This window comes from Saimiri boliviensis, chromosome 12 (assembly GCF_048565385.1).
Source record: "Saimiri boliviensis isolate mSaiBol1 chromosome 12, mSaiBol1.pri, whole genome shotgun sequence".
In the NCBI taxonomy this organism is placed as follows: domain Eukaryota; kingdom Metazoa; phylum Chordata; class Mammalia; order Primates; family Cebidae; genus Saimiri; species Saimiri boliviensis.
This window is the reverse complement of record NC_133460.1, coordinates 110,824,969-111,856,918: the sequence shown is the minus strand read 5'-3', so window position 1 is coordinate 111,856,918 and position 1,031,950 is coordinate 110,824,969. Positions and strand designations below refer to the sequence as shown.

General features: G+C 43.7%; 4 protein-coding genes, 1 long non-coding RNA gene, 1 other non-coding gene and 1 pseudogene across 10 annotated transcripts; 4 read left to right on the top strand and 3 right to left on the bottom strand.

Moving 5' to 3' along the window:
* Positions 1-81,165: 81,165 nt before the first annotated feature.
* Positions 81,166-83,172, bottom strand: FOXI2 (forkhead box I2). Its single transcript, XM_003922095.4, has 2 exons — positions 82,566-83,172; positions 81,166-81,837 (listed from the first exon to the last, which is right to left on the bottom strand). The coding sequence occupies exons 1-2, from the start codon at positions 83,074-83,076 to the stop codon at positions 81,392-81,394; spliced, it is 957 nt and encodes a 318-aa protein (XP_003922144.1). The 5' UTR covers positions 83,077-83,172; the 3' UTR covers positions 81,166-81,391.
* Positions 83,173-83,775: 603 nt separating this feature from the next.
* LOC101052731 (uncharacterized) lies at positions 83,776-84,401 on the top strand (annotated as a pseudogene).
* A 156,391-nt stretch (positions 84,402-240,792) lies between these two features.
* On the bottom strand, positions 240,793-244,996 carry NPS (neuropeptide S). The gene is made up of 3 exons (XM_003922096.3): positions 244,929-244,996; positions 244,737-244,818; positions 240,793-241,847 (listed from the first exon to the last, which is right to left on the bottom strand). The coding sequence occupies exons 1-3, from the start codon at positions 244,934-244,936 to the stop codon at positions 241,668-241,670; spliced, it is 270 nt and encodes an 89-aa protein (XP_003922145.1). The 5' UTR covers positions 244,937-244,996; the 3' UTR covers positions 240,793-241,667.
* An 88,616-nt stretch (positions 244,997-333,612) lies between these two features.
* On the bottom strand, positions 333,613-868,959 carry DOCK1 (dedicator of cytokinesis 1). 3 transcript variants are annotated; one of them, XM_039465108.2, is made up of 52 exons: positions 868,802-868,959; positions 813,278-813,361; positions 805,220-805,260; positions 800,934-800,989; positions 794,779-794,875; positions 791,765-791,913; positions 786,556-786,691; positions 785,119-785,276; positions 783,639-783,720; positions 783,051-783,186; positions 773,895-773,967; positions 770,342-770,484; positions 764,076-764,201; positions 759,456-759,580; positions 758,011-758,109; positions 756,357-756,429; positions 750,848-750,951; positions 750,275-750,458; positions 744,258-744,355; positions 739,824-739,913; positions 739,397-739,497; positions 731,081-731,215; positions 722,185-722,293; positions 677,866-677,936; positions 673,612-673,718; positions 659,257-659,384; positions 657,385-657,480; positions 538,095-538,196; positions 530,317-530,411; positions 449,953-450,031; positions 444,691-444,791; positions 433,261-433,319; positions 425,381-425,529; positions 413,984-414,069; positions 413,636-413,792; positions 407,764-407,804; positions 406,556-406,646; positions 402,235-402,354; positions 382,898-382,987; positions 381,926-382,030; positions 376,965-377,106; positions 376,752-376,830; positions 375,255-375,339; positions 371,254-371,340; positions 368,039-368,215; positions 366,840-366,923; positions 361,023-361,160; positions 352,972-353,117; positions 346,886-347,084; positions 341,900-342,053; positions 338,574-338,725; positions 333,613-334,780 (listed from the first exon to the last, which is right to left on the bottom strand). In XM_039465108.2, the coding sequence occupies exons 1-52, from the start codon at positions 868,845-868,847 to the stop codon at positions 334,685-334,687; spliced, it is 5,661 nt and encodes a 1,886-aa protein (XP_039321042.1). In that variant the 5' UTR covers positions 868,848-868,959; the 3' UTR covers positions 333,613-334,684. The 3 variants fall into 3 exon arrangements, with proteins under 3 accessions (XP_039321042.1, XP_039321043.1, XP_074239178.1); XM_039465109.2 differs by having other exon boundaries at positions 770,342-770,421; XM_074383077.1 differs by lacking the exons at positions 333,613-334,780; positions 338,574-338,725; positions 341,900-342,053; ... (18 more) ...; positions 444,691-444,791; positions 449,953-450,031 and adding an exon at positions 512,884-527,806 and having other exon boundaries at positions 868,802-868,957.
* Positions 589,233-649,086, top strand: INSYN2A (inhibitory synaptic factor 2A). 3 transcript variants are annotated; one of them, XM_039465111.2, is made up of 4 exons: positions 589,233-589,776; positions 608,995-610,183; positions 631,103-631,174; positions 646,348-649,086. In XM_039465111.2, the coding sequence occupies exons 2-4, from the start codon at positions 609,000-609,002 to the stop codon at positions 646,529-646,531; spliced, it is 1,440 nt and encodes a 479-aa protein (XP_039321045.2). In that variant the 5' UTR covers positions 589,233-589,776; positions 608,995-608,999; the 3' UTR covers positions 646,532-649,086. The 3 variants fall into 3 exon arrangements, with proteins under 3 accessions (XP_039321045.2, XP_074239179.1, XP_074239180.1); XM_074383078.1 differs by lacking the exon at positions 589,233-589,776 and having other exon boundaries at positions 608,931-610,183; positions 646,348-648,921; XM_074383079.1 differs by lacking the exons at positions 589,233-589,776; positions 631,103-631,174 and having other exon boundaries at positions 608,931-610,183; positions 646,348-648,923.
* A 117-nt stretch (positions 868,960-869,076) lies between the features above and the next one.
* LOC141580665 (uncharacterized) lies at positions 869,077-968,340 on the top strand. Its single transcript, XR_012512965.1, has 4 exons — positions 869,077-869,505; positions 901,049-901,292; positions 930,895-931,754; positions 963,631-968,340. It is a non-coding gene; the product is annotated as an uncharacterized LOC141580665 (long non-coding RNA).
* A 21,564-nt stretch (positions 968,341-989,904) lies between these two features.
* LOC120362574 (small nucleolar RNA SNORD60) lies at positions 989,905-989,978 on the top strand. Its single transcript, XR_005578433.1, has one exon. It is a non-coding gene; the product is annotated as a small nucleolar RNA SNORD60 (small nucleolar RNA).
* Positions 989,979-1,031,950: the final 41,972 nt, after the last annotated feature.

The window sequence follows — 1,031,950 nt, the reverse complement described above, 5'->3', positions numbered from 1 at the left end:
ACTGGCACAGCGTCCATCACACCTGTGGGCCAGCTTGCTTCTCCTACCTCCAAGTCTCTCTCAGGCTCCCTCTTGTCTGAGGACACTCTGACGAAAGCAGCTGGAATGTTCCTGATGGACAAGAAACAGACGCAGAGTACCCTGAAACCCCTTGCAGGGCCGGCGTTGCCACAGCCTTTACACTCAGCGTGGAAGGCAGCGAGCTGTGTGTCTCCCCGCTGGACCGTGGCTTCTGGGAAGGAGGATGGCAGGGCCAGGGGTGATGCCATCCTCCCGTCCAGCTCCGCCTGCACCGCAGATGCCATCGCCTGGTGTTAGGAGCTGAGAGGACACGCAAACGTCTCTGTCCCAAGACGACCCAATAGGCCTCACTTCGGCAACATTCACTGAGCAGGTAGATGAGTAGGCCAGGTGAGGCGGGGCTGGCGTTGCCTGGGGAGAGGCGGTGACCGGGAGACCCCTGGAGCCTTGTGCAGGATCAGGGTCTGAAGGGAGGGCAGCTGAAGGAAGGCCACAGTGGACGTCACCCGGTGGGGCGGAACCTGGGGATCACCACTCCATGCTATTTGGTCACCTGCTCACCAAGTTGCCGCCACCACTGACGCCAAGCTGAGGAGGGTTCACATCTGCATTCATGACGTTACCAGGAAGTTGATTTTAGCCACAACCATTTTAAAAGTCAAAACCTGTTGTGTCTTTGTGGATCCAAAGTGATGGAAATCTTCCCTCTCCCCCCAGCCTCACCCACCTACCGTTTCAACCTAACCTCCCAAATTCAACCTAAACTCCCTAATTCTTCCATAGCGCATTGCTGAAAGCCCTGAGAATATTTCAGCCTCCTCCATGAAGCCCTCCAGGGCCCACTTCACAGCATGTTATCTGCAGCTCTTGGATGCTGTTGACCCACCCTCCATGACAGGCTAGGGACTCCTGGCACTGGATCTTTTGTGCATTAAGTAAGCTGATTAAATTAAGCATGCATCAATGAAACGCTTTGCTTTCCATGAAACCACGCCTCTGAACCAGGATCTGCTGCTCTTTAGATGCGGGCAGACCCACTGTCAATGAACTGCCGTGCAGTTTCATCAGGAATTCGAGTCGGCTTGCACAGCTCTCCTTTCCAGCCTCTCCTCCCTCCCCACTGTGGTCAATGCTGCCTTGGACGGTCCGGTCCCCCTTCACTGGGGGCCCGGAGATCCCCACTCACCTAGAAGGGATGGGCCCTGCTGGCTCGTCTCTCTGTGTCCGGCCCAGCCCTGCCATCCTCCTCCTGGCTACAGAGGAGGGGAGTCTGGGGACTAGGGGGCTGCCTCCTTCCTGAGTGGCCTTGGGGCAGAGCTTCTGCCGGGCACAGCTCCATCACCCAGGTCATGCCAGTTCCTGGATGTCCCCACCAAATTGGAGGTGGGTGGCCACTTGTTCCTCCTCTGGAGAGACTCTAAGTGGAAATTATAAAAGCTTCTCCAGAAGGTCTGGTCACGAGACGAGCAGCCCCTCGAACTCCAGGGCAACCCGTCTCTCTGAGTTCCCTCCTCTTGTCCTCCTCCCTAAAACCACAACCTCTCCCCTCTGCTGGTGCCTCTTGTCCCCATTTGGCATCCTCGGGGCCCCTCCTCAAGGGAAACACATCAAGGAGTTGCCTGGGGCACCGCTGTTCCACCCCGCTGGGTGGCATCCCCTTGCGCTCCTGGTTTCAGCTGCCCTCCCCGATACCCTGCTCCAGCACAAGGCTCCAGGGGCCTCCAGGTCACCGCCTCTCCCCAGGCAATGCCAGCCCCGCCTCACTTGGCCTCTCAGGCCCAGACCCAACCCTGCTGCCTTGGCTTCCTCTGGCCCAGCACTCTGCCCAGGTGGCCTTCCCGGCACCCGGCCCCTCCCTCCTTCTCCACACTTGGCCCCAAGTCGAAGCCCATGGGGTGCTACCTGGGGTGGCCGCTCTGGAGGCCATGGCTGTCCCTCTTGGTCTTTCACTATGGGCTACCTGCCCTGAGACAAGTTAGCTCCCACCTGGGGGGGAGGCTGGTGCCCCCTCCTAGCCAAGTCCCACTGTGTCTTATGGCCAGAAAAGGACAGGAAGTGGCCCCCAAGTCAGCAATGGGGGTTTATGGACCACATTTGTAATTAACTTGAAAAACTATACATGACCTGAACGTTTGGCCTTGTGCATGTGTTCAGGTTTGAATGTGCTCTTCGCAGGTGCCAGACAGTGACATTTAGACAAACTTCTTTCATCTGCGCCCTTGCAGACAGCAGCCACAGTGAGACCTTAGGTCTGCCTCATTTGAAGCAGTCACAGACCCACAAAGCCATCTGCGCTCAGGCCCAGGAGTCCCTTGGAGAGCAGCAGCAGCCCTGGCCCTGGCTGTCAGCTCTGTGCTGGGGGGAGGGGCTCATTCTCTCTCCATCTAGTGAGCTCCCACTCAATTCATCGTCTTTGAAAAACAAGCTCCCTAGCAGTGGGGCTTTTAGATTGAGATGTAACAGTTAATTGTTTTATTGAACTTTAAAGAAAAGAACAGCCACCACCAGCTAACAGTAAGCGATTAGGAGTTGCTTGCTAATTTATTTTTATAACGAGTTTTAATTTAATATTGATTGTCACAGCCTCCAGGGGAACCTCTGTTGGGCCCCTCTGAGGCCGGATGGAGTCAAGGCAACATGCACTTCTCATTTTATAATTAATTCATTTACCAAAAAAAAAAAACAATCAGGAAGAATCTCATGAAGTTGGAAATTTTCTCGAACAAAATATTCCCGAAGGCTTTGCCAGGCTTTCTGGTGTGAGCCGGGAGGGCTGTTGGTGCTGAGTGAGGGCATTAGGTTAACAGAGTCTCACTTAATCCTTCTTAGTCTGGAAACCTGTTTGCATTCTGAGCGAAGGACTTCCTTCCCCAGCCTCTAAGGGAGGATTCACCGCCTTCCCATCTTCTTCCCCTTTGATGGGATTACAGCAGCTTGGGAAGGATTCATTTCACCTAACAGGCTCTGAGCGATGGCCTTTTCACAGGGCCCATTCAGAAACACCCCATGGCCGGAGGGAAAAGCTCACATTTCTTCTTGAACAGTAATTTCTCACAGGCTCCGTTTCAGTTCTTTCTCAATAGGAGGTTTCCATAAATTTCCAGCTCTCAGATTCTCTCAATAAGATTCTCGTTCTTTCAAACGGAACTCTAGGAAAGAAGGCAGATTCTTTTTCTGTTGTTCTTGTCTTTCCTTTGTTAGATGTGTGTTTTTGATCTATCTGAATTAATGTTAAGTGGGTTAATTCCACACAAACTACCAGAAAGGAGCCAGTATTATGACCTGGCAGAAGCCGATGGCGGAGTTGCCCGTGGGAGCGGGAATGGGAAGGGTAGATGTGTTTTTCACCATCTTCTGTGACAGATGTAACTGAAAGTCCCTGTGCTGGCTCTGGGAAGGGATGGGAGGGCTTGGCCCTTCAGGGGCTTTGCTCCCCACCTCCGCCAGGACCTTCCTCCTTGCCTGCCAGGGCCCTCCTCATGCCTCCTCCCCAGCTGCTCCCTATCCCACGGCCCCTTTCTGCTGCATGCCAGGCACTTTACTTTTTGGTTTGTCCAGTCTCTGTCCCCACCCAAATCCAAGTGCCCTGAGGACAGGCCCACAGCTGAATGTGCCCCCAAACAGCCCCCCGCCCATTGCCAGCCTCAAATGTCTGTTGAGCAAGTGAGCGGTGGGAGAGAGCAGATTGCTGGCGCCCCGGCTCTGGACCTTGGTGAGTCCTTTGGCATCTCCAAGCCGCTGTCCATTCCCCAGGGAGCTGGGGGCTGCTTGCAGGGTAGCTCCGGAGCCCACCGCAAGGCCCTGCTGATTGCAGAAAGGATAAGGGATTGCTCTCCTCCTGGTCGGTGTTAAGGTGGCGGGGGACGCCGGCCGAGGGGAGCAGCCCTGGGAGTGGCACCAGGAAAGGGGTCCCTGTGTGCAGGAGATGCCGGGGCACAGAGTCCCCAAGGATGTCACTCACAGAGGAGGGCTGGAGGCAGCAGGAGCAAGGGAGATTCTCAAGCACACTGTGAAGGCCCAGACTCAGAAAGTTCTCTGGAGGAGCCTTGTCAGGGAGGCCATGCTGGCGTGGCAACATGCAGCTAAAGTCTCACCTCCAGGGGCAGCTCCCAGTGGACCAGGCACTCAGCAAGCCCCTGTGGGCCCGGCCCCGAAGCACTGTCACTCCATGGCCTGGAGCCCTCCATCCCCCGACAGTCGCAAGCCTGAGTGTGCACGTGCTGTTCACCTTCTTTCTTTTCTTTCTTCCTCCCTCCCTTCCTCCCTCTTTCTCTCTCTTTCTTTTTTTTTTTTTTTGAAACAGAATTTCACTGTCACCCAGGATAGAGTGCTGTGGCGCAATCTCGGCTCACTGCAGCTTCCGCGTCCTGGGTTCAAGTGATTCTCCTTGGCCACTCTCTCTCTCTGTGTCCCTGGAGGCCAGCAGAGGACTGCTGCCCAGGAGGACCCATGTGATGCCTGTTGACTCAGCAGGCGATGGAACGTGAGGACCCCACGGCAGCAGCGGAGGGTGCCCGTGTCCCTGTGCGCCGTGTCTGTGCTCACGGCAGGAAAGGTGTCTGGATACAGGGGTTCTGCATCCTTTCCAACACTGCTTTTAGTTTCACTGGCATCAAAATAGCATGGGGCCATGCAGGAGGTGGTTCACAGGTGGAGCGCGTCTGTTCCACAGCACACCAATCACAGACAGTCCCCAGCCCACAGGTGACCCACTGCTGTGACTCTGCTGGGACAGTGCACTCCGGATTCCTGCTATAGCGAGATTTTAAATAAAAATCGTTGAAGAAGGGGAAGGCAGGCAAAACACCTAAGTGATGGGAACTCTAATTCAACAATTACTGGATGAAGGCTGTCTCCGCACCCAGCACTGTTGGATTGAGAAGAGTTTTGGAAACTCAGAAAAGACGCATTTACACAGCAGACACTGCCTTCCGGTCATCAGGAGACGCTCTGCAAAGGAGCGCACGTGCTACTGCAAGTGAAACGAAGCCACAGAGCTTTGCTGCGTTTCTCCAAGTCGGAGCATCTAGTAGCTCACGCTTCTTACATATCCCTCTCTATTGCCTCCACACAACTCATTTCTGTTCCATAGAAATATAAAAGACTGTATGTTCTACACAACATACAACTCTATGTAAAAACAGAATATTAGGCTGCATATGTGTGTCAATACATCATCTACACGTTATGCAGAACACACGAACACATGCACGTCCTACCGGGATCATATCACCGCTCTTAAATACACACTTGAAGATGTTTACTGTGAACAATGCTTTTGTGTAGGTTGCAGTCATATTAACCCTGGTGAACTTTATTTTTGACATATGATGATGGACCTCTTTATCTCAAATTTAAGAGCAAACAGTTATGCGGCCCAGTGCGTAAGCCCCCAGTGGAGACTATTTTAGTGTTCGGTGTGCTTGTCATCCTCAGAGAGCAAAAATCAAAAGTGCGGCATCACTGGGAGAAAGGAGGTGGGATGGGATAAAGTTGCGTATCAGAGAAGGGTTCCTGGAGGAGGTGATACAAAAGCCCAGGAGGAACTAATCAGGCAGTGAAGGGAGAGAAAGGCATTCTGGGTAGAGGGACCAGCAGGGGCAAAGAGCCGAGGTGAAGGCGTGTGCTGGGTTCTGTGGACTCCACGTGGAGCAGGGTAGCTTGGAGGTAGCATGAAGGAGGAAAGCAGCGAGAAAGGAGGGTGCAGAGGTCGAGAGCCTGGAGCCGGGGTTCCTCCCTCATCTTCCCTGAAGGCAGGAGATGCTGTGAAGGGGTCTGAGCTGGCAGCAGTGGCCACGAGGTGTGGTTTAGACGGGCCATCTGTGGCAGCGTGGCCACTGTCCTAGCAGGGCTACAGCAGCCGTGGCAGCAGAGCTAGGGGAGAAGATCAGGGACTGAGCTTCGGGAGTCTCGCCGGGGTGGGGGGAAGACGATGATTTCACAAAGATTGAGAATATGGAACTGGTGGGCTCAGAGAATGGATTCGAGAGAGAAGAAAGACAAGGATGGCCTGCAGGTTTCTGAGGGGGTCGGCTCTTGCCTTAGAGGGTGGTCACTGAAAGACGATCTGGTCTGGGCCAGTGGGGAAGAACTCAGTTTGGGACATATGTGTTTAGGCATGTTGGGGACATGGTAGGGAGGCTCAAAGGAGACAGAAACCACAGAGGGAGACACGAGAGGCCTGGGTGCAGGAGGAGCATGGGGCATGGGAAGGGGCCAGGCTGAGGGGTGAGCCCAGAAACCCTCAGAGCTTCCCTCAGAGAATGTGCTTGCTCCTGAAGAAGCCCGACTTCGAGTTCTGGGGTGAAGCTGCCGGCAACCAGTTCCCCTGACACTGCAGCCCAGAGAGGCTCAGTCTCTCCCCCAAGACCCTGGGTGTCTCCCCCAAGACCCTGGGTGTCTCCAGCCCACCCTACTGCCCCAAGGAGGCTCCCAGTGCTGGGCTTCTTCTCCTGACCCCAGTAAACTGTGGTGAGAATATTAAGCCTGAAAATCTCCCCAGATCGGTTTCCATACCTGGTGAACCCAGCCCAGAATCAAGGAGTTACAGGTCACGATAGAGATCTCTCCTTGTTTATCCTGTAAACAGAAACCCACAGGGACCCAAATACCCCACTGATCTCTTCCTCTGCTGCCCCCCTCATTTAAGCAAATAGGTAACAGTGATTCCAAGGCCCCAGGAGAGTGGAGGGGTTTGCTGGGGCTTTGTCCTTTTCTAAGATAGCTTTGGGTGCCTGGAGCACCCCCACCCACCGGGACTTGATTCCTCTTCTTCCCTTACACTCTGCTTTTCCAGCCCAGGCTGAGCCCTGCACCCTGGCTGTAAACTAAGGAAACCCACAAACCTGTAATATTTTTCAGAGAACAATAAAGACATTTCGCAGTCCCTGAGCAATTACAGGACCCTATTTGTACATGAGAGATAATCACATCATCCTGCAAACTGATGAACTCGGAGATAAAACTGATGGCGGAAATCGGGAAGGAGATGCAGGTAGCCTAGGAAGTCGGCTAAGTCACCTGGAGGACACTCTTAGGGCTGGCGGAGTCTCAGGCTCCAGGCGATCTCTGCGAGGCGTCCTCTCTCTTCTTCATCCCAGGATGCCTGAGATGCAAGTTCCTCTTTTACCATCAGGAAACAGAGTGGCTAATCCAGCATTTGCCGTATCCGGGGGTCTCTAGTCTGTGCTCCCCAGGACATGGCCACACCCTTGGTCTGTCTTCATTCTGCCCCTGACCCCTACTGAAATTGACTGGAGACCATCTCACACAGTGCAGTTTGACTTGTGCTGACTTCCTGCCGCCCCCCGCCCCCCGGCCCCACAGTTGAGTCCCCTTCCCCTTGGTGAAAGGCTTGGCGGTTGGCCAAGCCTTTCTGCTCATGGGTCAGGTCATCCACAAAGCTGCTTCAGGACTAAGACAGCTCCCAGAGGAGCAGCACCTTGCCGGGGTCCCAGAGGCCTGGTCAGAGAAGCTCTGGTTGGGGGCAGCATTGTTGGGCATGCAGCACCTGCTGCCATTTCCTATGTGTGTGCGTGTGTGTGTATGTGTGTACCACACGCATGTGTGTCTCACTTGGAGGTGAGAACCCAGCATGGGAATGCTGCTATGCTTGCATTTCTGGGGCAGTATTTTTCCTTAAAAAGTCAACCAGGGGAGAAGATTCCTCTGCCTATAGACTCACAGCTCTCATTAGTGTCTTCGGCCTGGGAAAATGCTTTACATGTTCAAAGGAGACAGAAATTACCACTCTGCAGAGCTTCAGGCCCTGTGTCCCCCAAAGAGATTTGCAGAGCTATCCCTCCAGGCTCTGAGGGCACGTGGGGCATCCTCCTTCCAGACCATCAGCATTCTGCACCGTCTAACAGTGCTGGCATAGCAGGCCTCCCTCCTGTCCTGCAAAGGAAGCTAACACCTGCCCAGAGTGGCTGCTGAGGGAGGACCTGACATTCGAGGTGTGGATGAGATGCCTGCTGCAGAGGTGGTGCCCATTCAGTGCCGGGTTCTTCCCTTGGAGTTCCTCGGTTATGCTGACAGCCGCCCCACCAGGATCTGGCCTGCCCATACCTTCCCACCTCTCTTCCCATGACTAATCCTGTAAGATGTCCAGTGTATTTTATATGGTGGGTGAATAGAATGAGCTTCATTTATTAATTTTGTATTACTCACATTAACAATAACCAGAAATATTTAATAGTCCTTGGTCAGCCATTTGGATGGCTACAAAAGTCCAGTGGAAAAGTCAAAGTCACTATTAGTTCTGCCTTACAGAGAAGGTAAATGACTTACCCATGACCACAGGGACAGGAAGGAGCTGAGCCAGGTGCAGTCTCCAGGTTGGGTGCTGATGGGTCCTGGGCTCTTCCCAGCACAGAGATTGGAAGGGAGGGACTATGTGGCCCTTAGCCATGCCCACAGTGGACTCTCCTTTTATCTTTGGTCATCTGGAATGGACAGAGAAGCTGTGATGAACTTCGGAGGGCATGTTGTGATCACATCACTCATTTATTACATGAATCATTCATGTATTCACTCCTTCATATATTTGCCACCTGTTAAGTGATGTCTTCCAGGCAACCAGTACTATGGAAGACGCAAAAGATGGAAGATAAGAGCCCTTATTCATACAGGAGAACACCCTCTAGAACCTGTAGGGTAAACCATTAAACTGAAAAGCACCCTAAGGAATTAGAGCGTTCAAAATTAAATGGACACACACATTCACACAGATTTTGTTTTACAAGTTGCTTCAGGGTCCTGCAGCAAATCTTAATAATAAAGCCTGCACCTATATGATAGAAGATTTCTAAACCCCACGTTTATTTTAATCTTGGGACCCCAGTCTAGTTTTCTCCTTCTTCCAAAGCACATTGTATTAGTCCGTTCTCATGCTGCTAATAAAGACATACCTGAGACTCTGTAATTTATAAAGAAAAGAGGTTTAACTGACTCACAGTTCCACATGGCTGAGGAGGCCTCAGGAAACTTACAATTATGGCAGAAGGCACCTCTTCAAAGGGTGGCAGGAGAGAGAATGAGAGCCGAGCAAAGGGGAAAACTACTTATAAAACCAATCTGGTGAGAGCTCACTGACTATCATGAGAACTGTACGGGGGAATCCTCCCCTATGATAGTTATCTCCACCTGGTCTCACCCTTGACAATTGGGGATTATTATTATGATTCGAGGTAAGATTTGGGTGGGGACAACAAGTCAAACCATACCACACATATTTTTAAAAAACACAGAAAGAGATAATCGATATTTCAGAGTGAGAAGCATTATGTAATCTCTATTTTTTAATAGACCAGAATTGAAGAAAGAAAACACCAGAAATGAAATTCACGCTGCCCAATCTCAGTTTAGAAGCCTCAGTGTTTCCTAAGTGTGCCCAAATCCCACCCCACAAACACGAAGCCCTTGCAGGGTGACGCGTTTTGTTGTGCAAAGTATTGTTCTGTGCTAACACCTCTGAGTACATACTGAGCTCCTCAGGGGCACCTGCAGTCAACATCCTCGCCATCCGCTCCTGCTTCCAAGCTGGCCTCCCTGTATCCAGTTACTGAGAGGTAAATTACTACCCGGAGGAAGATTACTGACAATCTTGACAGTTCCCCGACTCCTTAAAGTAGGCTCATTTTTATCTGGTAGGAGACACCTTAATGTTGAGTTGATCTTGATGATCGGGCTAAAAGGCCAAAGCTTTGATGTTGGCTGCAAGTACAATCAGCAGATAGAAACAGGTCAGTTTGAGGAATGCCAGCATGTTGTGGGTCATCTCAGTTTAGTTCAAATTCAATGCCTAACTTTGAATTCTACCTGGAAAAAAAGTAGTTTATGAAGTGAGACTAAGTAGGTGGGGAAGCACCATTCTAAAGTCTCTGTGCTGTTTAGCACAAAGATGTTGCCAGCTCTCCTTGGAGCCTTCCTTCCTGTGGTCAGCAAGACCGGGACAGAGTTGTTTGAGCATGGATAATAGAGTCCATGCTGGGAGTGTCCCCAGACTGTGCATGAGCTTTCAGCCTGGGCTTAACAGCCCTGGAACCTTGGACAAGTCAGTTCCCAGTTCATCTCTTTCTCCATACATATAATTAAGTTCCAACAATGGTGTTTTCTTTGATTGATAACAACACAAAAAGAATGAGGGTCAGTTCCTAGCGGGTGCCAGCATTGTTGTATATAGTATCAGTCCATACAATGGAACTGCCTGAAGTTATACGATTATTTCCATTTCCTCACTGAGTCAGCTGAGGGCTGGAGAGGTTGAGTAACTTGTACAAGGTCACAGAGCTAGCGAGCAGTGCAGTGGGGAAGCGTCGTGGTGGTTTGGAGGGGCCTGTAAGAGCAGCGATGTGTGAAGGGGATGCAGGTGGGGTGAAGGGTGTTTTTCTGTTTGTTTCTGAGACGAAGTTTTGCTCTTGTTGCCCAGGCTGGAGTGCAATGTTGCAATCTCAGCTCACTGCAACCTCTATCTCCTGGGTTCAAGTGATTCTCCTGCCTCAACCTCCTGAGTAGCTGGGATTACAGGCGTGCACCACCATGCCCAACTAATTTTGTATTTTTAGTGGAGACGGGGTTCCTCCATGTTGGTCAGGCTGGTCTCAAACTCCTGACCTCAGGTGATCCGCCCTCCTCGGCCTCCCAAATTGCTGGGATTACAAGCGTGAGCCACTGGGACCGACCCGAAAGGCCTTTTTGAATTTGCATCTTATGTTTTTTGTCTGCACATCTCCACTGCTCCTCACTGCTCACTCAGTTGCCTGGATTCAGTGTGTCCTCAGTGCACAGACACCTGTGGGCTTTGCTACCTTTCCAAATCACCCCCACCTTGGGTGGAAAGCCATTGATCTAACTCAGCTTCACTGCAGAATCCGGTCCCAAGTATACCTTTAGCAAAAGACACCTGAGCAAATTCGGTCCTTTTTTCTTCTCTTGTCGGAGGACAGTGGGCTTGAACCCAGCCAGCCTACTGGGGTCAGCTCCCCCCCAGCCCCAGGTGCACTGCCCTTGTAGGCAAGACTCAAGGCTGTCTGTGACTAGCAGAGTGCACAGGCCACATGAGACCTTTCAAAAGGTGGGCCAGAAAATTTTTACTTATAGTGAGTGTTCTGATCAGCTGGAGCCAAGTATTTTCCCGAAATGTCATTCCAGACTGGCGAGGAGCTGCCTTGAGGAAGCTCCACTCATCCCCAGATGCGCTCGTGGGCTCCGGGAAACTCAGTATCACTCACTTGGAGACTCAGAAAACCAGCCCAGAAATGGAGAGCCCCTGGTGCCACGGCAGGCCTGCTCTTGACGGCGTGGGCCCTGATCCTGGTGATGTAATTTGAAGATACTTCATTTTCTGTGGCTCTCAGATGCTTTTGTGAAGCCTCTTCCCTGTCTGTTTCTCAGAACTCTGCTTTTTACTGCACGATATGTGGCAAGGAATATCGATGGACGGAGACTGTGGAAGCCCCAGGATTCTTCTTGGCGGAATGTTTAGGAACTCTCATCTTCCTTCCCCTTGTCCTGTGGTTGAGTTGAACATGCCTGATGCTAAAGAGCTGGTGTGGGCTGGCCCTGGGGCTAACCTCCTGATCATTTGAAGGTGCTCACTTGGCAACGCACATGCTATTAGCCCATGAAAAAGAACTGTCAATACCCGATCTGCGTCAATGTCGCTCTCAGCTCTTAAAAAGCTTATGGAAGGAAATTCCTTCTTAGGCGAGGCCTCCAGGTTTACAATTTTATTTGTATAATAAATAAGGCTTAGAAAATAAGACCGACTTGAAGCTGTGCTACCCAGTGGCTCCCACCTTGGCCTTGATGGACGACTGTAGTTACAAGAGAAATAGCTTCAGGATGCAGGACCAGACAGTCCCTCCAACATCCTTATCAACCTCTGCTTTCTGATTTACCAGGCTGCCTGGAAAAAGGCTTCATCACCAGGCCTTAAATCAACCTGACGGGGGAGCCTGGCGACCCTACCTCATCCATCTTCATTTGTCTTTTGCAAATAAAGGAAGGCAGCAGAGTCGCCACCTTCTTCTTCGACCATCAGCAAGTGATTTCAGAAACCCCAAAACAAAACTTGGTGATGGAAATTCCTCACGTGCTTTCTGGGCTTGCATCACTGACGAGAAATGTGTTTATCTGTGCTGTTTGTATTGTTGGCTCAGGGAAACAAAAATAAATCTTGCTCCTATAATTTCTTATCATTCCTCATTTCTAATCTTTTGGAAGTGAGCTACTATTCCCATTAAAAATTGAGAGACTAGGGGCTGGGCACAGTGGCTCATGACTGTGATCCCAGCACGTCGGGAGGCTGAGGCAGGCAGATCGCTTGAGCCCAGGAGGAGGAGATCAGCTTGAGCAACAGGATGAAACCCTGTCTCTACAAAAAAAAAAAGAAAAGAAAGAAAGAAAGAAAGAAAGAAAATGTTGCAGGGTGCAGTGGCACACACCTGTGGTCTCAGCTACTCAGAGGCTGAAGAGGGAGGATCACTTGAGTACAGGAGGTAGAGGTTGCAGTGAGCCATGATAGTGCCACTGCACTGCAGCCTGGGTGGCAGAGTGAGACCTTGTCTCCAAAACAAAACAAAACAGAACCTACCAACAACAAGAAAAGAAGAGAGACTAAGGATAGTTTTATTTTTTGTTTTTATTTCTTTATTTTTAATGTTATTTTATTGTGTCGGAATGCATGTGTAGGATGTGCAGATTTGCTACACAGATAAATGTGTGCCACAGTGGTTTGCTGTACCTATCAATCCATCACCAAGGTACTAAGCCCCACAGGCATTAGCTATTTATTCTGATGCTCTCCCTCCCCTCACCCTCTCCCCCACAATAGACCCCAGTATGTGTGGCTCCCCTCCCTGTGTCCATGTGTTTTCATTGTTCAGCTCCCACTTATGAGTGAGAATATGTGGCATTTGGTTTTCTGTTCCTGTGTTAGCTTGCTGAGGATGATGGCTTCCAGCTCCATTCATGTCCCTGCAAAGAACGCAATCTTGTGCCTTTTTTGGCTGTATAGTATTCCATGGTGTATATTTACCATACTTTCTTTATCCATCTATCACGAATGGGCATTTGGGTTGATTCCATGTCTTTGCTATTGTGAACAGTGTTGCTATAAGCATACATGTGCACGTATATTTATAATAGAATTATTTACATTCCTTTGGGTATATACCCAGTAATGGGATTGCTGGGTCAAATGGTATTTCTAGTTCTAGATCCTTGAGGAATCACCACACTGTCTTCCACAATGGTTGAAGTAATTTACATTCCCACCAACAGTGTTAAGAGTGTTCCTATTTCTCCACAGCCTCAACAGCATCCATTGTTTCTTGACTTTTTAGTAACTGCCATTCTGACTGGCATGAGATGGTAGCTCATCGTGGTTTTGATTTGCATTTCTCTAATGATCAGTGATATTGAGCTGTTTTTCGTATGCTTGTTGGCCACATGAATGACTTCTTTGAGAAGTGTCTGTTTGTGTCCTCTTCCCACTTTTTGATGGGGTTGTTTTTTTCTCGTAAATTTGTTTAAGTTTCTTGTAGATTCTAGATATTAGACCTTTGTCAAATGGATATATTGCAAAAGTTTTCTCCCATTCTGTAGGTTGTTCACTCTGATGACAATTTCTTTTGCTGTGCAGAAGCTCTTTAGTTTAATTAGGTCCCATTTGTCAATTTTTGCTTTTATTGCAATTGCTTTTGATGTTTTTGTCATCAAATATTTTCCTATGCCTATGTCCTGAATAGTATTGCCTAGTCAATATGCAAAAATCACAAGCATTCCTATGCCCCAACAATAGACAAGCAGAGAGCCAGATCATGAATGAACTCCCATTCACAGTTGCTACAAAGAGAATAAAATACCTAGAAATACAGATAACAAGGCATGTGAAGGATCTTTTTAAGAACTATAAACCACTGCTCAAAGAAATAAGAGAGGACACAAACAAATGGAAAAACAGTTCATGCTTGTGGATAGGAAAAATCACTATCATGAAAATGGCCATACTACCCAAAGTAATTTATAGATTCAATGCTATTCCCATTAAACTACCATTGACATTGTTCACAGAATTAGAAAAAAACTCCTTTAAAATTCATATAAAGCAAAAGAAAAAGCCTGTATATCCAAGAGAATCCTAAGCAAAAAGAACAAAGCTGAGGCATCACACTACCTGATTTCAAACTATACTACAAGGCTACTGTAACCAAAACAGCATGGTACTGGTACCAAAACAGACACGTAGACCAACAGAACAGAATAGAGATCTCAGAAATAAGACCACACATCTACAACCATCTGATCTTTGACAGACCTGACAAAAACAAGCAATGGGGAAAGGATTCCCTATTTAATAAATGGTACTGGGAGAATTGGCTAGCCATAGGCAGAAAACTGAAACTGGATCCCTTCCTTACACCTTATAGGGATATTTAAAAATCCTTTTAATTTATGGTTAAGGATATCACAGCTAGCAAAGCATAATAAAAAGGTATACAAAGCAAACATTTAGAATCACATGCCTTCCAGAACAAAGATCTTCATATTACAGAGACGATATGTTAATAAAACAATTGAGTTGGTAAAAAGTAGGGCACAGAGACATCTGTCTTTTAACAGAACAAGACAAGGCTTTTGTCATTATGCAATTAATATGCATACCTCGGAGCTAAGAACTCGGGACTGAGTGATGCTTTAAAATCAAACTGAAACTATGTCTTGCCTACAAATGCTGTTTTCGAAGAAGGGCTGTTGTGATTGGTGGAGAGGGAGAGGGATGCACTGGGGTTTCACCAGAGGCGCCGATGGGGTGCAGTGCTGCTTGCTGTGGCCCCGGGTTGCCTGCTTCTGTTCCTATTAAAGGTCAAGTGTGGGCAACACTTGACCTTTAATAGATTGAGAGCTAGATGAATTTTCCTAGATTGAGAGCTAGATGAATCACTCACAAGAGGCTGTCACCTCTGGGGACTCATGTCCAGTTTTCCCTTGGAAGTGAACTTCCTTCACCCTGCACCTGGACCCAACCCTCCTGCTGGCCTGCCGGGTGCTGATGGCAACTTCACCTCTTGCTGTCACAGATGCTACGGGAAGAGTCTTCTCTGCACCCGCTTTGCAGTGCTCTTTCTCCAAAGCGAATATCTAGTGATGAAGCTGGTTTCTTTTCCTCCAAGTGCAATTTCTGGCAAGTGTCCAAGGATCTATCTGCTGTATAATTTCGGCACGACAACTTAATCAGCATTTCTCCACTGCTGTTTTTTTTTTTTTTTTTTTTTTTTTTTTTTTTTTTTTTTTTTTTTTTTTAGAATTTGGAAAGCTTGTTAGCAAAGAGAGAAGAAAAATGAGAACGTCTGGCACCTCCGTTCTGCTACATCTCTTTGAACAGAAAACCAACCATCGCCAACCCAAGTCAGCTCACTGCACTGTCACCACCACTCCGCAGAAATGAGAAGAATGGAGTTCCTCCTTCAAACCTTTCCAAATTAAATAATGATGTTTTGTAGTTTCAAAACTATCATTGTTACTTCAGTGAAGAAAATTGTAAGTCCCTTCCTATTTGCTTTTCTTGGGGCTTCTGATGTATGTGAGTGAGAAACACACCCCCAACCAATAACAAGGTTGAATGTTTTTCTTTGACAAAATTTCTTGGTACTTTTCATTTGTACAAAAAATTAGGAGACCCCAGTGAGAACCCCACATGACAGTGGAGAGTAATTGCAGTGAGAACTTAGTCTAAATTAGTGAAAAGACATATTTTGCCATCTGTCAAATGACACGTCAATTGTTCTTACATCAACATCCTTCTTTTAAAGTTCATGTCTGTCAACCAGAGAAAAAGCATTGAAACCAAACAAGAGGAAAATAGACTTCCGATTCCCACCCTCTTCTGCACGTGGGTTCTGAAGGAATCCTGCCCTCACACACAGGCCGCCCGGGCGTCCTCTAGTGACCTTAATTAAGGTGTCTGAATGCACCTCTACAGTCATCCTTGGCATTGCCCAAAGCGACTGTGGCACAGGAGAGAAAATGAAGAGAAAAATGAACTGTGCATTATCAAGAGATGTGTGTGTGTGTGTGTGTGTGTCTGTGTGTGTGTCTGTGTGTGTCTGTGTCTGTGTGTGTCTGTGTCTGTGTCTGTCTGTGTGTGTGTGTGTGTGTGTGTGTGTGTGTGTGTCCCTGCAGCAGCTCCACTACAAAGTAGTTGAAAAACAGGGGCTGTTTCTTCACGAACAGACAGCTTTCTGCAGGTATCTATGTAAACTGATGCCAGCGACAGATGTCTGGTTTATAGAGCCCCAGGGAAGCCAACTGGAAATCTCTCGTTCTCTTTTGGCAAAAGTTTGCAGGCAGCTTCACAATGTTACAGCAGGTTTCTAACCCTGGGCACTGCTGAGGTTTTGGGTTGAATCATTCTGTGTTTCAGGGACCATCCTGGGCATTGTAGGATATTGAGCGGCATCCCTGGCCCTACGCATTAGATTTCAGAAGCACCCCACCCCCCACCCTCAGCTATGACAATGAGAGATGTCTTTAGACTTTACGAAATGTCCCCCAGGGAGTGAAATCACCCTGAGTGAGACCCACTGGAGTAGACACCTGTGTGGGGACAGCTGCAGTATTTGTGGTGTGTGTATATACACACATGAGCTGTGCGTGTTACTGGTAATGGAAAGTTGAGCTTAGGTGGCCAACGTATTTAGAGTCCTCCTTGAAGCTGACCCAGCCATGTGGTACTTTTCTAAGGGATAGAGGTTCACAGTAGAGAAGGTTCTTTGTTTGTTTATTTTCTGGAAGAGATGGCAGCCACTAGCTTTAGAAAAATGAGTCTGAAGCGTTGTGGAAAAGCTGTTCTCACCAGGCTTTCAGGGTTTTGCCTTTGGCCCCACCTGCCCAGCTCTTCTCTTGGACCCTTGCTTGGTCTTTAAGGTTCTTTGGGACAATATCCTAAAATGCACAGGACAGTCCCTAAAACACAGCATTGTCCAGGTAACAGGGAGTGTGGATTTGAGAAGATGCCTGTGGGTCACTCCCAAGACCCTGTGTCTGTGCCCCTGGCCATGTCCCCAGCCTGCCTGGCCACTCTCCTGATCACTGAGGGGGAGTGTGTCCGGAACGGGGTCTGTGCACACTCAGGGTGCATCAGGGGCCTGTTCCCACTCTCCCCTCGGCCTCTTTAAAGCTAGGAATGGCATCGTCCTCAGGTAAAGATCAGCCACACTGGACAGTTTCCCATGCCTCCCTCACTGTCATGCCTTCTTGTTTTGGAAACCGGTTGCATGGACTCAAGGAGAATCATCAGTTCTGGTCTTAAAGAGCAAACTTCATGGAGTACAGGTTGGGTGGGGTGGGAGAGGCTATGAGTAGGCGGGCACAGGGGTGTCTCCATCTCTGCCCTTCTCATTGATCTGCCCACCACCCAGCCACAGAGCACAGGCAGCCTGCTCTGCCAGGCATCCGGCCAGGCCCTGGGACTCAAGGGATGAACAAGATGGTGCCTTCTCTCCAGGGGTCCGAGGTTGAGTGGGTGGGTGGGACTGGACCATCAGCAGCATTGTGGTCAGACACAGGCCTGTTGTATAGTAGGAGAGGCAGATGGCACTGCCCTCCTTTCTCTAAGGATCCCTCGGAGGTGGACACACTGGGCGAGCTTGTTCGGGTCTCAAAGCCAGATTGAAGAACAAGCAGCAAGGGATTCAGGGACCAGTCAGGCAGCAAGGAATGAATGACGAAAGGAGGAGAAGCTGTGAGCCGGGTCCCACCCCATCCCTGGAAGGTGACGTGGAGCTGAGGCCGCAGATGAGGTCAGCCCACTGTCCTTGCCAGGACTGGCTTGGCAGAGCCTGGAGCCTACTGAACAGAGGAACTGCAGGGGGTTCTGTGCCTCCGGTGGGGAAGGTCCTGCAGAGCACCATGGCACACTGTGGAGACCTGTGGCTGTTGAAGGAATAGGTTGGCTCACGGCCAGAGGGTGTGGAGAGAATGTGGGCATGGGTGAAGATGGGTGGGACCAAGCTTACCTACTTTTGTCAAGATGATGTCCTTATCCCTGCTCCCCAGAGTGGACGTCTGGGTCTTCCTAGTGTCGGAGGTCTGTTCAGGGGCAGAAGACAGTGGGAACTGGCATCCCAGGCAGCTTCAGCAGGCCCCGTGTCCCTGGGCTGGAGGAAGCCGAAGTGCAGATGCTAATCCAGGGCTCAGGCACTGCTTGCCAGATTGAGCAGAAAAATGCAGAAGGCTTCATTAAATTTGAATTTTAGATAATTAACAAATCGAACATATTAATGCTAAAAATTATTTATTATTTCTCTGAAATTCGAATTTCACTAGGTGTCCTGTATGTCCTCTGGCACTGCTCCCAGACACCCCGGGGAGGCCTCCCAGTGACACCTGCTGGTGGGGACAGGGAGGGGCTGGTGAACTGGCAGATGTGGAAGCAGTGCCCATCCCAGCCCCACTCCGCCCTCCTGGGGCAGTCACCTCACCTCTCAGTTTCTGCCATTGAACAAGGAAGGCTTCCCCAAGCCCTTTCGAGGGCTATTGATCTATAATTTAATTTCCCTTTGCTTCTTACCTGTACCATCTGTTACAATAAAACCCACATGGCATGACCGATGTCATAACCTGTAGTGAAGCTGCCAGGTTTGAAAATCTCATACCATTTTCCCCAAATTGTGTTTTTAAGGACAACAACAGAGAAACAAAATGAAATATGTTTTCTTCCCATAAAACTACTCAGGAAGAATCTGTAGCATGTGTTGCCAAAAAGAAAATGAAAATATTCTACAATTCTTTTTTTTTCCAAAGAAAAAACTATCTATCAGCAGTTACTAAGCTGAATAGCCAACCTGAAGTAAACAATATATGTCAGCCATAGTGGTTGCCATTATTATGATCCTATTTGATAGCACAACAGGGTGACTATAGTCAATGATAACTTAATTGTACATTTAAAATAACTAAAAGAATGTAATTGGATTGTTTGCAACACAAAGGATAAATGCTTGAGGTGATGGATACCCTGTTCCTTGAGATGAGATTATTTTGCACTGCAGGCACATATCAAAACATCTTATGAATCCCGTAAGTATATACACTTAGTATGCACCCACAAATTTTTTTGTTTAATTATGAAAAAGGATCTGTTGAATGAATGATTTCCTGAAAGTCTCTCGCCCAGCAAAGGGCAGACCAGCATTCCATTCCAGGTCCCCTTTCAGGACATGCATCCCACAACTGGGAATTACTGGGTCCATCTTGCTTACCAGGGCCTAACCCCTGAGCAGAGTGCCAACTTGCTGGGGAGTGCAGCGTGAACCATGTCAGCACAGGGACGCTATTGCTCACCCTTTCCTTTATTCAAGCATTTATCGAGGCCACTTTTTTCCCCAGAGGTTTGCTCACTAGAATAGTAATTTTGAGATGGTCAAGGAGATAACTGTGTCCTGGGATGCAGCAACCATGGAGACCTCACCCTCAACACAACAAACCCCGGCATTTGCACTGTGGACAAGCTCATTCAAGCAAAGCCGTCTCCAGTAAGGACTTTCCCCTGTAGAGGTTATGTGCATTTTGATTTTACCTGTCCTCAAACTGACCCTTGTTTTTAATAGTAAAACATTTCTTTCCTTGCGTTGTTTGTGCGTTTTGTCCAATTTTTTGTTCAAAATGTGAAAGTCTCCACACAGCCCTGAGTGGAGATTTAAGATGTTAATGAGACATGGCACGTGTGAACAAGTGTGTACAGCTACTGTGCATGTGCACCAGAGGACCACCCAGAACATGCTAACGAGTAACACCCCTCCCACCCACTTGTCAATAATCACGGGAGACTCCCATAAAGGGTCGGCGCTGTCTTATTTTTACAAAACGTTCACCCGGCATGCTCTCAGCATGTGGTCTATTCTGCGCTTCGCTTACAAAATACTCTTTCTCCTGTGCAATAAATCGCTCTGCGCTGCGTCTCCTTTGCTGGGTGTCCCTTGTTTAAATTCTTTTAAACTAAGAAGACAAGAACCAAGGTCTCCCCATAGCCGCCAACAGTTTCACAAACTTTAAAGAAGCGGAATCACTGAAGCCTCACCTGACTTCTCACCATAGAAAATGAAAAAGGATTTGTCTTGAGTTGAATCGTGTCTCCCACTTCACACACACACAAAAGAGAAAGATACGCTGAAATCCCAGCTCTTCGCACCTTAGAATTGAAAATTACTTAGAAACAAAGTCATGTGAGTGTAATGAATGCAAATGAGGCCTTGCTGGAGTGGAGTGGACCCTACCCCTGTATGACTGGTGTCCTCTGAGGAGGCCCTATGAAGATGCACACAGGGGAGCCATGTGCTGACAGGGGCTGAATTATGGAGTCAGGCAACTGCAAGCCAGCGAATCCCCAGCTTTGCTGACAAACCACCAAAAAATGGGAAGAAGCAAGGACAGAGCCTCTCCTGCAGGTTCAGAGGGAGCATGACCCCGCCAACGGATTGATGTCAGACTTCGAGCTGCTAGAAATGTGAGACAACACATTTTTCTTGTTTTAAGGCATCTATTTGTTATACCTTGTTACTGTAGCCCGAGGAAATATTTAATTAGCATGGATTTTTGTTAAGCTCAAAGTTATGATATTTATTTATTATACAGTCAGACAATTAGAAGACACATTAATGGTGTGGTGAACACCAATGTGTTAAAATTTTGTTTATTAAGGAGTATGTACTTATAAAAAAATTACAACACTTCATTTTGGTCAACATCTAGGAATTTAAGTACATTTAAAAATGAACGTTGGGTAGAGTACAGTAATCCCTAGCAAACATTTAATTTCTGCAAATTCAACTACATGGGCTTAGTCAAAAAAAATTTTTTGAGAGAAAAGATAGTGTAATTCCTCTTGCCATTGTTCTTCCCCAGTGCATCCCCTGGAGTGTATGGGCAGCAAGACAACCCGAGAGCCTGCAAGTGTCTCTTGTAGGGAGTTGTCTCAGTGTGAGAAGTAGGGTTCTATCCCCTAAACGTGTGCACAAGTTATCATTCAGAATGGCGCCATGAAATGCAAGCCGGTCACTTCAACTAGCACTTGGACGTCCATCCACGCATCCGTTCAACCCACTACTACCGAACACGTGGTAATGCTGAATCACTGTAGGAAGAGATGGCATGTGGGTCTCCAATGCAGCACCTTCCCAGGGGATGTTCTATCCTAATTTTTATCGTCAGCCTTAAAAAAAAATAGCACTGTATTTGTTACTGACTCAAAATTAAGCAGCTTAAAACGGCAATAAACATGTATTATCTTACACTGTTTCTGTGGGTGAGGAATTTGGCCTTTGCTAGCTGGTTGGTTTCATCATCGGGGCTCTCCTGAGGCCGACTGTAAGTTTCAGGTGGGTTCTAGTCCGCCATCTGATGTTCTGACTGGAGCTGAAGGATCTGCTTCCAAGATGGTGCACTTGCATGGCTGTTGGCACAAGGTCTCAGTCCCTCTTCACCTGCAACTTTCCATAAGGCTGCTTGATCGTCCTCACAGCATGGTGGCTGGCTTTCCCCATATCAAGCAATTCAAAAGAGAGTCCTTAATGCCTTTTATAGCCTCGTCTCATCTGCCACATTCTATTCATTAGAGGTGAGTCTCTGAGTCTAGTCCACACACAAGGGTAGAGAAACTAAGTTCCACTTCTTGGAGAGAGGGGTAACAAATTTAAGGATGTAGTTGATGTAGTTTAAAATCACAGCAAGGATGATACATTTTAAGACCATAAACTGGTGGAATTTCAGTTTTCTGCCAGAGGGAGGGATGCATGTGGAATCAGGATTCTAGAAATGAACAGTGCTCTGCTTTTCTGTGAAGATTCCTCTGACTTAGGAGCCTGAGAGATGAGGTGCCTCTTGAGGATTCTGCAGGGTGTATCTGGAAACCCTGGACTGGCAGGAGTCTTCTTTATTTGTGGTTTGGGGACCTGGAATGTAAACAGAGCTCCCAGCTTAAGAATCTCACTGGTTGACCAAATAGTGAAGGCAAAGATGCTATTGGGGAAGAGCCGGCCATCTGGGCTCCTGGCATCCTGAGGTTATTGAAAAGACTTCAGTGGAAGAAGGTGGAGTCAGAGCCAGGCTTGGCTCTCCCAGCCCTGCAGTTCAAGCATTTACTAATGTGAAAGTTAATTATACAAATCAGGTCATTCTTGCCATTCCCAACTAAAACAGAGTCTGGAGGCCAGGAGGATAAAGCCCTCAGGGCACGTGACATTACTCCAAGGATTGAATTCTCTTCAAGCCTGGCTGCTGAAATGGCTTGCTGTAACCTGAAACCAGCTGCTGAAACAACCTGCTGCAGCTTTAAGACTAGTTTTATCCACCACTGTCACTCACCAATTGGAGCTTGCCACCTCCCCAAAACTTCACCAGTGCTAATCTAGTGAACTTTCTTGCAGAACAACACATAACATTTCTCTAAATCCTCTAACCTCTCTTCCTTCTTTGGATGTAACGAAGACCCATCTCAGGCTAGTACTCTCTGGGCCAATAAAACTTCCCCTTACAGGTCACTTGAGGACTTTTGTGCCTGGACAGTGCCTTAAATTGTCCTTGAGAACACTCAAAATAGTAACCAAAGCCAATGTTTCCTGTTGCTTACTCTGAACCATGAGCACTAAAGGACACACCCACACCTGGGATGCCCACAGCAACCAGAGGCAAGGCAGTCTAGGGCTCACCCACCTCCATTTGGAATGCCAGCTCTGGAAGGGCCCTAGGAACCTTGAATCAGCACCATCCCATGGCTTTTCCAGCAGTGATGGAAATGTTCTTTTACCTGTACCAGCCAGTATGGGAGCTGCAGGTGGTATGTTGCTATTAAGCTCTTGAAAAGTGGCTAGTGGACCAAAGAATGGAACTTTCACTTTTACTTAATTTTAATTAATTCAACCACAATTTAAATAGCTATCTTTGGCTAGTGGCTATCATATTGAACTTAGGTCTTAGGGATCCTAGCTTTTGGTTGTATACCTGCAGAAACTGGGATGCAGTGGGAGGGAATGATTGCTTAAGATCTCTCAGGAGTCAATAAGAATTGGATTTCCTCTTCTGGTGGCTGTGTGCTTCTCATGACATAGCAAGTTGCTGACTAAAGGCAGGTGTCTGCCTGGCTGAGCCACAAAGACTGGTTCCGAATGAGTGAATGTCTAGGTTGTTTCAGGGGGCTTTTAGCTGTGGCTGGAGAACACAGACTCAAGGCATCTGGTCTTTTTGGGAAGCAGAGGCCAGTAGAAGACTGAGTTCTGGCAATGCGGAGCCCCCACTGTGGCCTGCTCATGAGGGCCAGGCTTCCCTCTGGAATCTGCAGCACTGTGACAAATACTTCTTTCCAGCTGACTTTGCTCAGACACACTGAGTGAATACTCAGCATGGCGACTGCCCTCTCTAACACAAAGTGAGAGTGTTGGAAAGCTCTATAAGCAATGTGGCTGCGGGCTCCTGTTCTTCCCATATACACATAAGCAATGCTTCCCGACGGCCCCGGGGCTTTGTGGAGCCCGCAGCCAGCAGGAGGCTAGGGCAGCAGAGGCAAACCTATTTTTCCCAGGCAGTCTGGAAACCCGAGTCGCATGTTAAGTATTATGTGTAAATGAAATAGGAATCAGGGAGAGGAAAATATCAATTTGGGCTGAACTGGCAAAATGTATATAATTTACAGAATTATGCAAAACTGGAAGACTTCCATTTCCCTTCCATCAAGGCACTTCCTGTGAGAAAATTCAAATCCCTTCACCCTGCTTTGCATGTGTGGTGTTACGTGCTGGGGGAACTGTGTGGGATCTTTCGTAGAGCCCTGAGCAGTTTTTCCAGGAAGTCCATAAATCCTTTAAGGGCCAAGCTGAGTGCCGCAGAAGTAATGAGTCTCTATTGCCAGGGAGTCCCCTTCTTCTCTGGCTATTCTCTGGGACTAGACTGGCTGATAGCACTCTCAGCTTGCTCCCTCCCAAGTGGCCTAAGAATAAGGCACTCTCTTCTGGGCTGGCTCCCTCTTAGGCACTAGATCAGGACTGAGGAAATTTGCTTTACCTAGCTTTGAATCAAAACTCCTGCTCACACTCTCCTAAATTGAGAAAATACAAACTCGTGAAAGCCAGAGGCCCTCCCTAAGGCCAACAATGAGTACTGTGTGATCACTGCTTCATTTATTGTGAAAGCACAAACACCAAAGTCAGCCAAAATAGCTAAAGAGATTTATTCTGAGCCATGTGAGTGACCATGGCCCTCACCCAGTCTTGGATATTTCTTCATAACAGCGTGAGAACAGACTAACACAGGCCAGGTGCAGTGGCTCACGCCTGTAATCCCAGCACTTTCAGAGGCCAAGGCAGGTGGATAACTTGAGGTCAGGAGTTCAAGACCAGCCTGAACAACATGACTGTCTCTACAAAAAATACAAAAATTGGCTGGGTAGGGTAGCATGCACTTGTAGTCCCAGCTACTTGGGAGGCTGAGGCGTGATAATTGCTTGAACCCGGGAGGCAGAGGCTGCAGTGAGCAGAAATGGCCCCACTGCACTACACCCTGGGCAACAGAGTGAGACTCTGTCTCAACAACAACAACAATAAATCTTGCTCAAGGAGATTTTATGGTTTGTAAGATGCGACTTCCCAAGCCCCTTAGAAAGAAATGTGAGCAAAAAAGATTAGAATATAGTCCTCAGTCACCACCCCCCATGCATTCCAGCCCCTTTGCCTGACTCTGTGCCCCAGAATTCCACCTCCCCAAGCTGCCCCTTCCTCTGCTTTCCCAATCCAGCAGAAGATGGTAGTAAGAGGACAGGTATCTCTCTCCTCTTCTTGCCCACACTGTTCTGTAAGTGCTGGCTTCCCTCAGCAACAATTACTTCTGTACTAAACACAAACCCAGGCAGGTGAAACCCCTGCTCTGTTTCCCTATGCCTCAGCAGGTCCCATGCGTCACAAACACACACAAATGCATTAAGGAACACATGGTGCCTCTCTCGCTTACACAGGGTATCAGAATATGTCATCCCAAAGCCTGCCTCTTTGGTATGCACATTATTTTGAGCTGAAGGCAACTGAGAACCAGCAGACACAGGAAAAGCTCCTTACCTCCGCCTAACTGCCTGAAAGTGTAGTATACATTTCCCATCTTGTAAAAAAAAAAATTCACATTTATAAAGTAAAGTCGTTTCCATAGCAGGGAGAGAGCTGCTCCTGGAGACAGCCTCCATGCCCAAAAAAAACTCTTTGCTGCATTCCAGCCAGTTCTGGGAAGCTAACCCCAGCTCACCTTCCCAGAACTGGCTTCTCCTGCCCCCAGAAGCCCCAGACCCCTTTACTCTTGTTTGGCCTATGTTGACGCATAAGCCTCAGTCACCTGGCCACCTCCTGGAGCTACATTTTCCTTTGTGAACTGCCATGCATACCACATACATAATTAAAATTGCTTTTACTCTTGTTAATATGTTTTTCACCAGCCTGATTCTTGAGCCCCAGCCACGGATCCCAGAAGGATAGAGAGGAAAAGACTTTCCTCACCTACACTGGCAGAGCCACAAGCATGTGCTCTCGGGACTAAGGTCCTTCAGGTCCCAGAGGAGACATCTTCATGTCTCTTTCTTATGTTCTGACAGCAAAAGGCAACTTCATCCAAAGGCCATCAGGATTTAGGGGCAGTGCCACTGCCAAGGCAGAGATGGATGTTGCATTACAGAGCAGAGAGGACTTGAGTGGCTGAAGCTCTCAGACAAGAGAAAAGACAGATCAACTCCCTTGTCAAATCCTTCCCCTCAGGCTCAGAGATGCAGGAGATTGATGCATAATGAAGCATCAATCACCTGTAGGGCCCAGTGCCCATTTGCTTGCTTCTCCTATGGCTGATTCTGATTCTAGTGGGTCTTGCATGTCAGGCACTGACATGTTTGTTACCAGGAGACATGGCCCCAGCTTTTCCAAAGCCGTACCATTCTTTAGTACTAAGGTGTAATCCCTTGATGGGTTCTTCCTGCCTGCTGCACAGACAAAACCAATTCACCAAGACCATGGCATTCCAGTAAAGGGTTTAACTGATACAAATCTGGCCATGCCAGGCAGGAGGAGTTATCACTCAAATCCATCTCCCTGAAGGCTAAGAGGTTAGGGTTTTCAAGTATAACTTGGTGGGCAGAGGGGGCTAGAGAATGGGTGCTGCTGATTGGTTGGGGATGCCATCATAGGGGTGTGGAAAACCATCCCCATGTGCTGAGTCTGCCTCTGGGTAGGGTCCACAGAACTGATTGAGTCATGAGTCATGAGTCCAGGTGGAGATAACTGGTCATCAGAAATGTAAAAGTCTGAAAAGGCATCTCAAAAGTCCAATCTTAGGTTTTACAACAGTGATGTTATCTGTGGGAGTACTTGGGGAAGTTACATATTTTGTGCCCTCCAGAAAAAATGACTCGCTATTGTTTAACTAAGCCTACATCTTAGCAGAATTCAGGCCCTTCTTGTAATTGTAATCTTGTGGCCTTTCATTCATTTTACAAAAGCAGGTGAGTTTTGGGAAAGACTGTTGTCATCGCTGCTTTAAAGTTAACCTATAAGCCAAATTTCTCCCAAGACCAGCTTGGTTTATACCCTGGAATGACCAAGGACAGCTTGGAGGTTTGAAGCAAAATGGATTGAACTATGCCAGGTTTCTTTTAAAATGGTATTTTCTGCATCTGCCCACCATCTACTGTTCTGAGGAAGCACATATCAAATTCGACTTTGCAGCTGCTTTAAACAAAAAATAGATTGCCAACTAGAATGCCAACTGGATGTCATCAAAGCACTTAGGTTTAAAGTAGTCAAGATAAGAGATGCACTGGATGATTAAGCAATGACAAGAGGTCCTCCCTCAAATAAAGAATAAGTCCTGGTCTTTTCTGAAAAAAAGTAGCATTGAATTTATGATCCCGTCAGTTATAAATCTCATAAATTATTGCTTGCTGTTAATGTTAGCAATACCAAATCAAAAAAAGTCAAGTAGATTGTAGTTTGTCTACTTTTACTTTTTAAAGGACTTAAAATGTTTTTAAATTTTCAAGAGAAAAACATTCCACATGGAAAGGAACTATGTACAGTGACATTCCAAAAAGGATATCAGAAAATTAGAATCCAAAAATAAAAATTTTCCGTGACATGAAGAAGAGAATTCTATAAAATAATTCTGCAACTATTTTCTGTAATTAAAGAGAAAATTGAACAAATTGAATATTGTGGTACTATTATCAGTTTTCTTTACAAAAGTATAACATTTAAATGTTTGAAAGAGAACACACACACACACACACACACACACACATTGCTTTAAGAGATAATGAAATTGCTTAATACATGAGAATGATTTATGTAATAAACTTAAAATATTCTGAATCTTTTAAGGAACAATAATTTATCATGTGAGAACTCATTATAATTTGAACATGATATGGCAAATTTGTGATTCACTTCTGAATTTAAGTATTGCTTAGAATTTTATTGGCAATTCTAATTGCTACTGCCTCACAGAGGAAACTTTCTCCCAGTTGAATTTAATAAATGAAGTTAAGAACTACAATTTAACTTGAGGACTGAAGAACTACAGTAACTCAGGAAATGTCTAATTTGGAATTATCATCAATAGAATATAAATTATGTTAAAAGGTTTGATTTTAAAATATAATTTATAATTTTGATGAAATTAAGGCATGGAAAATACATTGTATGGATTAAATATGTAGAAATTTATGAATTATGTGGGGTTTTTACTCATTCAAATATTGTTTGCCTGTCAACAGAATACTCCAAGATGTATAATAATAATAATGAATTCGGTTGTCTTTGGTATTTTGTTATATAGAGACAAGAGAAACTTCTCTCTCCCTTCTGGTGTTTCGATACTTACATCTGAGAAATTAACTTGACAGTTAGCCAGATTAGCAGGAGAAACTGCATATAAATTGATTAAATGCATATGCACGGGAGTCCCACAAGCATGAGCCTCAAAAAGGGCCAGGTGGTTGAAGCTTCAATAGCATTTTGAGCTACAGAAATAAACAGGAGCTTAAAGGCTCCTGGAGGGTGGTGGTGACAAGCTCCGGGAGGGTGAGGGGAGGAAGTACCCTGGGAACAAAGGCTGTCTTCTTATGCAAAAATCAAAGTTCCTCAGGTAGGAGACCTCAGAAGAAGAGGTAAAAAGTCTGCCTGGGTGTGGTGACCTGGGCATGCAGCCCTTTAGTCATCTCCAATTCATGCAGATCCCAGGGAGGGGGCTCACAACAGTCCCGTTCGTTTTAAGGGAGGAACTTCTTCCCTAAGGTAAGACAACTTCAGGAAAGCCCCCACGCTTCAGGAGAGGTGAGAGATCAGAGGGACTGTGGCTATGAGGCTATGGCTCTAGTTCAGAGGACTTAGCATGTCCAAGCGCCGTCCACTGGGCTATTGTAGACAACTATAATTTTACATGCATTTTTCTGTTTTGTCATTATGGAGACATACTCATTAAGGTAGGAGAATAGAACTAATTGTATTTAATAACGTATTCACTTGAAATATCACTTGGAAATGTTTACACTGGAGGGTGTGTGGGTCTTTACTGGTGCTCTGGCCCTCGCCTCAGAGTTTGGTCTCAGCCTTCTCTCTTCTACTGCGCATGCTCTCAAGTGGCCTGTTAATTCTTTCTCTCCCAGGCTCTTTCAGGTCCAGGGAAGTAATGGCTTCCCACTGTGGCTCGTTGTTGGAGACTTCAGCATTTTTGGTAGTCGCTTAACTCACATAACCATCTTCAGTTAAATCTGTTTCAAGTGTTCTGACTGCTCTTTCCAGAACCCTCTGGATGCTCCTGATGTATGATGATGTTGAAAAACACACTTCCTCTTCACACCTTCTTCTGTCCTTCCAGTATGCTTCATTTTCTTCATAGCATTGGCCTGCTCCTGATGTAATAGGATCAGCCTATTTGGGGCTTGTTGTCTGTCTTCTGCCCTAGATTGTGAGCTCCCTGAGGGCAGGACCTTCATCTCTGCTGTAGCCTCAGGGCTGAGTGTAGTGCCTGTCCCATAGTAGGTACTCTATAAACATTTATTAAATTAATGAATGAACTTAAGTGGCAGAAGAGAACGTGTAAATATCATCTACAGGAACATCTCAACTCCAAGTATTGGCCCAGGGTGTATTTTATATGATATTCAGTGAAATATGACTGCAAGTGGAAAATTTAATTTCTAAAGGACCTAGATATCCACCTACCATTACGAGATGAAGAGAACTGAGATGGAAGACCTCTCATGCCAGCCTGGTTCATGGGCATGCAATATCCATGAGCTCCATCTACTTCTTAAGAAACAGGTGGAATATCTAAAGGCCATTTTCCCACCTCAATTATCCTTCTTAAATCAATTACTGCAAAATAGGGGGCAGGAAGTTAAATCAGTGAGGTTACAAATGGCCTGAGTGGAGAATTATAAGCCTAAATTGAGAAAAAAAAAAAATAGAACGTGTGGATCAGGAGTTCTCAACGTCTCAATTAAAATAAAACTGAGTTGTCTAATATTAGACTCACTCAGATCCTAAGGATTTTTTTTCCTCTCCCATAATGAGCTGCCAGGAACTGTGATATACAATCACACAGCAATTATTAGGAACCTCTGACCCGATGAACACAGTGTTTATTAGTTGAAGGGATTATTACAAAAAATGGAGTAGGTTGTGCAAGGATCGGGCTGCCTGAAGTGAGAAACGGCCTGATCCCTGTCACTCAAACGGGAGCGGGGTCAACGATCTCAACCCAGAGAAACTGCTCCTTGGTAAGTCAGGGTGACAAGTACACACTTTACGGTTGTCAGGACCTGCATGGGAGATGAATGAGTGTCGTTGCAGGGTGTCAGGAGGTAATTAGCAGCCTGTCGACTGTCTGTAAACAAACATTTTTGAGGCATGCCATGAAAAGATAAAGCTATTTTGGTGACCAATTTTGCACTCCCAGGAAGTAGAATTTAATTACTTGTCTGATCTACAGAGCCCTACAGAATGCCAGCATGAACTGCGGGCGAAACCTGGCCCTGCCTGCAGAGGCTGCAGCTCTCTGATGTGAGGGTCTTTATTGTGTTGATCACTCATCTACATCTGTACCATCCACTTTCACTCATTTTTATTTAAGGGCTATTTTTATTTTTGTTTCTAGAGTGAGTCAAAAAAGCCCCAAACATCACTGAAAAGCACTACAGATAAACGTAACTGAGTTCTATAAAGCTTTATTGAGTGCCTACTGTCTACTGTAGCCCTGGCCCTATGCTAGGGGCTGCAAAGACAAAGCTAAATGAAGACACAGTGTCTACCCCCAAGGAATAGGGAAGGTGGGTGTATTAAGCACAGAATATTAAGACACAGGGATGTGTGGCATAAAATGGGCGTGCAGAGGAGGGCACTTTATGCAGCCCAGGGATGAAGGTGAAATTAGTGAAGGTTTCATGGGGTGACTCCTGAATTAGTTACCACATTGCTATAAAGAACTGCCTGAAAGTGGGTAATTTATAAAGAAGAGAGGTTTAATTGACTCACAGTTCTATAGGGCTGGGGAGGCCCTATAGAACTGTGAGTCATAGTGGTAGGTGAAGCAGGCATGTCTTACGTGGTGGCAGGTGAGAGAGAGAGTGTGTGTGAAGGAGGAACTGTCACTTATAAAACTATCAGATCTCATGAGAACTCACTCTCTATCATGAGAACAGCATGGGGGAAACTGACCCCATAATCCAATCACCTCCTACCAGGTCGGTTCTTCCCTTGACTCATGGGGATTATGAGGATTATAGTTTGAGATGAGATTTGGGTGGGGACACAGAGCCAAACCATGTCAACCCCTGAGCTGAGTCTTAAAGGGTGAACAGAATTAGCTGCTAGAGTCCCTCCATGTATAACTGTCATTAACCACCTTAGATAACTGGAGTGAAGATGTCATTTTAGAATTCAGCTTAATGAGCTTTGTTCTACATGTGTTATACAACCTGACCAGGAATAAGAGGTCATAACTTCTAGTTTTAGCTGAAAATAACAGCAAACACAAGATAATAGGGGCTTCAAAACTTTAGGGTTTTTTCCCTCATGTAAAAGAAGTTCAGAGTTAGGTAGCCCATGTCTGGAAATGTAGATCTAAGGTAACAAGGACCTAAGGTTCCTCTTGTTTCACTCCATCATCCTTAGCACGTGACAGCCATTCTTAAGATCACCTCATAGTCCAAGACGGCTGTCAAAGCTCTGAAAGTCATATCAGCATTCCAGGCAGTAGAAATGAAGAAGCACAAAAACACTAAGATCCCATTAAGGAGTATGCCAAAAGCTTGACACCTGTTTTCATCTTATGGGTCAGTGCTTAGTTACATGGTTCTATCTAGCAGTCAGAGAAGCTTGGATACATGATCTTTCAGCGGGACAAATGGAGAATAGTGGAAAATGGATAGAAAATTACCATCTTCAGCCATATTGATCAACTCATCAAAGTATAGCTTTCCACTCCGACCCCCAGCTCATTTTCTGCCCTTTTCTAGATTAGGATAGGGACCTTTCTTGACACACCCCAAATGAGAAGATCAAGTGTTGACTTTATAGTGCCAGAACAATTTTTGTTAAGTTGATTGTTAATAAATAGGTACCACCATCTCTTGAAAAGTCAGTGACAAAGCAGCAGCACTATCTTAGCCTGATTGCTTGTTACTTTCAGAAATTGTCATGGTGAGGACTGGTGATAAACTGAACCCGGGACATGAAGGTCACTCAAGATATGCTTGTGGACCAGCTGATGAAGGAATCCTACCATGAAATCCTAGGGTCAATATCAGAAACTGCCAGCTCCCTGAGTTCCCTATCCTCCTTCTCTTGGGGGCATTTGGGCATAGTTTTTTCTGCAATTGGCCTCATCTCTAACAAGAAGAATGTACAAGCTTCTCAGATTGAGGCTAAGATGGTTAAGGACTCAAGACCCTGTGGTCCTCAGAATGGGTGGCCTGCCACTCTTCTGTTGATTCAGCTTGCTCCTGTGCAGCCCTCGGTCTGAGTGTCAATTTTATGTTATACCTATTCTTATCCCAAAATTCTTAAGGCAGTGAAACAAATTAAAGCCTTAATTTTTTTTTTTTTAATATTAAGAAGATGGTTACATTTGTTTGGGTGTTCTGCTTTTGGCTTTTGTAGTTCGATACCAACTTTTATTGTGAGGTAAATTTATCAAATTTTACCTAGAATTTATTTGTTATCTGGTTTGGGACTAGGAAAGCCATTCACATTTTCTTTGTTTAATTTGTGTCTTTCTAGAAACTAATAGCTTTAAATCTCCCATCAATAATATTTTTGCTGTTCCTTATATAAGATAATCACAATGTATTTTTATAGGTCTACCAGGGTTCTGGTGACTCAGAGATATTTATGAATTCAGGAATTCTAGGTTGGGATTTTTTTGTGTGTTCTTTGCTTCCTTTTTAAATATTTATTTATTTATTTATTTATTTATGTATTTTAGACACAGGGTCTCAGGGTCTCACTGTGGGTCACCCACGCTGGAATGCAGTAGCACAACCAGAGCTCACTGCCTCCTTGAACTCCTGGGCTCGAATCATCCTCTCCCCATACCTCCCAAGTAGCTGGGACTACAGGTGCATACAACCATGCCCAGCTAATCAATATAAAAAAAATTTTTGTAGAGATGGGATCTCCTTCTGTTGCCCAGGCTGGTCTCAAAATCCTGACCTCAAGAGATCCTTCCACCTCAGCCTCCCGAGTCATTAGGATTTGAGGCATGAACCACTGCACCTGGCTCTAGGTCCAATTTTAAGAAGAATTTTTCCTAAGGCCTAAAGCAACTCATTAAACAGTCTGTAAGGCACTTTTGGTTTTTGCATATAATTAAACAAACACATTATTGTGTTTGATTCTTCTCTTTTTAGGGGGTCATTGCATATTCGATGGCAAAAAGTTTATTTCCCATCTCCAGTATTTCAACCCCCACCAAACTTGAATGTGCATTTATTAGTATTCTTAACAATCATTAAACAATCATGGGGTAGATTCTGCAAAAGACACCAAAGGTTAATAAAAGCAAAATGAAAACAGCTTACATTTTTGGTGTAAGGAGCTGGGCTTGACAAGTGATAAGTATTTAATAATAGCAATTGTTATCTTATTAATACCATAACACTTTAAAGTCGATATTACAATTGTTTCCATTTCACAGAAGTGGAAATGAGGCTGGGAGCACTAAGTAATTTGCCCAGTGTTATTCTTGGACCTCTTGGACCCCTGGTTTTGATTTCAAATAAAGTTTCTGCTTTATTTGAAAATGCATTAAAAAGAGAAATTCAAAATATGGCTTTGCTTTTGTTTGTGGTGATGATCCCCTCACAAAATTGTAGTTAAACAAAATGTTACTGACTTTCTGTACGAAAATCTACCAAAGCCAATGTTTCCCGTAATACATGTCTCATGTGATTTTTGGATTAATGCCAATATTTTTGTCACAGTTTTAACTTCCAGAAATCCTAATCTAAGGCCCTCGTCATTTATGACCTCTATTCAAATTATGATTTTTAATGGAAACAATTTTTCTGTTTCTTCGTCCACTAGGGGATCACCTAGTTACATGGAATAGAAATTCACTCAAATTAATTTAATACAGAGGAACGATTTTGTTCATGGTGTGACATTATGGATGTTGCATAGAAATTGGTGATAGTGGCTATGGTGGTGGTAATGGTGGCCATGATGGGCATGGTTAATGGTGACTGTAGTCATGGTTCTGTTGTTACGGTGTTGATGTTGATGGCTTTGGTGATGATGATAATGGTGGAAATGGTGATGGTGATGATAGTGGTGAAAGCAGTGCTGGGGTGAAGGTGCTGAAGATGATGCTGATGATGGTAAAGACGATGGTGGCTATGGCACTGATGGGGTTGGTGGAGGTGAGGGTATGGGATTCCATGGTGAGAAGGAGGACCAGGTTGTACAAGGGGCTAGACCTGGGACATGGGAAGTCAACCAGTGAGGCTACATTATTTGTCTGTCTAGCACCTCATGGTTTCACATCTTTGCTTCTTTCTGCTCTGTTGCTGCATTGTCTTGTGTCAAGTGCTAAAAAATAACCACCATGGTCCTGGGTGTACATCACTGTCTGATTAAGAGCTGGGTATCATCAAGTTTTCCAGAGTGAACAAATTGGATTGCCCTAGTCCAGCTGATAACTTGCCTGCAGTCAGCTGTGGATATACAGGGAGAAGCAGCCTGGTCCTTGCTATAATGAGCACCCAGGACTGAGAGAAGCAGATTCTCCCAAAGTCTGTAGGGCAGAGGAGAAGCTGAGGAGGAAATGACCAGCATTTCTAGCACCTGAGTATCTGGAATAGGAGGAGTAAGGGTGAAGATCTGATAAGAGGAGTCACAGGGGCAAATTTGCTGAAATTTAAGAGAAGGCAGGTTTAATGGTAAATATCTTATTTTCAAACCATTCTCTGCAACTCTTGAGATGTTCCACTAGGGGAGAAATTACATTTTCAACAGTATGGGTTCAACCTTTTTAGTTTGTACCTGTTCTGAAATTTGGGGAAGCATTTAATCTTTCAGTTGCAGAAATATCTGCTAATAACATATATCTTCCAATACGGAGAACATTTTTCACTCGTAAACAGATTTATGATAAAGTAGCTTCCACAATTAAATACCAGTCTCTAGTCAAAGGATGATTTGTAGTGGTTGTCAGTGACCATTTTTCCATTTCTTCTTTGCCCACTTCCTCTGTCAAAATGAGGCTATAAAACGAGTCCAAAACGAATATAAAAATACCATAATAGAATATTTTTCTCCAAAACCTTGCTTGAAAAAGGCATTAAAATGGCAAGTAGAAGATGGTTACGATTAGACTATAGTAACTCTGCTTCTTGGGGGTGATGGAAGGCTGATTTCACCCTTGTGAGGCATGCTGGGGACGTCAGGAAAGAAAAAGCCAAGGCATTGAAGCTAGACTGTCAATCAGACAGGTCTGCCAGCCTGGCATTTCACAGGCTCTGAGCTGCTTTTCTCCTTCCTCCCTCTTTTTCCTTCCTTCCTTTCTGGTAATGGTCAGTCCCATGATTCTTCCAGCAGAGGTCACACTTTTCCTTTGAGATGATGCAAGGTATTTTTTATTTGCGAGAATAGCACAACTGACTGTTCTGGGCTATAAATTTCCACAATATTTGGGGAGATTCCACAGTGGTATGAGAGCATTGGGGAGGTGTGGGAGATAGTCACAGAGATACAAGGCTGCAGTCAGCTATGCATCCCACACCCTGCTGGAGATAATAACACCAACACCGCTGAGGTCCAGAGGCCCAGTGCTGGCCTGTCAGGCTGCCATTTCTATTTATCACCTCTCTGATGTGTTGGCTTAATTAATGATAAAAGCAGCACTGGACACTAGCCTCTCTTTGTATTACTCGATCTTCCTTATCAAAACCTGACTTGCAACAGACTAAAGGGGTTTCCCTGGGACTACTGCTGCATGAATTTGGCAGGATTCTGAGAATGGTTTGAAGTTATCAACAGCTCTTCCAGGAGCCTCGGGTTTGCTGGGTTGTGAGCCCACCACTCAGGAAGTTAGAGAAGGCTTCATGGAGGAGTGTGGAGAACTGGGCAGGACTTCAGATGTGTGTGTAGAAACTGGACTGGCAGAGTCAGGAAGCAGCAAGATGTTATAACCCCTCAAGAGTCTGAGCAGTTTGGGGAGTCATGTGGCATATTTCTCTGGAAGACATCCATTTGATTTCTAGCCATAAGTACATCATAAAGAGCCGAGATTTGCTGAGTACTTCCTAAATCCACTTCTCTGAGCTAAGTACTCCTCATGCGTTAACTCCTTTTGATACTGTATTTGGGAAAGTCAAGGTTGAGCAATCTGCTCGAGATGTGCAGCTTCTGAGCTACATAGCTTACAGACCGACGATAGCTGCCTATCTAAAGGGTCCAGGCTTTTAACTGCTACTCTAAGCTGCCTCTTGTGATAAAACTCAGCTCATAACACGCTCAGTCAACCTCACTTTGGTGTCTAAGTGTGGACGAGGGACTTGTATTTAATATTTTTAAAGTATGATGCTCAGGACACAGGCGACTCCTCATTGCTACTGAGTTCCTTCCAATTCCTTTCTAGTCAATTGAAATCCACATGTACGCTAAGCCGGTTACCAATGATAACCATTTAAAAGGAGCTGGAGACAGGCTTCCTGAAGTTTGGCCCCTGGGTAGTTGGCTAAGAAGGATTTGATGTCATGAACCTGAAAACAGAAGATGCCAGACCTCTAAGAGAGATACTAGCTATGCTCTGGTGCTCTTTCCTTGATCTTCATTTCTCACAAGCTAGAGTAACTCTTGACAGGATTTATGATCCCATTGCACTGAGGGCACGGGGGTAATGAGGTAGGAATGTTCATTAGCTGCTGCTCTTGGCAGGTAGGGGGTGAGTTTAACGGTGTTAGACGGAAAGTGATATGTACTGAGCAACAGCACACAAGAGGGTCCATTTTTCACTAAGACCTCATATAGAGTTTCAATGAAATTTCAAAATGTCTCTACCATCACCATAGACCATGGAACCCTGATCATGGCAGAAGATCCAAGGTAAAGTTTGTGCTAGAGAGTGCACAGAGCAGAAGCAAGGTTTATTACATGAAGTAATAAATAAAGGCTTAGTGCCTCAGGACTCATCTGGACAATGTGTAAGCAAAGGCTCTGTGCATGGAGCACAAAGAAGAAACAGTTCTCAGCCAGAACTGTGTCCTCAGTCTCTGAGTAGGCTATCACCAGCTCCTCAGGGAGAAGAAACTGAAAATTCAACCTCAGAACTGCTACACACTTGCCACACCACCTTGCATATAGGTACACTGAATAAAACACATACAGTTCTGATTAAAAACTGCCTAGAGTCATTTGCTAAAAATCCTTTTGTCATCATTGTGGAATCCTTAAATATTCTAGAAGCCCTTAATTTTTTTTTTTTTTTTTTTTTTAGGCAGAGTCTCACTCAGTCACCCAGGTTGGAGTACAGTGGTGCAATCTCAGCTCACTGCAACTTTCATCTCCCAGGCTCAAGCCATTCTCCTGCCTCAACCTCCTGAGTAGCTGGGATTATGGGCATCTGCCACCATGCCCTGATAATTTTTGTATTTTTAGTAGAGATGGGGTTTCACCATGTTGACCAGGCTGGCCTTGAACTCCTGACCTCAGATATTCTGCCTGCCTCAGCCTCCCAAAGTGCTGGCATTACAGGTGTGAGCCACTGCACCCGGCCATATTTTTATATTTTTACTTAAGGGATCCGTGATGACCATTAAAATCAAAATTCTGGTACACAGAGTAGGCGAACCAGGAAAAACCTCTTCTAACATGAGTTGGTCCTGATGGGGCTTATGTGTGTCTGGGACACCACATATGCTTTATGAACACAACTGAACAATGTCTCAAGTCATTTTTGTTACTATTACAGAATAGCACAGACTAGGTCATTTATAATAAACAGAAAAATTTATTTTCTGTTTATTTTAATTTTCTATTTATAATATTTTCTGTTTATTTTATTTATTTTCTGTTTATTTATAATAAACAGAAAAATTTATTTGGCTCACCGTTCTGGAGGCTGGGAAGTCCAAGAGCATGGCACCAGCACCTGGTGAGGACCTCTGTGCTGTGTCATTCCATGGCAGAAAGCAGAACGGTGAGAGAGCATGTAAGAAAGAAAACAGAAGTGGGCTGGACTTATCGTTTTATCAGGACCCACTCCCAAGAATACTCACCCACTATCAAAATCATGGCATTTATCTAGTCATTAGTATGAAGCCTTCATGACCTAATCACCTCTCAGAGGTCTACCTCTCAATGCTGTTGCATTGAAAATTTAGTTTCTAACTCAGGAACTTTAGGGGACAGATTCTAACCATAGCCATTTGTATTTCTAATTCATATTTTTAGCCTGGAGGATACCTGTAAGTCAAAAAAAAAATGATCAAGGCAAATCTCAGTCATTTTAGGGGGTTTATTTGGTAAAGTCAAGGATGTGTGCCCAGGAGACAGGTCTATGCCTCTCTCCAGAGATAATCATGAAGGCTTCAATATTTAAAGGGGAAAAAGGCAGGATATTGGGGAAACACACAGTTTTCATGTGAGAGAAGGTAGGGAAACAGGCACACCTTTGTCTGGCTCAGTGAATCTGCATCTTTACATAACACAGACAATAGGCAGAGGAAGCAATCAGATATGCGTTTATCTCAGGTGAGCAGAGGGCTGACTGTGAGTTCTGCCCTTTGCCCCACACCTGTGAAGGTAAGCTGTCAATTTACATCGTTGAACTGCTTTAGGGAAAGATCTTGGGGGCCACAAGGAATTTCCTTGTGGGCAAAATGTGAGGGTGGTATGCAGCTTTTGATCTTTGTAGCCATCTTATGTAGGAGCCAAACTGGGAGGCAGGTTTGCATGACCCAGTTCTCAGCTTAACTTTTCCCTTTGGCTTAGTGAGTTTGGGATCTCAAGGTCTATTTTCTTTTTCACATAGTATGGCTCAATTCACTGTTTGGCTTAGGGTAAGGAACATACATAGATGGTTACCCAGCTGTTGGAGGGAATGAACGAATAAACAAAAATTAAACTTTTATCCCACCCTAGAGGATGCTATAGTTTTAGAGTTCCTATAGGAACTCAAAGCAAAGTCTGAAATGTGAGTTAGAAGGAATGCCTAGAACATCAAATAACCTAAATGTGGGGACTCTAAACATCCCCTGCACATGGAAACCATCTAGTGAGCCATGCATCAGATTCAAAGTGCTCAGACTCTTGGGAATTATTTGTTTAAATCCCTGTGAAGTTGACAGTCATTCTTCTGGAGCAATTGAGTATCCCCAGTTTGCTTTGAGCAGCTTAAGGAAGCTAAGCTCTTTATGTTGTTTATCTACTTGGGATGCCAGGCCACTTTTCGGAGAAGAGGTGTTTGCCCTGGAGTTCCTGGCCAAACTTGTGAGTTCCCACTAAAAACTCACAGCAGTCTAAAACCTAGCTATTATTTTCAAATGATGAGGCCAACATTCTAATAGGAAGTTTTTTTCGTGTCTTCTAGCGTTTTCCACTTTATTGTAATAAACACACTACATTTTTTTGACTAAATAGTAATTAGTTGATTTCCTGTTCCTCCATTATCAGTTTCCCATATTGTGAACTCTAAGGAATATTGAGACTCAATGAGTTTAAGCAGAAGCCTGCGCCTGTTTAAATCAGCACTGCCTTTAGGGCTCCCTTTAAATCAGCACTGCCTTTAGGGCTCAGATCTCATGCTTCTGGGGCCCTGCTAAGACATTTGAGAGCTGAGGCCTGGGACAGGGGAAGCCTGGGGTTTAAACTTACATTTTATATCATGCTATTAGCAGGAGGTCATGGCTGCATCTTTCAAAGATTTTTTGGTTCCCACAATGGAGGTGCACATGATGTTAGAAAACCTTAAAGCAATTATGCTGTGGTCTTACAGACCATTGCATAGGTCTCAGGAAAGCCAGCAACTTAACTTCATCTGCTTTCTACCCTTCTCTCATCTGTACAAACCTGAAATTAAAGGACAGACAGGATGACACAGCCCTGGGAAGAGTGGAAACCCCCCAAAATAGAGATTTGGATGTGCTATGAAAGGTTTAAATTAGCTCTATCCATTGACTCTTCTGCAAATGGACCAAAACATAAAATGACTCTTTTTTTTATTATTTTAATAACCCATTTACATATTACTTACTCCATACTTTTTTTTTCTTTTGTATGTATGTTTCCAGATTTTTCCAGACTGTTTAGTAAACAGATGCCTTATAGTGTCATTCATACCATAGTTTAATCTCTGAAGATTTGTTCTCAGTAACAGATGTTATTTATGGTAAAAATAATAATAATAATAAAAGTACTTTTTTTCCTGATCATTTGCTCCTGAGATAACATAGAAGCTTTTCAAAGTGGAGGGGAATTCATTTACTCAACAAATATTTATTAATAACCTACTATGTGCCAGGAATGAGTCTAGGTGCAGAGAATAGTCTCTGGCCATCAGCCTATAGTGTGAGCAAGCAAATAGCATACTTGAGAAAAACACAAGGTGCATTGGGTGGCAGCAAGTGCTATGGAGAAAAGTAAGCAGGGAAGGCGGCCAGGAAAGCTGGGGTGCTGATTTAAAAGGTCATATGTGAGCTTCAGTGGTGGTAGATATTCCCATTGTGTGCCAAAGTTTCTCCTGGTGGGACCCAGGGCACTTGTATTTCACACTGGACCAGATGTGGATGTGGGATGCAAAGTCAGTAAGGGCTAGGGCAGGTAGCAACCTTGCAAAAGCTACTGTTCAGCTCCATTCATTTTACTTGTGGAGAAACTGAACCCTGAGATATTAACCGCCCTTGCTTTCGTCCCAGCTCAGCCATAGGACCAGGACAGCGTGCTTTACATGGGAGCTTGTGTGTAATGACCTCTCTCTGAGAACTCACAGAGTCCACCTGTCCCCACTCCATAGTTGTGTACATTGTTTATGGAGCAATCTCTTATCGTCAGGAACCAAAAGACAAGCAGGCTGGCACAACCGTGTCCATTGTCCCAGACTCAGAAGTGGCTAGAATTTGGCATGAGGACACCAAGTGGTCTTCCCTGTGGATGTGACTTCTGCCGGGCTGCCTCATTGACCTTTCAGGGAAGATAAAGTGTGTTCTCCCTTGTGCACTTGTAATATAAACTCCTACTGGCATTGATCTTTGGGTGGGAGGGGATTTACAAGGAGAGTATTCTGCACACTTCTGTTATCTCTATATACCAGCGGAAGTGTCAGTGACCAACATGCATTGTGATGTTGAATGGATTGGCTCTTCTCTTCGTAGTTTTACAATGTGTGTCAAGTATTAAAGCCTTCTTTCCATCTGCTTTGAAAAGAGCAGATGCTGAGTTTGACGTGTATAAGTAATTGGGATTCTTCTGCTGAACATATTATGTTCTGCAGAGTGGCAAGTCATCAACGTTCTATCAGGCAAGCCCATGGAGCCTGGGTGGGCTGCCATGACATCTTTGAACAAAGTAAGAGCCATGTGTTTTCTGTTCAACCGTCAGAGAACTCAGGGGTCAAAACAAGGTACCTCTTCTTTATACACTGAGCTCATATGGTGATTGTACTAAAGCTTAAATACTATTAAACTTAACACATCTCACTGGTCTAATTGTTCATTAATTCAACACACATCTATATGCCAGCACAGATGGTACAAAGACGGACAAGACAAAACGTAATCCTTACCCTCAGTGGGACTTGCAGTGCATGTAGGGAATCAGGCCCATGAATAAATAGTTCTGTTTGATGAGTGTTATAACTGTGCTAAGAAACAAACTCCGGTGTAGGTACAGGGGAAAGAGATAAGAGCCCAGCTTGGGCTTGGGGTCAGGGAATACTTTTTGGAAAGGGTGATACTTAAGCTGGATCTTGAGGGGTGGGTGGAAACTCATTGGACAGAAGACAAGAAAGCATTCCAGGTAGTGTGGACACCCAGCATAAGGCACGGAGTTCTGCAAGACCAGATGTGGGATCCAGGAACCACCAATCACTCCATGTGTCTGACGTGTGGAGGACAAATGGAAGTTTGGTACGTAAGGCCATGAGCTGTAGGCCTAAAAGGAAGGGCCTTAGATGCCCCATTAACCTTCGGGAAGGTGAAGGCATGACCTGCACAGATCCCCATCCACAAAGGTGAAGACTGTCTGACCCTGCATTGCAGTCAGATGCATGAACCTAGAGCTCTGCACTGGGCTCATAAAGGCAGTCAGACATGTTTGCAGGTTCCTACAGTCATGATCTCTTCTCATTTTCCCTCATCAGAGCAGATGATTCCTAGCTGTTCTGGAATTTGGTGATTTTTTTTTAGATCTCTTTTCCTAAGATTACCTTTGCACTTCAGCTCTTCCAAGCACCAGCCAGGCAGGCAGCACATTGGTAATTGCTGTGATTGTTGTATTATAGTAAAGGGATGGGCTCCATCTGAGAGTCAGATTCACTTATGCAGCTGGACAGGTCCGATCGGCTGAGCACCCGGGTCTCCACATCACTATCGGATGCGTCAGTGGCAGACAGAGCTAATTGGGAAGCTGGCAGCCGTCTCAGCTTTGTTGGTCTGAGACAGCACTGGGTCACCACAGTAATTTCACATGAGTGCAAAAGGGCAGCTTGGGGTGGTTTTCATTTTTCTCATAAAACAATGAAGCTGTTTGAATTTGTTTAGGGGCAGGAGCAGAGGGTGGGCGATGCTCCAGTAAACATGACAGATAGAAGTGGATATGACATCCATCATGAGTTCTGGGATAAGGATAGAAATGAAAATGCATTTTCCCCTTCCCTCTCCTTCTGTCTTCTTTCCCCACGATGGCAGCATTGTGCGATGAGAGGTCAATAAGACCACAGTGGAAAAGCTCCCATGTCTAGTCCCTTCTTCAGGGAACCAAAGACATACTTAGAATCCCTTAGAGCACACCCAACTGCAAGTAACAGAACTTCTGCTTTTAAAAAATGCTTGTTCACATGTCTCCTAGAGCACAGGTTTCATGACTATAATTAAAAAAAAAACATATATCAGATTAAAAATCTAGGGTTTCATGAAAAGGCACATACAGAAGGAACATACCCACAAACACTGGCTCGAGAAGCAGGGGCTGCTTGGCAGGAAGCATGTGTGGAAGACGGAGGCCGCATTTTATTTTTATTTTTTAATTGCATTTTAGGTTTGGGGGTACATGTGAAGAACATGCAAGATTGTTGCACAGGTACACACATGGCAGTGTGATTTGCTGCCTTCCTTCCCCTCAGCTATATCTGTCATTTCTCCCCATGCTATCTATCTCTCCCCACCTCCCCACCCCCTCGTCCCTCCCCCATTTCCCCCCAATGGACAATATTACGCAGCCATCAAAAACGATGAGTTCATGTCCTTTGTAGGGACATGGATGAACCTGGAAACCATCATTCGCAGCAAACTGACACAAGAACAGAAAATCAAACACTGCATGTTCTCACTCGTAGGCGGGTGTTGAACAATGAGAACACAAGGACACAGGGAGGGGAGGCAGCGTTTTAAAAATGCAGGTGGAAAAGACCCAATGAGAGTAGTGGTGGGAATGTCCCACATCAGTCAATCAGCTCCAGAACACTGACCAAGGATAGGACATGGCATTATTGCTTCGGATTAAAATGAAAAGAGAAGACAGCGCCCCTGTCCAGAAGGAGAAGAAGCTTTTACAGAGTCACGTTTTCAACAAGTGCAAACAATACTGCCCAGATAAAGCAGTATGGTGTGGGGCACAGAGTGGGTGGTGTTTGGAAGAGAGTTCTGAGTGTGCACCAGCCCCTCCAGACAGGACAGTTGGGGAGAAGCAGCTTTCTGTGGTTGCCAGGAGGCAAGCCAATGACTGAGCAGAAGGCATGGCAGAAGGAGATGGGTAGGCATGGTAGGGGGTCTGCCCAGAGCCTTTGGAGGGAGCTGAGGCCCTATAAACACCGAACCAAGGTGACCTTAGGGGTGACCTTGGGAAGCACCCTCTTGGTTTTTTTCACTCTATTGACAGTCAACAGTGAGGGAAGTTTTCCCAGCTGTTGAGAATGTCAGAGAAGGCAGGTGTTGTAGTGTTATTCTTATCTGTGTAAAAATAATATTTACTGTAAATCATTCTGGGTCACTTCATATCTTTCAAATACATTCAGAAAGGAAATCGGGGCATGACGAAAGTGTGTTTTGAATAAGCCACTGTGTGGCTCAAGCTTCTCTTTCTCCCAGGAGCTCTTGGCATTGGGTGAAAGGGGAAATTTATAGAAACTCCAATTCCAGTGTCATTAAAGAAATCTCAGTTGTTGAACAGCTTAATACAGTGTTTTCAGAGAAACACTCTGATAAAGAAGCGAAACCCTGCTGACCTACCTCTTTGTCATCTAAGAGTTCTGCACCCTTAGGGAGTGGGATGGGTTTAGGTTGCTGTTTTATTTTTTCATTGGAAGTGAGACAACATAGTGATGTCTACCAGGGCTGCAGGCTGTTCTGGAAGCTCAGCTGCTGTTACCATGGCAACAAGGTGCTCCTGTCCCTCTTTATGATGCCACTTTTGCTTTGCTGGAATCATTTTCCCCAAGTGTATGGAGAGTTATTTTGCAGTGGACATTTTGACCTGACATAACACTTACAGAATATCTGCCAAAAAACTCATGTAGAGTTTGCACCTCAGATTCAGAAATGCTCCATCTTGGAAATCTTGCCAGAAAGTTAAAAAAAAAAAAAAAGAAAGAAAAGAAAAGAAAAGAAAAGAAAAGAAAAAAGCAATGGTTCATCCAAAGCCTGTGAGAGGTTAGGTCAGCAGACAAGGTCAAGACATTCTTCACTGGAAAGCATGAATTGGGTCCAAGCAAATGAAAACCATTTGTCGTACATCCTAGGTGAAGTCACCTTTAAGAAAAAGCCAGGACCTCACAGGAGGTCCCAGAGACTCTGCCAGAGGATGCAGAGACTCTGGTGCAAAAGCAGGAGTGAGAGCCAGCTAGAAAGAAAAACAAAGGAGGAAGTTTTAAGTGAGTATATGAGTAGTTGTAGTCTGCAAAGATCACTCAGTTATCCCTAAGAGTCTGTGGTCTTCAGCATGGCATCACCCAGGCTGGAGTGTGGGGCCTGCCAAGGATTAATTCTGTGACTCTGAAAAGGTTTTCTGACCTCTGTAAGTGTCCGTCTCCTTATTGGGAAAGATTGTTCATAATTCTAACTCCTGTAGGTTTACGTGAGACTTAACTATTGAGTACGAGCACGACGTCATTGCGTGTGACGCAGTGGGTACTCAGAGACTCCTTTGCTTTCTCCTTCTTTGTTCACAGGGTATTTGTGGGGTGATGTGGGCACTCAGATAAACATGTCTCAATTCCTATTTCTTTTTTTGAAGGAGTCTTCCACTGTCGCCAGGTTGGAGTGCACTGGCACAATCTCGGCTCACTGCAACCTCTGCCTTCCCGGTTCAGGCGATTCTCCTGCCTCAGCCTCCTGAGTAGCTGGGATTACAGGCTCATGCCACCACACCCAGCTAATTTTTGTATTTTTAGTAGGGGTGGAGCTTCACCATGTTGGCCAGGATGGTCTCCATCTCTTGACTTAGTGTTCCTCCCGTCTCGGCCTCCCAAAGTGCTGGGATTACAGGTATGAGCCACCGCACCTGGCCTTAATTTCTACTTTTAAGGAGCTGAAAGCCTAATGGGGGGCAAACATGTAATGTATCCAATGACGACGCAGTGCAAGCCATCTGAGAGTAGGGTAGTGGATGAGGTAGCTTCCCTAAAGAAAGAATTGGGCAAGGCTCAGTAGGAGGGGTCCCCTAAAACCATGCCTTACAAGAAGCACTAGAGTTTACCAGACGGAGAAGTAGCTGAATTGTCATTCTTGGCCAGAAGGACACCAGTGCAGAGGAAAACGTTGGTACATGGAAAAGCTTCCATGATGTGCGGTGGGGGCTGCCTCACTGGATGTGCTGTGGACTCTCTTGGCTCAGGTATTACTCAGCACCCTTCAGCACCGATGCTTCCAGGACAGTTCCCTGACCCTCAGTGGGGGAGGATGCAAAAAGGGTGTGCTCAGGGACCTCAGACCACGTTAAAACTGGGAGTCCAGCCTGTCAAAACAACAACAACAACATACAGAAACCCCTTGCTCATTTTAAAAAATATAATAGTTTTGTTGAAATATAATTTACATAACATCATAACGTGTGTAGTTCACACTACACATCATGTGTTCAGTCTGTAGTTCATGGGTTGTTTTATGTTCACAGTGTGGACCATCACCACAGTCAGTTTCAGAACATTTTTATCACCCCAAAAGAGTCCCCCTGTATTCATTAGCGGTCACTCGCCATCATCCCCCATCCTCCCAGCCCCAGGAAACCACTGAGCCACTATCTATAGATTTGCCCATTTTGGACATTTCACATAAATGAAATCCATGGCCTTTTGTGACTGACTTCCTTCCCTTCCCCTAATGTTTACAAGATTTGTCCATATTGCCAACATGTTTCAGCACTTTATTCCTTTTTATGGCCAAATAATATTCTACTGTATGGAGAGACCACATTTGTTCATTCGTTTCTTGACTGATGAACACCTGGGTTGTTCCTACCTTTTGACTACTGTAATTAGTGCTTCTATAAACATCCAGGCACAAGTTTTTGTGTGGTTATGTTTTCACTTCACTGGAGAATATATACCTAGGAGTAAAATTGCTGAGTCATAGGTTTTTCTTTTTTAAAATAATGTGAGAAATGCCAGACTGTTTTCCAAAGAAGCTACCCTATTTTGCATTCCCACCACAGTGTATAAGGGTTCTGATTTCTCTAAATCCTTGCCAACACTTTTTGTTATCTTTCTTTTTGATCGTAGCCATCCTATTTGGTATTGATTGGCATCTCATTGTAGTTTTGATTTACATTTCCCTAAGAGATAATAATTTGAGCATTTTTTCATGTGTTAATTAGTCATTTGTATATTTTTTGGGGGGGAAACTTCAGATCATTTGCTCATTTTTTATTGGATTATGTGCCTTTTTATTAATGAGTTGTAAATATTCTTTATATAGTCTAGATACAAGTCCTTTCTCAGTGTATTAGAGTTCTCTAGAAAGACAGAACTAGTAGGATGGATATATATATATATATGAGAGTTTATTAAGTATTAACTCAAAGGTCCCACAATAGGCCCTGTGCAAGCTGAAGAGCAATGAGAACCAGTCCAAGTCCCCAAACTGGAAAAACTTGGAGTCTGACGTTCGAGGGCAGGAAGCATCCAGCACAAGAGAAAGATGTGGACTGGGAGGCAAGGCCAGCCTCAGCTCTTCACGTTTTTCTGCCTGCTTTATATTCCCTGGCAGCTGATTAGATGGAGCCCATGCAGATTAAGGGTGGGTCTGCCTTCCCCAGCCCACTGACTCAAATGTTAATCTCCTTTGGCAACACCCTCACAGACACACCCAGGGTCAATATTTTCCATCCTTCAATCCAATCAAGCTGACGCTCAGTATTAATCATCACAATCAGACACATGGTTTCCAAAAATTTTCTGCCATTGTCAGAGTTGTCTTTTTACCCTTTGGTGGTGTCCTTTGAAGAACAAAGGTCTTTAATTTTGATGATATTCAATTTATCTATTTGTTCTTTTTCTGCTTGCTTATGTTTTTGAAACCTAATTATAAATAATTTTGAAATTTTGGGTAGTTCAGCCCTCTATAGAACTTCTGGTATGCATAGATAAGAACTGACCGTAATGCCTGAGAGAAACCAAAAAAGTGCTTCAAGAACATTAGCTATAATAAAAATAAATAACAATAATGATTAGCATATAATATCAGGCAAAATATTTAACTTTCAGGACTGTTGTTTTCTTATCTAGAAATAAATAAGGAAAGAGAAGGAAACTTCTTTTTTTTTTTTTTTTTTTTTAGGCAGAGTTTCGCTCTTGTTACCCAGACTGGAGTTCAATGGCGCGATCTCGGCTCACCGCAACCTCCGCCTCCTGGGTTCAGGCAATTCTCCTGCCTCAGCCTCCTGAGTAGCTGGGATTACAGGCACGAGCCACCATGCCCAGCTAATTTTTTGTATTTTTAGTAGAGACGGGGTTTCACCATGTTGACCAGGATGGTCTCGATCTCTCGACCTCATGATCCACCCGCCTCAGCCTCCCAAAGTGCTGGGATTACAGGCTTGAGCCACCGCGCCCGGCTGGAAACTTCCCATTTTGACTTGCATTCTGTGCCACGGGCTATGTTAGGCACTTAAATAGGTAGATGAAAATCTTCAAGCCTAGTAAGATTAAGTAAGTTGCCCAAGGCCACACAGTAAGTTGTGGAACTGGGACGGGCCCAGAAGGGACTGGCTCCAATATCTGTTCTTTTTCTGCTATCAGTGTAATACATCATCATAATGGGTAAAAAAAAATATATATTGAGGACAATTTTATTAAAATCCTTATACTAAGAACGCTTAGAGAGTGTCAAGTGCTTTGGTAGAAACTCAGAATAAAATGATCAAAGATATCTCCTGAAAATGTGAGGTCATCAGGTTTTTTTGTTTGTTTGTTTGTTTGTTTTGAGACGGAGTCTCACTCTGTTGCCCAGGCTGGAGTGCAGTGGCGTGACCTCAGCTCACTGGAACCTCTGCCTCTTGAGTTCAAGATATCTTTCTGCCTCAGCCTCCTGAGTAGCTGGGACTACAGGTGCATACCACCACACCCAGCTAATTTTTTGTATTTTTGGTAGAGATGGGGTTTCACCGTGTTAGCCAGAATGGTCTCAATCTCTTGACCTCGTGATCCGCTCATCTCAGCCTCCTCTTTTTCCCATTTGTAAGCTGAGGCTTGACTGGTTGCCATTTGAGAAATGATACAATATCTACTTCTACATTTTAATTCTAGAATTGAGCAGTCTGGAGCAGGATAGGAGGTAAGCCAAGGTAGTATATGTTGGTAGGGGGAGGGCGCAGAAAGGTTGAGATGAGAATTACAGAATATCGGAGGTGCGAATACCCCTCCAAGTGCACATCTCTTCTGCCACCCCATTTCACAAAATATCTGGTTAGGGAGGGGTGCCCTTGGAAGAAGCTTCTGCACAGAAGTCTTCCTTTTTAGCATTGACCTTGATAATGTTTCTGCAAGAAATGTAGCCTGAGAAGCCATTTTAGTTGACCTAAGAATCAGAAATAAATGATTCTGAAGTGCTGGTTTAAATTGCACGTTGGCAGAAATTGAATGCTGGAGGACCGTGAGTGTAATTGATTGCAAGAGATTGCCTCTTTTTGAGGTGATGCAATCACCAGGAGAATTAATTTGGCTGTGTGAGGGGACTGGCAGGGAGGGTTTGTAGGTGTGAAGCATTTGCACTGAGTGTGCAGGAGGAGCATTCATAGAAGGTGACTGATTTCTTGTCTAGTCCTGGGGCTGTTTCTGTCCTGAGTGATAAGGAAGTATTTAAGGCCCTAACACCTCTTGAAATGAGCTATTTTACCTGGGAAAAACAGGCAGTCCGTCTACAATGCCTTGCGTTGCAGCCACACTGTCGTGTCACTGAAGTCACTCAGTGTGGCTGTGTCCTGCAGAAGTGAAGACCCAGGTGCTGCCCGGGAGTGCTAAGACAGGTCTTCCCTGTGCTCCCATAGCGAAGGTGCACCAGGCTGAGACACTCCACCTTGGGGACCCTGTTGGGCTGGTGACCATGGCAAAAAGCATTTTCCTGGACTGTTCTTCTTCCTCCCACTCTGTGCCCTGTTTCACCAGGGCAGGAGGCAGCAGTAGATTTTCTTTTCATCTGCTTTCCTGTTGTGCTCAGAAACTTTCCTGTTTCTGGGGAAGCTGCCAACTCCTCTAGTAGAAGCAATCTCTCTCTGCTATTTTGAGTGTGATATTGGCTTTCGGGCAAAACCTCAAGTTGAAAAGTTTCCCGAGGCCACCTTTTTCTTCTAAAAAAATAGCACCAGTTTCTCTGCAAAAATCAACTTCAGGTAAAACAAAACAACAACAGCACAAATCCAAAAATGTTTTTTTTGAACTACAAATGCCTGTCCCAAGCCTCCAGCTTCCCAGGGGCTACAGCCAGGGTATTACAGAAGGGCCCTGGGCTGGTTCCCGACCTACTCAAGCACCCTTGCAACAGGAGGCAGTAGGATGGATGGAGGGTGTGGGATGGATGGAAGGTGTGGGATGGATGGAGGGTGTGGGATGGATGGAGGCTGTGGGATGGAATGGAAGGTGTGAGATGGATGGAGGGTGTGGGATGGATGGAGGGTGTGGGATGGATGGAGGCTGTGGGATGGATGGAGGGCATGGGAGGGATGGAGGGCGTGGGAGAGATGGAGGCTGTGGGATGGATGGAGGCTGTGGGATGGATGGAGGGTGTGGGATGGATGGAGGGCGTGGGATGGATGGAGGCTGTGGGATGGATGGAGGCTGTGGGATGGATGGAGGGCGTGGGAGGGATGGAGGCTGTGGAATGGATGGAGGCTGTGGGATGGATGGAGGCTGTGGGATGGATGGAGGCTGTGGGATGGATGGAGACTGGGATAGATGGAGGCCGTGGGATGGATGGGGGTGTGTGGGAGGAATGGAGGCTGTGGGATGGATGGAGGGTGTGGGAGGGATGGAGGGCGTGGGATGGATGGAGGGTGTGGGAGGAATGGAGGCTGTGGGATGGATGGAGGGTGTGGGAGAGATGGAGGCTGTGGGATGGATGGAGGGTGTGGGAGGAATGGAGGCTGAGGCTGTGGGATGGATGGAGGGTGTGGGATGGATGGAGGGTGTGGGAGGGATGGAGGCTGTGGGATGGATGGAGGCTGTAGGATGGATGGAGGCTGTGGGATGGATGGAGGCTGTGGGATGGATGGAGGGCGTGGGATGGATGGAGGCTGTGGGATGGATGGAGGCTGTGGGATGGATGGAGGGCGTGGGATGGATGGAGGCTGTGGGATAGATGGAGGCTGTGGGATGGATGGAGGCTGTGGGATGGATGGAGGGTGTGGGATGGATGGAGGCTGTGGGATAGATGGAGGCTGTGGGATGGATGGGGGGGTGTGGGATAGATGGAGGATTTGGGATGGATGGAAGCTGTGGGGTGGATGGAGGCTGTGGGATGGATGGAGGATGAGGAGTGGAGGGAGGAATCAGGATGGATGGAGGGTGTGGGCTCTTTTGGGCTGATAAGAAGGAGGCTACTTTGCCTGAGCTCTTTTTTCCACAGAACGGAGGGAACAACAGGGCATGTGGCCTCCCTGGGCACAGCTCCCAGTGGGAAGCCTCTGTTCCAATCCTGAAATGCATGGTTCCCCTCATGCCTTAGGGGAGTCTTTCCTCCCGCATTTTTCCTAGCTTGGCTTCTAAGGCAGACCCATCTGGTTCCATAATTTGGATACATGTTTTAATCATTGGTAATTTATTGACCAGCTGACATACTTCATAGATAAAAGAATTTTGCAGACAACCTTGCCTAGTTCTCTCTGTTTTACAAATAACGATTCAGAGATGTCAAGCTTTAGTTCCAGTCGCAAAGCTAGTGTATGGTAGACTCAGAACACGACCCCATGTCACAACGCTTGTCCAGGACTTGCTTAACCATGCCATGTGGTCTCCATCTAACACTTTAAGCACTGTGTGTGGTGGGAAATTGGAAGGTGGAGAGACACATGGTTTTGACCAAGCAGAGTAACTGTAAACATGGAAACTTGAGTACTGGATGGGAGAAGACACTTTTACACCAACTGGTTTATTCATACATTCTTCTCTCCCAGACCCAGATGCTGAGCATCCACAGCCCCAGTTACAGTTAGGGGGAAACCCGCAGTGGCCAAGTCTGTCTTACTTTCGGGTTGATGATAGTGTGACCAACATCAGGAAGGACTTAGCTTATGTTAAGGAGATGGCTTAACATATGTTAAGCCTTGTTCACATAGGTGTCTCACCTTCTTTAGCATATTGATTCAGAAGATCATCAAAAAATGACCAAGGCCTCTTTTCAGGTGGCCTTTTCCAGGTGAATTTTTAAATCACAAAATGAGCCTGGGGCTTTAAGACCTTAGAGGAAATGGATGTATTTCCTCTAAGAACTGGCCATTTATTTGGCCATTTTTATTCTAGTTGGACATATGAGTTGTTTGGGTCTAATTTTTCTGATGTTCTGACATTTTCTAGAGCAAACATATAAACTATGAGTGTTTTTTACCATCTGTCATCTTTTTATACTATTGATTTGGTGTGAAATTTTAAGGAAAAGCAAATGTCCACCACTACAATGATATAGGAATTCTCAGGAAGAAGGATGTTGAATAGCTTTGACTTAAGAAGACACCATGAGTTTTCTCCATGATAGCAAAGGATTTCTCCTAGTTTCCCAGAATCTCTGGAAAAAGGCTAGGCTGGAAGAGAAAGCCAATAAATGGCTTTGAAGAAAAGAAATCTGGAGTTTTTTAAAACACAAGAGTAAGCAAGCCCTACTCTTGTCATAAGTGCCTATGGGCATCAAATTTCAGTTGAAAAAGTATCAGTAAATAATAGTTGCTTTGTAGGTAAATACCAGTTTAGAAGCCTGAGGAGCAGCAACTAGTTTGCCCTGGTTGCATGCAAATTGCTAGTCAAAGTCAAGCCCATTGCTCTGAGGGGTCAAACCCTGCCAGCATCACAAAGCTGAACTTCTTCAGCGACTGTATGCCTGTGTGTATATATGTTTGTGTGTGTGCATGCATGCATGGGTAGTTGGTGGGGTGGATAGAATTTAGAAGTATTGTTTACCTGGTTGATGAGGAGGATATCCCCCTCCCCCCAACTCCCCTTGAGGCTTCTCCTTTCTTCCTTCCCACATTTCTTCATCAGGGATCCATGCGTTCTAGGCTATGCATAAAATGACTTTACCCTCTTTGCTGCCAAGTTTGGATCCAAGCCTGAGTGACATGCTAGAAGGACCTGCATGTCACTGCTCATCACTGAGTCTCCAGACACCAAGCAATGTGCTTCATGTGTGAGATACTTAGATACACCTGCTGAAGGAGGCCATTGATGTCATGATGGTAGAATGGAGGTCCGGCCTGGCTCTTTTCATTTGATCCAGGATTGCCAAGTGAGTGAGGCAGAGCTTGGATACCAGCTGATGGTGTGCCTTCATCACCCCTTCCCCACTCCCCGTGTCCAACTTTACAGCGTATGAGAACTTTCTTTCTTTCTCACATATTTATATTAACTTTGGCTAATTTTTTTTCTAATGGTTATGTTTAAGATGAGCCAAGAGCTTGAACACTCTAGTAGACTAAATTTCTCTGACTTAAAAACCATTTGGAAGTGGCCAAGCAAACCTGGTACTGAAATGCGAGAGTTCCCTGACCCTTTGTGGGACTTGTGACACAGTTGTGGCTCATTTGTCAGCTGCTGCATGCTCAAATTCCTTACAGGAAGGGGAGCATGCAGATGGGCAAGTGCAGGAGCCAGATGAGCACTTTTGAGCTTCAGCCCCATGGTAGCATTTAGGGGTGTGTAACAATTAATGCTCTTTTAGCACTTGCCATCCATGCTAAATCAACTCAGTGGAGATTCAGGGTGACAGCCATTTATACCCTGCCCTCTTGGTACCTGGGTCCTTATCCAGTGTCCTGAAAGAATCAGGTCAAATGGGCTTGAAGGATGGTGGATGCAAGATTTTGCTGAGTGATGGAGATAGCTCTCAGCAGGATGGACGGGGAGCTGGAAAGGGGATGGAGTGGGAAGTGATCGCTTCCTGGAATTTGGCCATCCCATGGCCAATCTCTTCTCTGACTGTCCCTAGCCAAACTCCTCTCGATGTTCTGGTGCTCCTTGTCTTCTCTCCTTCCCTGCTGCACCACTCTGCTGATCTTCTGCTCAAGGAGCCTGGGGTTTGGGGTTTTCATGAGTACAGGATGGGGGTGTGGTGGGCCAGAGTGGTCTTGGAAACCACCCACTTGGGTGGAAAATGGTTGTTTCCATTTGGGTGGTCTTGGAAAACACCCTTTTGGGTGCAAAATGGTTGTTTCCATTTAGGGCTGTGGGTTTCCAGACTTGAGGGTGGGGTCTTTGCTGGAGAACTGCCCTCTTCTACCCAATAGTTCCCTGCCTCTTGTTTGTATCAGTACAGGGGTTCCATAGAATCATCTAGGCCCCAGGCCCTTCCATGTTTCTGCTCCACTGTTCTCAGAGGTCCTCCCTGTCCTGATGTTTTCAGAACACTTCCTAGAGTTCCAGTCATGTCTGCTTTCAGGCAGGAGGAAGACAAAGAACAAAGGGTAAAACGGCAGCACATAACCCAAATATGCACCTCTTTATCACAATTTTAAGATTTGCCAAATCTTCACCAAACAACTTCTGATTATATTTTATTGGCCACAGCTTCATCACAGGGCTGCTGTATTTGCACAGGATGATGAGAAAGGTAGGTTTCTTTAAAAAAAAAAAAAAAAACAAAAAAAAACAAACAAAACAAAACAAAACAAAACAGGTACATTGCTTTCACCCACAGTAATAGTGGGATCTAGCAGATACAGTGAAAAAGAAAGGAGACTATATTTTCAAAAACTGTTACCAATTTATCTACTTGTTTAGATACAGAATCTTGCTCTGTTGCCCAGGTAGTAGTGCAGTGGTGTGATCATAGCTCATTGCAGACTCAAACTCCTGGGCTCAAGAGATCCTCCCACCTCAATTTCCTGAGTCGCTAGGACTAAAGGCATGTGACACCACACTTGGATACTTTTTAAATTTTTGTGTAGAGATGGGGATCTTGTTATGTTGGTCAGGCTGGTCTCAAGCTCTTGGGCTCAAGTGATTCTCTTGCCTCAACCTCCCAAACTGCTTCAATTATAGGCATAAGCTACCCTGCCTGGCCAAGACTAGATATTATCAAAGTAACTAACTGTCTTTATTTTCAGTTGAGGCTTTCCACTGATGAACATTAAAAATGAAGGTCTAGGCCAGGCATGGTGGCTCATGCCTATAATCCCAGCACTTTGGGAAGCTGAGGTGGGTGGAACATTTTAGGCCAGGAGTTTGAGACCAGCCTGGGAAACATGGTGAAACCCCATCTCTACTAAAAATACAAAAAAATAAATTAGCCAAGCATGGTGGTGTTAGCCTGTAATCTCAGCTACTAGGGAAGCTGAGGCATGAGAATTGCTCGAACCCAGGAAGTGGATGTTGTAGCGAGCCAGTATTGCACCACTGCACTCCAGCCTGGGTGACAGAGTGAGACTCTGTCTCAAAAAAAAAAAAGAATATACACCAATATACACAAAATATATAACCCACTACATTTTTAAAATATGAAAATAAGAGGATTGCCTACTCTAGGCACAGTTCTATCTCCCACCCCATGGCTCTGGGGTCTTGAACTTGAAAGGAGAAGCACTGAGCAGGATGGTGCCTAACAGTAGCTGATTCCACTGGGGTTCTGACAGTGACGCAAAGCCTGTTACCATGGTCTAGACCCCTTTCTTTTCTGATATGGGCCTGCAAAGAAGTAGTTTTGTTTTAGCACTTTTATGCCTCTTGCTTGATAGGAAAGACCAAAAATTTTTCCAGGATAGACCAACAACTGCCCCCAGTCGCATCTGCTTGGCCCATGTGCACTTGGCCCATGAGCTTCTGACTGCCTCTGACAACCTGGGTGTTCACCATGTCCAGGGAGCTGCAGATACTTTATCTCACTTAAGTCTTATAAACAATACTCTAAGGTAAAGGTCCTCATTTCATGGATAAAGCTCCTCCAGTCCTATGAGAATCCCTCTACCTCCCCTGGACAGAATCTTCCCTCACACTCCAGGCCTGGGACAGAATGTTGCTCTTGCACTTTTGGGGCTGTAGGCTGAAATTCCTCCTGTTGGCATCCCCATTACCTAAGGACCTTGCTTTTTCCTTTTTCCTTTCTTCTACAGGCAGTAGTTGGAGCAGTGGACTCAGGATCAATGAAGAGCAAAGTGGGAACAAAATGTTAAGATGTGTAATTGTACAGGTTAACCCAGCTTCCCCCGTTAATTTCTCCAGGAAAATGAAGAACTGCACAGCATGGTGACTGTGCTTGATGAAATAAAATATAGTTTGAGTTTCCTTTATTAGAAAAATCCCTTGTTCCCTTAACCTCAGCATGGAAGCCTCGTGATCAATTGTTAAGACTGTTGTGATATATCCAAGCCGGTCTTTTTGCGCCAGATGCTATATAACAACAGGTACTGCACATCCATGTCACAAATGTAATTGTATCCCAGTTCATTAAAATGAGCCGTCATAAAGTCAGAATAAAATGAGAAGGAATCGATTGGAAATGGATGAATTGTTTTAAAACCAATCAGGTGATATTGTTGAGTAGTTTTAAAAGAAAATCTTGATTTAAAAAACAAAGAGGTTGGTGAGCTCAGGAGTTCAAACCAGCCTGGCCAACATGGTGAAACCCTGTCTCTACTAAAAATACAAAAAATTAGCCTAATGTGATGGTGGGAGCCGTAATCCCAGCTCCTCAGGAGGCTGAGACAGGAGAATCACTTGAACTCAAGAGGCAAAGTTTGCAGTGAGCCAAGTTCGCACCATTGCACTCCAGCCTGGGCAACAAAAGTGAAACTCTGTCTTAAAACAAAACAAACAAAAAAAGAAGTTGGAATATTAATTTCTTAAAATGCATGATGCTTGCCCTTTGTTTTTAAGGTTTAGTCCATTCTATGTGATCTTTCACTAAGAGAAGTATTAGAAAAAAGAAATCTGTAATAGACACAATTGGCTAAAATAGTCAATAAAACTTTATCAGTTCAGAACTTCAGCCCAAAGATGAAATGACCTTGGAAATGAGAGGGTGTATTTGACTCTTCGAAGAGAAGAGATCTTCATGTTTAAGTGTGTCAACAGCACAGTTTTTATTTTAAAAATTGTGCTAATTAATGTTTATCTGTATGTATCATTTAAAAACCCTGGGAGGCATTCTCCATTTATCCATTTGCTATTGTTTAGATTTATAATTTATAAAACAGCATAGAAACCATAATACCACGTTTTAAAAAATTCGCACTTGCTTTTCGTTCAGCTAATCCGAGCAATGATGTTTTCTTGAACAGAGTATGCATTCTGGTAACACACAATGTTTAAAACTCTAAAACATGCACAGAGCCTGGCCACACAGTGTGCTAAGCTCTGGGAATACAATCATAATCAAAGGGGCCCGGCTCTTCAGGAGCTGGTTGCAGGGAAGACAGATAAGTAACAACAGACTGAAGTGCTCTGGAAATGGGTAACCTGATACAGGAAAGCATGATACAACAATGTAGAAGCCTCCAGAGGAAGGCCAGTGCCCTACTTTTTTGCAAAGAAAAGGTCTCAAGCGATTCTTTGTGGCCCATGTTTTGTGTGGCATATGGCTTATTAACCATGCACGAGTGTTTTCATGGGACCTCACCCAAAGCTGATGGAATGAGTTGGTGCTTGAGCAGGAAGGAACCCTACATGGAGGTTTCCTGCCAGAATGCTGCAGCAAGTCAAGCCTCTTTTTGGGAAGTGGTATGAGAGGGAGGAGGGTAGATATGGTAGGTGGAGGAGTATGTTTGAAATCAAGAGTTTTGTCCGACTCTGGCTCTCACCCTTACTAGTTAAAATGCATGATTTGTTTGGCATTTAACATCTGTAAAATACTTTGAAAGAACTTGTGTCCTTGGACAAATTAATGTTCAAGTCCTCATTTTCTCATCTATACAACTGGTGATAATACTTTCCTCAAAGAATTATTGACAGTTTCAATATTATGTAATTACAGTGTGTTTTGTTGTGCTTAGCTTACAGAAAGGGCTGAGCAAAGGATATCTTGCCTTAAACATGAGTGTTCATGGAATTAAGAGAAGGGGGCCTACATGAACCCAGGTGGTGTACAGTAATGCTGAACTCCTTATGCTCTGGGTCTGGGTTGAGTCTGATTCAGCCTTGGAAGTGAGAAAATTCAGAATGATTAGGGAGCTCATGAGGACATAAGAACATTTTCCATCTTGCCACATGTTTCTATGAAATCTTCCAGCAAAACTTTCGTACTTAATGATACTTTTATATCAGAAAAGAAACAGAATAAACAACTAAAATCATGTCAAATGGCCAAAAAATAATAATAAATATATCATTGAAAAGCATAACTGAGAAGTATTTTACAACAATGAAGATACAGTGTAAAATAAGCCTATAACTGTTGAGTTTTTATGTACCAAATAATATAAAATATTGTGAGCACCACCACTGTGCATAAAATATACAATAACATCAATATGCATGAAGTGTAAACTCCAAGCAATATAAGAACAGAGTGGATGGAAACATAACAGTAGCAAGAGACTTTAAGTAACCTCTAATGGCCTGTCACGGACTTAAAAGAGAAAAAATAACATGTGATATGGTTGCTCTTAAAAACATAATTGATAAAATTACCAAATAAATATATCAAACTTTATCCCATTCTACCTAAACTGTGAATACATCTATTTTTTCACTGCTTATGATGTACCATTAACAAACATTGACTGTATGTTAGATTATAAATAACAACTCAATAAATTCCTTCCAAATGTAGAATAGATGCAGACTCTCTGGCATAATGCAATACACTTGTAATTTTTAATAAATACAACACTAAAAAATTCAAGGAAATAGGTAGTTTAAAATATTTAAAATTTCAGAAAAATCTCTTAACCTTTTGTACTGACAGTGTCGTAGTCTCTTTGGCTTCCATAACAGAACACTACAGTCAGGGTGGCTTAAAAAAGTGAAATTAATTTCTTGCAGTTCTGGAGGCTGGAATTCCAAGCTCAAGATACCAGCACAGTTGGGTTCTGGTGGGGGCTCTCTCTCCAGTTTACAGATAGTCATCTTCTTGCTGTGTCCTCACTTGGGCGGAGGGGGAGTAGAAAGAGGAAAACAGGGAAAGCAGGGTCTTTCCTGCCTTTTTATAAGGGCTGCTGGACCTAGTTACATTCCAAAAGTTTCATTTCCTAATGGCGTCACACTGGGGGCTAGAATTTCAGCATACACATTTTGGGCAAACATTCACTTCACAGCAGGCAGAGAAGAGAAGCAGTCATGTGAGCACCTGAAGATAATAATTTTAAAAAATGGGTTAAAAATAGAATAACCAACTCTTTAAAGACACTGGGAAGCATCCAAAAACAAATAGAAGACAAAGGAGTTTAATTTCAAAAGATTGCAAATGGAAGTGGCAACAATTTTGAGTTTGTGGCTCATCAGTACAAGAAGGCTGATCAACCCCAAGATTAGAGCTTCTAAACATACCATAGTCAAATGTTGAAAGCCAAAAAAGATAGAGGAATAATATTGAAAGCATTAAAAAGCAAAGAAACATATCACAGATAGAGGGTAAGTGACAAGATTAATGGCTGACTTCTTTTCAAAACCATGGGAATGGGAAGACACTGGAAAAAAATATTCAAAGTGCTGAATAAAGCCAAACTAAACAAACAAATCAAACTCTATCAATTAAGAATTTGAAGTCCAGTGGAATCATCCATCCAAAAATAAAGGTAAGGTAAAAACACTTTCAAATAAACAAAAAACTGAGAGAAGTTGGTAGAAACAGACATGTACAACAACAATGACAAATTGCTAAGGCAAGTCCTTCAGGCTGAAGGAAAGCAGCACAAATAACTCTGATTTACCAGAGGAATGAAGAGTACCGGAAATGTTAAGTATGTGGATACATGAAAGACATTATTGACATATACATTGCCTCTTAATTTTCTTAAAAGAAATGTGACTTTGTAAAGCAAATATGATATCACTGTACTGATGGATTTTTAACACCTATAGATGGAATCTGTAAGGCAATAATATTACAAAGAAGGTGTGTGGGGATAAACAGAAATATATAGTTTTGAGTTTCCTATATTTTGCATTCAGTAATTCAACATTAACTTTAAGTAGTTTGATGTAAGTTTAAGATGCGTATTGTAATTCTTAGAGCAACCACTAAAAGGTAATGCAAAGAGGTAGCTACAAAGTCACTAAAGGAATTAAAATGAAATATAGAAATATCTCTCTCTCTCTCTCTCTCTCTCACACACACACACACACACTCTCTCTCTCTCTCTCTCGCTTTCTCTCTCTTTCTCAGCAGGGAATGAAGAAAAGTAAAATAAATAAGACAAATTTAAAAAATAGTAAAATAGCAATCTTAAATACAACAATATTAATAATTAAATGAAAATGAACTAAATACTTGTCAAAGGACAGTATAAAATTTCAAGAACTATTAATATATACTGTTACATGATATTTACTTTGAATATAAAAACAAATTGACTGAAAGTTACAGCCTGGATGAAGATACACTACGAAAACTTTGAGCAGGAGTTGCTACATTAATAACATACAAAATAGATTTAAAGGCCAGGAATGTTACTACAAAGAGGAACATTTGATTTTTAAAATAGTTTTCTCAAATTCTGTGAAGAATGTCAATGACAGTTTAATAGGAATAGCATTGAATCTACAAATTACTTTGGGCAGTATAGACATTTTTGCAATGTTGATTCTTCCTATCCATGAGCATGGAATGCTTTTCCATTTGTGTGTGTCATCTCTTATTTCTTTGTAGTTCTCCTTGTAGAGATCTTTCCCCTTGCTAGTGAGCTATATTCCTAGGTGTTTTATTGTTTCTGTGGCACTTGTGAATGGGAGTTCATTCCTGATTAGGATCTTGGCTTGATTGTTGTTGTTGTATAGGAATGCTAATGATTTTTGCAGATTGATTTTGTATCCTGAGACTTGGCTGAAGTTATCAGCTTAAAAAGCTTTTGGGCTGAGACTATAGGGTTTTCTAGATATAGGATCATCTCATCTGCAAACAGGGAACGTTTAACTCATATAAGACCATCATCAGCCTGATACCAAAATGTGACAGAGATACAATGAAAAAAGGAAAACTTCAGGCCATATCCTTGATGAACATCAATGCAAAAGTCCTCAAAAAAATACTGGCAAACCAAATCCAGCAGCACATTGAAGAGCCTACCCACCACAATTAAGTTGGCTTCATCCCTAGGATGCAATGTTGGTTCAACATGCACAAATCAATAAATGTGATTCACCACATAAACAGAACCAAAGACTAAAACCACATGATTATCTCAATAGATGCAGAAAAGACTTTTGGTAAAATTCAACATCCATTTATGTTAAAAACTCTTAATAAACTAGCTTATTGAAGGAATGTACCTCAAAATAATAAGAGCCATCTATGACAAATCCACAACCAACATCATACTGAATGGGCAAAAGCTGGAAGCATTCCCCTTGAAAACCAACATTAGACAAAAATGCCCTTTCTCACCACTCTTATTCAACATAGCGATGGAAGTTATGGTCAGGGCAATCAGGCAAGAGAAAGAAATAAAGGGCATTTAAATAAGAAAAAAAGAAATTTTTGCCTCAGAATATGTAAAAGCTCCTGACTCAGCATAACTGAATCAAAATGACATTTGGTAGTTAAGAATAGTATTTTCAGTTGCATTTATGTGGTAAATAATCAGCATAAAATTTTGGGATATGAAAACAAAAAGTCCCAAATATGTTCTATTTTCACCATCAAAGTAGTGGGAAATCTAAAAAGTATGAAATAGCTCAGGCTCTTCACAGCTTTCTTGTGAGTTACTTTAAAATGAATAGAAAGCTTCAAGGATGAGGTTTGAGAATGGATCATTTCTGGAAAAGTGCAGAGCTATGATTTTGGCTTCCCAACGTGTTTAAGGTCATTGTGTTCCTCTTTGTTGTTAGTGACTTTCAGAGGGTCTCTCATACCTGTCCAGCCAGGGTGATGTGTGGCCCCATGCCCTGGAGCCCAGCCCTCCCTCATGAAGAAGGGTAAGGTTACATGGCCGTAACAAGACAGGCAAACATCAGCAAGGCCTGAGGAATCTACACACTCCACTTCAAGGGGGTTCCATGTGTGATTTTTATTAACTATAACTCATATGGCATTAATGAGATCCTGGTTAAGTTTTTGCCTTTATAGAAAATATTATAGAATAGTTAATAATTTGGTCTTTGCAGAGAACACATTTTCCAGGATTAGAAAACACAGCTGCAGCTAGACAAACACACACTTTATCTATTTTCTATCTTTTCTGGCTTTTACACAAGATTTATTGCTATGTTGTTTCTTTTGAAAACAAAATTGATTTGGATATCCATAGTTATTATCAAATAACATGTATAAAAATTCGGTTTACTATATATGTATAAATAAGACATGTGGAAATAATTTGTATAAATCACAGCTCCTATGGTTTTCAAGTGTTGGTTTATGTGAGGATCTTGCAGTCAGAGGCCCTAATTCAAATAGTCTTAGTGTGTTATAGGCACTAAAGTTAGGGGAGAGTGATGCTCTTCGAATATCCTCCAATTACACCATGATTTACCAGGCCTGCAAAGAGCTGTGTCCTTTAGTAATTAAATTGGAACCTGCTTTTAGTTCATCTTTAGGAGAGTGGGCCTCCCATGGGGTATGGTGGGAAGGACCCACAAGTTGAAGTCTTCTGGTTTAGACCAGAGCCCTTGCATGGTTTCTTTGTGGCTAACTGATCAGGAACAACCCACTTGAACTCTCACCCTCAACTTCTCCATGTGGAAAATCATGATGAAAATAACATGTGCACCTGAGCAGTTGTTTGTAGGGGCTCTGATGGATCGTTTCTGTGTAATAGGCAAATTTGCCTTGTGGGTGTGAGAGGACTTGAACCAGACGATTTGGGTTCACATCCCAGATCTATACTTAGTTGCTGTGTCATTTTGGGTGCTTTAAGCAACCCTCTGTGCTTCAGTTTCCCCCTCTATAGAGCAAGAATAACAGTAAGTCCTACTTTAAAGGATGTGAGGGTTACATGAAATGATTCATACAGACCAGTGGAAATAAAGTCTGGCACATGGGATATTAGCTATGATTACTAAAAATGAAAGGATATTTAGAGAGAGGTGCTGCAGAATAAAAAGTTAAATAAATAAATAATGCTCTACCAACCACTGGGTATTTTCCAAGGACTTTGTATGTAGTTTCTCATTCAGTCAATACAGAAACCCTATAAGGTTGTGGGCCTTTTACCACAGCAGAAAGAGAAACCCAGGAATCTCACAAATTAAACAATTCTCCCAAAGTCATCCTGATGTTACCACAGAGCCAGTGTATGAAGCCAATGCTCATATCTCTCCACTCCACCATGATTTTTTTCAGAAGCAAGTGGGCACAGGCATTTTCAAGTAATCCCTTCCCCACTGGGTCAGCCCCTCTTGGCACTGGAAGCATCTGGTTGTTTGTTGATTTGCCCTAAGAAGTAAGTCCTCACTCCCTGCAGGACTTGCACCTGCTTAGCCTCCCAGCCACATCTGGTGCCTCTTCCCATGTGGGGCACTAGCCATACTGATCTGCTGTCCTTTCCCTGGAACATGCCAACTTCTCCATTGCCTTCAAGGCTTTGCAGGTCCCCACTGGAATACTCTTATATTCTTTTTCAGTATTTTTTTATTTGAACAAAACCATAGGTCATAAAGACAGGCAAAAGGCTTGGAAAACAATCTCAAGATCCTACATTTATTTTGTTTATTAGTGGGCTGTGCTAAGAATTATCTTTCTCTGTAAGAGAAAGTAGACAAGGAGACAGAATATTTATTGCTCTGTGGGCTGAACTCAGAAGTCTGTTTATCTGACTAATCAGGTTGAAGCAACAGGCTTAAGTAAGAATAAACTTGATCTGTTCTGTCTTTTTTATTATTAGAGACCCTCTTCTGCTTTCCTGGACATCCAATATACAGAAGAAATGGCTCCCTGAAATGACAAATTATTTCACTATGGAACCTATTTTATTTTTCAGAAATACAACCTTTCAAGAAAAGGCTTATATTAACTGTAAAGCCAGTCACATACATTTTAGAAAAACAGCATTGCATTAGTCTATTTTCACACTGCTGATAAAGACATAACTGAGACTGGATAATTTACACAGGAAAAAGGGTTTAATGGACTTACAGTTTCACATGGCTGGGGAGGCCTCACAATCATGGTGGAAGACAAGGAAGAGCAAGTCAAGTCTTACACAGATAGTGGCAGGCAAAGAGAGAGCTTGTGCAGGGAAACTCCTGTTTCTAAAACCATCAGATCTCGTGAAACTCATTCACTATCATGAAAACATATCAAACCAAACCATGTCAAGCATGAAATCATAAAAATGTTTATTACAGGATAACAGGATATGTAAGAGTAGTTCATAAAAGATGCCCATTATTATTGGGTTTAATTATACCCTAGACTTTCCCCCCTTTTTTCTCTTTGTTCATCTAAAAATATGGCTGTATACTGGGAATTTGCTGGAGAGGAGAAAATGCAATCTTCTCCAACTACGTGTACAGTCATGCACTGTATAATGATGTCTCCGTTCATGGCAGATTGCATATACAACAGTGGTCACATAAGATCATAATGAAAAATTCCTATGGCCTAGTGACATAGCTGTCATATGTTGTAGCTCAGTTCTACTCATGTGTTTATGGTGATGCTGGTATAAGCAAACCGACTGCACTGCCAATTCTATAAAAGCATAGCACATATAATTATGTATAATTCATAATACTTGATGATGATAAATGATTATGTTACTGGTTTACTATTTACTATGCCATACTTTCTATAATTATTTTAGAGCATACTCTTACTTAACAAAAATTAAAGTTAAGCTGGGCATGGTGGCTCATGCCTGTAATCCCAGCATTTTGGGAGGCTGAGGAGGGTGGCTCACTTGAAGTCAGGAGTTCAAGAGCAGCCTGACCAACCTGGTGAAACTCCATCTCAACCAAAACTGCAAAATTTGCAGGGATTACAGGGCGAGGTGGTGCACACCTGTAATCCCACACCTGTAATCCCTTCTGTAATCTCAGGAGACTGAGGCAAGAGAATTGCTTAAACCCTGGATGCAGAGGTTTCAGTGAGCTGAGATTATACCACTGCGCTCCAGTCTGAGTGACAGAGCAAAACTCCATCTCAAAAATAAAAATAAAAATAAAAAATAAAAGTTAACTGTAAAACAGCCTCAGGCAGATACTGAAGGAGGTCTTCCAGAAAAAGGCATTGTTATCATAAAAGGTGACAGCTCCAAGCATAGTATTGTCCTTGAAGACTTTCCAGTAAGGAAAATGTGGACCGAAAGACAGTGATACTGATGATGCTGGCCCTGCACAGGCCTCAGCTAACATGTGTGTTTGTGTCTTTGCTTTTTCCAAAACTTCTAAAAAGTTATTATAAACTTTTTTTGATAGATAAAAGCTGATAAAATAAGGATATAATGAAAGAAAACATTTTTATATTATTGTATAATGTGTTTGTGTTTTAAGCTGTTATTACAAGAGTCAAAAAGTTAAAAATTTTAAAGTGTATAAAGCCAAAGAGTTACAGTAAACTAAGGTTACTTTATTATTGAAAACATAAAAATATTTTAAAATAAATTCAGTGTAGCCTAAGAGAACAGTTTAAGTCCCATCTATTTATCTTTATTTTGGTTGCATTTGCTTTTGGGTTCTTGGTCATGAAGTCTTTGCCTAAGCCAATGTCTAGAAGGGTTTTCTGATGTTGTCTTCCAGAATCTTTATGGTTTCAGGTCTTAGATTTAAGTCTTTGATCTATCTTGAGTTGATTTCTGTATAAAGTTAGAGATGAAGATCCAGTTTCATTCTTCTTCATGTGGCTTACTAATTATCCCAGAACCATTTGTTAAATAGGGTGTCCTTTTTCCACTATGTTTTTGTTTGCTTTGTCAAAGATCAGTTGGCTGTAAGTCTGTGGCTTTATTTAAGGGTTCTCTATTGTGTTCCATTGGTCTATGTGCCTATTTTTACACCAGTACCATGCTGTTTTGGTGGCTACGGTTTTACAGTGTAGTTTGAAATCAGGTAATGTGATACATCCAGATTTGTTCTTTTTACTTAGTCTTGCTTTGGCCATTTTGTTCCATATGAATTTTAGAATTTTTTTTCTAGTTCTGTGAAGAATAATGGTGGCATTTTGATGGGAATTGCATTGAATTTGTAGGTTGCTTTTGGCAGTGTGATCATTTTCACAATATTGATTCTACCCATTCATGAGTATGGGATGTGTTTACGTTTCTTTGTGTTGCCTATGACTTCTTTCAGCAGTGTTTTGTCGTTTTCCTTGTAGATGTTTTTTTACCTCCTTGGTTAGGCATATTCCTCAATATTTTGTTTTGTTTTGTTTCAGCTATTGTAAAGTGGGTTGAATTCTTGATTTGATTCTCAGCTTGCTCACTGTTGATGTATACCAGAGCTGATTTGTGTACATTGATTTTGTATCTTGAAACTTTGCTAAATTCATTTATCAGATATAGGAGCTTTTTGGAGTCTTTAGGATTTTCTAGGTATACAATCATACCATCAGCAAAAAGCAACAATTTGCCTTCCTCTTTATGGATTTGGATGTTCTTTATTTATTTCTCTAGTCTGATGACTCTGGCTAGGACTTCCAGTACTACATTGAATAAAAGTGGTACCAGGAAATCTTAAAAGAATTGTCAGTTGTGTTGCAAGTGGGTTGATTGCTTGTATGTTCAGTTCTGCTTTGTGTTATACGACCAACATTTTCAAATGCCTTCCTGCAAATAAAGCTTCAGAGGTATATAACTAAGTTATATTTCAGTTAGAGCTGCCAGATTTAGCAGGTAAAAATAGAGGAGGATGCCCCCCAAAATTAGAATTTCAGATACACACTTTTTAAAATATGACCCAAATAGTGAATAAAAATTCAAATTTAACTGGAGTCCCAAATTTTAACTGGCAATTCCAACTTCAATACAAGGTCAAGTTTAAAAAACTATCCTTAAGGTTAGTTAAAACCTGTCCTTAATTTTAAGTTTGCAGGTTTAATTGTCCTAATTTTTGTAAGTATTTACAAAATAAATTTACTTCTTGAAATTTGAACTTCTATTCCATTTCAAGCTATACAAATTTGAATTAAAAAATGAATTTTCTTTAAAAAGTGAAATTGGTAAATGGCAATATCTTTGATGATCATAATGAAAAGTTGAAAATCTTAAAAAAGAAATAATGACTGCAGTAGGTGTTTCCATGGGAAGATTTCCCGAGTGGTCAAGTTAGGCTTTTCTGCCAGCATTAATGTTATTTTGACTTGATTTTTAGTTCTTTTTGATATCAAGGCTTGTGGGTAAAGTCACCTCATATTTCAGTGCCACAATACAGAGCTGATAGAACCTTAGCAATACTAACCCACGTATTCACCCCCACACCCCACTGCATTTGTTTGCTGTTTCAAGCCACTAAGTTTGTGCTCACTCAGTTCCTGCTACCAGGAACGCCTTCCACCCAGCTGATGTGGGGAAGCTCAACTTACCCTTCAGGACTCAGGAGTAGAGACTGAAACCACCGTTGCTGATCTAACCCACTCCATCTTGCTTCCAACCTCCAAGTTGTCCTTGTTCATTCCTGGGCATAGGCCGAACTAACTTTGGGAGGAACTTAGTTTATAGTTTAACTTTAAAACAAAGATAGTAACAGCCCTTTCCCCAAACAAACCCCCTTCCTGCCTGGGGACTAGACTGTCTTTGTAGGACTAACAAATTAGCAACAAGCTTCAAAATTATGGTTTAGGAGTTAGGCTCCTAGGGGCCACAGAATTCTGATACTCCCTGAATTGCTCCTGGGGTTAACATCACTGTTATAAAACCTAAGATAGGTGCTTGAGATATTTTACAGACTCTGCACTTGATGGATCAGCTGGTACCACCCAGATGGATAAACTGGCTCATCTGATCTTGTGGTCCCCTCTCAGGAACTTATTCAGCTTAGGAGGACAGCTTTGACTCCCTATGATTTTATCTCTGACCCAACCAATCAGCACTCCCAACTCAGTGGCCCCTACCCACCAAATTATTCTTAAAAACCCTAATCCCCAAGTCTTTGGAGAGACTAATTTGAGTAATAACAAAATTCTGGTCTCCCAGAGAATCAGCTCTGCACAAATTACACTCTTTCTCAATTGCAATTCCCCTGTCTTGATAAATGGACTCTGTCTAGTGGACAAGGTGGACCTGTTGGACAGTTACATTGTCTCATAATGAAGTCTTCTGTAGACCACATACTACCACGTAGATGGGCATAGCCCCCTTTTCTACAACTTTATTGTCCTCCCTGATTTACTCCCTGACATTTCTCAACTCACGTGGAAGCTGTTTTCATAGAGCTCCAAGAACATACTAGACGGTGTTTGCTGAAAGAATGAAGACATAGGCCTATTCATAATTTGGTAAACTTTATTCAAGCCCCTTAAATATAATATCAATTCAATAAAAAACTAATTAATCTGCCTGCTCTTTGCCCCCTCTCAAGCCTTCAAAAAATAATGTGACTCCAGCTTAATTAATCAGAAGCTGCTGTCTGTTATTTTATGAGGCATGTCAGATTTAATTTTAAAACACATTAGTGGAGAGTTTGTTTTTCCTTCTATTCTCCTCCTTGGTGAATAGTCAGGTTTCTTTCATGGTGGGACTTTTACATTTAAATCATATAATTTACTAAAGAGAGGAAGGCAGGCAAAATGAGACAAATGTTTGAAGATGCATGGGGTTTCACTTATTTTTCCTGTTACATTGTTGGTTAATAAAATATTTGTCTGCTTGCTTAGTGTATTTCTAATGAGGATATGATAAGGGTGTCAGATGGGTAAGAGTAAACCTAGAAATCAGCCAGGTAACCTCAGGGCCAGATAAAGATAAAAGTCAGTGAAAAAGCCCAGAACCTTCCATTTTATAATAGCAAACATTGTTTTCCTGCCACAAAATCCCATTTTTAATCAAATATTTCAATTTTCATGTAGTTTCTTGGTATAAGAACTAATACTTATTGCTTGCTGTATGCACCTGGCTTGTCAGGCCACAAGAAGTAACTGAGAGTGAGATGTGCCTCCTAAAAAGCCACATAATTTTTAGCAGAAGATACAAAATATGCATGAATAATCACCTTACGGAATTAAACATCACAGAAAGTGTGTGTATGTGTAAACACGGAAAAGGAATGAATTCATTTTGCCCAGGAATTAAGGAAAGATGAATGAGCTGCTTAAGGATTACTAGGGGCTCCATGGGACATGGGAAGAGGGCAAGGATGCTGTGGGCAAAGAGACTGGCCCTGGCATAGTTGGCAAGTGGTGGGAGGAGTTCCGGATGGCCGAATGGTAAAGGATCTTGTATGCATGGTAAGAAATTTGGACTGCATTTTATATTCATGATATTTTAAGAATAATAAGGGAACAGTAAAAATATAAGTAGGGTAGTAACATGGGCAAAGGACTGCAGGGCACTGAAGTTAGGAGACCACTTGTGACTCCCCCAAAACTTAACTACTAATAGACTGCTGGTGACTGGAAGCTTTAGTGATAAACAGTGAATTGACACATATTTTGTATATCATATGTATTATATACTTTGTTCCTAAAATAAGCTAGAAATGAAAGTTATTATTAAGGAAATCATAAGGAACAGAAAATATATTTACTATTCACTAAGCGGCTGTGAAAAATATATTTATTATTCACTGGGTGGCGGTGGATCATCATAAAGGTCTCCATCTTCATCATCTCCATGTTGAGTAGGCTGAGGAGGAGGAAGAGGATAGGCTGGTCCTGCTGTCTCAAGGGTGGCAGAGGTAGAAGAAAATCCATGTGTAAATGGACCCAGGTTTTTCAAGGGTCAGCTGTATTTACGGTTCTTCTAGCTAGATTTTGCTGTTGTTGTATTTTGCTTCATATTTCCAAAAAATGTGTCATCACTGTCATTTCTTTCTTTTTCTTTTTCTTTTTTCTTTTTCTTTTTTTTTTTTTTTTGAGACGGAGTTTCGCTGTTGTTACCCAGACTGGAGTGCAATGGCACGATCTCGGCTCACTGCAACCTCCTCCTCTGGGTTCAAGCAATTTCTCCTGCCTCAGCCTCCCAAGTAGCTGGGACTACAGGCACGTACCACCATGTCCAGCTAATTTTTTTGTATTTTTAGTAGAGATGGGGTTTCACCTTGTTGACCAGGATGGTCTCGATCTCTTGACCTCGTGATCCACCTGCCTCGGCCTCCCAAAGTGCTGGGATTACAGGAGTGAGCCACCGCGCCCGGCCCATTTCTTTCTTTTCCAAAAAAATTTTTAGACATTTTCCTTTGACCTCCTACAACATAGATATAGGTTTGGTCCCACCACTACCTCACCTGCACTTTGTCCCCATTTCCCATTCTTCCATTCAAATTATAGCATGACATTTTGGTTACATTCATGCACATGGTTTACATTACTTTAACAACTTAATTGTTATTTATAGCTGAACTTTGTAAAATGTCTAAGATTATATTTTCTGCCTTGTACAACCTGTACTTTCTTTCTTTCTTTCTTTTTAAATCAGTTGCTAATTTTTCTCCAAACTTTCCAGCAAAGCAATAAAATTCTGTTCAACAGCGTCAAGGGCACCATGCCATTCACGGAACTTTCTCTTTCTCTCTCTTCACCTGTGAGATACAGAGGGCTCTAGAGAGCAGTGAAGAAGGGGATCAAGAGTAGGCTTGCTGGGAGGGGCCCAGCAGGGAAGGCTGGGCAGCTGGGGATGAGCAGGGGCTTCCATTTCAAAGTAGGTGCTAAGCTGGAGGCCAGGAGACCTGGGGAGACGCCGCAGGCCTGGAAGCCCTCGATGGAGCCAGGAAAAAAACATGATTTTGCAGGGTCACGTTCCAACAAGCGTGCTCCAGGTGCTCTTGGGGTGTTACTGATAGAGTCTTTTCTAAGTCCTATGAGATGCGTGATGTTGTTGTGAGTCTTCCAGGAGAACTGAGAAAAAACAAAACGCTATTAGCACAGTGCCTGGTATCCACTTGTCACTCAGCATCTGTTCTTTGCCCGGCTTGGCGTGCTTTGCTCTGCTGCCTCCTTGTGCTGAGTGGCAGTGTAACTCAGCAGGATCCCTCTGTGTGGCGGACTCAGTTGCTCTAGAATGAAAACAGCCTCTTTTAAACCCACCACCTGGCTACACCAACTGAACATCCACCTAGGAACCCCCAGGCAAGACCCCTAAGCAAGGGTCAATAAGACACAGTTCCTCGTTCCTCCTTTACAGATTTTTATGACACAATAGGTGATGTAATATACCCATGTAACTAACTGAAGTAATGTAATAACTATTACATTATTACTAGTTACTAAATTCCTTAGATTTTGCCTTCTACTTGAAAAGAGATTGTTACTTAGGTGATAGGTATTGAGAAGTAAATATTGTTATACTTAATTAGCAATTAAAAATGACAAAGTAGGAAAACTTTGAGCTTGGCTAATGAGGCTTTGTTTGATTAGTCATATATGATTTGAAATGGATTAAATCAACACGTGGCCCTCCTATGGACTCATTTTTTATTTTCTACTCTTTCTTAGCCCTTTTTCCAGTAGGTCTGTGTGTGTTAAAGACAATGACTTTCCACACCTATGTTGGTTGTCCCTATTCTGTCTCTGCTGGGCACAGATAACCTCACATCCATGTGTCCTTCTCACATAACCCTCTCTAAAGAAGGGCAATCAGGTTTGTGTAACTCTTCTTATGCTGCATTTGGCAAACTGCCAGGATTATTAAGGTTCCCAATAAATATATGTGTTTTTACAAAAAACTCGATTCTTATGCTCTCTGGAATAGCTAGAGAATCCCAAGAAAATGAAGATGCTAGAACTTGGTGGACTAATTATGGCTAAGTTCTAAAGTGCAGGCTAAGATGTATGACATTTCTGCGGTGATCCTTAGACATCATCTCAGATGCCAGTTGGTGGACTGGCAAGTTAAGGCAGTGATTAAAAAGATGCATTCATCAAACAACTTCCATAAAAGATTCATTTTTTCTTTCTTCAGCAACATCCAAGTATGTTTCTGCCTTTGGTTCCAGTAAGTCGTGATCTTTCGCTGCTCCTCGTCCCCAGAGAGAAGTGCCTCTTCTATTTTAGAGGCTTTGCCCAGACCTGTCTGTTCAAAGGGAGCTGGTGAAATGAGGATCCAGGTTCAGGTGAGAGAGCGCTTGAACCCCGCATGTGGGCTTCGTCTTTCTTGCAGTGCTGTGAAGTACAGTGTCCCTTCTCCCAGCGGCTGTGCTGGGCTCCAGCTGGGAGCATACTAGAGGGCAACAATGAACTGGCTCCAAGATCACCCAAGCTTGGTTTTAGCAGAATTGTGTGAGAGAACAGGGAAGTTTCACACCGGCCCAGGCACGGAGTTCCATTTGCTCAACCTCTCTCACTAGACTGAAAATGGGAGGAAAAAGAGAAGTTGAAAGACAAGAAAGAACTGTGTGGAATGTGCACCATCAAAGAAAACAGGATTGCTCTTCCCTCCCGGTTAATCTTTTGTAGTTTTAGTAGAGACAGGGTTTCACCATGTTAGCCAGGCCTCTTGATCTGCCCGCCTTGGCCTCCCAAAGTGCTGGGATTACAGGTGTGAGCCACTGTGCCCAGCTATTTTCTACTCTTAGCCCTTTTTTCCAGTAGGTCTCTGTGTGTTAAACACAATCACTTTCCATTCCTATATTGGTCCTCCCAATTCTGTCTCTACTGGGCACAGGTAACCTCACATCCATGTGCCCTTCCCCAATGATCCTTGGGCTTTGTGTACCAAGGGGCAGAGGCAAAGATATATTGTGATGCTTATATAACAATAGAGAAAACAAGTTTCCACAAAACTTGTATTGATGGTGTTCAAATGATAATGTCTAATTATAATAGAACAAAGTTGAGGACAAAAACCTAACACTTCTAAACAAGCTTCTTTTTCCTGGACACTTTCTGGGCACGTTTCTTCAACTGCTGCAATCAAATGTGACTTAATTAACTTCCCATGGGTAAATGGTACTCCCTGCTTGGCCAACAAATGAGACACTTGGAAACTTACTGTGGTCATGGCCTATTTTTCATTTTTCTTTTCTTTCTTATTTTTTTTTAAGAGATGGTTTTGCCACATTGCCCAGGCTGGTCTCAAACTCCTGGATTCAGGCCATCTGTCTGCTTCGGCCTCCCTAAGTGATGGGATTACAGGTGTGAGTCACCGCACCCAGTCCATTTTCTTAATTCTGTGAAGAAATTCTGCTACGGTGAGAGAGAGCCTGTTCTAAATATCCTCATTTCCCTCACCATAGCTTCCATGAGAAGCAGTATTGTGAGGGGTGCTTGATCTGGCCATGGTGATGAATGGCGGGTTCTTGGAACAGCAGCATGACATCATTGCATAAGAAACAAGGCTTAGCTTAGCCATCTGATTCAGTAACAAAATAATCCATACTCTACCTTGCCTTAAAATTGCAACATGTGAAGTCTACTTTTTTTCTTCTTTTCTTGTTTTGATACAATGGGTATGTACCAGTAAAAGACAAGTCATGTCCTGTCAATGCTGGTGGCTCTTGGGATGCTATGCTATATGCCATATACTATAGTCATGGCTATGCAGCATATATAGCTATATGCTATATGTCATATGCTATGGCATAGCATCTCAAGAGCCACATGTGTTGACAGGTTATGACTTTTGGTGACATGTCCAGTATGGTGACGAGGCCTATTCCATCCAAAACTTTCAGCGTATGGCTAGAAGAAACCACAAATTTGGGGCTGCCCAGCTCTGCCCACGTAGCACCAAAGCAACCATGGATTGCCTATAAATGAATGAGTGTGCCATGTTCCAGCAAAACTATATTTATGGGCACCAGGATTTTAACTTCGTAGAATTTTCACGTCATGAAACATTCTTCTTTTGAGTTTTTTCTTTCTTTTCCTTTTTTCTTTTTCTTTTTTTTTTTTTTTTTTTGAGGTGCAGTCTCACTCTGTCACCCAGGCTGGAGTGCAGTGGTGTGATATTGGCTCATTGCAACCTCCGCCTCCCGAGTTAAGTGATTCTTCTGCCTTGGACTCCCAAGTAGCTGGGATTCCAGGTGCACATCACCACACTCAGCTAATTTTTTGTAATTTTTGTAGAGATGGGGATTTCCTCATGTTGACCAGTCTGGTCTCGAACTCCATACCTCAAGTGATCCACCGGTCTCAGACTCCCAAAGTGCTGGGATTACAGGCATGAGCCATAGCGCCTGACCTTTGAGTGTTTTCAACTATTAAGAAATGTAAAAACCACTCTTAGCTCAAAGGTCATACAAAAATAGGTGGTGGGCCCGAGATGATAAATAATTTAGAATTTCCTGCTGTGATTTTTTTTTGTTCCATCTCTCCTGTTTGAAAACCATAGATTGCATTCATTTAGTAGGCGCTCTTAATTTTTAAAATCATGCCTACTATTTTTATAATAAAAAACAAAGTCAAATTTCTATTTCTAAAACCATATCCACTAAATTGTATTTGTTTATAATACATCCAACGTTAATCATGTTTCTATCCTGTATTTGATCTTTCATAAGCAGACATAACAGATTAAGGTCTCCAGAACAGAGCTTCAGGACCAGGAACATAGCATTTCTCAGCCATCTCCATTTATAGAGAAAGGGCATGCAGACAGCGGTCGGGAAAACGTGAACTTTGGGTTCAGACAGGTCTGGCTTTAAAGGTTGGTCTTCCTCAATCCCTCTTTTTGAGGCAATTCTCTTTACTGTTTTGAGCCACAGTTTCTTCATTTGTAAAGCTAATCTAGTAATTGACTATTAATTGACTAGCAATTGACTATTAATTGACTACTATTAACTTACTATTGCTAGCTTACTATTACTGTTACTAGCTTACTACACTGATGATTACTTTTTATTAGAAATCATGTCTATATACCTCTGCTCTTAGTAGGCATTCACTGAAATGTCCTCATCACCCTAACTTTACTCAAGCCAGTCTGGTGCATCTTAAAAACACTAGTTTCAGCTGTAGGTGTCTGTATTCTTGACTACAACACTCCAGCTCTAACCTTTTGCTCTGTCTTGGAGATTTCACTCAGTCCATTGTGCAAGGACATTTGTAAAGCACGCAACACATCAGCTCTAAGTGGAACGTCTCCATTTCTCAAAGGCCACAACACCATATCTGGTTTCATGAAAGACTGCTCTGGTGGATGGTAAACTGGACATCTCAGCAAAGACTCATCATTCTACGATCAGCTGTGCTAAAAGTCTGTTTCACTGTGGGTGCCCCATTAGGCCATCAAGAGGGCTTTGATGGGCTGTATGAACGAGCCTGTGTGAAATCTGAGCTCAAGAGTGGGTCTCTTCTGACAGGTCAGAATGTGCAAGCATCCATCTTACCAGTTACTTGAAAATGACTGGCTTTTTCCTGTTATAAATCTCATTTTAATTTTGTTCCTACAGTGAATGTAGAGATATGGTTATGCATCCTAACAGCCTTACACATTGCAAATCTGAAAAGGAAGAAAATATCCTCACCAATGATAATCAAAATAAACTTGCTAATAGAAGAGTATTATTGTTGTAAATTCTTAAATTTTTGTATCTCAAATTTTATTTCATGTATTATATATATTAACCAGGGCATTGTAGAAAAATTAAAGCCATAGTGAATAACCAAAAAAGAAAAAAAGAAAAAAAGACTAGGGGCAATGTGTCTCTTAAGAACTGCATAACGAATTATAACAAATGATTCTTTAAAAGTTTTCCCTCTTCTTCCCCTTGCAATTTCTTTCTTAGATGTTGCCTGATTTAAACAATATACCACATTGCCTTTAATTCTCCCAATTTAAATATTAAATATGGTCTATTCTTTTTAGCAAAAAGGAAAAAATTTTTTAAAAATGAAAGTAATCAATATAAATAAAGCAAGGAGGCAGTCCTATACCATTCAGGATTACAAAAAGAACATAAAGAATGAAGCGCTATACTTTTCAAAGATCCTGAAACAGAAACCTTTCATTAAAGTATTAATTCTACTCACTCCAGAAGTCCATCTTCTTCCCATAACCCCACCTGCCCTTAGGCTTCTCAGAGTAAAGTGGTCTCAGCCTAGCAAAGGGACATTCAGTCAAAGAGGGTGGAGTTGTTTGGTTCAGGTGCTGAAGCGAATGAGTGCCTTAGGCAGATTGGAACAACCCGTGCATGCAGTTCTGGGGGCCTCAGTGCAGGTGATGGATTGCCAGACTGGATTAGCGGCCTGGGGACAGGCGGCTCCTCAACACCTCTAGGAGGAAGTGAAAATGATCCCTCGCAAGTATCTTTGATGCCTCTCCCATCTTTCAGTCTGCTTGTGGCCTGACCCTTTGAAAGAAGCACACAAGCCTGACACATTCTTGACTTCAACTTCTTCCTACCTCCTTGGAAGCTAAGCCCTGTTCTGGATGAGGAGGTTTAGATCCAGGGAGTGCAGCAGGGAACGGGAAGGGTGATTTGGAGAATGCTTGGACATTATTGTCAAATAACAAATCATTCCTCAGATAAAACTATACGTGTCTGACCAGTCACCAACACGTGACAGCGAGGGTGTCAACCTAGATTCTCAAGGATATAATCTACATTATTATGATTGCTTTCGTGCTCAGAGTGAAACTTATATGGATTAACCAAACCCTACTGGCTTCAATGTCAACACTATCTCTAAAGTTTCCTATCCCCCAGTTCTAGGCCCATTCCAAATTCCCCCAGCATAGAACATGGCCCTCCAGCACGGGTATTCAACACCAATGGCCCCCCAGGCTGTGGCCCACTCAGTGTCGTATCTGCAGAGTCCAGCAGCAGGCCTGGCCCTGGGTAAGGAAGAATCCGACCCATCATAGGAGGCTGGGGACTGGGTCGGGGGTAGAAGAGCTTATGAAAAGCTGAGAGTGCAACTGTACTCACTCACACATGTACTCATTCATTCATTTATTCATTCACTCAGTCAGTCAGTCAACTGCTACCACCTGTCCACAGTCTCCCTGGCTCTAGCGATGTTACTGCAGAATAAGGCAGGTGGGCCCCTTCCCACATAAACCACAGGAGAAGATGCAGGAAGGTACTCGGTCTTCAATGGGTGTGGTGCCATATATCCAGGGGCCCCAGGAGCACACCAAAGGGCACAGGACTTGGATCTGGATTGTCAGAAGGAGTCTAGAAAAGGGAGGTCTCTCTAAGTCCTGAGGGATGAAACAGAAAGCAGAAAAGTCAAGAATAGAGGGTAGGTAGGCTCCTACCAACATATCTCAATATTATCTGTGGCCTCTGGGAAACAAGTCACTTCTCTGGCTTGAGCCTCGATTTCCCCCTAAGTAAAATGAGGCATCATTGGATTGTTGTGAAGGCTTAATGAAATATGCACAGGAACCATCAAACAGAGTCCCTGACACCTACCCTGACCTTCAGTCTGTCTGATGGATGAATGGGTGACTCTCAGGGTAGAGAAAGACTCAATGACTCATAGGTCTAATTTGCCCTAGATTACAGCAGGGGCACAACTCCAATTTTCTTTTTTCTTTCTTTCGCTTTTGGGTGAAGGTCCAATTTAATATACTGTTCATTGCCTTCCGTGAGCTGGGTGAAACTAAAGATATTTTCAATTCTTTGTGTTCAGCCTCTGGTGAAATCTGACCAAAGAAAACAGTTTATTGCAGGTACCCAGCAGTTAGCCTTAAATAACGTTGCTTAGCAAATTTAAATTAGATTAAAAGAAAATGCGTTCTCAAAATTTTAACCTAGAGATGGGGGATGCTCCAAAGGACTGAACACCTAGAAGCCCTGGGAAAGGGCCAGCTCTGGTCACATTAATTGCCTTCCCTGTCACTGACAGCTGACAGATCTTCTAATATGAGGACAGGTTTTTAGTTAAGGTTCCTAAATGACACTGTGGAAAAGTGAGCAGATGGGACCTGCACCAGCCCGGGGCAGTGCTTTACTCCCTGCCTGAAATCACAATGAAGTTATGAAACTGAGAAATCAAACACTTCCTGAGTTAGCAGGGTGTGGAACACAGTGTGGTCTGTGTACAAGACACAATATGATACTTGTGTTTACAAGTGAGATGGTTGATGACTTGATCATGAAGTAATCCTTTTAGAGCCAAACAGCCACATCCAGACTGTAATTCCTCCTTCATCTTTGTCCCAACCACTGGAAGGCAGCTCTGGGGGTAGCAACAGGCTCAGCTTATTCTCTGCATGACTTAATGCCACATAGTTAACAGTCAAAAGAGATTTATTGGACAAGTCACATTTTATTAGGATACAGGTGAGTCATCCTATATTACATTCTATGATGGTTCCACATGTTTCTCTCCTACCTGGAGTCAAATCCTGAAGGCAAATGGGTTATCTGAACATACTATGCCCTTAGGTATGGAGGGTAGGTGCTGTAATCTGTAATCTCTTGAGGATACTACCCGAGATGGGGCTCCAGATTGTGTGTGCATGTGTTTGTGTGTGTATGTGTGTGTGTGCATCAGTAGGAGCATTTCTGAATATGAGCCGTGTACAGATTGCAGGTGCATCTGGAGTCCTTTTTAGCTCTCATCAGTTTAGCTTCTAGAGATCATTTAGCCCTTTGACTTAGCTTTCTATCTGCAAAATGGGGGGATGAACTTCAGTGTTCTGATTCACTGAAGAGTTCTAATAATTACTATAATGATATTTCCTTAAATGGAAAATGTCACTTAACTTCAGTGGATCCATTTTAGGAAACTAAAGATTGAAGGTTGATTAATATCCCAAGGTATCATTGCTAAAATGAAAAACTTTTTCATGAGAAATAAACATACTTAATATTTAATCAATATGTGAAATGCATATCTCTATTTTGAAATCCAATGTTCACTTTTAAAACACTACAGCACTTTAAAAAACATTTCTAGCAAATGTTGAGTTTTCTTCATGAATGGTTCTTCTTTGTGTGGGGATTCTTTACCCAGTGACCAAAGGTTTCTAGGGGAGATTACAGTTTCCTGTATTATGCTGTGATTTTCAATCACCAGGAAATCACCACTACTGCTTGGCAATGCCAAACACCTAATCACCTGATATTCTGGCATGTTTTAATAGTCTTTCCCCTATGAGTTTTGAAGCTTGTTTCTATTTTTGAAACTATCCAGTGCCACCAAGTTGTTTCTTAAGACTAAGAATTGGATATGCCAATGGCATACCGCCATGCGCCTGTGCCATGATGCAGAGGTATTCCTTCTGTTGAAGTCTTACAATTAGTTTTGGAATTATCTGCAGGATTAATGATTTTAAAGGCAAAAAAAAAAAGAGCAGAGGAACAGATGGGGCCTGAGCGCCACAGTGAGCTTAGTGCCCCGGAGGGAGTTGGATCACCCTTGTACCCTCCTGGCAGCAATGCCCTGGCCTGACCAACAGGAGCCAATCCTCTGCTGCATGCACACAGTGAGCTCTAGGGACTGTGTTCAAGTTCACCAAGCCCTGGCCAGAAGAAGGTATTTAACCATAAAGTGACCACAAGCTGCATTATTCTGTTTTCTTGTTTTGGTTTCAGCGTTTCTTTCCAATTGGAAAATGCTTCTTTGGGATAATGAGTCTGAGGCTGACTGCACCGTGCCTGGGCCTATGAAATGCATTTTGGTCTGGCTCTCCCTCCCCTAAACACATCCAGGCATGTGGGCTGTTTTGGAGGAGAGAATGGGTTCTGTCGGGCATCTCACCCCCTCTATGTCCAAATACCTTGCACTGCTGGAATTATCTTGCTCATGAAATTTTTACCTATTTGATTATACTGTTACCTATTAATGGGATAAAGCTTTGAATGGATGAGCAACTTTCAAACAGGAAAAAAACGATCTTTGGGCAAACAAACCAAAAGTTGAAAAATCTTATATTTTTTTTCCCTCAATTTTAACATAAAAACCATTGTTAGGAAAAAAAGAAGCAGCTCCCCGACTTGCAGCAGTCATGCGGACATGACATTCCATGGTTACATCCATACGTATCAGCCAGTTTTCTTGAAGCCCCACCGATTGTCCAACTGTTGTCAAATTTAATTAGGAAAAATTCTTTCCAAGTCTCCTGCAAATTCAGCCTCTAAAATGGGGATACTGGTGCTAGCAGTGGAATTCTTATACGAAATAGCACACACATGCAAGCTACATATATTGGTGTTTATTTTTAGTATTTTATTCTATTAAAATAGATTCAAAAAGACAATTTTTAAAATGTGTAAGCTAAGGAATTTCTTTCCCTTGCCTTGCCTTCTTTAGTTTTATTACATTTGGGGAGTGTCCCCCCAAGAGAGATTGTGGGTTGGTTGTGAGTTTGGATCTGCAACATCATCGCCTTTGACACACCTGGCACTCTGCCTGCCTGCTTGTGGTGGGCAGCAGCAGGGATGCCACGTGGAGTTAGGAGCCACTGCTGATGAAACACATGACCAGGGGCCAGGTTATCCCTGGCTGGCTCTCTCCATGTTCCCCAACCTCCCTCTCTGTTTTACACACACACACACACACACACACACACACACACACACACACACACACCATTCTTCGGCAGGGCCATGATGAGTCAGCTCTAACGGACAGACTGGAGCCCTGCTCTGCTCTTCCAGGACTGGTGGCAGCGGCAGTGAGGGGCCTAGAGGGCAGATTAGGAAAACCTTCGTGGCTGGGGCTTCGTGTTGCCAAACCAGCCTGCCCCACTCCAAATTAACAGTACATATCCTCTCTCCACTCTCTTCCTAGGAGGGCCCCTCTTCCAGCCCTCCCCCAAAACGCAGGGAAGATGAGTATGCCTCCACCAACATCTCCATCTCCAGGGAGTGCCAGATGCTACAAAGACACAGGGCATCTGAGGGAGGCACTTAGGACCTCTGAGGAGTCCAGAGCCCAAAATTCCTCTTCCCAGTGATGGGGGTTCCTTGCCTTTCACAAAGACACCATCTCTAAGAACCAACTGGGTGGCCTGGGTTCCATGCACACAGGAGGCTGCTGCTCAGGGTCTCTGAACACAGAGTCAGCTTTGGCCCAAAACTGTGGGCAGAGGGTTGGAGGGGAGACCAAGACAGGTGTGGCCTCCCATGAGCATATGTGAGTGTGAGTGTGGGTGGGGTGGCAAAAACCCCGACCCTTGGGGGACTCCAGGGTGTTGGGCATCGTTCCCGTAGTCAGGGATGGCAGGGTCCTGGGGAGGTGCCTTGTCCTAGAGCAGGGCCATCAATGACCAGAGCTGAGTATCAGGGAAGGGAGCTGGTATCCCCAAGGGCACTCTCTGCCCCACACAGCGCTTCTCCCTCCCGCCACCGGCAGTTCCAACCATTAGCAAGTTCTTCCTTACAGAGGACCCAACAGTCTCAGACCCCCTCCCGGCAGAGTCCTGGCCCACCTGGCCCCACCCGCGGCTGCTCCTGAGTCCTGTCCCTCACCCCTGCAGCAGCCTCCCTGAGCCAGGTGGGCCAGGCTGGGCGGAGGTAGAAATCGCCCCCACAGCTCCTGCAGCCCACCTTCCTCCCACCTGCTCTCAGGCTCTTTGGGGTCAGCCAGCCTCTTTGGGAAACAGTGGAGATGAGCACCAACCCATCGTCCCTTCAAGGCACAGCCCTAGAGAGCACAGGCTCTAGAGACCCAGGAGGGCTGGGCTTAGAGGAAGAGTAGGGAGGCTCTGGAGCTCACCTGGGTGAAAGGTGCACAGCGGACGGGCCACCCACCCTGAGGCCCAGGTGCTGCTCAGCCCAGCTCCCTGCTGGCCGGGCCGCCCCGACTCTGCACTTCCTCCCATGGCACTGAGGCCTTTGGCACCAACACCTGGGGCTGTCACAGGGAAAACCGGAGGCCTGAGCGCAGCACCTCTGGACACGCACCGGACTAGTCCCCAGCCTCCCTTCAAACTTCGGTCCCTTCCCGGCTGTAGAGGAGGTGACTGACGCGGAAGGCAGCGGCCGCGGTCTGGTGGCCAGGGGCGAAGCCAGGCGAGGGGCCAAGGGCCTGGGGATCGTGGGTGGCGACCGTTGTCTGCGACCTCCCGAAAGAAAAGTCGCCTGCCAGTCCCCCGGGGAAGGTGCCAAGGCCGCCAGCCAGAGCGCTCATAGCGGAGGCGAAACCCGAGAAGCAGGTGGCGGCTTCTGGTGTCGACGGAGAGGGCGAGGCCTGCAGGTCCCCGCAAGCTGCGCCCTGGGGCTCCAGCGAGGGTGCCTCGGCCCCTCTCCGGCTCCCGGCTCCCGAGGACGCGGCTGCGCTGGCTTCCGCTCTCCTCTTTCTCTTCCTTCGGAAGTTCCCGTTGTCAAACATCTTCTCGCAGTTGGGGTCCAGGGTCCAGTAATTGCCTTTACCTGCAGAAGAAGAAACAGCCTAGTTCAGAAAGTTCGAGATTTGACGGACCGTGGTGTGAGGGAGGCGGTCAGCTTCAGAAAGATGCCACACCAGCCCTTGCAGAGGGTCTGAGCCTCGCCGCCATCCCAACCCTTGCCAAGCACTCTGCATCCGACGGGCCTCCACAGCCGGACTGGGAAGAAGGTGGCAACCCAGAAAGCAGGAGGAGGGGCGCCCTGGGCAAGGCCGACCCCGCGAAGGGGAAGGACAGCCTGCAGATGTCAACAGTGGGACTCCGCCAGCCGCTCTGCCAAGAGCAGCGCAGACGGCGCCGCGCCCCCAAGTAGGCACCAGCGCTTTCCATAGAGGCAACCCATTTGTGTTGCCCGCCCTTAGGGTAGACGCTGTCTGCCCCATTTTAGCGGGTAGGGCACTGAGGCCCAGGGAAGTTGAGTAACTCCCAAGGTCACCCAGCGTGCTGGCTCTCCGGCTTCTTCCTTCCAAGGAGCGCACAGACTTACAGCTCCCGGACCGCTGCACTGGAAACGCGGGCCTATGAGCTCTGCTGCTGTCTCAGAACCTGTCCATGGCCAAGCGTTACTCCCACTTCTCCCCCCGCGTCCCCTCCCCGGTATCCCACACCATGCAGGGAGGAGTGAGGTTGTCCAAGGTCGCTCCCACCCCCGGAGTGCCCGCGACCTGGCGGGAAGACGGCGAATCCCCGACGGGGCGAGCGGCGCACTGTTACCTGGGTCGTCCTCGTTGCGGGGCACCTTCTTGAAGCAGTCGTTGAGCGACAGGTTGTGGCGGATGGAGTTCTGCCAGCCCGCCTTGCTGCGCTTGTAGAAGGGGAAGTTGCCGGCCACGTACTGGTAGATCTGGCTGAGCGTCAGCCTCCGCAGCGGCGCGCTCTGGATGGCCATGGCGATGAGCGCCGAGTACGAGTAGGGCGGCCGCACCAGCCTCAGCAGCTCCTGCTGGCCGGAGAGGCTCAGCCAGGCGAGGTCGGCTCCCGCCAGGCCGCCCGGGGGGCCGAGGAGCGTGCCGGGAGCCCAGTAGCCGGGGGCGGCGTAGGGCGGCGTGGTCCCGGGGCCCGAAGCACAGGATTTGGGGCTGAGCGCGGGCGCGTTCACCCACAGGCTCGGGCCCTCGCCCGCGATGCCCAGATCACCACGCGCATAGCCCGGGGGGTGTGCGGCGACCCGGGCCTGGCCGGGCGGGGCAGAAGAGGGGCCCGGGTAGTCGCAGTAAGTGGCCATGTCCAGCCGCGCCCGGGTCTGGGCCGGCGGCACCGCACGGAAGCTCAAGGGCGACCCATCCAGCGTGGACACCAGCAAAGCCGGGGTGCGACCAGCCCGGCCCAGCTCTCCGCCCTTTAAATGCCATCGAGGCCAGAGCCGGTGGAGAGTGATGGGGAAAGCCCCTCCCCCGGCAGCCCAGGAAGAGCGAAATCCTGGTCCTCGCCCGGGTGTCAGTTTTCCGCCCCGCCCAGATCTCAACACGTCCCGGACCGGACGCCCCTGATTTCCCCTTCCTCCGTGTGCGACGCGTCCCGAGTCCACAGTCGCTTGTGGTATCGGCTGCAGGGACCTTAAGTCTACCGCCTCTTCTAGCTTCATGGGCCCCGCAGGCCCGACTGCCCTGGACGGCACTCCGACTTCCCAGGGACCCCAGGGCTGTGGCTTGAGAGCTCCGTCTAACGCGCGGCCCCTTTGCTCGCCTGGGGACATCTCGCCCAAAGGAAACCCGCCTCGCCGGGGCCCCTTTGTTACCCGGGACTCGGGGCTAGGGGTAGAGGGCGACGACACTGCGCGAGAGATCGCAGTGAAGCCCGTAGGCCTCCAGGCCAGAGCCGCAGAGGGAAGTGGCGCGGCGAACGCGGGGCTGGGCGTGGACAGTTGCTCTGGGGTCGTCCGGGGTCCTCGCGCCATCACCGCGCAAAGGCAGCGGACTGACTTATGCGCCGAAGTTGCGCTACCCTGCGGAGGGTCTCCACCCTGGAAGTCTCGGACCCCTCCCACCCCACCCCCCAGCTGTCTAGGGCAGTCATTGCTTTTCCCAAGCCGGGGAATCCGAAACCCCGCCAGATTTCTCCGCGCAGTGCTCTGGGGCGCTTAGTGCCGAGGGCGGCAAAGCTCTCTCCAGGGTGTCGGGTGTCGGATGGCGAGCGGAAAACGGGGATGTCTCTGCAGTGCGTCAAGAAAATCCAGCCATCCTGTCCTTCGGCCTCCCGGGATTGCTGCAGCCCGGATTCTCCACCCCGCCACCTCCACTGCACGCTGCCCGGCCCTCGGCCTCCCGCGCTGTGGGGTGGCGGAGGAAGGACCCAGGCAGACGCGCCGCGCTGGGCAGGGTACCTGGGAAGAGCGTCAGTCTCCGGACTCCGAGTCGGGCACCTGTGCCAAAGAGGCGAAAATGCAGGCCTGGTGCTCAAGGCTCAGAGTTGAAGAGACGTCCCCATCCCCCCACGAAATTCCTGCCCGCAGGATTGGAGCTGACCTCCTGGAAACCGGCCTCCCCAGCGTTACGCGGGGCTGTGGATCTAATTTCAATTCATTTGAAAAACAAAAGGACCAGCCCTTAATTGACTTTTGGCAGTGGAGGAGGCTTGTTGGTTGCGGCCCCCTGGTCGATTGAGGAGAGAGTTTGTTTTTGGGGATTAAAGGGCCGGGTTTGAGTCAGCGACTTACTGGTGGTGCAGCCCTTAGGCCGCCCAGATTGTAGTCCCAAATTTTATGTAAAGCAATTTAGCAAATGACAGAAAGAAGTGAGAGACCTTCTGTTGGGACGTTGGCCTCTCCCCGTAGAAGTGAAACCCGTTCAGAAGTGGTGGGTGAACCGAAGGCAGTTCCCGAGGCAGTGAAGAGAAAAAAAGGCCCTGAAATTGTTCTTTGAAGTCGGCTCTTCGGTTAGACTCTGCCCCCGTTTCCTTCCCCTTTCCCCAAGGATTTCTAGTTTTTGTCAAAGGAATGCTAGTGGTGAGGGTCCCAGGTACCTTTTAGGAAGCGGCCCTCCCCTCCTATCCTCATCATTTCAGGGGTGATTGCGGGGACACCGGGAAGTGCCGGGGTGGAACACACCTATTCTTGCTTCTCAGGTGGGCACAGTCTATTACTTCCACCCAGAAGAGCAGCCAGTGCCGCCTGCCACTCTGCTTGGCGATTTCCAGTGCCCCTCAGTGGAAACCATGCTGTTCTCTGTAGCTGTGACGAGCTTTTTGGTGACTACTTTTTGAAGAAAGTGTCTTTCCCCAGCACATGCGTCGCAAGCATGACTTGGATCCTTTCCTTATGGTGCAAACCCACCTCTGCGCCTACAGACACCCAGTTTTCTCCCATAACACCCTTCCAGAGCTTGCCAGAGGGTCTGCAATGGCGCCACATCTTCTGGAATTTTGAAACGGCTGCTGATTAGGACGCAGTTTTTGAGTCCGTGTTTGATGACGATGGAACATTACAGAGGCTGCACAGCTCTGCCTTGACACAGATAGTCCCGGCGAGAGTTAGAAGGTGGGAGCTGCAGCCAGACCGGCAGGACCACCCGCAGGACAGGATTCTACCCTGCCCTGCGGTCCAGGCTTTCTAGCGGCTGAAGTGCTGGACAAAAGCAGCCGCTCCTTCTCAGGGATTTCCATTGTCCGAGACTGCGAATGTAGAAGACACCTGTTTTGGTGGAATAACACAACGATTTGACAGGAAGAACTAATTTTATCTGTAGTTAACTGCACTACTGTGAGAATAAAATCAGAGCTGTTGAATTTTAAAGAATAGCTTGGGTCATCTTTTGCAATGTAAAGGAATTTTTTTTTTCAAAGATAACAGTTCTTTCCAAATTCTCTTTAATTTGAATAGCCTTTCTTTCTGTCAATACTATAAGTCTACAACACTCATGAGTTTCAGGACCTCTAAGAAAATCAAATAAACCTTTCTGTCATTTCCCTCAATTATACTCTACAGAAATTATTAAAATTTGTGCCATATATATATGTCTATATCTTTTTCACCCTTCTTTGCTCTCTGAGGCCAATTTCCATCTTCTATCTCCACTGTGGTCGTTTCCTTTTCTTTCAACAGACGCGACTCAAAAAAGAATTTCAGTAGAGGGAGTGCAATTGTTTTGGGGGAATGTATTGACCCTTAAATGGTCTTGCATGGATCTTTGATGAGATTTTTTTCCAAGACACATACAAAAAATCTTGGGAGAGAAATAACAAGGAAAAAGACTGTGCCCTGCCTGAGAGTCCTGCTGAAGTTGTCTAAACAGAACAGCTCCCCAAACCCACTTTAAGCCTCTGATCCATTTCCTTCTCCTTTATTCTCAAAAGTGACCCTGCTGCCTACATGGAGGATAAGTCTCCCCAGCCTTTGACCTTTCAAACTGTCAAGCCCACCTGCAGCTGCATCTGCACCTATTGCTGGGGTCACCTCTTCTTCTCCATCATCAGGCCAGTCTCTCCCGGGCAGGACTGCGACTCAAGTGCACAGCTACGATGCGGCACTTAGGGGGCACTCGCTGGCAGGGTCCTGGGAAGACGATGTGCCCTTAGTTCTGTTCTCACCCTGTTCTCAGGGACCTCACTCAGTGATCTCCTCTTCTCTCTTCTCTTCCGCCTCAGCATTTGACAATCTCAGTTCTCTCTGTGGTAGCAAATCTTCAGAAGCCTGGTATGTGGTGGCTGCTGCCCCATCCTCCTCTCTCAAGAGCATGCTCTTCACTCAGCTCAGACGGCTGTCACCCTGACGATGAAACTGCTCAGGCACAGCCTCCTGTGGCCTTGGTCATCGTAAATCCAATGATCACTTTTACTCCTCATTTTGCTTGACTCGCAGCAGCCCTTGACACCTTTTAGAATCAATATTTCTTTCTCTACCTGCTTTTCGACACTGTCCTTCTGGTTGACCTCCCCTTCTCTGGCTTCTTCTTGGGCTCTGGGCTTGTTTGCCTTGCTCTGAGGCTGGGGTTCTGCAGGGCTCTATTCTGGGCCCTCTTGTTCACTCCCGTGGCTTTCAGTTCTGGCCTCTGGTTCAGGGTTTGTTTGCCAACCTCAGCACAATTGACATTTGGGGCTGCGTAAACCTTTGCTGTCCAGTGTGCTGTGGGATTTTTAGCAGTACTCCTGCTTTCTACCTGCTCAATGTGGATAACGCCTCCACTATTAACGGCAACCAAAAATGTCTTCAGACATGGCCAACTGTCCCCTGTGGGACCAAATCAGTCCCATGGAGAACCTCTGCATTAACCAATGATTCCTCCATTTTTATCATCCATTTGGATGTCTTCCTTTCAAGCTCAACATGAAGAGTAAGAATTCATCATCCTCTGCTACAAAACCCGTTTATCTGTGGATGGCAACATCACTTACCCAGTTGTTCGAGGCAAAACCTGGGAGTCTTCCTTGACTTTCCCTCTTCTCCCTCCCGCAACTAATCAGTCAGCAAGAATTCTTTATGCTGTGTCTCAATCATTTCTTGGTAATCTAAAGCCCATTCCTGTGTCTTTCAGGATGATTGCAACAGCTTTTAATAGATCCCCCTTGCTGTCAATCTTGTCCCTCCCAATATGTTATCTGCACTACAGCCAGACTGGCCTTTCTAAAACCATGATGGGCAGGATTCCAAAGATGATTCCCAAGATTCCCAGATTACTCAACCAAACACTAACCTGGGTTCTGCTGTGAGGGGATTTTGCAGACGTAAAGTCCCAACTCAGTTGACCTTAAGATACAGAAGTTATTCCAGTGGGCCTGACCCAATCAGGTGAACCCTTTAAAAACAGAGTTTACTTTGGCTGCCAGTAGCAGCAGAAGTCAGAGAAGAATTTTTTTTTTTTTTTTTTTTTTTTGAGACAGTGTCTTGCTCTGTTGCTCAGTCTGGAGTGCAATGATGCAGTCTTGGCTCATTACAACCTCTACCTCCCTGGTTCATGCGATTCTTCTGCCTCAGCCTCCCAAAGAGCTGGATTACAGGTTGCATGCCACCACACCCAGCTAATTTTTATATTTTTTAGTAGAGACGGGGTTTCACCATGTTGACAAGCCTGGGCTTGAACTCCTGACCATAGGTAATCAGCCCACCTCAGCCTCCCCGAGTGCTGGGATTACAGGTGTGGGCCACTGCACCTAGCCAGAAGTCAGAGAAAGATTTGATGTGCCATTGCTGGCTTAAATATGGAGGCCACAGGAAGAATGTGGGCAGCCTCCAAAAGCTGAGAGTGCTCCTAGCTAACAGCCAGCGAGGAAACAGGGACTTCAATCCCACAATCACAAGGGAGTGGATTCTGTCAATCACAAGAATAACCTTGGTAGGAGACCCCAAGCCCCAGATGATAACACAGTGGTTGATACTGACTTCAGTCTGAGCAGAGAATCCAGACATATTTTGCTGGACTTCTGACCTACAGAACTGTGAACTAATAAGTGAGTATTGCTTTAAGCCACTAAATGTGTAGTAATTTGTCATAAAGCAATTGAAAACTTAAAAAATTTTAAAAAGGATAATGTACTCTCCAGTTCCGACGCTCCTCTTGTCTCAGAAGAACCCCTCTTCTCAGTGTGACTGAGCCTCCCCAGGACACAGCCTTGCCCCTGTAGCCTGACTTTTCATCATCCCCAGTGTGGAATCCCAAGCAAGGTATGTCTGCTGAAATTTACAGCTAATGTATAGGAATCAACTTCGTTGGAGGAGTCTACTTAGTTTTTTCAAACTTTCAAAATCTAGAGAGAGTTCAAGGGGCTTTCGTCTTAGAATATATCATTTGCAACATCCACAGATACTCTCCTTGAGGTTTGCAGTTTTTTGCTGTTGTTGTTGTTTGTTTCAAAGTATGTTGCAGGTTCTGAAGTTTTATGTAGAATTCCAGTTTCTCACATTACAAGGGAACAGGTCAGGGGCCCCTATGACCAAGACTTAGCCTGGGGATACAATGAGATCTTGATTTGAAGCTGGGCTCCAGCAATGAGATCTTAGGTCAACCATTCCATCCCAGAGCCTCATTCTTTTCCCTGCCTGTGAGGTACTTTGACATATTACGTTTTTCAGTTAGCACAGGCATTTGCTGTTTTATTATGCTTCACAGATACTGTGTCTTTTACAAAATGAATAATTGCAGCAACCCTGACTCAGAAAGTCTATCAGCACCATTATTCCAACAGCATGTGCTCACTTCATGACTTTGTGTCACATTTTGGCAATTATTGAAATATTTTAAACTTTTTCATTATTAATCTGTACAGTAATCTGTGTTCAGTGGTCTTTAATGTTACTATTATAATTGTTTTGGGGAGCCATGAACCGTGCCCATTTAAGATGATGAGCTTAATAAATGTTGTGTGTGTTCTGACTGCTCTACCAACCAGTCATTCCCATCTCTGTCCCTCTCCTTGGGCCTTCCTATTCCCTGAGACAAAATAATATTGAAATTAAGCCAGTTAGTAACCCTACAATGGCTTCTAAGTTCAAGTGAAAGGAAGAGTTGCAAATTTCTCACTTTAAATCAAAAGCTAGAAATGATTAAGTTTAGTGAGGAAGACATGTTGAAAGTTGAGACAGGCCAAAAAGTAGGCTTATTGTGCCAAATAGTTAACCAAATTGTGAATGCAAAGGAAAAATCCTTGAAGAAAATGCAAAGTGCTACTTCAATGAACACATGAATACTAATGTGAAACAGCCCTATTGCTGATATGGAGAAAGTTTTAGTGGTCTGGGCAGAAGATCAAACCAGCCCAGAACATTCCCTTAAACCAGAGCAATTCAGAGCAAGGCCCCAACTGTACTCCATTCATGAAGACTGAGAGAGAGATGAGGAAGCTGCAGAAGAAAAGTTTAAAATTAGCAGAAGGATCATGAAGTTTAAGGAAAGAACCTTTCTCTATAACACTAAAGTACAAGGTGAAACAGCACATGCTGATGTAGAAGGTGGAGCAAGATATCCAGAAGATCTAGCTGACACCATTGGTGAAGGTGGCTACACTGAACAACAGATTTCCAATGTAGACAAAGAAGATGCCATCTAGGACTTTCATAGCTACAGAGGAGAAGTCGGTGCCTGGCTTCAAAACTTTAAAGGACAGGCTGACTGTCTTGTTAGGGGATAATGCATCTGGGAACTTTAAGTTGAAACCAATGCTCACTTACCATTCTGAAAATCCTAGGGCCCTTAAGAATTATGCTAAATCTTCTCTGCCTGAGCTCTACAAATGGAATAACAAAGCCTAGGGGACAGCATCTAGGCTTTGTTATTCCATTTATAGAGCTCAGCATAGTTTGCTGAATTTTAAGCACACTGTTGCGATCTACTGTTTAGAAAAGATTTCTTTCAAAATATTACCGCTCATTGACAAAACATCTGGTTACTGGAGAATTCTGATGGAGATGTACAATAAGATTGATGTTTTTATGCCTGCTAGCACAGTGTCCATTCTCTAATTCATGGATCAAGGAGCATTTTCAAGTGTTATTATTTAAGAAATACATTTCATAAGGCAATATCTGCCCTAGATAATGATTTCCCTGATGGAGCTGGGCAAAGTAAATTTAAAACATTCTGGAAAGGATTTACCATCCTAGATGCCATTAGGAATATTCATGATCAATGAGAGGAGGTCAAACTAGCACATTAACAGGAATTCAAAGAAGTGAATTTCAGCCCTCATAGATGGCTTTGAGGAGTTCAAGACTTCAGTGGAGGAAGTCACTGCAGATGTGGTAGAAATAACAAGAGAACTGTAGATAGAAATAAAGCCTGAAGATGTGACTTTTGAATTGTTTTTCTTTCATTTCAGTTTTATTTTATTTCTGCTCTGATTTTTCTTAAATCTTTTCTTCTACTAATTTTGGGTTTAGTTTGCTCTGGCCTTCCTAGTTCTTTAAGATGCATTAGTAGATCGTTCATTTGAAGTTCTTCCTCTTTTTTGATGTGGGCACATAGAGCTATAAACTATAGCTATAAATTTATAGCTCTATAACATAGAGCTATAAATTTTGCTGTATCCCATAGATTTTGGTATATTGAGTTTTCATGGTCTTTGTTTCAAGAAAATTTTCAATTTCCTTCTTAATTTCTTCATTGAGCCAATGGTCATTTAGGAGCATCTTATTTAATTTTCATGTATTTATATAGTTTTAAAAGTTCTTTTTGTTATTAATTTCTAGTTTTATTCTATTGTGGGCAGAGAAGATGCTTTATATTATTTAAGTTTTTTTGAATGTTTTAAGACTTGTTTTGTGAACTAACATATGGTCTATCCTTAAGAATAATTCATGTGCTGAGGAAAAGAATGTGTATTCTGCAGCTTTTGGATGAAATTTCTGCAGATATCTATTAGATCCATTTGGCCTATAGTGCAGATTAAATCTGATGTTTCTTTGTTGATTTTGTTTCTGGAAGATCTAATACTGAAATTGGGGTGTTGAAGTCTCCAGCTATTATTGTATTGGGACTTCTCTCTCTCCTTATCTCTAACAACATATCCTTTATATATTTGGGTGCTACAGTGTTAAATGCATATATATATTTAAAATTGTTATAGTTTCTTGCTGAATTGACCCCTTTATCATTATAGAATGACCTGTTCTGTCTCTTCATATAGTTTTTGCCTTGAAATCTATTTTCTGTAATATACATACAGTGACTCCGGCTCTTTTTTTGTTTTCATTGTCATGGAATATCTTTTTCTACCCTTTTATTTTCAGTCTATTTGTGTCTTTATAGGTGAAGTATATTTCTTACAGGCAACAGATCAATGAGTCTTGTTTTTTTCATACATTCAGCCAGTCTACGTCTTTTGACTGAAGAGTTTAGTTCATTTACATTCAATTTTTTATTGATAAATAAAGACTTTTTTCTGCCATTTTGTTATTTGTTTCTGGTCTTCTCTTTCTCCTCTCTTTTCTTCCTTTTTTCTTTTCCTGTCTTCCTCTAGTGAAGGTGATTTTCTCTAGTTATGTGATTTAGTTTCTTGCTTTTTATGTTTCGTGTATCCATTTCATATTTTTTGGTTTGAGGTTATCATGAGGCTTGCAAATACTATCTTATAATCCATCATTTTAACCTGATAACACCTTATTATTTGCATAAACAAGTGAGCAAAAAGAAGCCTAATGAAAACTCCACATCTTAACTTCTTTTTAACTTTTTGTTTCTGTTTATATCTTGTTGTACTGACTATGTCTTGAAAAGTTTTTGTAGTTATTATTTTTGATTGGTTCATCATTTAGTGTTTCTACTTAGGATAAGAGTAGTTTCTACACCACAGTTGCAGTGTGATAATATTCCATGTTTTTCTGTGCACTTATTATTACTAGTGAGTTTTGTACAGGTGATTATTTATTGCTCATCAATGTCCTTTTCTTGCTGATTGAAATACTCCCTTTAGCATTTCCGATAGGACAGTCCTTGCACTGATGAAATCACTCAGCTTTTGTTTGTCTGGAAAAGTCATCTTTTTTTAATGTTTGAAGGATATTTTTGCTGGATATAATATTCTAAGGTAAAAGTTATTTTCCTTCAGTGCTTTGAATGTCATCACACTCTCTTCTGGCATGTAAGGTTTCCACTGAAAAGTCTGCTGCCCAATGTATTGGAACTCCATTGTATGTTACTTGTTTCTTTTCCCTTGCTGCACTTAGGATCCCTTGACATATGGGAGCTTGGTTATTAAATGCCTTGAGGCAGCTTTGGGGTTAAATCTGCTTGGTGTTCTATAACCTTCTTGTACTTGGATATTGATATCTTTCTCTCAGCTTGGGAAGTTTTCTGTTATTATCCCTTTGAATAAATTTTCTACCTCTATCTCTTTCTCTACCTCTTCTTTAAGGACAATAATTCTTGGATCTGCCCCTTTGCAGCTATTTTCTAGATCCAGTAGGCATGCTTCATTGTTTTTTGATTCTTTTTTTTTTGTCCCCTCTGACTGTGTATTTTCAAATAGCCTGTCTTCAAGCTCACTAATTTTTTACTCTGTTTGATCAATTCTGCTACTAAAGGATGCTGATGCATTCTTCAGTATGGCAATTGTATTTTTCAGCTCCAGAATGTCTGCTTGATTCTTTTAAATTATTTCAATCTCCTTATTAAATTTATCTGATGGAATTCTGAATTCCTTCTTTATGTTTTCTTGATTTTCTTTGAGTTTCCTCAACACTGCTATTTTGAATTCTCTGTCTGAAAGATCACATATCTCTATTTCTCCAGGATTAATTCCTAGTGCTTTATTGCCTTCATTTGGTGAGGTCATGTTTCCCTGGATGGCATCGATGCTAGTAGATATTCTTTGGTGTCTGGGCATTGAGGAGTTAGGCATTTATTGCAGTCTTCACTGTCTGGGCTTATTTGTAATCATCCTTCTTGGGAAGGCTTTGCAGATATCTGAAAGGACTTGGATGTTGTGATCTAAGCTGCACCTGCTTTAGGGAACATCCTAAGCTAAGCAATGCTGTAGTTCTTGCAGTCTCATAGAGGTATCACCTTGATAATCTTGGACCAGACCTGGGAGCTTTCTCTGGATTACCGTAGAGACTCTTGTTCTCGTCCCTTAATTTTTCACAAACATACAGAGTCTCTCTCTCTCTTTCTCTCTCTCTCCTTCCCTCCCTCCCTCCCTCCATTCCTCCTGGCTCTGCTCTGAGCCACCTAAAGCTGGGAGTGGAGTGACACAAGAATCTCTGTGGCCATCATTACTATGACTGCACTAGGGCTTGTCCAAAGTCTACTGTAACCACTCCCTGGCTACTGCCTCTGTTCAGTCAAGACCATGAGTCTCTACAATCAGCAAAGCTAGTGAGGCCTGTGTCTTTCCCTTCAGGAAGGTAAGGTCCTCCAGGCACTGGGTGGGATCAAAAGAGCCACTGGGGAGTTAGGTGCTATTTGTGGAGTCAGGGACGAGAGTCAAAAACTGTAGAAGTCTACCTGGTGTTCTACTGTATTACAGCTGAGCTGACACTCAAACCACAAGACAGTCCTTCCAACTCTTCCCTCCTCTTTCTAAAAGCAGAGGAGCCTCACCCTGTAGCCTCTGCCACCTCAGTCCACAAGGAGTACTGCCAGACTACTGCCCGTGTTCCCTGAAGGCCCAAGGTCTCTTAAGTCAGTTTGTCATGAATGCTGCCTGGCCCAGGCCTCCCTCTTCAGGGCAGTGGACTCCCCTCTGGTCTGAGGCAGGTCCAAAAATGCCATCCGAGAGTCAAGCCCTGGAATCTGAAAGCCCAAGAGCCTGCTTTGTGCTCTACCCACCTGTGGCTGTGCAGGTACCTAAGGTATAAGACAAAGTCTCTTTTACTTTTCCCTCTGCTTTTTTCAAGCAGAAGGAATTTGCTCCATAGCCACCACAGCTGGGGATATGCTGAGTCTCACCTGAAGCCAGCCTCAGACGTACAAGGCCCTGATGTCGTACCTGAGGATCGCTGCTGGTTAACAGGGTCCAAGGGCTCTTCCGTTAGTAAGTGATGAACACTGGCAGGACTGAGTCCTTCCTTTCAAGGCAGTAGATTCCCTTCTGGCCCAGGGTGTGTTTAGAAATGTCATCTGGGAGCTAGGGCCTGGAATGGGGGCCTCATGATTGACCAGTGCCCTATTTTGCTGTGACTGAGCTGGTATCTCAGATGCAAGACAAAGTCCTCCCCACTCTTCCCTCTCCTGTCCTCAAGTGGAAGGAAGGGGTCTCTTTTGGAGCCTCCAGCTGTGCAGGCTGGGGTTAGGAGAGTGGTGATGCCAGCACTCCCTTGGCTGACCCACTGGTGTCTCAGTGTGCTATGTGTCCCCAGTCTACTGTCTCTGGACCTCATTGAACACTACGTCTCACCTAAGAGTTGCAGTTCTCATGGCCTAGACTGGTGCCTGCCAAGTTTGCTTGGAGACACAGAGCACTGTAGCCCTCAATGGCAGGGTTTTCAGGCACTCAGATCTGGACCCCTGTGGTCAGTGATTCCCCTCTGGCTAGGTCTGGTTTAGATGCTCCCTCCATGGGCGGGCATCAGCTGAGTTTGGTCCGGGTTTCCTTTCCACTGAGTTCAGTGCCTCACAATTGCTATGTTGTCTGCCTCCCAGCACCCAGAGCAGCTCTCAGCACTATGCTGCTGCTGCCAGGGGTGGGAAGGATGGCATCAACAATTCAGGACTGTTTATTCTATCTTTTCAGTGCCTCTTTCAGTAATATGAAGTTAAATCCATGGACTAAGTGCTCACCTGATTTTTGGTTCTTATGAAAGTGTTTCTTTCTGTGCAAATGGTTAACTTGGTGTCCTTGCTGGGCCCAGGCTGGTGAGGGTGGGGCAGGCAGAAACCATCAGTGGAATTTTCTGTTCCACCATATTGCCCCGCCACTCTCTCAAACTTTTTATTTAAATGTATTAATTTTTCAAAAAAAGCAGCCCACTCAACTCATAGAAGGTCTCACAGTCTGGGTTGGGCATGGTGGTCATGCCTGTAATCTCAGCACTTTGGGAGGCCAAGGCAGATGGATCACTTGGGGTCAGGAGTTTGAGACCAGCCTGGCCAACATGGTAAAACTCCATCTCTACTAAAAATACAAAAACTGGCCAGGTGTGGTGGTGCATGCCTGTAATTTCAGCTACTCAGGAGGCTGAGGCAGTAGGATCACTTGAACCTGGGAGGCAGAGGTTGCAGTGAGCAGAGATTGTGCCACTGCACTGCAGCCTGGGCAACAGAATGAGTGAGACGCTGTCTCAAAACAAAAAAACAAACAAAAAAAAAAAACCAAAAAAACAACTTTCACAATCTGCAATTGTCTGATTGTTTCCTTCTGGTGATGTTTAACTTATTACCCTGTACTTTGCATTTTCTGTACACTGAAAGTTTAGTCTATCAAAAATAAAATCAGATCAAGTAGGAGAAATGTAAATTTTTATTGTCATTTAAAACTGTAGATCACAATCCAGGAGACTTGAAACCAAGTGGTAGAAAGTGCACTGTATAATTAGCAGTTTCCATAGAGTTTAAGGAGAAAGTATTTTGATATTTTTTTTGTGATTGGCTGTTATATTTATGTTTTGGAAGGCAAACAGAGTTGTTTTAGCCAATTTGTTTATAGCTGTTTGATTTAACTTTACTGAGTCATGCTGACAAGGCCATGAAACTTACATTTTGTATTTTATTTATGATTAGAACTAGCATTTTGGGGAAATCAGAATGACTTGAAGTTTTTATTTCATGGTTATGGGCAGTTGGCTTTAGTTTATCTCTAACCTATCGTCTCTATTTTTCTTTTTCATTTTTGAGATGGAGTCTCACTCTATAGCCCAGGCTGGAGTGCAGTGGCATGATCTTGGCTCACTGCAACCTCCGCCTTCTGGGTTCGAGCAATTCTCCTGCCTCGGCCTCCCTCCCTAGTAGCTAGAATTACAGGTTCTCAACACTATGCCCAGCTAATTTTTTGTATTTTTAGTAGAGACAGGATTTCATCATGTTGGCCAGGCTGGTCTTGAACTCCTGACCTCAGGTGTTCCACCCACCTAGGCCTCCCAAAGTTCTGGGAGTACAAATGTGAGCCACTGCACCCGGCTTCCATTTTAATTTTTCTTTAATAGTTCTAAAGCTATGTTTAGATTCAGGTTAAATTATTCATCTCATCACAATAGGAGGCACATAATGTCAGGTGTGTCTACTATTCCTTACATGGAGTTTGATCATTGGGTTACAGAGTGACAGCTGATCTCTTCATTGCAAATGTCACCAGCCTCTACTCCATGGGGCGATGCCCTGATACAGTGTGAAAATCCAGTTCCGCAGGTAAAGATATTAACAGATAAGAATTGCTATTGCTTTTGTTTTCCATTAATGATCTCTACTTGAATCAGTTGTTCCTTTGGGAGTTGCAAAATTGAAATTTTCTAGTTCTTTTATTTAACATTCACTAACTGGCATTTTTCTGTAAAAACAAGCTTTCTGTCATCTCAACTGAACTTATTTGGTTTCACCGAAATATAATTCCTATTAAAAAGGCAAAATAATTGCATAATTCTTTTCTTTTGTTGACCAGTTTTTAGAGTATTGAGTTGGTGAAACAGTCCTCTTAATTGATCACAGCTTTTTGTTTTGCTTTGGGGGATTTCTCTTCTTCTGAGTATCAGCATAGACTCAAACATTTTAATATGCTTACTATTTCAATAAATTATAATTATTTTTGTGACGCTTATATCATCAAAAATTGGGTCATGTGGAGTCCCTGGGGACTGGCTTTCATGACCTTTCGACGTGGCTTTACTTGTATCTAGCTGTTTCCTCCTTTTCTGACACAAGCTGGCCCAGTCTCACTTTGTACATTCCTTGACCCTGACATTAAATAGATATTACTCCAGTCACCCCAGGTTCCTTTTCAGAAAGAACAGTAATAAGAAACCAAATCATGGGACTGTGGGGCTAACTTTCTTGGAGAAGGGGTAACATTGCTTCAAGACCTTTCAGTGGACAGAACTAGGAAATATATTTTTAAGAATCATAAGATAATATGACTCTTATTTAAACTAAACACTTGCAGGGCTTTTAAAAACCTACATCTACCCTCTCCTTGTATCTCATTTCTCTTATACTGAAAACCTCGGTTTCTAATGTCATCAACACAACTATCTCTCGCATTATCTTACAGTATACCTGTATAGTTCCAAATGACCATACGAGTATAAGTATTAACAAACTACTAAATGAGATGTAAGATTCCTTGATAGTTCTTTTTAGTCTTTTTCTTTCTTACTTTCTTTTTTGAGATGGAGTCACTCTGTTACCCATGCTGAAGTGCAGTGGCACAATCTCGCCTCACTGCAATCTCTGCCTCCTGGGTTAAAGGGATTTGCCTGCAGGCAGACATGAGCCACCACATCTGGCTAATTTTTGTATTTTTAGTAGAGATGGGGTTTCACCATGTTGGTTAGGCTGGTCTCGAACTCCTGACCTCAAATGATCTCCCTCCCAAAGTGTTGGGATTATAGACATGATCCATCGCAGTCAGCCTGTCTTTAAAATAGATCACAGTAATGACATAGAGTCAAAGGACTATGTTACAGAGTCACTTGAAATAGTTTTCTCAGTGGTTTCTTGTTTTGGCATATAGTTAGGCTCATTCCATTTCATGCCTTCAATTTGCTAAGAAATAAGAAGTTGGAAAACACAGTTGTTACTTTGCCTACACAATATTTCTATTCTTCCCTGTATTTGTTAAATAATTACGTGTGATGGAATTTATATAGGTCTCTTGAATGTTAAAATGTATAGTAAGCGTTGGGATCATCTAAGGACTTTCAGCTTCACGATAACCTTTTGTGCTGTATCTCTGCAGACAAGCAGATTCATTCCAGGACTGAGGGAAGATGCTAACGGTGCTTGACTTTGGCGATGAGAAAGTGTTTGGGATGTCATCCTGCAGAGTTAGATTGACTCAGGCATGAATCCTAGTCCTGCCAGTTACTACCTATGTAATCCTGGATGACTTAACTTGGACCCTCAGATTTCTTATCTGTAACATAGTAATAGTAATCATCTCACCGGGCTTTCTCCCTGACCCAGGTTAAATGAAACAATGCATGCAAGGCACTTTGCATGTTTCCTGGCACCATGCATGTAACTAATGTTACTAGGCTGGTAAACAAGAGTGCACTTTTTCTCTTTATTATTCTATTTCTTTTTTAAAAAAAAAAAACTTTTTATAATTAGCATGATCTGTCTTCATAACAGCAAACAAACAAACAGCAAACTCCAATAATCTGGGGGTGAGGGTGAGGAGAAGAATGAATTCACTATTCTTATAATCACGTGGTAGTTTTGTGTACTACTCATTCCTCTGAGTTTTTCTGTCCTTAATTGTGTGACTTTAATGCCATCTAGTGGAAAGTGACAGAGTCTATTTCCTCAAGTAGCCTCATTGGATGAGGAAGAAATCCCATGTTCATATTAATAGATGGCTCAAGTTCCATTCCTTCTCTATTAATGTTCAGAATCCATTGTCATTAATAAAGCCGTTTTTGATGAAATTTATTTTAAGGACATAGCCTTTAGTATTTTACGAGTGAGAAATTTCCTACAGGGAGGGTAGGTTTCTTTTATTCTAAAACTTTTCTCTTGCATTTTTGTATTTGTATTTAAGATTTTACATGCCAATTTTTATGATAAATCTACTGAATTTGTTTTAACATAACGCTAGCAAATATACAGGAGCTTGTAATAGAACTATTCTTTTTAAGAGGAGACCTGTTGTCATTAAACATTTTTTATTTTGCCTTGATTTTTAAAAAAATAATTAACGTGGAGTGAAATATAAAGCCTCACTGCTCAAAAAGATAAGCTCGTCCAGTTTCATGGCTGCAGCAGGGAGCGCCTGGGAGCCAGGGGGCCAGGGGGCCAGGTTCTGGGCAACAGAGTGAGACTCTATTTAAAAAAAAAAAAAAAAAAAAAAAAAACTAAAAAGAACTATCAAGAAATCTTAAATCTCATTTAGTAGTTTGTCAATACTAACACTCATAATACTCATATGGTCATCTGAAACTATGCAGGTATACTGTAAGATAATACAAGGCATAATTGTATTGGTGGTATTAAAAACCAAGGTTTTTCACCATCGGAGAAACACGTAGAACATAAATGTAGCTTTTTTAAAGCCCTGTGTTTAATTTAGACAAGAAGCATATTAACTTATGATTACACCATCCAGTGTGACCTCGGGTGGAGCTCCACCCCAGCTTCATGTGCGCATGATCAGACTGGGTAAGAAGGTCTTTCACCTTCCACCGTGCGGCATCCTTCAATCCTTAGCTTCCGGTTAGCTAAGGAGAGTGAGACCTGCCCTTTACCACTGTAGCTTCCAGCTATAGAAGAGTCCAAGTCCCGATCGTACTTTAAAATATTTATGGTAATTGATTCATCCAGTTATGATGCTCTTGGCTGTTGGGATATTCCTTTCCACCCCTTCCTTGCTGCTACCCAGACATAACCTTGGCCCCATCTTGTATTGACTAGACTTCAGAAAATTGTCTTATTTTTGAATTATTATCATTTTATGGCTTTAATCAGTGTCTCCTGACTCTGCCACCTTGCTTTTGGGTTTGGTGTTGAATCGGGCCAGTGTATGCAGAAGGGCCCAGGGGGTCCCAACTTCCTGCCAGAGATGCAGATGGAGATGACAGGACACACCTTAAAGAGGGCACCATTTCTCCAGCGGTGGCACTTGCTCTGTTTAGGAGCCACAGAGAGAAAATACAGCTCTCATGTCTGAAGGTTACTGACTCCAGAAATAAAGGCCTGTGTGATCTTCTCCATCTTGCTGCTGTACAAATTGCTGATGCCCGTTCCCCTGTCCTTGCTCAGAGATGAGCTAACAACGCTCGTGGCAAGGATCAAAAAAGCATGAGAGCCCAAATGCTGTCCTAAGTGGCAGTGAAATGAGTGTTTATATGTGGGCTCTGGAGAGTTGGGGGGTCCTGGCTCTGAATCTATTTCTTTGCTCTGTGCCCTTTCCTTACAGGTGATAAGCCTCATTAGCCCCATGTGTAACGAATGAGTAATAACAGCCCCTGCTTCCTCCACACAGGAGGACTAAATGAGCTCATACAGGCTCAGTGGTTAGCATATTGCCTGACATCTAGTTAGTGCTCAATACATTGTTATTAAAAGTTAACTGTTATGTGTCATGAATATGAAATGAATGATATATTCATATTTAAATTGTTTTCATATTAGTTACATGTTATAGAATATCACTGCATATAACTTAAAGAGTGTAATGTGATTGTTTATAACTCAAAGTACAAATGCTTGAGGAGTCAGATACCTCATTCTCCTTGATATGCTTATTTCATATTGCATGTCTGTATCAAAACATATTCTGTATTAGTTGTTATATGCTATATTATTTAATACATTCCATTAGATTAAAAGTTTAATTATATATTATACTGTGACACTAATAGGTTGAGATTTATTGATTGATTGGGTTTTCTGGTGTTCCTGACTAAAGGAAATCACGCTCCCATTTCTACATAATGATTTGCCTACAATTTAGTGTTTTAGCTTTCCCCATTCCCCACGTCAGTTAAATATGTTTGGTTCTTCTTCTTCTTCTTGCGTTTTCCAGAACTGGAGGATTTTTAGGGTTTACCTCCCTGGACTTTGATAACCCATAGCATTTTTTAAAACTTTGGATTTCTGCAATTTTGCCAATTTTGTATATAAAAGGTGGATATGCTTTCAGAACAGATCAGTACCCCCAGCTGAACCTCTTCCGTCTCCATGGATTTCATCTGAAGTGCCTCCATGCCCACATCAGCTCAAGCTGGTCACTATTATCTATGATGACACAGAACTGACATAAAATGCACTGTGTCCAAGGAGTTCCACTCTGAGGCTCTTTCGTATTTTTAATTTAATTTTTGTGGGTACATAAAAATTAAATAAAAATTTATTTATACATTTTTATTTATAAAAATTTATATTTTTATATAAATATGAATTTTATATTACTGTATATAAAATAACATATATTATTATTGGTATATATATATAGTAAGTGTATATATTTATGAAGTACACGAGATATTTTGATACAGGCATGCAATGTGAAATAAGCTCGTCATAGAGAATGGGGTATCCATCCCCTCAAGTATTTATCCTTTGAGCTACAAATAATTTCAATTACACGCTTTAAGGTATTTTAAAACGTACAATTAAGTTATCATTGACTATAGTCACCCTGTTGTGCTGTCAAATAGAAGGTCTTATTTTTTCGTTCTATGTTTTTGATCCCCCCTACCTCTAGTCCCCACTACCCTTTGTAGCCTCTGGTAACCATCCTTCTACTCTGTATGCCCATGAGTTCAATGAGGCTCTTTCCCATGCCAAGTGCTGCTTTCTTCCCTGCCAATGACTTGGCATTTGCTCTGTGTTTCCATCAGACTCTTGCAGGGATGGTGGGAAAGAAGTAGTTTTCTGTAATGTTTTAGACATATTCCTTTCATCTTTAATTACCTTTAGATAGCTACTAACAGAATGGCAGCTCTGGGGACATAAAGCCAAATGCCCAACATCTGTCTAGGTTCTGTAGAGAATTGCATTAAGAAAATAAAACTTTGCTGAGCACAGTGGCTCACGCCTGCAATCCCAGCACTTTTCTGGGAGGCCAAGGCAGGCGAATCACCTGAGGTTGGGAGTTTGAGACCAGCCTGGCCAACATGGTGAAAGCCCTTCTCTACTAAAAATACAAAAATTAGCCAGGTGTGGTGGTGCATGTCTGTAATCCCAGCTACTCGGGAGGTTGAGGCACAAGAATCACTTCAACCTGGGAGTCAGAAGTTGCAGCGAGCCAAGATTGTGCCACTGCACTCCAGCCTGGGTGACAGAGCAAGACTCCCTCTCAAAAAAAAAAAAAAAAAAAAAAAAAAAAAAAAAAAAAAAAGAAAAAGAAAAAAAGAAAAGAAAGAAAGAAGACAGGAAGGAAAAGGAAAGCAATCTAATTACAGTATGGTAATCATCTGTGTATCTCTACGGCATGTGGAGTGAGGCGGGCATTGGATACAAGGTTGACCACCACACTGGGCTGGTGGGTCTCACTGGCCCTTCTTAGTCTGTGAGGACCAGGTCTAGTAGCCATGACCAGAGTCCTTCACACAGTGCATTTATTCTGTTTCCTGACACCTTTACCACCCTGGAGGCCCTAGAGAAACAACGGGAAGAGCTCTGACCAGGGAGCAGGTGGGCGGCCTTCAGGTTCCTGCTCTACCATCCAAGCGCCCCCAGGCATGACCCTTAAACTTGCTTTAGCCTCCATTTCTCTGAATGGTGAAACATGTCGTATCTCAGAAAGGCTTTATGAAGAATAAAAAGAGATGTGTCAAAATACTTTGTGAGTGCTACACAAGGACATTGGGTTTTTTCTTCCACAGGAGACACTGAAGTAATGTGTACACCTCTTTAATGGAAATGATGTTCAATAAGCCTTTTACAAAAACTGAAATTTTTTTCAAGTTTACTCTACTTAACACTTATATTTTTGAAATCCTCTTAAAATGAACTGCAGCCTACTTGGTCTCACTTTCTCCTTCAATTTGGATGTGGTTATAAAGATCAGGGCTGCATACATTTTTAAATAACAAGTATTCGAAACTGTGCCTGAGATATTATCTGTAGCACTCATTTCTCCATCTGCTCTTCCAGGCCTTTGTATCTGCTCTTTTGTTCTGCTGAGATAGAAACCTACAGGAGCAGCTGGGGTTCCATTAGCTTCTGCCAATTTGAGACTCTTGCATTAGGCAGGAGAAGGTGGGAGCCATTCTCTTTCTGGAGGTACCTCTGGTAAGGCAGGACCATGGGTTCCTGCTAGGGGCAGCAGCAGGGGACTGTGGGAAGCTGCAGGTCTGGCAGGAACAGTGGCAGGTGCATGGGGTTCTTCCGGCAAAGGCGGCAGCCGGCAGAAGAAAGCTCCCGGAGCCCTGCACAGGCTGGCAATGGACTTGGACTCAGGTGAGCTCCAGCTTCAGCAGAAAGGTGGCAGCTCTGCAATCCCTGATATCACTGTAAAATGACTACAAACTTTAATATGTACTGTTTTGTATCTAGATCTTTCATTCAACAATTTTTGTTAAATTCTTCCGTATTGTTACAAGTATTGATGTATCTTTTGTGTGTTGTTTTTTGGTTGTTGTTGTTGTTTTTTTTTGCTGTCATCTATTCCATCTCGTACCATAATTCAATCATCCATCTCCCCAGTTGCTGTATATTTCCAGTGTTTTAACTATCAGCTATAGCACTGCCAGGCATATCTTGTACAAATCTTTTGAGGAATATATGTATGGCTTTCAAGGACTAGAATTACCTAGTCATAGGGTAAGTTTATGTTCAGATTTATTAGATGTTGACAGTTTTCCAAAATGGTTGTACTAATTGACATACATGCCATGTGTTAAGATTTCTATTGCAATAGTTGCTCTGATTCTTACCAGCTCTTGATACTGTCCAACTTTTCATCTTACTGATTCAGGACACTTTGGGTAGGTAGTAAATGCAGGGTTTTATCTTCAGGATTTATAAAGGTCAATATCCATAAACTGTATTTTGCCCTGAACCCTATTAGTCAGATTGGCAGTGGGCTTTGTTTTGCAGGATCATATCACTGAATTTTAAAATCGCCGACATTTTCTTCACTCAGAGCTCCTGTTTCTGAAAGGAGAGCTTTATACAGCCTAACACAGCAATATACAGTACTCCAACACCGACCTGAAATCCAGGTTTGGGGAAGATTTTTTCAGCGTAAATGAAAGATGTGAACAAGGACCTGAGCAAAAGTGAAATAAAAGACTTGAAAATGTAGCCACAAATGTTCTTCAGAACATTACTCACAGCTGCTTCCATTTTGACACAGAGAACAGAAAGTCCATGAGCACGTTTTTGCAAACTGCTGCCTGGCGTGGGGGTAACCTGGTAGAGTGGCTAAAAGCATAGGGTTTGCGTTTGGAATGATCTAGTCTGGAATCCTGCTCCACCATGACTTCTTATTAATCAAGTTACTTTGCCTCGCTAAGCTTTAACTTCTTTATGTGTTAAATTGGGGATTAGTCGATGGTCACTACCACATGGCATTGTAAACACCAGATATGATTGATGGAAATAGGTGATCGGTGCCACAAAGAAAAATTAGCACTGAGACAAAGGATTTTTCAGCAACACAATTTTTGCTTCCTGGACTGCAGGAAGGGTACTCCTGGTAGCCATGGTGCCACAAGAGCACCCTTCCTTGCCACTCCCGTGGCAAGATGGCTAGTGAGAGTACCCTTCCTGCAGCCCAGGAAGTAAAAATTGCATTGCTGAAAGATCCTTTGTCTCAGTGCTAATTCTTCGTTGTGGCACCGAGCATCTAATTCCAACAATGATAATTCATGGAAAAGCATTTAGCACAGTAACTGGCACTCAGGAAGCCCTCAATATTTGTTAGCTATCACATTTTTCTTTGGGTGGTTTTTAGATACTGTGACATCTTTTTAAATTGCTATAATAAACTTCAATATGTTAATTTTTCATTCTATAATTTTTTTTGTTTTTCTTTGTTATTAAAGAAATATGTACATGATGCTAAACAGTTTAAAGTGAAACATTGAAATCTCCATCTCCCCTGTAACCAAACATTCCCTAGAGGTAACTCCCTTTAATTCTTTCTGTGATAGAATGTCTGAACTTTCCTCTATAACTATAAATGATATGCTTATACCATTTTGGGTTTTTTTAAATTAGTTTCTATTTTGATCAAAGCAGTACCAAGAGCTTAGAACATGAACTCCTTGCCTTTCCTGTGCACCTGTCCCATGCTGTTCCACAGAGGTGACTACTTTCAAACTCTTTCAACTGATTTTAAAAATACTTACCTCCACATGTTATGACTCGATTCACTGACTTTAACTTTGTCTGTTGGCTGCATTTAAGAGGGATGAGATTCTGAATCATTTATCCTAACTCCCAAGCCATTCTTCTGGTATAGCATCTTTATTTTTATTTAAATCCACCTTCAGGGTTTTTAACTATTTTAATTGTGTAAATATTATTCACTGCTGGCCATGCAGAGTGGTATGATTACATTCTCTTTTCTGTAAACGTTTATTTTTCCAAGTTACCAAGTGCCTCATGTTTTCAATTTATGTCATTTTTCTTGTCATTTGCCTAAGATATTCTGTATTCCTGTACTATTCGAAGGTGTATTGATGACGATTCTTCACAAAGTCTACTGTGTCAGGTAAGAAGTTAACTAGCTCTCTTCTATTTGTGTGTGTGTGTGTGTGTGTGTGTGTGTGTGTGTGTGTGTGTATGTGTCTGGGAAACTGTCTTTCTGGTCTTCTTTTAATTGCTTTCTTTAAGCCAGGCTGGCTGCTCTGAAGTTTTTTGAGGATTTTCCTCTGCCATTATCCAGGTAATTTGTTTTCTCCTCTTTCCTTACTGGATCTCCTGCTTTCTGGGTCTCTTATTTGTCTCGTTCCTGGATTATTCACTTCTTTTAAAATAGAGCACCTGTTATTTCCCAAGGAAGGGAGGTATGTGGTTTTGAGAATTTTGTAAATTGAAAATTCTACCCTTACTTTGATTAGTAGTATGTTTGGGTTTATAGGCTTGAATTGTTTTTACTCAGAATTTTGAAGTTTTTTTTTTGTTTTGTTTTGTTTTGTTTTGTTTTCCATTGCACTCCAGTTTCAAAAGAAGCTGAGAAGTCTAAAGCTATTTTTAATTCTTGAATCTCGGGTTAAGATATATATATTTTTTTTTCTCCTTGAACTTTTTTTAAGGTCTTCCTTGTGTTCTTGGTGTTCTAAAGACTCGTGATTATAAAGCCTCTATCTCGTTATTTTGAACACACAGAGGGCCTTTTCTTTCCAGAGACTCAGATCCTTTAAATATGGAAAGTAATCGTATTGCCATTTTTAAAAAATCATCTTATGCCATTCTTCCCTGCTTTCTCTTTCTATAGCACCTTTTGGTCAGATATTGGGCATCCTAGATTGATCCACTCTTCCGTTTTCCTTTCTGTCTCGTTCTTTTTCTTAATGTTGTACTTTCTGGGAGAATTCCTTGACTTTGCTTTCTAGTCCTTCTATTGATTTTATTTTGTTTGTTTGTTTTCCCAGATATTTTTAACACTTAAAAAAATCAGCAGAAGCCTGGGCAACATGGCAAAACTCCATCACTACAAAAAGCAAAACCAGAAAAAATTAGCCAGGCATGGTGGCATGTGCCTGTAGTAACAGTTACTGGGGAAGCTGACATGGAAGGATCACTTGAGCCCAGGCTGTTGAGGCTACAGTGAGCGGAGATCATATCACTGCACTCCAGTCTGGGTGACAGAGTGAGACCCTGTCTCAAACAACAACAACAACAACAACAACAAAAATCAGTGTTCTTTCATATTTTCTGTTTATTAAAAAAAAAAATTAGAGACAGGGTCTCACTATGCTGGCAAGGCTAGCCTCAATCTCCTGGGCTCAAGGAATTCTCCTGCCTCAGCCTCCTAAGTACCTAAGAATACAGGTGTGAGTCCCCATGCCTGGCTTTCTGGTTTTTCCTTTTTGTAGCTTCCTGTTTTCATTTCATGGCTATAAAATTCTCTCTTACTTTTTTAATGATATTAACTATAATTATTTTGAAATAATGTTTTGCATCCTATGTTGCTTCTGTTTACTTTAAGTTCCTGTTTTACTTTTTTATGTTTTAAGCATTTTGATCTTTATCTTTCATGGTGGAGACTGTCATTAATGGCAAGCCTTGGCTGATCATTCGTATTTAGGAGTTGGTTGGAAGCTTCGGTATGCGTGTGTTTATGTGTTTGTGTGTTTATGTATTTGTGTGTATATACACATGTGGAAAGCAGGTCACCTTTTGAGTTGACCCCCAAATGTCAATTCAGAAAAAAATATGAAGGCAGGTTTCTTTCTTTCTTTCTTTCTTTTTTTTTTTTTCTTGGATAGAGTTTTGTTCTGTTGCCCAGACTGGAGTGCAGTGGCACAATCTCAGCTCACTGCAAACCTGGCCTCGCAGGTTCAAGTGACTCTCGTGCCTCACCCTCCCAAGTAGCTGGGGATTACAGGAGCCCATCACCATGCCCAGCTGATTTTTGTGTTTTTAGTAGAGATGGGGTTTCACTGCATTGGCCAAGCAGCGCTTGAACTCCTGACCTCACTCAAGTGATCTGCCCATCTCTGCCTCCCAAAGTGCTGGGATTATGGGCACGAGTAATTTTCAAAGAGGGATGTCTCATTTTTCTCCCTGGGTGCAGAGACTGCTTGTAATGCTATGGAGCCGGAGAAAGAAGAGGACTTGCACCTCACTGTTCATTTTGTAGACTTTTACTCAATGCCTCTGGCTTGAGTCAGGCATTTGCCCCACCTTCCTCTGTCTCTCACACTCTTGAGTTTGAAACCCTCTGGTAATGTTTTCTCTTTTATGGATATGAGACACTGATTTAAAAACATTGGTTGACAATGGAAACATGGGGACCCGACTGCTCTTTTATGTGGATTTTCAAGCCATTCCTTTGACTTTAGACCCCTACCTCATCCCCACTTTTCTTGATATTTGCTGTTTTCAATTCTTAAAGATGTTATTAGTGTCCTTCCAATGACATGCTGAACCTCAAATTTTCTAAAGATCAGCAAATGTATTAATTCTATAAAATGACAAGTCCTTTAAGCATTTGGGGAACCTATTCTCAGCATTTCCTGTAACCTCTGCGCCCACCTTAATTGTCGGCTCCTCTATCCCTGTGCATCTAAGCTTCAAACCCAAGGAGAAGGTACAGTATTTATAAAGCAATCACCAAAACCAGATCTCCTGACCTAGTCTTGTGAAATGTGGGCCTAAGCACTAGAACCAGACCTCTTTGGGGTAAGACTCATAGACTATTTTATGAGATAACAGGACAAATCATTTTGTGTGGAAACTAAAAAGTGTATGGAGTTGAGTGCATGTGTGTAACCTTCTGTGAGAGGGCAGGGTAATCCTCAGACACTTGAGTGCCACAGAGGAGGAAATGAGTAGAAAAGAATTCCTCTTGTACTTTGGGGGAAGGATTCTTGACCTGGTTCCTCTTCAGGGCACAGCAGTGGAGTGGATAGTGGACACGCTGCCTCCAGGATGCAGCTAACAGCACCTCCTGAGCTCTCAATAGCCCAGTTGAAGACTTTTGGGGAATCATTACAGCATTTGTCTCTAATGGGGAGGCCCCTCGGCTGAGCTCGGCCATCCACAGGTAACTTAATCATCAAGACACCTTAACTGATGCTCCACCAGCCCTGCAAATGGAAAGCTTGAAGACAGTCACAGGTGAATTGCTCACATAGAGAATTGTACTCTTTAAATGAACTGCCATGCCACATGGCAGGACTTCTAAGCAATTAGCCTTTTAAACAGTCACTCATTTAAATAATCACTCATTTTGAGCAAAATCAAGTCTCACATCAAGTCAAAGCATGATAAATACAAAAAATATTTCAAAAAGTTACGTGTGGTCCAGAACCTGCCTTGAAGGAGTTATGGTTTTACCTTCCAAGCACATTCCTTTAATACCAGAGGTTATCAAATTACTGATTACAAACGACATTTGAGCAGGTTAGAATTAACAACGCCAGCCACTTTGAACCACAGCCATATTAGCTTCCAGTGACATGCGTGATTGTAATGTTGCCCATAGCTACAGCAGTCTGAACCTCCCAAACTCCTGTAGCTACTGCAATCTCGACCTCCAGCCTCTGAAATAAACATCAGTGATGTTTGAGTCGGTAACAGTGTTCTTCCTCAAAGAGAAGATCAGGAGCTTAACCTTTGCTTAAGTAATGTGGATGTACCTTGTTTTACTCTACAGAACTGCTGCTTTCTGGAAAAAGTCAATAACTATATCATGTTTCCTATATGCTGTCAAAAACCATACTGATCCTTTTGGTTCTGATGCTATCTGAGGTATCATTGAAAACCTGACATACATTGCCAGGTGTAGTGTAGCAGTACAGAAGTGTGCAGGGCAGTTCAGCTCTGGCTCAGGGCAGTGTCCTGAAACAGCTCCCTATAGACACTGTCCTGAGCCTACAAGATTGGTTCTCCTACAAGACTGATTCTCCTCCCTGCTCCAGCAATCTTGTAGGAAGTGTGCCAAAACACAGCGATTTTTCTTTTCTTTTTTTTTTTTTGAGATGGAGTCTTACTCTGTTGCCCAGGCTGGAGTGCAGTGATGTGATCTCAGCTCACTGTAGCCTCTGCCCCCTAAGTTCAAGCGATTCTTCTGCCTCAGCCACCCAAGTAGCTGGAATTACAGGTGTGTGCCAGCTCACCTGGCCAATATTTGTATTTTTAGTAGAGGCAGGTTTTCACCTTTCACCATGTTGACCTGGCTAGTCTTGAACTCTTGACAAAGTGATCCACCCGCCTTGGCTTCCCAAAGTGCTGGGATTACAGGCTTGAGTCACCATGCCTGACCTGAAACAAAGTGATTTTTAAAGACCTTTTTATTTATTGAAGCAGTATTATTTCCACACACTGTATTGCAAAGAGGGAGCCATAACTATTGTATATTTCCTCTAAATACCAAATTACTTTTTTAAATACAAGCAAAAAAAGATTTTAAAAAATACATCTCATAATAATTTTTCTGGTGGATAAATGTATGTGAAATTGCTGTGAAGGATAAGGTAATCATAAAGTATTTTAAAGGTTTAAAGACACAGGTTGAAATATATTTTTTCATAGGTTAGTCATATTGAATAACAGGATTTTTAAAAACCATCTATAACACTTCTTTTTTTTTTTTTTTTGAGACGGAGTTTCGCTCCTGTTACCCAGGCTGGAGTGCAATGGCGCGATCTCGGCTCACCGCAACCTCCGCCTCCTGTGTTAAGGCAATTCTCCTGCCTCATCCTCCTGAGTAGCTGGGATTACAGGCACGAGCCACCATACCCAGCTAATTTTTTGTATTTTTAGTAGAGACGGGGTTTCACCATGTTGACCAGGATGGTCTCGATCTCTCGACCTCGTGATCCACCCGCCTCGGCCTCCCAAAGTGCTGGGATTACAGGCTTGAGCCACCGCACCCGGCTGTAACACTTCTTAGTGTAAGAAATTGTTGATTTTTTTCTTTTGGACTGAAGCCATTGGAGGCAATTTAAACCAAGTTGGTAGAAATTTGCTCTTCTTTAAAATTGTGTTTTAAAAAGTGTCCTAGCCACTTTGCTAAAGAGGAGTGGCATTTTATCACGGATTTATTTACATATTGTTAATGTCTCCTTTTGGAATTTTTTTTAAGAAATAAAATGTCCCAATCTGTTGATGCGTTTCAGTTTCCTCTCCCTAAAGGCTCAGAGAAAAATAGGAAGTAGCGCATCTATATTAATGTGTACATACAAAATGAAGAGTCAGCTCTAATTTTAGGTCTATCAACCTTGACAGCTCCTTTTTAATCACTCGGATTTGAACAGATATGCAAATACAGGAATGAGGAGTAAAGAACTCACAATTTAGAAGTCACATCAGTGCTAAAATTGCTTGAGAAGTGCATAGATTTGTAATTTGTTCATTACCCTCTGATTCCAGAAATCTACGGTTTTATTAAAAACAGAAAGCAGAAACCATCTAGAATGTGCCATTTCATATATGCAGTGTTCTTTTTTGTAAATGTCACATCTGAGAAGCCACAGATGTGTCCCACACAGAGATGCCTAAACTTGCCCATGAATGGAGTGTCTGCCCACCCCCCGGCACTGAGACAATGAAAGCTGGTGAGTAAATGAAGCCTTCTAGCATCTTCCTCCGTAAGTCTTTATTGGACGAGATGGGTCTTATGGAAGCTCCATACAGAGTTTTTAATACATGAACTTCACCCTTTCTTTACTCCCAGATCAGAGTGGGTCAAGCACTGTGTATCAGTTAAGCCATAATATAGTTTGACCTTTAGACAACTGGAGGATGGGATGTAAGAGTCCAAAATGTATACCTTCCGGGAGCCGAATGAAAGTCAGTATTCTACAGTCACGTGTAACATTAACACAAAAATGACAGAATGTTTAGTCCGGTGAGTCCTATGTGTTATTTTCTAGATGAAGCGGGTCAGTGAATGGCTGGGCACAGTCTCGTGGCATTTGATCAAACGCCTCTCTTGGAGCTCCTGATGCCGCCTTGGGTGTCCCTGCAAGTCATCCATCTTCCAGGCTAGTAAACCCTGTATGATCAATGCCTCTGCAAAGGATGGCCATAAAATTTTTCAGCAGTAACTGCAGAATTCTCATTTCACGAAACATCGTGAACTGACGCATTATGATCAATGTTTAATCAAAGACAAGAATAAAAATATACAGCAAAGGCATGTCATGGAGGGAGAGACACTGCTGAAATGCCAGTGCTCACCAGACACAAAGCAGGTCCAGCTGGGTGGCTAATGGTCCCGGCTATGTTCCTCCTGCAGCTTCTATGCAATGACTTCAGGCTTCGCTGGACACATCCTCCGCCTCCCTCCCACCCCGCTCCACCCAGCTGGCCCGCTTCCTATGAAAACGCCACATTAGCATTAATTTCTCTCTGCTGGAATTCTCTAACAATCGAGCTTGAACTCACCAGGCAGGGAGAACTGAACCACCCACTGGAGAGCCAGCACAGCCCAGATTCTAAGTGTCTCAGAGACAGTGGCCCATGGAGGATGCTCTGCGTTGGCTCCAAGTTCCAGGCCAGAGTAGTGGCATTATTCCCTCTGCAACCTTGGAAGACAGAAGTTTAGGAATGGGATGGCAGCCACCCACTCTGGAAGGAGGTCCAGGACAGTTGATGCCTCATTAGTGCTCGGCTTAGTCATAGATGAACCCTGGAGAGAACTGGAATGTGCCATTATTTACATGGCCCATAGAAGGGATACAGAGGTCACTCATTTGGTGTGGGCTCTTTTTCACGTTTTACAAATAATGCTGTAATGAGGGAAAAATGAAGACAATAGCGGGCCATGAAGCCCTCTGACTTAGGAGGGAATTCAGGAGGAAGGGAAGTCTCCCTTTAAAGGCCAAAACCTGAAAATACTCAGGCTACTGACGAATGTTGCCTATTTCAGAATTTCTCCCCATCTCTCCTGTGCTATATTTTTCTAAGCCCTGGATTCAGGCACCTGCTGCACATTCTGCGTGGCTGTGATGGGTGTGCTCCTGTGGTACGAATCGGCTGTCTCCACTCTCATTTTCCAACCTGACCCAATGGTAGTTACAGGTTCTTGATGGAGTTATCTTGGCAGCCAAGAGGCTGACAAGTCATTTTTTCCACTATCATCTAACACCGGCTTTCTCTTTTTTTCTTTTCTGCTTTCTCCTTCCCGAGTACTCCTGCACACACACAGGTGTACTCCTGACAGGGTCCTCTGGTGTGACATGTTCTTTTTAGCACACAATTCGATGGCTTCATCTAGTTCTTACTCAACAGGTAACTCCCTGCGTCTTCGGCGTTGTATTTTATGTGGGTGAAAGACTGCCATTGTTCCCCAATACCTTTCCCAGGTGTTGTAGCCTTTTTGTAAAGAACAAACGTTTTACAGAGAATTACCTAAACCAGTATTTATGGAAGACTTGTGGGCTATCATTGTAGAAAATGGCTAGAAGTAATCTCTCTATATATTAGTATCTCAAAGTTAAGGAGCCAATCATTTAACTTCCATTCTGGAGGTAAGTGTTTTGTTTGTCTGTTTGCTTGCTTGCTTTTAAAGAAAGAAATGTATATTTAAGCATTATCTACCACTATCCAGTGTTCTCTGGGCCTTTAAGTTGCATCTCAGGGGCATTGGCATGTTGATAAGTTTATGGTAAAGAGTATTTTTAAATACCAGGTAATGTACTTTTGATATTAATGTTTACATTAATATCAAAATTAAAAAATATATAAAGTACCATTTAAAATGCCATATTTGGTAAAACTTAAAATATATACACATCAGTTTATAAGAACATATGTATATAAACACATACCTATACATAGGCATACCTTTGAAAATACAGAAATGTGTATGTACACACTAGTTTTTTTTAAATTATGCCTTTTGCTTGGCATTTCCATTTTTTGATTTCATAGGGTCTCAGTCATCTGTCCCTTTGCTGGAGTGGATTGGTTTCTTAGTGGGTTCCTAGGGGTTTATTACATTTTATTTGCTGGTGTTGAGGTTCTGACTTATTTTTTCTTGAGGTTGGGTTTGAATGCAAATTAAAAATATTAAATAGCAATAGGAAAAATGGCTCACATCCTCTGCAGATTTCAATGTGTACTTTCATTTATTTTGTTTGATCCCTGATTCCTTTAACTTACATGTTTTAACTCATCCTACCAATAATTATTTTCATCTAAAAATAAAATTTCTATGAATGTTTATAGCTAATTGAGCTGTGTCTTTCCCAGCAGCCAAGTTATACGCTCTAGTGTGGATGCTTTTGCATCTGAGTAAATGTCAGCAAACAAACATGTTGTGTTAAAATGAAATAAAGCTTCCTAAGAGCATACACTACTCAGTTTTGTTTTTAAGTCTGTAATCTTTCTAAAATGTTTTTTACTCTGCACATCTAATTTCTAGTGTATTTTAGTTTGATTTAGAGGTTTGTGGAACCTTTGTGATATTTATTTACTTAGCAAATAAATGCATTATTATAAACTAAATTGATATTGTCTTGATTGTAATGTTTTAAAAATTAATATTGTATTAAATTATTTTCAATTGAACTTTGGTAATGATCACTTACTATGATAACCAAAGTATATTCCATAGGTTTTCTTATTTTATAATATTAAAGCTATTTTTGCTATACTTAAAATATGAACTGGGGAAATGTCATTGAGATTATGTACAGGGGAGGGTGACTGCCTGGATACTCCAAAAGAGTGTTCTTCTATCCAAAAATGGCATCACCTCTTACTGGGCAGGTAGCTCTGGGGAATATCTTTAGCTTGTGATGTGAGAAGCATGGGGACAGCTGGGACTGACACATGCACATTGTCAGCACCAAGCTACACGTGCTGCGGCCCAGTCACTTTCATGTCTATGATTAAAATTAAGAAATGGAAAAAAATATCCACAGAATCTAACTGTTCAAGTACCATACATTTAAAGCAATTACTCCTTGAGACTAGTGCTAATAGAGATTAACATGGAGATGAAGCCCCAGTAGTAAAGATAGGCTGGGTGCTGTGGCTCATACCTATAATCCCATCCAGTACTTTGGGAGGCCAAGGTGGGCAGATTGCCTGAGGTCAGAAGTTCGAGACCATCCTGGCCAACATAATGAAACCCTTTCTGAAAAATACAAAAATTAGCCAGGTGTGGTGGTGCACGCCTGTAATCCCAGCTACTTGGGAGGCCGAGACAGGAGAATCACTTGAACCTGGGAGGCAGAGGTTGCGGTGAGCAGAGATCATACCACTTCACTCTGGCCTGGGCAACAGGGTGAGAGTTTGTCTTAAAATCATAATGAAAATAATTGGTTCTGAAAAAGCAATGAACAGCCAGTGGAACAGGACAGGAAGCTACTAAAAAAAATCAACTAAAAAGGTAATTTATAATATAATACAGATAACCTCTTCAAATAAATAAAAGAAAGAAGGATGCTTTATGAAAATGCACAACAGAGTTATAGACTGGTCCTTCTTTCTTTCCAAAGCCAGTCTAAGGGAGCCCAAGGTAAGGAGTGGAAAGAGAGAGCTGTTGACTTCTTACATCATAAGCAATTCTAGGCCAATTGAGGAGTAAAGCGAAACAAAATAAAAATAAAATGAAATAAAGTCCTAAGAGATCAAAAAGAAAAAAATTACACATGAATTTATTTAAAATCTTGCAATATGGAAAGCCTTTTAAGCAAGACACTAAACTAAAAAGCTATAAAAGAAAATTGAAACCTTTTATTACTTATAAAATTAACATTTTAGTATGGTAAAAACCATCTTAACTAAGGTCAAGTGACAAATGACAAACTGTGAAGCAGTATTTGTGACCTATATGACAAACAAAACTAATTTTCTTAATCTACAAAAAGCTCATAAAATGAATAAAAGACAAACAGCCCACTAGAAAATCAAGCAAAGTGACTAAACATGAATTTCATGGCAAAGAAAGTCTACTGACTAATTAACCTAAGAAAATCTTATGCATAGTTAAATAAATGCAAATAAATATAATGACATACCATTTTTTTTTTCCATCTAACTGGTTGTTAAGAATTTGACAGCACCCACTGCTAGCCTAAATGTGAAATTTAAAACTACAGCTACTGTTGGTCAGAATACAACTTAGGACAACAATTTTTATAGGGCTATATTCTAATATTTTAAAATAAAAAATTATCAACCAAGAGCTCTGCTTTCAGCAATGAGAAAGTCCCTTGTTTTAGACTTAAGAGTTACAATTAGGTATAGTCACGTAACAGGTACAAGCATAGCAGATAACAGTATGCATACATAACCATTACAAAACATTTCTGAAACAACTATTTGAATACACTAGAAAGTGGCCAAAAGAAGGCAGAAAGTGGAAAGGGTTGATCTTTGAGATAAAGGAAATGCATTGGGTGAGATTTGCCTTTATGCAGACTTTTCCTTGAAGTTTTTGTGCTGTGGGGTAGCTGGAGATAAAGCAGGAATCCACAGACTTAATTGCTGTGAATATTCAAAGGATAGAATTCAAGCTTGCCCCTGTGGCTGGAAGGTAAGGGTGGGAGGAAAAAGGACATCCTGAGAAACAGGGAGCTGCAGAAGGAGGAGACTCAAAATCTGCATACAAACTTCAAATTCTTGGTGAACATCTGAAACACCCATGCATAAGAAAGAGACCTGAGAGAAAGCAGCAGAGGGGAGATGGAAAAAAAAATAAATGGAGATTTTAGCTTCAGTCCATCCCAGGGAAGTCAGAGTCTACAGTTTAATTCAGCCAAGTTTATTGAACACTAGAAAAAATATCAACAATCTTCAAAGCAACAAAACATAATCGGCAGTCTCTACAATTATCATCCACATATTTGTTCAGCATATAATGAAAAGTTACTAGACATGGAAGAAACAGGCAAACATGACCCATAGGGAAGAGGAAAGAAAGGTAAAAGAAATTGAGTTGCCCAAGTGACACAGATGTTGGATAACTTCCAGACTGACTTCCAAGATGACTTCTCTTGGTTGGAGTTTTCCAACATCTGGTTCACTTTTTCAACTTTTATAAAAATTTTAAGCAGTTAATATAAAAATGTTCAAGCACATAAAGAAAAAATGTAGTATTATTAATACATTAATAGAAATCTTGGGAGAGAGATGGAAACTTAAAAAAAAGATAAACTGATAATTCTAGAACTGAAAACAGTATCTGAAAAATATAATTCACAGGTTAGCAGATTGGCACCAGCAAGAAACATAAAAAAGAGAATCACTAAACTTGAAAATAAATAAAGAAAATTATCCAGCTTAATTTTTAAACTGAGTTATTTGCCTTCTTATTGAGTTGTCAAAGTTCTTTATATATCTTTACATACTAAATGTCCTCCTAGAGAAAGACATATTAACTAGGTAATAAGGAAAAGTAATACTTTATAAATATTTTCCATCTATCTGAAAATATATGTCACACTGTACACATGTATATCTTTACAAAAGAACAGAAACTTTTTTAAATTTTGAAGCTGGGGGTTACATTTTTTCTAAATGATTACATGTTTGGGAGTCCGGCAACAGTTAAGCTTCTGTCTTCCAGCCATACTCACTCTGCTTTCTCTGCTTTCTGATGCTGGGGCTAAGACCCAACAAAACCCACATGTGTTTTACCAGCTGCCCCTTGTGGGAAACTGCCAATAGAGGGTGCTAGAGGGAGGATGCCAGGCAGAGAGATGGCGACAGGACTCTCTTTTCTGTTCCCATCAGCATCAGTTTGTCCCAGGAGAAGCAGTGGATTCGTTTTCAGTTCTTCCACCAGCGTCCCCAGAATCACCCTCACTGTGTCACCTCTAGGGTTACCTGCCCCACCAGCCAAGCAGCCCCTCTTGCTTAAAAATCTGGGTCCCAGTCCCATGGAGACCTTCCTCCAAGCTTCTAAGCTTCGATAATTCTGTTTCCTTTTATTCTCCACACTCTATACCTTCATGTTTACTTTTTGTCTTTTCGGTTCTATAATACCTGGTTAATAACTCTTTATATTAAATTCCCTTGCTCAAATTACTGGAGTGCCACCTACAGGTCCAGCTCCTGACTGCTAGGCCATCTGGATCACAGGTGGCATTCTTCCGTTTTCACTTCCACCCTCAGTCTACTTGCCATTTTAATAAGCACCAAAGAGCGAGGCGTCTTTTGACTTCTCTTGGTTTAGTCTACAATTGGCAAAGGAATACAGCAATGTGGTGCCGGGGGTGAGGACTCAAATACTCATCCCCAAGGGATTCTGTGGCTGTCTCTGCCTTCACCAGGGTTTCAAATATGAGAATTCTCTCAATCCAGAACCCAGTTTTCAGGGGCTATTCTGAACCTGGTTAGAAATAAATCTCAGACTCACCAGGGCATTATCATGCTATCTCTTCAATAGTTCCAGTAGGCTGGACAGAGGTTGGACTAAATAGCAAAAATTCTAACTATTTCTGATTCTGCCCAGACTCCTCTGTTACTCCCTCACCCCACCCCACCATTTGCTGTCCCACCGCTTTGAATTAGCTTCCACAAAGCACTGGAGAATGTGTGTGTGTGTGTGTGTGTGTGTGTGTGTGTGTGTGTGTGTCTGCACGTGTGTGTGTCTGTGTGTTTCGAGACAAGTCCTCACTCCCATGCCCAGGCTGGAGTGCAGTGGTGCCATCATGGCTCACTGTAACCTTGACTTCCCAGGTTCAGGTGATCCTCCCACCTCCCAAGGGGCTTGGGCTACAAGCGTGTAACACCATTCCTGGCTAATTTTTTGCGTATTTTTTTTTTGTAGGGTTTATTTTATTTTTTTTATTTTTTGAGAGTTGGGGTTTCGCTGCATTGCCCAGGCTGGCCTCAAACTCCTGGGCTCAAGCAATCCACCTGAATCGGCCTCCCAAAGTGCTGGGATTAAAGAGTGGGCCACCATGCCCAGCCCACTGGGGATCCTTTAAAACTGCAATTCTGATCACTTTGTTCTTCTCCTTCAGATTTCTAGGTTTTTTCAATTTACACTTAAGACAAAACTACAGACCTATGCCATATCCAAAAAGCCCTACGTGGTTGGTTCCTGGCCCTGCTGCTGCCGAGTCACCTGTCAGCCACTCTTGCTCCCTTCCCAAGCCCCAAACATGTTACTGACTTTCCAGCTCCTTAAACTACACCAGGTCCTCCTCCTGTGAAACCCATCAGCCTTGAATGTTCTGCCGCCAGGATTTACCTGCCCACTCCTACTCATTCTTCAGGTCTCAACTTAAAAGTCAGTCCTGAGAGCAGGCATTCGTGACCCTCACCTTCTGAAACATCCCTCTATGATCCCCATAGCACCTTGTCTTTCTGCTTGATAACCTGTATTGCAACTCGCAATGATGTATTTATTTGTGTGATAATTATTTGTGGAAGGTATCTGTCTCCTTCAGGTGACTATAAATGCTCCACCAGCACAGGGACCAGGTAAATTCTGTCCTTCACTGTCTTCCCAATACTCATTGTGAACCCTGGTGTGTGTTCAGAGGCCTAGTAAGTATTGAGTGAGTGAATGAATGAATGAAGGCATGCATGAGGCAATGTAGACCCCCTTAGAAAAATCTACAAGAGGCCCCTCTGCCCAGGACTTCCGGGTTTTAAGAACTGACCAAGATTCAATGTCACAACAGGTTATTCTGAGTGTGGACAGAAGTGGACACTGGGGCCTCGCTCTCCCCGTTGACTCTACTCAGCCCTGTTCTCGAGGCTCTGGTCAGTTTCGTGGTTTCTGGAGTTGATTTCCCTGAGCAAGATGACATTGTGGTTCATGCCACGGCCTTGATACGTCCTTCCCGATGTTGCTAGCAATCAGTTGGTTTCCTGATTACCTTTATCCACCATGAATAATTATTAATGTTATTATTAGATCTAAAATGTGACGAATAAACATTCCTCTTAAAAGCCCTCTTACATGGTGTATGAAGATCCTCAAGGTGTTGTTGACATTAGGTTGACAAGGCTTGGAGCTCTTCATGGACTGACTTTCAGGATCAGAGAGGGAGTAGGCTCTTTAAAGGCACTTTCTAAGACCTTGCCTCTACAAGGTGAACAGTGATAAGTTGACATCTAATTTTATATGAGTGCTCATCATGCGCTGAAAGGGGCCAAGCAGTTTCTACCTTAATACCTCATTTAATCTTTGTTTTAGCCCACCTGCACCTACGTGACGCTGTTCTTGCCATTGTATAGGTGAGGATGCAAGCTGAATGCAGTGACATTGCTTGCTCCAGGACTCTCAGAACATAAGCTGGCCAGGGCACGCAGAGTCCAGAACCTCCCTCCCTAAAACAATTTTACATGTTGAATTTAAGAAAGAATTTTCTATTTCCTGAAACTATGGAAACTCATTACAACAAAATCCAGGCATGATTAGGAAGCCTCAGCAAGGTCATGGTTGTGACTCTGCTAAGCACATTTCAGAATGGGGCTGTTGGAACCATCCAGACCACACCTGCGTCTCCAGTAGCAAAGACCTCCTCAGGTTCCCACAGGGAGAATTCCACAAACAGGACCCTAACTGGGCTCAGTAGGTAAAGCAATCATGTTCATCTATTTTACTATTCAAAAGTGGTTAAATTACATAGCATTAAAAGTATAATTCTTCTTTTAGATTTTACGATCTACCCCTATAGGAGACCAGAAAACCTCAATTAAAGTAGGTCATGGCTTAGAAGGGGGGAAATGCGAAAAGCAAGTAATTATAAATTTCTCCTTAAAGGCAAAATTTGTTTATTTAAGGGAGCATGAATATCGATGATGGTACAATTAGTGAAATGCTCCAGGAGCTAATTTTAATATCAGGGAAGGCAGATTAATTATTTTTAAATTGTGAAGATACTAGGAAAAAAGGGAGAGTAAGGAATCTCAGGGCTCAACGTGACGTTCAAGAAAACCCAGCCCAAGGCACCCGTGTTCCTCTCCCACACACGCACCCGTGCACTCTTTACCACAGAGCTCCGCTGCCAAGAGGTGATTCTAATATTTGTCAAGTAACAATGGGCTAAAAATGGCAGAACTGGAAAGACTGTCTGGGACTCAGTTTTACTTAGCTCATGGCCTGTGTTCAATTCAACTTTCCCTTAAAGGGGAAGGATCCTGGAATAGTTGTTCTTTTATGATGTGACTGAAGTGTCAGGCTAGATTTTTATACTGTTTTTGGAAGCATTTTTCTAGAAGCAACCATGCACTCCTTCTCCTGAAAATCCAGCAATTTGTTGAAAGCAGATACATAACAGAGAAGTTGAAGCCAGCAGATCCAAAGAGGCAAAAGAAAAATAAATCATTTTTAGCCCAAATGTTACTGATAACCTTAGTAGCTAAAATTTATTCTGTGAGCATTTTTTATTTGCAGGAAAGCCACAATGTAGTTTATATATTTTACTTGAAAAAAAAGGTTGATCTAATTTATTGCATAAATGGAAGTCAATATTTTAAAAACTATTTTCTGTACTTAAAAGCAATGGTCTCACCTACCATTTTTCAGAGTGATTCTTGGGTACAGATAAATAAATTTAGTGGGTTTTTGTTTATTTGTTTGCTTTTACTGTAGATTATAATGATCAGTACTCTGAGACCAAAACCAAATATATAAAAATTCCGAACTAGATATCCACTCTTCTCATTAGATTTTTTGGTGTGGAAAATAAATATGTTCTCATTTGAATCACATTTCATGTGATGCATTTTTTCCCTTCGTTTTCAATTCTTCGTCAGAACTATCTATTACAGAGTCGTTTAAAACAGACTTGAGCTGGGCAATGACCAGATAAATTCATTCTGAAGAGAGAAGATGCATTCTGCTGTGCATTTTGGAATTATAACTTTTAGTCATATCTTTCCACATGCCGCATAACCAGTGACAAGCCACAAGATGGATTGTACTCTTGGGCATTTTTGAAGGGAGAAAAGTCAAGGGCGTTACTTGCTAGAAAATGTTTTTACATGAGGCAGAATCTATTTGTGTTGTTCCATGGAAACTTCTTTCTCACTAGACCCTCTCCCACAAGAGGTGCAGAAACTGTGTCTTCCACCTTCTTCCCACCTTCCCTGGTGCCTGGAATGAGCTCCAGGGCCGTGGTGGTGCTTAATAGCTCTCGGTAGGCCAACTCCTTTAGCAAAGAACCAAAGCGCTGGATACAGGACCTCACACAAGAGGGCTTTCGGGCTCTGTCTCTCCTGGATTAAGCTGCCTCAGACCTGAGTGAGCAGCAAGTGAATTCCCAGGGAGAGAAGCAAGCTTAATTTTCAGGCCCACTGAATCTCTGCCCTCTTTATAAGACCTGCCAGTCCTCAGTAGAGCTTTTTGACAGGTTAGGAGCATTTTTTTGTGCATATCGCAGCCTCCTGTCTAGTGGATCGTGATGAGGTTTTGAGAGGGATCCTGGTTGTCTACATGGGCAGTGTTCTACCACTGACAACTTGGGCTAACTTTTAAGTAATCAAGATTTCAACAAATGCCAAACGCAGGAGGAAGGAGGAAAATTCCAATTTTCAAGCATATGAATTTTAACAGGGTTGGTGTAGAGGAACAAGGGGAGCAGTGAGGTGGATAACCCACAGAAGTTTGAAACTAGAAGGGCTTCAGAGGGTATCTACTGCATTTGCCCCATTTCATGGGCAAGGAAATCCGGTTCTTGTGAGGAAGTAACTTCATGGTTACCGATCATGCATAGCATGTCATTCCTTTTTATTGTATACCTGTCTTGCTCAACACTGAATGTTAAAGCTTGAAGTGCCTACAAGTTGTAGAGACTAAATGGGGATCTGGAGGCATGGCAACAGTGATCGCAAACTTCACTGCTGAACAAAATCTGCTGCATTAAGGAGTAAATTGAGCCAGGCATAAGGTCTCTTAATCTCAGTGTGGAAGAGACAGTAGGGAGTGGTGAGGATTTGGTAAACTGGAGCACTCCTGTCCTATTCAAAGGGGACAGCTGCCACCCAGTGCCAGCCATCATTACCCTATAGGAGGGAAGGCCCAGGGTGGCAGTTCTTTCTACTTTTCCAAGGAAGCCAGAAATCATATATTTGTATGAAATTTCTTGCTTTTAAGATGTCAATAATTATAGTTGACTCTTTTTTTTTTTTTTTTTTTTTTTTTTTTTTTTTTTTTTTTAAATATACTGAGTCTCACTCTATTGCCCAGACTGGAGTGCAGTGGTGCAATCTCGGCTCACTGCAATCTCTGCCTCCTAGGCGCAAGCATTTCTCCTGCCTCAGCCTCCTGAGTAGCTGGGATTCCAAGCATGTGCTACCATGACAAGCTTATTTTTGTATTTTTTAGTAGAGATGGGGTTTTGCCATCTTGGCCAGGCTGGTCTTGAACTCCTGACCTCAAGTGAGTTGCCCACCTTGGCCTCCTAAAGTGCTGGGATTTTAAGGGTGAGCCACCACGTCCAGCCTGTAGTTGACTCTTAAACAGCGTGGGTCCACTCATATTTGGATTTCCTTCTGCCTCTTGCCACCCCTGAGACATCAACCCCTCTTCCCCCTCCTCCACCTCCTCAGCCTGTGCCATGTTAAGACCGCAGGGATGAAGAGTTTTATGATGATCCACTTCCATGGAATGAATAGTAAATATATTTTGTCTTCCTTATGTTTTTCTTAATATTTATTTTCTCTAGCTTACTTTAAGAATACAGTATATAATACATATAAGTTACAAAATATCTGTTAATTGTGTATGTTATTGATAAGGCTTCCAGTCAACAGTAAGCTATTAGAAGTTAAGCTTTTGGGGAGCCAAACGTAATATGCAACGTTTCAACTGTGTGAGTAGGGGTAGGATGCAGTGTCCTGAATCCCTGTTATTCAAAAATCAATTGTGTTTTGAATTTAAAACGTGGTCCCCATTGTGAGGGTCAAACAAAACACCTCTGCAGGCTAAGTTAGCTTGTGAACTATAGTTGGAGACTTCTGGTTTACAGGGTGAGCTAGACTTGCATTCCGGAAACCCTGTCTCCTCCAGGCCTGCCAGGCTGGGTGGACTGACCAACTCTTTAGGCACAGAGATCTTCATCTTAGCTCCCTGGCTACCATGGGTCACATCTTTAGAGATGACGCATAGCCTCTTGGCACTGAGAAGAAGCTTGCTCTGTGGTTCTTTCTTTAAGTCAAGGCTGTCCAAGCTATGCCACGGGCTCTAAGAAAATGTCCCTGTCATCTTGGCATGGCTTAGCCCAGAGAGGCTTCCATCCATTTGTGCTGTTGGACAGGGCAGAATTAGAGCCCCAATCCTGGGCACAGAGCAGGGGTGGAAGAGGTGCTATTGCTAGGTGATCACATGTTTCCTATGTCCCTGGGATCCTTATACTTTTAGATAAAAATGTTTCCATATTATGCTGAGAAAAAATGTAGAACGCTACCCTGCTTCCAGGGAGAGAAGGAACATTTTGTCCTTTTTTTAATGGCTCTCAAATAATGAAATGCCATAAGCTTTCTTAAATGATAAAATATGTGTGCACATTGTACAGATTAACAATTATATTTCTACCCTCCAGACAAAAACAAACAAAACGATAAATACTAGAATAGTCATATCCAGTTGTTATCAATGCATGAAACTCAGTTTTTAAAATTCTCAACTCTTCCCTTGTTTTCTTCTTTTCCCTGGGTGTGTTTTTCCCTCTTCAGCTACTTCATATTCTAGCAATTCCATCTTCATAACTAGAACTGATGTTCAATGAACCTTGCAAGAGGACGTTTTTCTTATCCCTAACCTAAGAGCCCTCTTTAATGGAGTAAGCCTTTGTTTACTTTCAGAGACTGAAAATATGTTGAGAGCCCTGGGCTTTAAATCCACATGTGCCATCATCAACCAACCATGAGACTAGGAGATTCCCTAACCTTTCTGGGATCCGTTTTCTCTGTATGAAATGGATGGGTAGAAATATGCTGCAGTGCAAGCTAATATGAGAATGTAGGCGGGGGGTATCACTGTGCAGGCAAAGAATTTGCTGCTACAGCCTCCATGGGAATAGCGTCTGGAACATGTATTTGCTGATTATGTGACTAAGTGGGAAAAACAGTCCAATAGGTGCATATTGAACAGATCGTCCAGAAGCACATTTATATAGGAAAGGTAGAATTCAGGATTTTATTAACATAACTTTTAAACTAAATTACAGCCTCATTCCTCTGGTTGATTCTCCAGGCCATTTTATCTTCTTCATGACCTTCTTATGGAGACTGCTAACAAATTCTTTGTATTTTTCCGTTTTTTTTCCAAAACAATTTTACTTCATCTTTAAATGAAACTTCAAATAGGCAAGAATCGCACTTACATACTACAATTTATAAGCAATTATTTTATTTGTCTCTGTTTACAAATATTTATTAATGTCTAAAACAACTTATGTAATTATGATAAACATTTTGTATTTTTACTTATTGAATCAGTATTTAGCAACAAAATACATTTTAGGCTTTCTTTTCTCTTTCAGGAATTTGAATGTCAGCAGAATATCTCTCACAAGTTGTCTCTTTAAGGTTAAGGTTAATACACCATAATTCCTAAAACACTGTCCTGTTAGTGGATATTTAGATAGTTCCTATATTTTAACCTTTTGGACCTCACTACAAATGCCAAGATGGCAAAATAATCTTATTTACCATGTGTAACTGTTAAGTTTCAGTTCAAACCAAAAGCAGCCTAATTGTGGTGGCTCACGCTTGTAAACCAAGCACTCTGGGAGGTCGAGGTGGGTTGGTCACTTGAGGTCAACAGTTCAAGATTAGCCTGGTCAATATGGTGAAACCCTCATCTCTACTAAAAATATAAAAATTAGCCAGGCATGGTGGCATGTTCCTGTAATCCCAGCTACTCAGGAGGCTGAGGCAGGAGAATAGTTTGAACCTGGGAGGCACAGATTGCAGTGAGCCAAGATCATGCCACTGCACTCCAGCCTGGGTGACAGAGCAAGAAGACTCTGTCTCAAAAATAATAATAATAATAATAATGATAATAATAATAATAATTTAAAAAGCAAACCAAAAGCACTCTAGGTATTTTAGACAGAAAGGGGCTTAATACAGGAATTTGGTGCTCACAAAGTCATCACAAAGGCTAAAGGCTAAAGATAGAGGAATCAGAAGACTGTCAGGAATGGCTATTTCCAAGAAGAGAACACTCCAGGAAGCTGGAAAGCTGCTGCTGCCACTGTTACCCCACCTCTTAAGACCTGTGACTCTACAGCCTGGTCTAACAATGGAATGGCTCACAAGCAAAACTAAGAATGGCCTCCACGCACCTTCTGCTTTCCAGGTTTCACATACGTGCATCTAACTTTTGGGACTTTTGGGACCTAATTTGTACTAAGATTCCTAGCTGCCAGGGACTTTAAAAAATGTTAGTTCTTACGTTTCCAGCCTCTGTAGTAAAGAAAGACACACTGGAAGAAGGTAGGTATGGATGCTGAAAACCTACTCACTGCATCCATCAATGACTGCGTGTCTGGCACCAAGAGCAGTGCTTGGCATATGTAAAATGAGCATTTTAGCAGCTTGGTTTCTGCTGGGAAGGTGCATAGAGTCTATCTAGGAGATGGGTGTGAAACAATCTAAATGCAATCAGATCAGTGAAACAGTTTCTTGAGCAGTACAGCAGAAGTGACAATTATTTGACTAGGACGACAGAAACACATTTGCTTCTAGCCTGCTATTAATCATTTATAACACTGAAACATAATTAGAGGTGAATTCAGACAAGCTTTTGGCTTATCTGTCTGCCTGCTTACGTGCCATTAGGGCAGAAAGCTATCAGAAGACCAACCATTTGTCGACAAATTTTTGTTAGCCCTGTTGCCCCAACTAATATTTTTTGGAGACAACCTTATGTACCAGCTTCCTCTAATATGACTCAGTCCCAGTTATGTGCACAATTTAGATAGCTTGAGATCATTGAAATATTGTGTTGAATTTAGTGCTGCTGTTACACATACTGAACTCTCAAAGAGCAAGATGAGACCTCTAGATAATCTCCTGTCAGAAAGTTTTTTTTTTTCTGTCTCTGTTACATGGGCACTGCCAAGGTGAAGGAGAGGAGAGTACTAAATATGGAGGAAATGTTTTAACATCCTAGTTTATAGAAGCTTTGTGAACACTTACCTAGTGTTGGCCTTGGGCAGGACTCTACTGAACCGGGTGATTGGTAAATTCTTAAATTCTTCATGAAATGGTCATGGGTATTACCCTAGCTGGTCATCAACACAGGAAGGAATATTTGCCTAGGGACTTGATGTATGGTGAGATTTTAGCAGCTGAGACACGATGAGCAAATATCAAGACAAGAAAGTTCATGGTCTATTCATGGATGGTGCTAAGTTCACTGAGGTTTTTTTGTTTTGTTTTGTTTTGTTTTTGTTTTTGCAAGCATGGATTTTTAATGTTAAGGGAAATTTTCAGGAAAGCAGAAGTCACAGGTGAAATTGTAAATCAATACATGGAGGGTACATATTGGTTTGGCCTAAAAAGGCAGGATATCTTGAAGCAGGGGTTTATGGGTCATAAGTGAAGTTCAAAATTTTTGGAATTGCAATTGGTTAAGGAAGAGAAGCTTAACTCACTGAGGTTTTAAAATAAAGATTTTTGGGGAAGGTGTTATAAATTTATAAATTGAAATGCATTTCCCCCTAAAAGTCTTAACCCTCAGTGTCTCAGAATGATACCTTATTTGGAGATAGGATCATTACAGATGTGATTAGTTAGAATGACACCATACTTCAGGAGGGAGGGTCCCTAATCCAATATGACTGGCATCCATGTACAATAGGAGGAATGGGCACAGACACACACACAGGGAGAATGTCATGTCAATGTGAAGCTGGCCCCCTACAAGCCAAGGAGAGAGGCCTGGAACAGATCCTTCCCTCTGAAGGATCAACCCTATTGAGCCTCTGATCTTGGACTCCTAGCCTTCAGAACTGTCAGACAATAAATTACTATCATTTAAGCCATCCAGTTTGTGGTAGCCTTGGCAAAAGAACACAAAAAGAGCATAATAGGATAGGTGGTTGAGAAAGGCAACTTGGGGCCACATCAAGAAATTTGGATATTTTGTATAGAAATGACATGTAGAGAGGAGAGAAGACAAGACTGGTCATTTGGGGGCAGAGAAGAGAAGGATATAGGCCTTGTGTTCCAGGAAGGTGGCATGGGCAGGAAGGGAGGGTGGGGGCCCTACGGGCTTTCCTGTGGTCCAGGCGGGAGACGCAGGGCTGGGCAGAGGCAGGTCGGTGGGACGGGAGACTTGGTTGCTGATGGACTTGAGTGTGCTGGCGGGGAGGTGTTGAACCAGGCTCAGGGGTTCCAACCTGGCCAGAACAAGGAGAAGAGGTTGCTGGGGCTTCATTTGGAATTCAGACTTTTGTGGAAAAAAAAATCTCTCCATATGGGATGTTCTCAGACGATAGTAAGTTTGGAACAGGCCCTCAAGGCAATGCTGGAGGTGTCTGTTCCAGAGCTGGCAGATTTGGGGTGAAGCTGAAGCTGCCACCGTGGACAATGCAGTGAGGGAGAAGAGTGCAGAGTCTGCCTTAAAATGGATCCCTCGGGAGAGATGCTCAGAAGTGAGATGAGTGGGCTAAGCCCATGCATATTTTTATGCTCTTACTATGTATTGCCAAAGGGGTTTCCAAAGGGCTGTATCAATTTATAATGCCACAAACTAGCATTGGACAAGTAGATCTTTTCCCATTGGATTTTAAAATCTGTTTGTGTTCAGTACTTCAAGCCATCTTGATTTTCTGGGATAAAACTTATTTCATCAAGATAAATATGTCTTTGAATGCATGACTTAATTTCCTATATTGGAATGCGGCTGTGGCTCGTGGGCTTTGACGTTCCGTGCCCCGTCAGCATCACCATCACTGTCACCATCGACAGCACTGCTGTGTTCGTTGGAGAGCTGGGGCTCAGCCAGTGTTCTGTGGCAGGTTGCCAGGGAAGCTGTCAGCCCATGGGAGTGATAAAAGTTTCTGTATCTGTCCCCTGTTCTTCCCAGTGCCTGGTTTATTCAGGGACCCTATGTAATGAGAAATCTGGAGCCAGGCTGGTTGTGCAAGAAACTGGAGTCAGGTTGGTTGGGAGCTTCAGGGAAAGGGAGCAGAAGCTGAGACAACAAAGGAAAAGAAGCCTAGGCAGGAAGGACCCTGCGGCAGTGATGGTGCCCAGAGCACGGCTTCCCTGACACCACAGTTCTGTTCCACTGGAGTATCCCTCGCAGACAAAAAAGCATGAGAGAGTAATTCCATGGCTTCACACTCTCTTAGAATATTACCTGTGATTACCAGCCTAAAGCACTATCCATCAGATCGGTGGTCCTGGACTGTTTTCCTAAGAACACAGCACACAGCTCAAGCATGATCCAGGGGGCCTGACACAGGTGTACTTGGAGGAAGAGGCTGAGGCTTGAGTGGGAAGGGACAGCACAGCCCAGCCTCACTAAGGGAGGCATTCTGAGAATGATTGGACTGGCATGCTGCTTGTTCTCTTATGCTGTGCCTGTTTCACAGCAGTCATAGGCCTAGTTCATTGCCAGACACAGACAAATTCCCCCACCATCGTAAATGCTGCCTAATGCGCTCACCTCTACCACGACAGCAATTATGTCCACAGAGAACAACTTGTAGGGTGAACTTTTTTGCTTGCTGTGAGGCTTCTGTTAGTCTTCATCAAGTGCAGTTATTATGACATAAATGCTATGTTTTAATTAGTTTTTGTGAATCTGTTTACCCAATTAGTAGCATTTTTCCAGGAGCGTGATTGGTGGAGTCCGGCTAATGACATGCACATACACACATGGAGTGAGGAAGATGACTGATGGTCACACACGTGTGGCCAATAAAACATTTGATAAGCAATGTTCTGTTTCTAATAACATGAAACATTTTAAGGGAAGGGAAACGGGGATGAAAATAAATCTGTTTTTATAGAGCAGGAGATGCAACAAAACACCATACAAGAAGGCCAAGTATGTGTTCAACAAAATCATCATCATAGGTGATTTCGATTATTCCAAACTCATTGACAATCTCTAAGGAATTCTGCACCACAACCTTTCTAATAAAGTTACACACAGACGGCATGGCTCTCTTCTGATTCAGAAACTCCTCAGAACAAATTTCCGCCACTGCCAACCAAGATGGTGCCTGCAAATTAGAATTAGCCAAGACACCAAGGTCAAATAGGGCTGCAGATTTATTACAAAGATGACAGGAGATTTAATTTAAAACCAGTATTCCTCTCTGCTGCTGAGAAAGTGGCTTCCATTGCATGGTGCTTGCTGGCTGACTTTAGATTTAGTGGAAGTCTTCCAATTGCTTCCAAAGTTACCTGGGCGCTTCCTGGAGCCTCCCTTCCTTAAGTAGGGCTATCTTTTGAGTAATACATCATTGGTGTGTCCTGTGCAGATTATTACACTAATATATCATTAGAGCAACAACTTGCCCTGGTGATGGATGGCTAGTAGAGTTTGGGAGGTGCCATTCACTCCGTGATGGACTGCTCCCTTATTCTCATATATATTCACCATACTGCCCATGGGTCTTTTGTGAAGGGGAAGGAACAGGCTGCCAAGTGGGTTTTGTTTACAGAAGCATCAAGGAAGCTCTTTACAGTGGAGGTTCCATGTAGATCATCTCAGATGAGAATGTATAAATCCTCTAAAAAGCCAGGATCTTGGGTTAGCACTATTGAATGTGTGAAAGACAGTCACCTCTGTAGGAAATGGGTGGCTTGGTTATTGGAGCAATGATGGAGTCTCTGTATTTTCGATGAATGTGTTACTCTTGGTATCCCACACACCCATTTTCAAATTGAAGCTCTAGTATGCCTATTTTCTAACAGATGAGCACAACTCCTAGGTAAGCAGGACGTTCTTCAAAGTCCAACTCCATCCGTCATAAGCAGGGCTTGAATTTCTGCCTTGCTTAGTTGTAGATTACAGGCAGATCTTGGGGTTCAGAAAGAGGGGTACCATATTCATTTGTGGGTGCCATTTATACCCCATCAAGTCTCTTGCTATCAATAATGATCCAGCATGTCATTTAGCAAATCAACCAATGTTTCCCTAAACCTTCATGCAATTGTTTTAAAGGGGGCTGGTTGTGCAAGGCCAAACTTGGGGCATCTTTCTCCCCACTTTGGATGTTGCGCTGTAGCCATAGTTTAAGACTATTTCAAGGGGTATTTTAATATGTTGGCTTGCACATTTTAAATACCTCTAAAATGATTAAGAACAGTAACCTCCCGGTACAGAGTGTTTTACATTCTAAAAGCATAGTCACATCTTAATTCAATTTGGATGGCTCTCCTCACATCCTCCTATCACATAGATTGGGCAAGTGCCACAACACCCATTACGGAGAAGGAGCTGACACCACGCCCCTTTGAGCAGAGCCAGGGTTGGCACCAAGCCCCGCCTCTTCCCATTGTACCACCTGCTTGCCCCTTTCACCAATGAATCATTTCACTATCCCTGAAACTTTTAACAATCCTTCAAAGCAAAATCCCTGGCAGAATCAGCCACAGCTTTGTGAAATAAAATCATGTGTAAGGTCATGTTGCCAGAGTCAATGGAGTTATTTTAGCTGAAACTAAAATTTCTAAAGTGAAGTAACCAGGGAGCTCAAAGCACCTGAAGGACCTAAAAGCTGCTGAAACCACAATTGGACTGAAATACATGCGGATTTAAAATCCCTGTTGTATCCAGCTAAAAATATATTCTTTTTTCACTTAGAAATATTCTTGAAACTCGACAGGCTGGCATCATCCTGCTCTGCCTCTTATAAATAAATAACGCCCAAGTCTTGGACACTGCAGGCTCTGCTTCTGTTTAATTAAGATGTGTTAAGGGTTGACTGATCCTTTCTCTGGATGGCTTCTCTGGATGGGATCCTGCCTGGGGCCATTCTCCCCTGCTAGGCATCACTGTCCAGGCATAGCTCATGGTACTCCAGGCTTACCACTAAACTGCCATAGGGTGCCTGGGAATTTCTACCGATGGGAAGTGAGGGCGCCTCCACCCTGATACATGACAGTTCAATGTCCCTCCAGCTACTGTCTGATCCCCACCTAGCTGAAAGAGAGCTGACTCACTGGGCTCAGCATCCATGTCTCTCTTTTTTCTCTCCGGACTCAGGCACAGTGGTTGCTTATGTAGAGTAGGCAAAAATAATTTTTCCTTTAGCCTTCATAGTTCTTAGCTGGGAACACCCCCCCGCAACAAAACCAGATTAACAAAAGGAAAAATAAGGAGACATTTATTAATGTGTACACCTCACATATGCATGGCAGACACCCAAGGAATAAACAGTAAATCTCAAAGAGGTGACCTAGATCTTTGGCTTATACATCATCTTCAACTAAAAAAAAGAGAAGGGTGTAAGGGAGGCAAGTTATGGGAAACTAAATGTCACTTAGAAAAGTTTGCTACGTAGAGTCCGTGGGTGCTGCCTCCAGACTGATGAGGGTGTCAGGTTTCTGGTGAGTGATCAGCCTTTACCTTCTACAATAAGAGGGGAGGAGGGAAACCTTTAAAATTATGTCCCACCTTTTAGCAAATGGTGAGGAGGACAAAGAGCTGTTCTTGTGTATGCTTTGCAGGTGCCTACATCTCAAAATAATCCTGCCAATGTGGAGTATTTTGGGGATGTCGTATTGTGCTGCCTTCACTTAGTCTCGGAGGACCCAGTGACCATGCCTGCAAAGGCAAACCTGCCATCCTGGAATGATTGTGAAATCCACATTTTGGTTTCGGCAGCCGTGTAAATTTAACCAACAATTCAACTTCAATCCTCCGAACAGTTAATTTTACACCTTTTTTTTTTTTTTTGCGGGGGGCGGGGGGAGACTGGATCTCACTCTGTTGCCCAGGGGTGAAATCACAGCTCACTTCAGTCTCAAATTCCTGGGCTCAAGCGATCCTCCTGCCTCAGCCTCCTGAGTAACTGGAACCACAGATGTGTGCCACTATGCCTAGCCAATCTTTTAAGCTTTTTTGTGTGTGTACAAATGGGGTCTGACTATATTGTCCAGGCTGGTTTTGAACTCCTGAGCTCAAGTGATCCTCCTGCCTAGGCCTCCAAAAGTGCTGGGATTACAGGTGTAAGCCACTGCATCTGGCCTAATTTTACACTTTTTGAGAAGTATTATATATACATAGTCCAAAGTTACATAGTAATAATGAACTTTAAAAAATGCAGTAATGTCCCCATCTTCTCCCAGAGGCAAGCCCTTATAATCAGTTCTGTTTTAGTTATTTCTAAGGTTACCTTCGTAGCCCTCAATATTATGCATATACCTTCTTTTCTTGGTGTATCAACTTTAAATACCTTCTCTGCTGTTAGGTTTTTAGTCAGAAATTCTTTTGCCATTGATAACATTTACAACAGAGATCAAAATACGCACCATTGACTTATTACAATCCACCCTTAATATGCTTGGCTGTGTCCCCACCCAAACTTCATCTGGAACTGAACTCCCATAATTCCCATGTGCTGTGGCAGGGACCTGGTGGGAGATGATTTAAATTATGGGGGTGGTTCCCCTATACTGTTCTCATGATAGTGAATAAGTCTCATGAGATCTGATGGTTTTAACAGGGGTTTCCGCTTTTGCAGCTTCCTCGTTTTCTCTTGCCACCTCCATGTAAGAAGTGCCTTTTACCACCACCATGGTTCCGAGGCCTCTCCAGACATGGAAGCGTAGGTCCAATTACACCTCTTTTTCTTCCCTACCCTGGGTGTGTCCTTACCAGCAGTGTGAACATGGACTACTACAAACTTGATTTGGTATTTTGAACACTTTTTGGGTACTGCAGGGACCATACAGCTCTATCTCTCTCTGCTCCAACCCTTGTGTGTTTGTCATCGATTTTTCTTCTCCATATGCCCTAAATGCCAGGAGACATTGTTTTGAATGTTGCCTTAAACAGGTCATATTAATTTATATTTACTCACATGTTCATCCTTTCTGAAGCTCTCCCTTCCTTGCTGCTTCCATCCAATGTGACTTTCCTTCAGCCTGGAAAAATTCCTCTGGTATGTTTTTAGTATGGTTCTGTTGGTAAGAAAAATCTCTCAGTTTTTATTTGTCTGAAAATGTCTTTATTTGGCCTTCATTTTTTCTTTAATCATAAAGATTATCTTTTGATTTTTTTAAAAAATTGAGTATTTCTTATAGTTATGTGCATAAATCTTAAATTCATAGCTTGATACATTTCTAATATGTTACCAAGATCCAGAGTAAACATAGAGTGTTTGTGGTGTTCCAAGACACTCCCTCAAGGCTCTAGCAGTTGTTCGTTTTTCAAAGGAAACTACCATTCAATTATCACCCTAGGCTAGTTTTGTCTGGTTTTGAACTTCATAGAAAGAAATCCAGAATATGCAGTCTTTTCTGTCTGGCGTCTCTTCCCCCATGTTATGTCTGTGAGATCCACCCATGCTGTGGCCTGAAACCATGTGCCATTATTTTTAATGGCTGTGCAGTATTCCATGGAGTAGCTAGACCACAATTTATGTATCTAGTTTACTTTGGATGGACACTTGGGTTCTTTCCAGTTTTAACTATTAAGAATAATGCAGCTATAAACATATTTATACATGTCATTTCTTGAACATTTGTACTAATTTCTCTAGCAGTGAGATTGCTCGGTTACAGGGTTTACATCTCTTTAGCTTTGGTGAATACTGCCAAAGAATTTAAGAACATGATTGCATCTCTTCAGGGACCCACCACCAATGTGAGTGTTCCAATTGATCTATTCTCTCTGAAGACTGCTGCGTGGAGCTTCATCTGCATTATAAGAACCTTGGTCTCTACAACATTTTATTTTAACCCAGACACTCCTTTTTATTGATTCCAAGCCTTTAAATAATAACTTAACTCTTTCAACCAATTGCAAATCAGAAAATCTTTGAGGCCACCTATGACCTGGAAGGTGCCCCACCTCACTGCACCCCTGACGCTTCCCTCCCCCACACCACTTCAAGTTGTCCCGGCTTTCCAGATGAAACCTATGTACATCTTACATGCATTGATGGATGTCTTATGTCTTCCTACAGTGTATAAAATCAAGCTGTAGCCTGGCCACAACACACGTTGTCAGGATCTCTTGGGGCTGTGTCACACGTCGTGGTCATTCACATTTGGCTCAGATTAAATGGCTTCAAATATTTTATGGAGTTTCACTCCTTCAGTCAGCACCAGTATAGATGGGGTATAGTGGTAGCTCTTGTGATTTGACTCTGTTTCCCTGATGGCCAAAGATGCTGAGCTGTTTTAGACGCCACTGGGATGTCATCCTTTATGAAGTGCCTATATAAGTCTTCTCAATTTTTTATTAGGATATCCCTTTTTATTTTCAATTTGTAGGAGCTCTTTACATAAGAGTTCTTTTAAAAAAGTAATCTTTATCTATCAAAGGTCATAACAATATTCCACTATGTGTTCTTCTAGAAGCTTGTCTTATTCTTCATATCAGGTCTCTGAAACATCTTGAACTCATTTTATATATAGTATGAGATATAGCCCTTTTTTTTTTTCTATACACCTGCTGTGGTTTGAATATTTATGTCCTCTCCAAAATTTACATGTTGAAACTTAGTGGCCAATGTGATAATATGGTCATCCCTCAGCATTCATGGGTAACTGGTTCCAGAACCCCCATATTAAAATCCACGTGCTCAAGTCCTTTATATAAAATGGTGCAGTATTTGCCCATAAGCTATGCAGATGCTCCCATATATTAGATTATCTTGATTACTTACAATATTTGATAGATTGTGAATGATATGCAAATAGTTTTTATTAGGTTGGTGCAAAAGTAATTGTGGTTTTTGCTGTCAAAAGTAATGGCAAAAACTGTAATTACTTTTGCACCAGCCAAATATACTGCATTTTTAAACTGGCTCTACTTTTTATTGTTTTTTTCTTTATTTCACTTAAAATATCGAATACAACATGAATGCTGTGTAAATATCTTTATACTGTATTTTTTAACCGGTCATTTCTTATTGTTGTAATGGTTATTTTTATTGGTTTCTCTTTTTTTCAAATATTTTCTACTTGAGGTTGGTTGAATCTGCAGATATGAAACTTGTGGATAGGGAGGGCTGACTGTACTGAGGCGAGGCCTTTAGTGGGTAATGAAGTCATGAGGACAAGCCCTGGTGAATGGGAGTAACAGGACACCATCTTGTAAGCTGAGAACAGCCCTCACCAGATACCAACGGCAGCTCCTTGACTGGGACTCCCCAGTCTCCAGAACAGTGATTTGTTAATTTTTTATATTATTTCCATAAATATTAATCTGATTAAGCATTTTTCCTTAATAGGATCAATTTTGGCAAGTGTTCAAGTAAGTTAGGGATTTCGTCTAGGTTTCCAACTCATTTGTTTAGAAGTCAGTAAAATACTATCTTAATTTAAATTTTTTTTGAGCTCCAATGGTTGTTTTCATTAGTTATTTCTTATTTTATAAAGTAATTTCTCCTTTTTTGATTATGTTAGCTAGTGGCTTTGCAGTTTTGTTAATAAGAACAATATTTTGACTTATTAATTAGATATATTGGTTTTTCTTTTCTTCCTCATCAATTTCTACTTTTATCCCTGTTGTTTTTCTTCCCTATTCTTTCTATGGATTGATTTAGTCTCATTTTTCAGTTTTTTGGGGTTAGAAATTAATTTACTTATTTGTATTCTTTTATTTAAAAGTGTTTCATACAAATAGATATACAGCACTTTCATTAACATTATTTTTCAAAACTTTTGTAATTTCTTTATTTACAGTTTTACTCAGGAATTATTTAAAAGAAGGCTCCTTACTTTCCAGATGGTAAGGTCTTTTTAAGTTCTATTATTATTTCCAGTCTTGTTGAATAAAACAGTGTTGCTTATAATATTACTATTTTTTAGAAAATTTGTTGAATTTGTCTTTGTGAGCTAACATATGATTGATGTTTGTGAATTGCATTAGTGTGATCAGGCTGCCGTAACTAAATACCACAGACTGAAGGGCTTACACACAATTCTGGAGGCTGAAAGTCTGAGATCAGTGTGCCAGCATGGTGGGTTTCTGGTAAGGGCTCTCTTCCTGGCTTGTAGATGGCGGCCTTCTGTCTGCGTCCTCACATGGCCTTTCCTCTGTGTGTGCACACTGAGTTGGTGTTCCTTCCTATAAAGACAATAACTGTATGCATCAGAGCTCTACCCTTATATGACCTTATTTCTTATAACTTTATTTCCATAATGATCCTGTCTTTAAATACAGTCACACTGGGGGTTAGGGGTTCAACACATGAATTGGAGTGTGGGAGAGGGAGGCACAAACATTCAGTCCATAGCACAAGTATCCCCCTAGCACTTGAGAAGTACCCTACCCCACCCCCTGCATCCTCAGGAGTTTCGGTCCAAGACTCCCCAATGGATGCCTGAAACCACAGATAGTACTGAGCCCTCTATCTTCTTTGTCTATATTATGAGAGGCAATCTGTCCTTCCATGTTTCATGCCCTGGTGCCTCTTCTGCACTTTAAAAAATGTTATTTCTATTGGGCATCTTCTTCCAGAAGTGATCATTTCAATAGCAGTTGACTTGCTTTAGATGGTATCCATTCTCCTTGATCAACTTCAACTCTGCTGGAAGCGTGGCAGCAGCTTCCTTATCGGCAGGTGCAGCCTCTCCAGTAATTTGTATATTTTTCAGTCCACACCTGAATCTGTGTAACTATTCCTTACTTGGAGTCAATGGCTCGATGTTACTCTTTTCAAGGGATCCCTTGCTGAAGTCTTCATGTGGGCTCAGTACCTTTCGGCACAACACATTGCCATCATCAGTGAGAACTTTCATGTCTTCCGCCCACAAATGTAATGCCTTTTCCTTCTTAATTAAGTTATCACACACTGTGGCTGGAACTTTTTTGATTTGAGGTGTGACAGAAAAACTGACATAATCTTCTTTTCTTCTTTTTTACAATTAACCAATAGAAGATTCATCCTTACTGGAGATCTTAGCAACTTCAGCATAGGATTTTTGTTTTGTTTTGTTGTCTTATTGAGAACTTTCACCTTTTCTCTTACAGGAAGCACATCACGGCTTCTCTTTGTCAAGTCTGAACTGCCAGCATCACTACTTTTGCATGTGAGGGCCGTTATTAAGTCAAATGAGAGTTACTTGAACACAAATACTACCTTCCCATCACAGCTGATCTGATAGTCCAGACGGCTATGAAGTGATCAATGGGCAGCTAGTGTAGGCATCAAGGATACTCTGACAAAATGATGATTCACACCCCAGGTGGGTTGCAGCAGGACAGCAGATTTCATCTCACTACCCAGAACAACATTCAATTTTAAACATACATATTATTTCTGGAATTTTCCATTTCATAAGTTAAGACTTCTGTTGGCCTTGGATAACTGAAATTGCAATGAATCCAATGCTGAGAGGGGCCTACTGAATTCTCTGTTTTATTGTATAACGTTTGATATAGTGAGAGAGAAAAATAGAGAGGAAATATCTCACCATATTATGTTTAAGTATTATACATCCTTGCTAATTTTTTTTGTCCCCTTGATTTAACCTGTACTAAGAGTGATATTTTAAGACTCCATTTATTGGCATGTTTGTTTCTATCTCCTCATACCACCTGTAAAATACGCTTCATAAAAGTGGAAGTGGTTGCTCTACTTTTTTCTTCCACAAGTATTCGTGTTTTTAATCTTTATTATTAATGATGGTATTTTTTAACACTCAAAGGTATCCTTTGTCATATTTTATTTTCTTTCTAGCATGAATTCTACTTTTTTCTAAGAGCAGGAATACAAGCCCTGATTTTTTATTTTTTCGATTTGACTAGTATTCTTTTGACTGCCCTTCATTTCAGACTTTCCAAATAACATATGTTTCGAGATGTATCCTTTATATACATTAAAAGATTGGGTCTTGCTTTGTGAGAAAAGCCAAGTATCTTTTTCTTTAACAGGTGGGTTAAACCTATTCACATTTACTAATACTACTGATATGTTTGGTCTCACCTTTTTCATACTCTATGTTATAATTGTTAAATGTATTATGTGATATTTGCTGTGTTTTTGTCTCCACAGGATGTATTTTAATTGCTTTTTTCTTTTGGTATTTAGGAGAGTCTGTTTTTGCTTGAATACTTGCTTTAATGTACTTAGTTCCTTGGATTTTTACAATTTAATTGTTTGTTGTCTGGTTATTCTTCTTTAATGGTATCCTTGACTCCCACTTAGTACCTACACAATTAAAAATGAGCTTGTTCTTCTCTCTCTTGCCCTCTTCCTTGTGCCCTTATTTTTAGCTGCATTATTTCTGCCTCCTACTGTCATATAACCTCTGGATATTACTTTTCCACCTAGTTTTAGTGTTACATCTATAATTAAATGCACATAGTCAATTCTTTTACTGCTATTTTCTCTAGCATTCTTTGAGTTGTGCATGTTTAAAATTTTTCCTATGGCTTTGATATTTGAAATCATGAAAAACAGCATGACTGGAAATCACAATTTTGGCTCATCATTTATTTCCTTGAGTTACTTGACAATGCTGTTCAATTTTGCTTTTCTTTGCATATTACTATTTAGAATCCTGGCGCTAAATTGCCCTTGTAAGCAATTTGATCCATTTGTTTGAAGAGCCTTTGAATATTTTTCTTTATCTTTAAAATCTAAAATCTAACAATCTTACTTAAATAGGTATCAGAATTCATCATTTTGGGTCAATTCTCCCAGGTACCTATACAGGGCAAGGTCTTTTCTTTCCAGAAAGTTTAGCTGGAGTATAGTTTTCAGTATTCGTTCTCTTTCCTTATTTGATTTCCAGATTCAGGGACTCCAGTAGGATATATGTTGGACTTCCTTTTCCTGTCTTCCATTTCAATCACTTTCCCTCTAAACGTTTCTCCTCTTCCTCTTTTTTCTCTTTTTTTAATCTCACTTTTTTTCCCTCTCAGCTTTCTAATTTTCTTTTCCTGTATACTCCTCATTAAATTTTCATTCAAATATGTTCTCTCTCAGGGACCATGAACTGGAGATAATATTTTTGATGTGATGTTTGTCTTTTTTAATATTTCTTTTCTAAGTTTAGCCAACCCTTGTTTTACATCTTCTTTTTTTAAATCTTGGAAAATTTATTTTTCATGTTGTTTTTTACATCTACAAATACTGGTTTAATGATATCTAATTCAGTTTATAACTTTTTCTTACATTTTTCCTCTGTTTTAAGGCTATTTGCGGCAGAGAAGAGGAAACTTCCTATCAGGTGGCATACTTTGATTTTTGTTGTCATTTGATTCTTAGAGGAGCTTTAAACATAAGGATTTCTTATGTTCTCATCATACATGTACATGGCTGGTGGTTTGGGATAATTTACAAGACCATTCTCTTTTTATGTGTAGTGCAGTTTTTTTCAATGAATGGCTTCTTTTTGGGGAGACGGTGTGCACACTTTGATTTTGTTTTTATTTCATTTAGTCTTCCAGAGCCCTAAATTTCCTTTCTTGTTTATTTTTCCTTCATCATCCAGTCTCCAAAGTCTCTTTCTTTTTATTTTTCTTTCTTCAGAAGCATTATTATTTTTTTTTTCGAACTGCCATAGAAGTCCTATGCCCACTTTTGGGTGTGTTTCCTCTGGTAGGCACTCTTCTCTACAAGGATTCTTTTTCAGTATTATCACACTTTCAGTGAACTTTCTATTTCTGAAGGATTTATCTTAATTCACCTTGTTCATTCGTATGCAGGTTTTCCAGAGCCTCTACCAGTTCTTTTAGCAAAGGTTTGTGGTAGAAATTCAAGAAATAGTCTGCTGTTTATTTTGTTAATTTTGATGTTTATTTTTCATGTAATTGGAAGTATTCAGTGTTCCCTCTCTTTTTTTTTAAATTTTGCAGAAAGCCTGAGATGTATGTGATTTTATTTGCTCTTTTTGTAATTTGGTCATGTTTCTGGGATATATGTGGAGAGATTCTTACTTAAATAGTCTCTATTACTTTGGCTACCAGGAAATATCCTCAGTGAAATTTTAATTCACATGTATTCCCTCTTTAGCTTCTGTTTGTTCATGCAAGACTGCTGTAGAACAGGAAAAGTTTATATAGATATAGAAAAAGTGAGGATATATTTTTTCAAAATTTGATTTGTGTAACATAATGAAAATATTTGATAGTAAGACACAAAATTTCTACAAACAAATGTCATTTAATTAATTTAATTAAGATAGACAATATTATATATCTTTCTATTGAAAAAACATAATCAGATGCTTCATTCATATTTCTGTGTTTTGTGACATTTCAAATTCTAGACTGCATGTGAATTCTCTCTAAAGTAGTTAAACTAGGTCTCAATATAAGATTTGTTAATATAATATTTAACATGCTTTTTAGAGACAGGGAACAGCAGTGAAAACAAAAAGGAATAAATAAGATTAGACTATACAATCTGTAGAATTTAACCTTGCCAAGATTTTTTTTCAGTGTTCCATGCTCATAAATAATTTCTTAACAGTGACCAGAATTTTGTTTATATAATATAATTACATTGCATAATGAGTCTTCCCATTATGCAGTAATAAAGACAACTGGGAATGTACTTTGGAGAAAGTGCTGAAGTTTAATAAAGATTTAAATTATGGATTCAACAAATACAAAATAATAAGTTTGAACCATATTGTTTATGTACTCAAGTAATTATTCTCCCATTTTCTTCTAATATCCCATTGTTACTAGAAATTTTATGCCTTATTAATCTTCCTTGACATCTTTCCACAGTGTAACATTACTGTTAAACACACACATTTCCATATACACATTGACATTCACACACAAACAGGCGATTCATGAGAATTGTTACAAGCATTGATGGTGAGTAGTAGTAAAATTGATATACAATAGAGATAACAGACATGTTTCTAACCATATAATAGACTGTTTTCTAGCCTTATTCTAAATACATGAATTAAGAAAATTAAATGAGGAGGAAATCCTTGTACACGCAAAATATATGAATAAAAGTGGAAGTGATATTTTTTGCATGAATCTTTGAGTTTGGTAGTAATTCAGATTAAAATGATTTTGAACAACATTTGGCAGCCTGACGGTTTCTGTGGTGTTTCTTTCTAGCCACAGAAAAGTCTTTATTAAATGTGTCTTCCTTATGGACACCCATAATTCCTTGTGAGAGGTGTGATTAGTTTAATGTCACCCGAGGAAGGAGATTAACCTTATTGACTGAAAGGCGCTATCTATATGTGACATTTATTCTCTAACCATGAATAATCAAGTGTTGACTAAAGAATCAATTTACCTGATATTAAATCATGATTTTTCCTAAAGTATTCAGAAAATGTATAGGCAATGATGGGCAGAAAGGAAATGTTTAGTTGCACATCTTTTCTGTGATACTTAGGATTTTAAAAAGTGCTTTTATGTACACTTTCAAATGCTCTGTCTGGACTTATGTAAAATGGGTATTATCATCCCCTATTTGATAGATGGGGAATCTGAAACTAAATGACTTGCTAAGATCACTTGGCAGCCTAAGATAACTGGGTTTAGGGAAGTGGTTTTTTGTCCCATCAACCAGCATTCTCTCAACTATAACTCTCAGCTTCATTGCTTGCAAATTGATGTAGCACTCTCTACTTAGTATGTATATAGGAAGCTAAGACTAAATAAAGTATTATAACCATGGCATCTTTATTCACTTAGCTTCTAAACTGTTTATACTTCATAGAGAGGTTGTGAAATAAAGTGTGGAAAACAGAGTGAAGGAATGGAACTAATTATTGATCATCCAACTATGGAAGAGACATTTAATCCTCACGTAAATCCAGAATGGCAGGATGGAGTTAACCTCATTTTGCGATGGAGCTGCAATTTGGATGCTCCATCAAAGAAGCAAAAGTCCTTGAAACTCTGGGCTTCTAAAACCATAGCTAACCATTTTTCAGTCAATAGAGGAACAGCAATTTTCAATGAAGTCTTCAATGTCTAAAATCATTGAGTGCATTTCCTTCCAAACTGCTTTCTGGACCAAATTTCACCTCTGCTCATAAGTCTTGATCAGATCAATATGAACCCAATGCTCACACTTTCTGACACATTCATCTAAATCATTTTTTTTCCACCATGGAAAATCTATCTTTAAAACAGGGGCAAAGTATATTTTCCCAAGTCAAAATGGTGCACAGAGAAAGTCATATTTTTTTTGTCATATGTAATAGACACTTATTATTTTTGCCCAAGGAAGAGTCAGATTTGATTTCTGCAAAAGAAGGGTCAGTAATAAGAAGTTGATGAGTTTCAAATCTGTAGCTAGACTTCTTAAAGCAAGGCCAGTGCATAAAGATCTGGTCCTTGGTCTGAAACTCACTGCACACAAGCACACACACACATGAAAGCACACACACATCACATACACACACACTTGCACTCACACAAGTGAAAGAGAATAAAAAGACTCATGGCCAAAAAAAAAAAAAAATAGACCCATGTTACAGCATTTTTATGCTGACTTACTTACACCATAATTTAGGCTTTAATATCAGTATTTCATAGAAAATATTCAGAGAGGTAAAGACATTTATTGCTATTTCTTTTACATCATCCCAGGACAAATGCACTGAAAGTTAAGGCCCGATTTCTGGATTCATAGCTTACGCATAGAGATACATTTCAGATAGGTATTTGACACAGAGCATAACCGTTGATTTATCAGAATCAAATATATGCATTTTTCAGAGGCAGCAATATGGCATTTGAAAATTCAAGGCAAAGTAGGTTAGACAAGTTACATTATTGCTGGCTGTGTTACAGTGACAGCTATAATTAATATTTTTAAGTGGATCTCTCAAGGATGTTTTGGAATAATATTTTGATCTAAGTTTACAAGTATAAAAATCCTGTTTTCTCTGCTGGTCTAAAAGCAAAGATAATTCAGGGGCAGAGACACCTTTTCTTTTTGTCTGCAGCACGCTCATCTTACAAAAGATATATATGTTTCTTGATGTGCATTAAGTTTTCTTTTCTGGAATTGTAGGACTTTCAATTTATACATGGGTCTTAAAATAGCTTTACCAGCATTCTATGTAGTTAGGTTAAAACTGGACCACTAAAATTTTGGAACTGTGGCTAGAATTCTTTTAATCAAGAAAATTCTCTGTGAAAAACCTTAATTTAAAAAAAAGAGAAAACTTATTGCCTGGAGGTTGGACTTTGAAATTCTCATACATGTAATACGCTGAAAATGGTAGGAAAAAAGTAAGTAGGTAGAAATATACCCTTGTGTTACAGCAGGTTGGGTAGTTTAGACAGTTCATGGTGTTTTTTTCTTCAACAACTTGATGAAAACTCTGTGTGTGTGTGCATTTAATTTTGATAAAATATAATACTTGGTTATTTTAAATCTTTCTTAAATACAGGGTATAAATATATCTTTTTAAAGCCTTCTTTGAATACTATTAGAATTCTGCTGGAATATTTCTAACTTTAAAATTTTATGTTCAGTATAACTCAATTTATATCACTGCTCTCTCTAAGTTAGAAACTTTCATTTTTCTGGTATCATTTTTCGTCTCTCCTGAATTGATCCTCCAACTGCATTTAGAGAGCTGGACTCTGGCATAAATATTGTCTTCTCAAGTCTCAAAAACCTGCCTTTGGGTCTGAGTGCATTTTAAATCTTCCACCCTTACTCCCCAGTCTGCCATCCCTAGGACTTCATTATTATTTTAGCAATCTGATGTCCATAGGATGTGAACATTTGAGACTCTAAGCCATTTGTCTCCCAACTGATTTGGCTCATTTACCCACTCCCCACACTAAAATAGTTTTAACTCAACACCCAAATGCATTCATTATATATATAAAAGATGTGAATAGGTATACCTTCCAGAAGTTTTCCCGTTTTAAAATAAAATAATTTTATTATTCTTTTTAATGAACCTAATAGAATCTGACACCATAGTGATTTGCTATCCACCATAATACATTTAAGACTTATACAAGCTATATTTTAACATCTAGAAATTTTATTCTTTTTATTTTTTTTCTATCTCAACTTCAATTATCATTCTAATTCTGCTTAAAATTTTCTCTATCTAATTTAGTACGACTGAAAATCTGTTATTGATCAATCTGTAATTCTTTTTTTACAAAAAAAGTGTATATATTTAAAATTTTAAAAATTTTATTGTGATTATAAGTCTGTGTTAAAATATTCTGGCTAAAGCTACTATTAAACTTATTAGTAATATAAAATTGATCAACACAGCATATATAACTTTTTTATTTTTTTAAGACAGGGTCTCATTTTGTCACCCAGGCTGGAGTGCAGTGACAGAAACATGGCTCCTGAGCTCAAGCATTCCCCCACCTCAGCCTCCTGTGTAGCTGGGACCACAGGTGTGCGCAATCATGCCCAGGTAATTTTTAAATTTTTTTGTACCCATGGGGTCTCACTATGTTGCCCAAGCTGGTCTTGAACTCCTGGTCTCAAGCAATCCTCCGCCTCAGCCTCCCACAGTTCTGGAGTTACAGATGTGAGTCACTGCACCTGGCCCATACGTAACTTTTAAGTAATTATTAATTATATATAAAATTTTACTGGAAATATTACTCTTACTAAAATGGATGGGAATTTTCCTAGTTAGTTTATATATGCATGAGCGAATGAGAATGACATCGTTAAAGTGCCACAAAATTAATCTTACACTTAAACGTAGATGTAAGTGCTGAGAGCACCTATTAACATAAATACATAAATAAAAGGACTTTCATGATAGCAATTCTTTGAAATCCTTCTGGGTTGTATGCCCAAAAGTATGGTAATTTAAAATTTTTTAAAAATGAATGATCTCTCAGCTGACAGCTCTATTAATTTCTGCTTCAGTTCTGTTAAAAGCAAAGGTTTGGGGCCATGTGCGGTGGCTCACACCTGTAATCCCAGCACTTTGGGAGGCCGAGGTGGGTGGATTACTTGAGGTCAGGAGTTGGAGAGCAGCCTGGCCAACACGGTGAAACCCCGTCTCTACTAAAAATACAAAAATTAGGCCAGGCGCGGTGGTTCAAGCCTGTAATCCCAGCACTTTGGGAGGCCGAGGCGGGTGGATCACAAGGTCGAGAGATCGAGACCATCCTGGTCAACATGGTGAAACCCCGTCTCTACTAAAAATACAAAAAAATTAGCTGGGCATGGTGGCACGTGCCTGTAATCCCAGCTACTCAGGAGGCTGAGGCAGGAGAATTGCCTGAACCCAGGAGGCGGAGGTTGTGGTGAGCCGAGATCGCGCCATTGCACTCCAGCCTGGGTAACAAGAGCGAAACTCCGTCTCAAAAAAAAAAAAAAAAAAATACAAAAATTAGCCAGGCGTGGTAGTATGCGCCTGTAATCCCAGCTACTCAGGCGGCTGAGATGGGAGAATCGCTTGAACCTGGGAGGGGAAGGTTGCATGCCACTGCACTCCAGCCTAAGACTTCATAAAAAAAAAAAAAAAAAAAAAAAATTCACAAAGGTTTGGAAAACATCTGAATTGAAAAAGAAATTGGAACCCAATCCTTAAAGTCATTCACTTTCTCAACAGCAATCCGGACTTTTCCATTCATCCCTCCTGTGGGTCTGGCACACTGCAGAGCAACACACGGAAGCAAAAGATGCATTTTTCTTTTTTCTGTTAAATGAAGAAGGGGGAAAGAAAGAAGAACCTACTTTCTCAGGGCCAGTTTTAGGAAAGGGTAAATGTGGGACTGACATTCTCTTAAAACCGTAATTGGTTGTGTATCCCTTGAGAATCTCAGGGGTCTAATAACCCAGTCTGAAGATGGCTGTTGTATGGCAAGGTGGGGATGTTCTGAGATTCAAAAGTTTCAGCATGTAAACAATGACTGTCATTAAAATTACAATGCGCACCTTTCACCACCCCTTCCTTTCTTCCATTAAAAAAAAAATGGTACTTAGCATCTTCTAACATACTTCAATTTATTTATTATATTTATGATTCATTTTAAGCTCCACAAGGTCAGAGACTTTGACTTTTGGGTTCACTAAGATATCCCAAACAACTAAACAGTTTCTGCCACTTAGTAGATGCTCAATAAATATTTGTTGAGTGAATGAATATATTGTGAATGGTTCAGGCATATCCTTGATAGACAAAAGCAGGGTTTGACTTTCAAGTATGTTGGCATTTTCTACAGACTGCAGCTCAATCAATGTAGTGACTCTAATGAATGAAGAAAGCTTACTTGAATTAACAGCTTATCTTGAGAATAAAAGCTTGAGGAGAGATTCAGTTAGTATTATTTTATGACTGTTCACCATTAGAAAAAGATAAGGCAGCTAGTGTGGGTTGCTGGCTCCCTTCCCCATCCAGAATTAAAGATGCTAAGAAAGGAAGACTAATCTCTATGGCTTTGGAGAAGGGGGGAAAAGCCCATGAAGATCCCCAGAGAACAGAAGGAGTTGTGACTTCTTGTGGGGAGAAAACAGCAATGAAGCTGAGGAGAACAGGTGGTGGGCTGAGAGAGGGGGTAAATGAGGCAAGAGCTTGTTAGTTGTGCTATTTTCCCTTTGCTGCACTGCCCTAGCTTGGTCATTGTCTTCCCTGTCACTGGTGTGGGACAGAAAAACAGCAGTAACAGCCCAGCACTAGAGGGTCAAAGGTGAGAGACTAATATTGGAATAGCAGGGGGCCTCCTGCAGCAGGCAGGGGCATTCTGGATGGCCCTTCACCCTTTGCACACTTGGTGATTAAAATGAAGAGGGAATGTCTCTCTAAAGAGAGTAGAAACGGGCTGGAGGCAAAGAGTGGCCATGAGCATTAAGTCCCCTATAAAGGGACAGTAGATAGGGCATCAAGTTTGGGTTGTATCTTCATGAGCTCTAGTCCCTGGGTAGACTAGGGACCAGTTTCCTCTTTAACTCACCAGCAGCAGGGCAAGCTATAACCTTGGCCTCATATTCCAGGATAAAAATTACCTCTGGAAAAAGCTGATATTCCCAAGGGGGAAATGATTCCAAAGGCAAAGTTAACCAGATGCCTGAGGATACCATCAAATTAAAAAGAAAAGAAAAGAAAAACTAAACACTATGTACTGGGTGAACAAGAACAAGTGGGGCAGTGTGAACAAGATTTTAAAATAAATACAACAAGGATTGAAGGGGATGTTGGTAACATGAAACAGGAGCAAGAAGAACTAAATGGAAATATTCTTTGTAGAACGTGTAATAGTTGAAATGAATCAGAAAACACAACAATAAATGAAAGAGTGGGCACAGTCGAATAATATATCAGTGATCTAGAAATACAAATTGAGAAAATCCCCCAAGGCATTAGGAAAGAATAAAAAGATGAAAAACTACAATAGAAAAGTTGAGATGCAAAGAATAGTGTAGATATATATGTAAAAATGAGCATGTATATGATGAAAAGAGCACATATATATATAAATGTCCCAGAAAAAAGAGAAATATATATATGTGTATATATATATATGTTTTTTTGAAATGAGCAAAAATTTTGCAGAAGTAAAAACTTCAACATCTCAGATTGCAAAGGCTGATCGAATCCAGACTTTGTGAATAAGAACAAATCCCACACACTGCCATTTAAGACCATCAAAGACAAATTCAAAAATCTAAAAGCTTCTGTGTAGAAAGAGCTCATGGCCCGCAGGCTAACAAGGATCAGACTGACTCTAGATTTCCCAACAGCAGTCTTGGAAACAAGAACTTACTTCATAGGCAGCTAAGGTATAAGTTATATGACTGCGAGGGCACAGTAAATATTTCTAAGACACGGAAAGCTGAGAATACGTATTTCTCAAAGATTTTCTTTAAAAACACTCTTGGAGGATGTCATACAGTAAGAAGATAAATAGATTCAGGAGCATGTCATGAACCTTGTGGGAAATAAGAGTGAATAAATAACAAGGTAAAATAAATAACCAGATAAATATTATTGAGATCTAAACGTTAAGAAACAAAAAAAGAAAAAGAAGAAGAAGGAAGGGAGGAACAAAAAGAGAAAAGAAATCATATTCAATTCCTTCAGAAATAAAAATCTAGAGGATACTAACCTTCAAAAATGCTTTCATTGAATTGACCTTGGATTTAGAAATGATTAAGTTAATTAGATTTTCTGATTTCTTTAACAGTGTCTACAAAACACTCTTTCTTAGCGCTCTTGATGGAAGTTTAGCTTTTTAACCAGAACATTCAGGAAGAGCCTCTGGGAAGTTGGCCAAGGGTATTGATACTTGCTGTTACCTTTTAATACGTGAATTCTCTTCACATTTGTCCAGGCTGCAGTGCTGGAGAGAGGAGTGGTGGAGGGAAACAGGTGAGGTGATAAGTCTATCAGACTTCAGAGGCTTCTATATAGCAATGTGATGAGAAGGCTGGCTCTGCAGGGACTAGACGGATTGTTCATTTTCCCTTGGCTCATTTGATTTCTGGCCACACTGTGTTGACTGGAAAGCTGTGCATGGGTTCAGTCCCAGCACTTCCATGCAGATTGGGGCTCTTGGGAGTGCTTAGCAGGGAGGTGGCTTCTGGGACTAATTAACAGACTCTGTAAGAGTTAAAGGCACTCCGGCCACAGAGAATATGACTGGCAGATCAGCCTACCACAAAATGAGAACTTTGACGTCATCCGTATGCAGTGCACGGTGCACTAGGCTGTGAGTCGCCATCCGGGTCTTGATCTTGCCTGGCCTGGTGTGAATGTTGTGTAAACTGTTGCAGCCAGCCCAGGTCTTAGTGTAGACATTTGCTAAATGAAGACGTTGAACACATCAAGCTCCACGATCTCTTCTAGCTTTAATGCCCTCAGGCTCCACAAAATTGAAGACAAGATTTGGGTTTAAACAACATTGAATACTAACAAAAATGACCACACTAACTTTGGGCTGAGGTGAGATCAAGATAATCTCCCATCTTTGATGTGTCCTATGAACTCAAACAATAAAAGCTACTATTCGCTGAGCTCCACTATGCACTCTGTACTTGACATTCACCATTCTGTTTAATGTTAACATCAACTTTACAAAATAAACAGCAAGGCACAGTGGCACATGTCTATAATCCCAGCACTTTGGGTGGCCAAGGTGGGAGGATCACTTGAGACCAGGAGTTCAAGACAAAAATAGATGACAATCTGCTCATTTTTCAAAGAGGAATTGTGAAGTTTGAAACGGGCATGAGTAAGGCAAGTGTCAGAAAAAGGACTTGAACTCTAGGCCCAGTCAATGACAATGGTCCTGATTTTCCCCTGCAGGTAACTTGCACTTCCTCCTGCCTGAGGTGGATTATGCGCTGCTTTGTAAAACATCACCTCAAAACACAAGGCTTATGACCTTCTATAAATGGGAAATACAGGAGTGGATCCATGGACTGTTCTGACTTGGGGTCTTTTATGTGGTTCAGTTAGAGGTTGGCTGGGACTGCGTCATCTGATGGCCTGACTGGGGCTGGAGGAGATGCACTCTAATGGCCAGAAAGCTGGTGCCAGCCATTGGTGGGAGGCCTCCATCCTCTCCCCATTGGCTTCTCCACAGGGCTTCCGAGTGCCTTCACAGCATGGCCTCTGTCTTCTCTCAGACCAAGGAATCTAAGAGCAAGAAAGCCAGGCAGAAGGCATATTCTCAATGACCTAGCCTTGAAAATGACATAGTATCACTTCCACTGCATTCTTTTCAGTAAAAGGGAGGCACTAAGTTTGGTCCACATTTAAGGACAGAAAAAGTAGACTCCAGCATTTAAATTAGGGGGGATGTCAAAAGAATAAATATGTATTTTTTAATTCAATATTTTCCCAGTTTTTTTAATTGTTGTTAAAAAAAAAACACATTACATAAAACTGATCACCTTAATTGTTTTTGAGTGTATACTTTAGTAGTGTTAAGCATATTCACGTTGTTGTACAACAGATTTTCAGAATTTTTTCATCTTACAAAACTGAAACTCTGCACTATGCATGTGTTTTAAAGTCAGCACAGGTAGACTCAATTAACAAAACCTAAGAATCAGAGGGTGGCATTGTTGTTTTACTCATCTTTAGGACTCTAATGTGACAACAGTGTGTAATCCATGCAAGAGCTCAGAAAACATGTGCTAAGTGAAATGTAAGAGTCAGACAGATAGATGAGAGACATTGAATCCAGAAAGGCAAAACCGTGTCTCTCATCTCATTCACACCACACTCCAGTGTGCAGCAAAGGGGCCAGCATAGTCCTTTGTAAATATTTGTAGTGGTGAACTAGATGACGTTAGCCATGACAATTTGAAACCTGTGGTCTTAAAGTCTTTGATATGGTTTGGCTCTGTCCCCACCCAAATCTCATCTTGAACTGTAGCTCCCATAATTCCCATCTGTTGTGGGAGGGCTCCCTGTGGGAGATAATTGAATCATGGGGGCAGTTTCCCCATACTGTTCTCATGCTGGTGAATGAGTCTCATGAGATCTGATGGTTTGATAAGAGGATCCCCCTTTCACTTGGCTCTTATTTCTCTTGCCTGCCTCCATGTAAAATGTCTCTTGCTCTTCTGCCATGATCATGAGGCCTCCCCAGCCATGTGGAACTGTGAGTTCCTTAAACCTCTTTCCTTTATAAATTCCCCAGTTTATAAAAAAATGAAGTATGTGTTTATTAGCAATGTGAGAATGGACTGATACAATATTTTTTTAAAACTGTATACAAACAACAACCAAAAGAGGTATGAAAAAAGGGCAGATTTAGTTTTAAACATAAGATGCCAGAGTTTATGGCTTGATGTGCAAGCTTAGTACCATTATAATATTATTTTGTCATGTTCTATGTATTTGCCCCTAAACAAAATTGAGATTCAAAGCTGCAGTTTTAAACAATAGCCGTATTTTCAGGTTATCAAAAGAAGAATTAGAGATTAGTATTTACAATTGGTGTAAAATGGATATTCCCTTATATGTGCATATTTCATGCAAAGGTTTTGTAAGTATTTTGTCTCTGTGATTCAGATTTATTTATTTCCAGGGTTTACGTTTGAGAGTAACCTTTCTATCTAATGTAAGGTAGATTTATATCTAGAGAAGTATATTTTTTACACAGCTCACTTATTAGACTGTAATGTATTGTAATGCATACACACATAGAGAAAAAGAGAGATTGATTTTTGGTAAAAGCTTAAAAACAACAAAAAATATCCTTTTAAATTTCTTTATTTTTCTCAAATATTTTTGAGTTTATAATCTAGTTTTGAAAAATTGAGATAAACAGGAGACAGTTTATGGTACTTTAAACCTGGAAGTTGACCATAAAATAAATTGTATTTAGTAAATTTCAAACCTGCTTATTTTGTATATTTGTAAATGATACATTGTTTCAGTGAAAACAATTATTTTTTAACAAAATGAATGTTTTAACCAAACATTCTGTATGCACACTTTTGATTAGAGTGTTAGAACCAACTCCACGATAGTCACACCAAGTCACGTACTTGGACATTCCCGTCATGAAGATAAAGCACATCCTCCAGGTCCTAAACCCTCAGTGGGCTGTGCATTTGAGAGCACTCCACACCAGTAATGCCCAGTGTGCCAGCACCCCAAGGAAGAAAACAACAGGTTCTGAACTTACGTATAACAGGAGCCTGCTAAGCACTGCTTTTGCTGCTAGAATAAGAGCTTCTAAGTGTTATTATAATTATTTTGGTGCATAAACTCCCCAACCTCATATTTCAAACATTTTTTAAAGACATTCAGTAAGGAAAGGAAATAAATATGGGGATTATTTAAAACTCTTTAAGTGGTACTAAAATATAGTCTCTTAAGCGTTTAACAGCAAGCAATTTAGCATGTAATGTATAGAACAGACTGAACAAAAAAGTGGGGCATTTTTTTTGACAAGGTGAGCATTCCTGCATCCCAAAGAATGGTTACATAAACAAAAGCTTCTAAAAATGTGAAGTGCAGGCAATCCACTTGGGTCACACTTGTCTCACTTGACACTGTGTCCTATAAATTTCTAAAATATCAGAGAAAATGATAGGTTTGGGTTTTATATAGGTCAGTTTTCTATTCTCTCCACCTTTTTTTCTAACACACTACATATTTTTAAATTAAAAGTAATATAAGCATATTTAATTAAAAATAGAAAACAGAGAAAACCACCCAAAGTCATACAACCCTAGCAAAAAACCTAACCCCACTTTGGAATATTTCTCTCGCTTCTTTCTCTTGTTGCCTAGATTCACACACACACACACACACACACACACACACACACACACCCCACACACACAACTGTAAGTTTTCAGGATTGCATAAGATTTTATTCAGGCCAGGCGCCATGGCTCACACCTGTAATCCAGCATTTTGGGAGGCTGAGGTGGGCGGATCCCTTGAGAGCAGGAGTTTGAGACCAACCTGGCCAACATGGTGAAACCCTGTCTCTACTAAAAATACAAAAGTTAGCCAGGTATGGTGGTCCACACCTGTGGTCCCAGCTACTTAGGGGGCTGAGATGGAAGAATTGCTTGAACCCTGGAGGCGGAGATTACAGTGAACAGAGATCACACCACTGCACTCCAGCCTGGGCAACAGAGTGAGACCCTGTCTCAAAAAAAGTTTATTCAGTTCTTCCCACACTGCTCAGCATATAAATTCTCTTTAGTTTTTCTAAATTATTAATAATTCTGTATTGTGTATCTTTGTGGACACAGGTTCTCTTCCTCTCTCCCCCTCATCCATATTTAGAATTGTTACTTTGGACTAACTTTCAAGTCGAATTATAGAGTCAAGGAGTATGAACATTCAAAATTTTAATACGTATCAGAAAATTGCTTTCCAAGGACGTGCACCATTTTACACTGTCACTAGTAATGCATGAGTCTGTCCATGGCACCTCATTCTCACCAACAGAAGAAAATACGTGTGCCCTTATTTTAATGGTGCTAAATGGAGCCAATTCATTTAGTACATTTGTATGAATTATCTGCTAGCAACCATGGCTGCTGTCCCTGAGGGACGTACCATCTGATATGCTGAAGACAGGAAGCTTCCAGAAATGGTGGCCACCTGGTAATTCATGTGTGAGTCTCCCTTCTCCCCTCCAAGGGAACCCTTCCCAAACCCGCTGGGCTGAGCAAGGAGCTCAGGCTTGTTTTCCTTCTCAAGGCTTCCCCCTGCTGAAAGGTTGGCCTGTGGATTGTCTCACTATTCCCAGATCTATCGAGGAGGAGGAAGGGGAACGGAGCACCACCTCCTATGGTTAGAAGAGGACATAGATCCTGCCGGCTGGATTCCTTTGTAGTGTTCCAACAGTCCAGCTGCCTGTGCAGCACACAAACCCACCCATGAGCAGGTGCATCCCTTTCCAAACCAGTTGCTCATTTTTTAGAATAATCCAGTGCAGATTGAGAAGGATCTGGCTTCCTTTCCTTGGCCCCACTGTTCTACAGAGCATTTTGCTTCTTTCCTGACTCTCCCACCACTGCCTGAGCAAAGAAGGTGAGAGGCGGTGGTGCACAGATACGGAAGGAGGATGAAGTCGAACCCAAATTTATTGACGTGAGGTTACTGAGCAGAGATTCTGCATTTCATGCTGCAGTTCAGGGAAGCAGAGAGGCCCTAACAGTTTGTTTGCTTGGTTGGCTAAAGCATGGACCAGGACTGGCCCACAGTGAGTGAGTTCGAAATGCAGGAGCTGTCTTGGGTTAGTGTGAAGGAAGAGATTCAAAGACTTAGACTGGAATATGAGCATGGACTTGTCACTTAAGATCTACTCATGCCCACTGGGAGGGTCCAGAAAACATACCTCTCATCACAACCGTAAGAAATAAATTTGCGAGGGGAGCCCTGGCATGTTTGCAGAGCTCTGTGATCACTCTTCTCTGCAGGCCAGACCTCACAGCAGGAATTACAGTCATCATGTGGGGAAACTCATACAAGGGAGTAATTGGATCCTGGGTGGCAGGAGCCAGGCGGTGGCACTCAACCCCAAAAGGCAGATGGGCCTAGTGACCATAGGGGATGGCAGCATTCCAGCAGCAGTCAGCCAGAATGCAGCAGTCTGACTTGAGCAGAACTTTGACACTGGCGAATTGATTGACCGTGGTGATCCTAAATGTGAAATCGACGTAGAAAACCTACTCAATTCCCACCTGAACTGTATAAACAGAAAAGTTCTAGGTAAAGTGAATAAAAGTCTTAATTCGAATCATAAAAACAGAGCTATGGCCCCTCAATGAATCCCCAGACTTGAGCCAGTTTACAGACCCAAACTCCCTTGAATAAAAAGGAGGCTGAGTTCCTTTGAGGAAGGACCCAGGTGCACTGCTAAACACTGATACTGTTCAGCTTTGTCTGGTCTTTTACCAGAGTAGCTGTGCATTGGAGAAGAAGAAATAAACAGGTTTATCGGGGGCTGTAAGACACGGGCTCTGAACTGACATTGATTGCAGGAGACCCAAAAAGCCACTGTGGTCCACCAGTCAGAGTAGGGGCTTATGGAGGGCAGGTGACTGATGGAGTTTTCACTCAGATTTGCCTCACAGGGGGCTTATTGTGTCCTCAAACCCAACCCATGGTTGTGTCTGCAGTACAAGAATGCACGACTGAGATGGAGCAGCTAAACAAGTGGCAGAATTCCCACCACGTGGGCTTGGGAATCACTATGGGCTTTGGGTGACCTTTTCCCTAACTTCTCTGCTTGTCAGCTGTAAGATAAGTACACCAGTCTGGTTCACCTCACCAGTGTGCTGTGAGGAGAAAGTGCATTAAGATGTGGATAGCTTTCAGCTAAGCATTGTTTCAACCACCCATGTCCCCCATGGAGACTTCTGAAACAAATCCTAGACGTATATATCCTTGTATCCATAACAATTCCGGTATGTGTCGCTAAAAGCTAAACTATCATTTAAAATATATTACCGCAGTACCATTATCATCTTTTAAAAATTAATGGTAATTCCTTAATCTTAGATATCCAAGGTTTGAATTTATTCATTAGTTCATAAGTATTTTAAAGTTTTTGTTGGAATCAAGATTCGTGGAGGATCTATGCTTAGCAGTTCATTGATAAATATCTTAATTCATAAGTCTCCCCCTCTCTCTCCTCTGAGCAACTTATTTGCTGAAGAAACAGAATCATTTGCCCTCTAGAACTTCCCTCATTCTAGATTTTGATGACTGCATCCCAGTTTCATAGTTCAATATTTCCTGTGTTCGCTGTATTCCCTGAAAAGTTATAGTTAGGGCTAGAGGCCTAGTCAGATTATGGTTCTGTTTTTAAAAATACATAGTCCATGTTTAACCACTGGCTGAATCATTTCTTATGCTCATATTATCCTCAATTTGGCCAATGGGAGTTCCTCGAAGCTGACTCCTGTGCCATTATTTTCTATCAGTTTTATTGAGGTGTAATACATGTATGATAAACCACACCCATTGTAAGTGCACAATGCGATGAGATTTAACAGATGTATATACCTATAAAGCCACTGCCATAATTAATATATAGAATATTTCGGTCAGGATCAAATTTTTCCTTGTGTTCCCTTGAAATCCATTTCTACTCCCTCCTCTGCCCCCAGGCAACCACTGATGTAGTTTCTGTAGCACGGATTTGCTTGATTTTTCTTGAACTTTATATAAATTGAGCACTATAGTAATATTCTTTTGTGTCTGATTTCTTTCACTGAGTGTAATGCTTTTGAGATTCACCATATTGTTCCATGTAGCAATAGTTTATTCCTTTTTATTGCTCTGTACTATTACATTGTATAGCTATGTCACACTTGGTTCATCCATTTATCTACTGATGGGCACCTGGGTGCTTTCCACTTTTTGCCTATTATGAATAAATCTGTTAGGAACACTTGTGTACAAGTTTTTATGTGGATATATGTTTTCACTTCTCTTGGGTAAATACCAATGTTTAAAATGGTTATGTTATAAAGTTTAACTTTTTAGGAAACTGCCCCACAGTTTTCCAAAGTGGCTATACCAATTTATATTCCCACCAGCAATATATGACATTCCAGTGGCTATACATCCTTTCCAGCACTTGGTTTTCAGCACTTTAAATTATAGCCATGCTACAGGTATGTACTGGCATCTCATTTCCTTGATGACTATTGATACCAAGCTTCTTTTCAAGTGCTTATCTTCTTTGGTAAAACATGTGCTCAAAGCTTTTGCCCGTTTTATTTGAGATTTATTTATGTCTTAATATTATTAAATTTTAAGAGTTCTGATATATTTTAAATACAAGTCCTTTAACAGAGATGTGTGTATATGTGTAATATGTGTAATGCTATATATACTGTATGTTTTATGATGTGTAGATACATCTGTCAAAGGACTTGTATTCTCTTTTTCTTTCTTTATTGCTCTCTGTTTCTCTCTCTCCACACACACACACACACATATATATAGTTTATATATATAGTATTCAGTATGTAATATTTTCTCCCTTTACATGATTTGCCTTGTTTTCTTAGAAGCGTCTTTTAGATATTAAATTTTTTTTTAATTTGGTAATGGCCGATTTGTAACATTTTTCTTTACAGGCTATGTTTTGTGTCCCGGCTAAGAGATATTTTCCTAAACCAAGGCCACAAAACTCCCCCTGTTTTCTTCTAGAAGTTTTAGGTTTTACATTTAAGTCTTTGACCCCTTTAGAGTTCAGCTTCATAAGTGGTGTGAGTAAAGAGTCAATGCCCTTTATGTATTTATTTGGATACAGATATGCCATAGTTCCAGCACCATTTGCTGAAAAGATTTTCCTTTCCCCCAAAAATTGCCTTGGTAACGGTCAGAAATCTGCAGACCACACAGGTGAGGGTTTGCTTCTGGCTTCTATTGGGTTCCACTGATCTGTGTGTCTATCCCTTTGCCAGTGTCAAACCGTTCTCACAACTGTAGCTTTATAGTAAGTACCCTATTGTGTACTTTAACTTTCCAACTTTGTTATTCTTTTAAAAGTTGTTTTCGTGATTCTAGCTCATTTCCATATAAATTTTATAAACATCTTTTTCTAAAAAATAAAAAAAGACCTGCTGGAATTTCAATAGGGATGACACTGACTCTATTATGTTCTAGAGAAATAATATCTTAATAATAGTAAATCTACCTACCTGAACTAGGTATATCTCTCTGCTTATTTAGGTCTTCCTTAATTTCTCTCAGCAATGTTTTGCAGTTTTCAATGAAGAGGTTTTGCGTATCTTTTGCTAAATTTATTTCTAAGTATGTTCTGCTTTTGATTCCTACATAAATAGAATGATGCTTTAAATGCTCTTTTTAGTCCTTTTCTTCATTCTTTTTGGCACGTTCCCTTACTGTTAATGTTTGATTGGTAGTTTTTCTGATACAGTGAGATATAGTTTTCCTGTCCCAGTCCTGGAATAAAGTTATTTTTTTCTGAGAGTAACTCTGGTTACTCTCAGTTTTGTCTCGAGAATATGTTCCACTAATGGTGTACAGTCCATGTGCTGAGTTCAAAAGTCACCTGAGGTCATATCTGTGTGGTTATTTTACTCTTTTGATATAATGTTGGGTTTATTTGATTCCATTATTTCCAATTTTAGGGTTGATCTTCTCTATTGATTTAATTTCAGTTTTTTAATATTAACAGCTCAAAAACCCAAACTATACAGTCTTCAAGAAGTCTTGTTTTCCCATGACCTCCACTATCTCCCATGCAGGGATTATTTTTATTATGCTGTGCATTTTCCTTCTGGAAATGTTTCTTTATACAGTTATGGCTTTCTCTTTCCCCACCTTTCTTTTATGACTTTAGCACCATACGTACACTGCTCTGTATCTGCTTTTATCACTTAAAAATATACCCTGGTGATTAATAGCTATAAGTGTATAGTCATCCCTCAATATCTGTGGGCAATTGGTTCCAGGGCCTCCCATGGACACCAAAGTCTGTGGGTACTCAAGTCCCTGATATAAAATGGCTTAGTATTTGCATATAACCTATACACATTCTTCCATGATTACTTACAATACCCAATATAATGTAAACACTATGTAAATAGTTGTTATGCTGTATTGTTTAGAGAATAATGTTAAGAAAAGATCTGTGCGTGTTCAGTATGGATGCAATTATATACATATATATATATATATTCAATCTGCATTTGGTTGAATCCATGGATACAGATCCAGATCAGAAGGCCAACTGTATAGATGACTTTCTCATTCATTTCCACAGCTCTATAATACTTCTTTGAGTGGGTATATAAGGAGGTTTTCAACCAACCTTTTGCTGAGGGACATATAGGTTGTCTTACATCTGTAGCTATTACAAAGAACGCCATGATGAATAGCTTTAGCTATAGGATGTTTTGCATTTGTGGACATACCTCTTCAAGGTAGATTCCTATAAGAGGGATTGTAGAGACATAGGTAAATGCATACGTAATTTTGTTAGATATTGCTTAATGTGCTTAATAGGCTTACCACAATTTTGTACTTCCATTAGCAATATGTAAAAATGTCTGTTTAGCAATAGCCTCACAAACAAAAACAATGATTCTTTTAGATATACCTAGAAGATTATCTGGGACCACCACATTTTTCAAGGTACACAGAGTAAACCCTGAAGATATTAGTTGTGGTTAAAATAAATTGGTGTGTATTATTCAGTGAGGGAGTGTCATGTCTAGTCTGTTTGTGCTGCTATAACAAAACACCTGAGGCTGGGTAATGTATAAGGAGTAGAAATGTATGCCTCACAGTTCTGGAGGATGGGCAGTCCAAGATCAAGGTGCTAATAGGATTGGTGTCTGGTGAGGGCTGCTCCGCACTTCCAAGATGGCACCTTGTTGCTGCATCATTCTGAGAGGAGGAACACTGTGTCCTCATATGGTGGAAGGAACAGAAGGGCAAGAGGATGCTCCCCTTAACTTCAAGTACTATTAGAAGGGTGCTAATCCTACTCATGAGGGCATCACCTTCATGACTTAATCACCTCCCAAAGGCCACACTTCTTAATACCGTTGCATTGGGGGTTAAGTTTCAAAATAATTTTTGGAGGGGATACCATCATTTGAACCATAACTCGTGGTTAAAACCAATCCTATTTAAATCATATAATTAAGTACTTGTTATTTTCACAAAAATTATCACCATATCTCAAAAAATATTTAAAATTTTCAACCTCTTGGTAACAAAAAATAAAATAAGCCAGCTGCTGGGCAGATTAGGTCTGGGTAATATATCATTTTCTCTTTAATTAAATATATAAAAAGTTTAATCATGAAGTATATTGAAGTTAGTGGTATTGTTTTTTATCTGATATTTATTTAATTATGCCCAAAAACCGAATACCAGGCTTTGACACATGAGCATATAGATGCATTTACCAAAGGATGCAATGCCTTTTTCTCTTCCTGCTGTAACTGACTTATAATTCTAGTTATACATCAGTTAATTATTATGCATAATTACTTATAATTTTAGTTACATATTATTGTATTAATATAAATTAAGTAATGAGATGTGGCATATTGACTTATTTTGTTTTAAGTTAACACACAGGTTAAACCTTTTAGCTGTATGCCACTTTAATCTTAACAGATTTTAGTTATCTGCTTTGTACAATGCATTCTGTAATTTATTTCTTGGTGATTTTGAAAATATTCTTAGCATGTTATTATGGGTTGAGTTTCATCCACCTGACCCTGCTCCGCCAAAAGGAAGAACTGTTGAAATCCTAACCCCCAATACTTCAGAATGTGACTCTATTTGAAAATAGGGTCAATGCAGAAAAAATTAGTTAAGACAAAGTTGTTCTGGAGTAGGATGGGCTCCTAATTAAATGTGATGGGTGTCCTTGTAAGAAACAGGCCTGCAAAGACAGAGAAGCCCAGGGAAAATACTACGTGGTGACGGTGACAGAGGTTGGAGTTACGCAACTACAAGCCAAAGAATTTCAAAGATCTCCAGCAAGCTACCCGCAGCTAGGAAGAAGCAGGTATTCTCGACAGAGTTCACAAGGAGCCTGGCCCCACCAACACCTCGACCTTGGATTTCTGGGCTCCAGAACTGTGAGACAATAAATTTCTGTCACTTCAAGCAACCCAGTTTGTGGCACTTTGTCTCAGCAGCTCAAGGAAGCTCACACACATGTGAAATAACACATTTTTCATTAAAAAACTAAGATACAAAGTTAGGTATTTGTGATAGAAAGCAATTCTCATTTGGCCATTGTGTTTGATAGTGAATACTGACTTTGCTATTTAGGGTGTATAAAGGGCTTTATCCATAAAATTTAATGAGCTCAATCAGCAGCTCAAGTTTTTGATTAAGGATATTTAAAGCACGTGGTAAAATTTTTTATGAGAAATGTTATCTTGGAAAAAGCATATTGATATATTTTAATTTTCCCATCCCTTCTAAATGTATCTTGTTAAATAAACTGACTCTAAGTGAAAGAGTAAGAATATACCTAATAGGCCGGGCGCGGTGGCTCACGCCTGTAATCCCAGAACTTTGGGAGGCTGAGGTGGGTGGATCACGAGGTCAAGAGATCAATACCGTCCTGGTCAACATGGTGAAACCCCCTCTCTACTAAAAATACAAAAAATTAGCTGGGCAAGGTGGCCCGTGCCTGTAATCCCAGCTACTCAGGAGGTTGAGGCAGGAGAATTGCTTGAGCCCAGGAGGCGGAGGTTGTGGTGAGCCAAGATCGCGCCATTGCACTACAGCCTGGGTAACAAGAGCGAAACTCCAGCTCAAAAAAAAAAAAAAAAAAAAAAAGAACATACCTAATAGTGACTTAGTAATTTTTGTTATACATTTTTGCTGTATTTCCCAAAATTTGAGAAAGTTGTAAATCCTTTGCAGATCAAATTGTAACAATGACTTTGCTTACAGCAAAACAGACAGAAGATCACAAGTAGTTTGATAGCCAATCAATCATTAAATTCCGTTTTATAAGAGTTCACTATGATTTATGACATGTATCTAATTAATATTATTCTCCTATGAGTATCTGCTCATTATTAGTATCTACTCTTTTATCTGAAGATTTCTCAGTGCCTATGACTATGAAAATAAGACTCAGGAATAGGCTTGGTGTGATTTCTGTCTCATTCTAGCAATAAGTCATGTTCATAAACAGCCATGTGAAGTAATTTGATAAAGCTGCATTTATCTCATTAAGACATACATTTCCAATAAAGTTGTCTTTGTCTTTAATAATTATTTATATTCAATTGAAAGTTAATTAGGAACATATTTGATTGTCTTTGTTTTTATTTTTAGAGATAGAGTCTTGCTCTGTTGACCAGGCTGGAGGGCAGTGTTGCAATCACAGCTCACTGTTCACTTCAATCCCTGGGTTCAAGCAACTCTCCCACCTCAACCTCTTGAGCAGCTGGGACAACAGGTGTGCACCACCATGCCCTGACGATCATTTTTAATTGTCTTTTTTGTTTGTTTGTTTGTTTGTTTTTTGGTCAAGATGAGGACCTCACTGTGTTGCCAAGGCTGATCTTGAACTCCTGGGTTCAAGCAACCCTCCTACCTAGGTCTCCCAAATTGTTGGGTTTACAGGCAGGAGACACGGTGCCTGGCCAACATGTTTTTTTAAATATGTATATATACACAAACATTTGAGATTATACCTTAAGCTAGCAAAAATTTTAGAGTCCATGATTTCAGAAAATTTAAAAGATTTAAACAATTCAATCTACATACATCTTTGTTATAAGAAGTAATGATGAGGTAAACACTAAAGTCTTTAATTCATAAAAGCATATTTGGATAAAAGTAAAAAGACAATAATCCAAGGAGTAAAAAAAGTTATGAATGTTCTAATTTTAGAGAAGGGCTTACGCATGGGTCTTCTAAGTGAGTGATGGTGGGCAGTTACTGGGGAGTTTTGATTCCTTTGGATACATTTAACTGCAGACACTTTTAATGTTAATATTTGCAATATGCTGGAAGTTATTTTCAAGTATTTCAATGTAATTAAAGATGTTAGAAAGCAGCTTGAAGTGTACAAAGAAGGTACATGGTCTTTGAAATCATTTTAGGGGATATGCCCTATCACTTGAAGCCATTTTTACCGAGCTCTTCAGACAGCCTAAGTGACGCTACAATCCTGTCATCATCTCTTTAGGATTGATTCATTGATTTTTACCCCTAGCACAAAGTTACCGATTTATGAAATGTATTGATTTCCCCCAAATCTTTCTAAGTTACTAATTAGAGATTTTCCTTTTGTTGTTGTGGTTGTTGTTGTTGTTTGTTTCACATTCTCTGAATTGTCTCAGTTTCCTCTGGAGTAGATTTTCTGTTTATTTTCAGATTCCTCTTTTATGATGCTGATCTTCCTCCTACTCATGGAGCCCCCTCCTTGCTCTTTGCTATTTAGGATGATAGGCTATTTATGATTATGTAATGACCTTCTTTGTCTCTTTTTACTGTTTTTACTTAAAGTCTGCTTTAAAAGATGATGAAGGCATTGCCGAGATAATGTGGGGGTTGCAGTGGGTTTCCTCTTTAGAATTGGCAGAGGGCCAGGGTCACAGAGCTTGGGCACCTAACAAGACATTTGGTGAGCAGTAGGAGAATAATGCTAATAAAAAGAGGGTTAAATAAAGAAATCAGAATGCTTGAAAGAGAATTGTAATTAAAGGTAAGCATTATTGAAAAATAGTTCCTCAGCTTAAAAAAAAAAAAAAAAAAGAAAGAAGGAGGCTGGTTATAGGACAATTCAAAATGCCCATGATGTCCCAGATAAAATGAATGAAAAAATAATCACAGTTTTGAATGAGATAATTAAAGGAAAAATCCTAAAAGCACCTAGATGGATGTATTACTCTGTTTTCATATTGTTAATAGAGACATACCCAAGATTGGGTCATTATAAAGGGAAGAGGTTTAATGGACTCACAGTTCCACATGGCCGGGGAGGCTTCACAATAATGGTGGAAGATAAAAGGCACATCACACATGGCAGCAGGCAAGGGAGAACGAGAGACCAAGTGAAAGTGACTTCCCCTTTTAAAACCACCAGAACTCGTGAGACTTACTCACTACCACCAGAACAGTATGGGGGAAACTGCCCCCATGATTCAGTAATCTCCCACTGGGCCCCTCCCACAACACTTCAGAATTATGGGAGCTACAATCCAAGATGAGGTTTGGGTGGGGACACAGCCAAACTTTATCAATCGATAAGGTCATAAAGACAGAAAACTCAGTTGACCTCAGACTTCTTTGAAAAACTACGATCCAGGAAACAGAAGATCATCATCCTCAGATTCTCAAGGGAAAAGAATTGTAAGGCCAAATTTTATACCCAGCCAAATTCTGATCATGTGTAGAAATAAAACAATGATGTCCTCATCTGTGCATGGTCTGAGAAAAGGTCTTTACAAATCCACCTTGCTGTATGCTCTCCTGTTAACAGAGAGATGTGTTTCACTAAATGTTCCAAATTGGAGAAGAGATTAAAGGACATCCTGTAGGAAATAAGCCAATAGAGAGCTAACTGTGAATACTGGTAAGTAACTGGTTTGAGGCAGACTGTAAATATTGATAATCATTTTGAAAACCAGAAAGCTACATTATAAAATATGCACATGATAATAATAATTAATGGTCTCAAACCAAGAATATGCTAAATTCTTCCTTTTACTTGGGACAAGGAGGAAGAAGAAAAAATAAATTCATTCTTGACTTTATAATGAGAGAAATGCAGGTTTTAAAAGTTCTGCAAATGCTGAGAGGTACACTCCAGTAGTACTAAAAAAATGTTGGAAATGATAGAGGAAAACTAACCAAATACAAAGTTAGCCCAATGAAAAGGAAAGAAACTAAACAAGAAAAAAAACCCCTGAAATCTTTAGTTAATGATAACCAACAGTGTTCTATGGATTGCTGAATGTTTTAGAAAACTGGTTTTCACAATGGAAATGCAAACACTGGGCCCCATGCTGCTAATGCTGAGGTAGGATCTGCAAGAATGGAGACACAAATTTTTGATTGAACAGAAGTTCTGTTTTAGAACCTTGACTTATGTATTTCTAAGGGTTTGGATGGGATATGAGAAAATCCAGCTGCATGATTCCTGAAGACACACACTGGAAATAAAGCTACAATAAAATGTTAAAAATTAAAGGACGAGTAGACATTTATTGGGCAAATATAATCATGAAAGAAAGAAATGGTTGTATTGATCTCAAACAGCAGAATTTAAGACCCAAACTATTAAATATGACAAAGGGTAATTTGATATCTATAAAAGGTGTTATTCACAAGGAAAAACATTAATAAACCATGTTAATGCAAATGAAAATATATTAAACAAAATATTGAGAAGTTATTATGATGACCCTTAATTTTTCTTTCTCTTTCTCTCCCTCTTTCCAGCACTTTTAGATCCTAAAACCAGAAAATATTTACAGAAGTTAGGAGCATATAATACATAAAAATAAATAAATGAACAATTCAATAAATTCTAAAAAGCAAAAATTATAGTTCATACTAGCATGTGTCATTAAAAGATCAATTACTAGAATGTTTTTAGCTAGCACCTACTGAAATCCTAAAATGTAGCCAAGGATTAGGTTATCTGTGAGTGCGTGTGTGTGTGTGTGTGTGTAATTTCATCCATTTATACAATATTAAATACACACACACACACACACATATTGCTCTCTATTTACCATAGATAAGTATTGTATTTAATTAACAGATTAAGAAACTGTGGGAGGGGCCTCACAATGGGTAACTAGAGGCATCTGGTTCTTGACTCTTCCACAAAGAAGAGTCAAAATAGTGAGTAGATAATCACACTTCAAATAGACCATGCAAGAGAGACACTGGAATTCAGTGAAGTGACAGGAAACACCTAAGGAAGGAAGAAGAGAGAAAAGCGAGGTATCCTGCTTATCTGGGATCTTCTGGGAGCCTAAAGAAGGCTCCCCAATGCAGGAAAGAGTAAGTGAGAGACCAGAAAAATATATCCCAAGCAAACAGAAAGCAAACACAAGCAGTAGCTTTACCAGTATCAGATAAAGCAGATTTTAAGTAAAAACAGTAAAAAGAGACAAAGCAGGTCATTACATAATCATAAAGTTATCAATTCAACTAGATGATATAGTAATTTTAAACATATATGCACCGAATACCAGAGCACATAGATCTATAAGGCAAATATTATTAGATCCAAAGAGAGAGAAAGACTTCAATACAGTAATACAATGCAATAATAGCTGGGGACTTCAACATCACACTCTTCTCATTAGATGGATTATTTAGATAGAAAATTAACAGGAAAAATTGAATTTAAACTGCACTTTGGACCAAATGGATCTAATAGATACCTACAGAACATTTTATGCCATAGCTACAGAATATACATTCTTCTCATGAGTACATGAAACATTCTCCAGAAGAGACCATAAGATAGAACACAAAACAAATTGCAACAAACTTTTAAGAATCAAAGTCCTATCAAGTATCTTCACAAACCACACTGGAATAAAACTGCTGATCAATAACAAGAGGAACTTTGGAAATACAATAAAATTACAAATACATAAAAATTAAGCTACTGACATGACCACTGAGCCAAAGAAAACATTAAGAAGGAAACAACAAAAATCTTAAAACAAATAAAAATTGAAACAGCATACCAAAACCTATGAGATATAGCAAAAGTAGTGCTAAGTGGGAATTAGCATGGGGAGAAATGACAGATATAGGTGAGGGGAAGAAAGGCAGCAAATCACACTACCAGGTGTGTACCTATGCAACAATCTTGCATGTTCTCCACATGTACCCCAAAACCTAAAATGCAATAAAAAATTTAAAAAAAAAATAAATGCTTACATTGAAATAGTAGAAATATTTCAAACAAACAATCTAATGATGTACCTCAGGAAACTAGAAAAGCAAGAACAAACCAAACCTGCAATTAGTAGAATGAAAGAAAGAATAAAGATCAGAGCAGACCTAAAGAAAATAGAGACTTTAAAAATAATACAAAGGATCAACAAATCAAAAGAGTTGGTATTTTGAAGTGAAAAAACAAATCAATAAAATTTTAACTAAACTTACCAAGAAAAAAGAGAAGACCCTAATAACAAAACCAGAAATACAAAGGAGACATTACAACTGATGCCACAAAAATACAAAAGATCATTAGAGACCATTATGAACAACTATACACTAGCAAAATGGAAAACCTAGAGGAAATAGATAAATCCCTGGATACATATAACCTGCCAAGATTGAGTCAGGAAGGAATAAAAAACATGAACAGACCAATAATAAAAAATGAGATTGAATTACTAACAAAATGTCTCCTCACAAATAAAGCCTTCATGGCCAAATTCTATAAAACTTACAAAGAAAAACGAACACCAATTATTCTCAAACTATTCCAAAAAGTTGAAGAGGAGGGAATTTCCTCTAACTCATTCTATGAGCCAACACTATCCTGATACCAAAACCAGAAAAGGACACAACAGCAAAAGAACACACAGGTCAATATTCTGAATGAATATTGCTAAAATGAATATTAATGCTAAAATCCTTAGCAAAATAGTAGCAAAGTAAATCTCAGCAGCACATCGAGAAGATAATATGCCATGATAAAGTGGGATTTTTCCCAGGAATGCAAAGATGGCTCAACATACACACAGTGATAAACGTGATACATCACATTAACAAAATGAAGGACAAAAACAATTTCATCATCTCAACAGATGCAGAAAAAGCACTTGGTAAAATTTAGCATACTTTCATGATAAAGTCTCTCAACAAACTAGGCATAGAAGAAACATATTTCAACATAATAAAGTCCATATATGAAAAAAACACAGCTAACATTATATTCAAACTGGAAAAGTATAAAGCTTTTTCTCTAAGAACAGGAACAACACAAGGATGCCCAATTTCATCATCCCTTATTATTATGCTACTAAAACTTTTAGCCAGAACAGTCAGGTAAGAGAAAGAAATAAAAGGCATCTAATTAGGAAAACAGAAGACTGAATGGTCATATTTGCAGACAACGTAATCATGCATCCAGAACAACTAAAAGGCTTCACTAAAAAGCCTTGAGATCAGATGCATAAATTGAGTAAAGTTTCAGGATACAAATTCAACATAAAAAATTCGATAGCTTCTCTATATACCAAAAATAAATTAGCTGGGAAAGAAATCAAGAAGGCAATTTATTTCCAATAACTACAAAAAATATATAATAAAATACCCAAGAATAAATTTAACAGGGAGGTAAAAGACCTATACAAAGAAAACTACAAAACACGGATGGAGGAAATTAAGGAAGACACAAACAAACAGAAAGGCATCCCATGCTCATGGATCAGAATTAATATTGTCAAAATGACCATACTGGCCAAAGCAATCTACAGCTTCAGTGCAATCCCTATGAAAGTACCAATGTCATTTTTCACAAAAATAGAAAGAAAAAAAAAATCCTAAAATTCATGTGAAACCAAAAGGAGTCCAAATAGCCAAAGCAATATTTAGTGAAAAGAATAAAGCTGGGGGCATCACACTGTGTGAAATCCAATATATTACAAGGCTATAATACTCAAAACAACATAGTATTGGTATAAAAACAGACACATAGATCAATGGAATCCAAAATAAATTTGCATATTTACAGTCAACTGATTTTCTTCAAGGACACCAAGAGCACTCAGTAGGGAAAGTACACACTCTTCAACAATGATTCTGGGAAAACTGAATCCATATGCAGAAGAATAAAACTGGACTCCTATCTCTCAACATACACAAAAATAAACTCAAAATGAATTAAGGACTTAAACATATGACCCAAACATATATACTGCTAGAAGAAAATATGAAGAACTTTAGGGCATTGGTCCAGGCAAAGGTTTTATCGCTAAGACCTTAAAAAAATGAAAACAGAGAAATGAGACTGCATTAAACTAAAAAGCTTTTACACAGGAAAAAAAAATTGACAGAGTGAAGAGGCAACTGGTTGGATGGGAGAAAATATTTGCAAATTATTTATCTGACAATGGACTAATGTTCAGAATATACAAGGAACTCAAACAACTCAATAGTAAACAAAACAAAGCAAAGCCAAAAATGAATAATTCCATTAAAAAGTGGGCAAAGAACACGAATAAACATTTTCCCAAACAGGACATACACAATATCAACACATACATGAAAAAATGGTCAACATCACAAATCATCAGGGAAATGCAACTCAAAACCACAATGAGATACCATCTCACTCGAGTTAGACTGGCTATTATAAAAAAGACAAGAAATAATAGATTCTGGTAAGGATGCAGTAAATTGTATTGATTATACTTTTGGTGGAAATGTAAATTTGTATAGCCACTATCAAAAACAGTATAGAGATTTCTCAAAAAACAAAAAATAAAACTACCATATAATCCAGCAATGCCACTTCTAAGTACTTATCCAAAGGAAAATAAATCAATATATCAAAGGGATATTGCACTCCCATGTTTATTGCAGCACTATTTACAATAGCAAAGACATGGGGTCAACCTGTGTTCATCACTGGATAAATGGATAAAGAAAATGTGGTATATATACACAATGAAATACCATTCACCATACAAAGAATGAAATCACGTAATTTACAGCAACATGGATGGAACTGGAGGCCAATGTGTTAAATGAAATAAATCAGGCACAGAAAGACAAATATTGCATGTCCTCACTTATATGTGGTAGCTGAGAAGTTGTGAACTCATGGAGGTAGAAAGTGGAATAACAGATACCAGAGGCTGGGAAGGGTATATTGTCGGGGAGGATGATGAGAAATTGATAAATGGGTATATAAAAGGAATAAGTTCTAATGTTAGATAACAGAGTGGGGTGACTATGGTACACAACAATGTATTGTATATTTCAGAATAGTTAGAAGAGAGGACTTGAAATGTTCCCGACACATAGCAATGATAAATGCTTGAGTCGATTGATACCCCAGATACTCTGACTTGATCATTACACATTCTACGCATGTAGCAAAATATCAGATGCATCCCATAAATATACACAGATATTAAGTTTTAATTTTAAAAACAGAAACTTTGAGTCAGAGATGTTACATAATTTGCCCAAGGTCACTAAGAATAAGAGCAAGAACTCAGAGCCAGGTTGGCCTGAGTTTTTTCTCTTATCACTACAACTCATCCATCCATTCATTCTGTACATATTTCTTGAGCACATACAATGTGCCAGCTACAGTTCTAGATTCTGGGGTACTGTGGTAAACAAAAATAACATGGTCTTGCCTTAATGGCTCTTATAAGACAGTGAGAGGGACAAACAAAAAAAATGTGTATAATTAAAATTTGTAATAAGCAAAAAGAAAAATAACTAGAAGAATATGTCTTTAGATCTGGTGAATGAGAAAGGCTTCCCTGGGGTGGTAACTACAAAATGGAAACTTGATAGATGAGAGTTAGCCATACAAACGGCTAGGGAAAGAGCATTCTTACAAGGGGAATTGTATGTGGAAGGACTCTGATGTGAGAGTGAGCTTGCTTTAGGAGCTAAACGACCGGGACAGCAGGACCTAGTAATCAAGAGGAAAAGATATGTCAGCCAAGCTCCGAGTGTGGCTAGGATCTCCATCTTGAGACAGCCCAAGGTTATGTTAGATTTTCTTAATTTTATTCCAAGCCATTAGAAAGACTTGGGAGAATCTTAAACAAGGGTATGATGTCAACCAATTTATGTCACTGACTGCTGCTTGAAGTACTAAGTGGAGGGAAAGTAGAATGAATGGTTAGAAATCTATTAAGACAACATAGGTGGGATGATGTTTAATTGGATAAGATACTGGGAATAGCACTCGAGGAAAATCAATACATCCATGATGTATGTTGGGGGGACTCCACAGGAATAAGTGATGAATAGGTGAGGAAGAATGAAGAATGTGCTGGAATGGCTCTCAGTTTTCTGGCCTGGGCAATTAGATGAATAGAACTGGCATTTTTTTTAAAGATAAGAAGATATTCTTTGTTGTTTTCCAGACAAATATACATATCTCTGTTCTGGTCTCCAGAAACTAATAAATACCTTTTAAAAACACTACAGAGAAATAAAAAGAAATGAATTAACAGGCCACAAAAAGACTTGGATAAGTCTTAAAATGCATTTTGCTTAATGAAAGAAGTAGGTCTGGAAAGGCTATGTACTGTATGGTGCCAATTACATGGCATTCTGGAAAAGACAAAACTGCAGCAATAATAGAAAGATCAGTGATTGCCAGGGGCTTAGTGGGCAGGGGGGAGGATTAAATAGGTACAAGAGATTTTTTTAGGGCAATGAAACTATTCTTTATGATACTGTGAGGCGTTTGTCATGACTGTGCTTTTGTCAAAATCCATAGAACTTTACAGCATAACAAGTGAGAAGTGATGTATAAAATTTTAAAAATACAACTTAGGAGGTCAAAGGATCTAGGATGTTAATGCAAAATGTGACAAAAGAATCTAACTCTTTTAAAATATATGGCACAATCTCATTGAAGAGATTGGAGAGAAAAGGTGCTGACCTAAGTAACTTTGGACACGAGTGGATTCTATAAGATTAAAGACAAAAACCAACTGGACATAATCATTGTACTCCAGTTGATAAAGTTTCTACCCATGGAGGCACAGGTAAACAAGAGATATGACAATACCACAATACATGTATATTAAAACTGAACAATTAAATAGATGGATTATGGATGTGGATGTCAAGTTTCTCAATTTATCTTCAAGTTTGCTTACTAATGTTTTCCTCAGTACAAAATTTGCTGACAGTCTTGTTCAGTGTACTTTTTATTTTATATATTGTTTTTTATCTCTTAAGTTTGACCTGAGTCTTTATATGTTTTACATTTTTTTCATTATATGCATGGTTTCCTCTACCTTGTTGAATGAACAGAGGATGTTTATAACAGGTGTCTTAACATCTATGTTTGGTAATTCTATCATCTCTGTAATTTCAGTATCTTTTACTATTTATTATTTTTCTGGTTATGAATTGCATTTTCTTGCTTGCTTGAATTATGCATAGTAATTTTTGCTTGAATGTCAGACAAGAATTTTACATTGTAGGGTGCTGAATTTTATTGTATTCTTCTTATTTTTGGATTTTGTTTGGGAATGCAGTTAAGTTACATGAAATCAACTTGACTCTTTTTAGGCTTGTTTTACATAGTGATATTTCATTATGTTAAAGGAGTTAATTCATTAAGTAGACATAATAATTCTATGTGTGTATAAACCACATAACAAAAATTGAAAATACTAGAAATAAAAGTAGTAGAACCAAAAGAAGAAATAGGAAAATATACGTTATACCTGGAGAACACAATGGCTTTCTTTCAATAATTGATCAAACAAGTAGATTAAAAAATTAGTAGAAAATCAAAAACTTGAAAAACAGTATGAAGCAACTTGATCTAAGTGACAATTATAGGGCATACCACCCAAAATATTAGAAAAGTGAAAAGACTTAAAAACAGTTATGTAATATTCCAACTTAAAACACTAGAAAAAATGAAATTAACTCAAAGTAAGCAGCAGGAAAGAAGCAATAATGAGCAGAAACCAATAATACAGGAGAAGAAAAGAGATCAAATAAGCTAGTTGTTAGAAAAGATCAATAAAATTGATAATCCTCTAGCCAGAGTGAACACGGGGAAAAAAATCCAGAAGACATAATTACCAGTAACAGGAATGGAAGGAGAACATCACAACAGACCTTACAGACATTAAAAACATAATATGGGAATATTATCAACAACTTTAAATCAATAAACTTAGTAAGTTCAATGGAATAAAGAAATTCCTTGAGAAACAAAAATCACTAAATCCCCCATAGGAAAATTACATTATCTGAATAGCCCTATATTTATTAAAGAGTTCGAACTTGTAGTTAAAAGAATGCACACACACACACACACACACACACACACACACACACACACATCTCCAGATCAAGATGACATCACTGGTAAATTTTGTAAAGCATTTAAGGAAGAAATAATATAAATTCTCCACAAACTCTTCCATAAAATGATGTAAGAAAAAAGACTTTCTAACTTTATGGGGCTAGCATCCTTCTTACATCCAAATGAAACTATATTGCACAGAAAACAAAACGACAAACCATAGTTCCTCATAAAAATAGATACAGATACACACACACACACACACACACATCCTTAACAAAATATTGTCAAATGGAATCTGCCAACATATTAAAAATATACATATCATGACCAAGTTGAGTTTATCTTAAGATTGCAAAATTGGTCTAACATTAAAATATTATTGAAATTTTCAGATTCACAAACTAAAAGGAAAAATAATATGATAATTTCAATAAATACAGAAAAAATTGACAAAATTTAACAACAAGTTATGATTTTATAAAGTTACTATTTAACCAGAAATATAGTGAAACTTTCTCAATCTGATAAAAGACGTCTATGAAAATCCCATAGGTAACATTGAACTTCAAACTGTTTTTTCCCGTAAAAGCAGCAATAAAGCAGATGTCTACTCTCATCATATCTATGTACTGTTGTGTTAGCCAGTTCAATAAGGGAAAAATAAACAATAAATGAGCAAGCAAACAGTTGTCTTACAGGTTGAAGAGAAAAAATAAAACTGTCTGTTCACGGAAATGTGATTTTCTTTTTATAACATCCTAAAAAATCTACAAAAAACTATTAGAATGAATGAGATTATCAAATTGCAGGTCAATATACAAAATCAGCTATGTTTGTTTATGTTAGCATTGAACAGTTAGAAATTTAAAATTAAAATTAAATATCAATTACAACAGCATAACTGTATAAAATGCTCAGTAATATATATATATATATATATATATATATATATATATATATATATAGCAAAATATATAAAGAATCCATACACTGAAAACTATAACACAGTGCTAACAGAAATTAAAGAAGATCTATTAAATGGGGAAATATACCATGTTATGGACCAAGAGACTCAATATTGCTAAGATGACAATTGTCCTCAAATTGATCTGCAGATACAATGCAAAACCAACTAAAATTCAAGCAAGCTTTCTGTTTTGAAAGGAATGAACATGTTAATTCTCAGAACACGTAAAACAATGTTTATAAAGAACAAAGTTGGAGGGCTTATTATACCTGATATCAAGACTTGTTATAAAGCTACAGTAATTTAGACAGTGTGGTATTCTCAGAAGACAGACAGACAGATAGATCAGTAAAACGAAATAGAATTCAGAAAGAGGCACGTAACATTTGGCAAAGTAATTCAACTGTGGAAAAGAAAATCTTTTTCTATATATTGTGCCAAAATACTGCATCACAATATGAAAAAAATAAAGTTCTTATATCATATAACAAAAATGAACAAAAAAATTAGATGTGAATGTACCTTAAATTTTAAAACATTTTAAATAATTCTCATTGACTTTTTGTTAGGCAAAGAATTCTTAAAGAGAACACAGAAAGTGTGAATTTTTTGAAAATGAAATTTATCAAAATTTAAAATGTTTGCTCTTCAAATAGTACATGTACCCCAGAACTTAAAGTAAAATAAATAAATAAAATGGCCCAGAAAAAGAATACATAAAAGTTACACATAAAAGCAGCTGAATTGCTCGGCTCACCATTGTCAGAAAAAATAAATATTTCCAAATTCTTACAATACAATGATAAGAAGATAGACGATCCAAATTTTAAAATAGACAAAAGGTTTGAATACTTCACCACAAAAAATATTTGAATGACAACTTAGTACATAAAAAGATGCCCAACATCATTAGTTATTAGGGAACTTTGATTTAAACTATTATGAAATATGACTACATACCTACAGAAATAACTAAAATTTTAAAAGCCTAAAATTACAAAATGTGTGTGAGGATGTGGGGTAAATGGAACTCTTAGGCTTTGTTGGTAGGAATGCAAAATGGTACAATCACTTCGGAAAAGAGTTGATAGCTTTTTACAAGTAAAACCTATATCTACCATATGACGCAATCATTATTTACCAAGAGAAATGAAATTACATGCCCATGCAGTCTTTTATTCGAATATTCAGACCCAATTTGTTGATAATAGCCAAAAGCTGTGAATAATCCAAATGTCTATTAATTAGTCAATAAAACTGAACTAAAAACAAAAACAAAAGCACCCTGATACAAAATGGTTCAAAAAATAATGAAAGCATTAAAGAGGAAATCTCAGGGGGATTTGAAAATCGCTCCTAAATACTGAATGATGAGAAATACTTCACCAATTTACACTAGAGTCACTATCTCAAGAAAAACAAAATTTATTTATTTTAGACTAAACTTATTGTATCAGGCAATAAATATGTGCCATAAGCGGCTCTAATAATGAGAAGATATTTTAATTAGTCTTTATGTAAATGAATGCAAGAAAACACTTTGTGCTCCAGTAGCTTAAACATTTCCTCTGTAATCTTCTTTGTGTTCTTAATTTGCTTTGCAAATTTTTGGTTACCCAGATAAAATTCAAGTGGCTACAAATTAAGAATAGAAATATCTAAATTGATGAGATATTCCCACGTATCATTTTTAGATTATGTTTTTCATGGCTTCTTAGAGAGAAGGATTTGGTTCCACAATTCCCCCCAAGCCTGGCAGATTTCGTTGGTCTTAGCTCTATCCCATTCCATCCTTTCTGTAATCTTAGATTCTTTTCCAGTCTCTGTCTCCCCCTCCACTCCTTGCACACAAGTGCAGTTGTCTCATTGATCAAAGACACTTGAGCCCTTCGGGCCTGAAGTGCCAACCACTAACCCTGCCCTCCAGCAAGAGTCCCCTAAAATCCCTGGTCCTCCACTCCTAGGAGATTGCATTTCTCTGATCTTCCTTAATTCTGTCTTCCTTCATTTTACAATTTATTCACCTACTGGAGGCTACTTGAAAGCAGAGTCTGTACTTAATAAAAGTTTAAATGCTGCCTCAATGAATGAAAGTTGTACCCTGTGATTAACATGTTCATTCAACAACTTTTTATGGAGTTAATGGAATAAGCCCTGAAAAGCAAAGCCCCGGCTTTCATGGAATGTAGGCTGTAGTTGGAGGCAGCAAATAAAAAATAAACAGCTGGGCGTGGTGGCTCGCACTTAAAATTGTAGCACTTTGGGAGGCTGAGGCAGGAGGATCACTTAAGCCTAGGAGTTGGAGGCTGCAGTGAGCTGTGATAGGCTCCGGGGGATTAGGGGAGTGCAATGGAGCAAGGCCCTGTCTCAAAGAAATAAAAGAATGAAATGTCTGGGAATTGGGAAAAACAAGAAAAATAATGAACAAGGTAGACAAAGCAGCTGATTGCCTAGAACTCATATCCTAGTAGGGGCACAAAACAAACTTTTAAACAAGGTGAGTTCAGCGGCAGGCACAGAAGCCCACTTCAATCTCACAGAAGCTAAAAGAGAAATTCTTGGATCCTGTAATTGGAAAGTTCAAGGCCTAAATCTGCTTTGGGATTCAGGGTATAAAATGCCATGGGGGCTTTACCTTTTCCCTCTTTGACTTGACTATGCCCTTCTTGGCTCATTTCAAATTCTCCCTTCACACCAGTAGCAAGATGTCTCTGGTCAAGCCTACCTGTCCCCTTCAGATTCCCTTTCAGAGCAGGAGAAATGGCCCTTCCAAGTGATCTCAGCAGATATCTTCAAGAAAGCTCGCATTGAGTGGATCTAGTCACGGGGAACTGATTCCCAACCAATCACTGTGGTTCAGGGGACATGGGTTTTCCAGCTTGGGTAATATGCCCACTCCTGGGACTCAGGGAGTGAGTCCAGCTTTGACTCAAGCAAAAGCACTGGATGAGATTACAATGAAATGGGGGGCTGGACTCTCTAGGACAGGGAAGCTAGTCAAGCGAACACATCTAACACATGGCTTTATTTTCACAGCACTTACTTGCATCTTAATACTGATAATCGACTCTCTCATGTCCTCCCATCACTCACTAAAAGAGGAAAACAAGGAAGAGTGGAAAGAGGAAAATTAAGCAGGCAGGATCTAAATGTTCAATGAGTTTTTAATTATTGCTTTGGGAGTGTAATGTGTCTGTATGCTGAGAGTTCATCCATTGCTAAGTCTTGTAAGTGTCCTATTCAGAGGCTCCGGGGGTCTCCCCCAGGGCATTTTTGCCCAGGATCAGAGGATGATGCCAAGGACGTGCTGCAACACCAAGGTGCTAGTTCTTCAGGTTGCATGTGTTATTGACTCAAGGTCCTTCCTGACTAAGCCCTGTTAAAGAAGGAGCAGATCATTTATCTCTTTCAAATACAAAGCCACGGCTTACCAGCTGTACAGAATGGGGTCATCGCAGAGGGTTTTGCCAGGGAAAGCCAGCAGGCTGGCACAGCCTGACATTAACTTCCCCCACAGTTAGCCACCAAAAAGGCTGTGTTCCCATGCACACTGACCTAAAACCCACATGATGCAGCTGCTCATCAAACAGCTGCCACATCACCATGCTGGGAAAAGCATCCTTGATGCATCCACTAGCAGCCTGTGCCAAGGCTCACAGAGCAGATTAGATGCTGCAAAGGGGGGACTGGATCCAAAGCTATAATTTCAGCCAGGATCTTGTTACTCTTACATGCAGCTGTTGCATTCAGAAATACAATATATTTCTTCCTCTCCTAAATAGGCTCTGTTCATCTCAACTGCTTCATTTGCTGCCTTTTTTCGACAACTTTGGCAGTTGGGTATAATAACGTAACTGTTGAACTATCTGCTGTTAACAACCTTATTTTTGTGGCGTTCTTTTCATGTTACAGGCACTTTTGAAGAAAGAAATGTTTCCCCTTCCCATCGTTTTGTCAATCATCACATTCTTTTTAGTAGCATTTCATTTTTCTTAGAGTAGTTTAAAATTCCCAACAAACAGAATGGAACTACCTGCTATGCTAAAAGGCCTCCATGACTCTATAACATGACCCACTCTTTTCATTATGATGATATTTAAGGGAAATGAAAGTACTTTAGTCTTTAAGTGCTATGACTATCTGATGTACTGATACCATTCCCAGTGCTGTAGATACTTTGCCTTTGTAACAGTGAATTAATTCAAATGATTATTATTATTTTTTGTAATGAAAAACATTTTCAGGATCTGAACTCTGAAGTGATTACAATATGCCATTTATCTTCAGCAGGTAGAGCCATCCAATTCAGTGAGTGTTTATTAAGCACCTACTATGTGCAAGCCTCTATGTCTCATGTTGGGGAGTATTCAACAATGACTTGCTCTGCCTGTGACCTCAAGGAGAGTGCTACCCAATGAGAGAGTCAGATAGGAACAGAGCTACTCCTAAAGCAAAGCAGAACATTCTGAGGGTGACTGAGCATAGAGACTAAGCTGCTCCCGCGGACTTGGACATCTGGGGAGGCTCTACCGAGGAGCGGCATCAACTAAGCCTTAAAGAATGAGCAGAGTCAGGCTGGGCATGGTGGCTTGTTCCTGTAATCCCAGCATTTTGGGAGGCCGAGGCTGGTGGATCACCTGAGGTCAGGAGTTTGAGACCGGCCTGGCCAACATGGCGAAAACTCATCTCTGCTAAAAGTCCCAAAATCAGCCAAGCATGGTGGCGGATGCCCATAATCCCAGCTACTCGAGAGTCTGAGGTGCAAGATTCACCTGAACCCAGGAAGAAGAGGTTGCAGTGAGCCAAGATCACACCACTGCACTCCAGCGTGGGTGACAGAGAAAGACTCTGTCTCAGAAGAAAAAAGAATGAGCAGATTTAGATTGGTTTTCCTCTGTTGAAGAACAGAATGGGTGAGCAGACGCCTCACAGCAAATAGGGATGGGGATGGGACATATGACTGGGGCCAACTCTTGGGAGAACCTGAAGTGCCAGTCCAAGAGATTGAAATTTTTCCAAAAGCAGTGGGATTCCCTATGCTCATCTTAGGTTCAATTTCTACTTCAAAAAAAGGGGGCAGTGGCTAGAATACCCTTGATTCAATATTCTGATTCTTAGGATGTTCATGCTGAGGTGTTTAGGAGTAACATCACACTAAGAATCAAGACACTAACAAATGTCAAGGTTGGGGGAAGAACGTATGGATGCTCATTGCATTTTTTAGAACTTTTTCAAAGTTGAGAGTTCTCACAATAAAGATTGTGACTTTTAAAAAATATCCCATTCTACCACAGAGCATAGACAAGTTGGTAAATCTGCCTAGCATTTTAAGGATTCTGGGTCTAGGGATTTTGCTCAATTAGCAAACAGTCTGTTCTAACTAAGACTCCCAGCTCTGTCATCCTAGAGCTATGGGGCCTCAGGCAGGATACCCAAGCCACCTGAGCACTGGTTCCCGTATCTGTCAGACGGATGCGGTAATGAGACCTGCCAACCTCATGGGGCTCTTGGAAAGATGAAATGACAGAATTCGCATTTAAAGCCCTTCACGCATGGCTTGATGCCCACTAGGGCTTAGGAAATGGTGCTACTATCATTAAGCTTTATGCCGAAATATTAGTATTTCTGAGTCCCATTCTCTACCTTTCATCCCAGCATCCATGAGCCATGCCACAGACTCAGGCCAGCATCCCAAAGCTCTGCCTCAGTGAGGGCTGAGTCACGAGGCTCGGAAGCAGCCTACGTTGGTAAATGAACTCTATCTGCCCAACCCGATAAATCGCAAGGACTTCTCAGATGACACCGGTGAGCAGATTTTGAATATTTAGATCAGGTGTTGATGTCTTCAGTGGTGTAATCATTTGGTTTAAATTTTTAAAAATGCAAATAAGGTGTGAAAATGACACTATGCTTTCAACTGCATCAGCAGCACCACTATCCTGTTTATAATTTATTGTTTCTAAACAAGTGAAACTTATTTCGATGTGACAATAAATCATCATAAATGTGACATGATTGATTTGAAGATGGCCGGAAAAGCTCAAAAGTTATCTTTTCCCTGGCACATTCTGGTTTTCTCATGGACCCACTGCACCTATAAAATGGCATTATACTGAATCGGGAGGCATTCTGCACATAAAACAGCACATTTAAGACCACGTGCTCAAATAACAAAACATAAGCTTAAATCTTCTGCATTGAAGCCATGTGTCTTTGTTTTATGTTTGAGAATGGGAATCCACATACATGTGTACATATAGCTAGAACACTAAGTAAAGTGAAATGAGTGATTTAATACATATACATTTCTTGCTCACAAAATGATCAATGTCATATTAATATCAACTATTAGCAAGTCTCTGGAAAAATAAGCATTCTAATAATCTTTTGGTTGGGGCATCAATAAGAGAATTTTGGTGGGCAATTTAAGAATATGAATCAAAAAACACAAAAGCCTTTCATGCCAACAACATTGCTTCTAGGGCTAGAAACAGTAATAAGCCCAAATCTACAGTGACATTCTTCAAATCATTCTTTACAATAAGGAAAAATATGAAACTTCGAGAAAGCCCAAAACATTGAATTACAATACATCATAAGGTGGAATATTACTTAACCATGAACAAGATATTGTAGAAGATTCATGTATATATGTATCCTAAGTACAAATGTACTCAAATTACGCATGGCGAAACCATGGATGTTTGATGCCAATGTGTATGTACACCACAGTATAACCAAATATATGCATAAATATTGCTTCATTTAGTTGAAATATACCACAAGTACACATATCACAATGCAGTGATGATAACAGTGCACATACTAATAACAGTGCACTTTTATAAATGTGATGCTTCAGAGAAAACACAATGCAAGCAACAAAGGTAAAAACTAGCCAACTAAATCTACTTTGGTGCAGCTATACATGGTTTCCAGGCCTCCACTAGTTTTGTACATTCCTGTTTTAAAATAGATTTTTAAGAAATACCAGCTTTAGATTTGCAGAAAATTTGGGAGGATTGGACAGTTTCCACAGAGCTCACATCCACTTTCCCCTATTGTTAACATTTCACATTTTATGGAACGTTTGTTCCAGTTAATAAATCAACATTGGTATATTTTTATTATCTAGAGTCCATACTTTATTCGGATTGCTTTAGTCATTACCTAATGTCCTTTTTCTGTTCCAGGACCCCATCAAAGACCCCACATCATATTTAGTTCTCTCGGCTCCTCAGGCTCCTCTTGGCAGTGGCACTTTCTCAGACTTCCCATGTTTTTGATGACCCTGACAGTTTCGAGGCCTTCATGCTTGTTAATGGCCTCATTTGCCAGCCTTCCTATATCTAAGTAGTTAATATTGGAAGCTTCCAACACTGTTGAAATGCTTTGAATAGTCTTTGCAAGAGACTTTTATTGTAACGTCAGAGCAATTGTGATTGACTAGTAGTTATACTTTTAAAATGTGTTTGTGCTGAATAATAGATTAGAGCATTTGTATACAAAATTGCTTTCTGGTAATTAGATATTTTGAGATGTGTTGTATGACCCCAATTTCCATTTTACTTAAAATTACAGTTCACTACAATTATAAACATAACCCACTTACACTGGATCAGTCTGGTAGCTATTATGCATCATGTGCATAATTATGACTACCCCGTGTTCATGCCCTTCTCACTCTGAAAAAAAAAATGCCAGAAACCTAGACTGGAGGGAAATTTTGAGAGGGGAAAGCTGGTGAGATGGCATCACATCCTTCTGTCTCCTTGCTTCCAAGTCACAGAATCCCAAACTCCAAAAGCTGGTGTCATGGGTCTTTTTCCCTAAACCAAGCTCTTAGGGCTTTAAAAGTCCATGGACCTGCTTCTTCCATTATTTAAAAGTATATCCTGAGCTGGGTGCAGTTATTCACACATGTAATCCCAGCACTTTGGGAGGCCAAGGCAGATGGATCACTTGAGGCCAAAAGTTCAAGACCAGCCTGGCCAACATGGTGAAACCCTGTCTCTACTAAAAATACAAAAATTAGCCAGCCATGGTGGTGCTAGCCTGTAGTCCCAGGTACTCGGGAGTCTGAGGCAGGAGAATCACCAGAACCCAGGAGGCAGAGGTTGCAGTGAGCCAAGATCATGCCACTACACTCCCGCCTGGGCAACAGAGTGAGACTCAGTCTCTAAAAAATAAAAATATATCCTGAGCAGCTTCTTTGTACCAAGTACTTGGCATGAACAGACCAGATTTTTGTCCCTGCTCTCATGGATCAATCTAGACATGAAGGCAGACTTAGAGTGAATAACCTGCTAAAGTCTCAGCGAGCACAATACAAGAGTCCCATAGGTTGGGAGAGTCCCAAGCCTTCCTGTGGTCTCACTTTTTGTCTCCACTCCCTAACCTGACTGTCACCTGCATACCAGTCTATGTGCTTGCTACACCTTTGCACCCTGCAGGTGACCCATCTCAGCCTGCCAGACTGACCCAATAAATGGATCGTCTCAGCCTGCCTAGCCACGGCTCAGCCTCTCCATATCCTATTGCTGAGAGCTCTGGCTTACCTGAGACTCCTCATCTCTGACAGTTTCCCATTTTGTTGACAGGGCCATGCTGTCTGGCTTGTGATGAGAACTGGATGGCATTCATCGCAGGTCAGATATCGCAGAAAAAAAGCAGTTGCAGACCGCTATCAAAACTATCCAAACTAAAACACTGAGAAAAGACTGAAAAAAAATTAACAGAGGATCAATGAACTGCAAGGAAATATCAAATGGCCTAATATACGCATAATAGGAGTCCCCGAGGAAGCACAGAAAGTGGAAGAGACAGAAAAAATACATGAAGAAATAATGGCCTTAATTTTTCTTATCTTCAGACAAAGTAGATTCCAGAGCAAAGAGTATTATCAGAGATAAAGAAGGTCATCTCATAACAAAAAAGAAGTCAATTCATCAAAAATACATAACAACGCTAAGCATTTGGTGCACATATGAAGCAAAACCTGAAAGAACTGCATAGAGAAATAGACAAATCCATGGTTGTTGTCAGAAATTTCAGCACCCCTTTTCAACAATTGCCAGAATATGTAGACAGGAAATTAGAAACTTATTTTTTATATTAATATAGTCAATTCAGCTTTCTTTTGATCATTGTAAACATATCTTTCACCATCCTATTCCTTTTAACCCACTTGTATATTTATATTCAAAATAGATTTCTTGTAGGCAGCATGTGGTTGAATCTACTATCAACCAAACTGGCACAATTTACAATTTTAGAACACTCCACCCAACATTAGCAAAATATACGTTCTTTTCAAGTACACACAGACTACTTACCAAAATTAACCAAATTCTGAGCTATAAAATATGTCCTAATACATGTAAAGAAACTCAATTTATATAAAATATGTTCTCTGACAGTAATGGAATTAAATTAGAAATCTATTTTTAAAAAGACATCAAGTATATCTTCAAATATTTGGAAACTAAGCAACATACTTTAAAGTAACCCATGGGTTAAAGAAGAAACCCAAAGGGAAATTAGAAAGTATTTTTTAACAAACTAAAACCACACTAATACGTTCTGAAAATTTAACAACAAAATTGGTGGGATGCAATTAATGCAATACTTAAAGGGAAATTTATAGTAATAAACTTCCATGCTAGAAAATAAAAACAATTACAAATCTATGACATCACCTTCCACTTTAAGAAAATTTTAAAAGTAGAGCAGCTCAAACTCAAAAGTATGCAGTAGAAAGAAATAATAAAGATCAGAATGGAAACCAATGAAATATAAAACAGAAAATCAACGAACCCAAAAGGTGGTTCTTTGAGAAAATCAATAAAATTGATGAACTTTTAGCCAGACTGATGAGAAAAAAAGACAGCAGATACAAATAACCAGTATCAGAATTAAAATAGATGATACCACAACAGATTTTAGATTTTATAGATTTTAAAAAACATGAAAACCTTATGCCAATAAACTCAACAGAGCAGGTGAAATTGAGTCATTTCTTGAAAGACACAAAACTACCAAAGCTCATCCTGAAAGAAATCAAATTTGTAGTCTTGTTGAGTATATAGACAGTTGTCAAGACATATCAAATTGTATACATTAAATATGTGCAGTTTATTGCATCACAATTATGCATCAATAAAGTCCATTTAAAATAGATCACCTACATTTATACCCAGTAATCTCTTTCCTGGGAAGCTATGCTTTAAAAATTTAACCATTTGTACGTAAGAATCATGTAAAGGGATATTACTGCAATGTTTATCCTAATACTAATAAGTGAGAGGTTGAATATGTTCTGGTACATACCTACCTTGGAACGTTACGCAGCTTTTTAAGAAGATCAAGCTCATGTCCAGCAACTGATGAGAATGGATCCACTGGATGTGCTGCAAAGTGAGGAAGCTAAGACGCAGAGCAACACATGTGTGAATGGAAGCTAAACCAGTGGCCATGGTGAGTGACAGCAGAGCAGTCACCCCTCCTTTGTTACCAGAGAGGGAAGCTCCAGAGGAACCCTGTTTGAGCCTGTGAGCTAAGATGGTTCTTGTAACCAGAACTGAGACTTGGTGTCCAGAAGCTATCTCCCATCGGCCTCCAAAAGAGGGGCATCTAGCAGAGACTCTTGGTTTGCAGTTGGGAACTACTCAATCTGGACTCAGTTGTTTTCAACCAATTGGTAGTGAATGAGTTTTAATTCTTCATTTACATGAACAGACTTGGTTGAGGCTGGGGTGGAAGCTTCTCCTACTTACACCAGACCCACGCTTTGTTCTCTATAGTCCTTTCCATTTACAGGGGAAGCTGTGTCTCCCAATCTTCAGATTCTTTTCCTTTTTCTTTTCTTTTCTTTTTTTTTTTTAAGAAAATAAAGTTGTCCTTTGTATTTCCTCTGCAGAATCCATGGTCTTTTTTAAACACAGGTGTATTCATCCATTTTCATGTGGCTATCAAGATACTACCTGAGACTAGGTAATTCATAAAGAAAGGAGGTTTAATTGACTCTCAGTTCCATATGGCTGGGGAGGCTTTGGGAAACTTACAATCATGGGAAAAGTCAAAGTGGAAACAGGCACCTTCTCACCATCAGCTCTCGTGACAACTCCCTCACTATCATGAGAAGAGCATGGGAGAACAGCCTGGGGGAACCACTGCCATGATTCAATCACCTCCCACCAAGTCCCTCCCTCACACATGGGGATTACAATGCGAGATGAGATTTGGGTGGGGACACCGAGTCAAACCATATCAAAATGTAGTCTATTTCCAGCTTTGTAAACTGATGACCAAATTTCTGTCACATAAATATACTGTTTACACACACACACACACACACACACACACACACACACACACACACTTCACAGATATTAACGATACCATATATGTATATACATATATATACATATGTACATATTCTCCTTCCTTCTCTCTTTCCCTGACTTTAAACCAATACTCACAATACCATAGACATATATACATAGGTGCTATACAGATATTAATAATACCATAAGGGAAAGAGATAAGGAAGGAGAATAGCAGAGGTAAGCAAAAATAAAGATTACAGTTTTAAAAAGAGGCTCAACTTAGTTTGGATGCTAATTCAAATAAATTAAAAATATGTAAGGTAAGAAGGAGAATTTGAATGATTAGATATTGGGGACTACTGGTGTTTTTTAAACTGAAAACGGTATTACGGTGTTATTTTTCGATGTTCTTTATCTTTTGGAGAGACATACTGAAATACACATTTATGAGATGACGTAATTCTGGAGTGCAGTCTTGGGATTTGGAAAAAGTAGGAAGGAGTATAGATGAAGCAAGCTTGAGAATAAGTTGACGATCATTGGGTGTTGAGTTTAGGGAACATCTGTAATTATATATTTTGAAATCTTTTCTCAGTAAAATTATTGAAAATTGTGGTTTCTGGTCTGGCACAAGGGGATTGGAAGTTGTCGCTCGTGGCCTCACGACAAGAAAAAAAATGAACAAACTCTTGTTAAATCCATCAGAGAACTGATTCCCAGGGCAAACTGCTGTCCTCTAAATTGGAGGAACAGGCAGGTGGATACAGAAAAGCACGGTTTACTGGAGCAGAAGCCCCCATGGGAACCCATTCTGGAGTAAGAAAGCCTCCACTGTAACTGAGAGATTGCAGGACAAGCTCAGAAACTCCAGGGAGGCTCAGTTGTAGGGGAACCTCAAACTTGCATAAGTTTTACCCCCAGGAACCCTACTAGATTCTCATAGTGTAGATCAGAGAAAAAAATCGCACTTCTGGCAGAGGTAAGAGGAAAATAACAATTTGGAAATAGGCCCAGAGTTTTCTGTCCTCCTTAGCAAGACTGCCCCCAAGTAAAACTATTTTACTAACCACGTTGGATTTTACCACAGTGTAACCTGCCTGGGGTGGAGAAATACCCAACTCCAGCCCCCTCTACCCTTCCTGACCAAGGGGGAAAACAAAACAAAATGAGAAGCTATGTGAAGGTCAGCCCAGGGACACAGGCCCACCAGAGGACAGAGACCAAATCAGAGAACCAGAGAATGCTTCCCTTCCCCACACCTGACCACCTCCCAAGCAGGCTCCTGTGTCACAACAGGGAAATGCAGTGGAAGAAATGGCACCTCCTTACCTACTTTAAGAAGAAATCTCTAGGAAGTCCCAAGGACAACGAGGAAACAGGAGCCTGGACACACACAGAAAGTAGCTCCTGAAACCTTCCACCAGCAGCAGACATAGCCCAGCTCCTAGCCAGCTACACATAAAACATTTCATGAAAGGCCTCTGCACCCCTGTTCCTTTTACACACATCATCACATCATCACATCACATCACATCACATCACATCACATCACATCACATCACATCACATCACAGAGAGCTTCTAATCAAAAGATTGAAAACTAAACAAAAGCAAAAAGGAGTGCATTAAAAAGCCATGCACGCAGGTACAATTGGAACTTCCCCTCGGCTTATTGCTTCCACTGCTCCTACTCTGGTCCCAGTCACCCTCATCTCAGCTTGGTCATTTTCCAATTCTAATTTCAGCCCTCCTCTATGGGCATATCTTCTCCTCTTTCCCACCCTGGCCCTGTAGGTTAGAAAATTCAAACATGACTCTCCTTTCAACCTGGTACTCACTGGCTCCAAAGGTTTAGCTCACACTATTCCATCTTCTGGGGATACCCTTTGAATGTACTTTACCAAGTCTAACCAACCCATGAGAACTCAGCTGCTTCAGCACAGACCTGCACATCCGCTCCTGATGTCTCCATTCAGAGCCAGAGCTGGGGAAACCAGGACAGAGGTTACCCCTCCCTCTGTAAGTGGGATTCAGTATGAAGGCAAGGCTGCGGGTGACATGGGAGAGGAGCAGAGGTGTGCATACAGGCTCCTGGATCTTCCACACACTCACCTGATGTGACTTGGTCAAGCCACTTGTTCCCTTTGAGTCTCACTTACTTCAAAATGAAAGGAAAATCACCCCTGCATCACAACTTCAGGCGGCTGTGCAAGATCTTCTGTGATGAAGTTATAAACTTGCAAGTAGCTTTATTCACATAGAGTGTGGTTATCAAGAAATCTTGTATTATTTCATTTTCCTTGTATTCGTCTTTTCTGTCAATGAATTTGCAAGTTCTTTTTGGGCAGGGTCTCTGCCATAGCCCTCTTTGTGCTGAGTGATTTGTCCATCAACATGCATGTAATAAGCACACGGTGAATAATTTTCTGAACCAATCACTGCTTTTGTGGCTCGTAAGGATATATTTCTGCAGGCTGAGACCATTGCATATTATTCCTTCACCATCTTCCCCAGAGATATCTATTATTGAACATTACAGAAGAAAATCCCTGTAAACAAAATACGTATCTGTAATTGAGTTAACGTTTCATATTTTTACACTGTTTGTTTCATTGTACAAGCAAAGCAATATGAAGTGGCTTTTTAAATTTTGTAAAACAAGACATGAAATGAATAGTCTCTTCTGGTTAGTAATTGCATCACATTCTCCTTATTTATCATTTGATATCAGACATATTACTGCTAAAATTGTGGTGATCATATAACGAATTTTGACAGCATGAGCTCAGCAGATTTCAGAGACCCATAGCTAGCAACTAATCCTAATTTCAAAAGATGAGACCCTAATCAGATTTTCCCAAAATGACTGTTTGAAGAAGGTAGACTGTAGATTTCATATTAACTTGTCTCAAAGTATAAGAAACATCCATGATTTTTTTCCCAACCTTTGCCTTTATCACCCATGTGTCATTTGGCCTTACCAACCCAAATTTCAGCTCTAGCTCCTCAGCTTTCTCACATAAAATTGTCCTTTAAGATTCAAATCTTGAAGAGGACAAATTAATTGTAGTATATTTACATAATGAAGTGCTACTCAGCAGTAAAAAGTAATGATCTTTTAATACATGGAATAACGTGGGTGAATCTCAAAAATATTATGTTGCTGAAAAGAAGCAAGGCACAAAATGGTACTTACTATATGATTCTATTTGTATGAATTTCAAAAATAGGCGAACCTAAGCTAAGGTAGGAAAAGCCAGAATTGTGGTTTCCTGAAAGGTGGAGAGGAAGGCAGTGTCTTGATAAGAAAGAGCACAGGGAAACTTTCTAGGGGATGGATTAGAGATATCTGATATCTTGGGGAGGGGTGAGCATAATGGGTGCATATGCATAAAACTATAACCAGTGCACACTTAAAATGTAGAAATGTTTCTGTATGTAAATTATACCCCAATAAGTACTATTTTAAAAGAAGTGAGGATTTCTGCTTCTGAAAAAAGTGAAGTAGACATACTTTATCCTATTCCTTTCATGATCTACAACTAAATACCCAGAACATTACATATACATAACAAAAGTTTTAAAACTCTAAAATGTGAAGAGAAGAGGTTGAAGCAGCTGGGAACCCTGAGACCAAATGAGGTACGAGATCAGTGGGACTTGTTTTCCAAGCATCAGCCATGACCCCGGCTGTGACCCTGTTAATGGGAGCGGCATCTGGTGGAAATAGGGTGCAGCGAGAAAGCTGGCAGAAACCAGCCAATGTTTACAAAAGTCACCTCTAGCTGCCCTCACTGCTCATTAACATAAAGACACTCCCACTGGTGCCATGACAGTTTACAAATGCCATGGCAATGCCCTGAAAGTTACCTTATATGGTACCAGAAACTCTCTTTTCCAGAAAGATTTAAATAACCCTCCCATTAATTAGCATGTAATTAAAAGTGGACGTAAATACAGCTGCCAACAGCCCATACACTGCTACTCTGGGTACAGATCGCCTATGGGTTAGCCCTGTTTTGCTGTGCACTGTCCCTTCGATAAACTTGCTTTCTTTCACCACTGGCTCACCCTTGAATTATTTCCTGGGCAAAGCCAAGAACCCTACCCAGCTAAGCCCCAATTTGTGGGCTCACCTGCCTTGCATCACAAGGAACAACACAGTGGAGGGTTCTTGGGGTTTCCTTTTTGCCTCATATATCCAGACTTGCAGCTAAAAAAGTTAGCAACCTGAATTGCTCACACATTGCTGGTACAAATACAAAATGGTACAGGCACTCTAGAACACAGTTCAGTGGCTTCTTAAAATATAAACATGCAAATCCCACATGACCCAGCAGTGCACTTCTGGGCAATTATCTCAAAGAGGTGAGAATGTATATTCACAGAATACCTGTACACACGTTTCACAGCTGCTCCATTTGCAATAACCTCGTTGGGAAACAACTTAGATGTCCTTCCATGGTGAATGGTTAAACAGACTGGAGTGCATTTGTATTATGGAATACTGCTTGGCAAAATAAGAACTATCCATGCAGCAACCTGGGTTAATCTCCAGAGAATTATACTGAGTGAAAAAAAAAAGCCAACCCAAACAATTTACATGCTGTATGAATCCCTTTCTAAAACATTCTTGAAATTACACAATTATAGAAATGGAGAACAGCTTAGTGGCTGCTGGGACTTAAGGATAAAGCAAGGGCAGGGTTGGGGGCTGGGCGCTGGGTGTAGCTACGAAAGGCAGTAGGAGAGACCCTGACAGAGACAGCCTTAAAATCATTACTGTGTTGATGTCAGTATCCTGGCTGTAAGTGTTGTATTAATTAATTGTTAACAGTTTTAAAAGTTGTTGCCATTGAAGGGATATAAAAGGCATAGGATTCTTCTGAATTATTTCTCATAACTGCATAGGAAGCTACAATTATCTCAAAACAAAAAGTTTAGATAAGATATCTTTAAAATTATAACGGAGGAGGATCTGACTGGAAAGGGGCCTGAGGGAGCTTTCTGGGGTAATGGTAACCTTTTTTACCTTGATGGGGACTTGGGTTACACAGGTGTCTGCAGTTATCAAAAATCAGCAAACGGTCACTTAAGCTTTGTGCACATTGTCTGTACATTTTACATGAAAAACTTAAGTAAAGGCCAGGTGGCTCATGCCTGCAATCCCAGCACTTTGGGATACCGAGATGGGCGGATCACCTGAGGTCAGGAGTTCGAGACCAGCCTGGTCAACATGGTGAAACCCAGTCTCTACTAAAAATACAAAAATTAGCCGGGGGTGGTGGCACACTTCTGTAATCCCAGCCACTCGGGAGACTGAGGCAGGAGAATTGCTGGAACCCAGGAAGCAGAGGTTGCAGTGAGTTGAGATTACACCACTGCACTCTAGCCTGGGTGACACGGAGAGACTCTGTCTCAAAAAAAAAAAAAAAAAAAAATTAAGTGAAAGTATGCAGACCCCTCACCCTCATTCTAGATATAATGGAAAAGACATTATTCATCTTGATCCTCTAGGGAGTTTCCAGAGAGGCAGGGGTTGTGGTTCCCAGTTCTTCCAGTTCTAAAACGAACTTTTGCTGAATTTCCCACATGGTGCACCCTGTGTGGTGCCTTTTCTCACTGCTCAGCTGGACTCTTTCCTTCCACATGGCTGTGTGTGACTGACCTACAACCCCAACTTAAAACTGGACACTGGGCATCCCTGTCCTTAAACATCCCTCAGCCATTGTTGACCCCTGGGAACTTCCACTAGTGGCTTCTACCTGGGCTCTGATCTTTCAGCAATTTCTAGGCCACTTTAATTCCAACCTCCCTGCCCCATCTTTTAACATCCTCCCTGGCTCCCTGACCCTCTACACCAACACAATTCTTACAACAATCTTTCTGTGTCTCTTCCCTAGCCTAGCCTGACTCGTTACCAGAGTTGCCAGAGAAGATGGAAGCTTGCCAAGAGGCTCCTTTCTGGGTGGCCCAGACAGCACCCTCTTTGCTCATAGAAGTCATCAAGGAAGCACTGGAATGGTCTCTCCAACGCACCGCCAACACCACCAGCATGTCAAGCCAGCCTTGAACTAGGTTTTGTGTGTGCTAAGTGTTGCTCTAAGGACCATCTTGACGTTCTTTTCCCAGACTCTCACACCTGCTGCTTTTGATAGAAGAGGCCTGCAGCAGGCCAGGGTGGGTGGAAGTTATCTTTAAAAACAACAAAGGTCACTCTCTGCAAAATTTCGTGTGGTGGTAGGTAGTGTAATGGCCTGTAAAAATATTCATACCCTAACCACCAGACCCTGTGAATGTGCCGTTAACTGGCAAGAAAGTCTTAAAGCTGCAGAGGGAATTAAGCTTACAAATTGGTTGGCCCCCATCATGGAGGCCATGGACGTGGCCTGAGTGGGCTACATTCATGGCCTCCACCATGGTGACTTCAATTACCTGAGTGGGCCCAATGTAATGAGAAGGGTCCTTAAAAGTGAAAGAGAGAGCCAGAAAAAGAGAGTAAGGTAGAGAAGTGATATGGAATGAGAGGAGGCAGAGAGAGATACTGATGCTAGCTTTGAAGGTGGAGGAAGGGACCATGAGCCAAGCAATGTGGGCAGCCCCCAAAAACAGAAAGGACAGGTGAAGAAATTATCCTGCAGAGCCTCCAGAATGGAACTCAGCTCTGCTCACACCTTGATTTTAGCACAGGAGATCAATGTCGAGCTTCTTTTTTTTATTTTTCAGCTCTATTGAATTATAATTGACAAATAGAATTTATATAATTAAAGTGTAAAATGTGATGATCTGACATACGTGTACATTGTGAAATGACTACCACAATCAAGTTCATTAACACAGCCATCACCTCACATAGTTACCTTCTGAGGGGAAGAGTGAACCCTTGAGGTCTACTCTCTTAGCAAATTTCAAGTACACAATATAGTGTTGGTAACTACAGTCTCTAGACTGTGTAAGAACTCCCGAACTTATACCTGAAAGTCTGCACCTTGAACCAACATCTTCCCACTTTTCCCATCCCACAGCCACCCTTCTAGACTGTGTTTCTATAAATTTAACTCATTTTTTTTTTAGTTTTCACATATACATTATAACAAAGTATCTGTCTTTCTGTGTCTGGCTTATTTCACTTAGCATAACTCCTTCCAGGTCTGTGCATGTTACCAGAAATAGCAGGATTTCCCAGTGTTGGATTTCTATCCTGTGGAACTGTAAAATAATAAATTTGTTTGTTTAAGTCACTAAGTTGTGTTAATTCATTACAGCAACAAGGGAAAAGGAATACATGTATGAATACAGGTACTGTAATGAGTAGGTGGGAGGATCAAGGAGAATAAAAGATGCCCAAAGGCTTGGCAATAGATTGGTTTACCCTAAGGCTGTTGTAATAAAACTTAATAGCTGTCTCTGACGCAGATCAACCTTGCCAGGGTTTTAATGACTTTTCTTGCGGAAAGTAAGTACATTCCAGTGAAGTCAATTTTACCCTGACCAGGCATTTCTATATTGAAAGAAAAATAAGAAGTATGAAGAGAAGAAAAAAAGAAAATCATTATTAGGGTGGTTGTTTTGTAGGTGATTTTGATTTGGACTATTAACTTCTGAGATTTCTAAGCTGAGAGAGATAGTAGCTGGAAGAGAATTTGCAACTAAAATTCTACCAATTCATGTTTTTTCTTAAATTTTTACAATGTTCTCCTGTATGCTTCTTTTTTACAGCAAGTTTTTGAATGACTTGTCTTTTCCAACTTGGTTTTCGTAAAACCCACAACTAATTCTGCATTGATAGTTCAACAGTTTGTAACATGATAATAAAAACTTCAAAGAGAACTGGCATAAACCGATTTGGGAGCAGACACAACTGATCCTTGATGAGCTGACAGTTCAGCTGGTGGAGCAGGAATGCTATGGAGCCTGTTGTTTATGGAGAGAAAGATTCAGGAAGCATGGCTGTTTGCAAGTTACTATGAACTTATGTTGCCTGCAAGAGCCCCTTCAGGCCATGGGAAGAGTTTACAAATGTGTTCAGCCCATGAAACTTGCCTGAGTCAAATATGCTCCAATCAGCTTAGACCACTGTCAATATTTACTGCAGTTTCTCCTCACTTTGGGTGATGTGGAGTGGCTGATAGCAATTTTGGGGTTGGCTCAAGGAAGCTGAGTTGGGGGATACATTTAGCTTGGGTTTGTTGGGACATGTGATTTGCAGTGGCTTTCATGTGCAGTAACGTTATTACAACCATAGTTTTAAGCCAGCAAAACACAGAGTTAGATCTGTACCCAGGTTTGGAGTTCTCACATGCTAAAGATCACACCACTACACTGTAAGGCCTTTCCTATGCTGCTAGTGTGTCAGGAACTGTGAGGAGTCTGAGACTTTACTCTACTTGTAAGCTCACAAGTGAGCCTCTCCATTTCATGGATGTTGGTAGAAGACATAAGACTCCTGGGTCAGAGACAAAGGACTTCAGTTTTCATGGCAGAGCAGGCAGCATGAACTCAAGTTCCTGCTGGTTCCTTTTGTTCCCCAGGGTTCCTAGGGGTGACACAGAGTGGCCCTAGCAGATGTTATACACACAGCAGGTCTGCATCACAGCTGAGGTTCACCAGCTTTAGGAGATGCACCCCTTATAAGAGACTACGCAAACTTTCCCAACTTTTACCTAGAAGGAGACATATCTTTATTATCTTCGTCAGGAAACAAATCTGCCCTCTGATCTGGAGGGAGACAAGATCTCTGCCTTCCAAGGTCATTTGTTATGTTAACATCCTTGGAAAGATAGTCCAGGGGGGAAAAACTATCAGTTACCTTGCTGAGAAGGTGTGTAGAAATTTTAGAGAGCTGTGGAGAAATATCTCGCGTATAGTATTATATCCACATGCATTGATTTCTTAACCTAAAGGTGGGAGAACCTCTCTTTAGCCTCTCACTAGCAGTTAACAGCCTTTCTCATCTCCCTATCTGAGTCTAGCACACTTTTATAATCTTATCCTGTGTCCTTCTACCTGTCTACACACCATCCATGTAAATTCACATGTCCAAGCACATCTACACAGGTTCTTTTCAAGTTTCCTGCAGATTTGTCATGGAATGCTGACATGAAAGATAAGAAAAAATAAAAAGCCACTGCAATGTAAAGATTGACAACAAACTGGTTAATGAAAGTCTTCCATTTAAAAAGAATTTAAGATTCATCCCTGCAGAAGATAACCTGAAGTGCCCTAAAATTTTACAACTCATATGTGAAAGACTTGATAGAAGTTTTTCCAAATATGACAATAATCCTAGACATTTCATGAGACTGATAAGCTAAAAGGAGCTTTCCTAAATTGTTGATAATAAAAAATAAATTTTGGTCTGCCATGGTGGAAGGAAGACTGGATTATCTGGCAGCCTAAATAGAGTTGTTCAGTCCAATATGGTAGCCACTAGCCACTTGTGGCTACTGAGCATTAGAAATGTGGCTGGTGCACATTGAGAATTGATATAAGTGTCAAATGCATACCAGATTTCAAAGACTTCATAAGAAAAAAATAATGAAACATTCCACATTAATATATTTTATACTAATTATATGTTCATATTACAATATTTGGCTACATTGGGTTAATAAAGTACATAATTACAATTACTTTCATGTATTTCTGTTTTATTTTTTAAAATGTATTCTCTAGAAATTTTGAAATAATAAATGTGGCTCACATTTGGGATTGGCATATTTGTCTTGAACAGCGTAACTTTATGGAAAATGACATTGCAAAATTGTTTTAGTGTAAAAAATTATCAGCATGTGCCACCAAAGTACATTGGAAAATACGTTATTTTCTCTAGATTTTGTAGTGTTTACAGGTTTTTCAACTTTTTAAAGTTTGGAATTTGTTGTGGCTTTTTTTTTCATTTTAAATAAACATTTACTACCTTTTTATGTGTTTATAATTCTGAATTCCTTTTCCTAAAGTAGTATCCCATATTATCAAAGCTCCATGCTCCCATGAAACTAGGATCTGCCCTGTGTGTCAGGCTTCAAGTTCTACAGAGGGACTGAGAACATTTGTTAACTCAGGAGGACGGTTCCTGCAAGCTGATTATAAGATCATTTAGTGTATTGTTTCCAGCCTGCTTCTTAGGAGGGTTCAAATAGCTATAGGATGAGAGGAGAATTGGGTGAAGAGGGGCAGGAGGCAGAGGGAGGGGGGCTGTAAGAAAAGAGGAGGAAGAGAACTGAGGAGGTCAGACAACTCTTGAGAGAGAGACATGCTCTTTATTTTATGATCCATTCCACACAGTATAAAGTCCTTTGTCTTCATCAGCACTTATGTTAAAGAAGAGGGAAGAATGAGTTAACAAAATTCAGTCTGTGATTGAGGCAAAAACAGATCACCTCTTGAAAGAAAACAAAATGATATTATAAAAGAAGCTGAGCAAATTTGTGAGCAGGAGTAGTAATGAGGAAAGTCAGATACAGCTCATTTATGAGTTTAAGTTTATACCGCAGAAAGACACAATTAGAAATTTTCAAGTAATTGAATTAAGGGCAACACAGCAGCAATTAAAAGAGAGGCAGCTGACACTGATTCAGAGATGTCCTCAGATGAGAAATTACACACCCTGGCCCTTGGGCTGTGCTCTGGTCCACGGAAGTAGTAAGAAGGAAGAAAACAGCAAAAATAGAGGCAAAGAGGGAGGTCAGGCATTCCTACCATGTGAGTTAATCTGGTGCTAGCGTGTATAGTGGTCTACGTCTAGTACAGTGTACACTATGCTTTTAAAAGACCGAATGCAAGGGAGGAATGATGGATAACTCTATGACAGGTAAATAATTTCTTCAATTTGTAGAGGAGAGGGCTCAGATGATCAAAATTGATAATCAACTTTGTTATGCCGTTCAGTCACACAGAACACCTTAGCAGCACATCACTCAATTTCCAGAGGTACAATCATTATACCTGACCCTGGTAATGATTCCTGAGGCACTGAGCGCTCTTCTGGCTCCAAATGTGGGTTCTCCCCTGACTCCTTCCTTTCCTTCATCTTCCACACAGTCAGCAGTAGATTTCGAACTGTCCTTCCTTCTCAGCGCCCTCCTATTCATGTTCTCTCCACTGCCTTCGTCAGCACCCTGGACAGGGCCCTGTCCCCGGTTCAGTGGCAGATTGCAGTGAGGATTGAAGATGACCTGTCCTGCCCGCAGTCTGTAAGTGTGATGTGCTGCCCACACGTGTACACGGCAGCCTGCAGATCTCAGACACAGAGCAACAGGGCTGCTCTGCCTTGTGCAACGGTTCCCCGGGAGATGATACCCTGAGCCCTTGCTCAGCCTGCCATGGCTTGGGTAGGGGAGATTTGCTCTTCCTTGCATGCTACCTTCACTTGGAGTGTATCATGGCAAGGATGCTCAGGGCTTGATATGGTGCAAAGTTTGGTGCAGCCCCTTTCAGTGTTTACCTACGGTCCCCTTTCTTCTTATACCTGAACCCACATCAAGGTGCTGGGACAGATTGGAGAACAACTACCATCCTGTTGAGGACCCCCACAACTGTGACTGTGTTTGTAGCTAAGACCTGTTGATCAAATCTTCACCCTTATTCACCCAGAATGGGATCTCTCAGAAAAGCCTCTTCAGTCCTTCTGCAGAGTCTCCCAGTTGCCCTTGTGTTTCCACCCACACTGAGACAGCCCTAGACCCTGGCAGACCGTGAGGTGGACATAACACTGGGATGAGCCATCATCATCAGTACTGCTTCACTTCCTGGCTCAGGAACAACCAGGCACCTTCGCCTCCCACTGTCTGTTTACAGGATAATATCCAAATTCCTGCCCTCCCCATTCCCTGTGTTCTCTGCAGTCTTCAATTATTTTCCCAGCACAAGAATCCTCTTGAGCCAGCACTCCTCCTTGGGCAGAGGATATCACTGGCTTGTGTTTGAGCCCAGATGCTTTGTTTCCTGCTCCTCTCTCCCACCTCCATGAAGATTCTTCTCCTTCCAGTCCATCTGTCCATCAGTTTACCAAAGCTAAGGCTCAGCTCTTCAGACACCAGCTCCTGTCTTCTTCCTCCAATCAGCCACCACCGGTCCCTGTGCCCAGACTGGCTCCTGCCTCTGGACTCTCCTTTATGTAGCTGCTGCTGTTGGAACCATTCATGTCAGAGCCATGTGACCTTCCTTGCTACTTCCCTTCAGCGTCTTACTTTCCCAGCCTGATGGTGATGACCTTGGCTTACCCTTCCTTCGCCTTTCTGGCTGGGTGAGATACGCTCTTGGCTTCCTTTAAAAAATACAAATGAAATAGGTGCTGGTGTGCTTTCTAAATCACAAAGAGGAATTCCAAAACATATTAAATTACTTAATGTTCCTTAATGTTTGTGTTTTCAGAAGTAGAAATCCCTGAGAGATATTTCATGTCATGTATATAGTCAGTTTTAGTGTTGAAAGGCAGTCCTGGAGGAGCCCCCTCTCCAGCCATCATTCCAGTGGCTGCTCTTGGAGGTAAATGAAGGCCTTTGTTAATAATGTGTAGAACCAGTGGTGAGACCTGGCAGAACTGAGTAATTGAAAGGAGCAGAAATAGGCTGCACATATATGAGTATAACTATTAAAGTGACAATTTATGATGAGGAGGAGTTCCAACTCAAATTAGCTTAAGCAAAAAGCAAAATTTATTGGCCAATATAATTGGGACGGATGGGCTGGAGAAGGTCTCAGGCACCACTGATCCAGCAGTTTAAATTGAGCCATCAAGATCCACTTTCTCTGTCCATCTCTCCTCGTCTCCACAGGGCCCCTGTCCCTGCATCATTCTCACCTCTCATGCTCCTCCAGGTGGAGGGGACACGGAAGCCAGCAGCTGTGATCACATTCTTACAGCCAGCCAACTTCTCCCTGCCCATTTCCCACTGCAGACCTCAGAGTGGCCTGCCTTGGCCATGTGCCCAAACCTGGGCAGTCACTTTGCTTCCATTTGGAAACTAGGATTTATGAGGCCTGGGTCTAACATCCACTCCCTGGCAAGGCAGAGAAGAATCAGGCTGAGTGGGGGAGGGATAGTTAGCATTGTTACCAGAAGAAGGGGCATGCACAACCCACGCCAAGCAAATAAAAACAGCACATCACCCCTGCATTTAAACATGCAGTTGGCTCAATGTCTTTGTCGGTCTGGTCATAAGCAAAGAAATGCCATATGGGGCAACATTAAAAGCTATGCTATTACGATGTCTCTGTTACATCCTCCTGGATCTTCTCCAGATGCCACCTATTATCATTTAATATGACTTTGGTTTCCCCTATTCTGACCTATAGAAAAATCTTTAATTTCTTTTTTGTATACATCAGGTAGCCAAAAGCCGAACAGTGAAGTTGGGAACCACAGCTGTGGGAATTGCTCCTTTTCTATGGTAGCAAGATCTCCTTCCTGTTTGTCAAAACTACCTTCCCTGGGGCTATCTCCCTAACACATCCAAAGACCTCAGGTCCTACAACTTTCCTTCTTTTAATCTCAGACACAGAAGGAAGAAATAGAGCAAGTGACCCCATCTAAAGAAGGATCCCTGACCCATTTCTTCCAAATGGGTCAGTTACTGGATCAGCACCTTCCAAGGTGAGAATCCCACCAGAGCTTCCTCCTTACTCAGTATCAGGATGCCCACTTTGCTAAGACCCCTTCCATATTTATCAGCTAAGCTTCTTAAAAGGAAACTGTATCTCTCTCCCACCCACCCACCCATAACCACACATTCCTGAATTGCTTGAAATGCACTTTGCATCCAGTAGTGGTCTTGAAGCCGTGTTCACCCAGTGGATTTTTTTCAACCACCCAATTAAATGATTGACAAAACCGAATTTCCCAACTCCCATTCAAACTGAACAACACAGTGTTGTAATTAGACTCTATCGCCCTTCTCTTTTGCCTTTTTCTATATAAAAATGAATCTGACACACAGAATTTTAACCTTTTGTAGAGAGGAAAAGTTCTGCCCAGCAGATTAAAAAAAAAAACACATGGGCTGGTATGAATCACTTAAATTGGTACCTAAGTCCATCCAAAGTTTATCCATGGAAAACAGTAACTTAGTATCCTTAAATGCCACTTCTGGTCTTGGAATAGAAGTGTGGCTCAGGAATCCTCTTTACAACTTTGCTTCCTGACACATGGACATGTTTGTCTTATCAATACAATTGACTAGCATCATCACGGCCAGACACAGTGGCTCATGCCTATAATCTCAGCACTCTGGGAAGCCAAGGCAAGAGATCACTTGAGGCAAGGGGTTCAAGAATTAACTCTCATTATTAAGAACTTGCTATGGAACTGGCTCTGTGCTAAGCAATTTTGTTTAAACATCATGACAGCCCCTAGTTTAGGTGTTAGCATCTTCATCTAATACATAAAGGCAGTGTGGGGTGCAGTCATTGAGCACTGTGCCCTGGGTGGGCCAGCTGGAGATGGAGCCCCAGTACCAGAACTTATGTGCCTCTGAGCACTACGTCATCCAGGGAATGGTGACTTGGATACAGACAGAGCCTTGTTTAATGATGTTTTGTTTTTCGTTCTCTTCCGTTCATTTAATGGTTACCTTTGGTATTCAAAATGTCTTCATTTTACTTTATCGATGATGCAGGCACTTCACCTAGAGGCAAAAAAAAAAAAAATGGTATCTAATACCACCTCATGCCAGTTAGAATCAGGGAACAGCAGATGTTGGTGAGGCTGTGGAGAAATAGGAATGCTTTTACACTGTTGATGGGAGTGTAAATTAGTTCAACCATTGTGGAAGACAGTGTGGCGATTCCTCAAGGATCTAGAAGTAGAAATACCGTTTGACCCAGCAATCTCATTACTGGGTATATACCCAAAGGATTATAAATTATTCTACTATAAAGACATGTGCACATGTTTGTTTATTGCAGCACTATTTACAATAGCAAAGACTTGGAACCAACTCAAATGCCCATCAATGGTAAACTGGATAAAGACAATGTGACACATATATACCGTGCATATACTATGCAGCGATAAAAAAATGAGTTCACGTCCTTTGCAGGGACATGGATGAAGCTGGAAACCACCATTCTCAGCAAACTAACACAGGAACAGAAAACCAAACACCACATGCTCTCACTCATAAGTGGAAGTTGAACAATGAGAACACATGGATGGGCACAGGGAGGGGAACATCACACACTGGGGCCTGTCAGGGGTGGGGGACAAGGGGAGGGAAAGCATAAGGGCAAACGCCTAATGCATGTGGGGCCTAAAACCTGGATGATGAGTTGATGGGTGCAGCACACCACCATGGCCCGTGTATACATATGTAACAAACCTGCACACTCCCCACTTGTATCCCGGAACTTAAAATGAAATCTAAAAAAACACACACACATAAGAATCTAACACTGAAATAAAAATTGAGATGAAAGCTTAATTTTCTAATTCTCTTACTCAGCTTGGTCTTCAGGAATGCAGGTCAGCTTGCCTACTGTTCTAGAAGTTAACACAGATGCAGATTTTCCACAGGGGTGTGATGGATAAAACACCATGTTACCGAGCCTTGAACCAAATAACCTCAGTGTTTCTAGTCTTGTGGCTAAAAATACACACACTTGCGCACACACACACAGACAATAGATTTGTTTTAACTGTTTTCTTATAACCAACAGTGTGATCAATTTTCATTTAGAAAATTCACTTTCCGTATGGCAGTGAGACACAGGAAAACCTTTGGTATTTTAAGAATTGTCAGAGATGTGCAGTAAACAGATGCAGGGATGAAGCTATTCCACACATTCAGCACGAACACAGCTTTATTGACTTTGAGATGAAGAAAAATACATGAATGCACATGGAAATCATTCATCACTATTAAGGAGGTCTTACATTTCAAGCAATTTTTTTTTTTGAGACGGAGTTTCGCTCTTGTTACCCAGGCTGGAGTGCAATGGCGCCATCTCGGCTCACCGCAACCTCCGCCTCCTGGGTTCAGGCAATTCTCCTGCCTCAGCCTCCTGAGTAGCTGGGATTACAGGCACGCGCCACCATGCCCAGCTAATTTTTTGTATTTTTAGTAGAGACAGGGTTTCACCATGTTGACCAAGTTGGTCTTGATCTCTTGACCTCGTGATCCACCCGCCTCGGCCTCCCAAAGTGCTGGGATTACAGGCTTGAGCCACCGCGCCCGGCGTAAGCAATTATTAAGTTTAGAATATTTCCCCTCCTACAATTTGAAGTGCCACACAATAGTGGTGAATGCTCCTGTTGAAGAGCTGTCCTGAAACACTAGCTACCATTTTTCTCTGGTGTAAAAGAGAAAATTCTGTACAAAAGGGGCTTATGACAAAGAACTGAAAGTGGGTTCACTCCGTAAGTAACTAAAGAGGCTGATAACCAATATGCATTTTTTTGGCCCACATTGAATAGCAAATATTTTATTTTTCCAAAAGTTATGTTTTCAAAGTGCATCTATGTTAGGAATGTTCTTGCTTATAATGTTTACAATTAATTAATAAATGATGCATCTGTTTTTTGCTGAACCAATCCCAGACTCTGCCCTGTGAAGACCGCAGTGGATGAGACAAACTGAAGACCACAGTGGATGAGACAAACTGAGACAGGAATGGGGTGCGGTGTGGAGAGAAAGGGGTGATGTGGGATTGAGACTTGGCCCAGACCAGACACAAGAAAATCCTCTCCTTGGCAATTCCCTCTGGAAGAAGATTTTCTGACAATCTTCACTCATTGAAGTCATTCTCAAAAATACATAGTCATATGAAATCGCTAAAGGGTATAATCATTTAATTTTTTTATAAATATGTTACTTAAACATATTTTAAATTCTGAAACATTTTTGGCTTTGTTTAGCATATTATTAATTGATAATTAAACTAGCAAATTAATTGTAATATAATCTTGAATTTTATTTATGATCTGTCTGGCTTCGTTCCAATTAGCAAAAGATGCATACATTTTAGTTTACTTTCAATTGATTTTATAAGAAAAAGCATAATGTGTCAAAGATAAATTGTTTATTTCAATGGCTTTAGGAGTTTGAGTGGTTTTGGTTACATGTATGAATTGTAACATGGTGAAGTCTGGACTTTTAATGTCCTGGTTATGCAAATAGTATACATTTGTACCCAATCAGTAATTTCGCATTCTTCATCCCCTGCCCACCCTTTCCTTCTGAGTCGCCAGTGTTCGTTATAACACTCTGTATGCCTTTGCATGCCATAGCTTAGCTTCCACTTATAAGTGAGATATTTGATAGTTGATTTTCCATTCCTGAGTTACTTCACTTAGGACAATGGCCTCCAATTCCATCCAAGTTGCTGCAAAAGACATTATTGTGCTTGTTTCTATGGCTGAGTAGTATTCCGTGATCTATCCACTCATCAATAGATGGGCACTTAGGTTGATTCCACACCTTTGCAACTGTAAACTGTGCTGTGATGAACATGCACACAGAGCTTTCTCTTTGATATAGTGACTTCTTTCATTTTGGGTAGATTCCCAGGAGGTGATTGATGAGTTGAATGGTAGATCTACTTTTGGTTCTTGTCAAAGGTCAATTTTAAAATTACATGTGGTAAAATGTTTTGACTGGGGACCAAAAAATGTACATTGAAATACATTGTTTCATACATGTTAGACTGCACTCCTCTGAGGTGACCAGCTGTTCTGACCTTCCACCTGGAATGGAAAGATTAGAAGCACCCACACACACCTCCTCCCCCTCTCCATAGTCTGTCAGCTGAGGCTCTGCCTTCTATCCCAAGCTTTCAACTCCAGTGAAACCTTTGTACCAGGCATTCTCCAGCTTGCATGCTTGGCATAGTAGTCTGAATATTTCCCTAATTTGGAAAAGATACAATTTAATTTCCATAACATATATAAAAACAAAGATGCTAAAATTTAGTTTTAAAAATTCTTTGTTTAAAAGGGATCCAAAAAACATTTTCAAGTCTAACAAATGTATGCTTACTTAACATCCACCTTTTGCAAAGCATTAACCTTGTCCATTTCCTCTCTTCATGCTCTTTTATCAAACAAACAATTTCCAAGGTCGGAGACAGCCTATGAGAAGAATATCTCATTTTGGCTTTAATACTTTGAGTTCTCCCTTGCAAACCCATTTATTTTGTAAAAGGAGGGAAGAAAACAAAGCTGCCTATTTATTTTCATTCGAGTTTCTTTTTATCTACACTAACATTGTGAAAAATTTGAGTTTGCAAAGTTAGGGCAGACTTTGCTCCACAGATTTCTACTGAAGTTTCAGAGTTGTAAATCTCAGAAAAGTGCAACATATCTAGGAATTGCTCTCACATCCTTCATTTGTGCCCTGCAATATCACCACAGGCGGTGAGAAAGGGCATGTGGTTAACGATGCAGGAAGCATTTTCAATCAGCCCTTACATTGAATTTGCCTCACACACAGGACACTAGATGCATCATCTAACTAATAAGGCCAAGAAAGAAATGTTGTTTGCTTCAAGATAACCTCCAAATTCAGCTTGTTTTTCTTTGTAAAATAATAAGAATTAAAATAGCCGTTGCCAGCATTTTTCTGAAAACAAGTTGTGTGAGAAGTCAAAACAAAATCTTTTTGTTTTATCCAGTTATTTAAAAATAAGAAATGCCTTCATACTGAAATCTGCAAAATACGGGAAATACTGGTTCATAGGAGCATTCTCAATGCAAAAACACTTTTAAGCTTGAGTTTTTCAGTTATGAAAAGGCTCTGGCAGGGTCCTCTTTTAACTGGTTACTTACCTGGGCCTTTTCTTTTTTCCTAAGCATTGGGTCTTCAACACTTCTTCAGAGCCAGTTTTTCCTTGGGCTATTTAAAACCAGTTTTGCAGTGAAAAATTCATTTTGTCTCTTGATGATATCATCTGTCCATCCATCCATCCACCTATTCACCCGCCTACCCATCCCTTTATTTATTAGAAATTAGTTGAGTGGCTTCTTTACTCCTCCATGATTTCTATGCCAGAAACTGTAATAAGTCTAGAGATCCAGGGATGACACAGAACTTTAAGTCTCACTGGGGAAACTCTGCCTGCACACCCTGGGCTTTGTAAGACCACCAGGGCCATGTCCCTACTAGGAGAATTAGACACCTATCTAATGAAGATGGTTTGTAGAAAACTGGGCAATTTAGCATCTTTCCTGGTACTACATGAGGAAGGGCTGTTGCTTCTTCACAATGATTAGACACCCACCTCCTCTTGACCTGTCAGCAGCAGGAGCAGCAGCAGCAACAGAGTGATTGCTTCCAGACCTAACCCCAAAACTCATTTGCTTCTGTGCCCACTTGCCGAGCCCTGTTGACCAACTGTGGGAGGTTCGAGACTGTGCCATTTTTGGATTGTAATGAACAATATTACAATCCCCTCCAGCCACTGAGTTTCTCTGATGAACAAATGGCTTATTCAATAGAACTGAATCTGGCAAAGGAAAGAAAGGATTCACATTTATTTTTAGAATTTAACTTAGTGTTTTATCTGTAAACAGACTCTATCTGACTAACAGAGCAACTAATTGAAAGAAAATCTTCCTTCTTGCAAAGTTAGCTCAAAGGAGTTTGGGAAAACCTGAAAATCAAAATTACTGTGAAGACATTTTATCCCAGGTGATTTAGTAACACAAACTGGCTTCCAGAACATGTCCTAGATCTCTGTCAATTAATATTTCCTTAAATAATCTGTGAAATTACCTGGTTACCACATCCTCAACAGCATTTGATAGTCTCTCTCTCTCCCCCTGCTTTTTAAATTTGGTCAATCAAATGGGAAGAGAAAGACATTAATGGCATTCCCATTAATGTCCTATAGAGAATTTCCTAATTATGAAGGGCCTTTTTTCATTGGTTTATTTCATTGGTTATTCATTGGTTTATTATGAAAGGCAATTTTTCATTGATTTATTTCCCCTTCACCTTTTTTAAATAAATGAGTTGTTTATTAAATATTTATACCTATTTTTATACTGAGCTCTTTGGCTTTCTTTTCTTAATGTAGGGAATTTTTTGTTATAAATTTTCTAAATTTTAAAAAATCTAATTTAGTAAATAATTGACTGCATATTTCTCTTTCCTTTCTCTCTCTTTTCTTTTTGTAGTAGACTTTATTTTTTTTTAGAGCAGCTTTAGGTTTGCAACAAAATTGAACAGCAGGAAGAGTTACCACTAATATGGTTAGAGTGTGTCCCCACCCAAATCTCATCTTGAATTTTAATCCCCACAATCCCCACAAGTTAAGGGAGAGACCAGGTGGCAGTAAGTGAATTATGGTGGCCTCATGCTGTTCTCATAATAGTTAGTTCTCATGAGATCTGATGGCTTTATAAGGGGCTCTTCCCCCTTCACTTGGCACTTCTCCTTCCTGACACCATGTGAAGGAGGTGCCTTGCTTCCCCTTCTCCTTCTGTTATGAGTGTAAGTTTCCTGAGGCCTCCCCAGCCCTGCTGAACTGTGAGTCAATTAAACCTCTTTCCTTCATAAATCACCCAGTCTCAGGCAATTCTTTACAGAGATATGAAAACAAACTAATACAACCACATACTCCCATCCCCTGACAAATGCACAGCCTTCCCCATTATCAACATCCCCCACCAGGGTTGTATATTTGGTACAATGGATCAAGCTACATCAGTACATCATTATGTGTCCACAGTTTACATTAGGGTTCACTCTTGGTGGTGTACATTCATTCTATTGGTTTTGACAGATGTATAATGTCATGGATCCACCATTGTAGAATCATATAGATTGGTTTCACTGCCCTAAAAATCCCCTGGCCTCCATCTATTCATCCCCCACTCCCCCTGGACCATGGCAACCACTTATCATTTTACTGTCTCCATAGTTTTGCCTTTTCAAGAATGTTACATAGTTAGAATCATGTGATATGCAGCTTTTTCAGGTTGCCTTATTGACAAATTTTTCCACAAGCAAAATTCCTGGTCTCCTCCTTCTTACTTGCTTTGTTCATGGTCTTCCCCACCTTGATAATGGCAATTCCATCCTTCCAACTGTTTATTGGAAAACATCCATATTTTATCCACCACTAATATTTCTAGTAGTTTCTGTAAATTTACTCTGAAGAAAACATTTACTTATCATAAATAAAAACCCAAAAACCAACACCAAGCTGTGCTCATGTTGCAAGGTCCCCACCATCTTCTACATCAACAAATCGGATACAGAGAAGTCTTTGCACCTCCTGAGAAAACTCAAGGCAGAAATCAGAATCAAACAAAATACTGCAGTTGGAGATCAGGAGGAAATGGAACGTCCTCCAAGACCATGCAAGACACAACCTTTGTGTTGCTGTTTTTAATTTCCACAGTTGCACACACCTTGTCAGGAGGACCATTCACATCTCCATGGATGAAAATCTGTGCCTCATCTGAAGCCAGCCCCACCTGCTGGTGCACTGCAGGCCTCCCTCACCACTTAGAAGGAGGTGCTCCACACCATGCTCTCTTCCAGTTATCAGATCTCCCTATCCATTGGGTTTTTCCATAAACACACAATCACCAAACACACTCTACTTTCTCTCACTAAGAAAACAAACAAAACAATGCAAACAAACAAGAAATCCTTCTTTTCTAATACCATCTGATGGCATTCCTTAAGTGACCTGGAGCCCCACTCGACTTCAGAATACTAACTGCCATAAAGGATCAAAGTGAGACCAGCCTCAGACCATCCTCAAACCAACCCCAGTGAGGGAGTTTAAGACACAGATCATTTCCTTGGGAATTGAGCCAAAGGGAATATGTGCAACATAATTTTTGTGTTGTTTTCATAGTTTTGACAATAGAAATTTTAAGTCTCTTTCACATACAAATATGCCATTAAGAAGGTAGAGCTCCTTTTTCCCTCTGGATTTGTCCTGCGGTGGCCAGATTATCTCAGAGTCTGTCTGAAAACTGAGTGGATTGGGAGCTCAGTCTCAGTGGGGAGGGAAACACGTTGCCTGCTTTACACAGAGCTTTCAATGAGGACCGAGAGCTCACTGAAGACTGTGGAACAAACCAGTGCACTGCAGTGTGATAAATTCAAACACAGGAAAATCAAAGTGGATTCCAACAGTGTAATCATCATCAGTGATAAGTTCCTGGTTAATCGTTATTCATGTCATGGGATGTTTTAAGTTCCCACAAAACAGATGGGCAGAGCACAGACTTCTTTTATAGGAGTGCTTCAGTTTTCTAAAGTGAGTCAAGTTTTCTGAGCTCTTTGCTGATTGGCATGGCCCAGTAACCCTTGACGCATATGAATTTGGAGAGAGAGCTTCTTGGCTGGTTGGCAGTGGTTAAAAAGGTACCCAACAGATGGCTCAATTGGTTCATTAGAAATAGATCATGTTTAGAGAAGCTCTTGCTATATTTTCATGGGTTACTGCTCTGAAATCGAGGGTGGGCGGTGGCTTGTAGTTGCTAAATCCGCTGTCCCTGCTCGGAGCCCTAGAGGGGCCCACAGAGGGCTGCACAGGATGAGGCCGGTGTAATCAGAATCAGCTTTTCTTATCCCCTGCACTTAGCACTTGCCTGACTCTAGTAGGTGGTCAGTTAGTTTAAAGCCAAGCTCTTTCCCTGCTGGTGATTCTTTTTGTTGTGGTAGAGAGTCTCAGTTTTGTGATTTGGAAGGTGGGGTGCAGCAGGGCTCACGGAGAAAGTGGGATCAATCCCATGCACAGATGATTCTTCCCTATTCCCCATGCTTTTGAACTTCTGCCCCTGCCTCCAGCTTCTAATTGACCTTGGAGCTAACTGCTGTGAAAACCACGTTGGCCCTTGGTTCTAGCTCCCTGAGTGTGATCTAAAGTAGGAGCCCTCTGGCTTAGAACCTCTAGAGGTTCATCAAAGTCTTTGACCCAGTGAATTGTCCCCATGAGTGTGTGACCTTTTCCTATCGATTTAGTGTGATCTATATTGGAGGGAGGCAAATGCATGGATCAGGGTCCCATGTTGAACCAAAAGTGGAGGTTTAGGAAGCCATGAGATTGTCACTTATGGGCTGCTGCTGAATTCAGAAAAGGCTGTTGGCTCTTGCTAGTCAGTTCACTTTCTAGAAGAAGCTGTGTTCTGTTGGTGATTTGTTTACCAAAAAACATGACTTAGGGAAGGATCATCCACAAGGAGTCTCCTGACAACCTCAAAAAACTAAAAAGTGCTGGGTTTTAGAAGTTCCTCATTCTTCATTTGCCATTTTACACTTGGTCTTAGCCAAAAGGCCATTAAGTGATATTATTTGACATTTTAAGGTATAAATGTTTAAAACTTTATTTCTTTTTATGCATTTTTTTTAAATCTGTCATTGGAAGTTGATTTTGAGGAAGTAAAAATATGGTCTTAGTGCAAAATTTTGAACCAGAAGCCATTTTTAAAGTGAATGTGTCACTTCCTGAGCCCGTGTTTGATTATAGAAAATAAAACTGGCCCACACAAGTCAGTTTGGCATCCTGCCATTGTGCGTTGGCTCAAAATTTTGTTTATCAAAATGCAACTTTTCCTGGTTCCAGCTCCAGTGAATTCTCATGACAAAAAGGACTGCAAATCACTTTTGCTGCACTAGTACCATTCTTCATTTTCCCAATTAAACATTATAATTTTTTTAATTGTATTTTCAATTGGGAACTTGAAACAAATTCCTTTCAAAAGGGAAGTTAGAAACCTGAAGTTAGAAGCTTGAAATAAGTAAAAATATACCAGGTGATGAAGACATTTGGAGCTTCCTGGAGTTGCGGAGGATGAAGACAGACGTGGCTTTGTCCGTGCAGGTCTGACACTGAAGCTGACATTGCAGAAGGCATTTCAAGCACAGCCTAAATCAGCAGCAGCCACTGATCTAGGATGCCTAGGTGTTCTGAGAATGCTATTTCAGAGATGAATTTTATCACTGCCTCAAGGCAAATAGGCTTAAATATTATTGTCACCTGTTCAAGAAAGCTGAGAAATAAATTATACAAAACCAAGATCACGATGTAATGTTTGAAAATAAACCTGCTGGCTTTAAAGAAAATCTAAGAATTTTTTTGAAGTCGGAATTTTTAATTCTTGTGGGTACATAGTAGGTATATATATGTATGGGTAAGAATGATTTTTTAAATATGAACAAAGTGGTCTTTTGAAGAGAAACAATAAATGAAAAGTACAAGTAAATAAAACGTAAAATAAGAAGTTGCTTGATTCTTCCATCAAGCTCAGTTCCGGAAATGACTTACGGTGAAATTCACATTATGGGAGAGAAGTTGGTGACAACCTACCCTGTCAGTATGATTGATTCTAGTTTGGAGAAAATATAAATAGTCCCACTGGAAAACATATTCTTCTCAAATGGCTTGGTAATAATGTATTTTACTCAGATTAAAAGTTGCCTTTTGCTTAAATATTTAGGATACCAAGTTTAATTTAATGCTTTAACCTTGCAGTTGGTTGATCACAAACATGTTAATGATATGACCATCATATTGATCTTTGTTTACGTTTATGATGATGATGTCTATAAACAGTAATTATAATGCAAAGCACCTGATGGTTTGATAATGACACAGAAATTTTAAATAATATGTGTGTTTTTTAGTAATGGGAGGATTGACTAAGGAAGACATTTACATTTGGATGTACTGATGGGCCTAAAATTATGACAGTTTGGATTCCTGAGAAACATCCCCTGAGATGATGTTTGCGGAAGTTGTTTATTAGGAAGTGATTCCAGGAAAAACTGGTAGAGGAACGGGGAAGTAGTACCAGTAAGGGAAGGAGGCCAAGCAAAAGCAATGCCAGGCTGAGACTTAAGCAGTGAAACTTTGGTTCAAACCCACAACCCCACCTCCACCCCAGGACACTGTAGAAATATGTAGCTCACATGTCAGAAATATTCCATTTACTGTAAAGAGAATGGAGGCATTTAGACTGTTGGTTAAGGGTGATCCTGAGGGCATGTAAATTCCCAGACAGTTTTCTTCTTTCCTTTATATAAAGAAGGTGTGCAGTCCTTCAGCAAAGAGGCATAGGTGCTTCCTTTCAGCAGTGAAAGCAGGTATGCATGAAAATAGTTAAGATCAGGAGGGGCTGTGAGGGATGCTGTTGCAGCTGCTCCAGCCCATCACACTCTAAGCATATCAAGCACACTTTACCTTCAAGATCTCTGTCCCTTAATTTCTGTGTGTTTATGGCAGAGTCTTCTAGTTGCATAGCCAACATCTCTTCTGCCCATTGATTTCACCTTAGGCACAGAGAGCCCAGATAAAATACCCACATTGCCAGGCTCCCTTGCAGCTAGAAATGGTTGATGTGATATGCCTTCAACACTCTGCCTTCCCTTTTTCTCCCCCTGCTTGGTGTGGAGGTCATGTTGTGACAAGAGATGACAAGCTTGACAGTGAGGTCTTCCATGAACACAGTGGAAAGCAAAGACAGAATAGCCTAGTTCCTGGGGCTTCTGCATCAGCCCTAGATTGTCAACTCCTTATGGTGTGGGTTAAATACATCTTGAGCTAAGCTACTGTTAGTTTCTTTTATTCCTGGCTGAAAGTACTCCTAACCAATGCTACATTAAATTGAGGTGTTAAAAAATAATACTTAATAAAATAGATGGTAGGTTTTATTTATTTTTGGACAATTTTTAATAAAATGGGAAGTGGCCTTGAATGTTTGTCCTGCTCTGTGGATACTAGCTGACTTGGATTGGTCAGTGTTTTCCAATTCATGGTTGGATTGTTTTTTTCTTCAAGGAGGAAAAACAATAGACACCACTTGGATTAGGGAAATGAATTTGTTGTTCATCCAAACAATAAAGAATGGCTCACAGATTTAGTTTATTTTAACAGATGTTTAACATTCTTAATCAACAATTGCAAGGCAAAATGGAATATGTTTATTGCAGATGACAAAATTGATGAAATGAAGATGAGCTTGAGAACTGGATGAAGACAATTTATCATGGGGACAATTAATCATTGGGGACTCCTGCTCATTTACATGTGATGAGATTTACTGCATTGGCAGCAACATAAAGTACATCATCAATCGTCTTTTCTCACCAAGAAATAGTCTTGCTGTCAGTGTAAAGGACTGACCAGGGGTTCTCTCCCATGTCTCCTGAGGTCCCCAGATCTCCCTATTATGTGGTTTGTAGCAGGTGTGATTGCCAGGCTTCCCCACCCCAGGTCCTAAGCTCCAGGAGAATGGGGTGGGTCTCTCTTATTTCCTGTTTTATCCCCTTCCTTGGCCATATCATGGGCTTGTAAATATTATGGAATGGATAAACACAGAGAAGGTGAGAGACCTCTTCAGTCTGCCATATGCACAAACAATGGGTCTCCACTCAGAAAGTGCAGTCATTGAGATTCCCACCCGTGGAAGATCAGATGCTTTGCACTGTGTAGCATCTCGGGCAGCACTGCAGTTCCCTCTCACGGGTAATCACTCTCACATTGGTGGTAGAGAAGTAAAAAGTACTGATGCCAGCCCGGATTTCTGAAATACTGAGCTAAGAAGTCAGGGAAAATAAGGGGCCTAGAGAATCTCATAAACACCTTCTTCCAATTCAGCCTAGGCTGGGTGCGGTAGCTCACACCTGTAATTCCAACACTTTGGGAGACCAAGGTGGGCGGGCATACTTGAGGCCAGGAGTTCAAGCTCTGCCTGGGCAACATGGCAAAATCCTGTCTTTACAAAAAAAGAAATCAATTGAGCCTAGTTTTTTTTTTTTGAAATTGGTAGACTCACTGCTACAGCATTTCATCTGCTAAACAATGAAGCATAAAGAAAACCTTTGGTTCCTGTTTTTCTTTACGGTATATTTAAAGCATTATTTTCCATGTTAAAGGAAGCCTAAACATTAAATTAGAATATAGGATTCACTGGTATAGAGTGGCAATAGGAAATTGGTGGGAAGAAACAAAACCAAACAAATAAACCAAAAAACCTGGAAAATAGTCAAAAGGAGTTAGAAATGTTTCCATCCAATTATCCCTTGTGGTGAAGGGAATGAGCTGGTATTTCCTAGGGTGTCTGATGAAATGCAAAGAGACTCTGTGAGCATAAAGTTTTCCTTGAAGTCTAACAGTTCTGGGAGATGAGCACTTTCTATATATTAACTTTATTTTAATAAAAAACCAGAAGAGCAGCATAAATATTTTGGAAGGGTCAAGAAATACATAAAGGCTTATTAATTTTTGTTATGTAACATGAAATTCTAGGTACTAAAGGACTGGCAATTAAATGCCCTTTGAATCCAAACACTCATCAAGCAAATGGACAGCTAAAAATAATGAATTAAATCTAGCTTTTTTAGTCTTGCATCTGTAGCCTTCATCAGTTAGAATTACACATTTTCAGTGGTTTCACATGTAAGATGTCATGAAATCAAGTAATTTTGAATCTGCATTACTCCTTATACAATCTTTGTTTTTGCATTCTTTTGTTTATAAAGCAGAGTAATTCCATGAAGAAAGAATGCCCTTTTCAAAAAACAGTGCTAGAATAGTTGGACGTATATATGTGAAACAATAAACATTGACTCATACCTCACACCATATACAAAAAGTAAGTCAAAATGGCTAGTCTTAAATATAAAAACTAAAATTATAAAACTCACGGTAGAGAACATAGGAGAATATTTTGGTGATTTGGAATTAGGTGAAGATTTCTTGGATACAACTAAAAGGGCAACCAGTAAAGAAAAACTGGGAATCAGAATTGGACTTCATTCAAATGAAAACCTATTTATCATCACCAAAAACTGGAAACAACTCCAATGTCTGTCAGCTGGCAATGGATGGACAAATTTTGTTACAGCATGAAATGCTACTCAGAAATAAAAAGGAACAAACCACTGAAACATGCAACAATATATGTAACCCTCAAAAGCATTATGCAAATCAAAAGAAGTCAAACTCAACAGTTAGACCCATCATCATACTGTACAATTATTTATATGACATTCTGGAAAAAGGAAAACTTTACAAATCGAAACCAGACCAACGGTTCCCAGGAGTGAGTAGGGAAAGGGACATTACTGATTATGAAAGGGCTAGAGTGAACTCTTTAGTGTGACGGAAAAATTCTATACCTTGATACTACCACCAAGGCAGTTGCGTCACCATATAACTTTGTCAAAATTCATGGAATTATACATCTAAAAAGACTGAATTTTATTCAGTGCAAATTCTACGTCAAGAAATTTGCGGGAGTGAGCATCACCAAGTGCAGTGTAGGAACAAAACAATTGGATCCCAAGCCAAACCCATGCATAAACAAAACAACATTTCAAAACCCACCTGCTCTAAAGGACATTATTGGGACAGGCAGGAAAAAAAAATCAGAGTGAACTACATATTCGTTAATATGGTGAACGCATGTTAAATTTCTCGAGTGTGGTAAAGGTAGCATGGACATCTAAGAGAATGTCCTTTCTTTGGAGATACAGATGAAGGTTGAAGAGTTTAGGAATGAGTTAAATATTGTGGTGTTTGCAAGCTATTTTCCAAAGCTTCAGGTCTTTCAGGGAAGAGAGAGAAAGGGAGGCGGGGGGAGAGGGAGAGAGGAGAGAAAGAGAGAGAGTAGAGGGAGAGAGAGAGAGAAAAGAGAGAGGGAGTGAGAAAAATGTTCACATTTGATATATCCAAGTGAAATTTTCATTATACTATTCTTTCTACTTTTTGTAGGTTTGAAACTTTGCAAATAAAAAGTTGGCAGAAAAATGAAGTTGTTTGGAGAGGTTTATGCTAATAAAATAGTCAAAGGTATACACAAAGATGTGGGAAAATTATACTCAACACTATAAAATTTATAAAGCTAATAATTTAGAAACTACCAAGATGTCCAACAACACATTGCATCTAACCCAATCAATTTTTATTGAACAAATGAGCATTTGCATTAAAGGAAAATGGGTAAATAAATTATAGTATAATAATAGAATGGAATATTATGCAGACATTAAATATTGTATAGTAATAGAATAGAATATTATGCAGATATTAAACATGCTTTGTTAAATATTTAATGGCATGGAGAATGCTTATGCTATATTAAGTGAAAAAATCACTTAATACTTTCGAAAAACATATTTTTTAATACATGGAGAGAAAATCTAGGAGAAAATCAACTAAAAAGTTAAAAGAGGTTGTCTCTAGTGATGGGATTTATTTTTTTGTTTAGACTTTGCTCTATTTCCCAATTTTCTATGTGGAGTATATTCTTTTTATTTTATTTTATTATTTTATTTTTGCAACATCAACATCTAAAAATGCTTTTAAGTTTAGCAATGCAGTGCATTAGAAAGGAAACAGTGTTATCTAGAAGAATTTCTTAAAACAAGTCTCTAAAAATAAGATGACAAAGGGGTGAGACCGTAGGTAGGAACTTTGTGTGAATTCAACAAATGCTTCATGGATTCATGGATTCACAGTTATTTTCCTTATTATTTCAAAATCTCTGGCGTATATTGAGTTGTTCTCTTTCTCTTCATTAAGAAAACATTTTCAAATATGCTTTAATAAAATAACATTTTCTAATTGGCACTATCCTTAGAATTAAAAAAAATAGTAAAATTAAATCTTAAAAGCAGACAAAACAGAAAAAAATCCAGTTGCCCTATTTTTCAGCCGTGGTTTTTTTTTGGGGGGGTGGGGGGTGGGGGTGGCTTGCCTCCCCAGACAAGCTCCTCTGCAGGGTGTGTGTGGCAGGGGACAGGGAGGAGGGCAGGGAGCTCCGGGCGAGCCCTTTTCTCATCTGCTTCACCCCACGGTTGTCTCTGTGCCAGGAGGGTGACGTTCAAATCCTAATCAGAACGTTTTACTTGAAATCAAGTGGCTGGAGAGAGTAAGCACGAAACAGCAGACAGACCAAGCAAAGGCCAAGTGGAAACCTTGTGAAAACGTGGAGCTGTTCATCAACATCTCCCAGCGGGAGGCAGCCCTGGGTGCCTGGTTCTCTGTCTCTGCAGATGAAGGCTGGGTCATCGAGTGGAGCCCCGTGGGTGTCAGATTTCAGAAAAGGTCCTTTTCCACCGCTGAGGTCATTGCATCGCCAGGAAGGGAGGGCCGTGCAGGGGCCCTGGGCGCAGGACGCACGGGGAGAGGCGGCTTCGGCTTTTCTCGGGCTTGGAGCCCGGAAGCTGAGGTCATGGGATGATGCGGCAAGGCCAAGAGCAACCAATCTGGGGAAACTGCTCTTCAGGGAAGTGTTTGGGTGTGTTTGCTTTGAGAGATTCCTCTTAATGGAGGATTTGATTACTCGAGTAGAGGAGAAGCTGCAGAAGCTGCAGGAGCCAGGCTGATGCTGAGCAGCGTTGGGGAGGTCAAGGTCACCACCCTTCTACGTCTGGGAGAATCCACCGCTACAGCCAGAGACCCGAAGGCCTGTGGGAAACTCTTACCAGTCCACACGTTGGTTTGGCACTTTATTTGAGCATTAACTGCTGCAGAATCCCAGGGTTGCCAGGCATTTCCAGTATCCTAAAATGGACACTTGCCCTTAAATAATGTAATTGTGCTGCAGAAATACTTTCATGCCTGTGAACTCAAGTGAGTTAAATATTAACTGTAAAGAGTCCTACAAAACTGTGTAGTTAATAAATGATGTTACAGCTTAATGTCGGTGCTTAGGAACCTTTGAGAGCTTTTTATCTTCATATTTTGAATTCTTAATGATCCCTCCACCTTTCTTATTAATGCCATTTTGAGAAATGAATCTTTTTATTCAGGGAATCCTTGCCATTTTCCTCATTCGTTGGAAGAAAAGGGACTCTAGTGAATGCCTGAATGCCACCTCTTCTTTCTCTCTCTCTCTCTCTCTCTCTTTCTCTCTCTCTCTTCACTCCGCTGCCACCTCTCTCTGTGTTCCACTGAATCAACTGGAATCAAATTTTAGTGTGAAAGTTCAGTTGATATTACCATGCGGCTAGATGCTTCCCCATACCAAGCTCTTACTGTAGTGTGCACTCTGGGTGTGGATGAGTGGACACCACACAGGCACACACAGTCATGGCTGAGAGAACCCCGGAACGCGAGAACACCTAAGGCCCTTAAGAGATCATTTTAGCCCAAAACCCTCATTTTCCATGTGAGAAAACTGAGGTCCAGAGAAGACAAGTGAGATGGCCAAGGTCTCCAGCAGGCCTGGGGTCACTACCCAGACTTCATGACCTTCTGTTGCACTGTGTGGTGTGGAAGGAGCAGGAACACGTACATTTGAATATCAGCCTGTTTCTCAACCTTGCAGTGGGGCTGGGGTCACCTACCCCCAGGCTCCTGACCCCCTTCCTTACAAGGCTTTTGATGTGCCTCAGTGGAAGCAGACTCCTAGAACTACAGCATAGTTACCTGGCCCTGGCCTTCGGGGTCCATTCCGCTGGTGCTGGGGTGAGGTGGAGGGGACCCCATGGGTGGGAGGCAGTAGGTGCTGCCAGTCTCTTGGTGCCTGTTCCTCAGTACAAGTACTGCCCCATGCTCTGTTAAAAGGAACTTTATAGTGGAGTAAGTGTGTGGAAACCCAACACATTGTTCAGCTTTGTGTAATTCGGCAGATCTAGGAATGATGGGGCCCCAGCCACCTGCTGAACAAGCATAGTCAATATTCCAGCCATGAGTGACTAAAGATGAAACCAGACTTCAAGAAAACAAAGCCAAAAGTACTCTGTGGCAAGATTCTCGAATGTGGGTCCCTTGGGTCACCCCTCCCCATTCCACTGTCCTCGTGGTTGAGATGGGCTGCTGGCCCGGTACAGTCATGCTCCTTCGACCTCAAGCCTGTAGTGATCCCCACCTGCCCAACCCCCAGATCTTTCTTGGTTCTTCTTTAAACCTGGCTTCACCTGGGCACCACATTCAGTGGGTCCCCCCTGGGACGTTTCCCATGCCCACCCCTGGAGATCACACTTGCTGACCTTGAAAGTTCAGCTCAGATCTCTCGAGGCAGAGCCTGGAATGGATTCTGGCATAGGCATCATGCCTGTGTGAGCTCCTCTCACAGCTCTCGCCCTACTCAGTGAGGGACATTTTCTAGCAAAGTGACAGCCACAGCATCTCAGCTCCTGGTGCTACACTTGACCTGGATGAATGCATGAGAGCATACAGACAATGGTTCAGATTTTACAACATATGATCAGGTAGAAGCCGAGTTCACTTTATGTTCATTGGATGTAGCTGTTTTGATTCTTCCCTTTTCCTTCTCTTTTTAATTTTTTTTTTTCTCTATGCCTTAACGCTTCAAGATAGCTAAGGTCACTTAAAGTTCTAAAGTCAACATAAGTTCTCTGGAGCTTACCCAGTACAAAAGCAGAGAGAGAGAGAGCTGGGCTCCTTTTCAATAAGGACCAAAGGATTCACCCACCCCATGTGGGGATATCTTGAGGCTGCTAAAAGGTATTGTCTGTGGTTGTCGGCTCTGTAAGCTGAGCTCTTCCTACTTTTATAAAAGTGAGGACAACTGTCCCATTAACTTAGTGAACCAAGCTGTGTGATTCACTAGACTGAAATTGTGAAATTCAGCAATTCCCCCTGGAAACCACCAGCGTGCCCTCTAATGCGCTGCCCACCGTTGCTTGGGGAATGGAAAGCATACACCTTTTTCAGGTCATTTTTACTCTGCAAACGACTGAAGAATGACAGGCAATTATGAGGTGCTATTAATTTTTATGAAAAGAGAAAACAATAACCTTTAGTCGAAATTGGGATTCCTTTTTAAATGAAGAAAAAATGACTTTCTTATTCCAGTCAATAAAAAGGTAGACAAAACCATTTATTAACCAGTTGGTGGCAGTGTTTTCATTAAGAAAAGATAAAGTGATATTATTATGCACACTTTGCTTTTGATTCATTTTATCAAATGTTTAAGAGGATGGACTTTAGGTACTTCTCACTAACAGGCTTAAAATTCCAATGATATTTGAAACTTCCAACAGAATTTGGAATTCCAATGGGAAACAGAGTTTTTAAGAGTTCCTGAGTAAGTCTCTACCTCCAGGAAAATACATAAATTATATGATGCAAAATGGAAACCTTTGTTATATTTTCTATTGCTAGCCCCTTTGCTAAGGTTTATACAAATGGTAAACAGCACTGCTTGGCTGGGAACACACTTCCACTGATGGGTTTACAAATTGACTTGAGCTATATGGATATGATGCGCTTTTTACCAGGTTAACAGTTCCTCTTTCCTGTGTTCTATCAAAGAGGAGAAAGGAAGTCATACTCAGCTTTCTTCTCTAAAATTATCCAAAGAGTGCTTTTCTTACTCATTCCCTGCAGACAAGGAAGTCTGCCTGCAGGGAAGGGAGTCGTACGTCACAGGCAAGCAGAGCACCCCGAGTTTTATTTCTGTAACACAGTCACGTGACAACATCCTTGCCAACATTTAAATTTCATTACGCCAAGAGAGATTGCCAATCAGGTGTGGGAATAACGTTGTCCTCCTACTGAAAGGCACCAGAAATATCCACAGCCTTGACCTCTCCATCTGGGAATATGATTTTACTCCTTCTCCTAGGTACTGAACCCTCCCACTCATATGTGCTACTGGCACCATCTGTACCGTCTCCATCTGGGAATTGGATCCTGAGCCCACACAGATGTACTCAAAGCCAGTGTCTCTACCCAGCTGATACTCTGACCTCTTGGCTCCAGAGGAGACACGGAGCAGCACAAAGTAATCTCTCAGTCTGTATCTTCCGCTCCTCATCCAGAACCTGTGCCTTCTTATTCTCCCTGGGATTCGAATTGGGTTATTGTGAGTTCAGAGTTTTATTTCCAAGGGTATGTTGTTCTAACTGGCATTGCATTCAGGATGATCTTTTTTTTTTTTTTTTTTTTTTTTGAGACGGAGTTTCGCTCTTGTTACCCAGGCTGGAGTGCAATGGCACAATCTCGGCTCACCGCAACCTCCGCCTCCTGGGTTCAGGCAATTCTCCTGCCTCAGCCTCCTGAGTAGCTGGGATTACAGGCACGCGCCACCATGCCCAGCTAATGTTTTGTATTTTTAGTAGGGATGGGGTTTCACCATGTTGACCAGGATGGTCTTGATCTCTTGACCTAGTGATCCACCCGCCTCGGCCTCCCAAAGTGCTGGGATTACAGGCTTGAGCCACCACGCCCAGCCCACGATGATCTTTACTAATTAGTATGGTAAATCTCCCTTGCCCTTCCCTGCTGCCCCCAAGATGCCCTCCAGTCCCATACAGAGGGAGGATCGGGGTCACCCACTGAGCACTGCACAGCAAATTTACAGGAAGATGAAACTGGCAGGTTGGATTTGTAGGTTTCAGTTCATGAAAACTACTGCATGTGAGTGAAATGCACATTGTCGATTCAATCAAGTGGGAATGCAATGTCCGCCCTAAGAACAGGAGCAGGCTGGCCAGGGGAAATGGCCTTGAACACTTTTTTACTAGGCAGCTACTCCAATCTTCACACTGGCCAGCCTCATAGAAACTTGTAAAGATGACTAGCCAAGCCTAATGCTTGTAAGAAAAGCTGTCACAGAGGGTTTTGTGGCAAGGCCTTCTGAGGGATCTAAGCCTCCAGTATCCTGCAACATCCATACAAGTCTACGTGAAGTTTCCAATGCCCTCAAATGGGACTTTTGCCAATGACCCAGGACATTCATGTCTTTATGGATGCTGGTGCCTGGAAGACACTTAGCATTTGACCTGCAAATGGGGTAATTGAGTCTTAGCTTCAAACCATTGGGCAACAGGTCAGGGGGTCATTTCAGGGCAGAGTAGCTGTTTTTTGAAATGTTGGAAGATTGTCATATCAAAGAAAGGAGTTAATATCAATGAGTGGCCAATTCAATTGTTCTCTGCACAAGTGAGAACAATTCTAAATGTGGAATTAGAATGATTCAGGTTCAATTCTTCACTTTCCTACTCCCCAGCTGGATGACCTTGAGAAGGCTATTTAACCCCTCTGGTTGTCTCTTTCACCTGCTCATTCTGTTCCTCAGAATTGTTATGGTGGTCAAGTTCAAATGCGTGTGGTGGGTCCCAATTTGAACTGTAAATGTTTTCACCTGAAGTGGTCATCATTTTTAAGAAGCAGAGCCAGTGGCTACCAAGGCCATAGGCAAAATAATTCATAGGGTAAATAGTTTCATTCATTGTTCATTGAACTGTACCGTTCATTTACATGATTTCAGATAATCCTCTCAAGAACCTTTGAGAGATTGTTGGAATTCTCATCCCTTAGGCAAGGAAAGTGGGGCTTAGAGATGGGAAGTAAATTGCCCAGACGACTGGCATCACTGAAACTGGAACCCACATCTGCGACGGCTCTTATCTCCTCTGGGTCTCCCACATGCTCCTCTTAGTCAAGGATAAAGGTTGTTCCCAGTGATTCCAATAGGGTCCACTGCAATGCAGAATAGAAAGAGAATGGAAGAGAAGTGTGCACATCTTACTACAAGTCTCCACCCACTGAAATCCAGTCACACCAGGAGATCAGCCGTAGTTTAAAGGTTGTTTGCCACTTACTCTTTGACAGAGCTGCCCTGCTCCTCTCTGTACGTAGCAGCTAAACCTGTACATGTATACGGTTTGAGAAGATCACAGGTTGTCTTCTAAATATGCTCTTAATAGCTCTGAAACTCCACTTTAATCTGAAGTATAAATTCTATAAACACAGCTGTGATCTCCCAAGTGTACCACAAATGTCTGAACAGTTGGGCAAAAGCTGCACTGGCGTAAATGGACTTGCCTCAGGCATGTCTGTTGCAGCCCATCATGAAGTGGAAAAAAAATTTCCTGTGATATTCCTTTGGTTTGTTAATAAATGATTACAGGCAGACTGAGAGTGAGCTAAACCCTACAATCAGTGTTGTGAAGACAGGAGGAGGAAACGTGCCTATGTACGCATTGCAGATCAAACTGTTTGCTCCGAAAGTCCTGCTGCCTGAAGTTCAGACTCCTGTACAGCATCAAGACCATGTATCAATCAACCAAAATGTCATCTGCTCAGAAAAAAAGAATCTGTGCAGCCTCTTTTTCCTTCTCTTATCTTTCATTCTTTCCCTTTCTCCCACTTCTCCCTTCCTTTCTTCCTCCCTTAGTCCCCTCATCCTTTTTCTCCGCTTGTCAGTTACTTTCTAGTTTTATCAAACTTACACATGTATATAAGTTAAAGAGCCAGTTGATCATAGGCGTTTCCTCACTCCCCTTTCCCCTTCCCAGAAGGAATCACTCTCAACACCTTCCACTGATTATTTTGTTCTTCACCTCCATATCTCCAAAAATATGCTTGTATTCCTTCTTTATTTTTTGGTTGCAGACATTATAGAGTTAAGTCATCATTTTCATGAGATCAACAGTTGTTTGCATATTGTGACTTTGTAACATCAGACACAGGGACACCATACAGTAAGCTAAGAGTACTCATCTTTTCTGGCACAACTTTAGTTTTCTCTGGAGTTAATAAATTTATCTCTCTAATTTGATGAATTATCTATGGATTCATCCTTAACCCAAAAACAACAAAAGCTTCATTGGTAGTCTAATCTCCTCTTAAGACATTCAGACACATCTGGATCATTGTCTGTTCAGTCTTCTTGAAGAAGCATCTCAGAGCCTCCTGACCCACTCCAGTCTGAATTAGTGATTCTGTAAGCTTAGGGCACAGCTGTCCCCTGGAATCACCCTTCAACATCATTTGCAGGGATCCTCGATTTATCTTTTGTCTTTATCCCATGCTCTTTAATTCCTTTCTTGACCTTTCATGTCACTTTGTTGATCTATACTCTATTTTGGTGTGAAGCACATCCATCTACAGACGCCTAAGAAATGGTGCATGAGAAGTGCATCTTTGAGACAGTGCTTGCCTGAAAATATCTTTATTTCACTCCCACAATGTCCTTCAGAATTACAAAGATCTCATGTGATTGGCTCTCAGCTTTACATGAATGTAATTGAGAAGACTGAAGCCTTTCTAATTCTGGATCTGTATGTGACTTTTTTATTTTTTAATTTACAGATGCTTGTAGGCTCTTCTTTGTTTGTCCTGAATGTTCCAGAATTTTATGATATGCGAACAGACTTGGTGAGGCCTACTTTCAACTATTGTGTTATATGTAGGGCAAGCTCTTTTAAACTGGAAATGGATGTTCTTCCATTATTGGAAATTTTCTTGCATTATTTCTTTGGTTATTTCTTTCCATGTGTTCTCTCTTTTTGGAACTACTATTTCCATATTATTTAAATGTTGACCCTTCTAGACTTTTCCACTAATTATTTTTTTCTGTTTTACGTTTTTAAAATCTTTTGTTCTGCTCTCTGGGAGACTCTCTTGAATTATATTTCAAACTTTCTACTGACTTGTGATCTCTATTGTAATGTTTTTTATTCCCAGTGATGTTTTGTTGTTGTTACTGTTCTTTGAATATTCCTTTTCTATAGCATCCAGTTCTTATTTCATAGTTTCATTATATCCTCTTATCCCTGTAAGGATATACTCATAGTTATTTGATGTTGCTTTGGTCCAGTTTGGTTTTGATGTTGTTGTATTCCTCTTCCTGTATAGTTCTATTTCCTCCAAGTTGCTTTTTTAAATTTATAAATGTTAGGTCTCTATCTTCCATGCTATAGGCTTTCCTCAAATGTCCCTTAATATTTGGTTGTCTTCTCCTATTAAGTGGAATGCACTGCAGAGTTGGCCGTGAGCTCTAAACACTTCAGGTGGAGGTTTTCTTCTATGCGTCTCATTGCTAGGTGGGCTGGATGACTGCTCAGTTGGGGAACCTCCAATGTTAGCATCTTTGTGTCTTTCCTTTGGGTGGCCAAATAACCAAGGGTTGAATCTCCAACTCTTCTGACTGGAGGGTGAAGTGCCAGCCTTATAGGAACTGAGTGAGGGTAAAGGATTGAAAGAAATTCTTAGCACCCAGGATATCCATATTCACCTGACCCCTAAGTTCTCAGTAGTGTAGCTCTGCATTCAATTATGCCTAGTTCCTCCAATCCAGAAATCCTCTTTTTTTATTATTGACAAAGAATAAATTTCCAGTCTTGTATCGTACAAAGGGCACAGGGGAGAGGTATAAACCTAGAATGAGAGAGGGAAGCTGGGATCTGATTTCTTCCTAAACCAACTTCAAAAATACTTCTTATTTTAGTCATCCACTTTAACTCTACTTCCAGAGGTATCCAGTGCCACTAAATATTAAGTCTCTGGAAGTATAAATAATCTTTTTGGGGAGGTGAGGGGACATAGAGTCTCACATTGTCACCCAGACTGAAGTGCAGTGGTGCAATCTCTGCCTCCTGGGTTCAAGAAATTTTTGTGACTCAGCCTCCCAAATAACTAGGATTGCAAGCATGTGCCACCACACCCAGCTAATTTTTGTATTTTTAGTGGAGACGGGATTTTACTATGTTGGCCAGGCTGGTCTTGAACTCCTGGCCTCAAGTGATCCACCTGCCTTGGCCTCTCAAAGTACTGGGATTGCACTCATGAGCCACCATACCCGATCGAATCATCTTAATTCTAAATTTTTTCCATTGTCAGTTTAGGATTAAGTTTTCTAGGGTCTGATAAGTAATTTACCCCGTTTTCTATCTTCTTTGTCCCTTTCAAAATTTTATTGTTGTGGTTTCCTCCCTCGTTCTCCTTATCCTTTGGATTTTTGCCTGTTTTAAACATCCTTTTGTCATGATTTTAGTGGAGCTTCTGGAGGCTATACACATGGATGTATATGTTCTATCTTTCACCTTTAGCAGAAAGCCAGCCAAGATTTCCTTTTAACAGCTGATGTCATGAGAAATTACTTGTTTTGATCTACCTCTAATAACACATATTAATGTTTAAACTCATTTTCTCTTGTCTCATTTTCCGTGATGATGAAAGATAGCTAATCAATGTTTTCCGTGTGAACATTTTCAAGTACTCTATTAAGACACCATTAAACATAAATGGAAGTGACTCCTCTTTTTCATTAAGAATCAACTTTTAATTTCTGCTTAAGTGTAGTTTCTAATTCATTGTGATTCCTTAGATGTTTTTTAGTTCTGCTTATTCCTAGTCACTTCTTAAAAATAAAGCAAGGTTTAAGTAAGTAAATAATTTATTCATTTAATCAGTAAGTATTTATTATTTTCCAGTCACTGTGTTAAGTACAGAAATAGCAACAGGGAATTAGAGAAATATGTCATGTGCACAGGGGCCTTATTTCCTGTTCTAGTGGAGCTTAAATTGTAGTAGTCATTCTCTAAACTGATTATTAAAATTTGGCATGGCCTCTGTTTTTCTGACTGGCTATTTCTTTAGTGTTTGCAGTCACTTTGAATCCTTTTTTGAAATTCTCTTCTGCAGGGTAATGATCCCATTAACAGGTCAAAAAATTCTCACACAAAAAAGTAATTGTTTTGGATGCCATTATTTGGGGAAAAGATTAGATTTTGGTTTCCATCAATTTGCTATGAGAACTTCACTTGTCTTCTTGGCACATTAGTTATATTTACATGTAATGTGGAAATTCCACTTCACAAAGCTTATTTCCCAATAGAAGACAGAAACATCTCCTTATATTATTTTATAATCTTTAATTACAGTTTTCAAACAAACGTTTTATGTAATATATTTATATTGGCTTGCCACTAAAAACTATGTTAAGCCATTTATGTATTTATAGGAACCATGTTTGGGACATGGTTATTGTAAGGACATATAATAAAAATTGAGAATATGAAAAAATCCATTGCAAGTTCTATATTTTGCATTTTGCTATATTTTTGCAGGCTGGAAAACTGACATAAAACTTGCACCTAGCAAGAAATATGTGAATAATATTGAAATTTAGAAATAAGTGTATCCTTATGAGGGTTTGGTGGATATATTTAGCTATAAAATTGCCCAAGGAGTTCCTCATAACCCGGTGGAAGTGACTACTCATGTCTAATGTGCCTACTGTTGTGCATGGCCTGGAATCCACACGCAGTCATATTCCTTGAAGCAAGCAGTACTGGATGCTGCCTCTTCTCCCTGAAAACATGCTTTTTCTAAGGAAAGATGGTGGACCCAGGGAACTTTATGACACAGCCATCTCCTGTCACTCAGGCCACCTGTCCTATTCCAAAAAGCTGAGGGAAGGTGGTTAGACATCAAGAACAATCCATCCTGAAGACCCAGTCTAGTTCATATGACATCACAGCAACTGGCGGACTTACATATCTTTCAACCAGTTCTTCCTGGTGTTTAACTGTTTTGTAGACACTCTGGAAGACACAGAGAAAGCTTGTCTTTGAAGAAAAGTCCAGTGGACTTTTCACCTTCTGTGGACTTCCATGGGATTGTCTTCCATGAACAGCTCCCTCCTGAAGCTGATCCTCCACAACATGGTTTTGTGGTTGTCATTCATAAATGAGGTTCACATGTAATGAGACTCAACATGTCATGCACCATGTTCACACAGATGGGTCTTTCTCCTGGCCACAGTTGATTGAGCCAGGAGAGAGTGCCCACCTGGAGCCTGGCCAGTCAGAATCCCTCCACCAGAGTTTTCCAACCAGCAAGAACTCAAAGCACAAGTTTCCTTCTCAGGGAGTTTCCCTCTCCCTGAGCAGCTGAAGCTCTTAGATGAGCACAAGGTATCACCAGGTCCAGCTATGCAAAGGAAGCTGTTCTGTCTAGTGGGAAAAGAGAGAAGCCAACAGAGAAAGAATGGAGGAGAGCTTTCCAGACAGAGTCCAGCTGAAGCTGAACCTGAGATCAGTGGCTTCTGAGGCCCGACCGCACTCCTTCCTCCATGTCTGAGAACACGCTCTGTGTTTCAGAAGCTCCGTTGAACTTGGCTCTCGCCACCTGCCATCGAAGGAGTCTTGACCAATAGCCCACCCCAGCCCAACACATACTCTTTCGTTTTCCTCAGAACTAGATGTTACTGATTTCCTGTGGTTCTTCCTCCAGCCCATTGAGCTAAAAGCTTCTCAAAAATTTTTCTGTTTCCAGAGCTCACGTCAAGCAGTGTTTCAAATTAGAATAAAGAAGGGGAGACAAAAGAAAAAGAGAGAGTCTGTTGGGATCAAAGTTGCTTTGAAATACACAGGAAACATCTCTCTGAGCCAGCAACAATGAGAGTCCAACTGGCATGTGTGGTCAAGCCACCCTCAGAGGGGATGCTTCTTTCTCTGCTTCTAAGAGAGTCCCTTTTTGGAGCATGGAGCTAAATGAGGGTGATTTGTCACATTTCTTTCTTTGCTGGTTCACTTACTCAGCTCACACACTATTTTAATATGCCTCCTACTCAGAAGCAACTGCTTAGGGACAGGGGATGGATCTTTTCCTCCTCCATCTCCTCCTTCTTTGAATCCTGTGACCTAGAGTAGAGGAGGTGCACCACAGATCCTTGTACATGAGTAGATCAACTGTCTTCCTTCTCAAGAAACTGGTTACCATGCAACAAGCCAAATATATCTCTTGATGCTCCCTAATGAAAAAAAACTTTATGCCTATATCTAAGGAACCAGAATTATGATGTCTTGATGTTTCTCCTGCATCAAATCCCCAAACCTACCGTATTACAACCAAAACACACAGCTTGAGAGGGCTGTGGCTACAATTTCACAAAGGTTGGAATTATGGATTTTGTACTCGGAAAGAAGTGTTATGAGTGTCAACAAGACTTGGGGTTAATAATAGTGCAATATGCTTAGTTTTTCATATGTAAATATTTTCTGCAACTTGAGCACCATTCTAAAATTAAACATGAAAAAAGAAACTTGTGCACATAACTTAAGCAAAGAAAATTTAGCTGAAAGTAAACAGACATCCCACACAACCACTCTACTATAAGAATTCTAAAACCTTATTATTTTTTTAAATATGTAGTTTAAATCTTACAATTGCTTTTCTTCTTTCCAGCAACTGAGTATCTTACTATAGAGGAGAGGAGGGAAGTGGGAATGGAATAGATGTTTCTAATCCATTAACATTTCTTTTTTTTAGGATATCTTGCTCCAACATGGTCTCAGGCCATTTCACCAAGTAGAAAGACTCTTTTCTTTCACTAAGCCAAATTATGTTTTGAAAGTTTAAAAGCTTTTAGCAGCACCCATTAGCAGTATTTTCTTTGTGAAAATACACAGATGGAGGGGTCTCCTAATGGCAAGTGATTTTCCAAGCCAGGGCTATTTAAAATATGTAATAATCACAAGGCGGTATTAATCAACAAGACTTCAACAAATAAAGGCATCAGATTTGCACCTGGGAGTAGCTGCTTCAAGTACGTAAAATATACCCCTTGACTGTCTGGGGTCCTAATGAGAAGTCCTGGATTTTCTCTTGGGCTATGCAATATTAGAACCCTGTGCAAAGCAGAATCAGAGAAAACAGAAAACACAGAGGTGACTACAGTCAGCAAATAAGGCCACTTTTCATCACTTAGGATTATAACTATAAAATTGTAAATATCCACATGAGACCCTAATTTGTTAGTGGAGTGTTTATAGAGCTACTGAGTCATTCAACTAGAATTATATAAGATACTATGTTACCATTTAAGAATTATATTTCTTGTCATATTTTATGCTGACTCCTGTGTATGATGCTGGGAGTGTGAAACAGAGCACAAGCCAGGCATGGTGGCTCATGCCTGTAATCCTAGGACTTTGGGAGGCTGATGGGGGTGGATCTCTTGAGGCCAGGAGTTTGAGTCTAGTCTGGCCAACATGGTGAAACCCTGTATCCACAAAAAAAAATACAAAAAAAAAAACAAAACCAAAAACCTGGTATGTTGGTTCATGCTTGTAATCCCAGCTACTTGGGAGGCTGAGGCATGACAATTGCTGAAATTCAGAAGGCGAAGGTTACAGTGAGCCGAGATCATGCCACTGCACTCCATCCTGGCTAAGAAAGCAAGATCCTGTCTCAAAATAATAAAAAAAGGAAGAAAAGAAAAGAAACACAAAGCACACCTCCTCTATATCAAAAGCAGACAGGCAAGGTCGTAGTCATGGAGTTAAGACACTAAACTATGTTGGATCTCGGGAAGATCGATATCTAGAGTCCCCAAAGAGAGACCTAACATGATTTTCATGACTGTGATGGTGATGATGGTGATTCAGGGGATGAGGGGAGTACTATGCTATGAATAATGCTAAGAGTAGCAATTTTTTGACTACTTACTATCAGGCTGTATACTGAGTACTGTATGTGTATTACCTCTTTTAATCTTTGCAAAACGCTATAAATCCATTATTGTTATTAAGGACATTTTACAGAGTAAGGTCATAATTCCCTGATAGGTAAGTAGCTTGCCTAAGGCAGCCAGCTAGTGAATGGTGAGCTGGGAGTACCCCTAGGTCTATAATGCCAGTCTGTGACCCTGACAGGGTTTGGATAGCATCCAACGTATTCTAGTCCCACCTGGTTTTGCTCATTGATCTGAGGCCAGGGCCCAGGGACATCTGCCTACCCACACTTGATTTGCAATGTAGCTGTGTCTGTTTCTTAAGCGCAGTTATATTTTAACTGGAATCTTGAAAATGTCTGTTCTTCCGGCCCGATACCATTTGCTGCTTCTGAAATGGCAAACTTAAGGAGACCTTATAAATTGAATAATGATTTAAACCTTCCAAAGTTTCTTATAAAAAAAATTGAACATAGACTTTAAAATTAATTAGCTTGAAGAGTTACTAGTGAAAGCATAACACCAATGGTAACACTGGTCCTTTGCAAAATTCTTACGTAATTTGAAACTTCTGGGATTGTGGACAAGAGTTCATATTCTCAGTGGCAAGTTTATGCATAATCTTTTTGAAATATCATACATTTTAAGTCAGAAAACGGAGAAGTGTTTATCCTGAGAACCCACAGAGCACAGATTAATAATTAGAAGTATGTTCCTGGTTTATTTCTATGGAGCTCAGTTTCATCAACTGTAAAAACTGAAATTACAGTATCCTTTCTCTCCATGTCACAGAATAATAAGGATCAATTCAGACAGGGATGTGAAAGCTATTTGAGATATAAAAAGGAAAAAGTCTTATCCAAATGGAAGTGATTTTTTTTACAGTTATAGCCACAAGATAAAACAAAAGAATTTTAAAAGCCTCATTCAACACCTCCTTCTCCTGTCCTCTATCATCTTTTTTCATGCTTATTGGCAGGAGTTTATAACCAAAGATGCCACTGACTTTATTCTCCCTCCTTGCTCCCAATTTATGTGAGATCGCTAGTCAGTGCACATTTCAGATGGAGGGCAATTTAGAGCCTTCTCATACCCACACAACCTGGAACCTAAGGAAAGGAAGTCTCCCACCCAACAAGATGGCACCTTTACATTAATTGGGCTTGTTGAAAGTTTTATGTAATACTTTCAGTAAAACAACACCCTAAGGCAGGTGCGTTGGGCAACTGAAATGCTATGGCCAAATCATTAGAGAACATCAAAGTTGTTTAGTAAAAACCAAGACATTGGAGAAAGTGCTGACATCTGACTTCAATGAAAACAAAGAACAATAAAGCTCTTGCTCAAGCATCCAAGCAGCCAAGGGGAACAGTGTACCGTAGAAGCACTGCTTTATAAGCTGCAGAAAACTCCCTTCAAAGCTGTTTAAATGAAAAGAGAATTTATTGGCTCACATCAAGTGAAGGGCTAGGGTGGATATGGCTGCAGGCATGATGGACTCCAGAGCACCAGCCCTTGTCTTCGGGGACTGGTGTCTCCCCGTATTCCTGTATCCCTCAACACTATTGAAAGTTTTCCCTTGGTATGGAAAAATGGCTAGCAACAGCCCCCAGGCCAGTGAAGAAAGGAGTTTTCCTTCTAGGTAGGTTCAGCAAAAATCTGGGCTCCACGTCATCACCCCTGAACCCATCCCTGTAAACGGATGCTCAGTAAGCTGACCAGTTGCACATTGGTCACATGGCCACCCCTGCAACTGAGGCCAAGCCCAGAGGAACTGCAGGGCCAGGAGTACAAGAATGTGGGTCCTCAATGTGCAATGTTTTGTTACCAGAAGGGGGAATGGATACTGGGTGGTGACAAGCAGCCAATCCACTGTGCAAACCTGGGGAAAGCAAAAGGACATCACGACCAACTCACTTCATGACACCTCCTTCTTAATTTCTACAAACGCAGTCCAAATCCTGGACTCTGTGATGAAATATCAGGCATGCTCCTGTTCCGAATGGAGAACCCGTCTTATCAGCTGAGTCCGTACCCATATCCCCAGCATCCTCCAGTGTCTTGAAAACCAGAGGAAACTTCTAATTAAAGGAATTTTTGAAACTTTTAAAAACTCCATAGAGATGTACCCTCTCCCATGGGACAGTATTTTACGTTATTAAAAGAGCTGCTTTCACTCACTGTCCTGGCCTGAGGTGCTTGCCTTTGAATTTGTGTTCACACAGTATCTGCAGCAATGCAGAGGATACAGAGTGACCACTTGGCCCACACGTGGTGGGCAAGAGGGCTTTCTCCAGTGATCCTTCCCGGAACCAATAAAGAGTCACACCAAAGTTTTGTTCCTCTCTTGAGCTCTGAGAAGCAACATTCTAGCAGTTCTTTTCTGTGTCTGGTGATAACCAGTGCACTGTATCCTGCTATTCAGTCGAGAAGAATGCTGGGGGCAGGGAGGAAAGCCAGGCATTTTCATCTGGCTTTTGAACCTTTCTTTTGGCAGATGAGGAGGTGAGACTGCAGCCCCATCGTTTCAATCCTGGACAAGAAGCAGCCCATACTGAAATCTAGTTTGTGTCTCCAAAACAATACAGCATGAGGTAGGGAGAAAATGGAGCCAAGATGCTCAAAGTTAAAAGAAGATTAATTAAGCTTGGTGTTTCACAGATGAGGAAATTAAGCATAAGTAGTGCAATGACTTGGTCAAAGTTCTGCAGCTAATCAGATGAATAAACAAGACTAAAAGGTCTATTTGGGAAGGCATAGTAAGTGCTTGTACATAGAAAGCCCTCAATCTGTGAAAACAGGGTTTGGAGCCAAGCACAGCTGGATTTAAGTCTCCTCTGTTTCAGCTGTGTAGTCTTGGGCTATTTAATGGATTTCCCTATGCTTAATTGAGATAATACTGCCTATGTCATACTATTGTTGTAAGGATTCAGAATGCTTACCAAAATACTTGCCATTAGTAAGCACTCAAAAATGCATGATTATTCTGGAATTTTACTTTTAGAAAGGATGTAAAGAAGGAAAGAAGGGAGAAAGGAAGACACAAAGTGGTCACTTTTGAAAATCAACTAAATCAGAGAATTTATTCACATACTTAGAAAGTAAAAATGAACAAAAGATAAAAGCCTAAAGAAGACAATAGAATGAGATTAAAATAGACCTGGCAGGCTTAAGTAAAGATAATGAAGAGAAAAAACCGTGCCATTGCAGAAATCCCAAATGTTTTAGACGCTGCAGTTACCAGAATTGACACTGCAGAAACCAATTCAATAACATTCAGGACAGGACTGAAAAGTCACAGATAACATAGAGACAGAAGACAAAGAAACAAAAGAATGACAGAGAAAATTACTGTTCTGGGCTAGACATTTGAGCCTCCCAGATTGTCTAGGCTGGACACCTCTTTGTTCCCTGGGGAGCCTCAGCAGGGAGGCTGCCACACCCCCCAGTGAAGACAGCCTACATCAGGGGCTACAGCCACATACACAGTACAACGAACACATGCACCTGTTCCCAATTCGGGGCCTCAGGCATTTCTCCTAATACCACGGACTTAGGTTTATGTCTGCATGCAACCCCCCTTCTCCTCCCACGACCTCCAGGCTCAGATGAAGCATCACCACTGGGACAAGGACTGTGACTCCCGGCAGCTGCCAGAGGGTCCAGGGAGTACAATCAATATGAAGGAGTAGGTGGTGAACCCTATGGCCAACTTGGATGGAAAGGAGCAAGCAGACACATGTGACCCAAGACTCGGTGACAAGTGACTGGTAACTCCACCCTCTTCTGATGAACTGTTCCAGAACACAATGGTTCCGGAAGCCACGGAACAGCAGCTGTCTGCTGTGGCCTGTGGGACCAGCTCAGGAACGCACAGCCTTGCTGTTGCTGTGCCTCTGCCTTTGTTTCACTCACTGTCATTGTTCTTTCATCCTTGCTGTCCTGGGATTGCATTCCAAACAAAGGGTTGCCACGAAGTTTTGCTCATATTCTGCTTTGGGGGGAATTCAGACTTAGATACTGGCCCAAACGTGATAGACAATGGACATGATAATTGGCTTCCATGTATTAGAGAATACAACAAGAGAATAGAGAACAGGCCAATGGAATTAACAATAAAAATGTAAGAGAAGAGGACTTTCTAGAAATGGACCATGACCTAGAATATTATTAGGGAATGATAAATATGGGGGTTTATCCTGGTAAGATTACTAAACTTCAAAACAACTAAAAGAATCTTACAATATTCAATAAGAAGAAACCGGTGGCTTAGAAGCAAATATAAAAAATAAAAGATAAGCTAGAATGCCTCCTCCACAACACAGGACTCCAGGGTAAAATGGAGCAGTCAAATGTCTACAATATTTTGACAGAAAAAAATGCAAGTCTGAAAACTGTAGAAAGTAAAAAGTCTGCAGAAAGTCACTCTAAATATGCAAAAAGAATTAATACATGAAATGCACCTGACATAATCTCACCCAGTAAGTAATACTGTCCTGGAACAGAGATTTAAATAAAACCTTAAAACCTTTTATTATCTTAAAATGGGATCTTATTTTCTTTCCTATGACCAGAAGCCAGAAACTGTAAAGGAGAAAAAAGAAAGATATTTTCAAGGCAAACACAAACAATGCAAAATATAATTACAAATATGACAAAAATGCTAATATCCAATTACATGAGGAAGTTTTAACATCAGTAAGAAAATATGCCCAACTGAAAAATGCACCAAGTACATAAAAAAGCAACTTATAAAAGAATTCCAAGAGTGCGTGTGTGCAAAAATGTTTGTTCTTACTCATAATTTTAAAAAGTACAGATTCAAACAAGAATGTGACATTGCTTTTCACTTAACACATTGGCAAAATTGAAAAGAACAGACAATGTTCAGTGTTCTTATAGTGATGTGACTGTTCTGGGGGGCAAGTTACAATAAGCGTTGAGATTGTAAATGTTTCTATCTATTGACCAGTTTTCTCACTTCTAGCATTTTATTATTATAAAACAAGAGGACAGAAGTGTAGTAGTATACATTGTAGCAGTCTTCCCATTAGCATAGTGCTGTGAATGATCTAAATGTGCATTAATAGAAGATAGCTTAACTAAGTATGATATAGCCATTCAATTGAATATCATGCAGATGTTCAACACAGTGGTATATTTCAGCATTCTTCGACCTGGAAAGATATCCATCAATATTGTGGAAATGAAAAAGTGGATTTCAGAATGAGAATTTTATAATCACGTTTATATAAAAAAGTATTTGTGTGTGCACGCACACATTCCCCCACCAACATCACACGGGTATCTGAACGCATGAGGGTGGTTCGGTATGGGGAGGGAGATAGGGGTTACATTTTTACTTCTTTGTCCTTTTTTAGTGTAAATTTTCTAAATGTCTGATTTTTAAATTTACAGTAAGAGTCATATTAACACAACTGTCTTTATTTAAGAAAAAAACACTTAATCTTTTTATGCCAAGAGATTATGACTTTCATTGGAGAGTTCCTGTGAAGTTGGTCTTGCTGTTGGCCACTTTTACCATATTAGGGTTCCAGAAATAAAGAGCTCTCAAGTTAGGACAAACAGAGGCTATGCATTCAGAACTTCTATAGCAAGGGTCAGACATCATCACTTGCATTTGGCAGGGACTTGAAGGCAGGCAGGGGAGTGGGAAATCTTCATAGTGAAAGAATGGATGGCTTCCAGTGTGATATGCTGGCAGCGTGTTGGTGTGGGGAAATTGGAGGTGGAGTAATGTGAAGTAAGACATCCTATGTGATTGATTGGAGAACACAGTTGGCTTTCTCTGCTGTTTCTCAGTTGGAAATGGTGGCGGGGGAGTGGGAATTAGGAACGCTGGCAGTCATTGACCATGTCCTGGCTGTTCTGAGCCTGTTACTGCAGTGATTGGCTTCCTGGACTGGCTGCTGTAGCCTTGTGAGTGTGCATTGTTGTACACGGTCTGACCATTGCCCGTTTGTATATTCATCTCTCAATGCATTGCAATTAATTTACATTATTGGCCACATCATTTCTAAAAAATATAGAATTCCTCCCTTGGGATTCAGCCATACCAGCATCTATATTAGCTTAGCAATATACTCAGAATAATGTCTAATCCATGTTTCCATTATCAGCAAGTATTATCTGCCTTTATTCTTTACTGATTTAATTTATAAGTATGAGTTATATAGCCGACTTTTGATTCAGCATTTAACTGGAATGTTCATAACACCCCTGCTGTGGCTGGCTACCATTTATGGAGCACTCACATGAAATTAAGCACTGGGCTGAGTGCATAACATGTATTATTTCCCTTATCTCTCACTACAGCCCCATTGGGATGTCACTGTGAGTTCCACTTTGCAGATGAGGAAACTGAGGCTTGAAGAGGTCCTGGAACACAGCCACAGTCATGGACCTTGCTAAGTGGAATGCCCTTTGAGCTTGGGTATATCTGACTGTAAAGCTGGTGCTTATAAATCCCAGGAAATGTGAGACCCTGTAAAATGATTTGACCACATATAAAGCCTGGGTTACCAAATGCCAGGGAAGCCTGAGAGAGAATGCAATGTACCAGCTCTGAGCTGCAGATCTTGCTTCTTATTAAAGACTATAAAGGAATCTTAACCCATAATTCTTTTTATGCACCTGGAGAGTTTCCATCATGATTGCAGGAAGCAGGATTCTAGCTAGTGTCATCTTTTGGCAGTGATCATAATTCACTTTGATAATTACTAACCTGCTTCCCCAAGAATGCATGGAGTTCCATCGTGGACAGGGGAACAAGAGTTACAAACCCCTGCAGGCTGTCTTCTCCAGTGAAACTTTTAGTGCATTTACTGTTATAGATGGCAAGACACCACAGCTCCATTCTTTACAGAAGAGTTACTTTACAATATACCAGTGTTGACCAAGTGCATGGGCATCTTCTTTATAATTTCGTAATTTTCCATTTGAACTGGATCCAGTCATTTTCTCATTGCTCCTTTGTTCTTTCCCATGGGAATACATTTCACCATGGGAAATACATCTTGAAAATTTCAAGACATCGTTGTTTCCCCTCACTGTGTGTTTTTTGCCATTTCCATTTTCTTACTCTCCACACTGTCTCTCCTGTAAACAAATGGAGCCGACTTTTCCTAATCAGCCCATGCCATTCAAAAATGTTGGAACACTTAAGTAAGATAAAGACTTCAGACACTGGGCTGGAGACACGTTCATATACTGGAGTCAGACTGCCTGGGTTCCCAGCTTGGCTTTACTGCTTACAAGATACATGATCTTCGGGAGGGAACTTAACCTCTTTTCCCCTAATGGCTTATCTGTGAAATGGGGCTAATAAGAGTGTCTACCTAACAGGTATTTTGTTGCATTTTGAGGGTTGTTATGGAAATTGAGTGAAACCATATGTAAACATCCAGCAGATGGAACAATCCTGCAGGACCCGGTCTTGGTCTTTGTTATTCTGGAGAGGATTCTTGTGCTGCATGGGCTGCATCTGTGGCTCCATCAAGGTTTGTGCTGCAGGGGAGGGATCTTGCCTGTCATCTACCTTTGTGTGAGGCAAGCATGAGAATGACCTGGCAAGCTAGGAACAAACACTGAGCTGGCGGGGTCAGCTGCTCAGAAAAGCTGAACGCCTGGCTTGGGGGAAGGTGGCACTGGGGGAAGTTGAAAGTGTGCACAGCCCCCATGAAGAGGAGAAGCACAGGTGAGGGTCCATCACCGACAGCCCTGCGAGAGCCATCAGGGTGAACCAAAAGACCATATTTATCCCATAAAGGAGAAGTCAAGCCACAATCTTCCACCAACACAGAAACTTGCCTCTGTCCTCTCCGTATGAGTGTATCTGAATATTAACAAAGAGAAGTTCAGGAGGGAAAGAGTGGAGAGGAGGCTCCTGGATGCTCACTGTTATTTTCTGATGGGACAAAAGGAGAAATGACAATAGTGAGTGTAGGAACAGGCCTTTGCTATCAAATTGCCGTATTCTCAGCCTTACTACATGTGGGAGATGAAATCCAATTGTTTTCAGATTTCCCTTCTCTAAAATGTTGATCTCTTCCTGCAAGTACTCAAAGATGAATGGGAATGAATTTTTGGAGTAGAAATTTTGTAGCATACATCTTTTTTTTTTAAGGATTGAGCATTACAAATAAACAGCCAACTGAAAAGTAAATGAGAAGAGCACCCTAAAAAGTCAACTGCAAAAGTAGAAATCTTAATTATTTTATTTCTTTGCTTGAGCTTTAACCCACAGACTTTCCACTCATACTTATGTGTATAAGTCTGGGCTCTCTAGAGGGACAGAACTAATATGTTTATGGAATTAACTAAGTATTAACTCACAGGATAACAAGGTCCCACAATAGGCTGTCGGCAAGCTAAGGAGCAAAGAGAGTCAGTCCAAGTCCCAAAACTGAAGAACTTGGAATCTGATGTTCAAGGGCAGGAAGCATCCAGCACAGGGGAAAGTTGTAGGCTGGGAGGCTGGGCCAGTCTCTCCTTCACATTTTTCTGCCTACTTTATATTCTAGCCACGCTGGCATCTGATTAGACAGTGCCCACCCAGATTAGGGGTGGGTCTGCCTTTCCCAAGCCACAGACCAAAATGTTAATTTCCTTTGGCAACACCCCACAGACACACCCAGGATCAATACTTTGTATCCTTCCATCCAATCAAGTTGACACTCAGTATTAACCATCACTTCATGCATCCCTCCAAAAAATAATGGGGGATATTTCTGTTATAATCTCAGTAGATATTTGTGAGAACAAAATGTTCCTCATTCACATATGAAAAAGAATTCAGAGCCATGGCATTCTAGCTTCAAGGCAAGTTCCAGAGGATGGGCCAGGAATCTGCTCTACTGTCCCAAATTCCCTCAGCACTTTGGAGAACAACCGTGTTCCCTTCCCAGCATCCTGGCCCAATCAAGGGCTTCACATGACAGCTTAATTACTTCTCAGGGCAGAATCACGAAGCAGGCAAGGAAGGAGGAATCTGTGTTGCTGGATGTCATTCACACAACGAACTGCTCCTAGTTTTATTGAAACCTGCTATGTGTGTATTTCAGTTTCATTCTTATGAATATATGAAAACAAAAAATACATTTGATGATTTTTTTTTTTGGCTTAAAAACCCTCCACTGGTTTCCTCTGTCACTCAGAGGAAAAACAGAAGTCCTGCAGGAGCCCTCTTACCTGTGTGATGCCATGTCTCTCCACCCTCACCCTACTCACTCCAATCCAGGAAAGTGGAATTCTCACAATTCTCAGCGATGCCTTACCTGACCACTGAATCAGAAATTGCCCCCCATCTCTACCCCACAATACTCCAGCTCCCTTTCCTTGCTGTTTCTCCTTATTAAGATCTGAAATACTATGTACACACACACATATATACACATATACATAGGATTATATATTAAATATATATTCTTGTTTTCTCTAACCCCAGTAATTGTGCTCTATTTTCTTCACTGCTGCATTCCCAGTACCTAAAACATGGAAGGTGCTCAATAAATGTTTGCCAAAAAAGTAAATTAATAAATGAACAATCTTCTAACATAAATAATACTGGCCCCATTTTATAGATAGATGATGAAGCTTGGGCTCAAAAGGATTCTAGAAGCTTGAGCAGCATGGTACAATTCTGTGAAGGAGGACCCCAGGATTCAAGCCTCGTTAGCGTGGCCTGGGGGTCTTTGGTGTCTGGCCTCCTAAGCTTCCCTTTGCCCTCCCCTTCTCCACACCAGCTTTCTCTGTCTCCAGGTACCTGTGGCCCTCATGAATTCTTTTCCTTCCCTTCCAATACAGTCTCTCCAAATAAAACATGAAGCTCAATCACATTCAGGTAGAGTTGACAAAAATTGACTAAAAGGTAATTCATCCCTTGGAATGTTTGCATTCCAAGGGCTTACAAAGCTTTGCCTGATGCATCCAGCTCTAAAGGTGAAATTCAGGCCTCCAGCAGCAGCACCCCTGGTGTTGGGGGATAGAGGGTCACCAGGGTCCTCTCATCACTGCCCCCTGTCCTCACAAGCCACACTCCTATCCGCCAATGCAGCCTTGAGAGCAGGCCTTGCTCTTAAACATTTTATTCCTAAAACTTTAGCAAGAGGTATCATTTTTCTTCAAAAAGAAAATTTTCCAGCATTTCATCTGCTATGATTTTTGGAGTGCAAATAGTTTTTCATAGGCCTTTTTCCCCCTGAGGTTAAAATGATATTTTAGATCTAGAAGTGGGAAGTGAATTTTTCCAATTATGTTTTTGGCTTTTTATTATTCCAACCAATCCATATAAATGCAAATAATAGAAAATTAGGAAGATTCTCCTGAAATAGCAGTCTTTTCTCTTCTGTACACAAGATGCCCCATTGATACCACACTTACCATGAGCTTATTAATGCAGTAGTAACTCGTTCTCTACCTTGCAGGAGTAAATAACGCCTATCAGGCTATCTAATTAGCTTTCCTGCCAATAACGTTAGGCAGATAAGAAATGCCAATTTCCCTGACAAGCTTCTGTCAGATCTTGCATATTTTATTGGAAACACTGCATGTTACCCTTGAAACCTCACAATGCTGCAGAGCCCCTTTGCCACATTTGCAGATACTCTGAGAGGACTTCAGTTTCAGGGCCAAGGGTAAGGAGAATGGTGCTGCCACTGGCTGATGGCTTAGATTTTTAAAGCCGCCTCATAGGAACAAAGGCAGAAGCCGTAGTGATGGAAAACAAAGAGACACAAGGGTCGCCTGAGGACCTCACTTCATCTGTGTCCACGTAAGTAGGGAGAAGTGGGAAGCGGAATGATTGTTTGGGATTCAAAAAATAAAAGGTTTGTTCACTTTGAAGATGTTCGTTTCTGATTTCAGATATTTCTTTAAAATCTCAATGACTTCAGCGATCTCTGTGGCCACGAAGCAGGAGGGCAACTGGATGCCATCGGCGGGTCAAGGGAATGGCTCCAGATCCTGCACCAACATCTGGAGCACTGCTGGGCTGACCTCTCATTTCAACACCTGCACAGCAGTCTCCCACCTGCCCCACTCCACACACCCTGGGAACAGAGACGGAGGCCACGGTGCCACTGAAGTGCTGGTGGGGGGCTAGGATGACCGCTCATGTGACTGCTGGTGGGGAAAGGTGCTAGAAGCACTGCTAATGTGACCAGGACTGAGAAAGGACCAGACCCCCCCACAGGCAGACGAGGGAGCAGCAGAGGACCTGGTGGAGGACGCCTGTCCTGAGCTAGCTCTTCCTCTCCCAGTGCCGCCTGTTCCCTGCATCCCCACCTGCTTGTCCTCGTGGATACCCACAAGCCATGTTTGCATCAAGACTCAAGGCCATGCCTTCGCATCTAGAAAATCGGCCCACAGCTGCCCACTCCGGTGTGTGTTCATGTGCACTCCTGTGTTTTGGGGGACCACTGATGGGGAGGAGGTGATCTTAGAAAGAAAATATGGATTTGTTTAAGCAAATGTTTAAAAATTATTGAAGGGTACATCTGGCTTTCCTATACATGGAACATCCGCTGATAGAAGGACCGGACAGAAAGGCCACATGTGTCCTTCTGGATCCAGGGAACAGTGCTGGTGCAGTGGGCGACACAGCAGAATGAGCAATGTCCTCCTCCACCCACTGCTCTCTCATACCCCTGCGTAGGGGTCTGCCCTGCTGCAGCCCACATGTCCATCCCATTCGAGAAAAAGTTACTAGTGGACTACATAAATTGTTTTTTCTCTCACAAGTGGAGGTTTGAGACAGGTTTACTTTTTTAAAAAAACTCAGTTTACTCTGTACCAGTTAGGAGAGGAAAGATATCAGAGAATCGGGAGCATGCTAACACTCAGTGATAAGGAGACGATGTAGTCTGTGACTACAGGCACATGACCCTGCCTGCATCTCTGACTTCTGCAGAGAGAACCAGGCATGGATCCCTGACCCCAAAGGGAAATTAAAGATGCTGACCTGCGGGAGGTGCTGGGCCTGATGTTGTGAGGCCCCGTAGAGCAGCACAAAGCCCCAGGTGGATGGAAGTTATGGGAGAGCAGAAACAAAGGTCTTGCAGACCATCCAGTTTGCAGGGAAGAAAACACAGCTAGAAGGGGGCAAGGGACCCCGGAGGGCAGGGCTGCTGCCTGATGGCTTCCACTTCTACCAAGCTTCTCTGTACCTCCCAAAATGTTTCCCTGAGGTTCCCTGATCCTTGAAATAAATGCTCCTTCCTGTAACTCACATTTACATGATCTATGTTACTTCATCCCTTAATACTTAGGATGAATCTATGTAACAAGAGTGAAATAAGCACACACCACAAGCATGAAACCACGTGTTTTTGTAGAAGTCACCAAGAAGGCTGGGCGCGGTGGCTCAAGCCTGTAATCCCAGCACTTTGGGAGGCCGAGGCGGGTGGATCACGAGGTCAAGAGATCGAGACCATCCCAGTCAACATGGTGAAACCCCGTCTCTACTAAAAATACAAAAAATTAGCTGGGCATGGTGGCGCGTGCCTGTAATCCCAGCTACTCAGGAGACTGAGGCAGGAGAATTGCCTGAACCCAGGAGGCGGAGGTTGCGGTGAGCCGAGATCGCACCATTGCACTCCAGCCTGGGTAACAAGAGCGAAACTCCGTCTCAAAAAAAAAAAAAAAAAAAAAAGTCACCAAGAAAGCATGGAAGACCTCTAGGGGCCTCGGTGTCTTTCCGTGGGCACATGGCACATCACCAACAATACAGCATGTGTGAAGACTGCTTTGTGTAGAAATTGATTTGGTTGAGCAGACCTAGCTGGTTACAGTAAGGCCAGCTCACCATGAGTACTGTTTTCTGAAGACTCTGTGTCTCGATCCAAAGCTGATGACTAAGGACAGGTCACCACATGCAGCTTCCGCTGCCCCTAGTCTAGGAGCTGTGTGTGGCCTACAGCAAACACCCTTAGTGTGCTGCAGAATCCAATATGCATGAACAGATTTATTAACTTTATGCATTTGAAATAACATGTCAAGCAATGTCACATTATCCTTTTAAAAAAGCAATGTCAGGAGTTTCAATGCCAAGAGTAGGGAGTCTTTCCTGGAAGGAAAGGGGAAAGAGAGCGCATTAATCAGCATGGTTTGTGGAACAGGTTTCCAAACCGCTGTCCCGACAACACAGGGCACTGTCAGTCTTTCTGTTATTGTTGTTACCGGCAGCATTTCTGTGTTTAAAGATTTTAAAAGGCAACGAATTTCTGAGACAAGACAGAAGAGCACCCTGTAGCTAAGCATGTTTGGAATTGGAAAAGGGAGTCAAGAATTATACCTAGAGGGCTGTGGCGATGTTTGTTCTTGGTATCAACTAATTAATTAATTGATACAGCTGTACCACTCACCTTAACTTTAGTTAATTTCACAAGCCCCTTAGAAACAGAAATAGTACATCCCAAACCCCAAGAATTGGCCCTGTTAAGTCATTTGAGAACATGACATTAAAAGGAAAAATAAACATCACAATATTCGTGTTACGATATTATAGGCAGAAAAAAATACTATTGTGATGACTGTCAACATGCTCATGCATTCTGGCCAAGTTAAGACTAAAGGAAATGTGTCCATCCCATTTGGGAAAAAGTTACTAATGGACCACATAAATTTTTTTTTTCTCCCACAAGTGGAAGTTTGAGACAGGTTTATTTTCTTTTTAAACTCAATTTATTCTGTACCAGTTAGGAGAGGAAAGATATTTGAGAATCGAGGGCATGCCAACACTCAGTGATAAGGAGATGATGGACTTTGAACACGTCAGTCACACTCTACAATTTGAGACTAACTCCTGGAGTCCTTTGCACACTTAGTCATGATTTTGCTCTTCGAAAGGAAGTTTTTTTCATCCCTGTGCCAACTCCATTGCGAAAGGACCTTTTCATAAACATCTTCTCCAAAATTGGCTTTAGAAAAGCTAGTTCTTTGCTCCTGTCCAATCTAACTGGGCAGCTGTTCAGCAGAATGAGAAAGTAATCAGATTTTCCAGACACCTGTCAATTCAGATGGGGGAGGAAAAAGAGAATACAGCCTTAGGGTTAAAAGTGTATTTCAACAGTAACAATTTTCAAAATCTTATGGCGATAAATCTAATACATCAATCATCTTAAAGGCAGAAGTTTCGCTAAAACACAATATTTATCTAGATACAAAATATTATTTGGAATGATCTACTCACGTGTCTAATTTTCACACCGCTTGTATATTCGCTGCTATTTCATATTTATATCATGCACTATACTTAAGTTATCTCATTGCTGTTATTTTATAAAGAATATTTCAAGCAGCACTAATTAGCCCTGGGAATCATTTTTGAAATTCACTTAAAAAAACAACCCGTGAACATCAGACTCTAGGTTTCAATCAGAATCGCCCTGGGGCCTGTCCTGGGCCATTTGCCAAGTTTTCCCATAAGAATGTCTTGCTACTTGAACAATGGTCTCTTCAACTTCTGACTTTAGTTCAGGGCCTCATCAGCGGCTCGGGGTCCAGATAGTGTACGATGGTGGAGGGTGCTTAGTGGTGGAAGAAATAGATCTGCAACCTTAGAGTTCAATAGGGCCTTCAGGAACCGCAAGTTCAACCCCATATTTTGCGGATGATGAAACTAAGCACAAGACCAAAGGTGTATGCCCCATGTCACAGGGCTGGAGATTCCAAAAGGCAGCTCTGACCCAGGGCTTAGGTACGAATCATCCACACTTGTCATGTTTTCCCTCTTACGTGGTTTCAGAAGAATTATAACACACTGATAAGATGCTAATACAAGGTTCACCAATAATGCAAAGCACAGATTTATCCATGATCTGTGTGCTGCTTGCTTTATGGACATCATCTTGTCTTACTCCTGAACAAAGCTCTGTGATGTAGGTGCTATTGGTTTTAAGGTATCTGACTCCAAGTTTAGGTTTCTTAACTATGCTAGAACTACAAGAAGAAAAGGAAACTGCATGTTTTTATTATCAATAAAGAGACATGATACAATGTAAAAACCAGACGTTATTTCCATCATGGTGCACGAAAACGAGTTTAGTCTTAGGTTACTGTATCTGGAAGTTGAAATGGAGCCAGAGTGCATAAAGTATTCCCTATAATTCTTCACCCACGATGGGGGGGTTTACTGAAGATTCAGTGCATCCCAGATCAATCCTTCCAACTGTCCTCTGGGGGAAAAAATGGGCTTTTTTTTTCCTTTTTGATCTCAGAGAGTTTGGTCAGAGTTTCAGAAGTATTATTAATGAGAAAACCAATCAAACACTCTTAGTTGGACACCCACTATGTGTTTTTCTGTGTGTTAACAGAGGAAATCTAAACATGATAGATAGAATGCCTTCTATTTAAAATCCCCAGTAGGGAGGGGCCTCTGAGTCATTCCAGGAAGGGAAGCAAGCCAGTTCTTTCCAGAAATACTCATGATGCCACCTTTATACTGCAAAAGAAATGTATCAGTTCTGGTTATGAGATTCCTGAAACATCCCTAAAAAGATACTGATGTTCTTTGCTGATCTTTGAAGGCAGCCCTTGCCAGGGCAGACTCATTACCATAATAAGATTGTATATGTGCCTGGTTAAGGGACTCAGTGAAGTTCACAACAAATATTATAAAAGCCTGCGTGTCATCTGCCTGCATAATCATTCACCCTAAGCAATCAAATTGGCATGAATACCATCCACACTCTTACTACAGGACTAGGTAATAACAAGAACAAAACTGTCACATGCAAAAATAGAAACAAGAAAAATACAGTGAAAGGAGAAACATTTCATTTATGAACAAGGAAGTCTCATGAGTATTTTAGAACAAAGTACATTCTTAATTTTTTTTAAAAGAAGCTACAGAGAAGTGTCTCTTATTCAACAGAAATGTCATGAGTAAACCTTTGAGGAAAGAACAGAAAGTAATTAGGGAGACACTTGAGAAAATATACCAATTTATGGATTGTGACTCATCAGCTTGATCAATGTGATGTCTTATAGAATTGATGACTAAATTAGCATTGAATACTCATAGGAGTAAAACCAAAAATAAATAAATAAATAAGAAGCTATATTAACTAAACAAAAAATTTTAAAATGACAGATGCAAAGATTAGCGAGAAGGCCAATAATATAAATAACTAGATCATTATGTGTAGACATAAATTTATCATTTGGGATTTATGTGACATCTCTTTATCCTAAAAGTAGGTTCATAAATCACATTGATTTCAGTAATTATAATGTGACAGGTTAAGTTTTAGTGAAAAAAAGTTAAAGTTCAAAATGCTAACAATGACAAAAGATATTTTAAAATTTTAAACAAAATATTTGACATAAAAGCAACTGAAATGTTATGTAGAAATAGTATTAAATATTCCAGAGAAAGATATTTATTTTCTGAATGTCTTGAACAGCTCAATGAACACAGGAGCTCAATCAGCATTCTTGAATAAATATATGAATTAATATTTTATGTGATATTTTCTTTAGATCTAACATTCTATCTATATTCTGCAGCTGAAAAAATTAAACTGTTTTTGAAAAATGACCACTCTACTTTTAATACAGTTTCCATAGTTAAGTGTGCACTTTAATTATGAATGGATGCATGTGGAATAAGTAAATTACCATTGGCAAACAATTATTTTCCATTGAAATGAATATTTCCCTTTGCCGGAGACAACCCTAAATGACTTTAAAAAATTTGAATATAGTCCAGCATTACTTGTCACACAAATATTTTCTTTGACTAATTTCATCAGTCTGCTGACTTTTTCCCATTGAGAACTCTAATAATAAAGGAAATAACTTTTCTGCACACATTCCTTGAGAGTATTTGGAATTTACATTCTTTGCCATTTTAGTCATCTATTTAGGTATCTAAATTACAGGCAAATCCTTACCTTGGAAGATGGAACTGGGTAACACCGAAACACATGCATTGTCGACAGCAGCAGAAGTAGGATGAGATTGAGTTTCAGTGAGCTGCGAGGCAGAAAAAACACAATCAACACTTAGTCTCATCTAGGCAAGAATAAGTAAAACAGCTTATAAAAATTCAGCATTTTTCTTTGTAGAAAAGCATAGCCTTTTACCTACTCATTTTGGACTTCCCAAAATCTGTGCAGATTGGTGGTTTTATTGCCAAATTTCTCACACTTACTGTCAATCCTTGTTGGGTGGCTCTTTTATACCAGAAAAGTTCAGAAGTAAAAATGTCATCTCATCCCTTCTGTATGACTAATTGGTCTGGCTGTGGCCTTTTGTTCTTGTTAAGCAGGAAAAGGACATAACATATAGGTATTGTCATTGAGCTGCCTGAGATTGACTTCATTTAAAGTTTGCCGTTAAGAATGTCCTTCCAAAGCATTGTCTTCTAGACTGCGTCATTGTGGCATGGGTGGCCAGAGGTCTCAAAAGGAAACAAAAGATTTTTTTAGCTTCAAGTTTAAACCTTTAAGCAGGATGACATTCTTTCCTTGAATGTCCCAGACATCATGTTTCAGAAACTAATACAAAAGAAATACTTATAGAAATAAAGATCATCTACCTGGCTGGGCGCAGTGGCTCACACCTGTAATCCTAGCACTTTGGGAGGCCGGAGCAGGTGGATCACCTGAGGTCAGGAGTTCGAGACGGCATGGCCAATATGGTGAAACCTTGTCTCCACTAAAAATACCAAAAGTAGCCGGGTGTGGTGGTGCACACCTGTAATCCCAGCTACTTGGGAGGCAGAGGCAGGAGGCAGGAGAATCGCTTGAACTCAGAAGGCGGAGGTGGCAGTCAGTCAAGATCACACCACACTGCACTCTAGCCTGGGCGACAGAGCCAGACTCAGACTCAAAAAGCAAAAAACATTTACCCAAACAACTCAGGCAGATTGTTTACATTTTCTACATTCGATTTCTTTCCTTTAGGACTTGAGCAGTTAAAACAGGAAAGTAAATGTCACACCTTTTCTGCTTGTCATCCAAATAAAGGAAGGACACTGTGTCTCTCCCCTGTCAATGCCATGTGCACTCCCAAAGTCCCAGGCCCACAATTCTGGGAGAAACTCTTTGTCACGGCTTTCTTTTTCTCCCCAGGGTATGCGATTTCTCTAGGAAGCCTTCGCTGTCCTTGCACTTCAATGGGCATCTGCATTAATAAATGGATTCAGGAGTGCTAAGTGTGAACAGATGTTGCTGAGGCTTACAATGGAGAAAAACACCAAGGGAGGTGCTTTCTGCTTGGATAACTAGTGTTTCTGAGGTGATGCCAACAGTTTTTGAACACAAAGCAACCGAGGATAATCCGTGCCTCCTTGAGATCATCACCTTTTGGAGGACAAAGCTGCCCTGTGTCTGGGACAGTTGCTGCCAATTTGTTGGCACTGCATTTCTTTCTTTGGGGAACTGCCATTTGCATGATTTTCATGTAGTTGTCAATCATATAGTCACAGTTTGCCTATCACAAAGAAAAGCAGGTGACCCAGACTCTCAAGAGAACCAAGCTCACAGGATTAGAGCCAAGTCGAGAGGCTGAGGCAAGGGATCCAAACATCTTTGATCAGCGTTCTTGTGGGATATTGTGTGGACATTAGGAGACAAAGGGCCTAAGAGCACCAAGGGACTGAACACACACATTTACTGTTGGTTGTTACAGCTAAAACACACACACAGAGGAACCCATAAAAAATGTGGAAGGATTTTATCAAGGAATAAACAATTGATCAAGTAGATCTGAGAAGGGAGTTTACTGAACCCTCAACCGATTCAAATTATTTTTGCACGTAGTGAAGATGGTACCAAAATGGAGGGTTCAGTGGAAATTTGCTTAAGAATCAGCTCAGTCAATACCACATCCCCTCCCCACTTTCCATTGCCAGACACTGCCTACTCTCTAGCACTGGCAGGAGATGAGAGGTTTATTATTTTTGTTTTTTATGGTTGAGACAGGGTTCCTCTCTGTTGCCAAGGCTGGAATGCAGTGGCACAATGATGGCCTACTACAGCCTTAACCTCCTGGGTTCAAGTTATTTTCCCACCTCAGCCTCCAAGTAGCTGGGACCACAGACATGCTCCAGCATACTCAGCTAATTTTTTAATTTTTTTATGAAGACAGAGTCTTTCAGTGTTGTTCAGGCTGGTTTTGAACTCAAACTCCTGGGCTCAAGTGATCCTCCTGCCTTGGCCTCCCAAACTGTTGGGATTATAGGTGTGAGCCACTGCATCTGGCCAGAGAGGTTTATTCTAAGGAGAAGGTAAACAGAAGGAATCAGGTATAGTGAAATGAGAGAGTATCTTTCTAAAAACAAAGATTGAGTAAGGATTACACTCAGTGCTGAGACCCATGGGTCTCTTCCTTGACACAACTCTCAGCACACTGCCAGACAGGTCTTAAACCTCAAGACAAGTCAATGGAAGATCCTCCTTTGAGGAGCCTAATAGGAAACTCTAGAGATACAGATGTTAGGATTTCCTAATAAAAACATCTCAGCTAACTGCAGTCCACAGAAGTCCACAATTGACGATTCCCAATAACATACAAAATCCTGCCTTAGACTTTTTAGTGTCCACTATTAAACAGAAAACCCAGAGACACACTAAAATGAACAAATGATATTTATGAAGTCACAATCTAACCAAAACAAGGAGGATGAGAACTCTACAGCAACAGTAATTTATACAGAAAAAAATAACTCAAAGGAAATAAGAGAAAACAGAGGAGAAGAAAAAAAGAAACACCTTAATCTTCTTCATGAAAAGGGTATATACTGAGATATTGTATCTACAAAATAAGAAAAGAAAGCTATAAAAGAAAAACATTGAAGACTCAAAAAAAACTCATGAAAAATTAAAATGATAAAAAAATTTAGTAGAAGAATTAAAAGATAAGGTTAAATAAATCTCCCAGATATCAGAGAAAAAAGACAAATGAGAGATAATTAAGATTTAAAAAAAAAATAAGAATAGTTTAACAGGTCCAGCCATGCTTGAAACTAATTTCTTTTCTTTGATTCTCCATTTAATACACCAGCCCCGACATCCTAAACTAGTGATTGTAACTGAAAAAGTCTGACTCACATACCCCAGGCTGAATACAAAATAATAATGGGCCTCCCTTCAAGATAACAACTATTGGTTTAGAAATAAACCTACAACCAATCCAAATAGTCTCACCCCCAGACAGATAGAAGCCAGACAGATGGCAGCTCTTCCCACCTCTGCCATCGCCCTCACAGCACTCATGCATTTACTCATTCATAGGACGAGGCTCATAAAGGGAGCAAAGCGTACAAAGTCTAACCATGAATGAGGCTAATGGGATATTTCTGGCATGTATTTGGTCTGACAGATGAGATTCTTGTTCAGACATATTCACTCCCTCCTGTCTCCTCTCTCCACGACAGAGTATACTTCCCCACCTTTCAACTTTGAGGATGGCCATATAACATGTTTTGGTGCATGGATCTTAGTAGACATAATGCAATGTAAGGTATGAAAGGCACTTGCTCTCTTGCACATCTGTAAGTGCCCTGAGAAGAACACGCCCATGTCAGGCTGCTGATTCCAGGAGGACAAGAAATCTCGTGGGGCAGAGCTGCCCAGACAGCCCAGCCTAGATCAGCCACCCCAGCTTGCAGACACAGGAGCCACGATAAATGGCTGTTATTAAGTCACTGAGTTTTGGGGAGTATTGGTAGCAGAAGACTGGTACAGGTGTTCAGTAAACAATTACTGAAAGTCTTGAATGCAGCAATGCAGCTCCTTCTCAAATGTAATCCTATTGCCCTTTGCTCACCAAACAAAAACACCTCCTGGCACCATGAACAGGGTTAGGAACTTCCCTCCTAACATTGACCACTGACCCCAGAGTGATCACCTCTCATACATGGTAATAAAGATTATGGAGTAAAAAGGATTTAAAATTAAGTCTTTGCTGGGATAACTGGCAACCCACATGTAGAAAAACAAAACTAGATTCTTATCTCTCACCTTATATAAAAGTCAACACAAGATGGACCAAAGACTTAAATATGAGACCTGAAACCATAAAGATTCTAGAAGATAATGTTGGAAAAACTCTTCTAGACATTGGTTTAGGCAAAGACTTCATGACCAAGAACCCAAAAGCAAATGCCCCAAAAACAAAGATAAATAGATGGGACTTAATTAAACTAAAAAGCTTCTGCACAGCAAAAGAAATAATCAGCAGAGTAAACAGACAACCCACAGAGTGGCAGAAAAATCTTTGCAATCTGTACATCTGACAAAGAAATAATATCCAAAATCCACAAGGAACTCAAAGAAATAAGCAAGAAAAAAACAAACAATCCCATCAAAAAGTGGGCTAAGGACATGAACAGACAATTCTGAAAAGATGATACACAAATGGCCAACAAGCATGAAAAAAATGCTGAGCATCACTAATGATCAGGGAAATGCAAATCAAAACTACAACGCAATATCACCTTCTGCAAGAATGTCCAAACCAAAAAATGATAGATGTTGGCACCGGATGTGGTGAAAAGGGAACACTTTTATACTGTTGGTGGGTATGTAAAATAGTACAGCCACTATAGAAAACAGTGCAGAGGTTCCTTAAAAAGAAAAAGTAGAACTACCGTTTGATCCAGCAATACCACTCCTGGCTATCTACTTAGAGAAAAGGAAGTCATTACACGAAAAAGAGACTTACTCAAGTATGTTTACAGCAGCACAATTTGCAATTGCAAGAATATGGAACCAGCCCAAATGCCTATCAATCAACAAGTGGATAAAGAAAATGTGAGATATATATAATTAATCTATATATAATATAGATTATATTATGGATTATATATATGTGTCTCTGTGTGTGTGTGTGTGTGTGTGTGTGTGTGTGTGTATTACTCATCCATAAAAAGGAAAGAAATAATGGCATTTACAGTAACCTGGATGGAATTGGAGACTATTATTCTAAGTGAAGTAACTCAGGAATGGAAAACCAAACATCTTATTTTCTCACTCATGAGTGGGAGCTAAGCTATGAGGATGCAAAGGCATAAGAATGATACAATGGACTTTCGGGATTCAAGGGAAAGTGTGGGATGGGGGTGAGGGATACAAGACTACACACTGTGTACACACAGGAAGCAACTGTACACTGCTCAGATGATGGGTGCACCAAAATCTCAGAAATAAACACTAAAGAATTTATTCATGTAACCAAACACCACCTGTTCCCCAAAAACCTATTGAAATAAAAATAAATAAATAATAGAATTAAGTTTTCAAGGCCTGGGTCTGCCCACAGGAACACCTCGTGCCTTTGAAAGTAACCTCTGCCACTTGAATCAATCACAACGTTTAGTTCAAAAGGTGTTCAGTCCACCATTTATTCATTGGATCCATACTGTTTGGTCATCACCCCCATACTGGACGCTGTGCCAGATGCAGGGGACCACGAGTGAACAAGACACCCTCGACCCCTATCTCTTGTCTTCATGGAGCACTCAGTGAATGCTCAATATCAGAATTTGCTTTCTAATTCTGAGCTTATTAAAAGCAACACCCAGGAAACAGCTGTGCAAACCCTAGGGAAAGAATAGGGCTGGGCCTCAGGTTGTATAAATGGCCACAACTTCTGAGGCAGGGCCAAGGCATCAGCATCTCAGCTTCCTTCCCAAATCATTAATGGAGGCCTGATTTCCTCAATGAGAAGCAGAGCCTTTCACTACTTTAATTATGGTCTAGAATGTCCCCACCCAGCAGCAGGATCACTCTGCCCTGCAAATGACTAATGTAATATCTTTGTTTCAATCAGGTTTTAATTGTGGGGCGGAGAGAAAGAAACCCGTGCTCTGCATGTTTAAAATCACAGGTGGCTGCCTGTCACACATGATAGAGGGCAGAAATGGGAACTGAATGTCGGGAACCTCAGAAGGATTCTGTCTGTTTACAGGATCACGAGGGTTTCCCTGGCACTGGACAATCTCTTGGTGATGCTTCTGAAGTGTGATGTCTACAGTGAGTATTTAGGGCGCGATAGAACATGCAAAGACCAACTGTCCACACCGAAAGTGAAGGTCAGCACCCAGTCCCATCCTGGAATTTGTCCGACTTCTCATGGAACATTGACCCTCCTCTTCGCCATGAGGTAACTTAGGGTCACCCAAGCCCTTTTCATACATTTCCTCCTGACATCAGTGTGAAACCAAAAGAGAGTGAGCATTTTTTTTTTAACTTTTGCTTCTCATTTGTCAACGGAAAGGTGTTTGAGACACTTTCTGAATCACCCCTCAGAAGTTCAATATGTCAAATCAGACATATTCTGGACTGAAAAGATCAAAAGAGGACTTTTCTCATTCCCAGAGCTTCCTGTACCAAAAACTTCTTCCAAGGGCCAGCTTTATGGCTACTGGGTTTAGCAGCTTGCCAAAAGCAGGACTTAGAAAGGTGTTAGACTGATTTTAAGGAAACAAGTGACAAGCTGGAAGAGGTTGGCAGTTCAGTACAAGTTAGGATTTTAGTGACTTTGAAACAAAATCTACAATTGATTTCATTGTCCTAATTATAATGCACATTAAGCCTTGCATCTTTCTGCATGTATGGAAAAATCGATTTAATTTTACTGCTTCTTAATTCATACAACCGTTATATCCTCTGAAAGTATAATTAAAATGCAGAATGTGTCTAAGTGCATTTTCTGGTTTTATACTATAATGCGAGAAATAAAGGCTGGTGCAGGGCTTAGGTTAATTTATTGAAATAAATCATGGCTCCAATTCACAGAGGCTTCTAAAATGCTTTGCTACAGTTTTCATATATGCATTCTGAATGGGCCCCCTGCTTAAGATCAATTCTCCATGGGGAAAAAAAAAAAGGCAAAGAAAATCCAGAAGATGATGGTACTCATGGTAGTGGGATATAAAAAGTGCAAGCAATTCTTGTTTGTTCTAGAGCACAGTTTCTCAACACTGGTGCTACTGACGTTTTAGGCTGATGGTTCTTGGTTGTTGAGAGCTGCCCTGTGCATTGGAGATTTAGCAGAAACCCTGAGCTCTACCCACTAGATACCAGTACCCCACTTTAGACAAGTGAAAATGTCTCTAGACATTGCCCATGTCCCCTGGGGCAAGGGAAAGCAAACACTCCCCCAGTTGAGAACCCCTCTTCTAGAGATAAACTCTTAGACTTTCCTGGTGGAGGTGGACAGGCAGGGCGGGCATATGATTTACAATCTGGGGTCACAGTTATTTGGTGGCATATTTTTGTTGATTGATGGTGAATAAAATAAGGAAAGGGGTGCATGCTGATCTGAGGACCTGCAGATGGCTTGGTCTCACGGCTGCAAAGTCCATGTGGGAGGACACAGGAGATCCCCATCGTGCGGGGCATGGGCGCCAGGCCACAGGGTCCGGGCTTAATTCTGAGGGCCCCAGAGGCCACCAGAGGACCACAAGCAGGAACTGGGCCTAATCAGATCTGTGTTTTGGAAGAATGATCTGGCTGCCAGAGGCAAGCAGATAGCAATGGGAGGGTGAATGAGCAGGGCAGTGCCATGCATAAAAGAACAGCTCATCTTATGATTGCTCGAGTCTTAGATTCAATGAAAGATGGTACTTATTTTTAGGTACTATGGAAGGCAACAGCATTTGGGACAAAAGGCTTATGTATTAGGTATTGACTTCAGCAATTAGTAATAAAATATGTTATTAGGTTTTCTTTTTACTGACATATGTTCTTAGTTACAAACTTCTACATATGGTTTTATTTTTCTTGCACTTTGGTTTTTTTTTTTTTTAATTAATGATACTCTGAATTTGCTTTTAAGAAGGCGGGTGTTACACTAGGCATGATTTCATCGTATCCTAAATGGCACTCTGTTTGGTAAATTCCATCAACTATTGATGTGATATCTACGGTTTACTACATAGGTGCCTGGATCTTTCTGAATAAGTAATGGCCTTTCAAAGGAACCACTGTAAGAAGGGAAAATCCTGTTATAAAGCACTTTGCTCTGCCGGGGACAGCACAGCCTCCTGAAAGCATTTTCAAGGAAGGCTCTTTGCCGGAGCCAACACTGCATTTATGCATTTCTCAAAGAACCAGTGAGGGTCCTCTACATGCCAGGGACGGAATGAGGTTCTGGGGTGCAGTGATAAGTAGGCACCACAGAGGGGAAAATGCAGGAGATACGGGAAGGCCAGGGTGAGGCTGGGGTGGGGCAGAGCTCAGGAGGGGGCAGGAGCAGCATGTACCTGCAGCCGGGGCACGGACAGAGCCCGCAGTGAGATCACCTAAAGACCTGCACGTGGCTCAGTCTCACTGCCTCAAGGGCCCATTTGGGTGGGCACAGCAGGTCCCCATTGTGTGAGGCACGTGTACGAGGCCAGAGCATCTAGACTTGATTCTGAGGGCCAGAGAGGCCACAAAAGGGCTGTAAGCAGGGGCAGGGGCCTGAACAGACTTGTGTTTTGGCAGAGTGCTCTGCCAGAAGCAGGCAGGCTGGGAGGGTCAGTGACCCTACGGGCTGTGATAGGAGCCCAGATGAGAATATGGGGCCGTTGACCAGGGTGGTGGCAATGAGATGGGCACAGGAACAAAGTGACACTGTCACTAATTGGATGTGTGGGTATGATGATGGGACCTGTATCACCAGCTTACTGCAGCCACTCAAAAACGTGCCCCTCCAAATGTCAACTCCAGTCCCCTTCCACCTGAAATGCCCCGGTCACCCGGCCCCACACTCTCCCACACGGCAACCCTTCACTCTCACCACAGATACCTTTGTTTCTTCTGTTTATTTTTGGTGCCCTGCCCCATTCCAACCAGAAACAGGTAGTTTACCATCTTGTTCACTACTTTATTCTGCAGGCAAGAGCCATTGTCGCAATAGTCATTTGTTGAATGAATTAATCAATGAAATAAAGAGAAGAGAATGAGCGCATTGTAAGCAGCAAAAGGATAATGGCAAAGTTTGTTTCATGAGGGACATAATATGTTCAGTTTTCCTCTAGAGAAAGCGTGTGTTCATTTAACACGTACTTTGAAGCTTCTCTTGGGGCTGTGCCCTGTTCTCAGCAGCCACAGGGTGGACAAAGGGGAAGCCTAAATGATGAGAGCAATGGGCACTGTCTTCTCCCTCCTCCCTTCCCTTCCCTGCCTGATGTGCCACCAGTCACCCACCCCCATGCTCTTCTGGCCATGGGGGGGCCAGGCTTGAAACAGGTAAGGAGGCCACACCTCTGGGAAAGTCTGGGGAGACCCGTGTCACCTTTGTGGGACACAGCCCATGAGTGTGTTACATATTTTCTCCAGCAAAGGGAGCAGCACTGAAAACAGCAGGGAGACTGGTCCTGCCCCCAGGAATTGGCAATGAGTGTCCAAGAGTCTGATAATCTAGGGTAGCCATGAGGACATGCCCAGGATGGCTGACCAGATATTCAGGTGAGTGTCATGGCCGAGTAGAGCCGGGGTTAGGGGGCAGGGCTGATTGATTAAGGGTGGCAATGGGTTTGAGGGAGAAGAGGGCACTGCAGTATGCAAGGGGAAGAAATGAGGAGGAAGAACGGAAGACAGGGTCAGAGGAAGAAACTGCAGCCCCTCCCATGGTGGGCATCACAACGCTGGAGAAGCCAAGTGAGTGCAAAGATCCCACCATGGGGAAGGGGAAGCCAGGATCATGAACAGTGTCTCCAGACAGCTGTGGGCCAGGCAGAGGGACAGAGCTGAGCCAGGTGCCGCATCCTGCTGGAAGGTACAGAACCTTGCTTTTCCTTCTGTGACTCTCGGAAATTAGACTAAGATGCCCAGGGGAGAGAACCCTGTGTGCTGGGCGCCATGTAGCTACTTCACACTCACTTCTACATTGCATCTTCCCCGTGGCGTGATGGGGAGCAGGGGCTGTTCTCATCCCTGCTCAAGAATGTGGACTCCCAGGCATCATCCGGGCTCTGGCTCAGACATCCGAGGTCGCTCTCATGATGCCCCAGCCGGGGTGTGACCCCATACAGCTGTACCCAAGAAAGAACCGGAGCCTGCAGAGCCACCAGCTCCAGGGGCCCAGCCCTGCCTTCCCTTCCTGCTCCCCTCCCTTCTGCTCCAGAGGCAGCTTCCAGAATGGTCTCTCTGAGCGTGGCAATGCAGAAAGCAGTGATGAGGCAGGGAGCAACCTTGGCCTGGACAGGGAGGCCCAGCCAGCCCGCATCATCCCTCACCTTCTCACATCCCAGAGAGAATTTTGTCTGGACTCCAGAGCTGAAAGGCTCAGAAACAACAAAACAACAGTCTTCAGACCCCTGCTAGATCGAAGGCTCTTCCCTGGAGGCAGTGCTCCAGGCCTCAGTGATGCCGGTAAATTCTGTCTCTCAGGACGAACCCACAGGGCATGTTCTATTTTCCACCTCTGTCCTCATCTCTCTCTCTCTTTTTTGTTTTTGCAAGGTTTTATTCACTATCGAGTTTTTATGAGTACCATAGTTATCTTCCAACTACGTACCCCTTTAAACTTTACAGTCTTTTATTAGGGTTGTATTCATGGACAAATAAATACCAGGCACTTGAAACTTTATCTACTGGGAGCTTCTGCTTTGGTCTACAGAATGATCCTGATCCTTCAGCTGAAATAATTTTATGTCATTATCGAGCTCCTCTGAAAGACAGAGCTTTCTGAATCTCAGACTCCTAAGCAAGATAACGTCAAATTTAACTCTTCACTCAAACTCCCTCTTGTTATTTTGTTAGTTTTTTAAAACATTTTTTAATTTTATAAATTTAGAATTCTGAAGTTATCTGTGAATATTAAGCCTATTTAATTTCCCTGCAGAAATGTACATTAAAGACTGATCATAAACATGGCATCAACACTACATGTAGTTTGGGCTTGGAGTGGACTTCTGTTGGTTGTCACCTGCATTTTTAGACTGATTATCAATACAGCTGCCTGTGAAAATTGCAAGGGCATCCAACTAATATTTTAACCACACAATTAGTAACAGATACCGCAATTAACTCCTGCACAAATGAGAGGCTGCTGAGCCCAATAAAGCAGCTCATTTCCTCTAAATATGTATGTCCTTTATTCTTATCTTGTCAGATGCTTGAGTGTGAAGAATTTGAAGTACACATCTGACATTGGCCAGAAGGAAAAGTTAAATACCTGAGAAGAGTAGGTGTGACTGGGGGCAAAGATGAGCAAGCAGGAAGGCTCGGGTATGGGGCGGCTTTGACAGAAAATCTCACCAAGCTGGGAGCAGAGTCAGGGCACAGGATCCCTCCACCAGGACAGGAGCAGCGGCTGGCTTTCTGGAGAAAGTTTGTGATGGCTGGTTTTGGGGCAGCTGTGTTTATTCCCTGCACCTTCCTTCTGCTAGCTGAGGATGTGTCACTGTGATCTACGGATTCTACCTAATGGCCCCCTTCCCTGAAAGAAGGAGGGGGGGGATCAGCCATGACTGTCGCCTGCTTTCTTCTTTGTGCTGTAAGAAAGGCAAGAAGATAGGTGAAGAATTTGCCTGTGGGGCTCCAACCCCAAAACTACTAGCAATAGTGTGTGTTGAGCCTTGCATTTGGATAGCACACTCACTTGTTTTTTAAGCACTTTCAGGTATTTGGCCCTTAAAGCAACTTTGTAAATTTGTTCATATGGTTTGGCTGTGTCCCCACCTAAATCTCATCTTGAATTCCCATGTGTTGTGGGAGGGACCCTGTGGGAGGTAATTGAATCAGGGGGTAGATCATTCCCATGCTGTTCTAGTAATAATAAGTCTCCCCAGATCTGATGGTTTTGAAAGACAAGAGTTTCCCTGTACAAGCTCTCTTTCTTTACCTGCTGCCATCCATGTAAGATGTGACTTGCTCTTCCTTGCCTTCTGCCGTAATTGTGAGGCATCTCCAGCCACATGAAACTGTAAGTCCAATTAAACCTCTTTCCTTTGTAAATTGCCCAATCTCAGGTATGTCTTTATCAGCAGCATAAAAACAGACTAATCCGTTTGGGAATTTTTTTTTTATTTTACATACGCAGTGCCTGAGACACAGAGAGGTGAATGAGAAATAACTATTGCCTCTCTGTTTTCTCTATCTGTTTCCTCTTCACACTCACACCAGGATTCTTTGAGGGAGGAGGCATCTGGAATGTTTTTAACTTAGCATTGAAAGGTGACTCAGTTGCTAATAAGGGTCTCCTTGCATCTAAACAGCAGCATTAGGTCAACCACGTGTCAGTGGGTTTTTTCCTTCCACCTCCTGCTCCTCTCCCAGAGGCACCTGGGTAAGGTAGGAACTGCTCTGTGGTGGCTGCAGGGAAGGGATTCCTGTTTCTGGGCTGATTCTTCCTGGAGCGGGGCTGTCCCGCAGGCATCTGAGACTGGTGTGTTCTCCTGTCCCTACCCTGTCCTGACAGCTTCACCTGCCCCTAGCTTGGTCACCTGCAACCTCACCAAGAGGCCTGGCCTTTCTTACTCTAGTTCCCTTCCACCGAGAGAAACAGAAACTCCTCTATTCCTTCCTCTCCACCTGATGGTTCATGGAGACTTGGGGAGTTATCTTTGGTCCTCTTTCTGGCTTAGAAAACCCTAAACTGTGGTTTATATTCTCCTGTGGTCACCCATTCTGGTTCAGGAGTCAGCAACGAAGTCCTTCCAGTGACTGAGAGGAGAGATCGAACCGCTCTGCTTTTGCACCCTTTCTGTTTATCTGAGGCATGTCTATGGATCCCCTCTGCCACCAAGTTTCCACTGTGGACAGAGCTGCAGGGGGAAGGGAAGACAGGAGAACGCTGACCTCTCACCACTGGCCTCCTTCCTTCCCTCTGGGAACCAGAAAGGCTTTGTGTGACTTTCACTTTCTGAATTACAAGGAATCCCCTAAATCATAGCTCTTGCCTTTTTAAGGTAGCATTCATGTTTCCCCTCCCCAGTAGAATCGCAAAAGACAAACATGGTTGATAAGTTACGTAAGTTTTCTTACTTAACAGTCTCAGAAAACATACCAATTACACTAAGTCAGCCGACTAGGAAATGTTCTCTAACTGGTGACCTTTCAGAGTTTCCTGTGCCTGTTAAAACAGCAGTGACCATTGCAGCACATTGAAATTAGGTAGAATCGGCAAAGTTCTTTAAGACTTGCTTCCATTTCTGCAATATGTAGCTTAGGTGGGAAAAAATGTTGGGATTCCTTGTTGACAATGACGAGCTCTGGATCCTAGCTTGGATCAAGTTGACCCAAAAGACTGGAAGACGACGGGAAGGCACCTGAGGGTCAGAGCAGATATGGTTTAGGATTCTGGGGGTAAACTTGCGGGATTGTTACATAGGTATATGTAACAATCTTCTGCCTATGCCATGTTCTGTCTGAAAGGTTCCTCACACCCCTTTCTGCAGCCCTGGCTGAGTTCTCTTGATTTCCCAGCTGGAGCTAGTGGGGATTTTCCTGTAAATCAGTCCTCCAGCCTCCATTTGCTTTTCAACTTCTCTGAGAGGGAGAATGCTGGCTCCTCCTGCCGGAAACTCCCCTCAGGCTTAGTGCTAACCTCTGCACTTACTCAGGAATGCATCGGGGGCGGGACCCTTCCCACTGGACTGGACGCCCAACAGCACACCCAACCACCTCATCTCAGCAGCCAGAGCTGTGCCAGCCCACCTGAGTACTGCTGGCCAGAGAAATAGGCAGCAAAAACAGCCATGGTAGACACTGTAAAGGAGAGAGGCAAGATTCCAGCCTGGGGAAGAATCGCATTAGGATGGCACTCACTGGCTATCCCATGCCAGGCCCACCCCTGATAACCGACCACACCCTCTCTATGCTGTGGTCATTCCTTACGAGACTTACCTTGAGTTTTAGGAAGTTTTTATGGCTTCTTAGCATTGCTGCATCCTTCTCTGAGGGTCTGTGATTCCTAAGCAGGGGTGTCCAATCTTTTGGCTTTCCTTGGCCACACTGGAAGAATAATAATTATCTTGGGCCTCACATAAAATACGCAAAATATCATTAGAACACTAATGATAACTGATGAGAATTTTTTAAATCTCAAAAAAATTCTCAAGCCTTAAAAAGGTTACAATTTTGTGTTGGGCCGCATTCAAAGCCATCCCGGGCCGCATGTCGGCCCCAGGCAGTGGATTGGACAAGCTTGCCTAAGAGATTTATCAGTCCCAACGTCTGTCTGGTAGATTTTTTCTTCTTCTCAATACAGATTTCTGGTGAATCCTCAGGAATAAACAAGGTGGAGGAAGGATGTACCATATTTTTGAGATTTCTAACTACAAGATTGAGGCGATTCTAGAGGAAGGGGAGCAGAGAGGCAGGCAGGCCTGGTGCCAGCAAGGACAAAGTGAAACCGCCGACATCTGCCCTCCTGTCTTCCCAGGGCCGCTCTGTGCCAAGACTGCCCTCACTTGTAGCCAAGAGCTGGCAGGGCCGCCAACAGCCATCTTCAACTGCATGTCTGAATAGCACCAATAACCTGGTTTTGAAAGATGTGTGAGGACTTTTGAATTTTACTCCTTTTGGAATTACTTTACTTGTTCTCCGTGAAAGCCCATTCAGGACTTGACCAATTCAGTCTGAAGAATCAACACGTCTATGTGGCAGATTATTCATTTCCCTTACATTCATATGTGAAGCTCTGGGAAGGAGGCAGTGGGGCTACAGGCAGACAGTGGGACATTCTTTCTGTTTGGAATGCAGCTTAGGAGGCTCAGAATGTGCCTCCTCTGCTCAGCAGCAGCTAGGGAACCTGGGCAGGTGTTTGGACCCACCAACTGGGACGACAATTTCATATATATATATATATATAGTCTTGGGCCTCACATAAAAAATATATATGATACTTTATATATATACTCACATATACATATATGATACTTTAACTTCTGGGGTACATATGCAGATCTTGCAGGATTGTTACAAAGGTATACACTTGTTATGGTAGTTTGCTGCCTCCATCCCCCCATTCCCTACATTAGGTATTTCTCCCAAAGCTATCCCTCCCCATACCCCCACCCCCTGCTATTCCTCCTCTAGCCTCTCACGTCCCAGCAGACCCCATGTGTTCTCATTGTTCAACACCCACCTATGAGTGAGAACATGTGATGTTTGGTTTTCTGTTCTTGCGTCAGTTTGCTGAGAATGATGGTATCCAGATTCATCCATGTCCCTGCAAAGGACACGAACTCATCCTTTTTAACGGCTGCATAGTATTCCATGGTGTATCTGTGCCACATTTCCTTTATCCAGTCTGTCATTGATGGGCATTTGGGTTGGTTCCAGGTCTTTGCTATTGTAAACAGTGCCACAGTGAACATACGGGTGCACGTGTCTTTATAATAGAATGATTTATAATCCTTTGGGTATATGATCAGTAATAGGATTGCTGGGTCAAATGATATTTCTACTTCTAGATCCTTGAGGAATCACCACACTGTCTTCCACAATGGTTGAACTAATTTACCTGGAGAGGATGTGGAGAGATAGGAGCGCTTTTACAAGGTAGGAGTGTAAATTCGTTCAACCATTGTGGGATGATGATTTCACAGGCACCTCAGAGAGTTTCTACAGGAAGCTGCTGCTTGAGAAAGATGTCAGTGCTACAGAAAAGATGCCTGTCAAAGATGAAGCCTCATCACACTTTAGAATAAAGAGCTCCTTTGGCTTCTCAGCTGAGCATGTGATAAACGTGGAACTTCTCTGAGCAGCCACAAGGATAAATTGCCAGTAAAGTTGCAGGAATGTGAAGAGCAGAGTCCTTGATTTTGAGCTCAAATGGCCACAGCCATATTTTTCTGAGCACCTACTGTATGCTGCATCTGAGCCAGGCATATGGCAGGCATTGTTCTGTTGCCACAAACCAGCATGGCAGGTATTGTCACCATGCTCCACAGACAAGCACCCCAGGCCCTGTCCAGGGTGGAGCTTTCGATTGTATGACACAGAGATGGGATGGGCTCATTCAACCAGATGAGGGAAGTCTGTGGGAGGTTCACAGGAGGAAAGGAGTTGAGCCACGGGGCCTGGCACTGGCAGATCCAGGCAGACCCAGGGATCTTGGCAGCAGAAATGCGTGGCTATAACAAGGTGACAGACCACTTAGCAACTCTGCCCCCAAGGAAAATTCCAGAGAGGAAAAAGTCAGATTGGCCCATCTGGTTCATGAGACCTTGCTAGGGTGGGCTCAGGGCAAGCATGAACTACTCCACTAGAGCATCTGGAAGGTGGCTGGGCCTGGCACAGAGGGCTGCTACTCAGGAATCCCAGGAATGCCAGGTAGGCAAAGGCACAGCGACAGCTCAGGGAGATCAGATACTTGCCTGAGAAGCAGCGGCACGTGGGACTGTGAGTAGTAGGCTCTAGAGCTTGAACTCCCACCTTCCAGCTTTGTGACTTCAGACAAGTGGCTTAACCTCTTTGTGCCTCAGTTTCCTCATCTGTAAAGTAGAGATAATAATAAATACCAACAACTACCTGATAGACTTGAAGTGAGATGCATGCAGACACAGCAAGTACCTTGAACGGTGCCTGGCACAGCTCATCGGGGTTGCTATCACTGTCACCATCTTGCCTGAAGGACCTGCTGCATATTTGCAGAGCCACCAGGTGAACAATGAAAATATGGGGCTCCTTGTTCAAAAATTACTAAGAATTTCCAGGCAAGATCAGCAGAGCATTACACAAGCAAGGGGCCCTTCTGAGCATGGGCCCCACGGGACCTCATGGGTCACACACCCATGGAGCCAGCCGAGGCTGGAATCAAAATACTGGACCATCTCTGCTCCCCAGCATCACCTCTCTATGGGGTTCCTCTTCCCATTCTAAAGAACTACATACAGAAAATAGCTGCGTTCTCTGAGGAGCTCAGGGACATGCAAACCCAGGAAGAAAGGCCAAGACGAAGCTGCCGTCTTTCTCCAGACGACCGCAGAGAGACTATGGCACAGCTTAGTTACCAAAATCAGCCAGGCCACTCCAGCAGCTGTCAGGCACGGCGTTCCGAGGAGAAAATGTTGTGGGTCCAGAGCTAGGTTTCTAGTGATAGGAAGAAGCCCATGTGGCAGAAAGAAAGGCCAGAGGCAGGCTGGCACCTGATCATCTCAAAGTGACAGGCTTTATTAAGAAGTGACTGGGGGGAGAAAGAGCCACGCAACTGACGATGTCAGCAGGAGCCCAGGGGTTGATGCCTATTGTCTTCTGCGCAAAGATCCCCTTCAGAGAAAGCAGCCGGCGTCATGGCCACATCATCCCAGCCCGAGTGACACCTTGTCTGGATCTGAGCTCCTGGCCTGGTCTCCAGTCAGGAGCAGACACTTGTTTAAGACTATCATACACCTTGGGCCAGGGAATGGTTTCCATTTCAGTCCGCTTTTCACCAAATCCCAGACTTCTACTTCTCAGCCATCTTTCTGGATGGCTGGGTCCCATTTTGTCTGTGTTAGTGATTTGAGACATCTGTTGGAAGTCAGCCCCAGCAGCCCTCAAGCCCCTGTTTGCTGATTCTGTGCCCCAGATCCTCCTCCAGCCTCCCAGGGCCAGCACCTGCTGCTCTCCTTCAAAGGCTACTCCTGGGAGATCCTGGAGCAGAGAGCCAAGTGCAGGGAATTCACACACCTGGACAATTGCTATTCAGAGATGGTCCCTGCACGAGGGCAAAAGCCCAACTTTCTTGTCTCCATTAGGGACAACTCTGAGCTATCGCTTGGATGGTCAGCCTGAAGCAAGGCCACATTGTGACTTTCACGGATCAAAGCCAGTATTGTCCTCATAGTCCTCTTTCTTAAAAAAACCTGTTTCAAAGGAATATTAAAATTTATATATTATAACTGTGGTGGCATAAAGACAAATATAATAAGGCTGGCTTCTAGTCTTCTGATTCCAAAAACAATTAAAACATCTTCATGGGTTCTAAAATGCCATAGATCCCAGGCAGAGATCCCCCTGTGCCTCCTGGATAAGCTGGTCCTGGGCAGAAGTCGGCTCTGGGGCTGTCACTGGAGCTCCCACCTCTGTAGGTCCCGGCGCTCCTTCCTCATTTGGTGCTGCTATTTCCCGGGCGCTCTTTCTGCCTGCATCCCCCTTCATCAGCCTAGATGTCCTGATGTCTGTAGAAGCCACGTTCACCCATGTTTCCTCACACTCTCATCCATGCGTGAGCCTGCCCCCAACAGTCTAAGAGCCCCATAAGACCGAGACATACCTTGTCCAAGTGTGTGTCCCAATGACCCAGCACTGTATTAGACCATAATAAAGGACACATATAAACACTGAACAAATGGTTGTTAAATTCATTCATTTATCTGTTCATTCATGAATACTTCTTGATAAAAAGCCTACAGACAACTTTTTAACCAGAGAACAATTATCTGAAAAAAACCTAAACCTTAATTCCAGGTTTGGGAAAATAAAAAACATGATGCCTTTGAATTTTCCTTGTGGGCTTTCAACCATTTGGCCTTGGATGGTGCTGACTTTCAGACAGAGGAAAAGTCATTCAGAATCAGGGTTGTGAATTCAGTGGGGGATCGAACCGAGCAATACAGTATTATCAGGGTGAAAAATGAGGCATAGCTGGGAAGCCATGAGAATGATTTTCTGGAGTATCCAGGGTTTCAAATAATGTAGCTCTGAACACCAGATCAAACAACCGCTTCGGGGATCATAGAAGCCCTGGAAAACATGAGTAGACTCGAAAAGTGATGATTCTGAAAGGGGTGGCACTTTCAAAAATGCAGCAGTCGAGGGTTATATTAAAAATCACATTCTCATCCCACTGTAATAAAATCTTGTTAAATCTCTGAGTTCCATCGTGCGATACAATCTGACAGTTCTTTGAAAATGTGATGTACTTTTCAAAGTCAACTAAATCCACAAAATTGCAGTTTATCCAAACATTCTGGCAATCCCTAATAAGGACCTGGGACCTCTCTAACTCCCTATTTCCATAGTAAAGTAGAAATTTGAGTCACACACACGTACACATACTTCACAATGATTCATTGTCAGAAGCATCAGAAACTAGGAGGAGGAAATTTTTCTGCTGCTGTGGGAGGCAGGCCACTTTTGGTCCAGCAAGACACAGTCTTTATCCCAATTTGGCAAATAAGTACAACCAAGAATGTTCAGTCTTTCCTCTATTGTAGCTATTTGACATTCTCAAGTCCTATTTTCACATCAGAGTGCTAATTTGTGATTTCAGATAACCGCTGTATTATGTTCTTCTTTTAGGAACACTTCACAGCTCATAATCAGGACCACATTTTCAGAGGATCTTCAGGAGGTTTCGGTGCAGTCTGGTTTTCTGAAGTGTCTCCAGCATGGCAGTCCTGCCCGCAGCTGGCTTTTCTCTCGGTAAATCTTGGCTGCTTGTGAACATCCTGGCCTCACACCACAGCCCCTGACGATCACTTCCTCTCATGAAAACAATGACAGCTTCAAACAGGAAGTGGCTTTCCCAAATATGACAAAAAAATGCAAAGATATCTTCTCATACATTTTATCTGGCTTTCTATTGTGAACACGGATTCTCTTACAACCATTTCATCTTGCAGGTGAACGAGGAGTAAATCTTAGGTTCATCATCTCAGTGGGATCCTTAGCTAGGTTAGGAAGCCAGCTGCCCCAGTGCCTCTGATAGCTTCCTTCTATCCTGTGTAAGGAAATAAGGAAAAGGCGCTCTCTTCTACTCGGAGGAAACTTTGGCATCAGAAGTTCTGTTGCTCATTTGGTGGCACAGCTTTTCTCACTCCTAGAAGATTCTGGTTTTATGAGTACAGCTTTGTTCCTCTCCTTGAGGAATTGCCAACCAGCTCTTGTAGGGTTTTGCATTGTGTTGCACAGCTGGAAGGTGGGCCAGGTACACGGAGGAATCATGGGAGAGGCATGTGGGGAGGGGGGATGCTGGAGGACTGGAGCCCAGGAGAAAGGCAGACAGAGGAAGAAGAAGGCTTGAGAGAAATGCCACCATGCATGACACATGCCATTCAACAAGAGTGAAAACGACAAGGAGGAATGAGGTTAATTTGTAACAGCTTTCTGGTGGCTGAGCTGTTATCAGGCCTTTAATAGCACCTTTCATGACATTCCACTCCAAACCTCAGTCCCCCTTCCCTCTTTCACTCTTAACCCCCCGGCTCTGTCTGTCCTCAAGTTCTGCTGAATCGTTCTACCTGTTTTGGGCCCACTGTTTTTTCTGACACCATCCAGTGTCCAGTGCTTTCTTCTTCTTCCACTTGAACAGGCATCCCCCTCCCCGGGGTGGCTACTCCACACCTCCGAGGGCATCTTTCACAACACCTGGTCTGAACTGACCATTTCTATGTTTGAAGACTCTGCTGGCCCCTCATTTCCCGTAGTCATAGGAAATGTCCTCTCATGGCCAACAAGTGCCTCCTCCTTCCCTAGTCATGCCAATCATCCAGCCTCATCCCCACGGCCCCCACCACACCTATGTCAAATTCCCAGCTACCCCTTTCCCCAGCTATGATTGTGTGGATTCTTTCCACTCCTGTAAGAGGAACAAGCCATTTCCGACCAGAATCTGGAGGTTTTTCTTGGTTTCTAAGACACCATGTTGTCTAAGCATCCCTCTTTCTATTTCCCAGTCTCCTTGGCTGGCTTCTCATTCCTGCATGTCCTCATGTGACATGTGGAGTGAGTGCCCCAAGGCTGAGCCGTGGCCTTTCCTTACTCGCCACACCTTCTCCCTGGGAGACTATGCCCATTCCCATAGCCTGGCCTGCGATCCGCACACTGATCATCTCCAAGGTGTATCTCATACTGGTCATCTCAAAAGTGCATCTGAAATGAAAGCTTCCCATTTGAATTCCAGACTCATTTTAAACTGCTTGACACGTCCACAAGAATATTCCGAGGAGATCTGAATTCACATGTATGAAACTGGACTGTGGCTTTCTTGCCAATTCCCTGTCTATCTCACCTTCCTGGGGAAGAAGAGGAATTCAGTTTTGATGAAGAATGGCTTGTCTGCTGCGATATGAAGTGTGTGGCTCCCTAGGCTAGGGAAAGAATCTGAAGTCAATCTCTGCTCAGTCCCTGCCCTTCTGAAAGACCCAGAGCACTGTGCCTTAAGGACCTTAGACCATCAGTCATGTGCGAGGGCAGTAAGGCCATGCCTATGTGATAAGAAATCATGGTTGGTGATTGTTGCAATACAGAAACATCCAGATGGGTTTGGGGCACTGCTTCTTTAAGGCAGGCCTTTTAAATATATTGTCATGAGCCTTGTATCTGCATGTCCCGTTTTTTAAAATCTGTAATTGAAATTGTTATGAGTAGCATTAATTTTCAAGTTCTTCTTTGCTCCTAAATATTTAAACTCTCACTTGATATCGCCTCCCCTTATTTTGTACCAATGTAACCATTCCCAATTGGAATTTTAAGTAAAGGTAATTGAAACCGTATCTTGTAGCTGGGTAATAAGTGGAGAGTTTGTCCATCTGTTGGCAAAGAAGGTTAAGTACTGTTTACCTCTTCATTGTACCTGCCTCCTGTAATTTGGGTTGCAGACAGCACCATCTGTTTCCAAAATCCACTTATCTGCAGTCAGGCAAGAGGGTAATAACCTTCCTGGCTTGGATTCAATCTGCCCCTCATTCTGACCATCCACAAAACTCCCCATCCCGTTCACCTGAAAGATTGGAAACTGAAGGCTGGAAGCTCAGGTCACCCCCACCAGGATAGCCTCACCTTCCTCCTAACAAAGAGAATGTGTCCTACGCCCAAGAAAACCCACAGGTCTAGGAAACAAAGAACCAGAGAAAGGACCCTGAACCCGATGAATATGAAGACATTTCTGTTGCCTGGGAGATGACTCCCTTTGTATCTTGGGATCAGCACAGACATATTCTATAAATTTCCTCTCAATGATACTCTCATCTTGCTGATGTGCAGCATATTGAGAAAAGCCTGACATTTGACAAAACTTGGATGGCAATCCACTAAACCGGATTAACCCTTTTTAGCATGAACTGTCACTTCCTGACATCCAAAGTAATGCTAAAAGCTTTAAGCATGAGTACAATGCATTTCCAACAGTTAATACAATATCTTGGTTACAGGCCTGTCTCCCCAACTGGTATGGGGGGAAAGATGGGGCTTAAGCCATCTGGTGTATACTTAGAAATCCAGAAAGAACTCTGTAGGGTAAGACAGCTGGTTCGTAGTCAGGCTAAAGAAAGGTTTTGAGAGAATTAAACTCCATCTATTCATTTAGGTGAGTCATCTGTGAATGACAGTTAGATATGGGAGGACAATTTAGAAGGAGAACGTCTTCATCGACACTGGTATGATAGGTGATTTATTCTTAACCACAACATGGTTAAGAATTTGAGATCATTATTCCTGCTCAATCCAGCATCACAGTTGCTACTTTATCAGCATCCTATTCCACATGCTCAATTCAAAAATATGTAATAAAGAACCTTATTCGTGTGTACCTGGATTTTCAGTGGTTGTTGCTAACTACCATGTTGCTACCCAGTTTAGAGACGTTGTCCTAGAGAATTAACCTGTGCACAACTACTTGAATGCCAGAACTAGAGTTCTGCTATTTGTGCATGTCTTAGACTCTAGCAGGAAAGGCTTCTAACTCATGGAAGGCAGAATAAAAGGAATATAAGTGGAACTGGGTAACATCAGCAGGACGTTGTCAGCAGTGATCAAAGCATGCTCATTTGTGCCTGGGCTTCTCTGCAGTGAACGGAGGATAGAAACCAGACAAGGCTGCTCTCCAAGGGGGTTAATAACATACAGTAAGAAACTCTGATTCTAAGATCATATTTTAATACTCAGAGAGTGATGAAACAATTGTCTATAAAAACCCTACTGCGTGCCAGTCACTGTGTCATGGGTTGGGGACTCAGAGAAGTCTATGTCCTGGTTTCTGTACTCAGAAGCTTATAACACAGCTGGAGAGAGGCATGCACAAAGAAAATAGGTGATTCACGGTAGCATAAATGTGCCAACAGGGTGGCACGGAAATGGGAAATTCATTCCCCACCCCTCCTGCCCACAGCAGGCATCACTCATCATGGCACTCTTTGTGTCTGAACTGAGATGTTTCTTCAGAATTTTCCCCAGCATGGTCCTCCAGGCAGCCACGATGAATCAGTTACAGCTGTGTATAAGGACACCTGTGTGCCATCCCTGGGGTAGACTGTCAGTGCTGAAAAGGAGAAGACGACTCCTCCACAGATCCGTGTCTGCTGATATTCTAAAGGCCAGTCAGCACACTTCTTCGGAGCTAAACTGGAAGCAACAGAAGGGTTAAAATCCTTCTTAACAGTTGAGCATGACTCATGCCTGTAATCCCAGCACTTTTGGAGGCTGAGGCAGGTGGATCGTGAGGTCAAGAGATGGAGACCATCCTGACCAACATGGTGAAACCCTGTCTCTACTAAAAATACAAAAATAAGCTGGGCATGGTGGCACACATCTGTAGTCCCAGCCACTCGGGAGGCTGAGGCAGGCCGGAGAATGGCTTGAACCTGGGAGGCGGAGGTTGCAGTGAGCTGAGATCGTGCTGCTGCACTCCAGCCTGGCGACAGAGCGAGACTCCGTCAAAAAACAAACAAACAAAAAAACCCTTGTAACAAAATGCCTGAGTGTGGAAGGATTGTTACGACTGCTGCAGGCAACCTCAGATTCCCTAACGTTTTGTCAAGCCTAGGCTATGAGTCCATCCCGGTGAGAGGTGAAGCCATTTGGACCAGCCCACTTACGAGGAGATGGGATGAGAGGGTCTTAGCTAAGTCCTCATAAATAATTCTAAAGATTGGCAGAGAGTGCAGTCTTGCCTGGAAGGGGCATTTTCATTGTCTTGGCAAGCATCCCAGTCCTACCATTTGGCTGAGATAAAGCATGTTGCCTTGGGAAAGCAATGGCGCCTGCAGGGAGGCATGAGATGGGGGTGTTTTGCCTTTGGAAAACAGATAACATAGTGGGAAGTAAGATACTCACATCTTGCAGAGACTATAGGCCAGACACCATGAGAGTGAAAAGGAGATAGGTCCTTGAGATTGGCAGATGGCTATCATCAGAGCAAAAGTTACCTTTGAGAAGAGGAACAATTCACTCATGCCTTTTGTAAATACATTTCTGTTGGCCTACTCAGGCAGACTCAAGAGGAAGCAAAATAGACCTGGATTCTACCCTGTGATGTTGACAGTCCACTAGGTGAAAGGAAGCATTCTTCACCCAGCCCCACCATTAGGGACGTGTCACCACACACAATTTTGACTTATTACTACACTAGTTTCCTATTGCTGCTGTAACAAATTCCCACAAACTCAGTGGCTTTAAAAAACTCAAACTTATTATCTTAAAACTCTGGAAGGCAGAAGCCCAAAATGAGTCCTACGAGGCTAACATCAGGGTGTCAGCAAGGCATTCCTTCCAGAAAATCCAGTGAGAATATCTGTTTCCTTGCCTTTTCTGGTTTCCAGAGGCTACCTGAATTCCTGGACTTTCGTTCCTCCCTCAATCTCCAAAGCTCATCCCTTCAACCATTGCTTCTGTTGTCTCATCTCCTTTTTCTGATTCTGACCCTCCTGCCTCCCTCTCATAAGGCCCCATTGATTACATTGAGCCCACCCAGATAATCCAGGATAATCTCCCATCTCAAGCTACTTAATCACATCTGCAAAGTCCCTTTTGCCATATAGAGTAAATTGACTGGTTCCAGGGATTAGAATGTGGTCGTCTTTGGGGGGCTATTGTTTAGCCTACGATAATTACCATCTGTTTTTCTTTGAGTTCCTTTTACTTCTTCCCTCCCCTCCACCCCTCAAGCAGTCAGAAGGGCTTTTTTTTATGAATGCGTTTCTCACCCTGGAGGAGCTCTAAGAAGATGAGAGGAGGCTGGGGCAAAGGATGGGTTTGAAAGCCACAGCACTGAATGGTGAAAGCCAGGCCCTTGAGAGAGAAAAGGCTGATTTGAATTCCAAAAACTTTGGTTGGGAAAACCAAAAGCTGAAGTCTGAAGGATGAAGGCATAAATTAATCCTATATCATAGATTAGAAAGGGAACTTGTTTGTTTCTGTCCAAAAGGGGATAAAGCTTTGCCCAACTGGTGATAGGAAAGACCAGAGGGAAATGACATGAATGTAGAACTTGTAGGACCTTGAAGAATCGGCAGCACTGACCCACTGCTGAGGTCAAAACTCCAAAAGAAGGATGAGCAACGGGAACCACCAGGTCACCATGAGACTGTGAAGCTGCCCTTGGGTTTCTCCAAGGACAGCCAGATGTGGGTGCCCCTCCAGCCTCTCATCCTGTGGGCTTTGGAGTTCTGTGCACCCCACAGCAGAGTAGAAATGCACCTGAGATGCTCTCATTTCCCTCAAGATGGGAACAGAAGAGCTGAAAAATAACCAGAGGGCCCAAAGTCTAAGGAAAAGAGAGAAGTCAGCCTTCAGGAGCCACCAATGGTGGACAAGGACAGCAGTTGGATAGATGAGCTACATCCAGAGGAGGCCAGCAGAGTGGACGCAGCTTGACCCAGACCATGCTCCCAGGGCCAGGTGACACAGAGCCCCTCACCACCCCACCCACCCCAGTGTGGTGTCCGGACTCCAACCCAAAGGAGTGGGAGACAAAGAGAGAAGAGGACCCTGAGTTGCTTAAGCTTAAGCCTCGTTTTGACCACATTTAAAGCAGGAAGCCATGGGGTCTCCTTTACAGAGACTGAAGGAAAATGGGAGCAAGTGATTTCTGTTTCAGAAAACACCTAAACTCTGACGGTGATGTAGAATTCTTTTCAAAGGATGTTCAGGGAAGATCCTGGTCTAGACAGCTAAAGTGAGGGTCACCCACGGGAGGTGATGTTTGCCCTGAGACCTGCAATCTTTTCTGTCATTTCATAATCACCAGTTCTTTAAGGCCGCTTCATGCTTTTTGAAAGCGTCAGCCCAGCATTTCATGTGGATGTAGGGGTGAGTGATAATGAGGATGGCTAGCATCGATGGAAGACCTGCTGTGGGACCGTCACTGGACCAAGCACTTCACATGCATCATCTCAGCGACTCACCACCTTAGGCCTATGAAGTGGGATCTGTCAACGAGTCTGCTTTACAGATGAGGAAACTGAGGCTCCAAGGAGCTGTCACTGCCCCAGGTCACACAGTGAGGAATTCTCCATCTAACCAGTTTGTGTCTGGAGTTATTTTCTTAAAAGGATTGTCTTCACACAGTCCTGCAGAGGGCAGCTGGCCAGGGCTGACCTGGGGAGCTGACCTTGGGCATCTCAGAGATGTTTATCTCCCACTTGTAAGTGAGAACACTCAGTATTTGGTTTTCTGTTCCAGAGTTACTTTGCTAGGATAATGGCCTCCAGCTCCATCCATGTTGCAAAGAACACGATCTTGTTTTTTTCATGGCTGCATAATATTCCATGGTGTATATATACCACATTTTCTTTATCCAGTCTACCACTGATGGGCTTTTAGGTTGATTCTATGTCTTTGCTATTGTGACTAGTGCTACAAAGAATGTGCTCTTGTATGTGTCTTTATGGTAGAATGATTTATATTCCTTTCAAATAGTAGTTCCATTTTAAGTTCTCTGAGGAATCACCACACTGCTTTCCACAATGGCTGAACTAATTTAAATTTCCACCAGCAATGTATAAGTGTTCCCTTTCCTCTGCAACCTAGCCAGCATCTCTTATTTTTGACGTTTTATTTATAGTCACTTTGACTGATGTGAAACGGTATCTCATTGTGGTTTTGATTTGAATTTCTCTAATGATCAGTGATGTTGAGCTTTATGTATATATTATATATATATATATATGTGTGTGTATATATATAATATATATGTATATATATTATATATATACATATATATGGTGTGTGTCTTGTCGGGTGTGTGTCTTCTTTTGAAAAGTGTTTGTTCATGTCTTTTGCTCACTTTTTAATGGGGTTGTTTGTTTTTTGCTTGTAAATTTGTGTAAGTTCCATATAGATTCTGGATATTAGACCTTTGTTAGATGCATAGCTTGCAAATATTTTCGCCCATTCTGCAAGTTGGCTGTTTACTCTGCTGATAGTTTGTTTTGTTGTGCAGGAGCTCTTTAGCTTAATTAGGTCTCATTTGTCAATTTTTGCTTTGGTTGCCATTGCTTTTGGTGTCTTTCTCATGAAATCATTGCCCATCCCTATGTCCAGAATGGTATTTCCTAGGTGATTTTCCAGGGCTTTTATAGTTTTAATTCTTACATTTAAGCCTTTAATCCACCTTGAGTCAATTTTTGCCTATGGTGTAAGGAAGGGGTTCAGTTTTGATCTTCTGCATGTGGCTAGCCAGTTAACCCATCTCCATTTATTGAATGGGAGTTCTTTCCCCATTGCTTGGTTTTGTCAGCTTTGTCAAAGATCAGGTGTTTGTAGGTGTCTGGGTTTATTTCTGGGCTCTCTATTCTGTTCCATTGGTCTATATGTCTGTTTTGGTACCAGTCCCATGCTGTTTTGTTTACTGTACCCTTGTAGTATAGTTTGAAGTCAGGTAACATGATGCTTCCTGCTTTGTTCTTTTTGCTTAGGATTGCCTTGACTATTCAGGCTCTTTTTTGGTTCTATATAAATTTTAAAATAGTTTTTCTAATTCTGTGAAGAATGTCACTGGCAGTTTGATAGAAATAGCACTAAATCTGTAAAGTGTTTAGGGCAGTATGGCCATTGTAACGATATTGATTCTTTTGCCTATGACCATGAAATATTTTTCCATTTGTTTGTGTCATCTCTGATTTCTTTGAACAGTGTTTCATAATTCTTGTTGAAGACATCTTTCACCTCCCTGGTTAGCTGTATTCCTATGTATATTATTCTTTTTGTGGCAGTTGTGAATGGAGTTGCATTCCTGATTCAGCTGTCAGCTTGGATGTTGTTGGTGTACAGGAATGCTACCGATTTTTGTACATTGATTTTGTATGCTGAAGTTGTTTATCAGATTGAGGAACTTTTGGGCACAGACTATGGAGTTTTCTAGATATAGAATTATGTTGTCTGCAAACAGGGGCAGTTTGACTTCCTCTCTTTTTATTTGGATGCCTTTATTTATTTCTCTTGCCTGATTGCTCTGGCGAGGGCTTCCATTACTGTGTTGGATAGGAATGGTGAGAGAAGGCATCCTTGTCTTGTCTTGTTTTCAAGGGAATTGCTTCCAGCTTTTGGCCATTCAGTATGATGTTGGATGTGGATTTGTCATAGATGGCTGTTGTTATTTTAAAGTAGTATATACAGAGTTTAAGCATAGTCAACATACAGAGACATTGAAAGAAGAGGGCTATGTCCACCTGAATACCTACTATCCAAATCAACACTTGCAATAATTGTCTTACCAGCTCAGATAGATGTTGTTGTTGTTGCTGAACCATTGAAAAGTAAGTTGCACACATCCTGATGCCTTACTACTACATATTTCAACTGGATCTCTTGAAAATATGAACATTAAAAATATGGATCATCATCACAGCTAAGAGTTGACATAGTTTCCTGTTTAATGTACTGGTCATGTTCATACTTAATCTATGGCAAATGCCTTTTATGGCTTTTTTTTTTTCTAACCAGAATCCCAGCAAGTTTCATGTACTGCATTTCTTTGTTATAGCTCTAAATTGAAATTGTGCCCTTACTTGGTTTTAATGACTTTGATTCTTTGAAAACATAATTCCAGTTGTCTTGAAAAATATTCCATATTCCAGGTTTGTCTGATTATTTCTTTGAGGTTTTGCTTAATTTTTTTCTTTATCCATGGACTGCCAAACTTTTATAAGTCATGTTCTCATATGCACATATTTTTATAATCTTTGCAATTTATTTACAATAAGAAGGTTAAAAATTTACTCTGATCCAGGTAATTGCACAGTGTGTTGCATGCATTACCTGATGGAATCTTTACAGAAACTTACAAGAAACACATCCTGACACTTTTATCCATTTTGCAAATGAAGAAACTGGTCTTTAAAGTGTCCCTTTTGTTAAGACAACAGAATAAATGGTTGGACCAGGATTTTAACCTCTTTCTGTCTCTCAAGCCCAAGCACACTATAAGCCTCATGCTTGTGTTGCTCTTTGAAGGTGAAGTCATATCTTAACCTTGCTAGCCTCCTAGCACAGGCCCCAGTGCTTCTGCCTCAGTACAGATTCAGAAACAGGAATGCTGAGTGAATATAGCCTTCTGCTAAATTCTACAATGTTCTGGATGTTTTTTTTTTTGTTTTTTTTTTGTTTTTTTTGTTTTTTTAATTTTCTGTGATGTCTATCTTCTCTCTCCACTAAATTTACTATGAAAGGGCAGTTAAGTCAAAGTGCTTTGTGAGATTCTGGTCAAACACTTTTGGCAAGAATTCTTCAAAGGTGATATTGTGTGGGTCATGTTGCATCACATTGGAGATCCAGGATGTTAGCCTGTGTCACTGTTAGTGATGCTAAGTCTGCCCGCTTGGTTAAAGAGTGGCCCTGGGATCTCTCCCTGTAAAGGCTGGATTCCCTACTGTGAGTAGTCAGCAATCCATAAGGGGATACTTTGGCGCTATTAAATATTTTGTTCTCCAACATTTCAGAATAGCTTTAGCATCATTTGAATCTCCCTGCTTATATCAGTATTTCCTTGAGGACTGCAGAACGGTGATTTGCAACTTTTATCATAATTTCTACATTTATTAGCCAGCATTCCTCTGAAAGAAGAGCTTGCTAGTATAAACTGGAGATAAATGTCATTTTTCAAAAAATGCACAGTTCATGCTTTTTCACCTCCAATTACCAATTTTCAGAGTAAAGAGTTAATGTAAAGCCACTGGAAAACTTATCCCCCTCCACTAGCCCCCTCTCAGGGTGTACCATTTGGGAACTCATGTATTTTTACGTATTCTATGAATTAGTCTTTTTTTTTTTTTTTGAAGTTCAGCTTGTCTTCCCCTACCCCATTTAACCAGTAGAGCCCCAATCATTTTAACAAGGCCCTTTTAACCTTTGAGTACGTCCAGTTTTTCTCAATCAAAATGATGTCCCAGGCTCACCATTCATCTTTCTTAACTGAAATCATTATTTTCCACCCCAAGAATCCTTATTTCCTTTTAGGAGAAAAGGCTAATTAGAAACCAAGGTCTGGGCATTAGATAGGTTTGTTGATACTGAAGAGTCAGTCTCTAGTCTCTCTCAGGAGGCAAAGCTAGAATTTTATTTTTAAAAACCATGAATTAATATTGCTATTCCAATTCAAGTGAAACATTATAGGGTTTTGTTTTTAACCTTTTAGTCTCTATAATTTTATTTCTTTTCTCACATAATGAATATCTTAGTACCCAATAACATTAACATATTTACTATTTGCTTTATCCTACAAAATTTATAAAACCGTTTCAAAATTATAATACCAATATAATTTCTACCCATGAAATCACTAAGTAACATTCAAAATTTCTTTGCTGTTCTTTTTGTTGAGGTGATAACTCTCAGTCTGCTGACCATCTGGGGAGTACATCCAAATGTCATCAGGGATAGCTCACTGCTGCAGATTTTTTTAAATCAACTTGATATGTAGTTAGTTTTGTTGATTCTATTTGAATTTTCTTTTTAGATTTTCTTTTTCCTTTTTTTTGCCTTTTAGGATTTAATTTTGCTTTTTGTATATATAAATCATTTTCAGGATTCAAAGCCACAGCTATATAAAGGATATTTGAGAATTCACATTTTATTCTCTACCAGCTCCACATTAGTTCACTTCCCTGCCTCTGTGGGCAGCTACTTCCATTCATTTCCAGCAATTCTTGAGGGGTTTCTTTTAATTTTCAAAACTGAGCAAACACACATATCATTTTTGTTTCCTCCCCAAAGTAGCATTTTAGATACACTGTTCTGTGCCTTGCTTTTCTTCATGGAACAACATAGGCTTGACATCACTTCAAATCAGTACCAAGAGGTCTTCCTTCTACGTTTCTTCATGGCTGCAGAGTCCGTCACTGTTTATTCAATGAGTCTCTTGCTAATGGCATTGGGAATGACTCTAATTATCTGCTATTGCAAAAGATGGCACAATGAATAAACTTGACCCTGTGTGCTTTTGTATTTCTGGAAGTTAATTTCAAAGTAGCTTTTTAGAAAGGAGATAGTCTGGTCAAGGACAGTAGGTTTGCTAGTTAACATTATCTCATAGTATTGAGATAACTGTGTGTTCCTACCAGAAATATATAAAAGCCTATCTGTCCACAGACTTTCCAACAGAGCGTGTTGTTCCATGTCTTCTTCTTCTTTTTTTTTTTTAATGATAGGTTTAAAAGTGACATTTCAGGGTAGTTTTTATTTATTTTTCTCTTACAGGACTGAGGCAGAGTCTATTTTTATATATCAAGTGGCCATTTACCTTTCTTGTAATCTAAACTCTGTTTTTGGCATCTATTTTTGAAACCAGGTTTATGACTCTTTTAGTCTTGTTATTTTAGGGAATTTTTTATATGTTAAGATATTAACCATTTGCCTTGGGTTTAAGATGTAAGTGCTTTTTCCTAGAAGACACAGAAATGGAATGTAAAAGTCACATGAATTTTGAACATAAAATATGAAATGTAAAGAGCTTTCTTTCTTAGGATACTTGGAGCCACGGCTCTGTCTCAGTATTGCAAAGAAAGCTTGTACAGGGCTTTCTTTGTAATACTTTTGAGGGCATTGGAGAGATATGGCAGATTGTGCTTCCTAACTTGGACCTTGTTGTAATAAATGATAATAATAGCTGCCGTTTATTGAACACTTCTTATGAGCCTGGTGCTAAGCTAAGCACTTTATGTCAAATTCTCCCACCAACTCTGTGAAGTAGGCAGTATGAGTCCCTTTTTACCAGTAAGGGAGCTGAGGCACACAGAGAATTTAGGGCACACATCCAGCTAGCAGAGGATAGTGATGGGATTTGAACCCCAGTTAATTGAACCCCTAAACTGAAGCCCTTAACCTCAGGGCTATTTGGCTCCTACTTTTAAAGGGAAGTCATAGATCAGAATGACCATTTTCCAATAAAAGTACTTGGCAGAGTCCATCTGTGTTCACATAGCAGCAGCTTGTCCAAGCGTCATAGTGGAGAAGACAAAGGGAATCTCCCTCTGGGGAACCAGAAACGTGGCCCTGGAGTTCAGGGGACAGCAAACCCTCCTGAGAACTGAGCCATGGTTCCCAGGCAATCCGGTGCTGGGGTGAGTAAAGAGCTGTGGAGTCCATGGGTCCAGCTGTGGTTGCGATTCCCTGAGCAAGGTCCTCCCACAGAAGCGTGTTTAGAGGTGGGGCACTGGAGGATCCGGGGAGAGGATGAGATTTTTGATGCTTTTTTTTTCCCCTCTGCACATGGTTTACTGAGCCTCTTAGGGATGAAAAGCCTGGCCGTGGAGCCAACCAGCCTGGTCCGAATCCTGCTTCCTCGCTCTGTAGCTCTGGTCTTGAGCCTCCGACTTAATCCTCAGCATCTCAGTCTCCCCATTCACAACCGGTGGAAAGAATGCTGCTGCTTATGCTTCAATCCATATAAATCGCCTCACACTGCTACTTGAATCATAGCAACTAGTCAATAAAGGCTTCCCATTATGTTTTTTAAATTTTTATTTTAGTAAGTAAACTTTAAAATGTTGCGTGGACTAGAGCAGCCACTGAAACACAGTTACCCTTCCCACCTGCCATTAGGCACAATACCCCTCCCCAAGCCCTGGGGGGTAAGAACAATGGCTCTTTCTCTTGACCATTCATGGGGTGTCCACACCCATTCTCGGCCTCAGTTGTCATAGTCACCCAGGGCTGTGGGCATAGTTATTTTCATTCCTATTTTAAAAGCGATTTTCCCTCATAATGAAGGGTAATGACTGGCAGACCCAGTTCTCCTGTTTCCAAAGCAAAGCTGACTCTAGATGGTTAAGATCCATATTCATATCCCAAGATCATTTCCCAGGGTCTTATTTAGTGCTAGTCAGCGAGGCTTAGGGAAATGTACTTACGTTATCACATTTTATTCCATGTTGACAAAAATATGGAGGCAGGAAGCATTTTTGCCACTACACTGCAAGCTGGACTCCATTTTGATGAGAAAAACACAGTCTCAGCAAAGCTTATACCCAAACAAAATAGCTAACAAGGCCAGGAGGTGTGATTTTAATCTTAGGTGGTCTAATCCCAAGTCTAGCGTTCTTTCTTCTTTTTTGCCATTTATTCATTTATTGATCGAATAGTTCAGTGAATAATTTTAAGGCAAACAATGTTGCAGCCATCACTGCAGTCATGAACTTGGCCAGTCACTCCTCCCAACCCTAGACTCTTGCTTGCTCTAAAAGTCACCACTCTCTGATGTTTAAAGTAATCATATCCTTGGGATCCTTTATGTTTTTGTCACCTGCATTATCTTCAGATATTACTATTTAATAGTGCCCAAATTTTGACACTTAATTTTTTTTTTTTTTTTTGAGACGGAGTTTCGCTCTTGTTACCCAGGCTGGAGTGCAATGGTGCGATCTCGTCTCACCGCAACCTCCGCCTCCTGGGTTCAGGCAATTCTCCTGCCTCAGCCTCCTGAGTAGCTGGGATTACAGGCACGCGCCACCATGCCCAGCTAATTTTTTGCACCTTTAGTAGAGACGGGGTTTCACCATGTTGACCAGGATGGTCTCGATCTCTTGACCTCATGATCCACCCGCCTCGGCCTCCCAAAGTGCTGGGATTACAGGCTTGAGCCACCCCACCCAGCCTGACACTTGATTTTTTTTTTTAACTTTTGAGTAATCCATATTCTTTTCCTTTTCCTACAATTTATATGGAGAAGAACTCAGGCTATTTGAATTATAGTTTCCCATAGACTGGGCTTTGCTGGTTGCAAGATCCTGCTGGGGTTCAACATGTTCCTGGGCCTCCGTATTTCCTGGAATTCATCAGCTGGATCTCAAAGCTGGGTCAGACTCAGGTTGGAACATTTTGGCAAGTCTACAGGTTGTGTTCAGAAAAGAGGGTATGATTTATGCTCTTTTTATATGTTAGCAGCCATGATGCTTAATGCCTGTATCCATTAATTCCCTGGGTGTTACAGAGCAGTGATGTTCTGATTCCATCATTTCATTTCATTCCATCATTTCATTTCACTATAATAATTTTATTTTTAATTAAAAAAAATTTTTTTTTGAGATGGAACCTTACTCTGTCACCTCTGTCACCCAGGCTGGAGTGCAGCAGCACAATCTCAGCTCACTGCAACCTCTGCCTCCTGGGTTCAAGTGACTCTCCTGCCTCAGCCTCCCAAGTAGTTGAGATTACAGGTGCACACCACCATGCCTGGCTAATTTTTTTGTATTTTTAGTAGAGACGGAGTTTCACCGTGTCAGCCAGGATGGTCTCAATCTCCTGACCTTGTGATCCACCCACCTAAACCTCCCAAAGTGCTGGATTACAGGTGTCAGCCACTATGCCAGGCTTCCCTGGAATAATTTTATAAGGAGATGCTTTCTTCTCCTACTGTTTGGTTATCAGTGGTATAGTTCTTAAAGAAAAGGCAAAATAAATGCTTGGTTCTTTTCTCTATTTTTTCCCAGCTTCGAAGACAATGAATTGTTTCCTGTCATTCTCCAAAGGTAACAAGTTAGTTGTTTAAAAGTCATTGTAAATTTGTAGATTTAAACATATTTGTTGGAGTTCAATCCATTGCAATTCTTATTCATAATGAAGCTCACTTTTACTTGTTCCACATTTGGCAAGAGGAAGTAGTCTTATAAGCTTCCTTACTGCATTAGTCTGTTTTCACACTGCTGATAAAGACATATTGAAGACTTGGCGATTTACGAAAGAAAGAGGTTTACTTGAACTTACAATTCCACGTGGCTGGGGAAGTCTCACCACCATGGTGGAAGGCAAGGAGAAGCAAGTCACGTCTTACATGGATGGCAGCAGGCAAAGAGAGATAATTTATGCAAGGGAACTCCTCTTTTTAAAACCATCAGATCTCACAATATTCATTCACTATTATGAGAACAGCACAGGAAAGACTTGCCCCCATTATTCTATTACCTAGCACAGGGTCCCTCCCACAATACATGGGAATTCAAGATGAGATTTGGGTGGGGACACAGCCAAACCCTATCACTTACTATCTAGTATCATATGATGTTCCAGGTTCATCTTATCCATCTCTTGCTTCAGACCTGGAATCAATTACTTTTCTAAGCTCTTGTTTCTTTTATTGGAAAGTGATATTTCAAGAACACAATCTGTGTTCTTACAATTTTCATTGCTACTGGATGTTCACAGATACAGTGGGCAGAATTGTGCTATACCTATAGATGATAGATAGACAGACAGATAGATAGATTTCTCCGTCCCCCCAATAAAAATAAAATAATGTGTGAGTTCATACTGATATTTTAAAATTACATTCAAAGTTACAGGATTTTGAACACTATTATATTGAAATCCACCCCCCACCTACCTTTTTTTTTTTCACACATTGAGTCTTGGTTCTAAAGGATACAGGAGATGGTAAAATTAGAATACCCTATAGTTACTCATTTGTTTCATCCTATTTACACATACTAGAGTCAGATGGTAATGATTCTGCTGTCAAATGATCTACCCCTCAGCCATACTCCCTTGCTTAGATGGTAAGTATTCTAATACTATCGTCACCAGTTATAATCATTGAAAACATTTTAATTTTTTCATTTTGTTTATATTCTACCTATAGCCATGACACACTGTGATATTTCCCTTTCAGCTTTTACTGAGTCTTCATTTTACAAGGAAATATATATGTAATGTGCACTACCAGTCATTAGGCTGAGACTGGTCATTTTTATTGCCTGAAGCATGTTCTTTACTAGTTCCTTAGGAAGATCTCATTTGAGCAAGATTCCTTGAATTTTTTACATTGGTAACCATTTATCTGTGCTCTTTATACTTGAAGATAAACTTTATCAGATATAAAATCCTGACTTATATTTTCATTTCTCTTTTTTTTTTTTTTTTTTTTTTTGAGACGGAGTTTCACTCTTTTTACCCAGGCTGGAGTGCAATGGCGTGATCTCAGCTCATCGCAACCTCCGCCTCCTAGGTTCAGGCAATTCTCCTGCCTCAGCCTCCTGAGTAGCTGGGATTACAGGCACGTGCCACCATGCCCAGCTAATGTTTTGTATTTTTAGTAGAGACGGGGTTTCACCATGTTGACCAGGATGGTCTCGATCTCTCAACCTCGTGATCCACCCGCCTTGGCCTCCCAAAGTGCTGGGATTACAGGCTTGAGCCACCACGCCGAGCCTTTCATTTCTTAAATGTCTTAAATGTGCTACTTCATTTTCTTCTGGCACAAAATGTGCTGAAAAAAATCATCTGTTAATAATCTATTTTTATTTACCTTTTAAATTGCATTTTCATTTTTGGTTGAATATCCAGAGAATTTATTTTTAAATAAGTCTAATAGTTTCACTAAAATATATCATTGGTTGGTCTGTATTGATATTCTCAGGCAAAGAGTGTGCTGCTTTGGCAAGTAGTTTTATGTATTTTTCTTTATTTCAAGAACATTTCCTTGCATTAAAGTTTGCATTATTTATTCTATATCTTTCCTTTACTTTTCTTCTTTAGGGACTACTCTTATCTGTTGGATCTTCTTTGTCTATCTTCAATCCCTTTGCATTATCTTCAATATTTTTTTAAAAATATTTTTATTCTTCTTTTTACTAATTATTTTTTTAAATATACGTATATTTTATTGCCCTTTAGGTTCTGGGGTACATGTGCAGATCATGCAGGATTGTTGCATAGGTACATACATGGCAATGTGGTTTGCTGCCTCCATCCCCCCGTCACCTATATCTGGCACTTCTCCCCATGTTATCCCTCCCCAACCTCCCTACCCCATGCTGTCCCACCCCTACTCCCCTCCAACAGACCCCAGTGTGTGATGCTCTTTTCCCTGTGTCTATGTGTTCTCATTGTTCAACACCCACCTGTGAGTGAAAACACGTGGTGCTTGATTTTCTGTTCTTGTTTCAGTTTGCTGAGAGTGATGGTTTCCAGATTCATCCATGTTCCTACAAAGGACACAAACGCATCGTTTTTTATGGTTGCATAGTATTCCATGGTGTATATGTGCCACATTTTCCTAGTCCAGTCTATCATCGATGGGCATTTGGATTAGTTCCAGGTCTTTGCTATTGTAAACAGTGCTGCAGTGAACATATATGTGCATGTGTCTTTATAATAGAACAATTTATAATCCTTTGGATATATACCCAGTAATGGGATTGCTGGGTCAAATGGAATTTCTATTTCTAGGTCCTTGAGGAATCGCCACACTGTCTTCTGCAATTGAACTAATTTACACTCCCACCAACAGTGTAAAAGTGTTCCTATTTCTCCACATCCTCTCTAGCATCTGTTGTCTCCAGATTTTTTTAATGATCGCCATTCTAACTGGCATGACATGGTATCTCAATGTGGTTTTGATTTGCATTTCTCTAATGACCAGTAATGATGAGCATTTTTTTCATATGTTTGCTGGCCTCATATGTATCTTCTTTTGAAAAGTGTCTGTTCATATCTATTGCCCACTTTTGAATGGGTTTGTTTTTTTCTTGTAAATCTGTTTCAGTTCTTTGTAGATTCTGAATATTAGCCCTTTGTCAGATGGGTAGATTGCAAACATTTTTTCCCATTCTGTTGGTTGCTGGCTCACTCTAATGATTGTTTCCTTTGCTGTGCAGAAGCTGTGGAGTTTAATTGGATCTCATTTGTCTATTTTGGCTTTTGTTGTCATTGCTTTTGGTGTTTTAGTCATGAAGCCCTTGCCTATGCCTATGTTCTGAATGGTTTTACCTAGGTTTTCTTCTAGGTTTTTTATGGTGTTAGGTCTTATGCTTAAGTCTTTAATCCATCTGGAGTTAATTTTAATATAAAGTGTCAGGTTTCTGCACATGACTGGCCAGTTTTCCCAACACTATTTATTAAATAGGGAATCCTATCCACATTGCTTGTTTTTGTCAGGTTTGTCAAAGATCAGATGGTTGTAGATGTGTGGCGTTGCCTCCGAGGCCTCTGTTGCGTTCCATTGATCTATATCTCTGTTTTGGTACCAGTACCATGCTGTTTTGATTACCGTAGCCTTGTAGTATAGTTTGAAGTCAGGTAGCTTGATGCCTCCAGCTTTGTTCTTTTTGCTTAGGATTGTCTTGGCTATGTGGGCTCTCTTTTGGTTCCATGTGAAGTTTAAGGTGTTTTTTTTCCAGTTCTGTGAAGAGGGTCATGGATAGCTTGATGGGCGTAGTGTTGAATCTATAAATTAATTTTGGCAGTATGGCCATTTCCACAATATTGACTCTTCCTAACAATGAGCATGGAATATTTTTCCATCTGTTTATGCCCTCTCTTATTTCCTTGAGCAGTGGTTTGTACTTCTCCTTTAAAATGTCCTTTACATCCTTTGTTAGTTGTATTCTTAAGTATTTTATTCCCTTTGTAGCAACTGTGAATGGGAGTTTGCTCTTGATTTGGGTCTCTTTTAGTCTATTATTGGTGTATAGGAATGCTTGTGATTTCTGCACATTGATTTTGTATCCCAAAACTGCTGAAGTTGCTTATCAGTTTAAGGAGATTTTGGGCTGAGACAATAGGGTCTTCTAAATATACAATCCTGTCATCTGCAAATAGAGATTATTTGACTCCCTCCTTTCCTAACTGAATACCCTTTATTTCTTTTTCTTGCCTGATTGTTCTGGCTAGAACTTCCAATACTATTTTGAATGGGAGTGGTGAGAGAGGGCATCCTTTTTTCATTTTTAAGACTGTATTTTTCACCTACTATTTACTGTTTTTGTTGTTGTTGTTGTTTGAGATAGAGTCTTAATGTCACTCAGGCTGGAGTGCAGTGGCACAATCTTGGCTCACTGCAACTTCTGCCTCCAGGGTTTAAGTGATTCTCCTGCCTCAGGCTTCTGCATAGCTAGAACTACAGGCATGCACCAACATGCCCAGCTAATTTTTTTTTTTTTGTATTTTTAGTAGAGACAATGTCTCACCACGTTGATCAGGCTGGTCTCGAACTCCTAACCTCAAATGATCCTCTGCCTCGGCCTCCCAAAGTGCTGGGATTACAGGTATGACCCACCATGCCCAGCCTTCACCTACTATTTTTAATAAGACATTATTTGTTTGCTTATTTATTCTTGCATTCCTTCTAGTTTAATCCTAATTTCTAATTACATTTTAAAATGTGTGTTTATAATTGTTTCTGGAGTTCTGTTACCTCATTCTGAGTTATTCTAATTCTGATTTATGTTGTTCTTTTGTGTCATGTGTTGTTTTCTTAATGTCTTAGCACATTTTGAAATCGTTTTCTTTTTTCTTAGTATGACTTTTTGGAGTGCTTTCATTGTGGGGATGTTATTCTGCTCCATAATCTATTTTTCCTTACTGTACTTTTGCATGGGATTTGATCTTGATAGTATTCTGCTGTTATTCTTTATATGAAGTTAATTTTTCTGAACTTTCAGCTGGCTTGCTCTGATACAGCTTTTTTTTTAACTTCTGCTGTTTTTATATGGTGTTTAAATATGGCTGCTTACTCTCTGACCTTTCCTGGCTCTGTTTCTTCCACACGTACAATTTTATCTCACTTTCTATTTCTATTATCCCTGGGCCCCTTTCCTGCTCAATTGTGATTGTACTACTAATAGCATATTCTCAATTTGAAGCTCTGTCCCAGAGGTTCCTAAGAGTCAGTTTCAAGATTCATTGGGGCTAGATATCCTCAAATTCTTCTTAATCCCTGTCCCTTACCATTGCTCATTATTGGAACAGGCCAAATCTCTCCATGTTTCAACTACTGTTCTCAGATTGTCATGCTGTGCTTACCCATGAATACCTGCTGACCATTTTGGGGTCCTCCTGTTCTCACGTCTTTCTTCTGCTTTCTCCCATATTGACTCCAAAAGTCTGGTGACTGCTGGAGATTTTTCTCCATTTGCTTGCATTTTTGAAATTGCAGGAATACCTTGTTATCTAGTTTTTCTGTAAATTTTGTCCATAGGTTTTGATTTGATATGTAGTTGCTCTGTCTCTTTTTATGTGGAGATTCTGGAAAATTCAAAAACGATGTCCCCTGCCATCTTCTCTCAATTGTATTCTTTCTTTTGAAACAATAAAAGGAAATTATAAACTATTTAAAATGCATAAAAATATAGAGAATAGGATCACAAATATTGTACAGTCACCATCCTGCTTAAGAACTAAAGCATCACAAATATAGTAGAAACCTGCTGGGGATACCTCTTCAGTCACATTCCATGCGACACCATACCAATCCTCACCACTCCCCAGAGGCAGCCAGTAATTGATAAATAAGTCCTGGTCTGTTCACGGAACAGCCTTGACAGGAATGACTTAAACCACAGGTATCCACCTAGATAGATCTCAAGAACTCCAGTGCTCTTTCCACAGTAAAATGCACATTTCTATCTTAATTGGGCACTTTGTAGCTGTTTTTGTATCTCATTCACTGAAACTTCTGTCTGTCCGTGTGGGAAGCTGATGACCTTATAAGAGACCAGAAATTTCCACCAGGGAGTCTTTCCAGTGCAAGCTAATTCTTCAGCAGGCATTTTTCCCATTTGAAACACAGACTTCTCTTACACTTCATGGTTTGTAATTTTCACAGGTTAATATGCTTTGCACCAAGAAAAAACATAATTACTTTGCACTAAGCTGTAAGGAGCTGTACCAACTCAAGAACATAATTATTGCTGTGTTGTGAGCACAGCAGAGTTGATTCTTATTTGTAATCCTGAGTTATTATGCTGCAAGTCTGCAAAATTATTTAGACAGAAATAATTACACCCAATGTAGTCAGATTCAGAGAATCACAGATTGCAGTAAATTAGGAAGCCTGATCCTAAATATATATATTATGTTATCTTGTTTTCGCTCTCTCTTTCCCTGAGTCATTTATCCCTTTCCTTGCAAATTTTTGATTCACTTAACTGCTTGTCTTTGAAGGTTTTTTTTCCCTCTTTTCCTAGCATCTTTTAATAAGATGCAAATGATGATCATCACAGGAAGCCAGTCCATCCTCGGCTGCTTGTCTTTTGGGAGCATATGTGATTGTGTGTCTCCTCAACCACGCCCTGGACACCTTCCCCCTACTAGGTCAAGCTTAGAGACTCACGTAAAAAGCAGTTGTCAGACAACTTGTAACACGGGCAAGCTCAATTCAGCAGCAAACCTTTAGGAGTTTGCAGGCCATGTGATCCAATAGCAAGACCACTGAGCTTGGGCTGTTCCGAAAACCTGCATGCAGGTTCCATCAATTGCAGCTGGACTAACTTGCACCAGCGCTTTTACTTTTCTGAACACCACCTTCTTTATCTGTAAAATGCAGTTGGTAAAATCAGCCCTACCTAATTCAGGGTGCACACCGTGTACTTTGCAACAAATTGAGCACGATTAAGGAAATTGACAAGCAACACTTTTTTCTGGGATGACCTAAAAAGTCAGCAAAAGGCAACCAAATTGACATGCATTTGAACAGGGTTTCATTTAACGCTATTTTTCTCAACGCTGGCTGCTCTAGAATCTTCTGAGAAAGCTCTAAAACATGAACAATGCCTGGGCTTCCCCTCAGGGATTCTGACTTAAGCGGTTTGGAAAGAGGCAAAGTACTGTTTTTAAGAAGCTGCTGCAGGTGGTTGTAACGTGCTCTCAAGACTGAGATGCTTTGACTGCTTGGCTTAGCTCTGAGGTGATCTAACATTTTACCTTGCAGTGGTTTAATCCTCTTTAAAAGTATTGCTGACCCTGCTGCTGGCTTTGAATAATTATAAATTTATGCTTCCCAAACACAACTCTGCTCAGAATCATCCCAAAAGGTATTTAAAAGTGGAGATTTCTACAAAAGCCTAGGTCTGCTGAATCAGAATCTCTAGGAGCAAAGACCAGAAATCTGAGTCTTTTTAATAAGCACCACAGCTATAAATGATTATCTGAATGCCAACAGGGCTCGCTTAGCTATTCATAGAGGGATTGTTTATCAAGAAAAAAAAATGAGCTTGGATGTAGTTTTCTCCTTTGAAAACCAAACAATGTAGATGAAATTGAGTGGGCTATTTGAGTTGATGCTAAGTCATTTTATATCTAATTTTCTTCCAAGAACCTTTGCTTATTCAATGTGGCTTTATTGAACACCCGAGTACCTACACTGTGCAGACACCTTGCAGGTCCTTGCTAGAAAATGTCGGTAGATCAGTTATGACCTTTTCCTCACAGGAGCCTGATGGAGAATTAGTGATCAAAGAACATTGGAAGTATTCTTGCATTTTTTTTCTGTTCGGGGGATTTTCAGAAGAAATAAACACATAAAACATTTTTGATGTCTTTGAAAGTGCATATTGTTTTATGCTTCTATGTAGCTCTAGTTCTGAGCAGCGTGGAGTCACTTTTCCAGCCATGACGAGCTTAAAGCCTCCACCTCACTGAATTCCAAAGAACGCTGCTTCCTGTCATCTAATCTGCACATCCAAAGGCGGAAGTGCATGATGACTGTGTGGGTGCCGTCTACCTCTGCTCTCCTGAGAGTTATGAAAGAAATGGTCTCATCAACACTCCTTTTGCAAATGCTCCAGCTGCACGAAGGGTTGACTTACGTCCACCCTTTCAAGTCATCTTCTAAAAAACCAAGATCACAAGGAACAAGGGAAGGAAAATTTTATGTTAGAGAAAGTGTTTTATGTAAAGGGAAATCTGTAACAAGATTTTAAATATCAAATCTGATCTTCCCTTGCAATATATCATTGGAAAAACGTATGGTATTTGCAAAGGGGTTACAAGACGATGGCAGGACCATTGCTGTCATTCATGAGATGCCCTAGTCCTCTTCAGGAACAAGCTTATGTGACTAGGTGTTAAAAGCAGTCCCATTCACTGCTCTCTCCAAAATTTTGGATTTTGATGAATCTCAGGTATCTAAGACTGAGCTAATGGCTCAAAAGATAACCATTCATTCATTCAACAATTGTGTGTACTGTATGTCAGTCCTCATTACAGACTATAGCAGAGTGTTGTATTAACTCAGCATTTCTGCTTCTGAATGTGTACTGAGGCAGAAATATTGGGCGCTGGGCTAGGAATCTTCATAAGTTAACACATGAGTTCACCCTCCAAGGGAGACACAGGTGTGAGGCTTATAATGTGCTTGGGTTTGGCAGAAGAAAAGGATTAAAATCCTGGTCTAGCCGTCTACTCTGTAGTCTTAAGAAACTGACTGAAGGCCAGGCATGGTGGCTCACACCTGTAATCCCAGCACTTTGGGAGGCCAAAGTGGGCAGATAACCTGAGGTCAGGAGTTCGAGACCAGCCTGGCCAACATGGTGAAACCCTGTCTCTACTAAAAATGCAAAAGTTAGCCAGACCTGGTGGGGGGCACCTATAGTCCCAGCTACTTGGGAGGCTCAGGCAGGAGAATTGCTTGAACCCAGGAGGTGGAGGTTGCAGTGAGCTGAGATCGCACCACTGTACTCCAGCCTGGGCAACAGAGAGAGACTCCATCTCAAAAATAAAAAGAAAGTGACCAAACACTTTAAAGATCAGGGCCCTCATTTGCAAAATGGATATAATAAAAGGGTCAGAATGTCTTCCTCATAAAGTGTTGTGAGGATTCCATAAGGCCGTGCAGGTAATTTGCATAGCACAGCATCAGGCTCAGGGTGAATGTTTCATAAATTTAGCTTCCTCCTTCTGATATTTTTATAGAAGCCTGAAAGCCACAGAGTCTCAGGAGAATGGTCAGTATCTTCAGGTGATCACATTGGGGGACAAATAAGTTTCATCACTCCTGCCAACTCCAACTGATTGACAGGAGATTCTAGAAGAACTGTTCAAAGAAAAAGTAATTTTTGAATATTGTGTTGAGATTGACACTTGATCTTTCAGAAAAGGAATTGCTTAAAACCTGAGTTTAGTGGACCAGAAAAGTTGTTTCCTGTGGTTTCTTTGGACTTTCTGGTTTTCCAAGTAGATTTGGGACAGAAGTACACAGCAAGCTCTAGAACCTTCAGCCACTAGGAAAGCATCCTACTTCTTTTCCTCCCGATTGTCATCCTCCTTCTATAGGTGCTTGATTTGACAGAGATGACAGTCCCTCCAAATTCACTTGTTGAAGTCCTAATCCCCAGTAGCTAGGAATGGGATTGGATTTAGAGTCAATGTCTTTAAAGAGGCAATTAAAGTGCAATGAGGTCATATGGATGGGCCCTAATCCAATATGGCAGATGTCTTTATAGGAAGAGGGGATTGAGAAGCAGACAACACAGACTGAGGTATGACCAGGTGAGGACATGGCAAGAAAGCAGCCATCTGTAAATCAAAGGGAGGGGCCTCAGAAGAAACCAAATCTGCCAGCACCTTGAACTTGGACTTCCAGCCTCCAGAACTGCAAGGAAACAGATTTCTGCTGTTTAAGCTACTCAGCCTGTGGCACTTTGTTATGGCCGCCCCAGCAAACTAATACAGGGGCATCTTTATCATAACTTAACTGGAATGCTTCTTGTATTTTCCCCACTTGCTAGAAGCCAGCTTTTGGTTTTACACTGTAGAAATATTTCCATGATCTCTTACTTTTCACTGGTCCTAATTTGGCATTCCTGTCTATAAATGACTTGCTTTTTCTCTTTCATTTTTTTCCCAAGCTCTTAATTACCTACTGTTGTCTTATCATCTGCTTTTGAGTTTTTAGAGCTCACTTATGTGTGCCTGTTTGAATGTGACAGCATTGTCTTTCATTTGTTTGCTCTCACAGAGAAGTGCTGGTCTACCAGTATGTGCTGTTTCAGGGCATAATTCTTTCATTTGTGTGTTTTGGTACTACATTTGATTTTTATCAAATGTTCTTTTTAGCCTTTTGTTTTGCAGTTTTACGTCTGAGACCCATACAAGATTCCTTTTTGGTATTTCTCATCTTTGAATGAGTGTTTTCAAGCCAGGCATTTGCCCAAGTACAGCACAGAGGGTGGGCCAGGAGAGTGAGTTTGGGTGGGCACTGAATAATATTGATCGTCCTAATGCTAAGCAATCTGCTCTAAAGACACATCTCTGCTTTGAGCAAGCAGGAGACTTGCTTGGCTCACAGAGAGGCCCAGTATGTAAAGGTCCTTCTGGCACAAACTTAATGTTTCTATCTTTTCTGCCGCCTGAAATCAAGAGTGGCAGATTCGATCATAGCCAATTATTTTTCTTTCACTCTGACACTCATACAAGAAGCCTCTTGCAAAGACACCGTGTCTGCCTGGGTCCTCATTCAGCACTGCGTCAGCTGAAACTCTGCAATGTCACTGCATGATCAAGGATGTTCCACCAGAACCCATGACTCCAAGCAAGGTATTTCTGGCTTGGCCACTTGGTATCACGGAGATCGGCTTACTGCGTAATATCTGCAGAGTCCACTCCCTTTCTTGGCATCCACCCTGCATTCTGCTGCTGAATTCGCGAGCGCACAGGTGTGTGCCCTCCCTAAGCCATGCTTGCATCCCGCCAAAGGGAAACGTCTCTCTCTGGAAAGCTATTTGTCTTACAATAAATCGGGACAACATGTCCCCAAATGTTGTTTGGAAGCCCGGAATTAACAGGGGAAACTCTAAGTGCAGACACATAAAGTGGCATCTGGATGTTTGCCAATATTTGCCATTGATGAAAAATTGAGTAGGAGAATTAACATTTTATGTTCTTCCTGAGAGTTTCTACCTCTTCCACTTTCTGTGAGACAGGAAAATCAGGCCATACCATTTAATAAAAATTCTGCCATCTGTGTGTCTTCCCATGCAGTTGCTTTGAAACAGGAGGGCCCTGATAGGAAAGCTCAGCTGTGATGAGAATATGTCTGATTTCAATCTTCCCAATGTTAATTGGGGAACCTTCCTGACACAGAGCATAATGAAGGTGGAAATGATGAATATGCTAAATAATTACCTGTCAGGGGCATTTTCAGGAATGCTTAATGTCTAGATTTGTTTCCAACTAATGACCAAGATGGTATTAGGAAATAAACGAGAGCTAGACACTGGGGTCAGGCTACTCACTGTGATAAAGCTGATGTGGTGTGGAAATCAAAATAGCTATTGGCAAGAATTTAGAAGTGTGACTCCAGTAGACAGGAAGGATGCAGGCAGAGCACACACAAGTCAGGGAGTTCAGATTCTGCCAGCCACTTTCACAGACAGAAACAGAACAGAGAAGCAGTGGTTTCTCCATGAGGCCGTGATTTGTTTACCCGAATAGCAAAAACAAACAGTCGTTTGAAAAATAAGGTCTGGTTATAGAGAAGACTGAGCAAGAAATCAAATAAATCCAAGCAACAAAAAATGGCCATGTTCACTACGAAATAATATTGGGCTTCTGAAGTCAGAGGAAAACCACTTCTGTTTTGGAATGCGATAGAGATAGATTGGACCACTGATTCTGCTCCTTGGCTCTCTGGGATGGGATTCTGTGCCTCTCCAGCCCTGTCCGGAGACAGTTCTTCTCCAGTTAGGTTGTCCTTGGCCATGTAACTTGTTTTGCTCGATATAATGTTAGTGAATAGGACCTGAGGAGAGGCCTGACCTGCATAGTACAGTTAGATCAGGCCTTTGTACTCTTGCCTCTTGCTATGAGAAAGCCATGCCCCAGGTAGCAGGGATCTAAGAAGCAACAGGTGAAGAGGACAGGCCCCAAACCCTCAGCCCGCAGCCACAGTGCCAGCCTGCCACTGATAGAGCTGCAGTTCACCCAAGCCTCAGTTCAAACGAAACTAAATAAACTAAAATTCAAGTACCTGGCACCAAGTCTAAGGTGCTTTGCCTTTTTCAATGGTTTTCTTTTCATGAAAATTCAAAATCCCAATTTTACAAAAATTTAAGAATCATGAGTTCTATCTGTATTCTCAGCACTTTTTAAAAATTTTAGATTCAGAGACTGCATGTGCAGGCTTGTTATGGGGATATATTTCCTAACACTGAGGTCTGAGCTTCTAGCACACCTGCAACACGAATGGTGAGCGTGGTACCCAATAGGTAAATTTTCGTAACCCTCAGGCCCCTCCCATCCTCCCTCCTTTTGGAGTCCCAAGTGTCACTTTTTAAAATTCAGGTAAAATACATATAATTTTAAATGTATCATCATAAACCTTTTTAAGTGTCCACTTCAGTGGCATTTAACACATTCATATTGTGGTGAATCCATCACCATCATCCACCCAGAACTCTTTACTCTTGCCAAATGAAAACTCTGGACCCATTCAACAACAATTCCCCTATCTTCACCTCCCCAGCCCCTGGTGATCACCATTCCACTTCCTATGTCTGTGGATTTGACTATGCTAGGTTCCTCATAGAAGTGGAATCATGTAGTATCTGCTTTTGGTGACCATTTTATTTCATTTAGCATAATGTCATTAAGGTTGAAGCACGGTGTAGCATGTGTCAGAAATACCTTACTTTTTGAAGGCTTCTTGCTATTCTCCTGTATGAATATTCCACATTTTGCTTGTCCATTCACTCGCTGATGGACAGCTGGGTGACTTCCACCCTTTGGCTGTCGGTTGCTTTTTGGCTACTATGAATCATGCTGCTATGAACACGGATGTGCAGATATCTGTTCAAGTCTCTGTTTAATTCTTTTGGGCATATACCCAAATGAAATTGCTGGATCACATGATGATTCTATTTTTAATTTTTTGAGGAACATCCATACTGTTTTGCATATTTCAAGGGATTTTTTTTTAAACTCTTCACTTCTGGAGAAAAAAAAAAAAAAAACGCTCATACAAAACACAGGCCTGGCCCTACATATTTTTAAATGAGGAAACTCAGTCTTTAGAGAGGATGGGGAACTCACACAAGCTTACACAGCAAAGATCTATGTTATGATAGATAGCTTTGTTTATTCCAGTTTTGCTAGAAAGCTTTCAAAATTCAGCTCAGAAGATGCTCCCTCTAAGAAGCCTCTCTTCATGCTCCAAAAAGGAACCGCCAGCCTCTCGCCTGTGGCCCCATCAATGCTGTGAGCTCTTCTGTTTTGTTCAAATGTCTGTCTCCCCTCCTAACTGAAAGCCCTTGGGAGGCATAATCCCTCAGTGCTTAATTGACATTTACCAGAGGACCTAAGCAACATGTCACCTGCGATCGGCTGCACCCCCTCAGCCCTCAGCCTATTAGCATTTGGACATGTTCCCAGCACATGCTGAGGCCGCTCTCTTGCAGCCACCCCTGAGCTGGTTTTCTTGACCTCCCCGAAGCACAGGATGTGGCTGGTCACTCCCTCCGGGGAAGCCTCTGTCAGCTCTTGTCCTGCATCTCTGGCCATTGTTTCTCAGGATGGGCCACCATCCCCTTCAGTGGGGCCTTTGAGATTTTGTGTTCTTAGCCATCAAGTTTTCCTGCAAACCTGTGGCCACTGAGGAGATCATGTGCCCGCCCCACGGTTTCCGCCATGCGTCATCCCTCTGCTCCCTCTCTGTCTGCCTATCCTGCACCTCCCTGGCTCTGAACTCGAGGGTCACTTTTTCCAGTGGCCTAACAGCAGTTCCCACTTAGCCCACCCACACTTTCCCCTGTCTTATCTGTGTCCTCACTCCACCGCTCATCCTGTGCTGCTTAGTTTTGGTAATGGCCTTGCCATCTTCCTCATCACACCGAGGTCACTAACAGTGCTCTCTACAATACCTAACAACTTGCTAGAAATGTCAGCCTGTCCCTCGGGGGCTCTCCAGGCTGCCCATTTCTTCCTGTGGATGCCACTGCCATAGCTCTATAGGCCTTTGCCATCCATCTCACCACCTCCCATGTATCCCACACATTATTACCCAGCCCTGTCCAAACACCCAAGTGGCTTTTCACTCTTACCCAGGGCAGGCAGACACCTGCGTGGACCGGAGCCTGGCTTCATGACTCTCTTTGCCTTGTCAGCCTTAGCGAAGGAATGTGAAGAATATGAACCCGCGTTTCAGCCTTCACTGGGTCGCTGTGGAGACCATGTCCACATGTCAAACCACCTTCCCATCTTTCCAATGTGGTAATGGTTTCCGGTTTTTTAAAAGAGATCTCAGAATGTCTCCCTCTCTGTCCAGACTTCTGTCCTCATTCCTTCACCTGCAAAGTCCTGCACCTCACAAATCTTTCAGAAAGCCCAAATCTTTCTGACAAGTTTTGTGACAAAATTTCATCCCAGGCTTGATGAGATGGCAAACCACCCCCGCCGGCGGGTTCACCTTTTCATCACTGCAGATGTTTCTGCTTGCATTCTTGCATTTGCAAACAGCAGCCAGGTTACAGGTATTCATTGTGGGCACCTGTGTCCTTGACCACTGCACCAGCTACCAAACGCCATACAGCGGCTGCCCCAGCCCCACACGGTATGATGGCAGGATCATAGGCCCCAGCTGCCCGTGGGCCATGTGCATTCACGAGCAAACAGATGGTCTCCCCTCTGGAAAACTTCACTATATGCTTGGGCTCAGCAAGCACGGAGAGGTGAAGAAGTCCTGGGCTTGGTCGGGACTGGTGTCTACCTGGGCCCAGATGCATGGGTGCTACTAGTCTGGGCCCGCAGGAGATGCGAGGAGCGGTTGTTAAACAGTTGTGATTACCGTAGTCTACACGGCGAAACTGAGCGGCCCTCTGGACCTTTCCAGTCTGCGGCTGCTGCTGGGGTCTGGAGGCTAACAAGCCTCTTCAATCCAACAAGATTAATTTTGGAGAGGCAAAGACCACTAGGGAGAAAAAAGGGACTGTGAATCTCAAAAGAGCTGATTCCTTACGGAGCACAAATCCTAACAAGTGCTGGGACCACTGCTAGGGTCTCAGATCTGAGTTCAGGACTCTCAGGCCCAGAGCCAGAAGCAGGGTGGATTTAAACTCTGACAGTTCAGGATTGGCTGGCCAAGAGGGGAACCACATCTGGGACCTGGAATGAACGTGCCCTTCAAGTATAAATGCAGGACTAGCCACTTACTTCCCAGCATCATAAAAACAAAAACAAAAAACAAAAACAAAACAAAACAAAACAAAAAAAACAATTATATACCCTCTGCAGAAAAGTGCAGGTGAGGGTACCACAATCAGCATGGGAGCTAAACTAATGTCCTTCAATCCAAGAGGGCTTCAAGCGTAGCCAGTGATGGCACGTACAGAATCAGTTATTTTGATTCTTCAGAAGAGACACTGATAGACAGCTCCTTGTGGCAGGTTCCTGCAGAGGAAATGAGCCCTGGGGATACAACCAGGAATGTGAGAATGAAAAAAATGCCAGATCATTACATAAAACAGATGTTACTTATCCATGGAGGTGCCGAACTGATGCTTTGCCAGGGCCACTGTTGGAAGGACTGGCAAGGTACAAAATATGAATCAAACTCCACCCAACAGGCTGTAGGACTCACCGCCTAGAGCATCTAGGGCAAGTCAGTCTCCCACCCAAGACTGATTGGGAGCATGGAGACACGAGCAGAGGGCAAAAGGTAATCAAAGTAGTGCTGGAGAAGAAAAGCCAGGTGGTGAGGACTTTGGGAGCAGTACAGCATCGCACAACATGCAAGAGCCAGGAAAGGGACTGGGACGGGAGCACAGACATGTGGTCCTCCCAGGAACAAAGCTCCTGAGATGGACAATCACGAGGAGACCACGACAAAATAAATATGCATGCTTACCGCGGGGCTCCTACAAAGGGCAGCCCACCCAGGGCATTTTAGGGCAGTGCTATGATCCTGTGTTGATACTGTAACGCTGCATATGTGATGCATTTGCCAAAACCTATAGAACTATGAGACACAAGCAGTGCCCCTGATGTAAACCAACACCTTCAGTTAGTCATTGGCTCACCAGCTGTCACAAATGCACCAGAACGACTCAAGAGGTTAATACCAGAGGAAACTGGGGAGCAGGAATGTGGGCACTCTATACTTTCTGCTCAACTTTCCTGTGAATTGAGAGATGCTCTAAGAAACAAAGTCTGTTAACTTTTTTAAAGGCAGCCCTATGGGAATGAAGAGGACCCGACTGATATCCTGCATCAAGCTCTTAACCCTGTCGAGGCCATGCGAAATATCAGTTGAGGTCAGGAGATGGAGAACATCCTGGCCAACATGGTGAAACCCCGACTCTACCAAGAATAAAAATTAGCTTGGCGTGGTGGTGCATACCTGTAGTCCCGGCTACTCAGGAACCTGAGGCAGAAGAATTGTTTGAACCTGGGAGGCTGAGGCTGCAGTGAGCCAAGATCGCACCACTGCACTCCAGCCTGGTGACAGAGTGAGACTCTGTCTCGAAAATAAAAATAAAAAAGAAAAGGAAAAGAAAAGAAAAGAGACATGATATATTCTTATTTCTGAGCCACCACATAGATCAGAATATACCTTATTTCACTCTAATCTTACAGTACAACTATTCCATATTTGAATCCATGTACTTAATTTGGTTTTATCTTTTCCAGATTCCAGAATACTTGCATCAAGATTTGGCATTTGTATTTGTTTCATTGCTTGATGAAAGACTTCATTTACTTAATGTTTTTGTCTTGAAGTTGGACAGATAATACACAAGCAGGAGAAGATTTTGCAAAATAATGCTATCATTTTTCATCTGCCAGAAGAGTACAGAACCTGTCCTCAAACTTAACTACACCTTATCATTGAACTTTTCATTTGCAATAATAAGCCAGACTAAATAGAAATTTAGCAAAATTCCTAAAACTTTCATGATGTCAATTCTGTATTCAACTCACAAATGCATATACAAAAGACCTAGCATAGCCTTAAATTGCAGAAAACAATTGAACAAAAATCCTTTTATGACACCAACAATGTTCTAGTGTGTATCTCACAGTGGTTTTATTTTTGCAAAAAAGCACGGTTATGTTTAAATTCCCAGTTTTACTTTTCTGTTCCGGAGCTTAGATTTTGCAGAGCAATTTGCCTCTCTCATTCACTTCTGGTCCATTGGGGGTTGAGAGCACTCTGTAGCACAGGGAGCATCACAGAAGCTTGACAGTAAGATCCCCCTCATACCTCAAAGCTGGTGAAGAGATGAAACCTTTCAGTGAGATGCTAAAAAGGAGTCTGCAGATGCCTAGGATCCCTGGGCAGCCTTATTGAAGCAATCCCACTCAACTGTAACATCCGAACACCGACGCGCCTTTGCACAGGGTTTTTTATCTAATGAACAAAGCTATAACGAGAGCCCATCTACACCAATCTGCCCACTACTAATGGATGGCATTAGTAGTCACACTGTCTTTAAGACCTCCATTGGGCTGCTCCCTGGCTGCCTAAGCTCATGTTCAAGTTTGGGGGACACTATAATAATAGTTTTAACTTCACTGTGTCTGACAAGCACCAAGCCAATCAGAATGTAAATAAATGCTGAGACTGTGAATGAGAAGGTGCTGTGGTCTGAATATTTGTGCCCCATTTCCCTCCAAATGCCTATGTTGAAATCCTAACCCTCATTGTGATGGTATAACAAGCTAGGACCTATGGAAGGTAATCAAGTCATGAGGGTGGAGACCTCATGAATCAGATTAATGCCCATGTAAAATAAACCCTTCAGAGCTCTCTCCCCTCTTTCAGCCATGTGAGTATACAACAAGAAGAAGGCAGTCTGCAACCTGCAAGAGTTGCTCAGCAGAATGCAACCATGCTGGCATCCTGATCCTGGACTTTCAGCATCCAGAACTATGAGAAATAAGTATCTATTGTTTATAAGCCAACCAGCCTATGGTATTTTAATGTAGCAGCAGATGAAGACAGAAGTAAGTATGGTTATGCAAATAATTATAAAGATGATCTTTTTAATTGAAAAGGGGTGGCAACAGAGTATGTTTACATGTTTATATGTGCATGTGTGCACAGCCTTTGTATATGCAGATATGTATATGTGGCTTTAGAAACAGTCTGTTGGGCCGGGCGCGGTGGCTCAAGCCTGTAATCCCAGCACTTTGGGAGGCCGAGGTGGGTGGATCACAAGGTCGAGAGATCGAGACCATCCTGGTCAACATGGTGAAACCCCGTCTCTACTAAAAATACAAAAAGTTAGCTGGGCGTGGTGGTGCATGCCTGTAATCCCAGCTACTCAGGAGGCTGAGGCAGGAGAATTGCCTGAACCCAGGAGGCGGAGGTTGCGGTGAGCCGAGATCGTGCCATTGCACTCCAGGCTGGGTAACAAGAGCGAAACTCCGTCTCAAAAAAAAAAAAAAAAAAAAAAAAAAGAAACAGTCTGTTGAACCCAACCTGTCAGTAAGAATACAGGTGTCTGTGTCTATGAATTTACTTCTGTTGATATCTTAGGTAATTTTCTGTTGCTTTTCACAAAATACCTGAACTTAGGTACTTTATAAAGAAAACGAATTTATTTCTTACAGTTATGGAGGCTAAGAAGTCCAAGGTCAAGGGACCACATCTGGTGAGGGTCTTCATGTTGGTGAGGACTGTCTGCAGAGCCCAAGGTGGCACAGGACATCGCATGGCAAAGGGGCTCATTGTGCCAGCTCAGGTCTCCCTCATTCTTCTTATAAAGCCACCAGTCCCACTCCTGTGATAACTCATTCATTCATTCATCCTTTAGTGGATTAATCCATCCATGAGGACAGAACCCCCATGACCCAATCACCTCTCAAAGGCCCCACCGCTCAGTATGGCCACAATGGGGATTAAATTTCAACATGAGTTTTGGAGGAAGCAGATATTCAAACCATAGCAGTTGACTTTTGGGAACTGCAAAGATTTCGATTGAAATAAGGGAGAACCATGAACCCCCTCCTGAGAGGCTTGTTGAGAACACGGGGTGCTGGAATTAGGGGCAAAGCAAAGTGAAGCACAAAGAAGAAACCCATGTGTGGTGAACACTTGGTGCAGGCACAGCAGGGACGTGGGAATAAGTGTGGCCTCGAGCCCCACATAAGAGGGCAGAGCTGAGGGAGCTTTATTCAGTTAACAAATAGCAACTAGTTCTTAAAAAATACTTAGCAAGAGCTGGGCTCCAGCTTCCTGGGAGGGTTTTTTTGTGTGTAGTTCTTGTAGAGTAGGAACAGTGATTGTCATCCCACTTTAAACATCGGACCATGGAGGAACAAAGAGATTAAGTAACTCGCTCAGACTGTGCAGCAGGTAAATACAAGAGCTGCCATCACAACGCAGCCTGTCTGGCACGTCTTGTTTCTCAGCTATTTCGCTGTGAATCCAGCCACTTGCCAAGACTGAGTGCAATGTCATTCCTACATCTTTATTGTGCTGATTTTATTATTTTGTTTTAGCAATTATAAAAATAGTTCTGAGGTGGTAGGAAGAATGCTTACTTTTCCCACCCCCACCCCCAAAAAATGTCCCTGTGCTAATCCCTGGAACCTATGGTACGTTAGGTTATAAACAAGGGAAACTAAGGTTGCTGATGGAATTATGGTGGCTAATCAGCTGAATTTAAGATAGAGAGATTATCCTGAATTATTTGTGTAGACCCAATGTAATCACAAGGGTCCTTAAATGGGGAAGAAGGAGGCTGAAGAGGAGATCAGAGATATTCTTTGTGAGAACTTGACCCACTGTTGCTGGCTCTGAAGTCGGAGGAAGGGGCCATACACCAAAAAATGTGAGAAGCCCACAGAAGTTGAGAAAGCAAGGGGAAGAATGCTCCTCGACAGCCTCCAGAAGGGAAGGCAGCCCTGCTGATGCCCTAATTTTAACCCGGTAAGCCCCAGGATAAAATCAGGGTACCGGGTTAAAAGCAGACTTCTGACCTTCGCCACTCTGAGATACCTTTGCATTGTTTCAAGCCACTGTGTTTGTAATAATTTGTTACAGCGGCAATAGAAAACTAATATATAATGAATATATATTAGTCGAGACAGGGAGTACTCAATAAATACTTTTGAGCACTCTCTATCAATCAGGCACCCATGTGTCTCCTCATTCTATCCTTATGACAATCCTAGAAGAAAAGCACCATTAGTCACCCCATTGTAGAGGTGAAGAAACTGAGCCAGAGAGAGGTTATTGCCAACTGTGGGTTTGTGGAGCGTACCTGCTTCCACTGAGGGTTTGCAGTTAGAGAGGGGGCAGGAGGAGCAGGGACTTACGGACCATCCCAGAGGCTCTGAATCTTCTAGGCTGAGTTCTCTTCAGGAAAGAGAAGAAGCTGGGCCATGCAGAGCATGGCTGGGCGCCTTAAGCTGTCCTGGCTCCTGGTCCCAAGGGATCTCTCCTGAAATGTTTCTTCCTTTGCCTGATTCTCTTTCAGGTCCATGAGCTCACAGCTGATCCTCCTCCAAACCAGTGCTGACTCTCTACTGCCTGACTCAGCAGCTGTTCCCTGAGTTGAGTCAAGCAGTGTGAAAACGTAAAATCAAGATGCTGGGGTTCTAGTCCCCACTCTGCCGCTCGGGCACAATCTGAACGCACCTCCCTGGGGCTCCATCGTTACTCCAGGTCAAGGGCGTGTCTGTGCAGGTAGCTGAGGTGAACCAAGCCTGATGCCTGCAAACCTTCAGACAGCTTTGCTTCGGCCTTTACAGTGACTTATGGTGATGAAATCTTATTCTATTGTTCTAATGAAGGTACAACAGTGATTAACCTGCTAAAAATTATTTTTTTTTAAAAAAAGAGAGCTTGAAATTGCATTACTTTTGCCCCCATTTTTTTTTTAGTGAAATTTTGAAAACAGTAAAATCATAAGAGAAAAATAAACACTTCTGAACCAGAATTCCCATTACGATCTCTCAGAGGCTACTTCTTTGTAAATTTTTGGCTACTCTCGAGAATTACTTATTCCCCAAAACTAGTTTGTTTTTGTTTTTGTTTTTGTTTTTTAAAAAAAGCAAGTTCATCTTCAGGTGAGAAGGAGGGGCCATTATAAATACAAATAATGCAATTTGTCCTTGGTTTTTTTAAAATAGACACCTCCCATTGTAGAATAATGAAGAGAAGACAGTGTGTTTGCAGAATGGGAAGGTGCTCCAGTAGGGAAAGGAGACTGGGGAGCAGGGGCAAGAAGGAAAACATTGTGGCTTCAAAGGTGGCCTGCTCATGGGATGTCTAGGAATAAACAGTGCTGAAAACTAGAAAAAAAAAATGTCACCACCAGTGCTCCATCTCATTTAACTGGGACTAGATGGCCTTGAATTTAAATGATGATTGATATAACACATTGGAGCAGACATTAATTGTGAGTATGCTGTGTGCCAGCCCCTGTACCAGGCAGGGAGGACACAGGGACAGCTACACCCTAATGAATTTGCCTAAGGGGGAGGGAAGATAAACTGTAATACAGGCAGAATCAGAACATCAGGGAAGCCATTGCTGCAATTCATTATGTTAAGAGGTTAAATGAGAAAACCATATGGTCATCTATATGGGTGCCAAGAAAACATTTAGTAGAGTCACAATCCACTTCCAATACAAATTCTAAGTATCTAGAGAGTAGAAATAAATTTTCTAAAATTAAGAATATGTATTAGAAACATCCCACAAGCATCATACTTAATAACTGATCATTAGACTGCTCTAAGCCACTACATTTTGGGGTGATTTGTTAAATGGACTATGCTAGGGCTGCAGTATCAAAGTATCAGAAACTGGTGGCTTAAACAACAGTTACTATGGGGGGTCACAGTTCTGGAGCTCAAAATGGAAACAACTCAAATATGCTTCAATAGTTGAATGGCTAAGTAGTGGTATACAATGATGTTTACATTTGACATTGTGTACATGTGTGGTATATAGATATTTATATAAAAATACATTCAGTGGGAATACAAAATACATCAAATCTATGCTTAATATGGGTGCAGTCATTTTATTGTATGCTGATTAACTTCAAAAAATAACTTTAAAAAATTCCAGTTGTGCTAAAGGAGGGATAAATCTAAAAAAAAAAAAAAAAAAAAAAAAAAAAGAAGACATTAAAATTCCAAAGAAAATTTACAACATTTTTATAACCTTATGGTTAAAAAAATAATTTAGTCAACATGAAAGAGCAAAGCAAAAGCTATAAATTAAAAATATATATATATACAACATAATTAACCGGGCATGGTGGTAGGCACCCGTAACCCCAGCTACCTGGGAGGCTGGAACAGTACAGTCACTTGAGACTTGGAGACAGAGTTTGCATCAGTGAGCTGAGATTGCATCACTGCAATCCAGCCTGGGTGACAGAATGAGACTCCATCTCAAAAAAAAAAAAAAAAAGAAATCAACAATTTACCTTATATAAAACATTGAAATGATTTGTATATCAAAAGACACCACCAAAAAAAGTTTAAAAACAAACAACAAACTTGGAAAAACTGCAACGTATTTGGAAAACAATGAACTCCTGGAACAACATAATCTAGGGTGTGACGTGAGAAGAGAAAAAAACTACTGGGACTCCTGGGACCTCAGAGATCCAAGAAAGACAAGGATGGCAGACCCGTGTGATGTTGAAGCTGCCAGGAAGGGAGGCCGAAGGAGAGGCAGGCGGCCAGCACCAGGTGCTCGTGCTCCAACCACATGGGTGGGAAGCAGTGGGGGCATCCTGTGCTTCTGCGTTTAGTGCAATGCGCAGTGATCCCCAGGCTTAGCAGCAGGTGAGAGGCAGTCACTGTCCTATCTGCCTACTGTCTCCTCCCTAGGTGAGTGTGGGATGAGGACAAGGATGAACGGGGCCAGTAATTCTCAAACCTTTGGATCTCAGAAGTGCTTTACCCTTTCAAAAATGTCTGAAGACCCCCAAATAACTTTTGTTTATGTCGGTTATATCTATTAATGTTTATTGTATTAGAAATTAAAACAAAATGCTTGTAAATTCTTAATACAGCTTAAAATAATATTAATGAAGCCATGATGTATTAACATAAGCTGTTTTGTTTTTTTAATAGCTATTTTTTTCCAAAACAAACAAACAAAATGGAATGCAAAGAGAGGCGTTGCCACACATCTCTTAATGTCTGGCTTAGTAGAAGACGCCTGGGTCTTCAGAATTAATCTGTTGTGATCTGTGGTTTTGGTTGAAGTATAATAAGAAATTCAGGCCTCATTCCAACATGCATTTGGAAAGAGGAGGAGTATTTTAATAGCCTTTCCCAATAATTGTGGATATTCTTCTTACAGACTACATAAAATCTCAGTAAGTTATAGGTTCTTAAAGTCTTTTTGCAATGTAGCATGAGAAACCCCATCAGGGAACATTTTCTACTCCGCTTCATAAAGCTCTTTGGTCCATCTTGTGCTTTGAAGGGCTCTTTTCTCCATGTAAACAGAGCACACTGGTCTCTGGAAAATGGCAGGTCACCGAGTTATGCAGATCTTCCAAATGTTGACGCATTTCATTGTGCAAGATTAAAAAATCATCTTTGTTAAAATCACCACCTGTGTCATCAGTGAAGTATTTAAGTTGAGGGAGGCTGTCAAGCTCATGGTGGCTAATAGGAATGTTCCAAAATTCCAATTTTCACTTGAAAGCTTGAATTTTATCGCTGGCAAAAAATAATGTCAGTTGCTTTCCTCGAAGTGACAGGCTCGCTTCGTTCATTTTAAAGAAAATGTCTAGCAAATACCCAAGTCTGAATAGCCGTGGCGTGTCTGTCAGTGTTTCTTTGAAGTGAAAATGACGGTCCAAGGAAGACGTAGTTCCTTCAGCTCAGAACAGAAACAGTTGCACACGTGCTTTTCCTTGAGACAGGGCGCACATGGATACACACTTCCCATTTTACCCAGAGAATGTGAAGGATATGTACACAAGGGCCAAGGTTTAATAAAATTAATAGTTTATGCTGCTTCGTCAAAGACATTCCTAAGTCAAACTGGTGCTTTCTTTTTCTTTTTTTTTGAGACAGAGTCTCACTCTGTTGCCAAGTTGGAGTGCAGTGTGGTGATCTTGGCTTGCCGTACCTCTGCCTCCCGGGTTCAAGTACTTCTCATGCTGCAGTTCAGCCTCCTGGGTAACTGAGATTACAGGCATGTGCCACCACGCCCAGCTAATTTTTTGCATTTTTAGTAGAGATGGAGTCTCACTCTGTTGGCTATCAGGGTCTCAAAACTCCCGGCCTCAAGTGATCTGCCCACTTCGGCCTCCCAAAGTGCTGGGATTACAGGCCTGAGTCACCACATATGGCTGGTGCTTCTTACAAAATAATAATAATAATAATAATGTGAGTACATAAAATGACCAGAAGTATAGTTGGTTACCACTGTTTTGATTCCTGCTAAAGATCACTGTTAAACTCACCACTGCTTTTGTACCCTAAGTACCAATGTCTGCAGAGTGAAAGAGAAAGGGCACCTAACATCATTGTGAATAGAACCATGACCTCACAGACCTCCTGAAAGAGTCTCAGGGACCTTCAGAGTTCACACTTCCAGGAGGACTGTTATGCTATTCCAAGGAAGTCATCAGAAGTCTGTTCAAAGATGTGTAGTCAAGATGTTAATTTCAACAATGTTTAAAATAGTCAGAGGTTGAAAATAACCTGAAAGCACCAATGGAGGACACCGTTTAATGCCATGTTGCGTAGCCATGCAATGAAATATTGCACAGCAGTTTGGGGATCAGGGGAATTGGATGAGAGGCTGAGATTTTCTCAGGAGGTTTGCTGGGGATAACACTCAGGAGCAACACCTGGAAGGATGTCGAAGAAGGAGAATTGAGCAGGTGCTGTTGCAAAAGAGGCCTTGGCTCATCATACTGAGAGCGGGCCGGCCTTTCAGAGGTACTAGCAGGGCAGGGGGATAATACCTCTATACCTTTGCATTGGCCAGCCATTGGAGCGTGTGTACCTGGGCAGAGGCTCAGGTGTGGGCCGTGAGCTGGAAGCTGTCCCAGCAGCAGCTCGGGGAATGAGTGCCTCATTGCTGAAGGGGAAAGTAGACATCTGGAGGCAACAAAACAGAGAGAAGTTTCTGGAAAGAAGCAGCTGTGCGGAGGAGGAAGGAACAGTGTGAGAAAGGCTGGAGAAGCAGCCTTGGGGAAACTGAGATCCTCAAAGACCTGTCCTAGAGGTTGGGACAAGCATCTAGGCAGTGGGGCATTAGAAGTGTTTGAGTGAGCCATTTGATAATTCTGGGATGGAAGTTGCACTCCTGAAAAATTAATCTGGCAGCTCAATTGTTCAAGGAGACGTCAGGGAAGCAGAAGCATCAGTAGAGAAAATATATGGGAAATGTAGTGAATGGGTTTCAAGGAAAAGAATGGAGCCCTTAGAAAGAATGTTGGAATTGTTGAAGTGATGCTTGCATGCAGTGCTTAGTACTGCTCAATTCTGTGTCCGGTTATGGCTATTTGGAAGGAAAGGTCACCAGGAGGAAGCATTCATTCGATCATTGACTAATTCACTCCCTCACTCACTCAACCTGCAATTATTGAGCCCTGCTACGTGCCAAGCAGGTGTTTGATTGTGTACAAAGCTTGTCAACGCTTCACATTTCAGGGGTAGCTAACCTGCCCATGGAGGCGATTTAGGAAAATTCAAGCCGCATGCTGAGAGACCGAAAAGCAGGGAGAACCTGGAGAAGCTTCTGTGATTGCATTATTTAATACCAGGAACACAGAGCAGTTACCTCTGCAAAATTATTCTGCCAAGAGCTTCATGCCAGGAGGTTTAGGACCTATGTCTTATGACTCAGCGTGCGCAAAAGCAGCTGGTTGACGGAGCCCTGCAGAGGCCACTGACTTGGTGATGTGCACGGCGGGTTCAGCACCAAGGTCAGCAGCACAGCTCCAGCCGGGAGGCCGAGCCAGGCTGGGTCCCAGACGCAGAGGCAGGAGGGCTGGGACAAAGTGGGTGCTGAGCGGCTCCCGGAGAAGCAGAGCACAGAGGAGGCAGGCTGCTGTGCTTCCACTGGTCCCAGCCACGAGCTCTCTACCCAAGGCATCATCCTGTCACTCACCGGAGCCCACGCAAGTCCATAACCATCTGCAAGGCCCCGACCTTGCGCTGGGGCAAGTCCCATTCTTGCAGGACTCAGAGATATCCATAGGTCCAAAGCCATACATTTAATGAGCTCTAGCCCAAATCACGTGCTGGTGGGTGTGTGACAGGGTGCAGAAAAGGTATTAGGGGAGACAGGGAACGGCAATGAAGTCTCACGGTGACTGGAGGCTTCACGGAAGCTTTGGCATTTTGGCAGAGCCCTTGACAGATGAGGGTGATTTTAAGTGAAGCCCCTCTCTTGTTGCAAAGAGAGTTTCTGAAATGTGAGATGGTTTTCCATATTTTCAAGCATGAAATCATCTTAACACCACTCCCTAAGAAACTGTGATCTTGCATTTAGATCTCTCCTTTGCCTCTCTTTCTTCCCTGAACAATCCATCCTGGAATACAGGACTGAATGAATTCTCTTAACAGTGTTTTCTTCATACCGCCCTAAGATCAAAATCCTGCCGTGACTCTGCATGTAGAATTTTAAAAAAAAATCAATGGAACTAAGAAACATCTCAGAAAAAAATGGGGTGGTGGGGAAAGCCCTGCTTTCAAAGCAGCAGCTCTGCTAAGAAAGGCCTGGGAATTGCCAAGACACTGGTCCTGGTAGAGCCCACAAGTGGCCCCATTTGAGCCCAGCCAGTGACTTCTTAGAGCCTGGGAGCACCTGCACTGCATAGAACAGGTTGGACAGAGTTTAGACCATGGCATCCCAGGAGCCTGGAGAGCTCTGTTTCCCTCTGGGGAGAGTGGCGTCTTACATTGCCAGTTGGGAGCCTACAGAAGAAGGAGAGATGATGAGGACAGTCTGGACACCGTAGGGATAGGGACTGATGGGATAGACTTAATCCGAGAAGGGCTGGCAGGAGGTGGAACCCCAAAGAAGGAATCTCCACAGGAGGGGAATCATACCTTCTGTCTGCAGCTCCCAAAAGCAGAGGAAGGACAAGGGGTAAGAGCCACATGGAACGGACTTGGGCTCAGTAAAAGGGAGACTTTGTTAGGGACCTGGTAGCATATTGAGCAGAGAAGTTAGCTTGCTCAGCAACTGCCAACACCTAGTTCTTCCTCATATTTATCCCACCCCAAATCTGTCCTTGGATGCACTGGGAGGAAAAATGGTATTAAAACACCATTATGTGCTGGTCCCCAGGCTGGAGACACAGCATCCCTAACCTCATGAGTCTGGTAGTCTAGTCTAGAGCAGGGCTCAACAAAAGCCCCCAGCTCAAATCTGGCCTGCCACCTCATTGACTAAATAATTTTCTTGGCACACAGCCAGGCTAATTTATTTATGCATGGTCCAGGCTACTTCCAGGGTGCATCGGCAGAGCTGAATAGTTGCAAGAGAAACCATGAGACCCACAAAGCTGAAAATACATTCAGAAGTTTGCCAATCCATGCTCCAGATGAGAAAATGGGCTGCATCTAGTGTACAGCTGCCATACCAGCTCTTAGAGATGGTATGATGATAAAAGGGTAATTCCTGCAGAGTGCTTAGTGCAACTCTTGTCACAGAGTGTTTGGGAAGTCACAGCTATTGATGATGAGGAGGAAGATGGAGTGCAGAACGCCATAGGAGCACAAGAATAGCAGCTATGAGGGCAGAAAGGAAGGCTTCTGGAAGAAGTGATGTCATCATGATGACTGTCTGAAGGATCAGTGTTAGCCAGGTGGATTGCAGTTCCATGCAATTGCAATTACATGGGAACAGCTCGTGTAGGAGTCAGAGTGAGGAGGCGTGGTATGTTGGAGGTCATTTCAGCACAGCTGGTGGGAGCACAGGGGAGATGGTGCTGGCAGGGGCATCAGGGCCGGAGAAGGCACACAGGGGGTTTCTCCAGGGGGAATTCAATAGAGGTTTACTGGGCACTGACACAATCAGGCTTGAATTCCAGAAAGACTTGTCCTGACTGTAGTGTGGAGAGTCATTCGAGGGGCCCAGAGGCAGGGGAGGGAAGGAGAACAGGTAACGTCCTGTTGGAAGATGACAGTGTTCTAGACAGGGACCGTGGCCATGACCATGGGGAGCCCCAGAACAGGTCGGGAGCTCGAATGGGGTGAATTCAGGTGATGAGGGAGAGAGACGTCAAGGAAGAGTCCCCGTGTCCTGGCTGGGGCAACCGGGTGGTGAGGGGTCGGTCACTGAACTGAGAAACAGGGATAAGCAGGGGTGGACAAGGGGCAAGGTGGGCAAGAGCAGGCAGAGAGGCAGGAAGATCATCACACTGGCCACAGGAGCAGAGGGCACCCCCGTCAGGGAACCCAGGGGAGGGCAGTGAAGGCACCAATGGGGCCAGCCTGGGCAGGGAGGAAGGGGCAACCAGAGACGATGAAGCTGCTGGAAAATGGGGGTGGGAGGCCAGCACCTCCTCCAGGCCTGAAGGGGAAGGGAGCAGCTACGCAGAGGGGACAAAAGTCAACCCCAAGTGAAGGAGAGAGACCCCCAACTCTGCCTGGGTTCTCCAAGTCTCCTGCGGAAGCCCGAGGGTGAGGGGCCCATGGCACAATCCACACTGGTCACGTCTCGGGCATGGAGCAGGGTGGAGACGGGGGAGAGCCAGGCAGAGAGTAGCCAGCACAGACACAGGGACACTGACGGCCCAGGGGACAGCCTCATGGCGCCTTACCCAGGTAGTTGAATATATGAGCCTGAAACTCAGAATACATGTCTGGGCCAGACATGGAGTGAGAGGAGCCATCAGCTGAGATGTGAGACAGGCACAGGCCAATTCCTCGCAGGTACTAGGAGAAGCCACTGGTGAGGTGCGAGGGGAAACAGGAGAATGTGGCTTCCCTGAGACAGGCAAGACGAGGTCCCTCAAAGGGAAGGTGAACTGCATGGAGTGCTGGGGAGAGGGGAAACCAAGGGCGAAATATCGCCCAGGGATATAATTAAAGATGGATTGTCAGTGAACTCAGCAACAGGGATCGTACTGCATGAGGGAAGGCGAAGCTCATCTGTACTCAGATGAAGCAAAGGCATCAGGTGTGGTTGGTCGTGAACGAGAGGACGTGGCAGATCTGATGGACAGTGGAGGCTCTCCCTCCACACTGGAGGGTGTGGCCCCCGTGGTGAATGCGGAGTCAAGATCAAGACCCCTGCCTCCCTGGAGGGCTAAGCAGAGCAGAGATGTAGCCCCATAGAAGTTCTTGCTTCCTTGGGCTAATGAGCTCCACAGCTTCTATGGGTTTAGATCTGAGTAAACCACCGGAACCTTCAGTAAAGGAGAGTTGGACGTCTCATTATGTCCAATCCCTTGTTTCCATGCTGTGGGTACTGGGGATAACAAGGAAGGTGCCTTCATGGGGGACAGAGAATGGAAGGGAAGGAGGATGTGGTGGGCACAGGCTTGCAGGAAGTGGGAGAACACTATGTAAACACCCAAGACTTTCCAGGCTGCATAGAAAACCCGGTGATGTCTTCCACTTAGAGGTGTTATGACCTTGAGAAAATTCATTAACTGAAGGTCGTACCTCCAGCTCTGTAGTGTGGGGGTGACAATTAGGTGGAATGATGATTACCAAGTGCCAGGAGGGAACTGACGCCTAGTAGGGGTACAATCCATGTTCACTGCTTCTCCGAACTTCATGTGTGTTTCTGAAAATACTTGTCTTGCGTCTTCCATCAACAAAGAAGCTTTAAAAGCTGTAAACCCACAAGAAATAATTTGGTCACCAAGATAGAGAAGCAGTTTGAAAATAGTTCACCCTTCTTCTAAGACAATAACATAACCAAATGCATCTTTTGGAGGGACAATGTAATCTATAGTCTTCCTGACAATGGAAATCGTTAATGATGTAAAAGAAAAACAACAAAAAAAGAAAAATGCTTTAACATGTAGCCTTTCAGCTGCTATTTAAAATACAAATGGAATAAACCTTTTTGTCAGGCTATTCAATCCTTGTTTCCACATTTGTTTTAATTAGTTCAAGCTCAAGCTACCTAAATTATCAGAGGAAAAAATTAAAACAAACTTGCTAAAAAAATGCTTAGCTACTAAAAAACAATTGAAGAGGGCATTCTATTTTTTCATTATCTCTTAACTGTTCTGGTCTGACAAGAATTATTTTATTGTCAACAGATTTGTTACAAATTTACGAACCATTTTAACCTCTTTCTGTCGCACTGGGAACATTTTCTGGTGAAGGAGTTTGAAGAAATTGTTCAAAGCATCCTCTTATGAGGAAGTTCCTCCATTTTCCCTGGAGAGCTTCTGGGAGAATGATGCACTCCACTGAATTTCATCAGAACCATCACTCATGTCTGTGGATGGGAGCACCATCTTTAGGACGTTTAGAAGTCATCTTCATAATATAATAAATAGGACAGAACACTGTGAGATTGTTCGTGACTACTGACCTATGAAAGTGAAGGAAATGATACAACCACATTAAAAAAGAGATAGGAAATAAAGTTCCTTTTATGGAAACATTTTTAAAACACTTTACTTACTGTCATTGGTCATAACACTCCAAAATTATTATTAGTTGATCTACTTTTCTTAATCAAAACTCACCTCTGACATTCTGTAGAGGGCATAGCTGTGTCCATTATAAACTGCTGGAATTAAAAATAGGAGTCTCCAGCATGTTGATTACATTGTATTCTTTGGGCAGTAATCTTCGTCAGAGAAAGAGGATTATATGTCTCAGCATCACTTTTATTGCACAAGGAAGTAAACCGAAACATTTTCTTTCACCTATAAATGTCATTATCTCACATGTGAGCCTGGGGGAGGGACATGAGAATATGATCATTCAGCCAAAATGTTAGCCACTTCTCTTTTGCAGAACGAAAGTGCTCAGGTCAGGGTTTCAAGCAATAATTAGACACTTTCTGTGTGCATTGCCTCCAGTTGTGCCTTTCAATCCACGACAGAGACGACCCAGTGAGTGTTCAGGGAAGTGGCAGGATGACGACACCCTTGTTTTGATCCATGGACTTCTTGTAAATTAAAACAAACACAAAAAGAAACTCTGCATGTTAAAAACCCTTGAAAATGCCTGGTAGCATAAAGAAGAAAATGTTACAACCTAAGCCCCTGAATATTGATGTATAAAAAGAATTGTCCTCTTACAACATTGAAGAAAATGGTAAATATTCTTTCTTAGAAAATATCTTGCCTGTGGGTACTGGGGGTATATGGAAACTCTCTCTCAAAAGGTACTGGGAATAGCTTTTGCCCAATTTTGCTGTGAATCTAAAATTGCTTTAAAAATAAAAGCTATTTTAAAAAGTGAAAATAACTGGAATATACCATACAGAACAGCATTAATGCTGCTCAGCAAGCATTGGGTAAATAATTCTGAACATTCTGAGGATTTTAAAGTCACTGTACACAGGACCTTCAAAGTCAGCAGCAATTCGCCTGGTCTGCTACCTGCATAACCAGGTAATTAAGGACAGGCAGGGAATGTCTTTCTAATCTTCAAATATCAGACTGGATTGTCAGGCTGGAATAATGAAGCTTGGCGAGACTAAAGTTGAAGAGCGGTTGATAACAATGAACCTGCTACAAGCTTTGAATTTTAACACAAGGGTAATATTGTGCTTTAAATGAAAAGTTAGCTAATCTGCATGTTTTTAATAAAAATAACATTTCACAAAGAAAATATGTGCCCAATAGACACTAGAGTCATTAACCTGGGAAATACATTATTCAAAAAACATTTACCAAGTTCCTACTTGATGCCCAGTGCAGTGTTAATCCCTGAAAATGCAGAATGGAGGAAAACATAGCCTGCCCTCAAGGAGAAAGACAGACACTGACTAGCATCAGATAGGATCACTCCAATCACAGCAAAATAACTAAGTATTCTGAGGATCCAGAGTTGATTTGAGAAAATGTCTTCTGCGGCTAAGAATCAGAAAATGCTTTGCAGAAGAGATGATGTTTGATTTGGTCTCTGAAGGAAGACTAGGAGTATACCAGGCAGAGAGGGAATGTTTGAGGTGGAAAAGACAGGGTGACTATATATAACTTCTATAGCTTTATAATTTATATTTATTCACATGCTTCTGTATCTCTAAACACATGCAAATGTATATAACTGTATAAATATATAAAACCCTGCACTCTAGATAATATACATTATCTTGAAATATCCCTGGGCCATGTACAAAAATCTAAAATATTTTTAAAAGTTAAGAGTGTTTAGATCACCGTCTCAGACCACATAAAAATGGATGATGAAAATTCAACCATTACGAAGTAAAACATTTCAATCTTGTAGACAACACTTGACACAAGAAAAAATCAAAATTGCAGTTACAAAAACACACAGAGGAGAAAAAACAGTCTTTTCAAGGAATGCTGTTGGGGCAACTGAATATCCACCTGCAGAAAAATGAAATTAGGCCCTTATCTCACACCATATACAAAAATCAACTGAAAATGGATTAAAGAATTAAACATAAGACCTGAAACTGCAAAACAGCTAGAAAACATAGCGGAGAGGCTCCGTGACATTAATCTGTGCAATGATTTTTTGGAAGTGACCCCAAAAGCACAGACAACAAAAAATACAGTCATCGCCCCATCCGTGGTTTTGCTTTCTGCAGTTTTAGTTACCGTTTCAGTGCAGTGTAAGAAGATATTTTGAGATATATATATATACATATATATATATATATATATGTATATATATATATAGAGAGAGAGAGAGAGAGAGAAAGAGAGAGAGAGAGAGAGAGCAAGAGAGCAACTACATTCACATAACTTTTATTATAGCATATTGTTATGATTGTTCTATTTTATTATTAGTTACTGTTGCTAATCTCTTACTGTGCACAATTCATAAATTAAACTTTACCACAGGTGTGTATGTGTAGGAAAAAATGTAGCATTTATGGGTTTTGGTACTCTCTGAGGTTTCAGGCATCTACCTGGGATCTTACGACGTAACCTCACGGATAAGCATGGACTACTGTAGACAAGTGGGATTATATCAAACTAGAAAGTCTGTACACAGGCAAGGAAACAATCAACAGAGTGAAGAGAGAACCTATGGAATGGAAGATAATATTTGCAAATCCTATGTCTGAAGAGGGGCTAATATCCAAAACACATAAGGAACTCAAACAACTCAACAACAAGAAAACACACAACCTAATTTCAAAAAATGGCCATTTGGCTGGGCGCGGTGGCTCACGCCTGTAATCCCAGCACTTTGGGAGGCCGAGGCGGGTGGATCACGAGGTCAAGAGATCGAGACCACCCTGGTCAACATGGTGAAACCCCGTCTCTACTAAAAATACAAAAAATTAGCTGGGCATGGCGGCGCATGCCTGTAATCCCAGCTACTCAGGAGGCTGAGGCAGGAGAATTGCCTGAACCCAGGAGGCGGAGGTTGCACTGAGCCGAGATATCACGTCTTTGCACTCCAGCCTGGGTAACAAGAGTGAAACTCTGTCTCAAAAAAAAAAAAAAAAAAAATGGCATACGGCCTGATAAACATTTCTCAAAAGAAGACATACAAATGGCCAACCAGTATATGAAAAAGTGCCCAATATCATTCATCATTAGAGAAATGCAAATTAAAAGCACAATGAAATAGTATCTCACATCTGTTGGAATGGCTATTATCAAACAGATGAAAGATAACAGGTGCTGGTGAGAATGTGGAGGAGAGGGAATTCAAACATTGCTTGTGGGAAAGTAAATTAGTACAATCGTGCAAAAATCAGTGTGAAGATTCCTCAAAAATTAAAAATAGGACACTATGTCATCCAGCAATCTTACTACTGGTTATATATCTAAAGAAAATTAAATCAGCATGTTGAAAAGAAATCTGTGCTCCCATGTGGCTTCCAGCCTGATTCACAATAGCCAAGAAATGGAATTAAACTAAGTGCCCATCAACAAATGAATAGATTGTGTGGTGATTCCTGAAGGATCTAGAACCAGAAATATCATTTGACACAGCAATCCCATTACTGGGTATATACCCAAAGACTTATAAATGTTTCTACTATAAAGACACATGCACATGTATGTTTATTGTAGCAATAGCAAAACTATTTACAATAGCAAAGACATGGAATCTACCCAAATGCCCATCAATGATAGACTGGATAAAGAAAATGTGGCACATATATATCATGGAATACTATGCAGCCATAAAAAAGGAGGAGTTCATGTCCCTTGCAGGGACATGGATGATGCTGGGAACCACCATACCTAGCAAACTAACACAGGAACAGAAAACCAAACACTGCGTGTTCTCACTCATAAATGAGAGTTAAGTAATAACACATGGATGCAGGGAAGGAAACCACACATCAAGGCCTGTTGGCGGGGTGGGAGGGAAAGGGGAGGGATAGCATTAGGACAAATACCTAATACATATAGGGCTTAAAACCTAGATGACAGGTTGATAGGTGCAGCAAATCACTATGGCACATGCACACCTATGTAGCAAACCTGCACCTTCAGAACATGTATCCCAGAACTTAAAGTAAAATTTTAAAAAGATGCTAAATTTCATGTTATATGTATTTTAACACAATAAAAAGTTGGAAGAAAAAAATCAAATTAATAGATAAAGGAAATGTCATTGCTATTGACACTTACTCAAAAAGGGAAATTGGAAGGCATGAGGGATTTGCGTACTAATTTTAAAATCCAGCCAGGCAAGCTGTAGATTTTTTTTTTTAAATTAGGACTCATTCCCATTCCTGCCTTGGATCTGGGCTCTATCCTCTGAACTCTTGATTCTGCCTTCTGAATCATACTTGCATTTTCGTAAACGGTAACCATGTTTGCAGCTGCAAAAATTTCTCAACCTGCTTCCAGTCAGAATTTGTGGGTTCAGTTTTCATTTTCTATTTTGTCTCTCCCTTGCAGTCCAAGCTGGCGGTTTTCATGATAATATACTTTTTCTTAAAAGTTTAGGGATCTCCTGAAAATCTAATTGAACATTTATTCCATTAGACTAAAGCCACAGCCACAGACATCTTTAGGATAAATCCTTTTTTGCCTTGAGCTTCTGCTAAGGAACAATTCCCCTAACCTTCTTGGAAGCTCTGCTATTGGATTGAGCAATTCTCTGAGGAATCACATTATATCTTTCTGGGGTCTAAACAGCAGACTTTACAGTAATACTCCTGAATTCATCTGTGGCAATACTCATCCGTGAGCGCCCTGAATGTGATTTTTGCAAGAGGCCATTTCTTTATTTTAGCATCGTTTGCCTTCAGGAGAAGCTAAGTTCCAAATACATGAATTCTAGCTCCTTTCATGTTTAATGACCCTGCTTTTAGATTCTCTCTCTCCTCTCACATTTTACTGTAAACAGCAGTAAGGATCCATCTTTATCACTAGCTGCATGTTTATCACTTCACCTGGAAATATCCTGAGCTAGATTATCTAGTCCATTATTCTACCTCCCACATTATCACAGGTGATGGTGTTGCTAAACTTTCTGCCAACATATAACCAAAGATGGTCTTTCCTCCAGTTTTTAATATGATTTTCCCACTTTTGGAGAGCTCCAATTTATTTTCTGCATTTTTTTTGTTAATGTGAAAGTGCATTATCATGACACATGACACTGACTTTGTGTGTAAGCGTTGTGTGTGTGTGTAAACATGCTGAAGCTGCGTCAATAAATGAAGAGACGTCCTTTTTGAAAAAAATAATTTTCCTCACTTTCCTTTAACACCTATTTCAAAAGTTGTCATGCTTCTAAAACTGATTTCCTCAAGACCTTTTGCGCTTTCTTCACTAACTCTCCTTAGAGTCCTTTTAGCTTCTGCCTACTGCCCAGTTCCAAAGCTGCTTCCACATTTTAAGTTTTAGTCATGACAGCACCCTTCTCTTGGTATCAAATGTTGTATCCATTATGGCTCAATTAGAGAAGCAGATTAGAGCCACTGGAACCCATCTAAAGGGATCTGACCTTATCAATTGGTTCTGAGAGCTGGCTGAGCTGTGTCTTTATTATGGTTGTGTCTGGTGGTGGAGCTTCACGTCCACAGGGCAGGCAGTTGGGAAGAGAACACAGATATCAAGTGGAGTAAAGCAGACGCCAACTGGAATTCCTGGGAGCAAGCTGGATCAAACCCACGAGGGCAGACGAGAGCCTGTGTCAGTCCCACTGCCTTTTCTCATGGCAAAATGCATCGAGAGATTGAACACTCAACTGGCCCTGGAGTGAGAGGACTCAAGGAAGGTTTGAGGGATGGTGGAGCAGCTGCCGGTCCGGCTGCTGCCCCGTGCCAATGAGCTGATTCAACAGACGTGTGACCGCATGTGAGCGCCAAAAATGCCTGCCCTGAGCATCTGCATGCACAGACAAAAATGGCTGTGGCCTCATTATATCTCATACAAAAATGTCTGTGGCCCGGCCTAGTGCAAAACTACAGAATAGGGAATTTGAGGAATGGGTTCAGCCTGACCTTAGTTCAGCCAGGTCAAATTGGCATATTATAAAGTCACACAATGGTCCTAATACCAAAATGTGAAACCGACAGCCCACATTTCACCCAGAATAAAACTACAAACAAATCTCCTTCATAGAGATGAAATTAAAAATTCTAGCCATAATGTTAGCAAGTGGAATCTGTGAATTTATTAAATGAATGTGAACACTACTTCATGATCAACGAAGGCATTTGTGGGAATAAAATTACAGTTTGATGTTAGGAAATTAATGAATGCCTTTTCCTTTCCAATAAATTGACAAAATTATCCTAAAATTCACTTGGAAAAATAAATTGGTGAAAATATACTTGGGAGGCTAAGTTGGTAATATTAGCCAAGAAAAGAGTCTAAAAGAAGAGTCGTGATGGATAGAGCTGCAGTCTCTAGAAGCGACCTCTGTCTTCTAGGGATCTCTACAAAGAAGCATTTGATTTTTTTACTCTGAACATTCAGCAGCCATCAGGCATGTCTTGAACAACCGTAAGGCTGCACTGGAAGCCATTATTTTCGAACCAACAGGAGGGAGCAGCACATTTTTTTTGGTACCTAAAGGAGTCCTTGAAGCCAACAAGCAGTAATCCTGTAAAGTAACCTCTCCTTCACGTTTAATTTCATTACTGTCTAACCACAAATGGCCCCCGCTTACCTGGTCGCACCTGCGCCTACACACCTGAAGAGAAGATGCCATCAGAGTGCCTCCACCTTGCCCTCCCTGCTCTCTCCCCGACACGGTCGGGTCCTCATCTTTGCTTGGTCCACCCTCCCTTCCCCATCCTCCCTCATCCTCTGCCATAACCAGCTCCCTCCTGTGGCCTCCAGCTCCTTGAACTCCTACAAATGAGCGGCGCTGGAACATGGGCATCTTCTTTTCTTATTTTGTAGAAATTTGTCTACATTTCCTCTTTTCTAGATTCTAATTCTTGGTTTACTCTGCAATGAATGATTCATTGTATTGAATCGAGCTAGGAAAATATATGCAGGCTTGTCTGTGAGTGTGAGAGATGTCCCCATAACGCTCCATTTGCCACTATTTCTCATGACAAGATTTGGTTTGATTCACCCAGATTTGCTTTACATGTGGATTTCCAGAAATATATTTGCAGCCAAAAGATGATTTTATTTAAAGCCAATTGTTTGTGAGGACTCACTATCCCCAAATCAAATTTTCTGTGCTCTGATGATCTCTTCCCTTCAGGTGGTTGAACAGGTGAGACTGGAAATGAACAGCTTCGCCGTGTACCTGGGAATGGAGTCCTGGGGTAAGTAGCTTCCTGGGCCATTTGCCTGTGGAGGAAAGTTTTGAGTCCTGGTTGGATTAACTCCAAGCACAGAGAAGAGTAGCAGGAAGTGCTTTCAAAGCAGTCTGCCATGTAGTCCTTTGAATCAAGCCTGCATTTCTATTCTGTTCATTATTTCTGTTTCCCAGGGTAGATTTCCTCCCTTTCCAACATAGCCCACTTTGGAAGATGCTGTTCAGAGCCCCTTATCATCCATCTATCCATCCATCCATCCATCCATCCATCCATCCATCTGCCCATCATTTTGACCAAGCACCCCTATGAACAAAGATCCGGGTGCTGAAGGCTGTAGGATAGACCAGCCCCTGGCCTGCCCTGATAGAAAGACCCTTCCCTCCTGAGGCTAAAATCAGGCAACCTCACACACTCCATCCTTGAAGTACTCAAGTGATACACACTCTGGAGTAACCAAACAGTTTTCTCACTGACAAATAGGATCCCCATCTTAGCACCATGTATAGCTTCCCTGGAAATTAGGTCTATTAAGACCATCTGAGGACACAGTCTGCCATCTTCCTAAGAGATGCTTTCATGCTGGGCAGAGAGTGCACATAATGATCAGGCAGGTCTCAGGAGGCTGTGAGGGAAGGAACAGTGCTTGAGATCAGAGACCAGGGAATGCTAGGGAACCCCGTCTACCTGTGGTGCATCTCAACTGGGGAATCGGTGCCAGCATATGTTATCTGCGGAATGAATTCTTTCTCTGTGCTGAGCCTATGTGAGGGTAGCTTTCCCCGTAGGATTCTGAACCACCCGGAAGAGCCTCCTGAAGGCCTTCCATGTGACCAGAGAAAGATGGGCCACCGAGGTCCCTGCAGAAGACCGTCGAAAGAAATGAGGAGTCAGAGGATGATGGTGGTATACGTGGACCCTGGCTAGCCCTGACCAGAACAGCTGCTCTCTCCATGGCCAGGGATGGATCCAGCCATGGCTCTATCCAGCCTGTTCTTGGGTATCAAGCTGTCACCTTCTCAGGTCTTGAAGAAAGAACCCCTCACACAAGCAAATTCCAGGGTGGGCAGAAGAATAGGCTCCGAACCATGAATTTCAAAATGTTTCCCTGGACACATGGATTTGTGTAAGATGTGAAATAAAAGATGTTGTCTAATGTGTATCCCTTGATAAGGCTCACTTTATCTGTCAAGCAGGGCAGGGCTCAATACAGACATATTTTAGATTCTGAAATTCATTACCGAGGAGCCTAAAATTTTATTACAAGGAGTTGTTTCCAAAGCTGATATGCTCAGCAGAGAGCTGTATATTAAAGATGGTCTGTTTTAGAGGATCTTTTTCTTATTGTTGTTGCCAATGGCATTGGCTTCTGCTGACTTTTTTCCCTTCATAATTTAGTGTGAAGGGTGGGTCATGCAGCAATTATGTGTTGAGTGCTTAACGTGTAAAAAGCCAAGGTGAGGCGCTAAGGAAAGCCCCCCTCAAAGTTGAAATAAGTGAAAGCCAAGCCTGAGGAACACTGAACAAATCTACATAGGAGTGGAGTTGGGCTGAGTCATCTGCCAAGGAGGCCGGTTGTGCCAGGGACCCGGCCTGGGTTTGAACTGAGTTTGGGAGGATATGCTAGGCATGCTGGGTCCTAGAGGCACAGCACAAACCCAGGTGTGGAAGCAGGGCTGGGGTCTCTGTAGACGTGAAGACCACCTCTGCAGGTGTGGGGGACCAAGGCCAAGATGCTGATCCCTGAGCCAGGATTCCTTCCTCTCATTCTGAATATGGCAGCCATGGTTTTCAGGGCCCTCTGCTACTCACAGTGTGACGACTGGTCAGGTTGTGTAGCTCCTTACTAGTTTCCAAAGGCAGGCTGGTTCCAGCCTTAAAAACTGAAGCCTCACTGCTAGCTGCTCCTCCTGTGGGCGAAGGAGCTCTGCAGTGTCAGATGAGCCAAGGTCACAGCTGATGAGCTTCCTGTCACTTCCCAGGAGGGTCGTGGGTCTCCTGAGTCCTCAGCTGTTGCTCAGAGCACCTGCCTCTCCCCTGTGGTCTTCACTTACGAAAGAAGAGGTGAACCACTCTTCTTATTCTGTGCAGAGGTATGAACCCCCCTTGCCCTTCCCCAGGGTGACTGGAAGCAGGGCCACATCAGAAAGAGGGGCAGGGGCAAGGGGCATTCTGGAGCTCAGAAACATTAACTCCTGCCCGAGTACTTCTGATCTTTCTGAGGCATCACGGGAGCACGTCCTGAATAAAACATGACGCAGCACATGGGTGTGTTGATGAGACCTTGGCTCGATGAGACAGCCTGGGCCACGTTCTAAGTGAAAAAGATAATTAAGCACTAGAAAAGCCCCCAGTGGGTCCCCACGATTTTTTTTAGTGTGCAAACACCAATAGTATGGAGGTTACTTATCAGGATAATTTGGAAAATTCAGCAGCATACTCAGAACTTTCAGGATGAATGGGGCTGGGCTCCATCAGACCCCAGAGGAGGACTTTGTTTACCAGCCTGGGTTAAGCACAGGTGGCAGTGGCTCTGTAAGGGTCTTGTCCTAGCTCAGGCCATCTCCCAGCATCCACAAAGGGAAGAGTTCCCTATATCCATGTGTCTTCCTCCATCAAGAAGCACCACCCCTACATGATTCCATGGTGAGAGTCACTTCTGATGATGCTGTCCTATCATTAATGCTCTTTGTCAGGCAGAAATGAGAGCAGTGGCAGAAGGCAGTTCTAAGAGGAAAATTCTTTCTTTAGTATAACTGTGACCTGAAGAACAAGCAACCATTCTCAGAAAAGACACATAATGATGGGTTAGCAAGCACTGTCGGGAACTCCACAGTGGTGAGCATTGCCCATTAGAGATGCTGCCCTCCCGTCAGCCTCCCATCAGCTCCTATCTGCAGGGGAAGCTGTCATCCCACCCAGGGACACGCCTCCCCAGACAAAGGCAAGGGAGGCGGAGGACACGGTGCTATGCCAAGCTGTGGGCTTGCATAGTCTAGCTTAGGGGATCTATCCAGGTTTAAACCACAGCTTTTCCCCCAGAGAGCTCTGGGAGCTTGGGGAACAGTCTTCTCAGACACAGTGAAATGGGCTTACTGGCAGTCCCTGCCCCCATAGGTTGTGGATGATGAGCTGGATGACAGTCATGACAGCTGTCATGCACTGTGCCTTGCAGAGAGCTGAGTGCTCCATGTGTGTGGCATCACTTAGGCTCTTGACTCCGTCACAAGGTAAGTGAGCAGTTAGGGTGCTCGCAGCTGTAAACAACAAATGGCTCAAAGAAGCACAAACTGAACCCAAAGTAAGCAGAAGGAAGAAAAGTGTGAAGATGAGGTCAGAAATAAGTGAAATAGGAGAAAATCAATGAAACCAAGAGTTGGGTCTTCAAAGAGATCAACAAAATTGACAAACCTTTCGCTGGACAGACCAAGAACAAAAGAGAGAGGATTCAAAGTAGTAAAGTCAGGCAGGAAATAGGGGACATGGCTACGCTGACCTTACAGAGAGAAACACCCAGCTCGAAGAATAAACAAAATCACCATTTCCCAGCTTAGCAGCGCCATCAGGGACACGGGCTCTCTCTACTTTGTGACTCCATGCTCACCCAATGTTTCTATACACTCTGCCTTCCCAGCACTTGCTAGCATTACACTACCTTCCTGCTCGCCACCTGAGTTAGCCAGTGAAGTGCGAGCAGAATGGTATGGGCCACTTCTGGGAGGCTGCTTTACGAGTGAGGCTATGTTCACAGTGTGTTCTTTTCCCCTTTCTGGGATGATTGTGGAAGCTCCTTGTTGGAGGAAGCTTCTGTCTGTCTGGGCCACTGAGAGCCTGCAGTGAGTAGCTCCCCTTTCTTCTCCAGGAGGGCTGAATACAGTGGATCCGGTAGCAAGAGTGAGTGGTGTGTGTTGTTTTAAGCCACTTAGATTTCAGGGTTGTTTATAACCACATGTGAATGAGACTATCCACAGGGCCAGTCTGGTGCTAAGGTGGCTCTCCTGACTGCAAGAGAGCTATGCAATAGGGTCCATGCCTCGTCATCACTGGGAACAAAAGCTGTCATTTTCACCACCATCAAGAGCAAGAGAATATCTTCCCCAAGGATTAAACATAAATTTTCTCCCTTCAGTCTGATTGGGTCTATGCAGGTTTCAAGTCCATCTCTGGGCCAATAAAAATTGCCAGGGGATACTCATGCTGATTGGCTGGGATAATGACCAGCTCAATGCATCAATCCCATTCTTCAGTACATAGATTCATATTATTATTCATATGACTTATATCATGAGTTGATAATGATGACGAGACTTAGGTTGATTAACGTGCTCAAGGTGAGTCATTTGCACACTTGGTAAGTGGCAGAGCTAGGATTTACACTGAGCCATCCGGTTCCAGAGATGGGCATTTTCCCATTGCCTTATCCTGGCACCTGGAAAAATGGACTTACATGGAATAAATGAATATGTCAGGCTGCAGTCACCTGATGGTGTGTTGAGAAGATTAAATGAGACATTACCTGTTCTAAGTCTCATGGAAGGCCTGGCTGGAAAATCTGGGGGCTTCGTTTTGCCGTAGCCACAGGGACTCAAACTTCTCAAACTTTAGTACCTCCTCCGACAAATGGGAAGGAAATATGTTACTTCTCTTATTTATTTACAAGATATTTACGAAAATTCAATGAGATAATACAGGTGAAGATATTTTAAAAAGTAGAACGATCACTGCTAGAACAATAATACATACTATTATATTTTATGTACAATAATAATTCACCAACATTATAATTTTCTTGGGCTGTTTATATTTGCATGTGACTGAGGGGCTCTAGGACGCTGATGACAGCGATTAAAGTTTTGTTAAGGTTTTTCTGTTTTTCATTTCCTCAGACTTAAGATGGCATTTCCTGTCCCCACCAAAGAAATCTATCAGGAAAGGAACAAGTGACAGGGAAGGGTGAGAATTAGCCTTGTCAGAAAGAGGCAAGCCTGGGCATTTGGTGGGCCCTGGCTGGGATTCTCTTTCTTTGGCTGTGTGTTCTCTGAGTCAGTGAAATTGATGACAAGTCCCCAGAGTGTGTGAATTAGGTAGAGCTGCAGTTCCACAGCTGGGCCAGGTGGTTTGTTTGTTTCTTTTTTTTTTTTTTGTCCTTTTTCCTCTCCTCTTGTCTCCTCTCCTCCCTCCTTCTTTTCCTCTCTCCTCTTCCTTCCTTTACCCTCTACCTCCCTTCTTCCTTCTTTCTCTCTTTTCTTAAATTATTGTCAATCCCACTGTCCCTTGCGGACTGGTCTGTGGTAACAGCAGTTCTCAAAGGCACACATCGCCCTGCTGTTGCCGCTCTGGACTTGGAAGCCCAGTGCTCTCTGGACCTGCATCTGCACCTGCACCTGCACCTGCACCCACCTTCTGGAAGGCCTTCCCCACCGCCTCTACGCCTCCCTGAACCTGAACCTTGATTGCTTTGCCGCCTGACTCCTGCAGACTATGATTCCCTGCCACTGTCTTTAACAAACTCCATTTCCTTTCTTATCCCCTATACCTCAGGGCTAGGGGTGGTGGTGGTGAACAGGTACTTGTCCTCTTTGCTCCTGGGAGCCATCTCCTGACCACATCCTCCTCTTGCCACCACCACATACCTGGTCCTGAGCTATGTCTGGGACCAGATGCCTCATCCCACCAGGTTCCCCCATCTGCAATCCCTTACATTTTTGTCTTCTGCTGACCTTTTGATCTTCTCCCTCAGTTGCTAGCAACTCCAGACCCTGGGGTCTGCTCTTTCTCACCACCTCAATGCCTGTTCTTCTCAGGGGCTTCACGATCCCTGTTGACCTTCAACTTCTTCACCTTGCACGTTCGTAGCTGATGACTTTGTCTCCTGTGTCATTTCCAGGTACAGTAGGTAACCTCAGGATGCCATGCCATGCTCTCTGGCTCAGCTATGACCTCAGTGCAGCTGAAAAAGTCACAGGACCCACCCCGACTGCCCCTTTGCTTTCAGCTTTGTGCCTCCAGGGCTTCTCTAAGCCTGGAGGGTTGGGGCACTTAACAGCCCCACAGGCAACTCCGAACCACTGGGAACTGGAGCCTGTATGCCCTGCAAACTCGCTCTCTAGCTTAGGGTGTTGCTAGGGCTGCAGGATAAGAATAAGGCCAACTGCTGCTCACAGGAGGGGAGGAGCACTGGTGGGTGCTGGTCTTACCCCAGGCAGGCAAGGACAAGGAGGGTTTCCTGGTCATCCATCGGGTGACCCTCTCCACTGACTCAAGCTCCAGTGTATATGTGTGGAGGCTCCCTGCATCCCATCTTCCCCTTCCCCTGGGGAAGGACCAGATGGCTTCTGAGGATATGGTACTAGGGACAAAGGCACACAATGAAATGGGGCTGGGCAGCCACTTGGCTTTCCCAGTTTCCAGTAGGAATGTGAGGATTTGCAGAGGGTCCTGTGGGTGCCACTCCAGTGGAGGAGACGGATGCCCAGGGAGAGACGAGGGACGGTTAGCTGAAGGGAGGGCACAGGGAGAGCAGGAACCCCTGATGCAGGAAGGAAGCGAAGGACATGGAGTCCTTCCTCCAACAGCATTGTCTTTTCTTCCCTGCTGCTGCACGGGACACGATCTGTGTGGCAGGACCGCGGTGATGGAGGCACAGCCCTCTGGGCTCTCCACACTCAACTGAGAAGGGGCTCTGGTCACCTGATCCCTCTGTGGACTTCAGGCAGGCGGAGAGGACCTTAGGAACAAAGAGTTGAGTTCTGAAGGAGGAGGAGAACTACCTTCAAAGCGGGGAGAATGCAGGTAGAAACACAAATGAAACGTCTAGAATAGGAAGGATGAGCGTTCCCAGAGCGCTTTGGCGGGAATTGGGAATGAAGCAGAGTCTGAGGGGCCCAGCTGCCATGTGCATTGATGAAGAGTGACCACAAAGGAAACTGCTTGTTTTGTTGGTGGTGGTGGTGTTTTTTTTTTTGTTTTTTTTTTTTTTTTTTTTTTTTTTTTTTTGAGATGGAGTCTCACTCTGTCGGTGCAGTGGCACCATCTTGGCTCACTGCAACCTCCGCCTCCAGGGTTCAAGTGATTCTTCTGCCTCAGACTCTCAGATAGCTGGGACTACAGGCACATGCCACCATGCCCAGCTAATTTTTGTATTTTTAGTAGAGATGGGGTTTCACCATATTGGCAGGATGTGCTCAAACTCTTGACCTCATTATCTGCCCTCCTCAGCCTCCCAAAATCCTGGGATTACAAGGGTGAGCCACTGTGCCCAGCCAGAAGGCTGTTTTTAAGCTGATTAGTAGGGCTTTTAAGAACTGTACCTGCTGCTCCTCCCCAGCCCTTAAGTTCAGTGGATTTCTGCAAGACTGTTGGTTTTAATTCTATTTTTTTTGTATTCAAATGTTGTTTCTTTGAGCCCAGTTTTCTCAAAGACTGGCTCCCCTTGGGCCCTGGGTTACATTTAGATTACTCCGAAGCAACCTGTTTGGGTTAAGAACTCTATTTGTCTTCCCCTGGACCCTGGGCAAGTGGTGTGCCCCTTTCACTCACAAAGGTGAGGAAGGAAACAACTCGTTCTCTCTTTCAACATGGTTATCCCTGGAGGGTGATGTGAAAGGATGGCTCCTCCAATCAGACAGGATGATAGCTTTGAGTAATTAACATGTACACAATTTGGTAAGGCACTGTAGTGTGAACAATCATCTCTGGTAACTGTGGCTTTGGCTCACAATTATACCACTGTTAGAAAAGAAACTGCAGCCCGGCCAGCTACTTGGTTACACTTGTAGAGAGAAAAACAAGGTGGCAGCCTAGCAGTCCAATCGGCTGCTGGTTTTCAACAGCGAGTTGTGCTTCACACAGGTGAAGGAGGCTTGGAGCCTTAAGAAAAATAAATGACCCATCTTTCACCTGTCCATTTCTAATCCAAAGTGAGCTCTAAAAATGCCATTAAATAGCAAACCAGTTATATGACTCGGCGCATTGCATGGCCATTCTGTACCTTGTCCCTCCCAGGCTCCCATGGAGTGTTATGATGAAAAAAGACGCTGAACATTGAGGGCGTTGAGCACTGTGAGGTCTCAGGGTCCTTCCTGAGACAAACACTGGAATTCATTTTCGGCTTTTCTAAAACACGAGCCTGTTCCAGCTGTGGATCCATCCTTTCCTTTTACTTCCGATGGCAAATTCAGCTGGAAGGACTAAGGTGGCGAATGCATTTGGGTCTTTGACCCATGACAGATTTAGAAAATTCCAGGTTGCTTGGCAGAGAAGCAGGGTTCTGGAGGTCACGTTTGGTCTCTGCTGGGTCATCCCTTCCTAGGACGATTGCACACTCTCCACCATTCCATTCAAATCTCTTTTCTCAGCCAGGAGGACCAAGGTACTTGGGAAGTGCACTGTTTTAGATGTCAGCTTTTGCATCTAATCCCTGCAGTTCTCTTTTGGGGAGAGGGACCATTTATCCAAGGAACATTAAAAAAAAAAAGCTGTGACCCACAGGCCCCTTCTGTCCATTTCACCTCCAGGCTGCCAACTGAGCCTCCTTGGGAGGCATCAGACAGAAAGCAGCAGCGCCTCCTCACTCCAACACTGAAATAATATGATCCTCCTGTCAAAGAACACTCATTGCACTAACATTTCTGAAAAATGAAACATTTCTGAGGAATGATTCTTGTTGCTTTTCCATGATAATTGCTTTGCCTTCCAAAGTTTGCTTTTCATGTGAAAAAGCTTTAGCAAGGCAGTGAAAACCCACAATGTCATCTGTGTTCCATGCAGAAAAACCAAAAAATATGTAGGAGCTTAAAAATAACCCTACATTTTGCAGGTAGCTCCTTATTTGATATTAAGTGCCCTCCTCTCTGATGCAAGTGTACATAATGCTAAATTAACTGTTAACAGGTATTTTAAAATAGTCTAATTTATGCTAATTCAAAAAGATTCCCATTCCCAAACTGATTGTTTTCATCTCCCAAATTGTTGCACTTTTGCACTGAAGGCTGACGACTCTGGGTGCTGTGATCAAGCAAATGCATGGCTTCTGGGTTCCTGGTCACTTCCATGGGTGGTGTCCACGGCAAAGGTCCATGGGTACACATGCACAGTTTGCCTCAGAACCCCGTGGACAATAGATTTGTGTGTTTAGTTTAATGCTATGGATATGATCTGTTGTGACTGTTGGAAGGATGGGGGACATCGCCAGCACCGTGGGGCTTCCAACGCTCAGGCCACATGGGCCTCCTTGTCTCTCAGGCAGGGCAGCCATGGGAGAAACCATTGGTTCCCACTGAGAGTGCTCCTCTCTCCCCTCTCACCCACAGCAAGAACCTCAGGAACTCTCATGGTGGTGACAAAAATCCCAGTGCCACCTGCTGCTTTGGGAACTTTTCCCTTCCACTGAGGTGTGAACCTCTGCTTTGCCCAGTGGTAGGTGAGGAGACCCTGTGGCCATACCTTCTACTTCCTCTAGCCCTCTGCAGGGGAGTGCTCCCTCCCACCTGGCTCTCACTTGGGGAAGGCTGGTCATCTCTTCCTCCTGTCTTTGCCATGAAACCCAAGCTCTTCTAGCGGATGAGGCCATGGTCTGCTCTGGCCAAGTTCCCTGCCCGCAGCGCCATCCATCGGCTCCTCTCCCTACCCTCCTTCACCTCCACTTCTGTTTTGCAGACACTCCCAGGTCAGTCCTAGTGCAAGCAAGCCCTGTGTGCCTGCTGACTCTTTCTCCACACTGTACCCTGGATTCTCACTGAGCTCACAGGTCTCTGCTGAAGTCTCCCAGCCTCAGGGAGGATCCCTGGCAGGGGACATGAGCCCCACCCTTCAGATGACTACCCTGCCTCACCCCTTCTAGTTCTAATGGCCATGTGGAATGGCCTTATTTGGTTACTTGAATATTGCCTGTTCTGTCCTGGAGGAACTTTGGAGATGTTGTTTGTCCTGCCCACCTCAGTACCGAGTCTAAATGGGGCTGGGCCTGGCAGGGACTCTATAAGTATTTAGTATAGACAGGAAAACACTGCTCTTACTGTGGCCTGCCCAATGCTCCTGAGATAGGGACTCACTTTTCCCTCCTTTGGGTTCCGTGTGGAGCCTTGTTTGTTCCAGAAGCACAGAGGTGGCTGCCAGCTAGTCTTCATCTCCTGTTAGGGAGGCATTGCACCTGCAAACTGTTTTTGCAAAATACAGCATGTAGGCATGACCAAAAGACATTTTCAGAGAAGTAGGTGAAAATGGTATCATTATTCCCTGGGAGTGTTTCTAGCCCAGAAATAGAATGGCAATCTGCACAAGTCCAATATGGGTCATTTCCACTCCCTCCCCAAAGTAAGTTGTAAGTCAGTTGCCTGCCTGGTACCGCACTATTCCCAATGGGTCAGAATTCTGTCTCTTTAAATGATGACATCTTCCTACATAGCCATAGTACAACCACCAAAGTAAAGAAATGAACGCTGATACATCACCGTTGTCCAATCCTCAGACTCCATTCAAGGTTTGCCAATTGTCCCAATACATCCAATGTGGAGAAAAACTTCCAGTTCTAAATTACAAGTTGTGTTACTTGTCTGTCTCTTTCATCTCTGTAGTGAGGACTAGGTCATTCATGGCCTTGACCCTTTCCAAGATTATAGGCCATTAAAAAAATTACAGCTTTATTAAGATACAATTAATTCAATAATCATAAACTTCACTTTAAGTGTACAATTCAAGAGTATTTAGTTTTGTCATATAGTTGGGCAACTATCACCGTAATCTAATTTTAGACCATTTTGATCATCCTAAGAAGAAAACCTGTACCCATTAACAGTCATTCCTCCCAGAACCTGACCACCACTAATCTACCTCCTATCCCTGTGGGTTCGCCTCTTCTGGACATTTCATGTAAATAGAATCATATACGGAAGGTCAGTTGTTTCACAGAATGTCTCCCAACTAAAGTCTGGCTGATGTTTTCTTGTGACTCGATTCTGATTACACATCTTCAATAGGAATATTGCAGAGCTGATGTGTTCTTGGAGCAACAGTACTGTGGGGTGGGGGGAGAGCACATAATTTTAATTTGTCCCAATACTGATGACATTCTCTTTTATTTCTTGATTTAGGTGGTGTCTGGCAGCCTTTTCCACTATAAAATTATTGTTTTTCCCTTTATAATTAATAGGCGTTTTGTGGGAAGACACTTTGAAACTATGTAGATATCGTGTTCTTCATTAAATTTTCAATTCATTCATTTATTGATGTATTTCAGCATGGACTTACAGAAAAGTCCAACTTCATTCAATGGCTTTAATATTTGTTATGATCATCATTTATTTTGATGTTCAAATTGTCCCAGATGTGGGCCATCCCATAGAAGCCAGTTCATGTGGGCTCGCATGTCTTTTTGATGTGTGGCTGTTATTTCTTGAACACTTCTTTGTATTCTGGTACAAAACGTTCTAGGCCATCTTGTATTCCCAGCCCAGAGTCAGCCATTTCTTTAAGAAGCCTTGGTTTGTTTGGTTGGAGAATGGTATTCAGAAGCCAAAGAAGGGATGGAATTAAGCACTTCCCCAAAGTGAAAAGAAACATTAATTAGTGGCAACAGCTAAAAGCCGGGTGCCAACAGGTGAACGAAGTGACAGGACGGGAAGGAGAAGAGGAAATAGTGCTCTGGGGCTAGACAAAGGCATGGTGCCCTTCCTAGTGGTGGGAGGGCAGCATGGTCACTGGAGTTTGCATGGCAACTTCTGGAGTCTCACGTTGCAGACCAAACACGTCAAAAAAGGAAAGGCCAGCAGAGCTGTGCAGGCAGCCTGGTGAGGCTGGCTCAGGACCAGCTCCCAAGCTACCTGCCAAGCGTTGGGGCAGTGAGGATAGGCTCACCCAAGAGTTCAGCATGAGAGGCTGCAGCATGGGGAAGCCGCAGAGCATGACTAAGGCAGACTGAGATGAAGGGTAGGTCACAGTGACAACCTCACAATGGTTTAGCAGGAAAAGAAATTCTATTTGGAATTTAAACACGGAAACCCTGACCACGTCAAGTAGCTTCCTATAGATGAAACAACTCTGGAAAATGAAGGACAACCCAAGGCCAGTGGAAGGAGGAGGGGGAAAGAAGGGGGAGTGGGGGGGGGAAGAGAGAGAGAGAGAGAGAGAGAGAGAGAGAGAGAATGCCCAGCCAGCTACAGTGAAGCAGTGTGCCAGGCACATGCAGGAAGTCATCTTGGACCTTCCAGCCTCAAGACACCATGACAAGGTGGCAGCAGATATTATCACGTGATCCATAGGGCACTCAGGACCAGAAAGGCTAAGTGGCTTCTTGCTTGGGGTCCCTGGGTTCTTGGATTCTACTCCAGGTATCCCTAAAGTCACCTGTTTCTGCCACATAACACCTTATAAGAGGAGGTTTGCTATGGTCTACCCCTTGTCAGTGCGTGTGCCTGTGTGTGTGTTTGTATAGAGAGAAAGAAAGAAATTTAAGGAATTGGCTCAGCCATTGTAGGGGCTGGCAAGCCCAAAATTTGCAGGGCAGGCCAGCAAGCAAGCAAGTCAGGCAGGAATCAACGCTGCGGTCTTGAGGCAGAATTCCTTCCTCTCCAGGAAACTGTAGTTTTTGCTCTTAAGGCCTTCTTCGACTCATTGGATGAGGCTGACCCATATTATCCAGGGTCGCCTCCTTTATATAAGGTCAGCTGATTGCAGATGTTAACTACATCTACAAAACACCTTCACAGCAACACTTTAGAGTCACCTTGATTAACTGGCTCCCTCCACCAGCCAGGTGGACACTTAAGACCACATCAGAACTCTTTTGTCCAGGGCTGAAACTAGCCCAGGGGTTTTGCCACGCATCAGACATCCAGGACGTCCTCCTCCGTCTCCCTCCCAGCTAGTGACGCTGCACTCAGACCACAGCAGAACCTGGAGAAGCCGCAGTTTCCTCGTGGGTGGGAGACAAATACGGCAGGACAATTCCACCTTATTTGGGTACAAAGGCTTACAGGCCTAGAGGTTCCCTATTTTTCTGAGTCATCGTCAGTGACACAGTAGATGTTGAAACAATTCTGAAAAGGCAGATTGCCAAAAAGAGTGGCGGCAGAAGTTCCCAAACAGACTTTAAAAAGTAAGTAAAATATGACAAAGTAATTAGAGATAGCACTAAAAAGCAAAAGCGAAAATCCATTAAACCAACAAAGAGTTCCGTGGACATGAAACAAAGTCCAATACCATAAAAGAATCCAGAGCAGAAGATAATGAAATCTGTAAGGAATTTAAATGATCAAATCTTTGCATGAAAGAATTATCTTAAACTTGACTTTAAAAATTTCTTTAAATACTAGGAAGCAATCTTTAAGCACCAAGTGTGGTTTTCAAGTAGGAAAAAGACTTTTCCATTTATAAAATACAGTTTATATGCCAACTACTTTGAATAAAGATTTGAGGAAAGCACACAAAAAACTAGGTAAAGTAAAGGTGAATTTTTAATAGTCCAGAAAGCTTTTGGAAGGCAGGAGAATAAAACCAAAACTTAACTGAATGTGTGAGAGTAAAATTTGGCTTTGAGCATCCTGGCAACCGAAGCAAAAGTAGAACATGAGAAGCTCACCATTCCTGCTTTAGAGCATGCTTTTGCAAAAAGGCAGCATCACCTCCTGGAAACTAGTTATTGGGAAACAAACAAGAAATTTTACTTCTTAGTGTAAAAAGGCATAGGTATACATACAGTACATAATTGGTGTGTAACAGATAGTCTAAGTGATATACAGTATGGCTGTACTGCTACAATTTCATCACGAGGCCGGGTGCGGTGGTTCATGCCTATAATCCCAGCACTTTGGGAGGCCGAGGTGGGCAGATCACAAGGTCAGGAGATTGATACCATCCTGGCCGTGGTGAAACCCTGTCTCTAGTGAAATACGAAAAATTAGCCGGGCAGGATGGCACACACCTATAGTCCCAGCTACTCAGGAGGCTGAGGCAGGAGAATCGCTTGAACCTGGGAGATAGAGGTTGCAGTGAGCCAAGATCACGCCACTGCACTCCAGCCTAAGCAACAGGGCAAGGCTCCGTCTAAAAAAACAAAAAATCGTCACGAAAGTGATGGAGGGGAAAAATGTCAAAAAAGGCTCCTTGAAAGGTGATTGTGAAAAAAAAAATAATAAAGGTTAAGAAATACTGTTTCTGCGCAGAAGGGATATGTCCCTGCACGTACAGAGGTAAACCTTCCCCTGGAACCTCATTCCAGAAGGAATGCACGCCACAGCCACTGCTGCGCAGAGGCCAGTTTGTCCCTTATTATGGTGTTGCCACCCATCCATTGACTGACAAGGTGAGGAAACGTTGCAGCTGCATGAAGTGTTTGGAAGTTTACTCACTGGTGAATACATGAGCATATTTATAATTCACATTAATAATAGGAAATTTCTGCAACATTTTGGCTGTCTTCACTTTTCTTTCTCTAACTCTATTCTGTGATCTCTGCAAACCTCCCAGCTCTAGAGGTCCCTGAGGGATATATGGGCCTCAGGGGGCTATAGGGTGGGGATTCCAGCCAGGGTTGTGCAGTGCAAGGATTAACCCAGTAGATGCGGGAAGAGCAGGAGCCCGCCCACACACCATTCCACAAGAAAACCATCATTTCTCGTAGGGCCTGGCACTATTCTTTCCGTTTTTTTTTTTTTTTAATAAATACAATTATATTTTATATACTTTTATAAATTTTATAATTTTGGCTGGGCATGGTGGCTCACGCCTGTAATCCCAGCACTTTGAGAAGCTAGGGTGGGTGGATCACGAGATCAGGAGTTCAAGATCAGTCTGGCCAAGACAGTAAAATCCCATCTCTATGAAAAAAAATACAAAAATTAGCTGGGTGTGGTGGCAAGCACCTGTAGTCCCAGCTACTCGGGAGGTTGAGGCAGGGAATTGCTTGAACCCAGGAGGTGGAGGTTGCAGTGAGGCAAGATCATGCCACTGCACTCCAGCCTGGGCGACAGAGCGAGACTCCGTCTCAAAAAAAAAACCATTAAATTTTGTAATTTTATTTTTTTTTTTATAAATTCAATTACATATTTATAAACACATTTTATTTTATTTTTATAGATGGAGAGAGTTTCACTCGTTGCCCAGGCTGGAGTGCAGTGGCGCAATCTCAGCTCACTGCAACCTCTGCCTCTCGGGTTCAAGCAATTCTCCTGCCTCAGCCTCCCAAGTAGCTGGGATTGCAGGTGCCTGCCACCATGCCTAATTTTTGTATGCTTAGTAGAGACGGGGTTTTGCCATGTTGGCCAGGCTGGTCTCGAACTCTCAATCTCAGGTGATTCGCCTGCCTTGGCCTCCCAAAGTGCTGGGATTACAGGTGTGAGCCACAGAGCCCGGGCTCTTCTTTCCATTTCTGGTGGCCGCTTACATAATGTGGAGCACGGACTCCCCAAAAACAATCCCTCCCCAGGCTGGGCTCTCCGTGCTCGCCTAATGGGTGTGCCCATTGGATGATTTCTGGGGTTGTGGGCAATGCTCAGTTTCTCACACACTCCACAGAAGATGAACATTTATGCTGGTGAAACAGTAAGATTCATGAAGAAAACGTTCCACATTCACTCAGGCCCACAGTTTCTCGAGGGTGGACTGAATATTTACAAGCATGAATACATGGTGGGCGGCAGGGAGTAGCACCTAAGTGTCAGGAAGAGCCTCCCAGCTTCTTGGGCTCCACAGTAGCTTCCTCTGAGGCCAGGTGAGGGGCTGGGCAGAGGGGCACATCCTTATGGCTTCCACATGCCTGCCAGGAACAGAGATGAGAGCCCTGTCCATTGAGAAGAGGACCCCTGCCTTCCTTGTTTCTTGCCACCCCAGATCCAGCCAAGTAGGCCCTGGAGAAAGCTCTCAATGTCCAGGTCTCTACAGCGAAATCACACACCCACTCACCAAAGCCCTCTCTCAAATTAGCAGCTGAAGGGAGGCCCAGGGGAGGTGCAGCCCCAGAGCCCTCAGGGTCTGGTGACGGGGAAGCACTTAGCGGGGCTCTGCTCAGCTCCTGTAGATAAGGACATGCAGCCAGGCACGGGGACGTGGACACTTCCTATCTGGGCTCCAGATCAGACAATTAACAGAGAGGATTTAAAGCAATGTTTGAGGAAGCGGTCCATCAATAAATGTATGTCACCAAGCTCTTTAACAAAGCAGAATACAAAAAGCAGGATTTGTATTTTACAATCAAGGATAAAAACATAATATATCAGACACTGTGAGTCTTTTAAAATAACGTTTTATTTTTCATTGTCAATGATTAACTTCTGAGTCTATTAGAAGAGTATCATGATTATAGTGAATAAAAAAATATAGATGACAGAATACAAATATTAGGTTATACAAAGTTAGTTTTTTAAAAAATCATTGTCCACCCACATTTTCAGGACTTCAGGGTTCTGAAAAAAAAAATTTAATTTGTGTGTGTTTTTTAAACACTTCCAGCAGTTAAACATTAAGAACACATATGGAGAATCCTCTGTGGATGCCTATTATAATAAACAGAAGGACCACAAAAATTAAAACAAGTTCTAAGAACCATCATATATACAAACTTCTGTACAGAATGAGGACAAAAACCATTCACCCAATTAAAACCAGCTCTCGTGGTACACATACTCTTTCAAAAAAGAACCAAAATTCGTCTTCCTATGTTCACTTGTTTATCCATTTGATTCAGTATTCTGAATGCTGTTTCTACCCCATAAATTAGTAACTGTTCAGTAGCTGAGAAAGATCCTATTTTAAATGTTGCCCGGGAAATCAGGAACTTCCCTGGAGGGGCTGAACTTCATTGTCTGATGTGAGTTGGAGACACACCTCAACGAACGAAGTCACACCACTGGCTGGAACAAAGTTTTGTCCTACAGAGGGGCAAGGAGGATTCTTCTCTATCCTCACTACACAGCTTCCCAAGAGTGATGGCCTAGCCTCTCTTACTTGGCTGAGCTCAGAGCAATTGAGCTCTTCGCAAATGCAAGTCATTTGGCACAAAAAGAAAGAATGTTTGGGCAAGACTCAGGCTCTCTCAGAGCCAGACACGCTCAGAGGCCCCCAACTCTGCAACCCTGATGGCACATCCCAGACCAGACACACCTCCCCGACCCACCTTGCTCCATGATGCTAAAGGCCACTCGCTCCATGGCGGGAACTGAACTCCTTTGAAGGAAAACCAATTGCACGAAATGTTAACATCACAGGCCCATTGAGGTAAACAGCAGACTCAGGGTACACGGAGGGAGAGGACATGGAGACGGGGAGGGGCAGCGCACGCTTTCCAGACAGGCTTGTGACTTCACTGCACAATCCCGGAGTCCACCGATGTCTGCTTGCGAGTTGTCTTTGGAGGGGGAGGAGGCGGAGTTTTGCTAGGCAGTGGAGGTGGCAGATGCTGGAAAACATGAGGATGGGGAAGACACCATATTACTGACGTTCCTGACAGAAAAGAAGCCGTCTCCAGGCGGGGTCTGACCTGGCACAGCCACTCAGCCGGAACCATCCTCTCCACGTGAGTTAGGCTCCATCCTGTCTGACTTGGGGCTGGCAGGTCTGCTAGGTTCAAGATGGGGCTGCTATGGCCCTGGGCGTTTCTGACGCCTCTGAGCAGCTCCCACCATCTGCACAGCCCCCGAGTGGTACCATTGCTCTTTGCACCACTTTTTAAAATCCAGATGCTATCGACCTAGTTATCTATCTATTGTCCAAGGGATAAACAAGTCTTTAGAGACACTCCCCAAGGGTGAGACGAGAGACCTTTCTTTGCTTTCTGAGCTTCAGGCAAAGGTTAGCAAGCTTTTCCTGCACAGGGTTGCGCAGTAAATATTTCCAGCTTTTCAGCAGGCCACAGGGTCTCTGCTGCAGCCAGTCAATGCTGCTACTGCAGCCAAAAAGTGGGCATTGACAGTGTGTACAGAAAGGGGTGTGGCTGTGTTCCAAAAAATCTATTTATAAAAACAGGTGGCTGGCTTCAGCCCATGGGCCATAGATTACCTTAGAGTCACAAAAAAGAACGTAAATTTTCAACGTAGAGATAATGGAAAACCTCCTACTAAATGGACCTGGCGGGAGTGTTAGGACTGAAGGCAGCTGTACCCTATGGCTTCTGGGACCCTCATGCCCATCACACACACCTGATGTGCAGGAGACGCTCCGTACATATGGGTCGATCAAATAGGAAAATGGATGAGTGAGTGAATAAGTGAATGAGCAAATAAATAAATAAGTGAATGAATGAGTGAGTAAATGAAGAAATGAACAGGTGAGTAAACAAAGAAATGAAGGAAGATATGAACAGACCAGGGTAAGTAGGAGCATGCTACAGCAGAGGAACTAGAATGAAATCACAGAACGCTATCATCTAACTTAAGGGTAGGAGTGGATTTTTAACAGCCTCTCAGTGTGGGTTTGCCTTTAGCTGAATGTGAGAAAGGAGGTTTTCAAGGATAGACACTCAGCGCCCAGATTTCCTCCTGATTCACAGATGAGTAAATACAAAAAATGACCTAGTGCTTAACACAGAGAGGAGAAGAAATGTGAAAAAGTAAAATGACATAAAGATATTATATGCGTAGATGACCTTATACAAAGGAAGGTAAAACAATAAGTAAGTCTTTTTAAGGTTGGTTAGTACTGTTAAAAGAGACACCTGTTTTGAGGTCTGGTGAAAGGTTTGCTTACATGTGAAAGCCACACTGATTGGCCAATGAGGAACTGGTAAGGACCAGACTAACACGGCCTGATACGAACACAGCGCTTCAGATGACCTCTGTGCCAAATATGAGCATGTCCAAAGTTTATCACCATTAAGCAAAACGATGGCTCAGATTACTGACGGGAAGGGCCATTTGGAAAAAAATGACAGCTTAGTGGCAACAGCTAGACACAGAGTTGCCTACGAGCCTGAGGCTGATCAATGAGAGTGACAGGAGGATATTGATCATATCCCCACTATGGCAGATGGATGATCATTATCCTAGAGCAACTCTCAGGGCCTGTGCAAAGCGAGGCACCCCAGGAAATGCAACCGCTTCCGCCTAATGATGACATACTAACCATCAGTGTGTCACCTGAGCCCGCGCTCAGGCTGCAACTAAATTAAACAAGAAACAAAGACCGAAGACACTTGGGTCATTAATCTAATTGAATTCACACGCCCTTTATAAATTGAGACAGAGATAATCCATGTTATCCCTTACTTAATCAACCATATGTGGCATCAGTAAGCCACACTGGTGCATCCAAGACATGGAGACAATAAAATGTTACCTGGGAGTTGATTTGTAACAAGAAGTGGAATTGGTTGTAATTCTAAATTTAGAATTTTCAGTTTACTAGCGTAGGGAGACTAGGGGGACACTCCTGCTTTTCCAATACAATAAAGTGATGAAAATGTGACCAATGAACAAAGCTGTTAGGGAACGGATACTCCAAGCAACCCAATAGTCTTGCTAGACCCCCCAAATCTCCTTTTGCTCTAACAAGAAGTTAGAAATGCCCAGGGAAGGTCAGGCTTCCATTTCTGTGGTGCAACAAACCATTCCAGCCTGCCAGAAAGTTCTCTTCACAGGGGAACTTGGTTCCTGCTCCAGGACCTCAACGAGGCATCACTAGGGAGCGTCTCTACGGAGCATCTCTAGGCAGCATCTCTAGGGACCCTCCAGCTCCCCATTGAGGTGTCTCTAGGGAGAAGAAGCCTGTTTAAATGGCACTTGGGCCTCGGAAGAGCAATCTGCCTCTCTGATATTAAAGATGAAGTCCCACTGCTTGTTCAGTTTTCTGATACAAAAGGAATGATGAAATGTACATGCTGCAAACAAACACGCTCTCTCTTCCAGTCCTCTCATAAGAGATGTAATAACCTTGCAGAACACTCCGTGAACAAGTCTCCATAAAAAAAAAGAAAAAGAAATGGCATGTGGAATTTATATTGTTTTTTAAAGTAAAAAACAAACAAAACCACGTGTCTCACCATTACAAGAAAAACAGAGCCAGCTAACAATCTCATGTTTTCAATGTTCTATAGGAGTCTTGTGGCCATATAATTACTTTACGGAGGCTGGATAGCAGAAAAATATGGCCAGCCGTCCAGATACGGAAAGGGATATTTTACTTTTTAGACTGCACTGATTTAATTTTCAAATTTTTATTCACGATCACATGGCGCGGGGAGGGCTGAGCCAGGAAGCAGAAGTTCCCTCGGTGGCTGAGTCAGTCACTCACACGCCTCCACCCCACTCAAGATACCCTCCACACAGGCCTGGGCCTGACACAAGAGGATGTGGCTGGGACTCACAGGACTCACGACAGCATCCTTGAGAACGAGGAGAGGAACGGGATGGATCTGAAAAGAATGTTTCTAGAACTGTCAACTGGTAACCAAGGTGCTTATTTAAATGGCTTTTTATGACTTTGACTAATATTTGGATGGGTAGGCAGGCCCAGGAGCTGTTCAGCAAAAGGGACGTCGGGTGGGATAAGTGACTAAAACAGCTGCTGGGGGTACCAGCTTCAGGGACTCACGCTGAAGAGGGGTTCCAGTGGGTTGCTTAGGTTTACAAAGGCCAGTGCTGGTGGAGGAAGCCGGGCCAGCACCCCCAAAACAGCACCGAGGAGGGTGCTCTGTGGCTGGGCGCCACACCTGGCTCTCCCCTGCAGTCTCTGAAGGTAAGTGCCTGTCACCACCCAGGAGCTCCCAGCGCCACAGTGAGGCTGCCTGGAGGAATGGCTGGAGATGAGCTTCTCCGGGGCCAAGCAGGGGTACAACAGGTGTCTGCCACAGGGTGACACTGGCCAACCTCTTTAAAAAGTCTGACAGACCTCTTCACAGAAAAGCTACTTCTCAGAAATTCAAATTTCCTAAGACTTGCATCTCCCGAGGAATGATCTCCATGGCATAACCGATGACAAGCTTGGAATGCCTATCCTCCTCCTCGTTCTGAGGCATGATAGCAAAATGTGCCTTTTGATGCAGTGATGGATAATGACACAGAGCCACAGATCTTACCTACCAGAGTCCTTACTGCTTCGATAGCTTTTTGCAAAAAAATCAAACCTGAGCTTGTCATGCGTGGTTTTTCTCGCGTGCTCACCAGCCCGAAGTAAACCCGCTAATATCTGGCATGAGGGACTCATCCTGTTTTGTGGAGGGGAAGTGATGAGAACCCATGTTTCGATTCCCAACTTACCCTCTGGTGCGGAGGAGGAGGCGGAGGTGCTGGCGAGCCCAGCAAGTCCTGGTTTTCCATCACATTCCCGTAATCTGCCACGCTGCCTTTGAGAGGCAGAGGGGGCGGGACATCGGTCACGTCCACTCCCGTCATGCCGTTCAGCTCCAAGTCTGGAAAACCGGGATCTGTTTAAAATCAGCCCAACTTCCCCATGGAGCCTGACCACTCAGGGGGTGGCTTCATGTTTCCTCCCAGAGAGGCAGGCACTGCAGAAACACTTTATCCGGCAGACACGTTTGTCAACAGAGCAGACGAGGGCAGGGAGGGAGCGAGCACAAAGGGCAGGACTCTCTCCTAATGGCAGTGTTCTAGAAAGAGGCAACTAAAACTGGAGGTAAAGCAAGGCACTGGAGAAGGTGGCATTCACCCTGGCTTCTCTGATCCCTCCTTGGGCCCCCTGCCTTGGTGGAAGTGAAACAGCTGGGTGCCACAGGACCGTCTCCGCTGCTGCTGCTGCTGCTGCTTTCAAAGTCCAGCTGGGTCTCTGCAGTCACCCCTGCAGTTATCACCTGGAAAGATTCGCTAAGCAAAGTCTAACACTGCGACCAGCCACCCAACTTCAAATCTCGTGCCACAGGCAAATCCATCACTGTATGAAATGATTTTATGAGCTGTAGCAGTCACTGTGGCCGTTGCTTTAAATAAGCCAAGGGGATGCACAATTGAGTTTTAAAGTAAACTGGAAAAAAAATAGCAGTTTTCAAATGGAGGGATAATCACTAAGGCAGGATATTTTCTCAACCTTTGTTGAGACTCTTAAAAATAATTTGTTTTCTTTTATATTAAAGAGAGAAAAATTGATGTTTTTACTGATGAGTCTCTTTTGGAGTTTTCCCCGAGGATCCATCTGATGAAAAATCCTTTATTAGGAAAATGTGTCCTGGGAAGAACACTGTGTCAATTTCTGAGGAAGCTCTGCCATGGGACCGAGGAGTGTAAGAAGAAGGCTTCAGCGAGTGACTGTCTTCATGATTGGTGCCTATTTGTTTGTTACTATTGTGGTAAGATGTACAGGACATCAAATTTGCCATTTTAGCCATCTTTTAGGGAACAATTTGGTGGCCTTAATCACATCAACATGGTGGACAACCATCACCATGATGTATTTCTGAAACATTTCCATCATCCCAAACAGGAAGTCTGTATCCATTAAAGAATAATGCTCCACTCCTCCCTCCCTCCAGCCCCTGGTACCCTCCTCTCTCTCTCTGTCTCTCTCTCTCTTTCTCTCTCTCGTCCTCCCTCTCTTCCTTCTTTCCACATGGAGGTTTGCTCTACTGTACTTTTTTTTTTTTTTTTTTTTTTTTGAGATGGAGTCTTGCTCTGTTGCCCAGGCTGGAGTGCAGTGGTGTGATCTCAGCTCACTGCAACCTCCGCCTCCCAGGTTCAAGTGATTCTCCTATCTCAGCCTCCTGAATAGCTGGGATTACAGGCGCGTGCCACCATGCCCAGCTAATTTTTGTATTTTTAGTAGAGACGGGGTTTTACCATGTTGACCAGCTGGTCTGGAACTCCTGACCTCAGGTGATCTGCCCACCTCAGCCTCCCAAAGTGCCGGGATTACAGGTGTGAGCTACAGCACCTGGCCTCTACTCTACTTTCTGTCTCTGTGAACTTGCCTTAGAAATTTCATTGAGGTGGAGTCCCCTAAGATTTGCCCTTCTGTGGATGATCTGTGTCATTCGGGATCATGGTTCTGAGGTTCATCCATGCTGCAGCATGTGTCAGAACTTCACTCCTTTCTCCGGCTGAGTAATATTCTACTGCATGGACATTTCTTTGGATGTACGTTTTGTTAATCTGGCCATCAGTCGATGGACATTTGGGTTGTGTTCGCTTATTGGCTCTTGTGAAAAATACTGCTATGAATATTAAGTACCTGTGGGAGTCCCTCTCTTTAATTCTCTGCAGTGCAGGTCTAGGAGTAGGGCTGCTGGTTCATATTACCATACGGTTATTCTACGTGGAACTTTGGAGGAACCACCAAGTTGTTTTCTGCAGCAGTGATGGTGCCTTATGGTTTTAAATACTAAAATAGACTTTAAACACATTTTTAGAGAAATCATGTAGTAATAGTGCACGGATGTGAGGATGCACCCTCCAGGGACAGACCCAGTGCCCAGAAAGCTCTCTGCCTACTCAATTAAACTCACGCATCCATTCTTGGAGCCAGACTTCCTACCACCTGACAGTCTCCAGAATCTTGACTGTTCCCCTTTAAGCAAGAGGAAAATCAGGTGCAGAGGACGATCACTCACTGCCTTGCACAACCCTTGCCACAGGGCACGGAGCTCTCCTGCCGTCGACCCCTTTCTGTGCCACAGGAAGGAGAGTAGGCTCCCTGGCTTTGCTGTCACCCTCACCCCCAGCACCTCCTCCCTGCCAAGATTTCTCCTGTCTGCTGGCTGTGAATTTAGTGGTGAAAAGCTGGTTACCACTTAGAGGAGGTTGAGTAGAGTCTCCAAAACGTGGACCTCTTAGGGCCACCCAGAACCTCAGAATGTAACCTTACTTGGACTTAGGGTTTTTGCAGATGTAATTAGCTAAGGATCTCAAGGTGAGACTGTCCTGGATTTGCAGCGGACCCTATATCCAATGACTGGTGTCCTTATAAGAGGAAAGGACACAGAGACGAAGGCCACGTAAAGACAGGCAGAGAGCGGAGTGATGTGGCCACAGCCAAGGAAGGTTAGGGACTGCTAGGAGCCACCAGAAGCTGGAGAGAGGCCTGGGACAGGCTCTCCCTTGGAGCCAACAGATGTAACCAACTTGCCACCTCCTTGATTTCAGAGTTGAAAACCTTCAGAGAACAAATTTCTGCTGTTTTGAGCCACCGGTTTTGTGGCAACTTCTTGGGTAATTTAAAAATTGGTCCAAACTAGAAAATTCAGCTGTGCTCCTTGGCTGTTGCAAACCGCCTGGAGTGCTTCTCCAGGGCGTCGTCCTAGACACAGGCAGGCCCGTGGCCTCCTGCGGCTGTGTCCTGGAATAGGAAGTGGAGTGGTCCCACGGGCCCCAGTTTCCCTCCCCACGGATCCTGGGACAGACCCTGCACTTTCTGCCCCAACAGCGCTGAAGACCTGGGCTCTGGGCTTTGGCCCGATGTGTGGAAGTCCAGACTCTAGAGTCTGTCCCAAGAGATATTCCCAGGAAGCCAGGAGCTTATCCAAACTCCCTCCCTCTGCTACAAGGGGAGGGAGGAAATGCTTCTAACCCGAGAGCCTTCAGTCAAGGGGCGTCACAAAGCAACAGCACGATACATAGGTGGGGAGTGTTCCACTTACTGGACTGCATGTTGAAGCTGAGCTTGGCCCTTGGTGTAACCGGAGGGGGTGTTTGCTGGGAGGACGGTGATGAGGGGGACACCGAGAAGCGCCTTTCGCTTCCAATGACGTTGATCACCTGGCTCTTCGGTCTCTGGGGCCGCAGGGGACTTATCTACATTGAAAGGACAGAAAGAGCACAGTTAGGGTCTCTTACGGGCTGAGTGCGTTTCCACCTACATTCCTATATTGAAGTCCTGGCCCCCATTACCTTAGAATATGACCTTATCTGGAAACAAGGTCTTTGCAAATGACCAAGCTAAGGTGTGGCCCTTAGGCTGGGCCTGTTAGAGTGGGTAGATAGCAAGACATAAACAGGAAAGGGGGCCCAGGGGAAGCAAACTCTGGAAAATCTCATGCCCCAGAGACCTCCCCGAAACACACATGCTAGGTGTGAGCAGAGAGGAGGAGAATGCCCAGGCAGGAGGCAGCACCTTGAAATGCCCCATAAGACACCGGGTAATTGCTCCCTCTGCAGCTAACAAGTTAGAATGTAGCTAGCTACATGCTGATCAGGAGGGAAACAGGGCAAGGGGTTAATTCCTAAGAGGGATGCACGCACAATAAGCGCAGACTTGACCACTACATGACCTTCTCGGGGTGGCGGTAATGCACGCCGCCATAATAGGATTCCTACTGATCACCGGGCCCTGGGCATGCACATCAACCAGCAGCAAGCGAACTAGGCAGGAAAAGCTTCCCCACAAACCTGGGCGGGAACTAGGCAGGGAAGAGGTGGACACTTAAGACATAGTGGGGAAAACAGATACAGACAAAGGGAGAGGCTTATGACAGAGACTGGACTTAAAACAGTCCAATATAAAACGGCAACTCAGAACATCCGGGGGCTGCTCTCAGCAGGATCAGCCTGCTCCTCCTCTGGGGTCTACTCTAATTTTCTTTCTTTAATAAGCCTACTTTACCTATTTTACTAATTTGTCTATTTTGCTAATTGGTCTCTTGGCTAAATTCTTTCTTCCAAGAATCAAGGACCCACACACTTCCCTGTAACAGGTCCTAATCCAACAGGACAGGTGACCTTATAAAAAAGGAAAATTTGGACATGGACCTGTGTCCAAATTTGGGAGGGCATGATGTGAAGATGAAAGCAGAGGTCAGGGTGATGCTTCAATCAGCCAAGAAACGCCAAAGATGGCCAGTAAACCCCCAGACAGGAGGAGAGAGGCATGTGGCAGCTTCTGAAGAAATCGGCCCTGCTGAGCCTCTAGAACTGGGAGACAATGAATTTCTGGGTTGGAGTTGCCCAGCCTGGGGTTACAGCAGACCTCCGACACGTAAGGGACTCACACTGCTGTCCTCACACAGCCTGGGGTGGCCAGCATCTGGATGCAGAGTGGCTGAATATTGTTCCAAGTCACACAGAGGCTGCCCAGCAAAAACACAGGGCAACCTCCATGCGGTCAAGAACAGAATAAATGGCCCGTTCAATGGCGCAATTCCCCAGGTGTGCTCATCATGCTTTGGTCTTCCTTGGCATGTATGTGAAAGTCTGGGAACTGGCTGAAGGGTTTTTGCTATTCCTTTCCTTTGCTTCTTCTCACATCCTAGGTCCTTACTGGCAGGGATTCTTTTCTGCTTTTCAATGCATTTTTTCCTGCCCACCTCTGGCTTTTGGAGGCACTTGACTTTCTCCACCTAAGCCCTTTCCCTGTTTGTCCCATCAGTAGGTTGTATTTACATTTTTCTTACAGGTTGGTCTCAGATCATTAGGCTTTGGGGAACAGGAGCAGCTACAAAACACTCTGAGGCAGGAGTAATTAGAAAACGTATTAACCCAGCTAAAAAGGAGGGGTCGAGATTCTCCCCACAGGAAGGGCAGGCAGGTGAGTGGACAGCTCCAGGCTTGGTGCTGCGGCTGGGTCTGGGGGCCTGGAAGGTGGGCTGTGCTGGATCGGGTGAGCAACAGAGCAGATAGGCTGCGATGTCTGCCCCGGGAGGAATCAGCTGAGCCAGGGCCAGTCTGGAGGTTACTGAGGCTGGAAGGAAGAAATGGGAACCAGGCTCGGGAGGAAGGTTCAGGCCCTCTGGTAGGTGAGTGACAGAGCTAGGCCAACAGGTCTATTTCCAGAACTATCCTGTGCTGATGGGGGAGTCCAGCACCCAGGGGCTGCACCTCCTCTGCAGAAATGGCCTTGTTCCAGGCAGCAGAACTGCCAGGGGAAGTCAGGAAAGGCTGGGTGACGTGCAGGGCCCGCTGAGGGTGAAAGCGCTGGCATGAGAGACTTCGGGTCTGCTAAGGTGCTTCTCTGGCTTCTCTGCAACCCAGGGCAGGCACATTCTGATTCAGAGAGCGTCAAGATGCGAATTACAGCCTGGAGGCTCTGGCTGGAGAGGCTCAGCTAAAGGTCAGAAAATTGTTGATGATGCAAATCGAGTAGGAAACTGAACCCAGGGTTGACGAGGGAAAACCTTTGCAGAAGCTGGGGTGCAGGGGAGGCCAGCATGGGGGAAGGACAAGGAGGATACTGCAGGGGGGTAGGGCATGGCTGGTGTCCCCAGGTAATGGCTTGCTGCTTCTGCTCCAGTGAACCTCCTCCCCACCTCCCCTGCTGTGCATGGCTGGTCACAGGTGTGTAGCCGCCTGCTAGGAAACTTTAGGTGTCTGACTGTCCTCAGAGACTTTGCCGATACCTGTCCCCTGGAGGAGGTGGCCTCTGCATAGGCAGACAGTCGCTGGGCTGGACCAAGAATAGTAAGTCTGTCCCTAGCGGGAGGTCCAGATTCCTCGCCTCCTGGTGCTGGAAGGCTTCTGCTGACGCTGGGCCGGATGCTGAGAAGCACCGCCAGGGTTCTGTGCTCTGACCTTGGTGATTGGCTGAGTGTACTAGGGCCAACCATAGGGAGGCGGCCCTCGTGGTGCTCCTGCTAGCCCCGCTGTTTGCAAGGATCCTAGAAGGATGTTTGGGCCCCTAGGGGCAGGGACAGAAAATGCACTGTGTTGGCTCTCTGCCTGTCACATCTGCGCATGTGTCCTTGGACTTCTTTTTACACAAGTCAGCTGTGATCAATTCTGCCACTTGGCACAACTTCTCCGAGGCCCTCCAATTTAGCATCTTAAAACAGAGCTTAAATTAAAGTGCTTGAAAGACTTGCACAGTGTCTGGCACTAAGTCATATTTAAAAATGCTTCTGTTAATTTCCCTACCCAGTTGTGACGTTTTGAGACTTGAGAAGTTTACCTGGGGCTTGAGAGAAGGAGACTTCAGCCAGCCCCTGGGGTGCTGGGCACCCCAACTTCCTAGAATAGCAGACAGAGCATGCTATGTGGTCAGGAACCCCTCGATCTGCTGGAGGCTGAGTGTCTGGGTGCTTCAGGCCAGCCTCCAGCCAGTGCCCCCCTGGGCCTGACATGCTCAGCCACCCTCACAGGAATCCTCCAGCCCAGCTGCGGCCACAGCACATACCCAGAGGCTGCAGAGGAGCACTGGCCTGCTGGACATCAAGTCATGACTGGGGCATCTGCCTTCCACCGCTAGATAGCCAAGTAGCATGTGACGGCTTTCTGAGTGTCATGCAGTCTAGATAAAATGTAGCTTCTGTTTTCTAATCCTTAAACAAGCAGTACAGTAAGTCTAACCCTCTAGTCACAGCCCGCTGACTGCCCAGGACTGAGACAAACACCCACCCACCCATTTCCAGAGACGGCAGCTCTAATCCTGACTTAGCCTTTGACGCTGACAGCCCATGAGAACCCTTTATGTTTCCAGCTACAGACAGCACTTTATCAAGTTCTTCCTGGAAGTGGGCTGTGCTTCATCTTTGCACTCAGACTCTGATACAGCTCAGATGATCTGTCCCCTCCAAATCTCATGTTGAAATGCTGGGGGTGTGGCCAGTGGGAGGTGTCTGGGTCACGGGAGCAGGTCACCCATGAAGGGCTTGGTGATGTCCTTGCAGTAATGGGGGTGATGGGTGGGTTCTCATTCTATCAGTTCACATGAGATGGAGTTATTTAAAAGAGCCTGAAACCCCCCATCCCCCAGCCCTTGCTCTCTTTCTCACCATGTGACACACGACCTTCCCCTGCCTTCAGCCAAGAATGAAAGCTTCCCGAGGCCTCACCAGAAGCCAAGCAGATGCCAGCGCCACGCTCCCACAGCGTACAGAACCATGGGCCGAATCAACCTCTTTTCTTTATAAATGACGCAGGCTCAGTTACTCCTTCATAGTAACATAAAGCAGACTAACACAGCCTCCCAATGCAGGGTAATTCTGGGAGGATCAGTCCTCAGGCCCAGCCCCAGGAAGAGAACCATCTCCTGGGGTTTCACGGCCCTCACACGCCCACGACTGTGGAATGAACGAGACTCGCTGGGACCCGTGTTTAAGGTCAGCTCAGCAGCACATGCCATGTGAAGACCCCATAAGTGCTTCTGAAAGATGGCCAGGAGACTGAAACACGGAGCAGATGAGACAGAGCAGGATACCCCAAGACCAGGTCCAGCCGCTGCGGCCCAGGGCGAAGAGGTCTTTGGATTCTGGCTGAGCTGATTTTAACACCTGGATCATAACTAGCTTGAGTTCCAGTCAGCAAGGGGCGAGGGGAAGCCATTAGCTGACACGGAGGACTGTTTCCTGACAACAAAAGCCCTCCTGCTCATCTTCCGGGATATCAGGACATGGGTGGGAAACAAGCCCAACAGCGCAGTGGAGCCTAGACACGCGTGGGCCCTGCTGGCCCCGCCCTAGGCCCAGGCCCAGGAAGGCGGACGGATGCTGAGCCCAGCCTCCTCTGGGCCTCTCTGGGGCTCTTGCTGCCCTACTGCCTGGGGTCATTTGAGGCTAGGGGAGGAGGATGCCAGGTTTTTGAGTTGCAGTTTTACAACAAGTTCAATAAAAGCCCACTGGCAGCCATGTTGGCTACAGGTGGGGCAAAGGTAGGTCCCTGAGGCTGCCGCAGAGCGAGGGAAGACACTGTCAGGTTACCGTTTCTGAAAGGATCACAGCCTCAGACTGCTGCAGGGAAATGTCGGTGGGTTTAAATTCTTTCTCAAAGATCTCTTGATGTTTGCTATTCCTTTTTTCCTTCTTCTTGTCCTTCTTCTCCTTCTCCAGGTCATCCTTGTCCAGCTTGTCCTGGGACCTGGAGTGCATTTTCTTTGGCAGCAGAGGCTCCAGAGCAAACCTAAGGGAAAGGTCAATGACATCTTAATAGGAGAGCAATTGCTTTCCACCCCGCAGACGCCCGTCAAGTCACTCACGATCCATCCAAGACAGTTACAGGGAAAGCAATGATTTAAAAGGGAGGCTGAGGGCGACTTCAGATACATAGTCACCAGATGCAAGGTCTGTGTTTCAATCCCAACACAGACAAACTGGAAAAAGATAGAGAGCTCTTAGCATGATAGGGCAAATGGGAAGTCTGGCCAGATATTTGATGACGATATTAAGGAACTGTTCATTTACGATGGAAGGATGGTATTTAGGGTATATTTCAAAAGGGGAACCCATATCTTTTAGAGATTTGTATACAAATATGCTGTCTATTTTTTAATGGGGAAAGATAGATGCCAATGCAAAGAAATGTCTGCTAGCTTAATTCTGACCAAGTCTCCGTGATGACAGATACATGGTTGTTTTCAGGTGGAAGCACTTTGTATGGCTCGGTCAGAAGCAAGCTGGGCCCAGCTCACAGGCACTGGGACTCACAGGTGCTGGGAGATGCCTTGAGGTTTCCAGCCAGCAACTGAGTTGGAGACGGAAGACCTGCATGCTAGCTCTGCCACCTGCAAGTGACTCTTGATGTCCTCGTAACCTCTGCCTCATTTATAAAAGGATATAAAGACACCACTACCCTTCTGCCTACCCCACAGTTGCTGTAAAAACACATTCGTGGCTACACCATGGAGTAAATGAATCGGGCTAGTTTCTAAGGCATGTACCAAAAGGTCAGTATGCGCATACATCCACACACGATTGCGACTGTCACTCCAACACAAGATTGGCATGTCCATCCTGTTTCTGGTCCTAGGAAGTCCTATCAGGAGGCAGAAGAAATGGATCCAATTTTAAGACTGGAGTCTCATCCCTAGCAACTCCTGCTGTGGGCAGGAGTCAGGAGAGACAGCTGAATGAATGAAGGCATGGGCACACCTGAAAAACCTTACAGCGTAACTCACAAAGTTATGTGAGAAGGCAGTGCTGTTACTAGGATCTTACATTTGCAAAATACAGCCTGCTCTTTGGAGCTCTGAGCACTCACGGCAACTTCTAAACCTGACTTCCTGAACTGCTTGGAGAAGACATTGCCTTCTTTAAGGGGAGCGTGGTTTCAAGAGAAGAAAATGTTGCCAGCCAGCCATATTATCATCCTAGCGCTGGTTTCTCTTACATGTATTTCTGAATGGGACACTTGGAAGAAAACCACTGTTCTCATGAAGAAGGCCATTGTGGGGCTGGCTGCAGTGGCTCAGGCCTGTAATCCCAGCATTTGGGGAGGACTAGGCGGGTGGATCACTTGAGCTCAGGAGTTCGAGACCAGCCTGGCCAATGTAGCAAGGCCCTGTTTCTACAAAACACACAAAAATTAGCTGGGCATGGTGGTGCACACCTGTAGTCCCAGCTACTCAGGAGGCTGAGGTGGCATGATGGCTTGAGCCTGGGAAGCGGAGATTGCAGTGAGCCGAGATTGTGCCACTGCACTCCGGCCTGGGTGATGGAGCCAGATCCTGTCCCCCTCCCCCCCAAAAAAGACGGCCATTGCAGCGATCTTGCTCCCCACTGATGTAGGCTCAGTGCTGACTTCCATGTTGTGTATCCCACACTGGAGAGTAAGATAAACCAGGAAGGGAAGGATCATTCACAAAACTGCGCTGACACCCACTGAAGATGCAGACTGCCCAGAGCAAGAACCACCGCCTACTTTTTGCTTCTCCCACCTAATGTGGCTATGCTGCAGGATCTGCTGTGAAGGGACGTGCACTATGTTAACAGTAATGGTGCTGAATCTAAGCACTGATTAGCAGTAGCTCTTAACATCTCCAGAAGAGAGAACAGGATATGGTGTACCTCTGAGTGGAAGAACATACAATTATCTATGAAGTTATCTTATCCCTCAACCAAATCTGAATCTGATCAAATCACTAGATTCAACGGCCAGTATGTAGGGAGTATGGAGAATCAAGACATGAATTAAACAATGCGATGGGGCAGGCTATCAGCAAAGTCCTGATGGTGGGGCCATGATGGGACACACAACCTAGGATTGTCCACAATTAAATTGCAAGGGAAGAAAGGGGATTAAAAGAGACTGAGAGAATATCAACCAAGTGCAAGGTGCAAGGTGGGAACCTTATTTGGATTCTGCCTCAACCAAACTAAACAAAAAGACATTCATGATAATGGGAAATCAACACTAATATATTATTATAATATGGAATTCCTGTCAATATTTTTGGTGTGAAATAAACTATATTACTTTAAAGTTTATATAATACAACCTAGTTCTGGTTTTAAAAAAGAGTTCACACCTTTTAGAAATTTGTATTGAAATATCCATAGATAAAATGGTATGATATTTAAGATTTGCTGGAAAATGTGATTGATACAGATTGGAAAAAAAAGGCTAGTTAAGAGCTGGCAATTGTCAAGACTGGCTGATGGGGCTGAAATTTTTCTTTTTCTCTGAGAGAGAGTCTCACTCCGTTGCCCAGGCTGAGTGCAGTGGTGCCATCACGGCTCACTGCAACCTCAACATCCCCAGGCTCAGGTGATCCTCCCACCTCAGCTTTTCAAGTAGCCGAGACTACAGGCATGCAGCACCACATCCAGCAAATTTTTATATTTTTTGTAGAGATGGGGTTTTGTTATGTTGTCCAGGCTTGTCTTGAACTCAAGAGCTCAAGCAATCCACCTGCCTCAGCCTCCCAATGTGCTGATACTTTAGGCATGAGCCATTGTACTCAGCTTTGAAATTTTTCTATAATAAAATGCTTAAAAATTAAAAATGATCGATAAAATATACCAGTATTGACTTAGATCATTAAGGCATTTTTGGACATCTGGACTTTTCTCACTGGATATACAATATATCCGTATCCATTAAGTGTTAAATGTTTTCTGTATTATAAGCAACAACCAAACATTTCATGATTGTATTCTAGTTTAGCAGAACTTGAGATAATTAATATAGGCAAGAAAAGGATCAGTAGATGCTCTTCAGCTCAGGAAGAAGAACTAGGCTGTGAAGTCCTGATGGGTATACAAAGAACCCAGAGAAAGGCAGGAGTTTAAAATTTTCACATTATGAGAAGAAACTGCCTACAGGATGAACTTTATTCTACATGTAATCTGTGCCATTTGAGACCAAAGCCTCATTTTCTCCACATTAGTTAGATAGCAAAGGGTGGTAACCCCAAGAATGAACACAATTCTGAACCATAATAAAGATGCCTTCCAGTTAAAGGTTAAACAAATGCCTTCTGGGGAAGAGCCAGCAGCCCAAGCTCACATGTGCAATTCAACACTCTTCTATCTAAAACCTCTCCGTCAATTTCCACCCTAACCCCTATGTTCCTGGAAATATAAAAACCTTTCCGTAACCAGCCTGGGGATTTTTCTCAGGGAGAAGCTGAATTAAATATCTTTAGCAATCTTTCTGTAAGTGACAAGCACATGATTTAAATACCTTTAAATTGAGAATTTCCATATGGACTTGGCCTTATAAATATCAGACGCTGATAAAAATTACTGTTAAGAAAAAAAGTGGGGATAGTTTGCAATTATCCATCAGGCACATCAGTCATTGGCAACAAAGGGCAGTCAGAGTTGAGACGTCCCTTGGGGCCCTCTGGAAGTTTGTGTCTGTGTGTTGAAGGGGCCAGATCCCTGTGGGTGTCTTAGGGTGATGGATTGTAAACCAAATGGGATTGGACATACAAACAACTGTGCAAATCAGCCATAAAACAATCAGAGGTTCTTCTGTGTTGTTTAAATTGCATGCAACATTTTTTTCTTTTTGTATAATAACAAAATTCACATCCTTGCCACTCAAAAATCGGAAAAAAAAAATACCAATACTGCGGTTCTCTTTTCCATACTTTGAGCTAATGCAAGAGCCACAGTGTTTGCTCAATGAACGTTAAGTACTGGGTACTCAAGAGCAAAAATACATCTCCAAAGTGGCCTTGTAAAAAGAAAGTGGTCCATGGGTTCTTCAAATAGTCGAAATCACAGTGATGGAAAGTGGACACTGGCCGGGCACGGTGGCTCATGCCTGTAGTCCCAGCACTTTGGGAGGTCGAGGTGGGCAGATCACAAGGTCAGGAGACTGAGACCATCCTGGCTAACATGCTGAAACCCCATCTCTGCTAAAAATACAAAACGTTAGCTATGTGTGGTGGCATGCACCTGTAGTCCCAGCTACTTGGGAGGCTGAGGAAGAAGAATCGCTTAAACTTGAGAGGTGGAGGTTGCAGTGAGCCGAGATCACACCACTGCACTCCAGCCCGGGTAACAGAGTGAGACTCTGTCTCAAAAAAAAAAAAAAAAAAAAAAAAAAGTGGATATTATGAGGGGCAGGGGGAGAGGAGAATAGGAAGTGAGTGCTTAATTAGTAAGGGGAGGTAGAGCAGGGAACTCCTGTTAAATGAGTATAGAGTTTCAGTTTGGCAAGTTTAAAGAGTTCTGGAGGTGGACGGTGGGATGACTGCACAGCAACGTGAACGTACTCAATGCCACCAAACTGTGCACTTAAAAATCGTTCTGATCACTTGAGCTTGGGAAGTGGAGGCTGCAGTGAGCGGTGACTGCACCACTGCACTCCAGCCTGGGTGGCAGAGTGAGAGTCTGCCTCAAAAACAACAGTGTTTTAAAAAAGGATAATATGCCTTATAGTTTCCTGAGTTGTTCTAAGAAGTAGGGACAGATGGTCATTCTCAGAAGCATTCACTTAAACACCATTTCCCTTTAAAAGGCAATAAACCTCACCAGAAACAAAAATAAACACAAAATTTGCTCTCCAAAAAAATGAGGAAGGGAGGAAGAGAAAAAAGAAGGCGGCCCAGTCGTCCATCATGAAAGCCTGACTCGGTGACAGTTGGCTTGGCAGAATGGTGTCACGGGTCGACAGTGGAGGTTGTGTCATGCCCAGACCCACCAGCTCCTGCCCAGGCACGACACACTGGAGGCGAACAGGAGGTGAAAAGTACAAGGCGCTTGGCCAGAAGAGAAGGCACCCTGCTTCTTCCCAGGGGTGTCCAATCTTTTGGCTTTCCTGAGCCACATTAGAAGAAGAATTAAGTTGGGCACGGTGGCTCATGCTTGTAATCCTAGCACTTTGGGAGGCCAAGGAGGGTGGATCACATGGTCAGGAGTTGGAGACCAGCCTGGTCAACACAGCGAAACCCCGTCTCTATGAAAAATACAAATATTAGCCAGGCATAGTGGTGCGTGCCTGTAATCCCAGCTACTCAGGAGGTTGAGGCAGGAGAATCGCTTCAACCCAGGAGGCGGAGGTTGCGGTGAGCCGAGATCGTGCCACTGCACTCCAGCCTGGGTGACAAGAGCAAGATTCCACCTCAAAAAAAAGAACAACAAGAAGAATTGTCTTGGGCCACACATAAAGTACATTAACCCTAACAATAGCTGATGAGCTACGTAAAAAAGAAATCACAAAAATAATCTCAGAATGTTTGATGGGAGTTTATGGATTGGTGTTGGGTCGCATTCAGAGCCATCCTGGGCTGTATGCAGCCTGCAGGCCGTGGGTTGGACAAGCTTGTTCTAAGCCATGACGAAGAGGACTGAACACTCACTGGAGGTTCTAAAATTGGACAAAAACCGTCCCCAAAGTGGTACCCCCAAAGAGGACGTTTTTCTCAAAAACTCACAAGACTTCAAAGTAATATTGGGCACTATGGTTAGAAAGTCTCTGAGGGTCTCAGTTTCAAAGATAATTTTGATGAACACAAAATCCTCAGTTGTAAGAAAATGAACCCAGGGCTCTGGGTGGCTTCTTCCAGATCCCCGAAGACCTCGCTGCTCAGCCCAGCCCTGCTGTGAGCTTGACTCACCCGTCGGAGCCTGGCCTGGAAGGGGTGCTGTCGGATGAGAGGGAAGAGACAGAGGCCACAGACAGAGGCCGGGAAGAGGAAGGCATCGTGAAAGACCGCACCATGGACCGGGGGCGGCTCCCTCTTCTGTCGTCCAGACTTGAGGGCTGAGAGTGAGAGAGAGAGAAAAGGAGACTTGTTAGATGCCTGTGCCTGCCATGGCCAGTCTCCTGAGACAAAGCGGTCTTAGCAGCATGGAATCCAGACCATCATCCTCCAGACTTCCATATGCAGTGCATGTTCTTGTTCTGAGTGGAAGACAAAAACAATGATTATTTTGGAGTCTTCTAAAACCTTATCCAATATTGTGAAAGTATCAGAAAGAACCTTCTTAGCCTTTTAATACTTAATGCAGTTTTCTTTACAAAGACCACAACGCATCAACACATTCCAAAGTCACAGCAGAAATGTGCAGACCGGAAAACGTAATGTGGAGTAATGTCTAGAAAGTGATTAAAGAGTCTTTAGATCTTTACACGGATTTTGTATGTCTCTGCATGTTGACAGCCTATACAGATCCTCAAAATGCATGACTCCATACTGACTGACCTCCTTTAGATAAAAGTAAGATGCACCTGCTGCTTAATTAAAGGTACCTTTCTGCGAGTGACTGATGCAATGGAGCAGATGAAATCACAGCCGAAGTTGCTAAAGCTTCTCCCACTTGCTAAGTAGTAAAGTAGTAATGCCTTGTGCCCCAACACCAAAAATAAAGATCTCTAGATGGACTTTTCCATCTTCTTGACGTATTACTGAAACAAGTGTCCTTGAAATATAGCATGTGTCAACATCTAATTAGCTAGAAAACTCTAGTGTACCTGCACCCCGGGCCAGCTGTTTGCACATCTGGGACTGCAGCTGCCATGCAAGCACTTTCCTTTAACCTGAGGATGTGGAAGCTAAATTCTGTAGGGCACTTCCTCCCTGTGTGGTGCTGACCGCCCCACTGTGCAACCCCCCTGCCCGTTCAGCCAATCAACTACAGAAAACCCCTGTGGACCATGGTTCTAGCCCTCTGAGGCAAGAAGCAGTAGATTATGGGTAATGTTACTGTATTGCCACTTCCTCATCTGGAAAGTAGACCTTTTTCTTAAATATGTGATCCCAGATAAAACAACATTTGATGTGTAAATGATCTCTTTAATAATAAAAAGTTCAAAATTGTTAAAGGGCAGGAGTTGGTACACATTTTCGGTAAAGCAGTGGTCTGCAACCTTTTTGGCACCAGGGTTTCATGGAAGACAGTTTTTCCACAGATCGGCAGCGGATGGTTTCAGGATAAAATTGTTCCACCTCAGATCAGCAGGCATTAGCTTCTCATAAGGAGTACTCCACCTAGATCCCTCACATGCACAGTTCACAATAATGTTCGTGCTCTCATTAGAATCTAATGCCACTGCTGATCTGACAGGAGGCGGAGCTCAGACGGTAATGTTCTCACCTCCTGCTGTGGGGTCCAATTCCTAACAGGCCACAGGCTGGTATCAGTCCACTGCCTGGGGGCTGGGTCCCCTTGCTGCGAAGGACCAGGTAAGTATTTTAGGTTTGCAGGCCAGATGGTCTCTGCGGAAACTACTGCGCTCTGCCATGACAGCATACAAGCAGCCACAGGCAATACAGAAATGAGTGAGCATGGTCGCCTGCCAATAAAACTTTATTTACACAACCAGGCTGGGGGCCACAGTTTGCTGACCACTGACTCTGAGCAACATGCAGCTGGGATTTGCCAGCAGAGAAGAGCTGGTCAGTCTTGGACTTGCACCAACGATGGTGCCAGGGGATAGCTCCATGGAGACGTCCATTATAATTACTCTGCCTTTAGATGAAACTAGAAGGAAAATGTGTGGGAAGTAGAAAAGTTCCTTTCTAAGGTTTCCTTTCTTGTTAAAGAATAAATGTGCTAATAACTTCATTAAGCCCTCCCCATCCTATGTAGCTGTTAGACATGCCGTGCTTATAGGCACATAGTACATTCTATGTCCTTGTACTTTAACCAAGATCTCTGTGCTGGACGTGCTCACAGGCATGTCTCAGTTCTCCATTGCTTTTACCTGTTTAGAAAAGTTTAAGTTATTAGCCAGTCAGGTTTTAGTTTAGATTGTGAGGTCAGGCTCCAGCCAACGGAGATCAGACACAGCAGTAAGGATGACCCCAAATACGTAAGGAATACATTTATCTGTCTTCCTTTATTCATTGTACTCTTGTGGCAAGATGGCTAGCGAGAGTACCTTTTCTGCAGTCCAGGAAATAAAAATCGTGTTGCCGAAAGATCCTTTGTCTCAGTGCTAATTTTTCTTTGTGGCATCGAGCATCTATTTTCAGCTATTTCCAACAAAATGGTTGCTTACGGATTAGCCCCAATTGTGAAAACGTTACCCTATATGTAATCTAGAGACTCAAGTCTACATAATATTCTCTTGTCAGCCTTCCTGAAACACAGCCAGAGGGCAAGCCAAGGCCTCACTCTCTGGAGTGCTTCTCCCATGCAGCCTCTCAGCTGGGTCCTGGGGCCCTGTTTTGTGTCCTCACTATTCCTGAAGATCCTGAGGAAGAATCCTGTTCGCTACTCTAGGTCCATCCTGGCTGCCTCACCTCCCACCCCCAGCACCATCCACCCACCTCGGCCACTGCATCTTCTCTCTGGCATCTAGGAGGGACTTGAAACCTCTCTTACATTTTGAATGGGACGTTCTGGTGCTCTCTATCTTTCAAAATCCATACCATCACTTGCCATTTCTTCCACGGCAGCAGCTTCTTGCAGACAAGCTCAGAGGTGGGGAAGCCAAGGCCATCATCGTGTTTCTGAACCCACCACTCAGGCCGTCCCACCCACCTATCCCACTGTGGCTCCCTAACTGGCCCTCCCCTGGAACTGCCTCTGCCTTGGCTTCAACATGAGACTTTCTAGCTACAGGTGGAAAGAAGAAGAAGGGAAGAGAGCCCACGTGCTCATACTCAGGGGGTTTCCATGGCTTGGAGGATGCAGCCTTGAGTACGTTCCATGGTCTACTGGGCAGGTGGAGAAGCCGCACACATACAGTGGAGAAAAAACTTGACGTGTGACATTTGGGTGGGCCCCGAGCACTGGGAGCCCCACTTCAAGATGTCCAGTGTGTCGGCTTCCATGTCTCTGTGATAAAATGATCTTTACAGCAGCATGAGGACGTGGGCACTGAGTGAGTGGTGCCCAGGAGGGAGCCAGTCAGGGACCAGGAGGTGGAGACCCAGTGAGGACAACCTTATGGTAGCTCCTGGAAGGCCCAGAAAGCAGTCCCTGGTCCCCAACATCCCACCACCAAGGGCTGGGGATGTCCCTTGGAAGGTGACCTTGAGTCTTGGTCATCTTGGTTGAGATGTGTGAGAATGGATTGGGATGAATAAAGGAAGGGGGGTGGCAGGAGGATTGTTCCCACCATGAAGGGACAGAGGCCACTCTTGGGGTCCCACATTTGCAGGGTGCTCCATGGGTGTGACTGTCCCTGCGTACGACCATGGCTTCTACTGGACAGCTTGCCTTATAATTCCTTCTTGATTGAGCAAAGTCATTAGAGATCAAGACATCAGGCCTTTCTTTCTTTTTTTTTTTTTTTTTTTTTTTTCATTCGATTCAATTAGAGTCTCACCCAGTTCTGAGAGGTGTGACTCCAGCGCCAGACACTGTGAGTTAAAGCAGAACTGGTGGGTAGGAGTTGGGGATACTGGAAGTAGGCTAGGATTGAGGCCCTGGCCCCAACGGTGTGACCTTCCATAAAACCCAGAGCCACTCAGAGCCTCAGCTTCCTCCTGAGCACAAAGGGAGTAGACCTCCCTGCCTAGAGGGCCAGTGTTAGGACTAAATGAAATGATGCCGGGGATACCCACAGGGCTCATGACCCTGATGGCTGCTGCTGTCCTCGCTGCCTGAGCAAACACTTGTTCCAGCTTCCTTACCAAGAGCGACCCTCTGGCCCTGCCCAATGACCCTGAGTTTTACCTCCCTGTCTACCAGCTGAGCTGTAACATCCCACCGTGAGCCAGCCACAGGCGCTTACTGCCCACGGTCTTGGATAGGAAGGGGCTGGGATGGGGGGATTGGTGGAACTTAATCACAGGGACTGGTGCTGTACCAGGATGTGAGTGGAGAGAGTGAGAGGCAGGCACGCTTCATCATGATCTGGAATGTCCCTTTCCAAATGCTACGCAAATGCCAACTACAGCCTGGAAACTCACAGAGGGTGACATATTGTCCCTTGCAGACGGTAGGTAGGGGAGAAGGGGCTGGGCGGGGACAGGAGATTGGCAGGCCCAGCAGGGAGGGTGCGAGTGTGGCCTGGGAACCTTGGCCACCCCTCAGAGGCCACAAGACTGAAGGACACAGCTGCACGATCAGCTCTGCATCTAAAACAGAGCCCTGGCCACTGGCTGTTCCTGTAGGCCACGTCACACTGCTTCTCCTCCCCATGGACTCCAGCACGTGGAACAGGTGAAGCTAAATGCTCCTGCTGAGGAGGGGCTATCAGCTCTACCTTCCCATCAACACCCCTCCCAGCAGCCTCTGAGGAACTCCAGGGTCCCACGGATCTCAGTTAAGAGAACCACTGGGATGGATCCCCTTGGTGACTGTGGAGGCAGGGCGGGAGAGGAGAAATCCTGGAAGCTGGGGGAGCAGGTCAGGGGCCAATTGTGATGGCAAAGATGGTGGGGTGAATCCCAGCACCACCAGGGGGTACCATGGCTAGAACTAGCTTGAGGAGGAACGGTGACTCCTGGGTCTCTCCCAGGTCTGGGTGGCCAGTGGGTGGTTATGACAGGAGCTGGGGAAGGGGGAGGGGGATGATGGAGTGTTGGGCTTATGGCTCTCCATGGTGGCTGGAGTGATGAGGAGGCCGGGAGTGGAGAGAGTGCAGAACCAGGAACGGTTTCCCTGCTCCTAACCGGACTTGAAGAGGTAGATGAACATTTGGTGAGAAACTTAAAGCTCTTTTTCACAAGCCTGAAGGCCAACACACATGCCTCCTGCACACTGTGGGCCAGTGAAGGCACAGGGGCCAATGCCGAATGCGGCAGGTGCTCACGGGGCTCATCTGCAGGGCCCTGGAGAAGCTGAGCGGCTGAGCTGTCATCCAGGGAATGGCAGCTCCTCGGAGCCCCAGGACTGGAAAGATGAAAGCCAAGGCGGAGTGGCAGAGGGACCTGGGTATTCAGAAGTCAGAGGGCGTCCACATCTTCTCTTTCCATGGCTTAAGCTGGCTCAGAAAAATTGACAAAATGGTTTATGTCCTTTCTATGCATTTAAAAAAAAATTTTAAATCCGTCTTTTTGCAAACCAGGTGACACTAGATTGCTTTTCAAAGTATTGTGAGATGCTTGTAAGTTTCCAAAGTAGGTAAGACAGGAAAGGCACATTCCAGATGGCTTTTTATTGCCACATTTCTCAGGGAAGGACAGGAGGACTTGCCAGTCCCCTTGCCTGCTCAAAGGATGCTTGTGGAGCCTGCTGTTGGGGTCAAAGGATGGAGCAGGACTCTGCAAGGCAGGTCCGGGGAACAAAGTATCCCAGGGTGGAAAATGCAACCTTCATTCTGTTTCTGGATCCTCCTTACACCCTAAGTCTCCCAGTGGGGTGCCCTGGCTGCCGGTACAGAGAAGGGTGGGGAGTTTGGTGGAGATGGTGCTGCCACTCGTGCTGGAAATAAGCTCCAGCCAAAGACACAGCATCCCAGTGCACACAGCACCCTACCTGCCTGCCCTTGCTGTCCCACCTGTGCCCAAAGCAAGCATGCCCAGAAATCATGAGACATGGCAGAGAAGGGATGTGCAGGATGTCTGGTGAGCCAGACAGCTTTCTGTGATTTTGAAATATACATTAAACGATTGAGAACACAGGAAGCTTTTCACTTAGGAGAAAATGACAAGATTTCACAAGTGTTTGTTTCTTAGAATTAACACTGGCATCAACTTTGAAAGAGATGCCCTGTGACGCACTCTGAGATGCTTCTTGCCACTCAGCTCTGAATGTAATGAGTTGCGGGCTCTGAAGCTATCAAGCACTACTCCAGCATTCTAACTTGCACAAAGGGTCCTCCAGCACAGCTTGGAAGGAGAGCACCCTGATTTCCAAGCCTGTTCACCTGCAGCAGCTCCCAGTAGGCTGTCAGCTCCAGACTCCTACCTGCTGAGTTTTCAACCTCAGAGCAGCAGTTGTGTTATGCTGGCTTTGTTGGGTTCAAGCCCTGCTGGGCCTGGGACCCCCTCGTATGATGGATACCAGGCCCTGGGCTTGGAGGCACTGAGGTTCAGCCATGCCTGGCCGAGGTGGGGAGACTGGGAGAGCATGCAATGTGATCAAAACCAAATTACCTTCTCTCAGCAGGTCTCATATGCATTTCCTACCACGTGGGCAAGAGGCAGAGAAGCTCTGTGGTGCCAAATGTTATCTCCTGGAGTAGGGGCTGAAAGCACAGACTCTGGAGGTACATGGATGGGGCCTGAACCATGGGTCTGCCACGTGCTAGGGTGTGACCTAGTTACCTTCCCATGTCCGTTTCCTTCACTATAAAACGGGGGTGACTGCAGTGCCTGCTTCGCAGAGCGGGAGGCGGATAAAGCAGCTGAGTATCTCTACAGCACTTAGGTCCCTTGCACATGGGAAGCACTAAATTAGTGTTTGCTTATTGAGATCAATGTGTGAAAGAAAAGAGGGTTCAATGGAGAGTAGCTGAGAACTTCAGGGACTGGTGGACGGGCAGCCCTAGGACAAGAGAAAACCAGAATGGCACACCCCACTCGACACCTGGTCTTCAAGGAGCAGAGAAGAGTGCCGTGTGTTATCGGGGAGAAGCGGCGTGACTTCCCACAGCTCGCCTTCCATTTGCAGGGGAGCTGAAGCCCTGTGCACAGCCCCTCAGTGCCAGCAGGCATGGCATTCCAGTAGACAGAAGAGGGCTCCCTGCTTCTCTTTGCCACATTGCCCTTCATCCCCGAACAATGGGGAGTGGGGACCCTTTGCTGGGCCTAATGTCTTCAGAGTCCACGAGCAGGCAGGGTAGGCCCAGCAAAGCTCCCAGAGACAGTAAGGATGGGACCACCACTCGGAAACGCACAGCAGGGCGGCACTCTGACTCACGGCGCCTGGCTTTGCCCCCATGTCTGCTAAGGCATGGCTCCTGAGGGTGGTCTCAAGTGGGCTATGAGACTTGAACTGCAAGGCTTTTGTATCATTAAAACTCACAAGCTGCTCTCCACCCTGCTCCTGATGCCAGCCGCTGCTCAGAAACCTTCCATAAACTCATTGCTAAAGCTCTGTTCTGCCCTTCGTCCCGAGTAGAGCCTCCTGCCCCAGCCAGGCATCCCTCATTCTTGGAGGTTGGGTGCCTTTCCATCTCCACTCTGTGTTTTCTCTTCTGCCCAAAGCATCACTGGCCCCTGGCCTGTCATTCAAACTCCTGCGTCTCAGCCTTTGTGGAGGGAGTCCTTTTCCCAGGCAGTGTTTTCCTGAGCTCTGCCCCTGACCATACCTGGCTTATCCTCCTCGGTTTAGATCAGTTACTTCTTCCTACAATAGGTGAATCTTTGCTAGTAAGTTCACACTCCAGATGTTCATCACTTCTCCCCTGATGGCCAAGAGCCTCCAATTTCAACTTGGGCGGGGCCATCATGGGGGCTGTTGCCCTGTGGATGACCGAACCCTTTGTGTGTGTTATATGGCTGTGGGTGTGCACTGTCAACCAGCCAAGGCACCTGGGCCACTGTGAGATTTCTCCATTGCTCTGTAACAATAAGGCTGGACTGTGTTCACAGCAGGTAAGGGGGCATTTGGCAGTCAAGGAGATTGATGAATGTTTATTCACCCTGGTATTTCCAATCTCCTTATGAAAGGAAGTTGCTGGGTTGCTGGTAGACAGACTGCCCAAGGGGGCTGAGCCCCCTCACATCCCACTTCCTAAGCAGGCACCGTGTGCACACGTGAGTTCCTCTACTCTGGGAGCCTGTCCCAGTTCGACACCCGCTCTTTGGCAACACGACCCCCTTACCATGATTCGGACTCCGTACTGCTTCTCCACTTTCTCTTTCAGCTGTTTGAAACAGGCCTCCATCCTCTCATGGAACGGCCGCAGTGCCTCTGTGACTTTGTCTCCATGAATTCTGATCCCTTCAGCCAAAAATGGAATCTGAAAAACATAGAGGTTGACATTCCTTGGATGATGGTCTAGGAAGAGCAACGGTACACTTGGGGAAAGTGGAACTGTGCCAAATGATCTGCTTTTGTTTCCAAATCAAACAAGCTGATTCAATTCACCAGTAGGCATATTACCCCAAAGACCAAAATGGTTACACGGAAACCATTTGTGTTCTGAATTGACTATGTCCAGTTCGGTGTGCCCTACACCATGGCTACACAATTAATTCCCCGGAATAGACTTATCTGTGCTTTTCACTTGAGTTTGGGAAGAGCGGTACCTCGAATTTGTTTAGATCTAACTTCTTCTATTAGCAAAGGGTCATGGCAGAGTGCAAACGTTTTTTAGCGAAGAATATTGCCTTTACGAGAACCCTATTCCAAAACCAAATTATATGTGATCTATAGTCCTAAAAAATATTCCTTTTTTTGGAAGGGAAAACCAAAATCATTCTTCTTTAAAACTAAAAATAATCGCTTCTCTGCCGACATTGCTGTCACAAAATATCCATGCCAACACTTCACTTCCGAGAGTGGAGATGCAGCTGACCTTTAAAAACGTTCTAAGAGAGACATTTTCATTCTCCCAGCTGCAGAGACCCACCAGAGTTGCTGCTGTTGGGGGTGGGAAAGGAAAAGTCTCCCCTTCCGTCCCTGGTCTCTGCTTCCCCCCGGGGGCTTGGACTCAGTTAGACATTCTTCCATGTAATCAAGCTAAGAGGCTTCCTCTCAATAATTTATAATTAAATCAAAATACTGATTAAAAACAGATTTTCCTAATAGGACAGAACACCAATCTAAATGAGCAGATTTATTGGTATGAACGATAATAAGTACACAATTGAATTTCATGTGAGCAAATTCAAGAAATCTTATCAAGATGAATCAACGCATCGAATGTATTTGGTTGCCATTTATAGCACGCAGCTGCTGCCTCTCTTGCTGCTCCAGGAAAGGAGGGAGCAGCAGTGCTCTCCCGCGTTCTCAGCCCTCCTAGCCTGCACCGACATAAAAGTTTGTTTTGCTGACAGTTGGGCCCAAACCCAAGGCACGCGTCAGTTCACCCCTTTCTGGTCAGTCATCGCCGAAAGGACAGCATGCAGGTGAGATTTCAAAATACATGGGACATTTTAATATTCCTATGAATTACTTGTGCAGATGGCAGCGTCCCCAGGGCTAGCCACAGTTTACTCAGGGCCAGCGGTAGAAAATGCTCACTGTCAGCCTTCTACTTCCTGAGTTCCGCCTTGGGGGATGACGCATGCCGACTGGGACAAGTTTTGGCGGGATGTCGAATGTGTTGTGTCTCTCTCTGGCTGCAAAGGGCAAGGATGTGTACAGTCCCTGTCACAAGGTGAAAGCACAGCCGCCCCAGATACTAAAAGCATTTCTGATGTAGGAGGGGCCTTTCTCAAACTACAAAATGTAATCTAGTTTCTGAGTTTTGCTGTTGGTGATGTTGATGGTGGTGTGATAAAACTCCTGACTGGTCAGATTGTTTCTATCAAAGAAGCTACCTGCCAGGTGAGAGTTAAGACCATTTGGCTTAAGTCAGTGGTGCTGCTTGAACTGCAATTTGAGAGGTGAAGTTTACAAGGTGTGATGTGAGAATTCGTCACTCTCAACAGTTCCTGACATTGACTGGAAATAACCTTGTTATAGGATGGGATCTGGTCTCCTGCTATACGTCTGCTTGGGGCTGAACTGCAGGTGTGATTCTAAATGAACGAAGATAAGAAGATGCCCTGAGTAGACACATTCCAACGCACAAGGCACTTAATACACAAATAGACCGAGGCTCTGAAATGGCCTCTGGAGACCCTTTAGTTCAGTGGGTTCCACTCTAGCTAAGCATCAGTCTCTCAGGCAAATTCCTGAATCCCAACTCCAGAGCCCTGATTTGCTGTGGGCAGATCTCAGGAATCTGCATTCCTAGAGTTTCTCAGAGCCCAGAGACGGGAGAGGACTATCCCTAAGTCACACCTCTAGTTGATCAAAGCAAGCCTGCAGCCTGCTCCATAAAGGTGCCCTCCTGATGGGCCGTATTTGAAGTTTGCTCCTGTCTGTCCCCTGCACAGATTCATGCCCTGAAAGTAGCACAAAACATTTGGAAGCCCTGCTCAGGGCTTCAGGAGCACCGCCCCTGGACACAACCGTCATGCTTGTCATCAGCTGGGGATGATGGCTGAGTTCAGCCTTTCATCTTTGTATGTTTCAAAAAGAGAAATATGTACACATCACAGTAGTTTACTATGAGACTGTATGGATTTATCTCTGGATACTCGGCAGGGATGCTCCACAATGACAGCTGTGTATGGGGAAAGATGCAGTGGTGCCTTTGAGAAAGTGACTCATGACCTGGTGCCAGCTGCAAACCTAGAAGAGGTGCCACGCAGTGTGCACCCTGACTGCAACCTCCCACCCAGCAAGGAGCAGGTCAGCCCATCCTCTGCTTCCGAGTCAGCAAGCAGGGCTGAGGAGGAGCTGCCTGGGACTTATTAACCAACCTTCAGAAACCATTTTAGGCATCGGAGATGTGCTTTTTGTACACTGTTGATGTAAACTCTGCACACATGTCCTGGGCTCCCAGGAGAAAACCTCACTCTGCCCTGACAGAGTTTTGGGAAAAAAAAACCAAACCAAATGAACTAATAAACAAAAAAAGAACAAAGCATTTTGATAAACTCAAACTTCTTATTTTTAATGAACATATGACTTAGTTGCCAATACTGAGACACGGGTTTTCCAAGCATTTGCAAATGAAAGCAAAATCACAGGTAATGTTTTGAATATGCATTTTCATCACTTTGATTTAACAAAGTTACTAGAAAACTGATTCTTTCTTTTAACTTTCCCGTGACCTGCTTTAAAATTCATACTTTAATATAGTTATTAGAAATGATGACATAGTGCTGACATAAAGCTGCTCTCTGGGGAACAAATTATTTTCCTCTGTAGGACTTGAAACTCTTAAAATCCAATTTGCTGTAAAAGCTTACAGGAAAAAAAAAAATCAATAGAACTTTTGCAGACCAAACTAGTTTTTGTATAGCAATGGTTTTATAGCCTGCAGAGGAATTTTGAATTTTGTACCCCTTAGTACAAAATCTACAACATCTAAAATGGAATCATTCAAACTTTTAAACTTTCTCTCACCTTTTTAGTTACAGAGGGAGACTGTCTACATGAGGCTTACATTCCGTGCAAAGAAATCACAGTTGGCCAACAATGTCCCTTTCAGCCACACTCTGAGGACTTTTAAAAATCAAAATGCAGACAGCTTTGTGACAAAGTCTGATTTCTTCCCTTTTAATATAGTTTTTGTTTATATACGCATATCAATAAAACTTCTCACTCATTAAAATTATTATGTAAAAGACAAAATAACAACTCTTGCTGAGGGGGCAAAGAAGGTGGAATCACGCATTACTACTGGTGGGAATGTAAAATGGTGCTGCCGTCGCACAAGAGTCCGGCAGTTTTGCAAAAATTAAACACATGACCACATGAGCCAGCAATTCTAAATTTGGGCATATGCCCCAAACTATGGAAGTATTGAAAGCAGGGACTTGAGCAGGTATTTGTATACCCACGATCATAGCAGTATTACTCATACTGGCCAAAAGGTAGAAACGACCCATATGATCCTCAGCAGATACATAGAGAATCAACTGTGGTCTCTCCCTATGATGGAATATGGTTCAGCCTTAAAAAGGAATGAAGTTCTGACACCTGCTACAACATGGATGAACCTGGAAGACATTGTGCTAAGAGAAACAAGCCAAACACAGAGGGACAAATAGTACATGATTCCACTCATATAAGGTATCTAAAGTAGGCAAATTCATAGAGACACAACATAGAATCGTGGTTCCCAGAGGCTGAGTGGGTGGAGGAAGGGGGAAGCTGGTGAAGCGCTGCAAGATGGCAAGGGCTCTGGAGATGGGCGGTGGGAGCAGGTTGTACGACAGTGTGAATGTACTTACTGCCTCTGAACTGGGCACTTAAAAATGGCTGAGATGGGAAATTTCATGTGTATTTTAATTCTTTATAATATATACATAATATATATCAGGTTTATATTACAATATAAGTACTTAGAATTATAAAAATCCAACCTGTCCTATACATCTAAAAACAAATTTAAGAGGAGTCATACCTTGGCTCACAACCAAAACTCAGCCTTGCTCCACCCTGAGACGTCTCACTGGCCAATGTGCTGATGACAGAGTGGCCACTAAGAAGAGGCCCCGTTGGGATGCCAGAATAAAAACGCTCACAGTGGCCTGGTGCAGTGGCTCATGCCTGTAATCCCAACAGTGTGGGAGGCCAAGGTAGGTGGATCACCTGAGATCAGGAGTTCAAGACCAGCCTGGCCAACGTAGCAAAACCCCATCTGTATTATAAATACAAAAAAATTAGCCAGGCATGGTGGCGAACTGTAGTCCTAGCTACTGGAAAAGCTAAGGCAGGAGAATCACTTGAACCCCAGAGGAGGAGCGAGACTTTATCTCAAAAACAAACTAAGTGCTCACAGTGATGTCTTGTAAGAGGAACAGCCTTGTCCTGTTTTTTTTTTTTTTTTTGAGATGGAGTTTTGCTCTTGGCCTGGCTAGAGTGCAATGGTGTGATTTCAGCTCACTGCAACTTCCATCTCCTGGGTTCAAGCGATTCTTTTGCCTCAGCCTCCCAAGTAGCTGGGATTACAGGTGTGCACCACCACACCTGGCTAATTTTGTATTGTGCCCTGTTCTGGACTGGAGGCAGATCAACTGTACGGCATCTCCGGGCCTCAACTGGGAGCCCGGGACCCCAGCTTAGCAAAGTAGCCTGGGCTAAAACACCTGGCTCAAGCCCAAGCAGGCCTTTGCCCTCGTCTCCCTCAACTCTCTTTACCCAGTGTGGTGAGAAGATCTCGGTACAGCACCCTCCTCACCTCCCACATGAGAAAAGGAGGCCTAAGAAGCAGTGGCATAAAGCAGCAGAGCAGGCAGGTGCCGGTCAAGCTCTTGTGAGGACTGGCTCTTGACAACCCCAAACTTTCAGGCTCAGGAAGGCTCTGAGAGGCACAGACGCATCCGCTAGGTCCCGACACTGAACGCAAGGCACCCTCCAGAGTCTGCCCTTTCAAGATGATGGCCCTCTAGGGAAAGCTCCAGAGGCCTCAGGAGCATGGGTACAACCGTGAAACAGCATGCACAATTCCAGCTGGGAAAACACAACGGAGGACGTGCACCACCGCCAGAGGCGCACAGAGGACTGGGAGAGGGTGTACTGCAGCTTCTGATCTACAGGCATTTCACAGGGGCTGCACTGGCCCCCGGCGCCTTTCCTGGCACAGCCTAGAGCTCAAGGCTTCATGGCTCTGAGCTCTCCTCAAGGTTCTATCAATACAGAGAGTCTTCCAGCAGCCGGCAGAATTGAACGAGGGGAGGAAAGAGACCTTGTTCATTTGCAAGAGATAATTTTCTGGGTGTTCAAATTCATGACTGTAGCCCAGGAGCTGAGTTGATCATGACAGCCGTGGGTGGGTTCACCCAGGGACAATCACAGTCACGTGCACCATGACTGCAGCCCAGAGGCCTCCATGCCGGCTGGTGTGTGTGCTCAGCCTAGACCCTCCTGGCTTTTCTTCCCTCCAGCCACACAGGGCTCTCGCCGGACACCTTACCTGCCAGGCAATCAGGTCCTTGAGCTTCTCGATCTTTTCACGGGCCTCAGGGTGCTCCTGCAGGTACCGGTCTGTAAAGAAGGCCTGGTGGGGACAAGGAGAGTTTCTCAGCGCACCTGCTCAGCAACAGAGTTTTACACACTTACTGTGTGCCAGGCCCTGAGAATATAGCTGTGCATAATACAGACCCACAGGGAGCTCACTCCAGACCCAGGGTCACACTCTCCACAGCACCCAGGACAAAATGTCCCATAAGGTCAAACACGGTAAGTGGAGCTAACAGGCTATCCACAGCAGCAACCCTGGTTCTGGGGGTCCAGGAAGGCCACGGCTGACCTGGTGGCCCAGTCCTGCTGGGTGACAGCCAACACAGCCCTCCCAGTTACCCACATGCCCATGCCCCCCATCGCCCCCAGCCCCTGCACCTGTGAGGCCTGATCTACACCTGAAGGTAAACAACTTCTTTGGGCGAGCGTGCGTAACCACCACCACCCCCTCCCCCACAGCCTTCTCTCAGGCAGGGTACACCCTTTCTGTCTGTTTTTACTCTGTCTAGATCAGGGGTCAACAAGCTTTTTGTGTGAAAGGCCAGATGGTAAACATTTAAGGTTTTGTGGATCATACCGGTCTCTGTCACAACTACTCAGCGCTGCCACCACTCAAGGCCCCAGTTACCATTAGCAGGAAAATAGCCTGAGGCGATAAGTAAGTGCACAGGCGTGGCCTTGTTCCAAAAGAACTGCATTTACAAACAGGCAGGGGCAGGCCCGTGGCCGAGACTACATCCATGTCCTTCACAGAGCTAGGATCCAGGGAGACTAGCTGGCCAGGGCCCCTCCACCGTCAAAGTGTCAAAGCTCCCTAGTCCTGATACTGTGATGTTTTTGCCTAACTTTTATCTTTTGGCCTTTAAGATCCCAGACCTTATAAAAGGCACTGGAGGCCTGGGCACATAAGCCCAAGCTGGATAGGTCCGTGGGGGCTTCCTGGCTGTCTGGGATGCCCGGGGAGGCTGGCCGGGGCTCGGGCCTTGACTTTGCTGCAGCCTTCAGGGGCTGCCACTGGCTGCTGCTGCCTGGCCTTGGCTGGGCCACTGCTGAGACTGCTCAGTCCCTGAGACCAGGGGCGTTTCTGGGCTTTGGGGACTGTTTGGAATTTCCAGCCTGTCCCAGGGCAGGGCAAGCTGGTGGGTCCCGTGCCTTTTCGTAGTTTGTGAAGCCCCCCATGACAGCTGGGTCCACGATGCCATTCAGGAGCATGGAGAGCGGGTTGATGGGCAGGCTGGGGTCGTCCAGGTGCTGCTGGACCATGCTGTTGATCTTGTCGTTTGTCAGCTGCATGGTCTCGATGGCGTTCTCCAGGGGGCTAATTTCCACCTGCAAGGAGAGAGGAGAGCCTGACATCAGCCCCGTGGCTGCCTCCACTCCCGGGGTCTCACTAGAGGAGCCACGTGTGCTCTGGGGCAGGTTTCCTGCTCCTCCATGCACCTTTCTTCCAAACAGAATGTTTGGGCAGCTGGGCATTTTATTATTGTTTGTTCCCATAGATGAAAATTCCAAAGGAACAAAGAAAGTGGCTGCGTGGCTCTGGGGGTGGGGACTGTGTGTGTGCGCGTGGCTATGTGCTTATGGGGTGATCCCAGGAAGACACACAGCCTTGAGTAGCACTTCAACACAACCTGCTTCCGATCAGACACTTCCCATCGTGCTTTATGTTCTCTGCTTGTTGTGTAGCGAGAGATGTTTGGGAATTTTGAGGAATCCAGGCCCGGGTAGCCTGCCCTACCTGTCTGGTTAGGGAGGTTGAGGGAGGTCAAGGGAGGGCCCTGCCATGGTACCACACACCAATGCGTGAAGGAAGAGTGATGACTGGGTACAGTGGCTCATGCCTGCAATCCTAGCACTTTGGGAAGCTGAGGTGGGCAGATCACCTGAGGTCAGGAGTTCAAGACCAACCTGGCCAACATCTCTACTAAAAATACAAAAATTAGCCAGGCATGGTGGTGCATTCCTGTAATCCCACCTACTTGGGAGGCTGAGGCAGGAGAATTACATGAACCCAGGAGGTAGAAGTTGCAGTGAGCCGAGATGGTGCCACTGCACTCCAGCCTGGGCAACAGAGTGGAGAAACAAAAGGGGTGCTCACAGTCCCCTGGGGTTGGGAGGAAAAGGCACCTGGAGCACTCCAAGCCGCCCTCAGAGGTCTCATGTGCATTAGTGCAGGAGGTGGTGGACTGACCATCTGTCCTCCTGGCTTCCCCTGCATGCCTCTAAGGGACCTCCACCCTCTTTCTCAGAGGACTCCATAGGGCCTGGTCTGGCCGAATCCCAGCCCAATGCTCTCCAGCTCAGCCTGAAGGTGCCAGGGCAACATGGCTGGGTCTCAGGCAGGGACCACAGCTGCCCTCAGGTCTTACGTGAACAGACCAAACCTCCTCCCCATGCTGGGCCATGCGGACCATATCCCAGGGTGATCTCAGCAATAACTTTGCTCTTCCAAAGGAGGCATGACAGGCCCCAAGCATGCCCAAGAGCCCTTGGTATCTTCATGTCCAGCTTTCTTCCTGCTGCAGCCTACAGGGGATGGCCTGGGAGCTGGGGGTGCGGCAGAGCAGAGATGAACAGAGAATAGGTGACTCTGTCCATCAGCAACCCTAGACTGGCAATCCTAGGTGGCTGTGGAGATAACAGAGTCTCTCTGCTCGCCAATGTGACCGTCCTTGCACCCACGGAGGGACAGCCTCAGGGAGATTGTGAGGCACTGGGTGTGGCCAGCCACTGCACCCTGCTGAGAGGGTCCCTTGTCCCGTGTGCTGGACTGCAGGCCTAGCCATGCTGTCCTGACCCCACATCTTGCTTTGCCAGGCCCTACGACATTTCATCCCAGGCGCCCAGCTTTGCCAAATGCACTCAAGGGCAGTGTTCCATCTGGACTGTTAACTCCCTGTTACTAATCTCATTTGCATTAAGGAAGAATCGTTTCCTATTTTTATCAACCAAGGTTAGCCGCTGCCCCCACGGATATCCCACAGGGGTTGGTCCCAGGTGGTGCAAGGAGGGCTGCAGGATTTGGTAGCAGGACATCAGTCCTGCCATTCTGGGATTATCTGCCTTCCCGCCCTCTTAGTCAGGTCAAAATGGCCAGCGCAGCTGCAGAAGGAGCTGCATCCTCATGAAAGGTCAGGGCTCCCCTCTCCACCTCCCTAAGCTTCTACATCCAGCAGCCTGCTGGCTCGCAGGCCCCATGACGAAGGGCTCACGGGCAGAGGGTGGTTAAGAGGATCACTGCTTGTGCATGTGAAGGCCTGCTCTTCTGTGGTCTTTCACATGTACGGTGCCTCAGCAGCTACAAAGGACCCAGCAAAGGGGGTGCCTTTTTACCACCTGACACCTAACTCCTACAGCCTTCTATCTGTCAGGGACTACCTGGCTGTTAGGAGCACAGAAAGGGACCTCCAGAGCAGAAAGTGCCCCCAGGAGGGGTAGGCCAAGAGCCCTGGGTGCCTCAGCACAAGGAGATGGCTCGGACTGTGGGCAACCTCTCAAAGAGAGCTGCTCATGCTCACGCTGCTGCGGGCAAAGGAGAAGGCTGGGTGCTGGACACACAGAGGCAGAGAGGTGCTGGCCAAATCCTAGAGACAAAATAATCAGGTGTTTCCGGGGGACTCATTGCAAATTAAACAGCATGTGCCACCCGCCTCAGTGAGTTCTTGCCAGGTGAAAACAAAAGGCACTGAGACACATGAGCAAAAATGTACATATTTCAATCAGATGTTTTTATATTGCCAGTTGCCTTGGCCCTGACATTTCAATATTGTCAATAAATCTGCTGCCCAACTCTGGTTCATGTAAATGAAACTGTCCAATAGCTCACTGCAAATGTGAGTTTCATGTAAATGAAACTGTCCCATCACAAAATAAGGTTTAGCCTTGCTGAGAGCTGGAAAACATTATTTCTTTTTAAAAGGATCAGATAGGGGTATATTCTCAGGCTATTTTTACTTGAAATGAGCAAGGACTATTAATTAAGTTGTTTGTCATGTAAATGGCAATAAAACCATCAGGAAAAAAATATCTTTTACAAAGTTTATGTAAATTGGAATTTGTCTTAAACTTTTCATTTGGTTAAACAGAAAGCACTGCCAAAACAGCCCAGCTATGACTGAATTTAAATATGTTGTAAGAAGAATTGAAATTTTCATTGTGGGTTTTTGAGAAGCTAGAGTTGATCATGATTACACAGCATTTCCACTAAAATCTAGGTGGGTGAGGAGATACCGATGCTCTCAAGAACAGGTAGGGTGGTGACGTGCACGCTGCCACAGGGACCATGGGGCAGAAGCAGGTGAAGAAGCTGAGGCACACTGTATCGAGGAAGGGAACGGACAATTATTTCGGGGTGAAAGCATCCTTACCATGAAAACAGACTTGACCTCAAACCACCTTAAAATTCCAGGTAGTTTATACGCAGTTGTGTATACGGTTCTCTCGATCCACATGTTCTGCAAAGGAAAAACACGCACAACACGGGTTAGGAGAAGGAGGTCAGCAGGTGGATGGCTCTGCCCTGAGGGGCATTTACAGAAATAACTCCACAGAAGTCACGTCCTTCAGCAGGACGGGATTTGTAACTGTGGTGCTCAGCGCAGGGCACGTGTGCCTTCAGGCAGCACCTTACAAGCCATGCGCTGCCTAACAGTCACTCAGGATACATCAAAGTAGCCCCTGTCCCCTAGCCAACACTGCCCACCTCTCTGGTATTTGGCAGTGAAAGTATACTAGGTGAGTGAGAAAGATGTGTATACTCCAGAATGAGGTATGGGGAGCCCCTCTGGAGCAAGTAGAATTTTGAGAAAGGCTCTAAAGAAGTCTTAGGTTAGCCACAGGGCTCAAAAGAAACTCAAAGAGACATCTTTGGCAGACAGGATTTAATCAAAATGACCTCTGATGTTCTGATAAAATCAGCTGGTATTTTAAGCTTAAAATGTATTGACGTAACTAATACATGTTTCCTTGAGAACATAAAGATATGGACACAGCAGGAGGAAAAACCACCCTCTACCCTAAGCTGATAACCTACATGCTTTAGTATCCATTGTTCAAGACTTCTTACTAAGTATTTAAAAGTGTGTATATGCATATTTTAAATAAAAACATCATTTAACAATCTGTTTTCTTTGTAAAACAGTGTATTACATATTGCAGGAAACTGTTCTAAGCCAATGAATAGAATTCTCCTACTCTGTAAGGATTGCGCAAAAGGGGTCAACTGGAAATCGTACCCTCCCCCCTCTTTGTACTGTGTGGCTTGCGACAATCTTCTGCCATTGCAATCTCACTGCACTGCAGGGTCACTGAGCAGTCTAAGTCTATCAATAGGAATCCAGACATAAGCAGATGGAATAATGGAATGCCAGCAATTCCAGAAAACTGGGCCAAGTGCGGGGGCTCAAGACTGTAATTCCAGCCCTTTGGGAGGCCACAGTAGGTGGATTGCCTGAGCTCAGGACTTTGAGACCAGCCTGGCTAATATGGTGAAACCCCATCTTTACTAAAAACACAAAAAATAGCCGGACATGATGGCACGCGCCTGTAGTCTCAGCTACTCAGGAGGGTGTGGCACGAGAATCGCTTGAACCCGGGAGGTGGAGGTTGCAGTGAGCTGACATTACACCATTGCGCTCCAGCCTGGGCAACGGAGTGAGACTCTGTCTCAAAAAAATAAAAAAATCCAGAAAATTGGCTTGGATCTTGGAAAGCATTTATCCCAAACTTCTTAGGTTCCACAGGAGGAAAGGGAAGGACCTGGCTGCAGCTTTAGGAACACAGGCAAGGCCTCTGTCTCCTGGGCGGTGCTCCCTTTGCCCAGGGGGACAGCTTCTCAGGCTCTCATCCTAGCAATGGAAGCAGGTCTGCCCTTCTCAGATCCTCCTCTAGACCCGATCTCCAGTGCTTTCTCTCATGCCAGCATGCCCCGAGAGGAACCTCTGGGTGCCACCCTGGGCTTTATGGCCAACTCCTGCTGACACGGGCCCTGCCTCGTCTCCCTCCTCGTCAGCGTCCTCACTCTCCAGCACGTCAGTCAGCCCTTGCCAGGTCTGCAGGTGCTGAGCCACGCTGCTCTGCTCTCAGCCTGGTGGGCAGCTTCCCCAGCCTCTGCACTTGGAGCCAGGCTCCCTACTATAGGGACCGGAGCCTGGCTTCCCAGTATAGCAAAAGACTTTGCATTTATCTGGAAGCCCGAGGCTTTGTGAAGCATGTGAAGGCCCAAATCCTGCGGCTTCTGAACACTTTGTCCAAGTGCCCCGACCTAAATGGGGCCATTAGGGGATTTCAGGGCCATTTAGAAGCAGCATAGTCTCTGAGGCTCAGCACAGCTCAAAATGTCAAGAGCCTCCGTTATTCTTAGCTCTGCACCCAACTGGCTGCGCACCCTTCAGCGGTTCACTTGACCTCCTTGTGTCTATTTCTTTAGAGCCTAAGAATATATCTACTTGCCAGACGGGAGAGGTGTGAGGAAAATTCAAGAACTCCCTATAAATCCCACAGACAAGGGACTCCGTATAAATACTAGCATTAGTGCTCGTGATGACAGTAACAGGTGCAGACTGCTCAGAAAGCCACGGCCCTTAGTGAGGATGTGCAGGTTGGACATGCCTGCGTGTCTGCCCTCACTGTTCCAGACAACAGACTCTGCGATGACCAGGCCCGCAGGAGGCCCAGAGCGCTGGCATTCACCAACAAATAGGGTCTTAATCTTGAAACAACCAGCCTGCTGGGACTATGCAATCCTGCAGATTTCACCCACTCCAAGATCCCTTGTGCTCCTTGGTGACACACAAGGAATCTGGCCTCAGGGCTGGAAGGACCTTCCCCATGCCTCTTAAGAGCTGAGAGAGGAGACTCACAGGTACTGCCCTGAGGATCCAATGACTGGGGGACACCTGAGGGATTGGCAGAGAGATTGGGTGGACGCCACTCTTTACTTGAGGCGACGCTGATGGAAGGGTTCCAAGCTTCGCTCTGGTCAGGAGTAGGGTGCTAATTCACCTTTGACCTTTGAAGCCTCGAAGCCTTCAGATGGCACACAAGAGAAGCCATTCTTAGCAGAGCCAGTCCTCTTTGGCAGTCCCCAGGGCTCATGCCTCCTTGCACTATGGGCCTACATAGGGATTTCAGGAGGTTTCTCAGGCAAGATGGATAAACATCAACATTTTTAAAAACTATGGCTTATTTGATGCATTTTGAACATGGATTCACTCACTAGAGCCCAAGAGTGCAAGACCAGCCTGGGCAACATAGTGATCCCACATCTATACAACAAAAAATAAATAAAAATACAAATGAATCCAGGAAAGCAGTTTGTATGTAGAATTTTTAAAAGGCTCTAAAGATGTTTGTTATTTCTACAACTCTAATGCCATGTTTGCAACAGGGGGAAGATATTTTATTTTGTAATATCTGGAAACAGTTTTGTTTTTTTTTTTAGTTGGAGTTTCATTCTTATTGCCCAAGCTGGAGCACAGTGTTGCAATTTCAGCTCACTGCAACCTCTACCTCCTGGTTCAAGTGATTCTCCTGCCTCAGCCTCCTGATAGCTGGAATTACAGGCATACACCACCATACCCAGCTAATTTTGTATTTTTAGTAGAGACGGGGTTTTACCATGTTGGTCAGGCTAGTCTTGAACCCCTGACCTCATGTGATCCACCTGCCTCAGCCTCCCAGAGTGCTGGGATTACAGGTGTGAGCCACCATGCCCGGCCTGGGAACCTTTTATGACTGCTTGTTCCGATGGGGGTGGTGGCACCGGCACCTAGTGGGCAGAGTTCAGGGATGCTGCCAAACATCCTTCGACAAACAGGATGGTCCCTACCACAGGGAATAACGTGGTCCGTATCGCCAGTAGTGCTGGGGTCAAGCCTGCAGTTGCGTGTTGTGCTCTAGTGAAGCTGAGGTGCTGGATACGGGATGAGGAGTGAGCACCGGGTTCAGACCCAGTTCATCTGCTGACTGCTGTGTCACCTGCAGAAGGTCACATCAGCACCCAGCACCTCAGCTCGCGGTGGGTCCATTTGTAACTAGAGATAATGGGCACCCGCTCTCGCACCTGGGGAAGACCAACCCAGATCCACGCAGGAGGAAAAGCAGTGTGTTATTCACATGGGAGCAGCAGCATTCGGACAGCATAGCCACCTTATTAAAAACTCAGTGACCTTAGTCATGTTGTTAGTGAAACGGCATTCGTGTTTCTGACTTTGGAGGGGGTAAAAGATTAGGATTTCTGCACATAATATACAAAGACATTTAATCCTGTCCTGTGGCTGCCTTTGAGGCCACACTTCTCTCCTAGCAGTTCTATTGGTGGTAGAATGAGATTTTTTGTTTGTTTCTTTTGTTTGCTTGTTTGTTTTACCGCAAATTCATTGTCTGGGTTTTTCTCTCCTTTCCGGATTGGCCGAGAATATTCAAATCGCTGCACCTCGTTCACCCTGTAAAAACTGTACAGAGACAGATCATTAGACATTTAACCCAGCAAACAGCCAATTTGCTTTTGGACACGGGGTCTGGCCTCAGAACATGTCACTGCATCCTGACCTGAAGCCACCACCGTGGCCTCCTCTCCCAGCCAGGGAGATGTTGGCAGGTGGAAAAATTAACCCGAGTTTTTACCTCTTCCCTGTCCCCGCCAACCCTCGAGGGAGAACAGAAGCTGAGTAAGAGTGAAATGAGCAAACACAGAGGGAAGGTGAGGCGACGGAGAGAGCAAAATGGCTTTTGTGTTCAATGTATGTGTTATTATTTTTTAGAAGTATTACATACTTTAGTTTCAGATCTACAAAATACAGATTTTGCAACCACCCCAAGAGTGACACGCATGAAATGTAAATAACCTGCCTCCCTGGTGTGGGTAGGAGGCAGGTTTTCCACATGAAGCGTGCACAGGGCAGGTGTAGAGAGACAGATATCTCCCCTTCACTGAAATGCATGCAGGCTTCAACAGCAAAAGAAACTACCGCCTCTGAGAATGCTTTAGGCTTCACTACTTGCTTAATGCCTGTGGGAAAAAAAAAATGTTGCCACCCTTAAAATGCATGCCTTGTGAAAGCAATCATTTGTAAATAAACAGGGTCCCAGTTTATTTCCCATTATTGCTGATGAAAGGTGAAAGAAATGATGAAAAGCAACCAACAAAGTCCAGGAAGCAAAATGAAGCAGACCCTAAGGAATACGAGGTCATCAAAGAGATTAATATTTTCACCAGAACATGAATCACATAGAATGGAGAAGTCTTAATATGAGACACATCTGTTAAAGCAGGTCTTTCTATGCCATTGCCAAGTCAGGTGCAGTTCAATGGACAGGCAGAAAATCTCACTCAAATCCAGACAGTTGACTCAGGCAGGAGGTTTAAAAGCCCCCTAAAAATCCTACATTATGTAATTGCTGTGAAGGCTTCTCCTGTGTGTCACCAGGAGTAAATGTGCAAATCCCATTTCCCACCTTCGAAAAGGCAAACATTCAGGCCAGACCCACATGTATGGACTCGGCTTTGCTGGGAACGGGCAGGACTTGGGCACTGCCGTAAAGCTCTCTAGAGGATTGTACCCCGCAGGGCACGTCTGTAGAGGAGACCAGAGGGCCACCACTGCCAGCTTAGGCTTTTCCCACCAGCTGATTTTGGGAAAGGAATGGGCTGTGCACACTCCCAGCACGTGGATTGACATCTCCTTTCACTTTTTTTGGTTGCTGAAAATAATTAGCTTCCCTTGCTTTTCAAAGAGGACAGAAAGAGCATTTGGGAAGTAAATCAAAGACTAAAATCCATGCTTTAAAAGGTGGAATTATTAGCAAGAGATCTGTACACAGCCTCTTACAACCCTCATTTGGGTAAGAAAAATGGGATGATTACCTTACAATCTGCTCTGACACAGGCCTGTGAAACTTAGGAGGCAGATCGAGTTTGGGCTTTACTGTGAAGCATTGAATATCTGGGATGAGGCATTAAGGATCACTAAGGCAGCGTAGACAGCAGCCATGAGAGAAGCCTCCCACACCACACCCAATCACCCCAATGAATGGCGTCACCATGGTTTCGCAGTCCATACAGTTTCTTAAAGGATACACTGGCCAGGAGAGTTTTTAATATCGTCGCCTGGTGGAGATGTTGTCTTCATTTTCTCAGCATTTGGAAACTGAGTTAACAGCCGAGCCTCAAAATCTTCCCGGCGCTCATACTCTTTCCCTCGGTAAATGAAAACTTTTCCCTGAAAAGGGCGACACTCATTTAATAACAGCACAGAGAAAGGGCCAGGAAGAGTTCACATGCAGCGCACCGTTCTTACAACATGCTGACGGGTTCTTACAAAATGTCATTGAATTTAAGAACAACTTGTAATTTTTTTTTTTAACTTGTATTAGCTTTGTTAACGAAGAACACATGGTCGCAAGGCACGTGAGTTAATACTGTTTCTAACAGGCACTGAACACCGTGTCACTAAAATCTGTGATACGTTTTAGTCTTGACAGTAACAACTGATTTAAAAACTAGATGAAAAACCAAATGGGCACTCAGAGCCCCGCAGTGGAGTGGGCATGAAATGGTTAGAAGGGGTTCAGGCAGCCAGGGCAAGAGGATAATGATGTCCGTGGTTTTTCTTGTTTCTGTTTTCTTTTCAGATAGGCCCTAATTAAGTTGTTTTCATTCTGCCATAAAAAATTTAAGAGAGCATGAGCTAAGGTATGCCCTCAGTGCCTGAGCGCGGCCACCCTGTGCTGACTCCTGTGAGACACAGCCAAGAGGTGAGCAGAACCCGAGGGGCAGGGATACAGACCAAAGCATCCCTGCTAAGTACTTAGAGTACTAAGTCCCCGGCCTCCCGCAGGTGAGCGATGAGATGGACGGAGAGCAGGGCTTTCCTTCCTGCATTCAGAGTGGTTGTGCAGATCATTATTCATCAACACATGTCAAGGTAAAATATACAGAGCTCTTCTTCAAAGGGCTGGGTTTGGTCCATCCCAAATGGTACTTTTGTCACCTCCATAAATTCCAAGTCGGAGAGTCAGTCCACTGGGGTTGTTATAGATGGCTAGGCTAGGCAGCTTGCAGTGGGGAGGGGAGTTAAGCAGGTAAGCATTCTTCTTTCCACAAGGCTGTCTTGTTGGGGTCACTTCTGCTTGAGTGTGACACAGTCCTCTGTAAATATACCTGTAAGGAACGTTCTTCTTGCAAGATAGAACAGGTCTGCAGTTTTTCGGGAATTCAACACGGGTGTTCTGAGTGTCAATGGAGTCGCACAAATGGGCCAATGAATGCCTAGTGTAATGCTGCTGCTGGTTCTGGAAGCCTCTGCCTTCCCCCACTCACCCTGTCCCATCTAGGGACTGAAATGAAACTGCCGCAAGAAGAAGGCGGCAAGCAGAAGCCACAGGGGCACCAGACACAGAAACCTAGGGCCTGATGCTTTCCAGGATGGGACATGTTTGCAGCGGTGCCTCTGCTCTTTCATCAGGGGACACTGGGGAAAACCTCCAGGCCAGCTGCTCCCAAGTCAGCTGCAGCCTTACCCCACCTGGACAGGTGCCAGAGAGGGAGCCCAGCAGAGACAGAGGCAGACAGAGAGGACAGCATTTTGTTGCATATGTTCACACTTATCTCCTACAGACAAAGACTGAAGTCAAATTACAATTTGTCTTACTCACGGAGTTTCAAAAGGTTTATGAGAGATTCTGTGACACCCAATCAATTGAACCCTGCTATGGTCTGAATGTTTGTAGCCCCCAAAATGCAGATGTTGAAACCTAATCACCAAGGTGATAGTATTAGAAGGCAGGGCCTTTGGAAGGGGATTAGGTTTTGTGGGCTCCACCCTTGTTAAAAGTGATCAGTGCCTTAGAAAAGAGGCCCCAGAGAGCTGCCTGCCCTTTCCATCCTGTGAGAACACATGGAAGGCGCCATCTATGAGGAATGGGCCTCCCCAGACTCCAAATCTGCTGGCACCTTGATCTTGGACTTCCTAGCCTCTGGAACTGTGAACAATACATTTCTGTTGTTTAGAAAATACCCGTCTAAGGTATTTTGTTACAGCAGCCACAGTGGACTAAGACAGTCGCCTTCCCTCATCCCAGCTTATTCTGAGTTCTCATAAATCGCTAAAGAACAACCAGTTTAAGAATTGAATTCTTTTTCGCCTTGTGCTTAGCTATGTCTTAAAGTACCATTATGGAAGAAAATGTTTTATTCCTCTCTTAAAAAAAAGTCAAGCAGAAAACAAATAATATGTAGTCTTAATTATAAATACACAGTGTGAGCATCTTCTAATGCTATATAAAGCCACACACTTCCGAAATTCAGTAAGATTTAATGTGTAACAGACTTCTATGAAGCCAGCAAGCATTTTTTTATGCTTTACATGAGAAGAAAGACATAATAATAGAAATGTATATAAAGACTTTAATAGAAAAACACTAGTAAGTTATAGATAAAAACACGAATAACATTTTCTGGAAATGTCAGTTACTTTGCATTCTGAAGTGATCCCTTCGAACATGAAAACAAGGGGATAATGTACATATAGTCAAAGATATTTATTCCTTGTAAGGCCTATAAATATTAATATGAATGCAAAAAACAATGAGATCAATTTTTAGAGAAACAGCAGAAGGGACAGCTAGTCAGGTCCTGGAGGCTCCTCTCCCGTGTGGGATCAGGCACCCACAGTTCCACCCATGTTTTGGTGATTGCCAATGTCATTGCCAGATTGACCCTTGCCAGGTGATCTGTGAAGCATGATAAATATATTGCTGCAGCCCTGCAGAATTATCCAGGTGTGGCGGGAAAGTCAGTTCAATATTAATCAAGCCTGTTAACCTCCATTCGGACTTTTCATTCTGTCCTTTTGGCAGTGGAGATGACCCAGGATGGTGCCTGGAGCCTGCAGCGTGTGAGCTCCCAGAACAACCTGGCATCCCTTGGCTCAGGGCTACAACGTGTCCTCCACACCCGCCACTGCCCTCATATAATATTCAACACAAGCTGCTGCCTTGATCTGGATTCCGGGACAACCACTCTGCATGGATCCATAGTTCGTGCCTACATATCCACAGGCAGACCTCCATCCACAGGGGCCACACGCACCATCTAACGCCAAGCACTGAGCAAGGCTGCCACGGCTTAGGGTCCATCTCTCTCCCTTTCTTAAAGATGTATGTTCCGGGGCACATACGCAGATAGACATTCTAATTAAAGCCTTTAGTAACGGTAAGTGGCTTCAACTCCAAGCTCATTCCACCCTTCAGCTTTTTTATTGAGAATGAAGTTAACTGCAAATTTGTCTCTAATTTAGAGCTTAGTTATAACTAAGCTTCCTTTATTCATTCTTTGGAAGGGAAGATTTTCTTCAGCATCTGTGCTTCCGATCAACGACTGTCTTTGCTGCACAATGAAGGCAAGAAAAGAAGCTGACCAGCAGTGACCAGGAAGGACACTGAGCAGTGGGCAGCCAGCCTCACCTCCGGGAGCAGCCAGAACTGTGGGCTCTCCCATCAGCAGTGACAGGTCCTCCCTGAGGGGCAGCTTTGTATCCTGTGGGTGCCGTGATGAAGAGATGTCTCACACTATCAGTGACTCCCGTGGAACTGGAACCAGAAGACCCCAGGGGAATCTCCCAACTGGCTTCAACTGCCCCAGACAGCTGTGCTCAAGACACAGAGCTTCTGCTTCCTAAAGCCAGAGTAATCACACAAGGTCTACCAGGATAAGAGAAAACCACGTCATAAAGAAAGAAAGAAAGTTATAAGAAATATCAGGAAATCATGACCCCATTGGTCAATGGGATCCAAGAATGTGTTTGGAGAAAATTTATAAATAATCCTATGGTAGGCCCGGCAGACCATGAGTATTTATACAACTTCTCCTCTGGCTTTGTGTGAATACTGGGAAATGGGCACCCGGCAGGTGATCACAGTGACTACTTCAATCACATGTCTCAAAGCACATGCCTGTTGCAGGGACCAAGCCTGATTTGGATTTTCCAGTACTGTGGCCATACAGATCCATTTCCAATTTCTCATAGAAGTAAAAACACACATCTTCACAGTAGCACACTGGGTGGGAACAACCCAAATGCTCACCAACAGATCAATGAATAAACAAAATGTGACCTCCCCATGCAAAGTGAAAGACCCATTGGCCTTAAAAAGGATGAAGTTCTGACATACGCTACAACCTGGATAAACCTGGAAGACATTCTGCCAAGTGAAACAAGCCAAACACAGAAGGGCGAATACTGTACAATCCCACTGTACAAGGTCCCTAGAACAGTCAGATTCACAGAGACACAAAGCAGAATGGTGGCTGCCAGGGGCTAGCGGGAGGGAGAAGGAGGAGCCAGCGTTTAATGGATGCAGAATTTCAGTTTTGCAAGAAGAGAAAGTTCTGAGGGTAGATGGTGATGATGGCTACACAGCAATGTGAATGTGTTAATGCCACTCAACTATACCCCGGAAAATGGTTAAGATGGCAAATAATGTGTTACATATATCACACCTCAATTAAAACAAGACATGTCAATCTCTGAAGGAGGGTTTTTTTTGTTTTTTTTTTTTTTTTTGAGATGGAGTCTTGCTCTCTTTCCCAGGCTGGAGTTCAGTGGTATGATCTTGGCTCACTGCAACCTCTGCCTCCCACGTTCAAGCAATCCTCCTGCCTCAGCCCCCCAGTGGGATTACAGGCATGTAGTACCTGCCCGGCTAATTTTTGTATTTTTAGTAGAGACGGGGTTTTGTCATGTTGGCCAGGCTGGTCTCGAACTCCTGACCTTAAGTGATCCACCTGCCTCAGCCTCCCAAAGTGCTGGGATTACAGGCTTGAGCCACCGCTCCCAGAATCAGATAGAAAGGTTATATGCAAATAAAGAAAATCTTGTCAGCTCCTCTCTGCCCGCCCCAACTAAGCAGCGAGTGTTATGGCAGTGTGAACTGGACATTGCCACACGGATGGAAAGTCCCCATCCTTCCTCAGAACGGGAAGGGGCCTCTCTGCTGGGGGAATAATCACGGCTCAGGTTAAGCAGAATCAAACTTTACCCGTAGGAATGTGGGGAATCCTTGCCCATAGTAGCCAACGGCAAAATAGTCAGGCTTGGGTCTTATCACTTTGACGATATTTTCATAAAACTGAGCCTGTTTTTTCTGGAAGGAAAAAGAAAATGCATTTCAGGTTTGAGCATTCAAGCATTTGTGGCTCTGGATTGTTCTTGTGGGCTCCTTAAGCTCTGGAAACTTGTGTAGGGCGGGAGAGGGAGATGGTGGGAGAGGGTGCTGAGGCTTGCACCTGAATTTCATCTCACTCCATTATCTCGACGTTATTTTTCACTCATTCTCCATCATTCCACAAGGGAATCTGAACAAACAAGCCAAATTCAGCAACCAATTGTGACTTGTGGGTGTTTTTAATAACCAAAGAGGTACCACAGAAATGCGTTTTCTTCTGATTAAGGCTGGCCCTTCGTATTTTGTAAATGGTATGAGTCAGACAGTGGGATACATTCAAGGAGAATTTCAAAGAGCAGAACTGTTCTATTCTAAATTCATGACAAACATTCCAACATCATTAAGGTGATCTGCTCAATACAAAAATGACATGGCGGAGGAGGCAGCGATTAGAAACTTACAGCGCTTCCATGGCAGAAGAAAGGTCTGCTCACTATCCGTCCATCCTCCTCTTGTAGAAGGGGCCAGTTTTAAACTACTACAAACCCTCAGAGACTCCTGGGCTGTCAAGAGCACTACACACAGGGCCAGCAGTTGTGTATGCCCGGTTTGTTCCTAGAAGCCTTAAGAGTTTGGTTATAAGAGCTGACTTGGGACTAAAAAGTGAGTATTTATGGGCAAAGCATCAACCAGTAAATAAACTAAAACCATCTTCCTGGGAAAAATAGAGGGACATTCCCAAGGTCCCAGAGTGCTGAACCCCATCGTTGACATGGAGAGAGAAATTCCTGAAAAACTAGCTGAGATTGCCTGTGTTCATTTACATGAAAAGAAATAAAGACTCACCAGCAATTCGCTGAGTTGCTCGTAATCAAACATTTCGTTCTCGTACTGCTCAGCTAGCTCCTTGCCCAAAGCAATGGCCTCCTCCCACATCTGTGAGTTAAAATAAAGAAAGAGAAACCGAGACCTGAATCGTGCAAAGAGTAAAACACCAATGCAATCACCTAAAATAAAACAATGTAGAAGTGTATTTGAAGAAACGGAACACCATGAAAATAATACTGATAAAATACAAGTATTTTCTTGAAGCCTCTGTCTTCTGGCTCATGACCCGTGGCATCAGTTGGCCAAAGAGGTCAATCACTGGCAGGTTAGTCATGCAGGCCTCTGGCCACGGCAACAGCAGCTGGTCAGTCCTCACTGCTCCTGTCCCTGCTCTCCTGCTGCCAGCTATGGCCCGAAGCCCAGCTGGCAAAACAGCCTTGGAGCCAGGGAAAAGGAACTGGCAGGTGAAGAGAGGCTGTGGGGTACATTTACATAGAAATTGGGGGCCTGACTTGGCTCCTTTCCCAAACCGTCCACTTAATAGATGCTATGTCGAAAATCATCGACGGTCAGAAATATCAAGGCAGACTTCGACTCTAAACTAAAGCTTGCAGAAAGTCTGATGTATGTGTGTGACTATGCTATGGATATAAAGCCTGCCATCATTTTCAAAAACGGTAACTTTGCGGCCAGATGCAGTGGCTCACGCCTATAATCCCAGCACTGTGGAAGGCCAAAGTGGGTAGATCACCTGAGGTTGGGAGTTTGATAGCCTTGCCAACATGAAGAAACCCCGTCTCTACTAAAAATACAAAATTAGCTGGATGTGGTGGTGCATGCCTGTAATCCCACTGGGAGGCTGAGGCAGAAGAATCACTTGACCCAGGGAGGCAGAGGTTGCAGTGAGCCAAGATGGCACCATTGCACTGCAGCCTGGAAAAAAAAAAAAAAGAAAGAAAAGGGGGAACTTTGTAATGTAAGTAACTTTCTAAATAACCGATTTATTAAAATGTTGGTAAGCTTCTGACCTATGTGGAATAATTTGTTGATAGATAATTGGCCTGAATTTCCCTTAGTTTTCTTGAGAAAACAAAGTGGATTACTAGAGAAAAACTACGGAAAAGTCAGAGGAACCACCTCTTCCAGGAAGCCTTCCTAGCTACTGCCTACTCTCCTCCTTCATGCTCCCACAAAGACCCAGGATCCTGCTGCCTCAAAGCTTTTGGTAATATGCTGAAACTAGCATGCCCCTTTGTCATTCCTCCTCTGAGAATACAAGCCCTTGAGGACAGGGGCTCAGCTTTATCAACCTGCAGAACCTCTGGACCTTAACCCAGGGCCTACTTGACAAGGTTTAGTGAATACAACTGCAGAATGTTGATTTACAATCCGGAACGCTTCCTACCGTCCCACACGCTGCGTTCCCAGCCACGAATCACCACTTCTCAACCGCCGTCATTCCCACAAGAGGTCAGCGCCAGTCCTCAGGTGAGCCACGCACTCCCCCTGTAACTTTCACTCCATTCCTTGCTGGGATGCTGAACACAACTGGGTGCACTGCCATCCCCAGGAGGACAGCAATGACCACAACAGCAACAGAGGTGACAGCTTTGTAACCACCCAAGAGGCCAGGCTTTCCAGCCCCCAAACCTGGACCACCCTTGGCACTGAGCCCCTACTGCCTGCCACACAAAAAAAGACGAAGGCATTGCAGTAAAGAAAGAGTTTGACTGATGGAAGACCAGCCGTGCTGTTATAGTAGGTAGCTAGTCAGGCGTGAGCAGGGCAGCAGAGGGCTACCCTGACACCCTATCAGGAAAGTCAGGTGACCATCAGGTGATGGTCAGGCAGTTGTTACACCATCTCTCTAAAATAATAATTTGTCACAGACAGTGTCAGGGAAAGGCAGTCTCCCAGCAGCTAGAAACACCTTCAGTTGGTGATCAGTAACTTATTGATAAGATCTCAGGAGTTGAATGAGTGGGCTCAAGCATGTGAATTGAGAGGCAAAATGGCAGCGTTTAACTGGTAACTTTCCAGGGGCATTCCACTGGAAAAGGGATACAAGACACTGGAAGTAGACCAGCATATAAACCCCAAGTCCAAGGTCAAATGGGGCACTTGACCTCCAAGATGTCTGCTTAGCCCTCTTCCAAGTGTACTGTCTTTTTATTACCGCTCTAAAACTTTTTAATAAACTTTCACTTCTGCTCTGAAACTTGCCTCAGCCTCTTCTTCTGCTTTATGCTCCTCAATCGAATTCCTTCTTCTGAGGAGGTGAGAACTGAGCTTGCTGCAGCCCCGTCTGGATTTGCCACCAGTAATGGTGCCATGTGAGAGATGGAGTCATTATTCAAATCAATCTCCCCAAAGGCTCCTAGGTGAGGGGTTTTTCAAAGGCGGATTGGGAGAAGGGGTGGCGGCAGCCAGTTAATGGTTGCTTGCTGCTGATGGGTTGGGTCAGAGGTGAAATCACAGGGTGTTAGAGCTGTCCTCCTAAACTGACTTGCTTCTAGGTGGGCCATAGGAGTGGGGTCGGTGGTCTGCCTGGAGCCAGGTGTCAGACATGCAAAAAACCTGAAAAGATCTCAAAAGGCTGATCTACAATAGTGAAGTTGCGTATCTTTTGACCAGTCTATACCTTAGCAGAATTCACGTTCCTCTCCTCTTCCTAGCCTGATGGCCTTTCATTAGCTTTATAAAGGCGGCTGAGTTTTGGGAGAGGCCTATTATCATTTACACTGTAAACCAGAGGTCTCCCAAAGTTGGCTTAGCCAAAGCCCAGGAATGGTTACAGGAGAGGTATGATTGGGGTGGCAGGGGAGGGCGTCATTTAGATCAGATCTCTTTTACTGCCATCATTTCGTCACTGTTGATTTTTTGCAAAGGCGCTTTCGGCTTTTTCCAGCTTACTCTATGTCCAGCCACCTGTGCACTCTCATTTAAGGGCTCCAATCACCTTGTCAGGTGGGCATCTGCATTATACCCATTTTGCAGATAAGAAATCTAGAGATCAGACTGGTAACTATCTTCGCCAAGGATATACAGCAGTTAAGCGGTGGACTTGACCCAGTGTGGCCTTTTTGAAAGTCCTTGTTCCTGACAGCCACATAGCAGCACTTCCAGCTGCTTCCCCACCTCCTGCCAGGATAGATTTGAAAAGAGTCCAGGGTGGTCTTGAATTCCAGGTTGCCACAGGGGAGACCGACTGCCAAGCCCCAAACTTGGGTCACTCTTGGCACCTTTGGCACTGAGCCCCCACATGCCCGCTGGCCTTTGCCTTTTCTTTTTAGGATGACCCCACTGAAGGCCTCAGTAACTTCAGAGCCACCAGATAAACTTAAGAACACTGTTGTACTTAAATGCTCCCAAAATACTCTTGTCATAGCTACGATGTAAAGAAACCATCTGCTATTTTTGACGAGAGTAAAAGTTATTCTAGAATCAGAGCTACATTTTAATACTTTGAATAACAAAATAAAAATATGCCCAAAGAAGACAAAGATTTCAGAGCCGGGACCAGGATCCAGGGAGGGTAGGAGGTGGACGGAGATGTCCTGCCTCTGGTCCCCGCTCGGCCACCTGGGTCCCTTCCCAGAGTCCCCATCTCTCTGTCACATCCTGTTGAAGGTTTCCAGTTGCCTTCTGTTCCTGGAACACCTCACTCTGCTGTTCTAAGTCTTTCTTCTGTCCTCAGCCAGAGCCCTAGCTCACATTTTCTAGCTCACATTTCTTCTCCACTTTTAATTTTTTTTTTTTTTTTTAAGGCTCCAGTGACCACTTCCTCTCTAAGCATATTTCCATTTCAAAGGATACATTACCTTTCCTTGTTGGTCCATTTGATCGGATTTCTTTTTCGATTTTCTGAAAGCGAATACAAACTCTCTAGCTGCCTAGAATGCCTGGGCTTCTGATTCACTCTTGAGTAAAAGCCTAATCTGTCTTTATCCTAAATGACAGAGGGGGCACTTTAGATACATAACAAAAGTAATTGTTTTAAAAAGAAATACAAGTCTTGAGTAAATATCTTCTCAGACTCACCCGCAGGTTACATGGTTGTATTTTCTATCAGATTTCCTGTAAATATATATCTCTTATCCCTTCCCCACTACCCCTGGCGTGTTTTAAAGGCCTCTGCATCAAGGAGATCTTCATCTACTTTTAATTGGATGGGGCTTTAAGGAGAGTGTGGGTAATTCATACCTCCAACGTGAAAAGCTTGGAAAATGTTTCCGTGCCAGACAGGAGGCAGATTCAATATGATCTAGATTTAGATTAACTCAGTGGAAGAATCACTTTAACCTCTGCGATTGAATGCCCTGGTTTGGCTCCGTTCTCAGAAATGCTGCAGGCTTATGAGGTCTGCCACAGCTCCAAATGAAAAGGCCCCATATCAGCAGACAACTTTATTTTCTGACGTGCAATCCTTAATCCAATTTATGGCATTCTCAAAACTGCCGGTTCACTTGCAGCACGGAGCACCATCTCCCCACCCCTGCTTTCCACCAGATGATACGAGGCGTGTTCTTTTGAGATGATAATCTTCTCCCTATCTTTCTGAACCTCCGGGTTTCAGGAAGTGCCATTCCTTCAAGTTCCATGAATAGAAACTTGAATACAAACTTTCTTTTATAATAAAACGCCTTCCTTCATTCCCAGACAGAAGCAGCTGGAGAGAACGTAGCAGGAATTGATTTCTTACCCATGAGGTGATGTTGACAGTTCTGATACGATGACAACATTGATGTCACAGGACAAGGGAACAGCAGCAGATGAAAGGGAAGATGCCAGCCGGGACAGCCGTCCCTTTCTAATAATTCAGGCTGGCGATGACTCACCAGGATACTGGTGGGCGACTCTGGTTTCATCTGCTGCCTAGCTGTAAGGAACCCACCAGTGGAGATACTTCATGGGATGCTTGAATTTCAGACATTCTTCTAAAACTCATCTGTTCTGTTTTTCACGGCAGTTATTGGGAAAAGAGTCATACTCAATTACCCTCTGAATTTCCAGAGTCCTACACAGGTCTCTGATATTGAAACGGATTAATTAATTAATTAACGGTTAATTAATTAATTAACCAGGATCCTTCCTGGTATGGAAGGATCTGGAGCTCTGGGGGAGGACCCTCAGTAGGAGCACAGGGGCCAGGGAGGCCCCAGCCAGCAGGAGGCTGTGTTCAGTCAGTTCTCCGCTCAATGCGTGCTAAGTGACAGCGTCCCTTCCAGGTGTGGGGGCTGGAGGCCCTGGTGAGGTGGGCCCGGATGCTTTCAAGGGCCCAGCTAGTCTTGCTGTTGCCTGCAACTGCACTGCCTGGAATGGAGACCCTTTGCAAACATCTCCACTCTTTCCAGGCCGCTCACATTTTGCTTGAGCCAAGCCTTGTCCTTGGTAGTCCTGGAGTTCTCAATCGGCACTGACTGATCTGGGTGCAGAATTGACTTTCTGCAAAGACCTTTGTGAGACAGACTCAGGCCTGACTCTCCTGCCCCAGCAAAGATGGTCTGCAGGTCACAGCCGACTGATCTTGCAGTAACAATGCCAAAGTCACCCCAAGTGTGCACAAGATGGACCTGGCCTCTCCAGTATCATAATGGAACCACTGCCCACGTCACTCAAGAGCCACTGCCCCATCACACGGGAACCCCTGCTTGTCATATCAGAGTCACTGCCTTGTAATACAGGAGCCACTGCTTGTGTCATACAGGAGACACTGCCCCGGCCATACAGGAGTCATTGCCTGTGTCATACAGGAACTACAACCCCATGTCATACAGGAGTCGCTGCCCAGGTAATACACGAGTCACGACCCCATGTCATACAGGAGTTGCTGCCCAGGTCATACAGGAGCCACGACCCCATGTCATACAGGAGTCACTGCCCAGGTCCTACAGGAGACACTGCCCGGGTCATACAGGAGTCCCTGCCCGGGTCATACAGGAGCCACTGCCCATGTCATACAGGAGCCACTGCCCCCCGGTCATATAGGAGACACTACCCGGGTCATACAGGAGTCACTGCCCGGGTCATACAGGAGCCACTGCCCGTGTCATACAGGAGCCACTGCCCCCCGGTCATACAGGAGACACTGCCCATGTCATACAGGAGTCACTGCCCGTGTCATACAGGAGCCATTGCTCCCCGGTCATACAGGAGACACTGCCCAGGTCATACAGGAGTCACTGCCCATGTCATACAGGAGACACTGCCCGTGTCATACAGGAGCCACTGCCCGGGTCATACAGGAGACACTGCCCGGGTCATACAGGAGTCACTGCCCGTGTCATACAGGAGACACTGCCCACGTCATACAGGAGCCACTGCCCGGGTCATACAGGAGACACTGCCCATGTCATACAGGAGCCACTGCCCGGGTCATACAGGAGCCACTGCCCGGGTTATACAGGAGTCCCTGCCCGTGTCATACAGGAGCCACTGCCCGTGTCATACAGAAGTCACTACAGGAGCCACTGCCCATGTCATACCAGAGCCACTGCCCGGGTCATACAGGAGCCACTGCCCGGGTCATACAGGAGACACTGCCCATGTCATACAGGAGCCACTGCCCGTGTCATATAGGAGCCACTGCCTGTGTCATACAGGAGCCACTGCCCGTGTCATACAGGAGCCACTGCCCGGGTCATACAGGAGCCACTGCCCGGGTCATACAGGAGCCACTGCCGGGTCATACAGGAGCCACTGCCCAAGTCATACAGGAGCCACTGCCCAGGTCATACAGGAGCCACTGCCCATGTCATACAGGAGCCACTGCCCGGGTCATACAGGAGCCACTGCCCAGGTTATAAAGGAGCCACTGCCCGGGTCATACAGGAGCCACTGTCCATGTCATACAGAAGTCACTACAGGAGCCACTGCCCATGTCATACAGAAGTCACTACAGGAGACACTGCCCGTGTCATACAGGAGACACTGCCCCAGTCATACAGGAGACACTTCCCAGGTCATGCAGGAGCTACCACCCGGGTCATACAAGAGTCACTGTCCAGATCACATATGAGCCACTGTCCATCTAACTTACGCTCTTCAACATGGCTTCTTTATTCCACAGTAATTCCTTATTAGTCAAAACAGAAAACTATTCACTCAGCTTATAATGCCCTGGATAAAAAAATGAAGAAGGTTTTTTTTGTTTTGTTTTGTTTTATAAAAGAGATGTGGCATTTTTTTCTTTAGGCCAGGACATCTGTAGTTCTGCAAAGAAAGACCTTGAAAAGCCTACACCAGGCAGCAAGAGATCTGGCTGCTTCTTGCTCGGTGCTTTAACTGGAGGGAAAGGGACCCTGTGCTGCTCACTCCTGCCTTCCACAGGCAATTTCTGGCTACTGGTGAGGGCGTGGGCTCCAGGGACAAGCAGAGAGAAACAGGAAGTGCAGACCACCCTCTATGAAGTGTTATAGAAAGGAGAAAAGGGCAGGGGCTGGACAGGGGAGGTGGAACAAGAAATAATTCTGCTTAAAGATGAGAACAGTCATGGCATGGTTGCCAGTGGGAGGGGAAAAGCTGATGGAGAACAACACGTGGATGCTGCATGGGGAGAGAGCAGATGTGCTGCTGAGATGTCCTGGGATGGGGGTGATGCAGGGCACAGGCTGGGGAGCCGCCAAGCAGCATTGCAGCTGTGACCTGGCCCAGGGCTCTCTACACACCAGCATCACTGCAGCTGTGACCTGGCCCAGGGCTCTCTACACACCAGCATCACTGCAGCTGTGACCTGGCTCAGGGCTCTCTACACACCAGCATCACTGCAGCGTGACCTGGCCCAGGACTCTCTATGCACCAGCATCACTGCAGCTGTGACCTTGCCCAGGGCTCTCTAACAGCCAGCCTCAGTGCAGCTGTGATCTTGCTCATTTCTCCCTTTCCTTGACCGCCTCCTTTAAGTGCCCTGGCCAGGACTGCTCAGCGCACACCCTTGCTGCCTTGCTCAGTGCTGAAGGGATGAACGGACCCCCGTCTGCTCTCTGCATCAAGTGAGTGTTCCCTCCCTAGATCTTTCTGCCAGCAAGAACTCTTGGTGTCCAGGACAGTGGGTGCCCCATACATTCCTGGCACTTGCTTTTCTGACTTTGACCTTGTTCAAGGGTCTTTGACACTGGAATCCGCTAACTTGAAGTCTCATGATGTCGCTTCCATCTGCCACTGCTTTGCAGGGCTAAATCCTGGCCCACTTCCCTATCCCTCATCTGGTCTCTGGCCCCCACCTTCCCTCCTCTAAGTCTGCTGCCACCATGTTGCCAGAATTAACCCCTAAAAAGAGGAAAATGAAATCATTATTTTCTACTTTCATGAAATTGCCATTGGGTCCTTGTATGCCAGATCTTCAGGGGACAGTACGGGGTCACTGACAAACCCGATCCAACGTCCTTGCTATGCTCCAAATGTGTCTCCCCGAAATTCACAGGCTGAAGTCCTCACCTTCAAGGTGTTGGTATTAGGAGAGGAGGCCTTTGAGGGTGATTAGGTCATGACGGTGGAGTCTTCACAAATGGGATGAGTGGCCTCAAAATAGAGGCCTGGGAGAGAGCCCTCACACCTGCCAGCACATGAGGACACAGAGAAGGCACCATCTATGTGCAGCAGGCAAAGGGCCCTCTCCAGACACCAAATCTGCAGAAGCCTTGATCTAGGAACCCAGGTCTGGAACTGTGAGAAATGAACTTGTGGTTTATAAACTACCTCGTCTGTGGCGTTTTGTTACAGGAGAAAAAAGGGAAGGAGACAGTCCCCTTCATTGCTATCTGCCAGGATGGCTCCACTTCCCCAGAAAAGCGAGATGTCGTCTGGAGCTCTTCCCCTTCCGGCGCTATTCTCACACTCTGGAATACCCGTTCCTCCCAGCCCTCATCTGGCAAACATAATTTCCTTCTTCAAGAAGCATTAAATGTGACCACCTCCATGACGTCTTCTCTAGCTCTCCAAAAGAAGGCTTCACTCCTGCACCTGTGAGGTAGAGAGACCAACTGCGTGACAGGCGGAAGGGGAGTTGTGTGATTTATCTGCTCATACGAGAGCCCCTTTGCTAGAATTGCATGCCACGAGGTAGGCCTGGCTCCATCTCGGGATTTCATGGTACAGGACGGCACTGGGCGCGCTGTGGGCTTTGAGTGAAAAAGGTTGTTAGTGATCCCACTTAAGGCAAGGGAGCAGTGCTGTTACTGACTCGAAAACGGACTTTCTCAGGCTTGGATCATAAATTATAGGAGCAAATCATCATGAACATATGATCTCTTTGAATATTCAGGCCAAATTCTGGCTAAATAGGTTCTGGCTAATATCACATTTTCAAAAATCCTAGAAATGCCAACAAGAAACCCGTATGAGGGCTTCATTAAGTCGACCTGCAATCCCTCTTAATAACAATTGCGTTTCCAAAGGGAAACTTATAGGATATGAAAATTTCACCCCAAACACTTGGAAAAGAAATGCAACCATTTGACCAAAAATGGAAGCTTGCTCCAAACTCCTATTTTTAGTTTACACAATGATGCAAGATGCATTTTTTTTTTTTTTTACTTTGGTGCAAGGCAAAGTGTGAACTTTGTCAAGGGAAGGTTATTTTAAGGGAAAATAAAACAGAGCTCCAGCTGAAAATCGTCACAGGGCTTCATATATCACTTGGCCTATAAATTATATATTGCATTTGTCAACCTGCCAAGCTGTTTCTTGATTTCAGAGGTGGTTTGGTGTTGGCTAATACTCACTGCCTCACTCCGACTGCATTTTCCTTATAGGGGGACTTCTATTTTCGACTCTCATCCTCTACAGAGAAGCCTGGTAATTTTCAGTGAAGTACTTGGATTAAGGGCTTTATTGAAAATTACTAGGCCTCAACCAAACACAATAAGGCAGACAATTCAGAGCATCTTCAGAAAAGAACACTGGTCTGCCATGATAAAAACGAACAGAAGCCTTTTGGGGGATGCTCAGGCAGGCGGTAAGAATGGAACGGAAAAGGAGCAAGGAGTCATTATTAGCCTGGGAAGGAAGAAACGTAAAAGAAAGAAAATGGAAACAGATGGAAATGACATTTTGCAGACAGAAAGAAAAAGATTAAGAAATGAAGAGCTAGGCTGAAAGACATTCAAAACTTAAAAAACGGTAGAAAAGCAAGAATAGAAGAATGATTCCGTGGGGAAGAAATACAGAAAGATAACAGAACATCATTCAAAAGCCAGAGTGTCCAATAAAAAACGGCAGCAAATCCATTCTGCTTTGCTAGTTTCCAAGCACAAAGGCAGGGAAACTTTAGTGACACCCAATTCCTGTCTCTCCTCGGCCCCCGGTGCGCATAGAGAGATACCATCACAGGGGGCCTGGGATGGGACTCCTGCTCCTTTAACAGCCTGTTCAGCCTTGTCTGGACACAAACTTGTCCTGGATTCTGTAAGTCCCTACTTCCCCTAGGATGCTGTGGACATTTAAAACAGTGAATTAGCTCTAGGATGTCTATCCTTGCCACAGCATAAGTACATAATGAAGATTTCCTTAATTGCATATGGAAACGGGTCACGGGGAGACAGGCTGGGTCAGCGGAGCTGCAGCTGAGTCACGGTTTTGCCAGACTTACGTCCCACTCGGCTTCCATCTTCTAATCTTGCAAGCCCCAGTAATCACTGGTCTCCAAGCTTAACTGAGGTCTTAAGTCTCTTTACCCCAATACATTCTTAAAATTGGAATTGCATCTCTTTCCCTGAAGTGAAAGAAATGTAAGATCAAACCAAGGAAGTTCTTGTGATGTAAACACTCCACAGCCTGCAGGCACACGCTCAGGATGTGAGCCTGATGGACAAGGTGCTATCAGCCAGGTCGGTAAGTTCTGCGGATGCTGACGCCCCTGAATGCTTCTCTGTCTGTTCACTCACTTAATAAACTGCTGTAATCATTCGGACGGAAGATTGTTATTTTTAACATACAGGATTCTAGACAGGAAATTTCAGCCCTGCTCTTGCAACAATTCGTCTCCGTCTGATCCATAACCTTTGCAGTGCAGGTGGTGCTAAAGTCAAGTTAGTGTCAACCTTGGGAAAGGAGCAGGCTGATAAAACCCGACTGCCATGCGGCATGTGGCAGAGTGGGGTGGGATCTGCCCCAGGCCCGGCGCTGAGGGCTGGGGAGGCGGGAGGCATGGCCTTTCGCTCTCCCAGGGGCTCAGTCTGGGTCAGGAGGCAAGATCCGTAACAAATGAAATGTGCCCCAAACAAGGAACTTTGTGGAAAGTCTGGGTGATGACCACCTTCTTGGTCGCGTGCTGCTTGCTCAAGCACCGGCCAGAATGTGCTCAGCTCACTAACAAATGACCACCTTGAACGCCCTGCACCCGTGTGGGTGTGTGGGCAGGGCGTGTACGGGAATTCGCTGTACTCACTGTTCAATTTTGCTGTGCACCTAAAACCACTCTTTAAAAAGCCATTGAAAATAACGGAGTGGAGCCCAGGCCACGGCACAGCTCTCAGGGAGAGCCAGAGGTGGCAGCCACAGACCCTGCCTGTGCTCTCAGGAGCTTTAGACAGCCCTAGGAGTTCAGGGATGATCCTTGGAGCAGCTGAGACATTAAACATGGGAGCTTCTCAGAAATGCAGAGCCTCAGGCCCCATCCCAGACCAGCTGAATCAGAATCGGATTTTAACAAGTTTCTCCAGTGAACTCCGAAAGCCAAGAAAGTTTGAGAGTGGCGAAATATGCGCAGAAGGTGGGAAGGCAGCCGCCACACAAGCAGCAAGAAGCAGCCAGTCCATGCCGGGGCGGGCCATGGGAAGCTGCAAGGGCTTGGGGATCAGAGGGCATGTTCAGAAGAAGGCCACATGCTATGGGTGATGAGCGGGTACATATGGAGGTTCGATCCCTAATCTAAGGGGCCTCATGCCAGGTGAGAGGTCTGGATCGCCTGCAGAGGAGATGGGGGAATCCTGAGCTTTGGGCATCTTTGAAGCAGTTCACGCTGTGATCCAGAGGCCACTTTATTAGAAACCAGACCAGTCTCTACCTGCAGGAGCAGAAGGGTGACAGGCATGGGGCCTTGGGGAGCAGAGGGTGTAGGCATCTCAGACAGACCCAGGTGAGAATGACTGAGAGCTTACAAGGAGACACAAAGTGAACTGGTTTCAGCAGCAGGGCTTCTGCTCAGAGGCCCAAATTATTCAACAGTGCTCCAGGTAGAATGCGGCCAAGAAGATGGCGATCTTAGAGCCAGTCAGTCAGCAAGGAAGGCTTGCATTCCCTAAGGCACGTGGATAGACAGATCCCAAGGAGCAAACGTGACTTATCCTTGCTAAGCCCAGGAAATGAAAAGTGAGATTATAATGGGATCTATCCAAAGCACAAACGAAAACAATATCACCGAGGGGCGTAATTCTAAATTTTAAATAATAAAATCAGTGTTGGAAAACCCTGTCTGGCTCCAAGCAGCAAGAGGATGCTGCTTCTTGTTGATTTCTTACACTGCCTCTTCTACCTCTCCTATTTGCCTCATCTGCATTTCCTTCAGGGCCATGTGAGCGCTCCCAAGTCACCCTTCCCTCCAGGTTCCCACCGGGAACTGCCATACTCCTGACCACTACAGAAATGACATTGAGTCACAGGAAGAAAAAACAGTGCGTCTTGGTGCTTGTGATCATGCTTGATCATGCTTTTTTCCTTGCCATTTCGATGTGGATTTTATTCTTTCTAGACTGGGTCCCCATCTTCTAACTCTTAGAAACAGTTTAGTATTTCAAATATTCATGTAGTAAATGGAGAAGATACCAACAGGCACGCAGGCCATTCTGGCTGCCTGTGAGGCCCCAGAGAACGGTGGGCAGCTTCGGCTTCCCAGACACACGTGGGTCGCAGAGCTGGTCAGATGAGGTTCTTGGCACTGGACAAGGGCAAAGTCTGACTCGGAGCAGCACCGTCCAATAGGAACCCAGTAGAAGCCACATCTGTGAATGCTGCCATTTCCTAGCTGCTACCTTCTAAAGCAGGCATCCCCAAACGTTTTACACAGGGGGCCAGTTCACTGTCCCTCAGACTGTTGGAGGGCCGCCACATACTGTGCTCCTCTCACTGACCACCAGTGAAAGAGATGCCCCTTCCTGAAGTGCAGCGGGGGGCCAGATAAATGGCCTCAGGGGGCCGCATGCGGCCTGCGGGCCATAGTTTGGGGACGCCTATTCTAAAGAGTCAAATTGATTTTAGTAATATTGAATATATCGAAACTATTACCGTTTCAACGCCAAGTCTACACAAACAAATGAATGAGACTCCTGGTATTGGTATTCGTTTGCCAGCGCTGCCTAAACGAAGCACTGACTGGGTGCTGGGGGCTTCAACCACATTCATTCCCTTCCTCACTCTTCTGGAGGCCAGAGGTCTGCGGCCAAGGTATCTGCAGGGCTGGTTTTGGCTGAGTCCTCTCTCCTAGGCTTGCAGACCATGTTGCATCCTCAACATGGTCTTCCCTCTGTGCGTCTGTGTTCTAACCTCCCTTCTCATAAGGACACTGGTCAGATTGGATTAGGGCCGACTCTAATGACCTCATTTTACCTTAATTTTCTCTTTAAAGACCCTAGCCCCAAATACAGTCACATTTTGAAATACTGAGGGTTAGGACTTCAACACAGGAATTCTGGGGGGATGCAACTTAGCCCATAAGAACATTTTTTTTTTTTTTGATACTTTGTCTTAGAAACATGGTTCACACCGGCCACACTGCCAATGCCCAATGGCCGCATGCAGCTCCAGACTCAGTACTAGACAGCAAGGGTTAGAGCTCTACCCATTGATTGAGAGCTGGTTTCTCTGGTGCCCAACTGCTCGGAGGGCTCAAAGAAATATCTGAGATTGAGTAACCTTTATAAAGAAAAGACTGGCTCACAGTTCCATAGGGTGTACAGGAAGCATGGCAGCACCTGCTTCTAGGAGGACCTCAGGGAGCTTATACTCGTGGCAGAAGGCGAAGCGGGGGCAGCAGCTCTCATGCAGGAGCAGGACTGAGAGCAGAAGCCAGGGAGGTCTCACACACTTCCTTTTTTGTTTTTGAGATGGAGTCTCAACTCTGTCACCAGGCTGGAGTGCAATGGCTTGATCCCTGCTCACTGCAACCTCCGCATCCTGGGTTCCAGCAATTCTCCTGCCTCAGTCTCCCAAGTAGCTGGGATTACAGGTGCGCTCAACCACACCTGGCTTATTTTTGTATTTTTAGTAGAAGTGGGGTTTTGCCATGTTGGCCAGGCTGGTCTCGAACTCCTGACCTCAGGTGATCTGCCCACCTCAGCCTCCCAAAGTGCTGGGATTACAGGTATGAGCTGCCAGGCCCAGCTGGTCCCACATACTTTTGAACAACAAGAACTCACCAGAACTTACTCACTCCCACAGCACAGCACCAAGGAGAAAATCCACCCGTATGACCCAATTGTCTCCCACCAGGCCCCGCCTCCAACACTGGAGATGACAACGTGACATGAGATTTGGGCAGACACCCAGCTCCAAACCACATCAGTGCCCCACATGGATCAAGGCCCTCCTTCAAGTTTCCATGGGCTGTGTCACCTGCTTACTAAGGCCTGTGAGGACCTGTGGAGCATTTACAAAATATTTTTCCCCCAAGAGAATTGCGATCTGGGAATGGAGTGTGGAACGGTGTGCCCTGGGCCCACACCACTTCAAGCTTCTCAATCTTCAGCCGTGGCCTTTGTCTTACTCCACTGCGTTTAGGAAAGGTGGGAGGATGTTATTTCTCAAATGGTGGCACATCCCCAAACCAGACAGGGATACTCATGCCTCCGCCTTATTTCTTAAACAAAAGTGACTCTAAGTCTGGTGCAAAATGTCACACTTTGAGCCTCTTCTGTGACCCCCTCCCTCACGCACTGCCCACCTGGTGGGATTTCCACATCGTAGTCATGGAAGTCAGGGACCCATTCCCTCAGGCTGCTTCTTCTGCAGGGTCCAGCCTACCTAAGCCCCTTCTCTAATGGAAGGAAGAAACTTCACGATGGAGAAACTGGTGTTGAGGCCCAACAAGTTTTTCATGCTGTTCTCACATCGCTAGTTGTGGGAAAGTCCGGTTGTTTGGGAGACCAGTGTGGACGTTGTCTTTCTCAGAATACATGCATACTTTAGGGATTTCTAGATTAGTTTTTGTTAATCCAGACTGGATAGAGCTCTTAATTGGAATCCAACTCACCTGCCTAATGAGCTGCGTGGTGCAGGTGGGTGCCTCTTATACTCACCTGCCCCTAAGGGCACTGCTGTACCCCTTGTGATCTGCTTCAGCCAATGACAGGAACACTGTCATTTTGGGTCAGAAGCCTGAAGGGTGGGAGACTCCTTGCTGTCCTCTCCAGCTGTGTTCCCCTGTGGCAGCACCTTTACTCACCCGGGTTCTGAGCGAGGAGGCGGACAGGGAGCATGTGTGACGAACACACCTGTGCTGTTTGGAGCCATGGAGATTCGGAGAGGTTCAAACTCTAGCGTCTTCCTGCCTATCCGGACTGTTACGGAAGATGATTTACTTCCTACTGCGCTTTTTCCCAGAAAACTTAAGCCTTGTTGATGTTAAAATGAATTTCTTGCCTTGCAGCGAATCACTCAGATACTTCAAATTTCATTTTATCAAATCTTTGCCAGCACCTGTTCTTTGCCTCACTTTAGTTTTAGAGGGATAAGGAGGCTTTGTTCCTTTTTAACATTCTCATGGAAATGTTATGTATATTCAGAAGCGGCTTTTCCATCGGTTTTATCGATATAGCTACTATGAAGAAAATCCTCCTAAAACTCATTCCGATTCAAGGCCAGCCAATGATCACTTTGCCATAACCCTGGTTCTGTCTCCATCAAAACGCAGGGACATCTGAGGACATTCGTTGAGTCAGTTTTCCTTTAGCTGCATATACCGTTTTGTCACTTGAATTCATTTTTTCTAAGCCAGGCTTTCTCAGCCTGGACACGATGGGCATCCTGGGCTGTACATTTCTCTCTGGTGTGCGGGCTATGCGTGCACTTGCAGGTTTAGCAGCACCTTCTCTTCCTCTCCAACCCCAGGAAAACCTACAATGCCTCCTGCAGATCTCAGCTGGGAGCCGCTGTTCTGAACTGAACACATTCTCTCTGCCCGTCCATGTGATTTTTGGATGAACTTCACAACACAGAAAAAGATATTTGGCTACCATTGCCAAAAAAAAAAAAGACTTTGTTTTTTGATTTATCACTTATCGAAGGTCACCTGTCCTGCCACCCACGAGCATTTCTCATCTGTCAGGAAGCACCGTTAAATGCTCAGTTTTCATTCATCTGTTGGTTCTTTCCGCACATGTCCAGTGCGCATGTGCTGTGTGCCGGACACTGTTCCAAGCATTACATGCATGGCGGGGAATGGACATGTGAGGCTCTATCTTCGCAGAGCTCAGAGCCTACTGGGGAACTCATTAAAAAAACACACAAGCAAATCTATCAGTGCAAATGATCATAGGTGCCATAAGGAGAAAAGAGGGTGTTTCTGTGGCTGGAGAAGAGGTGACATTTAAGCCGAGATGGGAAGAAATGAGCCTGGGGCACAGCAGGAGGAGATTCCTTGAGTGCACCATGAATGCATAGGCCTCTACCAGACAGAAATTAGCCCAGATCCCAATCATGTTCATCTTGAGAAAGTCTAGCTTAGAAAAAGCTAATTCAAGTGACAAAATGGTATCGGCAGCAAAAGGAAAACTGACTCAAGGAATGTCCACAGGGGGGAGACGCAGAAACCCGCTGGGCGGTGGCAGGGAGGTCTGCTGCATTTCAGGATGCAGAAGGGCCAGTGTGGCTGGAATGCAGAGGGCAAGGGAGGGCATGAGGGTGGAGAGGTCGCGGGAGTCAACACTGGTCAGAAGATGTCCTGCCGCAGAGAGCTGGCAACCGCCATCAACAAAGGCACATGTTCCTTCAGGCCCGTGACCTCTGACCCTCGGGCCTCCTGGCCACCCTGGGGTCCCTGCCTCCTGCCTGCCAACTCTGTAGCCCACTCACCCTTCTCTAGAACGCCATGGAGCCATGAGGCCACTGTGGGGAAGGGATGGCTGCTTTCTCTTCATTTCTTTACCAGTTTGCTGAGAAATAGGATTCTCCTGGCTAAGCTAATACAATCTCAGTAATTGGCCGTAATCCTCAAACCTTCTCATTCTGGAGAAAAAAACTTATGCTGTTCCACTACAGCAGCGGTCTCGCACCAGGCACTGGCTTCATGGAGGAAAATTTTTCCATGCACTGGGGTAGGGGATGGTTTCAGGATGATTCAAGGGCATTACATTTATTGTGCCGTTTATTTCTATCATTGTTACATTGTAATATATAACAAAATAATTCTACGACTCACCATCATGTGGAATCAGTGGAAGCCCTCAGCTTGTTTTCCTGCAACCAGATGATCCCACAGGGGAAGATGGGAGGCAGCGACAGGTCATCAGGCATTAGATTCTCATAAGGAGCGAGCCGCCTAGATCTCTCGCATGCGCAGTTCATAATAAGGATCGGGCTCCTGTGAGAATCTAATGCTGCTGATGATCTGGCAGGAGGCGGAGCTCAGGCAGGAGCGGGAGCCATGGGGAGCAGCTGTGAACACAGATGAAACTCTGCTTGCTCACCCAACGCTCACCCGCTGCTGTGCCGCCCATTTCCTAACAGGCCACAAACTGGTACCAGGGGCTGAGGACCTGGGTTGGGGACCCCTGAACTGCAGGACTGGGTGTAATCCACAGAACATTTCTGATCCTATTTCCGAGTGGCCTTTGGGAGCTCATACACCTTTGTGAACACTTCAGACTTTTTCCCTGTGTCAAGAATGGTAGGGACAAATGAAAGAGGCAGCAACGCTCACTCCAAATGTGAGCAGAATCCCAAGCTTGTGACCACGGGCACTCTGTTAAGTCACTGTATTCAATGAAGTTTGGCTTAGGTCAACAGCCACAAAAAGGGGCAGTCATCACCCCTTCTGGGCATCGGTGCGATTGTGGGTAGAACTGTGCTCCCCAGAAGTATCTGAAGTCCTAGCCGCTGGTATTTTTTTTTTTTTTTTTTTTTTTTATGAGACGGAGTTTCGCTCTTGTTACCCAGGCTGGAGTGCAATGGCGCGATCTCGGCTCACCGCAACCTCCGCCTCCTGGGTTCAGGCAATTCTCCTGCCTCAGCCTCCTGGGTAGCTGGGATTACAGGCACGTGCCACCATGCCCAGCTAATTTTTTGTATTTTTAGTAGAGACGGGGTTTCACTATGTTGACCGGGATGGTCTCGATCTCTCGACCTCGTGATCCACCCGCCTCGGCCTCCCAAAGTGCTGGGATTACAGGCTTGAGCCACCGCGCCCGGCCAGCCGCTGGTATTTCTGAATCTGACCTGGAAACAGGGTATCTGGATGTAATCAAGGGAAGATGAGGTCCTCCTGCAGGAGAGTGGGCCTCATCTAACTGCTGGTGCCTCCTAAGGGAGATTGAGAGAGACTCGCATGGGGAGAAGGTCTGTATGACAGAGGCAGAGCTTACAGCCATGTAGTTACAGCTGACCAGTGTCAGGGACCGCCAGCAACACACGCAGAGGAAAAGGCACAGGGCAGATTCTTCCCTGCAGCTTCAGGGACGGCCACACCCACACCGTGACTTCAGACTTGCAGCTCCCAGTACTAAGTACTAAGTACTAATACATTCCCATTGTTGAAAGCCACCCAGTTTGTGCTACTTTTTTTTTTTTAAAGAAAAAAAAAAAAGGCTCTGAAATAAGTTAGGAAGCTTGAGGAAGCCAAAGAAAGAGTTCCGATGTCACTTCAGTGGCAGGTGTTAAAAACTTCTGAAACTGAAGAAGCTTTTTTTTTTTTTTAATAGTTACTATATATCTGAATCACAAGAACTCCAGTGATCACATATAATAATACTGGCTGATTAAAATGACGGCAGGTTTCCTTTTAGTGGAATGCATAATTTTGTTTAAGCCAATTAAACTAGAAGCCACCAAGATGGAGCAACATCTATCCTACCATGGGATTAATTTTTCCGTGACAACAGAAAAATGCAAGATGTCAAAGGAATACATTAGCTCTGTGGGCACAGAAACACCTCCAAATCAGTGTTCCAGACTTAGTTCTCTCGGGTAAGGGTTATAAAAATACCTGGTGTTTTTTTAGAGCATCTATAAAAGGGCTATTGATTTTTTTTTTAAAAGAGTTCTACTTTTAAGTGCAAGCTGAAGGAACATGCATAAAACATTTCAATATACAACTTGTAACAAATTTCTGGTTCTGCAAACATCACATGTTAAAAAAACGTGTTTACAATGCTGCAGGTAGGTGCACAGAAAGAGGAAAACAAGAAAAGCTGCTTTTTGAGTTTTACCTTGCCTTTGTCGAAGAAGTGGATGATTTCTTGGTAGAGCTGCTCCTTCAGCTGCCCCTGCGTGGTGGCCTGGTACCCGTCCCGTTGGGTGAGGTGGGCCGCACACACATCCTCTGACCACTAAGGGAGAAACAGAGCATGAGCGGAGCCGAGGCGGACACACCCAGGGATGTCAGGATGGTGTGAGCTCCACCTGGGACACACGTGCGAGCCATGGTTCCGGAGGCATGCGTGGCTGCTGTCATCAGGCTGGGGACTGCCAGGGCAGAGCCTCTGGACATCACGACAGGCATAAAAGATATGGGGGAGGCAGAGCTGTGGTGGGGTTCAGACAAAAGAAAAACCCAGCAGGTTCCGGAAATGACAGAACTGGCAGCATGCTAATGACGCTTCGTAACATCCTGGGACAAATCAGGAGCCAGGTGATCCAGGTCATCCCAAGGGCGGCTCCCCAGGGCTCTCAGTGCTGCGTGGGTTGGCATTTTAATCAACAGCAAAGATGGTACATGGAATACATGAGTCACCCAGAAAAGAACTAGAAAGGCTGTCAAGCTCCTTAAAGATGGAGAGATGTCTACACCATCAGCCCTAGGCATGGTGCTGGGCACAGAGTCAGGGCTTGGCCAATATTCCTGGAAGCACTGGCACAGTAGGTATGTGAGCTGAAGACACAAGAGGAGACATGCCAGAGGGGAGGCAAGGCTACTTGACGGACAACTTGTCACTTCCTGAACTGGGCTCAACACATCACTTGATGCCACATTAGTGGTATTAAGTATAGCGTTCAATAAAATTCAGCAGCTATTTGGTGAGGACCTGCTGTGTGCCAGAACTAGGTCAAAGAAGATGCCCAACCCCTAGGATGGTGCGATTCTATATCACAGAACAACACTGTGTGAGCTAGGACTGGGCCACTGCACTCCAGCCTGGACAACAGAGCAAGACCCTTCTTCAAGAAGAAAGAAAAGAAGAAGGAGCAGGAGGAGGAGAAGAAAGAAGGAGAAGGAGGAAGAGGAAGAGGAGGAGGAGGGAGAGGAGGGGGAGGAGGGGAAGGAAGAGGAAAAAGGGGAGGAAGGGGAGGAGGGGGAGGAGGAGGGGGAGGAGGGGGAGGAGGGGGGGAGGAGGGGAAGGAGGGGGAGGGGGGAGGAGGGGAAGGAGGGGGAGGGGGGAGGAGGGGGAGGAGGTAGAGGAGGAGGGGGAGGAGGAGGAGGAGGAGAAAGAAGGAGAAGGAGGAGGAGGAGAAAAGGAGGAGGAGGGGGAGGAGGGAGAGGGGGAGGAGGGGGAGAAGGGGGAGGAGGAGGAGGAGGAGGACGAGGGGGAGGAGGAGGTGGAGGACCTAAAGGCAGGAGGCATGTGCTCCCGCTGGGCGGTCTGGAGGCTCGCGGGAGGACACGATGAGCATGGCCTTGCTTATATCATCTGCAAAAGTGATTTAAAAATGCAAGGAAGTCATTTGGACTCTGAACTTGGCTTATTCTTAATTTATTTGATTGTAGTTAGATTTGAGAATCATCTAGTTTTACTTTTTATTCTCCATCCTCCTGTAAAAGTAGACCAGAGCGTGAGCTTGACCCTGTTTTCAGCCAGGCAAGGGAGGATGCCACAAAGAAAGCAGAAAGTGGGAAGCCGAGGTCCGGGGCAACGGGGCAAGGCTCCGTCAGCTGCTTACTGTCTTTAGCACATGCCCCTCCCCGCTTTCCTGAAATCACTGGTCTGGGAGCACCTCCTGCTGGACGTCCTCCCAGGCACAGGACACTGGGCAGGGGCCTGAATGGCTCCCCCTTTCCAGGAAGGTCAGGTAGGAGTGAGAAGCTTTTAAGTGGTCTGCAAGATTCTTCACCTTAAAATTATACTTGCATAACCCCATCACAATTGGAAATGACAAATTCTTTCATGTTGAAGTTTGTGCAACGTAATTGGTCTCCTTTTACTGGAGGGTGGAGAATAAAAGTAAAACTAGATGATTCTGAAATGTAACTACAATCAAATAAATTAAGAACAAGCAAGTTAAGAATCCAAATGACTTCCTTGCATTTTTAAATCACTTTTGCAAATGAAAACATTGACTAGGGAAGCAAAAATCCTCTCTAGCTTGCACTTCAACATGGAGAAATAATAATTTGATGGCTAGGCAAAAAACGAAAGGTTTTTTTGTTTGTTTATTTTTGTTTTTTTATACGGAGTTTTGCTCTTGTTGCCCAAGCTAGAATGCAAGGGCGTGTTTTTGGCTCACTGCAACTTCTAACTCCCGGGTTCAAGCAATTCTCCTGTCTTAGCCTCCCGAGTAGCTGAGATTACAGGTGTGCACCACGATGCCTGCTAAGTTTTTTGTATTTTTAGTAGAAATGAGGTTTCACCCTGTTAGCCAGGCTGGTCTGAAACTCCTGACCTCAGGTGATCCACCCGCCTTGGCCTCCCAAAGTGCTGGGATTACAGGCATCAGCCATCAAGCTTCGCCAAAACTAAAGTTTTTATTGCTCTTGGTTTTGATGAAAGATATGCTTAACCAAAAAAGAAGATTCTATTTGAGGATTTTCAGTTAGCAAACAATAATATATCTGTCAGACTGAAGAATTTTTATAACAATACAAATCATGTTCTTTGGTGAGTTAACTAGTATGAATTCACATTTATAGTAATATCAAAACATATTTAGAAAAAATGGCAAAATGTAATGAGGCAAAAGATATGGAGAGAGATTATGTAGCATTCATCATTAAACTGGAAAATTCAGAAGCCCAGGGGAAAAAATAGGCAACTGGGCTTATTGATTTGAGCTGTGAAACAAACCATCATGCAGTTTGCGACAAACCCATCTGTCCTCAGTAAACCCAATGATTAAACAAATGATGCTTTTATGCACATATATATGTTTTACATTCACACATGCATATAAAAGTTTACATTCTACGAGAGACAGAGTAAGGGCTAAGTGAGTAGTTTGTCAACCCCATTTTAATTTCCCTGGGGCAAAAGAAGTATCTTCACATTGTAAAACCACGATGTTACTGAAATTTGAGTTTCTAATAAATGAAGGACATCAGAATTCATAGTGTGATGGCTGGTGGCAGATGTACCAACTGAAATCTCCATCTTCATAAATTATGCTCCCTGGGAGAGCCTTACGTGGCATGAGGCCAAATGGGTCCTCAGGCAGCCAGCCTCGGGAGGACCACTGATGAGGCCTCCAGACTGAGCTGAGTTCTGTGTGTTTTATTTGTGACAGACACTGCTGTTTCCAGGCAGAGGCAAATTTCCATGTCCAAATGCCTCTAGAGCAGCCTGTGTATATTTGTGTCACAGAAGCTATCAGAAGTTTCAGGACTGAGCCAAAGGCAGAAATAGTCTTACCAGAGTTTTACTCCAAAACACAGTGTTTTCCTTAACTCCTATTACCCAACTGACACTGCTTAATGCCTATTTAATGTAATTTTCTGTTTTTGTTTGTTTGTTTGTTTGTTTTTTTTATTTCCATTTTTGGTTTTTTGGGAGGCTTGCCTAGATTTGGGGACATGACTCCTTGAATGAGCAGTCTTTGTGGAATGCTACCAAACTAAATTCTAATTCTTGTAACTTTTTTTAATTTATCCAGTCCATAATTTCTCAAATGTTTATAAGGATGCCATGAGAAAAATAACCTAATAACTTGCTTAAGTTGTAAAATATAAAACTATAGAGGCTGTATAGCAATTTACCCATCTATCCATCCATCCATTCATCCATCCATCCATCCATCCTGTAAACAAAGAAAGTCAACACCTAAAGCTAACTGAGTAATAAAAGAACCACTAAGAGTTAACAGTTGTCATGCCAGACCCGTGCTAGGAGCAACACGCTTTAGAAGAATCAGGCAGAGAGCATGAACCTAAGGTCTCAATGTGAACTAATAAAATGAAAAGTCATGATCTGGCCCCTAACTCTTTACTAAGACAATTAGGGGTATGTGTCATCCTATCTCTTAGCTGTTCTACCAGGAAGATTCCCTCCTGATACTGTTCTCCACCATCCCGAAGTCCTGTTGTCCTGAATAAGGAACTGTGGAACCTCTAACTTGCTGTCAGCTCACAGTGAAGTGAAGGGAGTTTACAATGCTTAGTGTTCACCGGCTATGACGTCTTACTAAATCTGCATTCAGTACGGACACATCTGTAATCAAAGTACTTCCTAAATATTTTTGTTCCTGCCCTTGCATTTGTTTAGTCAATTTCATAAAAAGCTTAAGTTACAGGTTTACTAAAATTTGCCATGGAAAAATAAAATTCTGAATCCTTTTCGAATTTATAACAACAGAACGGCCGAGGTGACCGGTAACTGACATTACCTTCAGAAGTTTTGCGTGGAGGAGCAAAGTGTAAGCCGCTTCGGTATAGTTATCACACTCCTTGTGCAGGTCGCAGAGCTTGTACAAATACCTGAGACGATACAACAGAGGTATGGCCTTAAAACGTCACTGAATAATTTGTGTTGAGGATTGCAAGAGCTAAATTCTACGTTCAACAGTAGATCATGGTTATACTTTCTTTTTACAATGTTCATAATCCCTAATGCCTTAAAAACGTTTGTGACAGAAAGCACGAAGAAAAACTCAGGAAAAAATCAAGATGATATGCAAAGTTAGAATGTTCCTTCAAACGTCTCTTTCCTTTTTATTTTCCCTTAAACATTTTTAACGAGGTACACAATGCTTGATTGTGATTTCCTACATTTCTCCTGAATCCAAAGGCACAAAAAAATCCATAAAAATACAAATCCGTGAAAATACAGAGCTCTGATGATCACAGTCAATGTGATCCAAAGAATTTCTTTGCCATTAAGAAATAGAGGTAACTGATTTATTAAATTCATACAGTATGTTTTTAAAAGTGAGAAGTTAAAAAAAATCTTAGAAATAGAAAATGAGATAATCACACTCAGTGTAATGAACACATCACTAAACACTCATGCTGCAAAGGTTACGTCCTTCTCCTACTCTCCAGAGTGGTAATCTTGCTAATTATTTGACACTAGACTTTAGAATTAAGCAAGGGAGAGGGGCTCAATCACAGTCCCTCACTCTAGGGAGCCAGGCAAGTAGGGGAGCAAAATCCAGCAGGCAATGTAAAACATTCCTGTTCTTCATGGAAGATATAAAAAACATGGGACTACGGCGTCAGTTAACTAAGAACAGTCTGAAAAATTAGAACTCACCTATGTCTGGTAAAGTTAAAAATGGATTTCTCACTGGATTATATGACTTACTGTGAAACATTAAAATTTATGTGCTTATCTTCTTGCAAAAGGGCCACATGAGTTGTGAAATAATCATTTGCAGTTCTGCTTCTGAGTTGGCTAAATGTGATCACCAAGAACTTTGCACCAGTCTGGACAAACTACACAGGGCTGAGAATGTATCTGGGAGCTCCAACAAACTCCACCTTAGACCTTTCAAAATTTTCTTTGTGGCTATAACATTTCTTAGTATAGGTAAACATAAGATATATATTATTATTTACAATAAACGCAGTGCAGACAGGTGTGATGCATACATACCTTATATACATTTCTTCTCTTTCAATTTCTTTGTAGAAATTCTGAAAAGTGAAACCATCATACTGTTTAAGAAATCTGTTCCACAAAAGGTGTTACACGCGCATTAAAAATTCAAGATACTTCACCTTGTGCCAAACACAGCCAAATGGATCCAGTTCTTTGGATGAGAACCATGTTCCCATAAATTACGAAACCACCTTACACTGTTCTTCACATTTTTTTGCTAGTCAAACACAAGTACATTTCCTACACTGACCACTGTGAGGACTAAAGTCAACTTCTCTCATTAGAAAGTCTCTTATCTTAGGTTAAAACAAGGTGTTGCCTCAAAAGACACGAAGACATGATATCTTAGCCACGGTAATCTCATTAGAATAAATGAATACATAGATGAATATTCCAAATTTGGAAATAAGCAAATAAGCATCATCAATATGATTTAAAGCTTTCTGGGCCCAGCGTCAGCAAGAGCCACAAAAAGATAATATAATAATATAGACCTGAGGTATCCAATACACTAGCCACTAGTCACACATATTAAAAGGCAAAGTAAATTTAATTAACACTGAATAAATAATTCACTTCCCCAGCTGCAACTGCCATGCTTGGAGTGCTCAACAGCCACATGGGGTAATGTGACTCTATCAAACAGTGTAGACACAAGACATTTCCATTATCCCAGAACTTTCTGGTAGATAGCACTGTTCCAGGCAGAGAGACCTTCCAAACCATGGTACAAAAATGGGCTGCCCCTGAAAAAGCCCCCTGTGTATAAACACTGATGGAGAAAGGTTAGTCAGGAAGTTAAAACCAATGGATTATTTCTACATATTTACTGGAAAACCTCATCTGGTGGAGCATTAACATTTCTATGAAAATTATATTTTTTAATGTGAACATCTCCATAAACATTTTAAAATCTTTATCACACAGGAGGCACCAGAAAGGCACAGAAGTCACCTAACAAGGCCTAAGGTAAGGAAATATCATAGTCACTTTCAAGGTGAAATTTAGCACCTAAAATTGCTGTTAGTCCTCTAGAATCGGAGCCAGAAGTAACTAGGGAATATCACCATTATAGACACATGCAATTATCCAAGGAAATGGCATAGGCTTTTTAATTTCATGAGCAAAAACCAGCATTGCTTCTACAATTGATGTATCTGAAAAGAAATGGTAACTAAGCCTAGAAAATAAGCGGGGGCACATTTAGAAAAATGCACCAAGATTTTCAAGTTTTGTTGCCTCTGACATTTTAATGTCCTCCAGTTCATACGACACAGCTCAGTAATGAGGATATTTTCAGCTGACAACTCAGCGTCGCAACAAAGAAAATCTGCATCAAAGGCAGAGGATAAGCCCTTCATTTCCAACTCAATCTAGCCAGTATTTACAAGCTACGGTTTCACACCATCCCCTTTTGTACTTGTATTTTTAATCCTTTCTAAGGTTTTGATCATTTTTCTTTGCAATTTCACAACGGGAATATCATACGACCTTCATTCCTCTCTTGGAGATATGAAAATGTCTTCTATTTTCTGCCTGTGCTGAGTCCCGTTCCCTTCCTAGGACTTCAAAACCTCTCCACAACCAAAGTACACTCATCTCCGATCCCAATGTCTATATAAAACCTTTGTGTTTCTTACGTAAAGCTTCACGCAGTGTCCCCACTCCTCCTGGGCTCCGCGGGCAGCCTGGCCTCTCAAGTCCCCCCACACGGGCACTGACTGACATCTGTGCCAAGCTCGCAGCTCAGCTCCCAGAGGAACCCCATTGGGACCAGCCCCCCAACTCCAATCCACCGCTAGCCATTGATCTTTCGGAATTCAGGCATCTGCATTATATTTCAATTTTGGTTTAAAACAGATACCAAGTTTTAAAAAAATACTGCACCCTACTCTGCATTTAATTAGCCTTGTAAAGGGGCCATGAATAGAGTAACTGGCATCCTCAAAGTAATGACGGGTCTACCAGTTTCAGAGATGGGATGCATGGATGACTGCACGGAAGAACTAAGTGACACTCAGCAAAATTAGCGAACAGTACTTAAAGGCTGCTCGATTATGAGGTGTCAGTAAAATTCTAGTTAAAGAATTAAAAGTCTACAGCCAAGATCCAATAGACAGACATACAGACATCCTTGCAGGAGATGTCCTGGGGACTTACGTGGCTGAGCAGAGTGACTGCTCATGCCTCTTGTTTTTTCATTTTCATTATTATTATTTGGAAACAGAGTCTCACTCTGTCACCCAGGCTGGAATGCAGTGGCCTAATCCAGTCTCACTGCAACCTCCGCCCCCTGGCTTCAAGTGATTCTCTTGCCTCAGCCCCCTGAATAGCTAGGACACTCAGCTAATTTTTGTATTTTTAATAAAGACGAGGTTTTACTGTGTTGACCAGGCTGGTCTCAAACTCCTGACCTCAAGTGATCCTCTCTCCTTGGCCTCCCAAAGTACTGGGATTATAGGTGTGAGCCACCTTGCCCGGTCCCATTTTTGTTTTCTTAAGGGCAAGAAAGTAGGACATGAAGGAGCCCACACAACTTAGAATGTTCCACTAACTGTGTTTTATAAGAAACCATGAGGCTGGTTCTAAAGGAAACTTGGCAACAGACTTAATTGATAACTTCTATGTTCTTTATTTTACTTATTTAACTGTAGGCTTCATTTCTGCTTAGTGACTAACAGAGTATATTTTGTACATCTCTAATATCTATACATCTATATTCATTTAGAGATTGGTATCCATCTCTATGAAACTCTGTTTTTGTAATAAAAGTACCAGGAGAAAAGGTAAAAATTGACCAGGAAATTGAGCTGGGCAGTGAGTATTTATGGTTAGGATAATAAACCATATCTACCCATCTTTACAACTCTGGTTTCTTGTTCACTTTATTCTACAGATATATTTTCTAAATGAAAAGACTGTTAAAGTTGGAAATCATTTTATCATCCCCAGAAAATGGGTAAGAATAGAATACTTGACTTTTCATGAAATTATTCAGGGCTTTCCTATTTGAAGAAAGTTAATAATGTCAGATAATCTTGAGAACGCTGGGTGTGTTTCTTAGTTAAAACTGAGCGAGTGCCAATCACAGTAACAGCACGTGGGCACTGAGTCAGGCTCTGAATGAAAGAGGAACACATATTAACATTAGAAACTATAATTGTAGGTTCTATTACAGGAGTTTGTTTCCTGACCCTGGATTCAGGTGATATGAGCCCATATTCAGAGCACACCATCATTTCTCCATCATTTCATGTCCTGAGGAGCATAAGAGATCTTGCTTAAAACAAATGGAAGTCTCAATCATCAAAGTTAGAAAACTAATAAACTTATTGATAATTCTGCCTTCCGGACATTTATCAGCCTCTTAGATTCCCTTAAGGATTACAATGAACACTATAAAGTGATGTCCATAGTAGGTAAGGATTTTATAAAGGCCTCCACTTCTTTCCCATAGAAAAAAACTGGTTCCTATTTCATGTCAACCACACTGACACCATGACGGTAAATTACTTTGAACGTTGGCTGGAATGCAAGAAGACAGTGAAGCCAGCACCAGGCTCTTTCCCGTCTGTGAAGATCAGATCAGCTGACCTGGGGCAGAGCTTGCTGCTGTACCACTTGGTTAGTCTCCAGGTGAATATAAACACAAACACAGCCATGGGCCAGACCTCAGGGGCAGACATCAGAAGCCAGTACTTTCTACAGTAGCATAAGGCACTACGACATGTCTGCAAACATTTACGTTTTTAAAGCTCATGGATTATTTCTGTGTCCAGCTTATTGATGAGACCATCAGAGGGATTCTTGACACTGTTACAGTGTTTTAGATTTGCAAAATTTCTTTTTGATGATTTCTTAGTGTTTCTGTGTATTTTACCCATCTTCTTTTATGTTTTATCTACTTTTCCCATGAGAGCCCTTAGCGCATTAATCATAGTTGTTTTAAATTGCAGGACTGATAATTTCAAACCTCTTCCATATCAGAGTCTGGTTCTAATGCCTGCTCTGTCTCTTCACTGTGTTTTTGGCTTTAGTGTGCTTTATAATAATATGTTTAAAGTGAATATGACAGACTGGGCAAAATGAATCTAGTACTGACTCCAGTGGTGGTTTCTGTTCTTGGGCTTCCACTCTGTGGTTCTCTGTATCCTCCTGTTTCTCTGAATTTGGGATCAGAAGTTTGTCTATGGATCTAAGAAGATGGAACTGAGAATTGTTGATTGTTTGCAATGTGTTCAGCTTTATTCTTGTTGTGAGCACAGGAGTGACAATTTGCAAGCTCTTTACATGCTGGACCAAAAACTGGTCCCTCATATTTAGATTTTTAAGGAAAAGAAAACTTGTTAAAAAAAATGCTTATCATTAGCCTAAACCAGTTGTGCAGCCATGGGATGAAGAAGCTAAGATTGCTCATGAGCTTTTAGCTGCGAAGTTCCTCACGGCAAAGCACAGATCCGTGTTGATATCACGATGGATGAAAATAAAAAATATTCCTTTCTGTTTATCTTTTTAATCCACACAACTCTGGCTTTTTAAAGAATGAAGGATGCATCACGTTCCTCCTGGCAAGAAAGTCCATTTCCATGGGGAAAAAGCACCTATAAGTCCACACAAAGGGTGGATGTGGCAGTGAGGGCTACGTATCCACATGATGTTGGTGACTCTGACATCCAGAGGCCGGTGGCTGGGAAGACAAGGAAGGCAAGCAGAGCAAAGCAGGAGTACTGTTTTCCAGCATTCCTGCCATGGGACAGGTAAGAAAACTTCAGGGCCAGGAGTTAGCCCTTCTGTCTCTTTATAAGAGAAGCAGGGATGGGAGAAGCAGAGAGCTCTGGAGCCAGGTTGTGGGAGTCACGAGAATGCTGAGAGCCATGAGGCTGGCTGGGAACTGAGCTTGTTGTAAAGCTTCCCAAAGCTCCTCAGTGCTAATGCATTTCCTGGATTAGGGACCACAAAGACATCAGGAAAGGGGTCTCCACAGAACCCAGCCATATCGGGGCAACAGTGGGAATACAAAAGGCAGACACATGGCAGCAGCCAAAGTCACCGAGGCATCTGCTCTCCATGGTGCCCAGAACTGGTTTCCTGTGGCTGCTGTAACAAATTACCATCAACCTAAAACAACAGATATGTTTCTTCTCACAGTTCTGGAGGCTAGAATCTGAAATCAAGGTGTAATATTACATTCCCCTTGAAGGTTCTAGGAGAGGATCCTTCCTGGCCTCTTCATGCTTCTGGTGGCTCCAGGCATTCCCTGGCTTGAGGCTGCATTCCTCCAGTCTTCTGCCTCCATCTTCACAAGGTGTAGCCTCTGTTTCTGTGTCTTCTCCTCTTTTGTCTCTTATGAGGACACCTGTCATTAGAGTTAACACCTCTTCCCTCCCCGTGCAGGTAATCCAGGATAATTCCATTTGAGATACTTAATTTCGTTATATTTGCAGAGCCTCGTGTTTCCAAATAAGGTCTCATTCACAGGTTCTAAGGACTGGGAGGTGGATCTACCTTTGAGGCCACCATTCAGCCTGCTTGCTATATATGACATGTTTATAATCTCCTAATCACAAAGCCTAAGACTGTAATTAATGAGGCACTACCCTGGCTGCAAAATATGATGACCCATCATTCACAATGACAAGGAGAGCTATGTTCAAACGCCAGAGATGGGACAATTTTACAGACTTATTCAGAGTGGGTGACTTCATGATTCCTTCCCTGCAACAGATGAGGAAACAGGCAAAGGAGATGATTGTTCTGCTGTGGAAAGCTCCATGGCTGACCGTCACAGATAAAGGCTTTGGTGGTCTGGCTTCAGTTTCCGGTGTGCTGTAAAAACTTAAAAAACTGTAATTAACCTTTTACTCACCAGCACATTGACGGTGCAACTCATGCGATTTTCCTTGTTCTCATCATGCATGATGGTTCTATAATCCAAAAGTCTTTCCATCAAGCGCACAACGAGTTTTACAAAAGTTTCTCCTGTTTTGGCAAGGTATTTATGTTTCCTGCAGTGCTCCAGAAGGCTGAAAAATAATTATACACACCTTGTTAATCACACTCAGAAAAAGAAACTCAATGAAGGTGCAATTTTAAATATTTTCCATTATTAACACATTTTAATTATTTCTGGGCTACAAAGTTCATTGTAGTCTAATTATGGTCTCCCTGTCTCTGCATCTCTCAGACATAAATCCCACTGCTAATCAACACTTACATTTTATCAAATAACACTTTGTACTGTTCGTCTCCTCTGCCTCCTTCCACTTCATGATCCAGCTTGGTGATAATCTCATTTTCAAACTATAATTAAACAGAGGAAGCGTAAATAATCAGCATGGCAGGTATTTCATTTTATGACTTGAGTGTCAATAGAACATAAATCGGTAAGAGAGATCATCATAGACGGCGACCCTCTGCCTTTGAAGCCTCATTTCATTTAAGAGTTACCAACCCAGAACTCCTGGAGGTTTCTCTTGATCCCCTGCCACAGGGGGACATTTCATTCATTTCCTTTTCTGGTTAATGGAGCCTGAACATGCATGTCCTGATAGCAGGAGCAAGAACAAGGAGAAGAAAGACAAGGAAATTGTTGGGGGAAAAAAATCAAACAGCAGCATGAAAAAGTCTCAAACTTCATCTCTACACACACGTAACATCTAAAATAGCTCGTTGGTTCCTGAAACTGAACAGATGGTATTTCCCCTGCCAGTGAAGAGTTCTCGGCAATCTGAAAACATCCTGGGGGCCACTTAGCTGCTATTCCTTGGTAGATCTTAGTGAAATACCTCACTCTGGCTGAAAAACATGTTCTAAAGAGCGAGAGGAGCAATGTCCCTAAAGATAAACCAGCAGGCACCGCAAGAAGGTCCATCTCCAACCTATCCTCCATCCCCAAAGCTTCTGATTAAATTTCCTGGGAATCAGGGTGCAGAAGGGTCACCAGTACCAGCTAATTGTTTCTCAGGTGCATACTTTTAGAAAAACTCTCAATTCTGGGGAGGTGCAAATCTCTAAAATGTCTTCAAGTGTCTAATCATTAACAATGGACATGTTTTCCCCATCCTCACTGTCCAGTTTCCCATCCCTGGCAGAGTTCACAGCCACCTCAGTACTGGGACTCCAGTCAGGTGACCAGTCATGCTGCAGGGGTCCCTGAGCTTACCCATCAATTTGTGCCAGTAGCAAGGAGGGGCTGAGAGAGTGTTTGTTCTCCTAAAGACGAGACGTCCAAACTCTGAACTGAAGGAAGATGGACAAAGAAAGAATTGAAGAAAGCTGAATTCACGGTCCAGAAAGCAAGCACACCATGGGCACGTATGCAAGGGTCCTCAGGATCTCTTTAAAGCCATGTTCAATCACCTCCTTTCTCAGGCAACATTCCTCAAGACGCCCACTGTTATTAGGATCCCAATGAAAGCTAAGCTGAGTGAGAGGAAGAATTTTTCCTTGGTCATTGCTCTAGCCAACCCCAAGACCTCGAACAGTGCCTCTGATGCTCTAACGGAATGAATATTCTGTGCGCACATCAACTATTGAATACGGTTGGTCTTAGACTGGATAAAGGTGGAGAGAGCTTAATATGTCAGCAAAGGAGTGGTCCAGAGGGTTGATAAATCACAACCTTCATTCTTAGCCCAGCCCAGCCCAGTGGTGAACACAACTCATCCGGAGGGCCTGTGACAGACACTGTGGACACCAGGGACTTGGGGATCCCCCTGCAGAAGCAGCTGACTGTGGATCCTGAGAAGCAATAAGCAAGGAGTGGTAAAACCCAAGGAGGAGCCTCAAAGTGGACACAGACGCCCTGCCTGTCCTCAATCAGTACACACTGCCCAGAGCCACAGCTGTATCACACTACAGATGAAACACTGGCTTTCAGGCCTGGAGAGAAGTATTGATTCTTGCCGGACATCAAGGACTCAGCACCATCCCCAGAACATGGACCTTAGCAAATCACTCCGATTTTCTTCTTGATCTTCTCCATGGGCTCCTCCCCCAAATAAACACTTGTTTTTTATTCTGTCTGGCCTAAGAAGATCAGGGACTTTAGCAACACATACAGATGGTTCCACAGAAGAAGGAAGAATGACTTGCTTTTTTTTTTTTTCATGTGAAATCTCATATTAACGATTTTTTACTGTAAAATGACAACCTTTTGATACTAACCACTACTATCCTGGTCTTTACAGAAAAGAAGTCTGCAAAAGGCAGTTCTTTTTGGAATCAGATACAAGGGAGATCACTTGGTAGTGGCCCAAAAGTTGGCATTTCAAGGCAGTACCATCTCCCAGATGGTGTCGTGAGGCACACAGTCTCCAAAGACTAAGTGTTTGCTGAGGACTGATGCTTCAGGACAAATGATGAAGATACAAAATAAAATTCAATTGAATCAAAACATGATTCAATTTCATGTATGTTTAATGAGTACGGACAATATGAAAGGTACAGAGAATGCAGAGAACCGTGCCTTCTTCTGACATGGGCAAACACAGGCATTTAAAATCACTCGTCACTGGTCAGTTAGAAGGGATCTGAACGTGGAGTCCAGGTTACGAAAACTGCATGTTTTCTCTGCTTCCACGTAAATCTAGTTGTCACAAACACAGGCAATGAGGAAGTTACAGCTACTTAGGTATGCTGCTGATCGAATTTTGACTGATGAACTTAATGCTTTCCAAAAAGAGTAGATGAATGCTAACTGAACCACACATAGCTGATTCTAATTTTACTAACCCTAGTCCAAACTAGGTCACTTAGACAAACACCTGGCCCCCCATTCTGTTTACTAGCAAGGATTCAATACCAGAGATCCACAGCTAGCCTCTAATTCCAGGATTCTCGTTAATTTTTACAGAATGCACTTGAATTGATTCGCTAGTGTGCTGTGAACTGTTACCATAATCAGAATTAAATGATCCTGTCCCACTAAATTAGAGATAGTCCATTTGCTGATAGAGCAGCACTGGTTTTATAAAAATCATGCTGATTATCTTCCTTGTGAATGCACACTGGTGATTTGCAACAAGGTTCTCTATGGCTGGGATAAAATTAGCAAGGTTTACTGTGTGGCACAAAAGGTGGCAGAGGCTCACTCACGTGATAAGCAGAACCATTCCATTTTCTTCTCTTTTCTGAATCCCTAATATTGCTACAAAAATATCCACAGGGTGTCTAACTTAAAATACTGAACAGAGAGTCTCTAAGCATCTGATACCAGCAGCCCTCTGAGAACATGAAACAAGAGGACACTTAGGAATAGAAGGCCTTTTGGAAAGTTCTGTTAAATTGAACGTGACAGAGTCAGGGGGCTGTGCTTGAAGCGATATCGATGTCTTGTTAATTCAGTTAACTTAGAAAGGAACCACTGCTTTTGCCACTTCCTGCCACAGTTAACCATAGGCTATGGGCACCTATTCAAAAGATCGTGGAGAGAAGGATCCCAGTAGCAGCTAATCCAAAAGCCAGCTATATTTGGTTTGGAATGCCTAACTTTTGTTTTGGGTGAGATTTACTATTCTTACTCGAATGCATCTATAGTTTTACATATCTATAATGTATACAATCAGCCTGCACTTTTCAGACATACTGGACCATGCTTTATGTAACAGAAGAGATCTAGGGTTCTGTGGGAGCACAGCAGGAAGCTGGACCAGGGTGGAAACGTTTGCACAGATCACTCATCACCTTGATGGAGGGCTCCGAGGTTATCAAGAGCTGGGTGACATCTGAAATCTATGGGCATGACCTGCTAAGTACATTAGCAAAAGGGCTTATTTGACCCTTTACAAATAAACCTTAGCAGACTAAGTAACTCTTTGCCCAAAGTGCTCTAGTTTCTCCTGTATTTAAAGAAAAAAGGCTCCGAAGATACTGCAGGCAGGGGCATGGTGTTCGAATACCTCCCGGTTTCAGAGGGCACCAAGGAATCAGACTCTCCCTGCCTTCTCTCCCTTGAGACGGAACTGGGCCAATCTGATGAAACTGCCCAGCCACACCTTTCCTCCTGAGCATTTGCAGGAGGAGGTGGATGGGAGAAAGTTGCTGGGCTGTATCTGGGTGGAAAACATGGCTAAGAAGATGTCACTGGCAAGCTTCAGCAGAGAGAAGTGCGGCACCTCCCAACACCTGGGGTTCCAGGCACCCATGCTGACATCCTAGAAGTGACTGCTCCCTCCCAGTCTGTCACTCAGCCTTGAGTCCCTGTGCTCAGACACACTCATATTTTTTATAGAGCATTCCTCTTGCCTAACCACTCTGTAAACTTAATTACACACTTAATTAATCGTTGGCACTTCATCCCACATTCAAAAGCCTCCACATCCTCCTGCGTCCATCAAGCACGGGGCTTGCTGACCTTGGAGTTCTTTGAAACACTCAAGAGCCTGGAGGACCCAGAGACAGTCACTTTGAACTGCCTGGCTGGGGAGCTGCCCATCACCAGGCCATGACACCTTGCAGACACCTGAGACAGGTGCAGTGGCTCCTTATGTCCACATGACACAGATTAAGGAGTGGCTTTTGGGCTGCATGCAATTCCAGTGGACTCCGGGAACATGACCTCAAAGTGAGTCCTGTTTAATTTGGTTAAAGGGGGTTATGGAATTTTGAGAATCTCTTTGCTGGAGGGCTTTTAAGAATGGAAGTCAATATAATCACAGCTCCTGGAGTCAAGGATATTGGTTTCTGTGGCCTGTCAGACCACCTTTGGGTCTGGATTCAATGAAACAGAAGCCTCTTGGGCCACATTTCCTCTTAAGAAAAGAATTATTTTGAAATTGAAAGCAAAAATAAACCAACAAATAAAATCCCAATGAATTAAAGAATAAACAAGATAGAATTGCCACCAAACGTACTCACACTCCTGTTACAGTGGAAAATACGTTGGCCTTTCTACCGAGTGGCAGAAGCCGCCGACATTCACCCGGGCTATTCAGTTACTGGCTTCCCGTTACCGGCATGGTCGCGTGAAGAGATTATTCAAACGGGAGCTCGGCAACACTGATGACACAAAGATTACTCATGTTCTAATACTGTTACAACTAAATGGGAATTTCCAGAAGTTGTGGAGCATTTTACTGAGCCTCACAAAGATGACAGAAAATAGCTCCGTGATTGAAAACATTATTTTTGCTGGGCAGCCTTTTCCATTCCATTTTTATTAATGGTCTATGGCCCATATGGTCATTTGCTGCAATTCTCAGCTGTTAGTTCTGTATTTTCCAAAGCCATAACAAATGAAATTCTTTAAAAAGATGCCAGGAGGGAATTTAAAAGTATGCTTTTTATTATGAAGCAAAATCCGGTATGAGGGTGAGACTCAGAGTGCTGTCTGTTCGAGGGCAGGGTTCTTGGTGAGGCACGGAGAGTCAGTTTAAGGCCAGGGGAGGGGTCATCTCCTGTGACCAAGGGCAGGCTGGTCCAGGTGGATGGGATAATGGGCATGAAGACCCCAATGCCTCCCCACAGCTCCTATGCCAGCTTATCAGTCCCGAAATGTCCCCAAGTAGGATCTCTCCTTTCAAATGAATGGAGATTCCTAGAGTCCTGAGTTTAGGGGTAAATCTGCTACTGTGTATTGAGGTGGCGACAAGGCGAGGGGGTGGCCTGAACACAGTTGTGGTGGTGTCTTGAGGAGTTGGCCAGCTGTAAGGAAAGGGGGCAGAGAATGTGTCCTCAGGCACCAGCATAGGAAGCAACAGTGGGGCGGGGGTTAATTTAGGAGAATGGTGGGGCATTTGGATCATAAAAGATTCATAGAAAGTGCTGAGAGAGCCAGGATGACCACAGGCAGCTGGAGCACTCAAGAGATGAAAGAAGCAGAAGAGATAAGAAATGGGTTTTTGTTGCGGAGCTGCAGTGAGTGCCTTAGGTCAGCTTGACAGAGCTGCTCTGGGGAGGTGGGCATGAAGCTCTGCAATGGCCTCCAGATGGAAGGAAGTCCCCCATGAAGGGCTACGCTCTGGCAGGAACTTGGCTAGACAGACACCTAGGAGACAGGAGGCCACCGGATGTCCACAGTGGCCTTGAGTATGGACAGGGCAGGAAAGTGGCACCAGAGTGTCCAGCAATGTAGGGGGTGGTGGGGCTTCCCACATGTATCCCTGCCTCCCGGGACTTGGAGTATCTGTACTGCAGGCACTAGGAGGAAAAGAAACCCATCCACAGGCAGCAGCATTCTGGCTGTACACAAACAGCGAAGAGATGGTTGAGAGGCAATGGATTGCAAGAGCGTCATGTAGCGTGCAGTCACTGGAACGCCTTCCTGTCAGTGCACCAGAGCTCTGCTACGGCTGTGGGAGCAGCGTCCTCGGAGGCCAGCAGGCCTCAACAGAGGCCAGGGGAGCAGCCTACAGTGAAACATACGACTTTGAAGGTAGGAGGGATTTCTAAAAAGAATTCAAGACCACTGTGCACATCCGGGGCCTCCTATCTCACAGGCTTCTGTCTGGCCCAGCTCCTGCAGGGCACAGCCCTTCCCAGGGGACCTCCGCTGGCATCCGGGACCTTCAGCCTGGAGCCTTCTGCAGAGCTACCTCGCCACCTCCCCACGGCGAGTGCTGTCAAGCTGACCTAAGACACTTACTGCAGCCCTGGACAGAGTGTCACAGGCCACGAGGGGGACACGGCCCATGAAAGGATGACTCCAGGCCACCCCATCCCACCACCAGGAGAGCCCATGCAACACGTGGACCCTGGAGAAGCAGGATAAGGACAAGGTTGAGCCTACTCTGAGGAAAATTTGTGCTCTTTCCTGGACAAGTGGAGACAGGAAAGCAGCGGCCTCCCGGGGAGGTGTATGGGCAAGAACATTCTAACGAAATGCCCTCTGCTGCGGCTGAAGAACAAGAGATCAGAAACTCTGGGCGACGTTAGAAAAGCCAATTTGTAACACATGCTTTTAAAATTCCAGTAATGGTTCGGTGCAGTTTAATCTTGAGTAAAATAGCAGGTTTTTCTTCTGATTCCAGCAGGTCTCCTCTCGACTCCGATTGGAAGAGTGAAATACAACCTGGACATATATATTATTTCATATTTCACAAAGAGTAGTGTATTAACAGCTCCACTCAGAAAGGCACAGCATGCTTTACAAAATAAGCCACATCATGGGTTCGAAATACTAACACGTAAAAATGAAACCCCCAAATGCCTTCCCCTCACTCCGTCAGGTTTGCACATCTGCTGTAAAAGTGGAGGCAACCCAAGCCCTTGCCGACGTGACTCAGGTGAGATAACTGGGCTTGCGGCGGATGAGCTCAGCAGCAGCCAGCCATCCTAGCCTAGAAGCTCAAGGATGGAGAAGCAGGTGGGGCTAGCCCTGCACCAACCTGCCACCCACGTGCCCCACGTCACCAACAAGAAATAGGGACCATTCCTTGTGCTTCAGGAAGATCAGCTGCGAGGGACGAGCAGAACTGGAGGCAGCAAGGACTAAGGAAACGTACATAGAGCGAGTCAACAGGCAAATGCTGTGGCCCAGGACTAATACTGGACTAGTACAACTAGGGCAACGGTGATTGTGCAAAAAGGACTGATGCTGCAGGCCGGACAGAGGGAGCACTGATGAAGCTTCGCAGCCCACTGCCACGGAGGCCAGGGGAGCAGGCAAAGGCCAGGCCCATGTGACCTGCAGCCAGACAACCCAGCGACAAGGAGACCGGCAGAAAAGGGGCGATGCTGCCAGCTTGGGGCATTCCGGCTCGGAAGCTGAGGTGGGCACATGGAACAGAAGAAAATAGATCTTTTCCCAATCACAGACTAACATACAAGAGAGATTTTTTTTTTTTAAACAAATATTAGCTTTTCTGCCTTTATTTTAAAGATCTTTAAGGTGCGCTATCCTTTGTCTGCAGAGGTTCAGATGACACCACAGATAAACCAGCGACTCTGAACCGACAGGTCAGGTGGTTGACCACGCTGAGCATGACGGGGGTCCTTCTTGCAGGTGAATCTGTGTCCTCGTGCTTAGGTGCCTGTATTTACGTGGATTCAAGCAAGGCGTGCTTCATGCTAGTGAAATAGCTTGTTGTTTATGAGAGGGATCTCAGTGTGCCAACTACTTCATGGTATTACTCAAAAACAGTTTGGTTTTCTGGAAAGATGTCTCCTGACACTGGGTCAATTTTGAAGCCCCAGTGGGGAGACAGTGTTTAAAACGGAGGCACAGCTTCTGTGGCTCTCATTAACTTCAGACCATTTCCTAGCAAACCGGGGGCCCCTGCAAATTGGAGAAAATCAAGCGCTTCCTCAGAAGATTGTTGTAAGATTTTTTAAACCTACCACAAGGCAGCCATGAGACAAAAAGAGTGTGAGGGAGAAGGGGAATGGTTCAGAAACCAAACTCTTCGTCTTTATTCTAATTGCCCTTGGACCCTGAGACTGCTTAAAAAATGACAAGTGAAATAATGTTTTAAGCACTTTTGATCTTAGTTTTCTGTGCTAGTGACATTTATGTATAAAAATACACTTTTCCCCTTAGCCTCATTCTTTAATAGCAATTTTTCACAAAGTCCTTCTTTGGGCTTGATTTATATAAAATTCAAAAAGTCAGATGAATTTTCTGCTTGGAAAAAGCATTTAAATCACAATTTGTAGTTCGAAGGAGTTGGCAGTGAAACTGGGGCCATGATATAGTGCCGGTAGCAATGGAGATGGGTCAAACCTTGTGGTATTAATGTCAAACCATTTGGCAATAATGTCAAAAGTCACAAAAATATTTGAAATCAGTGATTACATTTTTGAGAATGCATACTGGGAAAACTTTCAAAATAAATTCAAACTATATGCATGAATGTGTTCACCGAACAGTTATTGATAGCAGTGAAAATCTGCAAACAACGTACATGTCCAGTTACAGGGGATGGATAAGAAAATGATAGTTAATTTTAAGGCATCACTAATATCATGGTTATTATGTTATAATATTAATTAATCTATAAAGTTCTTTGATAGATTGTCAAGCAGAAAGAACATTAATAAACATATCTAGGTATAATATTGACAATGTTGCATTAGTGCAGTCTTTGTACAAAGATTTTGCACATACAAAGAGTGATAGTGAGCCAGAGGAAAAACAATAGCTGTTCTTTTGAAAATGAATTGTCTTTACAAAAAGTAAATATAGGGAGACCTTCTGTTACCATGGAAAACAAGAGAGAGGAAGGAAAGAAGGAAGGGAGGGAGGGAGGGAGGAAGAAGGGAGGGAGGGAGGGAGGAAGAAGGGAGGGAGGGAGGGAGGGAGGAAGACGGGAGGGAGGCACTAACCCCATTCATCTCAGCCCAACTGACATTACAATGGGAAGTTAAACTGAAGCCCTCTCTACTGTCCATGGTTGGGATAATGTGAAAATAACAGTCACCAGTCACCTTATAAAAAACTGCCTAGTGGAGCAAAGTGCAAAAAACAAATAATGATCTCCTAGCCAGGTGTTAGGCTCCTCTGCACGGGGTTTCGAAGCACAGTTGTGGACGCGTGGAGGGTCAAGGAAATGACTCCAGCAGCCGGACTCTGTTCATCTCCTGTGCGCTCCTCCCAGCTTTGGGAGTAACCCCGATGAAATGGCCATGCCAAGGTTTGTATGCAGCACTGGGCCCCATGATCCTGCAGACACTGGGGACTCATCCTGCAGGCTGCCCCCTGCACTCCACCAACACCCAGAACAAGGCGAGGTTCCAGCTTTGCGGGAAGAGCAGCATTGTATGGTGCTGGGCATCATGCTAGGGCGTGTACAGGTTTGATTTTCTTTCATTCTCACAACACGCCTTTCTGGTAGATTCCATCTCATGCCAATGTTACAAGCTTGAATTGGAGGCTTAAAAAATGGCGAGTGATTTGCTCAAGACCCAGATAACCGCTGGCTAAGCCTGTGACTCTCGGTCTCCCTGACCTCTGTATCTAAACTCAGCTTCTACTCCCAGTGCGGAGACAGTTTTGGTTTCATATCCCTCTTTTCTGTTCTAGGAAACAGCAAAATCATTCTTTGTGGATACTGCCTTCATGTGATACGATGAAGATAACCAAGGAAAATCTATAAATTACTCAAAGCTCCCTTAAATGATAACCTTCAGAGATGGGTAAGGATAACATAGCCTTTAAAATTAGATCCCACTAACATCAAACTGTCTTGATTGATGAAGTTTTGATTTCCTCTCAATGTAGGAATTTTTCTCAAATTTCCAAGTAAAATGTTTACTACATTGACTTATGTGAATTGCTATCATAATTTTCAACTTTTTTTTTTTTTCTTTTTTGAGATGGAGTCTCGCTTTGCTACCCAGGCTGGAGTGCAGTGACAGGATCTCAGCTCTCTGTAACCTCTGCCTCCCAGGTTCAAGTGATTCTCTGCCTCAGCCTCCCCAGTAGCTGGGATTATAGGCACCCACAACCACACCCAGCTAATTTTTGTATTTTTAGTAGAGACAGGGTTTCGCCATGTTGGTCAGGCTGGTCTTGAATGCCTAACCTCGTGATCTACCTGCCTCAGCTTCCCAAAGTGCTGGGATTACAGGTGTGAGCCTCCATGCCTGGCCTTTTAATTTTATTTATTTAGAGACAGGGTCTGGCTCTGTGCCCCAGGCTGGAGGTCAGTGGCATGATCACAGCTCACTGCAGCCTTGACTTCCCTGACCAAAGGTGTGCACCACCATGCCTGGCTGATTTTTGTATTTTTTGCAGAAAAGGAGTTTCACCATGTTTCCCAGGCTGGTCTCGAACTCCTGAGCTCAAGTGATCTGCCTGCCTTGGCCTCTCAAAGTGCTGGTATTAAAAGCATCAGCTACCACATCTGGTCCACTATAATAATTTTTAAAGGTATCTTTCAATTCAGAGGACTCCCTAGCACTTGGGCTTCTCCCAGATCTCTTGCAAAGCATCATGGCCAAACCATGAATACACTAAGGTGAAAGTCAGAGCACGTGGACATGTATGTGTATGTGTATGTGTGTGTGTGCACATATGTGCATATATGTGGATGTACATGTGTATGTGGGTGTGTGGGGATATGCATGGGTACGTGTGGGTGTGGGTACCATCCAAGAATACACAAACACTATACTTATTTTCTTGGGATTCAGAAGGAGATTTTGTTACTTCCTGAGCATAAGTTATATAGCAGCTTGTCCTTCATAGTGTTACAGTATGTTCTGAGCACTTTATATACATTTTCTTAGAGGAATTTTCTTCAGTTCCATTGCACAGGCAAAAGACCAAGACACACATTTAAGAGAATAAAAGCAAAGATTTTAGCTTTCAAAATAACATAATTCTGCAATAAGTAGCCAATCTGAGAGAATATAATACATGATATGTGATTAAACACTCTACAAAAGCAAGCATATTCCAAGAAGTGGGAGGAAGAGACTTTTATCCAGGCTTTAATGTGTAAGTAAACCCAGATTAAAAGAAGTAAGAACCAAAAATTGAGAATAATCCTCCCAAAAGTTGACTGCAAGGTATGATAAGCTTCTTTGATAAGGAAAATCATAGGCTTTTTCCTCCCTCAAGATGCAGAAAAATGTGTGTTCCACTCTAGAACTGTCTACAAATTTGCTTCAAGGTTTTCAGGTTTGTCTCCTTCATGTCCCCAGGCCACTCACTACACATCTATGTCCTTACCATTTGGAAGCTTCGGGTCGAATGGAATTCACACTGCATCATATCAAAGAAGATGGGGATGGTGGCTTTGCGCAGTTCCGTCTCAGGAATTAATGTCATTTCTAACATTGGGCCCACCATTTCTGGAATAAACTTTATCTTGTGTTGACCTTGGAATAAAGAGATACAGTATTCAGAAAAAAATAAAAATAGAATTCTAAAATGGCGTTAAATGGATAAAACAACCCAAGCAGATCACGGTGACTTTGAGCAGCAAGATCCTGAAAACGTGCATCTATTTCTTGTCTGCAGATGATGATGTTGAACTTTCCTAGCCATTAGTGTAAGAAGTGGCCTGTATTCCACATGTTATAGGTGAAGGTATTCAAAGATTCATGCCATGTAAGCCCCCAATCATGACTTCTCCGTCAGAGAAGATAAACACTGTTTTATAAGTAGCCAATTCTATCAGACGGATGAAGGACACAGGTAGCTGATTCCCGGTTCGGAATAGAACAGGGGCTGGGAGTGGGGAGTATCAGCCTGTAACTCTGTGCCCAGTGACAGGAACAGGAGCCTACAAATGAGAGACAGCAGATGGTCTCTTGGGTCCATTTTATCTCCCGCATCTTACGAAGAGGAGTTTACCATTTCACACATCTATAAATAATGCAGAGTGATTTCCATAACATTCCAAATGACTCCAATCAAAGTAAATCAAGGCACTGGCATCTGCGTCTGAAACCCTGAAAACAGCAGTGATTCTAATTCTACCTTTTCCAGCTGTTGTTTGATAGGAAAATGCTGATTTAAAGAACTACTTTATTAATCTCATTTCACCTATCTTGTTCCAGATATGATTTTTAAAGCATTCACAAAAATGTTTCTCAAAAGTTTTTCAAATGTGACTGACAATGAATATCATCGTATTAGCTAGCATTTACAATCTGCATGACAAGCCCAGGAGAAAGGATCGTGTCACTGAATTTTCACGGTAACCTTGTGAGATGGGTGCCTTCTTAACCTGTTAAACGGACAAGGAAAGTGAGCTGTTCTGGGAGCTGTTCAGAGAAATAGAGGGGCAGGACTTGAACGTGGGTCTGAGATTATGAGGCTCAACTAAGACCCTCATTTTACAAATTCCCTCCCTGTTTGCTTATCTCAGGATCTTTGCATGGCACTCGGACCCTATCCATCTCTCTGAAAGAGAAATTGTTTGAGCTGTCCACTCCCCTATTTATCCTCTTTAATCGCAAAATGAACAGAGAGGTCAGTGATCTGCCATTTTAATGACCACTGCTGAGACATTACAATTCGAAAATAAGCCCCCAGAAAGTAGAGACTGGCTTCTTGCAAGTACTCAGTTTATGTTTTGAATTTCAAGGGTTTTTGTGGGTATTTTCTTGGTATTGTACCTTTCTGGGCCTCTGTCTCTGACTCAGAAAGATGCTAACCCAGGGTCACCATCGGGAAATTTGGTGACCGGGCAGAGCAGCTGGCAGTTGCACCTGACATGGTGGCCAGCCCCTCCCTCCTGCTGGTTGTGGGTGGGCTGCCATTGTGCCCACCCCAGCCGGCGACCCCAAACTCTGTTGGTGCGCGGCTGCTGTACTCTTGAGGACCAGGGCGAGCTCATCAAGAGCTTGAAGTGAATCAGGCAAGGTCAGAGACACGGCAGAGGGGGGAAACCACAGCAACCAGCAAGCGTTCTTCACTGCCTGGACACTGCACCTCGGGAACGAAGCTCCTGGAAGACTCACTTTTAAAAACTGGGGTGCAAACCTTAGTTAAGGTGACATGATGAAACTCAGAGGCAAGTCCCAGCAAAAAGGTGGTTTTTAAAAAAAGATGTAGAAAGTAGGCGAGGTGTCTTTCAGAAATCTTGATTTTTGTTTTCATTTCATCCCACTGTAACTAAAACCATTTCATTTCCAACATATACTGGAAGAATGCCCCAGAAATTAAATGTTTGAATAAAATATTGGCAACATTTTGTTGTTAACACCAGCAGTGTATCCCAAGTTAATCAATCTTACTAATATTTTTACACAATCAGGAAACTAAACTCTTTAGTTTTCTTTGCAACTCAGCGAATACAGATTTCTGTAAAAAGAATCATTAAACAAATGCAGCTACTATATTACCTAAGAAAATACATAATCCTCATAATTAGACTGAATTACTTTTTACTGGGTGGACAGACACATAAATTTAACTTTCAATAAGGGATTTAAATGTAATTAACACCTTATTTTTCACTTTTACTAAATAATTAATATTTTGACTAAGGCTATCACTGTGTGATTCTCATCACTTTCCCAAATGCTTGATGCTTCTGAAAGGCCTGTAACTGTTGCAAAGCATTCTCTTGAAAATGCTATTATATTCCATCTCTCAGGTGACACTTCCCTTGTGTTATGCTTAAAAAATGTCAGAGCCAATGTTTCAGAAAACAGATGATGGTGACAGCAAGTTGTTCATCAACCACAATTTCCGTGTCATAAAGTTCTGTCTGTCACCTTCGGGTTTTATTGCTCCAAGCTGGAAAAAACATACAAAGCGGTAACAAGTGGTGGTCGACGCAGGGACTGAGAAAAAAAGCTACTAAAATGACAGTCTCCTCACCTTTGACTATTACAGAAGGGTACTATTATTACAGAAGACACACTGGCCTGGAGCTGCCACCAGGTTCTGAGGACAGTGACATCCCTGGGGACTGACTCTTGACAAACCAGTGGTCCCCAAGGTGAGCAGGACTGGGTGGGGATGTTCTCTGGTAGACACCTTTTTTTTTTTTTTTTGACATTTGCATTATGGATTTCTCTTGGAGCATATCTTGCTCAAATTTCACAACGAACTCGGATTTGGAATCAGTGAGGACCAAGGTGACACCTGCAGTGTAGACTTAAAGAAAAAGAGGATGCAGCCGGGCGCAGTGGCTCACGCCTAAAATCCCAGCACTTTGGGAGGCCGAGGTGGGCAGATCACAAGGTCAAGAGATTGCGGTCAACTGACCAACATAATGAAATCCCATCCCTACTAAAAATATAAAAATTAGCCAGGCGTGGTGGCGTGTGCCTGTAGTCCCAGCTACTTGGGAGGCTGAGGCAGGAGAACTGCTTGAACCTGGGAGGCGGAGGTTGCAGTTAGCCGAGATCACGCCATTGCACTCCAGCCTGGGTGACAGAGCGAGACTCCGTCTCAAAAAAAAGAAAAAGAAAAAGAAAAAGAGGACATGCTTTTTGAGACAAAGGAAGGTGATGAGAACATTTGAGCTCCAGTCCCTGCTGGTCTCATCGCCCGCCTAGAATCTGTTCTAGCTACAGAGCACGGAGCTGTTTTCCCTGGGAGCAGCATCTTCTTTTCTCACCAAGCCAGGGCCTCCCCAGTCAGTAGCCTCCCTGTGGGTGTTTAGATTACCTCTTTGCAATCACTGCTGTTCGAAAATCCGGGACATTAAGCATAGACTTATCCCAGGAAAATCTCTGTATACACAAGGGCAGGCAGAGCGAAAAGCTCCACCACCCAGCTAAACCCGTTAGGCCACATGGTATATAGGTTTTCATGAAAAGCACACAGTTTTCCCAGTCACCAAAAAACACCCATGAAGGGAATCCCTGCATGAAAAATATCCCAAACCCAACCCGCAAGAGCGGATAAAGATCTTGCTCCAAGCACATTCGTTCTGGCTGGCTCGGGTCTAGTGCTCGCTCCCGTGTGCTGGATGTAATAAACAAAATGTAAATCGAGGCGGTACAGGCGAGGAGATCCGGTGCTCCGGGGGCTGCCGCACAGACTGTGCTTTGATAAATAACTCAGGAGCTGGGTAAATAAGCACATTTTCTCCCCTTTTTTCTTTTGAGAGAGAATCTGCTTTTGATTTTCCCTTTCAGACTCAAAATATGACAGGTTTGGGAGGGAAAGAACCGCATCACTCTGTCCCATGGGGCAGTACTGTGTTTGCCCTTGCATTAAATTGAGCAAAACAGACCCCAGATCCTTGCTCAGAGGCTGGGCATGGAAGAGGCAAGAGCTGAGATGCTCCTCTAAACGGGCCACGTGTATTACTGGAAAGACTCAAGGAGGAGACTCGTGGAGCATTCAGCTGGAGGTCTGCTCAAGTGACAGTTTATTAATTGTAAGCTGATAAATAGATCTGATTTCTATTTCTGTTTTCTAGGCAGAGTCGGTACTATCATCCTGCCAATATGTTCTGAAACCTGCACCCATTTAAAAAAAAGTAAAAAAAAAAAAACAACCCCAAAACAAAAAAGATGTAGAAAGAAGGTTGTGTACATCCTGGGAAACTGAGAGGTGCTGTCATAAACCTGGAATGTGACCGTGACGGTCTCAGGAAAGACACTTAGGTCCCTGGGATCGTGGCAGGAAGGAGCTGGGCTCCTGAGACGACCCCGTGGGGCTATCCTTAACCACCCTGAGGGGCTGCGTGGGGAGGATCCTGTGGGCTGCAGGTGCTTTTACGATCATCTCCCTCACTTTGAAAAATAACTTACTTATTTTACCGGTAAGGAACCCAGCTCTGGCGGCTGACTGTTATTTCTTGTTTCCAAGTCCCTGACCCAAAATGCCCAAGGTCATGGCTTACTTTCGACCTCTCGGTTGCTTCCCAGACCAGAGTCAATGTTCTGGTCTAAAAAGCTGCAAAATGCACATCTCATGCATTAAACACTATATTCAAATCAGCCACTGACAGGAAGGAAGGGGAAATTTGCTCTCTTCACTGCAACCTTTTCCAAATCAAAAGTCTCCTGTCGTTGACTTGGCCTATCTGGAGCCAAGACGTTATCTTGATAGCGTCAAGTGAACCAAGTGTTTTGCGTCAGACCAAAGTGTATCCTCGGAAGGCCGGGCCTGTCCAAGGACTTGGAGGGGGCACCCGGAGAAACTCGCCCTTTTTGAGGCCGCCTTTCCTTCCTGCATTATCATGGCACATGGCACAAATTGAAATGGAGCCACTGTCAATGATGATCAATATCAGGGACTACGGAGGTGACATTAAATATATTAAAAAAAAAACAAAACAAAACCAAAAACAACCCCAAACCAGAACACTAGAAAGGCCGGAGCACCCATCAGGCAGGGTGACCTCTGGCCAGCTGTGGTTCGAGCTGAGTTTTGGAGGTTCCCTTGGTACCAGGTGATGATGCTGCCATATGGAGAGTTGGGGAGGATCCTGGGGGTGCTCGGGGGCCAGAGAGAGTGGAGTGGTGGCCGCAGCTGTGTATGGGGAGAAGGAAGCATTTCAGTATGTAATGACTCATCAGAGCCTCCGCTAGGGTGGTGTCTGTAGTTATCGTAAATGATGTGAAATGTTATCGAACCATTCCAGAATGAGAATCTTCATTTGAAAGCCTATGTGCAAGTGACCTCTTGGGGAAAATAGACAACTTACCATCTACACTTTAGAGTTAAAGTGGAATGACACAGAAGAGGGTGGACTCACTCTTTTAGGTGGGGCTGGGGTAAAAAGATGGCCTCAGAGACAGCCTGCGTCCAGAGGAGAGGTCTGGGGTCTTCCCTGAGAGCCTGACTGTGGCAGGTAGAGCTCGTATCACCTCCTTCATGAACACTGCCTATAAAAACCCTGGACAGGGCTGGGCGCAGTGGGTCACGCCTGTAATCGCAGCACTTTGGGAGGCGGAGGTGGGCAAATCACCTGAGGTGGGGAGTTTGATACCAGCCTAAAGAACATGGAGAAACCCGTTTTCCACTAAAAAAATCAGCCAGGTGTAGTGGCGCATGCCTGTAATCCCAGCTACTTGGGAGGCTGAAGCAGGAGAATCACTTGAACCTGGGATGCGGAGGTTGTGAAGAGCCAGGATAGTGCCATTGCACTCCAGCCTGGGCAACAAGAGCGCAACTCCATCTTCAAAAGTAAAATAATAAAAATAATAAAAATTTAAAAAGGCCCTGGACACCCTGAGTTCCAACAGAGAACAGCCTCCCTCCAAGCCACTGCTGTGAATGCCCTCTGCCCTCTCCTGCCTCTCTAATGGGACTACACTGGGTCCCTGCCTGGCGTGGGTCCTGCCGTCTGGCCTGCCAGAGCAAATGACACACGCATCCGTCAGAGCATGATTTTAACAAAGAACACAGAGAGATCAGTTAGAATGAATCACGGATGGTCCTCCTCCCAGTTCTAAAAGCCTTAGCACTTTATTACTGAGCTCATCGTATATATATGTCATAGCATTATTAAGTTTTGGGATTGGAAGGCTCTTGAAAAATTCAGTCCGCTTTATCTAACAGCCCAGAAAAACCGGGCCATGTGACTTAGGCCACACGGGGAGGCAGGAGTCGGAGAGGCTGAAAACCTCAAGGTGGATCTTATCATCTCTCCTGAATTTGAGCCCAGAGCCCCTACCTTCCTCTCTGGGATGGCAGGAAGGCCAAGGAGAGGATGGTGCCCTGTAGGTACCATGTTGCAGAGGTCAGCAGGCCATTTGACAGCTGAGAACCAGTACTCAGATTCTAGACACGTGAGCTACTCCGGCAAAGTCACATACAGAGAATTAGCAGAAGAGTTTCCTCAAGGGGCCCTCCACTGACTTCAGGACTGACACCCAGAAAGGATGCCATGGTACAGGTGCTCTGTGCACTGGGTGGGCACAGGCAGACAGGGCCACTCTCACCCGCTTTCCATCCCCACCCGGGAGCATCTGCTGTGGCTTTCCATTCCTGAGAACCTAACTGGGCCTCATGTCAAACTAAAGAATGGCAAGACAGATGCAAAAGCAAACGGAGAGCTAGAAATGAACGTGGACCGCTGGGCTCTGTGTGTTTCTTGCCGTGCCCTCCAGCCACTGCAGGGAGTCCCAGCTGCTCAGAAAGTAAGCAGGTCGGGGTGCAGCTAAGCTGTCCCAACACTGAAGCAACAAGTGAAACCCTAATGCAACGCGGCTAAAAGAGTGATGCGGACAGACCCCTGCCTCCTTCTAGCAGAGGAAAGATTCTCTGGGGCAGAGAGGAAAGTGGAAGGTCTCTCACAACAAGCCAGTGCAGGCTTCTTGTGTCTGTCTGAAGGAATGAAGCAGAGGCCTAGAGATCCTGAGGCAGAAAAGCAGCTGAAGCCTTGCTCAGGACTGAGGCAAGGCCACACCCCATGGCCTAGGATACCTCAGCACAAAGCAAGCCTGAGGGCTGAGGGCAGGAGCCAGAGAGCTTCATCTCAATGAGGAGTGAGGTTGGATTCCTAGAGGGCACTCTAAAGATGCCGGGAGGATACGAAATTATTGTCCGTCACTGATTTCTTGAAGGGGCTTATCTAAAAGAATGACATGTCACATGGGCTCAAATTTTAACAGAGAATTTCTTGTTATTGTTCATGATAAAAGTAGTTGGAAAAACTTAATCACTTAATTTACAAATAAAATTACATGAATTTCATACACACACACAGACCCTTCACTGCTTTGACTGCAAGAGCTGTTAAGCTGCCATCACCTGGTGGCAGCATACCTAAATACAGGATCTGGTTTTGAGGAGGTGAATTAACCCTTTAGAAGGCAGCGTCTGTAAAACTGAATATGGTAAGTGATGGCAAATGTTACAGCAGGATGAGCTTTCTGTTTGACCAGAAGGAACTGAGGCAACTGAGGGAGGGAGGCAATGCCAGGGAGGGAGGAGCTCCAAGCCACGTGTTGACCCAAGGGCGCTCTGCGGATTTTTCTTTTTGCCCCACCCGTCAGATTTTCTTTCCACGCCTTTGGTCTTCTATCTCTTAATTCCTGAAAACAGTTACTACAAAGAATAGCAACTGCTCTCTGAGGAACGGAAGCCACTAAGATCTTAAGACATCCCCACACTGATGAAAAGGGCCAATGTCATGACCCAGCAGGGATACAAGATATTCACTGTGCCCCCACATCCAAGCTACTCACCGAGGTTGTACCACATGTCTCTGATTTCAAAGCCAATCTGTCTCCTCATATCTCCGTACCTGGAAATCAGGGAAAGGAAAAACGCTGAATCACTCCAGAGAGCATTTGAAAATCAGACTGGAATTATTTTTAAGTGCAATTAAAGCCTTCTAGCACTGAGACAAATAAAGAGAGTGTCAAAGCTTCAACTTCTTTTGCCACCAAAAGCAATCAAAGGAGGAGGAATCTAGCTGAGGGAAATCTCACTTTCTCATCACCGAGGATTATACAATATCTTCCCCCTGTGGGAACCTGGAGGAAGCTGTGGAGAGTCATGAAAGCATTTCCGTTTCTTCAATCTCTTGGCTCCCGGGCCCCAGGGGGAGTTTGGGTCCATGAATGTTGTTAGCGTCTAGGCACTACAGATACCAAGTAACATCCTACTGCACACAACAGGTTGCTTTCCAAAGTTAAAATGAAATCCGGAGTCAGGTCAGATGTCTTCCAAAGTTCTTGCATTCCTCTATGTCACTTTAAAATGGAAGGAAGGGCTTAACTCCAAAAGATGCCAATAAATCTTCCACTGTTTTTGTTTATCAGGGAAAATAAATGCTAATTTTCCTCCCGATGGGTGCATAGAGGAGGTGTGTGTTTCATGAGTAAACAGAATTTGATGCTCCAAAAGATAAACCTTTATTAGTTTGTGAGCAATTTAACCTTTTCTTTTATCGCCGAAGGAAAAAGCTGATTATATTAAAAATAATAATTGCAAAATTATCATATAGGATTACAGTCGAGCAGCTGTGTCATCGAGCCTCCTCTGCTCATCCTCGCGTCAGGAGATGTGAGAGGGAAAGCACTGATTACAGACGACCGCGCTGTGGTCTCGAGGCGAAGATCCCGGCCGGTAAATCAACAACTGTGGCCTGCTGCCACCTTATTAGAGAAGTCTCTGGCGCCCTAAGCACCTGTCTGTCACTCACAGCATGAGCGGGTTACAGCCAGAGTGATCAACTCAGCCACAGAAGATCAATCTCATCTGGCACTTCTGCTGTGGCATGTGGGAGGCCATGCATCTTGGTCCACAGTGCAGGTGGAGAAAATGAACTGGAGCCTAGGCCACTCCCCACCAGGACACGCTAGCTCTAAGCTCAGCCCTAACCAGGTGAGCACTGATGCAGGCAGACTTAATTAAGGACAGGGTATTTCAGCTGGGGAGAGGGCCCAGCATTGAGGCCACAACATGAGGCCTGTCCATGGTTGGGGAAAGCACGCAGGCAGCAAAGCTACTGGACTTGAGTGGGTGGGAGAGAGGAGAGCGTCCCGAAGTGCCTAACTCATGGCCCCAGTTGCCCAGGAAACACACGACCTGAACACTGCTTGGAGGCTTGGAGTGCTGGCTTTCCAATTCCCATTTTGCTCCTGCACTAATGACAAAGGGATCATGGCAGCTGCTGTGGCCAGGGCTGGGAAAGGATGCAGTTGGCTGCGGGTGACCTGGCAGGCTGGCGTCCTTGCAGCATTTGCCAGGGGTGGGGCACACAGAAAGCAAGGCTGTGCCCAAGTCCAGTTCTAATCTTTCTTGTGAGGTGCGTAAGGTTCTTGCTGTGCAGGTGGGTGAGTCACCTTCCAGCCAAGCAGGTGTTATACAAACCCAGGAATGTGGCATTGGAAGGAGGTGGCCCCCAGAACACAAACACCGCCTGCCCCATGTCCCCCAGAGGAGGCAAAACGCTCACAGTGGGGTCGGTCTGGCATGTATTGACTCACTCAAGCTTTGCACAGGCTTCTCACATCCCAGCTACACAGAGTTCTCTTCATTCTGAGATGATTCCCTCAAAATGAAAAGGCCCAGGCTGGGCGCGGTGGCTCACACCTATAATCGAAGCGATTTGGGAGGCTGAGGCAGGTGGATCCTCTGAGGCCAGGAGTTCAGGACCAGCCTGCCCAACATGGTGAAACCCCATCTCTACTAAAAATACCAAAATTAGATGGGTGTGGTGGCACATGTCTGGATTACATTACAGGATTACATTCCTATAATCCCAGCCACTTGGGAGGCTGAGGCAGAATTGCTTGAACCTGGGAGGTGGGGGCTGTAGCGAGCCAAGATGGTGACACTGTATTCCAGCCTGGGCGACAGAGCGAGACTGTCTCAAAAAAAAAAAAAAAGGAAGGCCCAGTGCTAGGCTGATCTGATCTTCATCAGTGTCTGTGCCTCGCTGGCCCCTGACTCACTCATTTCTCTCAGGTCCCAGAATGAGTAGAATGATAATGATCCAAGGGAAATCCTTAAATTCAGAAATCCTAAAGTACAGGAGGGTTAGTCGCAGTGGATTTACCACTTGTGGTTTGGGTAACTCAGGAGTGACCTGTCATATTTCCAGAGCTGGCACCACAATCTGGATCTGGGAGGCCAGGGGCATCCTGCTCCTCCCAGATCTGCCTCCTCCCTTCCCAATCCCTCCCTGATGCTCCCCACCCCTCCCTGCCTCTCTGCACAGTGTGCCTCTCCCTCAGGTGCTGAAGGAGGCTGAGAGTGAGGGATTTCCATTCTTGTAGACTTTACTGCCCTGTAGGTGGAAGATGACATTCCCTGGCAGTATTTGAGAACTGGGGGATTAGGAAGGACAAGAGAGCACACCACTCAGGAGAGTCGGGTCTGCAGCATCGAGGTGCTAAAGACACATTTTTAATCGTCCAACAGGACAAGGGTGCTTTAGCCTGGAGCAGAAGCAGTGAGGAGGAGTGGGGAGCTGTGAGGGGAAGGGCTGACTGGATGTCCCTGGCAGTGAGAGGGATCTTTTCCTTGGTTTTAATAAGAAGCCAGCTTTGATGAATCTATACATGCCTCAGAGTAATCCCCAAATAAAGTCATAGCTGTCACCAGACCTCAAGAGGGCTTCCCGAGCCATTCCTTTATTCTTCCCACGGAGGAGAAAGAAAGAATAATTGAGAGAGTAGGGCTAATAAAGCTCACTGCCTGGAAGCCGAACCCTGGGCTGGTGGCAGCCCTGGAGACCATCACCAAGCTCCTCTCTAGCAATAAACAGCTGAGGGACTGCACTAATCGTAGAGGGGAGAAGCAAAAGGACATGGCCATCGTCACCAGGAAGGAGAGTAGAGAATCCAAGTCCTCAGACTCCCAAACCCATGGCATGTACCTCCAGGACCAGGGACCTTCCATGACTTCAGAACAAGACAGAGCGTCCTATCTTTCAAAGTGCTTTCATTTCGCCTGATTTTGGAGGAAGGCTACGAGGTGAGCAAGCTGACATTTCTGTACCCATTTTCTCAATAAGGGAGCTGAGATTCACGGGGAAGAACGCACATGCCTGACTCCACTCCACATCCTGAGCCAGGATGGCCTAGAGCTGGGGTCACCATGCTCTGCTCAGAGCTTCTCCCCTGGGCCCACTCACGGCGTGAGTGAGCAGGAGGCCTTAGGCTTAGGAGATACGCTTCCTACCGCCCAGGGGGACCCGGGATCCCGCATCCAGGCTGGAACCCTGACATAAAATCATGTGAATCTGGTCCCAGTGATCTAACCTTAGCACCTGGTCTTTTGCATCTGCACTCCAAGAAACAGTAAATTCATGCTCCCCCCACCCCCAGCGACAGCCCAGGCTTGGGGGTAAGGCCAACCTGAGCCTGAATTTAAGCACACTGGAGAATTTACTTGACCACGCTGACCCTTAGTCTCCTCATCTGTAGTACTGGGAGAATGATGCTGCTGCCCATCTCCTAGGCTTTTGTGAAGGACAAGAGAGGGATGATGTCCCTGTCCATCTGGCAAGCACTGGGGCCAGGCTAGGTCCTTCCTTTAAACATCTCAGGCTGGGCATAATATTCCCCTCGTGGTTGCAACAGTCATTTAGATTGATTCATTTAGTGAACATTTACTGAGCACGTGGGCAGACATAAAGCTAATGTGGAAATATGAATATTCATATTAGAATATATGAATATTAGAATATGAATGGTAATGTGAATATTAGAATATTCATATTACCATAATATGGAGGACAAGACCCACAAACCACAGTGGGCTATGAGCCTGGTATGAGAGATGAACATTAATAAAATCATCACACAAGTTAAACAAGCATAGATACACAGATGGAGGAATTGTGTTGGTGAAGGCCATGATCATGGCTTTGCAGTAAAAACCTGGGAATTGTGAGAAAATGTAACAGTGGCTCAGCTTGGCTCTGGCAGGAGTTCTCAAGGACAGTAATATTTGCTCTGAGATTTGAAGGAGAGGTGAAATCCAGACGAAGAGGGTAGGGAAGAGCATTCCAGGCAGGAGGACCAGCAGGTGCCAAGGCCCCTTGGCTGGGAAGGAGTAGGTGAGTGCCTGGTGGGTGGGGCTGCAGAACACAGGGCTGGCTCCTTCTCTTTAAGAGACCAGGGGGTGAGAGGAATGCAGTGTGAGCAGAAGCTGCAGGAGGCAGGTTTTGTTTTGTTTTTGGTTTTATTTTTGAGATGGAGTCTCAGTCTGTCAGCAGGCTGGAGTGGGTGGCGCGATCTCGACTCACTGCAACCCCCGACTCCCTGGTTCAAGCGATTCTCCTGCCTCAGCTTCTGGAGTAGCTGCGACTACAGGCATGCGAGGAGGCAGGGTTTTTTTTTTAAAGCCCCACCCCCATTTTTAAGTTTCAAAAACTTCTGACCTAAGAAATATATTAATTAGCTGGCACATATATTAATGTTCATGTATAAAATTTTATGAAATTAACCTTACTGCCTGCAATGAACTCTGATATTTTTTCCTAGATTCTATTTCACTGAAGAAGAAAAGAAAGTCTATTGGTCACGACTGGTGTGGGCTGGAGTGTATCCTCTTTACAGCTATGTTGAAGTCTTAAGTCCCGGTATCCAGGACTGTGACCTTATTTGGAAATAGAGTCTTTGCAGATGGACTCAAGGTAAGATGAAGTCATACTGGAGTAAGGTGACCTCCAAATCCAGTGACCTGTGTCCTTGTAAGGAGAGGGAGATTGAGAGACACAGACACATAGGAAGACACAAGGAAGAACGCCACGGGAAGATGGGGCAGGGACTAGAGTGACACAGCCACGAGCCACGGAACGCCAAAGACCGGGGCAGCCACCAGAGGCCAGGACAGAGGCAGAGAATAGCTTCTCCCTCGGAAGCGCCAGAAGGAACCAACCCCTCCCACACCTTGATTTTGGACTTCTGGCCTCCATCACTGTGAGAGAGTAAATTCAAGCCAGCCAGTTTGTGTTCACTGTTATTAGTCTAGGAAACTGACCATCTGATGGCCCTTTAAATGAATATTCTGACCCAATACAAGGTTGAGACCTGCAGTTGGAAAAATGGTTTCCTAAAGAAAGAGAACAGAATTTGAAGGCCAAAGACCAAGGTGTCAGGCGCCCCCCCCCCACCACGTGAAGCTGGGGTGCAGGAGAAGGAATCTGACAACAGAGAGCAGACACCAAAAAGCATGGAGAAGAACTCAGAGGAGAGAGCGGGGAGCGCAGAAAAGCATGTTCTGAGGTGAAGGGAAAGCAGAAACACGCTGAGGGATGTGGGGAGAGCACCGGGGGGCTGAACACCCTCCACCTGCTTGGGGGCAGCGCGGACCTGGCTGCGGTTCTGGGGAAATGCAGTGCCCGGAGCCAGCATCTGAGTGGGCAGGAGGCAGGGAAAAGGGACAAGGAGAGGGCTGAGATGGACCTAAGGAAGCTGACGGCGGGGGTGAGGCATTTTTAACTTCATGGGAAAGACTGGTGGGTTCCTAAAGAGGTGAGGGCGTGGGACCTCAAATGGGACTATGAATGGGAGTAAACCTTCCAGACACAGATCTGATGTGACAGCACCTACCTGGGTCAGGCAGAGCACACCGCCGCCCACCAGTGCACGTGGGATACTGTGAGCTTTTCTGACGTGAAGTCAGCATAGGTCCCCACTTGTTAAGTCTAACTCCCTGAGTCTCCTTCTAATTTGTGAATTTATTTGGAATGATTTCAGTCTATTGAAAAAAATGAGCACAGACACAAATTAAATGGATCCTATCACCTGTTATAATCAGGAATCTACAATCGCAGCTTCTGATTAGGTCACGCTGCAAAATGGGGCTGGGATGGCAACGTTTATTGCATTTTTGTTTCCTTAAAGGCAGGATCTAGCGTTTGACTTCATCTTCTGGAGGGGCAGAACCCAGTGTTCGGTCAGATGGAGGTATTTTGGTCCCATTCTGAAACCTGTCCTCTTAGAACACTGCAGACTTTTATAGTTACAAAAATAAAAAACAAAAACAAATCCCCCACAACCAAAAATAGCCTAGGGACCAACCAGGTTGGGAGAAGGTCTTTGTGGATGGTCTCTCTGCACTAGACTTTCGATGACCCCTGGCAAACCTCTCAGCTGCCGTCACCGCCCAGCCTGGAAGCCCACGCTGCCAGGAGGCCTTCTGTCTGCCAAGGCTGAGCCCCACAGGCCACCTTCGGGCTGCCAAGGCCCTCCATCACCACTCCGTGTGTGCCCCACGCCACTCATTATTTTGCTTCTCCGTCTGCCCCACTAGACCATGACCTTCTTCATCATGAGATCTGTGTCTCTGTCCCTAGTGTCAGAGGACCATGGCCTGACTGAGCACAGAGTGGGCACTCAATGCCTTTTAACCAGACAATTGTAAACAAATCGTAACATTTCCAGGCACCACATGTGCCTGAGGAAACCTCTTGTGCTGAAATTTTAAGTGAGGGTTTTTATGTTTAGCTATGCGGGAGGCCCAGTTCATCAGCCCTTTTCCTTGTCTGGCCCTGAGCATAGATGCTCCTTTGCAGTCATTCAGCACTCTGTCCCGCCCCAGAATGCACGTGTCTTGCACACCAAAATTGTCAAGCTGGCTGCCAATCAAAAGTCAATCCTTTTACATTTTAGTCATATTTCCTGAACCCCAATAATGTAAAAAACTAGGGGGCTGGGACAGGAGGAAGAGCTGCCGGCCAGGCTTAGAATTCTGTTGACATTTCTGTCCTTCTCTGGGAGTCACTAGCACCAGGGATGTCTGAAGGTCGAGCCAGTTAAATTTTCATATTATGGGCTTGGATTCCTAGGGGTTATTTATTTGTTGGTACACTGGCGAACCTCGTACTCAATTTGAGTCTGACATAATCAGTTCTCTGCGTGGTGTGGCCCATTCTTTCATTTACTCCCATGCACTTTGGGGGAATGTCTTTAGAAAGAAAATCTGAATTATCTCCCCAACCTCATTCATTAGGAGGATGGAGCAGGTAGGTGTTCTCATGCTGGAATTTTTATCGTTTTGAGACACAAAGCTGTGGACCAGGCAGAGGTGAGGAGCTGCAGGGCTTAGCAAGGGGGAAGGCAGGGCAGGCTGAGGGGCTGGGGACGCTCCCTCAGATGCCTTAGGTTGGATTCACAAGCCACAGAGTGAAAGATAGACCCCAAATGGAGGCAGTGCTGAGCTTCTAGGTGTGTGTGTCATGGCTCCACCCTCAGACCACCTGTCTTTCCCCCTAGAAACACACAGATGCATGCATCATGCTCCACGGGGCTCGATGTCAGTGCCCACCATTTGCTCAGAGCGTGGAGCTGACTCCCACACCACGAGTCCCTATGCCCTGCCCCGAGCTCCAAGCCACCCAGGCCCTGCTGCTCCCTGACACTTCGACAACCCAGATCATGCCTCTGCTTGTATGTGGATGGGGCCATGCTCTTTGGCACTCCATGTCCCCTGGCAAACCTCTCAGCTGCCTTTACTACCCAGCCCTGAAGCCCACGCTGCCAGGAGGCCTTCTGGGTGCCAAGGCTGAGCCCCACAGGCCATCTCCGGGCTGCCGAGGCCCTCTCACCACTCGGTGTGCGCTCCACTCCAGTCATTATTTTTGCGTCTCCATTTGCCCCACTAGACCATGACCTTCTTCATCATGAGATCTGTCTTTTTACCTAACACAAGGACCATGGCCCGACTGGGCACAGAGTGGGCACTCAATCCCTTTAAACCATACAATTTTAAACAAATCACATTTCTAGGCACTGTAGGTGCCCGAGAAAATTTAAGCATCATGATAGGACATCTTAACATATTTCTTATGCAGGTTTTGCTATTCAGAAATAAAATTTGGAAATGAACTCTCGAGGGGGCAGAAGGCTTATCAGGTGGCATGAAGACTACAACAAATAGGCTGACCCTCCTCACGCATGCCCTGTGCAGCCTCAAGGTCAAGGTAGCCTGTCTCAGGCTCCCAGGGGCTTTGTCCTGGATCTCCTGTTATCTCCCAAGCGGAGCAGAACTCATGCCCCTGAGACGCCCCTCAGACTGCACAGAGCCCTGAGGCTCTCCTGCCAGGGTCCTGCAAAGACAACTTCTGAAATGCCTGGGGTTTTTCCCAGGGGAAATCCAGAGTCTCTTGTTGCTACCCTTGTGACAAAGAGAAGCCCTAGGTAGAGGCCCTGGCTGGCTCCTTAATGGGGAGACACCAGCTGGCTGTGTTTAATTTTCCTTGGCTTTGAAGCTTCTGAATCCACACCACTCTGTGGGAAGCAAACGTTTTCTTTAGCACCCAAGGCCCTTCGAGATTAATGCTTTTTTTTTTTTTTTTTTTTGGAGACAGAGGGTCTCACTCTGTCAGCCGGGATTGCAGTGGTGTGATCGTGGCTCACTGCAGCCTCGACCGCCCGGGCTCCAGATCCTCTCACTTCAGCCTCCAGAGTAGCTGGCACCACAGGTGCATGCCACCATGCCAGGCTAGTTTCTGTATTTTTGGTGGAGAAAGGGGATGTCATCGTGTTGCCCAGGCTGATCTCAAACTCTGGACTCAAGCTATCCTCCCATCCTGGCTTTCCCAAATGCTGGGATTACAGGTATGAGCCACTGCGCCAGTGTTAATGCATGTCTTGACATTGCCTTAGGCTGGTAACACTCATACCAACGAGAGGAAGGGCTGGGCAGAGAGCTCACACAGTTGCCCTCCTGGGGCCTGGCGGGAGCTCAGCCCTAAATTGTTTTATTCTAGAAACCACAAAGGAGGTGCCAGCTCTTTTGAGGCAGATTTCCAGTTTAAATTCACCTCTCTTCGGCAGGCATCTCCAAGGCTAGGAGCTGTGGTGTGCTTGGGAAAGAGTGGGCTAGGAAGACGGCTGGGGCTGGATTTGGGTCCCAGACCCCACAGCGGGCCCTGAGCACATGGGCAGGCGGCTCCACCTGCTGTGGCCGAGCTGTCCTTTTGCTGGACGGGACAACAAGGGGCATGTGCTGCAAGGAAGTGTGTCTACACCAAGGGCATTGCTGCATGGCACTTAGTGTGTGCTGCTCATTACTGTCTCCACTACAATTCCCAGCACAAAGGCAAATCCACAAGGACGGCAACAGCCACAAGGCACTATCCCCCCCTTCACTTGGGCCCCGACGGAGCGTGCGTTCCACAGTGCAGGAGCCCACGTCCCTGCTGAGCCAGAAGATGCAGCCTGGAGAAGTCTGCTCTGGATGCTGGAAGCCAGGGCAAGTGACAAACCCCTGCGTGGCCCTGAGGTGGCAGGCTGCAGCTGCTGCGGGCCACTCAGGCTGTCACAGGCCAGCACCCACTCTGCCTTCACCATGCTCAGTGCTGGGCTCAGCAAGTGCATTCTTGTTTCTGAACAATGATTTCTGTTTGCATGGATGGCTCACACAGGAATCACTCAGCTGAAGATGCCTGAAGGAAAGAAGGCCAGGTGAGAGGTGATCTTTAGTTAGACAGGCACAGTCCAAAGGCTTGAAGGTTCTAAAAGCAGCCCAGGTGAAAATCGTGGGCTCCGAACTGCTTAGATGGGAATGCTGCTTTGCCACGTTCTAGGTGTGGCACTGGCCAAGCGGCGTGGTCACTGTGTGTGACCTTCCTCATCTGCAAACTAGGGCAGATAAAAGGGCCTAAGGAGTAGTTTTGCTTTTTAATGATTATAGATAAAAAACGCACATGAAATGCTTAGAAAGTCACTGCCATAAAGTACATGCTGAGCAAATGATTTGCTGAAATACATTCATGCTTTGCTTCATGGCAGGGGTATGTTCTGAGAAACATGTCCCCGGGTGATTCTGTCATTGTGTGAACATTGTAGAGTGAACATACACAAACCCAGAGAGGACAGCCTACTATACACTTAGGCCATATGGCATAGCCTATTGTTACTAGGCTACAAATCCGTACAACATGTGACTACAATAAGTACCACACACAAATGTCACACAATGGTGAGCAATTGTGTAACTAAACAAAGAAAAGTCACAGTAAAAATACGGTGCATAGTCTGTGGTTATGCAGTGCACGACTGTAATTCTTTTTTCTTTTTTTTTTGAAAGGGGGCCTTGCCATGTTGCCAGGCTGGAGTGCATGGCAATAAACAGGTATGATCATGGTGCACTACAGCCCTGACCTCCTGGGCTCAAGCGATCCTCCTGCCTCCGCCTCCCAAGTAGCTGGTATTACCACTACTGACTGAGCACCAGAACCCAGCCCGTGACTACAACTCTTACTCTCCAGAGATAATGTGGTTTGGATTTGCCCTGAAAGTGAGATAGAGACTCACAGGATATTAGAAAGAGCAGCTGCCACCTTCGGAAACTCTTTTCTGGAATCCCTAACCTCAGCTAGCAGCATGGAGTTGGCCAAGCCTTAGAATAGTCAAGACATTGCAGAGGTATTATAAAATGACAAACAGGAATTGATGACTCGGCAACACCAAAGCAATCTCAGAACTCTTCTCAAAAAGAGTAATGCAAGGAACACGGAGAGCAGTGAGAAATTAGTGAAACTGACGCAGAAAGAGAGGAAGCAAGACCTCCGGATGCCCAAACATGGGCAGGAAACCCATGCCGCAACGGTACTTCTTGATACTGAATCATGAGCAGTGCATGACGCAAAGTGAGGTTACAGAGCTGAAGGCGCCGGCGAGGATCTCGGCCTTCATGGAGCTTCTGGGAGGTTTATTTACAATGATAGAAGGTGTCACTTGAGTCCATTCAAACAAAGCTCCTGCCTGGAAGAAGGCAGGGGTGATCTGTGGCCAAGAAGGAGCTGCCGATAACTCTAACTCCCCAAGGAGTTGTTCAACAACCCCAGCAGAGCCAAGAGCTTTCATCAGAAGCTCCTTTTGAATTGAAGAATCAAGCAATAAACCATATGTGAAATGACATCAGAACAGTGCACAGCAAAAGGAATTATCTCCGGAAACTGAAATTCTGCATTGCACTAATAGTCTTGAATTACACTGAGTTGGAACCTTCCAGGATGAGTCCTGCAATTTTAGCTCTTGATTCATGAGTTAGAAAAGGCAATACCCGATTCATGATTTAAAACCACCCTTTCATTACACCGTGATTACATCTCAATTTGTACCAAGTTGGCTTAGAAACGACATGAAAATCATGCCATTAGAGTTGGAGGTTCCTGCCCGCAGTTTCAGAGCTGGACGAGAACTTACTTGTTAAGGATTTTGGCTCTCTTGGCACTTGAAAAATTCTCCAGTTGCAGGGACTCTTGAGTAAGGAAAGCCACAGCCAGGTGAAAGTAGTTGTTCCACAGCTGAAAACCAAAAAGGAGGAGATGCTAAGTTGATGAAGAGCTTGACACAGGAGCTCTGCAATGCTCTCAGACATTTATCATTTGCTCAGCACACACTTCTGAAATGTTAAAACAACAACAACAACAAAAACCCACACTCACTCTATACATGTCGCTAACCAGCCACCCACGGTGTAGTTTAGGTCTGAGCGTGTGAGCTCTGAGGTCACAGTGCACATATTCAAATCTCAGATCTGTCATTTACTCAGACAACTATTCTAACCTCTCTCTGCCTCAATTTCCTCACCATAAAATGGGAATTTCAAGAGTACCTACTTTATAAGATTGCTGAGAAGATCAAAGAAGTAAATATGTGCACAGAATTTAAGGTGGTGCAGAGAATTTCACGTGGTGCAGAGCATCTGTAAGCACTTCATCAATGTTAGCTCTTTTTTTTTTTTTTTTTAAAGAGATGGAGTCTCCCTCTGTTGTCCAGGCTAGAGTGCAGTGGCACGATCTTGGCTCACTGCCACCTCTGCCTCCTGGGTTCAAGCAATTCTCCTGCCTCAGCCTCCTGAGTAGCTAGGACTACAGGTGTGCACCACCAAGCCTGGATAACTCCTGTATTTTTAGTAGAGATGGGGTTTTACCATGTTGGTCAGGCTGATCTTGAACTCCTGACCTCAAGTGATCAACCTGCCTCAACCTCCCAAAGTGCTGGGATTACAGATGTGAGCCACTGTGCCCAGCCAATGTTAGCTCTTATTCATGTAATTATGGACCTCCTCACTTAAGAATAGTATAGATTTCCATAATTTAGGACCTCTTCCCATAAACCCGAAATCATATATATATTAGACAAGGAAAACAAATGTAAAAAGATCAAACATTTCGGCCGGGCGTGGTAGCTCAAGCCTGTAATCCCAGCACTTTGGGAGGCCGAGGCAGGTGGATCACGAGGTCAAGAGATCGAGACCATCCTGGTCAACATGGTGAAACCTCGTCTCTACTAAAAATACAAAAAATTAGCTGGGCATGGTGGCACGTGCCTGTAATCCCAGCTACTCAGGAGGCTGAGGCAGGAGAATTGCCCAAACCCAGGAGGTAGAGGTTGTGGTGAGCCGAGATTGTGCCATTGCACTCCAGCCTGGGTAACAAGAGTGAAACTCCGTCTCAAAAAAAAAAAAAAAAAAAAAAAGATCAAACATTTCATGTTTCAATAAACCCATATTTCAAAGGTTTATGGAATACATATATGTGGTTTAAAAGACACGTGGCCAGCCATGGTGGCTCACACTTGTAATCCCAGCACTTTGGGAGGCAGAGGTGGGTGGATCATGATGTCAGGAGATGGAGACCATCCTGGTTAACACTTTAAAACCTCATCTCTACTAAAAATATAAAAGATAATGGTCTTTAGAAGAAAGTTGTGGTCACGGTTTTCTCATTTATAAGCCAAGGATAATATTTATTATATCAAAGGAGATAGCTACAAAGAGTTCTATAAAAGCAAAATGTGAACATTATATTGACTGTATTTTTAATTACCTGAGAAGTAAGTGCAAATTGAAGAGCATTTGCGGGATTTGAGAAAAGTCTGTTGCGTTTTCATTTATCTAACACTTCCCATGAACGGTGCGCTTTCTATCGTAATATGCCAGCACATTTGATTTCCACAGAATAACCAAGCAGGTGCTGTTATCCCATTGCAGAGCTGAGATTTAGAGACCAGCCCAAAGCTACAGGCAACACATGAAGCAAAATGGGGGTCTGAGCCCAGCACCCCCAACCTCAGAACACACAATGGGGCCTTTTTATAGACCCCTTCATAAAGAAAGGGGAGCTCCAGTCAACAAAATACAAGTCGTTCCTTTTGTTTTGGGGACTGACACCTCCCATCTATTTCAGCCTTGCCCCAGCACCAACAGGAGTCACTGGCTACAGCCACCTATATTCTGAGAGTCCTGGTCAGGGGCTTAGGCAGAATAGGACCACGGCCTGCAAGGACCCAGAACAGATCTTAGTTTCTACTTGCTGCCTTTAACAATGACAACAACAACAAAACATAAATGTTTCTTTTCTTTTTTTTTTTTTTGAGACGGAGTCTCACTGTGTCACCCAGGCTGGAGTGCAGTGGGGTGATCTTGGCTTACTGCATCCTCTGCTCCCAGGTTCAAGTGATTCCCCTGCTGCAACCTCCCAAGTAGCTGGGGTTACAGGCATGCACCACCTCATCTGGCTAATTTTTATATTTTTAGTAGAGACAGGTTTCACCATGTTGGTCAGCCTGGTCTCAAACTCCTGATCTCATGATCTACGCACACTGGCCTCCCAAAGTGCTGGGATTACAGGCATGAGCCACCACGCCCGGCCGACGAATGCATCTTTTTAAATGATACCTTCACCAACTCCTCATTCTTTCTTTTCCTGTATAGGACCAGGACTGCCTTTGAGCCAGAGCACTCATGTTAGCAGTGAAGGTGTTCAAATTAAGATCTGTTCTGGGTACGTGCAGACATTCTGTTCTACATGGGCCCTTCACTGTGACTCTCAGAATGCAGCTGACAGTAGGCAGTGATTCCTGCTAAACCCTCCTCAAACAACAATAAAGGCGTGTGCCACACCTCCCAAGGAGCAAAGCTTTATGTGGGCCCTGAAGCACATGGCTTTTAAGGTGTTTGAGCTTATGGTGAGAGTCCAAGGGGCCATCCTCATAAAGTAGTGAGAAAGCTGAGGAGAACTAACATGTTGAGAAAACAGGCTCCCCCACCAGAGGAGGAAGACACACAGGAATCTACCCAGCAAGTCATGCATGAGACTGACCTAGAAAACGCTAGAAACCTAATGAATGGCACAATAAAGCCCCAATAGTCCAGTATGAGATGGGAAAAGAAATACTGCAAAATATTCCCTCAATAACATAAACTTACCCTACATGTATTTATTAATTCAATGGGATTCCGGCTAAAATCCTATGTTTTTAAAGGAGAAACTAAGCTATCTGACTTTAAACTGCAGTTCCATTTGGAAATGGAAGAGGAAATGCACAAAAATAGCTAATTCTGCAGTAGAAAACAAAATGGAAAAGCAGTGACTCTGCTACCTGGGTACAAAGGCATAAGGATTAAGCCACTATGATAAAAACACAGAAAATGGAATTTATACACCCATGCATTTGAGATGATATTAATTGTAGCATTTCAAATCATTGAGGGAAGAGTCATCTATTCATGAAATGATGTGGGAAAAAGTGAAGTTGGATCCTTACCCCTATACTAACTACAGAAATCCCAAAGGGATTAAACACCTGAAAGGTAGAACAAAAACAAAACCACAAAACCACAAAGATATTAGCGGGTTCTAACTCATACAAAATAGTAAAATTCAGAAGTATATTAAGGCAAGGAGAGATTTGCCAAGTAAAACATAAAACCAGATAGCTATAAAAGAAATAACAGATTTCAATGCAGAAAAATGAAATATTTCTATATGATAAGCCCAACCGCATGCCTAGCCTAGATCAAGAATTTCAACTCACAAAAAAGAAAAACAGCCGAATACAAACAGGAGCAGAAGACACAATCAGAGAGTTCACAGCAGAAACCCACACTCTCCTAAGTATTCATAGCCTAAATAATCATCAGAAAAATGCCAATAAAAACAAAAATCAATCGTTTTAAGGAAATCAATGTTGAAGATTCTAGATAGAAAGGAGTTGCTCTCAAACAAGATTGGTGGGACAGCAAGTTCCTAAAATCATGTTATGAAGGAAACTTATCATTTTCCATAAAACTTAAAACGTCGTATCATTTGGCCTAGAGATCAACGTATTCCATAGCAAGGTGTGCACTAAGAGGCACGCACGTCACATTCTGCACAGTAGCACAGGTTGTGGCTATAAACAACTGGAAACAGCCTCCAGGTTATCAGGACAGATATGGCTGAACACACGTTGGCACATTCACATCGTGGAATACGACAGAGCTGAAAAACACAGAGTATGATCCGGTTCACATTAAAGGCCAAAAGAAAACATGCAGAAGCCTGTATAAATGCTGAAAGCGTGACAAAGAGTTCAGAACAATCAGTTAAAAGTTATGCCTGCAGACGGGCAGTAAGAGGCAGCAAAGGGGTACGAGGGAACATTTCTTATTTTATCTTTTAAACTGATTTTCTGTGCATATATATTTTACGAAGAGAAAGTATGTTATGACATATGTAAACAGTCATTAAGCAGAGAAACATGATATATGATTATCTAATTATATCCTATAATGCCAATACAATAGAAATGTAAAGTTAAGAGATTATAAAAATAAGGCCAATGCAAATGGAAAGGCAGATGGCTAATTTTTGTTATCTGGTAACTTATTTTTTAGTTGGATCACCCAACAAGTGAACGAAAATTCTTTGGGTTCCTTCTGAGTGAACCATCTTGCCCAGGAAATAAACATGCCATTTGTATCTGCATGCTTTTCAAAAATTTGCATACTTTACTAAAATAAACTAAGTAATAATGCTGAAAGATGAAATCATTATTAGCAGAAACACCTCCAGAGTACAATGGAACTGAGAGCCACACATCTCGGATGCAGAGTAAGAAATCAGGCCAGGCAAAATCAATCCTTACAGCAGGCATGCACACACACTTACAACACGCACACTCTCTCACTGCATTCACTGAAGGAGTACTTCTGATAGACCACGGGGTCTGGGGGACAGGGTCTCTGGCTTGGTAAAAGTCACTGCTAGTAGCACAAGGCCAGGAGAGGATATGGGGGAACATGGAGTTCTAAAAGCTAGCTGAGCTCGTGGTGCAGACCGGCATCTCCTCCTCTGCTGATCCTCCCTCTACATTAAGATGGTCTGAGACAATCTTGGCAGCTACACACACTGGGACTCAGTGGATTCCCTGCTTGGAGAGTCCCTCCTTGTCACTCTGATTCAATAGCTTCTCTCTGGAACAACTCTATTGCCTTCCTTGCTAAACTGAGCAAATACTCCAAAGGTGTAATTTTCACTCCTCAGTTTCCAACAGTACATGCTGTAAATTCCACTTCTGCATCTCGGATGGGAGAGCAATTAAGTTCAAGGATTAGAAATACTGTAAGATATTGGCTCAGACCAGCAATTTGTTTTAACGTGATTTCTCCACAAAGGTCGTGTCTATTTCTTCCCTTACCTGTAGCTCAAAGTTGGCTTGATCCAGAAATTTTTTGTTCAGCATATCTGCATACTGATTAATTGCTCGCAGGAAGACTCTGAAAGATCAAGAGAAAATTACATAATTACACACTTACACTCTGGCACATTGGTAGGTTTGGCATTTCAATTAGATACAATCCCAGACTGTCTGGAATGTGAACTCTCTAAGTCTTGTGCAAAGCTGTGAGGTTTTGCCAATTAAAAGACCAATGGAATTATATGCAGATGTTCTCCAAATTAATCAAGGAAATCAGCACATGCAGAATGAAGGAAACAGACCAAAATAACAGTTTCTGAAAGTCACATTTAAAAAGTATCACGAAAAAAAAATCTAATTTTAAAAAAAAGAAAAAAAAGGTGCAAATTAAATCTTTTTCTCAAGTTGCAATGTCTTAACATTGCATGATTCCATTGATCTTTGCTTAGCTGGCTTTTTCCAGTTACCCAACTGAAAGCATTCTTCACTCGGAGCTATCAGGCTTGGAATAGCTTGCTGCAACATCTCCAGTCTTGGAAGCATGGCTTACGACTTCAGTATCACTGGCCTACTTTCCACATGCTAATTTTGATCACTATTTTACTAGAGAAAAATTTAAAAGCTTTAGTAGACATGAAAGCGATATGACAAGAGTTTTAGGAATTTTAATTTCTTGATTCATTGATAATGTATAATTGCAACATTCTATGATACCACGACTTTATATACTTTTTGTAATGAAATATACAATTTGGGCAATCACACATGACTCTAGAATACTGTCTCTCACATGCTTGTTTCTTCAATAGATTTGTGTTATAACCCTTGAAAGTGTTTACAAAACTAAAGCTTCGTCCACTACTTTTTAAATGGCCCTTTTCCCTTTGCACAAAGGCAGGATGTAAGAGAAATTAGCATTGGGTCACAGATAATAAACTTAATTCCACTTTCTCTATTTAGACAGCAGGGAGCAGCCAGAGTGGAAGGGAAATGTAGGTTACTTACTAGTAACTGCTGTCCTCTGACAGCGTTATCTCTTTAGCTAAGCGCGCCCGGAGAAGCTCCCCATGCACTGGCCATGTCACAGCCGCTAAAAGGCAATGAGCCAGGGAGTAGGGAAGAAGAAATTTGCCACCCGGGGTTTTAAGGAGGTATCTGTCACCACCTGCCACCACCGCCTCCCCCATCACGGGCTGTCACTGCAGATTCTCTCACCATCACACCACGTGCTGCTCTGAGAAAGGGATTTACAGATATTATTTAATCAAGAAACCTATCAGCTGGATCTGGGACCAAAACAGCTGTGACAAAGAGCCCGTGATAGAGTTTGCACTTTTGGTCACTAAAGAAAACTGTAGGCGGAGTTATTTGACTTCTTCCCTGGGGACATTAAAATATAATTAGAAAGGAGGAATTGGTGTTTTTAAGTGACTTTTAACGAAGGGACGTGGGGATCGCTGCCTTGTCCATTAACCTAGTGCACCAGCATTCATCAGCTGGGCATCAGCATTTATCAGTGGCAGGGTGGCCAGACATTGCAAATATAGGATGCCCAGTTAAATCTGAATAATAGCTCTTATGGCTGACTCTGTAATTGACTGAAAAACAAAAAGCTGAATACAGGACATTTAGGGCATCCTGACAAATTAATACAGGATCCAGGACAAAAGTTGCAAAATTCAGGACGTGCTTTGTATCTACTGAATGCCTGGCATTTCTAATCAGGTCCCAGTCTTGGGCTGGGGTCGGTCATGTCACCTTCAGCTCCTGGAAGTACAGGGTATGAGCTAGAGAGATGATCTAAGTAACCCACCTGACCCTTGGCAACTGTGTTTAGAAAGCTTCTGAGGATGTGCACTGCAGCAACCCCAGGGGTCACAGAAGAGCCCCCAAGTGTCAGCAGAATACACCTTCCTGTCATTAGAGGGGTGGGCTGTGCCGTGATGCATACAGACACAGGGCTTCTGATCATTAACACAAATCTTTTTCTTTAATTTTTTCCTTCAGCTTTAGAACTCTGCTATTCACAGAGTACCCTAGGATCTTTGTGAGCTTTAAGAAGACATTCTTTCCAGCCCTCTCTGACAGTAATGACAAGTTTACTAAAACACACATTATTATTACAGGGTAATTATTTTGCCTCAAGATAGCACCCAAACAGTGGCGATATGCTGCTTCTAATTAAGCTCTGGGACAATTGCAGCTAGTTAAATAAAGACAGTTCTCAAAATGACTTAAAAAATATGTCACGCAGGCTGGGCATGGTGGCTCACGCCTGTAATCCCAGCACTCTGGGAATCCGAGGCGGGCGGATCACAAGGTCAAGAGATCGAGACCAACCTGGCCAACGTGGTGAAACCCCATCTCTACTAAAATTACAAAAATTAGCTGGGCATGGTGCCATGTGCCTGTAGTTCCAGCTACTCAGGAGGCTGAGACAGGAGAATTGCTTGAACTGGGAAGCGGAAGTTGCAGTGAGCTGAGACTGAGCCACTGCACTCCAGCCTGGTGACAGAGTAAGACTCGGTCTCAAAGAAATAAAAAATAAAAAATAAATATGTCATGCTAAAATAATGTGAAGGATGAACAAAACTTTTTAAGAAATTGACAACTAAAAAAGTACAGGGCTGAGAGGCAGATTCTGTAATTTAGATTACCTATAAATTTTTAAAAATGCCAGCACAAAAAACAACGTGGAAATTCAAGTAGCATGAGGAAAACTGAAGGAAAGATCAAATAAAACCATAATCAGTGCAGTAAACAAAGATCAGATGATGCTTGGGCTCAATGCATCAAGGCCTGCGTCACTGGTACAGAAACGTCCAGGGCATGCATAAATGATACCCTCCAGCCCACACCTGATGGGACTGAAAACAAAGCTATGCTCCGAGTCCGAGTCAATCACCTAACTAGCAAGAAGAAATGTAACCAGAGATTAACTTTTAGGTAAGAAAATCTATTAGCTGGCCGGGCACAGTGGCTCACGTCTATAAATCCTAGCATTTTGGTGGGCGGATCACCTGAGATCAGGAGTTCAAGACTAGCCTAGCCAACATGGTAAAACCCTGTCTCTACTAAAAAAAAAAAAAAAAAAAAAAAAAAATTACAAATATTAGCCAGGTGTGGTGGCGTGTGCCTGTAGTACCAGCTATCTTCAGGAGGCTGGGGCAGGCGATTCACTGGAACCTGTGAGGCAGAGGCTACAGTGAGCCGAGATTGCAACATTGCATATTAGAAGCTTTTGCATAAAAATCTGCTTTCTGTTACAGAGGATCACAAGCTAAGCCAGGTGTCTGGATGGCAGGATGCCTTCCCAGAGTAAAGGAAGGGCTCCACACAGCTCAGGATCATAGTCCTTTGTCCACAGGCAATCCTAGGTGTGTGGGGTATGAATGTGCCTGACTCTGCATCCCTGATGACTCTATCTGTGCTGGAGACTGCTGGAGTTGGGTTTATGGTAAGAGAAGGCCTCCAGATTGTGAGTAGAGCATAGGTATCTTGAAGGCAGTGGCCACACCTGCGTGTTCACCCAAGTGCCCTCAGTGCCAAGTCAGCATTTGGTACAGAGGATATGCTCACTAGGTAACTAACATAGGAAAGAATGAATAAATGGATGGAAGAATAAGTGAATGAATGAGTGGATGAAGGAGCTGGCTCGGAAGGTCAGGCTCTGGTCCAAACTGGAGGCCAAAGGAAGGCTAGAGGATTTGGTTGCCTCCGGCTCTCCTGGAGTTCTTGCATTCTGTGTAGGTTTTCTGGGGTGGGATTCGGCTCTCTTCAGGTTCTTCTTCTTTTTTTTTTTTTTTTTTTTTTTTTTTTTTTAAATTTGAGACAGAGTCTTGCTGTGTCACCCCGGCTGGAGTGGTGCAGTGGTGTGATCTCAGTTAACTGCAACCTCTGCCTCCTCGGTTCAAGCGATTCTCCTGCCTCAGCCTCCCCAGTAGCTGGGATTACAGGCATACGCCACTATGCCTGGCTAATTTTTTGTATTTTTTAGTAGAAACAGGGTTTTATAATGTTGGCCAGGCTGGTCTTGAACTCCAGACTTCATGATCTGCCCACCCTGGCCTCCCAAAGTGCTGGGATTACAGGTGTGAGCCACCTCAGGTTCTTCTTATGCAAACTTCTCACTGGACATTTGTCATCTATGGCCAGGCATTATTCATGATTCCTTCACTCTCCATCTCCAGAGCTCCTTCTCTCGTTCTCCTCCTCCCCTCTGGAGCTGGTTACTTGAGGGCAGGAATCTTGTCTTTCACCTATCAGGATCCTGGCAGCAGGAAGAATGGACCTCTTGCCACTGCACATTTCCTAAACTGCTCTCATCTTATGAACCATTAGTTTATTACCTAATGGAGCTCTCTGAGCCAAGATGTGTCCAGGGCCTACCACCAGTCAAAACAAAGTCCTCTGTCCAGCAGGCAATCCTAGGGCCTGGGGAGTATGAATGTGCCTGACTCGCATCCCTGTGCTGGACACTGTTGGAGTTCCATTTAGGGTAAGAGAAGCCCTCTAAACAAAACACAAACAAACAAAAACACCCTTAGCTTGCCCCTGCGAAGAGTTAGAATCCACTCTGGGGCAATTAAAGTTCCTTGTATTCTCCATATTCAACATTCATCAAGACTCAATGAATGGAATTTAGGCATAACGTAGGGAGCATAAGAAAGATCCTTGCAAGGGATGGGCAGCTGGTAAGATGGGAACAGGAAAGACGGGTACTGCTTCTCTTCTACCAGAAAAGCCAGGGACTGGGGGAAGGAAGGGGTCAACCACCCTGGGAACCAACAAGTCATGTCTTATTCTGAGCCAGGAGAATTAAGTAATTAAGTAATTTCTTAAAAAAATAACAAATGTGGTGAGAATTAAATGCTTTCAGGAATGTTGTCCTAAAAGTGATCAAAATTTATAGGAGGATTATTTATAATCTCAAATTCAGGAGATCAAAACCAAACATAATCCCAGCACTTTGGGAGGCCGAGGCAGGTGGATCACGAGGTCAAGAGATGGAGACCATCCTAGTCAACATGGTGAAACCCCGTCTCTACTAAAAATACAAAAAAATTAGCTGGGCATGGTGGCGCGTGCCTGTAATCCCAGCTATACAGGAGGCTGAGGCAGGAGAATCGCCTGAACCCAGGAGGTGGAGGTTGCGGTGAACCGAGATCGCGCCATTGCACTCCAGCCTGGGTAACAAGAGCGAAACTCTGTCTCAAAAAAAAAAAAAAAAGAAAAGAAAAGAAAAGAAAACCAAACATACAAGTAAATAATCCAGAAATAATCACAGGCAAATTATGTCAACCTAAAAAGATTCAAAAAGCCACAAGGTCTAGAAGCTTGTGAATTTTATTTTTAATGGCTCGATGGAGAGAAATACCTCTTCTTGGTAACTGATGCCTATCTCCAGGAAGTCAGAAGCATCATCTCTATCAAACCTGTCATGACATTATCCACTTAAAAAAATGTGAGGCCAATAGGAAATGGAGCTGGATTCACTCCCAATACAATTCAAACAACAAACCAGGAAGCTTTCCTGACTTCTTTCTCTGCCTTCCTGGACATTCAACCCCATTAGAAACAAAAACTGTTCATTCCTGACAGTATCAAATATGAGTTTAATTGTAGCCTACACATACACACATTTCTACAATTAAAGTTTAATTCAAGTATATCCATCTATCGATGGCTTCATGTCCACTTAAACATGGAGCTACCTGACCTTCAGAAAGTTACTCAACACCACCAGGAATTGAGACGTATGTGAGGGAACAGGCATATTAATTCATTTGATTTAATCATTCCACAGTGTATGCATGTATCATAACGTCCCACTCCATGCCATAGAGGTACACAATTATTATCTGTCAATTTAAAATAGAATTTAAGAAATGTTAAAACAAAAATTGTTGCTCAACTTTTCAAGATCCTCGTATTTTCCACCGACAGATGAAAACACTCAACCACAGTGCCTCGAAGCTCCCTGGAACTTTGAATCGATGGGTTTTGTTTTTTAGTTTTGAGATTAAAGGTAAGGAAGAGGCGTCACCACATGATACAAAGTTATCTGAACACTGATACGATCTTCACAGCCACCTTATAAAATGTTAAGCTGAATTTGGCAAAAGAGAAAGACAAATCCGAGGGTCAAGCCTCTTGGGAGCACGAAGGCTTTGGAGAAGGTCCCACCAGTCTGGCTCTTCTGTTCTCGGACAAAAAGGGCAGCTGGATGCAGCGCCTGGGCTCCCATGGGAGACTATCCCCCAAAGCTGCCTATTTGGAAAGCCAAGTGCCAGCAATAAAAGTAGCGCAGTCAAGTGCCAGCAATAAAAGTAGCGCAGTCCTAAATAATTCCCTGTTACTTGAGTAGAGGGGAACTTAGCAGGTGAAAAGTAATCAGGAACCAATTGAACTATTCCAGGCTCCTGGCACAATGACAGGCCCTTGATAATGACAGAGCCTCAGGCCCTCCTAGCACCCCTGTTACCCAGTGTTTGCTGCCAATAAAGCAGGAAGATGAGGAGCCTCATCACTACGGAGGAGGATGTGGAGAAAGGCAGGGAACTTCCAGTGGCTTTCAAAGCCCCATTGCTCACACTGGGAAGCTGTGGGGGTTTTTGAATTCCTTCCCTCAACTTGCTTTAAGTTACATAATTAGCTTGTACACTTCAATATGAGGGCATTTAAATATCTCCAGCATGAAAACACGCTGCTTTAGGGGAGAGGATGTATCTTTTAACACAATGTTTTACCCAAAATGGGTGGGAAAAAAGGAAACAAATTAAAAGTGACACATTCCATCCTTGCAGAAAAATGAGTCTAGCAATAGTAGCTGGGAATTTGCCGTCAAATGATTTCTGCATGATTCAGGGATGCTGGGAAGAGGCGAATGACGGTGAAGTGATAAGAGAGAGGCAGAGAACTGACTCCGTCCGATGGGAAGGGGAATGAATGCTTCATCTCAGCCATCTGTCTCCTGGCACATCCCCTTGGCAGGGGGGGCTCTTTCGTCCAGGTGGCGATTCAGCATGGTCAGCAACTTCCCACCTTGGAATCTTGACGGGGAAATTAAAACCACAGGTGCAGAAAGAAGTGACTTCTAAGAAAGACCCCCAGGATAACAAGGGCAAAGTCAGGCAAAGCTGGGGACCTGGGTGGGACCTGCCTTGTGTCTTCTGGATTTGGGAAATGCTGGGAAGACCAATGCCACTAGAAAGTTTTGGGAATGAGGAAAGAGGGATCAACTGGGACAGACTCTGAGAGACGGGGATGCCAGTCTCTGGGGTCTGCATATTTGCAGGGGTGGGCAACAGGGGTTGCCGGGGGGGGGCGGCTGAAGATTTTACTCCAAGGAAGGAACCTCTGGGGTCGTTCTTATGTGCCTCTACCTCCTCCCAATCCTGCCTGGTTCACCTATTTCAAATTCACAAAATAAATGTTGACTTGTCGGATTTAGCAGCAGCTTGGGCAATGGAAAAAATGTCTCCAAGACAAACATATCAGAAATGCCCCTGCCCCCCAGTAAACCCCAGAAAGTGAGAAGTCTCTACAGCTGGGGGAGCAGCGAAGGAGGCAGAGACTGACTCTAAGACTCCAACCTGGAGAATAAAGGAGGGTCCTAGCTCACCCCAGAGTCCCCGCCCCAGCACCCCAGTGTCCCCTGACCTCAGAGACCCCACCCCGGCACCCCAATGTCTGCTTGCCCCAGAGTCTCCGCCCAAGCACCCCGATGTCTGCTTACCCCAGAGACCCCCACCTCAGCACCCCAGGGTCCACTCACCCCAGAGATCCCCCACCCCAGCACCCCAGTGTCTGCTCACCCGAGACCCCACCCCAGCACCCCAGTGTCTGCTCACCCGAGACCCCACCCCAGCACCCCAGTGTCTGCTCACCCCAGAGACCCGCCCCAGCACCCCAGTATCTGCTCACCCCAGAGACCCCACCCCAGCACCCCAGTGTCTGCTCACCCCAGATACCCCGCCCCAGCACCCCAGTATCTGCTCACCCCAGATACCCCGCCCCAGCATCCCAGTGTCTGCTCACCCCAGATACCCCGCCCCAGCACCCCAGTATCTGCTCACCCCAGATACCCCGCCCCAGCACCCCAGTGTCTGCTCACCCCAGATACCCCGCCCCAGCACCCCAGTGTCTGCTCACCCCAGATACCCCGCCCCAGCACCCCAGTATCTGCTCACCCCAGATACCCCGCCCCAGCACCCCAGTGTCTGCTCACCCCAGATACCCCGCCCCAGCACCCCAGTGTCTGCTCACCCCAGATACCCCGCCCCAGCACCCCAGTATCTGCTCACCCCAGATACCCCGCCCCAGCACCCCAGTGTCCATCCTTCAGGCCTCCTCCCTCCTCTCCCAGGCTCCTCCTGTTGTCCTGTGATCACCAATTGGAGTGAAGCACAGCCATGAATGGGCAGAGGAAGCAGGGGAGGTTGGGGTGACCATGCCCCATTCCTCCGGCACAGGACAGGCTGCCCTGGACGCTTTGCTTGCCGGGGTGTAGGAGTGTGCGTCATCAGCTGCCACCAGTCTCTTCCTAGTTCCTTATACATGGGGATGGGAACAGGGAGTTGAGAGTTTCTGCTTGGGATGAACAAACATTCTGGAAATCAACAGTAGTGATAACTGAACAACACTGTGGATGTAATTATACCACTGATTGATACACTTATAAACGGTTATATGGCAAATTTTTATAATGTGTATTTTTTCTTTTTTATTGTGGTTATATGTATATATTCTAAAACCACAATAAAAAAGAAAAACATGAGAAGGAAAGAGGGCAGTTTTCAGAAACTGCAGGCGTGGGAGTCATAATTTTTCTGTCTTTATCTGTACCATCGGTGTGACTCAGTTCCGTGATTAAAAAACAGAACAACCAGGGAATAAGACTCTCTAACCTTCTCTCCCCAGAGAACCAGTTCCCTCGGGAGTAAGTAGGTGGAGCATTAATAAACAGGCATAACAAAGACACACCTGGAAGCCCAATCATGACAACCAGAGACCTGGAGTCCTTGCCGGCCCTGGCATGGCTCTGCTCACTGAACACTACCCAGGACAGCAGGCGGTCACCTGCAGGGCACGGCCCCTGGTCTGTGGCGATTCACCGAGGCCCATCTGTGCGGAATCTTTATTCCCTACAGCATCCAGAAACACATCCTTACAAAAGTAAGGTAAATTAATCTTAGTGAGCCCAGAAAAAAAGGAAGCAGTCAGAGGCCTTGAGCAAGCTGTAGGGATCAAGGCAGAAAGGCTTCAGAGAAAATAGAATCCTCACAAAAGAGAATGCTGCTCAGCATACACCAGCGATGGTTAAAATTTATCAAGGTTCATTTTCAAGACCTGCTGTGGACCTTGTAATCATTTAGCATACTCATGTCATTTGCTCAAGGCTCATTTGCCACAGGCTAAAAACCTAGACGATGTTTTTTTTTTTTTCTTTTTTGGTCCATGTATTGGCGCCTAGGTGCTAGCCACCTGGCAGGTGGTGTCGCTGTCCACATTCCCCCCTTCTCACGGGTGCTGGGCCACTTCTCACTGCTCAGTTACTTTCACTCTCGCCAGGCCTGCTAGGTCTTTCTAAGTGGAAAAGAGCTAGGGGAAACATGAAAAGAGGTGGAGAAACAGAAAGAGCAGGGGCCTCAAGGTCATGTTGAGCTATAAGTGATCTACAAGTGACAGGTCATGTTGATTCATATCGGCTGTGCAACCCTCCTCAAGTTAATAACAGCTCTGAACTCATTTTCCTTATTGAGGTCTTGAGAAGAAGGAGATGAGAAGCCTCAGTGTCTGTAGAGAGGCTGGGTCCTACCAGCTGTTCAATAATTGGTAGCTACTGTTGGCAAGTATGGTAAAGATACAAATGATGGCGGCTTCTGTCATGTTTTTTTGCTATGTGTTTCAAAAGAGGTCTCCAAAAGATCTTCTCAGCTTGCAGTGGGCAAAGGAGAATTGAGGAGACTGATGTCCCTGATGGCTCAGCTGCTGTCAAAGCTCTTAGGAAAAGAGAAAATCTTGTAGCTGAGAGCTTCCAGCTCTCTGATTTTATAGTGGCTGAGAATTATCATCATTCAATTATTGAGCACATAGGACTTTTCTCGGCTGTCATTGTCCATGTAATATTTCTAATTTTTTCATTATTACTATATTTATAAGTGATCTATGGTCCAGAATCCTTGATGTCACTTTATTATTATTATTTTTTGAGATGGAGTCTTGCTCTGTTGCCCAGGTTGGAGTGCAATGGCGTGATCTCAGCTCACTGCAACCTCCGCCTCCTGGGTTCAAGCGATTCTCATGCCTCAGCCTCCCCAGTAGCTGGGATTACAGGTGTGTGCCACCACGCCTGGCTAAGTTTTGTATTTTTAGCAGAGACAAGTTTTCACCATGTTGCTCAGGCTAGTCTCGAGCTCCTGAGCTCAGGTGATCTGCCCTCCTTGGCTTCCCAAACTGTTGCAATGACAGGTGTGAGCCACTGCATCTGGCCTGATGTCACTCTGGCAACTATCGTGGGGTACCAGGAACTGCAGCCATCTACGACAGAGAGCTTAATGGATAAATGCTGTGTGTGTTCTGACTGCTTCACCGACTGCCCTTTTCCCTGTTCTCTCCCTCTCCTCAGGCCTCCCTATCCCCTGACACATAACAATATTGAAATTAGGTTAATTAATAATCCTACAATGGCCACTGAGTGTTCAGTGAAAGGAAGAGCCATAGGATCCTCACCTGAAATCAAAAGCTAGAAATGACTAAGCCGAGTGACGAAGGTGTGTAGAAAGTAGAGACAGGCCAAACGCTAGGTCTCATGTGCCAGTTGGCCATGCCGTGAATGCAAAGAAGTTCCGGAAGGAAATTAAAAGTGCTACTCCAGTGAACACACGAACAAGAAAGTGAAACAGGCTTACTGCTGGTCTGGAGAAAGTTGTAGTGGTGTGAATAGAAGATTAAACCAGCCACAACATTCCCTCAAGCCAAAGCCTAATCCAGAGCAAGGCCCTAACCTCTCTTCAATTCTGCGGAGGCTGAGAGAGGTGAGGAAGCTGCAGCAGAAAGATTTCAAGCCATCAGAGGTTGATTCTTTTTTTTTTTTTCTTATTGTACTTTAGGTTCTGGGGTACATGTGCAGATCATGCAGGATTGTTGCATAGGTACATACATGGCAAGGCGGTTTGCTGCCTCCATCCCCCCGTCACCCACATCTGGCATTTCTCCTCATGTCATCCCTCCCCAACTTCCCCACCCGCTGCTGTCCCTCCCCTAGTCCCCTCCCCAACAGACCCCAGTGTGTGAATCTCCCCTCTCTGTGTCCATGTGTTCTCATTGTTCAGCACCCCGCTATGAGTGAGAACATGTGGTGTCAGGGGTTGGTTCTTAAGGAAAGAAGCCATCTCCATAACATAAAAGTGCAAGATAAACAGCAAGTACTGATTGAGAAGCTGCAGCTAGTTCTCCGGGAGACCTGGTTAAGACCACTGATGAGGGTGGCTACACTAAAAAGCAGATTTTCAATGTTAATGAAACCCCCTTATACTGCAAGATGTCATCTAGGACTTTCATATTTAGGTTGGAGAAGTCAATTCCTGGCTTCAACACTTCAAAGGACAGGCTGGCTCTGTAGTTGGTGGATAAGGCAGCTGGTGACCTGACGTTAAAGCCAATGCTCATCTGTTATTCTGAAACTCCTAGGGCCCTCAAGAATTATGCTAAATCTACTCTGCCTGTGCTCTAGAAATGCAACAACAGAGCCTGAACGACAGCATATCTGTTTGGAGCACGGTTTCCTGAATGTTTTAAGCTCACTGTTAAGACTAATACTAAGAAACAAGATGCCTTTCAAAATATTACTGCTCATTGACAATGCACCTGGTCACCCAAGAGCTCTGATGGAGATGCACAAGGAGACGAATGTTGTTTTCATGTCTGTTAATACAACATCCATTCTGCGGTCCATGAATCATGAAGCAATTTTGACTGTCAAGTCTTATTATTTAAGAAATATATTTCATAAGGATACAGCTGACATAGATTGTGATTCCTCTAACAGATCTGACCAAAGTAAATGAAAACTTTCTGGAAAAAAAAATTCAGCATCTTAAAAGCCATTAAGAATATTCATGATTCATGGGAGGAGGTCAAAATATCAACATTAACTGGAGTTTGGAAGAAGTTGATTCTAATCTTCATGGATGACTTTTTCTGGTTCAAGACTTCAGAGGAAGAAGTAAATTCAGATGTAGTGGGAATAACGGAGACTGAGAATTACAAGTGGACTCTGAAGATGTGGTTGAATTGCTGCAATCTCATGATACAACTTGAATGGAAAAAGAGTTCCTACTCATGCTTATGAGTAAAGAAAGTGGTTTCTTGAGATGAATCTCCTCCTGGTGAAGATTCTGATGACACTGTTGAAATGACAACAAAGGATTTAGAATATTACATAAAGTTAGTTGCCAAAGCAGTGTCAGAGTTTGAGAAGACTGACTCCAATGTGAAAAGACGTTTTAGTGTGTGTAAAATGCTATCAAACGGCATCACAGAGAAATCTGGGTGGCTACAGAGAAATCTTGTGTGAAAGGAAGCATCAAATGATGTGGCAAACTTCATTGTTGCCTTACTTTAAGAAATTGTCGTAGCCACCTCAGCCCTCAGCAACCACCACCCTGATCAGTCAGAAGCCATCAACATTGAGGCAAGACTCTCCATCAGCAGAAAGATTAAGATTTGCTGAAGTCTCAGATAATTGTTAGCATTTTTTAGCAATAAAGTATTTCTATTAAGGTATATACATAGTTTTTTAAAAGATAAACTTTTCACACTTAAGAGAATACATTATAAACCAAAAAATCTGTGAGACTTGCTTTATTGCAAAATTCACTTTATCATGGTGGTCTGGAAGGGGACCCATAATATCTCCAATGTATAGCTTTGACTGTATATTCAAAGAGATAAGATAGAATCACCTACCCTAAGCCTAAGAACAGCTTTCGCTACTTTGTCCCTGTAAACAAAGGATTACTCCTTTCCCATTTTGTAGTTAAAGTCTGCTACCTTTTCATATCAAGACCATCTTGTCTTTATTCTTTCCTGGACATACAGGAGGAGTTCAGCTATCAAATAACCCTGAGCATCCTCCTTAAGAAAAGCCCAAGCTTGAGATCTGGAAGATGAGATTCAAGTTTTGGTTGGTGTTGAGAAGCAGGTTAACATGGTGGTGAGAGCAGAGACTCTAGGAATAAACACCCAAAGATGAAATCCAGGCTCCACCACTTACCAGTTGGCTGTATAAACCTTGGGGAGATTTCCTCAGCTTCTGCATCTATGAAACGGGTGTCAAGAGTACATCAACCTCTTACGTGGTAACCATTAAATAAGCTCAAATTACATAGTGTGCCTAGAACAGTTCCTGACGCACAGTAAGCAAAGGAAGTCTGCAAATTACTCTCAAGTACTCAAACAGTGAGTGCTAGCTTAAAGGATGTGCTACAAGCCGTCAGTTGGTTGCCAAACTTTAATCGGAAAACCCCATTCCATGAGAGTGACCCGGGCGGGTGCTTCGGCTATCCTTATCTTGATCAAAAGCAGAAACCACAAAACAATAATAGTTAGAAATTATTTTCTTTTGTGAGCTTTGTGTTTTCTTAATGAGTATAATGATTAAGAGAAATGGGTTCTCCTTGTTGAAATCCACACCACCATGCAAGGTATGTGGATGAGCTACAATGTTTCAGGGACTCTCTGGGGCTGTGCTGTGTGGATTCGATGTGTGTGTGTAAGAAGCCCAGTATGGAAGGACAGTGCCCAACGCTGGACCCTATGTTCTGGAGCAAGCTATGGGTCTGGAGGATGCTGGTTCCCTAAGATGACTATCCATGAAGATGAATCTCGCCTCCAGAATACTTTCTCATTTGCTTCTAATGAATCATTTATCAAGGCTCAGACAGAGCACCTCAAATGATAGGGAAGAGGGTTTTATGAAGTCTAAGAACAGACTGTATGCACTGACTGTGCAAAAGTGTTTTTCATAAATGTCTCTGTGTGTGGCTGACTTTGATCTAAGACTTTCTTTGATTATAACCTGGCAGCAAAGTGGTGAGACAACAGTTAACTTACACCCACGTCTAGTGATAACCAACTCATAGTATCTTTGAAAAACACAACTGAAATATTACCTTTGCTCAGCTCCCAATGGTGGGGCTCTCTCCCGAGAGAGGTGTGACTGCATGCTGGCTGAGACTTAAGCTGCCACATCTGCAAAGTGGGTTTAGAAAGAAAGCTGGCCTGAGATGACATGTATGTCCCCAGTCCTGCCCAGAAGTCTCAGTGCGAGCCAAACAGAGGCTGTCTTCTCCATGTGCCCTGCAGGAAATCTACTTTCCAGACATTTCTGATTTCCATTATTGACAGAATTCTTTAATAAGTGCCCGATTAATGGCAAAATATGAGATGACAGGCAGATGACAGTTAAAGCCACGTCATGTTTCCCAGGAGATGTGGCTGGTGCTTGCTCATCAACTGAATTTGAGATGGGTGATGTTTGCTCAGCCCATCTCTTGCTGTTTGACACTTGAGGTCCGGGGCCGAAGGCATCAGAATCGGATTTCTCCCCCACCACTGGGGGCTTCTGTGCCAGCATCTACATCACACTTCTCCATGGCCTTGAGAGTATCTTTGTTCTCCTGCTGTTCCTTGATCCTGTGACCACTCACAGCTAAGCTGAGGGAGAGCCACCGCTCCCTCTCCTCGAGAACCAAGAGCCAGCTCTGCATGCAGCATCTTACTCTGCTGCCCATTCTCCCTGGAGGATGGAGCAGCACAGGGGCTTATTCCATAGGAGGTGTTGGCACCACACAGCAGTGACGGAAGTGCTGAGCACCAGCTCAGATGCCAAACGCACCACAGGGAAGGAGCAGGCTTCCTCTTCTTCCCACGAAGGAGAAGGGGGCTCGCATTGAACAAGCAGTTCTAATATGCTACCTGCTGGGCCAGGAGCTCACAAATACCCTCTCAATGGCTCTCACCAATTTACTGCTGGCAATGAAGGATCAACGAGGTTCACCATTCGCCCAGGTTACCCAGCTCGTACGTGGCAGAACTCAAAGCAGCAGCCACGTGACTGCCCTTCCTTCTGTGCACCCCATGGATCAGTGGCCACGTGGTCTGGAGAATGGAGACGCTAAAACCCAGACTCATCACCCACAGAGGATGTGCTGTGCTGCGTGGATTTGATGTATGTGTGGAAGAAGCCCAGTATGGAAAGACAGTGCCCAACGCTGGACCCTATGTTCTGGAGCAAACTATGGGTCTGGAGGATGCTGGTTCCCTAAGATGACTATCCGTGAAGATGAATCTCGCCTCCAGAATACTTTCTCATTTGCGTCTAATGAGTGCCTACCCGAGTGCCTGTGGTTACACACAAACACCCTTTGTGGATACCCATGTTTGGCTTTTAGAAGATACATCAGAGAAACTGCAATTTAAGTGGCTTGCCTTTGCTTCAGGTCAATTGGCTGAAAGGAACCACAAGCACTTTGCTCAGCCACCAGAAATATCCACAGTAGAGACTTCCCCACCAGAGGGGACATCTCTGAGAGGATAGACAAAGGAAAGCAGGGAGGGAGGGAGAAGAGGGGAGGGGAGGGGAGAGAAGGAAAGCGAGAGGTAGAAAAAGAATGAGACAATGCCAGAAGGAAACAGGGCAGATGGGGGTCATGGAAGCTACCGGACAAGAGCACTTAAAAGCCAGGGAGCCATCAACAGTGTCTGAGACTGGAGAGGGCGGTAATGAGGGCTTATTGATGAGGACACCATTGGTAACTGCAGTAGAACAGATTTTGTTAGCCTCATGGAGTGAAGGCTCTGGACCTAGGGACCACTCTGTGTGGTCTGGCTGTGAAGGACAAAACAGGGTGCGGGTGAGGTCAAGGAGTTTCCGTGCAGTAGAAGAATCTACTACATGGAAAGAAAAGGTAAAGGGACAGTCTACTGCATGGAAAGAAAAGGTAAAGGGACAATCGACAGGGAAGACTCCAGAGGACATGGACAGATGACTCAGAGCCCCAGATCCTGCGTTTCCCAGAGGCAGATCCATTCCACACCTGCCAGACGTAGTGCTTAATAAATATTTCTAGAACAAGCAAATGCCTAAATGAATGGCATTATGGGCAGATTTTAAATTGAGGATCCACTGCTTTACCACCATTGTTATTCTTGTCCCTGTCTCTTCTCTCCCCATGTCCAGTTTTGGGATCCCCACTGTCCCTGCGACACCTCTGCTTAACCCATCTTCCCGAGCCCATTCCTCACACTGCTGTTGGGTTTACAGACCCTGCCTCCCTACCCCGGCTCTGACCTCTTTCCAGGCTCTCCATCCCGGTACACGGTGTCTGATTTGATGCTACAAAACCTGACAGGTTCCCAGCCACGTGGCCGCGCTTGAGGGAGCCCTGGGCATCTCGTTACTACTTACGCAAGGACTTACGCAACTGCTCCTTGGCTGCACCGGCCCCTGTGTGTTGGCAGCCCCTGCCTACCCAGCCAGCCGCTGGAAAAACTCGAAATAGATTTTCAAACCAGCTCCACATCTGCCTCTGCTTTTCCTGCCAGATTCCTTTTTTTTTTCCTTTCTTTTTTAAATGATCCCTTTATTTCCTCCATGATCTTGTCTTAATCATAAAGAGGTGAGTCAAAGGCCAGTGTCTGCAAGGCAAGGCCCCAGAAGCTTCTGCTCTTAGATGGCTACTGGGACTGGGAGGAAGAAAGGGGAAAAACCTAATGAGTTATTGTGAGCACCAACGAGTGCACAAGGGCTCTGGGTTCTATGCACAACAGCCCACTAGGCAGATTCCTTGTCTATACATATGATGATCGTGGTTCCTCCATCGTGGGTTGATTGAAGATGAAATGAGATCCCAGACAAGTGGACCACTGGACAGAGGCTAGCTAGCATCTTGTCCTCACCCTCTACCCATCACTGGCAAGCAACTCCTACATCAAGCCAGAAGCATGCATAGAGCAAAGACCAAAGTCTGCCTGCAGCAGAGCTCCAGTTAAACACAATTAGTAAGACAGAGCTGATCAGACACACGGACACATTATGCTCTGCTTCCAGGCAGGGCACAGGTGGCCCCAAAGCCACTTTCATACCTGACCATGAATATGAGCATTCCATGGACCATGGGGGATGGAATTCAGGATTTCCTTACTCCATCTAGTAAATTGTAGTCACTAATACAACTGTTCCATTTTCTGTAAACTTAATGTTTTACCCCCCAAATACAACCACAGTGATGAGTTGCATTGACTTTGCTATTAAAAAGCATGCATTGAGCAAAGACCAAAGTCGGTCTAAAACAGAGCTTGGGTTAAACACAGTTAGTAAGGCAGAGCTGATCAGACACATGGCCACATTATGCTCTGCTTCCAGGCAGGGCACAGGTGGCCCAAAAGCCACTTTCATACCTGACCATGAATATGGGCATTCCATGGACCATGGGGGATGGAATTCAGGATTTCCTTATTCCCTCTAGTAAATTGTATTCACTAATATGACAGTTGCACTTTCCATATAACTCCACATTTTACCACCCGAATTTGGCCACAGCGACGGGTGCATTGACTTTGCTATTAACGGGAGGCAATTGGGTGATCATGCACTAACGATCGTCTACCTTCTTAATGGTAAGTGACTTATTACCCATAAATGCATGCAGGACGTGCTCTGGGAAGCTCCCGCCTGCCAAACACGTGCAAGTTAAGCTTCTTAATTGAAAATATAATCTGTATTGCAGAGATTAAAATATATTGGATTCATTTTGGCTCAATTCTTCCCCATTGTCCCACATACATTTTCTTTATGCTACACAATCAAATTAGTTCCCCTGCTACAGAAATTATTTCAACACAATAAATCAATTTTATAGAGAGGCTATGACTGAACGCCCTATTTAAAGGAAAAGCAAATCAGGGATGGAAACAATTTTCTTACTGATGTGATCAGTATTTGCATCACACGCCTTTGGTGATCTCTCTTGGTTTTATCCTGTCTGATTTCTTCGTTTTCTTTTCTTCTCCTTTGTTGTCCTTGGGGAAGGCATCCACTTTGTGTGGTAGAGAGGAGGCAGGGAGGCAGACCCCTGCCATCAGAGTACCAGAGCAAGTCACAAAGGGGACTCTTTGGTAAGGCTGGCTTCACCATTCCAGTCTCTGGTCAAGGGACAGCCCCAGCACCCACACTCCAAAGCCTTTCCCAGACCTCCCTGCCTACAGCAATGCAGCCTTCCAGGCCCCTCTGGCCCATTGTTGCACTGTATCTATTTCTATTTATAACACTCAATAGTCTCTGACATTGCACTGCCCAGTTCTAGGTTTGTTACATTCTTATCTGAGCCTCTGCCCATGTAGAAGGCAAACTCCGCCAAGGCAGAGGCTTGGTCAGGCTCATTCAGCATTACATCCCCAGCAATTAAAATAGGTCCTGGTGCAAAAGTCCACACGTAATCAAAACACCTTATACAATGAGATCACACTGGCACGCCGAGCCCAAATCATTCACGAGCTTCACTCTCGCTGAAGGAGGCTCGGGGAGGGAAAGCAGTCATCAGAGGTGGCCTTGAGACCCTGACACATGAGCTTGCAGGATGAACCCAGTGCTGGGGCCCCAACCTGCTTCTGTCCTTCCCACGCACTGGGTCCTTGCACTTAAACCGCTGCCTCCTGCACACATGGTTACCTCCTTCCGATGTCACAGCTCCTGGCCATCCCAGATCTACCAGTTTCCTCACAAGCTCTCAGAGAACTATGTGACTCTCCTGTGTGCCTGGATCACACCTATCATCTCATTTGGTTGCTCAAGCAATGTCCAATGCAGTGTGCCTCCTCACCAGCCCAGCCTCTCGCTCCCTGAGAACAGGCTCCACACCTGTGTGGGCTCACACAGTTCCCATCATCTAGCACTCTGCCCACCCCTTAGCAGGCACTCGATGCACACGGAATAGGGAAAGAATGAACACATTTTGCAATGAAAATGATCCAGAAGGGCATGTCTCATTTTCACTTTGAATGTTACTGTACTTAGCAAATCAGTATCTAGTTGTGTCTTTACACACATTTCTACTTAAAGGTGGGGGAAAAAAAGACGGAAAACAACTCCTGAGCAAGGACCATGCTCCAGACAGGCTGCCCGCTGTACCTTCATCAGAATGGCTTGGTCCCTCCCCTAAGGCTAGTGCCTTCCTTACCCTTCAACAGAGTGAAGTCAGAGCCTCTAGGTACAAATTGCATTGTTGTCAGCAAATGCAAACCACACACCTTGGGGAGTTAAAGTAAGAGCTCAGGTGTCTTCCAAGAACACTAAGAACAGGCAGGGCACGGCTAGCAGCATGGGAGTGACACAGAATGTGCAGGCTCATTTGTAAGTTTCAAAGACTTCCTGTTGTAAGATCGTCAAAGCTGGCCAAATTCATTCTCTCAATTAACCCAACTCTATGAGATGGCTCCAGGACATGTGTTGAGTTGCTATTCAAGAGGCTGTGGCACAACGTGGCTTTCGTGAATTGCCTGCTCAGTGTTATCGATGAGTGAGCATGCACTAAAACCCAGAGCTCCTGACTCCAGACGGGAGTCTTCTCCCCACCTCGTTGCGAGTTCTGTGATATAAACTATGCTAGGTGAACAGAGGAACGAACAGTGTCCACAGGAAGAGCAAGACAGCTGGACTCAAGGCTGCACATTTGCAAATCACCCGCATGAATATGACAAGCAAGCGATGTATAAAATCTGTAGGATTTCAGCAAATCAAAGGTTATACCATATTTTAGAAAAAAACATTGCTTCAGTTTTTTTTTTTTTTTTTTGCTAAAAGATTGTAGTGGATTAAGCCTTTCTCTCCTGGTCCAAACTCAGATGTATGGACATTACTCTAAAAGGTCAAGGTTGTTTTTAACTTGGGATTTTTAAATAAGAATATAACATGTGTCCTTGCACCGATACCCACAGGCTCATACAAAAATACACATTTAATGAGGTCACAGAGTTATTATTGAAATGTCTGAAATACATACTGTGGGTCCAGAAAAACTGTCAGCAAAGTCTCAAAATAGCTTTCCTAAGGTCTGTCAAGTTTTGGGAAAGAATCCAGGAAAATGATACGAAGTATATACAGAAAAGTCAGCTCGCTTTTGCCAACGATGGCACAGCAGTCAGTTTGGGTTGACGTATTGGATCGTTTGAGGGGAATGTCTATGTTCCATGCTCCTATTTTTCTTGGTGTTGGGGAGGGGTCTTTGTTCTCGGTGAAGGAGAGGCAAGGTTCAAGCTCACCCACACACATGGCCACAAGTGCACCTGGGATCCAGTGGGGCAGAGCAGGTGTTGGCAGCAAGGGGAGGCTGATAGGTTGCTGTTTCAGGCCCCACTCTGTCGTCCGCCCTATCTGTACAGTTTTGCATTCCTGTGGAATGATGCTGCTCATAAACCCACCCTCAGCCTGTAAACCCCATCCTTTCGACATCTTTGCCAAAACCACCCACAGTCCCGGAAAAGAAAGTTAAAGCATCACAAAAGTGACAACCCAAACAGTGCTTTCAAATATAAACAAGAAAGAAGAAATGAAGCAAAGCCTTTTGTTTTTAGTAGTCAATTCGAATGAATCCAATACAAAGCCAAACAGAACCCAGATGGCCTTTTCTAACTTTGTCTAATATGATTTCTGATTCCCAGACATAAAAAAAATGATGCTACCCTCCTCCCTTCTAACTAATGTTACAGAGTTTTATCATCAGATAGATAGAGTGCATCAGTCTGTTTCCCCCAGATTCTAAATAAAGGTGGGTTGAGTGGGAAAAACGAAGAGATAGAAGTCAAAGGTTAGAAAGTTGCACTTCTCTCCATGAACACGTCTAGAGCTCTTAGGCTCACGATGGAACCTGAGTTAATACTATCGTAGCTTATACTGGAAATTTGCTACAGGAGTAGATTTTAGGTACTCTGACCACAAAAAATAAAAACTCTGACCACAAAAAATAAAAACTATGTGAGATGATGGATATGTTAATTTACCTGAAGGTAATCTTCGCTTCACTACGTGTATCAACACATTGCATTGCAGGCCTTAAATATACACGTTTCTGGCCGGGCGCAGTGGCTCACTCCTGTAATCTTAGCACTTTAGGAGGCCAAAGTGGGCAGATCACTGTCAGGAGATGGAGACCATCCTGGCCAACATGGTGAAACCCTGCCTCTACTAAAAGTAAAAAAAAAATTAGTTGGGCATGGTGGCACGCACCTGTAATCCCAGCTACTCAGGAGGCTGAGGCTAAAAGAATCACTTGAACTTGGGAGGTGGAGGTTGCAGTGAGTCAAGATTGTGCCACTGCACTCCAGCCTGGATGAAGAGTAAGGCTCCGTCTCAAAATAAATAAATAAATAAAACCACCTTTTTTTGTTTTTTAAAGAGTCAGCATTCAAAAGCCTGTCCCCAGCTGGGCACGGCAGCTCATGCCTGTAATCCCAGCACTTTGAGGAGGCCGAGGTGGGCAGATCACTTGAGGTCAGGAGTTTGAGACCAGCCTGGGCAACATGGTGAAACCCTACCTCCACAAAAAAACAGAAATTAGCTGGGCATAGTTGCGGGCGCCTGTAATCCCAGCTACTTGGGAGGCTGTGGCAGGAGAATCACTTGAACCCGGGAGGTAGAGGTTGTAATGAGCTGTGATTGTGCCACTGCACTCCAGCTGGGCAACAGAAAGAGACCCCATTCCAGCTACCTGAAGAGGATATTTGGAATCCTGAAATTCAACTGACGCGACTTCAGGGGCAGCAATCATAACACAGATTGGTAACAGGAGTCCGTATTAGTTCGGTGGGGCTGCCCTAATAAAAGGCCACGGGGGGCTTAAACAACAGGAATTTCTTTTCTCACAATTCTTGAGGCTGAAGTCCAAGATCAAGGTGTGAGATGTGTTGGTTTCATTTGGAGGCCTCTCTGCTTGGCCTGTATCAGAGGGTTGTCTTCCCACTTTGTCCTCAAATGGTCTTTCCTCTGTGTGTGTGTGTGTGTGTGTGTGTGTGTGTGTGTGTGTCTGTGCCCTAATCACTTTTTGTTATAAAGACACCAGTTAGATTGGATTAGGACCTATGTTAATGATCATGTTTAACCTTAATTACCTTTTTAAGGGTCCTAGCTCCAAATACAGTCACATCCTAAGGTGCTGAGAGGTAGGACCCCAACATTTTTGGAGGTTGTGGTGAGCCGAGATTGTGCCACTGCACTCTAGCTTGGAGCCTGGCAACAGAGTGAGACTCTGTCTCAAAAAAAAAAAGTTCCTTTTTTAAAGTTTCCTTTCTTGTTAAAGAATAAATGTGCTAATGACTTTGTTAAGCCCTATCTGACATAGCTGTTAGACATGCCATGCTTACAGGCACGTAGTACACTCTATGTCCTTGTACTTTAACTGAGATCTCTGCCCTGGACGTGCTCACAGGTATGTCCAAGCTCTCCATTGCTTTTACCTATTTAGAAAAGTTTTAAGTTGTTAGCCACTCGAGTTTTGGTTTAGACTGTGAGGTCTGGCTCCAGCCAACGGAGATCAGACACAGCAGTAAGAACGACCCCAAAAGTGTAAGGAATAAATGTGTTCTCCTTTGTTCATTGTACAGATGGCTAGTGAAAGTACCCTTCCTGCAGTGCAGGAAGTAAAAATTGCATGGCAGAAAGATCCTTTGTCTCAGTGCTAATTTTTATCTTTGTCACCGAGCATCTATTTCCAACAAACATGAATCATGGATTTTTAATAGTCCACAGAACAGGTTCCTGTGGATGGAGCTCTGTGTACATTTGGTGTTGTTTTTCCTTGTTAACACCCCACCCCCATCTTCTAATCCACTCGAATGGAGGAGGGGCATCTCTCTGCTGTGCCAAGCGCATAACCCCACTGACATTAGAAGGAAAGAGCTGGCTTAGCCCACTCTAAGACCAGGAGCCTCCCAGGGCTCAGGCTCTGGGCCAGGAGGAGAATTGCTTTTCCTGAGGGCTGCTCCTTCCCCTGTGGGCACTCCCCTGCTCTGTGGTGACCAGATGCTGTGATTACCCTCATGTTATTTCTAGATGTCTGTCTGACTATGTGAGTGGCAGGCACCTTGATCTTGGAGTCTGAGTGCTTTCTGAACACACCCCTGTTACTGTGTGTTACTCACGATGCTGGTGGCTGGCCTCAGATGGTGGGTCTTAGCCCCCTGCCTGCCCTAGGAGGGTGCCAGGTCAGCACACACATGGCAATGAGCTTCCAGATCCTGACAGACAGGGTTCTTTCCAACAGCCACTTTCTGGAGAAATCTGGGAAGACTTTGAAAACTGGCTTCCCATGAATGTGCTTCTGGGCCTGGGTTGCTCTTCTGACTTTAAGAACACAGGGATTTTGTCACATTGTGACTTCTAATTTTCAACAAAAACCTAGCACAGGAGACAGGCTCTGTGAGGCTTTGCCTCTATGTACACACATACATTATCTTCCACAATTCCCTAAAGGGCCAGGAGGACATTCAAAATAACTCACAATGAACGAAGCCCATTCATACTGGAAGTCGCTCAAGCTGTCCCGGCTTTTCCCCAGCATGGACTGGATACTTCTCTGGAGGCTGCGAGCACTGCACAGACACAGCTCGCCCAGAACCCACTGCTGGAGCCATCGCTGATCTCTGGGTAGTCCCTTATGATTCCTTTCCCCCTTCTTTAGTGGGTAGTTGAGAAAAACGGTCTATCAAATCATACTTACACAAACACCCCTCCACCCCCACCCCCACACACACATTCTCTGCCTAATGGTAAACTTGATGCTAAGCACTCCCACAAAGCAAACATTTCCACAGCCTGCCCTTTCCTGTTTTCAGGATGCACTAAAAATAGGCATTATTCCGATCCCCAAGTCTTTGGAGGAAAGTCATGCCATGAGCAGGCTCATCAGCCCAAGTGTGAAAACAGGTGCGTGCAGATGCTTCTGAGTTAAGAGAAATATTTGCAGCCTCTATATTCATAGGCAAGAAAGGTCATTTTCCCTAAAGGGTACAAAAATCCAAAACCACCACATAAAATATGTTCCACACAAAGCATCTGAGCAGAACAAATCGATGTGTACATCGAAGGGAGATCCTATAAAAATGTAACACACACAGGCCCGGATCAAACAAATATGAGCAAGCTCAGAGCCAGATGGGAGCCAGAGAGCCAAGAGTCCCTGGAGTCCACTTGAGGGGCTGTAGTTCTAGATGAAAGCCCTCTGCCCTTAGGCGAACCTAACAGGAACCAGCATTTGGCAGCATCCCCTGAAAGTACCTCCAAAGGGAAACCAGGGAGGCCGGGAAAAGAGGAACCCTGGAGGTGTCTGCTGCAGAGCAGGAAGTGGAGGATGGGTGTGACCTTCCTCAGGACTCCATCCTTCTGAAAACGTCAACCTGCAGTAAGCCCCCTGAAGGTATAGTTAGGTCTAAAGCAAGCCCACAACAAAATCAGAAAATAAGAAATCAGCTTATTAACTGACCTAAGAAGGAAACGTTTCATTGTGGATTTCAGAAATCCCATTAGCCATTTTCTCTATATGGCTTAAATGCTGTTCCCTAAAAGTCCTGTGCTTGTAATGGAAGGTACCAAGCCATGAGATCTATCATCCATTCACCCAGTCTTCCGTTCCGTCATTGCATGCCTACTCATAAGTTTGTCGCGGGATGTAAAGCTGCTTAGGACACTGCCCTGCTTGCGTGCGTCACAGCTATTGAGAATGATTGCTTTGCATACAGGTGACACTCTGAGGGGAGGTGAGGGGTGTACATGGTGCCTTATGGAAATGGAGGAAGACGAGGGTCTGGAGCTTTTGTTCAGGTGGGAAGACTTCATAGAGTAGCTGGCATTTGGAGTGAGTCAAACAGCTGAGGTCTGGCTGAGTCATGATGCCTAGCAGAGAGGATGGCATGGGCAATGGCTGAGGTCAAGAGAGCCCAGAGCTTCAGTTTGTTTGCAGCCCAGAGCTGGTGGGGGGTGGGGGCAGGGGGCCAAGGCCTCAAGGGCCAGGCTAGGGGAGTGAACTTAGGTCTCTCCCAAATAGTAATCCTTGAAAGGTTTCCAGCAGGAGAGGGAAGTGGTCTTTGTGTGGGAAATGGTGTGTGGCAGGAGGTCCAGAGACCAGGAGGGGAGCTGGTCTGTAGAAGGGAGGGAGGGAGGGAGGGATGGCTGTGAGGGGGAAGGTCATCTGGCTGCCAGGAGGATGGGGGTGGAGGCACGGGGACAATGGGAAACCCTAGCTAGTGAAGATAGAAAACAAACATTGCTTTTGGTAAATAGAGGAGGGACAGGTATTGCAGACCCAGCAGTCCACTAAGGAAGCCCACTGGGATGAGCCCTCAAGAAATTTGGCAGGGGCCAGTTCTCAAGCTCCAGGGGTAAGGACAGAGACAGAGTGGACCTTGCTCAATGCATACCAGTCACCAACATAAAATGCCGCATGAGTAAAGGCATTGCGAAGCCCTCACTGGAGACCATCCCAATTCATTGGACTTACCTACCCATGGGGACTTAAGAATGCAAGAAGGAGCCTACGCCCTGAAGAAGTGCATAGGGCCTGGGAGCCCAGATCTCTTGTGTTTGCAGCCTCCAGAGAGCAGTGACAGTCCCCACCACCAGCCAGTGCACGGGGATGTGCATGGCTCTGCAGCCCTGTCCTAGGAATCCATACTGGAGAGCTTGGTGATCACCACTGGTGTGTCAATGGACACTGGCTCTCAAGAGTGCCAGCTGGGATACCTGTAAACCTACAAGTTTAACAGCCCAAATTCTCTTCTTATGCAGCAATGGTCCCATTGGAAGCCCTGGGTAGGACAGAATGCCATGAAAACCAAAGTCATTATTTGAGCCACAAGAATATATGTTGACAGCCTGGCCAACATGGTGAAACCCCGTCTCTACAAAAGATACAAAAATTAGCTGAGTGTAGTGGTGTGGGCCTGTAATCCCAGCTACTCAGGAGGCTGAGGCAGGAGCATCATTGGAACCTGGGAAGTGGAGGTTGCAGTGAGCTGAGATGGCATCACTGCACTCCAGTATGGGTGACGGAGCGAGACTCTGCCTCAAAAAAAAAAAAAAAAAAAAAAAAGAATATATGTTGAACATGTAGGAGTCAATTTATTTATTTATTTATTTATTTATTTATTTAGAGACGGAGTTTCGCTCTTGTTACCCAGGCTGGAGTGCAATGGCGCGATCTCGGCTCACCGCAACCTCCACCTCCTGGGTTCAGGCAATTCTCCTGCCTCAGCCTCCTGAGTACCTGGGATTACAGGCACGCGCCACCATGCCCAGCTGATTTTTTGTATTTTTAGTAGAGACAGGGTTTCACCATGTTGACCAGGATGGTCTCGATCTCTTGACCTCGTGATCCACCCGCCTCGGCCTCCCAAAGTGCTGGGATTACAGGCTTGAGCCACCGCGCCCGGCCAGGAGTCAATTTAAACAGACCAAAGCAACCTTCTCTATCCTCATTGAGGATGAGGCAAGAAGAGAATGGGTTAGAGGGTGTAGGGAGTTCAAATCCTACCACTCAGGATCAGTTGCACACAGACAGGGAAATAGTTACAGGAAAGGATGAAAGGATGACGATGAAATCAAGAACAACAGGTTGAGTATCCCTGATCTGAAATGCTTAAAACCAGAAGCATTTCAGATTTCATTCTTTCTGGGGGATTCTGGAAGTCATATAGGCTGAATATCCTAACCCGAACATCCCAAATTCTAAAATACTCCAAAATCAAAGCTTTTTGAGCACTGACATGGCATTCACAGGAAATGCTCACTGGAGCATTTTGGATTTCAGATGCTGGGATCAGGGATGCCCTAAGTGTGTTTCATAAAGGAAGACAATGACTGCTTTTGGTTCTGCCTGGCAGCTGCAGGATGAATGAGAACATCGCTCCTCAAAGCATGGCCCCAGGAACAGGTGCCTTGGAAGCACAGAGGAGCCTGGTAGAAATGCAGAGTCCCAGGCTCATTCCCAGACCTTCTGGATTGGAATCTACATTTAAAAAGAGCCCCAGGGGATTCATGTGCTCAATCAATCCTGGGAGGCACTGGGGCAGACAGCCTTTTGGCCGATTCTTAGGCCCAATCTGTCATCTTCAAATATCTCTGTACTAACAAATATAATCTGCTGAAAAAGCGTCGCGTTCAAGCCTGGATTCTCAAACTTAAGAACGATACAAGCCTGCCTGCATCACCCTCATTTCAGGGTAATGTTCTGCTATCAGCTTCAGTGGTCCTTTTTTTTTTTTTTTTTCCTTTTGTTCTTCTGAATGTCATTTAATAAGACATAACAGGAGATAAATTAGCCTCCTAGTTTGGGGCATTAAGAGATTGTAGTAATGTGTTCTAGCAGCCCACTGGAGTTTATTTTCTTCTATTTCATGACAACTGGGGCATTGAATAGTCTTAAATCATCGGGCTGTCCATTGCCTGCCCTGTGGCCACTCCTGTGGCTTTGAAAATCCAATATGGGAAATCATGCTTTACGGCAACCTCTGCAGCTGCAAGCAAAGCAATTTAGAGAACACTTTTATGAGAACAGTTTCTACATACTCTGCTTCTGTTACAAATTACTCCCTCGCTTTGACAACACTTACAAAATGCACAGATTAAGTAATACAAATGGGTTACCACATTTCCATAATGTAAACAGTCAAAAAAGTTGTTTCCTATCAAACCCATAATAAGGCAGCAACAAGGCCTGGCCATGCCCTTGGCAACCCATGATTTCCACTAATTTAGCACTCAGCCACTGAGGGGGAGCCTTCATCTCATTTTGTTCATTGTCAGAGGTGATCTGCTTAAAGATGGCTCAGCAGCTTCATTTCTTCCTTATGTTAGGAAGGCTGTAGAGGTGAGGGTATGACATACAACAGGCACTCATTCATAGAAAAATCTCATGTCCTAATTCCCAGGTGCAATTCTTACCAGGATCTATGTAAAAAGTGTAGAACAGGCCGGGCACAGTGGCTCACGCTTATAATCCCAGCACGTTGGAAGGCTAAGGCAGGTGGATCACTTGAGGCTGGCAGTTCGAGACCAGCCTGACTAACATGGTGAAACCCTGTCTCTACTAAAAGTACAAAAATTAGCTGGGTGTGGTGACATATGCCTGTAGTCCCAGCTACTTGGGAGGCTGAGGCACAAGAATTGCTTGAACCCACAAGGTGAAGGTTGCAGTGAGCAGACATTATGCCACTGCATTCCAGCCTGAGTGAAAGAGTGAGACTCAGTTTCAAAAAAAAAAAAAAAAAACCACCACCACCACCAAAAAAAAAAAACCATGGTAATCCCATATTCCCTTAACCTAACACTCAAGATCTATGGAAACTGTTTAGTGTTATGAGTCATCTTATTGATTAAAAACATTGACATTGAAAATTAAGGAAGTCCTCCACATGGCTGGTCCCAATCAGTGGGGAAAGGATTCCCTATTTAATAAATGGTGTTGGGAAAACTGGCTAGTCATATGCAGAAAACTGAAATTGGATCCCTTCCTTACAACTCATACAAAAATTAACTCAAAATGGATTTAAGACTTATATGTAAAACCCAAAATGATGAAACCCCTAGAAGAAAACCTAGGCAATACCTTTCAGGACATAGGCATGGGCAAAGTCTTCATGATGAAAATGCCAAAAGCAACTGCAACAAAAGCAAACATTGATAACTGGGATCTAATTAAACTAAAGAGCTTCTGCCCACCAAAAGAAACTATCATCAGAGTGAACAGGTAACATACAGAAAGGGAGATAATTTTTGTCATCTACCCATCTGACAAAGGTCTGATATCCAGAATCTACAAGGAGGTTAGACAAACTTACAAGAACAACAACAACAAAAAAAATGAGTAACCCCATCAAAAAGTGGGCAAAGGACATGAACAGACACTTCTCAAAATAAGACATATATGCAGCCAACAAACATGAAAAAAGCTCAACATCACTGATCATTAGAGAAATACAAATCAAAACCACAATGTGATACCATCTCAAGCCAGTCAGAAAGGTGATTATTAAAAAGTCAAGAAACAACAGATGCTAGTGAGGCTGTGAAAAAATAGGAATGCCTTCACGCTGTTGGTGGGACTATAAATTAGTTCATTCATCATAGAAGACAGTTGACTACTCAAGGATGGATCTAGAACTAGAAATACCATTCAACCTGGCAATCCCATTACTGGGTACATACCCAAAGGAATATAAATGATTCTACTATAAAGACACATGCACAATATGTTTACTGCATCCCTATTTTTTTTAATTGCATTTTAGGTTTTGGGGTACATGTGAAGAACATGCAAGATTGTTGCATAGGTACACACATGGCAGTGTGGTTTGCTGCCTTCCGTCCCCTCACCTGTATCTGTCATTTCTCCCCATGCTATCTCTTACAATAGCAAAGACATGGAACCAACCCAAATGCCCATCGATGATTGAATAAAGAAAATGTGGTACATATACACCATGAAATATTATGCAACCATAAAAAGGAATGAGATCACGTCCTTTGAAAGGACGTGGATGAAGCTGGAAGCCATCATCCTCAGTAAACTAACACAGGAACAGAAAACCAAACTGCATGTTCTCACTCAGTGGGAGTTGAACAATGAGAACACATGGACACAGAGAGGGGAACAACACACACCAGGGCCTTTCAGGGGGCTAGGGGGAAGGGGAGGGAGAGCATTAGGACAAATACCTAATGCATTTAATTCAAGGCTTAAAACCTAGATGACAGGTTGATGGGTGCAGCAATCCTCCATGGTGCATGTATACCTATGTAACAAACCCACATGTTCTGCACTGGTATCCTGGAACTTAAAATGTGAAAAAAAGAGAGAGAGAGAATAAAGACAGATCAGAGGAATAAAGAAGTTTGGTCCCAGCTGTTTAACTGGGGGAAAGATGTAGACAGTCCTACAGTGAGTCCAAGCAGAGAGTGGGTCCAGCACCCCAGGTCACCTCCACCAAGGAGGTGGAAAGGAGGAGGCTGGGCCCCATCCTGGAGGGGCTGGTTAGCCGCCCAGCACATGGCATGATGCCGCCACCAGCATGAAGACACTCTAGAGGATTGACAGGAGGATGGAAGCCCATAGTGCTGTCATGCCAAGAGAGGGAGGCACAGGCACGTGGTTTCTGAATTTCCTCAATCTGAGATGTCAGCAGAACTGAAAGAAGAAACACAATCTGAGATGCACCCGATGGTGCTGCCAGAAACAGCAACATCATCTACCAGAAAGAAACCTGACAGCTCCAGTCCCTCCCCAGGAGTCCCCATGCTTCAAGGCAGTCTCAAATGGAGCTAGACCACCAGCTGATGGGCCACCAGCCCATGAGGCGACTTGCTGGGACAGCCAGAAGGCCACATGCCTCACCCTCTCCACAGAGCTTACTCTCTGCATTGTGAGTGAAATTTCAATTCCAGGAAAACTCATCGGCAGGAGAGACGGGGAGCCTTCTGAGGGGTGGGGTTCCCATGAGAAAGGCTGTAGGTAGCAAGAGACCAGGGAGACAGAGAGAAGCCTTGCAGCAGGACGTCCCAGAGGTGGTGGCATTCACACCGGGATATGTGCCAAACTCAGAGAGGGTTTGGGGCAGGGACTCAGCTGTGGCAGGAAGTCAAACAGTACCCAGGCTTTCAAGGGGTGAAGCCAGGCCCACCCAGGGAAGGACTCGAGACCTAGGGGCTGCAAAGGTGTTTGGAATCCCGTTCTGCCCCAGGTAGGCCTGGGAAGGATCACAGCCATGTGACACCTCCTTGGATCGGGAAGGGACGAGGCAGCCTGCAGCCAGCAGAGCACATCTGTTTCTCGAATGGGCACTGTTTGCCATGACAATGCACTGAACAGCAGAACTCCATTGAGGATTTTTGTGTCCAGTGTTAGAGACTGAGTTAAGATCTGAAATACCCCAGAGAGAGGAGGGCAGGCAGGGAGGAGGGGATGGTCCCACAGAGAAAGTGCAGAACCTGAAAAGGTAAAATGATAAAACATGGCAGCATGATATTTTACTTGATGATGCTGGCCCAGGACAGGGAAAACACTGCCCAAATGTGGACCAAAGCAGGAGGGAGGTGCACTGTCTCTCACAAAACGACAGGCTGTCAACACAGAAGACTTAAACACACACACAAAGTGATGAAAGGCCAGAAAAATAAGAGGGACCATAAATCCGATTAGCATAGTTCCAGCAGGCTCTGGAAAATTCTTTTCACCTGTTCTCAAAGTAATATATTGAGAAGTAATATAATGAAGTTATCAAATTAACATTACTAAAATGAAAACATTTTCTTACAAATGGATCTCACTTTCAATCCTAAAACAATTCCCAATCTATTGACAGTGCATTGCATCTTTTCAATTACGGTGAATTTAATGGGTCCACTTTGCACATAATACATGTAAGTATTTTTCTTAATTCTTATCCAGAGACAGATTATGGTAAAATTCCTTTTAAGAAATTATGACTTTCAGATTCTCAGACTTCCTTTCTAACGGCCCCCACTGCCTTCGTTTGGTTTAGTTTCATAATAGCTGAAGAACTAGCATGGAGAGATAAATTTAAAAGTCCCCCAAACAGTTATCCAAGCTTCCCATAATGTAGTCAATGTAAACAGACCATATTTCCCTGATAAATTCCTAACACCATGCCAAAGTCACAGGAAGTTGACGTAACGCTGAATAGAGGACAGACTCCTACGTGAAAGAAGAAAGCTTCCATAATCCTCAACCCCCTAGGTGCCCCTGAGAGCTCCTGTACTCAATGTCGTGCTTCTAAAGTGTGAAGCTGAGCCGGGTCTTCAAATGGACACCGTATTCACTGCTCCTGAATGCAGGAGCCCAGGGCATGGCCACAGCACCAAGCATCTAGTCCATCCAGATGAAATTGGTGAACATGGAAACATATCCCTAAAAAGCAGTGTTCTCACAGCCGACTTTGAAGGTTTTTGAGTTGATTCACTGACTCAAAATCAAATATGCATAAAATGGACCAGACGTGGTGGCTCACACCTGTAATTCCAGCGTTTTGGGAGGCCGAGGCAGGTGGATCACCTGAGGTCAAGAGTTCGAGACCAGCCTGACAAACATGACGAAACCCAAACTCTACTAAAAATAGAAATATTAGCTGGGCATGGTGGTGGGCACCTGTAATCTCAGCTACTCAGCAGGCTGAAGCAAGAGAATCGCTTGAACCCAGGAGGTGGAGGTTGCAGTGAGCCAAGATCATGCTACTGCATTCCAGTCTGGGTGACAGAGTAAGATTCCATTTCAAAATAAAGAATGAAGGACAAAGGAAGGAAGGAAGGAGGGGAAGGAGGGAGGGAGGGAAGGAGGGAAAGAAAGAATGAAAAAAAGAAGGCAAGCAAGTAGGCACACACAAAACATGCTTGAGCTAACCACATAAAATCTTTAGGCTCTAATCATATTTAAATACATAGATGCCACACTGCTTGGTGCCAGACATCTGGTCAACCCAACAGGGTAAGGGCATGGGGGAGCAGGGGCCGCTATTCTAGGACATGAACAGAAACTGAAAAAACAAAACAAAACAAAACAAAAAGCTACTTCTGAAATCAGAGGAGACAAATCAATAAACTTCCACCTGTGTCCAGAGATGCCACAGCAAAGTGCTGTCTTCATTCTCTTAGCTGTGTTTCCTCTGGATTCTTTGCTGACTGCACACAGACTGCCAATGAACCCAACACGATGTTCCTGAGGGCTGATCATGGTCAATGCTACTCCCCGCTGGTCTCCAGCAGCTCCTCGTCTGGTCTCCCTGAGGGCACACCTCATGTCTCCACTGTTCCCAGAATGGCCTCCTGTCCCCTACACTGTGTTCCCTTACGGCTGGACCAGGTCATGTCTATCCAAGTGTCCTCCAAAAGCCCAGCAATGTGTGTCGGGCACTCAAGGAATGCAGAAATCCTCGGACATGATTTCCAGGGAAGCAAGTCCTTGAGGTAAGCGAGGTTTTGCAATGCCTCGGGACAGTGCGCTGACCAGTGTCCGTGGCACACCGACCACCCATGGCCACAACTCCCCTAGAACACCAGGGCCCTTCCGTCCCACTCCTCACAGCGAACAATCCCAAAGTCATTGGGTTTCACCCAAAACTTGCTTAATACCCATTCTCCTTGCTACCATAATTATGTAATTCCATTAAATGTGATATGAGAAAATAAATTGTTAGTGCCATGAAGAACCAGTTTTGGAAAACTAAATGGAATGCTTTAGAAAGGCTATGATAAAGGTAAGCAGCTAAAAAAATTATGTAAACTTAGGCATGGGTGAGACAACTGGAAAAACTGAAAAATGTGACTAACTCCACTTCAAAAAATTGTAGGTAGAACTGTTGACGAGGCATTCTAGAAGCTCATCAGTGGAACCATGTTCAAAAAAAGTTGAAGTTACATAAAAGGTAAGCAAAACAAACAAACAAAAACCATAAAAAGCCTAAGGTACACTTACGTGAGTCTTTTGCTGTTGTTGAGACAAGGCTCACTCTGTCACCCAGGTTGGAGAGTTGGAGGCAGTGGTATGATCATGGCTCCCTACAACCTTGAACTCTTGGGTTCAAGCGATCCTCCCACTTCAGCCTCCTGTGTAGCTGAGACCACAGGCATGCGCCACCACATGAAGCTAATTTTATTTTTAGTAGAGATGAGGTCTCCCTATGTTGCCCAGTCTGGTCTCAAATTCTTGGGCTCAAGCAATCTTCTCACCTTGGCCTCCCAAAGTGCTAGGATTATAGGCATGAGCCAACACACCTGACTTCACTTAGGTGTTTCAAGTAAAAATAAAACATAAGGTGTGTGGTAATCATAAAAATAGCTCCCACTTTTTCAATTAATCAGCTAACTTCTGGTCTCTGTAAGGGATTCCTTCTACTCTGGAGGTTTTAAAATTTAATTGAAAGTCACAAGTGGATGTAAGAAACTTCAGAAAAAGGGCTGACGTTTTTCTCTTTGGTAAGGTTAGTGAAAATGCAAATACATATTAGAATTCTGCTCACCATAAAAAAGGAATTTATTTTCTAAAGTGCATGGAAGGCCACTCAGATCATCCCAAGTTACAGAGGGCTTCAGAACAAGTGGCTGGGATAACACCTAGAACAGTGCAGTTTTGGCTCATTTGTCAATGCAGGAAGAGGGTCCCCTCACTGCTCCGGAAGAGGGTCCCCTCACTGCTCTGCAGCTTCAGCTCCTGCCCCTACTCCCACCCATTGTGCCACGTAGGCCTGGGTGGAGCTCTGCCCCTTGAGCTGCCACAGAATCTGGCTCTTGTGTTCCCCATTGCTTGGCACGTGCTGTTCCGTCAGCCCAGTGCCCTTTCCACTCTAAAATACTCTCATCCCAGCACACTGCTAAAAATCTCAGAACAACCCCCAAGGTAGCTTCTTTGTTGAATTTTCCTTGGGCTTGCGCTGGGTTTTGTGCACAATTCCATTCTTGCATTTTTACACGTCATGATTACATGATGCTCACTCTCTTACCTGCCACTAATTTTTTTTTTTTTTTCTGTTTTCTTCTGAGACAGGGTCTCACTCTGTTGCCCAGGCTGGAGTTCAGTGGTGGTGAGCTCACAGCTCACTGCAGCCTCAACCTCCTAAGCTCAAGCTATCTTCCCACCTCAACCTCCCAGGTAGTTAGGACTATGGGCACACACTATGATCTGGCTCATTTTAAAAATTTTTTTTGTAGAGACAGCGTCACACTGTGCTGCTCAAGCTGGTCCTGCACTTCAGAGCCCAAACGATGCTCTGACCTTGGCCTCCCAAAGTGTTAAGATTACAGGTGTGAGCCACCTGTGCCTGGCCAACCTTTATTTTTAAGTGCTTAACCCAGTGCTTAGCTCAGAAGACAGCAGTAACTGTTGAGTAAAAGAACTAAATCGAGCACTGACAGAGACACTTTTTGACTAATGTTAGCCAGGCTCCTCTGAGCTCTCTTCTCAACTAGTCATTGACTTTGGCTCTATCCTGCTAAGAGACTTTAGAGTGAATCACCACCCTTGACGTCTGATCAAATCACTCACCCTCCACCTTTGCTGTCTAAGTCCTTGGCCTGTTTTCAGCAAGAATCCTATTAGGTGCATTTAGCAAGAAACCTCCTATCCTTGAGGCTTAAGGTGTCCTCTTAGTAATTTCCCATCCACTGACCGTCGCCTGCCCCACATAGGTTGTTGGCTATAAATCCCTATTCAGAGTTGAGGGTCATCTCTCTCCTCTTTTGTGGAATCTTGACACCTATTGTAATATTCTTGAGTAAAGTCTTCTTTACCCTCTTCACTGTTGTCAGAATAACTCTTTCCTTAACAGTGCATGGTGTTTTTGTTTCTGATTACAAACTTAAATGCAAGACGTAATAATGCTACATTTCAGCAAGAAATTTAATGTCACACTGGTGTTTCAAAGAGCCAGAAATTCAAAGAATAAAGCAGCTTTTCTAGTGACCACACACCTGCATTTTCATTGCACACAGAGCTGTCTGCTGTCCATATTTCATGCTCTTCTCTGTTTAACTTATCCATTTTGAAATGTTTCTCTTCCGTTGGTTTTTGACAGCACACACACACCACACACACACATACTCCCTCTCTTTCACAGTTAGCAAAAGCTGCCCCTCTGCATAGAATAGTGAGTGTGCCTACAAACTATGAACATTATCCACTACAAAGACTTCAACTGAAGCAATACATTGAAGAAACAACATTGTTTGAATTGTTCCTCTCAGCACTCCATTTCCTAAGCCACAATTTCTATGCTATGGTTTGGACTGCGCACCCATCACCAGGTAATAATGGCTTCTGTGGGGGAAAATATGTTTGCTGTCCTCAAATTGCCTTTACCTACCTATGGAAAGCAACCGTAGCTTCCACTGGGAGACAGCTAGCTGTGACAGAGAATCACAAACCAGCCTCAGAACTGCCTCAGGAATTCTGAGCAGCTCCTGGCCCCCAGAACGACCCCCTGGGTTCTCCTGTAGTCTTGCGCTCACCTGGTCCGCACATACCTCTGCTCTCTCTCCTCAGTACCTCCCTCCCAGCCCTTCTTATCTCCCCCACAGGTGGCTAGAGTTAGGGACAGAAACCCTTGGGACTCAGGCATGGCAGGCTCAGGTTGGCCAAGCCAGGCCAAGCCTGACTCGAATTTCTCTAGAGAAGACCAGAAGCAAAAACAAGCTATGGAAAAGCTCTGAGCCACAGAGAAACTGGATCAACATTCAAAGCTTGTGCTGCACGCAGAGAGGACCCTGGATCCTGAGGCTGGCCAGGGAGAGCCATGCACACCCACAATGCAAGAAAAAGGGAAGACACATGAAGCAGGCAGACAGGCTTTGTCAAAAGCTTGCATTTTTTTTTTTCCCCCGAGATGGAGTGTTGTTTTATTACCCAGGCTGGAGTGCAGTGGTACAATCTCAGCTCACTGCAACCTCTACCTCTTGGGTTCAAGTGATTCTACTGCCTCAGCCTCCCAAGTGGCTGGGATTACAGGTGCCTGCCACCATGCCTGGCTAATTTTTATATTTTTAGTAGAGATGGGGTTTCACCCTGTTGGTCAGTCTGGTCTTGAACTCCTGACCTCAAGTGATCTGCCCTTGTTGGCCTCCCAAAGTGCTGGGATTACAGGCATGTGCCACAGTGCCCAGTCAGAAGCTTGCATTTTATGTCCAAGGACCTTTAAATGGCTGGTTCATTATAAACCCTTGACCACAACACATTTGATTTTCAAATAAATGCTAAAACCTAGATGCACATATCCATCGGTGACCACAAAGCCTTGTGAAATTCCTGTCCTACTCATGGCAATAGCAAAGTGAAGCGGTTTTGCAAACATTCTTCTCTCCTCCCCTCACCAAAAGAAGTAGTTAGCACAGTATTCACTGAAGTGTATTCTACACATTCGTTTATTATATTCACCAAACACTGGGGTTATTTAGCTCTGCTCCATACACAGGGTTAACAGCTCAAACAAAGGAAGCAGCGCTGACCTGTAAAAGCGCCTACTGCACAGCACTGGTGTGAAAAGCAGCCCTTGAGAAACCTAGTCATCAGCCCTCCGATCTAGGCCTAACCTACACTTGCGCCTGGCATTCAAGTGGCATTGAAACTGAGACCCAACGCCTGCCTGGTCCTCACCATAACTGGAAAAAGCTTGAAAAATCCTCCCCTTGGTGGATCCTGGCTTCTTTTATAGAGCTCTGATTGCACTGATGCGTGTTGTCTCTGCTAAGACAGAAACATTGACTCTTCTTCCTCAGAGAGTTATCGTTTTGACATCTCTCAAGTAGTTCCTGTGTTAGAACAGGCTAGGGGGTTAGGAAAAGCTGGTATCTGTTCTAGAGATTATAGCGAGGGGATGTGCCCAGTCCTCCTGGCCTTCAGCCTCGTGGTCGGGTCGCAGGTGGTGACAGGGTTCTTCGGCCCCACCGTCGCCTTCAAAATGGCAAGGAAAGATGGATGCGACATGCTTAGCCACAGATGCAAAGCAAAGAAAGTCAGGTGGGCCCTTGGGGGGACAGGAAGGCCAGGCTCCAGAATTAGGGAGAGAAAAAGGCTGGAGACACCATTCCAAGGCCATTTCCCTAAGGGGAAAAAAGCCACCCCCCCCCCAAATTAGCTACCTGAAAGTATTCAAAGATGGATCTATTAGGCATCTCAGGCCTGAAAAGGAAGAAGAAAGCAAACTGGAATATAATTCTTGGTACAGGCATGACGGGTGAAGTTTGTGCTATACAGGGGAGGGTGATACCTCTTTTCTATTTTTGAAGCCTGACACCATCTTCCTGAAGGGTGATCCCCAATGGACCTCAGTCTTTGTCCTTTGATAGGTCCTGGAAGGGGCAGCCGTCTCCTCTGCGGTCTCCCATGCTAGAACATAGAATCTTTTCCACTGTGGCCATCAGTGTCTAAGACCACTCTCTTGGTGGCTCACTTCCTGTTTGGTTTTCCCCAGGAAGCTTTAGAAGAGACCCAGAAGTATCCAGAAGGCACAAGAGAGGAGACGGACGATGGAGAGAAGCTGCAAAGGAGAGGCAGTGAAAGAAGCCTTCCAATCTGTCTTCAATGTCCTGCTTTGCATGGCGGTCTCTATACAGCAATTCCCAAGAGTTCAGGTGAGGACTCCAGGAAATGTTATCAGGGAAGATGCTAACTAGTCTGTAGAACCTTCCAGAAAGGAAAAGCCAGGTCAGTGTTTGCTGAGCAGGTAGAGTCGGCTGGTCTCCTTCCCTTTGCTGGGTCTGCCTAGCTTCCACTCCCAGATCACATCTCAGGACAGAACTCACACGGGAAGGCTGAATTTAGAGAAACAGAGTCAGCTCTCAATGGCTGGATGCTCTGAGAAATGCCATGGAGTCTGAGATAAGTAACTTTAAGGGAATACTTTCCTTTTTAAAATATCTACATCTTCAGAAAGGCAGGAGAAAAGGATGCATGGTTTGAGTTTACTGGGTTGAGGCAAATATGGGCTTCAACAGCTTGGCTGAACTAACCAAGTCCTAGGTCTCTTGCTGATCATACCCTGGCTACCTCCAAAGTAGCCAGGGATGGGTCTAGGAGGTCATATCAGGACCTAACCAGTCACATGGAGAGATGACACGTCAGTTTCCTAGGGTTGGCATGATAAATGACCATAAGCTGGGAGGCTTAAAGCAATATAAAGTTAATCTCGAAGCTCAAGAAGCCTGAAGTCCCAAATCCAGATGCTGGCAGGTCCAAGGCCCCTCTGAAGCCCACTGGGAAGACTATGTCTCATGCCTTCCTCTTAGTTTCTAGTGTTGCGGGCAATCTCCTTGACTTCCAGATGTTTCACTCCAGCCCACCTCCATGTCACACAGCATTCTTCCTGTGTGTCTGTGTCTTCTCTTCTTATAAGGACACCAGCCATTGGATTAGGAGCCCATCCTTCTGAGCCGGATGTGGTGGTTCATGCCTGTAATCCTAGCACTTTGGGAGGCTGAGGCAGGTGGATCACCTGAGGACAGGAGTTTAAAACCAGCCTGGCCACATGGTGAAACTCTGTATCTACTAAAATACACACACAAAAAATTAGCCAGGTATGGCAGCATGGACCTGCAATCCCAGCTACTCGGCAGGCTGAGGCATGAGAATTGCTTGAACCTGGGAGGTGGAAGTTGCAGTGAGCTGAGATCATGCCACTGTACTCCAGCCTGAGTGACAGAGAAAGACACCATCCCAAACAAAAAATAAAGAGCCTACCTTTCTCCAGCATGCCCCCACCTTAACCTGATTACATCTGCAAAGATATTATTTCCAAATAAGGTTACAATCATAGGTGATGGGAATCAGGACTTCAGCCTATCTCTGAGGCATACACAATCTGTCCTACAATAGACATCTTGGCTGATTCTATCCCATCTCCCCAGACCACCTTGAGGTCATCTGAATTACTTTATGAATAAAACAATCCCCAGGACACCCTGGTGAGTTCTCTCCTCTCACTCACAACCATAGCTCTCAGGTCCCTTCCCACATCAAAATACAGAAAAGTTCTGACAAAGGGACCCGGATGATTTTCAAAAAAGATGTTCTGCTAACTGCAGGCCCCGGGCTTTGTGATATAAACCCCGACAAGTTTGCTAGGTGTTTCCTTCAAAATCAACTGCTAACAATTTTTATGTGTCTTCCTAAGATTTAATAAGGCCCAGCTCTGAGCAGATCATTGCTTCCAGCTTGCCCAGGAGCAGACAGCAACCTCAGTCATGAGACAATTTATGGCCCAGTTGGGAAAGAGAGAAATGCAGTGGGAAAATGCTTTCTGGTTGACAATGGTCAAAGCGATTGCTTCTCACTCAAGGAGAACTGAAGGATACTCCAGCACATTTAAAAAAGAAGGGAAAACTCCCTATTAACTGAACCAGGAGCAGTAATTTTACAAAAAGACTTCATTTAGTCAATGGATGATTTACTGAAAATGTGAATAAATTCAACCCTCTGCTACAATTATCTCTAGCATTTCAAAATAGGGGACTCACTTTCTAATTAATCACAGATTCAAGCTAACTCCCAACATAGGAGTTCATCTGTGAAACACTTGATTGGCCGACCTGTGATTTTTGACACTAATTAGCATACAGATATTATTTGTTTAGCTCTTAAGGATTTAAGGTTACAGAACATGGTATAACACAGTATGCATGAGCAAATACTAAAATTATGGTGCTCATAATGAGGAACCAATCTGATCTTAATAATAGTTTTTAAATTCACATAGATTCACACTTAATGGATTATTTTCCCTACAGATGGCTTATTACATGTGGTGGGAATAATTGCTTTTCCAATATTATGTTTGGTGGGATTAATTAGGTAGTGTTTGTTTCCCCTCAAGATAATATAAACAAAACCTTGAAATGAATAATATTCAGATTGGCAAGCAGAGAAGAAGGCATCCCAATAGGTAATGGGTGGTGAGATCAGGCACACTCACTCCGACATGTCTGAATAATGCATAGCTCTGGGACGCTGCAAGCTGTCATCACTTTCTGCTAAAAATGTTTCCCTCATTTCCCCTCTCATTGAGCTGATTTTCATCACAAGGGCTTCCCAAGCTAGTGCCATGAGGGATGAGGGTTTGGTTTATGTTTTCAATATTCCAAGGTGCTAAAACATAACTAAAGAGTAAAAAAAAAAAAAAAAGTATGACTGTAAAGTTGGAAAGGGGATATAGCATGATTGAGAGGTGCTTTGTATTTCTGAGGAATATTATTCTGTTGGCTAATTATAAAAACGTGATGAGAACACATCACAGCGAACCTTCCTTGGTGTCACTGGCATAGCTCCTGCCTGGTTCTCCTCTCCTCCTCCTGTGCTCACTGCCCATCTCTCCTCTCTTTTCTCCCTTCCCCATGAAGATGGTATCCATGGCGATGGGTCCCCTCTTCTCTTATCTCATATCCTACTCTCTACAATTTGGGCTCATTCTTCTTATGACTCATTGACCCTCTACGATCCAACCAGTATAATCTTCCTCAAGATGTCACTTGCTTCTCAAGCTAGGGACTGGTCCCTCCACATTCCCACAGGCTAGCTTATCCTGCTGCCCTGGAGGCATCTCATACTAAGCATGTCCAAGACCAAGTTGATGATCACGTTCCTCCATTCCAATGCCCCCTTCCATCTCCAGTAATGGTGTCCATCCACATCTCCTCTTGGCCTGTGCTGTTTTCCACAACTAGTTAGCAGGCAAATCAACAGGTTCTCCCTCTCGACCATCCCTCACTTCGACCCCTCCTCTGCACACCGATGCTAATGGTGATGAATGGGGAATGGCTGCCCCACCCTCTGTGCTGGCCTCGCTAACTCCATAGCCATGCTCACGTGAGGCCACAGCAAGTTGTCCAGAACACTGGACAAAGGCCCTATCTCAGGGAAAAACTCCAATGGTCCCACCTCCAGCCACTGATGGGACACAGCTCACAGCTGCCGCAGCCAAGCAGCTCTTTAGGAGGCATTTCCAGGCTGCTCTCCTCCTTCAGACGCGCCCTGAGATTCAGGCTAAGCCCCCTACACTTTCCCACGCATGCCACATAAAGGCCACCTCTGCCAGCCTCTTTCCCCCTTCCCTCATCCAGGGAAGGAATCGGCTGTGCAACCCATTAGGCCAGGGGTGTTGACAAGCTCAGCACTGAGGTGGACAGAGAAGCAAACACACTCTGCAGAAACTACTTGGTCTGAATTAGAGAGCAGGAATGTGGAAGACTCTTTGCCTGGTGTGGACAGAGCCTCGATGGCATCTTGCAAGGTTTTCTGACCTTCACTCCAATGGCAGGTTTCTTGTTGGCTTGCTTTGGCAGCCACGTTAAAAGAGAAAAGCAAACCCCACTGCTGGGTAACCTTCTCTTAGGCGAAACAGACCATAGCTAGGCTTGCAAAAAACAGGCCTGCAGGCTGAGGCACTGAAAGGGGCTTGAAGGTCTTTCTGGGAGATGGGCAGGCACAGCTTGCCAACTGAGGATGGGTCCGGCTTCCCACACCACATTCCCCCTCCTCCCCTGCATTCCCTTGTGAGTAACTGTGATGCTTCGTTGCATTGTAAGAATCTATGTGAAACACAACAGGCTGACCTTATTCGATAACAAATTCGAATGCCATATGGCACACAGTCAGGTATAGAGAGGTAATGCTCCATCTTCTAAATACTGTCAGGATTTCTGAGTAAGAAGAGGCCTCAGAAATTATACAGCAAGTACAACAACTGCTCATTTTAGAGAAGAGGAAAGGAAATCCAAGAGAGGTGAAGAAACTTGACCCAAATCATGCAGCATGCTATATGAAGGCCAGAGCCCGTCTTCCCCAAATAGGCCTCTGCTGTATTTATTTTTACTTAAGAGCATAATTATCCATACCCAATAGAGGATATTTAAGTATTTATCTCAAACCTGTTTTTAGGTATTTCATGTTGTCAACACCTTAGTTACACCTATAACCTTTTCTTAAGAGCAAAAGGGACTTCATGTATCATTGCTACTTTATTGGGTAGCTGGCGTTGAGGCAGGAATCCCAAACCTCGATTGGCACAGAGCTGTGGGCTGTGCTCGTTCAAGCAACCTTGGCCTCAAACCCTCCCAATCACAGTTCTTTGTTTCTTTTTTTTTTGGCGGGGGGTTGGGGGTGGTGGTGGCAGGATCTTACTGGACTGCAGTGGTGCAATCAGCCCTCCTCGGTCTCCCAAAGTGTTGGGATTACAGGCGTGAGCCACTGCACCTGGCCAAGGTGTCCTCTTCTTAAATAAGGACAGCACATACAGAATTGTTATGGGGATCTGTGTATAACCCCAGGGCTTTGGGAAGCCAAGGAGGGACGATTGTTTCATGCCAGGAGTTGAAGTTTTCAGCCTGGGCACCAGGGGCACACAGCCACACCCAGGTATTTCTAATTTTTGTAAGGTGGGGGTGATATGGTCCCCTCCAAATCTCACGCTGAGCGTTGAAATATGACCCCCAGTACTGGAGACGGCCACTGTGGGAGGTGTCTGGGTCATGGGAGTGGATCCCTTATGAATAACTTGGTGCCCTCCCCATGGTAATGAGTGAGGTCTGGTTCCTTATTTCGCACCAGAGCTGGTTGTTCAAAGGAGCCTGGCCCCGCCTTCTCCCCTTTCTCTCTTGCTCCCGCTCTTGCATTGTGGCATGCCTGCTTCCCCTCTGCCTTCTGCCAGGAGTGAAAGCTTCCTAAGGCCTCTCTGAGCCAAGCAGATGCTGGTGACGTGCTCGTACAGCCTGCAGAACAATGAACCAAATAAGCCTCTTATTTATAAATTACCCAGCCTCAGGTGTTCCTTTAGAGCAACATAAAGTGGACTCACATAAAAGCTGTCAGTTTGTGTCCCTGGCTGAAAACTGAAATGCCTGGCATCCAGCGATCCTCCCTCCTTGGCCTCCCAAAGCCCAGCAGTTACACCCCAATCCCCATAATAATTCTATATGTGCTATCCTTATTTAAGAATAGGACACCTTGGCCAGGTACAGTGGCTCACACCTGTAATCCCAACACTTTGGGAGACAGAGGCGGATGGATCACCTGAGGTCAGGAGTTCAAAACCAGCCTGGCCAGTGTGGCAAAACCCTGTCTCTACTAAATAATACAAAAAATCAGCCAGGCATGGTGGCGTGCGCCTGTGGTCCTAACTACTTGGGAGGCTGAGGCAGGAGAATCACTTGAACCAGGGAGGCAGAGGTTGCAGTGAGCTGAGATCATGCCATTGCACTCCAGCCTGGGTGACAGAGCAAGATTCTGTCTTAAAAAAGAAAAATAAAGAGTAGGATGACTCACATAAAATACTATATTTAGTGCAAATAATGGTCTCTGGGGGAAAAGGAAGTTCAACTTGTAAATAAAATTTGTTCTACTGCACTACAAGTATGTCTGAGATGGGCCTTAAACTGGACACCCCAAGGACCGTGAGGATGGAAGACAGAGGGTCAGTAGTGCGAACTGAGCTGAGGGGCCAGGTGGGCTGAGAGAGGTGGCCACCACACCTACCCTGGAGAGTAACGTGGCTGAGCACACACTGGCTTTCACAAGCTGCATATCTGTGGTGTGCTTCTGGGGGCTTCACCTGGGAATGAAGGAGCTGAGTATGCCTGCATGATGGAGGCAAACCAGGTGACGAGGTGGGTTCTTGGGGCATCCTGGAGGCAGAGAGGTGGTTTCGGCAGAAGCCACATCCTGTCTGTTCTCATCAGGCTTTGAACACTGAAGAGTCTTTTCTTTTGTGCTGGTTTCTTTTTTATTTCCTCAAGCATCCCACAAACACGTAGTGGGGGCCACCGACATGCTAGGCCCTAAGGATGATCTGGCCGCAGAATCTGCTGCCTGGCTTCAAAGGGACTGATCTTCTGGTTCACAGGGCAGGCAAGTTTCCCTTATCCCATGTCCCCAGACTCATCCCTGTCACAGCAGGGCGAAGAGAATGAGCTGCCACAGTGGGGGTGGAATGGGGTGGGGGAGAAGCATGCTTAGGTCAGGGAGACCCAACTGTCCCAATGGCAAAGCCATCACAGTACTCGTGAAGAAGGGACCGGGAAACCAGTTTGGGCTGCGTGCACCAAGGGAGAATGCAAGTGAAACACAAAACCTGGTGCTGGCCCCACGGTTTCCAGACAATGACAGCAGCGCTCCTTCACGGTGCCAGCCACAAGTGAGGAGAGGCGGCTGCTCTCAGTCCACTTGGGTTCTCTCCACGGGCAGGCACTTTTTTCCTTTTCCACTTGTGCTAAGGTCTCCTTTGGGAATCACAGATTTGGCCTCAGTTGGAGTATCCCATGCCCCAAGGAAAAGGCCATTCCTGCCACTTCTGTGCTTCTTCAGATGACACAAGGCCACAGCAGCATGCACAGGAGCTCCAACGTCCCTGACGCTTTGCGGCTCTGGGCTCGCAGCAGCCCTCTTCCCAGGACTACCCGTGAGTCCTCCAGGGCCCCCTCTAAGAGCACTCTCCTCTCCGCACTCGCACTCGGTGTTAGCAGACAGATCCCCTCTCTTTGCCTTGCTGAGTCTGGGCCTAGCTAGCAGGCCTGGCAGGAAGCCGCCTGGGTCCTTGCTTTGTTTCTCAGCACCTTTCACATTACAAATTGAACCTGTCATGTGGGGACTCCCCATCCCTGTTTTTAATATCCCTAACAACTCGGAGGCAGCAAACTGGTGGCCAGGAGACAGGACACGAAATTCGTCTGCTAGCGTCAGCTCTCAGTGGGTTGAATGTCACTTCACATCATCGGGAGGTTTTCCTCGAGAAGCGCAAAACATAAAGCCTATCACTGCAGGTGGAGCTGCGGGGGCGACTTTACTTCCTCTTAACTAATGTGATCAACAGCATACCTGACAAGCAGGCCTGCTGCACCTTGAATCAATCCGCAGGAATGCAAAAGCATACAAAGCTGTAGGCAACAACGCATCTGAGAAACAGTCACAGAGAATAATTATCACACCTGCAATTTGTCAGTTGCCAATTGTCTTTTCTTCATCTTTCCAGAATGACTCCATAGCCCCAAAGCCCCTGTTTGCTCTTCTCCTAGGCATGCTACACTGAAGTTCCGCTGAGAGACACTGGTGGCCCGTCTCCCTTGTAAACACCCAGAAAGGCCCCCTTGTACTGTTTTACACTACCACTTCCTATGAAGCAAGTGAAGAGAGCTTTGCAGCTGGGCATGTGGAGGCTCATGCCTGTAATCCCAGTACTTTGGGAGGCTGAGGAGGGTGGATCACCTGAGGTTGAGAGCTTGAGACTAACCTGGCCAATATGGAGAAGGCTTGTCTCTACTAAAAATACAAAAATTGGCCGGGCGTGGTGGTGCATGCCTATAATCCCAGCTACTTGGGAGGCTGAGGCAGGAGAATTGCTTGAACCTGGGAGGTGGAGGCTGCAGTGATCCGAGATTACGCCATTGCACTCCAGCCTGGGCAACAAGAACGAGATTCCATCTCAAAAAAAAAGAAGAAGAAAAAGAAATGAAAAGAGCTTTGTGGCAGAGGTGGCCAGCGGATATCCAACCAGTAGCAAGGCTGCCTGAGTCACTAAGGTCCTAGGGCCCAGGGCAGAACCCTGAGCTTCCTTCCCTAGCATTGGCACAGAACCCAGTGTCTGGATGGGTATTTCCAGATAGACATGTTCCCCCGCACCCCACCCCCCACCACACCCAGTAAACATGAAGACAGCGGATTTAAAAAGAAAAATTAATGCAGAAACCTGGAGTGGTCATATTGAAATGCAAATGGTGAAAACTGTCAACAACAGAGTGGCCTCTCAGAAATGTTGTCAGAGGCGAACTGTGACTCAGCGCAGGCAGGTCCCTGAGATATATCCAGAGGTACTTTGGACACACAGACTTTCCAAGGATCGGCTGCTCCGTGCATCACTGTCAAGCCACAGATACCTGCTCTGGAGTGGTGCCTGACACAGAGCCTGGCTTGTGACTCTGGGTCAGGAGGAGCTCTGTGAAGGAGGGAGGGAGCCCAGAGACGGGCTATTTCCTCACATAAGCCTTCCTACCGCAAACCCACCCTTGTTTAAAAGGCGGTTTATGGCTGCATTTCACTGGATGTGCCCTATCACCAGAAATGCCGCCTGTCCCTCTCTGTTCTCTCTATCTAGGCTATAATAAACAGTGCACACACGGCACAACAGTAGAGCAGAGAGGCTGAGCTCTGTCTCCCCACAAGGAAGAGAAATCAGCAAAACTTGCTGAAGGAGGCAAACGCCTGGGGATGCAGGCTCAGCTGCTGAGCTCCTGTCTGGCCTTGGGCAGTTCTCCCTCCCTCTCAGGTTCTCACACAGAACTGACCTGACAGGGCACTGCCGCCGAGGACAATTGCCCCAACTGTGGCACGCCCAACACATGGGGCTGTGCCGTAAGACCCTGGCACTGGCCACCATGGACAGAACTAGATGTATGACTCACAGTGACATCCCGAGTTCTGCCTTAGGACATCTGGAACTCAAATTAAGGAGCCATGAGGCCTGAGTCTGAGAATGCCAAGTAGCCATATTCTCTGCCTGCTTTGAGGATAAAGGGGACAGGGCATGCTGGAAGGAAGTTGGCACCTGCTACAAAGTAAAACCCGATACCGCTCGCCTTACATGTACGCATATGGTCCTTCCAGTAAATCCATGTGATGCCCCAGCACTGTGAGGCTGTGTGCTGACCTTTGTAAGCAAAAGTCTTGACTGAAGTGAGAGGGCTGGATATAGGAACAAGTGATGTTTTTCCAGTCTCAATCTAAGTCAGAGCACACAGACTCTAGATGGGATCATAAAACAAGATTGACTTCTTCCCCTAAAACTGAACGGAATCAGATCCACAGAAACAGAACCAACAGGAGTATTTAAGGGACCAAAAGACTGCATAGGGAATTTTAGTTTCTAATTACCAAAAATAATGAAATGAAAATTTCATGACAGAAAATGAGAACAAAAAATGCGTGCATTTACCAGCAGATTATAAAACAGAAGAAATACAAAAGTAAAAAAGTATCAGAAATACATAGCTAGAATAAAATACAGAGAGAAAATGAATCAAAAATTTAAAAACGCTTAAGACATGTATGTGATGTGATGAAAAGGTCTAACAAATCTGTAATTGAGTTCCAGAAGAAGAGAAAGAGAATGAGGTAGAAGTAATGATAACAGAGATCATGACTGAGAATTTTCCAAAACATTATAAAGCCTAAGCAGTATAGAAACAAACCAAAAACACACACTGAGACCTATAAAACTGCTCTCAGTTTCTTACCTGATAAATTTTCAAAATATAAAACTTTAGCAACATGATATGTTGGAAAGGTTGTGGAGAAATAAGCATGCTTATTTATTTCTGGTGAGACGTTACAATTCAATAAAGCTATGGCATTCAATTCAGTATTATTTACCAAAATTGTCATATGCATTTGCCTTCCAATTACTTCAACCCACTGCAAAGAATCTATCATGAAGACACACTGGCAAAGCCATGTAAAGATATGTGTATGAGGCTACAAATGAAGCAGCACATGTAGCAACAAAAGATGAAAAACAATCAAATGATCATTATTAGAGGACTAGTGCAAGAAAATATGAATATGCCTGCAACGGAATATGCACAGTGGTAAAAAGTGATGAGAAATAACTCCATAGACTACAACACACCAACCTCCAGAATACAAAGTTAGATGAAAAAAAGCAGTATCTATAATGTGTTACCATTTAATAAGAAAGGGATGGGAATACAAGCGTGTGTGTGTGCAATTGTGTGCGCGTTTGTGTGTGGTGCATACTTATTGATATTAAAAATTAAGTTATAATGTATGTAAATAACAAAGGAATAAAAATGGCTTCCTGTAGGGAAAGGTAGGGGCAGAAGTGAAAATACTATGAAAACACTTGCTTAGTACATTTGAGACACAATATTCTAAATAAAAAAAGTACAATCACTAAAAATAAAAAAACAAAATAAAATTATCCTAAATATCAAATTGATGAGTTTAGCTACATGCAAAGATTCAACTCAAGTGCCTGAGAAACATAATGACTTGATCATATGTATATCCCTGCAAGATATATCCTGAGAAAACAAACATTTTAAGTAACAATTCATATTGTTATTCTGAAACTATTTTATATGTATGTGTTGTGTGTGTGTGTGTGTGTGAAATATATATTGGATATTATATACCATGTATTCTATATTATGCTGTACATTACAAATTATTATATATTTTACATATACAGAGAAAGCAACAAGACATCATGTTGGTATCATCAGGGACCCAAATTTTCAGTGTAAGACACAAATTACACATATAAAATCCAAGAAGATAACTAAAATCTCTGTATCCTAAATTGGAAATGGAAATATCAGTATGAATTCATGTTTATTTATTTTTTCCTACTAAAAATGTATTTCCTTACTTTACATGCTGGTGCAGGGAAAAGAGAATTAAAAAAAAAAAAAAAAGAGAGAGAGAAAATGTATTTCCTAGCTCCACCCACTGAGAGGCTTGGAAAGAATGACTAAGTTGCAATGAGCACCCTTTCTGTCCAGATTATGATCACTACATGCCATTTCCCACTAGAAACAACTACATTTTCTTAGCATATTCCAGTTTGGGATGGAAAATGTGAAAGATCAGCCTGAGATATTTTGTCACATCAAAAAGCAAAGCCATTATCAAAGACTGCTTGAGCAGGGTGGTAAGGACCCGGGAACACACCTGAAAAGACTGAAGACTCTCGGTGGACCAAGATGGAAGAATTTGCTCAACAAAAAGAATTATAACCACAATGGACTGAGATACATGATAATTCATGAAGATATTAAAAAAAATATTTACTGGTCATCCTTGGAGGACACCTGGGAACGAATTCACTATTTAGCAAATAGAATTAAAATGAAAGAGGCAAGCATCTATCCTTCTTTAATATAGATGGTACCCTGAGAGCATTTAACCTTTTTTCCTTTAAGGAGAGAAGGATAAATGCTCTCAGGGTACCATCTATATTATGAAAAAAGTTTCTATGAATTCTTACGATAGAATTCTGGCTAATGAAAGAAGACAGAATAACAAAAGTAGAGTAATAATTTTTTTTTAACTCCAAAGGAAATAAGGGATCTAGTCAATGATCATCATTGGCTACCATAACAATTAGGTGAAAAACTACAGTATATTGAAGGAATCTGGATAAATGCTGGCAGCACCTGATGCCACTAATCAATCTTCATATAATAAGAGAGATAGAAAAACATGATATGCTTGGTGGTGTGATGTAAAGGGAAGAATACCACACCACCTATCAGGTATTCTTGCTAAAAAAACAAAACAAACAAACAAACAAAAGCTGAATCTCACTGAGTCTGCAGATCTAACTATCAGTTTACATATATATAGCAGACAGAGGAACATGTTAAATAACACCATGTGAATTCAATCTGCAAAATCCAGAATGTGGAAATTCCTACAGAACTTGAAGAAACATTGAGATATAAACTATAAGGCAAAAAAAAAAAAAAAAAAAAAAAAGAATGGGGAGCCTGGTGCTGTGGCTCATGCCTGTAATCCTAGCACGTAGGAGGCCAAGGTGGGAGGCTCACTTGAAGCCAGGAGTTTGAGAGCAGCCTGGCCAGCATGGTGAGACTGCATCGATACAAAAAATCTCAAAATTAGCTGGGTATGGTGGTGTACAACTATAGTCCTAGCTACTCAAGAGGCTGTGGCAGCACTGCTTGAGCCCAAGAGTTTGAGTCTGCAGTGAGTTATGATCACATCACTGCACTCTAGCCTAAACAACAGTGAGACCTTGTGCTTTTTTAAAAAAGAAAAAAAATTAAAGAAAAAAAGTAAGAGTGTCAACCTAAAGATCATCAGAAACTTACTAGATAAAACAACCTAAGGTAATGTTGTTACCTTGTTTAGATACTAAATTGGGCAAACTATAGGAACTATATATAAAATGATATTTTCAAAGGGGTAATAATATAGAGGTGTTAAAAAATTCTTATTTTTAAGGGATGCAACTGAAATATTTATGAATGACATGATATAATGCCTAAGATTTGCTTCAAAATAATGGTGAGAAAGACAAAGCTGGGTTAGTAAATCTAAGAACCTATCAACTATGGTTGATGGTCATAAAGGCAAATGATGGTTATAACAGGGTTGTAGTATATAGTATATACTATAATAGAAATAGTGTAACTACTATTCTACTTCTGTGTAAGTATAAAAGCTTTGATAATAAAAAGTTTAAAAACAAAAATGAAAAGGCACTGATATGAACTCTCCACTGGAGGAAAAGATATGTTATCTTCAACAGTGAAAGCCAAAAGATGATGGAATAATTATCTTTGAAGTGCTGAAAGAAATTAACTGCTAGCCTCGAATTCTACATCTGAAATATTCTTCAATATTGAAGTTTTGAAATAAAATGAATTTCTTTTTCAGACAAAAAGAGAATTCAAAACCAGCAGACCCAGGTGTTTCTCAAGCAGGAAAAAAAAAATGACCACAGATGGAAAGTAAGATATGCATCATTTACTTTTCCTGGAAATGAATAGGATTCAGGCCTACACATGGAGTTATCCAAAGGCAACACAGGAAAGGGGGATTGCAGCAGGTGTGCCGGGCTGAGCCCAGTGGGAAGCCAGCTGGAAAAGGGGCATGCTAGGACACCATTACCAACCAGAGGAAAACACTTGCCCTGTCTTTTGAGGATGATTTGAAAGTGGGGAGCCAGCCCCAGGCTTGTGAGAGCCCAATGATATCAGATCAGTTCACTGAAAGACTGAACTGCTTAGGTAGTTTCACAGAGCCCAGAGAGAGGTCTTTCTGATTCTTGTGACAAAGCCACCATCTCACAGGTAACAGGTCGTCAAGCATGAGAGTAGGGCTGCAGAAGCACATTCTGAAGAGTCTCCTCAAATCCCCCAAGTCTTCCTGCTGGCCAGCAGCAGCTCCATAGGGAGCACCAGTGCCCAGAGGACGGCATGACCTTGGTGGTGTGACTGCACCTTCCATGTGACCACTACCTGCATGTCTCACTGTCTGGACCTGGCTCCCTGCAAATGGGACTGATGTGCATCTGGACAGTGAAGGTGCAGTGGGGCTGGAAAAACCTGTCAAGTATCAGCCCCACTGCCAAAGCCTGGAAAGATAAGATATGGGTATAGACTAGAACGTTCTACATGAAACTGTCAGCAATGAACATTTGTGAAGGATGAGCCATTCACTTCTCATCTTTCACTGTTTTCTATGATAAACATAATTTTCTTTGCATAAAAGGAACAAACTATAGTGAGTATAAAATCTGGCACCAAAAGATGTACCTGTTTTAACACTGAGCTCTAACGCAAATCTAATCAAAATCATAAAAAATCTATTTTTGCTGGATTTCATGAAATAATTTTAAATTACGTTTGGCAAAACAATAGGTTAAACTACAGAAGAAAAATCAGAAAATGAACAGTAAAGGAGACATGGGCTGCCAGATACACAGGGTCTCACTCTGTTGCCCAGGCTGGGGTACAGTGGCATGATCACAACTCACTGCAGCCTCAACCTCCCAGGCTCAAGCAATCCTCCTGCCTCACCCTCTAGAGTAGCTGGGATTACAGGGGCATACCACCACACTCAGCTAATTTTTATTTTTTTTTATTGTAGAGACAAGGTTTCACTATATTGTCCAGGCTGGTCTTGAACTCTTGGGCTCAAGCAATCTGCAAAGTGCTGGCATTATAAGCGTAAGCCACCGCACCTGGCCGATGCCAAATATCTAAAACACATCATAAAGAAATAGTCATTAAAACAATATGGTACTGACCCAAGAATAAAAAGGTGAGGAGGATGATTGATGATGATGGTGATGATTGTTATTTAGAGGCAGGGTATCACTTTGTCGCCCCAGCTTGAGTGCAGTGACATGATAATAGCTCACGGTAACTTTGAAATCCTGCCCTCGAGGGATCCTCCCACTTTGGATTCTCAAAGTGTTGAGATTACAGGCATGAGCCTCAGTACTTGGCCAAACGTGTTATTATTGAAGGAACAAATTGCCCAGAAATTACCCCAGCATTATGTTAAAACTTTAATTGAAAGAATCACTTTTAAACCATAAATAACTATTTAATAAGTGGTGCTATAATAACCAGTTGCAATTTTAAAAATCAACTTACAGATATTTAATACAAAGCATCAAATTCCAGATAAACCAAAAGTTTGATATAAAATAATAAAACCTAAAATTGGGTATCAAATTTGTAGAGGGAGGATGCTATTATGGAGAAGTCATTTAAAAAGATGGAAAGATATAAAGTAAATATTTGTATGTAAAATAATAAAAACAAATTTTAAAAAAACCTAACTAAATGAAAGGGGCAAACACTACCATAGAAAAAAATCTGTGGAAATATGAAATAGGTTAATATGAACACAGTATAACGATGTTAATAAAATTCTTAAGAAAAAACACTAAAACCAAATAGATTAATGAGCAAAGGATGAGAATAGTTTACAAAACAGAAACTACAGTCGGAAAGAAAATGGATGGGGGCTGTTTTGTCTTGCAAATAACTGAAGAAATGAAAATTTAGTAAAAATAAAACATTTTGCTATTACATTAACAATTTTTTTTTTTTTAAAGATAACATTGAATTCTGGCGAGAGTGTAATAAAATCAGTAAAATCCTTTTGGAAAGCAATTTGACAATGTGTATCGAGCCCCAGTAATCCGACTTCTGGGAATGTGTCCTAGGAAATAATCCAAAACATCGAAACCATATGCATGAAGACACTCACTACAATGTTATCTATAACACATACAACTTGAGAGCAACTTAAATGTAAAAACATGATAGAATGTGCTGACAGGTTAGGGTATACCCACTGGATAAACTCTTACGCAGCCAGTAAGAAAGTTGGCAATGAAAATTCTGGAGTAACATGGGAAAATGTTTGTGATAGAATGGCAAGTTTAAAAATGCAGTACACAGATGATATTACACTCTGATTACGAACGAGTAAAAGATGCATGTAAATAGATCTGCAGAAAACCAAACTGGGAAGAGTTGCAACCGTAATAGGATTACATGTCCTTTTCACTCCTTCATTTTTCAGGGAAGGTACAGGATGGTTTTATTCCTTCTATAACTGATGAACGTAATGCATTGAAAAGAAATTACTCAGTGTTCCTCTGGCCTGTGCGTTGGATCAGGCAGTGTGCCTTCTGGAGGCTTCGGTAACCTCCATGGTGGGAAATCAGGTCAAGACTGTGAAGGTGGGCCCAGCCCTATTCAAGGGTTTGCTCCAACCTCACTGGCTTCCTGGCTGTGCAGTCCAGGCCTCCTCTCCCAATTCTGACCTGCTACTTCCAACAATTGCCACCTGTACCAGACAAGGAACCCAGCAGTCCCATCCAAGAGTGAGAGTGTGGAAGCACAGCTAGGAGACAGAATTCATGGCTCATTATTCAAGGCAGCCAAGCAGAACTTTCAACTGGTGTTCAAGGCTTCCTTCCAGAGCAAAGCAGGAGGTGCAGCAGCTGGACACAGACCATGTAATGCTCCCTGTCGATGCCAAAAAGGCCCCAAAGAATGCCCCACTCTCCCAGCACATTCTAAACTCTCAGGACAGATAGCCCTGGCGAGGAGACCTTTCCCTGTGAGTTCTATGTTTCTTTGTTCTCCTATGGTGGGAGAAAAAGGGATGGAAACATAGCTGTAGAATCCACGTGTGACCCTGCTGCCCCTCTGACCGCTCCCCACTGTCACTCTGCAGTGATTGCCTTTCCTTCTTTATTTCTTAAAAAATAAAGGCTGCCACTAAGAAATGACAACTGGATGTCACTAAAGCAGAGCTTGCTCTCAGGTTTCAGGGAGATGATGGAAGAAACTGAGGGAGGAGAACATGCAGTCAACTGAATGCTTGTTACCGAACGAAGAGGCAAAGCAGGTAGAGCATGCAGAGCGCCTGGACAAGTGTGCATTAAACAGAGAGACAGGTGTGTGCTGTGGCTCTACCCTGGTGACCCCTTGTGGGTGTTCACTGGTCTTTTAAAATTAATCTTTTTTTTTTTTTTTTTTTGAGACGGAGTTTCGCTCTTGTTACCCAGGCTGGAGTGCAATGGCGTGATCTCGGCTCACTGCAACCTCCGCCTCCTGGGCTCTGGCAATTCTCCTGCCTCAGCCTCCTGAGTAGCTGGGATTACAGGCACGCGCCACCATGCCCAGCTAATTTTTTGTATTTTTAGTAGAGATGGGGTTTCACCATGTTGACCAGGATGGTCTCGATCTCTCGACCTCGTGATCTACCCGCCTCGGCCTCCCCAAAAATTAATCTTTTCAACAGAATTCTAACCACTATTCAGTCCTGCAGATCACCCTGATGGGCGGAAGTGTCAATGTGTCTGAGAACAATTCTGCTCCAAGCAGGCTGCCAGACTTCTAAAGCAATAGGAAATCCTGCCTGTGTCTCTCACGTGAGCCGCAGGCTGCCTGCCCACGTCATAGGACCTCAGAGATGCAAGTCGATGAGTCTGTGCCTTTGTCCTCCTTTGCACTCAGCACGTTTCCTCCCCAGGCCAATGGTTTGGCCTTTGAGACTTCCCCAACAAGGCTTCTTTCAGAGTGAGAGAATGGAGAGACAGAGAGAGAGAATGAACGCAAGAGCATGCCCTTACCCAAGCAACCAGCCAAGCTGAAAGCTGCAACTTCCTCTGTCTTCTAATCTAAGCTTGTCCAACCCACAACCAACAGGCCACATGGGACCCAAGACAGCTTTGAATGCAGCCCAACACAAATTTGTAAACTTTCTTAAAACATGAGATTAACTTTCTTAAAACATGAGATTTATGCAAAGATCTGTTTATTAGCTTATCAGTTATTGTTAGTATTAGTGTATTTATCGTGTGGCCCAAAACAATTCTTCCAACATGAAACCAAAAGATTGGACACCCCAAAACAATCCCAGTAGTGAAGCAACATCACTGACCTACAGGGAGGCCAGCATTCATTTTCATAATCCCTGCATTCCCATATCATGGGTGGTGCCAGGGAGCCGTACAGAGCTAAGTCAGCATCTACTCATCTGAATAGATATTTGCCCTGCTCCCTCCATTTCTCAAACCATCCCGGTAAAAAGGCACCCAGCTCTCGATGTGAGATCAGAGTCCATGGGCATGAATCAACCCTGCGTGTTTTCTGCTGACCCCTGACTTGCTCAAGCCCCTGCAGTCCCCTGCAGCGATGCCAGTGAGGCACAGGGTTCTGGGATGAGGAGGAACCCAGTCTCTAATATGTGGTGGGGGCTTCTTCGGAGACACAAAGTGTCTGTGCAGCACCTGTGACCCACTCCCAGAAACAACACTGATTCCTAGAACACAAGGCAAGACTTCCCTCCTGAAGCCTCCTGGAATGAAACGTCTGTCTGAGTTCTTCAAGAATGGTCCCATTCCAAATTCTCCCAGCAAAGGCTATCTTGGTGGGGCTCTCCTGTGTCACTGCCATGTCCTTATGCCTCCTAAACTCTGTATCATTTTCTCAACAAGCCACAAAACAACTTGAGCCTATTACGATTTGCTATGCCATGGCTCAATGAGCTAATCCTTCTTTCTTGCTAACTTTCTACCAATTATGACTTTGGCAATGCATTTCAGGAAAGCCACAGCTTTATGAGTTTGCTTCTTGGAGGATGTTAAACAAATCCATTTTTCAATTTAAAAATACAACTGCATGGGTGAGGCAAAGCCCCGGAGCCTCCACTTCCAGCCCTGTTGGAAACACAGAAGCAAAATCTCTCTCACAAACCAAACAAGGAAGCCAAGGCTGTGATTTAAAACAAATACTTGCTAAATGGAAATATATTAAATATGGCTTTACTGTAAATTCCAAAGGAGTAACTCGCTAAACTAAATAGTGTTGTTGATTTGCTAACTCAAGGAATAAAACATGGACCATGGGCTGAATTCGTACTATTTTAAAAATGGTAAAGTTGAAAATATTCTGATTTTCCTCAGCTTGGAGTAAAAAATGAAAAGGAAAAGAAAAGAAAGAGATCTGCAATTCTAAACCAGCATAGCTGTGGACAGCAGCAGGAAACCTTTCAGAACACGGTGAAGAATGATGGAATTTTGCATTTCCAGTGGAAGCCCTTAACTCGCCTCTCTACACGTAACTTGCCTCTCCGCAGCCACTGATTTCTGATCTATGCCCAGAATTCTTTAGTGCTGAAGTGCTTGGTGAGAGGCTAAGTGCTCGCAAGAACAATGAACAAATTGCCAACTTTGTCCCCAGCAGCTGTCAAGGATGAGTGAAATCCCTTCATTCTGGCCTCCAATTTTCCAAGTGCCTGAGAGCTCTCTCAATGCAAGGTGATGGGAATGGCTGAGCATGATGGTGTGTGAAATGCGTGGTATTTTTGTCTAAGTTAAAAAAAAAAAATTCTTAAAAAATGTTCACTACCAGGGCATGTTACTCAAAGAACAAAGGTTTCCCCTTTTTACAACATAAAAATATACGAAATAAAATTTTAAAAACACAAAAATGTCTTTAAAAAATGAATGCATTCTCAAAGCAGGACACGGTACAATGTTAAAGTCACTTGTCTTCAACTCTATTACGTGAAGATAATAGGAAAAAGCCACTGCTTTGAATGAATGAGACATGATGGAATAAAACAAATATTGCCTTTGCATGTGATAATCCTTTATAAATTACCAGGCTGTCCCATTCTTGCCGAGGGCACCAGCCTAAGGAATGGAACTGCCATCTTTTCCCAACAGAGCTGCTGCCCAGGAGAAGCACTGAGGTCTGAACACACCAGGCTGGGAGGGGCGTTTGCTCTGTGCTGATTTTCCAAAGGGCACTGTGAAAAGGTGAGGACAGGCCCTGCAGAGAACAGTAACATGTTTCTTTATTTGAATTTCAGCTCAATATTTATTCCCAAATATTTACTCAACTGGCAGAGGGTTGTAATTGGTATAGAAGTTCTACATCAAAACAATTGGGGGAAAGTGTTTGTCCAGGTGATTACCTTGTTGGATGATCTCATGCCTTTGTCTTTTCTCCTAATCACCCAAAAAAGGTCAAAGAAAATACAATGGAGGTAAAAAATAGTAATAACTGGAGATTTAACATACAGAACACGGGACTCTGGAGTCAAGCAAAGTTGGCTCTACTCTGACTTACTAACCATGTGACCTGGCATAGACTACTAAATTAATATTGCCTTCAGCTTTCTCACCTGAAAAATAAGGATCATATGACCTGCGCTCTTATGGCTATTGAGAGGATTTCTTAAAATGATACTTGTAAAGTATGGCCTGCACTAAAGATATGATAATATAGGAAGTGCTTTAATTTTTATTTTCATTATCTTTAACAATAATTTGTGAAAAATCCACCTACAAGTCTAATAATTTGGGGCATTTAAAGCTCTTTTAAAGCACCATGAATGCTATTTTATTGTGAAAAAGCCATGTGTGTGGATTCATAGGGGGAAATGCCACATTGAAAAATTATTAATTAACTATAAAGCAGGAACAACAGAATTTCTCAATTCACCAAATCAAACATTTCCGGAAAACCCAGACGTTTGTGGCACTGTGTATCTCTCAGGGGATGTGTCAGGCACATTAGGGGCTGGACATGATGCTGGCATTTCTGGGGGTGAAGACTTCAGGAGTCAGCCTGCGCAGGGGCTAATTTTTGCCCCCAACATCTTGTAAGCAACAGATCTAAACACTGTCACTCTGATCCCCCTACTTGTCATACAGAAGGAAGCTTTCTATTTGATAAACATTGCTGAGAGCATCTCATGGGTTTGCTAACAACGGTGATTACATCTTGCCAAGAAAGAACACATCTTTTTGAAGAAAAACAGTTAAGTTCCTGCCTCCTCCTCCTCTCTTTACCTCCCTGTGCCTGGCCAGCCTCACAGCCTGAGTGGTGCTTCCCCGGGTGATCAGGTGCTCTGGCTCAATAGCGTGGGCTTTGGGAAGAATATATGTCTTTCGAGTTAAATCAGCCTTCTTTGGTAACTTCCTGAATTCAGCTCTTTGCAACTCCCTAATGCTTGCTTAATTCTCCGTCGGATTGGATGAGAGAGGTTAGCTGGAAAAGGAAGAACAAAACTTTCTGGCATAATGAATTCTAGTTCTGCTTGCTTTATTCTTTTTCCCTCAGATCTTAATAAAACTTAGTCTCATTTTCTGAGGACCTGGGAGCTCACCAACCTGCTCTCTTTGCCAGGCAAATAATCAGTTAATGAGTTGAAGCTGTACTGTAGCTCATGCTAATGGTCTCTTTCCTGGGGAAGTTTCAGTCTCTCTTTGCTTTGCTTTTCTTCCTTTCCTTTCCTTCCTTTCTTTTTCCCTTCCTTCCCTCCTTCCCTCCTTCCTTCCTCCCTTCCTTCCTTCTCTTTCTCCCTCCCTGCCTCCTTCCCTTCCTTCCCTCCCTCCCTCCCTCCCTCCCTCCTTCCTTCTTTCCTTCCTTCCTTCCCTCCCTCCCTCCCTTCCTTCCTTCCTGAGATGGAGTCTCACTGTCACCAGGCTGCAGTACAGTGGCAAGATCTCAGCTCACTGCAACCTCCACCTCCTGGGTTCAAGCGATTCTCCTGCCTCAGCCTCTTAAGTAGTTGGGACTACAGGTGTCCGCCACCACGCCTGGGTAATTTTTTGTATTTTTGGTAGGAACGGGGTTTCACTGTGTTGGCCAGGATGGTCTCAATCTCTTGACTTCGTGATCCATCCACCTTGGCCTCCCAAAGTTCTGGGATTACAGGTGTGCACCACCATGCTCAGTACTTTCTTTTTAAAAGGTAACTTCAGGGACTCAAGGGACACCCATGTGCAAAACTGCTTGCACTGGACACTGGCCAATGAGACTCTACTTTTTTAGTTTAACAGAGTCTAAAAAAAAATCTGCCTAACAAAGGACACCACGGGGTTCCATTGAACAGCTCCCCCAGTGATGTGACCATGTAGTTTCTGCAGCTAAGAGGAGAGCATGTTCACGTGGATGAGTATGTGTACACAGCTGTGTGCGTGTTCCACACCTCCTTTATACCAAGTCAATCTGTTATTACAACTGCATTATTTAATGAAATATTATATAAAATGATAAAATAAGACTATGAAATGAAAGTTGACTTTTACATGAAACTGAATTCTAAAGATTTGAAAAGACTAAAAAGACGACTCACTTGAAAAAGTGCTGTCAGGTCATATGGGCGAGAGACAACTTAAAGAATCATTAAATCTAAAAAGCATTCAAATTGTTTTATCTATTTTCTTCTTATCTATTGTTTTATCTATCGTCTTATTTATTTATTTTGAGACCGAGTCTCGCTCTGTCACCCAGGCAGGAGTACAGTGGCACAATCTTGGCTCACTGCAATTTCCGCCTCCCAGGTTCAAGCGATTCTCCAGCTTCAGCCTCCTGAGTAGCTGGGATTACAGGTGTCTGCCACCAAGCCCGGCTAATATTTTTGTATTTTTTAGTAGAGACGGGGTTTTGCCATACTGGTCAGGCTGGTCTCCAACTCCTGACCTCGGCCTCCCAAAGTGTTGGGATTACAGGTGTGTGCCACCCTTTGTTTCTGGCTCACAGAAAACAAAGGGAAACACTCATCCATAGACCCAGGTTAAGTCAAATAAAAAACCAAACAGGAAAAAGCAACTTGACAAATACCCATGCTTTGTGAAATGGATGTACATTTATCTACTAGAGTCAAAATGAATTGTGCAAGGTATATATGTATTTTTTTAATGATCTACTACCTTATCAAAATTTTTTTATTAGCAACCAATCGTATTTATAATTGTATAGGATAAAATGCTTCTACATTTTTTAACAGAGAATATTTAAAAGTCAAAAGGCCATTGGAATCACTGGTTCTCTTAATAGTAACATTCTTTTCTGAAAGGGAAACTGAGCATGTACTAATTGAGCCCAGTTCTTCATATAGAGGCAGCTGAGATAGAAATCCCTTAGTCATGGCCACCCCAGCCAGCAATAACATTTCCAGCTGGACCAGAGAGTTGAAGCCCTTCCACGTGAACATGATGGGTAGCATGCATCTAGTCCATTAGCTTTTCCAGCTCTGTGCACATTGACCGGCTGCTCACTAGCACCAGGGTCATTCATCTCACATCTCTGAGGAACTAGGAAGGTAAAGTCAGCAAGAGGAAATGGCCCATGACATTTGCCATGTGATTTCTAAATTCCCGTCATGATTCTGCAAGAGAGGAATTAGAAAAACAGTGGCCTCATGGAGACCAAAGAATAACTGGGATAATATAGGAAAAATTTCATTTTCAAAATTTTTGCTGCATCCATGATTTCCAGGGCCTGATAAAGGAGCTCGGAGCAGAGGTGTATAATCTATACCTCTAAACAAAATGGAAAAAGGATCAGGCTGCCTGCCTGAAGCGTCCCACAACTGGAACCTGAAATGTCCACGACACCAGTGTCCTGAGTCTCTGCTTTGCGGTCTTAAAGAACTAGAGGGTGAGAAAGACAAAAAGCATGGGAGGTGAGAGGAGGAACAGGAACCCTGGTCTTTCAGGAATTTCCACAATGAAACAGCAGACAGTTCTGGAAAATGCCTGAGTATCACAGAACTGTATCCTCCCATCCACCCTGCCCCCTCCTAGAGGTCCCTAAGCCAAGTCAAACAGAGAAGATGCATACAGCTTCTGACAAGCCACACGCTGGGAAGCTTTAGAATGGTGCTGGGACACAAGTCACCTCTCCAGGGGCTCTGGTCTGTAGGTGCACAGCCAGCATCCCCGCCCAGCCTCTCCAGTGGCCACCCAGACATGACGCAAGCATGTGGGAGCAAGTTTGATGAGGGCTATTTTGAGAGACTGGAGGATTTTGATGGCTAATAGGGTTTGTTGAAGCTTAAAAGACAAGATCCGTCGAGAAATGTTCACAGGAGGATGATTTAGCATGAGTTATTTAAAGCAATCTATCGTTTTCAACTCTTCTACTTGTGAGGCCTCTCCAGGGCATTACGTAATAAGGCAGCATGAGCCGCAGGAATCGCCAACTTGGCCTGTATGCCATGCGTGGGCATTAGCGGGGAAATTGGTAAGAGGTGAAATATTAATATGGCCATCCTAGAGATATAGAGAGATCATAATATTTGACTATTCTCTGCACCCCTTCTCACTAATTACCTGACTTCATACTACAGTAAGAAGGCAGAAACCATACCGGGTTTTTTCCATCATCCAACCTCCACCTACATCCACACACAGGTTGACACCTGTACCTCCTGATACAACAAACCACCTGACCTTGCTCCTCGCCAGGCCAGCCCTTCCTCTGCCATCCCTTTCCTCTAGAACTCACTTCCCCCATGAACCTCCTCCACCCGTGTTCCCACCTTCACCCATCATCCTCTCCTCTCCAGAGTATTCCCAACGTGCCCTAAATCAACAGCAAATACCTACAAACTCTCCAGGTATCACAGCTTCCGACACACCATCTGTCTGACCCTGAGCGCCATGAAAACCCAATGAGTGCCCCCAGCCAGGGTGCCTACCTCCTTCCAGACCTTCCTCCGTGCCCCACAGCAGGCTGGCCTCCTCCTCTGCCATTCTACTCCACTGAGGCAGCTCTGGTCCATGTGAGCAGTGACCTCTATGTGGCAAAATCCTCTGGTTACTTTGTTAACGAGAGGAATCTCTCTCAGGAATCCAACAGTGTCTTCTCTCTCCTGGATTTTTTTCCTCTATTACTGACTCCTGCTCTTGGTCTCCTTTGCTGACTTATCTTCTACTGCTAACCCCAGATATCAAAGTGCCCTGGGGCATTAGACTGGGTTGTCTTCTCTTCTCTAGTGACACTGCTCCCCAAGTGGCCTAAATATCATCATCTAAATGCTAATGGCATCCCAAATGGTACCTTCTATCCTTACCATTCTTCTGAACATCAGTGTTGAATTTCCAGTTGCTAGCTTAACTTCTCTATCCGGCCACCTCCTGGGCACCTCAGAATGAACCAGGCCACACACCCACAGAGGGGGAAACATCTCCACTAAGCGTGTGAAATTTATTCTTGGGAGGGGGTCAGATAACATTTTAGATCTTACTCTGTTTGTGGTTCCCCAAAGCATACCCTACCCCACAAATTCTTATTTCTTAGCATTTAATTTCCCTTGTTAATTACATTTAAATTTAATTTACTCCTCTCCTTAGGAGGGTCATAATGGGAAAAAATAAATAAATAAAAAAGGTTGAGAAACACGGCTCTAGGCCAAAACAGAGATCAGGAACACTCCCACCTTGCAAGCCTGCTTCTTTATCATTAAACATTCCACCAATCACTTTTGGCTCAAACTAAAAATATTAAGAGTTTTGCTTGACTATTCATTTTTCTTCACTGTTTTTTTTTTTTTTTTTTTTGAAACAGAATCTCGCTCTGTCACCAGGCTGGAGTGCAATGAGACGACTTTAGTATACTGCAACCTCTGTGTCCTGGGTTCAAGCGATTCTCCTGCCTCAGCCTCCAGAGTAGCTGGGACTACAGGCATGAGCCACCATGCATCGCTAGCTTTTGTATTTTTAGTAGAAACGGGGTTTCACCATGTTGGCCAGGATGGTCTTGATCTCTTGACCTCGCAATCCACCCGCTTTGGCCTCCCAAAGTTCTGGGATTATAGGTGTGAGCCACGGTGCCCGGCCTGTCTTCACTTCTTACATCTAGTTTGCACAGGTTCATGTGGCCTCCAAAACGCACCCACATCTCTCATCGTTTTCCTCTGCCCAGTGACTGCTTTAGCCGCAGACATGGCCATCACTTGTCTACTTTATCCCCAGGGTTCCTCACTGGGCCTCCAATTTGCACACAAATCTCCTACTCCCTGAGCTCTGCAGTGGCCCAAACAGTCTCTGAAAAACATCAGGCAGTGACAGCATTGCTGTTTTAAAGTTTCCAGCAACTTTTCATCTCTAAATGAATGCAGGCTATTACAGCAAGCCCAGCCTTTTTTCTGTTCCATGGGTTCCCTCCAGTCCCTCTTCACCCAAAAGTTCCTCTCTCACTGGAGGTATACATGGCTTCTTTAAGCTAAAACACCACCCCAAATCCAAGCTCCAAGCAGAGTACGAATGGAAACCAGCATCAGGACATGCCCTTTCTCTACTGTTTGTGTCAGTATTCGAAACTCACTTTATCAAGCACTCTATGTGGGAGCTCACGATTCACAGCAGACACGCAATTATGTGAATACTGCTCTGAAATGCCAGGCCCTGTGAATTACATGCAGAGCATGTTTACCCCCAAGCGTATCTCATAAGAAACAGTTTATTCTAAATCCAGCTTCTTAGGCTGAGTATCATAAATAAATACATCTATCCATTAATCGGCTTGCTTTTTAGGTCCCATTTCCAAATCATCTGCAGGCTATTAGCTTTTTTTTTTTTTCTTTTTGAGATGGTCTTGCTCTATCACCCAGGCTGGAGTGCAGCGGCATGACCTCAGCTCACTGCAACCTCCGAGACCCAGGTTTAAGCAGTTCTCCTGCCTCAGCCTCCCAAGTAGCTGGGACTACAGGTGCGTACCATCACATCTGTCTGATTTTTTGTATGTTTAGTAGAGATGGGGTTGCATCATGTTGCCCAGGGTTGACTCGAACTTCTGAGCTCAGGCAATCTGCCCACCTCAGCCTCCCGAAGTGCTGGGATTACAGGTGTGAGCCATCAAACCCAGGTGCTAATAGCTAATTAAAAATACCTTCTGCACAATATGGTGTGGCAACAGATAGCAATGAGATGCCCATTTACCTTTGAGCAGCAATAACATTCAGTCTGAAGAATCCAATCAGATTTCTGCTCCCATATTCTGAGGGATATTGGGGATAGCTGCAAGGAGCCAGCTTGGGGTTAGCAGGGAGCGGGGGACTGCCAGGGTCAAAGCTGAAGCTGCCACTTATCGAATCCCACACAGCTGCCTAGACTTCCTCAGCTAAGGCAAAGGAAGGCACACAGCAAAAGGGTGAAGGGTGAATGCTGGGAAACTCCTCAAAGCAGTACCAAAGTGGGAGGTATTTATGGTTCAGTCTCAGTCCAAGGAGCCCAGCCCTACAACTCACCCACCTTTCCAAAACATGCATCCCACCCACTGCCTCTCAGTTGCAGAATTCAATTTGTTAACTTCTGATCTTTCGGCTCTTGGAGGAAACTTCATTTTAGTGTTTTACGCTGACACAAAGAATAAAAAGAGAAGGTGAGGCCATCCAGCATGATCACAGAAGAGAAGAGGAAAAGGGGCTGATATAGTTTGGCTGTGTCCCCACCCAAATCTCATCTTGAATTCCCACGTGTTATGGGAGGAATCTGGTAGGAAGTAACTGAATCGTGGGGGCAGGCCTGTGCTGTTCTGTTCTCATGATAGTGAATAAGTCTCACAAGATCTAACAGTTTTAAAAAGAAAAGTTTCCCTGCACAAGCTCTCTTCTCTTGTCTGCTGCCATGTGAGACATGTCTTTCAACTTCTGCCATGATGCTGATGCCTTCCCAGCCAACAGAACCACTGTAAGTGGTTGAGTGGTTTCTTTCGTAATTGCCCAGTTTTGAGTATGTCTTTATCAGCATTGTGAAAACAGACTAATGCAGGGGTGGTCCTCCAACTTTTTCTGCCAAGCAATATCACTGAAGCAACAGCAACAAACCAGAAAAACTAAAAAAAGAAATCTTTTCTGTCTATAAAAAATAGATTGCATACTGAGAAAAGTGGCAAGTGCTAAAAGCTGCCCATCCAGTCAGACAGCAAAAGAACTCCTTCCCTTTCTGGGGATGGTTAATATTTATATTTACAAATATTAGCCTTTAGCACAATCTATGTCTTCCTAGGACTCTGTGTGTCCATGACATGGAGCCAGTGGTCGCCGAGATTTGAGTCTGAAGAACAGCTCACAGTGGCATCTCTGCCAGAGCATGGAGGAAAGAGGCTTCAGTGTGGGGCTTTTGCTTTGAATCATTAGAATCCACTGAACTGAAAAGATCAAGCTGTCAGAGTTCATTTTCTTCCTAAATCAACCAAACTGCAGAAGAACACAAAATATTTCCCTTCACAACATAATTTGTATCTTCAATTTACTTGCAGCTCTGGGAATCTGACAGGTACAGTATTAAGTAAAAACCCTTTTCTGAAGTCTTATTGGAAAGGTTGACCACAAAACAGCAAGTCTTCCTGCATAGCAGCCTCCCTGCCGCTGGAAGACCTGCCGCTGTGATGTTGGCTGGAACGTAGAAACATACATTGCCCTCGTGCATTTTGGTGGTAAATTTAGAACAACATTCAATTAAGGAATTAGCTCTGGCTAATAGATCTTCAAGAGAATAAGAGGTATTTGTTCACTGCATATTTATAGCTGCAATTCTTTCTTTGTGGATACAAAAATATAAAAAAGGGTAACTGCATTTTATTCTCCAAAAGGAACAGCGACGAAAGTACTCCATGTATTTCATTGATTAACTTTGTGATAAAGAACATTTCCTGGGGACATGCTTTCTTTCAGCCTGGCAGTTACACAGTCACTGCCTATTGAGCACCTACTGTGTGCTGGATAATGGGACAGCCCATGGTGCAACCATTGAGAAGTTCAGAAGAGATTCCCTCGCTGAATGTCAAAGACCCATGCACAGAGGCACGTGACAAATAGTAAGTGTCACAAAGAAAGGTCTTGCATGCAAAATGTCACGGTGCGGTAAACACTTTGATTCCATGGAGAAAATAAAAATATTATCATTTCTTTATAGACCTGAAGATGTATTACACATGTGAATTTTTAAAAATTTAAGCATATCACAGACAGGCTTTCTTGAAGATGGAGACAGTGTATTCCACTTTATTTCCTATTTTGTGTTGAAAAAATAGCAGGAGCTTGATAAAGAATGGTGGAACTGCATGTTTGATTTTCAAGATAATTTCATTTTTTAATGGCATTTCGTGAAGCTTCCACACAGCAAGGATGCTGAGCCTTGCTACCCAGATAGTCGCCAGCAGGTGGGTCCATTCAGTTTCTTTCTACAAGCATCTTCAAAAGAAATTTTAAATGTCATCCAACAAAAAACGCTATTAAGAGACAAAAAGAAAACCTGCAGTCATGGAGCAGAGAAAGATATCTACAGCACACATACCTGACCCAGGGATCTTATCCAGAACACACACACACACACACACACACCCCAGAACACACACACACACACACACACACACAAAACACACACACACACACACACACACACCCCAGAACACACACACACACACACGCCCCATAACACACACACACACACACACACCAGAACACACACATACACACACACACACCCCAGAACACACATACACACACACACACACCCCAGAACACACACACACACACCCACACCCCAGAACACACACACCCCAGAACACACACACACACACACCCCAGAACACACACACACACACACACACATATAACCCTTGTAAGCATCGAAAAAAGGGACAAGAGGCTTGAATACAAGAGAAAATAAAAATGATGATAATTTCTCATAAAAAAATGTACTCAACCCAATCAGATATCAAGGAAAGGTGAGTTTAACATAATCGCACTACACACCATCAGACTGGATAAAGAAAAATCAGTCTGATGGTATAAAGTATGACTGAGACTACGCAGCGACGTGAACACTGCTTGGCGGGCGGGGATGTGTAAAAAGGTAGAATCAAACTCTGGACAACAGTGAAGCCTTCTCTGCAGTCTTGCTGGAAAGGAAGGTGGCAGCTCCTACAGAAGGTGAAGACACACAGCTCCGCTGCCTCCACACCACTGTACACCCCTGAGAGTGGCTCAGATGAAAAATAATCACCATGGCACACACAGGCAAGGACACTGGGAAAGTGGAATGGAGGGAGGAAGGAAGAGAGCTCAGCCATGCGCTTTATGTGTTCTGGGTGGCACAGGCTGGCATCAGCTGTGATTCATTCAGTGGAGCATGAAATCAATAGAAGGGGTAGAATGCAAAATTATATTTATTTATTAAGTGAAAAGGAATAGAATGGATGAGATGGAACAGAACAGAACAGAATAAAACCATGGAAGTGCTCTACATAGTAAGGAATTCTCACTCAGTTACACCTTGATGGGGGTGGGAGGTGCACCAAGCCCTGATTGGAAACGTTTTTCTTCCTTGGAGTTTTGTTCAAAAACGTTTGGAAGTCCCTGCTTAGCTTTTCTTGCAAGAACAACTGAGCCTGTGGAGGTGTGGTCAGGGCTGAGAGGCACACTGATTTGAGAGGAAGACACCCCTGCCACAGGAGCAAAGGACAACAGCTCGCAGGGAGCTCTGGGGAGCCGGCTTCAGAACTCCATCCTATCCAACGGGTCCTGCATATGATTGGCAGGAGGGTGGGAGAAGGAGAGGAGGCAGGTGGAGTCCCCAGTTCCTGTCAGGCTCTGTAGACAGTGTCACTTACTGTTATCAAAACTAAGCATGGTCAGGAGCCGGCCTTCATTCACTGATGACCTCCTTGGCAAGCTCATTCCTCTTGTGCCAATGGGGCTTCCCAAGGAGCTGCATGGATGGTGGGTGTCACTGTCCACATTTTACATGCCTGGCCTTGGATGGCGCTTAAGAGCAACCAGTTCTGCAGTGTGCCTTGCTACTCACACAGGGGGCCTGGAGCCACTCATTCAACCCCCTGATCTCAGAACCTCATCTGCACATGAGGGATGTGGGATCCTCTCTGGGGACTGCAGCTCTGTCCTTCTAAGATGCCAAGGCAGACAGGAACACCATTTTGGTGACCAGCTTCTGAACAGAGACAACTGCACAAGACCTCTGCTTGACAGTGTGTCAGTCATGTCATGTAAAGCAATTTACAAATGCTACTTCCAGGAAAATAGCAAGCCAAGTGGGTTGACTTAATTACCTATAAATCAAGGAAAACTCTAATTTGAATATAAACAAATATCCTCACAAGAGGAGAGTGAATCTAAGAAAGCAAAGAACTATATTTCTTTCTAATATAATTTCTCAATACATGTACTAAGTGCTCTGAATCTCCAAGGCAATGTCTATGCTTCAAACTCTTACCTGTGGCCTCAATTCTCAGACTCAGAGGGACAATGTCAAACAATCATATTACGGTTATCTTCATGAAAATGGAGGTGGCCACAAACACCACCTATTGCAAGGTCACTGCAGGTCAGGCTCTGAACAAGGCACCCTCATGCACTTTCTCATTTATTCCCCCTAAACACTCCAGCAAGCCTTGACTTCTGCCTCTAATTTGAGAAACTACAGCACAGGCTAAATCTGCCAAACACTAAATTTACAAAGCTAACAAGTGGTGGTGCGTGGATTTGACCTGACAAGCTGACTCCAGAGCCTAGCTCCCAACCCTTGTACTGAAGGTGGCCTCTGGCTGGGAGAGGTAGAGAGGAAAGGCCTGTGGCCACTCCTTCACCCCAGGCTCGGCAGAATGGGGTTGTAGAGGCTGGCAGCCCAAGCACCCCAAGAACAGGCACTTGCTAATATTTCAATGCATGCCCCATCTGCCAGGCAGGACTGGAGGTAGCCCTGGTGTATAAAATCATTACTGTGATTCCAATGTCATCTTACTCTCAACCACCCCAAACCAAACCCCACAGAATCTCCTACAAAGACACTGGAGCACCTGGCAGGGCGACTTGGGGAAACTGTCTGCAATTCTCAGACACCCCTGTAATAAGTGAAGACCCGTCCTCCTATCTTCAACAGGCGGCTGAGAAATGAGGAAACAAAGAGAAGAGAGTCACTACAATAAATCACATGTATTTCTTTCTTTCTTATTTTTTTCTGAGACGACATCTCGCCCTGTTGCCCAGGCCGGGGTGCAATGGCGCAATCTCCATGCACTGCAACCTCCACCTCCTGGGTTCAAGCAATTCTCCTGTCTCAGCCTCCTAAGTAGCTGGGACTACAGGCACATGCCACCATACCTGGTTAATTTTTTTCTTTTTGATTTTTAGTACAAACAGGGGTTTTGCCATATTGGTTGGGCTGGTCTTGAATTCCTGACCTCAAGTGATCCACCAGCCTTGGACATTCAAAGTGCTGGGATTATAGGCATGAGCCACCGCACCCAGCCATAAATCACATATATTTCTAACAGTTACTTAGCATCACTGAGACTCTGTTTTTTTCATCTATAACATGGAGACACTACTGACATTTTGGATGAAATGACTCTTTGTGGCAGGGGGCTGTCTCCTGCATGAAAAGATGTTTACCAGCATCCCTGGTTTCTACCCACTAAATGCCAACAGCCCTCTCCCCCGACGTTGTGACAACAACGATGTGTCTGGACATTGTCCATTTTCCTCTAGGGAAAACAACTGTCCTTGTTTGAGAGCTACCAAAAAGACACGGAAGACACTGCCTGGCAAGCCAGCAAGGACTCAGTTAACTTGGTCCTCCTGTTCCTGTTCTAGACCTAAAAGCATCATACCAGAGGGTCCTATACTGCATAGACTTTCTTCCAAGTCCCAGTAGCACAGGAGGTTAAAACTTAGCATGAGAGGACCTGAAGGAGGACAGTAAGAAAGTGTTTTTCCTCCATGTTGCTGCCTGCGGAGAGATGTCTCATGCAAAAAATAGAGAGGGCACTTGGCTTCGGTCCTCATAGCGTGAAGTGCCTCCTCCGGCATCGAGTGTCAGCGGGATGTGGCATCGGTACCAGCCAGGCACTCCTGACGAGGTGTGCATGGCCTCTGAGAATTCTTAAACAGATTGTGCCCTTTTCAAACTTTCCTCTAAAGCGAGCTTCCCTAAATAAGAGTCCTGCTGAGAGCTCTTCATCACTGCCACTCCTTAGAGAGCACGTTGATTTTTCATCTCTGAATTAAAAATTTAAAAGAGGCCGTCTACATAAAACCACACAGTTTAAGATATCGAGGCTATGTGCAATACGTTGGTTATAAACAACCAGGTAAATCTCTGGAAATTATTTGTTTTAGTTATTAAGCAAACTAATACAAAAAAAGCAAAAGCGTATATGCCACGGAATAACTGTTACAGAAAGTATCTGAAGTAATTTATGAACACGCCTTAAGAACGAACAGAACTGCAACAGGTCGCATTTGGGTGTAGCTCAGTTTCCAGCCCAAGGTGCGGTAGGCTCTCATACACCATCTGCAACCATATCTAGGCCCAAAAGTTGCTGAGAGAGAACTGTCAATGTCCCTATCCACTCTAAAAGCAACCCCTGGAAAGAAAACTAAAATGAGTGACACAGCAACACGGCCCCAGTGGGTCCTTTTCCTGCTGCTGGGTCCAGAGCATTATCACTGGATCCAAGTCAGCGTCTGTCTCGAAATCCTGATGCATCGCAACAGCCAACACAGCCCCAAAGAAACGTCTCATGTGTTTCTCTGGGAAGCTTCACAGAAACGCACTCAGGTACAGCCCAAGTTAGCCCACCTAGGAAGCAGACCTATAGTCCTGGTGCCTGCCAACCAGGAACTCTGGGCTGTGAAATGCCTCAGATTAGGCCAGTTTTCTTAGAGAGGAAGAAGGCTCAAAGAGTAATATTATTAAGTGCACGAGCTGGAGTAAAATGCAGGTATGAAGAACCCTAGGGACATTTTCATTCCAGAATGTTTTCACTACACAGACTTCGAATTCCTATTTTTTTTTAACCCCAAACCTACAGGTATATATATGTATAAAATATACATACATACATATATATATATATATATATATATATGCATATAAAATTCACAGAGACCATGCACATTTTATCATGAGCACCTGGCTGGTGTTAATGTCACATCCCACTGGCACTTAATGCCAGAGGAGCCATTTCATATTATAAGGACCGAAGCCAAGTGCTCTCTCTATTTTATGCATGAAACATCTCTTGGCACAAAGCAAAACATAGAGGCAGTACACACACACACACACACACACGCACACGCACACACACACACATACACACACACACACAGAGAGAGAGAGAGAGAGAGAGAGAGAGGCAGAGGTTTTGGTCCTTAGCTAGTTGTGCTGTGACAGTGTTTCTGTCAACAACTGCTATATACCGTTTCAAAGGAAAAAAAAAGTCCTAAAGTATGCCTAAAATCAAGCCACTGGATGTGCTAAGTCTCAATAGTAAGCCAATCAATTTTAAAAATGAATTAAATGAGAAGTCAGCCGGGCGCGGTGGCTCAAGCCTGTAATCCCAGCACTTTGGGAGGCTGAGGCGGGTGGATCACGAGGTCAAGAGATTGAGACCATCCTGGTCAACATGGTGAAACCCTGTCTCTACTAAAAATGCAAAAAATTAGCTGGGCATGGTGGTGCGTGCCTGTAATCTCAGCTACTCAGGAGGCTGAGGCAGGAGAATTGCCTGAATTCAGGAGGCGGAGGTTGTGGTGAGCCGAGATCACACCATTGCACTCCAGCCTGGGTAACAAGAGCGAAATTCTGTCTCAAAAAAGAAAAAAGAGAAGTCACAACATCAACTAAAATCCAGATTTCAAAGAAAGGAAAAAAAGATGGTAAGAAGCAATAATCTAAGAGTTTCTCAAGCCCCAAATGCTTTATAACCATGATTTCAACCTGCACAAAGAATTTTTAACTATGCACCCGTAATTGGGAAGCAGAGGTACTTCTCTGGATGAAGGCAGAACAGGAAGGAAAACACGCAGTCCTCCTCATCCAGCCATCCACAGGCTGCCACTGGTGCCACAGTCCTGGGGGCAGGTCCCCTGCACGTGGCCACGAACTCTTGCCTCTCTCCCATCCTAAGGCAAGTAGTGCATTTTCTCTGATCCAAGCCCTCAGCTCAGTGCAGCCGAGGACTAAAATTCCTTCATGGCAATGAAACCAAAGAGCAAAGGTCCTGTAAACAGCCTGTCCTGCAAATCCGCCTTCTGAGCACGAACACGGCTTATCCTTAAGGAACTGGCATCTTCAAGGCGGAATCCCTTTCTAGGGCTCAAGACCTTTTCCTGTCCTGACTAGAAGCCAAATTAATTTTGGCAGGAATATCGGGGAGCTTGCCATCCTGGACTCTGATACATCTGGTAGACACTATTTATGAGTGAGGAAATGTATTATATTTAAAAGGGGAGAAATCGTTAAATTACAAAAATAAGCATGGAAGACTTTCCTCATGAAAGGAGCTGCATGTGGTATGAGTGTGTCCATATACATCATGTGCGTCAGGCTGGTGAAAACGTAATGTGCTGCGCCAATGGGTTGAGGAAAACACCTCCTGGTTGAAAGAAGGATGAATCGTGGGGAGAAGAGGAGAGGCCACAGAGAAATAAGCCAAGGTGATCGTCAAAATGTGGTCGAGACATGAACATCCTCCACCCTTTGTAGACTGCAAGCATCATCCTGATCTGTTCTGGGACGGTTTCCATATGCCATGCTTTTTCCTTTTTTGTTTCTTTTTTTTTTTTTTTAAATGAGTAACACATAGACACTGGAAATAAATAGCAACATGATATCACAAACCCCAAATAGGGGTGAAACTTCGAAGCTGGAAAGGACAAGTCTAAGATTAACTGATTGCAGATACGACAAAACCGAACAATAGTTTTTGACTGACAGTCTCTAATGTTCAAATGGTCAATGATTAGACATGACTAAATGGGGCAGGTCACCGAAATCCCCTTCATTTGATGAGCTAGTCTTTCAAACAGGTCTGATAACAACCAACCCGTATTACAACCAACAAGCTAACTGGTAACATCTAATGCATTTCCTAATTGAAATAATAATCTCTTCTGTTTTCTATGGGTAGAATTTTGATTACTCAACGGATTCCTTCCCTATGATCTTCTCTTGATCAATATCTCCTATATAAAGATCTACATCATGGCCAGCTGTAATGGCTTATGCCTGTAATCCCAGCACTTTGGGAGGACAAGGTGGGTGGATCGCTTGGGCTCAGGAGTTCGAGACCAGTCTGGGCAATAGGGCAAAACTCCATCTCTCCAAAAAAATAAACCCACAAAAAATTAGCTGGGTGCCGTAGTATGTGGCTGTAGTCCCAGCTACCCAGAAAGCTCAGCTTGGAGGATTGCTTGAATCCAGTAGGTAAGGGCAGCAGTAAGCCATGATCATGCCACTGTACTCCAGCCTGGGCAACAGAGTGAAACCCTGTCTCAGGAAAAACAAGAAAAAGAAAAAAGTACATTGTAAATTGCCAGTTTCCCCTTATAAATGGCAAGGATCATTTTCCCCATCCAGTGAGAACCTGGCAACCACCTTATTTGCCTTTATGTTTTGTCTTGCAGTTAGCTCTGAGTGTTTTGACTTCTAGAAAGCATCGTTTTCTCTGTGATTTTACATATTCTATGTTTATGTTCTTAGAACGTTTACTTGCAAGACATACCAAGTCCTCTATGAAAGTGTGTGGGCTACAAACCTCTAATCATTATTTCCAGTAGGTTCCAGCCTACCATGGAAGAGAACCGGAAGTGTAAAACACAAAACCTACACCAACAGAGAGGAACACCTTAAAGCAATGGATAATCACAGTTGCAAACTACACTCGCTCTGAGAAAATGCAAGTGCTGGTTTCACTGCTTTCTTATCCTGAGAGCAGAGGGGACAGCAGGCAGGGAGGACTAGGGAAGAGGTGAACCGAGTAGCTGAATTTCTAAAAACTCTGTTAGAAGTCTTGAGTAGTTGACAACTGTGGATAAGGTTTTGTTCCATGCTATGTAGTCAATATGAACAATAAAGTCCAACTCCAAAAACAGGAAAAATTACAGTCAGTACTGTCCTCTCTCCCACCCACTGCATGTTGTCGCAATGCCTTTCTCAAACAAAAGGAAAGCAGTTAATAAGAAATGGTTTCTTCGGCCAGGCGTAGTGGCTCACGCCTGTAATCCCAGCACTTTAGGAGGCTGAGGCAGGTGGATCACGAGGTCAGGAGTTTGAGACCAGCCTGACCAACATGGTGAAACTCTGTCTCTACTAAAAGTACAAAAATTAGCCAGGTGTGGGGATGTGTGCCTGTAATCCCAGCTACTCTGGAGGCTGAGGCAGGAGAATCGCTCGAACCCGGCAGGCAGAGGTTGCAGTGAGCTGAGATCACGCCATTGCATTCCAGCCTGGGTGACAGAGCGAGACTCCATCCCCGCGCCCCACCCCGCCAAAAAAAAGAAAGAAATGGTTTATTCGAGGTGAAAAAGGGAAAAAGGGATTCGGTTTACCTGACAGATTCACTTCCTACCAGGTCACTCCTATCACTTCAAATTCTAGTAGGGGTTATTAGTATATAAACTCAAGCACCCCAATGGAACCCTACATCAAACCCTAGGACTAGAAGAGACACCAAAATTCAAGCAATTGGTCACATTCTCATTACTAGCCAAGGAGAACTCTGTGCCAGCCATGCTATGACTGCTGGCCATCAGACGATGCTGCACACACAGAGTGTGAATCTCAGAAAGTCAGCTAATAAAGAGTCCCAGGATGGATACCGGCACGTAGGTGCCAACAGGGAAAGGTCTGTGCTTCCAGCAGAACCCAAGAGCTTCAAAGAAAACTTAGCAGCTGCTCCCCTCTGGGAATATTATAAAGCACTTCTGGGTGCTAGCACACAAGCACGCTTCTACTCTTTCTGTGCTGTGCTTATCTTAAATGTCATCTTGCCATCTGGCACTCTCATATCCTAGAGCAGAGCTATAATGTCAGGCCATTGCCAATCAGTTTCTATCTTGAACATAACAACCAAGTGAACGCCGTCCTTTGGGATATTCATTAAAACCTCTAACTTTGATTCCTGATTTACAAGTTGTATCACAAAAACTAATAGACATTGCCTTTAATTACATTTTACAAGCCCCATGTTATCGAGGAAAGGTATGTTCACAGAGACAAAGATAAACAAGCACACAAATATATAAGAGACCGCAGAGGCTGATTTTGTCAATTTCTAAGCCATAGGTGGTAAAACCGCATGTCCAACTGTGCGATTAAAACTGAAATACAGACTCCAGAAGCTTCAAGAACCACTGCTCACCCAGCTGAGGCAAGGAAGTTTCTGGTACTTGTTAAGACGTGGAGGGAGCAGGGAAGTCTGGCAACATATAAAATATTAATCTATGAAGTAAGAGGCAATATATATAGATATATATGGCAAGTAGATAAAGACACAGAATATGGTATCTGTAATTTCCATAAGGAGATTACTTTATGACAATACTGGGGGGACATTATTTTTCTAGACTGCACAGCAAGATTTGCTCGTCTGAAGCACATTAATAAATGGTGCATACACTTCTAAAGGTGCACAAAGATAAGTAGCAATGTAATGACTTCCATGCTCAAAATTCACTCATGTAAGCAGTAAGGCTTGTGGAAAAGCTGTGTCATGTTTTAAGGACACTCAGATAAAAACAAAACAAAAACTCATAATATTCTCTTGGGAAATAGGAGACCTATTTAAGACCACAAGGCAGGGTAGCTGGGCGGCTCAGGCATGGCTCTGGGGTGGATGCTCTGGATTTAAATTTTGGCACTAACCCTGCCCGGCTCTGTGTCTTTTGGCAAGTGACTCAACTTCCAAGCCTCAATTTTCCCATGTGTAAAGTGGGCATAAACACAGCGGCTGTCCCAGAGGGCTGCTGAGGGTATTAGGGATGTGGTGGCACGTGATGTCCCCACAGCAGTGCCTGGCGCTGGGAGGCACGCCCCATGTTAGCTCATCCTCAGCTCCAGAATGTGAACGTGCAACGCCTCACAAAGAATGGTGCCTACAGGGAAAGTGATGTCACCTTCATTTTGAAGCTGGCACTGAAGCAAAGGTGTCAAAGAATACCTAAGGGCCTGGGTGAGCACTGCTCCAACTGCTTTTATTCACGGTGCGCCTACTCCAAGAGTCTCCCGCTTAGGAAGGCAGCATCAAAATCTACTTATTTTGTGATTTTTTTAAGAGTCTGTTTTCAGCTGGAACATCAGGCCGTATCATTCTCTCTTCCCGCTTCACTGCCTTCCTCCTACAGCCAACCCCTGCACTACACGAAGAGGACTGCCACACTGGCCACGATGTAAAGCCACACCGTCATTAAGTAAGTGGTGTGGGGCTCAACCCTGGGAGTGTGATGGTTCTGGTTTGCTTCTCCAGAGACCCTGTCCAGCTGTCTCCAGACAGTTTCAAGTATCTGACCACATGGAGGCAATAACCTTCTTCAAAGGCCCACCTGATGCAGCTTCCAACCGTTCATGTTGTTTATTTCACATAAGGGGCAGATGGGGGCAGAAGGATGCGGGAATAAAAGTTACAGTTATCAGTGACCGACTCTGATTGGGACCTAAAATGCCTCCTCCGTGGCTGACTCTTGTGCTGTGTGGGCTTGGGAATCAACTTGGATAGGAATATTGATTTGTTTGAGCTTCTAAGAGTCAGAATCTCTGTAAATGAAAGTGCGTTTACTTGCAACCAACACCTCAACGCACAGGTACACACACCCACACCCACATGCACACACACAGATGAGCACAGGTAAACACACATGCATACACACACTCACATGCACACACATGCAAGCACACACACAGATGAGCATGGGTACACATGTGCACACACACACATGCACACGCATGCAAACACACACAGATGAGCACGGGTATACACACATGCACACACACATGCACACACATGCAAACACACACAGATGAGCATGGGTATACACATGCATACACATGCAAGCACACACACAGATAAGCACGGGTACACACATGCACACACACACTCACATGCACACACATGCAAACACACACAATAACACAGGTACACACACATGCACACATACAGATGAGCACGGGTACACACACATGCACACACATGCAAGCACACACACAGATGAGCACAGGCACACATCATTTTTCAGCAGGAAGCTCCCATGGAGGAAACACTGTCTACTCAACAACTTGGCCTCAGAGTGCTGGAATTCTTGATTAGACAGTTTGGGATAACATTTTATATAAAACAGAAAATAAAGTGTAGGGATTTTACATTTAGGCTGCTTCCCTTATCAAGACATCTTTCCAGCTGCAGCCTGTGTACACAATGGACAGGAGAACAAGGTGGACTTTACTACCACCAAGGTGAACTTCATCCTCAGAATTCTCATCGAATCAACCGCTGAGAGGACGCTGAGCGCTGGTGGCTTCTCCCTACAGAGTTTCCCTGTCCTCCAAACAATAGACCCTCTTCCGTTTCCAAGATGCAAAGGCTTCGGTCCAAAATGCCACTGCACCAACCTGCTGCTGCAGGGTGAGTTCCTCCGTCAGGCGCCGTGCCCTGCAGAGGGGTACCAGTGAGTAAGGACACTGGCCAGGGAAGGTTGCCCCTGGTTTGCAGCGAATTATTCATGATTCCAGGAAGTGTGGATCAAGCCACCTGCTCACCCTAGGAACAACAGAATATCCCAAGAGAAGCTGGACAGGGTCTCTGGAGAAGCAAACCAGAACCACTGCACTCCCAGGGTTGAGCTCCACACCACTTACTTAATGACGGTGCGGCTTTGCATGGCGAGCATGGCAGCCACCCTCATGTAGCACAGGGTTGGCGATAAGAGGAAGACAGTGAAGCAGGAAGAGAGAATGATGCAGCCTTGATATTTCAATGAGAAACAGCCTCTCAATTTTTTTTTTTTAAATCATAAAATAAGTAGTATTTGATGATGTCTTCCTAAGCAGGAGACCCTCTGAGTAGGAGCACCATGAATGCACATCGCACCTGACCTTTGTTGGAGCAGTGGTCACCCAGGGCCATGGAATCCACAGCCTGAGAGCAAGGACGTGGCGCTGTGCTGGGAGACCCAGAGAAGGTCGGGTCCACATGTGGAGGAGTCAGGAGGCAGAGAACGAGCATTCACACGGGCCTTGACCCGCTTGCCTCAGCCTCCCAAAATGCCGGGATTGCAGGCGTGCACTACTGTGCCCGGCCCACGTCTAATATTTTCTAGATGAGGACTCAGAAGCTGAGAGATGGCCACAAGAATAATTTAAAGACACCCAGTAGGTGGAAGGGTGAGGAGGAGAAGAGGCCAGGACCCCCACTCTGCTCCCTGGGCCAGGCCTAAGGGTACAGCTACACCAGGCTCTCCAGGGCTTCCTCACCTTCTATTCTCCAATGCTGTCTTCGATGTGTGGAAAGAGACTTTAACCTCAGTAACATCTGATGCGGGTGGACAACGCTCCCTCCCTCGTGCTCACCCCTCAGGGAGGTCTGCAGGAATCCTGCAGCGGCAGCACACAAGGCCAAGCTGTCCCCGCTGCCCTGGAAAGCAGCAAAACCCAGGGAGGTCAAAGGAGAGGCTGTGCTGCTGTGGATTTGTCCAAGGGAAGGATCACAGGCATTAAAAAGAGGCAAAGCCATCAAAGAAAATGCAAATTCACATCCTAGGGAGTTACACTATGTACCTACGAGCATGGCTAAAATAAAAAACAGTGTCAAGAGCAAACGCTGGATGCAGACACACCGAATCACTCACACTGCTGGGGGGGATGTAAAATGGCACAGACACAGATTGGCAGTTTCTTATGAAACGAAATGTGCCATTACCCGACAACCCAGCATTTGTCCAGCAAGGCATTTATACCGCTGAAATGAAGAACTTATGTGCACCCAGAAACTGACGCATGAAGGCTGGTGGCAGCTTCACTCATAAGAGCCACAAACTGGGGATAGCCCAGACGTCCTTCCACAGGAAAACGGTTCATCACGCTTTGTTCAGGCATACCACGGAATACTACCCAGCAATAAAAAGGACTAAGCTATTGATACAAGCAAGAACCTAAATGGATCTCCAGTGAATTAAGCAAAGTGCAAACAGCCAGTGCTGAAAGGTTACATACTGTATGATTGCATTTATATAACATTTTTGAAATGAAGCAATTATACAAATGAAGAACGAATGAGTGGTTGTGAGAGCTTAGGGACGGTGGAGTGGTGCAGAGGAGAGGTATATGTGACTATCATTGGACAACCAGAGGAACATTGTGGTAATGGAAATGCTCGGCAGCTTCACTGCAGTGGAGTCCACAGCATATGCATGTGATGAAATGGTGTACAACCCCATACAAACACTAACGAATACAAATTAAACTGAGGGAATCTGAGTAAGATCGGTGAATGGCATCATCCACTCCCTTACAGACAAGATCTCTATGACTTCCTACAACTGCACATGAACCCACAGTGATCTCCATACAAACTGTGATGAGAAAAAAAGACAAGAGATGAAGAGAAAGTTCATTTTAAAAATCCCATGTGATTGAGGATTCTACAGTCATCGTTAGTGCTTACAGAAATGATAAAACCCAATGTGCTAGAAAATTAACAAACAGCTCTCACTGGAGATGATAAATAAGGCACAAGCTCACTATTTAATAAGTATGAAGAAAACGCTCAAGAGTAAAAACCACTGAAATATGTGAAACGTAAACACCTTCTGAAAGCCTCGCCTGGAGCCAACAGTGGGTATGGCCTATAAAAACATGGTTAACATGAGAGGGCAAAGCGATGCCAAGCAGAACCCCTCTGCCCATGACGACAGCTATGGGAGATTCAGGTTCAGGTTGCTTTTCTCCAGGGGACGGAGCCCAAATTCTCAGAGCCAGTGTCCTAAGGAAGTCCCCACAAATTCTGAGTCCATTTATCCCTAGAACTGTGAGCATCACAGAATTAGGAACATGTTTGCAGAACGTGTTATGGAAGCCAGCCTGGTCTCCAGGCAACACCACTGTTCCCAGCAGACATGAATTGGGTGCCACAGAAAAGGTGAGGGCCGCTTGCCCTGCACTTACTTATTTTGCACCATGTTCATGATCACCCAGTCGAAAGGGTAGACATTCTTTCCAATGAGGTTCTTAAACATGATGAATGTTTCCATTAGGAAATCCTGAAATAAAAAAACAAAACAAAACACTGAAATGGCCCACCAAGAAAAAGGTAAAAATGACACCCCCCCCATCAATAATTGAATTCTAAAAGACCCCATTTTTAAAGGCCAAATGAGAACATCCTGAAAAGTAATGAAGATCTATTTCACAGGAGCTGTGGATTAGTCCTATCTTTCTATTTACCGGCGCACCTCCTGTCTGAGATGGCTTTTTCAAGAATATATTCTGAAATAATCCCTGGGCATGTCTCTTTAATAGTTAAAGAGTAAATCCCCAAAGGTTAGGAATAGGCATTTGAACACTTTCTGCTTCAAGGAAAACATAATTTTTACAAACAAGGCTTGCAGGTTACAGCTTTTTTTAATGTTTGCTCTAAATCCATTTTTCATGACGAACAGAACACATCAGGTTGAATATGGGATACTACTGTCTGTTCCTTTCTCTTACGGAATTTCAGAACGAAAGGCTCCCTCACTTGCAGAGATTCGGCACGCAGTGAACCATCTGAGTGTGCGACCGTGTTACCAAAGCCTCCTAGACGGCGGCTACATCCCCAAAAGCTACCGAGTGATGCTTCTGATGTCTCAGATGATGCTCTGTACTTCACAGGCAACTGAAAAGAAGGAGGGGTCAGGACACACCCAGCTGCTCTACCCTGCTTTTCCATACCAATAAAAATGTGTCTGACATCAGGAAGGAGTAGCCTGTTCCTAGGGGTTCCACTCTGTGTCTATCAGAATTAGGAGATTTCCTGCTTTCAAGAGTTTGACACATGCTCTGAGCTAATCTGAACAAAACAAGTGGTTATCCCTAAAAGCACACATCCCTGGTACCCCCAAGCTCACTCAACACCCATGGTGGGAAGGGAAAAGGCAACAGAGAACTGACTTAGAAAAGGAGGCCATGGTCAGGGACTGCCAAATGAGTGGATATTTCTCATTTATTTAATCTCCTGGATCATAATTAGGTGCAATGGCTGTGAAGGCCAAGGTGGTGAACAGAATTTAAGCAGCCAAGAAAGCAATTCCCAGTACGAAGTTCTAAATAAGCAGCTCCCGCAAGAGGCACAAGTTAAATGTGATGACAATAACAAGCTGATGTTCAGTGTTAAGATACTTTCCCTCCAACTTTAATGGCAACGGCAGGCTCTGGCAGGTGAAGTCCGTGGTATGAGGAGTTTGGTGTGCCCCCACCACAAACAAAACGAGTGATCCTGATCACTCTGTTAGAGCAGATGCTTCCAGTCTAGCAGATATTCGTGACCTGGACAAAATTATGTTGGAAAAGTCTGTCCAGATGTTCTTCAAACTGCATGTGGGCACTGCCACACCTGATTTCAGGAGCAGGCGCATCCCACTACTCCCCCCCGACACAGCAAATGGCTTCTTTTCCCGGTTTAATTATTGCAACTCATATTTCACTACTGAGTCTCCCCACTTTGTCAAGAGTTTCCCATTTTAATGACAAGGCTGCATATTTCGTAGGCTGGGTACTGTAATTCAGTCACATCTTTATTTGCATGAAATTGCTGGCTTTCTTGATGATCACTTCTCAAAGCCTAATAATTGAGATACAGGCTCTCGTTTTTATTATTCTGGAAGAGAAGCATATTTTCCCAATTCTCTTTCTTTTCTGAGACACAGTCCCATACTTCATTAGTATGGCTCAGCTGTTAAATTTTGGTACTTTGCTGATCAAATAAAACGCTGCATCTAGTGGGAGATGAGGTTCTGCAAGGCTTCCTTGTCTTCTGCATAATTCACTAGCCATGGCAGTGGCCCCTAACAACTGTGTTTGCCTCGAGCAGCGGATGAGGCTTTCCAGACTGTTCCACTAGGGTCTCCAAATCAACAGGGGATATTTTGTGAACATTTCATCATTCAATGCTAATTTATTCCTGTTGCATCATTTAGTTTTAGTTTCTATTTACTTGTTTATTTATTTCCCTTTCTCGCCCAGGCTGGAGCACAGTGGTGCGATCTTAGTTCACTGCGGCTTCAACCTCCTGGACCCAAGTGACCCTCCCACTTCAGTATTCTGAGTAGCCTGGGACCACAGGTGTGAACCACCACGCCTGGCTAGTTTTTTTTTTTTTTTTTTAGTAGAGATGGCATCTTGCTATATTACCTAGGCTGGTCTTGAACTCCTGGGCTCATGGAATCCCCTGCCTCGGCCTCCCAAAGTGTTCGGACTACAGATGTGAGCCACTGTGCCCAACAGCATGTTTTCATTTGACTATTCACAGGATGTCTTATACAATAAGCAGGTTGCTCTAACAATGGCCATCCATCTATTTCAGAGGCAAAATCGTGTCACAACTCCATCTGCACCTTTCCATCCCTGTCTCCACCCACTTGAATAAACAGCCATCCTCTCACACCTGGACTGCCACAGGGGACTCCAAACCCATCTACCTAGGTCTGTCCTTGTCCTCTGTTGTCCCCACGCTTCATCCAGAGTGACCTTTTCAAATGATAAATCTGATCAAGGAACCAGCACTTTCCAAACATCACAATGAATCCATTTCCCCAATGGCTTCCCAATACTCTTAGGCTAAAGACAGAGCATCTTGACTCTTAGACTTAGGAAATTTCCATTCTGCTCAGTCAAATAAGTAACCATCATGGACAAAGACCAACCGTAGGTTTTCAACCCATCTGATGAAAAACTGATAAGGAAACAGGACATGTCCAAATTTTTGTGGATTCAAAGTTTCATCCAAAGATTATTTGATAATTGCAAAGGCAGGAAGAAGTACATATTTTCATACGGAGAGATCTGGAAGTTACCAGCTTTTAAACCAGCGGTCAAATTTAGCAACGCCAGTAGTGGGTCAGCATGACACGCCCAGCCTCCTAAGGTAACACAACAGAAAGCTTTCAATACCAACACTGAAACACTCTTGCCAAAGAGTTGAGCTTGACCCTTAGAACAAGCTCTGGTTTGCCGAACGTACAGGGGGATAGAGAAAGCAGTGGAAAGGTATATTACAAGGCAGCACTAAAAAAATCCAGAATGGGAGATAGTCTATAAAAGCTAGTGGATTGGTCTCTTCAAAAAAATTTAAAAGCAATGCTATGAAAAGAAAACAATGTGATAATGATGGATTTATTTTAGAAAAAGAAAGATTAAAGAGACACAATCACCAAATGTAATGGGTGAAAAGGACATAAAGGTTTGGGAAGAATGGAGGAAATCTGAATATAAAAGGCATGAGGGGTGGTTGTTACATTCTCATGGAGCAGTAAGATCACTGCAGGATGGCTTTACTCCCCAGAGTATGTTTGCAGAACAACATAGGCCAGAAGCATCCCCCTGTCTCTCACTGACTGAAAGAGGTTGGCTGGATAGATAGAGGCACCTGCAGACATGTGACAGGAGCAAATATGCCAACATGCTCGCAATTGATGAATTCAGGTGGTAGTAATCATGGTTTCCATTGTACTTTTTTTTTTTTTTTTAGATAGGGTCTCATGCTATCACCCAGGCTGTAGTGCAGTGGCATAATCTTAGCTCACTGCAGCCTCAAACTCCTAGGCTCCAGCCATCTTCCTGCCTCAGCCTCCCAACTATCTGAGACTATAGGTATGAGCCATCATACCTGGCTAACTTTTTTTATTTTTGGTAGAAATGGGGTCTTACTATGTGGCCCAGGCTGGTCTTGAATTTCTGGGCTCAACAGACCCTTTCTCCTCGGCCTCCCAAAGTGCTGGGATTACAGGTGTGAACCACTGAGTCTGGCTCCATTTTATTATTCGTTCAGCTGTTCTGGATTTGTAAAATTATTTTTTGTGATCTACAGGGGAAAGAGAATAAGTAAAACATTGGTGACATCTGAGCAAGGTCAGATAAGCTCTTTTCCTTGCAGGATCTGAAGCTAACCCCAGGTAGCTAGTGTCAGAAATGAACTGAATTGTAGGACATCCAGCTGGTGTTGGGGAATGGATTGCGGTGGGAGAGACTCACACACTTCTGGTCACAGAAATGTGAGCTTGTAGGAAAAGGTCATGTGTGTTTTTTAAAGACACACAGTGGGAATTTGTGACAAGTGGCAAGACAACACTCTCCTCTAGAAGTCCCCCAGCCCTTCTCGTTCCCTTCTAGCTGACTTGAGAGACTCGGGGCACATTCTCTGCTTCTGTTACTGAGAATTGGACATGTGGCAGCCAGCAGCCATTTGGGCAGATCAGCATCTCCAATGTGGAAGATTCTACAGATTCTCTGTGATTCAGATCCTGAAGGGTTGGGATGGCCTCCATCCTGAGAGAGTTCTGAGCTGAACATGCCTATTGTTCTTCTCTGCTGGATCAGGGTTTCCACTTGTGCTTTATATGCTCACTGTCAGTGGTGTTGATAGTGTGATTTTGTATGAAAATGACTCACCCAACCAAAAAGGGCTAAATTTGAGAACCTCAATTAGTATTTGTTAGACGGAAGTGGTCTCAAGAAAATGATTTTGGCTACTTTCATACTGAAATACTAAATAACTTCCAATGATTTCACAGAAAATGATCTTTTATTTAATAGTTGTCAGAATAGAAAAATAGTCATATACTCCTAGGCATGGTTAATAGATAGAAACACATTTTACAAAAGTTCTGACAGATTAACAATGGTTCTCTCTCCAGTCTAAACTTGTGGTATCCAAACCACAAGCGTCATTTCTTTTCTTTTGTTTTTTTTTTTTTTGAGATGGAATCTTGCTCTGTCACCCAAGCTGGAGTACAGTGGCACAATCTCAGCTCAATGAAACCTCCACCTCCCGTGTTCAAGCAATTCTCCTGCCTCAGCCTCTCTAGTAGTTGGGATTACAGGAGCCCACCACCACACCCAGTGAATTTTTACATTTTTAGTAGATACAGGATTTTGCCATGTTGGCCAGGCTGGTCTCAAACTCCTGACCTCATGTGATCCACCCGCCCTTGCCTCCCAAAGTTCTGGGATTTTAGGTGTGAGCCACCATGCCCAGTCAACATCATGTTTTATTGGAAATCAAACTCTGCAAATAATAGATTTTCTGAACTGTTGTGTCTGTGGAAAAACATCTCCTGGAAAACTGGGACCACAACATCTGATCCTGGGATCTGAGCAAAGACAGGGGGCACACACTTGGAATTCAGCAAGCCATAGTAATTGCTTTATTTTATTTTTTTATTTATTTGAGATGGAGTCTGGAGTATCGCTCTGTCGCTCAGGCTGGAGTTCAGTGGTGCAATCTCAGCTCACTGCCACCTCCACCTTCAGGGTTCAAGCAATTCTCCTGCCTCAGACTCCCGAGTAGCTGGGATCACAGGCATGCATCACCATGCCTGGGTAATTTTTGTATTTTAGGAAAGACCGAGTTTGACCATGTTGGCCAGGCTGGTCTCGAACTCCTGACCTCAGGTGATCCATCGCCTCTGCCTCCGAAAGTGCTGTGATTACAGGCATGAGCCATTGCGCCCAGCCCACCACAGTAATTTTTAAATACCATTCGGCATCATCACTTTTCACTTACCTTAAAGATTCCTTACCAATCACAGCACTTAATAGCTCAGATTAAATGATTTTAAACAGTTTGCATGTGTGGATTTTTATGAAGTGACTGTCCTAAAAAAGGGCAAAGTACTAACTGGAGTCCTAACTTTTCCAGATGGGTAATTCTTCTATTTCTGAAGACTTCAGTATTCAGCCTGGAACATTATTTAAGAAACTGTTCCTCTAGCTTTAAGCTACAACTGTTTTTCACACTGACCAAAGGGGGGTGGAGGGTGTAGTTTAGATTCAGTTATGAGATAAAATGTTACACACGTAAAATGTGATTTTGCTATGCCATGATTTCCAAAGAATCACGGCATAGAAACAGGATAGAGGTTACATATTTGAGTATATACCTACTGTAAAGTACTCATTAATATTCGGAGAAAACCCAACACAGACATACAAACATATACATATTATTGTTCTCTTACTTTTATTTAAGGGAAGCTGCTAGGACTTTAAGGCGTAGATCCATTCTTGTTCTCCTTAGAAACGTTAAAGTGCAGTCACATGCTGTATAATAACATTTTGGTCAATGACAGACTGCATATATGTCCACGGTCCAAAAATTATAATGGATCATGGATGTAATTCTTACCGCCTAGTGACATCACAGCCATTGTATTCTAACTGCCTATAGTATTCAGTGCAGTCACATGCTGTACAGGTGTGTAGCATAGGAGCAGTAGGCTAGACCATCTAGCCTCAGTGCATAGCAGGCTCCAGCATCTAGGTTTAAGTAAAAGTACACGCCATGAGGATCGCACAATGATGAAATCAGCTGATGATGCATTTGGTAGAATTAAGCAACACACGACTCTTTGTGTGTGTGTGTGTGTGTGTGTGTGTGTGTGTGTGTGTGTGTGTATAAACATAAAAATATCCTTTTTTAAAAGATTATTTCTAATACATAATTTTCTTATTGTTGCCACTATAGATATATAAGAAAATTATGTATTATATATATAGTGGCAACAATAAGAAAATCGTCTATTAGAAACACATAATTACGAATACTATATATATAGTGGCAACAATAAGAAAATTATGTGTTAGAAATAATCCTTTGAAAGCAATCATAAAGATCATTCTCTTCTTCTCAGTTCTTAATAAGACACATGTCAAGTGCAACAACCCATGTTCTGGAAACACAAGCGCATGGCTGTATTCTGCAGGTATCTATGGGCACTCTACTACAGCGGTCCCCAACTTTGTTGGCACTAGGAACCAGTTGCATGGAAGACAATTTTTCCATGGACCAGGGGGTGTTGGGGCAGGTTTCAGGATGAAAGTGTTCCATCTCAGGTCATCAGGCATTAGATTCTCATAAGAAGCAGGCAACCTAGATCCCTCTCATGCGCAGTTCACAATATGGTTTGTGCTCTCATTAGAATCCAGTGCCGCAGCTGATCTGACAGGAGGCGGAGCTCAGGTAGTGATGCTCGCTTGCCCACTACTCAGCTCCTGCTGTGTGGCCCAGGGGTTGGGGACTGTGTTCTACAGAAACTTATAGATCCTCAGAAATGGAATCTAACAGTTCAAGTCAACACGCAATCATGAAGTCTGCCAATAAGTTTGGTTGCAGCTTTGCAGAGGATATCTGCCATATGGCAATGTAATTTCAGGTCACTAGGGAGGTAGCTCATAAGCAATAAATTCCCCTCTATTATACTTATTCTAATTAAGTTGTATCATAGTTTTACTGAGGATGACTAGAGAATTATTTGGAGAAATGCTGATGAGCTTCCACGATTAGAGCTAATTAATAACAGAGTACAACTTAAAGCTGAAAAGTCACTCTGGCTTCTGCTATTAAAAAGTCAACCAATAAATGAATAGGAGTTAATGGGAGACTATCCATGGATAACATCTCCAAATTTTCAATTATCCCAAAGGAGAGGAGACTGTCACCAAGAAAGACAAGAGATTTCCTTAGTCGTGGCCCCTGAGTCATTCTCCATTCTGTCCTAGAAGCAAGTGGGGACCCTTGTCTCGTTAGAAGGCAAGGCTTCACTCAGACCTTCCCAGGAGGCTTTGGAAATCAATCAGAGACAAGTTCTCATGCAAAATCCTATTTTAAATGAATATATTGATATCAGGCTTTTGTCTAAAGTGCCGGTCCTAAAACATGGTTATGTGAACAGGGTGGAAGGGACACTTACTACTACATCAGTCCTCATTTTCCCGAAAGTCTTGATTAAGTGGGCATAATGGTAATCTTCCATTTGTCGTAAAATAGCTGTCATGCAAGCCACGAAGTTTCCCTGTAAATGAATCAAAAGATAGAATTAGATGAGACAGAACAACACTCATGGGAAAGGCTGATATCATCCCAGATTCTGGGACTTAAAACTGTCAGGGAGAAGCAACGGGACATGGGCAGGGAGCTCTGAGTTCTGCTGCCCCTTGCTCACGGCTGCTCAGCATAAGGTATGGGTCACTTCCAACCTCAGAAATAATTTTTGCGGTAGGGGGTCCTTAGAATATCAAGTTGCAAGTAGAAAGAAAAGGAAAACCCTGGAGAGGGTATGAAAATGCTGAGGACATGAGCAAAAAGTCCCATGAAGGAGAAACACCAGTGCACTGAAACTCAGGGCTGTACCTTCTTCTCTCTAACTATTAATACCTCAAATGTTTGCTGATACACGGTTGTCCGACTGTGAAAACAAGCTGTAAATATTTCTGCATTACATACAAGAAAATCAAAGACTGGATGGAAATCACAGGCACTTCTGTTTTGTGCTCTCTTAGAAAAATGTGCTGCCCTTATTTTGAGGCAAAATGTGTGTGCAGCCTCTCCTCTTGGGCCATGGCAAAGGAAGGCCTCTAATCTCTCAAAATCAGCTTGTATCCCCCCGAGCCCAATGCGGAGGAAAGTCACCACAACTCCAAAATGAGTTATGGCCCAATTCTCCTCCCTGAGAAGAAGGAGACGAGGAGTGCAGGCTCATCAGTGTCAAGTGGGAGAAACGGGGGTTTCTCAGACCAGACGGAGCTGGGTGGAAAGGAAAAGGAGGAAGAAAGAAAGCAACACAGAAAATCAAGACAGGGAAGGTGAAAGGCCAAAGCTGAAAAGTCCCTCTGGCTTCTGCAAATGGAGGCAGCCAGCATGTGTGTGGACGTGGGTGTGCACACATCTGCTGGCGTGTCCTCGAGGGTGTCTGATTTGGCGGTGGCTTGTGGGCTAGGTAGTCCTGTTGTCATTAACTGCAATTGTTCACTGGTAGGGTTTGTGGCTAACAACAGTGTAAAGCCTTCCTTGCTTTTAAATATTTCTCCCTACGTTAACGACATTTTAAGGAACATCGGATATATATTTCTTTCCATTAAACCACTACAAGTTTGGTAAAATTATAGCATGAAACATACTTTGAGACATGTCCCTATTTTTCCCCCATTTCATGAGCTATCAAACTGCATTCTTTTACTAACTCTCCTTTTACCAGCAATATATCAGAATGCCTAAATATCTTTTGTATTAATTTGGAATATAGGCTTTACAGTGAAATGTTAAAGTTCACTATTTTCTCCAATCCACTTTGTATCTGTAGTATACATATATGCTTCCAAATGAGTCCTCCAAGGATATATGACACACATTGAACAAATACAATAATTATGATATAATATCTTCCATTTGCCCAGAAATAAAAATTATTTGTGAATGATGATAATTGCTGAGATTTAGATTCCAAGTTGGTGTTCAGGGAAACAGCTAAGTAATGTTTGTTTCCCATCGAGGCAACGATTAGTAAAATGGCAAAATGGTCTATTTGTGAACTTCTGAAACACATAAATATTTGGCATACCATTCGGCCCAAGAGAGGCTGCCTTTGTATCTTGTCTACGCCTTATGACAGAGACGCATCCTGTGGATAATCATTGTAATAATATTACCCGCTGATCAAGGGCTGTGCTAAGGCTGTTAGAACTATGGCTCTTTCAACACTCTCACTTTAACAGAATACGGCCTCTTCCAATCATACAAAACATTCTCTTCCTGTCCCACTTTTCAGGCAGTGAAACTGAGACTCAGAGGTTTCACCGTCCGAAGGAGTGAATGGCAAAGCTGGGTGTTCAGGTTGCACCCTACGCCAGGTACTTACTGGCTAACCTTATTTCTTTACCCCTTGTCCAGACGCACATTAATACATTAATTCTTTCTCTAAGGAATCTGAAGCCGCTACTGATGACCAACACGAGGCAGAGATTCACTTTCCCCTACTCTTGCAGTTGTCAGAGAAAGTTGGAAGAGGGTGAGGAAGAAGAGCCTTCGAAGTACTCTGCCCACAGTTGATCCTGACGCAGTCGCTGTGACCCAGACTCTTCTCTTCCCCGTGAGACGAGGAGCTTTTTTTGCTCCAGAAGAGGCCTGTATCAGCCTCGGTGAACCTAGTAGGTGCTGAAATCAATTTTCTGCAGTCAAACCAGTTGCACAATGGAGACTTACACATTAGAATAAGTGAAATCACCAGGTCAGCTGTTTATCACCAGAAGCAATGTATCAATGTGCTATCAGGCTGAAAGTAGAAAGAAAAGCATCACCCTTGAGGGGGGTCTCAAAATGCTGAGGGCATAAGCAGAGAGTCACATTAATGAGAAACGCCAGTGCAGCCAGACTCCGGCCAAATGCGGGAACAGGTGACGTGGACACACTGAACTGAGGGAGCGGACTGCCACATAATGCTGAAAAATTCATGCAAGGCAATGCATGCCAGAGCCGCGGTGACACAGAAAACGGAAAACCGAAGAGAACACAGCAATTTCCATAAAGCAAGTCCTGGGGAGTACGTCAATGCCCTGTTGGGAAGTCTCCACTGACAAGAATGTCACAAACGGCTCCTCGTTAAACCACGATGGGGATTAATTACAGGAGGCCCAGAAAGGCCAGAAGGACGGGCTATCGCCACAAGTTAGAGGCAGTGCTGCCGGGCATCACGTGTTCTCTTTTTACTAAACCGAAGAAAATGTTCCAGAAGTCATTTACACTGTTCAGTCTTTCCTTTCTTAGCAAACATAAGTCTTGCTATTTCAGTTCTTTTCTAAGTTGAAGTGTGCGCTCCATTAGGAAAGAGATGAACTGCATGTTACAATTCAGTGAAACGCCCCTCCCTGTCCTCCCTGCCCTTTGGGAACGAACTCCCATCCTTGCCCTGTCGGCATTTTCACTGGGCAAGTCCTGTAGATACCATGAAGCCTTATGGTTTCCATGAACACAACAGAACCCTGCAGCGTATCTGTGGACTTATGAGGGTGGATGAAATGGGTATTCACAGAAGCTCTTTGAAACCAGTCATTTATAAGAAACAAAAATAAGGAGGCTCTGTGAAAATAAAACTATAATTCTGTGGGCTCAGAAGAAAATGACTATTCTGTGCTTTAACTGATCTATTTCAAATGCATTTGGGAGATGACTGCTAAATGAAGCTTTTGGTTTTTAAACAATGGGTAGCCTAGCAGGTAGGCTGGAGCAAGCCACCTTGCAGAACTCATCCCAGGGCCTGGCCACAGGGACTTGGCTCCAGCACCAGCAGCTGAGTCAGAATCAGTCAGTACGCAAAAATAAGACATACTCCTTTTAACTTCAAAGCAATGCAAAATAGGGCCAAAGAAGTCAGGATATGCTCACAGAAAACGTAAAAACCAGGACACTAAATGCCTGATAAACAACAACAACAAAATGTGAACCTCATTAGTAATCAAAGATGAAAATGATACATCATTATTTGCTTGCCAAAATAGTACAGAAGTATTTAAATAATGATAATGTGAGCAAGGGTGCAGGGGATGAGGACTCTTATGTGGAACATAAATTGCTATAACCTTTTTAAAAAGTGATTTGGAGACACGTTTGAAAAGTCTTGAAAATAAATATCATCTCCTCAGTAATTCTCCTTCTAATAATCCACCAAAGGAATCAATTCAAAATAGAAAATTTCATACCCAAAGATGTCCATAGCATTGCTGAAAATTCTAAACATCCACAAGAAACTGTGTAAATGATATGATATTTTGTAGGATTGCAAGATAAAATATAAGATGCCTAGCTCCATTTGAATCTCAGATAAGCAAAGAAAAATAAATATGTCCCTCATGTTGCAATGAAATATTATATGAGACACACATATACTAAAAAAAATACTGTTGTTTACCTAAAGTTCAAGTGGAACTGGGTGTCCTATATTTTTATGTGTGAAATCAAGCAATCGTAACTTGTTACGATGAAATATTGTGCAACCATTAAATCATTAAACATTAGCTATGAAAATATGGAGCATTTTAACAGCATGAGAAAAAAACTGAAGATGAAAACTGGAGGAATTACATATATCCATTTGAGCAATATAAAGAATATATAATAAAATAAAAACAAACAAAAAATGACTAGAAAAAACAGATACCAGATAGTAATGAGGGGAAGGAGACTATGCCCAGATTGTTTTAATAAAGTGAAAATATGTTAGCATTTTTAAAGGTGGTCCAGAAAGAAAAGAATCTCACCTGGCAGGAAGGACGAATTCTCCCTGCCTGCCCCTGATCTAGTTTCATTTCTTAGTCCCTGGTCTTCAAAACTCTCTCTCGAAGGGCTCCCCCTGTCGGTGTGGCCTTGGCTACCGCCTGGTCCTCCTCCCGGAGGGAGCCCTGGACAAAACTCGCCCCAGCACACCCCCAGCTCTCCTGCAAGTATCTCAGTGCCCCAGTTTTAAATCTGTTTGGGCCCCATTTCAATAGGTAGGTTGATAGGCAAAATGGAGAACAGGTAGAGCTGACCACCGGGAGAAGGAAAGACAGAACTGAGTACAGGTAGAATGGACAACAGATAGAACTGAGGCTGGGAGACGGAAAGGCAGGTAGAATTGAGCACAGGTAGAACTCACGCTAGGTAGAAGGAAAGACCGAACCAAGCACAGACAGGATGCACAATAGGTAGGACTTAGGCTGGGGAGAAGGAAAGGCAAGTAGAATTGAGCACAGGGAGAATTGGGCACAGGTAGAACTGAGGCTGGGGAGAAGAAAAGGCAGGTGGAATTGAGCACAGGTAGAACGGGGCGCAGGTAGAACTCCCGCTGGGTAGCAGGAAAGACAGAACCAAGCACAGAGAGAATGGATACCAGGTAGAACTGAGGCTGGGTAGAAGGAAAGGCAGGTAGAATTGGGCACAGGTAGAAGTGAGTCTCGGTAGAAGGAAAACAGCATGGGTAGAAAAGGTGGTGGAGCAGGGGGGCATTCGGTGACAGGCAAGTCAAATGTATGATGTTGTTGCAGGATATAAAAACAAGAGGCTAATAAACACACACTGGAGAATGGAAACTCAGGATGAAACACACCTTTAAAACAGTGCCTCTGTCCACTGTTTACAACAGCAAAGACCTGGAACCAACCCAAATGCCCATCAATGATAGACTAGACAAGGAAAATGTGGCACATATTCACCATGAAATACTATGTAGCCATAAAAAACAATGAATCCGTATCCCTTGTAGGGACATGGCTGAATCTGGAAACCATCATTCTCAGGAAACTGACACAAGAACAGAAAAATCAAACACCACATGTCCTCACTCATAGGAGGGTGTTGAACAATGAGAACACATGGACACAGAGAGAGGAGCACCACACACTGGGGTCTGTCGGGGGGAACAGGGGAGGGGCAGCGGGCGGGTAGGTAGGGAGGTTGGGGAGGGATAACATGGGGAGAAATGCCAGATATAGGTGACGGGGGGATGGAGGCAGCAAACCACATTGCCATGTATGTACCTATGCAACAATCCTGCATGATCTGCACATGTACCCCAGAACCTAAAATACAATAAAAAACATATAAACAGTGCCTTTGTCAACTGTGCCTAGTAAAAGGTATAAGTATGAGTGTATGAATTGGAAGAAAAAAATCCAAAAGGTTTTAATTCATATTCTTGAGAAGCTGTGAAGGTGTAATAAAAATGGCCTTAGCCATGTGAGTTGGATAGCAGGGTATAAAAGTGCTCTTCATAATTTCATCAACCAGACAAAAGCTGTCTCAATTGACCCTGGAACTCACACTTTGCACAGAGCACAGGTCTGCTCTCTAGAACACACACCACAGGAATAAATTTTAATGTTCTTCTAAGTTCTCTATAAGATCTTTGGGCAGTTCCCAGCCTCAGAAGCTGCTGAGCTGCAAACAAAGACACAGGATCGCCGAGTGTAGAGAGTAGGCACATGGTTTCAATAAAAGGAGAACTCTAATGATTGAATCCGGGATTATATTTCATGATTATATTTCAAGATTTGGGCCTTGTTAAAAAGTTTAACCATGTTTTCACTAAGACAGGTACTTTTTAAAGAGGATATCTCATTCAAATGCTTATATTTCAAATATATTAATGAACATAAATCCATTTATAATTACCATTAAAAAGTAATGAAAATGAATTGTGCAGTGACATTGTAAAATATATTGCTGAACAAAAAAACATAATGGTTATGACTTCTGAGTGACTTTTATTGTGGGGTGCATTCAAGCCTAAGAATCAATACTGTAAAGCATTATAAAAAGAATCTAGGAAAAGGGAATGTAACTGAGAATCGAGTCCTTCATTTAAGATGATTTGAATTAAATCCAAGTCTGAGTAAGTTCTTAGAGCTGATAAGGTGGAAGGCCACAGAGCACAATGGCTTTCTGTTTTCTAGAGGGAAAGCCAATGGCAAAATGTTCATAGGTGGTGTTTTCTGCAAGGAAATTTGAAAGAGAAAAACAGGGAATCCAGAAAATGTAAACAAAACTTCAAAATGTTACAAATTAGCCCAAAACTCCTGCAGAGTCTGCATAGAGCTGAAGTTTGTCAAAATATACTTCAGGGGCTTCTACATAACAAATGAAAAAGTATTTGAAATATGCCTTCATCCCAATTCCACATATCAGATGACAGTGAGGAGCATTTTAAAAATGCACAGACCCGCAAGGACCAGGAGAGTGAGAGGAGATGCAACTAAAGACAAGAGAATTCTGGAAGCAGGAAAGAGAGTGATGAGTGGTTACCAACCGCGCTTGAGGCGGGAAGGTGGTGACATTTAACAGGAAGCCTGTGAATCTCTGGTGCAAAACTCTAGGAAGGCCCAGCCACTGGGGGTGCCAGGTACTCAGAAAGTGAGGCTACATGTGAGGTGAAAACCAGCAGTGCTGAAGGCTTTGAAATGTGGCCCTATGTTCAGCCTGCCTTATACCCAGCATGTGCAGGGAGGGGCTCTCCAACTCACTCCTGGGCAGAGGACCACATGTTTATTCTCTGGACAAGGGAGGTGCTTGAAAAGCACAAGACAATGACAAGAACCACCTGGAAGAAACACCTGTTTGGTTTGATGTCAGATCAAACAGTAAGCTCTCCTCTCTCTTTTCTGCTCAGCTCCTAGCATATCAGCAAAAAGGCTCAAACTCACTCCCACCAATCTTAGTCCCACACCAAACCTAGAAAGAAGACCAGAAGAATCCTCTTCAGTGAAAACGACCAGGCAAAGAGAACATAAGCACTAATACTGAGCGTGGAGGTTCCAAAAGTATCAGAGCTCAGTCCATCCAGGCTCGTCATGCAGAAAAGCCCATACACCTCTAGGCCATGTGCACACACTTGGAGACAGAGGGTCTGAGCAAGAGCACTGGGCCTTGTGAAAAAAGTTCATCCAGCATTAATAAAGAAGACCAAAACAAACACAAACAGAACCCAGATGGAAGAAAATTTAGAAAATGTAAGAGAAGTTAAAAAAAAAAAAACCCTATAATAATAATATTATTATTATTATTTTTGAGATGGGGTGTTGCTCTGTCCCCCTGGCTGTAGTGCAGTGGTAACAATCTCAGCTCACTGCAATCTCCACTTCTCCAGTTCAAGTGATTCTCCTGCCTCAGCCTCCAGAGTGGCTGGGACTTCAGGTGTGCCATACCTGGCTAATTTTTTGTATTTTTAGTAGAGACCTGGTTTTGCCATGTGGTCAGGCTGGTCTTGAACCCCTGACCTCAGGTGATCCATCCACCTTGGCCTCCAAAGTGCTGAGATTACAGGTGTGAGGCACTGCGCCCAGCCAAAGAACTATAATTATTATTCTCAGGTAGAAAGGAGATTATATCCACAATTATCATATCTTTCTTATATTCCTCCCCCGACTTAGTGATTTTCAGACAGGATGTTTCTCAGATTTAATATAATAACATACTTGGAAAAATCTTTCAAGATTCTGTAATCCTTTTAAAGTTATAATTTCACTTAATATTTGTTGAAATAAAAATGAGACAGCTTCTCCTCTTTTCTTTGATTTTCTCACATAGGTGTTTTCATATCATATAGAATTTCTTTAAATCTACCTCAAAATCCTTTTAGGATTATGGGGTTAGAGGAGTATAAGAAAGAAATGATAATTAAAAATACAGAAAAAACAATGTAAAATGAGAACAGAGGATAGTGTGTGATGCTACATACACTGCACATCAGGAGTCATTGCTGTGCCCTCAAAAAATATGTCATGTTTTCTTAATTAAATACTTGATTAAGTATAAGATATAATAAAAAGGCTGATTCAGGTATTATTGTTAAAACTAAAGTTTGCGGAAAAATGGGTGTCCACTCTCATCACTGAACTTATAAAAACGTTTCTCATATAAACGACCCACAGTGAAACTGTCCCTTTTCTCATTTAAAGAAAAATTTATTCCCATGAGGTCTTTATTCAACATATACTTAATTTTTACACATTTAGTTTCCCAATTATAATTTCCTTATTTTATGAAGAACCTTAGAGTGAGGAATGTTTGTAAAAATAAATAAATAAATAAATAAATAAATAAATAAAAGCCAAAACTATACAAAACAGAAAATTTTACAGTGACGTCATCTGTTGGCTATCTAGAACTACTAACAACAAAATTAAACCTGTATCTCCAATTTCAATTGAGTGCTTAGTTGAATTCTTAGAGTACTAGTATCTCAAGTCATTCCAGGCATTAAAAGGAAATAAATATAATTTAAAAACAAAATCAATTTCATTTTTATTGTGACAGTAATTGCAGGAAGGTGTTTATTGGACAAATATACCAAAAGGGAATATTTGGATCTTAAATTACCCATAACAATTATTTGCTACTTATACAGTATAATAATTTAAACACATATTCACATTTGCTATGAAGAATAAAAATAAATTATAATCAAATATTACATATAAAAATATAGTTTATGGTGTCATAAGGAATATATACTTTGTTTGCAACTTCTTAATATAATTCATTTGATACTAAAGCAAGAGAGCAAAGCAGAAAATTTTATATTTTATTTTTATAAGTTCAATACATCAGGTAATATTAGAGCCTTCGAGAGTTGAGAATTTCGAAGTCTTATCGCCTGATATAGAGAATCTGGAAACACATAGAAACAAAAGTAATTCAGTCTTAAAAAAACTCTCATTATTAAAGAGAAGATCAATATGTTCATACACATTTTTAAATTGACTTTCATAAAGGACAATACTTATCACTGTTATAAATGAAAGTTGAAACTCTTTCTTAGGTAAAATTGGATGCGTTATATAAATCATAAAAGGATACTGTCCTCAATATTATTGACATTGGTTGGATGATATAATAAGGAGCAATGATGTCACATACATCATTAAATATTAAGAATGAAATATTTATAATAATACTTAGGTATTAATATAATACTTAAGTATTCAGTATCATGAATATTACATATTAAAACTAAATAAATGAATTAAAAATAAGAGACTTTGAAATACGAGATTATAGTATAATAAAAACAGATAACCTTTTATGCTACTTCTTATAAATAGGTATGTGTATATAATATAAACACACATTTGTATGTGGTTGTATGATCAAACACTGCACATTGAAAGTGATCACCCAATAGCTTATCTACTTACAAACTACATAAGCTACCAAAGTGATTGTAGCCACAAATCCCTAATGTTTATTTTCAAAATTGTTTACTGTGGTGGACTGAGCCTCAATTGGTGGGAAGTCACAAGGAATTCTGCAGTAGCCCTGTACCCGTCTAGCAGGGGTGTGCCGGAAAGCTTAAACGCAGGAAGCACATCCCAGCGGGATTCTGCTTCCACCCCTGCATCACTTTCCCCACCTCCCACAGGAAACTGAAGCTTCCCCAGATGGGTACTCCTAGAATGTGCCGTGAGAGATGGAGGTGATAAGCCTGAAGTGACAAGAAGATTCAAAACCATAAAGAGCACTGCCAAGTGCAACACTCACCATCCAATGAGTGTGTACCGTGTTGACAGCACTGAGTTCCCAGAGGCAGGCCAGCAGGAGATAAACACAGCCCCCGACCAGGATGACCTCAGTGCGAGGTTGGGTCATGACTATCTTCTAGACTAGTGGGGCCAAATCAAAAGGACAAAGGAGGTGGCATGGCGAGGCTCCCCTGGCCACGTGTGGGATGCCTGAGGCAATCTAAGTATCAAAATGAACAATGACAACAACCAAACGCAGCACACAGAATGAGGAAAAAAACCATGTGTCTATACAGACATACACGCGAGGCGGGAGGGTTGACGGGTTAAAGCAAAGCTGTGCCCTGCAGAAGACTACAAGCAAAAAACATGGAATGAAGAAGAGACTCTGATAAACCTTCATTATACCCTACCGTTCCTAAGCAACAATTTCTAACTCCGAAAGGAATGGATGGTCCAGGGGAGGCTCCTCAATAGGCACTGATACCATGAGGTGAAAGTTCTTTAGGGACCAAGACACTCAATCTGAAAGCAATACACCATGGATTCTTCCTAATTACAGTCTGGGCCTTTGGGTAGAATACTAAAGCACACATGATCACTTAGGTAGTATTTTTTGCCAAAAATGTTCCATCATGAGGAAATGAATAGATGGATTTGGAATATATGGCATTTGACAAGACAAATGGCAGGGACCTTAAAGTCAATGGGAAAACGTCATGGGGAATAGATATTACATATACTTGGGAATCACTGTTCATTTTTATAGGCATCATGATATTCCTGTAACTGCAGAGCAGAGTTATTTCACAGGAGTTGCACGAAACGAGGAAAGATATGCCCTCATGTCAGTGACCAACTTTTTGGTCTGTCAAAAAAGAAAGTTTAAACATGCAGGGATAATGCAGACATGACAAAATTTTAATATGCAGTGAATTTAGGTGAGTATGCTGTTTAACACTAATATTGATTCAACATTTCTGTACATATGAAACATCTCAAAATAAAATGCTGAAGAAAAACAACTTCTACCCACAGTCTAGTAAAGACTTATATGACAACAATTAATTAAGACACATTGTTACAAATATTATAAAAGGGAATTCTTACAGACTGTTAGGGAATTCTAAAAAGGAGGTATTTCTTTTCTAATCAAAGAAACTATTACTAAATATAATAATAGAACTACAAGCAATGATTTAGGTATTTTAACTTGGGCAAAGGGAAGTAGTACAGAGAGTTGAGCACCAGGAATCATCACTCAGAAAAATGTCCGAGGACCTAAAATACAACTAGAGGGCTTTGTTGCTTTTGCACATAAAGCTCCACCTTATGCATTCTCCTTCTTAGGTACAGGAATGATTTATTTATTTGGATTATTCACTCTAGAGGTATATTCGGGTCTTAACAAAATACAGTGGAACAAAATACAGTGGAAGTGTTAAGAAAGAGTACAAATGTCTTACTTCCCTACCAAATATGGATCCCAACATCACTCTTGCTCCTTTCATTATTTAATACTTTTTGTTTTATGGCAAAAGTTATACAGATAAATGATACAAAATTAGTTTAGGAATCAAGAGTAAAGGTTTCAAAGGCAGACAAGTGGAATAATCACTTGACCCAGGGTGCAATTGTTGTATAATTATAACACGCTATTTAACCTTTCTGAGTCTTACGTTCCTCATCTGTAAAACTGGGATCATGATTCTAAAATCTGGAATTCTTGAAAACTTTAATTAGATATGTATTTAAGGGTATTTGCAGAGCGGCTGGCTACATAAATGAATAGTGGCTATGATGATGGTGGTGGTGATGAAGAATAAAACACAAAACCACATAGAGAAGAATATTTTAAAATAAAAAAATTGTATGTTGAAACATACAAAATACAAGAGAATCAAATAAGACCTAAAAAGTGGAGAAATATACCATATTCATGAATGGAAGACTCAATATGATCAAGACTTACTATAAAACTACAGATATCAAGACAGCGTGGTACTGAAAAGGACGCAGAGACAAACAAAACAAACTGCCTACACACAGGGTTAACTGATTTTTTTTTTTTAATGCCATGAAAGATCAATGTGCAAACAGTCATTTTTCCACAGATGGTGCTGAAACAGTTGGATACCCAAATGTAAAGGAAGGAAGGAAGGAAGGAAGGAAGGAGGGAGGGAGGGAGGGAGGGAGGGAGGGAGGGAATGGAGGGAGGGAGGGAGGGAGGGAGGGAATGGAGGGAGGGAGGGAATGGAGTGGGGAGAGGAGGGGGAAGTAGAAGCAGATGGGGAAGGGGAGGGAAAGGCAGGGAGAAAGAAAGGATCCATACCTTACACCATACACAAAAATTAACTCAAAATGTAACATAGAGTTAAATGCAAAACTTAAAACAAAACTTTTAAAAGAAAACACAGGAAACTTTTGTGCCCTAGGCATAGGAATATATTTCTTGGGATACAAAAAGCATGAAACATAAAATTTTAACATTGATAAATTGAACTTTATCAAAATTAAAAACTTTTGGTCTTTGAAAGACACTATACAGAAAGTAAAAAGACGGACTGCAGAATTAGAAAAAGTATTTCTAAAAACATCTATTTGACAAAGGGATGCATCCAGAATATACAGAGAACTCTCAAAAATCACTAAGAAGAAAACAACCCACCAAAAATTTGCAAAAAATATTGTCAGCAGATATTTCACCAAAAAAAAGGGACACAAATGGCTGAGATGCACATGAAAACATGTTTTTATCTCACTAGTCACTAGGAACATACAAATTAAAACCACAATGAAATGTAACTACACACCTATTAGAATGGCTAAAATCTAAAACAACAAAGATGCAGAGTCATGGAAACTCACGTGCTGCTCTGAAGGCAAAATGGTAAAGCCATGTTTGGAAATAGTTTGTTAGCTTCATATAAAGTTGATGATACACTTGCCACATGATCCAACCATGCTGCTTCCAAGTAGTTACTGAAGAGAAATGAAAAGATATGCCCACAACACAGAGACTTCTATGCAAATATGTATAGAATTCTCTTCATAACTGCTACCTATAGGAGACACTCAGAACACCTACTACCTACTAAGTAGACAAATTATGGCACATCTATGTGATGAAATTGTATTCAGCAATAACGAGGAACAAACTACTGATAAATAAACATGAGTGAATCTCCAACACATCATGCTAAGCAAAAGAAGCCAGACACAAAAGGCTACATACTGTACGAATCCATTCTTATGTCATTCTAGAAAACGCAGTACTAGAGGGACACAGAGAGAACTGACTGCAGAGGGGCATGAGAAATATTTTTATGGAAATGAAAATAATCTAAATCTTGTATTTGGTAGTGGCTACACAACTGTATTGTCTGTCAAAATTTAGAATGAGAAAGAATGAATTTTACTATATAAAAAATATATAAAGTATATACTTTATAAGTATAAAATATATACGAATTACACTTTATGAAGTATATAAAGTATACTTTATATGTTTATATGCTTTATATAGCATATATACTTATATATAATTATTATATATGTATGAAATATACATGTTATATACTTTTATGTATAAAATGCATATGCTTTTATATGTGTAAAATATAAAGTATATATTTTATATATTTTAAAATATATAAAGATGAAAATATGAAAATCACCATGTCCTATAAGCCATATATAATTTATATTTCAAAGGATTCCTTCTTGCTCTTACCCTGATATAGAAACAGAGTAGGTTCAATTTAATTAATACTTTATTGTAGCTTTCAAATGGCTTTGCTACTCAGTATTGTAAGGCCTACTTCATTAACCTTGTTTTTCACATTTTTCTTGAGTATTCCTGCCAAGTTATTCTTTTGCATGTACTTTAGAATCACATTATTGAGTTTGAAACAAGTCCTATTGGGATTCAAATTGGAATTCCATTGAATTTTTAAATTAATTGAAGAGGCTTACAATATTAGCCTTCCCATTTAGACATGCAAACTGTCTCTCCATTTGTTCAAGTCTATTTTTATGCCATTTCAGGAGTTTTGTGATTTTCATCATATGGATCTTAAACAGCTCTTTTTATTTTTGTGTCTATTGAAGAGAGTAGTTTTTTCAATAACCCTTTGAATATTTTGTGTATTTTTATTTGTATGCTAGGATAAACTATTGAATTTGATGTGTATATTCTGCAATTGAACCTACAGCATTCTCTTATTACTTCCAAACAATTTTTCCCCCGCTCTGGAGAGGGTTTCTGAATATCAAACCAACATCTGTCAATATGTTTGTGTTGTCTTTTCTAATCACTGTTAAGTCTTAATTCTGCTTCTGGACTGATTAAGACTGCATTATCAGGATAATGTCAAATTATAATGACAGCAAGTGCCTGTTTTCTTAAGTGATTTTAATGGGCAGGATTTTAGTGTCTAACTTGTAACTATTATTTTCAATGTTGGTTTAAGATACTGTATATATCATGTCAAGGAAGAATTCCTAACCTCGGGACGGCTATAACAAAATGCCTCAAGTTATGGTTATGGACATTATTAACAAATATGGTTATGGAGATTATTATAAAACAAGAGTTCTATTGTTGAAGAACAAGTAGATTAACAATAAAATAAAGCATCTGAAAACACATCATATGGATGCTGTTAAATTCTTCCTAATAGGGGAAGAATGGTACCCTCCAAAACATAATTTATATGTAAGGTCAAACTATAATAAAATGAAACTTAGAAGATCAACATTTTTTATAATTCTTATTTCCTATCAAGGGAATGTAGCCACATTATTTATCCATTTGCTTAAACTTTTGTGAAGGCACACTGTGTTTCAGACATTGTTCTTGAAGCCCGCATGAAGCTCACATTCTATTGAGAGTGCTCTGACAGAGAACTTACTGGCAGCTGAATTTCAACATTAGCCTCACTTGTCAGAGTTGACATTAATTAGTATCTTAATAAGACCATCTGGTACCTGGAGTAAGTTAATAGTTATGCACTTGGCAAGCATACACTGTAGATGTTTCACATCACATTTTCTGGGGGAAAGCATCTCTTGAATGTCTGCTCATTGAGAAAAATAATCAAGGGGATATCAATGTAAACATATAGTTTTGTTTGTAGCATATCCACTGTTATGTAGACAAAATTCATATTTCCAACTTCCAAGTTATTTTTATACAGACATAATAAAAATATTAGAAGAGGCCATTTCACTTATCAAAATTTAGAGCCTGCACTTAGTAATTACCAAATAAACACTTAGCATTGATCATACTGGTGACTATCATAATTCTAATTAGGGAATACAAAACATTGGTTTACAGAGATTAAGCTCCTTGAATAAAATTCATATATATTAATGATACTTTCTCACTTATGACAATCATGGATATTTCAGTTATTTGTCTCATACATAAAATTAAATAGGGATCATGACAAATAAAACCAAATTCCTTTAACCTAAACCAAAAACTCTAATCACCAGTCACATAGTGAAGATGCAGATTGAAAGTCACTTTGCAACAGATGTTCAGTCAAGATTTTTTATTTTTTATTAATCTTGCTTAGAGGAGATCTTAACAGCCTGCAGCGGAAGGTAAATCCACAAAGTAGTACTATAATGACTAATTTAAATTACTTTCCATACTTGTTTGTAAAACTGAGTATGTTTTTCACAAGCTAATTATCTGGCTACACAGTTAAAAGTTGTGAAATGCAGTGCTCCTATTTCCTGTCTAAACAAGCAGCACACGAGATCATCAAATGAAGCCCACTTGTTTTGAATTTCAACCTGCTGTATTGATGTCCCAAAGGGGCAAAAAGCAGATATCTAGGTTGATTGGTTAAATAGAAACAAGGTCAATAGGAGGCCTTTATTTGAAAGGATCAGAAACCTCAGACACTACTGCATTGTAAATACGGTAGGAATATCACCACTATTTAGTATAAAATCATTATCATAAATAAAAACAATAACAGCAGTATGAATGTGGACCAAGGCACAGACCTACAAGGCCATGAAGAGTGCGCCAGCCTCACATCACCTCCCGGACTCTGCCTCTGTTGCTCGCATTGTTCCAGCCACAGTATCTAGAAAAAGATCCTGGAATTTGCTGTTTGCACCCTTCAGGATTATAGTCTACCTGTGCCCTCTACAGAATGCTTCTCTGCTGGCCACCTGGTTCACTTCCTTCCCTCCTTTTTTGCCTTCTCCAGGCACCAGTCAGGTTGATACAAATTGCATACCTTGTTTATGGTCTCTCCTCGCTAGAATACCCACTCCATGTGCACAGGGACCTTGGTTTTGCTTGGCTGAAGGACCCCTAGCAGACAGCCTTTACCTATGGGACACACAAACCGTCTCTCCATTTGTTCCAGTCTATCTGAAGAAATGGAGAAGTTTATTTGAACAAATGAAGCTGCCTGAGCAAATGCACTCAGTCTTCCATTTGTTTTAAAGAACATCTAACGGCAAAGAAAAGAAGCCAGACAAAAACAAGAAGAAAGGAAAAACATTTATTCCAACAAAAATAAAAGCCTTGAACCTAAACAAGGGGGAAATGATTCTATCAATTAATGAGGGAATGTACTTCTGACAAAGTTACAGATTTCATTTCTAGTATTCTTAAAGATCCCCAAGCCGCTGGCTAAATGGCACTACTCAAGAAATGTGTTTAGCCAGGCATGGTGGCCTGTGCCTGTAGTCCCAGCTGCTCAGGAGAGTGAGGAAGGAGAACTGTATGGGCCTGCGAAGTGGAGGCCACAGTGATCCACGATTGTGCCACTGCATTCCAACTTGGGCCACAGACAGAGACCTCATCTCAAATAAATAAATAAAATAAAATGTACATTCTAAGATAATAAATAGACCAAAATTTTCCTGCATTGAATAGCACTGAATTCATATTTTCAAAATAACTTTGTGGTGGGGGCTTGTGGAGAGAACATTTAAATTGTTAAAAACGACAAAACAAAAACCCTTGGATTCAGTGTAACATTCTCTAAAGAGAGTTTGCTCTCCATGTGATCATTTTCAAAGCAAACTCTAACCCTGCTCTGATAGAAAAGAATTATCTAAAGAGTCTCAAAACAAAAATTTCTGGTTGTTTAATAAAAGTTGCATTAATACAAGTAAGCAAATGTATGATAAAATATGCTTTAAAAATAAAAGACTTGGGAATAATTAAACCAAGAAAGAGAAATATCTGTATACTAAAAACTATAAAACACTGACAAAATTGAAGATGACACAAATAAATGGAAAGATATCTTATGTTCATGGATTAGAAGAATTAACATTGTTAAAATATCCATACTACTCAAAGTTAACTACAGATTCAACGTAAGCCCCATTCAAAATTCCAATGACATTTTTCACTAAAATTAAAAGAATAATCCTAAGATGTGTTTGGAACCACACACACACACACACACACACACACACACACGAAAAAAGGAAAAGAAACAGAATGGCTAAAGCAATTTTGGACAAAAATAACAAAGCTGGAGGCATTAGACCACCAGATTTTAAAATCTAATACAAAGCTATAGTAATCAAAACAATATAGTGCTGGCCATAAAAACGGGCACATTGACCAATGAAACAGAATAGACGGCCTGGAAATAAATCCACGCACTTACAGCCAATTGATTTTCAACAAAGATGCCAAGAACACACAACGAGGAAAGGATAGTCTTCAATAAAGATGCTGGAAGAACTGGATATCCATATGCAAAAGAATGAAATTATGACCTTATCTCATGCCATAGACAATAATTAACTCAAAATGTATTAAAAACCTAAAGCCCAAAACTGTAAAACTCCTAGAAGAAAACATGAAGAAAAAAAAAACCTCTTGAAATTGGTCTGGGCAATGACTTTTTGAATACAACCTTAAAAAGCACAATAAAAAATAAAGCTAAAAATAGATGAATGATGTTAAATCAAACTAGAAAGTTGCTGTACAGCAAAGGGCATAATCAACAGAGCGAAGAGACTACCTACAAAATGGGAGGAAATATCTGCAATTCATACATCTGATAGGGGATTAATATCCAAAATATATAAGAAACTCAAATCACTTAATAGCAAGAAAATAAATGACTTGATTTAGAAATGGGCAGAGGAAATAAAAAGACATATTTAGTACATGTGCTGCTGAAATGATCACTGGATAGATATTAAAAAATAAAGTGGCCAAGAGATATATGAAAAAATGCTCAACATCACTAATCCTCAGTGAAATGCAAGTTAAAACCGGAATAAGACATCACCTCCCACCTGTTAGAACGGCTTCTATCAACAAAAGGAATGAGAACAAGTGTTAGTATGTGGAGAAAAGGGAGCCCCTGCGTGCTGTGGGTGGGAATGTAAATTTGTTAACAGCCATTATGGAAAGCACAATAGAGAACCCTCAAAAAATTAAAAATAAAATTAACAGATGATCCTGCAATCCCACTTCTGAGAATATACTCAAAGGCAATGAAATCAATATGCTGAAAATATATTTGCACTCCCATGTACACTGTAGCATTATTCACAGTGGTCAAAGTAGGGAATCAACCTAAGTGTTCATCAATGGACGAATAGATTCGGAAAATGTGATCTAAAAACAAAGTGGAGTATGGTTCAGCCTTAAGAAAGGAGAATACAGCATCATTTGGAACTACATGGACGAAACTGGAGGGCATTATTTTAAGTGAAATTAGCAAGGCACAGAAAGACAAATAGAGCATGATCTCAATTCTAAGTGGACTCTACAAGTCGAATTCATAGAAGCAGAGAGTGGAATCGTGGTTACTAAGGACTGGGGAGTGAGGGGCCTGGGGAGACACTGGTCAAAGAACGAAAAATTTTATTTAGGCAGGTGGAATAAGTTCAAGAAGTCCATATCATGGTGACTTTCGTTAATAGCAATATACTGTACACTTGAAAACTGCAAAAACAGTTTTTAAGTGTTCTCACCACACGCAATAAATAAGTATGTGAGATAATGCATGTTAGTTAGCTCGACTTAGCTAGTCTGCAATGTATGCATACATCAAAACCTCATGTCGTACATCATAAATACATATAATTAATCAATTTAAAAAATAAAATTTAAAAACTTTGACATAATGAAAATCTAATATGCTAGAGAATTTGTGTGATTTTCCACACAGAACAAGAACACATGGCTTGTGTTTCACAAAAAAGGGATCTGTGAGTCTATTCAATCAGCAGTAACAAGGATCTGCTCCAACCTGCAGGCACAGCCTCGTGGCTGTTCACCACCTGCAGAGCTTCATCATGTGTCCCAGGCATGTCACATCATCAAAAGACATGGCAAAGGCTATCACCAAGCCACAGACTGTGCCTGGGACCCACCCCGCAAGCATAATGCAGAGGTGGAATTCAGCCCCTGGAAGCAGAAATCCTCATTTTGTGAACAGGCTTTTTATAGCATTTGAAAGAACAGTCTGCTCAGTGCTCTCTGCTGGTCACCACACAGCAGATGAGAAACAAAGTGAGTCTTCCAGCCACCTAGGGGCCAGGCAGCGCTGGGGTGACGCAAATACATGTTCTGGAGAATTTAGCAGGAGCACGTTCATCTAAATTCTATGAGGAAGGAGGGAAGTTGTGCCCCCAGTGATTTAACCCTTCTCACTCTACCATATCACAGCATAATTTCCTCAAAAGAAACACAGGCAGGAGGCAAATAAGGCTTGTTTTTGAAATATTAAAGACAGATATTCACTGTCCGCAAATTGCTGGTATTTTTATCTTTTTACCAGGATGGAGCATCTTTTTGATTTTTAACAAATAGCAATTATAAGGCAGCCAGTAAAATTCAAGCTAGGGTTTAGAGGTAATGGGGAAGAAGGAGTCAAAGCTGAGAAAACTCCAACATATCAGATTTCTGGAAGGTTCAAAGGTCCTACCTTAGTATACTGGGAGGCAGATGAATAGGATCACCGAGAATCCATTCTCAGCCTAGCCCTAAAGCCATGCCAAGATTTGGTTTCTAGATTTGACTGTCAGAGCCAGTGTCAAACTCCAGTGTCAATGTCCCAGCAGAAGAGTCAAAAGTTAAAGATTTTATTTTGATTTCAGCCAGCATGGAAAGACACACCAAGTTATTACTACCTGGAACCTCAAGGCTGTGGGGAAAAGCTGCATATCCCTGTGGCTTCCCCACTAACTATGCACAAGCTTTCCTTTGCAACAGAACTTGAAGCAAACCTTTTTGAATCAGAGGGAAACCTTTCAGATTCAGTGGGGTAGGGTTGTTTCTGTGCGGACCAGCATCTGTGTAGAGTGCCCAGTCCATTTTGTGTGGCTAGATGTTTCATTGAAAGTGCTACTGGAAGGTGGCTTGGAATGCAGGTGGCAGGAGGCTAGAGGCCACCCCATATGCCTTTCATGCCTGCTTCCTGCCAGGTCAGATGGTTGCTCAGGACACACTGAGGATACAGCAAAGAGGCACTGGGAATACCTTGTGCCAAGGTGCCAAGGCAGGCCCGTGCTGGCAGGGTCTTACCAGCCTATCCACCATCTCCCTACTCCCCACAGTCATCCTTCATGGTGGCAGGTGTCCTCAAGGCCTAGCCGACCAAGTATATTTGTGTTGCAGTGGCCATGAAGGGGCCACGATGAAAAGTTTTGGAGCAACAAGGCCAAAGGCCACAGGCAGACATCAGGTGAGGAATAGGGCTGGCCAGGGTGTCAGTCCCAGGTGAGCTGGGGGAGTCAACAATGGCCACGTGAAGAACTTACTTTCAACAAGATTCTTGGAAGCACGTACTCATTCCGTAATAAAAACAAGCACTGTCACTTGCTATAGGCCAAGTCCTGTGCTGGGGCTTGGGACATGGAAGAAAATATGCAACATGACCTCTGCTCCTGTGTCTAATGAGAAACGGCCCTTTAAAGAAGCAATGGATATGCAGCGTGACAGGACCATGATGGGGTGACTTGGGTGCTGTGGGGACTGCAACAGGCACGCCTCACCAGGTGAAGGTGGGGATGGGAGAGGGAGGGAGGCAGTCCAGGTAGAAGTGGTGTTTAATTGCAACGGTGAAGGCATCAGGAGCCCCAGCCACCAGTTTTTTGTTTTCTTTTTGAGACCGAGTCTCTGCCTGTCATCCGGGCTAGAGTGCAATGGCAAGATCTTGGCTCACTGCAGCCTCTGCCTCCTGGGTTCAAGCGATTCTCCTGCCTCAGTCTCCCAAGTATTTGAGATTACAGGCATATACCACCACGCCTGGCTAATTTTTGTATTTTTTAGTAAATAGGGTTTTTCACCATTTTGGCCACGCTGGTCTAGAACTCTTGACTTCAAGTGATCAGCCTGTGTTGGCCTCCCAAAGTGCTGGGATGACAGGTGTCAGCCACTGCACCCAGTCTCCCACGTACTCTTTATGGGGGCTGAGCAGAGTGGCAGAAAGAAGCAGAGACAGGAGGCCATGAGAGCCTGGCATGGGATGCGGTGGCCCTGGTTGACAGCATTAGCCAACCCTGTTCTCGTTTGATCCGTCATTGACTGCCAAGAAATACCTATAGACAGGGTAGGGGAGAGGGAAGGAGTATAACTCAATTTTATCTGCCTTCAAGTTTTCCTGAGTCTCATGCATGATCATTCAACTTGCAAATTCAACCCTACTCCAGGAAGCTCAAAATGACAGAAAAAATTTGATGATTAGGGAAACTCCAACAACTTGGGTGATCACTTAAAGAGGGGTGTGTTCTATTAACTACTACTTATGGGTACACCAGGTTTTATTTTGTTTTCTACTTTTACACTTTTGTACACAATTTGTATTCCTGCCCATTTCAGAGCGAAAAGGTAAAAAGGGGACTTGTAACTTTCTACGCTAGGGATCCAACAGTTAAAAGACTAACTTCCTGCAATTATTCCAAAGCAACTCAAACTCCTTGGCTAGAAATCCTTTAGTCTGGTGTGCAGTTAATTAGCTATAACTAATGAAGCCCTTCATTTGGTTGCTGGCATATGAGATGGCTGAGAGTATAAACAAGGAAAAGGAGGGTTCCCTTACAACCTCTGTTGTATCATTTGTCTAGGATCTCGAAGGAATAAATGACACCCAAACATCAAGACTCACAAACCAGAGGGCATGTCATGGGTTACCTGCTCTCCTCTCTGCTTTGCTCGGGGAAGTGACTCCAGACCTCCCACTGTGCCCTTGGCATTGACGGGGTAAGTCAGGGAACATATTTGACTAAGATGTATTTGTTTTCCATCTTTACAAATAAAAACATACAAATATATCAAAAACACCTGTCAGTCTGTTACTTAGAAAATTCCATGGGCCTTAGTAACATAGCACAATTCTTGTCCTCATAAATTACTTTCTGTATTTCTGCCACGTAACAACATAAGACCTCCATACCTCTCCAATTCAGCTTTCCTGGCAGAAAGAGAATAGATTTAATGGTGGAAAATATGAATTCAGGATATATTTTGAAAGATAATGTATGTATATTTGGGCAGCAACTTACCCAACAGTAGACTCTTCTATGGTTTGCAGTTTAACAACTAAGTATGACTTTCTCATTCTATTCCAACAGCCCAGATAACATTCACATTCATTAAAATGTACTAAATGGCTCCATCATGAGTCCAAAGGAATGTTTACTGCATGCACTCTTTCTTGCCCTCCCGCTAAAACTCCTACTTCAAATTTCTACTGAAGTAATTGATAATTTTAAAATATATAGATAATATATAGATGCATATGAACATTAATGTTTTCTTCCTTACTTCTCTCCTTCCCTCCCTCCCTCCTCTCTCTCTCTCTCTCTCCCTTTCTCTCTCTCTTTTTAGACAGGGTCTTGCTGTCTCACCCAGGCTAAAGTACAGGGGTATGATCATAGCTCACTACAGCCCCGACCTTCTGGGCACAAGTGATCCTCCCACTTCAGCCTCCCAAACAGCTGGGACCACAGGCATGCACTACCACACCCAGCTAAGGTTTTGTTTCATGCTTTTTTTTTTTCTTTTTTTTTTTTTTTCCCCTGAGGCAGTCTCGTTCACACCCAGGCTGGAGTACAGTGGCATGATCTCACTGAAACCTCCTCCTAGTTCAAGCAATTCTCCTCCCTCAGCCTCCCATGTAGCTGTGATTACAGGCATGTGCCAGCATGCCTGGCTATTTTTTGTATTTTTAGTAGAGATGGGGTTTCACCACGTTGGACAAGCTGGTCTTGAACTCCTGACATCAAGTGATCTGTCTGCCTCAGCCCCCAAAACGCTGGATTACAGGTGTGAACCACTGCACCTAGCAACATCAGTGTTTCTAAATAGTCATTCTCCATCTTAAATAACACGATCCAAAGCTGTCTCTGGATATAATGAAATCAGAATCTTTTCTTATTAAATAATTGATGACTCATAAAAAAACTGGTTTTTCATGGATGAAAAGTGAATAAATGAATTTTAAGAAGGAGCATGTCTGTGTAAGTTCAAAATGTAATTATAAACACAAACCAAAGTTATCAGTATCTGCTTTTTGCTGTGAGTAACTAACTTTGATAGCCTAAATAGCACAAAACAAACACCAGAGTTACCACGGCAGAAAGGGCTTAATTAACTCATTTCTCACCCAAAGCACAGCTCAGCATCCTTCCCCTTGATCTGTCCCTTGGTGCTGAGACAGGTAACTAAGCTCCACCTTGATCCTCACTGTCACCTCGGATTGCCTGGGTCCCCTCTAGAGACAAGGAGACAGTGATCAGCTTAAAAAGAGTGCCAGGAGAAAGAACCAAAGTCACTAAAAAGGCCACTTCTTAAAAAGACCCACTTCTTTATACAGACAAACAGCACTCCCAAAAAAGACAGGTGCTCATCTGTAGCTTTTATTTGATGCTTGATATCTTCTCTAGTGGTTTCTTGGTGAATAAGAATAAAAGTGGAGTATCCCTTATTCAATACGCTTGTGACAAGAAATGTTTCAGATTGCAGATTATTTCAGATTTTGGAATACTTGCATTACACTTACAGGTTCAGTATCCCTCATCTGAAACCCAGAGTGCTCCAATAAGCACTTCCTTTGAGCATCATGCTAGCACTCAAAAATTTTGGGGTTTTGAAGCATTTCTAATTTTGAATTTTCCAATCAGGGATGCTCAATCTGTAATATTAACATTCTACTAGGTAAGTAGAAATTGAAGGTACATTAGCAAAATAGAATTACTAAACTCAAGAAAATCCTGAGCTAACCTTATACCGTGTTATTAAGTTAAAAGGCATTAAGAGATAATTTTGATAGAAAAAAGTGATTTTTAACTTTCTAAATGATAAACACACACACTTTGAGTTACTTTGTCTTTGTATACATTTCTAAGCTACTTTCTTTCAGGAAAAAACCCTGAACATGCTGATTTTTTAATGTTGTTCCAAATTTTTACAGATTAATCAAACTAAATAATCAGACATTGCTATGAATTGTAAGAGATTTTCAGTATTGATTTATTAGTTGTGGCCACTGGGACATGGTAACACAATGTCAATAATGAAGGCAGAGGCTGAATGAAGGATACACGGGAACAGTTCTACAATTTTTTAAAACTTTTTTGCAAATCTAAAGTTAACGTTTTAAAACCTAGAAGAAATTGTGGCTGGGCACGGTGGCTCATGCCGATAATCTCAGAACTTGGGGATGCTAAGGTGGAAGGATTGCTTGAGCCCTGGCGTTTGAGACCAGCCTGCGCAACACATTGAGACCTATTCTCCACAAAAAAATTTAAAAAAAAGAAAAAAAATTAGTCAGGTGTGGTGGCAAGTGCTTGTAGTCCTAGCTACTTCGGAGGCTAAGGTGAGAGATTCACTTCAGCCTGGGAGGTCAAGGCTGCAGTGAGCCATGATTGCACCACTTCACTCCAGCCCAGGTGACAGAGGAAGACCCTGTCTCAAAACAAAACAAAACAAAACAAAAACATAGGAGAAGTGAAATGTTGATCCCCCAAATAAAGTGGTATCTATGTATAGAAACCATAAAATTTATCTCCCAAGGAAACTTGTTTATGATGTTAATGTGACAATTTGACATACTCTGGTTCAAGCATTTTTAAAAAACTTGGCTACCATTTCAAAAACGAATGTTTGAAAAGAGATATTTAACCCCGTACTTGTGGGTATGCTGAAACTTTTGTAGTTCCTACAACATAGTGAGAGACAGTAAACCACTGTGATGTGGGGGCTGTTTTTCAGAGCTGTGGAGAGACCGAGGAAGAAAAGGTGATTTAGTGAGCTAATTACGCAATTCCTTTTTAACAGGCCATTGGTAAGCACAGATCCTGATGAAAAATAAATGCTGCAATGACTGAAATTTAACATCTGAACTCCTGCACTGCTCCTGGCAGCTCAGATGTAGCCACTTTCCTCCCCACCTGCAAGCCTTTAAAGACGAGGACAAAAAGCAATGAACTATGCTATTAAAACTGCATCTCCCTGATAGAATTTCATTAAGTTAAAGAGTCTCTGTCAAACACCCTGCCATCATATTACTTTGTTATGCAGCAAGCAAGTTTACACAATGAACATAATTTTACTCTCCTTTGAGTGAGGCTAATGCCTCTATTGCTTTGGAGAGCAGAAAACCTTGAGAATCAAAGGATGCAGAATGTCCTCCCAAACATTTAGCATCAACATTTTTTAATTGAAATAGCATTAAGGCTCTCCATTAAATTATGGAAATAAATGGAGAAAACCCACTTAAAGGAAAGATAAGCCATAATTTGCAGGTTCCACACAAGAGCTCATTTCAAGTCACATTCTGCCTTGGTTCTCACCAGGACACCACTTCCCCTGAGACGTACTGGAGAGCTCTGCCCACAGTGACACCTCAAAGCAAGGGACACGTGACCTTGAGTGTTGACACATTTTTTGGACATCTATGTTTCCAAATATTTATATCATGTATTATGAGCCCCGGAGCAGAGGGTCAAAGGATAAAGTGGTCGACACTGAAGGGATGTCACAAGGATGATGCCTGGGCACATGGAGGCCCAGGCCTCCCTGAGCACTGGAGCCAAGCATGAGTGGAGGCACAGCCACCCTCTCACCTGGAGAGGCCATCCGCATGAGACATGCATGCCTTTTATGTTAACATACATGAGGACCAGTATCTTGAGATAAGAGCTTGATATTAGCTTGCTAGGGTTGCCATAACAACATACCATGCACTGCACTCTTGTTTATCTCATAAATCACACCCATAATGCACTTTCTGCAATTCCCAGTTTCGGTTCCTTTGAAGAACTTGAAGACAAAGGAAAAACAACATGAACATAAAATTCTCCTCCATTTTTACGACTTCTTCCAACCTTTGATAATGGTTCCACCCACACTCAATTCAACAGAAATTGCATAGCAACTTGATTTTCTTGGACTTTCCATAGCTAATTGAAAAAATAAAATAACACAGCTTCCAGTTACACTTTTTTGTTTATGTATATTAAACAAAGCTAAACATGGACCAGTGGTACCAACAGGTTTGCAAACAAATACCATGACTCTTAGCAACCACGCATCTAAACTGGTGAGTGCACAGTTATCCCCATAAAACCTACTGCCTTCCAGTTGCTATTTTGAGGATGCTGAAAACATCAGCACAGAGAAAGGAGAGCTCTGCTTCTCCATGATGCCTGTTAAAAAGAGGCCATTTAACAGCACTTGTTTGGGAAATAAATCTATAAACACTGTATTCAAAAGAGAACAACTTAAAAATGGAGGGAAAAATCATTAAAGTGGGGAAAAAAAGGCAAATTCTTTAAAGGTGGAAGATGGAATTCTATGGCCCCCATCCTCGTTTGTAATTTCTTGTAATCGCCCCCATCCCTACTCTGTATTACTGAACTGGACTGAGGACTCCAATTGTTCTGCCATCCATGTCTTTGGCCAACCCACAAAGCTCCTTCGTCCCTTTACAGCTAGGGTTGCCAGACAAAATGCAGGCCACTCAGTAAAACTGGAATTTCAGATAAGCAACATTTTTTCTAGTGTCAGTATATCCTGAAGATTGCATGGGATAGACTTATATTAAAAGTTACTTGTTTTATTAACCAGAAATTAAAATTTGACTGCACATTCTATATTTTTCATGGTTAAATGTGGCAGCCCCACAGGCATCTCACTCTCGCCCATTCACACTCAAAGCTGCCACAAAACACACGTCCCTGGGCCTCCTGATTCTCTGCTCCTTCTTCCCCCTGCCCCCTGCATCCTCCTCCTTCTCCTGTATCCTCAGTCTAGGGGCTCACCAATGTCCCTCACATAGCTTCTCCACACTCTTTCTCCTCAAACTCCAAACTCTGGTATATTTAAATGTCAAATCAACTGAGACAGACAACTGTACATTTATCCAGGAAGTCACAACACAGGTCAATCTAGGATGCAAAAGTGGAAGGAACAAATGTTTAATAACTATATGAAATCTTTGAACATTTTTTTTTTCTAATTTTCTCCTAATGCTCCCAGCATTGATTTTGAACTCATGCTCTGTGCAGAAGACTCTGTGAAGGGTAGAGAATGCAGAAATGTAAAGACTAGATTCTCAATCCATAAGACGATCCTGTGAACAGTGCACAGGACTGCCAGGGTGTAAGTCAACACTTAAAGACATTCTGCACAGGCTGAAGGTGTGGGCTGGGGCCGTGGTGGGTGTCACTGAGCGGGGTGGGCTGAAGACGGGGATGGAATAGAGCATAGAGTAGAGCTCCATGGATGGGGTCATGGTTGGCACCGGACACAAGTATGTTGGGAAGAGGATTCCACCTCAAGAAAGGCTGTCAAAACTGGCCCAAGAACCTAGAGTAACCAAACTCATAGAGACAGGAAGCAGAATGGTGGCTCTACAGGGGCTGAGAGGAGGAGGAAATGGGCTCTTGTTATTTAACAGGTGGAGAGTTTTAGTCTTAAAACAAAAAAAGAGTTTTGGAAGTCAGTCATGCACAAATGGGAATGTTCTTAACACTACAGAACTGTATGCTTAAAAATGGCAAATCCCAGCACTTTGGGAGGCCAAGGCGGGTGGATCACGAGGTCAAGAGATCAAGACCATCCTGGTCAACATGGTGAAACCCTGTCTCTACTAAAAATACAAAAAAAAAAAAAAAAAAAATTAGCTGGGCATGGTGGCACGTGCCTGTAATCCCAGCTACTCAGGAGGCTGAGGCAGGAGAAGCGCCTGAACCCAGGAAGCGGAGGTTGCGGCGAGCTGAGATTGAGCCATTGCACTCCAGCCTGGGTAACAAGAGTGAAACTCCGTCTCAAAAAAAAAAAAAAAAAAAAAAAAAAAAAAGGCAAAGATGATGAATTTTATGTGATGTTTTACCACAATTAAAAAAAAAAAAAAATCAGACCTAACATGACCTAGCATGCCCACATAGGCAAACTGGCCAAGGGCTATTGGCCTAAGCAAGTAGGACAATGGGTGATGAGGAAGTTAATATACAGCTAAGTAACCCAGAAATAACCATATGTTCCACAAAAGCCTTTCCTTCTATAACATAATGCTGCTTTGACAGGAGGCAAAATGGCACGTTCTCTATTGTTGGGATGTGTAGAATATTGTCTGAAAATAATTTCTGAAAAGAAACTCCACTTTCACCCACAATGAACTTATGGTTTCTTCTTCATCCTTTTTTTCCTACTTTCTCCTGAAAGGAAAATTTCAGAACTACTCTGCAGATCCTACTATTTAATTTGGGGAATTAAATAAACAATATGCTATAAGTTATCCCTTGCTACAGTTTGAATGTGGCCCCTTCAAAATTGCCAGTGTGATAGTATTACGAAGTGGATCCTTTAGGAGCTGGAATTAAGGCCCTTAAAAAAGAGGTTTCACTTAGCCTCAGGTTGGCTTGCCTTTTCCTCCCACTAGGAGGAGACACAGCTTTCTCCCATCCAGGGGATGCAGCAACAAGGAGCCATCTTTTTTCTCTCTCTATTTTTTTTGAGACGGAGTTTCGCTCTTGTTATCCAGGCTGGAGTGCAATGGCGCAGTCTCGGCTCACCACAACCTCCGCCTCCTGGGTTCAGGCAATTCTCCTGCCTCAGCCTCCTGAGTAGCTGGGATTACAGGCACGCACCACCATGCCCAGCTAATTTTTTGTATTTTTAGTAGAGATGGGGTTTCACCATGTTGACCAGGATGGTTTCGATCTCTTGACCTCGTGATCCACCCGCCTTGGTCTCCCAAAGTGCTGGAACTACAGGCTTGAGCCACCGCGCCCGGCCAACAAGGAGCCATCTTGGAAGCAGAGAGCAGCCCTCGTCAGACAACCAGACTTGCTGGTGCCTTGATTTTGGACTTCCCAGCCACCAGAACCACAAGAAATAAATTTCTATTCTTTATAAATTACCAGTCTCAGGTAATTTTGTTATAACATCTCAAAGTGAGCTAAGACAGAACCTAACACTGGTTTACTTTGATTGGGAAGTAACAACAGAAAGTGGAGAAAAAAAAAAAAGGTAAGAGACATTGAATTTCAAAATGGTACCAAGTGTTCAGAGTCCATATGGTCATATGTGAGCTTTGAAAAAACACTGCTTCATTTTAGCACAAACTATAGGGTGTCATTCCAAGGGAATATTTTTGGTTGGTAGAGTGAAAAAAGTTTAATAATCATAGGTATGACGGGGAAAATACTGAACAGATTGGGAGTCAGAAAACTTCTGTTCTAGTCTTGACTTTGGCCAAGAAGTAATGCAAGTCATTCACTTTTGTCATTGAAGAAGATTTCCCTATCACCATCTCCCACCAAGAAACTAGAAAGATTCCTTGCAGTTCAAAAGTTTTATGATTTGATGATTTCATTGTGAACCAGTGTCTCTGGCTCTACTAGGAAATGAGCAGATTCTGTTTAGACAAAACAATTAGTTTCAGTTGTAAAGTCTCATATATACAACTGCATATTGTCAATATTTCTATAAACATCTGTATTCAAATACGTTAACAAAGATTCTCTTAGATTAATGAGACTAATTATTTTCCACAATTTTTAAATTTCATAAAGATACTTTTAAAAAAAATGTCCATTTTTATTTTATCAGACACATAGACCAAAGGAATAGAATAGAAAACTCAGAAATAAAGTCGCATTCCTACAACCATCTGATCCTCAACAAGGCCAGGGGAAAAAAAAAAAACAAAAAAAAACTAATGGGAAAAGGACTCCTTTCCAATAAATAGGGCTGGGATAACTGGCTAGCCATATAAATAAAAATAAAACTGGCCGTTTAACTTCCACAATATGCAAAAATTAACTCAAGTTGGATTAAAAGTTTAAATGTTAACACCTCAAACTACTAAAATCCTAAAAGAAAACCTAGTTAATATCCTCTTGACATCAGCTTTGGCAAAGAATTTATGGCTAAGTCCCCATAAAGGTATTTCCATGTGGAATGTCTTTCAGATAAATGGTACTAACATACAAGACAACTTATTCTTCAAGATGCAAAAGCATATTTGAGTATGCTCAGATTGTCAGTATGTTGGCATTATATATCTGAAACAAGACTGTCATTACTTCCACGTGGTTCTGAAAACAGATAAGAAACTGTTAAGTGAACTCCAAATTTAATAACTGCAAATAAAGATATATTTTTGCCATTTTTTAAGAGAAGGATGAAAAGAATCTTAGGAGCTCAGGGTCTCTTGGCCAAGTCCAGCAAGCTGAACGGACTGCCAATACACATGACGGGCTTCCTGTCACTTTGGTTTCTAGTAAATCAGCATATTACCAGTTTATGAGAATTATAATCCATACACAGTATCACTAATGCAATAAAACCCAGTGTGAAACTACTTAAACCACTTACGTTCTGCAGTTTCACGGAGGTAATATGCACAATCCAATTTAAAAAACCAGTTTTCATTTGTTAAAACAGGAAATCAAGGACAAACTCCAGGTAAAGTGAAAGAAGACGGTGTTAGCAAGTGTCCCATTAGCACAGACGCTGGTTCTAATGTCCTGAGACATGGCTTTGGAATATCCTTGAAGCTAAAAAGCTCCATGAAGCTAAAAAGCAAGAGTTCTGCCCTGATCTCAAGGCAGGGTGCAGAGGCTGGGATTTCAACCAAATGGAGATGAGGCCAGTTCCGAAAGGCCCCACGCACTGCCCAGGACACGGACTCACCACAGAAAGAAAAAGTCACTCCCATTGTGAAGCTACTTTCTACTTGGTCTGACTCTTATTAAGTCAGCTCTTTGGTGCGTTTTGCTGTTGTTGTTGTTGTTTTGATACTTCAGAACTTCGCCAACCTTGAAAAGTGATGACACAAGGCACTGATTTTGAGAATTAAGGCGAAGGGTACTTTGATATACGCCTATGTTTCCTGAACAGCAAAGCTCTGGGGCAGTTGGGATGGGTGCGTTACTGTTATTATTGAGATGTGGAAACCATGACTTTATCAAAAGGAAACTTCTGCCCACATGTGAGTGGGCTTTATTCTCTTCAATTCCAGCCCATGAAAAGGTGAGGTTGCCCAGCCCAACGGCTGCAAGGCACAATCGTCAAGAATACTCTTGGGCGCGCCATTGCACTCTAGCCTGGGTGACTGGAGTGAGACTCCATCTCAAAAAACAAAACAAAACAAAACAAAACAAAACAAAGAATACTCTTGGGACAGAGCCTTCCAGGACAAGCTAGCCCTCTAAGCGGGAGCAGTCTTCCCAGCAACAGCTGGCAGTTCTTCTAAAGAGAGGCAATAGTCTCTCTCTGCCCGTAAGTACCTGCATCCTGCACTTTCAGGTTGGTTTTGAGGGCTTGCTTGTTCTTTTTTTACTAAATTATGACTTCGGCATGAAGACTGGTAGAAAAGCTCACAGATAGCTACTTCCCAACTTGGGTACTTCAATATATATATAATGAAAGATACATTCGCAAACAGGTCTCCAGTAGCTCACAAGTGATGCCAAAGGGGAGATTTTGTTTTTTGCTCTCCCTAAAGCAGCTCAAGAACATGGCAGACTACATCCTCTCTAGAAAACATTTTCCTTCATGCGTTTCATTCTCAGCCCCTTCCCTAACTCCTGGGGATCAGGGATTCTATTACACTCAGGGAAGACCCTGGCTGGTCAAATATAAGATAATTTACTGGGGAGCAACATCTCCACGGGCTACGTTTCAGATGGAGAGCAGCAGTTAGACAATTCAGCAAAACAAACACAAACGAATACTCAGAGTCAGATTTAAATGGAAGTGGTGCAGTTCCTTTTGGCTGAAGGTACTGAGTAATAAAGGGGAAATCTTGTTTCACTGCAGGGATTATTCTGATGTTTTTGCTTTTGTTGTTTTCTGGGTGGGGGTTGTTTGCTTGGTTTTGCTATGGTAAATTTGGGTTTTGACTATTTTGAAAATGTCCATGCATCATCTCGAGTGTAGGTAGGACTTTTTTTCCTACTTATTTTTCGTTAGGTCAATTTAATATATCTTGAAATCAACCTTGGGAGGCATATTTTAAGCCTTTGAATGGGATTTAGTTACAAAAACTGCCCATCAGTCAAAAAGCATTATCAAAGCCAACCTATTTCAGGGTCTGAAAAAACAAGGCAGAGCTATTTGTTCACAATCCATCATTATTCCTACCTGCTAGCAGGAACTCAAGATAAACAGGTACAGAATTCAGCTACAGCTTCTGCTCTAAATTATCTTGGTTAGATGCATTGGCTGCCTGTGGGAGAGGGACCTGGAAGGCTCAAGGCTATGTAACAGAGACCCTCCCTCCAGCAGCAGCATCAGGCAGACCACAGAGGGTCACCTGGAGCTGGGTAGAAATCCCTCGGGGAATTCAGGGGAAGGAGGACAAGGCAGGGCAGGAAGACAAGGAAACCTTCCTGAGATTTACAAACAGCCCCTCCCAAATCCCCGGACTCCTGGGGATGTGGGCGAACAGGATTACAGGAGCTGTCCTTAGGGTGTGGAATGTGGCTGGGGGTGTATTCTAAAGAAGGCTGATAGTGAGGCAGGAAGGGATGCCAGAGGCAAAGAACGAAATGAGAAAGAAAGGGAGGCCCTGGGTTAAACAGATGCAGGGCTCAGGGTGCCCTGAGGGAAACTGTACATGATGATTAGATGAGGGCAACTCATCCCCTGGAGAGGCGGAAAGGAGCCAGTGACCAGGCTGGATACTAACATTCTCCCGACTGTGTTTCCATCACGCATAGAAACTACACATACATGTTTAAAATGACAGTATCATAAATATGATTCTGGATTCGGAAAAGAGGAGGTGCGGTCTGAGAAGGAGGGTGGCCGAGCCTTTGTGTTACTATTGCTGTGTAGACAGACCACACTTCTGAAGCCTAAGAAAAACTGGCGGCCTCTGCTTCCCTAAGGTAAGCATCTGACATCAGGACCTGCTGGCCTGGCAGTCCGACCCGGGGTATGTTTCCTGGTGGAGCTCCCCTCAGGTGTGCCTGGAGATGGTTAAATGGATAATCTAACATGCTGGTGTCCTAATAGCAAACACCAGCACCACCCATGAAGAGGGGTTACGCCTGCTGCCATCTCCTACTACAACAGGACTATTATTCAGCTAAGAAATGAACGGCCCATAGCTACACCCATTAACCTAGAGAGACTGCAGAACCACAGTGCTGAAAGCTAAAAGCATGTCATGGAAAAACAGATACTGTTTGACTCTGCTTCTATAAAGGGCACATGCAGGCAAGGCTTAAAAACATATCATTTAGGGGGACATGAATATGCGATAAAACTAAAAAGAAAAGTGAGGGAAAGAATCCCCAATCCATGTAGAGACAACATCACAGAAGAGGAAGAGGTGCACAGCTGAGGCGGGAGCTCCTCAGGACTGGAGCAGGAAGCAGTACAGAGGCCCATTTTATGATTTCTCACCTCTGCATATGTATTTTTTCTCTTACATGAATGATGTTTTGATTTAAAAATGAAAAAAAAAAGGAATGAAATGTTGCTGATGAACATGACTGATCAGTTGGAAGAAGGCAGAAGCTTCTGCTGGGGAAGCTCACAGTCCCATGTGCACTACGAGCCAAAGCAGCATCACTTCCCAAAGTGTGTTCCCTGGGATGCTGGCCACGGCAGCCTGACAAAAACAAATAAGTAAGTAAGGAGCCCCTGGGTAAGGAAAACACCGTAATGCTGAGGTCTAATCCCTCTTTTACAAATTCTTGGTGTACATTAACGTATTCATGTTTCTGAAAGCACTGCTACAGGGAAACATTTTTCATTCTGTTCATCTTGGTGTTATTACCCAACCTCACGTGATCAATCTCTTTAAGGAGAGCTTACCACTACTCCAAGAAAACATCTGAAAAACACCCCCCAAAATGATTCCAAATCGTATAAATTCTACCCTGCTCGGAAGGACACAAAAGTACTTTATGAAAAATAAATCAGATATTTCTTGGGAACATTCTAGGCATAGAACCTTTCCAAAGCAGTAGAACATGTCATGGATTGCTTTGAATAAAAACTACTCATCTTGTTCTTCCTGTTTCCTACTTGTTACTTACACTGATGTCCAAAACACTTAACTTCCAAGTGGTATCTTAAAAATCAAAGAAAACACCTCTTTCTTTCTCTTCCCCTCCCATCAATATTCTGAGCTTCTTGAAATGCATGTAAAAGAAATATCTATGCATATAAAAGCTTGCATGGGTACACACAAACAAGAAGAAAGGCGTGTAAAGACATACAGCACGCTGTCAATATTGCCGAGTAATCTAAAGGGAATAGATAGGGGGTGGGGGAGAGGATTGATTAGCTTTGACTTTATATAACCTTATTGTATTATTTTCACTCATTACAAATAGCACGTATTACTGTTAATTTTTTTTTAAATAGGGAGGTTTTTTTAAAAAAATGAAACCATTTTTCCAAATGTGAATTTAAGAAGCAAGAAATCATCACAGAAGTGAGATACAGGTTAAGCAACGCGGAAGCAAAAATGAAATTCTCCATCCTTTTTTTTTTTGGCAAGGGGTAGAAAGAGTGGGAATGAAAAAATGTTGGCAAAATAAGTCAAATAATTAGCAAGGTACTTCCCAAGCCCTTAACAGAGAAGCTGCCATCATGGGCAGGTGTAATTATAGATTTAGAAAATTCATCCTTCATTGAGGAAAAAAAAAAACACTACTAAAAGAAATGAGAGCTTCTTTTGCTGGGCATCGCAAAATCACTGCAGGGAGCAGCTTAACTCTCGTAGCTCCCCTGAAAGCACAGAAGCAGCTGAAGAAAAAGGAATCGAGGTGCCTGCAGGGAAGAAGCGTGGTCCTCCACCATTCGCACCTGCCCACTAAATCAAAGGCTTCAGATATTAGAGGCTCTTTACCTTCTAATGGAAACACTTTCTCAACTTGTGTATGGATTAGATCTCACAACTGCATATCCCTTCAAGCATACATGCGTATAAAATAATGTGTAAAAATAAAGTCTCACTTCTCGTGACAAGCCGCCGATGTTGTCACATGGTGGGCTGGTAGAAGTTTGCTTCTAAAAACACTTTTACATGACAGCAAAGACCACAGTGATTCTTGAAATAATTTAATACCTTACTCAGGCAAACACATCACCGAAGGCCACCTTGTAAACAAATCCGAGAAATCAGTGAACTGGGGTTAAGCGATGCTACTTCCGTGAGGATATCATCCTCAGGCGTCATTGAAAGAACTCACATAACCACAATGACACAACCATTTGTGATGGGTGATGAATATGCTTATTCTCCAAAGCATGGAGTCCTTCAAGGAGGAAAACACACTGTATTCTCAAATGCAAATTTAATTTTACTTGCAGGTTTCAATCTTTTCAAAGGGCACTACTTTGAAACTCTGGAATATTGGCACTCCGTGCAGAGCTTTGAGAACATGCAGCAGGCTGGCTGACGCTGACAGGAAACGATTTGCAAGAGTCCAAAGATGGGGAAAGGCAGGTGTGTGCAGGGACCACCTTGTATCTCAGCACACATCCGTTCTGGATTCAGAGCTCCCATCCCAGGGGTGGCCTACACAGCAGGGACCCTCTGCCATGACGTCGTCCCTTTTCACCAGGTATATGCATTCCTTCCAGTATGTTTAGAAAAACAATGGTGTCTGAATTTTTCTTATTTGGCCAATTATCTGATCTATAATTTTTGCTATGAAGAAAAAAAAATCGATTCAAAATTCAATAAATAAAATAAAAGCTGTGAAATGTCAGTGGCAAATATGGCAACGATAAAAGGCACACAGACAGCTACATTTCCTCTATGAAACAGCAGGCCCTCATCAGATCACATCTCAAGACCCCAAATTCACCAACAGGGGCTGGCAATGTCTACAAAGACAGCAAATCGGAGACACACATGGCAGCTTGGCAAAAGCCAGCAGATGAACTAGGAGCATGCTTACTAGGGGTATCAGGAGCATGGCTAAGGTGCAGGGGGTCTCTCCTTTTACGACGTCTGACAGCATCAGCCCAGAACCCGAGTCTAGGATTCTGCTGAATACACTGAGACAATGTCCTGCCTGATAGATGAGACATGAAAATCCTGTCTGTCAGGCAAGCTGCCCTTGGCTTTCCTTAGCTGCCCTTCCTACAGTTAGAGTGAGGGACTCAGCAGCCCAGCTGAGGCTTTAAAAAGGATCCTAGACACGGCTGCAGAGTTTTACTTCTGCAAGATGAGTAAGTTCCAGACATCTGCCGCACAACGTCATGCCCACAGTCAACAGTACCGTCATGTACACATAAAACTCTGCGAAAGGGGTACACGTAAAGGGTTCTAATAAAACAAAGACAATAAAACAATACAGTAAAACAAAATACTAAACAAAACACAATAAAATATCATGTATCCTATACCACGAGCTGCTGGCTGTAATACATTTAAGTCATTAAGCCACTTGTCACATTCAGAAATCAGCCACAAGAATATTCTGAGTTTTTTTCTCTTTGAAGAAATTCAGTAACACCTAGAACAATGCTGCGGAGGGAGAGGAGTTGCATTAGGCTTTAGACTTCATGAGGCTGAGGAATCCTCAAAGAAGGAAAACAGAAAGAGGAGGGGCAGGGGGAGGGGGGAGCAGAGGCCATCCTGCACCTGCCTCCACCTGCCAGAGAGGCAGAGCCAAGAGCTCTGTGCCCAGCACCCATGTAGTCCATGGCTGGATCCACCCAGGGAAGAGGCAGGGGCTCAAGGCAGGACTCAGGGACAGAGTGAAGAACTAAGCTTCAACAAGACAGAGCAAGAAGGAAAAAGAAACAGCTCTGCCATGGGTCCTGGGAGATGTGCATTTCCTGGTTTCCCGGGCTCAGCCTGAGAGTTATCCCACGGTAATCACAGAAAGCCCTCCTCTGACTGCATTATCGCCCAAATGCACAGGGTCCTACATTCTTCAGAAGAAATTCTCAGGCATCGGTCCCTTTACAGCCCCTCTAATGCTGCCTGTCACCTCCTTGGCTCTCCATAGCGTCCATGGGAGTACTTTGCCGAGACAAGCAGGAGCCATTCTTCCCAGGATGAGCACTGGGGTCACCTGATGTGGCTCTGTGGAAGCCCACAGCTCCTGTTGACGGCAGCACAGTGGGTCTTTACAGCGGTTTCCATAGGTAATGGGCCAATAACCACCAAATGTAAGACTTCATAAAAAATCCCATTCTCACTGTAAGGGAACCAAGAAACGGAGAGAAATCTTTTCTTATTTCTTGATTGGGGCTGGGGGGAAGTCTGGCATTGCATTGTAATGTATCTGAGTGGTGATAAAGAGAGAGAAAGATGATTTGTCCCAGCAGCATGGCAGTCAAGCTTGGAATTTCCTCAACCCAGGTTTCCATGTCCTTGGAAAACTGGACATACAGGCCTTACCAAACCCTGCAGACTTACTAAGTTGGATCAAATTAAACTGAGATTTATTACGTAGGCTCTTGATGGAATTTCCCTGCTGAGAGATTCTGTGTATTTAGGTGTGTGTGCTAACAGGAAGAGGTGAGCACGTACATTTATAACCACCTTTGCAATCCCTGGGACACTCTGAAATTCTTTCCATAGATTCTACGGGTCATATTTAATTGCCCCAGTTGTGGGACGTGTTTCCTTTGACGCCGCATCTGATGGAGCACCTACTGATGTGAATCATTTTCTTGCACTTTCACCACCTGTCCATTTTTCAAATCCATCATTTCAAAATGAAAGGTGGTTCCATTCAAGGAAAGAAAAATGGGTTTCATGATGTCCTTTAAGCACCCAGCTCTAGTGGTATAATGAGAAATACACCCCAGGTCTGTACTGTTACCTCCGACAGTGAGGATGAGATGGGCCCTCACTCCCGCGTCTATGATGTCCTGGAAGTCACCAGGTTCCCAAAGGACACACAGGCACCACCCAATCCTTAGCTCTGCTCTTCTGGCGGCTGCTTCTGGCCCTTGCTCCTATTTCCAATCTCCAAGTTGAACGAGGTTTTCCCACACAGGATGACCTCAGATTTTGCTTTAGTTTATGAAAATCCAACTCAGGCCCTAAAACATGCACACACACTTGCATTTTCATTCTTAAACCCCAAAAAGCAAGCTCAATTTTCTCCTAACTTCTGGGATTTAAACAGTCAGATTCATCCAGTGGAATCTCAGTGTAAAGAACATTACTATTCCCAGTTGTTTGAATTGTTTCTTACTCAAATACTAACAGATGAATGGCCCCTTCACCATATCTCTTGTCAGAAGTAACCTTTGATAGGACAGACTTCTCAAAACTGCCACTTGCTGTAGGTGGAAATAAAGTTAAAAAGCAAGGAACTGATTCTGGATCACCAGAGAAGTTTCAGTGTTTCTATTTATGCAGTGAGAGGATAAATTTGAAGACGTTTCCTTTGGTTAAAGACACATTAAAAAAAATGCAATGTAGGTTAAGCTTCTCATTGCTAGGTAAACTAGAGAGACTGTATTGGTAGCATTATATACAGTGAACTAAATTTAATTAATAAAGAAGCTTCACAGTCTTAACCGACAACACAAAAATACTGCAATAGGAAATTAAATTAGAAGTTTACCCTATGTCTTTAGAGACTATTTCAAAGTACTAATAGAGGATATCGTGCTGACAAATTTGAAAGTGGGGTACTAATCCACAATGAAGCTCGGTGATCTCAATGTTCACTATGTCACATTCTGTCATGGTTTTAAAAAAATGAAACGCGGTCATGAAATCTCGGCTTCCTGATAAATATTCAAATCTGAGGCATTAAATATAATATTCAAAAGGATAACTGACTGATTACTGATTCTTATTTTAGTGAAACAACTCATGTTAAGCTAATACATAATCATTTTTCATATGGTTACAGAGAATAATTATGGAAACTATTTCAATATAGAAACCATCAATATAGAAACCATCAATATAGAAAACTAAATTACATCAGTCATCATAATAGCTGCAGTATTAAAAGCGTACAGCAAAGATACTCCATTGGGTTGTATGAAGTACTTAAATAAATCAGCTGGAGATGAAAATCCAATACTGACTGTCCAGGATTGTCTCATCAAATCTTTTCTCAGGGGAACGTGGGAGGACAAGGGTGCCAAACATATATGACTGTCCATTTAATGCAATTACTACATTTTGGTACCCGTAACTGGAGTATTCCCATAACTAAGAAATCAAAATTCTTCCACTTCACAATGACAAAGATGTTACTATTCCCAGTTGTGTGTATGGAATTGTTTCTTACTCAGCATGTACAAGAATGAATACTCCCCTATTTTCCTGGGAAAACAGGAACAGGACGTCCCAGTCTTCCAAAAGTGTTATTGGTGCATTCAGGTACAAGTTAAACAAGGCCAGAATAGGCCTATCTTTTGCTTCACTGAAAGTTCAACTGTTCATCTGGCATTTCTGGAGACAATTCCTAATCACCCTCAACTTCCTGGTAAAGAATCTTTCTACCTTAGATTCCTGACTTCCTCACATTTAGGGACTGCCCTGTGCTTGTAGCCTTATCTCACAATGATGCCGCTAACAGTGCTCAGTTTCACAGAGATTTTAGGGGGACTAAGGCGAGATCAGGATTTAATTCTCATAAAGCTCTAGAACTATGACCAGCAAGAACTGGTTGGCATAAATTGAGTTAGCTCAATTAAGACTAGAGAATGAGGGAAAGCTGGTCCTAGTCTCGGTGAAGTGAAGGCAGGTTTTGGGAGAGATTTCACCCAAAACCTGCCTTCACTTCACAGGGACCTCCACTGCCAAGAAGAAACCGAAAGGCAATAGAAGTAAAATACTTAGTAGGCCACCAAGTGTGTTTATATTAGGGGGAGCGGGGTGTTAGAGATGGTAAAAACAGAAATAAAAAGATTCAAATTGGAAAAGACCTGCAGATGTACTGAACGGCAACACACTGTTAAGTTCCAACACAGCGAAACTTTGAAAACTGGGGCAGGGAAGGACTGTCGCACTATTCTGTATGACCAGCTCTTGAGTTTTCATATCCTATCAACATTTCATAGCTCATAATGTGGTCAAAAATGAAAATAAGAGAGGCATGCATAAAGCAGCGAACATAGTGTCTGGCTCTTTGGGAAGTACATGAGGTTCTTTATTTATTGAGCTCTGGATTCCACTAAATAAATGCCATCCAGGAGGTGGAGGGGGACTTGAGAGAATTTAGAGCGCTGATGTTCTGCTCTCCTAGCGCTAATCACATCAAGACTATCTTATCCAAAGAACATAGGTAAGAAATCCACAACAAACAATTTGGTACATTGACAGCATATAAGTAAATAGCATATTCTTATCTACATGTATGTATAACAATATATGGTAGGCCGGGCATGGAGGCTCACACCTATAATCCCAGCACTTTGGGAGGCTGAGGTGGGCAGATTACTCGAGGTCAGGAGTCGGAGACCAGCCTAGCCAACACGGCGAAACCCCATCTCTACTAAAAATACAAAAATTAGCTGGGCATGGCGGCAGGCGCCTATAATCCCAGCTACTCGGAAGGCTGAGGCATGAGAATTGCTTGAACTTGGGAGGCGGAGGTTGCAGTGAGCTGAGATTGCACCACTGCACTCAAGCCTGGGCAACAGGGTGAGACTCTAACTCAAAAAAAAAAAAAAAAAAAAAAAAAAAAAGGCTATACAGTAGATGACAATGTAATAGAGTGTTCTAGAAAGTCACATTTTAAATTATTCTGGCAAACTGAATCCCTCTAAGTGCATGATAAACAGAGGATATTGGAAGGCAGCCTTAATCAAAATGAGCATTTATTCGGTCAGGTTTACTTGCAGGTAAGTCATAGCTGCAATGTAAAGAATTTGCTTAAAGTGCATTATACCCATAGACGATAACTCCCTTAAAATAAGTGATTCTATTCTGCATTCAAACAGAGAGATCATACATGCTTGTCAAGAAATAAAGAATAGGGAAAGTCTATGGGAGACCGCTGCATTTTACATGGTATATAGACATTTCTGCTTTAATGGAGCTTATTTAAATTTCATGGCAAACATCACCCTATTTCAACACTTGTCATAGGAATCGCAATTTAAGCTGATTTCACTTCAGCAATGTTTAAAAATGTCCTTGAAGTACTAACAAAATATGTATTGCCATCGAAGAAGCAAAAGTCCAATGAGGAACTTTACACATGTCTAATGTATGAAAGGGAAACATTTCTTCAGAAAGCCACATCCTGTTTGCTGTGGGGACCTGCCTCCATCCATTTACGCCACCAGGAGTGGGTAGTTGCCAAACATGTGTCTTAGTTCAGCTTTAATCCGCTTACCCTATTTTCTCAGTAGAGGTTCTGTCAAATATCAAATCGAATGCATCACGCAACTCGCCCACCACAACAGAGATGGAACGTGGAAATCCCAGGGCTGAGAGACCCAGAGGATGAACTAGGTAGCCAGAAGCTACACTCCTTCATCCACGCCGGAGTCGGAAGCAGAGAAAGCTCCGGAAGTGAAAATGTTCATTAGCACCCAGGGACCAAAAAGGAAAGAACCAGTAACATATGAATCTGAAGGTGAAGATGCTGGTTCTCTAACATTTTCATGGTGTGAATGAATCACAAGTCTTATTTTAAGGGACTCAGAAGTATCATCAGCAATTCCATGTGACAATATTTACTCTGCTGGGAAGGAAAAAATCAGTACCATAAAATGAATTTCCTCAATGTCATATTTGGGTTCAGATAAGAAAAAAAAAATCAATAAACGTTACCTTCTATTAGAACCTAGGAGCATCCAGTTCAGATACACCAAGGCCTGGTGGTGAAAGGGTAACCTTAGGTTTGCTCATGGTCGTCAAACAGAGCCAGGCCACCCACAGTCAAATGGGGAGGGGGACTGATCTGGGGGCAGAATGGCTTGTCCAGCTGGCCAGGAGTTGCTATTGAGGGTATTGGCTATCACGGCCTCTCAAACCTGCATTTACTTCTTACCTACTCAACCCTAGGTGGTCTCTTTCAATATTTAACAAATTCTGAAACAGATGTTTGGGATGAACACTGAAAACACATATAAAATGAATTTAGGCTTCCTTTCAACTTAATACTGAGTAACAGATCTCTTGACAAAGCTACTTCATCTTTCGGGTGACTCAATTTCCAAACACCCATCTCAATTTATTTTTTTACAAAGATGGCCAGGCACAGTGGCTCATGCCTATGATCTCAGCACTTCGGTTGGCTAAGGCGGGTGGGTTGCTTGATGTCAGGAGTTCAAGACCAGCCTGGCTAACACGGTGAACTCCTGTCTCCACTAAAACTACAAAGATTAGCCGGGCATGGTGGCACGTGCCTATAATCCCGGCTATTCAGGAGGCTGAGGCAGGAGAATTGCTTAAACCTAGGAGGCGGAGGTTGCGGTGAGCTGAGATCACATCACTGCACTCCAGTCTGGGCGACAGAGTGAGACTCCATCTCAAAACAAAACAAAACAAAACAAAACAAAACAAATTTTCAAGTTTTTTTCTTGAATTCATGGGAGCAGTCAATAAATGAACACAAATGGGAAAAAGTTCTGTAGGATTTCCTCCCTTGCTTAAATGAAAAGAATGTTCTGGAATCTTAAGACCCTCCCTTTCCCCTGTCAACCTAGGAAGGCCTAGGAGATCACTAAGAGGCCTCTGTCCAGGCAAGAAGGAGAACGTGCCAGGGAGCAGTGATTGCTAAGATACAGGTATTTCGATGAAGCCATGAGTGTTTGTATAACATTCTAGCCATACTGACTTTAAACTACGGACACTGGATTTTCTAAAAAAAGAAAAAACAAGCAACATTTACAAACGAAATGCCCTGCCTTTCTTTGAATCTAAAAAAAAAAAAAAAAAAAAAATCAAAATTGTATTAAAAATGTATTAAAGTAAGTTTTTGACTTTGACTTTGGATAATGGACTAACACATAGGAACCCAGAAGTGAGAGTTGCACAGAGCACAGCACAGCTACAGAATGTGCCAAAACACGAATCAGGTGAACTGGACACAGGGTGAGCTGCAGCGGCACGGCCCATTGCGATTAACGTGAGGACTGTTGAATTCTCCAAAGACTCAACAATACGAAAAAGAAACTGTTTATGGAAAACATGGAACTGACGGTCTGTGTGCTCTCAGAGGTCATTAAACATAACTAGAGATTTTTTAAAAAATTCTATACTTTTCTCATTTTGAACTTGGTGTTTAAAAGCAAAATGCTTGCTTTCCAACGTTCAGTAGCTTGCTATCACATCACCCATGAGCCACGCTACGAAGTAAATACATCTGAAGTCAGGTCGCCAATTCTTAGACCAAATTAGCAAAAATAATTTATTGCGTGGAGAGCAGAAAATGTCAAGGGTAGGTGATTAGAATTACACACACAGGGTGTTCGTCATGTTAAAAAAAAATCAAAGTGCATATCCTGTCCAGTATGACTGAATCTCAGCAAATGACTGTGTCAAAGGAGTGTTCAGGATAATTAAAAGGCCTTGGCAATACGATGCCATTAGAGCTGGAACCAGAAGGGTGTGAAGTGGCCTTTTGTGGTATAGATGGGATACGTACTGTGTGATGAATCATTTTAATAGCTGTTATCCAAAGAAGAAAACATGTGATAATATCACTGAAATTATATTGGAGAAACTTATAGTGCTATCTAAATGCAAAATGATTTGGGTACATTGCTGTTCCAGTGCCTGTTTTTATTTCAAAGTGTAACTAATACAGTGAGATGATGAGGTGCAGCTAATGGTAACAAAAGAAAGCCCAGTCAAAGCCACTCTCTAGCCTGGCTGGACGCATCATCTACTTCCTGGGAGCCTGGCATGAGCAGTTAACATTGTTGGTCAGAATCTGTCCTCTGGTTGCATCAAACAGGAGTGGATTTGAATCCAGGCTCCAGCCCTTCCCAGCTGTGTGACCTTGGAGAGATCACTTACATTCTCTGATCCACATCTGTGAAGAGAGTTTATCAGTAATGGGCTCACAGTTACACGGTAAGAACCAAAGTACATAACCCACAATGGACCGAGGACCTGGCACTCCGGAGGCACACAACCCAAGTGGAGCATCATTCTCATCAAAATCTCATATTCAGTCAGGGGCTGGGAAAAGAAAAAGGTGGAACAAGGAGGCTTCCATTTTCCTCACCTTCCCCTTTACCCCATCCCTCTTCCATGCCTGCGGAACCTAAGGTGGGGATGGAGGCCAAACACGGAAGTTCCTACACCGCCCAGCTGCGAGAAGACTCCGGGCCTCCCTGCAGCAGCCGCTTAAAGTCTTCTGTGGGCTGGATGCGGTGCCTCATGCCTGTAATCCTAGTACTTTGCGAGGCCTAGGTGGGTGGATCATTTGAGGTCAAGAGTTCAAGACCAGCCTGACCAACATGGTGAAACCCCGTCTCTACTACAAATACAAAAAATAGCTGGCATAGTGGTACACACCTGTAATTCCAGCTACTCGGGAGATTAAGGCAGGAGAATTGCTTGAACCCGGGAGGCGGAGGTTGCAGTGAGCCGAGGTTGCACCACTGCATTCCAGCCTGGGTGACAGAGCGAGAGTCCATCTCTACAAAAAAAAGAAAGAAAAGAAAAGAAGAAAGAAAGAAGGAAGGAAGGAAAGAAAGAAAAAGAAAGAAAGAAAGGAAAAGAAAGAAAGAAAGGTAAAGAAGAAAAGGAAAGAAAAAAGAAGAAAAGAAAAGGAAGGTAAAGAAAAGAAATGGCAAAAATAATCCTTGTGCACCAGGGCAGAAGGCCTGGGAAGGGCAGCCAGCAGTGCCAGTACCAGCACAGAGTGCTGACAGGCAGGAAGCTCAATTGTGAAATCCCTTTTCTGTCCTAGTCCTGTTTTTTTTTTTTTTTTTTTTTTGAGTTGGAGTCTCACTGTGTCGCCCCGCCTGGAGTGCAGTGGTGTGATCTTGGTTCACTGCAACCTTCACCTCCCTGGTTCAAGTGATTCTCCTGCCTCAGCCTCCTGAGTAGCTAGGATTACAGGCATGCACCACCATGCCTGGCTAATTTTTATAATTTTAGCAGAGATGAGGTTTCACCATGTTGGCCAGGCTGGTGTCGAACTCCTGGCCAACATGAGCTGAGGTCAAGTAATCTACCTGCCTTGGCTTCCCAGAGTGCTGGGATTACAAGCATAAGCCACCACCCCCAGCCACCTCCTGACCTAGTTCTGATCAGAAGTGCTACTCTCTGCCCTAGGCATGTTAAGACACTATGAGAAGCTAGCTTCAGCAGGCTCAATGAGACTGGTGGCCTCACCAGCAAGGATTAAGATAAGCCCATGAGCCATCTACCTGTGCTGAAGAGGTTGGCTCCCCAGTGATGAGAACAGGATAGTAAGAAACCCTACAGAAACTAGCACCCAACACTGACCAAATAAAGGGTTTCTGTTTAATTCCTCAGGAGTCCAACTAAAGGAAAGGAGAGGCTGCAGTTGGGAGGAGAAAGCCTTGGGGTTTCCTGAGAGCCCTGAAAATGAGATTGTGAAAGGAGAGTCAGAGTGCACAACCGTTCCTCCGCATTCCCGGACGTCTCTGCCTCCATTGTAGGAAGCATTAAAAAATAAAACCTAGAGCCACTTCATTCTCTTTCAAAGGGAAAACTTTCCATTCCTGTGGATAAATTAGATTCACAATGATGCATCACAGAAAGCCAGGGATCTCAACTAGTCCTCATGACGCTCAGGTTCTCCAAAACTAATTTGTATTTCAGAACAATAAACCATCTCTAGTTTCTTATCATGAAAGGAAAAGAAGGCCAGAGGCGTGGTGTGTCCCTGGAGCATGGACCAGCATCTCAGAAACAGCTCTGGTTCCCACCAGAAGGAAACACGGCTCAGCTGCCAGGAAAGTGGAAGAGCCACGGGCAACGGGCTTTACACAAGGCTTAGCCAGAAATAAGCCCAGAAAGAGGAGAGTAAAGGCTCGAGCGGAATATAACAACGGGAATGATGCAGAAAGCCTTCCTGCAGGGCTTCTCGGCAGAAAAAGAGGCCCCACTGGGGCAACCTTGAGCACTGTGTCAGTCTTGTTCTTGAAAGACAGGGCTAAAGTGTCCCCAAATGACTGATCTCAACCCTACGGGCCTAAGGCAATGTGAGGTACTTTTCCCTCGAAGGCATTGAGCACTGGCTGATCTGCTACTACAGTTTCTGAACTGTCGGGTGCAACCTGCCCATCACAGACTTAGGCTTGGCTCATCTAAGAGTCCCTTTGGAATTTGAAGATGCCAAAGACCTTAGGACCACAGCAACTCCATTTTGAGTGAGGGCTTGGAAAATGAGGCTGGGATTTGCTGGGGAGAAAGTTAGGCATTCCTCAACTCTACATGTTTAAGGTTAAGGGAACAAATTGATGACGTTTACTAAACAGACCCAGGCTTGGGAGTGTCCTAATATCCCAATGTCTGGAGAACAAAGGCATTTCTAATTTTGCCTTAAAGACAGTAATATTGGACCAGTCACAGTGGCTCACATCTATAATCCTAGCACTTTGGGAGGCCGAGATGGGTAGACTGCCTGAGCTCAGGAGTTCAAGACCAACCTGGGCAACATGGTGAAACCCCATATCTACTAAAATACAAAAAATCAGCCGAGCGTGGTTGAGGGCACCTGTAATCCCAGCTACTCAGGAAGCTGAGGCACGAGAATTGCTTGCATGCAAGAGGCGGCGGTTGCAGTGAGCTGACATGGCAGTCCAGCCTGGGCAAAAAAGTGAAACTCTATGTCTCCAAAAATAAATAAATAAATAAATAATATCGATTCTTGCAAAATATAATAATGAAGAAAATTAATCCTTTATCACAAACCCCTGTAGCAGAGCTCCCCATACACATGAGTATTGTACCTTGGGAGGATGGGTTCCTCCTCTTACTTTTGGATATGTCCCACTCTGTCTATGGAGTCACTGTTCTTTCACTACTTGACTCTCTTTATAAACTTGCTTTTACTTTGTACTATGGATTTGCCCTGAATTCTTTCTTGCGTGAGATCCAAGAACACTCTCTTGGGATCTGGATCAGGACCCCTTTCCTGTAACAAAGATATGGGACGGGAAAAATCATTCCTGTGAGAACTCCGTCATAGCTGCATCGGAGAGTTGGAAGGGGAGGTGTTTCATCAGCAGCCTCCCAAAGGAAGTTCTGCTGTGCAGCTAACCTGGAAGGCTCCTCTTCAGCAGTTGCAAGTTTGGAGACACTTCTCTGTTCTCCTACCTTGCATATTGGATAGGATAGGATACAGGTTAATCACACTGACAGATATATGCTGGTTCATGGAGGGATGAGGATTATTGGGAAGCATACATCTGGACACTGCAATGACACAGTGATGACACACAGACAAATGGGGTCACACTGAGATAGAAAATCTCTCCATGAATTTCTATATATGTAGAAAACTGCATAAGCAACTAGTGCAAGAGACAGAACAATCCAGCACCAATGAAGGTGCTGCGGGTCTGGGCAATGAGGGCCTCAGAGGTAACCCCCATTCTGATATTTTCCACCATTGATAACTTTGTCGAATTCTTGGACTTCATCTAAATGGAATCATGTGATAAATATAGTGCCTGGCTTTCTTTGTTCTGCACCTTTGTATACGTCCTCCATGCTAATGGATGTATCAGCAGTAGTGCTTTTTCATTGCTGTCTAGTATTCTGCTATATGAAGAACCAAGAAATCCTTATCTACTGTTGAATGGTATTTGGATTATTTCTCCTTTGGAACAAATATAGATAAACCTGTCATGAACATTCTTGAACATCTATGACTTGTATATTCTTGGCTTTTTAATGTGGAAATTGGGACCTCAAACTTGCTATACCATAGGGTTGGAATTCCAGCAATTCTTTGTATAACTCCTGCACAATTCCAAGAAGCAGGCAATAGAAGAGAGAGTTGGATGTTTTGCTTAGTTAGCTGTCCTGAACTTTCCCTTATTTTCATTCTTCTGCTTTTAGGAAATCCCACTTGAAAAGTAGCTATTTTCTCCTTTTGCAAGTCTATCTTTTTCAGTGCAAATCTTAAGCAAAATATAAAAAGCCAATACCAATTGATTCCTAAAATGAATCTATCGTTTCACTTTTTTTTTCCCTGAGGAAGCTGAGCATATTGACTCATTTTAGACCCTAAAAATACGTATCCATTCCACCTATTAAAAAAACAATGCAACAGGGATCCGTGGGCAGGAAGATGTCTGGAATTCCCTTCCCCCAGCCAGCCCCAGCATGGCGCTTGCTTTAAAGACTGGAGCATGATGACACACACCTCACCCATGTGGAAGATCTCTCCAGAGCCAAAGGTATGGTGAGGCAAGCTTCATCAATATTTTGATTTGTAATACTGAAGACATAGACTTATAATAATACATAAATAGTTTCTTAAAAAAAAAAACAGGATGCCAATGATTTTAACAGACTCAGTAAAACAACTTAAGTCTACTAGACAATTGAACAACTCTAAGCAGTCTTGATGATGCTACAAAGTTCCGTTAAACTCTACTCTTCACATAAGTGGATTTTCTAACCTGCCAATTACGGCTTTCCATTTTCTTCCTGGAGTTACACATCATGCGAATCTCAGATAGCACTGTCCTTGGAGCGGTTTTCTTGCCAGCTCACAGTGCCACCTGTGGCTGAGCTCTGCCTTGCTGTGATGCATTTATGTTGACCTGTTTTCACTCTTGGCCCCGGAAAACTTCAGCCTTCTGATACTACCAGCCCAATGTCCATGTTTCCTGTTTCCTGGCAGCTTTATTTACAGTCACATATTTAAAAGACAGAAGGCAGATTTCAATTTTATGAGTTGCTAATAAAGTAAGATTTACAGAAGTTGCTCAGACCACTGGGAAAATTACTAGAGCTCACAGTTGCAATAGTACATCCCCAAGTGAGCACGCTGAAGGGTGGCACCCTCTCCTAGCTAGTTCTAAACGTTTCCAACTCTTATTCCCTTCCCAGGCCCCTTCCAGGCAGAAGAGACTGCAGTTTCCAGGCTGCTCACACATAACTGAAGCATCTCTTTCCAGCCAGCTTCCAACAGCCTCCTTGGTCAGCTAGAAAATCAGGCTTGGGGGATCTGAGTTAAGAAGGACAACAACAAGAGTGAAGCGGGCAAAGTTTGGATCCACGGACTCAGGACTCCAGTTCTGGGAACATCTGGATCCCCAAGGCTGGCAAAATTGTATCCCAAAGGATGCTACGGGGTTCGAGGGAATCAGATGACATTTTAGATTTTTTTCTTCTGGAGCCCAAAGCATCCACACACAAATAAAGTGTTTCGTATAAAGCCATTTACCAAACAACAACAACAACAACAAAACAACAAAACAACAACAAAAGCCAGACACTCTGTCAGGCAGTGCTAGGCTCACTTCAACTCAGTGAACAAGCAATGGCTTAGCCACGGCACAGGGCTGGTGCTGGGTGCAGGGACTCAGGGATGTACAGCAAGAGAGGTCTCGCTGCCCACTGATGTGTCTGGAGAGGTGGGTGGGTGAAAGGGCTTTCCATTTGTCTTCCCAGTGCACTCTCCAAAGCCTGTCTCTTCCCTGGGATCCACCACGTCTCTGTCCTTTCCTGAGAAACAGACTAATAAATGTGCCTACTCACATTTTATATTAAGTTCTAGGAGCAAATCCAGGGTGCCAAGAGCCCTGCACTCGGCTGGCTACTTAGTCCCTGGCTCAGGCCCCAGGGCCTGCCAGGCACCAGAGGAGACCCTGGTTCTGCAGCTCAGAGCTCAGAACAGCCAATACTCTTTGCTGGGTGGGAAGTTAAGGACGGGGATAGTTCCTTGTGCAACCTAGGTCTTTTCCTCCCGAAGAGAATTCTACTCTGCCCTAAATGAACTCAGCTGTGCGCCCTGTGGCTTCTGCCGGTGGGTGGTGTGTGCTCTGGAGGAGGGTAGGGATCCTGGCTAGGAGTGGCAGTGGCACCGGCTCTGGAGTGGCCCTAAATGTCAACATGCAACATTACTAGGCAGGCCCTCCCACTTCAGTCCTCAGGCCACTCACAGGACTTCCTGTCTCCATGTAGAGGGGCTGACACCAGGTTGGAGCCGGCACTGAAAGGATCCCCGAACCCCGGCTTCTACAAGGCAGCATCCGCAGGTGAGGGGCCAGGCGCCTGGGCGACCCTCACCCGTCGCTCCTGGCTTCCCAAAGCCCCGCCAGAGCAGGCAACCATGCAGCAGGGTCCCCAGCGACCCCCCATCCCTAAGAGAAGACACGGAGTCCCCCCGCCCGCCAGCTGCTCCGGAGGCGGCTCCAGGGCAGACTCAACAAGTTCCCGGGGCCGCGCAGCGCCGCCTGCAGCCCAGAAACCCGGAGGACGCGCCGCGGTGAAGCCCCGCGCGCAGGCAGCAGCCGGCGGCAGCTCTTTCCTCCACCACCACCACCACCACCTCCTCCTCCTCCTCCTCCTCTTCCTCCTCCTCCTCCCTCTCCGGCAGCGGCGGGAGGGGGCTCCTCCACTCGGTTCGGATCACCCACCCCACGCACGCGGCCCGGCCCCGCGCCGCCCCCGCCCCACCCCCGCCCCGCGGGGCCCGGGGCTCCGCCCGCCTCGGTGCCAGCCGGGCGCACAGGCGGCAGGCACGCGGCTCGGGGCGCCCTCGCCTCTGGCCGCCGGGCTCCGCGGAGTAGCTGGGACCTGGAGCGGCGGCAAGGACTTCCCTCCTGCCCCCTCCGCCGCTCCGCCCCCGCCTCCTGGCCCTGGCTCTGAGATCTCGCCGAAGACAATTGCAGTAAATGAGGACATCGGAGGAGCGCGAAGCCGGGTGGCTGTGGCTGGCTCCGCCGCGCCGCGAGCGCCGCGAGCGAGCGAGCGCGCGGGCGTCCCCGGAGCCGGCCGAACCGCTACCTCCCCGCGCGAGTCGCTGAGCCGGGCCGGAGGGACGCGAGCTGCGGCGCGGGGGGCGGCCGGGCCAGAAGGGCCGGGCCGGCGGCGGTGGAGGGGGCGGGCAGCGGGCGCGCAGCCGGCCAAGTCCCCGGAGCCGAGGCTTCCTCCGCGCGAGCCCGGCGAGTCCGGCCGCGGATGCCCTGCCCGGAGTGCTCCGTGCCGCGCCAGGCTTGCCAGGGTCCGCGGCGAGACATGCCCGAGCCAGGCGCTGCCCCGACCTCGACTTATCTGTAAGCAGCGGAAGGTAAGAGAAGCCCCGCGCGCCCTCCTCCCGCGCCCCGGCGCCCGCCGCACTTGGCCGCGGGCGGAGCACAGCTCGGACGGGCGCCGACCCCGGCTCAGGCGCACGCACTCGCCCCCAAACCCGCTTGGCGGGGAGACTTGGCGGCTCCCGGGGCCAGGACGCCCCGGTGCAGCTGGGAGCGGACACGGCGCGGGCGCGGGCGTGGGCGGGGGGCGAGGTTACGCAACTGCATCTGGCGCGGCCGGGTCGCCGAGGGGCGTCTGGCAACTTTGGCGACGTCAGGGAGGAGCGGGGCTGCGCTTCTGTGATGTCGGATCCAGACAAACGCCACAGCTTCGTGAGCGCCCAACAGCCCTAGTCAGGCAGAACTGGGGGATCCGGGGGCGGCTGTCTCCCCGGAACATTTCGAGGCTTTAAGTATTTTCCAAACTAAAGCGCCCTGAAAAGTATGGCTGATTAACTTCGGGGAGTGGGGGGTGAGTTGGAGCAGAGGGGCCCTGAAGCCGGCCGCTGAGGAGAGGCGTGAGCAGCAGCGAAGGCAGATGCCCACGTGAAAATCCAGCCTCCTCCACTCACTGGGGTTGGCACCTTCCCGGGGCTGCGGGCTGGGGTCGGCGCCCGCGGGACTTCCAGGTGCCTGGCATCCCGAGTCAGGCCGGGACAGGCGTGGGAAACCAACCAACGCTGCAGATCTAAGGAGAGGGCGAGCTGGCGGGCGAGGGCAGGAGGGAGGAGGGAGCCCGCGGGCAGCCCGGGGCTGGGGCAGAGCCTGGAGCCCAAAGTCAAGAGCGAGAGCCTGCCTCTTGCTGGTTCACGCTCTGGGCTCCAGACTGAGGTCCCCATTGCTTGGATAAAGAGCCGCTCCCGGTGACCTCAGCATTCTACTACCCAAAAATAAGCCACAGGGAGAGGGAGCCAGTGATAAGCAGATGCCAGGAGTGGGGGAGGAGAGGTGCTTGTAGAGTAAATAGGAGAGAAAATGGGTGCGTTTTGCTTATCTACAACCCAGGGGTCCCGTCGGGACCCCTCTCCTGCTGTTGGTCTGTGCTTGAGGGGCTGGACGCCCTCTGGGCCCCTGCGCCAGAAGCAGCAGTGAAGCGGTTTACTTTGACCTTGTCTGCTTAGGCGCTGAAATTCTGCGGAAGCATCCCGAGGTGAAACTGCAAGAGTGGGAAGGAACTTTAGGGGAGCCCTGCCTTGGCTGGGAAGCCAAGCGATCATTTCAGAAGACTACGGCTCAGGCTAGCACAGGGTAGGGGTCTGTGCACTTGAAGGCTTTTCCGTGAACGAGGACTTGCTAGAGGGTTACCTTTACATACCCAAGCGCCGGGACTGTCAGGGTGACTGCGCTGGCTGTAGACTTGATTAAAAAATACCACCCGCAAGACCCAGGCCATTTCCCAGAGTAGTACATACATGAAAATGATACAGCCCTTATTAAGGTTACCTACAGCAAGTTACCGTCATTTCACTACGCAGAGGCTGAAAGTGCTGGTTTTTACTATTCACATTGTGCTATTTCATACACTCATATCCTGTTGAATGTTACTTTCGAAAGTTCATATTTATCTCTGCAATTTTTTTTTTTTGCTAGAATGATTAGCAAACATGCACAAGGACCTCAAAGGAAAAATGGAAGTCCTGCCATCTGCATGCCTCACCAGATATTAATAATTTACTATCCATGTTTACTACTTACATTAGATGGCACTGCTCCTCACGATGGTTTTATTAGAGGCGCATTTGGTGAAGAAAAAAAAAGTCTAGCAGTTATCACTAATTGCATGATTTTGCATAAATTACGTTAGCCATGGAGAGTTTTGTTTTCACTAAATTCATTTTGTTTAAAAGATTGAAGAATTCCGTTTAATTTCTTTAGCTAAATGAAAGACTTTTTCTTAAAGACAAAATGCCCTTGAAAAGCTCAATATGCCTTTAAACTTATTGCAGTTGCCACGACTTTCTATTTTATCATTGTGATGAAGACTTTGAGCATTTACGTAAATCAGGCCCTTTATCCGATTAAGAAACAGAACTACTGGTTAAGAAATAGGCTAAGAAGGCAAAAGCTGGGAAGCTCCAGGCTGCACAAGGAGCTTTCTGCAAGCTCTCTGGGAAGCTGGGTGCTCGATTACTCGGTTGATTTTGGGGGCTTCTCTGTTTTGCCAAGGTGGTTTTCCCCTGTGGCAGGAAAGGGAATTTTTGTCCTTTGTTTCTCCCTCTGTAGAGACTAATTTTAAAATAAATCAATAAATAAGAGAAAGACTTGTACGTGAAAGGCATTCATCTACAAGGAAGACTCCTACACGTTGAAATAAGCAGTCTAAAAATCAAAATGATTTTTAGAAATAACAGTGGATCACAGCTGAGCAGCAGGACAGACCTGCGCATGTAGATGTTTGTATTCTCTTGTTCCCACGCACCTACAGCTATCTCATTTAGAGACACAACTACTGAGCTGTGGAATAGGAGAAGCAGGTAACTCACGCTTCTCAGAGGCTCATGATAGAGAAATGATCACAGCTACATCCCAAAACAGCAGCTCTGTGGTCATTCACATAGGAAGGCAGTGACAGATTCACCAGGGATTTTTATGCACGTCAAGGATGCTGTTTAACCTCTTCATAACACCCAAGAAGCTCAGTCAGGAAGGCAGGCAAATTCTACATACTTGAGGCAAACCCCCATCATTCTGGGAATGTGAGGTCATAAAAACTCCCCAGAGAAAACCAGTGCCACTGTTATTTTAAATATTCCTTCGTAAATGTGAAGAACCACCTCCCCTCCCCACCATAATTCCACTGAGAGCTACATTCCCCAACAGAAATTAGCTGCCATGATTTATGAAGCAGATCCTTTTCTGTCTCCTCAGATATTTGATTTTAATATTTCATAACATTATGGAGTGACTTCAATATTTTAAAGCAAAATTTAATATGATAGATATTACATGACGACATTTTCATTACCATGAAATTCTCATACAAACATTTAGAGAAGTCTTCATCCAATATTGGAGCTAACGTATGATGCGTATGTAATGAAACTTCGTAACTTTTCATCAGTTTATTTAAAATATACATTGTTCTTATACATGAAGGACAGAATACAGACTTGCAGGAAGTAAACTTCAGGGCCCCTGACGGGACTGCTGGAAACAGTTGTTTGGTCAATGTCTTATGTTAACACTAAGACATAAAGGTATAGGTTTGAACCTTTGGACCATGTGTGATAATTTGTCTGTTTCAGATCCTGAAGGTGCTAACTAAAGTATCTCCAGGCAACCAAGGATCTGGCCTCTCACACTGAGAAAAACCGTAACTTCAGAGACATTTCCTGGTTCCAAATTCAAGTCCTTTCAGACACCCCTCTACTGTAAGTCACAGGATTTTCAGGGTGCATTTGAGTCATATGTACTTTAGATGTTATTCGAACCATAATGAATGAGCTGAGGGACTTTGAGGTGTACACAGATGTTATCAGATAACAAACCACTATCTGAACAAAAACAAAACATTCTAACCTGATAACTGCCTGTCTTTCTGCTTGAGCATATATTCCCAGCTCTAACTGGGACTGAAAGAAAATTAGCTTGAATGTAGAATAGCAGTTATTAGGGACGAGCAGGAATTACATTTCTAAATTACTCTATAAACCTTTTGGCTAACAACGTATTTCAAAGGGATTTGGAAATAACTCTATCCAAAGTCACTATTTGTGAATATTGATTTTATAGAGCATGGAATGTTTGTTGAAAGTATTGCACATCCATAGACATGTTCTCTTTACTAAACCATCCTGCTGTTAGAAGTTTGAACAAGAAAAGAAAGAGATGCTTGCATCTCTGCACAGCATATATTCATATGAACTATGCTATTCTAACCAATAGAATGGTGAAGAAACAAAAAAATCATAACATATCAAAATGCTTATTGAAGTTTATATTCCACTTCATATGGAAAATTACAATTCATTCCATAATAATCTAGCCTTGGGCATTAAATGAAATGCAGTAAACCACAACATACGAGAGACACGGGAAGGAGGCTACAGAATGCTGAACATATTACAGGCAGCCTTGCAAATAAAAGTTGCTCTCACTCCATCTCAGTAGAGATGATCACAGCTATCTCCCAAAGCAGCAGTTCTATGGACAGGCACATCCCAGACAGAAAGAGGAAAAAGGGCAGGCTGATGATATGAGGGCCTTTATACAGCTGTTCAGTTGAGGAAGCAACATGGGGGGTATAGCATACTCACTGCCAACCTTCATGAAATGGAGCCATCTTTGTGTTTCTAGGTCATTCCACTGGTCATATGGGTTCTCCTACCCTTGTTCTTCTCTAGGAAGGAAACTGTATTTCTCAATTGCCCTTCTTCATGTTTTTAAAAAATCTTTTAAAAGATTTTATGTGTATTTAGTTAGATTCTAGATACCTCTTATTACCTGTATTTTGTGCAATGAAATCTGCTTATTTTTGTAGTAAGTGATTTTAGCATCCTTAAAAACATAGCAAAGATAGGAAGCCTGGGATTTTTAAATAAAGCAAGCATCAAGAAGGTAGATGGCTTTGTTCAGAAAGGACTTCTGATCTGTGGATACGTACTGAGCTGTTGCAGCAGTGGCCAAGGCAATGTGTAAGGTATTACAAGACCAAGTGAGACGTCTCCAAGAAGGTCAAGTCTAGGAGGAAAGGAGGAAGTGGCCAGGAAGTAGCAGGAGCCTAAAGACTCCCCCAGGAAGAATCAGGATAGGAGGTTATGCGGAGAGAGGGATGCCCTGGGTGACTTGATGGGTGATGCTTGAAGTTGGACTCCTGAGCCCAGCAGACAGAAGTCCTAGAGCTTAAGCCAAGTGGTAGGGTGCTCAGGGCTACGGACTGGTATAGGAAGAGTGAGAAGTGACATTTGGCAAAGGTTGAGGTGCTGGGATCAGGCAGTGGAGGCACAGTGTGAAGTCAGTCTGAGGTCCTCTGTTGATGTTTTAAACAAGAACATATATGGAGTTTAAGGCGGTATAACTAGAGGCGAACCAGAGGAGTTGGAAACCAGCTGAGAAGGTGTCACGGGTGAGAATGAGCTGGTCCCAGTGGCACTGGGATGTAAATTAGGGGGCAGCTATGAGAAGAACCTTCTGGCAGGCAAGTCTTTGTCATGTGGCACAATAGAAAGAAGGGCCAGCAAGGCGGTGGGGGGTTTTAATGGAAACGGGTCTGGGGGCCAGCAGGCACGGGGGAAAGATAGGATTCCTATTAAATATTTGAGTGTGAATTTTCAACTGGAAATAATATTTTAAAAAACAAGTTTGTCCTTATTTCCTACCTCCTAGAATGTCTATGAGAAATACATTCAAATAGGAGAAAAATGGATGTAGGGATTCACAAATCAAATCCTTACATGACTAAGCACAGTACTGTCTATAAGGGGTGCTTAATGTGTATCTAATGAGGCTACTAATGCAAACCTAGTCAGCGATTGTGCTGCAGACTCGGGGAATCCTGAGTGAGAAACAACTGTTTTCTTCCATTTCCTGTTGTACTTTTTCGTGTAGTGGGAATTAAAGGAAACACCGTGAGAAGGCAGTAAAGAGGCAGACAGCTTCCAGGGATGAAGAGTCCTCATCAGGACTCGAGCCGTGCCATGTTTAGAAAAGAAAAAAGCACGAAAGGGTTGGGTTCTTTCCCACCCAATAGCTGCAGCAATTCCTTTGGTAAAAATTCAATTGGGTAGAAGTTGAATTTTTAGAGAATGTCTTTGAAATTAGTGACCTAGTATTAGGGTAAAAGACACAAACGAGGAGAATTGAGAAAATATATCTCACTGCCGTCAGGTAGATTAACATTCTTAGAACCTAAATGCTGACAGTTTGGGTTAAAAGGAGTTTCCACTAGATCTTTACCCCCCACCAAAAAAAACCCCACGAAAAACCTGGAGAGTTCACTGGGAAAGCATGAGAGAAATGGGCATCTGTCTCTTAGCCTTAACCTCACATCTCAATTTGACATTGTGACATCAACTTCATTGATCTCTGTGCCAGACCCATCAATTTATCATTTTAAAAATCAATGACAGAACTGCATAAGGATTTTTTTTCTTTTTTCCTTGCATAAATCACATTGCACAAATAGTGTCCACTTAACCGTGCACTTGAGACTCCCATAGCTTAATATGTCATGTGCAAATGTGGTGTGTGAAATTAAAACGCTGAAAATATGTTTTTCCCTTTCAAACCATATTTTTCATTTGACTTCTTGCCCAGTGATAACCACATATCTCAATTATTTATTCTTTTTGCTTTAATGGTAGTTGTTAGTTCAGTGGCTTCACTGAAGTCATTCACATCCTCATTTAATTCGTTTTACGCTTGCTATTTATATTTGTCTTGCTATATAATGTTTATTCTGAGTATTCCTCTACTTTATTTATTGTGTCCATCAGATTTGCCCATGTGGCAAAGACACCCAGGGCAAGGCTGAATGACAGAAGTTAGCAGGTGGCTGGACACTGGACCCGTGGACAGAGAGCCCAGTCTCATTGGCAGGGTTGGCCCCACACTGCATGGGGCAGGATCCACTACTGAGTGAGTGGCAGAGACCGGACCCCAGCTCATTCCTAGTAATCATGTAGATTCCACATGCAAGCATCAGTTCTAACTCTGTATCTGAAGAGTCAGTGACAGTGACCACTGGCAAATTGTAGCTTTAAAGTCTAAGTCTAAGACAACCGCACAGTTTTTAATCAGCCATTCACGGTTGGAACATTTTGGCTGTGATTCTCAAGCTTGCGTCTCTTAGGTTGTGCATCTATCCAGTGTCGTCCACATGAACGACACATCCCTAAGCGTGTCATCCTTGTCCACATCCACGTCATCACCAGGGCCATGTACTGAGAGTCTCCCAGGAGCTGACCTCCTGAGCCCTAACCCAGCTCTCAGGAGTGCAGCCTAGTGGTGAGAGAACAGGCTCCAGGCCAGGCTGTCCTTCTTTGCCCTCCTAGCTCTGCCAGTAACTATCTGTGTGACCATGGGCATGTGACTCCACTACCTGTGCCTCAGTTTCCCCACCTTTATTAAAAAAATGGTAATTTCTCCTTCAGAGGGTGTGTGGAGAATGAAAAGTTGAGACATACGCAAAGCACAGAATAGTACCTAGCCTGTGGTGAATGTCATACAAATGCTCCCTCTTCTAATCTTTGCTCTCCCAGGTTCGATCATTTGCCCAGAGTTCTGGGATACTGAGTGGAAAGGAAGGGCCAGAACTCAAAACCAAGTGGTTGGTCTCGAAGACCCAGTTCTTAGGGACTACAGCCAGAAATTAACCATGTTAGCAAACCATGGCAGAATGTGAAGACCTTGAGCACCTCCCGCTCTGCAGCCACCAATGTATAAAACCCAAAGTTATTGACTGTGCAAAGATTGTCAATGTACTAATGACTGGTCTCAAACTCCATATCCATGGTTGAAAAGAGCTGCCCCAAGCCATGGAATTCCTTGTAGGGGACAGCATTCTAAATGTTTTACACCTCAAACTGGAAATATACATGTATATATATATATATATATATATATATATATATATATATATATATATTTTTTTTATTTTTATTTTTATATTTTTAAAGTGTTAATATGCCCTGTTCCTACTCGGGGTCTGCTCAGTGACAATTTACTTGGCGTTTGCCATCCCACAATTAATAGATGTTGTGTAAGACCCATATTTTAAACCATGACAATGACTGGTCGCTAGCTATCTCCTCTGTGGATCATCATGAGCCCTCCCCATCTACTGGGGCACAGTACAGCCCAGGCAGACCAGGGCACGGACATTCTGTGGGCCTGGGTGGGATCTGCTGGTGATCATCCTAAAACCTGGCTGATGTCCAGGTTCATTCTAGAAAAAAATGGAAGGGGCCCGTCCTCCCTGCTCCCCCATGACAGTCATTCATTCATTCATTCATTCATCCCTTCATTCAATAAATATTTCTGGGTACTTTTTATATGCCACAAGTTTCTCGAAGCTTTGGGGATACAGCAGGAAGTATAAGACAACAAGGGTGAAAAAAATAAAGAAAGAAGGCCTGTAGTTCTTTATCGTGGGTGCATTATTAAAATTATCGTAGGTGTTTAAAACAAAATGTGTTTTAAACAGTCTCCATCCCCCAGAAGTTCTGATTGACCTGGACTGGGTGGAGACCAATATGCTTTTTCTTTCTTTCTTCTCCTTGTTTTTTAATGGATTAACTTCCTGGCCTCCCAAGTGTGGCATTCAAGGGAACCAGGTTGAGGGATAGAGCCCTTAAGGAAGAATGAATGTTTTCCTTCTTTCTGTGGGAGGACAGCCACCCCCTGGATTTTCTTCTACGCGGCAGGAAATGCTCTCTTTAAAAACCCACACACAAAAACAAAACCAACTTGTAAAAGGTTCATTTCATCCACACCTATGCTCTCCTCCAAAGCTTCAAGAAGGCCAGCACATACAGGGGTCATGTGAGGTTTCAGAAAGATTTATGTTTTCCTTTTAAAGATCTTTTTAGCATGCTGAAGTCCGCAGAGAATCATTTCATAGATCATCAGTACTGTTTACTCACTACGATGCTAACTTCTATGCATGAACTACACAGGATTTTGCTACAGTCCTCTTTCCCATAATCCTTATGAAGTAGCAGGGCATCTGTTCCAAGGAGGGGCTGGAGAGATAAAAAGAGGCAAACGCAGGAATATATGCTGAAATTGGGACTCTTCATTGAGTTTAACCTGTATGTGTGACGTGTTGGGAACTGGAAACTGTGATGTCCTCCTTCAGCTGCCTGTCTGAGCCTGGACTCTTGTTCTGCCCCAGGGCGAACTGTCAGGTTCCCTGCTGCAACTGGCCCTTTAAGAACAGCCAAAATGCTGGGAGTAGTGGTTGAAGGCCATCAAAGTTGTATGTGCCCGATTCAAGGGAACAGCCCACAGATGTCCCACAGCTGACCTGGGTTGACGCTCCAGCACATGGCCCCTTCGCCTTCTGTGTCTGTGTGTGCATGTGTCTGTCTGTGCATTTCTCTCGACTCACCACTCCCCTAACATTCTCTCCCTCTCTATATACGTTCCCCTTTCCCTTTTCCTTCCTGTCCACGTTCATCTCAATGGATGACAACAGTCTAGCATGAGGTTTCTACGTACTGCTTTTCCTTATTTAGTATAATTTTATATTCATTGTTCTCAATTCAAAGAACAGAAAAATGAAAGCTATTTCATTCATATGCTTATGCCCCTCTGATATGGTTTGGCTCTCTGTACCCACCCAGATCTCACCTGGAGCTGTATCTCCATATCCCCATGTGTCAAGGGCAGAACTAGGGGGAGGTATTTGGATCGGGAGGCAGTTTCTCCCATGCTGTTCTCGTGATAGTGAGCAAAATCTCTGGAGATCTGATGGTTTTACAAGTGTCTGGCATTTCCCCTGCTTGCACTCATTCAGTCCGGCCACCTTCCACCACGATTTTAAGTTTCTTGAGGCCTCCCCAGCAATGTAGATCTGTAAGTCAATTAAATGCCTGTTCTTGATAAATTACCCTATCTCAGGTATTTCTTCATAGCAGTGTACGAATGCACTAATAAACCCCTGGAAGTGACCAGACCCATGGGCATGTCCCCGACCCTCCATCATGTTTTCCCCTCTGAAAGCTAGTGATTCATCCTCTAGAGGAGATTAGACAACTGAGTTTAGGAAAGGTGCCATGCTCTAAAATGTGGTGCTCCCAAGCTATTGAGATTTTTGAATTAAACTCTTCATTTATTTTGCCATATCTTGGGAGTACCCAAGAAGAAAGTTGAGTAATATATAAGAACAAACCTTCTGATAATTCCTAGCAAGTCGCATTTTCTACAACAGTATGGGGCCCCAATATACTGCATGATTAAATAAAGAACATGTACCATTTCTGTGCCATCTACTCACTTTTGTGAATGTGATGCCATCTCCTTCTTTCCCCTCAGCACAGGAAACGTTTGTACAACAACCACTCGAATAGTTATGCCAAAGTTCAGAAGATAAAAATCTCTGGATATGGTTTTACCTCAACTAATGAGACTCTATCCCTTCTCCTTTCCACTTCTCTAATTCCTCTTCATGTTTCACACTACAGCCATATTCTGTCTTATCTGAGAATCCAGATAATGTAGAAAGACTCCTTGGAAACCACTAATAGTTTACACTCATCCAAAGTCTTGCCATATCTCAGCCAAGACCCCAGCTCTAAGGATTCTATATGATGTATAGCGTAAGATTCTTAAACCACTAAGTAAAGAAGGGTGACTGAGCACAGGAGAGAGAGGGGGTGCTTAGAGGGACCTAGTCCACAGAACACTTATATTCGCGTTAAGGAGAGAAAACTGACAAACAGCAAAGTAGAGTGAGCATCCTTCAGGCCTGCTCTTGCACGTCTCCGCGGTGAAGCCTCCCCTGACTCCCCAGGGAGCACTCCCAGCACTTCCTTTCTCTTACCTCCACCACGGTCCTGGGCCAATGGACTGGTGTCAGCCATCGACAAGTCTCTGCCCTGCTGGACTAGCCACTGCCAAGAAGTATGCCTTGTTTTTTCCTGTGTGCCCAGCATCAGTATGGTGCGTGGGTCACCCTGGGCATGCAGGCACTGTTCAGTGAGTAAATGAAGGTGACAGATAAGAACTGGAGAAGGCACAGAAGGTAAGACTAGATCTAGACCACCAACCACAGACTATCCATGAGGGAGGAAGACCAGGGCATGGTCCTGGAAAGTGAACCAGCCGAAGACACAAAGTAGAGACTGACCATGGTGTGTTCAGGAGACAGTGCAGGAACTGGCTTAGCGGAATCAGCAGATGGAGCATCTTTGAGCAGCCGTGAGAAATCTACAAAGATACGCAGGGTAGGAAAAAGTACAGATGATCTTATAAAAAAAGACTCCTTGGAAGTGCTACCAACTGGGATGTGTGCATGCAGGTATACGCAGAGAGAAGAGATGTGTGCACTTGAAGCCAAGACTAGCAGGACCTGCAGGAAGGACATGGCGGTGGGGCCTGGGGGATGCAGAGCTGAGGGCAGGAGGGTTAAGAAGGCCAAGATCAAGGTGGGAACAGTGTGAACTAAAGGGAAGAAATCAATAGGAGAAGCAACAGGAAGGAAAAACAATGATGAATAGGGCATGGTGACAACTAGATATGGGGGATTAGATTAGGAATGAATTAAGCAAGCCACTGGCAGTGCCTGTTGGAGGCCTCCAGCACAAAAACACCGAGAGACTCTACACTTTACTAAGTTGGATATGGGTCTCGTGACCCCAGTGCACACCAAGTCCAGTCCTGCCTTTAACATCAGGTGTCTTTTGCTCCAGGCTCAGCTGGGCTAAGCGCAGTAGCTGTGTTGCTGGTTTGAGTTCTGGCCACCTTTGGGTCTCAGGCCATTACACCTCCCAAAAAAGACCACTGAGTCCTCCTCCTCCAGGCTACCAGAGACACTGCTAAGCTTTCCATGCACGAAGAGATAAACCTTTGAAGACATTAGATGAAACTTTGTGAGACTGAACCCCAGCTCATTCCTAGTAATGTAAATTCCACATGAAAGCATCAGTTCTAACTCTGTATCTGAAGAGTCAGTGAGAGTGACCACTGGCAAATGTAGCTTTAAAGTATAAGTCTAAGACAACTTTACTGAGGGAAGGATATGGCTTCATGTTTTTTAAAAATAGCTATTTATTATGTACAGAGAGGACAGAGGTTCCTAACAGCTGCTAGTCAAGGAAAAAATTAAACCACTAACTAACCTGGCAGAATAACAGAAGGATTGATGAAAGGTAGATTTTATTTTAAGGAATAAAATACAGAATGTAAAGTACAGAACATATAGACCTTTTGTTTATTTTCTCTTCACCACCTCCCACAACAAAAATGACATTTTGTGTCATGAATGCTAAAACTTCGCTCTGTGCACACTTGCAGTGAATAGCTCATTCAAACCATCAGTCAAACCAAGACCATGCCACGGACTGCAAACTGTATGAGGGCTGAGAAGATTACAAGTACTAACTCTTTCTGTGTGCACTTGAAGCCAAGGCTTTGGTTAGGATTGTGTACAGGGACCCCAAGGGCAGGTTATTTTCTCTACGTTTGGCTGTCAGCTTAGGAATAGAAGCTAATTATAAGGAATGCTCAAGCCTCCTTTTCCTCCTGGCATAGCTACCTCTGCAGTGAACCCAAGACCATGCGAAGTTTAGAATCTGGCCAAACCAAGGAAACACCATGGTATTTTCATACTACGATGAAAATACAAGGGGGATCCGTTCTGATGGCTGAGTTGTGGGCATTCCCACGGCCTTGCCAGAAAGACAAATTGCATCTTCACCTCTCAATGACTTCAGCTATAGTGGATGGTTACCTCCAAGCAGATATCCTGCCCATATGGTATCCTGAAATAAGACTGGGAAAAGGTAGGGAAAACAGACCCCTTGGATATAAGTCATTTTGGGGGGGTGGGGGGGGCGGGTAATCAATGTCCTTGTTTTAGTTTCAGATACTATATATATGTGGATTCAGCATAATCAGGAAGGCCAAGTACACTCTAGTACTTGGGGTCTTGTATCTTTGTGTTCATGGAAGTGAGATCCCCATTAAGTATAAAAAAGGGAGCCCACCTCTTCTGTGTGCTACCAACTACCACCTCTGATGAACCCGAAACTACCAGGTGATTGTTGCTGAATCACCAGGAAGCCTCCAGGGTCAGTGGGACACTGACTATCCTAACTAAATGTGCTCATGAGCTGTATGCAAAGCACAGCCCTCCTGTCTCACACTCTGTCACTGTCATGATAATGGGAAACAGGGAGGCAGGGGAATTAGTTTCTTTTACTAATCTCACAGGTGATTTTGGTGAGTTGTAACCAACTGCACTGAACTCCTTGTGGTCATTATTAGCTAGCACAGCTAACTTGTGGTCATTATTAGCTAGCACAGCTAACTGCTGCAAATAAAATTATTTTTTTACATTGATACAATGTCTCATTTCGAGGAGAAATATTTTTTTTTCCTGATTTTCACCAACATCATAAAATTGGGGTAATTCATTTCTACTAATTTAGATTCCATTTAGACAGGATGAGCAAAGGTTAACCAGTATAAGCTGAAAATCAAAGAACTGGGTAGTGAAACATAAATGAGAAGTTTGGACCATTTAAGAGGACCGTTCTGTGGTTCTTCTAGAACATGAACACTAAACCCAAGCATCTATGCTTCACCTTTGTTCTCACTCTGTCGAAGCAGCCCAGTGTGAGTCTGTGTGGTTTACATTATGTAGCTGAAGCAACTGACCATAGGTTTTTTTGTTGGTTAAGTGCATTTTCTAAAATCACAGATATGCGTGAGTGGGGGCTGCACTTAAGATACGTTTTCTTCTGTCTTGATGCCTACATTTAAGCTCCATGAGTGCCCCTCTTCCCTGTTTCAGTCTGGGTGGTCCTCAGTTCTTAATGACAGAGGTTTCACCACAGTATTCTACACATCGAGGGAATGACGTCTGTGTGTTTCCTCCAAGGAGCCATAGTTCAGTGAGGAAAACAGTTCCTCACTCAATGCTCAATGACACAAGGGTATCTGAATTCCTCTAGTCCTCTCTTTGTGGTCCTCCTCATCAGTGACTTCTGAAGAAGACGGCCATGTAGGGAAAAAAGTAACATTTCACTATGTAAAGAAAATTAAACCAGATAATGAATCTAAGACTTCCATTTTTTGAAGACCCACTTGGCACCTATGAAACAGGTCTCTCAGTTAGCTATTTCACAACACAAGTGACTTCATTTAGGAGCGAGGTTCGGTTTTACCTCCCTTTCCCGCTGGGAAGCCAGTGGTGAAGAATGGGATGTTCATTTTTGCCACTCTCTCATTCTGAGTAGCCTCATGCTCAGGCGCCCCCCTTGGCATATGGAAGAAAATGCTGACCCAGTTCATCTTGAATTCCAGCCAGCATCTTTGACTCCAAGGTGTCTGAAGAGTGGGAAAGCCACTAGAAAAACCAATAACTTCATACAATCCCTTGCCGTACTCATCAGACTGCTTGCCTAGCTATTTTGCTATGTGTGGGGACTGCTGAGCCCTGGGAGGTGTCTTGGTCAGACTGGCAGCTGACTGCATCCTGCCCCCACAAATCCCATCACAGCACCGAACGGCAAACCTCCAAATCAGCACACGCATTTTAACAATGGACAGAATCCAATGGAGAGTTTCTCTTGTCAGCTGATGGAACCCCACAAAGTTGCTTTCAGACTATTGAATCCATTTTATTTCTAATTAAAACAGATGCTAATTTCCTTCCTCATAGTACATTTGCTCAAATATTGACAAATCTTCTGCTAAACACTTAACTATACATATCTTAATACATACGCAGGCACGTATATACCTATGCATATGTACAGACATGCACACACTTGGCAAAATTCATTTTTGTTGTTTATGAGAGCTCCCCAAAAACAATAAAAGATGACCTTTGGCAAACTGCTTATACCCACATCTCATCCTTTCTCGGTTTTTCGTATGCTGATACAAGTGGTTATGCCTTCCTGAGGCGTGCGTCACGTGTGGACTGGATTTTACCTTGTGTTATTTTCATTGGCCAAACAAGAACGACACTGCCCCTCCCTCCACTCTCCCCAAATTGGAAAACAGAAGGAAAAATAAATCTCTCCGAATGTACTACCTTAATGCCACAGTGATGACCGTTTTTGTTCATGTCTTCCAGTATAATTTGTAGACTGCTTTGTTTCACTTAACATTATTTCGTAAGTGTTTTTCTATGATACTAAATAATCTCTATAATTATCCTTTTAATGGCCACCCAGAGTGAATGTAAACCATAATTTACTTAACTGTTTACCTATTGTTAGGCATTTAGTTGCTTCCATTTTTCACTCCTTTAAGTTGGAATGCACATTTTCATATCAGCCATTAATTTAAAGCAGCATGCCGAGATCGGGTCTCCATCAGTAATCTAAAACTACAGGGTTTATATATTTACAACTCACATTTGACCATGAAATTTAATTCGAGGGTAATTAAGACATTTATATTCCAAACAGCTCCATGACATCTAGCTCTCTCAAGCCAAACAGGCACAACCATGACTAGCCATTTTCAGTTCAAGACAGCACAGTACAATGAATTCTAAAACACAATTTTCTTATGAAAAATAAACTTTATGAACATACTCCTGCTGCTTTAGAGCCAAGAGATTAACTCCACGAACCAGAGAACCGTGGTTCTCTTAGGTCACCCAGTCAAGGCAAGCCATCGTGGGGAATGCCATTGGGGCTTCGTGCTCAGTCCAGAACTCAAGGCAACTCTCACTCAGTGCTCCAACACCAGCTGTGTTATTAGAACTACCTGGAGGTCCGTGCCTGACCAGCACCAAGATACGCTGTGGGAGCAGGACAAGGACATTGCTCAGATGAGTTTCAGTTGTTTAATGCTTTTAAAGTTTATCATGAATCATTTCAAGTTACAGAGTTCCTTGAGCAGAGGTAGTGGTTTAGGGCATGTGATTCATATGGATTGAGCTGTTTCAATAGGTGTGGCCCACTAGCCATGTGACTCTGAGCAAGTTGCCAAAAAAAACCACCCAAAACCATGTGCCTCAGTTTCTCAATCTGCAATATGAGGATATCAGTAGTGGCTGCCCTATAAGGATGTGATAAGGATCAAATCTGGCCATGAAAATGCAACTGCTGTGCATAGGGGAATGCTGACATTTGATCGGCACATAGGAGCCCTTAACTACATGCTTACTGAATGTTAACGTTACGTGGTAACATACGTACTTTCACTTGCCAAATAAATGCATGAAGGAAGGATGAATGAAGTAGTGTGGAAGACGGTTACACTTGTCTCAAGGACAGTCCTGTGTAGAATGCCCCACTTCCTTTCATAAGGACATCATTTTCTTAATGGTAATCACTATAATCCTTACCATCCACCCCTAATAAAGAGCAAATGAACACCCCAAAAAGATGTGTCCACCTTAGTAATTCTTAATGTCCAGAAATTCAATTTTAAAGCTTTAGAAAATGTTATCCAGCCATCAGAAAGAACTCATAACCTCACATGAAGCCCAAATAAACCAACCGTGAAAATTCCCCCCTGTTTTCCCTATCAGGCAATAAAAACAACTCAATTACTATTACTGTTTTTTTTTTTTTCAGTCAGCAATAACAAACCAAACAGATTAAACACCCTAAGTATTACCATCATTTTTTACTAATAAGGAAATGATTTTTATGTACTAGCAACTCTCTATAAAACACAGAAGGGCTGGGAATTTTTTATTATTATTTGGCCACTGGCAATTAATTCTTCTGATTTGTTGTATTAGTTTGATGGTTGGGTCCAAGACCTAGAATATTTCTTAAGCCAGCCAACTGATGTAAGAAAATTATTTCAGTGCAGTCCCTAGCAAATGGTGATGATGAATAGCATGGCAGGACAAACTTATTCAGACACACATTTTTTAGAGGTAGCAGGGAAAAGGCTGAAAAATTACTAGTAAATTGCTTTTTATAAAAATGCTCTCTTTCAAATTTCCCCTAATATGAAGGTCTTCTGCAGAACGATGGTACAATACATTCTGACATACCTGGACAACAAAGGCAGTTAAAGGATGAATAGGAGATCAGAGAGAAGGTTAAGATTTAATTTTCTTATTCCACCCCCTCTGCCACCCATACTGTCCCCCATACCAAGCTGTCCTGGGTGCATCTGTTTAACCTGCTGGGATCAGAATCTCTAAAAGCCACCGAATCTTTCTCCTGAGCAGGCACACCTTGTCCCTCCTTCCACCTAAAATCTAGCCATCTCAAACGGAGCCAAGATATTGGTGCATTTCCAGTCTGTTTCTTTTTTTTTCTCTGCTTTCTAAAACTGTCCAGTTTTTCAAGTTTGAAATTGTAGCAATCTCCACACTTCCCCAGCACCTCGTAAAGCACCAAGGACTTCCTCTGCTGTCCACGCAAGCCTCGCCTTTCAGGACACACTATAGGATAAGGGAACAGGAGCCGGAGGCATCCAGAGGCTCAAGGGCTAATGCAGTGGTTCTCTGCCAGGCAAAACTCTGCTCCCAGGCTCATTTGGTAATGGCTGGAGACATTTCTAGTTGTCATACTGGGAGGGAGCCATGCTGCTACTTCTATTCAGAAGGGAGAAGCCAGAAGCCAGGGATGCCGCTGACCACCCTGCACTGCACAGGACAGCCCACCCGACAGCAAATGATCTGTCCTGAAACACCAATCGTGTCATGATTGCAAAACTGGTTCCATCTAAATCAAAGGCTGCAGAGATTATTTTGTTGTTGTTCTTAAACGTGATTACCTGTTAGTTGTTCATGGCATGATGTATGAAGAATTTGATTCCTTCACTCTTTCATTCAGTGAACAGCAGTGGAAGCCGGCAAGGTGGCAGGACCAGGCTGGGCTGAGATGTAGGGGTCAGTTTAACAAAGGGCCAGTCATACCACGTGCTTTTGGATGGGGGCTGTGAAGTTGTCTCTTCTTCCCATTTACAGAACCACCGTGCACCTCGGCCTGTCTAACTCAGTAAGGGCTGAGGAGGTGGGGAGGGGTCATGTCTCTGCCTGTTGGACACCTGGGTCTATGAGAAACAGCCTGGATTCAGAGGTCCACTAAAGCAGGGCACTGCTCCTGCCTGTGCTTCTTATTTGCTGTGTGACACAGAAAAGTGACCTGACATCTCTGGACCCTATATCCTCAAAGTGTAGCCTTGACCTTCAGGAACATTTCTAAGTCAGGTATTCTGCATGTGGACCAGCAGAGCATCTGGCACTCAAACCACGCCACTCCAGATGCAGTGGTCATGCCACGAGTGTCAAGTTCTCGTGGCATTTTCCAGTGAGTGCTGCCACAGGTCTTGGGGCTGGTTTTTCAGATTCCCCCAGGACAGGGCACAAGGTGTGTCTGCAGCCGGGCGGGGGTCAAGGTGGACCAAGCCTGTGTGCCTGCAGCTGTCACGGGCCCATGTCCATGACCTTGCCTCTCTGGGCACTCGGCTCCTGTCCACCTCGGTGCCTCCCATTTGACTGTTTTCTTCTCAAACATAAGGGGGAAAAAAAGCAAAGTCTCACAAACGACATACTTAACTCTATTTTCTTGCTTTAAGTGCAACTATCAAATAAGTTCTTCCATGTGCAGTAAACAGCTGTGAATCTGCCTAATAAAGTGAAGGCATTTTACCCCACTGGTATTCCCCGAGAGGAGTCACTGGCCACCTGCATCTTTTTAGCTGCATTTAATAATTCAGCCCAGGATGAATTTGCATGATTAACATAAAGCCTCATGGTTTTATTTTCTTTCAGAATGTAAGTACTGAAACAACCACCACCATTGTTTTCATTTTTGGAGGTTGTGATCAAAACACAAAACTTGATTCTAGAATGAATAATTTCCTTTAAAAAAAAAAATATTTCCAGTGCCACTCTCCATGGAATCAAAAGAGTTGCTAACACAGCCTTGGTAGATGCAGGGAAACCCACGTTCCTTTTAGGGCTGGTGTTAACGTGTTAACCCATGAGAAGCAAATCACTCCTCGACGACTTCTCCTTATGGTTCCCATCCAGGAGCATGGCCAGCTCTCCCACGGAATCCATAACGGCTCACGCAAATAGATTTCTCTCAGTTCCTCCTCGGAGGGCTCTCCACATTTATCTGCTCAAGACGTAGCCTCTCCAGTAAGTCTTTAAAACAGCAGTTCTCCCAGATTCCAGCAATAGATTAATGACGTCATCCTCAAAAAATAGTCAAAATGCAAACCAAATTAAGTAGCACTTGGTAAACCATCTGCCTGAGAAGGGGAGTCACGCGTGTGAAAAAATAATTTGCAAAGCAGAAGAGGCAGCATCATTGGGTGTCTTGATGAATGTAGTAAAACAGGTTTGTCTAACGGGGAAACATGCATTACCATCAAAAGAAAACGCAAGTGTATCCCACCTGGAAAAGCAAGCAGGCTTTCATATCGGAGAAGCATTTCAAGCCGTGCTGCCGGCAACCCTCAGCCCATGTGATTTTCCTTAACACAAAGGCCGACCTCACCTGCTTAAATAAAATTAGGAAGCAGGCCATCGTCGTAGTGGCTAAAACTTTGTGCGGCTGGAGCTTGCATGTGTATTTCTGTTCCACTGACACCTCTGTTGCTGTTTCTGAATGCAGGAACCATGGTCAGTAAGGACACCGGCAAATGCATACTCACAGCGTCGGAGAGTGACGTGGAACCTGCCGCCTGCCTGGCCCTGGAGATGAAATACGCCCTGGACCCCAACCGGCAGATTAAAAAACGCAACAAAGCGCTGCAGGTGCGGTTTAAGGATATCTGCGAGGCACAGAATGAGCAGAGGGACACACAGCTGTCCTCGGGCCAGCTGGGGGAGAAGCGGGAGGCCAAGCCCGTGTCCTGCAGGACAGCCTACCGCAAATACATGACAGTGCCCGCGCGCAGGTCCATCCCCAACGTCACCAAGAGTACAGGTGTGCAGACCTCACCGGACCTTAAGAAGTGTTACCAGACCTTCCCTCTGGATCGCAAAAAGGGGAACCTTAAAAGCCTCCCTGCAGCAGATCCCTTTAAAAGCCAAAACAATGGGTTTCTAACAGATGCTAAAGAGAATAACGAGGCTGGACCCACGGAGGAGGCCCGGCCATGTGGCGCAGGGCGGGTGCACAAGACCACAGCCTTGGTTTTCCATTCTAACGAACACATGAACGCAGTGGACCAGCCTCTGGGGGTCAACTGCACGGAGCCCTGTAAAAGCCCGGAGCTGCTCAGCTATGGTGAAGCTGCGCTCCAGAACTCCACTCGGCCCCCCTCCGAAGAGCCCAATTACCAGCTGCTCGGGAGGGCCAAGCACCACCGGGGGAGGCCGAACTCCGAGGAGCCCACTCCACCTGCCCTCGGAAGGGTGTTTAAAACAGAGGTTGCCACCGTTTACGCACCGATCCTCAGTGCCAGGGCCCCTGAGCCTGGTTTGTCAAACTCTGCGGCTGCCAGCCAGTGGTCACTCTGCCCAGCAGACGAGGAGCAGAGGAGAGTCACACATCTCAATGGGCTCCAGCCGCCCTCGGGCACTGCCCTGGCCTGCTCACCCCCCGTGCAGTGCCTGTCCCCCGAATGTAGTGAGCAGCCCTTGCAGACTCAAACCCCGCCGGGGCTGGGGAACCAGCCTAGTCCCACAGCGGTTGCTGCAGGTGAAGAATGCCAACAAATCGTGCCTCATACGGAAGTGGTCGACCTCAAAGCACAACTTCAGATGATGGAGAACTTGATTAGTTCAAGCCAAGAAACCATCAAAGTGCTCTTGGGGGTCATTCAGGAGTTGGAAAAAGGAGAGGCCCATCGGGAAGGGTATGTATGTTCACCTATGTCTTAGGAAACTATGCAGGCTCATCACCAGAGGGTCCATGTGTAGCCCCAAACCCAAGTCCATAATGAGATTAAAGCCAGCATTTCTGTAAACAGGCCACAGTGTAAGGACGTGGCCAGCTCCAAAAGGTCAGAAGGTCACAGATTATTTTATGATACCAGACCTCACTGCATCTGCACGATAAACTTTCTGGTTAATGTTCCTCTTTCTGGCCTTGGATTCAAACCATACCTATGCTTAGAATGAATGGATAAACATTTCCTTTTATTCTGCTAGGGTAAAGGTTTATGATATTGATCATATATAATAATTTATGCCAGTCCAAAATATCTATTCTAAATAAGAAGCTATTTGCCTCTTAGGAATCAGGTTAGGAAGAGAAAGGAAATTTCATGTGACATTTGGAAAAGTAGATGCTGACTTGCTTATAATAATACATAATGGAAATAATATTGGTATTCAGGTCTGTACAAAGCTTTACATAATAGACAGCGTGTTTTTCATTCTGTACCTGGAACTCAAGCAATGCCCATCGTGAGACAGGTCCCAGCTGTGTATGGTTAGGAGACAGATGCCCTTCCACAGGCTTCACTGCGTGTCCAGTGGGGCTGCAGAAAGAATGCTACCAACTTCACGGCCAATACTTTGTTGGGTTGGTAAGACTTTGTTGCACTTCACATTTTAAAGCTGAAACTGTGCAGCAGTTTCAGCTTTAAAACAAATGACCTAAAGGCGGGGCTTTAGTTCTTGAGCTCCCCTGCAGGCCGGCATGCGGTCAGCTGATACAAAGCAGCCTATGCTACTCTGGGTCTGTGGGTTATCAGACTTCAGCTGGACTGCCAAGACCTCTCTTGCGCATTGCCCCTGGAAAGTGTCTGTGTTCCTGCCCGCCTATGTTCTGGAGGTTATATCTGAGACAGTTCCCTGTTGCCTCATGTGATAAATGCACCCTTCACTCTGAGCCCTGAGCCCCGGGTATAACAAGCTAGAAGCCAGCTGAAATAAGCCAAGTAATGTGTTTTCAGGGCAGAAAACCACCTGGGCACAAAGTTTCCTTAAGAGCACTGTTGTGGCTGAGTTAGACAGTTGTTTGCTGACTGCAAAGAACAGGGAGGAAACACCTCCGGCCTTAAGGTGGCGGCTGAGGCAGAAGGACTGGCTCCAGCAGCAGAGAGGCTGGGGCGGGTCCTTGGCTCTGGTTGCTCCAGCTTGGTGCAGGAGGCCTGTCTACAAGGAGGTGGTTCTCAACACCACCTTCCACCTTCTATTTACGTGGTAGGATTTGCACTTGATGCTCTTAAGCAGAAAGAATTGCCAGCCAAATGTACAAAAATCTTAACAGTAGATTCATAGGTAATCTCACACCATAGAGTATTTCCAAAAGGCCTTGTTCAGTCTTGGGTTTATAGCTCCATTTTCATCCCATTTTGATCAGTACAGATCTGAAAGCAACACTCATCGGGGGGGATGGGGGAGATCAGTGATTTATTGATCGGTAGCCCACATTCTCGCAAAAAAATTAAAAGCCTAAACAGTGACCCAGTCACTGACGTTGATGTAGTTGGTAGTCTATTACACCAGATAGCACAAGAGAAAGATGCCAACATCACCAGTTGGGAAATAACAGTCACCAAATGATGTAAAATGAAATGTGTACACTGATGTGCATACTCACAGGGGTTATGTGCCCAAATAAGAACCTGAGAAGGCTGAACACCCACGAACACCACTGGAAAGGAAAACCATATGATATACGTAAGGTCCTACTTACACTACTCTTGGAACAAGTATGGAAGATTGCCTTATCCTCAGGGTTCTCTGAGATGCCATCCGTCTAGCAGTGTGGTTCTGAGTTCACTAAGACATGTCTGGGTAGGAATTCTGGCACTGAGGGCTTGGGCAAGGGCTATACATCTCTGTGCCTGCCTTCTTCACCTGTAAGTTGAGATTATTGCCTGTCCTGCAGATAGCGGGTGGAATGGCACCGAGTGACCTTATGTGTTCAGCCTAGTGGCAGGTGTGTCTGAATGGGTAAATGTCTGCTAGTGGCAGGAGTCTTGGTCTTGCTGGTCAGCAATGCTGGAGCAGGGGTCTGGGGAGGACTTAGTGGTCTTGTGGGCGTCCAATGTGGTGAATGCATCTCCTATATGCCTGGCACACAGGCTGCCACACAAGACTGTCTCTGAAACCCTGGAGCTCCTCTGTCCAATACAGTGGCCACTAGCTGCATGTGGCTACTGAAATTCAAACTCAAATCAATTACAATTGAAAATTCCACTCCACAGTCACAGCAGTCACATTTCAAAGGCTCAGTGGCCACATACATAAGGGAGTGCAGATATGGAACATTTCCATCATCAAGAAATGTCCTTCACTCTGGCATCCCAGAACATGGCACAATGCCAGGTTCTTAAGTATTTGAGGACTTGGGCACCTTAAATCAAGACAAAGGATGGTTTTACTTTAAAATCAATCCCTGGTTCAGTTATTGCCCGCACCAGACAAGCTCAGGGTGGAAGGTAGAAAGGCAGGTCTCTGTAGTGTTCCTGGAAACATGCATTTCCTCCTCCCTCTTGGAGCCCTCTGGACTCCGATAACAGAGAATCAAGTGGTTCCAAAATCCAAGCCACTTTACGGGGCCTCCTCTTGCTCAATGCCCAGGGTCATTAATTTGGCTGAAATACAGATTTCTCACCTGTCTTCTCCATATCAGAACATAGGAGGAGACTGCACCTCAGAGATGAGCAGATTCGATACAATCTCATTCTCCATCCCTGTCCCAGACCCTGGGTACAGCACAGAGTCCCAGGGGTGACAGCCATGAGCAGTGGCAGCCAGCACTGAGCTGAGACATGTGGAACAACAGGCTCTGGAGGGAAGGGAAGTAGCATCTGCTGATTTCCATGGTGTAAATACTGCTACCGTAGCCGATTTCAATCTGTTCACAAAATCTAAAAGTGTGACACTCTGCTACCCTGAGACACCCAACCAATCCCTTGAAGGGCAAGCTCTAGGACTTTAAAATGAGGGGTCCACAGGGCTTCCCTTATGTACCAGATCTGAGCTGGGAAGTAGATATTTTGGTTGCATCTCATGGTTAAAAAAAAAAAAAATGAAAAATCCACTCTGCTTTGTGTACATTGATATATAGTTATTATATGATAGGACAAATAACTGAATGACCAGGTTAAATTATCAATGGAGGCCGGGCATGATGGATCACACCTATAATCCCAGCATTTTGGGAGGCCGAGATGGGTAGATCACTTAAGGTCAGTAGTTCGAGACCAACCTGGCCAACATGGTGAAATCCCATCTCTACTAAACAATACAAACATTAGCCGGGTGTTGTGGTGGGCACCTGTAATTCCAGCTACTCAGGAGGTCGAGGCAAGAGAATTGCTTGAGCCCAGGAGGCGGAGGTTGCAGTGGGCCAAGATCATACCACTGCACTCCAGCCTGGGCAACAGAGTGAGACGCCATCTCAAAAAAATAAAAATCAATGGAGTTTTTCTTGGAAAATATTCTAAAGCCTACAAATAAGGAACTGGAGAACACTCTGAAGCTGGGAAAAAGTCAGTTCCTCTCCCCACTTGCCACCCCAATAAAGCATACAGGGGTTTTGAATAAAATTTCATCTGCATTCAGAAGAGTCCTGGTGAGGGCAAGCAACTTGGAGCCCATGACTTTGAATGCAAGTGACAAATCTTGCCCCCACATTTCCACACTGTCCTTCAGGTTTGACCTGCCCCAAAGGGCCATGGGCCTGCTCATGGGGAAGCCAGCACTCTTTGAATATCGCTGATGGCCCTGGGCAATGTATGTATGTTTCTTAGAACATGTCTTTTGTGCAGTCTCTTTAATAGGACTTCTTTTCCCTATCGAGTTTGTCAGGCAGGTGCTTCCCTGTAGTTCTTAACCTGTGCAGGAATTTCTGTGTCACCGGCTACAACCACTTTCCGTAGCTTCCAAATTATTTTTCATAAGAGACTCTCCTTCATGATTTTCATTTGCTTATGTAGATTTCCAAAAGGCTTCAGCAGAGAACATTTGTGGCTGAGACAGGTTAACCTCTGTGAGCTTCCATTTTGTCTGAAATCAACGAGGGTTGGTGGACGCTCTCACCTATAACCAGCGCACAGTTGGCGCTGAATAAAGGACACATCCTTTTAGGTGCATTTCAGCGGGATGAATTCTGCAAGTAGGTTAGACATACAAAAAGTTTGCAAAATCATGCCTTTTAGTCCCTTGTAAAACACTGGGACGATTCACTAAAATCACTCTGCTTTATGCAGTGCGGGCTTGCATGAATGCCAAGAATTTGCCTGCTTATTTCAGAGCTCTCAGTATTATGCTTGTGTCTTCTGGGAAAGTTCAGGGTCACGTAGGCTACCTGTCAGTCACTAATGGGAGTTGCTGAAGGCTGAGAACAGGGCAAATGGGGCAGTGAATTTAAAAAAAAAAAAAAACAATCATTTCTTAGAACAGTGGTAATTCCCTGTAGGATCTATGGGATTCCTAGGCAGGAGAGCCTCAGACCAATGGGGTGTAGGTCTTGGCGACTTGTGCAAACTCATCAGCAACTACGGCGTGGAAACCCCAGCAGCACTTTCCAGCTAAGATTTCCTACCCCAAACATTTAGTGTCTTGATGTGTCAAGGCTGGCACTGGTGAAAGCCTAATGATACTCTGCTGTTTGGAGAAGACCAGAAATGAACGTGAGAAGCTTTATTGGAGGCTAACAAGCACATGATCAGGATCTGTCACTGCCCAGAGTGAAGCAGATTCTTCTACTGGCCAGGCCTCCCTCAGCATTTGCTGGGTGTTACCTGTAGGCTTGGGGTAGGAGGGAGAGAGCAGGAAGACCCAGGCCCTTAAACATGACCAGCAGGTTGTGATGAGACCCTGAAGCGTCAGGGCTTTGTGGCTTTACTAATGAAGAGCAAAGATGAGGGAATGATTAAAAAAAGAAAATCCTAAGTAACACACTAACGCACAGAGCCTAGTACCTTGCAGGAAGAGTGGTAAACCCAGTAATTTAGCACCTCCCATTATCCCTGCTGCCCCGTCACGGGAGTAGCTCCCTGTCAGTAAGAGTCCTGTTCATCCTTATCCTGAAAAGGTGGTTTCTTGGTGGTGTGAGGCCCAGTTCTTCCGAGTCTAGGGCACACAGTGGTAAAAAAAAAAAAAAAAAAAAAAAAAAAAAAAAGAAGAAGCTAAAGGAATCTCCCTGAGTTCAGGGGCTCTGTGAGGGTGGCATTCACAGTGGTGTTTAAGACAAGGGAGAGAGGAAGAAAGATCTGAGGGATGGAACAAGTTAATACAGACCAAGTGTGGTACCCTTTATCAAGGTTCACACAACTTTACCAATAAATAAATAGCCAAAAAATAATGTAAGGTCATGTGCACATACACATACTTAAGAGGTAAGCGCTTGATCTCATGGACATCTGTGTTTATTGCAGGGTCTCAAGGTCAGTTCCTATATGACAGAAGTCAGCAAATTTTTCTGCAAAGGGCCAAATAGTAAATTGTATTGAGAGCGACTCAATTTCACAATGATAAAACTCTGCCATTGTTTCCTGAAAGCACCCACAGACAATCTGTATGAATGGGCGTACTTGTGTTCCAATAAAACTTTATTTACAAACAGGTGGTAGCCAGATTTGGGCCACAGGCTCTAGTTGATGGACTCCTATTACATGGTTTGTAAATACAGTGACCACATTCATACAGCTAAAAACGTTCAGGCCAGAATACGTGTGCAGGCAATCCATGGTGTGTGACTGCCAAGCACACATGCCTATCATTCACTGACACATTTAGAAGATTTCTGCCAAGCATCAGCAAAGGGATGGACACTGTGCCAGGCAATGAGGGGATGTGGGAGTCAAAGGAATTCGGGCCCAGCCTTTGAAGGGTTCACAGTTCATTGGCATTCAGGCTGTTCAAATATATACTTGTCATCAGCCCATACAACCTTGGGGTCCTGCTTTGGAACTTTGTGTGTGTATGATACACATATACTTAATTTGTATGTATAATGTATAGACAGCATCTCTTGGAAACATGAAAAAGGTCTCATTCTCCCAGCAGCAGGAATAAAAAGCCATCACAGAACATGTTTGTGTGATGGGACTTGTGTTAACCTAGATATTGATGCTAGATGGGCAGAAATGATATACTTGCTATATCTTATGTGCTCATATTGACAAATTACTGAGAATCAGGCATTCTTCAGAGAGACCTGTCAGGGGATAAGAAATCTCTGAATTTGCTCTAATTATCAGTGCCCAAACAGAATAAATACCACATCACAATTACAGAGGAAGCAAAAGGAGACTACTTAATTTGTTTAAGTCACAGAGCAGAAAGAACCCACGTGGAAAACTGCACCATTGCAGCAGCTGTGCATGCACGCTGAAGAATCAGGAAGGTGTGGGCCTAGATTCTGATTTCCTAACTTCCCAGGATCCCCCTCCAAGAGCCGGGTAGAGGGGAAGCTGGGCAGAGTTAGGCAATCCCATCCCAATTTGGCTGTGCACACTCTAGAAGGATGATTAGGTTGTTCTTGCCAAAACCTACCCACTTAATAGAGATCAAAGTCTTCCACCTGGTAAGCTGGGTATGGCCCAATTTTGAGGAGAGGAGGTGGGTGGCATCAGGCAGTCTCTCAACAGCCTCTGCAGTCCTGAAAACAATCTTGTGGCTCTTCTCTGGAATGTTGAGTGCCGTCTTGCCTGGCTCTGGCCAGATGCATCACAGAAAAGCAGGGCATTGGGAGCAGCAGGGAGAAAGCAGCACTGAGCCGAGATCAGAAGCAAAAAGGTTGTTGCTGCCAAATGCTCTCCTGTGCCTTAGCACTCTCTCTTTGAAAGGCATGGAGATATCAGCACTTCATCTTCTAATGTTTTTGATAAATCAGTTTCAATGTCTCCCTCCACATTTATCATTACCCCGAACATTTTAAACCATTCTACCCAGCCGGCTGAGGTCAGCCTCCCATGCACTTGGTTCTTCCTTTTCCCAGAGTGAGATTCAGGAGAGGAGTAGAGTGGGGTTACCAGGCTCTCCAGTCTGCAGGTCCTGAGAGGAGAGTTAGATGCTGACCTTCCCTCTCCTGACCTGCACGCACAGGCTTATTAGACCCTCTGGACCTCAGTTTTTCTCTGTAACAGACAGCTGAGAATACCTGCCTCCTGGGCTTCTCTTGGAGATGAAATAAGCTATGGAGAAAGAGGATTTCAATCCTCAGACTATGTTTGCACTCAGTAAGTTACTCCTTTCAAGGTTATTTTGCTATTGAGAAGCAACCTTCCAAGTGCTAAGATTCAGGGAGGTAAAGCCAGGGCATGAGCCTGAGCACGGGAAGAGTTTCTTGCTTTCTTTTACAGGGGGTTTTATTTTGGGGAGGGGTGGTGGTGGTAAGGATCACTGAATGCAGACATTGAGCTTCATCTTGGTGGTTTTCAGAGAAAAGTACAGGGCCAGTTCATTTGGTGTCACGGGGAGGGGAGCTGATGTAGTCAGGAGACCTGGATTTTGTTCTGGTTCATCCTGGCCTAGCCTCTGAGTTACATTTTTTTATATGAAAGGAAGATGGTCCAAATGAGAGGGGAGGCCCCAGAGACTCCTTTCTGCTCCAAGAACGTATTCTATAGATAGGTCTGAGAAATCACCATTTGGCCACTGCCTTATAATACTCATAAAAGTTAAGACGGGGGGTGGGGGGGGGGGTGGTGAACACGTCTCTGCAGATCTCTGTCAATAAAAGTGTGAATGATCCCACTGTTCTGTTTTCTCTTCTCCTCTTGACACTTCATCAATTCCTTCTCTCTCCCAGGACTACAAATGCTACATGCAGGTGGTCTCTGTCCTTGAAGCTTGCATTTGGATTGTTTTCAGGGATGCCATTTTCTTTTCTTTTTCTGTTGCAACTAATGGCTTTTATTTATTTGCAATAGAATATCCAAGTCCGAAACTCCAAGTAAAAGTTTTCGGGTTTTTTTGTGATTTTGAAATGGGAAGCACATTTCCCATTCTATCATTTTCTTCATTTAATTCACAGGGTCACAGCAAGCTTTTTTATAGCTTGTATTTATATAACTTTGTAAACACTACTTTTAAGTTCTTAAAAAATAATAAGGCTTTCCATCTCTAATATGAAAAATAAAGCAAAATATATTTGTAAGAATATAAAACACATTTCGAATTCTTGCTTTGGGCTTCATGTAGGTATCACACATACTTGAAAATGTAATTTAAATAATCTTCCTGTGCAGAATGCCAAAATAGATTTCAAATACCTCCTCAGCCTTTTAAGTTGGTAGGTGAATAAAAGCCTCACCGCCGAGGCAATAGGCAATCCAGACAGCCCATTTGCAGATAAAATGAGCAATTCAAGGCATGGCATGAACGTTTATGGAATTTATGGATTTGTGTCTCAGAATCTGGATTTTTGAAAAGTGAAATGCAAGTTCTAATTTTCAAATAATTTTGAAAACTCCATGCAATTCCTGCTAAGCTATGCAAAAATGGTTTGAGCTCTATTTCCCACTGGAGCTGAGGGAGCATTCAAGTGAAATGAGAATCCCCATGCAGAGTACCTACAAAGGTCACCTATTCTGAGCCCCTACAGTGTGCCAGCCACTCAGTATTATCTTCTTTAATCCTTAAAATAACAATTCAAGGTGGGAATGCCCTCCATGAGGAAACTTGAGCTTGGATATGCTCAGTACCTTCTCCAAGGTCAAAAAGCTGGTGAGAAACGTTAATGCCAGAATTCACATCTGGGCTGTCAGACCCGCCCACTCAACTTCTCTCTCCCCTGCAAATGAGGAACCTAACATGTCCCATATAATGAAAATACAGGCATTGTTTTTACATTTTTTTGCAAATGCAAGTCTGGATTTTCCGTTTTACTTGAAAAGGCTACAGAAGCTCCTATCCCCCAGGCCTGGTAGGGTTCATGTTAATTCATCTTCTGGAGAAAGCATCTTTCTGGTGCTAGAGGACAGCAGAGATCCCCGCCCCTCCCCCCCACCCCCACCCCCCACCCCCCACCATTGAGAGGGTCCCATGAACAAAGTGTATTGGGAAGGATCTGTAATCATTAACAGGAATCCCCTCTGTGAGATAATTTCAGACAAATCAAGGCCATATTGATCTTTAGGTCCAGGGACCTGGGTGCCAGGATGCAACGGGGAACCTGCCTGGGAACCTGGTTCATCAGGGCAATTGTAATATGAGAGGCCGTTCAGAGGACCGCCACATGCCTGTCTGGCTCTTACTTCCTCTTACTGATATCCACATCCATGGGAACAACAAACATTTTACATTGCACAGACCGGAGGAAAGAACATTCACGAAAATTGAGATCCTGGGGAAAAATCATCTAAAAACGGGTATCTTTTAACCAAAAAGGTAATAAACTTTTCTCTATCGGTATCTCATTAGTTACAGCACTAGGCTATTCCCTAAGAAAAGTCTCATAACTGGACATCAAGAATTTTATAAATGATCACAGCAAAATTTAAAGATTTTAGTCTTCAGCAGCAAGAGCTCTGAAACCCTTGTTTAAAGAGCAAATGCAAGGTCAGGCTTTTGAAACAAAGCAATAAAGCTCCAAGACGTATAAGTTCTCATTAAAAATTGTTAACTAAGCTTGATCTAAAAACAAACATCAAACAAATTAAAGATAAAAGGCTCTGTGGATATTTACCGTCAGAACCACTGGCAAACTGACAACATAAATACTTTCAAATTCGAACCTTGTTGACAGTACAAGAGACGGAGAAATATGGGAGTCCAGAAGGAATATTTGGTTTAATATGGTATACTCCCATTCCTATTTTCATTCCAGTTTGGTGGCCAGTGCCACCAAAATTCATTTTCATTAATTTTCAACAAATTGTAGCTTAAGCTTTATCTCTCCTCCAGGAAAACAAGTTAATCAACTCGGCCTCAGCTGGAAAAAGTTGTTTTCCTTATTAATAGCTGTTCCTGGTGCCTTCTGGGCCAAGTCACTTGTTTGTATCATTGTCATCATTTTGCAACTTAGTATCTCCCTGACTACGTGGATGAATAAATGAAAGAAAATGTAAGCTTTGCCCTGTGTATAATATAGCCAGGCAGTCCACACACAAAATAATAATTACTAGCTTTCCTGGTTTTTATGTTATGATTTTATATTATGAAAATATGATTAAAAGGCACTAAAACTAAAAAAAGTCCTGCCTTAATAATAGTGTTCATCTCTGTATTTGTCCCTGTCCAAATCTGCATGTATTTCTGACAATAATAATGTCTATAAAGAATAATGCATTCCATTTTCTTCATTGTGCACAGTGTCTCTGTGAGAAAGGAAGCAGATAAATTGCTGAGACAGGGCCACAGAGAGGAGCAGCAGAAACAAGGAGGCCAGGCCAGGCGCGGTGGCCCCTGCCCGTCATCCCAACACTCTGGGAGGCCAAGGAGGTGGATCACTTGAGGTCCGCAATTCGAGACCAGCCTGGCCAGCAGGGTGAAACCCCATGTCTACTAAAAATACCAAAATTCGTGGGGGCATGATGGTGTGCACCTGCAATCCCAGCTACTAGGGAGGCTGAGGGAGGAGAATCAGTTGAACCTGGGAGGTTGAGTTTGCAGTGAGCCCAGATGGCGCCACTGCACTCCAGCCTGCCTGACAGAGCAGGACTTTGTCTCCAAAAACAAACAAAAATCAAGGAGGCAAATGACAGGGGAGCCAAAGGGCCGAGGGAGAAATAGAGGAGAGGGGCCACTGGCCCCTACTTCCTCTAGGATGCAATGCCACGCAGGTTGGAATCTCCCTGCTAACTGTGATGCGTTGCCACTACCCACCAGTATCATTACCCTTTAATTCTTACAAGCATAAAAAGCTTCCTTAATAGCCAGAGCCTCCCCAGAATTACAGTGTTACCACATCTGGGGAGCTGCAAGGCCAATAAAAGTTAATTTGTCCACACAGTCAAAAGAAAGCCACTGAGTTCATTAAGAGTGTTTCTTCCTGGAACACATCCACCAGGATTGCTACAGGGCAAAAAGAAAATGAAATGACGTTTATCCGGACACAGAAGTGGGCCTGGGTCAGGTGCAAGACCAAGCTTATTTCTCTTCAAAACTGGGTGTCGGAAGCAGAAGATGACTGACCTTTTTCCTACTTGTTTGAGGAAATGTAAAATGGAATAATATGAATACTACTTAGACAGAAGCATCACAAAATTGTGAGAGTCCTGTTTGCCTTTTCAGAAGCAAAAGAGTATGTTATCAATTCACCAGAAAGAACACTCACACAGATTCTTCATTTGTTCACTCAAGCAGTATTCAAACAATATTTCTTGGTCATCTATCATACTTCCGGCCCCGAGGGGGGTGCTAAAAGTTCTCCAGGGAACAGACAAAAACCTCTGCCCACATCGTGCTGACCTTCTCATGGAGGGAGACAGAGAAAGCGAAATAGCCACAGTTCATGGTGTGCTCCGTGGCGAGAAGGGTGGTGGAGAAGCCTCAAGCAGGGAAGCAGGTGGCGGAGGGAAGGAAACTGACTTTCACTGGGCATGAAAGGACCAGGCATTGCTGATGCACCTCAAGCCCCAATCTGCAGAAGTCACCAAGCTATCAGGATTGCGAAGAGGAACAAAGACACGTTCCCAGCCAGCAAAACGCCCAGTCCCACAAGACAGAGAAAACACATCCGATCATCAGAATCCGCGGTGACCAGTCTGCAAAAGAGCCACAAACAGGGTGCTGGGAGTGTGCAGAGGATGTGCTGCACTGCCTGGGAGGAAAGAGAGAAGCCTGGCCAGGAGCAAGGATGTGGGTCTGCGTGACGGTCAGAACAGTCCCACGGAAGGATGCTACCGTTCAGAGTGATACAGATTCTGCTTCCTGGAGCCATCAACAATTCCTTCACTTTGGAAACAAAGATCTTCTGGATTTTAAGTGTCTGAGGGCAAGACTGTGTTTTATTCTTTCAAACAACTGGTCCCCAGCACAGGCCATACGCAGAGCTGACGCACAGCAAGCACCTGATGAGCTGTCACTGGCGGGCCTGGGGAGGCCAGTTTGTTGTGTCGGCTCATTTGTAGCAAAGTCCGTTAAGGTCTATGATTAGAACACTAAGTAGAAATAACTAGGCTTGTTGGAAATTATCCTGACATGTTAAATGAGACCTCATGGAGTTTACATGTACAGCAGATCCTTCAAGGGTTTAACATCTTGATTCCTGGCTTTAGGGCAGGCGTCCCCAAACTGCGGCCCGCATGCGGCCCCCTGAGGCCATTTATCCGGCCCCCCACCGCACTTCAGGAAGGGGCACCTCTTTCATTGGTGGTCAGTGAGAGGAGCACAGTATGTGGCGGCCCTACAACAGTCTGAGGGACAGTGAAATGGCCCCCTGTGTAAAAAGTTTGGGGACGCCTGCTTTAGGGGAATGGGACGTATGTGATTCTGATAACTTTGCCCTACCATGGAAAAAAAGTAAGGTAAAGGGAAATGGGATGAAGGCAGACCCACCTCAACTTCTGAATGAACTATGCTCCAAACATCATTTCCAAGTAATTTATGTTGAGGTTGCCAGGGTAGCCCTCAAAATCCTTTAATCTATATGGAGATTCAGCATTAGCATGCTGTAAGCTCTAACCTTCATGTTCTTAGAGATACATTACTTCCAAGTTCTCACACGGGAGTACAAAAGTAGACCTCCCTTAATCAACCGGGACACAACTCTACTTTACACAAGAAACACTACGGAACACGCATTTCATATTCAAGGAGATTACATGGGTGTCTGAAAAAGAAGTATTTGCCCTTCTCTAGAAAGACATTCTAGAGAAATGGAGAATTCTGAGAGTTAATGGGATCAGCTTTACCACCTGACACCCATCTGCAAGCAAAAGAGCTGGAGAAAAGAGAAACCAGTTTTACGATATCAAATCGCATTGACGTTCTCGGAACCCAGGAGTGCTGGTTATATTAAAGTGACTATACGACAGACACTGCTTCCCATCATCAAGGTCTTGAGCAGAAAACATGGGAGAGGGTTTTCTTGAGTTTTATTGAACTGTCCGGAAAAAGCTGCTAGGTTTCTCTGGAACAGGGATCAATCCAACCCCATAGATCTGAGACAAAGACAATTTCTCAATTACATTTTTCATTTACTCCTTCATTCATCATTCCAAGTATCCACAAACCTTTATTGCCATCTCCTCTGTGACTAGTATGGCAGATCTTCATTTGTTGGGCGAACAAAGAAAGATAAGCCTGCCACGACACACTGGAAGACAGGTGTTCTGGCAGAGGAAATCGAGCAGAGGCAAGGAGAGTAGAGGAGAGCCAGCTCATAGGGTCCCTGAAGAGCAGCTGACAGAGCTGCTCCCCCAGAGCACTCAAAAGGTGGCAGCCGGGTGGCTGGATAGGCATCAACATTCACCCCTCATTCGCTCTCCCCTCCCAAAGGCTGGGGAGAACAGGGGTAGTACTCCAGACAACCTGGCCAGTATGAAGGGTCACTGTGACTTTGTGCTCTTCAAAGTGCAATTTTAGTTTTTACCACTAACAACTTACTTTGTCTGCTTGGAGATCCAGTGCCTGCAAGGATCTCAGAACTTCTCGGCCTAACTTTAGCAAGTCAGGTGCTGGCTGACAAACAACTCCTATAAGCTACTGGGAAAAAGGGAACAGACAAAGCATCGCTAATGAAAGCGCCAGTACCGCCTCTGACTGATGAAGGGGTGCTCTTGGGAACTGGTCAGGAAAATCAACTTGACGTTCTTTTAGCCACCATAAATTGGCTGTTCCCCCAAATTCTAGCATTTAACAGCTAGTTGAGTTTCCATGAGTATAGGGTGAGGTCTAAATTCACTTTCTGGCTGTTCCCCCAAATTCTAGCATTTAACAGCTAGTTGAGTTTCCATGAGTATAGGGTGAGGTCTAAATTCACTTTAGCTATAAACAGCTGATATCTGAAATAAGTACACGTCCAGGGCATAATCTGGCAAACTCCTGGTGAGAAGTTAGAAACAAGCCAAATCTACTGCTCAGAGGGGCTCTAAAACATAGGATAGGGAATCACTGGAAACGGCGGCTTCAACTACTTTGAAACTTAATTTTTCCCAGCAATAGTAGTGGTATCGTTTTATACCTCTAATTAATGTCACTTTGAGACTATTAAGTGAAAAAGCCCTTTAAGATTCTGACATAAATGAGAGCTAAGTTATCAAGTAGAGACAGCTAGTGCACAAACCTGGGTAAGAATGCAGAAGGAAAAAAAAATGGTGGTTGCACGCAGTAAGAAAACTGAAAGAATGAGATCAAACTTAAGAGAATAAATAAATGGCAAAAAAAAACCAAAACATTATTGAGAGCAGAGACGGTGCCTTTTTTATTTCTGACACAACCACTATCTCTAGCTAAGGTCCATACAGATAAACCTAGGATACAGCTTTTGAGTTAATTCATTATGACAACTGCAGTACCCTACATAATGAACGCTTTGAAGATCACACTTAGAAGGTCATGCCTTGATTGTAGCATTATCCAACATGGTGTTCCCTGATGTGCTAGAAGCTCTGAACTTGCTGAAAATTAACCAGCCATTTAAAAGAGCAGCAAATCAGCAACTGGGTCACTTGCCCTCCCTTACACCCGGTACGGAACAGTTCTTCCAGGGAGGGGCCCACAGCACGCTGCATACCCAAGATCTTGGAACGTTGAGCAGAAAATGCTTTTCTGAACTCTGCAACCAGACCGGGCACACACAAATGCCCCATCCAGTCACCCAGGAATGTGAGAACAGACCTTTCCATGGAGAATTTAAAATCTCATGAAGGAAATAGTGCTGTGGGGCTATGGCAGTAAAAATCGGCACATTTAAATCCATCCAATAACCCAACACTAGTACTGTAAGTACTATTAAGTACTGTAAAATTAGTTTCTACTTGCTAGCCATTCTTCTTGTCACTTTCTCGGGCTTTGCTTCTGATGACCGCACAGGGAGAGACACTGTTTTTCTTTTTTTCCCTTTCCTGACCTTTGAACAAAACAATTAATGCTTTGTTATGATTGCCTCAGAATTGTTAGTCCTGGCTCTGGGGCCCCATCTTGAAGGTCTCGGAGACACTGAGCAGCTTGGATATGTGGCTGGGAAGAAAGCTTGCAGTGACCTTTCTCTGACATTTCTCAGCACCCTTTCCTAACACCCAGGGCCCTGCTGACTTAGATCTCCCAGTGGTGCCGGCATTAAAGAGCAGATGCCATCCATCCCTCCCGTCTCCTGCTCCTCAGGGTCCCTGCCGCCCCGGATGTGGCCATGGTGTGGCTCTCAGGCCGAAGCCGGCAGGCACCACTCCTCCTTTATCATTCCTGCGGCTGTGTCAGAAAAACTGCAGCACCAGCTCTGCCATGGGCCTGCCTTTCTTTGTTTCTTTTCAGATGTCCACACGTGATCCCCTCTTTTGCTAATGGTCTGTAAAAGGAGTAACTGAAAACATACGTACCCCAAATTGTCACCAGTTTTTAAAATAAATATACAAATGTGTGTATAGTCCCTAAAATAAATATACAAAGGTGTGTATATTCCCTCTTTTGTAAAGCATCCAAAAAGGAATAACTGAAGACTTGAATACCCCAAATTGTCACTTTTTAAAATAAATATGCAAAGATATTTCTGTATGTATAAATACACACACAAAAATATAGGCATGTTATATACTTTGAAGTATACAAGTATACGTATGTGTGCGTGTGTGTGTGTATACATACATATATATGTACATTCAGGATTTGCTGATAATGACAAGTGAAAAATTAAAGCTGATTACTGTAAAGGTATAAGGTGGCTAGAGAAACCGGGGAACTGCATGCTGAGCAAAACTTGAGAGGTCCAGGCCACTACAGAGGGGGAGCCTTGACTAGAGCTCCACACTGTGTTTTGTAAGCCAAGCTTATTTTACTTTATTTAAAGCGAGCAATGTCTTGTGAAGAAATCTGATTCACTGCAAAATAAAAGTGTAAACACTGGACTCCACCAAAACTACCTTGTAAAATTGCTTGTCCAGATCCCTTCGGGCTGTAACAGAGCATCATCTTCTCTTTCATGGACTGTCGCGGAGTCCATGTTCTTCGCTTCCCTATTAGTAATTCAAGCCCAGGCTCCTCTAATAGGCAAGCCCACCCTGATCAAAGAGTGTTCAGAAGGCATCAAGCAAGGCGAGGTCCAGGGTCCCTAAACTGGCAATGGGATAAAACCAATTTCTAGAAGGATTGCAGGCTAGAGGGTCAATAGAACAGAAAACAAAAGCGCCAAAGAGAGCACCTTGGACTTGTGGCACTGTCCTTGGTGCTGAATGAGATGTTTTTCAAGCTATATGCATTAAGAGTATTTACAACTAACTACAATGGGACAATAAATAGTGAATGCCACAAAATCCATATTTACAATGAACATGCTTATCATTAGCACCCAAAGGACTTCATATTCGGAGAAAAATGAAGACCAGAACTTTTTATAATTTATACTTCTCAGGGTTCCCCCCCAACATTCAGTTGGAATTCTTTAAATAGATAAATGTGTTATTCTGAATTTCAATATGAAAATACAAAGATGGACTCTATGACTTGACTACATTAACATTAACTGAACACCCAGAAGGTACCAGGTATTGTATCAGGCATGGAGTGACAAGCCTATGCATAGTATGGGCTCCTTAAAGCAAAGGCAGCAACTAATCTGCAAGACAGAAAATTCATGATCCAAATGTTCTTCCTCTGCAGCTTTTACATCAATAACCTAAGCTTTCTCTTCTCTAAACTTCTAATTCACAAAAGATCTCCAGCCCTACTGTCACTGGAGAAGTATCTGCTCTAGCAGTTTGAAGTTTTTTAGATTGTTCTTCTTTATGGTAATGACAATATAGAAAGAGAATCATTCAAAGTACTGGTTTTATGACGTGTTTCCAAGATGAGAAGGAAAAAAACAGGGATATTCCATAACAGCACTTTGTGTTCTCTGTCCTGTAGAAATAACTTATCTGTTTCATCTCTATTTGGAGAACATATTCATTCAGATGCTGCAACCCAATTATTAATGTGACCATAAAATTATCAGTGAAGCCAAACCCTACAGCTTGGAAGCTTCAAGGACAATTAGATGGATTATCAAAGCAATAAGCACAATGGATTACATAGTTTTAAGCCCTCTATTGAGAACACTCTCTTGCTTAATAAAATTTTAGCAGGCATACCCTGATTGACATCAGCTGCTGGCAGCCGCCTGTGAATTAACCACATGACAAGGTCAACACTTTAAATTTTATTCACAAATTAATCTCCTGCTGACATTCATGGACTCCAAACAGTTGATTCCTTTAAACAAAAGGAAAATCCTAAACAAAACCTCACCTTCATGGTAATGAAATCCTGAAAATAATTCTCACACATGGGAGAAACATACATATATTTAAAAATCGACAGACCACCCATTATGTTTTCAACAAGCTGAAAAAAGAATGACCACAGATACGTCTCATTACAAAGAAAACATGACTCCTCTGCTTCTTAACCAACAGACATCAGCCAAACCATGCCATTTTCTCCAGAACTGGTGAACTGGGTTGGGTTGTAAATAAAAGAAGCGGGAGAAAGGAAATTGAGTGAGCGTGATGTTATAGAAGGAGAGGATTAAGGGTAAAAGTCAAGAAGTGTTTCCATGTCATTCAACCACCTGTAGGAAAAACTCTACAGTGGCTTCCCCTTCAATTTAAAATAATGCCCAAAGGGCTTTTCATTTTACACACTTCTTCATCTGTCCCCCTTTCACCTGCTGCATCTATTCGAGGAGCACTGGCCTTTTTTTCTGACTTGCACACAGAGGAGCAACATTCCCACTGCAGAATGTTAACACATGATGGTCTTTGTGCTTGCAATGCCCAACCCTGGATCAACAGATGACTGACTGCTGTTTTATTACCATCAAGGTCTCACTAAAAATGTCACCTCCTTAGAGTTAATTCTAAGCCAAACCGATGTTTCACAACACTTCCTTGACACTCAGCTGTATCAAAAATTATCTAACTGTTCACTCATTTATGCCATTTATGTTGCCCATCTGCTGCTCCCTCTCCACTGTGAGCTTCATGAGGACAAGGTCTCTATCTTATTCGCAGATGTCTCCTGTAGAGCCTGAAAAATATTGGACACTTAGTAGGTGCTTAATAACTATTTGCTTACTGACTGTAACGGGGAAATATGTGTTTTCTATAAAGTGATTGGAGTAAAATATTTTCAGGAACGGCTTTAGAAAAGCAATTTCTTACTGAAGAACTCCAAGGTCCTAGAAGATTCCTCTTGTATATTTTAGGTGCCTGAAGCCTTTGTCCTGTCATTGCCAGGTTCACTGCCTATCCCAAGCTGCCAATTACGTGTGGTGCAGAACACAGGCCCCAGAGTACAAGCAAGGTGATGGGGAGCATCAAAAGCCTGGGGTCTAAGAATAATGAGATCCTGGACCTGAAGAGTGACTGTACTATCTCTGTAAAGTGAGGCTAGCATAATTAGAAGGCTCGGGGCTCTAGTGCAAGTCAGGCACTGAGAAACTTGTACACTGGGCAAGGAAGAAGTGTTGATGTTGATGAGGCTTGATAGATATTTGCCCTCAGGTTTAGGGCAGGAAGGTTCCATGAGCTTGGAATTCACACTTTCCTGTGAGCACAAAAAGAATGCTTTTAGAAAACTGTTAAGAAATACCCCTGGTTTTGCCCACTATAAGAACGTAAACTTTGGATAGGACTAGCACATATAAACAAGTATTAGGTACTCTTTCTCCTGACTGCTGACTTATACCCACTAGCACAACACAGCAGTGAAGCAGTACCTCATCTACAACCCAAGCCAATGGTTTAACAACACATTCAGCATGGACCATGCCACTGCTCGCACCTGAGCTCAAGGATGGTACTTATTTCACTGTGCAAAATGACCTTGGTCAGCGCTCAGCTTAGAGCCAAGCTCCAGTAACATCAGCTGATAGAGAAAGGCTGTAAGTCTATGTAGGGCAAGAGAGAAGGGAGAAGGGTGATGTCATGATGTGGAAGAGCCTTGGCATGGGGTGGACAAATCTGGAGCCAGGCGGGAAGGTGCAGGAAGAATGCATTCTTGGGGCTTGTCATCAGGAAGAAAGGGGTAAGGACTGAAAAATCACCATGTCTGATGAGAAACAAGGGGTGGGAATAAGGCGCAGGCTACTCATCCCCCTCTCCTGACAAAGTCAGCAGGAGAATGGAAAGGCCAGGTGTGGGGATCTGGAGGTGCCCAACGTGGGAGGTGATGATGGAAAGGCGACAGAGGCAGCCGCAGTGCAATTCCAACTCTGGTTCAAATATAGCAAATCACAGGCAGTGCGTGGCAGCGCTCTGGAGCAGAATGTGGTCACCTGATCAACAAACTGCACAGAACTGAGAGGTCATGTCTGGGTTTCGCAAGCCCACTGGGACAGTCACGGTACATCATCACAGACAATCCTTTTGTCAAATGTTTATGTAACACAGAACATAATGAGGAAAACAAAACATTTTCAATTTAAAACCCACGATGCAGAGAAGTTTACATAGCAAAGGGGATAAAAAACACCGACTAGCGATGTTGACAGAAGACCTTCTGTACATACTGGTACTCTGGTGAGTGACTCCTATACATGCCAATTTGCCCCCAAAGTGTTTAAAAGCCAATTCAGATGGAAGCTTTTCCCCTGCCACAAATTTAACATTCTGGTTCTCATGTCTGTGCCCGAACACAAAATAATATTCAGAAAATACACATATGCATGTTAAAAATGTCAGAGAGGAAAGGCGGGCTAAAACAGGAGGAACTGTCAAAGCGTAAAACACGCCCCCTCCTGTTCCTGGGTGACTGGACCAAGAGACGGTCAAAGCAACTCCAGCCTGGTCCAGAAAATTCTCATCATCAAACCTTTAAGTTTATACAGCCTTCAACAATATACTACAGAAAGACTCCAAGGTTATTTCTTTTTTTAACTGGGGGAGAATTAGCAACCTCCTCAACAAAGGCCAAAATCTGCCTGGCCTCGGGAGGCCGACAGAACTCACCAGAGAATAAAGCCAGGGAAAGTAACTCAGCAGTTATGACAATGGCAGTCAGGCAGTCCAATATAAGGCTTGGCAATTTTTTTTCTCCAAAGAGCAGGAGAGTAAATGTTCTGGGATTTGCAGACCAAGAGGCAAAATGGAGGATACTAGAAATAGGTATTTTCATTAAAAAGTTTCACCATTTTTATCATCAAAAGTAAAAGTTTTATTAATGGACACTGAAATTTGAATTTCAGATAATTTTCATGTGTCACAAATATTGTATGTTTTCAATTTTTTTTTTTTTCAAGCGCTTCAAAACATAAAATCCATTCTTAGTTTGCTGGACAAAAACGGGCAGCAGCAGGATTTGACCTTCAGGCTGCACTTCGCCAGCCCCTGTTCTAGCAGGACAGGCGGAGGTAGAGCAAACACAGGCCGTGGAGTCAGCATATGTGTCTGTGGTTGTTTCTTCCTCAGAGTTTTTTTTTAAAAACACCATAAAGCTGCACTGAAACATCCCAAATTCCCTGTGCTTATAACAAAATCATATTATTTACTTCATCCTGGAGCTGATGTTCACTTCTAATTTAATTTAAATATCATCTTAGCTGTTGGTGTTGCACGGGTTCTGTACAATGAAAGCGGAGACAGGAGCAAACTGGGAAACAAGCATTAATCAACTTCCATGACCATGATGAGCTTGGCATTGGGAAGGCATCTGATTTGAGGCATCTGCTCTATAAAGCCAATGACCCCCCCAGCCACCGCTTGTAATGCTCTCCTGTTCTTATCTTGTAGGCTTTCATATCGGACGGGGCAAGACACAGCTAATTGTGACACATGCAGGAACAGTGCATGTATTATCTATAGGTATGTTAATGTTCTCCTCTTCCCACTTTCTTATTATGAGTGACATATGATGTTTACCCACAAATGCAAGAACAATCTGGGGCCGTGCTGGGATGATTCTATCAGACGAGAAGTGAAGGACCTTACTTGATTGTAATTCTAAGCTACCTCTAAATACTTCACCCTGCGTATAGAATCATGGGATATGGGAGCACTTGAACCCATTTATCTTGCAAATGTATCTTAGTGGTTTCAAGAATTGGTATAAGTTTGATGGCTTGCTCCCTTGGAATCAATAGCCATGAGCCCTGGGCTGTGTGTTCTGGAAAGGCTGTAAAATATAGGCCCTTCAGAGGGTATAGATCAAAGGCTAGAAACCACACCATATGTGCTAGGAATACCATGGAAAGACCTGGGCTGCTCACACCAAATGTGCAATTTTATTTTCTGGGAACTCTCAAGGATTCTGCCATTGGCCGGACTCGGGGCAGAATCCCCTCTCCAGAGCTCCTAAAGTTGTTCCTTGCGTTTTTTTCAATTTGAAGTTTGTTCATATAACTGACATCAACAATAATACAGCAGAAACTGCCAGCAGGAAGCAGCTTTGTTAGGCTTTCATCATCAATAATTTTGGATTTTAAGATATAGTCAAAACCTTAAGAAGGATTGCGATCTTTTTTTTTTTTCCTTTTTGGAAATGTAATTTTTCACAAACAAAATATGAAAGCAGTGAGAAATATTATGAGTACATTCATTTTTTTAAAGTTCAGACTAATTTTAGTGATTGGCCAGCCAAATTATCAAAAAACAATGATCAAACCACAACACCCTCTAAAAAGTGACTCAGTTACTGTCCTCTGCATTAAGAACACAGACATGGGGAGAGCAAAAAGGCTTGAGGCTATACAATCTTGGACCCATCAGGGTTCTCTCCCAAGGGAGATCCTAGATCTGACCATCCACACCTCTGATCCAGACAGAGCATCCCAGACAGGGCCAGGCTGGGTCACCTGGAGACTTTATCTGGGAGTAGGTAAAAGAAACTATAAGGGGGAAGTGTACCGAAGGCCACATGAGCGCATTCCTCACCGCAAAGGTTCTCAACCAATGGCCCATTTGCAAAGTCTGGAGAAAGATGTTTTCAGTTGCCACAACTGAGTAGCTGTCACTGGTATCTAGCAGGGAGAGGCCAGGAATGCTGCTGACATCCTGTGCTGCCTGCACAGGGCAGCCCCCACAAGAGCTATCTAGTCCCACATGTCAACAGTGCTGAGGTCGAAAAAGCCTACCTTACTGAAACCACCCCAGCCTTAAAGTCTTGTAAGAGGCACACACTATACTGCTCAGGCCTCCTGGCATCAGGCAGGGAAGGGGGGCCCCTACAGCAGCCTAGCCTGGCACACCAAGCTGCTGACTATTCTTGGCAACAGCCAGTGAGGAGGTTATAATGAGGCATCCACATAGGTCTTTTTTCAACATTTCCTGCATATTAGAAACTCAGTGATAGCAACAGATCGGAGAAGTTTGCTTCATGGGAAACTTTTCACTCCATTCATATTGCAAAGGGGAATTTTGAATCAACAGTGAAGGATTAGAAGGCGGACATAAAATTACCCTTCACTAACATCAGTACGTTAGCAAGTGTGGGATGTAGATAGCCTGACGTATCATCAGAGTTCAGCTTCTGTTACTTTGGAAGCTAAAGCTCATACAGTCTTTAACACAACCAAGCAACAGTGAGTCAGGACATCCAGGGGAGGTTCAGGGAATGAGCTGTTCAGCCTAAACCTACGTAACATTCTGTGGGTGATAAAAAAAAAAAAAAAAAAAGAAAAAGAAAAAAAACTATTAGAACACTGTCTAACATCACTGAAATAATTTAAATGAATTTAGCTGTACATCCAGAACTCCTGTAAAAAGTGACATTAAAAGTGACTGAACAAGTCTGTGAAGGACAGAAATCTGTCTTTTCAGGAATTACTTGAGTGGTCACTGTTTTGAAGTGGCTCAACCATTACTCTAAATGAATCCCAACATATCAGCCACTAGTCCACGTGCTAAAAGAACTGAGCGACCAAGCACCACAGGAATTTGCCAAGATTTAGGAGGACTCATTAGGCAGTGGGTGGAGGCACTGTGATCACTCTGGTTATCTCATACGAACAGGGAAAATGCATGACGACTCATAGAAAACTTTTACTGCAGATGCAGTGATTTTACAGACGGGTGATTTTGGTGGCATCTTCAGAGATGTGGCCCTCTGTAGCCCGCAGACCTGACTGTCACCCCTGTATAAATGGGAGATGCATCCTGGAAGAGGTGGTATTTGAGGAAGAGTGGAGTTTTAGATCTCTTTTTCTTGATTTTTAAAATCACTCCCTTTGACAAAGTGGTCACAATGGCAAAACATCTCTACAACAGCCAGACCTTTGCTGCAAACAGAAGTTACCCCAGAAGGCTTAGCAAGGAGGTCCCAGGGCAGTCTGCAGAGTAGCATTTCGGCTGGACTCCCAGTGCCTCCCAAAGCCTTTATTTCATTGAGTCCTGTCAATGAAATAAACTAGTGTGAAACTCAAGAAATGAACTATTCAAATAAAGATTGCACTGTGACTACCAAGATGAACATACAGAGCTCATCAAATGCTGTTTCCTAAATTCCCTATCGTGTTATAATGGAAATAACTAAAGTTTAACAATTATTCTTATGGTGGTTATTATGTTGGATAAGAGCTTTGTGAGGTTGTAGGAAGAGATGATAAAGGGAGCTCACTTCTGGTCCATTAATTGAAAAAATCAATGGGGAAATCATAAAAAGTGACAGGTACCTAACTCAAACATGTTATTTTTTAATTTGAATCACATGAATTGAAATCTTACATTTATAGGATTTCAAGTTATGGCAGCCTTCTGAGGTGAGGCCCAGATGTTTTCTTTGAAGGTGGGCACCCCCACTATGATTCTGAGTTATCTTCCATGAGCCATACCAATATTCCTGTCTTTAGAGTGGAGCAAAGTCCTGTGGCAGAATCTGAGATCAGAATCCTCTGGATCCATACTTGGCCTGCCCCTACCTTTTTCACTCAAGATTTTGTGGCACCCCGCTCTTTCCAAAGCATTGAACTCATAGCAATGACGATCCTCTCATGCCTCCTTGGTTTGAACACCATTCAATAGCTACATCATTTCAGTCGTGAGTACTAATTGTATAAACAGGTCCAGGAACAAATCTAGCATCCTCTTGGTAAGCACGAAGCTTGAGAAGTAAGAACAGAGGGTCACAGGCCGACAGAGAAGTCAGTTAGTTAAGGGTCCCAGCGTCATGAGTGCAGTACACACCATGGAAGGACACGGCCATGTGGTTAATCTGTCGTTCATCTGTCAGGTAAGAGGGTTTCTGTAATCCTATCTGACTACCAAAGACTGGATTACTAGGAGGATACTTGGACTGGCTCTGGGAAGCCACGGGTCTGTCTGATCCTGCCCTGGTGGCTGAGAGTTGCTGATACACAGGGACAGGTCACTTCACTGAGCAAAGAGAAAGGGGAGGATGAGCAATGGGGATTGAGCTGGATGACTTCTCAGCTTGCAGTCAGCCCTGTGAGTCAACCCCCAAATGTCAAAACCTTCTTTAAGAATAGAAGTTTCTTTGGTAGAAAAGTGTTCAGAACCCAGTGAGTCCTTGGCCAGGAGAAATCACTTATTCAGGTGACCCTATAGCAGTGTACATGGGTGGCCACAGCACCTCAGAAGTCTAGACTCAAAGGGAGCCAGAGGGTGTCTCCAAATTTTAAAGGCGTTAACGAATCTAAGTCCATGTCTTGTCCTCGCCATGAAAACTTGCAGGCACGTCCTCCTTGAATTCGTGCATACGACTCTGTAGGAGAGATAGTCCCAGCAGCAGGGGAGAGGGTGGCTCAGGTCAGAGTCCTTGCGGTCTGATCAAAGCCTGGCTCTTAGGTGCAAGGGCCTGAATCCAGGAGTTCAGGAACTTTCCTGTGAGTCCCTACACCACTGTTACCTGCCCCCTTCTCCATACACACCATGGGATGCCTGGAACACCCTGGGATTGGGTAGCTTAAAGGAATTTCAAAATAAAGAAATCTTAGAATGTCACATGACTGTGGTTGTCCCAGAGGCTTGAGAACACGTGGGGCCATCATAGCTGCCAGCGTCCACATGTTGCAATTTGTCATACCCTGCTTTCTGGAAGGCCGAACGCCCTGGAGGGCAATGAATTTGACCCTGCCTGTCTTGCATTTAAACACTGCTTTTCACGCGAAACCCAATTACCCTCTCCTAGCAGCATAGCTATCCACCGTGTTTCCAGTAATGCCTGGCCCAGGGAGATGAAAAGAGTCCTGTGTTCAAGGCCTGGCTGCCTGAGGCTTTAGCAACATGGTCCTGTAACAAATGCGTGCCTTGGCCATGCAAGGCGGGACATATTTCTCTATGAAAAATAATTCTGTCATGGAAATATAGAGGACTAGAAAAAAGCATCCAAAGGACAAAAGGTCTTGAGGCAATTTCAGGGGGGGAAGAAACCACCAGTACGACAAGCGACAGGTTAGAAAATGAGCCCATGAGAGCCTGCAAGGCTGGGGCTGAGCTTCTGCCCTCTCTCTTGAGTGGGCGTCTGTTCAGTCTCCGGGTCCTCTGGGGTTGCACTAAGAGATCATCAAGGTCCCTTCCAGATCTAAAAAGGAACTGCTTTTTACAATTATGCAAGGGATGGAACTATGGGCTTCAGGAGAGACTGCACAGAAGGGTAAAAGTGTGGAGAGTCACAAGGCATTTCTCAGCTGAAAACATCCTCTCCTATACTGGCAAATCTATTTAGTCAGAGCTGAGCAACACTTCTTCAGCAGAGGATCGATGGGCCTTCTCCTAGACCACTGACACCCCAAGTGCCAAAAGTGGTATTTTTGAAGGATTTTGAGATGGCTGACACTTACATTTTCCCCTAAGATGACAGACATCACTTCAGTTGTGAGCTAGACCAATTGTGATACTCTAATTAAAACCATCTCAGCATGAAAGAAGATTAAAAGAGATTCGAGTTTCGGTTTTCTTGAATAAAACTTTTCAGGCTTATCTTCCATATTTCTTGTCAAAATGTGCTGTAATTATTTCAGAAAATGTTTTATGGATAAATTACTAATATAATCTTTGCTCATAAGCAGTTGAGATTTTTTCTATCCAGCCCTATTTTGGTAATTCTTTTGTCAGACTAATCTGATGAGTCACACCACTGATGAGTCACCTTTTGTTCAGATGTGCTTTCAGAAAGGAACACATCCGGCAAACCAGCCATTCTTTTACTGAAATGGTTAATTTGTAAAATAATACTGCAACAAAATGGCCTGCATCCCAATTTGTACATTTTCATGAAAGTAACATGTGCCAACTGCAATCCAAAGGCTTTTGGAGATGCAAGCAAGATTTAAAAGATAACAGGAATTCTGACTCAGATTAATTAAACAGCATCTTTCCCAGAATTTAGAATCTTCTTGTAAAGTGGTAGAATTCTTACCATTAGTTCCAAACTGAGTGACCACAGCCTCCCGGAGCACGCTGTGCCTGCTTCATTTCTGGACCACACAAAGTGGCCTCAAGTGACACTAATCTTTCTGCAGTGGATCAATGAGTGGGCTCAGAACCTGACTGGATGAGGATGCCACAGGGCTCTGTGCCACTTGTCTGCCACCACAGAGAGGGGGAGCTTGTGAAATGCCTTGCCATGGATGCCATGCTTTCACCGTGTGATATGATCTGTGACATATCATATCATGTCAAGGACAGGTGGAGTTTTAAACAACCACTTTGATAGAAATGCCGGAGCCCCTTCCATTTAGGGAGCTGATGGGCATTGATTGCACAGGTATTTTTCAAGGGAACTCCCAAGAGACAAGCTCTGCACCAGGCACCGGGAGACTGGGAGGAGGGTGAAGCTGGTGAAAACAACTCCATGCATGCCCCTTACCCTGAGACCCTGGGGTGAGAGTCAGGACAGAGCTGCAGCGAGAGGGAGCCCTCTGTACTGAAGGTGGGAGCCACAGGTGCAAGGACGTAAAAGACAGGTGAGGAAGAGGTGAAGGAAGCCAGGGTGCCGGACCCAGCAAAGCAGATGCCAAAGAAAACAAGACAATTGTGGAGGGGGGCCACGTTAGTGAGGATTTCGACGGGCTCTCTAGGGCCCTCCAGGCTAGACAGTTAGGAACAACTGGCAGGAACTAGGGGGGAAACAGACAAAGCATCCCCAAGGATAGAAGGGAAACCTCAAGACCTGTGAACGCTCCCCCTTAGAGCAGCTGGAGAACTTCCCCGTCAAGCAGAATCTCAGACTGCTTCTCAAGTAGGAAGCTCCAAAAGAATGCAAATGACTGGAGGATTTCAGGAAAGATGAGGAAAATAGCTAATATGAGATTGAATGAAGAACCCACGAAAGCAATGGGATGCATTTTCTCAAACCATCCTTGGTAATATATTGCATCACCAATAAGACCACAAAACAGAGGGTGCAGAGAGTTCTAGATAAAGTCACGCACGCTGGCACTTCACTGATTCTGTGTGTATTGAAAAAAGAAAGACGGTCAGGGTAGTGCACAATCAACACAGCCGGCAGAACGCGGCGCCTCCTGACTGATGGAGGCCTGTTGTGAAGAGTGGTAATTGCATTTGTATGCAGAGTCTGTGCCAATTCCAGCCTGTCCAGAGCCCACTTGGAGTGGAGTCTGTAGCCTTTGTCATTCAGCGATTACCTCTTCATGGAAGTAGCCTTCCCAGTCCTGCTTCAGTGACCACCACCTGTGCATATTAAGTTCTTTAGCAGCCTGAACTGAGGTGGGGGAAATTCACCTTTTGCCTACCGTAGTGCCCCGTTCCTAGTATTTCTGATGAGTGACAGGGTGGGAAGATGACAGAAAGGAATCCCTGGATAACATCTTACACAGCGTTATTCTGTGTTAAGGAAATATTTTTGTTTAATGCAGTCGGGGAAAAAAAAGAATGATTTTGACAGACCTCAAAATTCTTCTTGAAAATTCCCAAAGCTAATAATCTATGTTTATTCTTTTCTATTTGAAATCTAAAAATAGATTATTTATGTTCCCTGAATATAGTATGTACGGATGTAGGTTTTAGTCATTTTTACTAATGTTTAGTAACACCTTAATTCTTTTATTTAGATAATATAAAACTGATTACAGCCATAAAACTGAAAGCTGACTACCCATCTCAACATATTGTTTGTAAAACATCAGTTAAAATTCATTCAGCAGAGAAAGGCTAATCATACCAATATTCGCAGCCACGGGTTATAACCCAAGGTTAAAGTGAAGGGGGCATTTACCAATATCCAAAACAGCACGAGGGGGCAATGCTGTCAGTTTCATGGGAAGATAAATATAATTCATTTTTAGATGAATATGGAGATTTTTCTAGGTCTAAATACGGAATGCAGTCCTTGCCACGTTGTCCAGAGCTGGGTTGGATGAAATTCCATGGGGAATAGCGTGACTAGGGAATTCAGTGGTGCAGGGTCCCTGGGGCAGGCTCTTCCTCACAGAAAGGCATCTTGAAAGAACCTCCTAAGAGAAGTGACCTCCTGCAGGAATGTGCAGGCTGGCGTTTAGACCAGTCACTGGTGACACCAGACAACACACACAAGGAGCTAATGGTTTTCGTGTGTGACAAGAACCATCATTGCTGCATTTAGTGGAGATGACGCTCTCAGTGGGTATCACGATGGAGCGGGAGCCCCTGACCACATATAGAAACCAGAGCTCCAGGCTGGTGGCCCCAGGGGGCAGGGTGGCTTTGTAGCCTTCACTCCAACACTGGGAGCCCAAGATATCACCTGGCTCTCTAGACATAAGGATTTCCATCTTCAAAAGCAGAAGGGCAGACAAGATGATGGCCCTGGTCATGGGAGCCCACTCAGGGTTGGGTTGGCCATGAGGGACTCACAGCAACCAGCTTAGAACACGACAGCCCTGCGTCGTCTCCTTTTCAATGCAGTTACAACACAGTTTCTGCCAAAAGTTGGAAACCTGGCTGCTCTTCGCTGAGGTCAGGAATAGCAGTGTACTGCAGGCTATCTCTCAGAAAGGACTGACTCCTCCGTGATCATGTCCCTTCTTCCTGACTTCCTAGGGGGATGGCATAACATACGTTTAATAGACATGTGGCACCTCTGTTAGTCATGTGGTCTCACGGAGGACTTAGGATGGGCAGAGGTAATCCAGATGACGTGGGTCTGCCTCTGCTCCTCAGTGGCACCATTTTACAGGAGGCCAGGCTCTCTGATGCCTGTGCATCTGCCCTGCCCTCAGACCCAGGCACCTAGATGAGGCTTAGGCCCCAGAGTGGCGTGTGCACTCCAGAGAGTGTTCAGGTAAGACGGGCGCCCAAGATACAGCTCCAGTCAGGCAATGGTCAGGGAAGACATCCAAGACGCATTCAGAAAGCTCAACTCATCATCTGACTACAACCTAGGATCCTTCGACATAAAATATACAGCTAGGATATCTGGCGAATGCTTTTTAAAAAAAAAAACCATCATCATAATTTCCTTGTCATAGTTTACCAGGAAAAGGGGACAGATCTTATAGTTTGAGTATTAATATGATTGATTAGCCATTTATTCTGATATTTTAAGCCTGACAGTGATACCATAAACATTGATTAATGTACCTACTATGTAAAATAGTGGTAAAGGAAGGATACAAAGTTATGCTAAATCGTTTCTGTGTTTAAAGTGTTGAAAAGCTAGTAACTACAAATTACTGATATTTAAACTATTAGGATGAAATCCATATATAATATAGATAATATAGGTATATGATATAGGAATAGTATATAACAACTTATATAGACAGAACAGAATTATACAAATGTATAAATTTAAAATAAAAACAGAAAATAGGGTGGCAGCGTTTTGCTGAGATTAGAAGTGAGAGGATTTGGTTCAGTTCATGAGTTTATTGCAATTCAACAAATAGAGCACGTTCGGAGCCGGCACTGTGCTAAATGCACCGCAGACAAAGATGAATTAAATACGGTCCAGCCCTCAATTAGTTCACAGACCTGGGGAAAACAGCTACGATCCCACAGGAGACAGGCTCTCGTAGAAACCTACAGAGAATGCTGCCAGAGCAGCAACTCATCCCAGAGGTGCATGGATGAGGCAGGAGGGAGGGTGGACTTCGTTATTCTAGAAAATCCACAGAAAGAAGGGCTGACGTGTGACCTAGGTTCTGAAGGACACGCAGGAATTTGAGAAGGAGTTTGCCAGTTTTCCTAAGGTGACTCTGGTAACTGGTGTGGGAGAGAATGCAGAGTGAGGAAGACTTAGCTGTTTCCATGGCCAAGGAGAAAACTGCTGGAGTTCTGGCCTAGAGCAGTGGAAGGTGAGCAGAGAGGAAGGGCACTGGGTGTTGTTAAGGGTAAATCCACTCAGCCCAGCGATGCAGAGGCAGCAGCAGCAAGTCGAGCTTGACTCCAGGGTCTGCAGTCATCCAGGAGATCAACGGGGGCTGCAGGCTGAGTGTGGAAGGACAGAGGTGCAGGTTGAAGGAGAGATCTGGTTTTGGACATGCTGGATTTCCAGTACCCCTTGGATATGCACACGGAGACGTGTTCAGAAGAGAACAACAAATATTTGGGATCCTGGTTTTTCTACTGCCTGGAGAAGTGGTCAGGGTCGCATACATACACCAGGGCCCAGAAAGGACTTCCCTAAATTTACCTCACATGCCAGAGGGAGAGTCAGATCTGGGATCTGGACCCTAACTTTCAGCTTCCTGCGGACAATGTTGGGGTCGCCCATGGCGCTCACATAAAGCCGGATAAGTTGGCACCAACTTCAGTTGACATAAATTGTTGTGCTTTGGTGACGTGACTGGTCCTATCTAAAGTTACACAATAAAAGCCAGCCCATATCCTGGTGTGCCTGCTTTCCTGGGCCTAGGCCTTGTTCCAAGAGACCCCCTTGTGAAGCAGGAGCGCATCTCGGCCATTATTTCACAGCCAGGGAAGCTCAGGTCCCCAAGGTGAGGTGATTTATCCACAGTGACAGGGCGTGAGTCAGCGCAGAGCCACAGTTAGCACTGGAGAGACTACGAGATCTAATTCAAAGAGGATTCAAGGCAGAGGCCTCTGACCTGCTGGCCACCACGCCACATGGCCCTGTCAAGGCTGGAGACCCCAAAGACTAAGGATTTTCTTCCCTTCCAGAAAATAAGCAAGCTCCAGGGCACCAGACTGTCCTGCTTTTAACTCTTAACTGATACACACGGGTGACGGAAGAAGGCGACTTTTAAAAATGTGTTCCTCTTAAATTATCTTGAGGATTCAGTGACAGCTTGCTAAAGAAACTGTGGCAGGGCCTGAGTATTTATAGGAGCATGAGACAAACAGAGAATAAGCTGGAGAAGCAGGAACGATGGTGCCCTGCAAATCACATGCGGCGGCGGGGAGAAGTGTTACTACAAAGCCTAGCACAGTCTCCGGGAAGAAAATAAAGCTTGGGTGCAGGCGGGGGAGAGCAGCCTGGGATGTAGGGCAGAGTCTTCTTTCTTTGGAAATGTACAGAATAATCATGTTGTAAGAAAGTCCCCACACTTAAAACTTTCATTTTAAAAAGGAAAAGACCAACCACTAAATTAAATCTACTCTCAGTTGCTTTTATCATGCATCACAGGGAGTTACCAAGAGCCCAGCAAGGGCGCCCCAGCCCGAGGGCACAGAGTGTTAGGGGGGATGGCTCCCTTATCCAGAGGGAGAATGGGGATGCAGGCAGGGACAGGGCTGCAAAGGTAAATCCCCACAGTTTCAGGGATTCGCGTCTTGTCAACATCCCCAGCCATCCAGGGATCTTCCCTTCTCAGCCAGCAAAATCTGCAGCCTGTGTTTGACTCAGGTGTTTACAGGACAGAACACCCGGCACAGGTAAGGCTGGCCTGGCTCCAGCCGCTTCAGACTCATGCTTTGAATCTCAAGAATCAGGACTTTCTCCATGCTCCTCCCAAGGAGTAAGAATTCCTCAGGACATGGACACTCCCCTGTTCATGCATTACAAATACCAGATCCCTCCAGCAGGAGGCAGCAGCACCACCCACGGCCTCCTGCCGGCTGAGCTGCTGGAGAGTGAGCCCAGGGTCACAGGGTGGCTGTGCAAAGCCCCAGTCCCGTCCTGAGAAACCCCAAGGTTTGGAGCCCCGACTTCCCGTCTGCCTGTGTGGCTGTAGGATGAGCCCCGGCGCTGGCGCCGTTCTGGGGAAGCAGGGCCACGCAGCGCATCTCGAAGCCCGGTACCTTGACAGTGCTGAGAATAAACATCACCCAGAAAACATCAGGCTAGACCTCCACCTCCTGTCCACAGGAAAGTGAAGAGGGGATAAAGTAACACTCACACTCTCCCTTAGCACAGCGACAGTGGCAGCTGGCCACTCACAGGCAGACCCTGCTGGCCCCACCCGCCCTATCCAAGATCTTACTGCAGAATCCTAGAAGACGGGAAGGAGGGGATCAAGGCATGGGAGCCAGGATCCAAAAAGATCCTGGGGTGTGTTTTGCAGAAAATGCTTCAGGATCTTTGGTCAGTTCAGATAGAATGGAACCAGACGACAGTTCCATTCAACAGGACCCGAGGAGCTGGGACCACAAAAGTGCATCATCACGCCTGGCTACATTTTGTATTTTTAGTAGAGATGGGGTTTCACCATGTTGGCCAGGCTGGTCTCAAACTCCTGATCTCAAGTCATCCGCTCTTCTTGGCCTCCCAAAGGGCCAAGATGACAGGCGTGAGCCACAGCACCTGGCCAGAATTTGCCTTTTAAGTCTCTGCTCTCTTTCATTAATTCGAACAGTATTACTTAGGCAACTGCCATGACCCAGGCCCTGCTGTAGTTGCTGGGAACAGAAAGAGGATGGCGGTATGCCAACCCTGGTTACGGTGCCTGCATTCGGGAAGAGCCATTTGGGAAGATGCAGGCAAATAATACGGAAACCAGGAATTACTTGTGGTTAGTCCGAAAACAAAAGAAATAAGAAAGGATGGATTGGGCCACCTTGTGGGAGGTGGTCAGACAACAGGGAGGTTATGCGGACCTGAGAAACAGTGGGCCAAGGAGTGCCAGCCATGCCGTGAGCCCAGAAGAGTGCTTCGGGTGGGGAGAATGTGGCATCCATGAAGCAGGTAGCAGCAGACAAAAGATGTGGCCCCCGGCAGGACAAGCACCACTCCTACCATGGGTCTGCCAGGCAGCAGGAAGGGGAAGCTGAAGCCGGAGCCATCCTCCACCAGGCAGGCCCCCAGGCACTATCTGGACAAACCCCTGTCTCCCACACAGAGGGAGGTCTGTGTGTAGGGGAGTCGCAGTGCCCTGGAACACCCCCTGGCAGCTTTTCTCCAAGTCCGATACTCTAACCAGAAGAGCAGCTGTTACTGTCTTCTGACCATTAACTGTTAAGACCAAAGGGACCTTTGTTCAGTGTCAGCCAGAGTTGGCCAGAGTGTTAACCTTCGGATGCTGCCCACTCCGGTCATGTTTCTGCTTCAGATTCAACCCAGAGACAGACTCAGTCTCGACACTTGCTGTGTCAGACTCAATACAGAGACCTGGTATATTAGACTCAACCTAGAGGCTTGGTGTGCTCCTTCCCCAAGAAAAGGCCTTCAGCAGGAAGCAGTATCCAGAACGGTGCACATTATTCCTCCCCATCTCTGCACACTCTGCCTGGCTGATGCACAAGCATCATCCCACAAGCGGGTCCACTGAAACTCACATGTGACAGACAGATACGGAGATGGGCTGGGGGATGGACCTCGAGGTCACCTTGCCAGCCACCACGGCAGGCGTTTCCAAGTGGACACTCACAGACTCACAAGTGCCTGCCACCAAGGAACCTCCCTCTGGTTGCAGATTCCCAGGGCAGTGTAATGGGGAGTGCAAACAGGAATCAACTCGACAGATAAAGTTGAGTCATTTTGTTAACAAGAAACCAGATTAGATTACTCTGTGATTACATGGTTCCTTAGTGTGATAAATTGGCTAATAACAGGATTCCCAATGTAGTTGCTTAATGGGAATTCAATAATTATAGGTAGCCAGAATTGTACTGTTAGCCTAGGAGACGCTAGCACACCTTCTCTCTGTTCTAATCTGGGGCTGTTGAAATGGTTACAATCTGGAGAACATACCTCCAATATTACCGAAGTACCTTGGTAAAATTACGCTTCTGTAGCTGATATACCATATATTCACAGACTCGACTAACAGCCTCGTTTTCCTTGTTAACGGTCCAAGTTGAAGAGATCCCTAATAGATATCTTTATTGCTTAGCTCTTGTTTCCATATAAAAATTAGTGATCAACAGATAATAATGACACAATAATATTTAAGTTTAGGAGTTTAGGAGGCTCTTTCATGGGCATTTTTTGGTGGGGACAGATCTTTACCACAATTCAGTAAGAGCCAAGGAAGGAACTATTCTCTCCCCTTGAAGTGAAAGAATTGAAGTTTAACGAGCCCCTGACTCCCAAACCAGCATCAGGCGGAAAAGGCGGGGCAGAAATCCCGTATTCCTTCTAGTGTAGCACATCACAGAACTCAGCCCCAAATTTCACTAATGCAGCATAGCCTTAGACTGCGCTTCTCACAATTGTCCTTAGGAGGAACTACGCCTCCATTACCACATAGTCTGAATTATTAAGACTTAAATTCATGAGATTTTATTCTACCTCCTATAAATTAGGGCATAACTCAAAGAGGCCCTTTGAAAGAATAGAAAAAGATAACTTGTTTTGGGAGCAGGAGGTCACTAGTCATAAACTTCCCTGACAATTTTTTTTTTAATTTTTTTAGTAATATTAGAGTCTTTGACAATGAGAAAAATGGAACAGTGGATTTAAAACATGAAATGGCCCATTAGATGGGTCTTGAACTTGTTTAAAAACTCCACATAATATAGCTTGGCTGTTTTGTCTTTCCAAAATGTCAAAATTTGTCTAGGATTAATGGTTCTCTAAATCAATAGGATTTCATGTTTATAAATGGTTTACGGTTCCACTGGTTATAAAATGTTATGAGCTCATGCATTATCATCAATGCTGAGCCTTTACTGAAATCTACTGACATTTAGTCTGGCATCCAGACCAGACATGGAAGGAGGACAGAGTGGAATCCTCCCAAGACCTGGCCCAGACCACTGAGGTTCCTAGGAGGGGCAGCAGGGATCACCACAGAAAAATGGTGCATGGACCGGGGGTCCTATCCTAATTGCCAAGGGGACCTGTTAGGACTAAAAGTTAGAAAATCAAATATAGTCCTTTTCAAAGACATGGAAAAAAGAGAGGGCTCTACACAAGTTGACAGCAATTTTCAGAGAAATGTTATAGGAAATAACATCCTTCAAAAATCCTCTTTAACACCATCTTCTAACGCTAACATTATCACTGCTGGCAAATGTGCTTCCACACTGGCTATGTGCTTGCATGCCATGGCTTGAGTGATGTGATTGTACTTCTGCATTGTCTTTACTGAACACTCCTCACGCTTCGCCCAAAGAAACTGTGGTTAGTAATGACCAAGGACCGTTCAGTGGTGTTGATTCATGAACACACTGTTTTCCCCAGTGTTGGGCACTGTGGCCCTTACCAGATTTTCAGATAGATAAGCCTTTGCAAGAAGAATGACAGCCAAGGCCATTTCCTTTCACAATTGTTTTAGGTAGGAGTATCAGAGAAATCTCTTTCTCTGCTCTTGCAAAACACTGCACAGGAACAGACCTCCATGCACTTGGTATACATGTGCAAGGATGACCCCTGCCTGCTCATACTTTTGGTTTTCTGTTTTATTGCATGAAGCCCATGTGAACAGACTAGACAATGAGGCTATTAATATTTCACATTTTTCATTTCCACAAATACATATACCAACTGTGCACATTAACACAATGTTAAAGATTCACCTACAGAAGCAAGTAAGTTATTTTCCAAAGACAGTGAGCCTGTTTGAAATATTTCACGGTGAAATCGAGCTGAAACACAGTATATCCAATTGCTATTGTTAGACCATAAAATTACATGATAAACAAACACTGGTCATGAGCATGGTAGGATGTCGCCAGCTTTTGCTGTCATTAAGTATGGAAAAAAATGAAATGCTAAATTCTTCACTCTCTCCCTTTTCTAGTGTGGAGCTGGATTTTAAGCAGCAAGAAGACAAACTCCAGCCAGTTCTGAGAAAACTCCACCCTATTGAGGAAACTCAGGTCATACCTTCGCCTTACTCTCAGGAGACTTACTCCTCAACTCCCAAGCAAAAATCCAAAACTGAATCTAAAAAGCACGGAAGATGGAAACTCTGGTTCCTTTAACACTCACGGTGTCTGGAGTCTCAAGGCCGTCTTTAGAACCCACTGCAGTTTGTCAATACTTTTCCAAAACGAATAGGATCGAGGGAACTATGGTGCCAACTCAGGCATCTCCCACTTCTCGCCCTGCGTACCAAAAAGGCCTTTGTACCAACAGATAAGTAGCAGAAGCAAGGTATTCCGCGTCACTCCTTGCCAGCTGTTCTTTGCAGTTCACTGATGTGGGGTGTAAAATCTGAAACGAAACTTACATAGTCAAAGATGATAAGTAAAAATTCCCCCCCACCCCCAATCTGCAAGGAATACATTATCAACCTGCAAGATGGCAGGCTGTCACCCTGTACACAGCTATAACTCATAATTATTTTCAAGCCTTGATTTTTTTCTTAATAATGAGAAGAAAAAAGCAAGCCTTATGTTTGCAAAGGACTTCATTTTTACATTTCATTTTGCAAATAAGCAGGGGGCGAGTGCAATTTTCAGCACATCAAATTCCGGAGAAAGCACAATTTTTTCAAGTGGTCGGAGACCATGAATAATCTCTAAAATGTGACTATATGTATATTTGCCTTCATGTGCTATAGCGCTAAGCCAAGTGACCACATCTCAGTGTCACACTGACACCTCAAATTTAGCATCCTCTTCATCTTCAGACTTAACGACATGTTTACTGCTCATTTTCCAAATGGCCAGCAGCCAGGAGTCCCCCAAAGTCAGGATATGCCTTTAATCACTGCAAGTAGACAGGGTCAGAGCTATTGGACACTAAGCTTTCTTGGATCTCGTTTTTAATGTTTTGGTACCCAAAGGCCAAACGATATATTCTGGCAAGAATCTGAGAACACACATAGAGGTACGTGATGGATAACACAACCACCAATAAATCACAGGCGTTCTGTGCCACGGCAGACAGTGTTTTTGTGGATCAATCCTCTGAGACACTGTTCGCCATGGTAAGCGCAGCCACACACTGTATACAATTTGTTTATGCTTTGTAACAACGGTGGAAGACTTGACCGTCTCAAAGAGAAACAGCGTGTTTAGCTTAGCTGTTACCAAGGGACAATGTCGCCTACATTTAACCTATTAGTAAGTTGTACTAAACAACATACTTAGGGGAAAGCTGTGAATCAAATGTTTTTAGGTATTTTTTAAATCAACAGTAACACTTAGAGTTCTCTCTTGATTACACATTGCAATGTAAATCTTAGTTCCTTTATTTTTTCACCTTTGCAAGTATCTTTTTATAGAAATCAAATCCCCAGTCTATTAATGACTTTGTCTATCAACTTTTTGATTTTCACAGTAGGAAGTAGGGGTCTTACTTTGCCTTTTTTTTTGTATAACCAATTTTGAATAGTTTGTGAAGATACAGGAAAACGTAGTCTTGAAGTTTCTGTCCGGCAGTTTCACATCTAGCGGAGTGCTGACATGCACACCTCATTGATTAGATGCCAAACACACAGTGGCTAACCTTGGTAAAAGGATCTCACCTGCTTTTATCAGACTGGAGCTACTTCTTGCCATGCATTTTCCTCCTGACTCAATAGCAAATCTGTTTTAGTTCTAAGTGTTTCGATTCTACAAGGACCTAGTGATCAGTTATTAGATCGGACCTTGAAAACAAAAAATGAAGAGTGTATTGTGTAAACATTCTTTGGGGGCTACTCAAACAATACCGCAGTTGTATGCTTTAATTTAAAACACACACACGCACACACGTTTTGCAGAAACACTATATGAGGTTCAAATCCCTAGATATCAGTAAACGGAACTGAGAAATATTTTTGTGCAAGAACAATGAAGAAGTTGATCCTGTAACATGAAGGAAGTGCAATTGTTTCATGTAGATTAAACATTTAAAAATGGGTTTCATGTTTTTTATACTGTTTTTAACTGAAGTTATAAAAACGTTTCCAACAAGTTATCTTTCCTTATGTTTTAAGAATCCCAGCTATCTCATAAATTGAAATAAGAGTGTTGGCAATTTTCTAATTACTATTACAAATCTGTCTAAACAAGAGGTGACATCCTAGTACACAAAATAATGTCACTGTTTCAAACCAGTCTAGACCTAAACAAAAAACAGATTAAATTTGTCAGAGCCAAAAAGGAAATTCTGAAGATAAATTAATTCCTCCTTAAAACTTAAAGTGTGTTCAAAACAGAAAAAATATTGTCAAAATCATTTCATAATTTAATTGCAACACATCACTAACAGATGGAGATTCTTCTCTTGGAAAGATTCAAGGAAAAACTTTGATACAAAACCAAGGTAAAACATACAGTGTTCCCTCATGTAGATGTATACATGGCATTACATATAGAGATTAAATTATTATACTTGTCATTAAGTTCTTTATTAATTTTTAAATAAAAAAATCAAAGATGATGTTTTATGTGGCTATTAAACTTATTTCATGGCCTCAAAATTTGGGGAAAGTAAAAGGAATCTAAGAAAATAAGAATCAAGGAAGAATATTGGAGCTGACAGGCATGTCATCAGGTCTGCAGAAAACAAGAGTATCATAAGGCTTGGGCCTGACCCACCAGCTGGAGCTGGCCTGGCTTGGGGAGGGGAGGGGATGACGTTCACCCACCCAGGCACCCTGGCAAGAACTCTGGCCACCAGAAGATATGGTGGCATTTTAGGATACACACAGGCCCACAGCAGGAGGTGTCTGAGGTTTAATTTTTAAATAACCTCAGTAGAGATGACTAAGTACATTGAGTGCTGCCAGAGCGAACTATGGCTTGCAAATCTTGCCTCCATGGCCCAGGGGAGGTAGCTTCTCTCTAGATCTTCCAAGCACATCTCCAGCTTCAAGGGATGGAATGCCTCCTTCCTTTCTTCTTCCCCTCCCCAGTGGGAGTTGGGCTGAGCGCCCGCCTCTCCAGCTGACTCTAGCCTAATACTAACCCGTCCCCACACGTAGGCTGGTGCTTGCCTCACCTGGGCAGCCTAGGAGAGGAGAGGCTACTACCCTTTTTCCCAGTGTCTGCAACCACAGAGTCCATGTGCAAGCAAGAGGGCACTGTGGCCTAGACTTGAGGCTCCTGCTACTGTCCCATGTTCTTCGGCGAGAAGAGGGGGATTCCATTTCTGACATATGCAGAAAGAGAAGGGAGGCCCACTGCACAGCCCAGAGCAGGCAGAGGGAGGGCTCTGTCTCATTGTATAATCATCTCTGAGCCGACTATTGGTGCTGCCTCAAAGTTCCTCAAAGGGCATCCCATCACTTGGGTGCCCGCCAGACACTCTAGAGGTGTGCGACTCACTTCCAAGAAGCAGAAGTCCTGTAGTCCTGCATCTGCTCCTTCAATCTCAGACCCCGCAGCAGAAGACATATGGGGAGGGACTCAAAGCGTGGGAAAACCTTGCTACCTTGGAAACAACTTAAGCAGTTGGTAGATGCTTCCCATGCACCCTGAGAGGCACTTAGTTATCTCCTGCCATGGAGGTCTCAGATGTGGCTCAGTAAATGGTGTGAATGGGGTCATGGTCACGGCCCAGCATCAGGCAGACCAACTCCAACCTATAAACAGTCACAAGCAGGATGCATTGCAATGCTGTTTTCCTTGGCAGACCACATGGGCTTATAAGAACCAAGATACACAACTGTTAATTAAAACTGTGAAGACAGACCATCAAATCATGGCCTTTCCTAGAAGAAAGCAAGAACAGGAAACAAGAAAGAGGCATGAACTCTTCTGTGTCATGATGTTAGTAACACCATGGCCTGTTAAGAAAACCTATCACTGATGGACCCATTCTTCGGGAGCATTTTTATCAGCAAGTGAAAGTCGATTTAATTACGAATCAGGGCAGTTCCGCTGGAGCAGGGTCACCTAAAGATCAGAGCAGCTGCTTGCCACACCAGCACATCTTTTTTGATCTATAGAAACTCTATCATTAACATATTTGCATGGGCTGTATGTGCAGCCAATTTACTTACTGAAAGTCAACAACTCTGTGGTGCAAAGATCAGAAAGAACATGCATTTCATCAACTGGCATAAAGTCATCACGCTAGAATGGGTCCTATATATTTTGGTTAATGACAAGGTCACTTAAGTTGCTCAATAGTTAACTTAAGGTAGTCTGGCTTTGCAAATGCCTTTGCAGTTTGGCATGAATATGTAAGGATTGCAGAGCATAATTTGCCCATTCAATAATGTGGTTTTTACTTCTTCTGCAGTAAACCCACAGCTAGTAACCAACCTTGAAAAAATACCAGGGTCACAGGAATATAAAAAGAAACCAAACATTGCTGTAGCAGCCCCAAAGAAAAATGAACTTATAAAACCATTGCTGCACATATGCACACACACACACACACACACACACACACACACATGCATGTTAGGAAGATTTTCTGAAAGTAGGTAGGTTTATTAGCAAACAGTACAATTATAGACATTTTTTATGATGCCTATGTACAAAAGCCAGACATGGTCCATTTGAAACGCAACATATTTTCTTTTGGCAAATGACTTTAAAATCATTTTTTAAACACATTCATACTTAAACTCTATTACAATGAACATCTCAAAATGAACGCTCATGCATCGGGATATAACATCTTTGTGAAAATACTTGGTTATGAGTCTTGGGGAAAAAGGCACTATTCCCTGGGAAACTGATTCTATTAAACCATTTTCCAAATGAAGGAGCATGTCAGGCCCTTATCAATCACCCAGGCTCAAAGAAAGCACTGGGTTTTCACCAACAGCAAAGACGCCGTTGTCACAATGAAACACACCCTCCACCACCCCGTCAGCGTCCCCCTGAGATCATGTTTAGAGTGGAAACAAAATCACTTCCATCACTGTGTCTAGTGAGTCAGGATGCTCCAGTGGTCACAAGACTTAGTGGAGAATCCAGACTAGATCTCCCCCTTCCCTAAGCCCACTCTGAGAATGTTCAAAAGAAATGTTTCCTTACAAGAAGCCTCCATTTTCATTTTAGTAAATTAGTAATTTCCAATCCCCTGGTGAGTACCCAGGCCATAGAAAAATCTTTAGAAGCCCTTCTCACTCAGTTACATTTTTAAAGGACCCATTAACAGAATGTAAATCTGATCATTTGAAAGAAGCAACAGCAGTTCATATCACAGGAGATGGAAATGTTACACATTTCACCAGCTCTCATCTTGGCCTGGAGTGCTTACTCTAAGAAAAACACACCAAATGGCTGGTCAGCCCACCTACACACAACACGAGAGGACCTACCCCAGCCATGGTCACCTGCTCACATCCATGTGTGATGAGGAAAAATGCTGCTTAATGCTGAGGGCTTAGAAAGATTTTCAAAAAGGAAGGCAAAAATAAATCCTGAAGTCTGACGTAATATAAAAATAAGTCTTCTACTCCACGTTTCTACAGCAGCTGACTATATCAGAGTAGAGATAAAATGACCTTTTCATTCTGTGGCAAGGTTATTGCAACGCTTCTGTTTCCAGGCATGTGTTAGGTGTTCACAGGGTCTACAATACTACAATTGCCAGATGGAGTTGTTTTGGTTTTTTCTTAAGGATGTAATACTTAGGATCATGGCACATTATTATCCTAGGCATGAGATGCATTCCAATCACCCATTTCAAATATAATCAACTAAAGCAAACAATATTCAACGGACCGCAAAGTGGAGTTTTGTAAAATACCACATACAGATAAAAGAAAAGCCTGATATTGCGTATCCCAAATTATCTAAATAAAGGTGACGTTCCCCAGTTTTCTATTCTGTACATAAATAGGAGGAAGCTGTCAGGGCAGAATCACATTCCCAATTAATACCTTATTCCGATGGAAAGATGTCACATTTCCAGTATTATTGCTGAAAACCTCATGGAATAAATCATTAAGTAAACTATATCAATTCCAGAGTTCTTTTAATCACTTTAATTTTTAAAAACTCATTTTCAGTGATTACTTATAATTTTTAAGCTGATTCACAGTTATATAATTTCCACTAGATTTATGCAAAAATGAATAACACATAAAGACTGAAATCTCTAAGGTATAATGGAATGGTACGACCTATCCAAAACAGATCTATAAACTATTCTCTGCTCTTTTTCCACTCTGGAAGGTCCACTGATTAAGTTTTTTGTCCACCCAGTCAGGGATACTTTGTGCCTCGATCTTCCTCTAATCTAAATTCACAGAGCAACAACAATGACTTTAAAAAGTTAATGCATGAATCTACATTTGATGCAAATTGGAAGAGCAAGGGCAGGCATCCTAAGCAGGGTAGCATTTCCCTCTCGCTGCTCCCTTGACTCCAGAGACGGTGCTCGTGGCTGGTTGGGATAACAAGGTCCCGCTAAACAACACGAATTTTCAATGGTGACGGGCCTTTCTGAAAACATCTTGATGCTGTCATCACTCATTAAATGATTATAGCTTATTCAGAATCTTTTTGAGAGCCCTTCCAAGACAGCTGCATTTTACAAAAGAAATTCAAAGGCATTTTTTTTACATCTTTACAGATCTTAGAGATACTGGAATTGGGAGGAGTCCATTTAAGACCTCTATCCCCTTCCCACTCTGAGGCTTCTGTGTGAGAAGGTCAGGGCTGTGGAGGATGATTCTGGGTGAGGTCAGGTCTGTGGAGGATGGTTGTGTGTGAGAAGGTCAGGGCTGTGGAGGATGATTGTGTGTGAGAAGGTCAGGGCTTTGGAGGACGGTTGTGTGTGAGGTCAGGGCTGTGGAGGATGGTTGTGTGTGTGAAGGTCAGGGCTGTGGAGGATGGTTGTGTGCACGAAGGTCAGGACTGTGGAGGATGGTTGTGTGTGAGAAGGTTCTGGGTGAGAAGGTCAGGGCTGTGGAGGATGGTTGTGTGTGTGAAGGTCAGGGCTGTGGAGGATGGTTGTGTGTGAGAAGGTCAGGGCTGTGGAGGATGGTTGTGTGTGAGAAGGTCAGGGCTGTGGAGGATGGTTGTGTGTGAGAAGGTCAGGGCTGCGGAGGATGGTTCTGGGTGAGAAGGTCAGGGCTGTGGAGGATGGTTCTGAAGATGGCCAGTCTGTACTACCCCTTTCGTTCCTGGACAGTGCTTACACTCCCCTGGGCCAAATGCTTGATATCAATGTGACTCTGGAGAAGACCAAGCATGGGTCCTCGCTGCCATGCCCCCTCGTAGAACATGCAAGGCTTCTTCCTAAGGAACTCCTTAGGGTTCCTTAGAACACATGGGGTCTTCCAAGCTGGAGCATCCCAAGCCCTTCAGGAAATGGGCACCTAGCTTGTGGTCAGGCTCTTCCACCAAGGAGATCCTAGAGTGTGACGGTGGATACAACATGGTAGAAAATAGAAAGGTGTGTGTTTCCCTGAACAGACGTCTCCTTAAGCAGGACAGGGATCTAGGAGCAGCTCAGTCCTCTCCATGACTTCTGACGTGGACCACGGCCATCAGCATTGTGTGCCTCTGTCCTACAGCAGAGACTGACAGCACACACGGGCCCCAAATCCAGGCTCAAAAGTGTTGCCATGCTAGCTGTGGGATCTGGAACCATTTCTTATCTGTCTGCAGCGCACTGTGAGAATTAAATGAAAATCTTCCCATTCATTATATAGTGCCTAGCACGTAAATGCATGCTCCATGAAGAGTTGCTATTATTATTACTACTCTTAATCTTATGCCTGAGACAAGGGAAATTTCCCAAGGACTTCCTGGACCACATGGTCTGAGAGGAGATGCCATTCCCTGCAGAGTCTATTCTATACCTTGATTAAGCTGCAAGCACATCTTATAGTCTCTCCACATTCCCAGGTTACCACCCAAACTTTATGACCTTTCTCTGTGCCCTCTTCCTTCCAGTTTAACTGTTGGCCAGTGAGCTACAAACCAAGTGAACACATACCTAGCATAAAGAACCTAAAGAAGGCTGGACATGGTGGCTCACACCTGTAATCCCAGCACTTTAAGAGGCTGAGACGAATGGATCACTGGAGGTCAGGCGTTCAAGACCAGCCCTGCTAACATGGCGAAACCCCATCTCTACTAAAAAATACAGAAATTATCTGAGTGTGGTGGTGCACACCTGTAATTCCAGCTACTCAGGAGTCTCAGTCATGAGAATTGCTTGAACCCAGGAGGCAGAGGTTGCAGTGAGCCAAGATTGTACCACTGCACTCCAGCCTGGGCGACAGAGCAAGACTCTATCTCAGGGGCGAAAAATAAATAAATAAATAAAGACCCTAACTAAAGGCAGGATTGTGCCCCAACTAGAAACAGGCAGGACAACACCCACTAACCAGAGATTGGACTGTGCCCCACTGACCAGAGACAGGACCATGCCTCCTAATCAGAGAGAGGACCATGACCCTCTAACCAGAGACAGGACCATGTTTCCCTAAGCACAGGCAGAACCGTGCTCCCTAAACAGAGACAAAATAGTCTCATGAGATCACCGGCCTCCACACCCACCCACTCCATCATCTGTCACTGCCCCTGCGTGCCATCATGTCATCCCCAGCCTCTGTAAGCCCACCCATCCCAAGAGGGGTCTCGGCAGAACCACGCTCGGCTCAATTTCAAGCCACATGCTGTGTGCCCTACATAAGGCCCTTTCCAGTTCCACTCCTGAGACTGTGCAGAGTGCACCTGCAGCATGACCCCAAAAAGACAGGAACATCACACCTCAGGGGTCAATGCCAGACCTCAGGGGTGCTCCTGGAGTCACTGGAAATTCTTCTCCATGGCTCAGCACCCATCCCATATTAATGTGTTCTCAATGTGTTTCAAGACTATGAATAAGAATGGTTGCGGTGGAGAATAAGAAAAGGCAGGCAAATTGATGTTTATGTAATAATGGGAAAGTCCACTGTAATTAAAGCCATTTTACATGGAAACATTTTATTTCCTAATTCACACATGTGGTAATCCAAACTTAAAAGAGATACAAGGAAAACGTGAGCCTTGCATATGCTGAAGCTCTAAGACATGAACTGTTTCACCGGACAGAAACACAGTAAGGCAGCATTTGTCCATCTGTGCGACCTGCCTGTGACACACACAAAACAGAGTCCTCCTGGTGACACCAGACACAGAAATGCCCAGGAGCTGAGTGCTCCATTCTGACTGTACTATCCAAGAGCACACACTTTGCCTCCCTGTTCACACCCTAGATGTGCAGAAAGAACAGTGGTCACGTAGCAGGAAAGACCAGTGTGCCTCCTCTGATTTCAAGTGAAAACTCCAAAGGGATGATATCTCCTTTCATTTCAAGTTACTTTTACGACAGGTCATCCACCAAGGTGAGTTAAATGGTAATGTGCACTAAATTTTTTAAAAAGTATCCAGTCTATCATCGATAGGCATTCGGGTTGGTTTCAAGTCTTTGCTATTGTAAATAGCACTGCAATAAACATACATGTGTATATGTGCCACATTTTCCCTGTCCAGTCTATCATCGTGGCACATATACACCATGGAATATTATGCAGCCATCAAAAATGATGAGTTTCTGTCCTTTGTAGGGACATGGATGAACCGGGAAACTATCATCCTCAGCAAACTGACACAAGAGCAGAAAATCAAACACACACCGCATGTTCTCACTCATAGGCGGGTGTTGAACAATGAGAACACATGAACACAGGGAGGGGAGCATCACACACTGGGGTCTGTTGGAGGGAAGCAGGGGACAGACAGTGGGCAGTGGGGAGTTGGGGAGCGATAGCATGGGGAGAAATGCCAGATATAGGTGAAGGAGAGGAAGGCAGAAAACCACACTGCCACGTGTGTACCTATGCAACAATCTTGCATGTTCTTCACATGTACCCCAAAACCTAAAATGCAATTAAAAAAATTAAAAAAAAACATACACGTGGATGCGTCTGAATAAAGAAACTGTGGCACATATACACCATGGAATACTGTGCAGCCATAAAAAAGAATGAGTTCATGTCCTTTGCAGGGACATGGATGAAGTTGGAAACCATCTTTCTCAGCAAACTAACACAGGCCCAGAAAACCAAACAAACGTTTTCACTCAGAAGTGGGAGCTGGACAATGAGAACACAAGCACACAGGGAGGGGAACATCACACACCAGGGCCTGTTAGGGAGTGGGAGGCAAGGGAGGGAGAACGTTAGGACAAATACCTAACGCATGCAGGACTTAAAACTTAGATGACGGGTTGACAGGTGCAGCAAACCACCACGAGACATGCATACCTATGTAACAAACCTGCACGTTCGGCACCTGTATCCCAGAACTTAAAGTTAAAAAAGAAAAAAGAAAAGAAATTATAACCTCTTGAACCTCAAAAAAAAAAAAAAAAAATTAAACAAGACCTACTCTTGCATCTTTTGCTGAAGGAAAGAAATTTTGGGGGATGGGGAGGAGAGCAGTAAACCCTGGAAAAGGCACCATGATCCCAAACTTGATGGACTGTCTACGTTATTAAAATATCCTTGAAGAAAATGAACAGGTTGTTGCCTAATTGCTCTGTTTCAGAGAAACACCTACACTACATTAGAGTAGACAATAAAATAACTAAGGCAGAGCATCTCAATTACTTTTTAGGATCCTTCATGAAATGTTATCAATGGCACCTTAAATTGTAAACACTACGGAGAAACTGCCAGACGAACGAGGACTTAGCAGAAAATACATGCCTTTTGCTACAAGTAAGTAATGAGAAAACAAGAGCCAAATGTTTCTGTCTTTAAAGTTGGTTTGCTTACCCTCCAACTTTGACATTCATTTGGAAAATGAGGACATCTGATATACCAGGCTGCATCTCGACGACTCGCTACATTGCAGTATAATAAGCTTATGTTCCAACAGCAGCTGGAGAAGGAGGCTGTCACCCCAGTTAAACATCCAAGCATATGTCACCAAGCACTTACAATGAGCTCAGAATCTCGTCCCATGGAAATGACGGTTCGGTTCACGGTCCGGAGAAGCTTCTCCATGATAATCTGGACGTGCCTCTGAGTTGGCCCCTGAGGAAGGACCCACCAGTGAAAATCAACACCAAAGAGAAACATTAACATGCAAGCCCCAGTGGTTGTCATTGAATCCATTTACTCTGTAAAGAGTAAATCAATTATAACCCTTAAGGAGATGAAAAATGGCCCTTGTCAAAGGCAAAAGCTCTCACAAAGAAAGCTCAGGGGATTTTATTAATTATGGTCCATTAATGATAACTTGTTATATATATAATCATAGTAATTTAATTTAAGCAAACCTTAAAAATAAAAGAAAAATCTGTTTAAACAATATAATGTTTATGATCCCTGATTAGCCCACCAATTAGTTTTCTAAAGATATTTGGCCACCTGAAAATGGAAGGCAGGCAGATAACAGTCCTAGATGGTTCTGCATATCAAATGCAAATAACTTAAACAGTCACATAGGACAGAATGTTTAAACAGCATCTAGCAGACTAACATTCATACTGCTGTGGCATTTTCAATCAGTAAAAATTGACTCTTTTATTAGTGTGGGATGCGACTGTTGATTTTTCTTCATGAACTTTGAATCTGATTAAACACGTGGCTCTAGGCCTTTCCCAGTGTGACCACCTTCTCTGTGAGGTTTGGCCAAACAAGCTCTTATCCCAAGCTTTTCTCCAATAAGAATAGGAAAGAGCCAGAAATGGGACCACTGGAGGGTGACCTTTGGGTGAAGGCTTCCAAAACCTCTCCAAAAGCAACACCCTTGGAAGAGCTGAAGTTTCCAGCATCACCAAGAACAGATTTAATCCAATCTTTTCCTTCAAGATCACTAACCAGGCTCTGAGAGAATGAGCCAGTGCTGTAGGGGGTGGGTGACCTAGTATGTGGGCATGGTGACTAGGAGGGACTTCCAAAGTCTTGCAGGGACAACGCTCATCTACTTAAAAACCCTGGCCACTCTGTCCAGGGCTAGGGGCAAAGGCGGACAAAGGCCTGCTTTCACCTTTCCGGGCACACCTGGAAAATCAATGGCATCACATGAGTGCTCAAACAGGTATGGTATGTTGGGAGTGAAAGGCACATGGTCAGACTTTTCCATATGTGCTGGCACCAACTTCCTCTTTTTTTTTTTTATTTTTTATTTTCTAGAGATGGGGGTCTCACTGTGTTACCCAGGCTAATCTCAAATTTTGGGCTCAAGTGATCCGCCCACCTTGGCCTCACAAGTGCTGGGATTACAGGTGTGAGCGAAGGCGCTGGGAAGGCACCAACTTCTGATTTTCAAAAACGCCCCTAAAACAAGCATACAATTTAGAAATGCAAAAGGAATGGGGTAGAGCTAGGAAAGCACAGACCTAGTGGAAGAGAGCCTGGGGGAAGAACAGAGCTGCTCTTCTCCTTATGACTCTCACAGTACACCTGTTTTGTTTTTGTTTGTTTGTTTTTGTTTTTGTTTTTTTAATTTTGTGCATGTATTACAGTAATAAAAATAAGAAGAAAGAATGCAGGTAATTAGCCAACTTTAAGCATCAAAGCCTTTTTGTCTGACTTTAGGATGAAAATCTAAGTCCTGAGAGGCATTTCACTGAGAAAACAGGAAATAAAAAATGATTTTCAATGCAGAAGGCTAAACATTGTAATGTAATAATCACCATAAATACATAAATAAAAATCACTTAAGGGTGCAACTCTACCAAGACAAAAAGAGAGGCTGGACCTTAAAATTAAGGCCATTCTTTTTTATATGAATAAAGTTGCACTGCAAGGCAAATGGCAGGTTCAAGCAAATGCCAGGACGTCATGCACAGAGCCATCACTCACCACGTCCTTCCTGTACAGCACCTCCAGGATGTGGCTGAGCAGCTGACAGCAGGCCTCCAGGTCCTCCTGTCTCTCCAGATGGTACTTGAGCTGATCGGTCATCATGGGAAGCAGGATCTCTCTACAGTCTACACAGGATACAGGGTTGCTCATCAGTGGGAGACCCATCAAGATGCAACTCACATTTGCTATAAACTTGTCTGCTCTTTCAAGCATTTTGCCTTTCTCTTGTACAGCACATGAAACTGACATCTGGAGAGGTCAATGACTTGACTGTGAGAACATCACATCTACTGTTAATGTAAATGATACACACAGAAACACACTTTCATGCATCTGTGTCTGTATCCCAGTAAATAGATAATTTGCAAACATACATAATAGACATAAACACACACACACTTATATCCTATTATGTGCACATAAGCGCAGGTACAAACACACTTGGGTTTTTAAATGAATTTTCTCTAACTATGAATTCACTAATTTGCAACATTAAAAGAAATATTTCCTACAGCAAAATTCATTTGAATTGCAGCTTTTTTCCTACAACAAAAATCATTTGAACTCAGCTTTTTTGCCAAGGTGAGCCAAAGTATGGCTTCCTTCTCCAAGGTAGAAGATGCCAACCTTGGAACATGGCAGTGTAGGGCACATAGAGTCCTTCTCAATGCAGCTTCCTGGAGTGGGCTGAGGAGGAACCAGAAATGAAAACCAGAAGCAGAGGCCCCACTCTGGGAAGCAAGGCTATACGATGAAGGAACACCATGGTGAAAGGATCAGAGTCAAAGCAGGTTTGGATTTCCACTTGTTCTTATGATAGGAGCACAGGAAGAATGTTCAGAAAATAAAAGAGCAACAGGGAAACAGGCACAAATGATGAAAGGTGAAATGCCAGTCTTAATTGTCTCTTCCAGTTGGGAAATCCAGTTTAACTGGGGCAACATCCTCTCTCCAACATGGGCTACCTATGTCTACTACTAGTTCTGTATTTTGACACTAGCCCAGCAATTCTTGTTTCCACTAAATGCAGAGCATGAGAGGAGACAGCGCTGCTCTAAACCCTTAAATAGACTTAGCCGGTTTTCAGGATTTTATATTTTAAGACTTACAACATAAATGATACATAAAAACACGCTTTGCACTAATGTTTCTTTTACATAAGAAAACTATAAGCATGCAATATTGGAATGGTTCCTTTAAGTACGCAGAGCACACTTGGAGCCTTCCCAAGAACTACACTATAATGAAGGGCTGGGGTACAGGCAGAGAGAAACTAAGATTGAGAAGAAACACAAACCCTTCTACTCTACTGTCTTCAGTGGATCATATGTGGGCAGCTCATGTCAAGGCCTTTCCTAATTACATTTTTTATTGATTTCTCAGGAAAGGACTGATAGCAACTCCATTTTTCCAAAAAGTTTTGTCCAGTTAATATGGGAAAACATGAAATTACCTTTTGATTTCTCAATGCCAGTAGTCAATACTTAGGCGGAAGTAACGCATGACATGCTAAGTGCTGTACATGTTCTGGAAAGAGGCCAGGTCAGCTTCAAAGGCTGTGGTGTCTGGAATTTCACAGGAGGTCAGTGAGGGAGAGCACAGTGCCAGGATGGGTTGACCCTGTAGGAGCCTCTGCCCTGGCGTTAGAGCCACTCAAGAACAAAGCAAAATGAACAAGAAAATGACTTCACGGGAGGTCTCATTCTTGTTCATTTCTCACCAAGAGAAATGACCTCATGGGATGGAATCCAGCCTGGAAGCGCTAACACACGGGACACACGATTTCCACAAATATCCCTAAATCTCAATTCCTTTCCTATAGCATCTCGATGTTTATGAACTACATCCAACCTTAATAACTTGAGCTGCTGACCTTAACCACAACGCGGCATCCAACGTAGGGTTTAACTCCAGATGCTCTAGCCCAGCTGGCTGGAACGCTTCCTCAGCAAACCCTCATCTAAGCCCAGCCCTGCCAGCACTGTTCCTTGTGGTGCCCCACCATGGTATCTCCCAAATGAGTCCTCCCTCCCTTAGGCAAGAAACACATCACACACTGTGCCTACCTCAACATGGGGAGAGCCCTGAGCCAACCCTGTCACCTGGTCATCCCTATCCCTGCCACCATTCTGGAGAACAAGCTGAATTTCTGAGAAACCTCAGAGGTAATAGTCAGAACCACTAAGATCTGAGCAGGTGATGATAGCCCCTGAAAATGTGACTAAGGTAAAACAAAAGACTACATAAGCTTAGTAAGGCCATCTTCCAAAGCAAGCTTAGGATGGACCCGAGATGGGGAGAAGGTCTAATGGGCCAGCAAGTACAGGCTGGGAGAAGGGTGTGTCCATAAGTGATTCCAGAGAATCAGAGGAACATAGCTCTGGGCTGAGAGACATCAGAGCTGACCCTGCAGGCTCTGGTACCCAGATGTCCTGGCCTAAATCCATCTGTTCCATCCCTCACTGCACCATTTATCCATCATGTTAGGCAGGCAGTTGTGGTCTGTGCTGCTCTCAGAGCTAACTGAGTGTGCTGGTGTCATTTGTTAGAATTACTCTGGGGAGAAGGAAGGGATGTCTGCCTGTTCATCTTTGGCTGGGAGATGCTATCAACCATCTTTGTCTACCTGGTAGGAACATCCAGCATCCACCCCACCTGGGGGGCTGCGCTGCCTTCACCTGTTTGCTATCCAGCCTCTCTTGACGAGAAACAACAAAACTTTTGGAAATGTCACTGTCATTTTGTCCCACATAAAGATAATTCATTCACTAAGCCTCCGAGAAAAATTTTTAAAACATTGTTATAATCACCCTGATAGATGAGAATCCCACTGCACCTCAGCCTTCATGAGCCAGCCGCCCATGGCTGGGGAGGTGGGGCTATGTCTACTTTAACTAGGACAAAATGAGATGATGCTTGAGGTAGGAATTTGCAAAAAGCCGTCCAACATGCCTCAGGGAGAAGTCTCCCCCAGCACCATCAGCATCAGGAAACTCCACACCTGACCCCAAAACACAACCAGGTCACTGAGGAGGAACAGCTGGCAACCAAGCTTTCCCTAAAGGCCAAAGGTCACTCTGCCCATGCCAGGCATTTCGACCAGGCAGAGGGTCACAAAGGCTGTGGCGCTTTACAGTACCGCCCATCACCTGGTCCACCACAACCCATTCCAGGACCCCAGAGAAAGACTGGTAACTCCCCAGAGCCACTCGGAGAGGATGGGAGGACCGAAGCTGAAGGAAGCAAAGCCAGGGAGTGGACCTTGCTGGTGACCTGTGATCTGCAGGCCTCACCACAGGCCGAGGTGGACCCGGGTGCAGCTCCATTCTCAAAACACCTGAAATGCTGATTGCATTAATTATCTGTTCCTCTTTATTGGGATGCAATCTCCGTAACAGCAGAAGCCTTCTTACTTTCCTTAAACGGTATATCCGAGCACATAAACCAAGGCCTGGTGATGGTGCTGGTGTGAGTGTGTGTATGTTGGATCAACTTGCAATTATGTGCATGTGGTAGGAAATTAAAGTCTGCAGTTAAAAGCAGGTCTGCCACTCCCAGCCCTCAATAAGTGGTAGCTGTTGATAACAATAATACAAATATCATTATACAAAGTCAGCCTTTTCAACCAGAAGTATACAAAGAAAACCAAAGCCTTGCAGCTGCGCTATCCAGCACAGTAGCCACTCAGCTGCCCTCCCCAAAAGCAAAAACCTAAGTTTCTTAAGACCTCATTTTTTAAGGGGTTTCTCTTATTCTGTGTTTCTGTCTACAGATAGTAGGCTTTTTCAAGAAGTGGTGGGAGTACACGTTTTAAGTAACAGTAAAGAGTCTTGAATTTTATCTTAAGATAGCGTATCAAGAGCTCTGAGGAATGTACACTACTAAGACAGATGGACAGACAGATGAACAGAGAGACAGAAGGGCACCCACACACACAAATACACACGCCCTATAATGATCTATTTTAAAGCATGAACAGCTGCCTCTGGCAGCCCAGAAGAGGAATCTCCTGCTTTCCTCAGAACATTACACCTAAATGTCCTGAATACTTTTCCCATGGACAAAATGTCATTTCTATGGGTTTGGCATTGATAGTCCCATTAGTTTCAAAACAGATGGCCTGAGAATCAAACAAATAATCCACCAGGAGGATTAAAAAAAGGGAGGGGGTCTTATATTTTAAAGAAAAACACATCATCTTTTGAAAACTCTGGAACAAATACTTACAAGAAGTCCAGAAACCTGGGTCACTTTATGGGATATGGGAAAAGCCTTTTAACCAGTTTACCCACACATATGAAGAAATAATGCAATCCCCCTACTGGATCTTTGCTTTGTAACTTGGGCAAGTTACTTAAAGTTACTTAAACTCTCTAGGTCTTAATTTTTCTTATGTCAAAATGGGGATGCTGTAGCTCATCTCTCAGGTTGACTGTGAGAAACAAATGATAGGAAGTGTGTATTTAACAAATATAAACCTACAACAAATGCTGGTAACAGAAGGAACAGTATTATACAAAGTCAGCCTGTTCAACTAAAAGGACACAAAAGAAAACTAATACTTCAGAGCTGTGCTGTCCAACATGGTAACCTCTGAGCACGTGAAATCTAATTAGTGCCCTAGAGGAATGGAATTTTTAACTTAATTTCATTTTAATTAATATAAACTTAAATGTAAAAAGTGCTACTTGATTTACTTATTAGAAACCAACGTTTGGAACAACTGGGGTATGTGAATCTCATTTTTCAAAGGTAAATTACATTCAACAATGAAAATAAAGATCAAGTGTCTGGTGAAAATTTCACCTCCAAACTGAGATGTGCTATAAGTGTGAAACACTGGATTTCTGAGACTTTACATAAAAAAGAGAATAAAAAATATATATAATTAACAATGTTTAAAGTAAATTCATGTTGCAGTGATATTTTAGATAAAACACACTGTTAAAATTAATTTCACCAATTGCCTCCTTTTTTTTTCTTTCTTTTTTTTTTTTTTTTGAGACAAAGTCTTACTCTGTTGCCCAGGCTGAAGTGCAATGGTGCAATCTTGGATCATTGCAACTTCCACCTCCCAGATTCAAGTGATTCTCCTGACTCAACCTCCCAAGTAGCTGGGATTACAGGCGTCTGCCAACACACTCAGCTAATTTTTGCATTTTTATTAGAGACGGGGTTTCACCATGTTGTCCAGGCTGGCCTCAAACTTCTGACCTAAGGTGATCCACCCGCTTGGCCTCCCAAAGTGCTGGGATTACAGGCGTGAGCCACTGTACCCAACCGCCTCATTTTTTTTAAATGTGGCAACTAGAGTATCTTTAATTACATACTTGGCTCACATTCTATTTCTGGTAGGCAGCACAGTCTCAGAGTACAAGCAGATGTTAGAGACTTTGTGTGTAACTTCTCATTTTCATGAACTCCCATTTACTGTAAGCAGAGCCAGGGCCACAGGTCTCTCCTATCAGACACCCCATCACATGTACGTGACTCCAGGACTGCCTGTGCTTGTCAGTGCTGACTCAGGCTATGGTGACCTCATGAGGAAGTTAGAATCAGCTAGGACAGCTGTCCTGGTTTCCTCTGCCAGGCACAGAGCAATAAAAGTGACCAGGCAGGCCCAGGCTCCATGAAAATAATCTGTGAGGATTACACCAGCCACCCTTTCACGGCCCCTTCCCTATTGTGATCCACAATGGTTACAGACGGCAATAATTCAACATCTGTTCATCCTCAGCTGCAAGGGCCGAAGCCAGGATGATTAATGCTCTGGTAATGGGGACAGAGTAAAAAATATTAATCTTTATAAAAGGTATTCAACAAGCATTATCAGCTTATAAATGTCCAAGCAGAATATCCGACCATAACACCATTACAGCTCTACATTAAAGCAAGATGCAAATACAAGAATGAATTCGTCCATTTAAAACATTCATTTTTATGAACACTGAGTAATGTACTTCCTAATTTTTGGTTTGGTCACATTAAACAAATGATCCATAAAGTGCATTTAATAACCCTGTGAGTGTTACATAGAACTGAGATCCAGAATAACACTTTTCATGAGAATTAAACATTAAGAACGATATATATTGGGGGTGTTTGCTATTCATCTTGTATAGTCAATCATCCTATTTTCCAAACATCTAAGAATCCTGGACCTGCATGTTTCAACACATTCAAGTGCTTTTCTCCCTCCACTCAAGTCTTCAAACAACAGAAATACAGAAGACGGTGTCCACACTGGAAGGAATCACGGAGCCATCTACTTAGCTCCACACTTCACAGTCGTGGGAACTGGGAGCTGAGTCAAGGGACCTTCAGGGTTGCACCCCTACGTAGCATTGGAGCCAGAATTCTTAGATGTGTGATTCCTCAGCTGGAGCTCTGCAGGGTAAATTATCCATGCAGGTGCACAGGTGTGTAAACCTGTATGATTCAGGTGTATTTACATATAAGATGCAAAGCAAATTATTCAAGAATCATTTTAACCTAACAAGTAATGAAAGTTAGCAGTATGGGGGAATAAATCAAGATCAAGTCACCCTTGGTATGTCACTTATCCTTTCTGCATGGTAGTTTCCTAGTCTGTAGTGTACAGATTGGAACAGGGCTACTTGGCAGAGGGTTGAAATTGTCAGAAATGTGGGAATCTGCAATTCACCCTTGAGGTATTCAGTATCATGGAATTTGAAAAAGTGACAGAGCAAGCAAAGGGGTGTTGGAAATTGGAAGGAGGGGGCACAGTAGCAGTAGCACGTAGACTATTGTATAACAGGAAAAAGAAATTTGTCAAAGATCTGCTTTCTGCCAGCACAAGGCCTTGTAAAAAACTGAGCCATCCTTTAAAGGAAGGCAGTGGAGCAGCAGATATTTTGTGTCTTTTGCTTTGGAAAACTAAGGATTAAGCTTCCATGACTCTGCTAGTAACAATTTTTCAGAAAAAAGAAATGAAAGAAGAGCCAGTGGACAAAAATCACAGTTGAGTCCTTTTTATTAGTAGATAAAAAAATTTGCAAGATGCAAGTAAAATACCAGAAAACATTGTGTGGGAAGAACTGGTCAGGCAGGAAGTCTATTTTCTAGGTGGAAGGAGGTATGTCAAGGATATGGCTTGTGTTAAGCTTAGAAAGAATTTGCAGGGCTGTCAGTCTGCAGGCAGACTCTTACCATGTGGAGGGTGAGAAAACCAAGAGAGAGAATCCACACAGCTGTGGAATGGTGGGTATTTTTTCAACCAGGAGAATAAAGGTGGCAAAAAACATAGGTCTTTGTCAATGTGGTCCTGCACACACTCCCCTCCAGGTTGCTCTGATAATAAAATACATATGTTAAAACTCTGTGTTGTGTTGCAGTTTATCTTAGGGAAAGGACTGTGCCCCCAGGGAGGAGTTTATGTCCAGGAAAAGACAGAGGTCCTGAAGCAGAACCTAGGAGCTGATCTGGGGCTCTTCCCCCTGTCCCAGGCAAGTTACTGTATGCAACATATCATGCAGTCACAGAGCTCTGCTCCCAGGAGCTAGAAGAAACCGTGGATTAGGGAGACTCAGGGACTTGCTTTCCCAGTGCCCAATATGCAAATGACTAAATACAGGACAACCAACACAGCCTCTTCTCAGATTATTATTCTTGCATTCATCCAGAAACAGCAACAGAAGCCTAGAAGTGACAGCAGAACTCAATGTATGATGATAAACTTTACACCAACTACACCATAAAGAACTGTTGGCACCACCAATTTGATCACAGATAAGAGTCCCCACATAAAAAGAAGAGGGAAACTATTAAAACTCCATGAACATATGTGCACAACACTGTATACTTTATATATTTATTTGTACGTTTACTTATTCACTTATTTGTATTTTGTTTTGTTCCATATAGTATTGGAAGCAGTTTTCAGAATGCATTACTCATGTGGCGGGTGTGAAACAGTTTAAGAAAAAAGTGGGCTGATGGATTTGTAAGAAGCCACCTCCTCAATCAGCACCATGGCGGTGGACAGCTCCCTGTCAGGCATTCAGCTTGCAGAACAGGGCTTCTTGCTGAACTCTGGTGTCTTTCTCTGAGCATTGAGATAATCACTCTTTTTCAATTCTACATTTTTAAGCAGATGACTCTGAAGACTCTCAGAGGAAGCAAACTCTCTAACCAATGGTCCTGAGCACATGGTAGATAATGAATTATGATGGAATCGAAATGGATACAATTAAAAACCTGAAATTGAGTTCACCCTCCTACATTCAATAAATCATTTCTAAAATCCTGCAATGTTTTAACAAATGGTGTTTTCAAAAACATATATAATGAAAGATAGAGAATGACATACAGAATGAGGGATGAAAACGGTGTAATATTACAGATAAAAAGTTTTCTCAAGGCATGAAAAAAATAGAAGAGAAAATTATGTTTACATTCTACCATTATTTAAAAGAATCATTCTTCAGGGTTCACAGCTGGTACCGTTCATTAGAAGTCATCAGCATAACCATCTAATTAAAGTACTCCAGAATACTATATGAGTGGTACATTGAGTGACTGTGGCAAAATTGGCCCCAACCCCAATTTTTCCGTGTGTACAACATCTATCAAGTTAACAAAACTACTGCAGAGTAGCTCTGGGTTTAAAATCTCTTTCAACACAGCAAAATACCTTTCTATTTTCCATAATAGCAAAGCTCAAGAGATTTTATTTTGGTTTATGAATTAAAACATTAAGAAGGTATATTATAGGTCTGTTTTAAACATGCAGCTTTTCTATAATTTCAGGCATAATAAGTTGATTAATAGGGTAATTTGGGGGATACAAATTTTCTATCATGGATCAAATCACAATGATAATAGTGTAGAAATCTGGCTTAAATATTTCCTAACAGCTAGTCCCAATAGGTGTCTGGGACTTTGCCCTCAGATTTCGAAGGGCTGCTGTAACTAATGTTTCCACCATTAAAAAGGAGAGTTTTACTCTGCTTGCCAACTAGAAGAATCACTCACCTTGAAAAAAATAAGAATAAGGAAAATAATTTAAACTCTCCAGGCCTACACTTTCAAGAAGCTCTGTATTACTTAAAAATGGAAGCAAATGAAGTTTGAAAAGACTCATGAACACTGTCTACAAGGAGCCCGTTTGCTGTAGTGAAGGGGGGGAGCCTCAGGAGGGCCAGGGTATGAGGGAATGGCCTCTTTCCTATTCCTACTCCCTGCCAGAGCCCAACCACCAACAAACAGACGCAGAGAAAACTACACAGCGTGCCAAAGAATAGCAGGCTTACAGAAATGCAATCTAGTGAGTATTAAACTATTTGCAAGATCAAAAAGGGATAGCCTGGCCACTAAACTTTACTCTCAAAATCTCACACTCCCCTCCAAAACAAACTAAGTGAAGACAAAATGATAAATACACAGTAAACTCCAAAGGAAATCTGTCCATTGCTTTGGCCACTATCAAAATGGGAATATGGAAAAATTACATCTTGAAAGGCAAAGAAGTGACCCACTGTTCATTGAAACAAGCTTCCCAAAGGTGTCAGATTCAGAAGGGGTCAGTGAGTGAGAGATCATATTCCAAGAGGACTCACCTCCACTCAAAGGCCTCTTACAAGTATGGCCAATGCTCTTTACTAACTTAAATGTCAGTAATAGCTCAGGTTGATTCATTTTATTCCAATTTCTTTAACATTAATGTTATACATTTTTGTGAGCACAAATCCTAAACATCAGTGTTCTACTGTTTATTTACACTAAAACTTTTCATTTATCTAAGATTTAAGCTTTAATTTTCACAGCTTTTGTCTGCTAAGTGGGCAACAATACAATCACATGGAAACAAAGCTGCAAAGGCACAATGATGAAGCTTTGACCTCTCCATCTCTTTTTATCTATCTTGCTTTGAAAATCTCCTCACTCCACATGACAGATTATATGCAAGAGTCATCTTTCGGTGAAGCACATAATCTATTAACCAGCTTTCAAGTAGTCAAGTCACACCACGAGACAAAGCTTAAAGCCATCACAGCTCATTGACTCATGCACACAGCCCATTCACTGACTATCATGCACAGCATGCTAACATGTTATAAGGCCCCCACCTTGGCAAAGGGGCAAGGGTGGGAACGTCCAAGGTAGATGTCTCACCAGCATGGGGACCAGCTCCTCTGAATATCCTCTTCTTGGGAACACTGTTATGCCCTCTGTATCCCCACCATACATACATTTAAAACGACACAAATGGAATGTTGTGATGGCAGAGATTTACCTCAAAATATCTGGAGGAGGGGCGTGTAGATATAAAACAGACGGATAATAAGTTGATAAGTTGTGGAGTTGAGTGATGAGTACACTGGCGTACATTACGCTCTTCTCTCTGCTCTTCTGTAAGTTTGAAATTTTCCATAGTTTTAGCAAAAACGTATCTTGAATGCATCGATCTGAACTGTGCCCCCCTCCTCATCATATTTCCGGAAAACAGAGGGATCATTAGACCAGATGCAAATAGAAGATCATCTTGATTTTATAAAACTGCTCAGAGAAGACTCTCCACACCACAAGTCTCTCACTCATCTCCCTCTCCCTTTTCTCCTGATGTTATTCCTCCAATAAGACGTCTCCTTTCTCCCCTATGATCAACTCATTCAAAGCCAAGAACAGGAAAGACTGCTAATTTCCCCCAGTGAACCCAAACCTTCACTTCCCTTCAATCAAGTCAACCACTGTGTGTTGCTGGTCATGCTTCTTTCTCTGTACTGCCTCCTGGTTAGGAATACCCATATGCATTTCATTCATTCAATAAATACGCACTACAGGCATGCTGAGGCCAGGCATGCACTATGTAGAGGAGCAAAATCTAGATGAACAAGGCCCAGGTTGGAAAGCTCTCATCCTATGGAGGGCACACAAGTAAACAAGTAAGAAATATAATGATTTCACATGGGGAGTATGCCAGGAGGAGCCATGAGGTGGCATGTAGCGGGTATTTTAGGCAGGGTAATCAGAGTTCTCTTGGAGGAAATACTCTGTGATGGTTAATTTTAAATGCCAAATGACTGCACCAGGGATACCTAGAGAGCTGGCTGAACTTTATTTCTGACTGTGTCTGCAAGGGTGTTTCCAGCACAGATGAGCATTGGACTCGGTAGGCCGAGTAAAGCACGTCCACCCTGCAGAGTGTGGGTGGCCGTCACCTAATCCTTAAGGGCCTGGACAGAACAGAAAGGCAGAGGAAGGCTGAATGCTCTGTGAGCAAATGGCAGCAGTGACACAGCCCTGGTGTCCTCATTCAGACCAGTCCCACATGGGCTGGACCACACACAGCTGTCTTGCTTTGACAAGCTCAAAGGTGTGCCTCCTATGAAGCCCAACAAACTCAGCTGGATGCATCTAGAGTCCGTGTTCTCAAAGACAGAGAAATGGGGAAAACAAGGCCAGAAACCACCAAGGCACTGTGAGGCCTCGCCTACTGGGACCCAGACCTGGCAATAAAAGGCTTTTCTGCAGAGGAACAATATCACTTTCAGAATTCACTGCCAGCCTCTTGTAAACAGATCCACTTGTCATTGTATCAGGGGGAGATAAAAAGAAATGTTTTAGTACAAAGCAACCAGTGGGTCTCTCTTAGTGAGTAAGGCAACATGCACGCTGAGAAGTGAACACCTGGGAATCCTACTTCACCCAGGGAGGCCCCACGAAGGAATCTGGAAGACACATACAGTGATGCATTCTTCCACATCCTCCAGAGGATGTTCATGGAGGGCAAGTGCATTCAACAACACATGCAGCTAAATCCAGCTATACCAAATTCTAGTAATGGAGAGTTCATTTGACTGATTCCACTGGGATCAGGAAATGGGACAAAAACAACCATATTTGTACAAATTAACAAGAAACAGAAAAGGCATGAAAATCAGATTCAACATGTCTCATCAGAAGACGGTTTGGCTTTCATTCTTACACCAAAGGTGGCACAGAATATTTTGCAAAAGTAATGACATCTTTTGTAAGAATGGACCAACTGGAAGATTTCTGGTGATAAATCTTTCCTGACTAGGAGGTAAGACGTCTGTTGGCTGTTTTCAACAAGCAGAGAGCTTGCAGATGAGAAAAACTGAGGTTGTTTTAAGAAAGATGCTTAAAACTCAAAGCCAATAAATGGAACCATTTTCACATTGGCCAAAGCATTCTGAAATGCTTCTAGGCAACCACTAAGCATTCAGAAGCACATCTGAGCTGCAAATTATGGCTTAGACAACTTCTACTGATGGGGCAATTCTGGAGCTGCTTGTAAGACATGAAGCTTCAGGCTAATTCTGGTTCATTGAGCCCACAATAATTTGGGATTCATGTATTTCATACAATCTCATTTACTACATTGGCTACCACTTGCTTATCCTAAGATCAAAATCCTAACTCCGTACTTGAAAAGATGACAGTAGTTTAATTATTTCAACACATTATATTACCTGGTAATTCCATATTAAACAAAGCTAAGTATTTACTCACATGCTGCATACTTCTAAAACACGACTTCAGGCTGTCTAAGATAAAAGGCTTAGAGAATAAGAATGAAACAGAAATGGGGCATAGGAAAGAGGGAGAGAAACACAATTACAAACACCTAAGCTAACACAGTCATTGTATAAACAGTAAGTTTTCTTCAGGCTTTCTACAAGCTAGAAAAATGAGTAAGTTTTAACAGAAAACAAATCTGTTTTAAATATATTTAATTGAATCTTTTGTGGCTTATGTCCTTATTCAAAGAAACTAAGTGACATACAGAACAAAGTTTTGCAACAGAAATTTTGAAATATATGTAAATGTATCCTGGAGAAGGCCCTTGTTAAATCAACACTCAAGAAAAATCAAGTACAATTCATTGACAATTTACTGACACTTATTGACAGTTGTTAATTGGATGAAGATACTGATGACAGTAACGCTGGTGATAGAGTATGTGTGTCTTGGCATTGAATGGTTAGGAGATGGGGCATCAGTAACCCACCTAATAAGACCCAGATATAAAACTTTCAGAGGATTTTACCTTCTGTGGTATAAAGCTTAGTTAAGGTAGGAAGAAACCCTGAAGCAGGGTCCCTAGCCATCATCTCTATCATCAGCATTTCATTAAAACTCCTAGAGTCCCCAAATTTTGGAAGACACCTGGTGAGTGGGCAATTCAGTCTCCAGTGAGAAACTGAAATATGGACGGTCAGGAATAATGGCTCAGTGGAGAGTCATGCGTTTTGAGTCCCAGACAATGGTACGAGCTGACTTTCTTTTATGAGAGTAAAAATGGCTTCTGACTCAGAGAGAGGTCTACATGGAAGGTCTGCAGAAAGCCACCAACTTCTTGGTTTGATTTGTTTTTTTCTAGAGAAGAACACTCCCACATAAATGAAATCAACATTTTCTTTCAATATCAGCCTTAGCAATAAGTGTACACTCTGGCACATTTTATAAGGTTAACTCAAGAAAGAAGATTAAAATTTGTATCCCAGAGGCACAAAGGACCAAGCCAGGCACTGAGTGCATTCTGAATCCAGCCAGTAACTGAACAGGGACATCCCAAGTCTGGGATGGCCCATCGATTAAAGCACAGGCGAACTGCAAACAACACCAAGAATGAGGACAGCAGAAAATGAATGCAGCAGCCAAACATCCGGGCACAAATGGAATTGAATAAATCCATGCCTCTCAGTCAGAATGTCAATCAACAGACTTCACATTTGCCTCCAATAAATGAGAAAGTTTGTGTAATTATGCAGAGGTTTTAAGCTTTCAATAAAACTGTTTGACAAGTGTAAAATATTAATTCAATCTGTCCAAATAGAAAGGAAATGATTAATAAAAAGGGCAGGGAGATAACATGGGGAAATATAAGGTGTTCTGCAGGATAAATGAGTTGAAGAATCATTAAAACTCTTATTACTTTGAGTAGGATTCGAAGAAATGCTGTAAAAAAATGCAAAGTTCAGAATAAGACAGAACCGTTACTTCCAGATTTAAAGAAAACTTGAATTCTTTTCTTTGCAATCATCACAATGGAGGCAAGTGATTGCCTCCCCAGGACAGACAATCACAAATCTTAAAGGCTACAATGTATGCTGATTACCCTAGGACTTTGGTGTACACCTAAATTACAAACTCCGAGCTTCCGCCTTCATTTCTCAATGATCTATTACCTGCACTACATGTCAATTACTCTTCTCTTGTAAGGGCTAAATCTTCCTGTCTTGTAATACGGCAGTTTTAATAGGTTGCAACCTTCACTCCTTTTGTCAAGAGGAGGCAATTCAGAGGGTCAATGTCTTCAGAAAATAAATAACGAGACAAGTGAATAATTCTTAGGTTTCCACTCACCATGCTGTGTGAAGAGGTCACTGTGGACAATTTCGATCAAGCAGTAGAGTTTCTGGATGGTCAGCAAGCCAACAGGAACATTGAGGATGAACTCAGTAAACATTTTGCTATGAGGAAAAACACAAGGGAAGTAATTTAAAGACACACAGCAAAAGGATCTAACGCTGTTACAGTACTGAGATGCCAGGTCATCACACGGTCATTAGTGTCACCGTTATGTTCAACACGGCCCCTCAGGCACTATGGGTCATTAACTCATTCCGAAAAATGATGTTATAAAAGTGTTCGTTTTCACTTCACAACCACTAACATGCCTATAATCCAAAAGACAGACAATAACAAGTGTTGGCGAGGATATAATGAAATGAGAACAGTCACACCAAGCTGATGGGAAGGTGACATAGGGCAGCCACTTTGAAAAACAGTTTCTCATTTCCTCAAAATGTTAAACATAGTCACCATATGTCTCAGCAATTCCACTTCCAGGTATATACCGCCCCCCTGCCACAAAAAAATGAAAACATATATCCACACAATTTGTCCATGAATACAAGTGGTATTCTTTATCATACTCAAAAAGTAAAAACAATCCAGAAGTCCATCGACTGATGAATGGATGAACAAAATGCAGTATACCCATACAATTCGTCTCCAGAAAGGAAGAAGTACTGATGCTAAACCGTGGAGAAACCTTGAAAACATTATGCTAAGTAAAATAAGCCAGTACAGAGGCCACACGTTGTCTGATTAGAATCCTATAAAATGCCCAGAAAAGATAAATGTATAGAGAAAATAGATTAGTGTTACCCGGGACTGGCTAGGAAGGAAAAGTGACTGGGAATGGACACTGGGATATTGCCAGGTTATAAAAAGATTCTAAAATTGGACTCTGGTGATGGATGCACAGCTTCTAAAAACGGCTGAATTGAACTGTCTAAAACAGGTGACTTTATCGTTTGTAAATAATATCTCAATAAAGCAATTAAACAAATACTTTCACAAAAGGCTAACAGACCTATGAAGAAATAGTAAAAGAGGAGGTTTTTGTTAGTCACTATATAAACATAAATTAAAATGGTGAGATACGGTTCTTCTAGTCACATTGGCAAGGTTCTATAAAATGGTAATTCCCAGTATCGGCCATTTTTGGGAAAACAGACACCAACATATACCGTTAGAATGTTGGTTTTACCTTTTGGAGGTGGGCAACTAGATAAAATCTACTGAAAATCCTTTGAGAAAATGCAATACCAAGTAATACCATCTCTGTTTTTATCCTAATGATATAAAGTAAGAGTAGATACTACAATTAAGCTACAGGAAATTTTATCCTAGCATTTTATAATATTAAAAAAAAAAACCCAAATATAACTCAACAATCATCAGGTAGCACAGTAGCTAGGGGCCTGTTCTTTGTAATCAAAAACCCCAGGTTGGCCTTAAACCACTGCCATTCACCAGCTGAGTTACCATGGACAAGTTATTGAGGGTAAAACTAGGCTAACAATAGAACCTAGGTCATACCATTGTTGTAAAGATGAATGGACTAATAAAAGTGCTGTGTAAAGACTATTTTACATGGTGAAGGCACATAATCGATGCCTGGTCTACTGCTGCTGCTTAGAGATAGGCCAGCATGGGATGGAATCGGCATGAAAGTTATTAACTGTGATGATGCAGAAGACGCCCTCATGGCAGGGGACAGAAAGATGTCTTAAGTGCACGAGCTGATCACAAAGAATGGTGACTTTTTAAAATTTGAGATGGAGTCTCACCTTGTCGTCCAGGCTGGAACGCAATGGCATGATCTCAGCAGTGCAATGGCACCTCCACCTCCTGGGTTCAATCGATCCTCCTGCCTCAGCCTACCAAGTAGCTGGGATTACAGGCATACGCTACCACAGCCAGCTAATATTTTGCATAGTTAGTAGAGACAGGGTTTCATCAAGGTGGCCAGGCTGATCTCGAACTCCTGATCTCATGATCCACCCACCTTGGCCTCTTAAAGTGCTGGGATTACAGGTGTGAGCCACCCTGCCCAGCCAAGAACGGTGACTTTTTCAGGTGTGTGTGTGTGTGTGTGTGTGTGTGTGTGTGTGTGCGTGTGTGTGTGTATGTGTATGGGACCCAGAACTTTCTGATCTTTTGGGTAATGGACTTAAGTTTGAGTGATCCTCTTCTGTCATCTCTTCTGTTTATTGAAAGATTAACCAATATTCTAAACAGGAAAAAATAAGTTGTGATTTTCAATGTCATTTTCTAAATCAGTGTAACAGGCATTGAGGAGGAACAGGGGTGCACAAATTGCAGACAGGCCAGCAGCAGCCTGCACCGGCCCTGGCCAAGAAGGTCTCCCTGGGATCTCCAAGCACACAGCTCAACCACAAACTGTGAGCGTCGATGATACCCCTCCATCGGTGAGGGGCTCACGCACAAACTGTGCTCACTGATGATACCCCTCCATGGGTGAGAAGCTGATCTGTGTGCACCATGAGACAGGCCTAGAGTATGGCCACAGCCCACACCAGCCTCAGCTTTCTCCACTTCCTCTCAGTTTTTCAAGACCTGAGCTGCTCACATATGAGAGTGCCGTGGAAGCACCTGGGGTAAGGGGTTTGTAAAAAAAACAAATGACTAGGCCCCACTGTGAAGATTCTAATTCAGAAAGTCTGGGGAGGAAGCCAAAATTTAGCTTTCTCTAACAAGTTCCCCAGGGCTACCGAAGCTGCCATATCGGGGCCCACTCTTGGAGAAGCACGTGCGAAGGAGAGGACTCTGCAGCACGCCAGGTGGGTAGACACCACCCTTGAGCCTGTGTGTTTCTCCTTTTCTCATTTAGGGCCTGCAAAGCTTAGGACCAGCACTTTTAGTGCCCCAGGAGCAGAAGATAAATGTTTCCCTGCAGGACACTAAATCCTAGGGAACATCAGATTCAAGATGATTCGTGGGGGACAGCGCCTCCCAGAGAGCCTCTCACCCTTCAATTCCAGGGCATGAGTGACCTACGGTAGACATAAAGTACAGGAAGGATGATCATCTTTTATTCAGTTTCACTGCTCAGTGGACAGATGGCCCTTTACTAATATTTAGGAGGGTTTCATTGGCCAGTAAAAAATGGTGTCTTCACTCACAGGTATTGTCATGTCAAATCAAAACCAAAACAAAAAGTAGTTGAGGATTGTGCTATTAAAAGTCTGGGATTGAAAAGACCATGCATCCCTTGGATGGGAGCAGTGGCGCACGTCTGTAACCCTAGTGCTTTGAAGGCAGAGGTGAGAGGGGCGCTTGAGGCCAGGAGTTTGAAGCTGCAGTGAGCTATGATCATGCCACTGCACTACAGCCTGGGTAACAGAAACCCCTATCTCTTACAAAATAAATTTAAAAGGTTGTGTATCCCACTTTGTTCACAATGGCACTTTTCAGAATGCAGTGATACCAACAGATAGGGAACACACAGTACACCTGGCCACTGAGAGGTGGCCAGGGAGGGAGGGAAAAGGAAGGGTTAGGTCTCCAACCTCACTCCTTGGTCTGAAAGCCGAATGACCAGACCAGCTTCCTCAAAGTTTGTTTGTGGGGGTTTTCTAAAAATTATTTCTTAGCAACTTCCGAGTCTTCTGCTTGAGGCTCATGGCCCCTCCCAAAGAGAAGTTGCCTCTATTATAGAAGCAGGAGCTGGCATATGCATATTAAAGCTTCTATAAGGATTTTTAAGTGCTGAAAACAAGAGCAAAACCAACAACCACATATTGAAATTCAAATCTCAAAGTATGCAAAATGCCAAATGGGCATTATATACTAATTAGATTATAAACAATCTTCTTAAAAAGTATTGTGAGGCGGTGAAACCCCGTCTCTACTAAAAATACAAAAAATTGGCTGAATGTGGTGGCGCAGGCCTGTAGTCCCAGCTACTCAGGAGGCTGAGGCAGGAGAATCACTAAACTGGGAGGCAGAGGTCGCAGTGAGCCGAGATTGCGCCACTGCACTCCAGCCCGGGCAACAGAGTGAGATTCTGTCTCAAAAATAATAATAATAATAATAATAATACTAATGATAATATTGTGATGGTTGACTGGTGATGCTTTTTCCACATAATGTCATAATTATCAAAGAATCACAGACACCATCAGCAGCACATGTTCCAGAATGATTCAGGGCACTGACAGAGGCAGAACCTGAGCATCCCATAAACTGAGTGAGAAGATGTCATGCACAGCACGTCACAAGCATTCACCTGGGCTGTATACTTACCTGAGCTCTTTGGGATCAAACACCAATTTCACATCATTTACGATCGTTGGTAAGTATTTCAGTGCTGCCCCCTGCAAACCAAAAAACAAGCAAGCTAAGCAGAACGTAGTTTAGGGAATGTTCGGACCAATTTATAATCCTTATGAAAAGAATCGCAGAAATACCGAGAAGAGAAAGATCACTTCCAGATGGGGGGCTGATGGCTAACACGATGAAAATAGAGCAAAGAAAAAAAGTCACCGGGCACACTGCTCATGCCTGTAATCTCAACACGTTAGGAAGCTGAGGCAGGCATATTGCTTCAGCCCAGGAGTTCGAGACCAGCCTAGGCAACACGGTAAAACCCCACCTATACGAAAAAATACAATTTAAAAAAAAAAAAAAGGTTGGGTATTGGTGGCTTGCACCTGTAGTCCCAGTTACTCAGGAGGAGGTTGCAGTCAGCCATGATCACACCACTGCACTCCAGCCTGGGCAACAGAGCAAGATCCTGTCTCAAAAAAGAAAACGAGTCTCTGATCTACAAAGAATGCTCAAAGAATGCTAACTTCTGACAGGTTGTCTTGACACATAATAAAATGATTTTTAACAGATGACAACACTTACCACCTGCACACCAAGTGCCTATACTGTGTGCTAAGCATGCACGTGATTTTCTCCTTTAATCCTTGCAGCGCTCTGAGAGGTTAAAGCAAAATGAAGACCTGTCCCTCTCCGAATAATCCTCTCTCATCAAACTCACTTCAACCCTTCTACATTCAATGATTAAAGTCAACTGTGTTTGTTCCATTCCAAAAATATTTTCCTGTATACCTGCATATACTTTAATTATGAATCATTCTGTTCCTTAGTAATGTATCTTCTAGAAATCAAACACCCACAAAAAACAGTGATAATATGAATCATAGATCCTATGTCATGCTAAACACTGTGCTAGGACCTGTGTATATTTGATCTTTAATTCTTACAGAACTCCTGTATTAGTCCATTTTCATCCTACTATGAAGAAATACCTGAGACTGGCTAATTTATAAAGAAAGAAGTTTAATGGACTCAGAATTCCACATGGCTGGGAAGGCCTCACAATCGTATGGGAAGGTGAAGGAGGAGCAAAATCATGTCTTACATGGAGGAAGGCAAGAGAGTGTGTGCAGGGGAACTGCACCTGACAAAACCATCAGATTTCATGAGGCTTATTTGCCATCACGAAAACAGCACGGGAAAAACCCACCCTTGTGATTCAATTACCTCCCACGGGGCCCCTCCCACACAAGGGGATTATGGGAGCTGCAAGTCAAGATGAGATTTGGGTGGGGACACAGCTAAACCGTACCACCTGGTATTAGAAGGGAGCTGAGTAGGAAACCCAACAATGGAGACATTAATTACTTTGTCCCTGTTTACAAAGCTACTACTGAACTAAGCCACAATTAAATTCAGTTGGGAGAAGCCAGAGACTGAGTCCCTTTGTTCTCTCCCGTTGGGAAAAGTTCCTAGATTTTAAGTGATCTGACTCTGGCTCTGCCACCTTCTACCTGTGTTTTTAAGTAACAGGGAAAAATAACATTCATGCCAGATACTTCAGTGGATTGCATTAAAGCTCAAAATCAAATTGGAAAATGAATAGGGTAACACTTTGAATACTGGAAAATACTACACAATTACAGAAACAATTTTTACAATTGTTCTCCAGAAGCAAGTAGGCAGAAATCCGCTTTAAAAGCATTCCCCTGAACACATACAGACAGCTGATGGATTTGTAACAAAGGTATACAGTACCGCCAGCAACTACATAAACCTCATGCCCTCCCCTCTCACACCGCACAAAATTCAACTTTAAATGGATCACAGACCTTAAATACAGAACTTCAGAAACTATAAAACTTTCAGAAGAAAATACGTGTGAGTTTGGGCTAAGTAAAGATTTCTTAGATATGATACCAATAGCATAATATGTAAAAAAAAAAAAAATGGATAAATTGGACTTCATCAAAATAAAGACATTTCTGCTCTTTGAAAGGTACTACCGAGACAACAAAAGCAAAACTACGTAGGGACAAAATGACTGGAAATCACGTGTCTGCTCGATTTAGTACCAGGAATACACAAAGAACACTTAAAACACCATAATGAGAAAACAATCTTCCCCTCCCCCCAAAATGAGCAAAAGACATGAAGAGACAATTCTCCAAGGAAGATATATGGATGGCAAAGAAGTACTTGAAAAACCGCTCAGCACCATTACTCATCAGGGACATGCAAATTAAAACGACAATAAGATACAAGTAACATCTATTAGAATCATGAAAACAAAACGAAACAAAACAAAATCCCTAACAAGTGCTGTGTGTATACCCTGCCAGTCTGAATGCAAAAAGAGTTCAGCAACTTTAGAAGTGAGTTCAGCAGTTTCTCGTGGGTAAACATTCATAATCCGTAGCACTCAGCCATTGTACTCCTGGCTACGTCCTTAAACGAAGTGAAAATCTACATTCACAAAAACGGAAGGCATCCTCATAAGGCTAACAAGGATTCTGGACAGCAGATGATAATTAAGCACGGTGATAATTAAGCACCCAGCAGGCCCCGCTTCTGCCTGCTTCCTCAGGATCCAAAGTCACGCAGCACTAGACACTGACCATCTGCACCCCCAACATTCTTGCAGATAGGACTTCTGACATTAGAATCCTAAATCTTCTCTTTAAGAACTGTGTAAGGTGTTCCTCAGATCCTGAATTCTAGGGAAACTGCTGATGCCAGCTGGTTTGAAGACCCCCCACAAAGAAAAGGAATCAGCCCTGGAATGAAGTTTCTTCATCTCCCTGTCCCCTCACCCTAAGCTCTTCAACCCACCTAGTGCTGCTCCAAAACCCTTAACAATACCTAGCCCCAAACTCCTCTGGCAGATGATCTGAGTTTCCTCCTTCCCCTCTTTTGGTGGTCCTACGATTAAAATTCTTTCTCTGCTGCAACCCGGAGTCACAGCACATTGACTTGGCGTGCACATGGGGCAGCAAACCTATTACAGTTACAAAACCCTTATGTGGATGTCACTAGCAGCTTTATTGTAATCCCCGAACAGGAGAAACAATCCCAATGTCCCCTGAAGAGAAGAATCCATACAATGGAACACAATGCAGTAAAAGAGAAGCACCAACCACTGCTACCTACAACACAGATGTACCTGAACAACACGGTGATAAATAAAACAAGGCAAATGCAAAAGACAGCATCCCATATGACTCAATTTGCATAACATTCTGGAAACGGCAAAACTACAGAAATGGAGAGCGTGTCAGTGGCTGGTGGGGAACGGTGCAGAGGAATGCTGGGGGCTCAGGGACCCTCCCATGGAATGACTGCATTATGGCTTTGTCTAAGCTGGCAAAGCGGTCCGGAAAAAAAGCCTGAATTTTACTGTATGTAAAATTATACCTTTTTTTTTTTTCTTTTTTTTTTCAGATGGAATTTTGCTCTTTTGCCCAGGCTGGAGTGCAGTGGTGTGATCTTGACTCACTGCAACCTCCATCCCCAGGTTCAACTGATTCTTCTGCCTCAGCCTCCCAAGTAGCTGGGACCACAGGGGCCCATCACCACACCCAGCTAATTTTTTTTTTTTTTTTTTTTTTAAGTAAAGAGAGGGTTTCACCATGTTGGCCAGGCTGGTCTCGAACTCCTGACCTCAGGTGATCCATTGGCCCAGCCTCCCAAAGTGCTGGGATTACAGACATGAGTCACCGTGCCCTGCAGGTACCTTAATTTTTTAAGTGACTAAGAATATATTACCTGGTTATATTTTCACAGCTATCTGGTATAGAAAATACCTGAAAGAATGACAGGCTGGTATCTCAACTCTGGTATGCAGGAGGTAAGTACCCACGGTCAAGTCAGTGAGTTCAAGGTGCCTCATGTGTAACATGAACATTCTGCACCTGCCAGATGAGTTTCTAGGTCCCGGACTCTACATCCCTGTGACAACCCGATGAAGAAGGCCTACCATTATCCCCTTTCACGGAGGAGACAGGAGAGACACACAAAAGTGAAGTCTTTGGCCCAGACTGGCACTGCTGGGATTGGGGTTGGTCTGTGCAGCCCCAAAGCTAATTTTGCAAAAACCACCACGCTTCAACGTCACCAGAAATACAATCGAGAGGATAAAGCAACTTTTGCTTTAAAAAGTCTCCACTCTAGAACGACGGAAGCTGTGGTTTGCCTCAGCGTTCACCCTGTCCTTCGATGCCAACCAGATTCCAACCGTCTGCTTTAGGATGCAACTTTTCAAGACAGCGTTAAATAGTCATAATTTCATTCCGGTTTCAAATATTCTGCTTCCACTACCTCAGAGTTGCTTTGAAAAAAGAAAACAGAAAACATTTATTGTGACATTAACAGCCAGCGTTCCCACAGGCTGATTGCTCAGTCTCCCAGTCTCTCCTTTCACTTGTGAAAGCCCAGAGGGTGAGGCACGAGTTGGCTTCACGCATTTTATACTGTGCCTAGCAAAGCATCAACCGCCTGTAGCAACTCTGTAAATATTATTCCACCAGGGTGAATCGGCCACAAACAAGACAGGCCTTTATGGCCCACCTGCCGCTGGCTCCCCTCAGGCTGCCGGACTGTGTGTGAATCAGGACCCATAGAGCGACAAGTGGGGCGAGGGCTCCCAAAGGCTTCCCCGCTGGGGTCTTCCTGAGCTCCTAGCATCAAGGATGTCATGGTGACACCCCCAGAGAAGTGGTCGTGCCCACTGAGGCGGGGACCTGGAATGCTAGTGAGCCCAAAATGCTGGTTTAACCCAGAATTCTGCTTAACCAACCAAGATGACTTTGGGTCTTATGGTAAACGAGGTTTAGCAAGAACCAGGAGGAATCCACATCTGCTATCAGTCCTGGGTGACCGAGCAAAAGACAGGACAGAGAGAACAAAATACAGAAGAAACACGGGGAGAGACGTGTCTTACTTACACTATGGGTCCACCTGCTCTCCAGAAGGGCTGGCTTCCTCTCCTTCTCCATCCCCTCCCATGGCTGACTCTTCCTTTCTTTGCTCTCAACCCTGGGCCCCACCCCTCTTGTCTCATGTCACCACCTCCTTCAGAGAAAAGCAAAAGCCACCACGAGAAAGGAACTCACTAAGCTTCCTTCCAGCCACCCAAACCAAACATAAGACTCCAGCTCCCAGCCTCTGCCTTTGCCTTGGATTTTAGGGACACCCACCTGGCCCGTGGGGCTCCAATCTCTTTCCCTGCTGTCTGCTGAAGGCCCGCCTGCCCTTTGTCCTTCTGTCTCTCTGCCCAGAAGCTTCCGTTCTCAGCCATCTGGCTCCTGCTTTCTATAATGAAGCCCACACCAGCCTCTCACCTGGAAAAGTAGTCCCGTGCCCCGTCTGCCTCCCCTCCATCAGACAATCCCCCACACTGTGGGCCGGGCCCAGCATCCACTTCCATCCACTTCCCGCACTATCCATCCTCACACCCGCTGCAGCCTGACTCCATCCCACTCCACATCTCTGTTCCTGCCAAGACCACAATGACCTCAGGCTGTTCTTAAGTGGCCCTTCTGATGACACTTCTGCCAACTCACCTCTGGGGCACTCCTGGCTCTCACTCCCATGGTGGTCACCTTCCTCTCTACCCTCCTTCCAGCTCCCTGCGTGGATTCCTGCTCCCCAGATCCTGCCTGTGGGTTCCTTGGGTCCCTCCACATATACCACAATGGACCTCACCTAGTGCCATGCCACTGATTGCCAATCCTGATCCATCTCCAGGGCTCCCCTTCCTCCTGAGCTTGACACCCACACCCTACACCTCCCGGGCTACACCCTGGCTGACTCCAGACATCACACACTCACCCTGCCTTGGTGGAAGCCACCGTGACCTTGCCTTCCCTAGGGATTCCGGTGCCAAGCACTGCACCGCCAAGCCCCAGTCACATGGCATGGGCCTGGGCATCACACTGGGTGTTCTCTTCCTCACAGCCCTTTCCAGACAACCACAGAGCTCGTCAGTTCAGGCTGACTGTCAACTCTCCCAGGGACAAAAAGTACCTGGGCTGTGCTGCTACTGCCTAGCACTGGTTTTGCTGCCACAGCCTCCCACCTGCCTTCCCTGCCTCCACACTGACCCCTCACGGGCACTCCTCACTGGGCAGCCAGAGCAGCCTTCTGAAAACGCCAATGGAATTTAGACACTGTGGCAACACCCCCTACTCATGGGACATAGAGAACCTACCCGACACCCGTGGAAGGCCTTGGCTCTGCCCCCGCCACCCCACGACTGACCCTTGGTACCTGCAGGACTCTCTCCCACCAAGCCGAGCCCCTTCCAGTTTCCCAGGTGGGTAAGGCCCCTCTGCCAGCTCAGAGGCCTAAGCACACACTGTTTCCTCTTCTGGAGTCACTGCTCTGCCACCCCACCTGAGTCCATTGCAAACACACAAGTAGACTCGGGTATCCCTCAGTCCTTAGCTTAGACACACAGATGCCAGGTTAGGACACAACAGGGTTTGGATGTGTGTCCTTTCCAGCTCTCCTGTTGAAATGTGATCCCCAGTGTTGGAGGTGGGGCCAGTGGGTCACGAGGAGGATTTCTGATGAATGGCTTGGTGCCTTCCCCACAGTAACGAGTGACTTCCCGCTCTATTAGCTCCCGTGAGAGCTGTTTAAGACAGTGGCACCTCCCCATTCTCTCTCGTTTCCTCTCTTGCCATGTGACACGCTTGCTCCCCCTTCATCTTTTGTCATGAACAGAAGCTTCCGGAAGCCCTCACCAGGAGCAGATGCTGGCACCATGCTTCTTGTGCACTTTGCAGAACCAGGGGCCAAAATAAACCTCTTTTCTCCTTAAGTTACCTAGGCTTGGGTATTCCTTACAGCAATGGAAATCAGAAGAATACCGCATCTGGAGAAATTCCTATTTGGGCTGCAATGGAAGGTCGACTTGTCTGTATGCCCCATACACAGTAAGCTCCTCACAGGTAAAGACAGGGCCTATTTCATTCTGCCTTGTCTCCTTCTGTCCTCAGTCGACCCTCCATGACTCCCAGACTGACTGCAAGCTTCATATACAGTCGTGACCTCTTTATTTTCAAGAAGCATTCGTCTCCCTGCATTCAGCCACAGAAGTTGCCATCCTTAACTAACAGAAAATATTGTCTTCCCCATTCAGTTTGATAGCTAGCCAAAGACAAGAAGCAAAGGGGGCTTGGAATCCATCCTACCACAGGCTCTAGCTGTCCTTGGCAGGAGGGTTCCATTACCCACTACCAGTAAGAGCCACACCTAGCTTAATTCACTTCTAATATTGGTTATTTGTCAAGAGTTTCAAGTGTTTGAGATTCTGCTTGTACTTGCAGGAAAAACCTCCAGTTTCCTCTGTGGAGTTTGGCTGCTTCACCAAATTCCGGTCTCTTTCGAGTGTGGAAAGAGCTACTGCTTCAATAGATTGCCAAGACACAGAGCACCCGACAGACGAAGCAGGGGACACCTGCCCTGTGGAGGGATGGTGCTGGGTGGAATCTTATCTACAGCAAGACACCTTCCAAAATAAAAATCTATGAACGCATGTGGGGGACCTAACCAGCACCATCGAAAGAAGGCAGCACCATGGTGGACGAGGGCAGGGCTCTGGGGCACTGTCCCGGCTCCTCCACCACTCGCTGTGCAAATTTGGGAAGATAGCATTTCCTATCACAGCTTCTCATGGGCAAAACAGTGGTGATCAATAGGGCCTGCCCCGAAGGGCTGTGGGAGAAGGGAACGATGTGTTGTGCATGTGATAGCTCGACTCATTGCTCCTGCTCAACAGACATTGGCCGTGGCGACCACCGGCAGTGGCAGAAGGACAGTGCTGGGCCCATGCACGTGCTGACACGGAAGATCTCCTTAGCGGGCACATCTCTCAGACCTGAATCTTCATTCAATGCAGACTTCCATTTGTAAAGTGCCATCTACACTGTGGCAAATACTGAGTAAAATCAGTTCCCAAATAACAGAAAGGATCAGGATAGAAATTGAGGACACTGAAGATGTTTTCTGTTTTCCTTTGTCTTTTGTTATTTTTGTAAATCAGGGAAGATCTTTACTTATTTAAGTAAAACTGTGCTTTGAATGTGCAAGGCTGTTTTGAACTGTGGGTGAGCGGCTGGGATGCCAGTCCCTCAGGAGGTATCCACTCCACAGTGCCTCCCAGGCACTGGCAAGGTTCCTGGCAGCAGAGTGGGATCATCACTCATCAATTCATTGGGGGTGAGGGACAAAAGTGGGAAGGAGGACAAAGTCTGTGGGATGTCCCCAGAAGACAGAGCTGAGGTTGGGGTGAGGGCCACTCACACTCCCCTACCCTAGAGATATGAACCACAGACCACAGAACTTAATGAATGCACCATTACGGCCTGGCCTAGCCAAGAACAGAGAAGAGTCCTATGCAGAACTTAGATGAAGTCACTGATTTTAGCTTTCTTCATTCTTCACCTGTTCATTAAGTTATACGTGAACTTACCAAATCAATGTTTGCTATTTAAGCAAGTGATTTCTTCAGATTTGATTTTAAAGTTAGGTAAATGGCAGTTTAAGTCCTGGCTTATGTTAGTCTATGAACTTGGTAAAGCTTTCATGTGTCCACCTGAGGGGGAACAGGTCTGATTCTACCTGCATTTAGGTCTCAGATCAATCAACACATGTTGACATACCAACACATGTCAGCATCACCCACTGACATACCAAGAACACATACCTGTGTCCCACACACACAGGAACGAGAGCAGCTTAGGGAGAAACTGAAATTATCAACAAATGCATTGGGGCTCTTCACCACTGAGCACTGATGGAAAGCCAGCAAGCCACAGAAAGATAACACAAACAAAATTAGAGAGAATCACAGCCAGTGGTAAAGCTATTTCTATTTCTATTAAGACAGACAGGCTGCTTAGTGTCCCTCTCAAGATTTGGTTCACCTCTTAATATGCAGGCAATCAGGAACTCATCATATTCAGCAATCACAACTCTTGGGAGGGAAAGTGAGGTCAAAACTGAACCAAAGAGACAAGAACACACTGAAACCAAAGCTTTAGAGGAAAAAGAAGAAACAGGAAAGAGCAGAAGATGCTAAAAGTTTTCTAATTGCTGAAATAGTTCAGGTTAAAGAAATTATATATATATATATATCAGGCGTCCCCAAACTACGGCCTGAGGGCCGCATGCGGCCCCCTGAGGCCATGTATCCACCCCCCACCCACCGCACTTCAGGAAGGGGCACCTCTTTCATTGGTGGTCAGTGAGAGGAGCACAGTATGTGGTGGCCCTCCAATGGTCTGAGGGACCGTGAACTGGCCCCCTGTGTAAAAAGTTTGGGGACGTCTGATATATATATATATATATATTTTTTTTTTTTTTAATATATTTTATTTTTTTTTCCCTGAGACAGAGTCTGTCGCCCAGGATGGAGGATGGATGGAGTGCAATGGTGCAATCTCAGCTCACTGCAACCTCCGCCTCCCAGATTCAAGCAATTCTCCTACCTCAATCTCCTGAGTAGCTAGGATTACAGGCATGCACCCCAAAGCCCAGCTAATTTTTGTATTTTTAGTAAAGACAGGGTTACACCATACTGGTGAGGCTGGTCTAAAATCCTGACCTCATGATCCACCCACCTCGGCCTCCCAAAGTGCTGGTATTACAGGCGTGAGCCATTGTGCCCAGCCCAGAAATAAAATAAATTTTATACTCGTCTCTAAGCAAATGTAATTGTCACAGATCTCATGAGAATGCCAACTTAATCCAAACTGAAAAACAAAACAAAAAGTGTACTTTCCATCTAGAATCAGCTTAAAGTTGTAAGTGTCTCTCTGGCTAAAAATATTACTGATGATGATTAATAGATACTATTTTAGAGTAAAGTTCAGGTTACATTATTCAGTATAATTATTTTAATTAAATCCATTAGCATATCTTTATATAAGATTAGAAGAGCTATGGGTGATACAAAATAAGTTTTTCTTGAATAATGTATGAAGCAATTATTAATTTACATATTTCTCAAGAAAACGCATATTAAAATGATTCCACTTGGAGGTTTTGAGCTAAAATATATAGGGTCCACAAATCCTCCTTTTACACTTAAGTGTTCTGTCTTTGGAAGATTTGGGGAAGGGCCAAACAGCCTCTGGAAATCAGATAAACGGATAGGGGAAAATGCATCAAGACCAGCTCTGCCAGCTGGTGCCCCTGGACCCACTCTGATGGAGGCTCAATAGAACAGGTTGGATGGCTGGACGTGATGGATTGAGGGAGCTGAAGAAAGGAAATACACAGCACTTTGAAGACATTCAAGGACGCAGCGCTATGGTGTAGTGACGGCAGTCCAGAACAAAAAGAAAGACGATGGCAACAACCGATTCCACTCCTTCCATCTTAGTAAATAAGGACAGCCTACATCTTATGTATTTTCAATCTAAAACTACTCTTTGTAATCAACTTCCTTGAAGCTGATTCTGCTTTTTCAAATAGCATTCCCCGTCTCTGGTTCACTCAATCCCAAATGCTAACTGAGCTCCTGGGGGACGTTGTTCCTACAAGTATCTGTCTGTTTCTCTACCACAAAGCCCAAAGTGAAAAAAGTACAAACGTACTGCGATTCTTCAATGAATCCAGTTCAGGTTCCTACACGAATCGATGTGTTATGCCTTCCTTGAAACGTACTGACAATGAGTAAAGGGTCTCCGGGGTTTCTCAGGGAGACGAATATTGTCTTCACTGTGCAGGACTGCTCTCAGCAACTCCAGATCCTGTTCATTAATTGCTCCTACACACACACACACACATACACACAAAACCAGATCCTGTCCATTAATTGCGCGTGCACATACACACACATAAAATTGCTTAATAGCTTCTTGGCCCATGTGGTTGTGTCACAAATTGGTGCTTGGCACACAGAATTCCTCAGCCCTTGGGTCAGCCTGGCAAGACCTGGGCCATGGCTCCTCTCTGGCCACAGGGAGCTGTGCCATGCAACAATGATCGTCTTCTTAGTCCTTCAGCCCTGGCTAAGTAAAGCCCCGGCGCTACTGTCCCCGACTCCTTCTCTAACAGTAGTCAGAATCACTGTTCAAATGAGCAAATGAAGCCTGCACCTGACTCATCCTTATTTCCCCAAAGCTAGGCACACAGGAGACCAGAAAGAATATGGTCAAGGATGGCATGACCTAAAGAAGAACAGAAAGGGTCACCATAGAAGCCGCCAGAACTCAGGGCATCAGGATAGGGTGTCAGGATAGGGCTGCAATGATGCCTTGGAGATGACCAGCTAAGCAGCAAAAACCATGTAACAAAAAGCATGAGGCAAGAGGAGAAAGACTAAGTCAACCATAGCACAGACAGGAAGAACACCCACTTTGGCTCTCTGCTCTAAAGTCAGGGTGCTCTCCCTAACCTCCCATAATCCATTTGCCAGGATTAAATTATTGTAATCTAGGCAAGAACAGATCTGAATTAAATTACTGAACTATTCTTCTTCTTTTTTTTTTTTTTTCACTTGATACTAGCACAGTCATATAGCTAAAAAGGCTCATGGAGAGGGCAGCGATCCTTGAAAGAGGCCTCCGTAGCCTCCAAATTGGTGAAAATTGTATACCTGTCTAGACAGTTTCCAGGAAGCAAAGCGTGACTTCCAAATGATGGAGACTTTCTGAAAAGCACTTAAAAATTCAGAAGTCCACAGACAGGAAAATGGTCCAGTTCCACAGCATCTTAAGGGTCCGAACTGCAGCAAAAGAGTTTTGCAAACAAAGAGTGAAGAATGTAACACATCACACTTGTGTTTTATTCGTGGTCTGAATAATCTGACAAAATGGAGCCTTTGGGGAACAGAAGTGGGTGGAAGACGAGTATTGTGCAGGAGAAGAGAGGAAGATGCAGGAACGAGGCACAATCACGCAGGCTGTTCTGGCTGTCCGGTGTGCGCCCGTCCACCCTTGGCCACCCTCCAGCGACCTCACTGTCCCCAGGTTCTAGCCCATCCTAACAAAACACAGACTCGCTGCCATAGAGGATGGCAGGTGCAGAGACAATCTGAAGCAGAAGTAGCTCACAACTTACTATAGCCCCTACCTCCTGGGCTCAAATGATCCTCCCGCCTCAGCTTCCCATGCAGCTGGGACTACAGGCAAGCAAAGAGGTGGACACTTTAGGAGTAATGTGATTAGGCCGTGAGGGCTCAGCCACAAAGGTAGGATTGGGTCATTGTAAAAGGGAGAGCTTGGCATCCTCTCATTCTCTCATTTTCTGCCATAGGATGTCCAGGCAAGAAGGCCCTTAATGCCAGCATCTTGACCTTGGACTTGCCACAATCCAAAACTGTAAGCCGGTAAATTGCTGTTCATTATAAATTACTCAGGTATTTTACTGAGTCTCCGGTATTTGGTTACAGCAACACAAAATGGACTAGGACATCCTGTTGCCTGTGAATCCAAACGAATACAGAAACAGAATCTTTGCAGATAAACTCTAATTAGAATTACAGTAGGCCCATGTAGAGTTAATTTTTGTATACGGTATAAGGAAGAGATCCAGTTTCGGCTTTCTACATACAGCTAGCCAGCTTTCCCAACACCATTTATTAAAAAGGGAATCCTTTCTCCATTGCTTTTGTCAGGTGTGTCAAGTATCAGATGGTTGCAGTTGTTTGCTGTTCCTTCTGAGGCCTCTGTCCTGTTCCATTGGTCTATATCTCTGTTTTGGTACCAGTACCATGATGTTTTGATTACAGTAGCCTTGTAATATAGTTTGAAGTCAGGTAGCACGATGCCTCCAGCTTTTTTTGTTTGTTTGTTTAGGATTGTCTGGGCTATGTGGGCTCTTTTTTCATTCCATATGAAGTTTAAGGTGGTTTTTTTTCCAATTCTGTGAAGAACGTCATTGGTAGCTTGATGGGGATAGCATTCAATCTATAAATTACTTTGCACAGTATGGCCAATTTCATGATATTGAATTTTCCTAACCAGGAGCATGGAATGTGTTTCCATCTGTTTGTGTCCTCTCTTATTTCGTTGAGCAGTGGTTTGCAGTTCTCCTTGAAGAGTTCCTTCATGTCCCTTGTTAGTTGTATTCCTAGGTATTTTATTCCTTTGTAGCAACTGTGAATGAGAGTTCACTCATGATTTGGATCTCTGCTTGTCTATTACTGGTGTATAGGAATGCTTGCAATTTTTGCACAGTGATTTTGTATCCTGAGACTCTGCTGAAGCTGCTTATCAGCTTAAGAAGATTTTGGGCTGAGATGATGGAGTTTTCTAAATATAAAATCATGTCATCTGCAAATAGGGACAATTTGACGTCCTCTCTTCCTATCCGAACACGCTTTCTTTCTCTTGCCTGATGGGCCTAGCCAGAACTTTCAATACTATCTTGAATAGGAGTGGTGAGAGAGGGCATCCATGTCTTGTGCCACTTCCAGCTTTTACCCATTCTGTATGATATTGGCTGTGGGTTTGTCATAAATAGCTCTTATTATTTTGAGATATGATCCATCGATACTTAGTTTATTGAGAATTTGTTGAATGATTTAAACATGAGGTCTAACACCATAAAAACTCTAGAAAAAACCTAGGCAATACCATCCAGCACATAGGCACGGACAAGGACTTTATGACTAAAACACCAAAAGCAACGGCAACAAAAGCCAAAATAGACAAGTGGGATCTAATTAAACTTAAGAGCCTCTGCACAGCAAAAGAAACTATCAATAGAGTGAATGGCAATCAAGAGAACGGGAAAAACTTTTTGCACTCTACCTATCAGGCAAAGGGTTGATATCCAGAATCTATGAAGAACTTAAACAAACTTGTAAGAAAAAACACAAACAACCGCATCAAAGGATGGGAACAGACACTTTTCAAAAGAAGACATTTATGCAGCCAACAAACATATGAAAAAAAAGCTCATCATCACTGGTCATTAGAGAAATGCACATCGAAACCATTGCAGTGAGCAAAGATCATGCCACTGTACTCTAGCCTGGATGACAAAGTGAGACCCTGTCTCAAAAAAAAAAAAAAAAAGAGAGGGAGATTTGGATGCAGAACCACACACACCGCAGGAAGGCAGAGGCAGACACTAGTAGGATGCAGCCACAAACCACAGCACACCGAGGACCACCAGCAGCCCCAGAAGCTGGAAGAGACCAGGAAGGACACTGCCCTACAGCCTTCTAGAGCCTTCGGAGAGCACAGCCCTGGTGATGCCTTGCTCTTGGACTTCTGGCCTCCAGAACGGTGAGAGAACACGCTGATGTTGTTTTAGGCCCCTCGTTTGTATTATCTGTGACAGCGGCCCTGAGAGACGAATACATCCCCACACCCCACGAGGCACTTAAAGCAAGGATCTTCTCATGACCTGGGGAAAGACTAGGATTTGCTTCCATTTTCATTCTGCTACTGACCAATACCTTTGTAAATTGTAATAAAAATGAATGTCTGCCAGGCACAGGGCTCACACCTATAATCCCGGCACTTGGGAGACTGATGGAGCTGGACCACTTGAAGTCAGGAGTTCGAGACTAGCCAAGTCAACATGGTGAAACCCTGTCGCCATTAAAAATACAAAAAAAATTATCCAGGCATAATGGAGGGTGCCTGCGGTCCCAGCTACTTGGGAGGCTAAGACAGGAGAACTGCTCGAGCTTTAGCCTTAAAAAAAAAAAAAAAAAAAAGTCTAGAAAACCAAAAGGCCACTTGGATGACAGAGCAGCATCTATTTTCAGTCAAGGTTCCTCAGCAGCTCCTCCCACGTCTGACCTCTTATCCCCATGGAGAAGCAATCAGGACCCAAGCACGGCACAGCCCTCACTCTCCTGCCCTGAGTGACACAGAGGGCAGCCGGTGCCAGGCCTGTAGTGGGCACACAGGGAGGCTGGGGCCCTGGGGCAGGAGAACCATCTTGCTGTGGGATGACAGAGCCAGGACTACAACAAATCCTGACCTCTCCTCCCCCATCCAGCACGTCCTCCTGCAGGCACTGGGCACCTTCTCAGCTCCCAGCGCTACTGCTGTGGCCACTCCTGTGTCTACGGTTCAGCCAGCCCTGACCAGCAGAACTCCGCAATCATGGAACTACTCTACAGCAGTTCTGGCCAGTACAGTCGCCACTGGGCACAGGTGTGCATCGGGCACCTGAAATACAGGTAGGGTGACTGAGGAATGGAACATTTAGCTGTACTTTATTTGAATTTAAATAGGGCAGTGCAAATCTAGATGATGTACCACAGCAGTAGCCCTCAGTCTGCTCTTTTTATCCTGAAATTCGTCCCGGCTCTCAGGTTCCCTGGCACCACCTTGTCATACTTCTTCCCAGAGGATGTACCTTAGAAGCACTAACAGAACCCCACAGGGCAGGGGTGTGGCATTCAGTCAGTGCTCAGGACCTTCCCAGAGAACAGGGTCCGTGTGTTTTTGGTCACTCTGAGACTCTTTCCCATCCTAGGTCTTACCACTGAGACAGCTGATTTGCTTTCCTCAATTAAAAATGCTGCATTTTGACATGTTGTTCTCGGGGAAGAGGCACAGATCTATGGTAGTTTCTGAAATCTCAAGACTGATTCGCTGTCCTGTGATTCTGACCTCAAGTATTCCCCTTCCCCCTCCCTCTAAGCAATGCTCTCTCTAGGTCAGGAGCAAACACAGTGTGAGCTTTGACCCCCAATGAAGACCTTAGGGATCTGAAACCACAAAAGGCAGCTCCTATTTTCAACCTACCGATAAAGGTACGATTCAAAAAGAAAGAGGGAAAGCAACCCAGACCAACCTTCACAACTCACTGAAGTAATGCAGGAGAGGTCCATACAGATAGAGCAATAAAAAGAACATCCCTTCTTCAATCAATTCAACAGAAACAGACCCAGCAGTTTCACTCCTCAGTGTATACCCAAAAGAATTAAAAATAGAGATCCAAGCAGAAGCCTGTATAGGAATGCTCAGAGCAGCTCTATCCACTATAGTCAAAGGCGAAGTAAGCCAGGTGTGTATCAGGAGGTAAATGGATAAACGCCTGTGATCGGTCCATACAACAGAATACTACTGATCCATGAACAGAAACAGGGTGCCAATGCATGGATGAACCCTGAGAATATGCTAAGTAAAAGAAGCCATATACCAAGAAAAGCCACACATTGTGTAACGCCATTTACATGAATCTTGCAGAAGCTAATCGTTGAGACAGAAAACAGATTCGTGGTTACCAAGGTGTGTGAAGGGGGAAACAGAGGGTGACTGTAAGGGCTGTGGAACTTCCTTTTGGAGTGATGGAAATGATTAGAACTACCTAGTGGTGATGCACTATAAATGTAACCAATGCCACGGAATTGTTCACGCTAAGACGGTTAAAAGGATTAACTTTATGTTATGTGTGTTAAGAAATGTTATTAACAACAACAAAAAAAGTCCCATTCTCCACTGCAAATGGCACTTCTTGGGATAGTCACCAGGTAGCTGACAGCGAGTCACCGTCTGTCCCTCACGCTGAGCAGACCATGTGACTGATCTACACAATGGTATCCAGCAGTGACCAGCAAACAGCTGGGAAACATGAGGCACCTCGGTTCTTGTTAACGTGGCCCTGAAATGAGTCACCTTCTTAATGAGTTCCAGTGTCACTGCCTGGTGCCCAGGAACAGCCGTGTCTTGCCTAATGCAAGCCACTGTCAATGCCAGTGTCTTCATTAGGCAAGGTTTCATAGAACCTGCCCAGGAAAAAAGCCCAGGAAGCTAGAAAGGAGAACCACCCCAATGTCCTGAGCACCAGACACCGCCCAGAAGTGCCGCCGGCACCTCCCAACCCTGAAACACACTCCAGCTTCTCTATGGCGGTTTTCAACAATCCTCCAGCTGTGTCTCAACAAACATTTTACATGATGGGATTTAAACGTGAACATCTAAACTAACAGATGTTTTAAAAATGTAGTCAGATATGCAGGACAGGAAATTTTTATAAATGCCACCGAACAAGGAGAAAGAAAAGCTTACGGTTAGGAAAAGTACAGCCACAGGTCAGACAATCTTTTCTCCTCCAAAGGAACAGCTGGGTGGGGAGACTAAATGGCAGGGTCTCCTGCTGGAGACAGGAGCACACCTGCACTGGGCAGCAACTCTGCTGGATACAAGAGCGTCGACCACCGGGAACTCCAGGGCTCACTCACCTCCACTCCCTGCCCAGGACCTCATTCATGGATCACCCATGGCCTGGAAAAGCAGAGCCAGCCTGAAGCCTGGACTTGGGCAGGGGCAATGGGCAGGGGCAGCCCCCTCTCCTGGGGAAGGGAGGTTCCTTCTTATTATCTTAGATGTGGGGGTCAGAATCCTCAGTTTTCCTGAGGTCCCCAGGAGAAGCAAGCACTAAGTCACTGCGAGTGGAGATTGGGGCTGCAGTAAACAGCGGAACAGAAGGAAACAAAGTGGGTTCACAGGAGAAGCCAAGGAAAAAAAGGAGGAAGGGGCCAGGGGGAAGAGGCGCCAGAGCACCGAGGGGGAGGGGGCCTGACTCCAGGACGTGGGGGATTCTCGGGAGCAGCCATGGGAAAGGGCATCAAGAAACACACGGAGAACAGGAGCAAGAAGCAAGGTCCACTGGAGAGACCGAAAGAGGCTGACCAGAGACGAGAAAGCCAACAGGAACAGAGCTGAGCCATGGGACTCCATTAAGGGCAGTGCCAGCCACTGTGTGCGTGGTCAGGGGACAGGATGGCAGAGCTGAACTGAGACAGGGGAGCCACCTGGCCTCCTCGGGAGTCTAGAGGTAAATGCTGGTGGCTGCAGCGTGGCTGGGGATGACGTCTGTGGGGTGCGACCTAGCTAGGTATGGTCTTGTGTGTTAGGGAGAGAGGGTTCCAGACCCCTGATCGCTAAGTAGGGAAGCTGGGGGCATTTCTCTGCCATGGTGGCCCGTATCACCAGGAAGCCCTTAGATTCTGAGGGGTGTTGAACTCCTCTGGATATAACCTTCCAAATAGCCAAATACAGGTCTTTCCCTTTCTCTTTTTAGTATCAGTTTTGACCACTGAGGGAGGCGCAGTCATAGCCCAATGGGTAACCATGGCATTTCAAGTCCCTTTCAAGCTAGGTGACTCTGAAAGTGCAATGCAATTAAATGTGAGAATCAGGAAAAGGTCAGCATAAATGCATTTACATGGACTCCTCCCAATATCCGGCTTCCAGTCCAATTTTTGCGTAACATTAAAATAAATATAACATATCTTTCACATTCTCTTTCCAATATACAGTTTAAACAAATTGTGAGTTATTTAAAAAGCACCATAATCACTGTTATTTTCAGAGACAGTAATGGAAACAAGAGATTAATTTCAATAAAAACAAAGAGTTCAAAGACATAGATCCAGGACAAATGAAACAAATACAATTGAGGTATCTACCCTGCACATAACCGACAATCAGCTGAATAGCTTTTAATAATTTCTAAGAGGTATTTTTAACAAAAGCACAGGGATGACATCTCTGTTTACCATCAAGAAGAAAAATGGTGTTTTGCTGCAGAAGAAGAATGTCCTTGCTTCCAAAATTGACTGAAGGAAAGAGAAAATGTCATAGAAGACGATGGTAAACAGGACAATAATAAGAGAAAAGGACAAAACCATGCACATCCAATTTATAAAAGGTTTGGTATTTGATGATTTCATAGTGTGACCAAACATGATAAACAAAAATATGAGGCCCTTGGTGGCAGCTAACTGGTTATCAAGTTAAGTAAGACTCCATTTATAATGTAATCTCTTCCACCATCAGAAGAGAAAATGTGCTGCCTTTCACTTTCCATTTGTGAAAGATGATTCGGAGCAAACCAGAGAAAACTTCGTAACTAAACATGAAAGCGATGGCAAGATAATAATTACATTTATTGGAAAATTAATTGAGATGATCATCAGAGAAAATTAAATAATTCAGCAGTGGAGCTTGGAAGGTCTAGAATTTGATCAACACTATTGTGTATAAAAAGATGGCTATGTAGAAGGAAGTTCAAGTGACAGTCCCCCTGTATTTCCAAGATGTGTATTTGTAGCCAGAGCTTCATTATCTATTTAATGACTGATTAATACCAAAATTATTCTGGTTCTCCTTTAGGTAAATGGGCCTAAACAATGCCAGTTTCTAGTTCTGCAATGCTACTCAAAAATTTCATCATAGTAACCTCACCAAGGGTTGGCTGCCACCCGAAGCCCCAAGGGACACCTGAGCAAGAGTGGGGGATGTTTCTTGGGAATGGGGTCTGTGGTCGAACTTTAGGGAGTCCCCTTGCCCATCCCAGGTTAGCCACTGATTATTTTCTGGAAAGGCTCGCACGCAGGACCACAATCTACCCTAAAGGTTCCAGGGACCAACACTCTACTCAATATTCTCCCCAAGATAGGTCCACAAAGCAGCAGGGCTCCGCTCCACTCCCCTGCCCATTAGCATCACGGTGTGACCCTAGCATGAATTTCTGTGATTTGGTCAACACTAGGCTCAATGTCATAAAACAATCATCTATCTAACTGGATACTCTAAGCCTCACAGAACTTCTCAGCAGCCACTTGAGAAGCTGATGTTTCCTCAGCTGCTTGAAAAATTTTAAGCCCATCTCCTGAAAACGCACATTATTTTGCCAAGTAGAGTTTGAATCTAGCACACACATATCATGAACAAAGTCATTCGTTTAGGAAAATGTCCATTTAGATATTTAATGAACATGGTGCTCTAAGCACAAGCTGCAGAGGGCTTTCCTTCCACCAGCCTGACCACACCCCCTGGCCTCCCAGAGGCTTCTGTAGCCCATGAACCCCTCTTCTACCAACTCAGCTCTACAGAAATGCTTTTTGTCCCTATAAGTGAGGTGACTCTGGATGAAATAAGAATTTTGCATCACTATGAGAAAATGTCAAGTTTTGGCCGTCTCAAGTATTTATACTTCTACAGATACAGATAAAAGCCAGGTGCCTATTTATAACCCATTATTAATTTAATGATGTATTCCTATATAATATTCATGTATAGGAATATTAAAAGTAGCTTTGCCCACTCTCCATTTCACTATATAAACTTTTTACATGCCCCTTGGACATGAATGTCTTCATGATCACAAAACCTATTTTCGTCATCATTTTTTTGTCAATCTGAAGTGCTTAAGATATGGCACTTTTTATGAACCACAAGAAAACTTTTCCCAAGCCACACGCACCCATTTAAATAATGTTAGCAGTTGTTTTTTAAATTATATATTATGTACATCCTCATGATCTTTCATGATCTCTGCAATGTAGCCAATTATTCTATTTTTAAAGTGACCTTTAAAAGGTTTATTTATAATGACATCCAACAATTGTGTTCATGCCAACAAGAAAATGCCAAGTACATGTTCAATTTCTTTGTTTCTCTTGTATTCATTCTGCCAGGTAACTTCTAAAATCATTCGAAGCTAGCATGGAAGTTTCAAGCAAATGTGTTTTTGCATTTCGGATAAAAATGTTACAAGGACTCAAAGAGAAGGTTACTCAACTCCTGAGGACTAATTTGGGGGGATATGTGGGGAGTCTACATAAGTGGGTGGTTACATTATGAAGACCAAGTTCCCTTCCTGCACCAGGGGCTGGGGGATGGGAGGTGGGGTTTCCAGGGCTGGCTCATAAGACCTGCAGAGCAGTTTCATCCAACTGCAGCACAGCCCAGGACTGCAAGGGTCGGGGGGTCGTGTATTCCTCACTGAGTCCCTCTTGCATCCCTGCACCAAGTCACGAACTCCTGAAGAGCTGGGGCTCTAATACTTTTCCAGCACCTCCCACAGCATCTGGCCTTCAGTTAGTGCAGGAAAACACTGGTTGAATAAAAGCAAGCATGAATAAAATCACCAAAGGCTTTAAAAAGGCATAGTCTCCAAAAAGAAGTCATGTATCCCAAATGCCTGTGTGCAGCCTGCAACGATCCACAATGTCCCACAACTGGACTGTGGTAAAAAAAGAAAAATGGAGAAACAATAATTTTATAACAGACCAAATAATGGCTTCTATAATTTAGATCTGTTTTCTAAGAAGAGCTCAGGTCCCTCCTGCCCTAAGAAGGCAAAGAGTTCCTTTCTTAAATAAGATGATAGGGATAATAAACAGCAGTGGGTATTTGTTATTTTATCACGAGCTGATGGATAATACAATTCTCTAGTTTCTCTTTGCCCTGATGAGAATATGAGATCAGCTGTATATTACCGCCACCTGCACCCCTTGCCCACTGATAGAGCTCCATGCCTAGAATATTGCCTAGCACGTACCAGTGGGCGCAAAAGTATCTGGTGGATACAATTTGTTTAGTTGGCATCGATGTGGTTTTTAATATCTACTAGTTCACAAAAGCCTGCTTACCCTTGTAAGAAAAGATCCAGGAAGTCACATAATAAAGAAAGCAAAAGAATAAGGATTATTAATCTCCCTTTCTTCCCCTCCAAATTCCAGGCCCAAGGCTTCTGCATTATTACAGAGGCCAGGGGTTGAGGGGAAGAGGTGGGAATCTAGCTTTGGGAAGACAATTGTCTAAAATGCAGAGATTCAATCAAGGGCAACAAACAAGACAGGAATGAAAAGGCAAGATCTCCCATCCTCCATCCCAACCCTGGCGAAGGTGGTCTTGATGTCACAGCAGCTGCCCCAGGCTCCAGAAACGTCTCCCTCCCACCACCCAAGTCTTCAGGAGGTATGATGCCTCCGATCAATCCCCTTTCACAGAGGCAGCTCAGCCCATCAACCAATCTCCACCCTCTTCCTCGCATTTGCTGGGGTCTCTGTGGCCTTATGGGTGGTACACAGGTGGAGTGGGGGCACTGGGTGCATCCCTACGGGAGGACCCACTCTGCACAGAACATCCTGTGAAGTTTGAGCTCCATCCCCCGAACACAGTTGCTCATGGAAACCTGTTAGAAAAGTAGAGCAAACTACATTTTGTGCAGACATTAACTTATGTTGTGTTCCCGTTGACAAGTTACACAAGAAACTATCAATGGCATCTCGGACTATTCCCAGGAAGGCAATCGTGCTTTGTTGGACAGAATACTGCACCTAAATGGAGCATTATCAGCATTGGCATTTTTCTCTGCAGGCTACCAGAGAAACACTTGGGACACCCTGAGGACAGCCTCAATCCCAGTATTGCTGCCAGACCCATTCTAGGAAAACGGCCTTTTTCAACATGATTAGATTGAGAACGGCCTGCTGGTGAGAGACGATCTTTGAACCAGATGTCTTTGCTTAACAAAAATAAAGTCAGAGATTATTACAGCGTGGTAACTGCAGACCTCTTGAACCCAAGCCCGGTAAAGAACATACACATATTTAACTAGAAATGGCTTTCCGTATGATCTTCCTAATTGCAATGTGTAACAATCACTTACCAACAAAGAATTAACTAATTATGAGTCATTAGACACCCACAATTATAAACAGGAGATTATGGGTGAAGGATTTAAGGATAAAGGAGGTAAAAAAACAATTCTTTAATCATCAAATTGCAGAACAATATTAAATAATGGGATTTAGAAGGATTTATACCCATTACAAATATTAATTTTTTAGGGATAATATAACAAGAGATGAAAAATAATATTCTTACATCCAGAATCTCATCACTATTTTTATGACAAGTATCAGCAGCACAATAAAGTGGTCAGATGATGTAAAGCAATCCTAACCCCTAGGCTAAAGCGAGCTAGAGGGGTTGCCCGTGATTTGTTTTCTCTCCTGTGCCATAATATACCAAGGGGACAGAAAGACTGCTCAGTTCTGAAGCTTTAAATGGCTTCTTAAAGATTTTAAGCAAATTTTAATGAGTTTTTGTTTTTCTTCCTTGTATCGCAGGAATTTGTTGGTGATTAAAAAATCACCTTAGGAAAAACAAGAAAACAGAACTCAGTAATCATCTTCCATTTAGCCTTTTATATGAGTAAATGGGGAAATCATTTATAATCACATCCATTATAAAGAATTCAAATTATTCCACTCAGTTTTATTATCTATCAACAGGAAGCATACTTCCTCACTATGAAGTTCAGTTAGTGAGTTTCTTAGATGATTAACTCATATTTTAATAGCCGAAGCGTTTCTCAACTCAAAGCAGTAGGCAAGGAGCAAAAAGTAACGAAGCAAGGCGGGGGGAGAGTGCTAACACCCAAGCACACATTCAAGGCTCACCAGACAAGGCCCCGGCAAGGAGCCGGCACTGCTTGACCAGCTCAGAGGGGTTGCGGAAAGCAAGGGCACCCAGTATTTTACATCTCCTCAAATGCCACAGCAGGTGCATTTTCAAAACAACTTTCTGACCTCCGGTTCATTTATTCATTTGTCCAGAAAGCGTTGGCGCCTGTGGCATGCCAGGCAAAGTGCTCAATGGCCAAGAGCTTTGCCCTGCTAGGGAAGAGACATTTACAAATGACATTTGCCAGCGCGCCTTGTCTATGTGTCTAATGAAAACATGGTGTCCTTTGCAGAGGACTCTGGAAGTTCAATGGCACAGAGGACAGGCCACCAGGACAAACCTGCAGAAACCTGCCTCTGCACAGGGTATGGAAGGCTGCCTGCCGACAGGCAGGTGTCCTGGTAGAGGAAGAGAACAGGCTTTCCAGGAAGATCCATCCTTGCAAAGACACTGAGACAGCAAAGCACAGCACAGCCAGGAAAACGAGCAGTTGTTTCATGCTTGGGGTTGTGTAGAGAGGTGAGAAGGGAGCCAAGGGAGTGTGAGGAGGGAATCCAGCTACCCAGGGCTGGGAGCTGGGCACAGGGAAATGAGATGAAGGCCCAGGGAAATGAGATGAAGGCCCAGGGGCAGGTTCTGTCTCCTTGCCCTCCAGCCAGAGAGCTGCTGTCACTCTTGATTCTCCCACATAAGCCCCTGCAAACTTGATATGGTTTGGCTGTTTCCCCACCCAAATCTCATCTTGAATTGTAGGTCCCATAATCCCCACATATACTGGGAGGGACTTGGTGGGAGGTAACTGAATCATGGGAGTGGGTTTTTCCCACGCTGCTCTTGCAATATCATGATAGTGAGTAAGTCTCATGAGATCTGATGGTTTCACAAAGGGCAGTTCCCCTGTATATGCTCTCTTGCCTGACACCATGTAAGACATGCCTTTGCGACTCCCTCACCTTCCACCATGATTGTGAGGCCTGCTAGCCATGTGGAACTGTGAGCCCATTAAACTAAACCTCTATTTCGTTATACATGACCCAGTCTCAGATACGTCTTTATTAGCAGCATGAGAACAGACTAATCAAACCCAGACCCGAGCGGACACCAATTCTCAGGACCTGAACAGACTGGGTATGGCTTAATATTTCTACTTACAGAAGAAGGAGAAGAGGATTATAAGAAAGGAAAGCATTTGTTTGTTTCCTGAGGAAGGAAATGGCTCCTGCTGGGAAAACCTCCTCTTTGTGACTGCAATTAACCTTCCCCAGCCTGCCGTGTCAGCAGTCACTCATGGTAATAGAGAACTAAAAAGAACAAAATCCCGTAGTTTAGGGATGGACTGCAGAGGACTCCAAATAGGAGAGGAAAGCAGGGCTCCTGTTCACTCTCTCTGAGGTCAGCTGCTTTCCCGTGAAGAATCAGCACTTGTATGAGTGTCGCCAGGGACCAGCAAAGGGAGGTCACCGGGGCGACGAAACGTTCCAGCTTTTGATTATGGTGGTGATGAGAGAACACTTGGGACGTTTTCAAAATGATCCAAAATCAGATACTTTAAATGGTTCTATTTTTTTTTTTTTCATGTAAGTTATACTTCAATAAAGGTGACTGTTTTAGAAAGAACTCATAAGGGGCCACGACTCCGTTTGTCCATGGCAAGACAGAAGAAATAAAGAGACTGCCTGTTCTGAACCAGGACACAGGCATTTTCCCCTAGCCCCGAAATTAGGCCAGGAAATCCACAGCAATGGAAGCCACTGTCACTGGGGAGGAAACAAACAGGGTTACTTGCTTATGACAGTGCAGAGACTCACCAGGAAGGAGATGAAAGCAGACTGAAGCACGAAGACAGAAACACACAAGAAACACGCTGACCCTTTGGACTGGATTTCATGTAAGGAGGGACTCAGGGGACACATCACATTCTCAAACCTGAGAACAACAGAAGCATTAAACCTATGAAAGATCACTGTCTACTACTACTAAAGGCAGGAAGTCTCAAATAGGCAAAAAAGCACCACACACGGGGTCACAAATTAGTAAGAATTACTACATGTCCTTTGCAGAGGGCTCTGGAGTTCAACAGCACAGAGGAGAGGCCACCAGGACAAACCCACAGAAACAAGTAGCCTCTATACAGGGTAGGGAGTGTTCCAAATCAGAGACTTCAGATGATTGCATTTGAAGCAAAACTGCCCTTCCTCCAAGAAGGGGAACATCAACTGATAACTGCTCACCTAATACAATCATTCTATCTCCCAATAAAAGGAAATATAAAAAGATGGGTCTTACAGTCCCTGAAATAGTATTTATTTTGCCAAAATACAGCACCATGGGTTCAGGAACATTTCAAATAGATGTGACATATTTAATTCATAGAGAAAGCAAAACCTCATTTAACTACCTTGGAAGGTCAAGAAGGGTTGAGAGCAAGATCACACCAGGCTCTGAGGAGGTGAAGAAAACAATTATGAGCTAATGACTACACATTTGGGGGCAGAGGGCACAGAGGCAAATTGCAGGCTGGCTAACTCGACCCTCGCTTATGACAAATAAAAGACCAAGGGTGTCATTTTAAAATATTAAATTATTGAACAGGAAAGTCCAAATTCAAACACAAAATAAATAAAGCTGACTTATAATAGCCTGGCATTCAAGACAGGCTGAGAGGCAGACGCCGTGTCCACGGTGATAATTTTAAGTACACAGGCAGGGTTTCCTTCCTTCTCCTAGAGCCTGTTCAGCTTTGCAGGATGTCATGAGCCAGGTGTGCCATAAAATACCCAGAAGACCACAACCACACTCCCCAAACAGCTCCAGGCAATGTGACATTTTCTGCTTGCAATATGATGTGGCTGCAGTGAAGCAAACCTCAGGAGAGCTGGATATTGAATAGTAATTACAATACAAAAGCAAATATCAATCAAACCCTGGAGTAAAGGAGGGAGTCACCTATTGGGGGTGGGGTGGGGGAGAGATTAGTGAAAACTCTGAAGAATGATAAATTCCCAGAAGATGAAATGCTATTCGTTTTCAAAGGAAAGTTTTCAAAGGAAATTATCAACCGAGCTTAGCATGACATTGGCGAGAACTCAGAATGTCTCATCCAGAGGGAGACTTTGAGTTCACCAGTTCTAAACTCCTTGGAGGAGATCTGGTGGAAATAAGAGTTAAGAAGGACATACATACTGTGGTACCTGAAAAGACTCAATTCTCCTAGCAAGTATGAGCAGGCAATCAATGACTTAATCCTGTTTATGATATGTATTTTTCTAGCAAAGTCTAATTTTCCTAGCTTTAAGAGGTAAATGGCAGCCCAGCCACTACGCTAATTACCCTGAATTATGAATAAGGAGGGTGTAAATGAGACTTTGCTACACTAAACTTAATAATTTAGTCAAAAAAAAAAAAAAGACCTAGGGAAAAGATTTTTGAATCTCACATAACTGGCGTGCTAATTCTGAGAACTACGATTAAAATACAAGGGTGTATCACTTCTAAAGGCTGACTGCCACATTACACACTCAGATTTTTTTATAAGTCTGTCTCTACACACACTTAAATTACTTCCCAATGGGAGCAAATGACAGCACTTTGTCCTTTTCAGCCTATGCACAGCTTTATTTGATGTTCATTGTCTATTTTAAAGAGGTGACCATTTTGTTTGGAGAGAGAGGAGGATTACAGAGAGTCAATACAGACAGAACTGCAGAATATAGTTTAAATCCCTTCCTTTGTTGATGGAAACAAGAAAATACAGTGGGATACAAAGTTTCACTCTGAAGGAACCAGAGTTGCTGAGGCAAATGGGATTGAGAGGTTCAGTTCCAGACCAGAGTATGGAAGAAACACACATGGCACCCCTGGTAAAGGCACCCAATATCCAGACTAGTGATGGACATTTTCTTTATTCTGGTGTAAATATGCCAGTGTGTGGGTTACATGAGTGTCAGCATTTGTCAAAACTGATGAAGCTGCATACTTCGGATTTGTGCCTTTCAACATCCATACATTTACACAACAATTTAAAATTCAGCTGTTTTATAAACAGCTTATTAAACAAACAAAAAGCAAGGGACTAAATACTCCAAATAAAAGACATAGGTCATCAGGTTGGAGAATACAAAAACAACATCAATATGCCACTCCCAACATGCTGTCTTTAAGTATGGGAACAAGGAAAGATAGATAGAAAAAATGGTGAAGAAGACATTCCATGTTTGGTTTTCCATTCCTGAGTTACTTCACTTTGAATAAAGGTCTCCGACTCCAGCCAAGTTGGTGTAAATGCCATTAATTCATTCCTTTATATGGTTGGTTAGTACCCCATCATGTTCTTCACTTATTGACTGATGAGGAATTAGGCTGGTTCCACAATTTTTGTCATTTGTGAATTGTGCTGCTATAAAGAAGCATATACAAGTATCTTTTTCATATATGACTCCTTTTCTTCTGCATAGATGCCCGGTAATGGGAATGCTGAATGAAAAGATCAGTACTTTCTACAAATATGTTGCACATACACAGAACGTCATGTTCGGACACTCTCTCCTCTTCCGCTGATGGAGACAGCCTGAGTGAAGAGGTGCCAGCCCCAGAATCTCCCAGGCAGCTTCCTGGGATGCAATGTTGGCAGTCTTAGGGGGTGGGAACCTGTTGGTCCTGCACCCCTGAGGGGGCTCCCGGTAAGAGCCACAAAAATCTAAAAGCAGACATACAAGTTTCCAGGACAGCTTCTGAAGTTTTTCAATGACAAAAATAAAAGAACTAATTAAAAATTCCATAAGATAAAACTTTCAACCTTTATCTTAGGTTATTTACATAGTAAGAGACCCCTGGAAAAATAATGCCCATTTCTCTGCCTATGTCTTCTCTAGAAGATCTTAACCTTTATTTAAAACAATAATAACAACAAAACCCACATGTCAATTTCCAGTGTGTCAGCTCAGGGGTCTTGTATTCTAATTAGCAGAGCACCTCCTCATCCACATTCCTCTTGTTGGCACTGAATGCCAGGGGTGGAATGAGGCTGCCTCCCTCCCTCCCCTCCAGCCCCTGGGCTCCCAAGAGAACAATGCACTCCTACCACCTCCTTCCACTCTCCATTTCCCTCCCATCCACACCCTCCTGCCCCTCCCTGGAATGCTCCCCCATCTCAACTCACACTCACCCCTCAAAGCTCAGGGCAGTCCAATCTGCTCCAAGGAGGCCTTATCTGGTGGTTTCAATGTACTTGCCACTTTCTTTAGGTCTCTGTCTTACCTGCAATCTCTCGTCTGGACACCCAATGATGCAGTGATGCACCACGCAATCTGTTATCTATCTGGGGGATCAAATACCTGGTTTCCTCTCCTGCAGTCAGAATCCGACATCTTCCACTGTATATTCCTCACAGCCTTTGCCCATTACGAGTCCATAACTGGCACCAAATAAGCACTTAATATACTATAAAGTCGAGTAGTCCCACCCATGTTATCTTTGAATCCATGTGAAAAGTACATATATATTAAAACACTACACTTTCCAATAATGAAGAGGCCCATGTCTAGAGAAGCAGACTGACATGAAGCAGTGCTGGAGAAGTACTTAGCATTGGAGAAGTACTTAACATTTCTTTCTTGATTAAAAAAAAAAAAAAAGTGTTTTTGTTTTTTTTTTTAATTTTTATTTTGAGACAGACTCTCATTCTGTCGCCCAGGTTGGAGTGCAGTGGCACACTCTTGGCTCACTCACTGCGACCTCTGCCTCCTGGGTTGTTGAAGGGATTCTCCCACCTCAGCCTTCTGAGTAGCTGGGATTACAGGAGCCCACCACCACACCCAGCTAGTTTTTGTATATTTAGTAGATATGGAGTGTCACCATATTGGCCAAGATGATCTCAAACTCCTGACCTCAAATGATCTGCCCACCTCGCCCTCCCAAAGTGCTGGGACTACAGACGTGAGCCACCGCGCTCCACCCCCACGGGGTAAGGACTTAATTAACAACAAGCAAGCTGACCTCAGAGAAGTTTAAGTTACCACAACATTTTCTTTCAAGAATCATCCTCCTTGCCATGCGCACAGAGCATCCAACCCCTAGTCACTATGCTCTCAAGGGCTTCCGGCAGCTCCCTGCCTCTGTTCTCAAAGCCTGCAGACAGCAGTGAAACTCCGGACAAGAAGGCAGAAGCAAAGCGCCATGGCTGCTGAATCCCTGTACCCAACCACGGAAATGCCACCAGGAGGAAGAGGAAGGCACAGACCCTGGGGTACATGAGGGAGCCGCCCTGTCGGCAGCAGGCAGAGATGGCGCTGAGGCCAGGCCTGGAATGGAGTCTCGGGGTGAGACTCCTCCAATTAGATGGAAAGGCAGCTCCTCCAATTAGATGGAAAGGCAAGGATCCTGGAGGAGCTGAGAGTAGTGAGGAGAAACCAGGATGCTAAGGCAGGGGGATCCAACTGCACACGCTGCAGGGACCCTCACCACTCCCTGGGAACGCTCTGCCTTTGACCTTGAATTCCAAGGTCCTCACCGAGGTTTGCACCATGACCCCTGCTTTCTGGTTCTTGGTATTTTCTTAATGGATCTTTGCTGATCATTTTAGTTGATGTTTTAGAGTCACTTGCTGTCAGGAAGTTCTCAATTCATCGGCATCTCCTTGAACACTGATTTGACTCAACCTTTGCATCCCTGTGTCAAGAAGGGTGCGTTACCTGTGCACATGGCAAGATGTCCACACAGGGTGGAGAAACACAGCAGAGAACAGTGCTGGCCAGGAGCCTATCATTAGCTCACTCAAAACACACATAGCACCCACATAGGAACAGAAAGATTGTGAAGGATTGTTAAGCTTCTCAAACACTGGAAAGTAGTTAACGTATAAAGTGCCCGAAAATAACACACAAGAATCCAGCACTCAGCCTGGGCAACATGGCGTGATATGGTTTGGCTTTGTGTCCCCACCCAAATCTCAGCTCAAATTGTAATCCCCAAGTGTCGGGTGAAGGGCCTGGTGGGAAGTGGCTGAATCATGGGAGCGGACTCCCCCCTGTTCTCATGACAGTGAGTTCTCAAGAGACCTGACGGTTTAAAAGTGTGTGGCGCCTCCCCCTTTGCTCTCTCCTGCCACCATGTGAAGAAGGTCCTTGCTTCCTCTTCACCTTCCTCTATGATTTTAAGTTTCCTGAGGTCTCCCAGTCATCCTTCCGGTTAAACCTGTGGAACTGTGAATCGAGTAAATCTCTTTTCTTCATAAATTACCCAGTCTCAGTAGTTCTTCATAGCAGCATGAAAACAGACTAACATAAGACAAAACCGCATCTCTACGAAAATTACAAAAATTAACCAATTGTGGTGATGTTGGCCTATAATCCCAGCTACTTGAAAAGTTGAGGTGGAAGGATCACTTCAGCCTGGGAGATCGCAGCCACAGTGAGCCAAGATTGTGCCATTGCACTCCAGCCTGTGTGACAGTAGACTCTGTCTCAGTGAATCAATCAAATAAATAAATCGATAAGAGAAAATGAAAAAAACTTGATGGCCACCTAATTTCTCAGACATAACACCTCTGCTTTTAATCTTCAGTGATGACCATATAAAATGTTTAATGTCAGAATGTGTATTTCTTGAAATTATATGAAAATGTCCTTTTCAAAAATCAACTAGACTTTCGTTATACTTAATCAGATGAGGACTACCGTTCTTTCTTAATCATTTCACTAGATAGAAGACAATTTATGCTTTAAAAAAGTGACTCTATGAATCACTATCTAAAGGTGACACAGGCAAGAAGAAAACCTACTTTGTTTTAATAAGATACACTTTTTACAGCCCCTTTTTATTTCTACCTCTTCTCTAATTCAACGTACCATATTGAATGTATAGGATTTCCCAAGGGAAATATAATTCTACTTGAATTATAAAAGTGTCACATTCACAGTTCAGGGAGAATAATACTTCTCAGCTTCTAATCAAAAATATACTGCCTGGCACAGGATTCTAAATAAAGCCAGTGTAATGTACAAATTTAAAATCTGATTTGAGTGATGTCATGCAAAAAGTAATGGGCTGAAGAACAAGGAACTGGGGTCTGGACATCCCACCTAGAACCCCTCTGTTCCTGGGACAAATTCCTAAAAAACTAAAGATGGGACTTTCTAATCTCCTAATTCCATAATTCTTGGTGTGACTATTTGGGCATTTGAGAAATCCAACCTCATATAACTCCATGATTTATCAATACATACACAAAAATAATGTATTCTATCATAAAATTCTGTAAAAACAGTTTTAATGAAATGTTGTAAGCATTCAATATAACAGAGCTGATGATTTTTTAAGCTCACATATGAAATATTCCTCTTTCCCTCTTGCTAATGCTATAGTGCTAGTTGACATGTTTCTCAATAAAATGCTTCCTAGGACATATTTAAGGTCTGGTCTCCTCCCAAGCCTTGGTTCTGGGTACTTGGCATTCCAGCAGAACACCAATCCTAAATGAAGCTTTTAACTACCCTTTCCATCAGGTCAGTAGACAGCTCCAAAGAATAGCTGCAAAACCCAATTCACAAAGTCACCAATTTGCACTGGCTTCAGCTGCATTTACAAATGTCCCTTCAGCCTCCCTGAGAGTCCTCTCATCGCTCTTTCTCCACCTCCTGCATTAGGAAGCTGTACTTCTATTTCAACATTACAGTCTTTTCCTTTCAGGGATAGCTTCCTGCTTAAAAGAAGGTTAACGAGGGTTCTGTCTGAAGATTAACATTGCCTGAAAGAAAGAGACAGTCACTCTGTGTCCTCAAAGACTATTAAACAAAAAAGAAAACTGCAAGCCTCTGGCTACTGGCTGCCACTTTTCTCTCAAATAGAGAGAAATAAATACTAAGCCAAGAAGAGGATATCTTCTAAATCCAAAATACACTCATGCCTAACACTTGGACTCCCGAGCTACATGAATCCATTAATTTCCTTCTTGCTGATGTGAACGGGAGTTGGGTTTGTGTCATTAGATTATGGTAGCCTTCCAGCAAGACCTGAAGTCGGGTAGTGCCAGTCCTCTGACTTTGTTCTCGATAAATACTGTGTTGACTATTCTGGGTCTTTTGTCTTTCCACGTGAACTTCTGAATCAGCTGGTCAACAGCCACAAAGTAACTTGCTGAGATTTTGATTGGGACTGCAGTGAATCTGTTGATCAAGTTGGGAAGAACTGACATCTTAAACTGGAGCCACCTACAAGGATGGAATATCTTTCCTCTGATTTAGATCTGATTGAGGTTTATGCAATTTGCAATCAAAAATAGGCCTCAATGTTGCAAACTTAAAACATAAGAAGAATCTACAAATACCTACAGTAAATGCATTTACAAATGCCACATCGTAAGTAAGGTGTAGATGCACCTTTGTAGACCTAGTATCTTCAGTTCACTTGAGAAGACCTTATTTAGACTGATCTATTCTAAATGCTGGCATCTCTGGGAAGGGCTCCTAGGGACAGATGCATTTGAAGATGCAGGACAAGAGCCAGTGGATGTGGGATATAAATGTTTCCATCAATGAGTCAGCTATTAAGACGCACGGACTTTGCATGATTATGTTCTCTGCCCGTCCCTTTAGAAAGCTTTCTCATTATTTTTAACAAACACCACTGCAGTACTAGGAGGATCCTAAGAGATAACACGCATCAAAGGCTTTGGTGCCTGAGAGTCATGCACAAATGGAAGGGATTAGGATTACTTCATGCTCCACAACCCATCTGGACAAAAGAGGCAGAACAGTTCTCTCCAAACCATACAGGAGTCCAGGTTTGGCATTTTCTTCTGCTGTATTCTGTACTCAAGCAGGTCATGGTAACTACCTCTGTATCGGCACAAATACCAATGGCCGGCCAGCCAACGGCCCCTAACTACTAAGTGAATAACAGACAAAGGGCGGAAGAAGGACACTGTCCACAAACCAAAGGAAAATGAAAACCCCATCCTAAAAACCAGGCATGTTGTTAGAAATGGCTAGTAGATACACAGAAGGAGAAGAGCCAAAATGTGAGGCAACAAGTAAGTACCTATCAGCGCGATGCAGCTGGCAATACAGGTTTCCCGTAACGGAGTGAGGCGGGAACTAACGGGCCTAGTAGTTCCCAAAAGGAGATGATTTTCAAAAAGGATCTGGGGTGCAGAAGCCCACCCCTGATGTCTACACATTCTATAGGCTTCACAGCTTTTTTTTTTACAGTGTCCCACAGAAGCTTGAGGAAAAGATTTGGGAGAGAACCACAATGCCTCCCTAACTCTTCCTCACCTTCCATAACAGACCCACCACCACCAAGCTGCAAACGTGTCCACCCCTTCACTAAAGTCTACCAATAGTGCAGCCCAGTGTTCTCAACTCAGAGCAACCTCCCGGCACCTGCTCTATCCCCTGCTTCGGGGGACATCTGGCAGTGCCTGGAGACATTTTTGGTTATCATGACCAGGGAGTGCCACTGGGATCGGCCAGCAATGCGGCTCAACATCCTCCGATGCGTAAGAAACAGACAATCCAGCTCCAAACATCCAGAGGGCTGTGGTGGGGAATATCCTCTATCCCCCGGCCCTAGTCTGGGTGACATCACGGCTTTTCCCTTCCCTTCCTCTCTCAACCCCTCTAATCAAAACGGCTGAAATGACCCTTTGAAAAGCCACCTCTGACCCGACCAGTCCTCTCCAGTGGCCTTCTCAGATCCGGCACAGCTCTGCCTATGCCTGGCTCTGACTTTCCATTCTCTCAGGATCCCCGCCTTCTCAGAGCTTATCCTGTCCAGCCACAGCTGCTGATGTGGGAATTTCTTCAATGCAGCAAATACCTTCCTGTCCGCTGCCTCTACCTGGAGTTCTCCCACAACCCACACTACTTTTTCTACCTCACTCCCTTCTGAAACCTCCGTTGAACCCCTAAACTATTTCCAATGTCCAGATATACCTTTTCACACTGACCTTTTTCTTAAAATCACTGATTACAATCCACAATGATAATTTTATATCTGTGATTTGCTTAAAATCACATACTGCAATTGTGCAAGGATGTACACGGGGATGGTTATTGAGTTCATGCCTGCCCTGCCCACTCCAATGGAACCACCATGAGAATACAGGGCACAACTGTGTGGTTGGTGCTGTAACCCCTCACTGCCTAGCACACTGCTTGGCACACAGGAGAATGATTGAAGGAATTTTTAAAACAGAGGAACACGTAACTCAATGATGAGGTACTAGGCATAACTTTACTTTGAGACCTGCTAACATTCAGAGAAACGCTGAATAAATCCTGATCATGATGAAGGAGAAAGGGGCTGGCTGGCACTTTGCATGTTGGCAGAAGGCAGAATCCAAGACTGGGGGCACAGATGTGGGAGGAGCACTTGTCAACAGAGATGTCTGAACAAGGTCAGGAATGGGAGAAGAAAATACTTTCAGGTTACTAAGCACTGCAGCCACCAGGCCAACGGAGGGATTTTCCACCAGTGAGCCTCATTCCAGGGGGCAAGGGACGATGGATAGCAAGGAAGTGCCTGGAATTCTGCAATCTCCAATGAAAGCCTCGTCCTCTAACAGGGAGCACTGTGAAGGAGTTAACATGGAAAAATGGATCACAAAAAGATAAACACATACTACTTATCAATGAAATAACTTGTTGCAGGCTTAAAATGCTAAGAGTAAAATCACAGTATTCAGCAACAGAAACAGTAATTTAATGAAATGTCATTTAATTAAGCAAATGAATGCACATCAATTCAGTTACATGCTCTGAATTGGCATACAGCTACTACAATTATGACTACACATTAATAATGGAAAGGTGTTATGATGATAAAAAATCAGTAACCTAAAAACTACCTGGGTTGTAAGTGTAAACATTTTCATGTGCCTGCACTAGAACTGGTAGAAAACCAATGGAAATGCTTGGCTTGCTGAAGAAGAGGGGTGGAAGAGAGATGAGTTTCATTTCAGCTACTGCTGCATCTCTGCTACTGTTGCAATGTCCTGTGCACAGGATAAACCTGGGGTGGCGAGGTGGTCAAGGAAACAAGTAGATTTATCCAGACCTCTCCTGATTAATTCGTGCCTATGTGAGTGGTATTGCTGCCTCCAGAGAGGGCAGGAAGAATCCTAGGAAGTAACCAAGAAGACTGGAATGCCACAGCACCTGGTGAATTCAGATCTCAGCCAGGCTACCCAAGGCTCTGCAGGGCCACAGACCAGCAAGAAGTGTAATGAAATCGGGAGCATTTGGGTCCACAGGTCCTCTAAGCACAAGCCATAAAATATTTTCTTCACTTTCCTTGTTCCTTCTTCTGCTGCGTCTTGACATGAGTCATGCCACACTTGCAAGTGTAGGGCAAGCTTATCAAATCAAAATGGTCCAGAATGTCAGACAGTTGAGGGCAGGCAGCCCGAAGGAAGCCAGCCATGGAGGCTGCAAGAACTGAGAGCAGGTGCCCTATCCACAACCGCTACTGCTCGCCCAGCAGCTCTTTGTGCAAGGCTAGGATTGGTCACTTCCAATCCAATATATGGCCAGGAACCCAGAACCTTAGCATTGTCCCGGAGCTGGTTAAAATGAAACATCTTGAGGCCCCCTCCCGACAGAGTCCCAGTCACATTTTAACAAGACCTCCAGGTGACTCATGTGCACACTTGAGTCTAAGAAGTTTCCAGTCCTGTAGCCCCCAAGTCAAGCTGTCTATGAGTGCCTGGCTAAGGGCCCACTTCCTCTCCAGTCCTTTGTTCACCACTGATCTGAGAGCCAGTGACCTCCACGCTGACGCACAGTGACTTCTATGTGGGTGAAATTGTGTCCCCCAAAAGGCTACGTTCAAGTCCTAAACCCTGGGACCTGTGAATGTTTTGGAAACAGTCTTTTTTCAGATATTATCAAGTTGACCTGAAGCCACGCCACAGTAGAGTGGGCCCTGAATTAACATAACCGATGTCCATGTAAGAAGAGACAAGACACAAAGACATACACACAGGGAGAACGCCACGTGAAGACGGAGGCAGAGACTGGAGCAAGGCGTCTACAAGTCAGGAAATGCCAAGGACCGCCAGAAACCCAGAGAAATGCATAGAACAGATCATCTCTTGGAGCAGCCAAAAGGAACCTGGCCTGCTGGTACCTTGATTTCAAGCTTCTAATCTTCAGAGATATGAGAGAAAAAAAAAATCTGCTGTTTTAAGCTACCAAGTATGCAGTATTTTGTTACAGCAACTTCCAAGCTTTGCCCACTCACCTCCTTGAATCTGGGACCTCCCTCTCTTCTCTGTGTTGCAGGAGAACTCTCCAGAAGGCCTGGCCTGTTGCTGACTCTCAGCAAAAGTCGTCATACCTGTCATGGCTGGCTTCGGCTGAGTTGCCAGCCTCTGCTGCCCAACATTCTAACTCAACAAGTCTGTGTCCACATGGACAAGGTGACCTGAATGGTCCTCATCCAAACCACTGCATCTGTGTCCCCATGAAAGATGACGGACTTTCAAATAGACTCCCAACTCATGCCTATGACATCTTTAGACCACTTAACACCATCAACGCACCCCCACTTCAACCTCAAAATCAAGAAGGTGAAAACATTTTATTACTTGTTCTTAGTAAACCCTTCTGGCTCAAAACCCTCCCCAATTTCTTTAAGTTGCTTGCTGGACTTCATCGGTTCTGACATCTCATTGGCCGGTTTGCTCCAGGCCCTGATTGGTCAGGATAGAGGAAGTGGAACTCACCGGAGTTCTCCTTACTTAACTTACCTAACTTGGCCCACAATCCTGTGCCGGGAAACAAGAAGGTCACAGAGCACGTGGCATCTAAGAGAGGGAAGTGGCTTCCAACTCATCCAGCATGGCAGCTGCATAGCTCAATCCCAGGAAGCACAGAAGGAAGTGGAAAAGACAGACGGATGGGAACGCTAATGGAAACCATGTCAGGGCAGACACGCTGCACACACGCAGCCCCGATGAAAGATGCACAGTGTCCTCACCCAGGAAGCGAGTCCTAACCGCCTTGATCATGACTTTCATAGGACTTTAGAGCATTTGAAAATCTGGATGCCTCAGAGCAAACCAGATGGAGCATGGCCTTTGCCATAGACAGAGAGGTCAGCCAAGCACTGTTCATGAAAACTGAAAAGCAGAAACCAGCTAAGTGCCCTCAAATAGAAAATTGGTTAAGTAAGTTATCATACAGCCATGAGGCAATGTGTAACCTTTGAAACATGTGTGCTTGAAAAATACTGAAGGACACAGGCAATAGACGTAGCAAAATGAAACTTTGTAAAAGCGTGTGTGTACATGTATGTGTATACACATGGGAATTTATACTATACATATGCTACATTTAGATGTGTATATAAAGGTATGGATGTATATATATGTGTGTATATATAGGATAATGCTAAATGAGCAAAAAAAGAAAAGCTCGCCATTATAAAAACAAAAATGCTAACAGTGTAATGGAAAGTAAAGTGATAAATGATTCTTATTTTTCATAATCAACTTTTTGGCATTTTCTAACCAGATCACATATTACTTTTAAACTGAGGGCAAGGACACAATAAACAGCTGCTTTGTTTAATGCAAAGAACAGGACTTGATATCTTTACGGAAATCTGGAACACACATATGAAGAGGAAGGGGTGTCAGGAGCTGCTGCAAGAGAAGAGCCAGACAGGCCCAGGGTTGCTCAGTGAAACCTGACTTCTCACCTGCAAGCAAAACCTCTTCCATCTGATCTCTAATTGTCATCATCTCTAAAACATTCAGATCACTTGTTCTGAGGACATTAACGTTCTATGTGTACAAATCTGTGAGTAGCAGTGTGGATCCCAGATGCTAGCCTGGAAATAAATAGACAAAAAGCAGCAAAAACTTCTCATAAGGAAGCATTCTGGGTAAGATATAAGGCAAGAAAGTACAGTTCATTTCAAGTCAGGAAATTATTTTTAAGGGAATCAAAACATGTGCCTCTTGGAAGGCAGAACTCACCCATCAGCTGTATTTACTGAGATTACAGAATAGCTTATTTCAACACAGCTCCTCTCTAAGAAGGCCAGATGGAAATGGCACTATGTGATGGTTAGAATGGAAAGAGACAGGAAAGCCTGCTCCCTGGGGACAGTGCCCCAGAAGAAAGACAAACCCTCCTGCATCTGTGTGCCAACTTCAGCTTAGGGGGCCTCAAATTCAATTAATCTTCACCCCAATCCGCACGCCGGTCGGGAAAGTTGCCTGAGCGCCAGAGGCCTGGAGCTGTACACCACAATGGAAGAGAAGCAGAAAGCTAACAATAATATTTTCATAATAAACTAAGCAGGAGACACAGGGACAGAGTCCTGAGACAGATAAAGAGTGGTGTTTTTCCAGTGCAGGTTGAGAACCATTAGAGCTCATGAAATAAATTTAGTGCCTGTCAACCAGCAATTTTTTGTTTAACTGAAATACATTAGTCTAGAATAGACTAAAGGAGACTAGAATAGAAAATGCCAGAATGCATCATAGGGAATCAGTGTAGAACTTCTTCATGAGCGTTTTCCAGCTTCATACGCACGACACACACACGCACGCGCGCACAGACACACACTCACACACATGAACCAAGTAAGCATCAATTTCCTACTGTGGATCATGGTCAAAGTTTGCTTCTAAAGAAAATTCTGGATTTCTCAGCCCCAGATGGAATATGCCGAGGTCTTGCATGGAGTAGTCTTTTCCCAGGACATCCCAAGGAAGGTAGTAATATTTGTGGACTTGAAAAGATGTCAGTGCCTGTGAGAACCGACTGCAAAGCCCCAAACACCCCAATCCAGCACTGCAATCCGTGAGTGGCCAAGAAACAGCCATCTGCTGCCGACACAGTCAGGCCATCGCCAAGGTCTCCTCCCACAAGCCTTTGTGACCAGCCCCCTTCTAACTCTCTCTCCTCCCTTCCCCTTCAGACTCACCCAACTCTTGGAGCATTTCACCAGATTTTCTAAGTTGCTTTATGCAAGCCCACGTAGATGGAAAGCTCCACCAGGGATGCTGTCTGTATCTTTCCAGCCCAAAGCCTCCAGGCTGTTCTCCATTGATGTGGATGCAGGCACGGGCCCTGCTTCCAAACACCATGGATAGCCAGGACTTGGCAACACTGTCTCTGGGAGCCAAATGGGAAAGAGAGTGGTTCTGGAACTGGCCAACTAGGGTTTAAACCAGTGCACTACTCCCTCCCAGCTGCGTGGCCTTGGGTAGGTTAACGAAGTTCTGTAGGCCTCAGTGTTTTCATCAGAAAGCAATCAAAGTATCTACTTAAGAGGGCTATTGCAAAGCCCACATCAGTTGAGAATCAGGTGATCAATCAGTATCAACTCCAGTTATTCTGGCACTAGGAGCTCATGCTGTTTCCATCAACCACTGACTGGGAGAGCTCACCTTAAGGAGGTTCCCAACACCCAGATGTTTGGTGTTTCCTGGGGAAGGCACCGGCTCTACTTGGGTCTCCAAGAGGGAAGGCGGCTTGGAGAGCCAGGTGGGTGGCCTGTGAAGCTGTCTGGATGTCACACACTGGAATCTGACCCATTTCTCCTGGCAGCTGAAGAACACCACAGTTTTCTGAGAAACAGCAAGTCATCACCAGATGGGAGTTTCAGGGAAACACCAAAAGAGATGTCGAGTACAAAAAGGGAAGGTCCAGCACCAGGGTGCGGGGAACAGTTCTGAAACTTCTGCCCTAATTTCAGAAAGAAGAAGTGGGGACTTAGCAAGCCCAGTGGTTCATGAAATCGCCACCCCGGGAGCACAGGGAAGAAAAGACAGGAGAAGGGACTTCCGAGGCTGTCTGAAGACACCGCCGCCAGCAGCTGGGGGCCGCTGGGGCACCCAGGAGGAGCAGCAGCCACAGTTACTAGGGGCATAACAGAGAACAGGACCTGGGGCAGCAGCAACGGGGGCGAAGGACCCTCTTGTCAGGTGGGAGAGACACCGAGGGCAAAGAAGGATCCAGAAGGCATGTGTTGAATTTCCAGAACATCTGGGCCTGGTGAAAGGGCAGTCCAAGGTGGAGACAGAAGGTCTGAGATGGGAAGGAAACAGCAAGGTGGAGCGGGACTCAAGGAGGGGGAAGGTCGGCACTGTGCAGCACAGTGGGCTTCTCCTCTCCAGAGAGAAACAGACAGGGAGAGGTGATGCCGGGTGACCCCAAGTATTTTCCGTGCGGCAGATGGAGCAGCATCATTCACTCAGGGTAGGTAGGTGGGGTGCAACCCCCTAGGGATATGCCTGGGGCTTGAGGAGCTGAGGAAAGAGCTGCTAAGGGAAAGTCAACATGGAATTTCAAATGGGATTTCAGTAGAATGGTGGGGTGCTGGGGAAAAAGGGGTGATCCTTTGAAAAATTCAAGCACAATTGCCACAGGATACAGTAATTCTGCTTCTGGAGCACTGACAATAGGGTCTTTGAGAGGCACCTGTACAACCAAGTTCACAGCAGCCAAGAGCCACAACCACCACGAGGTAGGGGCAGCGCGCGCCTCCAGCCACGAATGAGATAGGAGGCAAAACATGCAACACGCACACAGGAGAAGGACAACCTTACAAAGGAAGAAGATTCTGACACATGCTACGACCTCGTGGAACCCCGCAGACATGATGCCATGTAAAAGAAGCCAGACGGGGCCCGGTGCAGTGGCTCACACCTGTAATCCCAGCACTTTGGGAGGCCCAACGTGGGAAGACCAAGAGGTCACGAGATAGACACCATCTTGGCCAACATGGTGAAACCCCATCTCTACTGAAATACAAAACTTTATCTAGGCATGGTGGCATGCACCTGTAGCCCCAGCTACTTTGGAGGCTGAGGCAGGAAAATCATTTAAACCCAGGAGCTGGAGGTTGCAGTGAGCTGAGATCACATCACTGCACTCCAGCCTGGCGACAGAGAAAGACTCTGTCTCAAAAAAAAAAAAAAAAGAAAATAAATGAAGAAGCCAGACACAAAAGGACAAATGCTGTATGAGTCCACTTCCATGAGGTTCCCAGAGCCATTAAATTTTTAGACACAGAAAGTAGAACATGGCTGCTAGGGGCTGCAGGAAGTTGGTGTTTGATGGAGCTGGTGTTTCATTAAGTTTGGAAAGATGAATAATGTTCTAAAGGGGGATGCTGATGATTGGTGCACAACAGTGCGATTGTACTTATTGCCACTGAATGGTACACTTAGAAATGGGAAATCTCGTGTTATTTTACAACACTAGAATGTTTTCAAAAAGCATTTGGCTGCAGCCCCGAGGCTGAGGGTCATTAACTGAGGGATGGGGAAGTGGCATTGAAACATCTGGGCACCGCAGGCACATGGGGGGCAGGGGTGATGGGAGGTGGACACCAGGCAGGGCAGTGAAGGGAGGCAGCCTCCACACACTCACTGGAGTTTCCTGGACCTTTGACTTAACACAAAAAGTGGCCCAAGCATCCTCCATGTGTGTCTTCTCACTTAAATGACCTTGGAAAAATCTTGTCACTAAATCAATGAAAACAGACTATTGAAAATTCTAGTTGGAGACCAGACTTATCCTGCAATAAGTGATTTCAGAAGCTCCTCTTGCTCTCCGCCTTCACTGAGGTGAAAACCCCATGGTTGACCCTCATCTGCAAAATGGATGCACGTGGCGGGTTTGGTACCGAGAGGTGACAACAGGCTGGGGGCTCTTGACAGAGAACTTCTCAGCCGTCATGGCACCAAGAATCGTGCCACGATGGTGCAACGGCACACAGACAATCCCAAAATCAAAACTGCCAGCGAGGGCCACGTTTTAGGAAACAATGTTTAACCTTTAAATGTCCCAGTCTGAAAATATACTTGGTCTATGCAAGATGGTTCACAATGGTATTTCCATTTCAACACAGCAAAATTGAAAGGGTTAAAACAACACAAAAACCAAGCTCCCATGAGGGAAAACTTTAAATTTCCAACGTCAAGGAAGTGCCTATTATAAAATAATATTATTCCACATTAGCAGAAGGGAGGGAACATGTCCAATAAAACGCCGTGTGTCTGTCTTGCAGACGTAAGGTTCCCATCAAGTCACAAACGTCACCGGATTCACTTGTGTCTTATAATAAAATACCCACTAGAGCAAGGCCTTCCCAGCCCCTCGTCACTAAGTAATCTGACTTCAGGGGAGGTAGGCAGATGCAAATCAAGTCCAATCAAATTTAATAATATAAGAATATATTTAGCAATCTAAAATTACTTCTGGGCTCAAAACTTCCTGTAATTTTTATCTATTCTTACACTACACACGTCTTCTTTCTAAAATGCCACTGCATTCAGTAGTAAATGTACCAAACACACTGCTAATTTTACCCTGGAGACAATAAGGCAGCTTTTGGCAATGTCAAGTTGCCAAAATAACCTGAAATTTTAATTTATGCAGCATACATATTTCTTTCTGTATAAACCACCTATTTTTATAGTAAACTAATGTAAAAAATTAAGAAATTACAGTAAAGAGTCCAAATGGCTGCACCACCTCTGAGCTGACAGGTGGGCTCTGACTTGGTTCATGTCTAGTTATGCTGGTTACCGTGGTCTCAGCAACCAGGAACCACGTCTCAGCACACATTCACCTTTGTTCCAGGGCATATGGCAAAGCTTTAAGGCTGGGGAGAAACTTGACCAACATATTTTTAAGACACCAGCTGAAGAATGCCTTCTGAAATTATACATTAAAGGAACAGTAAAAGAGTAAGAACAGAGGGATCTACCATGATCCATCGAGTGAAAGATGTAAGTTAATCATTTGGAAGATTCTTGCTCTTTGAAGGGATTAGTGCAGTCAGCAAATTGCAAGCGGTGCAGCTCTTTCTGCAGTAAGTCAGTCCAGTGAAAACCACCGTAACTGCGACAGCCAAGAGTGTAGGGGTCCTCTTGCCACTCCTTGGCTCGCAGGCACTTCCACACCAGCGAGCATCCTAAAGAACAGTCAGGCCTTCTGTGAGTGGAAGGCATCTTTCTTCCCAAGGACAAGAGATTGAGACCAAGTCATCAAAAGGGGGAAGAACAGAAGGACAGGAGCACTGGACAGCTCGCTCTTGTGCATGGGCAAAGATCCGCTGAAACACGAAGATTCAGCACCATTTCCAGGGCATGGACAGCTGGAGAAATTAGGTGTAAAACATGATTGTCATCAATTCCCCCAAATTTAAATAAAGTGAATTAAGAATTTCTTCTTGCCAAAGAGCAAAGAGAAGCAATGAACATATTTCAGAGCACCTAGGGAGCAGGAAGAAAAGGATTTCACTGCACATGGAGCATGATTATGCTCACTACAAAAGAGGCTCCAGGGCCTTTCCCTCAAGTTCAGGCTTTGCAGGACCCACGGCCCCCTGCTCAGCCACCGCAGAAGCCCTTCATCTACAAGTCCACTTTGATACAAAGCTACAGCTAGATAAGAAGAATAAAGTCCACTGTTCTGTAGCAATGTACAGTGAAGACAGTCAACAATAATTTGGTATATATGTTCAAAAAGCTAGCAGAAAGGATTCTGAATGTTCACGGCACAAAGAAATGAAAAATGTTCGAGGTGATACTATACTAATTACCCTGACTTGATCACACTGTGTACCTGTATTGAAATACCAGCATGTATCCCATAAATATGTACAATTACTATGTGTCAACTAAAAGAAAAGAAAAAAAAAAAAAGGCTGGGTGCAGTGGCTCAAGCCTGTAACTCCAGCAGTTTGAGAGGCTGAGGCAGATGGATCACCTGAGGTCAGGAGTGGGAGACCAGCCTGACCAATATGGTGAAACCCCGTCTCCACTTAAGATACAAAAAAAATTAGCCAGGTGTAGTGGCATGCACTTGTATTCCCAGCAACTCAGGAGGCTGAGACAGGAGAATTACTTGACCCCGGGAGGTGGAGGTTGCAGTGAGCTGAGATCACACAACTGCACTCCAGCCTGGGCAACAGACCAAGACTCAAAAAAAAAGCACAGCTCTTGAAATCAAATTGAGATCTCTGACATTAATAACTATAGTACCTGAGGCAAGTTAGTTAACTGTAATCCAAATACCTACCTCCAGAAAAGGTAATGAAGGAAGAAAAGACAGAGAAGTCATCCTTAGCAGGAGGCAGCACTCACCTTCACCCGGACGGTCTGGTCTGACATGCTGCTCACCATGTCGTTGATGGACCTGAAGAGCTGCAGCAAAGAGTCCACGAAGTCAGCCTCTCCTTTGTTTTCATAAAGTCTGCAAAGAAACACACAGAACTGTGGGGGCCTGGCAGAAACACCTCAACATCTTTTAAATCGACATCTATAGCCCATAAAAGGAGTCACTTTGATGACAAGTTAGAATGAGAGACCACATCCTCAATATCCATGAAGCAAGGAAGGTAACCCGGCAGTGAGATTCATGCAGACCGCTCAGCCAAGGCGGCCTGCCTCCACATCCAGAGGCTGACTCTTAATGCTACCACTCACCGCGTTTCTCATTGTAACATACTACATCTTATAAATCTAAAAAACACAGACAATATACAGAAAGGGAGGGAGGAAGGATCAGAGGAAGAGAAGGAGGGAAAGGTGATGGGGAAATTCAGATTTCTTTCTACCCCCCAAAATTACACGATTAAGATTGTTGTGTTTTCTACCAGTGTTTCGATTGTTATTATTGTTTATTTATTTATTTTTGTGACAGAGTCTTGCTCTTGTCACCCAGGCTGGAGTGCAGCGGCATGATCCTGGCTCACTGCAACCTCTGCCTCCTGGGTTCAAATAACTCTCCTGCCTCAACCTCAACCAAGTAGCTGAGATTACAGGTGCCCATCATCATGCCTGGCTAATTTTTATATTTTAGTACAGACAAAGTCTGACCATGTTGGCCAGGCTGGTCTCGAACTCCTGACCTCAGGCAATCCGCCTACTTCGGCCTCCCAAATTGCTGGGATTGCAGGTGTGAGCCGCCAGGCTACTGCTATCAGTGTTTTTAAACCCATTATGTCACAAATTGAAAATCAACAAGACACTCAATTGCCTAAATTGACCATGATCTTCTAATCCCTTAAAATGATATTGTAAGAGTAATTTTACTTTTTATTTCAAAGTAATGGTGCTACACAAATGCCTTCATTTCAGCATCAGTAGTAACTGAAAAGTACTCAAGAGGTGGGGCATACTCAATAAATAGGTAAAAAGGAAGTTGTGCGTTGGTTACATGTATGCTAATATGTTACTAATTGAAAATAAGTCTCGTCTGTAAATTATTTATTAGCAGTTCCTTCAGGTTGCTGTTATTAAAAAGCAACATATTTGCATTTTTAAATCTTGTGACTCAGATGTTTTATTAATACATAGTTTATTAATATTAGTTTGCTGCCTAATTAAAACTATACTATACCTGAAAACTTGTGTACAATGGAAAATTTTGTAAGCTAAGTGATAATTAATTACCCTCGAGGTAGTCTGATATTTAAATGAGTTCCACTGCAAAGCAACAAATTCTGTGTAAAATGGCAAACTGCAACCTAGTGGACCTGTTTTGTAAATAAGGGTTTTCAAATGGGGTTTGCTTAAATGATGTACCAAATAATTAAAATTATGGAGTTACAAACTTCTGTGTGCAGGTGACGTGGAGAACGTTTGGCAGACTGGCGCAACCCTTGGGGAGGCATCAAGCATGCAATCATTTTTCCCCTCAGGACATTTGTAATTCCTAGAGCTGTACGGGGTAGAAGACTAAAAACCAAAATGAAAACCTCTATAAAGCAAAGTGGAATTTGTACCAGTCATTAAAGAAAATGACTAGAGTTTAGAAAACGCCAGGGAGAGAGTCCCCAGGTAACAGAGCCAACTCTTGCATAAAAGTCCTAGAAAGCCAAAGGCATATTCAATGCAGACTGAGGCATACTAAGGGTACAATGCAGCCTTGACTGAGAACAGTCTCTGATTAAAATAAGGTGGTCAGCCCCACTTTATCTGTCTAGGAGAAGGCAGGATGAATTATCTATAGAAGAAGATCAAATCATCTGAAGCTTCTACAGTTTTACATACGAACAGTCTTGACTTCAAACAAAAATTACTAAACTCAGCAGAAAACCAGACCACAGTCCAAGTGAAAGAGGAAGAAGAGAGTAGAAACAGCCCCACAGATAATCTAGATATTACAGTTTCCTAGAACATCAAAACAACTATAATCATCATATTTAAGAACAGAGAAAATAAGATAAAAATATGAAAGAGAAAAATGTCAATAGTGAAATGAATCTATGAAAAAATGAAATAGAAATTTTAAACTACGAAATATACTCTGTAAAATTAAAAATTTATTATATGAATTAACAAAATAGAGAGTAGACACAGCAGGAGACAGAATTAGTAAAATGGAAGACAATCCACAGAAAAATAACTAAACAGAAGTACCAAAGAAGAGGAGGGCCAGGGATGTGCAGGCATATTGAGGAGATCTAATATACATGCAACTGAAGTGCCAGGAGAAAGGAGGAAGATAATGGGTCATTAGAACAGACAATGGCCACAAATCTTCCAGAACTGATCAAAGATATCAATCCAAAAATTCAATACAGGATAAATAAAAAGCAGAAACAATCCTATGCAACCCACAATAAGACTGTCAATAACCACAGAAAAGGAGACAAACTAAGAGCAGCAAGAGAGACAAAGACACCATTGACATTCAGAGACGTAACAGTAAGTCTGAAAGCTAATGCCTTACTATAAACGAAGAAAACCAAAAGAGAATGGAGGAAGAAAATAACTGCCCATTTAGAATGCTATAGTGAGTGAAAATATCTTTCAAACACAAAGATGAAATAAATCATTTTCATATAAACAGAGCCCCATCACTGGCCAAGACCGAAAGAAATAATACAGGGAGTTCTCTGGATAGAAAGAAAATAATCTCAAAGGAAAAGCGAAATCAAAGGATGAAAACCAGTTACAAATATAAAACCCATCAAATAAATACTAACTGTATAAAATAACAGCAATGTCTTAGGGAGTATAAAACACGTAGAATGGAAATACAGACAATAATAACATAAAACAGGGGATGAGAAAATGGCAGTTTCAGTGTGCTATTTTTTTAGCCATGACTAGCATTACTAGTGGATTACTACAGTGGATTGGTGAGAGTTACCATTTGAAATACTCTAGAATAACTGCAACTTGCATGTTACCATCTCTAGGATAATTGTTTAAAATAACAGTAAAAGAATATTCAACGAATATGTTAAGAAATCAGAAAATGGGATTATTTTAAAATGTGTAACTGGTATAAAAGAAGGCAAAAAAGGAGGAAGGGGGAATATAATGTAGATGGGGAAGGAAAAATTAATGCAAAAATGATATAAATCTAACATATCACTTAATTACATTATATATATACATGGATAAAATGCTTGATTAGGAAGACTGTCAGACTGGATGAAAGAAAAACACAACTATATGTTGCTAACAAGAGGCAGCACACCGTAAGTATAAAGACACTGAAAGTATGAAAATGAAAGAATCAAAATAGGTATTCCATACAAACACTAGCTAAAAGATTAAGAGAAACTTTTCATATTGATTAAGGAATAGATCCACAAGAAAGACATCATGATTATAAAGCTATATGCCCCCAATAACACAGCTTCAAAATCTATAAATCATAATTAGTGAATCTTTAACATTTTTTAAATTCTACCAGAACCTCTCATGAATAAAAATGTAAAACATTACTCTTGTGGCAACCGACATGTTTAGAACATATAAATGGTTGTTAGCATTTTTCAGTAATCCTTTTGAAGCATCTTTCTGTAGCAAAAGATCACTGTGGAAATCTCTAGAATCTTCCCTTTTTGTTTTCTCATATAAACCAAGAAGAGCCACTTTTTTGATCCACCCTGACGTGGATAAAAAAACTGAGAAAAAACAACTCACAAATGTACCGATAAATAAACAGATGAATAAGACCTGCTCATTCCTTGCTTTGCTTAAATAAGCATTCATTAATTAACAAGGAATGACAGGATCTTTGTCTATTAAACTACATGCTATTTTGTGACCCAGGGAATGATAGCAAGAAGGTCTCTACAACTTATTCACGATCAATAACTAATTATTTACAAAGCTAACACCAGATGACAGGCAAAAACTCTACAAAGCACAGGAAACCCAGAAAAAGAGGCAGGCAATAACAAGATTTAGTAATTTGATTCTGAAGGTCTGATGCAGGATATCTGTTTTCTGGCTTTCTAGTTAATGTGATCCGCCCACACAGAAAACACAGACAAACAAAAACCAGCGGAGAAGTGCCCCTGGCTGTCAGGAATCTTTCAGTGGGTTCCCCAGAAACCAAATGTCTTGGGCCACAGCTTTTAAACTGCTGTTCTCATTTCAAAACAAAAATGAGCTTTCTAAACAAAACAAAAAATATGAGATTACATAGCAAGCAAGATAGTAAGTTAACAATATAAGCTTCAATATCTTCATCTCCAAAGTTTCACCTCCCTTGTTCTTTGGAAGAATAATTACTGTCAATTATCCTGGAATTAAACAAAGCTATTGCATTATAGGAAAACACAGCAGACCATTTTGAAAACAAAAGAAAAATAAGATCTCAAAAGTGTATCCCAACTGCAAAAAGGAAAGCACACTCATGAATTCCAGCTGTGAGCACAATGGCTTTTCTCTCAAGGTCACGAAGTGCTGCAGGTAAGAAGATGGGAGTCCTAGTTTGTTTTATTCCCCACCTCTGACAGCACCACACAGGAGGCACGCGTGGAGCTTGTCACGAATCAAACGTCCTAGACATCTGCGTGGGACGTGGGGCTCTTTTTCCTTTAAGTAGCCTATACGAGCTAGGAAAATGATTTCACCTACAAGTCAGACCTGTAGTAGCACAGATGAGGTAGGAACTGACATGTTGTGGTGGGATGATGGCGAGCCGGGGTGAGGAGGACAGAAGGGGAGGGATCACTAGAAGACGTCTCCCAAGACTGTCCAAGATTCTAAGGGCATGGGATTTTTCCTCTCACCGAATCTAGGACATAGCTTCCCAGTCATTTCAGAATACAAATTTGAATTGAAGTATTTGTTGTCTCCGCACAAGGTGGCCAGGTGTTCCACATCGCGAAGAATGTTATGTCCTTCTATCCCCTCAGGAATGAGGGTAGGCAGCCAGGATCCACATTCAGGAAACATTCAGAGAAAAAAATTAAAGTCAAACTATGAAAATCTGGGGATACACGTGGGGCTCAAATGCTCATTAAGTATTTACGGAAGGAAGGAAGGGACAAAGGACAGAAAAAAGGAGGGAAGGAGAGAGGAAAGAAGGAAGCAATGAGAAAAGGAAGAAGCGAGGGAAGAAGGGACGAAAAGAGGGAGGGAGAGAAGGAACATGAGTATCGACATCTCCAGAATCAGTGGGGTACAGGGGCTCAGGCCTGGAATCCCAGAACTTTGGGAGACCACAGCAGAAGGATCGCTTCAGGCCATGAGTTTGAGACCACCCCAGACAACATAGCGAGACCTTGTCTCCACAAACAATTAGCCACGCGTGCTGGCGCCTGCCCATAGTCCTAGTTACTTGGGAGACTAAGGCAGGAGGCTGGCTTGAGCCCAGGGGTTTGAGGCTGCAGTGACCTATGCTGCATCACAGCACTCAGCCTGAGTGACAGAGGGAGGTCCTGTCTCAAAGAATCATCATCATCATTATGATCAGGAGCAGCAGCGTCAGTATCTCCAGAATCACTGCTGTGCTTGGTTAGCTCAAGTCAGGAATGCCCAGACAATGGCCTTAGCGGCTTAGGGAGCCTCACTGCGTTGTAGCAATGGCTACAACTTGTCTTGTGACCACTTTGTGTCCTCGACAGTCTCAACTCTTCTGACAAACAAGTTATCCCAGCAAAGAAACTCAGTTTGTGACCATGCCTGGCTCCTGCCGGTCCACACCAGGATAAAGGCAGCAGAGGGATCACGTGGTCTGTGCCATGCTGCTGAGCACCAGAATGCAAGCATTCAGAAGACTTTAACACAGACACTTCCTGTCTCAAACACGAGGGTCAGCTGAGTATTTCAGTCCATTTCTAGGTAACCCTGTAGGGCTAAAGAGATACTGGTGACAGAAGACTGAGAGATTGACTCCCAAACTAATGGGGAAGAAAAGCTCTGCAAAGCCTAGTTAAGTAGAATTTAGTATTTCAGAATGAGTTCGGGAAGCTGTCAGGGAACAGGCCTTCTGGGTTGAAGGTATGAGGAGGAGAATGTTAATTGCCCATCTATTACCTATTTCTCCGTAACTCCTTTACTAAAATTACTCTGGTTTTGTAAAAAGCATCGATAAGGCCATCTAAAAATCCTTTCTAGCCTCCTTGCAGGTAGGGTGGTGACGTGACATGGTTCTGGCAAATAAGACGACAGCATACAACCCGTTCTAGGGAAGGGGGGAAACTGTTTCCGCCTTTGTCTTCCCTTCTCCTCCGCCTGGAAAGCAGAGCTGACGCTGGGAGGGGCAGGAGCCATCTCAGGAGTCAAAGGTAAAGAGACCCCGCTAAGGATGGTGTCCTGGAGAGACGCTAAGGATGGTGTCGTGGAGAGATAAAAGGAGCCAAGGACATCAGGACACTGAGTCCTCATGCAGCACACGAACTTGGAACTCTTCCTCTGGTCCCCACGCTATGTAATCTAAAAACAAAGTGACTTTTATATGGTTAAGTCATATAAATGGGGTTTTTCTATTACATGCAGCCAATCGTATTCCTAGCACTATTAGATTGATCAAACTAAAAAAAACTATGGACCATAGATCTAAGATTTTGTGCCATTTATATTTTGAAATTGAAAGAGATTAAAGAAAGAGGCAGAGAAATAATTTTCTACTGGTCTACATGGGTAACTCAATCTTTTCTAAAGCAGCATTATTGTGTAAAAGACTACAGCATTTACTATGGTAGTAGAAACACCGTGATTATTAATGCACGATCCTTTTAATTACAAACCTCTGAATGAAGGGGAAAGTCAGCAGTGTGTCTGGAGAGAATATGCAGATCATCAAACAGCTGAGTCAATGTCATATTGATCCCAAACGGCACAAGATTAACATTTTTCAAATAAAACACGACAAACTCTGTAACACCTTTCAAGTTCATCCTCCCACCCTAGCACTTTGGTTTAGTGAAATCAGAGATGTAAAAATCAGTGGGGGAAAACACAAAAGCAAGGCAGAGGGTGCCAGGAAGTTCATTTTCACACTAAAATAGAATTCAAATACAAGAACACATAACCTAGCTTACCATGCTGTGTTTCACCCTAACAATGAGAAAATAACTGACAACTTAGACCCTTGAGAGAAAGCTTCAATCCACACCAAAGGTCATGCATATTCATAATAAGCAAGATAAAAGGGTGTGCCTTTAATATCTAAGTCAAGGATAAAACCATGATGCCCGGAAACATGCCGTCTTTGTATGAAAAATGGCAGCACAAGGACTGTGGTTGTAATCACGGGCACCCAGAGTGAACACAAGCACACTCCAGTCTCTGACCAGTCACACATCGCTGGTGGCTACCATCCTGCTTATGACTTTAATAGGTCAACACACAGTCAATAACGTGTTGCTTTGTCCTTATTTCTATTATGGTACACATGCAGTTAGATTCTGAATTCTTCCCCCTTCTGCTGGGTCCTTCTGGACAGGACTGCTTCAAACAAATGGAAATACAGTGAAGAAGAAACGGGAAGACGCTGATGTGGGCCCACATTTATAATTCCTGATTTTCGTTAACAGTTTACAAGAGCACCACGCTTTTCAAAGGCAAATGTATTCTCTACTTCAGAGGGACACAGGTTCATAGATCCCATCTGTGTGTGGATCTGGCTACAAGAACAATGACAACGTAGAACCACCAACATCCGTCAACGTCACTCATGGCAGGTAACCCACAAAGTAGCCACTCCCCAAAAAAGCAGGCAGAGTGAGTGAAATTCCACACCCCACCCTCAATACGCTTGCTCTTCATATCCTTTGAATCATATAGTGAAGAGACGGGGGCCAACTTAGAAAGTCCTTTCATTTTAGCACAGTTCTCAACCTGCATCTGTATCTATACAATATTAAAGCTCTCTATAAATTAAGCCATAAATATCCCAATTTATCTTTTTATTCTCATGAGGTAAAATATACAAATGTAATTCATTTTTATATTGGTAATTTTTACATTTGTAATTCCATCTTTGCCATTTTCAAATATACAGTTCAATGGTAATAAATGCATTTATATTCATTTTGTTCCCCTTTAGCCCCTCGATTTACTGTAAAGCTAAAAAATAATTCCTAAGTTCATCCACATAGTATGTGGAAAATGTCACTAGGCCAAATCACCTGAGTATCCTTTCTCATGGAAATATCCTATATAGTAAGACCTCTCCAGAAATGAAGCATCACTCTACCAAGGCAAAGAGGAGGAAGAAATACCAGAGTCTGCGCAGGTGAGGCAATTTCACTTGGTTTTGCCTTTTCATTGTTGTTTACTTTTATTTGTTCTTTTGGGGCTTTTTGCCAAATAAAGATATCCTAGGGAGGCTGAGGCAGGAGAATTGCTTGAACCCAGGGGGCGGAGGTTGCGGTGAGCCGAGATCGTGCCATTGCACTCCAGCCTGGGTAACAAGAGCGAAACCCCGTCTCAAAAAAAAAAAAAAAAAAGATATCCTCTATATAAAGATATAAAGACACCCAGGAATGCACCGAAGCCATCATGAATGCTTCCAGAAGCCAAGGCTTGATGCACAGGCACACATCTTAGACCAGGAACAGGGCTCCCACTCAGCACATGCATGGACCTGTGCGGGTGAGGAAAGAGTGGGGCAGCCCAACCCAGGATCGCTATCAGCTAGTGCTCTCTCAGCCCAGAAAGCAAGGGGGGAAAAGTGGGAAGAAGGTAGGAAGGGATAAGGGGACGAGAGAAGGGGAAAGGAAGAAGTGAAGGATTTCCTGCCAGTCCTCTGAGACAGCCAGCACAGCGGGTAGGTACATACTGATTGAACAGGATCCTGGAGCGCACGATGAACTTGAAGATGGACTCCAGCGCTTTCATGGCTTTGTACAGCTGCTCATTGACTCCCGGCTTCTCAGCATTGTCCACGTAGTTCTTCAACACTTTGGTCAGCTTCCTATGCACAATGCAAGTACACACAAGTAAGGTCAGGAAATTACAGTATCTCAAATCTTAACTGCTAAGGAAATACGCAAGTACATTACTTTTATTTGATTTCCATCTATCAGTATATAAATATCTGTAAAACGTTTTCTTTTTCTTTTTGAGATGGAGTCTCACTGTCACCCATCTTGGCTCACTGCAACCTCCGCCTTCCAGGTTTAAGCGATTCTCCTGTCTCACCTCCCAAGTAGGTGGGATTATAGGTACGCACTGCCTCGCCTGGCTAATTTCTTGTGTTTCAGTAGAGACAGGGTTTCACTGTTTGCCCAGGCTGGTCTTGAACTCCTGAACTCAGGCAATCCACCCCACTCAGCCTCCCAAAGGATTACAGGTGTGAGCCACCTCGCCATCATCGGTATATGTGCCGACAAAACATCCCTCTGAGAGTCCAGGCGGAGCATTTTAAGAAGCACCTTCGCAGTGTGGATATTGTTCTAAGCAGTTGAAATGCATTCTCTGATTTAGCCTTCACAGCAACCCTATGAGGCGGTATTATCCTGTTTAATAGAAGAGGAAACCAGGACTCAGACAAAACACTAGCTTCCCCAAGCTTAAACAATAAAATTGAAGAGATTTTCATTACAGCACAACAGAGACACAAAAAAGGATTTTCAAAAAGGTGTGACACCAAAAGCATCTTCTGATGGATAGTGGCGATGATTTTCTCAGCACTGCACTTTAAACACTGCACTTAGGTAGGGCCAGGTGTGGTTGCTCACACCTGGAATCCCAGCAATTTGGGAGGCCAAGGCAGGAGGATCACTTCAGCTCAGGAGTTTGAGACCAGCCTGGACAACAAGGCAAAACCCCACCTCTACAGAAAATACAAAAATCAGCCAGGTAGGATGGCATATGCCTGTAGTCATAACTACTCGGGAGGCTGAGGCAGGAGAATCATTTGAGTGCAGGAAGCACCAGTTGCAGTGAACCGAGATCCTGCTACTGCACTCCAGACTGGGCAACAAGAGTGAAACCTTGTCTCAAAAAATAATAATAAAATAAGATGATTAGGTAAATTTTATGTTATGTGTATTTTACAACAATTTTTGTAAAAGGCATGAAACAGTATTTGTTACTGAAAAGCATCTCAGACACTTTTATTCATTTTAGTTGATTTTCTAAAACTAGAGTTCTTACACTGAAAATTAAAATTTTACAAATAGTTTTTCAAATAGGAAGCAGTCTTAAATTTTTAATATTGTAAAATTCCTTATAGAAAAAGAGTATAAACAATATATAAGAATAGTATCAATGGACACATGATTTTAAAATATTTTTTACATTTCCTAATAAGATTCCCCAAAACATTTAGTTTTAAAAGCATAATGACTACTACACTTAGTTTATTTATTTATAAACAGGATCTAAAACCAAGTAACATCCTAATATAAAAACATTTAAAAGCTTTTCCATGATAAAAAAAAAATTTACACAATTTAGAATGCACAGAAATTGAAATTATTTTTAAATTTTTCATCCTACTACAGAAGTAATTATAGACAGTTGGTATAAATAAATTATATATTGGAAGCTTAATTTTAATTCATGGCTTCATAAATATGTTGTGTTTAATTCAAAGATAGGTTTTATTAATTCCTTGGTAAAGATGAAGGAAAAAGCATTAAACTATTTTTACTTTACTGTAATTCAAATAGCCAGAAAGTTCAAATGATAATAGACCTACTCAAAGTTTTAGAGAATGTGAAAAGGTTAGAAGGTTAATTTTTAGAAATCTAGAAATATGAAATAAATCAACTTGGTTAATAATACATAAAAATTAACATAAATAAAATTTCTGACTAGTACATACAAACTTTGGGGTATCCTAACACTGCTGTTGGATAAATGGACATAAAACTTTTTCTTCCTTTTAAATGGAGTCTTGCTCTGTTGCCCAAGCTGGAGAGCAGTGGTGCAATCTCAGCTCACTGCAACCTCTGCCTCTCAGATTCAAGCAATTCTCCTGCCTCAGCCTTCTGAGCAGCTGGGACTAGCCACCACACCCAGTTCATTTTTGTATTTTTAGTAGAGATGAGGTTTCACCCATTGGCCAGGCTTGTCTTGAACTCCTGACCTCATGGTCCACCCACCTCAACCTCCCAAAGTGCTGGGATTACAGGCATGAGCCACTACACCTGGTAGAGCATAAAACTTTGTTAGAGGGTAAAGTGGCAATATGAATTACAATATCTATTGGGCATATCTTTTACAATTAAGGATATTCAAATCCTCTGACACCAGGAATTCCAACTCTAGTAATCTGTCCTACAGAAACAATTACAAATGAATCAAACAATGTTCACTGCCGCATGATCTGCTTAGAAAAATACATAACATTGCCAATGTCCAACCTTTGAGAGCTGGTTCAATAAATGGTGATATGTCCCTACGATGAAATACTGCACAGCAGTTCAGTACAAAAGGTGGGCACCAGAGAGGGAGAATCCCTCATCACTGTGGTATAAAAAAAAAGGGGGGGCCAATTTTGTCACTATGCTGTTAAAAGAAAACGGCAGTTATAAAATAGAAGGTTTATTGTGAATGTGTTCTGTATTTGATATTCTCTGCCTCTGATCTTTTTGTCTGTCCTTATGCCAATGCCATCCTATCTTGGTTACTGATGTTCAATAATAAGTCTTGAAATCTTGATCTTCTAAAATATTATTTTGGTATTTTAGACATTTTCAAAGTATACATTTTCAAATCAGCTAGTCAATTTTTTTTCACAAAAGCATATAGGATTTTCATTGAGACTGTGTTCAAACTATAATTTGAAATAAACATTCAAGCAATATTTTATTTTTCAATACATGAACATGGTATATATATCAAATTATTTGCTTCTTTTTACATTTCTCTTAGCAAATTTTGCAATTTTCAGTCATCTATCAGCAAATTTATTCCTCATTATTTGATTTATTATTATTTTTTGAGACAGAGTCTCACTCTGTCACTCAGGCTGGCATGCAGTGGCATGATCTCAGCTCACCGCAACCTCTGCCTCCCAGGTTCAAGCGATTCTCTTGCCTCAGCCTTCCAAGTGGCTGCCACCACAACTGGCTAATTTTTGTATTTTTAGCAGAGATGGAGTTTCACCATGTTGGTCAGGCTGGTCTCCAACTCCTGACCTCAAGTGATCCACCTGCTTCAGCCTCCCAAAGTGCTGAGATTACAGGCATGAGCCACTGTGTTCAACCTATCTATGATTTTTTCATAATACAGTAAAGTGAACTGTACTGTACCATACTATAATTCTACTGTACTTCTAATTCCCTCTCTCAATTATGTGTATATATACAATTCAAGTTTCCTTTTAAGTTTCATTTTATTTTCAAATAAATTATAAAATAGATTCAGGATTTAAAATAGATTTATTTTATAATTATAAAATAAATTTATTTTATAATTATAAAATAAATTATAAAATAGATACAAAATCACACTGTGTGAAAATACAGTTTTTCTTTCCAACTGTTATACCTTCAATTATTTCTTCTTGCTTTACTACTTCCAGCGGAATAATAGATATGGTGAGAAGAGACATCCACATCCGTTCCTGAACTTACAGGAAAAGCTTCCTGTGTTTCAGCATTATGTATAAGGTTAGCTATGACTTTTCTTAGATGAGCTTTATCAGATCAAGGGACTTCCCATCTAGTCCTGTTTTGCCAAGAGGTTTTATCATAAACAGATGTTGAATTCTGTCAAAAGCATAAAGCCTCAGAAACAGTGGTGCCCGACAGAACTTTCTGCAGTGATGGAAACCCATGTCTGAGCTGTCCAACGTGGCTCAGCACATGTGGTAACTGGGTACTTGAAACACACCTAGTGCAACTGTAGCAGTCAATGTTTAGTTCAATTTCATTTAAATAACCACAAGAGACGTGTGCTATGAACATCAGACAGTGAGGCACTGTTAAGACCTTTGACTAGGCAAAGATTATTTAGCCACAAAATTAAAATCTGTTTTTTTTAAATGCCAGTTTAGGCTTCAAGAAAACTAAAAATTTCTGCTCATCAAAAGACTTCATTAAAAAAAAAGGGATAAACAGAAGCAGGAAGAAAATGTTCAAAAAATCATGTTTGACAAAAAATATACACACATTTATGTGTATAGACACACATACACAGACATACCATACATATCAATAATAGACAACAAAATATAAGATAAAAAAGATATTTGAACAGACATTTCACAAATGGCAAATAAAAAAAAATAAACAGGTACTCAGTATCATCAGTCATCTAGAAACGGCAAATTAAAATCACCAAGAGATACAATTTTGCCCCCAATACTATAGCTAAAAAGTCAGACAATATTAAATGTTGATGAGGATACAGAGCAAAAAGAGCATTCACAGAGTGCTGGTGGGAATGTGAAATGGTACAGTCCTTTGGAGATCTGTCTGGCCATTTCTTACAAAGAAAACTCTACATGTATCCTTTTGCCCGGCAATTCTACCCCTCGGTGTTTATCCAAGGGAAACGAAACCAAACTTCACCAAAGACTTGGAAAAGAATACTCACAGCAGCCTTGCTCGGAACAGCCAAAAACGAGAAACTCTTCATGCATCCATCAACAAGAGAATGGCTAAACAAATCATGAAATATTTGTACAATAAAATATGGCATGATACAAAAAGCAACATGGGTGAATCTCAAAAGAATTACATGGAAGGGAAGAAGCCAGACACAAAAGAGTGCATGATGCCACTGGGGTAAAGTGTGAGAACAGGCAAAACACATTCATCCAGAAAGCACAGGGTGGCCGCTTGTCTAGAGGTGGGATGGGCTCAGACAGGGCGAGAGGGATGTTTCTGGGGAATGGCAATGTTTTGTATCTTGTTTTGGGCAGTGGTTCCAGGGTGTACAAAATTGTCCGAACAAAATGAAATGAGTATTTTGTTGTAGGCAAATGTTAACAATTTTAAAAGGTTTTTAAATTTTAAGTAAGCAAAAATAACAACGCTATTTGGTAAAATATGCAGACATACTAGTCATCATCTTAATAATGATGTTAATATAAACAGAGAAAACAGATGCTAGCACAGTCGTTCTCTCCAATACATAGCATTACATACAGAGAACTTTTACCTTCTGCACTGTAACATTTTGGTCGTGTGAAATTAATTATTTTCCGTTGAGCATGTGCTATTTTTAAATGACAGAGGCAGTAGTGAGGATATGTCATTTTTAATTCCATCCACACTTCTACACTTTCAACCACTAGTGATTCATAAAATAAGAGTCCTTGCTGGTAAGGATGACCCTCAAGCAACAGCTTACGCATAATGAAAGAACAACTGCATCAACAACACCACGCTTTCATGTTTGAATGTACTGAGCTACACTACAGCTCTCCAAAACCTGGCACCATGCGTGCAGTCAGCAAGGCAACCAGGAAGGATACCCACCAACCAAACTTCTCCAGTCACTAACATCTTATGAAAGATTCACTGCGGCTTTTTAAAGGCCACACGAAAGACTTTTATATTCATAAAAGCAATCTACTGAGGGTACTGACAGCATGTCTGGTTAAGTTGTGAGCCAGTAAAGGCCAGACTGCTCGCTAAGGTTATTGAACAGGGCAGTCAGAAGAGCAACCTTCCCTGCAAGTACGGATGAGCTAAAAGTAACTATTTTACCAATACATCACAATAAAAAGCGTTTTTTTTTGTTTTGTTTTTTTTTTTTTGAGATGGAGTCTCACTCTGCCCAGGCTGGAATGTAGTGGCATGATCTCAGCTCACTGCAACCTCTGCCTCCCAGGTTCAAGCGATTCTCCTGTCTCAGCCTCTCAAGTAGGTAGAATTACAGGTGCATGCCACCACACCCAGTTAATTTTTGTCATTTTAGTAGAGACCAGGTTTTGCCATGTTGACCGGGCTGGTCTCGAACTCCTGGCCTCAAGGGATCCACCTGCCTCAGTCTCCCACGCCCAGTCCAGAGGATGCTATTCTTATCTCAGTCCCATCACAGCATGAAAATAAAAACGGTACTTTTTATTTGTTTCACTAGGAAACTCTTAACATCTCCCATGTTTCCTTCTCCACCTATGACAATGGCTGCATCCCCCTTTCCCCAACAGCACAGCATGGAAAGGCTGGCGCCAATGAAGAGACGTGGCTGTGGTGTGGTAAGCTGATTCACGGTCTCCTCTTCTGAAGTTAAAGCACAAAGCCTAATCTGAGAAGAGCTGTTTGATCACATTTCAACCAAGAGGCAGAATACTGAAAACGCACACACATGGAGGCCACGCTACATTTGCTGCAGTCCGCAGGCCACTTTCCCACACACTCATGTTTTGGTCACGAGAGCCAGGAAGTGCCCTGCTATGCACCCTCCCCATGGTCTGTAAGGAGCTAGTTGACCTGCCCACATACCGGGCACCACCACTCGGCGCACAACACGTTTTAAACAAATGTTTATTAGCAAGCATACCAAGCAAGTGCAAAGAACTTGTCACCACGCTGGCTAGGGGACCTCACAGCTCTTAGCCTTCCTGGAGCTCCGCCCACCGCCTCGAAGTAAACAGGCACTGCAGGCAGACATGAAAGAATCCAGGTGCCGGAGGGGTATATTAACAGCTAGCTCCCCTCCCCGTGTCCACATGTTCTCATTGTTGGGGGGAAATGGGGGAGGGACGGGGGGGTGGGGAGGTGGGAAGAGATAGCATGGGGAGAAATGACAGATATAGCTGAGGGGAAGGAAGGCAGCAAATCACACTGCCATGTGTGTACCTATGCAACAATCTTGCATGTTCTTCACATGTACCCCAAAACCTAAAATGCAATTAAAAAAAAAAAAAAAAACAAGAAGAGCATAGTACATTTTTTTAAAAGTTGACTACTGTGTACAACTTAATATGTTAAGTATAGTTTTAACCTAAGATTCCAAATACCTATTCTCATATAACCTCTTTTCTGGGCTTGTTTTGAGCTTAAATAAAAGCATTTTCTGTATAAATGGCAACATTAATAAAGCAAGGATAATATATTTAAAAAAAAAAAAAAAAAACAGCTAGCTTCAGGAGGCCAGAGTCTTCCGAACTGAGTTCATGACAGCACACAGGGAGGAAAAGCAGGTTTTTATCAAAGCATGTTGAAGACATAGAAGGGAGTTTTCACTAAATTGACTCACACTAAAGAGAATCCTTTCTAATGATTCTAAGTGGGATGTTCTTAAAGAAATTATGTAAATCTTTATGTTTTACTGTAACTCACACAATAAAAAGTTTGGATAAATGTCAATAAATCCTACTATGAAAGAGCTGGTAACTCACCGTAATAAATCTAATAATAATGAAACCCAATAATTGCTCAGCGTTTTCTAAGTGCCGGGGATTAGTCCAAGTACTCTACATGTAATAACTTATTAAAATTCTCACACAAGCCTACAGTCATGCTCTGATTAGAGACAAGAAGGCTGAAACTCAGAGAGGTTAAGCAACTAGCCCAAGATCACAGAGCATTGAGGGACAGAACTGCACAGCAAACCCAGGCGCCCTGACTCCAGACCCCAGGGGTCTGCTCTGCATTTACCAGGCGTGCTACTCAGCTGGCCCAGGCACCGTGCAAAGCCTCTGGAGTCTTCCTAGACCTCTGGGGCACAGACAGGCAGAGGGATGGGCAGAAGGAATCCAAGACAGTGGCAGCTGAAGCTTGTAAAAGACAAGGGAAGGTGCTCTTTAGAGAGCAAGGAGACACACAGCAAAGTACAAAACTGCATCTAATTCACACTAAACAACTCATCTCCTCAACACAGGAACACATGCATTTATCCACTCAACAAGGCTCACGGGGAAGCCACGGTGCCAGACACTCCGCATCTATATTTCAGTTTCATCGAACATAAACCAAAGATCTCAAAGATAAATGGAAGGTGTGCAGGAGAACAAGAATTTATTGCAGAGTATTATGATGATTTATCACGTATCTCTTTCAACAAGGTTTTTAGGTATGTTAAGAGGAAAACAATACTGGGATAAAAATTATCCCAGTAAACTCAGAGTTTTGAATGGGGGTAAATACACCGTCACAGATAAAAGTACGTGAAAAAGACTCTAAATAATACAAATACAAAAAAAAAAAAAAAAAAGAAGTATTGGTTTTAAAACAAAGTAGAAACTTACGTGTAGGCTAATGTTGCGCTGAAGTGTTTCTTAATGTATGTTTCCAAAACAGGATTAAAATGCTGAAATTTTCTATCAGCAATCAGTCCAATGATAAATACCTGTCAAATTAATCAGTAACAACATAATGCAAGCCATTTTATAATCTTCATGAGAACCATTTGTACCCCTGTGTTAGGAAATGAACCATAACATTTTCAGACAGAGGTTGGTGGCCAGTTTACCTCTTCTCATCCTAGAAATGACATTTGCCTAACTACAGTTTTACATTTAAAAAATAAAAAAAATCCGCCACCCTAATTGATTGGATTTACAACTGAAAATGTGTTCAAGGTCATTGTGACGAAGCCTCTCCCCCAGCGTCAAAGGTTGCAGCATGAAAAGAATACTGTGTCATTCAAACACACGAGAAGTTAAGCTCTCTTACCAGAGCGTCGAAGACTAATGTATCAAAAGTCTCACTCTCCGAGTTCTCCATCATGATGTTGAAGAGGGCATCCAACGTGTCCTGAAGGAACTGCATAGACACAGAAGGTCGGGTGACAAGGTGAGCCCTCCAGATTCCTCACACACGCTGGAATAACTGTTATCTCCGCAGTACTCCACACACCCACCTTGCCCCAATGCTACCTATAAAGCCATCCTGGGATCTTTTTCAGCCACTAGATGCACAAGACAGAAATTCTGGATGAGTGAATTCAGAACAAAGAAATGCCACCAGTGTTAAATGGAGAGGGTCAAAGCAAGGAGACGGCCTACTGCTTTCCCCAGGGGGCCTTTCCAACCCTCTGCCTGGTTTTCATCAGGCGGGTGACAAAGAGGTGAACGGCAACTCTGGGAAGATGCATCTGACTCATTCTGCACACTGTGTACCGGACTTCACCTAGTGAATGGGCAGAAGCCACACAGGGACAGGACCCAGTTGAGTGGAAGAAAGGATCTTATACCAACTGGGATGCCCGGGCATGGAAGAGGATGGTAATTCTGAAACTGGAGGACACAGCGACACCCCAGTTTTGAGACCAGAAGGTGCTTACTTTATTCAATAGCAACGCTGACATTACGGTTACAGTGGACTAAAACTTACCAAATAAATACTATAGCAAAAGACAAAGCATCATACATGTGATTATAAAAAAAGTTAAGAGACTTCAAAGGCATGTCACACGAAAAGTCAGCTTCAGGTGCCACCCCATCCTCCCCTGAAGGAAACGTAGGATGGACTGAAGATGGCTGTGTTGGAAGTGATGATCCACACAACAAAATACTGGCCATAAACATGATGAAGCACTGATCCAGCATCATTACTCACTACGGAGACGCAAGGGGAAACCGTCAGGAGACAGCCCTTCACACCCACCATGAGGGCTAAATGTAAAAGATGAATAATAATAAATGTGAGCAAGAACGCAGGGAAAGTGCTGCCCTTGTGCATTGCTGGAAGAAATGTACCATTGTGCAATGGCTCTGGAAGACAGCTTGATGATTCCTCAAAAAGTTAAACACAGATTTACCATATGACTCAACAGTTTCATTCCTAGCCATATCTCCAAACGAAAGGAAACATATGTTCACAAAATAACTTGTATACAAATATTATTCATCATCTCCAGAAAAGTAGAATCAATACAAATGCGAGTCAAGTAATGAGTGGAAAGACAACCTGCGGTCCCTCCATGCAATGGAATGTTATTCGGCTGTAAAAAGGCGAGAAGCGCTGACACTCGCTACAACGTGGATAACCCTCGAAGCCACGCTAAGCGAAGAGAAGCCCGACACAGAAGGCCACGTAGCGTATGATCCAATGTATATAAAATATCCAGAAGGTAAATCCATAGAGACAGGAAGCAGATTCGTGGTTACAGGGAGAGTAGGAAGTGACTGTTAACAGCTGTGGGATTTCTTTTGGGGTGATCAAAGTGTTCTGAAATTCATACACTGGTAATAGTTGTATAACTCTGTGAAGACACTACAGTCTTCGGAGTAAAAAGATGAATTTTATGGTATGTGAATCATATCGCAACGAAACCATAATTTGAAGAAAAAAAAGGAAATGGCTGAGGTGACTGCATAGCAAGAAAGGCTGTGTCTGGTGTTTTGTTCCGATTCTTCCTGGACCGTGCAGCCCATTCCCAACACCAGAGGGGCCTTCCAGACCGCATGGTGGATATCAAACTGCGGAATAACCAAACCACAGACCCCTGCTGGCAAAGGAGTGCAGTGGAAGTGCAGCAGCAGCAAGAGCCTCGCCTGTCTCCTTCGGGAGAGGGGATGTCCTCTCCTGCCCAGCATGAGATCTGAAACCCTTTAGGGAGTAAAATCCTCTCTGTACATGGCTGTGCCAGCCACTCCCTACTTTATACCAGAAAATGTCACATACAAACAGTGGCAAACAAAACCAGCCTGACCAAAAGGAATGCTGGATGTCAAGAGTTTAATCAACTCCTGTTTGGATCTGTACCACTTTGTTACTTTCATATCATTTTCCATCATTTTCAGGTTGTAGATTCTGTGCAAAGGTCAAAACTTGATGCCATCTGCAAACAGCCTAATGTTTCCCTGCCAACAGGCTCCCAGGTGCCAGGACCTGGCTTGTCATGGTTCAGGTCAAGTCCCTGAAGTAGACCACCTGGTCCCACCCAGACACAGTACATGGTCAGTGGCACAGAAACAGAACCACAGGGAGACGGAGCTGCAAGTATTGGGCTGAGGAGCTTCAGTGAAGCAGGGACGGGCACCTGAAGGAGGGCCTTCACACAGAGTCATGAAAGGGCTTCACTTGGCACCCTATCCTTTCTCTAAGACCACGTTCAAGGGGACCAAAGTCACCATTTCCAATGTCCGTCCAATCGGACAGTGTATCTTTTGCTAAATACAAAAGTACCTTTCTTAATCTATCAAGCAATGCCATCTCTCTACTATCAGTCATCAATATGCAGAAGGGTGGTCTTGAGTAATTGGAACCAAACCCATAATCTATCAGCACCCCTAAACAATACAAAAGGAGGGCCGGGCGCGGTGGCTCACGCCTGTAATCTCAACACATTGGGAGGCGGAGGAGGGCAGATCACCTGTGATCAAGATCAGTCTGGCCAACATGGTGAAACCCGTCTCTAGTAAAAATACAAAAATTAGCCAGGCGTGGTGGTGGACACCTGTAATCCCAGCTACTCAGAAGGCTGAGAGGAGAATTGCTTGAACCCAGGAGGCAGAGGTTGCAGCAGTCTGCCAAGTCCAGCCTGGGCAACAAAGAGCAAAACTCCTTCTCAAAACAAACAAACAAACAAACAAAAAAAAAAAAAAACAGTGCAAAAGGAGCCCCATGCAGCCGGGAATTCCTGAAGTCCTGGCTGGCCATTAACAGCCCCATCGCCTCAAACAAGTCAATTCAGCTCTCTAGGTTCACGGTGCATGTCAGACATGCCGGCAGAGAAAAAGCACAAAATTCCACAAAGTAGATAAGGGCTAGACAGGTCACCCAGGCTTGGGTGGTTCCAGCACACGCAGGAAGAAGGGAGCGGTGTAAAGGCCATGTCCAAGGTTGAATAATCAAATGTGAGAATATATGAGATGGGGGGAATGACGGGACAAGATCATTCTACGTAACCGTGGCAACTGGTGAACAGAAATACAACTAATTCCTAATATGACACAGGGACTTGAAAGACGACAAAATATTCATTAACTGTGTTCTTCTCAACTACGTTCCCTTATTCACCTAGCTTCCATCTGAATTAGGGAATTTATAGAACGCAGGGAAGTTTAAAATGCAATGAACATTGTCCAAGCCATTGGGAGAAGGCCAGGACTAAGAAGATGATTAAAATTTTAAGATTAGCAAGGATATGTCTGAATGGTTATACAACGCATTCAGGAAACTGGTGCAACTAAATTAATTTATACTGAAGTGAAGCACACTGCTGGTAATTAAGGCCATTTTAAGCAATTAATTTTTACAGAGATAAGGTCATCTCTTTCGGCAATCACCTCTCCTGGAGGGTGAGGAACTGAGGCAGCAACACACAGACCTGGCTGGAGAGTCTACGCCTACAGAACACCACGTGCCGGTGACCCTCTTATCGTCCCAAGGCCAAAAACAGAACTGACTAAAAATGTAAATTCGCTTCCTCTCGTACAAGGAAAACTTAACGCCAGCTAATTATGTGGTATCTAAGAGCAGAGAAGAGTCCACTACTACAGAAAATATCAGAACCACAATCACGGAATAAAGAATTTCAGAAGCTGAATGCTCCCAGGGACCTCAGGCCATGGAATCTGTCTGCCCTACCTCATAGATAAAGATGCTGAGGCCACGAGGGCCGGAATAAATAATTATGCCCAACATTGCTGCAGAGTCCCATGGGAAGAAAACGGCCCAGACAAGCTGCTCAGTGTCGTAACCTTTCTACCACACCTCAGACCTCTCCTGGTCACGTAAAGAGGATCTCAGGGAGTCCTAAGCCAGGGCTAGTAAGAATGCTGATGGCAGTAACAAGGATCACGAGGACAGTGAAAAGACCTGAGGCTCCACAGCGGTCCTTCAGAAGGCACTGCTGTTATCCCCTGCTCAGGGAAGGGGGAAGAGGCCTAAAGAGTCCACTGAACTGTAGTGAGTCCTACAATGAGGGCCTGTGGGAAGAGGACACAGAACCCACAATGAGGTTGATTGCAAAGCCAGTCACCTTCAGGGTGAACCCAGGCAGTCCCCCAAACCAGAAGCCAAGAAGCACTCTGTGCACTCAGAGGTGTACGTCACTATTTTTTAAAGGGAGTATAACTAGAATCCTAGACTGCCTACTTCTCTTAATATACACTAAAACAAGAAAAAAGACCCAAAAAGCCCCTGTGGGCTCCACGTTACCTTCACGACTTCACCGCCGTCGACTTTCATCAGCTGCCTCAAGTTCTGCTGCAGCAGGCTGGTGTTGGAACGCCACTTCAGCAGCCCCAGAAGGTCCACTGGAAACAGAAAACGCAAATCAGCTCTTCACAGCAGCAACTCCGCCGTCTCTCCTCATCATGCATTACGTGAGGTTCTCTAGAAAATCTTGTGAACAGACACATCAAACCTATTTTAACAGATTCACCTGCTAAATATTCCATTCCTTTGTAGCAACATACTTACCACCTAGTATGGCTGAATTCATGACTCCCAACTACATTTGCCATGGAATGATTTCCATGCGGCAGCTTTAAAAACGCATTTGGAAAACTAAAAAAAGAACCTGTCTCGCCATTCTACAAGAAAGCGGTTTCAGAGCACCAGGCCTGAAGAGGCCTGCTCACCCCAAAAGCACGCCAGGCACTGGATCCCAAGTGATTTGTTTTTCCTGCTCAAGAACAAGCCTCTATGTTTTTATAGATAAAATAAATGAAATAACTAACACAAATTTAAGTACTGAGCCTGCAAGGTTCGAGTTCCTGCAGCCACCGTGGCCCTGCACTGCTGAGACGTTTCACGCCTGCACTGAGTGAGTTTCCGGGCCTGACCAGACCTGGGTTTCCATAGAAGCTTGTGGTTCTTACAACTGTGTTTTTGTTGCATTTTTTTATAGAAAAAACAAGGAATGAATATACCAGTTTTTAAAGACTCGATGTGGAAGAAGACAGTGTCCAGAAATGTTTTTGTTTAAGGCATCAAGATATATATATATATATATATATATATATTTTTTTTTTTTTTTTTTTTTTTTTTTTTTTTTTCTTTTTTCTTTTTTGAGAAGGAGTTTCACTCTTGCTGCCCAGGCTGGAGTGCAACAGTGTGATCTCAGCTCACTGCAACCTCCCCATCCTAGGTTCAAGCAATGGTCCTGCCTCAGCTTTCTGAGTAGCTAAGATTACAGTCACCTGCCACCATGCCCAGCTAATTTTTGTTTGTATTTAGTAGAGACGAAGTTTCACCACGTTGGCCAGGCTGGTCTCCAACTCCTGACCTCAGGTGATCCACCTGCCTCGGCCTCCCAAAGTGTTGGGATTACAGGCATGAGCCATCGCAGCTGACCCAAGATATTCTTTTTTTTTTTTTTTTTTTTTTTTTTGAGATGGAGTTTCGCTCTTGTTACCCAGGCTGGAGTGCAATGGCGCGATCTCGGCTCACCGCAACCTCCGCCTCCTAGGCTCAGGCAATTCTCCTGCCTCAGCCTCCTGAGTAGCTGGGATTACAGGCTCGTGCCACCATGCCCAGCTAATTTTTTGTATCTTTAGTAGAGACGGGGTTTCACCATGTTGACCAGGATGGTCTCGATCTCTCGACCTCGTGATCCACCCGCCTCAGTCTCCCAAAGTGCTGGGATTACAGGCTTGAGCCACCGCGCCCGGCTGACCCAAGATATTCTTAAAGGTAAGAAGCCAGAATCCCAAACTCCTCTAGGAAAGTATATATGCCTACCTAATTTTCACTTGAAGTTATATTAACATCCTATTACTTGAAAAAATACCATTAACAAAGTACATCTACTTTACCATTTATGCACACCAAGAACCAACTCCAGCTATAGAAACTCTGGCCATAAAAGAGAAAATAAAAAAAACAAAACCCTAGTTAAAACATACTGGAAAAAAAAAAAAAAAACAACAACAACTCTTATTATGACTAGAGGTAGAAATTCAGGAAATACAGACATTATAATTTCAGCATCAAACCGTATAAAAGGCATGCACACAATAAGCTCTAAAACATACATTTTTATTTATTTGACCTTCTGTCCCCAAGTACAGCTGACAGTGGGAAAAGTTAAAAATGGAGACAGAAAAGGAGCAGCACCCAGAGGGTGCTATGGAAGACGCCAGAGGTGGGCTTCAATACCAGCCGGGTCACTCAGCAACCACTCGGCCTTGACCGAGTAACTTCACCTCAGTGTTCTCATCCAAAGCATGGGTACAACGTTGGGTGGTTCACAAGGTGTCTATAACAATTAACTGACATGACGTGTAGAAAGCACTTAGCAGAATGCCTAGTCCAAAGCACGGATGGAAGCGGTCATCTCAGGAGATGATGGGGAATTGAGCAATTTACTCTTCCTTTTTTTTTTTTTGAGACAGGCTCTCACACCATCCGTCACCCAGGCTGGAGTGCAGGAGCACAATCATGGCTCAACGTGGCCTCTACATGCCACGCTCAAGCAGTCTTCCCACCGCAGCCTCCCATGTTGCTGGGACTACAGGTGCACGCCACCATTTAGAGCTAATGTTTAATTTTTTGTAGAGATGGGGACTTGCCATGTTGCCCAAGCTGGTCTTAAACTCCTGGGCTCATGTGATCCTCACGCCTTGGCCTCCCAGAGTGCTGGGATTAAGGTGTGAGCCACTGCACCTGGCCAAGATGTTTTCATTTCTAATCAAGTCAAGTAATGGAAAAGGCTCCATCCTGCCCAGACACCTCTTGCTCCTAGGGTTAAGGGAGATTTCCATCTCACAAGAATTACCAGCATTTCCTTAACAGACACTAATAATCTGGATCTCATTCACTCAAAGTTGGTGGCATGCTGTATTTTAAGTTTGAGACAAAGTCCGATTGGGCTAATGAGTAATAAAACACCTAGGAGCAAAGGGAGTGTCAGAGGAAAACAGAGCTTGTCCAGCCCCTGTGAGGCTGCCCAAGGCAGATGGGTCCCACCCCAGGCCCTCATTACTGGGACTCATGGCCCACATTCATGACTCCTTTCTCTCTAATTATATAGTCAGTTAAATGAGAAGAGGAATCACATCTTATACTTCTTTCATACCCTTCACAGCATCTAGCATAATGCTGAGGACAGAGAAGTTTAATACAAACCTCGATGAATAATTCAGCCACTGCGTTTCTCTAAGTAATGGAACTTCGCGGGAACAAATCATGGTTTCAGAAAAATGATTCCCTCAAATGAGAATGTGGGAGTCGATGCTTAGATGCCATTTGGGGCAGCTTCATCTTGTACACACCTGACATGCCACAGTCCCGAGAAGGGGAACAGTGGCTGGTGTGAAATGAAAGACAGATTTCCCGTCAGTCCTGGTGAGCGGCATCACAACGGAATTTCCTTGTTGCCCAGCAACAGCTGCTGCTGAGAGCAGGGTGCCCTCTCCCTCGGTCCAGGGAGGGGATTACTCTGCAGCTGGTGAGACTCAAGGAGCTTGAAGGTGAAAGGAGGGATCTCCACTGCCCCCCACCTCCGGGAGATGTCCTGGTCCACAGTCCCCTTCTCCAGGGGTATGTGAGTTAAGAAGGATTCTGTGGATGGGCCTCATTACCTAACTGCAGCTCAGAGCACTGCTTTGAATGAGGAAAGATGAGCATTTCCAATAATGAGTTCCAAGCGTGCTTTTGGAACGTGGCCCATTTATGAGATGACAGCTTCCTGCACCGTGAGCGCTGCAACACGTGGCACCTACCAAAATGCTGAAGTGTGGCCCACCTGGAGATGTCACTTTTGGGTTAAATGAGGCTCTGGATGCCATCATCTGTCAGGCGAGTGGAGCTGTCAGGGTCACATCCAGAGACTAACATGTCACAGCAGGGCATCGTTTCCACAACCAAGTCTCAAGTTGGGGCCCACACTGCTGACCCCATGATACGGTTTGGCTGTGTCCCCACCCAAGTCTTATCTTAAATTTCTACATGTTGTAGGAGAGACCCGGTGGGAGGTAATCGAATGCGGGGCGGCGGCGGCAAGTCTTCCCCGTGCTGTTCTCTTGATAGTGAATAAGTCTCATGAGATCTGATGGTTTTAGAAAGAGGCGTTCCCCTACACGAGCTCTCTCGCTCTGTTTGCCTGCTGCCATCCAAGACGTGACTTGATCCTCCTTGCCTTCCACCACAACTGAGGTTTCTCCAGCCACGTGGAACTTAAATCCATTAAACCTCTTTCTTTTGTAAATTGCCCAGTCTCAGGTATGTCTTTATCGGCAGCATCAACATAGTAAGTCACACGTTCCCCAGGCACGCCACTAGCAGGCTCCTTCTGCATTCTCTCCCTTCCCCACCACATGGCTGCATAGATCCCACCCCCAGGTAAGGCTTTTCATTCGCTCACAGAGACCACTACACAACCACAAGCTAGGACACTTCATAAATGGTTCGAGAAATGTATGCAAATGGAATACAAAGTACCCCAATAGGCTTAAGGCACCCTTGAGAGACGTATTGTTCCCACATCAAGCAGTTTACTCATCAGACCAGCACTGGGAAAGTGTAGCCCAGAACAACAGAGCAAGCACAAAGTGCAGAAACGGAAAGATCTAAACGCATCGGACCCAGGGCCGGCATGCTCAAACACGCAGCACGCTCCGTGAACGCTCCACGACAACGTCCTGACTTCCAAAGGATGGCTTTACTTTTGTCCTGTGTTTATCCTGTTAAAGTCCAAACGATGATTGTGCCTTGGGCAAATCCAAAACTACTGCCATGATTTACGGACAACCCCCTCAGAGACACCATTCATGACTGCAACGGACATTAATGATCAAAATCCATATCAGACAGTTAAGAGGAAAAAAACTGGATTTTCAAGCTCCGTTTCAAGAGAGCATAAAGTCACTCTGCACAGCTGTGATACGGCTGCATTTGGAGGATGCAATTTTTAAATGTAGGATTTCTGCCTCTTCCAGACAAGAGTGAGAGCAGCAACATCAGTGTGCTCTGAATAAGAAGTACCCCTGGCTGGACGACAATGTCGCTGGAAAAGCTGCAAGTGGTGGTGGTGCCGGTGCTCAAAGCAGTCAGCTGACCGCCGCACAAGGGCGTGACACCAGCTTAGGGATGAGTGATCTGCCACATTACGGCTGAGCTTTGGGATGTGGGAGTCAGGAGGGTGTGCCTCATCCCATGCCATGAGGAGGGCTAGAAAGTGTCATTCGAACCAACTTTTAGGAATAAAGATAACTGGTAATTCTCTCAGAGAATAGCTGAGAATGGAGAAGACATGAAGAGGGAGGTGAGCTCCCATCCCTCTGCTCATGTAACCCTCACTAAGCCCTTGGAGGCAGGCACTATTCCCGTATCAACAGATAAGAAAGATAAGACTCAGAAACATGCAGAAGACCCTTGTTCAAGGGCATTACCAGGGTTGCCACAGGGCTATGGTCCAATTCCAGGTCTTTGGTCTGACTCCAAATCTCATGCATTTTCCCTTGTGCCATGCTACTTTCCTTTGGCCAAAAATCATTTTAAGAAGTAAATCCATTGCTTTATCTCCCTTTCAGAGTAACACAGCTGGGCACAGTGGCTCATGCCTGTAATTCCAGCACTTTGGGAGACCGAGGTGGGAGGACTGCTTGAGCCTAGGAGTTTGGGGCCAGCCTGGGCAATGAAGTGAGACCTCATCTCTACAAAATAAAAACAGGGCAGGCGCTGTGGCTCACACCTGTAAGCCCAGCACTCTGGGAGAGCAAGGTGGGAGCACTGCTTGAACACAGGAGACTGGGGCCAGCCTGGGCAATAAAGTGAGACCTCCTCTCTATAAAAAATAAAAATAAAATTAGCCAAGCATGATGGTGCACACCTGTGATCCCAGCTACATGGGAAGCTGAGGTGGGAGGATTGCCTGAGCCCAGGAAATGGAGGCTGCAGTGAGCTGAGATCACACCACTGCACTCCAGCCGGGGCAACAGAGCAAAATGAGACCTTTTCTGGAAAAAAAAAAAAAAAAGAATAACCCTTAGACCAGAGTAGAAGTGTGACTTTTGGACTACGGTGAATGCCACCTTCTAAGCCTTGATAGATCATCACAGCCCGATGCAATGAATGCCTTACAGGTAACGTTCCTGACCTGCAGAGGATGGAACATGGAAAAGATGGGCCTGAGGCAGAACTCCTGGGAGAACTCTTTGAATGAAGTGAGAGATGAGCCCCGCATGCTCACTCTCTCACTTCATTCAAGGTGTTTCTCATCTTGAACGCACCGTTCTGGGTGAGTTTGGTGGAGCACACGAGCGTGGAGATCTGGAAGGAGTCCTTGCTGATGGTGCAGCTCCCGAGGCTCTGCATGCTCTTGCCCGTGGCCGAGTGGCCCTTTTCTTCCAACTCCGCCTTCGTGGAGGGCAGACTCAAGTAGGTGGCTGCGTCTTCCAGCTTCTTCGCTTCGGCCTGTGGGTTTGGTCATGCCAGAGGTCAGAGGCAATTCACAAACAGCAGCATGCCATTCCTGCCATCCTTTGTTACCCCTAGTCCCTGTAACCACCATGATCGTTGCTTTTTATAGCGTGTCAAATACACATTTTAATAATTTCCCTTATTCCTGCAGCGTGATTCAAGTTCATGGCCTTTTCATATGGCAACTATTGTTATCGTGTATTGTCATCTTTTTCCGTTAGGAACAACTAAAGGCCTGGTCATCGGAAATGTTCATTTACATAATTAAATGCAGCTAGACAGCAGCTTTCTCACAGTGATGGGAAATGTCAGTTCCGGTCAGGAAGCCCAGAAAGGACTAAAACTGTCTATATCAGCAATACTGCACCAGTGCAACCAGGTACCTTATAGACAATGAGGTCATGCTCTCCATCTCGCAGGGTGGTACCATCATATCTCATCAGCTTGACGAACGCTAGTGCAAATATTTTCTCAGATTTATCCTTAGCTGTAAAACAAAACAAAACAACAAAATTGATGATTGCCTTCAACTGTCATGACGAAGTAACATTATGAGATGCTATAAAGGCTACCTTTATGAAAACAATTACAAAATTGTACAAACAGGTATTAAAGTCAATCTAATAAATACACGGAGAAATGGACCACATTTACAAGTGAAAAGATTCCTAGCATAAAGGGAACAGCTGTTCTCAACTTAATCTGTAAATTCAAAGCCATTGTTATCAAAATCTCATAGGAGAGATTTTTTCCTGGAACTTGAAAACTGATTCCAGGGTAAAGCGCCAAGAAGAGCAGCATGGTCTTGAAGACTGCAGAGGAAAGCCGCAACACGAGCAAGCCAGAGCAACCGCAAAGTGACAATAAGAAAGGCCGTGTGCTTTTAACCTAGGACGCCCAGACCAGCAGAAATGAATGCAGCCTGGAAACAAGGGGCCACGGCAAGTGACAGAGGCCGGGAAGTGGCCATTCCACTCAGGAAACTGCGTGTCAATACAGAAAACTAACATCGATGTCTGCCTGGCAATCTCTTCCACGTGAATCACCATTACGCATGGACTAAAGACCTCAAGGTGAAACTGTGTTGCCTTTGCTGAGAAGGTTCAGCCCCCAGATAACTGTATGTGGGGCTCACTCACTTCATTCAAGTTTCCGCCAAAATGTCACCTCCTCCAAAGTGACCAAGTCTTGTCTAAAATAGCCCATTAGTCACTCAATCACCCTCTTTCCTCTCACCTGATTTAGTTTTCTTCATAATCCTTATCACTACCAGACATGTGTGATTGTGCGTATGTACGTGTGTGTGTGTGTGAGAGAGAGAGAGAGAGAGAGAGAGACAAAGACAGAGGCAGAGACAGAGCATCTCGTTGCCGATTACTGTTGGTTTCATCCACTGGACCCTGGAATGTAAGTGACCTTTTGTTTTATTGACATATCCCAGGACATGAGATAGTGCCTGGTGCCAAACAGGTACTCAATCCATATTTGTGTCACTTTGGGAGATAGTCAACAAACAAATAAGCTTTCAGATGATTAAAAAAAAAAACAAAAAAAAACACGGTGGTTTCTTAAGGGATCTCAGTGACAACGAGGACAATCCAATTTGTCAGAAGACATCTCTCTGAGAAGCTGGACAGCACATGAGCCAAGATGTCACTGCTGCAGGAAGAAAGGGACCTGGTGCAGAGACCCTCATGGGGAAAGGTGTGGCACATACGGGCACAGAAGAACAGTGTGGCTGGTGAGTGGTAGACGGCAAAAGCCAAAGGTGGAAAAGGACTGATGAGCTGCAACAGACAAGGAACAGGGACAGAAGAAATGGATCTGCCTGGAATTCCTCAAGTTGCAATCTGAGTGGAGCACAGAAACAGAGGCCCAGAGCTGGAGGCTACCTCTACAATTACAGATTCAGAGCCTTCTTTTTACTGATGAAAAGACAGAGGTCAGAGAGGAAGAATCACACATTTACCCACACTGAGTCAGCACCTCAAAATATTTACCCTCAGATCCCACTACCCAAGATAACATGGTTTATCATCTTTGCCTTCCTGGTGTCCAGCAGTATTTTGCACACAGTAGGTGCTTCATAAATGCTGAAAAATTACATAGTTCCATATATGATCAACCAGCCAAAAAACACAGGAAGAAATAGAAGTAAAATATACGTACTCTAGGATTCTAAAAAAAAAAAAACTCCATAAAAGGACACCAAAGCACATAAAATATTTCAGTGTTCAAATGGCAAAGAACGGAACGGTTCCTCCTAAGTTTGAGTGGACTTGGAAACAAAAAAAAGGCATGCTTCCATAAAAGTCGCCAGGGTTCAGAAGGACAGGTGACAATCATGGTCAGCAGATGGCTTCTACGGATCCCACCAGTAAGTAGTATAAATAGGGGTGCCTTTTATTAACATTGTACACCTTCACATCCGAGGAATGGATGGCTTTTTATTGCATGCTCATTAGCAGGGATCATGAGGTGAATGGTTTATATGACAAGTTTACAGAACCTTTGGAACCACGGCAGGGGTCATGTGTTCTGGAGCGTGGCTAGAGCTGCTCATTCCCCGGGCCACGCCACCCAGCAAGCCCACTACCATCAAGGGAAACTTAACTTCTGGCCAGCCGTACCTGAGAGCTCAAAGTCTGCTGGGACCCATGGACCACATGGTCTGGTGCACCTGGAGTTGCTAACAGGTTGCTGAAAAGGTATTATGTCAACCCACTGATACCAAACTTTCCAATCCCAAGGACAGATCCCAGGTGAGAAACTGCATCACTTGTTCCCTTTGCTAGCCTCTGTAGAGTAGCAGGTGGGGACCAGTGTGCCCTCAGCCTTTCTCTCTGTTTCTGCCCCAAGTATCTGCATGCAGGGTTGGCTGCGGAGGCCCCAAAGGCCACGGTCAGCGGCCGACATCCAGGCCTTCATCAGCATCCCACTTGCGATGCTCAACGTGTTTCCAAAATCTCACAAGCCGTGGCCACGGAGACTTCATTTATTATGCAAATGTGTCCGGGTATGTCGGGTGATACCATCTTGTCTATAATGAGTATTTAAAACTGACAAGAAAAACAAGGATTTTGAAATTAAAATGCTACAGGAGCTATCGCTCTGCCCTAGTATAATTTATTAATTAGAGAGAACGAGCTTGTTAAAAGACAGGAGCTTGATTATGAGACAAGTCCTCTGTGAATTCCAGAACCCTGTCCTCGCCCTGCTTCCTCTGGGGGCCTCAGGGTGATAGATACATGGAGCCCTAGAGCAGGCATCCCCAAACTTTTTACACACGGGGCCAGTTCACTGTCTCTCAGACCGTTGGAGGGCCGCCACATACTGTGCCCCTCTCATTGACCACCAATGAAAGAGGTGCCCCTTCCTGAAGTGCGGCAGGGGGCCGGATAAATGGCCTCAGGGGGCCACATGCAGCCCGTGGGCCGTAGTTTGGGGACGCCTGCCCTAGAGAGTCTGAGGCACACTGCAGCCCGACAGGCTGGCCCGCCCTGCCCTCCATTCCTTGGCTAAGGACACACCTGTATACCTGTGCCCACAGCTACCCCCATTCCACCAGCACCCTCCACCTAATTCACGTGATACTCACAGGCTGCCACGTTCTAGTTGCTTCTTGCAAACTCATCTCAAACCTCACCTCAAACCTAAGCTCTGCAAGAGAAGAAACTCCAGCAGCGTATTGTGTATACAGTAGGAACTCAGTAAAAACCAAAGGACAGACGTGTGGCCTCATCACTCCCCGAAGACATCAGAGCATGAGGCTCAGGCGCAAGGACCTGGGATTGAACCAAAACTCATCCACTGACTACCTGGGTGCCTTTCAGCCCCTGACCTGGGGCTCCCAAGCCCCAGTTTCCTCATCTGTAATGTGGGAAATAATAATATGGACACCACATGGGAATTTTGCAAGGACGAATCTAAACAGCAAATAAACTTCCTGTGTCAGGCACATGGTAAGAGCACAGTGAACGATGGCCCACATCTGTTGATGGTTTTTGATAGTTATTATCCTGCAGCTTCGGCCACCAAGGATGTCATGTGCCATTAGCAGACCCGACCTGGTCTGGGGCCTGGTGGCCTGGATCTGGCCCTGGGGCAAGGATGAGATGGCAGGGAACTGCCTTCCAAGCTGGCGGCCTTCCTGCCCCTGCTTCTCCCATTAGACATGAACCCAATGCCCTTGTAACCGAAGCCCTGACCTGCGTGCACTGTTGGGACATAACAGGCGTACAGTGATGCTTTCAGCAGCTGTCAGTCCCTCCCACGTCCTAACCCAACAAACTACCCACCACCAGGCACCCCACGTGCTTGAGACTCCTCTGGTCAGCCACGTTCCAGGCCATGCCCCACCGCACACACATCTGCCATTGACAGTTGTGGGCCGACAACCCAGCTCTGCAGACCTCACACACCAGGCCTCCGCAACTCCCCTGAACAGCAGCAGTTCCAAGCTTCTCAAGGGTCCCACAAGGCGGTCCCACACCGTAACATCATGACCTTGCTTGTGCGTTTGCTCTCCTGCAGACCCCCATCCAGGTACACCCATCTCACATTGAAGGCCCAGGACAGACCAGACCCCAGAAACAGTCTGATGAATCAATACATCGCAGCAGCAGCAGATACAATGGAGCCCCTATCCATAGCAGGCACCATGCCAGGAGGTGGTCAGACTCCAACATGCCTGACCTTCAAGAATACCCTAGGAGGAAGGTTTTGCTTTTGTTTCTTTGAGATAGGGTCTTACTGTGTTGCCCAGCCTTGAGTGCAGTGGTGTGATCACAGCTCACTGCAACCTCTGCCTCCCGGGTTCAAGTGATTCTCCTGCCTCAGCCTCCTGAGTAGCTGAGACTATAGTACACACCACCACACCAGGATAATTGTTTTGATTTTCAGGAAAGATGGAGTCTCACTGTGTTGCCCAGGGTGGTCTCAAACTCCAGGGCTCAAGCAATCCTCCATCCTGGCCTCCTAAAGTGAGCCAGAGGACCAGCCAGGAAGGTATTCTTATCCTCAAATGAAGATACAGAAGAGGCTTATGCTTAAGCTCCTTCCAGAACACAAAGAACCTGAAACTGCCCCCTACATGGTGAGACCCCCACAGAATCATCAGTAACAAAGGGTGGTCTGCCTCCACACCACTCTTTTTCTTTAGCTGTCTGCAGCACACAAGCCTCCAGCCAACTCTCTTTGTCACTTATTATCCCAAATATTAGTATGTCTCAGTCCCCAAAGACAAAGAAACACACACACTAAAAGACAGAAATCATGTTTCCTTCTGTGATACCTTGATGCCTAGCACAGGGCTCCACATTTAGTTGACAATTAATTTAACAAAATGTGATGGAACAAACTTCAGTCATCAATAATAAATTCTTTTTGAAGGACAGTGATTCAAATAGCGGTTCTCCCCACCTAAAGTCTTGGCATCATGGTCAGTATCACGGAAACGTCTGTGAGAAAAGCCATCCCTGAGCTCCAGACACCAAGGGCCACCAAGAAAGACAATAAGCGTTCAAGATTTCCAATTTCAAGACAGAGGCCTTCAGAGCCCATTTGTGGGATGTATTTGTTACACCTCAGTCACTTTTCTGATGGATGGCATGGATGGATGACATATCAACATGGAAGACAGGCAAGCAAAAGAAAGAAGGGGAGCAGGAATACTGGGTAGGAGGAACTAGAGAAGGAAATCCAGATCTCCTGAGATCTGCTCAAGGAAAAAGGTAAAACAGAGAAGAACGTTTCCAGGGAATAGGTTCCGGTGGGAAATGAGCCTTACTGGGCTAAGATAGCAAGTTCCAGAACAAGTGAGAGTGGTCTCTAGCACTTTCCCCCAGTTCTCCCTTAAAAATCCTTGGGGTGGGAAAGTGCTTGACTACTCACAGTCCTGCGATGACCGGTGGCGGAAGGTGAACCGAAGGTGACTGCGGTTAACGTCCTCGATGGGAATGGCCACCTTCAAGAATTGAAAAAGAAGTTTAAGCACCGTTACTAGTATCGTCTAGCATTAACAGCTTTATTCAACTGGAGATATCGTGTACGACTTAAACATGTCTACACTGCAGTGGTGAAAATACGGCACATCTAGTCCCCTATATGATTTCTCCAAACACAAAATGCCTTCGCAAAATTTAAGTAAGATCATATCGTAACAGCTGCCAAGCCGACTATGCCACACAGCTTTTTTCTTCTGAATGGTCTGATCATTACTGTTAAGATTCTATTTTTTTGTTGTTGTTTGTTTGTTTGAAATGGAGTTCACTCTTGCTGCCCAGGCTGGGGTGCAATAGCACAATCTCAGCTCACTGCAAACTCTGCCTCCTGGGTTCAAGTGATTCTCCTGCCTCAGCCTCTCTGGTAGCTGGGATTACTGACATGTGCGACCAAGCCTGGCTAATTTTGTATTTTTAGTAGAGACGGGGTTTTTCTATGTTGGTCAGGCTGCTCTCGAAATCCCAACCTCATGTGATCTGCCCACCTCGGCCTCCCACAGTGCTGAGATTGCAGGTGTCAGGTACCGCGCCCAGCAAACATTCTATTTTTAAAAGTTGTTGTTTTTCTGCTGGGCATGGTGGCTCACACCTGTAATCCTAGCACTTTGGAAGGCCAAGGAGGGCAGATCCCCTGAGGTCGGGAGTTCGAGACCAGCCTGGCCAACATGGTGAAACCCCATCTTGACTAAGAAAAAAAAAAAAAAAAAATTAGCCAGGTATCATGCTGCATGCCTCTAATCCCAGCTACTTGGGAGACTGAGGCAAGAGAATTGTTTGAACCCAGGAAGCGGAGGTTGCAGTGAGCCGAGATCACACCACTGGGCTCCAGCCTGGGTGACACAGTGAGACTCCATCTCAAAAACAAACAAAAAAAGTTGCCATTTATCTTCTTAGCCCCAACCTGTAAGGGTCTCCATTCTTTCCACAGCTGTGGTGACCTGCCCACAGCTGCAGCAAGAAAGCTTTCCTGTTGTCACATTACACTCAAAGAAAACAGACCTAATACATGGTGCCTCTTAAGCAAAAATTGTCACTAATTCTCACGTTGAACATCTGTATTCCAGAGCCAACCCCTAGCCTGGTTTTCAAATATTCAAGCTCTTGGCAGTGGGATGGTGTTTACTCCATCATGGAGACGTGAGCACGCTGCATTATGAAAATGCACCAGGTCTGTGCTATAAAACAGGGTCTGACTCCCCAGCAATGACCTCCACAGGCTGGCAGCTCCATTTTTTTATTTGGTGTAAAGACAGCATGCCACATATAAAACAGTGCTGGGAAGAGAAAGACAATAGCTATCTTAAAAAGACTCTGTCATTTATCTCCATGAAAGTCCGATTTTTATGTCCAAAAGGAGATGAGAGTAAATGTATTCTAAGAAATGCCAGTGTGGTTCCTTAGCAACCTTGAATGACTTTGTTGGGAGACACCGTGCCTGCCTAGAGCAGCTCCTGGGCTGAGGGGGATGCCAGGATGTTTCCTTGGGTTACAAATGAGTATTTCATAATCAGCGCCGTGTGATAAAATGACCATGCAAATAATACCTTAACAGTCTCAAACCAGCGCGGCTGCTTCACTTGGTAGTAAATCACAGATTTGTACTCTGAAATAGCTTCATCACCAGCACCCGGGAAAATCACATGCTTTAAAAGAAGGCATAAAGAGCTCACGTAAGACCTCACAGAGCTTGACCCCATATACATTCCCCATTGTATACGTGGGAGGACAGCTCCAGGAACACCAACACACCCCACCACAAAAGGAACACGTTCCCAGCAAGGGAAGCACAGGTCCACCTGAAGCCAGCAGCCAGCTCTAACCCCTGTTCTCACACATTTAAGATCTTGATGGTGATGACACACGGGGATGACACTGACCTCCAACCCTCCAGACCCTCCACCCGATAACTTTAACATTAGGATCTGCAGGAAGCTGCCTGATCCATCCCATAGGTCTAGGGTAAGGGGCTATAGACCAAAAGGTGGGAACCCTGTCTTCCCCTTCTTCCAGCCATAAATACTGTTTGCTTCACTCCAATCAGAAAATCCATCGGCAAGGGCAGCGCCGATGCTTCCAAGGAGATGAGGCAGGCAGGGGTGCTGGACGGGGTTCACCCAGAAAGAAAAACATCATGCTTCTCTCAGCGACGCTGAGTCTTAGGCACAATCCCATGGGCCCAGAAAAGGCCGGTCCTCCAGCCCTGGTGTAAAGAGGCACCTCACAGGGTTAGTAGCTCTGATTTGACCTCTGGTCATCAGAGGAGACAACAGCTTCTAAGTACCTCCCAGGTGGACCCTGCTGGCTGCAGTGGCCACGGAAGCAGATCTTCGTGACCACCGGCAGAGTTCAGAGCTCCGGCTGTCATGGGTAGGTGCTCGGTCCCACCTCTCAGGAGCTCTCTGACCCTGAGCAGTTTAATTGATTTCTTAGGGTCTTCATTCCTTCATCTCTCAAATGGTAACAAGGGTATCTGTACTTCTAGTGCAATTACTAGACCTCTGGACCTTGGGTTTATGACAGCAAATGAGACTCCATGATAAGGCTGGACAAAGGTGGTCAAGACCACAGGGACCTGACTGGGCGCAATGGCTCATGTCTATAATCTCAGCACCTTGGAAGGCCAAGGCAGGCGGATCACTTGAGGTCAACATGGTAAAACCCCATTTCTACTAAAATATATAAAGATTAGCCAGGCATGGTGGCACACACCTGTAGTGCTCCAACCCGGCCAAAAGAGCAAGACTCCATCTCAAAAAAAAAAAAAAAAAAAAAGACTACAGGGACTTCCTGAGCCAGGCCAGCTGCCAGGACCAGAGGACCCTAGCCCCCTGCACGCAAGCTGGAAGAAGGGAAGCAAGCCAATGCCAACCCCAAGAAACGGGATTCCAAAGCCCCACCTGTGACGATTTCTATGCTGTAGCAGAGCCAAGGTGAGCACTTGGCAGGTGAAACCGAAACACGACGGATGAGCCCTCGCCACGGTAAATACCTCTAATCGCTTCCCATCTTCATCGTACACAGACACCGTGACCTCCACGTTCTTCGCTGTTGTTTTGCTTCCTTTATCAAAATCTCCTTGAACTAATGTTACATAGATGTCATTTCTAACGTCACCTGAGAAGGGAGAAATCATACATTTAAAAACCAATCCATTATTCATAGCCTAATTGTGAATTTTGCAAGACTGTCTAATAAGCTGCCTGTCCTCACAATTGCAAATATGTATTAGATGATTATGAAATATTTTCTACAAAACAGTCTTACTGTTTAAATACATGACAAGAGCAAGTGTCATCATCTTCATCATCATAAAACTTGCTGGAAAGAAGAAACATCTTTAAGCTTCTAATGGTCTGCTTGGTTCTCATCTGGGCAGAGGAGACTCTACCCCAGGCATCCCCAGACTTTTTACACAGGGGGCCAGTTCACTGTCCCTCAGACCGTTGGAGGGCCACCACATACTGTGCTCCTCTCACTGACCACCAATGAAAGAGGTGCCCCTTCCTGACGTGCGGCGGAGGGCCAGATAAATGGCCTCAGGGGGACTCATGAGGCCTGGGAGCCGTAGTTTGGGGACACCTGCTCTACCCCTTTGGGGGTAGCCAACAACCAGAGGGGCTCCAATGGTGTGGATGGCATCTGTGGCCCATGGCAGCCCACGCCGTTGTCCCTTGTTAGACAGCTGGCTACAGCTGTGTGAGTCCTCGGTAGCCAAGGAATATCACATTATTCACTGGCTCTCCCAGACAACTGGCAAGGTTTACCTCCTGTGCATTCTTCTTAAAAACATGACTCGAAAAACTGAACTAAAAGCTGATTAAGAATGAGGATCGGCCGGGTGTGGTGGCTCACACCTGTGATTCCAGCAATTTGGGAGGCTCAGGTGGGTGGATCACCCGAGGTCAGGAGTTTGAAACCAGCCTGGCTAACATGGTAAACCCTCATCTCTGCTAAAAATACAAAAATTGGCTACTGGGCGTGGTGGCGCAAGCCCGTAATCCCAGCTACTTGGGAGACTAAGGCAGGAAAATCGCCTGAACCCGGGAGGTGGAGGTACACTCCAGCCTGGGCAAAAAAGCAAGACTCTGTCTCAGAAAAGAAAAATGAGAGAGAGAATGAGGACCAGCAGCCTAGGATCAGGGAGGAAAAGGGTGTCTAGGGAAAAACTTCCTGCATGGCTCTTCTCTTCTGGCAGGCAGCTGTCAGGATCCCGAATGGGGACCACAGAGAAAAGAACAAACCAGACCTATTTTAAAATGAGATGGGCTTTTAATTGTAGGGGGGAAAAAACACAAGAAATGAGCTCAAGACTCTTCTTCCTACTGAGAACACAGGAAGCCCTTGGTAATGGCCCGACTGGGAGAACTTCACAAGCTTCATTAGCAACATGATTTAGAGGAAGCCTCGTTCCCAGCGACTGCTCCTCTGCTGTCTGCCTGGCCACCTCCCACGCCCTGGCCACCTGCTCTGCCAAGGAGCCAAGGAGCGGCTCCGTCAAGAGCAGCAAATGCCCACTCTGGCTGAAGACCAAGGATCCCTGAAGGAAAGTAACTCCCTTGCCCCCTTGCTTTCTTGTTTTTGCTTTTGCTTTTTTTCTTTCCTTTTAAACTGCTCTGTTTTGGCTTTTAATGTATCCAACTATCAAATTAAGCTTTCATTTAAAAGTCATTATCATAATAATCCCAGTGGGTTGCTACCACAGCCACAGTAGCTGTGCGGAAGGAGGTGCAGCTGCTGCCCACAGATATTGACCACAAGAGAAGTTAAGAAGCAGGAAGCACAGGGCAAGGGGCAGGAGCGAGGCCACCCAGCCAAGACTTGCTGCTCATTAGCTGTGGGACCCTTACTAAGTGACAAGTCACTTAGCCTCCAAAGCCAGCACCACTAACCAGCCTCATTGTTAAGGAAGGCATAAACCATATGATCTCTCAGCCTAAAAATTCTATCAAGGCACAAACACCATCATCATAAAAGAACTTCAAGGCCTGATGCAGTGGCTCACGCCTATAATCCCAGCAGTTTGGGAGGCCGAGGTGTGTGGATTGCCTGAGGTCAGGAGTTCGAGACCAGCCTGGGCAACACAGTAAAGCCCCATCTCTACTAAATACAAAAAATTAGCCTGGCGTGGTAGTGCACACCTGTAATCCCAGCTACTCCGGAGGCTGAGGCAGGAGAATCGCTTGAATGCAGGAGGCGGAGGTTGCAGTGAGCCGAGATTGCACTGCTGCTCTCCAGTGTAGGTGACAGAGCAAATCTCCCACAGCCTTGCTCCCAAGTACACCTCGATTGCACTACTCCAGGACCAGCTCAGAAGACAGCCCTCATTTACAGCTGGCAAACCCCACAGACGGCATTCACCATAGACATCAGGAAATGCCTCTGCAGGTTACAGAACATTCTGGGGAAGAAGGAATTAGAAGTCGACATAGTGGACTCCTGCCACATTCCCAGGTCGAAGGAAAAGTCGGCATCCCCTGCCTGGATCCTTCAGAAGGACTCCAGGAATCCAGCGAGCCACCAGTAAGTAGCAGAGCAGGTCACTGGGTGACAGAACAGGCTCTTCACTGTCCAAAGATGCTCATCTCTGCAAACAGCAGCAAAACCAGGCGATACACAGGTTTTGCAGGCTAAAGGCAGGGAGAAGACTGATAACCACCCACACTCTCTCTCTGGTGCCCACAGCCTGGTCAGTGATTATTTGGCCAACAGAGAACAAAGATGACCCACCCACCCAAGCCATAATCCCTTCCTATGAGATACATACCCAGGGCTTAGCACATGGAACCTGCCAGAACAATGGTCAGCTGTATCATTTCCCTATGACTGTATCATGAGATGATCTTCTGGAGTTTAGACCCTCTTTTCTCTATTTTTGAGACAGGGTCTTTGTCACTTAGACTGCAGTGCAATGGTTGTGATCATGGCTCACTGTGGCTTTGACCTCCCGTGCTCCAGGGATCCTCCTACCTCAGCCTCCCTGGTACCAGGTACTACAGGCATTCGCCACCATGCCAGGCCTAGACTTAGTTTTTTAAGTCTATCCATCATAAGGGAGACACTACTGGCATGAACTGGAAGGTTCTAGGTTTCCCTTTGAACATGAGTACAGCCTGAGGACGCCAAGATAAATGCATATTGCCAATTACCTCATCCTGATTTATAAATCTGCATCCCAAATGCAAATACAAATAAGTACACAAATTAGTCTATTCCCATTAATAAACCTAAATTAATTTGCTGCATATAGACTTGACACACACAAGCAATAGCTTCAGAATTGACTAAACGTCATGCTTTTCTTCCTCTACAGGTAAGTCTAGCTATTATTTAGCCTAACCAATTTCGATGTCTTTCACATGGATTTATCAGACAGAGCATTCAATGGCCCACAACATCCCTGGAAGGCGGAAGGAGTAGAAAGAACATGTCTTGAAGCTGCACTAAGGTAAGCAAAGCACCAACTGGGACAGCGTGCACACTGACTAGCCACCACTCTCCTGGCGAGACAGCAGAAGCCTATAAAAGGAGGCCATTTTGAATGGGGGGTAGTTTGTCCCTATTTCCACAGCTCATTAGCTGAGCGAATTTTGGCTACAGTTTAATTTTGATGGGAATTAATTCAACACTAATTTGTAAGCTTCCAAGAGCTTTACGTGGCTCAAGTTAGTTTTTTGTTTGTTTTTGGTTTTTGTTTTGTTTTGAGACAGGGTCTCACTCTGTCACCCAGGCTGGAGTGCAGTAGCACGATCTCTGCTCACTGCAACCTCTCTGCCACCCAGGTTCAAGTGATTCTCCCACCTCAGCCCCTCAAGTAGCTGGGATGACAGGAGCATGCCAGATAATTTTTAAAATTTTTTGTAGAGATGGAGTTTCGCCATGTTGACCAGGCTGACCTCGAGCTCCTGAGTGCAAGTGATTCCCCAACTCGGCCTCCCAAAGTTCTAGAATTACAGGCATGAACCACCACGCCCAGCCAAGCCACATAAGCATTACTTGCAAACCAGAAAGTTTCCCACAGATATAAAGCATATATATGAACATGCCTCCCAAGATCTCTTGAAGATCAAATCAGATTATTATGAACATTATTTGGATACTGAAAAGTATTACGTAAATATGAGATTAATGTTAACACGGAAAATCTTGTTACTGGTTTGGTCAGTTTGGAATTCATGACTTGGAGTTCATGGAGCAATACCAGCATGATAACTCGCACTAGCTGAGCGGGCGCAGGTCCAGGCATTTCCATGAAGTGACCATCCAACCCTGTCATTCCCCTTAAGGTGGGCTTCACTGGGCAGCTCCCTCTCTGACCTCTTTCCTTCTTTCTACCTGATGTCTATCCAGACATTCGCTGGGTGCCCACACCCCTCTCACACAACCCTTGCAATTGGGGAGAGCTGATCCGTCCAGGGGTACAGTGGGTCAGCAGGTATATTCCACCACTCTGGTCACAGCCCCACGATCCATAATCATGCTGGTGCTGACACCTACCAGGAGCTGAGTCCTTTCCTTTCCAGAGCTCATACATGACGCTGCCCACACGTCCTTCTCTATGGACCACTACCCCCACGCTTTGCTCAGAAGCCCTGACCGAGCCAGTTCTTACCCGGCATGATGATCTCCGGAAACCCTGTTTTGCGAGCCACAGCTGTGGTCCTGTCCACTAAATGCGGAAACTCTTTTCGGATCTGATGGATATCTCCAGGAAGTAATTTCAATGTTACCCACAAACCTGGAAAAACAACGGATGCCATTCAGTCACATTATAGCCTCTGCATTTTAAAAAATATTCACGAAACCAACTTCAATGAACGAGAGACTTCTAACTCACAATTCAACATCTCAAGAGAAAGGTGGGTACAAGAGAAAGAGAGGGGCAAGGCAAAAGGTGCCCGTCGGGACTGCATGCATCCGCCGAGCTGGGATGCCGGCCCTGCCCTATCATGGGCAGCTGAACGCACATCTGCAGCCGCTGTGCACCGGCTGCTCCGCTGAGGGCTGCAAAGGGCCAATGTCTCCTTTCAGTGGGTAGACATTTAAGACAAAACAGCCAGGCGACCTTTTTCTGGGAGGGGGCTGAGAAGTCTGTCATTTTCTAGTCTCCCAGGAAAGACAAAGGCAGGGGAGGATTCTGGAGGTGAATTCACAGCTTCGAGAACCCACCAAAGTCTCAAGTGGCCAACCCGGGCGGGCAGCAGAGCACCAGGCTGCAGGGCCACCAGCAGGATAGCCCTCCCAGCCATGCAGCTGCAGCCATGAGCCCAGGCCCTCTGTGCCGCAGCACCACAGCTAAAGAGAACAAATACTCTGGCTGCTCTCGCCTCTTTTCCCCAAGGGAGAAATGAAGACTTTCAAAGCCTCTAAGCCTGGATGCCAGGGGTGTCCTGGCGAGAGCGCGGTGAACCTGGCGGGGGCTATGTGTAAGAGCCTGTGCCTGGGCTCTTCCTCCCTGCAAGGCTGACGGAGAACTGTGGTTTGTATAAATACTGAGTAGCAATCATATGGGAGGCAACAGTACATGGGAACAAGGCAGACACTTCCAACAAGTCAAAGGCGGGGATAGGCAGGGGCTCGGCCTGAGCTGTCTTCTGTGACGGTATCTGTCTCCCCCACGGAAAGGGGCTGGCACTATCAGTCAGCACATGGGGGTGCTCTGTTCCTGAGGCCTCAGGGGGCTGCCTGCTGGCTTCCCCGACTCAGCTCAGTGGGGCTTCATTCTGACCCTCAGAACATCAAAGCCTCTGCCCTCACTTCTGCTGCTAGCATGGGTGTGCACACGTGCCTGTGGCTGTGCGTGTGTCTGTGTATGTGTCTGTGTCCATGTGGGTCTCTGTGTGTCCGTGTGTCTCTGTGTATCTGTGCGTGTGTGTCTATGTGTATCATGTCTATGTGCATTTGTATGTGTGTGGCTCTGCGTCTGTGTTTCTGTATCTGTATATTGTCTGTGTCTGTATCTGTGTCTACATGTGTATCTGTATCTGTGTGTGAGTGAATGATGTCTGTGTGCGTGTCTGTGTCTATATCCATGCCTGTATCTGTGTGTGTGTATGTGTCTGTGTTTGTGGTGTCTGTATCTGTGTATCTGTATGTGTGTTTGCGGTGTCTGTGTGTGTGTCTGATATGTTTGTGGCGTATCTCTGTGTGTGTCTGATGTGTTTGTGGTGCCTGTATCTGTGTGTTTGTGTGTGCATCTGTGTTTGTGTGTGCATGTGTCTGTGTTTGTGGTGTCTGTCTCTGCGTGTGTGTCTGTATCTGTGCATTTGTGTGTGCCTGTTTCTGTGTTTGTGGTGTCTGTATCTCTGTGTGTGTCTGTGTGTGTGTTGTCTGTATTTGCGTGTGTGTGTGTGTGTGTGTGTGCAGCTATCCCCTCTCCAGATGCCTCCAGAGCAGGACCCACCCTCCATCACCCTCAGCTCAGAGCCCTGCCCTGGGTGGAAGGAGCTGAGACAGTCACGGACCTGTCCTCCAGCAGCCTCCCTTCTGAGCAGCACTGGAAGATCACTGGCGGCCAGTCAGCGGTGCCAGCACCTTAGGCTGCTCCTAACAGAAGCTGCTCTGCTTGACTCAAACCCACACCTCACGCCCTGTCCTGTGGCTGCCTACTCCTGTATCCGCTATCCTAGAAATGCATTCTCCTTTGCACAGATCTGCATGACTTGGAGCTAAGAAGTCAAGTCACTGATGATGCTTTGTTCTTTGCCAGCTGGTGAAACTCCCTTTCCTCTTGCTATCTGGTGAGTTCCTCTAATTTATTCAAAAGTAGCAACTGAGCACCTACTATGTGCCAGGCGAATACAGGGCACAGCAGACCCTCAAGACCTCCCCTGCCAGGGATTTAGCTTCCATTGCCAACAGTCAAACACTAACTTCCCAGTCTCTTAAGAGAAATACACAAATGCAAAGTTCTCATAGGAAAAGTCCTGAGCACACTGTAAGGCATCCCTAAGACGACAATCTTGAGGGTCACGGAGGAAGGGCCATTGGGATTGAGACCTGCAAGAAGCAAGGGAATTGCAGGCCTGTGTCTGTGCATGTGTTTGTGTGTGTATGTGTCTATGCATGTCTGTGTGTCTGTGTGGGTCTGTCTGTCTCTGTGTGTGTGTGCACATGTCTATGTGTCTGTGTGTGTGTGTCTATATATGTGTCTGTGTGGATCTCTGTGTGTCTGTGTGGGTCTCTGTGTGTGTATGTGCGCGTGTCTATGTGTCTGTGTGTGTCTGTGCATATGTCTGTGTCCATGTGGGTCTTTGTGTCTGTGTGTGTGTCTCTGTGTGGAGGGGCATGTTTCTGTGTATGGGTCTGTGTGTCTGTTTGTGTGCATGTGTCTGTGTGTGTGTGTCTGTGCACGGGTCTGTCCGTGTGGGTCTGTGTGTGGGTCCATGTATCTGTGTGTGTGTGTGTGTGTCTGTGTCTACGTGTATCTGTATCCCCAGGGGGTTGGAGCCCCCAGATACTGTGGGAAGACAGTCAGGAGGCTGGGGTGGAAGGTACTATAGTCTATCTGAACAATCAGGGGCAGCCAGAGCGGGGATCAGGAAGAAGTGTCAGGCTCTGACCTGATACTGTGGCTACAGGGAACAGGTAGGCAGGAGCGCAGAGCACAGTTGGGATGGAATCGCAGCAGGGAGGCCACCACATGAACCCAGCTGGCTGGCAGAACATAAACTCCACTGTGGAGGGTGGGGCAAGGGGACCAGCATGGAGGTCACATCAGCAAAACCACGGGGAGTTGGGGTAGGAGGAGGCACGGCTTGCAGAGACGGAGCCCCTTGCAGGCACAACCACTAGCAAGTGCTGTGGGTGCCATTCCCTGGAACAGGAGGACCCGCTGCAGGCAGAGCTGCCCGAAAGGCAGGCGCTCAGATGGGGAGGGAAAGAAGAGTCCCAAAGAGGGCGAGGAACGCCCCACTCTGCGAGCTCACACGGGGACAGAGACGTCCGAGATAACAGGGAAATGGGAAACTGGGAAGGCGGGGTGCCTGTGCCACCACAGGGCTCCTGGTGGGAGGCGGGGAAGGGAAAGGGCCGATGAAGAGGAATGGGAGACGAAGACCAGAGAGAGTCCACAGATCCAGAAGTGGCTGTACTACTCCGGGCAGGACTGCTTCTTGGTGTTTCTTTTCTTTCCTTTTTTTAAATTTTTTTTTTTTCTTTTTTCCTTTAAGATACAAAATTCCAGATGATGGGAGGGAGAGTTCGAGGGAAGGAAGAACCATCAACAGAAGGCAGCCCCCCAAAGAGGTACTGGGGATGGCACCCCGACAGGAGCACACGCACCACTGCCCAGATGTGCATTTCACTTGACAACTGCCAACAAAAGGCAAGTGGGAGCTGAACCCTGCCTACACTGGCTCACCAGGCCACAGGCCCTGGCACTGCCAGCAGCTCCCTACTCACCCAGTTGACCAGGCCCCTTTCTCTAATTCACACAAAAGCACCCTGAGCTAACAGCAGCTCGGACCTACAGAACAGGCAGGGAGACAGATCTGAAGAGGGCCAGGCACTTCCTCACCCTAACCCCCGGCTCTAGCCTCCCGCAGAGCAAACCAAGCCAAGACCCTGACGGAAGTGCCTGAGGAAGCAGCGCCACGGATGACATGGAGCTGGCCTTCACTGGGACACCAGGAAGCAGCTCAGAGTTCCTCACATCTAAGGAGTCTAAGTCCAGAACTCTCCCCGGAGAATGAATGTCCACAGGCTAAATCTAAGAGAAAGACGCTCTTTGAAGGATGGCAGGATGTGCTGAGGTCATTATTTACAGAGGTCGAAGGTGAAGAGATAAAGATAGAACGCTGAATAACACTTAATATTAGAGATGCTGTGTTTCAAACACCTTTCTCAGAAACACCAGCCTGCTCAAATATCTTAATACATAAACTAATGTATTAGTGACACAATTACATTTATTACCACGTACTTTACAAATGGAAATTAAATGTTCCTGATTACTCTGTGTTTTGAATGCTTTTCTCACAGGAGAAAATGAGGCCAATTTTCACAAAAGAAAAAAGTGCATTTTGGGTTGACATTTGCTTAACCAGAATAACTAAAAACAAAGAGAATTAGCATACATTCTATCTCAAACAATAGAACCAGATGTCTAGAGTGCTCATGAATTCACTGTTCACAGAAAATGGCCCACACCTCTGGGTTCAGGGATCAGAATAATTTGGATTAAATATTCAGGATTTTATCTATTGTGACGAGGAACTATGTGGGCACAAACCAAAACCAGGCCAAGGCCGAGCTCAAGAGACAGGAGGCACCTGCAGAAAGACAGGGCGAACAGACCCAGCACTTCTCTCTGGAGATGCGTATCTGCTCCAAGTCCCTCCCACTCCTGAGACTGCTAGCAGTCACTTGACAGACAAGCAAGCATCCGGTGAAGCCAGCATGGCTCACCTCTGACCTGAATTCCACCCCTCAGTGGGCCCTGGAGAAACATTCAGGTTGAATGTAAACATGCATCCTCATGTTGATTCAGGAAGTCACCAGGGATCCCCTTGACAAAACTATCCCTGTTCTCCTCCCTGGGATCTCACTGTGACTTGAAAAGGCCCACTTTTCCCAGAAGTTCAAGGAACCGGGCCCTGTGGCATCAGCCCCACGTTCTCCAGCTTCAAAGATCTTGGCCACACACCAGTGAGCCTTGCAGAGGCAGGCTTCGGGTCCTCTTTCCCAGTGATTTCCTACTGGCCTGACACCAAACTCCACTTTCCCTGAATGACTCTAATAAAAGTTTGTCAAAACTGATGACTGCAAGAGAAACCGGAGAGCTGAGGGCAGCCCCGGCTCCAAGCGCTGAAGGATCAGCCGGCAACCTTCGCACAGGTGCTCAGAGCCTGACTGTGACTCCAATCTAAACAGCCCTAATTGGACCTCCCTGTGATGTTCAATTAAAGTGTAAATTGGGAGGGCTGTTAATTTATGAGAAGATGGGTCCTGGGTCAGCTGAAAATTGCTCTGTCTGCAGAGGCCACATCTCATTAAAGTTCTGGGTTGGGGTTTTTGTTCCACTACTGTCTGCCAGAGACAGGGGCAGTTCACACCAGAAGAAAGCTGAAGGTCCCTGCAGAGCCCTAGGAAGGCTCATTCTCTCTACCATTCTTCAGGCTCAATTCACATTCGCCTTTAGAACAGGAGGAAATGAATCAAGATGATTGTTTTTTAAAAGCCTAGTGACATAAGGTAGCTGAACAATGAAGCAGGCCTAGTCACCTAAGCTCTACCGTGTGTGTGTACAGGCAGTCTGCATGGATCAGGGACGGACACGGTCAAGTTCTGAAGGTGACTTCCCCTCGGGCTGGAGGCAGGGCCTCAGTCACAGTTGTTCCTGGCAGCCCTCCTGGCCAGCCAAGTGCCAACTGTCACCAGCCTGAGGTGATTGATTCATTCCTTCTGCCAGCAGCAGGTCAGCTGCTCAAAAACGTGTCAGTGCGGGATTAAAAACGGTGAGTGTGAGGCGCGGTGTGAGGGAGGAGACATCACTTACATGACAGAACCCGGGGGAGCAAGTCTGCACAAAGGAAGTCACCTTCTTAGGGGGACCATCGGGGAGCCCCAGAACAGGCAGTGATCAGCACACTGCATGGGCAGAGGGGAGTTACGCCTACCACCTCCACGTTCCTCTAAACATCGAATCCCACCTCAGTGTCCTCCCAGGAGGTGGCTCTCAGCAAAGAGCCAATCAGCAAGAAAGCCATCATGCCCTGTACACAGGAGCAACCATCACACACATTCTCCAACACGGTCACTGTCACTGCCGTCATCACCAACATCATGATCAAGTTCAGACCAAAACACAACCCAGACAGCACTGTCCCAAATGCATGCAAATGGACGCGGACAGAAACGAAACGGGAAAATACGTACCCTGCCCCTTGTGGTTGACTTCTTTGGCAGCGATGACTTTGTTTATAACAGTCTGAAGGAAGTCATTCTCCCCTGCCACCCTGGGTGAAAAACGGGATGACATGTTCAGCGGCTTGTGTCGAATGGCGTCGTCCAACGCGAGCCTGGAGGGCACGGGACGACCAAGACCACAGGAGACAAAGGGGCACAGAGACCCGTGGGTCACGGTAACAAGGGAACATAAGAGATCATCGTCACCGAGTGCGAGAGAGAGGCATCATGAGTCAACGCACGACAAAGGATGGGAGAGGTGACAAGAGAAACAGGGAAAAGCATTGATCAGGAAAATGCTGAACCACGAGAGGGAAGTAGAGCAAATGAGGGCAACCCTCTCCCCAGGAAATACACGTGCACCAGGCCGCCACTGTGTCTCCATCAGACAATTGTCTTTAAAAAAAAGAAGCTTGTCTGAAAGCCACATGGTTGAAAGGCATGTACTCCCAAAGAATGTTTATGGCCATTCCTCCTATTTCAATAATTCTGAACACAGCATAGGTCAAGGGGCAGGTGGTCTAAAGGGAGAAGCAAAATCGAGATGGAAAAAAAAAAAAAAAATTCCTAAAACATAACTGCTTGCAGAAGCTTGCTACTCTGCTCTCTTGGACTACGTATACAATAGACCCTAAAATGACTAAACGTGAGAAGAATGGCAGTCTGTGGAGAACACCACTGCCGATTCCCACGTGTGGCACTGTTATGAGTGCAGACCACCAATGTGTTCGGGGCCCGTGAACCGGAAGCCCGTCACAGATGCTGTGCTGTATGAGAGACTGGCTGCAAACAAGTAGCACACCCAAACAGAAATCCAAGTGGCATAGCAAAGGGTGCTATGAAATGAGCCAGAAAATATACGGCATGGCCATCAAGTTTAAAATCAGTCCTGGGAACAAGGACAGTGCTATCCGTCACTTGAGCCACATGACTCTGGGGGGACTGAAGACGGCTGTCGTTTACTTCACCACGTTAAAAAAGACAGAGAGGGAGGGGGACGTGCAGCGTGCCTCCTTCCCTGAAACCAACCCTGTGAGACAATCAATCAGTTTTAATGGAGCAAAAAACAGTTTCATGAGCATGACATTTCCCGAAGAACTGGTTTCATTGCTTATTTTGCTATTAAAAATCATGCTGTTCTTTTGTTTCTAACACTGCAAATATTCATCTGTCTAGTAGTCTTCCTTTAATGGAGCACGGGGTCACAAATTACGTAAGAGTTACACACGGAATAATAAACTTTTCAAGTGGACATTCCACTACGAGACAGAAAAAGATGTCAGCAAAGTACAACTCATACACGACTCATAACATATTCTGTGAAAATCAGTGAATCTATTAAAACTAATAACCTCCCTAATTTTTCAAACAATCCCTCAGGTTGTTTTGTTTGTTTTGTTTTGTTTTGACTTTTCACAGAGGACACTAGCAGGTAATTTCAACTTAGTGGCACATCTGGGCATCAAGAAACTCTGAGGTCTAATATATAATATAGCATTCACAACAGCAGGGGGCTGCATTATTTCTCACGAGAGAATGAGGCAATTTAATATTATAATTTTACAAAGGTGTATTTTATTTATTACCTCAATATCTGCCCATGCTCCACAATAATATTACCTTTGTTTTCTAAGGAAATTTCCAGATTCTGCAGCACTGTGTTGGCTTTATAAACTCTCTTCACTGGGTGCGACTTTCTCCAGCAGAGCTTTCTGGAAACGTGCAGTGTATGTATGTGCTGCCCGGGACGGTAGCCACGGGCCTCGCCTGCTGCCGCACTTGAAATAGGACTGATGTGACTGAAGACTAAATGTTTAATGCTACTTCATTTTCATTATTATTAATTTTTTGAGACGGAATCTCCCTCTGTTGCCCAGGCTGGGGTTGCAGTAGTGTGATTTCGGCTCACTGCAACCTCTGCCTCCCGGCTTCAAGCAATTCTCCTGCCTCGACCTCCAGAGTAGTTGGGATTACAGGCGCCTACCACTACACCTAGCTAATTTTTGTATTTTTAGTAGAGACAGGGTTTTGCCATGTTGGCCAGGCTAGTCTCGAACTCCTGACCTCAGGTGATCCGCCCACCTCGTCTCCCAAAGCACTGGGATTACAGGCGTGAGCCACTGCACCGGCTCATTTTAAGTATTTTAAATAGTCACATGGAGCTAGTGGGTTAACACACTGGACAGGAGAGTAAGCCTAAAGCAGTTAAGCCACAAGCGACCTTTGCCTTTTGTTGTGCATGGTGAGATACATGCAACTTAACCCTGACTCCAAGCTCAATAATGCAGGGTTTACTGTTATTCCTATGTCAAGAAGATAGCAAAATCTCCCACTGAGCTGTACAAAAAGCCTTAGGATGCTATCTGACCAGATCGCCCGCCTGCTAAGAAAGCTATTCTCTTCCTGTCTTAGCCAGTGGCACTCAAGTCCCAGATGAGTCCGGTGGGGTCGGGTGTGGCGGTTCATCACCAAGGAAGCCTGGGGCAGAGGGAAGCCAACCTCACATCTCCTGGCCCACAAGGACAGGCCCCCTCAGCCACCTGATTACTACCCGCTTCCTAAACCCTTCAGCCAACAGCTGAAAACAGTAAAACTTCTAAAAGCTGAAAATGGGTTTCAAGTCTGAAATCAATTAAGAATAAAAGGGAGGGAAAAGTAAAAATGCAGAACACTATGGCAGGTGGATTCCACTTCCCTCACCATGGATTCTTCCCTAACAACACCCTCAACCCCACACCCAGGAGGAGGAAGCTGTCTCTTACAATTAACATCAACACCTGGATTCCTTTTTCTCTCCCCCGGTCTGAGGAGTAGGAGTGCCAGTAAGCGGCCCATGACCACCGTCTAGGCACACTCTTGCTCCCATCACCAAGGAAATAAACGCCAATTCTTTCCACCAGTGCCACGGGTTCTACCCACAAATCAGATAATCAATTTAATGAACCTCCTCCAAGAGCTTTTTCTCAGCTTTTGTGCCTCTTTAACGACTTCAGGTCAGAACTCAAGAAAAAGCCTAAAAACCAGCACAGATACGGTCCTCTATAAGCAAAAACCGAGACAGAAAAATCAGCAGCGAGATTATATGCTTTAAAGCATGATTTCTCGCTTTACCAAAGAATTCATCATAATTTCGTTTGGTTTTCTGTTTTAAAAACAGCAACCTCCTATGATGAATCTGAAAGTATTGTGTTTTGAAAATACAAATAGCTACTAGAATAAATCAATTATGTAAAGAAATGTTCAGGCTCAGAGCAGAGTTGTAATTCTGTGCCTTCTATATGATAAGGCAATTCAATGATCACAAGTAAAACCTTCTACTTCCAGGACTATAAACAAACTTGACGCAAGCTTCCTATGGCTACAAAAAATTCCATGTGCTACAGCAGTGATTAAAGAGGTTTTTTATAATTATAAAATAATCAATCCTTACTTATGCTTATCGATTTAATTATAAAGATAATTATTACAAGCCTGTGTTTCCCGAATTGTATCTGGCTAAGTACTTGAATTGCTCCATACTTACGGCTGAAAGGGAATGAAATGCTGCTTATCTTCATCGTCTACTTTTCCATTTATAATATCTGTGACATCCATCACTGGGGACAGAAAGAGAACAGAGATTGTTTTGGCTTAAATGCTATAATCACAGAACACAAACAAACAAACAAACAAACAAAGGAACATCAGAATATCTTCTGGCAAACAACAGCAAAAGCTGTTTCCTCATAGTCAAGCCTAAACTATTTCCATGTCTGAAAGACAAATTAAGTTATCAGAAAATGCTGGCCCAAATGGAGTTGGGACGCAAATGGCAGAGTTTCATTTAATAATTTCCTTTGCTTATTATCCAACTGTCACCCTAGAGCTGCCTTGTCCAATAGAACTTTCTGTAACAATGGAAAATGTTCCATGACAATGAGCAAAGAAAATGTGAAAGCATAGGCCAGGCGCAGTGGCTCATGCCTGTAATCCCAGAACTTCAGGAAACCAAGGTGGGCAGATTGTTTGAGCCCAGGAGTTCAAGACCAGCCTGGGCAACATGAAAAACCCCATCTCTACAAAAACCACAAAAATTACCCGGGCATGATGGCGCAGGTGTGGTGGCACGCGCCTGTAGTCCCAGCAACTCAGGAAGCTGAGATGGGAGGCTTGCTTGGGCCCAGGAAGTGGAGGCTACAATAAGCCAAGTTCATGCCACTGCCCTCAGGCCTGGGTGACAGAGTGAGACCCTGCCACACACAAAAAAAACTGTAGAAAGCATGATGGAGGAACAAAAATTTTACTTTTATTTCATTCATTTCATTTAACCAGTCACATGTGATGAGTAGTTACTACGCTGGCCAGCCCTGTTCTGAGGCCTCACGTTTTTGCATTACCCCAAACGATAAAGCGAACAGGTAGGTGCCATTACCCAATCACCCACCACATGCTGGTATCTGTCAATGCTCTTTCAAGAGGACACTTCAAGGCAAATCTTCAGAGCCAACTACCATCCTGCTGAGAAACTGAGGCTTGAAAACAGGCATAAACAAACAAGCTGAAATTCGACAGCTAGAAAGTCTTCAAGACCCAAGGTCTTTCACTCTTGTTAAACTGTCTTCACAAACACATCCCCCGGAAGGTCTAGGCTGGCTAGCATCACAAGAAAGGCTAATATCCTTTGCAATGTTCCTGTGTTAAAAAACATCTCCTGATTGCATTCAGGGTTAACCCAGAGATACTGTCTACCTTTCAAACAAAATTCCTTTTGTGCTCAGTCATGACAGAACAAGAAGATCCGAGAATAATCCCAGACAGCCCCGGACACTTTCCCTGCCTCTGCTGTTGCTGAACCACCACACTGGACTTAAGAGAGGAACATGCCTTGTTTATTTTCTTCACACAAGACGCTTCCCCAGGAGGGTCTCTTTGTGGCCCGGGGTCTCTATCTTCACGTAAGAGGATCAGTCTAAATATAATTTGTCCAATATCCAAGTAATCCTATATTGAAAATTTTTCTTTCTACCACCACCGTCCAGAAAGGGGAGGGGTGTGTGAACCAGAAAAGCAGCATTCTCATCCCTTGATCGATCTGGTGGAGCCCAAGGAGCTCAGCAGTGCATTCTAAGGGACGACACCCACACTCACTCCACTGAACCAAGGGGACTCGAAGAGCCAACCGCCTGAGGCTGTCTTTGCAGATACACGTCAAAGAATCCCAAATAACTTGGAACATCCAATGACGGCTGCTCAGAAGATGCATGGCCCAGAAACGGGCCCTCACTTGACCTGGGGAAGCCTTTTCCAGGTTCCTACACTCTTGGGGGTGACTGAACCGCACGTGACTAACTGCAGCACGCACCTTTTTACCTTTTTTCAAGATGCCTGAGACCACTAGTTCAGCATCCTTCAATAAATGCATCTGGGCAGCTGCCCGCTATGGGTCAGAACCAAGGTCGCCTGACCTGAGCAGGCCAGCCCTCACATGCCAGTGGGCGCTGGGTGGCCTTCCTGGGTGCCTGCAGAGCTCCTCTCTGCCATGGGACTCATCTCATCAGCTGACTTTGGGACTCCCTTGCCACATCCCCCGTGCCCAGCCCTGGAACACAGCAGGACCATGCGCAGGAAGGCAGCAAACAAGCAGGAAACGCAGGCAGAGTCTGAGCACCCGGAGGTGGAAAAAAACCCGAGTCCTGCACCCACCCTGAGCTTCAAGGAGAAAGACCTGACATCACCAGTCATCCCACACTTCCCAGGGATGTTCCTGACTGCTGTTCAGCACACGGCCCCGGGACGAGGAAGTGCTCCCTGCAGTTGGGACACGAAGTCCCTGACACCAAGGGAGGAAATAAAGGACTTTGGAGGAATACTCCCCCAAACAGCCAACCCAGGGTCTCTACATTCAGGTAAGAGGATGGTGAAGAGACAGCATCCAGCTGAAGCCTGCACAGCTGTGTCAGGGAGAGGCCAGGTAGACAGACAGCACCTCACGACGCTGGAATACCAGGGCAGGAGAAGGAGGGAGGCAGTGGCGTCAGGACGAGATGGAGGCCCAGGGCCAGCACAGGCAGGAGAGCAGAAGGTGGGAGGTGAGAAACGTCTCACGGGGAGACGGGCTGACAGCTCTGTCCTGTTTGTGGGGCTGCACAGGACGACCTGCTCATAGCAACTGGACTCCTGCACCCTGCAAGTCAGCAACTCCGCCGCAGGGGCTGTTGGCAAACAGGCCCAGGTGAGAGGCTTCAAGCCCGAGGATGCTCCTGCGCAGCTACTACACCACAAGGTAGAAACGCCCTGGGAACCCAAGCAAAGGACTGCCAGAATCACCAGGCTCCAGACCGCAGCCCGTGAGAAGCCTAATTTTTGAATAATACTTAATAAAATAACATGTTCATAATGCTAGGTATACTTACTACCGAACTGCATACCTAAAAGTGGGTAAGATGGCAAAAAAAGGGATGGAAACAACTCTGAAAAATCAATCAGTAAATACACTGTAGAATGTGATACTGTATTTAAAAATCATATGCCACACACAGAAAAAAAAACCTTAGAAACAAACATATTATAATAGACATGAGGTACTAGCCCAGCTATGTGAAACTATGGAGGATTTGTTTAATTACAGTTTTCTTTTCCATAAAACTTCCATTATTTTTATGATTTTCTAGATTTTTCTAGCTTTTAGAAAAAGAATCCACCCACTTTTAGAAAAAGATAGAAAAGGTTACATTATAAAAACGTTAAAAAACAGAAATGTGACACATTATTTTCAACCAAAGACTAAGAACTGTAGTCCTAAAGGTTTATGAACATTTTTCTCATTTTAAGGAACTGAACTCTGTTGACACAGACATGCAGAAGTCATTCTGAAGAAAACCTCAAAATTAAATTTGCATGTGGAAACTGAAGCTGCATACGAATAGGTAGAATACGATGACCAAAATGTTGATCAAATTTCTCCGACGTGGGAAGTTTTCCTTCTATCCCTTCTTTCTTCTATTTTATTTTATTTTATTTTATTTTTTGGAGACAGGGTCTCACTCTCTCGCTCAGGCTGGAGTGCAGTGGTACAATCATGGTTCACACCAACCTCAACCTCCCAAGCTCAGGCAATCCTCCTACCTTGACTACTCCAAGCATGCACACCACCACCACACTCTTAATTTTTTGGTGGGGGGGGGTGACAAAAAGAGTTATTTATTTGAATTCTTTTTATATACATATATATATATTTTTTTGCGTTTTAGGTTTTGGGGTACATGTGAAGAACATGCAAGATTGTTGCATAGGTACACACATGGCAATGTGGTTTGCTGCCTTCTGCCCCATCACCTATATCTGGCATTTCTCCCCATGCTATCCTTCCCCAACTCCCCACCCCCTACTGTCCCTCCGTTAGTTCCCCCCTCACAGACCCCAGTGTGTGATGCTCCCCTCCCTGTGTCCATGTGCTCTCATTGTTCAACACCTGCCTATGAGTGAGAACATGTGGTGTTTGATTTTCCGTTCTTGTGTCAGTTTGCTGAGAATGATGGTTTCCAGGTTCATCCATGTCCCTAAAAAGGATACGAACTCATCGTTTTTGATGGCTGCCTAGTATTCCATTGTGTATATGTGCCACATTTTCCTTGTCCAGTCTATCGTCGATGGGCATTAGGATTGGTTCCAAGTCTTTGCTATTGTAAACAGTGCTGCAATGAACATTTGTGAGCATGTGTCCTTATAACAGAATGATTTATAGTCCTTTGGATATATATACTCAGTAATGGGATTGCTGGGTCTAATGGAATTTCTATTTCTAGATCCTTGAGGAATTGCCACACTGTCTTCCACAATGGTTGAATAAATTTACACTCCCACCAACAGTGTAAAACTGCTCCTATTTCTAGACATCCTTTCCAGCATCTGTTGTCTCCAGATTTTTTAACAATAATATAATAATAATAATTATTATTATTATTTGGCAGATACGGTTTCACCATACAGCCCAGGCTGGTCTTGAACTGCTGGACTCAAGCAATCCACTCACTTTGGCTTCACAAAGTGCTGGGATTACATTTGTGAGCCACTGCACCCAGCCAACTGTCCTTTCTTAGTAACAAAGAGATCATCTGGTTGGACGACACACTGAATAAGTTAGAAGCAAGTCCTACTAAACAAAATTTCGCCAGATGTGCTGAATGCCACCATGTGATGGGAGGGGAGGTGGTCTGGTGGCAGCAAACTGCCAGTCACTGAGGGGCCCGTAGTGACGAATAAGTGATTCAGGTTAAAGCAGAGATTCTGGTTTAACTGGACCAGGAGTGGGGCCTGTACAATAATTTGGTGGGGGGGCGGGGTGAGCTCAGAATCTGACTCTGTAGTGCAGGCTGGAGTACAATGGCGAAATCATGGCCCATTTGCAGCCTCAACCTCCCTGGGCTTAGATGATCCTCCCACCTCAGCCTCTTGAGTAGCTTGGACCACAGGTGCATGCCACCAAGCACCCAGCTAACTTTTGCATTTTGTAGTAGAGATGAGGTTTCACCATGTTGCCAGGCTGTTCTCGAACTCCTGGGTTCAAGCGATCTGCCTGCCTCAGCCTCCCAAAGTGCTGGTATTAGAGGCATGAGCTACAGCACCTGACCAAGAATTTTATTGATAGCTTGCAAAATTTTTTTCATATTCAGTTAGAGGTGAGAACCACTGTATTCAGATACTTACTTTTTGTGCCAAAAATTTACATAGCCAGATCACATAATGAAATATCTCAGAGAAGAGTTTCTAGGAGGAAACTAGAAACTCCACAAGCAGAATGACCAGGTCTTTCTTTTTTTTTTTTTTTTTTTTTTTTTTTTGAGACAGTCTTACCCTGTTGCCCAGGCTGGAGTGCAACGGTGTGATCTTGGCTCACTGCAACCTCTGCCTCCCACGTGCAAGCGATTCTCCTGCCTCAGCCTCCCGAGTAGCTGGGATGACAGGGGTGTGCCACTACACCCAGCTAATATTTTGTACATTTAACAGAGACCGAGTTTCACCATGTTGGCTAGACAGGACTCAAACTCCTGATACCATTATCTGCTTGCCTTGGCCTCCCAAAGTGCTGGGATTACAGGCATGAGCCACCGAACCTGGCCTTTTCTCTTTTTTGTTTTTTGAGACAGAGTCTCACTCTGCAGTGACACGATCTCAGCTCATTGCAACCTCCGCCTCCCAGGTTCAGGTGATTCTTCTCCCTCAGTCTCCTGAGTAGCTGGGGCAACAATCATGTACCACTATGCCTGGCTAATTTTTTTTATTTTTCATAGAAATGGGGCTCTACCATGTTGGCCAGGCTGGTCTCAAACTCCTAACCTCATGTGATCTGCCTGCCTCGGCCTTCCACAGTGCTGGGATTATAGGCGTGAGCCACTGTGCCCAGCCAGATTCTTACTTATTATGTACAGACACACACCAGCTGAGCAGGTCTAGGAAGGCTGGACCCTCTGGGATGAACACAGAAGCCACAAAGGCTCAGTGCTCAGTGCTTGGGACCGAGGGATGAACAGAACATCCCCACCTAGGGTGTGCAGTGGAGCCAGGCAAACCAAAAACTGCTGGGCAACTGTGACACCAGAAGGGACAGAGAACTCAAGAGGACCTGGAAACCCAACATTAACAGTTGCAGGCCTGAAATCTTCCCACAAAAGAAAACAGATGCCTGTGGGTGTCTCTGAAGCACGTCACACATCATCTTTGCAACCCCATAGAGAGAGGGGAATGTTCCATGTGCCAGTCAGAGCAGAGCAGCAGGGAGAGGCCACACTCTGGAGAATTGACGGGCAGAAGACAAGATGGCAAGACTAGAACTTGGCCTCACATGGGTTATCAGAAGCCCCAATATCAATGGGTACCAGGAACATGAGACAGGAAAGGAAGGAACCAGAGACCAGTACAGACGGGAGGAACCAGGGACCACCGGGAGTGTCCATGTGGTCAGCAGATATCAGGGGACAAGGCAGATGTCCCAGGTGGCCGCACAGCCAGGGATCCAAATTCCAGGGACCAGGAGACAGTCAGATGTCTCAGCCAACACTACCCAGGTAGGGGCTCCAGAAACAAGGAACTGTGTCAAGGCTGCCCGCCCTGCCCCAGTGAATAGCCTGGGTTTCTGTAATTCATGGAGAACTCCAGGAGCTGGGAGGCCCAACCTAACTCTAGACCCCACCAAGCAAGTGTATGTGAGCATGTAAGAAACAGTAAAAGGCCGCAGGGGTGTCAGCTGTGCCCATGCCCATCACTCTCTCCATCCATCAGGACCTCCACGTTCACGGACCGTCAACCCAATGAAAGCTGAAAAATATTCCACGTTTTTTAAATTCCAAAAATTTTAATCAAAAGAAGGTAAGAACTGTCAGCCTGTGGTCTAGATTTCATCTTTGTTTTAAGAAATATGAAAGTACACATTCGTAGGAACTTATGACATGATCCATCTTGTAATCTAATAACCAGAGCAGCTGTAGCTCTGGTGTTGAAAAGAGGAGTGACTTCCATGTGTTGTCCAAGATTCCTCTGATTGCTCAAGTGAAGCCAATTATGCCTGAGGCAAAAACTAAATATTTTCTTGAAACTACGGTAAAGGTGGAAAAGAAAAAAAATTTCTGGAAAATTATAGGTTCTTTAAATATAACACTGAATAACATGTAAAACATGCTACAGGCTCTGACAAATGGAGGGGCAATTTTCAAGTATGGATTCGAGTCATAGGAGAGGAGAATAAGGGCATGATGATACCTGCCTATGGTCTCAGTTACTCCAGAGGCTGAAACAGGAGGATCACTTGAGTCCAGGAGCTTAGGGCAGCAGTGAGCTGTGATCACAAAGCCTGGATGACAGAGTTAAACACTGTCTCTTAAAAACAAAGAGAGGTATAAAAATGCAAAAGGATTTTCTTAGCCCAAGGCCATGGGGACTTCAGAAAGGAAACCGCACCGTTACCATTTCACCCACAAATGGTAAAATCACTGGAACACCCTGTTAGTTAGCTCTACTGGTATACTGAATTCAAGTAAATTGAATTAATATGCTGTTCTCATTATGTCTGTATCACTGGTATTGCTTACTCCTTATGATGCAGTAAATCATTTATTTAAATAATCTGAAATATTTTTCAAAATATTCCAGGCAGAGCACAGAGGACTTTCAGGATGGTAAAGCTACCCAGTGAGAGACTGCAATGGTGGATATACAGTATTATTCAGTTGTCGAAACTCACAGAAAGCACAACAGCAACAATGAACACTAATGTACACTATGAACTTCACAGGATGATGATGTGTCAGTGTGGTTCACCAGTCTACAGGGGATGTTGATAACAGGGAGGCAGGGGGAGGGAAGGAGGAATATATAGAAACTGTCTGTATTTTCTGTTCAGTTTTGCTTGAACCTAAAATTTTTCTAAAAGTAATGTTTATTTAAAAGGCAGGGGAAAATGGACTAAATTCAGAGGTTCCTGATAGCCAAGGCAAAGAATGTCTTCCCCAGCTGTTCAAAAAAAAAAAAAAAAAAAAAAAATCCAGCTGTGTGTCAAGAATCAGGAACTTTTCACCGGGTGCTGTGGCTCATGCCTGTAATCCCAGCTCTTAGGGAGGCAGAGGCAGGAGGATCACAAGGTCAAGAGATCGAGACCATCCTGGCCAACATGGTGAAACCCCACCTCTACTAAAAACATAAAAATTAGCTGGGCATAGTGGCGTGTGCCTGTAATCCCAGCTACTCGGAAGGCTGAGGCAGGAGAATTGCCTGAACCCAGGAGGCAGAGGTTGCAGTGAGCCGAGATTGTGCCACTGCACTCCAGCCTAGCACCTGGTGACAGTGAGACTCTGTCTCAAAAAAAAAAAAAGAATCAGGAACTTTCACCGGGCGCTGTGGCTCACGCCTGTCATCCCAGCTCTTAGGGAGGCAGAGGCAGGAGGATAGCTTGAGCCCAGGAGTTCGAGACCTGCCTGGGCAATACAGTGAGACCCCATTCTCTACTTAAAAAAAAAAAAAAAAAAAAAAAGAATTAGGAACTTTTCCCACATAAATATTCATATGAATCCCAAAAATCATAAAAACAAAATAAAATAAATATCAGAGTGCTAGGTAATGACCTTGCACTGCAACCATAAAAGAGAGAAAACCATTTCCCAGAACTATGCAAAATGAGAGTGACACTGAAATAGATGAACCAATCAGAACTTCCTGGGTACGCCTTTATCTTTCCTCAGCAGAAATAACTGGTCTTTCACAATTCCTTGCGCTGCCACCAAAAATCACAGAGCAGAAGCCCAGTGGATAAAGAGCACCGGCAGGAAGCTAACTGCGTCCGATGCACAGCTTGCTCTGCTTCCTCGTCTTCCTCGCTCTATTCTTATGTCCATCACCAAGACCTGAAAATGTCCAGCGACTGGCTTCCCTACAGATGAGAATATGGGTCAGGGCCTCTCCCAGAGAAAGATGGGATCCACTTTAAAACCAAATACATGATTGACATCTGAAACGTGTGGACTAGAACATCCCGAGCCTAGCAGGTCAACTTGAAACCACAATGAAAATAACTAATAAATATATCTTTTCTCTCCAGCAGAAAAGATTATAAATCAAAGCTGCCCACTGTCCAATCAACATTCAACATGGTTCTTTTGAAAGTAACTGTGATGATCTGACCCTCTCAAGGAGACACAGAGAAATGGATTACCAGCCACTCCAAAAGGTCGCCGCAACCCCGAGGTCAGCTTCCTGGTGTTGTTGTCCCTCAGCTCCATGCGACCCACTCGAACAATCTGACAGACAAAACTGATTTTCTCCCTTTTCAGGTCTTTGCTTCCGAGGTCCTAGAAATATTAGTTTCCATAAATTATTTTGGAGAACCATTATTCAATGCAAGTCCCGCTGAAAAGGACAGTAAAAAAAAAAAAAAAAAAAAAAAAAAAATGGATAGAGACTCTTTTCTCAGACCAGTTTTTATCACTTTAATCAGTTATTCCTATGACAAAAAGGAATTTAGTAACAATAGTCAATTACTGACTGTTAATCGAGCTTAAGAAACAGGTTTAAGAGGAACATTCCATGGTAATGGGGTAAATCTTTGTCACAGTGATTCTAAGGGTGGCTAGAGACTCTGAAGATTTCTGGGAAGACACCCTACTTAGTAATATTAAATTAACCTGTATTGCAGGCATTCCAGGGACCCATGTTCTACTGCAGCAGGAAAGCAGAGAGAAATCACTAAAAGGAGTCATTAGAATGGTGGCCAATTCAACTAAACATCTTTGGGCACACTTACAGTAAACACGGCTCGCAAATTATGTAATCTGTCTATGTCTTTAGGTAATCCTGAACTGGACCAGCGAACCAGGTAGTTTTCACTTGAAAAAGGAAGAAATAAAAGCAAGTTAATTTTCCAAATACCAGGGCACCAAATGTACATCCACATTGCTTCGTAATTAATGCCAGGGAAGTGCACTATACAGAAAACTATGAGTTTATAACTATCAAAAATGTCACATACAGCTGCTCATCAATTAACATCCACAGCAGAAAAACCTTGGCAAGTTTTAATGAGGGATGTCTTGGCATTTCTAAGTTTTTTTTTTTTTTAAGAGCCTATTTGTTCATTTAGAATGACAATACTATAAAATCCAGCACAATGCATGCTTATTTCAAAGCCTATGGCAGACTAAATACACTGTAAAATAAAACCTGCATCCTATGTCAAGAGGAAACAAAGTCTTCAACAGAAGTGAGAATAAAATCCACTCATATTTTTCTGTATCATGCATACACTAACTTTTCAAATTTTGAATACTACAAATGAAGATACTACAGTTTTAACAAAGACCCAGACACACAACCACAATTCACACATAGTTGAATCTCAATTTTTCCATCTGGGCAAGGAAAAAGTTATACTGAAGGCTAAGCAGGAATAATAGATTTACAGTATTTTTATTCAACAAATATTAACTGACAGTCTGTATGCGGCAGGCACCATTCTAAATAATGCATTCCAGCCAACCATCTTGCAGAAAAAACAACAGGACCAAATTCATAGAAATGGAATTCATAGAAACCAAATTCTGAAAAAGGAAATAGTGATATTTGAGGGACCAGGATATGTAAAATCTTATGAAGACAACTTAGGAAACAAAGTATTACTTCAATCTTCAGCTACACTCTTAAGATATGACAAGAGTGGGCCGGGCGTGGTGGCTCAAGCCTGTAATCCCAGCACTTCGGGAGGCCGAGGCAGGCGGATCACGAGGTCAAGAGATTGAGGCCATCCTGGGCAACATGGTGAAACACCGTCTCTACTAAAAATACAAAAATTAGCTGGGCGTGGTGGCATGCGTCTGTAGTCCCAGCTACTCAGGAGGCTGAGGCAGGAGAATTGCCTGAACCCGGGAGGCAGAGGTTGCAGTGAGCAGAGATTGTGTCACTGCACTCCAGTCTGGCGCCTGGCAACAGAGTGAGACTCTGTCTTGAAAAAAAAAAAAAAAAAAAAAAGATATGATAAGAGTGTACCTGCAATTGCTGTAACTCTACAAGCAAATAGCAATCTACACACGAGAAGGTTCACCCTCACCCAGAGCCCACACTGGCTGCCATCACACTGTCCAAGCCAGCTCCTGGCTCAGCTGCTTGCTGGTGTCCAGCAGCCATGCATCCAAGGCCTCTCCGCATGAATGGGATGCCTCGGTGGCTCTGATGCCATTTTCCTAACACTAACCGAAGAGGAAAGACAGCAGCCAAGAATCGTCACCTACCTGATGAATTTAGACTCCACAGGGTCATACAGCGACATGAGGACTTCAGCATCTTCTCCTATTTTACAAACCACGTTTTTGAGGTTCACAAACAAGGCCAGAGAAGGGGTTGCAGCAAACTTGGCTTGTCTGTTAATATCTATGTTCTGCTTTTGAGACTGTGAATGGAAGGAAATAGAAAGTCAACCCCAGCAACACTCATCACTAATGCTTGCTTTCTTTATTCCCTACGGAATGGAAAATCCTACATAACTAATTGGCATAACTCAGCAAAGCCATTGGTGCAGTCACTTTCTTCTCTCCCCTGCACATTCCTAAATCATGCCTTTACGCAACAGACAAAAAAAACCATGTCCTGTGCAGTTGTGCTGAGAACTTTCAGAGATACAAAACTTTCCGCTGTCCAACCAGCAAATCAAAATAATGATTATATGTGTAGTTATTTATTTAATTTTTGGTTCCCTCATTAGCCTAAGCCCTCTAAGGACATCTGTCTCATTTATCATTATGTCTTCAATATTTGGTACATAGTAGATGCTCAGTAAATACTTGCTGAATTAACAGATAATTCAATTAGTCAATCAATTTCTGAATACCTCTATATACATGAACATGGCTCCCCCGCCAAATCTTATGTTCTATTGTAAATAATCCTCAATGTTGGAGGTGAGCGGATCGTTCATGAACGAGTTAGCACCAATCCTTCAGTGCTGTTCTCTGGGTGGCTGAGTGCGTTCTCATAAGATCTGGTCATTGAAAAGTGTAGTGTGTAGCACCCCCGAACACCCCTCTCTCTTCTTCCTGCTCTAGCTGTGTGAAGTGTTGGCTCCCACTTCGCCTTCCACCATGATTGTAAGTTTCCTGAGGCTTCCCCAGAAGCACAAGCCACTATGCTTCCTGTACAGCCTGTAGAACCATAAGACAACTAAACCCCTTTTCTTTATAAATTACCAGTCTCAGGTGTTTCCTAATAGCAATGCGAGAATACACTAATGCATACATGACACCATTAAAGACAACAGAAGATGAAAAGACCAGTAAGACATGTGCTCTCTGCCCTCAGTGAGCTTGGAATACATCACCTGCCTACCATTGCCAGAGAGGAAATGCAGAATCAAGTCTTGTTTCCCATTTGACAGATGAGAACACAAATGTCCTGTTTCCCATTTGACAGATGATCCACGTCATCAGGATCCTGTCTCCTAAGATGAAACACAACGCTGTCCAACCCCTGTTCATGTCATGGGTGACATGCTGTGCCACTAGGCTCCCTTCCACTCGTGACTGTAGGACACACACTCCATAGCTTCCCCTTTTCAGTTTTTTTTTTTTTTAATAAATATTCTGGGCTTCACTGTTATTTTACTAAGGTTGAAAACTATTGCTGAGAAAACGTGTTCCAAATGTGAATGGCATATTACGGAGAGTCAAACTTACTTTTTCCTCTTGTAACCTTTCCTCCACTTGTTTAGAAGCTATTTCATGAGCTCTGAAGAGACTAATCGTACTAGTTAATTCTGGATCCAAAATATTCCCGTCTTCATCTCTAACCACCAGGTCCAAATCTAGAATTCTAGAACAACAAGAATTTAGAAGTTCATAGACACAAGACAAGAGGGTTGAATTTTCTAGCACAACTTCCACCACAGCAACTGAGCATGTAAAAACATCCTAGAGGGCTGGACGCGGTGGCTCATGCCTGTAAACCCAGCACTTTGGGAGGCCAAGGCGGGTGGATCATGAGGTGAGGAGTTTGAGACCAGCCTGGCCAACATGGTGAAACCCCATCTCTACTAAAAATACAAAAATTAGCCAGGCATGTTGGCAGTTGCCTGTAATCCCAGCTACTCAGGAGGCTGAGGCAGGAGAAATGCTTGAACCCCGGAGGCGGAGGTTGTGGTGAGCCGAGATCATGTTATTGCCCTCCAATCTGGGCAACAAGAGCAAGGCTCTGTCAAAAAAAAAAAAAAAAATCCTAGAAAGTTGTGCTTGCCCACAAATATTAGGAACTTATAATTTTTGGAGGTTGCTTTAACTCAAAATGTGTCACATTGAGAGAAGTAAAAAAAAAAAAAATTCCTCAATTTTTACTTCCATTGCAATCAACAGTAACTTTGGCTTCTAATGAGAGGTTTTAAAGATCTACAAGGCCCAAGTAAAATATGTATTACTAATTATTATATAAAATATGAAAAGTTTTAAGGCACACTATTCGTGTGTGTGAGACAGTCTCATTCTTGGTGCCCAGGCTGGAGTGCAGGGGCACGATCTCTGCTCACTGCAACTTTCATCTCCCAGGTTCAAGCGATTCTCCTGCCTCCGAATCCCAAGTAGCTGGGGTTACAGGCGTGTGCCATCACACCCAGCTAATTTTTGTATTTTCAGTAGAAATGAGGTTTTGCCATGTTAGCCAGGCTGGTCTCAACTCCTGACCTCAGGTGATCCACCCACCTCAGCCTCCCAAAGTGCTGGGATTACAGGCGTGAGCCACCGTGCCCGGACTAAGGCACACTACATATGCGTGTGTACACACACACACACACACACCCCTATATATGCAATTTCATATACATCCATCAACCCAAACACAAAGTTGGCAGTTGTGACATCATCACTGAATTAAGGGAGAGAGGGAAGAAAACTCAGAGGAGAGATCTACCCACCACCTTATTTACTTCCCACTGACCCTGGCAGGGTCCCCTGCACATCTCCCCTCCTACTTCGAGTCCCTTCTAGTCCTTACATTGGGCCCCAGGAAGATTTTTCAATACAGAAATTCTATTGTGTGTGGACACCAAACATACGAATATTATCTACAATAAGGTTAAGCAACTTCCTGGCCAGATGGCTAAATGTAGTTGCCAACTAAAAACACAAGCAACATCCAGCTAATAAATCTGTCCAGTCTATACCAGTGCATACTTTAGGGAACATTCTCTCTGATTCCTCAAATCCAACAAAATTATCAGGTGTTTCTTTACCATAAAAAATACAGTTTTTATTTAAGGAACACAGACAACTGTGTAACCAAAGAGATCAAGAGCTGTGATCTGGCAGTACGTTCTGGCTTTCCTGTTAATAAAACATGCAGGTCTTAGGGCAGAAAACTAACTACAGATGCCTCTTACCCTACCATTGGGATTATATTCCTGTAATTAACAAGCCAATGGAAGCAGGCTTTTTTAACAATATCAAAAAGAGAGTCATTTGAAAGAATGATAAATTTTAATTAGAGAACATCTTTATAGTTACAAATTAAAGAGGAAAGTTGAATTGCCCATGAATGCTCCATCTAGAAAAACTACCCGGAGACTTCGAGTCTCCAGGTCACACACCCTAAAGCTAGATATGTGCCTGCCAGCAGCTCAAACATAGTCTTTGGAGTTTTGCTCAACCACTATACCACTGGAAAGGTAAATACAGAAATGTCACTTTTTCTTTTCAATATCTATTGAGCAAATTCCACTGATGGTGAAGCAGGAGGACCAACTGGGCCTGTCAACAGCAACAGGGTAAACAGACTTTAAACAAATAGAGGCTTTTTGCACTGCATGAAAACAGCTTCAGTGGCTGCAATGTAAGCAGGGTGCCTCAAGACCAACAGAAAGACATCTGGAGAAAATTTAAAAAGCATTTTAAGGTCTCATTACTTGTCTTTGCAACATGTCTCACTAACAAGGCAAGCTCCTCTCTCCCAGATACTACTCCTTATCCCACCCCTGAACCAGCCCCTAGGAGTGTGCTGGTATGGGCGGGGTCAGTGAGAGTGTGGGCGGGGTCAATACTGGTATGGGCGGGGTCAGTGAAGGTATCCGCCTGGTTTGTGCTGGTGTGGGCAAGGTCAATAGTGGTATGGACAGGGGTCAGTAATGCATGGATAAGTCAGTGTTACTATCGGTAGAGCCAATGTTTATGGGGGTGTGGCCACTTCTGGTATAGGCATGATCAGTTCTGGTGTGGGCAGGTAAATGCTGGTGCAAGGGTAACTACAAAGCACCAGCTTAGGAGGCCCAGCCAGTAGGTCCTGCAGACCATGCAGAACTGGGCTCCCTCAGGGAATACACAAGGGGACAGCCCTGTGCCAGCCTGCTGTGCACTTCCTGCCATGTCATAACCTCACACCTACCAGGGCAGACAGTCAGACCCACTGCAGAGAGGAGGAAACTTTAGCTGGGTGAATTTATTTATTCCAAAGCCAAACATTCCGAAGAGCCCAGAGCCTGGGTGCTGTGTCAGAACTCTGCCATGGCAGGGCCATGTTGCTTCCAGAATGCCACACACAAACCATCATATGAAGTGGCCTGTCCAGCCAACCCTTCTACGTGTTGTTCTCAGCAACCAGTGTGCAGCTGGTTCTGAATCGAAGTGAGTTTCCATTACGAAGGTGCGAGTCACCACAGCAACACAATGGAGAAAGGAAGTCCATGGAGGCCTAATGCACCTATAAGCACAGGCTGGGAATCCCCGCAACAACCTGAAATCGTGTGCAGAACTGTGTGTGTGTGTCTGTCTGTCTGTCTGTGTTGTGAGGGCTGTGTGCCTGTGTGTGTGTATTTTGTACATGCATTTTTCTAGAGATACAGTACAAGACCTTTATCACATTCTCAAATAGTTCCCCCAAACCCTCCGCCCAGGTTAAAAATAAGTAAATTAAAAAGGCAAGAATGCCTAAGTGATAAATGAAAAAGACACAAAAGACCTTTTCCTTATTAAATCCACCTACCTTAAAATCAAACCTTCAACAGTGTGATATTATTTAGGTTTTCTGAAGGAAGGACTAGGAAGCTATGTGCAGAGTGCTGGGCTTTGGAGAAATTATTAAGGAGCCTGGAGATCCTTGGGTAAAAAAACTATCTTATTAAGGACTGTATTTCCTATCAAAGTAGTAAATTGCATTTGTAAACACTTCCTTCCTTAACTAGATTGTTCTATGATACAATGTACTTTTCTAGCTTCCTGCTGCCAGATGAAGCAGGTGGTCCCTGAACGTAAGTTTAAATTATGATACTCCAAAAGAAAATCAAATCAAAGCTCCAAAAGTTTGCTTTTTTAAGCAGGTGGTCTTGAAATGGGTTTTACTGCAACAATAGCTAATATCTCAGGCTTTCTGGAAAAAAAAAAAAAAAAAAAAAAAAAAAAAAAACCTCTCCTACAGCATTTCGAATTCAAACCCTACATCTTGCTCATAACGTTGCTTTAAGAATTTTTTCATACTTCAAAATATAAATTACCAGATAATTATATGATAATTCTGATTTTACAGAAAGGTTCTTTGATTTACCCAGACTCCTTTCTGTGGAATGGCTGAAACAAACCCCTTCCTTTTTCTGACTTCCACATTCCGAAGTGTAAAATGAGGGGGTTGAATTAAACCAGAAGTTTTCCAAATTTGCTGTCCAGCACAACCCAACTCTATTTTAAGAACTGAGGTTTCCGGCCGGGCACGGTGGCTCACGCCTATAATCCCAGCACTTTGGGAGGCCGAGGCAGGCAAATCACCTGAGGTCTGGAGTTCAAGACAGCACTTATCAACATGGAGAAACCCTATCTCTACTAAAAACGCAAAATTAGCCAGGCATGGTGGCACATGCCTGTAATCCCAGCTACTCAGGAAGCTGAGGCAGAAGAATCGCTTGAACCCAGGTGGCAGAGGTTGCAGTGAGCCAAGACCGCACCACTGCACTCCAGTTGGGGCAACAAGAGTGAAACTCTGTCTCAGAAAAAAAAAACCAACCTGAGATTTCCAGTCAGCATCCCAGATATCACAAATCAGAGCGTTAAGGGGTAAGTCTCGGGATTCTATATTTCAACAGCTATCCAAGTGATTCTGATACAGAAGAGCATTTGGGAACCATGTGACCAGATACTTTTTAAGGTTTCTGTAGCTCTGCTACTCTATGAAAAACCAAATATTATCAGGTGGAAAAGGGCATGGCCTCATTCTGGTTACAGAACCCAGCATAATTAGGATCAGGGCAGCCTGCTTCCTTTCAGCAACAAAAAACACATGCTAACAGTAGAAAGTACAGCTGTAGGCAGGGGTGAGCACTAAAGGCATTCATGCAGAGCTAAGGGGATGCCTGCTCTGGATCGGAACTTTGGTAAGAGACATAATTGCACAAAGCAACTATCTGTTGTTTATCTGCAGTGAAATTTAACTGGGCTATATTTCTGTATTTCTGTTTGTGAAATCCGGCAAACTTACACAGGTGACAAACTTTCCATGATCTAATGTCCACTCCAACTCTCAGAACTTGGGATTCCATGGAAAGAAACCTGTTGCTTCTCAGTACACAAGGCACCCCCAGAGCTGGACTCAGAATCAAAAACTGTGATCAGAAAGTAAAAGTTCCTTGCTAGGAGAGTAATAATGGGGTCCCCTCCAGAACAGGGAAAATGACAGGCTCCCTGGCTTCTTGACTCTGTCACTTGAAGAATGACAAGGTTTCAAGAATGGCTCACAAGATTCCCCAGTTCAGAATCCAATGATAAATACCTCATCCTTTTCAAAATGAAAAACATGCCATTACTTTAATGGTAGAAATTTTGTTTTATGATCAAATGTGATCTTGGTCTCCTGAAGGCTTATAGTGATGTTATTACATTGGATAATTTAAGCGTGAAATTATCTTTCAAATAAACAAACCTGTTTCCATAATCAATTTTGGCTGTGACCTTCTTCTTCAGTTCTTTGAGCTCATCCTGCGGCAGAGTTCCAGAGAGAATTTGCGATCGCCATTCAATAAGGTCATAGATCATGCGCCTCACACTTCGAAACATCTCCCTGTTATCTTGCTATATGGGGGAGAAAACCCAATCATAAAGATGTTGTGATAAAACAGCATTGTGGAGATGGTAGAGAATGTATGTCTCTTCAAATACATATGAGGTGTAAGTACCATATCATGAGACTTCGTTCATGTTGAATTAAAAGGTGCTATCAGCGTAAACTGGAACATATTATATGGAATTTGGTTTCCATGAGATAGTAAAAGATTAAAAGAATAAAAAGTAATGCCTAATCCCCAAGATTTCACCCAACATTCTATGTCCCACTGAAGCAAAAAGGTGATCAATCCGACCAGAGGCTAGACCTTGAGGTTCCACACCTGCTTATGAGCTTCCTGCAGCTGGATCAGAGATGGGCAGCTCTTAAAGCTCCCCTAGAATTCATCTGAGCCTAAAGATCTGAATCCTACAGCCTAAAGATCTGAATCCTACAACCTGTATACGGTCTTCAGAAAACCCTGCACCTGGACCCTTCTCAGCACACTGAGGACCTGAACTCATCAACCTTGCTCTCAGCTGAGCTACAGGGAAGAAGGGGGATCCCACACACTGTGGTGTGTCCAACCCACAAGAGACACTTCTGCAAGAGGCCAAATCTCCATCTACAAACTCTTGGTGCTTTTGTGATAAGAGGAAAATGCAAATAACATGCAAAACTCACACTTCTTACCACTTACTAAGAATTTTGATGGGATTGATGGTTCAAAGAAAAGTAACAGTTTGCAGCTAGCAATTAAAAGCGTACAACGATCAAGGAGATTAGTGATTATCTGAAGGAAAATAACTCGGTGGTTCCTTCCATGAAAAGAAATCTAGGTGGAACCTAATGTAATAAAATTCTAAGCATTGCTGGGCTTGGTTGCTCAGAACTGTAATCCCAGCACTTTGGGAGGCAGAGGAGGAAGGACTGCTTGAGCCCAGGAGTTAGAGACCAGCCTCTGCAACATAAGGAGACCTCATCTCTTCAAAAATTAAAAAATTGGCTGAGCATGGTAGCTCGCAGGTGTAGTCCTAGCTACTCAGGAGGTGGGAGCATCGCTTGAGCCCGGGAGGTCAAGGCTGCAGAGAGCTGTGATTGTGCCACTGCACTCAAGCCTGGGCGACAGAGCATTCCATGTCTCAAAAAATGAATAAATAAAAAGATACCTAAATGACACTGTCCCTTTAAAACATTAAACGTGTTCACTGCCACTTTTTTTAGAAAACTCTCCTTCTACCTATCTGAACCACATACCTCACTCTGGCATTCAACCTTTTTTCTTGGAGTTTCTGATATCCACACCACCTTCTCTTATCCATTGCTCTAAGGCCGTATCAACTATCTAAAATCCTTAATATTTTGCTAATATCTACAATGACAGAGTAGAGCAAAAAATGCATATATATATATATATATTTTTTTTTTTTTTTTTTTTTTTTTTTTTGGAGAAGGGGTCTCGCTCTGTTACCCAGGCTGGAGTACAGTGGTGCAATCTAAGCTCATTTCATTGCAACCTCTGCCTTCCCAAGAGATTCTCCTGCCTCAGCTTCCCGAGTAGCTGGGACTACAGGGGTACACCACCATATCTAGCTAATTTTTCTATTTTTAGTAGAGATGGGGTTTCGCCATGTTGCGCAGGCTGGTCTCAAACTCCTGACCTCAGGTGATCCATCCCCCTCAGCCTCCCAAAGTGCTGGGATTACAGGAATGAGCCACCGCACCCAGCCCATATAAAAATATAATAACCATTTTTTGACTTGGCTTTCTTTGCACAAATCCAACAATATAAGTCTATCAAAGGCAAATTTAAGTTTTGTAAAAGGAAACCAAGGTGGTCATCATTACGAATGCCTACTCTAGGGTTATAGACTCAAGTAGGTCCACTGATTATTAGCATCAACTCCTGTTTGTTTTGTTGCCATATTTTTGTTTAAAAATTGCTAAGTTGAAGATGAAACACTGACTACAAAATTGCTCAGATTTACACAAAACATTCATGGCTAACTTTATGCTTTTAGGTTTTTGAGTACATTTGATGACAATTACTGCAACTGCTTATTACTGTGCATTACAGGAAACCACTGTATAATCAAAAACGGCAAGCCTGCCCAACGAGCAGCTGTGGGACTTTAGGAAGTTTTCTATGTTCTCGAGAAATTAACGCACCGACTTCCTTCCAGAGCCCTTGCTTGGTGATAATAACATTAGCATATGAGAAATCAACACTCTGAATAGAAATACAAGCTTAACAAAAGGTAATCTTCTGCAAATATGAATTTATGTGCAAAGAAATACCCTGAGGGAATATGAAATGGAAGATGTCGGAGCTTCACCCTCTCTGCATTAATAAGACTTCTTCTGTGATCAGGAGAACTGGACAATTGCACACAAAGCTGGAATGTAAAATATTTCCCTATCCCTGTCACAAACACGGGTAAATCCAGAAGACTCTGTTGTTCTTAAATGATAAGAGGCATTACCTACTGTCAGATAACAGCAAAAAAAATAAGTAGTAATTACCCCCTACTGGATCCTTAAATAAACACCTATTACTGGTTTAAAGGTGACATCAACACACACTGCCTGATCCCATGCTCCAGGGGCCTGAAAACAACCATATTTCCCCTTCCAGTGCAAGGAAAGACACATCCTACGGTCCCCTCCCTTACAACTCACTGTAATACACCCAAATACATTGCAGGTCCAAGGGCACAGGGCCCCCGACAGTGGCTAAACTCTCAGCCAAGTCCTTGGCCCTTTCTGAGTAAAACCCTGTCTCAGAAGCTCTGCTTTTAAGGTTCCCTGAGAAAGAAAAACATCTCATTGGTATATCAGGGTCAAAAAGCCCACTCTCTATTTCTAAGCTTTGAATGAGTATCTCATTTTCTCACCACATAGAGCTGCCTCCAGATGGTGGACCACTCTCGGAGAGTCGTGGTGACTTCCTGGATGAGGGGGAGGTCACCCGGGATGACGGTTTCATGTTGCCTGGGAGGAAAGAAGGAAAGAGCAGCTGAGTCCACGGTTTCACTGCCTGCTGTGAGCTGTACCTAGTGAATTTCACATCTAGGCCATAGAGTTCAGTATTTAAGCAAATGGGAAGAAAATCTACAAATAAGACTGCGTTCACACATATAAATACATACGTCTCTAGGAATGACAAGTTCTATTTGTACGGAGCTTGGGAAGGTTCATACATTACCCTGCACGTAAGCCATCCACCTCACATGTCAAGGTAAGACGAAGGAGGCAAATAATATTCCATTAAAAGTCTACGGACAGAACGTCAAGGTCTGGCAAAAGTAAGGTATATTCATAATATGTGTACCCATCTATCTTAAAGATGCCATAAATTATAGCCAGTCCATGTGGCATTAAATTGCAGTTTGGGTTAAGATGATTTTTACATTTTCCATCATGTATAAAACTCATTGCATGATATACATGAAGCAGTTATCCTTGGCAAAATATGAGAGAGGTTACAGCTTCCAAAGTCCGTGGTTACTCTATCTGATCCCAACTCTGATTAAACTTTTTTTTTTTTTTTTTTGAGGCGGTGTCTTGCTTTGTCACTTAGGCTGGAGTGCAGTGGCGCAATCACGGCTCAGTGCAATCTCCGCCTCCCAGGTTCAAGCGATTCTTCTGCCTCAGCCTCCCTAGTAGCTGGGATTACAGGTGCATACCACCACATCCAGCTAATTTTTGTATTCTTAGTAGAGATGGGGTTTTACCATGTTGGCCAGGCTGACCATGAACTCCTGACTTCAGGTGATCCGCCCGCCGCAGCCTCCCAAAGTGCTGCAATTACAGGCATGAGCCACCATGACCAGCCCCTTGACTTATTCTCACTCATTACCTATCTATGTGCTGGTGTTCATCGTATCAACCATTGCTTTATGGGCACGTGCTCTGGGCTGGGGCCTATGCTGAGTTAAGACTCAGCCTACTGAGGGCTGGGGAAGAGAATGAACTTGTGGCTAGTGCAGTTAGGCTAGCTAGCCCTAGACGTTCTCTGTGTGCCCTCAATAGGCAAGAATGCAGCTGGCATGGAATGCCGAGGGATGCTACAATAGGTCCCGCCTACATCCCCTGATGTGCACAGAGCCCAGGCCTGTGGCTCACAGTTGGGGATCAGGCCTGCAATTACTTATTGATAGTGGAGGGGAGGATCCCAAAGCAAGAGACAATGGCGATCCTGAAAGGACGGTGATCTCGTGGATAGATCCAGAACCAGACGTCAGAGGAAAGGGTGCAGGCGAGACCATCCCCTAGAAAACTGTTATTAAGAACGACCCTGGCCGGGTGTGGTGGCTCAAGCCTGTAATCCCAGCTCTCTGAGAGACCGAGGCGGGTGAATCACAAGGTCAGGAATTTGATACCAGCCTGGCCAACATGGCGAAACCCCATCTCTACTAAAACTACAAAAATTAGCCAGGCTTGGTGGTGGACACCTGTAATCCCAGCTACTCGGGAGTCTGAGGCAGGAGAATCACTTGAACCCAGGAGGCAGAGGTGGCAGTGAGCCGAGATGCTGCCATTGTACTCTAGCCTGGGCAAGAAGAGCAAGACTCTGTCTCAAAATAAATAAACAAATAAATAAATTTTAAAAAGAATGATCCTTTGGGCTGAGCACAATGGCTCATGCCTATAATCCCAGTGCTCTGGGAGGCCAAGGCAGGTGGATCACCTGAAGTAGGGAGTTCAAGACCATCCTGGTCAACATGGTGAAACCCCATTTCTACTAAAAAAAAAAAAAAAGAAAATACATACATACATACGCACATACATATATATATTATCTAGGCATGGTAGTGCAGGCCTGTAATTCCAGATACTTGGAAGGCTGAGGCAGGAGAATCATTTGAACCCGGGAAGCAGAAGTTGCAGTGAACCAAGATTACACCATTGCACTCCAGCCTGGGCAACAGAGCAAGATGCCATCTCAAAAGTAAAAAAAAAAAAAAAAAACAAAAAAAAAAAACAGTGACCCTTTCATGAGCCACCATCAATCAGTGTCTATCTACTGAAGAACCTGACTATTAAAACAGCCCTGCCAGGGGCCGTTTCCCAGGTTTCCCAGTAAGGATACTGATGGAAATGTGGTCCATTACACGCTGAGGCATCATCCCTACAAAGTCCGCAGGGAGTAACTTCCTTCCGCTCAAAAGTGTGAGGATCTGCAACGGCAATTGGACTGTTTTCATCTTAAGGATCCTGGGTTGAGTCCACTGGGCGCTCCTCACACTGGCTATGAGAAGTATGGAGCTCAATGGACCTCCCTTCCACCATGTAAATAGGGCCTCACAGTACATTTACCACGTCCTGCTATTGGTTCTGGTTCCTCCTTAGGTTCCTCCCTTCAGGTAGGCCCAGTCAATCTCTTGGATTAACATGCCAGCTGGCACTAACACATTTGATCTGGCTTTATTGTCTTATCTTTGCTACCACCTTGTTACCCGCCAGGGCTCAAGAATATGTAACCCCAACACTGCCTGCCTCACAGGGCTGCTGGTAAGACTGAGGGCAAGAGCATCAAAGCAGAGCATCTTTAAGAATGAATGGGGCTGGGCACAGTGGCTCATGCCTATAATCCCAGCACTTTGGGAGGCCGAGGCAGGTAGATCACCTGAGGTCACGAGTTCAAGAACAGACTGGCCAATACGGCAAAACCCCATCTCTACTAAAAATATAAAAATTAGCCAGGCATGTTGGCATACGCCTGTAATCCCAGCTACTTGGAAAGCTGAGACAGGAGAATCACTTGAACCCAAGAGGAGGAGGTTGCAGTGAGCAGAGATCATGCCAGTGCATTCCAGACTGAATGACAGAGCGAGACTCCATCTCAAAAATAAGAAAGAATGGGCCGGGCGCGGTGGCTCAAGCCTGTAATCCCAGAACTTTGGGAGGCCGAGGCAGGTGGATAACGAGGTCAAGAGATCGAGACCATCCTGGTCAATATGGTGAAACCCCGTCTCTACTAAAAATATAAAAAAGTAGCTGGGCATGGTGGCACATGCCTGTAATCCAAGCTACCCAGGAGGCTGAGGCAGGAGAATTGCCTGAACCCAGGAGGCGGAGGTTGCGGTGAGCCAACATCGCACCATTGCACTCCAGCCTGGGTAACAAAAGCAAAACTCCATCTCAAAAAAAAAAAAAAAAAGAAAGAATGAATGGATGAATGGGATATAGGGGAATGGGGAGACGCTGAGTCAAAGGGATACGAAGTTTCTGTCAGATAGGAAAACTAAGTTCAACAGATCCATCCTATACAAGGTGACTACAGTCAACAGCAATGTACTATATATTCGAAATTGCTGAGAGTAGAATTTAAGTGTTCTCACTACAAATAAATGGTAAGTATGTAAGGTAATGCACACGTAATTAATTTGATTTAGCCATTCCACAACGAACACATACTTCAAAACATCATGTTGTACACCATAAAAACATACAATTTTTATTTGTCAAATCTTAAATAATTTTTTGGTGATCCCATAACGTTGGGAGGCCAAGGCGGGCAGATCACTTAAGGTCAGGAATTCAAGACCAGCCTAGCCAACATGGTGAAACCCCATCTCTACTGGAAAAAAAAAAAAAAAAAAAAATTAACTGGGCATGGTGGTGCATGCTGATAGCCCAACTACTGAGGAGGCTAAGGAAGGAGAATCGCTTGAACCTGGGAGGCCAAGGTTACAGAGAGCCAAGACCTCACCACTGCACTCCAACCTGGATGACAGAGCGAGACTTCATCTAAAAAAGAAAATACAAAATACAAAATCATAATTTTTTTTGAAAAGTGAATGAATGGGACACAGCAGATGCTCACCCAACAGTAGGAATGATTCTCATTAGTTACTTGGCTGCCCAATAGAATGAGAGGTCAAGAGACAAGTCATGGCTGGAGGTCCCGATGTGAGCATCACCCATAGAGACAGATCGGCTGAAGAGGGGAATGCAACAGAAGCCATGTCAATCAGGGAGGGGCAACAAGGAAGCAGGAGAAGGCCAGGACAGCACCCTCAGAGGTGGACAGGGGACAGAGAAGATGGTGACGTGCCTGAGCAGCAGGTCAGCATAACTAGAAAAAGAGGATGAGGACATCAGAGTTAAGGGGAGTTTTCAGTGAAGTGGGGACCAACAGTGTAGAACGCTGCAGTGGAGCTCCAGGGGCGGAAGATGAGAAGACACTGTGAGTCTGGACATGAGGAGGCATCGCTAACCATGTCAGTACCGGGGAGAGGGTGGGGGACAAAATGGAAATTGCTTTGGTTATGGGGGAGTAGGTGCAGAATCAATGGTAAATGACATATAGTAGTCATTTGGGACATCTGACAATGAATGAAAGCTAGCGTCCAGAGATAAGAGGACGAAGCGAGAGAGACATTGTGGGAGAGACCACATGAGAGAGAGCCTTGCAAGAGAGATGCTTCAAGAGGAAGACAGAGCCTGCAAGAGACAGATCACCCAAGAGAGAGACCATGCAAAAAAAAGAGCCTTACAAGGGAGCCTGCAAGGCAGAGACCACATGAGAACAAAATGTAAGAGACCAGCGAGAGACAGATCCTGAAAGAGAAAAAGACAGAGACTCTTCAAGAGAGACAGGACAATATGCAGAGCAAGAAGGCAAGCAGAGGTGAGAGGAAAGCGTGGCCCACGCTGGCACTGGAAAGGAGAAAGGACCAGGAGAAGAAAGAAAGGAAGAAGTCTACAACAACCTGGAGGAGAACCAGAGGGATGAGATCACTTGTCAAGCCTGAAGGCCGGCTTTCTTGAGGGAGGGAGCTGCTGGGAAGATAGGCTTGAGCGGCCGCAGCAAGGGAGACAGAGCCAGGCAATGAGTGTGGGGAACAATCCCAGGCAACCCAAAGCAGCAGCCAGGAAATTGCTTCTGAACTGTAGCTCTATGCATTTGCCCACAGAGGGACACCTTGGAACAGAAGGCCCAGGAAGAGGAGCCAAATGTGTCTCTGTCTGCCTGTCTGGTTAGTGTGACTCTACTTACGGACACTCGGAATAACTGGTACTTCATTTTATCATGCTTCATAATTACATTTTACATATATTCTTTTGTATACATCAAAGTGCTTTTTAAATAATCACATACAGTCTGTGCTGTTAAGGATTCTAACACAGATATAAAGCACACTTTATTCAGTTACTTCCACAGAGGGAAAGTTTCAACTTTTTCTTCCCTTTAAGACTTTGCATACAAAACACTTTATCTGTCTGAAAAGTACCATACTGCAGGTCATCACCATTCATGCCTCTAAATTATGTTCTTCGTTTTAATTATGCATCATGGAACTACGGAACCCAAACGGCCCTTTTCATATGTTAAAAGTACAGCGCTTGGAAAGGCAATTTTTTAATCAGCCAAGGAGATGTCATTATGCAGTAATCATATGATTAGTAATTTTATAATTTACATATTTAACTGAATGCGAAGATGTAGCAGAGACAAAAAAAGAAAACAGTTTAATGTTCCTTCTTCCAAGTTCACACCTGGTTATTCATTTGCCATTCCTGCCTAACGGGCTCCTGTTCTAGAAATGTCCTCTTAATGGTCTTATACATCAGTTTTATAACCTCTAGGAAACATACATCACAATCAGGCAAAATGTAAATTCAGCCATGTCCCAATTTAACAACTGTTGCTTTACCCTAAACTCCATTTGTATCACAGCCTGCAATGTTTTTCCAAAAAAATGGGACTCAGAGTTGGGAGGCTTTGAAGTCTCTGTCCAGAGGAGTCTGTAGCTCATGGAGGAAGCACAGAGCTCCAGGGCAAGTGCTTCCCAACAGTGACCCCAGGTTTCAGGACGGTGACTGTAAGTACGGTGCTGACTTCAGACTCGATAAAGGATCAAAGCTATGTTAAACACAACTCTGAATCACAAGACCCCTTTGTCTCCCCAAAATTCCTGTCCCACTGGAGTCAATCACACCCATTGTCTTGACCCTCTCCTATTACGCCATCATACAAAAGAGCAGAAAGGTCAAATACAGTAATTGCAATTCTTCATTTAAACATCAAGACCAGACTCACCCTTTTCCTTCAACAATCGCTTCTTTAAGATGAATATATGAAGCAGGAAATATGCCCTTTGGGAGAAATAAAACACAGTGGCTTTTATTATCAATAGGATTGCTGATTACAAATCAAACAACAGTCCCCAAAAAGCTGAGATGAGGGGTGGCTAGGCCGCTATTGATTTTTTAAGTCTTATGCTAAGTCCCATATATAAAATATCAAACAAAACACGAAGTAGAAAAGACAGCAACTCAATAAACTTGTACTGCAGAGTCTGCAGATGTCTTAGAAGAAAACAGATGACAGACTTGCAAAGGAAAAAGTCCACAAAGACGCAGGCAATTCACAGCCTGCTCCATAGATCACACCCTTTTGGCCTCAACACAGGCAGATCAAAGGCCAACTGATGTGCCTCAAAAGCAATTTGTGATAATGGTCTCCTCGTTCAAAATGACGAAAGTTGGTATATACCACCAATTGTCCCTTGTGCACTGACCATGTACCCAGACCCACAGGGACTTTCTCAGAGACCTCCCAAACATGTAAAATACAGGAAGGAGGGTCAAATTCACCCAATCTGCACAGTACCTGGGGACACACTCTAGCTTCCACTGATAAGGTGGCCTGCATCTCTCGAGGGCAATGCCCATGCGAACCCAAGAGAAGTAAGCCTGGGGCGGAGTTTCTCAACAGGACACTCAGCATCAGGCACAGTCTGTGAAGTGCCAGGAGGAGCTTTGTCAAGAGTTTGGGTCCTAGGCCAGGCACAGTGGCTCACGCCTATAATCCCAGTACTCTGGGAGGCCGAGGTGTGTGGATCACTTGAGGCCAGGAGTTCAAGACCAGCTGAAACTCCATCTCTACTAAACATATAAAAATCAGCCGAGTGTGCTGATACATGCCTGTAATCCCAGCTACTCCGAAGGCTGAGGCAGGAGAATCACTTGAACCCAGGAGGTGGAGGTTGAGGCGAGCTGAGATCCTGCCACTGCACTCCAACTTGGATGACAGAGCAAGACTCTGTCTTGGAATTTAAAAAAAAAAAAAAAAAAAGGGTCCTGCTTACTGAGCAAGTAAAATAACTCCCTTACTGAAGCAAAGCAAAGGCTAGCAAAGGCAGGCAAGAAATGGGGCAAGAGGGCTTGGGGCTTGGGCAGTGCAGCGCAAGCCAGCTAACACTTCCTGCATGAGATTCAGTGGCACCCCTATGGCCTTAAGGCACCTGTTGTGGGAAGCAGAGCATCTGCCTGGGTTTCCCTGGCATCCAGCCCTGAAGAATGCAGAAACCAAACTACTAATCAAGCTTGGAAAGGGCAGGAGGCATGCAGGGGGCTGAACGGTCCAGCAGGCACCAATGATTCATGCTGTTTCTACCAACAAGGAAAGTGGCCAAATTCCATATAAAGAAGAATTACCACAGAGAGGGAACGCATCAGGCAGAGAGTCAGAGGCTGAGCAACAAAGAAGGCTGGGCCGTGCACAGAGGCTCACACCTGCAACCAGCATTTCGGGAGGACCGCTTGAGCCTAGGAGCCTAGGAGCTCACCACCAGTCAGGGCAAGATGGTGAGACCCCGTCTTTGCAAAGATTTTTTACAAATTAGCTAGGCACGGTGGTGCGCACCTGTAGTCCCAGCTCTTCGGGAGGAGAATCCATTGACCCTAGGAAGTTGAGGTGGCAGTGATCTATGATCACACCACTGCACTCCAGTCTGAGCCACAAAGCAAGACCCCGACTCCAAAAAAAATAAAACATTAATTAAAAACAAAAAACAAAAAACGAAGTCTGAAGGGACACAATGCTGGGTTGCTGTGTTCAGGTCCTGATGATCTGGGACAGCTCCAAATCCCAGGGACACCCTGGGTGTCTTTCCATGATGGCCACAGGTATCTACCAAGATGGGGGAAGAAAATGAAAAACCAATCCCAGCCCTGTCCATGTCCACAAGCAGAGACAACCCTCAATCTGAGCAAACTCACAGGAGACTCAAGAAGCCACAGGAAGGGCAGTGACTGCGTGAGGCTGGACACACCTGCAGGTGTGAAATGAGCCACTTCCGCTGGGCCTGTTCGGCAACCCCCTGATCAACTACACACTTAGAACTACCGGAAAGTTGTTTACAGGCACGTGGTGTCAGGATTCCTAGGGCCCACATTCCTTTTCTGCTACTGCCTGGGAGGCCCCTTACAAATTTACATCTCTGTAAGGCTTGGATTTCCTCATCTACGGATGGAGATCTTAGATGGAAAAATAGCTACGCCGTACCCAGCTCTACTCAGTGTCAATGAGTTATGAATGAGTTATGATGTCATGGCGTGCACGTGTAGTGCCAAAGTACAATATTTCAGGGAGGCGCCGGGGGAATGGAAGAGATCTCAAATTGGAGCAGGTGATAACAAATACCAAGTAAGATTCAAAGAAAAAGGAACAGCTTGCCTGGGGCACGTCCGACTCAGGACACATCTAACCCAGGATGTGTCTAGCCCAGGACGCGTCTAGCCCAGGACGTGACAGCCATGTTCTATGTAGGAGTGGGATGGGGGAGGGGCATATTAGTCCATGATCCTAATCTCTTATCACTAAAGTTTGCAACTGCAGCTTTCCCAAATTCAGAGTTTCATCTGCAGGAATACACTATTTTTTTGAGACAGATCTCACTCATTATGTCCAGCTGAGGCTGGTCTCAAACTCCTGAGCTCAAGCAGTCCTCCCACTTCAGTCTCTCAAGTAGCTGGGACTACAGGTACACACCATTGTGCCTGGCTGGAATTCACTCTTGACTGTAGAATGGAAAATCAGTGTAAAAACAGAACTTTCCTTGGAGAAATCTCTTCCACCATCCACTTGGTTGAAATCAATCTTGTCCAGACGTCAAGGCTGTAGGTCACTGGATGTGTAGAGACCTGTAGCCCTGAGGTTGGCAAGGTGGAGGTGAGGGGTCCTGCTCCCAATTTGCTGATCTGGCTCACTGATATCCTAACAGTGTCTCTCACGTCAGACAGGACGATGCCATAGGAGGGTTGCCACGGGGACCAGCCTGTACCCTTCCCAAGTGCTGCTTCTGCGAGAGGATGACCCACTCTGACCTGCTCAGCAAAGCCTGGGTTAGGGGCTCTGGGGAGGGCAGAGTGGGAAGGCCCTGGCACTTGGCCCACTTGACTTTGGAGGCCTTATTACAGGCTCACATCACAATCCAGAGTCCAGCCCAATGAGGAGATAATGAGAGGCAAATTTAGGACACAAAAGTAAAATGAACCATCAGTCAAGCATAATTAGATATTAAAACCTATCTGTTAACATGGCCTGCCCAACCACAGCTTAGAATAGAGGTTACTTCAAAATCATAATGTCATAGAATAAAACAGAAGAGCTATAATTAGGTTCTGTGAAGCTAAGAATGTTAAAGCCACAACAGAATTGCATATGGGAGTGCCCACCACAATGGCCCAAGGGGTAATTACATGTCTGAGTTTCAGAAATTCAAACAACCACTCATGCAAACCGCTTTAGGAGAGCACAACTCCTATCTTCGCAGCTCGACGACAGTGCGAAACAGTTACACGCCAGAGGGAAAGAGCATGCATGAGCTTTGCAAATTTGCCAAACTATTACTAAGGACAACATAAGGTTGACAACTCTCAGCAATAATTTTTTTCTTTAAGTCACTTTACTCAGATCATTCTCTGACATACACAAGCCTAAAAAGGACACAAAATTTTATCAGGAACAGAAGACAACAGGCCAACACTATATCACATCCCAGCAATTCACTCACAGAGACGAAGCTACAATTTTTTTTTTTTTTTGAGTCAGAGTCTCACTCTGTCACCCAGGCTGGAGTGCAATGGCATGATCTCAGGTCACTACAACCTCCACCTCCCGGGTTGAAGCATTTCTTCTGCCTTAGCCTCCCGAGTAGCTGAGACTACAGGCGCCCACCACTACACCCAGCTAATTTTTGTATTTTTAGTAGAGACGGTGTTTCACCATATTAGCCAGGTCGGTCTCTTGACCAGGCTGGTCTTGAACTCCTGACCTCATGATCTGCCCGCCTCAGCCTGCCAAAGTGCTGGGATTACAGGTGTGAGCCACCATGCCCAGCGAAGCTAGAATTCTATGTACACATATTGTTCAGAAGAAAACAACCCAAGGTTGTTCACACCCCTACCCATATTATTTTTTTAAATTCAGAGAAAGAGATATAGAAGTAAAACTCTCAGACACAAATGAGATGGAATTGATTTCCTCTCAAGGTTTGATTTACGAAGAGACATGCACTGCGTTTAAGAAGAACGACTTACCTTCTTAGACTTTTTTCTTAAGGTGTAACCTCGGTACCACCCTAAACAAACACAAATTGAAAACAGTTAGTACAAAGAGACGTATTAGGGTCCTCACAATACATTCATAATGTGTACAACTCACTGCCTGGCAGAACCAGTGAGGTCAGTTTGTCACCAGCATTTTCAATGAGCCTAAGGCTTTGGAGATACACTACATGGTTTCCCAGAGAGCATTTCAATGGTGCACCCGGAGCCTAGCTGGCAACCTTAGTATGTGGGCCTGCACGCCTTCCCCTCCGTTGTCTCACATGGCTCAGAAGCAGCATTTGAAGTTCAGATACACAGTTTCAAGGGGAAGACTTATCCTTTCAACCACGGGCCCTGAGTAGGCTCCTTGTGTATATATTTTCTTAGCTCTCCCTCTGCCTGATTTAGACCAAGATCTCTCCAAGGGCACATACCAGCATCTTACTGGCCTGCAAGAGAAAACCCGTTGAGAGATGACTTCCTCCTGCTTCAAGACAGGGCACTTTCTCCTGGAGCAGCCACAACCTCACGAAGTACTTCTGTAGCAACGACACAGGCTTCAACCCACAGGAAGCTCCAGGGCCAAGCACAGGGCACACCTGCCTCTTTGGGTTTGGCCCAGGCTTCACCTCTCCCTCCTTCCAAGTGGTGAGACAAAGAGACTAACAGCAGAAAGATCCAACCATCCGCATGCCACGGATACCAAAGAGAAGAGTCCCTTCAACAAGGGACCAGACCCAGCCACACGCCTGGCACCCCTGTAACGCTTAGGACAGAAACTGCCCTGCAAAGACCCCAGGGTCTACAGTCAGTATCCAGTCTCCAAGCACCCCACTATTTGTGACGTTTGATGGATGGTTTTTTAATCCCAAACATTCTGAATTCGCTCCAGGCCATCTAGCTTCTGGAAAGCAAAAGCTCAAAGAGGCCAGGTCAGTGGCTCATGCCTATAATCCTAGCACTCTGGAAGGCCAAGGCAGGTGGATCACTTGAGGTCAGGAGCTCGAGACCAGCCTGGCTGACATGGTGAAACTCCATCTCAATATAAAAATTACCTGAGCATGGTGGCGAACGCCTGTAATCCCAGCTACTCAGGAGGCTGAGGCAAGAGAATTGCTTGACCCAGAGAGGCAGAGGTTGCAGTGAGCTGAGATCATGCCACTGCACTCCAGCCTGGGTGACAGAGCAAGACTCTATCTCTAAATAAGTTAAAATAAAATAAAATAAAAGCTGAAAGACAAATCCCAACTCTGCCCCACAGGAACAAAAGGACTCTGTCACAGAGTGACAGAGTGTACTTGGAAAATGTAAGCTGGATAAATTCCCAGAGAATAACCAAATATTGGGTTTCTTTACACTATTAGTAAGCCAAACCTCAGAAACCAAAGATGTATGAGTTACAGAGCAAGTTCAGACAGATGAAAGCAGGCCACCGTTGCAGCCACGGGCCTCCACCACTCTCAAAAGATGAACATTTTAACAACCAGGGATGAAGAGGATGATTATGAACCATAATCAATATCATAAGATGGTGATGGTGTTAAGATGAGCAGAAGACCCAGTTATGACGAATTGAACTCATTTCACTGTCTTGACCATGGAGAGTCAACAGATTGATTAGAGTGAACCTCAGATACAAAAATGCCTAGATTTCAGCCATGCATTTGAACGATTATCTCCCGATAGCCATATTGTCGAGTTCAGCGGTTTCGATAAGCAGGCCCAGTATCAACGCCCATCTAAGACACGGTGTTCACACAGCAGAAAGGAAAAGGAAAGGTCAGTGGAATGCGTTATTCAAAGCCGTGTACTCAATATCAACGACTGTCCGTTATCCTGTGATAGTCTTCCTGCATTTTCAATATTAACATGCTCTTTCTTTTCTGAAACTAAGATTAATGTCTTAGAATATACGAGGAAATAATGCAGAAACAAACAAACAAAAAAAGATAGTAAGTAAGAATAGTAAGAAAATGAAGCTGGGAGCAATGGCTCACTCCTGTAATCCTGGCGTTCTGGGCGGCCGAGGAAGGGGATCACCTGAGGTCCAGCGTTCCAAGACCAACCTGGCCGACACAGCAAAACCCCGTCTCTACTAAAAATACAAAAATTGGCCAGGCATAGTATTGGGCACCTGTAATCCCAGCTACTTGGGAGGCTGAGGCAGGAGAATCACTTGAACCAGGGAGGCAGAGGTTGCAGTGAGCCAAGATCATGCCACGCACTCCAGCCTGGGTGACAGAGCGAGACTCTGTTTCAAAAAAAAAAAAGAGAAAAGTTTACAAACTATGTACAGAAGAAACCCATAAGACCTCCACATGTATGAAGAGATCCTTCAGTTTCATAATAATCTGAGAAATGGAAAGTGCACAGTAAAGAGTGGCAGAAGCAGAACACCGCAGTATCCAAGAAGCCCCTGGTCACCGTGGGCAGCAGTGTGGACTGCAGCAGCCAGCCTGGGAGCAGCAGGCCCTGCTTATCCAAAGTCTCCATCTCCACACCAGAGATCCAGCCACCCCCTCCTGGGAATGCAGCCCCAAGACATCTGTGTGCCCTGCAGAGTGAGACAGACACGGGATGTTCAGGGCAGCATGATCTCGGGTGGTGGGAAGTGGGGACGTCCTGAGTACTCATTACTGGTGGGCTACGCAGTTAGCAAAACATAAGCTTTGTACACCATGCAGTTAGAGCCACAGACTAAAGGGAAACGGAGAGCACAGTGTATCTTAAATGGAGCACCGGGGAAAATAAGAAACAGAACAAGACTATAACCACACACTTACATCCGTTAGACACACATGCATACCAGGCAGCACAACAACACAGGCAAACAAGAGTCCACCTCGAACATGGTGGAAAGGTTCTCTATGGGAGTGGGGAGAAGAAGGGCCAAGCAGTAGGCATAAAGGCAAGGAGTTTTGCGTCTTTACTTAAATGTTCATAGATGGTCGATTCCTCTTCTAATGGCCTTCCTAAGCAAAATGAAAACCGATGGTTTTTCTCTCCAGGATTTTTGGCATGCACTATTTCTTCAACTAAGTGAGCACACATATCATGTGCCAGAGACCACACTGGGTAGCACAAATACAGAAACAGATTCGATCCAATCTCTGCCCTCCATGAGCTCAGAAACTGGAAGGGCCCTAAGATGAGCAGGGGTCACCCCGCAAACTGCTGCATGACAGAGTTCAGCCTGAAGGAGAGAGGGTGTCCTGGCAGAGGTTTTGCACAGGAGAGTGAGAGAACAGAACAAAATGATTATCTGGCTGCTCTGGGGAACAGCAAAGAGGGGATGAGGCTGGGAGTAGAAAGACTCACAGCTATCATAGCAGAATTCACTTCTGCCTGGCAGGGCTTGCAAGTGGCCTCCAGGTAGTCAACCAACCTGCTCAAAAAAAGAGACATCCACCCAGGGAACAGGCAAATATAGGCAAGACACAGGTCCCAAACTCAGGGAAAGCACAGTCCAGCACAGAAAAATGGCGGTCTAGTTATTTTAGACGAAAATGTATCATTATTCCTTTTAAAGATTTGAACAAGGCCAGGAGAGGTGGTTCATACCTGTAATTCCAGCACTTTGGGAGGCCAAAGCAGGCAGATCACCTGAGGTCAGGAGTTTGAGACCAGCCTGGCCAATATGGGGAAACCCTGTCTCTACTAAAAATACAAAAATTAGCTGGGTGTGGTGGAGGGCGCCTGTAATCTCAGCTTCTTGAGAGGCTGACACAGGGAGAATTGCTTGAACTCAGGAGGTGGAAGTTGCAGTGAGCCAAGGTCGTGCTACTACACTCCAGCCTGGGCACCAGAGCCAGATTCCATCTCAAAAAAAAAAAAAAAAAAAAAAAAGAATTGAATAAATTAAGTTTGAATGTGGCTGAATCAAAAGGACAATTTGCTAATCTTTGGTCAATGCCTGCAGCTTCCTTCTGGTACAGCATCTCGCCCTGGGGACCCTATTGAAAGAAGCCGACAGCAGGATTGGCACACCCTTGACCACACAAGAGTCACTCAATCAACACTGGGGACCTGGCCTCACCTCTCTGGTTGATCCAGGACACTGTTTAAAGGGAGGCCTGCATGAATGACCTCTCAAAGCTCTTCCCACTTCCACCATGAGCTAGAAAGTTCATTTTGTTTGTTCTGTGCTGTGAGCCTTCGTGTGCCCAAGAAAGAGAAATTAACCATAAGCTGAAGGTAAATTCAGTCTTTGAACCTTAAAATAAACAGTGATCATCTAGAAATTATATCCTCTGGAGCAAGTTCTGTAATATCCTGGAAAGGATCAGAGAGAAAAAGATGATCAAACTTGCTAAACAGAAAAACTGTCTTAGATGAAAAGGAGAGCCAAGGAAAGAAAAAGAAAATCCCAGACTCTAATACAAGTCATGAAATTTAGAGAAAACGAGAGGAAGAAATTGGAAAACAAATAAAAGTACATTATTCCCTTTCTATTTAATGACAAAAAGTCAGCACACTTCTCAAAGTCAAAACTATTAACAGTTTTCCAAATGTATTTCTCTGATTAGATTCAGATTAAAACCAAAAAGTTAGTTGTCAAGGAATGGAAATTCATTTTATGCTAAAGAGTCTTTACAACGACTGAAATATTTTAATCAGAATCTAGAAAGATTGACTAGCTCAGAAAATTAACGTTCACTGTGGATCCCTTATCATGATGTCAAAAAGTCAAATGCCTGCAATCAGATATTTTTGAAGTTACATGTATTACAAGGACCATGACATGTCTGAGGATTCCACTGTTTAAAAAGCACATTCCTTAGCCGGGTGTGGTGGCGGGTGCCTGTAGTCCCAGCCACTCAGGAGACTGAGGCAGGAGAATCCCTTGAACCCGGGAGGCAGAGATTGCAGTGAGCTGAGATCGCGACACAGTACTCCAGCCTGGGCAACAGAGGAAGACTCGAGTTCAAAAAAACAAAACAAAACAAAACAAAGAACCACTGACATGCCTGAGGATCTCATTGTTTAAAAAACACATTCCTCAGCCAGGCATGGTGGCAGGCACCTGTAGTCCCAGCTACCTGGGAGGCTGAGGCAGGAGAATTCCTTGAACTCGGGAGGTGGAAGTTGTAGTGAGCTGAGATCACGCCACCATACTCCAGCCTGGACGGCATAGCAAGACATGGTCTCAAAAAAAAAAAAAAAAAAAAAAAAAACAACCAAAAACAAAACACCACACATACATACATTCCGATTATGAAGGAAAAAAACAAGAAATTGCAGTCCCCACATGCCCAGGGGCCACAGGAAATCATTAACTATTCAGGAATGACATCACTGCCCAGTGTTTATTAACCAAGATTTCAACTTCAACTGAGTGGCAGCAAAAGTTAAAAAAGATACAAAAGCCATTCCCTTCAGATCCAAAAAGTGGCTGAGATGAGCTGTTTGATCCCTAACCTCTACTTAATTTCTCTCTGTCTCCTCTCAGGCACTGGCAATGCATACTGAGGAGATAAGGGAACACAGCTGTCAGCTGTAAACACGGAAAACAAGCAGAAGACCCATCACAACTTTTCATCCACTGAAGGACTCGGGCTGGTTTTGCAGAGCTGCACTGGCTTCCAGGCAGAGGCCCCTAAGGCCGATTTTCTTTTCAGATAGGACTTTTTCAGCGAAGGTACAGCGTGCAACAGATGGGGGAATAATGGCCGTGAACATGGCTATGTTAATAGGTCTGTGTCTCTCAGAGGAGTCTACCAGGAGCTGGTCACAGTTTGCCTCCAGCAGGAAAGCTTAGCACTACTTCATTCCTTGCAAAGTGGATTTCAAGGGTCAAGTTAGAAGTGCAATTGGTTGATTACTACAGGATGTCTTCGATTTCCCCTCTCACCCCCCACCACACACGTGGAAGGGTTTTCTTAAACCTGGTGAAAAGGCAATTTTGCTACTGAAATTATCCTTTTTATTCATATGCTATATGGGAACCACCCTTTCAAGCACGAAATTAAGCCAATGAAATAAGACAACACAGTCTTACAAAACACAATCTTACAAAACCTCCAGATCGGAGCAGTCTTTAAAAAAATCAAGCCCATCATTTCTTCCCTTCTATGCAACAATAACTGCAGCATAAAATGAATTATGGCCTGCTCAAATTATTTGCAAGACATGAAATGTGAAAACAAATTTTCTGAAAAGCCAAGGACACTGGAAAACCACTGTAACCAACAGTTTATTGGATAATTACAACAATTGCTTCAGGTTGGGCGAGGTGGCTCACACCTGTAATCCCAGCACTTTGGGAGGCTGAGGCAGGCGGATCACCTGAGACCGGGAGTTCAAGATCAGCCTGACCAACACTGAGAAACCCCATCTCTACTAAAAATACAGAATTAGCTGAACGTGATGGTGCATGCCTGTAATTCCAGCTACTCGGGAGGCTAAAACAGGAGAATCACTTGAACCTAGAAGAAGGAGGTTGTAGTGAGCTGAGATCACACCATTGCACTCCAGCCTGGGCAACAAGAATGAAACTCTGTCTCAAAAAAAAAAAAAAAAAAATTGCTTCATTGGACGGCATCCCATGTAACTGTCATAAATCTCTGTTCAGCCCAAGAAAATGGGAATTACAGGTTTAAAAAAAAAAAACGAAAGGAAATAAGATGTTGTAGTTTCTCTGAGACATGCTGCTAACAAATCTAAGTGAAAACATTAAAGGAAAAAATTTCAGTTGCCATCAAACACATCAAAACAGTGAAGCAGGCTGGGCATGGTGGCTCACACCTGTAACAAACAAACAAAAAGCTTTACAAGGAGCCAACAAGTTTAAAAATGGGAATTTTAGGACGGCGCAGTGGCTCATGCCTGTAATCTCAGCACTCTGAGAGGCTGAGGCAGGCAAATCACTTGAGCTCAGGAATTCAGGACCAGCCTGGGCAACATGATGAAACCCTGTCTTTACAAAACATATAAAAATTAGCTGATGGTGGTAGCAAGCACCTGTAGACCCAGCTACTTGGGAGGCTGAAGTGGGAGGACTGCTTGAGCCTAAGAGGTGGAGGCTGCCTGCAGTGAGCTGTGATCGTGCCACTGTACTTCAACCCACGTGACAGAGCAAGACCCTGTCGCAAAAAAAACAAAACAAAACAATGAAGTAAACTAAAATATCTTAAACATACTTTTTATCAAGTGGTCAATTGTTAACAAACAAGATTTACACACACTTAGCCGGGCAGAGTGGACCATGCTTGTAATCCCAGCACTTTGGGAGGCTGAGGTGGGCAGATCAGTTGAGGTCAGGAGTTCGAGACCAGCCTGACCAACATGGTGAAAAGCCGTCTCTACTAAAAATACAAAAAAAATTAACCAGGCACGGTGGCAGGCACATGTAATCCCATCTACTCAGGAGGCTAAGGCACAAGAATCACTGGTACCCAGGAGGTGGAGGTTGCAGTGAGCTGAGATAGGGCCACCACATTCCACCCTGGGTGACAGAGCGAGACTTGTCTCAAAACAAACAAACAAAAAGCTTTACAACGAGCCAACAAGTTTAAAAATGGGAATTTTAGGACGGCGCAGTGGCTCATGCCTGTAATCCCAGCAATTTGAGAGGCCGAGGCAGGCAGATCATGAGGTCAGGAGTTTGAGACTAACCTGGCCAATATGGTGAAACCCCGTCTCTACTAAAAATACAAAAATTAGCTGGACGTGGTGATGCACACATATAGTCCCAGCTACTCGGGAGGCTGAGGCAGAAGGATTGCTTGAATCCAGGAGGTAGAGGTTGCAGTGAGCCGAGACTGCACCACTGCACTCCAGCCTGGTCGACAGAGCGAGTCTCTGTCTCAAAAAAAAAAGGTGAAGGGGAAGGAATTTTAGTTTTAAGTTCACTTTAATAAAGCATCATTTAAACAACACATGGCCTCACTAGTACCCTTACCTGAAACAGTATCCATCTGCAAGAAAGTGGGCCTGAGAAGGGAGCATGACTGTCTATGCATCTGTAACAGAGGCATGCTTTGCCCAGCAGGCACTGGGAAGATGTGCCATCTGCCCGAACATATAAAAGATACCAAGATGCATACGCACCTTCATATGTCTCTAAGATGTGCACAGTGTCTCCGATCTGTAAAGACAGTTCATCTGCTCCTCTGGCATCATAGTTATAAAAAGCTGTAATGAAAAAAAAAGGGAAACATATTAGTAATACTCAAGATAGCAGTGACCGTGCTGACTCGTGTTGGCTCGTTTTAATGCTGTTGTTTTTAACATTGAAATACATTCAGTCGCCGCTTGGATCATCCTCTCTGACACCCACAGAAGCTGCCTTTTCTTTCAGACAAATATATAGGGTCATTAGTTTAAGGAGGAGAAATTCATAACTACCCACGACACCAGATGATCTTAAGTGAGGTAAGAAGACATCATTAACAGCGTTTTGATTGCCACTTCAATACTATCTTTTATTTACACTAGTAGATTCTTTTTATCTTCCCATGAATCAATTGTACATGGACCGCATATTCTTTGGAAATTAACAAAAAAATTATCATGCAGAAATGTTGATATTAAGCCGATGGAATACATCACAATCCCAGTAGACAAAAATATGTCCTATGTTAGAAGAAATCCCTAAAACTGACAATGATCAGCAAGAAACGTCTGAAATCCCATGTTTATCCTGACATAAAGCTGCTCCTATTTTGCAAAATGATCAAACTCCTCCTCCACAAGCCCCTAAAAAGTCATACCATTAAATTCAAACCACACTTTTGCTCATGCATTATGGAATAAAGGCAGCAGTCACTGGTGTGAAAAGGATGTTACAAAGTGTTTGAGGCTCAAAAAGTATTCAACTAGCCCACTCTTAGTTTAATATATATATATATAAATGTTCCTCCTACCCACTGGCCTCTACCTGTAAGGATATAGCATTCAACATAAAACTCATCTCCAAAATCCCCGATCAAAGCTCTCACGCATCCATCCTGCACAGCCCAGCCAGGCGAGACTATACACAAAAGGCATCTTCCTTGTGGCACACCTCTGAAATTCTCTAAAATGAAACCATGTCACAAAATGAAACCATGTCACGTGCAAACTCCTCTGGAAAGCGTGGGCCACTGTGCCCTCCCACCACACACTCCCTTCCCTGGGCCCTTGCTTCCACCGAAGGAAAGAAGCCAGTCCATCCACACCCTTGAGTACCAACTTCTCGTCCACCACCAGCTGGGTCTTCCCACCGGGGCACCTCGACACAAAAGCCAGACCCAAGTCCGTGTTTGATCTCTTAACTCTACTACTCCAAACATCCCTGGCACCAGGCAAAGCTTCCCGTCTCTTATTCTGTGTGAGCCAGTCTTCTTTCAGATGTGAGTGTTAAGAAGTCCCCTAAAGGGGGACATGTTTTCCTAAAGGAAAAGCCACCAGTGAGCAGAGCCACCCCCTTCCAACGTCTCCTTGCTCACACCTCCGAGAACAGGATGGTATTTATCTGTGCAAGGAACGGCCTCCACAAGCCCCAGCTGCCTCAGCTGCACCTCAAGCTGTAAAGTCCAGAATTTTGGGCCCATAGAACCCCTGTGGTGTTCCCGTTCACAGTCTCTACAGACAGCTGAAGTGGGAAGGACAGCACCTCTCCCCGAGTACCTGTGTGCCTGTCCCCCAGCAAACAAGCTGCTCTATCTTCAGGTTTTCAATGACCGAAATAAGGATAGGATTGTGCGTGTTTTGGGTCTTAGGGAAAATGATGCCCCTGTTGAATCTGGCCTAATAGGGTCCACGGTGAACACTCAGGCAATGGTGAAGGCCTTTATTTTGGTTGTATTTTTTCCCTGCTATCAAAACATCGATTGCTACCTGAATTCTTTTTAGAAAGCCAAAGCAAGCACATTGCGACATGTGCACAAAAATTCTACAGTATCAAAAGCCATATGTATGAGATTGAAAATTCTATCCCTCAGGTATTTTCCTATATTTTCACCAAAATTCATAAAATTTAAGTGTCCTTAACTGACAAAAATGGTTATTAGTAGTTATTAAGTTTATTTAGCATTTTACAGCAACTCTTTAAGAAGAAATAACTGTGTCAGGTGAAGGTAGCTCAGGGCATATGCTGGACTTCCTCAGCTCAGCATGACAGTATTCTCAAACCTTCAGGAACCATAAATGCATTTATTGCAGTTCTTCTTTGTTGTTGTTGTTGTTTTTACTTTTTTTTTTTTTTTTTTTTTTTTCCAGAGGCAGGGTTTCATGGTATTAGCCAGGATGGTCTCGATCTCCTGACCTCATGATCTGCCCGCCTTGGCCTCCCAAAGTGCTGGGATTACAGGTGTGAGCCACCGTGCCTGGCCCATTTATCACAGTTCTGAACAGCATCCCGGCCCCGCAGGCACGCCTATTCTGTTCTTGATGTGGGAAAAAATAAAAATGTCAAAAATCATAAAAATGAAATAAAATGAGCACATCAAGGGTAAATACATTCAGGCACATGTGAATTTGTAAAGCACATACACATAATTCCTTCCTTCCTGTTTCCCCTCTAAATACCCTATTCCCCAATCCCTAAAGCAGACGGTGGAAAGCAGTGATTAAAATCTCATACACGAATATGGAAACTTCAAATTTAACTAAGAAATGAGCCAGACAACCCATGATTTTGTAGGTAAGGAGAAAACGAGCCTCAGGGGTTATATACCTGGTTCCAAATCAAGCAGCCCAGTCAAGATCGCCACTGGCTGTCCAGCCCCTAGCCATTTGTTCATTTGAGGATTCATGATTAAATAATCCCACAGATAAGACAAATTAAAAGACAGCTTTGTAAGGGTGCTTCACAAGGGAGGAGGAGAGAAGAGCTTAAGGATGCAGACTGAGTAACAGCCCTCCAAAGACAACTACCAAAGGCCTATCCCTCACCTTCCACAGCCACCGGGGCCCTGCAAGGGTGATTAAATTCAGGATCTTGGCCAGGAGAGGTGGCTCATGCCTGTAATCCCAGAACTTTGTGGGGATTACTTTTTGGGAGGCCAAGATGGGCAGATCACTTGAGGCCAGAAGTTCGAGACCAGCCTGGCCATCATGGAGAAACCCTGTCTCTATTAAAAATACAAAAAAAGATAGCCAGGCCTGGTGGTGCGCACCTGTAATCCCTGCTACTTGAGAGGCTCAGGCAGGAGAATTGCCTGAACCTGGAAGGCAGAGGTTGCAGTGAGTCATGATCACGCCACTGTTCTCCAGCCTGGCCAATAGAGCAAGACTCTGTCTCAAAACAAACAAACAAACAAACAAACAAAAGTTTAGAATCTTGAGATGAAGGTTAATCCTGGGTCATCCAGGTGGGCCCAATGTAATCATGAGGAAGACAGGAGGGTGAGAGAGAGAAGGAGAAGAGGTCAAAGAGATGCAAGAAAGAGGGAAAACCAGCGGAGGAACACAGTGGCCTCTGGAAGCTGGAAGGGGTGAGAAAGCGCCGTCTCCCCCACAGCCCCGTGGAGCCCAGCCGGGCTGACACCTGCATTTTAGGACTCTGAATCTCATTTTTTAGCCTCCAAGTTTGTGGTAATTTATCAACAGCAGGAATAGGAAATTAGTACAAGGAGATGTATGAAAAGCAACCTGAAAGTGGTATTTTGTGGTTCACTGATTCAGTCTTTAAGGCAGCTGGAACATGGGTTTCTGCAGCAGGCACCTAAACCCCAACAAGTTCCAAGTTCCCAATTCTTGAGTGATATGAGAAAAATAAGAACCCTGCAGGTAATTTTTTCAAATGAATCCAAAAGTATGCAATGTGAGAGGCTATTCTTTATTCTGATTGTTTGACCTTTCACAGTTGCCCCTTCTTAGGGGGTGAGGGCAAGGACTTCTTGTCTTCTTTAAGAAGGACACAGATGACAAGTGCCATCTGCATTTAAGATGTCTTCACCTGACGTACTACAAAGATGGCAGCCCTTCTGCTGATCACTCAGTTTTGCTTCTTCATTTTACTGATCTGTCAGGGTCTGGGAACAACTCCATGGAGAACAGGGTCATGGCGTTCCATTCATATGCCGGCAAGGGTGGCACCAGCCTCCCTCTGGGTGGTGGGCTGAATGCCTACTACATTGCCCCTGGTGGAGTCCATCTTCCTTTCACAATGGCCTGGCTGCAGACGGGCATCTTCAGGTCCACATGAATTTCTCAGCCCTGGACAGCAGACTCTAGTGTAGAAGCTAGACATGCTGTGTGAGCTGTGAAGCGGGAAAGGAGGCAGAGACAAAGCAAGGCCAGGTTCTTTCTTTGGATGGTGTTTTGGTTTTTGGGGTTGTTTTTTTTTTTTTTTTTTTTTTTTTTTTTTTTTTTTTTTTTTTTTTTTTTTTTTTTTTTTTTTTTTTTTTTTTCCCTAGGAGAGTCAGCAGCAGCCCAGAGTGAGTGGACCATTTCCCTAAAATAAAAAATTAACGCCTTATACTGTGCCTCATGAAGCTGTGGCCTTACCAGAGATCTGAAAAAGTAAAGCCATCACCTCTGTTCAGTCTCCTGATTGTCTATAAAAAAGCTGCCCAGGAAAATGCAAACCAAACCACAATGAGGTATCACCTTACCCCAGTTAGGACAGTTAGCATCAAGAAGACAAAAAAGGAACAAATGCTGGTGAAGCGCAGAGATAACGGAATTCTTAGACACTTGGTGGAAATGCCATTATAGACAACAGTATGAAGGTTCCTAAAAAAAAGCACAAATAAAACCACCACTTTTTTATTTGTGGAATCCAGCAATCCTACCACTGGACATTTATCTAAAGAAAAGGGTATCAGTATATCAAAGGCATCTGTGATCCCAAGTTTCTTGCAGCACTATTTATAAGACCCAAGATATGCAATCAACCTAGATATCCAACATGAATGAATAAAGAAAATCAAGAGACGTCCAACAACAAATGGATACCAAAAAATGTGGTATACTTATATAATGGAATACAATTCAGCCATAAAAAAATTGTATCTTGTCATTCCCAACAACATGGATGGAATTGGAGGACATTAAGTGAAATACAACAGGAACAGAGAGTTAAACACCACATGTTCTCACTCACAGGCAGAAGCAAAAAAAAAATTGAGCTTATAGAAGTAAAAAGTAGAACAGAGGATACTAGAGCCTAGGAAGGGTAGGGGGGAAGCGGGTCTAGGGAGAAATTGGCTGAAGGGTAGAAAATAACAGCTAGATAGGAGAATTAAGTTCTAGCGTTCCATAGCACCTTAGGATGACTACAGTTACCCGTAATATATCATATAGCTTCAAATAGCTGGAAGGAAGACACTGAAATGAGACATGTTTGAGATGAGAGATATGCTAATTACCCTAATCTGATCACCATACTTCATATGTACCACATTAACATGTACCCCATAAGTATGTACAATTATTATGTACCAAAATTAAAAATTAAAAAAAAAAACAGCTGCACAGTCATGTAAGGAAAGAATTGTGGCTCCTAAGTCCATGAGGATGAGAGGAGGGCTTCCATCTGCACCAATATTATTAATAATACTGACAGAAATGCCACTGTGGCTGACGCTGATGCTGATGCTGATGATATACTATGGGGATACCACAGATGTGGCTGCTGCTGCTGCTAATGGTGGTGATGATAACCATGATGATGGTAGTAGTAATGAAGATGGTGATGATGGGATGGTGATGATGATGGAGAATGATAATGTTGGTGACGATGGTGAATGAGCAGTGAATGATGATGGCTGTGGTAATGATGCGAATGATGACGATGATGATGGGAATGATAACAATGATGGTGATGGTGGCGATGATGAATGATGATCACGGTGGTGGTGATGATGATAATGATCATGGTGGTGATGATGATAATGATGATGATGGTGATGATGATAATAGTGGTGGTGATGATAGTGAATGATGATTATGCTGCTGTATTGGCTGACATGCACTGAATATATTCTTAGGCCTGGATGTGGGCTAAGGACTTCACATGTTCAGACTAACCCTCGCCACAGTCCTATGTGGTGGATATATTATAGAAGTATTCCCATTTCCCTCAATCAGGGTTTATAGACGCTCCCAGCCTGCTCATATGCAGGCAGCTGGTGAAGGAGCACCCAGGGCCAGCCAGGATGAGAGGTCAGAGTGCTAAAGCCATCAGTGCTACAGACTATCCCTGCCTCAACCCTTGGCCAAAGACAGACATAGCCTTCCCAGGACCTCAGACTGTGCTCCTGATGGCTTCTCTGAAAACCCCCAACACCAGCTTAATTCTCTGACAAACAAATATGGCTGTGCATTCACTTCTCATTCCAAGGGCCATCTTGTTAATGAATTTCTCATTGTTAACACAGAAGAACCCAAGCTGTAGTAATTTCAAAAACAAAGGTTTGCTTAGCATTCGAAAAGCAATCCATGTAATTCACCACATAAACAGAGTAAAAGATTTTAAAAAATCAAATGATCTCAACTGATGCAGAAAAAGCATTTAAGGAAATGTAATACCCATTCAGGGAAAAACAAAAAACTCAACTTGAATGCTCTCAATTGAGAAAAATCGCATTATAGTCCATCAACCCACTTCACAGATGAAGATGCAGAGGCCTACAGGGGAGTTGTGACTGGCTCAAGGGGCACAGTGAGCTGACGGCAGCCCTGGGATACTGGGGCCTCCCTCCCTGGCTATCTCATCACCTCATACTGCCTGGTCCAAAACTTCATCACCCCTCAATGAGATGTACTGACTCTCTGCTCTTCTCTACACCACCAGTTACCTTCCTGAAGTCTCACTCCAAAGCACTGGATCATTTCACCTGGGATTCTGAATGATGGCTCATTTCTCCAGCACACAACCCACCTTTCCATCTCATCTCAGGCCCCTCGCCTTTCTCGGTTCCACCTGCCCTGCCAGGCTTGCCACACGCTGCTCTGCAGATGAAAATCCTTCCTCCCTCCACCTCTGACTGCCCCACTCGTCTACAAGGCCTGCCTTTAATTCCACAGCCTTATTTCTCCCCTTACCAAGAAGTAGTTACCCGCAGACGTAAATGAACGGCTTGCTTCTGATCTCCCTGTATGCTCCATGCCACCCCAAGACCTCGTAGAGTTGCTTATCTGTATGTCTGCCTCTCCCATCAGACCACAAACTCCTTGAGGAAGGTAAATATTTATTAATCATTGGATTTCCCACAGTAGCCAACACCATGCCTTGCAGGCACTCAATAAAAATTCACTGAATTTAACCAGGTCCCAAAGTACTCTTCCTCATGCAGTCTGCCGGAGTGAAAGCGAAAGCTGAAGCATTTGGTCCTCTTCAAAATGTTCCTGCCCTCTGCAAAAAGATCCAGAGGCTGAGACTTAATAAGAAAGAGAAACACAATATTAGCTTTCCCAACTCTGCTTTGGGTCTTTTTGATCTAAGAAAATAACCCACCTGCTGTCAGTGCTCAGGTCCAAAGCCTCCCCACAGCATCAAAGGCCAGGGGTGGCCATACATTACTTCTCAAAATCAACTCAGCTTGGTCTCTGTCTGTCTCACACACCACTGAAACATGATTTCAAGACTTCCGGTAGCAACTTAAAAGTTAATTAATTCTTTTAAAAAGTCAATTTGTGAAAATTAATTGCTCTATCTGTGATCTCATTTATTTTCTCTTGCCTTCAATTGGAAAAGCTTTTCAATGGTATACATCTTCTCAGGGCTGGGGAAAATGCAAGTCATGCCCTCAAATGGCCCCAGGCCAGGGCTCTCCCTGTCCATCCTGTACAGGACTTCACCCTAGGGCCATCCGCCTGGTTTCAAACTTCACACGCCCTACACAGTTGCCTGGTCCATGCAGGAACCTTGCATCTCCTAAGCCTCCATCTGCCCCTGTGCTGGTCCACACTATGAGCTAGGCTTGGAGAGAGGAGATAAACCAGATGTGACCCTAGAAGGAAATCAGCCTAAGCCAGGTCTCCAAGGAAAAATCTTTCACTGAGCCATTCAGGAAACACCAGTAGAGAGAATCAGAACATTATATACACCCTTTGAACTGGACCCTGGGGCAGAGAGCAGCCACTGATAGCAACTTGGTGAAGCTGGAGAACAAGTCAACTATGTTGTTGCAAACGGCTCAGCACCCAACATTACCAACAGTACTACTAGCAAGAATGTGATCCCAGTAGCCACAAATAAAAGCATAAATTCATCAGGCAGCTTTAGATGACATTCATTTGGAGCTGGAGGCTAGGTTTCCTAAACTCTATCTTCAAAATCAAAGTGGCAGCCAAGCTTCTATGACCTGTAGCAAAATCCTTCCACTGCTTTTGTTTGGGGGCAAATGACTTAGGCAGGATTAGAGCCTCCCAGAGAGATGAGCCTGAATCCAAGCACTTACTGTATCACATCGCCTCCATTTGATCACCTGTCTCTTCCACCGGACTGTGAGCCTCTCAAGGACAAAACCTGCATCTTATTTTTAGTAATCATCTAAAAACACCGGACACACAGCAGGCCTTGTAATAATGGAAGGAAGGAAGGGAGGGAGGGAGGGAGGGAGGGAGGGAAAGGGGGAGAAGAAAATGGGGAGAAGGAAAGGGGGGAAGGAGGGGAGAAAAAGTAGGAAAAGGAGGCAGGAAGGAGGAGAGGGAAAGGAGGGAAAGAAGTCTCTTAGAGCCTGGTTATAATGGTGCTATTAAAACTATTGTCTTTAATATTTTTTACAGATGAATCGAACAAAAGTAATAAAATACTTGGAAATAAACTTAAGGAGGTACAGACTTGTACACTAAAAACTAACGAAATGTTGCTGAGAGAAATAAAAGTCTTGAACAAATGAGAAAATATTTGTGTTCATGGGGTGGAAGACTTAATACGGTTAAGGTGCCAATGCTGACCTAAAACTGTCTACAGATTCAGCACAATTCCCATCAAAAGGCCAATAACATTTTCCACAGAAAAAGAAAAACCCCATCTGAAAAGTCCCAAAGTCCCAGATTAGCCAAAACAATCTTGAAAAACAAAAACAAAATCAGAAGCCTGATTTCAATACCTACTACAAAGCTACGGTAATCAAAACAGTGAGGTGCTGTCATAAAGACAAATATATAGGCAAATGGGCTAGAACACAGAACCCAAAAGTAAACCCTCACATATAAAGTCAAATGATTTCAACAAGGATGCCAAGACCATTCAGTGGCGAGAGGACAGTCTTCCCAACAAATGGTCCTGGGAAAACTGAATAACCACTTACAAAAATAAATAAAGTTCAATTATTATATCATTCACAACAATTAAAATGGACGAAGGACCTAAACATAAAGAGCTAAAACTATAAAATTCTTAGAAGAAAACACAAAGGAACAACTTCATGACACTGTATTTGGCAAGGATTTACTGGATATTATACAAAAGTACAGGCAACAAAAGAAAAGAGGTAAGTTGGACATCATCAAAATTAAAAACTCTTGTGAAAAAAATAAAGAACAAAAAAACCCCACAAAAACAACAACAAAAAAAGAAGAACTAAAAGATAAAAACTCTTGTGCCTTAAAGGATATTATTAACAGAATGAAAAGGAAACCCACAGAAGGGGAGAAAGTATTTACAAATCCCACATCTGATAAGGGAATGGAATCCAGAACAGATAAAGAATTCCTGGGGGCTGGGCGCGGTGGCTCCTGCCTGTAATCCCAGCACTTTGGGAGGCCGAGGCAGGCAGATCATTTGAGGTCAGGAGTTGGAGACCAGCCTGGCCTACATGGTGAAATGCCAACTCTACTAAAAAATACAAAAATTGGCCAGGTGCGGTGGCTTATGCCTGTCACATTTCAGCACTTTGGGAGGTCGAGGTGGGTGGATCACCTGAGGTCAGGAGTTTGAGACCAACCTGACCAACATGGAGAAACCCGGTCTCTACTAAAAATACAAAATTAGCTGAGTATGGCAGCACGGGTCTGAAGTCCTGGATACTTGGGAGGCTGAGGCAGGAGAATCGCCTGACCCAGGAGGTGGAGCTTGCAATTCGCTGACATCACACCACTGCACTCCAGCCTGGGAAACAAGAACAGAAGGACTCTGTCTAAAAAATAATAATAATAGAAAAATTAGCCCAGCACGGTGGCCCACGCCTGTAGTCCCAGCTACTTGGGAGACAGGCAGAGGAATTGATTGAACCTGGAGGCAGAGGTTGCAGTGAGCCGAGATCACACCACTGCACTCCAGTCTGGGTGACAGAGTGAGAGACCCTGTCCCCAAAAAAAGCAAAAACCAAAACAGAAAATAACAAGCCTTGGAGAGGACATGAAGAAACTGGAACTCTGCAGGTTACTGGTGGGCATCTAAAATGGTGCAGCTGCTGTAGAAAGCAGCAAATCACCATGAGATCCAGCAATTCCACTTCTGTATACCCACCCGAGAGGACCAAAAAGCAAGGTCTGGAATAGATATCTGTACATCCATGTTCACAGCAGCATTATTCACAACAGACAAACAGTGGAAATAACCCAGGAATCCATCAACGGGTAGATGACTAAGCAAAATGTTACATATACATACAGTGGAGTATCATTCAGCCTTAAAAGAAAGGACATGTCGACACATTACAATGCAGGTCAACCTTGAAGACACTGAAGACGTTAAGCTGCAGGAAATAAGCCCGTCACAAACAAATACTGTCTGATTCCACTTACATGAGGTTCCTCGGGTAGTCAAACTCCGAGACAGAAAGTAAGAAACGAAGAGAGGTGGTTGCCAGGGGCTGCAGGGATGCAGGAGGAGTGAGTGAGTGTTTAGTGGGTGCCGAGTTTCACCGGGGGAGATAAAGGGTTCTGGAGATGGATGGTGATGATGGAGGCCCCACAATGTACATGGGCTTCGTATGATGGAACCGCACACTTTCAGATGGTTAAAATGGTAATAAGCTTCACGTTACGTATATTTTATCATAATGAAAACAAACAAACAACAAAACAAGATACAACAGTCAAAAGGAAAAAAATGAGGAAAGCTCCTAATGGATTTAGTACTTCTTGTTACTGTGAACTGGGAAACACTCAGTGGCTCCTTGCACAGCTGCCAGTGGGTCTGGTAGCGTCCCTTCCAGGCTTTAACACATCAAGTTCAGACAAGACACAAGAAGAAACTAGTAGAGGTGACCTCAAGGCCAAAGAACACCTCCAAATGTATTTCCGTGTGTGCGTGCATGCATGCATCTGTAATTTTTTTTTTTTTTTTTTTTTTAGATGAAGTCTCACTCTGTTGCCTAGGCTGGAGTGCAGTGGCATGATCCCAGCTCACTGCAACCTCCGCCTCCCACGTTCAAGTGATTCTTCTGCCTCAGCCTTGCGAGTTGCTGGGATTACAGACACGTACCACCACGCCCAGCTAATTTTTGCATTTTTTATAGAGATGGGGTTTCTCTATGTTGGCCAGGCTGGTCTAGAACTCCTGATCTCAAGTGATCCGCCTGCCTCCGCCTCCCAAAGAGCTGGGATTACAGGTGTGAGACACCACACCTGGCCCTACTCAACATTTCTAAAAAGGACAGGACATTCAAAGTCACCAAGTCATTCCTTTTGGGTTCATATCTTTCTCAGGAACAGAAAGATTGTTGTCTCTGCCAATAAAATCCCCCGAGGCAGTATTTCATGCAATGTTTGGATAGTAGAATCAAGGAGTTATCTACATAATTAAGGAAACAGAGCTAGCTGGGCCTGGTCAGACAGAGGAATCATCACTTGTTATTCAATATTTCTTTTTGGCTTTTGGTTGAAAACAGGTGGGAGGGATGGTGAAGATAAGAATGTGAAAAGAAATATACAAAAGAGCCTTTTCTCACATTCTAATTGAACTGACAGACACAATTCAAAGACATTTTAGTATCTTTCTTCGGAATATAATATCACTGTCTGCCTTATCCAAAACTAGCAGCAAGCATCTTATTTATTTATTTATTTATTTATTTATTTATTTATTTTTGAGACAGAGTCCCTCTCATCACCCAGGCTGGAGTGCAGTGGTGCAATCTTCGCTCACTGCAACCTCTGCCTCCCAGGTTTAAGCAATTCTCCTGTCTGAGCCTCCTGAGTAGCTGGGATTACAGGCACCCACTACCACACCCAGCTGTACTTTTAGTAGAGACAGGGTTTCACCATGTTGGTCAGGCTGGTCTCGAACTCCTGACCTCAGGTGATCCACCCACCTTGGCCTCCCAAAGTGCTGAGATTACAGGTGAGAGCCACCGCACCCAGCCCAACTATCTTATTTCTATCTAGTCTGAAAAGTCATGATGCAGAAACACGCAGGCTTCTTAGGAAGTAGAAGTCTGGGTTGTGGTTAAGTGCCGGCTTTATTGCTTTTCCAAGACAGAACAGGAAGATTCTACTTCTCTACATTTTCATCTCCCATAAAGTCAGTTCTTGGATAGAAAACCACTGGCCTCCTCATTGCAAATCTACCCACAAATAAGAAAAGACTCAGCTGACCTGAAAATCAACTATTTTTGCACTGAATTTTGCTTAGCAACAAAGAGGTAGGATAGGGAACAAGATTTAATCTCTTTAATCACCATTCTGCAAGTTTATTGCAACTTGGAAAAATATCTGTTAGTGAAATAGTCCAGTACTGACCCCTTGGGAGACAGGGACCTGACAGTGACCTCACCGGGCAAAGCCTATCACTGGCTTGCCAGAAGGCGCTAACTGCAGAGTGCCACCAAGACCATGTGGAATGGGACCCCAGCAGACTCCAGGATCAGGGGCTGGTCCCAGTGAGCTTCCCGACGGGGACCAGCAGGCAGCCAAGGCCTCGCCAAAGGCTGAGCTGAGTGAGGACCATCTTACTTTCTCTGCTCTCAACCTGGCCTGGACTTGCCAAACAGGTTCTACCTAAAGGGTTCTGTGAAAACAGGCACAGGCCTGGGGACCTCCTGGGGCAAAGGAGACAAGAGACGGGTCTCCCCCTAGGAGGACTCCACAGAGAAAAAGAGATGATTGCAAACTTCATTTTTGATACTAACTGATAACGTTATTTTGTCATGGTCCCCAACTCCTTCCTCTTCCTGGGGCTTCAGAGAAAAGTCTCAAATCACTTGCTCTGCAGAATATGAAGCCACCCCTTCCCTTCTCCATCCTCACCTGTGTGTCGAATCATTAAATCTATTATCAACAGTGACCAACAGGGAAAGGGAAGGACAAAGGGTACGTTTCAGTATGCTAATTTATTTTTTAATGGCAAAGACTCTACCTGTAGTACATATATATATTTGAGGGTAGGTCTGTTTGTAATTCACAAATAATGCCAGCAATCATCCATCATCCTGGAGGAGGCTTTATCATTATGCAAATATAGACAGAGGAGTTTCTGCCCAACCAAACCAGAGTCCCCATGCGTCCTCCCACTTCAGGCCTCAGTCCACAGCCCTTCCTCTGCCTGGCTTGGCTCTCCAGGTCCCCATCCCTCAGGATGAAATCCTTTCTGGCCACTCAGTCCCCCACAACAATCAGTGCCCTCGTGTGTGTGTTCAACAACACCCTTGCACATCCTGACAATAAACTGCCAGGTGACTGCTCACTGCTCCCCGTGCCCGTCACATAGCAGGTGCCCAATAAAGGTTTCTCAAATGCAGCCACCACTGAGGACTCCTCCTCCAGCGTCCGGTTCCCTGCCTCCACTACACATCACAGGGCTGGTGAGCCCCTGACGTCTCTGCACTTCACACCTGCATCTGCTCCATCTCGGCATCCACGCCTCACAGTGCCTGGCACCTGGAGTGCCACCAATGCTCACTGGGTCTATCACTTAATAAATAAATAAATACAGGAAGTCAAGGTGGTAACATTATTACCTGAATGTTAAGCCACTGGAAACCACTGCAGCTTTGGATGCATTTACTTCACATTAGAAACTAAAGAGCAGCCAGATACAGTGGCTCACATCAGTAATCTCAACACTTTGAGAGGCCGAGGCAGGCAGATCACCTGAGGTCAGCAGCTGGTGACCCGCCTGACCAATATGGTGAAACTCGATCTCTAATAAAAATACAAAATTAGCCGGGCATGCTGATGCATCCCTATAATCTCAGCTACTTGGGAGGCTGAGGCAGGAGAATCACCTGAACCCCAGAGGCGGAGGCTGCAGTGAGCCGAAATTGGGCCACTGCGTTCCAGCCTGGGCAACAAGAGCAAAACTGTCTCAAAAAAAAAAAAAAAAAAAAAAAAGAAGAAAGAAAGAAAAAGAAAAAGAAACTAAAGAACAGAGACAAGTTCCAACAGTCTAACCAGGTAGGCATGTCCTGGAGATCCAACCCTATGTTCAGAAACAAATCACACTATATTTCACTTGAACAAAAGGCGCTAACGATCCTCCCCAGGGCACCTGGACACACCCTAAGGGAGCTCTGAGCAGCAGCAAGACTGAGGAGGTCGCCAGGGGTCTGATCCAGGGCCCACCTGGGCAAGATGCAGCCTGACAGCGTCAGACGTTCTCCCTTTCCACATGTGGACTAAACTCTGACTTTTTTTTGTCTCACATAAATTCCAATCTAAGGGGTCTGGGGAGTCATGCCCTACAAATCATAAATTCTCATCAGATACGTTTTATTTAATCCTATATATCGTGATTTACTTTCCAATCTGACTCGGGCTTAACATTACCAGACAAAGAAGAAAATCAAAATATTTTACCCCAAAACGTGTTTCTTTGCCATATTTTGAAATGGCCCTGCAAAGCTGTTCTCTGTGGGGGGAAATCTGTGTCTGTAAAGAATCTCTATTAACATAGCCAGATCTTTTTCTTCCAGACCCTCTAAATCCTAAAGAGATTACCTAAGATCTGAATAGGAAATATTTCTCACCTATTGTCTCTAAGGGCAGCCATCATAAGACTTCAAAAGAACTTGGGTCTGCACATTCTTTATCTTACCTTGAACTTTCCCTTTCTATGGATCCCAGTTCTTTAGACAAACTCAACCGTCAACCAGAAAATGTTGAAATTCACCTACAGCCTGGAAGCCCCTGCTTTGAAGGGTCCTGCCTTTCTGGACCAAACAAACATTTCTCACATGTATTTGGTTGATGCCTCCTGCCTCTCTAAAACGTATAAAACCAAGCTGCACCCCGACCACCCTGGGCACATGGTCTCAAGACCTCAGGAGGGCTGCGTCATGGGCCACAGTCACTCATATTTGGCTCAGAATAAATCTCTTCAAATATTTTACAGAGTTCAACCGCTTTTGTTGACATGTGAATACTCAGCAGTGCCCCTCCCCAGAAATCATGAACTTTGTGAATGTGTTTTCGGCCCATGGGAACTTCAGCTTTAATGGGAGGCATTTGCGCTTTTGGAGAAGTCACACATGGCAAAGGCATCTCCAGGTGAGACCACAGCCCAGTGCCGTCCCCAAGCCTGAAGGGTGACACCTCTGTCCATACTGCAAGGAGGAGGGAGAAGGCAGGGCACCGCAGCCGTGCTGGGGACCCACCAAAAGGCACTGCGTTTCTTTGCGGTTCCTTGAAATTCCTCCTCTGTACTTGTTATATTATTTTGCTTTGATTTTTAAAAAATTGAAGATTAAAAACCAATCAAGCCCTCTGTGAGAAAAATAATAAAGCCCAACGCCTGTCGGGTGTTAATGATGGAGCCCTGGCACAGGCTGCTGGAGGGGACCCCCCGCAGAGACCCCTTTTACCCCTGGCCCCGTCAGGTGCAGCATGTGCCCAGCGAGAGCCCACCTTCCCTCCAGTGTAGGGGTTCTCAGGTGACAACGCGCTTTGCCTTCTGTGGCACCCTGGGGAGAATGCCCAGTCTGGGCTCTTGCCCACCGTGCAGAGACAGAAAAGCAAGACAGGTGCCCCGGGATCCTGCCTGAGAAGAAGGGGCCCCTCAACACCTCCTGACCCCTTCCCGAGGGAGCTTCACTTCCACTGCCTCACCACAGAGTCCCATTTTGAAGGCTGGTGCCACCCCACTGCGCAGGGCATAATCCCTGGACCTCTGCAGACCAGCCTGGCCACTCCCTCTGAGACAAGCACCCAGCCTCTGGAATAGAGACAGGGACTCAGCCCCAAACCCCTGCTCTGTGTACCCTGGACAGGCAACACGAGCTGCGTAAAGTTCAGTTTCTCCCTCCATGAAACAGGAGGGCAGGGGGGATGACAGCAAAGGGAGTCCCCTGTGGAGTGTGTCTCAGCTCATGCACATGAAGGCTCACCCAGCCAGGGGCTACCCTAGCATATGCGCAATAAACATTAGCATACATTTTAGGAGGGCCAGAGGGCCAGCGGAGGAGCGACTTTTCTCTCCCAGAAAGGCACGTGGGTGGGGAGCAAGGATCTGTGGGTCCAGCCGTCTTCCTATCGGCCCTGCCCAGCTCCTGTTCCTCCCCTCCCCTCCCGAGCCCCTCCCCTCCCACTCACTCAGCTGCACCAGGACCTGGTACAGTCACTTCTAGCTTGCCAGAGGGTAGATACTTGTAGGCAGTAGCCCTTAACACAAGAAGGTTTGAAGCCACTCTGAGATCCTAGAAGTCAGGACACACGAGACCTTCTGCTGGGGAAATCCCGGGCTTCCAGAAGTCCCGATGGGGCGGTGCTCTGGAGGGAGAAGTCTGCTCGGATGTGTTTGCACGCCTCAGATGCTGACTGCTGATGAGTTCTTCCAAGACACAACCAGCCCAGACACAGCCCTCTTGTTCCCGGGCAGGAGATGTACAACCGCGCAGTGGCAGCTTGGGCCTGCCCCAATGCACTGGCTGCAGAGAGGTGGCCATTTCCATAGGAGCGGATGGAACTGGGCCTGGCAAAGAGTCCCTCCCAGCACAGCCTTGGAGGAAGCAGCCAAGGTTTCCGACCTGACCAGACCTGGGGCTGCCTGCCTTTGTCATCTGTATTTTTCTTTTTTTTTTTTTTTTCTTGAGATGGAGTCTTGCTCTTCGCCCAGGCTGGAGTCAGTGGCACAATCACGGCTCACTGCAACCCCTACCTCCCAGGTTCAAGCAGTTATCTGCCTCAGCCTCCCAAATAGCTGGGATCATAGGCATCCACCACCGTGCCTGGCTAATTTTTGTGTTTTTAGTAGAGATGGGATTTCATCATCTTGGCCAGGCTGGTCTTGAACTCCTGACCTCATGATCTACGTGCCTCAGCCTCCTAAAGTGCTGGGATCACAGGCATGAGCCACCACGCCTGGCCTGTCATGTTTCAATGGGTCTCACCTAAGGACAGGTGAGACCTATGGACAGGTCTCACCTAAGGCTACCCTCAACACCATTATTTGAGCCAGCTAGTGTGCACTGTAAGTTCCTGGAGAACACAAATCTTTTCTTAGTTGACTTCTTGATAAATTTTCCTTCCCTAGATAGCACCCAAAATGTGTGCGGGCCAGCTGCCCTTCACAGAGTGGACCACTAATCTGCTCACAACCCCTATGCAATGTGACCACTTGACAGGAATACAGATTCTAGGTAAAGCACTAAATAACTCAGTGGAAGCTAAGAAAGCCATGCCCTCCTGCCTGCCAGCTTACTGCTCAAAGAGCTCCTCTGCCCCATATCTGGGCCTTCTGGGGACCGCCTTTAACCCTAGACAGTGCCAGCCTCTGTCTTTCCTAGCAGCTTAGTAAACTGACACCTGGGCAAACCCTTGTACCCTTGAACATGGGTGGGGCTCCACAGAGCACCCAGGAGCAAGGCAAGGCTGCATCAGTTCCCAGCAGGACTGGCTACAAAATATTCAGGGTCCAATGCAAAATGAAAACGAAAAGGCCTTTGTTGAAAAATTATGATAAATCTGGGCCAGGCAGGGTGGCTCACGTCTGTAATCCCAGAACTTTGGAGGCCGAGGTGAGCAGATCACTTGAGGCCAGGAGTTGAAGACCAGCCTGAAAACATGATGAAACCCCGTCTCTACAAAAAGGACAAAAATTAGCCAAGCATGATGGTGCATGCCTGTAATCCCAGCTACTCAGGAGGCTGAGGCATGAGAATTGCCTGAACCCAGGAGGCGGAGGTTGCAGTGAGCCAAGAGCATGCTACTGACTCCAGCCTGGGCGACAGAGCAAGACTCCATCTCAAAAAAAAAAAAAAAAAAAAAAAGAAAGAAAGAAACAAAAAGAGCCGGGCACAGTGGCTCATGCCTGTAATCCCAGCACTTTGGGAGGCTGAGGCGGGTGGATCACCTGAGGTCAGGAGTTCGAAACCAGCCTGACCAATATGGTAAAACCCCATCTTAAAAAAAAAAAAAAGAAGGCCGGGCGTGGTGGCTCAAGCCTGTAATCCGAGCACTTTGGGAGGCCGAGGCGGGTGGATCACGAGGTCAAGAGGTCGAGACCATCCTGGTCAACACGGTGAAACCCCGTCTCTACTAAAAATCTAAAAAATTAGTTGGGCATGGTGGCGCGTGCCTGTAGTCCCAGCTACTTGGGAGGCTGAGGCAGGAGAATTGCCTGAACCCAGGAGGCGGAGGTTGCGGTGAGCCGAGATTGCACCATTGCACTCCAGCCTGGGTAACAAGAGCGAAACTCTGTCTCAAAAAAAAAAAAAAAAAAAAAAGAAGAAAAGAAACAAAAAACAAAAATTATGATAAATTTGGAGATGATTCGGATGGCTATTTAAATAAATAACAATGTTGGTAAGGATTTGAAGAAATGGAAACCCTTGTGCACTAGGAAAGCAGTTTGCCAGTTCCTCAGAAGTTAAATATACAACTACCATGATCAGGCAATACCAAAATAACTGAAAGCAAGGACTTGAACAGTTGCTTGTACCAGTGTTCACAGCAGCATCATCCACCAGAGCCAAACTGCAGAAACAACCCAAACATCTATTAACAGATGAATGGATAAAATGTGGTGTGTATGTATAACGAAATATTACTCATACCTAAAAAAGGAAATTCTGACACATGCCACAACATGGATAAACCTTGAGGACATGATATGGAGTGAAATAAGCCACTGTGTGATTCTAGGTACACGAAGTTCTTATTGTAATCAAATGCATAGACACAGAAAATAGCACAGTGACTGCCGGGGCAGTGGGTAAGAGGGAATGGGGAGTCAGTGTTTAAGAGGAACAGAGACTGTCTTCAGGAAGAAGAAAAGAGTTCTGGCAATGGACGGCGGTGATGGCTGCCCAACAACGGGAATGTGTTTAATGACATTGAACTGTACACTTGAAAATGGTTAAAAGGAGAAATTTTAGGTTACATATAGCTCACCACAATAAAGAAAATAGAAAAAACAGTACAAGATGGCTGGGCGTGGTAGCTCACGCCTATAATCCCAGCAATTTGGGAGGCCAAGGCGGGCAGATCATGAGATCAAAAGTTCGACACCCGCCTGACCAACATGGTGAAACCCCATCTCTAATAAAAAGACAAAAATTAGCCAGATGTGGTGGTGCACAGCTGTAATCCCAGCTACTGAGGAATCTGAGGCAGGAGTATCACTTGATCCCAGAAGGCAGAGGTAGCAGTGAGCCAAGACGGCACACTACACTCCAGCCTGGCAACAGAATAAGACTCCATCTCAATTAAAAAAAAAAAAAAAAAGTACAAGATGTAACAACAGAGCCCAGGGTCCTTCTGAAGGGGGAATAGGGGGTCCTACATAGCAGCCCAGACCTCAGGCCCCTGGCATCGTCTGTGAGTCCCAAGAAGGCCTCTCTGTCCAGGACTCAGCTGCCTCATTTGCAAGGGCAGCCCTCTCCAGCAGTGCTGCTCTGGGCCTGATGAGCAATGTTGTATTTTAATAGTCATTTCAATTGACTATAAAAATACAGCAACACATAATAAGATTGCTTTTGCACCATAGTAGAAATACTTAGCAAGAGGCTATAAAACCCTGTTTGCTTGCTTATGGCGGTGCTGCTGAGCAGGACAAAAACAGACGAGGATAAAGGGCAGGCAGGAGAGACTTTGCGCAGAAAGGACCCACAACAGTGTGTCCACCATGGCACTCGACACACGAGATTATACAGAAGTTGCAAAAATGTACTACACAAAGTACTAAACATCTCTCCACATTTTCTGTTCATTTTTAGCTTTTAAAGCACCATCAGATCTGACATCAGAAAACACTCATTTCCCTGCAGTTCCCCGTTGCTCCACCTGACTCACCTGTAACATATTTTAGGTGACATCAAAGTTGACCACTGAACAGCCACAACACCCTCCAACCCCAACACACATGGAGCAAGGCTTCCTCCACCAAGACAGCTCCTGGGAAAAATCTGAACCACAAATGAGGGATACTCCACCCATACTCATTCCCAGGAGGCCTAGGCCACAGACGTTCAGCTGAGAAATGGGAGCTCCGCTGATGACAGTGTACTAATATCACCATCACAAACACTACCACCACCAACAGTACCAAAAGTATTTCTGATGCTACCACCGCCACCATCACCAACAATACTATCACCACCAACACTACCAAAACTACTACCAATACTACTACCATTGCCAACAATACTACCACCACTACCACCTCCACTGTTGTCACCACCAATAACACTACCACTACCACCATCACCAATACTACCACCACCAACACTACCAAAACTACTACCAATACTACTATCACCACCACTGCCAACAATACTACCACCACTACCACCTCCACTGCCATCACCACCAATAACACTATCACTACCACGATTATCAACAATACCACCACCAACACTACCAAAACTACTACCAATACTACTACCACTGCCAACAATACTACCACCACTACCACCTCCACTGTCGTCACCACCAATAACACTACCACCACCACCATCACCAACAATAATACCACCGCCAACACTACTACCACCACCAACACTACCAAAACTACTACCAATACTACTATCACCACCACTGCCAACAATACTGCCAACAATACTACCACCACTACCACCTCCACTGCCATAACCACCAATAACACTATCACCACCACGATTATCAACAATACTACCACCAACACTACCAAAAATACTACCACCACTACCACCACTACCACCTCCACTGCCATCACCACTGATGACACGGCCACCACTATCACCAGTACTACCAAAACTACTATCAACAATACTACCATCACTACCACCTCCTCTGCCATCACCTCCAATACTACTGCCACTACCACCATCACCAATAGTACTACCAACACTACCAAAACTATTACCAATAATATTACCACTACCACCCCACTGCCATTACCACCTCCACTGCCATCACTACCAATAACAATATTACCACCACCCCACCACCATCACCAACAATACTCCCAGCAAAACTACCAAAAATACTACCAATACTACCACCACCACCATCACCAATACTCCCAGCAAAACTACCAAAAAAAATACCAATACTACCACCACTACCAATAATGCTACCAACAATACAGCCAACAAAAACAATACTACCACCACCATTACCAACAACACTACCAACAATAACAATATTACCATCACCAACAATACTACCATCACCAAACACTACCAAAAATACTACCAACAATACTTCCACCACCACCATCACCAACAATACTTCACCACCAACTTCACCAAAACACAACCACCATCACCACTACCAAAAATGCTACCACCACCATCAGCAGGAATACTACCAACAATACCACCAACAAAAATACTACTACCACTATCACCAACATTACCAACAATACCAACAAAAACAATACTATCACTACCATCACTAACAATAACAATTCTACCACCACCACAGCAACAATACTATCAACCATCACCATCACCAATGATACTTTACCACCACCATCATGAACAATACTACCACCAGAATAATACTACCACAATAACAACACTCCCACCATCACCAATACCACCATTACTAGCAACACTACCAACAATACTACCACCACCATCATCACATCACCAACAATACTACCAATAAAAACAATGCTACTACCACCAACACCACCAACACTAACAATACTACCACCACCATCACCACCACCACCAACACTAGCAATACTACCACCACCATCAATACTACCAACAATACTATCATCACCACCATCACCAATATTACCAACACTACCACCATCACCATCACCAACAATACTACCACCACCGCCAGCACTACCCAAAACATTACCAACAACAATACTACCACCATCACCATCACCAACAATACTGTTACCAATGGAAGATGTCCAGGTTCTTGGCAGTTTGAACGAAGAATTGAACAAAATGCACAAAGCAAGCAAGGAAAGGACGAAGCAAAAAAAAACAGAGATTTGCTGAAAATGAAAGCACACTCCACAGTGTGAGAGCAGGCCCAAGCAAGCAGCTCAAGGACCCTGGATACAGAATTTTCTGGTGTTTCAATATTATCTAGAGGTTTTCCACTGGTTACTTGGTGTACATCCTACATAAATGAAGAGGCTGAAGTAAAGTTATAAAGTCATTTACTCAGTGTACACTCCATGTAAATGAAGAGGATATTTCCTGTCACAGCATAAGTGCTTCCATTTGATTTAGTAGTAGTAACAGTAGTAGTATTTCTAGCAACAACAATACTACCACCACCATCACTAAACACTTGTTTCTTTTGATTTAGTTCTAGGAAGTCCTTAGGTTCCCTGCCTCCAGGCCCTGTTCTCCTGCCTCAATACCATTAATACCAACAACAATACTATCACTACTATCATTGTCACCAATACTACAAACAACAATACTACCACCATCACCAACAATACTACTACCACCACTACCAAAAACACTACCAACAATACTACAACCACCAACATATCACCAACAATACTATCACCAGCAATATTATCAATAAAAATGCTACCACCATCACCACTATCACCAACAATACTACCAACAATACTACCACTACTACCAACACTACCAATACTACCAACAATACTACCACCACCATCACTACCAATACTACCAACAATACAACCACTATCATCAACACTACCAACACAATATTACCACCATCAACAATACTACCATCACTACCACCAATACTACAAACAATACTACCACCATCACCACTATCACCAATACTACCACCAACAGTATCACCACCACTATCACAAACAACACTGCCACCACCATCATCAACAATACTAACACTACCAACAATATTACCAACAATACTAATGCTATCACCAACAATACTAAAAACACAACCAACAATACTACCACCCCACTAATACTACTACCACCAATACTAGCACCTTCACCACCCCCACCAACATCAATACTACCAACACAATCACCACCACCAATATTACCACCAGCAATATTACCACCACCACCATCACTGCCAACAGCAATACTGCCAACCACCATCAACAATAACATCACCAACATCACCTGCACCACCGCTATCACCAGCACCATCATCATCGTAGTAGAGTTAAACTTCATTCTGTCCTGGGAAAGACCAGAAACTCCAGTGAACACTTTATGCACTTCCTCACATCATCCCTTAATAAGCCTGTGAAGTGGGGCTAACAGCAACCCCATTTCTGCACACAAAGACTCTGAGGCAAAAAGCAGGAAGAAGAGGGCACGCCGCCGCCCAGCCTCCAGGCATCATGTGGTCTTGCTCTGAGAACAGCACTGCCAGCACATCCCAAACAAAGAGTAACTGTCCTGCTGTACCCACAACAAAGGCTGCAGGGTCCCTCTCTCTGCAACCAATTCCCCTTTGCTTCAAAGGGGCAGTGACAATTCTGGGCAGTGTAAATGGCCCCACTGCCCTTTTTCCAGAAAGCCCTTGAGACAGGATGAAATAACAATTCCATTAACCCCGTGAACGGAACCCCAGAGAGAGCCTTTCCATGTCACGGCTAGGCTAAGCTAGGTGAGCACAGAGCAGACCTCCAATCATCCCAGTCAACCCAGACCCACAAGCAAATATTTACCACCCAAGATCCCAGGTAACCACTGCCACCTAAAGAGGAGACAAGACTGATACAGATAAGCTGTAGCAAACTCGAATTAGGAACCAGCTCTCCAAATAATAACACAACTAAGAAAAGCTGTAATGAGGGCTATTAGCCCCTTACCATGGAACAGCCACTGACTGCTTCTCATGGACTGCGTAATTTAGCTAATTTCATTATCACAAAACCTTTACAAGGGAGGGGTTACTATTCATTCCCATTTCACAATGAAAAAAAAAAAAAATGAGGCTTAGAGAAGATGTTAGATGGTTGCTTAAAGCCACAGATCTGGAAGGTGGGAGAAACCAGCTTTGGGAGGCTAATTTTTCTGACCCAGCTTCTGTCCCTAGCCACAAAACTGCATGCTGCATAACAGCCAGCTCCACACTCTAAAAAAGCACAACCCTCCCACCGAAGCCAGACTCGGCTTTGCCTCTCCAGCCACTCTCCCTTTGGTGCTCCCTGAATAGCCCTTATAAAACCAGCCAGAGACATGTCAAAACAAAAGTCACACAAAATATCACCCAATATCATACAAGGACTGTCACAAGCAAACCTTGTCACAAAGTCCTTCTTAGGTGAAATATTCTTGAGTAATACTTTTCCCCTCCAGATCCTTCCTGCATCAGTCAAACGCCTACATTTTGCTGTCTAACATGAATTTATAGTTATAGCACAGAAAGGACATTCAACACCCGATGCTCTCATCACAGAGAGATCCATCCGTGTCCCAGTTCTGCCCTTGCTGCTCTGAAATTAAACAGGGGATGTATTGATGCCCTGGGCAAAGGGGTTTCACAAGAATGGGTCTCATCATAGGACCAACCCTCATGCACCTACCCACTTAGGACTGCCATGTACAGCTGGTAGGTTTGTTCACTGCCAAAGGCTCAGGGCTGAAGGGACATGTGGGAGCTGAAATCCTGCTCAGGCTGCACTTGCCAAGGGGCATGTCCACCCAAGGGATGCCTTCTTGGAATCCCCAAAGGCACTAAACAGCATAGGGAACGTCCGGCTGCTCCCCACTCCCCACTGAGAGAGGGCTGCAGGAGAGCAGGGCCTGCTGTGCTAACCCCATGTCCTCAGGGCCCAGGTCACCTTCAGTAAACACCTTCGGAGATCAATGGAAATGGATCAGAGGGGAACCTAGGGTGCCAAGCGGGGAGCAAGGGCAGGGGGCACCTCCCCCAGCAGGACCTGCACCACTCCCACAAAGGCCAGGCCAGGGTCCAGAAGGGTGGTCAGGGACCTTTAGTCAGGGACCTGGAGCAAAGGTACTTGCATATACCTTCTCATTTAACCTCAACCTCATGCCACAACCACAATTATTACCCCCATTTAACTGAGAAAGGCAGCACACAGAGGAGGCCTTGCCTCAGCTCAGCCGGTGCCAGAGCCAGGATCTGACCCCAAGCAGTCTGCTTCCAGCGCCATTCTTTTGACCTCAGAAAAATTAGCTCTCCAAAGAAAGTAAGGCAGTCGGGTTCAAAGAAGGTCTTAAACCTTTCATTTGTTTGCTGTTTGCTTTTGAGATGGAGTCTCGCTCTATTGCCCAGGCTGGAGTGCAGTGGCATGATTTTGGCTCACTGCCACCTCTGCCTCCCAGATTCAAGTGATTCTCCTGCCTCAGCCTCCCAAGTAGCTGGGATTACAGGCACACGCCACCACACCTGGCTTTTGTGTGTGTGTGTGTGTGTGTGTGAGAGATGAAGTTTCACCATGTTGGCCAGGCCGGTCTCGAACTGACATCAAGTAATCCACCCACCTGGGTCTCAAAGTGCTGGGTTTATAGGCGTGAGCCACCATGCCCAGACTGTTTGTTTTTAATGATCATTTCTAGATGAACAAGAAAAGGAAATAGTAATTAAAATTATAAAAGTTCAAGAAAACTAAAAGAATTTATATTAAGCCCATGAAATATGTAATCTAGTTAAGTATTTTCTGGAAAAAAACATCTTGCAAACAAACGCCCATCCAGAGGAATCATCAGCTATCCCCTACTTTCCATTAGAAGCTTCCCAACAGGACACATCATGCTTATCTTTTAATAAATTTGGGTAATGTTGAGTGTATTTATAGCAAAAATAAACAGGATGATGGAACTCTGCTGCATCCCAGATCCCAGAGCCCCAGATGACTGCTCCCTGGGTGGCACTGGCTCATTCCAGTAAAGAAACTTCCTGCAAATCAGAAGGAAGGAGTGGCTCCATCCATTACTCTCCCATTCTAATGCTAGTAGGTCTTCAAGATTTATTTCTACTGTTCTACCTGCCAACCTGCTCCCAAATGAATCCAGTGAACAGCTTCCACCTAAAACTAAAAGTGAGCTTCATCCCACTCAAAAACAAACCTAGAAGAAGGAGTGAACCCAACTCCTCCTTGAACTCATTCCTCAGGACTCACAAAACACTCAGAAAATGAGCAAATATCAGCGTGACAACACACATCCAACACTCCCTTGGTTCTTCCCTCCTCATGATACGACTTCGGAATCCTTTATGAAAAGCAGCTTAAAAGGGAATAATTGGCAAAATTCTCTTCCCATGGGACTTTTCAGTCAAGCACCTCACCTGCAAAGGCAGGCTGAGAAAGGAAAGGTTTTCTACAACAGGTGATTATACACTCCTCAGACAGGTACAACCCACAAATGCTGATTAACCGTGGCTTTGAAGATATTTTTGCTGTTGGATTGGTTTAAAAGGTTAGAGTCAAAACTAGCACCATGAAATAAAATATTGCATCGGAATTTAGGTAATGCAATCTATCCACAAAACAATCTTTTTAAGCTGGTTTTCAGGGGCTTCTTTATACAGTATCACATCTCCCTCAGAACCACAGAACACATCCCATCAAACTTTCTCTTGTCCTCTCTGTCCACAGATACCAATAAAAACAAGGAAGCTACGGATTCATTCTGGGAGTTCAAACAGCTAAAATGCCTCTGGTAAGAGTGCAGGGCAGATAAACCAATCAGGCACACTTTATGAAGAATGTCATCCTCCCAGGCAATGAATGACCAAACAGATGACTCTGGACCAGCAGGTCCCTGAAATATTGTGATGGAAAAATGTAAATGTACAGCTGATAATTACTTTTGTTGTTTATCCATCTGTTTGCTTTCTCATATATATGGATTCACAATTACATTTAATCGCTCTCCAAAGAAGCATCTTGGTGAGGTGACAGGGCAATATAATAAAGTCACTGTAATTCAACAGACGCTTTTGATTTCCCTGATAAGGTAGAGTTAGCAATTACTTTTTGCTATCCCAACTCCAGTTTTTGTCAATACAAGTCAAATTTTACTTGATAAACTAATTATACAAACCCTGGCCAACTATAAAAAGACGCACTCTGACTTATTTGGACTGAGAGTTTGTTTACTAAAATAGGTACTTTAGGCCAGGCGCAGTGGCTCATGCCTATAATCCCAGCACTTCGGGAGGCTGAGATGGGTGGATCACTTGAGGTCAGGAGTTCAAGACTCTCCTGGCCAACATGGTAAAACCTCATCTCTACTAAAAATACAAAAACTAGCCAGGCATGGTGGCAGGCGACTGTAATCCTAGGTACTTGGGAGGCTGAGGCAGGAGAATCACCTGAACCCAAAGGTGGAGGTTGCAATCAGCAAAAATCACACCACAGTACTCCAGCCTGGGTAACAGAGACCCTGTCTTTAAACACTAAATAAATAAAATAAAATAGGTACTCTGAATATTGAGCATGAAGTGCTCCAGACTCCTGTTATCTAATCTAGAAAACCACCTGGTTTGAAAGAATAAACAGAATGGTTTGCATGGATGTCTTCCTTCTAGAACAGTTTTATTCCAAATTATTTGCAATCAGCTCCCAACTGCAAATTAAACCAAAATTATAAAGCAAGGCAAATCACTGAATCCCTAGGTACCCTGAGTCTGCCGTCATCCTTGTAAAGCAAGCTCACAGGGCAAATTTCTTATCCATTACTGAGACTACAGAGAAATGACCAGATCACAGGCAAAAACATCACTGTGAAAAATACCTCTCAAAGGTTAGAAAGGCTTTAAGGGGGCCGGGCGCGGTGGCTCAAGCCTGTAATCCCAGCACTTTGGAAGGCCGAGGCGGGTGGATCACAAGGTCAAGAGATCGAGACCATCCTGGTCAACATGGTGGTACCCCGTCTCTACTAAAAATACTAAAAATGAGCTGGGCATGGTGGCGCGTGCCTGTAGTCCCAGCTACTCAGGAGGCTGAGGCAGAAGAATTGCTTGAATCCAGGAGGCGGAGGTTGCGGTGAGCCGAGATCGCGCCATTGCACTTCAGCCTGGGTAACAAGAGCGAAACTCCGTCTCAAAAAAAAAAAAAAAAAAAAAAGAAAGGCTTTAAGGGAGGAAGCATCAGTTACAAGCTTCTCCTTCTTGCCTCTCCTCCAAATCTGCCTTACCCTCGACTCACTCCCAAGGCAGGCCCAACTCAGGGCTAAATCTAGCCACCAGCGCATGGAGGCTCCTGCTCAGGCAAAGAGGTAGGCGTGGCCTTCAAAGGACAAAGGAGGCAGTCTCCTCCACTGGGGACATGCGTCACACTTACAGCTGCCAAGAGAGGGACCCAAATATAGAAAAGCCTAATAATCTGACTTCTGGGATTAACAAACACCACGTCAAAGCACCCAGAGGAATGAAAGCGGCAACACTAATCTACTTCCATGAACTAAAGCCCGTCACACAACGCTAGTCTCATTACGAAAACCCTGGTTGACTACAAAAAGAGGCACTCTGACGTATCCGGACTGAGGAGTTTGTTTTATAAAATAGGTACTTTGGTCAGGCGCAGTAGCTCAAGTCTGTAATCCCAGCACTTCGGGAGGCCAAGGCCTGAGGATCACCTGAGGTGAGCAATTAGTAAATCAAGCTACTACAAATTAGAGAAAAATTGAAAGATAAGTATAAATTAACATAAAAACATTGATGTCCCTTAACCTAGAAGCCTAAGAAATATGGTGAAAATAAACAGGTACGTGCAGAAATAAAAATTAAAAATAGAATTACCATATAACCTACCAATTCCACTTCTGGGTACACACTCAAAATAAGTGAAATCAGGGTCTTGAAGAGGTATTGTACACTCACGTTCATAGCAGCATTATTCACAAAAGCTTAAAACATGGAAACAATCCAACTATCCATTGGCAATGAATGGATAAGAAAAATTGGCACACACAAACAATGGAATATTATTCAGCCTTACAAAGGAAGGAAATGGTGACATATGCTAAAATGAAACAAACCTTTAGGGCTTTAAACTAAAAGAAATAAGCTGCTCACAAAATGACAATTGCTACATGATTATGAGGTTCCTAGAGTCATCCAATTTGTAGATAAAAAGCAGAATGGTACCTGCCAAGGGCTAGGAAGAGGGGAAGGGAGAATTCGTGTCTAATGCGTATAAGAGTTTCACTGGGGAAGATGAAAAGAGCCCCATTGATGAATGGGACTGCTGACTGTACAACACGAATGTCCTTAATACCACTAAACTGTACCCTTAAAAATGGGTAAGATGGTAAATTTTATGTTATGTCTATTTTGTCACAATTCTATAAAATAAAAGAAAAAGATGTAAACAAACACGTTCATCAGGGAACAGTTTGGGAATCTACTTCTCCCAATAAGTTTGATCATTTTTCTCTGATTTTACACTCATGTTTTGTGTTCTTTATAAATGCGAGTCTTTGTCATGATACCAGAGGCGGGCAAACTATAGGTTGGAAGCCGAATCTCACTGTTACCAGCTTTCGTACTCCTGTGAGCTAAGAACAGTTTTTATATTTGCAAATACTTTGGGAAAACATCAAAATAAGAATATTTCATGACACAGAAAACCTATAGACTATATACAAATTTCACTGTCTATAAATAAAAGTTTTATTGGAACACAGCTATGCTTACGAGCCTATGCACTGTCTGTGGCTGCTTTTGTGTTACAATGGCAGAGCTGAGTAGCTGCAGCAGAGACCATACTAGCCCACAAAGCCTAAAATATTTACTTTCTGGTCTTTAACAGAAAAAGTCTACAGTCAAGCACAGTGGCTCACGCTCATAATCCCAACACTTTGGGAGGCTGAGACACAAGGATCACCTGAGCTGAGGCCAGGAATCTGAGACCAGCCTGGGCAACATAGCAAAACCCCATCTCTACAAAATGTTTAAAAATTAGCCAAGTACGGTGGTATGTACCTATAGTCCCAGTTACTGGGGAGGCTGAGGTGGGAAGGTCACTTGAGCCTAGGAGTTTAAGGCTGCAGTGAGCTATGACTGTGCCACTGCACTCCAGCCTGGATCAGAGTGAGACCTTGTCTATAAAAAAAGTTTCCAACTGGTTTCGAGATGAGCCCCAATTTCAAACATTTTGCAACAGTGATCACACAAATCTTTAAAAAGTTTCTGCAATTTACACATTTCAGCCTTGTTCATTCAACAAATATTTACTAAGCACCACCCCTGTGCCAAGGATGGCAGTAGATGCCAGCAGGGCAGATGCTGCCCTTCTGCTCATGGAGTTAGATGGTAGAGATGGCCCAATAACCAGGCGATCCCAATGCAGTATTCAAAGCTGCCACCTATCCACAGGATACTGGGTCAGCTCAGAGGAGGGGCACCTTAACCAAAAGGAGGCAAGTATCCAAGGAATAGAGAGAAGTTAGGCAAAGAGAAGGAATATACAGAAAGGAAAAGAGAGAGGAGGAAGGAAGAGGTGCTGAGTGAGGAAGGCGCACTCCAGGTTGAGAGAAGAGGATATTTTCACCTCTCTGACAGCTCAAGGATGTGGCTCAGCCTGGCTGGACTTCCCAGCATCAGCACAGAGGGCAGGGCAGCCCAGACACCCACGGGCCCTTTAAAGAACAGCCCTCCAATCTGCATCTCCCAGGCCCTCCTACATGGATGCAAACCAGAACTCCTCAGGGGCTACCAGCCTAGACTTGGGATAGAGCAATTATAATCTCCAACTTCCTGCCCTACTGCAGGGGGCTGTGCAAACCCAGCACCCATGAATGCATTGTAGATTAAAGCCACACAATCACTAAGCGAAGTTATGTTAATACTTACAGCTACTCTCCAAACTTAATGGAATTCTTCATAGACAATTTCTAGATGAAAATCAGCAACATCCCAATTGAGGCTGTTTATGTGCTTATAATAGTCTACATTCCAAAAAAAAAAGTTTTATGTTTTCCATAATCCTTATTGTTACCCTATGTGCACAAGGCTTTATTGAGAAGACCAAAAAAAAAAAAAAAAAAAAAAAAAAAACTCATAAATTCCAAGTAGGCTGTGACTAGCTGTGCTAGTGAGCCATGCAGAGAGTTAGACTCACAGCAGGTAGGAAAGTAGGTGAAATTGACACCCATCTTTTAAATAGGAAATTAAAAAAAAAAAAAAAAAAAAACACCTGTAATGTGGATTTAAAGAGATTGCTCAGTCTTGCTCCAAATGTGTGGCTCCATGTCAGGTATCAGTGATTTTTAAAGATAATGTTAAAACTCCTCTTCGGGTATCTGCAGAATTTATCAGCTTTGGATTCTAAACGACCAAGTGTTAGGATTATGAACAAGTGAGTCAGATAGTGCGTGGCTTCTCTCAGAAGGTGGGAGCCTTCAACAGAGGCCCAGCAGTGTCGAGGCGAGCCCCACAGCACGTGAGTCACAGTCAAGGCTACCACTGAGCGTAGCATCTATCACACAGGTGCTGAGTCATCGTCCACGGCGCCCCTTCCTCAGAAGCACAAACGACAAGGCAGGTACCAGGCTGTTTTGTTTTGGTAATAAAAATCTAGATCCTGTTTAGACCTGGCGTCCCCAAACTTTTTACACAGGGGGCCAGTTCCCTGTCCCTCAGACCGTTGGAGGGCCGCCACATACTGTGCTCCTCTCACTGACCACCAATGAAAGAGGTGCCCCTTCCTGAAGTGTGGCGGGGGGGCCGGATAAATGGCCTCAGGGGGCTGCATGCAGCCCTCAGGCCGTAGTCTGGGGACGCCTGGTGTAGACTAAAACAGAATGGAAATACTATAGATAAAAATCTGAGGTTTCAGCCTGGGCAACAAGAGTGAAACTCTCTCAAAAAAAAAATTTTTTTTGAGTTTTAAACGTCAGTAAAATAGTTCAGGTGCAGTGGCTCACACCTGTAATCCCAGCATCTGCGGGAGGCCAAAGCAGGCAGATCACAAGATCAGGAGTTCAAGACTAGCCTGGCCAACATGGCAGAACGCCATCTCTAGTGAAAAATTACAAAAATTAGCCAGGCACGATGGCGGGTACCTGTGATCCCAGCTACTTGGGAGGCTGAGGCAGGAGAATCCCTTGAACCCAGGAGGAGGAGGTTGCAGTGAGCCAAGATCGTGCCATTGCATTCCAGCCTGGGTGACAAGAGGGAAACTCTGTCTTAAAAAAAAAAAAAAAAAAAAAAAAAAAAAGTTTAAGTAAAATACCTTCAAAGTGACTATTGTAAGATCGCTGGAGAATACATGTTGGAGAGGTTCGAACTGCCCCTCAGCAAATGTCTCTCACCTCCCACAAAACACTGATGCTTCAAAGATAAGCAGAAGGAATATGCATCTCATCATTTCCAGGGGGATGAACCTCCTGTTCACCGGGGCTGACCCCAAGAGCAAAATCCTGATGCCTCCATCTTTTTACCCCCTCCCTAGGCCAGCAGGCAGGACAGGGAGCCCTCAGCAAATGCCACATGCAAAACCCAGGAAGTACCAGGGGCTCTACAGAATCCTTGTACGTTCTTACGTTGTTTAACTTTTACAGGCAGGACTTACTTTTTTAACTTTTACCCAGCTCTGGAGGACACCAAAGGGCCCAGGATGGCTTCTTCCTTAACCCTCTGACAGTGGCAAAAGTTAAATCCTTAAGGACAGACAGCATTATTTCTGCATCTTGGCACTTACAGGAACAGCTTCACCCAACAGAAAGGTGTCCGCTGGGAGAGGGTGCAGCTGTAGGCATCTACTACACAGCACAAACATTAACCATTTTCATCAGAAACGTTTCCCCGAAAATAAAGCTGCACTTGCACCTTGACACACCCGCAAGAGCTGCAACTCTTACACCTCCCCAGAACCCGTCCTGACCGTGGGAAGCCCTGCCGCACTCAGCAGCCTCCCGAGGGCAGGTCCCCAAGTCAAGGCCCTGGCCCCAGGCCTTCTGCATGTCCAGCTGTCCAGAGCCAACGTACTCCCCGTCTTCCTCCACAAGCTCTAAAGTGCCTCAGACTGCTCCACATAGATCCAGGCCAACCTATGGAAACAGGACTGAAGGACACAGATACGAGAGACACCAGAGCAGGAGGGGAGGAGCTGGCCAGGAGCTGAAGGTGACACTGTGCCCGGATCTCGGCCTGATCTCAACTCTGGGCACCTGCAGGGAGGGAAGTTCCCCCAAGTCCGGCAGTCATCGAACCAAATGTCAGGCGGAGAAGGACGTGGAGATATTCTGCAGTCGCCTCTGCCCTGTGCATCAGCCAGTGGTCCAAGTGCGTCCACCTCCACCAGCGAGGGCCGAGTACTCCAGGGACAGAACGCCCCTTACCTACCAGAAGAGGCCTCCCGTCCTCGGTTCAGCACGGGCTCCTGAACCTGCGCCACTGGGCCTTGTTCCCCTGGCACCAACAGACCAGGAATCACCCGCTGATCCAAGACAGGGTCCATACGGAGAAGGCACAGCCATGCATCCTGGTGTCTCTGCCTCTCCAAACCTCACAGCCGCAGCATACGAAGGACAGCCTGGAATGGTGCCAACTTTACTTTTCTAGAAATCCTATCAGCCTGGTGACTGGGTTTAGTCTAAAGCAATCTCTAGGTCTTCCCAAGAGGACAGGATTTGTGTTTGTTCTGTTTTTTAGACACAAGGGTCTTTGCTATTTTGCCCAGCCTGGGCTGGAACTCATAATCCTCCTGCCTCAGCTTTCCGAATAGCTGAGACTAGGAGCATGCCAACGCAACCCGCGCCAGCATGACTTTGAAGACCCTTCATCAACTGATCCAAGTCCCTAATTTTAAACCTCACATTCAGCCTCGAGGAGGTTCCCTCGATGCCAGGCCTGTGGGCTCAGATAATCAAACGCTCTGAATACTAATTCTGGCTTCAGCTTTGACTATCCTCCACCTTCCAGCATCCACACAGCATGTAAGAACTCCAGAGTCATCAGCGTCTCCATCAATATTCTATGAACTGTCCTAGCAGCCCATTTTTATTCCATCTTGTTAACAAAAGACTTAACGCCTTTTTACCACCCGACAATTCTTTGTTACTTTTCTAAGTAACCTCTGAAAGAGGAGATTGAGTTTGAGTTGACTGGGCTAATCAGGAGGCCAGGGACTCTGTATCAGGCAGAAGATTAAGCACTTTCCAGTTATTCTGCGTCCTCCCAAAGCCCACAGAGTGCCGGGGCGGCACGTATCCTCAGTCAATAGATGAAGACACATTGGTCCCTGTAAATGACAGGAAGGCCGCACTCCAGAGCCTGACCACACCAACTCTGGGCTGCACCACCTCCTGCTTCAGACTGGCTTCCCTGAAATACATGGGAAAAGTAGAGCTAGAAAACTCCTGGAAAGTCAGACACCCCATTCAACAGACGAGGCCCCTGCTTCCACCCCAGTCGGGGCATCTCCCTTTGGCTTCTGTGGATGCCTCTCCAGGTCTCAGCCCATGAGGGGCTTCCAGTGAACACACACTGTTGACTTCACGGTGCTTGGCTCAGCTTGGGCTCCTGGGCCTGCACCACTGGGCCTAACTTCTCCCAGCGCCACCAGACCAGGACCCACCCACTGCTCCAGGACAGACTTCCACACAGAGAAGGATCAGCCACGCATCCTGGTATCTTCGCCCCTCCAAACCTCACAGCTGCGCTGTGTGCAAATGCTCCTCCGGGACAGCCTGAAATGGTGTTCGTTTTAATTTTCTAGAAAGTGAAAGTATCCCATGTGGGCTTCTCCCTCTGGCTTCTATCCATGACTCTCCAAGGCTGAGCTCATGAGAGGCTGCCGGTGAAAAGGCACCGTTGTCTTTCTCCACCTGCCACCAGCCTCTAGGATTATACTGCTCAGATCTTACGCCTGAGATGCTCCAATCCCTCCTGGGTCAGAGACCTGGCTCAGTGGGCAAGTGGCCCAAGAGAACTCCCAACTCCAAAATAAACTGGCTTGTTGTGGCGCCTGTCCTCGATGCAGGGACTCTGACACGGGCACTGCCCGTCGGCAGGGGAGACGGCGCTGTGCAGGATCCGATGACGGACAGGGAGCCAGTCCCCGCCAGCTCCCCTGTCATGTCCTCAGGTCAAGCATCTCAAAACTGTCAGAAACCACCTGATGTCCAAATAGCTAAGAACAGGTTACAGAGAACCAGGTAGGGGGTATTCGCCTAGAGAAAAGCAGGGTCTGGGCCCCGGGTCCTTGTGCTGATGCCCACACTTCTCTGTCATGGCTAACGCAATTGGGACAGCCCAGGCAGCTCTGTCTCCGCATGTCTTAGATGCCAACCTTGGCAAAAGCTTGCCTTGGCCTGGACTCCTGTGCACAAAGCCAGTGACTGCGGGCCAGGCCTTGCCCATGCAAGGCCTTCAACCACAGAATCAGAATCTCCAGTCTCCCAAAGCTAGAGAGGGCTAGCCATGAAAATGCAGGGAGGCGCTGCACCCGCCCTAGGGAGGCAGAACAGAGAAGCGGCCAAGAGGACCATGGGCGCCCACGCCACCCACCCAGGGAAGGGCACCTGTTCCCTACCTCGATGGCCACAGGGAAGGCTCCAGGAGGCAAGGGGTGAAGCACATGGTGCAGGCCTGGGCCAGAGGATGCTCAGCAAGCCTTTGCTGCTGTGTCCAAGAATCGTGCAACTCAGTGAAACACAGACACGCCACCTGACCCTGCAATTCCACTCCCAGGCCCATACCCAAGAGAACTGAGCACCTGCTCACACACACACGTGGACATGAATGTTCCCAGCAGCACCAGTCACAAGAGCCAAAAGGTGGAAAGAGCCCACGAGGCCATCACCAGGGGAATAGACAAACAAACTGTGGTGTACTCATACAGCAGAATGCCAGTCTACCACAGAAAGGAACGGGGCACCAATCCCCGCTACAGTGCAGCTGAACGTGCAGAACGGACGAAGGCAGGGAGGGGCTGCGCACTGCAAGAGCTGCATTTTTATGAACTGTCCAGGACAGATAAATCCAGAGACACAGAACACGGTTTGGGGGCAGCCAGGAACTGGGGGAAGAGGAAAAAGAAGAACCTGCTAAATGGGTACGTGGCTTTACTTTGGAGTGACAGAAATGTTTTGAACAACACAGTGGGGATGGCTGCACTACGCTGTGACTTTCTAAACGCTTCTGAATTCTTCACTTGATCATGGTTAGCTACATGCTACGTGACTCTCACCTCAATCATTCTGTTTTTAAATCATGCAACTGATTCATGAACTTACAACAGTGCCATGCAGTGCCCTCCCACTGGCTTCCCTGCCCCTCCTCGCAACGGTCCCTCCATCCTGAGGTTCTCAGGACAAAGGTCCTACCTGTTAACTCCCAGCCTGGCGCAACCTCTCTCCCAAGCAGCTGAGGCTGGAGCCCAGGCAGCCCCTCCCTCAGGCTCCTCCCAATCTGCCCCTCTCCCTCTACGTCCTCCACATCCTCCATGTCATCCAAGGCTCATCAAGGCCCTTCTTGGTGAAGCTTCCCAGAGGCTCCACATGCATACTGAGCCCCAGGCCCCTTCACTGGTCAACGGCAAATGCTTTGCTGCTCTGTCACCCTGTGGTCCATTTCTCTACTAGATTAGGGAGAAAGTCCAATAAATGATAATATCTCCTGGGTGTCAACATTGAATCCTCATGAGAACACCAAGGGGTAGCAATTGCTATTCTCCCCAGTTTACAGGTGAGTACACCAGAGCACAGAGGGCGAGGTAAATTCCAAAAATTACCGCTAGCAAAGGGTTCATCCCCACATCAGTCCAGTTGCAAACCATCTATTAACCCTTTGGGATTCCAGGCCAAAGGAATGTAGCCCATAAGAGGATCTGATATGGGATTATAGAATCAATTCCAAGGCAAATAAACTTCCATGGAATTTCCTCTGTACCTCATGGATCTAAACATGGCTGGAAGCTCTGGCTCCACCCGACATTCTTTCTGGATGGAGAAGCCCTCCTCAAATGAGAGGTGAAAATGCTCAAGAGATTAGAGGCCTCCACCCAGCCTCTGAACCTGACCTGATTAAATACTTAACTGTAATACCAGTTTAACTCAACAGATCAACCCTCCTGGCTCAGGCCAGCAATGGCTACAGGGCGATTGTGCAAAATAATTCTTAGAAATGGGAGGAAAGGAAGACCATTTCTCTTTAGTTTCCGGTAAATTGGGAGCTGAAGACAACTTAAGAATACTGGGCAAAAAAAAAAAAAAATAATAATTTAAAAAAGAAAAAAAGGAGAAGGAAAAAGAAAAAATAATAAAAAAGAATACTGGGTGAATTTACAAGTCAGGCAGCCAGCTCCACAGAGGGCCCTGGGGGCAGGGCCTGGGACACACTGACTCCTGCGGGGCACTCAGCTCTCAGCAGTTCATCAGGCTGAAGTAGAAGGCTCACTTGAGCCTGGGAGGTTGAGGATACAGTCATTAACTCATACACCTACACATACTCACATAATCACCAAAGGGATGGGTACAGTGGCTCACCCTATAATCCCAACACTGTGGGAGGCTTCGGCAAAAGAATCACTTGTGACCAGAAGTTCAAGACCAGCTCTGGCAACAAGGTGAAACTCCATCTCTACAAAACATTAAAATTTAAAAATTGGCCAGACGTGGTGGCTCGTGCCTGTAGTCCTAGCTACTCACGAGGCTGAGGCAGGAGGATCGCCTAAGCCTGGGAGTTGGAGGCTGCAGTAAGCTATGACCACTCCGTTCTGGGCGACAAAGAGAGACTCTGTCTCAAAAAAAAAAAAAAAAAAAAAAAAAAAAAAAGATAAAAATAAAACTAAAAAGAATAAAATCATCACAGTATTTTATTCCAAGTCACAGAGCTCCCTGCGGACACCATCAGATGGCCTCCCTCTGACGTAGTCAAGACTAGGGAAAAGTCAGCCACTTGTCCCATAGTAGCTTCTCATTCACTTTCTCAGGCCAAGATCATGTTCATTTCACTCACCAAAAGTGACAGCTAAGACAATTTTATTTCATAGTTAAGAATTATCTCTAGATGACATCCTAGGTTCTCCCTCTACCTCTCATCCTTCAAAAAAGGAGGAAATCAGGCAGGGCACAGTGTCTCATGCCTGGAATCCCAGCACTTTGGGAGGCTGAGGCGGGTGAATCACTTGAGGTCAGGGATTTAGACCAGCCTGGTCAAGATGGTGAAACACTGGTTCAACTAAAAATATGAAAATTAGCCGGGCATGATGGTGCATGTCTGTAATTCCAGGTACTTGGGAGGCTGAGGCCAGGAAATTACTCGAACATGGGAGGCAGAGGGTAGACAGAGCTGAGATCGTGCCACTGCACTCCAACCTGGCAACAGAGCAAGACTCTATCTCAAATTAAAAAAAAGAAAAAAAAAAAAAAAAAACAGAAATGGAAGAAATTCGACATTGCCAAGCTTTAGAAGTGTCACAAGAAGGCTGAATGTGACTTCATTTGGGCCTCTGCAATGTGTGTTTGTGTGTGTGTGTGCGTGTTTAGAAGTATACACATGAGTACCCTGAGTGGTAAGAGGAGGCATCAAACGTCTGATGGATAAAATGAAGAAACAGTCCTGGCTAATGCCAGGATTTCACCCAGCTCTGACTATCTGTGTATGTGTGTGTGCGCATAAATAAAACTGTTTTACAAAAGAAGCCTATGGTATGTTAGGCCTATTGCCCAGAAAGATGAGCTGTACGAAAGATAGAATATTAATAAAAACCGAAAACAAGACTCAACACCACCGTTCAGTTTCTCCAGGCTAGTGACGCTTTCCCAACCATAAGATGAATCATGACCAGGTCAGATAGAGGCGGGAAGCCCAGTGAGAATTTTATAAACCAGTTTTTAAGAACGTGGGCTGACAGATTTAAAGAGAATCTGCAAAGCTGGTGCACATACGTGCAGGTAAGCAGTAGACTTTGGCAGGTAAGTAAAACACCGATTTTTTTTTTTTTTTTTACAATGGAAGTACTAATGCTACAGTATGTATGCCACGATTATTAAAACTTTGTCCTTAAGAAACACTTTCATGCAATCCTTCATTTCCAGGGACTTAGATCCTTCACTCTGAAGGGTCTTTCCATGTTAATCCCTCCTTTAAGTGCCTGTCTATAAATCACAGAGATCAAAGAGGGAAACTGAGTAGACAATGTTTTAGATCCCTTGACCACATGTGGCCCTCCGTGGTAACTGCTGGTCAGAAGAAAACTGCAAAATGGAGATTTTATTTTCTGTTCATCTGGTGGCAACATGGTGGAAGAAGCAAGAATCCTCAAGAATTGGATTTCTGTTAAATTGCTTTTTTTTTTTTTTTTTTTTGAGACGGAGTTTCGCTCTTGTTACCTAGGCTGGAGTGCAATGGCGCAATCTCGGCTCACCGCAACCTCCGCCTCCTGGGTTCAGGCAATTTTCCTGCCTCAGCCTCCTGAGTAGCTGGGATCACAGGCACGCGACACCATGCCCAGCTAATGTTTTGTATTTTTAGTAGAGACGGGGTTTCACCATGTTGACCAGGATGGTCTCGATCTCTTGACCTCGTGATCCACCCTCCTCGGCCTCCCAAAGTGCTGGGATTACAGGCTTGAGCCACCACGCCCAGCTTAAATTGCTTTTTTAACCTTTTGCTCAAATCTCCCCACTGTGCCATTTCAAGAGCCATTTGCCATTTTTAAGGCCCCGGACAGGGCTCCCGAGAGGCAGTCCCAGCTCAGCTCCAGCACCTACAGCCTCCATTTCCTCAACTAGAAATCAAGGAGTATGGGGTACCCTTCAAATCTAAAGACCATGGTTCTCCTATTTCTCCACCTACTTCTCTCTCCACATGGTATCTTCCTCTGTTCGAGGCCGCCAAATCAAAGTATCATAAACCAGGTGGCTTACAAACAATGGAAATGCATTTTCCACCATTCTGAAGGCTGGGAAAGTCCAAGACTGAGGGACAGGTGGATTCGGTGTCTAGCGAGGGCCTGTTTCCTAGCTTATAGAAGGCGCCTTCTCACTGTGTCCTCACAGGGTGAAAGGAACAAGGAGCCCTCTGGGGCCTCTTTCAGAAGGACACTCATACCTCATGACCTAATCACCTCCCAAAGGCTCCACATCCTAATCCCATTACCTCAGTAATTCTGTGTATGAATCGGGGAGGGGGAGGCATGGACCATCACACATGGAGAGAGATGCTGAGAATGGCAGTCCTTTCTCAATGGTAGATTACTTAGAGAATGCCTAGGTTTTTTTTTGTTTGTTTGTTTTTGTTTTTTTTGAGCCAGAGTCTCACTCTGTCACCCAGGGTGGAATGCAGTGGTGCAATCTCGGCTCACTGCAACCTCCACCTACTAGATTCAAGCAATTCTCCTGCCTCAGCCTCCCGAGTAGCTGAGACTACCGGTGCCCACCACCAAGCCTGTCTAATTTTTATATTTTTAGTAGAGACAGGTTTTCACCATGCTGGCCAGGCTGGTCTCCAACTCCTGACCTCAGGTGATCCGGCCTACCTTGGCCTCCTAAAATGCTGGGACTACAGGCATCAGCCACCGTGCCCAGCCATGCCTAGGTTTTTTACATCCTTTTAACTTTCATATTGTTTGCGATCTTCTGATCCTCAAAGCAATAATTCCCAAGAATAATCTGAAGAAATCTGGCCACTTGGTCATGACATCTGGAGGAACGAGACCATTCCTGCCTTTGAAAAATGGGCAGGAAAACACATATGATGTTAGGAGGACTTGAAAATAAATCTTGTGAACCTAATAGAAGCACAACAATTTGAAAGACAAATAATCACATTTCTCTCCTGCTAAATCAGTATTTGCCCCTGGTAAAGTCAATTATGTCTAAGAAAATAAGTTATTATTTTCAAAAAATAAAAGAGGTGGATAAGTGCCTTTAATCTAGCAAATACAATTCCATGCAGCAAATGCTTGAGTTCCTGTGTTGAGGAAGGTCTCTAAGCAGCCTGCTTTTCTTAGAGAAAAGGCTGGGATTGACCCACACAATTCCCCTGTTAGTCTGCATATCACTCCTGGGATCTGTCCTCAGGCGAAACTGATGTTTGTCTCTCAAAGAGGAAAAGAAACACAGCCAGCTCCTAATGATCTGTAGACAGCCCAGCAGCTTGGCCTAAGGGCCCCCCAAGCTCCCTCTTGGCTTTTTCCTCCTTCTCTGAATCTTCTGTGCCCACCTGCACACCCTGCCAGGACCAAGTGGTTGCGGTTTCTAGCTTTCCCCCCAACAAATAATACAAAAGTGACTTTGCTGACTTTGCTGCTAATAGCACAGTAACATTAATAACAGTAAGCAACTGTTAAGTGTTTACTGTGAGTTAGGCCATCCTGCCCCACTTACCCCCCCCACCCCGGACAGTTGGCAATGTCTGAGACAACCTGGCTTATCACACAGCTGGAGGGGGTCCTGCTACCCGGATCTACTGGGCAGACCCTGCTAAGTGTCCAGCAAGGTACAGGACAGCTCCCCGGGAATGAAAAATCATCCTGCCCAGAATGTCAACAGTGCAGGGGCTTAGCAACTGTGCTGACATGAACCAGCTCATTCAACTCTCCAGCATCTCTGTGCAATAGAAAGTACTGTCATCACCTCGGACAAGCACACCAGCTGGGCACAGGGGGCCACGGCCTGGTGCTAGTAAGCAGCAGCAGCAGGATGCAGGCCCAGGCATCAGCGGAACCCCCGATACACACTGGCGATCCCAGGCATCAGTGGGGCCCCCACTGCACACTGGCCATCCCGGGCATCAGTGGGGCCCCGACTCCACACCAGCAATCCCAGGCATCAGTGGGACCCCCACTGCACACTGGCCATCCTGGGCATCAGTGGGGCCCCGACTCCACACTGACCATCCTGGGCATCAGCGGGGCCTCCGGTGCACACTGGCCATCCCGGGCATCAGTGGGGCCCCCGCTGCACACTGGCCATCCTGGGCATCAGTGGGGCCCTGACTCCACACCGGTGATCCCGGGCATCAGCGGAGTCCCCACTGCACACTGGCCATCCCGGTAATCAGCGGGGCCCCTGCTGCATACTGTCCATCCTGGGCATCAGCGGGGCCCCCGCTGCACACTGGCCATCCCAGGCATCAGTGAGGCCCCAACTCCACACCACAGATCCTGGGCATCAGCGGGACCCCCGCTGCACACTGGCCATCCCGGGCATCAGTGGGGCCCTAACTCCACATCAGCGATCCCGGGCATCAGTGGGGCCCCCGCTGCACACTGGCCATTCCGGGCATCAGTGAGGCCCCTGCTGCACACTGGCCATCCCGGGCATCAGTGGGGCCCCCGCTTCACACTGACGATCCCAGGCATTAGTGGGGCCCCCGCTGTACAATGGCAACCCTGGAAGGCCCTTCTTTGTGTTGATGCCATTGAATACTCAAAGGGACCAGGCACTGAGCCTCAGGTAGGTCACTTTGCAGGCAGCACAAGCTCTCACTGGGCAAAGCTGAATCTGTCTCGTGCAGATGAGGGGCTACATGCTGCAGGCCCAAGCTCCTAACTACTATGCATGGCTAAGGACAGCTCACATTCCCAGAGTTCCATCACCCCAGAATCTGCCTTAGGGAGTACTAAAGAAGGAAAACTCACAGCTCTACACAGGCTGGGGGAGACAGGCCTCTGATGTCCTCAACCCTTACTTCTTAAACCTGGCCCTGGGTGCACTTCATCCTCACTTCTCCTGTCTACCCTTCTCCTCCTCCTTCCCACTTCCCCCTAGGGCTCCCAGGCCATAAAGACTCAGGACCATTCTCACTGGGCTCTCAGCTCTCGCACAAGCCTGTCCCCACAGCCCAGGGTGGAACAAAGGGATAAGTCTCTTCCAGAAGGAGTCCGGAGGAATGGTGATGAGGCCAGCAATGCCCGGGGCCCAAGCTAGATCAGGCACAGACCCCGTCAGGCTGAGGGAGGGGAGCTGGGAATTGCAGATTGTGACCTGGGACCAGCCAGACACCCGTCTGGACGGGCGCAGATCTGGAAATGAGGCCAGGATGACCACGAAGGGCATTTTACAGGGCTTCCAGGCTGACCGCAGGCACCCACAGTCTGAGGACATCTCATCAGAGAGCCGGAGAGCCCAGAATGAGTGACAGGCCCTGAGAAGACAAAACCTGAATGTGCCGGCTTAGCTGTGAAAAAAACACAACATCTACAATTCATTACCCACAAGCCTGAAATACCTAAAAGTTCCCAGATTCAAAGAGATTTTTACAATTCATTTAACAGCCAAAGTCTAGCCTGTGTGGAGAGGAGCTAATTACAGATGCCTCCCTCACACTGTGAAGGTTCACACACTCCTGGCAGCGGAATCCATGTGCTAGACTGCAGGGTGTGGCCCAGAGCCGCTCGGGGGGTGTCAGCACAGGGCCACATGCACAGCTCTCATCTGTCTCTCCGCACTGTGACAAACTGGGATTCTGAAACACCACTGGCCTCAAGAGTTTTAGATATGGAAGAGTTGGCTGCAGCAGAATATAAACCCCATGAGGGCAGCTCTGGATACCAATGTCTAAGCACAGGGCCAGCAAGCAAACAGGAAGGAAAGAAGAAAGAAGGGAATGAAGGAAAGGAGGAAGAGAAGGAAGAACGGAGGGAGAAAATGAAGAATGAAGCGAAGGAGGAAAGAAGGAAGGAGGGAAGGAAGACAGGACAGAAGGAATGAGGGAAGACAGGAGAAGGGAAGGAAGAAATGAGTTATTTCGAGGCAGAGTCTTCTTTAATGTATCTGTGGCTTAAGACAGAAGGTTTCCTAACCGAAGTGGGGCACACGGGCTTCCTCACCATTCATCTTCATACGTAGGTTATGCAAGATGCTCATGAACTCACAACACAATCAATTACTAGATAACTTGTCTACTAATAAGTAAAAAATTAAAAAACTGTGAACAAAGTGAAACGACGCCATACTGTCCTTTTCCAACTCAAAACAATCACCAGAAATCACGTATTTTCTCTGTAAGTGGATAACAGCTGTGTAATAGTTTAACATGAACAACCTGACGCTAAGTCGCACTTTCTCTTCTCAAAGCTCTTCCACACACAGTCCTGCTCGCTCCCCTGGGTGGAGCTGAGACTCACAGACCTGCTAGAATATGCCCTAACCCCAGGTAAGGGGCCCCAGGCTCAGGGATGACAGACAAGGCAGCAGTAACTGCTGTATGCAGGAACACCAGACTCCATTATTCAGGCTCCCAATCCAGTGCTCTTAACTCCATGCCACAGTGTCCCAACACCTAAGTCACTGTTGTTCTCATTGATTTAACTTTCCTTTTCATTGCATCCGTACTTGTCGACAAGTGTTATTTCAGAATATAAAGATTCCATTCTGACCGGACTCACATCTTTGATCCCAACACTTCGGGAGGCCAAGGCAGGAAGATCATGAGGTCAAAAGATCAATTCCATCCTCACCAACATGGTGAAATCCCATCTCTACTAAAAATACAAAAATTAGCTGGGCATGGTGGTGCATGCCTGTAGTCCCAGCTACTTGGGAAGCTGAGGCTGGAGAATCGCTGGAACCCTGGAAGCGGAGGTTACAGTGAGCCAAGATTGTGCCAATGCACTCCAGATGACGGAACGAGACTCCATCTCAAAAAAAAAAAAAAAAAAAGATTCCATTCTATAAAGACAACAAACACTTAAAAACAGAGACACAGTTCTCATTAGCAAGCTTTAGTATGCAGCCTTCTGAGGCCAAAAGAATTAAACAGCACAGGAAGGGGCCTGGAATATACATGTGTTTTTGGATGGTGGGACTAGGAAGTGCCAGACAGATATGAAAAAGACACACTGAGGCCAGGAGTGGTGGTTCACACCTGTAATACCAGCACTTTGGGGTGCCTAGGGAGGCAGATCACCTGAGGTCAGGAGTTTGAGACCAGCCTGGCCCACGTGGTGAAACTCCGTCTCTGTGAAAAATACAAAAATTAGCTAGGTGTGGAGGTACGCACCTGTAGTCCCCGTTACTTAGGAGGCTGAGAAAAGAGAATCCCTTGAACCCGGGAAGTGGAGGTTGCAGTGAGCTGAGATCATGCCACTGCATTCCAGCCTAGGCGACAAGAGCCAAACTCCATCTCAAAAAAAAAAAAAAAAAAAGACACATTGAGAAAGTAGCATTGCTCTTGGGTTTCGTACACCCTGAAGAATATCCTGAAATCTATAGGACATAAGTAGCAAAACACACCCCAAGGAAAAAGGCAGTGTCTGTCCTCGGCATCACTTCCTGAGTCTCTATAGGGACATTAACATCTGTTCTGCCAAGTGACTTCCAGGGTGAAAGCCCTGAGGATGTACAACCTCTGTGCTCAACACCAATAAAGCTGAAACGTCCAGACTACCACTCTTCGTGGTCATGGAAGATAAGCATGAATAGGAACATGTGGAGGAGACCACTAAATCCACATTCTCCTCTTCCTGCAAGACACATAGCCTGCATTTCCCACCCCACTTGCTGTAGGTCTTACCAGAGAGACTCAGGTCAGGACAAGAAAATGTGAGAAGGGATGCGCACCACCTCCAGCCAGGCCAGGAAGAACATCTATGTGACATCTTCATCTCTTTCTTTCCCCATCCACAGGTTGAATGGCAGGGAGCCCAGGAACCTCATGGAGGGCAGACTGGCAGGGTAGAAGGAGCCAGAGTCCCTGAATGGCTGGGCAGAGCAGAGTCCCTGCTCACCCTCCACACTGCCCATGTGGACACAAATGACAAACAAACTTGTACTGTATGAAGCCAGCAAAATGTTGGGGCTGTTTGTTACAGCGGCTAGCTAACCCTAGTCAGAAAGGAAATCATGACTGTTACATTTACAGAATGTAAGTTTACCTAGTGTAACCAATTAAGTTAAATCATTCTCCTGAGTGTGGCATCTCACACCTCTAATCCCTGCACTTTGGTCAAGGGTTTGAGACCAGGGCAACATAATAAGACCCTCCCAAATCCCTAAAAAAAATTTTTTTTAATTAGCTGGGTCTGTAGTCCCGGCTACTCAGAAGGCCAGGGTGGGAGGAACACTTGTGCCTGGGAGTTCAAGATTGCAGTAAGCTATGATCACATCACTGCACTCCAGTCTGGCCAGTAGAGCAAAATCCTGCCTATAAAAATAAATAAATAAAATAAAATAGCAGGGCACGGTAGCTATTTTATTTTAGCTGGGATACCTAGAATCCCAGCACTTTGGGAGGCCAAGGCAAGTAGATCACCTGAGGTCAAGAGTTCAAGACCAGCCTGGCCAACATGGTGAAACCCCATGTCTACTAAAAATACAAAAATTAGCCAGGCGTGGTGACGCACGCCCTGTAGGTCCCAGCTACTCAGCAGGCTGAGGAAGGAGAATCATTTGAACTGAGGAGGCAGAGGTTTCAGTGAGCCAAGATCACACCATTGCACTCCAGCCTGGGCAAGAAGAGCAAAATTCCATCTCAAAATAAATAAATAAAATAAAATTTAAAATTAAAACAAATCACTCAAGATGGCATATAAGTTTGGCGTCACACTCCTCTGGAGACGTGGCAGCAAACCCTAAGTCTATACAGCAACTGTAACTAGATAGTCAAGGTAACATTTTTCTGATGAGAAATTTAGAGATCTGCCTTCATCCTGTCCCTTCAGGACCCCCCAGCAATCAATAAGAACTACAGTCCCTGGTCTAACCTCAGACTTAACATTGAAATTCCAAATGGTACCTTGCAACAGGCAGGGAGGGGCTCCAGAAGCAATGGGGCCCATGTGGCAGGGCTGGGGAGAGCCTGCATTAGACTAGAGATTCAGTCCCAGGCAACACAGACTTCTACTTACAAAGCAATCAATAAAGGATGAAAGAAACTAACATTATCAAGCACAGACCAGGGGCCCGATTTGTGCTAGGTTATCTCTTTCTCCTCAGAACTGCCCAAAGAGGTTGGCGTTATCACCATTTTTACAAAGAGACTGACTTAAGGTAAATAACCCCCAAGGTCACATGCCTAATAACACACAAGGCTGATATTCAGAGACAGATCTCTATGACCCCTAACCTGAGCTGTTTTCATAGCACACACTATATGCCAAGAGAAAGCACCTGTTTCTCCTCAAGGCACCCAAATGAAAATGTAACAAGCTGACAGACATCTGTCTGGGGTGAAACCATCTGCCTTTTGAAGACAGGGAGTGCCTGTGTGGATACTCATTTTTCCACATGCATGTGAGCACGTGGATAACTGCAGAGTGCCAGGCCAAAACTGAGTCTGTCAGTGATCATCAAGAAGCCCGGTGCCATTTACCTGTCACAAGCCAAGCCCCTTCCCCTTGCCCCATTAGCTCCTGATATTAAAGTGCTTTTCTGACTGCCCAGGGCCACTGAGAGCAGTGCATGGTATGACTGGGGAAGGGAAGCCAGCCTGGTGGGCTGCAGAAACACAGGTCCTGTTGTTTAAGCCTTGGAGTTGTGTGGGGCAGTTCTGGGACACTAAGTGTGCGAGGGCTTCGCCATCACTGCCCAACTGGGATAGCAGAGCCAGTGTGAGACGGGCCGCCCTACTCACCCGAAAAAAACATAAATGGTAAGAAACTGGAAATAAACCCAAGCAGGATGTGTGAATATCCTAATGGTAAATGCAGCTGATGCCCAGGCAGTTTGAGCTCGAAGATTCTGAGCCGTGCTCACGGGAGAATGATCATACTTAAAGGGCTTCTCTGAAGTTCTTGTTCGGGTCCCAAACTACCTGATTGCATTGTTCTGTCACTAATTTGATTGCAAGGAATTTCCAGGTCTGTACACAGAAACAAATCAGAGTCCATCAGAAAGCTCTGCCCCTCACCTCCCTAGAGTCCAGTAGCACCAGGGAACCACAGACTTGCAGAGAAAAAAAAAAAAAAAAAAAAATTCAAAGGCCGCTAAAGATAGAGGGAAACCATAGATGAAAAGTCTTATGTTATCAAAATCACACCGTTATGGGCCACACTGTGTCCCTCTAAATCCATACGTCAGCGTTCTAACCTCAGAAAGTCAGCATCCTGGAAATGTGACTATATTTGGAGCCAGGGTATTTAAAGAGGTGACTAAGTTAAAGTGTGGTCTTTACAGTGGGCCCTAATCCAATAGGACTAGTGTCCTTTCTTTTTTTTTTTTTTTTCTTTTGAGCTCGAGTTTCGCTCTTGTTGCTCAGGCTGGAGTGCAATGGCGCAATCTCGGCTCACAGCAACCTCTGCCTTCCGGGTTCAAGTGATTCTCCTGCCTCAGGCTCCCAAGTAGCTGGGATTATAGGCGTGCGCCACCACGTCCAACTAATTTTTTGTATTTTCAGTAGAGATAGGTTTCACCATATTGGCCAGGGTAGTCTTGAACTCCCGACCTCCGGTTTTCCATGCACCTCAGCTTCCCAAAGTGCTGGAGTTACAGGCGTGAGCCACTGCATCCCCGCCCTAGTGTCCTTACAAAAGGAAATGAAGACCCTGACACACAGAGAAGGAAGACTGTAAGAAGACAGGGTGAAGACAGCTGGCTGTAACCCAAGGAGAGAGGGCTAAGAAGAAACCAACCGCCAAAACACCTTAATTCCAGCACTGCAGAACTGTGAAAACACAGGTCCTGTTGTTTAAGCCACTGGCCTTGTGGTCCTTTGTTAGGGTAGCTCAAGCCAACTAATAAGCAAATTCCACACTGTGATTTCACTGTCAGCCCCAAAGCACTTCCATCATACCAATGAAAGCAAATTTAAGAACAGTGGCTCATGGCAAATACACCATTTGCATAACAATGTTTCCGAACTGCCTTAAGGTACATTAGTTCTGGTGAACTTCCATCAGCCCAACCTCTGTGAGACAAAGTCCATGAACACTGCTGCTTAAAAATGAGAAACCAGGCTACAAGAGGTCCAAACACTCACTCTGGGTCACATGCATGAAAAGTGGCCTTGTCAGGGCTAAAACTCAAACTCTGACCCCTCCTTGGGTTGCCTGCTCATTTCCTCCCAGAAGGCCTTCTGAATACACTGAGGGTTTGAAAAGTGACCATCTTGACAAGCGACCACTTGGGATGTGGTCTCCACCCTGCTGGATGTGGCTGGTCAGGTCAGCCTTCCACTCCAAGATGTCTCTTCAAACTGGATCAAAGTCCTTCCCTGAACACACTCGACAATTTCACAGCTCAGTGGACCCGCTCAGACCGCGCCCCCACCAGTACCCCCTGGCTCAGCCGCCTTCTCCTGTACTGCAGCAGAAACAGAATCTGCATGCTGGCTCCCAAATGAAACCAAGCCTAAGGCAAACTCCAACCACCATGAGAGACAACTACACACCTACACAAGCAACACAGACACTGACAAATGATGGCAAGGATCCCGAGAAATCTACAATCACATATATGCTGCTGGTGGGAATGTGAGCCAGCGCAGCTACCCCAGAAAAGTTTGGCAGTTTCTTGAGAAGCTAAACATCCAACAATCAGACAACTCACCCTCTACCTGGGCGTTTAGCTGGGAAAATGAAGACTTAGGTTCACACTAAAACCTGTACATGAATGTTGATAGCGGCTATATTCATCACAGCCAAACCCAGATGTCCTTCAACAGGTGAACAGTTAATCTGGGCATATCCAGACCATGAAAAGATACTCAGCAACGAAACGGAACAACCCAGACAGAAGCATCAGCCTGGTGAATATCCAGAGAGAGATACTGAGCGAAAGAAGCCAATCCCGAAAGCTTACCTCCTGTGCAATTTCATTAACGGAGCACTCTTTAAATGACAACATTATAGAAACATGGGACAGGTGAATGGTGGCCAGGATGAGGGGAGAAAGGTGCGGAGGAAGGGAGGCATGGCTACATAAGGACAACTGAGGGGTCCTTGTGGTGCAAGAAACATTCTGTGCCTTCACTGACGATGTCAGTATCCCAGCTGTGATGCCGCACTGCCCCTTTACAAGATGTAACATTAGGAGAAACTAGTAATGGCTATTCATGATCTCCCTGAATTATATTTTACAGCTGCATGTAGCTAGAATTTCTGAAAATACAAAGTTTAATGCGATCATCTGAAAATACAAAGTACAGACTGAAAAGAAGAAAAAAGCAAAAAGGAGGGAGCAAAGAAGAGAGGGGACAGCGTACAAGCATGCACTCGCCACAGCACAGGCCCTGGGGCGTCAGTGCCACACCCAGCAAAGGCCACACCACGTGGCCTATTTCTTGCTCCCCATTCCATTAGCTGCATCCACAGAGGTGATAAAAGAACAAGAGACAGAACTAAGACGATCGTGATCAGATGTCTGGTATCCTAGGCAAACAATGGCACAGAAACATATTTAAATTTTTTATGTTTCCAAAGTAAAATCAGGTTTGTAGAAATATAATATGCCCTGATTTGGTTTTGCCGTAACTCCAGTGAATGAAAATATCTGCATTTCTATTTACTTATGATCAAATCTAATTTTTCTTCCCCAAAGTAGCAGCTTGCTTGCTACTCTGGATAACGAAAAAGATCTCTCTTCAACTCCCACGATCCCAAATATATTTGGCGATTACACAATTCCTAGCAATTATCATTGCTCAGAGCTAATGTGAACGCATACACGCCAGGCTCCCCACACTGAGCAAATGTGACTTCTATCACAATTAGAAACTAAAACATCATCAAGAAATCAACTTTTGAAGAAAAGCGTTTTTCTGGCAACCTGTTAAATGTACACAGGAAGTCACTTATCCCTACGTTTCTAAACCTTGTGCTTTATTAAATAAAAATGTTAATAAAAGCAATGCTTCATTGAGTGCTTGGCATATCTTGAACACAGTGCTAAATTCCCTGCCAACATCATCTCAGCGAGTCCTCACAACTCGGCAGCAAGCAGGCTTAGTTCCACTTCACAGATACAAAAACCAAGGCTGAGAAAGTCCGAGTCATTTGCTCAAGGGTCCCATTACGAACAAGAGCCAGGTTACACATGTCTGTAGCGCCAATGCTCCATCCCATTTGAGAGCTGTGCCTGGAAGGAGCCAAAGTGAGGAGCACACTTGGGTTCACTACCTTCAATGACCTTAGAAACCAATCTCAACAGTGCAGAGAGCCTCACCTGCAAACCTCTCTCCCGTCATCTGTACTGGTTTTCCACTGCTGCCATAACAAATTACCACAATCTAAGCAGCTTAAAACCACAAAAATTTATTATCTCAGTTCCACAGGCCAGACGCCCAGCGGCTCAGGATCTCAAAATCAAGGTGTTGGCTGGCTGAGCTCTCAGTAGGAGGCCCTGGGAGGAAATCTCCAAGCTCATTCGTGATGTTGGCAGAACCCAATTCTTTGTGATTGCAGGACTGAGGTTCCCCTGCTGGTCATCAGCTAGGGGTCTCCCAGAGTTCCCTGCGGCCTCTCTCTGGTCCTTGCAAGTGAGCCCCTACATCACAGGGCCAGCAACTGTGCCTCCAAACACAGGCTTGGAACCTCTCTCTTGAACGCCTGTTTCATAACCAGCCAAAGTTCCCTGTGCCCACGTGGACGGTCCAGAATAATCATTCTCCATCTCCCAACTCCAGGTAACCTTAATCCCATCTGCAAAGTCCCTTTTGCCATGTAACATATGAAATTCAGAGGCTGGGGATTAGGGCATGGACCTTTTGGGGGACCATTATTCTGCTTTCAACACCATCGTTGAGATGTGAGTGAGCACTTGATCCTCATGTGTGATTCTAGAACATGCTGCATCTTTCACCTAATCTTAGGATCAGGATCCACAGGAACATAATTTTATTGACACTGAGACATAAGACTGCCCACTAGGCTGTGTGGGAAAAGATCATCTGGCCAGTGTCACAGCTAAGTCAAGGTTTATGCCGCTGTTAATAAGCCAGGCCCCTAAACATGACCTACCAACTCAAGGCCAAGGGGGAAACATGGGCTGGTAAATTTCACAGGCAGCCCTCAGTGGAATGAATCAGGAGGAGCCGGCATTTCCTGGCTTTGCAGAAGGGGCCTCTGATCAGCTGTTTACTTCTTTCCCAATTTTACAAAATAAATATACGACTAAAGTGTCTCGTTTACAAACAATGCTTCGAACAGATTCCAAGTACTTGCAAACAATGAGCTGTGATTCATGTTTCCAAATGAGATGGAGTTTTATCATTTTCTTTCCCCTCGTGATTCATTCATGGGCCAAGTGGCAGAAGTGGAAGTGTGGTCCACCCACAGAGCCACCAGAGCGCCTCCAGGGAAACACAGCCCTGCTGTTAGACTCCGGAAAAAACGCTGGGGTTGGTATGGGGGTGGGGTTCTCCAGTAATTTTCCCTTAGGTGGAAACAGCCAATCACCTACTGGAAATAAATCCCTACATCCCAGTTCCTACATCCTTCCCACTCAGCACCCTCTGTGAGAACCACTAAAATCTCACTGCACACTTCCAGACAAGTGGGAAGCCTGGGATGGCCCCAATGCACTCATGCTCAGCTCCCCTCCCGCCCTACCTGATGTGGGACTCTGGTTAAAGTGCCTCTGGATGCTGTTGGAGTGATGCTGTCTCACTAAGGTCTACCCAGCGAGCTGTCATCTCCACCCAGCGAGGGGAAGCAGAGCAGTCTCTCTCTCCTCTACCTTCAACCCTTCACATCTTTCCTAGAATTTCCTGGCAAAACCATCCCAGATACTTTTTGCCTTTTAAAATTTTCCAACACAAAGTTTTCTAAGTTTTTAAAATTTACTTTTTCTTAATCGAGCATGGAGTTTTCTTAAAACCAAAGTATTAGCAAAAGATGTGATGTTAGAAATCACTACCATGACTGCTGGTGAAGCTTCTGGAAGGTATAAGACTCAAGGGCTCACAGCCCCCTCCTCAAGGAGACCCTGCTCTCCTGTTCTTTTTGGTCTTCTCCAGACTATCCGGCTACACTATAGGATCCTCACTGATACCATCCAGGTCACCCTGGGAGCAGATGAAGGGGAAAAAAAAGGTCTCCTTTAAAATGTGGTGTCCCAAAGAGAAGCCATCCCCATCTGCAGGCAAGGATAGGACACCGTGGCAGCTGAACCCAGGGTGCCCACACTTCACATTCAGGAGGCACAACTTACTAGTGATGTGAGCTCAGGCAAGCAATCCACCTCTTCCTTGCCTTTGTAGAATGGGAGCAGTGATGGCCCCTACTACACTCCTGATGGCCCCCACTGCACCCCAATGGCCCCCACTGTACCCTCACAGCCCCCACTGCACCCCGATGGCCCCCACTGCATCCTCACCGCCTCCACTGCACCCCGATGGTCCCCACTGCACCCTCACAGCCCCCACTGCACCCCGATGGCCCCCACTGCACCCTCACAGCCCCTACTGCACCCTGATGGCCCCCACTGCACCCTCACAGCCCCCACTGCACCCCGATGGCCCCCACTGCACCCTCACAGCCCCCACTGCACCCCGATGGCCCCCACTGTACCTTCACAGCCCCCACTACACCCCAATGGCCCCCACTGCACCCTCACAGCCCACACTGCACCCCGATGGTCCCCACTGCACCCTCACAGCCTCCACTACACCCCGATGGTCCCCACTGCACCCTCACAGCCCCCAATACAACCCGATGGTCCCCACTGCACCCTCACAGCCCCCACTGCACCCCGATGGCACCCACCACATCCTGATGGCCCCCACTGCACCCCAATGCCTCCACTGCATGCCAATGGCCACCACTGCACCCTGGCCATGGGCACCTGAGTTGCTTCCCCAGCAAGCCAGGGCCATGGGATGCCTGCTCCTCTGCCAGCCTCCTGCCTCTCCCACCTGTCCAGCTACTCCTCCCTGTCTGTGTGCTGGTGCTAGGTTCCTGGGAGTCAGTCCTCAGCTCTCTCCTCTACACACTCCCCCAGGAGGCTCTCCACCGCAGGGATCCCCACTGTTGCCACACCCCAAGTATTCTCAGCTGGAATCTTCACCCCAAACCTCCCTCCTCCCATGCAGACTGAAGGCACATGCCAAGTGCCCCAGAATGAATCCATTCAGTGGTACACAGGGTGCCGGTTACACCCTGAGTCTGCAGTCAGACCGAATAGCTCTCCTGCACTTCTGTGAATGTGTCTGAGCCTCCATTATCTCATCTGCAAAATGGGGCGATGGGGAGGAAGCTCAGCCACAATGGTCCTGAAGCAAGGAGGCCCCCTATGCCTCCCTGCACGTGGAACAAGCCAAGCACAGGCCTGGTGGGACTCAGGGCTGTCCCAGGACTGTCACCATGGCCACTGTCCAGCCGGCTCCTCGGTCAGGGCCCATTTTAAGTCACTGACACTTAGCCGTGAGAAGCGACTGTTCACAGAAAGGAGAGCGCCCCGGGGGCAAGAGCTGCCAGGACGCTTCCCAAAAGTCAGAGGGCCAGGATTCGAACCACATCAGCAGAGGGGCGGGCAAGTCACTGTCACTGCCAGTGCAGGCCCAGCGCGGGCCAGGCACAGAATGGGCTCAGGGCTTCTGCTGAGACGGTGTCCTCAGAGGACTCAGCCTGGGCTGTGGGAGGCGAGACCACCAAAGATTTTCCCAGTCTGGCCGCGTGGCCTGGAGGAGGCAGGAGGTCAAGGACGCCTGTGGATTGTGGGACAGGGAAAGCAAGCCTGAAAACCAGCTGGGAAGATCCCGGACCCCGGGGGGCAGGACAGCAGCCACCGCCGGGCCAGAGACCGGGCACGCAAGTCCGGAGGAGGTGGGCGTCCACAGGCCTCGGCGGCGGGTCCCCGGGGCGCGGGATGCGGGTCCCCGGAGGAAGGGTCCGTCTGCTCCCCCACAAGGGAAAACCTCCTTCTCTGGAATGCACACTTGGGTCCGAAACGTAAACTTGCAACCCGACTCCCTCCATCCCCCTCGGAAGCGACAAAGAGCCGCGGAGCGAAAAACAAGGCCCCCGCTCTCCCGGGGCCGCCGGGGCGCTCGGCCGCTCGCCTTCTCCGCGAGGTCCCACACGGTCCCCGGCAAGACCTCCGAGGGGCTGGGGGCGCCGGCCGCCCGGGTCCCGCGCGCTCCTCCCAGCCGGGAAAGGGCGGAATTCTCCGCTCCGACCGCGCCGACCTGAGCCCGCCTACCCAGCGCCAGGACGCGGGACGCAAGTTCATCCAAGAAGCCGAAGCCACCGCGGGACAGTGACCCCCGGGCTTCCCTGCCGGGCCCAAACGCGCCGGTGGCAGCAGCCGGAGCCGGGGAGTCGGGGCCACCCGGGGGCTCCGCCGCGGGGGTCCCGAGGAGCGGGCGCCGGAGGGGATCCCCTGGGGAGGGACGCGCCCGCCCCCATTCCCACCCCACCCCAGTGTGTCCGGGGCCCGGATGCCCGGGCCTGGAGCGGGCGCGGCCGGGGGCTCGAACCGGGGCGGCCGGGGGCGCCGAGCAGTGCGCGCGGGGCGGCGGCGGCGCGGGCGCGGGCGGAAGAAGCGCCTCTCCCCGGCCCGGCGGCCGCCCGGGACGGCGGCAACAGGCGCTCCCGCCCCCCCTTCCGGAGCCCGGGCTCGGGGCGAGAGGCGCGGCGGCGGCGCTGCTCACCCACGCCGTACTTCTCCTCGCGCTTGGTGGGCACCCAGCGCGTCATGGCGCCGCCGGAGCCGCCGCGGGTCGGGCAGGAAACTCCGCGTCTAGGCCGCCATTTTCCATTCCTTTCGAGCCGCGACAGGATGGGGAGGAAAAAGTTTGCGGCGGAGGCGGCGTCATGTGGGACGGGGCGGGCGGAGCGTCGCGGGCCGGATGGGAAAGGCCGGGAGCGCCGGCGGGAGGCGGGACGGCCGCGGACTCTGCTCCCGCCCTCGGCCCGGACCCTCCGCCCGGACCCCGCGGCCGCCGGGGCGCCCCTTCCTCGGCCCCCGCGCGCCCCGCACCCTGGTACCTCCGCGGGTGTCTCCTGGGTCCCGGGAGCTCCCGGGACTGGCGGTCACGCCGCGAGAGGGGTGCGCCCTGGGGGGCGGGACGGGCCGGGGCTTCTGCGCGTTGTAGGAGACGGGCGGCCTGCCCGGCGCGGGCTCAGGCCGGAGCCTGGTGGTGCGAGGTCCCCAGCTCGGATTTCTCCCTGGTGGAGAGTCCCGGAGCAGAACCAACCGGCCGAGGCCCTGGGAAGGGCTGTCCTGAGCACGTGGCTCGTTCATTCATTCGACAAACATTGCCTGATACCCGCCCACCCATTGCCCGAGTGTCCTGGGAGCGCCGCACCGGCCGGCTGGCAGGTGGGAAAAGGGCCGCGTCGGGTAACAGCACAGGTAAGTGCCAGACACGCAAGTGGGGTGGAAAGAGGGGGCACGAGGCTGCGAGGGAGTGCGTTCCCAACAGGTGGCCTCTTGCTTGGGTGCTGAATGAGTGGAGTTTTCCAGAGAGGCCGGGAGGAAGCAGCCGCGGAAACCTCAGCCCAGCTGGGCTTGCAGAAGCGAGTACTGCAATAGTTGTGGGACTCGGATCAGCTGAAGTGGGGCGGAGAGGGAGGCAGGGAAAGGAAAGCCCAGACCACGCGTGGGGCTCAGGAACGGCATCCTCGCCCCTGGTGGGAGTTCTTCTCAGGCTCTGTTGTTTCCCATGCCAGTAAAAGGTAGGGGCTTCAGATTTCTCCAAGGAAAAAGTTAAAGCAACACACACCTATTTATTTTTACGGCAATTTCCGAAAAGAAGAGAGGCTAAAACCAAGAAATGGACAAAGCCTCCGAATGAAGGCGGCCCTTTAAATGGAATAAACTTGGTTTCATGGCACATTAGGGGGATGTATTCTCTCATGGTTCATTAATGGGGTAGCTTCTCTCCCAAGACACGGAGACAACTGCAGTAGGTCTCGGGCCTCCTTCGATTGGAGGAACGAAGGTCAGAAAAAGAAGGCGGTTCTGTGGGTTAGGGACAGTGCTGAATAGCAGGACTGGGACACCCGCAGGGTGCGTGGGAAGGGCCAGGACTGGGACACCTGCAGGCTCTGTGGGAAGGGCTAGGTGGGCCATCATCCTTCGGTAGAGAATGCCTACCACCTGCCCTAGGGACCACCCAGAATGCAGATGAAATAAGCATTTGGGAATGGCAGAGGAGCTTTTCAATTTTTGTGGGTTAGAGGGAACCTGCCGCGTTCAAGAGGATAACTGGGACCTGAGCATTTTCATAAGTCAACCCCACTTTCATGGAAAGCCACGGGCACTGTTTTACTGATAAGGAACTGAAATCCCACAGGGGAAGTGGCCAGGCTCACACACACACAGCATGCACTTGAAGCTCTCTGTGGAAACCAGAAACCTCAGGGCCTCAGGCGCTATGGGGGCAGCCTGGTAACCTGACTCCTTGAAGGAGAAGCATCTGTGAAGGTGCTGTCCAGGAGAAGTAGGATACTCTATGATAAAAGACATGGTGGCCTGACCTGCTCTAGAACAGGGAGGACTTTCTTGAGGAAATAAGATAAACCCAGATGGCGGGCGTGGTGGCTCATGCCTATAATCCCAGCACTTTGGGAGGCCGAGGCAGGCGAATGACGAGGTCAAGGGATCCAGGACCATCTGGCCAACATGGTGAAACCCCATCGCTACTAAAATACAAAAATTAGCCAGGTGTGGTGGCCATGTCTGTAATCCCAGCTACTTAGGAGGCTGAGGCAGTAGAATCACTTGAATCTGGGAGGGGGGGTTGTGGTGAGCCAATATGTCACACCACTGCACTCCAGCCTGGTGACAAAGTTAGACTGTGTCTCAGAAAAAAAAAAAAAATAAACCCAGACTTTAAGGATAAGCAGAAACCAGCTAGGTGAAGTGGAACAGGAACAGCACGTGCAGAGGCCCTGGGGTAGGACGGAACACCACTCCTTCAAAGCACCGAGAGGCCAGATGGCGGAAGCATAGGGAACAACAGCAAAGTGACATAAATTGAGGCTGCTGAGGTAGAAGCAGGGCCTTAGTGATCTTGCTAGGAATTTGGGATTCTGCAAAGAAGCCTGGGAAACAGCTTTTGGTGACACTCGCCTTCTCTTTAGTGTCCAGTTTCAATTCTGTTTGTGTGATTCTGCATTTGGAGATGGTGCACTGTAATGAATGGCCAGGAGCTTAAGAGTTATGTAGACGTGGGAGGCCTGGCCTTGTCATGGCCGGCTGCGTGGCCATCCTGTTTCTGGCCATTCTGTTTCTAAACCTTGGGGTTCTGATATTCCTACATATAAACTAAGGGTTGTAGTATGAACCTGGCAGGTCAGTATTAGGATAATAGGAGGACATGTGACTGCATGTGTAAGACATTGTAATGGTGGTCAGATGTGCTTCCTCATCTGACACTACCTCCAGGTTCTTTGATAACCTCATGGTTCACATTTGCTAGAACAGTTACCACTTTCACTCAGATAAAGGTGACTCACTGAATGCATAAATAAGTGTAGTGCAGGATTTGCATACTTTTGGAAGACTGTCGTATAATAAATTTATAAATCAGAATTTTAAAACTCCAGGTGGGGCCAGGCATGGTGGCTCACGCCTGTAATCCTAGCGTGTTGGGGGAGCTGAGGCAGGCGGATCGCTTGAGGTCAGCAGCTCGAAGTCAGCCTGTCCAAACAGAGGTTTAACAGAAACCCTGTCTCCACAAGAAATACAAAAATTAGCTGCGTGTGATGGTTCACGCCTTTAGTCTTAGCTTCTCAGGAGGCTGAGGCAGGAGAATTGCTTGAAACCACGAGGCAAAGTTTGCAGTGAACCAAGATTGCACTGCTGCACTCCAGCCTGGGCAACAGAGTGAGACTCCATCCCAAAAAAACAAACAAACAAACAAAACCGACTCTAGGTGGACCAGGGCTGGGTTTTTGTCATTGTGGCTTCAGTCTCTTGATTGCAACATGTGTCCAAGTTTGGCTGAGGTGTACCTGTGGCCATAGTCCTTGAAGCTCTGAGAGGATTCATCAGCATCCCCAGGCTGCTCGGGCGCTGGTCTCATCTTGTGGCTCTAAATCAAGCCCATGGCCCTGGCTCACTGTCCCATGGTTGCATAAGCTCAGGATTGGCTTCGTCTCTGACTCCAGGAGCCCTGGAGGTTGTGCCTGTTGGTGTTTTTACCTCCTGAGTCAGTGTGGCTGGACCACAGGTCTCAGTTGCCCTCCCAGGCATCACGCAGGACTTGGGTCTGTGTCATGCTTACGAGTGTGGCCAACCCAGGAATGCTGAGGTTCTCAGTAGGCCAGTGCTGCCCATCCCTGGGATTTCAGAGCAGTGATCCCCCTCCTCCAAGATTCCACAGAATCTTGCTTTGGAGCCATGAAGAATATCATCAGTATTACAGTTTTAAAGTTTTAAATCTTGAAAATTACAGTCTTAATTTGTTTAATTCAAAAAAATTTCGCACATTTGCGCTGCAAATTCAGGAGGTAAACTCACCAAAATCTTGCCTGGTGGAGGTACCAGGAGGCACAGTGAGTCAGTGGGGCATGTTTCTCAGTTGAGAGGGACAGATGAGAATGGAGCAGGGATGTGAAGATTTTATGCAGGAAAAGGGGCCTGACTACAGATTGCTTGCCCTTTGAAAGGGGAGGAACACCATCTTGCAGCAAGGTCCAGGCCCACTGCCTCTTGGTTCCAGTGGCAGATCTGGGCATCATATTGGACGACCAGGCATGTGGTCACAATACACAGTGCCACACAGCCCAAAAGTATGTATTCAAGACTTTATACCCAACTTCCAGTTTATAGGAAATAGAAGGGATTGAGGAATAAGTTACAGGAAATAGAAGAGGTTGAGGAATATCATTAAGAAATACAGTGAAACAGGCAAGGCACGGTGGCTCATGCCTGTAATCCCAGCACTTTGCGAGGCCAAGATGGGCAGATCACCTGAAGTCAGGAGTTCGAGACTAGTCTGGCTAACATGGTGAAACCCCCTCTCTACTGAAAATACAAAAGTTATCTGGGCATGGTGGCAGGCAGCTGTAATCCCAGCAACTCAGGAGGCTGAGGCAGGAGACAGGCTTGAACCTGGGAGGCAGAGGTTGCAGAGAGCATGCCATTGCACTCCAGCCTGGGCAACAAGAGTGAAATTCCATCTCAAAAAAAAAAAAAGAAAGAGTGAAACAAAGTCAGAAGGTGGGATATTCTTTCAGGTAGTAGTCTGGTCTCTTCAATAGTCGATATTATAGAGCAAGAAGGGGCCAGTGGAGAAGAACTGTTCTAGATTTTAAAAGATATAAGAAATATAACATTTAAATGCATTGTGTTATCCTTGATTGGAAACTGCTTTTAATTATCCAGCACTAAAAAATGTCAAGCATAAGAGGTGGTTTGAACTGTGGGCTGGTATTAGATGATATTTTTTTTAAAAAATTTATTTTGTTAAGTGTAATAATAGTTGTTATCGTGGTTACGTGGGGAAAGATCCATAAATTTTAGAGATGCGTGCTGGAGTATTTAGAAGTGAACCATCATTGCGTTTGTTATTTACTTTAAAATACTATAGGAATAAACAAGATGAAGAAAAATTGCTCATTCTAGGTATGGGTCTATGCGTGTTTCATCTTTCTACATTTTTCTCCATGTTTGACATTTGTTTTGTAAAATAAAGTCAAAGTGGGGGAAGGAGGAGCCTATGACCGAAAAATCAGTTGACAAGCAGTCACCTTGACTGGCTTCACTCTAATCACCTGGACTCTGCCTCCACACTCCAGGTGCACTGCTCACCATTCTCCAAGAAGATCATTAAGGTAGACCTTAGGTGTTAAATTTCAATCAGTTTCGTCGAGCAAATATGCTATTAAATAGAGAATGCTGTGTGCTGTATCAGTGTGCCTTATGAGCAGATGTGGCAGTGACTCTAAATGCAGACCAAGCAGTCCTTCCCATACTGTGTACACAAATAAACGAGCTTTGGATCTGGGGGCCAGGACGTCTGCAGGAGGATTCTGAAGTGGGAGGAGGCCTGGATATTGGTTGCCAGGCCTTGTCCCTGGAGCCTGGATGCTCTCAGACCTCCAACCTCTGGGCCTCAGGGTCCAGGACAGTGCCAGAGAGCGTTCATACAAACAGATGTGATCAAGACCTTGGTAGCTGTCTGACTCTGAGACAGTTACCTAGCGACTCTACATTTTGTTTTCTCTCTTTTTTTTAATTATTTTTTTAATTTTTACTTTAAGTTCCAGTATACAGGTGCTGCGTGTGCAGGTTTGTTAGATCAGTATGCGTGTGCCACGGTGGTTTGCTGCATCTGTCAGCTTGTCATCTAGATTTTAAGCTCCATGTGCATTAGGTATTTGTTTTAATTCTCTCCTTCCCCTTGGCGCACCCCACCCCCACACACAGTCCCTGGTGTTTTCTTTCCCTCCGCCCACCATGTCCACATGTTCTTATTGTTCTACTCCCACTTATGAGTGACAATGTGGTGTTTGGTTTTTCTCTTCTTGTGTTGGTTTGTTGAGGATGATAGCTTCCAGTTTCATTCATGTCTCTGCAAAGGATATGATCTCATTCTTTTTTATGGCTGCATAGTATTCCATGGTGTATATGCACCACATTTTCTTCATCCAGTCTTTCATTGATAAGCATTTGGGTTGGTTCCCTGTCTTTGATATTGTAAATAGTGCTGCAGTAAACATATGTGTACATGTGTCTTTATAGTAAAATGATTTATATTCTCTTGAGTATATACCCAGTAATGGGATTGCTAAGTCAAATGGTATTTTTTGGTTCTAGATCCTTGAGGAATCACCACACTGTCTTCCACAATGGGTGAACTCATTTACACTCCCACCAACAGTGTAAAAGTTCCTATTTCTCCACAGCCACACCAGCATCTGTTTCTTGACTTTTTAATAATTACCATTCTGACTGGTGAAGCTTCCTCATTTTTAAGATCATCTGACCTCTAGGGTGTTGCGAAGACTTAATGAAATTATGGTAGCAGAGCTTAACCCAGGTAAGGACTAGAGATGAAACAATGGTTTTCTGTTGCTGGACATCAGCCAGTGCAGGACTGTGATCTCTGAAAAGGAGGGAAACTAATGAGGAGCACCCCGCAGTTGCCCAGCTTCCTTCCTGGAGGCGGGTTTTGGCTGTGCCTACAGGAAGGAAAACTCAACTGAACTCGGAAGTGGGAGCAGATAATGGAGTTCAGAGAACCCAAGTCACTAAGATTTGCCAGTCAGAGTACCCAGGATGAGGGAGCTGCCCACCCAAAGAGAGAACAGCAGAGTTCTGCAGAAGGGCCTCGCTGAGTCTCTGAATGCTGATCTCTGCATCTGTGGCGGCTGTAAAGCTCCATGAGACTGGCAGCAGAAAGAACACCAGAGTACACAAGGCCTGGAATAATTCAGAAAGCTCATGGATTACTTAATGTTTCTTCCAGCCCGTGTGGGAACACCTCACGATATATCAGGCAAAGTCCTCCAAAAGATCACAGCTTTAAACCAAACGCTATTCTGATAAGTAATAATACTTAAAAGCCAGCTCAAGAAAATGAAGCTGAGGTCAAGTTACTTGCTGCATTCTGGAACAAAGTCCAGCAGTGTTTAAAAGAATGCATTGGAATCCAGCACCCAACAATGTAAAATCACGATGTCTAGCATCCAGTCAAAAATTACTAGCCTTGCAAAGATGCCAGAAAATGTGGCCCCCAACCAGGGGAAGAAGTCAGTAGAAACAAATACAGAAATGACAAGGATGATGGAATTAGCAGACAGAGGCCTGAAAACTGTTGCAAATATACTCTATGTGACCAGAGACATGAAGGAAATCAGGAACATAATAAGGAAAAATACAGAGGCCAGAGGCCATGAAAGCCCAAGCCAGTGCTTTCATGGGAGCTGTGATTGTCATGTGGGATTGGTGTAGATGATCTCTGAGCCAGCAAATTGTGGTATTCTTGGTTCCTTTTAAATTTAGGCAGAGTGCTCCTTCCTATCTCTGGTTGGGAGCACTCACTGTTGCTACTGTTCTGAGCTCCGTGAATTACAGTGGCTGTCTACTGGGACTGTGTGTCCCCACTCACTCATCTTTTGGGTAACATCATCATGATTGTTCTTTGGGGATCCACTGTTACGGGCTGAACGATGTCTCCCCAAAATTCATATATTAAAGTTCTAATCCCCAGTACCTGAGAGCGTGACTATATTTTGGAGACAGGGCCTTGAAAGAGGTCATTAAGGAAAAATGAGGTCGTTTTATGAGGCCTAATCCAGTCTGACTGATGTCCTTACAAAGCAAAGGAAATTTAGGGCTGGGCATGGCGGCTCACAATTGTAATCCAAGCACTTCGGGAGGCCAAGGTGGGAGGATCACTTGAGGCCAGGTAAGACCCTGTCTCTACAAATGAAAAAGAAGAGGAAATTTGTAATCACATAGAGACACCAGGGCTACACGCACATACAGACCATGTGAGGAGAAGATGGCCATCTAAAAGCCAAGGAGAGAGGCCTCAGAGGAAACCAGACCTGCCCACAACTTGATCTCAGACCTCCAGCCTCCAGAACTGTGAGAAAATAATTTATGTCATTTAAGCCTTTTAGTCTGTGATATTCTATTCTAGAAGCTCCAGGAAGCTAATACATCCACCCTCCCCTACTCCCAGTACATAAAGTTCAGGAAGGACACACCCTCCCAACTGCGCACTGGGGGTTGTCTCATGACCCACATCCCGGCAATCAGTGAATGCCATTGTTCTTGGCCCGGTGCTTAATTCAGGGACCCATCCATTGACTCAAGTGTAGAGTTTCTGATGGACCTGAAGGAACGAGAAACTCTCTTCTCTGGACTTTTCAGTTATACGAGGCACGCGTGACCTTTTTTTAAATAAAAATTTGAACTAAGTTTAGGCACTAACAGTAGAAAAAAGCCACGACTATGTAAGATTGCAGGGCTTGGGTCAAGCAGATGTCAGCAGGCGCCAGATTCAGCCACCTCCTAATCATAACACCTTAAATGAGGTTAAGGTGGGTTAACCTATCTCAGCCTCAGTTTCCAATTCTGAACTAATCCTTGCTTTGTAGGATGGTTGGAAAGATTCGGTACATCATAGGTGCTCAGTAAACATGGCTGGCATTTCTCCTTGCTGACTTTTTGCAGTCTCCTGCACAGGAGCTGCGAGGCTGCCCTCTGTCATACATCCTTACCCAGAGCCATCCCAAAGGCTAAGGACAAGATGGGGGCCACAGCCATACTCCGGGCTGAAGGTTCAAACCACGGTTGCGGCAGCTTCCTCTTTGGAGCCTGATTCCTTTACCCAGGAGGGTCCTTGTGAACATGCCAATCTCCCCAGTTACTGCCAAAGAGTCTGGATGAGTGCCTGCTGTGAGCCAGACCTTCCATGCATCCCAAGGCTCTGCTGATACCTCAGAAGGCACACTGGGGGCAGGCTCCGAAGACGTCATTCAAGGGGCTCCAACACACAAACCCACACCTTTCCCCCTCAGATGTAACTGCAAGCTTAAGAGTGTCCAGAAGAAACAGAAACTCCTTCCAGCTGGAGGAAATGGGGAAAGTGGACCAAGAGGCGACCTCTGGGGCAAGGGTGGATGTGATGGAAACACGTCATTCCAGGTAGAAGGAACGCTCCATGATGGCAAAGTGCTCAGTGCCTGGGACTGGAGGATGGGGGTGGGTGGACAGTGAGTGTCAGGATATGGGGCCAGAGGGTTGGGGGCTGAGATCGCCAAGCCCAAGGAGTAGCACAATCTGAAACGATGCCTTTGGAAGCTCAGCTGGTGGCAGTGGGGAAGACAGACTGCGCAGGAAACAAACTGGACTCTAGGAAATGAGTTAATATGTTTGTTGAATGAATGATTCATTTACCCTAAAGAAAGGAAGGAAGGAGTGAATTAGTTGGAGTCCTGAGCAACTCAGCCTCCCTTCTGGGTGCTGCAGGAGCTGTGTATGGCACAGAGAGATACAAGCCCAAGTCCCCTGCCCTGGGGACTGGCTGATCTGTCCCACGTACGGGAGCTGCTGAATGACAGTAGAGAATACATAGCAATTCCAATTAACGTTTCTTTGAACCTGGACAAGCCACCTGAAAATAAGCATCACAGGGCACCCTCTTCCAGACCTTTTCCCAGAAGAGAACATGCCAGGGACTTTCAGGTACATTCATAAACCCGTGAGTGGGCTCTGTCTTCCAGGTTCCACGGCTGGGCCCTGAATCAGGAACTGCAGAGCCACCCAGGAGAGCCAAGGACAGCGGTGAGGTCCCCAGAATGTGAGGCAGGACCACAGCCAGATGCAGGCAGGTAAACACACTGTTCCCTGGTTGGCTGTCATCCAGGGGCCAGAACCAGACCACAGGCAATGAGGAAGTCACTTTTGGGCCAGGCCAGATGCACACCCAGGCCCAGCAGGAGGCTGAGGAGCACACCAGGCCCAGCTCGGGCAGGAACTGAGTGTACAGTGCACTGAGTGCTGGGCATTGCAGGCCTTCGGGACAGAGTGATGGCCAAGAGATGTTTCTGTTCCCTGGGAGCCCCTGGTCCAGAGGAAACAACAGACTAGGAAAAGAGCTACGTGGAAAGGTTTACATGCAAGTAGATACTGCTGGGTCCGTGTGTCTGAAAACCAGCCTCTGTTCCAGCACCTGAAGGACTTTGGGCACATCCAATATCACTTTGCACTATTTTTCTTAAAATGAAAAAAAATAAGTTGTTTTTAGAAAGGAGAACCAGTATAACTTGCCACAAATTGAAGATCACAAAAACTAAAGGCCTCACTACCCAAAGAAAGAAGTGCTCATTCATGTGCACCCTTCAGATCCTCTCCAGTCCCATACCGCGGACACTATGCTCTCTGTAGGGCTGTTGCCCGAAAGATAGGCAGGGCTGCGGAGCAGAGAAGCTGTTGGGGTTCGGGGGACCCCCTCAGCTCTCCCCGGAGAGGATGTTTCTTCAGGTTCTTGGTCTGTCACTCTCTCAAGAATGGGAGAGGAGACCACAACACAGTGTGCTTGCAAAGTCAAAGTTTGGAGCAAGTGATTTATTTAGGTAGAGAGAGGAAAAGGAGAAGGAGAGAGAAACAGTTAGCACTTGTACTGAGTGAGAGAAAGAAAAGCCGCTCTCACACTGAGTGAGAAGGGTTCCCAGAGTGGGAAAACCAGGAGGGGAAAGAGGGCTCCCACTATGTGGGAGAGGATTCCAGAAAGCTGGAAGTCCGGTGTGGGTGAAGGAGCAGGGGAATTTATCCTGGAAGAAATTCCAATGAAAGGAGTTCCTAAGAACTTCCGCTGGAGTGATTGACTTTTGATTCTTCCCGAGCCCACGAAAATTAAAGGAGAAGCCTTTAAATCTCCCAGATGGAGAGAGATGGGAGTGGGGGCATGGTGCTGGGAAGTTCTTGCCCTTGGAACTACGCCCCCTCGTGGACCCAGAAAGAGAACACATTCCCTGAAGGGGACATGGGAGGAGTTTGCAAGGGAGCAGTCTATAGAGGCCCAGCCCTGCAGCAGTAATGGGGTTGCAGAAATAATAAATGAATGAAAGAGCAGAGAAGAAAAAGCACCTGTGGGGAGGAAGAAACAGCAAGGAACAGCACAGGCACAGACTGGCAGTAGGAAGCTGTGCATGTGTACATGCATGAGCATGTGTACACGTGTGTGCATACACGTATGTATGTTCACAGCATGTACCTGCAGTCTCTAGAGAGGACCATTCACAGGGTCGGCGTGGAAGCATCCACCCTGAAGGGTCTGGCAGCCAGGCTAACATATCTGGATTCTGTCTTAGGAGCAGGCAGAGCCAGGAGAGAGTTTTAAGCAGAAAGTGGCACGCTTGACAAAGCCATGTGCTAGAAAGTGTGTTCTGCTGGATTGGAGGGGTAAGGCCATGAAGAGAGGGGTTCCAATCAGATAAGGAGCACATGGCCAAGGCAGCAGGGCTGGGGGATGCCTGCATCTAGGGGTTTGGCCATGGCAGGGACCAAGAGAGGGTCAGGCACATGCTGGACCCCAGCGCAGTCTCAGAGCTCTGGATACAGGGAGATAAACCTTGAACAAAACAGTGCCTGGGCCCTCCTGGCTGCCCGTCTGACATGGCTGCAGGTAAGAGATCAGGCCCTCCCATTGGATTCGACTCCCTCTGGGGCAGGCTTTGGAAGGAATTCTTTCAGCATCTGCCGCACTCCACTTGATATCTGCGTTATGAGGACCCCCGCCCCACCCCCAGGTGGACCCATGAATGTCTTCCAGGGCTGACTTGTGACACATACCAGATTGTGATAATGTTATAAAAATTAGAATTTCAAACTATTTAACTTGTCTAATAATTACATGATGTGTAGAGTTCCTATTCAGGATGAATCCAGATTTTAAAAGCATTCTCCATTTTCTGAAGTTCATTCTTTTTTTTTTTTTTTTAATCAGTGGAATAAAACAGGTTTATGAAACAGGTGCTCTTGGTGTATTTTAGGCATGCTTGATTTTCTTTCCACAAGTAAAAATAGTAATGAAGAAATGCTGTGAGAACAGCACCACTTGAATGGAACTTCCTAAGGCTATAAAATCTATAGCTCCGCGCTCTCCTGCTGCTTGTAAGAGTCTGTTGCAGAGCAGAGGCGCTGCAGGGAAAAGGGGTTCCCTCGATCCTGTTCTCTGGACTGAGCACCCCATAGGTAGCTGAGCGGACAAGGCTGCTGAGCCTGCAGGGTTGGCTTTGGGTTGGGAGAGCAGGTGGGGAGCCCAGGCCTCTTCATTCCCTGCTGTAGTGTGCACGCCTGTAGCTAGGAACTAACATGTATTGAACATGGCTTCTAATGCATGAGATGTGAGATACCAATTTGGGCTGCAGATTTCGCTGGTGCTTCACTGGGACAGGGTTGCCCCCTCAGTATTTCCTCCCCTCCAGGGGCTTTCTCCGCAGGAAGCAGAGGATGCTTGATGTCCACAGGCCTTTGGGTGTTTGTATGAACCTAAAAACGTACAGGTGGAAGCCCGTGTAGCCTGCCCAGGTAACTCCCTGCCACGGCAGCATCCTCAGCCACAGTGAGCATTGGCTGCCCACCTCGGCAGATCTTGCCTTGGCTAGATGGGAGCTCAGCTCCACCCACCCCAGGCTGAGGCCATTGACTGATGGGCACAAAGGCACTAAACGCCGACTTCTTGCCTGCGGGTGGGACAGCTTGGTGGGGCTTTTCCTGCTCCAGGGGTCTCCAGGATCAGGGGAGGCTGTTCTGTGTCCAGGGACACCACTTCTTGCCCTGGTGTCCTGGCCTGCTGCTTCCTCCATGCCCTTTTCTTCAGCACATGCTCTCAAAGCACCTGTCAGCAAGGTTTCCCATCTCCTGTGGAGACACTAAGCTATGACATTGGGAAAGACAGAGGCCAGTGTCTGGTAGGTACAAAGGGAGGGTGTTTGCTAAATCAGGGAGGGGAAGAGAGGTTCCCCAGACTGATGAGGCCTGGGTGAAAGGAATCCCATCCCTGAGTTTTGCTGCTCAGCACATGCCCCGGGTTCTGGGATTTGTAAAGGGAGATGGTGAGGACTTGAGAGGATGGGAGTGGGATGGTGACCGCGAAGGTCAGGGGCCTCCCTACAACTTCTGGTTCCCTAAATGCCTCTTGGAATCTGGTGGTATTCCAGAGGTTCAGGAGATGGCAATGGAAGGATGCCTGCTCTGAGGGCACTTGTCCTCCAATGGGGGACAGGAAATAAACCAGTGAACAAACAGATCAGCCAGATCTTGGCAGCTGGTAAATGCCAGGGAGAAAATGAAACTGCATTATAGGGAAAATCTCCTCTGTGTGTGTGTGTGTGTGTGTGTGTGTGTGTGTGTGTGTTAGGTTTGTGTGTGTGCATGGTGTGTGTGTGTGTGTGTGTGTGTTAGGTTTGTGTGTGTGCATGGTGTGTATGTATGTGTGGGGTGTTGTGTGTTATGGTGTCTTGTGTGCTAAGTGGTATGTTGTGGGTGTGTGTGGTGCGTGTTATAGTGTATGTCTCTGTGGTGTGTGCATGTGGGTGAGTGGTATGTGGTGTATGATGTGTGTGTGTTGTGTATGTAGTATGTTGTGTATGTGTATGTTTATGTGTTGTGTGTGTTGTGTGTGATGGTGTGGTATGTATGTATGTGTATGGCATGTGTAATGCATTTGGTGTGTGGGGTGTGTGTTATGGTGAGTGATATGGGGTGTGCATGATATGTATGTGTATGAGTGTATGGTGTGTGTGTAAGGATGTGTACGTGTGTGTGTTATGGCGTATGGGAGTGTGATGTGTGTATGTTTTTTCTGTGATGTGAGTGGTATGTGGTTGTGTGATATGTATATGTGTGGTGGAATATGGTGTGTGTTTTGGTGCATGATGAGTATGTAGTCTGGTGAAGGGCATGTGGTGTGTGTGTGGTATGTATGTGTGTGTATGGAGTGTAGTGTGTGTGTATTTGCCTGTGGTGTGAGTGATATCTGGTCATGTGTGTGTGTTTGTGCGGCACGTGTTTATGGTGTGCGTTGTGGTGTATGGTGTGTGGTATGTGTTGTAGCTTCTAGGGCATGTGTAAATGTGTGGTGTGGTATGTTCATGTATATGTGGTGTGTGTGGTATGGTATTGTTGTGTGGTATGTGTGTGCATGTGTGTGCTGTCTGAACGTTGTGGTGTATGGCATGTGTGGTGTATGTGTGAATGTTGTGTGTGGTGTATGGTGCACGTGGTGTATATGTGTTGTGTAGTATGTATGTATGGTGAGTGTGTGTGCATCTGCATGTGTGTGAATGTTGTAATCTGTGGTGTGGTGTATGGTGTGTGTGGTATGGTGCGTGTGTGTGCAGGTATGTGTTGTGTGTGGTATGATGTATGGTGTGTGTGGGTGGTGTGTGTGTGTGTTTTATGTGATGTATGGTGTGTGTGGTGTGTGTGCATGTGTGTGTGTGGATGTTGTGTGTGGTGTATGTATGTGGTGTGGTTTGTATGTGTGTGGCATGTGTGTGTGCGCATCCATGTGTATGTGCATGTTGTGTGGTGTATGTGTGTGGTATGGTATATGTGTATCACGTGTGTGTGCATGTGTGTGTGAGAGTTGTGTGTGGCATGGTGTATTATGTATGTGGTCTATGTGGTGTGGTATGTGTGCATGTGTGTGTAGTGCATGAATGTATGTTGTGTGTGGTGTATGGCATGTGTGGTATGTGTGCATGTGTGTGTGTGAATGTTGTTTGTGGCATGGTGTATGGTGTGTGTGGTATATGTGTGTGGTGTGGTATGTGTGTGTGGTGTGGTATCTGTACGTGTGTGTGTGTGCACACTGTAGCTGGGGGCTTTCAGGAAAGCCTCTGGGAGGTGATGGCATTTGAGCTGAGCCCTGAGTTATGACAAAGAGGATGATTGCAAAACCTGGGTGGTGTGTGTAATGTGTGTGGTGTGTGTCGTGTATGTACTGTGTTGTGAGAGCATTTAGAACTGAGGGAACAGCAAATGCAAAGGCAGGAGTGAGGCTGGCATATCCTGGGATCAGAAGGGCTGTGGGAGCGCTGAGAGTGGCAGGGCTGGCAGGAGGTGCTTGGAACGGGGGGCAAGGGGTGGGTGAGGTAGCTCAGTGTTCAGTTGCTTCTTCGTTACTGCCTGTGTGGGAGGCTCATCAGCCCAACTAGACACCCCACCCTCCAGGGCAGAGCCCACACCTTTGCATTATGGATTATCATTGATATATGTACATAAATATCCATTTATGATACGTGCCATGGAGTATCTATTATGCATTATGTATTGAAAGCCTCTGCTGTGTAGGCTGGTGCTGCAGGCTGGGGCTCTGAGAAGGCAGGAGGCCTGGATTCCACCCACAGCACCCTGACCTTTCTCAGGTATGTCTTAAAGTTGTAGTTCCATTTTCCAGTGACCAGATGAGAGATTCCTGTTATTTTTTTAAGTTCACTATGAGATTCACTGCAGCTGAGGAAGGGCCACACTGGCAGGGAAATTTACATAGGCACACACCACCAGTACTACTCATTTGGGTGAGGTTAGGTTAGCACTAATGCAGAAAGTGCTGTTGACTTGAAAAAAGCAAACCTTCATCTTATATTTCTGTTGATTTCCTTGTCGATGAGAAATTCAAGGGGCTGTTTTTAACCTCAGTGGTGGGTCTGGGGAGTCAGAGTTCAAGGCTAACATCTTTGGAGGGCCCTGGTGTCTGTTTGCTAAATGACTGGCACTGGGGGCTCTTAAACAAGATGCAAATGGAAGTATCCAGCCCAAGGGCACGGCAGGAGGGCTCACGCGGAGCCAAGACATCTCAGAGGGCAAAGTTACGCTCAAACCTGCGTAGACTCATTCATCAACTTGAGCCAGGGAGCCCTTGGCTAGCTCAAGTCCAACCCAGCGTAGATGACCTTAGGTTACCAAGCTGAGCTATACATTTCTAAGGAAACTGGAGAATCTCAGTCTGTCTCTCTGTCAGTCTCAAGCAGAAAATGGAGAAGTACATTATTGTTCTATGGAAGAAACATGACTTAATCCTTTTTTTTTTTTTTTTTTTTTTTTTTTTTGAGACAGTTTCGCTCTTGTTACCCAGGCTGGAGTGCAATGGCGCGATCTCGGCTCACCGCAACCTCTGTCTCCTGGGTTCAGGCAATTCTCCTGCCTCAGCCTCCTGAGTAGCTGGGATTACAGGCACGCGCCACCACGCCCAGCTAATTTTTTGTATTTTTAGCAGAGACGGGGTTTCACCATGTTGACCAGGATGGTCTCTATCTCTTGACCTCGTGATCCACCCGCCTCAGCCTCCCAAAGTGCTGGGATTACAGGCATGAGCCACCGCGCCCGGCCCAGACTTAATCCTTTTCTGAGAGAGATGTGGGTGAATTTCTCTATTCCACATACTGGAATGGCCACATAGAGCCCTGTGAAACTCAGCAAGTAGATAATTGTGTGTTCATTCTGATATGAGACACAAGTTTCTAGAACTTTGTTTTCTTCTTTGTTTTATAGAATTAGTTATGTTAAAAACTCTAGAAAGGAACGTAAGACAAATTAGGTTTCAGCTTTCAAAAACAAAGTTGTTCTCATAGAGTAAATCTTTGCTTTTGTTTTTCTCGTAAATCTTTTTATTGTAAAAATAAATCACAAATACAGCAAACTTCACAAATTAAATGTATGGCTTAGTGAATTATTATAGGACAAATACCTTCAAGCTAAGAAATAAGAAATAGAACTCTATTAGCCAGTCCAGAAGCCCCTTCATCCATGAACCTGTCCTCCTCACAGCCCTGTCTCCAGCCCCATATCCTGACTTTTTTTTGAAACAGAGGCTAAAGTACAGTGGCATGGTTCTGGCTCACTGCAACCTCTGCCTCCCGGGTTAAAGCGATTCTCTTGCCTCAGCCTACCAAGGAGTTAAAACTACAAGCATGTGCCACCACACCCAGCTAATTTTTGTATTTTTAGTCTAGACAGGGTTTCAGCATGTTGGCCAGGGTGGTCTTGAACTTCTGACCTCAGGTGATCCACCTGCCTCTGCCTCCCAAAGTGCTGGGATTACAGGCTATCCTGACTTTTATAGGGATAACATTCTTGTGCTTTTTAAAATATTTTCGTCACCCAAATAGACTCTACATGCATTTTTAATCACCCAGAAAGACTCTGTACATACTATAGTCTTAAACTGAAAACATTTTTTATTTGTTTTTTAAGTTTCTTTTAATCTCCAGATTCTTCCTTCATCTCTTTAATTCCCTTAGATAGCCCTCACTTTGTCATTATTCTATAGGTAATTATAGATGTAACACACACCACCAGTCCTTGTGCTGGTGACTCTGACCATTTAGGGGTAGAAGGCCCAATCTCTAGTAGACTCTTCAGGAAGAGCTTGTAGAACACTGTCTTTTCTTGTCTTGTTTTTGTTTTCGTTTTTGTTTTTGAAACAGAGTGTCGCTCCATTGCCCAGGTTGGAGTGCAGTGACAAGCTCATAGCTCACTGCAGGCTTGGACTCCTGGGCTCAGGCAGTCCTCCTGTCTTAGCTTCCTGAGTAGCTGGGACTACAGGCATGCACCACCATGTTTGACTAATTAAAAAAATTTTTTTTGGCTGGGTACAGTGGCTTATGCGTGTAATCCCAGCACTTTTGGGAGGCTGAGATGCATGGATTACTTGAGGTCAGAAGATCAAGACCAGCCTGGCCAACATGGTGAAATCCCATCTCTACTATAAATAGAAAAAAATTAGCCGGGCGTGATGGCACACACCTGTAGTCCCAGCTACTCCGGAGACTGAGGCAGGAGAATCAACTGAACCTGGGAGGAGGAGGCTGCAGTGAGACAAGATCACCCTACTGCTCTCCAGCCTGGGGAAGAGTAGGAGACTCCGTCTCAATAAAAAAGAAAGTCTTTTAAACAGAGTCTCGCTGTGTGCCCAGGCTGCTCTTAAACTCCTGGTCTCAAGTGATCCTTTTACCTTGGTCTCCCAGAGTGTTGGGATTACAGGCATGAGCCACTGCGCCCAGCAAGAACACTCTTTCTTGAGTTCTCACATGTTCATAATAATTTATGTTCATATTTGAGAGCTATCATTGCTAGATATAAGATCTTTGCCTTACTGTTCCTTCCCTTCAATTTCTTAAATATGTCCTCCATTTTCTTCTGCCATGAAATACTTCAATAAAAAGTGTGAAGATTATCTAATTTGTTGTTGTTGTTATTGTTGTTGTTTTTGAGACAGAGTCTCGCTCTATCAGACAGGCTGGAGTGCAGTGGCATGATCTCAGCTCACTACAACCTCCACCTCACAGGTTCAGGTGATTCCCCTGCCTCAGCCTCACCAGGCTAATTTTTGCATTTTTAGTAAAGACAAAGTTTCACCATGTTGGCCAGGCTGGCCTCAAACCCCTGACCTCAGGTGATCTGCCCGCCCTGACCTCCCAAAGCACTGGGATTATAGGCGTGAGCCACTGTGCCTGGCTTCAATTTACTTTCCCTTACATATCCCATGTTCTTTTTTTTTTCTAGACACCCAAAATCTTTTTTTTTTTTTTAACTCAGTCTACTAGATGTTGCCTGAGTGTTGGTCATTTTGAGTTGGTAGTCTCAGATGTACAGTATACTTTTTCAATACGTAGTTTCACATCTTTTTTTTAATTTCAGGGAATTTTTCTTGAATTATGTTTTTAATATGTTTTCTTTTTTGCTTTGGTTGTTATCTTAAGGGACTCCTATCTACATGTTTAATCTTCTCTGCCTATCTTTAATACTTGTTTCTTTTTCTCAAATCGTTTTCTATTTTTCATTTCTTTTGCATTTAAAATTATTATCTTTTTTTAATCTACTTTTCCAGGCGTTATCTTTTGTTCATCCACTCTTATGTTCCTTCTAATTTAGTCTTCAATTTTGCTATAAACGTCTCTTTGACTTCTAATTCTTTCAGGAGTTCTGTTCTCTCATTTTGAACTTTTCCTAAGTGGTGTTTAACTCCTGTGTTGCGTCATTGTAACTCATTTTGAATTAGGAGGTTAATTTTGTTCTGTTTTGTGGTCTCATCTTTCTGGCATACTTTGATGGCCTGCAGGAGTGTTTATTCTGGCCCTCATTCTCCTTCTCTTATAGTCATTTTGTATGGGATTTGATCTCAATATTCATCTGTAGTTATTTTTAAGTGAAATTAGTTCTCCTGAACCTCCCATTTAGGAAAACTGTTTTAACTCCAGAGAACTTCCTCTTGTTTTCATGCATTTTTGTTTGTTTGTTTGTTTCAGATTTGGCAGTACATGAGCGGGTTTGTTATATAGGTAAGCTCATGTCCTGGGGGTTTGTTGTACAGGTTATTTCTTCACACGGTTTTTATTCATTAAACAGCTTGCTTCCGGAGCTTTCCCGGACTCCTTTCCCTGTGGGCTGGATCTTCTCTTTGTCTCAATTATCTCTGCCTTTGTCAATTTTTATTCCATCCACTGAGTGTCTCCTTGGTGCTAAAAGAGAGCTCAGAAGGACAGTTTGGGGGTTCTCAGGGCTTAGGTTGTCCCGGCCCCTTCTGACCCTCCTTCCACAGCCCCCCGACGGCGGTCACCAGTTGATGGAGGGGACTGAGGCACTCCTGATTTCAGCGGCTGCTCTCACAATTCCCCTAGACTTGTACTTTTTGAAGGCTTTTACTTAGGGTGCAATCCTTCTGTAAGTGCACTCCAGTTAGAGGAAGCAGATGTCGGAAATTTTGTCACCATCATTTGCTGCTACAGTGGGTAGAGGGGCAAATAATGTATTCTAGTAGCTGGGCATGGTGATGTGCACCTGTAGTCCCAGCTACTCATGAGTCTGAGACAGGCGAATTGCTTGAACCTGGGAGACAGGGGTTGCAGTGAGCTGAGGGTGTGTCACTGTGCTCCAGCCTGGGCAACAGAGTAAGACTCCATCTCAAAAGAAAAAAGAAAAACAAAAAACTAAATACTCAAGCATAAACCAAGAGTGTTTGGCAACTAAGCTTTCCCTAAAAATTAATGATTTATGGTATGGTTGAATGACTACTTTACATAAATAGCAGTTTCACTGTCTCCATAATTATCAGGTAAAAAGAGTGATAAGTGTTTGTTTTAGTATCACATCTCGATTTGGGAAATTTTGGCTTGATTGTAATTTAGGGCTAATTAATAATTTTTTAGTTTTCATTAATAAATATTTAATGCTAAGGTATTGAATAAAAAGAAAATATTAAATCTGATATAACTGTTAATGTCTATATTAAAATAGAAATGAAAGATTATTTTAAATCTCATTCTACTTTTTTAGGGAGTGATTTAAGTTTAAAATTGAATCTTTAAAATGAACTGAAAATGTACATTTTGTGACAGGTGGGGAAAATCAAGTTATGAATCATTTATATGCCACAGTGAATGCAAAAATTATGGAAAAAGAACACTCTTTTCATAGAATATTATTTTAATTCTCGGGGTTGGATTCTTGGGTGTAATGCCAGGGGATCACGAACTTGGGGCCTGAGCAGAGACCATTAGCAGGTGACTCCCCCTGGGAATTGAAAAGAACCAAGTATCAGACATTTCTCCATTTTTAGAGCAATTTCGCTGTTTGTGAATGTGTGGCCCAAGTGATCTGAGAATTCCCAGCTGTGGCATGTGCTGTAGGCCCACGTGAACTCACCCACCTCTACAGACACCCCGCTGGTGCCCTGACGGCTGGAAGCGGCTGGAGCTCTGGTTTTTCTCTTTCCATCTGCTTGACCAGGCTGTTCTTGAAATCCTGTTCTCAGGTGATCCACCTGCCTCGACCTCTCAAAGTGCTGGGATTACAGGCGTGAGCCACCATGCCCGGACTCTATTTTATTTCTTGATGTAAATGAACATATATGTTGTTTTGACCCATTCATCTACCTCTGGAAATTTGGTTAATGTTAATTTATTCCTTATGTCAACCCTAGATTCAGTTTCTGTATCTGCAAAGTTGATGTCTAGTACCTCGCACATAAGAAGTTCAGCTAGGAAATATCTAGGTTGTACCCCTGTGAGGGCCTGCTGACATATATAGCAGCCCCTGGTAGATAAGTCTCATCTTTTTCTTATAGTGTCAGGAACTTGAAGATGCCCATTGTCTTTTGAGCCTCAGTATAGCCCTAAAGCTAATGAGGTGAATGGAGAGTCCTCTTCTTAACCCCCTGGAGCAAAGCTCACGCCACCAGCAGGTGCCTGCTCAGATGCAACCACCCTGCAGTGTCTATGGATGGCTCCTCATCAGTTTCACGCTATTCACATATCTCGGCACCTCTCCTTTAATTCAGTTGTTATTGTTGTTGTTGTTATTATTTTTGAGATGGAGTCTCATTCTGTCACCAGGTTGAAGTGCAATGGTGTGATAATCAGCTCAATGCAACCTCTGCCTCCCGGGTTCAAGTGATTCTCCTGAGTCAGCCTCCTGAGTGGCTGGGATTACAGGTGCATGCCACCACAGCCAGCTAATTTTTATATTTTTAGTAGAGATGGGGTTTCACTGTGTTGGTCAGAATGGTCTTGATCTCTTGACCTTGTGATCCGCCCACCTGGGCCTCCCAAAGTGCTGGGATTACAAGCGTAAGCCAATGTGCCTGGCCTAATTCAGTTATTATTTTTAAATGTCAGAGTTCTTTAGCCTTTTGCTTTCAGATTCCTTTACAAATCCTTTCCTTCTTTTGTCTGTAATTGTGGCACCTTTGAGTAAATGTAGGTGTGTCGGGAAATTTGTTTTCCTCACTGAAAGTCAAGTGAGAGCCTTCCATGTTTGGCATCTGTTTTAGCCCATGCTCATGCTGCCAGTGAAGGCATACCTAAGACTGGGGAAAGAGGTTTAATGAACTCACAGTTCCATGTGGCTGGCGAGGCCTCACAATCAGGGCAGAAGGCAAAATGCATGTCTTACATGGCAGCAGGCAAGAAGAATGAGAGCCAAACTGAGAGGGGAAACCCCTTATAAAACCATCAGAACTCTTAAGACTTACTTGCTTCCACAGTGTGGGGCAAACCATCCCCGTAATTCAATTGTCTCTTACTGGGTCCCTCTGACAACACATGGGAGTTGTGGGAGCTACAATTCAAGATGAGATTTGGGTGGGGACACAGCCAAACCCTATCAGCGTCATAAGGGCAGTTTCTTCTTTTGATTCCTGTACCCACCTCCACGATGGCCTCTGAGTGCTGATATACCTCCCTTCTAACGCTGCGCCCAGGCTTGGACACTGACTTCTTACCTATGGTTCCTGTGGCCCACATCATGGGAAATGGCATTTTGTTAAAAAAAAAAAAAAGCTTCTGACAATAACTGTAAAACAGGCCCTGTCTTATTCATTCGTTCAGGATTCGTTCCACTGGCATTTGTTGAATGATTGCTGTGTGCCAGAAACCACCCTGCCCCTGCCCTCCAGGATGTCACAGTCAGCCGGGGAAGGTGGATTAGTCAATAGTCTATTGGGAACACAGAGTATGCACCAGGTGCGATGGCTGCAGAGAAGGGGCCTGGAGCAAAGTCTTGGGTTGCGGAAGACTTGCCAGAGGTGTTGAAGCCATGCTTTGCAGGATAAGTGGAAGGGCACTGACAGACTGGGAAGGTGAGGCGGGAAAAGAAACACTCTTCAAGAAGAGAGAACATGATGTGAGGAAAGTTGAGAAGACACAAATCAGTCTGTGGTCTAGTACAGCTTCAGTGTGGGGTGGGAAGGCAGAGTAGGGTGGGTGGGATGGATCTGGAAAGATGAGAAGGGTACAGGCCAGTCTCACTTGGCAAGAAGCGAGGAGGATCTCACAGGGGCAGCCAAGAAGGTTGGGAGATGCCAGATCAGACAGGAGATAAGATAAAGCACAACACAAAAGAGTTAAGAGCCTTTTTTTTTTTTTTTTTTTGAGACAAAGTCCGACTCCATCATCCAAGCTGAAGTACAGTGTCACGATCTCAGCTCACTGCAACCTCCACCTCCCGGTTTAGCAATTCTCATGCCTCAGCCTCTTGAGTAGTGCACACCAGCATGCCTGGCTAATTTTTGTATTTTTGGTAGAGATGGGGTTTTGCCAAGTTGGCCAGGCTGATCCCGAACTCCTGACATTAAGGGATCCACCTGCCTTGGGCTCCCAAGTGCTGGGATTACAGGTGTGAGCCACCACGCCCAGCCTAAGAACCTTCTAAATAGGACTCTTGTTGTTGGCACAGTAAATTACCTGAACTTTCAGCTATTCAGGGTGGCCCTACCCTCAGGAGAGATTTCGCTCAGAAAGCAATGGGCTGGTGGCTGCATTGAAATGCACATCCTTAAGTCACAGAATCCTCATGTAAAGTACAATGATGGGGAGAAGCTGGTTATTTGTATTTAGCATAACATAGATCATGGTATCTTCATCAGGCTTTAAGCCAACACATATTATAAAATGCATTACAATTTTAAAGTCAGAATTTTAGGGAGAAGGTCCATGGGCTATAGCTGTAGGTTACGTGGGGTCTGAGAGCGTCAGCTGACACCGAAGGGCAAAATCTATCGCTAGCAGAGAAAGCGCTGCGTGTTTTCCTTTGGTTAGGCCAGTCCTTCCTTCCGTATTAGACTGCGCTCTTTACGCACACGCAGTTTGCCCATTTGAAGAGCACCAAGTTTTGTCTTGGCACAGCTCTGGGCCACTTTGACTTCCGGATTATTATCTAATAGAGGTTCACAAACCCTTATGGCATTGGTATATTTTTTAAGACTCTCTACATTAGGACCTATACTTTTGACTTCAAATTGATTTTCTTATGAAAATATAATCCTATGCCAGGCGTGGAGGCTTACGCCTGTAATCCCAGCATTTTGGGAGGCTGAGGCGGTTGGATCACGAGGTCAGGAGTTCGAGACCAGCCTGACCAACATGGTGAAACTACTTGTCTACTAAAAATACAAAATTGGCCGGGTGTGGTGGTGCTCACCTGTAGTCCCAGCTACTTAGGGGGCTGAGGCAGGAGAACTGCTTGAACCTGGGAGGTGGAGGTTGCAGTGAGCAGCAATTACACCATTGCACTCCAGCCTGGGCAACAGAGCAAGACTCCGTCTCAAAAAAAAAAAAAAAAGAAAGAAAGAAAAGAAAAAAGAAAATATAATTCTGACACATAGCAAAGTGACTGATCGAAGTTCAAATTCCAGGTGAAGGAAGACACAGGCAGCTGACCAGTGGCACGACTGCAAAGCTATTGCTCATTGCATGGCATTTAGTGGCCAGTGATGAGAGTCAAGAGTCAAGGTGGAAATAAACATTTCTTAGAAGTTTGAGTCTGAGGATTGTAAATTGGGACCATTTTTCTCTGTCATTGCTGTTGTCACTGGCGTAAAATGTTCTCATGGAAATGATGAGGTTGATGTAGAGGAGGAACTAGAAGAATTAGTAGTAGCAAGAACTGCCCTTGACTGGACTTCTGGGCATGATTTTCATTTTATCATTTGTCTTGGAAGATAGAGGAATCATCCTCTCATTGTTCTTGTGGGTAGTTTACTTCTCAAAAGACTCTTGGGGATACCCATGTCTGAAAGATACTTCAGGGCCCTTTGTTTGGGTCAATTCAAACATTCATTTATTCTTAATTCACTCAACTGCTTCTCAGTGGCTGCTGCAGTTGCGCTCCAAGCAAAGATAATAAACAAGCAGTGAGCAGGAAAGCAAAGGAAATAGCATTAAGGGCTCCGCAGAGAATTCAAATAAAGGGAGATAAGAGGGAGTGTAGGTTGGGAAGATGACGTTTAAAATAAGATGGTGGGGGTAAATTGTGAGCAGAGGTCCTGGGGAGGGCCAAGACCCGCAGAGAGGAATAAACTCGGTGTAGTTAAGAGATTAAAAACAACAGATGGCTGGAGAGACGTGAGCAAGGGCAGAGTGGGGCAGATCAGAGCTGAGAGACAGACAGACATAGAGGATCTAGAGGGTTCGGTTTTATTCTAAATATAGTGGCAAGCCTTGGGTTTGGGGCTAAAAGTAACATTTGATTTTTTTTTTTTTAATTCCTCCAATGTCTCTATTGAGAGTACACTGAAGAGGACCAGGAGTCAAGCTAGGAACCCGTTAGGCTGGAGATCTCCGGAGAGTAGGATGGTTTGGCCCACAGTGGTAGCCGGGGACATAACAGGACTCAGTAATGAGCTGCAAGTAGGGTTGGAGGCAAAGAGGGGATTCCCTGAGGCCTCTGAGATGCTCGGTTTAAGAAGCTGGTGGTTGGTAGTGCAGGTCACCAAGATAGAGGAAGGCGTGGGCAGTGGGTAAGGGAGGGAAAGAAAAAGTTATTTTTGACCCTGTTTAGTCTGAGATCATTCTTAGGCCATGTCAATGGGCAGTTGGATCTAGGACTCTGAAATTCCAGGAGGAGATGGAGGCAGGAGAGAGGGATGACAGAGTCCAATCAATAGCATTTGGAGCCTGGAGGCAGGATGAGATTATCTGGAAGAAATGCATGGAGAGGAAAGGAAGGTGGCCCGAAGCAGAGCCCACATGTACCATCAATTAGAGTCAGAAAAGGGGCCGTGGGAGCCAGCACAAGGAGCTGAGCAGGCACACTCAAAGGACCAGGATGGAGCCCCAGAAAAGGGTGGGGTCCTAGAAGCCAGGGAGAAGTGTTTCAGCAGGGAGGAGTGGTCCACCGTGGGGATGGGGGCTGAGAAGGTAAGACAAGCACCCAGCAGGGAACACTGACTTGACCACATGGAGCTCAAGTGTGGCCTTGATAAGAATGACTTCGCTGGAGTCCTGGATCTCAAAGTTTGTTTGGAGGAGGTCAGAGATGGAGACGGAGCGTAGGAATGGATTACAGGTGCAGGGCCTGCGTGCTGATGGAGAAGACCCTAATGAAGTAGGAAAGAGAAGGGGAGCCCAGACCTTGAGATAAGCAGGGGGCTGGGTTGCAGAGTCTCAGGGGTCCTCACTGAATTGGGAGGAAACCCCAGAGTGGGGGCCCCAGAAGCCAAGAGCAGGGATCTTACCCAGGGGAACAAGATGGGGAGTTGGTTTGGGCTCAGACAACAAGCCTCTGTCCTTGGCAACAGTGTTCCTGTGTGGCCGACAGCTCTGGGCACCTGCCCTGCAGCCTTCCAGATCCTCCATCAGAATTGGGCTGGATTCTGCTTAAAGTTCTTGCCAGAGAGACATTAACGTGGAATTGTGGCCAGGTCCCCAGGATCACCCTGTACACCTCTGATCAGGACCTCCACTTACAGCGATGGCCTCAAGGGAGGTTTATTTACGGGGATCCAGAGTCAAAGACATCCCTATATTCACGGGCCCCTGAGTTCCTTGCCATGCTGTGGGGTTCCTTTTTCTAAGCCTCCCTCATTCTCTCTGTATCCCTTTGTCTTCCAATGGCTTCAGCTTTTTTGTTGTCTTCTAAATAGCTCTGCTTTGTTCTCGGGCCCACTTACCCGTGATTCTTGCTTGTTTCTTTCCCTCTGCTTGCGTGACTCATGCCACCCCCTGGCTGGGTTTGGTTTCTTGTTGGTTACATGAGCAGATCCTTTAAGCATGAAGCCCAATGACTCAGCTGCATCCCTGGGGACTGAAATAGTTACGATGGGCTTTCTTTTGTAGCACTGTGCCATCTTTAAGCATTTATGAAGCGCTTTCCCCAGGCTGTGGTTGCAAAGAGGCTGAGGACTACGAGTCTGGCTTTGGGCAGACAGGTGAGGGTTCCACTCTGCCCTTGTTAGTAGTGGGATATTTGGCAAGTGGCATAACCTTTCTCACATGGGGCCCCCGTGGATGGTTGCACAGGCTGCGCACTGCACAACCCTAGGAGGCTCTATTCAGGTGGAAGTCCACGTAAATAGAACGCCCTGTGGATGTACCGTGCATGACACCAACAGCTCATGTGCTGCTGTGTATGATCCTCTGAGTCTGTTTCCTTCTCTGTAAAACTGATTTGATCACTCACCATTAAAATTGTTGGGGAAATTATTATCCGTGTAAACTTTCCAATCTCGACTTAGGGTATCGGCCAGGTGTGTGGCGATGTTGTATGACTGGATGCTCAGAGGTGTAGGAGTGGCCTTTGTCCTTAGGTTTATTGTCTTGTTTGAGAGGCAAGACAACCCCCTTAAAAGTAAACCCTGGGAGGTGTGTGGACCTTGGCCAGACCCCATGAGCGCCCCATGTGTCCACCACCTTTAGCACTCCAGTGCTCACCAGCCAGCCTCCCAGGGCCTGCATGGGCTTTTTTTGGCCTGAGGGATTCTGCTTGTCACCCGTGCAGCAGGTCAGAAGTGCCAGGGAATTAAAGGCCTCTGGGAGTAGGTTCAGCCGGCACATAAACACCTCTGCTCCCTGGCCTTTCAGTGGGGTAACTCAGAGGTGGGTGTTCTACACTGGCTCCTGGAGTTCCCAGCAGGACAACGCTCTATCACATGGGGAGCTGGCTGATGACATTCCTTTCCCTGGCTCAGTTCTCCACCCTCCTGCAGCCTACTTGGAGCCTCCTGGGTAGCTTCTTGCATTTCAATTCCAGTCTTTTGTTTGTTTGTTTGTTTGTTTGTTTGTTTGTTTTTGAGATAGAGTCCTGCTCTGTTGCCCAGGCTGGAATGCAGTGGTGCGATCTCAGCTCACTGCAACCTCCACCTCCCAGGTTCAAGTGATTCTTGTGCCTCGGCCTCCTGAGTAGCTGAGATTACAGGCATGTGTGCCACCACTCCTGGCTAATTTTTGTATTTTGGGTAGAGAAGAGGTTTCACCATGTTGGCCAAGTTGCTCTCGAACTCCTGATCTTGGGTGATCTGTCTGCCTTGGCCTCCCAATGTACTGGAATTACGGATGTAAGCCATTGTGTCCGGCCTAATTTCAGTCTTAAGATTGGCTTCTTAAGAAGCCAGACAGCGACATGGGGCTGTGCTCCTTCAGAGCTCCAGGTGCATTCCCACCATGCAAGCTGCAGTCTTGTGGCAGACTGATTGACCCGTGTGCTTCCCTCCTGAACCTGAGTGCCAAGCCCATATCTTCTCTGACATGAAAGCCTCAGTGCCCAGCACAGTGCCTGACCTGAAGTGAGACCCACAGAAAATCTGCTGAGTGCTCCTGCAGTGTGAGTTTCACACACATAGCATATCTCCAGGGTTAAAATAATTGAAGTGAGTATATTTTCCCCAGTATCTACTTTCCAATGCACTTGATCTTTTTCATTGCAAGTTTAATGAGTGATCATTAAAAATTAAGCCTATAAATTTCAGGTGGATTTCATCACAGACCCTGGAGAAGAGGCAGGTGGAGGATTCTTGCCAAGGCACTGCCTTCTTCCCTCTGAAAGGACATGGATGCCTGAGCTACCAGATCAGGATGCTGTCTCTGCATCGCCCACATTTCTCTGGAGTGTGTGGGAAGGGACCTGGGGTAGGAGTCAACCTTCCCTGGCGGCAGCAGCTGCTCAGTGTCCCTTGGGCATCCTGCGTGCAGTGTGCTTGGCCTCACTGCCAGAAGCTGTCATCTCGGGGAAGGGACCAGAGCGATATGCCAGGGAGAATCTCAGAACCAAGCTTACACAAAAGGTCTGGCAGGATTCATTGCCCACCTTGCTCTCACTTCCTCTCCCGCCCCCTTTACCAAGGTATCAGGAGTGCTTGGTACCTAGGTGATATTTTAGTTCTGGCTTCTGACCGTCTGCCTCCTGGTGATGGCTATAATCACTGGCCCGTGTCTGGTGACCACTCCCATGTTTTTACGGTGACCTGGCATAGGGTAGAGGCTCTTCATCTTGATTTACGATGGCCGCCATGCAGCCTTTCCATATTTGTCCTTATCTTGACATCACACAGGTCCTTGAGCAGCTCACCTGGCCTCTCCATGGGTTACTGTCCCTAATGGGAAAGCAGAGATTCTGGAATATACTGTGTAGAGTCATTGGAGGATTAAATGAGATAGTCCATTTAAAAGTGCTTGGTACAGTGCTTGACATCGAATAAGTGTTCAGTCAACCTAAGTTACTATTGTTACCTTGTCACCCAGGCTGGGGTACAGTGGCGCCAATATGCCAGTATGGCTCACTGCAGCCTCAACCTCATGGGCTCAAATAATCCTCCTGCCTCAGCCTCCTGAGTAGTTGGGAATATAGGTGTGTACCATCATTCCAAACTAAGTGTTTCATTTTTTGTAGAGATGAGATCTTGCTGTGTTGCTCAGACTGGTCTCGAACTCCTGGCCTCAAGTGATCCTGCTGTCTTGGCCTCCCAACGTGCTGGGATTACAGGTGTGAGCCAATGCACCCAGGCCTAGACCTTTTTAAAGTCTCATTCCCCCGCCCCCAGGAGGTTCCCTATGAATCCTACCAGACCTTTTGTGTAACCTTGGTTCTGAGATTGTCGTTTGCATTGAACTCCAAACCCTTTGCCCACGTTCCACTGATGAGCCCCCTCCTCGCACATTCCGTACTGCTACTCACCCCTCTTTGCAGCACTTGCCCCTAATATCCCAAGCCAAGGCCAGAGAGTCAACCATGGAGGTGGGAGGGATGTAGCATAGGGTTAGGAAACTCTGAACATGTACAAGGGCTTGGGTTGAGAGTCAGTGATATCCTTGATACAGGCCCAAAGCTCAAGCACTGAGAACAGCCAACAGCTGCCAGACATTCCAGAGGAGGAGGAGGAAGGCCCAGGGAGGAGGCCTGGCCTCAGCAGCTCTTCAGCCTCTTCCTTCCTCCTGCCCTCCAAGGCTGCCTCTGCTCCTCCATCCCAAACCTCAGCCCTGTAATTACTGCTTGCCATCCTATCTACCGTCCATCCTTCACCGTGACACGTCCTGAAGCCTCTTAGACGTTTTTATCACCACAGGTGACATCTCTGACACCCCTGGTCATATGCCACCGCAATATTTATAGGCTCGTGGGTTGCAGATCCCGATACGGGGAGAAGGGCTATGGAGGGAATTAGTTGCTGACAATGCAAAGTTGAGCTGGGCAGGGCGCAACTCTCGTTAATGTCCCCGTAAATCATGTGATTGCTTCAGGATGCTCAATGTTTTCGTATTTGTCTCCATTTTTCAAGGGGAAAGTGTTTAATCTATCAAGCCAATTCTTTATAAATGACCTGTCAGTTGTACAGGCATCAGGTGGTGTCTCCATGGATCTGTGATTATATCCAAGAGCTGGGGAAGGCTGGATGTCTCCTGGTAACATCCTACTTAGAGTCCTCATTGGTAAGCAAAGGTGTGTGGCGCCATAAACCAGGAGCCATGCCAGGGTACGTGGCTAGAGAGACTAGTCAGAGTCAGCCCATGCTGCTTCAAGGGGCCCGCATTTACAGAGGGAAGCGCCTCAGTCAGTAGTTAGCTGGTGTCCATGGTCAGTGTGCCCAGTGGGCTGTAGTCAGACACTGAAGCGTAGTATAGCTCACTCCTCGTGGGGACTCAAGAAAACCTTTGTAAAGGATAGGGTTTTTTAAAATAGTTTTTTAAAAATGGTGGTAAAATACGCTTAACAAAACGTACTTTTTTTTTTTTTTTAAGCTCGGGAGTGGGCGGTGTCTGTGGGAGACTCAGCTGCCCCCGATCCTCCAAAATGTACCATTTTAAGTGTGCGTTCCATTACCATTAAGTATATTCACATTGTGATGCAGTCAATCTCCAGAACTTTTCATCTTGCAAAACTGCAATTCTGTGCCCATTAAACAACATTACCTCTCCCTGCCAGCCCCTGGCAATCATCATTCTGCTTTCTGCCTTTATGAATCTGACTCCTCTAGGGACTTCCTATCAGTGGAATCACACAGGATTTGTCCTGTTGGGAGTGGCTTATTTCATTTAGCATCATGTCTTCAGGGTTCATTTGTGCTGTAGCGACCATCAGCATTTCCTTCCTTTCTACAGCTGAATAATATTCCATCGAATGGATAGACCACATTGTATGTATCATTTATCTGTTGATGAACACTTGAGTTCTCTCCACCGCTTGTGCTGCTATGAACATGGGTGTAGAAGATGGGTTTTTAAACGATGAATCTTGAAGAAGTAGAATTTCACTGGCAGGGCAGGGGAAAGCAGGGATCAGGGAACACACCACAGCATGTGCAAAGGCCCTGGGTCATGCTGAAGGGAAGAAGGCAGACGCTCCCTAGAACGTCCAGAAGAAATGCAATCTTGCCAACACCTTGATTTCGGCCTATTGAGACCCTTTTTGGACTTCTGTCTCACAGAACTGTCAGACAATACACTAGTGCTGTTTTAAGCCACTAATTTTGTAGCAGTTTGTAATGACAGTAGTGGAAAACTAACACAATATCAAAAAGAAAATGTACCTTTTTCTATCAGTTTTTAGGTTAACTTGGCTATTTTTTTAAATATACAATATTGTTTTTTAGAAAGCCAACCCTCTTATATTTTCTATGTTCTTATCCTTCCCTGTTATGCTTAGAGCTCCTCACCACAAAGCTTAGATAAACACTGTGTTTTCTTAGTTTTTTCTGATTTCAGTTTTTACGTTTAATTTTCTAATTCAGTAGCCCTTAACATTCATGTCTTTTTTTTTTTTTTTTTTTTTGAGACAGAGTCTTTTCCTGTTGCCCGGGCTGCAGTGCACTGGTGCAGTCTTGGCTCACTGCAACTTCTGCCTCCCAGGTCCATGCTATTCTCCTGCCTCAGCCTCCCAAGTAGCTGGTATTACAGGTGTACACCACCACACCTGGCTAATTTTTGGTAATTTTAGTAGAGGCATAGAAGCAGGGACCAGGGAACACACGACAGCATGTGCAAAGGCCCTGGGTCATGCCGAATTGGTGGGCTTGGGCATGGCATGGGGTTCTATGTCGCTGGGTCTCGAGCATGTGGTTCAGAGTGAAGGGAGATGAGGCTGGACAGCAAACTGAGCTGGAATCACAACAGGCCTATGTGACACAGAGAGGGCCCCCAGCCACAAGACATCATTATGTGAAAATGGTAATTAGATGTCATATTTCCCGGGAATGGACCACATTAAAATTTTCCTGAGTCTCAATGGAGCACACAAAAGGAAATGGTTTGCTCACCAGTCAGAGGGACCCAGTCAAGCATATGGTCTGTTGGGCTGCTTATAAAGCTGGCCTGAACCCAAAGCAGGATTCAGCACCAAATCCTGCTATGTCACTTAGGATAACACGCCCTTTGGAGCGCTAAGAATTCCTGAGAATTGGGACTGAGTCAAATTCAAATCGTTTTGTGGTCTTAAATGAGTTACTTACACCCCCTGAATCTCAGTGTTTTTATTTGTCACGTGAACAAATGAATCACTTTTAAGAATCCTTAAAGCTTCCCCAAAGTCCATGTACTTATAAATTCTATCAATGCTGGTGTTAAATATGCTGCTATTCTCCCCTGTTACTCTGAGGGAATATAATTCTACAAATCGTTGGCCTTAGATTGTTTAACCTCTCTCCATGCCTTCGTCTGAATCATTACCTGTAAAATAGGGTTGTTAGAAATAATACCTTCCTATTTTTTTTTTCCTGCAGATCATGTATCCATATGGAACTTGGGAAAGAAGGCATTCCGAGCAAGGTGTTACTGTTCCTTTAACACTTCATTGCATCAGGCCACTTTCTCCACCTCTCCAATATCGACACTCAATGCTTATCTTCCTGAGCTCTTTTCTCCAAAGTTCTTGATCTTCCTCAGGGCCCAGCGTCTCTCTTGACTCTTTTGCAGAATAATGTCTTCTCGGTCATCCATGTGTTGGGCTGGTCAGATCAGAAACAGGTGAGTGAGACTCCCTTTACCTCCTCAGGCTGCCTTCAGGTACCCTGGCCAAGTCACAGCAGGTGGGATGTACACACCCTTCCCGCCTTGGCTCATCCCTTTCTCTTCCTGGGGAGCGCCTTCCCACCTGTGGCCACCAGAGTCCTTCCATCCTTCAAGGTTCCTGTCAAATGTCCCACCCCCATGACAGCTGACTGAAATCCTCTCTTCTCAACCCGGTAAAACATTTCTATCCACTTTGATTGACATCTGCTTACAATCTGGCATCGTCCTCCCCCAACAAATATTAGTGGACAGATTATAATGTATGTGTCTGTTCTGTGTGCGGGGCATCTGTGGTTTTCATCAGATTCCCAAAGTATCTGCAACAAGAAGTGAATATTGGCCAGTACTTTGGGAGGCCGAGGTGGGCAGAGCACGAGGTCAGGAATTTGAAATCAGTCTGGCCAACGTAGTGAAACTATGCCTCTACTAAAAACTATGCCTCTACTAAAAATACAAAAAGTTAGCCAGGTGTGGTGGTGTACACCTGTAATACCAGCTACTTGGGAGGCTGAGGCAGGAGAATAGCATGGACCTGGGAGGCAGAAGTTGCAGTGAGCCAAGATTGCACCAGTGCACTGCAGCCCGGGCAACAGGAAAAGACTCTGTCTCAAAAAAAAAAAAAAAAAAAAAAAAAAGACATGAATGTTAAGGGCTACTGAATTAGAAAATTAAATGTAAAAACTGAAATCAGAAAAAAATAAATAAATAAAATTAAAAAAAACTGAAATCAGAAAAAACTAAGAAAACACAGCGTTTATCTAAGCTTTGTGGTGAGGAGCTCTAAGCATAACAGGGAAGGATAAGAACATAGAAAATATAAGAGGGTTGGCTTTCTAAAAAACAATATTGCATATTGCCAAGTTAACCTAAAAACTGATAGAATAAGGTAAATTTTCTTTTTGATATTGTGTTAGTTTTCCACTACTGTCATTACAAACTGCTACAAAATTAGTGGCTTAAAACAGCACTAGTGTATTGTCTGACAGTTCTGTGAGACAGAAGTCCAAAAAGGGTCTCAATAGGCCGAAATCAAGGTGTTGGCAAGATTGCATTTCTTCTGGACGTTCTAGGGAGAGTCTGCCTTCTTCCCTTTTCTAGATTTCTGTTTCTGGAAGCTCCTTGCATTGCTTGACTCTTGGGCCCTCCCTCCTCCCATTTCCAAAGCTAGAGCGCTCAGCTGGGTCTTTGTCACATCCCATAGTCCTGCCCATGACTCTTCTGCTGCCCTCTTCCAACACATAGGGAAGCTTTCAGTTTCTAAGGCCAGCCACACTAATAAAGGAACACAAACTAGCTGGGTGTGGGGGCTCACGCCTGTAATCCCGGCACTCTGGGAGGCCAAGGCTGGTGGATCACTGGAGGTCAGGAGTTTGAGACCACCCTGGCCAACATGGCAAAACCCTGTCTCTACTAAAAATACACAAATCAGCCGGACGTAGTGGCGCATGCCTGTAATCCCAGCTATTTGGGAGACTGAGGCAGGAGAATCACATGAACCTGGGAGGCAGAGGTTGCAGCGAGCCAAGATTGCACCACTGCACTCCAGCCTGGGTGACAAGAGCAAGACTCTGTCTCAGGGGAAAAAAAAAAAAAAAAAAAAAAGTACCACAAACTGAGTGGCTTACAAGCTTATTCTCTCATAGCTTGGGAGGCTGGAATCCTGAAATCTAAGTGTCAGCCGGGGAGGTCCTACCTGAGGCTTGGGTGGCCTTCTCCTAGCTTCTGGTGGCTTTCCGCAATCCTTGGCTTGTACCAGCAAAATACAATCTCTGCCTCTCTTGTTGCCTGACATTCTCTCTATAAGTCTATATGTGTCTGTGTCTCGTTTTCTCTTCTGATAAGGACAGCAGTCATTGGATTAGGGCCCACCCTACTGCACATTACCTCATCTTGTTTTAACTAATTATGTTTCCAAAGATCTTATTTCTGCATAGGGTCACATTCTGAGGCTCCATTGGGTATGCATTCTGGGCTGTTTAACCCAGTGCACTTGTGACTACATTGGGCCCCCTGGATAATCCAGGAAAACCTTCCTATTTTTTAAATCAGCTGATTAGCAACTGCGTTAGTCCATTTTATGTTGCTATAAATACAGACCTGAGGCTGGGTCTATTATAAAGAAGAGAGGTTCATCTGGCTCACTGTTCTGTAGCCTGTGTAAGGAGCATGGTGCCTACATCTGCTCCTGATGAGGACCTCAGGAAGCTTCTAGTCATGGTGGAAGGTGAAGGAGCAGGCGTATCACATGGTGAGAAAAGGAGCAAGAGTGGGAGGGAGGGGTGCCATGATGCTCTTTTAAACAACTAGGTCTTGCGTGAACTAATGGAGCAAGAACTCACTCATTACTGCAAGGACAGCACCAAGCCATTTATGAGGGATCTGTCCCCATGACCCAAACACCTCCCACCGGCCCGTCTTCAACACTGGGGATCACATTTTAATGCAGTTTGGAAGGGATAAACATCCAAACTATCTGAGCCACCTTCACGTAATTTACCACTGCAATTCCCCCTTGCCACTTAACATATTCACCATATGTGAGGTTTAGATGTGGACACCATTGGGTGGGGAGGGGACATTATTCTGTCTAACACAGACATTGAAGGCTCCAGAGCTCCGATGATCCAGTTTAGATCACCCCACTGCTGGGCCGCTGGACTGCCCACAGAAGAATTTGAGGGAGACCCTAGGAAGCCCATGTGCCCCTGAGACCATACTCTCAGCTGCCACCACAACCTGCCCACCTTACCTCTACAAAATGCCCGGGAGGTCAGTTCAAGAAGGAGTCCATAGTTAGAACTGGATTTCTCTGCCCTGCAGCTTCATGGAGACCTCAGTGTCCACATAAATGACCTCTGACCCCAGGCCCCCTCAGCTGCTTCGTCTTTCCTCATCCACCATCTCCATCTTTTCCTTCTATCCCCTCATCCACGTCCTCTGGTTTCCATTATGTGATCACGTCAAGAGTTGTTTTTGGCTTGGCTTCTTGAGGCGGGGTCTCACTGTCTTGCCCATGCTGGAGTGCAGTGGCTGTTCACAGGCATGGTCGTAGCACCCAACAGCCTTGAACTCCTGGGCTCAAGCTATCTTCCTGCCTCAGCCTCGTGAGCAGCTGGGATTACAGGTGTGCACCATCTGTACTGATACACAGAAATAGATTCTGGCTTAAAGAATCTGGGGAGGTCCCAGGCCATCAGTATTGTCAGAACCATCGTGGGCTATTTCTAGTGTGCAGCCAGGGCTCTAAGTCACTGCCTGGCCCATTGCTGGGAGCCTCCTAAGTCTTTATCTATTTTAGTCTTGAGCTGGCACCACCTAGTTTCCAGCTTCCTTCCTGCAACACTCCCAGTGCCCCTCCAGGACTAACACTGCACTGAATCCTCTATACATTCATTGTTTGTTCATAAAGTCCTTTAATCCCTGCCTGAAACCCACAAGCCACTGTCCCTACTTCACACATGCTCCCTTTGGGGAGTTCTGAGCACAGGCATGACATGATGTGATTTTAAAAGTTAAAGATTATTCTGGCTTCTGTATGGGAAAAAGACTGTGGAGCAGGACTGGAAGCAGGGAGACTGGTAGTCCAGCTAACCTGGAAGTGCCTCCAGTAGCCCAGGAAAGCGGGGACAGTGGAAGGAGAACTGCAGCGGTGGAAGACGTCAGGCAGGGATGTACCTTCAAGACCCGCTAATGGAGCTGGCTTAGTTTAGAGAGAAAGAGCAGAGTCAAGACGAATTCCTGCTTTTTCTCTGAGCATCTGGGTGTGCTGCACCCTTAACAGCGGTGTGAGTAGCACGCTGAGCAGGTGGAGGTAGAGGAACCTTAGATTCAGCATTGGATACATCAAATTAGAGAGGCCTAGTAGAATCCAAGGGCAGATGTCAAATGGGCAATTGCGCCAATCAGCCTGGAAGCTCAGAGGAGAGGTTGAGACTGGGAACATGGATTTGGGTGTCCTCAGTAAATATGTGATGATGTCTTAGAACCAGATAAGGTCATCCAGGGAGTCATCCAGGTCATACTTCATGCAGATGAAGTATGTCCTGAGATATTTGTCTTAGAACCAGATGAGGTCATCCAGGTCATACTTCATGCAGATGAAGAAGTATGTCCTGAGATATTTGTCTTAGAACCAGATGAGGTCATCCAGGTCATACTTCATGCAGATGAAGAAGTATGTCCTGAGATATTTGTTTAATGGTCAAGAGGCAGGGGACGGTTAAGAGAGACTGAGAAGGAACAGCAGTGAGTAAAGGGGAAACCAGAGAATTCTGGCATCCCCAATGCTAAAGAGTTTCATGCAGAAGATAATGACCAGCTGATCCAGTGTAGCAGATTTTGGATCACAGCAGGTTCAAGGCTTGTCTGTTGAGTGTGGCACCGTGGAGATCACTGGTGACCTCAGCAACTGCAAGACTCTGGTGGTATCAAAGTCCACCACCAGCGTGGGCACAGAGAGAAAGGAGGCGGGATTGATCGGCAGGTTACTGGCCTTCCAAAAATGTTCACATCCAAATCCCCAAAGCCTGTCTGTTAGCTTACGTGTCAAAAAAGGTCATTGCCCATGGGATGCAGTTCAGGATCTTGTGATGGGGATGTGTCCTGGATAATCCAGGTGAGCCCAAGGTAATTTCAAGAACCTTAGCAAGAGAGGCAGAAAAGTCAGAGTCGGAGAGAGACTAGAAGGTGATGCACGGTTGGCTTTGAGACGTGGTCGTGAACCAGCAGCTGTGTAGAGGTGATGGCAATGCAGGCAGCCTGTGGAGGTGCAAGTGACTGGGAGACAGCTTCTTCCTGGAGCCTCCAGGAGGCGTGCAGCCCTGCCCTGCCTTGATTCTACCCCAGTAAAACCCATTTTGGACCTCTGACCTCCAGAACTGTAAGGTAATGAATGTTATTTATGCTGTTTGAAGCCACTAGGTGTGTGGTGATTTGCCGTGGCAGCACTAGGGAAGGAATCTGGGAGATAAGTGGTACATTCGCGTGGTGCTGGGGACCATCCAGATCCAGCAGAGCAAAAAACACTGAAGATGCAGGGGAGGAAGAGGAGGGAGGAGCCACCTCCTGGAGGAGGCAAAAGAGGTGGGACCTGGGGCCCAGGTGGAAGGGCTGCCCTGGTGCAAGGCCGGAGGCCCAACAATGTGTGGGGTCCAGAGGAAGGTAGGTTGTGGGGTTACTCGGTCAAAAGGGGTAAGAAAATCCCCTTCTGACCGCTTTGGTGCCTTCTGTGAAATAAACGGGGAAGGTTTTCAGTGGAGATGAAGAGGAGAGAAAGCCAAGTTATAAAAAGCTCAGTTCAAAAAAACTGAGTTAGGGCCGGACATGGTGGCTCACGCCTGTATTTCCAGCAAGTAAGGAGGCCGAGGCAGGCAGATCACAAGGTCAGGAGTTCTAGACCAACCTGGCCAACATGGTGAAACCCCATCTCTACTAAAAATACAAAAATCTTGGGAGGCTGAGGTGGGTGGATCACCTGAGGTCAGGAGTTCAAGACCAAGCCTGGCCATCATGGTGAAACCCCATCTTTAAAAAAAAAAAAAATTCAGCTGGGTTTGATGGTGGGTACCTGTAGTCCCAGCTACTCAGGGGAGGCTGAGGCAGGAGAATCACAAACCGGGGAAGCAAAGGTTGCAGTGAGCTGAGATTGCGCCATTGCACTCCAGCCTGGGTGACAGAGTGAGACTCTGTCTCAAAAAAACAAAACAAACAAACAAAACAAAAAATGGAGTTGAATAATTCTACTTCCTGTAAGTTTTCCGAAAGGAATAATCAGGGACATGCACAAGGCTGTATCTGTGAGAATGTGTCTTAACCGCATCATTTAAAATCGTGAAAAATTGGGAACACGCAAAACGGCAGACGACAGGGTTCTCATTGAAGAAATTGTGTTATATGCATGATGCATCACACTGAAGCCAATATAAACCATGCTTTAGAAGACGATTTAATTAAATATGAAAATGTACGATCTTGTTCAGGGAATGTGGCTACAAAACAAATATGTGCAGAATGAAAGCAATTTTGCAGAAATAGTGTGTGTAAATATGTGCGTTTAAAAAGACTAAGGAAACATGCCTGAATTTAAATAATAATTATCTTTGGGTGAGGGAATTACAGATATTTTAATTTATTATTCTTATTTGTCTGCATTTTTATATTAAATATAAATTATTTTTATATTATGAGTCCCCTTTGTGTGTGGAAAGAGTAAAAAGTCAGAAAGGGATGGATTCAGAAAATAACACTGGTCAGTTTGCTACTCAGAGCTCTGTATGTAGATTATTTAATGAGTAAAACAACCCAGAGAAGGAGGCATGACATTTACACGTGACTAATGAGGACATTAAGACTCAAAAACCTAAATTGCTCCTTTAATATAACCTGTAATGAGAATCACATCCAGTTTCTTTTCCTCTAGTGTGTCACATGTTTCCACATGCTCAGTGTTCTGCCAACAAATTCAAGGGCCATGGACGTGGCAGACACTACACTCTTGTCCCTCCTGAAAGGTAAGGACTCAGTGAAGGTGAGCACTGGCCACATCCCAGTCCTGTTGCTATGATAGGACACTCACATTGGTAAAAACGCTGCAAAGGAGCTGGGCGCTGTGGCTCATGACTGTAATCCCAGAGCTTTGGGAGGCTGAGGCAGGTAGATCACCTGAGGTCAGGAGTTTGAGACCAGCCTGACCAACATGAAGAAACCCCATCTACTATTAGCTGGGCATGGTGGTGCATGCCTGTAATCCCAGCTACTCAGTGGCTGAGGCAGGAGAAGTCCTTGAACCCGGAAGGCAGAGGTTGTGGTGAGCCAAGATGGCACCATTACACTCCAGCCTGGGCAACAAGAGCGAAACTCCATCTCAAAAAAAAACAAAAAACAAAACAATAAACAACAACAAAATACTGCAAAAGAAAACATACACACATACATATACACACACACATGCACAAATGAGATTAAAGCTTGTCAGAGATGAAGCCATACCTGGTCTTGTTTGCTCTACCCTGGGGGAAAAGATTCTGCCCCAATGATGGTTGGAGTCCCTTGTGGATTGAATTGTGGCCCCCAAAGAGATATGTTCAAGTTAGAATCCCAGTGCCGGTCGATATGACCTTATTTTAGAAATGGGGCCTTTGCAGATCTCATTAAGATGAGGGCGCCGGGCGCGGTGGCTCAAGCCTGTAATCCCAGCACTTTGGGAGGCCGAGGCGGGTGGATCACGAGGTCGAGAGATCGAGACCATCCTGGTCAACATGGTGAAACCCCGTCTCTACTAAAAATACAAAAAAACTAGCTGGGCGTGGTGGCGCGTGCCTGTAATCCCAGCTACTCAGGAGGCTGAGGCAGGAGAATTGCCTGAACCCAGGAGGCGGAGGTTGCAGTGAGCGGAGATTGCACCATTGCACTCCAGCCTGGGTAACAAGAGCGAAACTCCGTCTCAAAAAAAAAAAAAAAAGATGAGGGCATACTGGGTTAGGATGGGCCTTAACTCGCGTCTCCAGCTTTTCAGCACCAGGGACCAGTGTCTTGGAAGATAATCCTTCCATGAAATGGGGGCGAGGGGGATGGTTTTGGGATGATTCAAGTGTATTGCATTTTTCGTGCACTTTATTTCTGTTATTATCACATTGTAATACATAATGAAATAATTATACAACTTGCCATAATGTAGAATCAACGGGAACCCTGAGCTTGTGTTCCTGCAACTAGATGGTCCCATCTGGGGTGATGGGAGGCAGTGACAGATCATCAGGCATTAGATTCTCATAAAGAGCGTGCCACCTAGATTGCTCACATGCACAGTTTGCAATAGGGTTCGAGCTCCTATGAAAATCTAATGCTGCTGTTGATCAGACACAAGGCAGAGCTCCGGTAGTAATGCGAGTGATAGAGAGCGGCTATAAATACAGATGAAATTTTGCTCACTTGCCCGACACTCTCCTCCTGCTGTGTGGCCCGGTTTCTAACAGGCCACAGACTGATACTGGCCCATGGAACCCAGGGGTTGGGGACCCCTCCCCTAACCCAATGACTGGTGTCCTCATAAGAAGAGGGAAACTTGGAGGCAGACACTCAGAGAGAGACAGAGAGGAGAAGGCCACGTGAAGACAAAGGCAGAGGTAGAAGGGATGTGGCCACAAGCCAAGGAATGTCAAGGACTGCTGGCAAACCACCAGAAGCTAGAAGGATGGTATAGAACAGATTCTCCCTCTGAGTCCCCAAGAAGGAACCAAACTCCTGGCCTCTTGCTTTCAGACTTCGGGCCTCCAGAACCATGCGAGAGCCAATTTTTGTTGTTTGAAGCCACCCAGTTTGCAGAACTTTAAGGAAGCCCTAGGAAACTACTAGTAAAGGGTCATAAAGATAAGGCTTGGACTTGTGTTTGAAAGGGTTAACATGAGCCTCTGAGGCTGGGTTGCTTCTGAGTGGGGATCCCCCTTGCACACTCAGGCCTCCTTGCCTTTCCGGCTACGTGGAGGAGTCTCTGGACAGTGCAAAGGCAGCAGCTTGGTCCCAAGATTGGAATTTGCAACTTGGGATGCTGGCATTAGACTTCTCATGAGATTGCTGTGCCTGACTTTGCAGTAGCCAAGGAGTGCTGGACTTAGTAGGAATGCAGGGAATAGGTAAAGAGTCAACATCCCCCACTTAGTGTGTTGCACTTATTAGTGAGTTAGGAATGCATTTGTTAAGGTGATGGTTTGGGGAACAGTTTCTAACCTAATGAATCTGATAGTCAGGAAAGTCCAGTTAAATCACTGCTGGTGCATATATATGTACGTCCTTCAAAGTGATGGTCTTGAGCTGCGCATCCAATACAGAAGCCACTAACCACATGTAGCCAACTAAATCTTTTAAAATGTATCTTTCAGCCAGGCGTGGTGACACGTACCTGTAATCCTAGCTACTTGGGAGGCTGAGGTGGGAGTATTGCTTGAGCTCAGAAATTCAAGACCAGCCTAGCCAGCATAGTGAGACCCTGTCTGAAAAACATTTTAAATGTTCAATTTTCAGATTAGAATATTCACTCTTCTTGGTGTACATTTCCACTGACTCTGACACATGCATGGAGTCAGGTCCCCAGCACCATAATAGAGATGCAGAAAAGTTCCATCCCACCAAAATATTCCCCCATTCCTTTGTAGTCAGCCTTCTGTCAACTCCCAGCCCCGACAAACACTCATCTACTCTTTATCCTTAGAGTTTTGCCTTTTAAAATGTAAATTAATTAAAATGAATAAAATAAAAAATTTGGTTCATCAGTTGTACTGGTCACCTTTCATAAGCTCAATAGCCACATTTAGCTAATGGCTACCATTTTAAACAATGCAGATATAAAGTATTTTCATCATTCCAGAAAGTTCTATCACACAGTGCGAGTGAAAGAACATGTATTTAGCGGTAGTGAAATATTCAGAGTGTCTTATTTCCCCTATGCATCCTCTTCCTAGAAAAAAAAAGCGCATAGAAAAGACATACAAATATGTCTGATACAAAGTTTTAGGGTGTCCATTGATCCATTTAAACTCATCTATAGAGAGGTTAAGGCTCCCAAGTTTCATGGCAACTTTAAAGTCTAAAAGCATTTTTTCTCGAGCCTAGTTTTCTGCTTTCTGTGTTCAGGTTAAACAACAAGCCCAAGCATCATCTGGTAAGCTTGCTGTTTCTCTTTAAGAAGCCATGCAGACAGGCAATTATTCATGGAGATTGCTCCGTGCACAGCGTCTTGCCTGCTGTGCCGCCTGCTCTTGATTGCAGAAATGAGCTTTTGGAAATCATCATTATTAGTAAATATGGATCGGGAGTGTTTGGAAGACTTAATGGAAGTTTAGCTTCTCCCTCATTGAATCTCTTTTGTTAAAATGTAATGGTAAAGGAGTTTCAGAATAAACTTGGCATGTTAAAAAGCTAGCTTCTTCCTTAAAGCGGTGCTCTGAGCAATTCTAGTCCAGATCAATTCCCTTCTGGAAGCTACTTCCTTCCATCCCACAACTTAAGTGCAATAATTGTGTCTGCTTTACTGATGCTGTCCTGTTCACGATCCCTGTTGGATCCCTGACTCCTGATCAGCTCCTAGAGAGAGTTGGGGAAAGCCGTTCCCTGTGGCTGCACACTGGTTATAAAACACCCATGCCAAATGGGAAAGGCCTGACTTAAGCATTGTTAATGGATTCTCATGTCTGGATCCTGGATCACTCTACAGCAGTATTTTATCAAGGAAAGCGTGTTGTCTACTTGCCTACACAACCCCTTCTGAGAGTAGACACAACCCTATCACCCGAAGAGGTGATCTGGTCCACATTTGAATGTCTCGTCTGATCATGAGACTTACTCCTTTGTAATTCTCTCAAATGTCTTCTGAGAGCTCCAGGTCTCAAGGCATCTACTATACTCAGGTACCCATTCCAGGCCCCGTGGAAATCAAAACTCCCTTTGAGTCTGACTTCCTCACGAGTAGGTAAGCCATGCCATTTGCAGGACTCGAAGGAAGGGGTTTTGATTTCTGTGGTGCCTGAAGTGAGTCCTGCCTCCAAGTTCTACACGCTATGCCTCTTGTGATTGTTCTGTATCTGTGCCGTACAGAGAGGATCACTGTGACCCTGGGCCCTTTTCCTTGATTCATCATCTACCTTCTAATGACTGTGATTACAAGCTGGTTCCGTGGAGCAGAGCACTTCTGAAAGATGACAGGTCATGGAGAATAGTCACATGCACAGTGTGAAGCAAGCATTCGAAAATCATTCATTCTGTGCTGTTGATCTTCAGAGCCCTCGTGGCCCCTCTGCTGGTTCACGCAGGGCAGTACCCTGCCTTCTGCCATCTTCCAACTCCTCTTCTCCCTCCTCTTCCTGCCCCCTTTCTCTCTCCTCTTGCCCTGAGTCATAAGTAGATATTGCCATCATTTTCTAATGCAGGACAGCTTAGCTCTGTATTCCTGTGCCTTGGTTCTTGCTAGCACCTGCATCCTTAGGACCTCATTCCTATCCTATATTAATCAGGACCTTTGGTTGCAAATGACAGAAACCCAACTCATATTAGCTTAAGAAAAAAAAAGGAATACAGTATTCTACCTACTCATAAAACTGAAGGATATGCAGGGTTGGCAAGGGAGGGCTGGCTGGAGGGCCGACTTGAAGGCCTGAGAGTTCTTTTTGGGCATTTATCCTTCCAGCCTCTCACAGTTCTTGGGTTTATAGGCTCACAATTGTCTCCAGGTAATGGGGCTATGGCTTGAGGCAGCCATGGACTCCCATCCTGGCTGACTTGCCTCCAGAAGGAGAGCAAACACTTTCAAGTACAGCACTCTAGGGAGAGAGCTCTTCTTGGCACCTTGAGTCACATGCCCACTTCTGGACCGATCATAGCAGACAGAGGAAAAGGGTATCATGACTTGTCCAACCTAAGTCATGCGCTCTTCCCTGTAGTTGGGGAAGCAGCTTTCATATCCCGATAAAAGGTAAAAAAAAAAGGCTGGAGGAATAAAAATCACAGCCAGTGCCTGTGGTGAGTTCTGGATTGGAACCTGGGGCTTAGACAGCCCGTGACCTGTTGCAGGTCCCGTTATTCACCTTCAACAGAGGCAAGGCCAGAACCAGATCTTTGCTTGGGAAGTTTACACCTTTATGTCTCCCCCTTTCCGGTTGTAAGAAGAGTGCATAGAAGACAGACAGTATCAAGAATGTTTGGAAGTCTGTAAATTATGTAAACTCCCGCAAGAGGCACTTTTAGCACAACAAATAGAGCTGGAAGGCACTACAAAGAGAGAATTTCACATATCCTACTTCCCGCTCAGACTGATCCTAAAACAGCCTGGATGGACGAATGAATGGTTGTCGCCCCTTGAATTATTTCCAAAAAGGTGAAGCTATAACCTCTCTCTCTGCAATCAGCATTTAATAACCTTAATCATCTGGAAATTCTTCCTTATTTTCCAACCTATATCCTTCTCGATGCAGTTGAAAATTATTTCCTCTCTCTGCTCAGAAAAGGGAGACCAGATGGTCAGTATCCTATGTAAAATAATTTTTAATAAACTTGCCAGAATTAGTGAACCATCACACAGACTTTTTCTTCTCCAGGTGAAATAGTCTTAATTTCATCACATTTTTCTCTTAGGTCTTGTTTTCTAATGTCTAAATTATCTGAGCTTTTCTGCTAAAAAAAAAAAAAAAAAAAAAAAAAAACCAACTTGAATTCTTGCAATTGTTTGCAGTGTGTGATGGTATTAAATACTAGTTAGGCAGGAAAGAATCAGAGAAGAAATCCCCAATGCTAAATTAACCCAGCTCCAGACTGGGGGACTCCCAAAGAGATATTCTTTGTTCTATGAAGGTTGGGAGCCCCAGAGCCCAGCCCTATCTAATTGGACATTTTTTAAAGCAAAAGATGTCAATTCATTGCTTATTCATTTCTGTTTTATTTTTGAAAAATTTTTTTTAATCAGTTTTAAGTCATTTGTTGGAAATGAATTGTTTTTGCTGGGCCTAAAACAGGTGAATCCAAACTACGGCCCGTGGGCCGCATGTGGCCCCCTGAGGCCATTTATCCAGCCCCCCACCGCACTTCAGGAAGGGGCACCTCTTTCACTGGTGGTCAGTGAGAGGAGCACAGTATGTGGCGGCCCTCCAACAGTCTGACGGACAGTAAACTGGCCCCCTGTGTAAAAAGTCTGGGAATGCCTGGCCTAAAACAAGAGCACATTTCATTGAGTTGTTCTAGGTTATTAGCATGGGCAGCTCTCAAGAAACCATTTAATGTTCTGCTGGTTGGAGTTAGGAACCCTTCACTTATGATAGGGAGGAGGTGGAGGAGCCTTTTCTCAAATGTAAATCCAAGCTTGGTGAGAAATATAATAACCCTCCTGGTTGCTGATCAGGAGGCAGCCAGGGTTCCAACCCACAAACCTTGGAGTCAAAGAAAGATGTGCCCAGGAGCAAGGAAGTACAAGAAACACTTTCTGGCTTGCTGGTGACCTCCCAGATCCTGGAGTGGCAGCAGACGGAGGAGCCGTGTTCGCTCACTGGATGCAGGAATCTCCTGGCAGCCCCTCCGAGGGTTCCGTGGGGGAAATTCACAACTTGTGAGTTAAATAAGTGACAGAAAGAAAGAATGAACTGAAGGTGGTTCTGATGGGTAGGAAATTCTAAGATTTGAAATTTGTTTTCATTCTTGGCTGTGTTCTTCCAGGGCGTACAGGCAGATTCTACTTCTCCCTCCTGACAGTTGTGTGGGTTGTTCACTATGCAGCTCCAGCAGGTGCCTCCCACATCATTCTCAATGAAAGAGGGGCCCCCTGTAGTTGTTCAGTGCACAACCTGCATTGCTGTATATGGCGACCGCATCAGTCTCAAACCCCAAAGACCTTCCTGTCAACCAATTTTATCCATCTGCAAATGGGCTCAGAACCACCCAGCACATGAAAAGCAGACATATACAGTAGAGCTACTTTCTGAGCATAATATACAAGATACAAATTTTGACACAGTTCTTTTAAATTTCTGTTGATATTTGTAGACATCTACTGCGTCGTAAACTTTGTTTTCAATTATGTACACTCACAAGTGATTCCATTTTTGATATATTTAGGGAAAGTTCAGTCACATTTTCAGAATTGTAACGATTCCCCATAAAACATCTGATTCTGAAATTTTGTATTTATACAGTACAAATAACATAATGGCAGGCAAATCATGCTACATATTACCATCCTTTACAACTGCAGTTAAAGTTATTACAGTTCTCCAAACAGTGTGCTTTTCAGTATCATAAATAAAGAGCCTTGGGTACCAGGCTATTTGTAAAAATAGATTTAACTTGGAGACCCAGTACCTACTTGTCTTTCTAGCACACATTGTATTTCTTCTAAGTCCAGTTTCTTCAACAATATTTGCCTGGAGATGGAATTTCTAAAAATTCTCTTTCACCCAAGGGGCCCACCTTACCTGGAGTAAGTACCTTGAGCAGAAAAAAACACTGGCTCGGTTTTGGGTGTTGGATAGACTGGAGTTCAGAGGAGCAGAAAAAACACTGTCTCAGTATTGGGTGTGGGATAGACTGGTGTTTGAAGGAGCAGAAAAACCATTGCCTCTAAATTGGGTGTAGGATAGACTGGTGTTCCAAGGCTTAGCTGGAAAAGAATCCACTCAGTGGGCCTCCGTGGACTTTGGCTGAGTCTAAGCAGAAACTGCTTGTTTTTCTAAGGGAGTGTGGTCCTGGGATGAGTGATTCAGGGAGGTCTGACCTGACTGGAGTGCCACCCTTCGGCTGCAATATTTTCACATAAGCTGTTCCTAAGGAAAGAGGTGGGGAGGATGACCAGGGTGCTGAGGGATGCAGTAAGAAGGCCACCAGGGTGGGTGGGACAGACTCACTTGGCACCCATTGACAAGTGGGCACATTCTGTTTTTTATTTATGTATTTAAGACAGAGTCTCACTCTGTCACCCAGGCTGGAGTGCAATGGTATGGTCTTGGCTCACTGCAGCCTCCGCTTCCCAGGTTCAAGTGGATCCTCCTGCCTTAGCCCCCTGAATAGCTGGGATTACAGGCACCCGCTACCATGCCTGGCTAATTTTTTGTATTTTTAGTAGAGACAAGGTTTCACCATGTTGGCCAGGCTCGTCTCGAACTCCTGACCTTAGGTGATCCACCCACCTCGGCCTCCCGAAGTGCTGGGATTACAGGTGTGAGCCACTGTACCCAGCTGGCACATTCTGTTTTAAAAGGGGTCCCCCAGTCCCAGCAGTCTAGGAATCTCTTCCTTCTTGGGCCTATAATGCCCCCCTCTCTCTCACCCAGAGGTGCCAGAGTATGTCCAGCTGTGGCCTCTGTGGGCTGCCGGAGAGGCAGAGGCGTCTGGGACAGTAAGTGCTGGCATTCCCGCAAGACTTCATTTGTTCCTTCATTTGTTCATTTGTCCATGCATTCATCTAATTTATTGACCACCAACAGTGTACCCTGAATCCTTTATGAAATAAGGTAGAGAGACAGGCAACACCATTGGCCCCAACTGCTGCCCCAGGCGCTTGTAGGGGGAAGTATCTTCAGCACAAACCCTGCCTGTAAGGTGCTGGCAGGCCAGCAGAATGGTGAGACCCATTAGGACAGAGAAGCCTTACCGCAAGAGAGAAAGAAGTCTCCATACACAGACAGAGTAGAAGAAACAAGAAGGATCTAAAATAAGGTGACTCGATTTCCAGCTGGAGGGAAATGGTGGTTTCTTCTAGCTCTAGTCTTTATTGCAAGATCTGAGACCGAAGCTCTGATCACCTCACTGTTCTGGTGGGAAACCATCAATGGCTTCGTGTTACCTGCAGAATAGAGATGCCTTGATGTTGCATTCAAGCACCCTCCAAAGTGACCCTATGATGCCTTTCTAGGAAGACCTCACAGCCTCTCCCTCCTTCAGTTTCGAATTCAACTTGATGGTCTCATCATCTCTTTTCTGAACATTGGTTTTTCCCTTCCTGTCCTCTTCCCAGAAACTAGCAGTGGGGTGGCCCCTGAGGATGAGACCCCTTTCCCCACCATCATGTTAGCAGAAGGAGTGATGCGGTGCTGGGTCCACATAGCCCCCCTCAGGAGAATCAGAGGGTTAAAGATGAAGATGGAGAACAAAGAAGTCCAGAGAACAAAGCCCCTGGTTCCATTTGGAGCATGGGAGGAGGTGACAGTGGAGCTGGGTTTACAGGCCAGGCTGGACCTGGGGTGAGAGATGCGGGAACGAGGTTAAGATCATTGTTTACCTGGCCCCTTCTCAAAGCAAGTTACTTGCTGGTGTCAGAAATATCCACAAATCAAAGGAAATGCACACTGGGAGTTTTGGAGTAGATGCATTGGTGCTTTTCTAACTTGATGGTATTTTAATAACATTTGTATCCTATCTTTGTGAACTCAAATGACTGATGTTTCAATAAGCAATTTAAAGAGAGATCTTGTACACACGACAGCAATGTTTTACATGCTGTTAAATAAAATCTATTAAAACCTTAAAGATTTTTCTTTAAAAATGAAACATCGCAGGAAGGCTATGAATATATCCTGGTTTCCCTGGGCATCTAATCCAGCAGGTGCATGTAGGAAGGCATGTGAACAGTAATAACCACGTAGCATTGGGTGTTTCTGGCTATCGGAGCACCTCCAGGAGGATGTTGAAAAATCCTTTCTAGACACACACCTGCACACGCAGTTATTACTGGTGACTTTAATGCCTGAAATGAATTCACACTGAGGCACACTGAAAAATTCCCAAGTGAGAGCCACCATGCTGGGCTCAGAATGGTCCCTTGGCTGTGACCACAGGGGCTTTGCTATTGGGCCAAGCATGCAGGACTTTCTGCCCAATTGCCTTTCATTTCTCACCTATGAGTGGAGTCTGGAGACCCTCTTCATCCTCTCCCATTGGATACTCTATCCCACAGGTGAGAGAGGCCAGCCAGAGTTGAATCCCAGTGGCAGGCATGGCTTCAGTTCAAGTTGCATTTTAATGAGATGGAAAATAGCACCTATTTCTAAGAGAACTCTATATAAATTAGTTATTGATTTCCAAACATCTTGGAAGTGAAATGTGGGCTGCAGTGCCACACTAGGGCCTGAATAACTAACAGGCAAAACGTAGGCATGAGCTGTTGCCAGCGCCTCCCCTATCCCAGGTGATGGGAAAGCAGTCCGCACACTCAAGCACATGTGCATATGGGAAAAGGGGTTAGCTGGGTGTGATGGCTCACACCTGTCATCTCAGCACTTTGGGAGATTGAGGTGGGTGGATTGCTTGAGCTCAGGATTTCGAGACCAGCCTGGGTAACATGGCAAGACCTCATCTCTTGGCTGGGCATGGTGGTGCATACCTGTGGTCCCAGCTACTCGGGAGGCTGAGATGGGAGGATCAATTAAGCCCAGGAGGTTGAGGCTGCAGTGAGCCATGATCATGCTGCTGCATTCCAGCCTGAGCAACACAGTGAGACCTGCCTCAAAAGAAAAAGAAAGGGAGTGGCTGTGGTGGAGCGTGGGGCCTCCAGCCAGTCTGTGTGAGTTGGCTGGACCCCTCTGTGGTGCAAATCCACCCCCAGGAATGGGAAGGCCTCCAGGACACAGATGTCACCAGGAGGCCATCCTTGGAAAAACAAAAAATAGCAATTCTAAGCTGGCTGTGGGAGTAGAAGCAACTATAGATCCTCTTATCTTTGGGAAGAAAAAGCATTATGATTTCTTTTTACATGTTGTAAAAGTAATAAATGCTCACTGTAGAACATCTGGTAAATACAGAGAAGCAGAAAGAAGAAACAAGCATCCTAAACCCATCACCCAGAAACAATCAGCCTTCTTGCTATTTTCTTCTTGCATTATATTAGAATTCTGTGAGTTTTTAAAAAATGTGTTTGCCATCATAGTCTTCATATACCATTGTACAGCATAGACTATTTGGTTTCCTATTATATCATAAGCAATTTCTCATGTTATTATAAGCTCTGTGTAAACATAATTTTAAATAGCGACTTAGCACATTGCAATTCTACTATTTCCTCAACCATTTCTCGATTGTTGGACATTTAAGCTACAGACCATTTGATTTTGGCAATAATATGAAGCAGCAAATGAATGAAACCCTCAAATGATGCACTTGGAAATTAACGTGGACTCCTACAGCCAGAGAAATCCCCTCTCTTCTCAGCCTCCAGGGGGCACATTCACCAGGTCCACCGTGGTTTCCATGTGGCTTGGTTTCTGAGATCAAAAATGGGCCCAGTAATGTCATAGGGGAGAGCTCACAAGGATTCACTAATTTGCCATTTTTTGTTCATTCATTCATTCATTCACTCAGTAGGCAATTACTGAACACAGTTACGCTCCAGCAACACACAAACACTAAGGATACACCATGAATTCGAGAGAGAAGGAAGAAAAGGGCTCTGCCTTCATGGAGTAGACCACCTAGTTGTCATTGAATGTGAAATTAGGAGAGAGGCGAGGCTGTGGAAGTGAATGATGAGGAGTGGGGATAGGGTGGACTAGAGGGGTCTGAACTAGTGCATGGGATTGATTAGTGGAAGCCTGCGGGGGAGCAGAAGCGGGATCTGCCCAGGCAGAGTGGGGGCAGGGGCAGGTGCAGGGTCTGACTTGCGAGCAATGCCTGTGCCTCCTTAGGCCACCGGAAAGCCAGAGAGGCTGAGCACATGGGCGGGAGGGGGAGTGGTCACACAAGGCCATGAGGGCTTCCAGTCAGCAATGGGGCAGGGATGGCCCTCCAGCAACAGGGCAGTGTGTGCATGTGGAGGCTTGGCGGGGGCAGGTGGGCAGGACACTCCCTCCCGTCCGGGTGGATGAATGAGAGCCTTGGTAAATGGACCTGAGTGAGTGGCTGATGCATGATGCTGTCACTCGAGGTATAATTAAAGAGATGTATGCTAATTTTTAACTTGGTTAAGGGATATTAACTCAGACAAATGAACCTCTCCTTTCCCAATAATTAGATAACCAAACAAACACACACTTTTCTCCCCAATTAAATAAATGGAAAATTTAAACCACACAGCCCAACTCCAATAAGCCCTATTTGTTACAGGTTTCCACTTCACTGCTTTCTTCAACTTCACAAAAGCAAACTACCCTATAAAGGAGCATCATAAAATCATAACAATAAAAATATAGTTTTGATTTTTAGAGGGCATAAAATGCTCATTTACAATTGGAAAAAAAAAAAGAGACACTTGTGTTCAGCTAAAATGTCATGTTGTTTCCAAGAGAAGATAGTTTCAAGGACTTATGGGATGGTGACATCCAGGTGGCGTGCTTCAAAATTATATTTAAAGCAGTAATGCCTATTCCTTAGGTATATGAAGGGTAGATTATATCAAAGAAAGTTCGTTTTTTAAAAAATTAAATTGCAAAATTAGTAAAAGAAGGGAGTACAACTGATGAATTATATAATCCTTAGTGTAGGCCATTGATTCCCAGTGTGGGACATGTGCTATGAGCAACAATTTGAGGCGGTGTGAAGACAAATACCTCTTATTTTAATGTTAGCAGCTGCAGCACGTGTGTGCAGGTAGCTGGTTGGCCCTGGCCGGGTAGACAGACTGTGAACAAGGTAGGAAATGCCCAGGCACCCCACACATTCCTGCAGCCCTACCCCTGTGTTCCCTCTCCTCAGAGTTTTGGGGCTTAACAGAAATTCCCAACACTAGAGTCACTGTGCTTGGCACCTGCCATCCCTCTGCTGTCTAGAACATGGTACAAGGTAGGTAGGATCACTAGGTGTCATAAAATACAGGACCAGTGGATGTACTTAATGCTTAAAAAGTGGGAAATTTAGGCTGGACACAGTGGCACACGTTTGTAATCTCAGTACTTTGGGAAGCCGAGTCGGGCAGATCATTTGAGGTCAGGAGTTCAAGACCAGCCTGGCCAACATAGTGAAACCCTGTTTCTACTAAAAATACAAAAATTAGCCAGGCATGGAGGCGGGCACCTGTAATCACAATTACTCGGGAAGCTGAAGCAGAAGAATTGCTTGAGCCCAGGAAGCAGAGGTTGCAGTGAGCCGATATTGTACCACTGCACTCCAGCCTGGGTGACAGAGCAAGACTCCATCTCCAAATAAATAAATAAATAAATTTTAAAAGTGAGAAATGTAGACATTAGATATGTTTGCCATCAGTGCATGTGACATTGTTGCTGAGAGCCATGAGGATGATGGCATCTGTGTGTGTAGGGGATGTCTTCCTGGAGTGGCATGTGGGACTCTTGCTCAAAGTTGACACCATGGTAATGGGCAGAGCCCTACCCATAAGCACAGAAAAGACCAAATCCTGTTATCCTCATTCTTTGCTCTCAAACTCCATTGTTGGCTTCTGTTTGAATTAAGATGCCAGAGGCACTGCCCAGGTGAATGTCCCATGTCTTCCTGTAGGCATGTTCTAGCCAATGCAGGGTTCCACACAGTCATGTGTGTGCTTCAGCAGGTCATGGGGAATTGGAACAATTGGGCAGGTGCAGGTCAGTGGGGCAGCAGAGAGCAGGGGCCCACCCTGGAGTCCAGGTGGAGTGAGACGGAGAGTTCAGCAAAAGTGGGAATGCAGTGCCCCGAATATCAGGGAAGGCTGTTCAGTCCTTCAAGTGGCTCCAGTTCTCTTAGATCCCAGCAGCCTCTGCTCCATGGTGGGGTCACCTGAAAGGTCAGTGGTTAGTTCATCCAGGGGAAGGGCAAGTCACTCGATGTGATGGCTCAGAGTTAGACCACACAAAGAAGTCCTAACAGTGGAAGAGAGTTAGGGCTTCTTTCCCTGATGCCCAAGTCGGTGGGGAACTGCACATGTTATCACCACTAGCCACGGTTACAAAACCCAACATAAGCACAGAGCATCTTTGATGTAGGATTTTCTTTTTCTTTTAGTTTTTTATTTTTTATAGAGATGGGGGTCTCACTCTGCCAGCCAGGCTTGAGTGCAATAGCTGGATCATGGCTCATTGCAGCCTCCAGCCTCTGGGTGCAAGCTATCCTCCTGCCTCAGCCTCCCAAGTAGCTGGGACTGTAGGCGCGTGCCACCACTCCTAGCTCCTGATGTAGACTTTCATATTCTCTTTCATATAATCTTTCACAAAAATAACCTTTCAACATAGGAGTTGCTATTATGCCCATTTCATAGATGAGGAAACTGAGGCTCAGAGAGGTTAAATGATATGTCAGAGGTCACCCAGAACATAAAAGTGGAACACGGGGCTTCACCCTCACAAAGTCAGACTCCAGGTATGTTCTCTGCACCCCTGAGGATTTGTCCAGTTAACAGAATGATGGGAAGGGCATGGAGACCTTTGCGGGTGAGCCGTCAGGCAGCAGCTGTTACACTTTCTGTACTTTTAGGAACACTTGCTGGTGACCAGACACTATCTCTCTTCTCTAGATAGGGCTGGATTGAGACAACCACAACACAACATCAACAACAGCAACAACCACCCCACCTATCAAATCACACTTTGCAGGAGGCTGAGTAGCAAGGTGGACTTGGGCCTCCGACACTTGGCTAGGATTCCTGCATCTCTTTTTACAAAGCTTGTTATGGCTCCTTATCCAAGCGTCTACTACTGGCTTTCTTTGTGGATACACAAGAGTAACATTCTCCACCCCATAGTGCTGTGAGGTTCAAAGTTCTGATGTGCAAATACCTGGCACATAGGAGCTGCTCAGTTAAATGCTTCCTTATTTGTTTTTTTTTGTTTTTTTTTTTTTTTTTTGAGACAGAGTCTTGCTCTGTCACCCAGGCTGGAGTGCAGTGGTGCAATCTTGGCTTACTGCAACCTCCACCTCCTGGATTCAAGTGATTCTCGTGCCTCAGCCTTCCAAGTAACTGGGACTACAGGCATATGCCACCATGCCCAGCTAATTTTTTGTATTTTTTACTAAAGGTGGGTTTCACCATATTTGTCAGAATGGTCTTGATTTTCTGACCTTGCAATCCACCCTCCTTGCCCTCTCAAAGTGCTGGGATTACAGGCATGAGCCAACTTGCCCAGCCCCTCACTTTTTTTTAAAGATATGAGGATCTTTTGAGAAGTGTCTGTTCATATCCTTCACCCACTTTTTGATAGGGTTGTTTGTTTTCTTCTTGTAAATTTGTTGTAAGTTCTTTGTAGATTCTGGATATTAGCCCTTTGTCAGATGGATAGATTAGAAAATTTTTCTTCCATCGTGTAGATTGCCTGTTCACTCTGATGATAGTTTCTTTTGCTGTGCAGAAGCTCTTTGGTTTAATTAGATCCCATTTGTCAATTTTGTCTTTTGTTGCCATTGCTTTTGGTGTTTCTGATCACAATAGCAAAGACGTGGAACCAACCCAGATGCCCATCAATGATAGAGTAGATAAAGAAAATGTGGCATATATATATACCATGGAATACTATGCAGCCATAAAAAGGATGAGTTCATGTCCTTTGCAGGGACATGGATGAAGCTGGAAACTATCATTCTCAGAAAACTAAGAACAGAAAACCAAACACCACATGTTCTCACTCATAGGTGTGAGTTAAACACTGAGAACACATGGACACAGGGAGGGGAACATCACACACCAGGGCCTGTTGGGGGTTGGGGGGGTGGGAGGAAGGATAGCCTTAGGAGAAATACCTACTGTAGATGATGGGTTGATGCAGAAAACCACCATGGCATATGTATACCTGTGTAACAAACCTGCACATTCTGCACATGTACCCCAGAACTTAAAGTATAATAAAGACGTGGGATCTTGCTATTTTTCCCAGGCTGGCCTTGAACTCCTGGCCTAGGAGTGATCCTCCTATCTCAGGCCTCCAGAGTAGCCCAGACATGTCTGATGGCGCCTGGCTACTTATTTGATTCCTGAGGTCTGCATAGCCTCATCTGTCTCCCTGAAAAGATTCCTTGAGGACTGGGCTGGGCTTTGCTGCCCTCTGTTTAACTGGTCGTAGGCAGGAGTGACCCTGTCCTTTGAAATTAAATGGACCTGAGCCCCCTACTTCCTGCCCACGCTGTTTTTGCCACTCCCAAGGGGCTTCAGTGGTCTGAATGCTGCCCCTCTGGGAGCCACTGCATGGCCAACCTCTCCCTTCAGCCCCCAGCCCTCCCTGCCTCAGGGGTTGTACTTGGCCCCCTCTCTGGATCTCTCTCCAGACCACTCACACAAGGCCAATCTACCCTGAGTCTGGCTGGGGATAAGGGGGTTGCGTCACAGGAAACAGGAGCCATTTTTGTCCTTCAGAACCTGCAGCCGTGGCGCCCTGGACACGTCCCATTAGCCTCCATGTCTCTCTCTCCCTCCCCTGCCACTCGCCCTCAGGCTGTTCTCCCTTCCGCTCTTCAGTGCAGCAGGACTTCAGCGTTTTCTTTGTTTTGCTGTCTGTTTCTGATCGGAGATCACAAACTGCCGGGCTCCGGGAACGAGGCGTGCGGCTCGCAGGTGTGCTTTCTTTGGCCTGCAGCATTTGAACATTTTTGAAATGGAGGCCAATATTTAACATTTGGTTTACTGCACATGAAAATCTGGAATTCCGGTTTCTTTGAAGAACTTAGACAATCTGGCAACACGGACCCCTTCCTGCAGGAATCATTCTGCCCCTTTGCAGGGCCCACTCTGTCTGTCCACTTGTGACCTCTCTTGCACACTTGTGACCTCCTTATATGGTTTGACTTTGTGGTCCAGTTGGCTAGAGTGGGCCTCTTCAAAGTGACGGAATGATTCCTGCAGGAAGGGGTCGCCTCAGAGCAGGCAGCTGGAGATCCCTTCTTCTGGCTGGCCCCGTGGCATTTGGGCCTCACCTTGCCCAACTCAAGAGGCTAATGAAAGTATTCTCCTAAGCAAAGTTGCTGATGACAGCTGTTAGTGGATCAATCGATTGATCTGTCGACCCACCTACTCTTTCTAGCTTATCTGTCTTTTTAAAAGATACATTTGTGTTTGCAGTGCTTGACACATTACCTGGCACGGAGTAGGTATTCAGTTAAGTACTTGTTAGACCAACTAACAAATATATTATAGATGACGGAACCGAGGCCCCATTCCCAGCTTGTCATAAGGCTTCTAAGTAGGAGAGTCAGGCCCGCGTCCCAAACTCCCAGGGACTCTGTGGCTCCTTCTCACTTTTCCACATCAGGGTTGGGAGTGGGGCTTGCCCTGCCCACAGTAGTGCCTTCTGTACGTCCTCATGCTCTCCAACACATCGCAGTGCTGGTTTTGTCCCTGCAACTGTTGGGTGCTTCGTTGGCAGCTTCCTGGTGCCCACTGGGCAGGCACCTTGCTGTCCTCAAAGCCCCTTAAGGTGGGGCGCTTTGGAGAAAACTCACTCTCCTCTGAAGGGTCCACATTCCCCTTGGTGTTTATCAAAAGGGGTCTGTTTCCTGACCGGCACATCCTGGTCTGTTCCTGATCCCTGTTTCCATTGACTTATTCTACAGTTTGGCCACAACAATTACCACCACCATTTATTGGACATTCGCTACGGGCCACAGACTTCATAAGCACCCTCCCACTGGACCTTGACAGCAGGCCTCTGAGGCGGGCGCTAGGGAGAGGTGAGTCAGAGCCAGAGCCAGGGCATCACCTTAACCTTGCCCTCAGCCTCTAGAGGAGGGCAAAGTACAGCCCAGGTGCTAAATTGGGTCTGTTTTTTGTGCAGCCAGCAAGGTAAGAATGGCTTTTACCTTTTCATATAGTGGGGAAAAGGGCAGAAGGAGAATATTTCACAATGTGTAACAATTATATGACATTCACATTTCTGTGTTCATGAAGAAAGTTTTCTTAGAATACGGCCATGCCTATTTGTTTATATACTGTCTTTGGATGTTTTTGAGCAAAGTTAGCTGCGTGGAGTAGGTGCATGACTGAGACTGTACGGCCCACCAAGACTGAACCATGAACCATTTAGCATTTTGTAGAAAAAGCTTGCCCACCCCTGCTCTAGACAGGCTGTGATCCCAGTGTCCAGGCTGTGGGGCTCATGGAACCAAAGGCTCTCCAGAGACTTTCTGGAGAGGAGCTATTGGCCTGAAATCCCGGAGCAGGCCGAGCCTGGGGAGGCTGGGCTGGGATCTGCATGGTCCCTGGGGAAGAGGGGCGTTGGGTGTGGAGATGAGAATGTGCGGGCCTGGAGAGCGTGGGAGGTGTCATAGCACAAGCAGGCGCTGTGTGTTTCACCACTTGTCCTTGAATGGCAGCCCCTCAATGGACCCCAGACACCTTCTGAGCACCGACTGTGTACAAGGTCTTGACCTTGACCCTGCTGCAGCAAGAAGACCAACGAGTCAAGACAGTTGCTACCTTGCTCTGAGGCACAGGGTCAGGGTGTATCTCAGATGGGCAGGTTGTTAAACGAGGGCACAGCCGGCTCAGCACGAATTTGCATGCTTTGCACTTGTAGTGAATGCAAGCCCTTATTAGGGGCTTATTAGGGGGAGAGTGAGTGACAAAGGATAAGTAAATCAGAGGTTAAAGAGAAACCACATTTTCTATTTTCTATTTTCTTCACCTGCAAACACATGTACATGCAAACACACACATCAGGAGTCATGTGGACATGGAATTATGCGTTGCTGAACAGTGGGGATATATCCTGAGACACGCGTCATTGGGCAAAATGTTAACATTGTGTGAACATCATCAAGTGTGCTTATACAGACGGGTATAGCCTGCTCCACACCTAGGCTACGTCAACCTCGAAAATTTGAGAAAGGTCTCAATTTAGAAAGTTTATTTTGCCAAGGTTAAGGACATGCCCATGACACAGCCTCAGGACATCCTGACGACGTGTGCCCAAGGTGGCCAGGGCACAGCTTGGTTTATACATTTAGGGAGGTATGAGACATCAATCAATACATGTAAGAAGTACATTGGTTTGGTCTGGTAAGGTAGGACAACTTGAGGCAAAGGCAAAAAGACTGGAATTGGGGAGGAAGCTTCCGGGTCACAGACAGGTGATACACACACGGTTGTGTTCTTTTGAGTTTCTGCTTAGCCTTTCCAAAAGAGGCAAATCAGATACACATCTATCGCAGTGAGCAGAGGACTGACTTGGAATAGAATGGGAGGCAGGTTTCCCCTGAGTACTTCCCGGCTTGAGTTTTCCTGAGTGATTTTGGGGGCCCAAGATATTTTCCTTTCACAGCTACAAACTGTGCAGCAAGTCAATGTACTGAAGGCTGTAGGCAACTGTAACATGATAGTATTTGTGCAACTGGAACTTTTCAGCTCCATGAAAATCTCATGGGAGCACCATCATGTATGAGGTCTGTCGTTGATGGAAACGTCGTTATGCATTGTGATACTGTTTGGGGAGGCATGAGGCATCAATCAATACGTGGAAGAAGTACATTGGTTGAATCCAGGAGTGGGAAGGACGTTAAATGATGTAGTATGACCCTTAACAAACGTTAATGTGTGCATGAACCACCTGGAGAATCTTGTTAAGCTGTGGCTTCTGAGTGATAGGTTTGGGGTGGGCCTGAGATTGTGCATTTCCAAGAAGCCTCCAGGCGATGTTGACCTGGCTGGTCCAAGGGTGGCCATTGGAGTAAGCAGTCCCGAGCGCTGTGCTCCCCTAAGTGTGGTTTTGGGGCCAGCAGCAGCTGCAGCTCGTGGGGACTTATTAGAAATGCCAATACTCAGGCCCCCTTGCAATCCCGTGGACCAGACTCTGGGGGCGTAGCCCTGCAGTTTGGTTTCAGCAAACCCTGCAGGTGATTCAGAGGCATCTGGAGTTTCAGAACTGCTGCCCTAGTCTCTTCCACGTCCTTCCCTTGCCCGCATCTCTTCCCCTCTGTTCAGACGCCAGCTGAGCTTTCTGCCATTACTTGAGAAAATCATTAACCATTCTTCGATACCTAAATCCTTGAGGCCTCTCACCTGGAGCAGGTGAGAGGGGGTTGCCCTCGGGAGAAGCAGCTCTATTATAAGCCGATGCCTGCAATCTGGAGCTTCTGCCAGGGTAATTTTCCACTCAGGGGCTCATTTTTAAAGTACTGTTTGCTTTCTCTGTCCACAGTGTCTTAGTATGCAGGCTCTGTCGCTCCCTTGGGAGGGAGTCGTGTGGGCCATGCTGGTGCACCGGTGTCAATGGCACTGGCAGGCCTGCCCGGCCAGGGGGCATCACCCACCAGCGGCCTCCAGAGGCATCTCATAAGCCAGAATTTTATATTTAAATCACGCCATTCCAAACCTGCCCTTCCCAGTTTTGTGATTCTCTATTTAAATATTTTTCTGTGATGCAACAATAAGAGAAATAATTTTATCTTTCATTTAAGCACAAATTACATGTTTTGGATAGTAGAAAATTATTGCAGAGATAAAGTGTTAGTTTCCTAGGAGCGTAGCTAAAGCTTCTTACCGTAGAGCGAGAAAGTGAACCTAAAACCTACTGAAGAGTAGATATTTGTACTGCTGATTCCTGTTATGAGAATATTACATTTTTATTTTCATGAAAGGTTTTAATTTGTAAATTTGACCTTGCATTAGCAAGTGGAGCTTTGGAATTACTGAAGCCTGTATTTTGACTTCTGCCTCTTAAATAAATGAAGCTTTAAAAATGTCGAGAGTAATACCAAAATAGAATGTAGTTAGATTTCAGTGACTCTAATTGTGATTACGATTAGATGACTGTAACGATACGAAAGACACATTATCTTTATAATTTATGATCCTCCTGGACCAAACTCAACATCTTAAAAATGCAACATTTCAGTACCATCTGGGAGATTTGCCCAACGAAATTATGGATAAACAAAGTTCTTTATTGACTCTCTGAGATCCAAGTGGAATCAATTATACATTATTGTTGTCTTTGTCGGCAATGCAAAGTGTAATACAGCTAAAGACCCACACTCCATAAATCATCTAAGTGTAATTTCCCAACGGACTAAGTTTTGTGTGGAAACAAAGCATTGTTTGTATCTTCTGCTTAGATTTTTTCGATCATATTCATAGTGGGAGTCGATCCATCTTCCCTGCACTCCCCAGTGGGCTTTGCCAGGCTCGCTGAACTTGGTGTAAAGTGTTGCCCTGGAGGTTTCAGACCAGTGGGTGTCTGGAGGAGGGAGGTGGATTTGGCGGATTACAGTTAAAGCTGCAGCTTTTCAATACCATTATTTTCACTTTAGTGCACCCTCAACATCAAAATGCTGAGAAGTGGGGATTTTGAAACCTATGCTGCCCAGTCATTTGGGATTATGACCTAAACCCAGCAGTGACAGATGCACTGAGCTGTATGTCCCTAAAGGGAAATGACTCTATTTCAGAAACAGGGGGAAAATACCCCCTGTAAAACCCAGATCGTGGGAGCTTAGAATATGCATTGTATCATCCTGTGGATGACTATCAGCTCTCACAAGGGAAGGTACTTAGCATCTACAATTCGCCTGCATTTAAAACACAATTACGGCCAGGCGCGTGGCTCATGCCTATAATCCCAGCACTTTGAGGCTGAGGCGGGGGGATCACGAGGTCAAGAGATCAAGACCATCCTGGTCAAACAAGGTGAAACCCCATCTCTACTAAAAATACAAAAATTAGCTGGGCATGGTGGTGTGCACCTGTAGTCCCAGCTACTCGGGAGGCTGAGGCAGAGAATTGCTTGAACCCAGGAGGCAGAGGTTGCCACTGCAATGGCGGAGATCGTGCCATTGCACTCCAGTCTGGGTAACAACAGCGAAACTCTGTCTCAAAAAAAAAAAAAGAAAGAAAAAGAAAAACACAGTCATCACAGGCCTAGTACGGTGGTTCATGTCTGTAATCCCAGCACTTTGGGAGGCTGAGGCAGGCAGATCACCTGAGGTCAGGAGTTCGAGACCAGCCTGGCCAACATGGTGAAACCTCATGTCTACTAAAAATACAAAATTTAGCCAGGTGTGGTGGTGTACACCTATAATCCTAGCTACTCAGGTGGCTGAAACAGGAGAATTGCCTGAACCTGGGAAGCAGAGATTGCAGTGAGCCGAGATCTTGCCATTGCACTCCAGCCTGGGTGACGAGAGTGAAAAACCATCTCGAAATAAATAAATACAAATAAAAAATAAAAAAATACACACACACACAATCACAGGACTTAGAGAAAGAGGCAGTACCAAGGGGGAAGACATGTTCCTGCTGACTGCAATCAGAGAAGAACGGGATTGCGACCAGGTACGAGAACTCCGGTGAGTTCCTTCTCATCGTGCACTTTCTCAGCAGCTGTGGTTCATTTGGCCTCAGGAAGAGGTGAGGAGCTGGCTGCTCTGGGATAGCCACTTAATCGCCCTTGAAACCACTCTTGTGTTGGTCTAGATTTGGTTGGGAGTTAGCTTCTTGGTGGTCTTCTGCCTCCTATCTTTAATATGTTGATTCCACCAACTTCCTGAGCCTTCATTGAGAGCCCATGCTGGGCTCACCACAGGGATGTCATTGTCAACAGCCGGCCAGGTGTCAGAAACAATGGGCGAGCTCATGGTAAGAGACCCCGTGAGGACCTGGAGATTCTCTGCTGATGTGAACCACAGGCTTGAGGAATGAGAAGACGGGGGTGATACGAGTCAGGGAAGGAGTGGATGAGGCTCATGCCAGGCCTAGAATTGAGAGTTCAGAAGGAAACTGTGGAAGCTTGAAGGTCTGAGTGTGAAAAGAAGGATTGCAGAACCAAAGCCTGGGATGTTGGCAGGAAGAGATCAGGTAGGGCCTTAGAAATTTTTATGGGAGTCCACCTTTATCCTGAGATGCCGGGGAACCTCTACGGGTTTATTTCAAGTGCAGCATCAAGGAAGTCAGGTTTGCAATCTAGAATTCTCCCTCTAGCTGCCTTGCAGAGAATGGGTGGGGTTGTGGAGCAATTAGGAAGCAGCTATCACCATCACTTCCAAGAGAGAGGCTGAGGGGCTTCACAGGCGGTTCCAATAGAAAAGAAGATTGCATACACGTGGGTGCCTGTTTGTGATATTTGACTTAAATGAGATTCTTAAGTGTAGACTTGCTCTTTGAAGGGATGTGGGGCCAGTACTGGAATCTGTGTTTTCTCAACATGGGCAGTGCTTCACCTTTCCTTCCTGAATGTATCATTTTTTCCTGCAGGGATTTTGGATGGTACTGACTGGCCGTGCTAGCCTTGGGCCTGCAAGACACATCCCCATTTTCTCAGGGTTACCATCTCAGCAATCAGCATCTCCTTGCTCCCTTTGCAAGAGGAGACACCAGGACCCCTGCCCTCTGCAGCCTGGTGGAAGCAAGAGGAAAGGTTTCTGCATCCCCAGGGTATGGCTCCAACAGGTCTTTCCCTTCAGGACCTCAGACACTTCTGTCTGCCCTGGACCTGTATGGTCAACTAGGTGAGGAACGCTCTCTCCATGGGCACCCCAGAGGCTGCTGGTGGCCCAGAACAGCACCTCATCCCTTAGGAAGCTGCCTCTGGTCTGGTTCTTCATGTCTGAAGTCACTGTACTTGGACAAGGCAAAAGCTTTTTCTTTTTCTTTTTTTTTTTTTTCTTGAGACAGAGTCTCTGTCGCCAGGCTGGAGTGCAGTGACACCATCTCGGTTCACTGCAAGCTCCCCCTCCCAGGTTCAGGCGATTCTCCTGCTTCAGCCTCTCAAGTAGCTGGGATTACAGGTGCCCGCCACCACGCCTGGCTAATTTTTGTATTTTCAGTAGAGACGGGTTTTCACCATATTAGCCAGGTGGTCTCAAACTCCTGACTTCATGATCTGCCTGCGGTGGCCTCCCAAAGCATTGGGATTACCGGCATGAGCCCAGCTCGGGAAGAGCTTTTTCTCTGGCGGAAGGACACTGTATCCGCTTGGTGTTGCCTCATCACGTCAGAGAAAACAGCAAGGAGGAAGGACTCCCTGCCCACGATCCAGGAGAAAGCCACTGTTGGCAGTGAGTGCCTGGAGAAGAGGCTGTTCCTGAGTCCAGAGTGGATTCCACAACTCAGAGGTGTGTTTGTGTGTGTGTGATATCAGTATTTTTTGTGTGTGTTATGTCAATATTTTGTTTTAAGACCAAGAATATCCAGAATTGTTTTTTGGCTCATAGAAAGCATCCAGTGTTTGCTATTATTTTTATTGTATGCTTCTTATGAATAATACTATTGTTAGGCCCATAATAGAGGCCCAACAAATATTTGCTAAATATTTGAGCGTTAGGCAAAGGAGAGGTGTGCTCGTGGATATAAATTTGTGACTTTATAGTTTACTTTGGAGCAAGAAAGCATTTTAGTCAGGGATTTTTCTCTTGGTCAAGTGCTATATTCTAGTAAAGATTTTAATCTTCCAACTTTTCAAATAAGATAGTTACAGGAAATCATGGATACTTGATTCTCTGCCCTATGATAGGTGAGGCTGACACCCGAAGAGAAATGAGCTCGCTCTTTTTTTCCTCTCCTTGACCCTCTTCTACCTCTGGAGGCTCTATAGATAATGAATCCATTCTCTGATACTGAGAAATTCTCAAGCCCAAGAAAGGGCTTTGCAAGAAACAAAAAGTCTGGCTACCAAGGAACCCCTTTACTGAATGGCAATCCAATGTTGTACCCTCAACGTTTACTACGTATCCCTGTGAAAAACATTCCCAGGAAGAAAGTCTTTATTCCTTCCAAAATGGCCCCAAGTATACCATTCATTAGAAAATTCCCAGTCTCCTGTGTGTATCCACAGGGGAAATTTCTCTGTGCATAGAGGGTTAAAGTTTCTTTTTCAAAGAACTGTTAAGCTTCCTCTCCCTAAACGTCTCCCTGTTTAAACTATGACTTTCCCTGTCTACTAGGTATTGAGGAAGCTCAGAACTATGGTGAACTGCAATGGTGCAGCACTGATAATTACCATTAGCATCATTTTTCTGACATATTAGCAAGTGATTTTGCATATGGTTTCTAATTGAATTCTTAGAACATTGCTGCAAGAATAATGCTACGATTATCTCCATTTTACAGATGGGAAATTAAGGCTTAGAAAATTTATTCACGTGTGTAAGAGTCCACAGCTGGAGAGAGTTAACATTGACCAAGAATCTGGGAATCATGCTCCCTTCCTTTCTCTACTTGGCTTCTCTATGCTGGTAGCTCCAGGCACACTGGGGCAGGGTGGGGTGTCCTTAATAACTAAGAACAGAATATTAAAAATTAAATCCAATCTATTTTGAGCAGTCATAGGAACTTTGCATGGAAATGTTGTTTAAAATACATACTGCTACAGAACCACGGGGTGGAGAAGAAAGAAAAAAGTAAAAATAATAAAATAAAATATACACTGAAATCCTTAAATTCAATACATGTTTACGTAAATGCAGCTTCCTGCTAAAGATTTATAGATTCCACGTGAAGACTATTTCTGAAAGTTAGCAACTCTGAATTATTCTTACCTCATTTATTCAATCTGGACCTCTGTATTCTGAGATCCAGATTGAGTAAGTGAGGGGATCTAAGTGTTTTATTTCATGTTCTGGGGGAGATGTGCATTTAGTTCAATTTGATAGTAATAGAGGCCCTGCTGCTTATGGAGCTAAGTAGAAAACACACAATGACTGATCTATGGTCTATCTGTGTATCTTACAGAATTTAACACAGGTAGCAACAGAACTATCCAACTCACTACTAAGTGAGGCAGATAATGAGAAGTGCTCTTGGTGGGGAAGGAGAAGGAAGCTAGGGCCACATAGGTTGTCATTAGAACTCATGGGAACCCTTCCAGGTGGGTCTGATGCCTCTACTTTATAGACAGGAAATCTAAGGAATGTACTCAGGCTCACATAGTGAACAAAAATCACAATTAAGATTCAGACTTTTTTGGGAATGTGTCATGAGTCTCCAAATACTTTTATGGTTTTGTCAAGAAGCTACCAGGTATTAACACATGTAGAAAAGCAGGTGTGAACACAGGGAGAATGAGGGGGTTGCAAAAATGACTCTCTGAAGGGAGTAGTGTGGTCTCCTCATTTTGAAGGAAGATCAGCTTTCAGCAGATTCAGCGGGGGTGGCATTTTTGCAGAGGTAACAGAAGCAAGAAGATAGTGACAGGAAAGCCTGGGATGCCGCTAGGAAGTGATACCTAACAACAGGAAATGAAGGCAGAATGGGTAGTTCTATGCCCTGGCGGGGGACCCATAAGGACACCCGTGATGGAATCAGACCAGTATGAGTCTGCATCCCAGCTCTGACTTTAGTCTGCACTGTGACTGGGTGGTAAGAACCATGTCAGGAAAGCATTTATTATAGTGTTATCTAGCACATAGTGAGTGCTCAGTAAACAGTAGCCACGTGGTACTAGACACTTGTAAAGGGGAGAATTTCAGGGTGCTGGGAGTAGGAAAGGACTTGATGTATGCTTCTAGGTTTCAGAAACCTATGTGTTCTGACCCTTGAGAGAGCTAAATCTTGTTTTGAAAAAACACTATTTGCCTTGCTTTGTTTAGTGCTCCTATAACAGAATCCCACAGATGAGTAATTTATTATGAATAGAAATTCATTGGCTTATGGTTCTGAAGGCTGGAAAGTCCAAGTCGAAGGGGCTAGCATCTGGTGAATTTCTTCTAGCTGCCTCACAGCATGGCAGAAGGGCAAACAAAGGGCAAAGACAAATAAGGGGCCAAACTCATCCTTTTATAAGGAACCTGCTGCTCCAACTACAGCATTAATCCATTCACGAGGGCAGTGCCCCCATGACCCAAAGATTAGGACCTAGCTCCCCAAACAATGGGGATCAAGTTTCATCAGGACCTACCTCTCTACACATTCGGGATCAAGTTTCCAATACATGAATCTTGGGGGGCATATTCAGACTATAGCACTAGTAGTCTATTTGTTTCTTATAAAGCTTCATTCTTGTTCACAGTCTTGAGAGATGGCCATAGCATAGTGCAAAAATGGTCAATGATGTTTAATTTTCTGCAATTGTCACCTATCTTCAAATTGGTGTTTTGTCGGCATTTCAAAATAAAAAAGCAGACAGAAATTGCTAAGTTAAAAAAAATGTTTTGAATGTTAGCTTATCTGAAGAAGGATTACATGTTAGAATCGTGATGGTTGTAGACTCCCTTAGCTTCCTTTGGGGAGTGGCAGTTCTGTGATTGTAACTAAGAATGCTCGCATCCTCCAGAATGTTCTATATCTTTACCTAGCATGATGATAACTAATAATCATAACAACTGTTTCTGTTCTCTCAAGAGTTTGATTTTATAAAACAGAAAGGGGGAGGAAAGGGCCATAATTCATAATTATTTCAAAAATTTATCTTTTTAATGGACAAATAATAATTACACATATTCATGGGGTACATGGTGATGTTTTGATACATCTAATGTATAGTGATCAGATCAGGGTAATTAGCATATCTATCATGTCAAACATTTATTGTTTCTTTGTGTTAGGAATGTTCAATATCCTTCTAGCCAGTTGAAACTATAAGATATATTGTTGCTATCTATAAAATATATTATTGTCATGCTGCAGTAGTAGAGAACATTAGAACTTACTCCTCCTATCTAGCTGCAATTTGATGTCCTTTAATATAAGTCTACCTCTATACCCCTTCCTTCCTACCCTTTTCAGCCTCTAGTGTCTTCTGTTCTACTTTTTACTTCCATAAGATCAACTTTTTTAAGGTTCCACATATGAGTGAGAGCATGCAGTCTTTAACTTTCTGTTCCTGGCTTATTTCACTTAACATAATGCCCTCTGATTCTATCACATGTTGCTGCAGATGACAGGATTTCATTTTTTTTAATGGCTGAATAGTAATTCATTGTGTATATATGCCACAATTACTTTATCCATTCATCTGTTGTTAGGTTGATCTCATATCTTAGCTATTGTGAATAGTGATGTAATATGAAAGTGCAGATGTGTCACTGATATAATGAATTCATTTCTTTTGGATAAATTCCCAGTAGTGAAATTGCTGGATTACGTGGCAGTTCCATTTGTAGTTTTTTGAGGAAACTCCATATTGTTCTCCATAGTTGCTATACTAGTTCACAGTTGCAGTAACAATGTATGAGAGTTCCTTTTTCTCCACATCTTCATGAGTATTTTTATTTTTTTTCATAATTGCCATCCTAACTTGCATGAGATTATACCTGATTGTGGTTTTGTTTTATATTTCCCTGATGATTAGTGGCATTGAACATATTTTCATATATTTGTTAGCCATTTGTATGTCTCCTTTTGAGAAATGTCTGTTCATATTATTTGCCCTTTTTAAAATTAGATTGATTTTATGCTGTTAAGTTGTTTGAGTTCCTTGTATTTTCTGAGTATTAACCATCTGTTGGATGAATAGTTTTCAGATAGTTTCTCTGTTCTGTAGGTTGTCTTTTCGCTCTGTTGATTGCTTCCTTTGCTGCTCAGAAGCTTATTAGTTTGATATATTTCCATTCATTTATGTTTGCTTTTGTTGCCTGTGCTTTTGAGGTCTTATTTATAGTATCTTTTCTCAGACCAATGTCTTGAAACATTTCTCCTATGTTTATTCTATTAGTTTTATCATTTTGATAAAATGTAAAACATCTGGGTTTTTGATAAACTTTGAGTTGATTTTTGTACAGGGTAAGAGGTGGGAGTCTAGTTTAATTCTTCTGCATATGGATATCTAGTTTTCACAGTACAATTTGTTAAAGAGGCTTTTTCTCCAATGAGTGTTCTTGGAAGTTTTGACAAAAATCTGTTGGCTATAGATATGTGGATTAATTTCTGGGTTCTTTAATCTTTTCCATTTGCCTAGGTGCGTGTTTTTATTCCAGTACTATTGCTGTGCTTGCTATTACTACAGTTTTGTAGTGTAATTAGAGGTCTGGGAGTTGATACCTCTAGCTTTGTTCTTTTTGTTCAGGATTGCTTTGGCTACTTGGGGTATTTTGTGTTTTCATACAAATTTGAGGATTAGCATTGGTATTTTGATAGGATTTGCATTTAATCTGTAGATTGCTTTGGGCAGTACTGTCATTTTAACAGTATTTATTCTTCCAGTCCATGAGTATTGGATGTCTTTCCATTTGTTTGTGTCCTCTTCTGTTTTTTAAATCAGTGTTTTGTCATCTTTCTTGTAGAGGTTATTCACCTCCTTGGTTAAATTTATTTCTAGGTATTTTATTTTATTTTTTGTAGCTATTATAAATGGGATTGCTTTCTTGATTTCTTTTTTCAGCTAGTCTGTTGTTCGTCTATAGAAATGCTATTGATTTTGTTTGCTAATTTTGCATTCTGCAACTTTATTGAATTTGCTTATCAGTTCTAAGAGTAGAACTTGGTAGAGTCTTTAGTTTTATGTATAAGATTCTAATTTATTGTTGGCGAACAGGAGAATTCTATTTTCTCCTTGCCATTTTATATGCTCTTTATTTCTTTCTCTGGCCTAATTGCTCTGGCTAGAACATCCAGTACTATGTTAAATAATAGTGATGAGAGTGGGCATCCTTGTCTTATTCCAGTTCTTATAAAAGCTTTTCTCCATCAGTAAGATGTTAGTTGTGGGTTTGTCATACTTCAATTTTATGATGTTGAATTACTTTTCTTCTAAACCTACTTTATAAAGGGTTTTTTTTTTAACATGAAAGGATTTTGAATTTTAACGAGATAGTTTCTGTATCTATTGAGATGATCATATGGTTTTGTCTTTTATTCCATTAACGTGATGTATATATTCCATTAATAATTTGCATATGTTGAGCCATTCTTATATTCCTGAAATAAATACCACTTTATCCTGGTGTATTATGTTTTTGATGTGTTGTTAGATTTGGTTTTCTAGTATTTTGTTTTGGATTTTTGCATTTATGTTCATTAGTGATATTGACCTATAGTTTTCTTTCTTTGTTATGCCCTTGTCTGATTTTGCTATTATACTGACCTCATAGAATGAGTTAGGAAGAATTCCTTCTGCCTCAATATTTTGGAATAGTTTGAGAAGAATTGATATTAATTCTTCTTCTTTAAGGGTTTGATAGAAGTCAGTGATGAATCCATTGAACCTGGATTTTTTCTTCGTTGTAAGTATTTTTATTTTTTTTTTTTATTTTATTTATTTTATTTATTATTTTTTTTTTTTTTGAGACGGAGTTTCACTCTTGTTACCCAGGCTGGAGTGCAATGGCGCGATCTCGGCTCACCGCAACCTCCGCCTCCTAGGTTCAGGCAATTCTCCTGCCTCAGCCTCCTGAGTAGCTGGGATTACAGGCACGTGCCACCATGCCCAGCTAATTTTTTGTATTTTTAGTAGAGACGGGGTTTCACCATGTTGACCAGGATGGTCTCGATCTCTTGACCTCGTGATCCACCTGCCTCGGCCTCCCAAAGTGCTGGGATTACAGGCTTGAGCCACCGCACCCGGCCGTAAGTATTTTTATTACTGATTCAATTTCATTACTTGCTATTGGTCCTTTCAGGTTTTCTGTTTCTTCTTGGCTCAATCTTGGGAGGTTATATGTGTCTGAGAATTTATTTCCTCTAGGTTTTCAAATTTATTGGCATATGGTTGTTCAGAGTAGTCTCTAATGATCCTTTGTATTTCTGTGTGGTATCCATTGTGATCCTTTTGTTAATTTTGAGTTTGGTTTGTTCTTGCTATTCTAGTGTTTGTTAATTTTGAGTTTGGATGGTTCTTTTCTAGTTCTTTGCATCATTAGATTGTTTATTTAAAATCTTTCTAGTTTTTGAGGTAAGTTGCTGTAAACTTGCCTCTTAATACTGTTTTTGCTGTGTCCTATAGGTTTTTGTATGTGGTGTTTTCATTTTGTCACAAGGAATTTAAAAATTTTTTTTTTTTTTTTTGAGACGGAGTTTCGCTCTTGTTACCCAGGCTGAAGTGCAATGGCGCGATCTCGGCTCACCGCAACCTCCGCCCCCTGGGTTCAGGCAATTCTCCTGCCTCAGCCTCCTGAGTAGCTGGGATTACAGGCACACGCCACCATGCCTAGCTAATTTTTTGTATTTTTAGTAGAGACGGGGTTTCACCATGTTGACCAGGATGGTCTCGATCTCTCGACCTCGTGATCCACCCGCCTCGGCCTCCCAAAGTGCTGGGATTACAGGCTTGAGCCACCGCGCCCGGCATGAATTTTAAAATTTTATTCTTAATTTCTTTCTTCACCCATTAGTCAGTCAAGAGCCTATTGTTTAATTTTCATGAATTTGTATAGTTTTAAAACTTGTTATTGATGTATAGTTTATTTCAATGGGGTCAAATAAGATACTTGATGTAATTTAATTTTTAAAAATATTTTGAGACTTGATTTGTGTTCTAACATATGATCAGTTCTGGCAAATGTTTCATATACTGATGAAAGAAATGTGTATTCTACAGCTATTGGGTGAAATGTTCATAAATGTCTTTTAAGGCCCTTTGGTCTATGGTGAAGTTTAAATGCAATGATTTCTGTTGATTTTCTGTCTAGGCGATCTGTCCAGTGCTAAGAGTGAGATGTCAAAGTCCGTAAATTTTACTGTATTGGAGTCTGTCTCTCCCTTTAGATCTAATTATGTTTGCTTTATATACTTGGGTGCTTCATTGTTGGATGCATATATATTTATAATTGTTATACTCTCTTGCTAAATAGACCTTTTAGTGTTATAGAGTGTCCTTCTTTGTCTCTTTTTAATAGCTTTTGACGTGAAGTCTGTTTTGTCCAACATAAGTAGAGTTACTTCTGCTTACTTTTGGTTTTTGTTTGCATGGAACATCTTTTTTCATCCTCTTCTTTCAGTCTACATGTGTCTTTATAGATGATGTGAATTTCTTGTAGGTAGCATATACTTGGGTCCTTTAAAAATCCAGTTTGACTATAATGTGTCTTAGACCATGTTTGTGTTGAATTATTTGGAATTCTTTGTGCTTTCTAGACCTGGATATGCATATACCTTCCAAGAATTGGGAAGCTTTCTCCTATTATTTCATTAAATATGTTTTTTCTTACCTTTTCCTTTTTCTTCTTCTGCAATGCCCACATATGAATATTTGTTTGCTTAATGATGTCCCATAAATTCTGTCAGCTTTCTTTATAATTTTTTATTCTTTTCTTTTTGTCTGCGTATGCTATTTCACAAGACCTGTCTTCAAGTTCAGAAATTCTTTCACTTGGTCTCATCTGTTGTTGCAGCTCTTGATTGTGTTTTTAATTTTACTCATTGAATTCTTCAGCTCTAGGATTTTGGCTTTTATGCCTATGGCTTTGTTGAATTTCTCATTCAAATCAGGAATTGTTTTTCTGATTTTATTGAATTGTCTATGTTCCCTTTATCTTACTGAGTTTCCCTAAGATTATTATTTTGAATTATTTTTCCTGGCATTTCATGTATTTCTTTCTGATGGGGGTCCATTGCTGGAAAATTATTGTTTTCCTTTGAAGGTGACCTTTTTGTTGTTGCTTTTTCATGGTTAATGCATCCCTGTGTTGACTTCTATGCTTCTAGTGGAAGAGTCACCTCTTCCAATTTTATAAGTGGGCTTTATAGGGAAAGGTTTGTCTGAATGGGTCTTGGGGTATTAGTTTGCAGGGATGCATTCACCTTGGTTGTAGGTGAACACAGCTATGTAGTCTCTGTACAGTTTCTTCAATTGTAACACACATTAATTGTGTTTGCAAGTTTCTCAGTGGCTTAGGCTGATAGAGATTGTGGTGATGGTGGTGTGGCTTTGCCAGAGATGGGCTCACCAGGATGTTTCTCAGGTCAACAGGTCAAGAGTACATGTGTGCACATGATGGGTTGGCCAACTCAGGATCTGGTTCACTTGGGTTGGGGAAACAGGCCTGTTACTGTGGCAGGAAGCACAGACACAGAGTTGCTTGGATATCCTGCGTGTGTGTGTGTGTGTGTGTGTGTGTGTGCCATGAGTGGCCCATGGGCTTTTTCTCAGGTCTCAGATGCAAGCACACAGCTGCTCAGCTGGCCTAAGGGTATGTCTGCTGGAGGTGGCCCATGGGGATATTTCAGAGGTTTGGAACATGGACACATGGCTGTTAGACTGGCCTGGGGGCATGTCTGCTCATGGCAGATACAGAGGGATTTCTCAGGCCATTGACAGGCACAGAGCAATTTCTCAGGTTCAGTAAGCAGGTGCAGGGCTGCTTGGCCAGCCTACAGCATATTCACCTGGGGTGGGCCATGGGGCTGTCTGCCTTATTGAGGGAATAGGGCCATTGGGCAGGCCAGGTCTTATCTATAATTGTGAATCACTTTGGGATTGTTTTACAAATCCTGAGCATGGGAATATAACCATCTCCCTGGCTGTGGGGCATATCAGCTGCTCAGAGGCTCAGGGGCCTCTCCTGCTTGGGAGAGAGCATGCAGTGGCTTGACTGGCTCAAGAGTGTGTTCTCTCCAGGTAGGATTGGCAGACTGTTTGGCTAGCTGGTAGTGTGGTAGTGAAGGCTGGTTCCCCTGCTTTGCAAAACCAGAGTCACAGTCAATCCAGGACCCAAGCTCTGTGCAGCTAGGATCATGGCATTCAGCTACTTGTGTGGGGTTGGTGGAATGAAGACAGACCCCTAATGCTGGAGAGGTGCACTGGCCTCCAGAGCAGGGTGCACCCTAAAAGTGGCTCTGGTCTTAAGATGATGCTGTGCTATAGTAGCTTGGTTCACAGGAGTGGGCTGTAGTGGGGAATGCATACCTTGTGCTCCTAATCTAGGGCAGTGTGGCTGTGTGAATTCCCAGCAGCTCTCCAAACTGGGTTTAAGGATTGTGAGGACCATGGACATTCTCATAAGCACTATAGGTATTTGTGGTGGGAAGGAGAGTTGGTGGGGATTTTCTACTTACCTTTTCTCCACAATGGCAAGGCTCTCCTGACCCCAGGCAGATCTGATCCAGGCAGAGGATATGGGGCTTGAGAGGCTGGGTGCCTCCTTTTTGCCTCCTGGACTTCCAAACACCATGGGTGCATCTCCACTCCCCTGCTATATGTCAGCTCTCTCCCTTAGCTGTTTATTAATTGCCTTGGTTCTTGTTTGAGGTGGTGAATGCCAGGTGCCTTTAGTTAGCCATCTTTCTTCCATAATTCATAATCTGAAGCTTGTTTTGTTTTGTTTTGGGCTTTTTGCACATTTGCACATTTCTTTTGGTAGAGGTGTAAATCCCAGCCTAGAGTAGGCCCAGGTTAATGAACACAGTCAGCATGTCACTATGATTTATTGTGTATTTCTCAATTGCTAGGCATTGTACTGAGGGCTTTATTTTCTCTATAGAAAGTGTAACAAAGTTCAGAGCTAGAGAGCTGAAGTTAGGCACCATGAGTTCAAATCCCTGCTCCCTCTGCCACTAACTCTCTTCTAGAAAGATAAACTAATATGACAGATAACTTTTATTGTGCAATCCACTCTGCCAGCTGTAGGCTAAATGCTTCCATACACTTCTTATTTGTGAAACACCTTTATCAAGTATGTGGCATTTTCATTTCTATTTTATAGGATAGCAGGGACTTAGAGCAATAAATAGCTTGTCTGGGGTTACACAGCTAAGGGCGTTGTTAGCATTTGCCTTATATGAATTTTGAATCGATCCCTTGTAAACAGAGCATGGACATTTGAATTAATAAATAAATAAAAGTAGTTTCAGAAAAATGTGTTTTTCTGATTCTTAAAAGTAAAGCCATAAAAACACATTTAAAAGTCATTAGATGTGTGGGATTTCAGAAAGCTCCAAAACGTCTTTCTACTCTTTGAACTTATCACAGAAAAAGATATTTAGAGGAGTGTTAAAATTCGTGGAAAAAAATTCCTAGTTGATTTGTATTTAATGGGAAAGACATGTATGTGAGAGGAAATAAGAATTTTAACAAGTCCCCTGTGGAAAGCAGATCCATCCATTATGTAACACAACTTGTCATTACTTCATGCTATGGTTTGAATGTCCCCTCCAAAATTCATGTTAAAATTTAATTGCCATTTTGACAGTATTAAGAGGTGGGACCCATCATGTAGAATTAGGGTAGATGTCCGTCTTCTGGCCTGTTCTCATTTTTTGACAGCTGCAGCTGCGTCTTGAGCCCCTCATGGTCCAGCTTCCCAATGTGGCCTGCTGGTCTTCTTAGGACTCTTCCCATCCCTTCTCTCAGGCTCCCCCTCTTTCCATCTCCCAGGGCAAAAAGGGCTAGAGACAGAGCTGCTCATTAAGTCTCAGGGCCTTGGTCTGAACCAGTCGTCCTTTTCATTCTTGGTAGAATTCTCTTTTCTAGTGCCTTCTCTCAGGCCTATGGAAAATTATAGAACCAAGATTTTAATTTTAACAGTCTACTGAAATACAATTTACATACCACACAATTCACCCATTTAACACGGACAATTCATTGCCTTTAAGTACATTCACAATCTGTACGACCGTCACCACAATTAATCTTAGAATATCATCATTACTAATATTCTGATACGTGTTAAAGGTTCATCCACATTGTGCCATGTGTCCGTGCTTCTTTTTTATTGCCAGATATGCTAAATATTTGGGTCATTTTTACTTTTTGGCTGTTATTAATAATGCTGCTTTGAACCTTCCTGTAGAAGTTCTTGTGTGGTCCTAGGCTTTCACTGCTCTTTAGTATATGCGCAGAGGTGGAATTGCTGGGACACAGAGGAGCTCTATGTTTAACTTGTCAAACTGTTTTCCATTTTCCATTCCCACCCAAATTGTTTTAAAAAAGAGATTCCTGTGGGTATTGTATACACTGCATGAGTGTTGACCTTAATGGAAGTATGCTGGCAGGTTATACTGATATTTAAAGATTAAAATGTGGTATAGTGGAGCAAGATCTGAGTTCTTTGTCCCATGGAATAGATTACAGAAGTCCCTGAGTTCCAATGGCCTTATTCTTTTATGTTAAATCAGTGTGAGTGTAGTAGAATTTTTCTGTAAGGTCCCCCCAGCTAAACTCTTTGCAACAAAAATCATTCAGTTTTTAAAAAATTATTAAAATAGCACATAAATTGAGTAAAAAATTAAATAAGTTAAATAAGATTAAATGAAGATGATGAAAAATACATCTTCATTTAATCCCTGACCCCATCCTCATGCCCCAGAAGTCACCATTTTGTTATATGTTTGCTTTTCTATCCTTCCGGAATATTTTTATGTTTCATATATATATATATATATATATATACATACATACATATATAATATGTTACATAATATTATACATTATATAATAATATATGTACACACACACATTCCATAACATACTAAAAATAATAGATTTTGTAGATTCCAAAATACGTATTTTAATCTTATACATGTATATTTTAAATTTTTATTTCAGGATGACAATATTCTAAAACTGACCTCTACTTTGCTTTTCTTCAATTAATAATATTTTGGGGCTCTTTTTATTTCAGGCACCTATTCTTTTTGATGAGTATATGGTACTGCATTATAGATCTGTTTCACAATTTATTTCACCTTTCTTTTATTGACAGGAATGAAAATTTGCAGTTTTGTCATAATTACTTCAGTGTTTCAGTGACTATCCTAAAATCATCTTTGCAGCTATTGGTGTATCTGTAGAATAACCTTAGGGGTTGATAAGTTTGATTGTGCTTGAATAGTCTGTCCTCATGGCCATCTCCATGGCGCTTGGCAGAGCTCAGCACACCCCCATGGTAGTACTTTTGGACACTGCTTGGGCTCCATAAAAGCTATACAGTGAGAAAAGGTAATGGTTAGGGAGGGATGCTGGGTCGGTGTCCATATCAAAAAATTCTCCCCACTCACTTATGTGTCTTCTCTCCCTCTAGCCTACTTCAGACTGGCTAACTAATGTTCCTCTCTGTCCTTTCCCCAGCCCTTGCAACCAAAGACAACCTGTCATTGATGGCATATGTACAGTATCCAACAGACTGAGTCATAATTTATAATCCAAAAGTTAATGAGACTCCCTTCTTCAAGTTAGACTGAAATTAGATTATTTCCTGGAGGAGGCTAGTAGGAGACAGCAATAAATGGTGAATCAAACACCCTTGAGAGCTTAATATGCTCCAGATGGTGCATTAAACTCTGTGATAAATAAAAAGAGAAATAAGTCTGGAGGTGGAGAAGACAGGTCCTGGTTTTCAAGTATCTTTACTCCTGTACTAGCAGTGGAGATAAGAAAACTGTGTGAGAAATTACATAATGATGACCACACATGGTGTTAGCCAATAAATATGTTCATAAATTAGCAAGTGAACTGAATTGAGTAACATTATAAGGATTGTTAGAAGATGGCACAGGGTTACTGCCCAATAAGGTTCTTAGCACAAAGAATGCTTTTAATACAGTTCCCTGTTGCTTATTATAGGATCTGAGTTGTTAAAGTGATGGTCTGGGAAAAACGTAATGTAGGAGTGGATTTCTCTTTTCTCTATTTATATCTTTCAATTTTTGCTTCATAGATTTTAAAGTTTTGTTTATAACTGCATTCGTTTTTAAGGATTATTATTTCTTCTTGATGAATTGTCTCCTTTATCATTTTAAAATCTCCCTCTTTCAGGAGGCTAGATTGAGCCCAGGATTTTGAGATTACAGTAAACTATGATCCTACCACTGCACCCTCGCCTGGGTGACACATGTGAGATTGCAACTGAAGAAACAAAAGTCCCCCTTTGTCTCTGATTATCCTTGATTTGAAGTCTATTTTGTCTGATATTAGTATAGCTACACCATCTTTCTTATGTGTAAAGTATTCATGAAAATTTCCCTGCCATATTTTTACTTTCAGTCTGTATATGTCTTTATATTTAAAGTTGGTTTCTTGTAAATGGTTTATGGTAGAATCTTGCTTTCTAATCCAGTCTGACAACTCCTGCCTTTTAATTAGGCTGTTTAGTGCATGTATGTTTAATGTACTTATTGACACTATTGAATTTAAAATTTACAATCTCCGTTTATTTGATCTTTGTTGACTCTTTTTTTTTTACTTTGGCTCTTCTTTTTCATCTTTTTTTATGGCATTAATTTAGTATTTTGACATATTTCATTCTGTCTCCTTTATTGGCTTGTTAGTGATACTTCTATCCAGAAATGTGTTTTTCATGGTTGTTCTAGGAAATAACACATGCAATCTTAATTTATCACACAGCTTCAGATATAAACTGAATATAAAATGTTTTATGTTTTTATATAAACTGCTGTTATATAAAAATATAAAACTGCATAATTCAATTTATCTCCTCATCCTTTGTAATAGTGTGGTAATATATTTTATTTCTATTTATGTTATAACTCTCATACTACAGTATTTTAATTTCTGTTTTAAGCAGTAAATGAACTTTTAAATAATTTTAAAAAATAAGTATTTTATGCCAACACACATAATTAACACTTCCTAGTAGTAGTTTGCATTTCTGCCTATAGATATGAATTTCTATCTAGTTTCATTTTTCTTCAGTCTGAAAAACTTTTAAGAATTTTTTGTATTGTAGGTATGCTAGTAACAAAAATGACATTCTCATCTTTCATTCATCTGAAAAAGTCTTTATTTCACTTTTATTTTAGAACGGTATTTCTATTGGATACAGAATTCCAGTTTGAGAGTTTTTTTGTCTCTCAGCTTTTTAAAGATGTCATTTCAATGACATCTTTATTCTGGCCTCCATTATTTCTGATAAAAACTCAGCTGTCATTCTTATCACTATTTCCTTGTATGTAATATGTCTCTTTTTTTTCTTTCAAGATTTAAAAAAAATTGCTTATGATATTCAGCAGTTTGACGATAATTTTGTCTAAGTGTAGTTTTTTCTGTCTTCATCCTCTTTGGGCATTACTGAACCTCTTGGATTAGCTTTATGTTTTGCATTTTGCTTTGTCCCTCCTATGTTTCTGAATACTAATTTGGGTTGTTTCCAATATGATTTTGAATTCATAAATGTTTTTATTTTTCTCACCCATATTTTTCTTAGCTCTTCCAACTTGCTTATCTTCTTCTGATCTCTTGTAATATTATTTTATATCTTTGTATCTCTTTGATCTCCTTTATCTGAGAATCAGGTTGCCTGTGATATCTTTGAGATGAAGAAGTAATCTCTTAATTTTTAGCAATCAAAATGTTAACGGAGCTTTTATAAAGTTGTTAGTCATAATATCTCTGTTTTGTAATCTGATAATGAGTGCATCTTTTTCCTCTTTTTCCCTGGAAATATACTTCAATTCAGATGCTATGTCCTTGATAATGAAAGTTGTGTTGCACCATGGTTTCTTCTTGATGTTGACCTCTTTTAACTATTGATCAGTTTGCTTTTCTCATGCCCTGCCCTATTCAGAAGATGCAGTCAAAGGTTAATGAAAGGAGGAGCCTCTCAGGACTGCAACACCAACTTCCATGGACATTTGTGAGTAGCCTAAAGTTGAAGACATGCATTGCTTATTGTCCATCTTCCCCTTTTTAGACAGATTTTAGGGTATTTTTCAGATATGCATCATTTTGTACTTTGGTGTTGTGGCTCTTTCTTGTTCCTTTTAAGAAGATGTTTTCCCTCTATTTTTTTATTCTTAATGTTGTTTGAGGTGGCTTTGAAAGGGATGAGAGAAGTAGCTTCACACAACTGTCTTTAATCAAATAGTCCCTTTGCTTCTCATTCCAGGCAGTCATAAATTACTAAGTAAGGGCACAGGCAGTCCTTGCTTTTGCATGGTTCTGATATGCACAAGTTTCGGTTACACAGCACTGTGCTGTCTTTGTCTGTTTTGTGCTGCTATAACAGAATAGCACAGACCGGGCAATTCGTAATGAAAGGAAGTTAATTTCTCAAAGTTTTGGAGCCCAAGAAGTCCAAGACCAAGCATTGGTATCTGTTGGTAGAAGGTGGAAGAGCAAGCAGAGACCAATGTTGTATCCTCACGTGGCAGAAGAGTGGAAAAGGCAAAAACCACTCCTGCATTCCTTTTTTAAAGGAGCATTAATCCACTCATCAGGGTATAGCCCTCATGACCAAAATACCTCCCACATGGCGCCACCTCTGAACACTGTTGTATTGGGGATTAAGTTCCAACATATGAATTTGGGGAGACACATTTAGACCATGACAGGCAACGTGAGCACTGCCTATATGCATAATGGTCCAGAAAGTTTTAAAAATGGAAATAGGAATGTATTTCATATTTTCACTAAAACGTCTATATATATTTTTTGAGGTTTGGTAGAAGTACAATAAAAGCGTTTCTTTCTCTTGGTACTTTTTGTTTTTTGTTTTTGAAAGCTGAGTGTAGGCTGCAGACAATGCTGGAGCTAAGGGTGCTCTCCAAGCATGTTTAGAAAGGTTTGATGCGTGTGTCAGCTTCAGAAGTGGGAGTGATTAATATTTGATGTTCCAGTGTGGAATACTTTATATTATCAAAAAATAACTGGAGACTTCATAGGCCGTTTTAGCCAAAGCTTATATATCATGGAAAAGAAACCCTGAGGAGGAGAACTCAGAGATTCATCTTGGTTGACTCTGACCATCTAGGTTCCATTTTTTCTGCTCTTCTCTTCCCCACAACTTGTGCTATGAGGGCGGACACAGACCCAGCTCCTCCACTCCTTGCCGATGTGTGTGAATTTTTACTATAGCATTAGGGTGAACCAAGGGGAAGACAGGAGATTGTGGTTACTTGTTAAAACCTCCTATGCTACCATCTTTCCTCTCCAGCACAGGTTAAAGGCAGGTTTGGTCTTATGGGGAGAGTTCACCATTGTGTTTGTCAAAAACAAAATTTTCTGCCCAGAATATGAAGAGTCTGACAATTTATTTATTTATTTTTTTAAGTTTTAATTGACTCATAGTAATTGTGCATGCTTATGGGGCACAGAATGATATTTTAATACATACAATGCATAATGATCAAATCAGGGTGATTGGCCTACCCATTGCCTCACATATTTATCATTTTTGTTTGTTCAGAATAATCTCTTACAGCTATTTAAAAACATATGATAAATTCTTGTGAATTATAATCACCCTACAGTGCTATAGAATGCTAGAACTTATTCCTCCTGCCTAGCTGTAATTTTGTATCCTTTAATCAACATCTCCATGCCCCCCCACCCGCTACTCTTCTCAGCCTCTAAGAACTTCTGTTCTAATCTCTAGTTTCGTGAGATCAACTTTTTTAGTTTCTGCATATGAGTGAGAATATGCAGTAATTTACTTAACATAATGTCTTCCAAGTTCATCTATGTTCCTATGAATGACAAGATTTCATTGTTTTATGGCCTACTATAATAGAATACTATTATATATAATAATATATATTATGTTTTAAATATTAAATATATATAAATATTAAAATTATATATACTTTTTTTTTTTTGAGACAGAGTCTCGCTCTGTTGCCAGGCGCCAGGCTGGAGTGCAGTGGCACAATCTCGGCTCACTGCATCCTCCACCTCCCAGGTTCAAACAATTCTCCTGCCTCAGCCTCCTGAGTAGCTGGGACTACAGATGCACACCACCACGCCCAGCTAATTTTTGCATTTTATCCCATTTTTCAAATTGATTCATCTGTTGTTAGGCACCTAGGTTGATTCCATATCTTGGATATTATGAATAATGCTGCAGTGAACACAGGGGTACAGATGGCTCTTTCCATGACATTCACCTGATAATTAACACATGATTTCTCATAAAGTTAACTACATTAAACCAAAAACCTTCTGTCCAGCAAAGGAAACAATCAACAGAGTGAAGAGACAACCTGGAACAAAATATTTGCAAACCATTAATCCAACAAGGATTAATATACATAGTGTACAAGAGTCTCGAACAACTCAAGAATAATGATATTAATAATCCAATTTTAAAATGGGCAAATAATTGACATTTTTCAAAAGATGACATACAAATGACCAATATGAAAAACTGTTCAACATCACAGTCATCATGGAAATGCTAATCAAAACCACAAGGTATCATTCACCTCAGTTAGAATGATGAGTTTTGTTTTCCTGTGGATAAATGCCGAGTAGTGGGATTGCTGGATTGTAGAGTAATTCTACTTGTAGTAGTTTTATGAGATATCTCCATACTGTTCTCCATAATGGCCGTCCTAATGTTCATTCCTGCTAACAGTGTATAAGAGTTTCTTTTTCTCTGAATCCTTGCCAAGTGTTTATTTTTTATATTTTTGATAGTAGCCATTATATATGTATGTATGTATGTATGTGTATATATATATATATATATATATAAAATTTTACTAGTGATGGGGTTTTACCATGTTGGTTATGCTAGTTGCAAACTCCTAATTTCAGGTGATCTGCCCACCTTGACCTACCAAAGTGCTAGAATTACAGGCATGAGCCAGTGTGCCTGGCCCCATTTGCCCATTTTTAAATTGTGTGTTTTATTATTTTTACTTTTGAGTTGTTCAAGTCTCTTGTATACTCTGTATATTAATCCTTGTTAGATGAATAGTTTGCAAATATTCTCTCCCAGGTTGTCTCTTTACTCTGTTGATTGTTTCCTTTGCTGGACAGAAGGATTTTAGTTTGATATAGTCACATTTGTCTATTTTGCCTTTGTTGCCTGTGCTTGTGAGGTCTTATTTAGAGCACACATTGGGAAAAAGACAGTGTCTCAATAATGATGCCGGGAAATCTGAATATCTATGTGCAGAAGAATGAAGCCACACCTCTGTCTTTCACCATAAATAAAAATCAACTCAAGACTTAAATGTAAGACTTGAAGCTATGAAATTACTAGAAGAAAACATGGGGAAATAATTCAGGATATTGGTCTGAGATTCTGACAATTTTTAAAGTTAGTGTTGTTTTTTTAAACTGTTAATGAAAGAAAGTTTACTGAACAACATGTGCTAAATATCAGGTGAGTATCATGGAAACTTATGTGCAACATCTTCTCCTGGCAGAGAAGGGTGAGTGGTTAGAGAAGTTCTCAGGAAGAAGTGGGATCAAATTAACTTTGGCAGGATTCAACCATGTGAAGGAGGAGGAGAGGAAATTCTGGGAGATGGACGGTTCTGTGGTTGTTGACCAGTGTCAGGTGTGCCTAGAGAGTTAGAAGATCTAAGGAGACATAGGGAACAAATAAAGGAGCAAGTGAGTACCACTGTTTACTGGAAATTCATTCTCTGCCTCTACCATCAGGGCCAGGGGTGCCATATTTTGTGTGTGTAAAGTTTAAAAATCATCCATTAATGACCATACATTCTGACATAAACCTATATTTTAGCTTTTATCATGCCAAATTTCAAACATACACTGTGATAATAAGAATGGTCATATTCCCCTGAAATTCATGTGTTGAAATCTTAACACTAGCCAGGCATGGTGACTCATGTCTGTAATCCTAGCACTTTGGAATGCTGAGGTGGGTGGGTCACTTGAGTCCAGGAGTTTAAGACCAGCCTGGGCAACATGGTGAGACTCAGTTTGTACAAAAAATAAGCCGAGCATGGTGATGTGTACCTGTAGTCTCAGCTACCCAGGAGGCTGAGGCAGGAGAATCGATTGAGCCTGGGAGGTCAAGGTTACAGTGAGCCATGAGCCTGCCACTGCTCTCCAGCCTGAGTAACACAGTGAGACCGTCTTGTAATAATAATAATAAAATAGAATTTCTAACTTCCATGATGGTATGAGAAGGTGGGCCCTTTTGGAAATGATTAGGTTCTGAGAGTTGTGCCTTTACCAGACACTGTATCTCCCGTCACCTTGATCTTGGACTTCCCAACCCTCCAGAACTGTGAAAAATAAATATTTGTTGTTTAAAAGCCACTCAGTTTATGATATTTTTGTTATAGCTGCCAGAATGGACAAAGACATATATAGAATAAATACAGTATTACAGTGGACCTTCTTGTACTCATCACCCAGTGTCAACAATTAGGAACATTCAGTCGTAGACATCTTTACTCACTCTGCACATATTTAGTTACTTTTTACTGCTTTTCAAGGTAATATTTACAAACATTGGAACATACAAATCTTAGTTGTAATTTTGACAAAGGGGTAAACCAGGAATACATCCCTATCATGATGAAGCGTATGTCCATTTCCCCCAGAGGAATCCCTTAGGTCTCTTCACAGTGAATTATACCCCTACCCTGACCCCAACAAGCAATTGTTTTTCTGATTTATTTTTCACCTTAGATTACTTTTGCCTGTTCTAGACCTTAATTAAAACGGACTCATGTATGTACTCTTCTGGACCTGTCTTCTTTCTCTCAGCATACTGTATGTTAGTTAGATTCATCCGCATTGTTGGATATCAGTAATTTGTTCTGTTTTTTTAAAATTGTACTTTAGGTTCTGAGGTGCATGTGCAGATCATGCAGGATTGTTGCATAGGTACACACATGGCAGTGTGGTTTGCTGCCTTCATCCCCCTGTCACCCACATCTGGCATTTCTCCCCATGTTATCCCTCCCAGACCTGGGCCTCCCCACTGCCCCTCCCTTAGGCCCTCTGCAACAGACCCCAGTGTGTGATGCTCCCCTCCCTGTGTCCCTGTGTACTCAGAGTTCAACACAGCCTATGTGTGAGAACATGTGGTGTTTGATTTTCTGTTCTTGTGTCAGTTTGCTGAGAATGATGGTTTCCAGATTCATCCATGTCCCTACAAAGGACACAAACTCATGGTTTCTTATGGCTGCATAGTATTCCATGATGTATATGTACCACAGTTTCCTTGTCCAGTCTATCATCAATGGGCATTTGCTTTGATTCCAGGTCTTTGCAATTGTAAACAGTGCTGCTACAAACATATGTGTGCATGTGTCCTTATAATAGAATGATTTATAATCCTTTGGGTATATACCCAGTAATGGGATTGCTGGGTCAAATGGAATTTCTATTTCTAGGTCTTTGAGGAAGTGCCACACTGTTTTCCACAATAGTTGAACTAGTTTACACTCCCACCAACAGTGTAAAAGTATTCCTATTTCTCTACATCCTCTCCAGCATCTGTTGTCTCCAGATTTTTAAATGATTGCCATTCTAACTGGTGTGAGGTGGTATCTCAATGTAGTTTTGATTTGCATTTCTCTAATGATCAGTGAGGATGAGCATTTTTTCATGTTTGGTGGCCTCATACATGTCTTCTTTTGAAAAGTGTCTGTTCATATCCTTCTCCCACTTTTGGATGGGTTTGTTTGCTTTTTTCTTGTAAATCTGTTTTAGTTCTTCGTAGATTCTGGATATTAGCCGTTTGTCAGATGGGTAGATTGCAAAAATTGTTTCCCATTCTGTTGGTTGCCGAATCACTCTAATGACTGTTTCTTTTGCTGTGCAGAAGCTGTGGAGTTTGATTAGGTCCCATTTGTCTATTTTGGCTTTTGTCGCCATGCTTTTGGTGTTTTGGTCATGAAGTCCTTGCCTATGCCTATGTCCTGAATGATTTTGCCTAGGTTGTCTTCTAGGGTTTTATGGTGTTAGGTCTTACATTTAAGTCTTTAATCCATTTGGAGTTAATTTTAGTGTAAGGTGTCAGGAAGAGGTACAGTTTCTGGGTTATGCACACTGCTAACCAGTTTTCCCAGTACCATTTATTAAACAGGGAATCCTTTCCCCATTGCTTGTTTTTGTCAGGTTTGTTAAAGACCAAATGGTTGTAGATGTGTGGTGTTGCCTCTGAGGCCTCTCTTCTGTTCCGTTGGTCTATATCTCTATTTTGGTATCAGTACCATGCTGTTTTGATTACTGTAGCTTTGTAGTATAATTTGAAATCAGGTAGCGTGATGTCTCCTTCTTTGTTCTTTTGCTTAGGATTGTCTTGGCTATAAGGGCTCTCTTTTGGATGAAGTTTAAGGTGGTTTTTTCCAGTTCTGTGAAGAAGGTCATTGGTAGCTTGATGGGGATAGCATTGAATCTATAAATTACTTTGGGCAGTATGGCCATTTTCACAATATTGGTTATTCCTAACCATGAGCATGGAATGTTTCTCCATTTGTTTGTGTCCTCTCTTATTTCCTCGAGCAGTGGTTTGTAGTTCTTTTTGAAGAGGTCCTTTACGTCCTTTGCGTCCTTTGTTAGTTGTATTCCTAGGTATTTTAGTCTCTTTGTAGCAATTGTGAATGGGATTTTCCTCATTATTTGGCTCTCTGTTAGCCTTTTATTGGTGTATAGAAATGCCTGTGATTTCTGCACATTGATTTTGTATCCTGAGACTTTGCTGAAGTTGCTTATAAGTTTAAGGAGATTTTGGGCTGAGATGATAGGATCTTCTAAATATACAATCATATCATCTGCAAATAGAGACAACTTGACTTCCTCTTTTCCTAATTGAATACCCTTTTTTTTTTTTCTTGCCTAATTGCTCTGGCTAGAACTTCCAATATTATATTGAATAGGAGTGGTGACATGGGGCATCCTTGTCTAGTGCTGGATTTCAAAGGGAATGCTTCCAGTTTTTGCCTGTTCAGTATATTGGCTGTAGGTTTCTTGTAAATAGCTTTTATTATTTTGAGATATGTTTCTTTGATACCTAGTTTATTGAGAGTTTTTAGCATAAAGAGCTGTTGAATTTTGCCAAAGGCCTTCTCTGCATCTATTGAGATAATGATGTGGTTATTGTCTTTGGTTCTGTTTATGTGGTGTATTATATTTATAGACTTGCATATGTTGAACCAGCCTTGCATTCCTGGAATGAAGCCTACTTGATCATGATGGATAAGCTTTCTGATGTGCTGTTGCAATTGGTATGCCAGTATTTTATTGCAGATTTTTGCATCTATGTTCATCGTGTCTATTGGCCTGAAATTTTCTTTTTTCGTTGAGTCTCTGATGGGTTTTGGTATCAGGATGATATTGGTCTTATAAAATGACTGGGGAAGGATTCCCTTTTTTTGGATTGTTTGGAATACTTTCAGAAGGTGTGGTACCAGCTCCTCTATGTACGTCTGGTGGAATTCAGCTCTGAACTCATCTGGTCCTGGGCTTTTTTTGGTTGGTAGGCTATTAATTGCTGCCTCAACTTCAGCCCTTGTTATTGGTCTGTTCTAGGTTTCAGCTTCTTCCTGGTTTAGGCTTGGGAGGGTGTAAGTGTCCAGGAATTTATCCATTTCTTCTAGGTTTACTGGTACATGTGCATAGAGTTGTTTGTAGTAGTCTCTGATTGTAATTTGTATTTCTGTGGAGTCAGTGGTGATATCCCCTTTATTGTTTTTTATTGCATCTATGTTATTCTTCTCCTTTTTCTTTTTTATTAGTCTGGCTAGTGGTCTATTTTGTTGATCTCTTCAAAAAACCAGTTCCTGGATTTATTCATTTTTTGAAGGATTTTTCTGTGTCTCTATCTCCTTCAGTTCTGCTCTGATCTTAGTTATTTCTTGTCTTCTGCTAGCTTTTGAGTTTTTTTGATCTTGTTCCTCTAGCTCTTTCAATTTTGACAATAGGGAGTCAATTTTAGATCTTTCCTCACTTCTCCGGTGGGCATTTATTGATATAAATTTCCCTCTAGACACTGCTTTAAATGTGTCCCAGAGATTCTGGTACATTGTGTCTTCATTCTCGTTGGTTTCAAAGAACATCTTTATTTCTGCCATAATTTCATTGTCTATCCAGTCGACATTCAGGAGCCAGTTGTTCAATTTCCAGGAAGTTGTGTGGTTCTGAGTTAGTTTCTGAATTCTGAGTTCTAATTTGCTTGCACTGTGGTTTGAGAGACTGTTTTTTATGATTTCCATTCTTTTGCATTTGCTGAGGAGTGATTTACTTCCAATTATGTGGTCAATTTTAGAGTAGGTGTGAGGCAGTGCTGAGAAGAATGTATATTCTGAGGATTTGGAGTGGAGATATCTGTAGATGTCTATTAGGTCCACTTGGTCCAGATCTGAGTTCAAGTTCTGGATATTCTTGTTAATTTTCTGTCTTGTTGATCTGTCCAATATTGACAGTGGAGTGTTAAAGTTTCCCACTATTATTGTGTGGGAGTCTAAGTCTCTTTGTAGGTCATTAAGGACTTGCTTTATGAACCTGGGTGCTCCTGTATTGGGTGCATATATATTTAGGATCATTAGCTCTTCTTGATGCATTGATCCTTTTACCATTATGTAATGCCCTTCTTTGTCTCTTTTGATCTTTGTTGATTTAAAGTCTATTTTATCAGAGACTAGGATTGCACCTCTTGCTTTATTTTTTTTGTTCTCCATTTGCTTGATAAATCTTCCTCCATCCCTTTATTTGTAGCCTATGTGTGTCCTTGCATGTGAGTTGGGTTTCCTGAATACAGCACACCTATGGGGTTTGACTTTTTATCCAATTTGTCAGTCTGTGTCTTTTGATTGGGAATTTAGTCCATTTACATTTAATATTAGTATTGTTATGTGTGAATTTGACCCTGCCAATTTTATGCTAGCTGGTTATTTTGCCTGTTACTTGACACATTTTCTTCCTTGTGTTGATCATCTTTACCATTTGGTGTGTTTTAGGAGTGGCTGGTACTGGTTGTTCCTTTCCTTGTTTAGTACTTCTTTCAGGAGCTCTTGTAAGGCCAGCCTGGTGATGATGAAATCCCTCAGCAATTGCTTGTCCATAAAGGATTTTCTTTTTCCATCACTTATGAAGCTTAGTTTGGCTGGATATGAAATTCTAGTTTGAAAGTTCTTTTTTTTTTTTTGAGACAGAGTTTCGCTCTTGTTACCCAGGCTGGAGTGCAATGGCACAATCTCGGCTCACCGCAACCTCCGCCTCCTGGGTTCAGGCAATTCTCCTGCCTCAGCCTCCTGAGTAGCTGGGATTACAGGCATGCGCCACCATGCCCAGCTAATTTTTTGCATTTTTAGTAGAGACGGGGTTTCACCATGTTGACCAGGATGGTCTCGATCTCTTGACCTCGTGATCCACCCGCCTCGGCCTCCCAAAGTGCTGGGATTACAGGCTTGAGCCACCGCGCCCAGCCGAAAGTTCTTTTCTTTAAGGATGTTGAATATTGGTCCCCCACTCTCTTCTGGCTTGTGGCATTTGTGCCGAGAGATCACTGTGAGTCGGATGGGCTTCCCTTTGTGGGTAACCCGAGCTTTCTCTCTTGCTTCCCTTAGCATTTTTTCCTTTATTTCAACCCTGGTGAATCTGACGATTATGTGCCTTGGGGTTGCTCTTGAGGACTATCTTTTTGGAGTTCTCTGTATTTCCTGCACTTGAATGTTGGCCTGCCTTGCTAGGTTGGGAAGTTCTCCTGGATAATATCCTGAAGAGTGTTTTCCAGCTTGGATTCATTCTCTCTGTCACATTCAGGTACACCTATCAAATGTAGATTAGGTCTTTTCACATAATCCCATATGTCTTGGAGGCTTCATTCATTTATTTTCACTCTTTTTTCTCTATTCTTGTCTTCTCATTTTATTTCATTGAGTTGATCTTCAATCTCTGATATCCTTTCTTCTGCTTGGTTGATTTTGATTCAGCTATTGAAACTTGTGTATGCTTCACGAAGTTCTCTTGCTATGTTTTTCAGCTCCATCAAGTTGTTTATATTCTCTAAGCTGTTTATCCTGGTTAGCATCTCATCTAACCTTTTTTCTAGGTTCTTGGTTTCTTTGCATTGGGTTAGAACATGTTCTTTTAGCTCTGAGAAGTTTGATATTACCCACTTTCTGAGGCCTGTTTCTGTCAATTCATCCAATTCATTCTCCATCCATCTTTGATCCCTAGCTTGTGAGGAGCTGTGATCTCTTGGAGGAGGAGAGGTGTTCTGGTTTTTGGTATTTTCCTCCTTTTTGCACTGGCTTCTTCCCACCTTATTGGTTTTATCTACCTGTGGTCTTTGTAGTTGGTGACTTTTGGATGGGGTCTCTGAGTGGATGTCCTTTTTGTTGATGTTGAAGCTATTTCTTTCTGCATCTTAGTTTTCCTCCAAAAGTCAGGCTTTTCTGCTGCAGTACCACTGGACGTCCACTCTAGACCCTGCTCGCCTGGGGATTGCCTCTGGGGGCTGCAGAATAGCAAGGGTTGCTGCAGGTTTCTTCCTTTGCTATCCTTATCCTAGAAGGGTGCCCACCAGATGTTGGCCTGAGCTTCCCTTTATGAGGTGTCTCTTTGGGTATACAGGGGTTGGGGAGCTGCTTAAAGAGACAATCTATCCCTTATAGTAGCTCAAGTGTTGTGCTGGGAGCTCCGCTGTTCCATACAGAGCTGCTGAGCAGGTACCTTTAAGACTGCTGCAGCTAAACTCATAACTGCTTCTTTTCCCAGGTGCTCTGTTCTAGGAAGTTTGGCGTTATTTATAAGTCCCTGTTGTGTTGCTGCCTTTTTTTTACAGATGCCCTGCCCCACAAGGAGTAGTCTAGTCACAGTCTGCCAGCAGAGGTGCTGCTGAGCTGCTGCAGGCTCTGCCATGCACTGTGTGAACTGCCTTAGTATTGGGGGACGCCCTTCCCCCCACTGAGCTGGACGGTCCTGGGTCCAGCTGCACTTGCTGTGAAACTCTCAATCCAGAGTGTTTCAGATTGCTTGTTTTGTGGGGGTGGTACCCGCTGAGCCAGATCCCCTGGCTCCCTGTCTTAGCCCCCTCCCTTTCAGTTGAATGGGCAGCTCTGTCTCTCAGGTGTTCCGGGCACCAGCCAAGCCCAGACTTGTGTGAGCTTCTGTGCACCGATGCAGCACCAGATAAAACCGTAGTGCTGAAAACTTGTGATGCTTTTCAGCTGGCAATCTACTGGTCTATGGGCAGTGAAAACTTGTTTAGAAATGTGGTGAACACTCACCCTCTGCACTGGTTTAGCTAGGAACTGCACTCCAGAGCTGTTCCTATTCAGCCGTCTTGGATTCTCCCCCAAGTTTGTTCTTTTTTATTGCCAAATAATATTCCATTATATATAATATTTTATCACATAAATATATAATATATATGACTATAATATATAGTTATATCATTATAACATGTAACATAATTATATAGTTAAATATATGCTATACTAACATAAGCATATGTAATATATTAATATAACTATATTTACTATATATAATTTTATATATGCTACACATACATATTTTATATATCTAACATCTAATATACAATTATGTTACCTATTATATATAGCAATATATAATGATATATATGCTTTGCTAATATTTTAAAAATACATCTATGTTTGTAAGAGATATTAGTCTATAACATTTTTTCTTATATGTTAGATTTTTGAATCAAAGTTATGCTTTTCTTATTACATGAACTGAAAAGTTGTCCTTATTTCTCTGTTTTCAGAGAGTCTGCATAAGAGTTGCATTATTTTGTTCTTAATATTTTATAGAATTCACCAGTGAAAACATCTGGGCTGGTATTTACTGTTTTTTTAAATGACAAATTTAATTTTATATTCCATATCATTCTAATTTTAATAAGTTGCATTTTTCAAATAATCTGTTCATTTTTTCCAAGTTGTTCCATTTATTGACATAATTTGTTTATAATTTTTTATTGTTCTTTTGATGTTTATAGGAATTACAGTGATATCACCTCCTTTACTCCTGTTTCTAGAGATTGGTTTCTATTTTTTTTTTTCTTTCAATGATCTTACTAGTGCTTAGCCACCTTTTTTTATAAAGTCGAAAACTGGTTACAAAGAACCAATTTTTGACTTTATTTTCTTCATTGTATTTTCTTCTATTTTTTTAGTTCTTTGTTAATTTTTTTTTTACCTACTTTAGATTTACTCTTTTCTTCTTTTTCTAGATAAAAACTTAATTGATTTATGTCTTGTGGTTTATTCTTTGAATGATAGGTTATTTAGAAGTTCCCTATTTAATTTCCAATACTTGAGACTTGTAAATTTCAAATTTACTTTTATTTGGGCCATAGTACATACTCTCTAAGATTTCTACTTTTTGACATTAATTGAGACTTGCTTTACAGCCCAACATATGGTCTGTTTTCATGAATATTCTCTGGATATTTGTAAAGAATATGTGTTCCATAGGTATTAGCAGTAGTGTTTCGTAAATGTCAGTTAGGCCAGGGGATTTTATGGTATCATTCAGATCTTCTGTATTATTGTTAAGTTTTTCTAATTGTTCTTTCATTTACTTAAAGATGAATATTAAAGTGTCTAAAACTCTGATTGTGGCTTTCTGTATTTCTCTCTCTTCTTCAACCAGTTTTTGCTTTATGTGATTTGAAGCTCTGCTATTAGGCACAAAATTAAAAACATGTTATTCCTCCCTTCTATGTTGATTTTTTGTCATTATAAAATGCTCCCTTTTATCTTTGGTAATGCTTCTTACCTTAAAATCTATTTCACTGGATATTAATATAACCAGTCCATCTTTGTTGTAATTAGTATTTGTACGGTATACCTCATTTTTAGCTTTTGATGCTCAACATATTTATATCTTTGTATTAAAGTGTGTCCTGTATAGATAGCCTATACTTGGGTCTTAGATTTTTATTCAGTCTGAAAAACCTCTGTTTTATAAATTAAAATTTTTAATCCATTTACATTTAATATAATTATTAATAAGGTTGGATTTAGGTATGCAATTCTGCTATTTGTCTTCTATTTGTCTGATTTGCTTTTTGTTTCTGTTTCTTCATTTCCACCTTCTCTTGGGTCAATACATTATTATTTCTGGTTCCTTTTAAGCCTTTTTGTTATGTCTATTTTAATTTTTTGTAGTGGTTCCTCTAGGAACTATGTTTTGCATTTCATGTTTTTAAGTTATCACTATCAACTTACACAATTTTTTGTTACTTCTTTATAATATGGAACATTACAAAAGTAGCTTGATTCCACCAATCTACTCTACTATTTGTGGAAGTTGAAAATCACCCTTCTCTTTTTCAACTTAATTTAAAAATATTATCATACAGTAAACCTTACTATTTTTATTTTACTATATAGTTCTCTGAGTTTAAACACATGTATACCTTCATTTAAATAGTACAATTAGGATATAGAACAGATTCCTTACCCTCAAAAATGCCCTCATCCTATCCTTCTGTAGTGACAACTTCCCCTCACCCATCATTCCTGGCTGCCGCTGACCTATTTTCCATAACTCTGATTTTGTCTTTTTGAGAATTTCAAATAAATGGTCACATAAAATATGTGACCTTTTGAGGCTTGCTTCTCTCACTCAGTGTATTAGTCCATCTTCATGCTGCTGACAAAGATATACCCAAGACTAGGAAGAAAAGGAGGTTTAATTTGACTTCTAGTTCTATATGGCTGAGGAGGTCTCACAATCATGGCAGAGGAAAAAAGGCACTTTTTACAGGGCAGCAGCAAGAGAGAATCAGGAAGAAGCAAAAGTGGAAACCCCTGATAAACCCATCAGATCTCCTGAGACTATCACAAGAATAGCAGGGGAAAGACCAACTCCCATGATTCCACTACCTCCCCCTGGATCCCTTCCACAACACGTGGGAATTCTGGGAGCTACAATTCAAGTTGAGATTTGGGTAGGGACACAGCCAAGCCATATCACTCAGCATACTGTCTTTGCAATTCATCAGTGTTGTTCCATTTATCAATTATTTGCTTTTAAAAATATCTGCTGAATGATAGGTCATTGTATGGATATATCACACTTTTTTTTTTTTAATCCATTTGCCTTCTGTAAAACACTTGGGTTGTTTTTAGCTTTTAGATGTCACACATAAAGCCACTATAAATGTTTTTGTACAGATTTTTTTTTTTTTTTTGGATACAGGCTCTCATTCTGTCACTCAGGCTGGAGTGCAGCGGTATGATCATAGCTCACTACAACCTTGAATTCTAGGCTCAAGTGATCTTCCCTCATCAGCTTTTGATGTAGCTAGGACTATAGACATGTGCCACCATGCCTGGCTAAGTTTTTAAAGATTTTTTTTTTAATAGATATGAGGAATGTTGCCCAATTTGGTCTTGAACTCTTGCCCTCAAGTGATCCTCCCACTTTGGCCTCCCAAAGTGCTGGAATTACAGGTGTGAGCCACCAAGTCTTTGTACAGTTTTTGTGTAACTGTAAGTTTTCTTTTTTTCCCTTTTTTTTTTTTCTAGGGCAAGCACCTTGAAATGGGATTGCTGGGTCCTGTGTTAAGTCAATGTTTCCCATCATAAGAAACTGCCAAATTGTTTTCTAGAGTGGCTGTACCGTTTTGTATTCCTATCATCCATGTATGAGAGTTCCAGTTGTTCTGCATCCTTTCCAAGATTTGAAATTGTCAGTATTTTTAAAGAATTTAGTTATTCTGAGAGGTTTCTAGGAGTATTTTATCATGATTTTATTTGAATTTCTCTAAGTTACCATCCTTATTTAGTCTTTGATAAAGTGCCTATTCAAGTCCTTTTATCATTTTTGAAAAAAATGAGGGCCATGTGTGATGGCTCATGCCTTTAATCCCAGTACTTTGGAAAGCTGAAGTGGAAGGATCATTTAAGGCCAGGAGTTCAAGACAAGCCTGGGCAACATAGTAAGACCCTGTCTCTAAAAATATATATATTTTAATTGAGTTGTTTGATTTCTTCTTTTCTTCTGATTATTTTTTTCTTCCTGCCCAGACAAGAGTTGTTTGATTTCTTACTGTTGAAGTTTGAAAGTTGTTAATATATTCTAGCTATTAGTACTTCATCAAATATGTGATTTTTAAAGGTTTCCTTCCAGTCTATAGCTTGTCTCTATTTTCTTGGCAATACCTTTGGGTGAGTACAGTCTTTAAGCAAGTCCAATGTATTGATTATTTTTTAGTGAATCAAGAAAGTCTTTACCTAATCTCAGGTCTTGATGGTTTTCCTACTAGGTTTTAAATCTAAAGGTTTTATAGTTTTGTATTTGTACATTTAAACCTCTCATTCATTTTGGGTTAACATTTACATAGGTCAAGATTAATTTATTTTCACTTGTAGATAACAGCTCTTCTAGCATCATTTGTAGAATCATCCTTTATTTTAAAAAATGTAACTCATGCCCTTGCTCTCTGAATAGAATACTATAGCTCAGTAAAAATATGTCAAGTATATAGTTAACAAGTAAGTCTCCCTTTTCCCACAGTGCTCTAGGTTTCTGGTTACATACCCCCATAGATAACCACTGTTAGTGATTTCTAATGTATTCTTACATTGAAATTCTATGCATATATAAACATAGGCATATATGTTTCCTTTTTAAATGCATGTACACACACACACACACACACACACACAAACACACACAGACAATGGCTTATCATACCCGCCATTTATAGCCTATTTGCACTTAGTATATATTGTTTTGCTGAACATTCCATATCAGTTCATGAACTGCCTTACTCTTTTAAATAGCTTGGTAATGTCTCATTGTACAACTGCTATAATTGATTTAACCAGTTGAGGTGATGCATCCTTAGCATGTTTGAATTCATTTCCTATTCAGTTGTATTCTCCTAATAATGATCTTATTCACAGGAAGTTCAGGTCCCTGTGAAACTCCAAAGTAATTAGTGACATCCCTTCTGTTTAGTAAGAGTGGCAGAGTACAGCAGGGCTGCTTTTCCTTCAAGGAAGAAAAAAGAGATTTTCTACAGGAACAGAAGAATCATCTTCAAATAAAATTCAGACCAACATACATCGAGAATGTTTCTCTTAATGAAATTTTCCTACCTGAGAAGAAGGCAGTGACCCTTACAGTGTAGCTTAACAATGGGATTAAATGGTCTTATTTCTTTTCAAGAAATGTCCTGTTAAAGAAGTTACTTCTTACAAGGACTTCTCTTTCTATCTTTCAACAGCAGGTGCTGCTCACCTGCCAAGCAGAATTGTCAACTTGGACACAAAGACCTTCCTAAAGTCACATATTTAGCTGTTGGGTCAGAGCTGATGTAAAAATGAAGGAACAGAGGATGTGGCCATCTCTTAGGTCTCACTGATCCCATGGCTGTTGTCAAGGCTGTTGGTTAGACATTTGCCAAAATGTGGGAAATACAAAGATAAGGAAGAAATGTAACCAATTTAGAAATCTTATCATTTTACTAGGGTCCACGAGAGCCTGAGACTAATATTTAAAATGTGAGGAAAGACGCTGATGTCGAGGGCAGAAGGTGAAATCCTTCTTCATCGTCTGTGAAATACGGTTACAGAGCAGGAAAGATGAACAGTGCCTCGTAAGTATTATCACCCATGATGTAACTCTGATGAAACGCTTGTTTTCCTGAATTCTAAGTACTTGGCTCAGAGTGTTTTATATCTTCAGAGCTAAGAGCTTCATAAAGGTGAATGAATATTGCTTTGTGTTTGGGCGGTGCCATAATTTTAGGTTAAGATCATACAATTCACATGACAGAAGCTTCTGGAAAGAAAATTCTTTGCTTTGATTAAACTGGCTGGATCATTAGGTCTCTGTTATGCTCATAGCAGTTGGCCATGGTAGAATGAAAAACCATTGTGTTTATGACCTGAGAACTCTTTCAGCTAAATGGAAATGATGATATTAGTGTAGCGACACAATTATGCTATTTGGTTCTGGGAGCAAATATGGAATTGGTCCCTAATGTGTTTTAATTGCTTATGCAACTTTATGGAATTTTAAAGTCTGTAGTAGTTATACACATTTCTTCCTGCACAGATGGGCCTTTTTACCCCTCCCCTGGTTATTTGGCTACTGTCTGAGACACAGTTCCATTAGTCTATTCTGAATTCTTTGTCCTTTTGACAATTTAAAGTTTTCTTTTCTGAAGGATAGTGATAAAATTTCCAGATGCCAAGAGAACAAGTAGCAGGTACCATGTAGTATACATGTACCAGATGCCAGGCTTTATTCTAGACCCAACAAGAAATTAATATTTGCTAGTATCTATTCAACACCTGCGCTGTGCTGAACACTGTTCTAAGTGCTTTACATAATAACATCATCCACTTAATCCTCAAGAAAGCCCTCTGGGTAGGAACTACTATTATACCCATTAACAGACCAAGAGGACAGTGAAATGCAGTAAATACCTAAAAATAACTCAGCTAGTTAGTGATGGAAGAAAGGAATGAATCCAGGCAGTCTCTTCTAGAGCTTGTGATCTTAGCCACAATGACCTACTTCTCAGATAAGTGAAAGCTCCCACACAAAACATTCTCTTGGCCCCATCCCAGGGCAAGTGCCTGAGCTGGCATGTCACTGAGTCTGAAACCAGGTGTGCGCTACAGTGCCCGACAGCATGGAGTGTGCAGTCATCCATTCCACAAATCATTGTTTAGCCTTACACCTCTCTGGGGAAATTAAATATACACTCAACTGCTAGAAAAAACTAATTAAAGAGCACTACAAACTGTGTGTTATGGGAGATAGAAGGAGATAAGATGGCTTCTCATGGTTTTTGGGGTACAAGAAAGACCGCGTGTGGTAGATGGGAGTTGAGAAGAGCCTTGTAGAATATATTAGACCAGAATACTCTGAGGAGGGGAGGGAGGCAATTTCTACATAAAGGGAACAATAATCGTAAGCCAGCCACTTGGATACTCTAGGTCTTGGTTTATTTTTATGAAAATCACAGGCAAATGGGAAAATTAAATGTGATGACCTCTAAGATCAGCTGCATCTTTGAAATTCTGTGATTCTCTTGACCTGAGCCATATGGGTATTAACAACTGCGACAGTATACTCAAGAATTCAGCAAGCAATTTCATTGTGTCCTAGCTATATTAACCCTGGAAAGTCGTCTGCCGGTGCTTATTTGCTAGAAGGAGTGGGCTCTCAGACGTTTCCTTTGCATGAATCCCTTCCCCGAGTCTAACTCAGTTACATTCCCTCACATCCACAAGACGTTTTCCAAATTATGGGATCCTCTTGCCTGGGCAAATAATTTAATGTCTTCAAATGTCTATTAAATGTTGCACATATTAGATCATCGTGTGATTCATTAATAAATGGACACTTAAAACATTTAATCTTTACAACCCTTGCCTATCTATTAGCGATCAAAAACTATGTTAATAACAGGGAGGATAGCTGTGAACAAGTGAATCTCGCGTCCTCGTGTCTTGGCTTTTGCATCTAGGGTTTTAACATGACTGTAGAATCAGAATGCAGCTGTCCATCTAGGTTTCCTACCTACAGGCGGTGTGACCTGGGCAAGTCACTTAGTTTCTCTGTGAGTCAGTTTCCTCATGAAATGGAGGACATTTAGAATACTAACTTTAGAGAATTGCTCAGAGGAGTAATAAGTAATTTGGAAAGTTATTTATAAAGAGCTTGGGGAAATGCCTAACACAAGGGGTTTTAAGAAGGCTTTTGTAAAGTAAATAGATTATTTAAGTCCATTGACTGTCACGTATTTTCTCGCACATTGACACATGGTAAGTTAACTGTCATTTTAAATATCACTAAAGCTTGCTCTTTAACTCAATCTATAATTTTAGCAGTGGTAGGACTGCTTGTTGAATCAACTAATGAATTGCTTTTCCAGAAAAAGAGTAAAGTCATAACGGTGTAGATACGGAGCTCTGCCATATCCAACATTTTCCTCTTTAATCAATCCCACACTTCCACCTTCTAGCCAAGAACCATCATTTCTTAGATGTTTTACTTCCATCACCAGCACTGTTTTTCTTTCTGGTATTATTTTCCGCAAGTAAACAATATTTTTAAAAAATCACCTCATGAGAGCTGCTGCCTGAGAAATGGCCTGTAGGGAAGAAGAGAGTTTTATTGGTATAAGAATTCCAGGCTTAGGAATAAGAATCTGAGCCTTAGCATATAAAAGCCTGAGTTGGGATTGGCCAGGTTTCCAGGCAAAGGAAATAGTCCATGCAAGGCCTTGGAAATAAGAGGCAACACGAACATACAACTGCCCATGATGGGAAGAAGGAGGCATGTGTGGGCCAAGGGAAGGAGGCACACGGCCAAAGAGATAGCCAGATCATAAAGAAGTCTGCAAAGATTTGCCTTTGATGTGAAGGCAGTGGAGGACCAGTGAGGGATTTTAAAGGGATTATGTAGCATAGAATTTAACGTTGCCTCAACATAGGCCTAGCCTCAGCTTCCAGGAGGTCATCTCTAAGTCCTTGGAATTCCATGCCTGCTGGAAGTGTCCTTGTTTGCCTGGGAGCCTCAGGGCGAGCCAGAGAGTACAGCGGAATGTAGGCTGGGAGCTTTGAGTCAGGTGTTATCAGTCACCCTCCAGGGAGCTAGAGACTGAGATCAGCTACATGGACAACCACTCCTGCTTACATGAGGGAGCCCCAGTAAAAGCTCTGGACACCGAGACACGGGTGAGTGTCCCTAACTGGCAATACTTTTTGCATAATATCACACACTGTCCAAGTCCACAAGTCCACAGGGCAAGAACAACAGAAATTCCACACTCGAAGGGACTTTTCCTTCATTCTGCTCGAGATCCTCTTTCCTTGGCTGATATTACTTTGTATCCTTTATCTTATGTAATAAATGATAACCATGAATGTAAGTTTTCAGTGAGTTCTATGAGTTCTTCTAGAGAACTGTCAAATCTCAAGGTGGTTTTGGGAATCTCCTCCAACCTGCACTTGGTGTGAGCAGTGAGGGAAATCTTGTGGACTGTGTTCTCTCTAGCTTTCAGTTGGCAACTTCTGTAGGGGTGGTTAAAATGTGCAGTGGATGACACTCATAAGGATAAAATTTAAATATTATAAATGTAATTATAGCCATTATTAACATTTTAAAAATTAAAAATATAAAAAAGTAAAAATCATGAATGGCCCCAATTCTCTCTCTCTCCCTCATACACGTGTGTGTGTGTGTGTGTGTGTGTGTGTATATATATATATATATACACACGTATATAATATTTATTAGATCTTTTTTGTTTTAGCCCAGACACCCAGCTTATTTGCTAAGGTTTTACTGGGCAATCCCAGGGCAGCAAGAGTGAGGGGAAAGGGAAGGAGGCAGGAAAAAACAGAAACTAAATATGATATGGCACCTTACTGAGCTTTCAAGAACTTTGCAAGAACACTCAGCTGGCTGCTGTCTTTTGACAGTTGGTTAGGGACTTGGAGGGAGGGATTCTTATCCGAGAATAAGAATCTTTCTGATCTCTTGCCTCTTATTGATCAAATTTTGCCCCATGGGATATCAGCTTCCTGGCATTTCTGTGCTTTGTTGCCAGCCTCTACAGGGAGCCATTGGTAAAACCAGCTCCCACCCTGTGGCCCAGGGCTTCTTCTGGGCCTGGGAGTGGTGGACAGTGCCAGGGCCTGTATGGGTTTATTGATGGAGCAATGGGGCCTGAGCCTGAGCCTGAGCCCAGCCTTTGTCTGGGGAGTTTGAGGCAGCAGGAAACTAGGTCATGGTGGCAGCATCTGGGACTCCTATTGAGCAAGCAGCCAAGGCCCCTGAGGTGGGGGAATTAGGAATCTAAGCAAACTAGATCTGTTACAATTTTTCCCACTTAAATATGTGCTATTAATATGTTCTTAGACATGTATCTGATTATAGCATAGATATAATTTTTAATGGCAATATAGTTTCTGATTGGCTATGAATTATGTACTTAGTGCCACATTGCTAGACATTTAAATTGTTTTCATTTTTTGGATATTCAGTTCATTCTGATGAACATCATTATACATTTTTTGGACCATATTTCCTTAAGACATGTTTCTAGAAGTAGAACGCCTATGTCAGAAAGAATAATCATGCTTTTAAAGTCAAATTAATACTTACATCTTGGACTTTTGAGTACGTTTCTTGAGTACCTGATAAGTTTTCTTGGCCGGCTTGGTGCAGAGCTCTTCTGAGTAACAGGTAAAGATGTCCCCAGCCAGCCAGGGACATCATGTCTTATAGCAAAGCTGCTGGTTGTGGAGGCAGGAGACCTGGTTTCAAGTCATAAGATAAAATGTCCACAGGATACCAGCAGGCACCAACCATGGGTATCTTGTGGAGGTGAGTCCGTGGATGTTGGGCCTGTGGAAGAGCAGAGGACATGCATTTGAATGATTAGCCCACCAGAATTGAGATTACTCAAATTCAGATTTATAAGAAAACACAAACAGCCAAAGCAGTGCCATGCAAAAAGGACAAAACTGGAGACATCACGTTACCTAACTTAAATTATACTACAAGGCTATAGTAACCCAAACAGCATGACACTGGCATTAAAATAGACACATGGGCCAATGGAACAGAATAGAGAACCCAAAACTATAAAAATACTAGAAAGAAACCTAGGGAGAACTCTGCTGGACATTGGTCTAGGTCATGATTAAGACCTCAAAAACGCAAGCAACAAAACCAAAAACAGACAAAACATACTTAATTAAACTGAAAAGCTTCTGTACAGCAAAAGAAATAATCAACCAAGTGAACAGGCAACCTACAGAATGAGAGAAAATATTTGCAAACTGTGAAACTGACAGGGGACTAATATCCAGAATTTATAAGGAACTCAAGCAACTCAACAAGCACAACAAAACAACCCAATTAAAAAGTGGGCAAAGGACATGAATAGACATTTTTCAAAAGAAGACACACAAATGACCAACAAATATATATAAAAAATGCTTCGTATCACTGATCATCAGAGAAATGCAAATTAAAGCCACAATGAGATACCGTCTTACACTTGTCAGAGTGGTTATTCTTCAAAAGTAAAGTATTACAGATGTTGGGGAGAATGCAGAGATGATGGTGGGAATGTACATTAGCACAGCCTCTATGGAAAATAGTATGGAGGTTTCTCAAAGAACTAAAAATAGAGCTACCATTTGATGGAACAGTCTCACTAGTGGGTATCTACCCAAAGCGAAAGAAATTGCTGTATTAAAAAGATACCTGTATTTATGTGTTTATTGCAGCACTAGTCACAATAGTAAAGATAGGAAATCAACCTAAGTGTCCATCAACAGATAATTAAAGTATGGTACACAATGGAGTACTGTTCAGTCATAAAAAGAATAAAATCATGTATTTTGCAGCAACATGGTTGGAACCGGAGGCTATTGTCTTAAGTGAAACGATTCAGAAACTGAAAATTAAATTTCACATATTCTCACTTATGAGTGGGAGCTAAGTAATATGTACGTATGGACACAGACTGTGGAGTAATAGGCACTGGAGACTCAGAAGATTCGGGGACGGATGAGAGATGACGAATTACTTAATGGCTATGAAGTAGACCATTTGGGTGATGGTTACACTAAAAGCTCAGACATTGCTATTACCCCTTAAATGGATACAAATAAAATTGGGAAGTTCTGCTTTTATAAGAAAACAAGCAAAAGCAGGACGTGTGCTAGTCGAATAAAACTTACCTTAGAGGCATATCTGTGACCCTGGTTATTGTAATGTGAACTTGGCAAGCCCCTCAACTTCTCTGGGTTTCAGCATGAGGTGTCACCTTTGTCCATCTTGGGACATCTTCCAGAACTTTCCCTCCCCACAGATCTCATGCTGGGAAAGGCTGTATGTATACATAGTGCATTTATGGAACAGCAGTTAATAGTGCTACCAGGATGAGTTATGGTACCAACCAATAATAGTTTTTAAAATGGATTTTTATTTTATTTTTTGAGGTGGAGTCTCACTCTGTTGCTCAGGCTGAGTGCAATGGTGCCATCTCAGCTCACTGCAACCTCTGCCTGCTGGGTTCAACCAATTCTCATGCCTCAGTGTCCCAAGTAGCTGGGATTACAGGTGCCTACCACCACGCCTGGCTAATTTTTGTATTTTTAATAGAAATGAGGTTTCACCATGTTGGTCAGTCTAGTCTCAAACTCCTGACCTCAGGCGATCTGCCCACCTCAGCCTCCCAAAGTGCTGGGATTACAGGCATGAGCCACTGTGCCTAGCCTAAAATGGATATTATTTAATGAGCTTATGTAGCCTTAACTCAGGCAATTGCATAAGAAATCTGTAAAATAAACTATCATTATTGTCTTTTCAAGATCCAGTCATGTGGGAACCTCTAGACAGGAGGTACTGGGAAGCCCCAAGGTGTCTGCTGGCTTTGTGTTTCATGGCCATTTACTTCTCCTGGTAGGAAAACATCTTTAACAGCATTTTGTAAAGGAGAAAGGTCAGCTGTGAGGGGTAAAAAGCCCTGCTTGAGGTTGTGTGCCTTTACAAAAATGTAATAGTTGGTACCACAGTTGGTCAGACTCCCAGCGGGTGTTAACCATCCGCTTTCCAATGGGCTGAGTTGGGGAGGAGGGGTAGTCAGGGAAGGCTCTAAGGAGGAGGTGATCTGAGTCACGGAAGGTAAATCAGATCTTTCCAGGTCATCAGGGACAATGGAGGCTGAGGGAGAGGGCATGTGGAAGATAGGAATTGGCATGGTAGGTAGAAATGAATCTGGATTTAGATAGGAAGAGACCCGAATGTAATGAGACCTTCCTTAGGATTATTGGACTAAGAAGAAGGCACTGCTATGCTCTGAACATTTCTGTCTCCTGCCAAATTCCTATGTTGAACTCCTCACCTCCAAGGTGATGGTATCAGGAGGTAGGGTCTTTGGGAAGTGATTCAGTCATAGGGGCAAAGCCCTTGTGAATGGAATTAGCATCCTTATGAAATGGGCCAAAGAGAGCTCCCTCATCTCTTCTTCCAAATGAGGACACAGTGAGAAGGCACTAGTAGCTCTGAACCAGGATATGGACCCTCACCCGAAAGCAAATTTGCTGGTACCTTGATAGAGGACTTTCCAGCCTCTGGAACTGTGAGGAATGTACTTCTCTTATTTATAAGCCACCCAACTTGTTGTCTTTTGTCACAGCAGCCTGAATGGACTAAGAAAAGGACTATTGCAAGAAAGGGAGGGGGTTATCACAACAGGGGGAAGGGGCTACTGCACTGGGGGGTGGGGATGATTGTAATGGGGGAGGATGCTATTGTGATAAAGAGAATAGTGCAACCATGAGCGCTGCAAGCTAAGGTCAAGCAGAAAAATGGTTTTCTTTTATAGGGAGGACTAGATGAGACTAGAAAGAACTGGATGTGTGGAGAGCAGGACAAACGGATGACAGCGGATCCAGAGAATGGATGACTGACAGTGGGTCAAGGATTATTTTTCCATGAGGTCGGCTGATTCTCAGGAGGGGCCGTTAAGAAGGGATTGTTTATTGCTCCAACGCTCAAGGGTAAACCATAGTGTAGGGATCTGGGGAGAGAAGCCTGAGGAACGTTTGGTCAAGTCAAGTCCGTGGGCATTTTTGTGCAGATTGGAAGAATTTAGCTCACAATTTATGAGACGGAGAATCGGCATTCTTTGTGTCTGTGAGGGTCTGTGTCTGGCTTTGTCACAGATAAACAGGGGATTGCCTGTGAGTCTTCTTTAAATCTTACGGGGAAGGGTGGTTCTCTGCAGAGAGCCACCTCCCCTAATACAAAATCATCAATGGGGGCAGGATTTCTCTTCTGGAACACAGGGCTCAGGTGAAGTTCACCACTGCCAGCAGGAAGAGGTGTGAGCATTTAGGAAAATGCAGCAGAGGATGATCCATGGGGGAGGCTGGATTGTAAGTCTCACCTGAGCCGCAGAATTTAGCAAACAAGGAAGAAGACGAGGGATGGAGCACGGGTGCTGGGGCCTTGTGCTTGTCCTCGTCACTCTCACCTGCACACATGGCTTCTTTTGGCTGGGCCTCAATTCTCAGGAGCCCTTCTTTTGGACCTGTCGGTCCCAGGCCTGGCATTCTCTCCAAAACAAAGCAGGAAGGCGTAGCTGAAGAATCCTGCGACCACCAGCGGTAGCTCACTCTTCACAAACTCACTCCTTACTGGGCCTTTGGGTTGGCAATTTGCCCAGACCAAAAGCTTAAGACTTTGAAGCTGCATTCCTTTGAGGCACCCAACACTTGAAGTTTAGGACACAAAGAAAGTCCTGCAAGTGTGTTTGAATGAGATCATCTTTTGGGCTTGCTCAAGGTCCTTCAGCTATTTAGTTCCCATATTTGATGGTGAAAATGGACTCAGAAGCTATTGCCATTGGCAAAAGGTACTTGGTCTGTTTGGTAAGTTGCATATTTCAATTAGAAGCTTGTGCTTAACTATAATTTTCCATCACACCAGTTGGTCTTTGCCTTGAAAGAGCCATTTAATTATCTTTGTTTAAAACCTACAGGGTGTAAATGGAAGTGTCTATAAAGGAAGGCCTCTTAAAAAAGATGACAAGTGATGGGCAAAACACCAAACTTTTTTTCTTTTTGGTTGATAAAGAAAGGTTTCAGGGGCTCCTTTTGATGCAAGCTGGCTGAGAAAGGGATTGCAGGGCTCCTAGAATGCCTTGGGAATTCATTTGGAGAGGAATCCCGAAAGGTAACAAGATGGTGGGGTGGGAGTGCACCCTGTGGGGTCACAGGTGTGAGGTGCTCCAGCAGTGAAGCAAAGCCCAGTGGGATCCAACCACCAGCTCCCCTGTTTGTTGGGTCCTAGTTACAGAGATTGTGTGCCAGCCTTGTGGGCATTTTTCTTTCACCATCAAGCAATCCGTGGGTCGAGTACATGACTGATTTTAACTTTATGAAAATTCTATAAAGGAGGCACTAGTAGTATCTGCAATTTACAGATATCACTAAAATATAAGCTCTGGGAGGGCAGGAATTTTTGTCTGTTTTATCCCCTGTTATATTCCGGCACTCCTAAAATACCTGGTGTCGGGTGGGTGACGTGCCAGAGAGCAGGGCTAGGGTGGAGACTGGGCATTTCCTTCTCTTTCTGTCACATTGCATGCCTTTGTCATTAACATTTCCACCTTCTGCAAGAATATGTGACCAATCTGATGACTTTGAAGCCATCTCCCCAAAATGGACTCCATGAGTCTGTGAAAAGTCACCTCTTAAAGTGAGGATCTCACCTGGCATTATTTTGTTCTGACCTTTAGGTAGGAGCTTTTGCAAAGCTGGCCTCTGTGGCTGGGAGAGGGTTTTCTTTGCTTTCCTTGGAGTGACCTGAAAGTTTGGGCCCATCCTGGCTTCCCATGCAGAACTGAGAGGCTGTTCAGGGGCCGAGACCACCTGGGCACCTGGTGAGCATCCTGAGTCTATCTGGGGTGGATGCCAGTGCAGACTTGAGTCCCGGCCCTGGCCTCTCCCAGCTCTCCTGAGGCTCCTCTGAACTGAATGGTGCCCTCCATGACACTCAAGCCTGCACTGATCTGTCCTCTTCCCACCCTCCCTCATGCCCACAGGCAGTGCTAATTCACGCCCTGCTCCTCGTGTTGCCCACATGGAATACCATCTGTGCCTTTTGTCGGCAATTCCTGACACCCCAGGTGCCATCAGAGCTCAAGAGAAGCCTTCTCACTCACCTTCCAACTCACAGGATCACTCATTTCTCCTTTTCCTTCCTTTTTCTCTTAGTGTCTGGACCCAATTACTACCACTGCTTCCTGTTTTTCATTGTCCTTCATCAAGCTTTAGCTGTGGATTCTACATCCATGTGTGCATGGATCTGAGGTGTTCTTGGCTTGATGGAGCCATCCTGTTCCCCATGCAGAGTGCGAGGCCTTCTACTCTTGGAAGCACCTCTGTTGTACGGTGCGTTGACATGATGGCCTCCTCCACTGGATGGTTTTCTTAAAGTAGGTGCTTTAGATTATTTTCTTGATAGCACCAGTGTTAGACTAGTGCCTGGCACATAAAGATACTGAATTAATGTTTCTGGAGAGATATAAAAAGTTCCCATCTAACGTCAACGCTCTCCTAGCAAGAGGGCTGCTCCCAAGACCCCCTTGAGCAAAAAAATGATATCCAAAAAAGATGAGTTACACTGGCCTCTAGTTGGCACCATATGGTGGCAGAGCCCTGCCCTGTGCTGGAATGTTCTCTGAGTGGTAGAGCACCTAGGCGTTGGTACTACCCTTCTCTCTGGAGCAGAGGGCAGCTATCAGGGAGGCAGGTCCTGTGGTGTAACTCTGTGGGGAGTGACAGTGGTGCAGTGTCAAGTGTTAGGAGTGATGGGGCCAATTAGTGCCTGGCTCAGCTTATAATCTCCTTAGGTCCATTTTTATTATTTATCTTTCTTCCCTGGTTTTCCTCAAACTGCTCAATTTAGTTATAAGAATGCCACAAATTAGCAGCAAAATGTTTAGGATTCGATTTTGCCATCACTGTTTGGATTTGGCCAGCATGCATATCTGGGCTTTCCTGTTCTGATTTAGCATTTTAAAAAACAAGCTCCTCATTCTATTAAGATATTATCCCCACTCCACCCGATTCTTAAATAGCTTGGTATGTATCAGCACCTTGCCTATAATTTGATATAATTAAGCCCATCTAGCTCAGAACCAAGTTCAACATAAGCATTATGGTGGGCATGATGCTAAAACTCTTTGTACTTTCAATTAACTTCATAGACTTTTTATTTTTTATTTTTTGCAAATGGGTTGACTGGATTTCAGAGTTCTGTGAGTTCTTTGAACTTTGGCCTCGGGTTTTCCTGTCCCTTTAATTCTTTTTAAAACTAAATTATTTAAAGAATAACTCAGATTTCAGGGGCTTAGTTCACCTTGTTATTAAGATGATAAGATTCTCATATCAAGTGTACATACTGTCAACATGACTTGTGACTGTTGATACTGATCTTGATCACCTGGCTGAAGTCGTGTTTGTCAGGTTTTTCCACTTCTCTCCCTTTCCCTACTGTGCTTTTTGGCAGAAAGTCACCATATGCAGCCCACACTTAAGGAGTGAGGAGTTACTCCTCTCCCTTAAGGGCAGAGCATCCACATAAGTTATTTAGAATTCTTTTGAATGGAAGCTTTATCTATTCTTTCCTATTTATATATTCAGTCATTTCTTCTTACATTGGTATGAATGCTACATATTCATTTTATACTTCTGTTTATAATTCAATGCTACTTTATTTGTTTTGCTCACATTTTTACAGTGCTGGGCACTGGATGTGAATTATTTATCAGGTGAAAAAAAAAAAACCTCAAGGAATAGAGCCACTGGGATGCCAGAGGGGCAGCATATAGTGAGGAGGGAAGGAAGGTCCACTGAGCCCCGTTAATGCCCCCTCATGCTCGCTGCAGGACAGGGTGGAAGCCCAGTGCCCCCTATATCCTATTAGAAGATGGGGTGAAAGCTGAGTGCCCCCCATATCCTGAGGATGGAGAGGAAGCCCAGTGCCCTCATAACCTATTAGAGGACAGGGTGGAAGCCCAGTGTCCCCCACATCCTATTAGAGGATGGGGTGGGGAGCCCAGTTTCCCTCATATCCTACCACAGGATGGGGTGGGGAGCCCAGTGTTCACTCATTTTCTGCTGCAGGTCCTGGCTGTGGGGGGTCGTTGGTGTCAGGGCCAGGATGGTACCCCCAGCTCACATCCCGTAGGGTTCTTCCTGGGCCGCCCCCGCAGATGCCTTTGGCTCCTGTGTCTCTTTGACACACCTGCATTCTTCTTCTTCTTCTTCTTTTTTAAATTACTTCTTTGCTCTACAGGTTCCTCCAGGCTCATCTTGCATATTTCTTGACCCAGTCCTAAAATCAACCACTTCTTAAGGAGCCCTGTTTTTTTTTTATTTTTTATTTTTGTTGAGACAGAGTTTCGCTCGTTACCCAGGCTGGAGTGCAATGGCACGATCTCGGCTCACCGCAACCTCCGCCTCCTGGGTTCAGGCAATTCTCCTGCCTCAGCCTCCTGAGTAGCTGGGATTACAGGCACACACCACCATGCCCAGCTAATTTTTCATATTTTTAGTAGAGACGGGGTTTCACCATGTTGACCAGGATGGTCTTGATCCCATCAGCATGGGATGTGTTTTCATTTGTTTGTGTTACCTGTGATTTCTTTCAGCAGTTTGTAGTTTTACTTGTAGAAATCTTTCACCTCCTTGGTTAAGTATTTTATTTTTTTGCAGCTGTTATAAAAGGGATTGGATTCTGGATTTGATTTGCTGAGGGTTTTGTTTGTTTGTTTGTTTGTTTATCATGAATAGGTGTCAAATTTTGTCAAATGCTTTTCCTGTGTTGATCAATATGATTGTGTAATTTTTCTTCTTTAGTTTGTTGATGAGGTGGAATACATTGATATTCAAATACTGAACCAGCCTTGCATGCCTGGTCCAGACATAGTTTATGGTTGCAGCCATAAACTTCACTTGGTTGTGAAACAGAATTCTTTTATATGTCGTTGATTTTATTTGGTAATATTTTTTGAGAATTTTCGAGTCTACGTTCATGAGAAATATTGGTCTTTAATTTTCCTTTCTTGTAATGTTTTTAGTATATGATTTTGTTATTAGGGTAATATTGGCTCATAGAATGATTAGGAGTGATCTTGATGCTTTTATTTTCTGGAAGATATTGTGGTGAATTGGTATTATTTCTTTTTTAAATATTTGGTAAAATTCACCGGTGAAGCTATCTGAATTGGTGCTTTTTTATGGAAGCTTATTCATTATTGATTAAATTTCTTTGAAAGATGTAGGGCTATTTGGGCTACTTATATCTCTTTGTGTGAATTTTTGTAGTCTGTACCTTTCAAGGAATGAGTCTATTTCATCTAAATTACCAAGTTTATGGGCATAGAAAGAGTTGTTTGTAGTCTTCCTTTGTTACCTTTTTTAATATCTATGGGACCAGTAGTGATGAAATTTTTTAAATTTATGATATGGGTAATTTATGTCTTCTTTCTTTTTTTTCTTGGTTAGTAGCTCAGCTAGAGGTTTACCAATTTTATTGCTCTTTCCAAAGAGCCAGCTTTTGGTTTTATGGATTTTTGTCTATTATTTTTCCTATTTTTGACTTTATTAATTTCTGCTTCAATTTTTATTTTTCATTTTTCTTTTCTTTGGATTTAAATTGTTCTTCCTTCTCTAGTTTGCTAAGATGGAAGGTTAGATTATTGATATTATAGCTTTCTTATTTTCTAATACATTCATTTAATGCCATGTTTCCTCTAAGCACTGCTTTTACTGCATTCCACAAATTTTGATAAGTTATAGTCTCATTTTCATTTAGTTCAAAATATTTTTAAATTCCTCTTGACACTTCCTTTTGTACATATGCATTATTTAGAAGTATGTTGCTTAATTTCCAAATATGTAAGGATTTTCAGCTATCTTTCTATTATTAATTTCTAGGTTAATACTTTTGTGGTCTGAGAATACACTTTGTATGATTTCTGGTCTTTGAAATTTGTTAAAGTGTGTTTCGTGGCCCATAATATATCTGTCTTGGTGAATATTCCATGTGAGTTTGAGAAGAATGTGTATTCTGCTGTTGTGTGATGGAGTATTCTATAAATGGCAATTAGATAAAATTAACTGATAATTCAAGTTAATTGGTAGTATTCTTTAAGTTTACTATACCCTTATTGATTTTCTGTTGTTTATTATATCAATTACTGAGAGGAAGGTATTGAACTCTCCAACTATAATAATGGATTTGTTATTTCTCTATTCATTTATATACATTTTTGCTTCATGTATTTTGATGCTTGGTTGTCAAAACATACATGTTCAGGATTGTTATGTCTTCTTAGATAACTGACCCCTTTATCATTATGTAGTTTTACTAAAAGTTTTCCTTGTTTAAAATCTTCTTTGTTAGAAGTTTATATAGCTACCCCAGCTTTCTTTTTTATTTTTAAAAGTTGTCATTAATTTTTTTTTATTATTCAGTGGCCTGCAGGGAATGGAAACTCCAGCATTCTCTAGAATAGTGTTAGTGTGGTCTATATTCCTATATACTTTTACATTAAACTTTACCTTTAAAGTCAGTTTCATATAGATAATATATACTTGTGTTTTTTTTGTCCTCTGACAATCTTTTAATTCCAATGTTTAAACAATGCATAGTTATGATTATTAATATATTTGGGTTAATATTAATATCAATCATGTTTATAACTATTTTCTGTTCATTGCCAGGGGCTTCTTTTCTGCCTTTTCTGATTTTACTTGAAGATTGTATATGGTTCCATTTCATCTAATACCTTAGGACATCATTATACATTATTATACATCTTTAAAAAAAATTAGCAGTTGCTCTAAGAGTTTGAAATATCATCCAGGTCTACCTTCAAATAAAATTATTCTGCTTTATGTGTGGTAAGGGTATCTTATAAAAGTGAATTTCTAATTTCTCCCTACAATACTGTGACATTGCTTTCATCCATTTCACTTATTCATTTGCTATAATAACCCAATACATTGTTATTATTACTTCAAACAAATAGTTATCACTTAGATCAATTAGAAATAAGAGATATTATTTTACTTGCATTTATTTCTATTCCAATGCTTTTTTCTTTTTTCGTGTAATTTCAGGTTTTTGACCTATATCATTTTTCTTCTGCCTGAAAAACAAAAATCTATTCATATTTCTTGCAGGACAGTTCTGCTGGTGATGAATTTTCTGTTTAAATTTGTAGGAAAAATTTTAATTTTGTTTTCACTTTTGAAGGATAATTTCTCTGAATATTGAAGTCTAGATTGGCAGATTTATTTTCTCCATTCAACAGAAAATTTTTCATTCCATTCTCTCTTGCTTTTTTATGGTCTCTGAGAAATGTCTGCTGTAATTCTTATCCTTGTTCCTCTGTAGGTAAAGTGTTGTGTTTTTTTCCATCCCCAGTCTTCTTTCTAGATTTTCTCTTTGTCTTTGTTTTTTTGTTTTTGTTTTTGTTTTTGTTTTTTCTAGTTTGAATACGATATGCCTAGCTATCATTTTTTGTTATTTATGCTTCTTGATGATCTCTGAGATTTTCAATCTGTCATTGGATGTCTGATTAATTTTGGAAATTTCTTGGCCATTTTTCCTTCACATATTTCTTCTATTCCATTTTCTCATTCTTTCATTTTTACTTCACATATTTCTTCCATTCCATTTTCTCGTTCTTCCACTTATTCTGATTGTGTCTTTGCTATATCTTTTGAGATTGTCCCACCATTCTTGGATGTTCTGTTTTGTTTTGTTCGTTCTCTGCATTTCAGTTTGGAAATCTCTATTGACCTATTTTCAAGCTCACTGATTCTTTCCTTGACCATGTTCAGTCTGCTGATGGGTCTATCAAAAACATTCTTCAGCCAGGTATGGTGGCTCATGCCTATAATCCCAGCACTTTGGGAGGCTAAGGTGGGTGGATCACTTGAGACCAGGAGTTTGAGACCAGCCTGACCAACATGGTGAAACCTCATCTCTACTAAAAATACAAAAATTAGTTGGGTGTGGTGGCACATGCCTGTAATCCCAGCTACTTGGGAGGCTGAGGCATGAGAATCACTTGAACCCAGGGGATCGAAGCTGCAATGAGCCGAGATATCATCACTGTACTTCAACCTGGGTGACAGAGTGAGACTTTGTTTTAAATAAAGAAAATGAGACTATCTCAAAAAAAAAAAAAAAACTTTATTTCTCTAACAACATTTAAAACATTTCTTGCATTTCCTTTTGATTTCCTTTATTAGAATGTCTATCCTCTGCTTACATTTACCATCACTTCCTGCATGTGGTCTACTTTTTCCATTAGAGTCCTTAAGAAAATATTTATAGCTATTTTACATTGTTTGCCTGATCATTCAAACATCTGAGTTTGATTCTTACTTTTTCTCCTTAGACTGTGGGGTTGTTTTTTTTTTTTCCTTTGTCTTGCCATATATTTCCACCCCCGGTGTTAACCATTTTTAACTGTACAGTTCAATGACGTCAAGTGCATTCACAATGTTGCACAGCCATCACTGGGCATGAGCAGGGTGAGCTCTCACGGCATCTCCAGGTCTAGCACAGCCTGACATATGGTGGTTGCCAACCAAACCTTTTCTTTTCTTTTTCTTTTTTTTTTTTTTTTTTTTTTTTTTTTTTTTTTTTTTTTTGAGACATTCTCCTCTGCTGCCCAGGCTGTAGGGCAGTGGTGTGATCTCAGCTCACTGCAACCTCCACTTCCTGGGTTCAAGTAATTCTCGTGCCTCAGTCTCCTGAGTAGCTGGGATTACAGATGTCTGCCACCATGCCCAACTAGTTTTTGTATTTTTAGTAGAGATAGGATTTCGCCATGTTGGTCAGGCTGGTCTTGAACTCAGGTGCTCTGCCTGCTTCAGTCTCCCAAAGTGCTAGGATTATAAGCAAGAGCCACCTTGCCTGGCCCCAACCAAATCTTGAATGAATAAATAGAAATAAAGAATATTTGTTTTGCCTTTTTTTCCAGGAAGCTGATTAGGCTTGGTGTTACTGTTTTTAAGGAAGAGAAGCCATGAACCTGTTACTTAGTCCAGTGCTTCAGTGCTTCTTAAATTTTAGCAAGCATCAGAGCCACTTGGAGAGTTGCTATTATGGACTCTTCAGGTCTGGCTTGGACCCTGAGATCTTGCATTTCTAACACCCTCTCAGGTGATCTTGAAGCTGCAGGTACCTGGGTCAAACTTGGAGTAGCTCTGACTTAGCTCATTCTCTGGCTTTGTATCAGATGCCCTAAAAAGCTAGGCAGTTTCCTGGGAAAAGTAGCAGCTCCATGTCCTGCTCACTTGGTTTTCCTGGTGCATGGTAGCAGCCATGGCAGCAGGGACAGGTATTTATTTCCCTTTAGACGATAGTAGTTTTCTCAGAGTCCCTGGGAAGTTGCTAGAAACACCCATGTAAGTGGCTTTCATACCCAAAATCAAGACCCAAAATGAGTCAGGATATGACCAGGTAAACCCAGAGTCAGAAGTCTCCTAAGGTTAGGAGGGTGTAAAGCCACAAGTGGCTCCAACTCTCTCTATTCCCCCAAAAGAAAATGCAAAGAGAAGTTTACTTCATGAACTTTGGAGGCTACATTGCTACAAGAAGAGGCTTGGAGTCAATAAATCGTATTTCTGTACTTCCTCTTCCAAAAATCTCCCTCAACAGAAATCTTCCAAACAGTCACTGATAAGGTTTGGCTCTATGCCCCCACCCAAATCTCACTTTGAATTGTAAGTCCATGTGTTGGAGGAGGGCCTGGTGGGAGGTGATTGAACCGTGGGGGCACACTTACTCTTTGCTGTTCTTGTGATAGTGAATGAGTTCTCAGGAGATCTCGTTGTTAAAAAGTGTGTGGCACCTCTACCTTCTCTCTCTCTCCTGACACCATGTAAGACGTGCCTGCTTCCCCTTTGCCTTCTGCCATGATGGTAAGCTTCCTGAGGCCTCCCCAGTGATGCTTCCTTTACAGCCTGTGGTACTGTGAATCAATTAAATCTATTTTCTTCGTTAGGGAAAAGAAAAAGAAAAAGAAAGTTGTATATTCTAAATCATTAGGCTCAGAGATTTGATACCAGCCTCTTTTCCTGGGATGGAGGGGACCTGGAGACAGCATCTCATGGTGAAGAGCCTTGTGGGTGAGAAGCTTCTATTTTCCATGTCATTATTTAAATATAATGCAGCTGTTACCACTAGGCGGCTAACACCTTTAGATCAGGCGTCCCCAGACTTTTTACACAGGGGGCCAGTTCACTCTCCCTCAGACTGTTGGAGGGCCGCCACATACTGTGCTCCTCTCGCTGACCACCAATGAAAGAGGTGCCCCTTCCTGAAGTGCGGCGGGGAGGGGGGCTGGATAAATGGCCTCAGGGGGGCCGTAGTCTGGGAACACCTGCCTTTAGATCTTATGGAGCAGGATGTTAGCCAGCAGCAGTAATGCTAATTATCTGTGCCCCCTGCCCCCACACAATTGGTGCTTTGAAGACCTAAATATCCAGAATGTCATTGGCAATTCAGTTAGTGTCACCTTTTTTGGTAAGAAACATGGAAATGAATCCAAAATGTCACATACATTGGCAAGGAGCCCTTGGACCAGGAGCACAAGTCATGGCATTTAAGGACATCTGAGAAGTTAGACCAGCCCCTCTTCTACAGAACATGGAGATTCCCTCAAATAAGTATCCTGGGAGTTCTGTTCCTGTTGTCATTGTATGAATGCTGTAGTAGCTACGATTCTAAGTCTGCTCAAGTGATCTTGTACATGGTGAAAACCCTCACACTCCAAGATTTTGTTTCCAGAGAAATTGTCTCCAAAGAAACGATTGCAACCCTGAAGGCATATTTTATTAACCTCAAAAATGGAGTATGTGAGCTGTAGACTTGGGAGCATTTGTTTGACACTTCAGTGAATTCGTATATACAGGTACTCCCACCTGGGAGCAAAACTAAGTGCTTGCTTTAACCAGGCACCAGCCTCCTCTCTAGTGGGTGGTGCCCGGTTAACAGAGGCTGTGGTAAAAATTCCAGGTGAGTCTGACTGGAACAACTGGTTTTCTGTGATAAAGGAGTTCTGCTGAGCTCCAGAATATCGTATATGTCATCCACTCTTCTTCCCAGCTATGGCCTCAAGTTTCCCAAGTGCCTGAGAGGGTCTGACTGTCTCACTCCTGGGAGGACAGTGCAGGCTCATACTCGTGAGCCATCTGAGCCTCGGAAGCCATTTTTTCTTCCCCAGTGGTCCCATGATACTCTTCTTCCCAGATGCCATCATCCAGGAAGGTCAAGAGTTCCTCCTGAGTCCCTCTTCTCTAAGGCTTATAGTCCCTGGGACCCCAAACTTCAATTTGTTTCAGAAGTTTTAAAATGCCACATCTCATCACTGTCACAGGATTGAGAGCCTTTTTATGTTTGAGGCATGTTAGAAATTGTTCTTTTTTATAAAAACGACTTTTCTCATCCTCAGCCTCGGGCTGTTGAATTTATTGCCTCTCTCTTCCCATAGGTGTAAATGAATAAATTAACATAGTGTTTTCTCCTAATTGCTTGATTGCAATTAACTGCCTTTGTGCATCTGAGCACTCATTTTTCAGTGTGAAGGGATGACGATAGAAACAAACGGGGTAACTGTTCTGGATTTTCAAATGTTCCCTGATTTTTTAGAATTCAGTAATCTAGTAGCGTGCATCAGCATCAGACAGTCCCAGACCTGCTTGGGCTTCTATGTTTAGAAAATGTACTACTGTGTTGATTGGGTGTTTGGTGTAATCTAAGGCTGCCCTATCCAATATGGAGCCCACCAGCTGCATGTGGCCATGGAGCACTGGACATATGTTGGAAGTATGAAATACAACCTGGATCTCAATTACTAAGAGGGAAAAAGAAAATGTAAAACTCTCTCATTAATATTATTTATATTGATCACATGTTATAAGAATAATACTCTGGATATGTTGAGCAAAATAGAATGCATCATTAAAATGACCTTCACCTGTTTCCTTTTTTTAAAAAAATGGGGCCACTAGAAAATTCAGGTTACGTGTGTGGCTAACATTACTTCTATTGGACAGGATTGGTCTAGATAGTTCATGTTATTGTGCAACTCAAGGAAGAGATCAAACCTCTTCAAAAATGGTGTCAAATCTTCACCATAGGCTTGCTCATACTTCTGGTTACCGACCACATAGGAAGCTTCCATGCTGTATCAATTTACTTAAAACTCTTTTCAATACCTAGGCTATAATGCTCTTTGAAGAGTCATAGCATTTTGTAAAAGATATCTTGGAATTTTCTGACGCATAAGGAATCTAGCTGGTTATTCACATTGTCTTGATCTTCCCGATGACCAAGAAGAATTCCACAGTAAATGGTTCCATCATAAGTTTATAGGAGCCACACATCTGTTTATTAAAGGCAACAGGTGGTGCCTTTATTTTGCTCTGTGAAAATAAAAAATAAACCAACTGGATATGTTGGTTGGAATCACATTTTTGAAATATGTATTCAGTGTCTGGGTTAAACTGGACAAATTTCAAAATGCAGAAAAGCCTGTGTTATAGAAGGCAATACAATTAAGTTCAGAAAATATTACTGTGGAAATAAGAATGTGTTCAGGAAACTATGAATGTAATTTATAAAACTGATGAATCCCATATAATATAAATTGCACAAGCAAAACCCTCTAATGGACTCATTGTAGGACATTAGCTCCCTCAGAGTACCTTCTTTTCCAGATGCTTCCAGACTATTTCTGTGAGTTCCTCAAGGGTTTCCAGATTTAGCAAATAAAAATACAGATTAAATTCAAGTATCAGGTAAATAATGACAAATTTTTAGTATAAGTATGCCCCATGCAATAGTTGGGTCCTCTTATACTAAACAATTCTTCACTGTTAGGCTGAAATAATTATTTTACATGGGACTCTGCAGATGTGGTTAAGAATTTTGCCTGGGGGAGACTTTCTTGGATTATCCAGGTATGCCCAACATATTCGTAAGGTGAGAAGGTCAGGGTCAGAGAAGGAGATGTGACTGTGGACGCAGAAGTTGGTGTCCAGCAGCCATGAGCCCAGGACTGCAGGGTCCCCAGAGCATGTGGAAAGTACAAAGAAACAGATTGTCCCCTAAGGCCTCCAGGAAACACACAGGCCCTGGTTTCAGCCCTCTGAGACACCGTTTGGTGACTTCAGACTTACAAAAGTGTAGGAGTAAATCTGTATTCTTTGAAGTCACTAAGTCTTGGTCATTTGTTTCAACAGCAATAGGAATCTTATACAAGGGCTGAGCTGGATTTTCCCATGGGTTCCTCTAGGTTCTACAGCACAACAAAGACCAGGTTTCAACTTCCAGAAAAATATTGACCGAGCCATGATCATAGGCAACCACTATGATTGACCCCTGTGATTTACCCTTATGATTCCCCATAGGCAATTCAAGTCACTTAGAATCCCCGCACAGGGTTTCTCTCAGCCCTGCCCAACCTTGGCTCCCAGCATGCTTCTGTCTCACAGCTGTACATTTACAAGTCAAACTGGTCCTGGATCCCAAGACTAGGAGGACATTTCCCCCCAGGTTTGATCTCTTTAGGACCACTGTTTTGCCCCACCACCAGCCACAGGACATGCATACATTTCTCTAAGCTGGGCTATCTGGTCTTAAATCCTGCCTGTGTTCCAGGCTGGGCTGTGTGAGGTGAGCCTGGAGTCCTGGTGAGTCCCCCATCTCGGGGTGAGGTGAGACACAACCCTGTGTGTCTTTCCTATAGACCTCGATATCTCATCCTCATGATCCAACAGTTGCTCTAAGAATGTGCTCACAGCTCTGTAAGGCACAAAAGAATGTATGGGCAAATATGGGCAAAGGGCAGCTTCAGCCATCACTTAGGAGGGAAACACGTTTCTGTCACCAATACCCTGCAGAGTTGGCAGCTCTGCCCACAAAACTAACAGCATCTGAGATGACTATGCAGAGGTCCTGGGCACTTACTCAGACCTCTCCTTTCCAGTAGTCTCTTTGCTCCATGAACTTCGAACGGACCTTTGGCATGTTTCCCCAGAACTAAGAACAGATTACATCAAAATGCAAATTCAAGCACATCCCGCTCAGGAAGAAAACTGTTCACACATGAAAACAGGTTTCACAGTTTTTCTTCATCTGGCTTCAAACAACCCTTAGCCACCCGTCTCACCTCAGGCTACCTCATTATGCAGTTTGGGAGTGAAATGGACTTGGTATTCATCTCCCGGACCCTAGAGGGAGGAACCATCCAGAAACATAGAGGAGGTGATTTTAGAGTATACCAGTGGGTGGTGACTCACGGGTTTGTAGAGCAAGTGACCTTAGCCTCAGGCTATTTGTGAGTTACAGCAATACATTACTGGCAAGTTATTTAGTGTCGCTACTCCAGTGGGTGAGTTTTCCAATATTTTCCTCTTCTTTCAACCATTTCTTAATTTCTTCCTAAAAAGGAAAAGAAATGCTATGAAGCAAGAGTGCCATAGGTCTGTACCTTACTCAGAGTTGGCGCTCAAAAAACATTTTAAATATGGGGTGGTTGAGAGGAAGCTGAGGAAGAGGACCCACTTGTCGAGGGTGTTTAAGATTTCCAGGGAGCGGCTGGGGAGGAACATAGAGGGAAAGACTGAGCTGTTAAGGACATTAACCATGAGTGAAGAAGATGCTGGTGGTTGCTCTCGTTCCAGTTTCTTGCAGAATTTTTCCACAGGGCTTGGGAGAACAGAAAATCTGACCAGCTTGAAGTTGCTATGAAGAAAGTGAGAAGAGAAGTCACCCATTGCAGAGGCAGGGGCCATTTCCTGTCTAATCTTTTGTGGGCTTGTTCAAGATAAAGTCTTCCCTTGGAAGAGAGGTAGAGGAGGAGTTGGAAGCTCCATTGACAGTCATAGTAGTTCCCTCTAATCATTAAAAACAGGCCTGATGTGGTGGCTCACGCCTGTAATCCCAGCACTTTGGGAGGTCAAGGCAGGTGTATCACCTGAGGTCAGGAGTTTGAGACCAGCCTGGCCAACATGGCAAAACCCCGTCTATACTAAAAATACACAAATTAGCGAGGCATGGTGGTGTATGCCTGTAATCTCAACTACTTGGGAGGAGGTTGCAGTGAGCCAAGTTCATGCTGCTGCAATCCAGAGTAGGTGACAGAGACAGACTCTGTCTAAAAAAAAAAAAAAAAAGGAAATCACTGGGGAGAATTTCCCAGGGAAACATACTTTCTTTTTGCAAATTAGAGGTAATATTGAAGGAGAGGCTGTATGAAACTCAGGGAAGCCCCAGGGTCTGGGCACGTTCCCTGAGGTTTCAGCAAATCTGTTTCTGCTTTGGCAGGTCCCAAGAGTCTGTCTGCTCACAGCCACTCTGAATGCATAACTCTGCCCCTCCCTTGATTTCCACGCTCGAGGCGTTTGTGGGGGTGGTGGGCTTGAAGGAAAGTTGGGGAGACAGAATTGATTTGCAACTCAAAATTGAATATTATAATAGCTATTCTCTGTTTTGAAGTCCCTGGGCTGCCTTCCTTCAATCTTTCTCTTCCTGGCTTCTCTCCTCTCCTTGACTCCCTCATACAGAGCAGCTCACCTGTGTCATTTGTTAACTTGTTCTAAGTCAACCTGAGGATCTTTCCTTCAACGCCACAAGCGTTGAAAATGTCAAGATATTTTCCTAAATAATGAGAGCAAGCCCCCACCACCTGAGAAAAGAATGTTAGTGCTTTCATTCAGATAACTTAAAATCCCACTACACAAATAAATATGGTATAGCCACACTTTAAAATTACATATTATGAAGCACCTTTTTTTGGTAACATATATGAAAATTCAGTCTTGAGTTAGCTTAATAACAACTTCACCATTTTTTTCTATCATTATTATAATGGATTAAAAAGATTCAATGAGAAAGTGCAGTAGTGCACAAGATTATCTTATTATCTTCATTAAATATTGCCTAAGAAAGTGCTAATTATTGTAGTCAAACTGTCAAAGCTAAAATGAGTCACAAGACAAATATTGTAGTTAAACCCTCCAGTTCCTCCAGTGCAGGCATTTGCCTAGAAAATACAGGTTTCTTAACTCTTCTAATTAATGGAGGAACACTTTCTCAGGTGTGATAGACATACATGATCCCTTACCAAGATATTCCACTTAAGGAAACTTGCAGGTTGTGGATGTAAACTATTTATGGTCATATAATGCCATTTTCTAAAAGGAAATTTTGAGAAATATTCCAAAAGACTAGAGGCTGCATAATTTGCAGTCAAGACATGCCACCCTGGAGTATTTGTAAACACATTTATAAGCATACATGCCAGAGACATTTGCATATTATAATTTTTAATTGGTCTCATGATTCCACATGGAAACCTTTAGTTGAAGGGAAATTCTACTCCTTCCTCTAGAAAAGAAAGTTTCTTATAATGCCTTCATAGGATGGCTTGCAAAAGAGAAGAGCAGTAGCTTGAATTATGTTTTGTTTTTTAAGCAAATATGTGACTTTTTCCTGTAGAGCAAGCATCAAGTGACATTCAGTATGTGGCAGCTCACTGACATCACCTCCTCAGCACTTCTTCATCCTTTGTCCTCTGACATCCAAGGCCCAGACCAGGACAGGCTGTGTAATCTGTGCGGCCCAGTGCCAAATGGAAATGTGGGGCTCTTGGTTAAAAAATTAGAAATTTCAACATGGCAGCAGTCAAGCATTAAGCCAGGGCGCTGTTCTGGGCACTGGGCCTTGTACGCCTGCCCACGTTGCATGCTCTTGAAGCTGGCCCTGTTTAGAGTCTGTTTGGCTGTCTCCACCCTATCAATGTGCAGACTTGTCCAATTCACTTTACTTTAGTAAATCTTCTATTTCTACACTGGAAATAAAATGATGTCTTTCCCTGGCCATAGAAACAGGAGACCCCAAGCTTTCAGGGAACTGAAACGTCAGGAAGGGCAGCTCTCCTGTGGTTCCTTCAGTTTCTTACTGTGTTAGTCCATTCTCCTGCTATAAATAAACATACTCAAGAGCGGTAATTTATAAAGGAAGGAGGTTTAATTGACCCACAGTTCTGCATGGCTTGAGAGGCCTCAGGAAACTTACAATCACAACAGATGGGGAAACAAACACATCCTTGTTCACATGGTGGCAGAAGGGAGAAGTGCTGAGCAAAAGCGGGGAAGGTCCCTTATAAAACCATTAGATCTTGTGAGAACTGACTCACTATCATGAAAACAGCTTGGCAGTAACCGCCCCCTACCCCATGATTAAATTACCTCCCACCAGTGCCTCCCATAACACGTGGGGATTATGGGGGCTACAAGATGAGATTTGGGTGGGGATACAGCCAAACCATGCTGCTTGTATCACTGCTAATTAAATATTCAAGCAGCATTTCTCCTCTGGGCATTTTATAGTTCGCAGACATTATCTAACATTATTCTATTGGTCTATGTGAATTGGATTATTATTTCCTGAAGTTTCAGGATGGGTGTTGTGGTCACCAGACACCTGGGAAGTCTACCTAGATGATCCAAAAAATTTTAAGAGAATGAAAACATTAGAAGAAAGGCATCATGGTTAATTTCAGAGGAGGTTTTGAACTGACTCCAGGAGAATTTATTTCAGCAAATGAATTTATCATAACAAATAATTATTTCTGGGTACCATGGGATGGGTGGCATTCATTCATTAGTGAGTGAGATATGGCCTGCTCTCTAAAGGAATCTATAGTTTAGTGAAGAAAAGGGGTATGTATGCCCATGGTTTTAATGAGCATGACAGAAAAGCAGGAATCAGGGAAGGCTCTCTGGCAGGTGGATAGGAGCTGAGCTTCAAATGATTTTGACAAATAGAGATGGAAAGTGAGCAAGGGTACTCAGAGAAGAACTTGCATGAGCAAAGACCCAGAGATAGGGAAGGTCCAGGGCATGCTTGGGTTGTGGCAAATACTTTATTTGGGAATATGCAGTCCATGTGAAGGGGAGTAGGATAGCAAATAAAGCTGCAAAAGTTGGCTGGGACGAGATCCACAAGGGGCTCAGATGCCAAGAGAAGGAGACTGAACTCTACAGAAAGCAACGTGAGAAGTGGCTGTCGGGGCTGACAGCTTTCGAATTTGGAAATTGTATGTTGTAATTTAAGAAGATGGACCAAGCAGTTGTGTTAGAAGAAATAGACACTTGGGAAGCTGTGACGAATGGCTTTAATTTCTGACACCTCGTATGAAAGCTGCACTTGCAGTCTGGCAAGACTGAGGCTTGGGGGAGGAAAAAATGTAAGAAAAAAAAAAGAGAGATACTTGGGGTGGAGGCAAGGCCGTTGGAAGGTTAGCGTTTGGGAGAACTGCAATAATGGCTTGAGTACGATTAGCAGCAAAACGAATGAAATAGTTCCCAGGGCTGGCAGAGAATACAAGGGGGAATGCAGATGACTCCATGGTTTTCAGTGTGCGTGGCTGAAAGGATGTTGGCCCACCTGATAGAAATACCGAGTTTGAGGTAGAAAGTGGTGTGAGGGCCATAAGCATCTTAGTTGGCCAATGGTGAGCAGGGGTGTCTGCTGGCATGCACAGGTTGGGACACACGGGAGATGCTACACACAGCTGGCAGTAAGCCAGGAGAGTTCACGCTCTGGAGTCCTCTTCAGAGAGTGCTAGCCAGGGCCTAGGAGGGCTGAGAAGGTCAGAGAAGGTGGACAGAGAGAGTGGGAAAGAGTTGGGCCAAGGGACAGATCTCGACTTAGGAGGCCATGGGGGAAGGTGAAGTCCAGTTGAGAAAGCTGGGAGGAGCTCCTAGAGAGGGGAGTACAGGGTGCCTCGTGGGAAGGGGAAGCACCAGGAAAGGGGTGGCTGGTCCGCAGCTCAAGGATGGCGATGGGGAGAGACCACCCGATGAGGAGGTGAGGAGCTGAGTGGAGGCCTCTAGGAAGCAGTTCTGATGCGAGGCCATCAAGAGACTGAAGAGGCAGAATGTTTAGACCGTGGAACACCTGCCTAAGGGATGGGGAGAGGAAGCGGGGATTTCTTCAGCTTGCAAAGGTGGCATTGCAGAGGTTTGATTTTCTGTGCAGGGGTTGTCTAAGTGTGTCTGTGGCTTGAAGAGAGGGAAGTAGTAGAAGAGAAAATACGCACGAGAGGGAGAGCCACGACGGAGCAGAATGGAAAAGCAGGTCAGGAAAGATGTCAAAGGCCACATCTTCCTAGATGGGGAGAGAAATGAAGACATTTCCATAGATGCTGTCTCTCTGCTGTCCCAAACGTCACCAGATGCCACAGATGTTACGTGTTGGAGATGCAGGTTAAATTAACGTATGCTAAAATAAGACTTTTTGCTTTACAGCTTTGCCCAATAACCAGACACCTTCTTGGTGATGCTGCCAACCACAGGTGTGGGAGAGGGCCAGGCTCATCTCAGCAGAGGGCCACCATTCCAGTTTACCTGGAGATCGGCCCAAAGTTCCTTAATCCATTCTATCTGCTCTTTGCTGTAATGTCTCATGCCTCTATAACGACTGCTCTAGCAACTACATATGGATGGAATCTTTGGGTGTTGGAAGCTGCTTTACTTTCTCAGCATTTTCACATGCATTTGATGCTCACTATGACTCCGTGAAGAACTTAGGGCTGGTAATGCCGTGTCCACTTCCCAAATCAGCAGCCTGAAACCTGGGGATGTCGAACGATTAATCAGAGTCATACAAGCACTGTTACGGGACCAGAAATGGGCTCTGATGTGATTCTCTTTCGGCAACATGAGACGTAGGGTGAGAGTACCCCACCAGGCACTTTGACAGCAGCTTTTTGAGGGAGTAGTCAAAGTCAAGGCTTTCTAAGTGGAATTAGAATTTGAGGTCAGCCCTGCAGCACCAGGCTGAGTATGATCTCCTGCTGGTTGCTCAAAGAGTAAAAATGTTCTGTTTTCTGAGGTGCGATAGCCGTGATGGTGTTGGCGGGTTTTATGCCTATATATGTCATTGCACTCATACATAGAGTCCGGCAGAGGGGCCATCTGATGCAAGAAGCACCAACAAATGAGAGAAGACAAAGCAGAGGGAGGCCCAGGAGAACAAGATGAGTTGCTGCAAATGTGCACTTAGCATCACAATAGGGGCAGTGCCACGAGCCAAGCAAATCCAATTTATTTTTCTGATAAATAACTGCTGCTCTTGCCACTGCACAATGATATCAGGTTCCCTTCATGCATCCGTTTCTTTCACCAAGAATCCATTAGTTTTGCATGAGTCTTCAATTAGCCCGTTACATAGTGAGGAAGCAGTTATTTCAGTTGATAGAAAATCTCCTTTTGACTCTCCTATTCGAATGGAGGGATTAGACCCTAGAACACTAATAATCATTTCTTATATCATAAAATAGAGAGAAAAATGATTTATGAATTTCCAAATGCAATCAATGCATTGATGCCTGTATGTAGAATCCATTCCTGTTCACGCATTCATTCAAAAACATCTGTAGAGTACCGACTGTGTGCAAGGAATGCAGATAAATCCAAGGGCCCATCTACCTTGTTGAAGAGAATGGACACGTTCTGGGCTATTTCAAATCCACTCCAACAGGAAGACTGTTATTATATTAATAATACAGTTGTAAACTTCTCTCTATTGATAATAAGCCTGTCAAAGAGTTTAACTTTTTGAATCCTTATGAAAAATTCGGAACAGTTACAGTTATAGGAAAGGTGCAAGTGTGACCCACAGAACATGGGTTTCTTAGACCATTTTGGAGTCAGTTGCTGAGCTGATGCCTCATCTTCCCTGAATACTTTACTAAATTCCTTATGGAAAAGGCATCATTTGACCTAAACTCTGGAAAAATGAAGAGAATTTTAGATATATGAGGATGGGCAAAAGGCCATCCCAGATAGAAGGATTAAGTTTAACAAAGTAAGAAAAGTGGAAAATTATGGAGACACACAGAAGATAGTGTAGAGAGAAACATATTTTTTCCCTTTCCCTTTATAGGTTCTTAGCTGACATGCTTTCCTGAAAGCAAAAGTCACATGAACAAAATAAAAAGTTTTGCTAATGCATGTTCTACCCATCATGGGGGAGAGGCCTCAGTTCAAAATATTTTTTTCTCAAGGCAGTGGCGTGGGGATCTTGCTTAAGTAGTAATTTAACAAAAAGCCATAAATCTTATATAGTGACAAGACAAAGAAGAGAGTATTTTCAGGCTTGTAAAAGGCAAGACAATGTGGGAAAGAAAATTTATGGGGAGAGTGAAGTCAGCTCCTAGATCCTCTGACACCGCTATCTCTGAGGTTTGTTTCTGAGCTGATAAAAACAGAGAGGAGGGGTGGAGTGTGTGTCTGTGTTTTAACCTTTTAACTCTAGCTAAAATCCCCAGTGTCTTAGGCATATTTCAGTGTTCTTCAATCATAAAATTACAGAAAACAAGAGCAAATTGTATGCCACTTCATACATTTGGTTGTAAACAACAAAACCCAACACACACCAGCTGAAGATAGAAGGAATCTATTGTTTCACATGAGTAAGAGCCAGGTGTACCTTTAGGGATCCATCTGGTCATTCATCAAAACATGTCCAGACCCTATGTTTCCACAACTTACTGTTTGACTTCAGTTATGAGCTTCATCCCTGACAGTCTTTTCTCTCGTGTCACAGAAGGGCTGCAACAACTCCAGACCTTGTATTCTCTCTGTTTCTCTCTCTGTGTTTTTTTCTTCCTGAGATGGAGTCCCGCTCTGTCAGTAGGGGTGGAGTGTAGTGGCACCATCGCTTCTCACTGTAACCTCCGCCTCCTGGGTTCAAGTGATTCTCCTGGTTCAGCCTCCTGAGTAGCTGGGATCACAAGCATACACCACCACACCTGGCTAATTTTTGTATTTTAGTAGAGACAAGGTTTCACTGTGTTGGCCAGGCTGGTCTCCAACTCCTGACCTCAAGTGATCTACCTGCCTTGGCCTCTCAAAGTGCTGGGATTACAGGCATCAACCACTGTACCTGGGCTTTTTTTTTTTTTTTTAATTAAACATCTTTTTGGGTACAAGTGTTTTTTTTGTTACATGGATGAATTATAGAGTGGAATTCTGAGATTTTAGTGCATCTGTCATTTGAATAGTGTGCATGTACCTAATGTGTAGTTTTAAAATTCCTAGTCCCCCTTCTACTCTCCCACTTCTGAGTCTCTAAGTCCACTCAGTGTATCTGCTTACTCACAGCTTAGCTCCCACCTATGAGTGAGAACATATGGTTTTTGGTTTTCCACTCCTGTGTTATTTCACTTAGAATAATAGCCTCCAGCTCCATCCAAGTTGTTGAGCAAGACATTATTTCGTTCCTTTTAATGTCTGAGTAGTATTCCATGGTGTATATGCACCACATTTTATTTATCCACTCAGTCAATGGGCATTTAGTCAATGGTACTGCATCTTTGCCATTGTTAATTGTGCTGCTATAAACATACATGTGTGAGGCAGACCATGCATTCTCTCAGCAGAAAATAGTGTATCTTTGATGGCAAAAAGACATCACATTACATCTTGCTGCTTCTGATTCGTCATGTGCTCATCCTTCAATCACTGTGCCCAAAACAATGTGATCTTCACTGACTGGTTGAGATCTAGCTCATGTGCTTCACTCAGAGCTGGGATGAGGCCATGTCTCTTCCAATAACAAGGAAGGAGAGTTTGGTGAAGGTGGTTTTCCTGCAAGAAATAAGGATGTGGTTACAAAAAACATAGAATAGGCTGCAGGAGATAATGGAAAAGAAATCTGGATGTCCACAGCAGGCAGAGTGTCCAGGAGTCAGATTGGAAAGGTCATGAATGCCAATATTGGTCACTCAGGATGCTCAGTGTCTTGGGGTCAGCCTTTATGTCTGTTCAGAGTAATAATAATAGCAATGATTTACTCTGTGCTAGACATTGTTCCATATCTTTTATTTCCATTAACTAATTTTCATATGTGACTAGCACAGTGCTGTGCAGACATTGATCTCTCAGTAAACATCCACTGACTTGAAGCCACTGTTTGAAGATGCCCAAAGACACATGCCCAAAGATCCTGAGGGAGCATGGCCATCAGAGGCGTGGGAAATTAGCCATTCCTGGAGTATATTATGCTCCTACTGTTTAAAATGTTTGGAGCTTAGTAAGAGGTAACCCTTAACCATAAGTGCTTCTTGGTACAATTTAGGATGCATAGGATTTAGAGGAGTTCCCCAGGAAAGGACTCCAATAAAATAGTAGCTCACTGAAGTATAGACATTAAAATTATTTACCCTGATGGCCTCACAGAGGTGGATTTACTACAGACCCTCAGTATCAGGGACCAGGACTTGTACTGTACCCTTCCAAGACCTTGGGTGGGGCCCCTGCAATGTGTCCACATGGCCATGTTTTATAAAATTTGCAAGAAAAGTTTTCTGAATCACTTGAAACTGAAAATTGAAAGGGGAGACAGTGTGTCTACATTGACACAGTATGGCTATGTTTGAGAAAAAACCTTAAGGACTTTTAATAAAAATATGTTAAATGACAGGTAAAACAAAATAATCTTCGGACATTCATATGAAAAAGTCAAGTCATTTTGAGGGAGGGACACTCAAATTGTAATCAGACTTTTCAACAGCAACAGTTCATACCAGAAGGCAACAGATACTTAAGGAAAGAAAATGTGAACCAATAATTTTTTATCCAGCCAAACTCTCTATCGAGGGTAAAGGCCACAGTCAAATCCTCATGAATATGCAAGAACTTAGGGCTATTGTTTCCGTAAGCCTTTCTCTAACAGAGAAACAGTTGTGGGCAACTAGAATGACTGAAGGGCATTGGCAGAAGGACTGCTGGTGAGCTTAAATATATAACTGTTGGTTATAAGGAGAATACAGCACAAGGGTCTCACCATGTTGATGCTGAACAGCTATCAAAAATGGTAAGTGTTTGTGAAGAAAAGGATAAGCTCCTTGATTGACTTATTGGTATCAACTGGGAGCAAAACAGTATTTCATATTAGAAGCTAAGGAGAAGAATGAGAGCACAAAGAAGAGACTACTAGCTAATTTTAATATTTTCAAAACACTAGGTGATCAATAAATAAAAGTCACAGGAGGAGAGACGAAAGGGGCAGTAGCGTAAAAGTAACGACTCGCACAAACATACAAACCTTCCTAAATCCCAAAAGATAAAAAATGAAGAGTAGAAAGATAAAAAATAAAAAAGGCTATATACAGAGGTCTGGGTGTGGTGGCTCACACCTATAATCCCAGCAGTTTGGGAGGCCAAGGCAGGAGGATCATTTGAGCTCAGGAGTTTGAGACCAGACTGGGCAACATGGCAAGATCCTGTTTCTAAGAAAAAGATTATATACTGGAAAACTGTATATATATATATGTGTGTGTGTGTGTATGTGTAAATATGTGTGTATATACATATGTGTGTGTATATATATACATATATATGTATATATATATGTATATACACACACACACATATACATATACACCTATTTTTTCTGAGATGAAGTCTTGCTCTGCTGCGCAGGCTGGAGTGCAATGGTGTGATCTTGGCTCACTGCAACCTCCACCTCCTGGGTTCAATCAATTCTCCTGCCTCAACCTCCCAAGTAGCTGGGATTACAGGCATGCACCCTCGTGTCCAGCTAATTTTTGTATTTTTAATAGAGATGAGGTTTCACCATGTTGGCCAGGCTGGCTCTAACTCCTGATCTCAAGGGATCCACCCACCTCGGCCCGAGCTGAAAGTGCTGAGATTACAGGCATGAGCCACCACACCTGGCCCATATATACATATTTATAGATAGTCCCCAATTTATAATGGTTCAACTTACCATTTTTTTACTTTTCTCTGGTAATTCTTTGGTATTAAATGCATTTTCAACTTATAATATTTTTGACTTATTATAGGTTAATCTTGACATAACCCCATCATAAGTTAAGGAGTATCTGTATGCATACTCACAAGCATATAACAGAACTGAGATGAAATATAATGATAATAATAGCAAATGTACCCGGTGTGGTGGCTCATGCCTGTAATCCCAGCACTTTGATAGTCTGAGGCAGGAGGATCACTTGAGGCTAGGAGTTAAAGACCAACCTGGGCCACACAGTGAGACCCCATGAAGAAAGAGAGAGAGAGAGAGAGAGAGAGAGAGAGAGAGAGAGAGAGAGAGAGAGACAGAGAGAGAGAGAGAGAGAGAGAGACAGAGAGAGAACAAGAAGAAAGAGAAGGAGAAAGGCTTACCCTATTAAAAGAAAAAGATTTACAGTTTTGGCTACCAAACAAAAAGTCAGCACAACGCTCTACATAGAAGACACTCCTAAGATGAAGAGATTCAGAGACATTAACAATTAAGGAATAGACAAACTTATGCTATATAAAATAATACATAAGTAAAATAAAAATAAAAAGAAGGATAAAAATTCAAGGAAGAAAGACTGATATTTGGTGAGGTAGAATTTAGATCAGAAAGCATTTTAAGAGACAAACATAGTTTATAATCTTCACAATGAAGATACCACATTATTAATATTTGGGTATCCAGTTATAAACCTCTGCTTTATTGATAAAGCAGAATCAATGAGAAATTCAAGGAGAAGTTGTTAAATACATTAATATTAGACTTCATCCACCTCTCTCAATTGCAGGAATATCATATGGACAAAATGTTAGTAAATATATGGAAAATCTAATTAGCATGTGTAGAGTAAATCATACATATATATATATGAGAGCATATGTAAGGTAAATCCTATATATATGTACACACAATGTAAGACATTTTATTTAAAAATACATAGGACATTTAAAAGGTAAATCAAATAATCCCATAAAAAAGATTTCAATAAATTTAAAGAAACAATACAACTAGCATTCTCTGACCACAAAAAGCCAGAGAAATTAGAATTATTTATTGTTTTAACTGGAGTTTGACAAGTACCTTATAAAAATCATTTAGAACAACAAATGCAGAAGATTCACTAGAAGAAGACAAGCAGCAGGGGTGGAGAGCAGAGGCTAAATGTACAATCAAGTCTCTAAAAGTAAAATATTGCAACATATCATAAAGCTTCTACAACTAAAATGGTGTGGAATTGGTACATACAGATAGACTGATCAATGGAACAGAGTAGAAAAACCTGGAAGCAGACCTGTTACATATGGAAATGCAGTACTTGTTGAAGACTGGATCTCAAACCAGAGTGGAAACAGCAAGAACACCCCTAGCCTTTGGTCAGAGGAAGTTGCAGTCATGGGTGCACTGGGTTGGATAGTGTCTTAGTCCATTTTTTGCTGCTATCACAAAGTAACTACAGACCTAGTAATTTATACATGCAGATATTTATTTCTTACCATGCTGGAGGTTGAGAAGTCCAAGATCCAGGGGCGGGCATCTGGTGAGGGCCTTTGTGCTGCGTCAGTCCACAGCAGAAGGTGAGAGGTCAAGAGAACGTGTGAGGGAGCCAAAAGCTAGAGCGGGTGAACTCACTTTTATACCCAACCCATTCTTGTGATATCTAACCTGCTTTAGTGATAATGACTTTAATCCTATTTGTGAGGGCCAAGCTCTTATGACCTAATCACCTCTTATTAGGGCTCATCTCCCAACACTGTTGCACTGGGGAGTAGGTTTCCAACATGTGCACTTTGGAGGACACGTTTAAACCATAGCAGATAGTGACCCCCAAAAGGTTTATGCTCTTCTCAGAACCTCAGAATGCAAACTTATTTGGAAGTAAGATCCTTGCAGATGTAATTAATTCAGATAAGGTCATGCTGGAGTGGGGCAGGCCCTTAATCCACTATGACTGATGTCCTTATAAGAAGAGAAGACACAGAGACATGTAGGGAGAAGGCCGTGGGATGACAGAAGCAAACTAGAGTGATGCCTCTATAAGCCAAGAACACCGAGGACTGGCAACACCAGAAGCTAATAGAGAGACGTGAAACAGATTCTCCCCAAGAAACTTTAGAGAGAGGATGGCCCTCATAAAAAGGGATGAGTTCATGGCCTTTGCAGGGACTTGGATGAAACTGGAAACCATCATTCTCAGCAAACAGACATGAGAACAGAAAACCAAACAGCAAATATTCTCACTCATAAGTGGGTGTTGAACAATGGGAACACATGGACACAGGGAAGGAAACATCACACACCAGGGCCTGGGTGGTAGGGGGCTAGGGGAGGAATAGCATTAAGAGAAATACCTAATGTAGATGACAGGGAGATGGAGGCAGCAAAGCACCACCATGCACGTGTGTACCTATGTAACCTGCACGGTCTGCACGTGTACCCCGGAACTTAAAGTATAATAAATAGCTTAAGAGAGAGAGAGAGAGAGAGAGAGAGAGAGAGAGAGAGAGAGAAAGAGAGAGAGCGCGAGCATGGCCCTGCCAACAACTAGATTTCAGACTTCTAGCATCCACATCTGTGTAAATTTCTGTTGTTTTAAGCCATCTACTATTTTGTTATGACAGCCCTAGGACAGATACACTGGCATAGAGACTGAGAGGCTATTGGACAAGAGCTAGGATAAAGTGGCCCATGATAACCCTGTGAAAAGGATGGGGTCGGGGAGAAAAGGATGGGTTTGAGAAATATCAAGGAGACGGAATTCATGGGACTTAGACTGGGGAAGAGGAAGCAGCCAGGTCTGTAAGTGAGTGACTTGTAGATGCTGTCTCCTGAGACTGGAATAGCTATACAGAGTCAGTTTGTGAGAAGAGGGGAGAGGGAAGATGGTTTTTATTGGGGGAAATGATGGGTTTGTTTGTGGAACATGGTTGAATGTATGGGACCAGGGCTTAGGAAAATTCACAAACTAGAGATTTTGATTTAGCAATTAGCAGCATATGCTGCAGATCATTGCATCTTAAACCTTTTTGACGTTCGTTATTTGGTACACAAACACTGTGACTCCCAACTGCCCTGTTCCAACTTCTCGGTTGAAGAACTATTTCTTCAACATCTAGAAAATTTCACTGTCCAAAGACATTCCAAGGGGATTATTTATATAACAACAAAATAATAGAAATGACATACTTATTATATAATTATCTATAATAACATCTCACAAATCTTAGCAATAGGAGTCTGAAGGGTTCAAATTTGTACCATTACACATTGTCCTAAATCTGAGCACTGAAAAATTATGAGCCAAAAATGCTATGGATGCTAATAGGCATCTCACTATATAACAAACCAAATAGCTCACAAGAAATTAAAGTGATAATGATGGAGTCAAACTAATAAAGATTTCTAATTAAAATGGAATAAAAGCAAGCCCAAACCACAACAACTCAAGACAACACTGACAATGCATTAATGGCAAAGCATTGTCCCTGAAAATTTCAAGTGCTTATTTGCACAGGAAATAGCAGAGAAGCAATACTGTCAAGCAAAATACTAAAGCAGAGCCCTCAGTAAAAGCTGATATGGTGCTGATTTTCATTTAAGAACTCCAAAGTTAGAAATACCTTTCATGGGTAACCATTTAATACAAACATAAGACTTGGGAGCTACATGCCAGTGTCTGTTAGAAAAGAAAGTGATTTGTCTAAAAAGACTTGCATATTAGAATTCTCAGCCTACCTCATTCTCTTTCCAAGTCGAGGGGAGTCCGATACTTTTGTGTTGGGGGTTTGTGTTGTGTTAATCTCTTCTATTGATCTGTATTGATCTATGTCATGAGTGAAGAAGAGAAGGGAAGAAAGCTAGACTGAGTTATGTAGGAAAATGGGAGAGATACTTAGAAAAGATAGAGCCCTAAAGCCAAAAGGAGTTGGTGGGTTTTTTTGTTTTGTTTTGTTTGTTTGTTTGTTTTTTATGAATGAGGAAGGAGAAGAGATGTGCAGGAAAAACCTGAGAAAAAAGGCAAGAGATTTTTGGAGTGTGTGGCTGCCTTGAGAAGTGGGGTTTGAAAGCGTTTGCTCGTCTTATGGAGTGCCAGGCGATGCCATTCCCTTCTTGGCGTAGGCTGGGGAGACTTCATTAACAACCAAAACGGATTTTCAGGTTTTGGATATTGATCTTGTTTTTATTTTGTTTATTTATTTACCTTTATTTATTTATTTGTTGAGATAGAATCTGACCTCGTCTCCCAGGCTGGAGTACAGTGGTGAGATTTTGATTCACCGAAACCTCTGCCTCCTGAGTTCAAGTGATTCCCCTTCCCTCAGCCTCCCAAGTAGCTGGGATTACAGGCATGCACCACCACGTCCAGCCAATTTTTGTGTTTTTGGTAAAGACGAGGTTTCACCATGTTGGCCAGGCTGGTCTCCAACGCCTAATCTCCCAAAGTGCTGGAGTTACAGGCGTGAACCACCGTGCCTGGCCTGCTCTTACATTTCTGTGGCATTTTTTGAGGGGTAACAGAAAGAGATTTGCCAGCCTGGCACTGGCAGACTAATGTCGAGAAATCCGCAGTGTAAACTGTGATGGAAGCTGGAAGTTTGTAGAGTGATGAGGTAGCTTAGGGTGAGAACATGGCATGGAAATCCCCCTTTCATTGACCCACAAGGACTGCCGTCAATGGCTTTTCAGAGACTGTTCATCTGTGAAGACCCAGGTTCTCTCCATGGTGTACTTACAGTGCTTTGGTACACAACTTCTAGTGTTCTGCGCCGATTCAAATAAGCAAAGCCCATTTGGTGTGGAACCCTCAAGGCTGAGAATTTGTCTCCAGTGCCTCCAGTTCTACAAGCACCTAGCTTCTCTCTGCCATCCTTTCTCTGTTGGGAGGTGAAAGCTAAACCTTCCTCTTGCAGCCAATGGGAAGCTTAGTGTGGGTATGGGGTGATGATGGTATTAACTAAGAAGGCTATGGCATGGCCAGCAGTTCTAAAACACTCATAAAAATTACTGAGAACCCCAAAAAACCTTTCTTAAGATGATTCCATCTATTAAGATATACCACATTAAAACTTACAACTGAGATGTTAAAAATGGTTATTAATAAATTTAAAAATAACAAGAACAAAGCCATTGCATGTTCACAGAAATGGCATCTTCATCCAAAATAACCATATTTCCCAAGAAAAAGAAAGTGAGAAGATTGGCATTGTTTTACATTTTTGAAAATCTCTCTCTGTCTCTCTCTCCCTATTTTTACTTAGAGATGGAGAAATGGGATTTTGCTTTGTTGTCAAGGCTGGTTGTGAACTCCTGGGCTCAAGTGATCCTCCCACCTCAGCCTCCCAAATTTCTGGGATTATAGTCATAAGCCACCGTGCTCAGCTTGCAAATCTCTTTAATGTCTGGCCTAAGAGAAGACAGCTACATTTTCATATCTTCTTCAGGTAGTGTGTTGAGATGTATTTGGTTGAACTATATGAGGAAAATATGGTCTCATACAGGTGTGCAGTTGGAAAAAGGACTACTATTCTAATAGCCTCTTCAGATAAGTATGAATATTCTCCTTTTATACTATATTAAAACTTGACAGTAGATTCCTGGGCAAAATGGCCAAATAGGAACAACTCCAGTCTGCAGCTCCCAGTGAGACCAGTGCACAAGGAGGGTGATTTCTGTATTTCCAACTGAGGTATCCGGGTCATCTCGTTGGAACTGGTTAGACAGTGGGTGCAGCCCACAGAGGGCAAGCGGAAGCAGGGTAGCGTGTCACCTCACCTGGAAAGTGCAAGGAGTCTGGGAACGCCCTCCCAAGGGGAGCTATGAGGGATTGTGCCGTGAGGGATAGTGCCGTCTGGCCCAGATGCTACACTTTTCTCATGGTCTTCACAACTCCCAGACCAGGAGATTCCCTCGGGTACCTACACCACCAGGGCCCTGGGTTTTAAACACAAAACTGGGTGGCCGTTTGAGCAGACACCTAGCTCAGGCGACCCCAAACTTTTTACACAGCCAGACTAATAAAGAAGAAAATAGAAAAGAATCAAATAGACTCAATAAAAAAATGACAAAGGGGATATCACCACTGATCCCATAGAAATAGAAACTACCATCAGAGAACGCTATAAACACTTCTATACAAATAAACTAGAAAATCTAGAAGAAATTGATAAATTCTAGGGCACATAGACCATCCCAAAACGAAATCAGGAAGAAGTCGAATCCCTGAATAGACCAATAACAAGTTCTGAAACTGAGGCAGTAATTGACAGCCTACCAACCAAAAAAAGCCCAGGACCAGATGGTTTCACAGCCGAATTCTACCAGAGGTACAAAGAGGAGCTGGTACCATTCCTTCTAAAACTATTCCAAACAATAGAAGAAGAGGGACTCCTCTCTAACTCAGTTTATGAGGCCAGGGCAATCAGGCAAGAGAAAGAAATAAAGGGCATTCAAATAGGAAGAAAGGAAGTCAAATTATCTGTTTGCAGATGACATGATTGTATATTTAGAAAACCCCATTGTCTCAAGAAAATGTGGCACATATACACCATAGAATACTATGCAGCCATAAAAAACGAGAGTTTGTGTCCTTTGTAGGGACGTGGACGAATCTGGAAACCATCATTCTAAGCAAACTGACACAAGAACAGAAAATCAAACACCACATGTTCTCACTTGTAGGCTGGTATTGAACAATGAGAACACATGGACACAGGGAGGGGAGCATCACACACTGGGGTCTGTTGCGGGGGGGGCAAGTGAGGGACAGTAGGGGGTGGGGGGGTGAGGAGGTTAGGGAGGGATAACCTGGGGAGAAATGCCACATGTAGATAATGGGGGATGGAAGCAGCAAACCACACTGCCATGTGTGCACCTACGCAACAATCCTGCATGATCTGCACATGTACCCCAGAACCTAAAGTACAATATTAAAAAAAAACCCTCAAATGCAATATTACAACTAGGGAGTTAATATTGGTATAATTCAGATCGTACCAATATTAACAATTATTGGTACTATTATTAGAATATTACAGTAATTATTCAGGTTTCACCAGTTTTATACACACTTATTTGTATATGTGTTTGTATATGTGTGTGTGTTTCTGTGTTTTTTGTTTTGTTTGTTGAGACAGGGTCTTGCTCTGTTGCCCAGGCTGGAGTGCAATGTTAGGATCTCGGCTCACTGCAACTTCTGACTCCTGGGCTCAAGCAATCCACCCAACTCAGCCTCCCAAATAGCTGGGACCACAGATGCCACCATGCCAGCACAGTTTCTGTATTTTAGGTAGAGACAGGGTTTTACCAAGTTGCCCAGGCTGGTCTTGAATTCCTGAACTCAAGTGACCCACCTGTCTCAGCCTCCTAAAGTGCTGGGATTACAGGTGTGAGCCACTGTACCCGTCCTCTATACAATTTATTAATGTATAGACTAGTGTAGTTCCACCCCAATTAAGATACAAACCATTGTATGTTTTTGTGGGATTAACAATAAATTTTATACATAGGAGTTTTGTATTCAAATAGATTACTTCCATAGAACAGTTGCTATTTGCAACTTAAAATTGGTGGGCATATAGTTGATGATCTTGATTCTTTGAAATGCTCTGGAGTAACTTGAGCAAGTAGGGTTGTCTAAAATATGAATTCTCCTCCGGAAAGTAATTTGTGAGAGATTTCTAAAAAGAGCCATTGAGGTTTTGTTTATTTTAGAATGAGATATGGAAAGTGGTGGGGAAACTGGGAAAGGAAAAATAAAGAACATGCATGATGGTTCATATCACATTCTTCAGACTTTTAGACCTCAACTTTAGAAGCATGACTTTATTATACACGCCTGTGATTTTAAAGTGCCCATTATATTCCATGGTCTCATCAAGTTGCTTAAAGAATAGAAAACAGGGATCATAGGTTGGGTGCGGTGGCCCATGCCTGTAATCCCATCACTTTGAAGACCGAGGTATGTAGATCACAAGGTCAGAAGTTTGAGACCAGCCTGGCCAACATGGTAAATCCCTGTATCTACTAAAAGTATATAAGTTAGCCTGGCATGGTGGCAGGTGTTTATAATCCCAGCTACTAGGAAGGCTTAAGCAGAAGAATCACTTGAACCCAGGAGGCGAATGTTTTAGTGGGCCAAGATCATGCCATTGCCTTTCAGCCTGCATGACAGAGTGAGATTCCATCTCAAAAAAGGAAAACAAAACAAAACAAAACAAAACAAAACAAAAAAACAAACAAACAAAAAAAAACAGGCTCATCATGGTGGATGGGAGGCAGGACTAGATTGCAGCTCTGGACAGAGGAGTGTGTGGAGGCTCACATTGTGAGTTTTAGCTCCAGATCCACTGCAAGAGAAAACCAGCAATCCTCAGAGGACCCACAGACCCTCTGAAGGAAGTGGACTGCTCCTGTAGTACCTGGGAGACACCCCAAATACTGTGAGTGCCCCAACTGCAGAAGTGGGAAAGGGAGACCCTCCTCTCCTGAACATACACTCGCACTGGAGACACTGAAGATCTGTTTGTGGGAGAAGTTTCCGACTTTACCTGTAGCTAAGTCAGTTTAGAGAGCTGAGTGAAATACAGGGGAAGAGGAAACAGCAGAGGGCCCTGGGAGCTTGCCAGGTCCCCAAGAGGTCATTCCTGCTGGTACCACAGGGATCCATCAGGAGGGTGACCAGAGGAGCAGAGGGCAAAACTCCACTGAGAAAAAGAATTCTCTAGCTGAACTTTGTAACAGTTTGAACAGGGCAAGAAGCCTCCTAGCCAGAACTTGGGGGATGGTGCAAATCCAGTGTGCAGACTCCACAAGCAGTGGAAGAACCAAGCCCTTTTCTTTTGCAGCTGGAAGGCAGGTAGCCTGCGGCAAATTTTCAAGCCCCTTTCGCCCACTGCCTGGAAACAGATTTGGGGCTGTTGGTAGGGGAACAGTGGGAATGAGGCCAGCCCTTCAGTTTGTTTGGGAGCTGGGTGAGGCCAGTGACTGCCAGCTTTCCCTCTCTTCCCTGACAACCTGCATGACTCAGCAGAGGCAGCCATAATCCTCCTAGGTACACAACTCCAGTGACCTGGGAATTTCAACCCCATCACCCACAGCAGCCACAGCAAGACCTGCCCAAGGAGAGTCTGAGCTCAGATACACCTAGCTCCGCCCCCACCTGATGGTTCTTCACTACTCACCCTGGTAGCTGAAGACAAAGGACATATAATCTTGGAAGTTCTAGAGCCCCACCTACCACCAGTCCTTCTTCACACTACTATAGCTGATGCTTTCTGGAAAGTGCTACCTTCTGGCAGGAGGCCAGCCAGCACAAAAACAGAGTATTAAACCACCAAAGCTAAGGACCCTCATGGAGTCCATTGCACACCCCCACCCCTTCCACCGGAACAAGTGCTGGTATCCATGGCTGAGAGACCCATGGATGGTTCACATCACAGGACTCTGTGCAGACAACCCCCAGTACCAGCCCAGAGCTGAGTATACCTGCTGGGTGGCTATACCCAGAAGAGAGATAACAATCACTGCAGCTCAGCTTACAGGAATCCACATCCATAGAAAAAGTGGGGAGAGTACTACATCAAGGGAACACCCATGGGACAAAAGTATCTTCCCAAATGAGAAGGAAGCAGAAAACCAATCCTGGTAATATGACAAAATAAGGCTCTTTAACACCGCCCAAAAATCATACTAGTTCACCAGCAATGGATCCAAGCCAAGAAGAAATCCCTGATTTACCTGAAAAGGAATTCAGGAGGTTAGTTATTAAGCTAATCAGGGAGGCATCAGAGAAAGATGAAGCCCAATGCAAGGAAATCCAAAAAACAGAACAAGAAGTCAAGGGAGAAATATTCAAGAAAATACATAGCTTAAAGAAAACAATAAAATATTCAGGAAACTTTGGTCATGCTTTTAGAAATGTAAAATGCTCTGGAAAGTCTCAGCAATAGAACTGAACAAGTAGAAGAAAGAAATTCAGAACTTGAATTAACCCAATTCAGCAAATCCAAACAACAACAACAACAACAACAACAACAACAACAACAACAAAAGAAATTATGAGCAAAGCCTCCAGGAAGTCTGGGTTTGTGTTAAATGACCAAACCTAATAATGTTACTGAGGAAGAAGAGAATTCTAAAAGTTTGGAACACACATATTTGGAGGATAATCAAGGAAAACTTTCCCAGCCTTGCTAGAGACCTAGATATCCAAATACAAGAAGCACAAAGAACACCTGGGAAATTCATCACAAAAAGGTATTTGCCTAGATACATTGGTTATCTCATCAGGCTGTCCAAAGTTAAGACAAAGGAAAGAATCTGAAGAGCTGTGAGACAGAAGCACCAGGTAATCTATAAAGGAAAACCTATCAGATTAACAGCAGATTTCTCAGCAGAAATCCTACAAGCTAAAAGGGATTGGGGCCCTATCTTCAGCCTCCTCAACCAAAACAATTATCAGCCAATAATTGTGTATCCAGCAAAACTAAGCATCATATATGAAAAAAAAGATAGTCTTTTTCAAACAAACAAATGCTGAGAGAATTTGCCACTACCAAGCCACCACTACAAGAACTGCTAAAAAGAGCTCTAAATCTTGAAACAAATCCTGAAATGCAACAAAACAGAACCTCTTTAAAGCATAAATTTCACAAGACCTATAAAACAAAAATACAAGTTAAAAAACAAAAACAACAAAGCACACAGGCAACAAAGAGCACAATGAATGCAATGGTACCTCCCATTTCAATACTAACATTGAATATAAATTGTCTAAATGCTCCACTGAAAGATGCAGAATCACAGAATGGGTAAGAACTCAGGAGCTACCATTTGCTGCCTTCAGGAGACTCAGCTAACACATAAGGACTCACATAAACTTAAAGGGGTAGAGGAAGGCATTTCATGCAAATGGAGACCATAAGCGAGCAGGGGTAGCTATTCCTATATCAGACAAAACAAACTAAAGCAACAGCAGTTGAAAGAGACAAAGAGGGACATTATATAATGGTAAAAGGCCTTGTCCAACAGAAAAATATCAGAATCCTAAATATGTATACACCTAACACTGGAGTGTTAAAAATTTATAAAGTAATTACCAATAGACCTAAGAAATGAGATAGACAGCAACACAGTAATACTGGGGGGACTTCAATACTCCACTGACAGCACTAGATAAATCATCAAGATAGAAAGTCAACAAAGAAGCAATGCATTTACACTATACCTTGGAACAAATAGACTTAACAGATATATACAGAACATTTCATCCAACAACTGCAGAATACACATTCTATTCAACAGCATGTGGAGCTGTCTCCAACATAGACCATATTATAGGCCATAAAATGAGCCTGAATAAATGTAAGAAAATTGAAATTATATTAAGCACTCTCTCAGACCACAGTGGAATAAAACTGGAAATCAACTCCAAAAGAAAACTATGAAACCATGCAAATACATGGAAATTAATAACCTCCTGAATAAGCATTGATACAAAAACAAAATCAAGATGGAAATTTAAAAATTCTTCAAACTAGACCAAGCACAGTGGCTCATGCCTGTAACTCCTGCACTTTGGGAGGCTGAGACAGGCAGATCACGAGGTCAGGAGTTTGAGACCAGCCTGACCAACATGGTGAAAACCAATTTCTACTAAAAATAAAAAATTATAGGCATGCACTTGTAATCCCAACTATTCGGAAGGCTAAGGCAGGAGAATTGCTTGAACCTGGGAGGCAGAAGTTGCAGTGAGCTGAGATCACACCACTACACTCCAGCTGGGTGACAGAGTGAGACTCCATCTGAAAAAAAAAAAAATCTTCAAACTAATGACAATAATGACACAACCTACCAAAACCTTTGGGATACAGCAAAGACAGTGCTAAGAGGAAAGTTCGTAGCCCTAAATGTCTATATCAAAAAGACTGAAGGAGCACAAACTGACATTCTGAGGTCATACCTCAAGGAACTAGAAAAACAAAAACAAACCAAACCCAAACCCAGCAGAAGAAAGGAAATTAACAAGATCAGAGCATAACTAAATGAAATTTTAAAAAAATACAAAAGACAAATTAAACAGAAGCAAGTTCTTTGAAAAGATAAATAAAATTGATAGCCCATTAGCAAGGTTAACCAAGAAAAGAAGAGAGAAAATCCAAATAACCTCAATAAACAACAGAACAGGAGATATTACAACTGACAGCACTGAAATACAAAAGATTATTCAAGGATACTATGAACACTTTTATGTACATAAACTAGAAAACCTAGAAGGGATGTATAAATTCCTGAAAAAATACAACCCTCCCAGTTTAAATCAGGAAGAATTAGATAACCTGACCAGACTGATAACAAGCAGCAGGATTGAAATGGTAATTTAAACATTACCAATAAAAAGAAGTCCAGGACTAGATGAATTCACAGCAGAATTCTACCAGACATTCAAAGAAGAATTGGTACCAATCCTTTTGATGCTATTCCACAACACAGAGAGAGAAGGAACCCTCCCTAATTCATTCCATGAAGCCAACATCACCTTAATACCAAAACCAGGAAAGGACATAACCAAAAAAGAAAACTACAGCCCTATAGCATTGGTGAACATAGATCCTAAAGTCCTTAAGAAAATACTAGCTAACTGAATCCAACAAGATATCAAAAAGATAATCCAACATGATCAAGTGGGTTTCAAACCAGGGTTGCAGAGATGGTTTAACATATGCAAGTCAACAAATGTGGTACATCACATAAACACAATTAAAAACAAAAATTACGTGATGCAGAATGCAGAAAAAGCATTCAACAGTATCCAGCATCTCTTTAGGATTAAAAGTCACCAGAATTGGCATACAAGGGACATACCTTAATGTAATAAAAGCCAGCTATGACAGACCCACAGCCAACATAATACTGAATGGGGAAAAGTTGAAAACATTTTCTCGGAAAACTGGAACAAGCAAGTATGCCCACTTTCACCACTCCTCTTCAGCACAGTATTGGAAGTCCTAGCCAAAGCAATCAGTCAAGAGAAAGAAATAAAGAGCATCCAATCAGTAAGGAGGAAGTCAAACTGTCACTGTTTGCTGATGATATGATCGTTTACCTTGAAAACCCTAAAGACTCCTCCAGAAAGCTCCTAGAACTGATAAAGGAATTCAGCAAAATTTCTGGATATAGATTAACGTACAAAAATCAGTAGCTCTTCTATACAGCAACAGTGACCAAGCAGAGAATCAAATTAAGAACTCAACCCCTTTTGCAATAGCTGCAAAAACAAAAACAAACAAAAAAACCTTAGTGTTATCTAACCAAGGAGTCAAAAGACCTCTACAAGGAAAACTGCAAAACATAGCTGAAAGAAATCATAGATGACACAAACAAATGGAAACACATCGCATGCTCATGGATGGGTAGAATTGATGTTGTCAAAACTGTACTGCTAAAAGCAATCTACAAATTCAATTCAATCCACACCAAAATACCATGATCATTCTTCACAGAATTAGAAAAAACAATTGTAAAATTTATATGGAACCCAAAAAGAGCCTGCATAGCCAAAGAAAGACTAAGCAAAAATAATACATCTGGAGGCATCACACTACCTGATTTCAAACTATACTATAAGGCCATAGTCACCAAAACAGCATGGTACTGTTATAAAAATAGGCACATAGACCAATGGAACAGAATAGAGAACCCCAAAGTAAGCTCACATACTTATAGCCAAGTGATCTTTGACAAAGCAAACAAAAATATAAAGTGGGAAAGGACACCCTTTTGAATAAATGGTGCTGGGATAATTGGCTAGCCACATGTAGGAGAATGAAACTGGATCCTCATCTCTCACCGTATACAAAAATCAACTCAAAATGGATTCAGGACTTAAACCTATGACCTGAAACTATAAAAATTCAAGAAGATAACATTGGAAAAAAATCTTTCTAGACATTGGCTTAAGCACTGATTTAATAGCCAAGAACCCAAAAGCAAATTCAAAATAAAAACAAAGATAAATAGCTGGGACCTAATTAAACTAAAGAACTTTAGCACAGCAAAAAGAATAGTCAGCAGAGTAAACAGACAACCACAGAGTGGAGTGGGAGAAGGTCCTCACAATCTGTACATCTGACAAGGATGTATAGATATCCAGAATGTACAATGAACTCAAATAAATCAGTAAGAAAAAAACAATTCCAAAAGTAGACTAAGGGCATGAATAGACAAGTCTCAAAAGAAGATTTACAAATGGCCAACAAACATGAAAAAATGCTCAACATCACTAATGGTCAGGGAAATGCAAGTCAAAACCATCATGCAACACCACCTTACTTGTGCAAGAATGGCCATAATCAAAAAATTAAAAAAAAAAAAAAAGATGTTGGCGTGGATGCAGTGATCAGGGAACACTTCTACACTGCTGATGGGAATGTTAACTAGTACAGCCACTGTGGAAACAGTGTGGAGATTCCTTAAAGAACTAAAAGTAGAACTACCATTTCATCTGGAAATCCCACTTCTGGGTATCTACCCAGAGGAAAAGAAGTCATTATATGAAAAAGATATTGGCACACACATATTTATAGCAGCATAATTCACAATTGCAAAATTGTGGAACCAACCCAAATGCCCAACAATCAATGAGTGGATAAAGAAACTGTGGTATATGTATACAATGAAATACTACTCAGCCATAAAAAGGGATAAATTAGTAGCATTTTCAGTGAGATTGGAGACTATTATTCTAAGCGAAGTAACTCAGGAATGGAGAACCAAACATCGAATGTTCTCACTGACATGTAGGAGCTAAGCTATAAGGACACAAAGGCATAGCAATGATACAATGGACTTTGTGGACTCAGGGAGAAGAGTGGGGGGGAGGGGATAAAAGATTCTACAGTCTTTCATCTGTAGGGGATAGAAGACTACAAATAGGGTGCAGTGCATACTGCTTGGGTGACAGGTGCACCAAAATCTCACAAATCACCGCTGAAGAACTTAAGTAACCAAGTACCACCTGCACCCCAATAACTTATGGAAAAATAAAATAATAAATTCTATTAAAAAATAGAATACAGGGCACAGAATTGCATCCCACTTTCAGCCACAGTTGCCACTTGACACCCTGCCACGAGCCATTAGGCAGATTGTCTTATTTGTTTGGATAATGAACTCACGAGGTGAGATTTCTTTCCTCCCATTTCACAGATGAAGAAACGGATTTGCAGACTGTAGAATCTAAATTACTTGCCTTCTGTCACTCAACCAGCAGGTGGCTGAGCTGGGCCCCACACCCAGCTTCTTTGACTCCCAAGTCTGTGTTCTTCCACCAGGTAGTGCTGTTTTTCTTGGCTGGGCATTTATTTCTCTGTGTTGTTTCAGCAGATCTGGAGAGGAGGTCATCAGAACTCTACAGAGCCTCTTGCCTGGTTTTTTGGTTGCCATTTTTCAGTACAACCTGCAGGAGCCAGGCCTGCACCTACTGGCCTGTCCCACCATACTGTTTAATATTGACGCCTTCACTGTCAATTTCAGACTCTTTCTCAGGCTCTGTGAGGTTTACCGAGCACATACAGTCTTGTGGTCCTCCCCACTCCCCAGGCCACTCGGCCCTGGGGTACTTTGAACAGAGCCACCTTGTTCTTCCATGGGGCAGGTAGGAGGAGCGTGCAATGATGCAGCGCAGGAAAAAGCAGCTACCACCTGAGGGCACTGTGCCCCTTACATGGTTGGTACCTAGAGGACAAATGGCCCCATCTACTTTCCCAGCAGAGGAAGGTGATTCTCTGAGATTTACGTTCTCTTTCGGCCCAGACACTGCCTTATGAGGATGAATCACAGTGACTGCTGCATGTTATAGAATCCTTATGTGCTCTGCTGGCATATTGCAGTTGAAAGAAAACGAGCCACTTTAAGGCATTTCCCCTTCCATCTAACAGTGATGGATGAGGATGGCTGGGGCTGCCTTTTCCCAAAGCACAAATGAATTCAGTTGCTCTCTTTAGAACCCACCGTTCAATTGATTCCGACACTAAAATATAATAAGTAGTGTCAGAGAAAGGTCAGCAGATTGCTTGGAATTGCAGACAAAATCCTATGCCTCCTGGCCCTTGTTGATTTTAGTTAAATACAGTGTTCATGTGCCAGTCAGCAACTCAATCAACTAGAAGGGGAGCTGTGGCTCGGTATGGGGAACGCCAAGGATTTCATTATGTAATGGAAACTGCCTTTATCCCTAGTATCAAGTGGCCCAGATGTAACTGGCTTTAAATTCTTCTGACCTAATAGACACTCTGATGGTGAAAAATATAAAGTGATGTCAACATTCCGGAAGGGAAAACACGAGATGGATATTAGGCCAGTTCTTTTACAGTTTGGTCCATTGGTTTTCATATGCTGTGCATGGGCAGCTGCCTTAAGAAAGTGAATGCTGTGGTAGAGGCAGCAGGACCCAGCGTGACTGCAGCTGGGTGAAGATGCGTCACTGTCCATCCGTGACAGAAGGCCAGGATGCCAGGCAGCACTCCACAAATCCTGCTCTTTGACCCATGCCATCCTCTAGTCTGCCAGTGGGGAATGGCTGTGGTCAGGGCCCCTTGTCATGTGGATTTATTCCCTCCTTTCCTGTGAAAATCTGTCTTCCTTCCAGGCCTCGGTTTCCCCATCTATAAAAGGCTGGGCCTAAGCTGGATGAAATCTGTGGCTGAGCCCCTCCTTTGCAGGCTGCTCCCAAGCTCCTGGGGCTGGTTCTCACACTTTTGCCTAATAAATACCCACTTCCATGACTCACCTGGGTTCCAGCCAAACTGCTGCCTGGCAGCATGGAATGACCCTTCCTCATAGAAATCTGCATTTTAATAGGGGATTGGAATTTTAAAAAAATCACAAAATCAGCACATTCTGATAAAAAAAAATGAAAGTGTACTACTTTACCACCCATCTTGCTATTAGATTCTCTGGGGATAATCTCTATCTTTCTAGAACTTTTGCTACACATAGAAACTTACATACATATATATTGGTACACACTCTTTTATTTTTAAAACAAAGTTGTCTATTTACTAACAATAATGATCTTCTCCTGATGATAACATAGGTGTTCCCTTCCAAGTAAGAACAGACAGTTGCCTCTTTCATTTTGACTGTGGTACGGAGTTCCCTAGCGTGGCTGTATCTTAATTAATTGGCCGATTTTTATTGGTTGACTTTTAGGAGGTCTTCAATATTTTGCATTTACAGCCAAGGTTGTGTGAACAACCTCTCCAAACATCCTGGAGTGCATGGAGTTGCTGGATGGAAAGGCATGTGCATTTAACTGTTGTGAGGTTACCAAACAGTTTCAGTTTCAGTTTATTTCCTTTTTTTTTTTTTTTTTTTTCTTTAAAGACAGAGTCTCACTCACTCTATCACCCAGGCTGGAGTGCAGTGACGTGATCTTGGCTCACTGCAACCTCCACATCTCAAGTTCAAGTGATTTTCCTACCTCAGCCTCCTGAGTGTCTGGGATTACAGGTGCCCACTGTTAGGTAGAAATAGCCCATCCCCCATATCCAGGATCACACATCCAGCAGGCCGCCTCTGGGGCCCACATCCAGCAGGCCGCCTCTGGAGGTTGGTCTGCCCAGCAACAGGACTAGCCAATCGCCTTCCCGCGTCAGCCCGCCAAAACCCGTACACGCCCCGGCATCAGCCCGCCAAAACCTAGCCAATCCCCTTTTGCCACAAGGATCTTCCCTCTCCTTTGTTTAACCTCCACCAATCACTCCGCGACTAAACAGGCCGCTGCCCCTATAAAAACCCTCTCCGGCAGCTGCTGGGTGCAGCTCTTCCCTCTCCCGCTCGAGTTGCCCGCAGATCCCAATGAACCTGGACTCGGCTTAACAACTCCTCGCTCTTATTTGCTTTGGGAAGGGTCTCTGCGGGTCGCACACCCACCACCACATCCAGCTAAATTTTGTATTTTTAGTAGAGACTGGGTTTTACCATATTGGCCAGCTGGTGTCGAACTCCTGACCTCATGATCCGCCTGCCTCAGCCTCCCAAAGTGCTGGGATTACAGGTGTGAGCCACTGTGCCCAGCCTACTCTCTTTCTTAGTGGAGAATTTCTTCCTCAAAGTTCTGGTCATCCCTGGCTGTTTATTCATATGCAAGAGGAAGGTCCTAAAAGGCTGAATAGACCTCCATGCTAATGAGTTGTCTCTATTGTCTTCACCCCAGATGATCAAACCAGAGCCCTTTCCATTTCTTTAGGGAAGAATGCTCCAGTGTCCTACCTGGGAGACACAGTCCAGCTGCAACTTTTCGAAGGCAGAGTGAGGGGTAGGAGCTGGGGGTCCCAGGCTCAAGATGCAAACTTCCGTTGAACCCCCATGTTTAATCCTGCACCTCAACTCTGCCTTCTGAAGTCCAATGCTCTCCATTTTAATACCTTTAGAGAATGCACTTCCTAGCTCTGTAGGGGCCAGCTGCACCAGCATTAGCTTTCCACCCATCCCACTTACCGCTGCTCTGCCTTTTGTCCCTCACATCCTAGGGCCTCCTGGTGCTGTACCTCACAGGGCTTTCTGCGGGGCTCTTTGGCTGTGTCTCCCAAGCGCTGCTCTCCATAGGCATGTGAGGCTACAGCTGCCTTTGCTCTGGGTCAGTTTCCACTCCTCCATCCACTTTCTATGTCCAGAAAAAAAAAAATCCCCAGTTTTAAAGGTTGCCAACTAATTCAAATTTTATTATGTTCTTTGGCACAAACGTAGAACAAAATATGTGTCAGCAGGTCACAAGCAGCCCCCTGGCTGGTTGTTAGCCCAGGACAAGACACTGATTCTTGATTCTTCCACCTAGTCGCACCCACCATAAGAATGACTAAAGATGGCAGTGAAGGTACAGATTTCTAGACTCCACCACAGACCCACCTAAACCAGAAGCCCTGTGAGTAGGGCCCAGGAATCTGCATGTTTAACAAGTTGTCCTGGGTGGTTTTGATGTGAGTGGCCTGTAATCCCAGCTACTCAGGAGGCTGAGGCAGGAAAATCACTTGAAACAGGGAGGTAGAGGTTGCAGTGAGCCAAGATTCCGCCACTGCACTCCAGCCTGGGTGACAGAGCAAGATTCGATCACAAAAAAAAAAAAAAAGAAAGAAAGAACAAAACAAATAAATAGAAGAAGGGAACCTCGAGGAGATGTGACTGTAGAAATCAGAAGACAATGACAATAAAAGTCAACTTGCTGTTCTCAGAGGCAGAACATAGTGCATCCAGAAACCAAGACAGTGTGTGAATGGGAAGGAAATGACTGGAAATAGAATGAGCTCTTGGAGATGGAAAGTATAATAGCCATCGATGAAACCAATGGAAATAAAGTGCCTGGAAATAGGAAGTAGAAAAATAATAAACAAAAAGAAAGAAAGAAAACTATGAAAGCATGGGAGTAAGAGAGGAAGAATCCAGGAGGAAAGAATTACGAGAAACAAGAAGAGACAAAATAGAGGGAGGAAGCTATCCAAGATAACTCAAGAACAGCATAAACCACTGTGATAGAAGGCCCAGCTGGCACAAAGAATGAGGTGACAGTATCACCGGTCACAAAATCAAATGCTCATTTATTGCTGACTACATGCCAAGCACTGTTCTAAGGGCTTTGATGTATTATCCCATTAATCTGCACAACCGCTTTACACAGAAGGCACTTATCTTCATTTTCGGAGGCATGGTGAGGTTAAGTTATATGTCCAAGGTCACACATCCAGAAGTGACATTGTCAGGTTTTAGACCTCAGTAGTCTGATACCTCTCTTTGTCACCATATAACGTCAGAACACCCTACACAAAGAGATGATCCTGAGGTCTGCGGACAGTAAAAACAGGACACACGTAAAGGAATATGAATCAGATGGTATCATATTTCTCTATGGCAATCCTGGAAACTGAAAGACAATGAAGAGATGACTTCAAAATTCTAAAGGAAGATCACTTTCAATGCAGAAATATACCAGCCAAATTCCTGATCAAGTGTGGGAGTAGAATAAAGACATTTCAAACATGCAAGGCCTTGAAAATTTTACCTCCCAACTAGCTGTTTTAGGAAGTCACCAGAAATATGTTCCAGTAAAATGACATCTGAGAAAAACATGGAATCCAGAGCACAGGGACCCAGCTCAGCAGAAAGGTGTAGGGAAGCCCCAGGGTGACAGCTGGAGGCGGCAGAGCTGGAGAGCCTTGGGTGATGTCTCACCCAGAAGAGAGCATAGCTGTGTTGGGAAGGTTGTGTGCAACAAGAGCTAAAGAAAATTCCACCTCTGTGAATGCAGAGAGTAAAAAGGTAATGTTTAGAATAATTTAGGAGCCGCATAAGCATAATCTTTAGTTACAGTGAAGAAAATACTAGAAAAAATAAGTGTTGAAAGTGGTAGTTACTGAGAATGGCAACAGTGTTTGAGAGGGATGGGTCAAGGACCATCTGTTATTATAAGCCTCTGATTTTTAAGCTATGTTCATGCATTGCATTAAGTTGATTAAGAAAAATATAGTGGCTTTCTCCTAAAACACCCATTTCTGGAATTTTTGGAAAAACTAGAAAGTCTGGCAGCTCAGAGCTGCCATCTTGCACGGTAGCATTGAAAGCAGCTCTATAGCTTCTGATCCTTTTGGATGGGACCTGCCTTACCAAGTTGGCCACTGCCCCAGACACTTCCCTCATTTCCTTTACCTTTCTTTGTAATAGGCATTTGAGTGTGTGAGCTGCAATAGAATGAATCACTTCTGCCTCCTTCTCACTTGCTAACCTACCTAAGAGTGGGTGTGTGTAGAAAGTCCATTTGCTGTATGAACAAGCTCTTAGGTGCCAAAGTTGATGTTGACATCAGCAGTTCTCTCTTACTGGGGTCTGGTTTAATACCTCAGAGCAGCCTGTTGCTAAATCACACAGTCTTTAGAAAGCCCCAAGTACTGGATTATGTAAATGGGATTAACACTGATTTAGTGAAATCCCACTTTGAGAGGCTCAACTTGCAGGCAAATGCACTTAAGCCTGATACTCTTGGTGGGGGTTGTCTCCATTGAGCAGATGGTGTATTGTGCCTCCATTCTGCTTCCAGGAGCTCTCCCTAGAACAAATCCACCAGGGTGGGGAGGACAAAGTCATCTAATCAGAGCGTTGTCAGTAGGAATTAGGAAAAGTGCATTTCATACCCCCAGGAGCCAACACTCTGATTTGAGTAAAGTCCTACACAGACCTTTGATCTCTTGGCATGTTGTTTAAAGGATGATTGTCATTCTCATAAGAGGAACAAGAGCTCATGGAGCCTCAGATCAAGGTGGTCCTGGCATTCAGAAAGAGCAGTAGGGATTCCTTCTTGTTGAGAGAGAGCAAGAAAGAGAGAGGGAGAATGCACATGTGCATAAAACTGGAGCCGTAGAGAAGCCAGCTGGTTGTCTGTGAGTGTCTGTCTTGAGATGAGAGCCGGTTAGGAGCCAGTACATTTGTTTTTCTTCCTTTCAGATCTTTTGTCAAGAACACACCAGAAAAATCTCAGACAAGAGGTGACTTTGATTGGCTTTTAGAAAGTGTGTGCCCTTCCTTTAATAATCATATTGCAACCAACCACCTCACCTGGACATACTTTTCATCTTAGAAAGTATCAAGTGCAGGGGCCACTATGGAAAGAGCCCTAAAGGCTGGTGATTGGAATCCACAGCCTCGGACATCCCAATAGTGAGTCGGTGATAGGAAAGATTTGAGTGCATGTCCCTCTGGGTCCCTATTGTGAATGCATTTTGTTCATATCATGCATTTGTGGCACATTTCCTGGCACAGTTGGAGCTCAAGAAATCCTAACACATGATAAAGCACAGCCAAAGGGTTTGCTCAATTCAATATACTGCAAACGAGTTTTTATGCAATTATAAATTGTGCCACTGGCCCAGTGTTTAAGTTAATGGCTAATCATATCAATTTGGGAAATTTTCTAGTCCCTGAGCCAGAGGGTTTCCCACTTTTGAACCACATCCCTCCAGGGTTGCAGGTATGGTTCTTCCCAATGTTCAGCTTCCCCTGTGATGTGGTTTGGAGGTGCTGACTGCTGTCCTTCATCAGACCTCAAACATCCCAAGTCTTCTGAAAGAAGCCAGGCTGGAAGACAAGACGGAGGGATGATTTTTGATTTACTAAAATTCATTCAGTTCTGTTCTGAAGCACTGACAGTGAATCTGTGTGTGGATGAAATAAATAGATGGGTAAGATACTCATCTAACATGTCAAGTCCTGGGTAAAGAAGTATGCAGCAAGGAAGGAGACGTGATGCTTAAAACCTGGGAAGGGTTCATACCATGAAGCTCCTTTTCCTGTTGGGTTTGTTTTCTTTACAAATTGATCCTAGGTGTGGAATGTTTCTAAGGCATTGATGACATCAGAGGCTGCGGGATAGGGGAAGTGCATCCCCACCTGAAAACTGCCACCCTATCATTCAGGGTTTTCCGCTGCATTTCTCATGGGCCACCTGCATCACTGTCACATGCAGGACTTGTTGTGCATTGGAATTCTGGTGTGCCCTGCCTATTCCCAGCCCTAATGAAGGAGGCTTGCTGTATTCAAAGCAAACAAGCAAACTCCCCAGACGATTCTCAAACACGTGAAAGTTTGGGACTCTGTGGATATTCCCTAAGGTATCACATCCTGTGATCCTGTATATTGCGGATACAGGAAGTGACAGCAAGTCTGAGCTGTTCGGGAGCTTCTAGTCTGGTCAACAGAGCAACAGGGCCAACGTGTCACCAAATGCTAAATTATTTGAATCCTCAAGCCTAAACATTTGCTTCGAGTGAGTGCCTCGTGTTCCAGCGTCACCTCGAGTGACATCAAATGAGTTATTTAATCTACTTCAAACCTAGTTTTGTTTTTCTCATTAAAGAAAGTACTGGTGGAAAGAGTTGAATTTTAATCCTTACCTGGATTTAGTATGAAGGCCGAGGGCAAGAGGGTCGCTTTTAAAGATGAACATTTTGCTGAAGTGTAGATCATTTAAACTCCTTAATACACAAATGCACTGTAACCTTTTCAGAAGAGAAACTCAAGTACAAGCTAAGACCTAATTGGGAAAATAGACGAGATATGAAGTTAACGGAAACGAAAAAATAAAAATGTCAGAAGGGTGAGAACAACTCAGGATTCTACAGCTTCTCTTCTCTGCACCCCACTCACATGTGTCTCCCTTTTATTAGCCTCTAATTCTTCTCTGAACCACTGGGATTTTGAGGCTAAAAATTTTGGAAGCAGAAAAAGATGAAAAGAGACAAGGTGAAAGTTTTAGTAGGGAGGAAGAGGAGTGGGTGCTTGTGTGAGGCACAGTTCTTATTCCTTCAAAAAGGTGCATGGGGTTACATCGCTAACAGGATGGAAGGCTCATTGTCCTCATGCCGTCCTTGTCCCCAACATCTCTGGAGCACTGATGATGTAATTCTTCCCTATTTATCTTCAGTTTTTTACTTGTCTCATAAACATAGGGCTGCTTTGCTTTAGAACAAAATTGTGTGAACGGAAATATTTTGCTAAGGGTGAGAGAAAATCCTCTTTCGTGGAATCCAAGCTCCTAAGCCATCTTTCACACATTCAGTTACCCACTGAAGAACCCATGGAGGCTGTGGGTTCCTAAGCAGACCTCTGTGTTTTTGTGTGATAGGCTCTTGCCTTTCCATTTTATTCAAGTATTCTTTTCCCTAAAGAATATCAAATACCTGAAAATTAGTCATGAATGCAGTAAATACCAGGATCACGTAAGAGATGTTTATATGATGAATGGAGGTACTTACAAAACATCAGGAGAAGAAAAGATGAAGGTTGGCTAAGGTCATCAGGAAAGGAAATATTATTTGCCTGTTGGCTTTTTTTTAAAAAAAGGTTATTTGGCAGAAGTTGTAGGAATATATGCATAATTGGTAGTTATAACAAGCTTCAGACACAGTGATTTTTAATAATACATCTATACAACTAAAACTATTTTCTGTAACAAGTGAACACAAGTCATAATTGCTCTTGCTGAAATTTGTCATAACAATTTTATAAAGTACATTATTAACCTTCACAACAGCCTGGGAGGTGATGATTATTCTAACCATTTTTACAGGTGAGAAAATAAGTTGTTGAGAAGTCATAGGACTTGCTTTAAGTTACCCAGATAGTTAGTTGTAGAATCAAGCCTGTTACGCCTGTCTTAAGACTTTTCCTGTCATATCCATCACCTTTGTAGAAAGAACATCACTAAAAACAGTAGAGACGTTCTTTATTTTTATCAAGTTATTTTGGTTTAAACAATTGGCTTGGGAAAACTTTAAAATGCAGTAATGCCTAATTCTTTTTATTTTCAACATGTTTCATTGATTTTAATCTTGATATCTATCAACTAATTTGGAGAAAACCCAATGAAAATCCAGGTCAGAAGAAAGACCTATACCTTTAAAAATATTAATTCACTGAGATCTCCACTTAATTGAGGGAAAACACGTAATGAAGTATGCCCAATCTTTTTTGTTCCCATAATAAGTTATTATGATTTCTTAAAATAGAAGATAAATGTCTCCTAAATTGACTGTGTAGATAATGGTGTGTGTAATAGGGTGCCATCAGGGACCTAGGACAAGAGGTAACAGTTTGATTTCCCAAGAAGAAAAGCATTATTGTCTATGTCTAATTTGGCTGGTTAAGAGAGGCATTTCCAAGTTAACAGTCTTGAATCCTAAATTAAGATTCAATATGGTAGCCACTTTGTCCACACTAAGGATGAGCAGTGAGTCGTGGCAAGGATGAGCCCATGGTTCGGGGACACCGAGGCCAGACACACAGGCTCCCTCTCCAAGTACTGGCTGCTTCCTGCATGTGTGGCTCAAGTCTGCTCTCTGTAAGTACAATTTTCCAAGGAGGAAGCCCCTTGTTTTTTCTCCCAAGCTCACTTGTTTTTTGTTTTATGCTTTACCCATGGCCACAGAAACTTGTGGGGCCTTCTTCATCCTCTTGTCTCTAGATACCAGCGTGGTGCTCAGCACGAGGTTGGAGCTAAGCACGAGGCTGATACTCAAGTGATGTGCAACACCTGCTCAACAGTGAGCACCTGCCTGCTACCTTCTTTCTCTCACCCTTCCAGTCCCGGGTGTCCCTCATGGACTTGTGGAGCTGCCGGTTCTCCCCGACTTTAGATCCCATGCCACTTGTCCTCACCCTTCCTTCTGACTTCAGGCTGTGTCCCCTCTCACTTGAAGTCATCCATTCTATAGCACCTTTGAGCACCTACTGTTTACCAGGAAGTTTCTAGACACTAAAGCTGTTCAAACAAATATGACTCATGGTAAATTTCTTTTTCTTTTTTGCTTTTATAGATGTGAAATTTGTGAAAACAAAAGTGATGCATGCTCATTGTTTTAGAAAGACCTTTCTAAAAGTATATGAAATTAAAATGTGATAGACTTCCATATTCTTCTATTTTTCTAAGTATACGTGTATGTGTAAACACACTGTACACTATTTTGATATTTAACAACTTTATCTTTAAATCTTAGATGTCTGTTCATGTTGATTTGTATAGATTCACCTATTTTATTCTTTTACTGTGCAATATTTCAGGGCACTAGTTACTTAAAAATTAATATGTGCATGGAATAATTCATTAAAATGCATTATTTATTCAGTCAACACATACTTATTGAATACTTTCACCATGCTGGGTATGGTTCTTGGTGCTGGAGATAAAATGGTGAACGAGACAAAGTCCTTGTCTTTGTGGCGCTGACAAAATCATCAAAGAGACAATCATCAAAACGCTAAGTACATAGTTTGTCAGGTGGAGAACAATTAATGTAAGGGAAATGGAAAGGGGAGCCTGTAGTAGTTACTATTTTTATAGTGTGGTCAGAGAGGACCCCTCTAGAGTTCATCTGAGCAGAGACATAAAGGAAGTGAAAAGGCAAGCGGACTAATTCTGAGCAGAGACATAAAGGAAGTGAAAAGGCAAGCGGAGGGTTTATCTAGGCAGAGAAATGATGTGCAGGCAAATGACTAACAACCAGCTCTCTGGAAGAGTAAGCCTTATTTGCAACATTTGTTGATTTCCATGATATAAACATTCCCACCAAGGCTGACTTCTAGCCACCAACATGAGGTCACTGAATGTGCAGTAGGAAAGAGATGCTTATAATCGCTGAGTCAGATGGAGCAGGTGCAAGCTGGCTCCAGCACACACTCTGAGGCAGAGGGTACACTTGGTGTGGTGCAGGAACAACCAGAAGGACTATATATGGCCAGAGTGACTGAGCAAGGGGAGAGAGGAGTAGAGGAATTACAAAAGGCAACCCCAGGCTAAGAACAAATACGGTATGATTCCACTTATATGAAGTACCTAGAGAAGTTAGATTTGTAAAGACCAAAAGTAAAATGGTGGTTGTAAGGGGGTGAGGGAGGGTGAGAAAAAGAGTTATTTAATGGGTCCAGAGTTTCACATTTGCAAGATGAAAAAGTTCTGGAGATCTTTTTCACAACAGTGTGAACATAGTTAACACTACTGAACTGTGCACTTAATAATGGTTAAGACGGTAAATTTTATGTTATTTGTTTTTTAATCACAATTTTTAGAAAGGTCAGCCTGGGGCCAGGTCACAGAGGGCTCTGTAGGCCAGTGTAAAAACTTTCTTATTTTTTTTTCCTCTCTGTAAAATGGAAAGACTTGGTAAGGTTTTGGGCAAAGAATGACTTGGTCTGACTTACACATTTTTGTAGTGTTGCAAAGATACTGCAGGGGTCAAGGACAGATGCCAGGGAACCAGTAGGAAGCTCTTGCAATGACCCAGTGGTCTGGTGTGGGCAGCATGGCTCAGGTGTTACTGTGGAAGGGACCAGCAGTGATGGGATTGCGGATTAATTTTGGAGGAAGATCTGAGTAATCTGCTGGTGGATTGGACATGGGGCGGGAGAGAACAAGAAGAGACAGGATGACTCCAAGGCTTTCGATCCCAGCAGTGGGAAGGATGGCACTGCCCTTTAATGGAGCTGTGAATGTTGCAGCAGGAACAAATTTATGGGAAGAAAGCAGGTGTTTGGTTTGGGACGTTTTGAGTTCGAGATGCCCATTTTACATGCAAATGGAGAGGATGAATGGCAACTGGAAATGCAAGACCAGAGTTCTGGGATGTCTGGGCTAGAGTTATAAACGCGGGAGTCATTGGCACAAAATGGACATTCTTACCTAGGGAGTGAATACAGGTAAAGGAGAGATGTCTGAAGACTGAATGCTCCAAAGCTTAGAGGTTGAAAAAGAAAGAGGAACCAGCAGAGGAACCTCGAAAGGAGCAGCAGAGAGGAGGAGGAGAGTGGAGGGGAGCCAGTGCAGCAGCAGGCAAGAGGAGAAAGCAGTTCGTGGGGGAGGAAGGATCAGCAGACGCAAATGCTGCTGATGACTCAAGTAGGATGAGGGTTGAGACGAGACCATGGAGCTTGGCAGCTGAAAGGTCACTGGTGACCTTGAGAAAAGTCTGAAATGTGAAAGTCCAGTGGGAATGAATGCCAGAGGAAATGGGAGGTGGGGAATTGAGCAAGCAAGTCAGATATCTCTGGTCATAAATTTTGTTGTAAAGCAACAACAGAGGATCAATGGCTGCAGGAGATGACAGGCTGAGGAGTTTGATGACTTACATTCTCTTACCTTAATTGCACTATATATATGCAAACATGGAACAGGGTAGAAAATTCTCATGTTGATAGCTCAAATAAAACTCTAAAACCAAATCAAATGATTAATTAGGTACAAACAAAATGACAGTACCAGTAAAGCTCACATCACAACAGTATTAGGACAGATGATGTTGTTTTCCTGACACTGAATCATTGATGTTGGGTTTCCCAGTAGAAAGGCGCGTTTTCATGTTTTTCATTTGCTTGTGGTCTAATTGATCTTTTAATTTTTTTTCCTCTGGGCCTTCCCTTCCCCCTTGCATATTGGAAATTACAGCATGTTTGAAGGCTGCTGGGAATGGTTCTGCAGACAGAGGAGCAATGGATCATTATTTATTTAACCAGCCCCATTCTAATCATGCGTCAGCGAGCATCGATGTGAGACTCCACCTGGTCTCCTGCTTCTAAATTTTTCCTTTCTCAGCTGCTCTCCCTATTACCCTACCAGATTTCCCTTCCTAGAGCCCAGCTTTGATTATATCGCTCTTTTTTTCTCTTAAAGGTAATCAGCAGCCTCCCTTCTGACCAAATCAAGTTTCATGTCTCGGTTGGGATTCATGATAGTGCCCTCTCTGGTCCAAATCTGTCCTTCCATGGAATGGGGCTGCATTTGCGAATGTGTCCCCAACTGTCTTTTCATGTTTCAAAAACATGTATTTCTTTCCCCAAATTCCTGCCCTCCTTACACTTGAGGGCTCTCAGCTCCCCTGAATGTATGAAGGAAGTGTACCAAGGGTATCTGTCTGGGAAGTGAAGAGTGTTTTATGGAGATCATCACTCCCCCTGGGAAACAACATAAAAGACATACTTTCCAACAGGAGAAGCAGCTCCCTGGCACATTTTGTTGTCATGATAACCCTGTCTTGGGGTAAGGGCTCTGATAAACTGGGATGAAGAGGTGACAGGGTTGGGTTCTAAGATGCTAATAGCTCATTTTACAAATATGCATCTTTGCACACTTGCGTAAATCACCAAGCGTTTGCTCCAACCCAGACATTTCATAGAATAGGAAACTATTCAGAAGTTATTTTTTGTCTCTTGGATTGAGCATCTTCATTCTGAAAGAGTCAATAGCCTAAAAAAGAATTTTTAAAAAATACTTCTTTTAAAAAGTCAGTGTTATTTGGGGCAAGGAGGAGCTTCCTGAATCATACCTGGAGATAAATAATACAATCTATAGCTCTTTTTTTGTTTCATCTTTTCAGACTACAAGTTATCAAACACTTAAGTATTTAAAGCCTCAAATTAACTTCAAGATAATACTAAAATGCACCAATGTCCTTTACCCTGATAAGAAGTGCAATGAATGATTTTAAATTAATGCCAGGAATACATACTCTGAATATATGAAGGGAACCCTGAAATTTGTATGCCTGGCTGAGCCTGCGCTTGTTCTTTCTGCAACTTGTGAGGATTGGTGCTCCTGAAACAATGCCAGTGATAACGCAGTGCTGTGATTTCCAAATGCCCAAACTATGAGCAGGCGGCTGTGCTCTGGCTGCCCAGCCCATCTGTGAAGCTGCCAGGTGCCTTTGAAGTCTCTTGTTGAGCAATCTCCAAAATTTGTACTTCGTGTTGTACATTTCACAGTACAGCCACATGTTTGGTCTGACTTGGTTCTCACAACCATCCTGGGATCTAGGTGGGGGATGGATTACTAATCATCTTTTTGCAAGTCAGGAAACTGAGGCACAGAAAAGTTAAGCAGCTTACCAGATCTGTATGCTATTTTGCCAAGTGGTTACTTCAGTGCTTTGGAACTTTTTGGAAGTCAATTCGACATTATCTTTGAAAGTTAAAATAGGTGCAAATTTTGACCATGCAATTGTGATTCTTAGTATCTGTCCTATGTATAATGACCTGGGAAGGTCTTCTGGCAATTTGTCAAGATGAAAAAACGGTGTGTTACAAATAAATATAGTATTTACATAATAAAGAACCCTATGTATTTATATGTGCAGAGATCTATGTTTGTAAATGTTTAATAAAAAGATACATAGCAATAGTTAGCAGTGATTACATCTGGGGAGGAAAATAGGAGCAGGGTGTTTCAGGGGAATGGCCCTCTCTATTCTGGTTGTTTCTCCCAGCAGTAGACGGAGTAGCAATGGCAGTAGCAGCACTGTGGGAATTTTCGGTTCCTTCATAGAGTGGATGTTGCAACATGAGATACACAGAGTGTAGAATAGCTGTGTTTTTTGCTACTCTAACATTCACTCATGTTTCAAAAATGACCTTAAAGAAAGTCCATACCTGGGTTTAGACATCTCCAAAGCATTTTGTAAAGCTTTTAAAAACAAGCCCAGCAGAATGTCACACAGTATTGAGGGAGCCCTGACTTCTGTTTCAAGCACTTTCAGAGAGAAACATTCTGTTTGGACCTCATCACACTCTCGGCTCTGTTGCCACACGTGCATGACACGTTTCTGCTGCTGAGACTTGTGGATTAAGGGGTGGCTGGGTGACGTCATTCTCAACTGCCCTGATGGCTTGTCAGAAGCACGTAGAAGATTTTCATAAAGAGCATGTTATTGTGCCAAGAAACCAGCACTCCTTATCCCTTTCTTCAACCCTGGAGAAGGTTTTGACTGCATTACTCAAAGAAAAGAGATCCTCTACTTCCAAAGTGAGAAATAAGTGTGTAAATGTTTCCCAGATGTGAGCTGGCTCACCAGGTGCAGGAGCTGCTAAGCATTTTAAACCTCAGGGTGAGTTCATTGGGCCATATTCTCTTACCTGTTGAGCTCGTCTAGATTACAGGTTACTTCTTAGTATTTCCTTGGAAAAAAGAACTGGACTCCAGCAGAGCTGGCTTGACAGCTGTGGAAATCATAATCCCTTGCCAGAGGGTCAGATGAATAGCTGGGGCAGGGTTCTTTCTTTCATCCAGCAAGCCTGGCGCGTGCTTGGAGCTGCTGTTATAGGATGTGAAGGGCAGGGCTTCTGCTAGCTGGAGCCACAGTCTTTAAAGAGTTTTAACCTGAGACCCGTAGGCCGGGTTATAGGGACTTCAAAGGTCTGTGAAACTGCCAAAGCTTCTAACAGTAGTTTTTGTGTCTCTATGAGGCTGTGCAAAATTACTTCAATCCCACTCACTAACCTAATCACTAGTACTTACTGAGCACCTGTTATATGTCAAGAATTCTAGTCTGGCCCAGTGTGGTGGCTCATGCTTATAAACCCAGTACTTTGGGAGGCCAAGGTGGGCAGATTGCTTGAAGCCAGAAGTGTGAGACCAGCCTGGCCAACATGGCGAAACCTTGTCTCTACTAAAAATATAAGAATTAACTGGGCATGATGGCAGGTGCCTCTAATTATAGCTACTCTGGAGGCAGAGACATGAGAATCACTTGAACCCAGGAGGTAGAGATTGCAGTGAGCTGAGATCACACCACTGCACTCCAGCCTATGTCTCAAAAAAAGAAAGAAAGAAAGAAAGAAAGAATTCTAGTCGGTAAATCACTGATAATAATTTGATAACTTTCCATTTTTTTTATGCTTCTTTTGGCATCTTTGTAGTTTGGCTGAATCTACTGAAATACTTACATAACAATTCAAGTTTCTAGCTTTTGTCCCCATCACTCAAGCTGCTGTTGTAGTTTACACACCTATTTCTTATTTGTGAAGTTGAGGACCTCTGGTAATGCATCAAAGCCTTCTCCAGGGCTATAGAAAAAGAAAGGAAAGCTGGTTTCTTGGCACCAAAACATGCTCTTTATAAAAATTCTTCTATGTGCTTCTGACAATTGCTGAGTTAAATGAGCATCTGTACTCAAGACCCTCATGAAAAGCCATTTGCCAGGCAGGAATTCTGCCTCCCTTTTAGCCTATGTTGGGAACCTCAGCATCTTAAAAACAAAGCCACAGTAATGTATCTGATTATTCATTAGGATCGCCTGGAAAAGCCTTTAAACTACAGCACGGATGTCTAGTTCCATCCCTCAGAGACTCGGATTTAAGTCATCCCAGAAGTGGCTAGGCATCAATGTGTTCTAAAAGTAAACCTGGAAGAAATGGATAAATTCCTGGACACTTGCATCCTCCCAGGCCTAAACCAGGAAGTCGAAACCCTGAATAGGCCAATAACAAGGGCAGAAGTTGAGGCAGCAATTAAGAGCCTACCACCCCAAAAAAGCCCAGGTTCAGATGGGTTCACAGCCGAATTCTACCAGACATACAAAGAGGAGGTGGTACCATTCCTTCTGAAACTATTCAAAACAATCCAAAAAGAGGGAATCCTTCCCAAATCATTTTATGAGACCAACAACATCCTGATACCAAAACCCGGCAGAGACTCAGCAAGAAAAGAAAACTTCAGGCCAATATCCATGATGAGCATAGATGCAGAAATCTTCAATAAAATACTGGCAAACCAATTGCAACAGCACATCAAAAAACTTATCCACCATGATCAAGTAGGATTCATCCCAGGGATGCAAGACTGGTTCAACATATGCAAGTCTATAAATATAATTCACGACAGAAACAGAACCAAAGAGAAAAACCACATGATTATCTAAATTGATGCAGAGAAGGCCTTTGACAAAATTCAACAGCCCTTTATGCTAAAAACCCTTGATAAACTACGTATTGATAGAATGTATCTCAAAATAATAAAAACTATTTATGACAAACCAACAGCCAATATCATACTGAATGGGCAAAACCTGCAAGCATTCCCTTTAAAATCTGGCACTAGACAAGGATGCCCTCTTTCACCACTCCTATTCAATATAGTATTGGAAGTTCTAGCCACATCAATCAGGCAAGAAAAAGAAATATAGGGTATTCACATAGGAAAGGAGGAAGTCAAATTGTCTCTATTTGCAGATGACATGATTGTATATTTAGAAGACCCTAATGTCTCAGCCCAAAATCTCCTTAAACTGATAAGCAACTTCAGCAAAGTCTCAGGATACAAAATCAATGTGCAAAAATCACAAGCATTCCTATACACCAATAACAGACTTAAAGAGAGCCAAATCAAGAACAAACTGCCATTTACAATTGCTACAAAGAGAATAAAATACCTAGGAGTATAACTAACAAGGAACACAAAGGACCTCTTCAAGGAGAACTACAAACTACTGCTCAAGGAAATAAGAGAGGACACAAACAGATGGAGAAACATTCCATGCTCATGCTTAGGAATAGTCAATATCATGAAAATGGCCATACTGCCCAAAGTAATTTACAGATTCAATGCTATCCCCATCAAACTACCAGTGACCTTCTTCACAAAACTGGAAAAAACCACCTTAAACTTCATATGGAACCAAAAGAGAGCCCACATAGCCAAGTCAATTCTAAGCAAAAAGAACAAAGCTGGAGGCATCACACTACCAGACGTCAAAGTATACTATAAGGCTACAGTAATCAAAACAGCATGATACTGGTACCAAAACAGAGATATAGACCAGTGGAACAGAACAGAGGCCTTGGAGGCAACACCACACATCTACAACCATCTGATCTTTGACAAACCTGACAAAAACAAGCCATGGGGAAAGGATTCCCTGTTTAATAAATGGTGTTGGAAAAACTGGCTAGCAGTGCGCAGAAAGAAGAAACTGGACCCCTTCCTGACACCTTACACTAAAATTAGTCCAGATGGATTAAAGACTTAAACATAAGACCTAACACCATAAAAACCCTAGAAGAAAATGTAGGCAAAACCATTCAGGACATAGGTGTAGGCAAGGACTTCATGACCAAAATGCCAAAAGCATTGGCAACAAAAGCCAAAATAGACAAATGGGACCTCCACAGCTTCCGCACAGCAAAAGAAACAGTCATTAGAGTGAATTGGCAAACAACAGAATAGGAAACAATTTTTGCAATCTGCCCATCTGACAAATGGCTAATATCCAGAAGCTACAAAGAACTAAAACAGATTTACAAGAAAAAAACAAGCCCATTCAAAAGTGGGCAAAGGATGTGAACAGACACTTTACAAAAGAAGACATACATGAGGCCAAAAACATATGAAAAAATGCTCATCATCACTGGTCATTAGAGAAATGTAAATCAAAACTACATTGAGGTACCATCTCATGCCAGTTAGAATGGCGATCATTAAAAAATCTGGAGACAACAGATGCTGGAGAGGATGTGGAGAAATAGGAACGCTTTTACACTGTTGGTGGGAGTGTAAATTAATTCAACCATTGTGGAAGACAGTGTGGCGATTCCTCAATAACCTAAAAATAGAAATCCCATTTGACTCAGCAATCCCATTACTGGGTATATATCCAAAGGATTATAAATCATTCCACTATAAGGACACATGCACATGAATGTTCATTGTAGCACTGTTTACAATAGCAAAGACCTGGAACCAACCCAAATGCCCATCGATGATAGACTGGACAGGGAAAATGTGGTACATATACACCATGGAATACTATGCAGCCATAAAAAATGATGAGTTCGTGTCCTTTGTAGGTACATGGATGAACCTGGAAATAATCATTCTCAGCAAACTGACACAAGAACAGAAAATCAAACACCACATGTTCTCACTCATAGGCGAGTGTTGAACAATGAGAACACATGGACACCGGGAGGGGAGCATCACACACTGGGGTCTCTTTGGGGGAAATAGGGGAGGGACAGTGGGGGGTGGGGAGTTGGGGAGAGATGGCATGGGGAGAAATGCCAGATATAGGTGATGGGGAGGAAGGCAGCAATCACACTGCCATGTGTGTACCTATGCAACAATCTTGCATGTTCTTCACATGTACCCCCAAACCTAAAATGCAATTAAAAAAAAAGATAACTGGACCACCTGGTGCCCAAGACATAAAAATAAAAAATAAATAAAAAAAAATTGCCCACATGATTCTAAAGTGGAGCTGGGAGGGAGAACTGTGAGCTAAGGAAGACCTTGGTACCTCATGCAGGCACACTTGGGCTGCTGAGCCATTCTAAGGTGGGAATAGCATCAGGCTCACCTGCCCTATGGAATGTGAGTGGGGAGGGTTTCAGAGAGGACCTGGGAGCAAACCCCTGTAGGGGGTTGAACCCTGAGGGCCGGAGAAAGGGTTGAACTTCAAATTGTGAGGGAAGGAAGTCTGTCTAGATCCTGATGAGCAGCCACAGATCCCACGGGTAACGATGGGTGTTGCCTCCAGGTGTGGCCAAAGAGCCTTGCTGCAGTGGGGAACTGGGTTTGCCTTGCAGCTGCAAAGTGAGGTCTGTGGCATGAATAGGTCAGTGCAGGTCTGGAAATTGCGGGTGATGGCTGGAGATTGGAGACTTCCAGCAGCTCTGCCAACCCAAGAGCCTGTCATTAGTCTCCAGCTTGGTCGTAATAAAAATAAGTAACAATTATGATGGACAACTATCATAGCACATTAAGTGCTTGTATGCCAGCTTGTATGCCCTGTGTGAAATGATTTTCGTGCATTATTTTATTTAAATATCAGTAAATGGTGTAGCTCTTCTTGACTTGACTTCTAAATCCTCACCCAGTCTGTCAGTATCTCCCATCAGCTCTGCCTTTAGAATACATTGCCCTTTGGACTACGTTACCTTCCCTCCCTCATTGTTACTTCTGTCTTGTGCTGAGACTTCTGCAGTGACCTCCTCACTGCTTTCCTTACTTCCACTCTTCCCCTTCCTCATGTTCCCATCCATTCACTGCACAGTAGCCAAAGCGCTTTTTCCAAATATATA

Excerpts from the sequence above, each read along its gene's own strand:
- DOCK1 (XM_039465108.2), bottom strand. The coding sequence starts at position 868,847 with ATGACGCGCTGGGTGCCCACCAAGCGCGAGGAGAAGTACGGCGTGG. Across the intron at positions 813,362-868,801 it reads CGAGGAGAAGTACGGCGTGG|CTTTTTATAACTATGATGCC; the intron begins GTGAGCAGCGCC and ends TTTTCATTACAG. Across the intron at positions 444,792-449,952 it reads AAGCCAACTTTGAGCTACAG|CTGTGGAACAACTACTTTCA; the intron begins GTAAGGGAAGAA and ends TTTGGTTTTCAG.
- FOXI2 (XM_003922095.4), bottom strand. The coding sequence starts at position 83,076 with ATGGCCACTTACTGCGACTACCCGGGCCCCTCTTCTGCCCCGCCCGGC. Across the intron at positions 81,838-82,565 it reads CCGCAACGAGGACGACCCAG|GTAAAGGCAATTACTGGACC; the intron begins GTAACAGTGCGC and ends CTTCTTCTGCAG.
- INSYN2A (XM_074383078.1), top strand. The coding sequence starts at position 608,946 with ATGTGTATTTCTGTTCCACTGACACCTCTGTTGCTGTTTCTGAATGCA. Across the intron at positions 610,184-631,102 it reads GGAGAGGCCCATCGGGAAGG|GCTTTCATATCGGACGGGGC; the intron begins GTATGTATGTTC and ends CTTATCTTGTAG. Across the intron at positions 631,175-646,347 it reads AGTGCATGTATTATCTATAG|TGTGGAGCTGGATTTTAAGC; the intron begins GTATGTTAATGT and ends TCCCTTTTCTAG.
- NPS (XM_003922096.3), bottom strand. Across the intron at positions 241,848-244,736 it reads ACCCAGTTCCATCTTCCAAG|GTGTCTGGAAAATCTGATTA; the intron begins GTAAGGATTTGC and ends CTGAATTGACAG.